At 35.7% G+C, this 1153433-nt stretch overlaps 6 protein-coding genes and 3 non-coding genes across 19 annotated transcripts; 6 read left to right on the forward strand and 3 right to left on the reverse strand.

The window, feature by feature from the left end:
• Positions 1–24874: 24874 nt before the first annotated feature.
• On the forward strand, positions 24875–24947 carry TRNAT-CGU (transfer RNA threonine (anticodon CGU)). The gene has a single exon. It is a non-coding gene; the product is annotated as a tRNA-Thr (tRNA).
• A 256948-nt stretch (positions 24948–281895) lies between these two features.
• TRNAQ-CUG (transfer RNA glutamine (anticodon CUG)) lies at positions 281896–281967 on the forward strand. Its single transcript has one exon. It is a non-coding gene; the product is annotated as a tRNA-Gln (tRNA).
• A 194-nt stretch (positions 281968–282161) lies between these two features.
• Positions 282162–282233, forward strand: TRNAQ-UUG (transfer RNA glutamine (anticodon UUG)). Its single transcript has one exon. It is a non-coding gene; the product is annotated as a tRNA-Gln (tRNA).
• Positions 282234–403287: 121054 nt separating this feature from the next.
• Ino80 (chromatin-remodeling ATPase INO80) lies at positions 403288–858175 on the reverse strand. Its single transcript, XM_069824011.1, has 31 exons — positions 858004–858175; positions 847616–847790; positions 833710–833810; positions 830408–830616; positions 818510–818686; positions 814480–814689; positions 814017–814115; positions 808337–808495; positions 804066–804235; positions 793863–794094; positions 789967–790054; positions 778437–778552; positions 774154–774329; positions 768731–768933; positions 764065–764205; positions 761066–761178; positions 755947–756157; positions 754113–754206; positions 749916–750357; positions 748030–748450; positions 697617–697744; positions 656532–656626; positions 656333–656405; positions 566864–567022; positions 558478–558580; positions 555959–556065; positions 540097–540186; positions 539880–539967; positions 497025–497186; positions 430579–430872; positions 403288–408446 (listed from the first exon to the last, which is right to left on the reverse strand). The coding sequence occupies exons 2-30, from the start codon at positions 847747–847749 to the stop codon at positions 430583–430585; spliced, it is 4791 nt and encodes a 1596-aa protein (XP_069680112.1). The 5' UTR covers positions 847750–847790; positions 858004–858175; the 3' UTR covers positions 403288–408446; positions 430579–430582.
• Positions 733995–738359, forward strand: LOC138698222 (putative nuclease HARBI1). Of its 2 annotated transcripts, none has more exons than XM_069824013.1 (4): positions 733995–734455; positions 735370–735547; positions 735918–736230; positions 737497–738359. In XM_069824013.1, exons 1-4 carry the CDS (start codon positions 734159–734161, stop codon positions 737783–737785), a joined length of 1077 nt encoding a protein of 358 aa, XP_069680114.1. In that variant the 5' UTR covers positions 733995–734158; the 3' UTR covers positions 737786–738359. The 2 variants fall into 2 exon arrangements, with proteins under 2 accessions (XP_069680114.1, XP_069680115.1); XM_069824014.1 differs by lacking the exon at positions 733995–734455 and adding an exon at positions 734588–734783 and having other exon boundaries at positions 737497–737909.
• LOC138698223 (myb/SANT-like DNA-binding domain-containing protein 3) lies at positions 738701–744693 on the reverse strand. The gene is made up of 6 exons (XM_069824015.1): positions 744268–744693; positions 743205–743421; positions 742962–743042; positions 742403–742471; positions 742254–742304; positions 738701–742129 (listed from the first exon to the last, which is right to left on the reverse strand). Exons 1-6 carry the CDS (start codon positions 744442–744444, stop codon positions 741822–741824), a joined length of 903 nt encoding a protein of 300 aa, XP_069680116.1. The 5' UTR covers positions 744445–744693; the 3' UTR covers positions 738701–741821.
• Positions 839350–843990, forward strand: LOC138698224 (uncharacterized). Its single transcript, XM_069824016.1, has 6 exons — positions 839350–839945; positions 840910–841066; positions 841167–841309; positions 841683–841805; positions 842027–842224; positions 842480–843990. Exons 1-4 carry the CDS (start codon positions 839814–839816, stop codon positions 841731–841733), a joined length of 483 nt encoding a protein of 160 aa, XP_069680117.1. The 5' UTR covers positions 839350–839813; the 3' UTR covers positions 841734–841805; positions 842027–842224; positions 842480–843990.
• A 972-nt stretch (positions 858176–859147) lies between the features above and the next one.
• Positions 859148–881273, forward strand: B52 (serine and arginine rich splicing factor B52). 10 transcript variants are annotated; one of them, XM_069824021.1, is made up of 12 exons: positions 859148–859305; positions 859912–860035; positions 860475–860545; positions 861570–861665; positions 862411–862437; positions 862914–862983; positions 865448–865521; positions 865611–865805; positions 866554–866679; positions 867074–867154; positions 879793–879918; positions 880131–881273. In XM_069824021.1, the coding sequence occupies exons 2-12, from the start codon at positions 859913–859915 to the stop codon at positions 880246–880248; spliced, it is 1107 nt and encodes a 368-aa protein (XP_069680122.1). In that variant the 5' UTR covers positions 859148–859305; position 859912; the 3' UTR covers positions 880249–881273. The 10 variants fall into 10 exon arrangements, with proteins under 10 accessions (XP_069680122.1, XP_069680120.1, XP_069680121.1 ...); XM_069824019.1 differs by lacking the exon at positions 861570–861665 and adding an exon at positions 861696–861809; XM_069824020.1 differs by lacking the exon at positions 859912–860035 and adding an exon at positions 860079–860205.
• Positions 881274–931328: 50055 nt separating this feature from the next.
• LOC138698226 (G patch domain-containing protein 11) lies at positions 931329–943863 on the reverse strand. Its single transcript, XM_069824028.1, has 5 exons — positions 943627–943863; positions 943021–943259; positions 940232–940479; positions 937154–937366; positions 931329–935444 (listed from the first exon to the last, which is right to left on the reverse strand). Exons 1-5 carry the CDS (start codon positions 943677–943679, stop codon positions 935310–935312), a joined length of 888 nt encoding a protein of 295 aa, XP_069680129.1. The 5' UTR covers positions 943680–943863; the 3' UTR covers positions 931329–935309.
• Between the last annotated feature and the right edge of the window lie 209570 nt (positions 943864–1153433).

Raw genomic sequence — 1153433 nt, forward strand, 5'->3', positions numbered from 1 at the left:
CGTAGAAGACATTATGAAATCAAAGAGGTTGGGTGCATTTAGATTGAAATGGGAGCATGAGAGTCTTTGATTCCAAAGCTGGAACTAATATTTTGTCGCAATTCTGCTGTGGACAAGAGTCGGTTTGATTCAAATTGTCACTTTTAACGCAAGATTTTAGTGGTTTAGAGGACGTTCTGAAACCAAATCATAACAGTTGTACATAAGAAGCTCATTTTCGTTATCAGGTGGACAAGAGACGTTTTTAAAATTAGTTCCTCGATTACTAATAAATTTTAGCTACGTCCGATTTTAACTTTTTTTTTTCTGAATGAGTGAACTGAACGACCATCTTCGACGGTCTAATTGTGACCATGCTTGCCACTAGAACCAACGTTTGAGGGTTCAATTAAAGCCAGATGTGATCGATTTTTAAAGGTGATATAAATTCTTAGCATGCCTTTATTCGAAAGGGATCTAAAGCTAGGATGATCAGATTTACATCGATAAAAAAGAGAACACAGAGCTTCAAAAAGGAGGACATTGTTCGAAAAAGAGGACAGAAAATATGTATTCAGATTTAGGCTTATTATACTTTAAATCATGTCAATATATCTATTCTATTATAAAATATTTACAATACAGATTTAGGCTTATATGATACTTAAAAGTACATTAATATCTATTTCATTACAAAATAATTATGAAAAAAACTTAATAATAATAATGTTTTTACAGTTAGCTACATATGAAAGTCAACGGAACTATAATTGAATCGGTTATTTCGGAAACGTAACATGTAACATTTTCGTGCATGTTACTTTTTTAACCAGAGTGCTCTTCACTCTTTCCTACAACATGTTATTGTTAAAAATCATAAAATAAATCGCATGTTTCATCTATAGAAATGAATAAGAAATGGACTTTTAGTTTGGTTAATGTAAATCTACTGAAGCAGTTTGCGCAGAATAGTACATGTTACGTTTTCGAAATAACTGATTCAGTTATTAAAGAATACAGATAAAATTTATTTTGATTTAGGCTTAGGCCTGCAGTATCCTTAAAATATACTGTATATTTTATTACAGGATACGTATGACAAAACTTGATAATATAAAATGATTTTACAATTAGCTGCATATGAAAACAGCGATAGCAAAGAGAGTTATGATCATTGGCAAAGAATATATTCCGTCGTTGCTGCTGCAACCTACAGGCAAATTACTTGAGAAAGGCGTCAAATCAGATAATTTCAAAATATCAGTCATACAAGTTACGAAAAGGAGGACATTACTTGATTTTTTTTAAATCCTCCCGGACCCCGGACAAAGGCCTAAAACGGAGGACATGTCTGGACAAAAGAGGACGTATGGCCACCCTATCTAAAGCTAACAAGAAAATCCTTCAAAATCATGCCGTCGAAATGCAGTTTGTAAAGTCATACAGGATAGGTATTGTAAATTAAAGTTAAAATAAAAGAAATATCTACTGATACGAACAATGTGGTAAAATAACCATGCTTCCAAAATTTCCGGGAGAGCACGGTAGCGTCTTTATTAAGATGTTGCGCTGCAAGTTAAAAGGTTGAATACTCAATTCCCGATGGAGTCATTTATTTTCTCATTTGTTCAAATCATTTGGGCCGCACTATGGCCCTGCTGTTCTCACTCAACCTCTCATACAAATGAGTACCAGCTGTATTTTATTGGGGGAAAAGGTGAAAAACACACATTTATATTGCTATTAATGCCGACTGTCTAACCTTAAACTCCCGCTACCCTGTGTGTGTCCACGGCTTGTAGGCCTAATAGGTTTGGCTTGGCTTAGTTTGGCTTTCCCAGGCCCGGACACAGAACGGATTCTCTCACTTAGGCTTGCAATGGACCGTTGTGCAACCTATATGCAATGATTGTCGAAGTCCGAAAGGTGGCCTGGATGATATTCGTGAAGCAGATGCCGACAGGTGGGCCATCCTGCCTCAGTCCTGACAAAACCAGGTCCAATTCTCAGACGAGTACCTCACAAGCCTCAGGATCTTGAACCCAAACCCTTCCTCTATCATCAGCATTGCAAATTCTTACTCACTCCAGACTTTACCCTAATCAGCTCTTAATTATTGAAATGAAGTGAAGGTGGAGAGAATTGGTGGAATGATGTAGAGTGAAACGAAAGTTCTACGAGAAAACCCTCTGCAAATTCTACTGTCTACTTGTAATATAAATAACAGCTTTACTTTTTAGAAACTGCCCCTTGAAAACAGTGATTCAGAAGGTTTCATAAAATTAAGTATGATTTAAGCTCTACACGGTGTTGGTGAAATATTTTCGGGTCATTGCGTCGTGTCATAATTGGAGAAACATCCAACATTTAGAAATTGATTAACAGCTTCATCATCACAGAAGGCGGGTCCTGTTACAATTCAGCAAGAGTCGGAGATAACAGAACGTTAAACTATTGATTTCAATTGTTATTTTAGCCGGTTATGCAACGACGCTGTATCAACTCTATGTTATTTACCGTCGAAGAAATTTACAATAGCAAAATTGTATTTGGAAAGATGCGTTCAGAGAATTCGCCATGTCATTACACGACTTTCAGCTTGCAGTCGGGGAAAACTTCGGAATAAACCCAATCAGGTACTCAATACAAGTGGGAATCGAACCCATGTCCGAACGCAGCTCCCAATTAGCAGGCACACACGACTACTGCCTGAGCTACGCGAGTGGCTTTTCAATTGCTATAATAACTATTATTATTATTATTATTATTATTATTATTATTATTATTATTATTATTATTATTATTATTTTACATTGTTTATTCAAAATAGCGAACTGCATGATAATATTACTATGATACAGCAAGACCATTGCTTTAAGCACAAGACAAGAGATATACAGGATGGAAGGTAACCTTTTACAATCCTTGTGGGATATGATATCTCGAATTATGACAAACAAGAAAGTCTAATAACATTTTGTTCTCAGAAGGATGGTTTTCGAAAAAAATTATCTTTTTTAACTTGAAATTATGATTAAGTTTTTTTTATGAAACTGCTCAAAATTGGATTTTATCTTATGTAGGATGTTAGAGTAAGCTGTGTATGGCCATGTTACAGTAATATTTGTATGGAAAATAACATAGATTTCGAATAAATCGCGTGAATAATCGTGTAAACATTGCATGGGAACATGACAACACTGTTTCTGACGTACGCAAACCATGTGGCCGAGCTAGGTGTACGGAGAGAACGATACGCTTACATTCGCTTCGTCATTAGTTGCAGGCTACGTGCAGTTCGAAGCAGTTGAAACACAACGAGATACCACAGTTTTCTAATCGTGAGTATCTGGACATTAATTCTACTGTATTATTGATGAAATTTCCTTAAAATGTAACGGAAACTACTTGTTTATTCGTACTAAATTTAGTGCTGAAACGATACAATAACATACGTTTCATCATAGATAACGAATAACATAGTTCATGTAATTAACATGTTACGATTACATAAATTTTGATTTGACTGCATTCTCAACAGATGTTTTTGTTTACAAAACGGTATGTGTGTACATCCTCTCAAAACCCCTACCAAGCAGGTGATTGGAGCGGCATTCAGTATGCTGGGATGTAATGATCTCGCGAAGTGAACACTGCTACTGTCTACATCGTTGCAACATTGCAACATTCGTTTTCTCGAAATATTACAAAAACTATTGGTCGTATGAAAAAATATTATTAGACAAACGTTCTCAAATGATATGATCTGTTATGTGTATGAAGGATTGTAAAAGGTTACCTTCCACCCTGTATTTACATATTAGTCGTCCTTCAGGGGAAATCACGGACTGGGAATGTCCTCGCACGCAAGTCGCTCAGTTGGGCCCATTGTACTACTCAGGATGTAATGGTGTGCATGCATTTAGATCCTCTTGCGTGCCTCCTCCGAACTCCCCTAACAGTCTACACAAGACAAGAGATATGAGCAGTTCTATAAAAACAATACATTTTCACTTATATGCCTGGAATCGAACCTGAGTCCTATGTATTTGTAACCGGAAACTCTACTTCTTGAGTCACGAAGCAAGACCTAAACAATTCATGGTAATCTCAAATGTAATTGAGACATCCTTGAAATACGAAATGGAAGTTGTGTACTATGTACTTCACTACAAGCGTGTCTAAAAGTGGTGTCACTTTTGTGACGTCAATAACTACAGTTATCAAGATGAAGGTGGTGGATTTTCCTTTTCCCTGTCTTAACATAATGAGATGGAATTCCTGGCGTCCACACAGTACAACTCCGAGATTTATACTAATTGCTGTCTGAAAGAGTGTCTTCACTTCAGAGGACTGTTACAAGCATATCTGATGCTGCTTGTTTGATAAATGTTCATAATTGCTCCCTGTCTCCTTCGCTTATTTCCTAAATAATAGTTATTAAGATATTCACTTGCACACACTAAGTAAATCACGAATTACACAGAGATGACATTAAATATACTTACACTATGACGGGCACCAAGCAAAGAAATGGCATGACAGTTACACAACAGGGTGTCGGACTGCATTGTCGAATAGTTGCTAAAGTACATAGGTTCAAAACTCCGCGAAAAGCAAAGAATTTTCGGTGAAATTTGAGTATGGGTACATCAGTTCGCAGAATGGGAGAAATGAAATGACAACCTATAAGTGAAAAAGGACACTTAAGGAACATATTATGGTCACTATGAGAGCTGTATATCCACCTCATCGATTCAAATACAATAAAACTTATCTAAGTTGAACACTTAGTATTCTTCCAAAAATGTCGAAGTTACAGAGGTGTCCAAGATATAGAGTAGAATAAAAACTGTGAATGTAGTAGTATACCCTGGATGTCATATTGAAAAAGGAAACTACACATGGTATTTTACTCATATAAACACTGTAATACCAGAATATTTATTCCTTATTTTAATTATTTGAGTTTAAAACGTTTTGCGTAAATGGTAGTTTACATATTATTATTATTATTATTATTATTATTATTATTATTATTATTATTATTATTATTATCATCATCATCATCATCATCATCATCATCAGAGGAAGTATTACAAATTGTAAATAGAGGTACAAATATGAAACAGTGTGATATAAGACCTGAGACGTGTTGCATTCTAGCGGAAGCCTTCCAGATTACTACGCACTGATACTCTCCTTCGCGGGAATGTGTTAGTTTGCAGTTAGAAGCTAAATGTTGAAATGTTCATCATTATTACGTTTTCTAGGAAAGTGAAAATTTTGGCGGTAAGTTATCTTCTTGAATATACATTGTTGTTCCTGGATGTTAGAAATATTAATGAATGACACATAGACCCTATTCTTAAAGAGAAATAATTTACGTTTATAAGAATGTATGTTTAATTGATTTCGCTTTTAAATTATAATATGTTTTGAGGTTAGGACTTCCATCAGTGTGTTACGAATATGAAATACTAGTATTATTAGTATTCTATCTTTATAAATCCTGATTTTCTGTTTAGTTACTAGTGTTGGCACCTATAAAAGAAGGGAAAACCTTACAGTCCAACAACCTTGAAAAACAGTGGAATGAAAAGGCAATGCAAGAAGCCTTAAAACAAGTTCGAGAAAAGACGTGAGAAACGATTCATCTGGATTCAGTATTACGGTTGAGAAAACACCTTCTAATAAAGATGCTGAATGCTTGTTCTGTGCTTTTCTTAGTAGAGGCCATTTTGATTTTGCAATTTTGTTAATTTTGTAAATTATTAACTCGAAAAATCGAAAAATCGAAAGAGAATTGGGAGGACAAATTTAAAAGCTACGCAAAACGCGTCCTTGCAAGGGGTTGGGGGCTGTACAAAACTAAATATGTGAGCTCCAAGCCTGTTGGCCACTAGTCTCACTCCGGGTTACGCTGCTCCACTGAAGGAGCTCTAGAAAATTTTGAAGGGGAAGCCGAAATTTGACGTAACCTCTTAGGTACCACATACGCGAGGGGGGACAATTATTAACTATTTGTATTTCCATTTTTATATAGGAAATATGTTAGATTTTGAGGGAATTATTATTTTTTTTCGGACATTTTATAACGTCTCACAACTTCTAAGTCCGATGTACCATTCACAGGGACAGCCCGCAATAAACAGGACGATACTTTAAGTTCTGTATTCAAAACATGTAGGTTCCAAAGCGAAAAAAAAAAAAAAAAAAAACAGAATGGTATTCCATATTTATAACACTTTCGCTATTATTAGCCCTTTTATTACGTCAATCGTTGAAATTAATTTGAATCAATTAAATACATTTATTTATTCATAAAATTAGTTATATACCTATTTACGCTCTATATTTATACAATAACATACTAAACATTTGCCTAAAATTTCAGCTTAGTTTGGATTTTTTTTTTTTAAGATCTAGAGACAGACATACACATTTTCACAATTTTTATCGAAACATTATCATAATAACTGGCTCCTGATTTCATACATATCTATCTTAGAGAAACGTCAAAACGCCTGTATTACGTGCTCATACTACAAGCAATACAAATCCAACAAGGTTCACTTTTTAGCACGATAAAGTGCAATCATCACTTTTAAAGAAACATTGTGCGGGTTCTTGAAAGCACATAGTGCAAGCGCTTTGACATTCCTGTCTTTGCCTTCAACTACTCCTTGTTTTTACATTGGTTTATCACTCAAAATGCATGTACTAGGAGGCCTACTAGAGTAAATTTGGATCACTGATATTACAAGGTTTATATAAAATTTCTTACCTATCTCAAACCTAACGATTAAGTTGAGCTGCAATAACATATTTGCTATGAGTGTATGAAGCTGTGAAATTAGACTTTTAATCCTAAGTAGAATTGCTCGAGCAATATGCCTACATCTCTCTGAAGCAATCCGCAACTGAAAAATTTACTTTTTTATTTTAGGTTATTTTACGACGCTTTATCAACAGCGGCGGCCGAGTAGCTCAGTTGGTAGAGCAGCTGGCTACGGACTGGAAGGTCCGGGGTTCGATCCCAAGTGGTGACGGAATTTTCTCGTTGCCAAACTTCCGTAACGACCGCGAGGTTCACTCAGCCTCCTATAAAATTGAGTACCGGGTCTTTCCCGGGGGTAAAAGGCGGTCGGAGCGTGGTGCCGACCACACCACCTCATTCTAGTGCCGAGGTCATAGAAAGCATGGGGCTCTACCTCCATGCCTCCCAAGTGCCTTCATGGCGTGTGACGGGGATACCTTTACCTTTACCTTTACCTTTTTATCAACAGCTTAGGTTATTTAGCGTCTGAAATGAGTCTGGGGTCCAGCACCGAAAGTTACCCAGCATTTGCTCATATTGGGTTGAGGAAAAAAACCAGAAAAACCTCAACCAGATAACTTGCCCCGACCGGGAACCGAACCCGGGCCATCTGGTTTCGCGGCCAGACGCGCTAACCGTTACTCCACAGGTGTGGACGCAACTGAAAAAGGAAACGTTTGTGTTTATGATCTTACTGTAATTCAAGTATTGTCACAGTACCACCGCTTTAGAGTAACTAACCGTTACATCTGACCGTGAAACGAGCAGGCTCGGGTTCAAATCCTGGTTGGGACAAGTTACCAGGTTGAGGTTTTCCCTCAACCAATTGAGATAGAATTGCTGAGTAACTTTTAGCGTTGGACCCCGGACTCATTTCGCCATCATAATTATACTACTTTCCCTTTTTAATCCTCATCTCCGTTTCTTTCCTAGGTTTCGGGCTTACTCCGATGTAGAGATGGCTGCGGGCCGCCATCAGCGGTGAGGCCTACGCGGAAAGGTAAAGGGATTATGTAGCTGTAGGGAAGTCCAGTGGCGGCGGCACGCAGGGGGATCTGTAGCGCGGGGGGCATAGACTATACACCAGTTCATCCCGGATAGTACAATGGGCCCATCCGAGCGGCCTGTGTGCGAGTACAGTCCCAGTCCGTGCCCTCTCCTGAAGGGGGGCTTATAGATAAAATATTGTCACAGTGTGTTGGAATTATCAACAATATACAAGTTTAAGAAGAAATCATAGGCTATAGATGTTGGTTCTTTTTCAAGAAAAAATTTTAAAGTTGTAAGATATATATATATCGAGGAATTACTTGTCAATAAGTTTATTATGCACAATATACTTAACTTTATTTCAATGGGTAATTATGTATGGAATTATATAATGGGGTAGCTCATTTAAATCCAATTTTAATCCACTTTATTTATTACAGAAGAAAATAATTAAAATATGTCTTCATAATCCTATTGATTTTCCATCTCAAAAATTGATTTAGACTTTAATGTTCTTAAAATAAGACAAATCTATTATAGTGTATTAATAAAATTCATACATAAAAATTGAAATAATTTTGAATTGTATTCTCATTGTTATGAAACAAAAGGTATGAATTCTTTAAGATTGTTTGAACCAAAATGCAACACTGCTGCAATATTTAACCATAGTAGTAATTTTAGGCCCAAGATATATAACAAATTTGTATTTAAATATCCTAATCTTATCAATTCTAATAGTTCTAGTATTTAAAATTATGGTTTATTTAACGACGTTCGCAACTGCAGAGGTTATATCAGCGTCGCCGGTGTGCCGGAATTTTTGTCCCGCAGGAGTTCTTTTACATGCCAGTAAGTCTACTGACATGAGCCTGTCGAATTTAAACACACTTAAATGCCATCGACCTCGGCCGGGATCGAACCCGCAACCTCGAGCATAGAAGGCCTGTTCTAGTATTAAATTTTAAAAGTTATGTAGCCTATGAATTTTATAAAAATTGTAAATTTAAATTTATATATTCTTACTGCGTATTAGATATAACACAAATTGTATTATATACTTCCTAATTTCAATTCAGGAATCCGCCCCTGAGCACGAGTTCTACTCTTTCAGGGGCGAGCTAAAGTTGTTCTGTTTACATTACATTTTATGTTACAATTATTAGCAAAATTAAATTAAAATAAATAAATATGTAAGGTACTTGAAATTGATCTGAGTCGCTACTTGAAATCGCGGTATTCAGATGCAAGAAAAGGATGTTACGATGGTAATGGATAAATAGTAGATTGAAAATTACATGAAATATTCGGAGAAAATTATGTCCTACAGCCACTTTGTCAATTTTAAATCTCACTGAAGCTGACAGGATTCGAACTTCAGTTTTTATTAACGATAATTATCAACTCAGCGAGCCAAGTTTGGGTCGAAAAACTAGATGCAGAGAATATACTGGACTGAACTTGGTCTCACATGAAAAAGGCACTGGGGCTTTGGCATGCAGCCCAGTGAAGAGCAGAACCATTCGCCGAACTGCTAAGCAACTAGAGAGTCTTTGAAAGAGACAACAATCGTGTTGCGTCACCCGATGTGGACATGACTCACTCTTTCACTCACCTTTCTGATACATAATGGTAGACGCTATTGGATAATTTTCTTATTTGCGTCAAAGTTAGCAAGTGAATCCATTGGCGGTACAATAGGCACGTGCTACAAACAGGATTGGCCAAGGGGAGGAGTTCTTTGCTTTTGTTTTGTTTGTTATCTGGAAGATACACTTTAGAACATCAGTCAACCGTGAAACAGATTGTATCGGATGATTCTACATTTCTTTGTACTCCTTTTTTTTTTCAAGTGCTGAATACAAAAATAAGAAAAATGAGAAAATTATATTTCATCATGTTGGTTGAGAAAAATATAATTTCTATGTCCTTGAAAAAGAAGAAGAATTGTATTCAATTAAAATAAAATTGTCATTTCAATTGAATGTTAGTTGAAGGTCATGCCGTGTTTCTTCCTAGAAAAGTGATGGACAAGTCTCGCAATGCTGAGTTCCTGGAATTACTTCGCAGTGCTGGAAGTGAGTGATTGACCAGCAAGTCATTCATAACACGAGCGCACTTTGCTGCCACGCCCCCACTACAAAACAATTGAAAGGTAAGCACAAATATTAGACATAAGCATAGGCCTACTTACAAATTAATTTACTCGTCGACGTTAAATGGACAAAATTAACCGAATAGTCTACCGATGATATACAAAACAGATACTGTTCACAGACAGACAAATAGACGCTTTGCAAAGACTACTCTTTGTATTTTATTATTTTACTCGGTTATTTAACGACGCTGTATCAACTATGAGGTTATTTAGCGTCTGAGATTGGTGATAGTGAGAAGATATTTGGCGAGATGAGGCCGAGAATTCGCCACAGATTACCTGACATTTGCCTTACGGTTGGGAAAAACCTCGGAAAAAAACCAACCAAATAATCAGCCAAAGCGGGAATAGAACACGCGCCCGAGAGCAACTCCGGATCGGTAGACAAGCGCCTTAGCCGACAGAGCTACGCCGGTGGCTCTTCTTTTGTATCAAGGAATGAAATAGACGTGCATTACCATGAAATCAAGAAGTAGAGTGTTTTTTAAACAAAATAACTGTCTTCTTTTATCATTCACACAAAGGAACCAAAACGTTAATTATATTTCATTATTCTTAATAATTACATTCAATTATTTGTTAGAATTATAGTATTTTAATCAGTAATAACACGGTGTAGACCTATTGATAGCGCGATTGTACGAAATATAGCGTTGACAAAATTAATGACAGCGACATGAGCCTGAGGATTCACCATGAGATTACCTAACCCTTCCTTTATAGTTTGGAGGAAAACTCGGAGGGAAAAAAAGTGGCATTCGTGTAACGTTCATAGAGAGATTATGGCAAGATAATTATTAATAAATTAAATTTGCTGGAAGATTCAAGTGTATTTAATGAATGGAATGAAATAAGCTATGAATAACAGTTAATCCTCCAATAATAATAATAATAATAATAATAATAATAATAATAATAATAATAATAATAATAATAATAGCAATAATACTTACTTACAAATGACTTTTAAGGAACCCGCAGGTTCATTGTCGCCCTCACATAAGCCCGCCATCGGTCCCTATCCTGTACAAGATTAATCCAGTCTCTATCATCATATCCCACCTCCCTCAAATCCATTTTAATATTATCCTCCCATTTATTAATAATAACAGTACTAATAATCATCATAATCATAATAACAATAATAATAAAGCCGCCAGGGTGGTCTCGCGGCTAGAGCGCTGGACTTATAATCCTGTGGACCCGGATTCGATCTCCGGTGTACCCCCGATTTATAACTCATGTTGGGCAAGCCCGTAGTCCAGGTAACACAGGGGTTTTTACGGGAAGCTCCGGTTCCACTGTGGCATTCCAACAAATTTCCATAATCATCTCATCTCAGCCTCAGAGTTCGTTGACCTCTTACATCTGTATCACGAATACAGTGTAGCTTATAAGCGACGATGTTGCCGGTGTGCTGAAACTTCAAACTTAATTTTGTAATTAACCGTGCATTTAATCACATAACGTAATATGGGTTTTCCATTCATTTACGTGTACCCAATCGTCCCTTTCAATCTGCAAGGTTATTTCACTTCCACCCTGTCCTACACTGTTAACTACTATCTTACACTGGTATTTTTATGAAACAAGTTTCTAGTTTTAGTAGTCTAAATTATGAGTCTATACTACTTATAACTAGTGCTGTTGATCGATCAAAATATTTAATCGATTAACTATTTGAATTTAATCGATTAATCGAGTTTTGATCGACTTAAAAAAATGTTTTAATATATTGTAATACACAATTAATGTTAAATTTAACTTGTGTTCGATGATAAGCATAAGTATTAAAATATGTTGTATATATGTATATATTGTATCATTATCATTATTATGAGGCTTATAATTTATTCTGTCAGTTTCTTCGGGAATTTTTTAGACAAACATAAGTAACAAAAAGTATGAAGACTCACATAGTTAATACTGCTTCTTCCATGATTTTAAACATGTGAGTGCATTCACATGCTCCGAATTGAGTGCCGCTCTACGTTTAGTAACAATGTTTCCTGCATCACTAAACACGAAAAAACTTTTTTTTCTGTCAAGCACTTCTCCACGATCGTTCAATTTAAATCCAAACGTTTCACCGAGTTTACTTCTCAAATTCTCATATGACATAATGGAGTTTACACTTTTCACAAACCATAGAAAACTATTTTTTTTCTTTATTAAACTAAACATACAACCTTCATATACAAACTCAGTACAGAAACTGCAACTGCAAAACTACAGCGGTCGAAACAGAGGACTGGCCCCTATTGTAACCGAATTACCAGATTTTAAAAAGAGAAAAAGGTAGTTATGCTCTCACTTGCGCACAGTGTAGACATGGCTATTTTATAAGGGATGAGGGGGACGAATCCCAGAAAAGTATGTATTTCATATGCTAGGAACATGAGCTGACAACAAGGTGGGAGTTTTCGTCGAAAACCATAAAACTTAATAAGGGTTTCGCATTGTGTTTCAACTTTCAATAGAGGTAGACTACGTCACTGTGCTCATATCTCCATCTCTTTCTGAAGTGTTTGTGCAAAGATTTTCCCTACGGTACCTGGTTTACAGTTAGAAAATAACAGTACTATTGTGCTTCTAAGCAAGCAATTTCCGAGGGAGAAATATTGTCGGAATTTTTTGTATGAGTTTGTATTAACAAAATAATAATTAGTATCAACTACAACCGATTAATTTTAATCGACTCGATTATTCGATTAAATATTTTTGATCGATTAATCTTACAACAAAATTGATCGATTAATCGATTAAATCCCACAACACTACTTATAACTAGACTGTTAGTTTTATGAAACAGGCCCCAGGTCCGACGAAATCCGCACTTTTGGTAAGCCTATCCACTCATGATCCCAAAACTTCGTATAGGCCTATCTAAGTTCAGCACTTTAATGTGTTATTATTGAACAATCTATTATAATCACAAACTTGCAAGAGTGCATTAGAGTTACTGCTACCTGGAAATAGTCTTAAGTTACGTAATTGACATATCTGAAATGTTTTAATCTTTCCTATCACATGTCTTCATACCCCCACACAGTTTCTGAGGAGCCCGCAGCGAAACTGGTGCCCTTCCACAGGTTCTCATGAACTTTGTTATTCTCTCTCCAGACATCCTCCCGGCAAATGACAGGTTCTGAACTGTTTAAAATTATTGAAAACTCGCTTGGCTGCCTGTAACAACCTATTATATAATCTGAGAGTGGTACGACGATTACAAAGATATTTTAGGTACGTAGCTCTCTCAGAAGAAGGCTCGATTAAATGAAAAAGGTACGTGTCATCGGACCTTCCACATCCGTGAACGCATGAAACCGGTTCGGTTCGCAACAGTAATTGTTAAAGTTACACTTAGGGATGTTGCGATAGTATTAATAAGCTTACGGTAATCGTTCGATGCCTTTATCGGAACGAAACAATAATGATGTTAGAGATGTAAGGGAAGTGAAATACCATTACTTAAATACCCAAACACAGTATTTTTTTTCCACAAATCAATCAGGAAAAGTGCTCATATGTCGTAATTATGAATAAACTAAGAGATAATCAACAATAATTTTCTAAACATCAAGTAAGTTACTCTCAATAAATTTACTTTTACGGAATGTAACACTCATATTTGTACAATTAATTAAATTTTCATTTTCTTAAATTTCATTATATATATAATTTGAATTGATAACGGAAACTATGGGAAAACGGCTGAACGGATTTTAATGAGTGACCCATCATTTTGAAGCTTGGCATCCAAGGATTTTCAGAAAAATAGTAACTTTCAGTGAAGAGTTAGTTTTCCTACATAATTTTCCTATTTTCCAAAATCCATCTCTCGTCAGTTTTGAGAACTAGTTGCATTTCAGAATAAAACAAAACATACACTACAATAAACAATAGGCTACTACACGAAGGCCATGACCTGCAGGATTGTTGACATATTTAGAGCTGAAATTCAATTGGTTATTAAAAACTTATAGGCTTACTAAAAATAACTTACAGATCTGATTCTGCGGTGTGTAATTTTCGCAGTACACCTGTATATTGGATATTAAAATCTACAAAACTTGAGATGGTTTGATGACGTTATTACCATTAGAAATTAAATATTATTATAATCAATGCCAAGATGTGACTATTTTTCATTATATATATATACATATATATATATTTTTTTTTAATGCTATATTGATGATATGAAAGTGATACGTTTTGGGGTTATATAAGCAGATGTAGAGAATATATTCAATTAGATATTTATTTCTATCATTTACTGAGTGGCGGCTATATAAAGGGTGCGGCAAAACATCCTCCCTAATTTAAAGTTTAAATAAAAAACAGGTGGATCAAAATAAAGAAACTTTATTAATATGAATGGTATCTTCACAGTGGGAATTTTTAATTTTTTGAATAACGTGTCTCTCAAGTGGTGTCCTTCAATATCAATGCATTGTTGAATACGACTTCGGAAATTCTGCATCACTCTAACTAGCATTTCTTGAGGAATAAGACAAATTTCTTCCTGTATTGCATTTCTTAGGTCTGGCAAAGTCCTCGGCCGACATTTGAACACCTCAGCCTTAAGATGTCTCCATAGAAAAAAAATTGCAGGGTGCAAGGTCTGGTGATCGTGCTTCATCACTAAAAAGAACCACAGCATCTTTAGCATCTGCAGTACGCATTTTCACTTATCGGAATGCGTGAATCATCAATTGGATATTGGAGTGGACAGAACCCTCGTGAACTTCATAAAAAACCTCTACATAACGACCGTGTTACTGTATGGTGCGCGGTTGCAAGAGTCGGGATACTTGGTCCTTACTTTTTTGAAGAGGATGGTGCTACTGTGACAGTAAACTCTCAGCGGTACACTTTTATGATCAACAATTTTTTGGCACCAAGACTCAATGCTCTGCAGATTGACCAGGTATGGTTTCAGCAGAACAGAGCCACCTCTCACACAGCTCAGATTTCTGTCCAAGTCCTGAGACAGAAGTTTCCCGGACGCTTAATTTCTTCACGTGGCGACGTCCCCTGGCCAGCACGATCACCAGACTTGCAACCTGCAATGTTTTTTTCTCGGGGCATCTTAAGGCTGAGGTGTTCAAACATCGGCCGAGGACTTTGCCAGACCTAAGAAATGCAATACAGGAAGAAATTGGTCTTATTCCTCAAGAAATGCTAGTTAGAGTGATGCAGAATTTCCGAAGTTGCATTCAACAATGCATTGATAGTGAAGGACACCACTTGAGAGACACGTTATTAAAAAATTAAAAATTACCATTGTTAAGATACCATTCATATTAATAAAGGTTCTTTATTTTGATCCACCTGTTTTTTTTATTTAAACTTTAAATTAGGGAGGATGTTTTGCCGCACCTTTTGTTATGTATAGGTCTATATACATATATAAGAAAACTGCAAAACTTACGTAAGGTAATAATATAATTATTAAAAATCAAATATTTATGTAGTTATTAATCAAGTGGGGTTGGATCTTTCTCATATACTTTATGGCGGTGTGGTGTAGATATTTATATGCGTCATTCTCTTCAGTATTGGCTCGAGAGAGCGCAAAAATTACAGTTCCTAAGGAAAGACCAAAAGGTATTACTTACTGATAAAATAAGAGGCCTACAAAATTTTGTAGTCTGCCGATCATTTCAGCAAGATCTCTTAGCAGAATAAAATTATTTTACCCTCTACATTTCAAGCTCTCCATGCAGCAGCTATACTAAAATGCTATGTTTATTGTTCGAAAGCACAGCAAACCTGACATTTTTTAACTTTCGCCTACAATCCACAATGACATGAAATAGCTAATGCTTTCCTCCCACGTGAAAAAAAAACCACTGATCGTCGTGACATTATTACTTGCGTTTACGCGTTGAAACTCAAAAACTGAAGGTGGATAGGTTCAAGAAAAAGTATTTGGCATAAAAAAAACTTTCATTATTATGGAAGCAAATAACTTTCAAAATGTCTGGTATTCTTCATTGAAAATAAATCTGAAAAAAAATTATTTGAACGTATAATGAACTTAGTTTGCAGCATTTGCTGCACAAGCCACTACATATATATGTTTATTTGTCTCTTTATTTATTGTTCTATTCTCGAAATAATGTTATTAAATACTGTCACAAGATATTATAATTGCCTTTGAATAAATTGAAAATCTCGTGTGATATCACCTATGATAGTTATGCCATGCGATGGTCAAAGGAATGCCAAAAGTAACCGTCTCTAAATTATGTTCTCTTCATAAACATAGACGAGGTAAGTTGTCAACACAGGTTTCCTGTCAATATTCGGTGTGTAGTGCAGCTGAACTTTATCACTTCACATTGCAGAACCGAAAAAAAAAACAAACAAAGCTAAGCGATACTTAATAACTCAATATATAAATTACCTTCTGTGTGATATATATATAACAATAGTCTAAACGTATTTTAATCAATTTCATTATAATTCGAGATAAGGAAATTTGAGCGAGAAAAGGCACTGAAGTTTTTCTTACGGAATGAGTTTACATTTATGTTCACAAAAATATAACAAAACATTTCACGCATATTCCATGATTCTGTAGCTCCAAGACAAAATATGATGTTATTTTTGCTGTTTTTAGGAGCGAAATATTAAAATTTGAACGACTGTATTAAATCATAGTATCATGCTTCGTAACAACGGGTTAGAGAGAAATATAATAGAAATACGCACGTCATCTTTCGCCATATTAAAGACAGAAGATTCACAATACAACGTAAAAACTCATTTTCTCCGAAAAATTTACATGTCACCTTTTGCCTTGGAGCCACACAATTATTTCAACGCAGATAAATTGGTAACGTCGTATAAACTACAGCTTGACTTCTATAATAATGCAAAATATACACACAGCCTGTCTGTAAGTTATGCAATAGTGTAGAGAAGAATATTAAGTATTATGAAACAATATAATTTTATATTGAATGAACTTGTTTTCTTTATTCTCGTAATGCTAATTCCAAAAGTCAGTGAGAAATAAATAAGTCTGGTACTTACAAGCTGTTCTCGGTGGTCGTCGATCCATCTTCCGTCGGAGATTAGTATAGTCCGTGTTACCAAACACAAACCTAGAACAAAAAAATATCCAAAATCTATACTCACATCGCAATTAGAAGAAAGAAGATGGTTTCATTAAAATACTACTGTAATAATAGAAGAAGTGCTACAAATATGAAATAGTGTGATACACTATCTGAGAGGTGTTGTATTCATCCAAATTACTACGCACTGATATTCTCTTTCGCGGGATTGTGTTAGTTTGCAGTTAGAAGCTGAACTGTTGAAACGTTTGCCATTATTGCGTTCTCTAGGAACATGAAAATTTTGGTGGTAAGTTCTTTATTTGAATAAACATTGCTATTCCTCAATGTTAGAAATATTAATGACATAATATATTCTCAAAGAGAAATAAAATCTACGTTTAAAGCAATGCACATTAGTAGCAAAAAAAAAAAAAAACTGGACCGACACTTGTAGCTGATTTCAGAGCCTTGTTCACTCCAGAGCACGATAGACTGGTAACTAAGACTTTCGTGGTTCGAATCCTGCCTTGGAAGGAAACTTTTTTTTTTTTTGTTCCTTACTCAAATTTATTCCCAATACTTTTCGATTGCAGCGATATTTTACTACTTAATTAACTTATTATTCCCAGAACATGAATTTTACCAGCAATCTAAAAGTATTGGGAATAAATCTGAATAAGGAACAAAAAAAAAGTTTTCTTCCCAGGCAGGATTCGAACCATGAATGTCTTAGTTACCAGTCTTTCGTGCTCTGGAGTGAACAAGGGTCTGAAATCAGCTACAAGGGTCGGTCCGGCTTTTTTGCCACTAATGTACGTTTAATTGATTTCATTTTTAAATTATGATCTTTTGAGGTTACGACTTACAATATCAGTGTGTTACAAATACTAAATACTTCTAGTACTATCCATCTTTATACGCTGGTTTTCTGTTTCGTTACTAATGTTGGCACTTGTAGGAGGAGGGAAAACCTTACCTTCCAAGAAACTTAGAAAACAGCAGAATGAAAAGGCAATGCAAGAAATCATAAAATAAGTTCGAGAAAAGACGTGAGAGACGATTCATCTGGATTCAGTATTACGGTTGGGAAAACACCTTCTAATAAAGATGCTGAATGCTTGTTCTGTGCTTTTCTTAGTAGAGACCATTTTGATTTTGCAATTTTGTTAATCTTGAAACTTGTTAATAGTATTCCATATTAATTGTATCTCCATTTTTATGAAGGAAATATGTTAGGTTTTGAGGAAATTATTTTTTCAAATATTTCATAACATCTTACGGACTTCTAAGTCACCTTCTAATAAAGATGCTGAATGCTTGTTCTGTGCTTTTCTTAGTAGAGACCATTTTGATTTTGCAATTTTGTTAATCTTGAAACTTGTTAATAGTATTCCATATTAATTGTATCTCCATTTTTATGAAGGAAATATGTTAGGTTTTGAGGAAATTATTTTTTCAAATATTTCATAACATCTTACGGACTTCTAAGTCCAGTGTACCATTCACAGGGACATTCACCAATAAACAGGACGATACTTTACGTTCAGTATTCAAAACATGTAGGTTCCAAAACGAAAAAAACACAATGGTATTCCATATTTGTAACACTTTCTCTAATAATAATAATAATAATAATAATAATAATAATAATAATAATAATAATAATAATAATAATAATAATAATAATATGAAAGGCCATGTAGGCCTTCAGAGTAGTAGGAGGTTAGGGCTCCATCTTTACGGTCAATCAGCATCAGTGTCAGTCCTATGCGCTTGCCGCCTTTAATCACAAGGAGAAATCCTTGGTACTCATTTCTGTTAGAGAATGGTTGAACCCCAGGGCGAAGAACCATGAGATCGCGGTTCCAAGCAACGGCGGTAATGGGGGACACCTGCCGCTGGTCGGCCGACACAAACACCGAAAACGTTCGCTGGGACTCACTGTACAAACCACAGTTTAGGTTAGGCTAGATTAGGTTAGGTTAGGTCACGGTGGCTACGGGCGGATTAGGACGATCCTTTGCACGTCGGCCGTACTGAGACCTACTGTGAATCCGAATGTTATGGTATGAACTAGGATGAGCGTGTACCAGCCCACTGGCCGCATGTGACTCCTGACCTACTCACCCAAAGGGGGTCTCCTACCCTCCTTCGCTCTAAGTTCATACCGTCAAGGTGACCAAGCAGCACAGGATCCATTCCAACGGCCCTTCCAAGGTGTCGAAGGAATGAATCCTGGCAAAAGATATTGCGAAAGGATGGGAATCCAGGAACGGTTGTGGAGAGGACACTCTCCCCCTTAAGGGTATGAAAACATGCGTCTTGATCTGAATATGTCTACTGAATGAGATGAAGAAGATGAATGGAATGATATGATATGAAATCTAAATTCTTTTTCTACACGGAGGGGAAAGGAAAATGGACCGCAAGGACGTAGAGTTTGTATAATCCTTAAACATCCTTTAGATGGGGCTGAAACAGATCTATTTAGGCTTAATTCGTTATGGATAAAGAAGAGAACACTTACTTTATTCCTAATTACAAAAATGTTAATATTTTGTATAAAGTTTTAGGCTTTCACGGTGATTGTGTACAGAAGTAGACTTTTGCGTATTAATAATTGATTAAATGGCGATCTTACTCGTGTTAATTACGTAAGCATGTGCGGCTTACGTAATTAACACGAGTAAAATCGCCATTTAATCAATTATTTATATTCAAGTGTTAAAAGTAGTGTACGAAAGTTTCAACATGGATTTTGCGTATTCCACCGTGATCTGAAACCTACGGTAATATCTCCAACGCTTCCTAACTACATACAGGTCCCGCCATCAGAGAAAAAGGGCTCGTTACGTCTATTACTCCGGATAATTCAGTTATCTTTCAGGTGGTAGCCATATTTCCCTTCATGGCGAAACGTGTACGTACAATACTTCAGAAACGTTGGAGATAGGCCTACTCAATATCAAGGCACGATGAAATATGTAGGCCTACCCAAAAGTCTATCTCTGAAGAATGGATAATGAAGACTTCATTGTAAATTACTTCAACCAACCTCTCCAAGAAAAGGGCCTAGCAAGAAAATTCATTAAAATTTTAAGATACTTTCTCTGTAGATATGGAGTTTTTTTTTTTCACGCCATATCCAAGAAAGTCAAGTTGTGTTTCGAATAATATAGGCTATGATTAAACTAATCCGTGGAATGTTATTTACTGTAAACAAGTGCAGTGAAATCGATGGGTTTATACCAACATATTCACTATATTTTTAATTATATTAATGAAAATCACATTTCTAAATGTGCTGTGGCAGCGTTTGAAGGTTTGGTAGCAAATTTTTAATCAGCCTGTCCAAGAAAAGTTAATAAAATGCATCATCTTCACATACCTGCGGTGGATCATTCGTCAAGGCATATGTCCAATTTCAGTTCTAATTCTGTTAGCTGTAGATATGTATACAGTTCAGTGAAGAAGGGATAAAAGTTATAGGCAGTCTGCTACACATATCTGACCTTCGCCATTGGACATCTACCAATATAAAGAAAATAAATTGAAACATGAAATGATTTCACTCCTGTCTGCTGGTGTAAAAGATATTTTTACAGGTTCGTTTTTCTGTCTGGAGTGTGGATGCTGAATACCATCAAGTTATTTTCGGGAGTGTTAATCTCCTTACGTAACATTAAAATAAAGTGTTAGACTGCTAGCCATCTCTTGTGTAACCTCTGCATACCGCAATATGTTGTTGTGAACCGCAAAGAGAAGAAACGTCAAGCACCGGAGGCTTCTGTCTCAATTACTGGCTGCAAGGGATTTTGGAAATGTTTGACAGCGATGGAAGAAATCGATTCAAGGGTATGAAAATAAACAGAGTAAAGTATATTACACACATTTCTCCCATATTGCAAGGACAACTTGCAAATGTAAATATGAAATGCCCGACGTTATCCCTAGAATTCTATTTTGAAGGTCGGATGACTTTACGACCTTACATAAACGACACTTTTATTCTTAAAAATGGTTGTCACTAAATGATAACTTACCTATAATTATGTAACTGCTCTATAGTCCAGGTCTTCTTACTTTATAACCTAAGGATGCACCGTAACCATTCCCCCCCCCCCATTAGGCCTACTACATACGCTAGTGATGTTCAAGTTGTCAGGCTGAATTTTCTCTCGCCAATCTGTGATTCGAATTTTTGTACCGACAAATACAACTGGCAGTTACTTTATAACGGTTCTTTTGACAACATCGTTTGCTGTCAACGTTCATGAAGCGAAAGTTACTTAAGAGTATTATTTGAAATTTGAATGAGAGAGATATAAATCAGGCAATGGAAGTTCACGCTGAAAAGAAGACCATGTATGAGCCTTGTATACCCCACATGTCTGAAAGATACCATATACTTCTAAAACAGTGGACTGTCATTGGACTTCTATTTGGCAGTAGAGGAACTGTCCCAAAAATAATATGGAGCCACCTTAGAGAACTGAATGTAACATTTAAGACTCTAATGCATGTTGTTGTTAACATTTTAAAAGACTCTCGAAAATTTTGCATCTTCATCTGTTTTTCAATTAATTACATTGTTGTTATTCTATTTTACATACTTACAATTATATTTTAACTGGTTTTATTATTGTTATATTCCAATCAATTACATTGTTCTTATTCCATGCTTTAGTTCGCGTTCTTCATTTGTATTTTAACTAATTGCATTGTTGTAACTTTATATTTTAAATTCATTTAATTTATATTTTGCATATTATATTATACTCCTCTGGAATGTTCTATCTACACATATTAATGTATTTTAATTCCAGGTTTATATTTTACCTATTATTCCATCATGACCAGGATGGAGATCGAACCCCAGCTGCCTGGATGGAAGAACAGTGTGCCTGCACTAAGCCATAGACACGGCTTAGTAATAACACAAATACTTGTATGAGCTGAGAAAATTTGTGGATGTTGAGTGATGAAAGATTTCAAGACCATGTTTCTCTTTTCCTTAAGGCTATGGATCGTGAAAATAACGAAAAAGAAAAACTATTAAAAAATGGATTTTTTACTTTCAACTCTAAAAATACAATAATGTTTCAGTTTTCTAAATCTGTTCTTATTTTGGTCCTATGACAATTTGAAGTCCTTCAGAGCGAATTTTAAGGGACCAGCGCGTGCGTGGACCTGCAGCCCTTTAAATTCACACTCAGCTGTCATTCTGATACGTTTTATTCTTCAGGCTAACTAATTTTGCTTTCCATTCACTTTATATTTCGCGTTATTGTGTAGGAGAAAAATGTGTGTGGTAGACCTATAAAGGAAGGATATCGATAGTATATATCATATAAGCTTCCAGTTTTCAACATTTTGTAACATTCAAATTGCTCTAATGAATGCAGTTTTCCTCCAATCTCCAAATGTGCACAGACGTCCACAAAAGCATGTGAAGTAAACTGACACATAATATGTTTTCTTCTGCCATTGAAAGTATTAAAATCACCATGTTTTGTGGATTTGATAAGTTTAAGAAAATGGAAAAATTAACAACTAAAATGGTAAATATTTTTTCTCAAAAAGTAATTGGAAAAATATGACAACCATGTGTCATATTTTACATACATCTATCAGGAATATTTTAATATAAATTTAGAGAAAAATTGTGTTAACTTTTAAAATTGGGACAATTATAATTCAGTATTTTAAAACAACAAAAATAATTATAAGTAAACTAATTGGAATATCAAAGTGAAAATTTGTGTATTGCATGTCCACATTGTAAGAAATATGTGGTAAAAGCTTCAGATTAATTGGCATAAACGTGTAGAAGTTAGAAATTTTACAGATTCATAGCCTTTGATATAGAAATGTGTCCCTGAATGAACGTATGCAAATACAGAGTAAGAATAACATTAAGATATCAGCCTTGCACAGTGATTACCACATGACTCACTACTTGTCAATGTCAGATGTTGGATCTAAAGCCTCAAAAACGTGAGAGCGGATCGGGCTAAATGATTCAAGTCTTGCGGAGCTGTTGACGATAAAGCTGTGCAAATCTGTATGGAACTGGCAAAATTAAGAATTCTTTCAATGCACAGTAACGAATATGCCATTATGTCATGTGACGGTCAGCCATTTAGTCAAGGTCCAAAATTTAATTAAATTGTATTTCTGTAACTTAACAAATAGTTTCCAAACGTTGGACAGTAAATGAAGCCATTTCCGCTAATAAATTTGATACTCTGTTTCATTAGAGCTTGGAATGCGGTCACTTGATTTATCCTCTGAATACAGAATGAGATGTATCAAAACTTCAGAATTGTATATGATAAATTCAAAGTCTAGGTCAGACACTCGATTAATAATCAGTGACTTTTCATGTAGCATGAAGGCGATTAACCATTCCTGACGTTGGTCCAGACAGAAAAAAACATTGAAAATACTTCAGTTATTTTCAGTAGAATGGATGCGACACACAGAAATAAAGGAACATTGATTCTCTTTCAGTACCACTTCTCCAGTCTGGTTACACAAAGAATTCTTTCAGGTGGAAATAGAACTGCTAGACACAAGTGCCTGTCTATTTATCTGCACTCTGTGAATCATTCACTAAGAGTGAGTTGTTCTCAGCAACATATTGTACTAAGTCTTAGCCTTGGATATACAGTAAAGACTCACCAGAATTCCAAGTTTGTTATGCTATTTTTTAACACACTTCTCGGAATTTCACGAATTGAGCAGAACTTCAACGCTTATGTTATAATGAAATAAATCGATAAAAGAATTTAAACTTTGAAGTTTGTTATACAGCAGCGAAAATCAAGCATTTTTAAATTAGATACAGAAGAAAAATCACATTTAAGAAAAAAACAAACAAATATTTTAAACGTCAAAATATATTATCATCATCATCATCATCATCATCATCAATCCTCGTCCCTCTTCAGTAAGAGTTGTGAATCAATATTAAAATATTAATATCCTCTTGTACTTGTTAACTGAAATAACCTACCAATAATTAATACAATATAAGAAAAGAGAATTTCTCTGATTGAGATTCTGGCTGAAACGTCCAGTACATGTACATATTATCAGGCAGTACATATCACAACGTACAATGTTTTCAAAGAATTTTGTAAAAGTAAATATCCATATCATGGTTCCTTTGGATATGCCATTGAAGCTATGTTCGGTACGATCTATGTGTGTAAGCAACCGTTTCCGGTTATGAAAACAAAATCTAAATGCAGCTCTCAACGTCTGCGGTTGCTGAGTGGTCAAACCGTCCAACCTGTCACGCAGGCGACTCGGGTTCGAGTCCCGGTCAGTGACACTTATGGCGGACAAGGTCGGGATTCTCCCGTTTTTTCCCATATTAGGCATCTACATCATTCCGTCACCATTTCTTCATTTCGTAGCCTAATGATTTCATAGAATTCCCCGATCGCCAGATGGCGACGCACGGAGAGGGCTGGCCTAGGGACGAGCTCGAATCCGGGTTCTGTGGATTGAACTTCGGCGTAGTTCAATGGTTAGAGCGCTTAATACTTACAAACAAGGACTCGGATTCGATCCCCGGCGCCGGATCGAATTTTTCTTCTATAATATCAATTGTTACCATAACAGATGTATTCTGTGGGATCAAAAAATTAATCTTTACGTAGATTCTTCGCCCAACAATGCATATTACTGTGGAATCCCGGCCATCAAGTCACTCAACTGAGTGCGCTCCTTGTATAATGACAATTGACTTGATACAAATGTCAATATATATGTCGAACTTGGAGTCAGGCCACAAAGGGAAAAACACTGAAGGAGAGGGATTCGATCCGGTGCTGTGGATTGAACTTCGGCGTAGCTCAATGGTTAGAGCGCTTGGTACGTAGAACCAAGAACCTGGGTTCGATACCCGGCGCCGAAGCGAATTTTTCTCCTCTAATACCAATTAGTGTAGTCAGCCGGTGTGAGTTGTGAATGCGTCTACCTTGAGAGTTAGAGTAATAGAACGTAACGGGTCGCAGTGCTGCGCCATAGCGTCCCCCTCCAGTAAATTCCATTCCAAATGCAGGTCTCGAGTAAAAGATAACTAACTTTCTGATCAATTTCGACTGGCAATATTAAATATGACATGGAGTTTTACGCACTAGTTAAACAGTTTGAAGAATGGTAATTATTTTGAAACTTTCAAAAGTTTCACATCATTATATATCCACAAATATTTTCGATTTTTTTTAAATCATCATCAGGCGGAGATACAAAATAGACCAATTGAACATAGGTTAAATACAAAAATATATAAATATACACACATTATTAATAAAGCTGTTTAAAACTAACATGAGATAAAATTTGTTTCCAAATCATTTCTGTATAAAAATCATTTTATAAAATTTCAAGCTAAATGTCATTCAAACACACTATTTGCATCTCTTGATGTTATAAAATAAGTTACAAATATAAAATTATATGTGTGTGTTGATAATTAAAATTTCAAATTTCAAAGCCATTAGTGACGCCATGTTCAGACGAAGGTTACAAATATTGGTGTTCTATGAGTTTATTAGTCACTCGAATCGATGAGGTGAGTATGACATCTGAAATTAACCAAAAGGTGATTTTACGAAACAATAATTAGAAAAGCAGTAATGTTTTGGTGTACTACTAGCGGACAGGAAGGTCAGTGTTGCAGGCTTTTACGAACTTTCAGCTCCCGCTGGTCGTCTAAAATTCACCACTGATGCACAGAGCCTTAAGGCCCATTCACAATGAAAATTAAACATAACGTGAGCGTTAACTTAGGAATGTAAATGTTACGGTAAAATCACATCATTCATGATGGGAACATAAACATAACTGCAAAGATACTTGGTTCGATCGCGGCCCAGGTCGATGGCATTTAAGTGTGTTTAAAATACTCATGTCAGTAGATTTACTGGCATGTAAAAGAACTCCTGCGGGACAAAATTCCGGCACACCGGCAACGCTGATATAACCTCTGCAGTTGCGAGCGTCGTTAAATAAACCATAATTAATTAGGGCATCCGTGGCTGCTGGTGGGTATGCTCTCTCCCTCTTTCTGCTGATCAACGGGGCATATTACTATGCACTGCTTATCCTTTACCCATTTCAGCGAATGCTGATGACCACTGCTATAAGATAAAATAAGTATATATCAATTTCAATCACAAGACATATCTGTTTTGCAAATGTTTATTTGCTATATGAATATGGAATATATTAACGTTTTCGCCTTATTGGGCATCATCAGATATAATAAAATATGTAATCTGAACCTTGATCAAATTGAACAAATAACAAATGAGTAATGTATTATACATGGTGTTGGATCTTCATGAGCTTTATGTATAAAATTATAAATAAAATTGAAGGATAATTAATTTAAATGTGATGCAAACTTTTAAAAATTGAAATTAAAATTGTTTGCGTATACATATAACTCATGTTACAGTATAAATACAAATTAATCAATTAGAATTATACGAATTATCAGTAATGTTAAAATAAATCTATACTAATAATAAATCTGTAGCCGAATTTTTTCTGGTAATTTTCGATTTTCCAAAAATAATTGGTCCTAACATATATAATTAATCACCCTGAACCCGAAAATCGCTTTTTTGAAATTTTTGTTTGTATGTCTGTCTGTCTGTCTGTCTGTCTGTCTGTCTGTCTGTCTGTATGTTTGTTACCTTTTCACGCGATAATGGCTGAACGGATTTCGATGAAAATTGGAATATAAATTAAGTTCGTTGTAACTTAGATTTTAGGCTATATGGCATTCAAAATACATTATTTAAAAGGGGGGTTATAAGGGGGCCTGAATTAAATAAATCGAAATATCTCGCTTATTATTGATTTTTGTGAAAAATGTTACATAACAAACGTTTCTTTAAAAATAATTTCCGATAAGTTTTATTCCTTGACAAATTTTGATAGGACTGATATTTAATGAGATAAATGAGTTTTAAAATTAAAATAACTGCCATCTAAGGCCGTGTAATGAATTAAAAAACAAATGACTTCGTCTATAAGGGGCCTTGGACAGCAACAATCGAAAGCCATGAAAGATAGCCTACAGAGAATGTTTCTGTGTTTGTATGAAGTAATATAGGAAGCTAAATTAACCGATTTGTATAATTAATTATTAATTCACCATTGGAAAGTGTAGTTTGTCTAGATGGACATAATGCTATGATGTTATTACAGTAACGTCTGAGTGAATAGAGGACAGGTAAGATTAAAATAGCTTCTTATGCACAGAAAACTTGATAGGCTATTCTGTACATTCGTTTCCTGTATTTCCTAAAATAATTTTTATGACCAAATGAGTGGTCTCTGGATCAAAATGATCGCATTTTAATTATGCAAATACAATTTAAATTACGTAACATAATAAACGACTTATCCTTATATCAAACACGAATGTTCCCTGGATCAAATGTCCTATTTTAATTATGTAATTACTTTATATTTATTTCTAACGGGTGCAGCGGAGCGCACGGGTACGGCTAGTTATGAATAAAATGAATATATTAGCTTAAAAAAATTAATTAAATTCACATTGTTCGAAGAATGAAATGTCTTAAGGTACTATATACAATATTGATGTGTTGTGACTGATGGTTCTTATGTTGAAATTCTACACGTATAATTAAAACCAACCGACAACATAAGAACCATCAGTCACAACACATCAATATTGTATATATTACCTTAAGACATTTCATTCTTCGAACGTTGTGAATTTAATTAATTTTTTTAAGCTAATATATTCATTTTATTCATTTTATTCATAATTTATTTTAACATTACTGATAATTCGTATAATTCTAATTGATTAATTTGTATTTATACTGTAACATGAGTTATATGTATACACAATCAATTTTAATTTTAATTTTTAAAAGTTTGCATCACATTGAAATTAATTATCCTTCAATTTTATTTATAATTTTATACATAAAGCTCATGAAGATCCAACACCATGTATAATACATTCCTCATTTGTTATTTGTTCAATTTGATCAAGGTTCAGATTACATATTTTATTATATCTGATGATGCCCAATAAGGCGAAAACGTTAATATATTCCATATTCATATAGCAAATAAACATTTGCAAAACAGATATGTCTTATGATTGAAATTTATATACACTTATTTTATTATATTACTAGGCATATCTGAAAATATAAAATGAATTGTAAATCACTGCTATAAGGCATGACGCATTAAATCATGCAACTACGATGAGACTCAATAATTACAAAGAAATCTATATAATTTGTCAGAGTGTCACATTTTACACTACCAATGACAGTATCTCGTTGTTCTCTTTTCTTCCAAGTTAATAAGGAAAACTAAACTGCGAATCATTCCTTAACAACGTTTGTTTGCGTGTCCCTATTAAAATGCATGAGATGTCATATATTTAAAAAATAAATCTCTTTCTTCGGTGTCCAGATGTATTAAACTGCAACCTTATGTTGTAAATATAATAACGCAGAAAATAAGCTAAATTATTAAGTAATGGAAGAGAAATTTACCGCACCTGTTTTATGCAATAATACGTGTTGTGTACATATATTCGTTCATTCATATTTTTTTTATTCACATTTATTTATTTGCATTTATTTTATTTATTTATCTATTTAGGCTATCTATTTTAGTGACCAATATTAATGAACTAGTAAAAGATCAAGAAAAGAGTAGTAGGAACAGTCTAGTGGTACTGAATTAGATTAATATCCATGTGTCCATTTACTAGCTATAGTGTGTACGTTGAAAACAATGGAATAAAGCGAGGCTCAAATAGAGTGAAAAAATCCTCCAAGAAGAATATTAAGCTATATTATCATTTGGTTATTTATCATAGTTCAGTGATCAGAGTTTCTGGCCACAGTTCATGAGGTCTCGGGTTCGATTCTCGGTGAGAGCATAGGGATTTTTCCTTAAAGGAAGCTCTTCCTGTGTTCGTCCATGGTGACAGATTTACGTTCAGTTTAGATTTAAGACTACTCCTGGCGCTACATAATCATACATGATCATCCTATCATTTCATCGTGATAATGTAACCCCGTCTTCCACGCGCCCCAACCTCAAAAGTGGGTTGCAAATAAGCTACTGCCAGAAGAGGAGACCAGAAATATCGAAAGACAACGTGGTGGCATTGAAAAAAAAAACAATATTGTATTAAGTAATACACAAATACAGTACTTAAACAATATTTTATATAGGTTTGAAATTTGAAGGAAAGAATTCTTTGTGTATCTTCTGTATCTCACAAAAATATCATCAAAAGAGCCTAGGCCTATATTATGTTGCTTCGTGAGTTTTATGGTATACAGATCTGCTATGTAGAAGGTTTTTTTACAGTAGTTTCTTTCCTTACCATTCTGACGTCATCATTACCGCCGTGTAGTCTTCCAAACATCTCTGAATTACATCTGTAATAATTTTAAAGGGAATGTTTAGATCGCACTTGCGATAAAGTTAGCTTCATCTACAGACCAGCTTCGGTCAGCGGGCTGCAGTTTGTAGACTTGGTAACATGTTGCGGTCCAGTAACTACAGTTTCTATGGAAGCACGTTCTGTCTGAAAAACAAGGCAACAAGCGTCGTGTTCCCAGGAACACGGTCATGTCTGGTATTGTACCGTCTTCGAATTATAACCACCCCAGTGAGTGCAACAACTGAACTTGTGTGCTGTCCGTCCAGTCCCCATGACTGACTCAGGCTGAGATTCTTTGAACTGTGGCAGATTGGATTCGAAAAATAAAATAAAATTCTTGCTCTTGATTGTCTTATTAATTTTTTTCTCCCTCATTAATTATTGTACTTATTCCTTCATCAAACCCATTTCATTAATATATTCTACTTATTTATGAAATATAGCCACCGGTGTAGCTCTGTCGGCTAAGGCGCTTGCCTACCAATCCGAAGTTGCGCTCGGGTGCGGGTTCGATTCCCGCTTGGGCTGATTACCTGGTTGGGTTTTTCCGAGATTTTTCCCAACCGTTAGGCAAATGTCAGGTAATGTACGGCGAATCCTAGGCTTCATCTCACTATCACCAATCTCATTGATGCTAAATTTATTTATTTATTTATTTATTTATTTATTTATTTATTTATTTATTTATTTATTTATTTATTTATTTATTTATTTATTTATTTATTTATTTATTTATTTATTATTTTGCTAATAATTGTAACATAAAATATAATATATACAGAAAAACTGAAAGAGTAGAACTCGTGCTCAGGGGCGGATTCCTGAATTGAAATTAATAATTATACAATACAATTTGTCTTATGTCTACTATGCAATTACAGTCTATAAATTTAAATTTACAATTTTTCAATTTTTATAAAATCCATACATAACTTTTTTAATTTAATACTAGAACTATTAGAATTGGCAAGATTAGGATATTTAAATATAAATTTGTTATATATTCTTGGGCCTAAATTACTACTATGATTAAATACTGTAACTGTATTGTATTTTAGTTCAAACAATCTCAAAGAATTCATACCTTTTGTTTCATAACTATGAGAATACAATTCAAAATTATTTCGATTTTATTTATGAATTTTATTAATAACCTCGTAGTTGATACAGCGTCGTTAAATAAACAAGTTAGTTTATCAAATCTTCTTCTATCAATTATACTTCCTCCTTCCATCAGCTACACTGCCTCTTCTTTTGTCAGTTCCACTTATTCTCCTTCCATGAATTTCACTTCTACTTCCATCAAATCTACTTCTTCTCCTTTCATCAGTTTCACTTCCTCTCCTTCCATCAATTCCAATTCTTATCCTTCCATTAATCTCATTTCCTCTGATCTCATCAACATCCATAATTTCCACTTCTCTCATTTCATCAATGCTACTTCCTCTCCCTTCTCTTCTTCTATCACTTCCACTTCCTTCTCCTTCATCAGTTCCATTTCTTCTTCTTTCATAAATCCCAGTTACTCTCCTTTCATCAATTCCACTTTCTCCCATTCAACTTTCTCCCATTCAGTTAATTCCACTTCTTTTCATTTTGTCAATTTCACTTCTCATTTCATCAATTCCACTTCCTCTATTTCTATCAATTTCACTTCTTTTCTTTTCGACAGTTCACTTCTTTTCTTCCCTCAATTCCAATTCCTCTCTTTCTGTCACTTCCACTTCTCTTTTTGTCAATTCAATTTCCCCTATTTCCGTCAATTCCACTTCTTCTCTTTCCACCAATTCCAATTCTTTCTCTTTCTGTTAATTCCACCCTTTATTTTAAAGTCAATTCCACTTCGTCTCCTTCCATTAATTACACATTCTCATCTCTCATTAGTACAGTGCGATCGAGAAGTCTCTCCGCAGTGCTTGTGCAGCCGAGAATCCACTAGGCAGAGAATTCAAGTGTATTTGGTAGAGAATTCAAGTGGCAGCACTGGCCGCTAAACGTATGATGGACTGGGAGTGTGAGGTTGTCATACACGGTTGTATTCTAGAGTGACTAGAATTAAAGCTGCGGAGGGACTTTTCGATCGCACTGTATAATTTCCTTTCCTGTCATTAATTCCACTTCTTCGAGTTATCTTATGTCTTCTACCACTCTTCCTCCTTCTGCATCTTTTTCGCTTATTGTTTTCCGAATAGTACAATTTATTCTTCCCCCATTAATTCCATTTCTTCTTCTTCTTTCACGATATTTCTTCGTCCTCGTCTTCATTTCATGTTCAAGATTTTAAATTGTTACCACCTCTCTTGATATAGGGTCTATTATCCATTTCTAGGACTAAAAGCATTTTCTAAGTCAACAAATTTATTTCAGATCCTCTAATATGCTATTATTTATCAAGTTCAATCATTTTGGAACTATAATACTTCGGACTGAAGACTAGAATGTGGATGTTCCTAAGCAACATGCATGCAGAGAGCGCTGGAAGGCACGCGCTGCCTCAGCAACCGCAACACGGATCAGTCTTCAGTCGTCATGTATGGTATCGATGGTTATTGCAATTTGTTGCGGCCCGGACAATGTCCGCCAAGTTCGCAGAGGGTTGAATGCCCGCCCGTGCGCGGGGCACAGCGTTCTGCGCTCAATTAATACGGTAGTAGGCTACCATAGGCCAGTAAATCACAACTAGAAATAATAACTCGATGCCTGCGGTCTCTACACTACAGCGATTTATTCTTTTCCTGAAATATTGAACTCTGTTGTTCACGGTACAGTGTTCGGAACTCAGTTCAGCTATCTCCTATTTGTCTTGCCATGTTTACTGTCCCATGACAATCCAATGCCACCATTCAAACGAACTTTTCGAATTCCACATACTGCTTTGCTATGTGCAGAAAGCACTACCAGTGAGGTTCTGATACTCCTGTTCCTACTTCACATTTTAAGTGTTTAGGTACAGCTTACAGCAGTAAAATTTTGTAATTATTCGATATTTTTTTCCATCCATTACTGTATCTTGTACAATAATGAAAATTAGAATGGGTAAAACATTGTCCTTTTGCTTAATAAAAAGATATTTTTACAATTTAAAAAAATTATTTACATTTTTTTTTTTTTTTTTTTTTTCAAAATTCAGTTCACTGTGCAGTGATAAAGCGTTTCCCACATAACTCAAAAGCTATCCAACATTCTGTGATGAAATTGTTTTGTGTATATTTATGCATGTCATATCTACAATATGTTGCAAGATCACTTCTCTACCTTTGATAGATTGTCTGATAAAAAATAAATTCATTTAAAAAATTGTCAAATATAAGTATTTTCTTATAACACAAAATACAAAAAATATTATTTATTAACCCTTTCTAACCCAAATTAAATTTACAAGCAATCCATGTTGAAACAAATAGCTGTATTAGGACCAATTCAGTGACCAAGTTACGGGAGTGGCAACATTTTAAACAAAACTATATTGATGAAAATGTATTGAAATAGAAGTTATCCAGCAAAATTTACCTTCATATGTAACACACAAGTATATAAATGCTATAAAGTTAATTATTGCCATATGGCATCTATAGGTAAGAAAGGGTTAAGGAATGTAGTTGAAAGAGCATGATATTGTAAACATGAGTTTCAGCAATAAAATAAGAGACAGAACATGAACAAGTTAACAAGTTTATGAGTTATGAGGGAAAAGCTTCATCACTGCACAGTGAACTGTCACCATTTTCAATTTTGAAAAAAAAATGTAAATAATTTTTTTAATCGTAAAAATATTTGTTTCATATAGCAGAAAGACAGTTTTTTACAAACACCAATTTTTATTGTTGTACAATATACAGTAATGGAGGAAAAAAATGTTGAATATTTCCAAAAATTTTACTGCTGTAAGCTGTACCTAACCCTTAAGCCGAACTAGTATTTTGATGACCTATAAATGATGAAATATTGCCCCAAATTAAAGCATTATGGCGCAAAAGAAACCCATAATATACCGTACACTAAAAGAAAATTAACGATTTAAGAATTTGAATTTCTTCATTCAAAGTCGTCAATTAGAGAAGAGCTTTGCTCAGTTGCCAGAAATAACATATGCACTAACTTAAACCAAAATACTTAACTTATGAAATTATTAGACTAGCTATTATTCTTACTTTTTGTGGATGGATTAATAGAATAATATTTTATTTTTTTACAGAATAGAAGTAAATTGCAATACTGCAATTTATTTGAATTAGTATTCAGTGGCACATAAACTGTTATTCATTTGTCAATTATATGTTAACTTTTGAAAGTAGAGTTACATTGTAAAACAAACTTGACACACCCGTTCGAGGGACGCAGAAATGTCGTGTACAAAACAACACATAGGCCTAAGTCTATCGGTATAGAGTAGTTCACAAAATTTTTAAGAAAAAAATATAAACGTTGTGAAATACATTCCATTACGAAATTAAGCCATATTTATGCATTATGATATAGGTGCGAAAGTTACACTATATACTGCAATCAATTACCGTAGTTTCCCCTAACTACGGTCCACATTTGTCACATTTTTCTTTGTATATTCAATACTATTCATCCAGATTAAGTGAAATTTTGGCTTCGGACTCTTGTAAGTGTATATTAAATAAATATTGACATATGTGTTTGAAATTATTTAATTACAAGTGTTAAAAAATAATAAGCATTGGTACATAGTTGTATTCTGAGTTGCCCAACTATGGTCCACTCATATATTCATGCTTGAAAGCATGAATGGACTATAGCTGGAGCTGTAATTATTCGTAAATCAATACAATGAGTTTCTAATTTAAGGGTAGAAATATAATCTAGCACAGAAATATTAAAAATAAATGAAAAGTACATGGATTATTTTTATTAGTACACATTGCATAAACACACAATAAACAAGTGAAATCTGAAAGTCATTTTCCTGCAATAATGAACAACTACACTCACCGGCAAATGAGGTGAGAATCAAAAAACCCATTATGAAATGAAGAAAACTTTGCTTCCCAGAAAAAAAAAACTCTTCTTTATTATCACTTGCGCTATTATTTTCAACGCCAAACAATGGATATAATTAAAAGGTGTAAAAACTTACAAATTGTTTCAATTTTCTTCCAAATGTTCAACGATGTTGCTGGAGCAATTCTGGGCCTTTAGCTGGTTCTTCTGGAATTCAGCCCACACTCATCCAGACGTCTGCTTACAGTTCTCTTACTCACATTAACTTGTCTTATTTTCTGGAAGGCTCTTCTGGTCCCAAGAACTGCAGCCACATAACACTGACTATTCCCATCTTCTATCAATGCAACCATTTTGCTGAATCGGTAGGACTTAGTAACATTTGTATACAATGAAGTACTCCAATACTGCCTCTAGAGAGCTTACCAGTCTGTAGACTTCTTCAGCATAGCTTGAAATGAGTCCGAGAAGTTTAGACACAATATAGCAAGAAGAACGAATCTCCTTTTCAGATCATTGTTGGCTATTACGTATTCAGTATTACATTGTTACGTATCACAAAATAAATGAATAACTAAATGAACCTCAGCACACCTACAATTATTTAAAAAATCCTACAATTTTCAAAAATTTTAAAGAAAATGTAGTTGACCCGTTTTTTATGCAGGTGAGTGTATATCAAAGAACAAAAGTACGGTATCAAAATAAACTACCACATTCTTAGAAAAATAATATGCAAATAAATTCACTGATAATGTTTATTTACCATACTGAGAACTATATTCAGTAGGCTTATTTCGATCCTTTGAATCTCCACTTATCTTGTAATTCTGAAATTGAAAATAGAACTCTCTTTTTCCAGACGCATATGGGGTCTTCAATTTGTTTTATTATGTATTCCTTTCTATAGAATAAAATGTCTTCCATTTCTCTCCACCTCAGTAATTGCCGCTTCTTACTATACATGAAACAACAGATCCATTGTTCTTCACTTCCATAACTTTCCCTGGCCACAATTCCTCCTCATAAGTAACTATCATATAACTATGTGCCTTTAGCATTATTTTAAGAGATTTCGTCTTCTTTTCCACATCTGACTCACTGTATGTAAATATGGAGAGTACACCGGAAACATCATAATCTGTATTCAATTCAATTTCATCGCTCTCATAGTCACTTACAGGGACGGTTGTGAACCTTCTACCCTGAAGTTTTCGTTTTACCGGACCATTATTCGTGCTAGTACCATTGATGCTGGAACAGCCTGTTTCTTTATTTAGTGGACACTAATGTTAAATGGTGTTTTAGAATATACTGAGATACCGTATTTGTAGAAGTAAATAATCAAATTGTTCACATTTCATTAAAACAAATATTTCAAAATGAAATACAACTATGGTCCACGAAAAATTGTGGTACATAGTTGAGGACTGACTTGTAGTCTTGAGGTTAAACATTTTTCACGCAGAGTCCTTAACCTCTGCCAGTCTAATTATTACGTGAAAGTAAACACTATATAGCCAGGTTTAATTGTACAAACAATCATATATCTATAATTAACCAGTTCTACAGAGGAGAGCTTAATAAAACAGACAAACACAAACTGAATGATTTCGTGTCTTCACACATTCAATAGAACGATGCACACTGACCTTGTTAAGCATCCATATCATTGCCACGTGTAATGGTAGATAGAAGCATCTGTGGGGAACATAATTCCATCACAGTGGCGCCTTAAATGGCAAACACCGAACTCTTGGGGGACTAAGTAGTACATAGTGCGTTTTGGACAATAGTTGGGTGCCTGGACCATATTTATGGGAAATTACGGTATGTCATGAGCAGCGGGATTTTCGATTCTCGACCTAGAAGTTACATTCTGAAGAGTATTTTTTCGCGGTATTATAAATAGTATACAGAAAAGGGATGGATATTATAATATTTGTAGTAATCATATTGATTCATGCTATGGTTGGCAACGCTGAAAGGGAAGATAGAGTAGTGTATCAAATATGTACTAAATATCAAAAGAGAAAATATTTATGGAGACAGAATGATTTGTCATCTTAAACACAAAATAATATAAATTATGCCTACAGCTTAGTAAGGATTACTAAAACTATCAAAGAATAAAAATGGTCCTGGAAACTAAAGTTAACATTTTACACCTAAAAATTTATTAAGCTCTCAGTTAGCAGAATACTGACTTTCGATGACTGCGGAGCCGGATTCGAATCCCGGCGAGAGTTTTTCTCGGGTTTTTCTAATTTCACTTCGTCATTCCATCGACACTTCCCTTTTCAGTGGCCATTATCATCATTTCAATAGTATTCACCCAACACGGTGGGGAGTGTTGTAGTACCACAGTCTAGTATATATAGTCACGAACATGGGTGGGCAACTCGTGCTCTCAAAGTGTCAACACAATCTCAGTGCAGGTACAACGGACTCTCTACTAGCTGTACTGTCTGTGTGCGGTTCTTTCAAGACACAAGTTCGATCGCGTTTGCAGTAAGTGGCGGCTCGTTGTAAGTTAAAAACAATATAATTCCCAGATCATTTCCCCTTTAGTTACGAGTAAAAAGAGAATTTTTTTTTATTAAGAAGAGAGGTAAAGCTTGTATTATATTACACATTCTTACGCATAACATTTTATGTTACAAGTAAACAGTGAAGGTTTTAGTAAAGAAATACTGTCTGCATCTGCTTTAGAACAGCTTAAGGTAAAAATGAGATACGAACAAGGTGAGACTGATATCAAATATATCATTAGCATGTTGTGCGTGCGAGTTACAGAATTGCAAGACTTAGACCTATAATCGACTAGCTAAGAACATTTATGGATAAATTTGAAATGTGGTAGTATCATGTAGAACATAGACAACTTCACTTTCTTTGACTATAAACTATTTTGAAGAATGATAAGAAAATCTTCTAATCAAGTATAAGACCCTACTTCAAGACCTACAGCAGATTTCACTGCTAAGTTTGGAGAAACGGTGACAATTGACGAGGAATCGAAATTTTTCTGAAATGTTTTTAGCTTACGTCGATAGAAAATCCTGAAAATTTATTGCTTGAATTAATAAATCTACAGAACAGCACGCCACTCGATTCCAGCAAAATCAGGAATCGAACTGTTCGTAATGTAGCCTAAGTCAGAATTTCCAAATATACTCTTTGCTTCCATATCTTACTATATGTGCTTGAGGCAGAGTTTAATACAAGAAAGAAGTGTAAAATCTCTCAAAGTAAAGAAAGAGCTCAGAAATAAGATTATTTCATCTGCCGTGACATGTAAAAAATACTTCCTTGAATTTGTTATTGTTTACGAATACAGACTATTATCTTTCTGAGAACAGAGGAATACTCTTTAATGTATAAAGACTTGTAAATTCTCGGGTTCTATGTTTCAAATGAGACATATAATAAGAAATATTAACAAACAGTGTAATAAAAAATAAGTGTTGCAGCTATATTTGTTGTATCTTGAAAAAGGTTGTATTCAGTTTGTGATTCCAGTACTAAACTAATTCACAAAACTAGGAAATAATATAATTTTGTTATGTGTTTAGGTACAGTCTGTCTAAAATTACTATAATTATTGTACCATGCGTCATTCTGAAATTCAAATCATGGAATAGATATCACGATTACCTGCAAGAGCCGCCAGAGCGCACCGTGGCTTTTGCAGCGAAACTACAAACAACTTGTAACTGCTGCGGCTGACTCCGTCTGTCTTTCTCTCTTTCAAGGTTTTTTAGCACTTTGGGAGCACGAGTTGCCCATCCCTGGTCACGAAGGTTGAGTTGATGAGGGTACTAGGAACAATAGACTGTGCCCGTACTATTTCACATTCTATGTGATGAGGCGATAGTAGCGATCCTAGTGGTTATCAACTACCTATGGGTGCATATTCCCTACGTATTGAGCTTCTTGACTGTGTATACTAGACTGTGGTAGTACTGTAACTGTCATACAGATGACGTCAGTCTGAAAAGGAGTAATACGCTTTCGGAAAAGTTGAACGGCACTGTAGTGGGACTCTACCAGAACCATAAGACGTGTAGATTGAATTGACTATACAGCTGAGTCATGAAAAGAGTGTCCACTCAGACTTAAAAAAAATAATTCTCCCTATAGAATCGGTGGAGCACAATAAGCCCACTAGAGTCTGCAGGTTCGGGCACTTCGTTCTAAAACGGAGAATCATACAAATCCAGTATAGCCTTACTTACTTACAAATGGCTTTTAAAGAACCCGAAGGCTCATTGCTCCCCCTCACATAAGCCCGCCATCGGTTCCTATCTTGTGCAAGATTAATCCAGTGTCTATCATCATACCCCACCTCCCTCAAATCCATTTTAATATTATCCTCTCATCTACGTCTCGGCCTTCTCAAAGGTCTTTTTCCCTCCGGTCTCCCAACTAACACTCTATATGCATTTCTGGATTCACACATACGTGCTACATGCCCTGCCCATCTCAAACGTCTAGATTTAATATTCATAATTGAGTCAGGTGAAGAATACAATGCATGCAGTTCTGCGTTGTATAACTTTCTCCATTCTCCTGTAACTTCATCTCTCTTATTTTCCTAATATTTTCCTAAGAACCTTATTCTCAGAGACTCTTAATCTCTGTTCCTCTCTCAAAGTGAGAGTCCAAGTTTCATAACTATACAGAGCAATCGGTAATATAACTGCTTTATAAATTCTAACTTTCAGATTTTTTGACAGCAGGCTAGATGACAAAAGCTTCTCAACCGAATAATAACAGGAATTTCGCATAGGCCTATTTATTATGCGTTTAATTTCCTCCCGCGTGTCATTTGTATTTGTTACTATTGCTCCAAGATATTTGAAGTTTTCCACCTCTTCGAAGGATAAATCTCCAATTTTTATGTTTCCATTTCGTACAATATTCTGGTCACGAGACATAATCATATACTTTGTCTCTTCGGGATTTACTTCCAAACCTATCGCTTTACTTGCTTCAAGCAAAATTTCCTGTGTTTTCCCTAATCATTTGTGGATTTTCTCCTAACATATTCACGTCATCCGTCAACCTAAGATTGTCTCAGTTTTATTCTGTGAATGTTTCCGAATTACGCCAACTCAAACAGATTATGTTCTTGAAAGAATTTCGCCTATTCTACAATCAAAAAAGAGAAGAAGATTACCTCCTTCAACTAAAGAACAATAGCTTATATGTCATTATTTACCAGCAAATGGAACTAAATAACATGCACAACAAGGATTTGCAATACTACTGATATGCAAAGACTTTGCAGAATAAAATGAAAAGTGCAAAGCAGTCTTTAATTTTTTTGGAGGACCAGAAAGACTTTTCACTTTTCAAAATTTGAACATTGAAAAGAAATTTTGCGTAGCCACAAAGTGTAATGGTGGAAATGACCCCTGTTTGGGTTTCTTCCTACCTTTCTCCAACTATAAGCCTAAGCTGATTGTGAGTAGTGGGTAATTCCCTGGCGATCTTTCAATCTCATCTCGCCAAATACTACTCGCCTCACCAATTTCATCGATACTCAATAACCTTGTAGTTGATTAGGTGTGACACCAAGTACTCCCCACTGTTTCAAGTGTTTCGAAATAAGGGCCAGTTATAAAGATTTTATAAGATATGTGAATTATGTTCACAAAAGTTGTAATCTGAACACATGATATAATTTCTCATAATTAATGCATTTCAAGATGCAACGTTTTTCTCGAAACTTATTCAAAACATAGCAAAATGGTATTTTTGCTCTGGTATTCTTAGAAACACAGTATGTACAGATCATTATAAGTGTTTTCTTTCAGTTCTAATTTTGTTTTCCTGGCTATCTCTCTTTCTCTTAATACCTAGCTTCTCACATGTTCAAATTTGAAAATTATTTCACTTCTTTGCAATTAAATCAATTCTACTGCCATCATTTCCCTTTTAAAAAATCCGCACTTAATATCAATATTTCACTTTCAAATCTAAATACTGTACATTAATGTTATAATGTTATATGTTTATTTAACGACGCTTGTAACTGCAGAGGTTATATCAGCGTCGACGGTGTGCCGAATTTTGTCCCGCAGGAGTTCTTTTACATGCCAGTAAATCTACTGACATGAACTGTCACATTTAAGCACACTTAAATATCATCGACCTGGCCCGGGATCGAACCCGCAACCTCGGGCATAGAAGGCCAGAGCTATACCAACTCGCCAACCAGGCCGACTAAATACATTAATGTATTTGTAATGTAATATATACTATGTATTTATATCTGTCTGAAACTTCCATGTAATATATCAGTTTTGTGAGAAATATGTATGTAATTTCTATGTATGTCATATGTGTGTAATTTTATGTACTATGCATTTTTTTGTTTCGTGTGTACATTAGCTATGCATAGTGAACTCTCCTAAGTTCGACTGAACAGAATTGAAAGTTCAGTCGAATAAGGGTAGTGGGTGTGGCAGGTGAAATGAATACAAATTCTTATTGGTTATCCATCAACGAATACATTACTATACTTGCATTTCCTACCCGCCCCGAGACTTGTGTAGGAGCTTCTAGTACCACAGTGGGTTTCGACAGTTCCATCTCACAAACGGCACAATTCTCATATAGAAAAAAAAAGAGTTCATTAATTTAAAATCTGTGATCAATATGGATGTCCTAATCAATAAACTATTCTGTTTTTCTTTAACAAAAGTATCACTACAAGACACAGAACCAATTTCCAATCAAATGGCAAACCCATTTCTTTGTGTCCGTATAGGGGCGTGTCTAATTCCCCTACGTAAGCAGTCGAACTATAGGATGTCGAACTTGATTTCTGTCGAACTTTAGAGCTTCCACTGTACTCGTAATAGCCTATGTCTGTTCTTATGCAATATGATTGTTTTTTTGTGTCTGTTTAATTTCTGTTTAACATTATTATTATTATTATTATTATTATTATTATTATTATTATTATTATTATTATTATTATTATGTACTTCTTTGTATATAATATGTTTTATGTCATATATGTATGTAATTTAATGTAATACGTCTGTAATGTTATATGTATATATAGCCTATATGTTTCTGTGTGTAAAATATTCTACATATTTAGATATGTACAATACTTGCTTGTGACATAATTAACTGTCTGTTATAAGTTATGTGCATTCGTTAATAACATTTGTGTACTTATTTGTATCTGAAATGTATTTTATTACAACCCTAATATACATTATGGTAAAATAGAGTCAAATAAATTTAGATATTAAAAAAAATCCTTGTAGTTGATACAGTATCATTGAATAACTAACTAAAGAAAAGAATTATCAGTCATATTATTGTTTCTGTGATAGGCTTCTGTATTACCTATTTCATAAAGTACAGTATGAGTAATTATATAATTATAGACAAATTTTAAATTACTATTTTACGGTCTGGTTTCCATGTGCAATAAATTGATAGGTAACTGCGATAAAGTGGTAACAAATCCCGACCCTCCCCCCCAAAGGAGGAACATTCTTGAGGCTGTAGCTCACATGGAACAAAGTCACGTGCCCTCGCGAGAGGTCAGGTCAGTAGCGGACAACGCCCCAACCACCCCGACAATTTACAATTGTTGTAAAACTCTGAAAGAATTTCAATCCACCTGTTAGACATAATAGCGACCATGTTCCTGATCCATGTTGGAATTCTTTTTTATAGACAATTACATGAATCCCCTTGTTTCCTCGGCTTCCATCGCTGATAATTTGATGCGTCATAGAACACTGAAGAAGGAAGCATTAACTGAGCTTGTGAGACATTTCTCCCATATTTTACAGCTAAATTACCCAACAGATATAGCCTCGGGAAGTCTGTGTCTCATCCTCTCGTAATTTGCTTCACACCAAGTACTGAACAGATACGAATTCTCTACTATATGTCTCTATAAAACGTTCTAGTTAAATTATCAAGATCACAACATCAAAGAAACAAATATCGTGTTATTAAATAAAAATCTCACTTAAAACTGTAAGGTGAAAATGCAACCCAAGAATTGTTCTACACTTTATGAAATAATATTTACAAATAAATTTAGCTATTAAAATTCAGAAAACCCGAGCGAGGGACTTGCATTCGGAAGGTCTGCGGTTCAAATCCCCAGATTACCAACTTGACTGTGGTTTTTCCGTGGTTTTTCACAGTTACTTAGGCAAATGCCGGGTTGGAATTTTCATTGCCACGATCCATTTCCTTTCCTCTTTCCCGCAGAAAAAGAATTTAGATTTCATTTCATATCATATCATTCATCTCCATTATCTCATTCCATAGACAAGCCTTCCGCGATATATCTGCTAGGATTAATTCTTTAAGAGCACTTCCAAGGGCACTTCGACACCTTTGAAGGACCGTTGGAATGGATCCTGTGCTGCTTGGTTACCTTGACGGTATGAACTTAGGGTGGGGGGTTTAGGGCGCCCATTGGGTTAGCGGGTGAGGGGTATCATGCGGCCGGTGGGCTGGTACACCTCATCCTCATTCATTCCATATTTCGGAGTGCACAATAAGCCTCAGTCTGGCCGATGTGCTGAAGGGCCGTCCCTAACCCGCCCCTAGCCACCGTTCCCTAATCCCTAATCCCTAAAATTCAGAAGTATCAGGTATTACGGAGGTGATACGATATGTACTGTCTTGTAAAGTTTTATATATTTTATCCCCTTCATAATAATACAGCTCTTTTATCATGTTACTAGTATATTTTATTTTCTTTAACCGTTATAAAGAAGACAAAAAATAAAAATATATCTTTGACTTTACCCCAAAATTGGAAGATAAACTGTCAGTATCTTGATTTCATGCAAAATACATCCTATATTTATATACTTCAAATTGCAGGCTTTAAGTCTGTCCCGGTGAGAAAGGCCAAAGACAAAGAGCTGATTGCTTGTCTCAAGTTCACGTGTCTCAACAGAATTGAACGACCATCCAACCAGTATACTTCGCACGAAAACATGACGACCTTCCCTCATACCCTTCACCAGTTAACTGCAGGCACGCGCAAGGGATAAACCCTTAGCCCAGTTGCCAATTCTTGAAGTCATTGTGATTTGCGAACATTTTTCAAATTGTGTTCCGTGAAACTGCGAATTTCAGCGAGACTATTAGGCCTATCTTTGTAAATATATCTTAATTTATAATTACTAAAGCAAAATTGGTATAAAAATGAGCAAACTTATTTTAAAAACACTTTATATTTATATTTTCACTAACATGTTTTGCCTAAATAAACAAAGAAATGCAGAATTATATAATAAGTGTTAAATTCTCATGTTATTGAAGTTCCAGAATTTTATACTTAATTAAGGATGTTGCGCTGGTAAAATTTTCGGAAACTGTGATCATTGAATAGCAATAATTTTATAGTACAAGAGAGTAAAATTAGATTTTATCCGCTTCGCCTTGGATGTTTACTCTAGTGTGCTATACAATATTTTATTCATTACTGGTATGTAAATTTGATTTTAAATTGTAGGTCTTTTCTTTGAATGTGTTGTTGGCGAACACGTTCGTATATATACTTTTTAATTGATGCTAATATGTTGGTTGTCATGTAGAGAGTGATTTAAGTGCTGTAAGTAGAAAACTTTTAAGCAGTGCTGTGAATAATGTCATTATGTTGGTTGCTAAGGACGGTGAAATAAAGATCAGTTTAGATACCAGTCATGGATAAATGTATTCCTTTTACATCATTTTTTCATAACACGAAAATCATATTAAAGCACGAAAGAATATATTTGTTTCTCTGCCAGTTTAGTTGCTGATTTGATGCAAATTTTCTGTAGGCCTAAGGAACGTTATGAGATACGAAATATGATTTAATTAAGGGGGCATATACACTTCTTATACCTTAAAATTCTGTTATGTAAAATATAGGCTTAATATAAAATTTAAATTTCTACACCAAGTTCATTCAGGTAAAACAACTTGTATTAATTTTTTTTAGTTATTTAACGACACTGTATCAATTACTAGGTTATTTAGTGTCGATGGGATTGGTGATGGCAAAATGGTATTTGGCGAGATGAAGCCATAGATTACCTGACATTCGCCTTACTGTTGAGAAAAACCTCGGAAAAACCCCAATCAAATAAATCAGCCAAAGCGGGAACTGAACCCACGCCCGAGTGCAACTTCGGATCGGCAGTCAACTCAGCCAACTGAGCTACGCCAGTGGCTCTGTATTAGTTCTGAAGTTATGATTTTTAATGTAAAGTGCGGCATTGGCTATAATAGCTATTAAGTGGAAAACGGCATGAGCTTTTTCTTCTTCTTCGCAAACTATATTCCTTAAAAACCCTTTTCCTGGTAATTCCGAAAGTGCTGGATAGAATCGAATGAAATTTTTTCTGCATTCTTAAACATAATGTACAAATCAAGCCAGAATATTTCCTCAAGTTTATTTGCTGTTGGCGATATCTCTTTCGCGTACTGTTCACATACTGTTCGACGAAGTAAATCACGCATAAAATCGTCTATCTTACCGAATTCTGTTTTATTTTATTTTTTCTTTAGTTGATAAACCGTAATTCTTAATTTATATGCCCCATATATATTTTTTTTTACCAGCTCCGCCGGTTGCGTCCGATGTTGAGTGATTAAGATTTGTACTTATCAAACTGCCTCAACTTTCAATTACTCTATGGATAGAATTTCTAACGTTAGACACAATTTTAACACTTTGTTTTCTTAGCTACGCTCCTCTGCAATTAAGATATTCTGTTTTCTTCGACGGTGTTATTTGTTCTTGTCGTGATCTTCAGGTGAATCAGGAGGCCTGACTGCGGATCATCTGCTCCAACACTTATTAATCATGGCCGGAATAAATTAAACATATTGAAGCGCACAACGGAATAAAACAACACGTCGACAAATGTCTAAAAAGACACTGAGAACGGGTGAAAGCCATCAGGTAGAGGCAATGACTGCTAAATTTGGCAATGCTGGGATCTATTGTCTTTCTGCCACGCGGCTAGGGGTTGAGTAGAGGATGGGGGTTTATGAGGGATTACCAATTCCAAGAAGAGAGGCCGTCATGTTTCCGAGTCAAGTATACGTGGGTAACTTGTGTTCAATACGATGATCCTCTAGCCCAGCGTTTTATCAACCAGTGGTCCTGAGATTCCTGGAGGTCCGCGAGTGATTCGAATAGGGTACACGGGGCCAAGTTGTGTTTTCAAATGGCATTTTAATTAAGCCAAAATTTATCATGTTCTCTGACTTTTTTTATTATCTCACAACTTTGAGACAAACTATAACGGGAATGAAATCGAATGAGAAACTTCTCTTGTTTTGCAAGTCTTTACTACATATCTGTTATTTTTAGTTTTTTTCTTTAATCCTTCAAATTCCAGTCTTCAGGGTCCAACATAAACTGCTTCCAATATTCGTTCTTCAGCATAAGATTGAAACAACGACAAAGAAATTAAACTTGTGATCTGGCCGAGTTGTCAAACGAGAATTCTATTCATTTCCCACTCCCAGTGGCTTGATTCATTACATTGAAAATTAACAGAATAATTTCCTTCCTTAAATGGAAAAAAATTATAAAAAACCATTTAAGTGACGACAAAAAAATAGCTCAAAGAAGAAGAGGAGCTGTTAAAATTATCTTTCGGTTCGGGTTCAAAATTATTCTGTTGCAAAGTTGATAGCATGCACGACCAACTATCACGATATTTCCCGAATACTTGTGTGAGTACTTCCTGCTCTAGTGTTATTGAAGAGTGAACAGTAAGTTCAGTGGGTTGTTCTTTGAGATATTTCAAATAAAAAAGTTTAATACAATTTTATTCGTTTTGCTTCCTTTTCGAGATAAAAATTGTTTTATATGAATCATTTCATAGCGTGTTTTGGGAAAGCCATTGATTCAATTCCGAATATGCTCAGTTTATTTAAGAGAGCAGTGTATTATGATAAATGACTGAAATAATTTTAGTTTTGTCCTTTAAATGGGCAGACATTTAATCCGAACAGATGTAACTTTCGTTCTGCAAAAAGATTTCTCAATGTATAGCTATTACATAATATGCGTACAACAAACAAGCTTTTGGTACACAATCAACGTTCTGGTTCTCTTTGAAACAAAGTGTACGTCTTGCAGGCGTCACTAAACGATACACAATGTTGTGGGCACCTAGTTATTGATGAGAAGGAACCTGAACCACCCACATCGGTCCCACTTCCTAGAATATGTGAAGATGCTGTGAGATGGACCACCAATGAAGATATAAATAATGAACCAAATCGAGTTTGGAACTGCAATGGAAACAAGAAAATTCTGGGAATAAGTTACAAGTAGGATATTTCGTGAAATGTTCTGATGTCAGTATAAATATACTAAGACACGGAAACTGACAAGCTGTACAAATACTTCACCAGACGGTGAGATCGTGCTGATTGCAATAGATTACAATGAATTTGAAACCAGAAAAGCTGCAGTTCAGAAAGGATTATTATTATTATTATTATTATTATTATTATTATTAGTTTATTATTATTATTATTATTATTATTATTATTATTATTATTATTATTATTATTATTATTATTATTATTATTATTATTTTGGTAAATGAATAGCACACAGCAGTTACTTTTTAGAAGTCACTCTGATAACCTAAAAACCACAGAAGACACTTGCAGTAAATAAACGATGTGAACTCTGTAGAAGCAATAATACCACCCAATCCTAATTTGATATGTTCCTTATATACTGGAAATTAGCAAAAGTCACTTTCGAATGCAAATTTCTTCATTGTGACGTCCATTTTTCGGAGTAACAACACATGCAGAGAATATGCTACGACAGGAATATTCATCGCAGCAACCTTGTCACAACCCTATTTATTGTTAGGGTTTATTCCATTTGTTGTATTAGGCCTATATTTTTGGTCCAGTTACAATACTTGTGTAAAAAAGACAAGTGTTTTCGTAAAACTGTTTTCAACTTCTACTAGATTTTCTTTCTTTCTTTTCGTTTTTCTGACATTACTATTACTGCTATGTCAATGACAGAGATCCCTACCGGGAGATTTCCAAGTTGTGTCAAGATGAAAGTTTAAAAGGTAATCGAAACGCATGAAACAATAATTTTTATTTGGATTATATTTACTTTTTAATATATATTTGCGACAAAGTAAATGAGACGTAGAAGGGAGGATATTAAAATGGATTTGTGGGAAATGGGATATGATGGTAGAGACTGGATTAATCTTGCTCAGGATAGGGACCGATGGCGGGCTTATGTGAGGGCGCCAATGAACCTCCTTAAAAATCCATAAGTAGGTACTGACAATATTATAAATAACTTTACATTTTAAGATAATATTTGAGTCATGTGTAAAATAGGAAGAAAGCTGTGTTCATAGAGTTGATCCAAATGGACTGTTGAAAGGAAATGAATTGGTCTAAAGTGTCTAAACGGTCTGCTCATATTAGCCCAAACGAGTTACATTCCTGATCCAACGGGCGATAATTTAGGCCGTATCTCAAAGCTACATTTACAGCTGAAATGAACTAGATAGTTGACTAAATAGCCGAATGTGACGTCAGATGTCATGATCCAAAGCTACACAGTGTATAGGCCTAGTAGTCAAGTCCATAGTAGCTAGTAAACGAATATGCTTGTTTGATTGATGACTTGTTCACTAAACAATAATGGATGACTCATCGGCAATATTGGAGCTATGAAATCTGAAGATGCTTCGAAAGTATAATGTAAAATAATACGAAATTCTTCAACGTTGGCATTGTTAGTACCGGTATCTTCTTTATACATTTTTTTAAATATTGTAATATTTTAGGCTCTAATCTTTTTTACAAAATTCGTAATAAAACTGAATCAAAATACTGTCTTCCTAATTCAGTGCTGCACCGTGACGTCATATTTTTTTTATAAAAACATGTCTATGTAGAAGGCCGTGATTCTAACATACATGTCCAAAGTTCTTAGTGTGTAATTTACTAATCAGCTAGTTGCTAGTGAATAGTGTGTAGTATAGACTTGGGCTTTGAGGCACAACCTAGTATCAAATTAAACCAGTGATGTCAAAGCAAGAGCATTTTTCTGACCTTGATGTCGTGCGCGGGCGTCAAGCGCTAGGTATGTAAGGAGGAAGGATTACGTATATGAATAAGCAGCCTGTTGGATTAAGAAAACAGTGGTGTACAAACTTCAAACGGAACATGAAATTTTATGTAGATATTTTTATATGGCTTCTTTTTGTTTGATATTATCTATATTGTCTGTAAAACAAAAGTACTAACACCAATTTCTTAATATTGTAGTTGTGTTTTAAACGTTAATAACATAATAACGAGTTAAGAAGGAATATTCATATAAATTCCATAGTAGTACAACTATACTGTGCTAAATGAATGAAACACGTCATTCATAAAGAACGTGATGTCCCAAAGAAAAATATGGAGTCTGACATAATAAGTTGGAATCGATATTGATGGTATATTTAGCCTTATAAAGTAATCAATAAACTAATCAAAACAACATTACAGTACAAAGCAAATTTACCTACATGTAGGTATATGTTTTAAGTGTAACTAATGTTCCATAACAAAACTCTTATCGCATTATGCTTTTAAGGTGATATTGGTACGCAACTTCCTATCATCAGAATATTAAATTATTTTCTCGAAATCTGCTGAAGCTATAGAGCTGACGTTTTTACAATAAATGGGTACATGTCTTTTGTTTATGGTGTAACAGTAGTTGCTTTGTTAATTCATTTCCTTACAAACATTTTCCATGCGAATATTTTCAAAAATTTCAATACACTATCTTCAGTAATACGTATTTTACGAAATATTAGATTTACGAAAACATTGTTTCAGTACCTGTAAGGCTACTAAGTAAACATATCTGAAAATTTCACTTTTCTCTAAACAAAAGGTGAGAAAAAATTCCTTTTGAATAAAAAAGTAAACTTGTGAAAATGAGCGTTGAAATTAAAACTTACATTCTTATAATGCACTTATAGTTCTCAGACAAATCTAAAAAATTAACATTAATACAGTTTTAATAGATTTATATCATAAAATTGCTTTCAGGTATAGCCTACTTGTATCCCTTATATGTTCCGTGGTTTGTATAATTATTCACATTCCACTTCCATACGTAAGTTTCTTTCTTTTTTACTAGCTGAAACTCCTCTTTTATCAGACCATACGGAAGTTATGGTTCTATTAATATTTTGTGTTGTTTGTCGTATTCTCAAAAACCCATTCCCTTCCCTCTTACCGTCTCAATCATAGTTTTCAATTCTGAATTATAAATAATGTTGACTTGAAAAGAACGATGTATCCTACTGTCCCTCATTACGCAATTTTCGTGAAGCCAGGCCGTTGGCTGTTCTCGCATCCCTAAAATCAGGGACTAGACAATGAGTGTTAATGAGAGTTGACTAGCTGCCAGCGACCTTGTCACGTATGCGGGCGGGAGGGCGCATTCCCGAGCCTTGACAGCGCCCTGGAACCCGTTCAACCGAGGACAATGTAAAGTATGAGGCAGGAAATCTAGTCAATATTTATGTGGGCTCCAAGCCACATTGGTTGCTTATCACAGTCCATGTTAATGGGACATAGAGGAATTATATTTTTCAGTGACCTATTTAATAAAGTGATAGTCATGTTTATTCCTGCTCTTTTATATCACTACTTTCTTTTCTATTACATACTCGTAAATATGACCAATAGTGTGAGAATGCTTACAGATAAAAAAAATAAGTGCATGTATATTGTATATAGGTTGTTAAAAAGTATCCAATATTTTAGGAGGCGGTAGTATGCATCAAAACAAGAAAAACATGTCTAATAAACATGGGTCCTACAACACATACTTTCTGAGATCTAAACACTTGTTCATAGGTAGAATAATACATACATACATACATACATACATACATACATACATACATACATAGTGTATGTATGTATGTATGTATGTGTTCATGTGGGTATGTTAATTAAATGTCAAGATTACTGCATTAGTTTTATTAGATTTAACTTAAAATTGTATTTTAAGTTCGTGGATTTAATCGCACGTCGGCTTTTCAAAAATATGTGATTAGAAATCTGCAAATGAAATGACACCTAATATATTATTATTATTATTATTATTATTATTATTATTATTATTATTATTATTATTACTATTATTATTATTACTATTATTATTATTATTATTAACTTTTAACCAAAACCATAAGCTGCTAGATCGCAAAATATGCGCATATTTCTTAGATAATGTTATGTTTATTTAACGACGCTCGCAACTGCAGAGGTTATATCAGCGTCGCCGGATGTGCCGGAATTTTGTCCCGCAGGAGATCTTTTACATGGCAGTAAATCTACTGACATGAGCCTGTCGCATTTAAGCACACTTAAATGTCACGGACCTGGCCCGGGATCGAACCCGCAACCTTGGGCATAGAAGGCCAGCGCTATACCAACTCGCCAACCAGGTCGACTATTTTTTAGATTTTTTTGTGTTCATTATATAAACTGTATTATTCATGTAGACGTGGTGATGACCACTTTATGGGGTCGAAAACGTTAGTCACTGGTTGATCATTATACAGGACTTTCATTTCAAAACTTCACAGTCTAAATAACCAATTATTTAAATTGAATTCAATTTAAAGAAAAAACACATCAATTTAGGTATTGAGGGGAAGTCTGAAACCAGGCTTAATTGCATTTTAAATTTCACCCCCAGTCATCCCACTTTGAAATTTCAAATGGCTCCCCTATACTTTTATACTTAAATATGAAAGAATACCTGTATTCAATTGTTTATACACCTCATTCGTTTTCGCATCTTTTGTTTTCTATCGTCACCTGGAAACATGGATTATTGTTATTGTTGATTAGAGCTGAAGAGAATAAAACTACAAAAACCTGTTGAGCTTTTCACGTAATAGTCGTGTTTGTTTATTAAGTTATTTTAAAGTGGTGTATACCCTTCAAGAGAGAACATAAATCATCCTTATTGATTAAATTTAGGAAATTATATGAAATCAGTGTTTTCATCCTACAATCAACTGATAATAACAAAAATGCAGGTTGCCAGGCGACGATAGAAAACAAAAGATGCGAAAACATGTTTAAGTATAAAAATATAGGGGTTCCATATGAAATTTCAAAGTGGGAAGGGCTGGGGGGGGGTGAAACTAAAATGTAATAACTACCCCCTCAATATCTAAATTGACGTGTTTTTGTTTAAATTGAATTCAATTTAAATAATTAGTTATTTAAACTGGGAAGTTTTGAAATGAAAGCCCTGTATAATGGTTTCTTAGTCCATTAAATGAAATAAAGATACGTTTATAGACTGAAGATATGCAAATACTTATTCATTGTTCAAGATTGCAACTTATCTGAAAAATATGACATTAAAGTTTCTAAAAAAAACTTGTTATCAACAAATAGAAAAAATGCATTGAAGACGGTTGTAGAATTGTTAAACGGTTACTATCGAGTTCGTCTCACGCCAGAGGCTTGGAATTATCCTTTCATACTGGCGACTCTAAGTCAGCACTGCTTATGGGTTGAAAGAAACAACCCACAAGCAGTGCTCACTAGATCAGACGCTATGGACAGTACTCTATAACAGAGTCGCCAGTATGAAAGGATAATTCCAAGCCTTTGGCGTGAGACGAACTCGATAGCTCGTGGTAGAGCGCCTGACCGGAGAACAGGAAGTCGTAGGTTCGATTCCCGTTCGAGATTGTGAAATTTTTCTTTCATACAATGGCATGATTGTGACTATAATACTATTTAAATTCATTAATATGTCACATCAACGAAAGTGTATACGCCACCAAACATCGTAAGATGAAGATTACTTTTTTATGTGAATTATGTAATTGCAATTGACAAAAAATCTGCCAACTGAAAATCAGAATTGAGAAAACAAGTAATTAATTAATGAAGTATTATGTTTGAAAACTCATCAAAAATCACTTTATTGTTATAAGTTTAGAGTCATAAGTTGATTCCAGAGTTTAATGCGTTCAACTTGTAAAAGCTGGCTGCTATGTGGGCCTACAGTTTATTCAAATTGCAACAGTAGATCCATTTAAATAATTAATAATGAATTCAGCAGCCAAAGTCAACAACATTGTCAGTTCTCATTGTATTGAGTGTTAAGCTATGTGTCTAGTGCTGGTGTTCCTTGCAGCTTATCTAATTTTTGTTGGTATAGGACCATTATCGGTGTATAGTGATAGTGTTAAAGTTATTTTATAGGAAGTCCATAATTAAAAATGGAATTCTCAAGCAAATTTAAGTTTCGTGCCAATAAAAGAAAACGGAAAGCTATTGAAGTTCAACAGAAAAAATAATGCTGATCATTGAGCAAGTATGTTCGTTCCTATGTTAGGTACTAGCAGTAACTCCTTTACCCACAGAGACCTCCAGTTTCAAAATGTTGAAAATGTTTTAACACAGACTAATGAAGATTTTGGTATAGAGACAACAATACGCCACAGGTACTAAATTGTGCAGAACCAAGATTTTTTTGTTTTTGTATAAACCTAAGCCAGAATTCAGAAAAAAAATTAACATTGCTTTCAAACTCCTGAATTACTGCACTAGAAGAAACAAGGGATAGTACCGGTACTAACAACCAATGCAATCAGTTCGACCTGGCTGTGGCCATAGAAAATCGCTGATACCCTATGGGACCACTTTCTTTTCAATCCTTCTCCTCAAAGTAGAGAATTAATAAAAACCTCTGTGCAATAAATACATAGTTAAAGGAGATAAGTGACAGAATTTAAAAAAAAATAAGATAGGCCTAGTTATACAGAGACATCATTTTATTTTTACTTCAATTTTTATTGTACCTGAGTTTTTGAGTGTACTTCCCTCCCTCCCTTCTACTAGTAAACTTCCACCCGTCCTCACACAGAACCAGGCCACATAGCCTATGCAGTCAGAGACGTTCGGTTATAGTAGTAGTGAGTACAGTTCGTTCCAGAAATATGGTCGCTTTTTCCAGTGAAGAAAGAGCATTCATTATTGAATTCTTATAATTATGGTTTATTTAACGACGCTCGCAACTGCAGAGGTTATATCAGCGTCGCCGGTGTGTCTGAATTTTGTCCCGCAGGAGTTCTTTTACATGCCAGTAAATCTACTGACATGAGCCTGTCGCATTTAAACACACTTAAATGCCATCGACCTTGGCAGGGATCGAACCCGCAACCTCGAGCATAGAAGGCCAGCGATATACCAACTACGCTACCGAGGGCGACTTCATTATTGAATCATGGGTATTTACGCACAGATACTGTTACGTCGTTTGGTTACATCGCATCCCGGTTTCCCTCACCCATTTATACTGGCCTCTCTGTAAAAGCTAGTGGCTACGTAAGCAACTGTCATGTGATTGTCCCCCTTTCTACGACCCTGCAACATAACCACTTGGACGGACAATAGATAGCATATCTAAGTAAATTTATCTGTGTGGATCGGGCAGAAGTGAAGAATGAATTTACAGTACGTAAGGTACTCTGTTATAGAGTAGGTAGAGAACTATTTCAACATGAGCAGGATTATGACTCCCCATGTCGCCTGATTTGGGTGCTTTGCATTATTTCTTTTGGGATTGTTGTAAAACAGTTGTGTTTGCTAGACATCCTACAACAACAGAAGAATTAAAGAATTACATTCAAGAAACAATGCATTCAATTTCCAAAGATATGCTTAAAAACGTTCTCGATAATATGCACAAAAGAATTGAAGCCTGTATCGAAATGAACAGTCACCATTTTCAACAGTTTGTTTAAATATCCAGATTTTGATAATTTTTCAATTTAAATGCTCTCTCCATATTGTATGTTAAAGTGTGATACACAGTATACTATACATTGCGCAACGAATACATCCGCCTGGATATTTCAGTTAGTGAATAAAAAACACTTATTGTTATATTTAGAGTAAATAGAAAACGAACAAAAATTATAAAAATCAAAACCGTAATATTTATTAGTTTACATAAATAGATGTACTACTTTTCACTCCTCCTATATCTAGTAAAGTGATTTGTTTTTATTTCACGCTAGTGTCATCGAACTCCGATCGTGGAAGGGGGTAACAAAGAGTGTTTTCGATCCTCAACCGTTAATTCAAAGGTATAACCAGGTTAATATTAGAAGTATTAGTAAAAATAAAATGATGTCCCGGTATTATATGAAAAGACGGGGCCTCATAAAGAAAATTAAGCTCCGGGGCTCTGAAATTGTAAACTGGGCCCTGCTTGTAACGCTGTATAATGTCTTCGTGCACATCTTACGCTGTGGCTCAGGTTGTAACGTTTCTGGCTAGAAATCCAGAGACTACATCTCAGCAGCAGGTCTTGAAATTCGGAGAAATCTCACGAGGATTCTCAGAACTCTCAGAGGCAAGCCAGACGTAAGTAAATGAGGGCTTGTGATGAAGACCTACTTCACGCTGGCCGTTCTTTGTGTGTTCCGGCAGGTTAGTTGCAGCTTGGCACGGTTTGGACAAGTGCGTTAATCATGTTAAATTGAAGGAACTTGTACACATTTGGTTCATTACCCGCTTGAGTCACAGACGCGTATTTCGGCCACCAAAATTTTAACCAGTCGATATTTCATATCTAAATACCTCCAAGCCGAAGTGAACTAAATACCGCCATGTGAATGCCATTCATTAGCGACAAGCAAAATATGAAGTTTCATATTCTAATCCATTCCTATGACTGACTTTTCACAATCTGTAATGTATAGAATGCAATGGACACCAAATAATTTTCATATTTCATAAAGTTTTGTTATAATTTTCATTAAGCTTATCATAAAAGTATTCATATTTTTTCATAATATTCACTCTTTCCCCTATTTCTATAAGTATGCGTCTCATTTAGGCACAGTGAAAACATAGACACAGTACAGGTAACATGTGGCGTGAGGACGAGTCGTACGATGAACACGAGGGATGCACAAGGTATTAGTTACAACATTTATGACGGAGCATTAATTGAAATTATATTTTCCAAAAAGACACAAAACAAAAGAACACAAATTGTTTAATATTATCATATACACATTTTAACAAATAAGCAATTGTAACGTTGAAATAATTCAATATAATAAATAAAATTTTGCTACTTATACGACGTTATTTTAAGCAGCATTTTTTACGGTCATGAATTTCATTCTCTGTATGACTAACATAATATCACAGTCTTCTGTGCCCGAATTAACAAAACTACAATAAATTGGTCTGATGTGATAACACTATTTCCTAAACATAATTATCCCTCCTCGAAGTTCAATTTATTCAAATACTGTATCTGAATAGATTGAACTTTGAGAAGGGATAATTAGGCTATGTACTATACCTGAATAAATTGAACTATGAGAAGGGATAATTAGGCTATGTAGGCTACTGTACCTGAATAAATTGAACTTTGAGAAGGGATAATTAGGCTATGTAGGCTACTGTACCTGAATAAATTGAACTTTGAGAAGGGATAATTAGGCTATGTAGGCTACTGTACCTGAATAAATTGAACTTTGAGAAGGAATAATTAGGCTATGTAAGCTACTGTACCTGAATAAATTGAACTTTGAGAAGGGATAATTAGGCTATGTAGGCTACTGTACCAGAATAAATTGAACTTTGAGAAGGGATAATTAGGCTATGTAGGCTACTGTACCTGAATAAATTGAACTTTGAGAATGGATAATTAGGCTATGTAGGTTACTGTACCTGAATAAATTGAACTTTGAGAAGGGTTAATTAGGCTATGTAGGCTACTGTACTTGAATAAATTGAACTTTGAAAAGGGATAATTAGGCTATGTAGGCTACTGTACCTGAATAAATTGAACTTTGAGAAGGGATAATTAGACTATGTAGGCTACTGTACCTGAATAAATTGAACTTTGAGAAGGGATAATTAGGCTATGTAGGCTACTGTACCAGAATAAATTGAACTTTGAGAAGGGATAATTAGGCTATGTAAGCTACTGTACCTGAATAAATTGAACTTTGAGAAGGGATAATTAGGCTATGTAGGCTACTGTACCTGAATAAATTGAACTTTGAGAAGGAATAATTAGGCTATGTAAGCTACTGTACCTGAATAAATTGAACTTTGAGAAGGGATAATTAGGCTATGTAGGCTACTGTACCAGAATAAATTGAACTTTGAGAAGGGATAATTAGGCTATGTAAGCTACTGTACCTGAATAAATTGAACTTTGAGAAGGGATAATTAGGCTATGTAGGCTACTGTACCTGAATAAATTGAACTTTGAGAAGGGTTAATTAGGCTATGTAGCTACTGTACCTGAATAAATTGAACTTTGAGAAGGGATAATTAGGCTATGTATTGTACCTGAATAAATTGAACTTTGAGATGGGATAATTAGGCTATATATTGTACCTGAATAAATTGATCTTTGAGAAGGGATAATTAGGCTATGTATTGTACCTGAATAAATTGAACTTTGAGAAGGGATAATTAGGCTATATATTGTACTTGAATAAATTGAACTTTGAGGAGGGATAATTAGGCTATGTACTGTACCTGAATTAATTGAACTTTGAGAAGGGATAATTATGTTTAGGAAATATGTTGTCACTTCAGATCAAAATACTGTAGTTTTATTAATTTGGCCAAAGAAGACAGTTATATTATGTTAGTCATACAGAGAATGAAATTCATGACCGAAAAAAATGCTGCTTGAAAGCTATAACATGTAAGTAATAAAATTTGATTTATTATATTGAATTATTTCAACGTTACAATTGCTTGTTTGTTAAAATGTGTATATGATAACGTTATGCAATTTGTGTTCTTTATTTTGTGTATTTTCGAAAAATATAATTTCAATTAATGCTCCGCCATAAATGTTGTAACTAAAACCTTGTGCATCCCTCGTGTTTATCGTACGGCTCGTCCTACCCCCCCCCCCCACACGTTACTGCACTTTGTTTACTTTTTCATTGTGCCTAAACGAGACGTTCTATTGTACCATTGATCCGGGCTTTCCATACATTGTCATCATCAGCCATACAGATTATAGTCCCAGAAGGACTGTTACGGTCCACAAAAGTTTTCAGTCCATCTCTTCATTGGACGTCCAGTTGATCTCCTGCCTCTAGGTTTGTAATGCAGGATTGCACGAGGGAGTCTAGTCCTAGACATATTACGCCTCACATGTTGACGCCAGTTATCTTGATAGTGACATAGACTATGTCTGCTAGTATAGAGTTCATTTCAAGTTCCTTTAAGATGTCTTCATTTCTTTTATGGCCCCACTTACAAGGGAAGGGTTTCGGCTCGAACAGGAATTTTTGGTTAAAAATTTGTACAGACGCTAACCTGACAATGGTGATGAAGACCGTAAAAGCATTCATTTGTGTAACTCTCCGTTTGGTTGGTATTGGTCAGTACACTTCTTTAAAAATGTACATGAGGATTCTCTATAAAATGCATGAAACAGCATGGAGCAGAGCAATACGCACAACACACAGAAGCAACACCTGAACAATCTTCTGAACCACACTCCATTGGCGAAAAATCAAATGCTACCTGAATTACATTTTCGAAGTCCGAGACTTATTCACTATTCACGTAACCAGCTGACTGCCAGGAATACTGAAGCATAGGGCGGTATACTGGAGCAGACAACTGGTTATGAATAACAGAGTGCATTTTCATTACAAACACTCGATTTCCCAAGTTAAGTTCTGGATTCTCAGCAAGAGTCCTTATGTAATCTGTTATCCTCCGAGCATATATTTTGTATTGTCTAAGGAAATAGATATTCAGAGGCTGGATATATTTAGTCTTTTTAGGTGGAATGATCATGCAGTCCATGTCCTAGCCTTGTAATAATTAATTTATTAAGGTTGCGTCTTTGTGCGCATTCATTGACTCACACAACAATATATACTTTTGATTAGCTGCAATATTTTCAGACAGAACGTTGGAGAAAAATGCTCTTAAATGGGCTCTAGACATTTTACCACTCGCACTAGCTTCTAGGCTAAGCTAGGCTTACGTGTAAGGTGTTCCATCCCCTTAACTTGTGCAGTGCTCTCCTCACCCTCAACTTGTACAGTGCTCTAACAGACAAACCACACATTACACAAACGAATGCTTTTGGGAGCTTTACAGAGATTTAAAGATGGGCCTGTATACACATTTTGGATACGAAATTCCTGTTCGAGCCGAAACCCTTCCCTTGTTAGTATCAATCAGCTGTTCGACGCATGAATCTCATTTCACTAGCAGCGATTCTGCTTGCGTCACATTTCCTTAGAGTACATGCTTCACTTCCATAGCGCAGGACTGGTCGTGCTAAGGTTTTATACAGACGAGTGCGGTTATGTCCACACATTTTGTTGTTCATTTATTTATTTATTTATTTATTCATTTTGTTTACTTATTTATTTATTTATTTATTTTGTTTACTTATTTACTTATTTATTTTGTTTACTTATTTATTTATTTATTTTGTTTACTTATTTATTTATTTATTTATTTTGTTTACTTATTTACTTATTTATTCATTTATTTTGTTTACTTATTTATTTATTTATTTATTTTGTTTACTTATTTACTTATTTATTTACTTGTTTGTTTATTAACTTATTTACTTATTAACTTACTTATTTACTTACTTACTTATTTAGTTACTTATTTACTTACTTACTTATTTAGTTACTTATTTATTTACTTACTTATTTAGTTATTTATTTACTTACTTATTCACTTACTTACTTATTTACTTACTTATTTACTTACTTACCTATTTATTTACTTACTTACTTATTTACTTACTTATTTATTTATTTATTTATTTATTTATTTATTTATTTATTTATTTATTTATTTATTTATTTATTTAATTCTGGTGGAGTTAAAGCCATTAGGCATTCTCTTATAATACAGATGTTTTCTAGGAAACATGAGAAACCTAAGCCACTTATTCCACCAATATTATAGGATTCCCAAGGGAAAGTAAAATCTGCAAATTCCCCTTTACAGTCATCGAACTCGTAGCATCAGCGAATAAATTAGAGAAGTCAAAACCAAATAAGTGGTTGCTATTCCATCTTATTTCTATCTTTCGAAACCAGTGAAAATATTTTAGTGTTACCATATCTACTTACCTGTGTTGTTGCTGTTCAGTCAACTGTCCGAAGACAGATGCAAACCTCATAAGTGATACCATAAGACATCACTCATGAGACAACTAAGCCAGGAGATAATGAGATAGGGTGGCCAGTTCTGTTCCACCTCCATTGTATACATCGCTGACTAGTTACATATTACACTAATCAGACTTCAGATGTATACAAGCAATTGTTCTTCTTCTGACACATACACTTATCTATATAATATGTATATATGTATACTTGTAGTGATTGAAATGTCGTAGTAGTTGTGTAGTAATAGTAGTGCAGTTGTAGTAATGTAGTAGACGTTGTAATAGTACATAGTAGTGTTAGTGTAGTAGTTGTAATTGCAGTAACCGTAGTAGTAGTAATAGTAGTAGGTCTAGTAGTAGTGTAGTAGTTGCAGTAGTTGTAGTAGTAGGCTTAGTAGCAGTGTCGTTGTAGTAGTATATAAATAGTAATTGTAATAGTACTAGTTGTAGTGTAGTAGTTGTAATAATAGTAGTAGTAGTAGGCCTAGTAGCAGTAGTAATAGTAGTAGTAGTAGTAGACCTAGTAGTAGTAGTAGTAGTAATAGTAGTAGTAGTAGTAGGCCTAGTAGTAGTAGTAATAGTAGTAGTAGTAATAGTAGGCCTAGTAGTAGTAGGCCTAGTAGTAGTAGTAATAGTAGTAGTAGTAAGAGTAGGCCTAGTAGTAGTAGTAGTAGTAGTAGTAGTAGGCCTAGTAGTAGTAGTAGGCCTAGTAGTAGCAGTGTAATTCTAATGTAGTAGTAGTTGCAGTATAGTACTAGTAGTAGTATTATAATATTAACATTAGCAATACTTTATTTAACAATTCTTTCAAGTGCAGTTATTCAGCAACAAAATTCAACATTGGGCAGAAATGGCCGACAAATTTTTCTTATAGCCTTCTACCAGGAACAGAGTTTTATGAAAATCTACGATACAGGACTCACAGCTTAACTTTCCTCCCTAAGGAAACCATGCTAACAATTTTATCGCTTATTAAAATCCAACGCCCTCGGCCGGGTTTGAATCCGCAAACGTAAGATCGAACGACTAGCATGGTTACCGCGAGATTATCCAGGACAACGTAATACCACAGTCTAGTATATACAGTCATGAAGCTTGAGTTGTGAGAGTGCTAGGAACAATAGACTGTGCCGGTATTATTTCGCATTGTCTGTAATGAGGCGATATTAGCGATCCTAGTGGTTAGCAACTATCTCTGGATGCATATTTACTACGTATTGAGCTTCATGACTGTATATACTAGACTGTAGTAACACGTAGGTATAATATTATTATGAGATAGTATGTGTCATGTACGTGACACTGATTCATAAGAACAGAACTACGACTGACCACCCAGGAGGTCGCATTAAATTCCCACAAGATATTTTTCTCTCATATCGTAGTATGTACAAGCAAGTTTCTTTGTGTGTGGTTGTTCGTAATTATCACGTTGCAGCTTCTTTCTGCTGACAGCATCTTGGACGACTCAGCAAAAATCACTCGTCACCTGCCCGCTAGGTGGGAGTACTGTCACTATTCGTATGTAGCGTACAGGTGCAGTCTGATTAACATAGCAACTATATTTAAAACAGAGGCAACACGCTTTGCCATTCAATCCAGAATAATCCAATTCAAATCCTCTAGAAACCTTTATCACCTTTCCCATCAATATCAGAACCAGACAAAATGCCAAATAGCAATTCTTGTAGTCAACTACTACAGATTTATAGGCCCTTTCATCTAGACACAACTTTTCTTTTTTTTTTTTCTTTCTTTCATGATATTTTTACTCCTTCCTTCTTTTCTTTTCCTTTTTTTTTCTTCTCTCCTTTTGGTGTACTTGCTTATCTAATAATTAAGTTCGTTGGTTTACATTCGTCCAAGGGCAATGAATTTTTAAGTGGATCACAAAAATTGTTAGCATGGATTTCCTCAAAAGAAATATAAAGCTGTATTTTCGTGCTATGGCACAACTGCATAAAAAAGAACCCTGTCACCCACCAGCGTAGCTCAGGCGGCAGAGCGTTTGTCTGCTGATTCGGAGCTGCATTCGAACTTGGATTCCATTCCCACTTGAACTCATTACTTGGTTGGGCTGTTTTCTAGGTTTTCCTCAACAGCAACATCTCGTCAATACCATCTCGCTATTACCACAGCCATCGACACTAAATAGCCTAGTAGTTGATACAGCATCGTTAAATACCCTGAATGAGAAGAGTCCAGGCAAAGTTATCCATCGACTCTTTTTCGTTTTGTGGATAGACATTTTTCAGGGAGGCGTCTCGATTTAGGCATGCTAGAGTACAAGCACGATAATATCTCGTCAGAATGCAGAGGCCTGTTTTAGACAATAAAGGAAAAGAAGCAGAATATATGAGATAAATTAATAGTCTGTTATGTGTTCTTATCATATTACAAGCAATAGTTCCAAAGCTACATGGAAGCCGCAGGTTTGGGTTCGAGTTTGACATAGTAGCTGAACAAATTTCATAGTCAGTGTGAAGTCTTATGTTGGTTTTGGTGGGTACAGGGTTGTTTCCGATCTCCGATAACGAATTAGAATGACATCATGTGCGTCAGGAGTCACACGACAGCTGAACTGTGGCGCGAGTTGACAGACAATAGTGAGTGATCTAATAGTAAAAAGTGCACGGCACTCACAGCAGAAATTCCCAAGAAAATCGAGCCTTTTTGGGAGGGGTACATTACGATCCTTCTCAATTCTAAGTACAGTTAAGTGAAAATAAAAGAAGCCTGCAATAAACGAGGTTTCGTTATTTACAAGAAAGGCATCTTCTGTATACTTAATAAGATTGGTAAATCTCGAATGGAATTCATTTTTATCATCTCGTGGGGTGCGGCGAATGTGAAGCGGGGTGGATTTGCTTGCTTTTTCCACTCTGGGATTGCCAATCTTATTAGGCACACACTAGATGCCTTTCTTGGAAATAACGAAACCACGTTTTTTGCAGGTTCCTATGATTTTCACGTAACTGTACTTGGCATCGGAAAGAGTTGTTATGTACACCTCCCAAAAAGACTCGATTTTCTTGGGCATTGCTATTGTGATACACTGTGCACTCTGATTATGAAATCACTCACTACTGGTCTGTCATCTCTCGCCGCAATTCACTTCCCGTAACCTAAACGGCTTGTTACAAATTCAGAACAGAAATATCAAATAACTGAATAGAATGGAGACACAATTATCAACTCCGTACATCTATACATTTCAACTAGGAGGACTGTTAAAGGAATGCTCCGTGTTACCAATTCTGTTCAAAATTTATGCAAATATAGTGTTATAATATTCAGTAATTTCATCACTATACAATTTTGTTATTCTAGATTTAATTTGTAATTCAGTAAATATAAAATATTCTTTGTTTCTCTATGATAAATTATCTAGCTTTAATTATTCAGGTAATCTTTTCGTATTTTGATTTTATTGTAATTGTAAATTTAATACTAACTGTAATATTATTTGTAATTGTAATTGTAAATTTAATACTAATTGTAATTTTATTGTTGATATTGTAGTTGGAATCTCCTGGTAGAGGGGCAGAGAAGGCCTGACGGCCTTATCTCTACCAGGTTAAATAAATAAATACTACTACTACTACTATAATTTTGGAATGGACAATGTCATGCGATGGGAAGAAAATAATTCTAGATTTATGTTCACATCTTATTATTTGCAGATGATGAAGTTATTATCAGATAGGACATTAGTATTACCTGGAAAGCGGGGGTCCAAACTGTAATGCTGTCTGCTTGCTATTAAGGGTGTAGTTTGCTAAGTAACAATAATGGAGCATGACAAACATAAGTAGGGACCTAGATCATATAACAGACGGTTCATCCCTGTGTTAAAATCGGTACAATTTGAAGAGAACAACCGCCAGGATCGCCACACATCCGCCATAAACGAACACGAGATGGCAGTACAGTCGCTAATGCAATTCAAATGGAAGTTATGACGTGACTCCTTATGTAACAACTAGATAGCAGCATAGTAAACCTGACAAAAGTTGTTACCGTCAAAGCCCATGAGACCGAGCAATCTGGGTATATAGCCTATGATCTAGGGTAGGGAGCACTACTAAATTAAAATGGCTTATGAAACTAAATTTTTTAATTCATTAAAACTTCAAAAAGTTCTTTCGCTTCTTTTTTGACACAGCGTCTCCATGACTTTCGTGGTCTTGCTCTACTTGAGGGTTGTAAAACGGAGCTTGTTGCATTTTGGTGTTTCCGTAAGGTATACCCAATCCATTTCCACTTCCTCCGTTTTATTCAAATTGCGATTTGTTCCTCTTGTGTTTGTTTCCATAGGCCTTCACTCAAGATAAGTATAATAAATGGAGATTAAATATTAATGGGAAAAGACTTAAGTATCTATCTACTACAGAAAACTAAGAAATGACCACAAATGGGCATAGAATAAATTATTTACGATATGAGTATCGTAATGTTTCATATTACAATACGAGTTTGATAACCAGTCGAGTATTGTAATATTAAGTTACGATAAGTATAGAATATCGTACAACGTTTTTTTCCACTTTGACTAAAAAAATTGATTTTTAAATAAAATTAATTGTTTATTTTATTACTTTTGAACACGATAGCTTTTAGCAGAAGAACAGTAGGTGAAATAAACAAATATTGTTAAAATGAGTTCAAATGAGGATTCAGATATCCAAAATTCTTAAAATTCTGCAACTGAATGTTTATTAACATCGAAATCCCGCGTAAGATATTAAGTGCAATATAAATAAATTTGAAGATTGGTGTTCCAAGAAAAACGTAGAAAGTGTATCGAACATATCGTTGTTAATGATTATAATAAATAAAATCAATTCAATTTTATTTTATATTATTTTATTTGTAGGCGTAGTTCACATTACGCAACCAGTTAGGTAATAGCAATATAATTACCTAATTATTTGCGTAATAGAAGTGTCATTATCTAACTAGTTGCGTAATGATTGTGTCTACATCATTTTTATTAGTGATGTAAAATCCACATTGCATAATCAAAGTGGATAAAAAAAAATTACAGAATTAAAATACTTTGAATCACTAGTAAAGAAGTGGATCAACACGATCTGAAATAAAAAAAGCTTAAAAACGAAAGTAAAAAAGTAATTTCAATGTTAAACTCCAAACTGCAGTGTCCTACACTTCCCTCCTCTGAAAAAATATTATGGCCTTCTCAAGCGGAAGCCATCTATATTCCAGTTATAATACTACATCACGCAGGCACAGATTCGACTAATGCTATTGTAACGATGTTAACGAATATGGAAATGAAGAGTGATTGTCGAATAACGGATGGAAACGGAAGAACTCCGAGAAAAATCCTCAAAAACCTTGGCTTTGCTCGTCACAAATACGTCTTTCATCAGCACTGGGGTTCGATCCCAGGCCCGCAGTCATTGTGTAAATCAGTGCTGTACCAACTGTGATACCAAGGCTTAGTAGGCCTACTGGTACCGGTGTATGTAATTATCGGGTTTGACAAGTAGCATCCGTAAGCACTTAAGCCAATATAGTCTTTCAGCAAAGCATCGAAGTGTTATATTTAGGAGTTTTTTTGTTAACGCGTTCTTCCCATAAGGAAAGTAGGCTAAACTATCGAGCTCCATTTTCTTTTTTGCTCGCAGTAGCTACAGGAAGACTTGTCGTGTGCCAGGGAATGAAGCTCGGCCACTGCGCTACTTGGCATGTGCTTGTTTGTATAAATCTCTCTGTACACTGCACTTAGGCCGCTTGCCGAAAGTGTTAGACTGGTTACTTTATACGCAGACTGTGGCCAACTCAGGCCTTTAATTCCTCTGCAATGAATCTTTCCAGCATGATACATGCTAACTAGACTGCACTAAATAAGCTTCCTCATAAATCATATGTTAAGCTAATAATTTAAAAAGCAGAACCAACAATTCACACATACTCCAATGAACAATTTATAGCTATAGATTTTTGTATTTAATTAACAATATTTTCATACTTCCTTGAGTGTTTATTTGACGATAATTTCCACGATGAGATGTCAAAACTGACCGCAGTTTTACTTATACACAGGATGTTAACTAATATGTGGGAAAGCGAAACGGGTCAACAGGCCTATCATGAATAAGATTATAATAATGGGACACAAGGTTTAACTTCCTTTGTAACTAAGAATTTTGTCGCCCTCGACTGGACTTGAAACCGAACATCTCGGATCTAATGGGTAGCATGATAACCAAATACGACCAAGAGTATGATAGTGAAGAGAAGATGGTAAAGAAAAGAGTGTAAGGAAAAAGAGTTAAGAGGAGAAGAGATGAAGACAAGAATGGCTAAGGAGGAGAAGGGATAAGATGGAGCGATGAGTAGATGGCGAATATAAGTGATAAGAAGGAAATGGTGACGAGGAGACGAAGAGAAGAATGGTCTTGGGGGTGGTGAGGAGGAAATAGCGAACAGAAGAAGTGAGCAGAAAACGGTAAGAAACAGTGATGACGAGATCAATGTTGAGAAGGAAAATAAGAGATTAGGAAGAGGTGGTGAGTCTTGAGGAGAACAAGGTAACGAGGAGAAGTGATAAAGAGAAAAATAGTTGAGTTGGAGAAGATGAGGAGAAGAGATGAAGAAGAGATTTTAATTATTCGTATAAATGGTGAAGAGGAGTTTGCGAAGTGATAGAGTGAGAAGAGAGTAAGTAGGTGATGTGAGGACATAATGAGGAGAAGTGAGGAGTAGATGGTGAGAAGTGATGGAGAGAACAACGTCAAGGAGGAGAAGAAAAGGTGAATAAGAGATAGAGGAAGATGTGAGGAGCGATGAAGAGAAGAAAGATTTGGGCGGAGATATGAGGAGAAGAGGTGAGGAGGAGACGGTTGGGAGACTGGGTGGGGAGATTAGCCTATAAGGAGAGGTGTGAGGAGATAATGATGAGAAGAAGAGCTGTGGAAGAGATTGTGAGTAGAAGTGCAAGGATAGTTAGTTAGTGGGGTTTAAAAAGGGCGCGTCAGCTACTCCGGCGATTTGCGCCCTTATCTAAAATTCTTCAGAAACAAAAAACATAAACAATAAAATAGGCCGAATGCTAACACAAGACTAAAACACGTTGTCACTATAAAAACCAGGTACACAAATGCAGTCTCCACAAGGTGATTCTTAAGAAATTATAAAAGAGAGCAGTTCTCAGAACTTAGGTAATATTTAAAAAGAAACAATAAAATAATAAAACAAATACCACCACAGATAAATTATCTGGCGCATTTCAAAACAATAAAATTTTGTAAAATATCCGGATGTAAATGTGCGAAATGTTAAGCATGTTAAAAATATATATAAAACAACAAATGTAACCTCCGTATGTAAAGTATCCGAAGGTTATGTAAAACGGATCACTAAAATACTAAATCACCCTGTCAAGTCCTGTAGTCGATAAAAATCTCAAAACTGCATTAGTACAATTAAAATAATTTCCAAGAGCGTCACGAAGAATCGGCCGAATTGCATATTGTCGATGGTCACGGTCATTTTTTATTATTTTTACTTGGTTATTTAATGACGTTGTATCAACTACGAGGTTATTTAGCATCGATGGATTTGGTGATAGCGAGATGATGCCGAGGATTGCCATAGATTACCTGACATTTGCCTTACGGTTGAGTAAAAAACCAACCAGATAATCAGCCAAAGCGGGAATCGAATCCGCGCCCGAGCGCAACTCCAGATCGGCAGGCAAGCGCCTTAACCGACCGAACTACGCTGGTGGCCGTCACGGTCATACTTCCTACAATTCAATAAAATATGTTGGACCTAATTGGTACATGGCATATCTCATACTCCTCCGGTTGAGGCTCGCCATGTAGGAGATGGCCATGTGTCAGAGGACAGTGGCCAAAGGTAAGGATATGGTGAGGAGATTGTGAGTAAAGGGGGGATGGGTAGGAGACTATAGGGTGAATGTGTGGGGAGATTATGAGGAGAAAGTGTGAGAAAATGATGAGTATGGGTGAGAAAGAGAAGAAGGGAGAAGAAAAAGAGAAAAAAAGAAAGGGAAGGTGTGAGAGAATGAGGAGAAAGGAAAATGGATAATAATAATAAGAGGAGAAAGTAATAAGAAAGTGAAGGAAGAGAATGGGGAGGAGAAAAGGAACGGATAAGGAAGGAAAATGAAGTAGGCAAAAATGAACATTAAAGAAACTGAGGAGGAAGAGAGGGATGAGAGGTAGGGTGTGAATGAAGATAAGGACAAGGAGATACGTGAAAAAAATACGAGACAAATAGGTGAAACAGGAGTGTTAGGTGCAGAAAGAAAAAAAAATAAGGAAATCAAAACAAAGGAAGAAAAATCTGAATACCAGGAAAGAAAGAAAGGAAAAGACTGAAGAAGAGACGGAGGAAGTTAGAGGGCTGAAGATGATAAGAGAGAAGTGCTTTCTGACGGCTGTTAGTGGTTTCATTTCGTTTCTAAAATGCTGTACTGTCGGCTGACCCGCACGAGAATGGAGCTCAAGAACCCAGTTCGCAGCGTGCGCACGTACCAGCATCGTTGTCCTGCGCTGCTATGGCGTGATGTCGTCATATGTGACGCTGCGGTGCATCTGTTTAAATCCCGAAGCATGACGTGGAGGCATGTCAACAAGAGTGTGTCTCCCCGTGGACTGTCGAGCGACGCGAAGGGGGTGCTTTGCTTTAACACCAGCTCCCAACCGCAACAGTGGCACAAGATGCAAACAGCAAATGTAATTACTTTTACTTCAAACCAAAGAAAATGATATAAAATTGTTTTCTTTCCTTCCACGTCCTTTTTCTTGCCATCATATCAATCAGCATCTTGTCTCTTTCTTCATTTACTTTTATTCCTTCTTTCTCTTTCTATTTCCATTCTGTCTTGTTTTTTATGACTCTTTGTTTTTTATATCAGTATATTTCTTTCTCTCTTCTTATTTATTCTTCTTAATCTCCCCTTCTTTAGCTCCCTCTTCCTCTTTCGCTTTATCTCCCTCGCTTTTTTTTGGCTTCCTCTCTCTTCCTTGCTAAATCACTCTTTCTTACTTCATCTTTTTGTTTTCTTTCGCTTTCTTTTTTTCCATCTCCTTCTCTCTTTCTTCGTATAGTGCTGTCACAGTCTAGTATATGCAGTCACGAAGCTTGAGTTTATGGGAGTACTAGAAACAATAGACTGTGCAGGTACTATTTCGCATTGTCTATAATGAGGCGATAGCAGCGATCCTAGTGGTTAGCAACTATCTATGGATGCATATTTACTACGTATTGAGCTTCGTGACTGTATATACTAGACTGTGGTGCTATGGAAATATAAGAAGATATGTATGTAACTTATCGTCGTTGACTTTATGAAACCTCCTATGTACAGTACCGAGCATAATTTTTCAGGAGGGAGAAAAAGTAATTTATTTATTATTGGACATAAAAGGCAAAGCTCAATTACAATGTTCAAGACTGACAAAGTAATTTATAAAACATAAACAAGTAAAAGGAAACATACCCTTATTAAAAACTGAAACAAAATAGAAAAAAGAGAAAGAAAAAAAGAGAGAAATTGAAATAAGTTGTGAAAGTAGCTTCAAATTAACTAAGAACATTCTTCTGTAAAATATAACATATTATTCTGTATTTAGATAAATTAATATTGAAAATATCAACATTCGGATGAGGATGTAATTTATTGTATAATTGTAATATTTGGAAAACTGGGAATTTTCGTGGGATTCAGTATTTGCCCTTGGTATGAAAAATAAATTTTGTATTAAGCTTAGGTGCATATAATGTTATATAATGTTATTTAATGTTATAATGTTATTTAGATAAATTAATATTGAAAATATCAACATTCGGATGAGGATGTAATTTATTGTAAAATTGTAATATTTGGAAAACTGGGAATTTTCGTGGGATTCAGTATTTGCCCTTGGTATGAAAAATAAATTTTGTATTAAGCTTAGGTGCATATAATGTTATATAATAAAATAAATCAACATAGTCCAACTTATTGTTAATAATTTTATAAAGAAAGTTTACAGACTGACAATTTCGTCTAATTTGCAAACTAATAAAATGGGAATGTTGAAGCATTACAGCATAACTCTCATAAGTAGGATAATTATTATAAAGTCAATAATATAACCATTCTAGAAATTTATTTTGAATTTTTTCTAGTAACAGAATATATTTGTTAGTAACTGGCTTCCAAATAACCGCAGCATACTCTAATTTAGATCGAACAATGGAATTATACAAAGTTATTATAGTTTTGACTTTAAATGTACAAGAATTTCTCATAACACAACCTAAACTTTTATAGGACAAATTTATAATATTATTAATATGACTACGAAATGTAAAATTACTGCTAAATAATATACCGAAATCTTTATGGTTCATTTTATACTGACTACTACACTCTTACTAAGTCATACTACTTTTGACCAATAAAACGGTACGAAAGGACGTATTTCAACCAATCATGGCTGCTTATCGCACAATTTTATCGCGTCCCTAGCATTTGTTTAATTTTATCGCGTCCCTAGCATTTGTTTAATTTTATCGCGTCCCTAGCATTTGTTTCTTTGTTTGCCAACATTTGAAACTGCGCTGGTCTGGACGTCAAAAAACAATATATAAAATTACAAACCACTCCAGTTGATGCACAGCAGTTTCAAATATGACTCGCATTGGCATTCAAGAACAAGAATTAATAAAAATCACTGATCATACCTATGCATCTTCTGAAATCCGATTTACAAATAAATGAAGAGCACCATTCGGAAATCCTGAACAAGTTTAATACACCATGTAGGCCTAAATCAACGAGTTCCACTTCTATTACGCACACGTCCAATATAACATCAATTGAACCACCAACCACATTCAAATTTTAAAACTGTACTTTCAATAATTATTCCTTTTAAAATTATTCATTCGGAAATCCTGAATAAGTTGAATACACCATGTAGGCCTAAATCAACGAGTTCCACTTCTATTATGCACACGTCCAATATAACATCAATTGAACCACCAACCACATTCGAATTTGAAAATTGTACATTCAATAATTATTCCTTTTAAAATTATTCATGTTTATTTTTTATGTCATCGTCGTTAAATAAAACTTTTCTAACACTTGTGTATATTAGTTAGGTTATGTTATAGCTTCTGCTATATGATATTATGGATAGTCACGTATCAGAGATTGTTTAATATTAAGATTTATTGAAAATCATCTATCAAGTGACGTTGATTACTGGGATTCGGATAATTGAAGTGGAATGCAACTGTCTTAATAAAAATGAAACTGAATCAACAAAGCCTTCTTGACTAGTAACAGGCCACAGAGTTCAATGATGATTCCATAGTTGGCACAACTGATACCGGTAACAAGAAAACATCATCATAAAACACTACTGCCATCTAGCGTAATGTTGAGATGGTACAATAATACATTTGAAGACAGTTGTATTTTCGTAAGCCAATTAATATTTTATTGTACACTTTGTTACTTCTAATCTTTATATAGCCTACTTTCTTCTAATCGTGTAATAGTCAATTAAATCCCACTCGAGTTTTGATTTTCTCTAGATAAATCTGCTCGTGTTCCACTCGCAGATTTATCGATAAAATCAAAACCTCTAGTGAGATTACTGTTGATAAAACTTTTGCCTCTATTTTATACGGAAATTTATTTGTATTTTTCAATCTAGAAAAGGTCATATGCATACAATTATTAATATTAAATAACAATTTATTATTAATACTCCAAATATGTAAGTCTGTAATATCTTTTTGAAGTAGCTTACAATCTGATATAGTTTTGCTTTCTTTATACAATTTAATATCATCCGCCTAGACTGATGTCATTGATGTCCATTATATTCACCAACGTTTTCTACAGAATTAACTAATATTCTTATGTAGACCCAATGATATTTAATTAGGCTATTTTTTCCTTCCTCCTACAAAAATTTATGCTCTGTACTGTCACAAAGGAGGTTTCATAAAATAAACGATGTTATAATATATCGTGTTGTGAATTGAACACCACGCTAAAATTTATATATTGAAATATTAGCTCTTCCCTAATTATTATGTAAGAAAAATAATTACTTTTTTTACAGAAAAAAGTAATTATTTGATTCTGTATAATGGCATAAATAAAAAATAATAATGCATAATAACATGAAAGGTTGATAGCAGGAGAAAGGAGAATATTATGCTGATGGTATCGCCCTGAATTTCTCTTCGTAGAAATACGAGTTAGTTTTCAGAAATGTTTGCTGTGTATTGTTTATAAGCCTCCGAAGGTTAATTTTTTAGCTGACCTGGAGACATCCCTACAGAACCTATTGCCATATTATGAACACGTAATCGTTATGGGTGATTTTAATACAAATCTACTTGCCGCTGACTCAATACAGACGACACAACTAAAGACAATGTTCCATGCTTGTGATATGACTATCCTTCCACTTGAACCCACTCATCATACCGCCTACTCAGAAACGCTCCTTGACTTAATCATCACCAATAATCCTGCCAAAGTTCTCTCACATGGACAGCTACCTGCGTCTGGAATATCTTCCCACGATATAATATATGTAATATACGCATTGCAGTGTCCCAAATTGACAACCAAAATAGCTACTTATAGAGACCTAAAACGTATTGACAATTCTGCTTTAATAGAAGACGCATTACGTATACCCTGGGACGCAATATGGAAGTTGCGAACTGTGGACGAGAAGATAGAACAGCTAAATAACTTTATTATAGACTTGTATGACCGACATGCTCCTCTAAAAACTAGACGTGTGAGAAGACTGCCTGCGCCGTGGATGACTGCTGACATACGCAACATGATGGCTGAACGAGATTCGGCATATCGAAAATATAGACGAGACAAAAACGAAACTAATTTTAACAGGTACAAGCAACTGAGAAACAGAACCAGCCAGACTGTTAGGAATGCTAAAATCCGACATGCATACAGCCTTATTGAACCAGGAACTAGCCCCTCCACGCTTTGGAAACATGTGCAGACAATGGGATTAAGACAGACAAAGATCCAGGTAGACGGCAACTCAATCTCACTGGAACGGCTCAATGACCACTTTACGAAAACTCACACTATAACCCTTAGCCCCATTGACAAACAACAGACAATCGATGAACTCTTAAACCTACGGACCAACCCCTCAAGGGAAAAATTTCACTTTTGGTATATTACGCAATCTGGCGTAAAGAAAGCCCTGAAACGAATCACAACTAAAGCAGAAGGACCAGACCACGTCAATATTTCGTTATTAAACAAAATCATAGACGTAATACTACCGACTGTGACCCACATTTTCAATGCCTCAATTATGACTTCGACTTACCCACAGCAATGGAAACTCGCTTTTGTCCACCCAATTCCCAAGACCAAAACACCGACATCTTATAACGACTACAGACCTATCAGCATCCTACCTGCCCTATCTAAAGCATTGGAGCGCATTGTACACAAGCAACTGACAGAATACTTAAACAAATACAAACTTCTCGACTCTTATCAATCAGGTTTCAGAGCCGGACATAACACAAGTACAGCATTACTTAAAATCACGGAAGACCTACGCGAGGCCCGGGACGAACGTAAATTGACAATAATGACTTTACTTGACTTCAGCAAAGCCTTCGATTCTGTAGACATTGACTTATTAATATGTAAACTCAGAAGACTACACCTAGAAGAGCACGTTGTCCTGTGGTTTGACTCTTACCTTAATGGCCGCCAACAAAGTGTGATAGCTGGAAATCGTTCTTCCCCTTGGCAGGCCGTAAGGTCAGGGATCCCACAGGGATCAGTTCTTGGCCCTTTACTATTTACAATTTATATCAACGACATATCAGAATCTCTAAAGTACTGCCGACACCATCTCTATGCAGACGACCTTCAAATATACATAAAATTCCACACTGACGAAATAAATGATGCAATAACTAAAATTAATGACGACCTGAACTCAATCTGCACATGGATACGGAAATTCCGACTTAAACTAAATCCAGAAAAATCACAGTCAATCATTGTGGGCCATTCACGTTTGTTAAGCACTATTACCATACCAAATTTGTCCCCGATTAAAATACACGGCACCGAAATTCCGTTCAGTGAATCAGTAAAGAATCTAGGTATTTATATGGATAAAAGTTTAAATTGGAACATTCAAGTTGCAGAAACCTGCAAAAAGGTATTTTCATTAATCCACTCGTTTAGACGATTGAAGAATTTTCTACCCCTTTCCATGAAAAAAATGTTAGTGCAAACACTCGTGATGCCCCACTTCGATTACTGTGATATTCTGCTTACTGACCTAAGCGTTACTTCGGCGCAGAGACTACAACGTGTTCATAATATGTGCGTCCGTTTCGTCTGCAATATTCGCCGGGCTGATCACGTAACACCATCCCTCGAAATGTTGTCCTGGCTCCGTCTAGAAGATCGTAGGAAAATCCACTGTCTTTCCCTTCTCTTTCACATATTACATTTCTCCACTCCTGTCTATCTTGCGTCTCGTTTTCAAAATTTATCCACCCATCATAACCTAGACACACGATCACAACACTCCTCAATATTATCCATTCCCTCCCACCGAACATCCTCATATTCATCTTCTTTCACTGTGGCTGTTCCTCGACTTTGGAATTCCCTACCGAGTAATGTCAGGGACTGTCAGACATCAAATCAATTTAAGAATAGGTTAACGAGATATTTTTCTAACAATTATTGTCAACAATAATAGCTGTTTCAGGTTTCTCAGTGTTTAATGGTTATATATATCACAGATAAATATATAAATTATCTCATTATTATTATTATTATTATTATTATTATTATTATTATTATTATTACTATTATAATTACCATTATTATTATTATTATTGTTATTATTATTATTATCATTATTATTATAACTATTTCTTACCAGTGTTTATTATTGTCACACTAACATTAGTTATCCAGTTTTCATCATTTACTTTCATGTTGTTTTATGATCTAGATATTAATGTAATAACCAGGGAAAGGATTTATATGTAAATACATATTTACTTATAAAGCTAATATAATTTATATTTTGCATTATCTTTATGTTTCACAATGTGTAGGGTTGAAAAATCCTACTTTTATTTTCCATATTTTTCCATATTTTAGAGTTTAGTACATATTTTCGTTAATTTCCATATATTTTCCATATTTCATATAAAACAGTCCATATTATATTAGGTTTAACAATAAAACAAAACAAAATTACATTAACTTTTAAAAATACATTTCAACAATAGAGATTTAAACACATGTTCAGTAATCCCTTTAACATCAGAGTTATTTGAAAATTAGCAGTCCTATCAACAATGGGAAAGTAAGTTACAAAACTGTATTAATTTAATTTAAAATTTTTAACAGACTTCAGTTGTGCAGCTCAACAGTTAAATGCCAGTCAGAGTACACATAGGTTCAGTTTTGTAAATCATACTATAAAGACGGTAAATATGCCAAAAGTACGTCATTCAGTCAATTTAAAATCAAAACTAACAAGTTACATTTCAGAATTTAAAGAAGATGGTTTATCAACTGACAATAAAATATTATTTTGTAATTTGTGTCAGTGTGCAGTATCATCTACACAAAAGTTCCTGGTGCAACAACACATTACAACTAGTAAACATCAGGCCAACAAACAACTAAATTCCAAGCAGAGACAATTGTTTTTAACACAACCAACAACATCGAATGTAAGATCTGAGTTTAACATCGACCTGTGCCGTTCTCTCATCTCTGCTGATATTCCTCTCTACAAACTAAAGAATAAGGTCTTCAGGGAATTCCTTCAAAAATATACTCAACATACAATCCCGGATGAGTCAACACTTAGGAAGACGTATGCTCCATCCATCTACGATGAGACAATACAGAAGATAAGAGATGAAATTAAAGATAGTTCAATTTGGGTTTCCATTGATGAGACTCCCGACAAAGAAGGTAGACTTGTTGGTAATGTAGTTATCGGTTTGTTAAGTGAACAATATTCTGAACGAATTCTTTTACATTGTGATGTTCTAGAAAAGTGCAATAACAAAACTATAGTTAAACTGTTCAACGAAGCTATGGGTATCCTGTGGCCAAAGGGTATTATGTACGATAATGTGTTATTCTTTATTAGCGATGCTGCCCCTTATATGGTCAAAGCTGGACAAGCATTATCTGTTGTATATCCTAAATTGACTCATTTTACTTGTGTGGCGCATGCATTTCATCGTGTGGCAGAAGTGGTCAGAGACAATTTCCCTAAAGTAGATTTGTTGATTTCATCAGTGAAAAAAGTATTTCTCAAAGCTCCCAGTAGAGTTAACGTGTTGAAAGAAATGTACCCTGAAATTCCATTGCCACCAAAGCCAATTTTAACTAGATGGGGTACATGGCTAGAAGCAGTTGAATATTATGCCGAACATATAGACTCTATTAACAATGTTCTCCTTGCATTGGACTCTGAAGATGCAGTCTCAATTGATACTGCGAAAACAGTTACCTGTGACATAAGTGTGAAGAATGACTTAGCTCACATTCAGCATACATTTTCATGCATCATAAAAACGCTCAAAAGTCTCCAAAATAGGCACCTTTCACTATCTGAAAGTTTTGAAATTATAAATAGTACTGTGGAACAACTGAATCGTGGTAGAGGTAAAGTTGCAGATGCAGTAAGAGCTAAGGTGGACACTGTACTTTCAAAAAACCCTGGATATGAAGAACTACAAAAGGTTGTTGCTGTGATGAGTGGTGAATCAACAGTGAAGATTAACTTGGACTTATCCCCAGCAGACATTGTGAAATTGAATTATGTACCAGTTACTTCTTGTGACGTCGAACGCTCTTTTAGTCAGTATAAATCTATCCTCAGAGACAATAGAAGAAGATTCACTTTTCAGCACTTGAAAGAAATGTTTGTAACCTATTGTTATGGTAACAGACAATAAAAATTGTGTTTTGTTGAAACTACATTGGAAGATAAGGTACGTCCATTATATTTTTTGTTTAGTTTGATTAAAATGTACCAATATTTAACGTACATAGTCATTTTTTTATAATTTTAAGTCCATATTTAATTCCATATTTTGGTAAAAATCCATATTTAATTCCATATTTTGGTAAAAATAACTACATATATATTTACATATTTCATATATTTTTAGTCCATATAAATCCGTTCCCTGGTAATAACTATGTAAGCAAATGTATTTAATTAGAATTAGAGTCTGGCTGGGCGGAAGAGAAGGCCTACTGGCCTTAGCTCTGCCAGATTAAATAAATAAATTATTAATTATTATTAGCAGAGATGACTCTAATGGATGTACTGATGAAGCCAAATGACAGTTGTGGACAATATAGGATTTCAAGGTAAACGTAAGCAAGACAAAATTCATAGTTATCGGAAGAAAAATAAAGAAGATATAAGTGATAATTTTAAATGACGCAGCTTCAAATACTTGGGGTGCCCTGTAAGTAATAGGTAACATGAGCTTCTACCAAGAAATCAAAAGGCGGATAACAATGATAAAGGAAGCAGAAAATCGAACCTAGCTTATAAGTGTGGAAAGTCGACGCTCTAGCCGTTCGGCAAATATGCGCCCTATTGAATTTTTTTAATTAGCACAGTGGAAGGTTAGAGTTCTTTTATAATTAGGGAAAGACTAAAAGCAGAAAATTACAATATCCTGCTAAATAAAAGACTACACTCAGAACACAATACTTGAATTTTCAACAACTAGTACTTCCTACGAAAGGATGCAATTCCTTGGCTGGAAAGAAAAATTATTCGCTTCGGGAAGTACTCGCAGAATTGTAAATGTCTTCGCCCATATTTTTTCTCTTTTGTTCTGGTTCATATTTTTTATCTTTCTAAATTCCGGGAATATTAATTGCTCCTAATCTCTAGCAGAAATAATGAGAAAACTAAAATGAACTCAGAGAAAAGCAGGACAAAATGGAGACGGACAAAGAGGAACAGCAACAGGAGAATGATGGGTAACAGGAGGAGAAAGGAAGGGAGTTAGAGGAGTAAAAGTAAAAAATTATAAAATGAATCAGTATGATATAAATCGAAGCATAAAGTGGTTAAATTAGATAAGTTAGTAAAGCGACTGGCTTTCAAGTATATAACTATACATAAGCCTATCGCCTAATTGAACATAGCAAGCACAGTTTCCGGTACGAATTCCTGGCATACGTCCAAAATATTTTCTACATAAACTATGTGACCTAGCTTTATCAAAACATTTTCGAACCAATTCAGCTCCTTAATTTAACTCTTGTACTAAAGACGGCCATTTTCGCCGCTCTCGCCTTCGCTCCTCACACATATCGTCCAATTTGATTACATATAATTAAGAAGCGACATCTGTCCTCTGTACCTGGGAGTACGCAGGGTTCTCTCAAGGAGTATGCATTCCAATGGTGACATATTTATTTTATTTTATACTTGTTGATAATTATCGCATTATATTATAGTTTCTTTTGCAATATCAACTCTTGGTTTTTCTTACTTGAATAACATTTTACGTAAATCATTATTACCTATTATTATTGCATCAATACCTACTGTATAATAATAATAATAATAATAATAATAATAATATTAATAATAATAATAATAATAATAATAATAATTTATTGTTAGTACAACTTCAGTCATGGTCTTTTATTAATTCTTATATAATTGCAAAGCAGTTCGGGGGTAAAAATATATTTTGGGGATACATTAGCTAGCAAAAAAGATTGAATACCACTGAGCTAGAATAAGAAAGTCAAGGAATATTATGAACAGTAAAACATCAATCATACAGAAATGGGTATTTCAAAGTTGTAATTCATTATAGAAAGCGAATCTGATAGAGAGTTAATGCAAACTAATTTTATAACCTAGGTACAATAACAAGTATATATATATATATATATATATATATATATATATATATATCCGCTTGGATTGAATTACCTGGTTGGGTTTTTTCGAGTTTTCCCCAATCGTAAGACAAATGTCAGATAATCTATGGCGAATCCTCGCCCCCATCTCCATCGATTCCAAATAACCTCGTAGTTGATACAGCGTCGTTAAATAACCAAGTAAAAAAATATATAGTCGGCCTGGATAGCGTAGTCGGTATAGCGCTGGCCTTCTATGCTCGAGGATGCGGGTTTGATCCCGGCCGAGGTCGATGGCATTTAAGTGTGTTTAAATGCGATAGACTCATGTCAGTAGATTTACTGGCATGTAAAACAACTCCTGTTGGACAAAATTCCGGCACACCGGCGACGCTGAAATAACCTCTGTAGTTGCGAGCGTCGTTAAATTAACCATAATTTAAATTTATATAATACAGCATATATATATATATATATATATATATATATATATAGGATGTTTCCGAGGTGGTGTTACAAACTTTCAGGGATGATGGCGAAGGGCACATGTATCAATTTGAGATAAGAAACCATGGTCCGGAAATGACTGAGTCGAAAGTTATAAGCAAAAATAGTTGTGTGGAAATGGAATTGTAATTTGGCACCACGTGCTCTCCTTCACTTAACCTTTGGAACAGTCGTGGAAAGATGGTATGGGCCGGATGTCTCCTACGTGGGTACTTGCCCCGATACAATCTGTGAGCTTGTCTACTATTCCCATTGGCTCATCCGTATTCGAAAATCAGGTCTGCTTATTCCGCTCTCGTGTACTCCTCCATTTCACTAGGACTGATCGAATGGACACTGCAACTTGTACACATACACTGCTGTCTACAGACGTGCTTATCAGGACCGACCATGTCCGTTACACATTACGCTATCTGCATTGCTTTAGTGTAGTTTCCTGTCGCCATTCCTCAGACAGCGCACTGAATGGAATACTGTAAGTAGACAACGTAAACAACGTCAGATGAATACAGTATGTGTAAGATGTACAGATAAATACACATAAATAAAGTGTACAGAGGAATAAAATTATTTCATTTCCACACAACTATTTTTGCTTATAACTTTCGACTCGGTCATTTCAGGACCAGGGTTCCTTATCTCAAATTGATACATGTGCCCTTCGCCATCATCACTGAAAGTTTGTAAACCACCTCGGAAACACCCTGCATATACACACAATATAATAATGAATGAATGAATGAATGAATGAATGAATGAATGAATGAATGAATGAATGAATATTATCTTATTCTCTCCAACAATATCCTTAACATTTGTGCCGTTTTCAAGGCGCTGAATAATATTTACTTTGTCAGAAATACTTATGTAGACTTAAAACTGTTTATGACACGATGCCTTACCAGTATGCTGGGGCTTAGATTCTCGTCACAACAGACCACGTTGTACTGTTTTCTGCTTTCTTTAGACTCAAACGCATTCTTCTAAATCGACGGAGTAGTGTATTCTAATCAGACTTCAAATGCATACAAGCAATTGTCCTTTTTTATTTTAGTAGGTTATTTACGACGCTTTATCAACATCTTAGGTTATTTAGCTTCTGAATGAGATGAAGGTGAGAATGCCGGTGAAATGAGTCCGGGGTCCAACACCGAAAGTTGCCCAGCATTTGCTCATATGGGGTTGAGGGAAAACCCCGGAAGAAACCTCAACCACGTAACTTGCCCCGCCCGGGAATTGAACCCGGGCCACCTGGTTTCGCGGCCAGACGCGCTAACCGTTACTCCACAGGTGTGGACGCAATTATTCTTCCTCTGCATATTTCGTCAAGTGAGACAGAAGAAGAGTTGCCACTAAAATATGCACTATGATCAATTTGGAAGAAGCAGTGTAATACGAAACGGACAGACAATTCACATAGATGGTTTTTGCTCCGGTGAGGGGGCTCAGATCTGTGCTCCGAGTTTGGCCACCACATGTCACTTCGCATCCACCATGAGCCCCGCGGTTTTATAAACTAGAAGTGTAGCCGCCCGCATACATCATTTCGCAAAAGCATAACAACGAAAAAACAGGAGAGTCTCCCTCACCACACCCACGACTCCGTTACAACTTCCTGCGACATTGCGGGCCGTGACTCACTTTCTTCGAAAAGAAATCACTTATTTATATACGGCATATATTATTATATTTCAACCAGGAAGTAAAAAGTCGTATACTCTATCCGGATAACAAAACCAGAGCCATCTTCAAGATACATGGCGTTCCTCTAACAAACAAGAAGAGCTCGCAGCAAGAAGCTCGTGTCGACTCTGAAAACTGATCGTTTCCGTAGTCAGATATTGCAACGTCCTCTTTACACAAGAGAAATTCAGATTCTAGTCCGTCGAATAGAATTCGTGATGTACGAAAACGGTGTTTATCATGTCTTCTCGAAGTTAACTCAACGAATATGTCGTCTCCTTTCCTTCTTTATCATCATCTAGAGTCCGGATTTTTATGTAATTATAATATATATTCTATTCCTTTATATGTAGACACATAGAAACAGAAAATGTGTACGAATTGAAGCATGGACATTGCGGTATTCAAGTTTCATTTTACATATTTTTTCATATTCCAGTGTATATTAAATATTTCGTACAATATTACATAAAAATAAATACTTTTGACATTTTATGCTCAATTTCTTTCTTTTTTCTTTCTTTCTATACATTAATCTATACCTATTTTTTTCTCCTTTTAGTATTGAAATAAAGTGAAGTTTCTTGTTATTGCATGGTTGTGACGTGTTACTTGACAGTAACTGATAGCCTATTATTGTCGCTACGATTTGTCAAAGTAGGCAAGTGATACAATAATCGTGCCTTGAAGTTCAAGAAACATGATCTCCACCAGTCACTTCCTGTTTCTGTTACTTGTTGATATGTCACAATTGCGTCGCTATCGTGAGCGACAATTGAGATGAAATGAAATTGTAAATAACATATATAACTGAACTTTTACCATTGGAAAACAATGTGATTGGCGCAGGAGAACTTAAAAGGCCTGTAGGTCGTCTTTGCTCGCTGAATGTCGCTGATGAAAGCGACGCAAATATACCGGTGAGCTACCTTGTTTTAGCATTGGGAAGAATGCACATGTGTTCTGAAATAATTATTTTATTCAGATTTCTCTGAGAAGTTGTCTGTTGTGCATTGTAGACCAGAGAAGCAGTCTTAACTTCTACTTCAAGTGAAAGTGATTCTATAATGGCACCAATAGCATCTTCACTAGCCAAAAATTAAAAGCGTGGGTTGCGATGGACGAAGAACAAGGACCGACGGTAAAATTGTAGTACGTCAAGTATGTGAGAAAAAGATAGGCTGTTCAATGAAGTCGAACTGGAACAACATATACAAAGTGCGTTACACTAAAGAAACAAACAGTGTCATTCTTCTAGAAAGCAAGTGCAGCATGAGCCTACTGCTTCGAAAAATGTTTTTTTTAAGACATGTGTACTGCGATGATAGCTGCAGACATACCGCGGTATAAACTGCAAGTAGTATAATATCGCTCTTGGAGTAATAATACCAACGACAAATTCCAGACAAGTCTACATTCCGGAAGAACTACCTTGAAGTCTGCTACCAATGGGAGCAATAATTAATATTACCAAGAGAATGACTGGCGAGTGAAATTAGCTAATATTTTCAATTTACAATAATTGTTTGAGCCAAGATTTGTTTGTAATTACCAATTATTAATTATTGATTGTTATTTACACATTTATTTCATATTACATATTTATTTAATATTTCATATTTACTTACATATTTCACTAAATCTTACTACATATTTATGTACATATTTCTCAATTTTATATTACATAAAAATCCGGCTCTAAATTCACCACTGTTTTAGATATGTTGAAATGTTATTTTAGAATTTCTATTTGTCACATCAATTAATTTTTGTTATTATTTAAAATTAATATTGACGGTCGGATAGCTCACTCACTTATTCATTCATTCGTCTATTCATTGAACCATTAACTCATTTATTCATACGTTTACACACGTTCATACAATTGTACACTCTCTCCTCCTCTCGTTCATTCATTCAATAAGTAGTAGTAGTAGTAGTAGTAGTAGTAGTAGTAGTAGTAGTAGCAGCAGTAAAGGTAGAAACACATTATTGCCACGGCACGGCACGAAATGTGATTTCCTGTGGTGTCACGTTCTGCATTCAATGTGTGGTATTCGTTTTCTCCATTTATTTACGTTGCTTAGAATCACACTATTCCCACGCCACGGACGCCACGTCCTCTCCTGTGCAGCACTCGTGCCACCACGTTTAGATTTTCTGTCGCACCGGACATTGTCGGACGGTGGAGAGCACGTGCAGATTCATTATGGAGGAATATATCATTGAAAAAGTAAGGCAATATGAATTTATGTATAATTTTAAGTCATCCAATTACAGAGACTTAAACATGAGAAAAGAAGCTTGGAAGGAAATAGGAAAAGAGATGAATATAAGCGGTGAGTACTGTATGTTAACTTATTTCCAAGAGGTATTCCATCTCAAATCGACCGAAATATAGAGAAAATTGACCTTAAAATTTCTAAATACAATGAAACTTTTTTGTACGTAGAGAACAGTGATACAATGAGTATAAAAAATGCGAGGTTTTTTACTGATCGATTTCATATGGAATAGCCCATAAGTAAATCATCAATTCAACTTAACCTCATTATTACTACTATTTTATTATTATTATTATTATTATTATTATTATTATTATTATTATCATTATCATTATCATTATCATTATCATTATCATTATCATTATTATTATTATTATTATTATTATTATTATTATTATTATTATTATTATTTTAGGAGGTACATCAGTGTAGATGCGACCATACACATAAAAGTGCATATTAACAATGACTACAACAGCTGTACTGTAGACATTAATCTTAATTTTGCGATCTACCTCGACGAACAACATTTAATTGCCAAGGCACTGATCCTAGAGAATTAAAATATTCCTTCAAGGTTTCTCGCACTTGAAAAGACTCGCGTGTACTGTTTCTTCTCAAGTGGTCTAGGTTTCTTAGGGTACAGGTTGGTAGTGAAAGTGCTTGCACATCAGGCTCAAACATATTGTCTTTACATAGCATATTATGCAGGCAGCATGACGCAAGTACAATTCTATCGACCATGTTCGGTTGTACCTCCATATATCTTCGAAAAATTCTCCAACGAGCAGTCAAAATTCCGAATGCATTCTCGACCACATTTCTCGCTCGGGAAAGTCTATAGTTGAAAATCGTTTTTGTTTCGTCTCATCTAAATGGTGCCTGTCATATGGACGCAGAAGATATTTTTTTGGTGGAAATGCTTCATCCCCAACAATTATGTGTGGTTGTGGCTCCCCATTTTCAACTAATGGAGCATTTTGTGGCACATTTAAAGTATTAGATTCCAGTTTTTTCCCAAAGCGTGAATTAGCAAAAACACACCCATCACTGTTTCTGCCGTAAGAGCTTACATCAATTGTAATAAATTTATAATCCGCATCAACCAGAGCATTTTCGATGTCTTCTTCAAACTCTGAAGAACTACTGGAACTACTAACCCATTCACCTTCCATCTCTGCTACAGAAAGCTACTGAATAAAATAGCGACTGAACAGATTGTAAGTTTAGTGTGAAGTGGCATGGCGTGGCGATAATGTGCACACAACGCGACACAGCACGTGCCTTCCAATTTATATGATCTGACAGGAGAACACATGCCGTGGCAATAATGTGTTTCCGGCTTAACAATGTTAAGTGGATAGGGACGACCCTTCAGCACGTCAGCTCGACAGTGGCCTATTGTGCACCCCGAATTATGGGATGAATGAGAATGAGGAGTACCAGCACACCGGCCGCATGAGACCCCTCACCCACTCATCCAACGGGTCCCTTACACCCCCCCCCCCGCCTAAAGTTCATACCTCCAAGATGACCAAGCATTACAGAATTCATTCCAACAGCCCTTCTAAGAGTCGAAGCGCCCTCGAAAGTGTTCTTAAGGAATTAATCCTGGCAGGCAGAGATAAGTTATTGCAACCACAGAGACAGTTTCGGAGAGGACGCCACTCCTGTAAGCAGACGAAGACATGCGTCATGACCTGAATGATATGATATGAAATCTAAATTTGCTTCTAATAATTATTTTGTTTGGTATTTTTTTTTTTTTTTTTTTTTTAGTTTTTGTTAACCATCTTCTATATGAATTATGGATGTGAAAGAATTCAAATAATTCATTTAATGGTCGTCTTGGTTATGTATTCTCTAAATTTTATTAGTGAAATGAAATGTATATTCATTAAATGTTATTTTTACATATAAATTAATATTCAATTTAACTTACGTATTAACTTTTTCTTCTAATAACTAAGTGGTGTTGTCAAACGTATTCTATGCTAAGTTGGGATGAGAGGAGTTCTGCTGAGTCAAAAGTTTTGAAGTTTATTAGTGAAATGGAATGTAAGTTATAATTATAATCATTATATTCTATATTTAAGTATAAAATAATATTCAGTTAACTGGTCGTGTTATATCATTTATCAATTTTAATTTATAGGTAGTTACAGATATTGCCATGATGTATCCGAAGATGCCAAACCAGACTAAAACGTTAATACATATATCATAGTGATGCAATACATGCAATAGTTATTTATGCAACAAGTGGATAATCTTGATGGTTATGACTTGAATGAATGTTTGTCGCACTCATCAGCGTTCGTGAGAAAATTTTCACGAATCCACGAGTTGGATACAACATTTTATGGCATCTTAGCATTATAAATTGAAGGAAATAAATTATGAAATAATTCGGCGTCCATAGCTGACATAAGTGTTGATATGTCCGTATTGATCGTATCTATTAATTGTGTCTGGCATTGGTACTGAATATAGAGAAATGGATGACCTTGTAGATATTGCAAACTCTAGTTATGCCTCAGGTATCAAATTTTATGTTACAAATGTTCCATTATTTTGTTAATATAGTTTCTCTGAGCCACAGAACTGTTTTATGTGATATTACAAAAGTGATACAAAATTGTTAAAGATTGGAAATAAATTATACATTACCTTCTGTTCTGTATTTCATTTCTTGTAACGTGGCGCGCAGAAGCGGTAAGCAAGATAGCCAGATGAGTTGCATGCATCCCCACCCAAGCGTTCCGGTATTACGTCATAGCGAATACGTCATTGCTATTATTGATTTATTGTTTTATTGATAAAAACAGTCATGGTATCACAGATACATACTAGACAAAGTAAAAAAAACAAGATAAACAAACAAACTAAAATACTACAGTATATCAATACTACTTTCCTTAAATTCATTTATATTATAAAAAGGGTTTTTGATTAGCCAGTCACGAATAACACACCTAAATCTATTGAAATTAACTATATGTGCACTATAATAGTAATTAAACATAGAAAATGCAATTGATGTAAACCATTGTTTAGAATTAGCTAATCTAACCCTAGGGGTCACAAGGTGGTAATTATGTCTTGTACCATAATGATGAATCTCGCTACGTGGGTAGTAACTGTTTAAATTTGACTTAATTTTAATCAAACAATGGAAAATATACAAATTCACAACAGTTAATTTTTTTTTTTTCAGAAATAAACAAAGGTCTGCGGTGAGCATCAAAATGAGAATTAGTCAAAATGCGTATTTTTTTTTTTTTTTTGTAAAAGAAGTAGGCCTACTTCTTGATCAATTTTCTGACAATATCCCCACAAATGAATATCATAAGTAATAATACTATTTTAAAAAGCAAAATTATTGGCACGCGTGCCATAATAAACCGATTACGCACGATATTGGATGTAATAACAACTTGTTTATAATGATAGGATGGCATGAAAGATGTTTACGTGTTAATGTAATCAAAATTCAAATTATGTTTTATTTAACGACGCTCGTAACTGCCGAGGTTATATCAGCGTCGCCGGTGTGCCGGAATTTTTTTTCCCCAGTTCTTTTAAATGCCAGTATATCTACTGACATGAGCCTGTCGCATTTAAGCACACTTAAATGGCATCGATCTAGGCCGGGATCGAACCCGCAACCTCGAGCACAGTAGGCCAAAGCTGTACCAACTGCGCCACCGAGGCCGACTTAATGTAATCAAGATAAGTTTTAAGACTGAAAAATAAAGTTTATATATAGGCCTAATTATAATTATAACTCGTATTCGAGTAAGCTAAATTTGAGAATGGTATCTCTATTACATAGACCTAATAGATGTATTCGCTACGCCATCACTGCGACCAACCATGTGTGTAGTTTCCTGCTTCCATATGTAACACTTCACACTCCATCATTTAAATTCAGCAATTTAATCAACACAAAGAAGCAGTGGCAGATCGTAAGCGGACATGAAGGACACCAGGAAGCAGTTCTTCATTAATGAGGAATCGGCGTCCTGTCGCTTTTCTTTTATTACCCTATTCTTCTCTACCTTTATTCAGATCTGGCGAAACTAATTGTTATTTTAAGAAATAAAGAAAACGCACAAAAAAGATAAAGGAAAAGAGTATTAGCGGCGGAGAGCGTTGGAACATGAATATACATTGTAAATTCTTTCTTTTACATCAATTTCCGCTGGTCTGTTGTTTTAGTTTCTTGTTTTCACTTTTGCAGCGCAGTACAAAACAAACATGAAGAGCCACGCGTCCCCACTGTATGCACTCCCTACTCCTAAGTTTCATTTGTCACCCTCTGTGGACCACCCTCGTACAACGTGGCGACATCGGCCCCCCTCGTGGGATTTATGTGGTAAGTTCAAACTGCTGAAATGGAATTATTTGTACAGTCTAGCTCCATCATAGATTCTCATTTGCAGACGCTGCTAGAGACCTCTGTCGGCACGCTTTACATTCAAACAAAAGCAATAAAGAGGCTAGATCGTGGCTCCTAACCTCTTGAGTGGCACGGATCCCTTGAAGCTCATATTTCACTTTGGCGGACTCCAAATATTTGCATAATTTTGGTTCGTATTAATGTTTTATTCTTAAACGTTTGCATTTATTCATTCATTCATTCATAATTCTCTGCCTTCCTCTTAGTCTCCGCAAATGATTCATATATCTTAATGTCGTCTCTCATCTGTTATCTTCTTCTGCTCCGAACTTTCCTTCGGTTCACCATTCCTTACAGTGCATCTTTCAGTAGCCAGTTTCTTCTCAGCTAGTGACCCAGCCAATATCCTTTTCTCTTCTTGATCATTTCTATATTATTCTTTCTTCACCCACTCTTTCCAGCACAGCTTTATTTCTCATTCTGCCTGTCCATTTTACACGCTCAATATCCACATTTCAAATGCTTCTAGTCGTTTCTCTTCACTCTGCCATAATGTCCATATTTCTACCCTATACAATGTTACACTCCACACAAAGCACTTCACTAGAGATTCCTCAGTCCAGAGGTCCGCAGAAGATGCTCTTTTTTCCTACTAAAATCTTTCTTTGCAATTGTTAATGTAATGAATTGAACATTCTAAATGAACTGCATACAATTTTAAAATACATTAATACAATGTTATCTTATGTTATGCATTGGGTAGTAAGAATAAAACTCAAGTACTTTCTCAAGGATTGTACGCATGAGTGTGAGCACTTCCTGTAGCTATACAGTGTGATTCACGAGGATTTACCGTCTTTTACGGAGCTTATTTCCGAAGACATTCTGAACAAAAAATGTCATATAAATATGGGTCCTATTCTCAATATTTACAAAGTTACGTTTCGTTATTGCAACGCATTGCTGTGAACGCGTGATCTTGGTCAGCGTGCAGTCAGCAGCCAGAGTGAGCGCTACGGAAATCAAAGATAGCTGTATGCAGTTACGTAGCGCGACGAGTGCCGTTCACAAGTGTGCGGCCAAGTGTACTCAAGCGGACGGGAGCATTTTTTTAAATGTATTGTAAACTCTCCAAGACTGTAAATTAGGATGCAAAATTGAACTGCAAATAATTAAGTCGGTGGAAGTGATGTGATTTGTAATAATTGTTGTGATAAGTGCGTAAGAATAATGTAATTTTCTAGTTAAAATAGAAAACGATGTCTGTATTTGCCAATTAAGGAAATTATACTTCTGAATGGTTCATTCTCTATATTTTGTATTATTATTTTACCTTCAAACTAAAGAAAAAACGTATTTTGCAAACAACTTTAAATTAGTGTAGTGTCTTGTAGAGTTCCCGGATAGCTCAGTTAGTAGAGAGTTTGTACGTTTAACCAAAGGTCCCGGGTTCGATGCTCGGCCCCGGAACAATTTTTCCCTCGAAATTACTTATATATTATATAGGTACTCGTTTTTTATTCTTATCACCCCTTATCTTTTCTGTGAAAAATTAAACTGGTTTTCTAGATTTACCACAAGATTTTCAGTGTAGATGATTCTTTGCAAAGTTGACTCAATTGTAGATATTCTAAGTCCCAAGTCTACCTCAACATTAAGTATACGTCAATAGTTGTTCTTCAACAAGACCAGAGCAGAAAATGTACTCTCACACAAGTATGCTGATGCAAATGACATTAAATATTGTATTGCAATTTGAGAAACATCGGGATATATTACTGGTGTATATAACCAATATTGCAACAGGAACGTTGTAGGAACACCGATTTTTAAGCTGTGATCAGAAGACAATTCTTTTTCTTTTGTGAAGGGCAAACTGTTATTTGTCACTAAGAAGGGATTTTTCACACAATTGTTTTTTCCGTTACCGAAAGGTTACTATTCCCTTAATTTTAATGTCATCAATGAAGATGATCTTTTACAATTCCAAAGATATCGGACCACAGTTCATTATCATGTGTTGCTTGACAGTCACTGAGAGTGAGATACGAATCGAATTCTCGATTGATAACTCAGTAAGATCACAAGTTTAAATTTTCGTATCGTTATTTCAGTGATAGCCTATTTCTAATGGTGAACACAGACGAAGTTCGACCCTAAAGTTATAATTTAATTAAAAATATCGGATAGGTACTGTGTGTAAGAATTTCAAGCTAAGAGAAGTCCCTCGTGTCTGTTGAACTCTGTGTTTCAAAAGTCTGAGATTTAAAAAATTCAAATTAACTGAAAAAAGTAAGAGAACGTGTTAAAGTTAAGCTTAGTTAAAACAGCATTTAAAAACCAATCTTGGTTCCTTGGGGTCTCACGAAGTTTCCGTATCACAGGTTGGGAACTATTGGCCTAGATGAAATATGTTGAAGAAACTTGGACATAGACATTACTTACTAATTTATTGAACAAGTCCTCAAATTTCTAGTTACTTCAGTGTCAGTTTTTCAAGTTATAAAATTATACACAAAATCTATCAAAGAACGAGTGTTGCGTACGCAACGACTAGACGAACAGCTGTAACACTGCGCAAAAGCTACTTAGACGGGTTCGTGTCCCACGTAGAAAATGGAAGTTAGTTTGTTGTAAATTTGATATTCCGGTTTGGCGAAAAACTATGGGTGTCACTGTTTATGACTTACGTATTTATAGATGTCCGTAACTCCCACTTCCAGCAGGTTTCTGACAGATGAACTAAATGAATGAATGTAATGACACCCACTTATTTTACGTGTATCATGCATTAATTTATCTGATATTTCCAATGATATCCCTATCTATGTTTCATTTTCTTTAACTTTAGTTCAATGAAGAATTTAGTCTGCTTCCTCCAAGCCCTTATGGATGTATGTATTAAGAAGACCTTTCTTTCGTAGTCGCGTGTGCAGAGCCAAATAGCGTTGCCAAATTTAAGAATCTAAATTTTCATCTTTTCTTAATAAACTGCGATTTGTTGAGTGCATGTTGCCAAAATCAACATTCTGAAACGTTTGTGCAAAAATTAATTTCGGCTTAGATGTGTTTTAGTTTGCGCGAAGTTTCATTCAGAAGTGAACTTACTGTATTACTCATAACATGAGTGACACATACTGTAGACGTTCGGTAAAAATAACTAATTAGGATCACTGAAATACACAGCCATGAACTAGTGTAGAGAGGGATCGTAGGATGTCTGTCTTTCGGTGCTGTTGTTAAATTTACGAGGCATTTTACAGCTTCATCATATTTTGTGTTTAAAAGAGTTTTTAAAAATAGCTTCGTTCTGGCTCCAGTGTTCCAAGTGTTTCCTGGAATGATGGAGAAGGGGGTGTATGTGCTAACCCTTACTTTACTTCACATGATGTAATTTACAGATGAAAACCATTGACCTGTATCCTGTTATTTTATCACTTTCTAGTTCTTTTCAATTCTCTATAAAACAATCTTATTTTGCCGATACGGAAGTTGAGAAGCTCTTTCATTCATGCAGATAAATTATTTTATTACCAAAGAGGGAGAAAATGTTTAGGATAAAAGAAGAGACATCACTGTCTTCTACAAGTTATGGCTATAATAAACGAACCCATGTAGTGTTTTCGGACGAGTCCCGCTTCAACTTGTCCTACTATGATGGCCGCATGCGTGTTAGACGCTACCACAGTGAAAGCAATCTGAGAGCTCGGCATAGCGGACAAACGTCTACTGTGGTGGTTTGGATACAATATGCGATCTCGCCTCCTACATATTCAGGGCAATCTGAACAGCAATCGCTACATTAGGGAGGTTTTAGAGCCCGAGGTACTGTCCCTCCTTCAGGCAACTCCACATGCCATATTTCAGCAAGACAATGCTCGGCCACATATGACGAGGATTGTGCAAGCCTTCTTCGACGGGTATCACTGCTTCCCTGGCCTGCACGTTCGCCAGACATGTCGCCCATCGAACATCCAGCCCTCTTTGATTCCATGCCACGAAGCTTACAGACTCTGATTGCAGCGCATATTGAAATCTCACGGTTACAGATCAGGTACAGTTCTGTAATTCTAATTATTTGTGTATTGTCATGTACCTAATCTGTGGTATCAATTTCATTTCAGTCACATGTATCCTTCTTGGTGTTGCAATTTCCACAAACTTGTGGAGTAACAGTCAGCGCGTCTGGCCGCGAAACCAGGTGGCCCGGATTCGAATCCCGGTTGGGGCAAGTTACCTGGTTGAGGTTTTTCCGGGGTTTTTCCTCAATCCAATACGAGCAAATGCTGGGTAACTTTCGGTGCTGGACCCTGGGCTCATTTCACCGGCATTATCACCTTCATTTCATTCAGACGCTAAATAACCTGAGATGTTGATACAGCATCGTAAAATAACCCAATTTAAAAAAATCCACAAACATTAGTGTATATAGAACGACCTACTGTACCAACATACATACATACATACATACATACATACATACATACATACATACATACAGCCACCGCCGTGGCTAAGTCGGTTAAGGCGCTCGTCTGCCGGTCTGAAGTTGCGCTCGGGCGCGGGTTCGATCCCCGCTTGGGGTGATTACCTGGTTGAGTTTTTTCCGAGGTTTTTCCCAACCGTAAGCTGAATGTGAGGTAATCTATGGGGAATTCTCGGCCTAATCTCGACAAATACCATCTCGCTATCACCAATCTCATCGACGCTAAATAACCTAGTTGATACAGCGTCGTTAAATAACCGACTAAAAAAATACATACATACATAAATTCTATAGTGTATGCATACAAAACATACCAAATAACCTAGTAATTGATACAGCGTCGTTAAATAACCAACTAAAAAATATATACATACATACATACAGTCTATAGTGTATGCATACAAAACGTTTGTACTAATGATTACCCCTATCTCATGAACTTCAGTTCTTATGCAACCCTATGCAACATATTCTTATTTTCTGATTGAAGAGAGTATAGTGATGCTGAAAAAAATCCAATTCGAGATCTTTGCGAAAATATAAATTTCTGTTACGAAAAAGCTGTTTTGGTATGTTACCTGCCTGTCCATTCGTGTATAGCAATTTAATAAATTATTAAATGGATTATCTTCTTATGCAATGTCTACGAGTCAATTTATCTTAAAATGGTGCGCATGAAATACAAAAATTTAATTAAGAGATTAATAGTCTTTATTTGCAACTAAAAATCAAACACAAAATTGTGATGAATTCTAAATCGGCTCAAGAGATTGATTTTATTTAATTCTTGCATAAGGCGAAGAGAGAAATAAAATGATCTGCTTCGTATGTTTTGGATAAGTTAGAATTAGTTATACTTCCGTTTACCGCGTCTGTAACTCAACGCCAGCATTCCAGGTGGCCCGGGTTGAATACTCGATAAGGTGTAATGGAATTTGTGGATGGAAAGCAAGCTTTGCAGAGGATATTTCTCGATGCACTCCCATTTCCCTCCATCATTTCACCAACACTCTCCACCTTCCCCTCACCTGCAATAGTTAAAAATAGGCTGGGGTGAAATCTTGGAGACAGTGAGGGTTTCCGATGCTGATATAGGAAGAACTTGGGACTCTGTTCCCTGGGGCTTTTCATATACTCGCTTTATCATGGCTGATACAGAAAGCCCCATCTGTCAGCATCAGATCCACGAATATCACTTGGGCCACCTGTCGGCCTTGGACCAACCTTCGCATATATAGGGACACAATGGGCCAAAGCAAGCCTAAGTGCTGCAAGGACCCGTTCGGAAAGCTGAGCTAATACGCTGATACTTCACGTTGCGAATTTTTCCAGAATACGGAAAACGGAAAGTCATCTTTTGTTTATTTATATTACATTATTTCATTTATTGAAATTTCATCTCTCGAATAATGATTTAAAGAACATGTAGGCCTATTATAAGCATTAATATCATTCGTATCATGACGAACTGAATTACTGTGTGACGTGTAAATCGTGTAATGGGAAATTATGTCAACTTCATGACTGCCACTTTCGTGAAATTAAATATTTCTAAATAAGTGTACCGGTGGAATTCAATTTGCAAATTTAAGGGAAACGGGAGAGCCCACAGAAAAACCTATCATCCGATTTCATTAACATCGTCAACAATAATTCACGGGTTAAGCCGTTAACGCTTGTCCGGTCTCATAGTTTTCAGTTTAAGAGTTCTGTCCATCGTTTTCTTGAACTGTCAATCTATTGGTTTATAATATAATATTTTTTTTTGGTATGCGGTATTCAGTCATTCTTGCAACAGGTTCTTTCCAGTTGTACTTATATACTTTTATTGTATCGGTTAATTTAAGAATGTTTAATTAATTCCTAAATCTTCATTTCGTTTTTGTCTAAAAGAATGCATCTCGCAAAACTTGTTGAAAATTTCATTTAAGCTACTTTTATCATGTTTTCTTCTTTTTTAATATAGTCCAAATTTCACATCCATATAATAATAATAATAATGTTTTATTTTCGCTGGCAGAGTTAAGGCCATAAGGCCTTCTCTTCCACTCAACCAGCCTTAATCAATACAATACATAAATTTAAATTACAAATATTTTCACTACACTTAAAAGGTTCTCCAGCAATAATCTTCACTACACATTTATTTAAATTTAGATAAATCTATAAGGTAAAGTAGTAACTTAATTTATGAGCTAATTTAATTCAATGAATTATAATTAATTTAATATTTGAGATAGCTAGTAAAATGATGAAAATTAATTTAATATAAGCTTACTAGGACTATGTTACAGGGAGAATATATATTTCTATTTCTATAATGAGAATATTAATGTAATTGTCATTAGAGGTTTTGTAAATCTATTTAGAGAAATTAAAGATAATAATAATAAGAATGGACAGATGTTAGTTTCATTATAAGTAACAAATATTAATCAGCAATTCATCTGTTAAGTAAGAATTTATGTAATTTTGACCTAAATGAAGCTATTGTCCAACAACCCCTTATATCACTCGGAAGCGAGTTCCAATTTCTAGCAACTGAAACTGTATAGGATGAAGAATATAAAGATGTCTTGTGGTAGGGTATAATGAGTAAATTGTTATAATGAGATCTTGTACTTAGCTGATGATATGCGGATAAATTTTGAAAACGAGAAGCCAAATATATTGGGGTAGCGGTGCGCAGAATTTGAAACAAGAGAACAAGGGAATGCAGAGCTCGTCGATCGCTTAGCCTTAGCCAAGACAGAGTTTGGAAAGACGGGGAAACATGATCATACTTACGAATATTACAAATATAACGGACGCACGCATTATGCACACGTTGTAGCCTGTTGCTCAAATTTGCATTTAGGTTACTTAATATAATATCGCAGTAGTCAAAGTGTGGCATCACGAGTGTTTGTACAAGGATTAATTTTAATTTATCAGGAAGAAAGTTCTTCAGTCGCTTTAATGAGTGAATAATGGAAAATATTTTTTTGGAAGTGTGATTCACTTGTTCATTCCATTCCAGGTGACAATCCATATAAATACCAAGGTTCTTCACGGTCGTACTGTATGGAATAGTAGTATTATTTACAATTATCGGTGGCAAATTTTGTTTGTCACACTTCGATCTTTGATGTTCTATTAAGATTGCCTGCGATTTACTTGCATTTAAATTAAGTCCGTGGGTTTTCGACCATATGGATATAGAATTCAAGTCATCATTAACTTTAGTTATGGCGTCATTTATGTAGTTAGGTCGAGTATGCAGATAGATTTGTATGTCGTCAGCATAAATATGGTGTCGGCAGGATGTTAGATTAGAAGAAATATCATTAATATAAATAGAAAATAGTAAAGGTCCTAGGACAGAGCCTTGTGGTACGCCAGTCTTCGTGGTACGCCAAGTGGAATAACGATTATTAATAGACACGCACTGTTGGCGTTCACGAAGATAGGAGTCCATCCACGCTAACGCATTATCAGAAAAATGCAGTACTCTTAATTTTGCAATTAGTAAGTCAACATCTACAGTGTCGAAGGCTTTGGAGTAGTCTAAAAGTGTTAGTATTGTGATCTGTCCTTTGTCTAAAGCTTCACGTATATCCTCAGTCACTTTAAGCAGTGCAGTCGATGTGCTGTGTCCCGTTCTGAAGCCTGATTGGTAAGGGTCAAGAATATTGTGAGTATTGAGGTAATCTGTCAGTTGTTTGTGCACAATTCTTTCCAAAGCTTTTGAGAGAACAGGAAGAATACTAATTGGTCTATAGTCATTAGGTGTTACAGGTAACTTAATTTTAGGAAGGGGACGAACAATAGCCTTTTTCCATATGTCTGGGTAATGTGAAGTCATTATAGATGCATTGAATATATGGGTTAGTGTCGGAAGAATTATGTCCATAATTTTGTTCAGAAGTTCTATATTTATATTGTCTACTCCTTGTGATTTTGACTTGATGCGCTTTAGTGCTGATTTTACGTCAGAAGGTGTTATGTAGGAAAAGAAGAACTTGTCTCGTGCTGGGGCGGGTGTAGAGATTAATTCATTAATAGTCTGTTGTTTCGTTGCGGCGTCAGGTGCATATAATAGTACAGGAACAGCCATCATATTGTAAAATTTTAATTTAGTGTCCCTTCTAATGTTTTTCAATGACTTCTTTATAGTACCACATACATGACTAAATTTGTTAATTTTATTAATGATTTTTTCATTTTTTAAAAATAAATATTACAACCAAGATGATTAAAATAATTGACTCGTTCAATGGCCTCTTCTTCTAAAATAATTTTAGCTCTTACAGTAGCCTATTTGGTCCTTGAAAAGCTAAAACTGGTTATATATATTTATATATTCAAACTATAGGCCTACTGTTTAATTATATTATTTAATTTAAACATAGCATTCTGCAAACTGTCTTCTGAGATAGATATGAGGTCCTAATCATCTTCAAATAGCAATGTAAATAAAATTCTGTTTTAATGTTAAAACATTAGTTTAATTTTGACTGACAGTTATAGTAGCGTCAATATATACATATAATAGTGATAGTGAAAGAGGACACTCTTGTGTTACTCCTTTGTTTACAATTGTCATTGCATTCTTCTTATTTTTTGTACCAATTTCTACCACTGTTTTATTTTCTATATACAGAGTGTTTCATAATTCATATTACAAAATTCTAGGGTTGTAGAGGGGACTAAGTAGATAAAGTTTTGATTAGGAACCCATGTCCGAAAATGTATCGTTTCGATGCAAAATAAGCTTGGATATGGATTCGACTTAAAATCTCCCGCTTCACGGTACGCAAACACAATGGGCAGAGGGCGACTGCTGCAGTCCCCTGACATCGTGTGTCTTCTGTTTACAATCAGTTCTACGGAGTTTTACCCAACTAACATTCTACACGCATTTCTGGATTCAGCCATAGGCCTACTTGCTACATGCCCTGCCCATCTCAAACATCTGGATTTAATATTCCTAATTATATCAGGTGACGAAGAAAATGAGTACAATTCTGCGTTATGTAGTCTGTTTCCATTCCTTTGTAACTTCACACATCTTACAAGCAAACGTTCTGCTGGGGGCAGATAAAAAAGTTAACTTTTTTTCTTCCATCATGTTAATAATGTCAAAATAAGTGTTTATACATGTTTTGGCCACTCGACCACAATTACGAGGCGGTCCAGAAAGTGATTTTCTCTGGGACCGCTTATAAAAAAAACACAATTGCATGGAAATATTTATTGAAACACATACAGCAATTGTTGTGCTATTTGTCAACATATCCGCACTGGAACTGAGACATTTGTCACACCATGGGATCAATTTTTGTGTCATAGAAGTCAGCCGCCTCAGATCAGAGCCAGCGTTTGGCAGCCGTCTGCACCTCTCTCTATCGATCCCATGATATGAGAAATGTCTCAATTCCGATGGAAAATAGGTTGAAAAATAGGTCAACAATTGCTGTGTATGTTCCAATAAATTTGTCCATTGAAATTGTATTTTTTAAGGCCCCTGGCGAACTTATTTTTTTACGGCCCTCGTAATTGCGTCGAGTGGTCAAAATTTGTATAAGCAGTTCTTTTGACATTTTTAGCGTGGTGGAGGTAAAAAATTTAACTTTTTTATCGGTCCCCATCAGAACGTTTGCTTGTTAGCCCCAGATATTTTTCTAAGTACCTTATTCTCGAACACTCTTAACCTCTATTTCTCTCTCAAAGTGAGAGTCCAAGTTCACAAACATACAGCACAACCGGTAATACACAACGCATGCCTCACTCCGGAATACAACAAACTTATTTTGCATCGAAACGATACATTTCCGGACAAGGCTTCCCAATCAAAACTTTACCTACTTAGTCCCCTCTACAATCCCTAGAAGTTTGTAATAGGAATTATGAAATACCCTGTATAATATCATCCGATTCTATGCGCCAAAAGTAAATTTTGCAGTCAATGCAAGGGATCGACGGGAGTCCGCGGGGTAATAAAACAGCGCTCCAACTCATGGATAATGGGAGGAATTTTCTATAATTTATTAGGTTTGCCATTCAACATAATTGTTTCTTCTCAGTGTCGGCAAACGAAGATAGAATTTTTAAAGCAACAATACCTTAAGCAAATCCACAGCATCTCGTGTCATATATGTACAGCACATAGAAAAACATTGTCCAGAGTAAGAGCTCTGGGAAAATTAATATTAATGTCAGAAATGTCCTAAACCAAACTTCCTGCCCCGCGAAAAGTTATCTCTTCAGACCGCCAGATACAATGCAGCAGTGATCTCAGGTTTCGATTGTAAAAATAAATAAATAAATAAATAAATAAATAAATAAATAAATAAATAAATAAATAAATAAATAAATAAATAAATAAATAAATAAATAAATAAATAAATAAATAAAAAATCACGTCACACTAAAAAGTTTTACCACGAACCTCAAAGGATTTTCCTGCAGACTGAATCTGAGTTCCCTTGATAGAAGCTGTCTACGAAAGGCTGGAAGGCAATAAAGATAATATATGGAATATCGGCAGTAAAGCGATCTTTGCTGGAGGAATCTGCTATAGCGACTGAAGATGTAAAAAAAAATAGAAGTGGAAGCCTGTGCATACAGACCAACACATTCCTCCATGCCCTCAAGTCACGTGTGAGTGGTGCTCACCTCCCGCGGTGCGCCACCTCACTGGCAACAAGTGGCTGGTGCGCACCCCCAACAAACACGCCACGCCCGCCTGCCGCCAGCCTTACAAACAATCCATTACTTTTTTATGCGACGGTCTGGGAGAAGCGAGAACGGCAATTAAGCCATCTCAATCACCATCATCATCCTCCAGTACTGGAGCTATATTCTTATTATCTGGAACCTTACAATTTGCTTTCGTCACTACTCCTTTCTGCATTCCGTCTACTTCTTTCACTCCATCTCCTTTCTCTTCCATTTCTTCTTCTGAACCCCATTCCTCTTACTCTTCGACTCCATTCCATTCAGATTAATATCCTTCTTCTCTATCATATTCCTTTTAATTCTTCTCTCCGAAGCTACCCACTTCCATTTCTTCTTTTCTCCATCTACTTTCGAGCTCATTCTTCTTCCATTTTTGACATATCTTCATTTCTTCCACCTTTATTTCGTCGTCTTCTTTTTCACACCATTTTCCTGCCATTTTTCTTCCCTACTTGATTCCCCTCTTATATTTCTTAAATTACTTTTTCTCTCCTCCTTGCCCTTCAAATTCATTTCCTCACTCTTCTCCTTCAATTCCTTCCTTCTCATTCATCAGCATCGCCTTTCTATTCTTCACTATCATCTTTATAATCTATTCATAATACATAACATACCTTCAGACTGCATTTTACATCGTATGTACTCAGAGAGGTAGAGTGAAAGTCTGTAGAGACACCTATCAATTGTCGCAAAATTTCCTTAGTCTTAGATATTACATAATAATAATAATAATAATAATAATAATAATAATAATAATAATAATAATAATACTAATATGTGTTCAAATATGTGTATAAGATATGTGTGCAATGTCCGACGATACGATCATATTTCACCATTCTTCGAATCTTTATCTTGGCTCCGACTCAACGATCGCAGAACTTTACACTGTCCTCTTCCATTTCAAATTTTACGCACTTCAACTCCAAATTATCTGTCGTCTCGTCTTGTGTAGAGTAGAGTCTGGTTAATCCGAACTAAGTTAATCTGAAAATCTGGTTAATCCAAACAACATTATTTTAAGAAAAAACCAAATTTATGCTTTTCCAATTCACTGCAGGCTAAAGCAAGGAGATGCACTATCACCTTTACTTTCTTACTTCGCTCTAGAATATGCCATTAGGAAAGTTCAGGATGACAGACAGGGTTTGGAATTGAACGGGTTACATCAGCTTCTTGTCTATGCGGATGACGTGAATATGTTAGGAGAAAATCCACAAACGATTAGGGAAAACACGGAAATTTTACTTGAAGTAAGTAAAGCGATAAGTTTGGAAGTAAACCCCGAAAAGACGAAGTTTATGATTATGTATCGTGACCAGAATATTCTACGAAATGAAAGTATAAATAATGGAGATTCATCTTTCGAAGAGGTGGAAAAATTGAAATATCTTGAAGCAACGGTAACAAATATAAATGACACTCGGGAGGAAATTAAACGCAGAATAAATATGGGAAATGCGTGGTATTATTTGGTTGAGAAGCTTTTGTCATCTAGTCTGCTGTCAAAAAATCTGAAAGCTAGAATTTATAAAACAGTTATATTACCGGTTGTTCTGTATGGTTGTGAAACTTGGACTCTCACTTTGAGAGAGGAACAGAGATTAAGGGTATTTGAGAATAAGGGTCTTAGGAAAATAGTTGGGGCTAAAAGGTTGAAGCTACAGGAGAATGGAGAAAGTTACACAACGCAGAACTGCATACATTGTATTCTTCACCTGATATAATTAGGAACATTAAATCCAGACGTTTGAGATGGCCAGGACATGTAGCACGTATGGGCGAATCCAGAAATGCATATAGAGTATTTAGTTGGGAGGCCGGAGGGAAAAAGATCTTTGGGGAGGCCGAGACGTAGATGGGAGGATAATATTAAAATGGATTTGAGGGAGGTGGGATAGATGACATAAACTGAATTGGATTAATCTTGCAGAGGATAGGGACCGATGGTGGGCTTATGTGAGGGCGGGTTCCTTAAAATTCATTTGTAAGTAGGTATTATTATTATTATTATTATTATTATTATTATTATTATTATTATTATTATTATTAGGCCTACTACTAATTGTATTATTGCTGCATTGTTGTCATTTTTATATTTATTATTCTTCTTATACTGGTTGAGTGGAAGAGATGGCCTTATAGCTTTAAGTCTGCCAGTAGAAATAAATCCATTATATAAATAAATAAATCATCAGCATCATCATCATCATCATCATCAATATTACCATAATCATCATTATTGAGTGTATGGAGATTCATTCTTCTGCTTTGTGCCCGTATCGGATATCGAGGTGTCATGTTGCTATTGCCTCCGCAAGTGTTTCCTTGAAGCCCATCCAGCACGCCGGAGCAAGACGCGCCCTTGATATTGCTCTGGAATTGCGTCTCCCAGACCTCGCGGAGGGCACGCGAAGACATCCCTCCTACGAAGATGGCAGCTGTGGAGCCCCCATCAACAGGTCGCGAGGAGGTCCTTCACCCACGCACGCAGGACCTCCCCGACACGTGGCCTTATAGCGCGGGAAACAAGTGGCAGTGGCGTACTCGGCTGTCTTCTTACTCCCGGTGTTAGGAATCTTCAGTAACATTACGCCACCAACTTCCAAGGAGAGTATTTTTATCTATTCTATCCTCACTCCTATGAGAAATTTAAAACAACGCTAGGAGTTCACACATGGGAGGCTTCCTAATCGTGTGGTCGGTATGACGAAGGGAATGCAGGCAGGTAAAAGCGGAGACCAAATAAACCCACCGAAATCCGTGTGGTGATAACTTTCAACGCGTATTTAACGACAATGGTTATCTAGCGTCGATGGAATCGACAACAGCGAGATGAGTCCGAGGATTCGTCATGGGTTTACTTAACATTCGCCTTATAAATGGGAAAAACCTCGGAAGAAAATCGACCAGATAGCCCAAACGAGATTCGAATCTACTTTCAAGAAGTCGCCTTTGTAGCTCGTTGGCAGATCTCTGGCTTATGGCGCCACGAACCCGAATTAAAATCTCGGCGACGACGTAGTTGTATTTGTGGTGGACAGAGCCAAAGTTGTGAGGTTTTTCTCGAATCTCTTTTTTCCGTCATCATTCAACTAACACTGCCCACAATTCCCCTATCATTGTCATCTCCGACTTGAATAATAGGCAGTCTCCTGTGTTTGCGTGACGACGAATCGGCCTTCATCTATGGTGGGTGTTCCTCGCGGTTTGTATAAAGACAGGTCGATGGTAGTGGTGGTGGAATCCAGACTACTCAAAAATGTGCTAAAGTCATCGAAGTCCCCCAATTTCTTCCTTGTCTGGCGGGGACATTACTCACAAAGATCTATAAGGTATGAAAAACCACCACCAGTGATATGGTAGCCTACATGGATTTAATGACTAGAGAGGAATGTATAGTGTGGCGGTTGAAGGAACCGGCTTAGTCAAGCAGCACAACCTGAGCATCGATACTGAGCGAGAGTCCCGTTCGCGAAGTAGACATTACACCAGTGGGGGTGTGATGATATACAGAAGGAAACTGACAGAATGTTTGTTAATTGCAAGATTTCGTCCCCGGATATTTCTATGATAATTTAATCCAAAAATACTTATTTTGCAGTCAGGAACATTGATACAGTTACAGAAATTAAAGGACAATAAAGTGATAGAATGAACCATAAAAAATCAAACGCGACTTCTTACAAATTTTAAACACTGTACTCATTCATGCTATTAAACAATTCAAGTACACGTTATGTAAGCTCTTGTACAAGTTTAACCAATTCATTAATTAAATGCGAGCTTTTGAACAACATTAAGGGGTTACGTACAGCTTACAGCGTAAAATTTTGGAAATATTCAACATTTTTTTCCCTCCGTTACTGTATCTTGTACAATAATGAAAATTAGTATGTGTAAAACACTATCCTTCTGCTATATGAAAAAAAGTATTTTTACGATTAAAAAAATACTTTTTTTTTTTTTTTTTTTTTTTTTTCAAAATTCAGTTCACTGTGCAGTGATGAAGCGTTTCTCACATAACTCAAAAACTATCCAACATTCTGTGATGAAATTTTTTGTGTGTATTTGTGCATGTCATATCTACAATATGGTCCAAGATCACTTCTCTACCTTTGATAGATTGTCTGATAAAAAATAAATTACTTTTAAAAATGGTCAAATATTAGTATTTTCTTCTAACACACAATAAAAAAAAATATTATTTATTAAGGAATGTAGTTGAAAGAGCATGATATTGTAAATACGAGTTGCAGCAATAAAATAAAAGAGAGAGAACATGAAAAAGTTAGCAAGTTTATGAGTTGTGAGGGAAACGCTTCATCACTGCACAGTGAACTGTCACCATTTTAAAGTTTGAAAAAAAAAATGTAAATATTTTTAAATCGTAAAAATATTTTTAACATAGCAGAAGGACAGTGTTTTACATATATCAATTTTCATTATTGTAGGCCTACAAGATACACTAATGGAGGGAAAAAATGTTTAATATTTCCAAAAAAATTACTGCTGTAAATGTACCTAACCCTTTAAGTCAGGCTTGTCAAAACCCTGCACATTGTGCATAGTCTCTGTGCGATGTGCACTTTCTATTCCCCTACCTGGAGGGAGTGAATCGCCTTGGAGGGGAACGCGACAGGGCTATACAGACCTGCAACAGCATATCAGCTTTTCTTTCCGTAACTCAGTTTCAGTACGGGTACTGATTTTGCTGTCTGTGAATGAGTTATGATAAATAAAGTGAGGAGCTCACAGATAACGAAGAAGGGAAATTATTAATCATATAACATAATTGTTATGTTTTCCTCAGTCAACAATAATTATTTTAAAATGAAAGGTTTTGATCTGCCCATGTCGAGGTAATAGTGTTGTGACAGTTTAGATCAGATTAGTAAAGTTAATCAGTACTCTCACGGCAAAACGAACTTGACATTGGCGTTGTTTTAGAGTCTGTACTAACAGCCATCAAAGATTAGACGACTTACGACTTTAATTTCATAAGCTGGTAAGTGATGAGAATATTGTGAGGAATACATTAAGGCTCTTGAGGTTGTAAGGAGCGAAAAAAGCAACTATTTGTAAGGCGGAAAAATTTTCTGGAAAAATATATAATGCCAATTTTTCTGTCTCACGTCACTATATTAGGCTAATATACTTACATTAATAAATCTTTAAACCTGACATAAATAGAACATTGTCGCTTCACAGCTTGTAAACTATACTTTTAATTCCTTTCAGTAACGCTTCCAACTTGTCGATACTTGCTCTCAACGTTTTCTAAATAAACTATATGTGAATTTAAATTCTAAGCTTAATTTACATCATTTATTAATATTAATGTTAATTTATATTGACATACAGCAAGGAAATTATTTCAATGTAAAAACTTCACAATATCCTACTGCATGTAATTAATTGGGAGTATATTTTCTTTAACATTTGTGTACCAATGGTCCCAATAAGTAATAATGCTTGACGAACAAAGAAAGAATAGGGTCTATTATTTAAAATAATTAGTACCTACTACGCAAAATGAAATACTGTGTTCGTTTTTTGTTGTTTCGAAATTACTGCAATATTCTTTTTCCTCAAATACTATATACAAATCATTTTAATAAATTATGCTTTACAAACCACTACTTTGTCAAGTATAACTGAGTAAGCCTAAAGTTTTTGGTATTGCAATTGTCAAATATAGACACTGATAAGAACCGTGTTTTTTTTTTCCTTCTGCTAAGTGTATTTATAATGTCCAAATGCCTATTTAATCCAACCCTAGAAGCGCAGAACAGATTATTGTACACCCCTCCAGCTAAGAACTGGTAAGAGCAACCCTTGAATGATGCAGTCCGCACAGACCGGCGATCCGCGCACATAACTGCACATTACGCGTGCTATGCATGGACATTTCGCTAGCCTGCGCTACGAGCGTGCTAAACTAGCCCCGGCTATCGACTGATTATTTGTACAGGATTCATATCATATCATATCGCTAACACTGGTTTATAAATACGAAAAACGTTAGTTCGCTGATCATCCACCGGAAGCCCGCGCTAAGAATGTCTATGAATTTGGCCCTCAGAGTCTGATTTCTGACATGCCTGCCTTAAGTAATTCATTAGGCCTAACTAAAAATGGCATATTGAACAAAGATAAGCTTTTTTTCATTGGTTGTTTAACCTCCCCTCTTAGAAGTCTCATATACTAATGCCTCTAGGGGAAGGGATGATTCTATGGACACACACACACTAGACATCGACACATTCGTGGGTCTCCCCTAGCCTGGGATCAGCAGAGCGTGGAGGCCTCCACTGAGACACACACAGAACAGAACTTTAACAAGGAACATCTGTCCATCATCCATACCCAAGGCGGGATTCGAACCCACAAACCTTCGGACCGCGACGCTTAAGGAGAGCTCGCCTTAGATCGTTTCGCCATCCTGCCCAGCAAAGATAAGCCATTCATTGACTATAATGAGATCTTGTACATTATTAAGCAATTCATAGACTATATGTGAGTCTGAAAAATTTAAGCAATTCAATGACTGTGAACACAAGCAAATTTACGCAGTTCATTGATTACATGTAAGCTCTTGAACACGGCTAAGTAATTCATTGACTGTGTGTGAACTCTTGAACAAAGTTACACAATTAATTAATAATGTGATTTTTTTAAACAAAGTTCATTGACTAAGCGTAAGTCGTTGAAAAAAGTTACATAATTATTGAATAAATGTGAGGTTTTGAACAACGTTAAACAATTCATTGACTAGATGTGAGCTTTTGAAAAAGCTCAAGCAATTCATGCACTAAATGTAAACTCTTGAACAAACTCAAGCAATTCATTCACTAAATGTAAGCTCTTGAAAAGATTAAGCTATTCATTGGCCACAGAATATATACAGGGTAAGTTTTTGAACGAGATTAAAAAATTTACTTACTAAATGTGATTTTTTTAAACAATAAAGTATACAATTCGGTCAATATTCAATAGTGTTAATAGATTTTTAAAAGTCATAAAATGCAATGAAATACAATAAACAATTACAACAGTTATATGAACACATGTAGGCTACTTGTCAACAATTCATGTGTTACATGTGTTCATGTAACTGTTGTGATTGTTTATTGTACTTCACTGATTTTTTAAGTTAAGAATTCATTAACTACGTGTGATCTCTTGAACAAAGTTGCAAAATCCATTCAATAAACGCTAGAACTTGAAAAGGGTTAAGCAATTTATTCACTAAAATAAGCTGTTGAACAAGGTTACCAATTCATTCACTAAATGTGAGCTCTTGAATACATGTACAGAATTCATTTATTAAATATGCGTTTTCGAACAATGTTAAGCAACCCATTCATTCAATATGAACTCTTGAACAAGACTAAGCAATCCATTCACTAAATCTGGGCTTAGTAAGGTTATGCAATTCATTCACTACATGTGAGTTCTTGAACGAAGGTAAGCAATTTATTGACAATATGTTCTGCTTAAAATGTAATACATCTCTCTGCTTAAACCGTGATTAAGTAACTGAAATAATGATTTAGGCACTATATTACTATATTTTTCAAATATCAGTCTCCAAGATGACACGTATCTTTTTGTACGTCTTACAGGCTAGGAAACAATTCAGTTATTTTATCATGTTACTACTGCTGCTGATGCTGCTGCTGCTGCTACTGCTACTACTACTACCGTACAGATCTATAGTTCAGTTTGTGCAGTTCCTTTTCGAAAGAAAGAAAGAAAGAAAGAAAGAAAGAAAGAAAGAAAGAAAGAAAGAAAGAAAGAAAGAAAGAAATAAAGAAATAAAGAAAGAAATAAAGAAATAAAGAAAGAAAGAAAGAAAGAAAGAAAGAAAGAAAGAAAGAAAGAAAGAAAGAAAGAAATGTAATCATTTATTAGACATCTAGTTAAGAAAAAACTTCCTAGCTTTTCTCATAATGCGTAAACACATTTTTTTATAATCCTGAAAATAATATTTAAATTCATTTATACATCGTGAGGTTTAAAACATATAATTAATAATTTTACACAAATTCACGTAGTACAGTTAAGGCTGGTTCACAATAAACCGGGAACGGAAACGACAACGAGAACGAGAACGGAAATATTGTTAAAAATAAATGTATTTAAATGTAAGCATTCACAATTGGCTTTCACGTTCCCGTTCCCGAGCTCCGGCGAACTTCTCGTTAAATGCTCATATTTAAATACATTTTAACAATATTTCCGTTCTCGTTTTCATTTTCTTTTCCGTTCCCGGTTTATTGTGGATTTGTGGATCAGCCTTTATTCGTATACTGTACTGTAAAACTTTCTAGCAGAATTTTTTACTTTCCAAAATCAGAAAACATTACATACACACAAATTCATTGACACAATACACATGTGCACGACGTACACTTCAGTCAGGACGGCTGACTAAAATTGAAACCCGGACCACCCAGAAGCGAAGCAGTAACGGTCTGTCCCACGCTGGGGTTGCGAGTTCATTTCAAGAGTTCCAAGTTTTTGGTCGTTTTTCCTCGCTCTTACAGCATCATGTTCACGACAAAGTCAAAACAGCTGACTATGTGGTGTAAGGTTTTGAAGTTCGCTAGGTTCAAATAGTACAAAGTATTACCGACACACACTCGTTGCGTTACAATTTTTTTTTGCACTACATCCCTTGAGGCAAGGCCTAATCCTACACCTGAACTGTTCACTGTATCAATATGCACAATAAAGAAATTGATGGTGAGTCTCTTGCAACATGGGTCCAGTATGTCATCAGAATATGTCACAATACTAATTACTTGTAAATCCAGACTCTTGATTCTTTTTCGTTATATTATTAATCGCAACAGGACATACAAACAAAACCTATAAAACTTCTTATATGGAAAAATTGTAAAGGAAAGAGATTTTGCATCTTTATCTTTAAATTTTTCTACTTTATTTCCCTTCATGTTCTTAAATGCCTCTTTAATACTCGTATTCTTCTTTCTATTGGTCTATTCTTCTCTTTTTATTTTTCCTTTTTCCTTATTTCTTGTTTCCTTGCATTTCTGTCTCTTTATTCTTTTTTTCCCCTTAATTTTCTTCCTTCATTCTTTCCTTCTTTATTCCTCTTTTCCTTTACTTAGTTTCCTGTTTCTCTCTTAGTTTACATCCCTGTTGTTTGCCCTTATATTTAATCCTTGTTTTTTACTATTTCCATTTTCTTTCTGTTTTCCTCAATTCTTCCCTTCTTTCTTCCACTTTTTACTTAGTTACTCCTCTTTTCTCTGTCATTCTACACCGCCTCTTGTCTGTCCTTATCTTTAATTCTTTCCTTTCTTAACCGCTTCAGACCTGAATTTATATTTTAAAAAAAATTGAAAAAAGAACTGGTCACATAATCACTCTGGGGATCCAAAATTCCCATATCAAGTTTTCACAAAAAATCAAAATTTGGGGACAATTTTGACCCCTGGGGCCCCAAAATTTTAAATTACATTTTTATTTCAGGTATATAAATGTTTAAAGAATAATATTCTCCATTTCTATCACATTGAATTTTTCAAAATATTTAAAAGTATCCAAAAAAGAAAAAAAGAAACAATGTACACTATAAAGTACATCAGGCCTGAAGGGGCTATTTTCCCCTTTTTCTTTTTCCTCCATTCTTTCCTTCTTCGGCATTTCTTTTCTCTCACACGTTACACTTCTTTCCTCTGCTTGTTTACTTTCAATTTTGTTTCTCCTTATTTAGTCTTTTCTATTTGTCTTTCTTTTCCGTAATGAGTCGACAAATTGATGTCTTGAAGATATTGTGATAATCGTACATTTCATTCCTATAACTGGCACACTAATTACCTGAATGTGGAAAATAATCCGCAATATTACAAACATTGTTTTATTGCTTCCAGAAGTCTCGTCAAAAGACGGTTGTTTCATAAATAGACAAGAGAGTCTTTTAGATTAGTACTATAAAAATCTCTTTTTACTGCAGTTTCGAGGTATCATTAAAACATATGAAAGAGAGATGTGTGATTAGAATATGACACTTCAAAGAGCAGTAAACATGAATAATTTTCCGAAAAACCTTAGTAAAATGCGTTGAATGCAATTCTGTACATGCGTTTATGTGTATTCAATAGCAAACACACGGTACAAAGAGTTGATAGTTTGCTATTATGATAGTGCAAAAAAATAGGCGTAGATATTTTACGGAAAGATTTTCACAATTATTAACACTGAAAATATGTTCTGTGGTACACTCTCTGTCTGCCTTTGTGTTCCTCTGTCTTTGTGTCCTCTACATACACCTTTTCTCCTAACGATTGTATTCATACTAAATATTTACGTTTAAATTCATTCCATGGAATGGACAGAGGTAATTTTGTGATTTTCCAAATAAGACGAATTTGAACTGATATGATTATGAAAAATTAATCTAGGCCTTATATCTATCTGTGTAATATTGTATTTGGCTTCTGGCTTTCAAAATTTATCCACCTATCATCAGCTAAGTACCACATTTCATCATAACAATTTACTCATTATACCCTACCACAAGACATCTTTACATTTTTCATCTTATACAGTTTCAGTTGCTAGAAATTGGAACTCGCTTCCGAATGATGTAAGGGGATGTTGGACAATAACTTCATCTAGGTCAAAATTATATAAATTCTTTATTTAATATTTGTTACTTATAATGAAACTAACACCTGCCCATTCTTATTATTATCATTAATTTCTCTAAATAGAATACAAAACCTCTAATGACAAAATTTTATTACATTAATATTCTCATTAATATATTTCAGATTTATATTTTTTTTCTCCCCGTAACATAGTTCTAGTAAATTTATATTAAATTAATTCTCATCATTTTACTAGCAATCTCTAATTATAATTGATTGAATTAAATTAGTTCATAAATTAAGTTTCTACTTTACCTTATAGGTTTATTTAAATTTACATAAACATGTACTAGTCGTTAAAACTTAAATGAAGAATATTGCTGGAGAATATTTTAAGTGTAACTATTCATAATTTAAATATGTATTGTATTGATTAAGGCTGGTCTTAACTCTGCCAGCGAAAATAAAACATTCTATTCTATTGTACAGTGTGCAAAAAGAAATATTAAGCGATGTACGAGTAAAATACATTTATGAATGCAATAAGACGAAAAGACAGATTTTGAATAGAAGTTCAAAATGATGGAAATAAAGTCTCCAACCCTTATGCTCCCTTAGGATCAGATATATACATACTGATTGGTAATTATATATACATTAAAGTGGTATATAGCATGCTACACTGCAAAACAAATGATTTCACATAAACTATAACAGGAACCGACATATGAGAATATTTTTTTACTGTTGTGGTGGGGACCTTCTAGTCACCAAGGAGCATTAAATTCATAGGAGACATGCTACGCGCTACACGATACTCAGGTAACTTGTGTGAGAAACAGTCTTCTGGAACAATAGGGGAGCCTTATCCCAGCAGATGGATTGGACGTAACGGACATGTTACATGGCCGGCATCCTGTTGCTTTTGGCTGTAGGGTCACATGGAAGGCACTGTGTACGCCCATCGTAACGCAACTCGGAAGACCTGTTGAATGTAAGTATGGATGCGGGAAATAGGATCCGGAATACGCCGAATAACTGCAAACGCACACAATTGTCATGACGCAAGAGGGCTCAATTGTCCTGTGAATGTACGTGTGAACACTTTCAAAATCTCCTGCGAAGTGTAATGAGACACGATACATGTAATTAACATATCGTATGAAATACCAAGTTGTCTTGTTAACGCAGGGTCACGGGTATATGTTTGTATGAAATAATTTTGTTCGTTTTGCAGTGTAGCATATTGCATACAACTTTAATGTACGCAGTTATCGATCGCCCTATACTTCCACTAATGTGTAGGATGAGAAAGTATATGTAATTTAATGACATCGTTTACTCGATTAGTGTACACGCCACTGTGCATAATAATATGGGTCCTTGTTGAAGTGTAACAACTCTCGTACTGTGGCATACAGCTGTTGGCCGCACGTCCATGATGCATTGAACCCAAAAACAAGAGAAGCGTCCTCCGCGCACAAGTAGAAACACCAACAGTTTTTGCGTGCACACAAGTGCACTGCTATTAAATACAAAACGCGGGAAAAGTTTTTGTCGCGTAAAATAACACCCCATACAGAATTACAATCTCAACAAGGAAGGGGGTAATTTCCACATTCTAATCACGCCATGTGGCGCGGAAATTTATTTATACTTGAGCACAAGTTTAACAACCTCCTTTTATTGGATAATAAGCTTCGTGATGCAAAAACTTTCTGGTTTTCGCCTTATAAAATACTTAAATATAACCAACGTTAGCAACAGCTTGTTGGTTAATTACTGATGTCTTATTCAAAGAACGAAAATGGAAAACAGTATACAGACATTAATAGTAGTAGTAATAATAAATAATAATAAATCAGAATGGAGAGTGTGAAGCAGACAGACAAAATAAAAAATGAAACTGTGATAGAAAGATTAGGTTAATAAAGAATAATGCTTACACACATCAGGAAGAGAAAAATTAATTGGCTGAGTCACTAGCAAAGAAGAAACTGTCTACTGAAAGATACGTTGGAATGAATGATGAACGGGAGAAAAGTTCGGGGCAGAAGAAGGCATCAGATGATAAACAACATTATCGTATATATTAAATTTGGTATTCCCAAGAAACTATTTCGATTAATTAAAATGTGTCTCAGTCAAACTTCCAGCAGAGTCCGTATAGGCCAGTTTCTATGTGATGCTTTTCCAATTCACTGCGGGCTAAAGCAAGGAGATACACTATCACCTTTACTTTTTAACTTAGCTCTAGAATATGCCATTAGAAAAGTTCAGGATAATAGAGAGGGTTTGGAATTGAACGGGTTACATCAGCTTTTTATCTATGCGGATGACGTGAATATGTTAGGAGAATATCCACAAACGATTAGGGAAAACACGGAAATTTTGCTTGAAGCAAGTAAAACAATAGGTTTAGAAGTAAATCCCGAAAAGACAAAGTATATTATTATGTCTCGTGACCAGAATATTGTACGAAATGGAAAATTGGAGATTTATCCTTCGAAGAGGTGGAAAAATTCAAATATCTTGGAGCAACAGTAACAAATATATATGACACTACGGAGGAAATTAAACGCAGAATAAATATGGGAAATTCGTGGTATTATTCGGTTGAGAAGCTTTTGTCATCTAGTCTGCTGTCAAAAAAATCTGAAAGTTAAAATTTATAAAACAGTTATATTACCGGTTGTTCTGTATGGTTGTGAAACTTGGACTCTCACCTTGAGAGAGGAACAGAGATTAAGGGTGTCTGAGAATAAAGTTCTTAGGAAAATATTTGGGATGAAGTTACAGGAGAATGGAGAAAGTTACACAACGCAGAAATGCATGCATTGTATTCTTCACATGATATAATTAGGAACATTAAATCCAGACGTTTGAGATGGGCAGGGCATGTAGCACGTATGGGCGAATCCAGAAATGCATATGGAGTGTCAGTTGGGAGACCGGAGGGAAAAAGACCTTTGGGGGGGGGGGCCCAGGCGTAGATTGGAGGATAATATTAAAATGGATTTGAGAGGGGTGGAATATAATGATAGAGACTGGATTACTCTTGCTCAGGATAAGGACCGATGGCGGGTTTATGTGAGGGCAGCAATGAACCTGCGGGTTCCTTGAAAGCCATTTGTAAGTAAGTAAGAGTCTAAGAGGAAGGCGGAAAATAAGAAAGAATGCAGAATGTTGGGTTTGCAGTGAAATACCTGCCCTTGGGCACAAAACTAGAATGAATGAAAATAATAAATCAGTGTAATCACAACAGGGGCCAGATTGATTAGATAAGATTGTCAAATAGCGTATGAAGTGTAGTCACTTTAACAGTGAGCTTCAAACTACAAATAAATAATAAAACTAAAATATTAATATGTGATAGGCCTATATAAGGTTATCTAAGTCATGGAAGATTTTGAAGTTTTGTTAAGAAGTAAGTTTATAAAAAGTAATACAATTTTCTTTCATGAAAGAATGAAGCTTATTTTTACAGAACCTTCCGTTTCACTTGCTGAATGGCATATGTGAATCCAATGGTTACATTATTTTTACAGAAATTTCCGTTTCACTTGCTGAATGGCATTTGTGAATCCAATGCTTACAAATAAGTTATCCTGAGTCAATCCTGACAGAGCCAGGTCCCATCCTTAGGCGAGTACCTGAGAAGTGCCAGGGCCCTATATTGGCATTGTATATTGTATATTATGAACTATATATATATATATTGTATATCGTATATTATGAACTATCTGAATACAATGTAGACTTAGTTAAGGAATACGTACAGTATATAAAGTAAATTCTGACTGGTCTAATATTAGTATATTAGGATTTGCAGACGATAGAATTTTAATTACTGCAGACCTTCCTAGTGTTCTAACAACGATAACAATGGGTCGAACAAAATTCAGAAAGTGGGATTAGATCTTATTTTTTAATTAATATTAAAAAGGTTGGCTAATAAAGACTGAAGCTGAAATTGCCTCTGGTTTTAATTTTGCTTCAATCTCAAATGATGAAGATAATAAAATATTTAGGTAGATATTCCATTTAATGATGAAGTCATATTTGATACTAACGGTATCAGTGCAAACTCTTGAAGATAAATATAAAAATTTTGTATCATTTTCCCGTCTTAAATTAGACTAGAAATTTAAAGCCCTAAACTTTTCCATTTGACCTGCCCTTGTGAATTCCCTTCAATGAACTCCTCATGATGAACTTCTGACTTCATTTTTGCACGATATTGATGTACCACTGAAATCTTAGTTTAAAGATGATTATATATGCCAAATCAACGGTTCCAAAACTTTAATGTCATGGAACCAACCAAGTGTTTCGACATTTTGCCGCTATCAAAGTCTTCATACCCATAAAATTTTACTATATATTATTATAATGTTAGCTGTCAAAAATACTATCTGACATATACTTTCATTCAGTATACGAACTGACTAAAAGTTAATTTTTCAAACCAACTAAATTTCGATACTTAACACATAGATAAATATTACACCATTTGATTTATGACTGACGTTATCTCGCTACCCACCAAAAATTTGTCCGCCATCCACACTTTGGAAATCGCTGTTGCAAATGATATTCTAATTCGATTATTCATCGTACGAATGCTATTAAAGAATTAGGACATTATAAAGCAACATGGAAAGCATGTAGACTTATACAAAGTTTTAATAACTCTATCACATTTTTAAAGCTGTTAACGATTATGTTAATAATTTTCGGAATTTGCCGCAAGAAGCATTAAAATGTATAGAAAAGTTAGGCATAACACCAATTCACTTTAAGAAAGATATCACACAGAATTCAGTTAAAATATTACGAGATACTTTAAGACTAACAAGATACATTCGCGAAGTGCCTGACTGCTAATGGTGTAAAATCAAATACGATGGAAGTTCAGCTGTAATCAATGTTTATGATACTAATTGTAGCTGCCCATAGTGGTATGGGGGATATATGGTATATATTATATATATATTGTATATAATAGTATACAATATATATTATGACAGTGGACAAAAACATATATAATATTCTGAGATTATGAAATTCGTTTCTTTTAGTATAACTGCCAGTAAAAATTTGTTTAAGCTATGGAAATGTTCTTCCTACGTCACATGACGTTACAGGGAGAAAATAGTAACAAAAATCAATATACGCGTTATCAATATTTATATTTTACATAATATATACAAATAATTCGTTTATCAAAACCATCCCGTTGCAGTGAACGAAAACATATATTCTGAGGTTATGAAATGCAAATCTTTTACGAACATCACATAAAATTTGTTTGAACTAAGAGAACCTTTCTACATCATATGACGTTATAGAGGCATATTTATAACACATTACACCATTATTATTTAATGACCCCATGCATACGTGCTTGCAATTCGATCTTGCTTACGCATTCACGTGACGTAACAGATGTAGCTACCAGAAGAAACTATTCGATCCGCTGTACGTTTGGGAACGAAAATGCGTTGCCTGGTCATTACACTTCAGAGTTAGCTTGACCAAGAATCTTTCAACAAAATTTGGCATTCCTCAGACGTTTCTTTTATTGCTAACAATGGTAGATCTAGTTGTAGAAGTGTTTTGGTTTGAGCCACATGCATGGACAAAATCATAAGAAACAACATAAAATTCGAAAAACAGACAACAATAAAAAAACAACATAATCCTAATGAGTAAAATAAAAGATAAACATATCCCACACAGTACAACATTAGCAACTTTTGACATATTAACCTATACACAAATATACCCATAAAAGATACACTACAGATACTAGAATAAATGCTCAAAAACAACAATACGCCACAAGAACACATTGATGAAATCATCCACATTACGGACACGATCACAAAGAAAACTACTTCACATACAATAACAATATATTTTACTCAAACAGAAGGCTTACCCATGTGATCACCCATTTTCAGATACTAGCAGAAATATTCCTACACGACATAGAACAGACAGACATACATACTAAACAAAGACGACAACAAATACGCAGACAACATCATATATTGGCACAGATACGTATACGACATACTAATACTATACAAAGGAAATAAAAGACAGATTCAAAACCTACATCAACACATAAACAAAATAAACCCAAAGCTTCACTACACATTAGAAATTGAAAGCAACAAATCCATAAATTTTCTAGACATCACAATAAAAAAAACTGACAACAAACACATATTCAAAATCTACAGAAAACCCACAACAACAACAACAACAACAATAACACACAGACACAATTCATCTAATCACCCAACACAAACAAGCTGCATTCCGAACAATGGTACACAGATTACTCAACATACCAATAAGTCAACAAGACTATGAAGAAGAGCTAAACACAAAACGGATACAATCTAAACATAATATACAACATAATAAGAAAGACAAAACATAGGAATACAACACAAACACAAAAAATACATCACACTAACTTACGAAAACAAAAACACAAACAAGATTGCAACCTCCTTCAAGACGTTAAATTACAACATTACATACAAAATAAAAAACACTCTACGAAAGCATCTCAACACAAACAAGCAAATACAACCACACAGGCGTATACAGACTCAAATGCAAAACCTGCAACAACTTCTACATGGGACAGACAGGCATATCATTTCAAACACGTTACACAGAACACATCACAGCCGTAACAAAACTACAAAACACTTCCATATACGCAGAACACATAAAAAACTGCAACCACACCTACAGCAACATAAACACAGAAATGGAAATTCTACATATCCAACCGAAAAACCATAAACTAAACACACTAGAACAATACGAAATATACACATAACTCAATTTCAGAACACACATACTTTTTGACTCCACATTACACTATACAAACACACTCCCACAGGAAACGCAAACAAAAGGCGCGAAGATAAGTACCAACCAGTTCTGAGGATATCCACAACAGGCTGAAACTAGTCAACAAGGTACTGTACCTAATATTTAACACGCGAAAGCAATAAACTGCATATTCCGAAGTAATAACAATAATAATAATAATAATAATAACAATAATAATAATAATAATAATAATAATAATACGCGATGGAACGTGTGAAGTGGACAAACAGAATAAGAAATGAAGCTGTGTTGGAAAGAGTGGGTGAAGAAAGAATATGCTGAAGCCGATCAGGAAGAGGAAAAGTAGTTGGTTGGATCACTGGCTGAACAAAACTGACTACTGAAGGATGCACTGGAAGGAATGGTGAATGGAAGAAGACTGAGGGGCAGAAGAAGATATCAGATGGTAGACGACATTAAGATATATGGATCATATGCGGAGACAAAGAGGAAGGCAGAATATAGAAAAGACTGGAGAAAGTTGGGTTTGCAATGAAAGGCCTGCCCTAGGACAGAACACTATGAATGAATGAATGAATGAATGAATGAATGAATGAATGAATGAATAATACGTGGCTTTACAGTCCATGGAGAATCAAGGCTGAGCAGCTAATTCTGACCTCACATTCACATGCCTCAGTAGAGATGAACGATTATCCAATCAGTTTAGGGGGTATCATGTCGTAACAGCTGATTACGCCACACAATGTTGCCTCCCAAATTTCTTAAAATTATGTGTGGGTACCGATCTCACATACGAGGAAATTTCTTTCCCGTGAAAACTCGAACCAGCGCACATTCCGTACTAGACCACGTGACCATGGCGCGGATTCACATTAATTTAATAATTCTATATAGAGAATTCATAGCTTGCAATTGAAAACTAAGTTAACCCCACGCAAATGATGGCCAAGCGCAGCTTGCGAACTATTTTGAGAGACAACCAGGAAGGGAGGAACGACAGTGTTGACGACATAATTCTTGAGAACTAACGAGGAAGCGAACTGTTTGATTACTTAGCGACATTATATCAACTTGTAAGATATTTTTGGCAACGGATATATTGTGGACAACAATAAGCAAAGGTAGAGAAGTAAACGTCAAACTGAAGACGCTAGAGAAGATAATAATAATGTATCTTAAAGGACACATGTACAGAAGGAGGATTAGAATTAGGATGAGAAAGAGGATTAAGAAGAGAGGATGAGGAAGAGGAGGAGGATGACAGATAGGAGAATGAGATAAAGTGGAGGAGAATGAGGATGAGGATGAGGAGAAACAGGAAGTAGAAGAGGAGGAGGAAGAAGAGAATTTTGAAGAAGTTGTGAAGGACGAAGGGAAGAAAGATGAGAAAAAGTAAGAGGATGTTGTAGAACAGATGAAGGAAGATGATGAGGAAGAGAAATAGCAGAAAGGTGATGAAAAATACACGGCTCTTTACATTATGTAGATGTCGCGTGAGTTTTGTTGTATGCCTGCCTAATACAAAACGGAAAAGCAAGAGAGAGAGGAGAAAAAGTAAGAGGATGTTGTAGAACAGATGAAGATGATGAAGAGAAATAGGAGAAGGTGATGAAAAATACACGGCTCTATATTATTGTGAAGTCGCTTGCCGTTTGTCTTATGACTGTTTAATACAAAATAGAAAAGCACAAAATACGGCGAAAGGGATGTGGAAGAACAACGTTGTGATAATGATGATGATGAACAAGGAGAAGAAAAATTAGAAGAAGAAGAAGAAGAAGAAGAAGAAGAAATTAACTATCTTGTTCAGTTTTGGATTTAATGGCAACTTTGACAACCATTCGACCACCGAAAATGCCTTTACATTGTAACGAAGGTCGTGGTGCGATGCGCGTGGAGTAAATAACGCATAAATAAGTGCGTGAAGCCGATGAAACATGTGGAATGTGTGACCACGCCGCGCACATGTGTCACAGCTGGGGGCCCTCACTTCCGACACATCCACAGTTTGTTTTAAAATCTGTTTCTGTATCACTTTTTTGTTACGAGTGTGGTGCATATTATATAATTACTAGCGTGTCACAAGATAATGAACTTGAAGATGCACTCTTGGAAACCCCGCCAAGATTCGTCTGCATGCCCGCTCTACTGTCTGATTAGTTACACAAGAATGCATCCATCTTAATACGGACTATTTATTTTGTCTTACGCTCCGAGGCTGAGTAGATACTAAATGACTACCACCATCAACGTTGCTGCTAATCCTATTACTGTCATTACTGCTAATACTGTTGGAATGGAATAGAATTACGGGAGAGGAACACTATGGGCCAGCACTGAGACCTGTTACGATCTACAGGGTTATTTTCGATCTCTGATAATAAATTTGAATGATATCATGCGCGTGAGGAGTCACACGACAGCTGAACTGTGGCGCGAGGTGACAGACCAGTAGTGAGTGTTCTCATAGTCAGAGTGCACGGTGACTCACAGCAGAAATTCCCAAGAAAATCGAGCCTTCTTGGGAGGAGTACATTACGACACTTTCCAATGCTAAGTACAGTTAAGTGAAAATAAAAGAAGCCTACAATAAACGAGGTTTCGTTATATCCAAGAAAGGCATCTTCTGTATACTTAATAAGATTGGTAAAGCTCGAATGGAATTAATTTGTATCATCTCGTGGGGTGCGGTGACTTGTGACGAGGGGGTGGATTTACTTGATTTTTCCACTCTGGAATTAATCCCATTCGAGCTTTGCCAGTCTTATTAGGTACACACAAGATGCCTTTCTTGGAAATAACGAAACCACGATTTTTGCAGGCTCCTACGATTTTCACGTAACTGTACTTGGCATCGGAAAGGGTTATTATGTACCCCTTTCAAAAAGGCTCGATTTTCTTGGGCATTGCTACTGTGATACACCGTGCACTCTGGTTATGAAATCACTCACTAATGGTCTGTCACCTCTCGCCGCAATTCAGCTGTCGTGTGATTCTTGACGCACATGACGTCATTCAAATTCGTTATCAGACATCGGAAACAACCCTCTGTATTGTGCTAACCCTCATGCTAGGCGCATTTCCAAACCCACACCGGCTAACTACACTAAGGGTCTCTGCGTACTCAGGTTTCGAGCAGGTAACCCTCCCTCGTCCCTAGATCAATCCTCTCCGTACGTCGCCAGCCGGCGATCAGGGAATGCTATGGAATGATGACGAAATGAATAAATGATGACAGAATGATGTAGATGCCTAATAAAAAAACGGAAGAACCCCGAGAAAACCCACAACTGGGACCTTATCCGCCACAAGTATTTTGATCGGGACTCGAACCCTGGTTGACAATATCAATTAAATATTATTACAGTCAAATGACTTATCATACAAATGTAATTAACATATTAAAAATGGTTACTACATCACATTCATTTGGTTGTTAAATTTTTCACCATATCGGCATCATCAGACAACAAATTATTACGATAACAGGCATAATATCAATTCTTACTTACTTACTTACTTATTGGCTTTTAAGGAACCCGGAGGTTCATTGCCGCCCTCACATAAGCCCGCCATTGGTCCCTATCCTGAGCAAGATTAATCCAGTCTCTACCATCATATCCCATCTCCCTCAAATCCATTTTAATATCATCTTCCCATCTACGTCTCGGCCTCCCCAAAGGTCTTTTTCCCTCCGGCCTCCCAACTAACACTCTATGTGCATTTCTGGATTCGCCCATACGTGCTACATGTCCTGCTCATCTCAAACGTCTGGATTTTATGTACTTAATTATATCAGGTGAAGAATACAATGCGTGCAGTTCTGCGTTGTGTAACTTTCTCCATTCTCCTGTAACTTCATCCCTCTTAGCCCCAAAAATTTTCCTAAGAACCTTATTCTCAAACACCCTTAATCTCTGGTCCTCTCTCAAAGTGAGAGTCCAAGTTTCACAACCATACAGAACACCCGGTAATATACAGTAACTGTTTTATAAATTCTAACTTTCAGATTTTTTGACAGCAGACTAGATGACAAAAGCTTCTCAACCGAATAATAACACGCATTTCCCATATTTATTCTGCGTTTAATTTCCTCCCGAGTGTTATTTATATTTGTTACTGTTGCTCCAAGATATTTGAATTTTTCCACCTCTTCGGAAGACAAATCTCCAATTTTTATAGTTCCATTTCTGGTCACGAGACATAATCATATACTTAGTCTTTTCGGGATTTACTTCCAACCCTATCGCTTTACTTGCTTCAACTAGAATTTCCGCGTTTTCCCTAATCGTTTGTGGATTTTCTCCTAGCATATTCACGTCATCCGCATAGACAAGAAGCTGATGTAACCCATTCAACTCAATTCTATATGTGCATAATAGCGTGCCTCTAATAGCATCGCAATAAGTTACGCAAATTACAACGAAAATAACACAGAATTCAATTTCCACGAAAGTTACAAAATATACAATATACACAGAATTTACAAATGATGTATATAATTGATTTTTAACTTCAATTTTAAACAAAAAGCAACCTTTCTTCAGTACGGTCAGTCCCAGGTAGAGCATTCAACACAACCCGTTACCGCCACCCAGGCTGTGACGAGACTGAAACACTAGGACATGGGTTGGGTTTCTGCCGAAAGACTGAGTTACTACTGAACAATCGCCATCACAGGATGAGGACAATGCTTGCTGACATCCTAAAACAACAAGGATTAGAAGTCCATGAAGAAGTGCATTGTATCTCGGAAGACGACTCAATAAGACTGGCAGATATTGTTGCCATTGATAGAAAAAAGAACACAGGAACAATACTAGACCCGACTATCAGGTTTGAACAGCCAAAACTTACTGATGATGAAAAGAGAATCATCTATGAACCTTGTATTCCTTATTCTAGCAAGCAGCATAATATCATGGGTAATCGTTGGTTAGTACACGGACTTTGTGGTAACGTCTCCAAATACACCTAAGTCCTATAACCTTTTAAAATCAAAGGGATTCACATTTTAAAATATTGAGAAAATCCTTAGAGAAATTCTAAAACACTCAATTCAAATTTTGCAATTTTATCTCTATTTCAAGTACTATGATTCACTTTAATTTTCTTTTGAAATTTATTGTATGTATATTCATTCTAACTCATATATGAGGGGCTCACAACCAGAGTGGACCAAGTCCACCAGTGGTCAGTTTGTGGATTAATACAATCTCGGATGACGAAAACTTAGATTTATTTATTGCCATAACAAACAAAGTCCATAACTCATTTGTTACTCCACAGAGGGCAGCATTTCCTATGGAAGGTGAAGGTTGCTAAGCGTGAGCCAGGAACTTTAAGACTCAATATCTCAGAACAATTCCAGACGGACTTGGTCCACTCTGGTTGTGAACCTCTCGTATATATATTTGTTTTCTGGATCCTTGTGGTCACCGTTATTGAAGGGCAGTTGGTTCTATTTTATAAATCCGATGTGTGTAAATAGGTTAGATTTATGTACTGTATATTACTATTTGAATTTGTTCACACTGACAGAAGATGAACACAATTAGCACAATTGTTAATAATTTTATAGACATTTTAATATTGAATTATATAGTTTCTATTAATTTATATTATAATATATAGGTTAATCAAATGTTGTATTTATGTAACTATGTAAGGCTTTATTCAAATTTGATATCGTAATAATTTGTTGTCTGATGATGCCGAAATGGGGAAAACGTTAACAACCAAATGAATGTGATGTAATAACAATTTTAATATGTTAATTACATTTGTATGGTAAGTCATTTGACTGTAATAATAATTAATTGATATTGACGTTAATACAACTAATCTGAAATTCTCATAATGAATTGTAAAGTATTACTAAAATTACTTTCAAGTTCTGTTGAATCCTGAATATCAAGTATTCAAATTGTAAGTTAGCTTGGTTTAGCTCGTGCAACATTGATTTTAATTCTTCAGAAATATTATTTATATGTGGGACCTTAAATGATCTGACAGGTCATTTACGCTGTTAAAATGTGTTTGAAATTTATCCAAGATTTCCACATCATTTCGTATTAAAATATCTCGCTTAGCTATATCGTCTAACAGATTAGACTTCCTTTTCTGTTCAATAATGTTTTCTCAGCAGACCAGAACTAAACTTTTGACGGGCCACAAGCAGCCCGCGGGCCGTCTATTGGAAACCACTGTTCTAGTGATTGAAACATTCAAGGAGGAAGGTTCGGTCCGGTGCTGTGGATTGAATTCGGCGAAGCTCAGTGGTCAGAGCGCTTGGTAAGTAAAATCAAGGACCCGGGTTCGATCCCCAGCGCCGGAGCGAATTTTTCTCCTCAAATATTAATTTCCTATTTATGTTTCTTTGTTTTTTCCAATTTTATTTTCAAATTTTTGTGGTAGCCTATATTTAGACCCCACTACCTATATAGAGGACTAGTTCGTCTTTCTTTCAAAAAGTAGCCTAATTATATGCAAATATCTATTGCAACTATTGACCTTTAAAACTGGAAAAATTGTATATGAATCATTACTTTGTATGTGAATAAAAATTTCCAAGCAATATGTCACACCATTTTCCATTATTATGAGGAAAACAAAATGGTAGCCTATATATCCACCTTTTTCTCTGTGATATTTCCATGACTGGCAACTACATTCATCTCACTTCTACTTCTAAGGGTCGTATGAATAAAGGTTCAACCATTAAAATATGCAGAATGATTTTCCTCACTACGAACATACACACACGCAAGGCTTCCAGGCAACGTTAAATTTGCGCATCTTTGCCGTTTCATATATTTCAATATTGCATGATGATATTCATTTGCAATTTAATAGATGAATTTTCCACAACAAATAAAAACTGTTTATAATCCCATCAGATTAACAGCCATAATCCGTGATGTGAATGGCAATAATACCCGAAAATTATATCAATCGTTTGGTAGAGGACGCAGGCTCATGCTTCACATTTATAACCACGAAAAATAGCCGCAGAGGGAGCAGCATTTGGGCAAGTTATCAAATCAAGAAAATAAGTCTTCATGTTCCTGTCATGAGTGACGTGAATGATGAATCAAATTTCTTGGAACACGCGCACGTATTTGTCAGTTTTATTTTTAGCAAAGGGTAATATTCTGATTGTGTGACGGACACAGGATTCTCTTCTGTCCAATCTCATGAATAAAATTAATCTACACTACCGAGAAAATTCATTAGAGAAAAAAAGTGTACATACCTGTAGTAACATGATAAACATCAAACGCTATATTAAATCCAGAAGTTACGGTTGATTAAAAACTACGGTTATATTCAATATTATGAAAAATATCAATTCGATATGATAGTAAAATATTTATTTTAAACAGAAGAAATAAAAGAAAACATACAGGGTGATTCACGAGTATTTACCGTTCATTACGGAGCTTATTTCCGAAGACATTCTGAGCAAAATATGTTATATAAACATAGGTCCTATTCTCAATATTTACAGAGTTACGTTTCGTTATTGGAACGCATTGCTGTGAACGCGTGATCTTGGTCAGCGTGCAGTCAGCAGCCAGCGCGAGTGCTACGGAAATCAAAGATAGCCGTATGCAGTTACGTAGCGCGACGAGTGGTCTACAAGTGTGCGATCAAGTGTACTCAAGCGGACGGCGACATTTTTTAAAATGTATTGTAAACTCTCCAAGACTGTAAATTAGGATGCAAAATTTAACTGCAGCAAATAATTAAGTCGGTGGAAGTGGTGTGATTTGTAATAATTGTTGTGATAAGTGCGTAAGAATAATGTAATTTTCTAGTTAAAATAGAAAACAGATGTCTGTACGAAGCTGTTAAGGAGTTCACAGCACATTTCTAACTTCATAATACTTGCCAATTAAAGAAATGATACTTCTGAATGGATCATTCTCTATTTGTATTATTCTTTTACCTTCAAATTAAAGAAAAAATGTATTTTACCAACAACTTCAAATTAGTGTAACTCTGAAAATATTGAGAATAGGAACTATGTTTATATGACTTTTTTGCTCAAAATGTCTTCAGAAATAAGTTCCAGTAAAGGACGGTTAATCCTCGTGAATCACTCTGTATAGTAGCACAAATACGTTTCTTGAAACCATTGAAGCTATGCCAGGTCTGACATAACAGAAACGAAAATCTTCAGTGCCATGATATGTGTGAAGTTGTTCCTCACGACACTCATCTCCAAAAACCGCCATGTGTATACAGAATAATCTTCCCATGAGTCAACAACGATCAGACAAGATGTATCATAATTCAGAACTTCCTATTTTTCTATGAGCGGTAGGAATATGATCCAAAATTTGAGATATTCTTTCCTATGTTGAATTGAGCCATGGGCTATTCTGACTACATAATCAAATATCATCGATTCATAATCCCTACACAAGTGACGGTGGAACTATCTAGAAAGGCTCCCCTTGAAAGAATAAAAAGAATTCGATGAAGGTGATGATAATGACGACTATGACGATGATGATTATTTTATGTATTGTTACATCATATTACCGTTCAATTTATTACGTTTTATTTATTCAGCAACAGAGGAAGCACTGTTTCCCTAGAGCACAGCTTGCACTCAAGATTCTTCAAGTAAGACTTGAGACTAAAAATAGCTGCAATAACATATTCTTTATACAGTCATTACTAGAAGTAGGTAGATTTTTAACGTGTTAATAATTGACAGTAACGTGTGAAAAGCACTTTTAGCATTAGTGCGGAAAGTACTTTTAATACTTTCAATTGAGGTGTTTTCCGGACTGATCTACACGGCATCTTGGTCACCCTCACCCCATTGACGCCGGCCGTGCCTACATTCGATGACCAACATTTTGCGCCGATTTTCTGCTTTTTTTCTCTTCCCCCCCCCCCACCAAATGTCACACGGCAGCTATCCCAACTGATCAATAAAGAGGCTCAAACATTTGCAATATTATTTAAAAAATGACTGTTTTTGGTTAGAATTAGCAAATGACACAAATAAAGCATCACTCATGAGGAAACTAAGTCAGGAGATAATAATCTAGGATGGCCAGTTCCTTTCCCCCTCCATTGCATGCATCTCTGACTAGCTACATATTACACTAATCAGACTTCAGATGTATACAAACAGTTGTTCTTCCTCTGACACACGTCGTTAAGTGAGATGTACTGCCTGATAATAGATGTACATATTAGTCAGAACCTCAATCAGAGGTAATTTTATTTTTACTTTATTTTATTTTATATTTAAATCCACAATTAACGTTCCAATAGTCACTAAATGGGTATCACACAAGCACAGGTTGCGAGAACACGATACGGCTTATACCACGACTTTTCTACAGTAACATCATTCTGCGTTTTAATTGTTTATGCGTCATTCACACATACGAAGCCAGCTGTGCAGACTAATTTACCGACTGAGTTCTTTGCTGCGGATGAATCCAATGATTCGGATCACGGAAATTTTCATTGGACTGCTGGTGTATTTGAAATCTTCACTGGATTTCCATTATGACTAGAAATTATTAATGGAAACAACAATGATCTCTTCATTAATTATTTTCAAACATTTTATGTGAAAATCTTTAAACTACATTATATTGCATTCGTTATCACTGGTAGTATTACGGTGATATTATTAGCCTTAATCGAAAAAATTAAAATAACTTACATAATTTAGCCTTATTAGTTAATGTGGAATATTTTCTGCGTTCCACTCGAGAATAATAGTAGCAAAAAATACAGCAACGATGCAACCTGCAATGCATTCATTAGTTAAAGAGCTTCATTTGTTCTTTCATGACTCAGGTTGTACATCTACTACAATACTGACCAAATGGAATGCACATCCTATAATTATTATGTTGGCGGATCCATCCTCATTTGTTATTATAATTTAGGAGGTTATATCTTCGCAGCAATTCCTGAAAGAAGCCACCCAGCTATCCGAGATGTTTTCTCTTTATATGCTATGTGCAATTCCAACAATAACGATGATGTATGGTATTAATTTTGTTAATAAATGAATAATACATTCTATGCTTCAAGAAACTAAATTTTAATTTGAAAGAAAATTGTTATGGGTACATAAATGGGGGTCATTAATAAATGTGGAGAGTTTAAATAAAGAAATATTCTGATTATAAAGTACTTAATTATGGTTTTAATTTCCAAATGAATCCATTTCTCTTTAATTTCATATTTCTTTTACACTTTCGTGTTTTTTTTTTGTTGTATTTACAGCTATTGTTGTTAGGCCTAGAAAGTTAGAATTTCCACACATAAACTTGTTTCTAGGGAAGCCATTCTTCATAACATAAAACTTAATAAAACTATACTGAAACACAAGAAAGTCAAAAGAGATTCCTAACCTTAAAAACTGGCAAAACTTCATTTCTCACACTAGTTTATTAAACAGTGTCGGACTGCAAAGAAAACAGCTATCGCAATGTTCCTCAAAGATGTAGATCTTCTTATTAAAAGCTCAATTAAGGACATCCTACAACTTTCTGAAGATATTCCAGACAATATGTTGTATTCCGACAAAAAATTTAAAGACTTAGGTATTTTCTGCGCACGTTGGGAAGCCTACTTGCAACACGTCAACTCTTGCACGAAGTTGAATATGTGTAATAATATGTACATAAACAACACTAGATGTCTAATGGAGGAAGCTAAACATTGTTTGGACAACCTTCAAATCGATGAAACTGAACACTTAACTTCTACGAGTGGAGTAATAAACACCAGAAAAATTAGGACCGAATTACGCCAGCGAGAGTACAACGCATGATGCAACTTACCTCAAAAAGGAAAAGGCGTTATTCTGTACAGTGAATTCACTCCCTCTAACAAATAGATAACTAAGCCCGATGGAATGACTAGCGGTGAATGGAAGGAGGCTATCAGGATGACTGCCAACGTAAGCGCTGTAAGAGCCATACCCGGTAGGTCTCAGGACAACCACTGCAGGCGATGCCTCAGTGAGATAGAAACCCTTGGACATGTCCTGGGAGCCTGCCCTTATGTATGGCGAAACATTGCGTATACATAGGCACCATGCAATTCGAACTAAATTCGCCGATGCCCTTAGAAAACTAAAATACACCGTCTATGAAGAAGTCCACGGAACCGCCGACAATGGCAGTAACAGACGAATTGACATAATCGCCATTAGCGAATCCCTGTCTCAGGGTATGATAATCGACCCCACCATCAGGTTTGAAACGTACAAAGGACAGCCCGAAGACGTACATGAGGAGAAACGAGCAATATACGTTCCAACCATCCCGTATTATAAAGATAAATACCAACTTCACGATATCAGTGCTACGGGATTGATGTTTGGAGCAAGAGGAACGATACCCAACTTCTCTTCTCAATTCTGTAAGACCCTAGGACTGCACAAATCTTTTCTGAATGAACTGGCCCTCCTCATAATTAGAGAGTCAGTCAAACTTTTACGGAACCACGTATATGGACTCTAATTCAGTGTATGGAAAAAACTGACGCACCATTATCATTTTTCTTTTTCCTTCTTGGCTTTCATTGATTAGTTACTTGATTTTTTTTCTTCTGTAAACTGCCATTGTTTGTTTGTGTATTTGTTTGCCTTTTTTCTTACTCTTTTAGCTCTCATCATCTATTTGTTCTTGTATTGTTTTGTATGCTTTGTCTAATGGCAGCCTCTAATTTGAGGAAGCTCTGATAAATAAATAAATAAATAAATAAATAAATAAATAAATAAATAAATAAATAAATAAAAAGTGTTGTGAAATTTTAATTTTCCTAACAATTTTTTTCTGTTGTTCTAAAGGGTGCGGCAAAACATCCTCCCTAATTTAAAGCGTAAATAAAAAAGAGATGGATCAAAATAAGGAAACTTTATTAAAATGAATGGTATCTTAAAAGTGGGAATTTTTCATTTTTTGAATAACGTGTCTCTCAAGTGGTGTCCTCCACTATCAATGCATTGTTGAATGCGACTTAGGAAATTCTGCATCACTCTAACTGGCATTTCTTGAGGAATAAGACCTATTTCTTCCAGTATTGCATTTCTTAGGTCTGGCAAAGTCCTCAGCCGATGTTTGAACACCTCAGCTTTAAGATGCCCCCATAGAAAAAAATCGCTGGATGCAAGGTCTGGTGATCGTGCTGGCCAGGGGACGTCACCACGTGAAGAAATTAAGCGTCCGGCAAACATCTGTGTCAGGACTTGGAGAGAAATCTGAGCTGTGAGAGAGGTGGCTCCGTCCTGCTGAAACCATACCTGGTCAATCTGCAGAGCATTGAGTCTTGGTGCCAAAAAATTGTTGATCATAAAAGTGTACCGCTGAGAGTTTACTGTCACAGTAGCACCATCCTCTTCAAAAAAGTAAGGACCATGTATCCCGATTCTTGCAACAGCGCACCATACAATAACACGGTCGTTATGTAGAGGTTTTTCATGAAGTTCACGAGGGTTCTGTCCACTCCAATATCGGAAATTTTGATGATTCACGCATCCCGATAAGTGAAAATGTGCTTCATCACTAAAAAGAACCACAGCATCTTCAACATTTTGAAGGATGTTTGCATATGACCTCATTTCGATTTTCACAATCACGTTCAAACAATTCTTGAACAGCGACCACGAGGGGGAATCTGGAAGCTTCTCCCAAAAACCACACTGGGCAGCGACAACGGAATTACCACTTACCAGAAACGATACCACAGCGTAAGCACGTTCTTCACCTGTCCACGGCATAGTCGGAATTCGTTACAGATTACAATTTGCACTAATTGAATGTCAATTCCGTGTATTCAATGTCCTATTCAATTCTTGTTGTTTTGCGCATGTCATTTGATATCGCTATGGCAACGCATGTAAACCTAAATTTCTCACTGTTTAGATACCATTTATATTAATACAGTTTCCTTATTTTGATCCATCTGTTTTTTATTTAAACTTTAAATTAGGGAGGATGTTTTGCCGCACCCTTTATTAAAGTTATAGCACAAAGCTTATTAACCTGTTGAATCCTACAGGATACTTTGCGAATTCAAGGGTTAAGTAGAACAAGACTCGACCAGAGTTGTAGCGCCAGGGATGATGATGATGATACTGAAATAGAGCCATTACAGTGCATTTATTGTTATTTAGTTACCATTGCAGTGCAGTTTTGCGAAGACTTTGGAATAATATTGCTCTAAATTTTCAATGCAAAACATATTGTATCTGCAACTTTAAAAATACGATAGTGTAAAAAATATTGTGACAGCGACGTGAGAATCGAACTCACGACCAGCGTCCCGCAAGAAAGCAGATCGCACAGGCTCCACGGAACATTGAGTGACGTCGCGCGGTGGAGAGAAGAGAGAGGGTGTATTACGTCAACGCAACGAGTCTGCGCGCAGCTGCTACTTGACGCAGTGGATGTGGAACGACCTTCTCGACTATTCCAGACGTCTGTCGATGTAGAGATATTGAAATAATTCTCTACACACCTGTAGAAGGTTCTCGCAACTATGATTTTGCTATAAAAGAGCAGGCGCCAGCGAACGAGAGTCAGAGTTTTCAGTTATTCAGTCAGTGAGAAAGCCAGAGCAAGCAAGCCAGCCGGAGTTCGACTCGAGTGTGCGTCCGCATCTGCTTCAGCATCCGAAGGCCTGAGTTCGAGTGCAGTGGACCGCAGTTGGAGGGACCTGAGTTCGAGTGCAGTGGACCGCAGTTGGAGGGACCCGAGTTCGAGTACAGTGAACTGTCTCTGAAGGTCTGTGGTTCGAGATACTGTGAACTCGAGTGACTGAGATAGAAGAACTGTGAACTGAGAACTGGTAGTTCTGATTTGTAAATAGTGCTTTGTAAATATTAGTTAAGATTAACAGTTCATTGTTGTGCGTAATAATCCAAGTAAACTGTCATTGTCGTCGGTGGAGTGCTATAACGAATACTTTGTTGAGTGAAGATCCAATTGTTGACGAGAGCGTTTAAGGTGAATTGTAGAAAGGAATTATTGTTGTGACGAATAAATTACATTGTTGTTACTAATAAAACTCACAATATTGTACAATACACTTTTGTGAAGTGCATTACAGAATCTAGGAAACTGAAGAACTCTTTTTGCTCGTTATTCAAACTTTTCCTCGATTTTCTAAAAAGCACTTCACAAACTTGTATCGTAATACTATTACAGTCCTGCATTACACGTTTTTACATTGACTCTCCCTGCAAAATATTGCAAGACGCGTGGTAAAAAGCTCCTTTCAGACACTCGTTTGCTCTGTTTGTTTGGATTTGGACCACTCCCATCTCGTGGCCTGATTTATAGCGTCTGTTTAGCATAGTGTAATATGGTTCACTCTTGCTTTTTGTGCGTGAAACGAAGCCAGATCCATTTTTATCATTGAAACAACTTGCCAGTGTAATTGCTAGGAGTTTGTAATTGTCTTCGAAAGTCAGGTGCAAATGTCTCACTGATGGTACACTTTATAAAACTAGTAAATCGTCTATCGGTTAGTGAACTCCGGTTCAAAAGTTCTGTCCAAATTCACTTCTTGTGATAGTCATGAATAATTTTAATAACATTTCCAACTAAAAAATGATTCACCGTCGGTACATGCCGACTAGCAGAGTTAAATTTTGACATGGGAGAGAAATGATTGTTAAATTTTGTCTAGAACCTTCTCGTTTGGAGTGAAGAGTGATTTCATGTAACTTAATCTGAACCCCAACACGGAATCATAAGAAATATCTTCTCGGTAAAGTCATGTTAATGATTCTATCACAGGTTTTTTGTTATTAATGAGATTCAGGGACAAACAGTATCGCCACGATTAAGACGTAAGACTGCAAAAAGATCGCGAGTTCGATTCCCGACAGGGTCGAAGAATTTCTCCATTAATTTAACCCTTTCGGCCGCACTGGTTCTTCACTCAATCTCTACTAACAAAAATGATTACCACAAATATTTCCTCGAGAACAAAGACGGCCTGTACATACAATTTATATTACTATTGCTACTCAGTGTCGATTGTCTTATGAGGTAGACTTGAATTTCCGAGGGTCGAACCCGGAAAGGATCCATGCACTTAGGCATTTATTGATCCACTGTGTCATCTTGTACGTGGTGGATGTCCAAATCCGGCGAATGACCTAAATGACACTACTGAATCTGATGCTAACAGACGGGTCATTCTGTTTCAGTTTTGACTAAAACAGATTCTATCCCCAGCCTGGATGAAAGAAGAAAGCGCTAGAGCTGATCATGAGGTAAGAGACTTAACTTTCCACTACCCTAAGGGACTTCCGGAGTCTCTAATACGATACCTGTGCTGTAATGAGATTTTACATGAAAATGTTTAATTTAGAAACAAAATATGACAATAACATCGTCCAATAAATATGTAATTCTTCTGACTTTGTCTGTAAAATAAGATATACAGGCTTCAATTGGGTTGCATATATCTCAACTATTTTAGTTTTCATAATGATACAATAATAATAATAATAATAATAATAATAATAATAATAATAATAATAATAATAATAATAATACTTACTTACAAATGGCTTTTAACGAACCCACAGGTTCATTGCCGTCCTCACATAAGCCCGCCATCGGTCCCTATCCCATACAAGATTAATCCAGTCTCTATCATCATATCCCACCTCCCTCAAATACATTTTAATATTATCCTCCCATCTACGTCTCGGCCTTCTCAAAGGTCTTCCAACTAACACTCTAAAGTTTCACAACCATACAGAACAAACGGTAATATAACTGTTGTATAAATTCTAACTTTCAGATTTTTTGACAGCAGACTAGATGACAAAAGCTTCTCAACCGAATAATAACACGCATTTCCCATCATTTATTCTGCGTTTTATTTCCTCCCGAGTCCCATAACCTTATTCCTTTGCTGTGGTTGTGCCAGAGAATCAGTCCCATTCCGAGGCTTATTCTATGGATTCGTAACAAGCTGTTCTTTTACCGTGATGGGTTGTTAGCCCTTCGCCCAATCGCCAAGTTGGAGGACCACCCCTTATCGGCTGTCCACGACAGCTTATTCAATATATTCACACCTAACCTCCATATCTGGAGGCCGTCCCCTCTATCCACAAACTGAGGACGTGCCATGCCGTTGTGATAGGGATTCACAATACATAAAAAAAAAAATTAAAAAAAAATAATAATAATAATAATAATAATAATAATAATAATAATAATAATAATAATTTACTTACTTACTCCTGAGCTTCACGGTCCTCTGAGAACCTTAGCTTCCTTAATAATAGTTGTCCATTCCTCTCTATAATAATAATAATAATAATAATAATAATAATAATAATAATAATAATAATAATAATTTACTTACTTACTTACTCCTGAGCTTCACGGTCCTCTGAGAAACTTTGCTTCCTTCATAATAGTTGCCCATGCCTCTCTATAATAATAATAATAATAATAATAATAATAATAATAATATTAATAATAATAATAATAATAATAATAATAATAATAATTTACTTACTTACTCCTGAGCTTCACGGTCCTCTGAGAACCTTTGCTTCCTTCATAATAGTTGCCCATGCCTCTCTATAATAATAATAATAATAATAATAATAATAATAATAATAATAAGAAGAAGAAGAAGAAGAAGAAGAAGAAGAAGAATAATTTACTTAGTTACTCCTGAGCTTCACGGTCCTCTGAGAACCTTTGCTTCCTTCATAATAGTTGCTCATGCCTCTCTACAATAATAATAATAATAATAATAATAATAATAATAATAATAATAATAATAATAATAATAATAATTTACTTACTTACTCCTGAGCTTCACGGTCCTCTGAGAACCTTTGCTTCCTTCATAATAGTTGCCCATGCCTTTCTATAATAATAATAATAATAATAATAATAATAATAATAAGAATAAGAATAATAATTTACTTACTTACTCCTGAGCTTCACGGTCCTCTGAGAACCTTTGCTTCCTTCATAATAGTTGCTCATGCCTCTCTATAATAATAATAATAATAATAATAATAATAATAATAATAATAGTAATAATAAGAATAATAATTTACTTACTTACTCCTGAGCTTCACGGTCCTCTGAGAACCTTTGCTTCCTTCATAATAGTTGCTCATGCCTCTCTATAATAATAATAATAATAATAATAATAATAATAATAATAATAATAATAATAATAATAATAAGAATAAGAATAATAATAATAATTTACTTACTTACTCCTGAGCTTCACGGTCCTCTGAGAACCTTTGCTTCCTTCATAATAGTTGCCCATGCCTCCCTATAATAATAATAATAATAATAATAATAATAATAATAATAATAATAATAATAATAATTTACTTACTTACTCCTGAGCTTCACGGTCCTCTGAGAACCTTAGCTTCCTTCATAATAGTTGCTCATGCCTCTCTATAATAATAATAATAATAATAATAATAATAATAATAATAATAATACTAATAATAATAATAATAAGAATAATAATTTACTTACTTACTCCTGAGCTTCACGGTCCTCTGAGAACCTATGCTTCCTTCATAATAGTTGCCCATGCCTCTCTATAATAATAATAATAATAATAATAATAATAATAATAATAATAATAATAATAACAACAACAATAATAATAATAATAATAATAATAATAATAATAATTTACTTACTTACTCCTGAGCTTCACGGTCCTCTGAGAACCTTAGCTTCCTTCATAATAGTTGCTCATGCCTCTCTCTAATAATAATAATAATAATAATAATAATAATAATAATAATAATTTACTTACTCCTGAGCTTCACGGTCCTCTGAGAACCTTTGCTTCCTTCATAATAGTTGCCCATGCCTCCCTATAATAATAATAATAATAATAATAATAATAATAATAATAATAATAATTTACTTACTTACTCCTGAGCTTCACGGTCCTCTGAGAACCTTAGCTTCCTTCATAATAGTTGCTCATGCCCTCTCTCTAATAATAATAATAATAATAATAATAATAATAATAATAATAATGATAATAATAATTTACTTACTCCTGAGCTTCACGGTCCTCTGAGAACCTTAGCTTCCTTCATAATAGTTGCCCATTCCTCTCTATAATAATAATAATAATAATAATAATAATAATAATAATAATAATAATAATAATAATAATAATAATCCTGGATGAAACAGTCCATAGAGAACCAAGGCCAACAAGTCGATTACTGACCTTACGTCCACATGTCCGTGGTTAACGAGAAAGCCAAGCTTCGGCACGAATTGGAGTCACATGATTGTCATGGTCTAGTCATGGCCATTTTGACAATCGCCTAATATAAATACATGTTCAAAGTTCTAAAAAGCAAAGAAATTGCTATATTATACTCATGTTAAACGTGCTGGCCATGTTATGACTAAGAATGTGACGTCGCGCCGTAGCCTGTCTTTCTCGTTAGCCACGCTCATGCCTCAGCAGAGGCGAAAGAACATCCAAACAATATGGGGAAATCTTGTGGTTAGCACAATAATACCCACAGCCGTTATATCCAGTTTGCGAAACCGGATTTCTCTACCTACTGTACCTCCCCAGATTCATCATGATGTTGAATAGACACCAACCCCATACATGGCCGAAATTTCATGAGAAAATTTGTTCCCCCATGAAAACTCAAACCAAAGCACTTTCCGTAACGCGAGTCTAGGCATGACGCCTTACCACTACGCTACAGCGCGAGACTTTGGTTTGCATACATTGTGTGAAACATGTCACAGAACCTTAAAAATAACCTTAAGGACATCCGACTGAAGTTATGCGACGATAATATTCCCACTCGCTTGTGAGAGAACAGTAGTTCACTTGTTTTGGAATGCGATATGCATGTATAAGCCATCTACTTAAGAATATGATATCGTGTGTATTATATGTAATTTGCAAGCTTACTTTTCCCACTCTCTAATATATGGAAAAGATGTCAGATCCCCTACACAATTTTTAATAGAAGATTATATCTTTTTTCTTTACACCTGGTAAGCTACGAAAGTAAGAATACAATATTTATGCCCAACGCATATTGTTCGCAGTATTGCTCTATCTAGACAACACTGTACATCTCTGATACGCTGTAGTCGTTATCATTTGAAGGTCATATACATGAGTCTGCGCTGAAGAAAGTAGTCACATGTGAATCATTTTGCTTGTGTTTGTCAACAGTAAAAATTCAGATATCTTAGAGCAATAGTAACAAATAATATAAATGACACTCGGGAGGAAATTAAACACATAATAAATATGGGAAATGCCTGTTATTATCCGGTTGAGAAGCTTTTGTCATCTAGTCTGCTGTCAAAAAATCTGAAAATTAGAATTTATAAAACAGTTATATTACCGGTTGTTCTGTATGGTTGTGAAACTTGGACTCTTACTTTGAGAGAGGAACAGAGATTAAGGGTGTTTGAGAATAAGATTCTTAGGAAAATATTTGCGGGTAAGAGGGATGAAGTTATAGGAGAATGGAGAAAGTTACACAACGCAGAACTTCACGCATTGTATTCTTCACCTGACATAATTAGGAACATTAAATCCAGACGTTTGAGATAGGCAGGACATGTAGCATGTATGGGCGAATCCAGAAATGCATATATAGTGTGTTAGGTGGGAGGCCGGAGGGAAAAAGACCTTTGGGGAGGCCGAGACGTAGATGGGAGGATAATATTAAAATGGATTTGAGGGAGATGGGATATGATGATAGAGAGTGGATTAATCTTGCACAGGATAGGGAACGATTGCGGGCTTATGTGAGGGCGGAATGAACCTTCGGGTTCCTTAAAAGCCATTTGTAAGTAAGTAAGTAATCTCACCAGAGGTTTTGATTTATCTAGAGAAAATCAAAACTCGAGTGGGATTTAATTGACTATTACACGATTAGAAGAAAGTATAAAAAATTAGAAGAAATAAAATACTCTAATACAATAAAATACTAATTGACTTACTGGAATTCTATTTCACTAATGTTAGCTTCACAAAAACGTTTGAACGGAGCCGCCATTTTCAGTTGACTGTCTATGCCGTAAACAAATGACGATTGCAAAGGAAGTTTTAAGTACCGTAAAGAATTTGCAGTTTGAAATGTTGGGAAAAAAAGAAACAAATGGTAGGGAGGTGATAAAAACAAAAGAAAGTATATAAAGATTAGAAGAAATAAACTAGGCCTACTCTAATACAATAAAATAGATATTAATTAACTTACTAAAATTCTATTTCATTAATGTTACCTTCACCAAAACGTTTGAACGGAGCCGCCATTTTCAGTCGATTCTCTATGCGGGAAACAAATGAAGATCGCAAAGCATGTTTCATAGTATCGTAAAGAATGTTGGCAAACAAAGAAACAAATTCTAGATTAGTGACAAAAACAAACAAATGCTAGGAAAGTGATAAAATTAAACAAATGCTAGGAAAGTGATAACATTGTGCAATAAGAAGCCGTGATTGGTTGAAAAACGTCTTTTCGTACCGTTTTATTAGTTAAAAGTAGTATGACGTAGTAAAAGTGTAATAGTCACTATGAATAAACTTAAGTATCGGCAAAAATTGTATTTCTCAGGTATTAATACAGCGGAACAATTTATGCTGCATTTAAAATCTATTTTCGCGTGTCTTGGTACAATGTGCATTGAAAGCTGCGTTTTGTATGTTAGGTTACTTGTGTTTTTAGAGTATTTACCAATGTACAAATTTTCAAAAGAGATTTAGATTTAATTTGAAAAGTTCCCTTGTGAGACTTGCACGCATTATTATATGATTGACTCGAAAAGTTCATTTCAGTTTCCATGTAATTCGTTTGTGTACTTTGTATCACTTGAAAGTTATATAAATTATTACAATATACTATCACGTCACTACTTGTGAATTATCTTTATACTACGAGTTATAAGTATTGATGAACCTCTTCAGTTAAAAGCGTTCTTAGCTACTACTACAACATTTCGAAACAGGGTACAGAAAACATACTTTTCTGTTCACACAGAAAACATACTTTTCTGTGCAGGAACTGATTTTTAATTTATTTTAATAGGTTATTTTACGACGCTTTATCAACCTTTTAGGTTATTTAGCGTGTCAATGAGATGAGGCTGATAATGCCAGGGTCCAGCACTGAAAGTTACCCAGCATTTGCTCATATTGAGTTGAGGGAAAACCCCGATAAAAACCTCAACCAGGTAACTTGCCCCCACCGGGAATCGAACCCGGGCCAGCTGGTTTCGCGGCCAGACGCGCTAATCGTTACTCCACAGACGTGGACTTCTCAGACTGATGTCAGCGCTTAAAATATAAAGAAGTTGCCGGTAGATGTTTCTAAAGAAAATAATTTTAGAGTACTTGTAGAAGATCCGCCACTGAATGGTGCCCATTAACAAGTGTAGCTGAAAGTGGTGGCTGAATCAGAAGCTGATTCCCGGTTTGAGGCCTTGCGGAGTAAACACGCATGTGGCAGAAAGCACAACACCTGTTACCGCGGTGGTGTTTACCTAGTGCATGCTTCTTAGTCCTCTCTTAATAGAGCAGTCGCTCTGTATTTAGACTGTGCCGCGGTATGTAGGCCGATGCCCGCAGTGGGACAACATTGTTGATATACCCTCATCGATCCTTTTGCTTCTGATGAACAAGTCCACGTAGTGATTGAGATGCTGTGCTGAACCTAGGGTACTAATTTCCAATTCTCTCTGATGACGCATTCAAATTTAAGGAATCGCTCAGAATACCTACAGTCAGTGTTATTTATGTAAGTACGTAATTACCAGGCTGCGCATTTTCGTTCCCAAACGTACAGCGGATCGAGTAGTTTCTTCTGGCAGCTACATCTGTTACGTCACGTGGATGCATAAGCAAGGTAGAATTGCAAGCAGGTACGCATGGAGTCATTAAATTAATAATGATGTAATGTATTATAAATATGCCCCTGTAACGTTATGTGACGTAAGATGAACATTCTCTTAGTTAAAACAAATTTTATATGATGTTCGTAAAAGACTTGCATTTCATAGCCTCAGAATATATGTTTTCGTTCACTGCAACGGGATAGGTTTTGATAAACGAATTACTTGTATACTATTGTCTAAAATGTATATTGATAATTTGTATATTGATTTTTGTTATTATTTTGTCTCTATAACGTTATCTGACGTAGGAAGAACATTTTCTTAGCTTAAAGAAATTTTTACTGGCAGTTATACTATAGTAAAAGATGTGAATTTCATAATCTTAGAATATATGTTTTTGTTCGCCGTAACGGAGTTGATTTCGTTAAATGAATTAATTGTATATATTATATAATATACAGTATTTACAGTTAATGTGTATAATGTTTACTATTATGTTTTATAATATATATTGTATACTAATTCAGTATTAATATCGATCTAATTATATTTTCTGTAATATGTAGCACTAATATTTTGTACAGAGATAGTTTCGCAGTGTTAGTAGGCCTACCTTTATATGGTCAAAAAGTAGCTGGACAGACTATTTCAATTTAGTAGCAATCCCACTTACAGTTTTCGTGCTCCTATTATTATTATTATTATTATTATTATTATTATTATGATTATTATTATTATTATGATTATTATTATTATTATTATTATTATTATTATTATTATTATTATTATTATTATTATTATTTACCGAAGCTAGGTTATACCTTTCGTAGCGTCCTGACGTAAGCATTTAGGGTCGGAATTTGGACTCGAAGAGCCATATTCATAGACATTCTTAGCGTGGGCTTCCGGTGGATGATCAGCGAACTAACGTTTATCATATTCATAAACCAGTGTTATCGATATGATATGAAATGATATGATATGATATGATATGATATGATATGATATGATATGATATGATATGATATGATATGATATGATATGATATGATATGATATATGAATCCTGTACAAGTAACCAGTCGATAGCTGGGGCTAGTTTAGCACGCTCGTAACGCGGCTAGCGAAATGTCTATGCATAGCACCCTAGAACTCCAGGATATATTAACTGATAAGTTTTCTAACTTGTTTGGAAACGAAAATGCGCTGCCTGGTAATTACCAGGGGCGGCTTCGAAGGGGGGCTGCGGAGCTGCAGCACCCCCAGACATTTGTGGCTTTTGTCTCGTTTTATGTTCTGAAATACATTTATTATACAGTCTCTATTTAGCGGCTCGAATTTTTTTAAAAATTCGCTCTCATTGACATGCACGCAATCGTTAGTGAAGTCACTTCCTCCCCTGGTGCTGCTAGAGTGAAACCAGAGACAAGGACTACAGGGTGAAGCCACTTCCTCCCTTGGAGCTGCCAGTCTCGTCTCGGAAGCTTTGCGCGTTAGTTTTACCCCTCCTGCTGCTAGCCCCTTGCCATGAATCCAGAGTTTCCAGGCGCTGCAAAATTTGCAGCAGTTCGTCAGTAGCGCGCAGTTTTAAATACATTTTCTTTAATGTTGTGAGTACGATAAGTGCAACAATGTTTAATTCTGTACAATATTTACAGTCTATTCAGTTCAGTACCTTAACAATTCAGGAGAAATATGAAATTAAGTGCCCATCTGTTGAATCTCATAATGGAAAGAATCGCTAAACAAAATAGCCTACAAAGCTCGCAGAAGAAAGCAGGGATACTGGATACATTAATCCAGTATCACTGCTTTCTTCTCTCGATCTCCACACAGTCTATATTAAATTAATGTGTTTGAAAGACAATTCCATCAGCTGGGGCAATAAGATGGAGTTTTAAATAAGAACAGTAAATGTTGTTCATGAGAAGAAGGAGCCATTGCTAGAATGTTTTCAAACCATAATGGAATCTGAAACATCTAACAACATCACAATAAATAAGGCAAGCGCCCTGATGCGTATATTATCGCCGCGCTCTCATGGTTAACATTCGGCAGGTCTTTGAGCGGCCTCGTGCTTAACATTCGGCAGGTCTTTGAAATTTAATTGCATTATTGTTTTGAATTTCTTATGTCGCCGCTCCAATAACTCGTCTCAATTTGAATATTGCAACCAATAAGCTGCTTACATTATTAAATGACACCTAGTTGCCACGTGGACTAAAACCGAGGTTGCAATGTCTTGTGCTGAGGACGAACATTAAGGTATGTGATTAAAATTATTATTATTAAGTGTTAAGAATATCAACGTACTTGTATATGAAATAATAATAATAATAATAATAATAATAATAATAATAATAATAATAATAATAATAATAGTCATTTAACAATATAACAAACTAGTGCTTATTCTTATCGAGGAAGTAGACGTGACAACGTGACGCTTAGACTGAAACCTACAGAGTAACAATCGGTCGGCAAAATTATGTTTTAAAAGCAAACTGCACATTTGTATGATGCCGACATGTTAACCATGAGAGCGCGGCGATAATACTCTTGAAGATCCTGAATTCAATTTCTGGCTCAGTTTTTTTTATGCATCATGTAGATATGTTATGGAACCAACTACAACATCGCCAGTTAGATATATCTAAGGTTCAAATCTGCATACAAAAAAATTAAATTATGGTTTATTTAACAACACTCGCAACTGCAGAGGTTATATCAGCGTCGCCGTTGTGACGGAAGTTTGTCCCGCAGGATTCTTTTAAATTCCAGTAAATCTATTGGCATGAGTCTTTCTCATTTAAACACACTTAAATGCCATCGACCTGGGCCGGCATCGAACTCACAACCGACTACGCTACCGAGGCCGATTTTACATATCAAGCTTTGTAGACAATACGGAACAGTGCTCAGATCTGTGAAAATGAAAACACTAAAAAAGCGTCGTAAGGTCGAAGGGATTCAGACAAGGGTTGCGGCAGCCAAGGAAGTGTGTGACATTATCACACAAGCTAACACCCGATTCCACTTTATAGATCATCTGATATTATCTTCTCTTCTGTGTCAAGAAAAATTTGAATGCTACAAAGCTCATTTCCTGAAAATGATCTAAATGTATGTGTGAAGCTTTTCCCAATGTTCGATAAAGAAAACTAAAACCGGAACTCACTGTGTTGTATCAGAGACAAGAATTCAGAAATATCAGTGGTGCAATCAAGCTCTTGGAGTTTCTTCTATCTGAGAACTTGCAGGCCCTATTTTCAGAAGTGAAACTACTACGCATAGCTGTCACCATATCAATGGCAACTTCCGAACCAGAACGTTGCTTTTCGTGTTTGAAGAGAATAAAATCGTATCTTAGAAATACGATGAGAGAAGTGAGACTGACCGCATTAGCTATGTTTTCCATTGTAAAGATTATCTTAAACGACATCGGATTTTAATAAGAAGATGATTCAAAAGTTTGCAACCTACAAGACAAGGCACATGGAACTAATCTTTAAATAAAGTAAGTTGCTTGGTTTATTTTTGTATGCAGCCCCCCTTAATTCAATACCCACGAGCCGCCACTGGTAATTACTTACATATGTTGAATTTCGAGACGCAGTACTACGATCTAGCACTGCGACCTTATTGCGCTAACCCTCAAGCGAGGTGCATTTCCAGCCCACACCGGCTGACTACATTAAGGTTCGCTATGTTTCAAGCAGGCAATCCCACTCGGCCCTATGTCAGTCTCCTCCGTGCGTTGTCAGCCGGCGTTCGGGGAATGCTAAGGAATAATGAAGGAATGGATAGATATTGACGGAATTACGTAGATGTCTGATAGAGGAAAAGGCAGAACCCCGATAAAAACACCAACTATCATCTTATCCGCCACACGTGTCATTATGGATTTTTCAATCTCAGATCTGACTGGGACTAGATCCCGGACCGCCTGCGTGCCAAACTGATAGTCTAGACCACGCAACAAGAGTTAGATGTATCTAGGCTACTGCAACTTGCTTCCTATTGCTTATCCACACCCCCTCCCATTTTATTATTCGTTGGTGACTCGAAGTAAGCCTATAATATTAGAGTGCCGTGCTGGCACCTTTATTCGTATCTGCAGTGCCAGAGAATCTCAGATACGCGCTCATAAAGCTCAGGAACAGCCGCATCTGTGGCTGCAGTGCTAGTGCGCGCGCTGGCCTTTCTATCCAGCTAGGTCGGGATGGAATTTGTGGTGGACAAAGCAGGCGTTGCAAAGGATTTTTCTCTGGTACTCCCGTTTCCCTTTATCATTCAATCAACACTCTCCAACTCCCCCTCACTTCACCTATCATCTGAAATAGTTCAAAATAGGCTGGGGTGAAGTCTTGATGGCAGTACGGATTTCCGATGCTGATATAGGAAGAGCTTGAAGCTCATCAGGCTACTCGTATGAGGACGGAACCTGGCTCTATCAGGAGCTGAGACACAATGGCCCATCTGTCAGCGATGGCTGATCAGAAAGGGCTTGGGATTCCGGGCCTCTGGGGCTTATCAGGCTACTCGTCCACGAAACGGGATCTGACTCTTATCAGGGGCTGAAGCAGAATGGCTCACCTGTCAGCGTCGGATTCACGAATGTCACCCAGGTCACCAGTGGGACTTGGACAATCAACGCATATAAGGGCGCACAATGGGCCAAACTATGCCTAAGTATACTGACCTGTCCCGTGTCCAACACACGTAAAAGCCAAGCCAAAGTCAAGCAAAGCTCAGAAACCTATGTATTTTGAAGCTTCTCTAACATAGCTGACTTATTAAGCATACAAAGAAATAATTTATTACAGTTGTATGAACACTTTTTGTAAAATTAAATTAAAATTAATGTAATCAGTTAAAAACCAGACATGTTTTGGAGGAATGCTCCTCCATCTTCAGTGGCAATACCACGACGCTGGCACAGATGTTCGACCGCGTATCGTGGCTTAAAGGAGACTCTCCTGTAATAAATTATTTCTTTGTAGGCTTAATATCTCATTTATGAACACTGTTGAATTTGGCCTTACTTGTGTAAATTCAATAGCTGACTTACTATAGCGTATGTAGGCCTGTGTGTAGATTCCACAACTTCACAAGCGGGGTAACAGCAATATAAAGGTGTATTTTTATTTTTGGTGGCAGGATGCTTTTAGGATAAAATGAAGAATACGGTTGAGGAATGCGTGAACGAGTTCTGTAAACACAAGCGGGAATCGAACCTAGTCCCGAGAGCAGCTCCGAATCAGTAGACAATCGCGCTACCGCTTGAGCTACGACGACGGTCATATTAATGTTGAATACAGATTTTCGATATTAACAAAATATCATAAACTGTTACAATACATACGATTTGTCGTACGGTCTTTATGTGAATTTCTTAACAATTAATTGTATGGTGCGAGGCAAGAATAGCGTAAGTTGTAAATTGCAAGTTTTCAGTAGAGGAAAAGCAAAGTTTGAAATGACGACTGTCGGCTGGCTGGCGCAGTCCTTTTGTGCCCGAGGTTGCGGGGTTCGATTCCGCCCAGGTAGATGACATTTAAGTATGCTTAAATGCGACAGCCTCGTGTTAGTACATTTACTGGCATGTAAAATAACTTCAGAGAGACAAAATTCCGGCACACCGGCGACTCTGATACAACCAGTTGCGAACGTAGTTAAATAACATGTAATTTATAATTTAGAAATGAGGACCAATATCATTATGATGATCTATAAATCTTATGCAGCCCATACACGGTCAGCAGGCCTAGTACTGATCAATAATAATGAGTCAATAATACTGACAATACGCATCAATATTTTAGTGACCATACACGATCAACATTACTGTCAATATTTCTGGTCAAGTCGCCCTCGGTAGCGTAGTTGGTATAGCGCTGGCCTTCTGTACTCGAGATTGCGGGTTCGATCCCGGCCGAGGTCGATAGCATTTACGTGTGTTTAAATGCGACAGGCTCATGTCAGTAGATTTACTGGCATGTAAAAGAACTCCTGCAGAACAAAATTCCGGCATATCGGCGACGCTGATATAACCTCTGAAGTTGCGAGCGTAGTTAAATAAACCATATTTTTTTTTCTGGTCAGTATTAGGCCTAATGTGGTTTTGTTCAGTACAGAAGCACAAGTATAATGCATCCTAATAAAATGAAGGCAGGTTTAGCTGTAATATTGGCACTAGCCACAAAAATCAGAGATAAACCTCAATAGATAGATTAAAATTAGCTACAAAGTGAAAGATGTATGCTATCCTCACATGAATTTGTTGCGGGAAATATAGGCCTAGCTTACTGGTGTAGAAGACTACAAAAACTATCTCCAAATGAGTATTACTCTATTTTAGGCACATTACTTCGAATGTTACATCCCCTTTCAGTGAGGCAGAATACGGACATGAAGACCTGTGTATCAGATGAAGGGAGACTGGTTGTAACATTCCGATATCTTGCAATTGCTAGGAGTTTTGAAGATTTAAAGTTTCTATTATTGTAATGCCACCATCAGTTCAGCAAACAAATATTGTACCCCCTTTAATGCAGCTAAACTTGAAAAATGTCGAATGATAAATAATTTTATTAATAATGCATTACTTGTTTATCAACAGTAATCTCACTAGAGGTTTTGATTTATCTAGAGAAAATCAAAACTCGAGTGGGATTTAATTGACTATTACATGATTACAAGAAAGTAGGCTATATAAAGATTAGAAGTAACAAAGTGTACAATAACATATTAATTGGTTTACGAAAATATAACTGTCTTCAAATGTATTATTGTACCATCTCAACATTACGCTAGATGGCAGTAGTGTTTTATGAGGATGTTTTCTTGTTACCGGTATCAGTTGTGCCAACTATGGAATCATCATTGAACTCTGTGGACTGTTACTAGTCAAGAAGGCTTTGTTGATTCAGTTTCATTTTTATTAAAACATTTGCATTCCATTTCAATCATCCGGATCCCAGTAATCAACGTCATTTGACAGATGATTTTCAATAAATCTTAGTATTAAACAATCTCTGTTACGTGACTATCCATAATATATAGTAGAAGCTATAACAAACATAACCTAAATAATATAAACAAGTGTTAGAAAAGTTTTAATTAGGGATGATGAAATAAACAAGAAACGTTTTAATTAACGATGATGAAATAAAAAATAAACATGGATAATTTTAAAAGAAACAATTATTGAAAGTACAATTTTCAAATTTGAATGTTTTGGTGGTTCAGTTGATGTTATATTGGATGTGTGCGTAAAAGAAGTGAACTCATTGGTGTACATGGTGTATCCCTCAACTCATTCAGGATTTCCGAATGGTGCTCTTCATATATGACCAGTGATCTTTATTAATTCTTGTTCTTGAATGCCAAAATGCGAGTCATATTTGAAAGTGATGTGCATCGACTGGAGTGGTTTGTTATTTTCTGTCTTTTGACGGCCAGACCAAGTGCAGTGCAGATTGAAATGTTGGCAAACAAAGAAACAAATGCTAGGGTAGTGATAAAAATAAACAAATGCTAGGGACACGATAAAATTAAACAAATGCTAGGGACGCGATAAAATTGTGCGATAAGCGGCCATGATTGGTTGAAAGACGTCCTTTCGTACCGTTTTATTGGTCGAAAGTAGTGTGACGTAGTAAAAGTGTAATAGTCATAATAAACAATCATATATTTCAGAATCAGGTTCATTACCCCACATATGGGAGAAAAGTGTCAGTAAACTGTCGTTATGAGCACATATATCAGTTGGATGATGTGTAGGGCCAAGTTTAGTTTGTGGACGAGGTAAAGCCACAGAAAATTAGGAGTTAAAAGCTGTATCGTTGGGAGAATCAGAATCTTCTGAATTCTGATGGTTCATATTCATCGCCTGTTCCAGTTCTTTAGCGTTTCGACGTTATTATTTTCTTTAATTTCTTCCGATGAATAGAGCGCAACTTATTTATTTTTTCCTCCTCTCACCTTCATGATTTGAATTTGGCTTAATTTTCTTAAACACACCCAACATTATGTCAAGTACTGTATTTCGTTTGTTTATATTCACATATGACGCGTCGATTGAGTCCCAAAACTCAGGTAATTCACTGAAATGTTGCAATATCTCCAGGTTATCTGGTCGTACTTCATCCGACTGAATGGTGTTGTTAGGACACACGTCATCCTCCATGGTTACTCCTTAAAGTACTGACAAAAATACTGATGAACGCCTTTACACGGTCATTATAACTGTCAGTTATACTACAATACTGATAGAAATTCGGACTTCCTTGAGTAGTGGCCGTCATTCCATCATTCATTTGTTAATACTGGCAGTATTACTGAGCGTGTAGGGGTTACATTACGCTCTACATCATTATGGAAGAAAATAGATACATGCCTTATCCTACCATCTATGTCTGAAGTCGGCCTCGGTATAGTGCTGGCCTTCTGTGCGCGAGGTTGCGGGCTCGATCCTGGCCGAGGTTGATAGCATTTAAGTGTGTTTAAATGCGACAGGCTCATGTCAGTAGATTTACTGGCATATAAAAGAACTCCTGCGGGACAAAATTCTGGCACACCGGCGACGCTGATAGGCTATAACCTCTGTAGTTGCGAGCGTCGTTAAATAAACCATCATTTAGAATTTTTTCTATGTCTGAAGAAGTACATTTTTTGTATTCACATGGAAGTCGACTTGAAACATAATTGAAGAAAGTATAGCGAAAAATGATGGCCAGTGATAAGGTTAGTGAAATCTTATGGTATAATAAAAATGTATAATATAAGGGAGTAAAATTAGATTTTATGCGCTAGTAGACAGTTTAGCGCCCGACACGAAGCCGAGGATGATAATTTCCACAAGCGCATAAAATCTGTTTAGTCTCGTGTGCTATACAACACCTATTTTATCCATTGCTGGTAACTAAATTTTATTACTAGTATCTAAATGTAATTTTAAATTGCACGTCTTTTCTTTCTAATGTATTCTTTGTGAAGAAGTTATAAATGAATGTATGGATTTTTTGGTTGTTAATGTGTTGGTTGTCATGGAAAAAGTTTTTAATTCACAGCAGTGAATTAAAAACTTTTAATTCAGTGCTATGAATAAAGCCTTGTTTAAGTTGCTAAGGACGATGAAATAAAGACCTGTTTAGATACCATTCATGGATAAACGTATTTTAAAAACTGTATAACCTATAACATATTTTACATATGTATATACAGAAATGATCGGGACGAAATTGAAATACAAACTGCTGAGCCATTTATACCCGAACCCACACTTTCTGAAGTCGAAATTGCGATAGAAAATCTGAAAAATTATAAGTCTCCAGGTATCGATCAAATTCCTGCAGAATTAATACAAGAGGGTAGAAGGGCATTATCTAACGAAATTTATAAGCTTGTACTTGCTATTTGGGAAAAGGAAATTGTACCAGAACAATGGAAGGAGTCCATAATCGTACCTATCTTTAAGAAGGGGGGCAAGACTAACTGTAGTAACTTTCGAGGAATATCACTTTTGTTGACGTCGTACAAAATTTTGTCCAATATTTTTTTGAGAAGATTAACTCCATATGTAGATGAAATTATTGGGGATCATCAGTGTGGTTTTAGGCGTAATAGATCAACTATTGGCCAGATATTTTGTATTCGACAGATAATGGAGAAAAATGGGAGTATAAGGGTACAGTGCATCAGTTATTCATAGATTTAAAAAAGGCATATGACTCGGTTAAGAGAGAAGTTTTATATGATATTCTTATTGAATTTGGTATTCCCAAGAAACTAGTTCGATTAATTAAAATGTGTCTCAGTGAAACATACAGCAGAGTTCGTATAGGTCAGTTTCTGTTAGATGCGTTTCCAATTCATTGTGGGCTAAAGCAAGGAGATGCACTATCACCTTTACTTTTTAACTTTGCTCTAGAGTATGCCATTAGGAAAGTCCAGGATAACAGAGAGGGTTTGAAATTGAACGGGTTACATCAGCTGCTTGTCTATGCGGATGACGTGAATATGTTAGGAGAAAATCCACAAACGATTAGGGAAAACACGGGAATTTTACTTGAAGCAAGTAAAGAGATAGGTTTGGAAGTACGTAAATCCCGAAAAGACAAAGTTATGATTATGTCTCGTGACGAGAATATTGTACGAAATTGAAATATAAAAATTGGAAATTTGTCTTTTGAGGAGGTGGAGAAATTCAAATATCTTAGAGCAACAGTAACAAATATAAATGATACTCGGGAGGAAATTAAACACAGAATAAATATGGGAAATGCCTGTTATTATTCGATTGAGAAACTTCTATCATCCAATCTGAAAGTTAGTATTTATAAAACAGTTATATTACCGGTTGTTCTTTATGGTTGTGAAACTTGGACTCACACTTTGAGAGAGGAACATATGTTAAGGGTGTTTGAGAATAAGGTGCTTAGGAAAATATTTGGGGCTAAGAGGGATGAAGTTACAGGAGAATGGAGAACGTTACACAACACAGAACTGCACGCATTGTATTCTTCACCTGACATAATTAGCAATATTAAATCCAGACGTTTGAGATGGGCTGGGCATGTAGCACGTATGGGCGAATCCAGAAATGCATATAGAGTGTTAGTTTGGAGGCCGGAGGGAAAAAGACCTTTAGGGAGGCGAGACGTAGATGGGAAGATAACATTAAAATGGATTTGAGGGAGGTGGGTTATTATGATAGAGAATGGATTAATCTTGCTCAGGATAGGGACCAATGGCGGGCTTATGTGAGGGCGGCAATGAACCTCCGGGTTCCTTAAAAGCCAGTAAGTAAGTAAGTAAGTAAGTAAGTAAGTAAGTAAGTAGGTATATATAGAACACGCAGCCACGGCAGAGTGCTTAATACAGTCTCAAAACTCGTTACAAACCAGAGAAAGGAACTCTGGAAAGAAGGCAACAGTAACAATCTGATAACCATTTCTTTTCAAAGCTATCTATGAAGGAACGAATACGTGAAGAGTGTGGAACTATTACGCCTTGTATGGTAGCAAATGAGCCGTTCAGAGCAAAAGTGGTGTAAGTCAAATTTGGGTAATGAGATTTAAAGTAAAAATTTTGTAAAATACACTGCAAAGTAGCAATTAATATGTCCTTCTTGCTATCCACTGACTACTAATAGTGTAAATTAATTGAAAATTAATTGCTACTTTGCGCTGTATTTTACATAATGTTTACTTTAACCCTCATTACCCATTTTTGACTTGCACCACTTCTGCTCTGAACAGCTCAAATGTCAAAAGAAGCCTTCGCAAAAGAATTATTATTTTTAGTCGGTTATTTAATGACGCTGTATCAAGTACTAGCTTATTTAGCATCGATGAGACTGGTGATTGCGAGATGGTATTTGAAACGATGAGGCCTAGGATTCGCCATAGATTACCCAACATTTGCCTTACAGTTGGGAAAACCTCGGAATAAAACGCAACCAGATAATCAACTCAAGCAGAAATCGAACCCACGCCCGAGCGCAACTTCGGATCGGCAGACAAGTGCCTCATCCGACCGAGGTACGCCGGTAGTTAAAAAATTAATAACTGCTTAGATGTTAATGGAGGTTATTTTAAGTACTTAATACATTATGCAAAGTAATAGCTTAGTTAACTATTATTTACTTAGTATTTCCATCTACTAGTCCTATAGCCTACCTCATTTCAAACACGCTGATACTGCTCAAGATCTCAATTCGAAAAAAAAAAAAGTTTCAAACAAAATTTGCCTGATTTGTTAAGGATAACCAGAATATCCGAAAAAATTCTATCATTCTAGTCAAAATATCAGAGCTGCCTCCAATGCCCTATGAATGGAACCAAGCGGAATGCCGCCCATGACGTAACCTGAAGAGCCCCCTCTTCTAATGATATTTGGGAAAATCAACATATAGCTTTAGCCATTTAAAAGAAACTAGCTTTTAACACTTTATATGGTTCACCTTGTGTATATATATCATTAGTTAGGAGTTTGACAACTAACTTATTAAACAGTATGGTGGCTATTAAATTCAAAATTTAAATCTAAACTAGAATATATAGAAACTAACTTCCTCAGAAAGCCTGCGCGATGTAAAAAAATAAATTAAATAAAAAATTAAGAAATTAACAGAAAATTGGATTATAAAAATTCTATAATTAACTATATCCGTCGTAAACAGTTAAATTGGTATAGCCATGTTCGGAAGATGGAGAACAACAGACTACTGGGACAGATATTTGAATGAATACATATGGAAAGAAAAAAGAGGGGAAGACCACGGGTTACACGGATGAAAAAAACAAGTAAACAAACGCAATAGAAGGGTTTAGAAGAAGCCTGGGAGCATTGCAAACCTGTTTCAAAATTGTATACTGAATGGTAGTTCAAGAGGATCAATAAATATAAGCAATATCATTAATAACATAAAACAGAACTGAATTATTGTTACGAAACATCTAAAAACGTATAATGATAATGCATTCATCGTCTTTATTACATATATTTACCTATATGGTCATTCAATCATTTGAAATTTGGATATGGAGAAGAACGGAGCGTGTGAAATGGAGAGACAGAATAAGAAATGAAGCTGTGTTAGAAAGAGTGGGTGAAGAAAGAAACTGATCAGGAAGAGAAAAATTAATTGAGTGGATCACTGGCTGAGAAGAAACTGTCTCTGAAGGATGCACTGGAAGGAATCATGCTCAGGGGAAAATTTCGGGACAGAAGAAGATCTCAGATGATAGAAGACATTAAGATATATGGATCATATTATGTGGAGACTTAGAGGAAAGCAGAAAATAGGAAAGATTGGAGAATGCTGGGTTTGCAGTGAAAGAGCTGCTCTTGGACAGGAAACTATGAAATGAGTGAAATGGTCATTCAAAAGTCAGGATTTTTTTATAGAAATTTTTGTTGCAATTGTTTCACTATTGCTGCTATGACAAATGAAGTAAATAAACAGAAATTCAAGCTATTCTTGAGTATACAGTATTAATGTTTTTTTTTTTCAATTCATGCCAGAAAATAACAATTTTGTCTCTACAAAGTTAATTCAGTGTTACTATGAATGTAATAAAAATTGTTCTAGCGCACTGATAATGTTCTAAATGGATTGAAATATTGGCCCTGAAATTTGTCGTCCTTGTGGAAGTTTGTAAAAAAATTAAAGACAGTCCGCAACATTTTCTTTTGTGTGCTGTTCATTTTGTAGGGAGGCTACTAATAAATAATAGAGATGAAAACTGGTAACCATAACTGAATGTTTTGAAATTAGAATATACTTGAATATATTCCATTCTTTTATTAACAAAATTTGTATTACTATTTTTATAAACTTATTAATAAAAACTCGTCCACATCTGTGGAGTAACGTTCAGCGCGTCTGGCCGCGAAACCAGGTGGCCCGGGTTCGAATCCCGGTCGGGGCAAGTTACCTGGTTGAGGTTTTTTCCGGGGTTTTCTCTCAACCCAATACGAGCAAATGCTGGGTAACTTTCGGTGCTGGACCCCGGACTCATTTCACCGGCATTATCACCTTCATTTCATTCAGACGCTAAATAAACTAGATGTTGATACAGCGTCGTAAAATAACCCAATAAAATAAATAAATAAACAATAAAAAGGATTTTTAAATGTTTCGTGGCTTTTGAATAATTGTATATTATTTTCAAATAGTTGTTATGGTTGATACTGGGAAACTAAATTAGAAAGAGGAGAAAACAAGAATGATAAAAAAAATCTAAAAATGAACAAGCTTCTAGAATCTAGAGGATGAAAATAGGGCCGAGTACAAAGAGAAAATGATGTTCAATTATGTTCTCTTCATAATGTGCGTACGCAAAAGTCGAAAATAAATAAAATGAAGATAATTGAAATTTTATTCCTTCATTTGATGTAGAAAAATATAAAAAATTGAATTCACCCAGAATACCACTTCGATTGCCACAGCATAATCTGCAGATTGAAAATCTTTTTTATATCTTGCGAATTGCACTGTCTGCTTCATTGTAACTATATAATACGCTCTGAAGCAACACGGCCCTCGAGGGAGTCCGGTGCTTCAGACCTAAACAAGCGAGCTTGTCTCGCAGTGGCGCGCGAATGCGTGTATATGACTTGGGAGATTAAACTTCCAGTTGAGAACTCGTTCTCACGAAATAAAATAGCACTAGAGTGGAACTCTTCTGGGTCGAGACCGAACCGGTTAAGAGTTCTGACTTCAAAGGAGTGAGCTACGTCTCCTCTGCCCCCCCCCCCCAAATTCGGTGCCTGAAGCGACTTTGACTTCCTTTTTTTTTTTTCTTTTTTTTTTTCGTGTATTATTTATTTTCGTCGCAGAAGTACAAAGTGAAAACACTTCTCATTGAATTGATTTTTACAAAGCATCGTTCATCAATAGTATGGCACTCCTATCTCCAGTCGTTTTTAGTTTTAGTCACTAGATAGCAGGAGATGGTATTATTTCTTGAGTTTTTTTTGTCAGACATGCCTGAAAATAATTTTCATTTAAAGTATAGAAATGTGATTGTTAAAACTTGACAGAAATAGTTTTTTTTTTTTTTCCTCGCTGTTATTTATACTCGCTTTAACATCTTTGGTCATATCGCGAGTTAATCTTTGGTTGAAATCCGAAGGCCTGTGTACTATTGTTGTGAGCTAGATGCCGACTGTATATGTATGACTGATTTGTTATGAATACGATTTCGGCGATGAATGAGGCCGGTGATTTTCAGGGATGTTGTGGCCCGAATTTCCTGGCATTTGCCTTACGGTTGAGGAAAAACCCTGAAAAACCTCAACCAGGAAATTCAACCCGGGCCCTCTGCGTAAGAGATCAGCATGCTGACCACAGAGGTGGTCAAAAAAATTATTATTATTATTATTATTATTATTATTATTATTATTATTATTATTATTATTATTATTATTATTGTAGTGTGTGAAACAGTATGTAAAGAGTGTATATTATATAGATTTCAGTTAGTGTAGTTTTGTGTTTTGTAGTGCATTTGTATAAATAGTTACTGTAGCTACAAATCAAGGGCAGGATTAGCAAATAGACTTGTAAATAATATGAAATTTGTGAGTAACTTTCCAAAAAATGAGGCAGATAATGTAAAAAGTTAGTAAATATAGTAAGGCTACAAAAATCTTTGTCTGGCCCGTCAAGTGAGAGTTTATATCAAGTGACTCTTTAGATGTGGTTTTCCATACATTGCTTTTTTGGTCATCGTGCTCACCATAAATTGATATAACCCAGAAACAATTAATAATAGGAAGCCCAAATTGTGTACAGATCTTAAACAGATTATTTTAAAAGATTTGCTTCATTAGAATTTTGATGTTTGAATTGAATATGAAAATAATTAATAATATGAAAATAAGTTGATTCGAAAATTGAAATCCATGATATTCTAAAATCAGTTATAATGTTTGTTTCTGTAATCCATATTAAAAACGAAGTAAAGCCATATTGTAGTAAATCTTCCTGAGAATCTAATGGTAAAAGAACTTCTCAAATATCTTAAAAAAAAGACGATTATATCAATTTTTGCAAATAGTTACTAATTGGGACTAATTGCCAAATTTGGGCTCCATTTTGCTATTCTTTAAATCCCTAATACTTAAATTTAAGTTTTATACTTACGGTTGCTCGTTGTTCAGTACACAAAAATTTGTAAGTTTCAAGGAGAAAACATGAATTTCAAATTTTTAGTATCCTCTTTCCTTAATAACTCTTGAAATTGTCAAATGTGAACTCAGGTCTCCTGTATGGAAAGTCATTTAGCTAGCGATGCGCCACAAATAAGGCACTAAACTGAACTGCATCTCATAAACAGACATTTGTGTGTGATCCGGAGACATGCTGTGTCCAAATGACTGACACACCCGGTGCATACACAGTGTCAAGAAATGTGGAGTACGCAGCCAGCTGGTGTGAGCTAAACTTTTAATGTTTCACATAAATTTACATTTTATGAGAGCATCGCTGGAAGATTTGTTCACCTCCCAGAATCTTCTCACATGCTAAATAAAAATAAACTTTCTTTCATTGAGAAATGGCAGTCAGTTTTAAGTCCGTTTATCCGTCAAGACATTAAAAAGTTAGACTACACTAAATTGTCTTTCGGACTACTAGTGCCAAATGCGATTAAAGAAACAAGAGAAAGTGTCAGCATTATTAACTTATCTTATAGACCTAATACCAACGCCCGCATTGAATGTTCTGTTTAAGTTATTGCTTTTAATCCACGACGTCTTCAACTTGAATTCCTATTCAATGTCATTCTGATGAGGCTAATGTAAATTTTAAGGTGTAAAACGACCACGATATGCTTGCCGACAAAAGTAAAGTGTCACTGTTACTTTAGTATTTATCCTTTCTGCACTCTCTGCGCTTCCACCTATCGCAGTTGTCCGATTTCCTCCCAAATGCGTAACCCTATTTCCTCCCGAAAAAGTACAGGTCTATTCCCTTCCATCTGAAATCAACTTCACGGAGGTTGTGGGTCAATTTCCTCCCTATCATCTGAACTTCCCGTCCCACTTACAGAGTGAGGACTGTCTTAAGTTCAAATTAATACTCGTGGCTTTGTGTTTATCACAGTTCCGAATTATATCTCTGTTCAGGATATCGGAACTAACGCATTCATGGTTATGCTTAATATTTCGTTCAATCATTATTGCAGTATTGAATCAGTTTTAATGAAGCTCTTACACGTTTTTTATTACATGTCCATCTTTGTACACCGTTCTTCAATGTCTTCTGAAAGATGAATAAATCCATTATATAAAATTAAGTCAGTGATGTCAAAGCAAGCGCATTTTTCTGACCTTGACGTCGTGCGCGGGCATTAAGCGCTAGATATGGAAGAAGGAAGGATTATTGTATATGAATAGCAACCTTTGAATTAAGAAAACAGTGGTGTACAAACTTCAAATGGAACGTGAAATTTTATGTCGTTATTCTTATATGGCTTCTTTTTGTTCGATATTAGGGCCTATATAATTAAATTGTCTGTAAAACAAAAATACTAACACTAATTTCTTAATATTGCTGTTATGTTTTAAACGTTAATAACATAATAAAGAGTTAAAAAGGTATATTCACATAAATTCCATTGTAGTAGAACTATACTGTACTAATGAATGAAACACATCGTTCATAAGGAACATGATATCCCAAAGAAAGAGATTATGACATGATAAGTTGGAATTGATATTGATGGTATCTTTAGCGTTATAAAAGTAATCAATAAACTAATCAAAACAATATTATGCTACAAAGCAAAGTTACCTAGGCATATGTTTTAACTGTAACTAATAGTAGCCTACATAACAAAACTTTTATCGCATTATGCTTTTAAGGTGATATTGATGCGCAACTTCCTATCATCAGAATATTAAATTATTTTTCTCGAAATCTGCTGAAGCTATAGAGCTGATGTTTTTACATCACATGGGCACATATGTTTTGTTTATGATGTAACAGTAGTAGCTTTGTTAAATCATCTCCTTACAAACATTTTTCATGCAAACATTTTCAAAAATTTTAACACACTATCTAATAAATAAAAGTAAATATTGTCACATTAAATCAATGATCACTGTAAGAATTTTGACCATAGCATTTTCAATATACTATCTTCAGTAATACGTATTTACGATATATTAAATTTACGAAAACATTGTTTCAGTATCTTCATACCTATAAGCCTACAAAGTAAACATACCGGTATCTGAAAATTTCACTTTTCTGTAAAAAATTTGAGAAAATAAGTCGTTTGAATAAAAACGCGAGCTTGTGAAAAATGACATTAAAATTAAAACTTACATTCTTATAATGCTATACTTCTCAGACAAATCTAAAAATTAACACGGATACAGTTTTTATAAGTTCTCTTCCCTTATCCATTGAATAAGTGCTGGCCATTTCTGTATTAGCGAGGCGGGCCCAGGTTTCGAGCAGGCACCCCACTCGTCCCTAGAACAGCCCTCTCCGTGCTTCGCCAGCCGGCGTTCGGAGAATTCTATGAAATGATGACGAAATGGAGAAATGCTGACTGAATGATGTAGACGCCTAATATAGGGAAACGGTACAATCCCGAAAAAAACCCAATTGCGACCTTGTCCGCCAAAAGTGTCACATGGATTTTTCAATGAAAATCCTGAGCTTGACCTGGGCACTATCGTATTAATTATTAATTTTGAAACAAAATGGCGATTTTTCCATTTATTCTTAAAATTTTCACATAATTTTGGAAAAACTTCAGCACGAATTATTGTTTGCTCCATTCTTGATATTTCGTGATATGGTCGTTGAATATAGAAAAATAGAATCTGCAGCCACCTTACCATATTATGAATCTCCAGCGTCAATTATTGATAACATAATTGATTATATTATATCAATTATTGATAATATAAAACATTATTTCATTTAAAGAATTGTGTTATTTAAAAATTATGTTTCCTTATTTAAATGTTGAGATACTGCCTGCTTTCCGTCCTATTTGAAATAAAAACAAATGGTAACCTTCTTAGGTAGACTATTTTCAGTATAAACCATTAAAAGGTGATGTAATTATAATGCCACAACCTCAAGCGATACCATGGTCATAGGAAGAAAAGTAAAGAAGGTAAACTTGCGAATTCTAAATGAGGCAGTAGAGCAAGTGGACTGCTTCAAATACTTGAGGTGTACTATAAGCAGTAACATGAGCTGCAGCCAGCAAGTCAAAAGGAGAATAGCAATGACAAAGGAAGCTTTTATTAGAAAAAGAAGAATCTTCTGCGAAACTCCGGAGAAAGAACTAAGGAAGGGAAAGTGAAATGTTTTGTGTGGAGTGCAGCATTGTATGGAGCAGAAACATGGACATTACGACGAAGTGAAGAGAAGCATTTGAAATATGGATATGGAGAAGGATGGAACGTGTGAAATGGACAGACAGAATAAGAAACGAAGCTGTGCTGGAAAGAGTGGATGAAAAAAGAATTATGCTGAAACTGATCAGAAAGAGGAAAAGGAATTGGCTGGGTCACTGGTTGAGAAGAAATTCCTTCTAAGAATGTGCTGGAAGGAATGGTAAACGGGAGAAGAGTTCGGGGCAGAAGAAGATATCAGATGATAGACGACATTAAGATATATGACTCATATGAGGAGACAAAGAGGAAGGCAGAAAATAGGAAAGACTGGAGAATGCTGGGTTTGCAGTGAAAGACCTATCCTTGGGCAGAACACTGAATGAATGAATTTCAATATTATTCTCACAGGCACACGAATAAGCACATGTGAACAACAGATCTGAACTAAGTAGCGTTGGAAGCCATACTCCGCACACACCTACACTGTTGCGGGTTGCTTGGAGGTATCCAAACGCAGGAGTCTAGTGATTATACACATTCTAATGAGATTGCAACATATTGCCACAGTCTACTATATACAGTCACGAAGCTTGAGTTTTGAGGGTGCTAGAAACAATAGATTGTGACGGTACTATTTTGCATTGCCTGTAATGAGGCGATATTAGCGATCCTAGTGGTGAGCAACTACCTAATGTTTGCATGTTTACTACGTATTGAGCTTCGCGACTGTATATACTAGACTGTGATATTGCATAGGTCGAATGTCAGATCCAGTATGCTTCAGGCTAGGCGCAATTCACACAGAGAAGACGTAGAGAGGACGTGACTCGGACATCTGGCGGAGACATAACGCGGGCATGACGTGAGCAAATCATACTGAAGAGTCAAAAACCCTTGCAACATTTGCACGTCACACAGCTTTCGTAATGTAATTTTTCAGACGATGAGGATGCCCTGGCGCTGTATAACTTGTTAAAAAAACAGATAAGATTTTGTGTGAACCCTTAGTGGTTGAAAAAAGGAAGAATGTATGACATATCTTATTTATTTATATAATTATTTTATTATTTTTTAGTTATATATGTTTATTTATTTATTCATTTATTTATTTAGCGACCCTGATATAACCTCTGCAGTTGCGAGAGTCGTTAAATAAACCATAATTTAAATTTATTTATTTATTTATTTATTTATTTATTTATTTATTTATTTATTTATTTATTTATTTATTCATTCATTCATTTATTCTGATATAGTTAAGGCCATGAGGCACTACCAAAAGTAAAATATAAATTGGAACAATAAAACGTAGTAATACTTAAATATAGGCTAAAATCGTTAACATGCACATTAAGGAGCTTACATACTGTATAATGAAATATTAACTAAACATGATACATAATTAAGTAATTACAATTTGTATCCTATTTCCACTTTATAAATGATAATTTATACAAACACACAGAATAACCTATTAAATTAGGCTAGCACTCAACAAATCAAGTCCATGTAAAAGTATGTAATTTTAATTCTTAATTTAAATTGATTAACTGTTCGGCAATCCCTCACATGACGAGGTAAGGAGTTCCATAGGAGACAAACTGACACGGTGAAAGAGGATGAATAGGAAGAGGTACGGTGACGAGGAATAGATAATAAAGTCTGATGTTGATTCCGCAAAGTTGTAAGATATTCAAAGCGAGTTCTCAGATATTTTGGAGTAGAAGATGTGATGAAAGAATTGAACATAAATCCCGACCGTTTCCAGAATTTTTATATAATGTCCCACCAATGTTTCTATACCATATTAGACCATCGCTTCACAAAATTGAATATGAAATTCAAAATCGTCGCGAATTTTCTTTTACAGTCAGACGCCACGTGTCACTTTGAAGGGCCACTCGTGACTCGAAAGAGGCGAACCGCTGGCTTCGAAGCGGCGTGCCACCATCCCGTCCTCTCTGTGTGCATTGATACATTTGTTTACATGGGAGAGACTCGAAAAGCCCTCATGTCTCATCCCGATGTCCGAGACACGTCTTCTCTGTGTGAATTGCGCCAAGAATGCGTGTAATCACCGTCACATCGAACGGTCCGAGACAGAATATCCGACGCAATAGGCTGCCAGCCTACTGGACACCAGACGATAAGCATAATAAAATCTGGTGCTAAACTATATAATTCAGATGAAAGGAACGCAGGAACTTATTTTATATTAGTTTCATCGTAAATTCTAAATTTGTTAGGCACTGCTACAACGAAAGATCTGAAACAGCAACACATTATAAATTGATTTACTGCCTGTTGTTCTATTACCGCTTTGTTGTACACTTGCACTTTATGAAACGTCCACTACACGAGTAATAAATTATCTGTATGTTGGCTAGGAGCAGAATTTCCGCGTTATTGGCGAATGTATTAGCATCAAAATAAACGAGTCGCATTCCTCGCCCACTCCCAGGAAGCCTTGAGAAATTGGAGGCGACGACTGGCGCAAAAGTTTCTGCTTTCAACGCCTGCAATATCACGTAACCGTAAGAGGCGCCGTCGTGCGGAGAGAGACGCATATGTTGTCATTATGGAGTAAGTGTGGAGAGAATTATTGTCCTTATTCACTGCTCCATTATTGATACGACTTGTATACACACGGAAATATAAGTTTTTTTATGTAGGCCTACTATGAAAATAAATTTCGGAAAAGTATTAGTCTCTTTCACGTGTTAACTTTTATATTGCCTTATTAACATGATTCGGCCTGTTGTTAGCCATCTTCAGAACTGGTTGTTGCTGGTCTTGGCGCCTTTTGTTTAACACAAACAAGCTGCATTCCGAACAATGGTACACAGACTACTCAACATATCAATGAACCAACATGATTACAAAGAAGAGCTAAACACAATCAAATACATAGCACAAGAAAACGGATACAGCTCCAACATAAGAGACAACATAATACAAAAGACAAAACATAATCACAAAAAAACATAAGAATACAACACAAACACAAGAACACAAAAAATACGAAAATAAAAACAACACAAGATCGCAACCTCATTCAAGAAATGAAATTACAACATCGCATACAGAACAAATAATACTCTACAAAAACATCTCAACACACAAACAACACAAACAAACAAATACAACCACACATGCGTATACAAACTCAAATGTAACACCTGCAACAACTTCTACATAGGACAGACAGACAGATCATTTCAAACACGTTACAAAGAACACATCACAGCTATAACAAAATTACAAAACACCTCTACATATGCAGAATACATCAAAAATGCTAACCACACCTACAGAGACATCAATACAGACATGGAAATTCTACACATCCAACCAAAAAGCCAGAAACTAAACACACTAAAACAATACGAAATACACAAACACACAAAAACACACCCAAATGAAATTCTCAACACACAACTCAATTTCAGAACACACACACACTTTGACTCAACATTACACTACACGAACATACCTCCATAGGAAACAAAACAAAAGGCGCCAAGACCAGCAACAACCAGTTCTGAAGATGGCCAACAGCAGGCCGAAATATGTTAATAAGGTAATATAAAAGTTAACACGTGAAAGACACTAATACGTTTTCCGAAGTGATATAGTGTTAAAAGTTGTGTAATCCAGATGTATAATGAAAAATAAATTACTTAATCTTTCTTTCAGTGGCGATCGAAGACTACAAGGGGCAAGAGTCTTCTCAAACATAACAATTTTATAGGAGCCATTGCTGCTGTTAATCCTCTGTTGTGGCTCCAATGTAACGCCCCTTTATACAGGAATTTTATAGAAATAATCGAGCGCAAATTAAAGAGGGTAAATATCTGTCACAACCAATTTGCATAACTGAAGGACTTCGACAAGGTTCCAGCTTTTCAAGTTATTATTTAATTCAGATTTAGACAACGTTTTTACAACATCGGAAGAGAAGCTGCAGAGGAATGGGCATAGGCCTGCCAGATATAATTATCTATTTATCTTGAATTTTGCAAATAACCATTTGATTTTCGTTCAATCTATTTGTTCCGAAAATGTCTCCACAATGAGGTGGAGCTACGCCCTGCTGAAAACGCGTATCACCAAGTAATTGAGTTGCCACGTACTCGGTTAAAATGTCCAGGTGCGTATGACTTGTCGCAGTAACTTCTTGAAAACGAGAGACAGACAGACAAAAAGACCAATCACGTTTTCCTTCATCAAGCCACACCAAACGTTGACTTTTCTATAACTCTTTGGTAGGCTATTCAATGATATTCATGAGGCAGATGGTTTTTTTCCAATTCTACAGTTGTAGGCCTATCTGTTCATAATACCATTTCGATTAAATGTTACCTCGTCAGTGAAGCAAACATAATTGAAAAAATCTTCAACTTCATTTTCAGCAACATTTCATTATAAAACTTGATCGTTTCATTTAATATGATGTATGGAATAGAATTTAGGGGATGGAGGTGCTAGTCCAGCATTGCGATCTGTTTCTATTGTTTCTATTGTGCTAACCCTCAAGCAATGCGCATTTCCAAACCGACACCGGCTGACTACACTAAAGATCGCTGCGTACCCAGGTTTCGAGCAGGTAACCCCCCCTCGTCCCTTTTTCTATCTTTTTTTGTGCGGAGGAGGGACCCGAAGGCTTAAGACTGGTTCACAATAAGCCGGGAATGGAAACGACAACGGGAACGAGAACGAAAATAATGTCAAATACATTTATTTCAACAACATTTCCATTCTAGTTCCCGTTGTTGTTTTCGTTCCCAGTTTATTGTGGACCAGCCTTTACACTGCAGCCTGAGACTTATTGTGCTTACCACTCCTATTTTGTGAATGATTGGCCGCGCTCTTGTATAAGTACAGTACGCCGAACCGTGAACTTAACCCGGGCTATGGTATGGATGATGATGATGATGATGATGATGATGATGATGATGATGATGAGTGAAATTGATTATGGCGAAATGAATCCGAGGTTCAACGCCGAAATTTACCCAGCAATTCTGCTTGAATTGGTTGAGGGAAAACCTCGAAACAAATCTCAACCAGGATTTAAACCCGGACCCACTCGTTTCACGGTCAGACGTGATGATCGTTACTCCAAAGCGGTGGACCCCCTCGTCCCTAGGCCAGTCCCCTTCGTGCGTCCCCTGCCGGCATTTGGGGAATGTTGTGGAATGATGGCGAATTGGAGAAATGTTGACGGAATGATGTAGATGCCTAATATGGGGAAAAACGGAAGAACCCCGAGAAAAACCCCAACTGCGATCTTGTCTGCCACAAGTGTCACTATGGATTTTTAAAATGAAAAATACAATATACAACTTGATTAAACAACTTTTAACAATATATCACTTCGGAAAACGTATTATTTGTCTTGTGTTAAATTTTATAGCTATTATCTCGTTAACATATTTCAGCCTGCTATCGGCCATCTTCAGAACTGGTTGTCGCTGGTCTTGGCGTCTTTTGTTTGTGTTTCCTGTGTGGGTGTCTTTGTGTAGTGTAATGTGGAGTAAAAGAGTGTGTGTGTATTCTGAAATTGAGTTGTGTGTTGAGAATTTCATTTTGGATGTGTTTTTTGTGCCTGTGTATTTCGTATTGTTCTAGTGTGTTTAGTTTCTGGCATTATGGTAGGATGTGTAGAATTTCCATAACTGTGTTGATGTCTCTGTAGGTGTGGTTAGTAGTGTTTTATAATTTTGTTATGGCTATGATGTGTTCTTTGTAACGTGTTTGAAATGATCTGCCTGTCTGTCCTATGTAGAAGGTGTTGCAGGTGTTGCATCATTTGAGTTTGTATACGCCTGTGTGGTTGTATTTGTTTGTTTGTGTTGTTTGTGTGTTGACAAAAGGAGCCAAGATCAGCAACAAACAGTTCTGAAGATGGCCGATGGCAGGCTGAAACATGTTAACGAGGTAATATAAAATTTAATGCAAGAAAGACAAATAATATGTTTTCCGAAAAATCCAAGACCTCACCGGAACTCGAACCCGAGCCGCCCGCGTGACGGGTTGGAGGTCTGACCACTCAGCCACCGTAGGGGTTTAATATGATGTAACAGTAGGAATTTATACGCACGCATACTGTATGTAAGCACGTTATGAACTGTGGAACGATAAAGCTACAGTAATGTTGTGAAGAGAACATTCGAAACTATTTACATGTGCTTCGTTGGAATGAGTGTCTAAGGCGCTCAACAATTTGGTCAGATGTTTTTGGTCTCTCTTATGATTTTTTGTTTGCAACACTGTCAGTTTCTTTTAGACGTCTCTCTCACTTCTTCATTCACTTAAAATAGTTGCAGAACTACCATGCACTAGTCTAAATTTACGCTGGACGCATGTAACTAACTGATTTCAATTCTGTAATCCAAAACAAACTAACTTTTTTTGTTGAATCGTTGCCATTACTTTCAATCTTGTTTAACAACCGAATGTGTTCATGCACAACAATGGTACCGTTGTGATAAAAACTTAAAGACTCTTTCTACTTATTTGTAAGTTCAATTTCTAACTGCAATAAACATTTTACTTGATATTTATTTTTCTTTTATTGAACATCTTATACTTTACCATCAATAGGAAAAGAGCAGGCACCTAACGTTATCCAACTGAGACACGAAAATAAAAAACGCCCTAATTTTACAGCAGATAGAAAAAACTTATCTGTCTTACTAACTTCAAATATTATACATTTACCTATTAATATTGTGTAAAATTACATTTTTTATCAATTAAATACTTCAAAACCTAAATTTTTAGATTATCTTACGCTAGAATTTGAAATAAATACTGCTGGAGTTAGTGGTTTTCTCACTTCCACAGTGTATTAATTAAGAAAAGTAAATAAATATGAGCCATGTGAAGAAAAAAGATAAGTATATCATAATTCCCTTATGAAACATTGGAATATACCAGAAAATGGAACTTCGGAATATGTATTATATGACTTTCTCGTGTTAAATTCTATCGTACCTGGTTTACATGTTTCGACCTGTTATTGGTCTTCTTCAGAACTCAAGTTCTGAAGAAGACCAATAACAGGTCGGAACATGTAAACCAGGTACGATAGAATTTAACACGAGAAAGTCATATACATAATACAGCGATATCAAGGTCAAGAGCACGTACTTGATTCTACGGGCGATCGGGCGCTGACTCGTTGCAATGATCTATTTAGCAGGCAGCAGTGGTGAACTAAAAGGGGTGCGCAAAATGAGCTCTATTGGCCTATCACTGCTAGGCGAATTAAACTGCTTCTATTAAACAGTAGATTGTGTGTCATACTTATGAAAAACAAGAAATCAAAGCAAGAAATCAAGTTCTGAAGAAGACCAATAACAGGTCGAAACACGTAAACCAGGTACGATAGAATTTAACACGAGAAAGTCGTATAATACATATTCCGAAGTGATACAGTGTTAAACGTTGTGTAATCGAGATGTATAGAAAATGGAAGTTTATTATTAAGATTAACACTGCTACATTTTCTTTTAATTTCAAATATATGAGACAGAAAATCACAAATTAACATAAAGCACATCAAAATACACAAATAAAACCAAAAACAACATTCAAATGTTAACACAGTCTGATTCATATTACACATTCTGTTTTTTTCTCTCACACTCATATTCTTCCTGCGCATTTAGATTCTAAGTTAGATTATTATTGTCCGCAAACAGAGTTTGGTAATACATCTTACTTTTCAGAAATAAACTGCATTAAATTCTGCAAGTCCTTTTACTTTCTCTTTTAATGGCAATGCTGAATTGTACTTTACTTGACTGGAGAATGATTCATCTGTATTGCGTTTCTGGAAGTTAAATCGACTCCATATTGTGCCTTTCATAGTCTTACTTGCATGGATTTCATAGATTTTTTGTGAGATTCTGAATACCGTATTACTTTACTCAGCTGGTTGAGCGATAGTGTTGCCACCTACCGAGAAATTAAGCTTGGAATGCAAAACTCTCTTATTCCATGGACTAAGTGGAGTTCTGACTTCCACGAGCTTTAAAACAACCCCCAGAATGCAGATGAATGTCGAAATTAGTGTATTCTTGCCATCCACGCATACGAGACAAACTAAAAAGCACCATTCAGCCCATAACTCAATTTTGTCAAAAATTGGAGTTAGTGGATTTTTTATCTCCCTGTCTCAATTCTATGACCGGACCTGAGAGTACCTTGCAAAATATTATGTTGGCTCACACTTACGTACCACAAAGTTCACTTGGACACGTCAGAATTTGGATTCTAGTCTCCTGATCTCTAGCTGTTTGTATACGTTATACCGTCCTACAGGTCGTATGAAGCAAGTTCCAGAGAGCCGTGACGCTCCAGGAAGAAGATTCTGGGAAGACGGAAGATGCTAAACATAGATCGAGACATGAGCGATGTCACCCTCAGACGTCAAGAGGAAGGGTAAAGAATGCAGACAGTAAATAAAAATAAGATCACCAAAACAAAAAATGAACAAAAAAGTAGAAATTGAGCCAGACATAAAAGCCTTCTTTTTCCTTTTTAAAACAAAAAAATACAAGTGGAGTCCCTTTCAAATGTTTCCGAAAATACCTGTCGTGTTGTAATGTTACACGACTAGAGAAGTGTCACAGAATTCAACTCTACGAGCCCCTTACGTCATCAGAAATGATTTCATTCATAACAGTTAAGCAAGTGCTATTTTTGTTTACTAGCATACAACGAGACTAAACATTTTAGCTTTAAATCACTTTAGATATGACTTTGATTTTAAGGGTGTACTGCGCTGTGATTCAAACGGTGGCGTTTTCCATCACAAAATGTATCAGGATCAAGTTGAATTTCTGGCAAGAAAGTGCAGGTTTATTTCCTTCCCACAAGACAGGATGTGTGCATCCTGTGTTGCGTCATACTGGCTGCATACTCAAGACTACAAGTACTCACCATTTATGATTATCTTAATAATATTAATTACCTCTGATTGAGGTTCGGGCTGATAAATACATCTATTATCAGGCAGTATACCTCAATTGATGATATGTGTCGGAGGAAGAACAATTTTGTTTGTATAATCTGAAGTCTGAATAGTGTAATATGTAGCTGGTCAATGATGTAGGCAGTGGAGGGGGAAAGGAACTCGCCACACTACCCCATTACCTCATTGCTTAGTTGCCTCATAAGTGGTGCTTTATTTGTGTCACTTATGAGTTTCCAACCATAGGAAAAAAATTATGTTTTATTTAAAAGCGCTTGCAATTGCCGAGGTTATATCAGCGTCGCCGGTGTGCCGGAGTTTGGTCCCGCAGAAGTTCTTATACACGCCACTAAATCTAGTGACATGAGCCTGTCGCATTTAAGTACACTTAAATGCCATCAACATGGGCCGAGATCGAACCCGCAACCTCGGGTACAGAAGGCCAACGCTATACCGCCACCCAGATAGAGTGTTTTTGGTCTGTTGCGCAGGGTATCAACTTGAAAACGTAAATCACGTGACTTTGGTATGCTGCACACGATTCTGTAGTGTTTTTATACGTGGGGTCTTGTTTGTGCTTCATTAGTAAAATAATTATATTTAAAGTAAGATAATAGTTGTTGTGTACTGATTATAGCGACAGTAATGGCAAACTACTGCTTTTGCTTTGGATGCAAAGAAAAATACATGAAAGGTGGAAACATATCGTTTTATCCTTGAGTATCGCACACACGTAACAATTGTTGCGAAGTAAAATACAAAATCTGAAGGAAGAGTAAAGTCCTCTTCGATTCAAAGTGTCATAACAAATATCTTGATTGTTAGTTTTTTTTCCCTACCCACAATATAAAATGGGCAATGTAACTTTGAGGATACCTTGAAAGAGGCATAAGCTGATATGTTCAGAAGGCTGAATGTATCAGCTTCAAAGCTAAAAGTATCAGGGTCTTAAATAACTCTAAAATATGAAGCTACCAGTACACCTAACAGTTCGTTTCTTTCTGGTTTTATATCGTCTGCTGTTTCAAATATTTTCGAGAACCATTTTAGAAATCCATACTTGGCTGATTTCATGCCAAAACTTTAAAAGAAAGACTCAGTATAAATTGTCAATACTCTTCAATAAGCGAAAGCAAGGCTTAAATCGTATACACCACGCGCTCTTAAGAAGACTGACGCCTGATGCATATGTTGCCAAGTTTTCGCCTTCCGACCTTCTACTATAGTCGATCATGGTTTTACAAATCTGGGATTTAAAATGAAGAATTCAAAACACTTACAAAACACTTAGAACTTGACACTTCTTTTTAACTGTCATGTATGCGCAAAATTGGAATATTCTTCAGTAATTTGGTCTCCCACTTGTAAATCACATTGTAATCAAATTGAAAAAAAAATCAAAACGATTTTCAAGATATCTTTACTTAAATATATAATTATATATAATAATGCGCCCTTTCCTAACAAAATTTCATACAATATTCTACTTACTGAATTCAATTTAATGTCTCTTACCAGTCGCAAATTATTTGCTGACCAACTTTTATTGTATAAAATATTCAACGGTATACTGAGTAATAACGAAATATTGTTACAAATTAAGCTTAACACTCGAACATCAAATTTAAAAAATCGTCGATTATTACATTACAGAAAACCAAACATGTCATTATTTAAAAATTCGCCACTGTTAAAAATGTGTTCTAAATTAAATTAGATGCAGATCTAAGTATTTCTTACTTTAAATATAATTTTTTTCTCATTAAAATATTGAAGGCAGTTGATTAAAAATAATATTGCTATCTATTTGTTATTCCTTAATCTTTATTTGCACATTCTACATCTTTTATTAATATCTGTATCGTGTATTTATATCTGTATTTGTTTGTTTTTTGTTTTTTTTTTTTTCATTTTTCAATTTTTATGGCATAAGTAAATATAAATTTTCTTGTATTTTCTATTGCAGTAAAAAGTGAAGTAGGTACAGGTTTAGGTTGAACAGTGTACCCACCACTAGCAAGAGGTATTGCATATGCTGGAGCATCAGTCCTATAATAGAAAATAAATAAATACTTAGCAGTTATAGGAGGATTCCCTATACAGACCAATTTCGGTGCTATACTGTACATAGTCCAATGAAAGTTCTCCAGAATACACAAAACTATTAAAGAGGTCGTTAAACTGCCTATTCGACAGATCCATATTCTATGAATTAGCTCATATAGCAACTTCAAATAATATCAGATACATTATACACACTCTGGAGAATTATTAATGAAACTGATCTTTTGTATGGTCAGAAATTTACTGTAACTCTTCTAACTAACATGAAAAGAGACTTCATTGCCTACTCTATTAAACATAAAATTACAATCGACCTGTCTTGATTTTATCCTTAATTCCTGAATAAATAATATTTACTACATTAACCGTTGCCAGAAAATCGAAATGGTTTTATAGTTGCTTAAAAAAATCTATAAAATGCATAAGGTATAGAGATATTCCAGTAAACTCATGGATATAAATGTTTATCCCGTGCATAAACCTTCGGCAGCTTTGCTTGTAGGGTAAACATTGGTAATTTCGTGGCAGTGGTTACTTCGTGATACTTTTTCTTTGCTCTTTCGTGAACTAACCAATGGTGTTACGAGACTCAAATTTCCGCCAAGGGATTGCATATGTTGTCCGGTTTCCAGAAACATACAGCTAAGCTTTGTGTGACTATTGTAGCTGCTTCAGTGAGCTTTTATGTTTGGAGAGAGCAAGTTAGCGACGACTTCTCAGGAGTACAAATTTTTTGGACGTTTGTAATTACATTACAGGCTTATTACTAAAGGTAAGCATATGATATTTGGTACAATGATTTATTATATCTTAATGAAATTTTAGGAAATGTTTTTGGAATTTTAGAGACATCTGTAGTCGCCATATAGGCTTAGCTTTACTGATAGAAATCTTAGCTGTTTGAGGCGAGATTTTGTTGAGCATTAAGCGTTACATTTTACACTATTTTAAAAATTGTATTACAATATGAATTTTAGAAATCTGAAGATAAGATGTGATAACAAAAAAGAAAAGGGGGACGCAATGGGTTCAGTGTAGCTTCTGTTTGATTTGTTATCATGCTAAGTGCCAATGATAAGTACTAGAAGACTTACTTGCAAGAATTGTGACAGAAGATGAAACCTGGCTCCACCATTTTGGCCCGGAGACAGAGGCAGACAATGGAGTGGCATCATGCAAATTCACCAAAGAAATAGAAATTCAAAAGAGCACCTTCGGCAGGAAAAGTTATGGCTACTGTGTTTTTCGATTCAGAAGGACTTTTGCTTGTGGACATCATGCTTCACGGAACCACCATTAATTCTGACGCGTATGTGGCAACTCTCAAGAAACTTCAAGCTCGACTGAGTCGTGTTCGACGACATCGGGAGAAGCAGGATGTTCTGCTATTGCACGACAACGCACAGCCATATGTCAGTCACAAGACCACCGACCAGATCAGAAAATTCGGATGGACAACACTGAAACATCCGCCTTACAGTCTTGAACTGGCACCGTGCGATTACCATCTCTTTGGTAAACTGAAAGATCCCTTCGCGGAACGAGGTTAGAAGATGATTCCCTTGTGCACGCTGCTAAAGAGTGGCTCAGACGTGTTGGTCCAGACTTGTACCGTGCTGTTCTACAGGCCCTCGTTCCTAGGTTACGTAAGGCAGTTGAAAGGGACGGGGATTATGTGGAAAAGTGACATTTTGTTCCTAAAGGATGTATCTACATTCTGTGAAAATAGCAAAGCTGTAGGATAAAAATATAATTTTTAAACAAATGTTATGCATTACTTTTGGAGTTACCCTAGTAATATAGGCCATAGTAAAGTCCGTAATAAAATTATTCACCCTTTCAGGGCAAAGAAGATCCCTTTTCAATTTCAATTTTTACTTTGATTTCATTATTATTATGTGTTGATATGTATTTCTATGTTTTCTTGCAATGAATATTAGACGGAATTACTATGTTTGAAGTCTTGTAACAATAAATGAGAATTTCATTTGACTTCAATGAATTTTTCCACAATTTTTCTACCTCTCACGAAATTACCAATGTAATATCACGAAATTACCAAGGTTATCACGAAATAACCAACCTTTTAGCTTAAGTTGTAAAAGTGATTTTTGGCACTTGTTCAAGAACGTGTCCGATCTTTTATGTCTCCAGATTTGTACAGCAAATTATCGTCTTTTAGATGAAAAAATCGAAATAAGGATATATTTACACATTTGCCTTTTAAATTAATTTTCATGAAATTATCACGAAATTACCAATGTTTACCCTATAAAGGAAGATCAAGAAGATCTGGAATAGGATTCAAAATTAAGGCGTATAGTTTTAGTATAAAACGACTAATTATGTGATTGGAAAGATCCAAATTGAACGTTGTGGGACGTTGAGTATGTTGGCTTATGATTTCGGTGCGGGTAAGAAAACCACATTGAAGTTTATATTATTTATGTAAATAATAATTTCATAAATCGATGTCCTAAATGTTTTGATTGACTTTTGTCTGGTTATAGTTCGTACATGTAGGCCTAAATGATTTATAGGGAAGAGTGGTGTAATTGCACGCACCTAATTTCCAATTGTTACAAATTCCAAGATAATTTTAATGTAACACAAACTTTCGGAGATAATAAAACAATTAGGTTCTAATAATATTTACAATTTACAAAATGTATTTCTAAACAATATTATTCACTATCACCTTTACTTTTTAATTTCGCTCTAGAATATGCCATTAGGAAAGTTCAGGATAACAGAGAAGGTTTGGAATTGAACGGGTTACATCAGCTTCTTGTCTATGCGGATGATGTGAATATGTTAGGAGAAAATCAAGAAACGGTTAGGGAAAACACGGGAATTTTACTTGAAACAAGTAAAGAGATAGGTTTGGAAGTAAATTCCGAAAAGACAAAGTATATGATTATGTCTCGTGACCAGAATATCGTACAAAATAGAAACATAAAAATTGGAGATTTATCCTTCGAAAAGGTGGAAAAATTCAAATTTCTTGGAGCAAGAGTAACAAATATAAATGACACTCGGAGGAAATTAAACGCAGAATAAATATGGGAAATGCGTGCTATTATTCGATTGAGAAGCTTTTGTCATCTAGTCTGCTGTCAAAAAATCGGAACGTTAGAATTTATAAAACAGTTATATTATCGGTTGTTCTGTATGGTTGTGAACTTGGACTCTCACTTTGAGAGAGGAACAGAGATTGAGGGTGTTTGAAAATAAGGTTCTTAGGAAATATATATGGAGCTAAGAGGGATGAAGCTACAGGAGAATAGAAAAAGTTACACAACGCAGAACTGAATGCATTGTATTCTTCACCTGACATAATTAGGAACATTAAATCTAGACGTTTGAGATGGTAGGGCATGTAGCACGTATGGGAGAATCCAGAAATGTATATAGAGTATTAGTTGGGAGGCCGGAGGGAATAAGACCTTTGGGGAGGCCGAAACGTACATGGGAGGATAATATTAAAATAGATTTAAGGGAGGTGGGATATGATGATAGAGGCTGGATTAATCTTGCACAGAGCAGGGACCGATGGCGGGCTTATGTGAGGGCGGCAATGAACCTTCGGGTTCCTTAAAAGCCATTTGTAAGTAAGTAATTATTTTCTATTGATGCTTATATGAAAAAGTTGTAATGCGTGTCATTACTCTGAAATGAGACCCAGGAAGTTGGGGTAGTAGTACACAAATACAAATGCAATTGATTATATATTAATGGGTATAGAATCAACATTTAGCAACAATATACAAAAAAATAAGGAAACCTAACACTAAATTTCCTTTTATATGGATTTGCAAAAATCACAAATGAAATTTTGAGGAGTTTCAGCAGCACTTCAATCTGAATGAACACAGGACACAACGATACTAAAGTACATTGTCTATACCGAATTCCCTACAAAACAGGCACTTACTGCTATTTTTTTCTGATTGAATGTTGGAACGCAGGATCAGTATTGGGAAGCACAACCGCGTGCGGATACGCCAGCTGTCGCCATTAGAATAGTTTAGCTATGAATGGTCATGGAAACAAAGTAATGCAAGATCTTTATACTCAAGTTAGCAGGTAATTACATAAAATCCAGATCACTCAGATGCATATTACTTATCTCAAACACAATTAAGTCACAAAATTTTGAGAAAACTACTGTACAAACAAATCGACTGACACACTGGAAGAGCTTGAATCAACAGCACAGCGCTAACACTCCACTAGATAGACGTTACCGATGTTGCCGCTAGACTAATTCACCGAACAAGGCCATAGAATGCTACTATATCCTAAACCTTAGGTGCGTACTATTACCCAGTGTGTACGAAAACCCATTCTACCCTCCACTACTAATTTGTTGTGGCATTTAAGATTGTAGTTTTATAGTTGTAACTATTAACATTGGAAGAACAAATACTGAAAATTTTACATACTCTAAAGATGCTCAACGTGAGTTCCATTTGTGATCCAACAAATTCAATTTATCAATATCCACTGGTAAAGGTGAGACAAAAAATATATCCTTCACATAATCCTATAAGAAGAAGTCACATGGAATGAGACTGGGGGACCGAGGAGGCCACTTCATCCACTGTTTATCTACTGCCTTAAAAGAAAGAATAGTTTAAATGTCAATTTTTAAATCCCTGCGACTTCGATTTTGTCTCTACTTGTTATTTGTGATATGCTTTGTAGTTCCTCTTCCATATTATTTTTATCTCTGAGAATGCATCAATAATTCATGGATATCATACTTATAATAATTTTATTTAATCAATTTGTGTCTTATTAAATTTCCGTTGTTGTGTTGTACCCACAACCAATTTTCGAATAGTGGCATATCTAAATTTTGTTCAAGTATATCAACTTCTGAAATCCGGAGCGGAATCATTAACAAAATGTAAGAACTTTGCTGTTATGAAGGAGAAAATGCCTTATCCCCGCTCATAATCGATACCTCACCAATCAAGTGCCAAAATGACATTTTGAGTTTGAAATGTAATGTAATGAAAACAGTATTTATGTCTATCTAGTTACGACTGGTTAGTTTCAAACAGTGACATGAATAATAAAAACTGTTTGAATAAATGAAAATAGTTACGTCATTGTATTCATAGTCCTTGTTAGTTTGTAGACAACTTTAGAGACAAGGTCAAAAGTCCACTTCATCTAATTTGGGACACAAATTTCGAGGTATAAAAATCTTATGAATCGTGTTTTCTCATTATTTATAATTCAAGAGGTTTCTAGTGAAATGTTCTGCATATTCAAATATGCATGATCGATCATGGCATGGTCTGCTCCAGTAACATGTATATGACATTTAGTGTATGAAATGTGTTGCGTCACACGCGCCTTAACAAATATTAAACGTTTATAATTCGTCTTAGTCAAGTGTCCTGTCTCATTCAGGCGTTGGTACAAAATCTCGTGGTTCCTATTGGTTAATTGTACTGTGGATGAATTTATTCCCGAGACTCATTCTCCCTGAGTTAGTGCTTATCACTCATACGTCTGGATCCGACTATCAGAAGTTAACACCCAGCCAAGGGCAATTTTAGAGGAGAGCAGAGGAAAAAAAAAGTCCTCAGGAACCTTGCTTTTTAAATGACGCTGTATTAAATAATAGGTTATTTAGTGTCGATAGAATTGATGATAACGAGATGGTATTTGGCGAAATGAGGCCGAGGATTCGTCATAGATTGTCTGGCTTTCGTCTTAAGGTTGGGGAAAACCTCGGAAAAACTCAACCAGGTAATCAGCCCAAGCGGGAATTGAATCCACGCCCGAGCGCAGCTTTGGATCAGACGGCAAGCGCCCCTGCCGACTGAGCTACACCGGTAGCTTTGTCAGTAACAAATTTGAAACCGCCATCACCGAGTTTCGAAACCAGATCCGCAGTTACCGTAAACCAGTACTCTGTCAACTAAGTTATCAAAGCGACTGCCGATGTATAAACTGGAAAGAATCCAACAAAATTTTGCTTGTTGGGTGTCACAGGTTATTATTATTATTATTATTATTATTATTATTATTATTATTATTATTAATCCATGGTGCCACAGGCCTTGAAGAGCCCAGACCAACCAGCCGGCTGCTGGCATCACGTTCACATAACGAAGCATATGTGGACGATCATCCAACCAGAATGGAGGTATCGTGTGGTTAGCACGATAATCCCCCTAGCCGTTATAGCTGGCTTTCGCGACCGAATTTCGCTACCTATCGTAGCTCCCCAAGTGCATCACGAGCTGGGTGGGCACCGATTCGATTTATTATTATTATTATTTTTATTATTACTTACTTACTGGCTTTTAAGGAACCCGAAGATTCATTGCCGCCCTCACATAAGCCCGCCATTGGTCCCTATCCTGAGCAAGATTAACCTAGTCTCTATCATCATATCCCACCTTCCTTAAATCCATTTTAATATTATCCTCCCATCTATGTCTCGGCCTCCCCAAAGGTCTTTTTCCCTCCGGCCTCCCAACTAACACTCTATATGCATTTCTGGATTCGCCCATAAGTGCTACATCCCCTGCCCATCTCAAAAGTCTGGATTTAATGTTCCTAATTATGTCAGGTGAAGAATACAATGCGTCCTAGTTCTGTATTGTGTAACTTTCTTCATTCTCCTGTAACTTCATCCCTCTTAGCCCCAAATTTTTCCTAAGCACCTTATTCTCAAACACCCTTAACCTATGAATAATTTCAAGGGAAAAATTATTCCGGGACCGGGTATCGATCCCGGGACCTCTGGTTGAACGTACCAGCGCTCTCCCAACTGAGCTACCCGGGAATTCCAACCGACACCGTCTCAACTTTTCCCTTTTATATCCACACAACTCGCGTGGGCTGACGAAACGCCAGAGACCCACATCGAGTGCACACAAACTCTGTGTGACTTGGAATTGTGGTTTTCTGTTAACGTACACAGTGACGTATATATTATGCAAATCTAGTCTTTCAGGTGAAGCTTCCTGTAAAGCAGATTTGAATAATTTCAAGGGAAAAATTGTTCCGGGACCGGGTATCGATCCCTGGACCTATATATAAAAGGGAAAAGTTGAGACAGTGTCGGGTGGAGTTCCCGGGTAGCTCAGTTGGGAGACCGCTGGTACGTTCAACCAGAGGTCCCGGGATCGATACGCGGTCCCGGAACAATTTTTCCCTTGAAATTATTCAAATCTGCTTTACAGGAAGCTTCACCTGAAAGACTAGATTTGCACCCTTAACCTATGTTCCTCTCTCAAAGTGAGAGTCCAAGTTTCACAACCATACAGAACAACCTATAATATAACTGTTTCATAAATTCTAACTTTCAGATTTTTGACAGCAGACTGGATGATAAAAGCTTCTCAACCGAATAATAACAGGCATTTTCCACACTTATTCTGTGTTTAATTTCCTCCCGAGTATCATTTATATTTGTTACTGTTACTCCCAGGTATTTGAATTTTTCCACCCCTTGAAAAGATAAATTTCCAATTTTTAAATTTCCATTTCGTACAATATTCTCGTCACAAGACATAATCATATACTTTGTCTTTTCGGGATTTACTTCCAAACCTATCTCTTTACTTGTTTCAAATAAAATTCCAGTGTTTTCTCTAATCGTTTGTGGATTTTCTCCTAACATATTCACGTCATCCGCATAGACAAGCAGCTGATGTAACCCGTTCAATTCCAAACCCTCTCTGTTATCCTATACTTTCCTAATGGCATACTCTAGAGCAAAGTTAAAAAGTAAATGTGATAGTAAATCTCCTTGATTTTTTATATTATTATTATTATTATTATTATTATTATTATTATTATTATTATTATTATTATTATTATTATTATTATTATTATTATTTATATTGCTAGCTTTTATTACTGTACTCATGACAATTCCCTGAAAGGGAAGGAAACCTGTATTCTCTTTCGTACGTGGAGTAGGCTAATTACAAAAATTGTATCCTTCCATGACTCCGAATTTCATCCACCAGAGAATCAAGGGTGTTTCGCATTCCTAATGAAATTTATCTTAAGCCTATATGTTTAGTTTCCTGTTACTTTTACTTTAACATAACGTAAAATATCACCCTGACCATCGGAGAACATCCATACACAAGATGGAATTGTAATTCTCTCTCATTCTTTCGCTATCTCACTTTTTCTCTAAATATTTTCTCTCCTCTAGTGGTAGGCCAAATATAAACCTCTACAATGACATATTTTTTTCCACGACGAGCACATTCTCATGAGACGATGTGAATAATTTAACGACAGGAAATTGATGAAATAATGGCAGACAAAACGAAAGTATACAGACAAAGCTTAACAAAATATTTTATGCATAGTTTTATTCTCACTAGTCATAGAAAGTCAAAGAGAATTATGGAAAAATAAAGCAATGTGAAGAAGCACCATAACTTGTATGCCTTTTGGTGACATTAAATTAAATTAAACTAAATTAGGTATAGAAAAATGTATAATTATGTTACGACAAATGGCAGCATGCCATGAGAACTTATGTTCAGCCTTTTTGTATATGACAAATTCCATTCGAACCAAAGTCTACACCGTGGACAGCCAATGATCTTCCTTACTGTCGAATTGTTACCATAATCGCCATTAACTTCTCGAGTTCAAATCCAGCCTAGAGGAATGGTATTTTAAGAAAGATGAAAATCTCTTGCAAGGCTTTCTTCCTAAGAGAAGTGAAATCGAGGGTCTCATGTCGTGGACTTATAGCATATGTAAGATATTTGTCTCTGAACCAGAATACTTAAGATGAAAGAGTAATGGAACGGAGAAAAATTCTCTCCGGCGCTGGGATTTGAACCCGGGTTTTCAGTTCATAACGAGTGCACCTCAGCACATGTGTGGACTTCGGTCCTACGTTCATAGACATCTATGACGTAGTGCAGAGGGCGGCCACTAGAGGGAACCCTAGAGTTGGAACTTAATCTGAGACGATTCTGTTCGACGCCGGGGTGGGTACCCGGTGTGGCTTAGTGGATAAAGCATCAGCACGCAGAGCTGAAAACCCGGGTTCAAATCCCGGCGCCGGAGAGAATTTTTCTCCGTTCCATTACTCTTTCATCGTATGCAGAATATATGCATGGAAATATCATATGTACTTCGGTACATTAAAATAATATATACAGAATACTTAAGAAAAAACTGTCTCTCTTTTCTCGCCCGTTGGCCTCGGTAGCGTAGTTGTTATAGCGCTGGCCTTCTATGCTCGAGGTTGTGAGTTCGATCCTGGCTCAGATCGATAGCATTTAAGTGTGTTTAATTGTTACAGGCTCAGGTCAGAAGATTTATTAGCATGTAAAAGAACTCCTGTGGGACAAAATTTCGGCACACCGGCGACGCTGATATAACTTCTGAAGTTGCGAGCGTCGTTAAATAAACCATAATTTAAATATAAATTTAAATTTCTTTTCCGCCGTCACAATAATTCACCTATTCTAGTCGTATTCGTCTTTCAACTTAGTACCGTAAGTAATTTTTTCTCGATACAGCCAGACTAGTTCTTTTCCCCTCCCGACTTAAAGCGAATTGTCCAACTCTGTCCTTGTCCTTGGAAAAAAATATAATTTTCGTTTTTAGCAAGAAAGCACCACGATGGTGAACAATTTATTTGACCAAAATTCGCCTCTTCCGTGTCTGCATTTTCCCTCTGCAGTAAACTTTAACGTCTCTGATAGGATAACATTGTGAATTTCTTTATAATATAATATGCTCGGCTTTACTTTCTGTAAGTTTTGTGAACAAATGTGTGCAAAGTTTGTTAGTCGGCTGGTGCTGCCATCTCTCGGATTTATATTTTATGATGGTCAAAATGTGCGCTATGAATGAATCAATATCTCAAACAGAAAAAAATACATAGAGCTGTTATGTATTTACCATACACGACATATTATATGAAATGTAGAGCATTAAAACATTCAATCTTACTATATCTCCGCCAGCACCACGACTAATGAAGCGTCTTGGCATAGGATAAGAAGAATAAAAATGAGAAATTAAGCAAGAAAAAGTCAAATAAAGAGCAAGAAGTACAAAAGGAAAAGAGGAGAAAAAGTAGTGATAAAGAAATGATAGGAGGAAAAGAAGAGGAGGAAGAATGCAAAGGACAAGGAGGAAGAGTAAGAAAGAGGAGGATGAGAAATACACGACGAGAAGCCAGGAAAAGGAAGAGAAGAAGCGAGGAAAATATCCCGAAAAGTACGAGAAATAGGAAAGAAAACAAGGATGAGATAAACGAAGAAGGAGAGTATAACATTTTGTATGGATTTCTTAACAATGTTATGAACGTATGATATATAACGGGATTAGTCTAAAGACTTTCCATGTAATTGTCTGACATCCTTTTTTTCAGTTCATAAACACCTCGAAAACGTGGCAAAACAATTAGTCCAAGCTAGATTTGAACCCGCCCGAGCGCAGCCACGAAGCACGAGTTCCATTCATTAGTCCTTGACCATGCTGTGGTCCAGGAAGATGAGAAAAAAGGAGGGGGTGTATGAGAAGAAAGAATGGGAGGGTGAAAGGAAAAAAAAGATCAGAAGAAATGAACGGAAGGATGAGAAGGAGAAACGAAGAGAGGATGAGATGGAAAGAAAAATGAAAGGAGAGAGAAAGAAGAAAAAAGTAGAAGAAAATAATAGAAAGGAGGAGAAAACCAATGGAAAAAAGATCAGACGATAAAGAAAAACTAAAAGAAGAGGCAGATGATACGAGTATAATAAACAAAAGAAAAAGAGAGGAAATGAAAATAAAGAAAAAGAAAGTATGAGCGAGTAGTTTCTCGAAGGCATAAGTAAAACATCTAAAGGTACAGGGACATCATTTTATTTTTACTAACATTTCTAATATTAACCTGGCTATACCTTGGGATTTGAGAACAGGAAACACAGTTTGCTACCCCTTCCACGACTGGAGTTCGATGATACTGGCATAAAATACAAACAACTCACTTTACTAGGTATAGGAAGAAAGAAAAGTAGTAGGAAATATCGCGATTTTGAGTTTGATAATTTTCATTAGGTTTTTGTTTAATCAAAATACAGTACTGTATTAACAATAAGAGTTTTTACTCACGAACTGAGCTATCCATGCAAACGTATTCATTATGCAGTGTATATTATACTGTCTACAGCACATTAGCGTATAATATAGAGAATGAAGTTAAATTGAAAAATAATCATAATATGGATATTTAAACACATTTTTGAAAATGATAGCCGTTCATTTCGATACAGGCTTGAGTTATTTTGTGCATATTATCGCATTACAGACTAATGTACCTAATTTCAATTAGGCCTACCAGTTTCGTCCTTCGTACTAGTAACTCATGTTGAAATAATTCTCTACCTACTCTATAAAAGAGTACCTTACGTACTGTAAATTCAATCTTCACTTCTGCCCGATCCGAAAAGATAAAATTACTCAGACATGCTATCTACTGTCCGTCCAAGTGGTTATGTCGCAGGGTCGTAGAAAGGGGGAAAATCACGTGACAGTTAATTACTTAACGAGGGCCTTTTAGTTAAGTTATTTTAAACAGTAGTATAATATTACGTAGACATCCAATTCATAACAGAAATTAATGTTTTCAGAAAAGAACAAAGACAGCCCAGTCACTAGCCGAGCAGAAGTGGGTGAGGGAAAAAGGGATGCGACGTAAGCAAACGAACGACAGTACCTGTGCGAAAATATGATTCAATATTGAAAGTTCTTTCGTCACTGGAAAACGCAAACGTATTTCTGGAACGTCCTATACTCACTAACTCAGTACTGCTTACTTTGACTGCATACGCGGTCTTGGTTCTGTGTGGAGTACGGTTGGAAGTTTACTAGTAGAGGGGGTGGGAGTGAAGTACATTAAAAAACTCAGGTACAATTAAAATTGAAGTAAAATAAAATGATGTCCCTGTATAAAGCAATGGAAAACGATAAAATTTTAGAGTTGAATTTACCAGTTTACTCAATAATCTTCAAATTTAAAAAATCAAAACAATTAGTTTATGATAGCTAAAATATGATCTGCAATTTTTCCTAATACAGTGCGATCGAAAGTCCCTCCGCAGCTCCATTACTTCTAGTAATTCTGTAGAAAGTTGGCACTCGCCCATTAATTCCGGTTTGACAACCTCACATCCCCAGTCCATCATATGCTTAGTGCCCAATGTTGCCACTTGAATTCTCTGTCTAGTGGATTCTCGGCTACACCGTGCCGGGAAGACTACACAAGCACTGCGGAGAAACTTCTCGATCGCACTGTATTTGCTGATCAATTTTGATTTAAAGTATTTATATGCTGAATTATAATTTATTTATAAATCACTGACCCTAGTTAGATCAGACATTGCTCTCGTTGATTGTTGGCGGTATAGAAACATTCTCTAAATCGTCGAAACTTTTTAACTGAACTGCAAAAGAGAGGTTAGAAAATGCCCTTTTGATCGCTCTGCATTCTCGCACTCGTTCCAGTTGCTTTTGTTTCAGATTTCGACGGTCAAATGCACGTTCTCTTAAACACCATGCTCTCGTTTGTTGAGCCCTGACTTGCGGCATAATATTTTCTAACAAAAACCTTCTCAACAATGTAATTTCACTCATTGGTTTCGACTATGTAACATCACAATAATACACAGAATTATACTCACTTCCGTTAATTTATGAATGAATTTGTGTAAATTGGTGGAAAACTGTAAACATCAACAATTTTATTTGCGTGATAACCAGGGAACGGATTTATATGGACTAAAAATATATGAAATATGTAAATATATATGTAGTTATTTTTACCAAAATATGGAATTAAATATGGATTTTTACCAAAATATGGAATTAAATATGGACTTAAAATTATAAAAAAATGACTATGTACGTTAAATATTGGTACATTTTAATCAAACTAAACAAAAAATATAATGGACGTACCTTATCTTCCAATGTAGTTTCAACAAAACACAATTTTTATTGTCTGTTACCATAACAATAGGTTACAAACATTTCTTTCAAGTGCTGAAAAGTGAATCTTCTTCTATTGTCTCTGAGGATAGATTTATACTGACTAAAAGAGCGTTCGACGTCACAAGAAGTAACTGGTACATAATTCAATTTCACAATGTCTGCTGGGGATAAGTCCAAGTTAATCTTCACTGTTGATTCACCACTCATCACAGCAACAACCTTTTGTAGTTCTTCATATCCAGGGTTTTTGAAAGTACAGTGTCCACCTTAGCTCTTACTGCATCTGCAACTTTACCTCTACCACGATTCAGTTGTTCCACAGTACTATTTATAATTTCAAAACTTTCAGATAGTGAAAGGTGCCTATTTTGGAGACTTTTGAGCGTTTTTATGATGCATGAAAATGTATGCTGAATGTGAGCTAAGTCATTCTTCACACTTATGTCACAGGTAACTGTTTTCGCAGTATCAATTGAGACTGCATCTTCAGAGTCCAATGCAAGGAGAACATTGTTAATAGAGTCTATATGTTCGGCATAATATTCAACTGCTTCTAGCCATGTACCCCATCTAGTTAAAATTGGCTTTGGTGGCAATGGAATTTCAGGGTACATTTCTTTCAACACGTTAACTCTACTGGGAGCTTTGAGAAATACTTTTTTCACTGATGAAATCAACAAATCTACTTTAGGGAAATTGTCTCTGACCACTTCTGCCACACGATGAAATGCATGCGCCACACAAGTAAAATGAGTCAATTTAGGATATACAACAGATAATGCTTGTCCAGCTTTGACCATATAAGGGGCAGCATCGCTAATAAAGAATAACACATTATCGTACATAATACCCTTTGGCCACAGGATACCCATAGCTTCGTTGAACAGTTTAACTATAGTTTTGTTATTGCACTTTTCTAGAACATCACAATGTAAAAGAATTCGTTCAGAATATTGTTCACTTAACAAACCGATAACTACATTACCAACAAGTCTACCTTCTTTGTCGGGAGTCTCATCAATGGAAACCCAAATTGAACTATCTTTAATTTCATCTCTTATCTTCTGTATTGTCTCATCGTAGATGGATGGAGCATACGTCTTCCTAAGTGTTGACTCATCCGGGATTGTATGTTGAGTATATTTTTCAAGGAATTCCCTGAAGACCTTATTCTTTAGTTTGTAGAGAGGAATATCAGCAGAGATGAGAGAACGGCACAGGTCGATGTTAAACTCAGATCTTACATTCGAGGTTGTTGGTTGTGTTAAAAACAATTGTCTCTGCTTGGAATTTAGTTGTTTGTTGGCCTGATGTTTACTAGTTGTAATGTGTTGTTGCACCAGGAACTTTTGTGTAGATGATACTGCACACTGACACAAATTACAAAATAATATTTTATTGTCAGTTGATAAACCATCTTCTTTAAATTCTGAAATGTAACTTGTTAGTTTTGATTTTAAATTGACTGAATGACGTACTTTTGGCATATTTACCGTCTTTATAGTATGATTTACAAAACTGAACCTATGTGTACTCTGACTGGCATTTAACTGTTGAGCTGCACAACTGAAGTCTGTTAAAAATTTTAAATTAAATTAATACAGTTTTGTAACTTACTTTCCCATTGTTGATAGGACTGCTAATTTTCAAATAACTCTGATGTTAAAGGGATTACTGAACATGTGTTTAAATCTCTATTGTTGAAATGTATTTTTAAAAGTTAATGGAATTTTGTTTTGTTTTATTGTTAAACCTAATATAATATGGACTGTTTTATATGAAATATGGAAAATATATGGAAATTAACGAAAATATGTACTAAACTCTAAAATATGGAAAAATATGGAAAATAAAAGTAGGATTTTTCAACCCTACACATTGTGAAACATAAAGATAATGCAAAATATAAATTATATTAGCTTTATAAGTAAATATGTATTTACATATAAATCCTTTCCCTGGTGATAACATAGCAACGTATACAAAGCCCTCTTGGAACGTGAGTCACAGAGTTTTGTCACAGTCTAGTGCATACAGTCACGAAAGTCAATACGTAGAGAATATGCATCCAATGACGGTTGAACTTTAGTTGCTAGCCACTAGGATCGGTTCTATCGCACAGTCTATTGTTCCTAGTACTCTCAGATGCTAAACGCTTGGAGCATTGTATCGTGAGAAATGCAAAAAATCACCTCAAGCTTCGTGACTGTATGTACTACACTGTGGTTTTGTTTCATAGCGTTCGAGTCGTACCCTTTCGGGATGTAGGGAGTCAAGGCACTTTCTACCCTTTCAACTTACACAGCCAGGGACGTCGCCTCCAATAAAATTAATAGAGGACCTCGTCCCCCTCCCCCAAATAATTCGCAAAAAAATAATTAATTTGTTTGAAAGATGAACCAAGACATTAGTCAAAAATGATTCTTTTAAATCTGTAAAGCTGGCTTTTTTCAGTTCAGTACACATTTTTCAACTACTTATTGTGATCGAACAGTAACAGTCATAACTATTACCAAGCAAAAATAATAATAAGGAATTAACAGTTCAAGTCAACAGTGTATTCGATTGCACTTTTGCCTAATATCAGTTAACAAATCATCATTAATGTTCAACATTTTCAACAATTAAATTTATTTTGAAATTTAAAAGTAACTATTAGCCTATCAATATTCAGTTTCAGTGATCGTTTTTTGTGAGCATCGTAGTCGTAGTTTAGTGATCAACGATTGCAATGTAACTATTATTGATAACGGATAAATTGTTAATAAAGAAAACTGTCCAAAATAAAACTGCAGTGAACAGAAACAGAATGATAAATTGGGCTGTAGTAGTGACAGTAAAAGTAACAGTTTATGTTCATCAACGAAGGGTGAGCAAAGCAGTGAAATGGAAAAGGTAGTGTAAATTGTCGTAGTTAAGGTTAAGCATGGGTACTGTAAGAAAAATCAGACGATGTTATTTTCTGAGAAATAGACTACGTAACCACATATTTTAGAAAATGCAATTAAAGTTTTCTCAGACTTTGGTGCAGAGTCCTCCCGCCCACCAATATTTCAAAGAAATCGGAGCTTATGCTCCTATTTAAGAAGTTTCACTTCAAAAAGATATTGGAAAAGATCAAAGACCACCTATATAGATTGCAAGATGGAAAATGAAGAAGAGGGCAATAAAAAGAGGGTGACGCAAGAAAGAGAAAAGAGACAACAAAACAACGACGAAAAGATAGAGAGAAGAATAATTTATAGCCTATCATTCATTCATTAATAGTTTTCTGCTCAATGGAAGGTCTTTCACTGCAAACCCAGAATTCTCCTATCTTTCCTATTTTCTGTCTTCGTCTTTGTCTCCGCATATGGATAGTCTATCAGTAAATCGGAACTTTTAAACTTTTATTTTCCTTGTTGCACTTAACAAATGTTTTAGATGTATTTTAGGGGGTAAAATACGTAAGATTATTTGGTGATTACCACCGAAGAAAGCAATGGCATACCGCAGCGTTGTGAAATGCTTGTACTGATATTATCGCCGACAATGAGCGTGTCATTAGCAGAGCGTATCTCACACTGCTGCTATCAAGCGGCAACTCAGAGAGTGATTAGTGACCTCGAACTTGACACCAAGAATCGATATCTACAAACACCATGTAGTAATAAAGTTCCCACCTATCATCATACACTGCTACTAATACTAGATGACGTTCTACTGCAGTGGAATAACGGTTGGCATGCCTAAAGCCTTGGTTTTTCTAAAACGACGCATGCGAGATGCGATGTGCGAGACCCGCCTCGCACAAATCCGGACTACACGAGAGATAGTGGTTTCTGTAACTGCGAGGTGCGAGGTCTGCGTACCTCGCAGCTATACAGCGTATTCCGAATCTCACCGGTCCGGTGGCATCAATGACGTCACGTTGCAGCGAAATAAGGAACAAAACTGCTGGAAGGATCGATGCTGTCATGGCGACTGTACAAGTTGTTTTCTGTCCTACGCTAGCAAAATTTTGCGAAATTTTCGTACTCCCATCTCGTTCAAAGAAAAGAGAGCATAAACAACTTATTTCTTGAACCAGTAGTAATAACTGGTCCGTTGACATGTTCGCTCTTAAGCTATTAACATATTGTTTTTACGTTGTGTTCATTACAAACAATGCAGCAGAACTAAAGCAGAACACACCGCCATGACACAACAGTGCACGATGTTATTCGTCTGCTAATTCCCGCCCTATACAAGAACCAATCAGATTCACTGATGGCGGCTGATGGAGACTGCCACCACCTCTGCAAGTTCATGGCACCGGTGCGACACCGGTGGAGCATCAATGACGTCATCGGTGGAATTCGGAACACCGTGATGCCATCGGATTGCTCACCGGTGAGATTCGGAATACGCTCATAGAAACCACTCGCCATCACTCATATAGTAGTCCGAATTTGTGCACCTTGCAACTCGCATATGTCGGTTCAGAAAAAACCAATGCTTAACAGGGAAATGAGCGGACCCGGGTTCAAATTCTGGTTGGAACAAGTTGCCTGGTTAAGGATTTTTCCGTGGTTTTCCCTCAACCAATTAAGAGCAAATGCTGGGTAACTTTTGGCACTGGACTTCGGACTCATTTCGCTAGCATTAGGCTCTATCACCTTTATCTGATTCTGACGCTAGATAACCACAGCAGTTGATAAAGCGTCGTAAAATAACCAATTAAAAAAATACTAAATGATTCCTGAAGAATTCTAATCTACAAACATGGCAGAAAGTCTTCTTAAAACACCAGATCGAACTCCTGTTGATAAGTCGTAAATGGGTGGGTACGAGAATATATCATAAATTAGCTGTGAATATGAAATATAAGGAACAATAATTACCTTTAAAAATAGCTTAAAATATTCATTTCAGTAGTCTTTTTGTCAAGGCGATGGAATACACGTACAAACATGGTTGTCGGTGATATTTAATCTTTTCTTATGTCTGTCGATATGTGTCAGAGTAAGAACAAAATTGTTTGTATGCATCTGATGTCTGATTAGTAGAATATGTAGCTAGTCAGCGATGTATTCAATGGAGGGCGAAAGGAACTGGCCACACTACCCTATTAGCTCCTGCCCTAGTTGTCTCATGAGTGATGTCTTGATCGTGTCACTTGTAGGGTCTAGACTTGTCTTCAGACAGTTTGTAGTCCAGATATAAATTTAATATTCCAACTTCAATGTACTTTATTATACAGAGAGACTGGAAACTTCGCACACGTTTTTAGCAGTAGTACAGTTCATAGTAGACACTGACCTATTTAAACTGTGATTTATACGTTGCTTTAATGAGCCTCTGCTGTAGTGTATGGCGTAACACATCTGACTTCCTTTCGTTAACGAAAAGTAGGAAAATTGCAACTTCATCTTTCCTTATGGTTCTAGTCCAGATATGTCTTCAACTTACTTTATCATATTGATCGAAAGACTGGCAACTTCTCACAGGTGTTCAATGGTAGTACAACATACAGGTCATAATTGATGCTGATGTAGTTAAATTATGATTTATGTATATAATGTTACTACACCAAAGAGGTCCTGCTGCAGGATAAGATTCGACGCATTTGAAATTCTGACTAACATAATAACTATAGCTACCAAATGCTACAATGATGTAAACAACTAGTTTCAATTTAAGACACAAAAACATGAATCTTACGCATATAACGGAAACTGTTTCATTGATGAACATCTTCGGCTCAATCAAAGGGAAAAAGATACTGGGCAATTGGAAAAATTTAAACAGAGAAATTACAAACTGATACAGGGACATCACTTTATTTTTACCAACATTTTTAACATTAACCTGGCTATACTCGGAAACACTGTTGCCCCCTTCCATTACAGGAGTTTGATGTTTCTAGTGCAATATGTAAACAAATCATTTTACTAGGTATAGGAGGGGAGAAAAGTAGTGTATCCATTTATGTTGTAGGGAAATACGATATTACGATTTTCAGTTTGATCATCACTTTTACGGAATTTATCAAAATACAGTATAGTAGTAACATTTTTTTTTCAAAAACTGAACTTTTCAGGCGGCTATGTTCGTTATGTAATATCTACTTTACTTAGCATATTAATGATTGGTGTTAACATACAATATAGAGAGAGCATTTAAATTGAGGGGGTCATAAGTAAAGGGCTGTAAGTGCATTTTAGTTACTTTTGAGAAAATGGGGTTTAAATATTTAAGCTTTCGTAAAATCGGTGAAATTTTTATTTAAATTTTAATGTGTGATGCGATTAAAATATCCCTTTGCCACTAAAATTGTAGATACTTTTGCTTACACTGGATGCACTTAACTCATGTTATTACAAATGTCACTAGCATTCCTTTGCTTCTAGCCACCTCAATTCAAAAAAAGCTAATCTGAATTTTTAAACAAGTTGCTGAAAATGGTTGTCGTTCATTACAATGCAGGCTTCAATTCAGTACGCATATTATTAAATCATTTTGAAGCATATTCTCTGAAATTGAATTTATCGTTTCTTGAATATAATTTTTAGTACGATATTATTAATATAGGTTCTTTCTTCTATAGAAAACGCAATCATATTTATGAAACACACTATACACTGCAGTGTTTACTTCACTGCTTGAAGACTTCGAATGCAACAGCGGCCGTAAGTTTGTGTGTCTGACGGGAGCAAGGACATTAGTGAAGGGGTGAGAGTGAAGTACATTCAGAAATTCAGGTACAATAAAAATGCAAGTAAAAATAAAATGATGTCCCTGTATAATAAACCAGATATTATACGTAAGAATCTAAAGCCACGCTTCACTCTTTCTTTCCATTAATTTATTTCCTCCATCGATCTCTATCTTGAGCATCATCTTCTGTGACCCCAATATTCCACTAATAATAATAATAATAATAATAATAATAATAATAATAATAATAATAATAATAATATTATTATTATTATTATTATTATTATTATTACTATTTATTGTTATAAAACTTCCACGAAGCGACTACATCCCCGAAGATGAATGAAAATAAGAAATAAACAATTAAGTAAAGAACAAATAATAAAATAAATAATTAAAAGAAGAAGAAACAAAAATTAATGAAAAAGAATAAAGAATGAAACAATGAAATAGGAGAGTAAAGAAAGAAGAAGGAATGTCATAGAATGAAAAAACTAAACACAGAAATTAATAAATGTAAATAAGTAAATAAAATAATTTCCATACATAGAACTGTTCTGACCTTATCTTTTAGTCAGTTTAAGGGTATTCCTTTTCACTTGCAACCTTGTGGTTTCTTATCTATTAATATTTCAGGTTGTTCGTTTCCGAAGTAGCCTACTCGACTTATGAATATAACAGTGGGTTTACACGAAATCCACATATTTTGTAATGAAGCCGCTTATTCAATATTTATATTATGGTGGCATGAAGTCAGTCACGACAAGTGTTGAAATCGAAAACTCAAACATCTAAGTTAGATAATACTTATTATTTCATTACAATCGCATGAGAGGAGAGTGGAATCAATGAAAAAGTAAAACAATTTTTAATAAAGGATGGAATGTTAATAAAACAAATTTTAATAATTTTATCTTTAGGCATACAATTCGTGCCACAAATTCGTAGAACAGTGTGTCCTCTAAAAGAATGAAAGTTGTGCAAGACACCGGCCTTTTGGCGTTATCTTTTATACACGAGCAGTAATCTAATATGCAAAAATCAATGTTTTAAAAATATGAGACACGTATATGCTCAGTTCAAAATACTTGTACTCATTTCTGTCATGTAAGCGACATAATATATGAAGAGAATGTATTCAGCCGTTGCCATGGCGACTCAATAACACACGATAACATACCACGAAACATTACACGAGCAAAAAAAATGAGTTAGGTACAGAGTTCACAAAAGATCGAAGTTACGCAAGCATGTTTCTAGTGTGTGGCACTTTTGAAATGAAATGCAATAGGATAAAATACAGTACTGTACATATTTTCGATCGTAAAGCATGATTTGTTATCATTATTAAATTATTATTATTATTATTATTATTATTATTATTATTATTATTATTATATTTAACCCAAGCTTGCAAATAAACAGACGCCCACACGCCTCGGGCGTCTAAATTATTTTCGCGGGCGCCTATGATATCAACAACACGGACACCTAAATTCAAGAAAAAGGGACACTAAAATTTGACTAAAATTCACTTTTTTTCTCTTAAAATAATATTTTGACTGTAGAGAATATGTTATAATACAATTTAAGCCCTAACTCAAGGATATGACATTTACTAACGCCATTTTAAAACTATTAGCAGGGTATTTAAAAGACTATGCCCACTTAATTTTCCAATCTCATTTGTTTAAAATTTATCGCATTCTCAATCTGATTTCGGTTGTTTATTTTATATAATTTCGTTCTTCAATTTTGTAGCAGCCCTATTTCCAATAGTTTTTCGTTCTTTCCGTTAAGTAGCAGGAGGTAGTATTATTACTTCAGTTGTTTTTGTCAGACATGGCTGATAATTGTTTTGATCTAAAGTGCAGAAATGTTTTAGAGTTGAAAACCCGGGTTCAAGTCTCGGTGCCGGAGAGAATTTCTTTCTCCGCTCCACCCATCCTTCATCATATGATAACGCAGAATTCCTGCACGGAAATATCATATGTACTTCGGTACATCACAATAATATGATATGCGTAGATAATCACTTAGTGATTTAAGACGGCGTTCATTCCGTCGGATCTCGACCACTTAGTCACTCGTAATGAGTGCACCCCTGCAGATAATGTGTTGGACATTGTACACCATTGTCACATATCTGTGACACAGTGCATGGGGGTTGGCCACTAAAGGCAAACTGAGAGGTGAACTTAAACTGAGAGGATTCAATCCGGCATCGGAGGTGAAATCCAGTGCGACTTAGTGAATAAAGCGTCAGCACGTAGAGCTGAAAACCCGGGTTCGAGTCCTGCTGCCGAGAGAAAATTTTCTCCGCTCCACCCATCCTTTATCAAAAGTTTCCATGTTAAAATTAACTTAATGGCTTCAATAAAGTCTTTAATACAAACTAATTTTATTAATTCTTATTCATTAAATACATTTTACCCGAATCGTGTTACGACGTTGGCATACAAAAAGAGAAAGGAAGGGAAAGCTACTTACGGTAGATGATAATACATAATTCCTATTATCTGTGTTACAAACACTGTAAGCTTCAATGTCACGAAGACAATGAAATGAAAAGTTGTGATTATACAGAACCAAAATTTGAGTAATAATGAGAATGTAAACATCGCATTTCCTCGGGGAAGCTGAAGTCTCCAGTACATTTGTACACATTAACTAACTACAGGAAAATACGTGTAGAACAACTCTAAGGGCTCTAGAGAGACACATTTTACCCCTCAGGCGCCAGTCCCGGTCAAGTCTGGGATTTTTTATTGACACTTGTAGTGGATAAGGGCGCAGTTGGGGTTTTTCTCGAGGTTCTCCTGTTTTTTTTCTCCATATTCCGTCAACACTTCTCCATTTCGTCGTCATTCCATAGCATTTCCCGAATCTCGCCGGATGGCGACGCAAGGAGGGGACTGGTCTAGGAACAAGGGGGTTGCCTGCTCGACACCTGGGCACGCAGCGAACCTTAGTGTAGTCAGCCGGTGTGGGTTTGGGAATACGCCTAGCTTGAGGGTTAGCGCAATAGATCGTAACAGGTCGCAGTGTTGGGCCATAGTGCCCCCTCCCGGGAATTCCATTCCATTCGAGACACATTTTAATAAACACTTTGACTGTTTTATTCATCTTTGCAAGGACCTAAGCAGTGCAGTGAATGATAAGTTTTGTGCTACTTCACAATTTATTGTTAACGATTTTTCGCATAGACTCTTACTAAATCTTTCGACTTACATTTCAATTGATTATCTCTATCTTGCATGCTATAAATGATGGTAGTTAATACAATGTCTATTAAAACAAGAAGCAGAAAGAGTCTGAGGGATAAATATTTTAGATTATATTACAACGCCGACCTACTTGAGAGATGTTTGTTTACATTGATGTTAACACTCTAGTTCCGTAATACGAAAAGACATAGAAAGCTACGCGGAACTTTCAGTATAAATAATTATCGCAAAACACTTCGACGAAATGGGATGTACAGGTGATGCTAACGTGTAAACTTGTGCGTTCAATGAAAAATTTATTACACGCCTGACCTGGAAAATCGTGTTTAAAAACCCATCCTACGTCCTATGTGTAAGGCAATTCTAGGCACTACAATTTCCAGACAATGAAAGTTCTGAGTAGTATCGTGTCTCTAGGAACATTTAATGAATCAACTATCGCACGTCATTTTGTTATTTCTAGATTATATCGCAGTGTTACTATAATCCCCAATCGACTACTTTGTTATCTCATTATCTTAATTCATTACCGTATCGTTTCTTTTTCCATTATTATTTCATCTTCTCTTTCCATTTCTCCCATAATTCTCATATTTTTCTACTTGTCTCCTTCCTTCTTCATTTTACCATCTTTATTTCTCTTTCCCCGTCCCCCTAACTTCTCTTCACTTCTCCATTTCCTATCTCTTTCTCTTCTATCGGTCCCTTCTTATTAATTTCTCTCATCTTAACATCCTATCTTTCTTTCATTTTCACTAATACTATTTCTGTTTCCATTCATCTTAATTTTTCTTCTCCCTTTTTTCTGTTTACTCTTAACTCCTCTTAACTTAATTTCTTTCCTCAGTACCTCCTTCTCTTAATATCGCATCTCTCTTTCATTTCCACTAATACTATTTCTGTTACCATTCAGCTTAATTTTTCTTCTCCCCTTCTTCTATGTTTCCTCTTAACTTAATTTCTTCCCTCAGTACAGTACGATTATTTAGTCCTGACAGTCGCCGACGATGTGCGCCTGGGTCAGGCGAGTCCATTAAGTTATGCCAAGGGGTGTTCAGGTTAGTCTGTCGCCTGCAGTCAGAGCGATATAGCGGTATGTTTCCAGTACAGTTAAGCTGTACTGCATTCCTTTACCGATCTATCGCCCTTATCTCTATTCCGGAACTCTCCCGACTACTATTACTTCCCCTCTTTTGCGTCGCTGAGCTGTCAGGACTAAATAATCGTACCTCCTTGTCTTAATTTTATTACTCTCCCTCTTTCTACTTTTCTTAATGTCTCTCTCCCCTCTCTTGTCTTCTCATAACTTGTCTCTTTCCTTTCTATTCCATATCTCTCCCTCTTTTCCACTCCCGTCATTTATTTTCTCTTTCTTTCCTTTCCATTTCTCGCCTGTCTATCGCGTTCTCTTCATTTCACTTCTCTCCCTTCTTATTTTCATTTTCTTCTCTTTTTACTTTATTCTCTAATATTTCTTCTTCTCTTCTATCCCTTCTCTTCATATGCATTATCTATAATCCCTTCCCTTTATTTCCCTCCTCTCTTTTCCCTTCATTTTTCTTCTCTCTTTGCCCTTATCTTCACTTCTTTTCTCTCTTTCCTCTCCTCTCTTTTCCCTTCTCGCCATTTATCTTCTCCCTCTCCCCTTCTATTTATTTCTTTCCTCTTCATTTCTCTCCTCTTTTTCCCTTCTCTTCATTTCTCTTTCCTTTCTCCCTTCTTCTTTCTTTTCCCTTGTCATCATTTCTCTTCTCTCTTTCCTTCTCTTCATTTATTTTCTCTTTCTCCTCTTCTCTTCATTTCTCTCTTCTTTCTACTCTCCATTTATCTTCTATTTCCCTTTCTCTTCACTTCACTCCTCTCTTTACCCGTCTCTTCATTTCTCTTTCCCCTTTCTCATCCCCATTTTATCCCCTGTTTCCTCTTCTCTTTATTCCTATTCTTTCTTTTGTCTTTTCATTTGTTTTTTTCTATTTCCCCCTTATCCTCATTTCTCTCCACTTCATTTGTCTTTCCACTTTCTCCCCTTTCTCTTTTTCTCTTATTTCTTTAATTTCTCTTCTCTCCCCTTCTTTTTATGTCTCTCTTTCCTCTATTCTTCGTTTCTTTTCTTTCTTTCCAATTCTGTTCATTTTTGTTTTCTTTTGTTTCCCTTCTCTCTTTTCATGTTCCTTTATTTATCTCCATTTTGCATTCTCTTAATTCCTGTTCCCTCATTTCCTTCCTTCAATTGCTCTCATTTTATATATTCCCTTAATTAATCTTCTATATTTTCTGTTTCATTTCCCTTCTTTCTTTTTCTTTCTCTCTGTTTGCCTTCTATTTTCTCTTACCCCTAACTTTCCTCTCTCTCTTTTTTAGCTCCTTTACTTATTTCTGTTTGTATCTTTTTTTCTCTCCTGCTTTTACTTTTCTTACCTTCTGTCTCACTGGCTTTTGTCATTTTCTCATTTTTCTATTCGTTTATAATATGTTTTCTCCTTGGTTCTCTCTATTTTTCTTAATTTCTCATTTATATTTCTTTCCTGCCGTTCTCTTTTTCTTTCCTTAGTTCCCTTCTCTTCACTTTCCTTCTCACACCTTTTTCATTCAATGTTCTAACCTCTGTCTCCATTTTCGTCCATTTATTTCGTATCTATCTATCTATCTATCTATCTATCTATCTATCTATCTATCTATCTATCTATCTATCTATCTATCTATCTATCTATCTATCTATCTATCTATCTATCTATCTATCTATGTGTATGTCTGTCTGTCCGTCCGTCTATCTACCTTTCCGCTTTTTAGTAGGTTATTTTACGACGCTGTATCAGCATCTGAGGTTATTTAGCGTCTGAATGAAATAAAAGTGATAGGCTAATGCCGGTGAAATGAGTCCGGGGTCCAGTACCGATAGTTACCCAGCATTTGCTCATGTAGGGTCGCCTTTCTTATTTGTTCTTTTTCTCTCTTATTTTTTTTAGTTGGTTATTTTACGATGCGGTATCAATTGCGAGGTTATTTAGCGTCGATGAGACTGGTGATAGCGAGATGGTATTTGGCGAGATGAGGCCGAGGATTCGCCATAGATTACTTGGCATTCACCTTACGGTTGGGGAAAACCTCGGAAAAAACCCAACCAGGTAATCAGCCCAAGCGGGGATCGAACCCGCGCCCGAGCGCAACTTCAGATCGGCAGGCAAGCGCCTTAACCGACTGAGCCACGCCGGTGGCTTCTCTGTTATTTCTTTCCATCTTTTCTCCTTTCTTTTCTTCTCTTTGTTTCTTCTTGTTTCGTTCATTTCACAAATCCATATCAAAATTTTCATCACTCACATGTAATCTAACATTGAATGAACGCACAATTGGGTTCTCGTGATTTGGAATCAGCACATGACCTGTCATCTATCTATACGAACAAGACGTAGCATTGACATTTCTAGGATCCATTCCTTAGATTGAATTCGAACGAAATGACCGCAGAATCCAAAAAAGGAACATGCATCGAAGGTCAATGAAGGTGAAAAAAATATTACTTTGACTGTAATTTCTTAAGTCAGAGCTAATCCAACTGAAACGTGTTTAACGCCTGTTGGCTGGAGTGCAGGTAGCTGCAGAGTCGGCAGGTTGAGTAGTGAATGATCCCCCGGCGCTGTTTGGCGTCGTCTGCGTGCCTATAAATAGAGGTGGGCAGCAGATAACTCGCGCCTCAAGCACACGTTGCCGCGGTCCGGGACCCGACTCGACACATCACATCAAACTCCCTTCCAGCTGGCGACTAGGCCAACCAACGAGTCACGGCCATCACCTCCGAGGATATTAAGAGCAGTCGTCAATTTTAGGAAATCCATAAGTAAATTATAAGACTTGTGGACTAGACAGAGATTGTAATCTCCAGGCTTTGCCAGAAACTCATTGGTCAACAAATGGCCTTACCAATGTTTCTTTTTCATTGATGAGTGTAGTCGTTAAATTCTATGATTAATCATTCACTCTAAGGCCGATTTCACCAGACTTATTTAATTTCAATTGTTACTTAAAGTAGTTTTAATTGACACTCAAAGGGACAATGCAGTTCACCAACACATATTGGGCTTTAAACTCTCGTTAAACTACATTTAAGTTAATTGGTCAATACTTGATCATTTAAATAATTAATCCTGTATTAATGACCATAACGTTAATCATGGCGACAACAAAGATGGACTTGTAAATCTAGTCTTTCAGGTGAGGCTCCCTGTAAAGCAGATTTGAATAATTTCAAGGGAAAAATTGTTCCGGAGCCGGGTATCGATCCCAGGACCTCTGGTTGAACGTACCAGTGCTCTGCCAACTGAGCTACCCGGGAACTCCACCCGACACCGTCTCAACTTTTCCCTTTATATCCACACAACTCGCGGCCCCGGAACAATTTTTCCCTTGAAATTATTCAAATCTCCTTTACAGCGAGCGTCACCTGAAAGACTAGATTTGCATAATATATACGTCACTGTATACGTTAACAGAAAACCACAATTCCAAGTCACACAGAGTTTGTGTGCACTCGATGTGGGTCTTTGGCGCTTCGTCAGCCCACGCGAGTTGTGTGGATATAAAGGGAAAAGTTGAGACGGTGTCGGGTGGAGTTTCCGGGTAGCTCAGTTGGCAGAGCGCTGGTACGTTCAACCAGAGATCCCGGGATCGATACCCGGCCCCGGAACAATTTTTCCCTTGAAATTATTCAAAGATGGACTTGATAATTGAAAACGATGATTTGTCGCCAAGATGGGCAAGGATTATTTCCGAAAGAGAAGTTTATTTTAATACACTGGACGGAAAAGATTTGCAAATGCGGTTTAGGCTAAGCAATACATAACTAGGGTGACATGACAACAATCACCTCCTACATAATAGCCAAATTGGCTAGTCTCTTATACATGAGACAACTCATCTCGCCTAAGGTATTCCGTGGTTTTCCTCAGGCGTAAGACAAATGTATGGATGAGCCCTATAAGAAATGGGCCACGGACCTATATGCCCTTCCCCATATATATTCCACCCTTATTATAAACGATGTATGCCCTAGTTCAGATAATATAAATAGTCTATTAAATATACGAGGTCACTCAATAAGTCGCAAATTGAAAGGACAGGGACCTCTCAAATTGCAGATTAGATTTCACGGCGCTTCTTCCGACGGCCTTCACATGCTTTGTCATCGAACAACAGATGACGGCGTCTTGCCATCCTAACGGCAAACACCAGCCAACTCCTCCTCGCCCCGTTCCGTGATCAATTGATCAATGTCAGCCCCCTCGCGTATGTGGTACCTAAGAGGTTACGTCCAATTTCGGCTTCCCCTTCAAAATTTTCTAGAGCTCCTTCAGGGGAGCAGCGTAACCCGGAGTGAGACTAGTGGCCAACAGGCTTGGAGCTCACATATTTAGTTTTGTACAGCCCCCAACCCCTTGCAAGGACGCGTTTTGCGTACCTTTTAAATTTTCCTCCCAATTCTCCTTCGATTTTTCGATTTTTCGTTCTGGCTAAAAAACTAGGGTGACCAGACGTCCTCTTTTGTCCAGACATGTCCTCTTTAGGCCTTTGTCCGGGGTCCGGGCGGATTTTTAAAATATCAAGAAATATCCTCCTTTTCGTAACTTGTATGCATGATATTTTGAAATTATCTGATTTGACGCCTTTCCCAAGTAAATTCCCTATAGGTGGCAGCAGCAACGACGGAATATACTCTTTGCCAACGATCACAACTCTCTTTGCTCCTCTTTGTTATGATCGTTGCTTTCATATTTAGCTAAGTGTAAAATCATTTTATATTATTAAGTTTTGTCATAAGTACCCTGTAATAAAATAGGCCTACCTGTAAGAGAAAGCTTCAAAATAACAACAAAATAACATTGTCTTAGAAACGATTACTTGGCAACCATTACGCCATATCCAGTACTCACGTCTCTACTATGTCATAACTAGACATCGGATTTTTAGGCACTAAAAATTGCAGTTTTAGGCGCCTAAAATAAGCTCAAAATTTGTAAAATTAGGCTCTATTTTAATGAAAATAGGCATTTTAGGCACATCAAGGTATCATACTTAATTCTTTCACTGAAATTTTTAGTTATACACTAAAATACGCACAAAAAAGTATGTTTAAACATTAAAAAAGAATACTATATTATATTTATAAACAGAGCTGCACAAATTTAATATATTGAAACTAATGAAATAATGATTATTGATATCAAGATTACTCATTTTAAGTTATTGAAATTCAGTTCCATGCTCAGACTTTATTATAATTATCTGCACAGTACACCACCAGAATTTTTTCTAAATTCTCCACAGTTAACTTTGCCTTTTGTCACGGAGAATCATTTTGAAAGCAAAAAAACTTCTTTCAACCGAAACTGATGTGAGAGGCGCAAATTTTAAATTAGGTACAATAGAAACATCAATACTTACTGGAACATTTACACTTTCCCCCGATATCACTCTTGATACTTTTTCCAACAATGAAAATCCTACATTCTTATTTAATACGTTGTCCCACTCATTTTTAACTTTTTTCCCAGTTTCGCCCAAAGCAGAATGTATGTTCACTTGAGCTTCCTTTACTATTGCTATTTGGCTACAAAGAGATTGTTTTTCACGTTCTAATTGTTCAATGCTTGCAGGTATGAAAGAAAAGTTTGATGTTATGTAGGCAATATCGTTTTTCACTCGTGAATCATTCAGACAATCTTTCACTGCTTTCACACACGCTGCACTATCAATTTCAGGTAATTTATCAATAACTGTGACCACTTCTTTAAAATACTTAGAATAATACACCACTGACTGAATCCAGGTTCCCCATCGTGTAACAACCGGCTGAGGTGGGAGTGGGATATCTGGAAAGTTCTCTCTGAATATTGAAATCCTGGATGGGGCTTTACAAAAACATTTTTTTGTGTTAGAAATAAACGAATTGACAAGAGGAAATTCATTCCGGATTGTTTCAGAAACCCTGTGAAGGCCATGTGCTAGACAGGTTACATGCGTGAGGTTAGGATAAAATGTTTTAAGAAGTGGAGCTGCAGCAACCATGTATGAGGCAGCATCAGTACAAAACAACAGAACTTTAGAATCGTCTATATTACCTGAGTATAAAGACTGTAGGCCTTTATTTACAAAATAAGCAATGGCTTGGCTATTCACTTTCGAAAGTTCCTTAACACATACGAGGTGTGGAATCGAAGGTCCATCAGGACTAAGTTTTCCTACTACCATATTTGCTATATACCTATTCATAGGATCTGAGGTTTCATCCACAGAGACCCATATGTAAGAATCACCTATATCCTCCCGAATGGAAGCTAAAGTTTCATTGTATATTCTGTCTAAGTAATTTTTTCTTAGGGTCGACTCGGATGGGATATTTTGTTTGCAGTATTTTTGTAAAAACTGTCTTAAAACCGGATTTTCAATTGCATTCCATGGAATGTTAGCAGCAACAAACGCTCTGGTTAAATCAGCATAGAAATTGCTGCTGAGATTGGATGAAGTAGGCTGTGTTAGTAAAGTTTGTTGCAGTTGATTTTTCTGCTGAGCTTTAGCCTTATGAGCCGCTCCTTGCACATGCTGCTTTAGGTGGCACTTCTTTTCTTGCGAAATCTAAAAATGTAAAGTAAACTGAATTAAAATAAAATCCTAATTGTTGTATTGCCGTATTTCTATCACAAAGTTAGTGGGTTCGAACAATCAACATTTTAATGACCTGCAAATACTTTAACTATCGGAATTTAAAAGGTTAAAGTGTAGTGGTCTTAAAAAGAATTATACCTCAGGATAGCTCAGTCAATGTATAAATATTATAGGCCTACTCATTAAAATTAATAGAATTTATATATTTCAACTATTGTTACATACCTGTTTACTACAAATCTTGCAGAATATTATTTTTCCATCATAAGTGAATTCTGAATATTCTGTTAGCCATTGCCGGATCAATGTAGATTTTGCACTTATATTTTTCGGCATTATCGCGTTAAACTTCACAGGAAAACGTCCTACCGCTCAAAACTTCTCAACACAAATAAGGTGAGGGAAAGAGCAACTGTTAACGAGCATTCAAATGAACCGTTGTTACTGAGATTCAATTGGACAAAAATACAAAGTTCCACTTATTGTTGCATTTCCTGGTAGTGTTAACACTAGGAGGGCCATTCTTTTAAATATTTTGTAACGGTTTACCCTACTAATTCGCAGTTTTACGACTTTTCATAAATATTTAAAAAACACTCTTTCTCCAAAAATTGTTATTTTATGACACTCTGAAGGGCAGTACAGCTAATCGGTTTCAGACAGAAAAGTCATTTTTATAGTATAGTATATCTCTGAATCGGTAGCAGCACATGTTGTGATTGTTGCCTGCTTCAAAACTAAGGTTGGTTCTTTGTCGGCATTTATGCCCCCAAACATGTTAAATTCGGTGAAATCTATTGCGAGTGTCGTGAGATTCAAAACATTTTGTTTCCTTTATCAATGGTTTCATGGCCGGTGTGAAGCAAACTTTCCACTTTTTAAATGCCTTAAATTTCGCAGTGAATGCATGTATAAATTATAAAAAGTAAGAGTAAAATGCGAAACTTTACAGTGAGTTAGGCATTTTTAGGCGAATATTAACAAATTAGGCTCTAATAACCGTTTTAGGGCATTTTAGGGCACTATAAAACTCTTTGAATACCTTTCAATTTCCATGAAACACAAATATTAATAATTATTTTTACTTTTCTCCTAAAGAAACAAAATAGGCATTTGCCCTAGAATCCGATGTCTGGTCATAACATTACATTTTGTAAATTTATAATAGTTTTTTTTTTTTACATATTTTAATGCTAAAATAGCATAAAACGTTTTATGCTCGACCATGCCGAAATGTAGTAATTATACACCTGGTAGCAGTCCTTTAATGCATGTCATTAAAGTGCATCTACTCATTAAAGTACAGGTGTTCAGCCAATGACAAGTCAGCTTTGTACCGTTATAAAACCGCAAGTATCGATTATTCTCGGATATGCAATCGAAAGAGAATTAGCGAAAAGTCACGGAGGCTGGAAATCCAATACTGTCGCAGAAGGTTATGTTCTGTTACTATAATAATTAGCGTTAATTGTAAATAATATTCAAATAAATTCAATTTGTCATCTCGTTTTTCAATGTCGAATTCAATAATCAAGGTTATGCCAAGTTTAACGGGATTACACAAGGTCAATGACATTATTGTTCCTCGGAAAAAATCAATACTTTCGCGTCTGCGCACATCTCACAATTCACGACCTAGAACAAGGTAATTTCCGATCTTGTCAGATAGAAATAAAATGTATACATCTGAATAGTTTCAAGTTAGAAATATGGTCGAGCATAAAAAGTCGTATGAAACTTGCCTATAATGGTAATTAAGACGCTCGTATGAATATTATGAAACTCGCTTGCGCTCGTTTCATAAATATCCATACTTGCGTCTTAATTACTATCATTATAGGCTCGTTGCATAATGTACTATTATGTAACATGTGTATAATCTTCATTATAAACACTCGTGAAAATTACCAAGATTATACACTAGTTTCATAAATTACTATTAAACTTCAATTTTCTTATAAATTCCAGCAAGAAATCATTATTTTATTAAGATTGTTTGTACAGCGAGCTATTAACAGATTTAAAAAGTTATACCTTTTTTAAAGTTTTTTTTCTTTTTCTCTTTCTTTTAATTAAGAATTAGTGATATCTACGTCTTGCACTAGTACTTATAATAGACAATTTATTTGGAGTGGATTTCAAAATGTTAACAGTTTTAAATTCGAGTATATTTTCATATATATATATATGTATATATATATATATATATATATATATATATATATATATATATATATATACACACAAGTTTGATTGTAATACCCAAAAGGGAAAAACTGCTAATTCAACAGAACATTTATTTACCGGTACTTATTCTAAAATGTAGCTGATTTTACTTATATCACTGAAAATAGTACAGGTTAACACGTTGACATTATTTCAATTTTCACTGAAAATTGTTATTATACAATTTAATTGTTTATAATTGTCACTGTCATAAAACCTTAATCACACTTATAAGCCTATTCATAACTGATTCCTCCTTTTTAACAAGCTGTAACTTCACTTATTAACGTTAAAATTTAAATATACAAATACAAGACATGCCAATTTTCGACTTTCTCTGCCTACCACGTTACCAAAAAGGGCTATTCGTGTGTGAATATAAAGGCTAGGATTAAAACATAGAAGATGATGTGCACGCACGCGAATCGCGATACTTAATATTTTATTGTGTTGCGGATGTGGCAGTTTGTAAGGTTCCAATAAAGTTGAATAAAGGTTAACAGGGCATTACAATTTCGGAGCGAAAGTTTATTTTTGAAGCCTTTTTTGTTTTCTGTCGTACATAATAACAATAATCAAAGCAAAATCCATGTTCTTTTAATGTTTCTATTTTTTATAATATCTTACGTAGGCCTACTTTAGGTTGTCTATATATTTTAAACTTTTTACGCGCAATTTACGTGTCACGTAGTAAACAATTTTAAGCATAATTATACGACCTTGTCCACGTCAAAATACGTATGCTTGTCTCTTGTCGAAGAGATACCGGTATTTTTAAAAATCATCTTGTTTAGAGAGACAACGTTGTGCTGGCACTGTAAGTATTAATCTAACTGTGTATCTAGTATAGGCTATTGATCAGGACCAATGGAAAAATCTATGGTTGAAGAGAGGGACTACGAAGAAATTTTGAAAAATTTTATCAATATATTTAACATTCCCATCGTCAATCAAGAGAGAAGTTGTATTTACTTTCAATTGTTGGCGTTAAATAAAACTTCACAACGTTGCGAACGCTGGTTTTATTTTCGCTTTAGATGAACAAGAAATGGAAGTTAGGTCGTTACAAATGGTAAAATCTACTTGCCTGACTCCTCGTTCTTGTTCACCTGCAGTGCAGATGAAGGTAGAACCAACCTTCGGATTGTTACGAAATATTAGTCATAATTATCAGGAATGGAAAAAACTCCAAACTGAATAATGAACTGTTGCTTTTTCTATCATTTAGAACATGGGTGTCCAAACGCCTATAGAACCAGGAGATATTGCACATCAAGCATGCTCTGCTAAGGTCAAAAACTTCCCATATAAAATAGGAAAAACGACCTTAAAGAATGTGCGCTGCGAGTTACTTACGCCAGGGGTTACCTCGTAAGAGTTACAAATTGAACATCTATCTATGATTTAGAACGATACTCATCACTGCGCTATGTCTGACGATTTAGGTATCGGCGCCAATTCAAGCACTATCCATGTTTACTTACTCCATCGAACAGTACTTTCCTGTTGAGTTAGATTCCTCGGAATATACACAGACTGTCTCATAAATAATGTTCTTAACATCATTTCATTTTATTTAGTTCGAAGTACAAGGAAACCCAAGGTTCTGAGCCGTATTTTAGACAGTGTATTAATCCAATTTCGGTGTCACTTCCTGTTCTCTAAAACATATAACTAGCAAACCTCAGTTTCGAGTTCCTCAATACAGCAGTATCCTGATTATCCGTCACTATATTAACCAATTGCAGGATTATCCGTTTGTCTTTCTCTTGCTTTTTTCCCTACAAAAATATATGAAGTACTGTACATTGTATTAGCACGTTATTTTTTTCTAGAGTATGCTATTACAAGACTTTTTCATTACACAGTAAAATCTACTGTTCAAATTGTCGTACTGTATAACTTCTACGTAAAATGTCTTCAACGAGTGTCAAAAAAAATTTTGTTGTGCTAAGTATAAAAAAAACTGTAAATAATTAAGTGGTTTGGGGAAAGAGAAACTGTAGCTCATCTCGCATCAGAATAAGAGATTGGAGTGTATAAAGTGCATAAATCTACAACACGAGACCTCCACTATTCATATATTTCCACAGACAGCCATTACAAGGAGGTTCTTTGGTCTTTAAAATCCCGTCGTTGACAATCAGATTTAATTCAGTGAACTTCTGATCCACTGCCAAGTGTGTTAAATACAAGACTATGGAGAAAATTACGAAAGTGTAAATATTATTCACCAAATTTACGAAAATATTTTATGGTACGGATTATCCGATTCTTTCGATTAACCGTTCAGCCCACCACCTTCATTACTACGGATAACAGAGCTTCTACCGTATTTTAAATATTTCTTTCAAGAAAAAAGGGTAAGTTACCGTGGATCGAAGTAGATGAGTTCGATTTTAAATAATTCTTGGAGTAATTTGAGCGATATGGGACCGCACATTCTCCTGTTACAGTAACACTCTCTACCAATTAACTAGTGCTACATGTTTTTCGACCAAGTTTTAGTAAATTCACTCAAGACATTCGGAAAAAGTTGAACAAAAACGCGCCTATTAGAACCAGTTCAAACATTCTTAGCTTCACCAGACACAGTATTATTTCACTTAAAGACATTGTTTATAGCAATCTTCCTATGAGGCTGGTCAGAGCTATCGCTTTTTACTACAATTACGAAAACAGCCCAATTTTCATCACAAACAACTAATCATCTGATGAATCTATCGTTCATGTAATTTGTCATTCACTGATGACAGATTTCCACACACCACGCTGAGATTTCTCTATCCTCAATTCAGTGTATTACCACAGTCTAGTATATACAGTAACGAAGCTTGAGTTGTGAGGGTGCTAGGAACAATAGACTGTGCCAGTACTATTTCGCATTGTTGTAATGAGGCGGTATTAGCGATCCTAGTGGTTAGCAACTACCTATGGATGCATATTTACTACGTATTGAGCTTCGTGACTGTATATACTAGACTGTGGCATTACTGTAAAACATGTGCATTTTATGGTGGTTTTGACGTACCTGTAGTCAAGTTCGTCCAACAACTTATGAACATATTTTGAGGGATTCTATTTCAAAACATCGCGCGTATTCTCAATATTCCCAATGTCCCTTACAGAAGAACGTCCAGAGCACAACAGACTTTTTAGATAGTAATTTAACGCTGCTGTATAAACTACTAGGTAATTTTAATTGGTTATCTTATAATGTTTTATCAACTGCTATGATTATCTAGCGTCTGAGTGAGATGAAGTTGATAATGCAGACAAAATGAGTCCAGAGTCTAGCGCCGAAAGTTATCTAGCATTGCTCTTAATGGGTTGAGAGAAAACTCAACTAGGTAACTTTTCCCAACCAGGATTTGAACCCGGGCCCGCTCGTTTCACGGTCAGGGAAGCTAATCGTTACTCTACAGCGGTTGCAATAAAGCTCTTGTTTTAATTGTTTATTTTAAGACGCTTCATCAAACTGCTATGTTTAACGTCTGAGTGAGATGAATGTGATAATGCTAGCGAGATGAATCCAGGTTTCAGCTCCGAAAATTAGCCAGTATTAAATTTTGTTCTTAATTGGTTGAGGGAAAACCCTGGAAAAAGTCTCAACCAGGTAATTCCTCTCAACCGGGATTTGAACCTGTGTGATCTAGTCCCTCACGTCAGACGTGCTAACAGTTAGGCTCTACTCCACAGCAGTGGACCGCTAGATCTTCAATTATATTTCCATTGTTGAAACGCTGGAATCACCATTTTTCCCGTGCATGTCCAAGACCACACTTTCGCTCTCCACTATATTGTTTCCAGAATCGCCAAAGAAAAACGTAAATTTCAAATTTTGCTCCAGCTATTTTTGATTGTTTAAAATAAACATTGACAGGACAAAAACTACCACTACGTACCTCACATTAAGACACGATAACTAATACCTCCTTCAATACCTGATGACAGAATAAAATTAATAGCCTATAAATAGAACATTACGAGCAGTTATCAGTAAAACCGTTGCTCTTCACGCCAGCGGTGAAAAAGGTTAATTAGCTTTAAGAAATAACTACATTATTCCGCAATATACATGGTACCGCGAGAAAATCTTCCCCAAAATATTCTCGTCCACCACAAACTTTACTTGAACTCTCTAGCATTTGAACCAGTCTTCAGTGTGGAAAGGGACGCTGTCACGATGCTTCAGCATTACATGAATTCGCTCCAATGGGAGCCGGTGCAGCGCGCTGGAGACACATCGTAGCACGCCAGCAGGTGTCGAAGAGTGTGCGCTGGAATCCGGAATTTTTGCTCTCGTTCGTTTGGGACGGCGTCCAAGCATCCGCGCCTCCACTCTCAATTGAATCACTGCCGCGTCTCGCTCCGAGTGCCGTCAGCCTGCTGATCTCATCCGTAGCTATTTGCACTTGCGGAAATGACTGCGCCACATCGGCACGTCAATACCGAGCGAGCAATCCGGCCGGCGCGCGTACGTGAGAAAGAGTGAGTGAGTGAGTGAGTGAGTGAGTGAGTGAGTGAGTGAGTGAGTGAGTGAGTGAGTGAGTGAGTGAGCTGGATGTGTAAATTCAAGAAATTGCGGATGGATGTATGATTTGAAAACTGATTGAGAAGTTGGATGTGTGACTGAGTGACTCCATATGTATATATTTATTCACACTACAAATGGGTATATACCCGGTGGCAGTTGTACCTAATTACACTCAATAATGACAATTAATAATAAACACAATCAATAAAAATACAATTAATAATAAATTAATAATACTAATAATAATTAATAATAAAAATAATAATTAATAATAAAAATAATAATAGGCCTAATAATAATAATAATAACAGGGAGCATCCTAAATTAAATGAAGCACGATCACTTAAAATAACATTTAAAGTAAATATAACTTGTATCTTAACCCTAAGTTCGAACTAAAACCCACGAGTATGATATGTTCATACCTGCACAAGTATCTTTCAGCACTACATTCATTTCGCTGTCAACTCACTCACTGCACTGGAACTACGACACATTTCACTGATTCTATCCTGATTTCACTAACACTTCAAAAACATTTCACTGTTCAAATACTTTGCACTGCCACTATAAAGTATCAAACTTCAGTGACAGAAACACACTTCACTGACACAACACACTTCTTCACTGATACAACACTTCAAATAACAACATATCAATTACACTCTTTAAATAGTGTGTATAATATACTACCGTCTATTAGTAAAGTCCTTAAGCTTATTTTTAAATACATTTTTGGTTATTGGTAAAGCCTTTGGTAAGTCTACATGTAAAGCATGTCTCTGAAGGTCTCCGTGTGTGACAAAGACTGGACGTGTGACATACATACACTACAGAATACATACATACATACACATACATACATACATACATACATACATACATACATACATACATACATACATACATACATACATACATACATACATACATACATACATACATACATACATACATACATACATACATACATACATACATACATACATACATTACAACGATAACATAGTAACATAGTTGGCAGTCGGTATAGGCGCTTGCCTACTGATCCGGAGCTGCGCTCGAACGTGGATTCTATTCCCGCTTGGACTAATTACCTGATTGAATTTTTTCAGAAAGTTTTCCACAATCGTAAGGCGAATGTCAGTCAATCTACGGTGAATCTTCGACCTCATCTCGCCAAATATCATATGTCACTCCAATTCATCGACGCTAAATAAACTAGTAGTTGATATAACGTTATTAAATAACCTACGTCAAGATATAGTTCGAAACAAAACTTTGTCGAATTACAGAAACCTGGTTCAAAATGATGAACTTATCAAAATGAGAAACAACTTCATAACTTTCAGAATTGGACCAACATTCAAATTAGTATTTTACCGAACATAGCCTTAGGACAATGCCCCTTGATAATGTGAGTAAATCCTGTTAGTCATTCTGCAGTACATACAATTTTTATTTTATTCCACTATATAATAACATAGAAGTCTCGCGCCGTCGCGTCGTGGTTTAAGACATCCTGCCTAGGACTCGCGTTACGGAATGCGAGCTGGTTCGACTTCTTATGGAGCAAGAAATTTTCTCGTGAAATTTCGATCTGTGAGTGGGACTGGTACCCACACAGCAACGTAATGCACTTGGGAAGCTACTATAGGTAGCGTAGTACGGTTGCGAAAGCCAGATATAACGGCTGGGAGGATCATCGTGCTAACCACACGACACACAGTGGTCCGGATCGCTTAAAAGCTGGTCAAAAATCATTTTTTCAACTTCGATACAGAATCTTTAAATCACATTCCAATAATTCTACAATACTTGACCTTCAAAAATTACAGGTCATTTATTAATAATAACATACAGGTTTCACGATATATTTGTTCAAAAGTGACATAAATCTAACTTGTGTAATTTTACCTTAGTGATGTGATTTTAAAAGAGCCCTGATCAAGTTTTAAAATGCATAAAAATAATAGTAAATATTTCTATTATATAATGTTATATGTCTTTTACATTATACACACTAACATCTAAATTAATATTATGTTTTAGTATTAATTAGAATTTTTTAAAGTCAAGTATTATTTTTAAAAAGTTACTTAAATATATAGAGAGTTTAAAAAAAATGTATAAATATGTACACTGTGAAACTTACACAGCTGTTAAAGGAAGCCTTCGTTTAGGGAATGATGAAGGTTTCATCTCCAAGGTTATCCAAGGGCAACCTCTACGAGCCCAAGACTATCCCTGCGCGCTGATTCCTCAATTCTCATATGCCATAACTGTGACAGCTTATAGTCATAACTCGCGTTCTGTTTACTGTAGAAGAGGTTCCTTCCAAGCTGACTGAAACACTAACTGTATTGAGTCATCTTGATACATTCAGTGGTTCAGGGTGAGTTTATTTTGCAAGTGCAAAATGAGTTTTTCTGTGAGTCGCCATGAACTTCACCATAGAATTAGACAACGGAGAAACGAATCTCGTAAGCAACAAGAAAATTATGTCACGTCATATTTGACTAATAAATTTGAAATTAATACTGATTCTAGTGCTACAAAAAAGTTATACAATGTCATTTAGACTACATTTTTTTCTTCTGTATTATCAGCAATGGCTGAAGTGTGGTTATAGTGAAACAATTTTTTCAAATAGATATTCTCGTTGGTTAGATCATAACATAACATTGCCTATTGAAAATATTTCATGTGTATCAATGCCGAAAAAACATACCGATATTCCAAGCACATCAGGAAAGCTGGGTCGCAGTCGTCCTACAAAAGTATTTGGGGAATTAAGTGAAAGAAGTAAACGAAGAAAAGCAAAAGAAACTAGAGAAAATATGTGTTCCGAAGAGCTCTCTTATGCTACAGCAAAGAATTTAAGGTCAGAAGGTGATGAAGTAGCAGCCCAATTGTTAAAAGAAGTAACAATCACAACACCAAGCAGAGGCAAAAGAATTCGTGATTCTTTGAGGAAAGAAGAAAAGGAAATTACTAGACTCACAAATGAAGAAGCTCTTTCATTAATAATAGATTCAAATCTGTCCAGACATCAATATAAAACAATCAGAAAAATGACACACATAACCATGATCTCTACTCCAATTATCAATACGTTTTAGAAGCTAAAAAAGAAACTTACCCAAAGGCATACAAGTGACCGAAAATGAATGTGAGGTCAAATTACAGTCTCTGTTACATCACACAGCCTTCAGAATCTTGAATATTTCACCTCTAAGTAACACGGATAAAAACTACATGTGGCTTTGTAAATGGGGTTTTGACGGCAGCTCAGGTCATTCGCAATATAAACAGATATGGAATCAAAAAGAGAAAAGTGATGAAAGTTTATTTCTTATGTCATTGGTTCCCCTGCGCTTGGTTGATACTGAAAGTAGAGATGTTGCATGGAAGAATCCCCGTCCTTCATCAACTCGATTCTGCAAATCTATTCAACTTCAGTGGGTACACGAAACAACAGAAATAGCTCAAGCAGAGAGAGTATATGTAGAAAATCAGATACAGGACTTGCAACCATTTACATTAGGTAACATCACAGTTCAGTTTTCACTAATTTCAACTATGATAGACGGGAAAATATGCAATGCATTAGCGAAGTCGTCCAGTATGAAGTGCTACATCTGTGGTGCAAAAATTTCACAAATAAATAATCTTGAATTTTTACAACAGTCAGAAGATCCTCCAATTTTGTCTTTAGATTATCAATTCTACATGCACATATACGGTTTTTTGAATGCATACTACATTATATCTTACCGGCTTGAATTTAAAAAATGGAAGGCAAATGTACGATATGGAAGTCGAGAAATTATGAAGAAAAGAAAGAAAACTATTCAGGATGCATTTCGAAATAGATTAGGGCTTATTATAGATACACCGAAGCAGAATATGGGACCACAAATGATGGGAACACGGCAAGAAGATTCTTTGAAAATACTAAAGAAGCATATAAAATAACTGGAGTTGATTATGATTTAATTTCATGATTCAGTGTGATTCTTACTACAATTTCATGTTTTCAAAATATAAGTGAATCGCGATTTAATATATACTGCAGGAAGACCACAGAGCTGTTTGTCAAATTATACCCATGGTATTATATGCCACCAACACTGCACAAAATTCTTATTCATGGGGTATCTATTGTAAAATCAGCTTTATTACCAATAGGGGAACTAACAGAGGAAGCAATAGAATCATTAAACATAACTGTTCGAAGATTTCGACAAGATCACACCAGAAAGACGTCAATAATTACTACCAAATCTGACTTATTCCATAGACTGTTTCTTGCATCAGACCCTTTAATTTCCAACCTAAGAGAACTCCCCAAGAAGGAGAGAACACATTTACCACTGCAAGTGCTCCAGTTGCTCTCTGCACCTGAAGGGCCCAACAGCGAGGGCTCGGGAGATTCTGATTCTGAAGACTAGTGATGGAGGAGGTGTCCGATATAGATGTAAGTCATTGAAATTCATTATATTTCTCATTTTAAGCAATTATTTGTTGATTGAGCGTGGCATAATGTATATTGTAAGTAGGGAGATATTTTTGACCATGTTTTTTAATATTCGGACCACTGTGCGACATCTCCATTCTGGTTGGATGATCGTCCACCACTGCTTCGACATGTGAACGTGAGACCAGCAGCCGGCTGGTCGGTCTGGGCCCTTCAAGAGCAGTGGCGCCACCAACTGTTATTATTATTATTATCATTATTATTATTATTATTATTATTATTATTATTATTATTATTTTTATTATTTTTATTATTATTATTATTATTATTATGAAACATTTTTGCTGAATAATAATAATTTTATTGAAATTAATAACAGGCCTATGTAGGTAGGCCCCTAACAACTTTCTTTGTACATCATCATCATCATCATCATAAACAGTCTTTGTCGTTAGTGGCACAACTTATATCGCACAGTTAGCATTATGAAACGATTTGCCAGTGCTATACTACTACTAAGATTTATTTCAAATCATCCGTCCTCAAGTGAGGTTGACCACTGGGATCCGGAATTAATAAACATAAAAGATAAAGGGAAATGAAACGAGCAAAATAATGATTCAATTTGTACATTAAAACAAAAATGTACGTGTTAACATATAGATGATAGTGTAGAATTTGAAGAGAGGCCTTCAGAATTTCCATTACAATCTTCTGAACCTCATAAAAGTGAATTTGAAAGGATTTAAGGATATTATATGTAAATTTTGGTAAACAACCCATTGCTCCAAATAGTAGCCTGTAACATCCCAGCTGTAAAGCGAAATGCCATATTTTTCACTGTGGTATGGAAGACAAGGTACATGTTTAGCTCGCTTGTCATCATTTGTCTGTAGTGCTTGATTTGTGTCTCGTTCAAAGCAAATCGTAGGGTCTAAGACCATTGCTTTCTGGGTTCTTCTATTGATGGCAATTATATCGACTCTTCTGTGAGAATCATCTTCAGATACACAATGAATCTCCTCATGTACTTCCCATCCTCTGTTTCTTACCAGGTTGGTAATTGCTGTACGGGCACGATGGTGTCTGTTGTCATAGCAACCTCTTTCTTCATAGACCATGATATCAAACTAATTATCATTATAAATCTTATGTTATTTCTGTATTAATTGTTTTATAATGCTGTCGTACAAAAAATTGCGTATGAAACTCATTTTTTCATGTTATACAATTATTATATTATAAACTTGTTTCATAATAATATATAGGTACCAAGATTCAATATTTTATGACTATTAAGAAAAAAACATGACACGAATCTCTCTAAAAAGTACAACTATTAAAATTATCCTTAAAATTCTCACAGAAGCATGTTTTTCATATTAATGTTATATACTAGACACAATGAAGTGTTATCCTACTCGTGAAGTCTTCTTGCAAATATATGACCTAGCGGCATGTAATCTGTCATTTCTTTAGTAGTGTAGATGTCATCATGTCTGGAAATGAAAATCTTTGTATTAATTTATAATTGTTTTTTTAAAGATGAAGTTTAACATTTAAGGCGCTATACCACAGAGAGTCACGTACCACGGTAGTATTTTCGTAAAAGACGAATATTTCACTTCCAAAATCACCTGAACTTCCCGTGTGCTAATTTCTCCATGACGATGACTATTATTTTTTTACTTGGTTATTTAACGACGCTATATCAACTACCAGGTTATTTAGCGTCGATGGGACTGATGATAGCGAGATGAGGGCCCTTAAGGTTGGGAAAAACCTCGGAAAAACCCAACCAGGTAATCAGCCTAAGCGGGATTCGAACCCGCGCCCGAGCGGCAAGTCGGGAGGCAAGTGCCTGAGCCTACTGAGCTACGTCAGTGGCTTTATCATTATTACTCGGTATGGTTTCATAAAACAGTATTCTTCCCAGTTAAAAATCTTATAGGCCTACAGATTTGTACAATACTTCGGTAAATGAAACGAACCCATTATTAGTTTTAAAATAACAGTACAGTATACTGAAAATTAAAACTTTTGTTAGATTTTAAGAATCAATAAGAAAATGTTAATGAAATGAAAATATATGAACATATTTGTATTAGAATTTCAATACATGTAAAAAATAATTATAAATTCATTGCATATATCCATATGCTATCTTCGGTTTCCAGAAAATTATATTTCTTGTAAATATATTAATTCCCGCAAGTACGCAGATTACATTAATGTGCACTATATATACAGTAAAGGGATGGACGGAGAATAGGGAGTCCGTGGTTTCAGGGCTTCACACTGGCTAACGCCACAGTACCCCAGCTGTCCTAGTCCTTGCAGTAACACAAGCAAATATCACCTTGCAATGCTACCAACTTTCCGTCAGTCACATCAACAGACGCAAAGGCAATAACAGTAGCCCGTGAAGCGGCATTGACTTCCATTTTTGTTTGTTATGTTATAAATATCTTTAAAAAATATTTTTCATATTACAAGTATTACTGATTTTGGAATTGAAGGTGACAGTTTCGTAACATTATTTTACAATAAAAACACATTTCATATAATAATAATAATTATATTATATTATTATTATTATTATTATTATTATTATTATTATTATTATTATTATTATTATTATTATTATTAAGGAAGTAATACTTTCATCATTACTTGCGGTTTTAGCGATATCGTGTGGAATGCAGGACAATTTTGTAGTCCCAAGGAAAGGTGGTCCATTTTTTGCGAAAATGAGATTTTGCGATATGTTGTGCATACTAATGATATATTTATTATGGCAAAAGATGACATGCATATCTCTATTATTTTCGTCTTTAAGCTGAAACATGATTATGATTTTATACAATCGTTCAAACTTCAAAGCTGGCTTCTGAAAAAACTGCAAGAAATGACATCACATTTTGTCTTCGAGCCACAGAATTTTCTGAATCGCTTTCTTTATCAATTTCCATTAATTTCTTTCAATTTTAGGATCTAAAACCTCATTATACTTATATGCGTAACCACGGAAATAATGTTTATGATTAGGCCTATAATTTAGGAGTGGGCTTACCTACGTGTGAATGTAAAAGTCAAGTACCCGCCATTTAGTCGTTCATATAAATCTTAATTCGTTTATTTTACGACGCTTTATCAACTGCTATGACTAGCTAGCGTCAGTGAGATGTAGATGATAATGCCAGCTAAATGAATCCGGGGTTCAGCGCTGAAAGTTACCCAGCATTTGGTATTAAAGTGTTGAGAGAAAGCTCCGGAAAAACTTCAACCATGTAACTTGTCGTAACCAGAATTTGAAGCGCCTACGCTATTCATAGAGTCAGACAACATTAGTATATTCTGCGTTATAAATATAAACAAAATGTTTCCGTCAATATTTGTTTTGGAACGAGTGTTTAAAGTTATTTTGCTTTACACTCAGAAATCGTCATACATTGACCTTTTATCCAGGGTGAGAATTAACGGGGGGAATAGGGAGGATTCGTGGTTACGCATATAAGCATATGAGGTTAAAAATGTCATTCTAAGATTGTTTCTGTAGCTACACGTAAGTATGAGATTTAAATGTCATTGTAAGGTTGTTTCCGTGGTTACGCATATAAGCATAATGAGGTTAAAAATGTTATTGTAAGATTGTTTCTGTAGTTACACGTAAGTATGAGATTTAAATGTCATTGTAAGGTTGTTTCCGTAGTTACGCATATAAGTATAATGAAATTTAAATGTCATTGTAAGATTGTTTCCGTGGTTACACATTAAGTATAATGAAATTTAAATGTCATTGTAAGGTTGTTTCCGTGGTTACGCTTACGCATATAAGTATAATGAGATTTAAATGTCATTGTGAGGTTGTTTCCGTGGTTACGCATATAAGTATAATGAGATTTAAATGTCATTGTAAGGTTGTTTCCGTGGTTACGCATATAAGTATAATGAGATTTAAATGTCATCGTAACGTGCTTTCCGTGGTTACGCATATAAGCATAATGAGATTTAAATGTCATTGTAAGGTTGTTTCCGTGGTTACGCATATAAGTATAATGAGATTTAAATGTCATTGTAAGGTTGTTTCCATGGTTACGCATATAAGTATAATGAGATTTAAATGTCATCGTAACGTACTTTCCGTGGTTACGCATAATTTATAAGCATAATGAGATTTAAATGTCATTGTAAGGTTGTTTCCGTGGTTATGCATATAAGTATAATGAGATTTAAATGTCATTGTAAAGTTGTTTCCGTGGTTACACATATAAGTATTTGTATTTGGCAAATAAAAGTTGTAAGTGTAAGATGACGCTCTTGCTTATTTTAGTTATTATCAAATTTATTGTATTGATGGAGCATCACGAAGGGGAATTGCAATTCACTCGAAGTATTAGGGGCTTTAGGGTTATTGCGAAGGTCACTCCCCACCGCGTAAAAAGAAGAAAGTGTAGGATTTAGATAGAAGGATCGCAGAATGATACCCTGATTATAAAGAAGATGGTGATGTTCTTATATATCTCAGAGCCATCGGACACAGTTTGGGTGACAATTTTGAAACATAAATTATGTAACATTTTATACTGTATGGCAATTTTGAAACATTAATCACATAACATTTTATCCAGTGTATCTATGGATATTTTACTTGTCAAAATAAATTATTATTTATAAGAAATAGTGCTGGAGACTAAAATATCGGGTAACCAAAAAAGTCGAAGTGACCAAAACACCGAGTGACAAAATTGAAATGACTAGATGGTACAGTACAATAACGAGAGTTCCGGTGGCGAGAATTTCGCTTCCCCTCTTATCCTCATATTTATCCTCCTTTTTTTTTCTTTCTTACTCTTTCTCTTTTGTCAACCCGCTTTCTACTCCACTTCTTTTTTCCTATTCCCCTCTTCCTCTTCCTTCTCATTTTCTTTCCCCTCTTTTTCTTCTATTCTTCCCTTTCTTCTCGTTTTCTTTTTCTTCCTCCTTTTTATATACTCTTCTTTCCTTACCTTCCCCTATATTTCTTCGTATTCCACTTTATTCCTTATCTTCTTTCTCCACTTCCTCTTCTTCTTTCATCTCTTCTTTCCTCAACTTTCTCCTTTTCTTCTTTCCTCGCCATTCCCTCCTCTTCGCTTTTTCTTCCCTTACTACTCCGCTAGTTCTTTCTTTCTTTATTTTTTCTCTTTTTCTTCTTTTCTGTTTCTAAAAGAACTGAAATGTATACTCACTTCGGTTCAACTGCTCAATGCCTACATCCTCGGACATTGCGTGAAACTTCTCATCGCTTTGTAATTCGAATGTCGCCTTATATCCGTTCTTTGAACGTCATCCGGGTACCACCACCACTTCTATTTAAATGAAGCACCTATTTTAAGTTTTTTTTTCTCCTGGGAGGAGGGCGAAGCGACTTGGGAACTAGTTTGTCTATTGTGCTAACCCTCTTAGCCGGTGACCGGAGAATTTAATGGAATAAGAACGAAATGGAGAGTTGACGAAACTATGTAGAATGTAAATGCTTATACACTTAGTGACAAAAAAAATCGAGTCACTTTAATTTCATTACACTTTATTAACATTTGCAAAAATACGAAGTCAGTATCATTGAAATACTGATTAATAATGTTTGCTCTCTACATTTACCAGCATTCAGAGAATTGTTCTAAAAATGAAACGAGTAATCATCGCATAAATGAAAACCAGACTTTTTTTTAAGACACGAAGCTAATACTGGAGAAACTGGAGAACCCGGGAAAACCCCAACTTCGGTATTGTAGCCTACGCCCCAAGTATTCATATGAATTTTTCACGTGAAAAATCCCAGACCGGGATTCGAGCTCGGGCCGCTTTTGGCTTATTTTAAGTTGGTTCCGTAAGACTTAACTTTTTGTTATTTCCCTTATCTCCCTCAACAGATCTTAGAAATCTCATCTTGACTATCTATTAAGATAACTCAAACTTCTATGTAATCGTCCACATCTCGTTTTCATTTAATGTGTAATACCCCACCATCATCTGTAACACTGAATTTCTTTTTCTTTTTCTATACGAATAAGTAATGAAATTCTGTTACATATTTTTCAGTAGTATTTGTACTGTGTTGTTGACTTAGAAACTTCCAATCCTTCGGAACTACATAACGTCACCATCATCAAGGAAAAACGGGGATGGAGGGACCCGTCTGATGGATTCTGGAGAGTGGCTATTGGTGACGGATCCAACAGAAAGTTCCTCCTTTCCCTGATGATGAAGTCGATATGTAGGCAGCTCAGAATCGTTTGACGGCTTAAGGGGATCCAGACGTGAGTTTTCTACATTTTAAACCTATATAAATTTATTTTTTTCTCTGAAAATATCAAAGATATCTGTATGAAATTTTTCATGTTAATTTACCATAATACAGTAAATAAATATTGAAAAGTACAATGAAATTACTTAAATAGTTTGTTAACGGACGGTTTCGTGCAGTCAGTAGTGTACACACAGTTCGATTTTTTTCCCCATATATAACTCAAATTTCGTTATTCACAGGAAGAAATCGAATCTTGTGTACACTCCAGTCCGCAAGAAATCTATTCGAATAAATTCCCGCTTTGAGAAATTCTCATACCGTGTGAACGGGTCCTTACGGTTAGCACATCTGATAGTGAAACGAGAAGGCCGAGGTCCAAATCCTAGCTGGGACAAGTTACCTGGTTGATGTTCTTCTTGGGTTTTTCCTCAACCCATTAATAAGAGTAAATGCTGTGTAACTTTCGGCGCTGGACCCTGAACTCATTTTGCTCGTATTATCACCGCCACCTCACTCAGACGCTAGATAGCCATAGCAGTTGATAAAGTGTCGCAAAATAAAAACAATAAAAATATAGAAAAAGATTACTGAGATACACGCCTGCTAGGTGGTCGTGTTAGCTAACTCATCAGGTGATGAGTCACTTACCAGCACCCGAAATGGTAACAATGAATTTTATATTTTCATATTTTTCCAGTTCGCGTAGGCTACCAGCCTTCTGATGGAACGCATACTCTAGTCATTGTACATAAAAGCAGGGTGCGAATAAAGATTTCTGATGAGGGGGGATAGAAACCTGCTAGAGACTACCACACATAAATTATTATTATGCTCATTCAATACCGCTCAACGCTTGGTTGCACTCAGTTGCTGGTCTTGCATCTTGATCATATTAATAATAATTATATCCATGAGCTGGCTTATGATAAAATGTGTAATTCCTAAGTTATTGATTGTTGTCAGCTTGCTGGTGATGATAATACATCAATATTATTTTCTTTACTTACTTTATACTGTACTTTAAAAAGTACATATAGGCCTACTCATATTAAAACAATTATTTTTGTGAGGGGTTATAGAAGTTATCTCTGGCAGGGATGTTAATATGAATTTATGAGAGGGGAATAACTTCCCAACAGGGCGGAAAAAAACCTTACGATGACATTTAAATGTCATTATATTTATATGCGTAACCACGGAAACAACCTTACAATGACATTTAAATCTCATTATACTTATATGCGTAACCACGGAAACAACCTCACAATGACATTTAAATCTCATACTTATATGCGTAACCACGGAAACAACCTTACAATGAGATTTAAATCTCATTATACTTAATGTGTAACCGCGGAAACAATCTTACAATGACATTTAAATTTCATTATACTTATATGCGTAACCACGGAAACAACCTTACAATGACATTTAAATCTCATACTTATGTGTAACTACGGAAACAATCTTACAATGACATTTTTAACCTCATTATGCTTATATGCGTAACCACGGAAACAATCTTACAATGACATTTAAATCTCATTATCCTTATATGCGTAACCACGGAAACAATCTTACAATGACATTTTTAACCTCATTATGCTTATATGCGTAACCACGGAAACAATCTTACAATGACATTTAAATCTCATTATACTTATATGCGTAACCACGGAAACAATCTTACAATGACATTTAAATCTCATTATACTTATATGCGTAACCACGGAAACAACCTTACAATGACATTTAAATCTCATACTTATGTGTAACTACGGAAATAATCTTACAATGACATTTTTAACCTCATTATGCTTATATGCGTAACCACGGAAACAATCTTACAATGACATTTAAATCTCATTATACTTATATGCGTAACCACGGAAACAATCTTACAATGACATTTTTAACCTCATTATGCTTTTATGCGTAACCACGGAAACAATCTTACAATGACATTTAAATCTCTTTATACTTATATGCGTAACCACGGAAACAATCTTACAATGACATTTAAATCTCATTATACTGATATGCGTAACCACGGAAACAATCTTACAATGACATTGAAATCTCATTATACTTATATGCGTAACCACGGAAACAATCTTACAATTACATTTAAATCTCATTGTACTTAATGTGTAACTACGGAAACAATCTTACAATGACATTCAAATTTCATTATACTTATAGCGTAACCACGGAAACAACCTTACAATGACATTTAAATCTCATACTTATGTGTAACTACGAAAACAATCTTATAATGACATTTAAACTTTATTATGCTTATATGCGTAACCACGGAAACAATCTTACAATGACAATGAAATCTCATTATACTTATATGTGTAACCACGGAAACAATCTTACAATGACATTTAAATCTCATTATACTTATATGCGTAACCGCGGAAACAACCTTACTATGAAATTTAAATATCATACTTATATGTGTGACCACGGAAACAATCTTACGATGACATTTAAATCTCATTATGCTTATATGCGTAACCACGGAAACAACCTTACAATGACATTTATATCTCATTATACTTATATGCGTAACCACGGAAACTCTCATTAAATTTTTTCCAATAAAACATTAATAAAGTATTGAATGTAATCGGTAACGAGAACACCGGTGATTAAAATGTAACCGTTGGCCAGAACGCCGGTGACTAAAATGTAATCCATGATAAGAAGGTATAATGACGACATCTCCGGTGACGAGAATTCCTAGACCCGGAGAAGACAGGAGGATGAATGTGGAAAAAGAAACAGAAGAGAAGAAAGGAGAGGAACTAAGAGGAAGGAAGGGGACGAGAAAGGAAAAGAGTACACAAACAAAAGGAATATAAAATAAAAGAGGAAAATACAAGAAAACAAGAGGAAGAGAGAAGGAGAAGAGAGGAGAGGAGAGAGAAAAAAGAGAGGAAATTGACAGAAGATGTGGAGAAAGTGGAAGTAGAGAGTGAAAAAGAGGGAAAAGAAAGAAGAGGATGAAATGCAAAGGGAAACAAAAAGAAGGAAAGAAGCGAAGTAGGAGGACAGAAGAGGAGGTAGAACGTTGAAGAAGAAACTGAAAGAGAAGGAGAAGAGGAAAACGAGAGGTAGTAGGAGAAAGGAAGAAGAGGAAATGCAAAGTAAAGAGAAATAGGAGGAAAAAAGAAAAGGATGAGAAATAGGACTGAACAGAAGAAGGATAATGGAAAACGAGAGAGAAAGAGAAGGGGAAAAAGAAAAGGATGAGAAATGGGAGAAATGAAGAGGGAGAATGGCAAAAGAAAAACAAAAAGGAGGAAAGAAAGAAACTAGGGGAAGTAGGAGAAATAAAGTGAAAAAAGAGAGAGAAAAAGAAGAGGGAAGAAAGAAATGAGAGACAAAAACAGTGAGAAAGAGAAATGAGGAAGATTAACAGAGGTAACTGTGGAGAAGCAAAAACGAAATCAGTAATTTTATTATGCTTTCCCTGTCGTTGTTCCTGAATGAAAACGGCAATCCAACAATTCTCTCGTCATCTTGTTTAAATTACACTCCTGTTTGCTAGTGTGGCTCTAGTCTGGAACATTGCACCCCACGTTAGCTTTCGTTTCTCCGCGCCAAGCATCGATCTTCCCCTGGTCCACTGCGATTGGTGAACCCTGTTCACCCCTTCTCTTGTTATAATACGATGCAATTAAGTGGGAGAACGACATAAACTTAATAAAACGTTGCTTTCAGTTATATGGATAGTTACATGGAAAATAATAATAATATATTCAACATAAAATTTGTGTGTTTGTTGAAGTGGGTAAAGATTTATTAAATAATCCCTACTTTTATCTCCCGCTGGTGGACGATATAACTGAAGCTGCAATATATATACACGAAGAGAAGAAGGGGTTGGCCAGGGAGTCCGGTGTTTCAGGGTTCCACAGGAGCTGATGCTCAGTATATAGCTGTCTCCACGTTGATTTACTCATGCTTTCTTACAACCCGTCAAGTGTTGTAAAACATTGACAACCACAACCCATGAAGCGACGTTGACTTCCTTTTTGCTAATTATTTAAACTTCACTTGTATAAAATCTTTACTTTCTCTTTATACAAAATTTAAAATTTATTTTCAGTATTACTCATACTGAAGAAATAGTTTTTGACATATAGCATAGCGTCTGTATACCAGATTTCTTCCAAACGAGCAGGATTTATTCAGTATATACAAGACAATAAACCAATAGGTTCACATGTTTCGGCATTTTAGATTACACAAGGATATAATTAATTGTATTAATTGTCAATTAACTGTTTACGTAGCATTTAGCATTATTTTAATCTATATTTGTGTATGGTATTATAGGTTGGGATGGATCTTATAAACCTAACCTTTATCCGTTAATTTTACTACAGAAAAAAGTATTAAAAATTTGTTTAAAAAAAGTAGAAAGATTACTCAACTGAACTGCTGTTTAAACGTTTCAAAGTTTTCGACATTAAACAAATTTATTATTTTATTTTATTAAAATATTTTCACAGAAATCTTAATAACTTTGAAAGGTGTTTACATAAATATAGAAATAAAAATACGAATTCTCTGCGTTTGTCTAAACCTAAATGTAAAACCAATGCAGCTTTTTATCATAGCATGAATCAAGGTCCCAGTTTATTAAACAAATTTTATTCTAATATTATTTAACCACGAATCCTCTCCAAATTAACAAAAATAAAAAATAAAAAAAAATTGTACTGGATTTATAGTTTGGGTTTCAACATATTAAACACTTTTTAATCTGTATTCACTCTCAATTTTTATTTTATTTTTGTCTGTATTGGAATCCCCTCCTGAGCATGAATCTTACTCATTCAGGAATAGACTAGTTTATCTTACATTGCATTAACTTGTATTCATTTCAAACTTACTAGCAATAAAATAAATAAATCATAATTATGTATTTTGTATTATTATTATTATTATTATTATTATTATTATTATTATTATTATTATTATTATTATATACTACACTATTACAACATACACTTACTACATATATACTACCACCACCACCACCACCACCACCACCACCACCACCACCACCACCACCAAATGTGGGAATGAATTAACTATTTTATTACGCTTTCCTACAAAAAAAAATAACATAGACTTTCCAGCACGCGAATAAATACGCCTATGCTTCATGACGTACTACGCTCTAAAGCTTTCATTGTAACATAGCACGCAAATATCACGCAAATCTCATACAAAAGAAACACAGAGTTCATTATGTAGTTACGTAATTGAAATCCAGAGTATGCCGTATTTGTTGCAGTTCAAAATGCATAGATGTAGATAATTTGTTTTGTACTGTATTTAACTAAATCTATAATTTAAACTGGTAATGGAAATTAGGGGAAAACGGCTGAACAGATTTTAATTATTGATCTGTCATTTTGAAGCTTGGCATCCAAGGGTTTTCAGAAAAATAGTAACTTTCAGTGAACTGTTAGTTTTCTTACATAAGCACACACAATAATAATAAATAATAAAACAAAAAACACACTACAATAAACAATAGGCTATTATACGAAGGTCATGACTTGCAGGATTACTGACATATTTAAAGTTCAAATTCAATTATTGGTTATTAAAACCTTCAAGACTTACTAAAAATAATTTACAGGTCTGATTCTGCAGTGTGTAATTTTCTGAATGCAGCTGTATATTGGATATTAAAAATCTACAAAACTTGAGGTGGTTTGATGACATTATTACCATTAGAAATGAAATATTATTGTAGTTAATGCCATGTTGATGATATGAAAGTGAAATGTTTTGGGGTTATGTAAGTAGATGTAGACAATATCTTAAATTAGATCTTCATTTCTATAATTTACTGAGTGGCGGCACACACAAAACTTACGTAAGATAATAATATTGTTATTAGAAATCAAATATTTTGACAGCTATTAATCAAGTGGGGTTTGGTCTTTTTCATATACTTAATGGCGGTGTGGTATAGATATTTATATGCGTTATTCTCTTCAGTATTAGCTCGAGAGAGCGCAAAAATTACAGTTCCTAAGGAAAAACCTAAAGGTATTACTTACTGATAAAATAAGAGGCCTACAACATTTTGTAGTCTCCCGATCATTTCAGCAAGATCTTTTAGCAGGATAAAATGATTTTACCCTCTACATTTTAAGCTCTACATGCAGCAGCTATACCAAGATGCTATGTCTACATAGCAAACCTGAATTTTTTTAACTTTAACTTACAATCCACAATGCAATGACCTGAAATAGCTATTGCTTTACTCCCGCATGAAAAATTCACTGATCGTCATTGTTACTTGCGTTTTCACGTTGAAACTCGAAAACTGAAGGTGGATGGGTTCAATAAAAAAGTATTTGGCATAAAAAAACGTTCAGAGGTAGTATGTTTCCTTATTATGGAAGCAAATAACTTTCAAAATGTCTGGTATTCTTCATTGAAAATAAATCTGAAAAATTTTTATTTGAACGTCTAATGAACTTAGTTTGCAGCATTTGCTGCACAAGCCACTAGTAGTATTTTAATGTGAAGTAAAAGTGTATGTATATTGTCTTATTTATGTAATTATAGTAATGTGTTCTCGGATTATCCAGAGAGTGGAAACCTGAAGGAAGAAGATTCAGGGGAAGACCTGAAGTTTTCTGGAATCAAGGCATGTATAATGCCAAGAAGGAAAAAAAACTGCAGATTGAAGATTGGATGGATAGAAGGTTATGGCTACTAGGAATCGGAAGATGTCATCGATATTAGATAACCGATATGCTATTATTATTATTATTATTATTATTATTATTATTATTATTATTATTATGATGTATTTTTCTGAACTGAAAGCTGTCATTTTCTTTCCTCATACGAAGAGATCCAAGAATTATTCCTCTTAATTCAGGCTACATGTCCAAATGTTTTTATTTTATCATTGTTCCAACATACAAAAAAGACTGCGATCTTGTCAACTTGCTCCTTTCGCATGTTACCCAATGAAATATTATTCTTTTCTTCAGTTACATGTACGTTACAACGTTATATCATTCATGGGTAATGCACGTGCGCAAACTACTAGTGTTTCAGTTGAGGATTTCAGCAGTATCACACGCATAATTCTGCCATCATCATCGTGACGAAACCCCACCATTCGAAGACTCTGTACGTATACATACTGTACACTATGTTTTATACCTATACATACACATGCAACAAATTGAATAAAAATAATAATTAAAAAGTAGTGGTTTGTAATGAAATATTGGGAAAAAAAGACATATTTGACAATTAAACAGCAATACTACGAAAGCAATCATAATAACCTAGTTATTTTAAATATCTTCAAATTGCAAACTCGTCAATATTATATGCTGCATAATTCTATAGATAAGAGATCTAAACAAAAATAATAATTTGTCATTTGGTTTCTTTCCGTTACTACAAAAGTTTCCTTCAATCTTGAAAAGTCATAGATTTTGATTACTAGAATTGTCATCTCAAGTCCTCGACTGCAAGTAAAAATCCGTATGTTATTATGAGCGTCTCTGGTAGAGACGGTTTGGAGACATACCGTCTCTATAATTTTCTTAGATGATAACACTGTAAGGAAAATCCGAATTCGATTGATACTACCGTCCAATCTGGCATAAAATAAACTATTAGAGGCAAGAAATTATACACTACATAAATTTTTATGAATACAATTTCGCAACCTAATATGAATACAATATACCATTTTGTTAAATATTGTCAGACATGGCAAAAATTCCTTAGTTTTAATGAAAGATTGGACAATTGACCTTATTTTTCCAAAATAAATTAATATATTTCCTTGTTGATTGTGTTCCAGTTCGTGACGAAGAACAAGAAGGAAATATTGTAAACTCAAAATGTATTTCGAAATGTTGTAGGTATGTAGGCATATGACTCTGTTAAGAGAGTTTTATATAACATTCTTAGTGAATTTTGTATTCCCAAGAAACTAGTTCGATTAATTAAAATGTGTCTCAATGAAACAGCAGAGTCCATATAGGCCAGCTTCTGTCTGATGTTTTTTTTCCAATTCACTGCGGGCTAAAACAAGGAGATGCACTATCACCTTTACTTTTTAACTTCGCTCTACAATATTCCATTAGGAAAGTTCAGGATAACACAGAGGGTTTGGAATTGAACGGGTTACATCAGCTTCTTGTCTACGCGGATGACGTGAATATGTTAGGAGAAAATCCACAAACGATTAGGGAAAACACGAAAATTTTACTTCAAGCAAGTAAAGCGATAGGTTTGGAAGTAAACACCGAAAAGACGAAGTATATGATTATGTCTCGTGACCAAAATATTGTACGAAATGGAAATATAAAAATTGGAGAGTTAGCCTTCGAAGAAGTGGAAAAATCCAAGTATCTTGAAGCAACAATAACAAACATAAACGACACTCTGGAGGAAATTAAACGCAGAATAAATATGGGAAATACCTGTTATTATTCGATTGAGAAGCTTTATGTCATCCAGTCTGCTGTCAAAAAATCTTAAAGTTAGAATTTATAAAACAGTTATATTACCGGTTGTTCTGTGTGGTTGTGAAACTTGGACTCTCACTTTGAGAGAGAACAGAGATTAAGGGTGTTTGAGAATAAGGTTCTTATGAAAATATTTGGGGCTAAAAGAGATGAAGTTACAGGAGAATGGAGAAAGTTACACAACGTAAAACTATACCCATTGTATTCTTCATCTGACATAATTAGAAACATTAAATCCAGACGTTTGAGATGGGCAGGGCATGTAGCACGTATGGGCGAATCCAGAAATGCATATAGAGTGTTAGTTAGGGGACCGGAGGGAAAAAAAAAAAGACCTTTGGGGAGGTCGAGACGTAAATGGGAGGATAATATTAAAATGGATTTGAGGGAGATGGGATATGATTATAGAGACTGGATTAATCTTGCACAGGATAGGGACCGATGGCGAGCATATGTGAGAGCGGCAATGAACCTGCGGGTTCCTTAAAAGCCATTTGTAAGTAAGTAAGTATGTATGTATTGCATTTATTTATTAACAGTGCAATTGGGTACGGTCTACATGTATATGAACTAGAACACTAGCAGTAGGTAATCTAATCTTGGTTCTGAATATTCTTAGCTTTGTATTTTTGTGTTTCATCGTGTTACTAGTTCAGTCCGCACAGATTAGAAGAAGACCGTGAACTTGGTGAGTTAGATATGGTATACCAAATTAGTTGGTTTAGAGAAGAAATACGGGAGAAGCCTCCCTCTGTGTATCATTACCACGAGTCTGCAAGTGGTGTTTGTGTTTTTATCAACATCTGGTTGAGAAGAACCAGAAATTCACATACTAAAGACGTATCGAAACCAGATGAAACGTTTGCATAATTTAAACCTCGATTCACCACATATTCTCAGCGCAGGGCAGAGTATCGATTTATTTGGTAAATCACTGCTTCATGTATGTATGTATGCATGCATGTATGTATTTATTTATTTACACTGCAAGTGGGTAAACACCCGGTGGCAGTGATAACTTAATTACACACAATAAATATAATACACAGTACAATTAAAATACACAATTGTAATTGTAATCGCACAGGTACCAATTATTATTATTATTATTATTATTATTATTATTATTATTATTATTATAGCTTCGAAATAAATCCTTTTAATGTGCAGACTTTGTTTGCTCTTGGCGATGACTTATCATTTGTTTATTCTTGTAAAATTATCCGTATCTTTAATTTTTTTTGTAATATTTCTACTATTCTTATAGTATAATATATCACCGATCAGAGAAAAAATTCTCCGTTTAAGATCGTCTTTATTTCCATTTGTATCCATTGATTAACATTATACATTAATTTACTCATTTTAAATTTGTTATTATCAACAGTAACCTCACTAGAGGTTTTGATTTATCTAGAGAAAATCAAAACCCGAATGGAATTTAATTGACTATGGCACGATTAGAAGAAAGTATATAAAGATGAGAAGAAATAATGTACTCTAATACAATAAAATATTAATTGAGTTACTAAAATTCAATTTCACTAATGTTAGATTCACCAGAACGTTTGAACGTCCCGGTCCTAGTCTATGCAGTAAACAAATTATGATCGCAAAGCATGTTTTATACTACCTACCGTAAAGAATTTGCAGTTTGAAATGTTGGCAAACAAAGAAACAAATAGTAGGGAGATGATAAAAACGGAAGAAAGTATATAAAGATTAGAAGAAATAAAGTATGCCAATACAATAAAATAGATATTAATTGACTTACTAAAATTCTATTTCACTAATGTTACGTTCACTGAAACGTTTGAACGGAGACGCCATTTTCAGTCGACTATGTGGGAAACAAATGACGATCGGAAAGCATGTTTTATAGTAATTACATTAAAGAATTTATAGTTAGAATTTGCAGTTTGAAATGTTGATAAACAAAGAAACAAATGCTAGGGAAGTGATAAAAACAAAGAAATGTTAAGGAAGTGATGAAAACAAAGAAGTGATAAAAATAAACAAATGTTAGGGAGCAAATCTGGCTATCAGCTAGTAGCTCCCTGTAAAGCACGTTTGAATAATTTCAAGTAAAAATTGTTCCGGGGCCGTGTATCCATCCCGGGACCTTTCACTTAGCGCAAGAATGCTCTCCCGACTGAGCTACCCCAGAAACTATACACGACACCGTCACAATTTTTCCCTTATATCCACACAACTCAAATGGGCTGACAAGACGCCAGAACCCAACTTTGAGTGCACACAAATTCTGTGTAACTTAAATTGTGGCTCCAGTAACGAATATATTATGCAAATCTGGCTATCAGGAGTTGTGTGGATATAAAGGAAAAATTGTGACGGTGTCGTGTATGGTTTCTGGGGTAGCCCAGTCGGGAGACCATTCGTGGGCTACGCGAAGGGACCCGGGATCGATACCCAGCCCCGGAACAATTTTTCCTTGAAATTATTCAAATGTTAGGGAAGTGATAAAATTGTGCGATAAGCAGCCATGATTGATTGAAAGACGTTCTTTCGTACCGTTTTATTGGTCAAAAGTAGTATGACGTAGCAAAAGTATAATAGTCATTATAAATAACTCGTTCTTCATTATTCCGTACAGTCTTGTAATATTCTTTCTACTCCTTTATTGTAATATTTTTAAGTTGGTTGTTCCCCTTTCTGTTTTATTTAAATTACCGAGGATTTTGCAAGTATTGTTTTGAATTCCATGCACGTTATATAGGCCTATCCGAGGTTTATCTCTCCCAGCTTTCCTTCAGTATCTGCATCTTTTCGTTTGCAATCTTCTCTATCTTCTATGTCCTTGTTTTAAATATTTCAAATAGAATCTCTGTTGTAATCTTGTAACAGTTTTTCAAGAGATGAATTCCATATTTTCATTCTTCTTTTTCTGTTATATTTTATTAAAAATTCTAGCATTTCAAAATGGGATTTATCTAGAATATATTTTTAAATCAATCCACTTCTGATCAACATTGTTACTCGATGTTCTTTCATAATTAAGGCTAATGGAAAAATAGTGAAATGATGGGAAAATACAGTAAATGAGACTACTTCGAGAAAACCAGTCCTATAACGGTCATTATTTACCAATCGGTATCGATGAGACGAACATGAATCTCCTGTGTGAAAAAGAAACTCTTTAGTCATATTGATAAAAGTGAGTTTATATAATTAAATAAATTACAATGATTTTAATTTAAAAAATAAAATACCGGTGCATGAATAATATTTTTGCAGGAAAATCGAATTATCGATACAAAATTTTCGATTTCATGGATAGCTATATGGTCTGAAAATTTCGATATAAAAATCGATATTTTCCATTATGCTGTGTTTCTAGATTCTACTACATCAAAATTGCTTGTACGCCCAAGATAATCTACAGGTTTCTTGATTACACAATTCCGTGGCAACTTCTTCCTGGTTTCTTACTAGAGAGGAAGCTTAAGATAAAAAAGTTGGCAATGTGCTCTACACGGCTATCTGTCAGGGCAGACTTTTTATGCGCGTAAGAACACTGTCATGATGCAGAGGTGAAAGTCCTGCGCCCGAGCTGCCACATGTGCGATGACGGTAAATATACACAGCAGCAAGCATATCGTTATTGTATACACTCGCAGGCGGAGACACGCGTCAGACGTCCATCCGGGTCATCTGCACGCACACGCGCCTCCCTGCCTGCTTACACTTTTCTGAAACTTTCTACCTTCAAGCACCTCTAATACGGACTTAGGCAAATTTATTCATACTTTTGTAGGCTATATGCCTATGTATCTGTATCTGCAAATTCATGTCAACTCCGTCTTGCCTACTTCAATATCTCTCAGTTCGCCTATGTATGTGTGTATGTGTGTGTGGTGTGTGTGGTTATATGTATGTATGTATGTATGTATGTACAACATTTATGTTATGTTATGTTATGTCATGTCATGTCATGTTGTAGGATTACTATATCTTTAAACGCAAAATTGAGGACACTACACCAATCGGTCTTATAACATCTTATAGAAACAAATTCACAAAATAAGTCAAACGTTGTTCAATTCCAAATAATAATTAAAATGAGGTCAAATATTTAATGTGCTGTATGTTTTGAAAAACGTAATTCCTAAATTATTATAATCTGACTATGCACACAGAAATATATCAAAACTACAATAAACGAACTCCACCGTTCAATATGATTTCAGTCACTCATGTTTCAATAAAGAGTAACTTCAATAGCGTGCGTGCATGTATGTATATACGTACGTACGTGCGTATGTGTGTACGTACGTATGTATGTATGTATGTATGTATGTATGTATGTATGTATGTATGTATGTACCTGGTAGAGTGTAAGAGAAGGCCCTATGGTCTTAACGCAGTCAGTATAAATAAATATATATATATATATATATTATTATTATTATTATTATTATTATTATTATTATTATTATTATTATTATTATTATTATTTAGGGTTGTATGTAGACCTATGTACACGCGTGTGGTCCACCGCTGTGGAATAACGGTTAGCATGTCTGACCGTGAAACGAGTAGGCCCGGGTTCAAATCCTGGTTGGGACAAGTTACTAGTTGAGGTTTTTTGGAGGGTTTTCCGTCAACCCATTAAGAGCAAATGCTGGGTAACTTTCGGTGCTGGACCTCGGATTCATTTCGCTGGCATTATTACCTTCATCTCATTCTGACGCTAAATAAACAACATTAGTTGACAAAGCATCGTAAAATAACCAATTAAATCTCTGTCTGCCTATCTGTCTTGTGTATTCGTATATCTGCTATCTGCTTACCTAAGATTCTGTTGATCTGTCCGTCAGTAGATACCTTTCAGCTTGCCTGTTTATTTACTTGCTATTGATTTATTCCAACAAAATTAATTATTCATCGTCAGGGCTACAATATTTGTAACAGGAAGGAAGACAATATATTTATAGGTCTGTTTTCTTGCAACCCAGCATCAGTATCTTTCACAATCTTGATGAGTATATACTATTTTAACTGGTTATATTTAGTGATATTTAACATTAATAATTTATGATATGTTTAATTGTCGCGGCCCTGTAAGGCCCGGGTGGCGTGGGTCGTGTAAATGTACCTAGAAGGGAGAGGTTAAACTGAAAGAAAGAAAGAAAGAAAGAAAGAAAGAAAGAAAGAAAGAAAGAAAGAAAGAAAGAAAGAAAGAAAGATATGTTTAATTATCGATACAGTCCTGCCGACAAAATGCTCTTAGCGTAATCAGAGCCTGCGAGTTGGTCAGTCGAGTATAGAGTTGTCGCGTTTCGTTTTCTGTGTAATTTATTTGTCTCGTATAAGGAAATAGTAATTTGGAGAGTCTATGTTGATCTATTTTGAAATTAATGTTTTCAAATTTACTACACAGACCAAGGAAATAATAACAGGTTACAATAAGAATGTGTCTTGAAATATATTTTCTCAATACGCTGTATTAAAATTTAGACCGAATTTTAACTAGTTAAACTAATTGGATTCAAATTAATCCAATCTTTATATTAATCTTAAACTTAAGTATTCGTCAGGTGAATAAAGATTAACGATAACAGAAAAAGCTGACAGTATAAAGCGAAGTGCTCGTATAAAAGTTTTATCTGAAGAAAATAGAAAGAAATTTCTAATCCATTTCACCACTTCTATATTTTTATTTCCTTATTTTTTATGTTCATATTTCTTACGTTTTCTATCAGTTCAAAAGTCTTGAAATTTATGTGGAGACCATCCGGAGCTAAACTTTTAACGTAGAAATTACATTACTCAACTATAAATTATTCAAAATATTGAGATGATTCTTCTTTATTCTTAAAGTACTTTGTAAATTACTTTCAAGTGTTGAAATAATATTAGTCCAATCTTTAAAATTTTGAAGCACAGCGTTGAAACAAAGCATAATCTTAAAAGAGTAGTGCTTGCATTTTTAAATGTTCACAGTAGTGTTGAAACTTTAAAATGTTGAAAGCACAGTAATAACATCTAAACATTCACTATTTATTAATGAACCTTTAAAATGTGAAAACTTTCTCCCCAATCTTAAACATTTTGTAAGTATAGTGCCCAATGTTTAAATAGTTTTTACATGAGCACTGCAACTTTGAGATGTGGAATAAGTAAAAAATTATGAAAAATATATTATAGTAAGAAGATTAATTAAATTAACAAGCATAAACAATTCATATGTAGAAATTTTGTTAATTCTGTCCTAAACTTTTCTCTTAACTCTTCAAACTTTTAAGATAATTCAGCAGTATATTGTAGATTGCAATAAATAAATAGTAAACTTCTTTCTTTCAGAGACTAACAGAGGCCAGAAGGAGATCTAATTTGTGTGTTGTATTAAAATTTCTTTTGTAGGATAAGCCCTTTCACCTAAACAGCATTGATATATACGTACATTGCAGAGTCCATGACAGAAACTCTACTATCAATGACGAGGTTAGGTGAGTTTTGATGAGAAGATACCTTGGTAACAAAACAGGATTTCATTGTCAGTGACAAAGTTAGCTGGTATTTGATGAGGAAATGGATTAGTAACGGAATAGGATTTCATTTATTGAAAACCTGATCTAATGCACCACTAAAATGAATTAAAATGAATAACAAATTTAGGTAATTTTCCACAATGAGTCGCTGCACATAGACCTGTTTTATACTAAACATAAACTTAAGGTACACTAAAACCCTAAACTAACCTAACTTAACCTAATCTAACCTTTCCTGAATCTGTGACGGGTCAGGTTAGGTTAGGTTAGGTTAAGTTTTTAGTATACCTTGCATACATTAAGTTTAGGTTTAATGTAAAACTGGTCTAGTGCGGCGACACATTCTGGGAAATTACCAATTAACCAAAATGATAATTAAAATGTATGACATAGTTTAATTATGAAGTTGTCCAACATTGTTCTGATCGTTTAATTTTACTTATACTATCCTCATATTAATTCGTTTTCTATACACTAGCGATCTTACTAATAAACCGTGTACAGTTTTTATACGAGACTTATGCTGAGTTGAGACAGAAAACGTTATTAATAAACCATGCATAAGCGATGGATGTATAAACAGTCTGTAAGAATACAATGGGAATTGCTTTGCAGTAGTTATATACAAGAAACCCCTTGTTTAAACGTTGTATATAGAGAGAAAATGGCCGCCCCTCTAACAGCTGTTATTATCGACTGTCATTTTATGATGATAGATGCCTTGCAACCACAGAAGAACACATCAAAGAGCACAGAATAAGTAGACTAATATTGCTGGAGCTTGTACTCTTTGACCAAAATATAGTGTGTAATCGATCAGAGCTAGTTGTACTATCGATACTTAACACGGCATACTAGAGCGCTCTACCGGATGCAATAGAGAATCTCAGATATTCTATTACCTTTTGTTAATGACGAAACTATGACGTAGCTGCGTTAACAGTTATACTGCTATACACGATGTATGTTGTGATTATTAGTAAGGAATTTACACACGACTTATAAACGAGCTACTCATTGTATAAGTATAAGACACTTAAACGTCTGTATATAGAGTTTTTATTAGTAAGACCGTAGGTGTATTGTTTGACAAGAGCATAGAGGAGTATACGAATGACACATACTGTAGGTTTCCGTAAGCATATTTGATCTAACTAATGTACAACCCAAGCGTAGGACGAATTATTACAAGACAACTGAAACACGAAACTTGACTACATAGACAGCGCATGTAAAAATAAATATCTTTGATTTTAATATCATTGTACTATTACTAGACCGTAGGGTTACCAGACGTCCTAGTTTTCCCGGACGTGTCCTAGTTTTTAATGCGTCCGGGGAATTTTCTAATTGCCGAGGTACCTATTAAATTTGAATTTATAAAACGCACTCACATCCGAGAATCGTTATAATCTTAACTAGGATAAACTCCTGTTTTTTTTTTTTTTGGATGGAGAAATTGGTGTCACTGAATGACCGAAATGTTTACATAGTTTACAACGATCTCTGGTATCTCACGAGTTTAAAATATCTAAAAGAGCGATAGATTGATCTTTTGAGTCTTGCTGCGTGACGTTGTTTCTTTGTTTTGCGGAGAAAGCTTATTCACTATACGAATATTCATTATTCATTCGTAGTATAGCCACAGTCTAGTATATACAGTCACGAAGCTGGAGTTGGTGAGGGTGCTAGGAACAATAGACTGTGTCGGTACTATTTCGCATTGTCTGTGATGAGGCGATAGTAGCGATCCTAGTGGTTAGCAACTATCTATGGCCGCATATTTCCTACATATATAGCTTCGTGACTGTATATACTAGCCTGTGGTATAGCTGACATTGATAAATGTTAAAGGTAAGCGGGTAATTATTTTTATGTTTTATAATTACAAACTTAATTTCGGCACAATGGAATATATGCGAATTATTAACTAAATTGTAAATTTTATTTGTATTTAGATTTCAAGATGTCGGAGCGGAAATGTAGCTCACTAATGAACTGAAAAGTAAATACCCCACCTTCATTTTGCGCCCTGGAGGACAAAACTGGAAGTTAGTTGCATTGTTTGCAATGTTTGTGTTATAACTATTATAACACGTGAATAATATGTTAGTAATATTAAAACGTTTTATTATGCAACAGGCCTATGACAATTTTTATTATTTAATCTGGGTGTCCTAGTTTGTCCTAGTTTTCAATCTCAGATGTCCTCGGTCCTAGATATCCCATCCGGTAACCCTAACTAGGCAAGACTGTGCACAAAGACATTTCACTTGTTTGTGTTTGTACACACTAGGTAAGACTTACTATTGACAGGATAACTTTAATTCCCTACGGCTGACAGGAAGAAAACGAATTTATATAACGCTGAATTATAAAATTCACATGAAAGTTAAGCACTTTACATGCTAACTCTACAGTGCAGACATAAAAATGCAAATTCTACATCTGTGAGAAAAAATATTTGATGAAACTCACCGATTTCTGGAACCTCGTTCTCTACTTCTTCATTGTATCCATTGAAATAATTTTTAGCAGCACTGTAACACATACACACGCGAGTACGAACTCTGTAACGACTCCGGTTCAGTTTCACCACTAGTTCTCCAATTTGACCTTCACTCCCTTTTCCAATACAGTACAGTGACAGGGATGCAAACTGTTGAATTTTCAAGGTTTATACTCAGCTATGTCACGTCTGTAATTCCAAAGAGGGACACAAATTAACACTGTCAAAAGGAAACACTGTATTGTATAGTTTCTCTTCAATGATAACTCGATTGGAAACTTTAGACAGATGACTTTCAGTGCTATTTATTAGCAATTTAAACCATCACACTTAGGAGAAGTTCTATCGAAAATATTACATCAGTTAAATAGTGCACTTTTGTCTTTCTACACACCTACATATACGTGGAGATTTATGTCGCGGGAATATTGTTTTTTTTTTTCTGAAACAAAACACAAACGTGTTCAAAGGCTATACAACTTATCAGTAATGTTTATATTTGCCGTAAGAGCGCGTACAAGTTCAGTTATTGAGTAATATTCCATTTTCTGTGTCGATAAACGAAATTAAAACACTTTCTCAGTATAGTTTAAGCAGTAGATTACACTGTTAGTGAAAGTAAATACTAATTGTTCGGCGTTGATTTGTTCCCGAAGCATGAAAGTAGACTGTCACAAGATAATAAAACAACTATAACACACCACTGCAGTTCATACATGTGCCACAGAACTTATGAGCATAAAAAAGTGTTTTTTACTACACTTGAATAGCATAAGCACTCATGACATCTTCATTGCAACCACTTCCACTAAGTTCAAGGTCAAGAAGTGTCATAACACTACCGTTACCATACAAAACACAAAATACTAGCAAAATATGGGAGTAACAATAACTTAATTCTAGAATCACGAACACAGTTCGAAATATGTAAGAGTTTTCCGCGAAAAAAATCCTCTCCCTTCATTTATCTTGTTAATAAGAATGGCGGGATACCATCCTAGACCTACATGTTTCAAACTGAGAAATAAACTGATAAAAGCACTTAATAACATAACGTAATTAAAATACTATTTGCATGTGTAACATTCACAGACAATAATAATATCTTAATAACAATAAAAATTATATTACGGGCGACATTAGTTCTTTATTTGTATAGAACGGTAAGATGGTGTCCTATGACGTCACTGAACTGATCACCTCTTAACACATCCGCAATGTAAAAAGATCACTTTCGATTGTCATATAATGCATATGCGAAGATGTGTTATGCATACACTCAGAAAAATACATATTCAGATAAGTTGGTCACATGGAAGTGATTGTAATTTCACTATTTTCTTATAAAAAAAAGTCACTTTTTAAGATTATGTCGACTTGACGCCACAGATACTTTCAAGATTGTAGTGTTGAGAAGTTTTAGTGTTTGGTTCGGGCATGCGTGAGGAGGTCTTGTAGAGCATCTTGTGTGGACCGAATTAGAACTCCCCCTTTGCCCCCCAGGCCTGGTGAGTGTGGGGGAGGGATATGTGCCAGGTATAGGGGCCGGCGTCGTTTTGAAAGACGCTCGTTATGCCGTTACTAGGGAGGAAGGCACCATGAAGTTCATTAAAGGTGATAAAATAAGTATACCATGTTATCAAATTCAATAATAAAAGAACAGAAGCAAGTTCAAATGCTCTATCTATTGCATGTATATTTACCTGGATTTTCGTACCTTCGTCGGGATTCAACATTAGAGCACTTGGAACTTTCTCGGCATGACAATACGCAGAAACGCAGTAGGACTACCGTGTTCTGAGGTCAGCATGTCACCAGGTGTCTACAAACACAGACCATTCCATTTACAGGACATGGCAACCATGCCATAAGCGAGATTCAAACCACGACAGTAGCTTCCAAAATACATTGAAACTAATGCCTTTTTATACAGGCCTACCGCGACCTATTAATATGCCATTACTCATGAATTAAAGGACCTACAATAAGAGTAATTTATTTTATTCAACTCCCAACCAAAAACTGGCATCTTGGATACGGTACGTTTTCTCACTATAGGCTATATTTTACGCGTTTGACAAACATTTTAGTGGGTTATTTTAAGACACTGTATCAACATCTCAGGTTATGTAGCGTCTGAATGAAATGAAGGTGATAATACCGGTGAAATGAGTCCGGATCCAGTACCGATAGTTATCCAGCATTTGCTCATATTGGGTTGAGGGAAACCCCTGAAATTACTCATAATGATATGCCTCTTCATAGTTCATTTTAAAACGTAATTTATATAACGTCGTCGTTCTGGCAGAAATCACTAAATCCAAAATTATTGTTTTGAGTTACAGCGATTTTAAAGTTTAATCAAATTTTAAAAATATGTTTTACCATAATTTAACCTATTTTTTCTTCTGATTGCATCTCCTAGTTAATTTTATCGGCATAAATGTGAAGTTGTTGCTATGTAGATACGCATTATTTCTTAAAATATCCAAAATAATGGACTTCGTCAATTTGAAATTAGTGACTTCTGCCTGAACGACGACAATAAAGTGTTTTTTTACCTGTTTAGTTCTGCCAAACTAATGTCTGTCGCACATTCATGTTTTTTACTAGAATTAAGTTATATGATATAAAACGCCAATATGCCAAATTCGTGATTTTGGCATATAGTGCTAACAATGTTATGAGTACATTCCTCATACATACACTTTTATTAGGTCTGCTTATTACTTTTCAATAGATAATGAAAGAAAAAGTTTGCAATGCTTGGTAAAAGTGGCATAAGTCAATTTCCACAACAATTTTATTAGTTTTTTGACAACTTACGGAACATCTGCTCGCTTGGGAAAAGAGACATAAGTACTTCTCCCATTAGAATAATTCATACAGAAGAAAATCATAATCGACATAAACCAGTGTGAAGACAGTTTTTTCCTTCTCCTGTAAAATTAACATTTTTGACTTGTGCCACTTTTCCCGAGCACTACAGAATTGTCTGTCGTGATTTTTTGGCTACACTTAATGTGACTGATGCTATGGTGCAGGAGTCCCTACCGAAATATAAAGAGGGTATGATTGGTTTACGGCTACTTTGTTTACAAATTTAATGTCTACGGACAAAATATCTACTTTTATTGGTCTAGTGACAAAAAATCCATTTTTGTATGTCCACGCAAAAAAAGTCTGCAAGTTCATTACGTAAGATTTCTTGATGGGGTTTTAATTCTCATATGTCCAGCCAATGCTTGATTGATTATAATTTAATTGTTACTTTAATCTTTTTGAATTGAGTTTATGAATTTCCAAATGAACACACCTCGCGACACTACCAATTTTTGGAACTTACTGTGCCATTCCTCCACAGTATTAGCTATGTAAGCCACTTAACACTTCGTTGTATACATTCCAAATCGCTTGATTAAATTGAGGTGGAACTGCACGACGCTTTCCACGAGCTGATCTCCCTCTAACGTAAGTTATGTCAACATAGTCTACTACTTCGTGTACTTCTTCAGACACTGTGTCGTACACGTCCTCGAACACTGCAAGTAAATCATCTGGAGGAATGAACGGCAAATCCCATTAGCAGCCTTATATAATTCTTTACAACGCCATTATGAGGAAAAGGTTTCCTCAAACCCACAGCTACAACTTTCTTCCATATATTTTGGCAGAAATGGAACAAACAGACTTTCATATTTGCATTTGGAAATACTAATGCTGCTGCATTAATTGTTAATCTTTCGAAATCTGTTAATATTATTTCCGGTTCAAGTCGAATATTATTACGGACACATAATGCACGAATTTACCTTAAAATAGTGACATACAGTATGTCTCTTCAGTCTTCCGTATGCATAAACAATACATTAAAGGGAAGATATGTTCATTTACCTGCTCATGCAACGTATACTGTATAACTGATAAAAAATACGTGGCACTGTTTTGAATGTGCTCCTGCCTAGAAGACGCAGGCTAGATTCAGTGCAAAACATCAACACTCTATCTGGATTAGTTATACCTGAATCAAATTGAAGGGTCCAGAGCCATAGTGGGCCAAGCGCCATATATTAAAAACGAAGAAAACAAGGGTTAAAATTAAGTGATTACCATAATTTCATAAAAACATATAGCAAGTAATATAAAATATGAACATTAAAACTGAATGACATGTCATTCTTCATTAAACTATTATTTTCAGTTAACTTTAAACCTTGCTTTCTCAATTTTTAATAAATGGCGCTTGGCTCACTATGGCTCTGAACCCTTCAATTGAAGCTCCTGTTAAGGTTTGACTGTATGGAGGAATTATTACACATTCCTCCATTGCCCTAGGAATAGGTTGCCGTGTTGCAGCTTGTTGTCTCTGTACAGTTCGTAAAAGAGGTTGTATTTAGGCAAAATAACTTGAACTTATTTATTATGCACGTTTTCAAATTCTTCCATTACAGTCGCGTTTGGTGGCAAATTTGGATTACTTCTAGCTCTTCTTGTGATGTTAACAGTTGCACGTGCTTGTAGCTCTGCACCATTAGGGATGTATGTATGCGTTTTGCTTTCCTTTAATATACTGTACGTATTCCATCGTCTGCCACAAAGTTATTGGTCATGCAAGTTGTGTTGCATGTGTGCCGCAAAGTATACCTCCAGTACAACTTGGATCCACTCTGGTTCTTTCTCCTGTAATGATATGTGAAGTTTTGGCAAAAAAGAATTATTTTCCCCTTATTCGAATCAATAATTGTATGAGGTTCCATTTCAGTTATGTGTAAACCAGATCCATGGTTACGAGTTAATTCTTACTTTCGTGGCATACTTTGTTGTGGACCAAATATCTTACTCTATTTCACTTATGTGTAAACCAAATCCATGGTTACGAGTTAATTCTTATTTTCGTGGCATACTTTGTTGTAGACCAAATAATATCTTACTAATGTCTACAACTTACTAATGACCCAATGTATGTGGAATACAAACGTTTGTAGACAGATTTAAACGTAGACTCTACAGGAATGTTAAGGTCAGAAGCACGTACACGAATCTCCGTGCTATAAAACACTGAGTGGTTGCAATGAATCTATTCTGCAGGCAGTAGCGGTGAACTAGAAGGAGTGAGCAAAATGAACTCTATTTGCCTACCACTGCGTGGTGAATTAAACTGCTTTTAAGCAATAGTGTGTCTTTGCTGGTGCATCATTGATGATGTCAATACTTTCTAACGGAAGATCTGAATTGACAAACATCCCAAGTAATTTTTTTCAGAACAACAAAGAAACTAAGTATATAGACTTCCAATATAAGAATACGTATCGAAATAAACTACTTGTATAGTTAATTAAAAAACACAGGTTTAGACTCGGACTTGGGATATTCTTTTTATAGGATGGTAGTCTATGCAATAGACAACATTCAATGGTTAAGTTTTTTGAGATCAAAAGACAACATGTCAGGTAAAAAGTCGAATTCGGTCAATTTTGGACTTGGATCTCGTAATTGATATGTAACGCTATTAGCAACACATCCTTTTGTTTGTACTTTATTCTGTAAACATAAGTGCAATGCATTGAGAAAGAACCTCTACAAAACACACACACAGATATATATATATATATATATATATATATATATATATATATATATACACCAGGTACTATTTAATGTCAATAAAAACAACAAAATTTGAATAGCTATATCATTCTGTAGATCGACTAATAATTTCAGGTTTTTGACAGTGCTTCTCTTTGTAACTAAATAATTTCCACATACCAAACAAGGAACATCACCTCATCTTTCACTCACATAAGAAGTCAAGAATCCAGTCACCCTGAAACTTATTGAACGACTTCTTCGTCAATATGTAATGTACAATCCTTGTGTTCACCAGTGACTTGTACCTGCTTGCTCTACGTGCTCCGAACAGCGCATACGGCAGGTGAGGCACGTTTGCGTTTTCGTTTACATCACTGACATAGACATTTCCCATCATATGTAGATCCATTACACTGTAGACATTTTGTCCGTTGAATAAGTGAATTGAAACCTCAACTACTGGGTTATTTAGCGTAGATAGAATTGTTGGTGATAGCGAGATGGTATTTGGCAAGATGAGGCTAAGAATTCGTCATAGACTACTTGATATTCACCTTACGGTTGGGTAAAACATCGGAAAAAAACCCAACCAGGTAACCAGCCCAAGCTGGGATAATAATTATTTATCATCATTTATCTTTCAGAAGAAAAATAAATCCCTGATCATGAGGTGAGCATGATTCAACGCTATAGACAAAGACAACACAGAGGAAATACAAGACAGAGATCACCCACATTGGTTGTTATGAAATGGAGAAAAATTTGCATTTTCTTGCCGGCAATCGATGCCGCGTCCGCTGGATTTGTAGGTATAAGTGGGCTTAAGCCGTTTGTTACAAAATAAAATGTGAATATAGGTTTTGTCTACTTTCCTTCTAAATAATATAAATAATAATTTTAAGCCTATACACTTTTTTCAAAGTCTAATATATTTAGTAATGCTCAATGATTTTCCAGCAAGGAAATAGTTTTGAATTTTCGATAAGTGACACGTATCTACCACTAAATACTGTAGATATAAATTTTATGATGAGAAAATGTGACATTAAGGACTCCAAAGAATTTCTGACAGCAAGTAATGCGTATTTTACGCGTTAGGTCAAAAGAGCAAAGTAAGTCTACACAAATATTCGAGACGGGGGGGGGGGAGATGAATAATCCGTAACTAAAGAGAAGTTGTAAAAATGAGCTGTAACATGATTGTTCACAAAACTGATTTATATGTTGAAAAATAATACAGTTCACGAAAAATTCAGCTGTAATACAGATACTATCTTGTAAGTAGTGTCGGTTTGGAGCAAAATTTCAGTTGGAATGTGTTGTGACAAGAAATTAATCTAACCTTTAAAGTGAAAGCCATTAAATTCTATGGTCTTGAGCCACCTTTCAGCGAGGTTTGCTACCCCGCGACGGTACCAGTTTCTGGTTTTCGATGCGAAAAGTTCGGAGATGCCCATTTCAACACCTTCCAAGTTTTTTTAACTTCTCCCATGCTGGAACTGGACCATGGATCGAAACAAATAGTAATCAGAAGGCACAAGATCAATGTTATATGCCGGTAGCTGTTCGATTAATCCCAATTCTAAGATTGTTTCTATGGTTGTTCGAGAGTTATAGGGTCTCACATTGTCCTGTTGCAAAAGAATTTTATTTTGATTAATACATCCCGGGTATTTCTCCCTTAAGTCTTCATGAACTGTTGAGAATAAAGATCCCCATCGACTGCACGTCGAAAAACTCCAAGTCATCGCACCTTGAAAATTCCACCAGACATAGAACATTACTTTGGGACCGAACCGATTTTGTTTAACCACAACTTCAGCACGCTGACGAGATCGAGCAACTGTTTTGAGGTGCCAGGGTTACAGTACAATTCTTATTTTTCATCAAATGTGACAATTCTCCCGATAAATCTATCATCCATGAGATTAGCGATAAGCAGACGACAGATATCCACTCTGCGTTGAGCTTGTTCAGGTGTTAATTCATGAGGTACAGATGTATAGGGCGTCTGATTTAAGCCGTTCATTTTTGTTCAGGCAGTCCAAATATCAGTCCAGTCATGTGGGAGGTATTTAATGAGTTCGCAGGCTGAATCAGGGGTGTATATTAGCGTCCATGTGAATGTCTTCGTATAACTAACGAACATAATAAAAAAAAGTAATTTTAAAGAACAGACAGCGTACAATTTTAACTCAATTTGTTCATTCATTTAAAATAGCGATGTCAAGGTCAAGAGCACGTAGATGGTTCTGCGTGCGATCAAGCGCTCACTGGTTGCAATGAATCTATTCTGCAGACAGCAGCACTGAATAAGAAGGGATGAGCAAAGTAAATTCTATTGGCCTGCCACTGCAAGATGAATTAAACTGTTTTTAAATAATAGATAACGTGTTACATTCATACAAGACAACAAGAAATCAGAGCATATTTTTAGAGTGTACCTCTCCAATAAATGCAATGAATTGTAAAATAGTAGGATACAATAAATAAGAAACATAGCTTATCCTTAACTTATATAGTTTCAGATAATAGCTAGAATATAATTAATTTTTATATATTTGCCTAATAATCGAACTAGTATAAAAACACTGTTTTCCTGTTTTAAACTTACCAATACAAAAGTGAAAGAAATTACAGGACATTGTGCATACGGAAAAATGAAATAATAGGATTGCAACAAATAATAAACGTGGTATAATTTTATCTTAGAGGTTTTAGATAATAAGGCCTACCTAATTACTTGCCATGTAACTGTTACATACTTAATAATGTACTCATTATATGAACAGCACATTTCTAGAAACAAATTTAAATTCCTGATTTCTCGTCTAATACAGAAGTGTTTTTTCTTGTTTTTGCCGACACCAACCTTCTTTTATGTCCGGCGAATTTATGTTTCCTGAAGCATGGCTTAGCGTAGCACGCTTATTATCATCATCTGATAATCTTGATATTAATCTTGGTTTTGTGAGGTTCATAAGTGAGAAACATTGCTCACATACGTGCTTACTGCCAAATATAGAAATAATTTGCGCCGCAAATATTCGTACCCTGGATATATTACCAGGCAAAGCGAACTTCCAACTTGACTCTCTTCACGCAATTCAAAGAACCTGGAGATCATTTTTTCTCGGTTTAACCAAGGGACATCACAATGGTAAGGACCATTGTCAAACTAAAATCTATGGACGACATATCTTCACAATTTTTAGACAGAATTCATAACGAGTCTACGCTATTAGCATCCATACTTTTTGTACTTTATTATGTAAACTTACATGCAATGCAGCGAGGAAGAATCTCTACAGTAAATCTAAACATATATTTATTACTACTTAATGTCAATAAAACAACAAAATTTCAATACATCATTATGTATATCAATGAATAATTTCAGCCTTTTCAGATTGCTCCTCCTCGTATTTAATCAGACAAAGAATATTTTCGCCTCTTTCACTGATAAGAAGCCAGAAGTCCAGTCAGCCTAAAACTTACTGAACGACTTCTTCCTCAATGTGTAATGTACAACTCTTGAGTTCAGCAGTGACTTGTACCTGCATGTCGTATGTGCTCTGAACAGCGCATACGGGCGATGAGGCACGCTTGCGCTCTCGTTGGCATCACTGATTTAAAGATATTTTGAGTACATCACTCCTAGTGACACTATCATGAGAACGTCACAATCTGGACAGATCAAGAAAAACGTTGGATTCAGACTTTCACATACCGGTCTACGACATTCGATATCAATGACAACCCTTATGGAGTTGGACCATGTCGACGTATTCTGCCTGCTGGAACGTATTATATTCATTCTTCTCTCGTTATCTTTCACCTTTGCTGTCACGAGTTTCGGAGATTCAAAACGTGCATGATCACCAAAGGCAGGATTCGAGATTTCATAGGTACTTTTCGTTTTAAAGTAGTTTTAACTAGAACTTCCTAGAATCACTTGGAATCGGAGTTCGAACTGGAAGAGTACGAAAAGAAGAAACGGGATCGAATCCTCACAGGCAGTCGAAATATTCATAGAACCCATTACTGTAGCTGAGAGCCATGATCTACCACTACAGATCCGCGTATTAGAAATGAATGTTTCTTTCCTCAAACGCATCGTATGAATCAGTGTATTAATCGTTTATGTTTATTTATTATTTTAGCTGTTTTCAATCATTACTAAAATAAAATTAGAGAATTTCAACGACGAAAAGTGTCCACCTCTAGTCGTGTTGTGCGTGATGCCCAAAAAATTTATGAACGGCTTGAGTCAGACACCCTGTACAACTTCTGTATGATTTTCTAAGCGTCTTAATGTGACGATGTATTGTATCGTTTGAAGCACTATGTTCTTCTGACAACCTACGAGTACTTTTTTTTTGTGAATTTTCTTCCTAACCTCTGCATATATTCTCAATATTCCATAACTTAGCTCTTCCAGGACGTTGTTAAGCTTTAATGTCACCTTCTCCATTATTGAAACACTGAAACCATCGTTGAGCTACATGCTCACTAACGACACCTTCACTCTCGACTTCACATATTTTTCGAGCAACGGAAACAACTTTATAATTTTGTTTCCAGTAGTGTTTTAGAAGGATTTTAATCTCAAACTTTGTCACCTCATTTTATTGTCTTTGTATCAACAATTGACGACTGTCACTTGCACACAGTATGCAGTAATAACCATAGCATCCTGTAAATTGTATGGCCCTACTAAAGAAAATGATTGAAATCTTACAAAACACCTGTGAGTAGATCTAGTATTATACACGTTCTTTAGAGACAAAGAAACATAGAGGAAGAGTAGTTATTTCTCGAATTCAGTTAACTATTTTTGCTGTTTGCTGAACATTTGTAATTGATTATTCTTTCACTCTCAATTGTTTGCAATTGAAGGGTTCAGAGCCATAGCAGGCCAAGCACCATTTATTAAAAACGGAGAAAGCAAGGTTTAAAATTAAGTAAATACCATAATTTAATGAAGATTGACACATCATTTAATTTTAATGTGCATACTTTATCTTACTTGCTATATGTTTCATTAAATTATGTTAATCACTTAATTTTAACTCTTGTTTTCTCCGTTTATAATAAATGGCGCTTGGCCCACTATGGCTCAGAACCCTTCAATTGATGTAATTCCGCAAATAGTGATCTCAGTTCTTTCTTCAAGAATCCTTCCGCGTATAATAAAGATTACCTTGATAAATAGACTATCGTATATTGTTTTTTGTAGTTGTTCGGGCCTAAAATCCGACAAGTCATTTCCAACATTTCGCAAGAAGATATTAGTAGAGTATTTCAAAACAACCTTCGGAGATGTCAAAAATATACTGAAGCAGAAGAAGGTCACTTCTTGGTTAGAACTTGTGGCGTAAAAAATAGATTTCCTATATGATGTGTAAAATATGCGTACATACATTTAATCACATTTATAAAATAATACAAAATACCTAAAAAAAACCAAACAACTTTTAACCTTTCTCGATTTTATATTCCACATAATGTTCAAGAATTAAAACTGAAGTCTGGACATTTTCATTGGCTCCCAGCGTTGGTTTTTCCAAAGGACTTTACTCGTAATTTAGAGTTTTGTGATTAATCATCATACTTACATTGTTTTACATACAATATCCAACTTCATACAATTATAAAAAGCTCATTCCTTCATCAATAGTTTTCTGCTCAAGGGCAGGCCTTTCACTGCAAATCCAGCATTCTATAATCTTCCCTCTTTTCCACCTTTCTTTTATTCTCCGCACATAATCCGTAAGTTATATTATCTTAATCTTGTCTCTCATCTGATATCTTCTTCTGCCCCGAACTTCTTCCCTTTAACCATTCCTTCCAGTGCATTCTTCAATGGTGGTTCCTTCTTAACCAGTGACCCAGCAAATTTCATTTTTCCTTCCTGATCAATTTCAGCATTTGAGGGGTTTGGTGAAAGAACCAGCCATTTTAGAACATTACGAGATAATTGAAAAAAAAAAGTTTTAAATATCTATGCTCTTTTCTGTGAATTTAAAGCTTTCATGTAGCATGTAGTATGACATTTATAAGTACTTCACTTAGAAAATATGAATGTATTATAATTTCTGCGCCAAATATCACTATTTTAATCACATAAAGCTACCTGATTATTTCACATATATACATGTTTATTAAGTAAACTGGTACAAAAATTCACTTTCAAGTTATTATAATGCTTTTTACTTATTTAAGTAAAAAATCTTTGTCCATATTCTGCTTTGTAGACACTTCTGAAGACTCAATGACTTATTTCATTACTCTTGTTTCAGAAGTTGCATCTGCTAGTGGACTCTTATTTTCACACTAATGTGTTGTAAAATGGCACGTCACAGGGTGGTATTTACTGAGATGCCCGAAGCTACCTGGTTCCTTCCCCTTACTAGTAGTAAGATGCAGATCCGTACCAGCTACAAATCTGCATAGGCTATATGCTGTGGAGCTACACGGCTATTTTACCAAATGAAAGGTGATTTTTTTCTACATATGCGAGTACAAAATCTGAAATGTAGAAAAAGTGGAGCTACCTGGTTCTTTCACCTAACCCCTCATTTTTCTTTCCGCATCCAGTCTTTCTAGCACAGCTTCATTTCTTTTTAAAGGTAATGTTAAGATTTGAATTATATTAAGTACCCCATGCGTGAGACACTTTGAGATTAGGACTAACTTTTCCTACAACAACTGCACATGTCACCGCTGATTTTGCTGTGAGGACGGGTCCGTCACTGTTCTGCCCATCTGCTCACACAATGAAGTAGTCTCTATTTGTCTTCATTTACCTGAGCGTCGCGTGCCATTTAGAGAAGCGTCTGTGCTGCACCCTCCTTCTAAAGAAAAGGTTACAAAGGAAATGTGCTTTTTATCACGAAACTGGGCGACGCGGCTGCCGCCCTCAACTATTTTTACTTTGTGTGTCTCGGTACCGCATACTGTTTACCTCAACGTGTGTCATCTTCTGGTTCGTTCACTTCATGAGCTCTTCCCTTCAATTTATTTTTAAATTGACTCCTTTATCAACAAAACGATAACCATAGCCATCACTACCATCATCACTGTCAACCAGCACCATAATTACTACCACTACCATCATAAGCATTATCGCCACTACTATCGGTATTACACCATCGTCACTAATTTCATCGTTATTGTCATTACTAGGGAGAGTAAACATTTGAAGAAATATTTGTCAACATACGAAAAACATGAAATTTCAAATGACAAAATGCGAAATTCATTCATTCATAGCGTTCTCTTTCACTGTAAACCCAGCTTTCTCCAATCTTTCTCATTTTCTGCCTTCCTATTTGTGTCTGCATATGATCCATATATCTTAATGTCGTCTTTCATCTGATATCTTCTTATGCCCCAAACTCTTCTCCCGTTCACCATTCCTTCCAGTGCATCATTCTATAGGCAGTTTCTTCTTAGCCAGTGGCCCAACCATTTATTCCTTTTCCTCTTCCTGATCAGTTTCAGCATCATTCTTTCTTCACCCACTCTTTCCAGCAGAGTTTCATTTCTTATTTTGTCTGTCCACTTCACACGGTCCATTCTTCGCCATATCCACTTTTCAAATGCTTCTAGTCGCTTCTCTTCACTTCATCATGTTTCTGCCCCAAACGATGCCACATTCTATACAAAGTACTTCACTAGTCTCATCCTTAATTCTTTTTCTAGAGATCCGCACAAGATGCTCCTTCTTCTATTAAAACAGTAGTGTCAGAGTTGTAAGCTCGGAAACCGGTTGTGGTGCTAGAGACGTCCAGTCGGAGCGTGAACTTGCTTATGTCTGTGGAAGCACCGGAGCACTCAACGAGTTATAGTGGAGCGCTCCGCTCCGTTTAGGCTGTGTCTGACAACGCTGTATTAAAAGCTTCCTTGGCCATTGCTATGCTTCTTTTGACTTCCTGGCAGCAGCTCATGTAACTACTTATAATACACCCCAAATATTTGAAACTGTCCCCAATTGTTCTACTGTCTCATTTAAAATTCTCAAGTTTACCTCTTTATTTTTCTTCCTATGACCATGGTCTTCGTCTTATTTCCATTTATCTTCATCCCATACTGCACACAGTTGTCATATATCTTCAGTAGCATATCCTTTAGTATCATCTCCTCTTCTGCTAACATCGTCATATCATCAGCGAATCTTATGCACTTCATAATATGAATTATTTTCTGTCGGTTTTAATTTTGTACACTAAAGATGAAAATCAAGTATAAACTTAATACTAATAATAATTAATACTTATTTTTGTAATGAGTTTAAGGCTATCAGCCTGATACCCCACTCGGCGAAGATTCTCCTACGAATACTGAATCGACGTTTATATTCTAAAATGGAAGGAGAGTTGAAAGAAGAGCAATTTAGCTTCAGGAAAGGAAAAGATAAGAAAAATGCTATTGGTTTGTTGCCAAAAATTGACGAAAAATAGCATTGTGGACCTGAAAAAGGCTTTTGACATATTGGATTGGAATAAAGTTATGGGGATTCTGAAGAAAATAAACGTGAATTGAAAAGCGAGATGGCTATTCAGTAATCGTCATATGAAACAATAAGTCAAAGTCAGGATATTAGAAGAAATATCAGAATTAAAAAGAATAGAGAAGTGCGACAAGAATGTCCTTCATCACCTACCCTGTTCAATATTCTGAAGTCTGATTAGTGTAACATGTAGCTAATTGGCGATGTATGCAATGGAAGGGGGAAGGAACTGGACATCTTACCCCATTATCTCCTGGCCTAGTTGCCTCACAACCACAACAACTTTTATCACTTCAATAAGCATAGCCACCACTGCAACCAGGATCATCACCATTGTCGTCATCATTACCATCATTACTACAACTACCACCATTCAACTACAACATTAACACCAGGGTTACGCTTGGTCATGTGTTCCATTCCCGCTTGGGTTGATTACATGGTTGTGTTTTTCCGAGTTTTCTCTCATTTTTAGGCGAATGTCAGGAACCTTTGGCGAATCCTCGAACTCATCTCGCTAAATACCATTTCACTGTCACCAATTTCATCAACGTTAGGCAACCTAGTGGTTTATGCAGCGTTGTTGAATAACCAACTAAACAATTGTTGTTTTAACGGACAAAATTCAATCAGCAAAGATATTGTATATTATGTAATATAAGCATTTAAATTAAATTTAAAACCAACAGTTAAATTAAAAGGCTTTTGTAATAGACAAAATCGGCAAAAGGATTTTAAATGCGCACCAAAATGTATTCGAGATTGAAACATAATTTACATTTATATTTTATCATATTTCTGTGATGTTCAGATAATCCCGGTAGTACGTGGACATGAAGTATTCTTTTCCCTTTGTCGGCCAACTTTCAAACAGGCTTTTTGTATGAATCGGATCGTTTTTCAGTTACGTTTTTAAGCCCGTGATAGTGTTCATGCTAAGCCACTGTATGGTGGCATCAGCTCCAAGCTCCGAAACTGCACATACCGCGTTTTTTCTCGCTTGGTGTTCAATTATTAACTCTCATTGAATTTTTCCTGCTGATTTAAAATCTGTTTACCTAATTTTCATCGCTCAGGATTTTTAAGTTATCGCATGAATTATTTCGAGCTCGGTACTTTCATTTTCTTGAGTCAAAGTCAATCTATAGGCCTATAGTGGTCCATGAAGCACCGATCTATTTGCTTATAAGTTGACAACAGAGATAGATATAATATAACAACAGTATATACTTACTTACTTACTTACGGCTTTTAAGGAACCCGAAGGTTCATTGCCGCCCTCACATAAGTCCGCCATCGGTCACTATCCTGAGCAAGATTAATCCAGTCTCTACAATCATTTCCCACCTCCCGGAAATCCATTTTAACATTATCCTCCCATCTAAATCTCAGCCTGCTCAAAGGCCTTTCCCTCCGGCCTCCTAACTAACACTCTATATGCATTTTTGGATTCGCTCATACGTGCTACATGCCCTGCCCATCTCACAACAACAGTATATTCAAACCTTAAATATATTCCTGATATCTTAGTCAAGCCAATGATTCTTTGGATCCGCCGTCTTATCGGAATTCTTCTAAGTTTAACATCTATGGTCATATCGTGTGTGTAGGATCTTTAGGTTTTTCAGCAGGGTGTTGACTGTTGTAGTTTCTGTTTCTATTGTCTCATTATTTACATATTTACTTACTTGTTTATTTATTTATTTATTCATTTATTTAATAATTGTAATATAAATTATAATATAAACAGAAAAAACTTTAGCTCACCCCTGAAAGAGTAGAACTCGTGCTCAGGGGCGGATTCCTGAATTGAAAATTAAGAAGTATATAATTATTTGTCTTATGTCTACTACGCAATAAGATATGGCTTGTCCATTGAAGATGTCCGTTCCTTGACCCATTTATTTTAGTTTGCTTTTCCCGTTTAATTATCTGCTTTACAATTAAAGTTCGTGAATCCGCTCTGATAGTTATGACCCATTTGGCTCACTTTCATGGACCGTATTGCATAAATCATATAACATGAAGCTCCCTCAACGCGCCACTTCTCTGCACTACATACAGCGCTCCACTAGTCAAACACCTACAGTGAGTGTTAAAAATTATTGGAACACTAAGGTCCGGTTTATTCAACCTTTGTTAAAATGTATCTAACATAGCGTTAATTAACTGTAAGTTAAAAGTATAAATTGCTGTTAAAAATATTGCGTTTCTTCAACTTTACATTTCACATTTTAATATACTGTTTGTTAACACTCTGTTAGGACCCGAGATTCTAGAATTTAACCATAATTCTGTTTTCTGACCTTGACAGTTAAGATTCTCGCTTGTTTCCGTTGTTTGATTCAGAGAGGATAGAAGTCTTTCTATTCTCTCAGGTTTGACTTATGCTTCTTTCCGTCGTCTGTATCACAGTAGCATGGAGCGGCGTATTGGTATTGCTGTTATGAAATGGAAAACACTGGAACAAAAAAGAAGAAATCATGGAACTAATTTCTCTTCCTTCGAGAGAAACCTTCTGCTGGAAACAATTTCGCACTATAAACCAATTATTGAGAATAAATAAAAAAAATAGATCTACGTTGAAAGCGAAAAGTGAGGCTTGGCAAAAAATAGCCTACATATACAAACCTTTGTATGAAATTCAGTTCTGTCAAATTACTGAAATCATCCGCTCTGTTTATTATGGATATCAATTTTTTAATAATCAAGATATAGACGTTCAGCATCTAACGCACCAGCCATATTGAATACTTCTATGCTAACAGAGAGTTAAATGATTTAACTGCATGAAATTGGACAGTTATATTAACATGGGTTTTAACAGCCTGTTAGTACTATCAGTAGTTGAAGAAATGCTTCAACTGTTAAGTTCACAGTTAAAATGGAATAACGCATTGTTATAATTTAACAATATTTTTTTTTTCGTTGTTGGTAACTCTATAGCATCTATTAGATGCTTTATGGTTGTGCTAACAGATGGAGTTACTTGTCAACAATGTGACGCTGAAACGTGTTTTCAGGTTACTGCCCAGCGACAGTTCTGACGTATTTTTATATTGTGATGATTGGTTAATTTATATTAACCCGGCACACTCACATTCATACAAATTTCCAGACTCTAGACACCCAGGGAATTCCTCTTCTTCAAGAAAAAATTCACCGAGAGCCTAGCCCGGGAATCGAACCCGGGACCTCCTGATCTGGAAGCCAGCATGCTGACCAACAGACCACGGAGGCAGCCTAATTTAACAGATGTTGAAGAAACCTGGCCTAATAGTTTCAATAAAAAAAAAAGAATATTATTACAACTGACTAACCATGTTTCTACTGATAACAGGTACATGCTATAAATATGACATTAATTAAATTGTCTGCATGAGATTTTCATTCATAGTTTTCTCTCCAAGACTGGGGTAATCTAGGTCTATGAAATACATACCGTGAATAATCCAATCATTTAATATTAGGTTACAACGTGCATTTGCGGATTTTATAATTGGTTATTTTACGACGCTTTCTCAACTGCTTTATCAACTGCTATGGTTATCTACGTCTGAATGAGATGAAGGTGATAATGCCAGCGAAATAAGTCCAGAGTCCAGCGCTGAAAGTTGCCCCGCATTTATTCTTAATGTTTTGAGAGAAAACCCGTAAAAAAAACCTCAACCAGGTAACTTGTCCCAATCAGGATTTGAACACGAGCCCGCTCGTTTCACAGTCAGGCATGCTAACCGTTACTCCAAAACGGCAAGATATTTTCGGAATTAAGTAAAGGAAAATGCATAAAATAAATTCGGTCATATTTTGATTAAGGATCATTTTTCTTTTATTTTCTAACGAAGTTCGTTAAATCGGCATTCGTACAAATGAAATAATTTAATATTGCGCCTTAAGAAGACAAAGTCCACACCTGTGGAGTAACGGTTAGCGAGTCTGACCGCGAAACCAGGTGGCCCGGATTCGATTCCCGGTCGGGGCAAGTTACCTGGATGAGGTTTTTTCCGGGATTTTCTCTCAACCCAATATGAGCAAAAGTTGGGTAACTTTCGGTGCTGGATCCCGAACTCATTTCACCGGTGTTATCACCATCTCATTCAGACGCTAAATAACCTAACAAGTAAGATATTGATAAAGCGTCGTAAAATAACTACTTAAAAAAAAAGACAAGAACGCAGTAGGACGATTTTTTTTTTTTTTTTGTTGACTTGTGAAAAATCCGTTAAAGTGATATTCGTTTTATCGACATTTGATTGTATTTATGAACTATTTGAGACAATTCGGGATTTTAGACTGTTGTTTACCATCCAACAAGGACTATTTTCATGCACGTATAGTTGAGACATTCCCGGTTTTCAGGGACGTGTGGTTACTCTACATAACCAGAACCAACAAAACTCTCTCTTCAACTAAACTTAGCATCAGGAACCAGGCTTCACCACAAGGACCCGATCACAACTTCATTTTTACGTTCCAACAATCGTTTAAAATGGAGGGAGTCAATACGTGTGTGTTTAGTTTCGGAGTGTGCCGCTAGGGCACGCGTAAGGCAACCCCTGTTTTACACGAGTTAATTATTTGCAATAATAAACAACCCTTGTATTTACTCTCTAGTGTTGTGAGGGTGTTGAAGTCTCTACATGCAGGGCTATGAGGAAAGGAATGATTTACTGATTATTTTTACTTAAAGCAGACTAAAAGAAGGGGAGAAGAAGTGGTATTTCCACACCATTTTCTGAAGGGGGAAGAAGAATTCTTTTTGTGATGTTATTTTGTTGGGGGAGGATTTGTTTATGTTTGAGGAAGAAATAAACTTCCCACATCTCCTGTCTCAACATGTGTTAGCTTAGGAATCCCACAATTCCGGGTCGAAGAAGAACCTAATAAGTTTTAAAAGAACTCTGTGAATATGTAACCTTTACACGAACAAATGGAGAGTCGGAATTTCGCACTAGTAAGTCCACGTCTAATTTTGGTGGAGAAACACGGTGTTCGGAAATGTTTCCTCGCGTTATACCCGTTTCTCTTGTCACTTTACAATCTAAGTTATTCGAAAATCAATACCGCACATAAAGAGACGCAGTAATAAACTAATAAATACTTCAGCTTATGATCTTCGAAATATAGCAATGCAATGGTATTCAGATGACCAATATTCCACACAGAAAGTAACCAAGGAAATCCCTGTAATTAGCGCCAACTATCGAAAAGGGGATTCAGCGACATAATGACGAATAGAAAATATTTATTTTTTTTTTTTTAATCACAAATGCAAGAAACACCAGGTAGATTTTGTGACATGCGTGTATCTAATGCCAACCCACTTCACTTGTGTGTTTCGGGTTCCGCATATTGCGCTTACAAAAGCGAAGTTGTACCTAATTAATCTGTTAATCTTGCGCAATAAAACAAAAATCTAAAATTGTTACGATTTATTTAGAGTTCACCAACGATTCCAATATTTACTTCAAATACATATCCAGATACTGTTAACTAAAATTATTATATTTCTCTTGCATCGTTCTATGATAAATTGACTATAGGTATCAACTACTGTGAACGAAATCCTTCCAACAGTTGAGAAGAACTCGCTGTAGAGGAACGAACGTGCGGGCTGGTAGACGATGTAACCAAAACCTCGAAGTACAATCTTTTGGAGGAATACGATATATTTCTCTAACTAGGAAGTAAAAATCGCTCATTTTGCTAGTCATTCGAGTATAAAATTATGGAAATCTTATTCGATTACTTTGTATTGAAATGGCAATAACTTACATAACTTCAACAATAAAAATACAGAGACATTGTTAACACGATTGTTTTACGTCAACGTATGTATGTATGTATGTATGTATGTATGTATGTATGTATGTATGTATGTATGTATGTACACTGGTGGCCATAATTCTGGAAACTTTTTGTTTTTGTACTGAATTATTATAACATCTGCATTGATTCACATATATGTACAATTGAAAATGTTACTCGTGACTGATTCGTTAATTATGGGGTTACATTGAAGGTATTATATTAAATCCTGAATATTTTAACAATAAGTAATCATTACTGAGTGGGAAATTATGTTCTTGTCGTTTAAGATCTAAATATTAATTTCAGATTTCATTATAATTTCCCATTATTTATTATAATAAAAACTGGTCCATTGTTGAGTTTAAGATTATTGTTGATCAGTAGAAGCATTCTTGAGCACTGTTAGCAAAAAATATGGACATTATTAATTTGTTTCTATCATTAGTCTGACTTAAGATTTCGTTATGTGAACACCTGATTGCGTTACAACAAACTTTATTGATAATTTTATCACAATGGCTCCACGAAAGGACTGAACACCTTCTAGTGCAGTCACACGTATAGAAGAAGGCTACACAATCAAGAAAATTGCAAGAAAACTTGGTAATGGTGCTACAGTGTCTGGCGTCCAGAAGGTATGGCAGAAGTACAAATCCACAAAATCTTGTAAAACAACACCTAGGACTGGTAGAAAACCTAAAATAAGTCCAAGAGATGTGAGGCAGATTTGTCTATTAGCATTGGAAGATCTAAAGAGATACAGGAAGTTCTACACAGCAGTGGACCAAAGATTTATTGTTAAAATATTCAGGATTTAATATAATACCTTTATTATAACCCCATAATTAACGAATCAGTCACGAGTAACATTTTCAATTGTACAAATATGTGAATCAATGCAGATGTTATAATAATTCAGTACAAAAACAAAAAGTTTCCAGAATTATGGCCACCAGTGTATGTATGTATGTATGTATGTATGTATGTATGTATGTATGTATGTATGTATGTATGTATGTATGTATGTATGTATGTGTATGTGTAATGTAATGTAAACATTTAAATTTTGTTCGTTGATAATGATGTACACTAGGGGTGACCGAAGCGGGTGTCGTGATTACATCGCGTAATCACAGACATTCAAACGGGTATATTGCTGTGTGTTTCATTCACGTACTGAAGGCAAGCAGTGGCGGTATCTTGTCACTCTAAAAACTCTGTCTCTACAAGCAGTAAAGAATGACAAGTAGAACTTTTTTGTTGTTCTGTCGGAGAAAATGTAATATGTTTACTTTGCTCAACGGTTCAATTAGGAGTATATAGAAACATTAATTGCCACGCTGAATAATGTATTATTATTATTATTATTATTATTATTATTATTATTATTACTGACCACTAAATGTTTTATAATTCTTCTGTACGTGCATGAATATTGATATTTTTATATCTTCTCCCTAGAAGGATAAAATTATTAGGTTTTATCTCAATTTTAATCTTCTTAATCTTTAGATGAGGGTAACTATTTATTAGTTATTTATTTAATAATATTATTGTAGAAAAACTGATTCAGTATTATGTGCCAACGAACTGTTAAACGCCAGGAATTTACATCAGTCTTAAATCATAGCCAGGAAGAGAAAGACGACATAAATAAATGTAAGGAAATCAGCTACCTAATGGGGTTTGAAATATCTCGTGCTCTAAAGCCTTTTAATACAGTAGAATTTCCCACAAAGGTAAAGTTTAAAATAGCTTAAATAACTTGTTCATAAGAAGTTTTTAATTTTGACAAACTACGAATTTCTCTACCAAGTATCGAGAAAAGAATTCAGAAAATTCCGAATTATATTCAAGAGGAATTTATAAAAAGAAGCAAGAAAAATCGTATATTATTCACTGGCTCTTGATGACAGCAGTGACATTACTGATACAGCAAAGCTTAAGATTTTTATCCGCGGGATTGATCAAGATGTTAGTGCAGGAACCGTCACTGGTTGTAGTTTTCATGCCAAGTACCTTTCCTCCGTCTCCTTACTTCATAGGCAGTCTGTCACATGTAATCACTGCAGTTCGAGTTTTGGTCACCGCTGATGTACATCCTTATCTTACTGAAACTTTCGACTATAATAGTAATATACGTTACAAGAGCGGTATGTTGACGTTTTCATGGTCGAGGAAAAGATTGAAAAAGCGAAACGTAGTTGAGCTTTTTTAATTTCCGAGAACATGAAAACAAACATACCACTCGTGTATCGTACATTATTTTGTGCGAAGATCGTTTATTACATACCTGAAAGACGAATTTCTAATTAGTTGCAATGAAATCTCCATGTTGGTTTCTGTTTAATGACGGCAACTTCGGAAAACCAAAATATATTTCTTCAACATTGTTGCTATAAAATGTTTTCTATGTTTACTATACTCCAGCAAGCCGTGATATACGTCTGTATTTTTTTTCCCCCAGTCTATAAATGCGAACTTAAAACAAACGGTAAGGTTATGTAATGATTTATTTTTCATTTTAATATTTTAACAGTATTATTTATATAACATATTGCAGTAATAACATCGGCATCTGGAATCTTGTTGATTTTTTCACGGCTTCCTTAATGTTACTTGTATCAGGAATGCAATAAGTTTCGTGGAGTAGTAGAGTTTACTTAATTTTTGCAAATATTTAAAAACAATAATTAACATTGCAATTTAGGTGAAATTGCAGTGGTAAGTTTCCAATTTATAATTATTACTATGTTAAACGTCTCTAAAAATAATATGTTAAAAGCCTAAAGCAGTAAAATGAATGTCGCGCTTAAGCGGTAAGAAGAGGGAAATTGTTATGTGTGTTACGTTGGGAATACTGAATGTGGTATTTCACACTTACCGCGTATTGGTTCTGTGCGGAAAACAAGCAAATTCGCACGATCTCGCACAAAAGTCAATTCAACATGGAATTTTTGCTATAATGAAACGATGGTGAAATCCGAATAACGGGGGAAACGAAGTACTCGAAGAAAGCCAGACCTATAGACGCAAAATAGTATGTATATCAGAAATGTCACAGTATCTGCCCGAGACCATGGAAAACGTGGGATTGGAAGAAGACTGTGACCCGTGTTGGACAAGGAAGTGTGCCGCTGTTGTAGGGAAATAACATGCACCTGTGCGAGGCGACCTTTCCAACTTCGCGCATCTTGAAGGTCACATTCTCCACGGGTGAGGGTCAGTAGGGCTCACCTCTCACTACTCTTCACGTTCTTGGCGTCTTTGTAACGTATCAAGGCAGATTGGATCGACCTGTTCTTCTGGTTCATTTCTCAATAGTAGGTACTACTGCATGACGAGCAGAATATAGAAGTTAATCGCCTATTACGAATATGGTGAACAGAATGCTTGTGATCACAGCTGTGGGTTGTATGCTTTTCAGTTAATAAGCATCATGAATCCGTCTTGTCCAAATGAGAACAAATATTTCGACTTAGCTTAAGATTTTAATGAGGCATAAACGCCACGCAATAGCACTAGCAATGGTTCAGAAACTGTAGGACTGTATTAGTAGCAGCAATTTTAGCAGCACTAGTAGAAACAGCATTAGTACTCTCGAAAGTAGTAGGTAAATTAGCAACAGAAATTATAGTAGCAGTAGTAATAGTACCAGTAGGATTCATCGGCGGATTTCCAGGCCGTCCCTCCCCTAACATTTTACTAGGATACAATATGACAGTATTAATTCCAGCTGAAGTAGGATCATAGACAAGCTATAGATAATGAAGGATATTTTCCTATTCAATACGACTAGGATGTAAGTTACCTTTTTTATTAGGTTATTTTACGACGTTTTATCAACAGCTTAGGTTATTTAGCATCTGACTGAGATGAAGATGATAATGCCGGTGAAATGAGTTCGGGGTCCAGCACCGAAAGTTACCCAGCATTTGCTCATATTCGATTGAGGGAAAACCCCAGAAAAAACCTCAACCAGATAACTTGCCCCGACCGGAAATAGAACCCGGGTCATCTGGTTTCGCGGCCAGACGCGCTAAGCGTTACTCCACAGGTGTGGACTGTAAGTTACATCAAGCCGACCATATCCAGTTGGTGATGCCGGCTCACTATAGATTATAGATAGTACAAATAATTCGTACAGAAATAAAACAGCGTTGTGACCTGAACAATCGACATTGAGCAACCTGCAGTGTCTATACGAGAGTGTGTCATCGGAGACAACTATACGATTCCCCTGGTATTCTGGTAACTATGACAATAGCAGTTCAACCAATAAGATAGCTGGTTAGCGGAGTGTTTAAACCTGACTAGAACTCGCGAGAGGAGGCGAATTTGGAGAAATCCTACTCACCGCTGTCAAGTGTGCCCCTACAGGGTTGTTTCCGATCTCTGATAACGAATTTGAATGACGTCATGTGCGTCAGGAATCACACCGACAGCTGAATTGCGGCGAGAGGTGACACATCAGTAGTGAGTGATTTCATAATCAGAGTGCACGGTGCATCACAGTAGCAATGCCCAAGAAAATCGAGCCTTTTCAGAGGGGTACTTAACAACCCTTTCCGATGCCAAGTACAGTTACGTGATAATCATAAGAGCCTGCAAAACACATGGTTTCGATATTTCCAAGAAAGGCATCTTGTGTGTACCTAATAAGAGTAGCAAAGCTCGGATGGAATTAATTCCAGAGTGGAAAAAGCAAGCAAATCCACCCCCCCCCGTCACAAATCGCCGCACCCCACGAGATGATACAAATTAATTCCATTCGAGCTTTACCAATTTTATTAAGGACACAGAAGATGCCTTTCTTGAAAATAACGAAACCTCATTCATTGCAGGGTTCTTTTATTTTCACTTAACTTTACTTGGCATTGGAAAGGGTCGTAATGTACCCCTTGGGAATTTCTACTGTGAGTCGCCGTACACTCTGACTATGAGAACACTCACTACCGGTTTGTCACCTCGCGCCACAGTTCAGCTGTCGGTGTGATTCCTAGCGCACATGACGTCATTCAAATTCGTTATCAGAGATCGAAAACAACCCTGTAGTCGGATAGCACAATGTGCCAAAACGGCATACTTGTTAGGGTAGTCCCTAGCCCGTGCCCTTTCCCTCAAGGGGGACTAATACATAGACGGGCTGTCAGCGTTGAAGTTGTAATGATCAAGAAAACTGTGAGATAGGCTTTCTTCAGCTACAAAATCTTTAGCAAACCTCTCTTTTGAAGGGAAGTAATCTACGTATCATATTTAGTAGGCCTATAGTTCTGTTTTATTCGTTTTTTATTATAGACTTTCTGGTCTGTTTTCCAATGTAGACTGTTGAAGACTTACATAATATATGAGGCCCAGCTCTTCTCCCAAAGTTTTGAGATCTTTCTTATTACCATGTAAACGCAGCACGATGTGGGTTGACTTCATGCAACATAAAAGCTGGTTCTTGGTTGTGTGACATCCCACACTGGGCTATATATTACATTAACTTAATGTAAAATCCATATTTTTTGTTCAATTTTGCGTGGTGACATGTAGCCTATAAATAAATACCTCGGGATCTGAAATGAATCACAGACGTAATATAAAAGGCAAAACAGTACATTTTATTTGCAGAAATACTCACATCTCCATACGAATGGGCGGCCTAGTGGAGCATTGTATTTCTTGAACGCTTGTGGAACATGAAGACCTTTCGTCAGAGGTCATAATCAGTTACTTGTAGCGCATTCCAGCGTCTTGTTTCTCCTGCCAGCTTTCTCACACTCAATCCAAACTGATCATCTACAGTTCCGACAGTAGTGTCCAAACTCTAGTGAGCCCTGTAAAGGCTGGTCCACAATAAACCGGGAACGGAAACGACAACGAGAAATATTGTTAAAATAAATGTATTTAATTGTGAGCATTCACAATTAACGAAAAACTTGCAGGAGAACGGGAACATGAAATACATTTCTTTTAACAATATTTCTGTTCTAGTTCTCGCTCTCGTTGTCGTTTCCGTTCCCGGTTTATTGTGAACTAGCCTTAAAGGTCCGCCTACATAAACTTCATGAACTTAACGTGAATTAACTTAAGATGAAAATTCGATGTGATTTATGGAAGAAAGATACAATTCACTTCAGCTATGTTGACAATACTGAAAACTACGAGCAATACTATGATGTTGACTAGATACACAAATTTCAGATTATCTACTAAATCGTAAATAGAACTCTCAAGAGTAAATCACAAAAATACGAATTTAAAGTCCTATACAGTAACGGAATGGCTATTTTTTGTACCGTAGAAGTGAAATGTGGACAATTAAAAAGCAATAATGCAAAATAGAGACTTCAGAAATGAAATTATTTTACACTGTTGAAAGTACGATGTAATATTTTTAAGGTCTTTCTTCAATATTGAAGAAGTTAGTTTGTTTGAATACCTGGGATAAAATGCAAGCTTATTTCTTAGAACCATGTGGCTTTGATCTATGTTTATTTGAATACTTGGGATAAAATGCAAGCTTATTTCTTAGAACCATGTGGCTATCATCTGATTCCTCTCAAAGATTACTGCACTTGATAGAAGGTGCAGGATAAATAGTGGACTGGTTTTAAAGGAAGCATAAAACTTCAAATAGTGGGTGTATAATGAATTGATTTTATAAGCCATCTCTATACTTTTAATAGCACTAATTCTGGTAATTCTACTATTATAGTCCTCGTCGAATTAGAAGGTGAGTGGCTGCATTTAGTAGAAGTATGAAGACATAAAATACGTATTACCACATAAGAAAAATTGTAGGTTTTCTCAAAAGATTGGATATCTTATTCCTGCGCTCTGGTAACGTTGGGTATATCTAGCACAAGGTCCACTTCCAGATGAATAAAACAGATCAATAGAGAAATCCTCGTCTTTGATATTTCTACTAACTAACGCTTGCTGCATTCGCTTCCATCATCATAATCATCATCATTATCATTAGGGGGCGGATGTTGATGACCTAAAAATCTACTTAAAATGATCATTAAAATGCCCTTAAACTAATGGAAAAATGACATACAATTAAAAGAAAATTAAAATTAGATATTATTCACCGTACTCGCACCACAACTTCTTGAAAATTAGTCACCTTGTTTCAATGACTGCCCTGCAAATTTCAGAGAGAGGAGGCAACTTCCTGGAATTTAGCTAAGATAAAGGGAAAAAACATGCAAAAAATGAAGGTTTTCAGGGAAAACTATAGATTTTAATAAGGCTTTACAATGTGTTTCAATCAGGGGTGGTCCATGTCATTGCCTTCATTCTCCATCTCCTCCTCCTTCAGCGCTTCACTTTTGTTACCAGACTTTCCAGATGAGGGAATGTGAATGACAAATCAAATTGTGGGCGCAGGGTGCATTCTTACAATGTTTGTGTTCAAAATACTGCCTACTATAGTAGACATTCCTTCTGAACCATGTTGAGGACACAACGTCCTGTCCAGGACATGGTGAAAGTTTCCCCTCTTCCAAACATAAATTCTAAAGACATCCTCGTACCGACAAAAGAACAGTGGCGGTCAAAGTCCTCATTAAACTAAGCTGCTGTCAAGCATTTTATATTATTTCTGTTGTGTGAAGTGAAGCCTTCAGTGAAATGAGGGATGGACTTTAGAGTCTGTTCCAAACTATAAAACTCAAACTTCACTGCTATTCACTTATTCAGTAGGTAAACACTGCTGACCTATTTGGTTAGAAAATGATTTAACAGACCTATCGGTAAAGAAGAAAGTAAAATGCATTCCAAATGATCTAAAAGTTCTTAAGACTATTAAAAATGACCAAAAAATGACGAAAAATATAAAAATGACCTAATAATTAAAAAAACGTCAAAAAGTTAAAAAAAACGCAATATAAGAAATTACTTTTTTACGTTGATATTAACATAGAAAGGATTTCTATAATACTAGGTATCGTCCTAATGTAAAAAATAAGAACATGACTTTTCATCAACATCAGCCCCCTAAATTTACCATCATCAGTAGCAGATCATCATCATTATCGTCATAGCCATCAGCGTAGTTCAGGCGACAGGCGTGTTATTCTTCTGAACCCGAGCTGCGCTCAGGCATGGCTTCGATTCCCGTTTTGGTTGATCATCTGGTTAGGATTTTCCTTATGTTTTCCCATGCGTAAGGTGCATTTCAGGTAGTCTATGGCGAATTCTTGGCCTTATCTCGCCAAATACCATCTCCCTTCCACTAATTCCATCGACTTTAAGTAACTTAGTAGTTGAAACAGCGTCTTTAAATAACCAATTAAAATATAAAACATCATCGTCGTCATAATCATCATCATCATCCTTTATGCTTGAGATTTCTTTGCATGTAGCAGCTACGTTATATTATTCTATTAAGAAGTACAGTAGCCTGTTTCTTTTGTCAGTTGGTTGGCATTCACAAACTATATTGTGATACAAAAATAATCCCCTGGGTAGGCCCTATATGATGTATATATTTGTCAGTCATATTTATACATTAGCTTCACCATAAAAAAAACCCATGTTGTTGATACAAATTCAGGATACTGTCCGTCCGAGTAGTTATGTCGCATCCTGTTTCCCCCACCCGCTTCTGCTGTCCCCTCTCTAAAGGATAGTTGCTGGGCTGTTAGGCTCCTTCGTGAAAATATGTGATGTACGGAATTGAAAGTATACATATTATTATACAACTATTTAAAATAATTTAAAGTAAATGGCTCCGTTAAGTAAGTAAATGCCACGTGATTTCTTCCGTTTAGACGACCCTCCGCTAGGGTAAAGTTGCCTAATTCCGTGATACTCCTAATCCCGTGACACTTTTTTCACTGAATGTCATGGGATTGGGTATCTTGCTAGGAAGTTCACCGATGTCTCAAAAGTAGGCGAAAGATGCATTCTTTCGAGAAAGATGTCTGGCACTATGGTCGAACGGCAAAGCTTTGACTGACACTCAATTTTAAAAAAGCATCACGGAATTAGGAGTATCACGGAAATAGGCAACTTTACCCTATAAGCTCTCGGATGGACAGCACAAGTGAGTGCATGTTCACACGTTTCTGAAACGAGCGATCTTTCAGTGTGACGAATGTAATTATTTTTCTGAAATAGGCCTATATGTTCTCAATAAATAACACTGCAACATATATAATCAAATAATGACTAAATACGAAATAAATACTTGCAAATTAATTGTACTTATGAGATAAAATTGTTTATTTTATTATGTTAACAGAATGCTAGACAGCAAGTATTGTAGTACGAAATTGCTTAAAGAAGAGACGGAGTTAGACCAAGAAAAATATGACATCAAATTGTCAAATCGGGACTGAGTTAGAATGTAGGCCTAATTCATGAAAAGATAAATAGAAGAAGAGTAAATGGAAGAGAGAAAATGATTCCATAATTATAATTATATGTAAATTTCACTTCCATGTTATGTTATTGTTGGTCAAATATCCGAAGACAAGTTGGAACTTCATAAGTGACACCAATAAGGCATCATTCATTAGGCAACTATGTCAGGAGATAATGGGATAAGGTGACCAGTTTTTTCCCCTGCATTGCATACAACACTGATTAGTAACATAGTTCACTGATCAAACTTAAGATGTATACAAATAATAAAATTGTTCTTCCTCTGACACATGTTGTCAAGTGAGATGAACAGTAGGTCTACTGCCTGATATTGATGTGTACATCAACCAGACATTCAATTAGAGGTATTCCCAAATATATATACATTATAAATCTCCGACCAGAAATTGTGCGATTTAGAAAATGCCTACGGAAATTACACAGAGCCTCCAGGAAATATACCTGAACTTCATCAAGAATTTCAAATTGGAATAATACAATCAAAAGGAAAGTTTCATGGCAATAGATCCATGAATGTCACAGTAGAAAGAGTTAGCAATAGCCTGTACGAAGTGAACATTTTTCCATTATAATTTCATTTTTTCTAAGCAGGAAGCTTTTAAATGTGATTGTTCTAATACGCTACTAATCTTCTAAATTTTCGTGTTATAATAGTGATATAATATGGATACGGAAAAAAAATGGAGTGTGTGAAATGGACAGACAATAAGAAACGAAGCTATGTTGGAAAGAGTGCGTGAAGAAAGAATGATGTTGAAATTGATCAGGAAGAGGAAAAAGAATTGGCTGGGTCACTCGTTGAGAAGAAAGGCCTTCTGAATGATGCGCTGGAAGGAATGGTGAACGGGAGAAGAGTACAGGGCAGAAGATATCAGATGATAGACGACAAGATATATGGATCATATGCTTAGACTAAGAGGAAGGCAGAAAATAGGGAAGACTGAAGAATACTGGGTTTGCAGTGAAAGACCTGCCCTTGGGCAGAACACTATGAATTAATTAAAATAGTGATATACAGTACATTTCATCAAATTATCTTTACGAGTTTTGTAAGAAGTCATGTATTTAAAAGAATTGAAATTTTGAGAAATGTTGATTTACACCAGCGTTTCCGAGTGATCCTGCTCTTTGACCCTAATACACCAACAGTTAGCACTGTTTTTTATTTCAATTGGCAGCTTTGTGTGCACAGTTTAATTCAGTCGGTTAAGGCGCTTGCCTGCCGATCTGGAGTTGCGCTCGGGCGCGGGTTCGATCCCCGCTTGGGCTGATTACCTGGTTGGGGTTTTTCCTAGGTTTTCCCCAACCGTAAGGTGAATGCCAGGTAATCTATGGCGAATCCTCGGCCTCATCTCGCTATCACCAATCTCATCGACGCTAAATAACTTCGTAGTTGATACAGCGTCGTTAAATAACCAACTAAAAACAGACAGAAGAACACTTGGTTTGCAGTGAAATACCTGCCTTTGGGCAGAACAAATGAATTAAAATAGTGATATACATTTCACAAAATTGTATTTACGAATTTTGTAAGAAGTCGTGTATTTAAAAGAATTGAAATTCTGAGAAGTGTTGATTTACACCAGCGCTTTCGAGTGATCCTGCCTTTGACCCTAATGTACCAACAATTACCACTGTTCCTTATTTCAATTGATAGCTTAACTACTGCAACGCTGTTTGCGACAGCCAGCTACTAAACTAGGTAGTGTGTTGGTTGTAGAGGTCTGCACGGGCCGAAATTCTTAGGCCCAGTTCGGTCCCAGCTGAACCAGAACCGAACCCGACTCAAAACTCGAGATTAGTTTATAATTATCAAACCTAGCCCGATCCGAAACTCGAAAACGAGCAGATAAAGCAGAGCCCAGAGGCCACAGGGATCGGGAACAGCTGAGAGAGATATAATTCCAATAGGAGCAAGAGAAAGAGTAATCTCCCAGGTAAAAAAAACAAACAGTGCTCTGTGTCTAAGGCAGAGTAGAGACAAGACAAATGCCGTTACGAAATATGAAGTCGAACAGTAACTTACGATACCGGTAGTCTGCTGCTCTGGATGGATATACCAGGTGGGCATCTAATCGTGCATGCATTAAAATCTTCGTATTATTTTTTTACTGATATTATAGTTCTCAAATAAAGGAATGATTTTGTTTCTTTAAGCCCCGAGCGGTGCAGATCTCTAGTTGGTTGCAGTATACATGTGATACTCTCTATTAGGTGAGTTAAAGTTCTGCGAGTGCTGCGATGCTAAGTACCACCGAGTAGTTAAGTATAAAGAAGCTAAGCTGTACACCCCTGAGATGATAGACTCTTATTTACTTGCTTTCACACCTAATAACACAAGCAGAAAGACTGGATAAGCGTGTTTTAAAACTGGTGAGGGGAGGGAAATTTCGTAATATGAAAGAAATTTTGACCTATTAAGTCTGAACCTCGGCTTTTGGTATGGAGAGGGGAAAGAATTAAACAGAAAAAAGGTGTTACCAACACACTAACACGTTAATATGCCTTCCTCTATACAAAGATTATTTTAGTCTAACGGATTCTTGTTATTGACGTACCGCCCATCTGACTCATTATACGAAATCCTATTTGACTTGCTGTTTGTTAAATAACACGCGGAAAAGAATACTGTGAATGGAGATAGCTATCAGGAAAACAAAAGTTATGGGCAGAGTCCGGAATTTGATGACATACTCTATTTTTATCTGGTTATTTTACAACGCTTTATCAACTGCAATGGTTATCTAGCATCTAAGTGTAACGAAGGTGATAAAGCCAGCTAAATGTGTCCAGGATCCAGCGAAGAAAGTTACCTAGCATTTGCTCTTAATTGGTTGAGAGAAAACCCCGGAAAATCTTCAACCAGGTAACTTGTTCGAACCAGAATTTGAGCCCGGGCCCGCTCGTTTCACTGATCATTTGTCCATTTAGAATAAAGCCTTTGAGGAAAGAAAAAGATCAAATGAATGAATTCTTTGCAGTCGGATTTTCATCTGAAGATACCATAGAGATGACTCAGACAGCTGTTTACGATCACCAGATATTAAATACCTTTCCAATACACTAGCTAGTCTCTCGGAAACTACACGACTCCATCTGGCACATCCCCATATACAAAAGAGTCTCATTCAAAAAGTGATTTCGGAAACACATCCTTATGTCAGCGGATTTCATCAACTGGCTTTCCCGACTAGCGCTGATGCATGACCATAATCTTTCGACAGAAAGATGGGGTACAAGAGAAGTCTGAGGAAGACAATCAACGCCGAAGATTGAACTCCAATCAGAGGAATAAGTTCATGATCTAACTCTGAGTTATCGGAAGGAAGTTAAGTATCCAATTCAACCAATAGGAGAATGGGTTTCTAGATAAAGTCCGAATAAGTAGGCAGGCCATAGTCTCCAGAATACATGAGGACATGATGGTCAGAATTGTTACAGCCTATATCCCAAAATGAGGTGAAACAGAGAAAAATCTCATTAGAGATGGTTTGATTTTGATTATCTGGATATTTTAATAGACTAATATACTAATGAAGGATATTGAACTTGATCTCCAGAGTATTATGACAGTCTAGTATGTACAGTCACGAAGTTTTAGTTGTGAGGGTGCTAGGAACAATAGGCGTGCCGGTACTATTTCGCATTGTCTGTAATGAGGCGATATTAGCGATCCTAGTGGTTAGCGACTATCTATGGATGCATATTTACTATGTATTGAGCTTCGTGACTGTATATAGGGGAATCTCGGCAAATTTCGCAATATGGGAAATTTGGAAATATTCTTGTATTTCTTTTATTGCCAAATTTCCTCCAGAGTTTTAAGAAGATCAATGATACCTTCATAGAGTGCAACATTTGTCTGTACTTTTAGTTTTCGTTTCATCCGAATCCGCGCATTATAGTGGCAGATATTGTTACTAATAGAAAGAAGTGTTGAATACTTCCTGTTGACATGGTGGTTGTGTGGACGTGTGCATACAAAGACGGAAAAAAAGTGTTGTTCATTTCCTGCGTTTGTTTCTGCATTACATATCAAAAGCTGAGATTCCATATTATAAGGTAAGCCATTTATATAATTAATATTTTCTGTTAATAACTCATCAGGCCTCAGCTCGTTTTATGTTCTTCTTAGCAAAAAATGTCTCCTCCAGGGTAGTGTGAATTAGCCATCTTCCTTTATAGTGATATATTGCTGCTCTCTTTGAACAAGAATGTGTACTCGATGGTAAAATTTAAAGAGTAGGGACGTATGAGGGATTTTTACAGTCTTCAATGCAGCACTGTGTGTGGTGTGTTGCAGATATGCCAATGGAACGAGGACGTTATTCTGAAAAATATTCCAAAGTTGATTTGCGGGCTGCGGTTGGGAGTGTTTTGAAAGATAGATGGTCGACTTATAAGGCTTCTAAGAAATACAATGTGCCCTTTAACAACTTAAAGATGTTTCAGTATGCATCATCAGGACCCGATGACGTTGTCATTCCTAAGAAAGGACAACCCCTAGCTCTAACCGTTGACGAAGAGCAAAAACTGGTGACATATGTAATCAAAATGCAAGACCTTGGGTTTGGGCTATCTGCAAAAGAAATTAGAAGACAACCCTTCAATATAATTAATAAGAGTGGTCGGAAAAATCTATTCAATTCTTTTTTTTTTTTTATGATGTTTAGTGACTTCTTGTCCCAGTGAATTAAGTCTTATAAACCTTGCATCACTGTTTTATTTTGAAAATTTTATCTTTTAATCCTATTGCCTAATTACCCCTGTACTATTGCCAATTTATCTTGATGAAGTACTAAATCTGGAAACATGTCATTTGTTATTTATTAATGTGTTATGTGTAAAGTAATTTAGATTTGTAGAATTTTCTTTCAGAGGTTTGTTGGGGTTTAATGTTAATCACATTCCATAATAGAGGAATATTTAATTTCAGAATATGTAACTACAAACTGTGTCAAAATACAAATATTGCCAAATTAGACGAGTCTCCCCTACTAGACTGTGGTACTATGTCGTCATTGTATTGGCTCTTAGACTTATCAGAGATGGACTTTGTCGCGACTGGAATCGTTTTCGAATCACGCAGTCTAAACTAGAAGTAAATTTATTATGTTGAGCGAGATAGACACTTTCAATAGTCATAATTTTGGAAGTGACGAAGTAAAGAAAAACTGTTTAAATAATGTTGCCGGCTACCCATATCTCAGTGATACCTGTGCTACAGAATTTAAATTGGCCTGACGCTCTCTTCCAGAGCTGTAATTTCATGCATCTCAGATCGGAAATCCAAGGTCTGCTCGTCCGGGCACACTCCGGCGTTTAATGGCTTGATGCTGTCTCAAGATGCGCCGCTCACGAGGCAGAGCCTCCTGCTTTTATTTTCAAATTCCAAAGCGACAACGATGCTGCAAAATGTGCATAAGTCACAGGGGACTAAAACTAACACAAGGCTAAAATAATAATTAACATTAATGAATCAACAAACCAGTTGAATAATCTATCCACCCATTCAGGAAAGTACCATCTATCGATCAATGCACCTATCTACCAATAATTATCTTAATCAATTCCTTGTTTCCGTCCTTCCATCCATCCATTCATCTGTCCGTCCACACACACCTATTCATACGGATGTACCTACCTTCATTCATCCATTCTCCTACCCACGTATTTGATCTCTATATAATCATCCATGTGCCTATCCAGTCACGTATCCACATAGTCATCCGCCTTTCTACTTGTTCGTTATCCATTTATCCATCCATCTATCAACCCGTTTATTGGTTTATTAGTCCATTCATTTATTCTATCCCTTTCTACCCGTTCACCTATCTATCCATCCATCCATTCCATCTATTCATCCATCTACCCACCCGTTCATCTATCAATTCACTCGTTTATCTACCTGTTCATCCATTCATCTATCAATCCACTCGTTTATCTACCCGTTCATTCATCCATCCATCTATTCACCCGTTCATTCATGCGTTCATCAAACCACGCGTTTATCTATCCTTATCCATTTATCCATTTACAAATCCTTTCATCCATCCATTCAATTCTCTACCCGCTCTTCGATTCATCCTTCTTTTCACCCGTTCATCCGCCCATCCGTATATCCACTCACCCACCCACTCATTCATTCATTCATTCATTCAGCCATCCATCCACCCGTTCTTCGATCTGTCCATTCATTCATCAGCCATTCATTCGGTTATTCTTCAATTTTCGCATCCTTCCGTCCACAAACATACATACATAGCCACAAGCATACATACATATATACATACATACAGACATACAGTCCACACCTGTGAAGTAACGGTTAGCGCGTCTGGCCGCGAAACCAGGTGGCCTGTGTTCGATTCTCGGTCGGGCCAAGTTACCTGGTTGAGGTTTTTTCCGGGGTTTTCCCTCAACCCAATATGAGCAAATGCTGGGTAACATTCTGTGTTGGATCCTGGACTCATTTCACCGGCATTATCACCTTCACCTAATTCAGAAGCTAAATAACCTAAGATATTGATAAAGCGTCGTAAAATAACATACATACATACATACATATGAGGAGGCGAGACCTGATATCTGAGCTGTGTGAGAGACGAAATAAAGAGAGTTTGTTTCATGATGGTTAATATTATATGAATCTATCGACACGGAAGTTCATCCCAGACTAAAACATACCTTACCCCTCTATACCCATTTGTGATATAACAACGACACATGATAAGGACACAGAACAGGTCTTGCCTCCTCTACTGTACATACAAACGTACATAAGTGCACACATGCATGTAATTATATAACCTAGTGTGTATGGACGTGTATAAAATTTTAAGATATTACATAGTCTTGTACGTTGTAATTTCTGACTTCAGAATTGAAAGATGTTAGGAGATAGTATTGATTAATTTTGTTGTTTTATGTTCATAGCCTTCAGTGAATTTATAATGTTTATGTGTCTATTATTTAACTCTTTCTTACTTAACATGGTCATGAAGATGATCATATTCTACTGAGAAACAAAATCTTCCATAGTTAAAAAAAAGTAGTAAAACACTAGATCCTCGATTTAGTCCATTCATGCACGCTTTTGTAGTTTTCTTCTCTACCGTGATACGGAACATCGCAGATTCGTTTCTCACTTGTTTCTCAACCAAACGTGTCCGCCGACATTCTTTTCTCATTTGTAACGGATGTTATATTGTTTTCTACGTTTCTCTAAATTTTATTTTAAACGCTGAAACATCGCATAATCAGTTTCAATTTACGGTATTACTTTTACGACGAAAAACATTATGTAAATCATTGCCAATCAGTCGAGAAAAAGCTATTTAATAGATATTTTAGCATAACAATAGCTAGTTGGTATAGTGGACACCAGACGCCTGCATTACTCATCATGAAAGGAATGCCTGAATATTTTCACATAACTGTGGTTATAGACTGTGAGAAATGTTGACAGTTTTTATGGTGTGCTGCTTTTGTTGTATTATTACATGCATTTTTCATTTCGCTGAAGGCTGCGTTTTGCAAAAACACTCCCGATTATGTTTAATTTTATATATTTCTAATTGGTTTATTTTACGACGCTTTATCAATTGCAATGGATATTTAGCGTTTGAGTGAAAGTAAGGTGATAATGCTGATAATGCCAGTGAAAGAAGTCCAGTGTCCAGTACCGAAAGTTCTCCAGCATTTGCTCTTAATGGAGTGAGGGAAAACCCCGGAAAAATCTCAATCAGGTAACTTTTCCCAACCGGGATTTGAACCCGGGCACGCTCATTTCACGGTCAGACTCCACAGCAGAGGACGTTTATTGTCATTAATGTATTACATTTGTTGTTTGGTCGATTTCTCCAAGTATTGTTAGAACATTAATGACTGTTAAAACTCAAACAGTTTGTTAAATATAGTCCCTTCATGTCTTCAACACTAGTTTGGCTTAACAGAGTGTTAACTAGAATAATTGTTCTCCTCGGGTTCTCAGCCAGGCGGGTTGGGTAGTTGCTTTCAAGCTTTCGATGACTAGCTCTGCTATCTTCTTCAGGGATTGAAATGTCAATTCAACGCCGGGAAAGCCTCAGATGCTACAGATTGTTAACTGTTTGTTAACTTTAAATGTAGGATTTTAGGCAGTTAACTCATTTGACAAAATTATTTGTTATTTCTTTGGCCGGTTTCTCCAAGTATTGTTAGAAAATTTGAAGACTATTAAAATCTAAACAGTTTGTTAAATATACTCCTTTCATGTCTTCAACACTAGTTTGGCTTAACAGATTGTTAACTGTTTGTTAACTTTAAATGTAGGGTTTTAGGCAGTAAACTTATTTAACAGCCACCGACGTGGCTCAGTCGGTTAAGGCGCTTGCCTGCCGGTCTGAAGTTGCGCTCGGGCGCGAGTTCGATCCCCGCTTGAGCTGACTACAGGGTTGCGTTTTTCCGAGGTTTTCGCCAACCGTAAAGTGAATGCCAGGTAATCTATAGCGAATCCTTAGCCTCATCTCGCCAAATACCATCTCGCTATCACCAATCCTATCGACGCTAGTTGATACAGCGTCGTTAAATAACCAACTAAAAAAATACTTACTTCACAAAATATAGTTAAACATGGCAGACGACATTACAGCAGTTCACACAGAAGTTTTGAAGGTAATATGTTGTCTCTCTTTAGAGAATGTTCAGTAATATGACTGGTAAATAACATTTAAAAGATGCTTTGGAATGTATAGGCCTAACAAATCAATGTTAATATAAGGAAGGTGATCCTTAAAAGTCAAATAATTATCATATTGGCTCTTACGTCGATGCTGACTATATATATTGCACCGTCATCTCTCCTAGTCCCGAGGTAGAAATTTCACACGAAAATTTCTGACCCCGCCGGGAATCGAACCCAGGCCGGCTAGTCTGAAGGCACACGCGCTAACACAGAGGTAACTCGGCGGACACTCTACCAAACCTACCGACCAATATTTTACAAGATCGCAATTCTAGCCACAACAAATATCATAGGCTTTGCTCGGAATCTAACAATTTCAGTGTAGCCTATTATTATTGGTTTATTTTACGACGCTGTATCAACATTTCAGATTATTTAGCGTCTGAATGAAATGAAGGTGATAATTCCGGTGAAATGAGTCCGAAGTCCAGCACTGAAAGTTACCCACGCTCTTTTTGGGTTGAGGGAAAAGCCTAGAAAAAACCTCAACCAGGTAACTTGCCCCGACTCGAACCCGGGCCACCTGGTTTCGCGGTCAGACACGCTAACCGTTACTCCACAGATTTGAATGTATCAGGCAATTATGAAATAGAGACAGTTATCGTTACGCATCGTGAAATACATTGAATAGCGTAACCTCAATTTACATAATGTTCAATCACAAGCTAATTACGTTATAAATTGATGTTCTCACCACTCAAAAGTGATCGTGAGTTGACGGCGGCTTGAATTCATTACCTGTTGTCCGTGTGAACAGCGCGCCTTGCCTCATCCGATTGCTCAATATTCATCTCCCATCCGACAGCGCAGAGACGTTCCGTCGTGATTTCTGCCAATTTCAATCAAAGAGACTGCTTGCAGACGATGAGGTGGTTGCACGGCGTTAATGGATGACAGGAGCGCCGAAAACCAAGAGCTCAGAAAGAAACCTCCTTTCAAGCACTTAATTCATTTCTACTACTTTGTATATTTACATTGTCTTGTTCATATTCTTTATTTTAATTTAATTGCGTATTTTTATCTCATTTATTTTGTCAGTTAATTTTTTCTTTCTTTTTGCTTCTTTTTTCAAGTGATTCATTATCTATTCCTTGCCTGTTTTTACGCCCTTTCATTCATTTCATATTTTGTCTTTATTTTTCCTTGTTTATTCTCTTCTTCATTGCTTCCTTCCTCTTTTAACGTTACATGTTTTATCTTGATTTTATTGTTAATTTATTTGTTTTTGTCTTTTTTGTCTTTTATTCTTGCTTTAAAACTCCTTTTTATTCATTTATCATTCTACCTTCATCAAATTTTCAACAACTACTCTGATTAGATTTTTCACGTTATCTAGATTAGTAGAAAGAGGAGGGATGAAAACAAGGTCTTTCACATGTTCCCACAAAAAAAAAATCACAGGTTATTACGTCCTGGCATCTTGATGGCCAAAATGTGAGTGATGGATAATGCGCTGAAAGTAATGTAGAGGAGTTCAGTTATACAAGGGAGACTAGGTACTGAAAATTAAAATAAAAAAAAATGTAGGAATTCAATTCATTAGGTGTTCAGGCTAGATGTATACAAAATAAATATGTATTCCAATATTTAAATCTGATTGAAGTTCTGGCTGATATGTACATATATTATCAGGCGGTACATCTCACTTGACGATATGTGTCAGAGTAAGAATAATGTTTGTATGCATCTGATGTCTGATTAGTGTAAAATGTAGCTAATTGGTGATGTATACAATGGGGGCTTAGTTGCCTCATGAGTAATGCCTTGTTGGTGTCCCTTGTGGGGGTCAGACCTGTCTTCGGACGTTGACTAAACAATTCTAATATATGTAAGGTTTATTAAATTCATTTTCCCTATATTGTTAGAGTGTAACTCAATAAGTTTTCATGTACGTTGCTACACTTCAATGTGAACACCATTTGTAGCTCGACAGATATGAAAACGATAATCAAACTCTTGCTAAATTTTTACCAAAATTTGAGGCGTTATTAGGCCTAATGCAACAGCTTCAAAGATACGCCTTTTCAAATCTTCTAAATCTCGAACTTTTCACATTGTAGGCCTACAAAACATCATTAATAAAGTCCCATGCAAAAAGTCCATGTTGTCATATCCGGGGATGCAAGCGGCCAAGCAAGAGTCCTCTTCTTCTGGCCTAATTTTCCGAGAAAAATCTTATTGAAGAGCGTGATAACGTGGTAAAATTTCGTCACTGTGTACTCCATTAAAAAATGGACTAATGACGCCGCCAGTTTTGTGCATCCCTAACCAGATATTTACTTTTGATGTGTCCCCTTTCATGTTCGATCATATCTACGAGATATTTTCTATCGACTGAGCTTTACCTTGAGAAAATATAATGAATAGTTTTCACATTCAAGCTGTTATTTATGTATACGTCTAGGCCGGACATAGTGTATATCCATGTTTGAAGGTTAAAATTAATAACTTTTACAAACGTCAATATTGATTTGTTATAGACGTGAAAAAATTGTAGGCACAGAACATACAAGTGAAAAAGACAAAGATAATAATGGAAGTAAAGACAGTGAACCAGAAAAACCAAAACGTGTGAGAAATAATTAAAAAATATGTGTGAGGGAGTATAGATAATGCAAAAAGAAACAACAAAAAATTTCACAAGCTATAAATAACAATGCATCTACGTCAACTGAAAACGTGTAAACTATAAATATGATCAATGTTAACGCAAGACAATGTTATAAAGATCCTTTACATTATTTTAATAAATACACTAAAACCTGTGTATGACGGAACATGATAGTTCCGTAGAAAACTGTCTATCTTGGCAAGTTTCCTTCTTACAAAGGGTTGCGTATATTTTTTATATAATTTAAGGAACATGCAAAGACAACTTAAGCCACACATAAATATTAATTTTTACGGCTAATACCTATTCAAAAGACGTAACAGAACTCATATTTTTAGTAGGTTATTTTACGACGCTTTATCAACATCTTACGTTATTTACCGTCTGAATGAACTGAAGGTGATAATCCGGTGAAATGAATCCGGGGTCCAACACCGAAAGTTACGCAGCATTTGCTCATATTTGGTTGAGGGAAAACCCCGGAAAAAACCTCAATCAGATAACTTCTCCCGACTGGGAATCGAACCCGGGCCACCTGGTTTCGCGGCCAGACGCGCTAACTGTTACTCCACTTTTGAAGAGGTGGAGAAGTTCAAATATCTTGGAGCAACAGTAACAAATATAAATGATACTCGGGAGGAAATTAAACACAGAATAAATATGGGAAATGCCTGTTATTATTCGGTTGAGAAGTTTTATCATCCAGTCTGCTGTCAAAAAATCTGAAAGTTAGAATTTATAAAACAGTTATATTACCGGTTATTCTTTATGGTTGTGAAACTTGGACTCTCACTTTGAGAGAGGAACATAGGTTAAGGGTGTTTGAGAATAAGGTGCTTAGGAAAATATTTGGGGCTAAGAGGGATGAAGTTACAGGAGACTGGAGAAAGTTACACAACACAGAACTGCACGCATTGTATTCTTCATCTGACATAATTAGGAACATTAAATCCAGACGTTTGAGATGGGCAGGGCATGTAGCACGTATGGGCGAATCCAGAAATGCATATAGAGTGTTAGTTGGGAGGCCGGAGGGAAAAATACCTTTAGGGAGGCCGAGACGTAGATGGGAAGATAATATTAAAATGGATTTGAGGGAGGTGGGATATGATGATAGAGAATGGATTAATCTTGCTCTGGATAGGGAACAATGGCGGGCTTATGTGAGGACGGCAATGAACCTCCGGGTTCCTTAAAAGCCAGTAAGTAAGTAATATTCAACATTTTTTCCCTCCATTACTGTATCTTGTACAATAATGAAAATTGATATGTGTAAAACACTGTCCTCCTGCTATATGAAAAAAGTATATATATGTATATATATATATATATATATATTAATTCAAAATGGTGGCAGTTCAGTGTGCAGTGATGAAGCATTTCCTTCATAACTCATAAATTTGTTCATTTTTTCATGTTCTCTCTCTTTTATTTTATTGCTGAAACTCATGTTTACAATTACATTCCTTGATAAATAATATATATTTTTTTCATTTTGTGTTAGAAGAAAATACTGATATTTGACCATTTTTAAATGACTTTATTTTTCATCAGACAATCTATCAAAGGTAGAGAAGTGATCTTATATCATATTGTAGATATGACATGCATAAATACACACAAAAAATTTCATCGCAGAATGTTGGATAGTTTTTGAGTTATGTGGGAAATGCTTCATCACTGCACAGTGAACATGAATTTTGAAAAAAAAAAAAATGTAAATAATTCTTTTAAATCGTAAAAATATTTTTTCATATAGCAGAAGGACGGTGTTTTACACATGCTAATTTTCATTATTGTACAAAATACAGTAATGGAGGGAAAAAAATGTGGAATATTCCCAAAATTTTACTGCTGTAAGCTGTACCTAATCCCTTAAATAAAATTATACTGAAGTACTGGTTACATGGGAAAAATATGTATTTTCGCAATGTCTTTTCTGCAGTTGTGCCAGTAACTTAAAAAAAAATTCCGTCTCATTCAGGCAAAAACTAACCGATGGTTCTTTAAAAGCATTCCGTTTTCGCGTTACGAAAGTTTCCGGCTTATAGAAGTTGTTTTCATGTATAAAATCGATCCGTTCTGGGATTTTCTTTCCGTATCGACAGGTTTTCTCCTTGTAAAGGTCTCGTCATGGTCTGATTTTACTGTAATTTGTATGAAGGTTGTGGTACGAATAAGATCTAAAATGTGTGAACTTAATTACATTCCAATAATAAAGACTTTTACACAATCCAAGAGATTTCACAAATCCTCTCTCAGTTTTCTTTTTAATTAAACCTATTAAAAACAATTTTGATTAACCTAAAATCTTCAGGAAAGAAATCTTGAGCTCGGGAGAGGGAAAAATGCACTCCCGGGCTATCCCCCAATTTCATCGTTGTTAGGCATCCTTGCTCTCTTACCCTATTTGTTCACCTTCAAAAACCGACCCTGTCAAAAAAATTACATGAAGGATAAAAACAGCTAATTTGTTCCGCTGCAGTTTCGCGAACCCCAGTGTGCTAAAATTATTCCGACTGATAACGTGAGAGCGCTGTCTGGAACTTGAAGGAGTCCATGATCGGGGTCCAATCAATACCCACGGTCTATTCAGAGCCAGGGTGGTACAGACAGACTCCCGTAACTTGCGGAACAAAGACGTTACCGTGATACCTTGAATTAAAACATCGCTCAGTATCGTATCGTGAGTAAGAATTAAAGTAGGCCAAGGAAAATTGAGTGTTAAATAATGTCGTGTCGGTATAAACAAGTGGTGCTGATTGTATCTGCTTACTTCGCTAATGAGTCACAGAGCCCACCTTGAACGAAATCTATCAATCTTTTGTTTGTGCGCCTCGCCTATTTTTACGAAATCGTGATCAGCCAATTCGCAACGAGCCATCACAGATTGAAGTCCTTTTGCGAAATCTGAAAGCCGCAATTCTGTCCTTGGGAAAATGCAGAGTTGCAATTATTTTTCATGATCTGAGTTTAGATAGAGTTAATTATGCCAAATACTCGTATTAGTACACAGTTTGGGCGATATCGTTATTATAAAACAAAAGCAGAATATTTTCCTTTTGAAGCAGGCATAGTATAAAGCTAGACGAGTTGGCATGATATACACTGTAAGGGGTATAAGTGCCGTCCTTTTCACAGTCGTCGGGGACGGTCTACAGGATCAAATAATGTCCGTGCAACATAGGGTCAAAACTTCATAGTTTTCCCAGAAAAATATTTCTTTTCTTATTTTATTCGCGTTATACTGCTTATATCGATAGTAAAATTACGAAAATAATTGCATCATTAGGCATATCAAGCAAAGAGTTAATATTAGTTTAAATAAATATTTGTTGTGTTCTATTACGTTTTCGTGAAATTAAATAAAAATACATGCTTAAATTTGTTAATATTCTGGGTGAGAGACGTGGCAACGTGTTCAGCAGGCAGTAATCTGCACAGACGTAAGTATGAGCCAGCTGAGTTCAAGCTCCCTTTCCATAGGTACGCCGAGCGGATGACAGTTCAGTACAGGGTATTCGATAAACAACTTACAATGTCATTCACAGCTTAGGGATATCATATGTTATTAATTTATGGAGAAAGTCGTCGTAATTCAAGTGAGACAAGAAGCTGTACCGTCAGTGTTTTCCGCAATGAAGGTTACCTAATCGGCGAACTTTTGTAGCAGTTTCTCAACGATTTTTAGAAACTAGGAGTCTCTTACCCCGTTTCGAAAATCAGAAATTTGTTTAAAAATGGTACTGCTTTACGGAAGCGGGGGAGATTAAAATTTTGCATTAGAAAAAATTTTGTGTGATTTTGTGCAGAAAACCATTATTGTTTATTTTTTAGACATAATAAAAAATGGAGCAATATAAGATGTAAATTATCATAATGTTCTACTAATGAGATTGAAAGTTTGTATTTGCTGCTCGTTTTATGTAAACAACAGTGTTATCATGGTCCGCTCCTGCATTAGAACAGAGCATCTGTACCGGTATTCTGTACCCGCTTGAGCTGTACTTTGTACTTGTAAACCCACTCCTCCCTATACAGCAGCATTGCAAAACGTCTAATACTGTAAACTTTAATAATTAGTTAAATATTTCAATTAGAAAAAAATTGTAAGGACATTTTTTTCTTCCTTATGATATGAATAAACATCAGTTAAAATAATGGCACTTATAATCCTTACACTCTATATATGGTAGACGGTAGAGAGACACTAGAGCCCAGCGCTACGACCTAGTTCTAGAAGATATATTACGCTTGCTCTCCCACTAGGCGCATTCCCTACCCATACCTGGTGGCTAGACTAAGGTTCACTGAGCGTCCAGATTTCGAGCAAGCAGCCCAACTCGTCCCTATACCCGCCCTAATATGAGAAAACTGGAGAATTCCGAGAAAAGCTCCTACTGCGATCATGCTCACAAGTATCACTACAAATTTTTCAAATGAAAAAAATCCAGATCCTACCGGGACTCGAAACTGGACCGCCTACATTACAGGCTGATCATATGCCCACTTAGCCATCCCAAAGGTTTCCTTTTGAAGTTAGTACGCGTTAAGCCAGGTGGGTAGAGGTGCTTATCGGACGGGACGTGGAATAGGTTATCCTATACTATTTGCAGATGACACAAGTATCATAATTACAGACAAGAACTTTGCCACATTCAAATATAAAACAGAAACAATTCTCCTTAAATTTTATGACAGGTTTACAACCAATAAACTGGCATTAAACATTAATAAAACTAACATAATTCAATTTAAAGCCACTTCAAATTTAATCTCTGGAACATTGGACACAACTATCAACAATATACCTCTACTAGAAACATCGACAACCAAATTTCTTGGTTTGCATATTAATAATACAATAAATTGGAAAAATCATATCAAAGAAATAACTCCCAAACTTAGCTCAGCATGCTTCGCAATTAGGTCGTTACAACCATTTCTAAACAGCAGTATCTTAAAGACAATATATTTTGCCTATTTTTATTCCATTATGTCCTACGGAATAATATTTTGGGGAAATTCTGCAGATAGTAAAAATATATTCTTATTACAAAAAAAGAGCCATTAGAATAATAGTTGGAGCAAAGGCTAGAGAATCATGTAGATTATTTTTCAAAAAATTAGAGATTCTAACCTTAACAAATCAAAACATATATTCTACAATAAATTTCCTCTTGTGTAATAAAGACAATTTTCCAACTAACTCAGCCATACATAGTGTAAATACCCGCAGAAGGAATGATTTTCATACGGCATCATCAAATTTGTCATGCTTTCAAAGGGGAGTACGTTACATGGCGATAAAAATGTTCAATAGTCTTCTGGAAGACATTAAGAATTATAGCCAAAACCCTGCATTATTTAAGGTAAAACTAAAAAATTACTTAATATCTCACGCTTTCTATTCTGTAGATGAATTTTTGACATTTCACAGTAATGTGTAAATATTATAATACTATTAAATGGTAAACATATTACATTGTATAAAATATTATTGCTATTAAAGTATTAAGTCTGTACATATTTCATATTTGCATTTTATATGTATTGCATTTTATTGTTAAACGTAAGAATTGGACATGTTCTTTATTCTATGCTATAAAGCAAATGTAAGAATATTATGGAACAAATAAATCTATCTATCTATCTATCTATCTATCTATCTATCTATCTATCTATCTATCTATCTATCTATCTATCTATCTATCTATCTATCTATCTATCTATCTATCTATCTATCTATCTATCTATCTATCTATCCATCCATCCATCCATCCATCCATCCATCCATCCATCCATCCATCCATCCATCCATCCATCCATCCATCCATCCATCCATCCATCCATCCATCCATCCATCCATCCATCCATCCATCCATCTATCTATCTATCTATCTATCTATCTATCTATCTATCTATCTATCTATCTATCTATCTATCTATCTATCTATCTATCTATCTATCTATCTATCTATCTATCTATCTATCTATCCCTAAGCACTTGAGCACAAACAGTTTAGCACCGCGTACCCATTGCACATTTCAGCGAGTGCTGACGACCACTGTTCTAAATGTTAATATACAGTAGCTCTTATAATATTTTTGTGTTCGGTACTTACAAATTGTTCGTTTTCGGCTCTTAAAAATTGAAATCATGCCTGCGTTCTACTTCTCTGAGAAGAAATTGACCGCCTTGTCCAGTCTTCACAACGAAACCGCCTCCTGATTGATGACCGTCTCAACTATGAATATATGATCAACGAGTTTGCTACCGTCAAAGCTAGATGCAAACTTCTGTGAGTGGTGAGTTTTTTCTTTCTTCAACTTTGTTTTAAAGTTTTCAGGTTGAAATATGTATTTTTAATGTGATATTAACAACTAATAGCATATTCATGGTTGTTTTAAACTTATATTATGTTGATATTAAAATATAATTGGAAAAGGGGCGCATATTACACGTTTTGGCTAGGGGCGCAAAAAATGTTAAATCAGCCTCTGAATATTTGAAAACTACTATGAATTCGTGAAAGACTCACTGTTTAAATTTCAAATATGAAGACTGGAAACAAACTACAATAAATATTTGCATTTATGCTACTTTCGTTGTGACAAAGTTATGAAAACATTACTTATTTATATGACTACAATTATTGTTCTTCAATAATTCAGTAAACCTAATAATAAAAAAAATATATAGTTTCTATATTGTTAACGCTGATTTCATTTCCTGTTTAAACTACCTGAAGTTGGCTACATGCAAATCCGCGAAAATCACTCGTCTATAGCTGACGTCACTAAAATATAGGATAGCCATTATTATTAGCTATTATTATTATTATTATTATTATTATTATTATTATTATTATTATTATCAGTGTATACTTTACTCATTACAAGGAAATATATCAGAAGTAGGCTACTTGGAAAATTATCCGTTTGGAGGGGGGGGGGGAAGAAGCATCGCTGAATTTGTAAAATAAGCATTATAATATTTGTATAATCTAATACCGAACAGGCACAAGGTCTTTTTTCTATCCCGTTATCAAGAAAATCATACATATTTCTTACGATCGGAATAGGAATATACGAGTACAGTAGTCTAATAATACTAATGAACAACTTTCTCTAGGTTTTTATTAGACCTACTTCGCGATGCGAATAATCAATAACATTTCTTACAAGTTCCTTTATCTTAATTTATTTCAAATCTTTTAATTAATTATTAATCTCATTGATAAGACATCATCAAGCACAATGCATAAACTGTACAAATCTATAGTAACGTCAGGATAGATTTGACTTACTATTTTCAACACCTATTTAGTGAAACAGTCTGATAGAAATTCGATCTAAATAACCTTACAACAAAATGAGTTATAATTATGCACAGAGAAATGATCTTTGTAAAAGAAAATACTATTAAAACCCACGTTAAAATTCAATGTCAAGCCTCCACGAAAGGAGTAGGAGTGCAACGGAGTCTTCGTAACGACAATCTCGCCGGTCCCATGGTGTAATGGTTAGCACTCTGGACTCTGAATCCAGCGATCCGAGTTCAAATCTCGGTGGGACCTACATTTTTTTTTTTCATAGATTTATCAAGATTGAGTTATGTAATGAAGAATAACAATTTCCGTATAAATAGCATATATTCATAACAAAATACCCCGATATTTATTTCAAGTACATAGTTCAAAAATGAAATCATAAGAATTCAATTGCGTTTTGCTTTTGTAAATAACATTTTAAAACGAATAAAAAATATCGAGGTCCGATGGTGTAATGGTTAGCACTCTGGACTTTGAATCCAATGATCCGAGTTCAAATCTCGGTGGGACCTAAATTTTGAATAATAAATTATTGTACTCCATTGTGGAGGAAAGGTAACTATGCAACTATGAACAGTTCATCTCCTGGATGTTTAAAAATAAAAGGTTGTAGTCTCAAGTTCGAATCCTCTTGTTTCCTAACTGAACGATAGCAAGACGTACGTTGGACAAATCTTTACGTATCAAAAAAGATTTTCAATATTTTCGTAATTGAAACTAACATGACAATTACATTCTTAACTTCGTTGCGATATTGGAAGCTACAAAACAGTTAATAAATGAAAGTAATTACGGAGGAAAAGTTAGCAAATTCAGTACTCCCTCATATGAGGAGGTCGGAAGCAAAGAGGTACAAGTGACATTTCTAAGAACATGAGGTACTATAAGTGCATATGGGGCAAGCTAAAGCATCTAAAATTTTAGTGGCATCACACGCTATAAAAAAAAAAAAAAAAACAAACAAACAATTCTTGGAATTTACTAAAACTTAAGTACTTTCAACTACATTTTCTTAAAAATAACTTAAGTGCACTTATACCCCTTTGCAACTGACCCCCTCATATTACAGATGTATTCGTACATGAATTTCAAGCAGTTCCATACTTCTCCTCGCATTAGATTCTTTCTTTCTGTACATAGCCTACAATATCATCACTATCACCACAATCATAGTCAACTCATTACTACCACTATAACAATAATAATAGTACCGGTAATAATAATAATAATAATAATAATAATAATAATAATAATAACTATGCGTCTGCAAGCTATGAAGACGTAATAGAGGGAATAAAGATAGAGCTTCATACTTTCATGATTTCGGCACTCGAATTATGTTGTGTGGTCGACATCACTTTCCAACCGCCCGTTTACTCCCGGAAAAAATCCTCTAATCAATTTGACATAAGCGTAAATAGACTCTGGGCCACTCTTGGAAGTTTTGGAAACGAGAAAATTCCAGCATCTACCAGGTATTTTACAATCAGTAGTCTATTTAATTACTCTACCAACGAGCTACTCGACTGTAATAATAATAATAATAATAATAATAATAATAATAATAATAATAATAATAATAATAATAATAATCTCCTATTTCTGCCTATTCATTCTCGCTTCTTTTTTTTTTTTTTGCTTCTCTAATTTTCCTTCTTTTTCCCTTTTGTTCTGTTCTTTTTGTTTTTCCTTTTATGTCAGATGGGGTTACTTTGTGCCACTTTATGAGTTTTTCTAACTTTAAGTTGCTGCCATACATCCTACAACATTGTGGTTAATGACAAAACTTGCCTATCAGCATTTAGCTTGAACCTCCTAGTTTAAGATTTTCAGGCTGAATTGCATGCCATGTAATGTAATAATTACGCAGTCATTAATGGATTACCCCTCAAAAGGCTAACTTCGTGCCACATAATGATATTTGTTTGTGAAACAAAGATAGGCTGTTAGGAGTTAGCATTGTGCAACATTATCGTACAGTATACAAGGGAACACAGGAACAAAAATTTTAAGAAATTACCTATTTAATAATTTATTTATTACAGAACTTCAAATCTATTTGATAATTTATTTATTTATTTATTTATTTGCTTAGTTAGTTAGTTAGTTAATCCTTTATTAATACACTAATTAGTTCCTGATTCATAATTTCCATCTTGGTTTATTTCACCCCGGGTAAGTATATCAGTAAATTACATGAATTCTGAACGGAATCTGGTCATGCGGACAGAGGCGATAAGGCCAAGTGGGCGATGCTCCATTTAAAATAATGCAAAGAATAAAAATTCGAAAGCGGCTAACGAATTTTTTCTGGTAAGTATGCGCCTAGCTTTAAGGTTCTTCATCTTCAATTGGCGTGTTGTAAATTGCGTCCTTTATAACACTCACGAAGAAAAAATCGGACGGTATCAAATCAGGCGAACATGGAGACCATTTTATTGGTCCAACTCATCCGATCCATCGGTCGCCAAATATTTAATTCAGGTCATTGCTGAAAGCATAAAAAAATGTGCGGGAGCCGTCACTCAGAAACCAAACGCTTTCCCTAACTACAACTGTCACGAACTGCAGTATTTCAGGCAACACTCCTATAAAAAAAAAAAGAGATAGTTTTTAACGTTCAATATTGGAGATAAATATAGTGGCCGATGAGGAAGATCTGATACATGGAACATCAGTGAGTGATTAGTGATAGATAAGACTAATGTGTAGCATGTTTAGGACAGTGTCTGCGCCATCGACTTTTGTTTACATTTGTCTAGTCACAAACATATCTCACACTTACTGCTTTGAAAATGATGCACGTAGCGACTTAAGGGGTTAGGTACAGCTTACAGCAGTAAAGTTTTGAAAATATTCAACTTTTTTTTTCTCCATTAATGTATCTTGTACAACAATGAAAATTGGTATGTATAAAACACTGTCCTTCTGCTATATGAAAAAAATATTTTTAAGATTTAAGAAATTATTTATATTTTTTCTTTCAAAATACACAATGGTGGTAGTTCACTGTGCAGTGATGAATCATTTCCCTCATAACTCACAAACTTGTTAACTTTTTCATGTTCTTTCTCTTTCATTTTATTGCTGAAACTCATTTTTACAATATCATGCTCTTTCAACTACATTCCTTAATATTTTTTTTTTATTTTATGTTATAAGAAAATACTGATATTTGCCATTTTTTAAGAATTTATTTTTTATCAGACAATATATCAAAGGTAGAGAAGTGATCTTGCATCACATTGTAGATATGACATGAATAAATATACACAAAAAATTTCATCAAAAAATGTTGGATAGTTTTTTAGTTATGTGGGAAACGCTTCATCACTGCACAGTGAACTGAATTTTGGGAAGAAAAAAAAAAAGTAAATATTTTTTTAAATCGTAAAAATATTTTTACATATGGCAGAAGGACAGTGTTTTACACATACTAATTTTCATTATTGTACAGGATACAGTATGGAAGAAAAAATGTTGAATATTTCCAAACTTTTACTGCTGTAAGCTGTACCTAACCCCTTAACGAAGTGTCAGTGACTGCTAGTTGCTATGCTCAGGATACTTAATTCGGTACCCCTTTTCTGCGTTCAAATTTTTTGTCTATTAGACTATATTTTTTCCGCAGTCCTATTCATAATTTTCCTTCGCGCCGATCTTCTGTACCATAGCTTAATGAGATGTAATCTCGGAATTATTTATTCTACTTATTGTACTCAGATTTTGAATTTTACTCTTAACCCTGGACTGTTCACCCTCTTTTTGACTCATTATTGCTCACCTAGGGCATGTTATACCACACGACTTTTCTCTCCTTCCTGCACTACAGATAAGCTAATTGAACTTTTGTTGTCGTTGAATATCCCAGTATTAGACTAAACTACAGAAGAAAATGGGGTAATTTGGAATGACGAGTCATCCCGGAGAGCGGTTAACAAATACATTACTGCTTATCAATTGTACTAAATGTTATTCTTAAATAAATTTTCTTCCCATTTAATCACTATAATTAAATTCTGGCATAATGTCTTTAATTGGGCACGTTCACTCGTATTTAAGCCTTCTCCTGTAGCCTACACATACACGAGCTAGCTGTAATGTCAGGATTTCGAACCTTTTGACTGATAATCATAATTAAAATTCTTGTGGTTTTCTTAGTTCCTTCAGTACTTTAACGTTCGGTTATTCTCATTTCTAATAAATAACTTTCATAGATGAAATTGTAGTTAAATGAATATGAATATGACGGTAGGTGGTGCGACCTTTATGCAGAGTCTGAAGAAGTCCGTTCTTTCATCTCACCGGAACTGACAGATGATAGACGTGATTTGTTCTCGGAAAACAAAAGAAGTAACGGATCTCGATGTAACTTGTTCTGAAAAATGGTGGGAATACGACGTTCGTACACGATTTATCCCGACCTTTCGAGAAGAACGTCAGCGAAGATTCGTCACAGTCTAAGCAATTAGCAGATTCCCTTGTGTTTGTAAGCCACTTCAGAATGCAACGCTTCTTTACTTGGCATTTAGAGCGCTTCTCAAGGAAAGGGAAGAAAATTTGAGGTACATACTCGAACATCAATAGCGTCGACTTTCTAAGCCAAAGTCTGGGTTCATAACTGGGTGAATGATATCGGAATATGTGGAAAGACGATACTAATGAAGATTTTCTTCGGGTTACTCTAGATCTCTCCCTTATTATAATTCCATCATTTTTCCATCAGCATTTATGATCATTGTCTTCCCTAGTGCATACAGGATGTAAGGGGTATAAGTGCCATTATTTTAACTGATGATTATTCATGTCATAAGAAATAAAAAATGTCCTCATAATTTTTTTCTAATTGCAACATTTAACTAATTATTAAAGTTTACAATATTAGACGTTTGGCAATGTTGCTGGATGGAGAGGAGGGGTTTAGAAGCACACAGTACAGCTCAAGCGGGTACAGACATATCGGTACAAAACAGATGCTCTGTTCTAATGCAGGGGCGGACCAGGACAACCTGTTGCTTACATAAAACGAGCAGAAAATACAAACTTTCAATTTCATTCATAGACCATTATGATAAATTTACATTTTATTTAATAATATTGTTCCATTTTTTATTCTACGTATAAAAAAACAATAATGATTTTCTGCACATAATCGCATGAACATTTTTCTAATGCAAAATTTTAATCTCTTCCGCTTCCGTAAAGCAGTATCATTTTCAAACAAATTTCTGGTTGTGTGATTTTCGAAACAGGATAAGAGACTCCGTGTGCTTTGTTTTCCTTTCGACATGTTTACGTCTTCACTTGTGAGATACAATATGCTGACTGCGGAAAATGCGGCTGCAGTATTTGTACTGTTGCGTTGAATGGGAGGAAGCACGTAACACATGTGATCAGGAGTCAAGGCTGATGCAACCATCAAGAAAATTCCTGTAAGACGAGAACAAAAAAGTTTAATACAATTATTTCACTCGTTTTTGCGTCCTTTTAGAGATAAAAATTGTTTTATATGAAACATTTCATAGAGTGTTTTACGAAAACCATTCATTTAATTCCCATATGCTCAGTCAATTTAAATGTATTAGGATAATAAATGATTGAAAGAATTTTAGTTTTGCTTTTTAAATGTGCAGAAATTTGATCCGAACAAATGTAACTTTTCGTTCTGCAAAGAAATTTTACAGTGTCGAATGTTTTCTTGGTTTTTATTGTGTTCTTACGTTTCCCTAAAACAATTTCAATAAGTTCATCCTCTTCCAGTTTTGAAAAATCCGAGTCACGCTCCTGTTTGTTTATTTTCATCGATTTCTTTACAATGAATGAAATGTCAGAGTGACCATGAAACTACAATCCCAGCTGATTGGCGGTTTTGTCAACGCATTTCTTGTGAACTTAAATCAGCTTTGAACCTATTCAGGGTTAGTATTATACACCATAACGTGTGTCTGAACTCATTTTATTTTCCGATTTTAGATCAAAGTTGATCTCTAGTCAGCGAATTTTATACAATCGAGCCTTAATGTTGCATCATTGGTAACAACTTCAACAGAAAATTCGTCTACATTTTCAATGCGTTACTGCTACATGAGGGCAATTGAACTGATGATGAAAGTCGTTGTACTCCGTTTGGGGAAGGGGAAGGAAATGTCGTTGTTTTGTATGAACTTCACCATCTCAGCTGTCGTGGTATCCAGTAGCATAATGTGGATTAAAACCACATACATGAGTTATTATTCAACTGGAGTTTTGCAAGTCTTGTTTCATTTCTCGAGAACCGGTTTAATTGGCAAAGAAAACGAGTATATCTCAATGTATGCGAAGTGCATCGACAACATTCATTTGAGGAAAGTGGTACAAGCCAGGGTCATATGGGTCTCTCCTCAAGTCAAAACATTATGTAGCTTATTCATTTTAACATAAATTGTTTTCCTTCTTCTTCATCACCATCATCATCATCATCATCATCATCATCATCATCATAGTCTCCATTTTTTCGTTCTTAACCAATATTATGAATATGAACATCAGATTTTCACAGGCAACGGAACTCTCTGATTTTGTTTTCAGACTGTTGCAAACCAAAACTAAGGGCAGCGCAGAACAAATAAGACAGGGGACACTTCCTAATTGTCGTTCTCGGTGGTCTCGAGGTTACAGTGCTAGCTGTTGGATCTATGATACGCGGGTTCAAACCCAGCCGAGAACTACTGATTTTAACAGAGGAGAAATCCGTAGCAGGCTTCCTTTGGGAGATAGTAAGGTTGTGTATCCCATGTCGTATATTTAAACAATATATCCTCAAATTTGTTTAATGGACTCTCATATAATATTAGAGATCTTCCTTATATTTTATTAAAAAAAACAGTCAGGTAAGCATTGATTTCAAATCCTTTTTATGATGTTGATGATTTGTATATTTTCAACTGTATCTTTATTTGCTGACGATATGGTAATTACTGCCAAGAGAGAAGATACTCTTCATTAAATAATGTGGTAGGGATTATAATATGAATATATCACTCACAAAAACAAAAGTAGACCTAATGGGATTGAGAAGTGATGAACACTTGAGGACAAAAATAATAATACAATATAAAATATAGCAACAGTTATCCGAATTTTGGTATTTAGATTGCAATATTTCATATCTGTAATCTGCATATGTTGAGAATAAATTAACCAGATTCCAAAAGATTACTGATACAATAAGAACGACCCACTGTGCCAAAGTAAGAAAAGACACAATCACTAAATTTTATAGAACAATAGCAATCCCGAGTTAACATACAACTCGGAGACTCGACCGTTAACAAAAGGAGAAGAGAAAAGATAGAGGCTGATGAAACGAGACGCCTTCGTTCAATAGCAGGATACACTATAATGGACCACAAATACAGCAATGAAGTCAGAAATGAATTGAAACTAAATGGTTTGAATTATATTATATAACAATATAGAAATAGATGTAAACAACACGTAGAAAGAAAGTATAACCACATCGTCTACCATTTCAGCTCCTATATTAAAATCCAAATGGAAAGAGGAGAATAGGAGACCCAAATAAAAAATGGCCAGACGTTTTATTTTAACTATGAAACCGAAACACATTATGCCTAAGCCTTAAAGCAGCCGTGGCGAGAACTTGACTCGCGAGACATTGTGGCTCGCAGTGATAGCTGTGCATTTCGTTTGCTTCTAACCTCCGCCAACCCCCACCCTCTCACTCACTGGAGTCAAACTCCGTTCCATTTGTATTTGTCTCTGACCTGCGAGTGGCATATGTCTCTCTCGAAACCATGTACGAAAGTTCCAAGTAGGATGGGAGAACGCATTTTTTTGCTGTCAATATGTTGAGAATATTAAATGTATGATTTGTTCACAAATATTACGAGGAAAACGGTTGTATAACATAAAACGGCATTATACTACATGTTACTGATGAAACATTAAAAGGTTAAGTGTTATTGTTGTTGTTATCATCATCATCATCATCATCATCATCATCATCATCTCTGTAAGTCGATCCTTTTTCAGCAGATGTACGAATAATGCGGTTAGCTCTTCAATTTGAACTCACTGATTTACTATGTGATGTCAAATGAAAGCTAGATGTAAGGACTTGACAAATGTTGAACTTTCAAATCTTTGCCAAAAAATTAATATCCGAAGCTTCGTTCTTTTGCTTGCTCTGTTGAAGCCATGTTCGCTACAACTTACAAATTATTTTCAACAATTAAAATAGTAAAAACCAAATTTAGATCACGACTGACAGACAAATACCTTCGTGATCAACTACGACTGGCAGTAAGTGACATAATTCCTGATTTTGAAACTTTGTCGCAGAGACATTCTGATGATAGTTATTTTAGGTTGTGATATTGTTTATTTATCGTTCATTTCTTTCTTCGTTACACGTACTAAACATTAGTTTGTAGCCTTGTACTGTATAAAATTATATTCAAGTGCTTGACGTAAGGAAAATGAAAATCCGTTAATGTCAGGCAGTTAATTCACTTCCCCTTCGGGTGTCCGCATCCCTCCATAGGTGCTATGCACGTTCCAGGTTACACAGTGGCTCGGCGCACGATTACATTTTCGCCACCGCTGAATTAAAGAATATGATGATAAAGAAACTGTACCTTTATTGACGTCTACTTATACATATTCTGTCTATAGCAAATAATGATGCATTAATATGTCTGTGCATTCATTCATACATACATACATCTATCCACCTATAAATCTATACACATACTGCACAAGTGTACACTGTCCAATTAGGGACGGCGCCAACCAGGAAGCTTCTGTGAGCATTATGTTTTCTGACGTTGCTTCCTTCTGTGCAAGTATTTGATGGTTTTTCCATCGGTCCTCTAATTTAAAATTGAGTGACTATGCGCATATAAAATTTTGCCTTCTCATGAAACTTGAAAATATGTTTTTAATAGCTTATTTAACGACGATATCAACTGCAAGGTTATCTATCATCGATGGAATTAGTGATGGCGAGATGAATCCAAGAATTTTCTATAGAAATACGTGACATTCGCCTCACATTTTGAGAAAATTTCGGAAAAGAAAACAAACAAGGTAATTACACCGAGCAGATTTCGAAAGTCTCAGTCGAATGAATAACTTGCAAAATAAGAAATACAGAATTATAAAAAATGAACAAGCAATTAATTTAGTATATGGATGGCTAAGAAGCGATATCTCGTATTTGTAAATTTGCAGGTGAATAAAAAAAACTGTTTTAAAAATTAATTTTTCTCAAAATAGAAATCATTTATACATTCCTCTGCATTGATCTTTTACTCGAATACAAAACATTAGTTAACTGTGCAATTTTGTGAAAATAATAATAATGTATATATTATTTTGATGTACCGAAGTACATATGATATTTCCATGCAGATATTCTGCGTCATCATACGATGAAAGAGTAATGGAACGGAGAAAAACTCTCTCTGGTGCCGGGATTTGAACCCGGGTTTTCAGCTCTACGTGCTGATGCTTTATCCACTAAGCCACACCGGTTCAAATCCTGGCGCCGGAGAGAGTTTTTCTCCGTTCTATTACTCTTTCATCGTATGATGACGCAGAATATCTGCATGGAAATATCATATGTACTTCGGTACATCTAAATAATATATATGATATGCGTAAATCACTTCGTGATTTAAGACGGCGCTTATTCCGTCGGATCCCAGCCAACTAGTCACTCATAACGAGTGCACCTCAGCACATGTGTGGACTTCGGTCCTACGTTCATAGACATCTATGACGTATGCAGAGGGCGGCCACTAGAGGGAACCAAGAGTTGGAGCTTAATCTGAGACGATTCTGTCCGGCACCGGGGTGGTATCCGGTGTGGCTTAGTGGATAAAGCATCAGCACGTAGAGCTGAGAACCCGGGTTCAAATCCTGGCGCCGGAGAGAGTTTTTCTCCGTTCCATTACTCTTTCATCGAATAATAATGTAGCTAATCTCAATAATAATGTAGTTAAATTAATCACGAATACCAATTTTGTAGATGCGAGATATCACTTCTTAGCCATCGATGTACTGTCTACGAAATCAATAGCAAGAAATAAGGTAGTAGATAGATTTTAGTTTAAGGAAGAGTCGGTTGATGAATTGTCCGCTACAGCAACTTTTGTGAAAAATTTCGCTTGCAGGTAGTGATATCGTACTTTGTATAGGCTGAAGTGCTTTATTCATTCATTCATTCATTCATTCATTCATAATGTTCTGCCCAAAGGCAGATATTTCACTGCAAATCCAGCATTCTCCAGTTTTTCTTATTTTCTGTCTTCCTCTTTGTCTCCTCATGTGATCCATATATCTTAATGTCGCCTATGATCTGCTATCTTCTTCTTCCCTGAACTCTTCTCCAGTTCACCATTCCTTCCAGTGTATCCCTCAGAAGGCAGTTTCTTCTCAACCAGTGACCCAGCCAATTCCTTTCCCTCTTTTTGATCAGTTTCAGCATCATTCTTTCTACATCCACTCTTTCCAACACAGCTTCGTTTCTTATTCTGTTTGTCCATTTCACGCGCTCCATCCTTCTCCATATCCACATTCCAAATGCTTCTAGTCGCTTCTCTTCACTTCGTCGTAATGTCCATGTTTCTGCCCCATACGATGCTACTCTCCACACAAAGCGAAGTGACTTATAAGACTATATTATATTTTAACCGTAAACATTGGGGAGTCAATGAGAAGATTTTCAACTATTCGGACATACTCTTTTCATATGGACAAATAATCACATTCAACATTAACTTAAATCTACAGAAATAACTCTCACACTCCCCACGTTCCGATAGAAAATATGTGATAACATAATCAAGTTTTAAGGTTTTACATTTTAAGAATAATAGACAGTCTTGTTAATTAAAGTTATTTTAGAATAATTCGTTTCAGTGATGCATTATGTGTTCTTAATATTTCTTCCTGATGAAGGAAAGAAGCTAAATAATTAGGAAATGTTTTATTTTTTCATAGATGTACGTTTTCAAAATTATATAATATAGGGCCTACGCTTACTGTTTTCTCTAAAATTAAGCAAAAGTCAACTTATGACGGCACACACAGTGTAATCCAGTTCATTATGTGATCAAATAAAACCAGTTTCACAGCCCAAAGTGTATTCACTTTAAGTTAGTAGCCATCTATATTAGCAACCATTTTTCAGGACGCCTAGTGGCCACTAAGACAGGTTTAGCTTTATTTTTATCTGCCAGCATTACGAGGCCTGCTTTGATCTAATTGGTTGGCAGAGTTTCCATCCTTCATACTTGGATATAACTCGTGGTACATTCCCTTAGGCAGACAGCATCTGCAGCGGATCCGACTTCGAATCTCGACGATGATAGAATTATATTTGTCGTGAAGAAACCAAAGTTGTGAGGATTTCTTTCATTAACAGCTTCGTCTAAAAAAAATAGGATAGTTCCTTTGTTGCCTGGCGTCGAATCGGTCGTCCGCCATGGCGGGTGTTCAACGAGATTTCACCAAAGATTGGTAGATTTTCATAAATGTCACCAGAGCCTTCAGAGTTCGTACTTGCCAATTCATATAGCAGTATATCAGTGAGGTACGGTAAACCATCACCAAAGGCATGGATGGATTTGGCGGCTAAAGAGGAATATATAGTGTACCGGATAGGGGATTCCGGCACGCAACTCATTCCATCACGGGTGCACAAAAGCGTACTCGGACTGAAATGCTTAACCTGCATCTACACGGTTCAATTTTCCATGCGCGTACGCATGCAATCTGGGAAGAATATTGAAAGAATCAACTTTAAAACGCGCGTTCAATTAAGATCATGAATATTTTGTGTCCATATGGTGCACCGTTTTGAACGTCATCTTCACTATGTGGGCTATATATTAATTAATATTAAATATAAATCTTTCATTCATTGTTTGAATGCGTAAAGTTGAAAGAAAAGTTGAACTGTGTAGGTGTACCTTCAAGGCTGGTCCATAATAAACCGTGAACGGAAACAACAACGAGAACGAGAACGGAAATATTGTTAAAATAAATGTACTTAAATGTGAGCATTCACAATTAACGAGAAGTTTGCCGAAGCCCGGGAACGGGAACGTGAAAGTTAATTGTGAATGCTCACATTTAAATACATTTATTTTAACAATATTTCCGCTCTCGTTCCCGTTGTCGTTTCCGTTCCCGGTTTATTGTGAACCAGCTTTTAGGGTGCTCCATGCTCCCCCGTTATGCACATCTACACCTCTACACTTCACTTTTCGATCTTCTTGTTACATAACAAGTCTATAAGCTGATTTTACTTCGCACTTGACTGGTTTTGAACCCACGATATTCGAATCCAGTGACAAGAATGGTAACTATTAAATCACCAAAGGCAAGTTTCAGACGCAAAAGTAGTGTTCATCCTGTTCAGCATGAAACATTAGGTGTCTAATAGAAAACCGCATGGAAATAGATTAATATAACTTCTTTCAATGTCTTGATCAAGGAACTCCTTGTAATGGAGAGATGTAAGCATTGGGAAAATCAGGTTTTTATGAGGCACAAAACGTCGGTTAATGACGCACTAGAGGTCCGCGACCGGTTTCCAGGGAACGTTCCATCCGATCCGTTCTCTTCAGAAGATGCAACGAGATAACTCCAAAAAAGGGGAAAACAGCGGATCAATAATTGGGCAATTAGTATAAGTCTTGTTAGCATTTGGTTATTTTAATCATGATTAAAACTAATGACCTTCATAATACGGGCTAGAAGTTCCCTGCAACTTGATGAGTTCACACACAAACAGGTAGCTCCATTATTAATCAAGTCGGATTTGGTTTAATGACCAAGATAATGCAAAACAGGTAGTCAGGTAGCGTCAAGGTGTTGACGTCTTCGTTGCCAAGCAACCGACAACATGTTCTTACTTTTATTAGCCCAATTTTTATCCGAAGGAGAAAGGAAGTTTTTCTTTGCAAACCATTATGAATTGCTGTGTTACGTAAGATAATTCTTCCTTTCATTATTTGATTAATCTAGTCATCTGTCAATTAGTCATTTTGTATGGCCTTAGATACTCGCATTTCTAAAGAATTTCATCTGGCTATATCTTACTCAGTTGGTTCTGTGTTGACGTTCAGATTTCGCAGTCATACAGCAATGTACGCACCGCCATTATTTTATTTTATTTTATTTTATTTTACTTATTTATATTTTTTATTCTATTTGCATTTTATTTCCTTTGTTTCCATATATTACTCGAAATTTATTTATTTTACTTTTATACTTATCCCTATTATAATCAAAGGCTATTTCACAACCTAAGTTATATACTGTATTTGAAATATTTTGTTTTGTCCGCAAATCTGATATTGTATTGTAATCTTCAATCGTACTTTATCACTAAACTTTAAAGCTATTATTTTTCTCTATTTAATTTGTATCTCAAAATTATATATGTATATAATTTTAATTGGCCACCCTAACCCATTATTTTCTGGCTTAGTTGCCTTATGAATGAGCCATATAGTGTCACTTATGAGGTTCAGACCTGTCTTCGGACAGTTGACTAAATAATAATAACAACAATAATAATAATAATAATAATAATAATAATAATAATAATAATAATAATAATAATAATAGCTTCTTTTGCCATCCAGTCCGCTCTCAAAATTCTGAAAGACTTTATAAAACAGTTACATTACCGGTTGTTCTGTATGGTTGTGAAACCTGGATTCTCACTTCGAGAGGGGAACAGAGGTTAAGAGTATTTGAGAATAAGGTGCTTAGGAAAATATTTGGGGCTAAGAGGATGAAGTTACAGGAGAATGGAGAAAGTTACGTAACGCAGAACTGCACTATTGTATTATTAACCTAACATAATTAGGCACATCAGATCCAGACGTTTGAGATGGGCAGGGCATGTAACACGTATGGGCGAATTCAGAAATGCGTATAGAGTGTTAGTTGAGAGGTCGGAGGAAAAAATACCTTTTGGGAGGGCGAGACGTAGATGGGAGAATAATATTAAAATGAATTTGAGGGAAGTGGGATATGGTGGTAGGGACTGGATTTAACCTGCTCAGGATAGAGACCGATGGCGGACTTATATGAGGGCAGCAATGAACCTCCGGTTCCCTAAAAAGCCATTTGTAATAATAATAATAATAATAATAATAATAATAATAATAATAATAATAATAATAATAACAATAATTGTTATATAATTTTAATAAAAACATACCCTTATTACGGTTCTGGCTGATATGTACATCTACAGAGCTTTCGCTTACATAATGCAGGTCGATAGGCGGCGCGCGAGCGCCACAAAGACCATGCAACACCCGACAAACCACTTCCCGCACGCTCGACAGCAGTTCAGTCTTTTTGTAGAGGTGGCTTATGGGCTGGCAAATATTTGAAGGACTCAAAGACAGCTGCGTACGATTTGGATGCAGGCATTGTGATGAAATGAGAATAAGTGTATCAGAGCACACTATTCATAGAAGCTGCAGATTTCGTAGTATCATTCATGAATCTTAGAAATTACTACCAATCTCGATCTCCACACAGTCTGTATTAGATTAATGTGTTTCAAAGACAATTCCATCAGCTGGGGCAACAAGATGGAGTTTTAAAATGAGAACAGTAAATGTTGTTCATGAGAAGAAGGAGCAATTGCTAGAATGTTTTCAAACCATAATGGAATCTGAAACATCTAACAACATCACAATAAAAGAGGCAAGCGCCCTGGTGCGTACTCTTGAAGATCCTGAATTTAGTTTATGGCTCAGTTTTTTTCATTTATTGATGTATAATGTAGATATATTATACAACCAACTACAACATCGCCAGTTAGATATTTCTAAGGTTCAAATCTGCATATAAAAAGTTAAATTATGGTTTATTTAACGACACTCGCAACTGCAGGGGTTATATCAGCGTCACCGATGTGCCGGAATTTTGTCCCGCAGAATTCTTTTAAATGCCAATAAATCTACTGACATGAGCCTGTCTCATTTAAACACACTTAAATGTCATCGACCTGGGCCGGGATCGAACCCGCAACCGACTATGCTACCGAGGCCGACTCTGCATATCAAGCTTTGTTAATGCCATGCAGACAATACGGAACAGTGCACAGTTGAGCAGCGAGATCTGTGAAAATGAAAACCCTAAAAAGCGTCGTAAGGTCGAAGGGATTCAGACAAGGGTTGCGGCAGCCAAGGATGTGTGTGACCTCATTTTCACACAAGCTAACACCCGATTCCAGTTCATAGATCATCTGATATTATCTCCTCTTCGGTGTCAAGAAAAATTTAAATGCTACAAAGGTCATTTCCTGAAAATGACCTAAATGTATGTCCAATGTTCGATAAAGACAAACTAAAAACGGAACTCACTTTGTTATAACAGACACAAGAATTCAGAAATATCAGTGACGCAGTCAAGCTCTTGCAGTTTCTTCTATCTGAGAACTTGTAGGCCTTATTTTCAGAAGTTGTGGAACTAGGTACTACGCATAGCTATCACCATACCAATGACAACTTCCGAACCAGAACGTTGTTTTTCATGTTTGAAGAGGGTAAAATCCTATCTTAGGAATACGATGAGAGAAGAGAGACTGACCGCATTAGCTAAGTTTACCATTGTAAAGACTATGTTAAACGACATATCGGATTTTAATAAGAAGATGATTCAAAAGTTTGCAACCTACAAGACAAGGCGCATGGAACTAATCTTTAAATAAGGTAAGTTGCATGGTTTATTTTTGTATGCAGCCCCCCTGAATTCAATACCCACGACCCGCCACTGACCATAATCTCAACCATTTACTTTACAGCAGGAAATGTCAGAGCCTACTCGGTTTCATGATGGAAGAAAAAGAGCGATCTATGCACGCCTTTACATTTCGGCTACTCCTGACTGTACAGACAAAATATTGAACTAACATTTGGTGAGCATATGAATTAGGCCTACAGACAAGAGAACACAAAGAGTTTTAGTCGGAAAGGAAACTTCCTCTAAACTGTCCTTGCATCCAGCTCCTCAATAACTGTGTCGGTATTATTACAAAAATAAGTAAGTTACAAACTGCATCCCTGTCAAGGCCTCATATTATTCCACATAGGTTATCTCTATAATATAGTAAATGACTGAAAATACAAAAAAATTCACTTTTCCAAAATTGGGTCTATCTTATTAAGAGAATATTCATTCATTCATAGTGTTCTTCCTAAGGGCAGGTCTCTCACTGCAAACCCAGCATTCTCCAATCTTTCCTATTTTCTGCCTTCCTTTTGGTCTCCGCATATGACCCATATATCTTAATGTCGTCTATCATTTTATATCTTCTTCTGCCTTGAACTCTTTTCCCGTTCACCATTCCTCCCAGTGCATCCTTCAGTAGGCAGTCTCTTCTAAACCAATGACCCAGCCAATTTCTTTTCCTCTTGCTGACCAGTTTCACCATCATTCTTTCTTCATCCACTCTTTCTAACACAGCTTCGTTTCGTATTCTGTCTGTCCATTTCACACGCTCCATTCTTCTTCATATCCACATATCAAATGTTCCTAGTCGCTTCTCTTTACTTCGTCGTAATGTCCATGTTTCTGCCCCATACAATGTCACACTCCATATAAAGCACTTCACTTAAAAATTGAGATAATTTTGAATTGTATTCTCATAGTTATGAAACAAGAGGTATGAATTCTTTAAGATTGTTTGAACCAAAATGTAACACTGCTACAGTATTTAATCATAGTAGTAATTTAGGCCCAAGAATATATAACAAATTTATATTTAAATATCCTAATCTTGTCAATTCTAATAGTTCTAGTATTAAATTTAAAAAGTTATGTACGGATTTTATAAATAATGAAACATTGTAAATTTAGATTGATATATCTTATTATGTAGTAGACATAAGACAAATTGTATTATATACTTCTTAATTTAAATTCAGTTATCCGCAGCTGAACACGAGTTCTACTCTTTCAGGGGTGAGCTAAAGTTTTATCTGTTTATATTATATTTTATGTTACAATTATTAGCAAAATAAATACAAATACTAGTCCCTTCCTTAATTATTTGTCCACAGGTCCGCAGAAGATGTCCTTTTACTATTATAAGCTTCCTTGGCCATTACTATTCTCCTTTTGACTTCCTGGCAGCAGCTCATGTTACAGCTTATAGTACACCCCAAGTATTTGAAGTTGTTCATTTTCTCTACTGCCTCGTTTAGAATTCGCAAGTTTATCTTCTTTACTTTTCTTCCTTTGACCATGGTCTTCGTCTTGTTTGCATTTATCTTCATTCCATACTGCTGACAGCTGTCATTTAGCTCCAGTAGGATATCCAAACATTTTGCTAAGAAAATATGTGAGTGATAAATTGCATCCAACTGCATCCCTGTTTGAGCTCCATAAAATAGGTAAAATATGCCTGCTTCTATTGTTATCAGGTACATGAACGAAAGAACGACTCACTGAATTAATTAATTAAGAAGTGAATAAATAAATAGCTAATTAAACACATAAATAAATAAATAAATTTCACATCAATAATTTTATTTTGCGACAATTTCATTCAATCTTGCGAAGTAACGCCGATGCCGTTTTATCGTTTCTATGTGAAAGTGCTAGGGTAGCAAGGCAAGCGGCAAGAGAGAAGACTGGTAAAGATCTGGAAAAACACGGGGACAGCAAGTAGGACTTGATAATTTTTTATATAGTTAGGGAAACCGGTCTCCACAGAGTCGTACGGAGAACCGGTGCCACGGATAGAGTGCTTGTTTGGGGTCAATAGGGTTAGGGGCCGAGGGATCAGGCCTGCTACCTAATTATCACTCCGTATCTTAGCTTTTCGAGTTCCGGATCCGGAGCGAATCCTTTGCACTCGGGCTTATATTGGACCCTTGTTTGCCCTCTATATACGATGATTATCCAAGACCGACAGGTGGTATGGGTGGCATTGGAGCAACCGATGCAGACAAGTGGGTTATCCTGCCACAGCTATGTGCCATTCCCAGACGCGAACCTGGTTTTCTTTTCTTGGTTATATAACGACGCTGTATCAGATATTTAGTGTCGATGGCATTGGTGATAGCGAGACGATATTTGGCGAGACGAGGCAGAAGATTCGCCATAGATTTCCTGACATTCGCCTTACGGTTGGGGAAAATCTCGGAAAAAACTCAAGCAGGTAATCAGTGCAAAAATAATAATAAAAACTCACGCGAATAACCCAAAGAACAAGAATCCATTACTGCCCAAATATTGAAATAGCATTTTCAAGAACAGCTCATATTTGTCGTGACGTAAACTATGGTTGGTTATTACGAACACTACATGCAAATGGAGCATCAATATTCTTCATCGGGAATCGAGCCACCGCCCGGGCGCAACTCCGGATTGGCAGGCCTTAGCCGACTGAGCTACGCCGGTGGCTGCGTGCCTGTTAAGCCCCAGAGCCCTTAGAACCAAAAAATCCTTTCTATATAACCATTGGAAGACCGCACTATCCTCACGACTTCACCCCAGTCCATTTGTAATCATTGGAGATGATAGATGAAAATGAGAGGAAGATGGAGAGTGTTGGTGGAATGATAGAAGAAAACAGGAGTACACGAGGAAAGCCCTCTGCAACGTCACTTTTTCTATCACAGATTCCATCACGATCTGGCTGCGAATCTAACCTGGGCTGCCTGGATGGAAGACCAACGCTCTGGCATTTAAACCACAGATGCGGTATGACGATATCCTTTATATAGGTATTAGTTTCTTATTCTGTCAGGCCATTATATAGTGCGACTGGAAGAATTAGGTCGATGGAGAAAATCCATGACACAAATGGGAATTGAACCCGCGACTTTCGGGCAATGAAGATACAGTAGAACTTGGTTATAACGACATCCAAGGGGCCTTGAAAATTATGTTGTTATAAACGTGTGTCGTAGTAACCGAGATTCATATTATCAGTCTAGTGAGGTGGAAAATGAAAAATAATAAACATAATTAGGCTCATTTTAGATTTATGTATTCACTTTTAAGCATACCATGAATACAATAAAATACATGTACAATTACTGTATACTGAAAGAAATAACCAATAATAAATAATGAATAAATAAACAAATAATGGGAGAAATAAGAAAAAAAAAACAAGTAAGAAATTAATGTAAAAGGAATTATGAAGTAAAAGAAATGAAACGAGAAAAAAGAAAGAGAAGAAAATAAATGAAAGGGAGAGGATGATGACCTGGAGGAAGGAGAAACCAAGGAAAAAGGTAAGAGTCCTGACATCGAAGTTACTGTGAAGTAATCGCGTGACCAAGATCTTTTAAGTGAGCAGAATATACCCATAGTTGCGATTTCTTAAGACTTGAATAAGCATTTGCATAATCTATCACCGTTCCTTTTCAGAACTTCATAGTTATAAATTTTCATTACGCGTTCTTCGTATAATAGAGGAGTTCATATCGTGGGACATTAATATATTCCAATTTCTCTTCGTGCAGCCTACAAATGAAGGACTTCTTATATAAAGCGTTTCGGGGTTAAAGTCTTTGAACAGAAGAAGTTCGTTTTCCTCTGTTCATTCTACATGGATTCGACTCACTATACTTAATAGCCAAAATTTGATTATGGATTTTGTTTACAGAAGGAGTTTTAGAAATACATGATATTCTTATCAAGTAAATTCTCGAAAAGACACCATGTGTGTGCGTCTGTGACTCAGTGCTATCCATTCAGGCAGCCCGACCTCGAGCTACAGTCTAGTCGTAATGGAATTTGTGTAAAGAGTTTTTCTTCCCGTTTCCCTCTTTCATTCAACAAACGTTCTCTATTTTTCCCCTTATTTAATCTATTATCTCTAATAGTTAAAAATTAGTTGAGATGACGCCTTCGGGTTAGTACGAGTCTTTGATGCATAAAAGAGTTTGGAGTTCCGGGCCCTGGGATTTATAGGGTACTCGTCTGGGATTGGGACAGGATGGAACGCCTGTTAGCATCGGATTTATCATTGTCAACCCGTGATAGAGCCAGGTTCCACCTCAGACGAGTAACCTGACAAGCGCGAGGGGCCCAGAGCTCCAAACCCATCCTAAGTCAATATCGGAAGTCTTCTGCAGTATCGCATATGTCTTTATTATCAGGATACCTGAACAATGTAGTATGCGAACTTTCAGAAACTTTTCTCACAAACTTTACTGTAGGGTTTTCTATGTCACTAAGTGATGTGATTTCTCCCACGAAGTATTTTGAAGTTTTCTTTGTATAAATGAAGAGTTCGCGGGAAAAACGATGAATGTCACAGTTTTCTTAAGGTTGATGTCATTATCTAACTCAATGGATCACTGCGAAATTTAATATTCTCATGAAAAATGGTAAAAAGGAGAATTATCACCACGAATACAGTAATCCTTTCCTTTATTTTCTATAGAAACAGCACTACATCTTGCAGTTAGAGACTCAATTAGATCATTATCTAATCCTTAACAGAAATGTGACATTCATCGTTTTTCCCGCGAACTCTTCAAATGTTTACTAATATCCAACCTCCTAACCTTCGTTCTGATGCATTTCTTCCCCAATTAGTTACATCCTATAAATCATGAATCTCTTCCTTTATAACTTGAGATAGATATTCCTCATCACCTGAACAGGTATCACTCTCAGACGTATCATAAGCAACTTTCTTTGTAGATTTCCTTTTCCGTTTTTTCTGCCTTCCTTTTTTTTCCATTTTATTTTTCCCGCTTTTCTTCTTCACACCGAATCATTCGTTCAATCAAAGTGCTTCGCGGTATTTTGAAACGTTTACTTGCTGACTTAATGCCACATCTACCACTTGTAACCTCCTTAACAGCTAAGTCCAAGTCGTCCTTTGAATATCCTAACCCTCTGCTTGTATTTCTAATATAAACACGCACCATTATGTTGCAAACGAACGAATAAAATCCTTATATCAGAAAGAGAGGAAGAGAGGTCATATTATAGAAATAATTGCAAGCTTGAAGTATTTAAGGAAATTATGAGGTAACTGCACATCTCAAAACGCACTTGTCCCATATGGCGAGCATGCACTTACCCCATATGACTACTATAATGGGACAAGAGCAACCCCTTCATGCACCATTATTAATTATGTGATATTTGAAAATCTAAAAATATTTATGTCAAGATCACATATTTAAATGTAAACTCACCAAACACGAATAATTTTCATCTAAAGATATTCACGATATAACACGGATTACTGGACTGCTATCAACCTCGACTGTTAGTTCAAATCACTACTCCCGGAAGAAACGTCAATAACTGATTTCCAGTGGACTGCACTTGAGTCATCTCGTATTACATGAATACAATACAACCTTTCTTAACACTCCCCGAGATGGCAGGACGAATCTCAAATTAACTATAGGGATATGGACTGAAGTTGCATTTTCCCCAGAAATGCACTTACCCCAACTCACCTTACCCGTTTCTCAATTATAAACCATTTTTTTAAGTCATTGGGAAAAGCACAACACATGGTAGCCTATTACTTGTGACTTTTATTTTTGGGCTATCCTTAAACAAAAAACCATAATCTGGAGGACTTAAAGGGAAATATTAGTACAGGAAGAGCGATTTTTGCAATGTAACAAAACGAACTTCACACACATTCCCGCAATCTTTTCACAGGATTGACGCATGTTTTAAGATTATAAGATATACATTTTGATCGGCTGATGTATTTGAATTGAATTTGAGAGGAGGACACTACTACCTTTGAAGATCTTTTGAGCTAAGTCTCCAGCTAGGAGCATTCCCAAACCCACACCGGCTGACTACACTGAAGTTCGTTACGTACCCAGGTTTCGAGCAGGCAACCCCACTCGTCCCTAGTCAGTCCCCTTCGTGCATCGTCATCCGTCGTTCAAGGAATGCTATGGAATAACGAAGGAATGGAAAGATGTTGACGGAATGATGTAAATGCCTATACTTATGAGAAACGGGAAATGTCCCCCCCCCAAAAAAAACCCAATTGCGTTCTTGTCCGCCACAAGTGTGTCATTATGGATTTTTCATTAAATGAGCCGTTCAGAGCAGAAGTGGTGTAAGTTAAAAATGGGTAATGAAGGTTAAAGTAAACATTCTGTAAAATACAGCGGAAAGCAGCAATTAATATTCAATTTATTTAAACTATTATTAGTCAGTGCATAGCAAGAAGGACATATTAATTGCTACTTTGCGCTGTATTTTACAGAATTTTTACTTTAAAGCTCATTACCCAATTGTGACTTACACCACTTTTGCTCTGAACGGCTCAAATAATCCCAATCCTGACAAAATTCGAACCCGGACTCTCTGCGTGACAGACTGAAAGTTTGACCACTCAGCCACCGTAGGAGAATCTTCTAATGTAACTCAGAGTACCATTTAATTTAGATTATTTCCAGTTTAAGTGTTGAAAGTAAGTAAAGCAAGTTATAAAAACAATAATACTGGAGCAATGCAGCACTTTTCCAACGGCAAAACACTGCCGAATCAACCTGACTGGTGGACACCCAACTTGAAATTTGCTTATATTATTTCCTATATGTCCATTTTCGTCATCATAGATCAATACAGTATAATGCTTCAGAATAAAGGAAATAAAAAAATTTATATCCTATATTCTTTATTGATTTTATTCCTTCCTCCTTTTCCTTTTTTTTTCCATAAATTTTTCTTTTTCACATGTCATTTTCTTTCTTTCTTTCTTTCTTTCTTTCTTTCTTTCTTTCTTTCTTTCTTTCTTTCTTTCTTTCGTTTCTTCTGTGCCACTTAGACTGTGACAATGGATCTCAAACGTTGTGAAGGCACGACCCAGTTTTGTGCGAGACGTTTGCAACCATTCATCTTCTAATATACCGGTACTTCAAGGCGATAAATCGGAATATTCAAATCTATTTTTTCAAATCTTTTTGACTTCTTGGACTAGCCTTCCTGGCTGCTATATTTTTCGAACATTTAAACACTTTGAATAGTACACGTAAATCAAGCTTTCAGGTATAACTCCCTGTAAAGTTGATTTAAATAATTTCGAGGGGAAAATTGTTCCAGGGCCTGGCATCGAACCCGGGACCTTTGGTTAAACGTACCAACGCTCTACCAACTGAGCTACCCGGGAATTCTACCAGCCTGGCCCGGCCCCGGAACAATTTTTCCCTCGAAATTATTCAAATCAACTTTACAGGGAGTTATACCTGAAAGCTTGATTTGCATAATACACGTCACTGTTCGTTAACAAAAAAAACACAATTTAAGTCACACGGAGTTAGTGTGCATTCAATTTTGGTTGCTTGACGGTTGTCAGCCCACTATGAGATCTGTGGATATAGAGGGAAAAATTGGATCGGTGTCTGGTAGAGTTCCCGGGTAGCTCAGTTGGTAGAGCGTTGGTACGTTTAACCAAAGGTCCTGGGTTCGATGCCCGGCCCCGAAACAATTTTTTCCTCGAAATTATTCACTTTGAATAGTAGTTTGCAAGGCCAAGATATTAACATAATAACTGCCAGAGATAAAATCGATAGATTTATAAGAAAAGGTGATTTATGGTTGAAATCACTTAACGAAATGAAATTTGATTCATTCCAGTTATTATATATCTTATAGAAAATTTAGCTATGTACCATATGATATGAAAAATACTGTGTTTTTTAATATATAGGCTGCAATTAAGTTTGCATAATTTTAAACAATTACGACAGTCACAGATGGACAATGAAACCATTGCGTTTAACTGGTTGAAATTATATAAAAAATGTATATTAAGAAAAGACTCGTTGAAATATGTACACTGGATTGCATTAATGCTGTCTCGTTCTTTAGTCTTCTATCCTCATTCCTACCGTACACGTGCGGTGTAACTCGCCTGTATTGCGTATTCCGTTTTTCAGTGATGTTCATGCTAGATTATTAGATACACCGTCATCACCCGTTTGAGATCTCAGAGGTAAAGCGGCATACTACTGTTCGTAGGAATGGCTATCTATGTGTCTGTTGCATAGGCCTACATACTTAGTAGCATAGCAGTGAGAGGGGATGAATGGAATTGACTGTACCTACTGATGAATATTGAAACTAGCTTTAAATTTTTTTTACAGCACAAACCAGTTTAGATCGAAAGAATGCGAGAATACCTAGAGCTTGCAAAATTAACTCTAAAATTCGTATTTATTCAAACTAAGTTTCTCGTTTATGATTATCATCAGAACAAATGCGAAAAATCTCCTTGAAATTGAAATTTAAACGACTATGTCTATCGAATATAGAGTTCAGATTTGAGAAGCTACTTTCTCAAAACAGCCACATTTATTGCTTCAATTATATATTTTATTTTTGTAGTGTAATATTTTATTATTATGTAAAACGTCATTTATGTTCCTAAATACAAAACAAATGTATGTTGATGAAGTATATTTTGTTTCATTCAATTTGGGAACTACTGGACTATAGGATTTTACGAGCTTTGAGGTTTTTTTGTAAATTGGAAGGTAGATTTTTTTCAAACGTGACTCATTTTCACAACGTAACTTAACGGGATTCAAGTGACATATTGTCAGCATGAGATGACCAACATGTTTTCTCTGAACAGTCTCTGCAATAATAATAATAATAATAATAATAATAGTAATAATAATAATAATAATAATAATAATAATAATATTATTATTATTATTATTATTATTATTATTATTATTATTATTATTATTATTATTATACATAGCGCTAACATCCCATAAAGGGCCAAGACCAACCAGCCGGCTGCTGGCCCCATGTTCACTATCCACATGCCTCAGAGCAGGTGAAAGATCATCCAACGAGAATAGTGGTACTGTGTGGGAAGCACGATGATCCCCTCACTCCAGAGTTCGAAATACACAGTAGATAAAATTGTAATATACCATTACTTTTAAACTTTGAGCGACAGTAACAAATATAAATGACACTCGAAAGGAAATTAAAAGTAGAATAAATATGGGAAATGTCTGCTATTATTCGTTTGAGAAGCTTTGTCATCTAGTCTGATTTAAAAAAAAACTGAAAGTTAAAATTTATAAACGGTTATATTACCAGTTGTTCTATATAATTGCGAAACTTGGAGTCACACTTTGAGAGAGGAGGAGAGGTGAAAGGTATTCGAGAATAATATGCTTAGGAAAATATTTGGAACTAAGAGGGATGAAGTTACAGGAGAATGGAGAAAGTTATGCAACGCAGAATTGCATGCATTGTATTCGTCACCTAACATAATAGGCCTATTAGGAATATTAAATCCAGACGTTTGAGATGGGCAGGGAATATAGCACGTATGGCTGAATCCAGAAATTCGTATAGAGTGTTAGTTAGAGGACCTGAGAGAAAGAGACCTTTGGAGAGGCCGGATGTAGATGGGAGGATATTATTAAAAGTGGATTTGAGGGAGTTGAAAATGATTGTAGGGACTGCATTAATCTTGCTCAGGATAGAGACCGATGGTGGGCTTATGTGAGGGCGGTAATGAACGTTCGGATTCTCTAAAAGCCATTTAAAAGTAAGTAAACTACTATTTTTAAAGGCTGGTTCACAATAAACCGGGAACGGAAACGACAACGAGAACGAGAACGGAAAAACTGTTAAAATAAATGCATTTAAATGTGGCTCACATTTAAATACATTTATTTTAACAATATTTCCGTTCTCGTTGTCGTTGTCGTTTCCGTTCCCGGTTTATTGTGAACCAGCCTTAAGTCTTGAATAGTTTATTTTAAGTGACAACGTCTTCTCCAAGTTACATAAAAGCTACCAGTGAGAATTTCTATGATCGCAGTTCGCAGGCGGATGGACGTTCCACTTGTGTGTGCTAATAACTGCAATCGGGCAGCTCCACGCTATGTCACACTGCGTATTCCGCCGGTAGCGCACGTCGTGGGAAATGATCATGCCGGTGGCGGAAATAAGCGCAGTCGGCGCTGCTCTCACGGAGCCACGTCACGTGCACGCCCCACGATGAAGTGTCAAGTTACAGATCTCTGCAACTACGTTTCCTTAGAGCTCCTCTCCAAAAATCGCATTTCTTAAAGCAATCGTCGCAACAACAACAGTAATAATAATAATTGTATACTTCATCTCAACGATTGAGGTGTAAAATAAAACAACCCAAGTCGCTTGTTCTGCGAAATCAAGATTTCTTCACATGTTAGCTCTGCTATGATAGAATGTTCTTCCATCTACAAGAAATAGCGCAACTCCATGTCTTTATACATGTCTGTGACGTATTCATCCTTTGTTTCTTTGTAACAATATTCCAAATCTATCACTTCTGTCACTTTCGTTATCGACAGTGGCAACTTGGAGTCGTATGTTGCTCCAAAGTCACTGGGTTGTCAGGTCTGGAAAATGGAGGTCACTCGCCAGCTGAACGAAGTTTCGAGTGAATCCGATAGTGAAATTCTGAAAAAAAGTGCTAAGCCTGCAGAATGGAGACAAAATAAGCGTAAGAGGCGAGGAGCAACACTATACCCAACAATGTCCACCAAGAAGCATGCAGAACAAAATATTTAGTAAAGGTATGAAGCTTTGAATATACTTTTTTTTTTTTCTAATTTTATTTATATTTTTGGCCGTCCAAAATCATTTGCCTGTGGAGAATGCGAACATTCGGATACCTAAATTTTGGTTCAAAAGGACACAGTTCTTGACATTTTGAAAAGAAGGAACATTTTTCATTAACGAAAAGAAAACTGCTAGGTTCAGTAGAGTTGTCTATTTTTATGATGCTTTGGAATTTCCTTACAACCGATGTTTAGATGTAGGCTAATTTGCTATTTTTGTCTGAAATATATTTTGTGCGGATATTTTTTATTGTTTATGTGAATTTTTGTTCATTTAGTAGGCCTTATATTTATAATGAAGCAAAGTTTAATTCAGTACAACAAAGAAGAGCTAAAATAAAACAACATGCCAAGTCAAGTTTAAATAAGCCTTAATTATTCTCTATCCAACAAGCAAAGAAATGTTAAAACTTGATGCTACATGCATTTTGACTATATTTAGAACTATAATCTAAAATTTGTTAATAAAATATAACCCAGAAATCAGTAATTCGTTTTCTAAACTTGGACTGTTATTTTATTGGAGTCCTCATTTCTTTCACGTAATAGTCGACCTCATATTTTCTTATATGATACCAATATTGCATTCATTACGAGTGGGCCTACACTTACTATAGTAGGCTTTATTTATTTATTTATTTATTTATTTATTTATTTATTTATTTATTTATTTATTTATTTATTTATTTATTTATTTATTTATTTATTTATTTATCTATTTATTTATTTATTTAATGCTAGTAAATTACAAATGAACAGAAGTTAATATAATATAAACTAGCCCATTGGAAGGGGAAAGAAACTGGACATCCTACGCCATTATCTCTTGGTCTAGTTTCCTCATGAGCGATGTCTTATCGGTGCTACTTATGGGGTTCAAACCTGTCTTCGGACAGTTGACTAAACAACAACAAACTAGCCCACTCTTGAATGAGTAAGACTCGTTCTCAGAAAGGATTTCAATACAAACAAAATAAAATTAAGAGTAAATAAATTACAGATTAAAAAGTGTTAAATATCTTTAAACACAAACTATAAATCCAAATAATTTTTTATTTTATTATTGATTTGGAGAGGGTTAGTGGTTAAAACATTATTAGAATAAAATTTGTTTAATAATCTAGAACCTTGATTCATGCTATGATAAAAAGCTACATTGGTTTTATATTTAGGTCCAAATAAACGCAGAAAACTCATATTTTAGTTCTATATTTATGTACATACATTTCAAATTTATTAAGATTTTTGTAAAAATATTTTAATAAAATAAAATAATAAATTAGTTTAATGTTGAACACTTTGAAATGTTTAAGCATCATTTCAGTTGAGAACGTTTCTGCTTTTTTAAACAAAATTTTAATACTTTTTTCTGTAGTAAAATTAACGGATAAAGGTTGGATTTATAAGTTCCTATAATGCCGTACATAAATATAGGTTGAAATAATGCTAAAATAAGTTCTACGTAAACAGTTAGTTGACAAATTATTTCTTAAAACAACAAAGTTATATATTAGTTTACGTAGTTTGTTACAAATAAAATGAATATGATTATTCAATTTTAAATGATTATCAATAAATTATACCTAAGTATTTAACCTCATTAACTTCATTAATAATTGAACAATTGCAATTTATATTAGAACAGTCAAAATTATGCATTTTAACTTTTAATGTAATTATTGAAATTGGTTTATTATTTTTATTATTTAAAGAAATGGGATAGTTATTGGTTTATCTTAATTAATTACAAGAGAATTTAAATAGAACCGTCTTTTATTAATTTTACGCCACAATTTGCATTATAATAAGCATCAGTCCAAGTTTTTCCACTAAAAAGTAAAAGTGTATCATCAGCATACAAATATAAATCACCTTCATAATCTTTAAGGTCTATCATTAAAAGGACATTAATTATATTAAAAATAGAATTGGTCCAAGGACTGTTCCTTGCGGAACTCCTATGTTAATTTTAATAAATTTACTTAATTCATTATCAATTTCAATAGCATGAAATCTATCATTTAAATAAGATTTTAATAAATTGAAAGCATTATTTTTAATTCCAACACAATTTAATTTATCTAATAATAAATGATGGCTTACAGTATCAAAAGCTTTTCTTATGCCCAAAAATGTACCAACACACTTATAACCTTGATCAAGTACCTTAATAATTTTTTTTAGTAACATTGAAAATACCATTCGCACTCGAACCGGATCTATGCACTTACGCATACACTTTTGTTCATTCTGCGCCTAAATATGCGATGTTTTGTCCTAGTCCAACAGGTGACCTGTATGGAATTCGTGAATCCGATGCTAAAAGGTGAGCCATCCTGCCTTAGTTCTGACAGCGCAAAGTTCTATCTTCAAACGAATACTTGATAAGCTTCAGGACCCGGAGTCCCAAGCCCTTCCTGGTGGAATGATAGAGGAAAACGGGAGCACCCCGATAAAAAACCATCACTATAGCTATCGGAAGAGCTTATAAATTCGTTCTTATTGCAGCTCTGCTTGATAAGATCACGTTGCCCGAAATGTGATAAATATCTACAATTAGAATTTACCCCTCAGATGCGTTTCTACAAATTTTCTAAATTTCGCAGTAGGCCTATCGTTTGCCGGGGTAGACAATGTATGTATCCTGCTGGTAGGAGATGATACCACGGTAATTTTGCGACTCCTTGTGTTCTATTTCTTAAAAATGAGTTTGATTACTGCTATTTTCCTGTATGGAGATTATAATCTGTGAAGTAAAAGCAGAAAGCGGAACCTCGAAATTACCCCCTCCTTTTAAAACAGTTCAATATTGGTATTATCATTGCCAAGGATTTCCGTCTCGGACGTGCGAATGTAAACGGTCGTGTTTTGTTTGTCTTCCCATCCATGTTCCAACAATTTCCGAAAGTTAATGCTATACATACATTACATAAGGAATACATTAGTATTTAATCTTCATTTTTGTCTGTAGCTCTCAATTACACTCCCCTCCGTATTACTTGTTTTCGTGGTACGCTTTATCGCTAAATCTAAATTAAATACAGAATACTTTACAAATTAACAAACAAAATTTAATGAGATGGTACAAGAGATATTTGTTCCATTCATTTGATAATATTACGTTAGATTATGAAATTGTTCATTTTACCGTCTTCCTTTCTGTCTTTTTTTTTTCTTTAACCCCTTACATTATTCTCTTTTCCTTTGTTTGATTAGTCATTCCTTTGTGCATTGTCTTTAGTTTGCCTATTTATTATTATTATTATTATTATTATTATTATTATTATTATTATCGAGACGTAAATGGAAAGATAATATTAAAATGAATTTGAGGGAGGTGGGATATGATGATAGAGACTGGATTAATCTTGCACAGGATAGGGACCAATGGCGGGCTTATGTGAAGGTGGCAATGAACCTCCAGGTTCCTTAAAAGCCAGTAAGTAAGTAAGTATTATTATTGTTATTATTATTATATTATTATTATTATTATTATTATTATTATTATTATTATTATTATTATTATCGAGACGTAAGTGGAAAGATAATATTAAAATGGATTTGAGGGAGGTGGGATATGATGATAGAGACTGGATTAATCTTGCACAGGATAGGGACCAATGGCGGGCTTATGTGAAGGCGGCAATGAACCTCCGGGTTCCTTAAAAGCCAGTAAGTAAGTATTATTATTATTATTATTATTATTATTATTATGCCTTCTTATTTTTATTGTTCATCTCTTCTTCAATTCCCCTTTGCATCCATTTTTTATCTTTAGACCTATTTTAACTTATATTCTTCCATTTCGTGTTTCTTATTGTACGAGAGTTGACTAAACAACAATACGAGGTGGTAGTAAGTTCTTAGGCTAACATGGAAAAAGTTACTGTATATCTGTTTATTAAATCAACATAAAACTCTATAAACCTCTGATTGAGGTGCTGGCTGTTATGTACTATACATCTATTACCAGCCAGTGCATCTCATTTGACGGTATGTGTTGGAGGAAAAACAATTGTTTGTAGCTCGCGCAAGGAACGATTATCGAAAAACAGTGGTGGCGCTACTGTCTGTTTTGATATGTGTATGTAGGCACGCCGAGGGAGCAAGAGATGCGGGCCGATGGAAGTACTGCCTCTTCCAAGAAGATGAACAGATGGGGACATCGACTGTCAAAATGAAGAGCGTAACAAGAGACAAATTCGAAGCGAATTAAACGCGCAACATTATGTTTACGAATAAAATAATGATACTCTGCGAATGGAACGCTCCAACACTACATAATAAAATAAACGCACTTGGAACAAGACACGTATTCACATGCAGTGGAACTGAAACTAAAACTGTAATGTAACTATCACAATGCAAGACTGATTCTATCGATGTCGTTTCTCTTCCTACTGTACTCATGAATATCATTCAAGTTATCTCGTGACCTTTCCTGTCGCCCGCTCTTCCTTATCGATTTGTTTCATTCGCATTCCTGTCGTCGGTAATCCCTGCTTGTGAGACCTACTCTATATAACTTACATTTGAAGTCTGATTAGTGTATATGTATCTAGTCGGTGATGTATGCAATGGAGAGGGGAAAGGAAGTGGCCACCTTATCCCATTGTCTCCTGACCTAGCTGCCTCATGAGTGATTCTTTGATCCTTTTGGTGTCACTTGTGGAGTCCAGATCTGTCTTCGGAAATTTGACTAAACAACAAACAGAGCTCTATACACATAGCTCAACGGTCATAAAGCAATTCTATGCCTTAAAACCCGTTGTCTGCCTTGATTTGCAAAGCACTCGTTCACAGTACGCCTACTTGTTACTGCTTCATTTTATGTAAACTTTTTTCCCTCTACTTTTTGTTTAGAAAATAGGTGATAGAGGACGATAAATCTGTCGAATGTGGAGAATGGTCAATCACTTCAAAGCCAATTTTATGTATTTTATGACGCAATCATGGACTTTCCAGGGGGTGCATTTTCTTGCAAGTACAACAAGTTAGAAAATTTATCCAAACTGTTTCTCGAAGCTTAGTTTATAATGAAGAATAATACGCTCCCGTCACATTTTCATCTTGTTTGAAGTAGTCTGTTACAATTATTCCCTCTTTGTCACAAAAAACTGATGAAAGGACCTTTCCTGATAATGCCAATGTTTGAACGCGGAAATGCCTTTGGGCGGGGAGAACCAAAATATTTCCATATTTTTTATTGTTATTTTGCTTCTGAATCGTTACGGAGAATCCATGCTTCTTCCATACTTAAAATTCGAATCCTCTGACGGGTTATATTAATTGTTAGGTACAGTACCTATTTTAAAAGTATTATTTTATTTTTAGTGTGTTATTTAATGGCTCTATATCAACTACGAGGTTATTTAGCGTCAATGAAATTGGTGATAGCGAGATTGAATTTGGCGATTACAAAGGCAATTATTTGTTATTGGCGTCCAATCCTTGCGTCTAGAATTTATGAGCCATTTCTTTCTTCTTTCTTAACCTTTTTTTTTTTTTTAGTCCATATAAATCAGTTCCCTGATCATCACCATTGATGTTTGGTGTGTTGAAGTGTAACAATAACTTGCAACGGGAACTAACTATAGGAGAATTGTATGAAATCAATTGTGAAGTTTGTTAAAAATTGTAAGTACGATTTACTTACATTTAAAAATAATTACGTTGTTACGTAGAAAAAAGCATTATATTTGTGTCCTGGATTGAATCCTATATAAAATTTAAAAATATAAAATAAATCCATGGCGCTACAGCCCATGAAGGGCCAAGATCGACCAGCCAGCTGCTGGCCTCACGTCCACATACCGAAGCAGAGATGGACGATCATCCAACCAGAATGGAGGTATTGTGTGGTTAGCACGATGATCCCCCCAATCGTTAAAGCTGGTTTGCGAAACCGGATTTTCGCTACCTATCGTAGCTCCCCAAGTGCATCACGATGCTGGGCGGGCACCGGTCCCATACACTGGCCAACATTTCATGAGAAAATTTCTTACCCCATGAGAACTCGAACCAGCGCGCATTCCGTAACGCGAGTCCTAGGCAGGATGCCTTAGACCACGACGCCACGGCGCGGGACCCCTACATAAAATTAGAGTAATTGAATTCTGTTCCCATATCAAATACTGACCCATGTAGAGTTCACTTAACTCATTCCCATTATATCATTTTAAGCTCACCTTACCTCCACCATGATTTTGATTTTGATTAGGAACTACATAATACGGTATTGAATATATATTCTTTATCGTTACAATTTTATATTTATGCTTTTGATTGTTATGATGTTAATTCCAATGCTAATTGCTAATAATTAATAAGGAATATAAAATATAAGTAAGTTTATTGTAATAAATGTACACATAAAAATGTAATTGCATTAGTATCTACAGCATTAATTTGCTTACGGAATAGCGATATATCGATAATCGTTTCGATAACAATTATATCGATTATCGAAATTAGGTTTGCAATATATTGCAATATCAATATATCGGTATTTAAATTATTTTCTATATTCCTAGTCATAACAAGCTACGTTACAACTATGAAACTTTCAAACAGAAATGTCGTAAATAGCAGGTATTCGATAATGTTAATGGATTGTCATCTGGACAGATAGAATTTAAACACGCTGGCCTAGGCATTGAACGCATGCACTAAGCAAGCATTTAAAATAGCGATCTCTTTTACTGCTTACTCTAGGGCAGATCTGGAATAACGAGGAAGGTCGGCTAACTTCACAACTGCCTACCCTCTGACTCATTGTGATCTGTCCAGTGTATTCTTGTCGAATAAATCGCATTGTCAGTAATTAGCAACGTTCAATCAAACCTCTAAGAATCCCATTATTAGTAAATTAAACTAAAGTATTTCGAAGACGCTGGATCAATCTTAATCAATTTAATACTGTAGAAATAATATTTTTATTAGTTTGACTTTATTATTAATATGGTTAATAGATACGCACTTTTGAGATTTTTCGAATGTGTTGGGTAAGCTCAACGTAATCTGAGGAGCCGCCCCTGCTAACGCATAATAGGTTTTTTATTTATTTCAATGTGTTCTATTGTCCCCTTCAATTTGTACAGTTCTACCCTGTTATAGGCTTACATAAAATACCATTATAATTATAGAGTGTGTATAAATATAATTATGCCTATAGAGTGTTAGTTGGGAATCCGGAGGAAAAAAGACCTTTTAGGAGGCTGAGACGTAGATGGGAGGATAATACTAAAATGGATTTGAGGTATGTGGGATATGATTGTAAAGACTGGATTAATCTTGCTCAGGATAGGGACCGATGGCGGGCTTATGTGAGGGCAGCAATGAACCTTCGGGTTCCTTAAAAGCCATAAGTAAGTATAAATATAATTAGTATAGTAAAAATAGCTGTCATATCACCATCCTTGTTAAATGGAAATTCTGAAGAACAAACTTCAATTTAGCGTCCGTGAATTTTTGACTGCTATTGTACTTCCCCTTATCTCTTTCTCCTTATTTTCTTCCTTTTTTGTCACATTCTCAATTGTTTCTGTTTCCTTCCTTCTTCTATTTTATCTTCATTGGTTTCTTTCTCTTTCCTTACCTCCTTTCTTTCGTCACTTAATTTGAATTTCTCTTGTACGCTTTTTCATTCAGTCATATTTATCCATTGATCAGAAGTCTGTAGTAAATAACCGTGTAACGTGTCACTACAGCAACACAGTTTCTTTAATCTGTCGCAAATTATCATCTTCTTAAGACTAGGTATGCACGTAAGAAAGTCTTAGCTTTCTCCAACCTTTCATGTACGCGAGAGCACCTCCTCTTCCCGTCATTATGACGTTAATTGCATATCATCACTTTCCAGTTTCTATAATATTTAATCTCATTCTTTCGACATCCTATCATCAATATAAAGTCCACTTTCCTCATTTTACGTCACAAGGATCAGTCAGTATGTCATACAGACATTCCAGTTGTCACGGACGTTACACTTTTACTATTTTCAAACTCCATATGAAGGGTTCAGAGCCATAGTGGGCCAAGCGCCATTTATTAAAAACGGAGAAAGCAAGGGTTAAAGTTAAGTGAATACCATAGTTTAATGAAGATTGATATATAATTTAGTTTTAATGTGTATACTTTATATTACTTGCTATATGTTTCCATTGAATTATGGTAATAACTTCTTTTCAACCCTTGTTTTCTACGGTTTTAGTAAATGGCGCTTGGCCACTATGGTTCTGAACCCTTCAAATGAATTACTGTATTCAGAGACGCTAAATGGAAATTATTCGACATAAATTAGAGCTCTTCTATCGCCCCTATTCCGCAAATCCAGAAACTTTGCCTTCAGAGTTGCAGCTAAAATTAATTGGCTTTTCACATACTGCACTGCTGAAAAGAAAAGGTTTTGTCGCACAGATACTTTATAAGTCCCAGAAAGGAGGTAGTGCGCATGATCAGAGGACGAGCAATCTGGTTTACAAGAGAAGGACTAATTGAGGTAATAAGATCAGTTTTGTTTTGTTGTGTGTCTGATCATTCACACTGCCTCCATTCTGGGACTTATAAAGTATCTGTGCGACAAAATATTTTTCTAAGACTAGCGTATAATCACAAGGACTTCTTTAGCTTCTACAGTTTCTTAAACTATGTACTGTGTCCGAAAATGTGTAAATTTGCAGCGAAAATTAGTCTAGGCCTATTACGATTTTTAGCATCACATACGTAGCCTACTGGTAAGTTTTCATGAACCTAACAAAACCAAGATTAAGGTCCAAGCTATTCCTCCCTATAGAGGCTGTTTATACAGAGTGTTAAAAAAAAGTATCCAATAATTTAGGAGGTGATAGTATGCATCATAACAAGAAAATAGTATCTAATAAACATGGGCCTTACAACATATACTTTCTAAGATCTCAACACTTGTTCATAGGAAGTGCTCAATGTGACGTTCATTCATGGCAATGCATTTCTCTGCCCTACAATACAGCAGACTATCGTAGTTGACACCCCTGGCATGGAATAATGACACGTCGCAAGGAAAACTGCAAACAAAAATCTGGTTGCGGATATGAGCGGGGTTCAGCAGAGATGGTGTTGTGAATTTTCGTAATCAGCATGAAAATCCTCATGCAGTTGAAGAAACAAGGCATCAGCACCGATTCTCAATCAAGTTATGGGCAAGTGTTCTTGATGATAGATTAATAGGGCCATACGTGCTACCACAGAGATTAACTGGAGATCGTTATCAGGACTTTCTCATTAACGTATTAAAACAAATTTCAAAGAGTGCGTGATTCCTTACTCCGAGAGGCAGATAAATGCATTGCCATGAATGGACGTCACATTGAGCACCTGCTATGAACAAGTCCATAGATCTCAGATAGTATGTGATGTATAGGATCAATGTTTATTAGAAATTATCTTCTTGTTTTGATGCATACTAGCACCTCCTGTACAAGGCTTTAGACTTTCACGTTGACTGTGATCAGAATTAGGCTTTTGGGTATTTCACCGTGTCGTGGAAGTTGACATTTCAATTTCCAGGGTAAGCTAGAATACCCAAAAGCCTAATTCTGAATTAGTAACCGTGTTTGATGAAATAAATAGGAAAGACGTAGAAAATAAAGCAAACAGAAATGCGTTCAATTATAACATTGATAGGGACGCGCGGTATTTTTGCAGTTAAGGTGTTGCGCTGCAAGCCGGTAAGTCGCGGGAACATTTCAACTGTAACTGTTTCGGAAACTATTCCAAATAACAAATTTGTTTACTTATATTTTTTACTCAAAATAACGTTATCTTTCTTCACCTAGCATTTCACAAATACCTTTTGCATCACTCGGTATAACTTAGTTTAGCACTTCCAAATAATGCTGGTTATTTGATAAGATTTGTATATATAAAGTGTACAATGGGCCAAAGCGTGTCTAAAAATCTCAGTAGTTAGTTTCCAAGGGACTAAAGTGAAGTGAGTACCCAATCTATACAAGTTGAAGTCTTCTTAAAGGGGATGTCATTCAAAATACAACTTTTTCTTTAAAAAAATCATTACAACCATAGTTTTTAATTTAAAGGCATGAAATTTTGTGTGTATAAAGACAAACAACTCCGTGCAATGAAAAAAAAATATGATGGAATACCTAAGAATAACATATGTGCATAAATATATTATAAACATTTAATAGTTATGCCCTGTTTGTATGAAACCCATAACATCAATCCTATTTATGCCATTCATTTGAAATTTTTACTCCATGAAGCTAACACTGCTATGAGATTAATGAACTATAATAAAAAGCATAGGGTAAATCAGGTAAAAATGGACACCATAAGGTATTCTATATATTGCACTTGAGTAATACAACAGCTTGAAAACCTAAAACATTTTAGAGTATATCTATTTTAAAAGTTATAACCCATTCAAATGTTGGAATTATTCCTTTATGTCGCTTTTTACTAGAACCTTACAAGTGCCCATATTATCTGCACTGTAGGTATAAGTATCGTGCAATGTTCAAATATGAGAGGAGATATCAAGATACTACGAACTTCGCCCTACTCCTTAGGCATCCAGCAGTACGTGGAAATGAGTATGTAAACTAAAATAATCGAGTCAGTTGAAAACCGGTCAGAGGCATTACATGTTTTCTGCTAGAATTATAATTAGGCTATGGCTGGGATCTTTTTCTACTGACCAGATGCGCCTTCTAAAGAGGTACAATAAAATGAACAAAAGTGATTTTAATAAAATGCTATTTGGACCCTTTTTTGAATAGCCGCTTCATATACTTGAAGTAATTATAATATCTTTATTTAATATAGGCCTAATAAAAACAGTTACGAAAACACTTTAATCTAAAATTGCTAAAAACTACCGTAGTTAAAATTTTTTTGATGGTCTGCAGCCCCATTTTCAGTAGTACAGGGCCCGAAACATGGATAGCCAAAACTAATTTTTAACAATTTTAAATTAAAATGTTTTCAAAATGTTTTATTATATTCAGATAAAGACATATTTTATATTAAGTGTTATTTAATTTGTAAAATCGTTAAAGAAATAACTCTCACTACCAGAAGAGGCAGGACTGACACTGCCTCGTTGAAATTCAATATGGTAGTCTTGAAATAGGAAATAGGAGTGTTAACCGCTACACCACAACGTCCGGTAAGAGGTTTTGTAGCAACGTACTTTTAGATTATTAAAAAAGGTTACGAAGGAGCAAAAACGTTTAATGTTAAATTTGGATATGTACAAAAAGTAGGTTTGACGGGACTTGTCTGCTTCCTCCATCTGGCAAGTGGGTCTGTGCTGTAGTGTTTAATAAGGATTGCCACTGATGACTGGAATACGTTGAATATTTTGGGAAGAGTTTATGCAAGGTGGAAAAAAAGGGGTGGAGTTTTTGTTGAAATTCCGACCCAGTTATCACCTGCCTGACTTTACTGGGGCAATCACCAGTATCCGGTTTGATCACGGAAGTCAGGAAATTCAACCCCCAAACGTGAAAAAATCAGCCCTTCCGATATAGTCCGGGAACTGCAACAGGAAGCAACTTCTGACTGCACAGGTGTCAAAAGCTTCATTTTCCGGATTCTCTTATTGTTCCTTGACTGAGTGTAACAGTGGCGCATAAGTCGTGTACACTGTTAATCCACACGGATATGATGTATGCAGTTACTACATACATTAAGCCTATGTATTATAAACTATTCCCGGGATTAAATTTGATCTATTTTAGTATATTTCAGGAAACGCTAACTTGTGCTACCCTGAATACAAAATTTTAAAATTAATACGCCATTTTGGTAATGTTTAGTGAATTCACAATTGTTATTACTTTAGTTTTTGCGCCATTATATTGTTACTTTTTCAGTATTTTAAAATTATTACTTTGTTATATTGTATACATTTCTTTTCGATACTATTTTCTGTTGTATATTACAATTGTCATGATAAAATTGTAACCAGATATATGATAGCCTATACTAGGCACTCCTAATATGCTACTAAACATACGAAAATAATTTATTACAAATATATAGAAGTTCGAAAAATATATTTTAAGACACATATTTTTTAGAACCTAATCTTTTAGATATTCAAATTGTATATTAGTCTAACATGCTAAGAAATCTCAATACAAATACTCTCTGTTTCTGTTTGATTTATGTGGGCTGAAGAAATGCTGGTAGAATCACGTACTATAATTATGTTTAAGAAATAATGCTGTCACTTCAGACCAATATACTGCAGTTTTGTTAATTCGGCCACAGAAGACGATGATATTATGTTAGTCATACAGAGAATGAAATTGATGACCGTAAAAAATGCTACTTGAAAGTAACATCATATAAGTAGCAAAATTTGATTTATTATATTGAATTATTTCAACGTTACAATTGCTTGTTTGATAAAAATGTGTATGTGATAACGTTATGCAATTTGTGTTCTCTTGTTTTGTGTGTTTTTGGAAAATATAATTTCAATTAATGCTCCGCCATAAATGTTGTAACTAAAACCTTGTGCATCCCTCGTGTTTATCATACGGCTCTTCCTTCCCTCACGCGTTACCTGCACTTTGTTTATGTTTTCACTGTGCCTAATCGAGACACTCTACTGCAGGCATGTCAATTGATGCCCACAGGAGCAAGCGCGCGCTTTAGAGCCCAGGAGAGCCTGAGCGCTTTACAGCGGAAAGGAAAGAGACAGACGAAAGAGGTGGTATATGCCGCTTGGCCGAGCTATATTCAGAGATGGCCAGCACTGATTCAATAGATAAAGGGAAGAGAACTTATTAAAACTGTATCCATGTTAATTTTTAGATTTGCCTGAGAAGTATAAGTGCATTATAAGAATGTAAGTTTTAGTTTTAATGCTCATTTTTTATAAGTTTGATTTTTTTATTCAAAAGAAATATTTTCTCAACTTTTCGTATAGAAAAGTGAAATTTTCAGGTATAGGCCTATTTATTTTGTAGCCTTACAGAATGTTTTCGTAAATCTAATATACCGTATGTATGTATTACTGAAGATAGTGCATGGAAAATTTTGAAAATATTCGCATGAAAGTTGTTTGTAAGGAAATGAATTAACAAAGCAACTACTGTTATACATCATAAGCAAAAGATACGTGCCCATTTGTTGTAAAAATGTCAGCTCTATAGCTTCAGCAGATTTCGAGAAAATAATTTAATATTGTAATGATAGGAAGTTGTTCACAAATATCACCTTAAAAGCATAATGCGATAAGAGTTTTGTTATGCAATATTAGTTACACTTAAAACAGATACATTACCTAGGTAACTTTGCTTTGTACTGTAATATTGTTTTGATTAGTTTATTGATTACTTTTGTAAGGCTAAAGATACCATCAATATAAATTCCAACTTATCATGTCATACTCAATCTCTTTCTTTGGATTATCACTTTCTTTATGAATGTTGTGTTTCAGTATAATATTATACTGCTATTGAATTTAAGTGAATATTCCTTCTTAACTCTCTATTATGTTATTAAGATTTAAAACACAAGTGCAATATTAAGAAATCAGTGTTAGTACTTTTGTTTTACAGACAATATAGATAATATTACACAGAAAGAAGCCATATAAAAATAACGACATAAAATTTCACGTTCCGTTTGAAGTTTGTGCACCACTGTTTTCTTAATCCAACAGGTTGCTTATTCATATACACAACCCTTCCTCTTTCCATACTTAGCGCTTGCTGCCCGCGCACGACGTCAAGGTCAGAAAAATGCGCTTGCTTTGACATCACTGGCCTATACAAACTGTACATGTATAAATCAATTTTGTGTAGTCTACTTCAGATGCTTGTATTGAGAGTCCGCCACTGGGATCCGAACGGAGTGCTCTATACTCCTCGATTGATATTACATCTTATGTATTGCTGGTTGCGTCCAGTGATGTCATAGTGAGTACAAATTTGTCGTCGGCTGGCCATGATGACAGAGATTGATTTTTTATTATGGTACTAAATTGCTACAATAATATGTTTGATCACAGTATAATGATGTTACTTTTACGGATACTGATTATAGACTGTTACCGAGCGTAACTAATTGACTCAACTATAGCTTTATGGCTTTGCATAACAGTAAAACATAACATTTTATTATTTCTATTTTATAAATTATTACTGTCAGAACAAGAAGTGTCCGTTTCAGTAGCGCTGCTACTATTGTTATGCATGCATATCATTACATTATTTCTGTAAATAAATATATTTTGCGGTCTATCGATACAAGAGTGTTGCCCAATCATGCGTGTTGCTTGTGAGAACAGTGCAGTGTAGTCTTAGCACTAGCATTGAAAACAACGTTTCACAACATTCACAGAATCGTCCATGCAAATCTGCCATTACATTTGTGACAGCAACCGAATGGAAACGATGACAGCAATGATGACGTTGGAACATCTTATGTAAATGGCTCAAGCAATTTAAACTGAATTTTAAATTATATACAAATTGCTAAAAAGGAATATACGCGAATGATAAAATGGTTGCAAAATGAAGTATGGTGAAATTCATAGAACATAAAGATACTGTAACTATTATCACATTTTTGGATACGGAACACAATAAAGTCCGACTACTACGTCTTGGAAGATATAAGAAATACCACTTAAACATGCAATTTCATTTTAAATGAAATCAGACTTCAATTTATTTTGATGTAGAGAGACAGTATAAATGTTTGTGAGTCACTGTTAATAATAAAATTAAGGAGTGTGAAATATATAAATTATAGAGTGATATGAACATGAATAATTATTCTTCTCATGATATATATATATATATATATATATGTTTTGGAAATGATGCACTGATCTAATTGACAGTATTTTGTGGTTGTGGAATCAAAACACTATAATAATATTCAATGGGAGTCTTGAATTGTCCTGGACACGTTTTGCATTACTCGAACCTGGAAATAGTCAGTTTAATGAAGTTCGCGAAGTAAGGAACAATGAATTTAAGATAGGTAAAACTTAAAGATGAAGTTATAACGGTGTCAGATATCGAAGTCATCGATGGAAATGACTGCATGTGTGCCAAATTTTATGAAATGCTTATATTATGTTCAGACAAATTTAATATTAATATTATAATCTATCCATACCGACTAAGACAACAATTCTCTTCTCATCGCTCTCCATATAACCCGTCGTAATTAAAATAAAAACACCTAAACATTTGGAGTGAGAGTTTTCAGGCTAAGGGGGCGTGGTCTACTAACAATGTTACATCCAGACTTTTCATCTATAGCTACGGTAGGCATCTTCAGTGGCGAAGTACTCGAGGGCGTAGTGATCTCCTCAGTATGTGCCGACCTGGATGGCTCAAGCGGTAGGGGCACGGCATGTCTCTATCGCTTGGCCCAAAAGGTTGTGGATTCGAGTCCCGCCTTAGGCATGGGTGTTGTGTACGTACTAGTTTAAGAAAATCGGAAAAACAGAAAAACAGAAACGAAAAAAACGGCTGCACAGTTCTCTAATAGACGTAAACAATTCAGAAAGGAAACAGAAAAAAAGTATGTGGCTGGATCAAGCGTGTGGTCCATATAGGCTAAATTCCCCCTCTCCTACAGTCATTGGTGTGTAAGTTCTACAATAGAATAAGGTTAAACGAGAAGCAAATGAAGATAGTCTAATGAACTGTGGCATTAATTTCCAAATGAATCCAATACTCTTTAACGAACTACTGTCATATTATTCTTCATTACAATTTCAAAAAATTCATTCGTGTCATATTGATAAATGAATTGTTTCGACAATCAATTCCATTGCTGTCTCGAGACTAGGCCTCACAGAATGAGGAAGCCTTGCTAAATTTAAATGTGGGGAATATGAAGACAGAAATGGAAAGAAATAGACAGAAGATAGTAGTCAATCCTTGTAATCAACAAGTGAAACTCGCGATTCAATAAAATCGCTTTGGCCATAAAACTATGTTCTATATTTTATGTAATTTTGAGCTGTACTTAATTTCAAGCTTAGTACGAATTGTCAAGCTATTCATGCCAATGCCAAACTATACATTCAACAAGTTACCCAGGTATATGACGTTTTGTGTAATAGATATCCATTTTAGCCAACCGAAAGAGAATTCTTTCACTGCTTGACAAGTTTTAAGCCTATCGATCTGGGTGCTAATTAAGATTTCTGATGAGAGTGGACAGAATCCTAGATAGAGAATAGCATACATAAAATTATTATTATCCTCATTCGATACGGCTCAACGCTTGGTCGTACTGAGTTGCTTGTCTTGCATCTTGATCATAATAATTATATCCATGATATAAGATACAAGATAAGATGTGTAATTCCTTAGTTATTGATTGTTGTCAGCTTGCCGGTGATGATAATACATCAATTATATTATTTTCTTTGCTTACTTTGTACTTTATATAGTATACTAGTATTAAAACAATAAAATTATATTTTGTGAGGATGGGATAGACGTCATCCCTGGCAGGGATATTAATATGAATTTAAGAGAGGGGGATAACTTTCCAACAAGGGGGAAATCCCCCCCCATTCCATCCGTTATTTCGCACCCTGCTATCGATAACATTGATACAAGTCAAGATTTAAAAACTGTAAGACACTGAGTTTTCACTAAATCCAAAACATACATTGCACTTTTCTACAGGGACATCATTTTATTTTTACTTCAATTTTTATTGTACCTGAGTTTTTGAATGTACTTCACTCCCACCCCTTCTACTAGTAAACTTCCAATCGTCTCCAAACAGAACCAAGGCCGCCTCACGGTGATACTAAACAGTACTGAGTTAGTGAGTATAGTACGTTTCATAAATATATTCGCGTTTTTCAGTGACGAAATAGTTTTCAATATTGAATCATATTTTCGTACAGGTACAGTCGTCCGTTTGCCTACGTCGCATCCCGATTTTCCCCACCTACTTCTGTTCGCCCCTCTGTAAAGGCTAATGGCTGGGCAGTCTTAGCTCTTTTTTGAAAACATTAATTTCTGTTAGGAATTGGGCGTCTACGTAATATTATACAACTGTTAAAAATAACTTAAATAAAAGGACCTCCTTCCTTTCTACGACTCTGAGACGTAACTACTTGGATGGAAAGTAGATAGCATGTCTAAGTAATTTTATCTTTTAGGATCGGGCAGAATTGAAGATTGAATTTACAGTACGTCAGGTAATCTTTTATAGATTAGGTGCATAATTATTTCCACATCAGTTACTAGTAGTATTATCTTATTCAGTTTTGTGTGTAAAATTGTAGTGTTCTTTGTAAATTTGTAGTGTTTTTTGTAACGCAGTTTTACTCCTGGTTGAGTGTTAGAGAAGGCCGTATTTCCTTAACTCTGCCAGGTTAAATAAATCATTATTATTATTATTATTATTATAGTACGAAGGACGAAACTGCTAATTGGAATTAGGTACAATAGTCTATAGTGCGATAATATGCACGAAAGAACTGAAGCCTGTATCGAAATGAACGGCCACCATTTTCAAAAATGTGTTTAAATATCCATATTACAATTATTTTTCAATTTAATTTCATTCTCTAAATTATACGCTAATGTGCTATAGACAGTATAATATACACTGCATAATGAATACGTCCGAATGGATAGCTCAGTTCATGAGTAAAAACACTTATTGTTAATACAGTACTGTATTTTGATTAAACAAAAATCTAATGAAAATTATCAAACTCAAAGTCGCGATATTTCCTAGTTTACGTAAATGGATGAACTGCTTTCCTTCCCTCCTATACCTAGTAAAGTGATCTGTTTGTATTTTACGCCAGTATCATCGAACTCCAGTCGTGGAAGAGGTAGCAAAGGTATAGCCAGGTTAATATTAGAAATGCTAGTAAAAATAAAATGATGTCTCTGTATTACAGTTTATTTCGAGCGATGGCTCACTTTCTACGTGGATGGCACTTCAATAACTTTGTAGGGATCTGTACAGCATTAGAAGAGTTTCTTTGTGTCTTGAGTCCAAACAATGGTAGCGCCGTCAAGTTGAACTGCTGTCAGAATGATGGCACACTGCCATTGGATATAATGGACTTTATTTCGAAGAATGACCTGCATTTGTTCTTATTTAATCTATTGTTAAACAAATGTTATGTTCATGCCTAAGAACTTTTGAATCGGCCTTGTATATAGGCATAACTCAAGAGATATGTATTTTAAAAATATGAATATGACTACTGCATACGACAGTTATGTCTTCAGGTTGCAGTTTAAAAATATATTGAAATAATCTCTCTTTCCTGTTGTCACCGGTAAATTAAAGGGGAAAAAATCCAGCAATTACAAGCTTTTACAACAATTCCAATTAAGCATCTTCCGTCAAGATCCAGTATCGCATCTAGCTCTTTGACATTCATTCTTACAATCTTTACTGACCGGTTTGTCACTTATGTTTTTATACGTTTTATCCAATTACATCTTCGCCATTAACAACATTCCTTTCATTGCAATATCCTTTCTAACGTAGGAAGTGTTTACAGGATATACAAACATTATAATAATCTAAGGATATTTCAAAATCACATACGACTTCTGCTTTCTATTATCTCTTTGAAAGATATTACGAAATCGTTTATTTCATTGAGGAAACGGAACCGATTCATGTTAGTAATTTTATTTCAAATAATGAGAATAATACAAAGGGCAAAGTTCTACTTAAAGTACTGTCTGACCGAGTGGTTATGTCGCATCCCGGTTTCCCCCACCCATTTCTGCTGGTCCCTCTATAGTGACTGAACTGTTAGACTTTTTTCTGAAAATATTTGCTGTACGGAATTAGAATTCTACGTAATATTATACAACTGTTTAGAATAATTTAAAGAAAAAGGTCCCGTTAAGTAAGTCAAGGCTGGTTCACAATAAACAGGAAACGGAAACGAAAACGAGAACGAGAACGGAAATAATGTTAAATACATTTATTTTAACATTATTTCCATTCTCGTTCTCGTTTTCGTTCCCGGTTTATTGTGAACTAGCCTTAACTCTCAAGTGATTTCCCACGTTTCGACGACGCTACCACGTAGCCTAACCACTCGATCGGACAGTAAGTAAACAATATGTTAAGGAAATATCCGCTAATAAATCAAAGTTAATGGCTTCATATAAAAGATTATAATAAAAAAACAATCCTGCACAAGCACGAAAAACACGTTATAGATATGTCAGACCTAAAAACAGAAACATTCAGTTTGTATGCATCTAAGTTTGACTAGTGTAATATGTAGCTTGTCGGCAATGGAGGGGGAAAGGAACTGACCACTCTACCACATTATCTTCTGGCCTAGTTGTCTCGTAAGTTGTGCCTTTGGTATCACTTGTGAGGTTCAAACCTGTTTTCAGACAGTTAACTAAACAATAAGTTACATGAATGCTACCATCAGTAAATCTCTTAATAACAAAGCGAAAATAAGAAAGGCAAATCATATAAATTACGACAGAGATAAACATACTACATTCACTACATTAGGGGCCTACTACTGTCCGTCCGAGTGGGTGTGTCGCAGGGTCGTTGAAACTGGGTAAATCACGCGATAGTTATTTAACGGTGCCCTTTTTTTAATTTTTGTTTCAAATAGTTTTGTGATATTATGTACACTTTCAATTCTGTATAGAAAATATTTTCAGGAAAGAGCCTAACAGCCCAGCCCTCAGCCTTTGCAGAGGGGCCAGCAGAAACGGGTGGGGGAAACCGAGATAACCACTCGGACGAACAGTATATTCACTATATAGGTAATTACTATATTAATTATATTATTCACTACATTATATGATATAAAAACAACAGAAGTTGATAAAATCTCCATTGAATTAGTGAAATATTTGAGTGAAGACACGAATGAAATTCTAACATTATGCAACGAAATGCATGAGAAAGGCGAATGGGCTGAAGATTTCACGGAGACAGTGATGCTGCCATTACCGAAGAAAAATAATGTCAAGAAATGTAATGAATTCAGGATTATCAGTCTGATATCGTATTCGGAGAAGATTCTCCTGCGAATACTGGAACGACGATTATATTCTAAGATGGAAAGAGAACTGGAAAAAGAGCAATTTGGTTTCAGGACGGAAAAAGGTAATGCAGATGGTATTGGACTGCTGCGAACAATCGGTGAAAGATATCTAGAGAAAAATAAAGAAGTGTAAGTAGTATTTGCGGACCTAGAAAAGGCTTTTGACAGAGTGAATTGAAATAAATTTATGGAGGACCTGAAGAAAATTCGCGTGGATTGGAAAGAGAATAGGGTATTAAGAAATCTTTATGTAAACAACGATGTAAAGTCAAAATAGGAGAAGAAATATCAGAAGGAAGTGAAAAAGAAAGACGGGTAGACAAGGATTCCTTTATCATCTACCCTATTCAATATCTACTTGGAGGATTTAGTGAAGAACTGTTTTCAAAATATGGGAGGTGTGACAGGAGGAAGAAGAATAAAGCGCATAAGATTTGCAGATGATATGGCGTTGTTAGCAAAAGAGGAGACAATACTAAGGGACATTCTACTCGAGATAAAATAATGACAACTGTGAGCAATTTGAGGTGAAGATAACTGCAAAGAAGACGAAGACCATGGTGATTGGGAGAAAGGTAAAGAAGGTAAACGTGCGAATTCAAAATGAGACAGTAGAACAAGTCGACAGCTACAAATACTTGGTGTGTGCTGTAAATATTAACGAATTGCTGTCAAGAAGTCGAAAGGAGGATAGCAATGGCAAAGAGAATCAGCATATTCTGCGGACTTTTGGGAAAAGAGTTAAGGAAGAGACTAGTGAAGTGCTACTCCGTCAAATGAAGCTACTTTATCGCACGTATGTGATAATAGTAATATGCGTTACAAGAGCGGTATGTTGAAGTTTTCATGTTCGAGGAAAAGTTTGAAAAAGCGAAACGTAGTTGAGCTTTTTTAATTTCCGAGAATTGAAAGAAAACATACCGCTCGTTATCGTACATCATTTTGTGCGAAGACCGTTTATTACATACCTGAAAGAGGAATTTCTAATTAGTTGCAATGAAATCTCCATCTTGGTTTCTGTTCAATGACTGCAAATTTGCAAAACAAAAATATCTATCTTCAACGTTGTTGCTTTAAAATGTGTTCTGTGTTTACTATACTCCAGCAGGCCGTGATATACGTCTGTCTTTTTCCCCCAGTCTATAAAATATGTTAACATAAAACAAACGGTAAGGTTATGTAATGATTTAGAATTTACTTAATTTTTGCAAATATTTAAAAACAATAATTAACAGTGCAATTTAGGTGAAATTGCAGTAGTAAGTTTCCAATTTATAATTATTACTATATTGAACGTCTCTAAAAATAATATGTTAAAAGCCTAAAGCAGTAAAATCAATATGTTACTTAAGGGGTAAGAAGAGGGAAACTGTTATGTGTGTTAGGTTGGGAATACTGAATGTGGAATTTTAGACTTACCGCGGATTGGTTTTGTGCGGAAACCAAGCAAATACGCACGATCTCGCACAAAGTAATTTTATCGCACATCCCATGGCTTACTCTATGTTAGGTATATTAAATGACTTGTCACTATAGAAACAATGCTACTATTATTCATGTTAAAACGATAAGTGACCTGCTGTAACTTATTAGATATTATGTTGGATTTGAATAGGTAAGTTTTTATTGTGAAAACAGAATAAATTTCTACTAGAAAATGTGTTTTGTTATGATAATAAATAAAATTATATAGACTATACAAATTATATGTGGCAGGAACTTCTCTGCACAAGCTACATAAATAATTGGTCCCTGTTTCTTTGTAGTTCATTTTTCTATACCTTGGTTATTTTATGGGTATTTTAAGTCGTAATTACAGTTTTCTGAGTAACGTATAGGTGATTAAAATTCTAGCCTATCCGATTCTCTATTCACGAATCTAAATACTGATCTTGCCCACAGACTACAGCGTGCTCACAGTATCTGCGTTCGTTTCGTTTATAACATTGGAAAATTCGTTCATGTAACACCCTCACTAGAATTGTTGTCTTGGAATCCACTCAAAGAAAGAAGATTTTTCCACTCCCTCTTATTACTATTTAAAATCATCCACACCTCCACACCCTCTTACCTAGCATCTCGTTTTGTTTACCTTTCACTACCTCGAACCCGGAACATGTACCTTCTCTCTATTCGTCTGCACAGAACATCCTTCTACTCATCATCTTTCAGCATGTCGATTCCACGTCTCTGGAATTCTCTCCCTGACCATGTCAGAGACTGTCGGACAATATCAAAATTCAAATTTAAATTAAAGAATCACATTCTAGTTCATGGAATTGCTTGTTGAACACCTGTCAGGTTGCGCAACTTCGGCTTAACGCATGACATATAATAAATATTGTAACTGTGCTGTTGTAAAACTGAGAGTTAATTTGCAATATATTTGTGATTATTATTATTATTATTATTATTATTATTATTATTATTATTATTATTATTATTATTATTATTATTATTAATTAGTTATCACTATCATCATTGCTATCTCTTTTTATTTTATTTTTTTCTTGTATTAGCTGGACGAGAGCTCTATAGCGTTCTTTTGACCCTGTTGACCCTCTATAGGGCTTTAATTTAATTTGTATTATTTTCATCAGTGTTTGTATTTTTGTTTGTATTTATATGTGCTATCTGCTAGATGGAAGAGAAGGCCTTATGGCCTTAATCCTGTCAGATTAAATAAATAAATAAATAAAATAACTGAAAGAAATATATCTTTGAACAGAGTTTAATTTAATGGTCGAATATTCCACTGCCATATTCCTCTGTCCATGACATGGAAACTTGCCTTTGAAGAAAGATACAGAGTAAAATAATGCTCAGATAAATTTCTTACAGCAAGACATAAATTAAGTAAAGAGATAATACATCTCTTGTTCCAACATTTGAAACATACGAGGAAAACGTTATGAACAAACTTGGTAAGAAATAATAAAAGATTGAACAAGATGGCTCATGAAATCGGGACCTCTTCATTACTCATTTCAAGTCTAGACCCTGAGCCATCGCTACAAATTTATAAACGAGAAGGAAAGATAACCATGTTATCTAACAAGGCGATAGACCGGAAATTTTGCCGCCAATATCTCGACTTCCTTTGAGCGTTGTATAATTTGACTTTGCTATATTTCGTTTCACATCATTAACTTCCATCCGAAACAATGTCATCAAAATTGGTGATCCCAGAAGCGGATCCTCTTCTTGTAACTCATGGACACGTCAAAAATAAAAAAGAACTCAGAACATAACATGGAAAGGTAAGTTATCACTTTACTTATGACTGTATGTGTGTCCTTCTTTCACGCACAGAGCAGACTTCCGCGCCCCCGCTGGCTAGCAGCAACTTCGCTATGTACAAACACATCCAGTAAGGTTTTTTTGCTGCTGATTGATTGCAACCTAATATTGCCCCTAGTTGCGGGAACGTGGGAAAGAATAACCGAGAAATAAAGTACTAATAGAGTCAAAAAACCGCGACAGGATGTTTGCAGGAGAGGGAGGAAGGACGGAAGGATAGTGAAGTTCTCTTGGAATCAAATGTCTATATTACCACATACAAACCATTTCAAACAACGAGAAGTTGTACCCATATAAATGTAGACGCGAGAATGTCAAAATTTAGCACATCATACAGAAATATGTAATTTAATGTGTATTAAAACATATCTTACCCTTCATTTTCTACATAAAGCTTTAGACTTCTTTAGTAATGGTAATTTTCATTACCACAGACATATTACAATGTATGGTAATGCCAATTAATTAAATGACAAAATTTAAATTTACAAAATAGCATTAAATTCATGGGCACTATTAAGATTTAATAGTCCTTTTAAACAATTCATAAGGCAACTATTTAACATTGTCTGGCAGAAAATTAAAAAAGTTGAACGATTCACAGTTGTTCAGACCTTCTTTTATGCTAGCATTTACTGTATATACAGTTTACCCTTGGATCTTCGTTATACATAAAAAAAGAAAAGTGGTTACTGTGGATGTTGTTCAATAAATGGTTATACCGTATTTGGTGATAAAAACTTTAACTGATTCTATATTGCGAATTTCATTAAAATTTGCAACCTATAAAATTCAATTTTGATAAAACTGAGCATCGATTTGACGTGAAAATAATTTTGGCATCAGAATGACAGGTGAAGCCGAAATACTCGGAAATTACCTCCTTCTCAACTATTTTGCCAACGAGAAACATCGCATTATTTATTGAGATAGGAACTCTGGTGTGAAGTCTTCAGATAACTGAAATGGCATCGTACCTCGAAAGAGAGGATTTATAAAAATTGTTTATCTATGACACGGTATTCCCAGTTTTACGACCTTCCGGAAGTAAGTCATCCCGAAGATATTTTATTTCCTCTTAACATTCCATGACTTAGCTTGGTTGAACTTGTGATACGTAGGTCTCGAGGCAAGTACGGAAAACATAAGCAATTTAAAAAAAAAAATTCCTCCATAACACTTGAGCTTTCAGGCAGGAAGCGCTGGGAATTGAATCATTGTCACTTTCAGTAGTAGTACGCAGTCAGTCGAGTGAGTGACCTAAGGCCGGGTCAGTCGACTGGGAAATTCGGTGTGGTTAAGAAGGGAGGAAAGGAGAGGAATGAGGAATACGAGAACGAGGACAATGAGAAATAGAAGAAGAAAAAGGAAAAAGGAGAAACGATTAATTGTTAGAAGAGAAAGAAGATTAAAAGAAAGAAGACAGGAGGAAAAAGAAGAGTAGAAGAAAAAGAGAATAGGAACAGAAAAAGATGCAAAAAGGTGAAGGAGAGAAATACTTACGAAGGAAGAGGAAAATAAAAAGGATAAAAGGAACATAAGGATGAGAAGGGAAGAAGAGGAATAGGAAAAAGAAGAGTAAGGGAAAAAGAGGTGAAAGTGACAATAAAAAGCAAATATTAGGAATATAGGAGAAAAATACGAAGCGAAGCAGAAAGAAGAGGAAAAAGGAAAACAATTATGAGAAAAAAGGAAAAGAAGTTAATGTAACTATTGAGTCGGATTAAAAGGGGAGAGAAGAACGAAGAGAGACAAGAATGACAAAGAAAATAAGAAGGGATGATAAAAGCAGTAAGAGGAAAAGAAGAGAAGGAAGAGGAAAGGTACAGGATGAAGGACAAAAGAATAGGAGCTATAGGTGAAGAAAAGGAGGAACAAAGAATAGAAAGAAAAATAAGAATAAGAAGAGAAGAGGAAAAATAGGAAAGGATACCAAGAAGGGAAAAAAGTAAAATGAGGAAAAGAAAAAGAGGAGAAAAATGGGTGAAAGTTAAAAAGAAAAGAAGAGATAAGTTTAAAGGTGAAGGAATATAAGGAGAAATAGAAAAGGACGGCAAGAAGAGGAAAAAAGTAAAATGAAGGAAAGAAGAGGAGGAAAAAGGAAAAGAAGAGGAAAAAAAGAATAGATGGAAAATGAAAAGATGAGAAGGGAATAATAGGAGTAAAGGAAAAGGAGATGAGGAAAAAAAGACTAGGATGAAGGGGAAAAGGAAAACAAAAGGAAGAAGAGAAAAAAGTACAGGAGAAATAGGGAAAGGAAAGAAAGAAAATAATTTATTTATAGGAAAAAGTGAAAAAGAAGAATAGAAAAGTAAAGAATGGAGAGGAAGAGGAGGATGAAAAGTAAAGGAAGAAGAGGGAAGAAAGGGAGAGGAAAAACATAGGGAGTAGAGGAAAAGAAGAAGAGAAAGAGGAAATGCAAAGGAAGAAGGTGAAAGAAGAGCAGGATGAGGAAAAGTATAGGAAGAAGAGGAAAATAAAAGAAAGAGGAAAAGCATAGGAAATAGGGAAAAAAGAAGAAGAAAAGTAATGAAAGAAGATGAAAGAAGAGTAGAAAAAGTATAGGAAGAAGAGGAAGAAAAGGAAGATAAAAAGCATAGGAAATAAAGAAAAAGAAGGGGAAGAGGAAAAGCAAAGGAAAAAGATGAAAGAAGAGGAGGATGAGGAAAATTATAGGAAGAAGAGGAAAAGAAAATAAGAGGAAAAGTATAGGAAATAGGGGGGAAAAGAAAAGGAAAAGTGAAGGAAGAAAATGAAAGAAGAGGTGTAGGAAAAGTATAGGAAGAAGAGGAAAAAAGGAAGAGGAAAAGCATAGGAAATAGGGGAAAAGGAGAGGAAGAGGAAAAGCAAAGGAAGAAGATGAAAGAAGAGAAGAATGAGGAAAATTATAGGAAGAAGAGGAAAAGAAAAGGGAGAGAAAAAGCATAGGAAATAGGGGAAAAAGAAGTAGAGGAGAAGCATAGGAAGAAGATGAAAGAAAAGGAGGATGAGGAAAATTATAGGAAGAAGGGGAAAAGAAAAGGAAGAGAAAAAGCATAGGAAATAGGGGAAAAAAGAAGTAGAGGAGAAGCAAAGGAAGAAGATGAAAGAAAAGGAGGATGAGGAAAATTATAGGAAGAAGGGGAAAAGAAAAGGAAGAGGAAAAGCATAGGAAATAGGGAGGAAATAAAAAAGTAAGAGGAAAAGCAAAGAAAGAAGATCAAAGAAGTGGAACACTATTTTGAAAGGATTGAGATACTCTATTCATGAAGTGGTATTGTCGTTCAAATATTTGTTGTTATCATCTTTAAGCGAATAATATTCGATATCTGTAAATAAATAACAGGCATTGTTAACGTGTACAGTAGAACTCCGCTAGTCCGAACTAATTGGGACCGAGGCGTGTTCGGATTATCGAAATTTTGGATTAAGCGGGGGACAGGAATGCAAGCAGGGAAACCACTCCTTTTCCAGTCTCCATCCGTCACCGTCCACCACTTTGTTTAGTTTCGAGGTCTAATTCATTCACTAGTGAGAAAGTAATTTGTACTATAAGCCTATGTTGCATTGTATACTAGTATTTTGAGTTTTTAAATACTATAGAATTAAATTGAGTTTCAGTTCAAATACTTTTTTATTTCCTCTTCTTCTCTCCTCCTCTTCTTCTGTTCCTTTTTATGTTCCGAACATCCGGAATTTCGGATTATTGGAATTCGTACTAGCGGAGTTCTACTGCTTTTTAGTTTCTGCATTAATTGATCAACGAGAAATTTCATTTGATACCCAAAAAAAAGCTGATATTCTGCCTAGTAAGTTACATCTATTATGAGGCAGTACAACTCACTTGAAGGTACGTGTTAGTTCATGAAGAATAATATTTATTTATTTATTTACTTATTTATTTATTTACTTATTTACTTACTTATTTATTTATTTATTTATTTATTTATTTATTTATTTATTTATTTATTTATTTATTTATTTATTTATTTATTTATTTATTTATTTATTTATTTATTTACTTAATCTGACGGAGTTAAAGTCATCAGGTCTTCTCTATCACATCACCAGAACACAAATAGACATATAGAAGAAACAAATCCAGAGAGAAGAAAGAAATAAGAAATAGAAGTAAAATTAAAGATATAAGTACAAAAAGCACAAATTAAAAAAAAAGAGATAAATATTATATATATACATATATATATATATATAATATTGTTTGTATACATCTGAAGTCTGATTTATTGAAATATGTTACCAGTCAGCGATGTATGCAATGGAGTGGGAAATGAACTAGCTACGCTACACCATTATCTCCTGACTTAGTTGCCTCATGAGTGATGCCTTAATGGTATCACTTATGACGTCCCAACTATTCTTTGGGAAAACATTTCGGGCTAAGATGAAGTTACAGGAAAATGGAGAAAGTTACACAATGCAGAACTTAGGTCTATATGCATTGTATTCTTCACCTGACATAATTAGGAACATTAAATCCAGACGTTTGAGATGGGCAAGGCATGTAGCACGTATGGGCGAATCTAGAAATGCATATAGAGTGCTAATTGAGAGACCGGAGGGAAAAAGACCTTTGGGGAGAGCGAGACGTAGATGGGAGGATAATATTAAAATGGATTTGAGGGAGGTGGGATATGATGATAGAGATTGGATTAATCTTGCATAGGATAGGAATCGATGGCGGGCTTATGTGAGGGCGGCAATGAACCTCCGGGTTCCTTAAAACCCATTTGTACGTAAGTAACCAGTCTTGGACTGTTGACTTAACATATCCAAAAAAAGAGCCGCAGAGGAAAGGAAAAGGCAGAAAAAATCAAAGGAATGAATCTGTATAAGATAATATGGAGAGTATTTATCCTCAATAAAGTGAAAAACCGTTGCCATGTGGATCAAAGCTTGTCAACGATGCGTGCAGGGCAACAGGGACGTGAGAAAACAGAAATGATTGCAAATACAAACCGGTAGCTATTCCATTAAACAGATGAAGGTGCCTTCTGGTCTAGCAAACACACGGAATGTGCGAACACGTAACAAACAGCGTTCACACATCGACATATCCATTTGTTAATTGCTCCCATCGCTTTACGACGTTGCAACTGTGTTTAAACTCGTTTAGCACATAGGCTACGACGTCAATGCCGATGTGAACAAAGGCAAATGAATGGAAGAAATGTTGGAAATTCGGGAAAATATGCAGAAATAGTTGTAGTAAATGTCATACACGTGCGAAAGAGGGACACAAGATGGAGAATATGGGCATCGCCAGAATTTTTAAGATTTTAAGATGACTGTTTCGTTTATATGACGACATTCCATTTTCGCCCAATGAAGTGTAATGAAATTTTGAATTCCAACCAATCACAGTCATACATCGCGATAATTTCTGCAGCTCGATTTATCACTAACAATTTATCGCATGATCATTCTTTGGTTTAGTCACTGTCGCCAACTGTTTCCATGTAAATCGATGAACATGAGTCCAATGTACTAAATAAAGTGCGAAATCCTACTTCCACATCTAACTTAAATCTTCATTTTCTATTTCAATGTCCATTGTATCTAAAGAAAATGACACTCCATAACAATTGTTCATTTAATTAATGCATTAATCAGATTATTTGTATTATACTATAAAATATTTAAATTAAATTATGATTTCAGCAGATAATGAAAACGTCTGTTATAATAACAAGAGAAAAGCATTAACATTTTTAAACCTGTATTTCGCTTTTATTTTCTCAATTGACATTACAGATTAACATTCAAGTTCTTTATTGCAGTAATCATTATTCATCTATTTCGACTTTATAATGTCTGAATAGGTTAAGTATTCATAAGTATACAATTATTAACATTTTGTGAGCGAATTTTAACGATACATTATTTACATTTCTATTTTATTCATGAAACAGTCCTAGTAAATGTCACTCGAGGTCTGAGATTTCCCAAATAAATCATCGGCAAATCTCAGACCGACCTCTTGTGACATTACTATCGAATAATTAATTGATTCAATTATTTCATTAAGTTACGAGTTCCTCGTTTTCTTTACTGTCACTTATCACAAATGATTCAGATCTTCAGAAGGTCTACATCTTAGTTTGTGGCACATAGAATAAGAGAGAATAGAATTTAATGAAAGGGGAAGTAGTTTAATAATACAATATAATAGACTAAGGATAAAGTAACGTAAGCCTATAATAGGTCCTTTGATAGCTCAGTTGGTAGGGAACTGGCTTACGACTACGGACCAGGTTCGAATCCCAATGATGGCGGAGTCGTATTTGTGGTGGACAAATCCAAGATTCCTGAAGGTTTTTCTCAGGATTCTTCCGTTTCCTCCATCATTTCACCGTCATTCTCTATTTCAATATTTACTTACGGCTTTAAGGAACTCAGAGGTTCATTGTCGCCCTCACATAAGCCCAACATCGGTCCCTATCCTGTGCAAAATTAATCCAGTCCCTATCAACATATCCCACCTCCCTCAAATCCATTTTAATATTATCCTCCCATCTACGTCCCGCGTCCACACCTGTGAAGTAACGGTCAGCGCGTCTGGCCGCGAAACCAGTGGCCCGGGTTCGAATCCCGGTCGGGGTAAGTTACCTGTTGAGGTTTTATTCCGGGGTTTTCCCTCAACCCAATACGAGCAAATGCTGGGTAACTTTCGGTGCTGGACCCCGGACTCATTTCACCGGCATTATCACCTTCATTTCATTCAGACGCTAAATAACCTAGATGTTGATACAGCGTTATAAAATAACCCAATTTAAAAAAAATCTACGTCTCGGCCTTTTTCCCCCTCCGGCCTCCCAACTAACACTCTATATGCATTTCTGGATTCGCCCATACGTGCTACATGCCCTGCCCATCTCAAACGTCTGGATTTAATGTTTCTAATTATGTCAGGTGAAGAATACAATGCGTGCAAGTTCTGTGTTGTGTAACTTTCTCCATTCTCCTGTAACTTCATCCCTCTTAGCCCCAAATATTTTCCTAAGAACTTATTCTCAAACACCCTTAATTTCTGTTCCTCTCTCAAAGTGAGAGTCCAAGTTTCACAACCATACAGCCATTTTAGTATTATAATTTTCATTATCTTATCAATATTGCAATAATATTCACCCAAAACGGTGTCAGCATAATTTAGTATTGAAATTGAGGTACAGACAGTCTGAGGAGGCGTAGTACGCTTTCAGAATGGGCGCTAAAGAGTATTCTAGTGAAACTTAATCTGAAAAATCTACATGGCCGAATCGACACATGACACCACATAACTTAGTCATGATATCTACAAAGAAAGAGGCCGTTTGCATTTCAACGACCATTTATAATTATAGGAGTAATAAAACATGATAAGCTCATGTGCCAATTGGTGCCAATCCTTGGGAGGAAAGAATAATCGGATGAAGTAAAGGAAAATGAGAGTTGGATTTTCGTATGCCAGTTGACTGAGGAATTGCATGGAGATACTCTTGTGACGATGGGCGTCACCTGTTCGCAAAAATAAATTAAACTAGTGGCTAAGGGTGGGTCGTCTGTTGACATCAGCAAGGTGGTCCATGCGTGGGCTACTTCCGCTCCTCACAGGAACGTTCCCATGTAACTCAGCAGGATCGGCTATTGGCACCTGTACTCTCAGAGTAAAATAATTACAAGTAGCGGCAATCAAAGAAGAATTTAAGAATGTCTCGAGGTGAAATACTTCTCGTAGGCGATTCTCTCCTCCAGTGTACTTTTTAAAATTTAACATCAGAAAAGGCTGTCCAAGAGGCAGAAATCCAAACCACTAACACGATTTTTACCAAGTCTGTCTGTACAACTTTTTGTTTACGTTGATGATATTGATATAAGTAGTAGCCTAGCAACAACTAGTCCACCAATGTGAGAAGCTTTCACTGCATTGGACCTCGACACAAGAAAATAGGATTTAAATTAATCCGGAAAAAAATAATACACATGACTACTAAACCATATCAATTTCAGCATATCTTTATAGGAGATTATAAATTTAAAGCCGTAGATCAGTGATCATTAGAGCCCGGATGTTTGGCAAAGTGTCTTTTTTACTGGTTGGAAGTAAATCATTTTCATAGACATAAATGTGATTTGGAGTAAATCAAAGTGATAGGGCCAATTTTTATTTTGCCTATTTTGCCTTTTTAAGGTGTTTCTTGCTAATAAATGCATTTTCTTGTCATTTTAAAGCAATATTTCTTGTTTATTTGCAATTTTATAATCAATTGTAATGTAATGTGTATGAAATTTAAATTTATCATCCAGTCTGCTGTCCAAAAATCTGAAAGTTAGAATTTATAAAACAGTTATATTACCGGTTCTTCTATATGGTTGTGAAACTTGGACTCTCACTCTGAGAGAGGAACATAGGTTAAGGGTGTTTGAGAATAAGGTGCTTAGGAAAATATTTGGGGCTAAGCGGAATGAAGTTACAGGAGAATGGAGAAAGTTACACAACACAGAACTGCACGCATTGTATTCTTCACCTGACATAATTAGGGACTTAAAATCCAGACGTTTGAGATGGGCAGGGCATGTAGCATGTATGGGAGAATCCAGAAATGCATAAAGAGTGTTAGTTGGGAGACCGGAGGGAAAAATACCTTTAGGGAGGCCGAGAAGTAGATGGGAGGATAATATTAAAATGGATTTGAGGGAGGTGGGGTATGATGATAGAGACTGGATTAATCTTGCACAGGATAGGGACCGCTGGCGGGCTTATGTGAGGGCGGCAATGAACCTTCGGGTTCCTTAAAAGCCATTTGTAAGTAAGTAGGTATGAAATTTAAATATATGGAATGATAACTCACTTTACTAACAATAATAAATAAAAGTAACTTATTTTGGTGCTTAATCTGCTAATAATCGTCCTTTAAAACTATTAGATTGGTGTAATATGAATAATGATCGACAATCCACAGTTACAAATATGTCATGTCTTCACGATACCAACAATCAGCTTTATAATTTTAAATAGGCCTATTAAGCCCGTTCTCATAGAAGTTGTCACGTAGCATTTTCAATTGTTTGCTTTCATATTTTCAAATCTTACTCTTACAATTTTGTGCTACACGTGTTTATTATTGTAGGAGAAAGAAATCTGAGTGAAGACAGTCAGTTATTTTCGGGTGGCAGAAGGTATAAGATCGGTTAGCTAGAATGCCTGAATTCAGTAAACCATTCAAAAATAAACTTCATGCTTACGTTAGTAAAGTTGGTGCCGATGTGTTTTCAACCGATGGAACAGTTTTGTTATGTAAGGTTTGTGAAAAGGCAGTTAATCACGAAAAAAAGTATTTTATAAGTCAACGTGTGTCAACTACGAAGTAAAAATGTGAGTTGTTGCTATAATTTCAATGTATTGCAAAAATATATTATGCCTTTTTAAAATTCATAATGTCTTTTTCAAAATTTGTTGTGCCTTTTTTTACGATCTTATTGCCTTTTTTGCCTGCATATTTTAACTGTTATAAATGCCTACACATCCGGGCTCTAGTGATCATCAACTCGGGGCAGCGGGCAAGGGCGCTCAACACTGTTCCGTACAGGATAAGAGGGCATTACCTCATCCTCGGCACTATGCAACCCTATCTCTCGTTCAGTAGCGACTCTAGGCAGGAGCTAGGTGCAAAGTCGAAAAGAAGTAGCTTGTCTCAACGAACGTCGTCCCCTTCGGGAGGAATTTCATTCACGATTTCAAGACTTGGACGTATGGAGTCAGATTTTTTTAGATTTTCGTAGCCTAGTGGTGGACGAAGTCGTTCTCTTTCTGGAACTTTTCCGAGTGTTCCGGTTCTATAAAAGGACTAGTTAGACAGAACGATTCCGAAATAACACCAAGCATCTGACAAAACGTAATAATCATCAAAATATTATATTGTTTCGGAACTAGTTCCGTTTCCAAAACCTTAGACCAAAATACAATTCGAACTCCCACAGCTGTTACAGTCAGCTGTAAGTAGCAGTATCGTAATTTATACAAACTATAAAACATCGCAATGATTTGATCATTACTTCTGTTAAATAAAGGTTATTAGGCCTACTACTACGTGATATTAGTCTCTATTAAATCTTCATAATTTTACTTGTAATAATAATAATAATAATAATAATAATAATAATAATAATAATAATATTGCTCTTAAATTAAAATTATGTTTTATTTGATCCGTTCAGAGCAGAAGTGGTGTAAGTCAAAACTGGGTAATGAGGTTTCAAGTAAAAATTCTGTAAAATACAGCGTAAAGTAGAAATTAATATGTCCTTCTTGCTATCCTCTGACTACTAATAGTTTAAATAAATTGAATATTAATTGCTACTTTGCGCTGTATTTTACAGAATGATTACTTTAACCCTCATTACCCATTTTTGACTTACACCACTTCTGCTCTGAATGGCTCATTTAATGACGCTCGCAACTGTCGAGGTTATATCAGTGTGGCCAGTGTGCCAGAATTTTGTCCCACAGAGATACGCACGACAATTAAGTTTGCCAGGTAAGAAATGAATGTAAGAGGTGTATTCAGTTAGTGGCCACAGTGATGACTAGACATCGGATTTTTAGGCACTAAAAATTGCAGTTTTAGGCGCCTAAAATAAGCTCAAAATTTGTAAAATTAGGCTCTATTTTAATGAAAATAGGCATTTTAGGCACATCAAGGTATCATACTTATTTCTTTCACTGAAATTTTTAGTTATACACTAAAATACGCACAAAAAAGTATGTTTAAACATTAAAAAAGAATACTATATTATATTTATAAACAGAGCTGCACAAATTTAATATATTGAAACTAATGAAATAATGATTATTGATATCAAGATTACTCATTTTAAGTTACTGAAATTCAGTTCCATGCTCAGACTTTATTATAATTATCTGCACAGTACACCACCAGAATTTTTTCTAAATTCTCCACAGTTAACCTTTGCCTTTTGTCACTGAGAATCATTTTGAAAGCAGAAAAACTTCTTTTAACCGAAACTGATGTGAGAGGCGCAAATTTTAAATTAGGTACAATAGAAACATCAATACTTACTGGAACATTTACACTTTCCCCCGATATGACTCTTGATACTTTTTCCAACAATGAAAATCCTACATTCTTATTTAATACGTTGTCCCACTTATTTTTAACTTTTTTCCCAGTTTCGCCCAAAGCAGAATGTATGTTCACTTGAGCTTCCTTTACTATTGCTATTTGGCTACAAAGAGATTGTTTTTCACGTTCTAATTGTTCAGTGTTTGCAGGTATGAAAGAAAAGTTTAATGTTATGTAGGCAATATCGTTTTTCACTCGTGAGTCATTCAGACAATCTTTCACTGCTTTCACACACGCTGCACTATCAGTTTCAGGTAATTTATCAATAACTGTGACCACTTCTTTAAAATACTTAGAATAATACACCACTGACTGAATCCAGATTCCCCATCGTGTAACAACCGGCTGAGGTGGGAGTGGGATATCTGGAAAGTTCTCTCTGAATATTGAAATCCTGGATGGGGCTTTACAAAAACATTTTTTTGTGTTAGAAATAAACGAATTGACAAGAGGAAATTCATTCCGGATTGTTTCAGAAACCCTGTGAAGGCCATGTGCTAGACAGGTTACATGCGTGAGGTTAGGATAAAATGTTTTAAGAAGTGGAGCTGCAGCAACCATGTATGAGGCAGCATCAGTACAAAACAACAGAACTTTAGAATCGTCTATATTACCTGAGTATAAAGACTGTAGGCCTTTATTTACAAAATAAGCAATGGCTTGGCTATTCACTTTCGAAAGTTCCTTAACACATACGAGGTGTGGAATCGAAGGTCCATCAGGACTAAGTTTTCCTACTACCATATTTGCTATATACCTATTCATAGGATCTGAGGTTTCATCCACAGAGACCCATGTGTAAGAATCACCTATATCCTCCCGAATGGAAGCTAAAGTTTCATTGTATATTCTGTCTAAGTAATTTTTTCTTAGGGTCGACTCAGATGGGATATTTTGTTTGCAGTATTTTTGTAAAAACTGTCTTAAAACCGGATTTTCAATTGCATTCCAGGGAATGTTAGCAGCAACAAACGCTCTGGTTAAATCGGCATAGAAATTGCTGCTGAGATTGGATGAAGTAGGCTGTGTTAGTAAAGTTTGTTGCAGTTGATTTTTCTGCTGAGCTTTAGCCTTATGAGCCGCTCCTTGCACATGCTGCTTTAGGTGGCACTTCTTTTCTTGCGAAATCTAAAAATGTAAAGTAAACTGAATTAAAATAAAATCCTAATTGTTGTATTGCCGTATTTCTATCACAAAGTTAGTGGGTTCGAACAATCAAAATTTTAATGACCTGCAAATACTTTAACTATCGGAATTTAAAAGGTTAAAGTGTAGTGGTCTTAAAAAGAATTATACCTCAGGATAGCTCAGTCAATGTATAAATATTATAGGCCTACTCATTAAAATTAATATAATTTATATATTTCAACTATTGTTACATACCTGTTTGCTACAAATCTTGCAGAATATTATTTTTCCATCATAAGTGAATTCTGAATATTCTGTTAGCCATTGCCGGATCAATGTAGATTTTGCACTTATATTTTTCGGCATTATCGCGTTAAACTTCACAGGAAAACGTCCTACCGCTCAAAACTTCTCAACACAAATAAGGTGAGGGAAAGAGCAACTGTTAACGAGCATTCAAATGAACCGTTGTTATTGAGACTCAATTGGACAAAAATACAAAGTTCCACTTATTGTTGCATTTCCTGGTAGTGTTAACACTAGGAGAGCCATTCTTTTAAATATTTTGTAACGGTTTACCCTACTAATTCACAGTTTTACGACTTTTCATAAATATTTCAAAAACACTCTTTCTCCAAAAATTGTGATTTTATGACACTCTGAAGGGCAGTACAGCTAATCGGTTTCAGACCGAAAACAGTCATTTTTATAGTATATTATATCTCTGAATCGGTAGCAGCACATGTTGTGATTGTTGCCTGCTTCAAAACTAAGGTTGGTTCTTTGTCGGCATTTATGCCTCCAAACATGTTAAATTCGGTGAAATCTATTGCGAGTGTCGTGAGATTCAAAACATTTTGTTTCCTTTATCAATGGTTTCATGGCCGGTGTGAAGCAAACTTTCCACTTTTTAAATGCCTTAAATTTCGCAGTGAATGCATGTATAAATTATAAAAAGTAAGAGTAAAATGCGAAACTTTACAGTGAGTTAGGCATTTTTAGGCGAATATTAACAAATTAGGCTCTAATAACCGTTTTAGGGCATTTTAGGGCACTATAAAACTTTTTGAATACCTTTCAATTTCCATGAAACACAAATATTAATAATTAATTTTACTTTTCTCCTAAAGAAACAAAATAGGCATCTGCCCTAGAATCCGATGTCTGGTGATGACATATTATTGCAGAAACGGTTGGTTTCCGGACATACTGTATGTTTATAACGACTTTGCATTGTTTCATTGTCATCTAGTCACCCCTGCAGTTTGTACCTAAAGTTTTAAAACACTCTGTTTAGTTCAGAAACATGGAGTAACAACAAGCTAAACGAGAAAGATTGAAGTTATTCAAATACGCTTTCTTGTGCCTATAGCTAGTGTATACTAAGGAATCACAGTCATATCACAGTCTAGTATATACAGTCTCGAAACTTGAGTTGTAGAGGGTACTAGGAACAATAGACTGTGCCAGTATTATTTCGCATTGTCTGTGATGAGGCGATAGTAGCGATCCTAGTGGTTAGCAACTATCTATGGATGCATATCCCTACATATTGAGCTTCGTGACTGTATATACTAGTCTGTGATAATATTGTGGGATTCTTAACATGTTCCTATACATCCAAATCTCAAATGCCTCAACTCGATTAATGATGTCAACTTTTAAAGTCCCACTTTACAAATCACTTTTAATATTTATATCACGTTAGAAACTAGCCCTAGCAAATAAAAAAAAAGATATTACAACAATATTAACGAATAGATATTGCATATAGCCTACATTTTTAAAATGAATGGCTTACATAATACACATACATTTAAATCATAACACATATAAATAAAATCAAACATAATTCTTTTTGATAATATAAAAATGTCTTTTTTTGTCTAATGCAAAATTTGAAATCAGTTTAAAAAGTAAATCATGAAGGTAAATCATTATCAACACGATACGAGAATTAAATTGTTGCGAAACGTGTAAAATATAAGCTCTATAATAGGAGAGAATGTGTCCTGGTTGTAACACTGATTTTTTTTTCTGGTGCTTAAAAATAATTATTATCTGATTTTAGAGCTGAAAAACCAGTTCTTTAATGATGGTATACAACCAATAGAGATAAAAATGTTCTTTCCAATTCTTTCCATGTCGATAATTGGCTCTTAAGGAAGGTTACGTGGACATTCTAATCTGTGTGTACGTTGATTGTCATTTGTTACATCCTCAGTCTACACCACTGCCTGCGTAAACAGCCATAGGATGTGATCCAGCAGGCTGCGGTCTACACTATTATCTCCTCACTGCCCACTAGATGTCAGGATGAATCACTGCAAGAAACCGACGTTGAACTGTCACACGCAACAATACAAATCTGCCCCTCCTCCTATAATTCCCCTCTCTCCACGCACCAAAACTTGTAAGATATGGGGCTATAGTCAGGATAAACGTTCTCCGTTATTGATGTTACAAACTTTCCTATTGTCAACGTGTAATTTTTCTTTTAGCTCATTAATTGAATTAGTGATTTGTAAAGAAGAATCGTGCACAGGGGTGAGCAAAACATTTCTCATACTCGTAATAACTTACTTACTTCTTGTTATTTTTGTACAATTCGGTCATGAGACGTATTCAATCATTTTCAGTACCGGTATTGTAAAGTGAGGTTTAAAAATGGAAAAAGTTCCAAAAGAAAGTGAAGGTACAAACACAGTCTGTATATACAGTCACGAAGCTCAATACGTAGTAAATATGCATCCGTAGATAGTTGCTAACCACTAGGATCGCTACTATCGCCTCATCATAGACAATGCGAAGTAGTACCTGCACAGTCTATTGTTCCTACTACCCTCATAAACTCAAGCGTCGTAAATGTATATACTAGACTGTGGTGTAAACGAGTATGTGCAATTATTAGAGATTCTATTTTACTGTGAATAAAAATCTTAAATTTCAGTATTATTTCGCACAAAAGGCATAAATTCGGTGTTATTTCACACCTTAAAAACAACTTTTTAACTCTCTCGTGCAAAACATATTACCTACTGAATATAACTATAAAGACTAGAAAGCTGTATCATCAGGAGATTCTGAAGAATATATATATATATATTAACAAAACATAATAGTTTTGTATCGACACTTACCTGTTGTGTAGAGAAATTTGTGTAATAAGTAATAACCTTCCATAATATGTGTGAACAATATAAACTGACAGACACAACAAAACATTCAGACTATTGTTGCTTTATATTTAAAAATAAAGTCACTCGAAATACGGTTTGAATATTAGATTCAAAAATCTAATTGAAATAGGATTTGAATATTACATCCAAAACTTTTTACATAAATATAAATGCGTAATAAATTATATTTTAACCACAATTTTCAAAGAAAATTCCATTATCTAATTAGATCAAAATCGTAAATCCAGCTTATCCAATCACTATCATGCCTGCCAACAGTACAGTGCGCAAAAATCTTAGCTTCACCAAGTTTATTGTATTAATTCATGCAACTAATTATTTGTTACTTCCAATAAATATAACATTTTTGGCACTTTAAATAAAATTTTCGTAAAAATACAAATTTATTTTGAAAATAACTAATTTCGAATAAATCCGTGTTAAAAACAAAAATTTCGCATATACACAAAAAATTTACCTCTGATTGATGTTCTGGCTGATATGCACTTTTATTATCAGGCAGAATATCTCACTTCACGATATATGTCAGAGGAAAAACAATTTGTTTGTGTATATCTGAAGTCTGATTAGTGCAACATGTAGCTAATTGACGATGTATGCAATGGAAGGGGAAAGGAATTGGTCACCCTACCCCATTATCTCCTGAAATAATAGTGCCTTGTTGGTATCAATTGTGAGGTTCAGACTTGTCTTCGGACAGTTGACTAAAACATAAAATTTCGCAAGTTTAAACTTACGATATTTTGACATGGAAGGACTGGAAACATAACATTTAAAAAACTGTATTTCTCGAATCCGTAGTTTTGAAAAACTAAGTATATCTAGTAATTATTAATTACAATACATTATGCAAAGTTCGTCGTTGAAATCCAGGTTTACAGACTTAAACGTCACCTACTGAAATGAAATTTTAAGGGTCATTAAATATTATGTTGGACTTCTATCAGTAGAAAAATTGTTGGTTGAATACGTTGCCTAGTTCCGTTCCGTTTACTGTTCACTGACTTTGATTAGTCTCATTTTAATCGTTTAATAATTTCTCTGGATTTGTTTCTTTCGTTTAATTTAGTTCTAAATGGTTAATTTAGTTGGTTTTTTTATCTACGTATGTTGTTCTACTGATTTAACTGGTTTTATGAAGTTATTTTTGGCTTGTTCTCTCCCTTAAGCTCATCGGCGTAGCTCAGGCGGTAGACGAGCTTACCTGCGGGTGAGGGTTTGATATTCGCTTGTGCTGATTATCTGGTTGGGCTTTTTCCTAGTTTTTTCCTACTGTACCGCGAATGTCAAATAATCGTATGGCGAATCCTTGTCCTCATCTCACCAAATACCATATCGCTATCACCAATTGCTAGTATATACAGGGACATCATTTTATTTTTACTTCAATTTTCATTGTACCTGAGTTTTTGAATGTACTTCACTCCCACCCCTTCTACTAATGAAGTTCCATCTGTCCTCCATCAGAACCAAGGCCGCATATAGTAAGCAGTACTGAGTTAGTGAGTATAGTACGTTCCAGAAATATGTTCGCGTTTTCCAGTGACGAAAGAGCTTTCAATATTGAATCATATTTTCTCACAGTCCGTTTGCCTACGTCGCATCCCGATTTCCACCACCTGCTTCTGTTCGCCCCTCTGTAAAAACTGGGCTGTCTTAGCTCTTTTCTGAAAACATTAATTTCTGTTAGGAATTGGACGTTTACGTAATATTATACATACTTACTTACTTACAAATGGCCTTTAAGGAACCCGAAGGTTCATTGCCGCCCTCACATAAGCCAGCCAGCGGTCCCTATCCTGTGCAAGATTAATCCAGTCTATATCATCATACCCCACCTCCCTCAAATCCATTTGAATATTATCCTCCCATCTACGTCTCGGCCTCCCTAAAGGTCTTTTTCCCTCCGGTCTCCCAATTAATTACGTAATATTATACAATGTTTAAAATAACTTAAATAAAAGGGGGCCTCGTTAAGTAATTAACTGTCACTTGATTTTCCCCCTTTCTACGATCCTGCGGCATAACCACTTGGACAGACAGTAGATAGCATGTCTGAGTAATTTTATCTGTGCGGGTAGGGCAGAAGTGAAGATTGAATTTACAGTACGTAAGGTCCTCTTTTATAGATTAGGTACAGAATTATTTCAACATGAGTTACTAGTACGAAGGACGAAATGGCAATTGGAATTAGATGTAATAGTCTATATTGCGATAATATGCACAAAAGAACTGAAGTCTGTATCGAAATAAACGGCCACCATTTTCAAAAATGTGTTTAAATATTCATATTATGTTTATTTTTCAATTTAATTTTTTTCTCTATATTGTACGCTAATGTGCTGTAGATAGTATAATATACACTACATAATGAATACGCTCGCATGGATAATTCAGTTCGTGAGTAAAAACACTTATTCTTAATACAGTACTGTATTTTTATTAAACAAAAACCTAATGAAAATTGTCGAACTCAAAATCGCGATATTTCCTAGTTTACGTAAATGGATGAACTACTTTTCTTCCCTCCTATACCTAGTAAAGTGATCTGTTTGTGTTTTACGCCAGTATCATCGAACTACAGTCGTGGAAGGGGGTAGCAAACTGTGTTTCCGGTTCTCTAAAGGTTAAGTTAATATTAAAAATGTTAGTAAAAATAAAATGATGTCCCTGTACAACGTTGTTAAGTAACGGACTTAAATACTTCTTCTCTTAGTTTAAATACTTGTTCTCTTAGTTTGACTGTACTCTATTGCTTTTGGTTTGCTCCGTTTGTGTCACATAAATTAATTTGTTTTGATTGTTACCGTTGATATTACTGGCTTAGTTAGCTTAGTCCCGATTAATTCTATTGATTTGTTTTGGTGTAATTTTTATTTTATGATAGTTTCATAAGTTTTATTACGTGTAAATTTGATTGGTTGTTTGTATGATTGATTGGTTAAGTTGTTTTGATTTCTTTTGTGATGTTGGTTGATTCTAGTGGTTTGTTTGATTTAATTTCTTTTGGTTTAACCTATTCTTCTAATTTGTATGTCTTAGTTTACAATTGAAGAGTATAGGGGAAAAACAATCAAAGTCACAATTCTCTTAAGAGTGATGTCATCATCTAATTCAATATACGTCTGTCTATGAAACGAGCGGGCCCGGGTTCAAATCCTGGTTAGGACAAGTTATCTGGTTGGGGGTTTTCCGGGGTTTTCACTCAATCAATTGAAGCAGAATTGCTGAGTAACTTTCGGCGTTGGACCTCGGAATCGGACCGGGTTAAGTTCACGGTGAGGCGTGCTGTATTTGTACAAGAGCGCGGCCGTTCAGCTACACAATCATTCACAATAATAGGAGTGGTAAGCACAATAAGCCTCGGGGTGCAGTGTAAGCCTTCGGGTCCCTCCTCCGTACAAGAGAAAAAAAAAGCCGGAAAAAGGACATAATATACAATATGAAAATTCTAAATACGAATGCGCTATTAAATCTTCAAATATGCATTTCGCATGAATTTAGTCCCAAAAAATGTCAAAGCATGCAAATACACACGGGAAAATTACGGTTATTTGAAATCAATAAGTCATAAACCGAATATTTGCAAAGTTTGAGAAGCGTAACAAGCTTATAAAAAAAACATGTATTTGCATGGAAATCCGGGCTCTAGTTACAGTATATTAGTCTTCGAAAAGTTAATTTTCATACCATTTTCTTCAGAACACTTTGCATGTTGTGTACCTCAATTTTCGATGCCCGTGCGTCCTACTTTAAATGGTTCAAACCTACCCGCGCGAACGACAGTCTCTGTTTTCTCTAAGAAAGCAGGTTGGCTCGTTTTTCCCTCTTATGAGGGAGAAAGCAAAGATCACGCGGCGACGAGTAACGTTGGCAGTAGAAATACCCCCAGGCACTGTGACGTGAACCCACGCTAGCACCCCAAACAAAGAAGAGCTTAGTGACGTCAGCTCCGAGAGGGGTATATAAGAAGGCCCAGCGGCCGAGAGCGGCAGACTGGTCAGACGGGGGTTAGCTAGCAGCTGCCCTCGTCCAGTGCTCACTCCTCTCGCTTAGGCGCAGAGACTTGCCTTTTGTTCGGACGTGTCTACACACGGCCACCACCCCAGGAACAGGGAGCCAGCCGCGCCCCTGTCTCCTGTATTCTTTCCTACACCAGCCGAATCTTCTTCACTTCTTACGTACTTATTTTCTTCTCGTCTCGCCTCAGGCCTCATCAGCACCTCCAACCCACACACTTCTCTCCCCTGATCACCCTTATCTCTCACCACCCTGACTTCGACTCCCCGCTTGTTCAATTAAACACAACCATCTCCTCAGAATCCCCCCCCTCTAGTGTCGGTAAGTCGCATAGTACGCTGTGTTGATCCTCCGAACGCTAGAGGTCACCATCCCCCCCCCCAGTGTCGGTAAGTCGCATAGTACGCTGTGTTGATCCTCCGAACGCTAGGGGCCACCATTCCTCCCCCTCTTGGAGTCGGTAAGTCGCATAGTACGCTGTGTTGATCCTCCGAATCCAAAGGGGTGTGTTCTCAAACGTCGATAAGTCGCACAGTACGCTGTGTTTGATCCTTCGACCTAGAGAATCAACCATCATCCCGATTCCATCTCTCTCGTTATCCTGCCCACCCCACAACACACATGAAAGCAAGCCGATTTTCCCCAGGCACTCCCGTTACCCCTACCTCCCTTTCATTCAAGTCGTACTGTACTATCACCCCTCATAACTCTCCTCGCATCGAAGCCTCAAGGACGAATTTCTAAACTATAAATTTCTATCACGACTCTCCCGTTACCCCTACCACAGGACTAGGAGGAATCACAGTTATACTTTCTTTGTTAGCTATTTCTGTAATAAACAAATGTTACTTTAAAACAGTCTTTCTTTAAACTTCACCACAGTTCCTTATTATTACCCCCACCCACAAGCGACAGCCATCTTGTCACGTCACTCCCGTTTCCCCTCCCCACCTCGACAACACGTCGGAGAGGAACGACCACGGAGACCGGCGTACGACAATTGGCGCCCAACGTGGGGCCTTATCTCAGTTGGTACTGAGACGAATCCACAAACACCCCATAGCTCTTCACTCTTCCGAGAGGAGTAATTTTCTCGGTGGCGCCCAACCATGTTTACACGCACCAGAGACCAGTGCTGCCAACGGGGTTGCCCCGGACGCGGGCAATACTACGTCGACTGCGGTACCTGCTCCACCTTCTACCATGCAGTGTGCCTCGGGCTCGAGGACGAGCCCCAGCTCCGAGAAAGCAACCCGTACATTTGCGACTGGTGTCGCAAGAAGAAGAACGAAGATCAGATGGAACTCGAGATGCTGCGTAGACTCATGCGCAGTCTTCGCCCCGCCGAGGTTCCACAACCACTTGTGCTCCCCGAGTTCCATGGATTGGAGCACGAGGATCCGGCCGGCTTCATCTCCAGATGCCGCGACCTACTTACCGAGGCGCACATAGACCCCTCCCAGTGGTCACGTCTCGTTCAACAGCAGCTGAAGGGACCAGCCAGGGACTGGCTACTGCTCTTCAGTGGCATTCCTTTCACCTGGGAGGAACTGCAACAAAGACTGACTCACCGCTTCGACAGCCCGGCTGTAAGGGCTACTCTCCAAGCTTCTCTCTACGGGAAGCTCCAACGAGAAAACGAGGCTGCCGATCAGTTCATCACGGGAAAAATTTTCCTTTATCGGCGACTTTTTCCTAATGCCGATCCCAACACGATCATTCCAGTGATCATAGAGCTTCTGCGGCCACAACTTCGGCCGTTTCTCAGACATCCGGTTCCGACAACTACAATGGAACTGATACATCGTGCTGTTCCTCTGGAGGGCGACATCAAGCACACCGCTGCCAAGCATCATTCCACTTCATCATCAAACGCTCCACGGTGCCACTACTGCCCGGGGTACCACTACAATCGGGACTGTCCGGTCCGACAGCAGAGACGCACCGATCCTGCTCGCCACATCCCGATCTCCAGCCCCGTCGCGCAGATGGCCCTAGCTCCCGATGAAGAGGAAACGGTCCCGAGGATTGACATCCGAATGGGAACCCTCGCAGCCACAGCGGTCGTCGACAGTGCCGCCTCCAGAAACATCATCAATGCTGCGAAAGTTCCAATTGGCAGCACCATACGAGCCCGACAGGATGTCATTCATCTTGCCCAACGCGAGCAGACAATGGCAACCCAGGGCGAAGCCGAGATACCCGTCACACTTGCGGGAACAACGAAGCCCATCAACTTCCTCGTCGCACCAGAGCTGCGTGCTGATGCGATTTTAGGGAATACATGGTTGCGAGACATGTCAGCGCAACTAGACTATCGACAAGGACAGCTGAGATTGGGAAACGGTGCAGTAGTACCGTTTATCAACAATCCCAGAACCGGGGAAGGTACCAAGCCAGAACCACAAAGGGACGCCGCTCCTGGCGGAAGGCAACAGCCACCGCCACCTGTAAAGCCTCTAGCTGGAGATCCCGCTAAGGAGGAACGGTACCAGGATCTCTCCGGCCATGTCAGTGGCCCTCCCTCACGGAGCGGACGAAAGGAGGTTCCTTCAGTTCCGAGGCCACTAGAGCTCCACATGTTGGAGAGAGGGGTGACGAGCGACAGCCACGCCCCCACTGCAGTCGAGGGGATCTGTTGCTCTGAGGAGGTACCCCAGGTGGAGGACCCACTTGAAAAGGGAGACCCTGGCGGGTCCCAGACAGTTGCCCAAGACGTCGCTGACACCAGGCACAAAGTTACTGCTCCTACTGCTACAGAAGGGATGCCGGATCAACTCCGAGGCGGCAACCCGACATCAGATGGCCCATATTCCGAGGTCACAAGCAACACCGACATCCCTCGGTACATCCGGTCTCCCGAGACCACAGGGACGACCAACGAGCTCAGCGGTCCAGGAAGTTGGCGCGCTGTGACCACCTGCAAGGAGGCGGAATCTTCCCCGCCTAGTCCAGACCGACCTGCGGGCACACCAACACCATCCCAGACGACGCCGGAGGCTGCTAGGAGCGACGCTGCAGCACCATTGCCGGTGTTGCCTCCACAAAGAAGAAAACGCAGTAGCCAACCTGATCAGATCGCCGTGTGCGCGCTCGCGATGTGTGATCAAACCGAACGAGCTATTGATGCGAGTGTAGTGGTGCCGCAAGGCAAACGAAACAAGATTGTTGACACGCGATCGGTGTTCACTAACCATGATCCAAACATACAGACCAAATATGATAAGCACAGATTGGGGCCGAGACCTCCATAGATTAAGAGACACGGACTCTCGGACTAGGCAACATTAGCCTTCCAATTTATTGTAGTCAGTCATTGTATTTTCTCATGTTCAGTGTATTCTTTTGTTTTGTGATGCTCCACTTCTGTTCATTGTATTTAATTGCCTTGTTGTAAGGGTTATATTAGATAACTTACTAGTAGTACCGCACGGGCAAAAACAGGAGGGGCGATTGTTGTGTACCTCAATTTTCGATGCCCGTGCGTCCTACTTTAAATGGTTCAAACCTACCCGCGCGAACGACAGTCTCTGTTTTCTCTAAGAAAGCAGGTTGGCTCGTTTTTCCCTCTTATGAGGGAGAAAGCAAAGATCACGCGGCGACGAGTAACGTTGGCAGTAGAAATACCCCCAGGCACTGTGACGTGAACCCACGCTAGCACCCCAAACAAAGAAGAGCTTAGTGACGTCAGCTCCGAGAGGGGTATATAAGAAGGCCCAGCGGCCGAGAGCGGCAGACTGGTCAGACGGGGGTTAGCTAGCAGCTGCCCTCGTCCAGTGCTCACTCCTCTCGCTTAGGCGCAGAGACTTGCCTTTTGTTCGGACGTGTCTACACACGGCCACCACCCCAGGAACAGGGAGCCAGCCGCGCCCCTGTCTCCTGTATTCTTTCCTACACCAGCCGAATCTTCTTCACTTCTTACGTACTTATTTTCTTCTCGTCTCGCCTCAGGCCTCATCAGCACCTCCAACCCACACACTTCTCTCCCCTGATCACCCTTATCTCTCACCACCCTGACTTCGACTCCCCGCTTGTTCAATTAAACACAACCATCTCCTCAGAATCCCCCCCCTCTAGTGTCGGTAAGTCGCATAGTACGCTGTGTTGATCCTCCGAACGCTAGAGGTCACCATCCCCCCCCCCAGTGTCGGTAAGTCGCATAGTACGCTGTGTTGATCCTCCGAACGCTAGGGGCCACCATTCCTCCCCCTCTTGGAGTCGGTAAGTCGCATAGTACGCTGTGTTGATCCTCCGAATCCAAAGGGGTGTGTTCTCAAACGTCGATAAGTCGCACAGTACGCTGTGTTTGATCCTTCGACCTAGAGAATCAACCATCATCCCGATTCCATCTCTCTCGTTATCCTGCCCACCCCACAACACACATGAAAGCAAGCCGATTTTCCCCAGGCACTCCCGTTACCCCTACCTCCCTTTCATTCAAGTCGTACTGTACTATCACCCCTCATAACTCTCCTCGCATCGAAGCCTCAAGGACGAATTTCTAAACTATAAATTTCTATCACGACTCTCCCGTTACCCCTACCACAGGACTAGGAGGAATCACAGTTATACTTTCTTTGTTAGCTATTTCTGTAATAAACAAATGTTACTTTAAAACAGTCTTTCTTTAAACTTCACCACAGTTCCTTATTATTACCCCCACCCACAAGCGACAGCCATCTTGTCACGTCACTCCCGTTTCCCCTCCCCACCTCGACAACACGTCGGAGAGGAACGACCACGGAGACCGGCGTACGACATGCAATTGCATCAATGTCACGTTTAATGTAATAATAATAATAATAATAATAATAATAATAATAATAACAATAATAATAATACTTATTTACAAATGGCTTTTAAGGAACCCGAAGGATCATTGCCGCCCTCACATAAGCCCACCATCGGTCCCTATCCTGTGCAAGATTAATCCAGTCTCTATCATCATATCCCACCTCCCTCAAATCCATTTTAATATTATCTTCCCATCTACGTCTCGGCCTCCCCAAAGTTATTTTCCCTCCGGACTCCCAAATAACACTCTATATGCATTTCTGGATTCGCCCATACGTGCTACATGCCCTGCCCATCTCAAACGTCTGGATTTAATGTTCCTAAATATATCAGGAGAAGAATACAATGCGTACAGTTCTGCGTTGTGTAACTTTCTCCATTCTCCTGTAACTTCATCCCTCGTAACCACGATTATTTACCTAGTCAGTTTATTCTCAAACAGCCTTAATCTTTATTCCTCTCTCACAACCATACAGAACAACCGGTAATATAACTTACTGTTTATCAATTCTAACTTTCAGATTTTTTGACAGCAGGCTAGATGACAAAAGCTTCTCAACCGAATAATAACACGCATTTCCCATATTTATTCTGTGTTTAATTTCCTCCCGAGTGTTATTTATATTTGTTACTGTTGCTCCAAGATATATGAATTTTTCCACCTCTTCGAAGGATAAATTTCCAATTTTTGTATTTCCATTTCGTACAATATTCTAGTGACGAGAAATAATCATATACTTTGTCTTTTCGAGATTTACTTTCAAATCTATCGCTTTACTTCCTTCAAGTAAAATTTCCGTGTTTTCTCTAATCGTTTGAAGATTTTCTCTTAACATATTCACGTCATCCGCATAGACAAGAAGCTGATGTAACCCGTTCAATTCCAAACCCTGTCTGTTATCCTGAACTTTCATAATGGCATATTATAGAGCGAGGTTAAAAAGTAAAGGTGATAGTGCATCTCCTTGCTTTAGTCCGCAGTGAATTGGAAAAGCATCAGATAGAAACTGGCCTATACGGACTCTGCTGTAAGTTTCACTGAGACACATTTTAATTAATCGAACTAGTTTCTTGGAATACCAAATTCAATAAGAATATTATAGGATAAAACTTCACTCTTAACCGAGTGATATGCCTTTTTGAAATCTATGAATAACTGATGTGCTGTACCGTTATACAACCCATCACCGTAAAAAACAGCTTATTACGAATCCATACAATAATAATAACAATAATAATAATAATAATAATAATAATAATAATAATAATAATAATAATAATAATGGGATGTTAGTAGGCTACTACGAGTTACTTGTCCCTCTTCCGAATGCTTCGAAAAGATTTAGAGATTTGACCAAGTCCTTGATTACGTAATACGAAGTCTGCTATCCGTAATATTGGAAGACACAGAGAAACCAAGAAACAGGAAATTATATGACGGAAGCACGCAAAAAAATATGTCTAACTTGGGAGAGGAAACCAACTCTTTGTATTAAACTAAATTATACACATCGATTTAAAGTGAAGACCTGTCTTACGGTAGGGGGAAGTACTTAGAGTGGGGGAGGGGTATTCTGTACCAGTCAGTGACCATTCCCTTCCATCATCATGTGTGCCCTCAGATGTTTCCCACGCTGCAATCGACCAAACACAGATTTGTGACCAAGAATAAATTACAAGTGAACCCAAGGATATACCTACTGTACGTATATCCCTACTTCTCCTTCCGCTGCAAAGGAAGACACTCGTTCGGTTCACTTTTTTTTTTTTTTTTTTTTTTTGCCATCCGCTAATAATCAAGGACACATATCTGTTCTGACTGGGTGGATGGAAATTTAGATCCCCATTTCACAGAGCTAGGATCTTTTCAAATGAATTTCTCTGTCAATGTATGCCCCACTACAGGAGCAGTCGGAAAGTTGTAACAAGAAGGCCACTCTGCGCTAGAACGCCAACTTCGGTTTGATCGCTTTGAACGGAAGATTGGCTGATTGATTTCACGAAAGCTGGATTCGAGGTGGATCCTTACACTTAGGCCGTTTAGGCCCAATGTTCGCCCTGTATGCGATGATTAAGGGTTTAGATACAGCTTATGACTTAAAAAATCGATTTTTCAAAATATTTGTTACTTAATGCACAAATTATTCCAGTATATTTTACTGCAAAAATACACGTCAATATTTCCAATAGTGTTTTTGAGTTATGATTTAAAGGGTAGGATGCTGCAACCTTAGTGGATAGCGCCACGTCCACTCCAATAAATGTTATGTTTTAAGCAATAGTTCTCATACCTTCTTATAAGCAAAAATCTAGAGATTAAATTTCTTATACCTGTAGCCATCGTAGTAATGGCTGCTTGTTTGTAAACACAAGAACGTGATTTTTGGTTCCAAGAAATTATAGTGTATATAAAAATGTTTAACTCTCATTTCCCGTAAATTACATTTCCAAGAACTATCCAACTATTAAATGATATAAAATCACTTCTCTATCTTGGACAGATTTTCTGATAAAAATAAATTCATTTAAAAATGGTCAAATATCAGTATATAGTTTTAACACAAAATAAAAAAAAAATATTATTTATTAAGGAATGTAGTTGAAAGAGCATGGTATTGCAGACATAAGTTTCAGAAATAAAATAAAAGAGAGAGAACATGAAAAAGTTGAAAGGTGTATGAGTTATGAGGAAAACGCTTCATCATCATCATTGCACAGTGAACTGCCACCATTTTGGATTTTGAAAAGATATATTCATTCATTCATTCATTCATTCATTCATTCATTCATTCACAGGTCTTTCACTGCAAAACCAGCATTCTCCAGTCTTTCTCCAATCTTTCCTATTAAAGGTATATAAATATTTTTATTGCATAAATATTTTTTACATATACCAAAAGGACAGTGTTTTACACCTACTAATTTTCATTATTGTACAAGTTACAGTTATGCAGCTAAAAAATGTTGAATATTTCCAAAATTTTACTGGCGTAAGCTGCACCTAACCCTTTAAGTTCGACGGATGGTCGTGAATCCGAGCTGACAGGCTGGCCATCCTTCATGGGCTCTGCAGGTATGGTCCGAACCCATAGCCCAGAGCACCATCCAGCCTATTTTTACCATACATACACATGATAGTTGAAATTAGGGGGAAGTGGAGATGTTCGTAGAATAAAAGAAGAAAACGGGAGTACTGGGGGCAAGTGTAATCTATGAGCCGACAAATATGTTTTGCCTTCGTGGATCTCAACTTAATAACGTACGAGTAATTTTCCTTCCTCTTCAACATAGTTAGGTAAGGTACCGTCATTTCTCATAACTATGGTCCTGGAACACAACTATGGTCCACGATATAACTATTCTAAGAACATTGCAGAAGTAACATAGACCACTACAGTACACCAAAAATATAGATAAATGAGTTACTACGTTATGGAGTACAAAATTTGAATGGACCATAGTTGTGTTCCAAGAGTATAGTTATGGGTAATGACGGTATTGATGGTAACCTGTTCAAATTTCAGACAAATTTTAATTTCATTTGAGCAAGTTATTAAATATCAAAGTTGAACTATTAAATTTATGGGTTCCTTTTACCCCAGTTTACCTTACATAATTTTGCATGTAAAATTATGAAAATAGATTAGTCTACTGCTAATTTTATTAAACGGTTCTTTTAATACACAGTAAAGCAGAAGGAATGTATTGGAAGTATGCATTTAATTTCACTAGGATTGAAAAATACCGAGATATAAATCAATATTTTAATTACATTTCATTTACAAAATTGGAAAGATGTACAGTACGTCTCCCTTTAAATCACAAGTAATTCTAAACTTCGTTTCTGCGTATACACCAACCAATATAAAACCAGAAACGTGCTCACATTCAATGTCTACAAAGTATTTAATAAAAATAAACTTTTTTTATTAATGATGGTACTTCACTTACGTCATTCACCCATTATGAAGGCAGATATGTAGACCAATTTACGAAAAGTCGTTGCCCAGGATGCGCCATAGGAGGCTGGTCTGCACTACATCCGCAATGAGATGAGATGGAGATTTGATGGGATGCCACAGGGGAACCGGAGCTCCCGGAGAATATTGTTAAAGGCTGGTTCACAATAAACCGGGAACAGGAACGACAACGAGAACGGAAATAATGTTAAAATAAATGTATTCAAATGTGAGCATTCACAATTAACTATTGTGAATGCTCATATTTAAATACATTTATTTAACATTATTTCCGTTCTCGTTTTCGTTGTCGTTTCCGTTCCCGGTTTATTGTGAACCAGCCTTAATAAGTGCTGATAGAAAACTGTAAGTGTTGTCAAAATGTACAAAGATCTTTAAGATTCCCTTGATATACTAAGAATATATTGTACAGTAATAAATTTTTCACGACGAGAGTCAAAAAGTCATATTTTTTAATGTGAAATAACACCGAATTTATGTTTCTTGTGCGAAATACCCTAACACCGAAATTAAGAGGTTAAGTACAGCTTACAGCAGTAAAATGTTTGGAAATATTCAACATTATTCCCTTTCATTACTGTATCTTGTACAATAATTAAAACTGGTATGTGTAAAACACTGTCCTTCTGTTATAAAAAAAATATATATGTATATTTTTACGATTAAATTTTTTTTTTTTTTTTTTCATAATTCAAATGGTGTGCAGTGATGATGCGTATCCCTCACAATTCATAAACTTGTTCTCTCTCTTTTATTTCATTGCTGAAACTCATGTTTACAATGTCATACTCTTTCAAGTACATTCCGTAATAAACAACTTTTTAATTATTTTGTGTTAAAAAGAAAATACTGATATTTGACCATTTTTAAATATTTTTTTTTATCAGACAATCTATCAAAGGCATAGAAGTGATCTTGCATCATATTGTAGATATGACATGCATAAATCCACACAAAAAATTTCATCACAGAATGTTGGATAGTTTTTTAGTTATGTGGGAAACGCTCCATCACTGCACAGTGGAAAAAAATTGTAAATACATTTTTTTTAAATCGTAACAATATTTTTTTTTTTCATATATCATAAGGACAGTGTTTTACACATACTAATTAATTTTTATTATTGTACAAGATACAGTAATGGAGGAAAAAAAATGTTACACATTTTCAAAATTCTACTGCTGTAAGCTGTACCTAACCCCGTAAGGAAATTTTCATGCCGAAATTTTAAGATTTTTGCTCACCGTAAAAGAAGGTCCTTACTAATAAAAAATTAATAACGATAAACAAAGCTGGGAATGATTGTAAATAAATAAAAGAGAGTCAAAGTCGCTTCCAGGATCTTGTATCATTGTAAGTTGCATTTTATTATTATTATTATTATCATTATTTCTATCAATCTCTAGATACTTTGGAGCTTTCAAGTTACTTGCGTGAGCTTTCTGCTCTCTCCATTTCTTGCTTAGTTAAGCGTCAAGTTTTAGTATTTAGTATACTTGCGGCCGGTGGCCTTGCGAGCCGTAACTCGCTAATCCCTGAAGCACCGGACTCCCCGCTCGCGTGCTTTAACACACGGCAATATATACTACAAAACGTAGTAAGATGTCTACTTGCGAGAGATATTGAGATATCTGTGAAATGAAATTTGTCTATCAAATAAGAAGTAATAAGTTAAGATATTTTGAATTTGGATATAATTCTCCAGCGAATGTAATTGTTAGGTACCGACTTTATTCATAAAAATAATTATCCCTCAGTGTATTGAGACAATAGTAATTTATGTAACATGGGCGAAATGAAGATGTTTACAGCGACAGACGGGTTCCTGCCGTTGCACAGTATGTAATTTCAAGCAGCTAGCCGGCCAAAAATCAATTTTCACACCCCCTCTTTAATTCTAAATTCTTATATAGACGTGTTTATAACACTCCAAAGTATACTATTCAAGTGCAGACAGATGCTTACATCTGTTAGGGTACCCTCACAACAGAGCGAAAGTTGCATGTCTGCGATAAGATCATTTATGCTGCAGAGGCAGGCGCGCAGTTTGTGTTTGGATGGTGCAAAGTGAGGAAGTTAATGTAATATTTCTCTTTAATATACAGTTTGGATATATTATAATAAGGTATATACTTACAAATAAGCTAATTCTTTTGCTAAAAATTATTATCTTATTGTCTAGAATAAGTGTCTGAATATATATGTGCAAAGAGTCGAAGTTCTATCTTATTACATTACTTTGAGCTGAATTTTAAAAGGTGTAGCCCTCTATCACCTCGCTAAAATTTTGTGGAGATATTCATTATGCTTTTCTGAGCAAGACGTCGTGATTTTTTTCTGCAACCAGATGCAGACAGAAAAACTATTAATTATTTTCAGACACCATGCCCTCCGTAATCCGGAGAGCTGTTTTCCAGGTATGGAACAAGAGCGAGAAAAAAGTGAAATTCTCAAATATAATTGATCATTTTGGTCTCAAAGATTACTCTGAAGACATTTTACAGTCAATAAAAAAAATTAATTAAATTTCTATGCTCGAAAATTCGATTACGTTGGGAAAAATACAACACGAATGAGAAAATTTTCTTAAAATATGTGCTATGTTTGAACCAAGATGCAAAGTCTGAGAATAAAATATATAATACTTTGAAATCTACTACAAAACAATTCCAATTTGATTCTGCCCGTACAAGCATTCGGGGACGTCCACGTAAACTTTTCGGAGAACTGAGCAAAAGATCAAAACGGAAAAAATTTAGTCCACTTTTTAAAGAAATATCACCAGAAGAAAAGCTTTCTGCTGCCCATATGAGTTTCAGAACTTTTAGGAAAAGAGATGCGGCCAATATTGTAGAAAGCTTTTACTTGCATCACTTCAACATGTGACAAAATCGAGAAAAAACCGTGAAAATTTATTTTGCAGGAACGACCAACAATTGTCACCTAATGAGGATCTCGCTTTGATTACTAATTTACAGTTGACCTCTAATCAATATAAAGAATTGAGGAAAATGCAAAATCTTGTAAAAGTTAATTTAGACCCACCGTTTTATTTATTGCGAAACATTGAAGATAGGATAGGGTCAGGAAGGAAAGGGGATTACCTTGTTGACATGATAAAACAAAGCAGTCGCAATAAAAACGATGCAAATACCGCAAGAATATTTTTCAGGGAGGTTTCCACTTTCGCATATATTACGGGAATAGATGGAAATTTAATGAGTTGTTTACACTCTATCAGAAACCTTTTTCTTGAGGTTTTGCAATACTGATGAACGGGCACTTGACATGTATGCAAGGGGGACAAGGGAATTATATTTATGCTTGCACAAATAGTATTATATGCCTACAACCCTTTACAAACTCTTGGCTCATGGACAGAAGGTCACATGACACTATTATACCTACTGGAAAACTATCTGAGGAAGCCCAGGAAACGAGGAACAAAAACTATATTAGACTTTTCAGAGAAGTCTTCGCAAGAAAAACATCAAGAAAGACACAAATACCGATCTTTTACTGAGGCTACTTATTTCTTTGGACACTTACACCATCAGCTTAAAGAAATTAAAAAGAGAAAATCGCTGTAGATTTTAATAGTAGTGCTGCTGTTCTCTCCGAGCCTCTATTACTCGGTGCTGCCGAAGGAGAGACTAGCAACGTGGATACAGATTCTGCTGGGGATGCATCTGACGTCTGAACGAATAAGATATGTAGCAATATTCCTTCGTCTTACGCTTTCAATTTTAAGCGCATTCCACACTATGAACATTAATTTATTTTTTCACTCAAATCGATTTTTTACAATATTACTAATTTTATTTCCAGTAAACATAGTTGTTATTTTCATTTTCATTATTGAAAACTTATCTACTTCAATAATTGAAGTTACATACCAAATTTTATGAAAATCGAGCAATTAGTTTTCGAGAAATGGTTTTTGGCCGGTTAGACTCGCTAAATTACACACTGTGCGTTGGTGCAAGTGGCCCGAGGTTTAAGAATGAAATTTCGCCAAAGGTTCATTACATTATTTTGTGGCGCAGAGTCCGTAATTGAATTAAAATTTGTATAACAGTTTTAAGTTAGAAATGCGCTTTGTGTTTGTATGTCTTGTTTAGTGTGTTTTGGTTAGGTATCTAGGAAATGTGTATACTAGAAAAAGAAAAAAAAAACAATACGTAGAATAAAAATTATTCGTTGAGGGAGGCCATGTATGATGCTATTATTTCTTTGTTGTTAAGTTCCTATCAGTCTCTGAATTTAATAAACAATATTCAGTTATGTTGAAGTGATGTCGGGATCAGGTGAAGCCGAAATTCCTTCTGGAATTGTTATTAAAGCCGAACAAGCTGAAGATAAAATAAGTTTGATATAAGTAATCCTCTCATTGAGGTTCTGGCTGATATGTACCTCTGTTATCAGGCAGTAAATCTCTCTTGAAGATATGTTTCTGAGGAAGAACAATTATTGTTTATATGCATCTGAAGTCAGATTACTGTAACATATAGCTAATCGGCGATGTATGCAATGGAGGGGGAAAGGAACTGGCCACCCTATCTCATTATCTTCTGGCCTACTTGCCTCATAAGTTGTGTTTTTGGTATCACTTGTCCTGTCTTCGGACAGTTGACTAAACAACAGCAACAAGATATAAGTATAAGTAAACAAACGACAAATTGTTTTTGGTTCTAGGACCTCTAAAAGTATTTTTAGGCCCGCAAAGATATAATGGGCTGTATTATCCATGGAGATATTGAACAATTATGGACCAGTGCGCCATAAAAAATCTTGTCTTATACAGACCCAACATGGAACGTTCAAAATTCCATATTGGTAATCTTAAGGCTTCCCCCCACAGACACGATAACAATAAATTCGGGATGATATATTCGGCATTCGGGAAAACCGTCCGATCGTGACTCAGGCATAATGATGTATACTTAATAAACAGTATTAGAAACTAAAGAAAAATAAGAACTTCAACAAACGTTTGAAATATTAATTATCCGTAATATTAATTAACACATTAGCCTTGTGCTTTGTGTGCATCTACACTTCGTAAAGCATCATGGGCAGCCAAATGGAAGGAATAGACTTTATAAGCAAAGATGTACAATATAAGGATTTACGTACAAAGAATAGACATAGGAAGGAATTAGCTGCAACAATGAAAAGAGATTGTAAACATGTATATTATTATTTATTTCATTTTATTATTGTGACAATGAAATAGAGCCACCAGCGTTGCTCAGACGTAGCGCGTTTGCCTGCTGGGAGTGGTTCGATTCCCGCTTGGGCTGATTACCTGGTTGGATTTTTCAGAAGTTTTTCCCAACCGTAAGATGAATGTTAGATAATCCATAACGAATTCTCGGCCTCATGTCGCAAAATACCACCTCGCTATCACTAATTCCATCGACGCTAAATAACCCAGTAGCTGATAGAGGTTCGTTAAATAACCAAGTAAAAAAGCAATGAAACACACTAATTAATACAGTAATAATAATCCGTGGCGCTACAGCCGTGAAGGGCCTAGACCGATCAGCCGGCTGCTGGCCTCATGCCCACATGTCGAAGCAGAGGTGGACGATCATCCAACCAGAATGAAGGCATCGTGTGGTTAGCACGATGATCCTCCCAGCCTTATAGCTGGCATTCGCAATCGGATTTCGCTACCTATCGTAGCTCCCCAAGTGCATCACGATGCTGGGTGGGCACCGGTCCCATACACTGGCCGAAATTTCATGAGAAAATTTCTTCCTCTATGAGGACTCGAACCAGCGCGCATTCCGTAACGTGAGTCCTAGGCAGGATGCCTTAGATCACGACGTCACGGCGCGGGACTAATTAATACAGTAAAAACCTCATTGACACGAATTCCAAGTTCACCTACTCAAAGCGCTCAACAAACCTCTCTTTATGGTGTAGCAGGATTTTGCCGCTCTTGAGAGACGTAAAGGTTGGATAGGAGTAATTTCTCCTAACGGCCGATGCTTCACCTCCTCAGGCTTTATGACTTTAACTCAGCCAGAATAAATAAATAAATAAATAAACGAATACATGAATGAATGAGTAAATAATAAAATATAAGTAAATAATAAAAATAAAAATAAACTTGCTAACCAACAGACCACGGAGGTAGTCAATATGGAAATTCTGACACCATTTTCTGCACTTTCTTATTTTTGTGACATTGGTTCACTTTTCTCAGAAAGTATTGTACCCAGAAGGCTGAAATTAATATACATTAACAATGTGATGCCATTTTACACAGTAGGTTAAAAAATAAGTTTACTTCTTTCTTTAGCAAAAATAAAAAATAATTTCCAGTAATTCTTAATGGAAAAAATGTTAGCAGTGAGTTTTTTTTCCAACCGCTCAGTGGAATTTTAAATTTATTTAACGGGTTGTTTACATAAAGGTATGTTACTGTACATATGGCCTATTTTTTCTACATTTGTATCTTTTATAACTTCTGAGAAAAGTGTACAAAATTGAGGAATTTAACATTGTAAGATATGGAAGTACAGACTCCCCTTAAGCGGGTAAAACAAGAAGTGGTGGGAGTGGAGGATAGCAAATATTTTTGTAGGAAGATGAACAAACACGACAGGCCTCCTTTCTACAGAGCGAACATCAGCGAACATCGAACTTCGCCATACTCTACAAACTTTAACCGAACTGTAATGCACGACTCTAATCTATACTGCCAATTGTCTATAAAGGTGGGAGCTTTAGCCTCTCGCCACCCTCTGAGCCGATTTTACCTCTAATAGAGTTGGCATTACTTATTTGTATATAATAAAACGCTCCTGCTTATATCTAGCAATTTTGAAATCTCTTTGTTAGGACGCGCTTGTATATGACGAAAATAATAGTTGACGTTGATTGAAATACGTAAGTTTTTTTATTCTTTTGGATTCTATTGTTCTCCACAACACAACTACACGCTCGTATAGCGAAAAGGTATCTAAGACATGTCCAGTGTATTCCAAAGCAAAATATTCCCTAGAAAGAAGTGACGAATATTAAATTGGCATGGCATTTTTTAAGTTTTAAAACAAAGCCGTGCAAATTATGTATATTACAAATCTCTTTATTTAGCATCTGCCAGTCGTAATAGCGCATAGGCCTAGTAAATATTCTAAAAAAACCAATTGACAATCTATTTCTTATTTTTACACTCCATTACATTGAAATAAATATCACACAAAGTAAACAATATAAACAGACCGAATATTAATGTGAGTGACTATAGATGTTTTGGTTTTCCTTCAGGCCAACACTACACTCTCCCATAATGTGGGCTACCTGACTATTTGGCCAGTGTGATGCAGAACTATCACAGAAACGTCACAGGAAAGATACAAGGTAAGGGACAAACACCCAGTCCCACGAAATGAAGACAAATACCCACCCACGCCGGGAATCGAACCATGGGCCGTTCATTTGAGAAGCACATGCGGTATCCACCAAGCCAAAGCGATGGACCTTGCTGATAACCTAGAAATATATTACTGCTCAAGAGACATATTACAAACCTTAATCACGTAAGTTACCGGAAGCAAAACAAAGAAGGTAAACGTGCGAATTCGAAATGAAGCAGTGGAACAAATACACAGTTTTAAACACTTGGGGGTGTACTATAAATAGTAACATAAGCTGCTGCCAGGAAGTTAAAAGGAGGATAGCAGTGGCAAAAGAAGTTTTTGATATAAAAAAGAGCATTTTTTGCGGAGTTCAGGAAGAGGAACTGAGGATGAGACTAGTAAAGTGCTTTGTGTGGCATTGTATGGGACAAAAACATAGACATAACGACGAAGTGAAGAGAAACGACTGGAAGCATTCTGAAATATGGATATGGAGAAGAAAGGAGCGTGTGAAATGAACAGACAAAATGAGAAATTAAGCTATACAGTACTACAAAGAGTAGGCGAAGAAACAATAATGATCATGGACAGAAAAATAAATTGCCTGGATCACTGGTTGAGAAGGAACTGCCTACTGAAGGATGCATTGGAACGAACTGTGAAGGGAGAAAGAAGTTCAGGGTAAAAAAGAATATCAAATAACAGACAACGTCAAGATACACGGATCGTATGCGGAGGCTACAGTAGGAGGAAGGCGGAAAAGAGAGAGAATGGAAAATGCTGAGTTTTCAGTGAAGGACTTGCTCTTGGGCAGAAAATTATGAATAAAAGAGCGAATCATTCAAAGCACAATTTTATTTTGTTCAAGGGCATATACCATTTGTTAGTATATTTGTATTGTTTAATATTGTTATTAGAAGAGCACACTGTTAGAAAATCTTAAGAAGGCGTCAGTGATTTTTATGGTTCTTTTCGTTATATTTTACTTAAGGTTTTGTGACCGTATAGATGATCGTAAGTAAAAACATATACATAAAAGATGTAATAGGCCTATTGTTATTTATCATACTCTGAAACCTGTTATGTTTTGAGGGTTTTACATTTGTAGTCAAAATAACTTACTAACCACAAAACCGGGATTACAATCCACTTAACGTACCTTGTTGTGTAAAACAACTCGCATATGAGAATGAAATACTTGTCTTACTAAGGTAAAGCCAACCCGATTACAGATCAAATCGGCCGAGTGACTGGCAGTAGGTTAAGGCTCCCATCTTTACAGATAATACGCATTAATGGCAGTTGTGATGTAAGCCTACGTGACCGCCGCCTTCACCCTCAAGAAAATATCCCTGGTACTCATTTTTGTTAGAGACTGAGTAAAATCCAGGGCCGGGAGTCTTACATGAATGGAGAAAATCCATGATTCCGTCTGGAATCGAACCCGCTACTTTCCGGCTTTGCAGCGTTAGGCCTTAACCACACGTCCCCACTTGCCTTACTACTCTACCGAAAAGATTCAAGGCAGTCTGAGGGGACACCGCTGTTGAAGTTAAGAGCTAGATTATACACAGTAGATGGAATTGGTGAGAACTAGATGACATTTGGCAAAATGAGTACGAAGATGCATCATGGTATTACAGTACTGTATCTGAAATTCGCCTTACAATTATTGGAGGAAACCGCGGACAAAAATCCAGCAACGTAATCTTCTAAGTGGGACTCGAACTCACGCCCGAACGCCTCAGATCAGCAGACATACCCGCTACCATCCGAGCTGCACCGATGGAAGATACACTCTGATTGGTTCACGTCACTTATGTTTCTATGTTGGTCCGAGAACTCGAGGACACTTGTGTAGGAAAGCACAGAGCGATCATAAAAAAACTGACAACTTTGAAGGCAGGAAAATGCCACAACGTTGTACAAGCAAACAAAGTAGGTTTTTCGTAAAATGAAAGTACCACTATGTAATTATTATAAATGTACTAATTAATATATTTAAATATAAGAAAATATAAATAAAATGCATTGGTCACACAAACAGCCATCACATTTTGTGCTTCGTGGGGTTTCTGCGAAAACCCTATAACTCCATTTTTCTAAGTTTTGAGAAAAACGGAGTTCAAGTTTTGGAGTTGTAGTTCTTGACTTAAGCTCAAAGGGACGCCGGGAATATACTGTACCTCAGAAAAACTATACCTCACAGGAGTAAGTGGGTTTTCACCGACGATGGAGCATAACATTTTACATATTCAGATAGCAGTAACTCCATTTTCAGCAAAATTGGAGTTACAGGGTTTTCGCAGAAACCCTAGGAAAAAACACTTCGCCAGAAAAAAGTTGAAGACAAAGAAAAAATCAATGATTTGTTTATTAGTATGCAATGAATTAACTATAAGGGTTTAAAATGTTAAAAGAACAGCATGAAAAGTAAATAAAAAGCAGCCGTCATAAGCCTGAAATTCTGAAAAACAGAATGGGACCACCAAATCTGCGCTTTTCTTGATCTAGAAATTTACCACAAACTAACATCGCTCGTCATCTATTATTATCACAAGATAATGAAGCAAGAATTGATTATATTCGTTGTAAGCATACTAATTTTCATGGGTTATGTTAGGTCAAATTAGATTAGCTAAGTGCTTCATCCTGTGCTTAGTAACTTTTTAATTTTGTTTATTATGTTGTGTATGAACTGGAATATTCTCATACTTGCGTCCAAGTGTATCATGTCATTTATAATTTTATTAGGCTTCGCAACTGTCTCAATTTTGGTGTAAAAATCTTTTTCCACCATCGTGCAACAGTGGAAGGGTATTTTCCCGATATTCATCCAATATCTGTAATTAAAGTTTATAATACTCTTGAGAAAATGTGTTCAAAATTTAAGCTTAGAATAATTCATGGTGATTTGTTGCTTGAAATACAAGCAGCGATTTGAACAATCTGATGCCTGAGAAACAACTTGCAATTCTTAACGATTTATTGGACTTCCATAAATTATTTGAAAAGTATTTTGATATTGATGGAAGTGTTCTGAAAAAGGTTTCAAAATGTACTATAGAGTAATCCTTAATGCATTACGATGACATGAAATATGTAGTTAATATGTTAAAGATTGATGATTAAATACACTCTGATGACAAGCATGTGTAATTTTGTACACTGAGACATCTTACTCGGGAGGATTATAAACATTAATGAGAGAAGGAAATGTCGGCGATATATGGGTGGAAAAAAAAACGGATAATTAAAATTTGTTTAAAGAAACATTTTGATTTCCAACTAAATTAATTTATTCTTAATTTAATGTATTTAAAATTGAACAAATTGACAAATATACGATTTTAAAATGTTACTATTAAAATCGAAATAAGTTTATATTACTGGCACATAACCATGGTAGAAGTCAAAATAATAATTTAACATTAATACGTACAATCTAAATGTTTCACATCTGCTAGTTTAAAACACAGCAGTAATTTCGGCCCTCGGTTGTATAGGCTACTTCTGTAGCCAGATTACACCCAGAATTTCTATTATGTAACCCACTAAAATATAATAAAATTTAAAAACGTCTTAATGTTTTCAATGGGATTAATAAATTTATATGTGTATAAATCAGTAAGCATACACGTATTTATAATTTATAATTTCGAGATTTTTTGGTATAAATCTATGTACAGTATATATATATGCGCATGTGAGTGTGCGTCTATATAATAATAATAATAATAATAATAATAATAATAATAATAATAATAATAAATTATTTTTTCTGGCAGTTTATTATTATTATTATTATTATTATTATTATTGTTATTATTATTATTATTATATACGACACATCGACCACGCCTGCTTTCTTACCGTTACCTGCATTATCAACCCTGCATGATTCCCGGCCGCCATCTTTCTCACTGGCATATAGACTACAAGCATTACATGTGTATTACTGAATATTAATTCCTTTTATGAAACACTAGAGCAGGGCTGGGCACATTACGTGATTCTGAGAAATGAGCGCTGTGTGCTTTAAAGAGCGGGTCTTGCGAGCGCTCTGATGTATGCATACTGTACGTCATTCAGTGTCGGTGCAGTGGTGACTCTGCAGTATGATGGCGAACTTTGAAGACGGAGCTTCCGCTCATACACTAAACCGTCCCGCTATTCCCAATTAATGTATCATGGGAGGAGGAGTTCTTTTTGGTAGAGAGCAGTGGATTAGCAAAGTGTTTAATTTGGCTTAAAACACTCCAACTGATTAAGAGGTTCAATATCCAACGACATTATTCTTTACAACATGCTACATATGTTGGTAATGAACGTCATAAATTAATACAACTTAAAGAAAAATGTTTCTCAGGTACATCATATTAGAGTATCTATTTGATGATTACATTGCATTATAGGTTATTATACATTTAGTAATATATTATTTTAAATTATACAAGTATTATGATATATCATAGTATAGTATATCGTATATCATATTATATATCATGAACTGTAATATACTATACTATGATATATCATAATATTTGTATAATTTAAAATTATATATTACTAAATGTACCATAATAAGTTATAATGCAATATAAATATCGAATAAATACTCTAATATAATGTACCTGAGAAACATTTTCTTTAAGTTGTATTAATTTAAGGTCATATCATCACATTATATTATATTATAATATATTATATTATATTATATTATATTATATTATATTATATTATATTATATTATACTTACTTACAAATGGCTTTTAAGAAACCCGAAGGTTCATTGCCGCCCTCACATAAGCCCGCCATGGGTCCCTATCCTGTGCAAGATTAATCCAGTCTCTATCATCATATCCCACTTCCCTCAAATCCATTTTAATATTATCCTCCCATCTACGTCTCGGCCTCCCTAAAGGTCTTTTTCCCTCCGGTCTCCCAACTAACACTCTATATGCATTGCTGGATTCGCCCATACGTGCTACATGCCCTGCCCATCTCAAACGTCTGGATTTAATGTTCCTAATTATGCCAGGTGAAGAATACAATACGTGCAGTTCTGCGTTGTGTAACTTTCTCCATTCTCCTGTAATTTCATCCCGCTTAGCCCCAAATATTTTCCTAAGCACTTTATTCTCAAACACCCTTAACTTATGTTCCTCTCTCAGAGTGAGAGTCCAAGTTTCACAACCATACAGAACAACCGGTAATATAACTGTTTTATAAATTCTAACTTTCAGATTTTTGGACAGCAGACTGGATAATAAGAGCTTCTCAACCGAATAGTAACACGCATTTCCCATATTTATTCTGCGTTTAATTTCCTCCCGAGTGTCATTTATATTTGTTACTGTTGCTCCAAGATATTTGAATTTTTCCACCTCTTCGAAGGATAAATTTCCAATTTTTATATTTCCATTTCGTACAATATTCTGGTCACGAGACATAATCATATACTTTGTCTTTTCGGGATTTACTTCCAAACCGATCGCTTTACTTGCTTCAAGTAAAATTTCCGTGTTTTCCCTAATCGTTTGTGGATTTTCTCCTAACATATTCACGTCATCCGCATAGACAAGAAGCTGATGTAACCTGTTCAATTCCAAACCCTGCCTGTTATCCTGAACTTTCCTAATGGCATATTCTAAAGCGAAGTTAAAAAGTAAAGCTGATAATGCATCTCCCTGCTTTAGCCCGCAGTGAATTGGAAAAACATCAGAAACTGACCTATACGGACTCTGCTGTATGTTTCACTGAGACACATTTTAATTAATTGAACTAGTTTCTTGGGAATACCAAATTCAATAAGAATATCATATAATACTTCCCTCTTAACCGAGTCATATGCATTTTTGAAATCTATGAATAACTGATGTACTGTACCCTTATACTCCCATTTTTTTCTCCATTATCTGTCGAATACAAAAATTCTGATCAATAGTCGACCTATTACGCCGAAAACCGCACTGATGATCCCCAATAATTGCATCTACGTACGGAGTTAATCTTCTCAGAAGAATATTGGACAAAATTTTGTACGACGTCAACAAAAGTGATATTCCTCGAAAGTTACCACAGTTGGTTTTGTCCCCCTTTTTAAAAATAGGTACAATTATGAACTCCTTCCATTGTTCTGGTACAATTTCCTTTTCCCAAATAGCAAGTACAAGTTTATAAATTTCGCTATATAATGCACTTCCACCCTCTTGTATTATTATATTATATTATATTATATTATATTATATTATATTATATTATATTATATTATATTATATATTAACAGAATGACAATAATGCACTTAGTGAATCGGCTATGAGAATTAGCTACAAAATTTGCCACGAAATTGCAAAGGAATTGAAAACATTCAACAAAGGTAACTTCATCAAGCGATGTTTAATTATAATGGTAGATGAACTCTGTCCACAGCAAGTAGGGGAAGAGGAAGCCATACGCCTGTCTCGTAGAACCGTGATGAGGAGATTGCAGTATGTGCGTATGGGTTATGTAAATAAGCCTAATGATTTGTGTGTGTGCATAGAGCGAAGTTTATTTCATTAAATTAATAAGAGTGTTATAAATTCTGTAATGTACAATGGATTGATGTAATATCCTTATAAACTATTATGTACTGACAGACTGAATGACTAGAACAACCGTGGCTCTTGTTATATTAATGCAGAGAAGGTAGCTGTAATGCGAGTCCGCCACTGCGTGAGCGTTCTGCTCTGGCTTGGAATTGAAGTGCCTTGCGGAGCGAGAGCAACTCTGGCAGACTAAATGTAGCCGCTCTCATGCCCGGCCCTGCACTAGAGTATTTCACTTAAGTCACTGCTTCCCGCAATAAAGGTTCATGTCACACACAGTTTGAATGTCGGCGATATTTCCTTCCCGTTGAGGTTAAGTACTTTTCCCTGAATTATGTTGTAATAAGACCTTATCACAAAATATTACCTGTCACACAACTCTTTAATAATACCATGATTTATAAAATAATCAAATATTTCACTCTCTCTGCACTTCCAAACGTATTTTTGCAGCAAACTTAAATCACAGTCCGCTTTTAAACTACACTTCTCGATCTCTCATTGAATTTTGGGTAACCGAATTCTGCTCTTTCACAATTCTTTAGAATTTGTTAATTCCCTTTTACGGGAAATTTCCCCTTGTACCAAGTAAACTTCCATTCAATTTCCTTCATTATCCCATTATATCTTGGCTTAGTTGCTTATTGTGTGATGCCTTATTGGTGTTACGTTCCAATCAGTCTTCGGGTTTGTGACTAATACATACATACATACATTCATACATACAATATTAGTCAGATCGGAAATCATTGCTTCCATTAGTGAGGTCATGAAAACTCTCCCCTGACGTGCGATTGAAACCAACCAAAGGTAAATAAATAAAAATTAATAATATAGTACGTTAATTAGTGGAAATATATACAAAGAAATTTAGGAAGAGGAATAAGTAAAAAGAAGAAAAATAATTTTTAGACATCTTGTTCGTAATTCCCACTCTCGCTCTTAGTAATGGATGTCCCCACCCAAAACCCCCTACTTGTCAAGTCTCTTGTTAATGTGTTGTTACTTGATCGATGCGTCCTGCATAATTATCTAATAGTTACCTTTATTAAATACAATGTTTGTAACTTGTTTATTTTTCTAGACATCTTTATTTTTTAGTTTTGAAATCCTAGCTCGGGACCTCGCAGAGTGAAGAGTAATTATGGGCTGTTGGTGAAATGTAGATAATGATGAGGGAAAACGGGACTCCGAGAAAAACCTCTCAGCACCCGTTTTGTTCATTATAAATTCCATTTTGACCCAAAAGGTGATCAAACCCGGATAGCCACGGTGAATAGCAGGGTAGATAACAACCCAACCTCGGACTAGTATAGTTTCTACTAAGTAGTCTTACGTTTTACAATGTTAATAGTCTATACAGGCATATTGAAACTGTAGTCAGTGTTCCCCAATCTGGCTTAATAAATCTATATTATGATAGGTGGTTTGGCTAGGCGAAACTAATTTAACCTAATGAGTAACGACCAGTTATCGTAAGTATAGTAATAAACGATAATAATGACAAAATACATGCAAAACATTACAATACCTCGATCTGCATTTGATAATTCCATTGACATAAATTGAAAAGGCATTGCAGTGAATCACTCACTGAACATCACACTCTCCATGTGAAGGGAACCTGCCTCCCGCTTCATAGAAACACTCACTACACACTACACAGATATTAATACGATATCAATACTATATATTATATTATAAATTACCTTGTTTTATTGCCATGTGTATTACAAGCTCTTCTTTCCAAACTCCGTTCTATTCGTTATATTACACACATAATATTTAAAGAAACTTCACACATTAGAGCGCTATAAACTAATTTCTTTAACGACAAACCTGACCTTCAGAACTGGTGACATCTGAATTATGTAACAGAAATACAATCACGTGATACACGTGAGCCAATCAATGTCAGTCAGTTCAACTAGTTTGACTTGTTCGGACTGGAACCCACCTTCAACGTTGCCAATTGGTGACTTTGTCGTTATATCTAGCGACGAATGTAGCGATTTTCATGGCATAAATCCAGGGGCGGCCGGATTCATAATTGTTTCAGTAAATTTCGTCACATTACGCGATGTGTGTCAGTAAAACGTCAAAGATTGTATGACACTAAATATTGTGAGCTTGGGCCAGCGTCAAAGGGCCCCACAACTTGAATCACTTGAGCGCTCAACTGCCATGGTGCGCGGTAGCATTCGCTTCCGACGGAAATTAACGAAGTGTTACGAAGTTACCGTTACCGTTATTTGGGGCCCGTCCAAGATGGTCCGCCTGACGGACGGAAGCAGCTGTCGCAGATATTTTATTGTTGTGTGAGTCGCGGTGAGTTTAAAATATTTGAGACAATAAATATCGCAGCACAAATTGATTCCGCGGTCAAAATTTCAATCCAGAAACACAACGAAACAGATCACAGAAAACAGGCATATATTTACTTACTTACTTACTTACTTACTTACTTACTTATAAATGGCTTTTAAGGAACCCGGAGATTCATTGCCGCCCTCACATAAGCCCGCCATCGGTTCCTATTCTGTGCAAGATTAACCCAGTCTCTATCATCATATCTCATCTCCCTCAAATACATTTTAATATTATCCTCCCATCTACGTCTCGGTCTCCCCAAAGGTCTTTTTCCCTCCGGTTTCCCAACTAACACTCTATTCTGGAATCGCCCATACGTGCTACATGCACTACCTATCTCAAACGTCTGGATTTAATGTTCCTAATTATGTCAGGTGAAGAATACAATTCGTGCAGTTCTGGGTTGTATGTAACTTTCTCCATTCTCCTGTAACTTCATCCCTCTTAGCCCCATATATTTTCCTAAGGACCTTACTCTCAAACACCCTTAATCTATGTTTCTCTCTCAAAGTGAGAGTCCAAGTTTCACAACCGTACAGAAAAACAGGTACCGTAATATAACTGTTTTATAAATTCTAACTTTCAAATTTTTGACAGCAGAATTGCGGAACTCACGAATTATCACTGAGGGGTTATAACGAAAATCAGGGATCGGTAAATCGGGGAAATTTGTTAGACTTGTTATCATTACTTGCCAGTCTTGATAACGTATTGGATGAACACTTAAACAGTACATAGAGAGAACATTTTGTAGCATTTCCGGGATGACTTTAGCACAGCCTTCAATGATACGGTTCTTTAAATGTTCCACATTCTCAATTTTGTCTTCATATACCAAGATCTTTATGTAACCCCAAAAGAAAAAAATCAAGGGATATTAAATCTGGAGACCTGGCCGACCATTCTACTGCTCCACGCCGACCAATCCAATGTCCATGGAATTGTTCGTCCAGTCTACTGCAACATTTCTGTGGCTGAACCTACCAGAGTGAAGAATGATATCAATTCTTTACTCTTTCGAAAATGCCATCACGAAAATCAAGAAATGTTTGTAAGAAAGCTTCAAATAATCACAACAATGCATTGAAACTGTCACAGGTTAACCAAACAGTAAAGCAGGAAAAGCTCATTACCAGAATTGCATAAAAATACCTTTTCCAAAGCCTCCTTAGTACTGTACCATGTTACAAAGTATCTGTAGATACAGTAACTGTTTGTGTCATTATGACAGTTATCTTTGAATAACTTGAAAACGATTAGAGATATCTCAAAACAGATTGCACCATTGTTTTTTTACAGAAAATTTCACATGATTTTGAGTACCTACATGACCCCCTTACCATATAAAATTTCAAAGTTGCATTCAAAATGGCGGCTTTTGAGATAGCTAAGGGCTAGAATTGAATGTGTCACTAGTAGAGCATTTGGTCTTAAAAATACTGGCAATACCTATAGTAATAAAAATCAAGCATATGGAAGATATTTATATGGTTCCAAACTTTTGATTCACTCTGTATAATAAAAGAGAAATGGCCATCAGTCATTTTGCCTCACTTTAAATGTTTCTTTTTTTTTCAGCATATAAATATTTTTCATTTTGTCGCATTGCAACACTGTAATGAAAATTTAATTCTGTGCTCATTTATACTTGATATCCCATATTCCTCAATTACTGTATATGGGATATCTCATTCGAAGTGTATTATTCATACTGATTCAAGATGAGTAAGTTCTTTGTGTGTTTGTCCATTCAGCTTTTTTTAAGTCCCTCCCCATTTCAGTTTCTCTCATTTTTAATACCTCGTATGTAGTCTGTGCTTTTATTTCAAAACATCTCTGACCATGAAGATAGGTGGATATGTCTTACAAAATTCCTGCTCCAGTCCGTTGTGGTGATATTCTATCTCGTCTGTAATACGTACAGTGGGAAATTGTGGTTGTTCAGCCCATAATTCAGAAGGGAAGGTTGATGTTTCAATATAGTTTTCCAGAATATGAGAAAATTCAAAACATTCACTAATAGGAGGGGCCTCTGATATTAGCTCTGCAAAAAATAAAAGTTTTTAACCACTTTAGAATTTTAGATGTTTTGTTTCGGAGCTCCTGGTTTGTTACACTGTATTCTTTGATTTTTCCAAGCCAACTCTTTCCTAAGTGAAATTTACAATCTGTAATTTTAACACTGGGAAAATTAATTTTGGTACCATTGTGTAATGTTATTTCATAATCTAACAAAAGCTTTGAAATGGTTAACTACTTTCCAATATTTGGAGACATAATTTCTTCAGGAAGCACCACATGTTATATGTTTGCATATTTGCATTTGCCAAAGAACTAGTAACCAGGGGAATGTTGAAAGCATTAAAACACGATATGTTGTACATTTGATACAAATGGTTGGGAGCATAATCGAAAGCACATTCAACCAAAACAATGATGCAGTCATTATTCATGGGGAAAGTTCGATTAGTTTTACAAGGTAGTAAGGCAATTTTACTGTTGTCGTCCACATACGAAAACTGCCTTCCAATGTGTGTAACTACATTTTCGGCAGAAGCATGTTATAAGGGTTCATCGATGGAAGAAGAAACAGAAAGAAGCAATTTACAAGGTTTCCTATAAACTACCTGCATGAATGGATCAATTGCAGAAACATTTCTCAAAATTATTATTTCCTTTCCCCTAAGGCCTTAATAAACTTGAAGGGTTTTACATATAAATCACATGTTGCCTTTCTTTTTAACGTTGTACGAATTTTTTTAATAGATATGATGAAATGTTTCATGGCTATGATACCCTGTTCTATCAACGTTGCATTGGGAGAGTGAAAGTGCTGTTACTCTTTGCCTCAATATGTAAACATAAAATGTTCACGTTTATAAATATAATATACAGTATACAGTGCATTTCTAGTACAGAAAGTAATTGCCTAACATTACATGTTTCAATTTACATTACACTGAACAAGTTGTAACAATATAAAATAACCATTTGTGTGTAAGCAGAAAAGAAAAAAATATATACTACTTACATAAAATACATTTCTTCACAATTCGATGCACTGGATTACAAGATACGTTCGCAACATACAAACAAAAGTATCTCCTACTTTCACTCAAAATAACTTTTTTCAAGAAACGCTAAAGGGATGATGGCATGTACCAACATTACACACAAATCTCGATTAAATTCTTTTTCATGTTTTATGTCTGATTTTGATGTTGAAGGCCAGTTTTGGCGGTGTAATTAAATATTTTCCATCTATTTTTTGCTATTACACTGCTTTTATAAGAATCAAGTTCTATCTGTCCTTATACTTTTTTAACAATCTGTAAAATTCAATGCTTTTTCCCTTTAATAAGAAAATATTCCTTTCCGAACTTTGCAAGTTCGTTCTGAAGGAAATGTTTGGTGCTCTTAATTTTCGACATGTTCCTCATTAGTGTGAATTATAAAACATCTAAATTAACAGTAACACAAATATGCATGTAAAAATAATCAAATAAATAAGTGAAAAAGAAATAAAATATACTTGTTTACTCACAGGATCTCAAATACGTGTGGTGATTGCAAGGACAAAAGCAAAGCAGAATTAGAAAAGCGGTAATGTAATTTCTTACGAAACCAACTGTACTCTCACAGTGTCATCCCACCCCATGGGTCATGACGTCATGTATACTACGTGCGTTCCCAACTTCAGTCTCGCGAATTGGTGACCCTAGGTCGCAGACCAGTCATTACATAAACACATTCTTGTGAACACTCTTTATACCTAATACTTTATTCCCTCTTATTGAACACAACTAATCTTATCACTAATCATTGCTTCACCGCTGTAAAACAGCTTCGCTGTTAGCTCTGTTTCTTACAGTAGTTCACTGTCCACTAATTCCACTTGTCCGTTACTTGCACTTCCTTATCTCGGTAGCTGTATATTAAATAATCTTTGGTCACAAAGTATTCGTCTCTCACTTAAGTTACCGAATGCTATCTATAATGATAAATATAGCCATATCTGTAGCACGAGTATTGGCGCTTTGGTCTTCTATTCAAGTTGAATCCCCAGCCAGTCACGATGCAATTTCTGGTTCAAAGCAGAATGTCTTTCTGCATATAATAAACTAAATATAGTCTAGCAGCTATTTCAACTCACGATGAAATGCATGTTGCAGTACTCTGATCCATCAGGACGATATTTTTGTACGAAGTTGCGTTCATAATCGAAAGTGCTTTAGTAATACAAATTTGACAATTGCTAGACTTCGACACGTGCCGAATCTTAATTTGTTTTTATGCTCGACCATGCCGAAATGTAGTAATTATACACCTGGTAGCAGTCCTTTCATGCATGCCATTAAAGTACGCCTATTCATTAAAGTTCAGGTTTTCGATTATTCTTGGATATGCAATCGAAAGACAACTATCGAAAGGTCACGGAGGCTGGAAATCCAATACTGTCGCAGGAGGTTATGTTCTGTTACTATAATAATTAGCGTTAATTGTAAATAATATTCAAATAAATTCAATTTGTCATCTCGTTTTTCAATGTCGAATTCAATTTCAAGGTTATATCAAGTCTAATATTTATCTTACTATTATCAAGGTCGTCGATATTCGTTTCCCGAAAAAAATCAATACTTTCGCGTCTGCGCACATCTCACAATTCATGAGGTAGGCTATTGCATTCACATAACAATAACATTAATACTTACGAATAATTTCAAGTTAGAAATATGGTCGAGCATAAAAAGTCGTATGAAACTTGCCTATAATGGTAATTAAGCCGCTCGTGTGAAAATTATGAAACTCGCTTGCGCTCGTTTCATAAACATCCTCGCGTCTTAATTACTACCATTATAGGCTCGTTGCATAATGTACTATTACTCGACCAAGGCGAGTGGAGCCGCGGGCGTAATGTGAACTATCGCGATGCGGTATTACGAATGCAGGAGCAGTAGCGCCACGGCTCCAGGCTCCAGGACTCCACTGGCTTTGGTCGAGTAATACAATTTCCTTCTGACGCACGCACTTCTAACTTCACAGAATCAATTTCAGAAAACTTAAGAAACTTTGCTCTATTTAGGTTTTAGAGTGATACTTGTACCTATGTTTGATTAAGACTGTATAAATCTACAGATACAATGTCACTCTTTTAATTTTTTTTATGGAATTGTGAATTAGAAGGTAAACTCTATGCTGACATGTCTTTATCCCCCCTATCACGTCTTGTGCTTCTTTGGACGGTATTTTCCGAACTTCCTATCCTATATACTACCCCTAGTAAAGTTTCGCGGACCGCAGTTTGCTGATATGCCTGACATAAACACTTCACCACTGTGACTTTCGAAATAGATATGGAAATATAATAAGAAAATATGAAACTTACAGCATATAACAATGAATAAAAGAGAAGCAAATTAAATACCTATAAAAGACCGTTGAAATTATTGCTTATGAAATCATAAACCTTAAAGTGAATGCTAGCATTTCTTCGCCTTATTTGACCAGTCATGTTCTGATTTACGACAGCCATTTTGTACTTAATGTAGGGAGTAGCAAATGTCGGGGATTCACTTCTTGCAGATTACACATTTCGTATAATAGTATTACGATCAATAAACTGAGAGAAGGCATAGGAATGACATTCTTACGGTTACAGACTTACATCACTGTATTGTGATCACAGCACGCTTCAGCTATTGACGTATGGGCTATAACTATATTATAAAGCCGAGTCTTACGATCTATTTTAACAACTTTATGGCAGAAAAATCTTTGCATAGCGAGTGTAACATAAGACAGTCATGCATACTGAATGTAATATTTCTGAACTGTTAATATTTCTTGCCAACTATTACACAATAAATGCTATTTATAAATATTGAATTTAAACCATATGCAACGAGAAAAGTAAGTACAGTGTATTGTCCGACCGAGTGGTTATATCGTAGGATCGGCGAAACGGAGGAAGTCACGTGACAGTTACTGACTTTACAGAGCCCTTTTCTTTACATTTTTTAAAACAATTGTATGATGGTACGCAGACTTTCAATAGCGAACAGTAAATATTTTCTAGAAAGAGCCTAACACCCCAGCCTTTACAGAGAGGTCAGCAGAAACGGGTGGGGGAAATCGAAATGCGACATAACCACTTGGTCGGTTAGTATATGGCACACTTTCCAAAATTGTGTCTAAAGGGAGCTGGAATTCGAGGAAGGCGTGAAATATGTGTCAACCATATTTTAAAATGTCCAATATAATTTTAATTAAAAAATTTTGTCGAACATTTAAAATTAAGCTAGAGTTAAAATACCCTTATTACAGGACATGACGCCCACAAGGTAACGAGAAGTTAAGGCTCCCAACTTCACAAACAGTCCATATTAGTTTTGTAGTAGGGATATCAGTCCTACGTGCTTGCCGCCTTTATCCCCAAGCAAATATCCCTCGTCATCATTTGCTGTAAATTGAATAGTAGTCTGTATAGCTCAACTGATGAATTGTTTAAGCTTATAAATTGAATTAATTTATTTACTATGCATTGTATATGTTTGTATAGTTTGGCTGATGAATTGTATGTGCTGTAAAATGAATAGTAGTCTGTGTAGCTTAACTGATGAATTGTTTATGATTATAAATTGAATTAATCTACTTGATATAAATTGTGTAACGAAAGTATGCTTGTAAATTGAATTAATCTGTTTACTTTGTATTGTATATGTTTGTATAGTTTGCCTGATGAATTGTATATATTCTTTAAATTGAATAGTAATCGGTATATCTCAACTGATTGAATTGTATATGCCTTTAAATTGAATTAACTTACATGCTATATATTATATTTTATAGCTCAACTGATGAATAATCGTTTAGGTTTTTAAATTTAATAATATTATTGGCTATGTACTGTATATTTTTAGTAGAGCCACCGATGTAGCTCAGTCGGCAGACTCGCTGGCCTGCTGATCCGGAGTTGCGCTCGAGCTTGGGTTTGATCCCCCGTTTGGTCTAATTGATTGGTTTCTTCCGAGGTTTTCCTCAGCCGTGGGACTGATGCCGGATGGTCTATGGCGAGTCCTCGGCCTCACTTCATTTGGTCTGATTACCTGGTTGGGTTTTTTTTCCGGGATTTTCCCCAACTTTAAGGCAAACGCCAGGTAATCTGTTGGCGAATCTTCGGCCTCACCTCATCTCACTACATCTCGCCAAAAAATTGTAAAAAATTATAAAAATTCTAATTGTTATATTGTAAAATTCTTATTTATTCCACATCTTAAAGCTTCATTGTTAATGTAAGATCTATGAAATGAAAATGAAATTAAATTTCTGTCAGAAGCTGAGAGAACTCCAGAGTTGGAGTGCAGTCGTAAGGTTTAGATCATTGGACAATAGCCATGAACCCATCGAGAATCGAACCCGCCACGTTATTGCGCGCCTAAGTAATAAACTATAACTGGCAAATACCTATTACGGGTGTTATCAAATTATCAGCTTCAAATTGTCGGAGTTTGGTTTCATGCCATTTCCGGCAAATTCAATTACCTATAGCCTATATTAGAATAGCACGTGTAAAACATATTACAACATAACGATAATGACAATTGATATAATGTAAGCGGCATTCAAACCTATGAGCGAGAATTCAAAGACACGACTTGTGTGTGTGTGTGTGTGTGTGTGTGTGTGTGTGTGTGTGTGTGTGTGTGTGTGTGTGTGTGTGTAACTAGTTATGTGTGTAGAATTTCGAAAGCAAAAGCACTGAGGGGATTTAAGAAAATCCCAATGGATGAATGAAATGTCTATACTCCAATTACAGCAATGAAATTTAATATGTACAGCTGTCAAAAGAAAAAGTGGCCGCTCTCCTGCAGCAAAGTTCCCTTCGGGTATCTTCGCTATAATTCGGAGACAGGCGATGTTACATGTTGTTGGACCACGTTGCCTGATATCTACAGTTATAATTGAAGTTTTCTCTCTGTGATTCGATAGCGTAATGGTAGCGTTCAGGCCTCTTATTCATGAGGTCCTGCGTTCGACTACAACCTCGTGCTTTTTATGTTCTTTTTTGTTATGTTTTTGAGAGAGACAAACTATACATAATGGTTCCTTTCTCTTTTACGATTATTTTAGTAATTAACATCAGGTTCATTAATATATTATGCCATGACTTTATCATTATGATATTGTGGCTGCAAATGGAAAGAAAAAACATTTTATTCTCAATAAAAATATCTTTCGTGGCACAAACAAAACAAATTTACTGGCGTCGGCCTTAAAACATTCAAACAATTAAGCGTTCAAAAAACAAAACAAAAAGCCACAATTCAATATTTAGTCTATCTTCCTCTTATCTCGATCATCTTGCAGTCGAGTGGGCATGGAATCGACTAGTCTTTGCAAATAGCGACTGTTCTTAGACACGATATTCCAGGCATTCTGAACATACCCACATACATAAGTGTTCTGTCCATGGGCAGGTCTTTCATTGCAAACCCAGCAATCTCCAACCTTTCCTATTTTCTGCCTTCCTCTTAGTCTCCGCATATGATCCACATATCCTAATGTCGTCTATTATTCTTTTCAACCAGAGACCCAACAAATTCCTTTTTCTCTTTCTAATCAGTTTCAGCATCATTCTTTCTTCACTCACTTTTTCAAACACAATTTTATTTCTTATTCTGTCTGTCCACTTCACACGCACCGTTCTTCACCACATCCACATTTCAAATGCTTCAATTCGTTTCTCTTCATTTCGTCGTAATGTCCATGTTCCTTCCCCATACAATGCCACATTCCACACAAAGCACTTCACTAGTCACTTCCTTAGTTCTTTTTCCAGAGGTCCGCAGAATATCCTTCTTCTTCTATTAAAAGCTTCCTTTGTTCATGTTTGCAGTTTTTCTTGGGAAGGATAGGCCTAAATGCGGTAACATCCCGTTGCTTTCCGCACACCACTATCTCTTTCGCATCTTATTAAATTCCAGGGGGCCCAAGCGTGGAGATGAGGAGAGTGGATTTGACTAATTGGGCCCTCCGGACTTCACCGAAAGTCACGGCAAGGGTTAAATATTAATTCTATCAGGATGTTTGACCCGATCAGAGACCGGGAAATCTCAATTAGCCTTTGCCCCCCGCATCCTGGACTAGCTTCTACGAATCATCAGAAAATCTTAGAGTGTGATTGGGCCAATTTTTCCGAAAATGTTTCCACACTTTTGCCCTCGTAGCTCAGCGGACGAACGTCGAAATTTAGATGTCAACGTCTCAGGTTCAATTCCTCGTTACTCCTTTTCATTTTATTGTGGTTCAAGATAGTATAATGTAATAATACAAAAAGAAAAACTAATACCAGTATTATGCAACTGGATTTTTCCAAACCTAATATTAAATTTATGTTATTTATATCGCTAAAGAACGATTACAATAAAAATAACTTGAATATTATTTATACAGTATCACTAAAGAACGATAACAGAATATAAATGATAAATATCGGTTTGTTTAATTAATATAAGATATTATATAATACTTATTTAATTATCTAAATAAAATAACCTATTTTACAAAGAAAGATGGTTATTTGTGTTATAATAATTACTTACATAAAATACAGATTATTTATATTGCGAAAGAACAATAACAATATAAATAACTTGAATATTATCTATATCGCTAAAGAACGATAACAATATAAAAAACGTGAATATTATTCATATCGGAATTTCACAGATTTATTACAGATGTATTTAAGAAATTGTAGAAGAATTGTAATTAGTAACAGTGTCCTATTTATTCTTCTTGGAGCCAAATTTGTAACTTTTAAAAGTGGGTTACTATTTGAAGTGTATGTGTTGTAACGGATGCTTGATTTGTTATGTATGTGAGTCAGTTATGTGATGCTTGATGTCGCAATGTCGTAATTATAGTTTGATTGTGTTTGTGTGACTATTGTGTATTAATTTATGATGTATGGTACGGAAAGCTGCGTATTTGTGTTATAGAAGTGTTACGTATGTGTGTTGTTAATGGTTTTGTATGTTTCAAATTGATACCTGATATTTATTTTGCAATCGCAATGCCTAATTTACGGTTTGTTTGTTTTGTTTACATCGCGTAAGCTAATTTAATTTTCTTTTCTATGTCTCTTTATGCTTATCTTTTTTGTGTATGAAACTATACCCCTAACATACATATGTAAAATAGGGCTAACTACCATTGGTGATACAATAATAATAATTGTTATTCATATCGTTATAAAACGATAACAGAATACAAATGATGACTTGAATTTTATTCATATCTCTAAAGAACGATAACAAAATATAAATAACGTGATATCCATAAAGCACGATAACTGAATATAAATGATAATTTGAATAGCATTTACATCGCTAAAGAACGATTAAAAAATAAAATGAAAGCTTGAAGAAGGCCCGAACCCACAACCTTTGAATCATTAAACAAGCACTCTACCGCTGGCCTACGAGGCGCAGACATGGAACACTTTCATAGTTCGGGAACTGCTTGTACAAGCACATGCATCGTGTAACATCGCCGCGACCCGAAGTGGACTTTGAAAATATTCGCTGTTCACGAGTGCGGTCACTTTTTTTTTTTGACAGCTGTACATTAACACCGTAGTATATTGCTCTTGAGACTCATCTTAACATTTATGTGAGCTCCTAGCCTAAAGGGTCATTTATCTAATTTCGTTGATAATGTCTCACTTCTTAAATTAAGTAAATTTTGCAAGAAAATGAAGCGATACGGATCGCATAGAAAACCACGGTGGTACGAAGTTCATCTTACACTTGTTTCCATAGTATCATCTCTTGTGAGGACTGCGCCGTTCTCTCTTCCCACTCACTGTCCAGGCTTCTAACAACTCTGTGGAGTAACGGTTAGCAAGCCTAACCGTGAAACGAGCGCGGCTTGATTCAAATCCTGCTTGGGACAAGTTACCTGGTTGAGGTTTTTCCCGGGGGTTTCCCTCAACACATTAAGAGCAAATGCTGGGTAACTTTCGGCGTTAGACCCTGGACTCATTTCGCTGGCATTATCACCTTCATCTCACTCAGACGCTAGATAACCATAGCAGTTGATAAAGCGTTGTAAAATAAACAATTAAGAAACATCTCCAGCGATCCTGGCCTGTTGCTGTTTTGTCGTCGTCCCCCATCTTGTGATAGCTATTAGGTTACGCCCATTTTCGACTTTTCATTTCAAAATTATCTAATGATACTACATAATATACAACGGCTAAAGTCGGAATGAAACTAATGGCCAACAGGCTTGGAGCTCACATAAGTTCCTCTCAGCCCCAATTTCTCTTCCAAGGAAGCGATTTCGCGTACCTTTTAAATGAAGAGTACAGGGGGAAGACCTGATGTCACGTTTTACGCTTTCTACAGGAAAGCAAGTTAAAAGTTTCAAGACCAATTCATTATATTCTATTGTCTTTGGGTTACCATTCTTCAAATTTCTTTGAAATAATGAGGTTGTTATTCTGTACAGTTAAACTACACAAAGCTATACTACCTGACCTATTTCATCATCATCAATGGTTCGACAGCCCAGTATGGGCCCTGATCTTCCCCAGAAGTTTCTTCCACTCCTCCCTATTAAGAGTCTTGCCCTCCCAGTCCCTTTCTGCAATCATTTTAACGTCTTTTCATATACAGTCCTACCATCTCAATTTAGACCTTCCAACTCCTCTCTTGCCCTCTGGTTTTGTTTTAAAATTCTTCTTGTAATTCAGTCATTATTCATTCGTATTATGTCCCCTGCCCATTTGAGTCTATTAAGTTTAAAGAACTTAACTATATCTCGTCTCTTGTACAACTAATATAATTCAAAATCTACCGTCTTCTCCATTGACCTCCTCCTTCCACAGCACCAATAATGCATCTAAGAATTTTATTCTTCTCTCAAATATTTTAGGAACATATTTGGGGCTAAAAGGGATGAAGTTACAGGAGAATGGAGAAAGTTACACAACGCAGAACTGTACGCATTGTATTCTTCACCTGACATAATTAGGAACATTAAATCCAGACGATTGAGATGGGCAGGGCATGTAGCACGTATGGGCGAATCCAGAAATGCGTATAGTGTGTCAGTTGGGAGGCTGGAGCGAATAAGACCTTTGGGGAGCCTGAGACGTAGATGGGAGGATAATATTAAAATAGATTTGAGGGAAGAGGGATATGATGATAGAGACTGGATTAATCTTACACAGGATAGGGACCGATGATGGCCGTATGTGAGGGCGGCAATGAACCTCCGGGTTCCTTAAAAGCCATTTGTAAATAAGTAATATACCTAAATCTTCCTTCATCAGACCTATTAAAAGTCCAGGTTTCAATGCACATGCCACCACTGGTCTTATAAGTGTTTTGTAAATTAATAATTTAGTATGTGTAATTTCAACTGTTTCCTGACTCCACAGAAACATTTATTGCTTATTGTTTAACCTCAATACTAGTGTCATTTTTGCAATTTTTTTTCTTCAGTTTCCAGGTAACTAAAACTGTGTACAGTCTCAAATTTATATGATCTAATTTATATATACGAAGGATAGTTAACAGTCTGTTGATGTAACTGGCATATATTATATTTTGTCTTCATTTATTTGTAGACGAATTTTACTAGCTGATCTTTCCAGATTAATATAGAACTCCTTCATAGCTCTTTCTGTCATTCCCACAATATCAATATCAGCGGCGTGTGCAAATATCTGCACCGATTTATAAAACATAGTGCCTCTTATATTGCAGCTGTTATTACCTTATCAAGGGATATATTAAACAATAAACATGCCAGGACATCTCCTTGTTGGAGTCCATTTTTACCAGCAAGGGTTCAGAGAGCATCGACTCTATTTTTATAGGACACTGAGTGTTTTTAAAAGTGACTCTGACCAGATTGATAAGCTTATTAAGGATTTTCATTTCTTTCATTGCTATGAGCAATTCAGTTCTACGAGTATCTATGCTGTCATACGCGGCTTTGAAATCTATAAATAAATGATGTGTCTCTATGCCAAATTCTTTACATTTTTCGAACCTGACCTATTACATCACATCTAAAAAGGAAAACAGATAATTTTGGAGTTATAAAGTTTCTCCCCTGTGCTCTTCGAATGTTTCTTCTCTCACATCCGTCAATAATTAATTAATTCATTCATTTGTACTGTGACATCAAAGTAAACTTGATATTATGTCAAAACATCACAATTTTTCTCTCTTGTACTTCGAAGATGGTTTACGACAAAGGACAGGACTAGTATGGTATAGGATAGTGGTATACAATTTTTTTTGCTAGCGTAACCCCAAAATACATTTTTATTTTACCTTCGTACCCCCAAACTGCATTGCAACATTATATAAGAAGTAACAAAAGACATGTCGAATGCAAAATAAATAATTAAATTATTATTATTATTATTATTATTATTATTAATATTATTATTATTATTATATGCGCAATACTAATTGTTGCAACAGTAGTAATGAATTATGTAAAATGTTATTGAAGCAAGGAAGAACAAGAGTTGATATTGTAAAAGAAAATACTATGTAAACTGCCATAATTTTATTATCAATAAGTATAATAAAATTAATATGTCAGCATTTTTACATACCCAGTTAGTGGGATGTGTAGCTCTTGAGACAACCTCGGGTACGCGTACCATAGATTGAATACCACTAGTATAGGAAATGCCGGACGTTAGAGATGCAGGAATTATCATTCAATACATTTTTAAAAAAAAGTACATGAAGACAAACTGTAAATATAACACCTTTACTAATTATTGAAGAATGGGATCATACACATTTAGAACAATATAAAAACATGTACAATATTAAATGCTGTTATTTGGGGATTTATTACATAATAGTCTGGAGGGGAAAATCCTCAGCGTGATATACCTAGATTGTACGAGTACTAAGAAAAAGTGAATTCTTTTTCATTGTTCCAGAAAATATAAATTAGAGTTATTAATTTTAAAGACGTACAAAAACGTTACAATTATCACAATGATACACTGTAACAGGTAAATAGAAATTAAATAGAAAAATTGATCTTTGTGGCTGTACTTCTTACTCTAATGTGTAAAACTTCACCTTTCCTGTGCAGTAGTTTATAGATTAAGAGCGTCACTTTCATAAAGTGGGAAGTAATTATTTAAGCTTAATACAAATGTTGAAACATTATCACAACAGCGTGAAGAGACATTTACAAATTATAAATACCTAAGGTACCTCAGAACGCTGTTAACTTTACAAAACGATTTTTAAGTAACTGTTCCAAGATAAATTTACAACTTACCAGCTTAAATGAATTACAAGTACGTCTAAAAAATTACAAGTTATCTATGAACTAAGAACTAATTAAACAAGTACATATTAGTGGCATTAATATAAATATTCATTTTTTATACTATCGAGATTTAAAACTAACTATACATCGCCATCCCAGGTAAACACATCATTCTTTAATTAATAAAGATTTTTATGATATTTTAACAACAAACAACCACTAGTGTAACAAAAAACTATTCTAAAGGTATCAGACTTACCTTTTAAAAATATAAAGTAATGTGTGCTATTAGCAATTTTATATTTAGTACGGTAATATGAATTCCATATTAAAATTATATTTTCATAATGGACAACATTAACAGGTGACTTGTTACCTTTAAAAAGTTTGCATTCTTGTAGTAGTCCTAATAATAGTATTAGGACTTCAGTCACATTGTATATATTACACTGAAAAAAAAAACCACACACACACACACACACACGAATCCAAACTTCTTAATGACTTTGGACTAAATTTACATATTCCTAAAACTGAATTGTGTGTAATATCTCACAATAAGTATATTCCACAATTGAAGGTAAGACATTCTTAATTTATATATAGAAAACAAAAAAACAATTATACAGCGTGTCCCACTTGAAACGCCCTATTTTTCTTTTGTGATGATAAATTAATGTATATGTATTTTGTGTTTTTCGAGGTGTCATACAGTAGATGAAACGTATGAGTTGTGTTGGAATTTTTTTGTTGGATTTTTAAAATCATGCCAGGTGTGGTGGTGGCAGCAGGCAGAGTGAAATGGCGACCGTCGCAGAGAAACCACAGGTGGTACGCGGAACTTGGCTTGATGGTGGCAGTGCAACGACGATTCCGTCAGGAATTCCAGAGAAATCCTCCCAGTTGCAAGACGATTAGAGTATGGAAACATAATTTTTTTGGAGACTCGTTCAGTGGTTGAAAAGCACGGTAGTGCGGACAAAGTGTATCAGGTGACAATGTGCAGCGCATTGCCGAAACATTTCAAAGAAGTCCACGTAAGTCCGTTCGTAGAGCCGCTCAGGAACTGACTACACCAAAATCAACTGTTCATGGAGTTATGCGTGTATGCGACCCAAGTATTGAACTTCCATCAACTGCGTGAGCACATTGAGAAGTAACAATCAACACACATGGACAGAACTCGAACACCGGCTGGATATCCTTCGTGTGACTGGTGGGGCACATGTGGAAGTGTTATATTTCTATACAAACTTGATGAGCAAGACTTTATTTAAGTTTTTAGTTCATTTCGATATGTCCAATATTTTGGGAGAAAAAGTGAAATGAAAATAGGGCGGTTCAAATGAGACACGCTGTATTTAAAAATCAGCATGCTGTATTAATACCTCTAAGAGAATTATCATTCTTCTCTTAACAACATAGAAATGCACAAGAAAACCTTGTACTCATGATTGTCTTACATTTACAAATTTTCTAGAAATACTAATTGCAAATATATAACTTGTTCAGATATAAAGTCACCATGCATGTAATACATTATGTTTTGTAATACATTTCACAAAAATGTTTTTAATTTTCTTTTGGCACAGCCAATATTTGGCATGATTATTGAACAATTTCCAATAATTACCATATTATATACTAAACCACATTTTCCTTACAACATAGTTTACACTGTAACTTTCATGGCATACTTAACTCCATCGTATCTTGAGCACACACCTAACAAATGATAACATAAAAAAATCCTCTTACTATTCACAAATACATTTCACACGTGGATGATAAACAACAAATAATAATCATAGTACTGAGTGTGTAATAATGACGCTATTTTGAGCCAGGTACACAATTTTAATTACCGGTCAATAGGATCCGGTGAGAACATGTTATATGTAAATATAATAAAACTGAACTATTTGTTGCACCTTGTCTCTTAAAATATTATTAACTTGGGATGGATTAGGAATAGTTTTCATTGATCCAGAAATTCACATCTGAACATACTGGTACCGAGAGTGAAATTATAATACATAATTGATTAAACACGAAGAAAGTGGCAAAAGTTTAGTTAACCTAACACTACTATTTATTACTCCAAGATGTTCAAAATCTCTTGAACAGCCCTGGTCTAAATACAATTCTAGATGCTTTTTCTTATTTAACACTCATACAAGGCTTATTTACAATGGGATTGGTACGGTGCGGATCTCATATAGGACGACAAAGACAACATAACACATCGTATTTTGATAATGGAGAAATATGCATTTCCGTGAGAGGATTTTAAACTTACAATTGACTTGTTAATCGGATATGAACAACAAATATGTTACGCAGTGTTTAAGAATAGTAGTAATTTAGTAAAGAAGTTTTTATCATGACGAGTGCATTTACTTCATATATTGCCACGTAATTAATGTATTATTTGCCTCAATTAAGAAAATTCATTTAGTAGCAATGCTCCGTAAAGTTTCCATTCAGAAAAATGTTTAACTAAACCATAATTTTACACAAGTCCTTAAACTTTAAGGGCCTAATTCATCGACATTTTTAGCGCGGGTTTCCGGTGGATGATCAGCGTTTTTCGTATTCATAAACCAGTGTTAGCGATAGGATATGATTTGAATTCTGTACAAGTAACCAGTCGATAGCCAGGGCTAGCTTAGTACGCTCGTAGCGCGTGCTGCGAAATGTCTATGAATAGCATCCTAATACACTACAGACTGTACTTTTTTTATCATCAAGAACATAACAATCCAAATATGAGATTTTCCATGAAGGTGGAATATGTATGCAGGTTCTGATAGAGATGTCAAGTTCCAGCACACTGTGGTCTACTCAAAAGTCTACTTCCGAACACAATCCAAATGTTTATTATTTTCGTTTTCTCCCCCCCCCCCCCACAAAGTTACGCTATACTCACATGGGAGGAAGAAGAATAAAGTACATAAGGTTTGCTAATGATATCAGCGTATAGGGAATTACAAGTATGGTCATTTCGCGTCGGTACCTTTGATGTAGCAGGACTGATTTCAATTACCTTCAAACCAGCTTGAGCGTGAGATTCTGATTTTTCTCTAGAGTTGGCGCTGACATCACACCAGCTAGCAGTCGACACAGCGGAATGTAATAACAGACATGCAATTAATACATCGAGGTACATTATGTACTCAAACAAAATAAATTGTACCGATGAAATAATAAATCCGTCATTATCTGTAATGTCTAGACCAGGCCTGCACAAGGTTTGCGCTCTCCAAGCCGGCTCACAGCTCATGAGCGGAATGCAGATATTGGCTGCGCTCTGTATAAGGGTGGACTGGAAGAAGGGGTGATCTCGTACAAAATGTACACAAGGTGTTCATGAAATGAATTTCCGTTCAGCGTTTACAAAACTATCTTGGACTGTTATTAATTAATAAAGAAATATTTATTTTACAGAAATAATAGAAATTCTATAGCTACTTAAATGTGCAATATCATTTTGTTAAGTTTTCATTTATCATTACATGAAAATGAGGTTTTATGCTGTTGGCAGCTGAAAGGAACAGTAGCCTACTGATCGTAATGAAACATCAGTTACAGATGTTCGATGCCTGCCTTTATTAAAGTTGATTATAGAAAACAGTTGCTCACAAATATAAATGTTGAGCCAAACATAGTAATCATTTTCACAGCCAGCCTGTGTATGCGTGGTTATTATTGCTAAGGTTTAGTCTTGTAAAACTCAACCAGACTAGTAGTATTATTCAAACGGTCTTTAGCCCTTAGTTCATGCTGTAAATCGTTAAATGTTATGTTTCATTTAACGACGCTAGCAAATGCCAAGGTTATATCAGCGTCGCCCGTGTGCCAAAATTTTGAGCCTGTCGCATTTAAGCACACTTAAATGTTATGTATGATACTGTTTCAACTGGTGTTGAATGAATTTATTATGACTATTACACTTTTACTACGTCACACTACTTTCGACCAATAAAATGGTACGAAAGGACGTCTTTCAACCAATCATGGCTGCTTATCGCACAATTTTATCGCGTCCCTAGCATTTGTTTAATTTTATCGCGTCCCTAGCATTTGTTTATTTTTATCACTACCCTAGTATTTGTTTCTTTGTTTGCCAACATTTCAAACTGCACTGGTCTGGACATCAAAAAACAGAAAATTACAAACCACTCCAGTCGATGACAGTACTTTAAAATATGACTCGCATTGGCATTCAAGAACAAGAATTAATAAAGATCACAGGTCATATATGAAGAGCACCATTCGGAAATCCTGAATAAGTTGAGGGATACACCATGTACATCAACGAGTACGCACACGTCCAATATAACATAAACTGAACCACCAACACTAAACCATTCAAATTTGAAAACTGTACCTACATTCAATAATTGTTTCTTTTAAAATTATTCATGTTTATTTTTATTTCATCATCGTTAATTAAAACGTTTCTCGTTTATTTCATCATCCCTAATTAAAACTTTTCGAGTTTTTTAATCCTTCAGGGAAGAACTAAGATTGTATTTCTATCAATGTTATTTTATTAACAATAAACAATAAACAACTTGTTTATATTATTTAGGTTATGTTTGTTATAGCTTCTGCTATATGATATTATGGAGTCACGTATCAGAGATTGTTTAACACTATGATTTATTGAAAATCATCTGTCAAGTGACGTTGATTACTGAGATCCGGATGACTGAAGTGGAATACAAATGTTTTAATAAAAATGAAACTGAATCAACAAAGCCTTCTTGACTAGTGACAGTCCACAGAGTTCAATGATAATTCCATAGTTGGCACAACTGATACCGGTAACAAGGAAACATAATCATCATAATCATAAAACACTACTTCCATCTAGCGTAATGTTGAGATGGTACAATAATACATTTGAAGACAGTTATTTTCGTAAGTCAATTAATATTTTATTGTATTGGAGTACTTTGTTACTTCTAATATTTATATAGGCCTACTTTCTTCTAATCGTGTAATAGTCAATTAAATCCCACTCGAGTTTTGATTTTCTCTAGATAAATCTGCTGTGTTCCACTCGCAGATTTATCGATAAAATCAAAACCTCTAGTGAGATTACTGTTGATAACTTTAAACTTTTTTCCATTTAAGATAAGATCTTGGAACATAGAATTAAATTCATTTTGAATTTCAATTAATATTTGAACATAATCGTTTAACATGGCTTCATCACGAGCAGTTTCTATCGTGCGAAAGTGAGCCATATTACCTTCCCGAAACTGACTTACGAAAAGTGTGAGTGTGCGACTGAAATCCCGTAATTTATTCAACACATCAACAATGCGCTGGCCTTTTCCCAGAAGGGAGATATTTATAAATTGTTGAAGACTATAAATTCTAACGTACCCTACCTCATGTAATAATGCAACTTTCAACTCCTGAACCTTTCTACTGCGATTTTCACCTCAAAACTACCGTATCTCTATGTGTGGACTAGTAATGACGCATTATATTATATTTTCCTCTTTCTTTCAAACTTTTGTGGCAGATAAGTATTCACTCCAGCTGCTGTGAAACAATAAGCATTCTCCCATGCAATATTGAAAGAATTTGCCTGATGATCACTTTTTCGTCTTTTAGATTCCCCCATTATGTAGCCGTAGATAGGCAAAGTGAAATAACTACTGATAATATACACTACACCAGATAGCTGAGTGGACTATCCTCTACCTGTAGCAGGCATACGTCATTCCGACGTAATTTTCCGGCGAGCTGTTTGGACAGCTCTCCCGGCGGCCGCGCTCGTTGAGCGCCGTTTGTGCAGGCCTGGTCTAGACTCTAGAGTTCCTTTACAATGAGAGTTGAGACGTTTACACCAACAACAATTAAAACATGTACTGATTTGATAGCGCTGAAAATGGAAAAACAAAACTCCTAAGAGAAGTAAAACCATATGCCTATTATATTGTATATAAATATTAAACGAATTGGTACATAATTTTATAATGTATTATATTATTTTATAATATAATTTATTATAAGTTATATAAAACAAAAAAAAATATTACAACTCGTTTATCACTCAGAAATATGGAAAAGCTGTTAACTTGAATTTATTTGAAGCAAAGCCGTTACTGGATTATGCAGCAAGGAAGGCGATGTTTGCATCCTGTGTCTCAACTCTTATATTCAATTATTATCGAGGAGCTCTTAGTGTATGCTCGATTACACTAACCTTTGGCGCTTGAAAGTGGAACTGAACGCCGGCGCACAGAAACAAAACAGGAAAATTCGCTCAGTGTTCATTCTATATAATCCATAATCGCTGATGATACGGTGTTTGTAGAGGAAGAGATGATACTAAAAGACGTGCTAATGGAGCTAAATGACAGCCGTGAGCAGTATGGAACGAAGACCATGCTTACCGGAAGGAAAATAAAGAAGGTAAACGTGCGAATTGAAATGTGGCAGTGGAACAAGTGGACAGCTTCAAATATTTGGAATGTACTATACATAGTAACACGAGCTGATTCCAAGAAGTAAAAATGAGGATCGCAATGGCAAAGGAAGCTATTAAAAGGAAAAGGAGCATTTTCTGCGGACCTTCGGAAAACACTAAGAAAGAGACTAGTGAAATGCTTGTGGGGAATGTGGCATTGTATGAGGCAGAAACATAGATATTACGAAGACATAAAGAGAAACTACTGAAAGCATTTGAATGATATGTGGATATGAAGAAAAATAAAGCATGCGAAATAGACAGACAGAATAATAAATGAAGTTGTGCTAGAAAAAGTAGATCAAGAAAGAATACTGAAACTAAGCAGCCCTGACCAACCAGCCGGCTGCCGGCCTCACATGTCGAAGCAGAGATGGACGACCATCCAACCAGAATGGAGGTATCGCGTGGTTAGCACGATGATCCCCGTAGCCGTTATAGCTGGCTTTCGCAACCGAATTTCGCTACCTATCGTGGCTCCCCAAGTGCATCACGATACTGGGTGGGCATCGGTTCCATACACTAGCCGAAATTTCATGAGAAAATTTCTTCCCCCATAAGAGCTCGAACCAGCGCGCATTCCATAACGCGAGTCCTAGGCAGGATGTCTTAGACCACGACGCGGGACAATAATAATAATAATAATAATAATAATAATAATAATAATAATAATAATAATAGTGCAACTTAATATTAAAATTGTCGTATTATGAAGTAATTATGCACACCAAATTAATACTACTTTGTTGCTTAATAATATATTTTTCTTTCTAACACAAGAGCAGTACTTAGGTGATTTGTTACCATTGTATCTATATAAGATCATACTAACTTTATATTAGATTTTAAGACTACAGTAAATAATGTTAATATTACTCTGTTATCCCGATTGAACTATTATTTCTTATCTTATAGTATTCCACAACCACATTCTATAGTTATTTCAAATGTCAGAGGTTTGTTTCTTTATAGCTGCTGATATAAAATCACAGTTACTGTAACACTTTGTGTAGACATTCAAGTCTTATTACAGGCATAAGATAATTACATGTAAAAATTAACAACTTCGCTAATAATTTACTTGTAAAATAAATTAGTTTTGCGGTCTTTCTCACCTAATATCTGCAATGCATAACGAAAGGCTACTTCAATTCTCCACCATTTTGATATGAAATAAACATAAATATACACTACTTACTCGTACACATAATGTCCCAGATGTAAATCAACAAACTTCGTCAGATTATTTCAGAAGTCAAAGCAGAAAAGTTCATATATATATATATATATATATATATATATATATATATATATATATATATATATACGTATGGGCCAACTGACTTTGGTATCGATACAGTATCCATTAATTCACAGTGTTCTGCCCAGGGCAGGTCTTTCACTGCAATCGTTCCTATTTTCCGCCTTCCTCTTAGTCTCCCCATACGATCCATGTACCTAAGGGCAATGTATTAGAGTATGGAATAATGAATAAGATTTTTCTATTAATGCTCTTAACACTCCCATGGTTTGAATTTCATCGCAATGTTCTGGCAAGCAGTGGAGTTATGACGTCACTGTGATAGCGCAAACATAGTCGTGAAGTGAGTGAAGTTAAGTTTTCAAGGTAACCGCATCAGGTTAAACGCAGAAACTGCTCAACAAGCATATTCGTCATCGCTAAGAGGTGTATCAGTGCCATGGCCTGCTCGGTCACCTGACCTCTCCACACTAGTTTTCTTTTTTTTTAAAGCTCTTTAAAATCAAGGTATACTTGAATGGTAAGCCTCAACTGACACAACATGTAAGTTTCGCTATTGTTACTACCAGGATCGACCTTTAGTGGATATGATCGGTGGAATAACGCCCAGAAAAATGCTCAGAGGTCTGACATTTTTAATGTCTCTGGACGTAATATCATTAATAATGAGAGAAGCAGTGTAAAATAATGTGTAAATCAGCATCAATTACAAAACTTCGAATGTCGGCCTGGGTAGTCGGTATAGCGCTGGCCTTCTGTGCTCGAGGTTGCGGGTTCGATCCCGGCCCCGGTCGATGGCATTTATGTGTGTTTAAATGCGACATCCTCGTGTCAGTAGATTTACTGGCATGTAAAGGAACTCCTGCGGGACAAAATTCCGGCACACAGGCGACGCTGATATAACCTCTGGAGTTGCGAGCGTTTTAAATAAACATTATTTAAATTTAACAAAACTTCGACTTAAATGCGATTTGGCACATGATGCATTTGAACATTTTTGCTTTGATTGGCCTTCAAAATATTCTGATTAAGACTCTCTTTTTATGTCTGGGATATACTGTACAATTATTATTTTTAATAACATTCTATGTAAAGTTCTTGAATAGCAGCATAAAATGTAGTTGTGTGAAAATATAATAGTGCAACTACATGAAAATTTGATTCTAATTGTATTACATGGGTATTGGTGAGAGTAACATATCCTGTATTGCAATCATAACACTGTGTACTTCTGTTATAAATATGAGTGACGCTTGGTTTGAAAGTTTACTGAAGACAACCCGTACAACTTATCCCACTCCTCTTGTATAAACTAAAGGTTAACTAGTATTATACATTTCTGTAATGGCCTTACAATTTCATCTTGAGAACTTGTGGATATGAATACCGTGAAACATTTCTTTATACATGGTCTATGCATTTTTAATACGGAGTATTTACTGAGTAGAAAATAAAATTAAGAAGCAAATTCTTGGAGCTTATTTTAAAAAAGTCAGCAACTTCATTGTCTATGGGCTTATAATAAAGTACCTAGCTAATTTTTCAGTGCTGACAGTGAATGTTTGTACTTTTCGGACAAGTTGACAGTAAATAATGTAAAAGAGTAAAATTCCATTAATAATAATAAAAAAGCAGTGCACACCAGCAAATCGACAGACAGACAATATTAAAAATAAGTTTTTCTCTAATCAAGTTTATTCTTTAATCAAAACATCAGAGAAAGCATTTTTCATCATTCGAATATTTGTATATAGAGAGTTCCTATGAAGACCTGGTAGTAATTTTCTGTCGGTTTAATGACGATAGTGCGAGACGCCTGGCCCGAATGGGACTGTGTAAAGAAGCGTGCATGGAACTGTCTGTACGATCCCTCGCCGCCCGACAACAGATTTTGTTAGTTATATGTTGGAGTGCGACCAGTCTGTATAGAAACTTTCTATATCGTCGTTGTTCCTGCAATAACTCCGATGTGCAAAATATAAGATTTTTCAGTAGGAAGAAAAAACACATTTATTCATCCTATGGCATCCGTACAAAGGAGACTGTGAATTCTTATATTTTCGAAACAAAGAAATATAATTACATATAGGAGATTTTATTATTTGCTGCATCATTATTTAAGTTATTTAATAGAGCAAAAATCTGAAAATCGATAAATATGTCACACAGGAGTTATTGCAGGAACAACGACGATATACTTCGAATAATGAAACGTAAAATATGTGAATGAACGTAATCTATTTTAGAACCAGCCTCGAAAACTTCAGCGAAATTAAAATGCTATCCTCATAATCATACAGGGTGGGGCGTAAGAACCAAGTGTTTTTAAAATAATAATAAAATAATTAGTTTTTGTTTTCAACACAATTTATTGGTAGAACAACATTTGTGAGAAAATACCATTTCAATTATGAGCGGAAAATTACATCTGGCATGTGATGTCCGTCTGCGTTGACGCATTGTTGAAGGCGCTGACGAAAATTGATCTCTACTCTTTCCGGGAAATCTCTGTTGACTTGGGTGATGTGTTGACGTACTGCGTCCTTTAATTCATCTAATATTCGGGGCTTATCCTCGTTAACACGTACCTTTAGGTACCCCCATAGAAAAAAATCACATGTGGCCAGGTCAGGGGACCGAGGGGGCCACGAAACATCACCAAATCTGAAATGAGAAAATTGGGGAAACAGAGGGCAAAGAATTGCCATTGACGCTCTGGATGTATGCGCCGTGGCCCCATCTTGCTGAAACCACAAACGTTGACGATCAGTACCTCTTCTTTGTAACTCAGGGATGAAAAAGATTTTAATTATCTCAATGTAACGCACAGAGTTTACAGTAACTATAACCCTTATTTTCATGAAAAAAGTAGGGACCGATGACGCCAAACTGTACCATCGCGCACCCAACTGTTATTTCAGGGCTATGCAGAGGTTTTTCGCAAGTGTCGCGGATTTTCAGTAGCCAATACCGAAAATTTTGTCTGTTAACGGCTCCATTAAGGTGGAAATGGGCTTCATCATTAATTGCAACCATACTGATCGTGGAGTGCGAAATTCAATCGTTGGGGGTAATCCCTTACATTGAATTTCTACACAACCACCCATCTTGTATGGGTGTAAATGTAAATCGTCATGCAAAATCCGTTAAACTGTACGATTGCTGATTCCAAGTGCAAATGAATGTCTTCTAGCAGAGCGTCCTGGGCTGCGCAGTATCGCATGTCTGACTCAACATTTTCCGGAGTACGCACTCTGCGTTGGGGGCCGGGCGGTTTATTCTTCAGTATTGCGCCTTTTGTTCAAAGATTGTTAACCCAACATAAGGTTGTGTTATGCACGGGAACAGAATCATTGCGATTAATATTGAATCTGTAGCAAAACTCACGCCGACTCGACAATCCTTACAAAATAATCATATGCAAACATGCGTCCACTGTTCCATGATGCCGACTGCAGGTGAAATGCTACGAGCCACGAAATGTACTGTCACATGCCGCACGTCTCTCCCTTTCATAATGACCGAGTACAAGCCATTCCAAAAAGACTTAGTTCCCATGCCCCACCTTGTATAAGGCAGACGTTTCAAGGTATTATAAGATTCCTAGTTTTTGCTCATAACCATTCCATATTAATTCTTTAAACTTTCATATCTTGCATTAAGTAGGCCAATACTTGGTGTCTCGTGCAAAGTATTTTTTATTCATACCTTCTTTATTTAAAAACTTACACGAAAAATATTTATTGATATTTATTATTCTATTTCAGGGCTTAAGTTCTTTGTCTCTTATCATTAAATAAAAATTCACTGTACTAACTTAGTATATAAAAGTAAATTCTTCAAATCTTATTTTGTTAATTTTCACGTTTCTACCGCCAGACTACATGGTATGAATGCATTTAGGAGCGTGAGGGATAACAATCTCACGTCTTCTGAAAGCCGATAATAGGAGCACTTTGGATATTATCACTGTCTAGTATATAGTCACGAAGCTTGAGTTTATGAGGGTACTAGAAACAATAGACTGTGCAGGTACTATTTCGCATTGTCTGTAATGAGGCGATAGTAGCGATCCTAGTGGTTAGCAACTATCTACGGGTGCATATTTACTGCGTAATGAGCTTCGTGACTGTATATATTAGACTGTGATATTATGATGCATCATTTATACATTTCCTATGATAAACTTTGTAGCAGAGGGCTTGTATGGATATTCATCAGTTCATTATTTACAGTAAAGAGAAAATCAAGCTATATGAATTGAAAATATGCTATCCTCTAACTCGTGCGTTTAGTTTAAGAGTATGTTGGTTAACGTACTCATATTCTCCTGCGGTGGCTGAGTGGTCAGACCTATACTATCTATCTATCTATATATATATATATTATATATATATATATATATATATATATATATATATATAACTTGATTTCCTCTATCAAGTGCCACTTTTTCCAGACGACATTTTATAAAAACCCTGTATATGTGTATCATATTTTCAATACATTAAATATAACAGAGAATAATAATTATAACTTATACTCACAATCGTGTGCACTGACGTTTCTAATGTAATTATTAAAAATGTAAACAAAAATCTAAATTAATTTTATAGCTTCATTTTAATTAATTTCATGATACGAATAATAGATATCGATTAATGAACACAAATTATTATAAAACTATCCACACTGAACTTTAACGCTCAACGAACACTTTACAAAGCAACTAGATGGAATTATCAATTTGACACTTAAATCATTTCGATTTCATTACGAGAAGATATAGCCTATAATAAATTATGGAATACACCGGCCGGCAAAAAAGAGGGATCACTTTGTAAAAAATTAATAAAAAGCAATAAATAGCAATATTCAGAGGATATTACATTAAGGTACTGTAATGAGTACAGAAACAAGCATTTATTTTATTTATTTTTTTTTTTTTTGGAGATGAATAGGCGTATAATATACAAGAGATCATAAAATGCCACTCTATGAACTACTTTCCACTCTAACCACTTGGCCTTGTGATTGTTTATTTATTGCACCGACCAGCAATAAAACCTTTCAAGTTTTACAAACAATAAGAGCAAAAGGTATTGCTGGAATGTGTGGCACAATTTCTGTTACAAGCAGCGAGGGCTATAGCTTTGTTTGAGGATGGACGAAACATTCGTTTTGCAGGCCAATGCCATCGTGCGTAGTTTGAAAGACCCAAAATGTTTTATGATTCCGTTAAATCGGTACACCCATAGAGACCGGGATGACAGCTTCTTGCTCATCCCCATGGGTGGGCAACTCGTATTCTCAAATGTGAACACAACCTCAGTGCAGGTAGAACGGACTCTGTACTAGCTATAGTGTCTGTATGCGGTTTTTGCAAGACACAAGTTCGCTTGCGTCTGCAATAAGTGGCGGCTCGTTTTAAGTGAAAAACAATATAATCCCCAGATAATTTTCCTTTAGTGATGAGTCGAAAGAGAAAGAGTTTTTTTTTTAGAAGGGAGGGAAAGCTTGTATTATGTTCTATTACACTTTCTTACGCATGACATTTTATGTCACAAATAAACACAATGAAGGTTTTAGTAAAGAAATACTGTCTAGATCTGCTTTAGAACAGCTAAAGGTAAAAATCAAATATCGTTAGCACGTTGTGTGTGTGAGTTACAGAAATGCACAACATATGATCGACTAAGAGCATTTAGGAATAAATTTGAAACGTGGCAGTATCATGTAGAACATAGGCAACTTCACTTTTCTTGACTGTAAACTATCTTGAAGGGTGATAAGAAAATCTTATCAAATATAAGACTCTATTTCAAAACCCACAGCAGAATTCACTGGTACGTTTGGAGAAACGGTGACAATTGTCAAGGAATCGAGATTTTTCTGAAATCCGTTTGGCTTACAGCCGATAGAAGATCCTGATAGTTTATAGCTTGAATTGATAAATCTACAGAACAGCATACCACTAAGATTCCAGCGAAATCAGGAATTGAACTGTTCGTAATGACGCCTAAATCAGAATTTCCAAATATACTCTTTGCTTCCTTATATAGTGTATGTGCTTGAGGCATAGTTTAATACAAGAAAGAAGTGTAAAAGCTCTCAATGTAAAGAAAGAGCTCAGAAGTAAGTTTATTTAATTTTCCGTGACATGTAAAAATACTTTCTTGAATTTGTGATTGTTTGCGAATACATTCTATTACTTTTCTGAGAACAGAGGAATACTCTTTAATAGTTGTATACTAATTTACAAAGCTAGAAAATAATGCAATTTTGTTATGTTTAGGTACAGTACTAATTATAATTATTGTACCATGGGTCATTCTGAAATTCAAATCATGGAATAAATATCACGACCATCTGCATGAGCCACCAGAGAGCATCATGGCAGTGAACTGCTTTTGCAGCGAAACTACAAACAACTTGTAACTGCTGCGGCTGGCTCCGTCTGTCTTTCTTTCTTTCAAGGTGTTTTAGCACTTTGTAAGCACGAGTTGCCCATCCATGGTCATTCACATAGCGTTTAGCGAGATCGCAACACGGAAGAAGTCCTGGACAGAAATCGTCTCCAGCATTAAGAAGAGTCACCATGAGTGAAAGGACTGTCTGAAGAAAAGTTCCGGTAGCCAATCTGACTTCCAGAAGACCTGCAATTGCTCCACAGCCCACTCCCCAGAACAGAGCAGCGCGGTAACCCAGCGCAATACCACACGTGACTATGGACCAGTGGTAAGTGGTAATGTTCTCGGCAAAGTCGCGATTTTGTCTCAAGTCACCTGATATATAGACAGCATGAAGAAGTCCTAGGGAGCGAGGTTTTCCTTACGACTCCTCCGAGAGGACATCGTTTGAAAGTGGCTATATTATGATGTGTAATTCACTGAACAACAAATGTTTACTTCTTGTCTTGCTGTGAAATAAAAATAGGTGAATATTACTAATATGTGTGTCCTAAATCCGAATTTGACATCCAAATTGCCCCCATCACGTACCATTTTCCGGGGAAAGTGAATTGAATTTTTTTTAACGAAAGAACTTATTTTTTAAATATATTTTTTCACTGCTACTCATAAAATTACAACACACTAGAGATTAAAAATGCCTCATAATACTTGAAAAATGTGTACTGGATATAAAAATGATGTTACATAGTTTAAAACACAAAAAAACACCACAACAATAAAAATATTTCATGTGTATAGTGAGGAAAATCTCGAAATTTGAACTGACCATTTAAAAGGATTTTCTGTATGACTTCTGTTTACAACTAGATCCAGGACTGTCTTTTACAAGGAAGCAGCTATATTCTGCAGGCATGTTGGATGATGATCTTCCTTTATATCGCCTTTTAATTTCAGATATTTCTTGATGAAATCTTTCCCCATGCTCGTCGCTTACCGCTCTAAGGTTAGGAGGAAAGAAATCCAAATGAGAATGTAAGAAGTGTATTTTGAGAGACATATTACACCCCATTTTCTCATATGCACTTAGCATGGTTTCCACAAGTTCGATGTAATTGTCTGCCCTAGAATTTGCAAGGAAATTTGAGCAACGAATTTTGAAAGCGCGTCATGCCATTTTTTTCTGTAACGGAAAGTTTTTCCTCAAATATAGAGTCGGCCATAACTTTGCGAATTTGTGGACAGATGAAATTCCCTCTTTTAATTTGTGTTCACTTAAACTTTTCTTTTAAATACTGAAAACACACCCTTGTTTGTTCATTGCGTAGACCTCACTTTGAACTGTTATGTAATTTACTGAACAGAAGTGACCACTATCTCTTTATTAAGAAGTACAAAAGAACAACCATAAAAAACTGGAAATAGGTCATAAATTCATGAAATACATTAGCTTTTGTTTTGGTTTACAACCCCCAACCCGCGCCTGAGCATTTATCGAAAAGTGAAATCATAGTATATCTTAAAACGTTTTTGAGTTGCTAGGCAATGGACGATTTGTTTATATTTGTTGTTGGTATTGTTTTGAAACACAGAGAAAGAAGCATTTAAGTGCGTATCAGTATGCAGCAGATTGTGCCTATTAACTTCAGTTTCTTATTGGAAATTTGCGATGACACACTCGCAATTCGAAAGCTTCTGAGTTTCTTTGGGGGAGGGGGGGTATGAGGGAAAGCATCGTCAGTAGTAGGATGGCATCAAACTACTATGAGTGACTCAACGATGAACATAAATCATCCTCAGGAAGACCTATTCTAGAGAATGGGGCTATATCCACCAAAGTAGAAAAGCAGCCACTCACAAGAAGCAGCGAATTGTCCGCAAGTCTTGGTGTTTCTACGGCCAGTCTGTCGCTCCCTCATAAAATTGAACAGTGTCTAAACGGCGATGACCAGATTGTATGAAATAGCCAAAACAGTTACAGTAAAAACTTTTCACACGACCCGACTTAATACGTGTTCAGACCTGAGTAACTCATATACTACAATCCTTAAGATTAGCAAAAATTATACACCACAATTTAAATCGCAAAGAGGAATTTACTAAAGAGAATGGCGTGAATATTGCACATGTTGACTTTGTTTCATAATTAATTATTATTGTTAATCCACAAAAATAATTAAGTTTAAAGTAAAAAAAACAAGTGATTCTCTTTTTTTCGTCGGCCAATGTATATGCATTGATATACTGTACATTATATTATAAAAATGGCCAAAATATCTCTCGAAAGTAGAATATGTTGACTTAAATCCTTTTACATTCACGAGGTACAGCTCATGTATTTTGTCAAGACACTCCCCCATTCTTCCTACAGAGCTGCGCACGAGATCGGATGAGTCTACTTACGAATTATAGGGGAACTTCCTTGAACTCTGTAGACACACGCCCGACCTTCCCTTCTACTCCTACCCTCTCAACAGAAATGTTGTTCCCGTACTGCGCATCGTGAATGTCTTGACAAAATGCATGAGCTGTAATGCAGGATGAAAGTAAGCAGTGGCGGTTCTAGAAAAAATATATTGGTTGGGCTAGGCCCAAATTTGAATTACTTATTCTGCAACGAACAGCATGATATTCATATTCTAAAATTATGATTAAATAAAAATGTTATTAGAGAAAAATCCCTCCACATCTTAATAGAGTTTAACTAATTCTGTCCTTTTCAAATCTTTTCCTAGGTACAATGACGGACACAGAAATAATGCAAATTTATTACAAATATCATGCTTCATTATGAAAAAGTAATAAAAATTACTGGATGATTAACGTTAATTGGGTGTCAAGCAAAACTCTTACATCACAATGACTACAAAATTGACTGCTCGGCAGATTTTCACAGATTCACTTTAGTTTCTGACCGGTTATAGAAGTATAAAAATACATTCCGTTAACAGCACTTCCAAACAGCGTCATTCTACATTACTTACAGCAACAGAGTTCATGGTATAAATTTACGTATGTTTTCCCACATCTCATTGACGCCGAGAAGAGTGCTGTAAGAAATCACTTGATGATGACCTACTCATTTAAAAGAAATACTTATTTTTAACCAATCAATTACGTAGGCTAAAACCGCCACTCAAAGAAAATGAATTTATTCTATAGGTATATAAACTCACGTTCAATTGTTCCTTGAATTAATAATGTTTAGATATGTCCTATTTCTTAGTCAAAATGAAGCCATTCCAAGAGTGTAAAAGTACAAAATGAAATTATAAAACACTTCTGTACTCAGCAAGAGTTAATATTTAAGCAATATTACTTTATTACACATTAAATTTAGAGAAATGTTACTATCATCACAGTGAATATTACATAAAATTTTATATACATAAAACCGTATATACTTATTAATTTCATTACAATCAGAATCATTTAGCTATGTGTATAAATAGAGATTCTATATTCAATTCAATCACTGCGAGCAGTCATCATAACCAGCATACTTTACCATGATTTGCTCTTTACAAGATCCGCCGAAGAAATTGGGAGTAAAGTGGCAATAAAAATGCCACGAAATACTGCCTGATACATGCATCACAGTGATTTGATGCCCGAAATGCAGTCTCGCACATGTTCCCACTTGTACTCTTTTTGTTATGGACAATAAACACCTGCAAAGAAAGAGAGAAGCAAGTTAGTTATACCACAAAGTACTAATGGTGTCCAATGTACGGTGAAATTGTATCTTGTTTTTTCTTAAACCACATTACCAACGAATAAAAGAAGATAGGTATTATCGTTACCACACACAGCAAAGTCCCGATGCTTCAAACACAGACTAAAGCTACAAATTAAGTACCACAGAGCATCTCCTTGAACCCTGAAAAGTCTTGCAATTCATCCAGAAACAATTTCATTTCATTCTATATTTAACGATTCCCGGTCGTATTTTCGAAACCTTTACTCCGAAGACCTTCATTCCCGAATTGTGTTATTTTCAACTGGTCTTATTTCCAGCTACGCCAAATTTCCGAATTGTTTTTTTTTTCTGAACATTTACTAATCATTAGGGCTAAGAATTGTATGCCGTTACATTACGCTTCATGCGCCTCTGACTTTAGGTACCGGTATGTAATTACGTTGAGGTGGCGGATTTCAGTGTGTTTCGTTGAGCAATGAACTTTAGTTGATCGGTTACATTACGACCGAATACTGCTATTCGTAACAGGCAACATTCAACGTTCTGTAAAGAAGAATAATAGCAAGATGCCGAGGATGAAATTTGTGACTTAATTTCAAATGAGGAAATTTGTAATAATGATACAGATTTTGAGAAAAATAATGCTCATGTAAAATATTTCAAATATGCCCCCCATTGTTTCTGCGGAAGTGGAACGAAGTTTCTCTAGCTATGTATAAGGCTGTGTCTTCTAGCAACAGGCAATAATTCTCATTTGAAAATTTAAAAATGTGGTTTGTTATTCACTGCAACAATATATGAAATGAAAAATTATGTAAAACAAAAACGTAATACACTATCATATTAACATAGTGAAATAATAAGACTGATATTTGTCAATGTTATATTAGGTGTATTTTCTACAGACAGAAAGTAGCATGTAATTAGTCAATGATATTGTGACGAAACTGAATAGTTGAAACACGAAATAGGAAAAAATGTAGCAAACAAAATGAAAAAAAAATAATGGATAAACATTATTGATATTTAGCTCTATGTAAAATTTGTGACTTAATTTAAAATGAGGAAATGTATTAATAATGATACAGATTTTGAGATAGATAATGCTTATGTAAAATATTTCAAATATGTCCTCATTATTTCTGCAGAAGTGGAACGACGTTTTTCTAGATGTAAGGCTATTTTTTCTAGCAACAAGTAATCATTCTTCTTTGAAAATGTGGTTTGTTATTCACTGCAATAATATATGAAATGAAAAATTATGTAAAACAAAAACGTAATACTCCATCATTTTAACATCGTGAAATAAGAAGACTGAAATTGATGTCAATGTTATATTAGGTGTATTTTCTACAGACAGAAAATAAAATGTCTTTAAAATAATGCAAGTTTTCTTTAAGAAAGAAAATTATGTCTTTAAATTTTTCTTTACCTGATAGTTGTGTTTCAAAGTCAAAGGAGTGGCTTTCGACCACCCAAATGCTGAGGACTAGCTTACCGTGATGATAAGCATGAGTTCAAACGAACAAAAGACACTGCGTTAACTCACCCCAACTCTGAGACGTACTCAAAGTCAGAGGCGCACGAAGCGCACTGGTAGTATGACGGCATATATTTCTCAGGCCTAATAATCATATTTCCGAACGATTGCATTTTATTTATTATTCATATATCATTTACAAAGCAAATTTTTAAAGTGAAAATTGATGTCACAATGTTCTCAAGTACTCCATCCGGTGGAAGGATGCTGTAGTGTGGGTGCTAGGAGGAGCTGCGTTAATGATATTTATGATCGCACATCGCAAGTGCTGGCAGATTTAGTGGCATTGTAAGATCCAGCGCTTTCTGTTCTACTGTCGGTACTTCGTCTGCTGTCGGTTCCCGTGCCGGCCACGTTATTACTTTTACTCCTTCTTGGCTGTTTCGCAACGCTTCGTAGTTTGTGACTGTCCTTTCATTTTGATTTATCCGTTTGCACACCTTTAAGAACATCTATGAATTGAAAAATACTGGGATGAAGATGAAAGAACGTGCCATTGATGTATGAATGTAATGACTCACAAGCATTCGCTGTGAGCATTGAACTTGATGACATTTTTGCTAATCACAGAATGCATTCACTTCTGGAAGGAAAGAGAGGCCGAATTAAAAAAATGCACAGATTTCCGGGTTACGTTTCTTAAACTGTACTCAATCCAAGGAAAATAATGTTCCGTCAACATGTTGGACCTAAATGGAATCAGCAACCTCTTACTTTTTCATTGGATAAAACCTCGGGGACAGTCAAATGCAAGATTCATTCGAAGTCCACGCAAATGTCATATTATACAAAATTTAAACGTATGAATTGAATTTCCATAAGTAAAAAGACTAAGCTGCAGATAGGTCATTTTCACAACAGCATTAGCCCATGTATTTAATGTAAACACCTCAGGTAAAAACAGCAAAGAATTCGCTACCGGTAGTGTACTTGGTTGACTAGGGAAGGAATTCGGTTGTGCTTTTATCTATACCCTTTTCGCTGTAAGATAAATCCTAATGTAAACACAAGTACGTGGCTGTCATACCCGTAAATTCTAATGTAAACAGAAGTACGTGGCTGTCATACTCGTAAATCCTAATGTAAACACAAGTACGTGGCTGTCATACCCATGATTTGCTCCCAGTCGAAACACTCACACGACGTAGGAAAACATAGTTCCGTATATGGAAATCATAACCTTGTATTATTTGAAAATAAAAATTGAATTCTAGTTATTAAATACGACGAAACATATAACTTCACTCATGTGTAAAACTCTATATAAAAGAAAAACTACTTTTATATTTTGTTATTTACGTTCTGAGCGGGTGAATACTAAGAGTAATACCAAAGTAATCTGTTCTTGTAATAAGCTGGCGCCATTTGAGCTTGTTCTCGTAAGCACGTGTTAGTATGGCTTCTTCATACTCAAAGTGTGTGGTTACTAGAGTGGAAACCCTCTTAAAAGCAGAGAGAAAGAAATAGTGTTGAATGTATATAGTAAGTTCCAATTAATAAATTATAAAGTAACAATTTCCTAAGCAAATCAATGCATAGTAGTGAGGTTAGGTCTACTTTGACGAGTAACGGGAAATGTTTAACATGAAACAGAATGTACAGGAGTGGGCGGGATCACTTACTGAGAATCTCTGGCGCCAAACTGCGGCCAATCAAGCCTCACTTGAGTCACGTGCCACTGTTTACTGTAGAATTATTCTTACAACGAAAAGATTATATTTACCATCAACCGCATGGCCATCGAGTTCGCCCGGTAAGTATGCCCGTAACTTAGGTTCAAATCGCTATGTATAAGATTTAATGTGGAGTAAAACATCCAAGATGTCTACCTCCTGAAGTGCATTATGATTCAGGAAACAATTTATTGAGTACCCACTTAAGCAGACAATCTTTCGTTTTCTAGGCTGCACAAAAAAATACTGTTTACAAACCAGAAAGTATGGCATATATATTTCGTTTATAAAGCGTACAATTTAAACAGATGTAATTAATTTTGCACAAATACACACAGAACAGCCATTCGCAAACTGTAATTATTTTTCAGTATAATTTTTTATTTACGAAAATAATATTAAAAGAAAAAAGCTAAGAATTTTAAAATATACTAATGGGACATACGTGAGACCCTAAGCACATTCCGCTTTCAATTAACATTTTGTAAGACCTTGTTATGCATGTGCGAACTTCCATCCGTATAAAAAAAGGTTTAATTAGAGGTAATCCTTTAAGAAATAAAGTGGACTTTACGACTAGTAACCAAAATGCTTTAAAGTTTAGAAAAAGAGTCTACAATCTATACGCGTAATCATCTTGCCGAAAGGAGTAAACCGTTTAAGATTTAATTAGTAACGAAACGTAGAAGTAGGCCTAATTATACGTTCAATAATTAATGTCATCCATGAAAATATGGATATTGCTTAGTACGAACTTCACTGTTTCATTGTCATTTTATTCTACGCAATACGAAAAAAAGAAATAAAATAAAATAATGAAGAAAATCATCTGATGTTTCGCAGTGGATCGCCAATGTGTTTTTTTTTTTCATTTCAAATAAATGCCCGTTAGTTATTTTCACTAAAACTATAATAATATGTCATGTGTATCATTCTGAGACAAACTGACTCGTAAATACTGAAATTTAACACAAACTGATTAAAACCTCGGGCGGCCGGATAGCTCAGTTAGTAGAGCAGCTGAATACGGACAGGAAGGTCCGGGGTTCGATCCTAAGTGGTGACGGTATTTTCTCGTTGTCAAACTTCCAGAACGGTTCTGAAGTTCACTTAGCTGCCTGTCAAAATTGAGTACCGGATCTTTTCCGAGGGTAAAAGGCAGTCGGAGAGTGGTGCCAACCACACCACCTCATTCTAGTGCCGAGGTCAAGAAAGCATGGGGCTCTACCTTCATGCCCTCCCCCCGTGCCTTCATGGCATATGAAGGGGATACCTTTTTAATTAATATCTTAGCACAAACCAATGTACACAGACACAAAAAAAACAGGATACACAGGATGACGAAAAACCATTTTTGCAAGAATTTTCTAAGAAAAAAAAACTGGAATCCACAAAATCTCTAATAAAATGCTGGAATGGTACCTAGTAAATTTCTTAATCTATTTCTGTTCTTCACCTAATTCATTCATTCATTCATTCATTCATTCATAGTGTTCTGCCGAAGGTCAGATCTTTCACTGCAAGCCCAGCATTCTCCAGTCTTTCCTATTTTCTGCCTTCCTCTTTGTCTCCTCATATGATCCATACATATATCTTAATGTCGTCTATCATCTTCTTCTGACCCGAACTCCTCTCCCGTTCACCATTCTTTCCAGTGCATCCTTCAGTAGGCCGTTTCTTCTCGACCAGTGACCAGTCAATTCCTTTTCCTCTTCCTAATCAGTTTCAGCATCATTCTTTCTTCATTCACTCTTTCCAACACAGCTTCGTTTCTTATTCTGTCTGTCCACCACACGCTCCATCCTTCTCCATATCCACATTTCTGCCCCATACAATGCTACACTCCACACAAAGCACTTCACCAATCCCTTCTTTAGTTCTTTCTCCAGAGATCCGCAGAAGATGCTCCTTTTTCTATTAAAAGCTTCCTTTGCTTAATTGATAATCATCTTATAATCTCGTAAAAAAATCGACAAGCTATGCCGCATATTTTTACTAGAACTATGTGTTTCCCCTGTATTTCCCTCTTCTCCTTGCCGTCCCCTTGTACACCTTGTGTTTCCCTGTTTTCCGTCTCTTCTCCTTGTTCTACTGTCTTCTGTTTTTCTCCTTGCATTCCCCTTGTTTTTCTTGTATTCCTCTTGCTTCATTCGTGTTCCTCTTGTTATCTTTGTCTACACCTTGCTCTCATTCTATTTTCCTTGTTCTCTTTGTCGTCCCCTTGCCTTTCCTCTACTGTTCCTTATTATGATTAATGATCTATCTTTTAATACAAAGTGTGACGCAGTCCTTTTTGCTGATGACACTTCCTTTTTGTCTACTACGTATGACATTCATCATCTGTCTTTATTAATGGATTCCTATTTATGTGAAGCTGCTGGTTGTTTGAAGCTAATGGGTTGAAATTTAATAGATCTAAAACTCAGCTGATACTATTTTCATTAAATCATGTTCCTGATCAAATGATTTCAGAAGTTAAACTTCTTGGTATTACATTAGATTCAAAGCTTATTTGGGCGGGTCACATTGCGTTTGTGTGCAAAAGGTTGTCTCGTATACTTTATCTTTTGTGTAAATTAAAAGCTCTTGTAGTAGATATTTGAAAAAAAAAAGCCTATTATGCAATTTTTCATAGTGTATTTCATTGTGGTATTTGTTTGTCGGGTAACGGTGCTAATGTTAATTATGTTCTAATCTTGCAGAAAAAAACATTTCGTATTATTACTAATTCATCTTTTAATGCTCACTGTCGACCTTTATTTCCTAATACTAATATTCTTACTGTAATTAATCAATATATTTATGATTGTTTCGTCTATACCAAGATTAATTTAAATAGTCATGCTTCTCAATCCCAGCTTCACAAATATTGTACTAGAAATAATCATTATATTGCAACACCTACGGTCAGGTTGACAAAGACCAAGAAATGGTTCAATGTTATTTCTTTAGATATGTTTAATAGATTGCCTAAGAATGCCCACTCAGTTAGCTTATTTAGATTTAAAGTTGTCAAAAAAATGGCTTTTAGATAATTCTTTGTATCATATTAATGAATTTTTTGACAGCCATATGAACTTGGAATTTTAATGTTTGTTTTTACTGACCATTGTCTATAATTACGCTATTGTAATTCTGACAAATAAACATGATGGATTGATTGATTGATCATTTGTGAGAGGGCGTTGCATTTTTGTGAAAGTCAAGTCCCAAATTACTTCCTCCTTCCATACCTAGTGAGGTCAATGACATAGTTTCACGTTAAAACGTATAAATATCCTGTAATGCCATACGGGGTATAGTACAGCTCACACGCTTTCTTCACCGCGGCATGAGGAGATATGGTCAGCACTATATTCCAGCTACCTATTTACCTCCGAGGAGAACTGAAACTTAATTTAACAGGACATAGAGCGAATCTCAGAACCGTTCTTGAAGTTGAGAGAGAACTACTGCAATCAACCGGAACAGAATTCGGGACTTTACAATCCGCTCTCTGTTGCTGTACCAATTGAGCCTTGTCGGTGAATAATTTTTTACTGCTGAAACGGACGTCTTATAACTAAAGAAATGGCATGTAAATTGCGCATGAAAAAACCGTTACCTTTCTTTATGAAGCCCATCATTTTCACAAGAAATTCAGTTCGAAGCGTTCTAAGGCATATGAGGTATTTTAAGCTGCGAACTGTCTGAACTAAACTCGAAGGGATCTTTCCATTTTCATGCATATACCTCAGACAACACGCTAATGAAATAACTTTTGTTCTTTATTCTCCTCCTTTTTTTTTTTTTTTTTTTTTTTTTTTTTTTTTTTTTTTTTTTTTTTGTGAGCGTGTGGCAAAAGCGCTAGAATTCGTTCGGTGTTTGCGAGTCGAATTAGAAAGGACTCCTAAGAACGTTTCATATACAACATCAAAGTCATGGCCACGTCATAAAATTAACAGCTCGAGAAACACGCATTTCCACACTTGCACCCTCCGTTGCGAATCAATTTCTCCTGCCACGGACTTATGAATGACTGTAACCAGGAGAATGCCATATTTATCCCTATCATTCCTGTTACTTTCAAGGACGACTAGAGCATCAACTTCCATGTAGGAAATACCGAGTTCAAATACCGGCAAGCCCAAGTGGAATTTGTAGTAGCAGCAGCAGCAGCAGCAGCAGCAGTAGTAGTAGTAGTAGTAGTGATTTTTATAGACCGCGTCAACAGCTACTAAACTTGTTAAAACAAAGATTTCCATAGCAGAAAATATAAATATGGACACAAAATCGCAGCCAAATAGTATACAGAAACAAGGAAAACTGCTTAAAAGGTGATATAAAAATAACAAAACTAAGGTACGCCTGAAACAGCCACTACAATATCTACAGCATGTAACAAAACTAACCGCTAAATGTGAAGTGTCTGGCCTGAGTACGGAATAAAAAGCAGAATAGGCCTATATTTGAATGTAAGAAGTCCAAATATCAACAATAAAATTTTGTAAAAACTACTAACCGAGCGAGTTGGCGCATGCGTATCCCATGGGACTCGCTTGGGGAGGTCCGTGATTCGATTCCCGGACCGACCAACCTGACTGTTGTTTTTTCCGTGTTTGTCTACAGTTACTTAGGCAAATGTCGGGTTGGAATTTTCATTGCCACGGTCCATTTTCCCTCTCCCTCCCGTGTAGAAAAAGAATTTAGATTTCATATATCATTCTTCTTCCTCATCTCATTCAATATATATATATATATATATATATATATATATATATATATATATATATATATATATATACACACAGGTCAAGACGCATCCCTTCATCCGCTTACGGGCGGGGGCGTCCTCTCCGCAACCGTTCCTGGGTTCCCAGCCTTCCACAATATCTCTGAATTCATTCCTTAGGAGCACTTCCAAGGGCACTTCGACACTTCGGAAGGGCCGTTGGAATGGATCCTGTGCTGCTTGGTCACCTTGGCGGTATGAACTTAGAACGAGGGAGGGTAAGAGGCCCCCATTGGGTAAGCGGGTGAGGGGTCACATGCCGCCGGTGGGCTGGTACACCCTCATCCTCATTCATCCCATAACATTCCGGGTGCAAAGGGTTGTCCTAACCCGCCTGTAGCCACCGTGACCTGAACTAACCTAATCTAAGAACTACTGGGTGAATAAATTGTAGAGAAAGCACAACACGGCAGCCCGGTTGGCTAGCTATCGAAGTGGCTCAGTCGCGACAAGTCGGTAGCGCGTTTACCTGCTGATCCAAAATTACATTTGGCCGTGAGTTCTATTCCCGCTTGGGCTGATTACTTGGTTGGTTTCTCTCAAGATTTTCCCCAATCGTATTGTAATTGTCAGGTAATCTATGGCGAATCCTCAGCCTCATTTCGCCAAATTTCCATTTCACAATCACCAGTTCCATCGACGATGAATAACCTAGTAGTTGATACAGAGTCGTTAAATAACTAACCCATTACTATCACTGCCACTGTATCCGTACTACCTGCATTAATACTATCACCAATATCTCTACTACAATGTTACTCATGGAGGCTTACTGAAGTCATAAACGTTTGCTTAGATTGTTAAGGGGTTAGGTACAGCTTAAAAGAGTAAAATTTTGGAAATATTAAACTTTTTTCCTCCATTACTGTTCCTTGTACAATAATGAAAATTAGTATGTGTAAAACGCTGTCCTTCTGCTGTATGATAAAAAAAATTTTACGATTTAAAACAAATTATTTATATACATTTTTTTCAAAATTCAAAATGCCGGCAGTTCACTGTGCAGTGATGAAGCGTTTCCCTCATAACTCAAAAACTATCCAACATTCTGTAATGAAACTTTTTGTGTGTATTTATGCATGTCATCTCTACAATATGATGCAAAATCAATTCTCTACCTTTAATAGATTGTCTGATAAATAAATAAATTCATTTTAAAAAATGGTCAAATATCAATATTTTATTTTAACACAAAATAATATATATATATATATATATATATATATATATATTTATTTATTTATTTATTAAGGAATGTAGTTGAAAGAGCATGATATTGTAAACATAAGTTTCAGCAATAAAATAAAAGAGAGAGAACATGAAAAATTTAACAAGTTTATAAGTTATGAGGAAACGCTTCATCACTGCACAGTGAACTGCGACTGTTCTCAATTTTAAAAATTATATATATATATATATATATAATTTTTTGTAAATCGTAAAAATATTTTTTAATATAGCAGAAGGACAGTGTTTTACACACACTCATTTTCATTATTGTACAAGATACAATAATGGAGGAAAAATGTTGAATATTTCCAAAAAATTTTAATGCTGTAAGCTGTACCTAACCCCTTAAGCAAAGCAGTGAAACTTGCTAGTCGTGATATGTTCATGAAGAAAGATCGTACACAGCTTAGGATAGATTAGACACGGGGTACAAACTTACAAGAGAACCGTCCCAGGTTGTGTAGCTTGAATTTGATGAAAATGAATATTTAAGCTAATTTTCGTTCGTTAAATAACTTGGTGATAGTCGTTCGTTTCGCTTTTTCCTCGTTTACGAAATATAATGACCTGAAAATCAATGCTACTTATACCGCTTCTTGCGCGCACTCGGATCCTCATAGTACCGTGACACCGAATCACAGCTCTCGCATTAATGCTCTAGTCTAAATCATTTTTCTCTTAACTGATTAAAATAGTACTTTTGCTGAAATATAAATTCAATTTGATTTTAAAATGTGTGCGCTAGTTCGAGTCCTCATGGGGGAAGAAATTTTCTCATGACATTTCGACCAGTGAATGGGACCAGTGCCCACCCAGCATCGTGATGCACTTGGGGAGCTACGATAGGTAGCGAAATCCGGTTCCGCAAACTAGTTATAACGGCTGAGGTGGCTCATCGTGCTAACTATACGATACCTCCATTCTGGTTGGATGATTGTCCACCTCTGCTTCGGCATGTGGCCGTGAGGCTAGCAGCCGGCTGGTCGGTCTTGGCCCTTCGTGGGCTGTAGCGCCACGGATTATTAACTTTGTGATTCACCTTATTATGATAGTGTGGATTCGAAATGAAATGGTAGGAACAAAGAACCATTGGACAGTACAAACATTTTATATACGCTGGTTTGTCACACTCTTCTGTGACACACACAATGTTTCCAACATGCAACATTGTTGCAAGAACGTTGTGAAACTTTCTCTTTCTCAAAGGTTTTTGCGTCACATATCCACACTTCTGCCATACGTTATTATTTTAGCATGTCTTTGAGGACAGGTGAATGAAATTATTGATACACAACAGAATGCAATATCACTATGAAGCCCCCTTAATGTCTCTGGAATGTTTTCACAGATAATTGTATGTATGAAATACTCTTCTAGCCTTCGAATTAGAATTTTATATTGCCTAAAATTACACATCCAAAGGTTGAAAAAAATCTTGTAGTTTTTGAAGAGATTATATGTGTTTTAATTGTCTTACATGTAAAGTACTGTTTACTTCATCAGTAAATATAATGTCATCAGATCACTCCAGGAATCCAGAAGTAGTAGTGTGTCTTTCTTAACATCCGGAAGAAATACACCTCTTAACCATCTTCTCACGTGATTTTTTGTCACTTTACCGGAACTACTTGCATCGACCACGACATTAAATGCCTTATATTTGTCTACACGTTGTTTTACTTTAGGTCCAAATTTCCCTTTCGGTTCTTGAAAGCATAGTATGTACAGTCGTCTTCTTAAACTTTCAGCTACATAGGCTACCTATGGATATGGACGGTGAACGAATGAATGAAAGCTACCATGGATTGCATTATTACTACATTAATGCGAGTTAAGGAAAAACAAACTGGCTAGAGCATTAATGCGAAAGTTGTGATAGGGTGTCTCGGAACTATGAGGATACGAGTGCGAAAGAACGAAGGTGTAACTTATTTACATTTTTCTCATAGGATTCAAACCCATGTCTGCTGGCTTTGTAATAGAAAACGCTATTGCTTATGTTGCAGCGAAGAACAAACTACGTATATAGACAAGATAATTTGTGATGAGTTAACGAAGCATTCAACTTGATTTAGTTTTTATGAACAAAATCTACTCACTGAACAACTTTATCTTATATAAGACAATTAAGAACCTTGGCATTATTATAAGGTATCTCTTAATATTTAATTTAGGAATACCTATAATGTCTTCATTATACCCGCTACATGTTTTATAAACGGGATAAATGTCTTACCAAATTGGCCTTGTTCTTTTTTCTTTTTACACTCAGAAGGTCCAATAGCCATGAATCGAAACCTGTAATACAGATGATTCAGATAATAGTAAATTAATACTCAATCACGGCCAGAAACATTATTTTAACGATAATAGCAGTACAAAACAGTTTCGCCTTCTGAAGATTTCGATATCGTAAAACTGCAAGCAATTTAAGGCTGAAGTGTTGTATTACATATCAGTTTCTAGGCGAACGACAACGTAACTCCACACCAATACCTACACGGCCGAGTTTCGAAGAGAAGAAATGGATGTTATAAAATAACAGGTATGAGTACTTATCAATTTTACTTGGACCATTTAACAACTAGAAAGGACAAATCACTATAACATAAAGTAATATGGTTGACTATGCGCTATATTTTCTAAACAAACACTGGTCACTTTTGACATTGTAGCATAGCACCTACCAATATAAATAATACAATATACACGAGTAAAATGTGACATATTAATATTGTATAAGATACTTTGTGCATCTAAACTACGCACACTGATAACTGAAAAGGCTCGTCGCAGCAAAAAATACTGTAGGAAACACTTTATTTACTTTATTTATTTAACGACACTGTATCAGCTACTAATTCTGTTTAGCGTCGATGACATAGCTGATAGCGATATAGGTCTAATATTTGGAGAGGTGAGGGCGAGAAGTTGCAATGAGATTATCTGACATTCGACTTACAGTTGAAAAAAGTCTGCAAACAAAACAACCTGGTAATCAGCACAAACAGTAATAGAACCCACGCCCCAAAACAGTTCTGGATAACTAAGGCCCGATTGTATAAACTATTTAATCTTAGATCAGAGGTTAAATTGATCCTTGTTTTAGCTGAACTTGGAATTTTGTGTTGTATAAAGTCTAATCTGAGATTAATTTGTCTCAAACTAAAGTCAACTTTGACTGGAGAAATTTCTCCGATTAAGTTAGATGATCCAAGTTCAGTTATTTCTTTTCTGTTTGAAATATACGAGTGGCAGATTGTGCAAATAAAATATCCATTATTATTAATATTATTAGATATGATAGGTATATATTTCAATTTCTTGCCTTAATACACAAAAAATCTTATATTTTATAAGGCTCTATCGTGTTCAGCAGTAACAAATAACATAACCTATAATTATATTATGTTTATAACAACCATTAATTATTAAAGGATATGATAGGTACATTCATAAATTTTCAATTAACTGTATTACTAAACGAAAATTGTCGTTTTATAAAGCTTTATTATGTTTAGCAGTATCAAACACCATAACATGATAACAACTTGGAGAACAGTCAACCTTCTTCTTATTGTCCGCCATTATTTACATTGCACAAAAAACCAGTGTCTCCAACAGAGTGTACGGTAAGTCGCCAAAAAGTAGTTGTAAAGTCGCTAGATTTTTCATTATCAACAAAGAAAGATTAAATTTTGTCACTATCGGGTGCTAAAAAGGTCACTAAATCCCTATTTAAGCAATATAAAAGTTACAAGAAATTGTTGTTGAAAAAGAGTTAAAGTCGCTAGACTGGCAACACTGAACAAACCTGTATAACATGGTCCGCGCATCACGTATTTCACCTGTTTATGCGATGTTGCCAAATCCTTTTCACGTGAACTTAGATTGCATTTGAACCAAGGTAATTTGATCGAAGAAAAGTTTTATACAATAGAAGAAGTGTCTGAACTCGGTTCACTTTTCGATCTTCGATCAAAGTTGATCTTTAGTCAGAGAGTTTTATACAATTGGGCCTAAGTGTGCCTACCGCCTATGGTTTCAGAGGGTATTACCTAGCAAAGCGGCCTTGTAAGTCAGGGCACTGCAGTCGACCAGTGTCTGTTTATGTTACGATACGATGACGTCATAGCGTTGTTGGACATCGGAAGTTGTTGACTATAATTATTTCTTTTCTAGAAGTCCATGGTGAGCTCATGTTACAGTAACTCCTGATGCATTGCCGGATAACATAAAAATCTTAACTCAGTGCTGTTATAGGTCTCGCAAGCAGGGATTACCGACGACAGGAATGCGAACGAAACAATTCGATAAGGAAGAGCGGGCGACAGGAAAGGCCACGAGGTAACTTGAATGATATTCAAGAGTACAGTCGGAAGAGAAACGACATCGATAGAATCAGTCTTGCATTGTGATAGTTACATTACGCTTTTAGTTTCAGTTCCACTGCATGTGAACACGTGTCTTGTTTTTTTATTTTAGTAGGTTATTTTACGACGCTGTATTAACATCTCAGGTTATTTAGCGTCTGAATGATATGAAGGTGGTAATGCCGGTGAAGTGAGTCCGGGGTCCAGCACCGAAAGTTACCCAGCATTTGCTCAAATTGGGTTGAGGGAAAACCACGGAAAAAACCTCAACCAGGTAACTTGCCCCGACCGGGAATCGAACCCGGGCTACCTGGTTTCACGGCCAGCCGTGCTAACAGTTACTTCACAGGTGTGGACACGTGTCTTGTTCCAAGTGCGTTCATTATATTATGTAGTGACGGAGCGTTCCCCTCGCAGAGTATCATTATTTTATTCGTAAACATAATGTTGCGCGTTTAATTCGCTTCGAATTTGTCTCTTGCTACGCTCTTCATTTCCACAGGCGATGTCCCCATCTGTTCATCTTCTTGGAAGAGGCTGTACTTCCATCGACTCTTACCTCTCGCTCCTTCGGCGTGCCTACATGCACACGTCAAAACAGACAGTAGAGTCATTCCACGTCAAATCGCACAAAATTATACAAATTTTGACCTTCATATTTCTGATTGCGTTTATATTTTTTTACCAACTCTATGGGTCTAATAAACCAACAAGTATTTTTATTTCCTCCTAAGTCCACATGTTTTTAAAATATTACATGTTAAAATTCGTTAAAAATGTCGCACAATCCAACATTTAAAGCATCATATTTCTGATGATATTGATGTTAAAAATTTTTTGAAAAATGCATTTAAAAGCTTAAAGTTCTGTCTTTTATTAAATATTTACTAACTAATTTTAATATAATTATTACAAATATTTTTTTATAATACAATTTTTAAAACATGTATATCAATGTGAAATAGCCCCATTAAAATCTAAAAAAATGCCTGCTAGATGCACTGAAGTATTCTTAATAATTCCAGAAAAAATCAGAATGGGATCCCCAATAGTTTAATGGAAATTTAATTACTTACGACACAATGTGTAGCGGTCGGCGCAGCAGCAGTTGACGGGAAGCGTTAAAGCGCGCTGGGAGGTTTACCGGTGCTGGATGATTGACTGAACGTTGCAACATTACACCCAGTACGGATCAAGTCACTCGAGGAAACACTGTTAATTTCCTTATTATGATATCTTCAAATAATTGTACATTATGCTTTTTAAATGTGTCTTTTCATTCACATTTTAAATTTTCATTCGCCTACCTTCTTTCTTGAAAGAAAATTGTTTTACTAAATCTTCAATTTTTGACAACGGAATGAAAGAATGTAATTTTAATGTACCAGTTATTGGTTTTAGATTATGGTATCTGGCCTGCAAATTTTCAGTGTGGTTTTTGTGCTTATTCAATGGACAAAATATAAATGACATGTTAGAAATGTTTTTTGTGACCAATCAAACAGTTTTTTTTTTTGGTGTTGTTATAGGATCTTGTATAGGCTAACTCTCGTGGCAAGTCTTTTAACAGTATCTCCAATGCCATCACATGGACGTTTACCATGCGACGTTGCAAAGAAGTGTCATTCAGCACTAATTCCATAATCGTCTTCAAGTAAGCAATTAGTTTAAATTTTTTTTTTTTCTTTTGTATTTTGAACTTGATCCATTGGAAAAGTAGATGATTTTTTTCATATCGTTGAATTCTTGCTTTAAGAAATTGATTGCTTCGGGTTGAAAAAAGTGAAAGGGATCGGTGTCATGTCTCATGGTTTCTGAGATGGCAATACTTTTGTAACGAATTTCTGTATCTCCTTTGAAATATATTACGAAAGGATTTATTTATTTATTTAAATATACAGAATAAAGAATATAATTACAAACAAGAGAAGTAGAAATAAAATAATACAATCAATATAAAAAAGGAGATACAGTAGTATTAACAAAATTTGAGACCGAATGAGCAGTGCTCGTGTCAAAAATAAAATATGGCTGACTTTTGAAGGGATGACGATGCATCTTCTACATGAAAAACTTTACATGCAAGGGAGCCTTTTACTTTTTGAAACTTTTCACGGGGTTATCGTTTTTGTTGTAGCTTTATTTTCTTGATAGGGGATTCTACTGACATCAAACTCTTGTTTAATTCCTCAATATTAGTGATTTCTAGCACCATATCCATAGAACTGCTAGAAGACGAACTGGGATAATCACTTTCTCTGTCCGCACTTTCATTTGATTCATGTTTATTAATATCACAAGAACTACCGGCTTCACATATAATTTCACCTGACCTATCCGGAAATTGACTGATTTATACGGAACGGATCACATATTTGCACATTCAAAGACTCCTTTAAATTGAGCTTTATCAATAAGTCGCGACTTACGCGTCTTAGTGTACTTTCCTTTTTAAAAGCGTGATTAGGAAAGTAAATGGATATATATTACGCGATCTTTACCATCACTCATGTTGTATAGAAGTCACGTCACTGCGTGAAATTCAAACCCAAACTGATTATTTTTCTCTTCTATATTTTGTCTCCTGCCATCTGTTTATTGCCATAAAGTTTACTGCCTTACCCAGCCTTGCTATCACCAAACACTTGGCTATATTACAGTATAAACATACAGCAATGTGAAGGGCTTCCCCTCTTAGCTGAGCTGACAATAATAAAATAATTTTAGATAAGATATTTACTGTTCCTTAAGGTATTAATTATTTGATGATTAGTATGGTGACATCAGATGCAACGGGGGATTTCGTAAAACTTTCCACGGGCAGCCTTCTAGCCTATGGCTGCAAGCAGTTCATTAGCTGGGCATCGCGAGCGCGTGCATGCCTCCGGAAAATAAATTGTTACAAATGTATGGGTGCCGATCCTATATTTATAAATGCAGTAGTTTACAGATAATACATCAGCGAACAAGTCTATATTTTTTTCAGATTTTTAACTTGGCTATTTAATATAGTAATTTTGCTTTGAAAAAGAAATGATTAAAAAAATAGGCCAAATTTTTAATTTATTTGTGATAGGCCTAAAGTAATAAAAAGTGTTGTATTTAGTCTTTCAAATGCGCCAAACCGCAAATCTCAATTATATGTAAGCACAGAGTTCCAAGTGAGTTTATGTAACTGTGCGCGCATAATTTGCATAACTTCAAATAGTCATAACTACACAAATAATTAATAATTGTGAAATAAAACAATACGGGTCTCCTTATTTGATGTCTGGAATTCATGAAATAAAATTCGACCATTTCCGAGAAGGTCGTGTTTTATTGCTGTGCGATTTGACGTGGAATGACTCAACGCCACCACTGTTTTTCGGAGGTAATCGTTCCTTGCGCGAGCTATACTGACATCATCATCGAAGTAAAAAAAAATACAGATGCATAGCTTTATTAATCTACATATTTTTACGTAGAACTACTGTGGGTGCGATCACTTATCGATAAGGACAAGGGAATACAAAGAGAACAAGAGGAATACAAGGAGAAGAATGGAAAGACAAGGAGACCAACGAGAACACAAGAACAAACAAGAACAAGAGGAAGAACAAGGGAAAGACAAGGAAAATAGGGGAACACAAGAAAAATAAAGGAAGAGGAAGACAAGAAGACCAAGGGAAAGACAAGGAAAATAGGGGAACACAAGAAAAATAAAGGGAATCGAAGGAAAACAAGATGAAAAAGGGGAATGCAAAGAGATAAGAAGAATAAGGGTAATGCCAGGAGAATAAAGGTAACAGATGAGGAACAAGGGTAATACAATAAATTGAACACTAAGTATTCAGTACTGTTTGTTCTGGCGCTTACTGTAGAATAACAAGTTACTATGAAAGGACACTGTACATTGTCACATATTGCTAAAACAACATAATTTTATGGGCTACTTACTATGATCAGCGAGAATATAGTGAATTTTTGTGAAAATAATGCAATCGTAAAATCACATTTAACAGGAAAGTAGTTAGATCACTGTGTAAGTGTAACACGCCTTATCTTATAATGCGTAATCAATCTCCACTCCCTTCCTCAGTATTTCAACTTTTATTACGGAGTACGTAGCAGCATACTATATAGTATACAATGTTTCGCGCGCGATAATCTAAATTGCTTTCCTTGGTCGCGGTCATGAACAGAAACATTTTGTTATAGCGACAACCTGCTTCTCATGTGTAGTACTTAATTGATGCACTTGCTCCTAAATTACATTATTCTTTTCATGTGCTTCTTCTACTAAATGACTCCGGATATTTCATAAAGTTTCAATGGAGAGAGAATTATTATCCATTGTTATGTCCAGTTCTGCGACCGACCTTGATTTTCGTAGATGATTGTTTCCGGTCTCAAATTTTGATGCAAGACAGTTGTCTAGTCTTGATTACGATCTCGTTTACCTAATCTCTACACGCTCATAAATACATCTGCTCTCTTTAGCCCGGTTTCGGAAGGCAAACAAGTCTGGTTTAAAATAGTCATGTTGTCATGACTAATTCAAACTCGGACGAATACGGTAGAATTAGAGCAATAAAGAGCTTAACGCGGTTTCCTTCGGAGAAAAAGTAAACATGGGATCCCATATCATAGATTCACGGTAAGTAGCCTAAGTTTTACACTTCGCGGAAAGACGTCTCTACAAGGTGCAATAGTTGTGGGTTTCTGCACTGTTTCACAGATGCAGTAACATGGAACGTTTCGGATATAAGTAGAGCCCGGACGTTAGGCAAAATGTCTTTTTTAAACTGAGTGTATGCATGAAAGACCTATTAGAGATAAACACGTTTCCACTCATTTGGGGACGAAAGGCCCAATTTCTATTTTGCCTTTTTTGTCTATTTTAGCTCCCGTCGCCTATTTTAAGGTTAAATGCCTTTTTTTTTTAGCCTTTTTACGTCGCTATTATACATTTTCTATATTTTTAATGCATTTAAAATAAACCGCACATAAATTATACCAAAAAACAAAAAAGAACGGTTGTACAAATTAAAAATATATATTCACTCACACAAGTATTTTCTGAGAATCTTATTCAATGCTCAGGTCACGTCAGGGTTTACCAGCGAAAGAAACGGGTTGAGGGAAGTATTAAAAGGAAGTCTCCAGGTCCCGTTACTGTTGTTGCTTGCACGCACAAGTCACGCGTACTTTGAAGTCTCTAATCTCTTTTCACACCCCTCTTATTGAGACAATACACAGTCGGTTTTTCCCGATCTCTGAAACAGTCCTTCTGAAATAAGTCGTTTTAAGTTTGCTCCAATCACTTCAGTAGAAGTAGAAAGATCTTTTCCCACCATGAAAAACGTTCTCTCTGATAGGTGGTTCACTACGACAGTTGACAACTTAAAAAAGCATCTTGTTGTGACATGTAACCAATAGGATAGTTTATTAAGTATTTGTCTATTTTTGTCTGTTTCCATGAATAATAAATGCCTATTTCACTGCTTATGTTTACTATTTTAGTGCCTATATGCCTGCCTATTTTAACAAAAATAAATGCCTAAACATCCGGGCTCTAGACATAAGCATCGGCTCAATCAAACAAAGCAAGGAAAGGGATAACAGCTTCAAAGTATCAGGTGTTACAGATTAACAGGGTAAAATTGATATAGAGGTCCAAAATGAGTATTTTCAGTTAGAGCAACCAATGTCGGACAGGTAATTTTAATGCCCCACAAGCTCTTAAACTTCCAGATAAAAAGTGCATACTTATGCAGAAGGTTTTTTGAGCTGCTTATTTTCAAAATATTTTATAACTCAATTGTTCAAAAGCGGTGCGCACCGATCTCGATATTGTACAGTACAACGGCGCAAAAATTCAGCTGTACTCTCTCAAATATTCCCGATGTATGTTGTAGGCCTATGAGACAGGCAACAAGGATTCTGGCAACTAATTTCTCGCCAGTTTCCAACAAAATTTGATGTGTTTCCAAAGGAAAAATTCCAGGGCAATGAGATCTGGTGATCGTGATGGCCACAAAGAGAACATAAATATTAATGTAAATAGTATACTGGTTACAGTGAAAACATAATAGAAGAGTTAGGTGTTGTTTTGAAAGCTACAGTACTACCAAAGGTCTGTATTCAAATGTTGACGAGTCAGGCATGATTGCAGGTTTGCATACTCTTCAGGCGCTATTCCAAAATTTCAGCTTTTGATACCTTAAGATGGTATCTTCGACCATTGGTTCTCTATCTCAAAATACTCATGTTGGAACTCACTATCATCTGTATCATTTTATCCATGTTGATCTGGAACACCTGGGATATGATATGGAGGTTCCAAACGTTCGACGATTCTATATATCTGTTCTATGACATGGTGCAAAAACTAAAAAATCGCGCACTACTGTTATCATGTCTTCAAGCATGCACTTGCAGTCTTGGAATAACTTAAATACTGTCTAGTGTTCGAATAAAGAAAGAAAAAGATTCTAGTACTTACGACAAGTTTTTCAATACTTTTACAAGAAACAGAACTGTGTTAATGTTAGGTATCCGACGTAAAAGAGTGGCACAATGGGATTCATCACGGTCGAAGTGCTCAGAAATAAACTAACCAGGTTGTACCATTCTTGTGTTTGGTGAATTACTTGTAAATAAAGTCTCTGTGAGGGCAATTTTAACCAAATTTGGTAGGCGTACATCTCTATTCAAGAACATGCCATCGCCTCAACCCGACTTGGTAAAATATTCCAAACAGATTTTTTGATCGAGAATCATCTTTCAGTCTGTAACGTGACAATCCATCGAATACAGTCATTCTTCTCTTTCATTGTTATGTCATCGTAATCAATACTTAAAAGTGTGAAATTTGAAAAACAAACATTACAAGAAAAGTTGATATTTTTCTTTGATTATTTATGCAGTTAGCTTCCTTATATTTCGATATCGTGCAGAACCACCTGCGATTCTAAAACAGCACAATCTGTTCCCACAATTCTTTCACACTCCACTACTCACAAGTTCCTAAATAGCTATTGTTAAAGAAATACCTTCACGACACCTGCCCCAGCCAATAAATCACAATCGTAACTCGATTGCGTTCACAGTTTTTCTTGAACATTTCGTCGGGCACTGCACCGATATTCCTCAATATTTTCATTTTATAGTATCTTAATGTGATCACTGCAATTCATCATTTGGATTAGGTTACACAATATTCAACTTAACAAGGTCTTTAATTATAGAATATATTGTGCTTCGGAGAGATGGGGTTGAAGACGAATTAGTGAAAAAAAGAGATAGACAAGCAAAGAAAAGAAGAAAAAGAAGGCTTAAGGAAAGAAGTAATTAAAGAAAAAAATGAGCACAACGAAGATAATGTACTCTCTGATACCTTTTACAAGTTACGCTTATATTACGAATAAAATTGCTGTTTTTAACGTGAAACGTTTAAGCGGGAACCTATTCGGGAAAAATGTCCATTATCATTTCTATAAAATTCTACACGCATCTTGGTCCTTAGCGGGAGCGTGCCCATGCAATCCGGAACATATTATTGCTCCTTAGCATCACAGGGTCGATGCAACACCCAACACATTATAATTGCAAAAATAAACGAAGTTTGAAAGTGGCTTGAGAAACGAATGTTGCAGTTATTTTTGTACTGATTACAATATTAATTAAAAGTTCAAGTTCTTTGTTTTGTGATTACGCTAAGATGATTCTCATCATGCGGTGATATACGATTATTTTAAAATAATTACACAAAGGTTCTTTTAGATTACAACTTTTAACGATTATTTCATATACATCATAACCTACAAACATCCAAACCCATACAATCACAGAACCAACAACCAGTTAAACCTTCCACGCATTAGAGGGATTCTACTAATCCCCAGCCATCTTTATTAATTGGTTATTTAACGATGCTGTATGAACTTCTAGATTATTTAGCGTCGGTGATAGCAAGAAGGGCATTTGGCGAGATGATATACCTTCTACAATGATTAATTAAAATGTGAGAGGTTTGAACGAAACACAGTGTACTTTTGGAGATATTCAAGACTTAAAAGCTCAACTGCGAACGGTTAAATCCATATGCTGCCAAACGTACTCTCACAGTTGCAGCCTTCAGCAGTTAAGGAAGCAGTTATTCATACTTACCACAATGCACATTAAGATAAACTTAATTTTCGTAATATTGTAGTTACAGTCATGTCTGGCTTGAAACCAAATATGGTACGGTATTGTCTTTTTTAATCGTAATAGATTGTAAAAGTATTTCAAGAAATATTTCTTATGCAAGATCTATTTAAAACCAAAAGAATATATTACAATTGGCGGAATACTGGCAATCAATATAAAAGTCGATCGAAAATTTAGTGCTTAACATAAATTAATAATCTAAAAGGTCCTGGACTCTCTAATTATTGACAATGATAGAAGTATCGCTATCCAAAACGCTACTACATAATATCAAGAAACCACCGATTAACCTGTACGTAGAATCCATACAAAATAATCACCTGTTCACTCCGCCGACCCGGTGCCTTGCGTATAAAACCCGAACGGTCGAGAATGCTCAACCTCCCCAGGAGTTGTTGATGGTGTAGAGGCTACCGCTGACGGTGTACCGGACCCGGAACGCAGAGGGACGGGTAGAGGTTTGGGGGCTTTGCGCGGTCGTGGTGGCCCGCGCGTGCCCTGGTGTCCGGGACCCACGGGGCGCAGGCGGGGTCGTCCTGGTCCTCGCTTCACTGGGATGGGTTGCGGATGTCCTGTGTTGCTAGCCCCTGGCTCGCTAGGTTGACACGGGTCACCTGCAATTATAACGGCACAAATTTCCAGATAAACAATAATGCAATTATACAGAGTATTAAAAAATTCAATATTTTGAGAGGCAGTAGTACTACTCATCAAAACGAGAAAAAAATATATAATAAACATGGGTCCCAGTGGCGCAACTTTTATAGCTGAGCTTCCCAGCAAAAATGATAATCCAGGCCCCTTTCCTTACTGTCATTTTTTTTTCATATTTTTATAATTTTATTTTTTACATCTAATTTGAATAAAACAATTTAGCATAGCAAAATACAAAATTAAGTGAACAGAACTGAAAAAAATTTAAATGATATAACTTATATTTTACTAAGGCTATAATTACACAATAATAGGTCTACCTAAGATAAATTTAATGTGAAGCTTAGTTCAACAAGCGCTTTTCTTATCTGGCCTTTTGAGAAGCAAATGACTCACTCAAATCATGCAGAGATACACTGAGAGCACTAAGTCTTTCTTAAGTCATTGTACTGGGACACTGAGATTCGTTTCACCACAGGTAGCTAGTGTTTGACTGTTTGGTCGAAATATTGAGTCTATTTTAGTCAATTTCGAAACGTATGTTTTAAGTTTTTTCCTTTTGGGTTTTTCTGCACCACTTAAATGTTCATAATTACTTTTAAAAGGTTTCATTGTCACAAAACATGAGAAAAATGAATTAAATCTAGTAACAAGCAGACGTGTTGCTATACAAAACTTCTTTATTTCAATGTGCGTTTACTGTTTATATGCTGCGATTACGGCTGGCAACCTGATGACATGAAAATACACCACGAGAAACAATGTCTCCATCCATAAAAATCACTCTCACATTTTCAACGTTGGCGTCACTGCAGCATGGTTGTGGGCGAGTCTACTGAGGCAATCGACAGGGGTGTATGATGCCAGTTGGATCATCGTATGCGCATCCTCGGGTCCAGTGATGGCGGTCATTATCACAGATTTTCATATGCCAGAGAGTAAGGGTGGGGGGGGGGGTGTAAGTTACGCCACTGATGGGTTCAAAAATTGCTATCTTACTAGATATGAGTACTTGTTCATAAATATCATAGGAAATATTCAATGTGATTTCCATTAAAGAAAGATTCAATATTCTAAGAGGTGGTAGTATTAATCAAAACAAGAAAAAAGTCTAATAAACATGAGACCTAAAATTAAATTTTGTACGAAAAAGGGCCTTGAAATTGGTACTTTAAAATCAGCATTGCTTGTTGCTTATTAGGTGCACAGCATCATATCAGAAATACAGTAAATAAAAGGGTATTTGATTCCCGGACCGACCAACCTGACTTATAAGCAGACATCGGATTTGTAGGCACTAAAAATTGCAGTTTTAGGCGCCTAAAATAAGCTCAAAATTTGTAAAATTAGGCTCTATTTTAATGAAAATAGGCATTTTAGGCACATCAAGGTATCATACTTATTTCTTTCACTGAAATTTTTAGTTACACTAAAATACGCACAAAAAAGTATGTTTAAACATAAAAAAAAATACTATATTATATTTATAAACAGAGCTGCACAAATTTAATATATTGAAACTAATGAAATAATGATTACTGATATCAAGATTACCCATTTTAAGTTATTGAAATTCAGTTCCATGCTCAGACTTTATTATAATTATCTGCACAGTATACCACCAGAATTTTTTCTAAATTCTCCACAGTTAACCTTTGCCTTTTGTCACTGAGAATCATTTTAAAAGCAGAAAAACTTCTTTCAACCGAAACTGATGTGAGAGGCGCAAATTTTAAATTAGGTACAATAGAAACATCAATACTTACTGGAACATTTACACTTTCCCCCGATATCACTCTTGATACTTTTTCCAACAATGAAAATCCTACATTCTTATTTAATACGTTGTCCCACTTATTTTTAACTTTTTTCCCAGTTTCGCCCAAAGCAGAAAGTATGTTAACTTGAGCTTCCTTTACTATTGCTATTTGGCTACAAAGAGATTGTTTTTCACGTTCTAATTGTTCAATGCTTGCAGGTATGAAAGAAAAGTTTGATGTTATATCGTTTTTCACTCGTGAGTCATTCAGACAATCTTTCACTGCTTTCACACACGCTGCACTATCAGTTTCAGGTAATTTATCAATAACTGTGACCACTTCTTTAAAATACTTAGAATAATACACCACTGACTGAATCCAGGTTCCCCATCGTGTAACAACCGGCTGAGGTGGGAGTGGGATATCTGGAAAGTTCTCTCTGAATATTGAAATCCTGGATGGGGCTTTACAAAAACATTTTTTGTGTTAGAAATAAACGAATTGACAAGAGGAAATTCATTCCGGATTGTTTCAGAAACCCTGTGAAGGCCATGTGCTAGACAGGTTACATGCGTGAGGTTAGGATAAAATGTTTTAAGAAGTGGAGCTGCAGCAACCATGTATGAGGCAGCATCAGTACAAAACAACAGAACTTTAGAATCGTCTATATTACCTGAGTATAAAGACTGTAGGCCTTTATTTTCAAAATAAGCAATGGCTTGGCTATTCACTTTCGAAAGTTCCTTAACACATACGAGGTGTGGAATCGAAGGTCCATCAGGACTAAGTTTTCCTACTACCATATTTGCTATATACCTATTCATAGGATCTGAGGTTTCATCCACAGAGACCCATATGTAAGAATCACCTATATCCTCCCGAATGGAAGCTAAAGTTTCATTGTATATTCTGTCTAAGTAATTTTTTCTTAGGGTCGACTCAGATGGGATATTTTGTTTGCAGTATTTTTGTAAAAACTGTCTTAAAACCGGATTTTCAATTGCATTCCAGGGAATGTTAGCAGCAACAAACGCTCTGGTTAAATCAGCATAGAAATTGCTGCTGAGATTGGATGAAGTAGGCTGTGTTAGTAAAGTTTGTTGCAATTGATTTTTCTGCTGAGCTTTAGCCTTATGAGCCGCTCCTTGCACATGCTGCTTTAGGTGGCACTTCTTTTCTTGCGAAATCTAAAAATGTAAAGTAAACTGAATTAAAATAAAATCCTAATTGTTGTATTGCCGTATTTCTATCACAAAGTTAGTGGGTTCGAACAATCAACCTGCAAATACTTTAACTATCGGAATTTAAAAGGTTAAAGTGTAGAGGTCTTAAAAAGAATTATACCTCAGGATAGCTCAGTCAATGTAACAAATATTATAGGCCTACTCATTAAAATTAATAGAATTTATATATTTCAACTATTGTTACATACCTGTTTGCTACAAATCTTGCAGAATATTATTTTTCCATCATAAGTGAATTCTGAATATTCTGTTAGCCATTGCCGGATCAATGTAGATTCTGCACTTATATTTTTCGGCATTATCGCGTTAAACTTCACAGGAAAACGTCCTACCGCTCAAAACTTCTCAACACAAATAAGGTGAGGGAAAGAGCAACTGTTAACGAGCATTCAAATGAACCGTTGTTATTGAGATTCAATTGGACAAAAATACAAAGTTCCACTTATTGTTGCATTTCCTGGTAGTGTTAACACTAGGAGGGCCATTCTTTTAAATATTTTGTAACGGTTTACCCTACTAATCCGTAGTTTTACGACTTTTCATAAATATTTCAAAAACACTCTTTCTCCAAAAATTGTGATTTTATGACACTCTGAAGGGCAGCACAGCTAATCGGTTTCAAACCGAAAACAGTCATTTTTATAGTATAGTATATCTCTGAATCGGTAGCAGCACATGTTGTGATTGTTGCCTGCTTCAAAACTAAGGTTGGTTCTTTGTCGGCATTTATGCCTCCAAACATGTTAAATTCGGTGAAATCTATTGCGAGTGTCGTGAGATTCAAAACATTTTGTTTCCTTTATCAATGGTTTCATGGCCGGTGTGAAGCAAACTTTCCACTTTTTAAATGCCTTAAATTTCGCAGTGAATGCATGTATAAATTATAAAAAGTAAGAGTAAAATGCGAAACTTTACAGTGAGTTAGGCATTTTTAGGCGAATATTAACAAATTAGGCTCTAATACCGTTTTAGGCATTTTAGGGCACTATAAAACTCTTTGAATACCTTTCAATTTCCATGAAACACAAATATTAATAATTATTTTTACTTTTATCCTAAAGAAACAAAATAGGCATTTGCCCTAGAATCCGATATCTGCTTATAAGGCAAATGTCGGGCTGGAATTTTCATTGCCACGGTCCATTTTCCCTTCCCCTCCCGTGTAGAAAAAGAATTTAGATTTTCATATTATATCATTCATCTTTTTTATCTCATTAAATAGCCATATTCAGGTCAAGACGCATGTCTTCATCCGCTTACGGGAGGGGACGTCCTCTCTACAACCGTTCCTGAGTTCCTAGCCTTCTGCAATATCTCTGCCAGGATTCATTCCTTAAGAGCACTTCCAAGGGCGCTTCAACATTTTGAAAGAGCCGGTGGAATAGTTGGAATGGATCCTGTGCTGCTTGGTCACCTTGGTGGTGTGAACTTAGAGCAGAAGAGGGTAGGAGGCCCCCGCTGAGTGAGCGGATGAGGGGTCACATGCGGCCGGTGGGCTGGTACACCCACATCCTCAGTATGGCCGACGTGCAAAGGGTCGCCCTAACTCGCCCGTAGTGGCCCTAACCTTACCTAACCTAAATAAAAGGGTAACAAGGTGTGAGTCCCTAAGACGTAGGACAGAAAGATGCGTCAGAACATTAAGTAGGCCTACCATGAATGTCTCAAATCGTATTATTTTCATTACGGTATAAAAATTGCAAAACACAGGCCTATCTGTGTTTTGAAGACACAATATACCAACACAATGTTTTGAAAATATGCTATACCTGAAACTTCCCTTTTATTTCTAAACCACTTTAGGATTCTGTGCGTTGCTTTGTTATCGCGTAAATAAAGTTGTTGGTGTGGCGATTTTTCACCAATTTACGGAAATTAATGTATAAATTATTGGAAATGGGGTTGGCCCCGGGCAGTGAGTCTTCTGTGTGATGTTGTGATGTTATATAGTCGAAATCAGTTTTTGAATTACAATTCTGAGAATATTTTTGCTAGAAAATAAGATGAAATCAGAGCAGGGGCGTATTTTGCGGACTACCGGGGCTACCGGCGGTAGCCCAAGGAAATTACAAAAGAAAAAGTTTATAATATAACATAATGTAATAATTTTGTATTATTAGTTTTACCATAGTAATTAAAATTAAAGTAATTGTTAGATTTATATGCGCTCTCTGCTCTCGAAAAGAAACAAGTTGTCAAGGCGGCATCGCTGGAGAAACCGCTTGCTACGTGAGGTAGCCTGTGACCGTACCGCTCACGCTGTCCTTCGCACAACTGCCCGTCCCCCTCCCCTTCTGTTTCCATCGTGCAGTGTAGGCGGGTAAGTTGCCGCTCTCGTGATCGGTTTCTTCGCAGGCGCGAAGCAACAATACGCTTAGTACGCTAGCTCTGAATGTGATTGTGTTCTTGCAGTGCAGTATTTTAAATTTGTGATTTGTTCGAGTGTCTAAGAGTTATATTAATCGTGAATTATTAAGTTTTTAATTTCCCAATCAAGTGTTATTGTGAAAAATATGGCAGAACAAGTTTCTGGAGAGGTTTGTGTTGAAAATGACTGTGTAATAGAAGGTTTATTAAAAGTGCCTTTTAACCCTCGAACATAACAACGAGAAAGTTGAAATTGTGAAAATGGAAAGACCAACTCCTGAGTTAAATTTGTCCATGGACGTAAAAGAAAAACAACGTGAGTACACACGCCATTTCACTTCAACATCATATGGTAAGTGGAATTGGTTGTGTGGTACTTCTAAACTGTCTAAACTATTTTGCTGGCCATGTTTGTTATTTAGCCGCGAAACTAATGTGTGGTCAAAAGAGAGGTTTTCTAATATGAACTCCCTTCGAACGGCAGTCCTAGAATACGACAAATCAAGAGCTCATATTTGTAGTAGCATGAACTTTGCAAACTTTGAAAGACAAGAATTGATTTACAGCTAGATAAGCAAAAAGCTCTACACATCAATCAACACAATGCTCTTGTGAAAAAAAAAATCGGGAGATTTTACTGCGTCTTATTAACGCAGTCTGCTTTCTAGGAAAACAAGAATTGGCTTTTCGGGGTCATAATGAGAGTGTGGAATCAGACAATAGAGGAAATTATATTGAATATTTAAGTTCCTTAAGTGAATTTGACCATTTACTGGCCAATCATCTTGAGAGTTCAACAGTATTTCGTGGTACTTCTCCCGCAATTCAGAATGACTTAATATTTGCTATAAGTGGGGTTATGATAAAGAACATAAAACCTTTTGTGGCCATTGTTGTTGATGAAACAAGTTACTGCTCTAATCAGAGTCAATTGTCCACTGTTTTAAGATACGTCGACAGTACTGCCAATGTTCAAGAACGGTTTATAGGATTCACAAATGTCAGTTCGGACAAAACTGCTGCTGCTTTGTTTCAGCATGTGGAAGGTGTTACAGCAGAATACAATGTCGGCAATAAGTTAATTGCACAGACATACGATGGTGCTTCAGTTATGGCGGGAAATATTAATGGCTTGAAAACAAAAGTTCAAGAAAAGTATCCTCAAGCACTATTTGTCCATTGTTACAGCCATGTTTTCAATTTAGTTTTGCAACAAACTACTTCATCCATTCCAGAATGCCGCATTTTTTTCAAAACACTGTCGGGTTTAGCTGCATTTTTCTCATCATCTCCTAAAAGATCAGAAAACTCAAGAAATTTATGAACAAGAAACTCCCAAAAGTAGCACCAACTAAATTGAATTTTACATCTCGGCTTGTAAATACAGTAAAGAAATACAGAGAAAAACGGACTGCTTTCTTTAAAAATATCATTTGTAATGACTCTGACGAAAACTGGGATGATGCTGTAATTGTGCAGGCTCAAGGATATTAGAATTTTTTCACACAGTTTCAGAATACTCGTATATTTCTTCTTGAAGTCTATGCTAGAGTGTTCGCACACACAGATGTGCTCTACAATATTATTCAGACAAAAAGTCTAGACATAGCATACTACTTGCAGGAGGTATCAAAGTTAAAAAAAATACTATATCCGAGTTCAGACGTAGTGGGTTTCCGTCCATATGGAGTAATATGGAAAATGAAAATTCTTCAGCCAATACAATGGAACCACCATTAAAGCGAAGAAAAGGAGATGAATTGAAATACAGGCAGCTGTACTACAGCATACTAGATCGTATGCACATGGAAATTACTGACAGATTTTCTGATTATGGAAAGCTTCAGTTCACACATCTTCTAGATTCTCAAAAATTTTCTGCTTATAGAGAAAACTTCCCGAATGAGGCACTAAACAAATTATTTCAGTCCTATAACAGTCACTTTGATCAAATACGTTTGAAAAATGAATTAAGTGTAATATATTCAGCAGAAGTCTGTGATATTTCGAACAAACCTATCCATGAAATATTATCTGCCATATATGAAAACCAGCTGAACCAAGTTATTCCTGAAGTCCTTAAATTGACAACATTAATTGTGACAATACCAGCTACGTAAGCATCGGTAGAAAGAACATTTTCTGCGTTGAAGAGAATAAAATCCTACTGTAGATCAACTCATACACAAGAACGTTTATCCGGCTTGGCACTGATGTCCATTGAAAAGTCATTTCTACAGAAACTTTGCAAGTGGCCCAACTGTAATTTCAATGACGAAGTCATCAACGTATTTTCGTCCCAATCAAGACGTCTGGAATTCACATAAATATGTAAGGAATTTTATTATAGGGATTTTAAAATATATTTTGTGTAATAATAGGGTCAGTGGTAGCCCAAACCCTTTAACCAGTATACGCCACTGAATCAGAGGATGAACGAACTAGAGCTTGGCGTGAAAGAAAAAGTGCAAATGAACCGCCGAAAATTGAGCATAAAACGAAAAGAGTAGACTGGAACGAGTACGAGAATGCAGGACAAGAAATTAATTTTCTAATTTTTGTTCTGCAATTCAGTTACAAAGTGTCAACGATTTAGTGAACGCTGCTACCAATCCAACAACCAACGAACAATAAACTATTGCAATTCCTGATGCAACTGGTGCCAGTAGTGATTTAGAATTAAATCGTAGTTCACCATAAAAACACTTAGGCCTATACCAAATAAAAGTGATAATCAAATATTTGGAAAGCAATTTATACAAAAATTAATTCCGTTCTGTGTGATTCATTTTTCATATATTACTTTAGCTACCGTAAACCAACTAACTGTTTTATATTTAAATCAGAAGATTATTGGGTATTACTTACTTATTTATAGCTTTTAGAAAACCTGGATGTTCATTACCGTCCTCACATAACCCCGCCATCGGTCCCTATACTGTGCAAGATTAATCCAGTATCTACCATCACATCCCACCTCCTTCAAATCCATTTTTATATTATCCTCTCCTCTATGTCTCGCCTCCCCCAAAGTCATTTTTTCCTCTGGCCTCTCAACTAACACTCTATATGCATTTCTGGATTCACCCATACGTGCTACATGTCCTGCTCATCTCAAACGTCTGGATTTAATGTTCCTAATTATGTCAGGTGAAGAATACAATGCGTACAGTTCTGCGTTGAATAACTTTCTCCATTCTCGTGTAGTTTCATCCCTCTTAGCCCCAAATATTTTCCTAAGCACCTTATTCTCAAACATCTTAAGCCTATGTTTCTCTCTCAAAGTGAGAGTGCAAGTTTCACAACCATATAAAACAACCGGTAATATAACTGTTTTATAAAATTCTAACTTTCAGGTTTTTTGAGAGGAAACTGCATGATAAAAACTTCTCAACCGAATAATAACAGGCATTTCCCATATTTATTCTGCGTTTAATTTCCTCCCAAGTGTCATTTATATTTGTTACTGTTGCTCCAAGATATTTGAAGTTTTCCACCTTTTCAAAAGGATAGATTTCCAATTTTTATATTTCCACTTCGTACTATGTTCTGATCACGAGACATAATCATACACATTGCCTTTTCGGGATTTACTTCCAAACCTATCTCTTTACTTGCTTCAGGTAAAATTCCCGTGTTTTCCCTAATAGAGTATTTGGGTATAAAAATGTAAAATTTAACTTCATTTATCGACTTTCATTCTACAAACGTTTAAGAAGCTTACTTCACATTTACAGTTTGAGAGGTTTCATTCTGCCCCTGGTAGAGGCTACAGTACATACTTATTTTTTTAGATCCAACTATCTGGGACATATTAGTAAATAACACAATCTGCTGGGGCAAATATCTTCAAATGCCTTCAGTATACAAAGGATACATGGCTTTTATAAGGCTTTTTTTTTATTATTATTCATTTCCAATTCTATACATACTGAGTACCATCTGACGTCGCTGGAAAGGGTGGAAGGCAGTTTAGTCTTGTAAAGGAAAGGAAATTGTAACCAATTTCAGAAGATTACAATTTGTACTAAAAAATGAATGAGATTCGAGACCATTTCCCTGTTAGTCATGAAAAATGACAGTTAATTACACAGCCATTACTTATAACACAGACCGGATGCTTTCCTTACCTATGCCTTCACCAACATTTGATTTGTTTGGTACTAACCGTCCACATTTCTCTGTCCTTGTTATCAAAGACTACATATCGTCAATGCTAATGTGTTCGTATTATTTTCGTTTCATTATGCATTATTTTTTACTTTATAGCAACGAGGTTTTCATATTTATCTACACGAAAACTTGATAAATACTTTGATATGGTGTGATCATTACGCTAGCTTAAGACAATTCAAAACACATTAAAATTTTTGAAGAAGGATGAAAATGACCACCGCCAGTAACTTTAGTTTCAAGCACTCTCTTTAAGGACTAGATCCTTTTACGTGCCGTATGGACAATTCGGTACTTTCGGATTCACTTCCGTCATGCCAAGAATTGTATTGTTCTTAAAAAATGAAACATTTTAGGCCAAATTTGGCCTTACGAACTTTGAAAATAATGGGAAATATTTCTTATTATTTGGTCTATTAAAGCAAACAGAGTCGAAAAATAGGTACAAGATATTTGCGAACAAATGCCATCATGTGATCTCACGAGCCAATCTGACTTAGTCAGTTGCACCACGGTTAAGTGGTTAGGTACAGCTTACAGCAGAAAAATTTTGGAAACATTCAACATTTTTCCCTCCATTACTGGATCTTGTACAATTATTAAAATTAGTATGTGTAAAACACTGTCCTTCTGCTATATGAGAAAAGTATTTTCACGATTTAAATATATATATATAAATTCAAAGTGGTGACAGTTCACTATGCAGTGATGAAGCGTTTCCCTTATAACTCAAAAACTATCCAACAATCTGTGATGAAATTTTGTGTGTATTTATGCATGTCATACCTATAATATGGTGCAAAATCACTTTGCTCGAGGTTGCGGGGTTCGATCCCGGCCGAGGTCGATGGCATTTAAGTATGCTTAAATGCGACAGGTTCATGTCAATAGATTTATTAGCAAGTAAAAGAACTCTTGCGAGATAAAATTCCGGCACACCGGCTACGCTGATATAACCTCGGCAGTTGCGAGCGTCGTTAAATAAACCGTAATTTAAATTTTTTTCGAAATGCACAGATTACACCGTGTAGCATGATTTTCTATGAATTGAAACTAAATAGCGTTTCTTATTGACTTTTGTGTGCTCATAACGACAATGTACTTAGTTTTTGCCAATCACATCAGAATATTCCACAATTCCCAATTTCATTTTTAGTTAAGAGACGCGGGGGCCTGAATTTTCGAACTTCCACATTTCTTCACAGATTTTCTTAAAATTCTTACTGTCAATTAGCAGTGTTAACAGTAATAATAATTTGAATTTAATCGGACCAATAGTTATTATGTTTTTTATATTTTTGTGTGCAAATAATGCCAATTAATCAAACGTTCCATGAGCCACTGTTTTCTACATATAATATTATGTAATAATATTTCTTTCGAGTACGAATTACAGTCATAGAAATACTTTTATGTCCACACCTGTGGAGTAACGGTCAGCGCGTCTGGCCGCGAAACCAGGTGACCGGGGTTCGATTTCCGGTCGGGGCAAGTTACCTGGTTGAGGTTTTTTCCGGGGTTTTCCCTCAATCCAATATGAGCAAATGCCGGGTAACTGCCGGTGCTGGTCTTCATCTCATTCAGACGCTAAATAACCTAAGATGTTGATAAAGCGTCGTGAAATAACCTACTAAAATACTTTTATAGTGAGATATTTAGTATAACTGACTTTATTTAATTGTAATATTTTTGGGGGGGATTGCAGACTCTATCTCCGCCATGGTTTAGGTACACTTTTGCCAGAAACTATCATACAGTTATGAAACTTTGCACGTTTATAGTTTGGATCTTTCTATATTTTTAAAGTGTGCTCGTACAAAAATTAATGTTTTAATTTTTCTTGCTGCAATTTTAAAGTAATTTCATATCTCTCTCTTTGTAAGTTAAATATTTCATGTTCTCACCGCTGCCGCATGCCTGGTCTGTGTTTGACACTGGTAGCATTTTTCCATCCCTTAATAAGAGGCCATTCCCTGTTTTTTGTACCTGAAGTAAATGCACACTGATGTGCTGGTGCCGTTCCTATCTCTGGTATATTTATGATGTTTAAAGTATTTTTCAGGCAGTAGGCCTATGTCTGAGCTACTAAAATCTCGAAATGTCACGCACAAATGCAATAAAACATGTGTAATTGCACTTTGTAGCAGATTTTAAAAATTGTACTTCTGCATAAATTAAAAAAAGAAATCGTGGCGTGATAATATTTAGGATCCGCCTGCTTTAGAATATGACGAATGAAACTGAAAATTGAAAATTTCTCTCACTCAGTTATGATAAAGTCAAGTCTGGAATTTTTGTAGACCTCCCAGATACTTAAATTAATGTTAGACAATTATTTTGACGCTGTTATGTTTGATTCAGAAAACAATGATTGGTATAGCTTCAAAATGGTTACAATTATAAAAACCACAAAGAAATGGTTGAAACTATGTTGGATAACTTCAAAGCCTTGGGCTGCAATACCGAGTGTTAAAGTTCATCTTCTACATTTGTATCTCAATTATTTTCCCGAGAATTTAGGCGCTTTTAGTGAGGAACATGGTGAAAGGTTTCATCAGGACATCAAAGACATGAAAACTAGATACCAAGGAAAGTGAGTATGATGGGTAACCACTACTGGATGCTCAAGACAGACAATTCTTCAGAAACGCCTTTCAGGAAGTCAAGGAAATGAAAATTTCAAGTGGAGTCAGATGTACATATGGTCAAGGTAAGGTTACATGAGTGTAAATATTATGTTACTAGCTTTATTACTCAGTTAGTAGTTCTAATTTTGTTACAAACTCTGATTTACACGTATTGAACAAACATGAACGCGATATATTTGCCTGTAAATATATTTTTAGATATTTTGTTTTTTTTTTTTTTTATGATTTGTGAAAAATTCTGATGCGATGGGGCTATTTGGAGGTCAAGTTTCGAATTCAGTATAAAAAAACTGTTAAGTATCAGTTAACAGATCAAAATCATCGGGAAAAAGGTAATAAAATGCAACACGGTGTTACAGTTGCATTGTTAAGAATAAGTTGCTGTTAGTGGTGGTAATTTAAATATTACATGCGTTCAGACAAAATATTGTACCCACGAAAAAGATGAGCCGTATGAACTAAGTCGCGTGAAAAGCATTATAGCTTGTCTCATTAACGATGAGAAGAAAGTCATTACGGTATATTTGAAATCTGCAATTTGTTTTGACAGGTAAACCTTTCTAGCCAATCGGTTTCTTAAACTATATAAACTTTCAAAGGTATTTTCAACCTATGCTATAAGATTCCTTTGTACTTCTTTTTCTGTTGGTTTCAACGCTAGTATCTCTAATGTAAGCAAGACGAAGAGTTTATTGACTACAGCAATAACAGCAAAGAATATTTTTGTTACAATTTTTACTATAATGTTTCTATTCTTTATATTTTGAAAATATTTAACCATACGAATATTATGGTAAGAGGTAAGAATGGTCAGCCCCGTAAATGCGAAACTTTCGTCGATGTGTATATGAAGGGTTCAGAGTCATAGTGGGCCAAGCGCAATTGATTAAAAATGGAGAAATCAAGGGTAAAAGTTAAGTGAATACCACAATTTAATGAAGATTGACATATAATTCAGTTTTAATGTGCACACTTTATATTATTTGGTTTATGTTTCATTGAATTATGGTAAGCACTTAATTTTAACCCATGTTTTCTCCGTTTTTAATGTATGGCGCTTGGCCCACTATGGCTCAGACCCCTTCATATTTCCTTTGATAGGTTGCTATTAGCAGTAGATACGATTTTGTATCCTATCATACTCAAGACAGAAAACATTTTAATGGTCTTGAGAACTCTACAATCGATACAGTTGGTTACCTGACGCATATAATTCATGTGACAATGTTTAGATACCTAACCCACGTCTAATCATTCACAACAAATGACCGATGACAGGTTCATGAAATTTAACTGACGAAAACATCAAAACCTTAAACTGCAAGACATTATAAAGGCAGCTTGAAACGCCTGTCTGTTTAGAACAAGCTTTTAAATAGTAAAATACTATATAATTGCCCCAGTTTCCTTTCAAAGCAGTCACTTTTTTATTCAAGAACAGGAAGCAAATGTAAGGGTTTGAAGTACCGCATGTTTCCCTCCCCCACCCTCTTCAAACCCGTCGCTGTCAATTTCTCTAATAGAGCAAACAATCTGACACTCGACATTATAACAAAACAGCCGGCAAATTAGCGGCAGTTTTAACGTATTCAAGCGGTATAACATCTGGTCTGGCCTACATTCAATGTAACCATCCTATTTGGAAGTCGCTTATCTCAAATGAGGTACATAACATTAACAGTGGGAAAACTCATGTACAATTATTCGTAATTATACGTCTGCCCAAGGTGTATAAACTGGTAATACGAAAACAATTTGATTTAATCATATTCAAATTATGTTACTCTCTTGTTTTATGCATATCACTACGCAGTAATTTTCTTTATATGTAATGTATACAAAAAAAAGTGACTCCATTCACATGGAATTGAAGCAACAGAAGACAAATAACGTATGCTTCACATTTCATATTCATGTCTCCATAATACTTTAACGTGTACACACAGTTCATTTATATTCTTATATAGCTAGCGCCAGCGATTTTGACATATGGAATTATTCTACAGAAAGCTTGGGTGAACGTTTATTTCTGTAAGTTATTGGATAACACTACACACTGTCAATCAATGTGTTAATGTTTCTATTTGGTTATATGCCGATTGTACATTACAGTTTCTTCACAATGTGAGTAATTGATTTCTATTATTTATTTATTTATTCTTGTGGAGTTAAGACCATGAGGCCTTAACTTCCTCACTACCAGAAGTGAAATATACATTCAAACAATAGCAATAACAAAAGTAGTAAACTGTGTGCTATACATGTAGCGATGGGCTGAAGACGAAACAGGCCTAATGATATAACCCGTGAATGAAGATTATTATTTGTTTTTTACTTTCTTCGCGGCTCTTCATTAACTGCTTTTCAGATTCTTAAGGGACTGCGGTCCACCGTTTGAGAATCACTGCGTTACTGTATTCTAATCATTAACGGTGCTTGATTAGTGTGCCGCATTAAATAAGGCGGTATAAAAGGGTGCCATCACGAGAAAGCGTTTGGAAATCTCTACTATATTACATCCTTGAATGTTTTATTGTTATACTTTATTTTAACGAAATTTCAGTACATATACCGGCAACGAAAAAAAATCAGTCCCTAGAATTTTATTACACTGTACTCGTCAAACTTAGATGTCCCCAGCTCAGAGGAAAGGAGTCAAAGAAGTCACATCAACATGCTCTCGATATTTATGTTATGCAGTTGGACGTGTCCGATAACCGGATTGCTTTATAACAGCGTTGCCAAACGGACGGTCTCAGCCGAGCAGAGAGGTCAGCTTCCCAGCAGCTGGGCTATCAAAGTTATAATGTGACAACGCTGCATAACTAACAGGCATACACCGTATGATTTATTATGTTTTGGGTAAGGCACGAGTCAACAGAGTGGTGTGAGTGAGGTCGTCTAAGCTTGGCGAGAACAATAGGAATATGAAAATCTCTCTGTCAATAACTTCTTCGTGTAAATTTCAGCCTATCAAAAAGTTATCACGTATGCCTAGATCAGGCAAGTAATATTCCATTAATTATAAAATAGTAGGCCTATATGAAGAAGAAGAAGAAGTAGTAGTAGTAGCAGCAGCAGTAGTAGTAGTAGCAGCAGCAGTATTAGTAGTAGTAGCAGCAGTAGCAGCACCAGTATTAGTAGTAACAGTAGTAGTAGTAGCAGTAGTAGACTAGTAGTAGTAGCAGTAGTAGATTAGTAGTAGTAGTAGTAGCAGTAGTAATAGCAGTAGTAGTAGTACTAGTAAGTAGTAGCAGTAGTAGACTACTAGTAGTAGCAGTAGTAGTAGTAGTAGTAGCAGTAGTAGTAGTAGACAAGTAGTAGTAGTAGCAGCAGCAGTAGTAGTAGTAGCAGTAGTAGACTAGTAGTAGCAGCAGTAGTAGTAGTAGTAGTAGTAGTAGCAGCAGTTGTAGCGATAGTAGTAGCAGTAGTAGTAGTAGACAAGTAGCAGTAGTAGTAGTAGTAGTAGCAGCAGTAACAGACTAGTAGCAGTAGTAGACTAGTAGTAGTAGTAGTAGTAGTAGCAGCAGTAGTAGTACAGAAGCGCTGATATGACAGCCCAAGCAGACGAAAGATAAATAATCACACTCATGAACTTCTACACATACGGAACGAATCAAGTATGTGGACATGATTGAGCTAATAAAGCACGCAATGTTCGAACAGAGAACTTATTTTGACAGACGGTTACAAATGTTCACCTGCTGTACGACCCGAAATCTGGAGATCATGAACGATAACCTCAGTTCACACGAAATATGTTGCCACTCAATAAAAGCTATTGCAGCAGTTGGAGAGGAGAAGGGCGGTACTATTAAACCAAGGTTGTGTGAAGAGACGCACGCATGTGGTTTTCTCCCCTGCACTGTAACTGCAACGCCCGACAAAAGATCTATACAGCGCTATGTCAACTATCAATGGGCGAAACCAGTGCGATCACGAAACGAACGAGAAGGTGAATTCAAGACTGTATTATGACGCACAATTCATCACTTTGAAAGCTTTATTATGTATATTGTATTAAGAATAGAATATTTAGTTCCATTAAACATAATATGAAGCACATACTTAATTTTACGAACACTGAAAAGTCAACCCTCTTCGAGGGGTTAGGTATAGCTTACAGCAGTAAAATTTTAGGAAATATTCAACATTTGTTTTCCTCCATTACTGTATCGTGCACAATAATGAAAATTGGTATGTGTAAAACACTAGCTATCCTTCTGCTATATGAAAAAAAATATTTTTACGATTTAAACATGTTTTTTTTTCAAAATTCAAAATGGTGGCAGTTTACTGTGCAGTAATGAAGCGTTTCTCTCATAACTCATAAACTTGTTAACTTTTTTATATTCTCTCTCTTTTATTTTATTGCTGAAACTCATGTTTACAATATCATGCTCTTTCAACTACATTCCTAAATAAATATTGTTTTTTTTTTATTTTGTGTTAGAAGAAAATACTGATATTTTACCATTTTTATAAATTTATTTATTTTTTTTTTATCAGACAATCTATCAGAGGTAGAGAACTGATCTTGCATCATATTTTAGACTAGCTGTACCCGTGCGTTCCGCTGCATTTATTAGAAATAAATATAAAGTAATTACATAATTAAAATAGAACATTGGGTCCAGGGAACATTCGTGTTTGATAGAAGAATAAATCGTTTAATATGGTACTTAATTTAAATTGTATTTAAATAATTAAAATGCTATCATTTTGGTCCAGAGACCGCAAATATAATTCGTTTAACATTTTTCTAAATTAATCTTGAATGCATCCTTTAATAAATCACTCCAAATTAATAGAGTTGATTGTGTACGAAGATCATTTTTATATTAACCTTACTGTGCATCTTTTTTTTTTGATAAGTTTATTTTATTCACGCCTTAGCATCTGTGGTCATGTCGCGTGTTTAGAATGTGTGGGTATATCAGCAGGCCGTTTTTACTCTTGTTGAGTTCCTGTTTCTATTGTGTGTTGTAGATGGCTTGTGCAGCGAATAGGGATTATAAAGAATGGACACTGAGCGAATTTTCCTGTGTTTTGTTTCTCTGTGCGCCAGCGTTTAGTTCCACTTTCAAGCGCAAGATGTTAGTGTAATCGAGCATACGCTAAGATAATAACTGAGAATAGAGTTGAGACACAGGATCCAAACATCGCCTACCTTATTGCATAATCCAGTAACGCTTTGCTTCAAATAAATTCAAGTTAACAGCTTTTCCTTATTTGTCAGTGACGAACTAGTTGTAATAATAATATTTTATATTTCAGATATAATAAATTATATTATAAAATAATATAATACATTATAAAATTAAGTATCGAATTCGTTTAATATTTGTATGTAATATAATATAGGTATATGGTTTTACTTCTCATAAGAGTTTTGTTTCTCCATTTTCACTGCTATCAAATCATTACATATTTTAATTGTTGTTGGGGTCAACGTCTCAACTCTCATTATAAAGGAATTCTAGAGTCTAGACATTACAGTTAATGACGGATTTATTATTTTATGGATCCAATTTATGTTATTTGAGTACATAATGTACCTAGATGCATTAATTAAGTGTGTTATATTTCCGCTGTGTCGACTGCTAGCTGGTGTGATGTCAGCGCCAACTCTAGGGAGAAAGCAGAATCTCACGATTTAGCTGGCTTGAAGGTCATTGAAATCAGTCCGGCTACATTAAAGGTACCGACGCGAAGTGTTCATTCTTTATAATCCCTATTCGCTGGCTTGTGTTCATGTAACTGATTATATACTTTGATTAATGTTTTTGGTATTGGTAACTGAGGCGGTGATGAATAATGGCATGTATCTTTCCAATCCGACATTTGCCTTTATAACTAAGGGAAATCATGAAAAACCTCAGTCAGATTGGTCGGCCACGGGGTTTGAACCCGGGACCCCCGAATGCGTGTCTCAAATGCTACCGCCTGAGCCAACTCGCTCGGTTTTATATCATTGTTTATGCAAATAAAAAAATGAGCTACCCTACATAAATATTATTTTAAGAAACACAGGAAACGAATATGGGTAAATTATGAGCACAGGAACGCCATTTCATGACGCCTTTTAAAATAACTCAGCTCCAGTGATCTATAGTAAAATGAGTGTATAAAATTAGAGTATTTTATGTGGACCAAATAAAGTTGCAATAATCAAGTTATACAATATTTCGACAGAATATCAAGTTTTCTGTGCGTACAGATTTCTTTTCATCTTACCTCAGTCCTCATTTGTAGCATTACATCCATCTAGAGAAACTACAAATTTCAAATAGTGAAGGTTAATTATTAGCTTCTGAGATTACTTCATACAAACACAAAAAATATTCTCTGTATATTAATAGTGATAAACATCAAGGCCGCCTTAAATAGACGGAGTCATTTGTTTTGATTTCATTGTAACCATCGTCGTCGTTCCTGCAATAACTCCTATGTCACATATCGATTTTCAGATTTTTGCTATACTAAACAACTTAATGATGCAGCAAATAATACAATCTACTATATATAACTTAATTATATTTCTTTCTTTCGAAAATGTAAGAATTCACGATGTCCTATGCACTACTGCCATAGAATGAATAAATTTGTTTTTCTTCCTACTAAAAAAATTAATATTTTGCACCTAGAAGTTACGGAACAACGACACTATAATCTGAGGCGGCGGTGGAAATGTATTGTATTGTTATTTTAAAACTCTCTTATATCCTTAAATATCAGACCTATCAAAATTTTGCCTGGAATAAAACTTATCGGAAATCATTTTTAAAGAAATCTTTGTTATGTAACATTTTTCACAAAAATCAATAATAAGCGAGATATTTCGGTTTATTTAATTCAGGCCCACTTATAACCCCCTTTTAAATAAAGTATTTTGAATGCTATATAGCCTAAAATCTAAGTTATAACGAACTTAATTTATATTCCAATTTTCATCGAAATCCGTTCAGCCATTATCGCGTGAAAAGGTAAACATCCAGACAGACAGACAGACTTAAATATCAGTCCTATCAAAATTTTGCCTGGAATAAAACTTATCGGAAATCATTTTTAAAGAAACTTTTGTTATGTAACATTTTTCACAAAAAGCAATAATAAGCGAGATATTTCGGTTTATTTAATTCAGGCCCCCTTATAACCCCCCCTTTAAATAAAGTATTTTGAATGCCATATAGCCTAAAATCTAAGTTACAACGAACTTAATTTATGTTCCAATTTTCATCGAAATCCGTTCAGCCATTATCGCGTGAAAAGGTAACAAACATCCAGACAGACATACAAACAAAAATTTCAAAATAGCGATTTTCGGTTTCAGGATGTTTAATTATGTATGTTAACACCAATTATTGTTGGAAAAGCGAAAATTACCAGAAAAATTTCGCTTACAGAGTTATTATTAGTATAGATATGACATGCATAAATACAAACAAAATATTTCATCACAGAATGTTGGATAGTTTTTGAGTTATGTGGGAAACGCTTCATCTCTGCACAGTGAACTGAATTTTGAAAACAAAAATGTATTAATCGTAAACATATTTTTTTTTCAAATAGCAGAAGGACAATGCTTTATACATACTAATTTTCATTATTGTACAAGATACAGTAATGGAAGAAAAAAAATGTTGAATATTTCCAAAATTTTACTGCTGTAAGCTGTATCTAACACCTTAAGGTACGACCAGAGACCAAATATTAAGCTAAAAATAACCAAACATACATGACAAGTCTTTTAGGATACAGGTTGAAGCAAAAGTAAGGTTGCATAGAAAACTGTCCGTCTTCTTCCTACACTTCTGTTCAGCGATGAAGTCAATTTTTACATTAATAGCGAAGTCAATAAACAAAACTGACGATATTGAAGTGATACTAAACCCAATTCGATGGATCTGTCCAAAATTCAGGGGACAGGAAAGTAAATGGTTTGTGTGACATATAGGGGAACAACAGTCGTTGGGTCTTCTCGTCTGAGGTAATCTCAATAAAAAATGCTTCAAGACAGTGTTGTTCCGAGCAACCGAATGGCTCTGATCAAAGTTCCAAACGTTTTACTGGATTACCGATCTCAAAGAACAACAAATACTGGCAGATCTACAGCAAGATGGAAGAATAGTCTCTCTTGAGAGCGGAAGAAGGAAAAGAGGAAGAAGGTAAACTAACTTGGAGACACTTATTCAGTCGCCGAGGAGATCATCACTGCCACAAGAGAAGCCGTACGGGATATTCCTGCCAATATCTTTCAGCGGTGTTTCCAGCAGCTGTACCAACGTTGGCAGACGTGCATAGCCGCCAACGGCGACTACGTTGAGGAATGATGTGGATCTGTGTAAGTGTGCATAGATATCTTGTAATACGGTACGAAAGACAACAGTCCACGAACTTAATGACTATACCTCGTAGATCCATATATGCGATTATTCTCCAAGTACAACAGGTGGCCAGGGTATTCCTGATTCCGATGCTGACATGTGAGCCATCTTGCCCTGACAGAGCTAGGTTCCTTTCTCAGACAAGTAAATGTTAAGTTCCAGGGCCTGGAGCCAAGACGTCATCCCTGCTTATTCTTAACTAAATTACAGATGATAGATGAAACTGGAGTAATGGTGGAATAAGAGGGAACAGGAGAGGCCTACCCAGAGGTAAACCCTCTGCAACGTCTGCTTTACCCACCACAAATTCCATCACAACCTGGCCAGAATCGAACCCTGGCCGCCTAGATGGAAGACCAGCGAGATAGTGTTTGAGCCACAAACGCGAGAGTAGTGGTAAGAATCCCAGACAATGGCAGACCTATATCACTTTTTGGATCTAATGATGATTCTGCAGCGATAAAATAATTAACGCATTATTTATTACCGTCTTTTTATGTACGAATATCAAACCTTTTCGGACAGAATCAAGGAGTGTCTCTATATTGGTGCTGGAGGTCACCAATTCCTACAGATATTTCAATATCACTGAATATTTATGTTCCTTCCCGACAATTTGACCAATTTCTTCAAATCTTTCTCCATAAACCAACATAAAGAAAAAAGGGGGACTCAAAAGGGGTGATCAGTTTGTTTTAAATCATGGAAACAAAACAGACTAAGACCTAACTCCTGAAGTTACTTAATATACTTGGCTTTACTTAATGGTGGAAACACGAATACCCCGCGAAAAACCTACCACCAAAACAGTCTTTGACCTTCTCAAATTCCACTTGGACTCACAGGGAATCAAATAAAATCCCTATAGTTTATTATACACCATAATAAAACACTTTTTATCATTTATGTTGCTGAAAAGTTCGGTTACGATATATGTAGCTCTATATTTCAGTCTAGTTCGCTAAATTGAATAAATGAACCAGAATGTTAGTTTTTGATATAACTTTAGCGATACCTAACTCTAATGTCAACACGAAAAATTGATAATGTCAATTACAAATATACCGTACCCATGCGTTTCAGGAGGTAGTTATGATATTAATAATCACTTTACACGAAAACTGGGCAACATTTGCATGTTTATAGGCCTATAACACGTAGGCTAGACCGACAATGAACAGACTCTCTGCTTGAAATGCATAGTTCAAAGAAAATGATCTAGAAAGGACTATCAAAGTGACATTAACTAGCTTGTACAGGAATTTAAATGCACTCACACACACACGTTCAGTAAAGTCTGCGATTACAGAAAATTCGACTACGGTTATAAAAACCGTTCTGAGCTGTCTCGTCATTCAATTGACAATAAGACGAGATTAGGGTATTCTTTCTGGTCTAACATTTGCAGTGGTCTACTTTTAGGAAACATTTCTCCTGCGGTAGTAACTACTGATATCCTTTTCATGAAGGGTTTGTGAGTCTGCCTGGGAAACTCACCTAAGTCAGCAAATTGCAATCTTCTGATTTTTAGCGTATTGGAAAATGAAGATTAAAAAAAATGTTTCTACGATAAAAATACATCTGTTACTGAATTTGAATGCTTTATTTAAAAAAAAGAGGATTGAGTATTTTTTTAAGTTTGTAATTGTGTGTAGTATTTCGTTTGGATGGAAATATAACTTGTTTCGATACTGAATAAAAAGAGAAAAATTGTGACGGTGTCGTGTATAGTTCCTGGGTATCTCAGTCGGTAGAGCATTCGCGCGCTAAGCGAAGGATCCCGGGATCGATACCCGGCCCCAGAACAATTTTTCCCTTGAAATTATTCAGGTATGCTTCACAGGGAACTAACCTGAAAACCAGATTTGCATTGTTTTTATATTGTTCGCAGCCTTGGAGTATCTCGCAATTCATAAAGTAATCAATCTAACAGATGACATAAAAATCTCAAAATCGATCTTTTTGTTCTGAAAAATTATGTTTGCCGATTTAAGGAAGGTTTCCCCAGACAGCTTCACATGTATCAATGAATTATTTACCTTATAAGCGATTCTGAAACGTAGTACCTTAGTTACAACTTCTTTTATACGAATGACTTTATTAAGAATATTCTGTTGCGCGTTAAGTTCGTGTTTCAGCACCCGTAACTTGCCTAATGTATGCCTACCTGACTTCAGAATTTGTCTTAATTTTGACAGTGCTTGCTTGTACTAGTACAAAGATGAATATCGATGGCCTAGATCTAATAACATGAATGTGATTTTTACAAAATTTTCAGGAGACACATGCTTCTTCTTCTTCTTCTTCTTCTTCTTCTTCTTCCTTCCCTTATGCTGTCGAGCGTCGGGGTAACCTCGGTCTATCCATCTCTGCCACTCCTGTCTATTACTACTCAATCTCTTCATTTCTCCCACTGTCTTCCCACGTTTCTGTCCAATTCTCTCAATTCTATCCTCCCATGTTACACGTGGTCTTCCTCTTCCATATCTTCCTTCCACTCGCATTTACAAAACCTGTTTTGCTTTCCTTTTTTCTCCCATTCTTTTAACATGGCCATACCACTTCAAATGACGTTCCTCCACTATCCTGCTCATAGCTTTCCTCTGTCCAGTCTCTTCTCGGATTCTTTCATTTCTGATTCTATCTCTTCTGGTTTTTCCTACTACTATCCTTACAAATTTCATTTCCCTAGCAGTAATCTTACTCGTGAGCTTGTCTTGCAATGCAAGGCTCTGCATACCACACAACATAATCGGGGCCATTATAGAGTTGTAAATCTGCATTTTTGTTTTGTTGCTGATCTTTGACTTTCCTATGATAGTATTATTCATTTGGTAGTACGCTGAAACTGCTTTCTTAGTTCTATCACAGACCATATTAAATTCTTCTCCCTTTCTATCCTACTTTGATACCCACATTACTTCACTTTTATCTATGTTTACTACCATCCCTTTCCTCTTCAATTCTTCATTCCATTCCAATATTGCATACTGAAGTCTCTCTGGTGTATCCGCTATTAACATGTCATCTGCATATAACAGTGTTGGCAGGAGACACATAAAACTGTTTATTATTTATACACTCAATCTATTTGAACCACTGAAAAACACAATAATCAGTAAGAGTACTAAATTCTTACTGATTATTGCGCTTTTTAGTAGTTCAAATGGATAGAATATATAAACAATAAACAGTTTTATGTTTTTCCTGAAAATTTTGTAAAAATTACATACGTAGTATTAGATCTAGGCCATCGATATCATACACATGCAAGTACGATTACAGATTTTTTTTAAATGTGACGCACAAAACTCTGTTGACAAATCTCAATCACAAACTACGCTATCGACCATACACAATGAATCTACGTTTCTTCACTCTAACATTAACCTTAGAACAATTGTTATCAGCAAGTAACAGAAGGCGAAAGTTGCAGTCAGTTTGAGAAGTTCGGGAAACAAGCTAGTGTGCCCGCCGTCGATAAAGAAAGGATTGTGTTAATCTGGCGTAAACTCTAAGATTTACCTTTTTCTCTTAATGAAAATCTCCCAAGTCTGACCGGGATTGAAATCCCTGACGATCTGCGTGATAAGCTGGTCTGGACCACTCACCACCAAGGAGTCTAATTCTGCACTACAAATTATCACTGCTTTAGTAACATCGGTGGCAATTCTAAAACATTTCTGAAAACTTTCGAATTAATAAACAGTTACATTTGCCTGAAATATTCTCTTGGTATCTTTATTTAAAGGCTTCAGCTTAAGAAGTTTGTCTCCTCTTATTGTTATAGTCCCGTCGCTCTAATTTCCGGCAGCCAATCACGTTGCAGGTCGGCTACATTTAAACGTGTGCGTCTTGTGATTCGCTTATGAAGACGTTACGCATTTCCTAAGGCTGGATAAATACTTAATATAATTGCCCGCCATTTTGGCTCTTTCGTTGGCATTCGCAGAAAGCACACGAGGACGTTATTTGCCGCTCAATTATTTGCTGAATTACAGTGCGTTTGATTTATTATCATAGGAGCTACGACATGATAATGTTTAACGCTGTGGCAAATAGATCCCTCGTCTGGTAGCTCGGCAACGAAAGAACAAAAATGGCGAACGATACTACCTACCTAGACTTTATAGAGCCTTGACTTCCTAAGACGTAAGCAAAGAGGAGGAGTCACGCCGGAAATAACAGCGTCGCGACTATAATTTAATTGTTCTGACAAAGATTATAAGCGGACTTAAATCAGCAATATCTGGAGCTCAAAAGTACCCAGAGTTCGGAAAGTCACTATGTGCTTTCGTATTACCCAGGAAGGGAAACTTTTCTTTTTTAATGTTGTTACAATTCCAAAGTCACAGTCACGTTGACTATTGAAAAAAAAATTACATCGATTATTTTAAACTTCATTAGTTGACAACCCTACATTTCAACAATATTGTTGCAGTTGCTGGCATTGAATCGAGTATATGCCACGGTTCTATCTCGAGAAAAACGTGTTTTTCTTATCGAATATATGTTTCGGGAAGGCAATAGGTATAAGGAATTAGTATAGCAGAACGTTTCTGAAAAATTTCTAGAAACACCAGTTCCACACCGCAACGAGGTTCGTACACTTATCAACAAATTCCGTGAAACACGCTCAGCGACTTTTAAATGTAAACAGAATTTCAGACCATCTCTGCACATACATCAAATAAACTCTGACGAAATATTAGTCTTAGTAAGGCCCTCCGTGAGACTCCTACGTGATATGCTTCCATCACAACTGCAGAGGCGATAAACAAATTACGGAGGTCACTTGGACTATTACTGCACGCAGTGCACGGACTCGCGTGACCGGAACGAGATCCACCAGGCGATGTCCACTCCACGTTACGATATAGGTCACTACTAAACGTTACGGAAATGAATTGATCTTCATCTATAACCGATTTACATGCATGCGACCTCCTAGATTACCTTTCGCGCAACCAGATATAATCACGAAAAATCTTCGTAAATAATTCAACAGCAATTTAAGGTAACAAATTCACTCACGCGCGTTTCATAACGAAATCAACCGCTCGTTTTACCTACGTTGCCATGTCTTAACGAGTTTCATTACAATTGGATTACCCGTTAAGGCTGGTTCACAATAAACCGGGAACGGAAACGACGAGAACTGAAATATTGTTAAAATAAATATATTTAATGTGACCATTCACAATTAATTTTCACGTTCCCGTTCCCGGGCTCTGGTAAGTTTCCCGTTAATTGTGAATGCTCACATTTAAATACCTTTATTTTAACAATATTTCCGTTCTCGTTCTCGTTGCCGTTTCCGTTCCCGGTTTATTGTGGACCAGCCTTTACTGTTATGATAGCCATCAATCTTCCTGAAGGATTTCCAACAGATTTCGGTACGGTACTGTAGAGATTGTCTCCTCTTACCTATGTCTGTCATCGACGTTCCAGCTCATTCCAGAGGTGTTCAACTGGGTTGAGATTAACGTTCTATACAGACTTGTCGGGCCGTATTCATAGACATTCTTAGCGAGGGCTTTCGGTGGATGATCAGCGAACTAATGTTTTTCGTATTCATAAACCAGTGTTAGCGATATATGACATGGATCCTGTTTAGCACGCTCATAGCGCGGGCTAGCGAAATATCTATGAATAGCACCCGTTGAGTTCAACAGTCATCTTAGCGAGCCATACCCTGATGCTATCGCGTCATGCCCAGCATTTTGCTTCTGCTCCTCTAACCCTTTAAGTTAAACCTAGTATGTTTACATTCTCTTTTAAGCTTTTCCTTTTATTTTTTCTTACTTCCACGTATCAGGCCTTATTATCCATTCTTCGTCACTTACCTCTTTCTATTCATCCTCTTTCTCAGTGTCAGTTTGTCGCCTATGAAACTCCTTACCTCGTCATGTCAGGATTGCCGAACAGTTAATCAATTTAAATTGAGAATTACATACTTTTACTGGAACCGATTTGTGAGTGTTAGCAGATTTTTATAGCTTATTCTGTGTGTTCGTATAAATTGTAATTTAGGCCTATTATAAAGTAGAATTAGGCTATACATTGTATTTATTTAAATATGGTTTATTTAACGACGCTCGCAACTGCAGAGGTTACATCAGCGTCGCCGGTGTGCCGGAATTTTGTCCCGCAGAAGTTTTCTTACATGCTAGTAAATCTACTGACATGAGCCTGTCGCATTTAAACACACTTAAATGCCATCGACCTCGGCCGGGATCGAACACGCAACCTCGAGCATAGAAAGTCAGCGCTATACCAACTGCGTTATTGAGGGCGATTATAATACATTGTAAATTACCTAATTATGTATCATGTTTCGTCAATATTGCATTATATGTAAGGTCATTAATGTGCATGATAATGAATTTTATATTTAAGTACTATTAATATTATTACTTTTGTTATTGTTTCGATGTATATTTCAAATCTGGTAATGTGGAAGAAAAGGCCTCATGGCCTTAACTCTATCACAAAAAAATTATAAAATCAGTTAATCCTAGAGTGAGGCAAGTGTCTAACCGGCTTCGAGTTTACATAATTTCTTACGCACAGACTCGTGAGACCTTGCAAGGACGCCTCTGACGTATGTTTCATACATTCCCCTCCCTTCTGCTATATCGATTAATTCATTAAAACCATTCCTGCACGGAACTCGCTTTGTGACGGGGACATTGTTATATCTAGAGACGAGAATTCCATGCAAATGCACGTTTTTATAGGAACATAGGACATAGCTCAAACTTAGTACTTATCCATTTCATTACTTTCGTGTTCCAAATATGTGTACTTTTTCCGTGCATATTCGCACGTTTTGACCTTCTTGGGGATAAAAACATGCATAACGTACATTTACGGAATTTTTAGCTTAATCATGCATATAATACACATTATATTCAGCTTAAATGCATCTTTTAATGCTTTTGAGTGGACACCCGAGTTTCTCGACTTCCATGTCCCTTATTTTAGCTTAAGGAATCAGGATTGAAGAAAGAAAAGAAAAAGAATAAATAACAGAGAAAGGTTGATTCAAGTTTGTACCCATAACTTCTTCTGATGTAGAGAAGTCATTCTCTGTCTACAAAAACATATTGACTGACAAGCGCAGGGACCTCACAGAAATCAATTTAGAAATGTTGTTAGTTGTTAACTGTGCCAAAAAAAAGAAGTGAAATGAAATAAGAAATTTGAAACAAAAATGAAAGTGCATATTTTAATGTATTTTTCGATTGATCGTGCATATTTCATAGTTTGATAGCGCATGAATGCATGCATATTTTTTGCATTTTATAGTGCATGACATTCTCATCTCTACAGTAGTTATATCATTGATAGAGCCAACACCGAGTTCCAAACACAAGTGTCGAAAATTACATTATAAATCACAGCGTTACAGATGCCCACCAATTAAATTATGGGACCAGCTGAACCACGAAAAGCAGGCCGTGCCATTATGCCACATCTACTCCCCAAAAGTTGTGTGCTAACTAACACCTTTCGTCAGATTGTGTACATATTAAAATGCAGCATCATTAATTGAATTAATAATTTCATGTGCTGGAGAAAAGTATTCATTTTTTTTAAATAAAGCATTAATTTTTTTGGAAAAATATTTATTTTACGAAAAGAATACAGTACGAATTTTACTAATTACAAATCAAACAAGAAATCTAATGGTATGATTAAATACCATTTTCCTCGCAGCAGTATTAATAAATGTATTCGTATTAGCCTACAAGATTATCATCAAATGAAATAGGCTACGTTTGAGTAATGTTTATACGAAATGTACGTTAATGCGATCGGCTAGGCTAGAGAGTCGGATTATCACTCGGAAGACAGATACTCCATCATGGTGGCGTTGGTCGCTTTTGGCTGTGGCTTCATTGTTCGCCTATGGAAGAAGTCTATATAAGAAACACGTTAGTCGCATGGTTGCTGTGTCAGATAATGCACTATAAATAATAATAATAATAATAATAATAATAATAATAATAATAATAATAATACCATGCCAATGACGTGAATATGTTAGGAGAAAATCCACAAACTATTAGGGAAAACACGGGAATTTTACTTGAAGCAAGTAAAGAGAGAGGTTTGGAAGTAAATCCCGAAAAGACAAAGTATATAATTATGTCTCGTGACCAGAATATTGTACGAAATGGAAATTTATCCTTTGAAGAGGTGGAAAAATTCAAATATCTTGGAGCAACAGTAACAAAATATACATGACACTCGGGAAGAAATTAAACGCAGAATAAATATGGGAAATGCCTGCTATTATTTGGTTGAGAAGCTTTTGTTATCCACTCTGCTCTCAAAAAAGCTGAAAGTTAGAATTTATAAACAGTTAAATTACCGGTTGTTCTGTATGGCAGTGAAATTTGGACTATACTTTAAGAGAGGAACAAAGGTTAAGAATGTTGGAGAATAAAGTGCTTAGGAAAATATTTGGGGCGAAGAGGGATGAAGTTACAGGAGAATGGAGAAAGTTACACAATGTAGAACTGCACGCATTGTATTCTTCCCCTTTAATAATTAGGAGTATTAAATCCAGACGTTTGAGATGAGCAGAGCACGTAGCACGTATGAGCGAATCCAGAAATGCATATAGTGTGTTAGTTGGGAGGCCTGAGGGAAAAAGACCTTTGGGGTTGCCGAGACGTAGATGGGAGAATAATATTAAAATGGATTTGAAGGAAGTGGGATATGATAGTAGAGACTGGATTAATCTTGTTCAGGATAGGGACCGATGGCGGACTTGTGAGGGCGGCAATAAACCTGCAGGTTTCAGTTAGAATATATGTGTTCTGAATTTTTAATTTCATATTATAATACATTCATATTTTCCAAGAAGTTTTAGAAATGTCACTTGTACCACATTTTTTCTGAGCCCTTCATCTGTATTTAATTATGATACATGGAGTAAATCTCTTTAGTTCGTCATCGTGTGGAAGCCGCATTTATGACATTTTCAGCCTGAGATGTATTGCCTCGTCTGGCAGTGAGTACAGCGTACTGATATAGAGGACAGCACAGCAACCACCAAACCATCTATGACAACGGAGAGAGAAACAGTGATAGGCGAAGAAATATAAGGTGAGGACAGAAGAGGCCTTCAGTTCGAACTCTACTGTGGGAGAACGAAACTAGCATCCCTGGTTTAAATTCCTTTAGTACGAATTAAATGTACACCTGCAAGTGTAATATACAGGAAAGGCTTTGTCAGTATTGAGGCCAGATTCGCTTATGAAAACGTTATTCAATCACAATGGAATTAAGTCATAAACCACAATACACGCAAGCACATTATAATAACATGAAGTATGTGGAATGTCGGCAACAGAAAAAACTGAATTCCTACATCGGTAATATAGCACTGTCACCATTGATGTTCCCAGAGAACTTTTTAGCTTGAAAGAATGCGCGACGGAATTCCAGTAACTTTGAGCACGTTCTTGAGAGTTCTATATACAGCGTACCCAATAAAGAACAAGAACTTAACATTCGAAACATGTAACTTTAACTTCATTATAATTACCAGATTCAGTTTCTGTTACGCTAAAAATCTACCATTCTAATCAGGGCGCCAATTTTCTTCCGTTAGCTCAGTCCGGTGTTGTCAATACTCAAATAGTGAACAAGATAGGACTACGAATATTGTTCAGTTTCCCTTAGCTTTACAAATTTCCTACCACAAACACTGCATATCATTAATGTCATAAAAACGTCACAAGAGCATCGGTGATATCTAGTGACCTGTACTATACGAAGAAAATTTTGACACAATATGAAACTGATCTTGACAGAAACATGAAAGTATGAAATAAATATTTAAATACTAAAATATATTCGTTGTTAAATCATTTAGACGAGGTTTACATAATTATTTAGAAAATAAGTTCTCAGTGTTCAATAGCTTTTTCTATATTGAATTCATATATTCATAGTTTTCTGTCCAAGTGCAGGTTCTTCATTGCAAACCCAGCATCTCCGACCATTTCTACTTTCCGCCTTCCTTTTAGTTTCCACATGCGATCCATATATCTTAATGTTGACAATTATCTGGTATCTTCTTCCAGTGCATCTTTCAATAGACAGTTTCTTCTTAGCCAGTGACTAAGCAATTTCTTTTGCTCTTTTTGATCATTTTCAGCATTATTCTTTCTTCACTCCTCTTTTTAGCACAGCTTCATTTTTATTGTCTATCCATTTCATACCCTCCATTCTTCTCCATATCAACATTTCAAATTCTTCCAGTTGTTTCTCTTTATTTCACTGCAATGTCATGTTTCTGTCCTATACAATGTCATACTCTACACAAAGCACTTCACTAGTCTCTTCCTTATTTACTTATTTATTTATTTATTTATTTATTTATTTATTTATTTATTTGTTATTGAACATAATAGGCAAAGCCCAATTACAATGTTCAAGACTGACAAACTAGTTCTTTTTCCATAGATCCGCAGAAGAAGCCCCTTTTTATATTAAAAACTTCCTTTGCCATTGCTATCCTCCTTTTGGCTTCTTGTCAAAAACTATCGGAAGTGGCTTGAGCGCAACTACAGAAGGCCAAAATCGTATTGTCACTGCGATATGCCCATAGGCCTGGTGTAAAACAATCAAATATTTTTAATTAACCAGTTTTGCAACATACAAGAGATGGCGAAGAACTTTATAAGGAAAAAAAAATAGAGACCTTTAATTACACACACATATTTTTTCTTCTATGTCAACCATTTGTCGGAAACAAATACAATATTGCACCAGATAACTTGAACTTTAACATTCGGTGGGATCACATGTTAACTTCGCCCTGCAATTTCGAATGACAAACAGCTTGAGTGCCCGCAGAAGCTTCGTCTATTCTTACAATTTTGCTCGAGCTTCCTCAACCGTAACTTCGGATGCAAGTAAACCATTAACGAAATTAAAAAAGTAATTGCTAGGAGTAATTTACATAATTGATGTTAATTACTTTAGTCTTATCTGACTACCTCTTCATTATGCAGAAAGATATCTCCATACATTATTTTTGTGAACAAAACTGAACACAACACAGCAGAAGAATGTAAGTTCGTATAGCATAAATATGCATAAGATTAACATCATTTTAAAGGTACAAATTTATAATATATTATAACGCAGAACTGCTAGTGCATTATACTATACCGTTTGTTATGTCCGCAGCTTTCAGTCTGCTGCACGACAGATATTTTGGAACACATACCTGGGAAAATATTTCACCAACATTTATCTTTCAATTCGTATATTTTCTTGATGATAAAAAAATATGTAACCACCTCTGTGGTGTAGGAGTCAGCATGCTGGTCTCTTACGCAGAGGGCCCGGGTTCGATTCCCGATAGGGTCGAATTTCCTGGTTGAGGTTTTCAGGGGTTTTCCTCAACCGTAAGGCAAATGCCAGGAAATTCGGGCCACAATATCCCTGGATATCACCGGCCTCATTCATCACCGAAATCATATTCATAACAAATTAGTAATACATCTACATAGTTCACAACAATAGAACCAGTCTCAACAACAGTACACAGGCCTTCGGATTTCAACCAAAGATTAAGTCGCGATATGACCAAAGATGTTAAAGAGAGTATAAATAACAGCGAGAGAACAAAATAAGTGCTGTTATTGACGCAAATTGCTTACATAAATCGAATGGGACAATTAAGCACTTTAACACATCGGTAAAAAGTCGGTTAGGTAGTTTATTACTTCATTTTGTTATTTTTTTAGTTGGAAACGTTATTCGCGATCGTCAAGTGATTGCAAAATAATACAGAAAGATAGAGATTTAAGAATGAACTTAAGAAACAATTATAGACTACATATAAGCCTAGTTGATCTGCTGTTGTATAATTCTAGTGTTCCGACCATGATTTCCTATTCTTGGGCACGTATTTTTTTAACGACTGTAATATTAACGCAGAACACCTCCAGTATCTTGATGGATTGTTGCTAGTAAAACTATCATTATTGTGTTATAGATTTTTATTTGATTATGATGACATTTTGATATCATTTGTTAAATTTACTTATGAAAATTGAATATAGACGCGCTGGGTTCTTCATAGGTTTGGCCAGACACTCCGTTGCATCTGATTCTCACTCCTTTAAACGGAAAGCAGATAGTGGGCTATTCATATCAAACGTGCCAAAGCGCAAGAGGGTACAGTGAAACCTCTCATTTACGGACATCGAAGGGACGTAACAATCTGTCCTGTCGACCTGGTTGGCAAGTCGGTATAGCGCTGGCCTTCTACGCCCAAGGTTGTGGGTTCGATCCCGGGCCAGGTCGATGGCATTTAAGTGTGCTTAAATGTGACAGGCTCATGTCGGTAGATTTACTGGCATGTAAAAGAACTCCTGCGGGACAAAATTCCGGCACATCCGGCGACGCTGATATAACCTCTGCAGTTGCGAGCGTCGTTAAATAAAACATAACATTTAACAATATGTCCGCATCTAGAAGGTGTCCTTTATTGGGAGGGAGGCTCCCCAATCCAACAGTAAATTTATAATATGCATTATGTATCCCTTCAAGCTTTAAATGAAATGTATTAGTGTAGTTTAATTCTAAATAAGTATACTACAGTAAATTCTTTGCAACTTTGAACTACAGTAGATAAGACTGAAAAAGTAAAATAAGGTACTGTGCCATGCAGTTTTATTCTAGGTCTACAGTTATGCAGTACTGTAATTTACAGTTTTCAACTTAACCTTTAAGCTCAGATGCCATGTCTCTCGAAACAGAACAACTGATTGAAGTGAAGAGAATAATCCTACTACCCTATCATGTGTCGAATACAATTTCACGATTGCTGAAACCTTGGACTCATCAGACAGGTTAAATTTTATGACTCTGTTTATCCACCCGCTTCCAGCTAACAAGAGGTAGCCGGCTGGGCTAGTGGTAGCCTACGAGACACTTATTGTCTTCTTTCATGTTTTAATGAATTTCTGTACAGTTCTCAAAACTAAATTTCCCATTCTTGTAAGATATTAGGTCTTGAAAACCAAGTTCTATCCGCTGTCAGGAGGTAAAGCAAGCTTTAGGACTGTGAAACAGCTGTCCGTGTCCGTGTCTGAGAGTGTCCGTAAACGAGAGTTAAATTTATCATTATTTCTGCAATATTTCAGTTGGGACATAAAAATCTGTCCGTATTTGAGGAGTGTCCGTATCTTGGGGGTGTCCGTAAGGAGAGGTTTCATTGTACTACTAAAGTGAGTATAGAGATTTACCACAAAAAAGTTTCAAATCCCATAATTATTTTAACGACACTTTTACATCTATAAGGCGCTATTCAGAATATATCATGAGAGGCGATAAGTGAGCAATGTGAGCAATAATACAAAATGACTCGCAAAGAAAGCTCAATGTTAACCGGTCCTACAGATGTGTTTTCTTTATATAAATCTCACAGAATCCATCAACTTTGACAGGCCGCTTGTTGACTGACTTAGAAGGGGAGGTAATCATACTACAGTAAAATGTCGTTATAATGAACGTCAGTATAGCGAAGCATTCAGTATGAGCCGTGTATGCCGGCTCAGTCAGCGGGATCGGCCCGCGTCCATCAACGCCATCTTTTCCTATCGGCATCCCTTCCATTACCCGTTACGTCATAGTAGCACAGGTGCATTGGAAAATGAGGAGAAGGGGATATCTTCGTGGATAGCTAAATTTTGAGCTACACTCGGTCGGAAGTTCGCTAGCAAGGGAGACAGATACTCGCAAGTTCCACAGCAAGGGAAATAGATATTCGGAACCGAGTACAGAGTGTATTAGATACCAGTAAATGCTGGACATCATTTTGACCACGTTAAAACATTAGCATATGTTCAATCAAAGAATGAAAGACGAAGCGTATCAATGCTAACACTGTGTGCACAATAAATGTCGTCAAGAGAGCTATTAAGCACTCACCACATGGGAACGGTAATTTTGGCAACTCAACCGTTGTTACCATGGTAACAGGCCTACCACGCTATGTAACATTCAGTTCTATCGCAGCGCTAATGTTATTCTAAATGACTTCCGTACACCTAACTTGTATTCAAAGTGATGAAACACAGGGCTCCAATTATAAGTTAAGCCAATAAATTATTATATATGTAATGTAATATGTACGAGGCGAATTTCTATTACCTAAAAGTTAGTACTATTGCAGCATAATATATAATTCAAGATCACTAACATTTCCTCTATCTCAGGTAGATTCTACATTGTCACTGGGTACTCTATTACCCAGTGAACAATGACTCCCAATTCTACTCACTAATTAAATCTTTCACAATCAACGAACGTAACAAGACTAAGATTATAGTACAGACGTATGCGCAGTATGTCATAACTGGAACTTCGAAAATTAAGGTGGCCCTAATTTTGTCTGTACAATGCCCACACATAACAAAAACTGTGCCGCGGGTTTACACAGAAAACGATTATTATAATTTAAAATACCATGTGTTTAACAAAGACTCTTTGGATTCCAAAGCAATGTAAACCAGGCGCTTACCTTTCTTAGACACAACTAATGATATGAATTGGATGTCATTTTTAACTTTTAGGTAATAAAAATCCGTTCCCTATTAATATGTAAGTCGCGAGATTTTGCTGCCGAAAGCTGACGCACTGAATGACCGATAGGCAGTCTATTACTCGTCCATGTGATTTCACCAACGGCGCCGTACTAAGTGAAATCTGTTTCCAGGCGTACACCCGTTATCAACGGTATCTCCTGACTGAAAAGCCACTCTTGGATTTACCATTCTCCTCACCCTACCTCGGAGAGTTGTATGCATAAAGAAATATCTAAATTGTTTACATGCACTACTTTATTATTTTTTATTTAACGACGCTGTATCAACTATTAGGTTGTTTAGCGTCGATGGGATTGGTGATAGCGAGATGGTATTTGGCGAAATGAGGCCAAGGATTAGCCGTAGATTACATGACATTCTCCTTATGGTTGGGAAAACCTCGAAAAAACCCAACCAGATAATCAGTCCAAGCGGGAATCGAACCCACCTTACTTTAGTTCCTCCCGTGCCCCGCATTCACGCGCGCACGCACACAAACGCACACAGGTACAGTACATATACGTCTCAGGCAAGCTTGTCCTTATCCAATATTTTACAAATCATGCCAGCATATCAAGAGTGTTCTACGTTTCTCCTTCCGTTTGTTACATGAATAAGCAGTTTGTTTCAGACATGTTGCTTACAAGATATTCTGCAGTTTCCAGTATATTTACGGTAAGTATCACACGTAGAATTGTGTCTTAAGCTCCACGCATACCACGGCCGACATGGTGGAATTTGGATAATAATAATTCTTGAATGATTATGTAATCGACTATGGCAATGAAGACGCTACATAGACATACTACGGACGAGAGAGACGAGAGTCTAGTCTGGGATGGAATAATAAAAACACACCGCAAATCATAGGGTGCAGGCAGAAAGCAAAGTGCAACCTCCCCCACACGGCGCGTCAGCCGATACATCCTAGCATTCAATACAATTCCTGCCATTACAACTTCGCTTGCCTATATCCAGACGTGAGCTTTTGGCAAGAACGGCACAAGGGCACGATAAGAAAAAAAAAAAAAAAACCTCTATTATGTAACACTAAATTACCGATACATAACTAAACTAAGGTTTCAGTAACAAATGTTACAAAATGCACTAACACGTTGTTTGTTAACACATAGGCGTATCAAAATTTTAACAATTGTCTTATTCTATCGTGCATTTGGGTTCCACCAACGATTTCCAAATGTTAGCTAACATTTTAACTCTCGCGAAAATTGGGAACAATGATTCAGGAAACTTTTCTGAATGCGTTTCAAAAAGAGAAAACTAATGCATTACATTTAAAAAGACTAAATACAGCAATTCAGCTGTTTCTACAGCGCAATTTACGAAAGCCATAATTAAGGTTTTTACCATTTTGTTAAGATTTCAACAAAGGAAATTATCCACCTGTGTGGAGTAATGGTTAGCATGCCTGACCGTGAAACGACCGGGCCCGGGTTCAAATGCCGGTTGGGAGAAGTTACCTGGTTGAGGTTTTTTCCAGGGTTTTCCTTCAACCCATTAAGAGCAAATTCTTGGTAACTTTTGGCGCTGGACCCTGGACTCATTTCGCTGGCATTATCACCTTCATCTCACTCAGAACGCTAGATAACCACAGCTGTTGATAAAACATCGTAAAATAACAATAAAAAAAGGAATTTCTGATGTTAACAGTTTAACATACTGTTAAAGTTAGCAACTGTATGTGAAACAGTTTTTTGTTAAGTTTATTGTTAAATCAGCCTAGCAGTTTGTTAAGTTTTAACACCAGTTGGTGAAATAGGCCCTAACTTTAATAAGATAGCTATGTGGGCGGTTCAATAAGTAACGCACATCATTTTTTTTCTCGGCTGCCGTTCATTGGAAAATAACAAAATTGTATACACATCATCTTTAAAGCTCCTTGCATTTCGTCACATAGTTTCACCGTTTTTCGTTAAATGGCTGTGATGTAGTTTAGTTTTAAAATGGCGACTGCACGTGAAACACGCACAAAGCAGAGAGATGTGACTGAATTTCTCTTTGCGGAGCAGGAAACACTGCAACCATTCACAGGCGCTTACAACATGTCTATGGGGATCAAGAAGACTGTCAATGACAGAACGAGACTGTCAGATCTTCCACGGACGACTGCTGTAACACTGGAGACAGCTGAACGCACCAACAGGCTTATTAGGAACGACAGGCGAGTAACATCCGAACAACTTGCTGTTCAAGTCGCCATCTCTGTGGTCAACAAAATTCTCCTTCTCCATGACAATGTGAGGTCACACACAAACGTGCGCACTCGTCAAGAAGTCACAAAACTTGGGTGACTGTCATTCCTCATCCGACCTACAGTTCGGATCTCGCATCATCTTTCAATTGTTTGATCCCCTGAAGGATGCGATTCGTGAGAAGCGATATGACGACGATGAGCAGGTAATGGGAGACGTCAGGGAGTGGCTGAGAAGACGACCAGCTAAATGGTACCGAGATGGCATACAGGCTCTAACATCTACGTGGCGTAGGACCATAGATTTAAATGGAGACTATGTGGAAAAATAGGTATTTGTAGCTAATTAATTGAGGAATAATCTGGTATAGGCCTATTTGGATTTGTAACAAAACAAACTCTGAATGAGAAAAAAATGATGTGCATTACTTATTGAACCGCCTAGTAGCATGCCATTATCAGACTCGGAGGCCCGACGGGTTTAAGTAGAGTTTGTGGAGAGTAACAGTTTTTGGACATTTATCGCGGAAAATATCGTTTCCTTTACCTAAAGTCCATAATATTGTATTTATTCATTGGTGTGTTGGTGGTGATGTTTGTTGGTGGTGGTTGTAGTTATACTTGTAGTAGTAGTAGTAGTAGTAGTAGTAGTAGTAGTAGTAGTAGTAGTAGTAGTAGGAGTAGTTCCAATGTAACGTAGATCGATCTACCATTAGACGTGCATCACGGACAACGTAATATCAACATCATCATCCTTTCAAGATTTAGATTACTAAGTCTATTCCAGCTTCACATTTTCTTACCATATCTTCCTAGGTCGTATAATCATTATCATCTTCTTCTTCTTTTCAAGATTTAGATTATCACATTTGTTCTAGCTTCACATTTTCTTGCCATCTGTTTCTAGATAGTATCATTATCATCCTTTCAAGATTTAGATTATCAAGTCTATTCCCGCTTCACATTTTCTTACCATTTCTTCCGAAGTCGTATCAACATTATCGTCGTCATCATCATCATCATCTTCTTCTTCTTCCTTTCAAGATTTAGATTATCAAGTCTGTTCCGCTTCACATTTTCTTGCCATTTGTTCCTAGGTCGTCTTCTATCTCGGCGGCCTGAGGGGCAAAAATGTAGTGCTTCTTTCGGGATGCAGTTCTCTTTCATTCTCTCCATGTGGTATATTCAATCATAATATCAGTTTAGTTTATGTGTAATAGGCTTACTCTCTATACTAATCTCTCCATGTGGTATATTCAATCATAATATCAGTTTAGTTTATGTGTAATAGGCTTACTCTCTATACTAAGGTAATTTCTTATTTCAGTGTTTGAAATTTGATCCAGTAACCTACTGTAGCCTACAGCCTTTTACAGCTCTTATGAAGCGCATTTCGGCCACTTCTATTCTGCATAGGTTTATTACGAATCAAGATTCGCTTCCGTGAAGTAACGTTATTACAGCCAACACACTGTAAAATTCAAGCTGCATGTTATTCCCAGTCTCACTTCTTACATTTTTTCTTAACGTTCCATATAATGATTGACATTCGCTTAATTTTACTTTTACAGCTTTTTCTCTCAAACAATATGAATTCCAAAATAATTAATATTTAAAACTAAACTTATTCTAAAATTCAGTTTACGATTAAAATTTTATTATTTTGTAATGGGACTTTTCCACTGAATGCCTTATTGTTTTTTTTTTTTGTGGGAGATTTAAAAATGTTTTACTGATTGTATTATATTGTATAAAAACGTCATTTCGGGATTTTTTTAGGCTATCGGCGACTGGAGGGTGGTGGTAACAGAGGTCATGAAAACATACAAGTTTGATCTCGCTGTACACTCCCCCGCCTCTGGATATTTGCAGTGTGAATAAATACATACAAACAACCTCTTCGTCAAAAATTAAAATCATATCATCGTATATGAATGTAAGTTCAGAGAAAAACCTTGTCCTAATTTAACATCCTTAACAATTTGATTACTCCATTTCCCTACATACATATAACAGGAAAGTGAATTACAAGCTTTGAAGCGTTACTGCAGTACTAGAGCTGTGCTTGTGCCCATAAAGAGAAAACACTAATACAATTCCAGAACCGTTGAGTACTGTATAAAAACTGAATTTAGGGAATTTTTTTTAGGGTAACGACAACTGGACGGTGGTGGTAACAGAGGTCATGAAAACATACAAGTTTTATCTCACTGTATCCTCCCCGTGTGCCTCAATCACGTGCATGCAAACACCTTTTCCTGTAACCATACCAATCGAATATGTGAAAATAAAGCAACTGTCATCGAAATAAGAATATTAGGCCTATATTAATATATTTACATGCAGACCATGTACTCCTGATACTCGATTTATATGGCTGAAACTCAAGACATTTTGTAAACTTTCACATCATCATGAATCGCTACTTATGCCACTTTCGTTGCACGTGCTGTTACAATAATTTCGAAGCTCTTCTTTTCCAATTTATAACCGAAAATTACAGACAGGCGAGAGAACGATGGAGGGATCCTATCAACCATTCGACTAACATTGAACCATCGAGAATAACATCAAACTGCATTCTATGGCTACAATAGAAGCAATTTCTTACGCGTAACTCAAAAAAGAAATATTTTATAAAATGGTTAACGCTTCCAAAAAGACGTAGCCCTAGCCGGTACATATGAGAATAAGCTTTATGTGATATAAAACGGGAAGGAAATGCCAGCACCATAATCCACAATTGTAAATATAGTGTTCCGTAATGAGATAAAAACGTAAAGCTTTTACTTCTATTTTATAGTCTATTAGGCATTCATCGGCAAAATCATAAAGCCTTCGTCGAATGTGTCGGAAGTAATGCAAAAAGGATTTACTCGGAATTATCAACAGTAATCTCACTATACGTTTTGATTTATCTAGAGAAAATCAAAACTCGAGTGGGATTTAATTGACTATTACAAGATTATAAGAAAGTATATAAAGATTAGAAGTAACGAAGTACTCCAATACAATAAAATATTAATTGACTTACGAAAATACAACTGTCTTCAAATGTATTATTGTACCATCTCAACATTACAAATATTATGCTAGATGCATGCTAGATGGCAGTAATGAGCAATGCCTTCTCGTAGAGAAGTTCTCGATCTATTATACACGATGGCAATGTTGCTAGTCAAGAAGGCTTTGTTGATTCAGTTTCATTTTTATTAAAATGCAACATTCCACTTCAATTATCCGAATCCCAGTAATCAACGTCACTTGATAGATGATTTTCAATAAATCTTAATATTAAACAATCTCTGATACGTGACTATCCATAATATCATATAGCAGAAGCTATAACATAACCTAACTAATATACACAAGTGTTAGAAAAGTTTTAATTAACGACGATGACATAAAAAATAAACATGAATAATTTTAAACGGAATAATTATTGAACGTACAATTTTCAAATTTGAATGTGGTTGGTGGTTCAATTGATGTTATATTGGACGTGTGCGTAATAGAAGTGGAACTCGTTGATTTAGGCCTACATGGTGTATTCAACTTATTCAGAATTTCCGAATGAATAATTTTAAAAGGAATAATTATTAAATGTACAATTTTCAAATTTGAATGTGGTTGGTGGTTCAATTGATGTTATATTGGACGTGTGCGTAATAGAAGTGGAACTCGTTGATTTAGGCCTACATGGTGTAGGCCTATTCAACTTATTCAGGATTTCCGAATTGTGCTCTTCATTTATTTGTAAACCGGATTTCAGAAGATGCATAGGTATGATCAGTGATTTTTATTAATTCTTGTTCTTGAATGCCGATGCGAGTCATATTTGAAACTGCTGTGCATCCACTGGAGTGGTTTGTAATTATATATATATATATATATATATATATATATATATATATTTTTTTTTTTTTTGACGTCCAGACCAGCGCAGTTTCAAATGTTGGCAAACAAAGAAACAAATGCTAGGGACGCGATAAAATTAAACAAATGCTAGGGACGCGATAAAATTAAACAAATGCTAGGGACGCTATAAAATTGTGCGATAAGCAGCCATGATTGGTTGAAATACGTCCTTTCGTACCGTTTTATTGGTCAAAAGTAGTATGACGTAGTAAGAGTGTAATAGTCAACTTAAAATATTCAGCTGCACCTCGAGGTGCAGCTTCAAGGCTGAACAGTAGCCAAGGCAATGCGTCCAATTCCGGTCTAGGGAATGAATGTCAACAGACGTGACTGACATCATCTTACGCAAGTTGCTCCGTTTATAAGTTAAGTGAAATATGAAAACTTCGACGGTGCCAGTTGGAATAGAAAGAAAAAAAAATAATAATAATAGTAATAATAATAATAATACCATGTGCTGTCAAAATATTCTAGATTGGCATCACATGAACATCCGTTGATATAATGATCAAATATGCAAGGAAATGCGAAATAGCACCCAAATACTGGTGTGTCCAGAATTTAAAACTATTGCAAAAAAATGATGTCACTACTGTAGAACCTCCCAGAACAAATAGAAAGAAAAATTGAAGAAAATAAACCACAAATGATCATCCAAGACAACGCAAAGACTTGGCAAGACTGATGTTGCTATCCCAGTTTACAGAAATATAATGAAGAAGAAATATTGAAAAGTTTTAATATAATTACTGTCTTAAAAATATAAATACAATACATGTGGAATGTAACTACAGGCTATTATCATAACTGATTCTCTAGGCAATGTTGAATTTTGAATTGAAGCGACCTTTCAAGAACTACAGTATTGTGCTAACCCTCCAGAGGCGCATTCCCAAACCCACGCTGGCTGACTACATTGAAGTTCGCTGCGTACCCAGGTTTCGAGCAGGCAACCCCACTCGCCCTAGGCCAGCCCCCTCCGTGCGTCGCCAGCCAGCGTTCGGGGAATACTATGGAATGATGACGGAACAGAGAGATGTTGACAGAATAATACAGATGCCTAATATGAGGAAAGTAGAAAACCCCGAGAATAACTCCAACTGCGACCTTGTCCGCCACAAGTGTCACTAGGTCTGATCGCTCAGCCACCGCAGGGGACTCTAGGCAATGTTACAAGAGACTCAATTAACATAATTTTTTTTTTTTCGGAAAACGTATTATGTGTCTTCCTCGTGTTAAATTTTACATTACCTCGTTAACATGTTTCAGCTTGTTATCGGCCATCTTCAGAACTGGTTGTTGCTGGTCTTGGCGTCTTTTGTTTGTGTTTCCTGTGGGGGTGTGTTTGTGTAGTGTAATGGGAAGTCAGAGAGTGTGTGTGTTCTGAAATTGAGTTGTATGTTGAGAATTTCATTTGGATATGTTTTTGTGTGTCTATATATTTCGTATTGTTCTAGTGTGTTTAGTTTCTGGCTTTTTGGTTGAATATGTAGAATTTCGATGTCTGTGTTGATGTCTCTGTAGATATGGTTAGCATATGTGATATGTTCTGCATATGTGGAAATGCTAACCAAACCTACAGAGACATCAACACAGACATGGAAATTTCACACATTCAATCAAAAAGCCAGAAACTAAACACACTAGAACAATACGAAATATACAGACACAAAAAAACACATCCAAATGAAATTCTCAACACCCAATTCAATTTCAGAACACACACACTCTTTGACTTCACATTACACTACATTAGCACACCCCCCACAGGAAACACAAACAAAAGGCGCCAAGACCAGCAACAACCAGTTCTGAAGATGGCCGATAACAGGCTAAAACATGTTAACGCGGTAATGTAAAATTTAACACGAGAAAGACACATAGGGCTAATACGTTTTCCGAATTGATATAGTGTTAAAAGTTGTGTAATCAAGATGTATGTAGAACATCTTTTTACCAAACCAAAACTTGTATACATCATAGAGATCCGCATTTCTAAACCCTGCTCACAGCACATTAAGCTAGACCATGATCTTCCTAACTGTAACCGAAAGAAAGAAGAATCTGGTCGAACTGTGTTCCCGACTAGTCAAGATCGACCGCCGCGAATCATGCTAGCTGATAACTGATTTGGTACGCGGTTGAGTTTGGTATGGTGCTAATTTAACACTTTTATTGCTTCGTGCGTAGTTCATTGTGTAAATATTCGTAAATATTCATTTACGACAGTTATGTGAGAAAACATTCTTACATATCTCGCAAATGGAAATTTTATCGTGGTTATCCTGGGATACACGTTCCATCATCATGAACAACTTTGTTAGTGAAAAATGAGCGAACACATGGTATTTTCATAGACAAAAATTATACGAGACACAGACCCAATCCTGTTTTAACAGAGGAAAAATTAGAACTAAACGATATAAGATATCGATTACAGAATGCACTTCACACGTTTCCCGCAGTTTTTCAACAGAATTGAAGCATGTTTAAGAGGAGAGGGTGAACATTTTGAGCGTCTGATGTAATGGTGAGTACAATCTGATTATTCCTAATAGTAATGTCATTGAAGTAAATACGTCTGTAAAGTAAGTTACATACAATAACTAACATCTGAATGGCGCAGCGCTTTGCGACGGCAAAACACTGCCGGATCAACCTGACTGGTAGACGCTGCTGCTACTGCTAGAGTAGATCAATTTACAAATAATGAGCTCAAATTTGTGGAAGATCTCGCTTAAGACAATGTAATGAACAAACACTCAATTACTACGAAAGAGAAAATTTATTCCGCCGTAAACGCTATCACTTGAGCTACAACGGAGAGCGAAAATAGCTTGTCTATATTCTATGAACCAGAAAATACACGCGATGTTAAGCGCACACTAAAATTCATGCTCTCTGTGAAAAATAATACAAGCAGATGTTTCAAGAATCGATAGTACATGACAACGGAGTGGATATACAATTTTCCGAGGGCAATTTCTCTAGTGAATAGACGATCGGTAGCAGTCCACATTTGATTCCTATACGAAACGTCTTGGAATTCGATTCCAGTGGCAATGGCATTAAGAAATCTGCCCGCCTTACATACTTCACCATCTCTCTTCCTCCCCACTACTAGTTTCCCTTTCGTTCCACCGAGAGGAGAAGCAGAGAAAAGGGGAGAGATAATTAATTTCGCTACAGTGTCGGAAGTGACGGGCTTGCAGACAAGTCTCTCTGGAGACGACAGGAAACAAATTCAAATAGACGCAACATAAACAATGGAGAAATGGTATTTTCTGAGCAGGAAGGCAGTGAAAGCAAATCGCTAAGGTGCACAACTATGGTATGAAAATGTAAAACTGGTTTAAATAACATAACTACAGAATTTGCAAGACAATACATATTCTTCAATTATGGTAGTACGGCCCATTTTCTCAGTGATCGAGTTAGGTCCATTATCATGTGATTACAATCATCCGAAGGTCGCGGCTTCAAAATCAGCGACGAGTGACCTTGAAAGATGACATATTTTTAATTCTTATCATATCTACTCCCGGGGAGGAAAGTAAAGTCTAAAATTATGCGCCTCATATTTCAGACACGTAAAAGAATTTGTCCATCAATAACAAGTCCTCTCTCGTACACATCAAAGTTAAACTCTGAAAAGCATTTCCTCGCTTATTATTCTATCTTGTCCACCGCTGTGAAGTAACGGTTAGCATGTATAGCCGTAAAACGAGCGGTCCCGAGTTCAAATCCTGGTTGAGACAAGTTACCTGGTTGAGGTTTTTTCCGTATGTTTCCCGCAAATCATTTAGAGCAAATTCTGGGTAACTTTCAGCGCTGCACCCTGGACTTATTTCGATGGCATATCATCTTCATTTACACTCAGGCGCACTTACCACAGTTGATGAAGAGTTTTTAAGTCAAATTAAGACTTATTCTATCCTGTGGTGAATATCAAGGTACTGAGAGATCATTTCAAAATGGAATTCTTCACACTATTAGAATAGCAGAGTCCAGAAATGCATACGTTGTAGCGTTACCATGGAGTCCGTCACACAATTTAAATTTGAACTTTTAAATCCAAAATTTGGTAGCAGGTAGTTAAGCTTATACACCACACACCACAGTACGAAAGAACAACAGTCTATGGTTTCAAAAATGAGGTTTATTGTTGATGAAAAGATGATGTGTCAGTTACAGATTACATAATGGACGAACACAGATTCCAGCAACAAGTAACAACAGTCACAAAATTACAAAAATTCCAAGTATTTATAATAAAATTGTCGGGTGGAGCTACACACGTCATCAATGATAAATATAATAGGGGCTTACGAAACCTTATAAAAGCTAGGAAAATAGCAACAATAAATAGAAGTTACCATAACAATTAAAATACGACACAATTTGTACCTGATCTCAAAGGTCAAGCGACATCACAGGTTAACTTTAGCTGATATAACATTTTCATTGTTTTAGAATTTTTATGTAACAAGATTTAACAATTCCATATACAGATGTAGAATATACAAGTGAACAGAGGTGAATTACATGATAACGTTGATAACTGAAGTCAATGAAAATCAATCAAGGCAACTAACGAACCAACCAAATTATTAAAGCTAAACAATCCATTAAACAACCAACCCAAAGTAATGCGTACAATTCACGACACAAGCAAAACCACAGTCTACAAAGAAATATATATATATATATATATATATATATATATATATCCAGGTCAAATCAATCCAACTATGAAAATTAGCTAATAACCAAATAAAGAACCAACGAACCAAAACAACTAAACAAATCCACCAACGCAACTACTTATCAATCAAACCAAACCAATCAACCCATTCATGAAACTACCAAACCAATCAACCCAAACCATACATAAAACTACCAAACCAACCCCATCATGAAACTACCCAATCAATCAACCAACAAACCAACCTATAAACCATGATATGGCACATTACCACTGAGGAGTTAATTCAATTTCAAGCATAGCCTACATGGACTGTAAAATTAAAGAGTTCTGACAAATCTGTCCTACCTCAAGAAGCGACAAAAAATATACGGAATGTCCCATTTAATAAAAGTTCTCATTTCCATCTAAAGACAATGCATTGTCAGTGAAACCATTCTTCTTTTCTTTTTCTTTCGGCTACTCTTTTTATTTCTAGACATCCCTTGTTTACCATCGTATCTCCCAGAATCGTGTTTTTAAGAAAATTATTGTGACGTAATATAAGACCAAAACAGGACATTTTTCTATTATTCGTTTTAAAAATAATGATCTATCTCCTTTTTCATCAAGTACTTGTTGGTTTATCTTGTTATCTGTCCAGCTAATCGTTGCCATTCTTTTTTCAAAGCCACATTTCCACTGCATCCAAGCTCTATCACTTTTTGTCAGGACCCAACTTTCACAAGCATATCACAAGCATAGCACAATCCGTTGGAATTTATAGATTTTATTAACGTTTATACAAATCGCAATTTCGTATCCTGACACGAACGATTGTCCCATTTGGAAGTCATACACTAACAAATTTATGGTTCTCTGCACGGGACCATGAAACTTTTGATAGATATGTGTGCAGACACATGAATTTAACATCTTTTTAAAGAATTAGAAGAATCTGTTGGAATTTTTAATTTTTATTCATGTTTTCATACTTAAAAATCTAGCAAAACTAAATTTTCACAATTTCTTTTCTTTGCCTCCAACCTCGAAACCTGTGATAGATACTGGTGTAGATACACGACTTTAACACTTTCTGAAAGAATTAACACAATCGTTGGAATTTATGGATTTTATTAACGTTTATACAAATCGCTTTTTTGTCTCCTGAAACGAACGATTTTCCCATTTGGAGGTCATACACTAACAAATTTAGGTTTCTCTGCATGGGACCATGAAACTTTTGATAGATATGTGTACAGACACATGAATTTAACATCTTTTTAAGGAATTAGAAGAATCTGTTGGGATTTGTAATTTTTATTCATATTTTCATATACACTCCAGATATAAAACTTAAAAAATTGTTTCCTTGTTTATGCTTAAACGATTATTCGTAAATAAAGTTTTTCTTCTCACCAAAAGCTTTTTTGACTATTGTAATTGAAATTCTTTGCTTATTTCAATTTTAGATGTGCTGTCACTGGAAATCATACTACCTAAATAACAACACTATTCTACCTGGTCTCGTTTGATATTCCCAATATTTACATTGGTGAGAATAATTTGTCCTGTTTCCCGAACTACCCTAATTTCAGTTTTCTTTGCATTAATTTTTATTTTAAATTCTATTAAAACAATCGTTAAATATTTAGCATATTTTGAATTTTTCGCTGTTTGCAAATATAATAATGTCATCCGCAAATGTAACGCAGTGCGTTTTATTTGCATTTATCTTTATAAGATTTGAAAGTTTTATTTTTTTAATAATTACCGGTATTTCAATAAATAGGGTTGGGGACAACTCGCCACAGAAAATTGGTCACAGAGGCAACTCGCCACATAATTGAAATTCGTATCAAAGACAATTAGCCACACATTAAAAGTCAAGGCAATACTCAAATTCGCTACAATCTATACTAATAATAAATCTGTAGCCGAAATTTTTCTGGTAATCTTCGATTTAAAAAAATAATTGGTCCTAACGTATATAATTAACCACCCTGAAACCGAAAATCGCTTTTTTTTAATTTTTGTTTGTATGTCTGTCTGTCCGTCTGTCTGTATGTTTGTTACCTTTTCTCGCGATAATGGCTGAACCGATTTCGATGAAAATTGGAATATAAATTAAGTTCGTTGTAACTTAGATGTTAGGCTATATGGCATTCAAAATACATTATTTAAAAGGGGGGGTTGTAAGGGGATCTGAATTAAATAAATCGAAATATCTCGCTTATTATTGATTTTTGTGAAAAATGTTACATAACAAAAATTTCTTCAAAAATCATTTCCGATAAGTTTTATTCTTTGAAAAATTTTGATAGGACTGATATTTAATGAGATAAATGAGTTTCAAAATTAAAATAACTGCCATCTAAGGCGGTGTAATGAAATAAACAAATGAATTCGTCTATAAGGGGCCTTGGTCAACAACAATCGAAAGCTATGAATCATAGCCTACAGACAATGTTTCTGTGTTTGTATGAAGTAATATCGGAAGCTAAATTAACCGATTTGTGTAATTAATTATTATTTCACCATTGGAAAGTGTAGTTTCTCTATATGGACATAATGCTATAATGTTATTACAGTAACTTCGGAGTGAAATGAGGACAGGTAAGATTAAAATAGCTTCTTATGCACAAACAACTTGATAGGCTATTCTATATATTCGTTTCCTGTATTTCTTAAAATAATGTTTATCTCAGAGAATTAACGAACCACAAGAGTGTATTGATTTAGTATGCAGTAATATGTTAGCTTAGCATTCCATTATTTTATAATCCAAATTTTAACTATGCTCAATTGAATCGTGTTAAAATACATAAAATACATATGCATTAAATGCAATGCAAAAAAATTGGGTAATGAGCCAAGCAGATTATGTTGCACTGTTGTAAAATAAAATTTGTTCCTCCTGAGATTCAAGAGCCCCCATAACAAATTAAAAACTTACTTATCGGGTACATCCGTTATCAACACATTTTTATATAATATAATATAATATAATATAATATAATATAATATAATATAATATAATATAATATAATATAATTTAAGTTATTTGAAGGGTTCAGAACCATAGTGGCCCAAGCGCCATTTACTGAATACGTAGAAAACAAGGGTTAAAATTAAGTTATTATCTTAATTCAATGGAAACATATAGCAACTAAAATAAAGTATACATATTAAATCTAAATGATATGTCAGTCTTCATTAAAGTATGGATGCATGTAATAAAAATTAAGAAACATATTAAAGGAATTGTCATTGCACCAAATGAGTGGTCTCTGGACCAAAATGATCGCATTTTAATTACACCGTGTTCTGCTTATAAGTATAACAAAAGAAATAGCTATAACTTCTGAATTAATACAAGTATATAGTTGAAACCAACTGCTACAAAGAATGAAAACTGGGAATTTTTGTTACCTTATGTTCCATAAACCTCAACATGGCTTCCATTGGTGGCACGGGAAATATCCAACCGGTATTCAACCTCGACCCAAGTGTTATGAAGCATCTGTGGTGTAACATTGTTGACAGCAGCATAAATTCTTTCTTGTAAGTCTGCCAAATCACGTACTGGCGTCCTGTAGACCTGGTCCTTAACAAACCCCCACAGGAAAAAATCAGGTGGTGTTAGATGTGGTGTTCTGGCAGGCCATGTGATGTACGGTGATCCTCTTCCGATCCATCTTGCAGGGAATTGTTCGTCTAAGAATGTGCGAACCATGTTGGCAAAGTGTGGTGGAGCCCCATCTTGCTGGAAAATTGCTCCATCTGGGAGTTGTGGCACAGCATACAGTTGCAACATATCCAGGTACGTGTTTGCAGTGACTGTCTTTTCAGCAAAGAAATAGGGACCAATGATTCTGTCACGCATGATCCCACACCAAACATTCCATTTAGGGGAATCCCGTTGGTGTTCAATTACGACACTTGGATTTTCCGACCCCCAGATGCGACAATTGTGTCGGTTTACTTTTCCACTGACGTGGAAGGTTGCCTCATCTGAGAAACAGACTCGAGTTAGAAATGTGTCGTCATCGTCCACTTTATCCAACATTGTTTCTGCAAAGCGTTTTCGTTCCAGTTTATCATTCGGCGTAATCATCTGATGAAGTTGCAGCTTGTACGCTCGCAAACGCAATCTTTTATGGAGCACTGTATGCACTGTTGTTGGTGGGATGTTCAACTGCACACCAGCCTGTCGAATGGATTTCCGCGGGCTTCTCTGAAATGCCTCGCGAATGCGTTCGACATTTTCGTCAGACACTTTACGCTTGGAATGTTTACCTGCATTAGACAACAAACTTCCTGTTTCTCTGAGCTGCCTATCCCATTTCATTATTGAGACGTACGTCGGTACAGCTTCCCTCGGTCTAAGATTGTACTGACGGCGAAACAAGCGCTGTACACGAATTATGGATCTATGTTCTGCTAATGACAGCACACAAAAGGCTTTCTGCTGTGGCGTCCACATGCTGACTGACTAAAGATACGATACGAATTCTCTTATTTAATGATCTGCGCATGCGTGAGTCTTCTAAAAATAAGTAACAACAATGGATTAAAACTTCCCAATTTCCTCTTTACAATGGTACCACTCTTAACCCATTTGCATGCATTGTTATGAAATTATAACTATTTCTTTTATTATACTTATAAGCGGAACACGGTGTATTTAAATACAATTTAAATTAAGTAACATATTAAACGATTTATCCTTCTATCAAACACGAATCTTCCCTGGATCAAATGTTCTATTTTAATTATGTAATATTTCTAACGGGTGCAGCGGAGCGCACGGGTACGGCTAGTTTATAATATATTTCTATGGTAACACAAGACAAATCCAGAAGCTGTAAATTAATTCGGAACTATGGCGGAAGAAATTCGCTTCACAAAATCAGAACGAGGCTCTGACAAATTGATATATCTTGGCTACATGTACACGAGACTTAGAGAAAATAAGAATGGAGTTGTTTGGCGCTGTGACATGCGTGGCGGGTGTAATGCAACAGTCACGTTAGAAGATGGAAGCAGTGTCGTCGAAGAACCGTCTGAACACAAGAAACATTCTGCAGACTGGGGAAGGATTAAGGCAAAGGAATGTGTAGATAACATGAAGGCAACGGCGAGGATTTCCCGAGAACCAACGTCTGTCATTATTCAAAATGAATTACAACGTATTGCAAGCGAAGCCAATGTGAATCTACCGAAGAAACCATCTATTAAAAAAAACTGTGCGCCGTGCCAGGAAGCTGCACCTACCACCTGAACCAAGGAATATTGACAAACTGAACGTTATGGCCGACAGATATACTAATACCGTACAAGGAGAAAGGTGGTTGTATTCTGAACAGGAGGATAACGTGAAAGTTATCATATTTGCCACTAATTCACATTTAAATAAATTGTTACGGTCCCATTTTTGGATAATGGACGGGACCTTTATGTCCGCTCCTTCAATCATGCTGCAATTTTACATTGCCTGTAGTAATGACGCTGATGGACCGGAATACCAGGGAGGCGTATGAAACACTCTTTCGAGTATTGAAACGAGAAGTAGGGCGACGTTTTGAAAATCAATTAAACCCAAGATGCATATCTATTGATTACGAAGTAACTGTTATAAACGTAATCAAAAGTGAATTTGACGGAGTTAAGGTAGCTGGTTGTCTTTTTCACTTAGCCCAGTCTTTCTGGAGACGGCTTCATACCGAAGGATTGTCTGTGGCAAATTGTCTATTTGTGACAAATTACCTATCTGTGGCAAACTGTCTATTTGTGGCGAATTGTCTATTTGTGGCGAATTGTCTATCTGTGGCGAATTATCTATCTGTGGCGAATTGTCCCTATTACCAATTTTCTGTGGCCAGTTGTCCCAGTTACCAATTTTCTGTGGCCAATTGTCCGGAACCGCAATAAATAAGTTAAACAAATACGGTGACAATGAACAATCTTGCTAATCCTTATTTCACATTTATTTTTCCTTGTTATCATTAATTTATATCAATATAGTCTGATTTTCATAGTATAAATTAAACATTAAATTACGGCCTATAATTGATAGCTATGCGTATTATTTAAGGGCGCAAAGCAAACGCCCATCGACGTGGGAGGTAATTTAAAATAATTGAAACACTGCACAAAGCCTGGGCCGACAGCATTGGGTACGTCGACCCGAGTGAGAAGCGTGCGGAAACTGGCACACGTGAGGGAGGTCAAGGGTCAGCTGCCGCCCGCCCGCCGCCTCCTTGTCTTGGTTATGATACCGGGCTGCGTCAGGCGTCAGAGGCGGACTGCGTCGGGATAGATATCAATTATAAACACATTAACAGCAGCACAGAAGGCTCTATCCGTGTCAGTACTTCCTAAATTACAGCTACATCACTCAAACTCTGCGCGCGCTAAATTAGAGACTGCCTAAGTACTACATTTTACCTAACTCCATTGGCTCGGCCGGAAGGCCGTACATCAGTCAGATGGCGCGATGGAATTCAATTCCCGACAGACCCTTCGAGTTTGGTGGTAATGGTGGCGATGGCGGTGGCGGTGGTGGTGGTGGTGGTGGTGGTGGTGGTGATGGTGGCGCACGCTATGTTTATGTTTACTAGACGTAGGGATTTAATATGGGATCAATAGTGACCCGTTGCGCGAAAAGGGACCTAAAGTCGTGAAAGGAAATTTTACAGGAGAAGAAAATAACGAATTTGCGGTGTAAAAACTCCATTTCTATGTTTTGACATCTTGCGCTACCTGTGAGGTTTTTTACATACTAAACTAGGACGTAGTTTTACACAATGCTTCTTAAATACCTAAATCTTTCTTATAGTTGCTAAGAAAACAAGTGAAAACTTTAATTGCATTTTTCTCGAAAAGTACATAATGTAATATCAACATTCAATAAGTTATATATTAAAAACTATAGCACCTAGAACCATGATTTTTTTAAATGCTCAGTATTTCATTCTCTTTTTGAAACCACAAAAAAAAAATCGACTTTAGGTCCCATTTCCTGCAACTAGTCACTTGTAAAAACTATCTTTCCTTTTAACTGGATATTTAACGACTCTGTACCAACTGTTCGGTTATTTAGCGTCGATGATATTGGTGATAATGAGATAGTATTTGGCGAGATGAGGCCGAGGATTCGCCATAAATTTCTGACATTCGTCTTACAGTTGGGGAAAACCTCAGAAAAAACCAACCAGGTAATTAACTCAAGTGAGAATCGAACCCACGCCCGAGTGCAACCCCGGATCGGCCTCAGCCGACTGAGCTACGCCGGTGGCTTCCTGTATCTTTCACAGAAAAATTGTATAAAGAAAAATGTTAAGGGCCTAAAAATACATCGGAATTCACTAACAAATATTTATTTTGCCAGGCTAAGGTTGCTAAGTGGTAATGCACTAGACTCACATTCGAGAAGTTCCGGGTTAAACCCCAGGACCAGCCATAAGACTAGGTTTTTTTCGTGAGATTCGTAGTCGCACGAACTGCAAATGTTCACTTACAGTTACACAACGATAAAAACCAGAATAGATAATGCGTAAGAAGGCCATACGCAAGTAAGGCCGCCTGTCTAGAATAAAGTGAATTAAATTTAAAAGTTTCACGTGCTACTCTAACAGATGTCGCGATGTATTGTGACCATAGCTGTTAAAACGAAAATAAATAAAAACAAAAAAAATAATTGTTACTTTTGCCACGTCCCCAAAAAACTGGATGTGTGAAACACGGTGTCAAATACAAGAGAAATAAAAAAAAAAAGCACATACTGACCCCGGAAGAAACAAATTTAATGTAAAATGTAATAAAAAAAAACAAATGGCAGCGTAATAAAAGTATTAGCACAGTCTAGTATATACAGTCACGAAGCTCAATACGTAGGGAATATGCATCCATAGATAGTTGCTAACCACTAGGATCGCTACTATCACCTCATCACAGACAATGCGAAATATTACCGGCACAGTCTATTGTTCCTAGTACCCTCATCACCTTAAGCTCCGTGACTGTATATATTAGACTGTGGTATTAGTTATACAAGCTCAAGACGACCAGCCAGCTGTTCCTGTGTAACGCTCAAGGTGTCGGTCGGAAGCGGCTACTACCTGACCCTATGAGCGTATTCCGAATCTCACCGGTGAGCAATCCGATGGCATCACGGTGTTCCGAATTCCACCGATGATGTCATTGATGCTCCACCGGTGTCGCACCGGTGCTATCAACTTGCAGAGGTGGTGGCAGTCTCCATCAGCCGCCATCAGTAAATCTGATTGGTTCTTGTATAGGGCGGGAAATAGCAGACGAATAACATCGTGCATTGTTGTGTCATTGCGGTGTGTTCTGCTTTAGTTCTGCTGTATTGTTTGTAATGAGCACAACGTAAAAACAATATGTTAATGGCTTATGAGCGAACATGTCAACGGGCCAGTTATTACTACTGGTTCAAGAAATAAATTGTTTATGCTATCTTTTCTTTGAACGAGATGGGAGTACGAAAATTTCGCAAAATTTTGCTAGCGTAGCACAGACAACAACTTGTACAGTCGCCATGACAGCATCGATCCTTCCAGCAGTTTTCTTCCTTATTTCGCTGCAACGTGATGTCATTGATGCCACAGGACCGGTGAGATTCGGAATACGCTGTATAGCTACAAATTGGTCCACTGATTTTTCGCAGCTCATCACACTCTCCAAAGAAACGAAACTCATTCCAGCAGACTGGTCTATAGCTGATTTAAAGTATACCCCTCTCAGTGGTTCTTTCATCTTAGGAAAAGATCATAGTCATTGCAACTATCCGGAGAATAAGGAGGTTGCTATAGAATTTCTCAGTCCCACCTATTAAGTAAATTAACCACTTGGGCAGCCACGTGACGAGTATCATAGTGAAGCACAACGGGTCTACGCAATAGATTTTGGTGCTTCTGGCACATTGCTGGTCATAAATTGTGTTCCAAAAAGTAACTTTAATATACAACATCTACGCGCATTCAAATTGAAACAGAAAAAGCGATTAATACTTTCATAATCATTAATCATAAACAAATAACGTAATTATGAGTGGGTCCTACTTTTGTCTACTTTTCTTTTCTTCTTCTTTTTTTTTATCTTAGGACTTATCTGCAACGTTCTATTTTTTAAATCACTGCATATTTATTATATGGGACAATGGAGATTATTCGATTGTAACATACAGACAACACACACCAGGCACCACACCAATTCATACTGTCAGCTTAAGAGAATTGAATATTAGCAGTGCTGCCAAAAACGTTTCGAATGAACTATGCATATGAAAGAAAATCACAGAAATCAAATAAAACATTAATCTAATCGACACGAATATCGTACTCGAAGACAAAAGTCTACTTTCCCATTAATTGAGTCTAAATGTCATACAAGTACAGATGTTAAACATGGTGCTAGTTTCGGCCCAAGACTTTATAATAAAATTACAAAATATTTTCCAAATTTGAAATATTTTAAAATTGAAGCTTTTAAAATAGTACATTATGCAACGAGCCTATAATGGTAGTAATTAAGACGCGAGTATGTTTGTTTATGAAACGAGAGCAAGCGAGTTTCATAATTTTCATACGAGCGTCTTAATTACCATTATAGGCAAGTTTCATACGACTTTTTATGCTCGACCATATTTCTAACTTGAAATTATTCATAAGTATTCATGTTATGGTTATGTAAGTGAGGAGCGGAAATGACCTTCTAAATTGTAAGATGTGCGCAGACGCGAAAGTATTGATTTTTTCCGAGGAACGAATGTCATTGACCTTGATATAATCTAGAGAATAACATGAACATTAGTCTTCATATAACCTGGAAATTGATTTAGAATTGAAAAACGAGATGACAAATTGAATTTATTTGAATGTTATTTACAATTAACGCTAATTATTATAGTAACAAAACATAACCTTCTGCGACAGTATTGGATTTCCAGCCTCCGTGATTTTTCGCTAGTTGTCTTTCGATTGCATATCCGAGAATAATAGATACTTGCGCTTTTATAATGCTACAATGGTGATTTCTCATTGGCTGAATAAGTGAACTATAATGAATAGGTGTACTTTAATGAGGTGTATAATTACTACATTTCGGCATGGTCGAGCATAAAGAAATTTATAAAATTATTCATGATATATGATATTAACAAATGTGTGTATTTTTTTTTTTTTTTTACTTTTATTTCTGTCGGCTATATTTATGTTTTTATTGAATATTACTGGTTTCTGTCTGATTGTCAATTTATATTAAATGTTTTTTTCTTCTTTTTCTCTTTTTTTTGCTCTTCTGTGTGATTTATTAGTTTGAATTAAGTTACTTACTGTATTTAGTAAACTGTCCTTGTAAATTTTGTTATATTATTGGCTAAAACCACACCATACAAGAGCCTGGCTCTTACGGTACTGGCTAGAAACATTTTTGTTTTATAAATTTAATTTGTACTCGCTACCTAGCTACTTAAATAAATAAATAAATAGATTTCATTTACAAAAATTGCATTCAATTGTTATAGACTTAACTGTCAAGATACTAGCGTTTATGTGGTCCTACGCATAGTCTTCTTCTTCTTTTAAATTCGGAAAGTAACTATTCACACACAAAAAAAGAGTGACCGACAATCTTATGAGAAAGGATCTCATATAGCCGGAGGCAACAGCAACTAATTGTAGAAATAATTCTGTTTTCTTGGGGGGGGGGGACCTTGATATTAATCAGACCATTCTCACAGTAGTATTATAACTTACATATAGGTACCGAGCGAGGTGGCTCATGCGTTAAGCATGGACTCGCATTCGGGAGGTCCGTGGTTCAAATCCTAGGGCCGAACAACCTGACTGTGGCTTTTTCTTGGTTTCCCACAGTTATTCAGGCAAATGCCGGGTTGGACATTTCATTGCCACGGTGCATTTCCCTTCCTCTTCCCCCCTTCCTCTTCTCTAAAGAAAAATAATTTAGAACAATGAGTCGAAGTCAGGATAGGAGAAGAAATGTCTGAAGGAAGTGAAATAAGGAGAGAAGTACGTCAAGAATGGCCTTTATCCTCTACCCTGTTCAACATCTACTTGGAGGATTTGGTGAAGAACTGTTTTCAGAACGTGGGAAAGGTAAAAGTAGGAGGAAGAAGAATAAAGCCCATAAGATTTGCTGATGATATGGCGCTGTTAGCAGAAGAGGAGACGATACTAAGGGATATGCTACTGGAGCTAAATGAAAGCTGTGAGCAGTATGGGATGAAGATAAATGCAAAGAAGACGAAGATTATGGCTGTCACAAGAAAAATAAAGAAGGTAAATTTATTAATTCTAAATGAGGCAGTAGAGCAAGTGAACAGCTTCAAATATTTGAGATGTAATATAATATGAAAAAGAATGGAGCGTATGAAGTGGACAGACAGAATAAGAAATGAAGTTGTGTTGGAAAGAGTGGGTGAAGAAAGAATGATGCTGAAACTGATCAGAAAGAGAAAAAGGAATTGGTTAGGGCACTGGCTGAGAAGAAATTGCCTACTGAAGGATGCACTGGTAGGAATGGTGAACGGGAGAAGAGTTCGGGGCAGAAGAAGATATCAGATAATAGACAACATTAAGATATGTGGATCATATGCGGAGACTAAGAGGAAGGCAGAAAATAAGAAAGATTGGAGAATGCTGGGTTCGCAATGAAAGACCTGCCCATGGGGAGAACACTTATGTATGTATGTATGTATGTATGTATGTATGTATGTATGTATGTATGTATGTATGTATGTATGTGTGTATGTATGTATGTATTCATCTTCAACATTTCATTCCATAGGTATATTCAGGTCATGACTCATGTCTTCGTCCGGCCGAAACAGTCTTTTGATTCTGAGCCTTTCGCAATATCTCTGCCAGGATTTATTCCTTAAGAGCCACTTCCTAGGGCGCTTCGACACTTTAGAAGGTATGTCGGAATGGATCCTGTGGTGGTATGAACTTAAGGCGGGGGGTGTACAGGGCCCATTGGGTGAGCAAGTGAGAGGTCTCATGCGGTTGGTGGGCTGGTACACCTCATTTTCCATAATTCGGGGTGCACAATAGGCCACTGTGGAGACCCAACTTCAAATTCTGCGATTCTAAGTGGAATCTATGACGAAATAAGATTTTTCAAGAAATTTAAATGTTGTCTCCACTTTTCCCCGTCACCATCTGCCTGCAATTCACACTCATTATTGCTGGTGCAATAGACACGCATGCACGCATGCAAGAGCCGATCAGCTAAAATAGCCATAGTGAACATCACTGACGTGGCATTTGAGAGTCTCGCTCCGAACCAGTCCGAACCTGGACTCCTGAAACGCGACTGTTTTGATGACTGTAAGAAGCGAACAGCTGGCTCACTGGACCACGTGTGAGGTTACTATGACAACACGCTCAAGGGACGCACATGGTAACATGATATAACGCGAGCACGTTCCTTTTTTTAATGGCATTTTACATGGTCACCATGTGAAGCCTTTTAAATACCCAACGTCGCAAAAGTCTGTGCACCTTGCAGGACGCATTCATTCAAGGTCACTCACACTAAATTTCCCAAAGCAAAGTTGACCTATGCAAAACACTGCTGTTCTATACCGTACTCTACAGAGTCAGAGTTATTTTACTGAATGTGGAAGGAGGGCTATAATTCTTTATTATGGATACTGTGATCAACTCAAAATAATCATACACAATGCAGTTTTAGTTTACGGTGAACTGATATGGGGATTTCAAGCAGGTCTTAAGAATAGTGTTAATGGCAAGTTAAGTTCAAATTCTGGATTACTACATTTAAAACAGCAACATTTGAATTCTCTTATTACTGTTCATTTGACCATAAATATAGAACCCCGATTATCCCCTCACCCTATTAACCGATTGGCGGATTATCCGACTGTTTTTGTTTCGCTTTTATTTCAGAAATGATTTACATGAAATACTGTTTTGTACATTATATTAGTACAACCTTGGCCTAAGACGGGAAATTAAAGGAACAAAGACATCCCCACCCGTGTCCTTTTCGCTTACACCGCCTTATAAACAAACGCAGAGTAAGGCTCTGTGCATCAGTGGTGGATTTTAGAAGACCAGGGAGAGCCGTAAGTTCGTAAAAGCCTGATACAATCCGTCACTGACTTCCTCTCCGCTCGTACCGTACCAAAACATAACTGTCTCAGCCGGGGAAAGTGGAATGGGGAGTTAAAAGGTGATCTGCAATGACTCAATCGAGTTAATAACGCCCAGATCTATATTGGTACTTATTTTTTCAAGAGAGCATTATTACAAGTCTTTATCGTTAAATAGTATGGTCTACTGTTCGAATTGCCGTACTGTATAACTTTTATTTTCTTTTAATTGATTATTTTACGATGTTTTATCAACTTCTAAGGTTATAAGCGTCAAAATGAGATAAAGGTGATAATGTCAGCGAAATAAGTCCAGGGTCCAGCGCCGAAAGTTACCCAGCATTTGCTCTTAATGGGTTGAGGGAAAACTCCGGAATAAACCTCAACCAGGATTTGAACCCGAGCCCGCTCGTTTCACGGTCATGCATGCTAATCGTTATTCCACAGCGGTGGACCTACTGTATAACTTCTATATAAAATGTCTTCCACGGGTGTCAAGAGAAAACGTATCGAAAAGAGTGCAAATAATTGAAAGGTTTGGGACAGGGAAACTATGGCTCATCTCGCATCAGAATATGAGATTGGAGTTATAATTGAGATATTTAATAAAATAACAAGGATAGAGTTTTTAAAGTATGTATTCCCATTTTTCTGTAGACAGCCATTATAAAAAAGTATCTTGCCCCTTAAAACCCCGTTGTTGACAACCACAATAAAATAAGTGAACTGTCCACTACTTAGCGTCTTAAACACAACACCACGGAGAAAATTACGAAATATTTATGGAACGGTTATCCGATTTTTTCGATTAACCGTTCAGCCCACCCCCTTTATTACCACGGATAATGGAGGTTCTACTGTATGCAAGTCAATGTGAATGAACGAGAATTTTCTGGATGGTTACTTTAGGATCGACTCAATAATCACAGTAGAACCGAGCGAAAAAGTTGAAACATGCCGTAGAGTAATTGTAATTTGTAATTGACGTCCCGATATCATTGGAGTATATAACAGCATTGTCTTATCTGGAGTTCAGTGATGACGACAAAGAAGGTTAGTAATTTTAATTTTAATTAAGAGCCATACGTATTATAGCTTAAAATTTATTCACTGTGGATGATGGTGATAAAAATCAAAGTATTTATGCTGGATAAAAATAATTTTAATCAGGGGATAATCTCTGCAATGAAAAATGTGATGACACAGCTTCACATTACAAGTAATGATGCATGTAAAAAAGATTATCCAACAGAAAGCCTGCCGCCAGGATATTAATTTTCAACGATTTTACTATACCGTACGTGGCTCAGTGGAAAAATCTGTAAAAACTAAAGTTATTACAGGTGCTGTAAAGGAAAATACTATCTTTATGCCAAGCGTAAAGCTAATATCTATTGACACGAACATGCCTTTTTCGTGGAAAGATTGCAGTTGCCATCAAGGCTAGCATTCGCTATGGTTATTATATAATGATTTAGCTTAGGTTAGATTTGTATTGTTCATGTATTAGTCTGATTAAGAGAAAGATATAGTGTATTGATATTATTGTAACTAATTTTTATAATCACGATATCACGAAATCAAACTTAAGCTTTGCAGACTTAAACATTTACGAGCGAAGTTAACCTAACACTTAACCCAAGTTGGAAGTTTCAGTGTCGCGTGCTTTACAAAAGCCAGCATTGGGTGTACCGAGGTTTCTCTTCAATCGAATTGAAAATAATTATATGAAGAATAAAGGTAAAACTTCGGTATCTTTCCACACTACACAATTTCTAGTCCTCATATCACTTAAATAATCTCCTCACTAACCTTGTAACATACTCGGCTTAATGTCACTTAGCTATCCCCTCATTTAACCCACCTAACGCATAAAGATACTTAAATCTGACGTCAGTCCTGTGTGTGGTGTGGGACGATATCAAAGACTGGCCAGAATGAATAATCATATTACAAAAATTCGGGATAATATTGTTTTACAAAACTAAGTAATTTACAAGTCATTAGTGTTATCCTTGTCATATTCACTTTATGAGTATTGTATCATCGTAAACAGTAGCCTACTAAGGAACTATTATTAAACTAAAATAATAATTATCAGTCAAGACTAAGTAATTGAAGATGATGACATACTTCCATCGAAACAATCCTACTACCAATACAGGTATGTTATACGGTAGTTTACACAATGAAGAAACTTAAGTGACATAATAATTTACCTAAATAAATATGTATTAATTACATGACATCTGGTTATAAATTCTCTGATTTTAGTTATTTCTATACATTTCATTTTACATAGGTACTAATAGAAAAAACTGTAACCAGCAATTAGTAGAAATTAATTTCCATTCGCAAACATTAATAATAATGCAATAACTATGGTAACATTTTGTATTTTTGTATTGTCAACTTCATTATGTATCCTACAAATGTTATAGCAAAAAAATTTCAACGAAGAGCCAATCAATTTTTATATGGTTAAGTGGATTCCATTTTCCCTTTAAAAAAAAAAAACGGGATATCTATGTGAAATACTGGCAAAAGGAAGAGAAAGATAATATGCATTAAGGATTCAGTTGCATTATTAACTCAAAGCAAATGGATCAAGCTATGAAAGTAAATAATTGTAAGTTAACATTTTTATTGGACCAGTGCAAAATAGAGTCAAAACATTTTCTTTCATTCTTTTCTTTTTTTTTTTCTTTTTTCAAACTATCAAAGTATTAAATATCCTACTGCATTTTGAAGAGCTGTCAATTTAAACAACTTGTATGTATGTGACTTATTGATGACAGTTTTCCAATTTTTGCTAAAAATACGTGCTTAGCGATTCTCTGTTACGAAACAAAAAAGAAACTGTGACTCCTCCAGGAAATTGGGAACGTATGGGATTCCTATTATCACAACATCTTCTATAACGTAGTAGTTATTTTGCAATGTTTTGGTAGCAACAAGATGGCGTCAGGTCCATCAAAGCGGCTTCACTCCGTCCAATGACATTAAGACGCTAGTGTCTTCTCTGTCTTCTGTGCTCGTTGGGTTTGACCACGACCACGCTAATGATGACAAAACCAGTCTTAACTAGTTACGGAAACAGCATTCATTTAGATCCTCTTGTAATGCTGCACAACTGTTGCAGAAATCTGTACTCTGTCAAGGCGTTATCCCAGGTATCATCTGGAGATGGAAACGATACGACAGCCTCCTGCCTAATCTAACGGAAACAGTTCGGATGCGCGCATTAATCCATCTGGAGCCGGCAACTGGCTTATGACTGGCTGTGTCTAGAGCTTCCGGAGGATGATGGAGATGTTTCCGGTGCACTGGAAGATGTCGTATGCTCTAGGGACATTCCTCATCGACCGAGCAGACAGTCTGTCAACACGACACTTCGCTATTCCTTAATGGTGTGCGCTCAGGGCAACATGTGTAAGGTTAACAAATTGGTCTCGGTTATGTACCTCTAGTCTGCGAATAGATTACTGTTTACTTAATTCTAATTTACACCCCACGGTATAGGTTTCCTTTTACAAGACGCGTCAAGAAACCTAACAAGGAACGTGTCGGGATATGAAAAAAAATACTTATATTTTTATGATATACATGCTAAGTTATAGGTCTTGAAGAATACTTTGAAAGAAAAAAAAAAAAACAAGAATATTACAGAAATTTACGAGAAGTAAAAAAAAATCTAATTTCAATATAATAAGTAATTAGTTTCCTTCATTACTCATCAGATGCAGCTAAGACGCTACTATTGTAAACGATTGGAGTCACGGTTTAGTAGCCGTGAAGTGCTACATTTAAATATCAATATTCTAAAGTTTTTTTTTAAGATGCTGGATAACGTTTACCTACGAGTCTGCGCTAGACATTAACGGTCTTACTAATAAAAACTCTATATACAGACGTTTAACTGTCTTATACAATGAGTAGCTCGTTTATAAGTTGTGTGTAAATTCCTTACTAACAATCACTACATACGTCGTATATAACAGTATAACTGTTACACAGCTACGTCATAGTTTCGTCATTAAGTAATGACGAAAGATAATAGAGTATCTGAGGTTCTCTATTGCATCCGTTAGAGCGCTGTAGTGTGCCGTGTTAAGTATCGATAGTACAACTGGCTCTGATCGATTACCACACTATATTTTGGTCAAAGAGTACAAGCTACAGCAATATTATTCTAATTATTCTGTGCTCTTTGGTTTGTTCTTCTGTAGTTACAAGGCAACCATCACCATAAAATGACAATCGATACGAACAACTGTTAAAGGGGAGGCCATTTTTTCTCTATATACAACGCTTAAACATGGGGTTTCGTGTATAGAACTACTATAAAGCAATTCCCATTGTATAGTTACAGACTGTTTATACATCCATCGCTTATGCATGGTTTATTAGTAGACTAACGTTTTCTGTCTCAACTCTGCGTAAGTCTTGTATAAAAACTATACACGGTTTATAAGTAAGACCGTAAATGTAAACCACACTGGCGCGTAATATTGTTGTTAAATATTAGTAACTCACTGCCTATAACAGATACAGCAAACATCAACCTGTGTGTTCATTTATTATGTGTATAATATTAGAATTTGGACAAAAAAGTTCCATGCAAATATTCACACGTACCTCGTACTTACTACTGGTGATCTTTTCATTGTAAGAATAATCCTACAGTAAACAGTGGCACATGACTGAAGTGAGGCTTGATTGGCCGCAGTTTGGCGCCAGAGATTCTCAGTAAGTGATCCCGCCCAATTTTTTACATTCTCTTTCATATTAAACATTTCCCGTTAAAGTAGATCTAATATCACTACTATGCATTCGTTTGCTTAGGAAACTGTTACTTTATAATATTAATTATAATTAATTGGATTCAAGTCGCTTAACTTATTATCTACATTCAACACTATTTGTTTCTCTTCACTTTTGAGAGGGTTTCCACTCTTATGCTTAGTAACCACACATACAGAGGATGTAGAAGCCATACTACCGTATGCTTACGAGAACAAGCTCAAGTGGCGCCAGTATTTCTCTTAGTATTCATTCGCTTTCAAAATAAGTAACAGAATATAAAAGTAGCTTTTCTTTTACATAGAATTTTACATATGAGCGAAGTTATATATTTCATTGTAGGCCTATTTTTATAACTAGAATTCAATTTCTATTTTCAAATAATGCAAGCTTATGGTTTCCAAATAGGGAACTATATTTTCCTGCGTCGTGTGAGTGTTTCGACCGGGAACCAATCACGGATATGATAGACATGCATGTGTTTACATTAGGATTTTTCTTCCAGTGCCAATCATTTGAAAACAGTGGCGTCTCGTGATATTTTTTGTATGTACGATATGAGATTGACGACTGATGACCAAGACAGAAACTAATATTAATAATAATAATAATAATATAATATTAATAATAATAATAATAATAATAATAATAATAATAATAATAATAATAATAATAATAATAGAGAAAGCAAAATCAATATAAGTAGGTCTACGTTAGTCTTTGACTGTCCATTCTGGAACTGGCAATTTATTAGGAGTGAAGTTCGATTCTCCTCCCCATTTTAGTTGCGAAGATTGCTCCTAAGCCTTTGTACTGCCCGATATTTACCGATGTTCCGTCGTACGTTTGCGCAATTAATTTATTGCTACAGTTAAATTCTTCTAAATGATAAAATACAACTGACCATTCTGGAACTAGCAATTTATTAGGAGTGAAGTTCGATTCTCCTCCCCATTTTAGTTGCCAAGATGGCTCCTAAGCCATTGTACTGCCCGATATTTACCGATGTTTCGTCGAAATTAATTTCTTGCTACAGTTAAATTCTTCTAAATGATAAAATGCAACTTCAAATATTCTTCTAAATGATAAAATACAACTTCAAATATTCTTTCGGCTGTCCTGTCATCTGAAAGTCTTGTTAATTCTTGTATTTATTATAGCTTATTTTATTTATTTTTATGTAATTTTGTTTTTGATTCATTTTATTTTTATATTATATCATTTTAAATTATTTATTATTTCGTTTATTCTACTCCTTTAAAATGACCAATGAATTGCATTTAAGGAGGCTATAAGGGTACTTGAAAATTCTTATTGCAGTTTCTGACAGGGTCTACATCACCCAGAAAAAAGGGTCGTAGTATTAGGATACGCGGTCATATCCTCAAACGCGGTTGAACTCAAGCCATACACCGCCCTCCGCACCCTCCCCTGTCCACTAATTTCACTGTTAGAATTACCGTTTGCTGTAAGATATTTGGATGGTTCCTCAGAAATTATTTCTGAGCAATGCAGTGGCGACAACTCACGACAGAAAGTGGAAGCTTAAAGGAATTAACAAGTCGGGACGCATTGAAAATCAAAATTCGTAATTAAAATGTTTTCGCAGGAGTTATATATTTTCTATCCTCAGAGACACGAAATTAAACTGTAGGATCATCCTCGTATCCTTCATGGAGGAATCGCCACTGTATGAAAACTACGTACGTGACTGACTCTTCAGCTGGTATTGGCTTAGTTTACAGGCGTGCAGTTTGCATCAGTTTATCGGCGTGTTCGCTATACACAGATGACTATGAACGAGCTAGACTGTCACTTAACACATTTTCACTCTTCAACGTCTCTACAATAGTCAGTAGAAGTGACATTTGCTATAAAGAGGAATGTTGGGCTGTTTGAGATGCAGTTAATTGTACTACATGGTGCAAACGGCTGCACTACTTCTTCATATGGTAGTCGCAGTCGCATTTTTCCGCCTTATAATCAACTGACTTCAGCTAGAGAATATAGAGGCAAGCATGGTCAAGACATTGGATTACTAGGACGATTTGTGTGCTGATGTTAGTAACAGCAAACGGGAGACATGTGCTTCATACATCCAGCGATGAAAATTAATTCAGTACTCACCAAGTCCGAGGTCGCTGTTCGTAAGATTGACGGTGATCCCTCTACCGCGAGTGCTCGGGATGCCTCTCCGTGATCCTCTAGGCCGTCCTCGCTTGGCTCCTCTACCAGTGGGGCGAGGTCTGCCGGTCACCAACATGTTGCTTGCGAAAGGCAAGGGGAAACCTGTGAACATAAGAATGCAAGGACAGAATTAGATATTTTAACCAATACACGCGACCGAAGTAAGGTTAGGGACAATTGATACTCTTAATATGAGGATACACTGAAGTGAAATAAAGATTTTTTCACAAAAATTACGAGATCGTTTCATAAGTCATGTCAACCATGTTATATCTTCGGAACATGTGGCAACACGGTTAGTTCAGTGTACAGTCAACTCCGGATATAGTGAATCTCTGCGGACTTGCATGTTTCGTTCACTATATCCGAGGTCCACTAAATTCGAAGTGTCTCTTCCCTAATCTTAATTGACAGGAATGAATGAAATTGTAAATAAGAAAATAAAATACTATGCAGTAACTACAATATTTCATTTTTGTGAAATGCATTACACTGTATACTGTTACTCACAGTTGATTTACTTAAACTATGCTGTCGACCCACGTCCGCTTGCGAAAGACCACGTTCAATGTCACTTAAAATATTCGCCTGTATTCAAAAGAAAACACTTTACGCTTCGACATTTTTATAGAGCACATTCACTGTTCGAACACTAGAAACAGACTGATCAAGTAGAAATGACAAACTCTGTTATGGTGTGACTATACTCAGCCTTGGAATTTCCCGGGTCACTTAATGGAAACTGGGAGAGGGTTGATAGAGTTTGAAAGCCATCGGAATCTTACCTTCATTTCTGCTCTGGACATGATATCCGTCCCCTTTAATAAAAGAAGGCAATTTCATTTTCCGTTGTTTCGATGCTATCCGTCATAATGAAAATGTTTCTGAGAACAAAAGGCAACCCTTCGACTGTGGATGATTAGAAATAACAGTAGAGTAGTGTGTCTGAGGACTGAATGGCAACCCTTCGACTGTGGAGTGAGGCCGCGTTGCCCAGATTTACAGTACAGCTTATTGTCTAGGAATCACTAATCCTACCTTTGTCCTTTCACTAAAGGCGTAAGAAACTTAGAATGTTGTTCTCAACACAAAAACGTGGCAGCTACGCCACGTGTTACCCATGAGGCAATTTCTTTTCATCTCAATTATCGTCGATGATGGCGATGTTGCGCTTCACTATCCTTTCTCCTCACGATAATAAAATGAGTGCAAAAAAAGATGTCCAAATCATGGGACGAAGAGATTTGGGGCGACCAAGTAATACAAGGAATGATCAAAAGCATCTTCAAAAGTAGTAGTGAAACAAGACCTAGTGAACCTAGTCTGAAACTGTTCCTCATGACGATGATGATGGCGACGATGATGATGATTTTGTCGGGTATTAAAAAAACTATGTGAACTAGTAAGTTAGATAGCGTCGATAGAATTGATGATCCGCGAGATATTTAGCTAGACGAATTCGAGGATTCGCCATGTGGTTACCTGACATTCGCCTTACAGTTGCGGAAAACGCGGAAAAAAAATTCAACCAGATAAACAGCGCACGACCTAGCGCAGCTTCTGAAAAACAGATAAACGTATGATGATGATACTTAGAATTTCTTAATTACAATTTTAAATACGGAATTTCGTAAATACTAAAAGAAAGAAATCCGTCACAGTATGTGAAAATTTATTTTATGTGAACTTGTAGGCCTACTAAGAATTAATTACATCTATTACAACCATACAATTTATGTTACCTTATCTTTGAAGATTTCGTAAACATGTAATAATAACTATCATACTTTTTGTACGTCATACTACTTCTGACCAATAAAACGGTACGAAAGGACTTTTTCAACCAATCATGGTTGTTTACTGCTATAATTTTATCACTTCCCTAACATGTGTTTGTTTTTATCACTTACCTAACATTTTTCTTTGTTAGTCACCATTTCAAAATGACACTATAAAACATGCTTTGCGATCGTCATTTTTTTACCACATAGATATTCAACTGAAAATGGCGGCTCCGTTCAAACGTTTTTGTGAAGCTAACATTAGTTAAATAGAATTTTAGTAAGTCAATTAATAGACTACCTATTTTATTGTATTAGACTGCTTTCTTCTAATCTTTATATACTTTCTTCTAATCGTGTAATAGTCAAATAAATCCCACTCGAGTTTTGATTTTCTCTAGACAAATCCAAACTTCTAGTGAGATTACTGTTGACAAAATTACTTCTGTGCGGAATGCAGAAAGCGAAACTTAGTTTTTTTTATGTTTGTGAACAGCAAATGACAATTTACTTAATCTATTTCTTTTGAATGATAGCTTCAGAAACAAACTACAAAGAGAAATGTCACTGGAAGAATGATAAAGAATTGAACTGTCAAGAAACATGTGAAATATACGAGAAAATAAGTGTAATCTTCCTGACATCAAGATTTCTTAGTCTCTGAAGGCCGTTATACGATTTCCATTGCAAAATTAATATTCTTCTTATTTCAGTTACTGTCGCAGAATAAAAAATAAAACATATCGATCTACACGGAGTTTTGTCATATTCTTATTCATCACTATAGAACATGAATATATGTTTGTTCCTCACTTTTAGTTGTAATGGTCAGCTTCATTACTAAATTCTCTTTCATAGTGTGTCTCATTCAAGAATTGGCCCTATCAGCTTTTCTTCTTATGCCTAAAGTTTTGAACATATTCGAAATAACACGTTGGACACAATTTAAAAAAATGTCTAACATGGCAATGAAGTAGGTCTTATAAAATGTAATTGCTTGTTACATAATGAAAAGCACAATCCCAAAGCTGAGGATTAACATTTCAATGTCTACAAAGAATGGCGAATGAAGTTCTTAGCTTACATGCTCAGTGGTAACCACCAATTTTCATTTGTCTGTTTTTGTTTTGTTTTATACAGTACCTCTGTGGTATTACAGTTGACTTTCGTGTCAATATCTCTTAGTTTCATTGTACTGGTTCTTTGATTAAGTTCGTGTTTGCAAGCATTCCAAGACAATGCTGAGGCCGACAGGTTTGTGGTTACCATGGTAGAAATTCACAACTGTGGTCTCGGCTTGGTTCAAAATTCACCTCATTCACCAGATATGACTTCCATCTGTTTTCCCAGTTGGAAAAAAAATCATATTGCTAGAGTGAAATTTTAAATAAAGATGTCAAAGACGCATTGCAGGACTTCTCAAACTAATACTTTCCATTTCATAAAATACCATAATAAAATATCTTATCTCTTAATTGAGCCACAGTAATTGAAGTCATTCAAGGCATAATTTTAAATATTACCTATTAAAATCTTAATTAAAATCCATAGTAGGTATATCAAATAACATACTTTTAATAACATCGTTTTAAAGGAGAAAAACAAAATTAAAATTAGGAACTCAAGTAATAAGCATATATTAAGAAGTAATAAAACGTAAAATTAGTTTCTTTCTTCACTTCACGAATAAAATTTGTACCAGTCCCATTTTCAAAATAAAATTTGTCCATCTCGTACGAAATGCAGTGCTGTCTTGTAGTGATCTGCAAGGTTCAAAATCCTAAGGATTTAACAATATCCTATCCCGTGTAAAATAAATGTGGTTAAAAGTTCAGTACGTCAAATACGATCCAAGTTCGCTTAAAATTTGCATAGATCTCGTTTCATCGAATTAATATAAGGATGACTACATTTTCAAGATTTTGAGATCATTCACGGCGATCGTCTGCAAAAGAAAAATTTCACTCAGCAAACAATTTTACTAGATAACAAAATTCTTGAGTAAGTTAATACGTTTACCTACATAACTAGGTTGTGTTGTCTCAAATAAATAGGAAGATTAACGCGAAAAATTGGTAGGATTCTTAAAAACCGTGTGACTTCATCTTTATGAATCGTTTAGTATTAGATTCAGTTGAGTCTGTTCCTGTATCTCAAGATGCTCTTGATGAGAACAGCGTTGTTTCGTCTTCCTCTATCCCTTTAGGTTGATACTAGAAAGTCTTTATGGTAAATGTGTTGCTGCCATTCTTTGTACATGACCTACCTGTTCCCTCGATATATATTTTATATTATCTTTCATTATGTTTGAAACTTTTAATTTCCCTATTTACAAAGTCTGTTTAAACCAGGTCTGAGCATTAATTCCTAATAGAGTCACTGCAGACTATCCCTTAAGTCTCCACTCGATCTTCCCCGGCTGAGAAAGTAATTTTTTTTTCCCGATACGAGTAGACAGGAAGGTAAGCACTGCTCGGTTACGTATTGCATAAGGCAGGCTTCATAGCTTTTACGAACTTTCGGCTCTAGCTGGTCGCCTGAAATCCATCACTGATATATAATGCCTTACTGTGTGTTTGTTTGTAAGGCGGTGTGAGCGAAAAGACATGAGTTGCAGTTACTACGTTCCCTTTCACTTCTCGCTTGTACCCAGCGCTGGTTTAAACCTAAAAGCCCAGATCACATATAGATTGCTCATCCCTATGTTAAAATCGGTAGCACTTTGAAGACAACCGCCAGGATCGCCACCGTCCACCGTAAACGTACACGAGATGGCAAACAGCCACTAATGCAATTCAAATGGGAGTTATGACGTGACTCCTGATGCAACAACTAGATGGCAGCATAGTAAACCTGACAAAAGTTGTTACCGTCAAAGCCTATAAGACCGAGCAATCTGGGTATATATGATCTAGCCTCAAAACAATATCTAATGAAACGAAATATCGTCCACAGATTTTTTTTTGATTAAAGATATGCCAATCACTTATCTTAAATCTCTAGTATATAAGAAGCAGACACAGACTGATCAAAACCAGTAGAAATAAGGTTTATTTGAAGAACAGCCTGGTATAGGCTTATAGGTTTATTCAAAAGCACGAAAGATTTGAAAGTCCCTAACTTGGTTAAGAAGTGAGCTTACAGAAAAAATATAGTTTTGTTCATAAAAGAATGGAGTCTATTCAGGTGTAAACAAATTATTTCTAAGAATACGTAGGCCACAGTGTTCAGTAATACCCCTGATCACATACATAAAGGATTATTCAGCCTTATAGGCTTTGAAGGCAACAACTTTGATCAATTTCACTATGCTGCCATCTAGCTACTGCATAAGCAATCACGTTATAACTCTCATTTGAATTGCATGGAGCAACTGTATACTTCCGACTAGCGGTCGTTCCTAATCGATGGTGGCGATCCTGGTGGTTATTCTCACATGTTACCGTTTTTAACTTTGGGATGGCCAATCTGTTATACAGGGCTTGCATTTCAAAACTTCTAAGTCTAAATAACTAATTATTTAAATTGAATTCAATTTGAACAAAAAACACGTCAATTCAGATATTGAGGGGAAGTCTGAAAACAGGTTTAATTGCATTTTAGATTTCACCGCACATCCCCAACCACCCCCACTTTGAAATTTCAAACGGCAATCCTATATTTTTATACTTAAATATGAAGAGCATTCAACTGTTTATACTCCTCATTTATTTATTTCACATCTTTGCCTAGCAACAACGATTGTTGTTACTGTTTATTAGAGCTGAAGCTACAAATACCATTGAACATTTCTTACAATAGTTGTCTTCATGTATTAAATGATTGTAAAATGGTGTATACCCTTCAAGAGAGAACAGAAATCATATTTATTTATGGAGCTGAAAACCGTTGCGCTCGTAGAACAGCTAGAGCTTTCAACGAGAGACATACTGAACAAAATGTAAGTCACCAATGTCATAGATCTAATAACGAAATTTGAAGAAACTGGTTCTGTGTGCAATAAAGCAAATGGCCAACCTAGAAAACTCGATGAAACTTCGCAGATTGAAATACTAGGTCATTTCATTAATGAACCCACCATTTAACATTTAATTTTTTAAGGTGACATGTATTTATTTAGCCTGACGAGTTACTTCCTCGGTTTGAATTGTAAATTATTTAAAAATGGCGTGTAAGAGGGTCTTAGGCTAGAAATGTTTAGTTTAAATGTAGTTCTGCTTATAAGTAGAGTATGCATAAGGGTGTAATTATTTGACTTATTTGAACTGTTGTATCAGCGAAGCGAGGTGAGTCAGTGAAGTTATGGATTTACAGTGCAGTGAATAGTTCCGATCAGTGATAATTTATAGCGTCAATGAAATGTGTTCTATAGTGTCAGTGAAATGTGTTACAGAGTGTCAGTGAAATGTGTGCTAAAGTGTCAGTGAAATGCGTCATAGTGCCACTACAGTGAGTGAGATGAGAATAAAGTGAAAGACTACTGAAACTTATGTAGGGCCTATACATAATAATGTAGGTTGTAATGTAAAATTAGGTATATTATTTATGTTTTATTATTATTGTGTGAAATTATATTGTGTATTTTTATTGTATTGTGTATAAAATTGTAGGCCTATTGTGTATTGTATAATTGTATTGTGTATTGCTTATCATTTCTTTATTGTGTATTGTTTATATTGTGTATACCACTGCCACCGGGTGCATGCCCACTTGCAGTGTAAATAAATACATACATACAATCTCCATTCCAAGTAGCTGCTGCGAATACTGAATCGACGTTTATATTCTAAGATGGAAGGACAGTTGGAAGAAGAGCAGTTTGGCTTCAGGAAAGGAAAACGTACAAGAGATGCAATTGGACTGCTACAGACAATCGGCGAAAGATACCTAGAGAAGTATAAAGAAGTGTAGGCCTATGTATTATTTGTGGACCTAGAAAAAAGGCTTTTGATAGAGTGGATTGGAATAAACTGATGGAAATCCTAAAGAAAATTGGCGTGGATTGGAAAGAGAGAAGACTGTTAAGTAATCTTTATATGAAACAACGAGTGAAAGTCAGGGTAGGAGAAGAAATATCAGGAGGAAGTGAAATTGGGAGAGGAGTACGTCAAGAATGTCCTTTATCACCTACCCTGTTCAACATCTACTTGCAGGATTTGGTGAAGAACTTTTTCAGAACATGGAAGGAGTGATAGTAGGAGGAAGAAGAATAAATTGTATAACATTTGCTGATCATATGGCGTTGTTAGCAGAACAGGAAATGTTGATAAAGGATATGCTACTGGAGCTAAATGACAGTTGTGAGGAGTATGGGATGAAGATGAGTGCAAATAAGACGAAGAGTATGGTCATAGGAAGAAAAATACTGAAGATAAACTTGCGAATTCTAAATGAGGCTGTAGAGCAAGTGGACAGCTTCAAATACTTGGGTGTACTATAAGTTGTAACATGAGCTGCTGCCAGGAAATGAAAAGGAGGATAACAATGACCAAGGAAGATTTTAATAGAAAAACGAGCATCTTCTGCGAACTTCTGGAAAAAGAACTACGGAAGAGATTAGCGAAGCGCTTTGTATGAAGTGTGGCATTGTATGGGGCAGAAACATGGACATTACGATGAAGTGAAGAGACGCGAATAGAAGCATTTGAAATGTGGATATGGAGAAGAATGGGAAGTGTGAAGTGGATAGACAGAATAAGAAATGAAGTTGTGTTGGAAAGAGTGGGTGAAGAAAGAATGATGCTGAAACTGATCTGAAAGAGGAAAAGGAATTGGCTGGGTCACTGGTTGAGAAGAAATTGCCTACTGAAGGATACACTGGAAGGAATAGTGAACGGGAGAAGAGTTCGGGGTAAAAGAAGATATCAGATGATAGACGACCTTAAGATACATGGATCACATGAGAAAACAAAGAGGAAAGACTGGAGAAACCTGGGTTTGCAGTGAAAGACCTGTCCTTGAGCAGAACACTAAACGAATGAATGAATGAACGAATGAATGAATGAATGACATATTGAGAAGGAACGTTGCATTTGAAGAGAAAGACAAAATGAAAACAACGTTCTACAGAAATGAATTTTTGGCGAAGATCGAGGATGACATCCAAAGGAGCAAAATCAGGAAGAAGAAACGAATATTTTAACATTCTCTTGTCGATAACATGAAATGCTAATATTTAAATTTAATGGCTATATAAAATGGGGAAGAACGACACTTTACCTAAGGAATTACTTTAATGGAATCCACCAAAAATAGAGAAGAGATCAAAAATAACTTGGATATAAGTAACAGTATGGATATATTATATGATGCGAGAGAAGAAACTAGAAGAAGGGGATTAAGAGGATCAAAAAGGTGGAAAAAAATAATAAACGTATAATATTACGGCAGAAAGCTGCCGAAGCAATTCTGAACCTGTTAAACGAACAGAAACTAATAAACAATGACACGACAATAGATTTCTCGTATGGTACTTTCCTGATCCCCTATGTTAGAAGTCCATGCAAAACCTTTTTCATTAACCCTCGACACTTACTTGGGATCTTTTCTGACCCCACGCCATATTTCATTGTTAATATCTACATCCATATACTCCGAAATGTTTCAGTAAACTACAAATACAAATGCTGTCCTTGGTTATTTTAGTTTCCTTTACAATTAAAATTATTTCATAATTATACTATATATTGATTAGTTTTTCATATTTACTACTTGGGTTCTTGGATGGTCCCCGCTATAGAACACGTCTTTATTTTATAGTTAGAATTATTTTGTAGTGATGGTGTTTTCTTGTAAGGAAAGTGAACATGTACTTTGAAAAGTGAACAACTTAAAACAAATACAGCATAAACTGCCATGTAGGCTATGGGTAAAATGTCGTGAGTTCAAGAGTAATTATCTGTATTTGTAAAATTAGCTTCTTGTTCTTTGTACTGCAGCAGATGAAGAGACTAAATTAATTAATCAATTGTCTAAAGTCCAGCCATCGTCAACTGGCTTGCAAACTAGTTCGGAGCGCCGAGACGCTGGCTGAGGAGGTAGTACTGTGCAGTGTGCAGTATGTCGAGCCAAGCCAATGCAACCCATCACAGAAGCCAACTTTCTGACCATAATTTACAATGTGTTCTTCGATTGTGTTCTACACTAGCATTGACATCTAACATTCACCAGTTAGTGAGGGAAAAACGAATTTAAAAATCCAGGAAAACCAATGCTAATGATCAGCGAAAATAATTTTTATCATTTGTTATTTACATGGTAATAAAATAATTTAGGCCTGAAACGATAATGTGTTTCATATGTTATACATAATAACAAATAATTGGTTTTGTGATACATAGTGTCAGATAAAAAATGGATAATTTTATTTTATTGACGACACTTGAACAAAGGAATAGGATGACATGATTTAAATATTAGTAATGGATTCGATTTGTTTAATATTTTGTAAAAGTGAAAATACATTATAGGTCTGTAAGTTCTCAATTACTTTAATATGAAAAAAGAAAAACTATTTGCTTTCAAAACCGTTGCAATACATAACGAAAAAGTACAACTTGTTTGTTATTTTAAACTGAAAAGTGATTTAAAAATCCAGGAAAACCAATCCTAATGAACAGCGAAAATAATTTTTATCATTTGTTATTTACGTTGTAATAAAATAATTTACTTCAGTCTTGTAACAGAAAAATAATATGTTTCATATGTTATACATAATGAGAAATAATTGGTTTTGTTATACTGGGTTCAAAAAGTTCCCGGAATTTTACTACCATTTTTCATATTAATATATAACAGGGGATATTATACATTTGTTTTGTTGGTAACATTCATGATGTCATTTCCTTAAAGTTTGTTGATAATGGCGATTGTTGGTTTTAAGTTGTAGGCAATTGTTTATCATAGTGTTTTGTTTGTTCGTCGCATTTTGTAATTATGTCCACAGAGCAACGTACAAACATCAAGTTCTGTGTTTTGTTACACAAAACTCCTGCAGAGACATAAGATTGTTGGAAGAAGCATATGGCGAAGCAGCAATGGAAAAAACTCAAGTGTACGCCTGGCATAAACGCTTTTCTGGTGGCCGCGATAGCATCAAAGATGACGTACGCAGCGGCCGACCAACAACTGCAACAAATGAAGCAATCGCTCAGCGTGTGCGTAATGTTGTGAGGGACGACCGACGTAAAACCATAAAAGATATAGCAGCAGAGGTCGGAATATCAGTCGGAAGTGTACACAATGTTATTCACAAGCATCTCAACATGCATTACGTGTCTCAGAAGTTAGTTCCGAAAATGTTGTCGGCAGAACAGAAAGAAACAAGAATGACTCTTGCTGGGGACATGATTAGTATGGCTGATGAAGATGGTGATTTCTTAAACAAAATTATTGCTGGTGATGAAACTTGGTGCTACTTGTACGACCCAGTCCCTAAACGACAGTCATCTGAGTGGAAATCGAAAACATCTCCTCGGAAGCAAATATTTCCTAGGGACACTTCCAAAGGCAAAGTTATGTTGGAAGTTTTCTTCGACTCTCAGGGTCTCATCCACCATGAGTTCATTCCAGAAGGTCGTACTGTAACGAAAGAATTGTACGTAGAAATCCTCCGTCGCCTCCGGGACGCAGTGAGAAGGAAACGTCCAGAAAAGTGGGTAGAAAACAACTGGTTCCTTATGCATGACAATGCACCTGCTCATCGCGCAATTATTCTAAGAATTTTCTTGCCAGGCACAACATAAGTGCTTTGGATCACCCACCATACTCTCCTGAGCTCTCACCACCTGATTACTTTCTGTTTCCCCGTCTGAAAAGTCATCTGAAAGGACGGAGATTCAATGCTGAAGAGGTTATCGCAAACGCGACGAGAGCACTAAGACGGTTTCACAAAATGGCTTCCAGGCCTGCTTCCAGGAACTCTACACGCGTTGGCAAAAGTGTGTTGTTGCGGAAGGCAACTATTTTGAAGGGAATGTTGTAGAATAGTGTTTAAGGTACGTTGTTTCTATGATATTAGCAAATTCCGGGAACTTTTTGAACCTAGTATGTATATAGTGTCAGATAAAAATGGATAATTTATTTTATTTTATTGACGACTCTTGAACAAAGGAACAAAACCGTTAAAATACATAACGGAAAAATACAATTGGTTTCTTGTCTTACACAGAAAAGTGATTTACTTAATTATTATACAGTTCCTATTAAAATAAATTAAGTACATACTTCGTCCATATTTATTTTTATTATAATTATTAGAGACTGATTGAAAGGGTTGAACAAGTGAGCGGACGCTACTGCCATCACCTGATTCCTTCCCCCCAACTCCTGTGCATAGCTGATGTCCAAGGAATAGAACAGAGCTAGCGAGCAAACTGTGCTTGCTCCATAGTGCACTGAGATGACGACTCTTGGTCTAAACATAATAATTAACACTGATGCAATAACAAATTTCTTTTTGTGTTTTATTTTAAGGAAAGTCAATATGTTGTCTTACAATTGAAAAAATTAAAACATAGATAGGAAATAGTCTGCCATTAAACTAATTAAATTAATACATTCATTGTTTAAACGTAGTGAGTAAATCTAGGTGTACTGAAAACTTTGATTTTGCTTATACTGTATATAAAAATGGATTAAACTATAAAATATCCGATTTATTAACAACAAATATTCCGGGGTCAAAAATACCCCAGATAAGTAACATGAAATTCTAGAGCAGCTAAATTGCAAGGATTAAGACGATAGCACTCACATGCAAAGTTTATTTTATTAGTATCATTTGAAGCAGCTGAACTTGTAGACAGCGTAACGCCATTATTTTGCAAGTAATGGTGCTGGGTAAAGGAATTAATGAGAATAAGACGCATCAAATATTTGCGAGATCAACTAACAGCCCGATATAGTGTAAATTGTCTCAGTTCGTTCATATAAAGATATGACCTAATTTCAATGCACCATCAATTTTCATTAAATGCAACTTACGGACTTCCGACACAGGCAGTTTCATTTTCCGCAATTAATATCTATTTAATGCGCTAACACGCCAGAATGCAGCAATTTATGAAAGAAAAATAACACCGAACAATATTCCCTAATGATATTACCTACTTTTTATAGATACTAAATGGCAACATTACACACAGACTGTGAAATTAACTCGTGTTCTAACTTCCATAAATACGAAATAATGCGCGGCATAAACACGAAGCAGATGGAATTCTGGAATTATTCCAGTTATTGCCAGAACAATCAACACCCAAATGGTGCAATTTTCAGGCTCAACGAATACGTTTCTAAATCTCCCGTAAGCCTACAACAACCCCTATTGAACGAAGCAGATGGGACACAACCCTAATTACCGTGAAGGGTTCTGATGGATAGGGGAGGCGAGGGATGTAGCTTTAAAAACAGTTTCGAGATCTAAATGAGCACATGCCATATCCCATTCGAAATGCCCGTCCTGAATTTTACATTCACATGAAATACATACAAAAAAACTTAATAAAATAGCGTGTTTCATCTTCATCTTTATGAATACAAAGGGCGGAGAGTGCGGGAAGATAGAAGTTAAATATAAGAAAAAGTGATTCACTATAACTGTGGTCGGAAAACAATGACCTATGCTTGCGGTGAAAAAGAAGGGAAGAAAACCTAGATGCGGTTATCAACTCACGTGCGTGCGTGTGTCTGTGTGTAATCTATGTAAGCACGTATATTATACAGTAATTTTACTAATTTAATTTGCTTGGGTCTATTCTGATCGAATTATACAGAGTGATTCAAGGGAAATTTTAATTTTTAGGGGGTGGTAATATAGACATTGCTCAACGAAATATATGAAAAAGGCGAATGGCCTGAACATTTCACGGAGACAATGTTGCTGCCAATACCGAAAAAAAAATAATGCCAAGAAATGTAAGAGTTCAGGACTATCAGCCTGATACCGCACTTGGTGACGACTCTCCTGCGAATACTGAATCAATATTTATATTCTAAGATGGAAGGGCAGTTAGAAGAAGAGCAGTTTGGCTTCAGAAAGGGAAAAGGTACGAGAGATGCAATTATTGGACTCTTGCGAACAATCGGCGAAAGATACATCGAGAAGAATAAAGAAGTGCACGCTTATCTAGTAGGCTAAACATTGGTAATTTCGTGATAATTTCATGAAAACTAATTTAAAGTGCAAATGTGTAAATATATCCTTATTCCGATTTTTTTCATCTAAAAGACGATAACTTGCTGTACAAATCTGGAGACATAAAAGATTGGATACGTTCTTGAATATGTGCCAAAAACCACTTTTACAACTTAAGCTGAAAGGCTGGTTATTTCGTGATAACCTTGGTAATTTCGTGATATTGCATTGGTAATTTCGTGAGAGGTAGAAGAATTGTGGAAAAATTCATTAAAGTCAAATGAAATTCTCATTTATTGTTACAAGACTTCAAACATAGTAATTCCGTCTAATATTCATAGCAAGAAAACATAGAAATACATATCAACACATAATAAGAATGAAATCAAAGTAAAAATTGAAATTGAAAAGGGATCTTCTTTGCCCTGAAAGGGTGAACACTTTCATTACGGACTTTACTATAGCCTATATTACTAGGGCAACTCCAAAAGTAATGCATAACGTTTGTTTAAAAATTATATTTTTATCCTACAGCTTTGCTATTTTCACAGAATGTAGATGCATCCTTAAGGAACAAAATGTCACTTTCCCACATAATCCCTGTCCCTTTCAACTGCCTTACGTAACCTAGGAACGAGGGGCTGTAGACCAGCACGGTAAAAGTCTGGACCAACACATCTGAGTCACTCTTTAGCAGCGTGCACAAGGGAGTCATCTTCTAACCTCGTTCCGCGAAGGGACCCTTCAGTTTACCAAAGAGATGGTAATCGCATGGTTCCAGTTCAGGACTGTAAGGCGGTTGTTTCAGTGTTGTCCATCCGAATTTTCTGATCTGGTCTGTGGTCTTGTGACTGAATTATGGCTGTGCGTTGTCGTGCAATAGCAGAACATCCTACTTCTCCCGATGTCGTCGAACACGACTCAGTCGAACCTGAAGTTTCTTGAGAGTTGCAACATACCCGTCAGAATTAATGGTGGTTCCGTGAAGCATGATGTCCACATGCAAGAGTCCTTCTGAATCGAAAAACACAGTAGCCATAACGTTTCCTGCCGAAGGTGTACTTTTGAATTTCTATTTCTTTGGTGAATTTGCATGATGCCACTCCACTGTATGCCTCTGTCTCCGGTCCAAAATGGTGGAGCCATGTTCCATCTTCTGTCACAATTCTTGCAAGTCATCTAGCACTTATCATTGACACTTAGCATGATAACAAATCAAACAGAAGCTACACTGAACCCATTGCGTCTCCCTTTTCTTTTTTGTTATCACATCTTGTCTTCAGATTTCTAAAATTCCTATTGTAATACATTTTATACTATTTTAAAAATTGTAACACTTAATGCTCAACAAAATTTCGCCTCAAACAGCTAAGATTTCTATCAGTAAAGCTAACCCTATATGGCGACTACAGATGTATCTAAAATTCCAAAAACATTTCCTAAAATTTCATGAAGATACAATAAATCGTTGTACCAAATATCATTTGCTTACCTTTAGTAATAAGCCTGTAATGTAATTACAAACATCCACAAAATTTGTACGCCTGAGAAGTCGACGCAAACTTGCTCTTTCCAAACATAAAAGCTCACTGAAGCAATTACAATAGTCACACAAAGCTTAGCTGTATGTTTCTGGAAACTGGACAACATATGCAATCCCTTGGCGGAAATTTGGATCTCGTAACACCATTGGTTAGTTCACAAAAGAGCAAAGAAAAAGTATCACGAAATAACCACTGCCACGAAATTACCAATGTTTACCCTATTTGTGGATCCGGAAAAGGCATTTGATAGAGTGGAATGAAAGAAACTGATGGGGAGCCTGAAAAAAATTGGTGTGGATTGAAACAACAAGTTGAAGTCAGGACAGGAGAAGAAAAGTCAGAGGGTAGTGAAACAGGAATAGAAGTAGGCTACGACAAGGCTGTCCTTTATCGCCTACCCTGTTCAACATCTTCTTGAAGTACTTAATGAACAACTGCTCTCAGAACATGGGAGGGATGATAGTATAAGGAAGAAGAATAAAGTGCATAAGATTTGGTGATGATAATAGGCATTGTTAGCAGAAGAGGAGATGGCATTAAGGAGTTTGTTACAGGAGCTAAATAACAGCTGTGATCAGTATAGGATGAACATGCATACAAGACGAAGACCATGGTTATCGGAAGAAAACTAAAGGAGGCAAACGTGCGATTTCGAAATGAGGCAGTAAAAGAAGTGAACAGCTTCAAATACATGGGCTGTACTATAAGCAGTAACATGAACTGCTGCCAGGAAGTCAAAAGGAGGATACAAATGACAAAGAAACCTTTTAATAAAAAAGAAGCATCTTCTGCGGACCTCTGGAAAAAGAACGAAGGACGAGACTAGTAAAGTGCTTTGTGTGGAGTGCGGCATTGTATGGGGAAGAAACCTTGACATTACGACGAAGTGAAAAGAAGCGACTAGTAGCATTTGAAATGTGGATATGGAAAAGAGCGGAGCGTGTGAAATGGACAGACAGAATAATAAATGAAGCGATGGTTAGAAGAAGTGGGAGAAGAAAGAATGATACTGAAACTGATCAGAAAGAGAAAAAGGAATTGGCTGGGTCACTGGCTGAGAAGAAACTGCCTACTGAAGGATGAACTGGAAGGAATGGTGAACGGGAGAAGAGTTCGGGCAGAAGAAGATGTCAAATAAGACGACATTAAGATATATGGATCATATGCGGAGACTAAGAGGAAGGCAGAAAATAGGAATGATTGAAGAATGCTGGGTTTGTAGTGAAAGACCTGTCCTTGGGCAGAAAACAATGAATGAATGAATCCTTTAATTTATACTATAGTTTGCATGTATATCACAGATAAGTTTAAAAGGATCTAGCAAACTACAATTTATACAGTTGTGGTAATATTTTCGCATTTCAACTACAGTAAGGCCAATATTTTTTAGACAGAATTAATGACTATGCTTAAAATTTCCGTGCCATTTAATATTAATGACAGTATGGTGAACATAATTGTAATATTTCAGTTAAAAATACTTTTATATGAGCCGAAAAAATTGAAATTACTTTTTTCATGAAACACGTTAAAAATGTACAAAATATTTAGGCTACTGACCTGAAAATTTGTGTGTATACTGTTCATAAGCCACACAATACTTTTATTATGCCTGTAAAGTCGTTCTTTTCATTTTTATTTGTTCCGTGTTTTTAACAATTTTTATTAGATATTCAGTTGATGAGTTGTGTAGATTGAAGATATTGTATTAACGGTTGATGAGTTGGTTAAATTGTATGGGGATTTCCAGTTTTCACTTTTGTTTTTCTTTTAGTTTTGGATTTAGTATATGTGTGCAAAAAATTAAAACTTTATGTCCATCATCTTAAGTTTTTTAACTTTCACTTCGGTGTACTCTTAATAATTGACCTTGTACGCAATAATTAATATATAAAATAAATTTTCTGTTTAATTTGTCAAACACCATCCTGTATGTAGGGTAAAGTTGCCTATTTCCGTGATACTCCTAATTCCGTGATACTTTTTTAAAAATTGAATGTCAGTCAAACTTTGCCGTTCGACCATAGCGCCAGACATCTTTCTCGAAAGAGTGCATCTTTCACCTACTTTTGAGACAACGGTGAACTTCCTAGCAAGATGTGACACTCCGTGGAAAAAAACGTATCACGGAATTAGGAGTACCACGGAATTAGGCAACTTTACCCCACATAGGCGACTACAATAAAAATCGATCTTCAATACAAAACACCGCGAACATTAACTTAACGTTCCACATCAACTAAATTAAGAAGGTATGGCGATGATGGAGCAACGGTAAAATGATACGAAAACCGATTAGGCCTATGAAAAAAAGAAAGAAAAATAAAGACATTCAGAAGGCGTTTTGTCACTACAAATCTCACAGGATCTTCTAGTAATCCACCTCTGCTTTGGAGAGAAGTCGCCACTAACTAGGATATACGCTTAATCTCAATATACTGTATATATCCAGTCCAGAAATCCTACAGCACCATACACTTTCTGAGCAAAGAGGAGCGATAACCAACACGCCACTTCGTTTTGCAAATTGTAAGGTGAAGTCTCTGGTTCAGTCACGGTGAGAGATACTCATAATCACGAAAACCTCAATCGAGAACCGAACTCGTGACTATCCAATTCTAAGAGCTTAATGATTTTGTTCGATAGCAATCGTGAGAATATACTACATAGTTTTCTGGCCTGTTTATAGAGGCTTATAGCTTACTGACCACAATCTACACGGACAAGCTCTAACTGAGGTCACCTTAAGGGAGGTCACGTCTATTTATCCAGCATACTTGTAGCTAGAACCTTATCCTTGACTGATTTAATGTAACTGCGTACAAAGAGCACTCCATAATTTAAAGATGGTCGGTTTATTCATTTATTCATATTTTTCCTAAAGCTTCATGATGATCCCAAATCAGTGTGCTTAACTATCTATCCATCCCATGTTAGATCGGAAAAAGTAAAACTGTCTCATGGATGGACTGACAGACAGATAAGATTAGGTATAGTTAGCTATCAAGATAAGATGATATATTGGACTCTATTGAATAGATTGGATATGTGATTGGATAGAATTAGATTAAAGATATATTAGATTACTTACGTTAGGTAAGATCAGGTAAGATAAGATTAGAGACAGAGATATATACAGATAGACAGACAGAGAGACAGGTGTATATAAAGAGAGACAGATGCAGATACAGGCAGGCAGGCAGACAGAGAGACAGATGCAGATATAGACAGACAGAGATATAGATGCATATACAGATACATTCAGAGAGACAGATGCAAATATAGCAGACACACAGAGAGACAGATGCATATACAGACAGAGACAGATGCATATACAGATAGAGACAGAGAGACAATGCAGATACAGACAGACAGAGAGACATGCATATACATATACAGACAGAGAGACAATGCAGATAAAGACAGACAGAGAGACATGCATATACAGATACAGACAGAGAGACAGATGCAAATACAGCAGACAGACAGAGAGATAGATGCATATACAGATACAGACAGAGAGACAGATGCATATACAGATAGAGACAGAGAGACAGTGCAGATACAGACAGACAGATGCATATACAGACAGAGAGACAGATGCAAATACAGACAGACAGAGATAGGTAGGTAGACAGACAGACAGACAGACAGACAGACAGACAGACAGACAGACAGACAGACAGACAGACAGACAGACAGACAGACAGATAGATAGATAGATAGATAGATAGATAGATAGATAGATAGATAGATAGATACAGTAGATAGATAGATAGACAGACAGGGAGGTAGGTAGGTAGGTAGGTAGGTAGGTAGGTAGGTAGATAGATAGACAGACAGGGAGGTAGGTAGGTAGGTAGGTAGGTAGGTAGGTAGGTAGGTAGGTAGATAGATAGATAGATAGATAGATAGATAGATAGATAGATAGATAGATAGATAGATAGATAGATAGATAGATAGATAGATAGATAGATAGATAGATAGATAGATAGATATAGATAGATAGATAGATAGATAGATAGATAGATAGATAGACAGACAGACAGACAGACAGACAGACAGACAGGCAGGCAGGCAGGCAGGCAGGCAGAGAGATAGATAGATAGATAGATAGATAGATAGATAGATAGATAGATAGATAGATAGATAGATAGATAGATAGATAGATAGATAGATAGATAGATAGATAGATAGATAGATAGATAGATAGATAGATAGACAGACAGACAGACAGACAGGCAGGCAGGCAGGCAGGCAGAGAGATAGATAGATAGATAGATAGATAGATAGATAGATAGATAGATAGATAGATAGATAGATAGATAGATAGATAGATAGATAGATAGATAGATAGATAGATAGATAGATAGATAGATAGATAGATAGATAGATAGATAGATAGATAGATAGATAGATAGATAGATAGATAGATAGATAGATAGATAGATAGATAGATAGATAGATAGATAGATAGATAGATAGATAGATAGATAGATAGATAGATAGATAGATAGATAGATAGATAGATAGATAGATAGATAGATAGATAGATAGATAGATAGATAGATAGATAGATAGATAGATAGATAGATAGGCATATAAAAAGACGAATGGGTGAATAGTTTGGTGAATAGTTTGGTGCATTAATTGTTTAATTAAACAATAATGTTTGCAATAAGTTGTTCTGATATTTTATATCTTCTATTTTATCAGCACACTTCTTACCTCTTTCTCAACATTGAATTGTTCAAATCACAGAAACTATATCCTGCCGACGACCGTACCCATGTTAATATTATTTCAAATTTTTTTGAAAAATGAGCTTCGTATATGCCGTAGGCCTATATGCTTTATGTGGGTGTTTATATACATATATATACACACATATGTCTACATAATACGGTACATATAGTCGGCATGGGTGGCGCAGTAGATAGAGTGCTGGCTTTCTGTCCGAGGTTGCTTGTTCAATCCCGGCCCAGGTCGATGGCATTTACGTGTGCTTAAATGCGACAGGCTCATGTCAGTAGATTTACTGGCAAGTAAAAGAACTCTTGCGGATAAAATTTCGGCACACCGGCCACGCTGATGTAACCGCGGCAGTTGCGGGTAAATAAAATATAATTTACAATACGGTATAAATATATATAAATAAATAATACACTATGGAATAACGAAAAACATACATACATTAATTAGAATATTTTATAAGTCTGACTGGGAAAACACTAAGGGTGCTATCATAGACATTTCGCTAGCCCGCGCTACGAGCATGCTAAACTAGCCTCGGCTATCGACTGGTTACTTGTACAGGATTCATATCATATCATATCATATCATATCATATCATATCATATATCATATCATATATCATATCATATAATATCATATCATATCATATCATATCATATCATATCATATCATATCATATCATATCATATCATATCATATCGCTAACACTGGTTTATGAATACAAAAAACGTTAGTTCGCTGATCATCCACCGGAAGCCAGCGCTAATAATGTCTATGAATACGGCCCTAAGTTTCTAGCATGTACGGTTTTCACAATATAATTAGCAGAAACTTAAGACAATTCTTGGCATACACACACACACAAAATTACAGTACTATCAAAACTAAAAGTCTCTGATTTTTTTTTCCTTCATGAACACCATCTGAAAATATTACATAAAAATCTACTACACAAATGTCCACAATTTTCGTTGTTAAAACGACATGAATCATCGGGAAAGTGTCCTACCTGTTGTCTCAGAAACTGCGTCTTGCATAGAAAAATCTAACGTATCTACATTCTACATCGTCTTCCCAGTCTCTATGAAATTAGCTATTTGTTTCTGCGATGGAAATTACTTGTTCTCAAAAAAAAAAAAAAATCGGTTTCAAGGTCCCCATTACGTTTTCCTTAGATATGCATCATTCTTGACGTCTATAAGGAATTGAAAATTACACGCATGTCTGATTTCAGATGAAACACGCTTAATAAATGCCGCAGTATAATGCAGTCCGGAACTAAACTAATCTGCAAGTCTCCTAGACCGGATGTACCTCTAGTCACAGCGAATGGCCAGGCGCTGGCTGCAGTTGACGAAGGATCCCTTTCTATAAAAAAAAACGTGACATGCCTTAATAAGTCTGAAGGGAGAAGAGGGCTGGCTTATACTTTTTTAAACCTAAAAATAGCTGCAGCACATGTTTCATATTTTGCGAACATTATACTACCTATATATCTATCTTTGCCAACACACCTAAGCATCTGCCTTGTGCAAAAGTGAGCTACGGGGAAAAATGTACAAAGGGGGGACAAAGAAAGTCTCCAGAATTCTGCATCAAAATTTGGATGTAAATACAAAAAAGAACAAAAGGAAAAAGTTCACATAAACAAATGCCAGAAACTACGAGTTTCAGTGTCAGTGCAATTCTGATTAACATTCATACCAAATGAAACTTTCTTCACAGCAATGTTCGAAATGCATGCCACACATATCAATTACAGATCTGGAAATTGAGTAATATATTCAATCGAACATTCCAGACGTTCGACGAATAACTGCACATGTATCAACAATATGTTGTTGCAAGAATCCACATCATTCACTGGTACATACAGTCGCTCCACCTTTTTTTTTAGGCCTTCAAGGGCTTCTTCTTCCACAAGGCCGACCAACTCGTCCATTCCTGACACATAATATCTATTCTACTCATTCCTTCTTTTATAATCCAGTCGTCTAGTTTTTATTTTACTTCACACTGCTCTCTTATTGTTTAATTTGTTACTTGGTCTAGTCTCGTTATGCCTTCTATTTTTTAATGTTGTTATCTCTTTTGTTTCCAAAATTTGTTTAGTCTTGGACGTGTCAGGTTTTGTTCCTACTGCGTAAGTCAGAATGGTTATACTAATGCTTTCATAGAAGATAAGATAGGAAACGTTAAGTTAATTATACATAAAAAAAATAAGAAATAGGTCCTAGAACTATCGCTAAACCAGATGAAAACGAAATCATTGTATACGCAGAAAGGCCCGGTTAAACTGAACAACGAAATCATCGAACTAGTTTCATAATTGTATATCTTGGACAAGTTACCTTTCAACAGAATACAGATATGGAAATCGAAAGAAAAATCTCTTCACCGCGTCAAAAATTCTAGGTTTTATCCTTCACCTTATTTATTTGTTTATTTATTTATTCGTCTGGTAGAATAAAAGTGAACGCCTTCTCTTCCACTCTGCCAGCACTAGGTACTACAAATCATATGAAATACAACAGATGCAATACTTGATAGAAAATTATACCACGAAAGGTCAGTTTTTCTTTAATTGCATTTTACCTGTACTCGTTTATGGAGCTAAAACCTAGTTTCTTACAGAGGAAGGGGGATGTAAGTCTAAACCAGCGATATACCAACGCAAAATGGAAAGAAAACTATGTAACCTTAACAGACAGGATCAAAAATTAAGAAATAAGAAGAAGCGGCTTACATGGTGTGACTTAAACATTGGGAGAACTTGTGTTTAGAAAGAACCCATCCAGACGGACCATGGTGAGATTAAAAAATAGGACGGAGGAGGAGTGGACGTCTAAAAACAAGACGGGCTGACGAATTACAAAACAATAGCAAGTCATGAGTAGAATGGAATAGGCAAGTTACAAGTTATGTGAAGTGATGAGGACTTATATAAAATATTTGAATAACTTAATAAGAGCCAGTAACTTATAAGATTTAAGTAAGAAACAACATTGAAAATTTATGTATGATTCTGCACGCATTGCATTCCTCACTTGACATAATTAGGAATATTAAATCCAGATATTTGAGATGGGCAGGGCATGTACAACGTATGGCCGAATCCAGAAATTTATATAGAATGTTAGTTGGAAGGCCGGAGGGAAAAAAGACCTTTGGGGAGGCCGAGACGTGGATGCGAAGATAATATAAAAATAGATTTGAGGGAGGTGGGATATGATGGTAGAGACTGGATTAATCTTGCTTAGGATAGGGACCGATGGCGGGCTTATGTGAGGACAGCACTGAACCTCTGGGTTCCTTAAATGCCATTTTTTAAGTATTTGGTAACCTCACACTGCTCATTTAAGGTATATTTCAGGCTTTCTCTGATCACAGAGGCCTTACTCAATTGACTTAAATAGGTACATATTCTCTCTCACTTTTGGTTCTTTGGACATTTATTTCTCTATATTGTTTCATTTTCAGAGACATTATCTGCCTTTAGGTCCGCCATGTGGCTCGACGAGAACTTTCGTAATGTTTTGGTGATATATAATCGGTGGGTAGGACGCACAGGACTCGGATAATGGTCTACAAGGTCGCCACATTTAAATCTCCTGGACTTTGCTCTTATGGGGTTATCTGAAGGAAAAGGTGTACGAAGTGAAGATTCGTGATCTGCAACATCTGAGAACACGGATCGAGGAAAAGTGTCGAGACCACCACCGCTGATGTGTTACACCGCATTCTCAATAGAATGAAGATTTGCCTCCAGACATGTTATGAACTTGGAGGCGCTCATATCGAGCACATATTATAATTTATCATATGATGCGGGACTTGCCGGGCACCCTGTACTACACCTAAAAGAAGCAGAATGGGTTAAAATCCGCTACAGATCATACCGATGCAGGAAATTATATAAAGGACACAAGGTCTTGAAAGACTGTATAGCTGGTGCATGTGCAATTATTCGTTTAAATTCTGAGATTGGTCGCGTGCAAGTCAATGCAACACAGTACCTACCGGTAGCTCTCTACTGACATGAGTAATCTGCATTTGGAACATCTACTGAAGTTACATTAACTCATGGATGTTCATCAAATGGTTTATGTTTATACCTCTGAAACTCTTCGGCTTTTGACATCATTATGTTGACAAATTCACTTGTGGGCAGAACCGTTTTGCAAATATCATACTACCATTTTTTTAAAAACAATACACATAAGGCGTTGCAGATATTAAGGCCAAACTCGGCAATAGTATCTCGTTCGTTCCTATAAAATGAATACCGGTAGCTATTTCACTACAGAGAGTCGCAGTCAAGTTCACCCTTATTATTCCGACGAGGGATAAGTGTTAATCAACTGCTTACTTCAAGCGGCCTGAACTATGGATGAGAGTTCGCCAAGATCGACCTTACTATCCACGTCTTAATCGAATTTCATGCAAGAATAGAGAATTAAGCAGGTCATACTCTGGAGTAACGGTTAGCGCGCGTCTGGCCGCGAAACCAGGTGGCCCGGGTTCGATTTCCGGTCGGGGCAATTTACCTGGTTGAGGTTCTTTCCGGGGTTTTCCCTCAACCCAATATGGGCAAATGCTGGGTAACTTTCGGTGCTGGACCCCGGACTCATTTCACCAGCAGCATTATCACCTTCATCCCATTCAGACGCTAAATAACCTAAGATGTTGATAAAGCGTCGAAAAATAACTGACTAAAAAAACCAGGCCATACTGCATGGTATGCGGCATTAAAGCAACGGCCACAATAAACTGGATCGACTAAAGGCTGGTTCACAATAAATAAACCGGGAATGAAAATCACAATGAGAACGAGAACGGAAAAACATTTTAAATATACTTAAATGTGAGCATTCACAATTAACGTGAAGACTGCCGAAGTCCGGGAACGAGAACGGAGAGCTGAGCAAATTTTAACTTTGTCGTTCTCGTTTCCGATCACAGCCTATTAGATTCATTCTGTTGTCATCAAAAAGCTATTTGGTCGCCGTATATTTTGTAGCAAAGAGGCCATGACATAATATCTTGTCCATTCATTGCTTGTAACTAACGCAGAAATTCAGTAGAATCACTTTCAATATATGCTACATACGTGTATATGTGTCCAGACTACCACGTGAATTGAATTCTTAAATATGCTGTCTTAAATTTCGAAGTTGGTTAACCTGTGTTTATGTTGGCTGGTTTGTAATCATAAGTGAATGTCATTGGTTAAGCATACACATAATAATATAATCGTCTTGTGTATTTATGCTCAAACCATAACCTAAATACTCGATCATTGAGTGTACCTCATCGTAACACTTCCCGATACCCTTCATCATTCACCGTTTCAATTTCTCGTCATTGGAACTCCCTACCTCATACCTTAAGAGGCTGTCAGACATTTACTAATTTCAAAACCCGGTTGTCAAATAGACTGCTTATACTGTGAGCTTTCCTAGAATATATATTTTTTCTAATATATGATTTTTATTTTTAACATATAAATTTTCTTTATTATTTTAACATTTCAATTCACATTACTATAATTTATTTTATTTTTAGAATTACTTGTAACAACACTGGTTTTTATTTTGTTATTGTTATTATTATTATTATTATTATTATTATTATTATTATTAATTGTATATTGTTCCTGTATTTCTGCTATTGTATTGCTATTGTTCGAATACTTTTTAGTAAGTTATTTTACGACGCTGTATCAACATCTCAGGTTATTTAGCGTCTGAATGAGATGGTGATAATGCCAGTGAAATGAGGTCCAGCACCGAAAGTTACCCAGCATTTGTTCGTATTGGGTTGAGGGAAAACCCGGAAAAACCTCAACCAGGTAACTTACCCCGACCGGAAATCGAACCCGGACCACCTGGTTTCGCGGCCAGATGCGCTAACCGTTACTCCACAGGTGTGGACGTAGGTGAAATATGTTGCAAACTCTCCTCCACATTCTGCTCAGTTTCAGAACGAATATGCATTTTACCCCTTTCATAAGACTACACAACAATGCAGTACGAGTACAGCTACAACCATAAAGATAAAGATGTCACAGATTGATGGAATGGGTACCAATTACCATCGAAGAAAGATATACTGCAATGGATTGTTAGAATTGATTTTCAAATTACAAGCCATAACTTGGGGTTGATGCATTCTATTATTCAAGAGGCAGACTTCATTGTCATATCTCATAAATACAGTATGATGTTTACGACGTGAGACCAGAGTGCAGCCTATAAGAAGGCATGCGTAATTCATTTTTGCATGGACGTCTCACAATTTTTTGCACGATATTTTCTCCCCCATCTAAAAGCCATCATACGAACAGCTAAAAGAATTTATGAGGCCTCAAACTTTGTATGAAATATTGAAACAGCTGGTTTTTTGCTCGACGACTGCGCAAGCATTATTTGGGAGCGACACTTACGTAGCAGCATTTTAAATGCTGTAGATGGGGCGCAGACAATTTAGATCTCCCCATTTGGGGTAGGCAAAGACAGAAATAGCTAGTGCAACTTGCCCTCCATCATACTTACGAAACCTAAAGCCATCCCACGAGACTAAAAACAGTTACTCTAGCAGACGAAGATAGCTTCATTTGCGGCGAGGAGTGGAATGGAGTAATTACACAAGACTACTGAAAGCTTAGCTGTAGGCCTCCGTGAGAAAATTAATGAAAAATATTTGGCACATATAAGAAAATAAAAAATTATTCGGGAGTACACTTGCTCAAAATGAAAGTGGCCGGCGCCTGAGGGACTAAGCTCGAATCGGGTATTTCCGTGAGAGCTCGGGACAGCAAGGCTTTGTTCAAAAGATTGAGTATATTCTTCTAGTAGTTATAATGGGGAACACAACTGTTAATCATTAAAATCTTCCGAGAAAATAATTCATAGCCTATACTAGATTTAAAACAGACATCTTTCAGAGTGTTTAAACAGTGAATATTGTAACACAAACAGTTTATACTGTATAAAAGGTTCTCAAGTGGAGTATGACCATGCGCTCGTTACAATGCCATTCTCACTGCAGTAAAACTCTTAGCGTAGTTTGTAGAGCGATGGCTAAGAGTTCGTGAGATTGTAAGTTCAAATCTTCGTGAAGATACTAATTTTTTTTTTTTTTTTTTTTTTTTTTGCCTTTCAAATGCATCAGTGAAAATATAACAGGTATCCGTCATTTTTTTATCCTTAGAATACTTTTCGCTTCATTATTTTTTTGTGTTAATAGAAACTTTTGACGTTAGATGGAAGTAACACTACAGACGACAATTGGGGGCTTTCATATTAAAATGATGTGTTAATTATTTTATTAATCCCTGCTGCTTTGCACTCTGTTGCCTAAGTAACATTCAGTAAATAATATGTTGACGTTTAAATAATTGGCAACAATTAATTTGCAAGTTGTGCTACAGGGAATATGATTATTATACTAATCTAAATCCATGATCATCAGGGCCTATACGTAGTAATTGTACACGAAGAAAAATAATCATTCTGATGACAAAAATATTTTGCTTTTCTGGAATTATAACCACAAATTTTCACCAATTTTGTAATTATCTGTAAGTAACATGAATTAACATAAGCAAAATTATTTGATTATATTACATTAAAAGGAGTTGTAAAAAATAAAAGAGGACGAAACAAAAAATTCACTACGGAGATTCGAACTCGGACTGTCTGCATAGAAGTTAAGTAGCTTCACCACTGCTCCACGCCAAGCATGCTGTGGAGTTATTAAAATGCCGTGTTAATTATTTTATTAATCCCTGCTGCTTTACATTCTATTGCCTAAGGAAAATTCAGTAAATAATATGTTGACGGTTAAATAACTGGCAATAATTAACTTGCAAGTTGTGATACAGGGAACATGATTATATTATAGTAATCTAAATCCGTGATCATCAGGGCCTAAACGTAGTAATTGTAAAACAGAAGAAAAGCCATAATTCTGATGACAAAATATAGGTCTATTCTGATTTGCTGGAATTATAATCACAAATTTTCACCAATTTCTGTAAGTAACATGAATTAACACAAGCAAAATTATTTCACTATATTACACTAAAAGGAGTTGTAAAAAATAAAAGAAAGGACAAAACAAAAAATTCACTATGGAGATTCGAAGCATGCTGTGGAGGTAGCCCAAATCAGCGCCTTGTATTATGGAGTTAACTAAAGAGGCGCACGGAGGTTTACGGCAGTGAACTGCGAGCTCACCCGAAGGGACTTAGAAAACTTTCGCTGCTCAAGAGACCGGCCACTTTCATTTTGACCAAGTGTACAATTAGCCTTAGTTAAGTGAAAAACTTAGATTCAAATCCAGCAGTGTCCAGACGGAATATGTACTGGACAAATACAATTCTGAATTATGGGCAGGTTATCATGGGACACTACTCTTTCTTGCTACTATATTTTTTATATATCACCAAAACATTAGAACTGCTCCGTGGAGATCAGTTCTTCCAGCCAGCCAGCACTGCGGATCGTAAGGATTTCGAAATCACCAGCTTGAAATATCCAAGATGTGCAAAGCTTTGTTATACCGCCATGTGGTAACGTTAGGACTCGTTCACACGATGCGGAAATTTCTCGAAACGGGCATTTATTCTATTCGATTTCGTGCGGACAGCAGTGTACACACGGTTCGATTTTTTTTTTTCCTGTATAACTTACTCGTAAATTTCACGGGGAAAAAATCGAATGCAAAATGTGGAGAAATCTGCTTTCCACATCCTCAGCTCATGTGTTCGGTAGCGGCGAGTACGTGTACGTTGGTCCCATCAAGAGAAAGTTACTCTTTGTTTACGTACTTTTCGTTATACCTACACCCTACCCCAAGAATTATTGTGAAACTAGTTACGGCTGAATGAGAAGTGATAACAGATTTCAGTGCACTCATTTCTGTGATAATGTAGGTGTTAACAGCTGTTAGTGTACTAACGAAGACAGTACCTATGGATTATCCGGGGGAGGGGGGAGTTATCAGAACATTGTTCCTCTTCGGCTCTATCACTCTACTCATCAACTGTACATTTTTTCTGAAAACAAGCCTCCCCGCGGTCCTTAGGCAACTTCTCTGACAAGAACGTGTAGTGTGCTTGTCTGCATACATTACAGCAGGCGTTAATTCTTCATGTTCTAGGTTTAAGCAGCGAAGACAAAGTTTCCGTTTTCAAAGGTTGATACCATCTGGCCAGTGTGTCCTTGGGCTTTCAACAAATGTCTGGTATGTAGATTTTTAGCCGAGAAGTTATTTTGGTACTTTGTTTTCCATTCAATTATGTGCTAAAAATCAAATGTGATTACATGCGCAATTTCTTGAACGGCTTCTTTATTCTGTACTTTATTTAAACATATTCCTGCTAAAAAAAAGTTATTCGGCAATGATGAGATGTAACAATGAACTTTGATGGAATAATCATGGAAGAAGAACAAAAGTTGCGGAATGGCAACAATCTTATAATATAAACGCCACTGTCAAAATTAAATACAATGTTTGAATGTTGCTAATATGGGTATGCAATGTTTGTTGTCAATGTTACATCCTGAGGTGATTTAAATGGAGTTCTGGAGAAGCGGTGATTCGTTATCAGAGCCTCATCTAGCACAAATACTGAAAATAAATAAACTTCAGTAAACCTCACTTGAGTTATGCAAATCTATCGGCAACTCAGCAGAATTGATTATCTTAAGTATTTATAAGATTTATGTTTAATATATCCTCTACAGAAATACAGCGTTTTAAAATGTACACATTTTAAATTATTAGCGGCCACGAACATATACTTGCTTGTGGCTCATTTACAACTACGAAACATAACGTATAATATTCATGTTAAGAGTATCACACAATAATGGGCCATATTATTACACAAAGTTACATAATGATTCGCTCTGCTGAACACCTCCTTAACTCTATTACAAGATAGTCCCGCAGTACACTCGTGCCAGAGAAGTTGCCGTAGAGTCACGGCGTGTTTAAATAATATTAATAATTGGACGGTGATTATTCTCTCTCTTGTCTAGTCTACTGTAGTCAAACTCATTACAAATCATCTAGGAATATATAAAGTTATTCAAAAGTAAGTTTCCATTTTGAAACGGCTGTGTCTTCTGTACATATCAGCAGTTTGGTTTCATATCGGTACCATTACTGTTTAGAAGGTTTTGGTTTTTTTTTATCGATGCGTGTTTCGTTGCTATGGTAACTGTGTCACGCTTGTACAACAATAATACTGTTCTTCAGAATATAGACGGCAGTTGTAGGAGAGTAAGTTTAATAATTTTTCAATGATTTTACCTTTAGGAGTTTGAATTGACCTCTTTCAGTGCTATTACGAATGCAATAGACAATATGCATACGCATTAAGAAGATCGAACGTTACATAGATTGAGAAATGGATATATGAGGCACATTTCTAATTGAACGGAGGTGTTAACACTTATAATTGCACTCATATGGACAGACGATAATCCGAACACAATTATACAGCAAGAATTACATGATATCAAGGTTACTGTCTGGTGTGATTTTACGTCACATTTCATAATAGGACCGTATTTCTATGAAGAACTTGGAAATGGACAAACAAAAACAGTGACGGTAACCGGGAAGCGATATTTACAAATGTTACAAAACTTTGCAATACCAGCGTTACAGAATCATGAAATCGAAAACATTGCTTTCATGCAAGACGGCGTTCCACCTCACGTACACAATAATGTAAAAACACTATTGCGCAACACATTTGGTGATCGTGTAATTAGTAGGCATTTTCCGAACAGTTGGCCTTCTAGGTCACCAGACATAAATACAGCTGACTACTGGTTATAGGGTTATCTAAAAGAAAATGTATTTCTTAGTATACCTACTATACGTAAGGAACTGAAACAGTCAATATCGTATGTCATTGAAAACATCCCTAGGAATCTGCTTACTAATGCCGTTTATACAACAGAAGAAAGACTGAATAATTTGAAGGGAAAAATTGTTCCGGGGCCGGGTATCGATCCCGGGACCTCTGGTTGAACGGACCAGGTCGATACCCGGCCCCGGAACAATTTTTCCCTTGAAATTATTCAAATCTGCTTTAAGGAAGCTTTACCTGAAAGACCAGATTTGCAGAAGAAAGACTGTTTATTATTGAACACGGTGGTGGTGGTCATATTTAATTTTTTCGTGTTTTAATAAAATCCCATTTCTTTACGAACAAATTGGTGTTTTTATTTTTGTGGAATCTAAAAATGTGACAAACTTATTACCATTTCAAAATGGGAACTTATTTTTGAACAATCTTATATATACTGTATAACAAACCCTAAATGAAACATATGACAACTAGAACAGTGGTGATATTCTCGCGACAATTAATTTTACTTTATCTTTCTCATAGACCACAGACAGTAATACAGGTTTAGAGAGATACTTTAGTCGCAAATAGTAAATGAAGGCTTTTCACCCCGGAAAGCAAAATCCGATAACTTAAATACAATGAAAGTTTATGAAAATAAGTTAGCATTTTCTGTTTTGAATAAAATTTATATGCTTTTAAATTCCTTAAATTTCACTTGTCTCTTTCTGGTTGTCATTCTAGGTATAGTTTATACCTCCAAAGTAAACTATAAAAAATATTTACATTTGTTAGGGCATATTTGTTTATATTATTTCTGGAATTTTTAGGTCATTAAGAGCATATTTTATATTGCATATTTTGCCATTTCTAGGGCATAAAAATCCTAACCTTAGTAATGTCATTCAGGCAGAATTTTGTAACTCTAAGGAGAACAAGAGAAGTTCACAATTATCTGTTATCGTTATACACATACAGCTAGAAATCATGTCCAAAACCTCTTTCTCTGTATTATTAATTCTGAAAACGTATATTTCCGCAGATGTCCTTTCTTTAACACTGTAGTATATTTTATTTGATATTTATTTATATACATAACCCATATAAATTTTCATGACTACAGCCTGCGCAACTGAATTTACATTTCACATAACACTGTTCATTTTATACTTAATACCTGTAAGTATTGGTCTACGACAGCTAAAGTAGTTAAGATAGTTCATTCAAGCAAGAGAATCAACAACCATAGTAAATCTTGCTTTGTTCTTATCTTCTATAATAAATTGTCAAGCTTTTATTAATCAGGTAATCTTTTAGTACTTTGACTTTTATTGTAATTGTAAATTAATATGAATTGTAATTATATTCTTAATATTGTAGTTGCAATCCCCTGGTAGAGGGGAAGAGAAGGCCTAATGGCCTTATCTCTATCAGGTTAAATAAATATATAGCCTACTAGAGTCGACGGCAATTCGTAAGGCGGTAATCTGCTAGCGTTTGCGTCGAAAGAGATAGATAGTGAGAGCAAGGCAGCGTACAACATTGCCACATCGTACTTCACGAGCACGTACAATACAAATAGCGCAGGAGAGAATTTAGATTATCAAAAGACAATAATGACCTTAGCCGTTGATTACTGTTAGCATAACACTAAACAAACCCTATTTCTTTCACTAACAATATTCTTTGCAAGGTTCTCAATCCCACACCACATGCTTCTGCAGTCTTTCTTGCGCGTTGGCAACGTTGCAGCCAGCATCAAGATGACCGGCAGCGTTCTGCTCGTCAACGTTTTTAAAATAATTGTACCATAAACACTATTTTCCGCCTCTGCCTTTTACAATCTCTTCTTCCATTTATTTATTTTACACAAACATACAATACATGTTAGTTTTACTTATTCAATATACAGTATTAAAAGACTCACACGTGAACAAACGAACTCGGGAAGTACTTGTTATAGACTGATTCCGACTGGTTCTACTGTACAAGCTTGTGACGTCACAAACTAGAAATGCTACGGCGCATATAGCAGCTGACCGCCTTCCGTAATGCCGTCTAGTGTAATACTGATACTAATAAACACTACATCAATACAAGGGCTAATTTTGCTGCATAACTTGTACAGTGATATCAAAAACGTTTTTATTACATTTTTACTGTACCTTGTTTTTTTGACTACACCATGCAGGCTTTGCTTAATCGTAAGTTTTAATTGCCATGGTAATATTTTACACTGCATAGGTACAATCAGGACATAGTTAAAAATGCAAGGAAAAAGTTTTTGATGTCACTTTATTATTATGCCATGGATTATGTGAGAGTGGATTACGACTGGCTGAGGAAACCCAACGATCGAAAGGGCAAAATGAAAAGAAGAAAAAGACAATTATGTAAGAAAATGACAATGGACTTCAGTTTCCTTGGTACCACGAGTAACGTCAGAGTTTACAGAAAATCCTTCCATGTCAAAACATTAAAATTTTTCTCTCCTTGTACGTCTAGAAGGGCCTATATACGTACGTTTCATGTCAAAAAAGAGTAGCCCTACACTTGATGTAAGAAAAGGTATACACCAACGGTCATCAGCACAGAGCGCCCTTGGGCTAGCGTCTCTTGCCCTCGGATAAGAGACTGGATTACGAGTAACGCGGTTTGCGAGTGTTTTGCAAAACGAGCGAACAATGAGGAAACATTTTTGTTTGATAAACGAGCGATGTCTTGCAATACGAGCAGCACGATTTGTACGTAACCACCGACGAGCTGATGGTTCTGCATTGCGAGCAACAGCAAGAGGCAATGGACGGAATCTCGTCTGAGGAGGAAAAGGAGAAAAGAGCGGACGAATTCCTTGCTTCAAATGAGATTAAAGAGATGTGTAAAAAGTGGGAAGTAGTACAAAATTTTGTTCAAATTCACCACCCTGTTAAGATTGTAGCAGTGCGTGCAATAATCTGTTTAACGACAACACGATGCCACATTTCCGAAAAATCCTCAAAACGAGGCAAATGCAGGTGTCATTGGATAGGTTCTTAGTCAAACCAAAAGATTCCTGTAAGTCAGGCAGTCAGGAGGAATTTTGTTAGTCATAGTGAAAATATAGGGTGCGACAGTGGGATATGATGGTTTTCATAGCCGTTGTGGGAGACGCAGGACGAATTAAAAGAAAGCACATATACTGAAAGTAATCTAGTACAATACAATTTATTAATGTCTGATTACTTTTGAAAAACTGCATTTCTTAAGTAGCCTCCAAGGCAACGAATACATTACTGCAATCTGCTATGAAATTTCTCCATAACTCGTCCCAACAAAACAGATTCGGTGGCACTAATTTCGTTCCTTATGTTTTGTTTCAGCTGGATGACGGTGCGAGACTTTCGAGATAACCCCATAGGAAGTAATCATCTGCAATAAGGTCAGGATATCTTGGCGGCCAGGCAATGTCTCCAAATCGTGAAATTATTCGTCCTGGAAACATGTTGGCGCACATTTCATTAAACCATGAGCAGTGTGCGCTGATTACTTCTTATGGGGTTATCTCAAAAGTAGGGTGTATCGCAACAAGTCTCGCATCATCATCCAGCTGAAACAAAACATAAGGAACGAAATTTGTGCCATCAAACCTGTTTTGTTGGGGTGAGTTATGCAAAACTTTTATAGCAGATTGCAGGAATGTATTTTTGCCGTGGAGGCTACTTAGGAAATGTAGTTTTTAAAAAGTAATCATACATTAATAAATTTCATTGTACTAGATTACTTCCAGTATATGTGTTTTCTTTTAATTTGTCCTGAGTGTCCCACAACAGGGCTATAAAAACCGATATATCCCACTGCCGCACCCTATATTTTCTTTAAATGTTCAAGAAGTTTACTAAGCAGGAAAAACAGGTAAAAGATACTCAAAAACGAAATACAGTAAAGTAATTTGTGTTGCACTATTGTACTGAATTTTACCTAAATTATACTGTATTTTATATGAATAAAAGTTTGTGAAAGGAATTAATCTGAGTTCGTATTGGTTTTTATGGAGAAAGTCGCTTTGATATGCGAGTGTTTTGGATTAAGAGCACGTTTTTGAAACGAATAATGCTAGTAATCGAAGGTTTTACTGTAAATGACCCAAGACGCAGCAAAACTACAATCGAAAACTGCAGATGAAACTATGTAATGCGAATTTGCATACTGCAGGTGCAGCTGGCGATGTAGAACGATGCTCCGGTGAGAAAGTTGGACTTATTTATAGCGCATTGTATGTATGAATGAACACCAGCAGTTTGCGGAACAGCCCAGCGGGACGACACAGTTCGCGCAAAAACACCCCTGGGGCTTAAAGGGCTTTTGTTCCAGGTCCTTGATCTCGTATTCTGCACATCCTTTCCACAAATTTGACTGTCCAAGTCCTACACAATAAGTTTCTCAAGTTGCAAGGTATCTGCATCTTATTTCGCACGTTATTTGCACTAGGAAACATGCATGTGATCTCAAATTCTATGACCGGATATTCACATAATGTCCAGTTTCGTGATTCTCAAGTCAGCATTGTAATAGACCTACTTATGCCTTTGTAATGAAGGAATAATATTAGCAGCTTCATCAGCAGTTGGAATTATCATCACCTTCAAATTAATTCGTCTTCGGTGGTCTAGCGGTTACCTTGGATCCAATGTTTGCGGGTTCACAAATGCAAGTATAGCTCAAAGTCCCGGGTTGTATATTTATCATGTCTTCAAGTTCTTGTCTTTAAGGTATGTATTAACGTTTTGGAGGAAAATCTACATTTTTTAACCAACCTTTTAAAGATATTTATCAGACAACATATGAAAGTAGACTAACATAACCATATATCAGAAACTTCAATTTCACTTTTTGATTCCTTAAAAAAATAATTAATTAAAAATTATTCTATTTCTTCAAAATGCCATATATTTTCTAAAATTTACTGAATTTTGAAATTTCTTTCACTGAGTTATTGCTGTTTATGCGTACAATGCTCTGTACTAGGATTTTGCAGCTACCATTATTACAAAGAAAATTTTAGTCAAAAAAACGCCATTTCAAACGTTAATACATACCTTAAGGCAAAATTATGATCAATCATCAGTTGCATAGCAAGAAAATGATACACCATCTTCAGTCGAAGACAGGAAATTTAAGAACATTTTCGACAATGTTGCAGTTGTTGACGATTACAGCTTTCCACGATTTTTTCTGTAGAGTTTTATTACAATTCTATCTTATACAAATTTGTATCAGTGTATACTTGCAGAGAGGAACATAGGTTAAGGGTGTTTGAGAATAAGGTGCTTAGGAAAATATTTGGGGCTAAGCGGGATGAAGTTACAGGAGAATGGAGAAAGTTACACAACACAGAACTGCACGCATTGTATTCTTCACCTGACATAATTAGGAACTTAAAATCCAGACGTTTGAGATGGGCAGGGCATTGTAGCACGTATGGGCGAATCCAGAAATGCATATAGAGTGTTAGTTGGGAGACCGGAGGGAAAAAGACCTTTAGGGAGGCCGAGACGTAGATGGGAGGATAATATTAAAATGGATTTGAGGGAGGTGGGGTATGATGATAGAGACTGGATTAATCTTGCACAGGATAGGAACAGATGGCGGGCTTATGTGAGGGCGGCAATGAACTTTCGGGTTCCTTAAAAGCCATTTGTAAGTAAGTAAGTATACTTGCAGTATATTCGCCTTACATTTGGGGGAATCAGCCCAAGCAGAAATCGAATCCATGTCCAAGAATAGCTCCGAAACAGTAAGCAAGCGCACCTACCGACCCAACTTCGACGGTGGATGTATGTAACTATTTCTTGGTTCCACATTGTGAAATTACTTCATCTAAAAACCACACTTTGTTCAATTTTTTAGAATATTTCCGTTGCAGACTGCGTTTAGAATGGTTGCAAACACTACCATATTTATCAGTAAAGTAGAACCTCTATTATCCGTGGTAATGAAGGTGGTGAACTGGGTTGTTAATCGAAAAATCGGATAATCTTTTATAAATTAAGTGCATATTACAGTTTTGTAATGTCCTTCGTAATGTTATGTCTGACATGCTAGACAGTGGACCATTCACTAATATAAGTCTGGTTGTCAATGATGTGATTATAAGGGCTAAGGAAATTCCTTGCGATATTTGTTCGCGGAAATATAGGAATAGTGGAGGTCTCCTGTTGTAGATTTATATACATTATACACTAAGTCCTTGTTGTTCATTACATCGCGTACAGTTCTAAGCCAATCTCATATTCTGATGCGAAATGAGCCGCGATTTCTCTTTTCAAAAAGCTCTCAATTACTGTATTTGCATTTTTATTTCGATCCTTAGCAAACCACTTGTGGCACCCATGAAAGATATTTTGCATAAAAAATATAAAGTATGGGCACTAAAACAGTAGGACAAGGACTGAAAGCTGCACGGTTTGCTATAGTGTGCCGAAGTTCTTGGGATCACTTTTCTGAAGGCGGGTAGTGACTATTTTACAAGCTGGGAAAAACACCTTCAAGTAACTGTTCCTATTGTCGGCAGTAGTACTATGTAAGAGTAAAGGCTTGTAATAATACGCTCTAGAAAAAATATGTAATAATATAAGGTACAGTACTACATTTTTTCCCCACAGCAAAGAAAGAAAAGAATATGAGAAAGACGTCGGATAATCCGCCGATCGGTTAATAGAATAATAGACAATCGGGGTTCTACTGTATAATATCAGACATATTTGTAATGTCCCGTATAGCTGCGTGGCCTAAGGAGTCTTACTTTGGACTAGCAGTAGGAAATGTGTGCTGGTTCGAGTCCTCAGGAAGAAAAAAAACTCATGAAATTTCGGAGTGTATGGGATCTGTGTCCACCCAGAATCGTGATATATTTGAGGAGCTACAGTGAGTAGCAAAATCATATTTCCTAAACCAGCTATAACGGCTGACTACACTTTACCCCCGTACTAGTTGGATGATCGAACAGCTCTGCTAAGACATGTAATGAGGCCAGAAGTCGGATAATCGGCCTTGATCCTTCATGGGCTGTTGCGCCGTGAATTATTATTATTATTATTATTATTATTATTATTATTATTATTATTATTATTATTATTATTATTATTATCATTGTATAAAGTAAAAGAAAACTGGATGTGGAAATTCATTTTTTGAGACGCACTATAAGAGTTTCTAGGCAGGAATACGTAAAAATTAATGAAGAAATTACGCACAGAATGATTAATGAAGAGGCTGTGTTAAACAAAATAGAGAATAACAGCTAACTGGTTTGGCTATCTCATGAAAATGGAAGGTGGTGACCTAAAGAAATTCACAAATGTCAACCTTCAAGAAGAGTAGACGACAAAAGAGACTGGAACGGCTAAATGATGAAAGTTATAAATAAAAGAAGATTTTGATTTGAAGACGCAAAGGGCAAAAGGCTTTGGTTGATTGGTACGAGAAGACGACACTAATTGTGGAATCCCTGTTATTGTTATTATTATTGTTATTATTATTATTATTATTATTATTATTATCATCATCATCATCATCATCAGTACAGAGTGAGTCAGGCAGGGCTAGACCGGCGTCAGCGGAAAGTCGTGTGAGTAGTAACTGCTGCTCTATCGCAGTGATCAGACCTCCTGCTCGCGTATACGTTTCGTGTATAGTTACGTACGTAAACACGTTCACATTGTGAGGGTACAGCTGTATACCGTACATTTAGAATGCAGTAGTGTGTCCATTATGAAATATAGCCTTGAACAACAAGTCTTTATTTACAGCAACTTTGTGAAATATGAATCTTGGGGAACAGTTGTAACAAACTTCGGTCAGTCATTTCCTGATTCGCCATAGTCTTCTAAAGAAATGATTCACAATTTAGTAAAGAAATTTCATACAACTGGATCAGTATTGGATAAGAAACGAACATGTGTGAAGCGTGTTCTCACTGAGGAAATGTTAGATGAAATTGGCCAACGACTATAGAGAAGTCCTACGACATCACCCCGTCATGTAGCTCAGCAGATACAGGTGCCAAAGTCTTGAGTGATAAGATGTACGAAAAAATTTAAATTAAAACCTTACAAAATTCGTGTAGTTTAGAGTTTAACGGAACCCGATTATCAGAGCAGACTTAGGTTTTGCATGTGGTTCTAACAGTCAGTGTAAATCAGTAGTGTCAGAGTTGTAAGCTCCAATGCCGGTTGTGGAGCTAGATCGGAGCTTGAACTTGCTTATGTCTGTGGAAACACCGGAGCACGCAACCAGTCTAGTGGAGCGCTCCGCTCCGTTTAGTCCCTGTCTGACATCGCTGGTGTAAATGTTATGTTTTATTTAACGACGCTCGCAACTGCAGAGGTTATATCAGCGTCACCGGATGTGCCGGAATTTTGTCCCGCAGGAGTTCTTTTACATGCCAGTAAATCTACTGACATGAGCCTGTCGCATTTAAGCACACTTAAATGCCATCGACCTGGCCCGGGATCGAACCCGCAACCTTGGGCAGTCAGTGTATGATGGACTACTTGACTCCACCTTAATTTTGTATAGTTACGAAGCATCGTTCCACCTCAGTGGTTACGTGAACACTCAAAACAATCGTTTACTGGGACAGTGAAAATCCAAACAGTTTTCACGAACAACCGCTACATGACATAAATTCGAGCCATTTCGGAGAACGAACTGCGGCGAGTTGCAGGACATGTCTTCAGGAGATGTGCAGCCTGCCAGGTATCACAAGCACTGATCACTCGTGATATTTTTGTATGTAGGATATGAGAATGACGACTGATGACCAAGAGAGATAATAATAATAATAATAATAATAATAATAATAATAATAATAATAATAATAATAATAATAATAGAGCATACAAAATCAATACAAGTAGGCCTATGTTAGTCCTTGACTCATCATTCTGGAACTGGCAATTTATTTGTAGTGAAGTTCGATTCTCCCCCCCCCCCTTTTAGTTGCGTATATGGTTTCCAAGTCATTGTATTGCCCCATATTTACCGTGCTCCGTCGTACGTTTGCGCAATTAATTTCTTGCTGCATTTAAATTCTTCTAAATGATCAAATACAACTTCAGATATTCTTTCGGCTGTCCTGTCATCTGAAAGTCCTGTTAATTCTTGTATTTATTATAGCTTATTTTATTTATCTTTATGTAATTTCGTTTTTTAATTCATTTTATTTTTTTATATTATATCATTTTAAATTATTTATTATTTCGTTTATTCTACTCTTTTAAAATGACCAATGAACTGCATTTAAGGAGGCTATAAGGGTACTTGAAAATTCTTATTGTAGTCTCAGACAGGGTCTACATCACCCAGAAAAAGGGTCGTAGTATTAGGATACGCGGTCATATCGTCAAACGCGGTTAAACTCAAGCCATACCCCTCCCTCCGCACTCTCCCCTGTCCACCAAACTTCACTGCTAGAAAAAACTGTTTGCTGTAAGATATTTGGATGGTTCCTCGGAAATTATTTCTGAGCTGCGCAGTGGCGACAACCCACGACAGAAAGTGGAAACTTAAAGGAAATTATTACGTCGGGACGCATTGAAAATCAAAATCTGCAATTAAAATGCTTTCTATCCTCAGAGGGACGAAATTAAACTGTAGGATCACAAGGACGTCATTTCGAACATGAATTATGCAATACTAACCGCAAAAGCGTGGAACGAATCCTCCACATATGGTAGCGTCGTTACGTATGAATCAGACGCTGTGAGTGCGGTTAGGAGTCTAGCCCTGACTGGTTCACCCTTTATTATTATTATTATTATTATTATTATTATTATTATTATTATTATTATTATTATTATTATTATTACTACTATTAAGATGAGACTTCATACACAGTTTCCACTGAATGAATCATAACTGAGAACTTCATTTCGTTTAATTGATAGAAACTATTGCACAATATGACATGTTCTGACTGTGGCTCTTCGAATAGTACAGAAAGTCCTTTCGACAGTCCAAATATTTGCAGATGTGAAACCACGAGGGATTACGCCTTCCAGCGATGACGACTGAGAGACGGAGTAGGAGTAAGACGACAATCTAGTGATAGGAGGAAATAGAAGAGTTGGAATAGGAAAGTATTCTATTGACATGAACTAGTCACAGAGGAAGTTAAAGAAAGAAGACACAAAAGAACAAATATCTAGTGGAATAAAGGGACAGGAGAAAATGAAGAGGACGGTGTCCTAAGGCGTTAAACTGTATTCCAGAGTGAGAGCACATTTTCTCCCTGGTGAACATCAGCATGCACTTGCCGACTTGCCAACGAATTGCGTCACACGTTCCACATATGACATGTAGCTTCCTTACGGTGTGAGCGATATGTTAACCGAAAGTGTTATAACCGGAGGGCGGTTTCCAGGAACATGCGCTTATGGGAACGGAAAGCGCGCACGTTCACACTCGAGACAGAGTGCGACGCGTGCCCCGCAAGACTGGTCCCACGGTCCGGACCAGATGCATGCGCAAGGTCAACGTTCAGTGGCTTGGCTCAATCACGCGGTATTTTCAATCACCGTCTGACTTCACGGTCTGCTGCGAGATGACAGTGACAGAGAGTGGGGAAACAAGATGTGAGGTATATCAGCTGGGACCTCCTCCTTTGTTTTCAGGTGGCGAACGTGGAGTACACAACGGTGAAGGTGCAACTTTAACGCAGCGTGGAAGCAACGATCACGGTATGAATCCAGACTAAAGGCTGGTTCACAATAAACTGGGAACGGAAACGTGATCGAGAACGAAAATTAAAAAAAAAAAAAAAAAAAAATGTATTTAAACGTGAGCATTCACAATTAACGAGAAGCTTGTCGGAGCCCGGGAATGGGAACGAAGAGTTGGCAAAGTTTTAACTATGCCGTTCTCGTTTCCGATCACAGCCTACTAGATTCATTCTGTTGTCATCAAAAAGCTATTTCGTCGTCATATATTTTGTAACAAGGAGAGCCTGACATAATATCTTGTCCATTCATTGCTTGTAAATAACGAAGAAATACAGTAGAATCACTTTCCATATATGCTACGTACGTGTATATGTGAATTTAATTCTTAAATACAGAGTAGCTAAAAAAATTTATACACTGTTTGTTAATCAAGAACATTGGAGCAAATTGAGACAAAATTCTCGTTTTGGAGAAAACTGTAGCTTAATGTAACTGTTCGAAGTGGCCACCATCAGCATCCAAACACTGTCGATGCCATGCCGCCGAACTGCTCCACGAAGTTCTATAACATGTCCAGTGTGGTAGCTGCATATGACGTTAAATTTCGATTTGTTCTCGTAGCGCATCCAGTGTAGCTGCATTTCCCGATAAACAACATCATTTAGGGTCCCCCATAGGTAGAAATTGGTGTTAGGTCTGGGGACCGTGCTGGTTACTCGACAGCACCTCTTCGACTTATCCATCGTTCGGGTAGAATTTCATCTAGATACGCTCTGACATCACGATGGTAGACGGCTGGGGCTCCATCTTGTTGCAGATAAAATCTCTCGTCTCCATACAACGCTCGGATGGCAGGCACAATTGTTGTCTGAAGCATCTCGAAATATACCGCACCAGTAACAGTGCCTTCGAAGAAGAATGGCCCAATCAAACCCGGAGGACAAACCACACCACACATTAAGTTCCGGTAAGTTGATGGCTTTATCCTGATGGATGCGCGGATTTTCGGAGGTCCAGTACATGCAATTGTGGTATTTTACAGTACTATTCACTTTGAACTGTGCCTCGTCAGACTAGACAATGTTCCCTGCAAACTCCCCATGTTGTCAAACCACTCATAGTACTCAATTTGTCGAAAAGGGTCGTCCTCATTCATTGCATGCAGCAGTCTTGGAATGTACACCTTCCACTTTGCAGCTTCAAAATTCGCTTACACTGATTGACTGACTCCGGTTTCACGTGCACATTGTTTCACAGACTTCTGTGGTGAACGTGTAAATTGTTGTAACACTGCTGCGGAGGTAGCTGCAGTTTTTGCTGTTACAGATCGCCCGGAACGTCCTTTATGCACATCATTAACAGTACCATTGGCTCCGAATTTGTGACGAATACGCTCAATTATTAGACGTGTGAGCAGTATTGTTTGAAACTCGTTCCGGCATTGTCGTCGTACCTCGCTGTTTTCAAACTTAATGTACCACTTCCACATTGCCTTCCGTTGTTAGAACGACAACCTTGCATCCGCCATTTTGTTTTCACAATACACCTGCGCGCTCATCTAGTCACTGCCAACTAACAACATTAAGCTATAATTTTCCCGAAAATGAGAATTTTATCTCAATTTGTTCCAAAGTTATTGACGAACAAACAGTGTAGGCTATACATTTTTTTAAGCTCCTCTGTATTTCGTGTCTTAAATTTCTAAATTGGTTAACCTGTGTTTGTGTTGGCTGGCTGGTACTCGTGAGAGAATGTCATTGGTCAAGTATACACAAATAACATCAAATTGCGTAATATCGACTTTACATGTCGTTATTGACATATATGGATATGCATAGTCGTTTTTGTTCTCTGTTTATTGCGAATCAAAAACCTTAACTTTCATATTCTACAATTCTCGTTCTCATTCTGGTTCTCGTTCCCGGTTTATTGTGGACTAAGTTTTAAGCAGCTATTTTGCAAGTTGAAGTATGATTCTCTATATATAATGGTCATTAATACTCACTTTGAGGTGTAGCAGGGCTGTCAACATCCACAACCAGACCCTCATTACTGGTCTCGTCTTGAGGGGGTGCACCACTCCCTTGCGACACCTGTATAACAATGAAGTGAACACGATAACTCGACATACTCGAACACGACACTAGATCTGAAGAACAGAACTAGCAAAATCAGAGTTCAAGAAATTGAAAAATATACATAATGCTTTTTACTTTACTTACTTCGCTTTGACTTGGGCTAGGTGGCATGGAATCCACACTGAGGACGGAATCTTCGTGTCCATCTTCAAGCCGGACTCTCTTGGGTTCATTCTGAAAAGGAAATATAATGTGTTTTATGTCACTATTTAGGTAAACGCAGACATCACAGGATTCTCACTCTATACCCTGCAGAGAGAAACATCCAAACACGAACATTAGCCATCCTCTTCAAAGGACTGTACCTAGTAGCCGTAGCAATTTCAGCAATAATAGAATTATCAATAGCAGTATCAGCCTCACAAACCATTTGTAACTTCAGTTGTGATACAATGTTATGAAATTAGGAACAAAGAAGTGACATCTATTTTGAAAGTATGCCGTATCATTTGTACTTCTAGCATGAAAAAATAGCAAGGATAAAAACGTAAATTTATAGTACGAGTTGTCAACATTTTGCAATTACGTACCACTATTTTTAATTGAAGACATTCCATCCTAATTTATTCCGGTAAAACGCTATGCATTGTCTGAGAGACGAAATTAAAGTTTATGTGCACAAATTTCAGTACTTTATTACTCTATTTTAGGATATATAACAGAGAAAAAGTTACTCTTTGAATTTGTTCAAAGGAGTGTTCCATAAAATTATGTAATTTCAAAAATAATAGCTCGCCTCTTACTGCTTCCGTGTGGCGGGAATCAGGGCATGCTCCTGCGCTAGACGGAAAAGTGAATTCTCCGGGAAGGAGAAAAACCTTTCGCTATTTGAAGGTAATCACTAATCAGTTAAATTATTCAGCCGAAGATGGGACCATCGTAATACGTATGGGACAACATGGTGTAAAGCAATCATCATTTGATGATATTTCTGATTACAGTTGTTGAACTGTTCACATACTATATACTCGTACTTTTGAATATCGTAAGTCCATTTTATGAATTTTGTTTTTGACGCGGGCCTAAACGGAAAACGTATGACGCCTATGATGTGAGTCTGCATGAAGACGTGCTTCATCTATAAAAAGCATCACATTTGCAATGGAAATATATCCACGCTCTATAAAGTATTCGGACTAATAAACAGTCCCTCAATCTTCGAGATTTCAAGTCATTTTGAAATGACGGAACGAAATAGAAGAATCTTCCAACCGAAGCAGAATAACGTATATATAGCTAGTCTTATTCAAAATGTACTACAAATTTGAAAGTCATCATTGTTAAGAAGTAAACTTATAGAAATAAAATAATAATACAAGATTTGTTTATAAAAGCGTGAGGTTTATTTTCACAGAAACTTGTTTCAATTAGTTTGCTATTGTTGCTATAGCAAATGAAACAAACAGCAATTCAAGCTATTCTTGAGTTAAGGTGTTTTTGGAAAATCGTATCAGTAAATAACGGTTTTCCCTCTACAAGGCTTGACGTATGGACCCTGCAATTATCGTTATTGTGGAAGTTTCGAAACATTACGAGACCGGTTTCGAGGCAGATAAAATCCAGTTATGGCAGATCAAAAGTCCATAGAAAACATATGATTGCTGCAACGTTTTTACAAGAGGTCCAGGAAATTAAAGAAGATTAATCATATGGAACATGAAGTGTGACTCAAGATGCGAGGCGACAGCAGCAATGTGGCATATTTTCATAAATTGGTTTATACCAGTATAAACACATTCTTTTATCGACAAAACTGTATATTTACTTTCCTACAAACTTACTTTTTAATAAAGTTAGAGGACTTCTTTTTAATAAATCTATATATTACTGAAGTCCACCGCTGTGGAATAACGGTTAGCTTGCCTGACCGTGAAAGGAGCGGGACCGGGTTCAAAACCTGGTTGAGAATTTTTTCGTAAGCAGAATTGGTGGGTAACTTTCGGCGTCGGACCTCTTGACTCATTTCGTCTTCATTAACTTCAACTTCATATATCATCTTAATAGTTTCAGGTCGACCAGGAGATTGTGGCAGACGTTCCGGTATTCGCCTACAGGTGTCATGTCTGGGAAAGCTGCACAAATCCCAGGGACCCGTAAGGACTTACAGTGGACTACGGATGGAGAGAGTCGCAGAAACTGTAGTGCCGCGATCTTCGAATCAAAGGATGCAGCAGAACACAAGCACGTGAATTGCGATGCCATCGATCTGAGGAGGGGCATATTAACAGAACTGGATGCCATAGCCGAATCGATAAGATTCCAGTGAATCACGTGCTTGAAGAGTAGTCCTAATGACTTCTATAATCATCCCAATACAAGTAGGTTGCACAATAAGCCTAAGGATGCGGTGCTCGCCTACGGGTTCTCCTCCGAAAAAAAAATACTGAATGGTGATCCGTCCATCATTCATTAAAACAACATGAAAGTCATAGGCTTACTTTGTCACAAACCTCTCTGATCATTCGTGCGCTATCTAGGGTGTTCGAAGTGTAAGTTCCTAAAATGTGTTATAGTTACCACTTAAAACATACGAATTACTTCCATGACGCTTGTAATATTTAACCGTTTCTCACTGCCTCATTTCTCTGATCTGCATAAACACATTTCGGCAGCCATAATCCTTCTAGCCTGTTGTATTCAACAGGTAATATCACTGTCTTACAAAGCTTTAAAACCGACTGGTAAAAAGACAAAATTCCATTACAATTTGACTGAACCACAATCATAAAGGCGCTTCACTTTACGTTCAAAGATCCTCCACCGAAAAGAAAAAGAAAACAAAAATCTCAACACAGCATTACATCACATTTTTCAACGTGGTTAAGAATTTAATTCAGTCGCAACCAGCACACTATTCCTGTCCGATACGCCTCGCTCTCCGCCCAAGGACTACACTGAAACGTGACGCTTCTCCCAGACAATGGCATTGTGTTATTCACCGAATGTACCAGACTAATAACCTGGTACGTCGCTTTATTGCCAATCTGTACCACTGTGTCAAACATGTCAGTATTTATTTTAAGCTTCTCTTAATACTGAACGCAAAGTTAACAATTTTTAATGGAGGACTGTAGACCACTCTGTGTGTTTGCTATTTTAAGTTCATATTTTGTTTGGATGGTAATGGAATCTGGCCTACTCTAAGTCACCCAGCAATTCTGCTTCAATTGGTTGAGGGAAAACTCTGGAAAAACCCCAACCTAGTAACTTGTCCTAACCGGGATTTGAACTTGGGCCCTCTCGTTTTACGGTCAGACATAGGCCTACTAACCGTTACTCCACAGCGGTGGACACTGTAATTTGTTACAAATGACTTGTGGTCATTTTCAACCTCTGTAATCGTATTATTGATATTCATTTAATGATAACAAAAAAATTAATTCGGTCATCAATTCTGAAATAGAAATAGACTTTCCCTCCCCGTCCGTCCCTTTCAGCTTCAAAGATAAATGGCGGGGACAATACAGAGGCTACTGAACAAATTCTTTGCAACCAACGCCATGGCCATCTCAGGATGGAGGAAAGCTGACTATGAATCAAGAATCAAGACACCTCGTGATTAGTTGTGCCGTCCACGGTTTCAATAATTGAATCGAAGATTTTATGAGGACAATTGAAGGGTTCAGAACCATAGTGGGCCAAGCGCCATTTACTAAAACCGTAGAAAACGAGGGTTAAAATGAAGTTATTACCATAATTCAATGGAAACATATAGCAAGTAATATAAAGTACAAACATTAAAACTAAACGATATGTCAATCTTCATTAAACTATGTTATTCACTGAACTTTAACCCTTGCTTTCTCCGTTTTTAATAAATGGCGCTTTGCCCACTATGGTTCTGAACCCTTCAATTAAAAGTGTATATGCATAAATTATGTGGACAATTATGGGACTTATTCCATTTTAAATACTATAAACGTAAAGAATCCAAAGATAAGTAGTACTCAATCTCTACTGTTGTTACTGAAGTTGAGAGAAAAGGGACTACCCCAGACAATGTCCACCCTCCGATCATAATCTTTTCCTACGTCGGGAAATCAAACCGGAATCAAGGAATAGCCGTGCTCTAGCTATGATTTGTCAGAGGGGCCAGCAATACTTAAGTTTCCGGATGACCCTTTTTGCTGACGTACAATACCGGACTATACCGGTGCCAGACGTTTTGTTCCGCTTCTTGAGGCGCAGCTCCGTGATGACGTCTCGCGTGGACGGTAACCCTGAGGGTCGGTTCTGAGAAGACTCAGCCACCATGATATTACACAATGTAACCTGTCCATGTAGGCTACACTGCTTGGAATTCATAGAGTAGCCCACTTTTCGTACTCGCAAAAAGTACACAAGATGTATTAGCATGTGCCTCACCTGAAGGCACAGACATCAGTATTAATGGCAGAAATTCTTGCGGTTTTATGCACCGTGGGACGTTCGCCGTAGGAGCCACGGGATGGTTTCGTGGGAATATTATAAAGTTCAGGCGTCTCCTTTTATCCCTATCATATGATAAAGGAATACTGTAACTATAAAAGTTCTGTTATGGCAGGAAAAAATGTAAATACTTCCCGTAAACCCTCCCCCACATCGTCTTAATCCTTTTTCTTGATATATATTACAATTGCACCTTACAGAACAAATACAGAGTGAACCGTAAGTAATGTAATTAATTTCAGCGGGTTGTTCTTTGAAATATTCCAAACAAAAAAGTGTTCTGGGAAAGCCGCTGATATAATTCCCAATATGTTCAGTCAGTTTAAGAGAGCAATGTATTGTGATAATAAATGTTTGAAAGAATTTTAATTCTATCCTTTAAATGTGCAGAAATGTTTACCTTTTCGTTCTATAAAGGAATTTTACAAGTTTACATTTGTTCGGTTCAAATTTCTGCACAATTAAGGACAAAACCAAAACTCATTCAATCATTTATTATCATAATACATGCTCTCTTGAATTTGCTGAGCGTGTTGGAAATTAAATCAATAGCTTTTCCAAAACACGCTATGAAATGTTTCATATAAAACAATTTTTATTTCGAAAACGAAGGAAAAACGAGCAAAATTGTATTAAACATTTTCGTTTGAAATATCTCAAAGAATAACCACCTGAAATTAATGACATTATTTACGATTCACCATGTATTGTACTGCAGTTTCACTTTCGAAGTTGTACTGTACCATGTAGCTTTTACACTCAGATTTACTGTCTCAAGCATTTATTTTGGTTATGTTAGAAACACACTATTGATCAAAAGGTTTCTTTATATTACAATTCGTATGGTGAAACAGACTCTGTAGCAAGGAAACTAAAAGTGAATCTATAGTGGACAAAAGGAGGGCAGGGAGGAAGACATGCATTCATCGAGGAAAAAACTTAATTAAATTAATCAAGTTATAACCGATTTATGTCGAGTTGTTTCGACTTCCGGCTCCAAAACGCCATCCCTAGTGATGAACTAAAAATTCGCTTAAGTTTCTCGCATAGGTCTAATCGTTCGTACAGCAGAGGAACTAAAATTTTCGATTCAAAAACTCATAAGAGTCAATGACAACTTCTTAAAACGATATGAAGAACGATTACATAACGAACGGGCAGCATTTCGAACAGTTTCTGGTCTCAAAGTTAACATCTATATTAGGATTATATATAGGGGCCCTGCTTTTATTAGTCTAGAGTTTATATTAATTTTTAATTCGAAATCAGCGATTCCAAGCCCCGAATTCACTGCAGTGTGTGCCAGCAAACGAAAGGGTGTTGAGTCAAGAACAAACACCGAGCTTTAGCTGGCGCTTTAAATAGAGTTTCTCTATAATAGCTCATTATTACATGTTCAAACCATTCTTATATTTTCAGTTCTAGTTAACATTAATAATATTTCAATGAAGTATTGGAGTTAGTGTCCTGCAGTAAAATTAAGTTACGGAATGGCTGGATATACTTAAGCGATGAGATAAGTACTACATTTAGATAACTAGAAGTATTAACAAGTGGGAGAAAAGTGAAGGACTAATGCGAACACATTAAGATTGGATCCATTTAGAGAAGTTCGACAAATTATAGGCCTATTGTACGTACAGCTACTGAGAGAGACAGATATGAAACGATGAAGAAATAGATGAAAAGGTAATGTATAATATTACTATAATTGGGATGTAACTTGAATCCAGTTGAGTCCAGATGATGTTCATGATGATAACGTCGATGGTAACAAATCAACAGCAATATATTACTAACAGGCAGATATTAAATCTTGTTCATCATGCTGTACTATGTAGTTCGTCTCCTACAGTGCGCCGACGTCGACGCTTACGGCGGAAAAAAGAACCAGAGCGTAGTCGCGTCACTCCTAGATGGAAACGCTTGTATGAATGACGCAAAACCAAGTACCTGCACTTAGATAAAAAAAAATCATAAAGAGATGGCATCTCTATATTTGGTTGTGAGAACTAATTCCTGAGAAGAATAGATGAAATGAGCACTGGAAGCACAGAAGAGTTTTTATTGGGTATATTAAACGAGATACTAAGTACAGTAAGGTGGTGATTAACCCGTCCGCACTGTATTCTGATTGTCCGGAGTTCGATATCAGAGACCGGATCCATTTGTCGTGATTTCTAGAACAGAGCAGAATCCACTAGATGCGTGAACTACCAGAATAAGTATGGAATGGAAAGAGCACTCTCCAGAATACCTCGCAAGAGATGGCTTGATTCTTTATCGTCATGAATAGGCTAGTAGCCTATACGAAAGGAAGAGGAAGACCAAGAGATGTGGGACGTCAGATAGATATTGAAAGATATACAATGTCCGACAAGGTGGCAGATTTAAAAATTGTATAAATAAATAAATAAACAAACAACAAACAAATAAATAAGTACATAAATAAACAAACAATCGAACATAACCTGCTTTATCTTCCTACTCGTACTTATCCGCCCCAAGACTTTCCATTCAAAGAAAGGTTTACTTCGTGAAATAATTTACGATTTATCGAACTGAGACTGCAAAGCACACTCTGAAAGTCCGGTATTGTGGATGAGCATGATCTGGGCTTTCATCTAAACCTGTCAAGTAAACTGAAGCGCAAGCGCACCAGGAGAGCCTGAGCGCTTTACAGCGGAAAGGAAGGAGACAGACGGAAGAGGTAGTATATGCCGCTTGGTCGAGCTATATACAGGGATGGCCAGCACTGATTTAATGGATAAAGGGAAGAGAAATTATTAAAACTGTATCCATGTTAATTTTTAGATTTGTTTGAGAAGTAGGATAAGTACATTATAAGAATGTAAGTTTTAATTTTAATGCTCATTTTTCACAAGCTTGCTTTTTTATTCGAAAGGAATATTTTCTCAACTTTTTCAAGTGAAATTTTCAGATATTTTATTTTGTACCCTTACAGGTACTGAAACAATGTTTTCGTAAATCTAATATATCGTAAATACGTATTACTGTAGATAGTATACTAAGAAATGCTATGGTCGAAATTCTTATTGTGATCATTGATTCGATATGATAATAAGTAAAAGTGAATATTACAGTTGTATGATCATACAACTGTAGTATTGACTTTTATTTATTATCATACTGAAAATAGTGTATTGAACATTTTGAAATATTTGCATGGAGAATGTTTGTAAGGAAATGAATTAACAAAGCAACTACTGTTACATCATAAACAAAAAAATATGTGCCCATATGTTGTAAAAACGTCAGCTCTATAGTTTCAGCAGATTTCTAGAAAACAATTTAATATTCTGATGAGAGGAAGTTGTGCACCAATATCACCTTAAAAGCATAGAGCGATAAGAGGTTTATTATGTAATATTAGTTACAGTAAAAAAAAAACCTAGGTAACTTTGCCTTGTACTGTAATATTGTTTTGATTAGTTTACTGATTACTTTTACAAGGCTAAAGATACTATCAATACCAATTCCAGCTTACCACGTCATAATCAATCTCTTTCTTTGGGATATCACTTTCTTTATGAATAATGTGTTTCATTCACTTAGTTGTATTACTACGGAATTTTTGTGAATATGGCTATTCGGTTGAGAAGCTTTTATCATCCAGTCTACTGTCAAAAAATCTGAAAGTTAGAGTTTATAAAACAGTTATATTATCGGTTGTTCTTTATGGTTGTGAAACTTGGACTCTCACTTTGAGAGAGGAACATAGGTTAAGGGTGTTTGAAAATAAGGTGCTTAGGAAAATATTTGGGGCTAAGAGGAATGAAGTTACAGCAGTAGGCCTATGGAGAAAGTTACACAACACAGAACTGCACGCATTGTATTCTTCACCTGACATAATTAGGAACATTAAATCCAAACGTTTGAGATGGGCAGGGCATGTAGCATGTATGGGCGAATCCAGAAATGCATATAGAGTGTTAGTTGGGAGGCCGGAGGGAAAAAGACCTTTGGAGAGGCCGAGACATAGATGGGAAGATAATATTAAAATGGATTTGAGGGAGGTGGGATATGATGATAGAGACTGGATTCATCTTGCTCAGGATAGGGACCAATGGCGGGCTTATGTGAGGGCGGATATGAACCTCCGGGTTCCTTAAAAGCCAGTAAGTAAGTATTCCTTCTTAATTCTTTATTATGTTATTAACTTTTAAAACACAACTGCAATATTAAGAAATAAAAATTGATGTTAGTACTTTTGTTTTACAGACAATATAGAAGACATAAAACAGAAAGAAGTCGTATAAAAATAACAACGTAAAATTTCACGTTCCGTTTGAAGTTTGTACACCACAGTTTTCTTAATCCAAAGGGCTGCTTATTCATATACATAATCCTTCCTCCTTCCATTCATAGCGCTTAACGCCCGCCCACGACATCAAGGTCAGAAAAATGCGCTTGCTTTGACATCACTGATCTAAGCTAATAAAATAGAAATCATCACATTACCAATGAATAGACATTCGTGTCCTAAACGGGATTCGAACTCTTAACCGTGGCTCCCAAGTTTTGCAGAAGCTGTGCGTTAATCACGAACGGCAACTGTTTATAATTACAATTTTGCAATGTGCTAGTTACCAAACGTGTCAGAAATTCTGCAATGAACAGCATATGATAAATCCTTAACTGCAAAGATCAGGACGGTTAATGAAGAAAACAGTGTAATGTTAAGTCAATGTGAAACCATGTTACAAGCTGCAGTCTGTCGTTAAGATTCCAAACAGTATAGCAGCAGTGATACATACAGTAACGTGATGCGCTCCAAGATAGGATTTCACGTTTTCTTTCAAAGCCACCAACCACACTGTTTGATGTGGTTCATGGTTTTCGACTAAACACTTCACTATCCAACTTACCCAAAAACAACTACAGAATAAGCGAATAAGACGTAGTGAACAACCAGCTCAAGTATATAACTACACCTTTCCCCAGATGTAATTGAAATAGCGACAAAGTTGTTTAAAAATGTAGAGGGAATAGGTTGAGTTCCTGAGCCGGATGAAAGTAATCAATGGGGATCTGATTTTTATGTAATTACGTATTATATTCCTTTGAACCTAACCGTATATAAATAACAAATCTTTGCGAATCTTGTAATTACCATTAATATATTAAAATTTGATACTACATATTTACCCCACATTACACATTATGGCTTGGTATTACATAAATCTACATATTCAGGGGTTTTATTCATTTTTACTTCTTTAAAAGGAAAAAGAAAACTGCTGCTGGGGAAGCTTACAATTTGAAATAAGCCTTTTTACCTACCCGAGAAAGGATATATTTCGGGACGAAACATAACATCTAAGTTTCAGGAAGTAAAAGAGGCACTCACCCCTTACCGCCCACTGTAAATATGAATGAACAAAAGGCAACTTTTCTCATACAACTCCTCTGTACTGTAAAAATCAAGGAGGGAATAATCTCATACGCATAAGCGGACGACATAGTAGTAGGGTCTAAAGACCTTACAAAGTTAAAAGAAACAATAAACATCATGGTAAAATGGTGCAATGAAAACAAATTTGATATAAATGTGGATAAGACAGAAATGATGAAACGGCGGAAGAGCACCAGAAACAGTAGAAATTGTCATGAAGAAAAGAAAATTAAACATTGTACCAGACTACAAATATCTACGCTTAACAATACAAGCCAGCCCAGATACTGATATTATATATTTTCATGATTTTACATATTTTGGTACATATTCAGCTTATTTTTCTTATATAAATATGCACATATTTCACACCTTGATATTAGCACCTTGATATTACATAAAAATCCGGTCCCTAATAATCAACCTAGGAAGGAAAACCCTGAACAACAAACCCGCCATGAAGACGGGCTAGCAACCCACTTCAAGGTGTAGCTTTAGATTGTTCATAGATACCAGAATCTAGTCTCGGAAACTGAAAGAATACGAAGCAAAAACCAGAACTGATACAGTGAAAATTAAACAAAAAACCAAGCGCCTATGAAATGGAAATTTTGATGGCTATTCAAGGGGGAATATTTCATTGAATACCTAATGCGGAAATTAGATCAAATAGTAACATTCAAGACAGCAAAATATAGTAAAGACAGAAAAAATTATTGGAAATAACATCTAGATAGAATGGAGGCAGAGAAGAACCAAAGACAGACCTTTAGATGGAAAGAGAAGATGAAGACCTCCTAAAGAGATGGACGGAGAGGAGGAAGCTTGATGGGAGAAGCAAACAGAATGAATTCGTACACAGAAGAACAAGAAGACAAAATTTATTAAAGACACGGCTTTCTATTTTATCCACTACAAATTCCACTTAGATTTTCCGGTATTAGGCCTCGTCTTCGGCATGGAAAGCCGACGCAGAGAGAGAGAGAGGGAGGGAGGAAGGGAGGGAGTGAGAGAGGGAGAGAGGGAGATAGGGAGGAGTCCTCAGGAGGGAATTCCGGCTAGTTTATGGAATCGGTGCCCATTCAGCATCGTATGAATTTCGGGAGCTAAAATTTGTAATAAAATTATGTTCCGTAAGCTAGCTACAACGTCCCACGCATTGGCGTCGTGGTCTAAGGCACTCTGCCTAGGACTCGTGTTACGGAATGCGCGCTGGTTCGAGTCCTCATGGGGAAAGAAATTTCCTCATGAAATTTCGACCAGTGTATGGGACCGGTACCCACCCAGCATTGTGATGCACTTCGGGAGCTACGATAGGTAGCGAATCCGGTTGCGAATGCCAGCTATAACGGCTGGGAGGATCATCGTGCTAACCACACATACCTCCATTCTAGTTGGATGATCGTCCACCTTTGCATCGGCATGTGGGCATGAGGCCAGCAGCCGGCTGGTCGGTCTAGGCCCTTCACGAGCTGTAGTGCCATGCATTATTATTAAGCTAGCTACAACAGTTGAGGAATCATCTTGCTGATTATACGATACTCTCGTACTAGTTCATCTCTGCCTAGGCGTATACACGTAATGCCAGCAGTCGGTTGATCGGTCTTGGCCCTCCATGGGCTGTCGCGCCATGAATATAATAAGACTTAGGAATTAATACACGTGGTAGGCTACAGATAATGCTTAGTCTTCCAATTTTATTTTTCTTTAATCCCCGATTTGAAATCACGATCCTACTCACGAACGGTTGCAACTCATGGCGAAACAATGAAAGAACATTTTACAAAGACTCCTAAACTATGAGTTTCAAAGAGAATTATTACTCTATCTGGGACAATTTCTATTCTGACAAGGTTTTCCTGAGGCAGATGGAACTCGGTATGCTAAATGAAAGTACGACCACAAGTCGCGTAGACAGTCTATGTGATGACACAATTTATTTCCTAGATTTCCGTAGCATACTTGAAAACTGAGTTGCCTACATTGGTTAAGGTAGTAGTGTTATTTATTTTAAAGTAAACTGGTGGTTTTCTGACGACTGTATGATAAGAATAACGTCAACTTAATGAAACTGCAGCTGAAAGCTGAAAAAGTAGCGTTTGTGTGAACAGAATCGCAATCGCTAGCGCAGCACGAAATAAACGCACTGCTCGCTACATCTGGCTGGTGTGTGGACACGACGCGCAACTTTGCAGCTGCAGTAAAAAAGTTAAACAACAAAAGTAGCGACGTGTGACCGTACCTTAAGGCTGAACTGTGAAAAAGATCAAACGCTGACAAGGGTAAATTTCCCAAGGAAAACAAATTAAATGCAATGAATCACTCTTTCCGAAATATGAGCACATTAGTTCAGCCATTCTAAGATACAATATACACTGTATGAATCATTTTCACATTTTTGTTACTACTGACTCACTAAAGATGTAAAATAATAAGGCAATGTGAGTAGTAAATTTTGCTCAATATTATTATTCCTTACTGAAACATGGAATAACGTGATTCATGCTTTTATGCACTAAGTGAACTTCATGTTTCTGAAGTGTTTTTCTCAACAGAATTGCCATATTATTCCATTTATTTCAGTGATGATGATGATGATGATAACAGCAGGCTATAATAATAATAATAATAATAATAATAAAAATGATTTTCACTTGGAAACTAAGAAAAGTCTACCTATTCGGATACGATCCAACTATTTGCTCTCGTGCGTCCTATCCATAAATTTATCACTGCTTTAAGCTAAACTACATGTTTGGAATATAACATAAACTATAACATTCGTTAATTTGACGAAGTATGTAAATTATTTTTCCACTGCCTATTATCAAAATTTACCTTTTCATTACTTACAACAAACTTATTTACAAATTGCTTTTAAGGAACCCGCAGGTTCATTGCCGCCCTTACATAAGCCTGCCATCGGTCCCTATCCTGTGCAAGATTAATCCAGTATCTATCATCATATCCCACCTCCATAAAATTAATTTTAATATTAACCTCCCATCTACGTCTCGGCATCCCCAAAGGTCTTTTCCTCTCCCGTCTCCCAACTAACACACTATATGCATTTCTGCATTCGCCCATACGTGCTACATGCCCTGCCCATCTCAAACGTCTGGATTTAATATTCATAAATTATGTCAGGTGAAGACTACAATTCGTGCACTTCTGTGTTTATGTAACTTTCTCCATTCTCCTGTAACTTCATCTCTCTTAGTCCCAAATATTTTCCTAAGAACCTTATTCTCAAATACCCTTAATCTCTGTTCCTCTCTCAAAGTGAGAGTCCAAGTTTCACAACCATACAGAACAACCGGTAATATAACTGTTTTATACATTCTAACTTTCAGATTTTTTGACAGCAAACTTGATGACAAAAGCTTCTCAACCGAATATTAACAGGCATTTCCCATATTTATTCTGCGTTTAATTTCCTCCCGAGTGTCATTTATATTTGTTACTGTTGCTCCAAGATATTTGAATTTTTCCACCTCTTCGAAGGATAAATCTCCAATTTTTACATTTCCATTTCGTAAAATATTCTGGCACGAGATATAATCATATAGGCTACTTTGTTTTTTCGGGATTTACTTCCAAACCTATATTTTTACTTGTTTCAAGTAAAATTTCCATGTTTTCCCTAATCGATTGTGGATTTTCTCCTAACATATTCACGTCATTTTTCATTACATGAATTATTACAATAATGTATTTGGAGATTTTTAACTTATACACTCAGCATCCCCAAGATCCGAAAATTTGTTCATGGCACTGTCTGTGCATAGAAATGCTGTGCTATTTGACGGATTTTGTTCATATTGTCGGTAGCTACAGACCAATTAATTTTAAAAAATCCAAACTGCTACTTCCTCGAATAAGATTCTTACCAACCTTTTTATATCCCTTTTTTCTTGCACAAAATGAAGCGACAAATGCAATAATGTAAACATTGTTAAAAAATTTTCAGAGTAATTTACAGTAATCATACCTCCAACAGACAACTTTTAATACAAAAGATGGACCGTTTAAGTGACTGGTGGTTGTATGATTTCAAATAATCGCAGATTGCCGCTTAATGAGATTCATCTTAGCATATCCTAAAACAAAGAACTTGAACTTTTAATTAATATCGTAACCATGCACGAAAATAAATGAAGAATTCGTTACTCAAGCTACTAGTAATATCTTGAATGTAATACATAACTTACGATGATATTCACTTTCATTTATTTTTCCACTAATGATATGTTGCATCGGCCTGCTGCGCTAAGTTGCAATGATGTTCACTTTTAGTTGGTTATTTAACGACGCTATATGAACTACTAGATTAGGCCTATTTAGCGTCGACGGCACTGGTGAAAGCGAGATGAGACCGAGGATTCACCACAGATTACTTGACATTCGCCTTACGGTTGGGGAAAACTTCGAAAAAAAAAACCCAACCAGGTAATCAGCCCAAGTGGAAATCGAACCCACGCTCGGCCTCGGTAGCGTAGTTGGTATAGCGCTGGCCTTCTACACTCGAGGTTGCGAGTTCGATCCCGGCCCATGTCGATGGCATTTATGCGTGTTTAAATGCGACGAAGATTTGAACTTACAACCTCACGAACTTTTAGCTATTGCTCTACAAACTACGATAAGAGTTTTACTGCAGTCAGAATGGCATTGTAACGAGCAATGGTCATACTCCACTTGAGAACCTGTTATACAGTATATAGTGTTTGTGTTACAATATTCACTGTTTAAACACTCTGAACGATGTGTCTGTTTTAAATCTCGTATATGAATTATTTTCTCGGAAGATTTTAGTGATTAATAGTTGTGTTCTCCATTATAACTACTAGAGGAAAATACGCAATCTTTTGAACAAAGCCTGGCTGTACCGAGCGCTCACGGAAGTATACGATTCGAACTTAGTCTCTCAGACGCCGGCCACTTTCATTTTGATCAAGTGTACATCGTAGAGTCCTACTCTTGTACGGGTAACAAAGGAAAATATGTATTATAAATACACAAATACTTTTTCATAGAAATAAGTATTTATACTCACAATCAAATGCTCTTGAAAGAAGATGTGGGATTATTTTAAAATAAAATGAGTCTCTTCATTATCATAATGCTACTGCTGAAGAAGGAGGGAAAAGAAAGAAAACACTACTTTCAGAGTTAATTATTTCTGTTGAGTCTCAGCTCTATCGAATTATGTTAAGGGGAGAAGATGGTTTTTATATCATGGTAAACCAATGAATAATTTATAAAAAAAAAGTTTTAAATACACTTTTAATAAGTGAAAAACATATTCCATGTAATTTAATGCGCATTTATGTTTGTCAGTTATTGCGACGATATTTTTAACGCCCTAGCGCACATGGTTTTCAAGGGAATGGATGGTTAAATATGGTGGAAAAACAGTAAATCAAAAAAAAAAAATCTTAAAATAACCTTTGATATATAAAAAATATATTGCATGAAAGTTATGCGCATTTATGGCCTTGTTAGCTGCTGTGAAGCCATTTTTAAAGCTCTGGTGCAAAATATCCCACATCTTTAATTTTCTGCTCTATTCTCATACAAAAAGTTATATATCTTCTGAACTATCAACGCTATATGCACGATATTTGTAACACACATTTTTTAGACTACGAGGAATCTTTTCTCTGCAATTTGTTATTTTGATGCAATGGAAAAATATGTCTCCACATTTCTATAAAAGTGTCTCCAAACTTCATTCTTAAAATACAATTGTTTATCTTAAAATTATGGAAGCCAATATAAAAAATTGTGCCCCAGACATTTAAAAAACACGCTTTTAGCGGTAAAATGTCATAGAAATTTTGAATTTAAGTTCAGAAATATATTCATTTTAGTGAATTACTACATCCTGGAAGTCTTTTTCAAAATTAGGTCCTCAAAAATGTATTTTTTGTTTCAAAACCTAATCTCGAATTTAAGTTGTTGTTGCAGTGATATTTCTACATGCAAGAAATGAAAAATGTGCACCAATCAGGTAAAAAAATATATATATCATTCTCTCCCCTTAACCAGTGAAACTGAACAAAAAGTTACGATTGAGAATGGCTTGTTCAAGAGAGTACTTACTTTGACCATGCCCAGGTACTGCTTTCGTTTCCTTTCTCTGTCTCTTTCCCGATAGACATCAGCTCTAGTTTCTTCCTGGGTCCGTCTCTCTGCCTGTCGTTGGCGATCTGAATCAGAAAAGAGAAAGATTTGGCATCTTCTGCAGCATCCACATGCCTTGGATTCAAGACAATTATTCAAAGCAAATACTTAAAAATCAACGTATAATTTAATCTCGTGGGAAATCTCCGCAGTATCACATCCAAACGTCCAGAATTTCACGGGCTCACGATTGGAATTATTTAGATAGAGATTCGAATCAGAGATTGCAAAAACCTGTCTCATGATAGTATTTCAGAATGTTCGTGTAAAAATACAAGAGATTACAGCAGTTCTTACGTATGTGCATATACATTTAAAGGAGTTGCGTTCTTTTGTGGTACACTGATCTGACCTAAACGAGACTACATTTGAACCCATTTCAGAATTTTTCAATCTCTTAAATTTATGCAAACACACCAATTTTTAAACTTACAGTACATACATACGCGTTTCTATGTTATATTAACATACTTGCCATGTTTATACAAAATTTACATACATTTTTGTAAAGCTATTCTCACCTGACAAAACATCGAACAGACAATGCAACCGGAAGGCCATGAGTGATATTACCCTGATTATGAAACTTGTTACCATTCTTCTGAAACGCCAGAGATATTAAATATCAACAGACGGATTAAAATCTCAGACTTTTCAAAACCCAATTATAGTGAAAATAACTAACATAACAAAGAATACGTGAATTTCTTTTTCTTTATAGTTCGGTATATTCTCATGTCATTACTTTAAAATGTACTGTCAGTAGTACGAATAGCTCAAGCTTCAATCCAACATGACAACATAACTACAGAGCGTTTGCTTACATAATGTAGGCCGACCAGGCGGCGCGACCGGCACGAAGGCCATTCAACAAGCTGCAAACTGCCTCCCACACGCTCTGTAGTCCAGTTCAGTCTATCTATTGGAGTGGTTGTGTTGACGATAGATTGCGTGTTATTCTTCTGACTGTGTTAGCGAAGTTTTTAGATTTAGGAGTGGTTATGTTGACGTTATATTGCGTAATATTCTTCTGATTGTGTTATTGAAGTGTAGTGTAGGGAATGGGTGAGGATGATGATGAAGACGAAAAGGGGAGAAGGGGAAACCCGGTGCCGGATGACAACGAAGATGCCTGCAGCTTGTGACTAATGTTTTCAGACAGCGATCTTCAACCCATGACCCTTTCAATTTTATTTCTGTGGCTGTTCCGAATATGTTACATACATAATATTTTCTTGACTTACTGTTTTCTTTCTAGCTTAGTTATATAACTGGGAAAATAAAATATAACTACTTAGCCATTTACAAGTTTCCTTTTCTTAGCAGAATACTTCACAAACGTTCATGCAACCACACGAACTGTGAGGTTCACCTGCACCTCATTGATTTTAATTTCGTTCATTGTTTACAATAAGCTGAGACGATTGTTTTAAAAGGAGAATAAGACATGAGCTGTCGAGAATCGCAACCGCTTCATTTTATATATGGTGTTTATGATTTGTATATACGGGTCATTCGAAGATTAGTGGCAACACTTTCATTAGGAACAAATAATACTTATTTATTCACAATTGGCATACTTGTAATGTTCTTTATACCGTAGTTTTACTCCTGATTGAGTGTTAGAAAAGGCCCTATGGCCATAAATGTGCCAAGCTAAATAAAACCATTATTATTATTATTATTATTATTATTATTATTATTATTATTATTATTATTATTGCATATCTTAAAAGTAATCTCCTTCAGTACCACGTACCCGTCGACACATTCCTGGAAGGCGACGGTTGCCATCCACAGCATCACTTTGCTCTAAGCTTTTAATTGACTGTTCTAGAACTGTTATAATGGCCTGCCTATTTCTAAAGTGTGCCCCTCTCAGTGGTTCTTTCATCTAACGGTAGTTCGTAGTCGCAGAGACTCATTCGGAGAATACGGAGGATGCTATAAAATTTTACAGTTCCGTCTAAATAAATTAATCACTTGGGCAGCCACATGATTAGCATCGTGAACCTCAATGGGATGGATAGTCGAGAGATTCCAGTGGTTCTGGCGCACTGCTTGCAGTAAATAGCGTTTCAAAAGTGACTGCAATATGCAGCATCCATGACCATTATGAGGGATTAATACACCTTCATAATCATAAACAACGATAAACATAACTTTGAATGGGTCCTGCTATTATCTACATTTTTTTGGCCTTAGAGTATTGCGGGTAAGTCTTATTACAATCACTGCACATACAGTAGAGAATAAATGAGAAAATTAAGCCCACCTTATAACTTATAAATAACATATCAGGCACCACTCCATCTCATACTACCAGTTTACACTAGTCACCGCTAGGGGAATTGAAACTAGCAGTGTATGAAAGGGAAATTCAGTAACCAGTTCAGATAATATGAAAACTAAAGTCACAATATAATATCCATACTTACATTTTTTCTCTATTTCCTCGTCGTCCAAAAGAAGGGAAACAACCTCTTTTGGTTTCAGAGTGTCAGGTTTGAAGTTGCCACCACTGATTACCATACGTTGAATCTGAAATTAGAGATGTTAGAAAGAATTAATTATTATGTACAGCATTCTGAAACCAATGTACTGTACTGTTACAAAATAACGAACTAAATACTGTAGAAATATAAGACCCTTCATGTACCGTACTTTGAAACGTTAATCCCCAAATAATAACAAATATTAAATATTCAGTGACATCAAGATCCTTCTGTGTGAATCCGAAAATAAACTTCTGAAAAACGAAATTAAAACATAAAAATAGTATCCACTGAAGGAAAATATAAAAGCAAACAATTTCAGAAGATAAAATAGAAGAGGTGAAATATTTTAATTTCACAAATTTCAAAAGCTAAGTTAATGAGATATCATTATATAATGCAATAAACAAAATTTGTAAAATTTCTTAAGATCAGTAACAGAACGTAGATTAATAGAAAAAAAAATTTATCGACAGGAATTGTTTATTTTCAATTGAAAAGACAAAAGAAATAAATTGAGAGAAAATAGACCTGCAACTTGAAGATAACATAACGAAATAAATGTTAACATACAAACCAAGTAAAAGTACAACGCAGGGAGAACAACACTGACTGATACACAAATCTTAGAAAACAGGAATAGACATTCATGTTAACCCTCTATATCAGTAGTGTCAGAGCTGTAAGCTCCAAAACCGGTTGTGGAGCTAGAATCGGACCGTGAACTTGCTTATGTCTGTGGAAACACCGGAGCACGCAACGAGACTAGAGGAGCGCTCCGCTCCGTTTAGTCTCTGTCTGACAACGCTGCTCTATATTGTCGGTTCTGTTGGTGTTGGTGGTGGAGAAGACGAAGATCGTGAATTTATGTACTGTACGTTGTACCCAAAGGTTTAGATTAGCAGTTTCATCTAGAAAATGACTGAATTACATTTTTACAGATCAATAACAATGTCAATTTTCGGATATACTCGTATTACAGCGTACATCTGAATCACGATGACCATAGAATATGAACGAAAAATAACCACTAATTTTATAGAACAAATGAAATTTTTATGGGAATAACGATTCCCAATTTTAACTATGTAGTTGGCTGTAACTAATATAGACATTAATTTTTATTAAAAAAACACTGATATTGTTATCAACTAAACGATTAAAGAAGGGGATGGATTAACTATGGAATCGTCCACTGCTGTGGAGGAATAGTTAGCATGTCTAAACGTGAAACAAGCTGACCTAGGTTTAAATCCTTCTTGCGACAAGTTATGTGGTTAACAATTTTTTCCGTAGTTTTTCCTCAACCCTTTAAGAACAAATGCTAGGTAACTTTCGGCGGTGGATTCTTCACTCATTTCGCTGGCATTATAACCTTCATTTCATTCACATGCTAGATAACTATCGAAGTTGATAAAGCGCATCGTAAAATAAGTCATTACAAAAACTATGGTATCAGAGCTAACGGATCACGCAAACACAAAATAAGGTATGGCAGATATTCCAGCAGCATGAAAACGACAGACATACTCGTTTATACAATTTTAAATATATAGGCTATGTGCTTATTACCGTCAAAGTTACTTATCAAGAACAATCATTCAAGTTATTAAGTTATGACATAAGGTAATACATAGTGAAAGACGAAAGTTTTCGCCATAAGTATGGCATCTTCAGGTCTCATGGTGACGGAAACACAAGGTGAACACTTATATTTCTGATATGTATACAATCATTGGAGTATATGTCTGGACAAACGAAGTTGAAATGGTAACCAATACAAACACATATGGTTATGAACGCACGCATGACAACAAAATCTAAAATAACCAAGTACACAGCAGTAAAAATGACGAACAATGTGCTGGTGGTTAAAATGTTCAATAAGATAAAATAATTTGGCAGTCTTCAAATGCGTGTGGTCATGGATTACAATGTAGTGGAACATGCTGTGGTATACAAGTCGTTCATGTTGCTGTGTAATAAGCGGTATATGAATTCAAACTGGTTTGATTTCATCATGCAACTCATCTAAAAGAATCGATCTAGTAGTTTTTATCGTAACGTAGGCCTAAACTTATTTCTTATAACATAGACATTCATCATTTCTCTAAATTTCCAGAACTGGTAATAAATCTAAATATATGTTGGAGTGTACAGAGGAAGAAAATGAAACAAGAGTGACAAAGATCCATAGATATTAATGGCTGTAATTTCCGATGTCAGCAAATAAAACATTACAATAAAACTTCAACTCATATTTTGACATGAACAAATTATAAACCACTTTCACGAAATAGATCGCTGTTTTCTAGGAAGTAGGTTTAAGCTACAAATGACACATGTAACGACAAACGATTTAATCATACCAAATATCACGAATTATGATATGAAAGCATCTCATTTCCTGTTCAGTAACATCATTACGAACTTGTCGTATTTTTGTACCACTAACGTCGAAATTTATTTCTTTTATTACGATTCATATTCCCGCGAAATTTGTTTAAATCACGTTTTATTTAACGACGCTCGCAACTGTCGAGGTTATATCAGCGTCGCCGGTGTGCCGGAATTTGGTTCCGCAGGAGCTCTTTTACATGCCAATAAATCTAGTGACATGAGCCTGTCGCATTTAAGCACACTTAAATGCCATCGACGTGGGCCGGGATCGATCCCGCAACCTCGGGCACAGAATGCCAGCGCTATACCGTCTGTGCCACCCAAGGCGACTGTTTCGGTGAATAAAATATGTCAATTGACAGGCCTATACATATATTTTTATTTTTATGGTTTTATTCAATATGCTCCACTGCAGAAAACATAAAACTACGAGTACGTGCTACTGGGATAGTTCTACATTTTAAAAATATCACTATTAGTCTAGCTACACATGCTGAATCACTGGATCAGTCTTTTCCGAAAATCTTAAAGGTTGAGTCCAAAATTACATTTTAAAGGATATAAAATTTAGGGAATTCTTCGTTATCTACAGTTAGAACATTAAAAAAGCTTCTCTATCTTAGAATTACGTTGTTCAGCCTATAAAACCACTCATTCTTTCAATGTTTACTGCCCAAGGGCAAGTCCTTCATTGCAAACCCAGCATTCTCCAATTTTCTCTCTTTCCCGAGTTCCTCTTCATCACCGCATACGATCCAATAAGTCTATCTTCTTCTACCCCGAACTTTTTCCACAAATATACCAATAATGAAACGAGACAATTATAAATTTTATTACCTACCACAACAATGGCGCTAAATGGAAACCACCTTACCGAGTTCTAACCCGCTTATGATATGGATGATCGTTGTCAACGCAATATTTTCCGAAGCCTCCTTGGTAATGCTGACGGCACGACACGGTAGTCCCTCGCTATGTCTTTTCAGAATTTTCGCTGCGTTTCCAATTATTGTAACAGATGAAAGGACAATAAGAGACTTATTTCGATACAACAGTGGTAGTTTACTTCCCGACGCTACGTCGTTTGGGTTTAGTGTATGCACTGATGTGTGAACGCACGAATTAATTGGGGGGGGGGGGGTCTCTGCCTTCCGCGTCACTTTGACACATGTCCATCATATCACGTTTCGGCGACTACAATGACAGGTGGGTGGCCTGCCAAAACACGACTTCCATTGCAGTGCACACGTGTCTTCAACGTGTTACAACCAAAGAGATGTAACAAAGAAAGAATTATGCAGAAATACTGTATACATATTAGGGACAAAAACTTCAATATTGTATCATATCACGTAAGGTTGAACATTAGAAGAACCGTGCTTTTATTTTCTTATTATGCAAAGTATGGAGAGAAGGATTGTGAAATTGCAAAAGTCGATTTAGAGTTTATCTCGAAGTACGAGACATAAAAAGCTGTTTCGGGCATGCAGTCCGTGTACTGCGATTTTTCTTAATTATTCGTAAGATTCTTTCCATAATATTCAGTATCTAGGATATCGATTTTCCCGGGAGTCTTGAACATGAAATATATACTTTTTTATTTAGGATTTTCTACAGTGCTGTAGTTTTCCTCAATCAAACAAACTTGTAAACCAATTTGTTTCCTCCACATTTCCCTAGCCACCGCATCTGTATCTTGTAATTCTTTCAGCCCCATACACCTTCTCACTCCTTCCATCCACACAGGAAATATAACATTTTTAGTAAAAATTAATGGAATCTTATTTTAAATCAAAAACAAATAATGGCGGTTAAATTAAAATAAAACAAAACTTAACAAGTTTTCTTGCATACGGGCTATTCCATATGAAATCGATCAGTAAAAAACCTCGCATTTTTTTAATATTCTAATTTTTTCCCTATTTATACAAGGTGCTGAGGACAGTGCATTTTCAAAAATATACTATCGAAAGTCAAACGGTTTTCGTACTATTGAGCGACAAATTTAGCGTATTTTATAAAAACAAGCCTCTTTCAGCGCTCAGAACTCTGGAACCATTTACTGCAGAACATTGAACGAGAGCTCATTTTGAAGCTGTTATTTGGTAAGTTATGTTAAGAAGTGATCCTTATTTTTATTGTATACAGAGAGACAGATAATCTGATTTTACTTACTTTTAGGCTTTTTGGCCATTTGTAAAAATGTACAAAAATATTGAGAAAAAACATTGCATTATTAAGAGGGATTCGGCATTGTTTGCTTAGTGGCTAGGCAATAAGTTTTGAGGGTATTAAATAGATTATTTTCACACGCCTAGACTTGAACGGCGCAGTACCGCACGCACTGGCCGAGAGATGAAGATAAGCGAGCGTGGGGCGTCATTTTACTCCTGTGTTTAGAAAAATTGTGATAAAGCTAGCCCAGCTATGCGCTACTAGACGAAACATCACGTGTTTGTCTCCTGGCCTTGATTGTCTCGGCTAGCTCCTACCTCACAGTCAGCTGGTTAGTTCACGCGCGTACTATTTATTTTCTTTATTTAATATTTTCAATACTTTCTTATCAAAGGTGCACCAGTAAAAAAATATGTTTATTTGTACTTTCAATGCGAAATCTAACCATATATTTTAAAAATATTTTTTCGTGGTCAAAGGCGTCTTAACGAAGAAAAATCTAAATTTCTCCATTTCCATAAAAAGCAAGAAAAACTGTTTACATGTCAATATAAACTTTAATTTCTCAGCATCAAAATAAACCATGATTTTGATCATGGGTGAAAGGGTTTCGGAGCCACAACAGTTCAAAGTTGCTAATTTTATGAAACTACGATAAATTTAAATATTTTAAATTTAAACACTATGAAGTTCTGATGCCTCAAACTTTGTACAAAGCATTGTATCACAGTTGTCAACGGACAGAAAAAGTTTCATTGTATTAAAAAATTGCAAGGTCAATTTTCTCTATATTTCGGTCGATTTGAGATGGAATAGCCCCTATGTAGAATAAGTAACATATGAAATGGTATAGTTCATATTTTATAGAGAAATGATTCCTCCACCTGCATAGCTTAACTTCAGACGTTTAGACTATTTGATTTGTTTCGACTTCAGGGGAGATTTAATCTGTTATATCCATCTTAATTTTATATTTTTCATTATTTTACCCTACCATTAAATAACTACACAAGACAGGCACCCCATTTTAAAGAATGAATGATTGCTAGTTATAAACCCCTTCCTACGCATGAGTGAATTTCCAAAGACGCAATTAATGTTAAAGAACATATGAGCCACCAACGCAGCTCAAATGATAGCACATTTTCCTGTTTATTCAGGGTTATCTTCAGGTGTGGGTTCGATTCCCACTTCGGATGATTACCTGGTTCAATTTTTTCAGAGATATTTCTCAACTGTAAGGAGAATGTCAGGTAATCGATAGCGAAACGTCGGCCTAACCTCGTCAAATGCCATCTAGTTATCACCAATCTCATCGACGCTAAATTTAATAATGTACTCTAGTAGTTGATGCAGCATCACTAAATAACCGACTAAAAAAAAGATCTATGGCTACTTATAAAAACTATTCAAATTGTAAATTTATAATGTTATATAGGCAGGGTGCCTAATGTTTTGGGACTATAATGAATTCCTGTTGTGTACAACAAAGGAAACGGAAAATTCAGTTTATTATTTCAGTATACGTAAATAATTTCATTCCCTCCGTACGATATAGACATGATGACAATGGACTGAAACCCTAACACTGTAGAAAGAGAGAACGCGCACGAAATACTTGAAGGCGCTTAGTTGAGAAAGACGTAGACAGAAAGTAGTCTACTACCACTACCACTACTATTAGAGAGAGTAAAACAAACTAATATATATGGTAATCACTAAAACAAAAAGGATCCCCAATAGCCTCAAAATAAAAAAATTATACTTTTGAAACAGACAACCAGTTCAAATATCTTGGTGTTTTGATAGACAATTCTAATGACAGAAAACATGAAATACTTAACAGACTACACAATGCAAACAAAACTTTTTATGCTGTTCACAAATTATTATCTTCCCGTTTTTTAACCAGAAATTTAAAAATTATGTTGTACAAAACACTAATCCAACCTCTACTATTATATGGATCGGAAACATGGAACTTAAATAAAAGGAAAAACACAAATTAGTGGTTTTTAAAAACATAGGGTTGAGGAAAATTTTTGGCCCAATTTTGACCCACTTGAAAACAAGTCGAAAATTCGGCATAATAATGATATTCACACACTTTATAATCAATCGTCAAGTTTAGATGTAATACGGACCAGAAGATTACAATGGACAGGTCATGTTATACGTATGGATGACTCCAGCAGCGTAAAACAAACATACATATATATATATATATATATATATATATATATATATATGAACATCTTTAACAACACAAGGCCACAGGAAAGATCTCGAAGTACAGGAAAAGATGAAATTCAGAAGGAATGCATGGAAATGGGAATTATCAACTGGGAGAAACTAGCAAAAGACAGAATAAAGTGGAAGCGTTTTGTGAAATCGACATGCTCAATAATGTCCTTTAATTGACTGTTTGATTGGTTGAATGATCGATTGATTGAATGATTATTACTACTACTACTACTACTACTACTACTATTATTATTATTATTATTATTATCACCACCATCATTATGGCTATTGTGTAACTAATTTCAAATGTAAAATGTAAGCATATGTCTCTTTTAGTAATAGCCTAGATCATACATACCCAGATTGCTTGGTCTTATAGGCTCTAACGATAACAACTTTTGTCAGGTTTACTATGCTGTCATGTAGTTGTTACATAAGGAGTCACGTCATAACTCCCATTTGAATTGCATTAGCGACTGTACTGCCATCTCGTGTTCGTTTACGGCGGACGGGTGGCGGTCCTAGCGGTTGTTCTCTTCAAAGTGCTACCGATTTTAACATAGGGATGAGCAATCTGTTATATATATATGATCTAGGGTAATAGTTGCTGAAAATGAACTATAAATGACCTTATCACTCGCAATATGAAGGAAGTGAATTGTTGCAAACGCATAAAACGTACGAGTAAGTACGTGCAAGGTACGAATTAGCGGGGGTATGGGCGGATTTCCCCCCCTGTTGGAAAGTTACCCCCCCTCTCATAAATTCATATTAACATCCCTGCCAGGGACAACTTCTATCTCCCTCACAAAATATAATTGTTTTAATACGAGTATATGTACTTTATAAATTATAAAGTATGCAAAGAAAATAATATTGATGTATTATCATCACCAGCAAGTTGACAACAATCAATAACTTAGGAACTACACATCTTATCTTAAGCCTGCTCATGGATGTAATTACTATTATGATCAAGATGTAAGACAAGCAACTCAGTGCGACCAAGAGTTGAGCCGTATACAATGAGGATAATAATAATTTTATGTATGGTATTCTTCATCTAGGATTCTATCCCTCCCTCATCAAAAATCTTAATTCGCACCCTGAGTATGTGTTATTTAAAAAAAAAAAAACATACATTTACTCAGCCGAAGCGAAAATCGAACCCACGTTAGAGTCCAGATTCGAATCAAGAGTTCAGCTCGTTACCACTGAATTACACCGGTGTCTGTGGGGAAACTGACTACAGAGTAGACGCAATTACCGTTTCCCCTAAAAAAAATCTTACATATCAATAGTATTCTTACATTTCGCCACTGGGAGAGTAGTGTATACGATATCCTCCATGCGCATCGTTAAGACTGATGGGCATAGTGCCAAAATGGCATATAATCCGTTTAATAAAAATGTCTGTACTATTGGTCTACACACATCCTGTCACTTTGTAGCATTTGGTATAATACACTCTGTGCGAGATCACACTCAGTATATGGTTATGGATGCTTACCTCGCTTTTTTCTCTTGCTCGTTGTAGAATTCTTTCCTCGATGCTTCCTTTGCATATCAGTCGATACACGGTCACCTGTTTGGTTTGACCCAGTCTGTGCGCTCGATCCATTGCTTGCTGATCCACTGTAGGATTCCAATCGCTGTCATAGAAGATAACCTGGAACATAAATGGAAAACAAACTTTCAATTAACACCGATCCTAAATGAGATATTTAGTTACAGGCCTACGCCTTCTGAGTGTACAACATGCTCCCTCTTACTTTTTTGTTCGATTCCACAATCTTTCTCGCTATCATAACTCAAATGCTCGGTCACAATATTATAACACGCTAGAAATTCCACTCCACACATCATCTCTGTATTCTTCATCTATCACTGTTGCTACTTCTCGTCATTGGAATTCTCTGCCGCCTGAAGTCACGGGCTGCCGAACTATGATTTCTTTTAAATGTAAATTACAAGAATATCTTATGCTGAGTTGCCAGACCTAACGCGTTGAAAATATTTAATCCAATGTATTCCATTGTGTTTATTTTTATTTTTTGTTTCTTATTTTTATTGTGTAATCATATAAATCGTGTTTATTTATCACTTAACACCAATATGTACTCCACTGTGCTGTTTTTTTTTATTATTTTTATTTTTATGTGTATATTTTATTCAATTGTCGGTTTATCGTTTAATTATGTGAATTCTACTTACTTATTATTTAATACTAATATGTTTTCCAATGTGTTTATTTCTATTTTTATTGTGTACATCTTTTATTGAATTATCGGCTTCGGATTTTATGTGATTCGTATTTGATTCTAACAACATTAATATGTATCCATTGTGTTTATTTTTATTTTATGAGGTAAATTTTTATGTAACTATCTCTTTTGATCTCAATACGTAAATCGTATCTGTATGTAATTTCTTAAATTCGATTCAGTTGTATGTTCAACTATGTAAGCAAGTTTTAATCCTGGCTGAGTGTAAGAGAAGGCCATACGGCCTTAACTCTGCCAGGTTAAATAAAGCCATTATTATTATCATAATTAATAAATAGGAAAACTCAATGAGTTAAACGTTAAAAAAACGTTACATTAAAATACCCCGAAAGAGCAAAGCTCGTGGAGGTGCATTTGCAATACGGAGATATTAGATACTCGGGTAGTTTTCTAATGGTCACCAGATCTTACACATCTCTGTACACTAGTGTTCTCGCCAACAAAGTGTTCGCGATTGGTCCTGTCATGTTTCCCGCGACATCAGAACCGGATGATAATTGTGGATATTAAACAGAGGAAGCTATAGGTCATCTTCATTTGATACTGTACAAGGTGATGATGAGTACAGGGTCCAGCGCCGAAAGTTACCCAGCATTTGCTCTTATGAGTTGAGTGAAAACCCCGGAAAAAACCTCAACCAAGTAACTTGTTCCAACCAGGATTTGAACCCGGACCCGTTAATTTCACGGTTTAAACGTGCTAACCGTTACTTCACAGCGGTGGATCAGAGTTTAGTTAAGAGTTACAGTAGGACGTCCAGATATTTAATCTAATTCGTATTGTGTCACTAGATCCATTAAAATTTAAAAGGTACTCTGCAACCTTATGAGATTTATTTTAATGTTGTAAAATACAAAATGGAGCAAAACTTACGATATACAGTTACGCCGGAATTTTTACATCGGCGACAACACCAACACAAGAAACACACATCAATACATGTTCTTTGTTCAGTCTCCGCACATTGCTGTCGTCTTGGTTGTAAAAAAGACCTGTTTTTACGAACGCATCATCCGACAGTATCGGTGCTACGTAGCGGTTTAGCAAAGTTTTGTTCATCCTTCAATTTTGTCTCTTAATAACACATTTTTCTATGTATGACATACAGTGCAAGTCTTACGAATATGAAATAGGGGTACAAATATGAAATAAATGTGATACACGACCTGAGACGAGTTGTATTCTAGTGGAAGCCTTCCAAATTACTACTCACTGATACTCTCTTTCGCGGGAATTTGTTAGTTTGCAGTTAGAAGCTGACTGTCGAAACGTGTATCATTATTGCGTTTTCGAGAAAAGAGAAAATTTTGGCTGTAAGTTCTTTTTTTGAATCTACACTGTTATTCCTCAATGTTAATGATACATGTATAACCTTTAAAAAGAAATAATCTACGTTTATAGTAATGTGTATTTAACTGATTTCGTTTTTAAATTATATGTTTTGAGGTAGGCTAAAAGCTCAACTGCTTATTGTGGTCTGCCAATATGAAATTGAACACAAAGTTGACAATCTACCGAACTACTTTAGAGCCGATTTTAACATATAATGTTGGCAACTTATGGCAAGAGGTAAAGGGGAAAATTAAGGCCGTTGAAATGGATTACTTGCAACGGTCATGCAGAATCTCGCGGTTTGAACACGTACGAAAGGAAAAGATAAGACAACTGATTAACTTAGAAAGTACAGTGATTGACTGCATTAAACAACGACAGTTGATACGGTACATTCATGTGATGAGAACGAGGGATGAACGATGGCCAAAAAAGTTCTCCAATACACAGCACCATATATGGGGAAGAGGGAGAGGAAGACCTAGAACATCATGGAAAAATGAATTGAGGATGGTATGAACACCAAGATAAGAACGAGTGGCAGTTGAAATGCGGGATACGGCGAAGACTGTAGGACTCCTGATATATTCAGCCCAAGGACAGGGCTTCCACTGCAAACCCAGCTTTCTCCAATATTTCCTATTTTCTGTCTTCCTATTTGTCTCATATGATACATATATCTTAATGTCGCCTATAATCTGATATCTTCTTCCACCACGAACTCTTCTCCCGTTCACCATTCCTTTCAGTGCATTCTAAAGAAAGCAATTTCTTCTCAACTAGTGACCCAGCCAATTCCTCTTTCTCTTTCTGATCAATTTCAGCATAATTCTTTTTTCACCCACTCTTTCCAACAGAGCTTCATTTCTTATTCAGTCTGTCCACTTCACACGTTCCATTCTTCTCCATATCCACATTTCAAACGCTTCTATTCGCTTCTCTTCACTTCATCGTAATGTCCATGTTTCTGACCCATACAATGCCACACTCCATACAAAGCACTTCACTAGTCTCATTTCTTTTTTCCAGAATTCCGCAGAAGAAACTCCTTTTTCTATTATAAGCTTCCTTTCCCATTGCTATTCTTCTTTTGACTTCCTGGCAGCAGCTTATGGTACTGCTTATAGTACATCCCAAGTATCTGAAGCTGTCTACTTCCTCTACTGCCTCATTTAGAATTCGCAAGTTTATTGTATTTTATTTAGAAACTGTAGAAATTAATTATAACCATAAAAGACTAACAACTAATCCATGACGTGGAAAATAAAAACGCCAGCTGCTTCTAGATCTCGACCAAGAGCACGTGCTATGTGAAATTATTATTGTTGCCCATTCGGTGGAAACTAAAGCATGCATTATACGAACGAAGCTTATACGAGTACAAATATAACTCGCTACATTCAGTCTCACAACACGAGTTCGGACACGTTTCTCTAGCACATAAATCTCATTGAGAGTGACAACAAGGGAGTGGGAGAGAGAGGAAAGAGAGGTATGCAAATATAATATTCCCCAAGTGCAGTTCCGAACGTGATGCAACAATCATTGGTTCGCATATTATAATATCCTATAGTCCCACCACACAGCAAGTTCTAACAACGCCTTCATAAAGAGGGACGTACTCTCGAGTACAAGGGATGGGTTAGTGGACATCGAAGGGGATGAAATGTCTTTTTTAAGGCCACTTAGGATCAGATATCGCTGAGGGGTCAGAATGGTACTAAGTGCTGATTCAAGCAAGATAAAAAGCCTGTACCACACGTGGCAATATAGAGAAGACACTGAAAAGCAGATTGCGTAGACTTTCAGATGCTGACTTTCCACTATTTTTTAATATAGCAAAATGCAGTTAAAAACATTGTAATAAACGCATAACACTGGATCTGACGAAAATATACTGTATGTTCCGTCATTCCCTCAATACGTGTTGGCTATTTTGGAAATTATAAATATCTAGGCATATGACGTTAACTAAGCGACTCAAACGTCTGTTTTATACGTTGGAGACCTTAGTTTGAGCCCCAGCGAATCTAAGCAAAAATTGTATTAGACAATAGCTATGTATGTCCATATCGATTTCTTTCACGGCAGGCGAAATTCCTTCAGCACTGCTACCATACGATATATTAAGTACGAACACTCCTACTAGGAGAGCTGGATCTGCAGCCCGGAGATAACACAAATTTAACATAGGCCTAAGCCAGGCATTTACCTAACGGTCACCAGATTTACATATCAACCAAGCCAGGGAATCGGGTTTCCCCCCTTGGCGTTATTTATAGGATCATGGTCGTGGGCGTTTCACAGCGAAAACTACATACCTTGCTGGTCATTTCTACCTGGTATTGCTGAAGTAATTTGTAAACTTCAGGGAAACGGGAGAAACCCGATGGAAACATTTTGTCCATAACAAGATACCATTCCAGTCAATACCTGAGTCACAGACTGATAAGCACGAGCTCACACTTCTCTATATCTCATTAAACTTGATATTACCAATTTTTTCTTCTTCACCTGTCTCATGGGTTAATTTGTATTTGATTTCATGATATGTTTTTGTGAACTTCACACTAGCTACTTGGGAGAATGGAACAGTCTTGTAATTTAACAGCTTTGCAGTTGCTGAAAAATCCTTGAAATCTTCTGCTCTCATTTGTATTTCTAGCACTGAACTATCGTAAGGACAAAAGTCTACTGTTTTCTGGAATTATTCCATTCCCGTACTTCAAGATAGTTCACAAACTTCATTATTCGTCATATTTCACAAACTTCTCTACCACCGACACACAGTAGCGTGTGGTGATAAATAATCCTGGTGGTGCACAAATATTTATTATGATTATGATCATATTTTTATTATTATTATTATTATTATTATTATTATTATTATTATTATTATTATAGGTAGTAACTACTACATAACTATTAATATATGTTACGTAGGTATAGATTTACTTACATAATTTTGTTAGTCAAGAAATTGCAGTTAATTAGTTTCCAATGTAGGTCCAGTAATAGCAAAGTATAGTGTTCAATTTCCATTGCAGCATACTGTAAATAATATTGTTTTCGCTATATTGCGTTTTATAACACAGTTCACACGTTCACAAGCATTCGATTCGTGTGTCGTCTCATAAGCCTTAACTGCTAAAAAGTCAGCAGTTTTCTTTATTTCTTTGAAATCTCATCATAGCATACATCAAAATGGCTTGAAGGACTTCGTTCTGTATAGTGTTTGATGTCCTCTTAAACACTGTTCCTCTTTCCAGATGTTCCTTAAGAGTGTGTCTATTTTTTTATTTGGTTATTTTACGACGCTATATCAACATCTAGGTTATTTAGCGTCTGAATGATATGAAGGTGATAATGCCGGTGAAATGAGTCCGGGGTCCAGCACCGAAAATTACCCAGCATTTGCTCGTATTGGGTTGAGGTAAAACCCCGGAAAAAACCTCAACCAGGTAACTTGCCCCGACCGGGATTCGAACCCGGGCCACCTGGTTTCGCAGCCAGACGCGCTGACCGTTAATCCATGAGTGCGTCTAATTCAGAACTGAAATTGATGAGGCCAAGAAAAATACTAGCGTTTAAAGATGAGTTTCCGTCTTCGTGACCTCTTGGCCAACTCAAAAGCTCCACAAAACCACACGCACATATCTGTTCTTGGTAACTTTATCATTGTGAAGTGCAACAATCCAATTGAATCCAATTGCGTCTGTATGTTTGTTTGACCCGACACTGCTAATATAACATTATTGTTGATGTGTGCAGCTGAAGAATCGTGTTTTTTAATTCTTTCTTTCATGTGCTTCAATTCAATCATATTTGAAGAACTATATTCAAAATTATTTAGTTATTACGCACAGTCCTAAATTCAAACAGAAAAATAAATAAAATTCATAAAACGTACTTATTTTTGTCAATAAATGTTCGCCGTCGAACAACTGGCAAGGAAAACAAAATACAGCGTCTTTTACATTGCAGCCGCATATTGCATTTTTCGTAAGTCCGAATGTTGAATTTTCTTGTCACTTCTCTATTACTGTTCTTCGTCACTTACAATTTTAATTCATGTGTAGGTCTACCCATCTTCTTTATTTTGATCTTTTCGTGTAAAGGTCTTATAGAAAATTACACATTTAAAAGATTTTGCACACTATTCATTGTAACATTTATGATGGAACGAGCTTGAGGACACGTCTGAAAGTGCTCCTAACCCCTCCTACGCACACTGTACTGCCACCCTACCATGCTCCAAAGCCTGCCAGTGAAACAGTACTACTGCGCATGCTCGAATAGAACAGTGTGCCGTAAGTGTTAAGCGGTAAACGTAAGTCCCAGGCGTCAACAAGACCAGTGTTATTTTTACATAGTATTATAATAAAGAATTATGTCGCTCACATAGTCTACTGCAGCTCATTGATATAAATTTAAAAACGTGTGTTATTTGAAGAGGTGGTGCACTGCTCCTGTGCTCCTTAAGAGAAATCGCCACTGCCGACACAGGAACAAACTGGAAACTACTGCACCATATAATTTTCTCATGAGACCAATTACATGTAATTCATCCGAACTTTTACTGGTAAATTTGTAATAACAACTTAATATCGTCGTAAAATAAGATGCAGCAACTAAAAACAGTCGATATGCCACAAATATATTTTGAGTGTAAATAATGAAGCAGAAAATAACATTTTTCTTAAATAATGCATCCACAATGTCATTCAAGAAAGGGGGGATTAATTAACTTCGGCAGTAGTGAAACGTGTTGAAAACTTTCATTTTACTACACGGATCAAAGATCCACGCAACGTTTCCACCACTATGAAGCTCTCATTACGAGTACTTGTTGAGATTGAGATACGTATTATATTTCACAATGCTTCCAGATGCATAACGGATAAGACTAGCGAGTAGCAGAGTTGAATTTTCACATGGTCGAAAAACATCCGATTTTTTTTCTAGAGCCCTGTAATGCAGGAACTCTTAGGCTGGAACGAATAGATGGCAGAGAAATTACCGTTTCTTGTTAATTTTGTTGAATGTTAATGTCATGTTTTATTTAACGACGCTCGCAACTACAGAGGTTATATCAGCGTCGCCGGATGTGCCGGAATTTTGTCCCGCAAGAGTTCTTTTACATGCCAGTAAATCTACTGACATGAGCCTGTCGCATTTAAGCACACTTAAATGCCATCGACCTGGCCCGGGATCGAACCCGCAACCTTGGGCATAGAAGGCCAGCGCTATACCAACTCGCCAACCAGGTCGACAATTTTGTTGAATATAAAGGGTCCAGCAGAATGATCTCCCCAATTAAAAATAACAAGAGTGCATAGATCCCTTCATCTTACAGAAGAATGTTTGCCATTTTGACATCACTTTGTTTTAAAAATAATATCGTCCAAATGCTTGCCTTCACACTACTCAAACAGTGGCTGTGCGTCCTTTTTCCTCAAAAAAGCAAGGTTCTATTATTCCAAATAGGGACATCTTATGCGAAGTTTTACCGTTAGATGGCAGGAGCGTTCCATGCGGGACAACATGTTGCAGGGCTATATTATGTCATATGCTACAGTTGATTACGTTCTCCTGCTTGCTGTTTTCTGTGCGTATCAAAATTATATTTATAATTATTTTGTATAATCTAGTATAATTTAATATAATTCAGTGTTTTCTTACCTCATAATTATTTTATTTAATTTACAATAAATAACAGCGTAAACTTGTATAATACTAAGCGATTCCCCTTAAGAGGTGGATGGGGAAATCTGCAGTATGCAGAATATAGATACGAGTAAATTGAATATTCATGAACCTAAACGAGAACTTTGAGAACGAGGTGCACGAATAAAAAAAAAAATAAAAAAATAAATAATAATAAAAAAAACTAGGAACTTTGTCGAAGATAAATATTACCCCTTTAATATAATTAGTACTGTAAATACCGTACGCTAAAAACAGGATATGCAGCCACCAATGTTTGTTTGTGTTTTTTTTTAAGGGAAGAGACTATCGAGATAGAATTCCTCGTATTTTTTTTCTCTAGGTGCAGAAAGATCAAATGCATTGTTTGATAAGGTGATATAATATAATCGCAGTAGTATCACGATTATTTCTGTGTTTTGTAGGTTAAGGACATGCAGTTTTGAATACTATGTAGACGATTTTGGAGCAAAAACGTGGTTTTAATAATTAGTCTACAGCACATTAAAAACATTATTCACGAAATGGATTTCACTATGGATCGTCCTGGATAATAAACATCCCAGTTAATCGAGAGTTTGCTGCGGCGTAAACTTCGGACACTCCTAGAAGTACTGAAGATAATCTAAACTAACATAGCTCGCTGTTGAGGTTGCGTATGTTTTTTTAATTTTTCTTTTCCCCTCTTCCAAAATGAAACTGTAGCCAGCAATTCCTTACTTGAAGCGGCTCTTTTTGTTTATCAGCTAGCACTTTCGAGGCGCAATTTAATCAGTTAAATTTTTACGGTTTTAAGCATATATTCAGAATATTTCGGAATCTGAATGAAGACAAAAGACTTTCCCTGGTTTTTTACATAGGAACACAACAAAAGTTTGGCATTTTTGAGTTGTTTTAAGAGTATTTAATGTACTTATACATTACGTAAATCTTCAATGTTTATATACCGGAAAACAAATGTACACGCAAAGCGCAACCCTCAAAGTACACGCGCGCTATCTCTTGGTGCTAGTTCAGGATATTCTTATTGTGCAACAGCACACAAAACAGTAACGCGCTCACTGTGGAGAGGTCGCTGATGCATCTCTCGAGGGTTTTCTGGGTACCAATATGGAATGTTTTGTTTGTTGACGCAACCCGACAAATGAAAATGAGCTTAGTCAATACTGAGCACAATAGTATCGCCTGGAACATTTTCCAGTATGGTCTCACAAACATCTTGGCGGTTGAGCCAGTCACGTTGCCGAAGTTCCTGAACCACCATAAGTTTGTAGGGATGGAACTTGAGGTCTAGGTGTAACATTTGTCTGACACTCCGATCAGAAATTCCCAATACCAGAGCATGTTTACTGGCTGAACTTCGTGGAGATGTGGTAACAGCATGTCTCATTGTTTCGATATTCTCGGGAGCCAGAACGTTGCGACATCTACCAGACGACTTCTATTTGAAAATTGAACCTTTCGTCTGACATTTCTTACCCATATCAGTAAGGTTTTCTTATCAGGAATTCTTTAGTGTCGACCTACTCTAAAATGGGTACGAAATTTCCACAGCGCTGCAATCACAGTCACCATTGCTTTTAATGCTCAACAACAAAATGCACTCTGTTCACCTGTCCACGCCATGTTGGTAACTGAAATGGCTTGGCCTGTGTTGCTCAAACATATATGGCATTCAAACGCAACTATCAAGAAATCGGTATGGCGGCCAATTCAAATCGAGGAGATCATTCTACCGGATCCTGTATATCAAAAATATTGAAATTTTGTTCTATGTACCGTAAATTTATGATAGGGTGTGAGTTTATTTCCCCTCAGAAGGAAGCTTCTTATCGTCATCGATAGCGTCTCAATCGAGGTTTCTACGTAATAGTAACAATTTCATAAATAGAAACGGTATAATTGCAAATTTTCAAGTGCTTCCACGCTCCTGAAAACACAGGCCTTGTATTTTAAAAACCGTTTATTTCACCATATTTTTTAAGTCTTAAAGTTACACGAAAGTGTAAAATTTATTTTAAAATATCTGTTTTACTTGTTTCACATTTGTCTATCCCTGACCCGTACCTCACAAGTGTAGGAAGTTGTGAGTGGTCCATGCGGAGCGGATATAGGCCATCAAGTTTTGGGGGGAGGGGCACTTCCTGCTGAGGGGAAAGAGGGCAATCTTTAAGAGGTATCAGGTATCACAATGGACTGCACATTCCCTCATACTCTTTACGATCTCGTGCATTCTGTTAATCACATTTTCGTCGAGTTTTCATACAAACCTTGAAAGGCGCAGCGCACGGATGTAATCAAGATCTTAATTTTAATTTTTCCGAAAATCGAGGGGTCTCAAGTTAATTTTCTTATGTGTTTAACTCGTCAAACTCGACAAATGTAACAATTATCGTAATACAAAGTTTATTGATGGAGTCAAATACACCGTCAATTCGAAAATGCAACCATTTGATGACTTTTTGCTTCAGATTGAAGTGAGATAGTATATTGCAAGTCTTCTCTATTTCCGAGATTCTGTTACGCACTTATTAGCACATCTATTGCATACCTACCATTTTTCGGTCGATCTTGATAAAAAAAAATAAAATATTATTAATCATTTTTTAAAATAAAGTTTATTTTTGGACACTAACATTTTCATCTGTGATCACCGTTTGTTATTTGTCGATAGATGTCATTAATTTGTTACTATTCGTATATGTCGATAGGTGTTATTCATTTGTTACTATTCAGCGGCGATTGTGGAAATGTTGTAATAAAATAAATTATAGAAAGTTTAATTTTGTCTTCAAAGAAATAGGTAGGCGACACATTAATTATTATACATTAATATAAATAAATAGCATACAGAAAATGTTTGTGGGTGACACATTAATTATACATCAGTGTAAATAAATTGCATACCGGTAGGTATAGGTTAATACTTGAATACGTATTTTACTCCATAGATGTTTTCGCGTTCAGCCACGACCCCACGAGTGGTGCTCAGTGCAACAACCGGAAGTCGTCAGAAATGGTTTTCACTCTTACGTCTTATCTACATTAATTCCTGTTTTCTTACAAATCTCCAAAGTGTATGGATATAATAAGACATTTAGTTATTTCCTAATAGCACCTAGTGGTAGCGAACTGATAGTTCGTTACTTTTAAGTAAAGAAGTAAAAGTTGATTTGATCCATTAATTACCGCACGTGTTGTAAATTTAACGTACAAGGCCTACCAACAACATCGGTAAGGTTGTTAAAAACACGATTGGCCAAAAATGTATCAAGTGATATTTGTTTTCAGTTACTAAAAGGTCTACATTAACAGATATCAGTGACATTTCATTTAACAACGCTTTCAATCGCAGTAGTTATTCTGCGTCGAAATTAAAAGCTTTTCCTGGTGTCTTCCATAAAAAAAAGGAGCCTCTAAGCTTTACTTCACTCCCAGAGGAAGCGACGCTAATGGCTCTAGACCACCGAGGACGAAATCTACTTCAGAACCGCTACATTCATAAAAAATCTTAGAATCAAATGCATTTTTCATAAGAAGTCTACAACGGCACTGTTAAAATTATATGATTTTAATGGCTGATTGTATACGCCTTTTGGCTAAGCGTGCTGTAATCTGCACTTCACACCACACAACTTGGAATTAATTTCGTTAAAATATTGCGTCTCCAGGTCCTGATCTCTCCTTGTTAATCGCAGGGAATACAACTCAAACACTTGTGTATGGAAAGTCAACGAACATACACGAAGGTACATTTCTTTTACGATCAAGGACGTAATGAATTGAACTGTGCACCTGGTCACACAGAAAGAACATGGTAGAGCTTGACAAGGGAGCACGGGTAGAGATGGCCGATATTTCACAAACCGATATTTTGTCACAGGTATTTTTTTGTCACAGATAAACCTGTGACTGATGACGCGAAATATCTGTGACAAAATATCGCTATCGAAATCTGCTCCGTATTCAGTACTCTGTCACCGTTGCAACGTCTGTGACTGATATTTTCTCCTCTACATCGTGGGTTTGCGCATGCGCATGATACAATAACAGCAATCGGGCGGTGGTATTTGATTATTTTTTCGTGATATTTTGTTCAATATTATTTTTTTCAAAGTGATGATGTGTTGCAAAGTTATTAGCGGCATTATAATAATATAATCATGAATCTGACAGTTTGTTTTCATATTTTAGTCTGTATATATGTTTTATAAATATTTTATGTATTCCCCCGAGATCTTCACATTTTCATATTAAGCTTACTGTCAATTTATAGTAATGTGTAAGTATTTTCCACTAAATTAAAACCGAACGAGACAAAACTGGCTAATATGATGGGCAACCTATTTCGCTAAACTAACCTTGAGGTAGTTTCCTTCGTATTCCCCTTATATACCTTGCATATACGAATCTGTGACAGGTCAGGTTTGGTTGGTTTAAGCTTTTATTATGCCTAGACATATACGATCAACGACTAAACTAGCGTTGAGGTAGTTCCCTTCGTACTCCGCATATACACCTTGCATATACGAATCTGTGACAGGTTAGGTTTGGTTAGTTTAGGCTTTGTTATGCCTTGGATATACGACCAACTGCATCTCCACAAAAAATCAAATTCAACGATTTTCACTTCCGAAATCACCTAAACTACCTCAGCGCTAGTTTAACCCGAGGAACTGTCTCTCCACAAAAATAAAAAAAAAAAAAATCCTTATATATGCAACGATTTTCACATCCGAATTCGCCGAAACTACTTCAGCGCTAGTTTCAACATCGTATTATAAATTATATAATGATTACACAATTTAAATAATAATAATACCATTGGTTACCAATACTTTATCTTGTGTAAAATCCTATCTGAACAACAGTTTTGTTTTGTAATTATTTTCCATTGTTTTTCCGAATACTGATGTTTCGTTAATTTTTATTCTGACTCAATATAATGTTGATGCACGACTTAAAAAAATTATTTATCCATTATATTATATGCAATAGAAAGGATCAATTTTTAAAACGATTAGGATAATCACATAACCTCAATTTCTCCATACCCAACTACATTAAAAATTATCAACTGATTCCATATCTAAAATCAACTACGATATAACCTCTTGGTATATGAGGTTAACTTTTTACATGTTTCTGTTGAGTTAGCTTAGTATTTATTTGTTAATGGTACATGTACATAACTTATTTGTTGCATTTTCCCATATCCACCACTGATGTGTGGCGTGTATAGAGAATTCGTATTCACATTGCACTACTCTTCCATATTTCCTGTTAATTTTTATCGGTGTGACAAAATATCGGTGTAATTCATGCATATTGTGCTTACTTATCGATATAAAATATCGGTGTGACAAAATCACAGATAAAAGTCACAGATATTTAATTGTCACAGTCACAGTTGTCACAGATACTTGGAAATATCGTTTAAGCTCAACTCTAAGCACGGGTCACCCTGGAGACGTCAGCATGAGCTCGCCCAGTCAAAACTGTAACCCGTTACGGGTCAAGTTCCACAACTGCATCTGCGATATCACAGAAGCCGCACTGCGGTGACATATTTTATGGCAACGTTAGACACGGCTTGGTCACTTCTACGTTTCAGACCATGTAGGCCTGGCTTGTGTTCCTGTACTCTCCGATTCGTTATAAAATACTTATGATTAGGGCTAGGATTTTGATGACCTATAAATCATGAAAAAATGTCCTAAAAACAATGCATTTATGACCTAAAAATCTAAAAAAAAAAAAAAAAAATGCTCTTAAAAATGCCCTAAAATTGATCTTACATAATGCCTTAGTAGGAAAAGAGGTTTTGTACTACTTAATATTTAGACTAATAATTAAATTATATTTTACATAATTTTTTCTAAGTAGTATACTTTAATTAATTATTTTCTCTGATGTAGTTTCCATGTATGATCGTTCACCTCTGCGTCGGCATGTGGACGTGAGGTCAGCAGTTGGCTGGTCGGTCTTAACCCTTCATGGGCTGTAGCACCATTGATTTACTTTAATTTTAGTTTCCGTGTAGTCTACCACAAGGCCACTCTTATCTGGAATTAGCAGGTATAGAGGAGTCTATATTGAAAGGGTGGTTGGACTGATCCATTTCATGGGGTGTACTACGTTAAAATGGCAATATTTGTGTAGAAAAACGATTAAAATATTATACAAAATAATGAGTATTAATGAACAAAATATGTAAAGAAAATATCAAAGGAAATAGACATTATTTTACCTTAATAATGGGGATTTATGGCCAAAATTAAATGAAAATGCCTAAAAAAATGACCAAATAAAACAAAAGATGCTCTTATGAGTTGAAACAGGCAAAAAATGCAAAACATGCCCTAACAAATATGTCTTAAAACATATAAATACTAAAGCAGCTATGTTTCTGGCTTACTAGAAAAAAAGATGCAATTTCATCAAAATCCTAGCCCTACTTATAATCTTGACTAAAAAATTAACTGATTCAAATAAAATTTAAGTCCAACTTACAATATTTATTTATTTATTTATTTATTTATTTATTTATTTATTTATTTATTTATTTATTTATCCTTTGTAGTCTTTGGAGTATTTATAAGTTTCCTCAATGTAGGTTACCGGTCTATAACGATAAATTCAGTGGTGGGAGTGCCACCTCAATGCCTCTTGGAACTGCATGTCTTTCTGTCAGGGTGTGCTCCCTTAGTTGAAAAGTCCCAAATATAGTGTCGGAAGCTCGCTTTCCGTTTCTGCTTGCTTAGCCATAAAATGATGAAAGTAGAATAAATTCGTCACAAATGAGATTTATAAGATCCCCATCAGTCACACCGAGAGACCATAACCGAAGTGAAGATCTGAGGATCTGATGGAGAAATGACAGATGATCTTTTTTAATTATGGTTTATTTAACGACGCTCGCAACTGCAGAGGTTATATCAGCGTCGCCGGTGTGCCGGAATTTTATCCCGCAGGAGTTCTTTTACATGCCAGTAAATCTATTGACATGAGCCTGTCGCATTTAAACACACTTAAATGCCATCGACCTGGGTGGGATTGAACCCGCAACCTCGAGCACAGAAGGCCACCGCTATACCGACTACGCTACCCAGGCCGACTAACAGATGAAGACTAAGTACCAAGAAAAATGGAGACAGCATATTTTGGGATGCCATCATACCGTTTGCTTTTTAAGATTCTTCACTACAATTCCAGTGGACACAGAGACAGCTATAGGACGACCACATCGGAAAAGAACTGACCAGTTCCTGATGTAGACGCAGAATGGGAATCGTGCACAAACTGCAGTTCGAAAGAATAGGATTAATTAATGTATTTAGTTATTTATTTATTTATTCAAGTCTTCCCCAACTTGTGAGATTACCATATGATAAAGAATTATAAAAATAAGATTACAATCGATTTACAACATGAAAAGAAATCAGGAATTAGGAGAACAATATATAGTAAACAATATAAAAATTAATGTGTTACAGTCTAAAGAAAGTGGTACTAGAAAGATGGCTCAGGATGTGAAATAGAGATGATGTCGTAGGATGTAAATTGATAGCTTCAATGACTCAATAGCTACTTCTTTAATGGTGGTAGATGGTATTTGAAACCATTTACAGAAAGAAAGGAGACGAGTGGTGATGGTTCCTCTTGCACAAATGAACATATCAATAACTTCTATATAGCTAGGAACGCATGGAAAACCCATTGTAAATCTGCTAATATTTAAACTGCAGATGCACAAAATGTTATAGTCATAAATTTGTGTAATTATTATAGCGTTATAACGGATCACTTAGGAATATTTCAATATGCGAGAAGTAACTTTTAAGTATATAGTTTTTCTTTATCCACTATTATAATATGATACTACGTGATTTTTTTTAAATTTGCATGTCAAAAACAAATTACAGGCTTACAAGAAGCTGCATTTTTACTAGTATTTCTTAGTAGATAATCTTTAAAATAGACTATTATAATACAATTTCTGTAATTACTTACGTTTAATGAATATTCATCTGATTATCAAATATCACTGATTAAAATATAAAATTTCTTCATGTTGTCGCGCTCAACTTACAATAAAGAAAAAATGAGAATTGTAGTGTACTGCATAACATAACTATAGCTGTAATACCGTCATTTTCCATAACTATGGTCCATTCAAATGTTGTACTTCATAACGTAGTACCTCTCTTATCTATACAGGGTGTTAAAAAAAGTATCCAATATTTTAGGAGGTGATAGTATGCATCAAAACAAGAAAAAATGTCTCATAAACATGGGTCCTACAACACATACTTTCTGAGATCTGAATACTTGTTCATAGGAGGTGCTCAATGTGACGTCCATTCATGGCAATGCATTTCTCTGCCCTACAATACAGTAGACTATCAGAAAATCATACCGTAGTTGACACACCTGGCATGGAATAATGATACGTCGCAAGGAATACTGAAAACAAAAGTCTGGTTGCGGATATGAGCGGGGTTCAGCAGAGATGGTGTTGTGAATTTTCGTAATCAGCATGTGTGGGCTGATGAAAATTCCCATGCAGTTGAAGAGACAAGGCATCAGCACCGATTCTCAATCAACGTGTGGGCAGACGTTCTTGGTGATGGATTAATAGGGCCATACGTGCTACCACAGAGACTTTCAGGACTTTCTTATTAACGTATTTCCTGCCTTGCTGGAGAATGTGCCATGTCAGCAGGACTACAGATGTGGTTCATGCACGATGGCGCACTAGCAATGTGCGTGAACACCTGACATTGACATGAAGGAACCAGGTCAATTTCAAAGAGTGCGTGATTCCTTACGCCAAGGGACAGAGGAATGCATTGCTATGAATGGACGTCACATTGAGCACCTCCTATGAACAAGTGTTCAGATCTCAGAAAGTATGTGTTGTAGGACCCATGTTTATTAGACATTTTTTCTTGTTTTGATGCATACTATCACCTCCTAAAATATTGATACGGTACTTTTTTTAACACCCTGTACTTTTACTGTACTGTAGTTTGAAGTCAAGTCACTGCAGCTATCTACGAACAGTCTATGTTACTTCCACAATGTTCTTTGAATAGTTGTATCGTGGATCATAGTTGTGTTCCAGGACCAGAGTTATGGGAAATGACGGTACAGAAACTATAAATTATGCACCTGAGAAGGGAGAAATGTTGTCTCTGGCAAAAGCAAATTAATACATTTACAGCAGGGGACATCAGATTCTCCAGAGGGGAGGGCGATCCCCGCATCCCCCTGTGAATTAGTACCCTGATCATGCGGGTATCAAACTCAAGCCCGAGCACCGCTTCGGATCGACAGGCAGACGCGCTACCGCCCGCGCCCGAGCTACACCGGCGAAACTTTTTTTAATTGTTCTCTAATTTCATCCACGAAGAGAAACAATACACAATAGCTAAGAGACGGTAACCACTAGTGTGGTCCGTTTAGCAACGACGAAACATGAGAAGATCTTGCCTGCAGAGAGAAGCGTGATGCCAAGTCAATTTCTTCAGGGTCAGTGTCGCGGTACAAAGGCACGTGTGAGCATATCGGATGACTGGCGACTTCAACAGATCCTGCCCGCCAGCTGGATCCATACGCATTCGATTCCCGCACTCAGCACATTCATGCCCATTAAAAATCGACAAGTTCGAGCCTGAATGGGTCAAACGACCTTTCATTACTGTAATAATAACAACAATCGCGTACAAAGCGCGTAGCTTTAACGCTGTGTGAATGCCACTATCGTGGGTTTAAATCCCACCCACACCAGAGCATTTGTCAAAATGGTGTTTTAAGTGGAGGCTCGGTGTCATGCTGACCCCACAGCACCGAAGTTTAGTAGTAGTAGTAGTAGTAGTAGTAGTAGTAGTAGTAGTAGTAGTAGTAGTAGTAGTAGTAGTAGTAGTAGCAGCAGTAGCAGGTAGAAGTAGTAGCAGTAGCAGAAGTAGTAGTAGTAGTCGTGGCAGCACAGTCTAGTATGTAGTCACGAAGCTCAATACGTAGTAAATATGCATCCATAGATAGTTGATAACCACTAGGATCGCTACTATCGACTCATTATAGACAATGCGAAATAGTACCTGCACAGGCTATTGTTCCTAGTACTCTCAAAACTCAAGCTTCGTGACTATATACTAGACTGTGGTGGTGGTGGTGGTGGTGGTGGTGGTGGTGGTGGTGGTGGTGGTGGTGGTGGTGGTGGTATCGCTGCGCACTCATGGTTAATATTCGGCAGGTCTTTGAGCGACCTCGTGCATAACATTCGGGTGGTCTTTGAAATTTAATTGTATTATTGTTTTCAATTTCTTATGTCGCCGCTCCAATCACTCGCCTCAATTTCAATATTGCAACCAATAAGCTGCTTCCATTATTAAATGACACCTACTTGTCTAATCCACGTGGACTAAAAGCGAGGTTGCAATGTCTTGTGCTGAGGACGAACATTAAGGTATATGATTAAAAATTATTATTAAAGAGTTATTATTAAGAGTTAAGAATGTCAAGGTACTCTTATATGAAATAATAATAATAATAATAATAATAATAATAATAATAATAATAATAATAATAATAATGCGTTTTGGAATCACATTCTTAAATTTATGTGATACTTTGGTCTTAGTATCATGTATAGCCTACATAGGCCTAGATTCATTCGTCAATTCATTGCACGGAAGGAAAAAAGGTTTTTAAATAAATAACTTTGTTTTCTTATTATTTTTTTTACACTGCAATGTATTTAACGTGCTCATCCTTCACTGAATTAACACGTAGACACTGAATCCGAACAAAACTCTTCAGGTAGTTTGCGAAAAAAAAAAATAGCTGTACACGCATGAACATAGAACCAAAAAACTAGATTTCAGTTATGGAAATTGAATACTGTATAGCCTATGTATTTCCAAGAATATCTTAAAATTGACTTCTTTTGCAGCACAGCAATTCTTTCTTTTAACGCTTTACATGCGGAAAAAAATAACAAGACCATAAATTGCATCCAACAAACACATAGGCCTATTACAATCTTAAAATACGTATCTAAAAAATCTAATCTAATTTTTTCAGACTACAAAATTTCTATATACCGGTACTAAATATATTTATTATTATTATTATTATTATTATTATTATTATTATTACATGAGATATAAAATAGTGAAGTGATGACAGTAAAATCATTTATACCCTGCAAAATATGTCCCAGATAATTTTACATACCACAAACTGAATTCACCGGAATCTGAACCCGCAACTTTGAAGTGAAAAACTAACGTTCTAGCCATTCAGCTCAGAGACATCCATCGTGCACTCGAGAGAGATTCGTGATTCAAAGGAAATTCTGAGCTCCACAATACATAATTGTAATAAAAAGGGTTGGTTTTTCCAAATAATATTCCCTCTGAAATTATCGATCTTCAATTCGTGCTACTGTTACATTATAGTTCCCTCGTAGAGCAATTTATTTCTAGAGAGAGAGAGAGAACGGAAAAAACTTGATTGTCTAGAGAAGACTTGCACTCGCTACCATGTTCATGGGGAGGAAGTGGTGACGGATTATTTTAAGGATTTCCAGAAAGGTGCATGACGCTGATAAAACGGAAACCACAAAGGCCCGTGTCTCATCCGGGGAGAACAGGAAACTCTGAGCCCCATTGTGGAGGCGCGTGGCAGCCACCCGCATTGCGATACGGAGCAGCCCGCACGAGATTGATCCCGCATGCGGACACGATAAGGCAGAAGATACCAGCGACACCTACTACGTGTGTGTCCGACGGTGAAGTTACCGACAAGCAATGATACCTCCACCTCCCTCAAGCTTTAAATGTAACCTGCATCATCATCATCATCATCATCATCATCATCATCAGCAGCAGCAGCAGCAGCAGCAGCAGCAGCAGCAGTTGTTAAATGTCGATATAAGAAACACCACTTTACGGAGTTTTCTTTTCTTTTTTCTTTTTTTCAGTCGTAATGCCCGTTAATATTTTCATGAGATACATTGTTAAATATATTTTTGTATTGAACGCCATTAGAACGGAAAGATAAAAATGTCCCTCCACAAAAACATGACCGAATGAAATAATTGAATCTGTGCATTTTCCTTTACTCAATTCCGCAAGTGCATACATATACAATATTCTGCTCAAGGATAGGTCTTTCACTGTAAACCCAGCATCCTCCAATCTATCCTACTTTCTGCATTCCTCTTAGTCTTCGCATAATGTCTTCAATCATCTAATATCTTCTTCTGCTCCTAAATTTTCTCCCGTTCACCATTCCTTCCAGTACATTCTTCAATAGGCAGTGACCCAACCAATACCTTTTTTACTTTCTGATCAGTTTTAGCAACTCTTTCTTTTCATTTATTTCGTCTGTCCATTTCACATGCTCCATTCTTCTTCATATCCCCATTTAAAATGCCTTCAGTCGCTTCTCTTCACTTCGTCGTAATGTTTATGCTTCTGCCCCATACAATGACACACTCCACACAAAACACTTCATTAGTCTCTAGTTATTTTTTCAGAGATCGGCATAAGATGATCCCTTTTCTACCAAAAGCTTCCTTTGCCATTGCTATCACCCTTTTGACTTCCTGGCAGCAGCTCACGTTACTGCTTATAGTACACCCCAAGTGTTTGAGGCTGTCCACTTGTTCTACTGCCTTATTTAGTATTCGCACGTTTATTTTCTTTATTTTTCTTCCGATAACCATAGTTTTCGTCTTGTTTGGATTTATCTTCAGCAGAATAAAGTATCATTTTTGGATGATAACTACGATTAGGAAATTTATGCATCTTCTGTTGAAATTGAATTTACTGAAATTACATAAATGTTTAAAAAAACATCATTTAAGCACTTTAAGGGCATAACTGCATATATACTAAAAGTCTTTTAGAGCATTAACGTTCGAACCATAATAATAACTCAGGAAGCATCAACTCTACAAAATGAACATAGCAATAGCCTATTACCCCGTAACATGTTTACCTGAAATTTACACAATTTAGCTATAGTAGCATATCCCTTAGTATCGTCTCCTCTTCTGCTAAGAACGTCGTATCATCAGCAAATCTTATGCACTTTTTTCTTCTTCCTCCTACTATTACCCTGTCCATGTTCTGAAAACAGTTGCTCACTAAATCCTCTACGTTGATTTTTAACAGGGTTGGTGATAAATGGCATCCTTATACTCCTCTCCCTATTTCACTTCCTTCAGACATTTCTTCTCCTTTGAATCGTTGTTTCATATAAAGAATACTGTACAGCCTTCTCTCTTTCCAATCAACACCAATTTTCTTCAGGATTCTCATCAGTTTATACCAGTCCACTCTATGAAAAGCCTTTTCTAGGTCCACAAATACTATATACCCTTCTTTATTCTATTCTAGATATCTTTCGCCGATTGTTCGTAGTAGTCCATTTGCATCCTTCGTACCTTTTCCCTTCCTGAAGCCGAACTACTCTTCTTCCAACGGTTCACAAGTGTATAACGTAGCCTAATTCAATAACAGGTTCTTCACCACTTCTTCCTAATGCAGTATTTCTTCGCTTAGGCCAGTCTCCTAAAAGCTGCTCTTTTATCACAACTCGAATCGTACCAATCTAGCATAAGTATGTGCCTGTAGTAAGTTTTTTTTTTTTTGCCCAAGCACTGAAGATAATTAAATTACCGATTAAAGACTGTTATGTACCACCCGCATAGGCCTAAGTTTGGAGGTTTAAATAGTCTAGCTTACATCCTGCATAAACCTCCATATCACTAGCGGACATCGAAAGTGGGATTGCAGGATTTGTAGACGAAAATCCAACAACTTGAAATGCAGTACATTAATCAATGAACGACTACTTTACATTCGAAAAGGTGTTAGCCTATGTTAGCAACAAATTCTCCATGTGGGAAACTAAATTGGTTACGTGGCTGGGAATTGAAACCCAACATTAGTCAGATGAGTGTAAAATCACAGCCGCTACCGCCAACAACAGGCAGGGGGCATGTGATACAACGTTTCAGCTGCTAGCTGTGTGAACCAGCAGGATGTGTCGTTTAGCATCTGCCAGCATCTTGATAACAGTCGGAAATGCACAAATTGGGGCGACTAGTAGCATAATTAGTCTGTCAGCACGCTTCATTACTGACAGACGGAGGTGCCATCGATGATATTCGTCTCGTTCGATCATTTATCATCTATCTAAAAACATTCCTCCAATGCGGTGCGTCAATGGTCATTCCTGTCCGCCCAATCTCAGAGCCTCAAACATTCAATTCCGACAGCTGGAAACCAGTAATGCAGTTAACGTATTTTATACTTCCATCAGTGAATTTATGTTTTGAACAGCAGAAGAATAGCGATGAAGATTTATGATAGGTATGCAAACCATCCCTGATGCTTGAAGATACTTATCGTGGTTCAATTTTCGAAGGCACGAAATAATAATAATAATAATAATAATAATAATAATAATAATAATAATAATAATAATAATAATATAATCATCATCATAATCTCGTACTTTATCAACTAAATAGGCATACAGAGGGTCGTACTGAAAGTCATGAGCAACACATTGCTATAATTTCAACAATGTAACAAAAACCATGATCATAATCTACAGACTTTGCACTGTGTATTGACATACTGTGACGTCATTAACTTCTATCATGTGACAACAGGCAATGTTTGCAAAATGGTCGACAACGATGGTTCGTTTGGACAGCGTGCTGTCATTAAATTCCTTGTTAAAGAAGAAACATCTGCTGCTGAAATTCACCTCAGACTTTAGCGTGCGTACGGAGATGTGTGCATGGGCACCAGCAGTGTTAGGAGATGGGTGAAACATTTCGAAGATGGAAACACGAGCATCCAAGATGAGCCTCGTAACGGTCGCCCTCGAACTGCCTCCACGGAACGCAACAGGGAAAGAGTTTAATGAGTTCTGAGATTCATTTTGGTTGAATTTCTTGAACCTGGACAGACCATAAATGCTGTCCACTATATTCAGATAGTTTTGAAGCTCCGTCGTGCATTGCGCGAGGAACGCCCTGGAAAGAAGATCATCCTGCAACACGATAACGTTTGGTCTCACACTGATCGTGTCACCGTGGACAAAATCAGAACATTTGGATGGGAAACTCTTCCGCAATCTCCCTACAGACCCGACTTGGCTCCCTTCGACTATCATCTTTTCGGTTCTGTAAAGGAGCAGCTGCGAGGCCAACGCTACGAGACGCTGGAGGACATCCGGAAAGCAGTGCGTCAGTGTCTTCGGGAAGATGAAACGGACTTCTACAGCAAGGAATTTTCAAACTTACAGAACGGCAGGAAAAATGTGTGCAAAGAAATGGAGACTATGTTTAAAAGTGACAGAAAAGTCTGTAGATTGAGATGATGTACCTAGTTCGTGTAAAAAATAAAAATTAAGATTTATAACAATGGGTTACTCATGACTTTCAGTATGACTTTGCTTTCGTAGCAAAACAGCTAGAAGCGACTGTATACGAATATACGAAGCGCTACATCATACGAATTTTTGCACAATCAATTACATTGAAATACAGTAAAACATCGATAACTCTAACTTCAATAATCCGAACGCAGTACCGAATGTACGTACAATACGGGAAAGATCAGAATTCAAGAGAATACTGGAAAATACTATCTAATGAAGCTCCCTCCTCTACCCGCAGCGGTGTAAAAAGGGGATGTTAAGAAAAATAAGGAAGAAAAACAATAATTTCAACCACTTTTCATATTTGTAGCAATGTAGCAATGTAAACTGTAGGCTATTTTTTTAGTTCAGATTGTCGAGCTTCTACTGCATTTTAAATCGTAGTTTCCAATTAAAGCCACAGATGTCACTTTTCGGGTTGCCAAAATATCTTCTGTGTGCAATGCAGGAAAATAATAATGGAAGTTATCTTCTTACTTAGGTGCAGAGTAAATAGTTTCATTCATGTCGGCACCTTGCATACCAAGGACATAAGCGATATGAACAAACTGGAAAGATCAGCTATATGGAAAAGGACAGATTACCAAAAATAGCTTTCGACTATAGCCCGTCATGTCACAGAGACTATAAAGATGTCGGTGGATCAACCGAGGACATCATTCTTATATTCAACCCCTGATCAGATTTATCATTCCTATGTTATGAAAAAGCAACATGAAAAGAGAACAACCACCATAGCCCTCACTGTCAAAAAGACTTTTTTTTTTGTAACGACCGCTAGATGAAAGTACAGTTGCAAGCTATTACTCACATGTAATTCCATAAGAGTTATAACGTGACTTACTTTGCAGACGCTAGATGGCAGCATAGTGAAACTGATAAAAGTTGCCTTCAAAGTCCATTAGGCTGGTCAATCTGTTATATATGATCAGGGATTCGATGCAATAGACCACATAGCCTTACACGGAACTGCTGATGATGATGACGACGACGATGATAACATTTGAATGACTAAAGAAAAATACCACAAGAATGTAAAACGGTTACGTAAATATAGGCTTACAACCAGTATGTTCAATTAAGTTTTCATACTTCAATATCGCTTATATCCCTCGTAGCTGCATGGTCTAAGGCGTCGTGTCTTGGACTAGCAATACACAATCAGCTTGGTCCGAGTTCTAATGGGGGAAGAAATTTCTCATGAAATCTGGAACAGTGTATGGGACCGGTGCCTAGCCGGCATCGTGTTGAATTTGGAGAGCTACAACGAGTAACAAAATCCGGTTTCGTAAGCCAACTATAACGCTTGAGGGATCATCATGATGACAACAATTTAACCCGGTACTGGTTAGATGATCGTTCACGTCTGCTGAGGCAAGTGTATATGAGGCCAACTGCATGGGCTCTCGCGCCACAAGCTTATTTAAATTTCTTTTATGAGTTGAGCATTTCATTTCCGAAGACACGATCTTTGCATTCTTCAAAGTGCTTACGTTTCTCCCGAACGCAATGCCCGACGATAATACAAAAATTGTAATTGCTCTACGTCATATTTTATTTTGAGCATACCTTTCCGACAAATGATTGATTCCCTTCAATATTCCGTGCATATACATTACTAATCAATTTTACTGTATATAAACAGCATATCTACTGAAGAAGCCAAATGAACAAAAACGTTTTTGGATTAGACAGTACCGTGGCGTTTATATGAGCACTTCATCTCTGGAGAGATGATGTGCCGACGGACGCTGGCTGATCAGCCAATTCCCTCTTCTCTTTTTGTATTCCCCAACAACTTTTTGTTTTATTCTCTCAGTCCACTCGACATGCAGTCGTAAGAGGGGGACGCACAAAAGACTAGCGGCAACTCATGCACGCGTCATGTCTACTATAACAAAAATTAAAACAAAAACAAATTGACAAAGACACCCACAAAAACGCCCATCTCCCTGCATTTCATTTACTTCAAGCACATTTCCACGCCCTAATATCAACATTAATTACGCTAACTTCATAATTATGATGTATATCATATGAAGTACCTAAAGGAACAGCAGTTTTTTATTGCCTCTTCCTTTGAAGACCTTTAAACCTTTAAGCTATAATGGTTTCGCTGTGTTATTTTACAAAGTTACTATATAATAATAATAATAATAATAATAATAATAATAATAATAATAATAATAATAATAATGCTTATGATGACGATATCATTTGAACGACAAAAGAAAAATACCACAAGAACGTAAAATGGTTACATAAATAAATATAGGCTCACAACCAATATGTTTAATTAAGTTTTCATACATTAATATCGCTTATATCCCTCGTCACCTTTTTAACATTTTTATTTTACAAGATAAAGAAGAACATAGTTAATAACATAAAACAAATTTATATTTGCAGCAGAGTATTATACATTATAACATATACAATGAGTAAATTTAATAATCTGAATATGCTGAATATATTGAGAGAGCTTCTTAATTAACCAAATTTGCAAAAATGTGTTTCTTAAACATATCACCTGTTCCTGAGAATAAACATCATCATTGGGAGTATTTAACTTATTATAAAGGGACAACATTCTGATTAGGGGTGAATTTTTATGACCGACTGTCTTTGATCTGGGAATATGGAAAAGTACTTTTTTACGTAGGCCTACCTTAACGAATGGGGCATAAAAGGAAATTCATTTCAATATATCTGAAGAATCGATTTTGTTTGTGAGTATTTTCCTGAGAAATAAAATTGTGCATACTGATCTCCTATGTTGGAGGGATTTCTTTTTAAACATCGATCTTAGAAACAAACATTCCGATGGGGGCACATAAAAAAGTTAATTTTTTTCTTTCACCATGTTAATAATGTCAAAAGAGGTGCTTATACAAATTTTGGCCACTCGACCTCAATTACGAGGCCGTCCAGAAAGTGATTTTCCGTGGGGCATTTTACAGAAAATATGCACAATTGCATGAAAACATTTATTGAAATAGACACAGCAATTGTTGAGTTATTTTTCAACATATTCCTCATCGGAATTTGAGACATTTGTCATACCATTGGATCGACAGAAGTGCAGACGGCTGTCAGATGTTGGTTCCGATCCCAGACGGCTGACTTCTACGACAGAGTGATACAAAAATTGATCCCGTGGTATGACAAATATCTCAATTCCAATAGGGGAAATGTTTACAAATAGCGCAACAATTGCTGTATCTGTTTCAGTAAATATTTTCATGCAATTGTGCTTATTTTCTGTAAAATGCCCCACGGAAAATCACTTTCTGGACGGTCTCGTAATTGAGGTCGAGTGGCCAAAATTTGTACAAGCACTTCTTTTGACTTTATTAACATGGTGGAAAAAAGAAATTTAACTTTTTTATCTGCCCCCATCAGAATGTTTGCTTGTTAGTTGCAATGTTGATGTTCGAATAGAGCAAGAACTTTTAAATGATTTAAAATACATATATCTTACAAATTTATCCTAAATAATTTCAACTATGTTTTGTCGATCTTTAATGTACGATCTATAATAATAATAATAATAATAATAATAATAATAATAATAATAACAATAATAATAATAATAATAATAATAATTTTTCTTCTCTCCTCCATTGGCATATTCTTAATTTTCATTTAATTTTAATTTTCCTTTTCATTATTATTATTATTATTATTATTATTATTATTATTTTATACAGTTTTTCAATGTAGAAATCTTCCTGTACCCAACTCTCGTACACAATTGAAATTTTCTTCCTCAATTTCTATATTATCGTTTCCATCATGCCAGTAACACCTTCCAATCATGTTTTCTTAGGTCTTCCTCTTTTCTCCCCAGTTACAGTAGGACACATTCTAAGCTTGTCTTTTGTATATCAAACCTTCACACGTCCAACTACTAAATATTGTAATTGTCTTTCATTTCCACAAACTGTATAATTGAATTTTTAAAGCTCATCTCCTGACATGTCGTATCATTTTTATTCCTTCGTTTAGTTTAGATCATCGTGCTGATCTTAAAAATCAATTTCGGTTGGCTGCAATTTTGATTTTAATTGTGTATTCATATTTCATGTTTCTACACCACAAATTATAAAAGTTTTCATTACTGATTTATAAAAATGTATAGACTTTAGTTGCTTATATTATTTCTTTACCCAACAAAATTCCATTCAGCATTGCTATTGCAAACAGACCCTTAATAATTTATTATTATCTTTGTTATTTCAGAATCAGTGTTCCCTTCTTTTATAATTTCGACTCCAAAATATTTCATGTTATCGTAAATGTCACACATCTTTTGGCATTGTCTAATAATTTTTTATCACTCTTGCCAATATTATTATATAATGGGTTTTATTAATATTTATATATTTATAGATCCAAGCTCCATTTTTACTATTTCTCCATCAATTTTGTCACGTTTACATTACATACCTTCATGCTTTCCAGCCAGTAGTAGGCTTACAGTAGAACCCAGTTGTACACAGTTCTGTTTTGTATATAATTATACACAGGTCCTAGCAAAATTGAATTTAATTACTTATAAATTAATTCTGAATTGTACGTAATTGATTTTTGCATAATTTGCATTTCAAGAGTACAGGGTAAAAACCTGGTAAGTCATGTTTTACTGTTTTTACAGGACAGCAAGTTAAAAGTTTCAAGCCCCTTTATATTCTTATGGTTCTGAAGATGGCTCCCAAGCTGAAACTAGTCAACTAGGTATTTGTAAACTTAGTTCAATATTAACACGCGAAAGTAATCACCATAAATTATTAATATTCCGTAAGTGATATAGCTAGTGTTAAAAGTTGTGTAATCAAGATGCATTATATTCTATTGCTTTTGGGTAAATATTCCTCAGATTTCTTTGAACTAATGAGGTTATTATTCTGTACAGTTACACTACACAAATCTACACTACGTGAGCTATTTACATGACAATTAAAACATAAAATCTATAATTTTGGACTTAACTGGTTTTTCTCCTATCCTCTTCATTTGTAAATAGTATTTCTTTTTAAATCGATTGTAGGCCTATGTATTTTTTTGTTCGTTCTGATAGATAAGTTAATAAAGTTTCGTATTAACTTCACACGAATTGTTTTATGAACTCTGAATACATTTTTATTATTTTTCACATTCCTCAAGTTCAGTTGCGGATTACCGGGAACATTATAATTAATTAAATAATAAAGATAGCTGCCTATACATCAGTGACCTCAAAGTTAAGGGACTTGTACCCATATGACAACAAACTCAGCCAATCCAGGTGAATACAGAGCCAACATACTCCGTCTTTTTATTAAAATTAATTTTCTTTCTCACGGGAAATGTTTCAAACATTTGAAATTGCAGGTCACTCGGTATCTCTTTAGCAACCATGTGTGACAATAAAAGGAAGAGCTAGTACTTCACCAGAAGACAAAGATTAAAATGAGTTGGGGCCAATACCATCGAAACAAAAACTGAAATTGCAAGAGGTTTGTAATAAACATTTATAGTATAAAAATTACAATCAAGGTATCTTAAACTCCCAGTTCAAGACTAAAAAAATGTATGTAGTGTGCATTTATATTAAACATTAAAATTATTTTAGTCTCTTCCACCTGTTAAATAATTCCTACACATCCGATTATTAACTTACATTAAAACCTTACTTGGCCTTACGTGCACGTAGTTCCGAATTGTGTTAATTTATATAAATCTGACAGTATTTGGGTAAAGGGAGATAAGTTACAAAATTGAGTTTTGAGATGAATAAAAATTAAACTTCCGACCCTTATTGCAAATAATTTTCTACACAAATAAAATACATCAAACGCTTGTATTATTTTGTTTTTCGTTGCACATCAACTTGCAGAATTTAACTTTTACATTTATCTGGGGAACAAAACTCTATTTGCTCAAAATGACTGAACTCCCTTTATTCGAACACCATCGAATCATTCACCTTCAGTAACGTACAATTTAGGTTTACCAACTGTACCTATACGATCATTTGCGATATTGTCAAAGACTGTCGGACAATATCTAGTTTCAAAAATAAAATAAAATTGCACTTTTTGCGACAGTTTTGTAAAACACATATATTTCTTTTCCTTCCTTTTTCTTTGTTGTTCTCTTGATCGTCTTTTTTATTATTTCATTACATTCCTTTTGTTGTTTTCCCTGTTAACTATTTGTACTGAGTTGCTTTTATTATACTCCAATTTTTCGATCTGTATTTTACTTTCGTTTTTTCTATTATGATTTTATCATCGTATTATTTAGTGTCAATTTTGTTATGCTATTATTTTTTTGTAATATGTTAGCATTCTGTTATTTAATTTTTTGTTAAATTTCACTGCTTGTATACTTTGTGACCTGGTGGAGTGTAACAGAAGGCCCTATGGCCTTAACTCTGCGAGTATAAATAAATATTATTACTTGTCATTCATCCTTACTCTCATATTACAACCACCACCACCACCACCACCACCACCACCACCACCACCACCGAATGAGGAATTCTTCGTGAAGAGGGAATAGTCTGTTCCGTAGCCTAATAATTAAATTAATCTACATATTTTATCCTTAACTGTTTATAATTCAAATAAGTTACTCTAATGTAGGCATAAGTTTGTGTGTGTCATAAAAATAACGATTTTTATGGATTGTAATTCTGATTGCTGAAATAGGTAACTAATCACTTATGAATGCAAAGGAGGGGGAAAGGAACTGGCCACCCTATCCCATTATTTTTAATTGGTTATTTGACGATGCTTTATGAACTGATATGGTTATCTACTGTCTGAGTGAGATGAAAGTGATACTGCTAGCGAAATGAGTCCAGGGTCCAGTGCTGATAGTTACCCAGCATTTCCTCTTAAATGGGTTGAGGGAAAACCCCGGAAAAGAACCTGAACCAGATAATTTGTCCCACCCAGCATTTGAACTCGGGTCCGCTAGTTTCACGGTCAGACGTGCTAATAGTTACTCCGCAGCGGTGGCTTAGTTGCCTCATGAGTGATGCCTTATTAGTGTCACTTGTGAGATTTCAACCTGTTTTTCTGACAGCTGACTTAACAACAACGTAAATTTCGTTTTATGCATACCACTGAGCTCTATATCCACTCTGAATATTTTAAAAGTGGAACTTTCCCGATCATGAGTTTTACGTTCGAATGAAACCACATTTTATTTTGGTTAAATGCATATTTCGAGGGTTTTCCATTCTAAATGCATATATATTTTTATTTTGCAGTCGGCCTGGTTGGCGAGTTGGTATAGCTCTGGCTTTCTATGCCCAAGGTTGCGGGTTCGATCCCGGGATGAGTCGATGGCATTTAAATGTGCTTAAATGCGACAGGCTCATGTCAGTAGATTTACTGGCATGTAAAAGAACTCCTGTGGGACAAAATTCCGGCACATCCGGCGACGCTGATATAACCTCTGTAGTTACGAGCGTCGTTAAATAAAAAAAAATATTTTGCAAATTTAAACATGCATATATTAACATCTTTAATTGTTTATCCCGATTTATTATCAAATTTCAAAATGGTTTTCTGAAAAAATAAGAGTAATTTCCAAGAAATATAAAAAACATTTTATTTATTTATTTATTTATTTATTTATTTATTTATTTATTTATTTATTTATTTATTTATTCTGGTAGAGTTAAGGCCATGAGGCCTTTTCTTCCACACTACTAGAAGTGAATTACACAATGAAACAATAACAAAAATAGTTGTGTGAGAAATAAAACCAATAATTAGTTAGTTATTGTTGCTGTGACGACAATGGATACTTGTCCCTAGTATATAAGTTGGGTCGTTTTCCACTTCAACGTGGGGCTAGCTGTGTAATACAAGTCGTGTGAGTGTGTTTCAGAAGCCAGGGCGAAAATAGGCGTCGCCTAGATGTCATTCAGACCTATATCACATTTTACTCTGATTTCGTAGAACTAAAAATGCATGTATTTAGACACCTGCGATAATAAAGTCATGTATTGTTGAGGTCATGAAATTGCTGTGAAGACAATGCTGCCAGTGCGCTCTTTTCATACGAGTAGAAATGAAACAATGTATTTAAACACCTGCGACAATGAAGTCTCGTGGAGTATAAATATTTAATTTCAGTATGCACAACCAAGCGAAGAACCAGTGCATGATTGACCTGCTCATCGCCGACATGCCGAAAGAAAAAAGTAGCAGAAAAGATTTATTGAATAAATGGGTTTCTGAAGACAAATGTTTTTCTACTGAAAAGAAAATCTTTCTCTGTGCAATATGGCTTCTTGGCACTTCTTATTTTAAATTATTTTCACTTATATCGTATTATTAAACCTCTAAAATGAATTTTTACTGCATATATTTCTATTTTTAGCGCATATTTCAACAGTTTTTACTGCATAGTTGCACGAACATTTTCAGGTTTTTTACTGCATAAAGTTAGTTCCGGGGTCTATTAATCACTGATCATTTCCCATTATCACTGCCATCGTTATCAATAGGTATTATACGCCCAGAGCACTGTTACGTTCTCTAACATTCGTCTACGATATCTCCTAAAGAATCTTTTCCTTCGTGGTATTATAACAAAGAATCTGTCTAGGTATTACCACAGTCTAGTATATACAGTCACAAAGCTCAATACGTAGGGAATATGCATCCATAGATAGTCGTTAACAACTAGGATCGCTACTATCGCCTCATCACAGACAACGCGAAATAGTACCGGTACAGTCTATTGTTCCTAGTACCCTCAACAACTCAAGCTTCTCAAGCTCCATTCTTTTTACTTATGAAGTCAATGTTGCTTTACTCTTCCAAATAACCTATTGAACAATACGCTTTATTTTTAATTTAATTGCTATTTTAACATGATTATTATTATTATTATTATTATTACTGAACTGAATGCATAAAAAACAAATCTGCGTTACAGGTAAAATACTATAAGCAATAGAGCAGAATGGAATGTGTTTACAAAGCCATATTCAAAGGTTGCTAGGGCTGGTGACTGTGAAAACTTGACCGGGTACCACTGGAGAGAAAAAAAAGAGCTCGCCAAAATGAGACATGAATAATTACAGAAATGTAGAAGACACATACATACATACATGCATGCATACATACATACATACATACATACATACATACATACATACATACATACATACATACATACATACATACATACATACATACATACATACATACATACATACATACATACATACATACATACATACATATGGCTTGCATTATATCTAACATTTTCTCTTATTAACGAAACTCAACATCAACATTTTAAGCCTGCCAGAAAGAAAACATAAAAAACTGAGCACACAATTCGCAGGCAGTTTGTGGTAGAGGGCGATTTTTTTCGGCATAGCCAAAGCCGCTAATAAGCTCAAAACACACGTGATATGACCTGCACATTTTAGGTTTCCGCCTGTTATGGGTAATAATGTACAATGGCTGTAAATGGTTCATCCATAGCTTCGATCCCACAAATCAACTTTCATCTGTCAGTTTCCCATGCCTACCCTCGCTTACATCTCTTTCTAGCATGCTTCCGTAAGCTATTAAAGGGGGGCCATGGTCGATAAATTAGGGAATTTCTGCTGCCAACAAACAGAAACAGAGGACTGTAGCGAATTTGTAAAAACATTACCATGGAAACTGTAACACATTTATTTCCATGTCAACAATCAAAGAAAAGTTTTTCATTTCCGGTACAAACTCAAAAAAAAAAAAAAAAAAATCTGCTATGGAGAAATAAATGTATTTTATTGCACAATTTTGCGTTTCAACAATCTGAGAACCAGTTTTTTGAAGTTCAAATAAAATTCTACATACAGAACGTGTAACACCTACCTATTATGTATCAATTAGCACACGTATTTAATTATGATGATGACGACGACGACAATGATAATCAGAGCTCACGTTTATCAACAGTAATCTCATTAGAGGCTTTTATGTATCTAAAAAAATCAAAACTCGGGCATCTCATTAGAGGTTTTTATGTATCTAAAAAAAAATCAAAACTCGAGTGGGATTTGACTATTACACGATTAGAAGAAAGTATATACATATTAGAAGAAATAAAGTACTCTAATAAAATACTGACTTACTAAATTCTATTTCACTAATGTTAGCTTCACCAAAACGTTTGAACGGAGCCGCCATTTTCAGTTGACCATCTATGCGGTAAACAAATGACGCTCGCAAAGCATGTTTTGGTACCGTAAAGAATTTGCAGTTTGAAATGTTGGCAAACAAAGAAACAAATGGTAGGGAGATGATAAAAACAGAAGTATATAAAGATTAGAACAAATAAAGTATTCTAATACGATAAAATAGGTATTAATTGACTTACTAAAATTCTATTTCACTATTGTTAACTTCACCAAAACGTTTGAACGGAGCCACTATTTTCAGTTGACTATCTATGCGGGAAACAAATGAGGTCCGCAAAGTAGTCGCAGAAATAGGCCCTTTTTCGGACAGTTACTCATCATTAAGCACTAATATTATTACTTTGAAAATAAAAACAAGTGACAAAGCTTCAATTAAAAACGTTCTACAGGAAATGTTACATCAGTCATGGTTTATTTGATAACAACTCGCATTCATCTTGTAAGAATTCTGAATATTAATGTATTTTATTTCTCTGCTTATCCATTTGGTAAAAAGAAAAAAACTGTATCCTTACAGAGTATGTTTCTTGGGCTCTAGTATGAATGTTAGAAGTCACATAAACATAACATGAATACAATTCTGCTGCAGCTGTGGTACAGTTCATGGAATCCATAAGGAGGGTAACCTCAGTAATTTGCGCAGTGTAATTATTTTTTCTTATTGAGTCTGTGCTTATCTGAAATAAATTTATTAGAACGGCACCAAAATACAGCATTTTCAATAATGTATCCGTATCACATTGTTCTTTGGAGCAACAGTAACAAATATAAAAGACAATCAAGAAGGAAATTGAACACAGAATGTTAATATGTTGAGAAGCTTTTGTCACCCAATTTCTTTAAAAAAAACTGGAAGTAAAAATTTATAGAACAGTTACACTACCGGGTGTCATGTACGGTTGTGAAACTTGGACTCTCACTTTAGGAGAAGAACAGAGGTTAAGGGTGTTCGAGAAAAAGATACTTACAGGCATCCAACAAGCAAAACTCAGTGCGCAGAAACCAGCGGGCGTGACTGTCTCGCGCAGATGACGTATGCTCCCGTACCCAGCATGCTCTCACGCTTATTGCAGAGGAGTAAGAGGGGTACAGCATGCGCGCCGCGAGGAATCCGAGCTGAGTTTTGCATGTAGGAGACTTATAGGAAAATATTTGCGACTAAGAGGGATGAAGTTACAGGAGAAATATAATTTTACAGTTGACAAAGTTACACAACGCAGAACTGCACGCATTGCTTTCTTCATCTAACATAATTAGGAACATTAAATCCAAAACGTTTGAGATGGAGATGGGCAGCGCATGTAGCACGAATGGGTGTATCTAGAGTGTTAGTTGGAAGAACTGACGGAAAAATACCGTCGAGACGTAAATGAGAGGATATTAAAATGGATTTGAGGGAGGTGCGATATGATGCTAGAGACTGGATTAATCTTGCTCAGGATAGGGACCGATGGCGGGCTTATGTGAAGACGGCAATGAACCTCCGGGTTCTTTAAAAGCCATTTGTAAGTTGTATCACATTGTTCTAAATGCGTGTAGACCTATAATCCCCTCTATCTTTTGAAGTTCGCCCATTAATTTTCTCTCTGTTACATTTCGGACATAGGTATATCAGATTAAACTGATGAATGTTTCAAACTATGTACATTATCCTGCAGTATTTTACAATCCTCCTAGGACACTCCGTATAATGGTAATCGTACTGATTATTTATTAAATATTTGATTTTGAATTGAATGTAAGCTTAATTTCAACGTAAAAAATAAATCATCGGAAATATATTCATCTTAAAAACAACACAGAATACGAATAAATAAAAGAAAAGGTAAATAATATAAGGTACGTATGCACACACAGATAGCACACAGTTACTCTTTGGAGAATTCGCAATGTTAGGGTTGAACTGTATTGCTAGTGGTTTGATCTCAAACATGAAAATTGTAAACATTGTTGGCGGCATGATAAAGCCCGTAGCGAAACTGAACACGTGTGTCGGCTGACTGGCCAGGTGGGAGAACCCTATTGGATTTACGGTAAAGCACATGAAGGTGATACCACAACAACTGCACGTGTTTCCGACGCAACAAGAAATCCGAGCGCAAAAACTTGTCCAACTTTTCTTTTCCTCTGTACTTAAATTGTTCAACCACAGTATCGGAAATGTATATTATAAAATATTTTAATGACTATTTTATTACATCACTGATTTTCTTACTATGTTGCATCTACAAGGGCAGAGTGACTGGTGAACCTGTGTTATTTGTATAGAACTGAGATAAACGAATCCCTCTGCTAGATTTTTTTTAACTCGCAGGAAAAAATAGTTTATCTTCTCATTCATTTCACGGATTAGGGTAATATTACTAAGATGAGGACTTTTAGGCACTAAAAATGGATTATAGACGGCGTGGAAGGCACTAAATATAAAAATAAGCTCTCCGATGATTGCTACACCACCATAAAAACTGGAAGAGGAACTATTAAAAAACATACTAAACCTTGACATCGAAAATTAACCATTCTCTGCAGCCGTGTTACAGTGTATTAAAATTAGCCTATATTTTCCCTATTTTTTTTTCCTTATACTGACGTCTTGTGTCAGTAATGGACTGTATTTGGCGTCACCTGTGTATGTAGCAAAGAACTTTCTTAATCCGCTGCTTACATAGGAATGCTTTAGACAGTTTGTTTCGGTATTCTACTGAATTATTTCTGTGCTGAAAACTAAACTGATACAGGCTACTCGGAAATGCAAGGATAACATGAATTCCAAACAATCTATTACTCGCAACGTATTCCAACGTAGACTACAAATGAACACGAAAAGGGAATTTGAAATGTATTTGAAGAATACCCGCTTCTAATCTAAACAATTTAAATGCGGCTTTAACAATAATAATAATAATAATAATAATAATAATAATAATAATAATAATAATAATAATAATAATAATAATAATTTATTTAATCTGGCAGAGCTAAGACCAGTTGGCCTTCTCTTCCGCCCAGTCAGACTCTAATTCTGATCGAATACAATAGGCTTACAGTAATTATTACATTAATATCTAGATCGTTTTTTAGTTGGTTATTTAACGACGCTGTATCAACTACTAGGTTATTTAGCGCCGATGAGATTGGTGATAGCGAGATGGTATTTGGCGAGATAAAGCAGAGGATTCGCCATAGATTACCTGGCATTTACCTTACGGTTGGGAAAAACCTCGGTAAAAACCCAACCAGATAATCAGCCCAAGCGGGGATCGAACCCGCGGCCGAACGCAACTTCACACCGGCAGGCAAGCGTCTTAACCGATTGAGCCACGCCGGTGGCTCTAGATCGTAAATCAACATGAAAGTGAATAATGAAAGTAAAGGTAAATAATAAAAGATAAGTAATATTAGTGAGACAATAATAAACATTGATAAAAATAGTACTAATAATAATAATAATAATAATAATAATAATAATAATGAGATAATTTAAACATTTACCCTGTAATAATAACCATGAAACATTGAGAAACTTGAAACACTATTATTGTTAACGAGAATTGTTAGAAAAATATTTCTTTAGTCTATTCTTATATTGGTTTGATGTCTGACAGTCCCTGACATTACTCGGTAGGGAATTCCAAAGCCGAGGAACAGCCACAGTGAAAGAAGATGAATATGAGGATGTTCGGTGGGAGGGAATGGATAATATTGTGGAGTGTTGTGATCGTGTGTCTAGGTTATGATGGGTGGATAAATTTTGAAAACGAGACGCAAGATAAACAGGAGTGGAGAAATGCAATATGTGAAAGAGGAGAGAAAGACAGTGGATTTTCCTATGATCTTCTAGACGGAGCCAGGACAACATTTCGAGGGATGGTGTTACGTGATCAGCCCGGCGAATATTGCAGACGAAACGAACACATATTATGAACATGTTGCAGTCTGCGCCGAAGTAACGCTTAGGTCAGTAAACAGAATATCACAGTAATCGAAGTGGGGCAAGTGTTTGCACTAACATCTTTTTCAGGGAAAGGGTACTGTTCTCCAACCAGGAGATCAACCGTGAAAGGAATGTGCTTACTATTGCGTCATCTATTGGAGCGAAGTAGATAGATAATATTATCGTTATAACGTCTGTTTAAAAACCATGCTCTCCTGCATTTGTTATTTCCTGTATGGAGAGATTAAAAGACCTGGAGATTAACAGTGATCTAATTTTGTAACTAGGGTAGTATAAACATGTGTGTATCAATGTTATTGTTTGTGCTGTGAGAGCGAGCCAATAGAGATATGAGTACCCACGTGTGTGACCTTATGACATCAACATTCATTCACAGCATTACCCCACTTCGTCTCATCCGGCAGAGACTTTCTCGTGGTTGGAGCACAGTACTGTACTTCAACCACGAGAAAGTCTTTGGGGACTGAGACGAAGCGGGGTAATGCTGTGAATGAATGTTGATGTCATGAGATGTCATAAGGTCACACACGTGGGTACTCGTATCTGTATTGACTAGCTTTCACAGCACAAACAATAATATTGATACACACACATATTGATACTACCCTAGTTAAAAAATTAGATCACTGTTAATCTCCTGGTCTTTTAATCTCTCCATACAGGAAATAACACATGCAGGAGAGCGCATGGTTTTTAAACTGACGTTATAACGGTAATGTTATCTATTTACTTCGCTCCAATAGATGACGCAATAGTAAGCACATTCCTTTCACGGTTATCTCCTGGTTGGAGAACAGTAGAAAGCTCTTTAATCGCCTAAACGAGTGGATTAGTGAGAATACTTTTTTCAAGTTTCTACAACTTGAATGTTCCAATTTAAACTTTTATCCATTATATACCAAAGTTTTTACTGATTCATTTAACGGCTTTATACACATTATTGACATGAATTTGTTATTTAAAAATAATATGCATAAACGTTGCTCTATAAAAGCTTATTGTTGGCTTAGTGATTGTAGACTGTATTGCTCCAACCAGTGTTGCCAAGTCAGCGGTTTTGTAGCTAAATCTGGTGTCTTCAGGACTATGGTCAGCTACGGAATTTTACAGTCAGCGGTTAGCTATTTATTTGGCGTTTTTTGATGATTACGGCAGAGGGAGATGATATTTTTAAGTTTTTTTTTTCTGTAAAGATGTTTTAATTGTTTTTATATGTATTTGCGGATAACAATGGTAGTCAATCATAAATCAGAGTTTAGTATGGTATTATCACACTTCTTCATTGTGCGAATATAAAATATCAACGTATTATGTTAACTTGATTTAGTACAAACACGTCCATTTCCTGCCTCATCCAATGTAGCATTACAAATAAGGTATGCAGCATTCGTTAAACTCTTGATCTAATGTATGCATTATTTTTGTAAATGAATTGATATATTTAATCATAAAGAATAGATAATAAACTGAATTATTATTTTCATTTATGATATGATATATTATTTAGTTTATTTCGCATTATAGGCTAGTAAGTAACAGACATACTTAAAACTTCATTTTTGGAAGACACGTCTCCAGAGTCCAGCTCAGTGTGATATCAGATTTCAAACCAACTGGTGTGATTGTGAATGTGATTATTTCCGAAGTGTGCAGTATATTCTTGATATACTTCATTCAATTTTGAAGAAATATGTCGCGTAAATATAGAATATTAGAATTTTTTTAATTTTAAATCTCATGGTTCATTCCATATTTCAGATTGCGATTTTCAGTGATTCATACGGTGACCACACCTTCAAAGAGCTAGTTAAACTGGCATTTTTTCCTTACTCTACCATTGTCAAATGTAGAGGTTGAGAGGCTATTTAGCCAGATGTATCTTGTGAAAGATAAGCAAAGGAACAAAATAGAAAATACCATGGTAAATGCAATTTTGACCATTCGAAAAGGACTGAGAATACTTGAAAAATGTTGCACCAATGTATTGTCCCAAGATGCACTTAAGAAATTAAGTAATTTATATAATAATAACAATAATAATTCAAAAATAGTATCTTATCACAAAAATATTTTCGTGATAAATACGACACGAATAGGCTATGATTTCTTCTGCTCAGATACAATGGCTTCATACAAGTCGGGTAATGAAGGAGAATCATCTCATGAGTTGCAGGGCTGTATATCATCCCTTCTGTACAAGGATGAAGATGATTTTGCATGGAGCATAGAGCCGAGAAAGTGATACACACTTTCCATAATTCAGTATACATTTATATAAAATTCTCCAGTTTCTAAAACTGTATAGTTTGTATTTCAAACTTGCAAGTGATGTGTTAAGAAAAGTATGGAGCTTTTTAACTCCAGTTCATCGGTTTTTTTAGGCTTGTGCAGCGGTAAATGGGATTTTGAGTTGGCAACACTGACTCCAACTAACATTAATATTAGTTCTACTCCGACTATAATGAGATGGAATTTATAAATTCGCAGAACATTTCTGCATAATTCTGCTATTTTTGGCACTTAAATAGGCAATATAAACAAAAGAGGCAATTAAGTTTAAAATAGGTATTTATAGGCACTAATATATTTTCAAGAGAGAAAGGAACATCTGCGGATCTCTAGAAAAAGAACTAAGAAAGACACTAGTGAAGTGAAGAGAAGCGACTAGAAGCATTTGAAATGTGGATATAGAGAAGAATGGAGCGTGTGAAATGGACAGACAAAATAAGAAATGAAGTTGTGTTAGAAGGAGTGGATGAAGAAAGAATATTGCTGAAACTGATCAGGAAGAGAAAAAGGAATTGGCTGGGTCACTGGCTGAGAAGAAACTGTCTACTGAAGGATGCACTGGAAGGAATGGTGAACGGGAGAAAAGTTCGAGGCAGAAGAAGATATCAGATGATAGGCGACATTAAGATTTATGGATAATATGCGGAGACGAAGAGAAGGACAGAAAATAGGAAAGATTGGAGAAAGCTGGGTTTGCTGTGAAAGACCTGCCCTTGGGCAGAACACTATGAATGAATGAATGAATCTACGCCTTCATTTAGCAAAATAATATCTAAATTAGACCCGAAATGAATTTTTAACTTAAATTCTCATGGTTTAAGATGAAAAAAACATAGGCATTTTAGGCAATGTCTTCAGCTTAATTATTATGCAGGCACACATTCACAGACAAAACCACTCTCCCCTTTAATACGATATTCGTCGGATTTGTCGGAGTTCTGCCATGTGTGTATCCAGTGAGTACAGTTTAAATTGTTAAAAATTGCACAAAATTTTAAAAATTGTAGAAAATTACTAAATTGTAAAACTGTAAAAATTGTAATTGTAATATTGTAAAATTCTGACTTGTTCCACATCTTAAAGCTTCACTGCTCATGTAAGATCTATGGAATAAATGAATGAATGAATGAATGAATGAATGAATGAATGAATGAATGAATGAAAAGGCACAAAATCAAAACTCGACGGGGGACAAACAAGAACCAGGAAAGAAAAGACTTCTCCATTACCAAACAACATTTAAGACTGTGACAATAATCGTTCAATTAAATGGACATGAACGTACAATAAAAAAAAGCATCAATTTTCGACGTTACCTATCAATAAGAGAGAACGCCACACTGTGTGAGCCTTAGAGATTTAAAACACAAAGACAGAATGAAAAGTTAAAGCAAATGTTTTTCTTTCTTTGTAGTCAGAAGAGAATGTTATAATTGACATGTATACATGTCAAGGTTCCTTTTATTACCTCTTCGAATTCTCGACATCACCACACAAAGAAATAAGTAGCAAAGAATGAAAGAACACGGAAGACGGGCGCCATAAAGTCCCAAGTATAAAACTATTTCGAAAAATATTTTAACGTTATCTGTGTGGCATGAAGCCAATGGCTGAAAAAAGTTTGTCACTAGAAAGTAAGAAAAAGAAATACATCTTTTCACACAACTTCTAAAAGTAAAAGAAAAAAATATATCTTACATAAACTTCTCGTTCGAGTTATGAAAGTTTTAAAGTTCTCTCTGCTTCAACGATTTCGAAGATGTGCATTGTTAGTCTTAAGCACATACTTTGTCTTTCACTTGAAAGCTTTATTGGGTTCCTTCTTGGCACCGGCTAGTATTTTTTTTCCTTGCGAAGTTTTACAAAACTTCAACTCCCTTTCCTTTCTGAGATTTTGTACGTTTTAAGGCGGTTAATGGCTCCAATCCATTTGGTTTGATTCGCTATCCTTCCCCCATTCAATCAATCGAAGCTGAACACATCGTATTCTATGTACAGACATTTTTACCAACTTCCTTTTGAAACATATCATGAAGAAGAATCGTCAGAGCTGAATCGTTCTTTTATTTGTAATCGGAGACCATTCAATGACAATTCAAAGGAAAAACACAGCAACTTGCACACGAATTTACTGTAAGCAATAACTTACGTCTTACTTACTTATGGCTTTTAAGGAACCCGGAGGTTCACTGCTGCCCTCACAAACCCGCCATCGGTCCCTATCCTGAGCAACAAGATTAATCCAGTCTCTCACTATCATATCTCACCTACAGTGAGAAACAAAAATATTCGGACATCCGTCAACTAACAATTCAATGACATATACTTACATATGGATATGTTAAGAGAAAATCCATAAACGATTAGGGAAAATATGGGAATTTTACTTGAAGCAAGTAAAGAAAGAGGTTTGGAAGTAAATCCCGAAAAGACAAAGTATAGGCCTATGATTATGTCTCCTGACGAGAATATTGTACAAAATGGAAATATAAAAATTGGAAATTTATCCTTCGAAGAGGTGGAAAAATTCAAATACCTTGGAGCAACAGTACCAAATATAAATGATACTCGGGAGGAAATTAAACATAGAATAAATATGGGAAATGCGTGTTATTATTCGGTTGAGAAACTTGTATCATCCAGTCTGCTGTCAAAAAATCTGAAAGTTAGAATTTATAAAACACTTATATTACCGGTTGTTCTTTATGGTTGTGAAAGTTGAACTCTCACTTTGAGAGAGGAACATAGGTTAAGGGTGTTTGAGAATAAGGTGCTTAGGAAAATATTTGAGGCTAAGAGGGGTAAAGTTACAGGAGAATGGAGAAAGTTAAACACAGAACTGCAGGCATTGTATTCTTCACCTGACATAATTAGGTGTACTCGTACGAGCAATGATGTTAACATGTATAATTAACCATCCTGAAACCGAAAATCGCTTTTTTGAAATTTTTGTTTGTATGTCTGTCTGTCTATCTGTCTGGATGTTTGTTACCTTTTCACGCGATAATGGCTGAACCGTTGTAACTTCGATTTTAGGCTATATGGCATTCAAAATACTTTATTTAAAAGGGGGGTTATAAGGGGGCTTGAATTAAATAAATCGAAATACCTCCCTTATTATTAATTTTCATGAAAAATATTACATAACAAAAGTTTCTTTAAAAATAATTTCCGATAAGTTTTATTCCATGCATAGGACTGATATTTAATGAGATAAATGAGTTTCAAAATTACAATAACGTCATCTAAGGCGGTGTAATGAAATAAAAAAACAAATGACTTCGTCTATAAGGGGCCTTGGACAACAACAATCGAAAGCTATGAAACATAGCCTACAGAGAATGTTTCTGTGTTTGTATGAAGTAATATCGGAAGCTAAATTAACCGATTTGTATAATTAATTATTAATTCACCATTGGAAAGTGTAGTTTCTCTAGATGGGCATAATGCTATAATGTTATTACAGTAACTTCTCAGCGAATCGAGGACAGGTAAGATTAAAACAGCTTCTTATGCACAGAAAACTTGATAGACATTCGTTTCCTGCATTTCCTAAAATAATTTTTATGACCAAATTAGTGGTCTCTGGATCAAAATGATCGCATTTTAATTTTTTTTAATACAATTTAAGTACCATAATAAACGATTTATCCTTCTATCAAACACGAATGTTCCCTGGATCAAATGTCCTAATTTAATTATGTAATTACTTTATATTTATTTCTAACGGGTGCAGCGGAGCGCACGGGTACGGCTAGTTAAAACATAAAGGAAAACATTTGACTTCTAATACTAACAAAAATATTGGACACTTTTTGAAAACAAATAATACTATTCCATCTCATCATTATTAGTACCTTGTAGGACCATCCTTCTGTTTAATAACCTCTTTCAGACGGCGTGGCATTGTATGTACTAATTTTTTTGTTATATCTATAGAATTTTCTCTCATTCTTCTTGAAGTCTTGCTTTCAGCTCTTCTTTAGAAGAAATAGGCCTTGATCGAACCCTCCTGTCAAGTTCTTCCCATAAATGTTCAATAGGGTTCAAATTCGGCGATTGTGGAGGAGGATGAAGCACTTTAGGGCATTTGTAGAGCAGATATTCTTGTACAATATAGGAGTTATGCAAAAGAAATAATATGTTGTTTACATAGGTACAATTTTTCGCGGTTATTAGTGGCATAGAGAGAAACTTCACTCTTCATGTAGGTGCAGGAAGCGCAACAGTTACAATGAAGTTCCAGGAGATGTCAAGGTCGTGAAAAATATTTTAATTTTGGCCTAAAAATGTAACAATAGTTTGGGGACACCTTGTGGTCACGTGGGTGAGGTGTGTGTGAACCTGGACACTGGGCCGTTCACAAGCAGCACAACGCTATAACATCATCGCCGTTTAGTACGCAACGAAGAGGACCACGGTGCGCCATGCCAGGAATTGCAAATCACTGCCATCAACTTCGCTGCGAGCAGGCGAGGTCTGCAGCGCCCGAGTAACAGCGGCCGCCCAGCACTAACCCAAATTCGGAGACATCCACTTGAACCGTTCTTTGAGTCTGTATTACCTCATCAAAACCATATACAAAATGGGTAATGTATATTACATTAAACCTTCAACACAGACCACTCTCAAGAGAGAGCTAGTTCTCATTCGATGACGTACACCTGAAGAGAAAGTACTGTGATATTAAAAATATCGACCTAAAGATTTTCAAGTAGGTACAGTTTACATAGGCCCATATTATATACAAGTAAATTTCATTAATTAATAGTTTAATTCACCTCGATTTACTACATAATTTTATTTTTAATTTCTATTAGACAAAAGTACTGAAAAAGTGGTTATGAATATGACATCACTCTGCCTCAATATAGCGAATTTTCCATTTTTCTATGGGAGTTTCCAGACATTCTGCGCTGTTATCACACAACTACCTTTCTTATCTTCGTAAATTTGGATGGTCCGTAGCGCGAATGAAAAATGTAATAATTTTACAAAAAAAAAAATGTCACAGGAGATTCGAAAAAATCTCTATGATTTCGTGTAATGTCTATACAGAAATTAAGGTAATGGAATTAGTATAAATAAATGCAATTTGCTTTAAGATTTCAATGTGACATGCTTTTATGCGATTCTACAGACTATTCTTATTCTTTTAATGAATGAAATGAAATAAGCTATGAATAACAGTCAATATCGTATAATAATAATAATAATAATAATAATAATAATAATAATAATAACAACAACAATAATAATAATAATAATAATAATAATAATAATAATAATAACAGGCCTTAACTTATTTACTTACTTACAAATGGCTTTTTTAAGGAATCCGGAGGTCCATTGCCGCCCTCACGTAAGCCCGCCATCGCGATCGGTCCATATCCTGAGCAAGATTAATTCAGTTCCTAGCATCATATCTCATCTTCCTCAATCCATTTTAATATTATTTTCCCATCTACGTCTCGGCCTCTCCAAAGATCTTTTTCCGTCAGGTCTTACATTTCTGGATTCACCCATACGTGCTACATGCCCACCTAAAACGTCTGGATTTAATAATAATAATCATAATCATCATCATCAACAATACGATTTAGGCCCATTGGCCTGTTTCGTCTCTACAGCAGTATTAAAACTGGTCTTTCCAGCGTTTTCTACGGCGTCTGATTCGTCTTCTCCCTTGCGGTTTATAATGGTGTAGTCGGTATGGAATGCGGGTTGGTTCAATAATAATAATAATAATAATAATAATAATAATAATAATAATAATAATAAAGAGTTTTGAGCCAATTAAAAATTAACTGGTATACTGTATGTAAGCACATGAGAACATCTCGTAAACATTTTTATTGCGAGAATTTTTAATATTATGTAGCAAATGAGTTATTAAAGTTACTTCTTACTTCTGAAAACCCTATACCTACTTTTAGCACTAGTCTTAAAAGTAGGCTACTTTTCGTAATCTACCGTATGGTAGTTAAGTTACTTTTAATACGTTTGTCTAGCGTTGAAAGATCTACTTTCAGGAATGGTTGATTAAAAAAAAAATATATTATTTTGTTGCGTCATGTATACTTTGTACGCGTATTTACATACAGGCAAACTGAATACATTATTCCGACAATAATTCTTGTTCTCGTGGTTATTTTCGTAGCTATTTGTAACTCCTTTGACACTAATTTGCATTACCGAGAAAGAAAAAAATAAGTATTTTGGACATGCAGTCAGTCTGTATACAGCAATTTCGTTTGAACTATTTCACGGATTATGTTAATATTCAGCTTCTGTCAATTTATCCGGGAACAAAGTACTTTAAATATATTATACCTACGTATTTTGCATCTGAAAATGAGAGCACGAAATGACAACTCAATTCGAGGAACATCATACGATTTTGTTCTTAATATTTGTTTTGTATTATGTGGAACAGAATTTCAAGTGAAACGGTGAAGGTCGTATCAAACAATTTAAGAGAAACGCTATTTTATACAGAATTATCTTCAGTTCACTTTTTATTACGAATAGTGAACTTAACTTAATCCTATTCATTTCCACGTTATTGAGACAAAAAACCAACGCGATACACTTCTGCATAATACAGAATATTGTGTGTCACAAACTATTTTCTGTCAGGATGTATCTTCCAGGAACTAGCACGGTCATACAGAACTTCATTTATATAAAACGAGTAGTCTGAGAAACAAGTAGTCTATGTCATCGTAAAATGTGAAAAGGTCGAATGTTAATTAAGAATTGAAGAAGTGTCATATACCCCAATCGATATCGCGCACGGCGAGCTTCAAAATTCAATGTTTCTCACTTGCTTAAAACCTTAGCATTTCAGCAACTTCAGCGAAAGTTACCATAGTGTACTAAGCTACTAGAGAAGTTTCGCTTTTACATAGATGTCTAGCAGTTTGACTTGCCATTAAAACTTCAGAAAAGAGAAACGTTCACCAAATGGGCATTTATGCAGTGGTTAAATTTAGGAATGCTTGATTTTAAGACTGTAAGTGTAGGCCTATAACGAAACAAAACTGTAATTTCCTCGTTGGAGCCTTATCATCAACTGTTAGTTAGTTTTACAATTATTTAGGTTTTAGACGAGGAAAAATTTTCGAAATTATATTTTTATCTAAATCCCTGTACAAATAAGGACGGATATGGACGGCAGACTAAAAACTGTTTTTACAATTAGGATGACGTGTATTTAATTGAAGATATAGAAACCGATGTTCTTCTTTTCTATATAATTACTGCACTTCGTACAGCAAAGGAAAATTTTATATTACTTCAAATATTAAAACTACAGTAAAAATCCGGCACAACGCGGCTTTCACGTTGGTATATCGGTAGGTGACTTCCAGAATGACCAACGACGGGACGGGAGGATGTGGAAAAGAACTACAGTACAACACAACGCACTACTGCATATAATTTTTATATCTAACATACAAATAAACAATATTACCAGTTATACTGTACGAGTATACAATACTTGTACACTGTTTTTAATCGTTATCGTAGGTCTAGGACTAGGCCTAATTTACTGTATATCAAATAATGACGATTTGTTTGGGAGACATACTTTCCATCGTTTTAACCGAGCAATATTATGTTAACGCAATATCAGACTTTTATTGTATCAGTACTGGAAATTGAATAAGTACTAACGCGTTTTAAAATCTCTATACTGATGACACGACTATTTTGAATTGCCTTGCTATATGATCAATTACGTACTTTACTCGACTTACTTCAAATAATCACCAGACATCGGATTCTAGGGCAAATGCCTATTTTGTTTCTTTAGGAGAAAAGTAAAAATAATTATTAATATTTGTGTTTCATGGAAATTGAAAGGTATTCAAAGAGTTTTATAGTGCCCTAAAATGCCCTAAAACGGTTATTAGAGCCTAATTTGTTAATATTCGCCTAAAAATGCCTAACTCACTGTAAAGTTTCGCATTTTACTCTTACTTTTTATAATTTATACATGCATTCACTGCGAAATTTAAGGCATTTAAAAAGTGGAAAGTTTGCTTCACACCGGCCATGAAACCATTGATAAAGGAAACAAAATGTTTTGAATCTCACGACACTCGCAATAGATATCACCAAATTTAACATGTTTGGAGGCATAAATGCCGACAAAGAACCAACCTTAGTTTTGAAGCAGGCAACAATCACAACATGTGCTGCTACCGATTCAGAGATATACTATACTATAAAAATGACTGTTTTCGGTCTGAAACCGATTAGCTGTACTGCCCTTCAGAGTGTCATAAAATCACAATTTTTGGAGAAAGAGTATTTTTGAAATATTTATGAAAAGTCGTAAAACTGCGAATTAGTAGGGTCAACCGTTACAAAATATTTAAAAGAATGGCCCTCCTAGTGTTAACACTACCAGGAAATGCAACAATAAGTGGAACTTTGTATTGTTGTCCAATTGAATCTCAATAACAACGGTTCATTTGAATGCTCGTTAACAGTTGCTCTTTCCCTCACCTTATTTGCGTTGAGAAGTTTTGAGCGGTAGGACGTTTTCCTGTGAAGTTTAACGCGATAATGCCGAAAAATATAAGTGCAAAATCTACATTGATCCGGCAATGGCTAACACAATATTCAGAATTCACTTATGATGGAAAAATAATATTCTGCAAGATTTGTAGCAAACAGGTATGTAACAATAGTTGAAATATATAAATTCTATTAATTTTAATGAGTAGGCCTATAATATTTATACATTGACTGAGCTATCCTGAGGTATAATTCTTTTTAAGACCACTACACTTTAACCTTTTAAATTCCGATAGTTAAAGTATTTGCAGGTCATTAAAATTTTGATTGTTCGATCCCACTAACTTTGTGATAGAAATACGGCAATACAACAATTAGGATTTTATTTTAATTCAGTTTACTTTACATTTTTAGATTTCGCAAGAAAAGAAGTGCCACCTAAAGCAGCATGTGCAAGGAGCGGCTCATAAGGCTAAAGCTCAGCAGAAAAATCAACTGCAACAAACTTTACTAACACAGCCTACTTCATCCAATCTCAGCAGCAATTTCTATGCTGATTTAACCAGAGCGTTTGTTGCTGCTAACATTCCCTGGAATGCAATTGAAAATCCGGTTTTAAGACAGTTTTTACAAAAATACTGCAAACAAAATATCCCATCTGAGTCGACCCTAAGAAAAAATTACTTAGACAGAATATACAATGAAACTTTAGCTTCCATTCGGGAGGACATAGGTGATTCTTACATATGGGTCTCTGTGGATGAAACCTCAGATCCTATGAATAGGTATATAGCAAATATGGTAGTAGGAAAACTTAGTCCTGATGGACCTTCGATTCCACACCTCGTATGTGTTAAGGAACTTTCGAAAGTGAATAGCCAAGCCATTGCTTATTTTGTAAATAAAGGCCTACAGTCTTTATACTCAGGTAATATAGACGATTCTAAAGTTCTGTTGTTTTGTACTGATGCTGCCTCATACATGGTTGCTGCAGCTCCACTTCTTAAAACATTTTATCCTAACCTCACGCATGTAACCTGTCTAGCACATGGCCTTCACAGGGTTTCTGAAACAATCCGGAATGAATTTCCTCTTGTCAATTCGTTTATTTCTAACACAAAAAAATGTTTTTGTAAAGCCCCATCCAGGATTTCAATATTCAGAGAGAACTTTCCAGATATCCCACTCCCACCTCAGCCGGTTGTTACACGATGGGGAACCTGGATTCAGTCAGTGGTGTATTATTCTAAGTATTTTAAAGAAGTGGTCACAGTTATTGATAAATTACCTGAAACTGATAGTGCAGCGTGTGTGAAAGCAGTGAAAGATTGTCTGAATGACTCACGAGTGAAAAACGATATTGCCTACATAACATCAAACTTTTCTTTCATGCCTGCAAGCACTGAACAATTAGAACGTGAAAAACAATCTCTTTGTAGCCAAATAGCAATAGTAAAGGAAGCTCAAGTGAACATACATTCTGCTTTGGGCGAAACTGGGAAAAAAGTTAAAAATAAGTGGGACAACGTATTAAATAAGAATGTAGGATTTTCATTGTTGGAAAAAGTATCAAGAGTGATATCAGGGGAAAGTGTAAATGTTCCAGTAAGTATTGATGTTTCTATTGTACCTAATTTAAAATTTGCGCCTCTCACGTCAGTTTCGGTTGAAAGAAGTTTTTCTGCTTTCAAAATGATTCTCAGTGACAAAAGGCAAAGGTTAACTGTGGAGAATTTAGAAAAAATTCTGGTGGTGTACTGTGCAGATAATTATAATAAAGTCTGAGCATGGAACTGAATTTCAATAACTTAAAATGAGTAATCTTGATATCAATAATCATTATTTCATTAGTTTCAATATATTAAATTTGTGCAGCTCTGTTTATAAATATAATATAGTATTCTTTTTTAATGTTTAAACATACTTTTTTGTGCGTATTTTAGTGTATAACTAAAATTTTCAGTGAAAGAAATAAGTATGATACCTTGATGTGCCTAAAATGCCTATTTTCATTAAAATAGAGCCTAATTTTACAAATTTTGAGCTTATTTTAGGCGCCTAAAACTGCAATTTTTAGTGCCTAAAAATCCGATGTCTAATAATCACCACCACCACCGCCACCACCATTATTCCTTAACAATGATCTAGGGTAACACCTAACAATCTATCTCAACCCAAATGAACTTCGTTTGCTAGTCTTTTCAGAGGTACATTTGCTCTTCACTTCCCAATTTTGGCGTATATTATAAATTGCGCGCAAGTCTTTCCTCAGTGAAATATTTTCTATTCAGCTTCTCTCATACTTCCCAATTTGTATCTAAAATTGGAGTAACCAGACAATCCAAAACTCATTTTATAGTTCACCAAAATGTAACCCGCTGTTTTTCTACTCTGTTAAGGCTCCTCTTCTGCCTTGTTTTCGTTTTCTCAAAACGTTGCCTCCATAATACAGGCTATATCAGTTTTAGAAGTGAACTGACAAAGTGTGGTAGTTTACTTTATATGCTGTAATATAACAACATTTAACGAGTCTTCGATTTATTTCAAAATTTTGTAATTTTAATGAGTAACAGCTTTTTATAATTATAAGATATAATATGATAGTTTACTCTGATTGAGGTTTTGACTGATATGTACATATATTATCAGGCAGTACATCTCACTTGACAATATGTATCAAAGGAAGAAAAATTGAAGAGTTCAGAACCATAGCGGGCCAAGCGCCATTTACTAAAACTGTACAAAACAAGGGTTAAAATGAAGTTATCACCATAATTCAATGGAAACATATAGCAAGTAATATAAAGTATACACATTCAAACTAAATGATATGTCAATCTTCATTAAACTATGGTATTCACTTAACTTTAACTCTTGCCTTCTCCGTTTTTAATAAATGGCGTTTGGTCCACTATGGCTCTCAACCCTTCAATTGTTTGTATGCATCTCAAGTCTGACTAGTGTAATATAGCTAATCGGCAATGTATGCAATGGAGGGGAAAGGAACTGGACACCCTACTCTATTATCTCCTGGCCTAGTTGCCTCTAAAGTGATACCTTCTTGGTATCACTTGTGAGGTTCAAACCTGTCTTTGGACAGTTGACTCAACACCAATATGATAGTACAGATATTTGCATATATTCACTTCTTGTAATATGTTTGTTGTCTTCAATTACAAATTTACTTTCTACTAACTGCTGCACCAAGAATGTCGTTTCTTTTCATTTGTTGTAATAAAATTTCGAAGTGCTCGAAATGGGGAGGAGCTCGGCCAATATAATACATCAACACTTTACTTTTACTTCTTGTATTCCGAATAGTTGAAACACATTTTCTAACTGTGCCATCAATTACAATTCCTGCTGTAATTATATTTAAACATTTAAGTAATAAAGCATGTGCTTATGTTGTGTTAATATTTAAATAATATTCTTCGTAGAAATTGTTGCACTCCTTTTAATTTATCTTCTAAATACTGAACATTTATTATGAGCAGGATGTTGCGTATCTTAGTATATTCCGAACATAATTTAAATGAATGCTGTAGGCGTATGCTAACGCAAATATTCTACGTAGTATGGTTGCTTAAAAGAAGAGTGCGGAGTGAAACGGCGGGGGGAACTATGTTAAAGATATGAATGCTTACATTGTGTGATGCAATAACGTACTACTCATTAACAAATATGCAGACTTCATCAGTTGCTATTCATTGCTCTTTGTACTTAGGAAGTGAAAAGATTAGTTCGAAGTAGATTAAGGAATTATTAATAGTTACTTTATTAAAATAAACAATATCTATTAATGTACTGTACATTAGCTTACTGTAACTAACGTTTCTGGCATGAGTAATAATCCGACTACTGGGTGATGTTTATCACAATCAACACTAAAAGTCAAGGTCACATTCCTTCCGCTCGTCTTCTCCTGAGTAACTGACAATATGAGCCCGATAGCGGCATATTTTCATTCAGAAGGGAAATAAAGTCAGGAGGGGTTTCCTGTCGTAAAGTGAGGGCACATCATGTTCCTGAAAGACAGAGAGGACACCGAAATTTTACCATTAGTTTCTAGCACACCAACCCTAAACAATGTAAACCTTAAATTCGCGTCTATTATTCAATTATAAGGACTAATGAACTGCACCTCACAGATCACGACTTCCTCGTGTGAGTTCCGGAATCGCCGGGGAATAAATAAATCTGACAAATTTTGTTATAGCCTACTTTCCCAAATGAAAGTTTCCTCGCAGATTTGTCAGTCGTTTCTCGGTCATCTGCCCGTCTGTCCTATGTAGATCATTTCAAACACGTTACAAAGAACACATCACAGACATAACAAAACTACAAAACACTTCCATATACGCAGAACACATCACAAATGCTAACCACACCTACAGAGACATAAACACAGACATGGAAATTCTACATATTCAACCAAAAAGCCAGAAACGAAAAACACTAGAGCAATAAGAAATATATAGACACAAAAAACACATCCAAATGAAATTCTCAACACACAACTCAATTTCAATTGCACTTACCAAACATTTATCATCATGGAAAAAGATTTCACCGCGTCATACATGTCAACAATGTTCTGATCACGTCCTTGAAGTTGGCAGTTTCTTCAGCTGTTCAGAAATATGTTATCAACGCCAAATCACTATTCAGATAGTACTAGATAACAGAATAAGCCACTGCTAACAGTACAGACAACGCTAGAGGAAGGGGTTCAGCGCGGAGAGGGGTGTTATCACGCGGAACTTACGTCAGAGTTCAGGCGCTGTTTCACGAAATACAGTTTTGCGGTGTCTGCTGTACGGTAACCACGAGAACACCGTGGGCAACTAAAATGTATGGAATATTAAATAAAAATACGTTTGCTCTTTACTAAGAACTATAAATTGGCAATTTACTGCAGTGTCTGACAAGGGCACTAAAACACAAGAGCTAATATTTCCTGTCCAATTCTCAGTTCCGCACTTACCTAGTCACCTAGCATCGTCGGCATTACCGAGTTTATTCTGCAATATAAACATGGTTATGATAAACGGAACTCACTACAACTCTGTGTATGACCGGAAGTAGTACATAGAAGGATTGCAAGGTGTTGACGCGGGAGGGTTGTATGGAATGCACACGTAGCGACAGTCATGTGTAATGGTTTGCAAGTACACCGCTGTGTAGAGGCTATTCCCCGGAGTGTGAGCCACGGGTTTCTCCTGCTTATAACTCTTTTCGCACACTTCATTTTCTGCCACAACCAAACACAAGAAATTGAAGTTTCAGGAGCTGAGAAAGGGTACATATACAAAATTAGAATGCGTACAAAAATACTTTGCGATATTTATAATAAGTTGTTCTTGATGGTCAAATGGTTACAATGCTGCGATGTTAATCATTATATCCATGTTCGTGGGTCCAAACCAGGTTGTGGTAAAACATTTTTAACGGAGATAAAATTCGTGAGTATGGCTTCCTTCGGAAGTAGAGTGTAAATCTGACTTTCCGTATAATCATTTTCGAAATGTAAAGCGCTTTGAACTTGAATAAAAAGAGGACACAAAGCTTTAAAAAGAAGGGAATTTAAAAAAAAAAAGAGAGAAGAGAAAACATGAACTTAGGTTTAAGGTTAGGCCTATAGGCCTACTACGCTTTAAATTACGTCAATATCTATTTTATTACAAAATACAGTAAAGATTTAGGTTTATATCATACTTAAAAGTATGTTAATATCTCTTTGATTACAAAATAATTATGAAAAAACTTAATAATAATGATTTTACAATTAGCTATTACATAAAAGTCAAAGTAACTAGTCGACCTGGTTGGCAAGTTGGTATAGCGCTGGCCTTTTATGCCTAAGGTTGCGGGTTCGATCCCGGGCAAGGTCGACGGCATTTAAGTGTGCTTAAATGCGACAGGCTCATGTCAGTAGATTTACTGGCATGTAAAAGAATTCATGCGGGTCAAAATTCCGGCATATCCGGCGACGCTGATATAACCTCTGCAGTTGCGAGCGTCGTTAAATAAAACATATAATTTTTATCAAAGTAACTATATTATTAAAGAGGACAGAAACTGTTTAGATTTACATTCATACCTCGATTGTCTCTGAATTGCTCTCAGCAACCACCATAAAGAGGAGCAAAGAGAATTATGATCATTGACAAAGAGTACTATATTCCATCGATGCTGCTGTCACCTACAGGCAAATTACTTGAAAAGGCGTCAAATCATATAATTTCAAAATATCATGCATACAAGTTACAAAAAGGAGGACATTTCTCGATTTTTTTTAAATCCGCCCGGACTCCGGACAAAGGCCTAAAAAGGAGGACATGTCCGGACAAAAGAGGACGTCTGGTCAACCAATGAATGAATGAAAAGTAAACCAACGAACCACTGACGGTACTTGTCCACGATGCAACTTAAGGTATGACTCAATACTTGAGAATCACTCTTAAAAGTTTGACCTATATGTTTATTTGTTTTTACCACACAGAACATTAAATTCATAAAAACTAACTACTGTACAGTGAAATAAATATGTTATGTTGACAATGTATCCTGTAACAATAGAAAGTCAGATCGTGTAACGATTCTTTTCAAATGCTATGTCTGTTGCAACCACGATAAACTTATAGCGTTCTTTTTTTTTAATTAGTGGATTTAACTTAATGAAGGACCTGTAGTGAAATATCTGATGTGCCTAGTGTTTCGAGTGTTAAATAGTACATTATGCAACGAGCCTATAATGATAGTAATTAAGAAGTGAGTATGGATGTTTATGAAACGAGTGCAAGCGAGTTTCATAATTTTCATACGAGCTTCTTAATTACCATTACAGGCGAGTTTCATGCGACTTTTTATGCTCGACCATATTTCTAACTTGAAATTATTCATTTTATTTGTATCTAACTGACCTTGAGCAATACCTCGTAAATTGTGAGATGTGCGCAGACGCGAAAGAATTGATTTTTTCCGAGGAATAGATGTCCACATTGACCTTGATAGCCTATAAGAACCTACAGAGTAAACTAAATATTAACTTTGATGTAACATTGAAATTAAATTAGACATTGAAAAACGAGATGACAAATTGAATTTATTTGAATATTATTTACAATTAACGCTAATTATAGTAACAGAACATAACCTTCTGCGACAGTATTGGATTTCCAGCCTCCGTGACTTTTCGCTAATTCTCTTTCGATTGCATATCCGAGAATAATGGATACTTGCGGTTTTATAACGGTACAAAGCTGACTTGTCATTGGCTGAGGTTTTATAACGGTACAAAGCTGACTTGTCATTGGCTGAACACCTGCACTTAATGAGTAGGTGTATTTTAATGACATGCATTAAAGGACTGCTACCAGGTGTATAATTACTACATTTCGGCATGGTCGAGCATAAAAGTAATTACTATACTTACGCTTCTTGTTACAAAAAAACCCGTGCATTTTATTATTACCGACTATTCATGTTATAGAAAGTTAAGAATATGTTCAGAGAAGTTCAAGCTCTAGTCTAATAAATAAGGTTTTATTTTAAAAAAGAATCACGTTAACAGGATAATAATTATTAGTATCGACTATTCATTTTATAGAAAGTTAAGATTATAGTCTAATAAATAAGGGTTTATTGAGTTAAGTAGAGCTATCACTGTATTAATTTGGCAATGTACAGTAAAATCCACATCCCAGAAAATAAGGAATGAAGGCAACCTAGCTGAGCTCTTCAAATCTGCATACTTCCACTGGTTTATTTCTCGAAAACTAGTCATCAGTTTTACATAAAATAAACATAATTATAAACTTCAAGAATTAGAGCATAAAACTGCATCACATTTTAAAAATAACAAAATTGACTAGTATTTTTGTTCATTGCAAGTGACACGTCACATCTTAAATTGCTTGCAATGTCGAGTTGCTCATTGTAATCAGTGTAACTTGAAAAATTACATACGCCACTAGCATTTTGCTCAATTTTTAAGCTGTGTACAATTTTAAAAGTGGCACCGTGTATACAGAAAAAATAATAGAAATCCTCCATCTGAAAGTGGATTAAAAGCTTAGATAATTTTTGTTGAGCAACATTGTAACGTCAATATGCTAGGAACATACGCATGTGATTTGTGAATGGAGGGATTCTGATCATCTATTGGGATTATTGTATACTAGAGATGAACAACGATCGAGAAAGCAAGACAGCGCCCGCAAAGCCGAAAACCCGCACGACAGTATTGCCTATATGTCCTCATTGACTGTTTAAGTGAACTTTCAAGGCATAGGGAGTGGTCAACCCTCGAACATCAAGCAGCCTTGAATCGCCACAGTTGCTTATCCCATATTGTTATATATGTATAAACAATCAAGTAGCCTATTTAAAACATCATCTCTACCTTTCAGTGTATAATAATCCGTTCCCCAATCTTTATTTAATTACTAGGCTCTTATTAAAAGGGTAGGATTTTTTTCGTATGTTTGAATTCAAGTGTACAATCTAATTAAAAAAATATTAATGCTTTATTTAACGATATGTTTTATGTTTCTTAGAAATGCAAATTTATTTGACAATTTTTTGTTGTTTATATCACCATAGGTATTATCTGATAACAGAACCAGAACATTTTGGTAACTACCATACTGTTTTGTTTTGTTTTTTTGTATCAATTAAACATCTCTAATGTTATTTATTTCAAAGATGTATGTTCTTCAAAGTTACGAAACCTTTCTACGCCCACCAAATGCTATTTCGAGAATGATGAGCGAGACTCGAAGTGCACGAGAGTTACGAGACGAGACTCGACAGACAAGTGCAAAGAACACTGCGAGCGAGAGCGGCAGTTAGGTTTGTTCATCTCTAGTGTATACGTTCTAGGTTATTATTTTATTTTCAACAACACCGTGTTAAATCTAGTATGATGTTTTTTATACTACATTACAAACAATTCCACAAGTTTCACAGGCGGAGAAAGAGCAATAAACACGAGATATCATAAAAATGTTGATTTTTCCACAGAGTCGAAAGAATATTGTTTGTGGTAAACTGAGTCAGCGGATAACCACAATAAACAAAAAAAGGGAAAATGGTTTTAACGAAATTGGATTTCAAGTTACCAGAATATGTTAAACAAAAATACATCAATCAAGAAAATATTCATAAAGAAATTAAATGAAGTCGCAAAATCAGGAAGCAGCGATTAAGACCAATATAATATGGTTTATTTAATGACGCTCGCAACTACCGAGGTTATATCATCGTCACCGCTGTGCCGGAATTTTGTCCCGCAGGAGTTCTTTTACATACTAGTAAATCTACTGACATGAGCCTGTCGCATTAAGCACAGTTCAATGCCATCGACCTGGGCCGGGATCGAACCCACAACCTCGAGCACAGAAGGCCAGCGCTATACTAGTTGCGCTACCGAGACCGACTTCAACTTGGCTTACCTGATACACAAATCACGTTGTATGTTCACAATTTTCTATGTTTTATTATTCTTGTACACATTTTATAAACTCAAAGTTGTTTATGCTCTTTTAACATGTTTTGTAATATGTTGTTTATGATACTTTAAGATGACTATTTAGTACACTTTCTATTTTTACGTTCATACAAATTAATTTCTTATCCTATCTGATGATACCTGTAGCCATTACTTGTTTTCACATGCTGTTCACTTATTGAGTGATTCACAATAAATGACAGTCAAATGAAGGCTCTTTGTATAATAATTTGTCAGACCTATTACCTAGCTGTTACAAATTCAAATGTTACTACCAGACGTTATGCTTGATATGTCTTTCTTTTGTATTAAAGACATTCATTTTCTCAACAGATAACCGAAATCATTCCTGGACATTTGTCTTACCCATACAACTCAGCAATCAATGTCCATGTTATGGAACATGTTAAGGAGCCCTGCTCTCATCCATTTTCAGTATAGCCTACGCTCTAGATACAATGTTTTCCTTCTATTGTTTTATCATTTATCAGGTGAAACATGTTATTCCTTTCGTACGCTTTCATTCCGAAGTCAGTCTAGTATCCATGATGTTTATTTATTTTTTCTACGATAATTTATTGACGCCGGTTCCGGAAAAAGGGCACATACCCATAAAGTGCATTTTGAGATAATGATCTGCAAAGGTGTTGTGTTGTCAGTACGCATTTCAAACAGAATTTTGATTTAGTTTCTTATATTTTATAAGTGCGTCGTTTGTTAATTATATATTACATTTGTAAACCCATCGATATTTTGTCACTATAGTACGTACAGTAGGGTCCACACCTGTGGAGTAATGGTTAGCGTGTCTGGCTGCGAAACAGGTGGCACGGGTTCGATTCCCGGTTGGGACGAGTTGCCTGGTTGAGGTTTTTCCGGGGTTTTCCCTCAACCCAATATGAGCAAATGCTGGGTAACTATTGGTGTTGGACTCCGGATACATTTCATCGGCATTATCAACTTCATCTCATTCAGACGCTAAATAACCTAAGCTGTTGATAAAACGTCGTAAAATAACCTATTATAAAATAAAGTACAGTAGGTACGACCTATGTGCCCTTTTTCCAAAGATACTTTTATTTGCTTTAAATAAACTTAAGGAGTGATAAAAACGCCAGAACAAACAAGGGTAAAGCTATTTACAAAATAATTTCAAATAGAAAAAAAATATTAACATAAAAATATTCACAATATCATTGTATTTCAATGAATAATAATAATAATAATAATAATAATAATAATAATAATAATAATAATAATAATAATAATAATAATAACTCATTAACCAATTTATTTTACAAAACTTTTATTGTCTAGGCATAGGCATAGTTCTACTTTGTTTTTCTATATGTTATGAGATTCGAGGACAAATTCTAGCCATTTCGCGTCGTCCTCGTTTAAGTACATAAATAGAGATCTTATATCAACCTAGGTTTGGCTGATTGTTGGGAATGGAATATCGTAGGTTTGATATCATTATACCTATTTATATTCAGCCTGATGGAATAGTTGAAGGAATCCATAAGGGGTTGTAATTTTTGAGCACAGAAAAGTACAATTCGCTTTGTATTTCACTTTAAAATACTTCATAATCGTAAATTTGAGTCTAGGAGATGGAGTCTTCATGAAATAGAACGTTAAAGCTGTATCCCACTCTTTCGTAATAGTACGATCCATTACAACCTCAAAGTTACTAGGATGTTTTCTGCATGTTGCTATAGCTTTCAACCATGGTTTTGCAGTTCCAATCATTTCTTTCTTTTCATAGCAGATCTCATGAGGCCAAAGTTTCTGTCACATCGTGTAAATGAATGCCCACGAATAGGAAACGGATTATTTCAACCTGATATACCTTGCCAAACCAAGCAGAAAACTTCAGAAGCGACGAATTTCTATTTTGTCCTCCTGCGGCATCAGACATCATTATGACAGTTTCCACGTTAGGACGTGTTTTAAGATTTACTTTAAGGCAGTCGTACAAAAACGAAGCCACTGAATTAGCTTTATTTTACTTGAGTTTCCAAGACGCAATAACAGAACAAAATTACTCCAAGTATCTTCCATTATTTAATAATAATTACAAAATAAGTTTTTAAACGTTAAAGATAAAACACTATCACCAATAAGCACATACTCTATAGGTCTCAATCTGTAAACGATCGAACCAACTGCACAACAGCGTACGGACAGAATGATATACCTATGAGCAGTGAACTGCCGATGCACAGGGATGCTCGATCCTGAACCCAAGCATCATTGCATAAACAGCTCTCCTGCGTCATTGAAGCATAGTCAAGAAATGAAAAGTGGTAGGTATATTCCTATGAACTCGAGCGGTTAATTAAAAAACCCGCCTCAATTAAAGTTGCATTTTATCCACTGTTATCAGTGCGTAAAGTGAGACTTTAAACTCTAGTGCGTAAAAAATAAGTAATCATTTTACTCACTGCTAGAAAGAAGGAAACAGGCAAAATTGAAATTCTTACACGATCCAGTTGAGGAGAAGAGAGATAATTATTTCAATGAAAGACGGGAAGCAAGTCGTACACTTAGGAATAAAAAGAGAGGTTACTTGAAGGAAAAACTGAATGAGGTAGAAACAAATAGTAAGAATAAACACATTCGAGATTTATATAAGGGTATAAAGGAATTTAAGAACGGATACCAGCCAAGGGTAAACGTGATCAAGGATGAGAATGGTGACTTGCTTGCAGACTCTCCATCAATCCTAAACAGATGGAAAAACTATTTTGCGCAACTACTAAATGTACATAGGCCAAATAGAAATGATCGGGACGAAATTGAAATACAAACTGCTGAGCCATTTATACCCGAACCCACGCTTTCAGAAGTCAAAATTGCGATAGAAAATCTGAAAAAGTACAAGTTTCCAGGTATCGATCAAATTCCAGCAGAATTAATACAAGAGGGTGGGAGTGCATTATATAGCGAAATTTATAAACTTGTACTTGCTATTTGGGAAAAGGAAATTGTACCAGAACAATGGAAGGAGTCCATAATTGTACCTATTTTTAAAAAGGGGGACAAAACGAACTGTGGTAACTTTCGAGGAATATCACTTTTGTTGACGTCGTACAAAATTTTGTCCAATATTCTTTTGAGAAGATTAACTCCGTACGTAGATGAAATTATTGGGGATCATCAGTGCGGTTTTCGGCGTAATAGATCGACTATTGATCAGATTTTTTGTATTCGACAGATAATGGAGAAAAAATGGGAGTATAAGGGTACAGTACATCAGTTATTCATAGATTTCAAAAAGGCTTATGACTCGGTTAAGAGAGAAGTATTATATGATATTCTTATTGAATTTGGTATTCCCAAGAAACTAGTTCGATTAATTAAAATGTGTCTCAGTGAAACATACAGTAGAGTCCGTATAGGTCAGTTTCTATCTGATGCTTTTCCAATTCACTGCGGGCTAAAGCAGGGAGATGCACTATCACCTTTACTTTTTAACTTCGCTCTAGAATATGCCATTAGGAAAGTTCAGGATAACAGGCAGGGTTTGGAATTGAACGGGTTACATCAGCTTCTTGTCTATGCGGATGACGTGAATATGTTAGGAGAAAATACACAAACGATTAGGGAAAACACGGAAATTTTACTTGAAGCAAGTAGAGCGATCGGTTTGGAAGTAAATCCCGAAAAGACAAAGTATATGATTATGTCTCGTGTCCAGAATATTGTACGAAATGGAAATATAAAAATTGGAGATTTATCCTTCGAAGAGGTGGAAAAATTCAAATATCTTGGAGCAACAGTAACAAATATAAATGATACTCGGGAGGAAATTAAACGCAGAATAAATATGGGAAATGCGTGTTATTATTCGGTTGAGAAGCTCTTATCATCCAGTCTGCTGTCCAAAAATCTGAAAGTTAGAATTTATAAAACAGTTATATTACCGGTTCTTCTGTATGGTTGTGAAACTTGGACTCTCACTCTGAGAGAGGAACATAGGTTCAGGGTGTTTGAGAATAAGGTGCTTAGGAAAATATTTGGGGCTAAGCGGGATGAAGTTACAGGAGAATGGAGAAAGTTACACAACACAGAACTGCACGCATTGTATTCTTCACCTGACATAATTAGGAACATTAAATCCAGATGTTTGAGATGGGCAGGGCATGTAGCACGTATGGGCGAATCCAGAAATGCATATAGTGTGTTAGTTGGGAGACCGGAGGGAAAAAGACCTTTAGGGAGGCCGAGACGTAGATGGGAGGATAATATTAAAATGGATTTGAGGGAGGTGGGGTATGATGATAGAGACTGGATTAATCTTGCACAGGATAGGGACCGCTGGCGGGCTTATGTGAGGGCGGCAATGAACCTTCGGGTTCCTTAAAAGCCATTTGTAAGTAAGTAAGTATTCATTTTAAGCACTGCTAAAAATAATACAATATTCAATTTCAAGCTTCATTCAATAAGAAGTTAATGTATTAATTCTATCTTTCATTACGTAAATATTACACTAACACAAATAAGTAACAAGTTTAACATTCATGTTCACATTTTAGCTCCCATTATTCTGAAGTTACATCTATAGTAAAAAAGGTAAAGGTATCCCCGTAACATGCCATGAAGGCACTTGGGGGGCATGGAGGTAGAGCCCCATGCTTTCCATGACCTCGGCACTAGAATGAGGTGGTGTGGTCGGCACCACGCTCTGACCGCCTTTTACCCCCGGGAAAGACCCGGTACTCAATTTTATAGGAGGCTGAGTGAACCTCGGGGCCATTCTGAAAGTTTGGCGATGTACTCTTTGCAATAATATTTAGCATTCAAATTTTCCTAACAGTTTTGTTGATTATATGGTCGGTTTAGACGGTCATGAAATCATAATCATGAATAAAAGAGGTTGTAATTCCATAGATACTTATTTCTTGATAGATCTGAGTTTAGACTGCCGTGAAATCGTGATCTTATAAACTCTCCAACTTGAAATATTTATTTAATATAAATCTGTGCTATCGTAGAAAAAATAGTGTATGATACACATTCGTAAATTCATCTTTTTTGGCCCTCGTGTGCTTATGAAACTAAGCTTTCCTTCGTTTCACAAACTTTACATTCGTGCCAAAAAGAGAACCTTTACGAACTTGTATCATAAATAACTATTTTAGTACCGTCATTTCGCATAACTATGGTCCACGATACAACTATTCAAAGAACATTGTAGAAGTAACATAGACCGTTCGTAGATAGCTGCAGTGACTTGACTTCAAACTATAGTACAGCAAAAATATAGACAAACGAGGTACTACGTTATGGACTAAAATTTTTTAATGGTTGTATCGTGGACCATATTTGTATTCCAGGACCATAGTTATGGGAAATGACGGTACTTTCTTTTTGTGATATTCTTCGTGCCTCGTTTCCAGCTGTAGACGACTTCTTTCTTTAATCCATAATATAATATCTATTCAGTTTTTAACTGCCCAAGATATTCATAGATGAAATAAAATTCATTAAGTATAAGCTGTTATAAAGTCCACCATTCATATATTACAGTCTTCAATGCGCCTATTTTCCTTCTTCAAAGAATCCATAAACCCGCATTTTGTGCTTATTTTGACATATTCTAGGTGGGCACCAATTTAACTTCTTGTTATGCCAGAGTAGAAGACAACAGGCCTTTATCTGAGACTTCGTATTTACATCGAAAACTATTCATGTTCTACCTACACAAGATACGAACCCAAGTCCGTGGCTTCCACGCCGCTTCAGAGACAAAGTCTGCTGTTACGTCATGGCCAGTCATTTCCACATCCCTAAACAAATTATTATGTCGACAATGAATGTAGAAAATTAACAAGCAAGAATTTATCAGGAAATAAAAAATTCAACACCACTTGCTTAATGGGGAATATCGGCAGTATGGATTAAAACCTGCCATCCCTAACATCAAAGTTCCTTAAAGTGATAAAACCCGTTGAGTACACTCACTGTTAACACAAAAAACAACTCGAAGGTCATCCGTAACTTAAATGCGCAGAGCTTCGAAAAGTGTGTTAAACAAACGTTGTAGAGTATAATGAGGCAAACGACATGTATTGTAATTATACGCGTCTTTCGTTAAGACAGCCCGTGAATGTTTCAGGCTGACAATGTAAAATCGATATGAAATTACTTACGTTGAAGCCTTCCAACACCTTCTGTAATTACAATATATTTCATATAGATTCTCACTTAAAAGTCCTCTTCCTTTAATAGCATTTTCGTATACAAAGATGACGGACCTGAGTTCGATTTCCCCTCAGATATAGGTCCATTCCTAAAGAATGACGAACAATAAAGTGTAACAACATTTTATTTCTCTGTGAACGGTTTTGGAAAGAAAGGAGGAAAAACAACATGTGTTAAAATTCTAATTGCTAATACCATTAGTTGCTTAAAAATACGAGTTGTTTTATTGTAGGATAGTGCATGACCATGCATTAGTGGTAATTTAGTCATAAAAAGTATAGATTTCAATCAACCGCCCCAAAAGGAACTTCGAACTTTATTCTTCAACTGTAGCTGTAGAAAATCTGCAACGCTGTATTAAGGGTACCTTCAGGTATAGTCCGGATCAGCTTACTTAATATCCTAAGGGTGAAACCTAACCATTTTCCCACTATTACTAAATATGCTAGTGGATTATAGTGATTTTCTAGCTCTCAGGTTGAATTTTCTTTTACCAACTTCGTCTGAATTTCGGGTACTAAGAAATATTACAACTGGCAGTTATTTTCCAACTGTTATGTTGGCAGCAATGATTTCGGTTTACAGTAAAGCAAACTGATGAAAATGCAAGTACGTATGAATCGTAAACTCTTTACTCAAAGCAATAAATTTAATGTTGCTTGACAAAATAAATTGTAATATTAGATCATACTAATCCTAATTACCAACATAATATGCGAGAAGTCCAGAAGGAAAATATACTATTTTATAAATAAATTATTGAACCATTTAGGAAACACCTCGCAACATAAAGATGAGCTGTGGTAAATAAGCAAGACATTGTTATTGTTAACACTATTATGTTATTATTAGACTATTATTATTATTATTATTATTATTATTATTATTATTATTATTACTATTATTATTATTATTTCAGTACGTAGCATTGTGATTTTATCCTCTTTGGTGATATCTGGTATTAGTTGGCAACACTGAAGAGACGGCCAAATTATACTTTTAGAAACTACTCTTACTTGATCATCACTATAAACTTGCGAGTGTCGGTAAAGTGAAGAAGTACGTGCTGTTATTTATGTTCCGCAGCTTTTCCACAGGTTAAAATTAATTTTCTCGATAAACACAAAATTCTCAATAGATTGTTATTGGTCGTACCAGAGATAATTGCCAACATTTGCTGGTAATTACCCGTGTGAACTCTAATGTAACAAGTTTTCTTCCAATCTTCATGACACGCGCGCACACACAAACACATAAGATAAATATAAGGTGCACTACATAAAGTTATAGGATAAATACAACATGCCAAGTTAATTTCTCTTAAATGGAACAAAACTAAATGCTGATTTAGTCAAATCTCATTAGATGATGGGGGCCGTTCAGATTGCGTCATGGATGACATTCCGTTAGGCCCCACTGATGTGGCCAGGAGGGGTGGGGGCAGCTTTGAAATTTTGAATGGAATGATGGCATTTTTTTTATTCTGGTTTTCCTCAACAAATCGGATAACTATCATTTGAAACATTTCTTTCTAAAGTGAGATCTTAAGAAGTTACAGAATGTTTGAAATGAGGTGTTGATACTAAACAAATAATAATTTACTAAGCAATTACGTTGCATAAAATATAAGTATTTTCCTAATATTCGATGTCTAGTTATGACATACGTTGCGTTTTCAAGAAGGTTCTCACTCATAAAAATTAACAAACCTATCTGTAATCTAACTCCTTCCTATGTACATTTATCAAACATTGTATGTGGTCGTTCTGAAGACTAAAAATGAATAAGTTAGTTCCATGTGCGGAAACCCGCACCAGTATGTATGACTGTTACAAGCAATCTTACAACGAAATCACCCTGATTACAGTTCCAAGCAATCTTAAAACGAAATCACCTTGACTACAGTTCCAAGGAATAGCCTATACCGAAGAGGGCGGGAAGGAAGGAAGGTGGGATGGATTTCTGGTCACGTGCCGCAAGCTCGTGGTCATCCTCTGGGAAGAAGAGGACACCTTGTTCCCATGACAAATATGCGACCTTGCTAGGAATGTCGCACTACAGAATCAATTTTTATGCTATAAATAACGTCGATCCATTTACCTCTCAAAATTACAACCCCTAGCACTGACATTTCCCTTCATATCAAACTACTAGACGGCATAAAATTCTGCAAAAAGAAATTAATTTACGTAAATGATCCTCGTTTTATAAGACTGTGAAACTGAAGGACACGGGTTGAAGAAGCGAAATGTCCGGATAGCGAACTCTACTGCAAGACGAGGAACATAGGAAATGACGTAATCTCGGCATTATAACATTAAAGTTATAGAAGCCCATTTCTCCTAGAATGTACACTTCGCGCCAAAAAGAAAGGGCCGACTCTTGTTCGTTAGAAATGCGAAGTTCTATCGCGCGGTTCACGGTAGTGTCGTGCATTAGGGAAGAGTTGGGTAGTATCGGACATCGGGTAATATTGGACAGTGAGTTTTTTTCATCTACCACCAGATGATAGTACCTGAATGACATGGTTACGTTTCTGTATGCGACATCACAGAAACGAAACCATGTCATTCAGGTACTATCATCTGGTGGTAGATGAAAGAAACTCACTGTCCGATATTACCCGATGTCCGATACTACCCATCTCTCCCCTACAGGCGCTATATTCGGTTGAAGTTTGTCGAGTACGGTAAAGTTCGATATTTGCCTATGTTCGCTCTGTAGGAGGCCTGTTGTGTTTGTTCCACCTTATTATACAAATAATATTCGCTGTCCTTCACTCATGCTTTAAACCCTTTAAGAATTTTAGTACATATCTTGCGATTAGTTTTTCATATGATATAAGACAAAGTTTTTAATGTCTTGGTTGCCTTTCTCATGTTCGAACTTTGCAAGCCACTAGTTCACAGTGTAAACACGCAGTTGAAGCCATGTTTTTTTTTTTATTCAAAGTCGTCCATATACAATTCTACAATGTAATCAATCTTACGAGGTGTGTGTGGCGTAGGGGTAAGATGGCTGTTTTCCATGCCATAGACCAGGGATGTCGAGCGGGGCGTATTGTACCCTCTAACAAGGAGTCTAGAGACCTTCCGCTTACAGAATTGCATGCAGACATACACAAAGAAGAGAATCTACGTCACTGTTTCACACCTCGCTTAAAGGCTAGACATGATCGCGCTTGACATACCTGCCATAGGTTGAGTTCGCCTTCCGGTACACTAAAATTATTTCACTTCAATTTTTCATTGATTTATTTGAAATGTTTAACGACATTTATTAATAAACTTCGTTAAATCTGTCTTATAAAAATAGTATTGCCCATAACCTATAGGCTACTAATAGGCGAGGCTTGGCTTATATAAACAAAAATAATAACTATTTTACTTCTTAAAAAACCGGAAGCACATCAAATATAAATAATACAAACAAAAAATACTTGCGGCAGGAACTAGCATCTCGTCAACAAACCAACTACGTCAACAACTGCCCTCATTCTGCGCAGCATGGAGTCTACAAGATTATAGAACAGGACTCCTATCTCTCTGGCTGCCCTCGATACACAATAACCTATGTGAGCCAGAGCTATGATTTGTTGACGGAGTAGTGTGTCTGTCATATTCAAGAGTAATGTCGAGACATCGTTTTATTTATAGACAGGAATAATGCTTGGGAGAGGGGAGGTTATTTACTACAGTTTGGGCATATAATGTAAGAGACGTTGCCACATAAATCTAGCTTTGCGGGACATATGATGGAGAAAATTTGTAATTAAAAAATTAAGATTGTCCGAGAATCGAACCTTGAACTAGTACTATTCATTCGTTTTGTAGACCCGTGCCGTACCGTCAAATGCGGTGACTGACTCCTAGGGTGGACTTCAGACACTTTTGTTGTCTTTGTTTTTTCCTTATTTAATGTTTGAAATTGTTACTTTATTAGTTAACTGTGATCAGATACTGTTTACTTCAGATGAATAGAAGGTGAAGATGCCAAAATACTATGAACATGAGCCTGGGTCAAGGCCCTATTACACTGAGAAAACCATTCAAAAAGCATTAAATGCTATAAAATGTGTGATGACTAAGAAACAGACATCTAAAATTTTCAAAATTCCACGCAGTACCATTATAAACAAGGTGTTTGGAAAACATGAAAACTCTCAGGTGGTCAGCGAGTTCTGAACAGTGAAGAAGAAAAGTCTCTTTCCAACACTGGTGCCAAACGCTAAATGGGAGTTTCCGCTGACAAAAGGCGATGTTCATTCTATGTGAAAAAGTGTCTTGACATCTTTCCTAGATGTTAGAATTTCCACGTTCAAAGTTAACTTTCCTGGATCAGATTTTGTGGAAAATTTCATCAAAAAGAAACGTCTCAGTGCGTACAACCTCAATTATCTTTCTTACATGTTGTTTGTTTTAATCACTGACACATTTATTCTAAATTTCACGTAAGGTGTCCAAATATGTATTTGTGGGGTGACTTTGACACTCAGAAGACAAGGTTAAAATAATACAAAAAACCTAGAGTATAAAAGTCACCCTAAAGCCAAGGTGACTTTGATACTTTGAATGTTTTTTTAGTATCTCCTAAAATACAATTGCCTTTCTCACAGTTACATGACTGATCTATTCCATCTTATATCTACATTGGACTGTTTTCGTGATAGATTAGAACATTGTTTGAATGTGAATGGTTCTCATTTTGAGCACCTATTGTAAAGTTTGGTTAGTGATAGTGTTTTGTTTACTTTTATGGCCTGCTCAACATGATTTTACAGTCTATTTATTTGTCTCAAGTTTGAAGTCTATGAAACAAGTTTAACAAATAGTTAAAAGACATGAAACGAGCGAATGGATAAAATTTCTACGCATTAATAAGTAAAATTTAATGGAGATTCGGAATGTGTAAATTTTAATACAATGTGTCGTTTAAAAAATAAAGATTAGTCACACCCTGTATGCATGAATAAATAACTTCTTTCGAACACTGGTTTCATAATGTATGATTTATTTTCAACAGTTTCTGTATAAAACTTTTTTTTTGCAAAATTAAAATTTAAGAAGTTATTAGCAATATTTCATACTTATTGTTCACCATCCTATACTGTATAATGATAACATCGCAATATGTTTGGTTCATTGGTGTTTTTCTTATACTAATGAATGGACAACTGACAGGAAAATACGGAATACACTCTAGTATATGCTACATAAATATTGAAATTATCAAAACTGATCTGAATTATTAAGAATAACAGCAACTCAATCAGATTTACCAGAATAACAGTACTGAGTAATGTCGTATATAATAATACCATGATAAGGGATTGGTAATATCGTGAGATTATTTATAAGAATACTACATATTTTACTGAAATTCGTAAGCAAGCTGAAATACAAATTACAGTAGGAAATAAAATAAATACTAAAACTCTTGGCGAGCCGATGATAGTGATAACGATCAGAGAAAAAGTAACATTTGGTAACTCATTCATATACCGAACCTTTCAATTCATTATCATACGATTATTTGCCGTTTTTTAAAAACCTTCGCAAAAAATGTCACAAATGTAACAACATAATGGCAGTACAATGTAGACAATGAATAAGATGGATTCCCTGCTTGTATTGTCTCTTGAATTTTAACTCCACAGGGCACACCACACATATAATAAAGAACTCTGATTCAGCCATTTTCCATCAAGATAAGTCAGAAACATAACTGCTACCCAAGCAGGTAGAGACAGATACGTCAACCCATAATAAGGATATCCACCTAGATTACATCTGACAAAGGCCATCACGTCTATATTTAAGGAATGTTTTCCTTTCGTGGATAGATACAACATCATTTTATAATTGACAGTGTCGGTAGACTTCGCAGAAGAAACGTCGCCAAACACGGATGAGGGGGCTGACTGGAGAAAGGAGACTTCGTTCCAATGAAAGTAAAAAGAACAATATATATAACAGAGGCAGATTTGACAAGGTCGATTTTTTCAAACTACATATTTAACATTTTCTACAGCCCGATCTAACTGTCAAACGATGTAATGGTTGTCATTTGATTCTTGTAACATGGCTCCATGCGTATTCGTGATACTTCCTCGGCTTCAGTTTCTAACGAACAAATACAAAGAGGGACAGGAAATTCTAAAAGTTCCATACCTATGAAAATAAGGAATGTGCGCCGTCAGCCAACCTACGATTTCTCCGCCAGAGATGCGAATAAAAATTTCGGAAAGTCAAATTTGTAACGATCTGTCAAGAGTTCTCGGGTTACTCCCGTTTCCTCCATCATTACTTCACTATTTAGCGATAATCGTCGATAGGAGAGGAAATTACGGGCCTTGCTACAGTATAAAGGCTAGTCCACAATAAACCAGGAACGGAACGAGAACGAGAACGGAAATATTGTTAAAATAAATGTATTTAAATGTGAGCATTCACAATTAACGAGAAGCTTGCCGGAACCCGAGAACGGGAACGTGAAAATTAATTGTGAATGTTCACATTTAAATACATTTATTTTAACAATATTTCCGTTCTCGTTGTCGTTTCCGTTCCCGGTTTGTTGTAGACCAGCCTTAACTTATTTTAAGACATAATTTTTCATGTAATTCGAAGTTCAAATTTAAGCGAAGAATGTATCTGTCAATTCACCCTCACAAATCGTGATTTGTTGCTAGAATCTATCGATGTAAGGAAGTAGCACTAAACAACACAAATCAGGCTTTTGTAACAGACAGCTGTGGGGAGATTGGTAGGCCTATCCATCTCAGCTGTTGCGATCTCACCCTACTAGAGACTTCATTAACAGGGTGGGATTGTTTCCCGCTGACAGACGCATCTGTCTGTTACTAATAGAGATACTCGCTGAGCGCTCTTCACAAGAAAAACAATATTGCCGCAATGCCGAAACAGCAGTGTAAAAAATACAAAGCGGGATAGGATTTTATCATCTATAAAATAACAAAAAAGACCTAAAGTGTATTTAAGACAAAAACAACTTAGAAAAATAACCTAAGAACAAAACGTACTAAAAACTATCTTTCTTATGTAAACAATGGCACATCAGGAAAAAGTTTTGCAGTATTAAGAATCTAAAATAACAAATGCACAAAAGTTCAACAAAAATTTGAAATTTATTAAATAATATTTGCGTCTTAACTCCAATAAATGAATTAAGAAAACTGTATTACCTGGCAGAAATGAAATACATTATAATGCTGTTGCATTTTATTTATTATTCAGTGACAAATGTTCAAAATACTGTAAAAATATATTCCTTTGATTACTGCATGACCGACAACGCTGACTTAAGTACATCAATAAAAAGAAACTTTGTATGTATGTATGTATGTATGTATGTATGTATGTATGTATGTATGTATGTATGTATGTATGTATGTATGTATGTTTTAGTCTGCAGTCCGAAGACTGGTTGGAACCTCTAAGTGTTAGACTACTATTAAAGGGAAGAGATAATTTCATTGTACACCAATGGCCAACACCTCAGTTTTTTTTTTCTCTCCGTAGTTTTTAATGTTTATTTTAAGAGTTTAAGAGTTGATGATAGAGTTGTGTTGAAAATACGTTGTGAGTTGGTTGAAATGTATGGAGGAATTCGGCTTTTGGAGGAATTCGGCTTTTACTTTTTTTATTGTATATAATCTTTAGTTTTTTATTTAAGTCCAATTTTTGTTTGACACCAATAAGGCATCGCTCATGAGGCAACTAATCCATGAGATAATGGAGTAGGGTGGCCAGTTCCTTTCCCCTTATAGACTTAGTAGAGAAATAAGGGTATTAAAATAACATATTTGAATAGGTCATTCTTAAAAGGCACCAAGTCATTTCTTCCAGTATTGTGATAATCGAAGAAAACTGTTTTGCAAGCTTAATAATTTTATTTTAAAGTTATTTCTCTGTTGTGTTTACGTGTCACTCACCATGATAACATTAAGTTAGAAAGTATAATTGGTTTCTTTGAGTTTTCTATTAGAAAATACTTAAGAAATCAATCAGTAAGTCTATTTCGTCAAGAACTGACTTAGTGTCTTTTAACAATGACCGATTCATTTTATGGATATACCACCAGAAATACAAAACAATGTACCCATGTAGAAGTGTGTCTGCAAAAAACCTATGAAAATAAATTCAATAAATTAGATTGATGATGCATTTTATTTAGTATTCGAAGATTAGGCAAATTGTTTTTCTTCTCAGATTTATGTTAACTCCTATAGAGTTGCAATGTACAACTTGTGAAAATTTTTAAATTTAAATTTCTTTTCATTACACTATGATCAGTAAAAATGGACTTCAAACCAATAATCAAAATACAGTATTTTATTTTGTAAGTTTTCACATAAGCATTGGGCTGGGCTATTAAATGACTGGGAAATGAAAACAAAGAAGTTATAAACTACATTACACAGAAAATTCAAGCAGAAAAGAACCAACACAATCATAAGATTCGAATGTCATCAGAACGATTACTGAAGAAGTAAAAGGTTTAATTTTATCAGCAGAAAAATACAAAAACACAAAAATTCTACTCATATTTATAAACGTAGGCTATACGTAAGACACACATATATCCATGTACATATAAAAAAACATCCATAAAGCTCCTGATCATGCAGACACATTAATAGAGTAACCAATATGAATATACCCGATCTTGTAAGTCTAACAGCTGAAGCGTCGGTTTTCCCGTCGAGAGGTTCGAGTTCAAATTTCTGAATGTCCAAATGTAATTTTTGGCGAATGAATGGAGAAAATGGGAGGAGGAACATTTAAAAGGTACGTGAAAATACGTCCTTCCAAGGGAAATTTGGTCTGATTGTGAGAACTGTATATGTGAGCTCCGAGCCTGTTGGCCACCTGTCTCACTTCGATGGTGAAAGATGGTGATACGAAGGTTTTCTGTAAGTACTTCCGATTTTCTTTCCGCAACGTAAATTCTCAATAATAATAATAATAATAATAATAATAATAATAATAATAATAATAATAATAATAATAATAATAATAATACAAACATACATACGCTGACCAGATTCACATGGATAGAAAAGAGGACACAAAGCTTCAAAAAGAAGGACATTGTTCGAAAAAAGAGGACAGAAAATATGTACTTAGATTTAGGCTCAGCCCTATATTACACTATAAATTACGTCAAGTCTATTTTCTTATAAAATATTTACAGTACACAATTAGGCTTATATCATACTTAAAAGTATGCTAATATTACAAAATAATACGATAAAACTTAATAATAATAATTTTACAGTTAGCTACATATGAAAGTCAAGGGAACTATAATTATTAAAGAGGACAGAAAATAAATATATATTTAGATTTAGGATTAGGCCTATATTATACTTAAAATTATGTCAATATCTATTTTATTACAGCGTACTTATGATAATATAAATTATTTTATAGTTAACTACATATGAAAACCAAGGGAACTATAATTATTATCAAAATACTATACATAAAAAGACCGCACAAAATGTGAATTTAATATTACTTTGTAAGCAAAGAGAGTTATAATCGTTGGCAAAGAGTGTATTCCGTCAATGCTGCTGCTGCCACCTATAGGCAAATTACTTGAAAAAGTCGTCAAATAAGATAATTTCAAAATATCAGGCATACAAGTTACTGAAAGGAGGACATTTCTTGATTTTTTTTAAAGGACATGTCCGAACAAAAGAGGACGTCTGGTCACCCTATACGTACATACATACATATGTGTTCTGCCCATAAGGTCTTTCACCACAAACCCAGCATTCTCAAATATTTCCTATTTTCTGCCTTCCTCTTAGTCTCCGCCTATGATTCATAATATACAGAGTGTCTCTAAATTAGACAGACAAATTTAGGGAGCAGATAACCTTCGTGGAAGCATATTTTGTTAAGGAACCTATGGGCTACGACTCTTCGTTCCATTGCAAGAAGGTGGGAACGGATAATCACTTTTTTCAGTCCAAGAGGGGTGTGTCATTACTACTATCACTCGGTTTGTTTACGTCCGGAGCCCAGTATCATTTGGTATCGATTACAGCACGTTTGTTTACTTCCACTGGTATGACCTCTTGTTATCCGTGTTATTCGTCTACATAGTTTAGTACTTGTATTGCACTCATTCTGTTGTAATGTTCAGTACAGTTTAATGCGTCGTTGGTTTCATTTTTCTGTAGGCCTACGTATTTTTTCTTTGTTTGGATTAACACACATAATCATGTGACACAGAATCGCTTGTTATTTGCATATACCTACTTATTTTATTCTGACCTGTAATTCCTTCTTGCACTAAAACGTAGCGTCGCAGCCCATGGGTTCCTTAACAAAATATGCTTCCACGAAGGTTATCTATCTGCTCTCTAATTTTGTCGGTCTAATTTAGAGACACCCTGTATATATCCTTGGATAAATGAAGTGCAAATCTTGCTAACAGTCATAATCAGAACAGGTGTATTCCTCATACTCTTAAAAGGATCCTTACATCGACACTGCACAACACATTCACGATAATGCAGAAGGTAGTGCAAAGAGTGACATGCAACATCGTCCGTATATCCTTCAGCAAAACAACTTGTGCGCCACATTCAGTAACAGCCATAAGAAAATCAGTTCAGTGAACTTCACCTTGGTCTAATGAAACATGTAAGTCGGAGATCGCGAAAATTCATATTTATACGCTATGCAATACTGTGAAAAAGTATTATTTTGCAAAAATACGCATTGTATTCGGAGAACAGATTTTCACATTGAAAATTCAAATAAAGATAAAATATTTATTTGCTTCGAAATGTCTTAAAAATTAATTTACATGAGAATGAAAAATAATGAAGAGAAAATGGCCGTGACCTCTATTGGAGAAGAGATTCTTAGCCTTGGCACTGGAAAGAAACCCTGTACAGCCTTCTCGCTCTGGTCGCATTAACTCTGGGAAGTCGCCAACAAACATATACCCAAGCCCAACATTTTCGTTTGAAATCGTATACTATGTCTTTTCTCCAACTTTCAAGTTAAAATTAATTAAAATGTCATATAATAGTGAATGTTCCTTGGGTTTCAATTAAAATGGTAAATGATAGAAAAATAAATACACAATAGAAGGGATGTAAACTGGAGGCGCAAGTTGAAAAAAATATGAGATATACAGAGTGATTCACTAAGTTCTCCCCCGGTTTATGGAGGTGATTCCTGAGGATTTTTTTGGAACAAAAACTGTAAATAAATTAATGGGATTACATTCATAATAACGGAGTTACGGTAATTTGAAAACGGTAGAAAAAAACTTTTATTTCAGATTTCACTAATAAAAATGCAAAAAATAATTAAAACACAAAAAACTAATTGTTTATGTATTAGTTTCTTTCATTTAGAGTGAATTTAAATCACATTTTCGGAACTGCCTCCCTGAATCTCAAGGCCACGGTCGCACGGGTGTGAGCCGCAAGTGTAATATTTCACAACTTCACACGTTTGTTCCTTATTGTTACCGCGGCATCCAGAATGCGTTGAAGCACCTATTCGTGTGTTTGTACCTTAACCTGAAACACGATGTCTTTCATCCACCCCCAGATACAGTAATCTGGGTGCACATAATTATGGTAACAAACATGCCTAGCGCTCCAATTACTATGACGCGTTTCGAAAATGTGTTGTGACTCCGTATTTATGAATGTGATCCTATTAATTTATATACATTTTTTGTCCCAAATAACCTCAGGAATCACTTCCAAAAACCGGGGAAGAACTTGGTGAATCACCCTGTATACTTAATAAATACAAAGGCTGCAAAATATGCTAATATTATTCAAAATGATAGGCATCCATAAATAATACTTTTAAGGCAATGGTTCAAAAGAAAGAGAAATCAAAGAAGCCCAGGCAGACGATGGATTGAAAAAATTAATCTATTACAAGTATACTGTTTTCGCTGTAAGAAAAATCCTAATGTAAACACAAGCACGTTGCTGTCATGCCCGTGATTGGCTCCCAGTCGAAACACTCATACGACGCAGGAAAATATACAGTAGTTCGATATTTGGAAACCATAATCTTGAAGTATTTGAAAATAAAAAATTGAATTCTAGTTCTTAAATACGATTAAACATATAACTCCACTTATATGTAAAATGCTATGTAAAAGAAAAGTTAGGCCTACTTTTATATTTTGTTACGTACTATGAACGCGGATGAATACCAAGAGTAATACCGAAGTAGTCTGTTCTTGTAACAAGCTGGCGTCACTTGAGCTCGTACTTGTTCACGTAAGCACGTGATACTGAAGTATAGCTTCTGCATCCTGGAAGGAATAACGCCTTTGTCCGGCAGCAATTGAGCTTAAACGTAAGTTTAAAATAATTTAATTGCATTAATTATAAAGTAAAAGTTTCCTAAGCAAACTAATGCATAGTAGTGAGGTTAGGTCTACTTAACGAGTAACGGAAAATGTTTAACATGAAAAAGAATGTACAACAGTGGGCGGGATCACATACTAAGAATCTATGGCGCCAAGCTGCGGCCAATGAAGCCTCACTTCAGTCACTTGTTATTGTTTACACCAGGATTTTTCTTACAGCGAAGAGATTATAAGCTATGACATGACCGTTAGATAATTTGAGTGTTGAATGGTGGACTTATTCCGTGAACCCGAGTTCGATTCCATACTGAGTGAACAAGGGAGGAGACATTAAGTTTTCTCTGGGACATTGTCATTTCCCTCGACTTCACAAATTGTATTACAACAATATTCTCCATTTCATAAAGAATATATCAGGATGGCGTACGAGACGAAGACGGGCAGCAAAATACAACTTTCTTTGTAATTTATTTATTTACTGGGTTATTTTACGACGCTGTATCAACATCTAGGTTATTTAGCGTCTGAATGAAATGAAGGTGATAATGCCAGTGAAATGAGTCCGGGGTCCAGCACCGAAAGTTACCCAGCATTTGCTCGTAATGGGTTGAGAGAAAACCCCGGAAAAAACCTCAACCAGGTAACTTGCCCCGACCGGGATTCGAACCCGGACCACCTGGTTTCGCGGCCAGATGCGCTGACCGTTAGTCCACAGGTGTGGACTCTTTCTTTGTAATGTTTACGGCCTTGCGCAAGAATTCCGGTCCTGAAAGCCTACGAAGAGACCCGACTCCATCCGGGATTTATTCGAGGTGAGTATTAGGGAAATGTCTGAACCTACAACGTGTAGGTCTACATCATCTCTGGGGCTATAAATTTATAATAGATCACTCATTTTACCACTTCCCTCCAAGAGAGATAAGTTACGCATAATCCACAGTAGGTTCGCCAAGCTGAAATTCGTTCATCAAAAAAACACATAACACAAGTTTAATCACGATATGGTGATATAATGATATCTACGACGGTGATTATGGTACGTAATGGTTTTTGTGGTTATGTTTTCTTCCGTATTACCACCTAGCTGTAGTACTCGACGGTCTTTGTTGGCCGTAGGACCGAAGTCAAGGATTCAAACTCCGCCTAAGGCAATTAAATTCCCTTTTTTTTTTTAATTTTACTTAACTGAATAAAGCGATAAAAATATGAAACTCCTGTGTCCGAAGGTGAAAGAATAAAATTTACAGCTCAGTTTTAATAATAAGTAAATAGCACACAAATGTGCATGTATAGTTCCAAGAAATACAGATTCTGCATTCTTTGTTGTCATAGTTCTTTACATATTTCATCAACGATTTTGTTCTCTGTAAGCACTGGTTGAAGTGGTATCGCTCACAGAGTCTGTCACATAGGCTGCATACGCATTAAGGTGAGGGTTCGTGGAAGCCTTTTTATATGCATAGCTTGTGGTGAAAACCATGTGACACTAATCTTGTTAGGGCACTCCGCATGTCGTCGTTTACAGCTCAGTTTTGCTAGCTCAATATTATGAGAATCCAAACAGGATTTTATTTTTACATTAGCCGTACCCGTGCGCTCCGCTGCACCAGTGAAAGAAATATAAAGTAATTACATAATAATTAAAATAGGACATTTGATCCAAGAAACATTCGTGTTTGATAGAAGGATAAATCGTTTATTATGTTACTTACTTTAAATTGTATTTAAATAATTAAAATGCGATCATTTTGATCCAGAGACAACTCATTTGGCCATAAAAAATTATTTTAGGAAATACAGGAAACGAATGTACAGAATAGCCTATCAAGTTTTCTGTGCATAAGAGGCTATTTTAATCTTACCTGTCCTAGATTCACTCAGAAGTTACTATAATAACATTATAGCATTATGTCCACCTAGAGAAACTACACTTTCGAATGGTGAATTAATAATTAATTATACAAATCGGTTAATTTAGCTTCCGATATTACTTCATACAAACACAGAAACATTCTCTGTAGGCTATGTTTCATAGCTTGCGATTGTTGTTGTCCAAGGCCCCTTATAGACGAAGTCATTTTTTTTTTTTTTCATTACACTGCCTTAGATGGCGTTGTTATTGTAATTTTGAAACTCATTTATCTCATTAAATATCAGTCCTATCAAAATTTTGCATAGAATAAAACTTATCGGAAATTATTTTTAAAGAAACTTTTGTTATGTAATATTTTTCATGAAAATTAATAATAAGAGAGATATTTCGATTTATTTAATTCAAGCCACCTTATAAACCCCCTTTTAAATAAAATATTTTGAATGCCATATAGCCTAAATTCTAAGTTACAACGAACTTAATTTATATTCCAATTTTCATATAAATCGGTTCAGCCATTATCGCGTGAAAAGGTAACAAACATCCATTCAGACAGACATACAAGCAAAAATTTCAAAAAAGCGATTTTCGGTTTCAGGGTGGTTAATTATATGTGTTAGGACCAATTATTTTTGTAAAATTGAAAATTACCAGAAAAATTTCGGCTACAGATTTATTATTAGTATAGATTTTTCAAGGAAATAAAACCGCACTAGGCCTAATAAAATCCTTGCCTCCATGAATTCATATAGCCTATGCCTGAACAAGTGGCTTCTCTGTCTCATACTTCAAAAATTGTCTTAAATACAAAAACAGAAACATGCAGTAAAAGAACTAACAGAAAATTATTGTTCCGTCTATCGTGAAATCTTCGCCTCCACCAATTTATTCTTTCATTAAAATACTTTTGAACACTTTTCTTCCAGGCTATAAAGGTTGTTAGCTTACGGAACCGCTAAGCAGATTTAAAGTGACAGTGTAGTAGGTTTCAAGTAAAAGTAAAAAATTAATAAAATATGCAAAAGGGGCAATGCATGAGCCTTAGTGACAGCATTTTATTTCCAACAGATATATATATATTTTTTTATTTTATCAACATCTAGGTTATTTAGCGTCTGAATGAAATGAAGGTAATAATGCCGGTGAAATGAGTCCGGGGTCCTGCACCGAAAGTTACCCAGCATTTGCTGGTATTGGGTTGAGGGAAAACCCCGGAAAAAACCTCAACCAGGTAACTTGCCCCGACCAGGATTCGAACCCGGGCCATCTGATTTCGCGGCCAGACGCGTTGACCGTTACTCCACGCCAACAAATATTCTTAGTGATAATATGCATAGAAGCAGTTCACTTATTGTTTCATATTTCTTGTCGGCCATGGGTGACTGAGTCGGTAGAGTGCTGGTCTTCTATGCCCGAGGCTGCGGTTTGATCCTGGCACTGCTCGATAGCATTTAAGTGTGCTTAAATACGACAGGCTCATGTCAGTAGATTTACTGGCATGCAAAATAACTCCTGCAGAACAAAATTCCACCGGTGTGTCAGTAAATCTACTGACATGAGTGCGGGAGAACCGAACTCATATGGTCAACATGATGATCTTGCCCCCAACGTTACAGCTGGCTTACGAAACCAGACTGAACTACTCACTGCAGCTCTCCAAATTTATCACGATGCTGTGTGGGCACCGGTACCATACATTGGCCGAAATTTCACGAGGGAATTTCTTTCCCCATGAGGATTCAAACCACAGCTCAATCCTTATCGCTTATCCAAGGCATGACGCCTTCGATGACGCAGCTACGACGCAGCACAACTTTATATTGCTGATATGAAAATTACTTTTACACTTTTTAAGATCTTATGTGGTAAACTGTTCTGTACAATCTTAGAAAAAACTTTTGTCGCATAGATACTTTTTAAGTCCCAGAAAGGAGGCAGTGCACATGATCAGAGAACGAACGGCCTGGTTTACAAGAGAACGACTAGCTGAGGTAATAAAATTAATTTTGTTTCATTGTATGATCATGGGCAATGCCTCCTTTCTAGGACTTATAAAGTATCTGTGCGACAAAGCTTTTTTCTAAGACTGTACATTCTCCGAAATAATCTGTGTTGTAAACAGCACAACTTGAAACTAAGTAAGAAATGTTACGCCTTTGTCAACCATCTCCATAGTGTGTAAGATAAGCTCCAGTTTAAAAGAATAAATCATCATTTTTCTAACATGTACACTCCACTTTACGCATTAGCGTAGGCAGATGGCTACCCAAAAATTTCACCCTGCAATAGACTCCTCCAGATAGCCACACTTTTAACACTCTCATTTTTCAAATAACACCCCCATAGAAGAAAAAAATCCTCCACCATCTGACCACAAATCAAACCAGATGTTCTCATTCCCACACCCTCAGTTACAAAATCTAATAACTCCTCTGTTTCCTGATGATAAGGGGTTGGTTACTCTGGAAGGCAAGAAATCAATCACTTGCACCCTACTACATCCCCTCAAGCCAAGAAGCCAACTGGTCCAGAAGATTAATTGTTGATGATGTGAGAACTGTGGGCTAAATCACGTCACTATAGGCTTTCCTCAACATTCTACCTACAATCCTTACTCTATACGAGTAAATGAGCATGTCGGGGTCTTCCATGTAGCATTGATTTGTACTGAACATAATCAATATCGATTTGTTCCGACTTGAATTTGCGAGGATTTTGAATAATTAAAAATAGTATAATTCTGTGATCCAATTGTTAGCTGGTGTTTAAAACAAAGAACAAATATAAATCTACTTACAAACATCTAGTAATGTCAAATTTATGTAAACGTCGAGTACTAAAATTACAGGTATTTTTTTCCGGTAACCACTAACACTAAAATAAATCAGCTCTATATTAAATCTGAGTTTCCTAAAAAGAAAATACCGATAAAAATATACACTTTACTGTGCAAATTGAGACTAATCATAGACAAATGAAAACTATCAAATAAAATATGGTACTAATGCTCAGAATCTATGCTCAGTCGTGGTTTCAAAATCTACTTGGAGTGTTTAACTGATTGATATTTTCTTCACAGGATTGTCCTAGCTATAACGTGAATGCCAAATAATCCCATGATGAATCCTTGGACTCATCTCAACAAAATAACACTTCGCTCCACCAATAAAATTCAACGAAGGTATTAACCACGCATTACGATACAACATCGTTAAATAATCGATCAAAAAGGCTGTCAAAAATATCGTTTTTGTACAGGTCCCAGAATGTTGCACGAAAAACGCATTTCGCTTATATAATTATAAGTATTAAGAAAAGTAGTTTAGATTTTCAATATCTGTTATTCTTATGAAAACATACAGAGCGTTCTACAGGAAACAGGTTCCGCTCAGGTAAATGCCGTCATATATCGAAAGCGACTGCTAAGGAAATAGTCTACAAATTTCGCCCTACTCCTTTAGGCATCAAACAATACGAAGAAATGGAGCATGTAAACCAAAATAACCGAGTCCGTTGAAAACCAGTAAGAAGACTTATGTTAGGTTCAAGTTTGCCGAGCCTCTATAGAACTAAAGCTTCCTTTGCGTTTGTACAATCTTTCCCCTCCCTTACATATGTTCGGTGCTTTTTTCCTTAGTTCATCTCCCTGTGCCTTTATGCTTCACTTGCTTTTAAGGGTATAGGCACATATCTCGCGTAGTTACTCACAGTAATGAGTATAAATAATTTTTCTTGTTATTAATATGACTATACATTCACAAAAACATAAATATAAATAAATCAAACAAAATATATTTAAAAAATACATATTTCAGAGTAACGACTAGTATTGTACAATGTTCAAACATGAGAGGGGAAAATAAAGACATTACAAACTTCGTCTTATTCCACATGAAAACTAAAAGCAAGATATTATGTGCTAATATCCTTATGCGATTAAAATAGTGTCCTGCAATGTTCAAATACGAGAGAAGCAACCAAGACATTACTAACTTCGTCTTATTTCATGTGAAAAACTAATAGCAAATAAGTGCTAAAATCCTTGAGCGATTAAAATAGTGTTCTGCAATATTAAAACATGAGAGAAGCAACGAAGACATTACAAACTTCGTCTTATTCCATATGAAAAACTAACAGCAAGATCTGTGCTAAAATCTTTAAGCGATTAAAATAGTGTTCTGCAATGTTAAAACATAGAGAAGCAACCAAGACATTACAAACTTCGTCTTATTTCATATGAAAAACTAATAGTAAGATCTGTGCTAAAATCCTTAAGGGCTGTATTCATAGATATAATTAGCGCGGGCTTCCGGTGGATGATCAGCGAACTAACGTTTTTCGTACAGTATTTATAAACCAGTGTTAGTGACATGATATATTATCATATGAATCCTGTACAAGTAACCAGTCGGTAGGCGGGGCTAGTTTAGCACGCTCGTAGCGCGGGCTAGCGAAATGTCTATGAATAGCACCCTAAGCGATTAAAATAGTGTTCTGCAATGTTAAAACATGAGAGAGGCAACCAAGACATTACTAATTTCTTCTTATTTCATGTGAAAAACTAACAGCAAGATATGTACTAAAATCCGTGAACGGTTAAAATGTGTCCTGCAATGTTCGAACATGAGACCGGCAATCAAAACATTACATGAAAAACTAATAGCAAGATATGTGCTCAAATCCTTAAGCGGTTAAAATAGTGTCCTGTAATGTGTGAACATGAGAGCGGCAACCAAGACATTACAAACTTCATCTTATTCCATATGAAAAACTAATCGCAAGATCTGTGCCAAAATCCTTATGCGGTTAAAACATGAAGGGTTGAGAGTAGAGGACGGCGAATATTTTTATAATAAGGCGGAACAAACAAGACAGCCTGCTTCTGCAGAGCGAACATCAGCGAATATCGAACTTCACCATACCGACAAACTTTAACCAAACATAGCGCCTGTAATGCACGCCATTAATACTATCATAATCCGTACAGTCATACACCTATTGTTACCGAACAACTGTGATTTATTTGGATATTAGTGAAGAATATAATTATAACAACTTTTGTCGGTAACTAGTATAATAACACTATCATGTATTTTGAAAACATGTGATTCACCTATATGTGCGTATATTTCTGCGGATGTTTAATCATATTTTTGTAATAAAAATTACCTGTTCTTACATCTAAATAAAACTTCACAAGATTTGTTCTAAAATCTTCACGCAGCTGAAAGCAAGAAGGAATGGGAGAGGAGGGTATGAGAGACCAGCGAACTTGAAGGGGCAAGTTCGAGCGAGATGGACAGATCCGCTTCTTCAAAGCAGACTTTGGTTCTTGTCAAGCTCGACAAACTTGATCCGAGCTCAACGCTTGAAATGCATGACATTACTATAGACCAGCGGTTCCCAAACTTTTTCAGCCACGGAGCCCTTTTTGAAGCAAAAGTTTCTCATGGAGCCCCAAGAAATGTTTAGTGTTTAGTTCTATCTGTATATGTTCTATGAAGCATAATACACACGATATGTATACGAAAGTATGATTAATAATAATAATAATAATAATAATAATAATAATAATAATAATATAAAGGAAATAATAGTAAAAAAATAACTGGAGACAATATTATTTAAATGTACAAAATTATAATTATAAGTAATACCAGTAGTTAAGATATGTAAAAAATGTTAAAATGTTACATTTACACCCGAATTAATGTGAAGAATGTGCCTATTTCTTGCGACAGAGTTTGTCAATGTCCGATGTCACAGAAATCAGTTCAAGACGCATATCGTCTTCTGCATCCAAACGAGCTCGATATTATGTTTTTATAGCCGTGTACTTCGAAAAGGCCGTTTCACAGAGGTATGTAATACCAAAAGGCAGTAAGAGCAATTTACCTTTTGATCTTAATATGAAAGCTCCTCCCCTAACTGAACCCAAAATTCGGGAAGTGGTTTGCTTTTAAATGATGCCTGACAGGCTATTCGAAACCCTGTCTATAAGGACCTCATATTCTGTCGCAGTGAGGGCTGATGGTTTCGACTTCACTGAAAATGGATCTACAATCCACTCATATTTGTTTCGAATCGATTCCTGAGTTTCCCTTGGAAAGTATGAATTCATATTTTGAAGCAAATTGTCAAGGTGCTCTTTTATTATTGAGTTATTCATTGTTATGTTATTTTCTTCTGTAAAGTTTGAAGTCAATGAGAAACATGTCAGATCCTTATTCTAGACTCTTTCCATGTAGAACGTTATTTTTTCTTCAGTGCGGCAATTTTGTCATTAGCATTGGATGTAGTCTTCTGTTTCCCTTGTATGGATGTGCTGAATTCGTTATTTTTTACAAAATGTGTGCTAAGTAACATAATTTGCACAACGATTCCTGATCATTCAAATAATCTGCTTGCAAACTCTTTTGGTCATTCAAAACTAAAGACAACGCTTATCAAGCGACAACCATGTGTAATAAATAATTAATAACAATGACTTGTGTATACTTCCCTATCTTCTTACAGAATTTTGAGTAGCATACACTGAAAAGGTCGTGCCTTAACAAAGCTGATAATTTAGACGACGTGCCTTAACCCATTACTGCTTAGCGTCCTAAAAATGGGACGTACGTAAAATACTGATTACTATGGAACTTTTTCTTGTTTAGTACAGTTAGAGGCATTGTTTAGAAGGTAAATTATTACATTGTATTATGGTGTTGCAGTGTTTGAATTCCGCGCGAACATTTGTTCATACCAGCTAATTTTTGACAAGATGGCAGGATAACAGTATTTTGTGACGCACCACGTGTAAGTTCATTCTTAGTTACTCTGTAATGGTGGTACAGAAATCTGATTTTTATTTTCACATAATGAGTTGAATACTTCAGTTTTCATGTGGTATATAACAACAATAAAATTTTCTTATATGTTGCTAGGTATAAGGTGAAATAAAGTGCCGTCCTAAAAATAGGACGCCATGCAGTGTGTACTCCTGTAGTATTCTATAATATGTATATGGTTTCCATTGCATTGTTTTATTTCTAATCTAACCGTGAGTGAAATTCTGGGGTTAATTGAAAATCAAAATAATAATAATGAGAGTCTAATATATGTGATCCCTCCAGAAGATTTCCATGATACAAATAAATACAGTGATAAATCGGACGACGAGCATGAGGCTTATTTGAATAACCTTGGCGGTAAAATGCTACTTAGTAAAGCGGAATTACAAAAAAAAAAAAAAAAAAAAAAATGTAATGATGATAATGAAGATGACATTGTTGATGAAAGTATGCCAGAGTCTTCTAACATAAAAGCTGCAACAAATGATTTTGAAAGTACATTAGACAAAAAATGGAGCTGAGGTTTCTCGCACAAGTTATTGCCGTCCGAAAAGAAGGAAGCTAATATATGAACATTTCCAAGACAGGGAAGGCAATTCCAGGTAGAAGGCCTCGTACTACTACAACTACAAGTACTATTATTACTATTATAACCACCAACGTACCGCGCCATGGCATCGTGGTCTAAGGCATCCTGCCTCGGACTCGCGTTACGGAATGCGCGCTGGTTCGAGTCCTCATGGGGGAAGAAATTTTCTTATGAAATTTCGGCCAGTGTATGGGACCGGTGCCCACCCAGCATCATTATGCATTTGTGGAGCTACGATAGGTAGCGAAAATCCGGTTTCGGAAACCAGCTGTAACGGCTAGGGGGAATCATCGTGCTAACCACACGATACCGCCATTCTGGTTGGATGATTGTCCACCTTTGTTTCGGCATGTCGACGTGAGACCAGCAGCAGGCTGGTCGGTCTTGGCCCTTCATGGGCTGTAGAGCTACGATTTTTTTTTACAATCACCACCATCAGCACAAGCGCTAGCAGAAGCAATAGCAGCACCTTCACTAGCAGCAACAGCAGTACCAGCACTAGCACAGAAACAGCAGCACTAGCGTTGGCAGTACCGATGTTAGTAACAGCGGCAACAACAGAGTGGTGGTCCATCTTCGCTTATTTTCTTGATGTTGCCATAGTAAATGCTTGGTTTCTGTACAGAAAAATGAAGCCTCAAAACTCTTCAGAACCGCTCCTCAACCTTTGCCGTCTCCTGGCTTTTACAGTACAGAAAAGGCATGGGGTGAATTCCCACTAAGGAAAAATTGTTCCCATTCCATCAGGAGACATAAGATTTGATGGTCAACACCACTGGCCAGTTGAAAATGAAACTCTGCTAAGGTGTGCTAATTGTACAGGGAAAGCAAAGTCCATCTGCAGCAAGTGTCAAATTGGACTCCACTCTAAATGTTTCTACCCTTACCACACAAAATAGTGTTGTGTAATACATAGGCTTGTGTGAGGAGGGCAGTTGAACGACTGATTCTAATATGTGTATATGTATTTGCTACATAATAAATACATAAGTACTATTTGAACTAAAAGAGGGGTTATTCTATTCAGCTACTGCATCACTGACCACTATGCATAGCGTCCTATTTATGGGACGGTCCTTAATTTTTATCCCAGAAAGTAAATAAAGATAAAAATGGTAAGAATGCATTCTTAAGTCACAAACTAGCAAACTTAAACTCAGAAACGCATTTTTCAAGTCATTAATAACTTTATGCAGTAATGGGTTAATAACGTTGGTATTTTTTTTCCTTGCGAGGGCGTGTCGGTGTAGTACACAATGACTACTTGTGCAGTTTTTTTTAATTTCTTGATCCTTGTAACACCGCCAGCAACAGGACCTACCATGGGCTTTGCACCATCTGTGCGTACATTAATGCAATTGTTCCATGGTATCGATGAAGGATGGATAGAACAGAGAAAAAATTCTCTTTGGCACTAGGACTCGAACCCGGGTTTTCAGCTCTACGTGCTGACACTTTATCCACTTAGCCACACCGGATTCCAGTTCCGATGCTGGATCGAATCCCCTCAGTTTAAGTTCTACCTCTCAGTTTTCCCTTTGATGGCCTACCCTGTACTGTGTTAGAATATGTGACAGTGGCACAATGTCCAACGCACTATGTACAGAGGTGCACTCATTACAAGCGACTAAGTGGCCGGGATCCGAAGGGATGAGCGCCGTCTTGAATCACTAAGTGATTATTTAAGCATATTATAATATTATTATGATATACTTAAGTACATCATAATAATACCATGGTACCGAGTTTTCAATGAAGACATCTGTCAGGGAAAAAAAAATCAGAACCTCTTGTAGAAGATGGCAATGGCTTGCAGAACAAAATATCTTCATGAAAGGAATCTGAAAATTCGTACTGCACAAACGTCATTAGCACAGCTAATCCGGCAACGTCCGTGGATTCGTCAAGTTGTAGCAAAAATTTCGTTTGACTGATACGGGAAATTGTGGTATTTTTAACATCATTTGATAGATCCTGGTTCCCATTACGCACAGTGTTATTTGATAAGGGCACACTGGAGATCAAGTTTGCAGTTCTTTCGTCCACCATGCACTTCACTACCTTCACTAATAGTGGTTTTATAAGAATTCCGGCAAGGGTGTGAGGTTTACCAGTAAGACCCAGTACATGGCTAACCAAGTACGACGTTCCTAGTGTTTTATAGTTATTTGTCTTTACACGAGATAAAATTTTTGTCTAAACTGCATGGAGTTCGTCATATTTTCTTTTGAAGTAGTCTGCAGTTTTATTTGTGAAGTCAGGATGAGTTTCGAAATGCTGCCTAAGCTTGGCAGGAAACATAGAACTATTGGACAAAATTTTGTTACATATCACACACTGTGGACATCCATCAGCAAACTCATTGAATCCCATATCCAAATATGAATCACAATATTTTCGTTTTTTACTTCCTTTTCTGTACCTCTACACTAGGCATCGTAAACTCTGAAGCAGGATCATGTGTAGTATATTCTGAATTCTATCCCAAAGAATTCGCACTATTTTCTTCAAAAGTAAGGTTACAGTTGTTATTATCCCCCTTTGACTGAGCACTGGTTGATGACTAATGGTTATAGTAGATCTATTATTATTGCTGCTTCTATCTAGCAAGACGAAATCAAACTACTTTCTGAGAAAGTACTTTTCGCTTGATTGAAGTAGTTTACGTTTTTCGCACTAGAGGCTAGATGGAAGGAGAAATTTTTGTCATCCGCGGTCGGAGCCCGTGAGACTTACTTGCGGAGCCCCAAGGGCTCCGCGGAGCACACTTTGGGAACCGCTGCTATAGACAGGTAGGCTGAAGCGACGTCATGGTTAGAGGACTGGTATACAGCTGACTTTCATTCAGTGCAGTTCAGTTTCGTTCATGGCCATAATGGCAATATAATACATATTAGAACAGTAAATCTTCATATACGATAAATATTACGGAGAAATCGTACAAAAAGTGTCGCGCTACATTTCTAAAGAAATATCCTGGCATTCTTCAAACATCTGATTGAACAAACTAGAATTTAGTAAATGAAATACAGAATGCGGCTCACTTTTAAAATAGAAAATAAAGTGCATTAATCGCGTTCCAAATGGAGAAAAAATCGATGACAACTGCTGTAGACTAGAACAGTTCCCCACTTAAGCCGATAAATTACATCTGTAATGCACGTTGCGAGATTTTATTGTTGACGCGCTAAGTCGTCGCTAAGCGGTTGTAGCTTGCCCATGTGACTTTTTGAACGGTGCCGTACTAAGCTGTTTCCAGACGTACACGTTACGTCGTCATTACACCACGGCCAAGTTGGCCTGGGTGGAGCAGTCGGTAGAGTGCTGACCTTCTGTGCCCAAGGTTGCGGGTTTGATCCCGGCTCAGGTCGATGGCATTTAAGTGTGCTTAAATGCGACAGGCTCATGTCAGATTTACTGGCATGTAAAAACTCATGCGGGACAAAATTCCGGCACACAGGCGACGCTGATATAACCTCGGCAGTTGCGAGCATCGTTAAATAAAACACAATTTAAAACCACGGTCAACCGTCTCCTTGTATTTCTTAGTAGTGTACAGAGGTGTGAAGTATTCAAAAGTATGGAAGGGAATTTGCAGCATATAGATGACCTTCATTGGCACTCATTCTGTAATAAATTTCGTAACAATGATAGCAAAGACATAACAACAATCATAATGGCTTGATAATATCATTTGAGAAGTGGGAGAGATGACTCATGTTTGGCAGTCTGCCCCAGAAACATGCCGAGTGACCCTGACCATCACTACATCATCTATCAAATGAAAGACAAGACTCACCGTATCGGCCGCAGTGAGGTTGATGCCCAGACCGCCGGCCCGAGTACTGAGCAGAAACACAAATATGTCTTCCCTGTGGGAGGAAACAGATGCATCAAATGCTGGCAGTCACCCATCACCAAGGACATAACATATGCAGAAAGCAAAGTGCCATTCAATCTTTTTAATTTCACCATCTTATAAAACTTTAATCACTCACCTTGCTTGGAAATCTGCCACCATGTCTCTCCTTTCAGAGATCTTTGAAGAACCGTCCAATCGCATATATGTGTGTTTACGATGCCACATATATTCCTGCAAGAAAAGAAACAGCATTTAAGAAAGAAAGCTTTTATATTTTAACAACTAAACATGTATGTTACGCATTAAGAGCATTATCTTCTATCAGGAACATAAACACCCTTAAAGTGGCACACTTTGCATACTTTCGTTCTACAATCAAATATGGATTAATATTCTCAGCTAACTTATTTTAAGCTATACATATTTTTATTTTACAGCGGTAAGAATAATGACAGGTGTGCATAACAGGACATCATGTAAAAATATGTTCCAAAATGCAGAAATATTGATCTTACTGCTTATGAGTACATCCTTACCCCAATAATGCTTTATGTTAAAACTCAAGATATTTTAGTACTGATAAGAACATTCATAATTTTAGTACAAGATATAAATCAGATTTCCATCTGCTCTCTATCATTTTAGCTGTTAGAAAAGGGGAGTTCGCTATTCAAGTATTGCAGTCTTCAATGCACTGCCTAATTATCTTAAAGCTTTGAAGGGCAAGAAAAAATTTCAGAACTGATTTAACAAAAGTTTACCCTATTCACATCTTTTACTCAACTGATGAACTGTTTAAGCTTGTAAATTAAATGAATCTACCTACTATGTATTTTTATTTGATTTATTTACTTAGGCCAAATGACGTGAAACCTGCAATAATGATGAAAGATCTATGGAACACAATGAATGAAATGAAGTGGAAAATACCCATTTAGCGTTGCACTGCAATGCAAGACTACAAACATTAGGCCTACAATTAATTAATAACACAATTTCTTAAGGAAACAGGGCCATATTCGTAGACATTCTTAGCGCGGGCTTCCGGTGGATGATCAGCGAACTAACGTTTTTCGTATTCATAAACCAGTGTTAGCGATATATGATATGAATCCTGTACAAGTAATCAGTCGATAGCCGGGGCTAGTTCAGTACGCTCGTAGCGCGGGCTAGCGAAATGTCTATGAATAACACCCTTAATGTTTTGCATGATTTAAGAATTTCAAGGTGTCTCACGTAGTGAAAGATTTTTGGAGCTTTGCGTCTTACAGACCCAGAAACAAAATTTGGGTCACCTGAATCTTCGAAGTTTCAGTTACAAACTGCACATGCTCAGTCCATACCATAGACGTAGCATCCCCTACAGCCGTTAGTAACGGATTTAACAGAAATGGGACAAAATCAGATTCTGAGATCTTAATAAGTAAAAGACGCATATAAAAGGAAACGAACAGAAAGAGGGGAGAAGAAAGATTTTATTCCAGAAAACCTTCTCCTTCAGAGTCTAATCGATTAGAATGGTAGATGAAGATTGTTAAAAATGAAGTTCAACACGGACGAGAATGACCAGTAAATTTTTCCTCGAGATCTCTCACTCAGGAAAGGGATTCATGTGCCGTAAATTTACGACACGAGTACTCTCTTTATGCCCGTTTAAAGTACCCATGCTAACGATTTTACAGCCCTTAAAATGTTAATTCTTTTGGCTCAGTTTAATGTCAGCTCTACGTACATACGTCGTAACCACTCGGTCACCAAGGACGACTAGAGAAAGAGAGCGGGGACGGTGGGATAAGAGAGAGGGAAACACATGGACAGAGAGAGCCAGACAGAAATACAGGAAGGGAGAGTCAGACTTTTCAATTTTGAATGACAGATACAATACACTTGAGTTCCATGTAAAATTGCTTATGTAGAGAAAGAGGTCATTTTAACAAATGGTACCAAATAAAAAACTAGGTAGTTCTTTATAAAGATTTAATTAATTTGATGATGAACAATGCTAATTTCCATTGTCCTTAATAACAATGAGCCTTGTGCTTAATATGCAATCCATGAAATAAGAGGGACAGATTTAAGTGCATTTCGTTCACCATTTCATTGTATTACAATTGCATTAAAGATTATTCTCAAAACAGTGTGACAGATTTTTAAGGACGAGAAAAATTCTGAGATTAAAAAGCCATCTCCGAATGAACGGCTCTGGGCAAAATTTGTCAACATTTCGCCCAACTCTGCTGGTCATCATTCTGATTTATCACTTTATAAATCGCGCTGGTAGCTCAGTTTAACGGCGAAAGCGGACCAGACTTGAAATCTCGACGACGGCGGAGTTGTAGCCTATTTGTATTTGTGATGGACAAAGCCAAAGTTGTATCGGTTTTTCTCGGGTTTCTCCCAATTTTCCTTCGTCATTCCACCAACATTCTCCACAATTCCCCTTTCACTATGATTTAAGTCTCGAAAAATTGGGCAACTCCTTTATTTCCACGGCGTCGAATCGACCGTTCACCATGGTGCTGGACTCTTAGACGACTGACAGATCTATATAAGACGTACCGAAACCTCCCCCCAAGGTTCTTTCATCCATCTGACGGGGATATGACGACTCCTATACTTATTTTCCACTTTGTGAAGCGATTAAACAGAAAGTGACATCATGTTGCTGTCAGAAGAGCCTAGGTTGCCACGTAGATCATTTATCTTTCCCCCGTCTTAAATATTATTTGCTTCCTTTTCATGCTGAAACACTCAGGAGACTCTATGCTTCTTTAAATCAGTGTTATTAACACTTTCACACTCGCAATAACAGCGATAATGATACAGGACGAAATCAAATACATATAATGCACGTGATTTGAAGCCAGTAAGTTTGACAACACTGTCCCGTCGAAAATGAGAACATGGCGCCGCGCTCAGTTGCCACTGTATTGCCAATTTGTCGCTAGCAGACGAATGTTTGTATAGGTCTATTAAACTCCAGTGAAAAGTTGTTCTCACTCAATGTGACAACGCCGTACCGCTACTTCTCTAGTCAACACTCTCCTCTCGCCCATAGAATTACTTCCTGTTTCGTCGCTTTAAAACATGGAAACTACTATAGATCTGTGAGGTACAGCAGACCACCACCAGAGAGGGATGGTACATAAATTTGAAGACTGGAGACGAATGCATGATGTGCCGATGATGCAACCGGCTTAACCGGGCAGCATAATGATCACGCAACCCATTCCATCACGGGTGCACAAGAAATCTCTTTGGCCTGAAGTGCTTAAGGATGCTCCATGACCCGCCCGATAAGGACTTCTATACTTCTGAAGGCTGGTCCACAATAAACCGGGAATGGAAACGACGAGAACGGAAATATTGTTAAAATAAATGTATTTAAATGTGAGCAAATACATTTATTTTAACATTGTTTCCGTTCTCGTTGTCGTTTCCGTTCCCGGTTTATTGTGAACCAGCCTTAACACTATATTACCGGAGATAACGAATTCCCTATGTTAAAATCGAACTTCTAAGTAATTTTCTAAGTTTCTTCATCATGTCCAAGTGTTATTTTTACTAATAAGGTTTATTTGCACAATGTTCCAAATTAGTCTAGTTCAAGAAGGTTTTATATACCTTATCTGGAATTTTTAGCACACAACCAATCAACCAAACAAGGCTAAGGTCCCTTTATGAATGAATGTCAGCATGTCACTATTAGAATGTCAGCAATGTCAAAAGTGGCCGTATAATCAGTTTAAAATAAGACCCATCATAGGAAACCCGAGTTTTAGACTTTATTATTATTATTAGTAGTAGTAGTAGTAGTAGTAGTAGTAGTAGTACAACAAACAAACAAATGGCTTTTAAGGAACCCGAAGGTTCATTGCCGCCCTCACATAAGCCCGCCATCGGTCCCTATCCTGTGCAAGATTAAGCCAGTCTCTATCATCATACCCCACCTCCCTCAAATCCATTTTAATATTATCCTCCCATCTACGTCTCGGCCTTCCTAAAGGTCTTTTTCCCTCCGGTCTCCCAACTAACACTCTATATGCATTTCTGGATTCGCCCATACGTGCTACATGCCCTGCCCATCTCAAACGTCTGGATTTCAAGTTCCTAATTATGTCAGGTGAAGAATACAATGCGTGCAGTTCTGTGTTGTGTAACTTTCTCCATTCTCCTGTAACTTCATCCCGCTTAGCCCCAAATATTTTCCTAAGCACCTTATTCTCAAACACCCTTAACCTATGTTCCTCTCTCAGAGTGAGAGTCCAAGTTTCACAGCCATATAGAACAACCGGTAATATAACTGTTTTATAAATTCTAACTTTCAGATTTTTGGACAGCAGACTGGATGACAAGAGCTTCTCAACCGAATAATAACACGCATTTCCCATATTTATTCTGCGTTTAATTTCCTCCCGAGTGTCATTTACATTTGTTACTGTTGCTCCAAGATATTTGAATTTTTCCACCTCTTCGAAGGATAAATCTCCAATATTTATATTTCCATTTCGTACAATATTCCCGTCACGAGACATAATCATATACTTTGTCTTTTCGGGATTTACTTCCAAACCGATCGCTTTACTTGCTTCAAGTAAAATTTCCGTGTTTTCCCTAACCGTTTGTGTATTTTCTCCTAACATATTCACGTCATCTGCATAGACAAGAAGCTGATGTAGCCCGTTCAATTCCAAACCCTGCCTGTTATCCTGAACTTTCCTAATGGCATATTCTAAAGCGAAGTTAAAAAGTAAAGGTGATAGTGCATCTCCCTGCTTTAGCCCGCAGTGAATTGGAAAAGGATCAGATAGAAACTGACCTATACGGACTCTGCTGTATGTTTCACTGAGACACATTTTAATTAATCGAACTAGTTTCTTGGGAATACCAAATTCAATAAGAATATCATATAATACTTCCCTCTTAACCGAGTCATATGCCTTTTTGAAATCTATGAATAACTGATGTACTGTACCCTTATACTCCCATTTTTTCTCCATTATCTGCCGAATACAAAAAATCTGATCAATAGTCGATCTATTACGCCGAAAACCGCACTGATGATCCCCAATAATTTCATCTACGTACGGAGTTAATCTCCTCAAAAGAATATTGGACAAAATTTTGTACGACGTCAACAAAAGTGATATTCCTCGAAAGTTACCACAGTTGGTTTTGTCCCCCTTTTTAAAAATAGGTACAATTATGGACTCCTTCCATTGTTCTGGTACAATTTCCTTTTCCCAAATAGCAAGTACAAGTTTATAAATTTCGCTATATAATGCACTTCCACCCTCTTGTATTAATTCTGCTGGAATTTGATCGATACCTGGAGACTTGTACTTTTTCAGATTTTCTATCGCAATTTCGACTTCTGAAATCGTGGGTTCGGGTATAAATGGCTCAGCAGTTTGTATTTCAATATCGTCCCGATCATTTCTATTTGGCCTATGTACATTTAGTAGTTGCGCAAAATAGTTTTTCCATCTGTTTAGGATTGATGAAGAGTCTGCAAGCAAGTCACCATTCTCATCCTTGATCACGTTTACCCTTGACTGATATCCGTTCTTAAATTCCTTTATACCCTTATATAAATCTCGAATGTTTTTATTCTTACTATTTGTTTCTACCTCATTCAGTTTTTCCTTCAAGTAACCTCTCTTTTTATTCCTAAGTGTACGACTTGCTTCCCGTCTTTCATTGAAATAATTATCTCTATTCTCCTCAACTGGATCCTGTAAGAATTTCAATTTTGCCTGTTTCCTTCTTTCTACTACCATGCAACAATCTTCATCAAACCACGGTTTCTTTTTCTTAGTTTCATAATAACCTATGCTCTGCTCAGCTGCAATTTTGATACTATCTCTGATATTTTCCCACACGCTATTAACATCTAATTCTTTCTCAACTTCGTCGGAACTTTCTAAAGTGGCAAACCTATTCGAAATTTCGACCTGATAATTTTGCTTAGCTTCCTCGTCCTTTAATTTCAAAATATTGAATTTAGTAATATTAACTTGTTGCTCTACTCGCTTGGCTACTGATAATCTTTCTCTTAATTCTCCAATCACCAAATAATGGTCAGAATTACAGTCTGCACCTCTGAAAGTTCGAATATCTACTATAATAGTATGTCTCCGTTTATCTATCAAGATGTGATCTATTTGGTTGTGTGTCAATCCATCTGGAGAAGTCCAAGTATATTTATGTATATCCTTATGGGGGAATGTTGTACTTTTGACAATTAAATTTTTCGATGTGGCAAAGTTGACTAATCTAACTCCATTGTCACTACTAATTGCGTGTAGGCTCTCTTTTCCAATAGTTGGTCTAAAAATATCCTCCCGTCCTACTTTAGCGTTGAAATCCCCCAATAAAATTTTCATATGATATCTAGGAAACTGATCAAAAGTATGTTCCAATTCCTCATAGAAGCTATCCTTTATATAGTCGTCTTTCTCTTCTGTAGGGGCGTGAGCATTTATAACTATGATGTCGCACCATCTACCCTTAAGTACTAAATATGATAACCTGTCACTGATAAATTCGACCTTTTTTACTGCTGATTTTATTCTTTTATGTACAAAGAATCCTGTTCCTAATTGGTGATTATTATTTCCTTCCCCATAATACAACAAGTAATCTCCTATTTGTGATATGCCATTCCCATCTAACCTAACCTCTTGTACTCCCACAAAGTCTATTCTATATCTAGCTAGTTCTTTTGCTACTAATGTTACCCCTCCTGTTCTATAAAGACTAGTTACGTTCCAAGTGCCAAATCTCAAAACCTTATTCCTTTGCTGTGGTCGTGCCAGAGAATCAGTCCTATTCCGAGGCTTACTGTAGGAATTCGTAACAAGCTGTTTTTTACAGTGATGGGTTGTTAGCCCTTCGCCCAACCCCCAAGCTGGAGGACCACCCCTTATCGGCTGTCCACGACTGCTTATTCAATATATTCGCAGCTACCCTCCATATCTGGAGGCCGTCTCCTCTATCCGCAACCTGAGGACGCGCCATGCCGTGGTGATAGGGACCCACCATACATGGAGTAGTAGTAGTAGTAGTATTAATTATTAATCATCATCAGAAGTCAGTTTTATATAATGTAAAATACGCAAGAACATAACTCAATAAGTTAATAAATATGACAATGAAATTTAAAATATGACTTATCTATTGTATTGTAACTCTATAAAATATGTATTCCACATCTTCACGCTGAAGTATGCGTCCTACGAGCCTACAGAGTGATGTGACGCACGCCACATAGGTAATTTCACAAGCCCCTTTCTGCCTACTTTTGTATGTAAACACATTCCTGACCAAACTCATGAAAAATCTTGACCTGTCCACAAACGTGGGAAAACCCCGCACCCATTGTCAAACAATTCCAAGTGTCTGTAACCACCTCATTTGCATTAGGTTTTACAAAAGTCTGTCGAAAAATTAAAATTCTAGATACAGTTGATGTTCAATTACAACCTTATGCATTACTTAGGCCCAAACATATTATGTTAAAACGAATAGAAACCTTCAATATGACCTAAATGTGCTTCTCCAAAAGTTTACCTATATAACCTAAAACTAAAAACAAATATATTAACGTGTGCGTTTATTTCTATGACAAATTATAAGAGTTTCAACATAAAAGCTGGAAAAGCGCCGCATCAATTAGCGTAGGCCTACATAAACACTGGAGCAGAGATAAAAAAATAACGACAAGTTACAGAAAACTTGAGCCCTAACGATATTAATACAGACAAAACTAGTCCAGCAAATGAACCTTTGTCCTAAACAACTTATAAAAAAGAACTACCTTCACTGTTGACAATACGTCCATCAAGATCAAAATATCAACACTGCATGAACTAAAAACATATCGGAATACATACCTTACCCTCTGAATCAAATGCAATGGATCTGTGGAAGTCATCCTAAAGCCGTAACAGCGTATGAACCTGACAAGAACTTGAAGAAATATTTACGAAACTGCATCCTATGCCAATAAAATTATCTTTAGAGCACAGAAATCAACAGTATTGGACAGTTGCAGAACTGCTCTTCGTGTGTGGAACGTAGACTATAATATAATCTCATTTGAGATATGACTATGGCAGATGACCCTTCAAGTCCTAAATATTGAAAGAAGTAACTCTGAGAAAAGATGATGATGATGATGATGATGATATAATGGTATTATATGTATTCAATCACTCTCATGTAACCTATATTGTTCTTTATCACCGACCTATAAGCCAATAGATACGTTGAAAATATTTATTATTATTATTATTATTATTATTATTATTATTATTATTATTAATAGGGCTCGGAATTTGAGGACCAAAAAGTTAAAAATGACAATGAGTAAAATATAATCAGTTAGAATATGTAATGTAAGCGTCTGGTTTACACTTCTTTGGAATTCAAAGAGTCTTTGCTCAACACATGGTATTTCAAATGAAAAGACTTTTTTTTTTTTTTTTTGTGTAAACCGCGCCACAGATTTTGTTACTTGTGGGGAGAGTACTGTAATCTTATTTTTGTTTACGTTTCTTGTCGAAAAATTGTGAATAGATTTCGGAGTCAATGTTCACCAGGCGTAACAAAGTACCTAGTGATAACGAGAAGTCCACCTGAGATGGAGGGAATGTTTGCTTAGCCTGAACTATACTACGTTGCAATACTAACTTTTAGGTCTTCAAAATCCGAGCCCTAATTATTATTATTATTATTATTATTATTATTATTATTATTATTATTATTACTACTACTAGGCCTACTACTACTACTTACAAATGGCTTTTAAGAAAACCGGATGTTCATTGCCGCCCTCACAAAAGGCCGTCATAGCGATCGGTCCTTATCCTGAGCAAGATTAATTCAGTCCTATCATCACATCTCACCTCCCTCAAATCCATTTTAATATTATCCTCCCATCTACGTCTCGGCCTCCCAAAAGGTCTTCTTCTCTTACAAGTAAACCTTCAGGTGGGGTAAAAAATAAAGACTTACCTTTATTACCATTCGATTAAGCATTAAAAGCAATGAAAAATACGTAAATTTTACAACTCGAACGCAATGAACACCAGAGATCTCGACCAATCAAGATCAAGTTGACATGGGCTACTTAGATTGCAAACAACTATACCACGCTGCAATGCTAGACGCGAGAGCGAAGACTACTGCTGTAGACGCGCTGTCAGCTAGTTTGTACCTTGCAGTTTATTGTGTAATGTTATGTGCAGTGAGCTGAAGAAGATGAACCCAGTGAATATAGCGATTAAAATTTTGGATAAACTAAATGAAGAGGGTTATAAGGAGATAGTGAAATGTCGCGGAAGGAACTTGGAATTGTTGATGATATATATGACTTATTGAAGAGTTATGAATCGGAAGCACTTGAAGAAAGTCATACTCTGGACACTGATGAAAATGAACCATGAAATGATGACAATGTCACGCCTCGTGTACGAGAATAAGAGACTGAAAAAACAAATACTACGTCAGAAGAGGAATTAAGTACTTCACAAAGTTCCGGTTCTCAATACGCTCCTTCCCCTCCCAAAACATCCCGAGTCACTGACTTTGAAGAAAAATGTGAAGTAACAGAGTATTGGATTCTGTCAGGTGTACCGACAAACAAAAAGAAAAAGTTTAACCATAGGTCATGCAGCAGTATGAAGCATAAATTCACGTGGTTAACACACGAAAGTCAACTGTTAAAAGATTGCAACTCATAAGTCGTATTTGGTGGCATGATTTTGGACAGTTTGGACATGTACAATGATGATCAAGTGTTTAATACAGACGAATGTGGGTTCCATAAGGAAATGCCTTTCGGCAGAACATTAGAACGTCAAGGAACCAGTAAAGTGTACGGTGTCGTGCAATCCAAGGGGGCAACTACACATTCCTACACTATAACGCAGGTGGTTTCTAAAGCTGGAAAACTGATGCCAAAGTTGCTACTTATTCTCCAAGAACCGAAAGGTATAAGTAAACGATTTACGGAACGCATTTTCCAGAGTGACAACCTTGTAGTAAAATGGACTTCGTCGGGAAAAATGACCAAAAAAATATGGATACAATTCTTACGAGAAATATTCCTTCCCAATTCTGCAACTTGCAATCTTTTGCTGTTGGACTCGTATGGTGTCCACTGCGACGAAAATACAATTAAGCAACTGTTAGAAGAAGGGACTATGGTCTTGAAAAACTAGTAGTTAAAATCATACCGCCAAATACGACTTACCAGTTGCAATCTTTGGACAGGTACTTTTTTCGAATGTGTAAGCATATGATTTGACACATTTCTCATAATGTAGATTTTGATGATTCATCTGATACATTACAAAAACGCAACAATATACTGAAACTACAGTCGCTTGTTTACCAGAAGTTTCTTTTTCCACGATTCCAACAGGCGCATGGGTATGGTTGGGTGTTAGCTGAATTGGGATCCAGAAGTGGACAACGTTTTCAAAACACTACGGAGTACTGTAACCGAAATGTACAAGGAATATGTACGATATGTGCAAAATCAGCCTGTATAAAGTGCGGGTGGTGTACTGAATATTTGTGTTTCCAACATTTTGCATTAGCTATCACTGTTGTGCGACATATGTTTCTGGATAAAAACAAATCAGATTCTGGAATACAATGCGTTAAGTAACATGATGACCACATCATAGTTTTCCTTCTTATGCATTAATCACTACTTGAAGGTATGTTTTCTTTCTGCTTAAATCCCCGTGTTCTGCGCTGTGTATCGCACTTGATAATTGCAGTCGAGTTACGAAATTTTAGGATTATTAATATTTTATTATGCTGATTCCAAAAATATAAGTTTCATTTTCATTGTTTTTTACCCCAGGTGAAGGTTTACTTGTCAGATCTTCCAACCAACACGCTATATGCATTTCTGAATTCACATATACGTGCTAAATGACCTGCCCATCTCAAACATCTGGATTTAATGTTCCTATTTATGTTAGGTGAAGAATACAATGCCTGCAGTTCTGCGTTCTGCAACTTTCTCCACTCTCCTGTGGCTTCGCTCCTCTTAGCCCCAAATATTTTCCTAATCACCTTATTCTCGAACATCCTTAACCTCTGTTCCTCTCTCAAAGTGAGAGTTCAAGCTTCACAACCATACAGAATAACCGGTAATATAACTGTTTTATAAATTCTTTCATTTTTTAAAGCAGACTGGATGACAAAAGCCACTCAACCGAATAATAGCAGACATTTCCCATATTTATTCTGCATTTAATTTCCTCCAGAGTGTAATTCATATTTTTGTTATTGCTATTCCAATGTATTTGAATTTTTCATTATTATTATTATTATTATTATTATTATTATTATTATTGTTGTTGTCATTATTACTACTATTATCATTATTATTTTCCGAGCTATCTACGTGTAAGCTCTTTGCTGCTGAACTGACAAACTGTCACCGTACTCTTGTCTGTACAGTCTGTCCGAGTGATAGTTCTTCCAAAAATTTCTTTATTTTGTTTTCTTCTGGGGCTCTTACTACATGTCCTATCCACTTTATAGCTTTCATTTTTGCAATTACTCGCATGTTGGGTTCCATATAGAGACTGTAAACTACTTCGTTTATTTTTTTTTTTTTTTTCATTCTAAAGTAACCGGGTTAAATATAAATATTTTTCTCGAAATTTCACGCTGAAATATCTTCAGTTTCTGTTCATCTCTTTTTGTCCAGGTTTCAGAAGCATAAGTTTTCTCTTTCTTTAAATTAATTTACTTTGAAAATGCTTAATAAAACGCTACAATATCGATTTTCTATCTGAACTCTAATGCCAATAAAGCATCTCCTTTTACATTAATAATAATAATAATAATAATAATAATAATAATAATAATAATAATAATAATAATAATAATAATAATAATAATAATAACAATAATAATAATAATAATAATAATAATTTAAAGCAAGTATAAACATAGAACTGTTTCACATTAATCCAATAATATTGTACATTCCATGTGACGCACTATCACACAACCATCAGTTTAATATCATGAACTACTGTACAGTATACGCTAGTATGAATTCTGTTGTTTCAAAATTATAATGCAGTTCACATAAGCATATATACAAAACAATGCAGACTAAAATGGAAGCATGAGATGAAACGTTGAGACAATAATATGCCAAGTGCAGGAAATATGTAAATTTTGTTTCCCTGATGAGATCCATGAGACCACCGAAGATTATAATACTGTCTAAGATATTGCTCGGTATGTGTCACGCATGTTACAGGGTGGGATGGCATCTGTGGGAACGACATGAGGAAGGGTTGACAGTCAGGTACACACATGATGATGACACTGCATGCTTCACGACGGTGCACAATACTTACTAAAGTAATTTCATTATTAGTAAATCATATCTCAATCGTCCTCAGTGATGTAGTAAGTTCTGTGAACTCGTCAGTAACAGTTCCATTTTGTTCGTCTACTGAATTTTATATATGATTCAGTATAGGCCACCTGCGTAGATCAGGTAATAACGCGTTTGCCTACTAATCCAGGCTGCGTTCGGGCGTGGGTTCGATCTCATTCGTGTTCATCTAACTCTAAGTCGAATACTAAGTAATCCCCTAGCGAATCTTCGGCCTCATCTCGCTATCACCAAATCCATCGAAGCTAAATAACTCGCAGTTAATACAGCTTCGTTAAATAACCGATTAAAATTATAGAAAATAATATATAGTGAAATTATACTAAAGGAAACAGAAGTGGTCCAATACCGACTTTGTACATAAGTTCCAAATGACTTTGCTGGACTTTTTAAGTCCAGATCAATAGCCAAAATAGGTGTACTGCATTCAATGGCGTAGTTATTTTATAGTTGATCACTAACATAAAAAACTGATTAAATTTAAGTTCAAGATTATAAAAACATTAACCAGATCAATAGAGTAAAATACTGGTATTAAGCAAATAATTTATTGATTAAGGCTGGTTCACAATAAAACGGGAACGACAACCAGAACAAGAACGGAAAGCGAAGGACATGAACGCGAAAATTTTCGATTCTCAATAAATCGAGAACGGAAACGACTATATATCGATATGCATGTCAATAACGAATATAATATATAAAGTCAATATTACGCATTCTGATGTTAACCAACTTCAAAATTTATGACACGGAATATTGAAGAATTCAATTCACGTGATACTCTAGTCACATATACACATAGCATATATACTGAATGTGATTCTACAGAATTTCTGAGTTAGTTAGAAACGATGCACGAAAAAGAAATTATGTCACTGCCTCCTTGCTACAAAATATACGACTAAATAGCTTTATGTTGACAACAAAAAGATTCTGAAACGAGAACGGCAAAGTTCGCCAACTTTCATATTCCCGTTCTCGGGCTCCGGCAAGCTTCTCGTTAATTGTGAATGCTCACATTTAAACATATGTCCTTTAACAATTTTTCTGTTACCAGTTTATTGTGGTCCAGGCTTTATGATATTTAAAAACTACTAATTCTCTTAAATGACAATGACTATATTTCAGTTGAATGAAATTAGCTAAAGTAATAATTTAGACATTGACGGGTGAATCGATTTATAAATTGATTAATTGTTGAACGATGCATTTAATAAAAAAAACTGTCACTTCTAATAGGCAGATCTTTCCATGTAGTACACGGCTCTTAGACTGATGGGTTCGTAAGAATGTTTCGACTGCCTGAGAGGGTTCGATCCCCGATTATTCCTTCCGTACATTTTTATTTCGAACTCTGATTCCATGTGATTCTAGAAAGTCTTATTAAATACTATTTTAAAACAAAATATGTAATCGATCGAAACATATGAACCAGAATGTCCCACACCAGTAACCATGAACTTGGATTCTGCAGTCGGCAATTATTCACGGTTCGAATCTCTGAAAATCGTGATAGCAAATGAAGAGTCCACTGCAAGAATGATGGATGTCACTTTCTTGTCGAAAATTAACCAAGACTGTCAATGCATAGCTTAAGACATATAGAATGTACATACAGAGTCATATGGCATTAACACTGAGTCATTGTCCAGTAATGATCGGAAAATCACAGTTAAGCTTCGAGCGCTAAGTATTTCAAACTTTCAATTGCTTCTCCTGCAAAATGTATTCCAAATGACATCCATCATTCTTGCAGTGGACTCTTCAAATGTGACGTGCTCGTGGTTGTGTCACTAGGAGTAAGATATTCAGAATGACTTGAAATAAATACGTTGAAATGCTACGCTGTCCGTTCTTTATAAAGATACCTTATTATGTCCGCTGTTTATTTCGAATGAAACAAAAACTAATTTGAGGACTGTGGATAACTTACATATTAAAATATATTATCGGAACTAAAGAAGAGCAAATGACGCGATAGAACACTATCCAACGATAAACACGACTAGACGAAATGTTGCAAAGTGAAAGAAAATATAAATAATTAAAGTAACAGATTAACTTCACATATTTAACATAAAATTGTCACACAAAAAATAAACTTCGTAACATTCACATGACGATGTAAATGGATTACATGACGATGCAAACAAACGTTATATACACGCCTGATTCCGCCTGCGAAACCATTAAATACCTCCCATTTCTATTGGCTGCTATTTGGGCTGCCTGAGCAAAAATTAATTGCTTAAGTCAGACATCCTACACATAGATGGCCTACCACTAATTGAAGAGCTGAGAATGAGTGGATAAAGCGCAAGACAGTAGTTTTGAGATAATCGAGAAAAACAATTTTCATAATTTTCTTTCATCATTCAGTAAATGTCTCAATAGTCATTGAAAAATGTCGGATATTTTTTCACATTTTATACCATTAAAGTAAATATCAATTGAATCGCCAATTAATTATTGATAACAAATGACAACGAAGTTACCCAGTTCTCACTCCCAATCAAAATTTCTGAATTTCTTTCAATAAAAATGACGAAAATATTAACTTAAAACACTATCTACCTTAATAACTTTACCTAAAATGTGTTTTAGCATAAAGAAAATCATTTCATGTCATTGTAGAAAAAATTAACTAAGTCAATTTATATTATGTTTAACAAATATAAGCAATAAACGTATCCAGTTCTCACACTCAAAGAAAGAACTCAAATTACTTCAAGACAACATGTGTATATAAATATAAATATTATTTACCAAAATATGTCTGCTGTCAGGAAACATATCATATTCATATGCTAGTATTGTGACTCTGAGTCCACATCTGTGTCCTTTTCTTTACTATCCACACCTACTTCACGAATATGATCATACCACTGCTTGTGTGGCTTTACTTTGTTTATAGTGTTATTTTTTCTTTTTATTTCTATTATTGTATTTGTATTTCTGGTGATGTGAAAGAGAAGGTCTGATGGCCTTAACTACACCAGAATAAATAAATAAATAAATAAATAAATAAATAAATAAATAAATAAATAAATAAATAAACAAATATACACTGGAGGAATGAACTTCTCAAGCTTCAAAATATCACCAAGTTTTTTTTTTTTTCTGGCTTTTGGCAATTGCGAATCGTACAGATTTCCATCTAAATCCAAATTAATTTCATTCACATGCACGACTTTCTTCATAGCAACAAAAGTATCAGAAACGAGCATGGTGTGTCTCATGCTGAGTGTGAGAACAGGATAAGTCTGGTCTTTGTACACTTCTCCTTCTCAACAAAAGTGAAAATCTAAAAATTGAAAATATTCAGAGCTATCTAGTTATCTTTGTATGAAGTATTTGACTATCATTTCACACCAATGGATAGAATAAGGGCTATAGTTGAGTTTCGCATTAAAATCTCAATTTCATAAGAAATCATCTTCATCCACTTATCATTCTCAATTCTTCAATTACTCTTTCTGTATCGATGTTGAGGAAGTGAAAATGTCTCATTAGATTCTTGTAATATTACAGTGCTTCTCATTTGCAAACTTATAGGAATGCACTAACAATAATTTATTTACTTGAATTTTTAGTATAAATCATAACGTGTTTGTGTTAAACATAGGCAGTTTTAATATTACACAGGAAGGAACACTTCGTTGAAATGGGGCAAATGACTCGCAGTATTACTGCTTACAATTACTTTACAGTGCACAGTAGCTATTTGTGCTGTTCAACTAGTGATCAGATATTCCGGGCACTCGCACATTCCTCCATGCCGTCTGCCTCGCCCTACCCACTGAATTCCAAGTTAGAAGTAACTCCACACAGCACTGTGATTCATAATGGGAGACATATTCTCAAAAATATTCTAACAACGGACCAACAACTTGCTACATATAGTGACCACAATGTTCTGTACCCAGTGCGAAGGAGTGGAGGAAAATAGCACGACGGAAGAAAGAAAAGGGAAAACCCCTGAGGTCAACAGACTTTCGGCCTATCAATTGCTGGTCTTCAAAATAAAGTCCACCGCTGTGGAGTAACGGTTAGCTTGCTTGACCGTGAAACGAGCGAGCCAGGATTCCAATTCTGGTTGGGACAAGTTATCTGGTTGAGATTTTTTCAGGTTTCCCTCAACCTATTATTTTATTTCCTTTTTTTTTATTTTATTTCCTTGTTTGTCCAAAAAAGAGTTAAAACCATAGGACTTGTCAAAGAGAGAGAAAAAAGGAAAAATAATAATTAAAATAGATAAAAAAATACCATAAATTAGCATGTAAACTCACACTTATTTCATCTAAATTGTAGGGACAGAGGTTCGTTAAAATTCTTTCGATGTATCTTTTAAAATATCTTAAATCATTCGTATTTTTAATTTCACAAGGCAACCATTATGATTCCATGTCACTTAGTATACAAAAATTGGCATATGGACATTTGACATACTCAATTTTAGCATACTTTATTTTCACCTACTCATGTTTAGCCTACATAAATTTGTTGTACGGCATTTAGCATATTCAATTTAGCCTACTGCAGTTTTTATAAGGAAACACAATATCATATTATTAATTGATATATTATTAATTTTAAGAGAAACTTCCGTATGGTACCGGGACTCGAACCCGGGTCTCCTGGTTGGTACTCATATGTTCATTGGTATTGTGGAACAATTTCTATAGGATATTAATAATAGCATTCTTCATTTTCAGTGTTGCAATGAAGCCATAGGTTACCTTAATGTGGTAAATTTTCAGTATATTAGTTGTTTTTTACTGATCTTCACTAAAATGGCGTGTAAATTCATACATACTTCCAGATCCGGTTTCCAGCTGTCTTATGCAGGGAATTTGTATTATAAGCAAAGAACCAATAATAATAACGGACGCACATTGGATGCAGGGAGGAGGATAAAGGATCCACAGAGAAAGCATTAGGCTACACCAGAGTAAATAGGCGGCTAAAGAATATTTTACTGAATTACCAACAATACAAGCAAAATAACAGAATTCTATATTATTTAAATGCTTGTGGCCATAACCAGACATCGGATTCTAGGGCAAATGCCTATTTTGTTTCTTTAGGAGAAAAGTAAAAATAATTATTAATATTTGTGTTTCATGGAAATTGAAAGGTATTCAAAGAGTTTTATAGTGCCCTAAAATGCCCTAAAACGGTTATTAGAGCCTAATTTGTTAATATTCGCCTAAAAATGCCTAACTCACTGTAAAGTTTCGCATTTTACTCCTACTTTTTATAATATATACATGCATTCACTGCGAAATTTAAGGCATTTAAAAAGTGGAATGTTTGCTTCACACCGGCCATGAAACCATTGATAAAGGAAACAAAATGTTTTGAATCTCACGACACTCGCAATAGATTTCACCGAATTTAACATGTTTGGAGGCATAAATGCCGACAAAGAACCAACCTTAGTTTTGAAGCAGGCAACAATCACAACATGTGCTGCTACCGATTCAGAGATATACTATACTATAAAAATGACTGTTTTCGGTCTGAAACCGATTAGCTGTACTGCCCTTCAGAGTGTCATAAAATCACAATTTTTGGAGAAAGAGTGTTTTTGAAATATTTATGAAAAGTCGTAAAACTGCGAATTAGTAGGGTAAACCGTTACAAAATATTTAAAAGAATGGCCCTCCTAGTGTTAACACTACCAGGAAATGCAACAATAAGTGGAACTTTGTATTTTTGTCCAATTGAATCTCTATAACAACGGTTCATTTGAATGCTCGTTAACAGTTGCTCTTTCTCTCACCTTATTTGAGTTGAGAAGTTTTGAGCGGTAGGACGTTTTCCTGTGAAATTTAACGCGATAATGCCGAAAAATATAAGTGCAAAATCTACATTGATCCGGCAATGGCTAACAGAATATTCAGAATTCACTTATGATGGAAAAATAATATTCTGCAAGATTTGCAGCAAACAGGTATGTAACAATAGTTGAAATATATAAATTCTATTAATTTTAATGAGTAGGCCTATAATATTTATACATTGACTGAGCTATCCTGAGGTATAATTCTTTTTAAGACCACTACACTTTAACCTTTTAAATTCCGATAGTTAAAGTATTTGCAGGTCATTAAAATTTTGATTGTTCGATCCCACTAACTTTGTGATAGAAATACGGTAATACAACAATTAGGATTTTATTTTAATTCAGTTTACTTTACATTTTTAGATTTCGCAAGAAAAGAAGTGCCACCTAAAGCAGCATGTGCAAGGAGCGGCTCATAAGGCTAAAGCTCAGCAGAAAAATCAACTGCAACAAACTTTACTAACACAGCCTACTTCATCCAATCTCAGCAGCAATTTCTATGCTGATTTAACCAGAGCGTTTGTTGCTGCTAACATTCCCTGGAATGCAATTGAAAATCCGGTTTTAAGACAGTTTTTACAAAAATACTGCAAACAAAATATCCCATCTGAGTCGACCCTAAGAAAAAATTACTTAGACAGAATATACAATGAAACTTTAGCTTCCATTCGGGAGGACATAGGTGATTCTTACATATGGGTCTCTGTGGATGAAACCTCAGATCCTATGAATAGATATATATATAGCAAATATGGTAGTAGGAAAACTTAGTCCTGATGGACCTTCGATTCCACACCTCGTATGTGTTAAGGAACTTTCGAAAGTGAATAGCCAAGCCATTGCTTATTTTGTAAATAAAGGCCTACAGTCTTTATACTCAGGTAATATAGACGATTCTAAAGTTCTGTTGTTTTGTACTGATGCTGCCTCATACATGGTTGCTGCAGCTCCACTTCTTAAAACATTTTATCCTAACCTCACGCATGTAACCTGTCTAGCACATGGCCTTCACAGGGTTTCTGAAACAATCCGGAATGAATTTCCTCTTGTCAATTCGTTTATTTCTAACACAAAAAAATGTTTTTGCAAAGCCCCATCCAGGATTTCAATATTCAGAGAGAACTTTCCAGATATCCCACTCCCACCTCAGCCGGTTGTTACACGATGGGGAACTTGGATTCAGTCAGTGGTGTATTATTCTAAGTATTTTAAAGAAGTGGTCACAGTTAATGATAAATTACCTGAAACTGATAGTGCAGCGTGTGTGAAAGCAGTGAAAGATTGTCTGAATGACTCACGAGTGAAAAACGATATTGCCTACATAACATCAAACTTTTCTTTCATACCTGCAAGCATTGAACAATTAGAACGTGAAAAACAATCTCTTTGTAGCCAAATAGCAATAGTAAAGGAAGCTCAAGTGAACATACATTCTGCTTTGGGCGAAACTGGGAAAAAAGTTAAAAATAAGTGGGACAACGTATTAAATAAGAATGTAGGATTTTCATTGTTGGAAAAAGTATCAAGAGTGATATCGGGGGAAAGTGTAAATGTTCCAGTAAGTATTGATGTTTCTATTGTACCTAATTTAAAATTTGCGCCTCTCACATCAGTTTCGGTTGAAAGAAGTTTTTCTGCTTTCAAAATGATTCTCAGTGACAAAAGGCAAAGGTTAACTGTGGAGAATTTAGAAAAAATTCTGGTGGTGTACTGTGCAGATAATTATAATAAAGTCTGAGCATGGAACTGAATTTCAATAACTTAAAATGAGTAATCTTGATATCAATAATCATTATTTCATTAGTTTCAATATATTAAATTTGTGCAGCTCTGTTTATAAATATAATATAGTATTCTTTTTTAATGTTTAAACATACTTTTTTGTGCGTATTTTAGTGTATAACTAAAATTTTCAGTGAAAGAAATAAGTATGATACCTTGATGTGTGTAAAATGCCTATTTTCATTAAAATAGAGCCTAATTTTACAAATTTTGAGCTTATTTTAGGCGCCTAAAACTGCAATTTTTAGTGCCTAAAAATCCGATGTCTAGTCATAACTTTAATCTACGAGTAATATCTACTACTGTGTCTGTATTTCGCACCATATTAAATTCATTCTATTTACGTTTGTTAAGGTATACCAAATTTATTGTATACCAAATGTTGGTGAATGAAAACGTAGCATGCCAAATAAACGTATTCCAAATATATGTCTCGTAATTTTGAGTATGTCAAATGTCCATATGCCAATTTTCGTATGCCAAGTGACTTGAAATGAACCATTATATATTTTTAAGCCATATACGTTTCGTTGAAACTTGTCAATCGATGTGCTGGAATATTAAAATTATCCTTAAAACGAGTGCTGTAATAATGAAAATCACTATTTCGATCAAAATGGTTCTTATTAGAACGTATTAATTTCATAAGCTTAAAAATATATAAAGCGTAAACTGTTAAAATATTAAAACTCTTAAAATATATCCCTACATGATGTATGATTATCAACACTCGCCATGCATCTCACAACATGCTTCTGGGCAATAAAAACATCACTCATCTTCGAACTTGACCCCAGAAGCATACGCCATATGATAATCTCGATTCTACTTCAGCATAATAGAAGGAGTGTATGGTTCTATGACACAAACAAGATCTCAAATTTCTAATTTGGTAACAGGCAACATTCATTTTCTGAATTAGGTGTGAACAGTGTAATTTCCAATTCAAATGTTCATCAAATATTAGGCCAAGAAATTGGGTTGAATATGGCTGGCACACTTGGTGCTCATTAATACTAATGTTTAAAATATTTTAAGAGCAAATGCTGGGTAACTTTCGGCGCTGGATCCTGGACGCATATCGCCCACATTATCACCTTCAATCTCACTCAGACGCTAGATAACCACAGCGGTTGATAAAGCGTCGTAAAATAGGTTAATCAATTAAAAAAAATAAGCAGTTATTTCCAGGACCCGCATTCTGAAGACACAAAAATTGTCATAAAATAACTTACGTACAGAATTATCTTTAAATTGTTCGAAACACCGGTATCAATGATTTACAAAGCAAACTGGCTAACAATTTTAACAGAAGAACTTATTCATTTCAGAACTAAGTCCGCAACAGCTCATCTTCATGCTTTGCGTACTTGACAGAATTTCTATGTACGAATACTAATTTACACTGGAGCCCTATTCTTGGACACTTCACCACAGTCTAGTATATACAGTCGCGAAGCTCAATACGTAGTAAATATGCAAACATTAGATAGTTGCTCACCACTAGGATCGCTAATATCGCCTCATTACAGTCTATTGTTTCTAGCACCCTCAAAACTCAAGCTTCGTGACTGTATATAGTAGACTGTGACTTCACCCTTTCAACACTAACTGCTCTGCTGACTGTGGAAAACAAGAAGGAACAGCAAGCATGCCTGAATAATTTTAAACTTTACAAAACAAACCTATTTTACATCTGCAAACATATAAAGCTGTGTTTTGAAATATGTAGGCTACTCCTATTGTCAGTGCTTTGTATACAGAGTAAACCGTAAGTAATGTCATTAATTTCAGGTTCTTTGAGATATTTCAAGCAAAGACCTTTAATACAATTTTGCCAGTTTTTGCTTCCTTTTCGAGATAAAAAATTGTTTTATATGAAACCTTTCATAGCGTGTTTGGGAAGCCATTTATTTAATTCCCAATATGCTCAGTCAAATGTAAAATTCCTTTGCTGAACGAAAAGTTACATTTCTTAGGATCAAATTTCTGCACATATAAAGGACAAAACTAAAATTACTTCAATCATGTATTATCATAATACACTGCTCCCTTAAATTGACTAAGCATATTGGGAATTAAATCAACAGCTTTTCCAAAATGTTTCATATAAAACTTTTATTTAGAAAAGGAAGTAAAAAACGAACAAAATTATATTAAACTTTTTTGTTCTAAATATCTCAAAGAATAACTTATTAATGACATTACTTACGTTTCACCCTGTACATTTCTAATGAATCATTTTCGTATTATTGTGTAAGTTGGAATGAAGCATCGGAGATCATTTGGAGTAGCATGTACTCATCTTTATTGCAAGTTTGTGACAAATATATGCTGGAAACTGCAATGTATAAAAAATATTAAAATATTTGCAAAAATTTTATTTAAAAAATTAAGTTCAAAATGACAATAATATTATCATTGGAATAAGTATATCTCATGACCAGGATCAATAAATATTTCAGAACTGCCAATGAAAAAAAATAAATAAATAAAATCCAGTGCCTTTGCAATTCCATCCAATAGAATTTAATAAAAATTGCACTTTGATGTAAGCTTAGATATTTAATTTTACTATAAAGTTCGTTTAATCAAAAATATCTTCGAATAACTTAAGATAAAAATTTAACTGAAATATTTAAAAGTTAAAGTTTATAATAAAATTGCATTATGTCAGCAATGTACAGTGTGTCCCGTAGAATCACTACCACAAAGAAACCTAAATATCTCCTAAACTAATGGTAACAGAATAACCGGACTTAGATTTTATGTTAGAAAAACTCACCAAGTTTCAATAGATCTCCACATGTGCGCCTGTGGTGACAATATCGACAGTATTCTACCTCCCTCCATGTGTTCCGCGGCATTACAGGTGTGACGGAAGCACAAGCTGCAGCTTTTGCACAAGTTGGATTTTGTATGCTCTAAGTCGCAATCTTTTATGGACAATGTTGTGAACAATCGACTTCGGAATACCCAGCTCTGAACTGGCCCGTCGAATTGATTTCCTTGGGCTGCACTGAAATGCTTACCTAACATCTTCAACTTTAGCTGCGGTCACTGCTTTTTTGCCTCTTCCCTTCTTCCTTAACACAGAGACTGTTTCCAGAGCGTCACAATGGTATGACGCTCTGGAGCATTTACACCATATTCCTGCCTAAATCGTCTTCGCACTGCAATTGGGAACTTCAATTCGGCTAACTAATAAGAACATTTCACTTTCTGCTATACCGTCAATTCCGCCATTTTAACTATATGTGTTGTCATACTCCGCGCATGCGCACTAGAGTCATGATTTTCATTGTTACCAAAGTTGGAGAGTTTCTACATAAGACAAGATGAGAAACGTATTTCTAAATTCACTGAGTGACGAGATATATTTCTTTGCGGTAGTGATTCTACGGGACACAGTGTAGAGTACACTACATGAGGCTATCAATTGTAACAACCCACTTCTTACCAGCAGCAGCGGTAGTAACATAGTAATGGTAGTAGTAAGGTAGCAGTAGTAGTAGGACAGTGGTAGTATACAGTAGCAGCAGAAAGAAGATAAATCCGTGGCGCGACAGTCCATAACGGGCCAAACCACACTAACCGACTGTTAGCCTCACATCCAAATACCTCAGCAAAGATGAACTACAATTCAACTAATACGATGGTAATGTGTGACTATAGCACGATGATTCCCCAAGGCGTTATAACTGATTTAAAAAATGGATTTCGCTACTCACTGTAGCTCCCCATATTAATCACGATACTGGGTGGGCACCGGTTCCATACACTGGCCGAAAATGGGAAAATTTCTTCACAATGAGGATGTGTTGCTATAGTTGTTTTTTATAGCCTAAGTACTTCAGCTGAAGAGTTATACTATCCCGGAATTGAGAGCAGGTACTGCTAAGAGCTGCCGAGAAGAAGAGTGGAGCATGAGGAGAGGGACGCTGTTATCGCTATGAATCTCCGCTGCACGTGGTACTACGCACTGAACTGTATTAATCATTCACAAAACTTGTGCTCCTCCTGCTCTTACACAGTCGTATTATGAATCCATGTGTTGCGGTTACTGATATGGTTTCATTTTCAGTAGAGTGTTTATAAAGATTGTGTTTTATTCGTCAAAATAATTACGTTAATGGTAATATTAGTAGGCATATAGTTAATTTCGCATAGGTATACAGTATTTTATAATGGAACCACAGAGGAAAAAAGGAAAAACAATACACAGTGAGGCCCGGGAAATTTTTTTATCTAGTACTTGATTGTGATGAGGAAGCACGACAAGGGAAACTTAGCCACATAGTGAAACGAGCAAATTTACGAATATCTCATTACTCTGGTATTTCAGTCAGTTCAATAACAAGAATTCGTAGAGAAGGTGCTGATGCTGGTGAGACTTCCCTTTCTGCTCCAGGGAAACAAAGAAAACGCCAAGAGGAAAGAAATGTTCATTTGGACGATTTTGATAAGAAGATAATTCGAGATACCATTAGTGAATCTTAGTTAACTATTATAAAATCGACATTAATTCATTAATATTTACTTTATTTCATTTTATTAGTATCCTTTTATAATTGTTGTACAAAAAAAATAGCGTATGAAACTCGTACAATGTAAACTCATTTACAATGTTATGCAATTATTATATTCGTTACTCATGTAATAAAGTATAACATTGTAAACTGATTGACCTATTATTATTACTAGGGTACGGATTTTTAGATCATTAAAATATAATTTTAGGTGCCTAAAATAGACTTAAAAATGTAGGAAATAGTATCTAAAGAATTGAAAATAGCCTCTAACAAAAAATAATGTTTTCTTTAAAAACATGTTCCAAATCATCAGGAATTCACTTGTGGAATTTAATAATTTTAAATGCTTATACACCGTTACCATCACTACTACTAAAAGTACAAGAACAACAAATATCTAACTAGTTATACATATGTGAAAAATAAATTTTAGACATAAATTCAGTACACAAACAGGTCAAATATAATCAATTTTTACCAAGTCTTGTCCGTTAATGCCCATAATTAGCTTCACAATAAATGACTAATACTTTTTCTAAATTTTCAACTGAAAAGCAATGCCGTCTGTCACTCAATACAAATATGCTGAAAATGAATGTTCCACATCCACTGAAGTAACAGGAGCGTATTTCAATTTTGGCACTAGTTAGACAGGAATGTTACTTTGTAAATCCGTGTTCTTCCCTGCTAGTATATCTGAAGCAGTACGCAGGTCCTTCAGTCCTACATTTCTCTGCTGAACTTGCTCCAGTTTATCCCGTACTTTATTTCCAACAGAACCAGAACACATTTCGAATTTAAAATACAAATTTTCGAAATAAGAATGGGTGTTTTGACCTATTAGAGATAAAACATACTTAATAGGTCAAAATAGGCTTTGTCCTCAAAATAGGCATTTTAGGTGCTATTAAAATACCAATTTTAGGCATAGTTTCATATGAAATGTGTACTTGCAAGTTTTTATGAACTTATCTTTTAAGGATTAAAATAGGTTTTTAGCTAAAATCCGAAGTCTAATTATTACATTAATGTACACAATTTTTTTGCAGATTGCAGATTCTTAAATTACCGAATTCCTGAATAAAGTAACAGAAGAAAATTAAATTTAAGTACTTAAATGCTTTGAGAATAACTTACAACTTAATTTATTGTTAACGGTTAAAAAAAATTCTTTCGCATTAAAATGTTAAATTAGAAACGCGACTAATATTTTAAGGACAAGTAATACTCAGATGCATGCGATAGAAATGTTATGACTCTAGTATTACGTCACGCATTCCTTCCGCTCACCTTCTCGTCAGCTCTTAGCAGTAGGCAAAGTCTTTGATAAGAATGAAATAAAAGTAACAATCTATTTTAAATTTCTCAGTAATGTCATTTTCTTTCTTTGCAACTTCAATGACAATGCAAGACTGCGTTTTAATATTTCTGTCATCCACAATAGTCAACAGATTTAGTTCCATCAGACTATTTTGTTTCCAAATGTCAAATAGTGCTTGCAGTGGAACACAAGGAGAGCAATGGGAATGTAGAACAGGAGAAAGAGAAGGCGAACAAGGAGAATACAAGGGGAAAATGAATGAGTTGCATTTTTCAGTGACGGTCAATTCCCAAGTTATCTTCCATCCAGTGAGGAGAAACACGTAGTTCAACAAAAACTTACTTGGAATGTTGCATTAAGAAACAGCAATGCAAACAAGGAGAGAGTACTTTGGTTGTCACGTAATATGAGAAGAGATATGATCGTGCACCCAACTCGCATCGCCAGCTGAATGAGCAGTTTCAGGCCATTTCGTCCACATTTTTTGCTCACTGACATTTTGGCTCAATTTTCCGAAAATATTTGATCAAAACTTTAATTTTATACTCTTACAGATACCAAGGGCAGCTAAGTTTTTGTATGAGTATTTATCTATCTGCTGTGGAAATGTGACCTGTGAGCAGATCAAGGAAAGATTTCGACATGAGCTCACTAACAGTTCTCTTGTCTGCTTTCGTTCTACCTTTTTACCTATCTCTATTTATCTCGGTTACGATAGTTTTGCGTCTACTTCAGTAATCTCCTTTTATGAATCAGTCTATGTGATAGACATTGCACAGAATTAATTCCGTACATTAAAACTAACAGAAGTTCTAACTTCATTGCGATATGAAAATTCTGCCCCCGATCCCATGATTTTATTTTACGTTTCTGTGCCCTTAAGCAATTAAAATACACCAGTACTGATACAACTGACGTTTCATTTACCATCCGTTTATACAAAGAATACAACCATAGAATTCTACAACCTGAAGGCTCAACAAAACAATCAAAACTCAATTACAAATCTGTTTCCTATGTTCTTTTTTAAAGAGGAATTCCCCCTCTCCACACCCATTCGCAGTGAATTCATTCATGCACGACATGGTCTAAAAAAATAAATGTGTGGTAGCTCTGAAATCTCCCACGGGAACCCGTGAACAAGGTGTAGTCAGTCACTGAGTGGCTTGTGCTCTATGATGCAGCAGCATCATGACGATTCATCTGAGTGGGCGGAGCAGGGTGGGGGAAACACCAACTTCATGGAAACATTTCATAACCTTCAAAATCTATAACCGCAACAGGGATGTACAAAGAAGAAAACTTTACAATTATACAATCTTCACTACGAAATACAAACCAGATTTGAACTCACGCACATCAAATCTAATTCCGAGAGTCATAACAACGTGACTAATTAAGAAGAAAATAATAATTATCATTTAGCATTTATTATGACATGTTGAGTTTTATATCCAGAATCGAATACTAGAGGATCAACAAATTTGAGGCAACCTGACAATCTGGATTATTTATTTAAACAATACCATTTCTAGACATATAGGGCCATACCGGGTTATCGGGTTTGAAACCCCCTTGAAGCCACCGGCGTGGCTGAGTCGGTTAAGACGCTTGCCTGCCGGTCTGAAGTTGCGTTCGGGCGCGGGTTCGATCCCCGCTTGGGCTGATTACCTGGTTGGGTTTTTTCCGAGGTTTTCCCCAACCGTAAGGTGAATTTTAGCAAAATTTCGCGTAATGATTCTCGCGAAGTTAGTGAAAATTTCAATATGTATTGTATGTCTTTCTCGTGTTAAATTCTATAGTACCTGGTTAACATGTTTCGGTCTGTTATTGACCTTCTTCAGAAACCAATAACAGACCGAAACATGTTAACCAGGTACGATAGACTTTAACATGAGAAGTGATATAGTGTTAAAAGTTGTGTAATCAAGATGGAAAATTTCACATTGACAAATGTTTCTTCGCAGCTTCTGCGTGACGATGTTGTCGCGAACGTTCTTCTCGGAACTAGTTTCACATCCCCCTGTGAAAACTCAGCTTATGAAAATAATAGAATCGCCCCATGCAGAAAGGGCTTCAGTCACAAATTTTGAAAAAAAAAAAAAAAAACCCGAGATATCGATGGAAATCATATCTTTATGGGTGGCTCCATCGGCCTGTGCAGAAAGGCATTCAGTCCAATGCTTGGAAAGATAGAAACTGAAGCGTCAGGCTCAGAGTTCAATGTAGAAAAGAATATAGTGTACAGAATGTTTTTTTTTTCTCAAAACTAGGTCTAATGGACTGAATCCCTTTCTGCATGGGGCGATTCATAATAATAATAATAATAATAATAATAATAATAATAATAATAATAATATTTAAATTACCGGTAATGTAAATTGTAAACAATTTTAATGAACCCGCCCCTTGACAAAATTCTGCTTACCCCATTGCTAGACAAAGTAATGTATCAACATTCTGCCGCGTATGAGTAATAGGCCTTGCGCAGCCCGTGAAACATGCAGACTGTCAAATGGTTAAAATAAAAAGTAACTGCTTTGGCTGCAACAAATTTCAATTATTGGATTAAGGTCCGAACTGTTTCCTGGCCACTGTAACGTCTCCCTCAACAAATATAATCTGCTAACTTCATGACCTGAAATGGTACCACAATGGTAATAGTAGTAGTAGTAGTAGTAGTAGTAGTAGTAGTAGTAGTAGTAGTAGTAGTAGTAGTAGTAGTAGTAGTAGTAGTAGTAGTAGTAGTAGTAGTAGTAGTAGTAATAATAATAATAATAATAATAATAATAATAATAATAATAATAATAATAATAATGTTGTTTACTGCTAGAATAAAATATATACATATTGCCTTTTTTATTAATAAAAATACTCTAGCACCCCCAGAAAGAGTACATACTCGTGCTCAGGGGCAGTCCACAAAATTTTGAAACATTTCATTAACAAAAAATAAAAAGTAAAAAGAGAAAAAGAAAAAAATATATCATAGTAAGTGAAACTTTATATAGACTCCCAGAACAATAATTTTAATTGACTTTTTTTTAAATATGGAGCATTAGCAAATTGAGTGTTTGGTAATTTAGCTGTTATCTTTTTATAGAGCCTTGGACCTGCACATTTCACTTTAATCAATAAAACACTGTCTGAATAAAATTCCTCACGTTTTCTTTTCAGCACAGATTGCTATCCGTCTGAACTATGCAGGTTAAATTTTCAGACATCAGAAAGAAATACATTTTTCCATTTGTATGTTCTATGGCTCAGAGAAGTTCCTGAGTTTTCATGTTTCTTATTGAAATTGGTTCCTTTCTTGGGCAGCGTGTCTGGAATACTTGATTAAATAATCGTCTTCTCACTTTCTTTTAATCTAATGTTTTTCTCCGATTCGGTTTTGAGAGATGAGGCACATCAGTTTCAAAGAAATGTTTCCACATTCCGACAATAGAGGACAACAAAATGATTTGGTCTTAAGCAAAGATCAAAATACGAAGTAACTTCTGAAAAACAAGCTTCGATAGAGGGTTAAACAGATCTAACTACGTACATGATCGAGGTCGATACGTTCAGTGCATAGTTATATTAAATTTTAATCCAAAACTAAAAAACTAATGTGATATGTGAAATTTGATTGCAGATTCTACTAACTCGTAAAAATATATGTACTTTACTCGCAAAATGTGTAAATCCACATATCTCCTATAACTTAAAATTGACAGACGATCAAAAATATAATCAATCACAAATTATTGCATGTTCTTATTAAACATGTTATAATACCGTACATAAAATATTTCATTTATAGTAAAATTACTTATAATTAAAACCCTCAATTTGCAATTCTATTTACATTATAGAGTTTATTATTGTTAACATTCATGGTTCTAAAAATATGCTTTACGTTATCACTTTCATTCATCTGTAGGCTCGCACACACGTTATCCAACGTCAAAAATAACAGGCCCCAGTAATAGTGACAGTCTTATTGTCGTTCATACAAAAAAAAAATTAACAGGTGCATAACTTACAATGGTGCATATCTTTACGTAGAACTACTAGTACGTATGCATTCGATTACCTGTCGACAGGTGCATAGCTTTATTATTCTGCACATCTTTATGTAGAACTACGTGGGTGGTGCGGGAAATGAAACAAGGAGAACAATGCGAAGGTAAGCAGAACAAGGCGAAGACAAGGAGAACATACATGAGAACAAGTGTAAACAAAAGGCGAACAAGAGAAACACAAAGAGAACATGGAGAACACAAGAACAACTAGGGGAAGACAAGGAGAAACAGGGAAAGACAGGAAGAAAATGGGAAGACAAGGAATACAGGGAGAACAAGGGAAAAAGGAGACCATGGGAACACAAAAAAAAACGATGAAAGCACAAGGAGAACAAGCGGAACACAAGGAGAATAAGGGAGGGGTTGCACTTTTATATGACAGTCAATTCTTAAGTTATCCCCCATACCTAGTGAGAAAGACATAGTTCTACATCAAAATGATTACTAACTGTGGGTTTCTTAACTAAAAACAGCAATCTTAAAGAATACACGAAGATAGAGACAGGTCGACAGAGAAGAAAACAAAGTCACCGTAGTAAAAAGAACTTTAAGTTTCGCTAATTAATATAAAACCAGAACGGATTTCTTTATTTTTACGAGCTGTAAGTATTACTCTCGTACCATTCTGAACATAGTTGTAAGTTTCCCAGACAAGACCTCTGTTAGATCTGTCCACAACACTGGAACAGACCACAATCTAGTATACACAGTCACGAAGCTCAATACGTAGTAAATATGCTTCCATAGATAGTTGCTAACCACTAGGATCGCTAACATCGCCTCATTAAAGACAATGCGAAATAGTACTGGCACAGTCTATTGTTCCTAGCACCCTCACAACTCAAGCTTCGTGACTGTATATACTAGACTGTGAACAGACTGTGTTCCGACTTCATGCATGGGTGAAGAGCAAGTGATCCTGCAGTGGACAGTGGGCAGAGAATGTGCTATGGTGAGTGACTGACTGAAAGGGGAAAGGGGGGTATAATAAGAGAATAAGGGGAAGAAATTCGGTTCTCAAGACATAACAAGGAATGGTTACGCAATCATGAACTCTAACACACACAATTTGTTCAAAACTACTGTCATTTTGTCATTACATGCAATAAAAATCTGACTGAATGAATCGTCCTTTTAAGAGCCAGCTAAAAATCTCCCCACTACGGACTTTATGAACGAGAACCCGACAAGCAAAATCGACCCCACTATTTTTTCTCAGAAGAGTGATATATATTTTCCCACAAAGAGGATTTATTTCTTTAGATTAAAGGTTTTTATTTATAAAGGAAAAAAGACATTTCATGCTACATGCTTTAGAACAGAGCTGTGAAAAGGAAAGGGCTATTCGTCATATCGCCTTTTAAAGTACAAAAAACCTTCTAGCAGCACAAAACAAACACATGAATGGAAGGAAATAATATTGGACTTCGTTTCCTGAATGAAGTAATGAATGGTAGAATACATTCATGTTACAAACAGCATTCATAAGAAAATCATGAATGAAACAGTTTTAAAATCTTTCTAAGTCGTAATGAATGAAGTCCGTGTGTACAAGAAACATAAACATGCACTCGAGTTAAAAATAGTGGTGACTTTGTGGTCCAGCTCCAAGAAGAAATGTAGTGCAAAATATGTATAGTACTCTTGGCATGAATGTTAGAATTTATTTTTTATCGGATTTATTGACGCAGTACCAACTACGAGGTTATCTAACGCCTGTTAAATTTGTGGTACTGACATGGTATTTGGCGAGACGAGCCCAAAGATCTGCTATGGGATTATCTGACAGTTGAGAAAAACCGAGGAAAAAACCCAAATAGGTATTTAGCCCAAGAGGGAATGGAACCCACACCATACCAGATCGTAGTCTCACAACATAAGTACAATTAGCTACTACTTACTGTCCAAAAGACTTTGTCCCTAAAACTGCTGACTTTTAAATATTTTTCGGTGACAATCTCTTTTAGGCTAACTTTTCTATTGCCTAAATAGGGATATAGCAATTTTTTCAGCGCTCTCTAGCAACAAAAATAAAACTTTCTCTATTGATAATACGGAATCTAGCGACTTCTAACTACTGTTTGGCGACTTTCCGTACACTGATGCCGGTGGCCTGGCAGAGTGGAAGAGAAACAACCTTGCAGATTTTCAGACCGAATAGCTCATGATATATGTAAGAAAAAAATATAATATCATATTGGTGGAAAGTTCATAGTTTTTTTCAGAAAAAAAGTTCCCCCCCCCCTCAAATGTTTAACAACCTTTTATTCGGTAACTATTGCAAGTAGGATCGTGATTTTTGGCCATATCGATAGGAACTCTAATAAATGATCATTTATCCCTCTGTCAGTTTTCAATAGCGTGGACGGTTCTGGTTTAAATTTAATTTTAAAAACCTCCCATTGCAAGCCACTGCAGAATGTGACAAATGGCAACGTCGAGGCAAAGAGCAGCTCACTTACAGAGATAACAGAGTTCGTTGACCTCATACAACTGTATCACGAGTAGTGTGTTAGCGGCGATGTTGCCAGACTGCTAAAACTTCAAACTTTGATAAATATGGTCATAAAACGTAATATAGGTTTTTCTATTCATTTAAGTGTACCCTATCACCCCTTTCAATCTGCAAGGTTATTTCACTTCCACCATGTATACAAGGTGATTCAGGAGGGGTTGTAAATATTTTACAGGGGTAATAGTATGGACTAGTGCTTTGCAATGTTCGAATATGAGAGAGACAACCAAGACATTACAAACTTCGTCTTATTTCGTATCAAAAACTAATCGCAAGATTTGTACTAAAATCCTTAAGCGGTTAAAACATTAAGAATTGACAGTGGAGGACAACGAATATTTTTATAACAAGGTGGAACAAACACGTTAGGCCTCCTCTTGCAGAGCGAACATCGGCGAATCTCGAACTTCGCAATATTCGACAAACTTGAACCGAACATAGTGCCTGTAATGCAAGACACTAGTATGGATTATTTTGAGTAAAAAAGTTAATAATAGACATACATCTATTTTTCAATGGGTTTGGAGATACAATAGTTGTTGGACGCCAAAATATTTCTCTAGAAATACATGTACAAATTCTCGTAATATGCTTATCAGTAGAGGGCAGATCTGTGTGCGTTGTTCCTCAAGGTTAGTATCCATGGACTGTGTTGCTACTGCTCGCGTCGTATTCATGGACTGTGTTGCTACTGCTCGCGACGTATGCATGCACTGTGTTGCTACTGCTCGCGTCATATGCAAGAACTGTGTTGCTACTGCTCGCGTCGTATGCATGGACTGTGTTGCTACTGCTCGCGTCATATGCAAGAACTGTGTTGCTACTGCTCGCGTCGTATGTATTGACTGTGTTGCTACTGCTCGCGTCGTATGCATTCACTGTGTTGCTACTGCTCGCGTCGTATGCATGAACTGTGTTGCTACTGCTCCCGTCGTATGAATGAACTGTGTTGCTTCTGCTCGCGTCGTATGCATGCACTGTGTTGCTACTGCTCCCGTCGTATGCATGGACTGTGTTGCTACTGCTCGCGTCGTATGCATGGACTGTGTTGCCACAGCTCCCGTCGTATGTATGGACTGTGTTGCTACTGCTCGCGTCGTATGTATGGGCTGTGTTGCTACTGCACGCGTCGCGTCTAACCTGTTTCGTTTTCTGACCGCACACAGATCCGCCCTCTAGTTATTAGAAATGAAGATACGCTGTTCTAATGTGAACTGCACGAAATGAAGTAAACTGCACTGAATGGAAGAGAGATATTAATACACTAACATTTACGTCCCTTCAGTCTATGTTATCTGGCCATACATATTACGTAATACAAAACCTTCCTACGTTCGATGCAGGGAAAATGAACACCCTATTTCCTCGGCAGTCGTGTTCGATCTATAACAGTAAAAGGCCGACGGCATTTACCTGAGCGAAACTTGGTTCCTGGTGAATGTTCTGTAGGCTTACGTCCCTTACTGATTAATAAATATGCGACAGCAAAAGGTTACAGTTATTTCGCTTCTATAAACATACCGATATTCTTTGTCGTCTGGGAGAAAAAAAAAAACATAATGACGATGAATACTTCTGATGAAGTTACAGAACTTCAGAGTTATCGTTGTAATACTAGCCTATCAAACTCTCATTACACGTTAACGAGTTCATGCTACGGAGCAGGTAATACTTATTTGATATAGCTGTGCCCACGGCCATTGCTGAACAAACCCACAGTCCTACATGATGGCATTTGGTTGCATAGAAACACTACTAGCGCGAACCTCAGAAAAGTGCACCCGTATATCAAATGACTACAGTACGGATTTTTATGTCATTAAAATGTAATTTTAGGTGCCTAGAATGGGCTTAAAAGTGTAGGAAACAGTCTCTAAAGAATTGGAAATAGGCTCTAACACAAAATAATGTTTTCTTTAAAAATATGTTTCAAATCATCAGGAATTCACTTTTAGAATTTAATAATTTTAAATGTTTATATACCGTTATCACCACTACTACTAGAATTACAAGAACAACAAATATATAACTAGTTATACATAAATTAAACAATGAAATGTGAAGAATACGTTTTAGACTATAAACAAGTCAAATAAAATCAATTTTTACCAAGCCTTGTCCATTAATGTCCATAATTAGTTTCACAATAAATTACCAATACTTTTTCTAAATTATCAATCAAAAACAATGCCGTCTCTCACTCAACACAAATTTGTATGCTCCACATCCACTGAAGTAACAGGAGCGTATTTCAATTTTGACACTAGATGGACAAGAATGTTGCATTGTAAATCTGTGTTCTTCCCTGTTAGAATATTTGAAGCAGTACGCAGGTCCTTCAGTCCTACATTTCTCTGCAGAAATTGCTCCAGTTTATCCTGTACTTTATTTCCAGCAGAACCAGGAACACTTTTGATCCTTTCTTGCATATCACGAAATAATTACATCTGTTCATACAGTGGTTTTCCTGCTGCTTCCAGTGATGCAACAACGTGCACTAGGAAAGTGAAGTGTGACTTTAAAAATGCTAGGTCCTCTGAATACCAGAATCTTCCATCACTTCCTTTGAAGAAACAATGCTTGCAGACTCGTCTTCTAGACTTCAAACAACATCTTTCACTTCACTAATGTGATCGTTGTAGTATTCTGCAGCTTTCAACCATGTTTCCCAGCAAGTTAGTACAGGTTTTGGTGGCAGAGACACATTGGGCAACTTCTCAGGGAAAATCTGAACCCCTGTTGGCGCCTTGGCGAAAACTTTTTTTTACAGTAGAAATCGATTTATTTACATTTGGATATTGTAACCTGATATGCTCTGTGACATGACTAACGCACACTGAAAAATACATTTTGGAATTTAAAATATAAATTTTTGAAATAAGAACGAGTGTTTTGACCTATCAGAGATAAAACATACTTAATAGGTCAAAACAGGCTTTATCGTCAAAATAGACATTTTTAGGTGCTATTAAAATATCAATTTTAGGCATAGTTTCATATGAAACGTGTACTTGCAAGTTTTTAAGAACCTATCTTTTAAGGATTAAAATAGGCTTTTACCTAAAATCCGAAGTCTAAAATTGACTAATATCGACGTATCCTCTGATTGAGGTTCTGGCTGATATGTACATATATTAATTATCAGGTAGTACATCTCATTTGACGATATGTGTCAGAGGAAGAATAATTGTTTGTATGCATCTGACTGAAGTCAGACTAGTGTAGGATGTAGCTAGTCGGCGATGTTTGCAATGGAGGGGGAAAGGAACTGTTCACCTTACCCCATTACCTTCTGGCCTATTGCCTCATAAGTGGTGCCTTCTTGGTGTTGCTTGTGAGGTTCATATCTGTCTTCAAACAGTTGACTAGACAACAGCAATATCGACGGGCCAGTTCAAAAGGGAAACAACTAAACATTTAAAGTTTTGAGAAAATTGCATTTTAAAGTTTCATGTTGCTGTGAAAAATCCAACTAACATCACTCTAATTTGAAGCTTAAAGTATTTTGAATAGGCCCGTCAATATAATGTCGTTTCTTTACATTATTCACGGGAGTTTAAAACAAAGACTTCTTTTATAATATCCTAGTCATAACCAATCTCTTTGCCTGCATGTCGCGTGATCTTTCGTATTAATTCTTCTATTTTGGAGGTGGTAAAGAGCAAGAGCAGACTCAACCGGAACATCGGCACTGATGAGTGTAAATAATTCTGTTGATAATCAATTTCTCGGAAGAAATGGTAATTTTATATGAACTATAGAACTGAAATTGGTAACCGGTTAGTTTGATGACCGGGTTCCAAAGCCTCCAGATATGGACAACGAAGACTTTCCTGAACTCTACTAGTCTGGCAATGTGAAGAATACTATTTGAGGTATGGACACAATAAGGAGAGTTTCATCACCCCAATAGAGGATAAGCAAGAATGATACTACAGTAGTATAATTGTCGCCATGTTATAAAAAGGTTCGCAAGCTGTGTGATATTTATCAAGTTGAAAAAGTAGACAGTACAAACAAAATAGCATGTAACAAGTTAGGTGTGATGTGTTGACTACAGTTGCGCTCAAACCTCCTGACGTTTGCAGGTGTGTCCGCTTCTCGGCGATAACCAATAGCGGCAGTGCTGCGTTGCAACATATGGGCATGCATACTCGCCGCTCAGAAAGTCTCAAGATCAAATAACAAGTGCGCTGGGAAAATTGGTATGTTGTAGGGACCCTGCATGTATATATGATGAATGTTTAATGTTTTCTGAACATACAGAAATAAAAATCACATTTCTACTCCCAGTAGTTCCAATTTTACGGTATACAGTAAAACCCCTGTTCAAGAGACCGCGTGTAAACTGTGTATTAACCGGGACCGCGTATTAGGCGGGTATACTAATTTTGACTTATATACAGTATGTATTAGCATTTTTCTTTATTGAAATACATGATTCATGAAAGGTAATATAGTATTACTCCATTATGTAATTACTGTACTGTACGTCAAAGACATTTACAACATGTACTGTACTTAATTCTTTCGAAACAAGTCATTTATAGTTGTTTGCCGTGTGCATGTTCTCAAAGTCCTCGTGTTTACCACACTTCACTTTCCTGCGCTTACATCCTCCCGACGTCGTAGCTGCAGTGATTGATTATTATCGTCATTAATGTCGTAAGATTTCCCATTTTTCCGACACAGAATGCGCTTTTCGTATGTAATCACCACGCTTCGAGACTTCGGACCCGATAGAGCAGTTCAGTGGGAAATCCGCATAACGGCGTACTGAGTATAGTGGTAAAGTGTACAGTGGGTGGGGGTACTGTAGAATGAATGCCAACAAATACGCAAAGAAAAACCCTCTGGATTTGAAGGTTCTGACGAATAATTTGGTTTTCATACAAACTGTGTCTGAGACTATTACACGGTTAGAAAAGTCAGAGCAAGAGATGCCGGAAGCCCTCAAATTAATTTAGGAAATGATGGAGAGAATTAATGAGACATCAAGTACACCGGTTATTGAACGTGTAAAATAGAAGTGGAAATCAATTTTAAGTAAAAATAACGGATATGGAACATTGTGTAACATAAACAGCAAATTAGTGGACAAGAGTCACCCGAGAATAAAAGACTGTCTCTTAGAGACTGCAATGATGTTAGGTTTTTCGTTTTGCTCCTATCACATCATGCGACATAGAGCGCAGACTTCTACAGTACAAACTTTGGCAAATAACCGAAAAAGATTTACGTTTGAGATACTGAAAATGTATCTTGTAGTACATTGCAATTCGGTACTGTAACTGCAGTTCCTAAAGACGACCAATAGGATAAATGAAGAAATTAAAATTGTTACATGCTTATTTCCACCATTAACACTGTGTATAATTAAACACAATTGCTTATAAAAGTCAGGAGAATAAATGCTTTTCACATTCTTTTGACATTATCATTGTGTAATGTATATTTACTTTCGGAATGTACATATGTGTGTGCTTCCCCATACTACCGTACTCTATTCTAAATAGCAATGTTGTTACCTCAACACATCTCTATCTACCTGCAGCGAGTCAACAACCTATAGTGCATGCACAGTAAACTTATTTTATCGGGTCCACAGTCTCGAAGCTTGGTAATCACACTCACAGGCACTTCAATGCACTAAAAGACAACAAACTGTCCAGCAAAAATTTCCATTCAATGGCCAAAATGTTTCACTGCAGAAAATTACATCGAAAATATTCCACAAAAATAGTGTATTATACGGGACTTGAGCGCAACAAACGGGGTATTTTATAAAGGTGTTATATATGAAATGTGCAAACATATAATAACCGTTATTTTTGCAAGAATATGCTTTGACAGCATGGATAACGCTATTTAGGGTCATGTCAATCCATTTGTAAAGAAAATTACTAATTCAAATTAAGCCTATCATTCAATTTATTTTATCACACTGCGCCTTTGCGTTATTCGGCAACTTTATTAACCCTAATAAAAGTAAAACTATAACAAAAACTGGTATAAACTCAGCGAGTATGATTATTTACATCTCACTCAACTAATTTTTATATATTTTGTGGCTTTTAATTTCATTCGATGCAATCTGATGACATTTATTATTATTATTATTATTATTATTATTATTATTATTATTGTTATTATTATTATTATTAAGCCGCCTTTTGCATCTCTCTATCAAACCAATCTCAGGTAAAGGGTCGCGCTCCACAGTTTTAAAACTACTGTCGCTGAGAGACAGAGACGGAGAGGGTAGTTGTGACAACGTCGCGCTCGAATGTTACTCGAGCTCGGGAAACGTCAGGAGGTTTGAGCGCGACTGTAGCGATACGGAATGACAACTGGTTGGAGTTTTAAAGGGGAAAGAAAATGTACAAACACATGCAACCTGTGTTTTTGGTAAGCTAATGGATACGATGACAAACACTGGATCAGCAAACGATCCTTTTAAAAGACGGCAAGAACTATAACTACTCGAGTTCAATTTACAGAGCTTGCAAATCTGGCCTAGAGTCTACTAGTTCAAGAAAAGGGTTCTTTCATGAGATGAAAGTTTTCAATTTTTCTTTCCTCTCAAAGGAACTCCTTAAAAATCCATCACCGTTAATCGAATTTGAACTCGTGAACTTCTGACCTAACGGAAAGCACAAATGCATAATTTTTTTTATCCAATGGCGGTACTTAAATTGGCGTCATTCACCCAAGTATCCCCATCTATAAGCGATGCGCTGAAACTGTACAAGGGTAAGTCAGTTAGTTTCTGCACTCTATTTTTATAATTTATTATAATAGAAAATTTACAATAGCGTCATTTTTCAACACAGTCCTTCGATTTTCAATGCAGTTGGTCCATCGTTGCACAAGCTTCCTGATGCTCTCAGAAAAAGTTTTCGACAGAGCAGCAAGCCACGAATGCAGAGCTTCCTTCACTTCTTGGTCTGTGGTAAATCGAAGGCCCCTTAAAGTATCTTTAAGTGGACCAAAAATATAGAAACATGACGGGTCGAAATCGGGAGTGTATAGAGAATGCTCTAACACCTTGAAACCCAACTTCTTAATAGTTTGAGCAATATGAACGGCACATTGTCATGCAATAAAATAACTCCTTCCAACAACAGACCTCAGCGTTTGGTTCTAATTGCAGGCCTCAGCTCGTTGCTCACCATCTCATCGAAACGTGCATTGTTTATTGTTGAGCCTTTCTCCAAGTAATACCAGAAAATCGTGAGCATCACTTTTCCGCATGAGGGTTGACTTTTGATTTCTTTCTGACTGGAGTATCGGAGTGTTTGCTTTCAGGTTCACAGTGACTGATCCACGTTTCATCCCCAGTCACTATTCATTTCAAAAAAGTTCCACCTTCGTTAGAATGGCGATCCAGTAAGCGTTGGCAGACTGACACACGATTGTGCTTGTGCTCTTCAGTGAACTGTTTTGGAACCCACCTTGCACAGACTTTACGAAAGCCAAGCCTGTTATGAATAATGTAATATCGTCGTTGTTCCTGCAATAACTTCTGACATATTTATCGACTTTCAGATTTCTGCTCTATTAAATAACTTAAATAGCGATACAGCAAATAATAAAATCTCCTACATGTAATTATATTTCTTTCTTTCGAAAATGTAAGAATTCACAATCTCCTATGCACCACTGCCATAGAATGAATAAATATGTTCTTTCTTCCTACTGAAAAATTAAATTTTATGTTTTTACATAGGAGTTATTGCAGGAACAACGATGATATGCAGAACCGTGACTAATTTGCACATAGTTTGCCACTTCATCGACAGTCACTCTTCGGTTCGTCTGAATTACGGACTTGCTCAATGTTGGCGTTACTAGTGATGTGGATGGGCGTCCTGCTCTTTTCTCGTCCTTCACGCTTGTCCGATCATTTTTCAACTTGTCAATCCATTCGTACACACTTCGCCGTGGTAAAACATTGTCCCCATATTAAGCGGAAAGTCTTCGATGGATTTCGGCTTCTGGTACACCTTCAGACGATAAAAAGAAAACAGATCACTGCATGCTGTTCTTCTTTGGTGCAAACAGAGTTTCAGCCATATTTACTGTGCAACAGCACAACACTAACTGGAGTGATAACGTCCAAACATTCCACAAGAGCAGACAAAGGCACACCTGTCGACGTGCACGCACACAAAGTGGTACATAAGATTAAAACAAAAGTGCGGAAACTTATTGACTTACCCTCGTAGTTATTTTTGCTGTCGCAGACATTACCATGGCAGGTGGAATAAATAGCACCATTCATTCATATTGTTCTGCTCAAAGGGCAAGTCTTTCACTGCAAACCCAGCTTTCTCCAATGGTTCCTAATTTCTCCCTTCCTCTTTGCATGACGATCAATGGCAAGTGGTAGAATTCCGGTAGGAAAAGTGAAAGTGTATCTCAAAAACCTACCATTAAAAGTCTTTGTCCACCGCAAGTTTCACTTGGACTCACCGGGATCTGAACCCGAGTTACCAGAGTGGAAAGCCGTTCAACTAACGGATATATTATTGAAGACAAGAACAAGACCAAAATATATCCAAATACAGGAAATATTTATTATGTATTCAGCAGGAAATTCTTTGGATTAGGTGAGAATCGAAGCTCGCACCCCTGATAAGCCATGACTGGCCTCTAATTTCAAATATGCAACCAAAATTACACTAATAATACACCGAAAGAACACTCACCTCCAGCAAGTCAATCATGCGTGTCATCTGCGAATATATGAGCACACGATGACCTTGCTCCTTTAACCTCTTGAGCAAACCATCCAGGACGTATAACTTCCCCGCATCCGTGACGAGAGTCTGTTTGTCTGCAAATCAAGAGTGAAAGAAATAAGCTATAAAACCAGGTCAACCAATAGTTCTCACACTTAGTTTGGTTTCTAAAATAAAAAAACAAGCTTTGTAACACAGTTATACAATATACATGAATACATAGCCTATATTTTTAGTATGAATCTCACATCCACTAATAACTTCTTCTGAGTTGATCATGACAAGTTAGTGCACAAAAAGAGTGATTTATTAAATATGTAATGATTAGCATTACTAGGGTCATACAAGGGTGAAGGTATTTATTTTACAAAGAAACAGTTTCTTATTTCGGACGAAATTTCAATACACATGCCACAGTATTACCACTGCTCGACCTTTAGTTCTACGAGGTTCCAATACCAGCTTTTGGCTTAGTGCCAAAAACATGAAAGTTTTCCAAAATTTACGTCATACACTACATTATACATCAGCAAAGTGTGTTAAAACTTTTTAACATGGATAAAACGATAAAAACTAATGTACATTGTGAACAAAATATTGACCCGTCCTCTGCAGAGAAAGCTATTCAAAGAATTGGTAGATGGATTAAAACTGATGCATTACTATGGTCATACAAGGGATGAAGGTACGAGGCGCATCCAGAAAGTAAGTTTCCCTATTAAAAAAAAAAAAAAGAACACACTTTCAGGAAAACATTTATTGGCAACAGGAACAGCAATGTTTCAGCTATTTTTCAACATATCCACCATCAGAATTGAGACACTTGTATCGTGGTATCAACTTTTGTATCCCTCTGTCGTAGAACTCTGCCGCCTGTGAATGGAACCAGCGTGTGACAGACGTCTTCAGCTCTTCGTCGTTGCCAAAACGCTCACCGGAGGACAGGAATTTCTTGAGGTGCAAGAAAACGTGAAAATCGCTGGGAGCAAGATCAGGACTGTAGGGTCGATGATCAAACAACTCCCAGCCAAATTCCGTCAAAACAGCTGCTGTGCGCCGAGCCGTATGTGGACGAGCATTGTCATGGAGGAGCACAACACCTGCAGTAAGCATTCCACGCCTCTTGTTTTGAATGGCACGTCGCAATTTTCGCAGTGTTTCACAGTAACGGTCAGCGTTCACTGTTTCACCTCTTGGAAGGAAGTCAATGAGCAGAATGGCCTTCCTGTCCCAGAATAACGTGCACATCACTTTCCGTACCGACAGCGTCTGTTTGAATTTCGTCCTCACCGGAGATCCACTACGCCGCCAATGCATTGACTGCTGCTTGGTTTCCGGGGTGAAGTGCGAAATCCAAGTCTCATCGCCCGTGACGATCCTGTCGAGGAACTCGTCGCCGTCATCGTGATACCGTTGCAGAAATGTCAGTGCTGCTCCTAAACGTTGCATTTTGTGTTCGGGTGTCAGGTTTTTCGGCACCCACCTGGCACACACTTTTTTGAACAGCAGGTGCTTAGTGACAATCTCATGCAACAAGGATCGCGATATCTGCGGAAACTGGCTGCTCAGCTCCGTAATCGTGAAGCGACGGTTCTACATGATGCACTGCCGCACCAGCTCAACACGATCATCATTGATAAGGGACGGTCGCCCACTGCGCTCTTCATCATGGACACTTTGACGACCTTCGGAAAACTGCCTACACCAGCGACGCACCATCTGCTCATTGATGATGTACGGCCCATAGACATGACAGAGCTGCCGATAATTTCAATTGGCGCAATGCTTTGTGCATTAAAGAACTTTATCACCGACCGAACCTCGCAGGCGGCGGGAGAAGGAATAAGAGCTTCCATTTCGGACCACTGCTGCCACGCTACTGGCACCAGGCGGGACCTGTCCGGCTGGCATGATTGATACGTCATAGATCTGTTACGCATGCGCAATTGACACGGCTAATTACGTTTACTTTCAAGGGGAAGCTTACTTTCTGGATGCGTCTCGTATTTATTTCACAGTGAAACAGTTTCTTATTTCCAACAAAATGCCAATACACATACTTCTAAGTATTACCACTGTTCAACCTTTAGCTCTACGAGGTTTCAATACCAGCTTTTTGCCTTAATGCCGAAAACATACAGGTTTTCCAAAATTTATACCATACACTATATCATACATCAGCAATCTCTGTGTGAAAAGTTTTTACTTAACATGAATGAAACGATAAATTTAATGCAGATTGTGAACAAAATATTGGCTCGTTCTCTGCAGAGAAAACTATTCAAAGAATTGACGGATGAATTAAAACTGCGATATGTAGAGTTCATATGCAGAGACTACGAGGAAGGCAGAAAATAAGAAAGATTGAAGAATGCTGGGTCTGCCCTTGGGCAGAAAACTATGAATGAATTAATTAATATATTAATATATACAGTTACCGGTATTTCTGCATTGCGAGGTACGTTAGTTAGGGAATGATTCATTAAGCTATGACCTGCCATCACAACAATTTTGAAAAAAAAAAAAAAAAGAACAAAAAGAATATGCTGTCTTGAAGTCTGATAATAGCTAAACAATTCAGCTTTCTTAGTTGATCTGACAGAAACACGTAATAATCTGAATTTAAAACTTGAAGAAGAAGAAGAAGAAGAAGAAGAAGAAGAAGAAGAAGAAGAAGAAGAAGAAGAAGCAGAAGAAGACGGTAAAGAAATTGCGGAAGTGGTATATGATGTGCATTGATGCATTGCAAAGTTAAATTTATGGAAGAAAAATCTATAAAACAGTTATGTACGTAAGTAATTTTCTTACTTTGAAGAAAACTCACGTAAAACTTAGTTCTGGCTTGGAGTGTGACTTTGTTGCTAAATTTTCAGATTCAAAAGTATTTCTTTTATATCTCTGTTTATATCTATTCCATGCTCAAACGTGAATCTCGAAGATTTTTCTTCCAATGGATAGAATTCAATATAGATGAACCAGCTGCTGAACTTGAAATTATCTAATTAAGAAATGATTTGTGCCTTAAAAGTGTTGCAAAATCTAAGAAATAATGGCCCGTCATTCTTCTCGAGACATATTCTATTCTGACAAATGTTGCAGTTCGGGTGAAAGCATTATTTGCTTCAATTTGCCTTTGTGAATAATCATTTTCAACATAAACTTCATAAAAGAAAAATAGGCTACAGAACTAGTATCACTGATTACCATTTAATTATGCAATTCACTCAGTCTCGTCAGTTTTTCACCAAACATCAAAGTCATTTATTGTTAAGGAAAGTTCAAGCCAAGTTTAACAATGAGTACGTGTTTTTCACCGGAAGTCCAGTAGGTTTATTTGTAATATTTTATTATGGGGATCCAAGCGCACGCAAGAAGCAGCATAAGTAGCATCGATTTTCAAGTCATATTTCTTAAACAAGGAAAAAGCGAAACGAACGACTATCACCACATTTCTTAACGAACGTAAATGAATTTAAACATGCATTTTCATTAAATTCAAGCTACACGACCTGGAACAGTTCCCTTGTGAGTGTTTTTAAATTTGATTTACTTTATTTAACAATTCATGTTTAATGTTCCGATAAGTTGTATTGATAAATATATACAATTTTTGTTTCTATTACAAAACATATTTTTTTTAATATATAAATAAAATGAAAACATTTATTAATAAAAGCGTTTATTAATGAACGTGTTCGCTTTTTTTTAATCATCAGATTTGTTCATTAATAAACACTTATATTAATAAATTCTTTCATTTTTATGTATTAAAAAAAAGATACGTTTTAGATTGAAAACAAAAACTGAATATATAAATTAATTTTACCAAAATATATTTTAAAAAGTCAAAACATTACTGTATTATTATTATTATTATTATTATTATTATTATTATTATTATTATTTAACGAAACAGTCTGTTCTATGAAAGTATTATTAAAATAGTAAGGTGGTCACAGAAGATAAGATATTTTTACTTCCCAATCAAGAATTTTGTTAAATAACAGGTCTCCAATATCTGAGTTTTGTATTTCTGGTACAATATTTTGAGTGGGGGAGTATGATGTTTCTTTGGAGGTTCGTCCAGTGTCAAAATTACTGTAATAAATTTAATTTTATTCCATACTTCAGAATTCGGATATTTTTAATAGTTTCTTTCTCATTTTCTGTTTCTGACAGGCTGGTAATTAAAAATACTATGTCCTTATGATTTTTAGTGGATTATTTTACGAGACTTTATAAACTGCTGTAGTTATGTAACGTCTGAATGATAATGCCGGCGAAATGAGTCCAGGATCTAGCGCCGAAAGTAACCAGGATTTGCTCTTAATGGGTTGAGGAAAAACTCCGGAAAAAACCTCAGCCAGGTAACTTGTCCCAACCAGGATTTGAACCCGAGCCCGCTCGTTTCACGGTCAGGCAAGCTAACCGTTACTCTTCTTAATTCTGCATATCAACTACTGTAATGTACTGTCTTATTAATAATGATCTATATCAGGAAGAGGAAAAGAAATTGGTTGAGTCACTGGCTTACTGAAGGATGCACTGGAAGGAATGGTGAACGGGAGAAGAGTTCGGGCTAGAAGAAGATATCAGATGATAGACGACATTAAGATATATGGATCAAATAAGGAAACGAAGAGGACGGCAGAAAATAGGAGAAAGCTGGGTTTGCAGTGAAATACCTGCCCTTGGGCAGAACACTAAATGAATGAATACTCCATTACATTATGTTCATTTTCCAGAACGAAAAGCGGTTCCATCATGGGACAGAGGAAATAGCTAAATGATTTATACAAGCCAGACACCGAAGTTATTCGACATGCCAAGGGAGCAATGGCCTTGGGAAGGGCACTTCTCTATGTCAAGCATCTCGGCAAGACAACACCAACTGACGTCACGTTCATGAAACACTGGCGAGATGTTACGGTCTCCTCACGTTTGTTCGTTGTCAAAAAATATGACTGGAATGTACTGTACAAAATGAAAGAGTAGGCCTCTTATTATTTAAATATGACAAAATAAATTGAAGTTGATTTTATTTTGTTCGGATTATTAGGAACTTCGGTTTACATTATAGCGATGTATGGAATGGAGGGAAAAAGAAACTGATCACCCTGCACCATTATCTCCTGGCTTAGTTGTCTCATGAGTGATGTCTTATTGGTGTCACTTCTGGCGTTCCAACCTGTTTTTGGGCAGCTAACCTAACAACAACAAAGATGAACTCGTATGTACGAGGCATTGACATTATTGTCTTTGGTCAGTCAAATAGAATAGCAGTTTGTAACGACCCCAACAAGTAGGATACTCTTGTCACCCTCTTTTTCCTCCTGAAGTCAAAGATAGAGCCAATCTTCAAAATGTTACGAATTTCTTATTCATTAACAGCAATTGAAAGAGTTCAATCTATACCTCTTAACAACGCACCAATGCTAGCTCCCCTCTTTTAGATCAAGATCTCTATAGGGTGATTCTTTGATTTTGTTGCTATCTTTTAGGGATGGTAGAGGAAACATTTCGTTTGGTAATTGCAGAACGTGATGTGTATGCTAATCTCTCTAAGCCTTACATGGGCACAATTTTCGGTTACGTGAGGCACTCGATTTGAAATAGTTTGTTTACTAGGAGAGGAGACTGCAGAGTAGGATGGGAAATATAAACTGCTGTGACCTGCGTCACCTTATCGTAATCGCTAAGGCGGTCAGTGGCGAATTATTAGGAAAGCGCTTGGTTAACGTGAGAGACTCGAAAACTTTTATTCAATTTGGCAAATTAATTCGGCAGCTTTAATCATAAGCCTCTTTACTATTTCTCCATCATTGAATTGATTTAAATCACAAGCGAGAAATTGCGTAACTAGCCAATAATATTCCATCACGTTGTCTAAGTTTATTTTCTTGAATATTCTGGCGTTTATCAAGATTACTTAATAGATAGATGTGCACGTTCTCGACCTAAAATAATTTCAGAAAATCATATTTCGTTTTCTACGCACATTTGATATTTTTTTATAATTTTTTTTTGGAAATAATACGTATAAACAACATTTAATTCCTCGTACCTTTTAATGCAGCGTTTTTAAGGTATAATGTCGTATTTAGTATACTATGCAAATGTTAAGATCGTAAATTTTCTTCGGAATAGTACGAAAAATAACATTTAATTTGTCTTACCTTCTAATTCAGCATGTTCTTTATGACATAAGGAGTAATGTCGTTGTATATTAAATGTATTAATGCCTAATAGGATTTTCGAGCATAACATACATCGTATATTCTCCCCTTCTAAACAGCAAAAAAACTCTTCCTCCCATTTCTCATGAAATAATCGTTTTCTAACGCCTACACACTGCTTTGATAATGCCATTATGCCACCACTGATATTGCTTATGAAACTGTATAGGAGCTGCGTGAAGGAAGAACGGGGACTGTGAAGATGATGTCACTCAGAACGATAAGCTCTGTGAAGGTCAGTGAGCCATTATTTCTCAAGTGAGGCACGATGCCCATCTCTGCTCTAAGCAATGATAAATAACCCAACACGTTCGTTATTAATGGGTCATGGTAAATAATTTTCTTTTCTTTAATGTAAGTTTCTATGTTGTCATAGTAATATCTGTAAACATTACAAAGTCCATGCGAATACTGTACAAAACTTCATTTACAGAGTACATTACGATAGCCAGCTGGCATCGAACTTACGACCAATACACTTGAACCACAGTCTAATATATACAGTCACGAAGCTTGAGTTGTCAGGGTACTAGGAACAATCGACTGTGCAGGTACTATTTAGCATTGTCTGTGATGAGGCGATAGTAGCGATCCTAGTGCTTAGCAACTATCTATGGATGCATATTTACTACGTATTGAGCTTCGTGACTATATATACTAGGCTGTGCTACAAGGCTTTATCAGTCAAAACATTTACAATGCCAACTAACTCATAACCATGTTTATGAATATTCACCAACGTTTGCAGGACAGGAGTCTGTAGCCAAACTTCAGAAAGATGGTCTTGAGTTCTATTCTAACTGGCTACACCAACAGCTGGCTACATTTGGATTCCTGGGGTTTGAACGTAGGAGCTCTGGTGGTATGGTGAAAGCTGATATTTTAATTTTTCGATTGTTGTTGTTTAGTCAACTGTCCGAAGACAGGTCTGAACCTCACAAGTGATACCAACATGGCACCACTTATGAGGCAATTAGGTCAGGAGATAATGAAGTAGGGTGACTAGTTCCTTTCCCCCTCCATTGCATACATCGCTGGTCAGCTATACGCTAATCAGACTTCAGATACTTTTCGATTATGACACGTTATGTATTGCCCGTTATAGTTTACAGAGTTTTTATGTAGATATGTCTGTGACATTTTTCTTTCCATGCATAGTAGAACTTCGGTAATATAAAGACACATTACTGTCCATTTTATACTTTAATTCAGAAGAGAAGCTTGTTTTTTTATACTTTCTCATGGTACGAAGTATAAGGGAAAGTACAGTCAGCTCTGGATATAGTGAACTCGGTTGTAGTGAACATTCGGCTATAGTGAACCTATATCGTTGGTCCCGACCCGCATACATTAAAAAGTACTTTAATATTTCCGTTTATAGTGAACCCTCACTTCGGTTATAGTGAACCTAAAACTATAACTTCCCCAAGAAAATGTAATTTTAAAATGGCCAAAATGCTAATTTAGGAAACCCTTTCTCCTATAAACTTCCAAGAATATGTCCAGAACAAAATCTCAAATCTTCCACTCCTTAAGTGCATTGAAAGACAAAGGAATCGTTCAGCTTCCTGGACAGCTTGAAACATGTTAACGAGAATAGTGTACGCAGTGAGGGATAAAGGAAGGATTAGTTTTGACTCCTTTAAAGGAAGTTATCAGAAGAACAGGAAGAGAAAGTGTTTTCTTTTGTAAAAGGGAGTAGAGTGATGACCAAAGAGTAAATACAAGAAGGATTACAACCTCAACCCTTCCTCCCGCATCTTTATAAAAGTGAACCCGGGGAAATTCCAAGGCCGAATACACAGTAGCATACTTATAGTGGAAAGAGGTGCAAAATCGGTCAGTGCCTACTACATACATGGCCAGATTAGATTCAAGTTTCGAACTGTGAACATCAGGATGTCAAAGCGTAAAGTTGGAACATACAGCGAACATTAGTACATATATTGAACTTGGTCTGTCCCAAACGGGCATTAATACTGCATGTATGTATAGCAAAGTCAGTAGTATAAAAACAGACACTTCGGTTTTAGTGAGCCTCGGATATAGTGAACGAAATATGCTGGTCCGCAGAGGTTCACTATAACCGGAGTTGACTGTATTTTGATGCTGGAAAAATCTATATCTAAATCTGATTTTGTTAGACTTCTGAGGGTGTTAGTATGAATAGTTCTCATGTAAGATGTTCGGAAACGTTCCATTTGGTGTTGAAATAATCGACATTTAAAATTAAAGAAAATCCTACTTTCTTAATAATTTGCTTTAGATGTTCATTCACACGTAAAAAGTGTTTTTACTACTCGTAACTGTAATCCCATTAAATATATGGAGCATAATGCCGTTTCTTCTTTATCTGCTTAATATTACGGATTTTGATCCATTTGCAACGAAAGTGGAAATTATACAGGTGATTCAGAAGGAATAGTAAATATTTTAGAGTGTGACAGTATGGACTAATCTAAGCAAAAAAGTTTATATAAACATATGTCCAATTTTAAATGGATGTGGAGATACAACTGTTTGAATATTACGCATAACAAGTGTTACAAGTGGCAAGAAGGAAAGACAAATGAGTTAAAGATTATACGCATTGCATATTTACATGGTATGAATATATTTCAACAGTTCAATGCACCAACAGTCCAATGCACTTTTCTTCTCAGTTACTTTTCTGAGATCATCGTGTTCTTTTATGAGGACAGCACTATTCATAACGCGAACGGCCAATTCGTCTCTTGTGTTTACTTTGTTTTTGTACAATTCGGTTTTCATTCACCCCCACAAACAAAAATAGACAGGAATAAGGTCTATGGACCTTGGTGGCCAATGCACGAGATCACAGAGGCCAATCCATCGTTCATGGAATATGAGATTTAGTCTAGGCCTATGTATCACTTGGCGCCTAAAATGTACAGGGACTTCGTCATGTTGGAAGAATATGCACATCCTTGGAGCCAAGAGAACTAGATATTTCTCTACACTCGTTATTAACAGTGCTGTTCTCAGACGATCTCAGAAGAGCGACACGTAATATTCTTTTGTACGTAGTCTTCCTTCATCCCATTTGTCAGATTTGTAATGTGAACATTCAAACAAATGTTATCTTCACATCCATTGAAAATATTGAACACATGTTTATATGAACATTTTTACTTAGAATAGTCCATACTGCCAGCCTCTAAAACATTTACTATTTCTCCTGAATCACCCTGTATATAGGGTGGAAGTGATGAAACTGTGCAGATTATAGTGGCAATAGAAAACACTAAAATTAATTTTGAAAAAACCTACTATGCGTTTTGTAATAAAGTGCATGGTTAATCAGAAAATTAGACTTAAAGCGCATCGTCTGATCAACTACGAACTCAGGTCTCAATAGCAGCATTCCATCCCTTATTTACTGCAGTAGGGTTGCCAGACTTCCTAATGGCACGAAATAACTATAGCTATGTGTTAATCTTTCTATTTTATTTTCAAGAAAGCCGTCCGTATTCAACATTTACGGAAAAAATATTTTTCTTTTACTAGAAAAGTATTCATTTGGGACCAATACGGTATTAGAATTTCTGTTGTCCTCTATACAAAAAATAAGTTGCCAAAATCTGCACAGCTATATTACTTCCACCCTGTATATATAAAATTTATCTTAAAAACATTACTACCCGAGATTAATCGCCTGTCTCATCTCTCCGTTCACATACGTAGTAGAGAATATCACAAATATAATCATCCGACAAGTCTAGAAGTTGAGCGCCATTGTATGCGTTTTTTTAAATTTAAAACAGAGGTACATTTAAAATGTTTACTAAAATAATTATATTTCATGTGAAATATTCTCGGGTAAATTAATTTCTGAATAAGGACGAAGTCCCACCAATAAACAATTTAGCATAAAGACAGCATACCCAAAACTTTTTTTAATATCAAAGATGCTGAAAACGTGCATTTCCGCGAAAATCTCGACATTGATTTCTGCAACAACAAAATATTTTACCTTTTATAATCGTATAACGAAAAGGTAAAAATGAATGGGGAAATATATACAATCTCTGTGATGTGTCCATGAATCGTATAGCTGATGATTAGACCACGGAACTTTATGAACTAAAAAAACTTAAAAATATGAATGCAACTATGCAGTAAAAACTGTTTAAATATGCGCTAAAATTGAAATATATGGAGTAAAAAATACACTTTAGAGATATATTTGGCTTAGGCCTAATAATATGATATAAATGAAAATAAGTTAAAGTAATAACTGTCATCGAGTCATCATTTTTATTAACTCTATTTTTTTATATAGATAATGTATTAATTAAGTCTACTCATTTTGCATACATATGAGGCGCTCAGTGCATAAATGGCCAAAATCACAAAATTATATTTCTACTTTACTCTTTGTAACAGTGCGCATAATGCGATACACAAACGATTGTGTTGAAATCTCATTGAAAAACTGGGAATGTTGATTACACTTTGAAGAGAACATATGAGCTCTTTAAAGCAATAAACTCAATATACAAATTCTGTGGGTTGGGCCATTTGTGCGCTGGTAAATTTCTAATTTTCCAACTTTTCTTTTGCCTTTCACGTAATTATTATGGCAGTAAACAACCAACGATTTCTCAAGGTTCATTACTGTGAAACTTCTTCTCTTATCTTTCAGAATTAGTTTAAATGTCCAGAACGATCTCTCGATTTCACATGATGTGACTAATACATACTTGTAAACAGAAATGTTCCGAATTTCAGTGACTGTTTCACATTTTCCACTGAGAATACAAGCAATTTGAAGCACTTCTTTACAGCCAGGATTATTCTCTAACACACGCTTAAATTTTGCAGCCACCGTTTTATCTTATGATCCAGGAACTGCTGCCAATGAGTTTTTCACCTTTTGCATAACTGCACGTTTTCCAGCATGGTGATGCTGCTTCTATCATGGAGAAATTAGTAGCCACAAAAGAGCTCATTCTGGAGGTCCTTTTCTTACATAATTTTTATATTTCTTAGCAATTATTCTTATTTTCATTAGAGAGAAATTTTGAAATCAGATAATAAATCTGATAAAACAAGGAAATATATTAGTAACTTATATGCATTTTATGCAAAATAAATTTTCCTTCATTCAAATGTAAAAACCATGATCGGCAATGATCCACTTTTACTTTTCTAATATGCCAAATCAATTAAAACATGCAATTGCACGAAGTTCCGCGGTCTACTGACTATCAAAATGACTGCCAACGTAAGTGCGGTAAGAGCCATACCCGGTAGGTCTCAGGACCACTGTAGGCGATGCCTTAGTGAGATAGAAACCCTTGGACATGTCCTGGGAGCCTGCCCTTATGGTGAAACATTGCGTATACATAGACACCATGCAATTAGAACTAAATTGGCCGATGCTCTTAGAAAATTAAAATACACCGTCTATAAAGAAGTCCACGGAACTGCCGACAATAGCAGTAACAGATGCATTGACATAATCGCCATTAGTGAATCCCTGTCTCAGGGTATGATCATCGACCCCACCATCAGGTTAGAAACATATAAAGGACAGCCTGAAGACGTACATGAGAAACGAGCAATCTACGTTCCAACCATCCCGTACTATAAAGATAAATACCAACTTAACGATATTAGTGTCACGGGATTGATGTTTGGAGAAAGGGGAACGATACCTATACTAACTTCTCTTCTCAATTCTATAAGACCCTAGGGCTGCACAAATCTTTTCTAAATGAACTGGCCCTCCTCATAATTAAAGAGTCAGTCAACTCTTACGGAACCACCTGTATGGACTCTAATTCAGTGTACTGGAAAAACTGACGCACCATTATCATTTTTCTTTTTCTTATTAGCTTCCATTGCTTCTTTACTTGTTTGTAACTTTTCTTATTCTGTTAACTGCCATTGTTTGTTTGTTTGTTTACTTGTTTGTCATTTTTCTTACTCTGTTATCTTTCATTGTCTATTTGTTCTTTTTTTGCTTTGTATGCTTTGTCTAATGGCAGCCTCTAATTTGGGGAAGCTCTGGTAAATAAATAAATATGCAACAATTACTCAACTATATAAAAGTATTCGTAGATTCCGTCCGATGGACACGTGTTTCTTTCAGTTTAAGACACAATCACACATACATTTAGACACACACGGGTTACGATGCCAATAGTACACTGACGCTACTTCAAATGATCTCAGTAAAATACTGGATAGTTAAAGAACAAGTCTTTCTTCAAGAGGTAAACGCCACAAAGCAAAGATATGGAGTATAAATCCCTCTGCACTTTCCTTCACCCTTGTTTCACACTTCAGTTACTCTTGCACAGTTGATGGAGCTAATTCCTGCATCCATCAGACACAAAAAAAAAAAGCATCAAGGAAGGGAAAGTAAATTCTATCTTGCAAGGGGATGAGATGATGAGTCTGCTTTAGTGCAAAAAGAAGACGGGGCTTAATTAAATTCTATCATCTTCTTTATTATTCTCTTCGTTTTGTCTGGCCTTGTTCTCGTCTCTTTTCGTCCGTTCTTTACGGGGATGTTTCAGGACTTGACAAATCCCTAAACAGGGGTGTGCTTTTGCCAGTTTACTTCAAGAGGTTGTTAAAATGCATTCTCAAGGTGCAGTTATGCATTATGTTGATAAATCAGTTCTATATATAGTTCAATGGTTTAATTGTTTACATTTCAGTCATTAAGCAATTACAATTGCAATAGACATTGTCCTATACAAATAAAACGCTACATTAGGCTACAACATAGAAAATTATGTAACCATGATCAACACAAAATAGGAAGTTGTTATAAATCTCTTACAATCCATTTCATGCTGATCAAACCTGAAATCATTATCACGCTGAAAGAATGTAACTTATATCAATTTTTCCCCGTGTAATCTATTATAAAAATAATCTCATTTAACTTTTCAGTAAATACAGATTATAAGTTAATTAATTTTAGTGAACAAAAAGCTACTAAGAGAATTTACTTTTTATTTAAGGTGACCTTTCATCCAGGATTTTCGGAGACAGTCCGGGAATCAAGCCTCAATATTACCACCTGATTTCTGTCATCGGTTTATTTATTCATTCATTCATTTTATTAATTTCATTCAATTTATTTATTTATTCATTCATTTGATTCATTTCATTCAATATATTTATTCGTTCATTCACTCATTCATTTATTTTTCGTTTATTTATCTATACTCTCCTGTAGTTAACGGACTGTAAACCGAACGAAATTTTGTCCTTTCAAATTTGGCATTAGACCTATTTCGTTTCATCAACAAAATTTGTTCATGCACTGTGTTGATTTAAAGTTACATTCTGGAAAGAGTGGATGAAGAAAGAATAATGCTGAAACTGATCAATAAGAGAAAAAGAAATTAGTTGGGTCACTGGCTGAGAAGAAACTGCCTACTGAATGGTCCACTGGAAGGAATGGTGAACGAGAGAAAAGTTCGTGGCAGAAAAAGCTATCAGATGATATACGACATTAATATATGGACCATATGCAGAGACCAGAGGGAAGGCAGAAAACAGGAACGTTGGAGAATGCTGGGTTTGCAGTCAAAGACCTGTCCTTCGGCAGGAAACTATGAATGAATGATCATGGTGAAAGTTGTATGAGTAGATTGTTATTATTTAATTATAGTGAAGTGAAGAGTTAGTGTAGTCCGAAATGGCTTTAATGAAACGTAAATTTCACTTAAACGAGATACTAAAAAGAGTTTTCCTTCATTTTTAGGAAATTGTGATGTTGGTCTAAATCTGAAGTGAAATGCATCGTATGCGGTTTATTTCCTCTGCATTTCTATAGCGGTGGAAGAAATTGTAAAAAAAAATAAATAAATAAATAAATAAATAAATTGAATCGAAGACACAAAAATGCTTTAGCTAAATCGGGAAGTATGATAAGCTATTTTCGTAGACCGGAGTTATTGAAACGGAAATAAGATTTGTTGTTTTTGAAGGACCTACCAGTACGTACATGGCACATCTGCTCCGAAGTGATGTCCCGATTTTAGGTATTTTGAAGGTTAATAGTTGTAGGCATATAACTTGTCATGTTAAGCATTTGACGAAAAACTCTCAATCTAATCGTGAGGTACTGAGGAAAGTCCATGCTTCGTTAAGTATCATATCGTTGAAGCAATAAGCTTCAATAAAGATACACCAGGACACAGTTTTTCATTCAGACATATTCCGTCGATCTTTTAACTGTTATACTGTAGATCGAAAGCGACTGTCGAGAGGAAATGTACATTTGCCCTGGATCGCGGGAAGGTTTTATGTTGTGTTATGGACACAACACAGGCTGAAGGGACATCAAGGTTAAAGCATTAGTATACAGCTGGCTTCCATTCAGCGCAGTTTAATTCGTAGCAATGCGTTACACAGCGAATCTTCATTATTTTATGATCATACAAAGTCTCGTGTTATATCTCTAAGGAAATATTCTGGCGTTCAATAACCATTTGACTCAACAATACAGAATTTAGTGACAGTGAGAGGAAGAGACTCGGTTTTAAATATAAAAAAAAAACCGCATAAATTGCGTTCTAACTGAAGAAAAACTCTAAGGTACTTTAGGCTAGAACAGTCTTCAACGAAATTGTTAAGTTCGCATAACAGGCAGGCCCACCAGAACACCAGCCTAGAAAAATACTAGACTGTTAAAACTAAACCTCTAAGACAACAATCATTCAGAAACTGTTGAAACGGACATGTCTAGGGTTCAGTTCTATTGGTAGAGATGGAGATGAAAACCAGCGTGTCTATAAATCTTTTCAGAAGATGTGAAATGTGCATTAGAGATAATGGGTCGACAGTTCCAGCCAATAAATTACATCTGTAATGTAATGTGTAAGTGTAAGTCGCGATGTTTTATTGCCAGAAGCTGACACTCTGAATCGCCTTGCGCATGTCACTTTTCAAATAGCATCGTACTAAGCGAAACTGTCCCCAGGCGTATATCCGTTGCAATTAAAATAGATTGGACTATCACAGAAATATATATCTCTCGTGTGCGTGTGTGTGTTTTGAGGCAAGCGCTACATAGAGTTCAATGATTACGCATATCCCTATGTAACATTTAATTAATTTTAAGAAACCATTTTGTTCTCGAATACCTATTCCCGAAAGTGTCCAGGAATTAATGGCCACTTTTTCTTTAACGCACATCCCTTTCTGATTTCCTTTTTAGGAACTTTTGTACAAAAATAACTATTTTAAATTCATATTTCAACAGAGATAGAATCAAGATTAATCAAGTTAACATTTAGTTGATGCAGAAGAAAATTCTAAATTTAATGTGTAATACAGTATTTTCTCGAATATCTCGCGCACTTCCCTCTCTCGAAATATACAAGTGAAAAATACGGGTGCATGGGTTATTCCAAATGAAGTTGGCAACAATACCTGCTTTTCCTCCCGCACAACTTCTAAGGTGGTAACGCATGTCATTATCTTCCAGCACGGGTATTTTTTTAGCTGGTTATTTAACGACGCAGTATCAACTACTAGGTTATTTAGTGTCGATGGAATTGGTGATAACGAAATGGTATTTGGTGAGATGAGGCGGAAGATTCGTCATAGATTACTTGACATTTGCCTTACGGTTGGAGAAAACCTCGAAAAACACCAACCGGGTAATCATCCCAAGCGGAAATCGAATCCACGTCCGAGCGAAGCTCCGGATCAGAAGGCAAGCGCCTCTGTCGACTGAGCTACGCCGGTGGCGTGGGTATTTCAATTGTTAACATTGTTAGATGGCGAAAACATCGAAGAATGAAGAATAGCAAGTATTCATTATAACAAATCACGTAGTATCATACAAAATAAAGGTAGTTAATTTATTGACGCTTGCTAATATTGCAGCATAATGTGTAAACGGCTGACTAAGCACGACAACTGACATGTGTGCAGCCTGTGCGCATAGGATGGGTTTTAAATGCGTCCCGTTCCAGGATAAAATTTATTGTTAACTGAATTGTATATGTGTTTAATGGTTTTTTAATTTGTCGTGAATATATTTGTTGAAAGTTTTACTTATATAAAATTTGTGTTTTATTTATCTATTTTCATTGTCTTTCAAAAGTGGGTTACGCGGCTTATTCGAGGTCGTGGGGATGTTGCCAAGCTCGAACTCAGTCTCCTCTAATGAAAAGTTATCAGTTACAACTTGGCCATCGCATGCTTATAGCATGAAACTAGAGAGAGAGAGAGAGTTGGTCTGACATGCAGGCAATACACCCCTGAAGTCAAGTCACCTCCATCCCCTCCTCAATCAGTCTCCCTTAAGCTCTCCTACTCGACTGCTCCCCTACCTTTAATCCTTGCAATTTCCTTCTCTCACATAATTTCAACTAGCAGGGAAGGATAATTCAAAGGGAGAAATGCAGACACTTCCTTGTTGATTGTAATGGCTTTCTTATGCTAATCTAACGAAAACCTTTCACACTGCCGAAAAATAATTCCAGTCTCTTCAATCCCTGCGAGTTTCAGATAAGCTCTTTAAGTTTATTTCCTTTTCAGATCGCTCTGTAATATGATACTGAACTAGAGAATTCTACTTTTTTATATTTTCGTTTCCAGCTGCACACATTCCTTGCTTTTATACCTGTATATTGCTACATTCAGTATTAATTAATTAACATACAGGATAATTTAAAAATTTAGTTTGAGTGTCATTGTTATTAATTAAAATTTATTAAGGGGACTGGATAGTCTGCGCGTATGGCTGTTGTGTATGAGTGAAGAAATTTTGACATTACTTTTTTACTTTTGAATTTATTTACAATTTTTACAGCATACACACGATATGTACAGGTATATCTTGGTGTTTTACAAAATGCTTAGTTAATGAATGATATTTCATGTGCTTTTATACATCTTATTGCAATAATTGAAGGAGAGAGTAACACCTTATTACTTACATACGGTTCTTTTTTTTTTAATTAAAGATTTTGCTTCTATATTTGAAGTGTAAAATCCACGAATCGTTCATTATTATTTACACACAGAATACTTAATCAATTTTACAGAAGAAAGAGTTCGTCCACAGGGCTGCATTCGGGAAGAGTACCTAAAACGCTCACTGCATTTCCGCGTTGAATACCAATACTTAAGCGTTGACGCAAATAAGTAGTGCAACGGCGATCACCAGTAATGGAGATCAAAATTTGGCTTATTTGAGATACCAAAACTTTAGCGTTATGATTCAAAAGACCGAAGGTCTCCACAGAAAAGAGGATACAGATATAATTGTCTAAAAGATGAGCATATTTATTGACTTTTTTCTTCACGGCTAATTCAGCAGCAGATGCTGCGCGTCTGGAGATATTCGGCAAGTGAGATGGAGCTAGAGTGTCAACGCAAGTGGAGTCCCAAAGTAAAGATTTTCCTCTAGACCATTGAATTAAGGTGAAACCATCGGGTGGTTTACCATCCACGAGACTAATAGGCTACCTGGTGGTTCCAAAAGAGACCGGATGCCACAAAAAGTCAGAGATCTTTTAATGATATCATTGAGTGATGTATGTCTGGGAATGCGATCCTTGCTCCTCGCACAGCTGAGTGCATGATGGCCGTAAATATCAGCAATTCCTCCGCAAATACATTGGTGTGGCTGGCAGAGTTTACAACCAAGGCGTAAAGCCATTGCGATTTTAAAGGATGTACTATCTATTAGAGTGCCGATGTGAGAAGATGGTTTTTAGATTATATTTCTAGCTCATATACTTGAATTTATAAAAAATGTTAAACCTGAAAAGTAGTAATTAAATTTAAGTTAAAGAGATGGGTACTTTAGGAACAATTTTCCCAGAAACCCTTAGCACTAAAGGTTCCTAAAAATTTAAAAATATTTCCAATACAGTTAACTATCTTTTCCTCCATTTCCATCACATTATGAATATTCGTTCAAGGAAAAAAATTATTTTACATCCCGAAAAAAAAACTTTCAAAATTTCATATTGTTTCATACTTTTCTCGCTGTAAAATCCAAAATAATTTTGATAACTATGTGAAAGTGGCCATGTTCCTTCACTATCATATGAAATACAGTAAGAGTATGCAAAATTTCAGCCACTTAGCCCCAGTAGTTTCAGAGAAAAATGTTCCTAAAATACCAATGTTTTTAACTTAAATTTGATTCATATTTTTCAAGTTTAATTTTTTTTTTAACCAAGTATATGAGGTAGAAAATAGGTAGGTAAAAACCAAAATATACCTGCAAATATTATGTGTATTCTGTAAAAATGGTAAATTGATAGATTCAAAAGTTTAAGAGTAATAGCAAAATTTCTTTACTTATTTCACTTATACACAACAGTCATATGCTCAGAATACCCAGTCCCCTTAAACGTTGCGTCAATTTAAAATGTCGAGAATTTGTAAATTAAAATAGGGGACAGAAAGTGAACTATGTGTTACTTAGATACATAAAATAATGTTTTCCATTTGAAATTTTTCGAACAAGACTTTCATTCCTTAATTGGTTATTTAACGACGCTATATCAACTGCACAGTTATTTTGTGTCGATTGAATTTGTGATAGGGAATTGAGTCTGGAGGTTTGCCATGGGATTTTTTTCTCTTATACGGAGGATGGACTCGAAGGCTTGCACTGCAGCCTGAGGCTTATTGTGCTTACCACTCCTATTCTGTAAATGATTGTGTAGCTGAATGGCCAGGCTCTTGTAGAAGTACAGCACAACGCACCATGAACTTAACCTGGGCTATGGTATGGATGATGATGATGATGATGATGATTGATGATGATGATGATATGTGAATTACTGATAGCGAAATGAGTCCAACGCCGAAAGTTACTCAGCAATTCTGCTTATTGATGGGAAAAAACTGGAAAACTCCCAATTAGGATTTTAACCCAGGCCCACTTGTTTCACGGTCAGACGTGCTAACCATAACTCCATAGTGGTGGACCGCCATGGGATTACTTGACTACCTTAAAAATGGAGGAAACTTCCTCACTCAGTATTATAATCCATAAATGATATGAACATGGAGCAGTTAATGAGTTCTTCTTCAGTAGGTGCTACAACTTCTTCGAAGTTTTGACCTTCTCAATTAAACGCCATTCTTTTCTGTTATGAACAAGATTTGGTCAATTGTTAATGAGTTGATGTCTTATTTAAAAAGTATTTTAATCAAATGCAATGTAAAGGAATAAAATTATTTCAGTGCTTCATAAGTGGCAAATTAATGAAGAAAACTTATAGCATTGAATTGAAAATAACTCAGACCTAGCTGTGAAAAATATGTATAGGATTAATTTACATTTTTAAAGATTTTTAATTGGTTATTTTACGACACTTTATCAACTGCCGTGGTATCAAACGTTTGAATGAGATGAAGGTGATAATACCAGCGAAATGAGTTCGGGGTCCAATGCCAAAAGTTATCCAGTATTTGCTCTTGATGGATTGAGGGAAGACTCTGGAAAAAACCTCGACCAGGTAACTTGTCCCAACCAGGATTTGAACCCGGGCCCATTCATTTCACGGTCAGGCAGGCTAACCATTACTCCACAGTGATGAACTCATTTTTTTTAAAGTTTTCAATTAAATCATAAAAACGATAGTATTTTCCTTACATGTTTCTTTTTTCACACTCCACAAGACCAAAAATCTAATTAGTAGGGACTGTATTTTTTGGTAATAGTGATATGTACGAATTTTTCACAATTGTTTTCTTTGTTACATTTACCCTTCTGGATTCCTAAAACTCGCGAAATAACGTAAAACTTGGGTCATTATGCGAAATATGTCAACCACGAAATAAACCCTCTTTATCGCAAAAACTACGAAATATGGTTATCAATAATCAATATTGTTACCATGTTTGTGACTTTTGTTCCTACTTCTGTGCCTTGTGGCAAGACAATGGTGTCATTAGGAAAGTTAAGAGAAATTGCAAAAACAAAATTTGAAAAGGCCTATGAATCATAATATATGATAAAAGTTGATGTTTCAGTCCAGTTCATATGATTTAATATAGTATTCATTATTGTTTAATCAAATCTTTAAAATTAAACAACAGCATATTTAATATTAATTAATATACAGTATATAAACAACACTGCATGCCTCACTGATTGTGGAGTTATCATTATATTCCCTCAAAAGTTATTTTTAGGCAAGTATGATTTAGAATTTTTTGTTAATAATATCACTCTATCTATTACTTAGATTTCACAGTCATAGAGGAGAGCTGGTTTTGAAGTGACGTTGTGCACACTTAATTTGGTTTCAGTCAAAATTTGTTTATCAAAGAAGTTTAATTACTCCATTCATTTTAACTTATTGTATTATTGCAATTTGATGTTCATGACTTTTTCTTCACTTGGTATAAAATTTCCCTAGTAGGTGAAATCAGACACTTGTTCTTCTATTTTACCATTAATAACAATTTTGACTCTTTGTATGCATTTGCCAAATATCCCCACTGATTTTGTTTTTGAGACTGAGATTTTCATATCTTTTTTATATATTTTTTTTAACAGATCTTCCCTTGGGCAGAACACTATGTATGAATGAATGAATGCATCCTGATGGTATTTTTATTGTGACAAAAGATGGCATGCATATCTCTATTATTTTTCTCTTTAACTGTTGTTATGGAACATGGTTTATTAACAATATTAACACAGCCGTGTAATATTTAGTGTAACTATAAAAACAAATATATACCGGTAACTGTAACACCGTTATTCCCAATATATCCTAACTGCGAAAACAGGAAAAGACAAAAAGTGATGTTAATACGATCTCTCATCCTCATCGTTTACCACTACGACAATACAAATGGGTTTGCATATCAGGATGAAATCAGTAAGGCGGAAAGTGGTCAGTTTTGTCACCCTCACCCCACACTACAAACACAATGGCTGCTCACTCGAGCATGATCAATTCATCAACAGCACAACCCATTCATGCTGACTAACAATGAGACAACAAATAATTACCCACATGTGGGAGGAGGAAGACTACAAAAACTGTTACTATAACCGATGGCATTAAAATGCCCGACATCCCTTACAATTCAATCAACATCACAATGTGGTCAGACCCTCCTTCCATCATTCTGTTTCGTACGTTGATGACCTATTACTCAGAGTGCAGACTTCATTCAATCATTTCATGTCATTCTACTTTCCCTACACCTGCTGTTATTAAAACAATACACAGACTCAATATATTCAAAACACGCAATGTACTGTATAACATGGCATGTGTTCCCACTAAATTTCAATCCAGACTCAAATAATCCTAAATTTTACGAGGTTATTCAGAGCCTTCTTCAGTTACAAAGCCAGAGCCATACGTCGGCAACAATTAACTGTCAGCCGGAGGCCGACCATACAGTACACATGTTTGTGCTAATGCCGATTTTCAATGTAAATTAATGTTACAATATAAGTGTGTGTCGATGGAATTATGTCCGCGGTCGTACCAAACGTTCATTATTGATGTATTATAAACTATGTGCGTGTTGGCAATAAAATCAAGACAATAAATGAAAAAAAAAATGGTTGCAGTCTTTGGAAATTTTTACGGTTAGTGATGACAAAGTAAATATTAAATGTTGTATTAACTACATTTTTATAGTCTTACTTGTGGTTTGTGATGTATCAGAATTCTAGCCAAATTGCTGGGTCTCGCCTGCTATATCAATAAAGTTACGCCGTTGATTTTCAGGTTCATTGTAAACAGCTGTTTTGTGATCCCATAAAATAAGTTGCAGTTTTGAAGATTCGGAATGCCTGCTATAAGTCAGAACTATCTATAAATAATTTGTAGATGCATACATTCACTTTGTTGGTTTTCAAGGTTTATTTATTAATATTATTCCTTTTGTAATAAATTAATTATAAACATGTTTCTTTTCACTTCGTATTTACAGGATTTAAAGTTCACTAAGTTTACGCTAATTGGCACATACTTAATAGATAATGATGTGTTTTGTTACGTATGTTGAAGGTATTTTTCTTAATTTTTTCATAGATCTTTATACTTAGCCTTGGCCTATTTAAAATTATATTTTTAAAAATTTATAACAAATAATTTAGGATAACAGTATTGTTATAATGACTGGCGAGGTTCAAACTAAAACTGGCTTGCTGGGTATCGGAAATATTTATTGAAAAGCACGACAGATCACATGGAATTAAAATGTAGGCCTATATGATATTCTAGACCTTTCACGTCAGAGGTGAAACAACATAAAGCGACAAAACATTGTCAATTTAATAGCCACATAATGGTTAATTGATTTGAATAGGGTATTGCGAAAGTACGTCGTTATTTTATTTATTTTTAGTAGAAGTAACATTTCCTTAACTATTTATTTATTTTCCCTAGTACAATCAATTGAAAACACGTATGATTTTAATTTTTTTGAAGTTATAAGTGGCTGTATGCAAGTACTTAGGCGGTATTCTGAAATTCTAATAAAATACCATTTCAGATTCCGTAATAAATTACGTACATCAATACGCTGAATCTTGATCATATGCACTTAGTTTTGTATCAATGTCGAAAATGTACATGTGACAACGAAATCAAAGCACTAAACGTCAAACGTCATGCCTTTATTTCGCCTCCGCCCGCCTCCACTCTATGTTGCCAAACCTACCCATGCTCCGGCTTGTAACTAAAGAAGGCTCTGGGTTATTCCAAAATTGACATCGATATATATATATATATATATATATATATATATATATATATATATATATATATAATCTTTCTAGAAAAAAAACAGATCATATATAGACTGCATTTTTTCTCTTTCTCAACAGACTTATCGAGGAACACAGAGAATATAATTTAGTGACACATATAGCCTTCACTGATTTTAAAAGGCGTTTGATAAAGTTAATGGAACCAAACTATAGGGAATATTGCTTTGAAAGGAACTCTACAATACCTTATAGGAACCATAAATAGCTTATGCTGGAACAAAAATAACAGTAAACATTAATGGTAAACAGCCCACCCCCGCCGTGGAATAATGGTCAGCATGTCTGAGAGTGAAATAAGCGGGCCCAGGTTCAAACCTTGGTTGAGGTTTTTTCCGAGGTTTCCCCTCAACCCATTAAGAGCAAATGCTGGGTAACTTTCGGCACTGGACCCTAGAGTTATTTCGCTGGCATTATCACCCTCATTTCAATCAGATATTAGGTAACCATCATAGTTGATAAAGTATCATAAAATAAGCCAATTAAAAAAATATAATGGTAAATAAACCGTCATGTTTTAACTACAGAATATGCCATCCAGTATGTTTTCAGCACAAAAACACGGTGTCGAAATGAGTACTGCATGTTCGCGATATTACAGCAAACTAATCACTACATATGTTCTGCAATAATAGCCAATATCACTGGACAGTAATCGTGCCAGAGGTACGAATATAAATTCTCCAAAACCACAGAGGTCATAATATTCAAGTTCAAATTTATAATAACTCTCGAATAGAAATTATAACTCATTAAATTGGTAAAAGTTTATGTGGATCACCCTGTACACTTCAGCTGACAGAAATGTTGGAAGACCACATAAGAGATGGATGGAGTGACCAATTCTGAATCAAGGAGATGGAACAGCCTTAATGGCCTAATCCTTGCAGATATTGATAATAATCTTTTTTTCTTTTCTACATGCATCCAACCTCTCCACTGATAGCACAATATTCCAAATTATACGTTGAGCTATTCTCCACATGTTACTACCGTTTAAGGCGTCCACTATATCTTGGGTAATTTTATTTCCAATGCCATTATGTAAGAACAGACTGCATTGAGTATGTGTTGCAATCTTCCCTCTTGTTATGAGCACAACTTGCAGATAGGGGTTGTAACAAGTGTCCATATATGAAGTTGCTGCTTTTTCATATCTTGGTTTACTTTACATACATTTCCCTTACATACTTTCTGTATTATATAGACCATTTTTTATATTATCTTATCAGATGAATCTTGTTACAAGTTTGTATCTAGTATTTTTCGTACTAGTTCTTTGGCAATTTACCATAATTTCCTCCATTCTTTTCCTTCATAGCATTTAATTTCATTTCCTTGAAATCCTCTATGTCAGCAATGTCAATTTAAATGTACACAGATCAATTAACAAGAAAAGCACTCGAGTGGTATGCGTGCTAACCATTTTTCTTTCCAAATAACAATGCAGAAAGACAGGTATGGTGCATATATTAGCATTTTACACAAAAATCAGTGAGGTAGTCAAGTACTAAATTAGCAATGATTTCAAGAAAGAGAAAAGAACATGTAATGCACTCAATGCTGAAAGAAATGTTAAGGCTTTTACCAAGTGACATAGGTAACGTTTAATGTATTATACAAAGAAAAATCATATTACTTCAAGGAGAGCAGAATTGAGTTTCATTATAAAATCTTCCATCAGAAAAAATATAAGAACTATCAAGGTGTCAATATTGTCTATGCGGATGACATGAATATGTTAGGAGAAAATCCACAAATGATTAGAGAAAACACGGATAATTCTACTTGGAGCAAGTAAAGCAATAGGTTTGGAAGTAAACCCCGAAAAGACGAAGTATATGATTATGTCTCACGACCATAATATTGTACGAAATGGAAATATAAAAATTGGAGATTTATCTTTCGAAGAGGTGGAAAAATTCAAACATCTTGGAGCAACAGTAACAAATATAAATGGCACTCAGGAGGAAATTAAACGCAGAATAAATATGGGAAATGCCTGTTAATATTCGGTTGAGAAACTTTTGTCATCCAGTTTGCTGTCAAAAAATCTGAAAGTTAGAATTTATAAAACAGTTATATTACCGGTTGTTCTGTATGGTTGTGAAACTTGGACTGAGAGAAGAACAGACATTAAGGGTGTTTGAGAATTAGGTTCTTAGGAAAATATTTGGGGCTAAAAGAGATGCAGTTACAGGAGAATGAAGAAAGTTACAAAACGCAGAACTGCATGCATTTTATTCTTCAGCTAACATAATTAGGAACATTAAATCCAGACGTTTGAGATGGGCAGGACATGTAGCACATATGGGCGAATCCAGAAATGCATATAGAGTTTTAATTGGGAGGCCGGAGGGAAAAAGACCTTTGGGGAGGTCGAGACGTAGATGGAAGGATAATATTAAAATGGATTTGAGGGAGGTGGGATATGATGAGACTGGATTAATCTTGCACAGGATAGGACCGATGGCAGGCTTATGTGAGGGCGGCAATGAACTGTGGGTTCCTCAAAAGCCATTTGTAAATGAAGGTGTCAATATGTTAAACATTAATGCTGAATAACCTCAATATTTTAGAAGTTTAAAAACTTTTATTAATTTCTCTAAAAACATATTGCATTAGAGATGAGAATCAGATGCAAATCTGTATTTGTATTGAAAAAGCATACCTTAATAAAACTTTATAATTATAACAAAATTAAAATGACTGACGCACAATTGTTAGTGTATATATTATGCCATATTTTTATGTTAGTGCGTATTGTGACAATGAGTATATTTCATGCACATATTTGTAACTTTTGTAGTAAATGCTTCTTTCTACATTTTCTGGACTTTTTAAAAATAATTTTATGACCAGACAGCAGATGTGAGAGACAGCTATTTGTCATAATTAAGTGATGCAGTCCCTTACATGGTGAAAGCTGTTGGTATTCCAAAGGTGATTTTATTTATTTTATTGGGTTATTTTACGACGCTGTATCAACATCTACGTTATTTAGCGTCTGAATGAAATGAAGGTGATAATGCTGGTGAAATGAGTCCGGGGTCCAGCACCGAAAGTTACCCAGCATTTGCTCGTATTGGGTTGAGGGAAAACCCCGGAAAAAACCTCACCCAGATAACTTGCCCTGACCAGGATTCGAACCCGGGCCACCTGGTTTCGCGGCCAGGCGCGCTGACCGTTACTCCGCAGGCGTGGACTCCAAAGGTGATGTATCTGAATATAACACATATAACTTGTGCAGCTTTTGGGCTGCAAAGAGTTGCAGAGGAAGTACGCCATTTATTTCCATATGTAAGCAATGTCATATCATTTATCAAGATGGTGTTTTCGAACTCATTTATTAATTGTTTTTACATTAGCTTCTGAGCTGCCATGATGGTCTAGCACAGACATGCCAGAAATGAGACACTGAATATGCAGCTATATGTGAGTGGGAACCCTGGGTTGAGCACACTGATTCATTCACGTGGAGTTCTATTACCTCCTAGTTAGAGGGGTGTACAAGAATCTATTCTGCGCTTCAAGTGTTGGATTAAATTAACATTTGGACATTATATTAAAAAAAAAAAAAAACTTAAATAGAGGAAAAGAACACGATTACTGTCAATAGCTATAGTACATTGTGAAATTTTTACATTGAAATCATTAAATTTCCTTGCTGTATGTCAATAGAAATTAAGTTAGTATTCAAATTTACATAATATAAAAGATACTGAGAAAATGTTAACCTAAAATCAATTAACCATGGAATAGTTAATATAATTATTATGCTAGGCTCACATACTACTTTAATAAATATTAACAAAACAGATAATTTAAAATATTAATTCAACTAAACTTGACATTTCTTCGCAAAATATAAATTTTACTACCTAACAATTTTGCTACTGTACATTTGAGGGTAGGCCTACTGTTGGAACAGAAATTACATATTGTGGATGCAGTATTTACTGGTCCGTCTTGGATGAGGATATTTCATTATCAGATAGTTTTTTACTTTCGCACATATTATTCTGTGAATATCTGGTACTATTTTATTAGCTGTAGAAACTCTGACTATAGAGCGGAGATTTTTGTCTGAAAGTCGGGTTCTCGATCCAGATTTATTTTGCTTCAACAGGAGGGAAAAAATTGTTCAAAAGTTTAAGTGCTGGAAAATATAGAAGTCATTTCTGCTACAAATTTATCAAATAAAATTGTGGGTGGCATATTCGGTCAAGAGCCTTGTAAAATCCAATATTATCTCTAGTAATATACATTTTTTTAAGTTCTCAATTACATTGCAAGACAATTAGTTCCATTTGTAAATTGGGAGGGACGTGTAAAGCCTTTGCAGAGTATGCCATACTGTAGTGAAAAGGTCCAATTATAATTTCAGTCTATTCAAAATGTTTATGTATTTCTAAATGTCCACTCTTGCATTCAGTGACTTCAGCAAAAATGAATAAAAATGTGATCCTCTATTTGCCTTTTTCCATAATGAAATCAATTTAAATGGTTTCACCACATCATTAATGTCAGAAATCAGTTATCTTTCCCTTGTGGCTTTAAGTTTAACTTGTCAAGTGTTTTGTGATGTACAGTACCACAGTATAGGTTCATACAGTAAGGAAACTTCGCCACTTCTCTGCCAGACAGACATGTGCGCACATACAGCTAGCGATTCAAGCAGCAAATAACTAACACTACTGGAACACTCAGCTGTTTATAATATGTTATGGTGATAATAGAGAAGCGAAAGTTTTATTAGAAGAATAAGGGTTTCGAAGGGATTGTATTGTTCAGACTTTAAATTGCAGCAACAGCAAAGGACGAAACCCAGAATTGCACATTTTCGCTTTTTTCAAAGATTAAAACAAATCCATACATATTTTACTGTAGGCCAACTGGTTTACACTTGGCATCTGTTATTAACGTGGTTAAGTTTCGGGTTTTTATCTTTTTATTTCGTTTAATTGTCAAGTTAAATTTTGCTGTAATGATTTCAGATGTAAAAAATGGGTTATAAATATTCGACGAGAGAACTTGCTAAAATAAAATGCAAAATATTTCAGTGCAAACTGCAGTCCATCCACGGAACACTTCAAGAATAGACAGTTTAAGAATTTCAATAAGAACTTAATAAGTGATTTGGAAAATGCTGCCTATGAGAATTCAATGAACCTATTAACAGAACAGGAAAAAATGTATTATCAACATCTTTCTTTCTGGCGAATTTCATTTGATGCCATGGTAGCTGTCAATAGAAGTAATTGATCAAGAAACTGCTGCTGGGTGGGCTTATATTTCATATGAACTCACCATTTTCATTGGATTTTTCTGTTGAGAGATTTTATATCCATCTATTAGTAATTGAAAAGTGGGCAATTTATGACATAAGAAGAAAGTCTGATAAAAGGTTTTATTGATATTAATAGTCATTTAATTAATTTCGCACCAAGTACGTAAGGATTTCAGAACATCATTTATATGTTCTGTTAACTTGTGTTGTTGATTATGGGGATTTGAAATCCATAACTAGATCATCAGCATAGAATGCACATTTAACAAATCTATTTTTACTAGATAATTCATAAGGTAGATCATAATCATTATATTAAATAATGTTGGGTTAAGCAATGAATCCTAGGCTAAACCTTTTCTGGACTGTCGAAATTTAGATATACCTTCTCCATACTTCGTACAATATAATATTTGATTAATAAAGTTGTATATCCATCAGAGTAATTTACCACCATATATTTAATTTATACCCATATTATTTAATTTTTCAACAATTTTATTCTCCAAACTGATTTATAAGCATCTTTGAAGTCAACAAAAACAGCTAACTGAAAAGACTTGCAAGAACAAAGTGGGAATGTTCAAGATCAGCATTGAATACAACTTATAAAGCAAATTGTGAGCTTACAAGGAAAAAGTATTAAGTCCAAAAATGCGAAAAATGAGTTATTAATGGTTATAAATACAACAAATTGCGCTTTGTCTACTGGGAAAACGAATGAAGTCATAACTTTTATAGTTCTTTAGTTATGAAACCTTCATAAATTATTAAGTCCATTACAAACAAAATGTCGACAGGAAAAGAGTATTAAGTGCACTTAATACCTTTTGACTGTACACCTCAATATCACTTTCAGAACATTTGTACAGGGAAAATGAATTTAGCTCATAACCTGATCAGGTACACAGTGATCGATGCTAGTGATTAACACTGATTGCATATGTTTTTCTCATAAACATGAACAATTATATGACAAGAGGAAGAAAATTATTACAGGAAAATACTGAAGTGATTGCTAGTAAGTGACTCATCTTAAAGTATACATGATAGTCAAAACAAATAAAAACTGTAATTACTTTTACATGGGGAAGACGGTATCAATTTGGAATTATTCAAGTATGCAGGAGATAATAGATTTTTACTTTTTTTAAACAGAATATTTAATGATGAGAATCCTCCACCAGAAAGTTGGCAAAGAGCAATAGTAATTCCGGTACACAAAAAAGGTGTTATAAGCAATTGTGATAACTTTAGAGGAATAAGCCTTCTCAATTCTGGCTACAAAATTTATACCGAATTACTAAAAATTAAATTGAACCAATTTTATGACACTACACTGGATGAAGCACAAAATGGATTCCGGAAAGGCAGATCATGCACAGATGGATATTTTACACTGAAGCTTTTGATCGAAAAACATAGAGAATTTAATACTGAATCCCATTTCTTGATATGAAGAAAGCCTTCGACAGAGTAGACAGAAACAAATTATTGAATATTTTAGCACATGATGGTATTCCAAATCAATTAATAACAGCTATTTACAATATTCATAATAATAATCATATACAGACATGTTAGGATTGAAAACAAATATTCAGAATGGAAACGAATAAATCAAGGTGTGAGACAGGATTGTAGTTTATCTCCTATATTATTTATAATATACATGAATCACATTATTAAGGAATGGAAATTGAAACCACATGGAAGTACACCAATAAGTCGTTTGTCCCAAATAGATACTTTATTATTTGCTGATGATATTGTGTTTATGGTAACTTCAGAAGATAATTTACAATGTTTGGTTTACAACTTTAATTAAATGGCAGAAAGTTTCAATATGGAAATTTCAACTGACAAATGAGGGGCTTAGAACAAAAAGCAGGTAAGTGACATTATTAAAAAAAATGAGGTAAGTGCGTATTGTGATAGCCCAAAAAGGATGTTTCTTTGGGATAAAATCAGGTAAGAGGTCACACTGTGCAGTGCTGCTATATGGGCATCATTTCACCAAACTAGTGTATAATATTCCATTGCATGTAGAACTTTAACTGTAATTTCCTCAAAACTAGGTTTATGTCACTTACCTGCTTTTTGTTCTAAGCCCCTCAAATCTAAAGTGATGGGTTTTTTAGGAAAGGAACCAGTCCGTAGCAAAATTTGCATCAATAATAAGATCATCGAACAAGTTAAAAATTTTAGTTATCTCGGTTACTAAATTTCATATGAAGAAGAAAAAGATTTCAATGAGAAAATTATTAAATTCAACAGAGCAATGGGGATAATTAATCAGATATTCAAACCAACCTTAGTACAAAAACACACGCACACCAGAATTTATAAAACATTGGCCAGACCTATATTCTGTTTTGGTAGTGCAGCATGGACGATTCGTAATATTGATTCACAAAGATTAACGGCGGCAAAAATGAGATTTATGAGTCATACAGCGGGATACACGAGAATGGATCACATTAGAAATTTTGACATTATGAAAGAACTGCAGATTGAACCGATTACGGAATACTTACAGAAATACAGACAAAACTGGAGATCACATGTCATCAGAATGCCTCGATCTAGAATTCCACACTAAATTTTAAATTACCATCCTGTGGGCAAGAGATCCTTGGGCAGACCGTTCAAGCGTTGGCAAGAGACTGTAATGGCCACTACGCCCAATACATGCAAGGATGATGATGATGATGATGATGATGATGATGATGATGATGATGATGATGATGATGATGATGATGATGACTTTTACATTTTGAGGTGAAGTTGCTATTTTTATGCTGTATCTAATAATTTTTTAATCTTGTTTTGGGATCCAGTAGGTTTATTATTAAAACTATTTAAATAACTTATTATAACATTAAAAACAATACCAAAACAATAAATTCTAAACATAGACCACCTAATGACAACAAGATAATAAATATTAAAAATTTCACTGTGGATATTCCATTTCTTATTAAAAATTCTTGATTAATAAATTAAATTTGATATGATTTGACAGTAGAACTATGAGAATGCTGTAATCAAAACTATAGAATTACTTGTCTTGAATGAGTGGAAATGCAGATAGGCGAAATAAATTAAATAATACATAACATCTAGAATGAACATGATGATTTAATTTATTATAACAATTATTATTCAGAATTCAATAAATAAAATGATCATTTACCACCTGGAACGTCATCAGTCATAAGTGAACAAAGTGTGTTAGAGAAATTTGATAATGCTTTCGGAAGTGATTTTGCAGATTTAGATTCTCATTACCATCCTAACTCTGAGTATTCAGAACATAATGAAAAATGTGTGGCACCTGGGGAACCAACTCAAGAAAGTGGAAGTAAATTGAGAAAAAGGAATCCAAGTAAATGGAAATGCAATGTGAAAAGAATTAACATAGGGATGGCTTAACATATAAAATAAAAAAATCACAAGATGCTAAAATTTCTAAAACCTCTCAATTGTAACTTGTGTGGATTTAAATGCACTGAAAACATTTCTGAAGAGTGGCAAAAGGAGGTTTGTTCAACCTATTGGAAGGGAGAAAGACTTCATTCTCCACTGAGTCATCAGCAGCACTCGAGGAAGGAGAAGGAATCATAAGAATCTTGATGAGGGCCATTGTTTTTACGATTCCTCTTCCTTTTTGTTTGGAAGCAGTCAGAATTGCCTTGCTTCTGGTACACAGTGTTTTTAGAAAAAAATTATTCGTAAACTCTGAACCTTCTCTCGGAAAGGAATACTTCAACCTACAGCAGGGAGCAAAAATGTTGGTGAAAAAGAAATCCAAAGATGAGAATGGTGATGTTGTTAAATGGCTCAAAGTAAAGTATTTCAATTACACGAAAGAAACATTTTGGGTTCCGCAATATAAGTGTGGGTATTCTGATGAATATAGAGCAATCAAAATTCGTGGAAAGGGACGACCATTTATTTGTCTAAAACAACTGCTAGCAGAATACTCAAACTCATTGCCAATAAGCTCAGCAAAGAAGAATAATCTTCTAAAAGTCTATCGAGCAAGTATCATTCCTGAAGAGTTGCATGGCTGGTACAACACTCTGCCAACATGTGACACTGCAGTTGACAAGGTTCCAGTACCTGCTGTGGATGACAGTGGAAATGATAAGTGATGATTCTGAAGATGAGTTTTAGTAAGCTTGTGAATTCGCCTCTAAAAAAGATAGATCATTTAACGCACTCTTTATATCATGAAGTTCAAAATCTGTGAATAAATTGTTTCATTCATAAAATTTACTCTGTCACACGTTAAAAGTGTTAAAATTGTTTAAAAAGGTATTTACCTTCGACAGACGGCCCGTTTCGACGCTATTTGTCGTCGTCTTCAGTGTCTCTTGAACCACTGCTGAGACACTGAAGACGACGACAAATAGCGTCGAAACGGGCCGTCTGTCGAAGGTAAATACTTTTTTAAACAATTTTAACACTTTTAACGTGTGACAGAGTAAATTTTATGTTTTTAACAAAGTGTTAACGAGAACTTTAATCAATGTTTCATTCAATTCAAGCTGTGTTAAAACCATAATTCAATCTGCAAAACATGCTAATATGTTGTTGTTGTTTTCTAATGCCAGGCGTTTGACAATAAAGTCATTTGACCTCTTGCACTCCAATATTTTTCAAAGATATTATCATGACCAGGCACTGAAGCACAGAATTTGAGGTGTTCTGAATCCATTTCTTGGTTTGAGTTGCATAATGGGCAGTTAGGGGATTGATATATTCCAATTCTATGCAGGTGTTTGGCCAAACAATCATGGCCTGTTGCCAATCTAAATGCAGCTACAGACGATTTTCGTGGTAAATCGGGAATTAACTGTGGATTTTGATGCAGTGAGTTCCATTTTTTCCCTTGGGATCGAGTTATCAAATTTTGTTTGTTGAAGTCTAAGTATGTAGATTTACATGATGAAAGAGAGATGGAACGGAGAAAAATTCTCTCCGGCGCCGGGATTTGAACCCGTGTTTTCAGCTCTACGTGCTGATGCTTTATCCACTAAGCCACACCGGATACAATCCCGACGCCGTTCAGAATCGTCTCAGATTAAGCTCCATCTCTTGGGTTCCCGTTCCATCTCTCTTTCATCATGTGATGACGCAGAATATCTGCATGGAAATATCATATGTACTTCGGTACATCAAAAAAAAATATATATGTAGATTTAATAAATCTTTTCACAGAGTAATACGTAGATTTAGTAACAGGTCTGTAAGTAGCAGTGCTGCCCTTTTTTGCTAAAGCATCTGCATTCTCGTTTCCCAGGATTCCACAATGGGATGGTATCCATTGGAATACAATTCTTTTATTGAATGATATTAAAGGAGCAGTCCGCGATAAAATTAAGTTGGCTTTAATCAAACACGTTTTTCAATCTAAGTACAACGTAATTTGCCGCATGTCAATGCGAGGCATGGTTCTTGAGTTACTGACTCCGCACAAAAACGTATGACGTCACAGCCACTGAACTGGTGTGATTGCGTAGTAGACCGAGAACCTCGGGGAGTGCAGCATGGCGCTTTGTATTAAAATAAATAATCTTCTCTGAATAAATAATCTTCTCTGGCGGTAGTAAACGTGAACAGAATTTCGGACTTAGTTATGATTGTGTGAAGTCATGTTTTGCTTTTCATTTAATCATAAAACCAGCACATACCAATGTTGTGGTTTTATGTAGACGTAGTTTCTTTTATATGAAAGATATTGAACTACAGTAGACTAAACAGAAGAAATTGTATCGTAATACAGTTTAAAATGCCGTGGTGTTGTGATTTTTCGTGTTCAGAGGGAATAACAAAAACAGGACATGAAGAAGGGGTATCATTTCATGTATTTCCGAACAGAGACAAGTTACTGCAAAGATTTAAAACATGGGTAAAGAAAATCAACAGAAAAGGTTTTACACTATCGAAAACTACTGTTGTGTGTTCCAGTCATTTCCGTGAAACTGATTTTAAAGAATCGTCTTTACTAAAAAGACGTTTAATGAAAGACAATTGAACTCCTATGAAAATTAAGAAAATTTCTGTCCCTTTCCTATTTTTGAAAGGAGAATCTCCCCAAGACAGTTCTGATCTAAGCGCTCCTCTGCTTATAAATGAAAGAAGGTCGTCGAAGAAGCAATAGCAAGTTGCAGTGATGCACCTATAGCTGAAAATATTGACGTGTGAGTAGTTCTCGATGAGGCTGAAAATTCACAGGAACCTAATATAAACAAAGCTGTGCAGTGTGAGATAGGGTGCGAGACGCTAAGAAATGTGTGTGGTGAATCAGATGTGGGGGAGCAGAAACTGACTTAGAAACATATTTTCAAATAGAAGAAGAAACTTCAAATTCTAATTCATCAGGTTCCGAGGATGCTACACATAAAACAGAAAGTAAATAGGAAGTCAAAGTGTTTTTTTTTTTTTTTTTTGTATTCTGGTCAGCCTTACAAATTTTGTTTTTCTTCTGTAATATTTGTCATTCCTCTTTTACAAATATTTGGTAGAACCAATAGGGCCATTGCTGAAAGTTAATGCAGTGTGCCAGAATGCCTGTAATTGGGAGTGGAAGTCCGAACGGAGGTGAAGTATAGCAGTGAGTTATGCGTTATACTTGTGCGATATAAGATACAAATAGTTTTTAAAATTTTCAAAAACTTTACCACTATGTTTCATCGGCAAGACAACATTTTATAAAACAATTTCAAAATTCGTAGAACCAACAGTCAGATGTACTTATTTTCAAATTCATGAACAACTTACCAATTCCCTAAAAGATAAAAACGTGCGAATCGCGGTAATGGCCAATTTGACTCACCTAGTTACAGTGCAAAATATGTGACTTACAGTGTAATGGACCTCGTTTCAGATAAGATTATAGACTTCGTAGTTCTGCAAAAAGGTCTAATTGTAGGTGAACAGCATGCGAAAAAGTTCTAGATCGCCTAAAAGAAAAAAATGAATATTACCCTCTTTCTATCGGACCACCATAGAGGAATTAGGAAATTGATAAGTACCAAATATAAATGGATCGGCTATCAATTTGACATTTGGCACATGGCAAAAAGCTTAAAGCCGCCGCACAAATGTGGAAAGAGAGCATCATAAATCACCTATGTGGTCTTGTGCTACATGTGAAGGTGATTCTGACGACTTAGAAGACAGATTCATTTCTGTATTAAATCATGTTTGTAATATACACGAATGGGGAGAAACAGAGAGATAATAAAAAATGTGCACACATTCACCCATACAATAGTGAGAGGGAATGGATCGAACCTGGATCCAGCGATTACAATGCTCTGAAAAAAGTTGTATGTAACCCTGCCCTTTTAAAAGTCCTAAATCAGACTAATCAATTTTGTCACACCAGCAAATTTGAATCATACCATAACGAGAGATTGCTTTACACTCCTAAGAGAAAACACTTTCCATATGGTGGAATGGTAACAAGAACTATGATTGCGATAATGGACCATAATTACAACGTGAAAAGAGATGTAACTGGCTCCAGACTCCAGTACTCTAAAGCCACTAAACGATGGGTGGAAGACAAAACATACAGCTGGAAGAAAAATGCGTGGAGAGAAGATACTATACAGAAAAATGTCTTGGAAGTAGTTCTGGTTATCAACTGCCGCAATTCGATGATACACATGTTTTAGAGGTTTCCCCAAACATAGCTTCCTGCCTAAACCGTGTGACTCAACAACTATGACGCAATAGAATAATATAAACCATGTACTAATTTATTGTTGACGTGAGATAAACACGTATTTGCGGTCCATTCATAACGAATATTTCACGTCTCACATACATTCACTCACTCAGTGAAGGCGTTGACTTGGGTTATAATGGATTGACATATTAAACCTTTTCAGTTTGAACCCTTACCAGACCCAAGTTGTTCTAATCACTATGAGTACGAAATTCAAAATGGGTAAGTTATTATTATTATTATTATTATTATTATTATTATTATTATTATTATTATTATTATTACAGTATATGCATGTGATAGATCCTAAGGCCCGTATGCACAGTCGTTACCTTTGCAGTATCCTCGAGGATTCGCGCGAATTTCGCATGCAGAGTTGAAATCCTTGAGGCAGCGACAAGGCGAGAAGGAGGACCGACGGAGGACGGCCGATAGCATCCTTGTCGTCGCCTTTTCGTATTTACATTCATCATGGCCGCGATATTGGACAACGATTTGATCGAGTTTCTCGACTTTATTGAAGAAAATGAAAACATTGAACGTGAAAGACAGCTGCCACGAAGATATGTAAGGGATATGGAAAATCCGCTTGAATATTACAACGATGACCAATTTTTTAAGCGGTACAGATTCTCAAAGAATACTGTTACTGAAGCTATTTTGCCGTTGGTGCAATTTCAAGAACAGAGGACACAACGAGGCCTTCCTATTCCTCCAATTCTGCAAATTCTATGTGCACTCAGATTTTATGCAACTGGAGATTTCCAAGTAAGTAATATTATTTCAAATAAGCCATTATGCATTTAGGTTAGATCTGTGTTTAGTATGAGGCCTATCGTATGTCTTCCCCCAATCCTGCAAATTCTCTGCAACTAGAGATTATCAAGTAAGTTTAATTTCTGATAAGGTATTATTACGTTGTGTTAAAATGTACGTCTTCTTCCAATTCTGAAAATTCTTTGCACTCAGTGCAATTAGAGATTGTCACGTAAGTATAATTGCAGATACGGCATTATGATTTAGGTTAGGTCACATTGTGTTTTGTAAGTACGTCTTCCTCCAATCCTGCAAATTCTCTGCAACTAGAGATTATCAAGTAAGTTTAATTTCTGATAAGGTATTATACTTTTAGTTAGGTTACGTTGTGTTAAAATGTACGTCTTCTTCCAATTCTGAAAATTCTTTGCACTCAGTGCAATTAGAGATTGTCACGTAAGTATAATTGCAGATACGGCATTATGATTTAGGTTAGGTCACATTGTGTTTTGTAAGTACGTCTTTTTCCAATACTGCAAATTCTCTGCACTACCGGTACCAAAGTTTAATTTCAGATAATACATTATGCTTTTAGGTTAGGTCACATTGTGTTTAATAAATAGGCTTAAAGGCTATTAATGATGATAATCTGACGATGGTGTACATACCAAAACAGCTGTAAGCCCACGTGCTTAAATATATAACATTAGTAAGTTGCCCATTTATCAATCTTCTGTAATAAAGTGTTAAAAGTAGTGTATGCAAGACTCGAGATGGAATAATAATGGGTGTAGTCCCCACTAGGACGGATTAAATACACGTGAGCTTGTGTATATACGATAATAGTATAATAGTAATAATGATATATAGGCCTAATTATACATGTATAATATCTGCTTTATACTATTATTTACTATTATTTTCAGATTGTTCTTGGTGACCTACAAAAAATTCACCAGACCACAATGAGTCGTATTATCAGGCGGGTTTCCACCGAGATAGCGCGACATTTGAGGCAATTCGTGAAATTTCCATCTACTGAAGAAGACTATAATGTCAATAGGAATATGTTTCATGCTATTGCCCAGTTTCCAGGCATATCAGGTATATTAATCATTTATATAGTTGATGAGGATGATGCCTATAATCAAAGTCATCCATCAAATAGCAATATCCCAGTAGTAGTAGTAGTAGTAGTAGTAGTAGTAGTAGTAGTAGTAGTAGTAGTAGTAGTAGTAGTAGTAGTAGTAGTAGCAGTAGCAGTAGCAGTAGCAGTAGCAGTAGTAGTAGTAAACATCACTACATGCTTTTTAGAAATACGAGTAAATACATATCAGTATTAGTGTAAAAAATGAGTAATTTGTGAGTGATAAGTCTGTAAACAGTGACAGTGCACCTGAAATGCATTGGACTAATACCACTACCAACGTTTTTAAAGTAAATTCACTGTATGTTATTTCTGCATATATTTCAGGTGTAATAGATTGTACCCATATCCCTATTCAAAGTCCTGGGGGTCAGTTTGCGGAATTGTACAGGAATAGGAAGGGTTGGATGTCCCTCAATGTCCAACTGATCTGCGGGCCTCGCATGGAGATCCTCGATATTGTTTCTCGATGGCCAGGCTCAACCCATGATAGCAGAATTTTTATGAACTCTGCTATCTGTCAGAAATTTGTTAATGGCATAGTTCGTGGAATTCTGCTTGGAGACAATGGGTACCCGCAGCTGCCGTACCTTTTCACTCCTGTGCTGGAGCACCATTTAAGAACGCCAGCAGAGCGAAGGTAATTGCCAATTGCATACTCACATACAATAACATATGAGGGGGTCAGAAGCAAAGGGGTATTAGTATTAATACATTTGTTATTTTTTATAAAATGTGATTGAAAACCTTTTTTATGTATTTACACATTTATTTATGAATAATTGATCCATTATTTGTTGATTATAAGATTAAACTACCTTAGGATAACAACTTAAGCTTCTGTAAATTCTGTGAAATTTTTAATATCAATTTTAGTGTAAGTGGTTAAAATATATTATCCCTTAGCCACGAAAATTTTAGATACCGATACTTTAGCTTGCCCTAGATGCACTTCACTCATGATATTAGAAATGTCACTTTGCTTCTAACCCCCTCATGGATTTTCACATTTCCTTTGGATTAGAAGTTGTGTAAGAACCATAATTGATTTTTATCACCTATTTGTTATGGAAATTTGAAGTTACGTTACATACTTCATATAAATATACACAGTGGCCCACTGTGTATATGGTGTGTATCTTAAACATTTAATGGTACCACTGACAGCAGATTCAGATTTTTAAATACTGTGCAGTTTGTACCTCATTTCTAAAAACAAAATTCAAAGTGGATTTGTTTGCTTTAGCCTGCCCTTACAATTATACTTAACTACAAATGTGGAAAAATTATTAGACTAAATATAATTATTTGCATATTTTGATTATTTATTTGTAAAACGGAATGCAGTTACATAATGTATGATCTGTGATACAAATATTAATATTTTGTATGGATTCCTATTGCCTTTGTGAGGGTTTCAAGTCTCTTTCGAATGCTCTGTATAATATTTCTGCAAGACTCCAGAATTTCAGTCTCAGTAGCATTTGGTACAGTATCGTTATTAATAATTCTATGATCCCAACTTTAGAGGTAATATTGAATTTCTTTAATCTCTTCTTGAGAGAAAGTTGGATATTATTGATTGGGTTCATATCATTCAGGACTGTTGACTGGCCAATTAATTGTTTTGTTGTGAGAAGCCTGAAGAAATTTCAAAACCACTTTTTCTCTATGGAATGAAACACCATCTTGCATGAATATTTAGTCAGTATCATGATACCATTCTCATATCTGTGGCAGAAGCCTAGTTTGTTACAATAATTGAAATAGGCTAGTAATAGAAACAGTTTTGTGAACTTAAAAAGTTAAACAATAATATGTTTAGTCTAACAGCTTGTCCAAGTCTGTATATATGAGTATGGAAACAATAAAAATATCATAATCATAATTTGTGCCTTCATTTCAGGTACAATAGAGCCCATAGGACAACGAGGAACATAATTGAAAGGCTGAATGGGATATGGAAGCAAAGGTTCCCATGCCTGAGGAGGAGGCTTCTCACAAAACCAGTGACAACACAGGCTGTTATTGTTGCTTGTGCGATTCTGCATAACATTGGCATTCTCAGACAGGATATCTTTGAGAATGTGGAAGAAGTTCCACTTGATATTGTACCTGTGGCCAATGCCAATGCTGCGCAGAATCCACGTGGACATATTGTTAGGCAACAGTTCATACAAAGACATTTCATGTAATAGTATTAATTGAATATCTGTACTGTTTAAAAAATTAATCATCTTTATAATGTTCAAGTGGACTTTCCATGTCCCTTAAGTATCTTTATGGCAGCTATGTTTCACATTCAATGTATTCATCTTATTCAATAAAGTCGAGAAACTCGATCAAATTGTAGTCTGTAAATCATATATTTTTTTAAATTGGAAGTTAATTTTTTTATGTACTTCAAAATTATTCTGCCAAACCAACTGTTTTATTTAGTAGGTTATTTTGCGACGCTGTATCAACATCTCAAGTTATTTTAGCATCTGAATGAAATAAAAGTGATAATGCCGGTGAATTGAGTCCGTGGTCCAGCACTGATAATTACTCAGCTTTTGCTCATATTGAGTCGAGGGGAAACCCCGAAAAAATCTGAATCAGGTAACTTGCCCTGAGCTGCATTCGAACCCGGGCCACCTGGTTTCACAGCCAGACGCGCTAACCCTTACTCCACAAGTGTGAGCAAACCAATTGGAACATGTTCAGATTTTCAGTATATACATACCTCTTTCAGAATTCAGGGTCCTTGTGGTCACCTGCATTTGTAGGCTTCTTGTGAATAAAATATATAGCCTATGTATAATGTGTAGTGATTTTAATATTGAAATGAGTACTCATAATTTTAATTAACGATTTCAAACTTTACTTAGAATATTTGGTAGGCTACTACTGGAAGTATCGTAATTCCTGGTCAGACAATATTGTAAAAATTTTTAGTACAGTCAGCTACAATGTTGAAGTGTTAGATCCTTCATTTTTCTGATCATTCAGCAATAATATTATTGTTAACTGAAAACATAAATTTTGAATCCTACTATAATCAATCATTGCTATATAGAAGGTATATGTCATATTTTAGAAGGAAAATACAAATAATTTTAGGCTCAATGTTGAATACTGGCTTTTAAAAATAAGCCTCCATTTTTATTTTACAATTCGGACTCACATTGAGCTTGCTAGAACACAATATTATACACAATAAGATACATCATTCAACAAGTTACAGAGTAAGACATGAAAAGGAAGAATATATATTATAATATATAGATTCAGTTCAATATTATGAGTGTAAATAGCACGGGTTGCAAGAAACCATTTTTAGTGATTGCCAAGATAGATTTTATGTGAAGCCCAATAGCCTACAAAAGTTGCATGCTGAAATTCAATGTGAAAGTAGTATAAATGTATCCAATCACAGATATCACAAGTAGTAACTCCAACACTCCTTTCCTAAACAGAGCTTGTATGTACCGGTATGTAGTCTTAGAAAAAAGTTTTGTCCCAGAATGGAGGCAGTAGGCATGATTAGAGAATGAGCGACCTGGTTCACAAGAGAAGCACTAGTTGAGGTAATAAAATTAATTTTGCTTTGTTGTATGTCTGATCATGCACACTGCCTCCTTTCTGGGACTTTTAGTCAACAGGGACAGCCATTCAAGAAACAAACATAGTCTATCCAGATTTGCCTTCAATTGGAAGATCTGTAAGAACAGCGATTCCCTTCCAGTTCTAATGTCACATGAAAAATGGACCTCATATGTGGAAACCTCAGACTCTTTCCCTAAGGCTGGAGCTTTCTTTAGTCCTGAATTTTTAGTTTCTATAATTTAAAAAACCTCTTTTATTTCACAATAAGTGCAAAACGATCTTGTATGAAATTTAAATCTTGCAAAGACACAAGCTGAATTTTAGGATCTCAATTACAAGGATGGAATCCCCTACAGTCAGCAGTGAAGTAACGGTATATCGAAAGCATTAAAATAGTCTAACTACATATTTTTTTGGTCTTATTTATTGCAATGAAGTGAATGAACTGAAATTTAATACCAGGTGAGAGAAGTGTGAAGTTTCATAAACTTGTACATTCTCTCAAAATTTATTACCACCACTCCATAACAAGATAGGTTTAATGAAAACTTTGTCACAGCAATGGACAAAAATGGGTGTTGTTATGAGTACTTGAGGACAAAGTTTCCGGCACAGTGTGCATTCAAAAAAGTTTTCTCAAAATTTCTCGGAAATTTTAGAGCCGACAACTATATCGAAGTGGTAGAAACTTATGACAAGGGCCCCTGGGTTATTAGATTGCAATATGTCCCTTAAAATGAAATTTCTGCACTTCCATCTGGATTTTTACTTAAAACCTTGGAGCAGTGAGGACAGACATCGAGATAAATTTTATCTGCAGAAATTTTAAGGTGATATAAGGAAAACGGTCTCCCAATATGCTTGCTGACTACTGTTGATTTCTTCTAAGAGAGTTTCCCAGCTAAAGAAGGAAGTATATCAGAAAACTTTGTAATATTTTAAATATGGCTATTTTGGTATTTTAAATTTAAATAGACAAAATGCAATGCATATCAGAAATTTTTTTTTATTCCGCATACCCTTCAAATTAAATTACTCTTTGAAACACTGCATGTTGTGACATTTCATTTATGGAAGTAAAATTACAAAAAAATAAAAAATACCATAATTTAATGGAGAAATATTCAATGTAGCTGCCTGAGAAAATTATGGATTTTGGATACCATATTCATATTCAGGGCTTAAAAACTAGTAAAAGTGTGTAATTTCTTTTCTCTACAAGAAAAATGTTGAAATGTTTTTGTCCTGTGTAATGTGGTCTCACAACTGCTGTAAACAAAATAACTGTATGGTGGTGTTCCTGTTAATATTTTCAGTCAGAACATAGGAAATGTCTGAGGAGATTGAACATAAGTTTTTGATATCAGAATATAGTTTTCCAAGCTGTAATCGGGATTTTACTGTTCTTGGGAAATGAAATAGGACTACAAGTGCTTATGTCGCAGACTATCTACATGAAATGGCAAGAAATGAAAAAATACAGTAATAAATGCTTTTATTGCAGTTCTAATGGGAGTTAATTCATTTTTTTACTTTCAGCATGATATGCTGCATTGTTTGGTTGAGAAGCTTTTGTCATCTAGTCTTCTGTCAAAAAATCTGAAAGTTAGAATTTATAAAACAGTTATATTACTGGTTGTTCTGTATGGTTGTGAGATTAAGGGTGTTTGAGAATAAGGTTCTTAGGAAAATATTTGGGGCTAAGAGGGATGAAGTTACAGGAGAATGGAGAAAGTTACACAACACAGAACTGCACGCATTGTATACTTCACCTGACATAATTAGGACCATAAAATCCAGACGTTTGAGGTGGGCAGGATATTTATAGCACGAATGGGCGAATCCAGAAATGCATATAGAGTGTTATATGGGAGGCCGGAAGGCAAAAGACCTTTGGCGAGGCCGAGACATAGATGGGAAGACAATATTAAAATGGATTTGAGGGAGGTGGGATATGATGGTAGAGACTGAATTAATCTTGCTCAGGACAGGGACCAATGGCGGGCTTATGTGAGGGCGGCAATGAACCTCTGGGTTCCTTAAAAGCCAGTAAGTAAGTAAGTATGCTGCATTGTTTTCTGTGGAAGAAAAAACTTTATCGATACATTTAATTAAATGTAAAAAGGTAATAGAAAACAAGAGGACTGATGTAATCAGGCTCTCAACAAAGAAGACAGCTTGGCTGAAAATTGTACAGAAATTTAACTCCAATGAAGCAGTGACGAAGGTAAGTTATGATAAAAATGAAGTTAGACACTGGAGTGGAGTGGAGTGGAAGAAATGCCTTTGTCGAGAAACATCTAGACACACATACACACTTTGCAATTAGCTTTGTTGGAAGATAAATCGAGAGAACAGAGAATACCTAGGGTAAAATGAATCCTTAGATTCAAAACCCCCTAAAGACCATTTTGTTCATAATTGGGTTATGCCCACATACTGCTAGCTAAGAATCAATTCAAATGATTTATATAGTTTGAATTAAAAAAAGTCACTACATTTAAAGCAAAAGGTTTGTTAAAAGTCACTGTTAGGTTGAAAATTCCCTCTATGTTTTGGAACCAGTTACTGTCAAAATCCTTCAATTTGTGAAAGTGGATATAGGGGATTTTGAATCTATAGGATTCAAATACATGGTTTATCCTACTCGGCTAATTTCTTTTTCAACAAAGCCAATTCCAAAGTGTGCCGTTCTTCTTTTCTTCTCTCTTCTGCCTCGAAGGCTCGTTTCTTCCTCTCGTCTTCATTCCTGGAGTTCTCCAGTTTCTGTAGCGCATCATCGACCAAGAGCTGCAGCTCCTTCTCGCGAAGGGACTGCAGCTTCGCGTCATACTCCAATTGCAAGGCGTGTCTTCTAAGCCTTGCATCAAGCTCTTTCTCCATGACACTCCGCCTTGGATTGGAGTGTGAACGCGGCCTTGGCGATGATGCTACCGGCCGATTCTGTATCGCTGTAAAGGAAATAGGAATTAGTTGTTGTCTAGTGCCTTGCATCTGGCAATGAAGCCATTAGCAGGGAAATGTTTTAATTTGCATTGAAACAGGCTTTCACTAACACATCACAAAGGAAATTACCTTCTTGTATTGTAACAGGAGTGTCACTGCCTGTTAACACATCTGAATGATCTGTAACACATCAACGTATCAGAGATTAATGATAGTTTTTATGATGATAATCTTCTTAAAGCAAAGCTAAAATATCTTTTAGGCATTTATTAAATTACCTTGTCTCAAAGAAACGGCCGGAATTTCTGAAACAGAAACTGGAGTACCGGTCGGTCTGTCGGTTGAAACTGCAAAGTAAAAAAAAAATTAGTATAAAAATCAGCATAATAATAATAATAATAATAATAATAATAATAATAATAATAATAATAATAATAATTTGTTTAACTAAAGTTGAAATTACAATATAGAATTATTTACAAAAGCTATATTGTTCACTAAGTAAAACTGATACAGTACCCATTTGGTCAATATAATGTGTAGTAGACCAATCACTATCTATTACTTTTTGTTCATTGGCTTATACCATATATTGTATAGACTACACTCACTGTTCTTCAAAAATAATAACTGCACACATACATGCTATGTAATGTCACAAAAATAACACAATCTATGCAATATTTTTTATATTAATTCAAGATTCGAAGACCATTAATTGTCATGCCGCCGTATGTTATACATTCACAAAATTATGAGCACTTTAACTTGATAATTGATTTGAAAATAACCTTTATACAGTACTATAAAATACTATCATAGTGCTGAATTGATTACCTTGTGTATAAGGTAAGCTAATAATGTCTGCTACTGTGTCTACCAAGACAACAGACTCCGCAGACCTGGATATCAATGCATCTGTAAAATATAAAAGCAAAAAAGTAACTTAACACCGGTACATGAGAAATAGGCATTGCCCTACTCTCATATTTGTTTCACAATAACGAAATAGGCTAATTTAATGAAGTAAACGTTATTTGCTCCAAAATAACATTCTGTAGGTACATGATTTTAAATTACCTGAAGGTGTTTCTGTGACATCTGCATCATTGTCAAACAAGTACCCCACATGATGACCCAAGTGGGGTACTGCTAAATCCACCTCCGGATTAGGAGAAGTTAAAGGTGGTGGTGGGCCACCACCAGTCTTCATCCTCTCCTTCATTTCCTGTGCCAGCTCCCTCTTCCTTTTTGTTTTTATATTATCCCAGCATTTCTTCAGCTGGGATAAAGATCGCTGAAATATAAAATAGGCCTATATTAATAATATGATAACATATGTACTATCAGCAATATTAATTTATTTCATAACTTCAGTACCTCACTGCCAACAATTATCTTAAAATACCGAAAAGAGCAGATTTGCCTGTTTGTGGAATGCACATCATCAGTGCCAATTTATTTTGTGTGCACAAGGTTGGAATTTTGGGGAATGATGGGAAGAAGGTAACCGTATTCTGAAGTTTACCCTTAATTTTAAGAAAATAAAGGTTATTATCCAGAAAATCTACACCAGAGAAGGCACTTTTCTTTCTTCCACTAATTTCTAAGATATATATGCCTCATGATAAACACGTGGTTAGTTTGCTGCCACAAATATTTTCAACAAAAAATCGTTTTATACTCCCGTGCATTCTAATGCACTGTTGTAGCCATCTCCTCACTTGTTATTACTTACCAACATCACCTCTAGTATGCGAGAAGTCCAGAACGAATTAGCTACGAGGAAAATGGTCAGTTTTTTTTAATATTCAAGTCCAGGTCCAGGTCCTCTCGAGTGTTATATTTATAACAAATGGGGGTGTGGCCTATAACTGAGTATAAAATATACATGTAAGTGTAAACGATTTTTATGTTGCAAGTGTTAATGGTTGCAAACTAAAACCACGTGTTTATCACTATTTAACTTACACCTCATAGAAGCCAGTAAAGCAAATGAAAATTATGCCTTCGTTGGTGTAGCTTTTTTTTTTGACAAATACAAAATTGTACGATCATCAATTTAACTAGACAGACAATGATCAAAATATTGTTTCATGTTTGCAAATGTTTACACAATAACCTCATTTTTATCATAACTTACCTTCGTCACTGCTTCATTGGAGTTAAACTCCTGTAAAATCTCCAGCCAAGCTGCCTTCTTTTTTGAGAGGCTGATTACATCAGTCCTCTTGTCTTCTATTACCCTTTTACATTTGATTAAATTTATCAGCAAGGTTTTTTCTTCCGCAGAAAACAATTTGTGCGCAGCCGCCTCCATATTTGTTTCGTCTGTTGATGGACGATTCCTATTGGCTACGTGTGACGTATTCGTATGAGAATTATAAACGTGCGAACAAATATCGACAAGAAATGAATAACGTTCCGAATATTCCCGAAGAACCACGAGAGGAAAGCCTCAAAGGAAAGGTTTCCGTAAGTATTGTTCCTGCATTCCAAACCACGCCTTTCGCTTTCCTCTTCCTTTTCAAAAGGTTCCTAGAAGGCAACGACTATGCATACGGGCCTAAGTGTGTTAATAATAACTGACTGTAACGTATGAATATATATTTACTCGTTCTACGCTGTATGTCAAACGGAACTACAACGCAGTCTTATGTAGCGATCAGTGGTTATGACGTCAGAGCTTGCAGTAAGACCTTTAATATTTCGCAAACTAAAAGGCGTAGAGCGATGCGACAAACGCCGTTAATCCAAGGATTACTTTGGTAAACATCCTATAATATAATCGAAATATGGAATTTTATCGCGGACTGCTCCTTTAATTGAGAGAGCATTTTAGTTATTTCTGCTGTTTGAGATGAAGGTGTGTGTTTAGAGACGATTGATAGAATAGCTGCTTTGGAGTCTGACAATATAACTGCATTCCTAAATTTATTGATGTGGCATAGAAGATTCCTGAGACTTTCACTTATTACTATGATTTCACCATCAAAACTTGTTGTTCCATATCCAAGAGATCTATAAAGGGAGAAGAGACAGCATGTAACACCTACATGCTAATATGTAGCTTAATACATGTATTATTTAACAAGTAGGAGTAGATGAGTTTAAATGTAAAACCAGATTTTTCATAAATATTCAAACTTTCAAGTTATTTTATCTCAATACTATCTTTTTGGACTTTTTCTTGTAAGCTCAGATATATAAAACCACAAATTCTTTAGGAGTATCCTTTGATCAAAACTTAATTGGGAAAAACATGTTAAAAATACACTAGATAAAGCCAACAAAGAGAGATGGTAAGTTCTTTTCCTTTTTTTCTTTTTTGTAGGTTATTTTACGACGCTTTATCAACAGCTTAGGTTATTTAGCGTCTGAATGAGATGAAGGTGATAATACCGGTGAAATGAGTCCGGGGTCCAACACCAAAAGTTACCCAGCATTTGAGATGGTAAGTAAGTAGTGTTAATGAATTTAATAAAAAATTTACAATTCAGGAATTAACAATTGCAATTAGATCCTTCAAAAGGAAGAAACAACCTGGGCCAGATAAAATCTTACCAGAATTTATACAACATCTTGGACCAGTTGCAATGAAAATCCGCTTACAATTATTTAATCAAATATGGCTTCATTGCCAAATGCAAGGCACTAGACAACAACATATGGAAAACTGATGTTCCTTCATTGTGGAAAAGAGCAATTTTAATACCCATCTTAAAACCAAACAACCTCCACATAATATTTCTAGCTATCGTCCAATATATCTCACTTGTGTTTTCACAAAGACAATGGAGAAAATGGCACATGCAAGACTTAATTAGCATTTGGAAAATAAAAACTTGATAACATCAGCACAGACAGGCTTCCGAGTCCTTCACACTACTATACAACAGACACTTAAGCTAAGTCAAGATATAAAAGACAACATGGATAACAAAGAAATCACTAGCCCATGGAGTATTGTTGAGATTCTGTTTCTACTGTCGTGTGTTATAGATCACTTGTGTTCAGGTACCTAACTGATTTGAATATTGTTTTAATATGTATGATATTGGTGATTAAGGCAGTGATGATAAATCATAGTATGTAAATTTACAATTCGATATTTGGCTTAGTAACTGAGGGGAACCATGAAAAAAAATCTAATCTGATTGATCTCCTACAGAGTTGGAATCCGAGACCTCAAGAATGAGTCTCAAATATTACTGTCTGAGCCATCTTGTTCGGTTAATTAAAATGTCAAGAAACTTCAATTCACTGAGTGAGAAAATTGATTTATTTTCTAGTGCAGAAAAGTTATTCAAAATCCAAATTTATAACAAATTATTTATGCCATTCATGTCATAACACAGTTTTATTTTTCCCTGGGATAAATCAATTTTTTTCGTTGTTTTGGTCCTACAATTTATTATTGATTTATTAAATTTCCGATGTTTTGTCAATACCGATTAATTATAAACTACATCTCTATTTTATGTTTCATTTTTTTATTTCTATTGTTAATGAGTTTTGATATTCCTTTTTTATAACTGCCACTCATTGTAAATCATCGACAACTGTAAGTAAAATTGCTCATTTATATTTATGTTGTTCGCAATAAAGCAATTAACTCTCTTTCTCTCCAATATTTCTCACACACAGTGGATGTAGAGGGAAGGGCTGGAATTTATATGTGAAGAAAATGCTTTGATAGGCATCTACTCAATATGATTTCATGTAAGTCATAATTACTTACAAATGGCTTTCAGAAAACCTGGAGGTTCATTGCCGCCCTCACATAAGCCCGCCATCAGTCCCTATTCTGAGCAAGATTAATCCAGTCCCTAGTATCACATCCCACCTCCCTCAAAGGCCATGTAGCATGTATGGGCGAATCCGGAAATGCATACAGAGTGTTAGATGGGGAAGCAGAGACGTAGATGGGAGGATAATATTAAAATATGTCATAATACTTACTTACTTAGAAATGGCTTTTAAGGAACCCGCAGGTTCAATGCAAGATTAATCCAGTCTCTATCATCATATCCCACTTCCCTCAAATCCATTTTAATATTATCCTCCCATCTATGTTTCGGACTCCCCAAAGGTCTTTTTCCCTCCGGTCTCCCAACTAACACTCTATATGCATTTTTGGATTCGCCCATATGTGCTATATGCCCTGCCCATCTCAAACGTCTGGATTTAATGTTCCTAATTATGTCAGGTGTAGAATACAATGCGTGCAGTTCTGCATTGTGTAACTTTCTCCATTCTCCTGTAACTTCATCTCTCTTAGCCCCAAATATTTTCCTAAGAACCTTATTCTCAAACACCCTTAATCTCTGTTCCTCTCTCAAAGTGAGAGTACAAGCTTCTCAACCATACATAACTGGTAATATAACTGTTTTATAAATTCTAACTTTTATTATATGGATTCGTAACAAACTGTTTTTTTACAGTGATGGGTTGTTAGCCCTTCATCCAACCCCCAAGCTGGAGGACCACCCCTTATCAGCTATCCACGACTGCTTATTCAATATATTCGCAGCTACCCTCCATATCTGGAGGCAGTCTCTTCTATCCGCAACCTGAGGACACACCATGCTGTGATGATAGGGACCCACAATACATGGAAGTCATAATAAATAAATAAATAAATTACAAAAACAGTGTGGAGTCTGACCCAATGACGTCAGAGTACAGTGCTTATATTCATTGTATCTCGATATCCACTGATTGCAGTCGTGTAAGACCCATTGTAGTTCAATTCCTCTCCTTTGCATTTATCAACTAAGATTGTTTCGACTGTCTTTAATGACACTCATTTTTCTTTAACACTGTGAACAAGATAAAACAACAGGCTCATTCTTCCATCTACTTTTTAAGTTAAAAGAGAACAATAAATGTAGTTTCAACTTACCAGGTACAATAATATTTGACCAGCCATATCTTGGTGTTGCAGCCTCAATCCCTCCAACTGATACTGGTTGAAAGTGCTGAGATCTGGCCTCATAGAGCATTGCAGCCTCTGGGGAACCATACCACACAGTCTGCAGGCCTTCTAAACTGGAACAGTGTTGGTGGCAAAGAGCACGCCACGCTGCTGCTCTGCTACTACAGTAAACGTCCCGAGATCTCGTCTGCACTTTAGGACAGGTGTAGTAAAGAAATGATGGGAGATCTGTGGGCTCACATTCGAGAATTCTTGGAGGATGAGGAACGTGGGGAAATTCTGGCAGGATTGGGACCTTCCCAGGAAAATGGCCATCTTCATCACAACCACCACTTTTTGGTGGTGACTTCATATCCGTAAGCTTTGTATGGTTTGGACTACGCAGAGCCTGCAACAAAGGATATGTATTATAGTATTTCGTTCTTAAAACTCTAAGACCACTTAATTAAAAAACCCTCATAATATTAGCCAAAGTGATGGTGGAACATAGATTCAAATCCTGAAGAATCCAAGATTCAATAATTGTAACAAAGACTTTAAGGAGTTCAATCATCCAACTGACAACGTGTATGGGTATGTAATGTGTGTGAGTGCGTGCTTGTAATGTTCATGTAGTCGGAATTCGACATGTCATTTTACTTTTCTAGTGGTTGTACCAGATTATGTTTGGCACAGTTTTGCAAGACAATCATGGAGTGCATGTAACCTAAGAAAACCATTGCTTATCATGTACAAACTGTGTAGCAGAGTTGGGTAAGTTACTTTTTAAAGGCAATTAAGTTAACTTACAGTTACTTACCAGAAAAAGTAATAGTTACAATTACAGTTACTTACTTACTGGCTTTTGAGGAACCCGGAGGTTCAGTGCCGCACTCGCATAAGCCCACCATTGGTCCCTATCCTGAGCAAGATTAATCCAGTCTCTATCATCATATCCCACCTCCCTCAAATCCATTTTAATATTATCTTCCCATCTACGTCTCGGCCTCCCCAAAGGTATTTTTCCCTCCGGCCTCCCAACTAATACTCTATATGCATTTCTGGATTCGCTCATATGTGCTACATGCCCTGCCCATTTCAAACGTCTGAATTTAATGTTCCTAATTCTGTCAGGTGAAGAATACAATGCGTGCAGTTGTGTTGTGTAGCTTTCTCCATTCTCCTGTAACTTCATCCCTCTTAGCCCCAAATATTTTCCCTAACACCTAATTCTCAAACACCCTTAACCTCTGTTCCTCTCTCAAAGTGAGAGTCCAAGTTTCACAATCATAAAGAACAACCGGTAATATAAATGTTTTATAGATTCTAACTTTCAGATTTTTTAACAACAGACTGGATGATAAAAGCTTCTCAACCAAGCTTCCCATATTTATTCTGTGTTTAATTTCCTCCCGAGTATCATTTATATTTGTTACTGTTGCCCCCCGGTATTTGAATTTTTCCACCTCTTCAAAGGATAAATTTCCAATTTTTATATTTCCATTTCGTACAATATTCTCGTCACGAGACATAATCATATACTTTGTCTTTTCGGGATTTACTTCTAAACCTACTCAAAACCTTATTCCTTTGCTGTAGTCGTGCCAGAGAATCAGTCCCATTCCGAGGCTTATTTGAAGGTTTCGTAACAAGCTGTTTTTTACAGTGATGGGTTGTTAGCCCTTCGCCCAACCCCCAAGCTGGAGGACCACCCCTCATCGGCTGTCCGCGACTGCTTATTCAATATATTCACAGCTACCCTCCATATCTGGAGGCCATCTCCTCGATCCGCAACCTGAGGAAGTGCCATGCCGTGGTGATAGGGACCCACAATACATTAGCCTATTGTGATAAAGTCAAAAAACAAGAATTACCTTGGGAGAAGTCGGCAAAGACTTGCTTGGTGACCTGTGTACAGGACTCAATGAAGCAGGTTTGCTTCCAGATCGTTGATCTTCTGTCTCACTGACTGCTTCCATCTCTGTTCCTATTGGCTGGACTTTCCTCATAGGACTGTTGACCAAAGCAGAAGCTGCAGCTTTGCGACTTCTTAGGATGCGGTGTTCAACTGTTTCAGGCATGGAGTGGTGAACATGACAGGTGTGTGTGTAAACTGTATTACCACCATATGACGATGTGGTTGTGAATACGAGATTTTTTAGTGTAGTACTTGATGCAATGTTGGGAACAGAGAGATTATGTTCTGGTGAAAGCAGAAACTGATGACGAGATGATGGTGCACAATTCTCTCTGTGCCAAGTATGACGATGATGGACTAGAAAGGCGCATTTGTTGCAGTATGCAAGATGCAAGAACCTGTAATAAGGACAAAATTGAAAATATTTCGAATTGATTAATCACTTACACACTTCATGTATTTGTACCGAATAAACACAACACTATGCGAACACTGTATGAAAACGAATTTAAGTACATTGTATTCAATGTTTATATTCTTGACGAAAGGTTTCTAAAAAAATTAAAATTAGCATAGTTGAATTCCACTTCTTACATTTCCGCATTTACGTTTTCTTACCACATACGAAATTTATAAACAGAACGGAAAAAATTGTAACATGTCTTCTTAGTAGTCTATGGGTTATTATGTGCATGATTTGTGCCAGATTTGAAGGTGACGATTTTTAAAAGCAATAAAAATCCTTAGCATAGCTTCCTTCAGAAAGGAAGTACAGCTAAGAAGTCTTTGTCGTAGATTTACCTTGCCTCTGTATGAGAGGATTTTAGGCAAAATATGCCGACAATTTATTGTCCAAATCAAAAAATATAACTCTACTTGTCGATATCTTCATTCACTATTCTATTATTGGAGAGGGGATATGAATGTGTACAGCTGTCTGGTCTCTGTTTTGATTCCACTGCATAACAAATATCTCAATTCTGGTGGAGAATATGTTGTAAAATAACGCAACAATTACTGTGTATGTTCCAATAAATATTTCCATGAAATTGTGTTTTCTTCTTGTAAATGGCCCCGGGAAACTTACTTTCTGGACAGCTTTCGTAATTGCGCTCGAGTGGCCAAAACTTGTACAAGCACTTGTTTTTACATTATTAACATTATGGGAAAAAAAACTTTTTTACCTGCCCCTATGACAATGTTTGTTAGATACAGTAGCGTGCAAATTAATCCAAACACGACAGATTTTTACATTTTCTGTCATTGTTGGCCTCACAGCTGCTCATACCGCTTTAACTGACATTTGTAGTACGTGTAATTCCATTGTTGAAGGTCTGTCATTATTTTTTTTACAATATGTGACATTTTGCCTGTCGTTTTGTACTTATAAGCATTTCAGTAGTGTTGAAGACTTAATACTGCAATCCTGTGTACATTCTGTCATCTTCATAAATGGATACAACTCCACGAAAATGGTCTAAAATTATAACATTAGCAGAATTACATCAACATTGGACAGTGAATGACTGGAAGAATGTACTTTTTTCCGATGAGTCTCATTTCGAGGTCCACGGCCACCGTGTTTCTTACGTATGGAAAGGATCCGAAAAAGTAACAGCAGCTCATCTCCAACAAGCACCCAAATACCCCCCTAAAGTAATGTTTTGGGATTGTTTTACACATGAAGGGCCTGGAGCATTAATACCTATCAAGGGAATGATGAATTCTGACAAATATATTCACTTATTGGAAACCAGAATCGTACCCCAGCTGCAAAAATCATTTCCGGATGGCAGAGGTGTGTTCCAACAAGACCTGGCACCATGCTATACATCTCAAAAAACTACAGAATTCTTCAACAAGAAGAATATTCAGGTACTCCCCTGGCCAGGCAACTCACCCGACATCAATCCCATTGAGAACTTGTGGTCAATTTGCAAAAGAAGAATGCAAAAAATGGATTGTTCTACAAAGGAGAAGATGATTTCTGGCCCTCATTGGCGTATGGTTTCGCGATGAAGAAATGAAGAATATTTGTGGGAAATTAGTGGAATCCATGCCAAATCGCCTCAGAGCTGTTATTAGGAACAAGGGAGGCCACATAGATTACTGAGGTATGTCTTAGATCCTTTTTTTATCCCGTTTGAGTGTTTTTGCATAAGTAATTACATTGTTCAGATTAATTTGGACGCTACTGTATGTTGTTGTTGTGTTTAATGCCTGGCATCTGGCAAAGAAGCTATTAGCCTTCTTGCTCTGCAGTACTTTTGAATTAGGTCTTTCTCTCCAGACAGTTGTTTGTTAGATATCAAAATTGAAATTACACTACACAATCTATTCCCATCGAGTATGTTTATTGATATTATTTCTTACAAAAATCAATGTTACTTAGTTAATCTTTTAGCTGTTCCTGAATAGTTTACTTTTTTGTAACTCATGCCCTTTCTGAAATGACCGATTCAATTATATTTCCGATTACTGGTTACTGTCATGAAGAATGTTCCTAAATGCAATAAATGAGCCAAAAAAAACTTTCTTTATTTTTCGTTTTACTATATCTAATAAATTCATAAATGTGTCTGAATGTAAGGTGTGTTATTGTGGAATGACCCATAATCACATTTCAAATACCTTAACTCACTTAATGATGTCAGCTTTTAAAGTCCATGTTTCTATTCCATAGAGAAAAACTGACCAGATGTAAAACTTAATGATAAAGACATGTTAGTGAGAAGGGGTCTCAATTTTAAGAATGTTACTTTTTGTTCAATCTGGCGTTGCATATCTGATAATGGATCTACCTTATTATTAGTTGAACCTAAATATTTCACATCTGCTGCTTTACTACACAGTACAAATTATGGTCCACGGCTATATAATTCGATAATAAAATTTCATCCAGAATTGACTACTTTAAGCAATGAAATTTTCAGATCCAGAATTAAAAAATTTATATGACAGACTTCCCTGTATATATATTATGTACAATGTATTGTAAAACAAGTTTATTTCTATCCTAAGTGTATTTTTCTATTTTATCTTGGTTACTATATCAACATGACCTGCACTAATTATACTACTAATAATAATTTAATATTAATCCATCAATCTAAACATAGTCTCTTTTTTCACTCAGTTATTACTAGTATTATTATTTACTAATTTTATTACAATCTTTATGTGAGCTTTTTTCTTAAGTATTTTGTCTACAAAGTATGTGTATCTATGTAACGGAACTGTCCCCGAACACGAGCTTTGCTCTTTCGGGGTATTTTAATGTAACGTTTTTATGTATATGTTATTATTAAATAAATAAATAAAAAAAAAATTATTATTGTGTGTGGTTCAATAATGATATTTACTGACAACCATAATTTTTTTTTTTAATGTTAAAAGTTTTAGGTCGAATTCTGCACTAGAAGTGTATACCAGTTTTTTTCTTTTCCTCTCTTGTACAGAGGAAGGACCCGAAGACTTGCACTGCAGCCTGAGGCTTATTGTGCTTACCACCCTATTCTGTGAATAACTGGGTAGCCTAACAGCTGTGCTCTTGTACAAGTACAATATGCTGCACAGTGAACTGAACCCGGGCTATGGTATGGATGATGATAATAACATGTGAATTAATGATGGCGAAATGAGTCCAAGGTACAATGCTGAAAGTAACCCAGAAATTCTGCTTTAATTGGTGAAAAACACCAGAAAAACTCCAAACCAGGATGTGAACCCGGGCCTGTTCGTATCATGGTCAGACATACTACCCATCACTCCATAGCAATAATTTTAATTTATATGGGTACAGATTAAGATTTTTTCTTACAATTCTCCAATCTGTGCTATAACTCATTTGAAAATGGCTGGACTCCTGACTAACACTACTAATTCCATAATAATTATTTCGACTTATTTCATTACTTGTCGGAAGCACCTCAGCAGCATTTATAGCATTTTAAAATTTGAAATGTCTTTTTAATGAACTTATATATTAAACAACATATATGGGTGACAGAGTGTGGCTTGTCATACACCATGTTTTATAGCTAACATGGAATTCCAGTGCAAGCCTACCAGAATTACAGACCAGAAGTGATGGCAGGGGAAAACATCACCAGTTTTAGAAGAAATGTCTATATAATTCGAAGACTATACTTACACATAGATGAGGCCTCCCAGAACTATACTATGCAGCTCAGCTGGGGAGAGGTCACAAAATCTTGAAAAAGAGAAGCAGTTGTTACCAAGTCCTCCTGTTGGCAGACACAAATAATTTGATAATGGAGATATTATTAGTGCATTGTATGTAAAAAAAATTGGCGGAAGATATCTAGACAAAAATAAAGAAGTGTATGTAGTTTTGTGGATCTGGAAAAGGCTTTCGACAGAGTGGACCGGAATAAACTTATGACAGGGCTGGGCACATTACGTGATTCTGAGAAATGAGCGCTGTGTGCTTTAAAGAGCGGGTCTCGCAAGCGGTGTGACATATGCATACTGTACGTCATTCAGAGTCGGTGCAGTGGTGACTCTGCAGTATGAAGGCGAACTTTGAAGACGGAGCTTCCGCTCATACACTAAAGCGTCCCGCTACTCTCAATGCTTTTACTGTATCATAGAAGGAGGAGTTCTTTTTGGTAGAGAACAGTGGATTAGCAAAGTGTTTAATTTGGCATAAAACACTCCAACTGATTAAGAGGTTCAATATCCAACGACATTATTCTTTACAACATGCTACTGAATATAACAAATATGTTGGTAATGAACGCCATAAATTAATACAACTTAAAGAAAATGTTTCTCAGGTACATTATATTAGAGTATCTATTTGATATTTGCATTGCATTATAAGTTATTATACATTTAGTAATATATAATTTTAAATTATACAAGTATTATGATATATAATATTACATATCATGAACTGTAATATACTATACTATGATATATCATAGTATTTGTATAATTTAAAATTATATATTACTAAATGTACTATAACAACTTATAATGCAATATAAATATCGGATAGATACTCTAATATAATGTACCTGAGAAACATTTTCTTTAAGTTGTATAATTTATGGTCATATCATATCATATATCGCATCGCATCACATTATATTATATTATATTATATTATATATTAACAGGATGACAATAATGCACTTAGTGAATCAGCCATGAGAATTAGCTAAAAAATTTGCCACGAAATTGCAAAGGAATTGAAAACATTCAACGAAGGTGAATTCATCAAGCAATGTTTAATTATAATGGCAGATGAACTCTGTCCACAACAAGTAGGGAAGTGGAAGCCATATGCCTGACTCGTAGAACCATGGAGAGGAGGTTGCACTATGTGCGTATGGGTTATGTAAATAAGCGTAATGATTTGTGTGTGTGCATAGAGCGAAGTTTATTTCATTAAATTAATAAGAGTGTTATAAATTCTGTAGTGTACAATGGATTGATGTAATATCCTTATAAACTATTATGTACTGACAGACTGAATGACTAGAACAACCGTGGCTCTTGTTACATTAATGCAGGGAAGGTAGCTGTAATGCGAGTCTGCCACTGCGTGAGCGTTCTGCTCTGTCTTGGAATTGAAGTGCCTTGCGGAGCGAGAGCAGCTCTGGCCGACTAGACTGAGTCGCTCTCATGCCCGGCCCTGACTTACGAGAATCCTGAAGAAAATTGGTTTCGATTGAAAAGAGAGGAGGCTATTCAGTAATCTTTATATGACAAAGTCAGGATAGAAGAAGAAATGTCAGAGGGAAGCAGAATAGGGAGAGGAGTAAAACAATACCTTTTATCATCCACATTGTTCAACAGCTACTTGGAGGATTTAGTGAAGAACTGTTTTCAGAACATGGGACAGATGACAGTGGGAGGAATGAAAATAAAGTGCTCCCACCAGTACATTGTATGTCTCCAACAAATTTTTCTCATTGATATGTAAGCTATACCATCATGGACTGCAATGTAAACATTACCTTGTTCTTGCTCTGTTGGAAAGAGGCATTTATGAATATACTCCTTGGCAAAGATACTGAGATGGTTATACAACAAGTGGTTCTTGCTGGGTACTGCCGTATGTAGCAGTCCATCATCGAAGAGTAGTTTTGGCACGACGTACTCTGCACACCGAAAAAAAAGAGGTGATTTAGCTTCTCGGCGTTCAAACAGTTCTGGATGGTTGCAGACCTGCAAGCATAAGCAACAGTAATGTTAGAGATTAGATAAATAACTGGATGTTTAATTCCATTTTTGGAATTCATAGACATGACATGATAGCTAAAACCTATATTAAAAGGCATCAAATGCCAGAATGGAATATGTAATATACAAATACTACTTGGACCTGAACCAGAAAACAGATTCCAGTTATCCAATAAGTGACGACTTTTAACTATCTTGGTATCGAAGTACAGTGTTTCCAGAAAATTTACGCGAAACATATTCCCATACCATATTTTAATTACTAAACCATTAACTCGTAGTTAGAAAAGTAGAAAAAAGTAAAATTTTTGGTACAAAGTGAATGCTTCTATGACTAGGAAAATACAAAATTCACATTTAAGATAACGAAACGAATCCAAAGTTTAAATAAAATCATAGTTTTTCAGTGGAGTCCCATACATTGTGGTATAAGTGGTAATCAGAGAGCAAAGAAAGGCACTAAAATTGAACAAAAACAAAACTATAACTTTTCATATTATTCAATAAAACAAGTTATTAAAAATAAAATTAAAAATAATTACAATGTTCAAATATTAAGCACTACAGAAAAATCCTACTGAAAAAATTTACTAGAAAGACCTGATTTAATTCCTGACCTACAGTTCGCATCACCGTTTTTGGCATGTGAAATAAGTAATGGGAACGCAAATCAAGCTTCCAGGTATAACTCCCTGTAAAGTTAATTTGAATAATTTCGAGGAAAAATTGTTCCGGGGCCGGGTATCGAACCCAGGACCTTTGGTTAAACATACCAATGCTCTCCCAACTGAGCTACCTGGGAACTCTACCCGACACCGATCCAATTTTTCCCTCTATATCCACAGACCTCAAAGTGGGCTGACAACTGTCAAGCAACCAGCATTGAGTGCACACTAACTCTGTGTGACTTAAATTGTGGTTTTCTGTTACGTACAGTGACGTGTATTATGCAAATCAAGCTTCCAGGTATAACTCCCTGTAAAGTTAATTTGAATAATTTCGAGGAAAAATTGTTCCGGGCCCGGGTATCGAACCCGGGACTTTTGGTTAAACATACCAACGCTCTCCCAACTGTTGGTACATTTAACCAAAGGTCCCGGGTTCGATACCCGGCCCTGGAACAATTTTTCCTCGAAATTATTCAAATTAACTTTACAGGGAGTTATACCTGGAAGCTTGATTTGCATAATACACAACAGAAAACCACAATTTAAGTCACACAGAGTTAGTGTGCACTAAATGCTGGTTGCTTGACAGTTGTCAGCCCACTTTGAGGTCTGTGGATATAGAGGGAAAAATTGGATCGGTGTCTGGTAGAGTTCCCGGGTAGCTCAGTTGGGAGAGCATTGGTATGTTTAACCAAAGGTCCCAGGTTCGATATCCGGCCCCGGAACAATTTTTCCTCGAAATTATTCAAATTAACTTTACAGGGAGTTATACCTGGAAGCTTGATTTGCATAATACACGTCACTGTACGTAACAGAAAACCACAATTTAAGTCGCACAGAGTTAGTGTGCACTCAATGCTGGTTGCTTGACAGTTGTCAGCCCACTTTGAGGTCTGTGGATATAGAGGGAAAAATTGGATCGGTGTCGGGTAGAGTTCCCGGGTAGCTCAGTTGGGAGAGCGTTGGTACGTTTAACCAAAGGTCCTGGGTTTGATACAATTTTTCCTCGAAATTATTCAAATTAACTTTACAGGGAGTTATACCTGGAAGCTTGATTTGCATAATATACGTCACTGTACGTAACAGAGAACCACAATTTAAGTCACACAGAGTTAGTGTGCACTCAATGCTGGTTGCTTGACAGTTGTCAGCCCACTTTGAGGTCTGTGGATATAGAGGGAAAAATTGGATCGGTGTCAGGTAGAGTTCCCGGGTAGCTCAGTTGGGAGAGCATTGGTACGTTTAACCAAAGGTCCCGGGTTCGATACCCGGCCCCGGAACAATTTTTCATCGAAATTATTCAAGTAATGGGAATGTTAAGTGCTAGTGTCTTACCTTTACCGTAGCCATTCTGACAACTGTGTTTGGCAAATGGCTGACGTGAAACCATTCTCAGCTGCACTAGCAACATGCTCACAAACTGGGTACAATACTCTAGGACACATGCCAAAAACGCTGGTGCCAGCTGTACCACATAAATCTGCTGTGGGCATGTTCAGACTCTTTACAGGTCATGATTGTATGGGTAAACATTTACATGGGTATGAATCATTTAACACACTGTGAAGCACTTCAAAAAAATACAAGTCTTATATCTTAATACTGAGAAGCAAGAGAGAAAATAACTCTATTGTTAAATCAAGAGCATTAGATACCTACCTACCTACCTACATTTACGATAAGTGAATTTTTGCGTGAATTTGACATTTTATACACAAATAACGCTACTTTAAAATAAAAACACGATTTTTACCATAATTTGGAAAAATAATACGATTCAACCATTTTTAAGAAAACAATGCAACTTTAATGCATACCATATTTAGTTCCTTTAACCCTCTTAGTGCATGAAATACACAATGCTGGTGTGGTATTCTTCAATTCTCAAAGTTACAATGCTTTGTGCAAAGTTTGGGGCATCAGAACTTCATAGTGTTTAAATTAAAACTATTTTAATTTATCGTATTTTCATTACATTTGCAACTTTAAACTGTTGTAATGAAATATCTGAAATTCATAATCATAGAACAGTGTTTATCTGTTAACATGCAAAATGTTTAGTAAATCTAATAACAAAGTTGGAGGGATCTACTTATCCCACAGCACATAATTTGTATGGTGAACGGAAGAAACTTAAAACAAGTTCTGAAAATGTGAAGGATGGCATTTTTTGGATAATGAGGTTCAAACTTGTCAACTGCTGCTCTGAATGGCTGTGGTGTTACAAGAGCTGCTGCTCTCAAAACCACATTTACAAAGACGACAATACCAGTAAATATCTCAATAAAACTTTGTTAATTGATGTTCCTGACCCAAGAAGAACCGTTTTTGAGAACCTGAACACCTTCGATCCAAAGAACATCATGCTGGTAGACATTAATCCTGGACTTGTGACACAGTTATGCAGGTGAATTATATGAAAGACATGGACCAAGTGAAATTAGTTTCTGGTTATTGTAAACTGAAACAGTGTTTGGCTAAGCAAGCAAAAGGAAGTGCTGCCAATATTATAATATTTAAATATTGTTAGTTTATCACAGCGATGCCATGGATTAATGTACATATATACGGAGAGTTTCTCTCTCACCTTACAACAGTGTTTTAAGTAACAGACAAAGAACCAATATGAAAGAGCAAAATGTGGCAACAATGGCAATGTTTCCATTTGGGAGATAAATGTAGCCTATGTATGGTATAGTATAAGAGTGGCTGTCTTGTTTGTTGTATAAAGAACATTCAAAATAACTTCGCTTTTATGAAAATAACATTCCTCCCCCTCCTCCCCGCCCCAGAAAAAATAACCTCAACTTTTGCAGGTCCCTATCTGTAACAAATTTTTGCCCTTTACAGTACAATTGAAATTTTTAAGTGATTCGGGTTCCGCATATTGCGGATAGATGGTAGGACTGTGGCCCATTTTGAAGTTGCACACCACTTCGGCAGGCCATGCTATGCATGATGTGTATCTGTGGAGAGTTATGTCGTGTACTAGAGTGAGTGTATGTGTAAGCCTTCACGTATACTCTTTTCTCTGTAAGAAAAATCCTAATGTAAACACAAGCACGTGGCTGTCATACCCATGACTGGCTCCCAGTCGAAACATACAACGCAGAAAAATATAGTTCTGTATTTGTAAATCATAACCTTGTATTATTTGAATATAAAAATTGAATTTCAGTTTTAAATACAACGAAACACATAACTTCACTCATATGTAAAATGCTATGTAAAAGAAAAGCTACTTTTACATTTTGTTATTTACGTTGTAAGCGGATGAATACTAAGAGTAATACCAAGGTAGTCTGTTCTTGTAATAAGCTGGGGTCACTTGAGCTTGTTCTCGTAAGCACGTGATAGTATGGCTTCTGCATACTGAATGTGTGTGGTTACTAGAGTGGAAACCCTCTTAAAAGCAGAGAGAAAGAAATAGTGTTGAATGTATATAGTAAGTTCCAATTAATAAATTATAAAGTAACAGTTTTCTAAGCAAACAAATGCATAGCAGTGAGGTTAGGTGTACTTTGACGAGTAATGGGAAATGTTTAACATGAAACAGAATCTACAGGAGTGGGCGGGATCACTTACTGAGAATCTCTGGCACCAAACTGTGGCCAATCAAGCCTCACTTCAGTCACGTGCCATTGTTTACTGTAGGATTATTCTTACAATGAAAGGATTATAAGTGTAGTGTTGGGAATGGGTGAAGATGATGATGAAGATAAGGAAGGGAGAAGGGGAAACCCGGTAACGGTATGTAGCGTACTCCTGTCGAATAGCACCAAGACAGTCGCCAGGCTTAACGTACCTGTCCGATGGACAAATCACTATCAACAGTGACATATGCTTTCTCTTCATACACACTGCAAAGGGAGTTGGGATTTAACCCAGGCATATTGGTGCACAATCTAGTGATTAGAAGTTATACACCACCAACTCTGCTAGTCCTGAGGTAGAAATTTTACATGAAAATTTCTGACCCCACCTAGAATCGAACCCGGTTTTTGTAGAGGCTTAAAACAATATCAGAAGAAATGGAAGGAACACGTAATGAGTATGTTACCTTCAAGATATCCAGGACAAGCACTAAAATATCAACCAAGGAGACAAAAACACATGGGACGATCTTGTGGAAGATGGGTAGATCAATTATTGTTATCCTTGAAAAAGATCTAATGGCCTAAATCTTTTCGAGCAGAAGAATAAGAATGTTTCTTGTTTTACCTACCTTTCGAAACTGCATCACAAGATTCATTAGACTGGATGTTACACTCTGAGAATTCTGATTTGTTGCACTGTATGTGTAGAGCAGATCTTCAATACGAATTTTCTTCTTAAGAGCTGAAAAAAAAAAAAAAACACAAACACTAAATTACACAATTCTTTAGGTAGATGTAATATTATACTGTAAAATAATCATTATCAGATGTACACATTTTCCTCTAATAGGCCACTCTAAGGAATTAAAGTGCTTCTTCCACCAATTTTGACGTGATATTCCCTTTCTTTTCTTCTTTTAAACTGAAATTAGATCTTCTGCATAAGACTGCCCTATTTCATTTTCCAAGTTCTTTTTTTTTTTTTTAATTTGTCTATTGGATTAAAATATCAATTTGTTTTCTGATGTCATTGTGTAGGAGATATAATTAATTAAATAAATAAATGAACATATCTTCTAGATGTAGCACATGAGGGTGAATCCAGAAATGCATATAAGAGTGTGGGTTGGAAGACCTGAGGAAAAAAGACCTTCGGGGAGGCTGAGACATTGATGGAAGTACAATATTAAAACGGATTTGAAGGAGGTGGGATATGATGGTAGGGGCTGGATTAATCTTGCTCAGAAAAGGGACCAATGGTGGGCTTATGTGAGGGCAAAATGAATCTCCGAGTTCTTTAAAAGCCATTTGTAAGTAAGTAACTAAATCGTCTAGTATTCCTTTGTTTAAAAAAATTATGGTTTATTTAATGATGCTCGCAACTGCACAGGTTATATCAGCATCGCCTGTGTGTCAGAATTTTGTGCCACAGGAGTTCTTTTATATGCCAGTAAATCTACTGACATGAGCCTGTCGCATTTAAACACACGTAAATGCCATCGCCCTGGGCTGGGATCGAACCCGCAACCTTGAGCACAGAAGGCCAGCATTACACTACTGAGGCCGACTTGTTATATTAGTGTGGTTCTTATAGAGTGTTCAGAACGAAAACGTTTTTAATGATGCTGAGTGCTGCACCATTTAAATTGATATTTACGGGGACTTTTTATATGAATGCCTGGAGAAAATAATTATGAACTTGCTAATATTTACACTGCAGACGCACAGAAATTTGCAGCCATAATATTATATCATTTTTACAGCCTTATAAGGTATCATTTAGTAATATCGGTATTTTAAGGTGTGAGACATAGCTTTTAGATCAATAGTTTTTTCTTCACTTATTATTAAATATAAAGTAAAAAGATACATACGTATTAATTTGCTTAACTGCACACATTTCAAAAACAAATTGTTACAAAGCTGAAATGTTGTGTAGACTTTCAAAATTTAAGTACCTATGTTAAAAGCAGGCTATTATTATGATGATGTTCATGTAAACAATTAAAATAGTTTTCACAGACATTATAAAATTCATTTCAATTAGTGTACTTTTCGATAATAAAACTTTTTTCGATATAACTACTAATCACAAGAACAGTCCACTTTCCAAAAGGTCCAACCAAGTGAAAAGTATTTTTCTCATAATGTCCATAGAAATAAGCCCCCTTCATTCAAAATGCCTAATTTCCAAAGTCCAAACACAAATTGTCCAGTGACAGTGGTAAATATACCAAAACAAGAAATTATTCTTAACCAGTAAAGAAGAAAGAATCAAAATATTTATTTCCAAAAATAACTTTACACTAAAAAATATCTCCCTCTACAGGATTAATGTCTTCCTCGGGATTGCTGTTGAGCTTAAGGTGGTATGAAATGGCCCTTAAATACTGTGGAACGTCATTATTGTTTTTATACTCTTGATTATAGTCACAATATTGAACACTCTATGTTGATTTGCAATACATTTTTTGCTTAATGCTTGTTTCACATATAAATGGCCTTCTAACACTTGAGTCACTAGAGTCTCCATATCAGTCTGTTGCTGTTGTAGGTGCTGAATAAATCTCCAGATGTGAACATGGTGAGTAACAATTAGTCGCTGAAATTGAGAATGAAAACCTTCCACTACATTGTTTGTACGTTGTCGACCACTGAGTACCAGTTCATATATAAGTACATTCCGTGTTTCACAGGTGAATCTTGGAGAGACTGCTCGCCTTCTTTCTCTTGCAGCACATCTGGCTTCGACATAGGATGCAAGTTCTAGAATTTCTTCAGATTAAAACTCAATGACTTCTTCGTTGAACTTTATGTCAGCTTGTACCTTATTTCTATTGGACTTATTTCACTGGACCATAACTTAACTGGACAATATGTTTATCTGGACGATATAAGCATTGGACCATTTCGTACTTAAGATCATATAAGTATTGGACCATTTCATACTTTGGACTAATTCCTTCTGGACTTTATATCGTGGACATTTTGTTATCTGGACAATTTTTGTTGGACCTTTTAGCTTATTGGACTATTTGCATTGGACCTTATCACTGTTAATGTTTGAAATTTGGGTATAGAGAAGAATGGAACGTGTGAAGTGGACCAACAGAATAAGAAATGAAGCTGTGCTAGAAAGAGTGGATGAAGAAAGATAATGCTGCTGAAACTGATCAGGAAGAGAAAAATAAAAATTGACTGGGTCACTGGCTAAGGAGAAAATGTCTACTGAAGGATGTACTGGAAGGAATGGTGAACAGAAGAAAAGTTCAGGACAGAAGAAGATATCAGATAATAGAAACATTAAGATAGGCCTACATGGATTGTATGTGGAGACTGGAGACTAAGAGGAAGATGGAAAATAGGAAAGACTGGAGAATGCTGGGTTTGCAGTGAAAGAACTGTCCCTGGGCAGAAGACTATGAAAGAATGAATGAATGAATGAATGAATGAATTAATTAAATAATTAATTAATTAATTAATGACTGTTGAAACTTAAATATATTATGTAATCTGGAGTCTTACACAAAAACACTACTCTACTATTCCACTATATACATTTCAAAAACATGATAAAACATTTTAATTGTAAGACATCACATTCAGCTCATTTCAAGCGTCTGTTTACCTGAGTAAAGAAGTTTCTGACGAGTTGTAAGCGGACAGTAGACCATAACTTCAATTTTATCAGAGAGCTCATTTTCAACGTCCTTCTTTATCCTTCGCAACATGAAGGGCTTCAAAATCATGTGAAGTCTAGATAAGTGTTCTGAAAAAAAGAAACATGTATACAATGTAAGCCAACAATATTATAAAGCATGAATTTAATCACTACACACAAGTCAGAAGCAAATCTCAGAACAGACTAAAAAAGTGCGTGACATTCATTTGTGTCATTTTTGCAAGAAGTAGGCCCTGAACCACATGATAGCAGAGCACAAATGTGTCGGATCTCCTAAGTAATACTTATTGGCACACGTAAAAATTAACCAATAATTATGTCTCTTACCCTTCTTTTCGAGAACTTTCTACACAGCTTTAAATCCACACACTAGCTTGATTCACTGACTTCAGCACTTACAAGAAGTATATAGACAAAGAGTGAGGACTTACCATAATTGGTAAGTCACAGATGTTGGCAGTGTATATCGTGAATATCAGTAATGAGGTACAGTCTGTATAAAAGTTATAAAAATTCCTATTATCTTTTCCTTGCTAGAATTTTCTCAGTCAAACTATCAATGATGTGTGTTATACCTTCAATTAAAAATTGTTTGGTAGTATCATATTTTTTAATAAAGCACCTTTATTGTACCAGTTGCAGGAGACAGCTCTGCAGTATATATTGACTACACCTCAACTCTGGCTACTAGCAACAGGCGTCTATAATGAACACCGATCAAAATACCCCTCATTTCTCATGAAAAACAAGAACTGAAAAGACTACAGTGGACTTTATGTTGTCAGCAAACAGCTGGATACATTAAGAAGATTGATTGATAGATTGATTGATTGATTGATCTTTATTGTAATAATGTTTATCAATGCTGTCCACATGCCAGCATGCATTCCACATCTCCACTCCCATTTCAACTATTTATTAATACAGCTGCTTGGTGTTCTTACTGCTAAATGTGGTAGTAATGCTGTCAACCATTGTTTCACATCTGTTCAAATTAGTTCACTAGGATTTAGACCTCGACAATAAAGTTCCAGTTCTCGTAGTGTTAACTAAGGTAAATTACAGCTCATGCATTTTGTCAAGACACTCGCGATGTGCAGTGCAGGAACAACACTTCTGTGGAAGGGGTAGGAGTAGAAGGGAAGGTCGGGCATGTGTCTACCGAGTTCAAGGCAAAAACTAACCCATTCCCCTCATCCGATCTCGTGTGCAGCTCTGTAGGAAGAGTGGGGGAGTGTCTTGACAAAATGCATGAGCTGTACCATCATAGTTTCAATTAATACAGGGAAGTTGTTTATATATAAATTTATCAAATCTTTACTTTTCGTATGTTACAAGTTCCTGTTTCTGACTTTTATCTTCACATATATTCATATACAAATGAGACAGTGTTTTGGAACCCAACTTCGATAACACTGGTGGCATGGCTCATTTAATGAATAATTAACAATAAATTATGGATAAACTTAGTAAATAAATAAATAATATTGGCTACTTTAATAATTAATAATGAGCACCTCATTAAATTATATTCACTGAACATAAATGTTCACATGTAGAAATGACATGAAATATTTCAGTAAAAACATTGTATGAATTAAGTATTGAGAGGGACTGAACAATAGTTGTAGGAATTGACACACCCCCTTCCATTTCTACTTACATCACTGCAACACGTTTACGATTTTGTCTAGGTAACTCCCAGCCCAGGCTCACTTATTAGCCTAACAAGCAAAGCCAGGAGTCAAGATCGGTAAGCAAGTGTTTTTTTTTTTTTACTAAAGATTTTTTTTTTTGGTCCTACAGAATATGTCTGTTATGGTAACAATTAATATTAGAGTTGAAAAATTCGCTCCGGTACCAGGGATCGAACCCGGGTCCTTGGTTCTACATACCAAGCGCTCTAACCACTGAGCTATGCTGAAGTCCAATCCACAGCACCAGAAGGGGAAAACACTGTAGGAGGGGAGTTTGATCAGTGCTGTGGATTGGACTTCGGGGTAGCTCAATGGTGAGAGCACTTGGTATGTAGAACCAAGGACCCGGGTTCGATCCCTGGCGCTGGAGCGAATTTTTCTCCTCTAATATTAAGCGTATTTCTTCCTGAAAGATGCCCTTGGTGGTTATATGACTCCTATGTTTGCAACTTGTTGGATCTTTAGGAGTTATAGGAATTTGTTGGAGTTGTAGAAATTTCATCATGACTTCATTCAGATAGAAAATGAGGCCCAAGATCCCATGTTGTTAATTTAAAACACACAAAAGAATCCTGTTCCTGAGCGAGAGCACTCCCAAGAAAATTATACTAGCTGTCTCTCTTTAGTATTAAAGTTCAACACTAAGCCAATACCATAAGAGTAAAAAATTTTGTTTTACACATATTCAACAAAAGAAATTGAAGATATATTGCCAGGGAAGCAGAGGTTCAGAAATATCTCAACTGCCATTTTGGGGGGAAGTAGGAAGAGGCAGAAGGTGAGAGAGAAAAGTACGCAAAAGAAAAATAAAAGAGAAACGAAAGAGACTAGACAAAAAAAGGTAGAAAATTAAAAAGGGCATAACGAAAAAGAAAAAAGTAATCAATGGATGAGTGAATTGTGTGAAGGCAAATTAAAGGAAGAGAAAAAAAGAAAGAATGGAGAAACAATGAAGATAAAGAACAAAGGAATTTTTTTTCTTTTACTACTACTAGCAAGTACTTGACTGTTCTTCATTCACCCACATGAAGCCAGTTATAAAGACCAATTTATCGATAAAATAGTTGCCCAGAGTGCACAGTAGGAGACTGGTCTATGGTACACCCGCAATAAGAATTAATCAATCTTCTTAATGTATCCAGCTGTTTGCTGACAACATAAAGTCCACTATAGTCCGCTGTAGTCTTTTCAGTTCTTGTTTTTCACCAGAAATGAGGGGTATTTTGATCGGTGTTTATTATAGATGCCTGTTGCTAGTAGCCAGAGTTGAGGTGTAGTCAATATATACTGCAGGGCTGTGTCTTCTGCAACTGGTACTGATGATTTTAATTTACTTCTTTTATGGTTTATGGATGGACAGTATAGAAGAATGTGTTCCAGATCTTCATAATGATTATTACACCACAGACAAGTAGGATTATCAGAAATGTGAAATCAATGTAGGTACAATTGTGTGACAATGTGACCTGCTCTGGCTCTTGTTCAAATGTATGTCTGGGCAAGTTTTTGTATATTTCCAGGTCATTTGGTTTCTTTTGTACAGACTAAAATTTTTCCTTCGTCAGAAGAGAGCCAATTGTTGATCCATAGGTTTATAAAATAAGACTTTACTGAAGCAAAAGCATTGGATAGAGATATCACTTGAAGAGGTCTTGGTTGCAAATATGTTGCCTGTTTTGCAATATTATGGACTTTCTCATTTCCAGGTATACCACAATGACTAGGTATCCATTGAATTGTTATTTCCTTTTGGAGTTTTTTTTAGTTTACTTAGTTGTTTCTGAATTGGAATAATTCTATGTGAGTATAGGTTTGGTACATATTTAATTATATTAAATATAGCCCCCTTGGAGTCGGTAAGTATGCAAATAGATTTTTCAGAAATTTGAGTAACACACTGAAGAGCAGCATCAATAGCTATCAATTCAGTGTCAAGACTGGGAGAGGATGAACATGGTATGAAATAACTTTCCTGATACTTTGGAATATAATAGCCTGGCTCCTGATATCCCATTATTAGGATTTACACAACCATCTGTATAAATTTGAAGGTGATCCTTATATGTGCTGCAGAGTAGTTCCATGGCATCTAACTTAAGAATGTATGGAGGATCATTTTTGGAATGATTTCCTGGAATCTATATGCTATGTTCTGGAATCACCCATTTCCATGGAGGAATTTCGTTTACAACTGAAGTTTTAGCAATGAGTGTGTCTGTGATATAGATTGGTATTTCTTTTTTATTTTATAGAAATTACAGGATATTATCTGACAGTTTGAAGAACATCTGAGATCTGGGTGAGGCTTGCAATTTTAAATGTATTTTTAGATCCTTTTGTCTGATTGGTTGAATATTACATTCAGTTTCTAGGGCAACAGTTGATGTGGTTTTTGGTACTCCTAGGCATAATCTCCCTCGTGGGTACTCACCTTGTCGTGGTGAGGGAGCTTAAACTTGTTGTTTAAGCTAACAAGTAACAAAGAGGTACCCGCAGAAGCTGCATTAACACCAATGCAGTCCCACTATATTTTTCACTGCTTATGATACATGGAGTCCCTCAGTGTAAAATTCTCCGGAGGTTAAATAGTCCCACAATAAGAAGATGGAGATTTGTTGGGATGCCACAGGGTAACCAGAGCTTTTGGAGAAAATCTCTGTGTTATCTGGACCACAGGCTTGCTCAACACAAGTTATAAATCTGAGGTATGCCGAGGATCGAACCCGGGTCTACAGGATTATAAGTCCAGTGTGGTGACTAGAATGAAGAAATATAGAAATAAAGGAAAAATAAAAAAAGGATAGAGCAGGAAAGGAAAGTGGAATGAATAAAAGAATGAAAAAAGAAATCTTTCTCATGAAAGAGGCCAAAAAATCACTATAAATATATAAATAGGCTGTTTATACAGTACTTACTTTCATCAATGCCGGTTTTGTTTTCTGCATGGCTTTCAATATCCTTGGAAAACCATTCATTAAATTCATCATGTGAATCAAAGAGGGTTGGCATGATAAAATGCAGGAGAGCCCACAGTTCGGCCATGCTGTTCTGAATAGGTGTGCCACTCAGCAATAATCTATTCCGACAGCTAAACCCCAAGAGGAGTTTCCACCGCACACTGAAAAACAAACAAAAAATGAAGTTCTCTTCACACAAACTTTATGTACCACAATCAATTTCAGGATAGTTAAGAATGAACGACTTTTAATCCTTCACTTTTACATAGTCGCAACTCCTCGATTTTTTGTGTTGCAGGATACAAAAAAAAAAAAAAAAAAACACCAGCATGTGCATGTATGCACACATGTAGACATACACAGTACATACAGATGGTAGTAAACAAGAGAACAGAGTAGGATCATGAGTTACCATATTCACTCAACAAGATCTAACACATCAACTGAAGTACAGATTGTATAACATATACTTGAATAACCAAGCTCTTGAAAAGATGAAAAAAATAAAAATCGCTGAAAATGGATAATGAACAGCGGTAGTATTCACAGAGAAATGGATCATCCTGGACTCTCTCTGAAAGTCCAGCAATTACAAAGAATTGACAGAATGCAGTAGTAAGAAGTAATTGACATGCTGTTAATAAAGATTTCATGTTTATGAGTGAAGCAAAGGCCTAATGTTGATATGTTGGTAAGACAGATCATAGTATGATTTTTAAGAGATGAGTTCTATATCTCCTTTAATCTTTTTCTCATTGTTTTCTCACTAACATAGATCCTCCATCATCATCTAGAGTAATTTCGTGTTTCCACAGTAGTCATAATTACGAAGAGTATGTCGAAATTTCAGTTGGAGATACTGATCGTCCTGACTGATATTTAACAATATGTTTCACACCTTCTAGAGATGTTGAGCTCTCTAAAGCTTTGAAATATTCTCTAGATAATAAATGCACTGACAACAGGCACCCAATCATTATAGTGCATACTTTGCCCATATTTTATAAAAAAAATTGTTGTTGGAGCATCTTATGAACTTAAGGAGAGTTCCTTGTTATTGCATGGAAAATAACTGTAAAAATAGTTTATCTTCAATAATACTATTTATCAGAACTCTTTCATTTTTAGTGATGTGTGTATATACATTAAGCTTTAAAATACAAAAAGAATGGTTACTCTTTCACCTTAAAATATTTTTTTTAAATTTAAACATAATTTTTTTATAAATTCACTACATGTCTGTAATTAGGTACACTTTATTCACTTTGCCTCTGATTGAGATTCTGGCTGATATGTACATCTATTATCAGGCAGTATATCTCATTTGACAATATGTGTTGGAAGAAAAATAATTGTTTGTATGGATCTGAAGTCTGATTAGTATAATATGTAGCTAATCGGCAATGTATGCAATGGAGGAGGAAAGGAAGTGGCCACTCTACCCTATTATCTCCTGGCTTAGTTGCCTTATAAGTGGTTCCATGTTGGTATCACTTGGTGAGGTTCAAACCTGTCTTCGGACAGTTGAATAAACAGCAACAACTATTCACTTATTATAGCACACATTGATTTGAAATTTTAGCCACTTACTGCTATTCATTCATTCATTTAGTGTTTTGCCAAAGGGCAGGTCTTTCACTGCAAACTCAGCTTTCTTCAGTCTTTCCTATTTTCTGCCTTACTCTTTGTTTCCTCATATGATCCATATATCTTAATGTCGCCTCTCATCTGATATCTTCTTCTACCCCAAACTCTTCTCTCGTTCACCATTCCTTCCAGTAGGCAGTTTCTTCTCAGCTAGTGACCCAACCAATTCCTTTTTCTCCTCCTGATCAGTTTCAGCATCATTCTTTCTTCACTCACTCTTTCCAACACAGCTTCATTCCTTATTCAGTCTATCCACTTCACACGTTCCATTCTTCTCAAATGCTTCTATTCGCTTCTCTTCACTTGGTCGTAATGTCCATGTTTCCCCATACAATTCCACACTCCAGTCCACACCTGTGGAGTAACGGTCAGCGCGTCTGGCCGCGAAACCAGGTGGCCCGTGTTCGAATCCCGGTCGGGGCAAGTTACCTGGTGGAGGTTTTTTTCCGGGGTTTTCCCTCAACCCAATACGAGCAAATGCTGGGTAACTTTCGGTGCTGGACCCTGGACTCATTTCACCGCCATTATCACCTTTATTTCATTCAGATGCTAAATAACCTAGATGTTGATACAGCGTCGTAAAATAACCCAATCCAGAATCCACACTCCATACAAAGCACTTCACTAGTCTCTTCCTTAGTTCTTTTTCCAGAGGACTGCAGAAGATGCTCCTTTTTCTATTAAAAGCTACCTTGGTCATTACTATCCTCCTTTTGACTTCCTGGCAGCAGCTCATGTTACTGCTTATAGTATACTCCAAGTATTCGAAGCTGTCCACTTCCTCTACTGCCATTTAGAATTCGCAAGTTAGGGCTTATACCAACCATCACCGCATTTTTTTTTTTTTTTTTTTTGCAGTGAAGATTGGTATAAGCCCTATGCCCATAAAATTGGAGATTATTGTTTATTGTTTATTGTTAATAAAATAACATTGACAGAAATACAATCTTAGTTCTTCCCTGAAGGAGTAAAAAACTCGTGCTCAGGGAGATATCTAAACACAAAGATAAACACAAAGATAATTTTTTGACACAAACTGGGTCAAGAAAAAAAAATTACAGGAATAAATTAAATTTAAAAATACAATTTCAATTTTAACAATTTAAGTCATACAAATACATATACATATTAAATCAATATATATTCTTTAAAAATTAAATTCCTAACGCTATTTTTGAAATTCCTGATACCAAAATTTTCCAAATTTGGGTATTTATCAATTATTTTATTGTATAACCTTGGACCAAAGTAGGTACCATGGCTCAGAGCTGTGCTTGTGAAACACTTTGATTCCTCTAGTCATATAAAATCGGATCTTTCAGTTCCATATTTATGATGATACAATATGAATTTATTACGGTTCTAATGTATGAAGATTAATAAGGCAATATAATAAATCTGTTTAATTTTCAAAACATTAAAATCAGTAAACAAAAGCTCAGATGAGTAATCAATTGGTTTATTAAGGCATATTTTAATAATTCTTTTCTGAATAAGTATTAGTGGAGTGAGATTAGAATTACAAGCATTTCCCCACCCTAAAATTCCATACTGGAGAATGGATTGAAATAAAGCTAAATAAATGAGACGTAAAATATTAATTGGTAAATATGACCGAAGTATAACAAAGATATAAATTGTTTTACGTAATCTATTGCATAAATATGTAATATATTTGTTCCATCGTAAGTGTTGGTTGATCGTAATGCCTAAATACTTAACTTCTGAGGATTCAGTTAATATGGGACATTCACAATTTTGAGAAGAACAATCTGAATGATGAATTTTGAGCCTAAAGGAAGATTGAGGAGATTGAAGACCACTGGACCTTAGTGAAAATGGAACAACAGTTGTTTTGGATGTGTTTAAGGAAAGAGCGTTTGAATCAAACCACTCTTTAATTACCTGTAATCCATTATTCGCATTAATATAAGTGCCTTCCTAAGATTGTTCACCAAAAAGAATTACGGTATCATCTGCATATGAATATATAACCCCATTATATTTGCGTAAATCTGTTAATAATAAATCATTTATATAAATCAAGAATAAAATTGGACCAAGAACTGTGCCCTGAGGGACCCCTACTTTTAAATAAATTACTAATATTGGTAGGGTATATTTTAGTATCTATTAACAGTAAGTGGCTAAAATTTTAATTCACTGTGTGCTATAATAACTGAATAGAACAGGGCTGGGCACCAAGAGCGAATTCTACTCTCTCATGGGAGCTATATGACTTCTCTTCAACCCCTATCTTTCCCGCCAAACACTGTGCAGTGTTGAGCAATGATGGATGAATATTAAGCATCCCCGTTTAAAGTTTGGATTCACTCCCGGTTCCCAGCCCTGGAATAGAGTGTACTTAATAACATCACAGGATGTAGTGAATTTATAAAAAAAAATTGTTTAAATTAAAAAATTAGGTGAAAGATTTACTCTAGAGTCTAGAGTGACCATTCTTTTTTAATTTTAAAGTCTAAAGTGTACACACACATCACTAAAAAAAACTAAAGAGTTCCGATAAATAGTACTATATTTATGACTACTTGAAGATAGGCTATTTTTACTATTATTTTGCATGCAATAACAAGGAACTCTCCTTAACGCATGTTATCTGGCAAAATTCAACTATAAACTCACTCAAAAGCCTACAATTGCATTTCCACTGAACAATAACAATATATATGGACATAATTATGGGGACTTCTACTTGAACATATGAAAAAGTCATTATAAATGTGCTAATATTTATATCGATCACTGGGAAGGCCATTTAAACGCTGGCGAGACACAGTAACAGGAAACTGCCTAATATGCGAGAGGCTGCAGAAGAAGATGATTTATATTTCAAATGCACAAAAATTACAGTCCATTATTTGATACTCGTTTCACAGTGTTTTAATGGATCATTTAGAAATTTAGTATTTGTGGACCCGGAAAAGGCTTTTGATAGAGTGGATTGAAATAAATTTATGAAGAACCTGAAGAAAATTCGTGTGGTTTGGAAAGAGAGAAGGTTATTCAGTAATGAAACAACAAAAAACACAGTCAGAATAGGAGAAGAAATGTCAAAGAGAAATGGAATAAAGAGAAGAGTACAAGGGATGCCATTTATCACTTACTCTGTCTGACATCTACTTGGAGGATTTGTTCTGAAAACGAACATGGAAGGAGTGATAGTAGGAAGAAGAAAAATAAAATGCATAAGATTTGCTGATGATATGGCGTTGTTAGCAGAAGAGGTGATACTAAGAAATATGCTACCGAAGTTAATGAAGCTGTAAGCAGTAAGAGTCCTTTATTGTGTAGGGTTATGAACTAAACTTTGATGAGAGGCATTCCTCATGAGAGAGAAGGAAGTACTGCTCTCAACACAATGATACATGATAACAGTGATTTCATAAATTTGTATTGTTTACATTGATATTTCACGTAAGTAACGCTGATTTTTTTGTGCCAGTCAGTGTATATATCTGGTCTGATATCACACATATGCGCACACACACACAAACACAAACACACAGACACACACACACACAAATTTCTCTCCACTGACACCAATTTTTATAGTCTCCTGCAAAATGTAAATGCAGAGTTCAACTGTATTTAATTGACACAATGCTAACAATTTATTGTAGAAATGGAAAGGTACGAACTTTCGAAAATGCAGAAAACAGCATGAAGACTGAGAAATTTTGAAGCTAATGTCACATAATAAATATAAATAATACCTGTTGGTGCTCTTCAGAGCCTGTGCTTCATCAAGGATCAGGTACTGCCATTTTATTCGGTTAAAATACTTGAAATCTGTAATAACAAGCTGATAACTTGTGATTACAACATGGAAACTTGCTTCCCTTGTGTGCAAGTCTTTCTGGTCCCAAAATTGACGCAGAATTTTTCGCTCCTGCAAAGAAAAGATCACATTTCACAATTATTTAAATATAAAATATAGTTTGCTAGTTGCTACATTTCAATGATTCCGAACTTTATCAAGTAACACCTTCCTGGGCTTCTGCTACTTAGGTACAGTAGTATTCCACTTCTGAGGGTAGGTGCCTTCAAGATAGAATTCGTTACTTTCAAAGTAGACAGAAATAACCCTTTTATTTAGGGATAGAGTCTTCTTACAGGTCATATATATATCTATGCCATAGAACTTCCAACTTTATTCTAAAAAACTGCTAACAAATTGTAGGAGTCAGTGCGAAAAAAATATATTGAAGTTTTATAAAGTAATGTTTCTACCAGTATTTTTTTATGGGAATTAGAGTTGGGTGTTGGGAAAAGATCAAAAGTGAAGAACTGTAGCGAGTGAAAAGCATTTCCTAAGATTCGAGGTATAATGCTGGCTGCAAAACGGTATTTGTCGAATACAGGGGGGAGAGCCATTAATCCTCCCCATTGAAGGCTTTAAGGAACCAACCTGGACAAATACCCAATGTCCCATCCCTACCTTCCCGTGGTGCAGCTGTTAGTAAGCATAATTTTACAAGCTGAACTAAAGGGAGGGGCTACTCGTCAATTAGCACTGGTCAGCTTGATGAGTTAATGGTCGAATTTGGTACAATTTTCCTCTATTCAATACCTAATTCTCTCTTTACCCTTTCCTATCCAGTCCTCTGACTGAACTCTTACTTTCTTCGACCCCGATAGTATCAGAACATTCGAGGCCTAGGGGTTCATTTCACTTTCCTTCCTACCCTTCCTACTTTTCTGTTCCTAGTGCTGACCTGCTATGGCACTAAAATCATCCTCCAGTGGCTTAAGGAGGGAAAGTTGATGATCAACAAGATCTCCCAACTAGGTCCAATGGACCCGTCGACCAACAGCAGGTGCGGTCCTCCAGACATTCTGGGGGTTGTGTGTGAATGAAGTAGCCACCAAAACATTAAATTGGCTACAACTTGCCATTTTCAAATATTTTTTTTAAAATATTGGAGTGCAAGAGGTCAAATGACTTTATTGTCAAATGCCTGGCATTAGAAAACAATAACAACATAATGCTGGCTATACACTAATAGATAAGAAGAGAAATTATTATACACATATATGAAAAGAAATAAAGTCGGAAAATTTAACTGAAACAACAGAACAATATCAAACTAAATAGAGAAAACATACAAGATGAATGCCAGAAATATATATCACAAAAACTGTTTCACAATACGAGCCAAGAGGAAGATAACTTGAAACATCCAGAAAGAAATGGTGAGACCAATTTTGAAAGGGCCTAATTCCTGTTTGATGATGATATACACAGAAGAGAGCATCATCAATGGTGCTACAACCTATTGTAAGCCTTGACAGCCCCTCTAATGCATCTCCATTCATTCCTGTCTTCTGACTTCCTTTTGCAGCGTTGTACTACAATTTCCGATTTCACCTAACTTTCCTGTCAGAATCTAGTTTCCTTTCTTAAAATAGATCTGCCACATGTCTATTTATTTACAATTCTGTGTATCGTGATCCTCTTAGGAATGGCCTTATCAACAAACTTCCTATTACATTTTCATGTTGCCCACGACACAAATAATCACTGCTCTAATGCACAATGTAAACTCAGCATGATCACATTCAACTATCAGCAAATAAGCAAATTATTTTTCACACTGGTGTGACCCAAACTTAATTTAACTGTACTTGAAGTGAACATGACTTAAAAATACAACAATTTTCCTCAGAAGTATATGATACAGATGTACTCTGAAAAAAAAACAAAAATGTAACAGTTTATTCCTAAAGCATTTTAAAAATTATTTTATTTACTTATTTTTTTTTTAAGTAATGGCAGGTACTTAAGTCATTCACCCATATGAAGCCAGTTACGTAGGCCAATTTACCGACAGAGTCGTTGCCCAGGGTGTGCCATAGGAGCTGGTCTATGCTACACCCGCGATGAGATGAGATGATTATGGAGATGTGTTGGGATGCCACAGGGGAACCGGAGTTCCTGGAGAAAACCCGTGTTACCTGGACCACGGGCTTGTTCAACACAAGTTATAAATCGGGGGTACAACGGGGATCGAACCTGAGTCCACAGGATCGTAAGTCCAGCACTCTAACCACTAGACCACTGTGGCGGCCACTTCAAAAATTATGACTCCTTGGAAAGTGAAAGTGAAACAAGAGTTACAATGCTTCTAAAGCTTACTTACTTACTTACAAATGGCTTTTAAGGAACCCGAATGTTCATTGCCGCCCTCACATAAGCCCGCCATCAGTCCCTATCCTGTGCAAGATTAATCCAGTCTCTATCATCATACCCCACCTCCCTCAAATCCATTTTAATATTATCCTCCCACCTACGTCTCGGCCTCCCTAAAGGTCTTTTTCCCTCCGGTCTCCCAACTAACACTCTATATGCATTTCTGGATTCGCCCATACGTGCTACATGCCCTGCCCATCTCAAACGTCTGGATTTTAAGTTCCTAGTTATGTCAGGTGAAGAATACAATGCGTGCAGTTCTGTGTTGTGTAACTTTCTCCATTCTCCTGTAACTTCATCCCGCTTAGCCCCAAATATTTTCCTAAGCACCTTATTCTCAAACACCCTTAACCTATGTTTCTCTCTCAGAGTGAGAGTCCAAGTTTCACAACCATACAGAACAACCGGTAATATAACTGTTTTATAAATTCTAACTTTCAGATTTTTGGACAGCAGACTGGATGATAAGAGCTTCTCAACCGAATAATAACACGCATTTCCCATATTTATTCTGCGTTTAATTTCCTCCCGAGTGTCATTTATATTTGTTACTGTTGCTCCAAGATATTTGAATTTTTCCACCTCTTCGAAGGATAAATCTCCAATTTTTATATTTCCATTTCATACAATATTCTGGTCACGAGACATAATCATATACAATGCTTCTAAAGCACACAAAAAAATTGGATATATTATGTAGTACACCAAATTTAATAACTGAACTTCCACGAAAATCTGAAGTGGCAACATTCTGATTTCTTATAGCCCATGATTGCCTCAGTTACACATTTTTTTCACTGTCCAACTTTTACTCAATTTTCCAGTCCTCCTGCTAAATAATGGAGTACATGAGATCAAATGACATAGTCAACTGTTTAATAAATAGATACCAACCAACCATATGAGACAGATGTGTTTTATTACCAAAAGATATGCAGCATGTTTTGTTGGTAGAGCAACTATCATTACCAATATGTAGCCTGCTTGAAGGTTGTTGCATAGCTTAAAAATGGCACTGTACATCCCTTCAATAGGCAACCAAATAGAAGAAATATAAATGCTGTCTTATTTATCCTATATTCATATTTAAATACAAAGGAAAAATAAAATATGCAAATACTCCGTAGCATCAAATAATCCGCAGTGAGCAAGAAAAAAAAAAGGCTGTTATTTGTTTTATTTACAATAAATTAATCCTACATAAAGATATATTCCAAAACATAATAAAATGATAAACATTCAAATTCAAAGTCATAATTTTGTAGACTAATGGAGGCCATGATGAATTGTTCGAGCCAATCAGAAAAGACCATCCAATGTCTCACCTCTCATACAATCTATGCAAGAGATGTAGAACATTTTTGTTCTACCTGTAGTTTGCAAAGGGAAGAGTCCTGTGAGTCGTTCATTGACGATTCAAAAGAATAGTTGGAACTGCAGACTGGGAAGGACCGTGAACAAATCGTTAGAATCGATTTGTAATGTATGATTGAATCGTTGAAATCGACTTCTGAAAAAGAATCGTGTTGTCCAAATCAATGATGCATAGACCAAGGTACAAAGCCGGACAACACTATAATATAACAGCATCCAGTGTTTGAGGTGAAGCGGTACCACTTTTATTTCAAATAATGCACGTATTCCAGTGTATTCACATTATATATATATATATATATATATATATGGTATTCGTGTATCCTTAGTCAGTGATCTTGAATAGCCAGCAAAAAAAAAAAAAAAAAAAGTCTAGCATGGCTTGATTTCTTTGTCATAACTGAATCATTTTTAAAACTAAGGAATTCTTACCTGAGGACTACCCCAATATGGAACAACTTTGAAGTCTGGTACAAAACGAGCCATTTCTTGTTGCCAATTATGGAGAGTAGATGCTGGAGAAATAATTAGGAATGGCCCCCAAGCATCTGAAAATATAGTAAAATATTGCATTTCGTTTTTTCCACAACAGAAGGCATGTGATAGTTACATTATTTGCTTTGTAGTATCCCAAAATAAGTCTTACCAAATCATTTCTATTCCCAATCAATGCATTTTAAAGTATTACCTGGTCTTCAACCTTAACCGTTTCTTTTGTACAAAGCGCAATTACCAGATTTTAAAATATTTAGTCTAAATAAGTACAGTACAGATCTTCTATTATATCTCTGCCTCTGTGCAATGTCACAGTTCACAGTGAGGAGGAAGAAAGATAGCAAAAGTTTGTACTAATCTGTTTGTACTAAACTGTGAGAAAAAGTATGTCTAAACTCTCATCTTATACTCAGGCAAGCAGTGATCAGAGCACTGGAATGAAGGCAAAAATATTTCGTTTTGCTTTTTAGTATTCTGAAGCCCACGACCAAATAAGCCATTTGAAATTCAACCATCAGTCACCAGCAGAGATATAATGAAACATCTGTAAAACCTAGTTTTAACATAACCTCAGAAATTTGTTTACAAGGAGTTTTACTGATTCTGTCATGCAGTTGTACACATGTTTCAGTCCAAAAGCTGCAAATGTCAATTTTCTCACATTTTGTAAGTTTTCTCTACATAAATTGCCATATTTACTGGTGTAATTTCCCCCTTTTTCCTCAAAATCCGGAGGCGAAAAATCGAGAAGGAAGAAATTATGCAAGAACTACAAAATATCGAGAAAAATTTGGAGATAAACAACATCAAACAAATCATGTACACATCAAATCAATGTTTAAAACTAAATAGCTACAAGTACACATACAATTTCAGTACTTATGGATCATTTTGTGGCATTTCTTTCTACTGTTATATGTAAGTTCTAACTCTGTTAGCCTGATCTTGACTAATCTCAGTACATGGTGTCAAACTTCATGCGTTAATATTCATATAAAAATTAATACCTTTAATAAGAAAAAGGAGCTAAAGTACATGTATTCTATACTGCACTACTTTCTTCAGACAACAAATCCAAATCATCTTCCTTGTCATCAGAAGGATCATAGATATTTTTCATTATAGAAGGTATGAATAAGGTATGGGTTTCAATTTCTTATTTTTTTCGATATTTGGAATCTTCAATTACTTGAGGGAGGGGAGGTGAGGGAAGGAATTATGCGAGTAAATACGGTATGCAATTTTTATTACCTTTTTGATTAACTGATTTTTTGTGATACTGGATCTTCTACTACCCAATCCTGACCGAAAGATAGCTGAGGATGACAAGTAGCAGTAGAATTTTTACATTATTTTCACTTTCAGTTTCAGAGAAATATGATATAATAATTTACAAGTAAATTTCCTAATATAAATCAGAGAAAAACTTCTGTTCTGTTGGGACCACTATGCTTGCCTAATCCAAACAACTCAAGTGACCTTGCAGGTCTGGCACTTTATTACCTTAGTGATGGTGCCTGTAGGTAGCTCTGAAACGTTGGAGATAGTCCAAATACATGGTGAAAAACCCAAAAATTTTCTTCTCAATACAATCACCATGAAAACTTAAAACACCAAATCATTAGCCTGTATGGAGAGAAAAAGCACCGTATTATTTGGTCCAGTTGTTTGGATTAGCCAGGCATAAACTATTTTACTCTAATGATGAATATGTAAGTTGCTGCGAAACAATGGACAGCACAAGATCACTCTCTTTCAAGGGAGTGCTAGAATCTTGTATAGTCACAATTTTATTGTATTATGTTTTTCTGGCAATAAACATAAACATGATCTACAAGTCAAAATGCATGATATATAGCTTAGCAAATTGAAATACAACCCTGGAATGATCATCCCCAGTGCTAGTTGTTAAAAAAAAAGCAAGAGACAGGTGAAAGAGAAAGACATATGAGCGCAATGTTGCCCAATGTGCTGCAACTCTCAGTCAGTAAATACAGACGCTAGGTTTCTCAAATAAAATATTATAACCATATGTGCCTATAAAATAATATAGAAATAAAGAAGTGCATGTACTATTCGTGGACTTGGAAAAGGCTTTTGACAGAATGGATTGGAATAAACTTTCGGGGATCCTGAAGAAAAGTGATATGCATTAGAAAGAAAGAAGCCTATTTAGTAACCTTTATATTAAACAACAAGTCAAAGTCAGGATAGGAGAAGAAATGTCAAGGGGAAGTGGAATAGGGAAAGAAGTATGACAAGGATATCCTTTATCACTCTGTTCAACATCTACTTGAAGAATTTAGTGAAGAACTGTTTTCAGAACATGGGAGGAGTGATAGTAGGAGGAAGAAGAATAAAATGCACAAAATTTGCTGCTGATATGGCGTTGTTAACAAAAGAGGAGATGATATTAAGGGATACAGCACTGGAGCTAAATGACAGCTGTGAGCAGTATACGATGAAAATAAATGCTAACAAGACAAATACCATAGTTATCGGAAGAAAAATAGAAAGGTAAATGTACAAATTCGAAATGAGGCAGTAGAACAAGTGGACAGCTTAAAATACTTAGGGTGTACTATAAATAGTAACATGATCTGGTGCCAAGAAGTCATAATGGCAAAGAAGCTTTCAAACAGAAAAAGGACCATCTTCTGCGAACCTTTGGAAAAATAACTAAGGAAGAGATCAGTAAAGTGCTTTGTGTGGAGCGTGGCATTGTTGGGGCAGAAATATGGACATTACGACGAAGTGAAGAAAAACGACTGAAAGCACTCGAAATGTGGATATGGAGAAGAATGGAACATATGAAGTGAGCAGACAGAATACGAAATATAGCTGCACTAGAAAGAGTGTCTGAATAAAGAATAATACTGAAACTGATCAGGAAGAGAAAAAGAAATGGCTGGATCACTGGTTAAGAAGAAACTGTCTACGAAAGGATGCACTAGAAGGAATGGTGAAAGGGAAAAAAGTTCGGGGTAGAAGAAGATATCAGATGATAGACGACATTAAGATATAGGGATCATATAAGGAGACAAAGAGAAAGGCAGAAAATAGGGACGACTGGAAAATATTGACTTTGCAATGAAAGATCTACCCAAGAGCAGGGCAGGTAATTATAAATGAATGAACCATATGTGGTGTGAAATAAATAGCTGATAATATTTCTAAACTTCTACTTCAATATAACACATGGACACAAAAAACAACTGACAAGGAAGGCTCACCAAGTGATAATGGATTTTCACAACGATTTTTCCCCCATACATTCCATTTGAAGTAAGAAACCTCCCCATAAATTTCTACACCAGGAGAAAGCCTAGTTTTTTAGATATTATTTTTTCAAATTCTTCAATCCAGAGTTATAACAGCTAAGTCAAACAGTGCTATATGCTAGACATATCAGGCAATAAATCTCATCTAGCTACATACTGTACTGTCAAAATCTCCTTAAATAATGTAAGTTATGAAAATTACATCAAATACATACATAATATTCATGAAAATGACTACAGAATAGTCTATGAAGAAATGATAAGAAAATGTAAGCATACCTGAAATTACTTACTGTACTGATTACAGTGGTGGAAATCATTGTAAAAATGCTCAAAACAGAGTGGAACTTTGCACCACGAACATTTCAGAAAAATAAGTTTCTCATAATTGGCTTTAGAGTAGTTTTGCACATCAGCGTGAAAAGAGAATTCTACAGAAGTGATGAATTTATCAGGTTTGTTGTCGAAGTACGTGGCTTTATGCCAGCCATACTTAAAAATTTACATATCTTGGAGATGAAAGCTTATCATATGATGTTGTTGTTTTCTAATGCCAGGCATTTGACAAAGTCATCTGACCTCTTGCACTCCAATATTTTTCAAAGATATTATCATGGCCAGCCAATGAAGCAAAGCTTTTGAAGTGTTCCGAATCCATTTCTTGGTTTGAGTTGCACAATGGGCAGTTAGGGGACTGATATATTCCAATTCTATGCAGGTGTTTGGCCAAACAATCATGGCCTGTTGCCAATCTAAATGCAGCTACAGACGATTTTCATGGTAAATCGGGAATTAACTGTGGATTATGATGCAGGGAGTTCCATTTTTTCCCTTGAGATTGTGTTATCAAATTTTGTTTGGTGAAGTCTAAGTATGTAGATTTAATAAAGCTTTTCACAGAGTAATACGTAGATTTAGTAACAGGTCTGTAAGTAGCAGTGCTGCCCTTCTTTGCTAATGCATCTGCATTCTCGTTTCCCAGGATTCCACAATGGGATGGTATCCATTGGAATACAATTCTTTTATTGAGTGATATTAATTGAGAGAGCATTTTAATTATTTCTGCTGTTTGAGATGAAGGTGTGTATTTAGACTATTCATAGAATAGCTGCTTTGGAGTCTGACAATATAACTGCATTCTTAAATTTATTGATGTGGCATAGAAGATTCCTGAGACTTTCACTTATTGCAATGATTTCTCCATCAAAACTTGTTGTTCCATACCCAAGAGATCTATAAAGTGAGAAGAGACAGCACGTAACACCTGCACCGGCACCTTGTTCTCTGGAGATCAAGGATCCGTAGTGTATAAATGAAGCCAGTTTTGTGTAGGGTACCTAATATTAATTGTCTCTAAAGACAATTGTTTTAGTATTTCAGTGTTTACTTCTGATTTCAGTATTTCTTCCGTTAAATTTCGATTATATTCTATATTTAATAGAGTTAAAAGGTTTGGTTTAATTTGTAAGTTTTCTTTTAAATTCGGGATATTGATTTTCTGTTTTAATTCTTCAACAATGGATATGAAACTTTTTTGAGTTTTCAATCTACAGAGAGGACTGTATGAATGCCAATTGTTTCCTGGTAATCTGATAAGTTTTTCATATTGAATCAGTGCTTTTTCTTCTATTGTCATTTTGATGCTGTTAATATTAGTGACGAATCTCATAGAATTTATTGGAGTTGTTTTGATTCCACCAGTAATGAGTCTGAGAGCTTGGTTTTGAACATATTCTATTTCGTTTATGAAAGGTGAAGTAATTAAAATTTCTCCGCAGTATGTCAGCACTGGCTGTATAAACATTTTGTATGTAGTGTTCAAAGTATTCCTAGAGCATCCCCATTTCTTTCCTGCTAGTCTTTTTAGAAGGGAGAATCTTTTACGAGCTTTTTCAGAAATGTATTTCAAATGGTTGCTCCATGTTAACTTACTATCGAAAATAACTCCAAGATATTTGGATTCATAAGTCCTAGGAAGGTGTTGGCCATTGTATTGGATATTGAATTCTCTTTCTTTTTTACCAAGTGTAAATATTTGGTAGTTACTTTTGCTTAAATTGAGTATCATCAAATTTGATGTATTCCATTCATGTAGTCGATTTAGAGCTTTAAGAGCAGAATTTTGAATTTTGTCTCTATGTCTGTAAGATCCGGAAGTCCACAAAACTATATCATCTGCAAATAGTGCTGTTTTCATGTTTGATTCCTCTAATAGGGAGGGTAAGTCATTTATATAAATATTGAATAAAGTTGTGCTGAAGACAGCGCCCTGAGGTAGACCTTGATATGTTTGTCTGTAACTAGAAAGTGAGTTATTGAATTTAGTGGCAATGAATCTTTGACTAAGGAATTCTGATATCCATCTGAACATATTGCTTGAGATACCTAATTTCTGGAGTTTTAATAATAATTTATTTCTCCAAACAGAGTCATATGCTAACTGAAAGTCAATAAATATTGCCAAGGTATCTTCTTTCTTGTTAAAACTGTCTTTTATTTCTTGGCAGAGGCGTATGACTTGTTCATTGGTAGAGTGTAGTTGTCGAAAGCCGGCTTGTCTTGGTGATAAAAGATTTTGGGATTCTAAATACCAAGTTAATCTGTTGGAGATCATGGACTCATGGTTTTTGCTATCATGCTTAATAGTGCTATTGGTCGATAACTATTAACATCATGAGCATGTTTCCCTTTTTTGTGAATTGGTACAATGATTGCTTTTTTGCCAAGCTGCAGAAATTGAGGTGTTCCATGATAAATTGAAAATGGATAAAAGTACAGACTTGGCTTTTTCCCCCCCAGATGTTTAAAAAATTCGGAATGAATGTTGTCGGGGCCAGGAGATTTCTTGGTTTTTAAATTTTGTATAGCTATAGTTAATTCTTTGAAAGTAAAATTTTGATGAAATATTTCAGGTTTTGTGATATTACTAGTAATACTGTTTTTATTATTTTTATGTAATTCTCTTTTGATAAATTTGTCAGTTTTTTTGATATTGGGATGTAATCTGTGAGAGTTTGAGTAGTGTTTATTAAATGCGTTTGCTATATCTCTACTATCTGTTAGCGTTTTGTTATTATGAATAATAGGTTGGCTAGGATTTTCCTGTGTATTGGAAATATTCTTCAGAAATTTATATGTTTTAGTGCTATCGGTTCTGTAATTAATATTAATATTATATGTTATATGTTAAGGACTGCAATTTTATCACATTATCTATCTGATACAATATAATATTCGTGCCAAGTAACAAAATACTATCAGAGAACTTCTGAATGAAATTTTTCCAAGGCCTAAAGTCATAAATGTCAAGAGGCTAAAGAATCAGAGTTGTATGCTTTGGAATTGTTAACACTTCCTCCATTTTACCTTTTGGAGGTATTCTTTCTATAGCCTATCTACCTCGGTAAATGGTCCGCAAACATACAAAAAGAATGCTATGATCACTCACAGATGGAAAGTATACTCTTGAAACCACTTGAAGAGATGAGTTTTCATAAGCTTCCCCGATTTTGAGGGCAATCCATAAACATTTGGGGCCTTAAATATTTTCTTCTTCATGATGGCAATGGAGATAGACTTATATGAGTGTCAAGCAATTATTTTGAAAATTCATATCTCGAAGGCTAGGCCTTCTCCAGATGTAGAAATTTATAGGGAGATTTCTTATTTAAAATGGAACGTGTGGGAGAAAAATTGTTGTGAAAATCCATTATCACTTGGTGAACTTTCCTTGTCACCTAGAATGAAACCAGCATTAGCAACATTGAGGTTGCAGACATATTGTACAGTCAGGCCGACTTACAGTTTGTCAAACCTGCTAAAAGAAATAATTTGATGTTGGCTAATCACCTGAAATGCTAATGTTAAGGGACCTTCCCAACTGACAGTCAAGACCGAAATGAAGAATTCATTACTGTGGCAGTATTGTAGGATGGTCTCTACTACTAGCTGTGCTATATACACGCACCCTCTCACAATCAGATACTTATGAGAATTAATGCCTGAAGGTCTTGCAGAAAGGGAAAGAGAGGAAAAACAAAAACTTGGCGTATTTTATGGGGTTTTACTTAAAGTAGTCAGACTATGATCAAATATTGTTCTTTTAAATAGCTATGTTCGCTTCTCTGAATGACAGTTTCAAATACATAGGCCATTCTGTGATGACTACAGACTAGTAATAATCTTTATTCTATTTCCAATTGTTTATTCTACAAGCATGTGCTGCAAAATGATTGGTTGTCGGTTGCTAAAGCCAACAGGTTGACATCTTCCTGGAATCTGCCAGTTTGAAGCATTTTATTTCTCAGATTGGGACACATTAATTAATTTACTTATTTATTCATTTGCGTGTGCATAAGTATATGTGTTTGTGTGCATATGTAGGTGTGTGTGTGTTTTTTAAGACAGCATTTTCCATTACTGCATTCAGTAACACTACAAGGAAATGATTAAGATTACAAAAATTTGAAGTATTTTGTTATCAGATTCTCATTACTCACTGGCCGCATACAACCATTTGCTGTAATTTTTCTTAATACTCCCCCTTCATTCTCGTAATTGTCTACATTAAAATATTAGATATGGCACTGTTTGTTCTGCTCTTTTACACAGGCAGATTGCACTTGGATCAATGTAGATAGTATCTGATTTCTCCCTTTTTTCTGTTTCTAAAGTCTGATTCATTCTTTTGTTGTATACAATAATTCCTCCCTTTTCTGCCATTGCTACTTGTCTTGCCAGTTTGTCTGCTACTTCGTTTCCCAAAATTCCAATGTGTGCCTTCACCGAAGTATTGACTAGTTTTTTCTTAGAGATTGAATTATTTTTTCCTGATATTCACATATGCAACTATCGCTTAGAAGATTCATGGTTATTTTGATGTCTGTGTATATTCCTGTCTTTTTGTCATTTTGATGAATGTTATGAACATCCATCAGAATCTCCAGTACTTTCAATATGCCAATTCCTTCCGCTTGATATTATTGGTGTAATACTCGTGTAATTTATATTGTAGCTGTTCTATATTTTGCCAGATTTGAATATTGTTGTATCCATTCCTACCTGTCTTTGAATTTCACTTCTATCTCTGTATGCTGGTACTGGATAGAAGTAGGCCTTCACGACATTTTTTGTTTATATTTATATTGTATCAGCAGAGTGAGGTCATTTTTCCACGATAATTGGCACACTGTCTACCCACCTATTTATTTATTGTAGAATTACAAAGTATTCACATTTTTCTGTGCCAAAAGTTTTATTTTTCTTCCCCACTCGTCCCTATCCATTAACTAAATTAATTAATCCTGATAAGTGAGAATACCTAGCAGATTAAAATTTTAAAGTGAATGAGAAATAGTAGGTAAATTTTGTTTGACACCTTTTCACTCAGAGAATATATTCTTTTACATGTCGGTACCACAAATGTAGGACATGGATACCCAGCTTTTCTCTTCTAAAGAAAACTATGCTAAGTACAGTAAAATCCCTCGTATCCAGCACCCAAATAACCAGCAATACACTGTTACTTGAACCTCGCAAACAATGTGCAGAGACGAATCTTTAAATTTACCACTTGAACTCGCCCATTTCAAAGGGGTGTTGGACGAGTCTAAATAGGAAAGTGTGAAATTCTTTGTTCCTACAGTGCGTAAAAGTTTCATTCAAGTGATAAATTGTATATATAAACAAGCAGACATTAGAAATATGCTAAAGAGGTTCAAATCATCGAGCACTACATCGTCTTCATAGTTGCGACGTTGACTATACTGCTCTTCATGTCACGTGGCCGTTATTTAAAATTGTCATAAGTTTACGAAAACGTTTAGTATTTTTTACACTATTGTGTATTACAATAATTATGAACTAATGAATGTACATTACGTATTCAGTACTGAAAATAAACACTGTATGTATTTCAAAACTTTATTTTTAAATATCTATATGAAAATTACTAAATTTCAACATGGGAAAAAATGTTTGTGCGGTACAGTATGTCTTTACATAACCTATAAACGTCTTTTCCAATTATCCGGCAAAATCAGTTATCTGGCACTGGCTTTGTCCCACAGTTTCCGGATATGAGAAATTCTACTGTATAAATATCAGCCTTCAAAATCTATTGAACCCGTTCACGTTTGAATTCTCAAACTTCAAACATAATAGACCACAAAAAACAACAACACACTGAATTCCTAGTCCAAAGGAATGGTGCATCAATCATGTATTCTTCTGACTTTATGTGGGACTACAGAGTGGAAGTAATATAACTGTGCAGAATTTAGCAGTTTATTCCTTCAATAGAGTACAACAAAAAAATTGTAGTATCATATATTAGTCTCAAATGAACACTTTTGTCAGAAAAAAATAATTTTCACCTAAATGTTAACACTGTTTTACTCAACAAGTACTAATTCTGATTTTTACTCTTATCATTAGAGAAACTGGTAAGGGATGATAGTTTTTAAATAAAATGACAGTTTTCTTGTAAATTAAATAAAAAGATTAATATGTAAAATTATTTTCTGCCATTAGGAAGTCTGGCAACCCTACTGCAATGACTACAGGACAGAATGCTGCTATTCACACCAAGTGTGTGGGTATTTTCTTAGGTAAGCTGGCAATGCACTGTTGCCAAACTATGCAGACTTTCAGCCTGGTTTTCTAATTAACCATGCACTTAATTACAAAATTCATAATAGGTTTTTTGTTGTCTTCTTCAATCTGCACAGTTATATCTAGAGACGAGAATTTCATGCAATTGCATGTTTTTATAGGAACATAGGGCATAGCTCAAACTTAGTACTTATCCATTTCATTACTTTTCGGTTCTAAATATGTGTACTTTTTCCGTGCATATTTGCATGTTTTGATCATTTTGGGGATAAAAACATGCATAATGCATATTTAAACTATTTTTGGATTAACCATGCATATAATATAAATCATATTCAGTTTAAATGCATGTTTTAACGTTTTGAGTGGACACCACAGTTTTTCGATTTTTATGTCACTTATTTTAGCTTCAGGAATCAGGATTAACGAAAGAAAAGAAAAAAAAAACTAAATAATAGAAAAATAAAATAAACGTTAAGATTTTCACAATACGATGTTAGAGGACCTTTCCCCGAACGGAAGTTCACTTTTACTGATGACCCTCTACAGACTGCATATCATAAAAGGATTTATTACGTTGGATATTTTGAGAACAGTAGAGAGGAAATATAGAGGGTTCAAGAAAACTGCTGTCAAATAATTTAGGTCAAAAGCACCCTCTTTCAAGGAGGTTGTAAATACTCTCTCTTCCTTTTCCAGTACCAGTAGCAATTTAGATTCTTCTAAAATTGAATCATTCGCTAAACTGTCTTTGCAGTGTGTGAACCTCGTAAGTGGTTAATGTGCTTGTTTATTCTGTTAATGTGGTTCTAATATGCCTCCAATTAAAGGTTCCAAAAGTGTACTCTGCACAGTTCATTAAAGGAAAAAATTTTATTAGATCAGATGGGGATGTCGTATTCTGCAAGTGTTGCAGTAAAGAAGTAAGCACTGCTGTTCTGTTTCCGAATATTTTCTACAACAGTTGTTTTTTGCAAAACATTACAAAACTCTTTAAAATAAACTGGACAGGGTCATAAACGCGAACTGGACTATGATTCTTTTGTTCAGTGAATTAGGTTATTTGTGGCGGAAACTTGAATGAAGAATTTGACCTGACACGGTCACAAATATGTTCATTTAAGTTTGCACCCATAACTTCTTGTGATGTAGAGAGATCATTCCCTGCCTACAAAAACATATTGCCTGACAAACACAGGAACCTCACAGAAACCAATTTAGAAATGTTATTAGTTGTTAACTGTCCAAAAAAAAAAGTGAAGTGAAATAAATTTGGAACAAAAATGAAAGTGCATATTTTAATGTATTTTTCGTTTGGGCGTGCATGTTTCATAGTTTGATAGTGCATGAATCCATGCATATTTTGGGATTTTATAGTGCATGAAATTCTCGTCTCTAGTTATATCACTTTCACCTCCACCCTGTATATGCTTACACCTTCATATCACAAACTAGTTACAAGCTGCAACTACACAATGGTTAACCACTTTTGAACTGCATGTTGATAATCACAATATATTTTTCAATTTGCCAAAGTTCTTACGAGTTTAACATACATTATAAATCATACTTACCATATTTCTCAGCAATATGGCAGAGGAATGCTATGGATTGCACTGTCTTTCCTAAACCCATCTCGTCTGCAAGAATTCCGTTAATTCCCTGGAGAGAAACAAAGTTTCAGAGAATATATTTATACAATATATAATTAAAAACATATTTTAGGACACACTATGTTGTAATAACAAAAAATCTGTAAAGTCAAACATGCGAGCTTTTCCCTAACAGTCTTACTAATAAAAACTCTTATACAGACGTTTAACTGTCTTATACTTACACAATAGCTAGCTCGTTTATAAGTCGTGTGTAAATTCCTTATTAACAATCACTACATAGAATAGAATATAATGTTTTATTTTGCATGGAAGAGTTAAGGTCATAAGCCCTTCTCTTCCACTCACTCAGCCTTAATCAATACAATAAAACATGCCGGTACATATTTAAATTATGAATATTTACAATACACTTAAAAGATTCTCCAGCAATATTCTTCAGTTAAGTTTTAACGACTAGCACATGTTTATTTAAATTGAGATAAACCTATAAGAAAAAGTAATAACTTAATTAATGAGCTAATTTAATTCAATTCAGTCTATATCCAATAGGTAAAGAATTATAATTAAGTTGAGACAGCTAGTTGGTTAAAATGATAAGAATTAATTTAATATTTAATAGAACTATGTTATAGGGAGCAAAATATAAATCTAAAATATATTGATATAATGAGAATATTAATGTAATGAAATTTTGACATTAGAGGTTTTGTATTCTATTTAGAGAACTTAATGGTAATAATAAGAATGGACAGATGTTAGTTTCATTATAAGTAACAAATATTAATCAGTAATTATTAATTAATCTGTTAAGTAGGAATTTATGTAATTTTGACCTAAATGAAGTTATTGTCCAACAACTCCTTACATCACTCAGAAGCGAGTTCCAATTTTTAGCAACTGACACTGTATAGGATGAAGAATATAAAGATGTCTTGTGGTATGGTATAATACGACATACGTCATATACAGTGTAACTGTTACACAGCTACGTCATAGTTTCGTCATTACTTCATTACGAAAGGTAATAGAATATATGAAGTTTTCTACTGCATCCAATAGAGCACTCTAGTGTGCCGCGTTAAGGATTGATAGTACAACTGGCTCTGATTGGTTACCATGTTATATTTTGGTCAAAGAGTACAACCTACAGTAATATTATTCTAATTATTCTGTGCTCTTTGGTTTGTTCTTCTGTGGTTACAAGGCAACTATCATAAAATGTCAGTCGATACGAACAGCTGTTAGAAAGGTGGCAATTTTTTCTCTATATACAATGCTTAAACAAGGGGTTTCGTGTATGTAACTATTGGAAAGCAGACTGTTTATTCATCCATTGCTTATGTATGTTTTATTAGTAACGTCTTCTGTCCCAACTCTACATAAGTCTCATTTAAAAACTATACACGGTTTATTAGTAAGACCGTAAGAATGTAATGTAGCTTACTTCTTATTTGGTTGTACATGTGCATCCACACACATGCCCTTGTGAACACAAACCTCTGAATATTAGGGCAGACAAAGAAAAAAGACAAAGAACAGCAAAAAAATTAAAAGAGAAAAACAGTGTTTGGAGAGGAGTATCAAATGTTGACGACTAGAACAATGTTAAATTCGAATTTTTCACAGATATAAATTCAGAAGTTATCAGTTTTGAAGAAAATTTAAAACTTTTATAATATTCCATTTTCGAATTAAGAATTATTCCCAATGGTAGACCTTCTATTCTCGTTGCTTTGCAATACCAGCAAATATGCTCTGCACCTAAAATTTGGACTCGGTTAATCTGGCAAAACTTTATTTGTGAAGTGGGGCACTGGCAAGGTAGAATTCTTTACCTCTAATGATAGGTGAGAATAATAACTAGAGAAGTTGAATTTAGTGTGGTAAGCAATGTCCACTACACTTTCTTAGAGGCCTCTAATTTAGTGAAAGCTTTTCTCATGCCTATGACACACAACCTCCAACTTTACTTCCCTACTGAAGTAAGCCATGCTATATAGATTTTTGTCCTTAAAATCCATCATCTTTAACAGTTCTGAACCTCTTACCCTTAGATATAATAATAACTTGAAACTATATTAGTTGAACCATTAAGAGTGTTATAATTTAAACAGGTTATGTACCTTAGACAGATGGGTCCCCGTTCAACTAACACAGTTTCAAGTTTTAAACAAGTGTTAACATGAACAAAAAACAATGATATAATAATAAGTACAGGTAGTAATCTGAAAGAAAGATAAATATTATTACATCTATTATTTTCTATTATGACAGTGGAAATCCTATAGTTGGTAATTAAGTAAACTTTCTTCAAAAGTCTACAACTGACACAGTTGCCAGAAAATGTATAGAGGTGCAAGGAAAAAAATATTACATTGAAATTAATTACTGAGATTTTTTGCAGTTGAAAATTAGATAAGAAGTGCAACTTATATTTAGGCCAATATGGTAATCATATACTTTATTTCTTTGAGATTTACTTCCAAACCTATCTCAATGCCAGAGAGCGGAATTTTAGGCCCTAAAAAGTGGCATTTTAGGCGCCTAAAATAGGCTCTTAAATCCTTTATTTAGGCTCTATAAAATAAAAATTAGGCTTTTTTTTGTTAAATAATGTCACTAATATAAGATTCAACATTTATTTAATGCAAAATTCTAGGATTAAAAGAAACTTCCAAACATTTCACAAGGGTACACATGCATACACAAAATGAAGACATTCTGTCTTTAAGGTAGTGTTTTTATTCAACAGTCACATTTCCATAGTTTGCTTCACAGTAGATAATCAGCACCTATTGTGGGTAATGTGTCGCTCACTGCTGTACTTACAAATGGTGAGAAAAAAGGAAGGGGTTGTTATCTGTCTTGGAATGTAAGAGAATGCTTATTCGGATACAACCCAGCGAGTTTGTGTTAAATTGCTGACAGACAGAGGAAGATATAATAATAATAATAATAATAATAATAATAATAATAATAATAATAATAATAATAATAATAATAATTTGTCCTGCAGGAGTTCTTTTACATGCCAATAAATCTACTGACATGAGCCTGTCACATTTAAGCAGACTTAAATGCCATTGACCTGGGCAGGGGTCGAACCACCAACCTCGAGCACAGAAGACCAGTGCTATACTGACTATGCTACCCAGGCCAACTGAAAGTTGGAATTTTAGGATTGAAAAATTGTAAGAATGAAAAGGGGTGGCCCAGAGGTACTTCTTTATTGTGTTGTTCACTGCTAGGAAGGAGTTGTTATCCATCTTAGAATGTAAACGGTACAGGCTGTTAAGAAAAACAGTAAACAGTTACGAAAAATGATGCAAAAATTAAAAAAAAAAAAAAAAACTTAAAAATAGGCACTAACGTCAAAATTGGCATTTTTAGGCGTTATAAAACCCATTTATTTATACCTACATTTCCATAAAAAATGTAAAAACTAAATCTCAAGCCTGTATATATCAAAGAAAAAATAGGGTTTTGCCTAAATTCCGCTCTCTACTCATTACTTGTCTCAAGCAAAATTCCTGTGTTTTCCCTGATAGTTAGAGGTCAGAATATACAAAAAGTAAGTCAGGATTAGTACCAGAACCAGAATAATGGATATGTTGTAGTTGTTTTCTAATGCCAGGCGCTTGACAATAAAGTCATTTGACCTCCTGCACTATAATATTTAAATTGGAGTGAAAATGGCAAGTTGTAGCCGATTTAAGTGATATAAGTTGGAGGATCTGTTTTATGATCCACAACATACATGAAAATTTAATTCATAAATAGATAAAATAAAAAAAGCTGTGAGAGACTGAAATGGAAGTTTTATCATAACATCATCTGCAATTTTATTAACATACCTGATCATAGAGATTAGCAAGCCAATTCATTCCTTTAAGTTGGTAATGCTTGAGATTGCCCATGAAGATGATAGGCTGAGGTCGCTCTTCATCTGCACTAATGCTCGTTTCTGTGAGCTTGAAATCATCAGTTAGTTCATGTGCAACTCCATGAGCAAATTCTCGTGTTCGGTTCTGCTCTGCTTGGAATGCATCACGTACATTTTTCTTGGCTTTCTGCTTCATGGTTTCACTATAAACAGTAATGTATAAACTAATCAGTATAGAATGACAGTGGCATTGTTAACACGTATCTCATTAATCCAAATGATATTCATGACTTCAAATTTTTTATCATGTCTCCAAATGGATATTGCTGATTACTTTACTGAGAAGTGCACAAAATTACTGCACACTAAAGTGTCACAGTTTAACCAACATCATCCAACCAAACAACAACTAAAGAAATTTTAAACCAAATTTAAAACTAGTCTACAAACCTTATTCAGACACTAGATTCCTTTAAAATATGAGACAATATCCTACATAAATTTCATAAAATAAAAAAAGAAAAACTGTCATTGTATATTACAGATACATTTGTCCCTCAACCTGCAGTTGTGAACGAAATTCCTCCTTGGAAGTGGATGGTTCCAGAACACAGAGTACAAATACCAGGAAACAATTTTACAAATGCTTCTACACTCCTCTTTCAGTCAAATGTAATGGAATTAATGTGCAGTAAATACAAAGACTATCTACACATTTATACAGATAGCTCATGAAACCCTGATCAGGATATCAGGAGCAAGATATGTCATTTCAAAGTATCAAGAAAGTTACTTTATATCACTTCATCTTCCTCCAGACTCAATACTAAACTTTTGGCTATTGATGCTCTTCAACACATTTCTCAAACTCCTAATAAATCCATTTCTATATTTATTGATACCATGGGAGCTATATTTAATACAGAATACGGCAAAAATATGTTATGGTTTTTGAAATGAGAAAAAAACAGTTGTATTTTAATGAAAGTTGTTTATTTGTTCATCAAAGAGAGATGTTGTTGCCATTTAATAATGTATAAGACCAAATGCAAGTGAATAAAGATTAGGTTATGCAAATAACACCATCCAAATTATTCCATTTTTTCTCACGTACTCCTGAAGCCTAACTCTGAAGTTCGACACAGCATGCTGTACCATATCTTGCAATAATACCATAATTCCTTGACAAAGTGCTTCCTTCAGGTCATAAATTCTGGAGGGTTTCATCATATGCATTTTCCTTGTAAGGCAACCACAAAATAATCACAAACACCCAAATCGGGCTAATGTGAAGGCCATGGTATGTTGCCATGGTAGGAAATGACATGTCAAGGAAATGTTTGGTTTACAACTGCCATTGAAGCCCTAGATATATGCACAGTTGCATCATAATGTTGGAATAAAAGTTTATGAGTAGCAATGCGATGCCTGCAGAGTTCTGGTGACAGCATCAGAACATTGTTTTCCAATGGCTACTTTTGGGATCATTTAACCCATTTTTGCTTCTTTCCTCCCAGTAAAGAACACTCAAATTTCTGCACTGCCACTCTTCTTTCTTCAGTATAATACATTGAAGCAGATGTTTTATGTTCATTGATGATCCTGGTATGCTGCACAGTGCACATTCTTCTTGTTGTAAATTCCAATCTTGCAAAGATGTGATGCAGGGTAATCATGTCCTGTATTCCTGAAAATAGCTACAGCTTTCTCAGCATCAAAACGTAGTGAACCAAATTAATGATAGCTGTATGACGACCACCTTCCTCGAAAAAAATACGGGCCAATTATCCCGAATCTAACCACCCCATACCACACCATAACACGTCCACAGTGAAGGAGAGGCTCATAAAGAATGTTTGGATTTCTGTCTGACCAATATCGAAAGTTTTTATTGACACAACCAGAGAGATGAAAGTGTGCTTCATCACTAATCATAATAACTATGATTCGAGCATAGTTTCTGAGAAAGCTCTTCAGTTTTCCCAGTCACGACAATCCAAATGCTGCACATTATCAAGTTTTAGGGGTGGACATATATTTATATATTTCCTTACCAATCAATTGGTAACATGCAGAGCAGAGGTGTGTTCAAGTGCTGAATGTTGAGAGCTGTTCTGAATTGCATGTCTCACTGTTTTGATGTTTTCTGGTGTACAAGTGGTTCTTGACCTTGCCGTTGATTTGCATTTGATGCAAATACCTGGTATATAGAGTTTCATGGATCCATCTCAACTAAAGTCGCATTAAGAAAAGAATTCATCTCCTTCCCATCCTCCCCACATGACTCTCTTAGTCAAAGCTACAGCAAACTAAAAAGCATAAGATTTTTTTGCTAGACCACCTTTATATGCACACAGAACTATTCCTATTCAAAATAATAATAATAATAATAATAATAATAATAATAATAATAATAATAATAATAACAAGAACATCATCATCATCCTTCCAAGTATTAACCCTTTTGGTCTACTACGATCATAGTAGAGAATTTTCTTTCCATCTTTCTTTGGACGACCTAACGATCATCTTTCAGCTATATGGTAATGGAACATGGCCTTCGAAATTCCGGTGAGAACAATCTCCATAGATAATTGTATTTCCAGATGTAGTACATTATAGCCTGTAATTTTAATTCTTGTAATATATCGTCTTTTTTTTATGGTTCAGCTTCGTCCATCCTGCTGTTCTCAGGAAGCTCATTTCACAAGCTTTTTTTTTATTTACACAATGTAATGTACAGTATAGTTTTGTTATTACTGCATATGTTCAGAACAATATTCCATTTTTCAAAATGTTGTACTATCTGAAGATATTAATGCATATAAAATAAGTAGAGTAGTGTTGAATATAAAGAATGATGATTCTGATACTATTTTCTAAATAGAGGATGCCATACTTCTTAATAATGGATATTTATTTTTCCCCCCAGCGGTGTCCATTATGGGAAGTTTCACTGTATTACAACTAGTATGTAACAGCCTAGATCATATATACCCAGACTGCTCGGCATTATAAACTTTGACAGTAACAACTTTTGTCAGATTTACTATGCTGTCATGTAGTTGTTACATAAGGAGTCACGTAATAACTCCCATTTGAATTGCATTAGCGACTGTACTGCCATCTCGTGTTCGTTTACGGCAAATGGGTGATGATCCTGGCGGTTGTTCTCTTCAAAGCGCAATTGATTTTAACATAGGAATGAGTATTCTATATGTGATCTGGGATAATAGTCATAAATGAGCAACCTGCATCCCCATTGTGGTATAATATTGCTGGGTTTGAAAACGGTAGTCAATTGTAGCACCTCTTTGTTTGCTGTTTAAATGATTAAGTTTGTGCCATACTCTACTATTGGCTACAGTTTCGACTCGCATAGATTTATGGATAGCTTCACTAGGTGGTAATCGTTTTTCAAATATAAGTTGAAATGAACAGTCTGAACCATTTTTTACAAATTAGTAAGAGCACTTCACTAGATACATTTACCAGTCTTTGTGATCCAGCTCTCCTTTCTTAGATTTCCGAATGTAATGAACAAGTCCTCAAAATTGTTCTAACCTAAATCACATCTATCAATATCATTTTTTTTTTCAGGACCTAAAATCATGTCCCTACAAGTTATAAATCAGATATGTAAAGGTGTACACTCTCTCCAACTATTTATTATTTAAAATATATTTTGCTATGAACTGAATATTTTCCGCAATAAGCAAATATTTTAGAATTATCAATATTTATTTCCATGTTATATTTTCCTGCAATTATTTTAACTTTGAAACCTGAAAATTATAGACCACTATCTGAGGATGCAACTTACGTGGGGTAGTTCACCACGCGAGTTACAAGCAAGCTTCCCCCTTCTTAGGAGGCCCTAGTTCTTTATGGGACACAGCGAGCTTATTCATTCATTCATTCATTCATTCATTCATTCATTCATTCATTCATTCATCTGAGGATGATATAAAAGCTAAATCAACAGTAAACAATATACTACTACTACTAATCTACTTGATATGAATTGTACAAATTTGTACAGCTTAACGAAAGTATGTTTGTAAATTGAATTAATCTGTTTACTTTGTACTGTATATGTTTGTATAGTTTGGCTGATGAATTGTATATGATTTAAACTGAATAGTTATCTGTATAGCTCTATTGATGAATTGTTTATGTTTGTAATTTGAAGTAATTTGCATCATATGTATTATCAATTTCTGTATACCTCATCTGATTGAATTGTTTATGCCTTAAATTGAATTAATTTACTTGCTACATATTATATTTTATAGCTCAACTGATGAATAATTGTTTGCGTTTGTAAATTTAATAATATGATTGGCTATGTACTGTATATTTTTAGTACAGCCATTGATGTAGCTCAGTCGGCAGACTCGCTGGCCTGCTGATCCGGAGCTGCACTCAGGCTTGGGTTGGATCCCCCGTTTAGTCTCAATGATTGGTTTCTTCCGAGGTTTTCACAGCCCTGCAGTATATATAATAACTACACTCCAACTCTGGCTACTAGCAAAGGCATCTATAATGAACACCGATCAAAATACCCCTCATTTCTCGTGAAAAACAACAACTGAATAGACTACAGTGGACTATAGTGGACTTTATGCTATCAGCAAACAGCTGGATACATTAAGGGCCGAATTCATAGTCAACACTTATCGTACGGAAACACTTAAGCAGTTGCTTATAATAATTTCCAATTCATAAATCCCACTAAAGTGAACACTTATTCAAATAAGGTAGCTTGTCAGTTTACTCAAGTGTTTCCTCATATGCATTGTAATCAGCTGATTCGGTATGCAATAGGTGATGATTATGATTTGATTTAATTTAATTTATTGAATTCTGTAATTAAAATGAAAATGAGTTTCGGCAAGCAAAAGATATATCAGAGATATGGAAAACCCTTTAGAGATGTATAATGATCAACAATTTAAGAGGAGATACCGTTTCGACAAGAACACTGTTGTGAATATTCTGGTGTCTCTCATTTAAATTCACAATACAACCATGAGTCTTACAGATTTCGTCACTGCTGAAAGTACTGGTTGCTTTGAGATTTTATGATGCAGCAGCATTTCAGGTAGATTTAAGTGGCTTTTTTTTTTTTTTCGAAAAATATTCACGTCCCAACAAAGTTTATTTGCATTTTTGTTTGTATTCTACCCAAGGAATAAACTGTTAAAATTTGCGTAATTATATCATTTCCACTTTGTTTAGCATAAAAATAACTGAAAAATAAATTAAAATGATTTACTTACAGGAATATTTCCGGAGTTTGCATTAAACTAAACTGCAATTTTGTTCCATGTCAATTTCTTCTTTTGGAGAGAACAATTATTATCAATTTTTTTTACTTTCGACGATATCTCCATATTTCATAACTAGTTATCTTAGCTCACTTCTTTCTTTTCTGTAAAATGCTTTCTGAACATCTTGTATAATTTTTAGCTCTGTAATATTTACTTATGTATTTGCGTATGACAATAATGCCGACTTAACAATTTGAAGGCACTGGAAAACAATTGAATGTAGGAAAGCGCTCGCGTCTAGCCATGTTGCCATATTTCTTTCGATGTCAAGTGAATGCTCAGGGCATATGAATGAGTAGCGTCTCTGCAATACGATCTGAAATAAGTGCTAAGGAAATGCTCATTACTTAAGTGTTTCCTCATTTTATAAGTGACGACTATGAATTCGACCCTAAAAAGATTGATTGATTTCGAGGTTTACCCCAGCCATGGAACTGATGCCGGATAGTCTATGATGAGTCCTCAGCCTCACTTCATTTCACCCCCTTTGATCTGATTACCTGGTTGGGTTCTTTCTGAGGTTTTCCCCAACCATAAGGCAAATGCCACATAAACTTTTGGTGAATCCTTGGGTCTCACCTTATCTCACTACATCTCGCCAAAATATTGTAAAAAATTGTAAAAGATTGTAAATATTGTAAAATGTGTAAAAATAGTAATTGTAATCTTGTAAAATTTTTTACTTGTTCCACATCTTAAAGCTTCTATGGAATATAATAAATGAAATGAAAAAAAAAAAAAAAAAACACTACCTAATGTAAATTTCTTTTAATTTGTATCCTCCTATGAGGCATTTCCAAGGTACATTATAAAATGAGACAGCAGACAAAATTACTAAGGACTAACAGAAGAGAACAGCTTCCATTTCCAAATCACGTCGTCTTGACATAACTCTGTGGTGCCCGGGTAAAGGGGTATAAGTCCAAAAAAAATCGAAAAATGAGTTACGTATGCCATGATGTTCGGAAAGGCATATTCTATAATTGGGTAAAGGGACATAAGTCCATCCAGCTCAGAAAAGGATATATAGAGATGTGAAAAAGGGTATTAATCCCAAAAAGCTAATGTTTGTTTGGGTAAAGGGAGATAAGTGTACTTATATCCATTTACACGATCTGGAATTGTACGTACATGTTTGATACTGAGCTTATACCCTTTTACACAACCTCTAGATGAAGACACGTGTAGACCTGTAACACCATACTTAAAATTTCCTGGCAGTTTGGCAAATATACTATATCACATAGCAAGAATAACAATATTTTTGCATATTTGATGGCTCATATATCATTCGAATAATTCATGTGCTGTACCAACATTATGCAAGATTATGGCATAACAGCTACATTGTTTAATATCAAATTAACCATTGAGAATTGATGGACAGATGGTTCCTGTATGTAAAAAGTGTTTCTTGGAAATGTTTGATGAGACTATCTCTTCCTTCTAAATCGATACTGTGCAAATTCGAAGCCAGTAAGTCGCACAATCTATGAACAATTATTTCATGAACAGTACAAGCGTCCCTATTGCAATATCAAAATCTGGCTGATAAAGCATATCTTGCAAAATCTCAAGGCAAAGTATATGCAATCAGTGGGTTATTTTACGATGCTGTATCAATATCCCATGTTATTTAACATCTGAATGGAGTGAAGGTGATAAGACCGGTGAATTGAGTCCACAGTTCAAAAATAGCACAATAATTATTACGATTCAATTTGTGACAAATGTATTCACAAAGTCACGTGAAAGTTTGGTTGTTATGTTATAACATTTGACTTACATCAATGTTTACAGACACCAATGTTGAACACTTCTGTTGCTTTCTACAAGCGTCAAATTTGGACTATTAATTTGACCGTACATAACTGTAAAGACGGACAAGTCACATGTTTTATGTGGCGTGAAGTTGATGGTGACCGGGGGAGCTAATCAAATTGCAAATTCAAAATTTCTCTATAATCTGCCTTTCCATGTGAAACATGTAATAATGATGTATTCAAATACATGGCGGGGGGGGGGGGGACAAAAAGAAACTCTCACATGCTGTCTATGTATGTATCTATTCTGAAAAATCATCCACACTTTGAAACATTGAGTCGCAAGTTTTTTATAAAAGGCCACATTCATGTGGAGTGCGACTCCATCATGCCTAAATTGAGGGAAAGAAGAAAAACTGTAACATAAAAATCCACATTCCTCATGACTGAATGCAGCTTGTACGACTTACAGGCAAAAAGAAGCCATTCAATATCACTTGTCTACAGTGATTTTGCTACTGAACAAAAACAATACCAATCCTAATTCGAGTGTGCTGATTACAGATCTGAACTCCGTTCTTTTCTATCACGCCACAATTTTAAAATAATAATATTTTTAATTTTTACATTTTAATACATTTAGATACATTTAATTTATTTTATTGTGATTTTGCTACTGAACAAACACAAGTGTACCAACCCTAATTTGAGTGTTCTGATTACAGATCTGAAGTCTGTTTTTTCTATCAAGTCCCAAATTTAAAGTAATAATATTTTTAATTTTTAATTAGACCTATGATGTGTGACACTACGCTCAGGTCAAAACTGAGTGTTCTTGAACTCGAAGCTTGGAACACATTTGTACTAGTGTCAACTAGGTTTTTAGGAAATTATCGAGCTGATAATTATGCTGAGCTAGTATATAACATACTTAGAGCATTTCAGAATCAAGGTTGTTGCATGTCTTTAAAAATGCACTTCTTCATTCACATTTTGACTTTTTTCCATCAAATCTCAGCGCTGTAAATGATGAACATGATGAGAGGTTCCATCAGAACATATTAACGATGGAATTCAGGTATCAGGGTTAAGGGTGTTTGAGAATAAGGTGCTTAGGAAAATATTTGGGGCTAAGAGGGATGAAGTTATAGGAGAATGGAGAAAGTTATACAACACAGAACTGCATGCATAGTATTCTTCACCTGACATAATTAGGAACATTAAATCCAGACGTTTGAGATGGGCAGGGCATATAACACGTATGGGCGAATCCAGAAATGCATATAGAGTGCTAGTTGGGAGGCCGGAGAGAAAAAGACCTTTAGGGAGGCCGAGACGTAGATGGGAAGATAATATTAAAATGGATTTGAGGGAGGTGGGATATGATGTTAGGGAATGGATTAATCTTGCTCAGGATAGGGATCAATGGCGGGCTTATGTGAGAGCGGCAATGAACCTCCGGGTTCCTTAAAAGCCAGTAAGTAAGTAAATAACAATTTACAAAGAATATGTCAACTAAGCTCAATTTATATCTTTGACTTTACGGTACAGATATGTAATGAATAGTAAGATTTATAATTAATGTTACAGTCCCATAACTCAAAAATCTGATGTGGTGTGATAAATCTGATTACAGATCTGGAATCAGCGCATCAATTTCAGTGTAGAACACTTGAAATTTCCTCAGTAGCATACAAAAAGTTTCTTTTTTGTAGACCAGTGTATTCTGACTTATTCAAAGATGCTCTCGAAATGAAGAAAACCACAGAATAAGGTGAAAGATTTCTCTGTAAAATAATGAAGTGGTTAAAATTTACAAAGGCTGTTGACATGGTATTGTTTAAAGAAACACTTGATACATGAAAATATTTCAAGACATTGAATGTCAGACGAAAAGGACAATCACGTAATCTACTCCAGTTACCTGTTTTATGTCAAGGTCCTATACCAATTTCTTGTCAAAAGAAGAAAGATTGATTGGACCTGCTACCACTCGTTCCAAATATATTTCATTCCTTTTACACTGCACTTCCAACAACCTCAGCAGTACGAGACATCTATCTTGACATAATCGAAGAAGTCGAAGATTAGTGATTTTGATAATGTTAAAGAAAGTGCTTATTAATTTTTATTGTCCATACGTTTAAATTGTTATCTTATCATTCCTTAGGTACACTGAGGCAGATACTATTTTGAAAATAACATTTTATTGACATTGGAACATCTAATACTATTGGTGTTATGAACTGTAAAATTTACTTTCTTCTTAAACTTTGCTTAATTTTTTTAATGCAGGTGTTCAGCCATCTTGGAACATTTGTGTAATTTTTAATAGTCATTATGTTTCATAATATGAACTTTGTGTGTTTATTTTGCAAGAAATATTTTGGGGTAAAAGGAGATAAGTTGTATGTAAGTTTGTGTAAAGGGGGATAAGTTGTCCAAACTTACTACAATATAAAAAATATTATCAAAATATTGAAAATAAGCAAATGTTTGTAATAGAACTTGAAAAGCATTAAGCGAAGGACAAAATAACCAGAGTACATTGTAAAAAGAAATACACTGGGATTTACAGATTTGTTGCAAACTTTCTTTTTGCATTTTCTCAAAAGTTAAATTTAACTTATACCCCTTTACCCGGGCACCACAGAACTGTAGCAGAAACTAGCAGATGTACTGTATGAATATAGAATATTTCAACTAATAAAATCTTTATAGTTAAAAATTTGTCTGCAACACCAAAACTTGACTTAGAATAGGATACTTCAAAGAAACTCTTCTACCACATCTCAAAAGAAAAGCAATCAAGTTACAAGGTTAACCTTAACCACCTGGCATCTGTAATTACAGAAAGAACAACAAATATGATCTTCAACTATGTATAAATTTAATATTCTCATCTTCATAAATGTGACTGGACTCTGTATTCTGACTTAAAGCTTAGCTGTTACTGTGTGTGACTATTCATTTCAGTGGTTGAAATATGTAAAATGTATTTAAAAGAAATAAAAACACAAAACTACACATTAAAAACTAGACAACATTTATTGTTAGCTCAAAGTCGTATAAAATTACCTGTCATAATCATCAATGGCAGCTAACCGAGGTATTTTTTCTTCTTCTAACTGACTGAGTATTCTTAGTTGTTCTTGATGATTTGCACCTCCAAGCTTACGAGACATGAAATGGGCATACAGCTCTGTTTGTGTAATTAGGAAATTCAATTTCCTCTGCTGCCGCTTAGCCTAAGGCACAAAATCATAAGTAATTATTAATAAATCAACTAATTCTCTTCTGTCTTCAGAATATTGCCAAATAGTGAATTACATAGAGAAATACATTCATACGTTAACAAAACAAATTTAATGTGGAAAAAATCATAAAGGTACAATAGTAAGACAGGAAACAGTGAAATAATTTCCTCTCTTCGTTAATTTTTATAACCCTTGTATAATACAATCCAAAGTAAGTGTTAAAGGAAAGTTTCCTGTTATTATAAAAGGTAACTTCAATACAGTACAGACTAATGATACAGAGGGTTTACAATCTCGAAATACTGAAATCACAAGTAAACACTGAAATAATGAAACAATTGTCTTTAGAGACAATTAAGATTAGGTACCCTCCACAAAACTGGCTTCATTTATACACTGACAGATCATTGATCTCCAGGGAACAAGGTGCAGGTGCAGGTGTTACATGCTGTCTCTTCTCACTTTATAGATCTCTTGGATATGGAACAACAAGTTTTGACGGAGAAATCATTGCAATAAGTGAGTCTCAGCAATCTTCTATGCCACATCAATAAATTTTAAAATGTAGTTATATTGTCAGACTCCAAAGTAGCTATTCTATCAATAGTCTCTAGACACCACACCTTCATCTCAAACAGCAGAAATAACTAAAATGCTCTCTCAATTAATAACACTCAATAAAAGAATTGTATTCCAATGGATACCATCCCATTGTGGAATCCTGGGAAATGAGAATGTGGATGCTTTAGCAAAGAAGGGCAGCACTGCTACTTACAGACCTGTTACTAAATCTACGTATTACTCTGTGAAAAGATTTATTAAATCTACATACTTAGACTTCAATAAACAAAATTTGATAACACAATCTCAAGGGAAAAAATGGAACTCTCTGCATCATAAACCACAGTTAATTCCCGATTTAACTGCATTTAGGTTGGCAACAGGCCATGACTGTTTGGTCAAACACCTGCACAGAATTGGAATATATCAGTCCCCTAACTGCCCATTGTGCAACTCAAACCAAGAAATGGATTCGGAACATCCCAAAATCTGTGCTTCAGTGACTGACCATGACAATATCTTTGAAAAATGTTGGAGTGCAAGAGGTCAAATGACTTTATTGTCAAAAGCCTGGCATTAAAAAACAACAACAATCTCGACTGCCCCCATGCTCCTCTATATAAGTATATCCAAAATCCCTAGTACTCAGGCAATCAGATGCTGCACTTATCAACAATATCTGGTACTTGGGTGATCAGTTATATCTACTGCAATGCAGTATCTGTGAGGTTGAGGTGAATTTTAAAACATGAAGTATAGTGGAGAACAGCATCTGTTATTCGTGAATACTTCTGCTAATTATTGTAGATCGTATTGTTAGCGTAGACTTAAATTTGTAACAAAGTCTCAAGAAAGTCAATGAAAAAAGAAACTTTGTAAGAAGCTGATTCAGTGTTGGTCAAGAAATCAAAGAGGAGAAGGTTTGTTCTAAGAGAAGAGAAACTGAATGCAATTGGACCAGCATTAGAAAGGAGTCCACGGAAATCTGTCAATCATCTAGCAGCACAGTATGCAGTCACACACGGATCTGCACATACAGCAACAAAATTACTGAACTTATCACCTATAAGATTTCAGTGGTATGGTAACACTAGATTTCAGTTTTGTGATTGGTTGTTGCAGGCTGTATATGACGGGATTGTGAATCCAGAAATTACATTTTTTTACTGATGAAACATGGCTACTTTATCAGGATATGTAAATTTCCAAAGAAATCATTACTGGAGTTCGGAAGCAGCTATCAGTTACATGAGCGCCCATTACAAAATATTTGTAATGTTCTTCATAATATTACACAAGTGGTGTACTGTTAGCCAGATAGCTAGGGTCTCTGCTTTCCACGCAGATAACCTGGGTCTGAATCCCAGCAAGTCCAAGTGGAATTTGTGATGAACAAAGAAAGTGCGTGTTGTTAGGTTTTTGCGACGTACTCCTGTTTCTCCTACCAGGAGAAACCATTGCTTCATTAATCATCATCATATAATACTATGCAGTTTGCCTCCTATGGTGTACAAAAGACAACACTTACAGCAGCAAAAAGAACTACAGTTTTAGCATGTCGTTCATAAATGGGGTTCATTCGATAAATGATGTACATGTGTAGCTACTATGGGATGAAATAACATCACACAAGAAGAATGGATCCTAGTATTCAATAAGATACTGAAGCGATGCAAAGCTTGTCTACAAGCAGGAGGACATCATATCGAACTTCTGTTGTGATTATTTAAAGTAGGTCCTGTTAGGGTGTGTGCAGGCCTGGTAAACTGTAGATATATGTTGGGGAAACTCAAAATTGGAAATCATGTCGTATTGGTACCAGGAAAATGAATTCAAATAAAATTTTATGAATGACAAAAAGTGTCACCAAGTATAAAGATTAAATAAAGATGATAACAAGAAACACAAATAGTTCTGAAAATAAAAATATAATTTTTACGCTCAGTACTTGGTATAACAATATTTCACAGAATAAAGAAACAAGAGATCATGTTAACATTACTTTTTTTTTTTTATTTATTTATTTATTTATTTATTTTTTTTTTTACGAAATACACTGCTCAAAATAATTAGAGGAACACTTGTAATAAATTGAATAAGTTAGTGTCTTTTGAAGGTGTGATGCTGAAAATTGGACAATATGTAAATTGGAACATTAATTTAATCTATGAATACAAATTTTTAAGATCCATGGCCGTCTAAATACAGAGTAATTACCTGAAATAATAAATATGGAGAAAGCTTTGATTACGGAAGGCACTGACAACTTCTAAATTAGATATTAATTACTGGTAATAGCTAAGCACAATAGTAATTCTTTTTCGTTTTGAATATTTGCTGTTGCATAATTATGGTCTCGATGATTTACACAAGTTGCAACAATCTTCCTTATGAAAAACTATGTTATTAACTTCAGTTATAAGAGCCAACAAATGTGTCACATAAACAAATAGCCATAAACAATACCATTTGTCATACAATACATTAATGGAAGCTAATTTTCTTCATTGTTTTATTGTTATATTTTAAACAACTAATCAATTAGCAGTAATTATTTTAACAATTTATATGTAACTATTTTAATTTTTGACGTGTTTGTATTTTAATTCAGTAATGTGTTCATATATTGTTAGATTTATACCAAAATGATCTGAAGATGGCAAACATTTGCCGAAAAAGTTCATCTATGTAACATTGTCACACACATCATGCTAATCTAGTGAATACATTTCACTTAGCAATTGATAAGCTTTTAAGACGGCAAACACTCAATAAACTTCTATACATAAGTAATGGTAACTCCTCGTGAATCACACCATATATACAATTTGAGTAATTAGGTATGGATAATTTTACAGCTGTTCTTTGTACTGTTGCGTGTCAGTTCTAATCCCAGTAGCCTGACCTTGACTAATCTTGGATTATGTTGTTAAACTCTGGGCATAAAATATTCCTATCAAAATTAATTTATTAATTACGTAAAGAAAATAAACTTACAAATATTTTTCACTCCATTAGTTTCATCAGACAATAAATCCAATCATCAATGTTGTCATTAGAGGAATCATCAGTGTTTTTCACTGTCGAAGAGATGGACAATAACAATGGGTTTTCCATGCATACTTTTAAGACATTTGGAATCTTTTCGAAAGATGTTCTTGAAGGGAAAAGGAGTAATCAATTTTTTTATTATTAGACGAGAAAATTATGTGAGAAAAATAAGATTCTGAAAAATGCCTATGTCCTAAATCTTGAGGTGGAGTTATGTAAGAGGAGAAATTATGCGAGTAACTGTGGTATTGAACGGAATTTGTTCATACACAGTATCAAGTTATTTGATCAGAAATGATGCACATGAAGACATGAAGACGACAATGAGACATAATGGAAGAAAGACATGTCAAAATAGACAGTAAATAGTGAAATAATGTCAACTATTCTTTGTTTGTTATGATACTGTTCTTAATATACTCCAGAACAAGTTTTCAAAGATTTTTTTCTTTAAATTGTAAATGTCAACATTTAACATACCTCCATTAGTTCTCCATCCAGCTTTCGTTGTTCTTCTGCTTCCTTTTCTTGTCTTCGTCTTGTTTCTCTCTCTACTCGATCATATCGTTTCCAATAAGCTTGCATCTCTCTTGTTAGACGTTTGGCCCGCCAAACTGTCTCTTTCATATTTTTCTGAGACTGAAAAAGCAACACAACACATGAAGTTTAGTTTCTCTTACTGCTCAAAAATTATTGGTAATAAAAAAAAAATCAAAGTAACACACTTTTCTATGCAAATACTACCAATTATTTTAATTACAAATACACAATTTTTTTATCAACAGTAATCTCACTAGACGTTTTGATTTATCTAGAGAAAATCAAAACTCGAGTGGGATTTAATTGACTATTACACGATTAGAAGAAAGTATATAAAGATTAAAAGTAATGAAGTACTCCAATACAATAAAATATTAATTGACTTACGAAAATACAACTGTCTTCAAATGTATTATTGTACCATCTCAATATTACAAATATTACGCTAGATGCATGCTAGATGGCAGTAGTGTCTTTATACAGACACTGTAATGATTACTATTCAATAAATCTTAATATTAAACAATCTCTGATACGTGACTATCCATAATATCATATAGCAGAAGTTCTTTTTATCCTCTCAGAGCAGAAGCTATAACATAACCTAACTAATATACACAAGTGTTAGAAAAGTTTTAATTAACGACGATGACATAAAAAATAAACATGAATCATTTTAAAAGGAATAATTATTGAATGTACAATTTTCAAATTTGAATGTGGTTGGTGGTTCAATTGATGTTATATTGGACGTGTGCATAATAGAAGTGGAACTCGTTGATTTAGGCCTACATGGTGTATTCAACTTATTCAGGATTTCCGAATGGTGCTCTTCATTTATTTGTAAATCTGATTTCAGAAGATGCATAGGTATGATCAGTGATTTTTATTAATTCTTGTTCTTGAATGCCAATGCGAGTCATATTTGATACTGCTGTGCATCGACTGGAGTGGTTTGTAATTTTATATATATTTTTGACGTCCAGACCAGCGCAGTTTCAAATGTTGGCTTACAAAGAAACGAATGCTAGGGACGCAATAAAATTAAACAAATGCTAGGGACGCGATAAAATTAAACAAATGCTAGGGACGCGATAAAATTGTGCGATAAGCAGCCATAATTGGTTGAAATACGTCCTTTCGTACCGTTTTATTGGTCAAAAGTAGTATGACGTAGTAAGAGTGTAATAGTCTTCATAAAAAACCAGTACATTTCTATCAGACATACTGACGAGAAATAGTTTCAATGTTAGCTTTCTATGCTGGAGGTGACAGTTCTAACCCCTACAATTCCAACAATGGGAGCTCATGGTCTGAAAAAATTATATTCATGACACGAAGGAAAAAACAAAGTTTTTATATCCCAAGAAAAAGGCCAATACTTATCGAAACTGAATCGTTATTTCCGAAAACAGCCGTTAAAATATTCTACAACACAAAGTTCTTTATATACGTTATAGGATACTTTATATTTTCTTACTTACTTACAAACGGCTTTTAAGGAACCCGCAAGTTCATTGCTGCCCTCACATAAGCTCGCTATCGGTCCCTATCCTGTGCAAGATTAATCCAGTCTCTATCATCATATCCCACCTCTCTCAAAACCATTTTAATATTATCCTCTCATTTACGTCTCGGCCTCCCCAAAGGTCTTTTTCTCTCCGGCCTTCCAACTAACACTCTATATGCATTTCTGAATTCGACCATACGTGCTACATGCCCTGCTCATCTCAAACGTCTGAATTTAATGTTCCTAATTATGTCAGGCGAAGAATACAATGCATGCAGTTCTGCGTTGTGTAACTTTCTCCATTCTCATCCCACTTAGCCCCAAATATTTTCCTAAGAACCTTATTCTCAAACACCCTTCTTAATCTCTGTTCCTCTCTCAAAGTGAGAGTCCAAGTTTCACAACCATACAGAACAACTGGTAATATAACTGTTTTATAAATTCTAACTTTCAAATTTTTTGACAGCAGACTAGATGACAAAAGCTTCTCAACCAAATAATAACACGCATTTCCCATATTTATTCTTAATTTCCTCCCGAGTGTCATTTATATTTGTTACTGTTGCTCCAAGATATTTGAATTTTTCCACCTCTTCAAAGGATAAATCTCCAATTTTTATGTTTCCATTTCGTACAATATTCTGGTCATGAGACATAATCATATACTTTGTCTTTTCGGGATTTACTTCCAAACCTATCGCTTTACTTGCTTCAAATAAGATTTCCGTGTTTTCCCTAATCGTTTCTGGATTTTCTCCTAACTTTATATTTACTAACATATGAAAATTGATAAAATTACACTACTGCCACCCAAATAGCATACTTTAATTCAGCACAAAGGTCATTTCATTATTAGAAACTTATAAAAACATAGTGAAATCATTGTACTCGTTGATTAATGTCAAAACCACACATTAATGTACCTGGAAATTCTATTTAAGAAAGGTTTTGCTGTGAACTATTTTCTCCTATATTTACTTTTACTCTCACATCTGAGAAACCAACAGCAGTTTCCAAAATGGCTGTACTCAGATAATGTCTTTCTCAGATAATATTCTGATGAAAATACTCACCTTGCTCGACACTCACAGCTCCGTAGAAACTATCAAGGAGGTGCAAAAAGGGAATTTTAAAAACATTCGGCAACATTTGTAGCTTCTTAGTAATTAAAATGTTAGGATTTCATAATTTTTTTCATTTTATTCCCCAAAAAGCCTTTTATCAATGATTTAAACTACTATGTTGCACTATAGCAACACTTCCAAATTTGATTCAAAAGCATATCTTTGAGAAGTTGTCTAGTTTGAGACTTGATAAAATACCTTATTTTAATTAAGTCACCTCAGGAGGTACTCCAACACACTTCTATTTTTGTCCAAAACTTTTACAAAATTTATTAAGGGAGGAGGAAGGAAGAAGAACCCATCTATAGTTCTGGTAACTAATTGCATCTAAATCCAATGCTGTAGAATTCTACTATGGTCTAAGGCATCTTGCCTTGGACTAGCATTATGGAATGAATGCTAATTGAAGTCTTCATGCGAGAAAAAATTTTCTCATGAAATTTCAATCAGTGTATGGGACTGGTATCCACTCAGCAACGTAATGAATTTGAGGAGATATGGTAGGTGACAAAATCTAGGTCCATGAGCCAACTATAACACCTGGGGGGAATCACCATGCTAACCACATGTTACCACCATACTGGTTAGATGTTCGTTCACCTCTGCTGAGGCATATGGACGTCAGTCCGGCAGTTTTCTCACAGGCCTTGGCCCTCTATAAGCTATCACACACAGTATAAGTTCACCTGAAATTATCAACAGACCTCTTAGGTTTCTTCATCCCTACAGCACTGAATAAAGGAATTGAAGACAGTAAATTTCCATTATGTAACAATATAGCCTTTAAACTCTGGTTGTATGAATATATAAAGAACTGTCAACCTGTGACATTATGTTCAACGTCCAATTCTTATTAAGGTGTTAACATCCAAACAGAAACACAAGTCTCTGATTGAAAAATAGTGAGTTCATGCCATGTTTAATAAATACTGTATATAGTGTAGTATTCTTTGCCAGAAAATTCCACTGCTGTAGCCTACAGCCAAATAACCCAACCTCCTTTTCACTTTAAAATTAAATCACAAATAAGATTACTTGATTTTCCTTGATATAGCAAGTGGTCTTCTTTGCTATAGGCATCCAACAAGGAAAACTCAGTGCGCAGAAACCAGCGGGTGTAACTGTCTCGTGCAGATGACATATGCTCCCATTCCCAGCATGCCCTCTCGCCTACTGCAGGGGAGTAAGAGGGGTATAGCATGCGCCGAGGAGTCCGAGCTGAGTTTTGCTTGTAGGATAGCTATAGGTGCATATTAATAAGCAAGATCTTGCGATGTTGAATGCACACTGTCATAACATTTCCACTATTTGAAGTTGCTTCGCTTCCAGGTTAAAATGTCCATTTCAAAAAGCCCACATAAATAGAAGTCCACAACATAAATATCCATAAATAAAAGTCCACAACAGAAATGCTCACAACTGAAATGTCCATAAATAAAGGTCCACAACAGAAATGCCCACAACTAAAATGTCCATAATCTGAAATGTTCATGAAGACCTGTTGGAATTCATTGGATATATGGAGCATATCTATGTAAGTGGGAGAAGAGCATGGGGTAGACTGAGGGCTGTTCCTCCCCGATTTCCACCACCAGTATAGAACCATTATCAAAGTACACTGCAAGGATTCCAGAGAACCAATAATTCGGTAGGATTCCATTCCAAATTTCAGCATATTGTTTAAGCCCACAATGCTAGGATTTGCCGATTTTTGGATAATATAAAATCAGAACAGCATGACAATGAAAATTTAATCATTCAAGTGATGGCTGGTCATCAAAATATCAAGGTGCCAGCTAATAGAGTTTATGCAACAAATCAGAGGCGTATTGAAGAAATTGTTAGAAGATATGATCAGTACAAAGAAAACAACAATATTCAACAATATCTAAGAGCCATATCTTACCATCTGAAAATTCACAGAGAATTTATTGAAGAACTACAAAACTGATCAATTTTAATAGAATGTAATTTTGTATATTTTCTGGACATTTATGCATTTATGTATTTTGGACATATAAACTTAATTAATTGCTGGATATTAAATCCTGGTGAATATTTTCGTTGTGGACATTTATTTCATATGGAGGTCATGGCAAGGTGGACATTATAGTTTATGGACATTTTCTTTGTGAACATTTATTTCGTATGGACGTCATGGCAAGATAGACATTACAGTTTATGTACATTTGTGCTGTGGACATTTTGCAATGGACATTTTAACTGCTAACCATTGCTTCATATTCTTCAATTCATGTCTTTTAGAGAAACTGGTACAAGGAGATCTTCACTATGCACAACTGGTTTGAATGCTAATTGAACAGTAGGGTATATTATAGTAGATGTATTTTTAAAGCAGGTAAAGTTAAAACAGGTTGTCAGGGACTGGGCTCTCAAGAAACACAAAAACTACTGAACTCAAGTGAGGGCTGCAGACACTCTAAGACCCTCATAAGAGATTTTAACAAAAGCAGGTGAGGTGACTTGTTAAAATTGAGCAAGAAACACCTCCGCTGGGCAGTCGGATTCCTTACAGAACACTGTGCCCTCAAGAAGAACCTGTACAGGATGGGACATACTATCAACCCAGTTTGTGTTCGTTGTTCACAGGGAAATGAGTCTGTAGCCCATCTATTGTGTGACTGCATTGCACTCGCCCATCAAAGAGCTCTCATCTTTGAAAAACATTTTCCAAAGCTTGATGAGTTATCAACTGTCTCAGTCCGTAGTTTGATTCAGTTCATTAAGAACATCAAACTATTGGAGTGCTAGGATATCATGACAGGGATGTGCAATAGATCTTTCAGGTCGCAGTGCTCCCTCTTTTAAATTCAATTCAATTCAATCTTCATCCCTGCCTAGCCATTGGAACTAAGAATGCCCAACTGGTGGCATAACTACTGGGATGGAAGACAGCACATAATAAGTCATCCGACTTCATGAGCATTAAATATTACTACTACATAATTTATCATGACCAACTAACCTGCATTGCTTTTTGCCTCCAATGTTTCATACAATACTGTGCCACTCTTTTACAACTTGTTAACATTTCCTTATGATTGTTGGTCTTTGCTCGCTGCACCTGCAGGGAATCACATATAGGTAATGAAAATTACACATATCCTTTAAGATTACAGTATTGCATTGTAACAATATATCAATGTAAATTCATTAAACATCAATGTAGAAAATATCTTAATAAAATTGGCCTTTAGGACCTAACAAGAATTATTTTACTACTGATTAAAGATATAGGAATAATTAAGAAAAGAATTTTTTGTTGGGCACTACTCAAAGTATTGAGAGAATACCATTATAGAGATGTTTAAAAACATGAAGAACAAAGTTCTGTTTCAGCACATCATTTACTATACTGCACTCCCTTCGAATGGAAGAATGTTTTGCATGCAGCACAAACAACTAATAATTAATTTACTTTTTTTTACCTTTCCGAGTTCCTTTTTAGACATCATAACCCATATTTTTCTTCTTCTAATAGCCATGATTTCTGGATTTTTAGCCTGTTTATCCTTTTTCTTTGCCTTTGAGGATTTTGCAGTAACAGGAGCCATATCAACAAAACTATCTGGATCATCTTCATCTTTTAGGTTCAGTAAGCCTTCTTCGAAATCAAAATCGTCTACTGCATCTTGCTCCTGTGAACACAAATAGAAGCAATCGCATTAGTGCTCTTCAACATGTGGTCTCCAAATTTATTTTCCTGTTCCTTCTGAATACATAACATATTGCAGAGCTGGTCAAACTGTGCACAATGTACATGTGTCATCCACTGTGTCACTGTGGAGTGCACAGTGCACTCACAGAGCCTCCATTAAAGCATGAGTAGGGGTAAGATTGTAATTGTAGCAGACAAAATGCATGTCGCCTTGTTCCATAATGATTTATGAACTGAGGTTCTAATTCAGAATTTTTTAAAATGAAAAGACACCTGCAACCAATTTTACAGGCTCTAATTGGGTTGCAAATCTTGTCTTTTGGGTTAGTATAACTGGTCACCTCAAAATGCTAAATGTGGGCATGTAGGGTAAAAACCATCTAATAACAGATATGCAGACAAAATCAACGCCTCCAAAAAGAAGCTTATTCTCTGAGAAAGCCAGCTTTAAAAAATACTACATACTTCTCAGATTTAAGTAACTAATGTAATTTATTCACATATATTACATCCCAATGAGCACTGGAAAAGAAAACAGTTGCTTCACTTAAAAGAGAATTTTTATTTTTCTTCTCGATTCTATTCTATCACTTACCCTTAATGCATTTGTTTTGTAAATTATTCACTTCATTTCCGGTTTAACAATATTTAGGAGCAATTGTTTAACATGCTTTAAAAACAATTTTATTATTATATTATAAGAAAAAGGTTATATGATTTCAGTCAGCAACTTATCGAAAAGTAAGTACAGAATGAATTCTGTCACATCACATTAAATTATGTATTTCACACATCACATTATGTTATATTTCACGAATATTTTCGACTTATACAAAAGTCATCTTCAGGTGACACAATAAAAGCAAACAAAATCGAACACAGGCAATGGCTACACAATAAGTGAACACACATATATGCATTACAGAAATAAGAATGCTCATTTTAAAAGAGCATAAGTGTGGCTCTAAGTCACTACAGCATACAATATAATGAGTTAAAATAATCTTGTAAAAAAGGCCACACTTGGATTAATTCCATAAATGTTACATGACTAATAACAAACTATGTTCCAATATTTAAAATTAAATTTAAAATATCCAAAAGTTTAAAACGACAGAATGTATCCATAATTGTAATGCAATGTTCAAACAGGCAATGTCTTTGATATGTGGATATTGTGCGTGTGTTTTCAGTCGCTCGTAGCAATGAGTGCAAAAATATCTCAAATTAACCAAAAAGATGTTTGTATGTAATATAATTTGAAAAAGAAGAAAGATGACTAATGCTTTATATTAATACTCACAAAAGGTTTAAACGTATTATGAAAATTACATTTGTAAAGTTTCTTTCAACCCATAAGCAGTGCTGACTAGATCAGACGCTATGGACAGTACTCTATAACAGAGTCGCCAGTATGAAAGGACAATTCCAAGCCTTTAGCGTGAGACGAACTCGATAGCTCAGTGGTGGGGCGCCTGACCGGAGAACAGGAAGTCGCAGGTTCGATTCCCGCTCGAGGTTGTGAAATTTTTCTTTCATACCATGGCATGATTGTGACTATAATAGTATTCAAATTCATTAATATGTCACATCAATGGACGTGTATACGTCACCAAACATCGTAAGATGAAGATTACATTTGTATTATGAATACTGTTAAGTTCGTGGCCTGTATTAATAAATTGTGTCGCAAATTTTGATTTGTTTCTATTATTGAAGAAATCAGATTTGTGGTTAGAAAGTTCCTTTTAGTTTGACCTATATATTTCTTAGCAGTTTGTACAGTCTAATTGGTAAATGTCACTATGTAAATGTTTGTTGTTAATCCTAATTCTATTGGGAATTATGGTGTTCAATTTATTATTAGTTTTATATGTAATATTCATATTTTTCTCTTTTGGACCAGGTTCAAAGAACACAAATCTGATTTCTTCAATAACAGAAACAAATCAAAATTTGCCACACGCTTGATTAATACCAGGCCACGAACTTAACAGTATTCATAATACGTTGAAAATTTTGAAAATAGTGAATGACCCGCAACTTATTAATACAGCTGAAGGTATTTCATAGCCAAAAACTATAATCATAATACAGAATTACTTAATGAACAGATTCCTAACTTTCAAAAACCCCCGTATCACAGAATAACCTTTCATCAAGTAGTTTTGCCAAGCTACTTCCTTTCACTTCCCGTCTACATCAAATAAGATACACTTGTTCAGTCATATTTGTTACGCAGCGATGAGATGGCATCAACATCTGAATACATCAGCCTCCTACCTGTTGAGAGTATTAATATAAATCATTAGTCATGCTTTCTTCTTTTTCAAATTATATTACATACAAACATCTTTTTGGTTAATTTCAGATATTTTTGCAACTCATAGCTACTAGTGACTGAAAACACGTACAATATCCACATCTCAAAAACACTGCCTGTTTGAACATTGCATTACATATGGATGCATTCCGTCGTTTTAAACTTTTAGATATTTTAAATTTAATTTTAAATATTGGTACACAGTTTGTTATTATTCACACAACATTTTTGGAATTAATACAAGTGTGAACTTTTTTACAAGATTATTTTAACTCATTATATTGTATGTTGTTGTGACTTAGAGCCACACTTATGCTCTTTTAAAATGAGCTTGCTTGTTTTTGTAATGCATATATGTGTTCACTTACTGTATAGCCATCATCTGTGTTCAATTTTGTTTGCTTTTATTGTGTCACCTGAAGATGACTTTTGTATAAGTCGAAAATATTCGTGAAATATAACATAATGTAATGTGTGAAATACATACTTTAATGTGATGTGACAGAATTCATTTTGTACTTACTTTTCGATAAGTTGCTGACTGAAATCATATAACCTTTTTCCTATATTATAATTCCAACTTATCTGAAACTAAATATGACCTTCAAATTTTATTATTGCTTTGGTTGGCCAGAATCTATATGAGGAGGTGCAAACATGATTTACTTCTGTAGGGCTATATTTCTAATTCAGAAACTTTTCTTTCAGGACATTGCGCGCCACTACAGAGGCAGTGCAGAGTGTGGAGTGAGACAGACAGAGTGACAGAAAAACAGAAATAGTGTGGCAGTAAGTAATGGTGGGAGATACAATCCTGACAGCAGTTTTGGACAGTGCACTGTTCCCTGCACGGTGCCTTGCACATAATGCATAACACACAACCACAACATGATTGTAATTAATACTTCTTGATAATTTTACTGCATAATTGAATTAATTCTTAAATATAAAATTAATAATGAATATTAGAGACCAGATTTTTACGTATTAATAGTTAATATTATAACTAGCTACAGCTACAAGCAAGCAATACCCCCCACTCTGGTATAAATAATGTTTCTGTGCTTGAATGTAGTAACCAATAGTAATGAATGTGCGAACTTCGTGTTCTCTGTGTAATCACTATAATTGGCTACAGCTTCCAAGATGATGGTTTTAGTGGATGGTGCTCACTTTTCAGACACAAGTTCAACTGAATGGTCTGAACCATTAGTTACACAGTAGCAAGTAAGATTTACTAGATATATTCTACAGACTCTTTCATTAGATTTCAGTGTTGTGAACAAGATCTCAAAATTGCTTTAATCTACATCATATCCACTCGGGTACATTCAGTGTCATTTTTAACTTTCAGTACATAAAACTCAGGTCTCTACTGATTACCTGCACCTTTTTTATGCCAAATTAATCAACACAATAACTTAAAAGATTTACACATATCTCATGTTGAAGCAATGAACTGTATTTGTGAACTTACTGGAGTCTCTTCACTTAGCCGTTTCTCCTTCATATTCAGCTTCTTCATTTTCTTCAATTTCTTTTCTAACTTCTTTTCTTTCTTTTTCTTTTTATTGCCAACAATAAGTTTTTGATGTTCAGGAAACTTGTCATAATTTGACAACAATCCAGCTCCATAATATTGATACTGGCAATTCTGTAAGGAAAGAATTACATCAGTAAGAAACTGTTAGTATCTGTAAACTATCTCAGAAATGTGAAATTCAAAATCAGTATTTTGAACTGTACAGTGCTATTGTTTCAAATAACGATGCTGAAATTTATCGTATTTAGGGTTTCATAATCTGACTGAAACTAATCGTGACAAATTGGCTAATGAAACTATAATTTATATTAAGAAGGTATGCTCACACATTAACATACAATAAATTAATTTTATTCAAGCAAACATAATTAAATCGTTTATAAAAATACAAATACAATTATTTTTATTTTTCTATAGAATCCAAATATTTGCTCACCATTTTCTGAGACTGATTTGCTAACATGACTCATATGCGGAAATTTTTGTACAGCATCTACCTTTCAAATACAGTAAAATTCCGGTATTCTGTAGTGGAAAATCACATAAATCCCCTGCGTGGTGTTTTTAAATAACAGTTTTATACAAATTTGATGTATTTTTATTAAATTTAACATAATCCGGGATTTTCGAGCTTTTTCAACTATCTGGTAGGGACGAATTTTATGCATTTAAAAATGGGACATTTTCAGTTTTCCGGAATGTATGGCAATCCTAATCATACTTACTTACTTACAAATGGCTTTTAAGGAACCCGAAGGTTCATTGCCGCCCTCACATAAGCCCGCCAGCGGTCCCTATCCTGTGCAAGATTAATCCAGTCTCTATCATCATACCCCACCTCCCTCAAATCCATTTTAATATTATCTTCCCATCTACGTCTCGGCCTCCCTAAAGGTCTTTTTCCCTCCGGTCTCCCAACTAACACTCTATATGCATTTCTGGATTCGCCCATACGTGCTACATGCCCTGCCCATCTCAAACGTCTGGATTTAATGTTCCTAATTATGTCAGGTGAAGAATACAATGCGTGCAGTTCTGTGTTGTGTAACTTTCTCCATTCTCCTGTAACTTCATCCCGCTTAGCCCCAAATATTTTCCTAAGCACCTTATTCTCAAACACCCTGAACCTATGTTCCTCTCTCAGAGTGAGAGTCCAAGTTTCACAACCATACAGAAGAACCGGTAATATAACTGTTTTAGAAATTCTAACTTTCAGATTTTTGGACAGCAGACTGGATGATAAGAGCTTCTCAACCGAATAATAACACGCATTTCCCATATTTATTCTGCGTTTAATTTCCTCCCGAGTGTCATTTATATTTGTTACTGTTGCTCCAAGATATTTGAATTTTTCCACCTCTTCGAAGGATAAATCTCCAATTTTTATATTTCCATTTCATACAATATTCTGGTCACGAGACATAATCATATGCTTTGTCTTTTCGGGATTTACTTCCAAACCGATCGCTCTACTTGCTTCAAGTAAAATTTCCGTGTTTTCCCTAATCGTTTGTGTATTTTCTCCTAACATATTCACGTCATCCGCATAAACAAGAAGCTGATGTAACCCGTTCAATTCCAAACCCTGCCTGTTATCCTGAACTTTCCTAATGGCATATTCTAGCGCGAAGTTAAAAAGTAAAGGTGATAGTGCATCTCCCTGCTTTAGCCCGCAGTGAATTGGAAAAGCATCAGATAGAAACTGATCTATACGGACTCTGCTGTATGTTTCACTGAGACACATTTTAATTAATCAAACTAGTTTCTTGGGAATACCAAATTCAATAAGAATATCATATAATACTTCCCTCTTAACCGAGTCATATGCCTTTTTGAAATCCATGAATAACTGATGTACTGTACCCTTATACTCCCATTTTTTCTCCATTATCTGTCGAATACAAAAAATCTGATCAATAGTCGATCTATTACGCCGAAAACCGCACTGATGATCCCCAATAATTTCATCTACGTACGGAGTTAATCTTCTCAAAAGAATATTGGACAAAATTTTGTACGACGTCAACAAAAGTGATATTCCTCGAAAGTTACCACAGTTGGTTTTGTCCCCCTTTTTAAAAATAGGTACAGTACAATTATGGACTCCTTCCATTGTTCTGGTACAATTTCCTTTTCCCAATTAGCAAGTACAAGTTTATAAATTTCGCTATATAATGCACTCCCACCCTCTTGTATTAATTCTGCTGGAATTTGATCGATACCTGGAGACTTGTACTTTTTCAGATTTTCTATGGCAATTTCGACTTCTGAAAGCGTGGGTTCGGGTATAAATGGCTCAGCAGTTTGTATTTGAATTTCGTCCCGATCATTTCTATTTGGCCTATGTACATTTAGTAGTTGCGCAAAATAGTTTTTCCATCTGTTTAGGATTGATGGAGAGTCTGCAAGCAAGTCACCATTCTCATCCTTGATCACGTTTACCCTTGGCTGATATCCATTCTTAAATTCCTTTATACCCTTATATAAATCTCTAATGTTTTTATTCTTACTATTTGTTTCTACCTCATTCAGTTTTTCCTTCAAGTAACCTCTCTTTTTATTCCTAAGCGTACGACTTGCTTCCCGTCTTTCATTGAAATAATTATCTCTCTTCTCCTCAACTGGATCCTGTAAGAATTTCAATTTTGCCTGTTTCCTTCTTTCTACTACCATGCAACAATCTTCATCAAACCACGGTTTCTTTTTCTTAGTTTCATAATAACCTATGCTCTGCTCAGCTGCAAGTTTGATACTATCTCTGATATTTTCCCACACGCTATTAACATCTAATTCTTTCTCAACTTCGTCGGAACTTTCTAAAGTGGCAAACCTATTCGAAATTTCGACCTGATAATTTTGCTTAGCTTCCTCGTCCTTTAATTTCAAAATATTGAATTTAGTAATATTAACTTGTTGCTCTACTCGCTTGGCTACTGATAATCTTTCTCTTAATTCTCCAATCACCAAATAATGGTCAGAATTACAGTCTGCACCCCTGAAGGTTCGAATATCTACTATACTAGTATGTCTCCGTTTACCTATCAAGATGTGATCTAGTTGTGTTGTGTGAATCCATCTGGAGAAGTCCAAGTATATTTATGTATATCCTTATGGGGGAATGTTGTACTTTTGACAATTAAATTTTTCGATGTGGCAAAGTTGACTAATCTAACTCCATTGTCACTACTAATTGCGTGTAGGCTCTCTTTTCCAATAGTTGGTCTAAAAATATCCTCCCGTCCTACTTTAGCATTGAAATCCCCCAATAAAATTTTCATGTGATATCTAGGGAACTGATCAAAAGTATGTTCCAATTCCTCATAGAAGCTATTCTTTATATGGTCGTCTTTCTCTTCTGTAGGGGCGTGAGCATTTATAACTATGATGTCGCACCATCTACCCTTAAGTACTAAATATGATAACCTGTCACTGATAAATTCGACCTTTTTTACTGCTGATTTTATTCTTTTATGAACAAAGAATCCTGTTCCTAATTGGTGATTATTGTTTCCTTCCCCATAATACAACAAGTAATCTCCTATTTGTGATATGCCATTCCCATCTAACCTAACCTCTTGTACTCCTACGAAGTCTATTCTATATCTAGCTAGTTCTTTTGCTACTAATGTTACCCCTCCTGTTCTATAAAGACTAGTTACGTTCCAAGTGCCAAATCTCAAATCCTTATTCCTTTGCTGTGGTCGTGCCAGAGAATCAGTCCTATTCCGAGGCTTATTATAGGGATACGTAACAAGCTGTTTTTTACGGTGATGGGTTGTTAGCCCTTCGCCCAACCCCCAAGCTGGAAGACCACCCCTTATTGGCTGTCCACGACTGCTTATTCAATATATTCGCAGCTACCCTCCATATCTGGAGGCCGTCTCCTCTATCCGCAACCTGAGGACGCGCCATGCCGTGGTGATGGTTCGAATATAAACAGTAAGTTAAACCTAAGGGACTGGCAACCCTCACACCTCTCAGCACTACAGACTGGCAAGTACATCACCAACTCTCACAGATAACTTTCCTGCTGTACTACAGTCTGGCAAATGATCTTTCACAGAACTAGTAAATTACTTATTGAAGAAAATGAGAGAGAATCTTACCTGAATTTCAGAGCATTTGCTCAAAATTTCTTCATTTCATTCTATACATGAGGTACAAAAACCCAATGCACTACTTCCTAAGCAGCATTCTCGCATTTCAGTAAGAATCCGGTAACTTGGGTTTGCTTAAAAGCTAGGCTGTGGACACAATGCGTTAATTTTCCTTATCAGTTGTTGACTATGCTGGCAATACAGTTCTGCCAGTACTTCACACTACCAATCTCAATCAGCTATCGGAATTGTATTGAGAAATACGTATTTTTAACCATAGTTAGATACTCAGTGCAGCAACGCATTTTTCTCATTGAAATGTATGTACTGAAGAAGAGAACATAGCACCATAGAAATATTGTGTTGTTAAATTATTTAACGAGTTTTAATAATGATGGAAGTATTTAACTATCTTAATGGCACTATAAAAAGATGTTTGAAAAATAAAGCAAGAAAAGACACATTATTAAAGTTTTATAAAGTAATGTCAGTGCCAAAACTATTGAATGGGAGCGTAACTTGGATCATGACAGAGAAAAATAAAAGCAAACTTGAAGCAAATGAAATGAGATTTCTAAGAGCAGTTGCTGGTTATAAGAAAAGAGACCATAAAAGAAGTGAAGATATAAGAAAGGAATTAGATATATATAATCTGAATGATAAAACTAAAGCGTAGTGGATAAACCATGTACAAAGAATGAACACAGAGACATTAAAGAATGAACACAGAGAGACTACCATTTCATTTTAAGAATTATAAACCGGTAGGGAAAAGAAATATAGGAAGACCCAAAAAACGGTGGCATGAACAAGATATGTTTGCAAGATTGTGTTGGACTGGACATGTATACAGAATGGATAATAGTGAAATCTCTAAGCGAGTCCTGGAGTATAAACCGGAAGGAAGAAGAAGTGTTGGGAGACCCAAATTACGTTGGATAGATGAAATAATTGAAGATGTGAGGAAGCTTGGAGTCAAGAGCTGTTGGATGGTGGCAAGGAATATGGAGTCGTGGAGGAAAATTCTTAAGGAGGCCAAGGCCCGAACAGGGCTGTAGTGCATATGATGATGATGATGATGATGATAATGAACAAGATATGTAGATTGCTACAGACAATAATGTCTAACGTGTAAAGGAAGAAGACTAATAATAATAATAATAATAATAATAATAATAATAATAATAATAATAATAATAATAATGATGATGATGATGATGATGATGAAATAACACCAGCTCCATGAGTGTATCAGAAATTCATACATTGCTGCAACATGTGTATGAGGTGTGATTTGTTTTCAGAATGACTCCATAAACACAACACAACACTTCGATTTGTCTATTCCACACTGTCACCCTTGAAGTATTGGTAGTTTTTTTTGGGAGCTGACACACTTGTCCCAGCAATGTTGCCACTGTTCGAAGCACTTCTCCAAAGTCTTTTGCAATTCGAGCTGGATGACAGTAATATCCTCCATTGCCCACTGGTTCCTCCCCAAAACTGTTCTTATCATTTGATAAGTTTCTGTTGCACTTTTTCCGGGTTTGAAGCAAAATCTGATGCATGTTCGTTGTTTTTCGTAATCCCGAATTTTTGCTAGACACAGAAATTGCTGCATGCATAAAACACATGTTCACTTCACAGTTTGTAACTGTGCAATAGAAGATTGGAGCAGGTCGCGCAACCCCCCATTTTAAACAGAAGGGGGTGCGGCATGTATAGTCTGGGAAAGAAAAAAGACAGCTCAATGACGAATTCGTTCTGAAGCCATTGAGAAAATGATCACACCTCATATAGAACATAATGGAGAACATTTTGAGCAATTGCTCTAAAATTCAGGTAACATACTATTGTCTTAAATAATTTACTAGGGATACCTGAAAGATTACTTACCAGAACTGCAGTGCTATGAGATGACAAAAATGTTACTTGTGAAAGATGGTGATATGCTTGCCAGACTGCAATGCCAAGAGATGGCAGAAGACCAGTCCTTTAAGTTTGACTCACTCTGTAAGATGACTTGAATATAATACGACCTCAAGTTTCCAAATGTTCTATATATAGAGGAGGATATAAAGCTACTTTAGAGTATAGGGGAATAGTCACATATTAGAGAATTTGGAGGGTCGTCGTTAGAATAGATAGGGTTGGAAATGTGTTAAGTTAGGGGTAGGAATGTAATTTTGAGAACCAGATAGTTTAGTATAGAAAGCTGAAAATAGTGATGGTGAGTCCCTAAATACAGAAATGTGAAGGGCCATCAACCACTTGGGATGTTTTTGCTTAATGACAAATCAAATCATATTGAGAATTACTTTTACAGAAGTTCTATTGTACAGAAATTCGTCTTCACTCATAAAGTCATCAAATTCATTATTGACTGCAATAGTAGGAGAGCTTCATTTGAACAGTACTTGTCGCAGCCAATAAAACTGTGAAGTAATTTGCGTCATTTTGTACACTAATTACACTGTTGATTATATTATATATGTTCACAAACAATGAAATATTGATATAACATACAGATCCTACATGTACAACAAAACAATGAACTATTAACAGACAGATCGTGAAGAAGCAGATCTTCCACACATGACACGAAGAGTCAAACAAATTGTAGTGTAATTCGCACTCTTGTCAACAATGACTGGCTGTTTTGCAATGAAACAGATTCTGTTTAGTTTCAAATAAAGAATGTCTTTCAATATTTTCATATATTATGAATTTGTACATCCCAAAAAACGAAATACGAAAAACGCATTAAATGTAATCTATACTGTTTCGTGAAGTAGATTATTTTGAATATCAATGGTAGTACTGTATTGATATGGCACGATATATAGTCTTGGTTGATAATATAACATATTGTATCATTAAAATTTTATTATACCTCATGCACATGCTAAGTCATGCGCTATGATAGTAGAGCAAATATTCAATATTTCAGCAGAGTTATACATTTGTACTGCCATGTTTACTGACATTAGATTATTTCTTGGGTGATATATACTGTTTGCTTATTAAAAAATGAAACAGACGGTTAATCCGCAAAAAAAAAAAAATGATAACTGGTGGCGGAAAAACGAGGTTCTACTGTACATATAGGACATTTGAGAAAGAGGTAAATTCAAATACTATGAAAAAAAAAAATTTCAGAACACAATATGAAAGGAAATTGAAAGAAGTGGAATATCTAGTGAATTTAAAATATTTATATTGTATATAATAAGTTCAAAACATTCATCATTCATTCTCAGATGATTTTTATATTAACTGAGCTTGCCATTCATAGTTAATTTATAAGAGAGTTATGAGAGAATTCAGATTAATTTCATAATTAATGTTTAACCAAGATTCTCGAAAGATTGTGAGAGCACATAAGGCATTCTGCTTGAACATTAAACGTTCACTGTAAATAATGCTAAGTGGTTAAGATCTGAACAGATATTTGCCATATCATGGTCATCTAGGTATAGTCCATGTCAGCTTACTTCAAACCCTAAGGGTACGGCCACACGAGCTACATTTGTAGCAAGTTTTCTGCGACAAATGTAGCTGGAATTATAGGCAGCATTGAGTTAAATGGAAGCGGCCACACGGAGCAGTAAATGTAGCAAGTTTGGCGCATCCCAAGGTCGTGTCGCAACTCGAATGGGTCCGGGTCCATTTTTTCTGCAACATTTACTGCTGTTGGGTGGCCACACGTAGCGACATGGGTGGCTACACGTGCAGCTACATTTGTAGCAACTTTCTGCGACAAATGTAGCTGGAATTATAGACCGCATTGAGTTAAATGGAAGCGTCCACACCGAGCATTAAGTGTAGCAAGTTTGGCGCCGTCTGACATGAGGTCTATTCGTGACCAATAATTTTCCAGCCTAAACGAATTAACATTGTTGTTAGTTACTGGGAATTTCTTATTATGAAATCCATATTTTTTAAACTTTAAATTTATATTAATATTTATTTCCGCTTTACTAATTCCCAGAGGAGACTCAGTGAGTCAAAGAATATACATGTCAAAAGACTTTTACCTACTAACTGACAATACATAAAGAATAAATATCATGCAAAAGAAAACAAAAAAATTGTAATAAAAGTACAAACAACCATGTAAAATGAATGGTTATGCTTTAATTTTTTAGGAATGAGATAGAAAGCGAAAATCAAATGTCATGTAAAGGACACACATATTAAGACTTTAAAAAGAGTGAAATAACAAATCAAAGTTATTCATTTTACAGTAGAGAATTACAATAATTTAGCGCAATGTAAATTTACAAATGCGTATGGATACACGCGTAAGCTAATTTTAAATACTATTTTCTTAATCTTACTCCTGTTTTTTTGTTACTTCACCAGAAGGAAAGTAAATATCGCCACTAAGTTCCTTTCTGGTAATTGAATTTGCAGCCAGGCATACAACACCTTGGCATTTTATTCAGGCTTAATGTATTTAAAAATAAAACAAGTGACATTGATGAGTGCAGTGAAATTTGTCTCTCTAATTAGCTATGAGATATCGCAATTTGTACCACCCAGCTTATCTTTTAGCGTTAAAATTTTCTTTTGTTGGTAAAAAAACTTTATGAGACATGAAACTGTAACATACCCTAAGATTCACATTTCAGTTTCCCCCTCTCCCGAAATTTAATAATCTGAAAAACGTGATCTATCATGTTTAAGAGGACGTAAACTCTGTTTTCTATAGGATAAGATGTAGGCCTACAATGGGAGAAAGGCATTCTCAAATTTGAAGGAAAAACCGTTTTTTTAATGGTTGAAATTCTCAGTATGTATATGTAATCATAACAACAGAATTAACTTGTGTTTATGAGGGAGTGAAGTAGAGAGGAAGATTGACTTTTAGGTGGGAAATTATTATCATGACAGATTTATAACAATACGATGCCAATATATATAACAAATTTTGTTACTAACAATACGGTGCCAATAAATATTGCTTCGCTTATGTATAGTCCAAGCTAAGTTCCCTATTTTTTAACTCTCTTCAAAATATCTTTCTTTAAAAAGTACATACATTTTTCTTCTTTCAATTTCGACCTAAAGAATTCTTCAATAATAAAATGTATACAAAAGCGTTCTAGCAAGCCGTTCACAGCAATTTGTTTGGTAAAAAAAAAAACGTACAATTCTTTTGCAGGACAGACCTCACAAATCAGTATTGTTTATAAATATTATTGTGTTATAAAGACATTTCCACTTTGACTTGTATTTTGGAATATAAGAGTCAAGTTTAAATTGCCGCAACGTCCAATAAGAATTCTGCAAAACCAAGAAAAAGAGAACTTTTATGATAGATGTGTTTACTTAGACTCTTTTCAAAATACCGTTCTTTGAGAGTACACATTTTTTTTTCTTTCATTTTCGACCAAAGGTTTCCTTCGATAATAAAATCTATACAATAGCGTACCAGTAAACCCTTCACAGCGACTTCATTTGGTAAAAAAAAAGACACAATTCTTTTACAAGACATCTCTCAAATATGTTACAAACAGATTGCCTCTTTGAGTTGTGTTTCGGGTCATGTTTAAAACTCCTTTTTACTTGGAGATGCTTCAGAAATTCATGTATTGGAAAGGGAAGAGCATGTCTAATCTGTAACTTCTGGTGAAGTAACAAAAAAACAGAAATAAGATTAAGAAAATAGTATTTAAAATTAGCTTACGCGTGTATCCATACGCATTTGTAAATTTACATTGCGCTAAATTATTGTAATTCTCTACTGTAAAATGAATAACTTTGATTTGTTATTTCACTCTTTTTAAAGTCTTAATCTGTGTGTCCTTTACATGACATCTGATTTTCGCTTTCTATCTCATTCCTAAAAAATTAAAGCATAACCATTCATTTTACACGGTTGTTTGTACTTTTATTACAATTTTTTTGTTTTCTTTTGCATGATATTTATTCTTTATGTATTGTCAGTTAGTAGGTAAAAGTCTTTTGACATGTATATTCTTTGACTCACTGAGTCTCCTCTGGGAATTAGTAAAGCGGAAATAAATATTAATATAAACTTAAAGTTTAAAAATATGGATTTTATAATAAGAAATTCCCAGTAACTAACAACAATGTTAATTCGTTTAAGGTGGGAAATTATTGGTCACGAATAGACCTAACATGTCAGACGGCACCAAACTTGCTACACTTACTGCTCCGTGTGGCCGCTTCCATTTAACTCAATGCGGTCTATAATTCCAGCTACATTTGTCGCAGAAAGTTGCTACAAATGTCGCTACGTGTGGCATGTCATGTGGCCACACGTAGCGACATTTAATGTAGAAACTAGCAGTAATTGTAGCGCCCGTGTGGCCACCCATTTTGCGACAATTACGGCAGCTTCATTTGTAGCAGAAAACTTGCTACAAATGTAGCTCGTGTGGCCGTACCCTGAAGGTGAAACCTAACCATTTTTCTCCCATTACTATATATGCTGGTGGATTGTGATTTTCTAGTTTGTAAGTTCAATTTTCTTTTGCCAACTTCCTTTCGAATTTCGATACTGACAAATACTACAAATGGTAGTGATTTTGTAATTTTATGTTGGCAGCTGAGACAGATGTTGTCGGTACTGGAATTCCACGAAATTAAAACTGTACTAGATTTCTGAGCCAGTTACTGGAAGCTAGTGAAATTTGAATATACTAATAATTAATTAATATCAGTATTAATATTAATACTTCAGACAACGAAGTAATGGAGGTCATGCACAAGAGGGGGTTGAGGACTGAAGACGCACGACAGAAGGCTTTGGAGGATTGGCACAGGAAGATGGCAGTAGCTGTAGAACCCTGAAAAAATATACATATATATATATATATATATATATACATAAAAGTTATTTTATGTGTTGCATTATGGTTATAATTCAAGACTATAGTCGGGTAAGTGTAAATAAATGTAACATACTTGGGTGTGATAATATAGGTGAGTAACTGATAGAAATACATTTTACTTTGTAATGAATTTCTTTCGTGTTTAAATTTTTATTACAATAATGACAAAAACAGGAAAAAGCATGGCAGCGACTAGACCAAGAAAGCATAAAACGTGCTGCAAGAGTGGGGATAACTTTCCCTACTGGCATTCTATTCTTTCAGATTTAACTGAAAGAAGATAATGAAGAAGGAATTATGCTCACGGAGACAGCAATTATAACTAGAATAGAAAAATTATTAGAAGTAAGTATTCTTAAGCATACATTTAATGGATATTTAGTTTTCAGAGTTTGTACTAATAATTTCATGTGGTCAAACAAAATACATTTTTAGGTTAGGTCTCGTGAATCAATTGTTTAGTCAAACCAATGAATTTCATGTTGCCAGACAAAATACCTAATATGTTGATCTCTTTCTCGTATAGTTTGCCTACGAAAATATGTTACAAATTATTGAATTATTTAGAATAACCTTCCAACATAAAGGTAAAGTACGATAAGTAGATAAGTCATTCAGTACATAGGATTGTAAGATATCTGATAACAGTTGGCAACACTGACAAGATGGCAATATTTGCTATTTAGGAACTGTTCTTATGTGACCTTACTATATTTGCTGTGAAATGTTTGAGAGAGCCTGTTCAAACCATGCTGCACTGCTATTGTACTGCAGTTGTGTATAAAACATAAATGGAAGATACGAGACAAGTCTTTCAGCACTCTTATGGTGTGCAAAAAGTTCTGCAAATACAATTAACCAAATCTTCATACCTCTGGATTTGTATAATAACGAGCTTGGTACTTCTTCCTGAGAAGATGAAGGCGCAACATTTCTTGAAGATCCTGCTCTGTGATTGGCTCATCATCCCTGTCATCATCAGAAGAATCTGAGGTGTCACTAACCAAAACATCCCGCAACCATCGACGATTCTTTTTTACATTATCGAAGTTATATAGACGCATCTTATCCGATCTCCGTTCTACAAACAAATAAGACACATTATTATTACATTCTCTTCATTGAAAATTCAACAAAAAGAATGACAGCTATATTTACAGCCTTTCTGGACAGAGCCTTGTGAAAAATTTAAACAGCCAGATCACAGACAAAAATCAAATATCTTGTCATACTAATATCAACATCTGGGCATAGAAATACTTCTTAACTGTCAATAATATAGAATTATTCATAAACAATACAGTATAACCCTGTTACTACGCTCGTCAAGGGACTGTGGCTGTGAAGCATTATAACCTCTATTTATTTGTCTATGATTATAACTGGGTCAGCGCTATAAACGAGAAATGATTTATGAAATGGGGAAAACAATTTAGACACCGCTTCATAGGAAACATATTATACTGTGCTTTAGTTACAGTGCAAAATGCAAACGAGAGCTCATTTCATAAGAAAAAATTTTTTATTGTTGTTTGCTGTGCGTTTGTACTACTATTATGAATGATAAAATTTTCTATACAGTTCAAAATTATTACAAACAACTTCACTTGATACAATGCTAGGAGCAACACTAATATAATTTTTCACTTATAGACAGAGATCTCCACTTTGCCATTTTGCACTATCATAGTTACTGTACACTCCATAAAATTAAAAGATTGACTAAATTTTACAGAAAGGAAATTTTACAGAAAATGTATTGACAAGGAGACTATTAAGTGTTAAAATCCTTTTATGCAAAGGCAAGTATCGACAGTGCGACAGGAGGGTTTTTTTCAGGTAGAGGGTGAAATTTCTTTCTTGCACTCTTGGTGCAATAACCCTCAATACAGTCACAGCAACATACTTCTTCACCATGCTTTTAAACATTATAAGTTTCGCAATGTGTACGGAATTTTTTTATTCATTTCTAATACGTAAAAAGTACTACAAGCAGGATTTAGGAGCATTACAAATGCATGCACGATTATAAAAAATAGTTATGTTTTATTTAACAATGCTCCCAACTGCCAAGGTTATATCAGCGTCGCTGGAGTGCCAGAATTTTGTCCCACAGGAGTTCTTTTACATGTCAGTAAATCTACTGACATGAGCCTGTCACATTTAAGCACACTTAAATGCCATCGACCTGGCCCGGGATCGAACCCGCAACCTTGGGCATAGAAGGCCAGCACTATACCAACTGCACCAACCAGGCCGACTGCAGGATTATATATGAAATGTCCAGGGACCGTATAAAAAGAGTGTAATGAATGGAATAGCATTATAAGCAGGAGCATATTCACCAATTTTTTACTGTAGTAGTACCTTCAAGGCTGAAGAATACACATACAAATATTACAAAATTTTCTATTATCTTCCCAACGAGAGTTAGGGTCCGATGTTTGAGCACCTACAGTCTGAATTAATGTGCAGCATTGCCATACACTCTCTGGTAGTTCCAATGAGAAGACTTAGGGTTCGAATGAAGTGCTAGCACCGCTGCTTCTATCATTCAACATCCCTTCTGCTGCTTGTTTATGACAGCCTTTGTAATATATCTCTCAATGTAGAACATGTAAAGCAAAGCTAAAACTTCAATGTCTTTTAATATAATATGTCTATCTCATTTTTTAATCTGCTTTCTACATAAGTCCCTGAATTACAATAGTTCACAGATTCAAGATGTATTACTGTAGATAAATATCTGACAGAACATAATAGGAATTGCCGCCTAGGACAGATCGACAAATCGGCAGTGGCAGCACATGCCTATCAAAAGGGCGATCACAACATAAGATTCAAGGACACGGACATCTTGAGCACGACGACGCACTTCTTCCCCCGTCTACATAGAGAAGCGATCGAAATACATAAACATAACAACTTTAATCGCAACGAAGAAGGCATAAAGCTAAACAAGTGTTGGTATCCGGTCCTAAGCAGAACAGATAAGAAGCCACTACAACAAAAGGACGGAACCCAGAACGGGAGCAGCGAACAAAGCGGCGTGGACCGCAGCGACAACAGGCCTCGGCCCGTGAGCCGCACTATAAATACGCCCGCACAACCAGACACAGGATCAGTTGCCTCAGGTACGCCGAGAAGAGTCTTGCGACCTCGGATACCACTCCACTGAAGATGTCTGCCGCAGTTGCAGACGAAACGTCTGGTATAAAATCAACTAATAGACCACGGCCTCTCAGCCCTGAAAATGAATCTACATCTATTATTACACATTATTATGAATCGAATGAAACAACATAACAATCAACATATAAATGGTCAAGCCAGAAATAACACATTGCTGCACTTTGTAATAACAATTTATAAAAGAAATGGTACACATTGAATGATCTGGTATGGAGATCACATGCATATTAGTAAAGGCATCTCTAACCCTGGCAACATTGTCAGTTAACATGACAATAGGTCACTCTCATACAGTAACAGTCTGCTGTTTAAATTATGTTAGCATTCCTGTCAAACCCCAACCCTCGATGGGTAGATTACAATCAGCATGGGTCTGCAACTTATTTTCAATAAAATTGTCTTAAGTGCAAATTTCTTCCTCAGAAGTCTACTTAAAAATCCCATTAAAAATACTAAATTTTTTAACCTCGTAGCTTAGTAAAATAATAAATACCTAACTCAAACATTAACAGTGACTATACTGTATGGTCTAGAATGTCTTTGGATGACATGCATAGCAATTTTTTGGCTGATGCATCAGTGGATAGCAAGTTATAGTAGAATTAGCATCATTATAATCCTTGTAAAATCGACTTTCTATGCAAGGTGAAAAACTGTTACGGCATCAATATTAGTGGTTTCACTACTTTACAAAAGTAATGTAACTCAAACTGATCATAAAACCTGTTACCATACATTCTAAGCTTAAACCTTCATTTTTGCTGTTGAGTCTAAGAGACATGTCTGGTTGTTAATCACTGGAATGACTATTCATGATCAAAATATTCCATTTACTAACCATGTTAGCTGTATATCAGTTTTAAAAGTTACTGGAAAGAGCACATGCAAGCCCAAGAATAATGTGTACAGTAAGGAGGGAAAGTGATAGTGATGGCAGCAAAAGAATAGGTGATATAAGAGAGAATATGTATTTAAATCTTGCCTTCTTTGGTGGTAGCGATTCCATTAACAATTTTATTTCCTTTTGCCTCCTCATCTTCTGTGAGTTGAGTCTCTGACTCTGAATCTGTGCTGTTATCATCACTGGAACAATATAAAAATATATAATAGTTAATAAATTCACTTTTACATTTCTCCCTAAAATGAAATATAAAAAGTGACATGAAGAAGAACGAGAAAATAATAATAATAATAATAATAATAATAATAATAATAATAATAATAATAATAATAATAATAATAATTTGTCAACAGGCAGCGAAGTTCGAAATGACGCCGAGATCTAGTAGGCTCTGAGGATGGTGTGAAGAAACACCAAAACAGCTGTAATCCGCACATGTTTACACAATTAACACGAGTAAGATCGCCATTTAATCAATTATTAATAACATTATTATTATTATTATTATTATTATTATTATTATTATTATTATTTCAATTGTACTCATAATGTTTAGTAGGTAGGCCTAGGAATAAAGTTTTTTATTGTTAACAATAATCATGTTCTTGATATAACAAACTGAAAACAATTTTCAAATGAATTCTGATGCCTAATTATTACAGAGGGGTAAATATGAAAGTTCATATTCTATACCATTCCTACTAGTGGTATGAGAACAACGATTTTTCGTATGAGAACAACGGTTTTCACAGTTCACTGTTAGTAGAATGCAATTAATGCCAAAAAATTTTCATATTTCATAAAAAATCTTAATATATTTTCAAATTTTGCCCAATTTTTCCCCACTTCCATTAATATTTCCATATTTATTGTATTCGTATTTTATTTCGTATCTTATTAAACATGAACAAAATTATTAACAATTATAGGCTTAGTTTGTAAATAATGATGTAAACCTGCTTCAAATGGTTTAGGAACGAAGATATTTAACATTAAAATATTTTATATTTTGTCAAAATAAAGTCATATGTTGGTTAAATTTTCTTCATGTTGTGCTAGTCTTTACTAATTATAAACAACATAATAGTTTTCAAAACAAATGTAGAAGTGAGACAAGGAAGTGTTCTGTCGCCAATTTTGTTTAACATAGAAATTGACGTAACTGAAAATAAAGCCATATGTAAAGACAGAAAACCAGATCTTAAAACTCTAATACATGCAGATGGTATAGAGACATTCAAGAAAAATCATGAGAAGTAGACTTGAATGATGAAAATCAATTGCAGAAGAATATGGTTTAAAAAAGTTAATATGCACAATTTTGGCAAAACTATTTTATTGTCTAGATATGTTGCAAATATTTTAATGTTATGGCAAAATATGGTACGTCTACTCTCATTTGTAGCTCATATTAACACTAATTAAAAAAAGTATTCTTTTTAATGTACCCCTGATTTTTCCTGAAAGAGTAAACTTTAAAACTGTTCTTTTGTAAAACAGGAAAATGTACATATCAGCTTGTGTCATAACACCACATAAATAAACACTTGTTATGAAAATATGTAGGGCACAAAATGCTCTCGGGTATAACCTACATTTAAAAGTGAGCAAATTTACAAGTTTAGGATCAGAAATAAATTCAAATGAAAATATTTAGAACGAAATTAGTAAAATACAGAAAAATTCAAATGTATACAACACAAACAACAAGTTTATCTGCATTTATATTCATTTTAAATTCACTTGGAAAATACTTATAAATACAATGTACAAACTATACAAAAATATATCTGCAGCGCAACAGCCCATTTATAGCCAGGACCGCTGGCCTTACATCCAAATGCCTCATGTAAGAACTATACATACCACTGAATATAAGCCACATTGGACATACAGCAAATCGGCTGAGTAAGCAGACAGCAGACTTCATACACATGCACAGAATGAAATGTCCGATTGTGTCCGCCAGTGAACAAAACTTAAGGTGACATCACCATTTTGCTTGAAACCACTTGGAACGGTCTATGGTTGACCAGGATGAATGTCCGACACAGTATGCTGGGACAGTGAGAGACAAAACCACCCCATCTGAGATGGGGCGTAAGATGCAATATGCCGCCACAGTTAACACATTTTTCCCACTCTGACACCAGGTGATGGATCCTAGAATACATACGGCCTTAAGGTGAAACAATATTTAAGAGCATTTTGCACCACTTCATTCAATGAAAATGTGGTTCCTTTCAAAATTTTCTTCAAATCTCCAAAAGTATGGAAATTGCACGATAAGTCTGGGCTGTAAGAGGGGTGTGGTAGTGTCCAGCAGAACCTTTGCAACTTGTCCCTTGTTGAACTGGCAGTGTGAGCTCAAGCACTGTCATGGAGTAATATCATTCACCTTGTCAAAAGGCCTGAACACTTATCCTTTATGTTTTTTCTATAATGCCCAAGAGTGTCTGCATAGTACTGGGAATTGATCACTCGTCCACACTCCAATTCCACTAGCAATGGACCTCGATAATCGATTATGGCACTTGTCACAATGTCACATAAGAACTGATCAGCTTCTTCTTGATATCATCTAAGGTTCTGTTGGCAGATTCTCACACATTCAGCTTTTTGCTCAGAAGTTAAAGAGTATGGTACTCACAGCACGCAAACCTTACAATATAGCTGGTGTCTGTGGAGAATTTTATGAATACATCCCTGGCTGATATTCAGTAATAAACTCAGTTTGATTATTATTGTTATTCTCCTATTCTCTCGGATAAGAGAAACAACATGTTGAATTGATTTTGGCATGATAGTCTTGAGCGCTTGCTGTGGTCTTGTAAGATGTTTGGCTGGAATGAAACCACGCACATCAATCCTTTACAGATGATTTTCCTAGGCATCTCTTTCCATATACTGCAATCATTTTGCGATGATTTCCAGCAGGTGTACACCCTTCTGTAGTCAAAAAATAAATTACAGCATGCTGTTCATTTTTAGATGCTTCCATTTTGTATCAGTCACTTTTCCTTTCTTTACTTTTTTTTTTTCTTTTTTATTCAGAGCAACAATGGTGGCATGCCAACTACACCGACAATGGAGTCTAAAAACCACCCTTAAAGCGAACTCCCAGCCAATACCCCTGTTGCACATAGTAAGCCTCGACCAACTTTCATTTGAACTAACCAAATACAAACATAACATATCAAACCACTCTCCATCTTTGCTTCAGAAACAAAAAATAGAGAGATCTGAGTAGACTACAGACTTCAGATACGAGGGTTTTATGTGGAATATTACAAAAAAAAAATGTGACAGAATAAGTAACAATACCAGGATCACTATAAACAAAGAAAAATTAACAAACTTAGAAAACAATAGGCTCAAATGATTCAGACATATCGATCAATCTTCTTAATGTATATAGCTGTTTACTGACAACATAAGGTCCATTATAGTCCACTGTAGTCTTTTCAGTTCTTGTTTTTCATGAGAAATTATGGGTATTTTGATCGGTGTTCATTATAAATGCCTGTTGCTAGTAGCCAGAGTTGGGGTGTAGTAAATATATACTGCAGAGGTCTTTTCTGCAACTGGTACTGATGATTTTAATTTATTTCTTTTGTGGTTTGTGGATGGACAGTATAGAAGAATGTGTTCCAAATCTTCATTATGATTATTACACCAGAGACGAGGAGTATCAGAAAGGTGAAATCGGTGTAGGTACAGTTATGTGACAATGTGACCTGTTATGGCTCTTGTTAAAAATGTTTGGACATGTCTGGGCAAGTTTTTGTACATTTCCAGGACATTTTGAACGAACTGTAAAATTTTTCCTTTGTCAAAAGAGAGCCAATTGTTGATCCTAGGTTTGTAAAATGAGAGTTTCCTGAAGCAAAGGCACTGGATATAGATATCACTTGAAGAGGTCTTGGTTACAAGTATATGTTGCCTGTTTTGCAATGTTATCGAATTTCTCATTTCCAGGAGTACCACAACGAATAAGTATCCATTGAAATATTATTTCCTTTTGGAGTTTTTTTAGTTTACTTAGTTGTTTCTGAATGGGAATAATTCTATGTGCATATAGGTTTGGTACATTTTTGATTAGGTATATTAAATACAACCCCTTGGAGTCGGGACGAATACAAATAGATTTTTCAGAAATTTGAGTAACACACTGAAGAGCATCATCAATAGTTAGCAATTCAGTGTCAAGACTAGAGGAGATGAACATGGTATGAAGTAACTTTTTTGGTATTTTGGAATATAATACCCTGCTCCTGATGTCCCATCATCAGGGTTTAGAGATCCATCTGTATAAATTTGAAAGTGATCCTTATATGTGCTGCAGATTAGTTCCATAGCATCTAAATGTATGGAGGATTATTTTTGGAATGATTTCCTGGAATTTGTATGCTATATTCTGAAATTACCCATTTCCATGGAGGAATTTCGTTCATAACTGGAGTTCTTGCAATTAGTTTGTGATATAGGCCTATTTCTTCATTGTTTGTTTTAAAGATATTACACGGAATATTATCTGACAGTTTGAAGAACATCTGAGATCCAGATGAGGCTTGCAATTTTAAATGTATTTTCAGATCCCTTTTTAATACATAGTGTCTGATTGGTTGAATATTACATTAAATTTCTAGGGCAACAGTTGATGTGGTTTTTGGTACTGCTAAGCATAATCTTAAAAAGAATGGAAAATAGAAGATTGTCAAAAAGAACATTAACTCTAAAGGTGAAAGAAAAGTGACGAAGAGGAAGACCACGGAAAATATATTGTAGCTAGGCCAAATTAAGATAAACTTACAGGAATGGAAATATACAAAGCAAAAGCATGGCAAGATAGAACCAATTGGTATTTGGAATCGACTTCCCAAAAGAAGTACATATATTTATCAGTAATACTTCCAGTCTCTAAAAATTTATGTACTAATTTACAGAATGTTTCACGAGCTGGAACCTTCACACCAAGAAATCTTTCTGCAAATAGTCCTCAAACTTGATAAGCAGAAATGCCGTCCATTTCTTCAAGTTATACAGTAGTGCAGTGGTTCCAAACCTTTTATGACTGACGACACAATTTACCGAATGCCCACAATATCGCGACACAATTACTTGCTTTTATTATTAATAATAATAATAATAATAATAATAATAATAATAATAACAACAACAACAACAACCAGTGCTTTCCTTCTGGAGAAGAGGTAGTGGAACTCTGTGTAGAATATTTTAAAACGGATGGGGAGATGTATTTTTAGTTTATTCGGCACCACCGACTGTTTTGACAAAACATTTCTACATATAAGACACTCAGGATTTTGTTCATATTCATCTCCACACCACGTAAAACCATACTGCAAATATTCATCACTATATTTACGAAACGCGGTGCGTTTTTGTGAACACTGAAGGAAATTTTCGCTCACATGATTTGAATTAGCACTGCTGTCATCTAACCCAGAACTTGATTCATATAGTCTTTTTCGAATAAAAAATTTGTTCATGAAAAAATGTAAATAAAGCACTTTTGATAAAATAATCGCATTATCACCCGCAGGCCTAATGAAACTGACCAATATGTTCTGACGATTCTAAACTCTGTTTACTACTTAGTGGGAAGAGCAAACGAATTACTATAGGGAAGACCAGGTAACTTGATACCCTAAGGGTGAAACCTAACCATTTTTCCCCTATTACTACAAATGCTAGTGGATTATGGTGATTTTCTAGTTTGAAGGTTGAATTTTCTTTTGCCAACTTCGTTTCGAATTTCGATAATGACAAATACTATAAATGGTAGTGATTTTGTAACTGGTATGTTGGCAGCTGAGGCAAATATCGACAATATTTGCCGGTACTGGAGTTCCATGAAATTAAAATTGTACTAGATTTCTCAGCCGGTTACTGGAAGATAGTGAAATTCGAACTTATTAATAATTAATTAATATTAGTATTAATATTAATACATAATAGTTATTTTATGTGTTGCGTTGTGGTTATAATTCAAGAATAGTCAGATAAGTACCAATAAATATAATATACTTGGGCGTGATAATGCACGTGGGTAATGGATAGAAATATTATTTCAAATTTTAATGAATTTCTTTCGTGTTTAGATTTTTATTACTATGTCAAAAAAATGAAATAGTGTTGCAGTGACTCCTCCAAGGAAGAAAATGTGTGGCATTCAGAGTATGCTTCAGAAATCTGTAGTTCACGTGTATAATGAGTTGAAGAAAGAAGATAATGAAGAAGGAATTATGCTAACGGAGACAGCAATTACAACCAGAATAGGAAAATTATTAGGAGTAAGTATTCTTAAGCATACATTTCAAAGTGGTATTCAGTTTTAGGAGTTTGCACTAATAATTTCATGATTGTGGTCAAACAAAACAAATTTTTAAGTTAGGCCTAGATGTTTAATCAAGTCAGTGATTTTCATATTGCCAAACTAAATACATTTAAGATACTGTAATACTGCAGTAGGTGATAGCTTAAATACATTTACAAATTAGACGAACAAATAATCAAACAGCACGAAAGTAAATTTCCAGTTTTCTCTTTTAGTATTAAATTAACCGTTCAGATCACAATTTACATGCCACATCGGCCGAAGAAAATACAAGTCATATTGTAATTATTAACTTGATATTGCAGCAAATATTACATGAATGTTGGCCTGTTATGGTGCTTAAAAATAATTCAGTTTTATATAATAACTATATAACATACTCTATAAAGCATAGGAACGTTGACTCTGGCTGAATAATTTATTCATGACTGGTCTAAGTAATATTAAATATGGTGTTTCTTCAGAAAAGCTACCCCACCCAAAGTACTTGTTAAGATATAACACTCGAGAGGACGAGGACGCACTACTGGGAAACTAACCATTTCTCTTCGTCATGGACCTCTCGCATGTTATATTGGTAATTAGTAACAAGTTTGAGGGAGGGACTACAACAATGCATTAGAATATACAGGTAAGTGTCAAAGGATTTTTGTGCTGAATGTATTTGTGGCTGTGCACTAAAACCACGTGTTCATCACTATGTAAATATCACAGAAATCAATTAAACAAAATAAAATTATGCCTTCTTTGATGTAGCTTTTCTGGAGAATTACCTAAATATTAGCCTACTTAAACCTATCGTAGACCCAACCTAACATGTTGATCATTTTCTATTCATATAGCTGCAAATGTTGGTATCATGCATGAATTTTATGATATAACAATTTTTAGAAGTGTTATGTTATTGTTTGTTATTACAGCTTGGCTTTACTACAGCCACGAATGTGATAAATTCACAGAAGGGGACCCCACTTGTGACACCAGGAAAACATAGACTACGTAAACATCCAGTGACTGATGCTGATGATTTTACGAAAGATGCAATTGCGAGATTTATTTATGACAAGTTACATAAAGGTAGGGAAGTTACAGGAATTATTGTGTTGATTTATGCAATGTAATTCTGATATTAGTCATATATATAAAAATATGGCATAATTTTCATTTACTGTTACAGGGGAAGTACTAACAGCAGCAAAAGTTCTGGAACATATGAATGATGATTATGAAACATATTTATTTAGAATATCCTTATCATCGGTGAAAAAAATTTTGAAAGAGATGAAATTTCTATGGAGCAAAGGGGATCCTTATACACATGTACGAGAAAGTGATGTTATTCGTTTTTAAGAGAATATATAAGAAATGTGGAGCGTGAGAACCCTAAACCGGTAGTATTCTTGGATGAGACTTGGATTTTTATGAATGATAAATTTCAATGTATTGTGAGACATTGAGTGATTGAATTTTTTACTAACAAATAGGTTAACACTTATGTGGAATATGAAATTGCAATTAATATAGGCTACTAGTAATGAATTCAGGTGGGAACAACATGTTTTGCAATTAATAGTTTCATATTATAACTAGAGGTTAGTTATAAAATTCTTGAATGGTTTTCCTGTCTTTAAAATTTTTGTGTCTCTTAGAGTGTCAATGTGAATTGCTTTTCTCTCTCTGTTTTTTTAAGTAGGATCACCCACTTATTCATGAAATAAACCAGGTGAAGTTTCCAGTGACATGAATGGTGTTATTCATAGACCAACAAATGAGGGTGGAAGATTAGATGCCGGAACGAAAGGTGGATTTATACTCGGTAAGTTATATTGATTTATATTTTACATAAATTTGGCAAGAGTAATTTTTTAAATCAGGGTACAAAAATATAAAAATTGGTGACTAAATAAAAACGTGGGAAAGCCTTTCACCAAAGAGGATCTCATGTCATGTTATGTTATGTTATGTCTTATTTTCTTTATTTAAATGCTGTGAATTCATGTGACGTAATTATATGCCCAGGTATAATTTTTATTGCAGGTGCTGATTTAATTTTTTCATGCAATTGAAAGAAAAGTCAGGACTACCATAGTGCCCTGTAGTTGAGAAGTGGGTGCAAACACAGTTGTTGACCTGAGAACATTAGGGCAATGCGTTATTGTCATGGATAGTGCTGCATATCATAGCAGACTTGTGAAAAATCAGCCAACAACAAAATGGAGGAAAGAACAGCTAGTGGTGATTGCAACTGAATATAATAGATTTGTTGTACTAAATGATAAGAGTTGATGGTGTGGAATCACCTTTTGATATTATATTTCAATATTAATTTCCATACTTTGCAGTTATTATTATTATTATTATTATTATTATTATTATTATTATTATTATTATTATCATCATTACTACTACTACTACTACTACTACTATTGCAACTGTTTCTCTTATTTCTCATAATTAGGCATACTTATAGATGCTACTTTTTTCTTTCAGGTGAAATTGAATCTACATAAGAATCCTAAAACAACAGAGCCTTGCCAATTACTGTTCTGAAGCGGCCTTGTCTTATACAATTAATTCTTTCAGTTTTTTTTTCCCCCTATAATCTAATGAAGTTGTTGGTTGATTGATACCAAGTGTTCAGCAGTTGATGTCATTTGTTATCTTGCACTCCAATATTTAACCAGATGATTGAAAGCTGTGTAAAGTTAAACAGTCAAGACAATGATCCATATCTTCATTGAGATTTCAGAAATGGCATGGGGAGATTCTGAAATATCAGTTCTTTGTAAATATTTGAGACAGTCATGGCCTGTAATAATATGAGTACTGCCACTGTAGATTTTCATAGAAGTTCAGTTATTAAATTAGGTGTATTATTTTTACTATGTATTGTACTATATTTTTGTTTCGCTTAATTGATGAATTATATATGCTGTAAATTCAATAGTAGACTGTAGGCCTATAGCTTAACTGATGAATTGTATGTGCTATAAATTAAATAGTAGGTTGTATACCACAAGTGATGAATTGTTTATGCTTGTAATGTGAAGTAATTTGCATGATATTTATTATCAATTTCTGTATATTTCAACTGATTGAATAGTTTATACTTTTAAATTGAATTAACTTGCTTGCTATGTATTATATTTTATAGCTTAACTGATGAATAATTGTTTAGGTTTGTCAATTTAATAATCTGAGTGCCATGTACTTCATATTTTTAGTGGAGCCACCAATGTAGCTTAGTCGGTAGACTCGTTGGCCTGCAAATTCAGAGCTGCACTCGAGGGTAGTTTGGATCCCCCATTTGGTCTGATTAGTTGGTTTCTTCTGAGGATTTTCCTCCATCGTGGAGCGGATGCCGGATGGCCTATTGCAATTTTTTCATTTGCTTTAGAATCATTCCGATTTTTGTTACCACATTGTCATGTTCTGATCTTGTTATTCTTTTAACAGTGTGGTAAGATGCAGGTATAGATAACCTTACAGTAATTTTGCTACCTTTCAACTACCTCATTACCTCCCACTCCATAAAGTTCATGGATCCACGGAAGTACCAGTCGTCGATGTAATTCGACCATTTCGCTTAAAATATTAAAACACTGTAAAATATTGAGATTTCATGCTGTTACGTCCAATACTGCAGCAAGAATATCTGATTTTGAATCTGATAGTATGACAGCCTTCTCAGATTTATGAAGTTGATACTGGAGATTTTGTAAGCTTAAAAGTGTATCTAAATTTTCACTATCAAAATTAGTCAGTGTTTGAAGTTAGTTAGTTAGTTAGTTAGTTAGTTAGTGGCATTTAAAAAGGGCGCGTCAGCTACTATGGCTATTTGCGCCCTTATCTAAAATCTTTCACTAAACACAAACACAATACAATAACCAGAAAGTTTAAAAAACTAAAAAGCGTTGTCACGGTTAAAATGGGGCAAACAAGTGTTTGAATATAATTCCCTGTAAAAGGGAATATACTGGTATTGTACTACAACACCACTACATCTATGGCTTGGTAAACAGGATCCATCTATAAAAAATACTGTATGTAGTCACTCACTGACCAGATCATTTATCGTTTCTAATGTTTTTTAAAATGTCTGGAGAAGTATCACATTTCTTAACATCATCTGTTAAAGTTAACTTATATACTATTCATTTTGAAATAACTTGGGATTGTGTTTTATTAGTAAAGTTTCCCTTGATTGAGCAAGTTTGAGTTCTCCAAGTAGAGTCAAAAAGTCTGTTGGGATTTTGGCTCAGTTTATTAATATTTGTGGACTGTGATTTTTTGTTCTAGACAACCATATTATCTGCAAATGATGAGATTATCATAAGATCTATTTCTTTAGTTAGACCATCGACATTAATATTGGAAAATGTATTCCTGAAAACAACAATGTGGGAAGCCCAGATGAATCTGTCTCTATTTACATATTTGTGACAATGAATCAAATAATCAAGTCACTGACCCAGTGTAACACTTTATCATGGACACCCTAAGTTTGCAATTTCTTAAGTGATTTATATTTACAGAGCCATATGATCCTTGAAAATAAATTAAAATTGCTAAGGTGTTTTGTTTTCTGTTTAAAATATCTTTAATATCTTGACTAAAATTTAAAATCTGTCCATTTGTTGAATGTAATTTTCTAAAGTCAACTCAATAAGATGAAAGTTAGTTACTAGATTCCAGGAACCAATTCAATCAATGAAATCATCTCTTCCATAATTTTGGCTATCATACTGGTAAGTGGTATCTGTCGATAACTCGAAAAGATATTAGTTGAATAATTGCTTTTCAAAATTGATGTTATGATAGATTTTCTCCAGACAGATATTGTATTTTAGATGAGATTACAAGATAAAAGTAGTGAGTTTGCTTGTGTGCCAACATATTTAAGAAAATCAGCATGTGTATTGTCTGGACTTGGAGATGTTTTGGGTCTTATGTTATTAAATTAATAGTAATATTCAGTTCTTGATTAAATATTGTTATATAAAGTAGATTGTAGATTTAATATTTCTTTCAGTTTTTCCTTAATAGTCTGACGTACACAGATAAAACTAACACCCACACCACCAACTAATCTAAAAGAAATTAAAATATAATTAAATGTAGAAAAAGTAATTAAAATTATAAATACACGTAATAAACCATACCCCCTAATTTCAACAATATACTATTTTATTCCCTTTTACAGCTTGTAGATAATTATTAATTATAGTTATTACTTATTAGCATAATATTTATTGAACTTATTGGCTATTTCACTTCGTTTGAAAGATGTTATTGTGTACAAAAAGCATTTTTTGATGATCGTTTCATGCTGTATGTTGTGTATAAATCTATGATTTCTGGCCATCTGTTCTGTGTAATCCATCTTTTGTATAGAATTAATAAAATACTCTTTTGGTAGTAATTGTTTTATTAATTGAGTATTTAATTTTCACCAGCTCACATTTCTTGAATCATTTGTTTTTTCTTATTTAAATTTAGGACACAAGAGCCAAAAAGAGACTTCACAGTTATGTATCATACATTTTTTCAATGACAGACGTGGAGTTGCAGAAATAATAAGTGTAAGTGTAACATTATTAAGCAATTTACAAACAAATGAAATCTTTAAAAAGGTATCTAGAAGTGAAATTACTTATGGCTTTTAAGGACCAAAATTATTTTTGTAAGTTGATTTATTATTATTTCAGTTTTAGCCTAGTTGTATTATCCATTTCCTTACTAATTTCAAAAGATAATCAGAAGTTCATTAGAATTCCAACCAAAAGTCAATTGGTTATTAATTTATCTACCTTTAGGAAGTACAGTATATGTACGCTGGAATCTTTGAAGTGAAGTGACAATAATTTAATTGGTCTTGGAACAGATTTGATTCTTGAATATTATATACTATACTTTGTTGTATATTTACGTCTAGTAACCTATTAATGCTAATACTAATAATAATGTAAAGGAATAAAAGAATAGAACATAGCAATACATTTCTCATTATTATTGAAACTATTTAGAATAACCTTCCAACATTAAGGTAAAGTACGGTGAGTAAAGAAGTCATTCAGTACATAGGATCGTGATTTTACTACATGTGGTGATATCTGGTAACAGTTGGCAACACTGACAAGGCGGAAATATTTGCTGTTTGGGAACTGAACTTACGTGATCCTCACTATACGCATTGTTGCAGGTGTTCACTTTAATTCGAATTATTGGCAGGCAGAAAAATTAAATTGAGCATTGTTGCAGATGTTCACGTTTCATTGGTAAAGTCTGTCTCAAAATAAACTGTACCATATCAAAGACTTCGTTGTAAATAAAAAATGCGTTGTAAAGAGTCTCTCTGGATGGCATAAAATTTATTTTTAAAATCCGTGACGCATTCCATGGGCTGCGTGACATACCAGTGTGTCGCGACACACCGGTTGGGAACCAATGCAGTAGTGTACATGCATACTCACATGTCATATTGGATGCATTTTGAAAGAGTATCAGAGATGATGAAGGTTACAGTCAATTAAGGTTTATTTTCTTTTCAGTATTAAAAGTCATTAAACCAGCATGTTTATCTATCCCTGATGGCGTGATTTGGGTTGCCTACATAAATAATGTGGATTCTAGGACAGCCTAGGAAATCTTAACTCAGCCATATTACACACTTTTTAAAAAAATATTACACTCTGGACACATATACGCCTTGTTAGAGCCCGATCGCAAACTCATGGCACCAACATGTGCGAGCTTCTTTCTGATGCTTCGGAGTAGGAGGTTCCGTTTGTGCGGACGACTGCTTACTCATAGAGCGTACTGTTCAAACAACCCCCCAGGAAGACTCTTGGGCGAGTCCACGTAAGTGGATGCCAATTCGTCTTTCGTGCAGGTGCCACACGAGTTTGCAATTGGGCTCTACAATGTTTAAATGACTATGACTAAGATTGACTGAGAACATGTTGTATATGTGTGATGTAGTTTGACCTTCACATGCTAGGAACTAACTAGTACCGAGACACCTTGCTTGAAATCCATGTAAGACTGAGACACCTAGTATAAGGGCATTTCATTTTTTAATTCTTAATAGTCAATTTTTAAATGGTCATTTAACGATGCTGTATCAACTACTAGATTATTTAGCATCGATGAAATTGGTGAGAGCGAAATGGTATTTGGCGAGATGAGGCCGAGGATTCGCCATAGATTACCTGGAATTCACCTTATGGTTGGAGAAAACCTCGGAAAAAACCCAACCAGGTAATCAGCCCAAGTGGGGATCGAACCCACGCCCGAGCATAACTTCAGACCGGCAGGCAAGTGCCTTAACCAACTGAGCCATGCCGGTAGCTTTCATAGTCCTAGGGAACTGTTCCGACACAAAATAAAATTGAAATACTTCTTCTTCTGTATTATGTTGCATGTACACACATTGCACCATGAACTGTAAACTAAACATGCACTACCTTAGGTCCTGAAATTGTTGTTAAAGAGAAAATAAATAACAGTGATGATGACGATAATAGCAGTGGTCATAGTATAGAGATGGTAAAGGTAGCAATAGCAGAAAAGTTAAATTAGAAACAACTAAGTTTTATAATACACAAAACAATATAATGATATTACCTGATTGGAGTATTAAAAATCTGTTCCACATATGCAAGAAATGGTTCAACATCAACATTTCGTTCTAAGTGCTGAAGATGTAAAGGCTTGGCTAACTCCCCACCAAGACCCATTGTGTGAGGGTCTTCTGCCATGACTCCTCCACCAACAGCGAGTTACTTGCCTCCCATATGGGCTGGAAAAGAAATTATTAATGTTTTAGTCAGACATTCCACAATACTTGTTGTACTGAATTTTATAAATAACCCAATACTACAATTTCACAATAAACACACATTTTCAAGTCAATTATAGAAATCGTAATTAGGCCGTTCCTTACAATCTTCACTCCTTTTTAAGTATGTGTGTGGGGAGGAGGAAGGGGCGCTTTCCCTGGAGCCGTTTACAGAAAAAAGCACAATTACAGGGAAAGATTTATTGAAACAGATAAAGCAATTGTTGCGCTATTAGTCAACATATCCCCACTGGAATTGAGACATTTGTCATACCATGGGATCAATTTTTGTATCTTTGTGTCATAGAAGTCAGCCGCCTGGGATCGGAACCAGCATTTGACAGCCGTCTGCACCTCTTTATCGATTGCATGATATGACATATGTCTTAATTCCGGTGGGGGATATGTTGAAAAATAGCTGAACAATTGCAATAAATTTTTCCAATGAAATCGTGTTTTCTTTGTTAACGGACCCTGGCGAATTAATTTTTTTACTCCCCTCGTATTTGAGGTCAAGTGGCCAAAATCTGTATAAGCACTTCTTTTGACATTATTAACACGGTGAAAGAAAAAAAATTAACTTTTTTATTCCCCCCCCCCCCCCAGAATGTTTGCTTGTAAGGAGGTGAGGTGGAATGGGATGTTATAATTTATCTCGAACTATACACTGTTATTAACATTAATAATAATCTGAGGCATGACAGCCCATGAAGGAGCATGATCAACCAGCCGCTGCTGGCCTTACGTTCACATACCGAAGCAGAGGTGGACGATCATCCAACCAGGATGGAGATATCGTGTGGTTAGCATGATGATTCCCCCAGTCATTATAGTTTGCTTTCGTAAATGGATTTTGCTACCTATTGTAGTTTCCCCAAGTACATCATGATGCTGGGTGGACACCAGTCCCATACACTGGCTGAAATTTCATGAGAAAATTTCTTCCCTCATGAGGACTCTAACCAGCGTGCATTTCGTAACGCGAATCCTTGGCAGGATGCCTTAGACCACGATGCCACGGCGCGGAACCTTATTAGTCAAGTAAAAAATTTGGACAATTGAAGCTATAGCAGTCTTCAGGACTCAGTGATAATTGTGGCAAACCATGGTATTAAGATTATTTTTCCGAAATTAGTATATAAGTAGGCACTACCAATGAATCTCGATAAGAACTATTTTCCAAATGTGAATTCGCCGGCACAAGACTACACTGGTATTGTGAAGTATTTATTAGAGTATGCGTGCTAAAAAAAATACAAATTTTTTCACGATCAGTGAAAGCCACAGCGGGCGCAGTAAAAAAATGAGAATGTATTTTATGAAAAAAAGAATTTCTGTTCTCTTAATCGGAGTTTCGGTTAACCAAGGTTCTACTGTGACAGTAAGAGTGATGTAGTAGTAGTATATGAACGAATCTATGATCATCTTTAGCAACTGCAAGAAGCAGAACTACTTCTTCATCAGAAGAATTTTTTGTGAAATTTTAATTTAATGTGCCCAAAGATTGATATTTATATTCAAAATTTAGATTTTAATATTCTATTTCAATTAAGAATCTTAAATCTGATATTCAAACCGGATTTTGAGTGACTTTATTTTTAAATATAAAGTAGAAACAACCTGAATGTTTTGTGATGCCTGCAGGTATTAATCATATTATTCACACACAGGATGAGAGACTATTACCAAGGCTATCTCTAGTAAAGGCTGCGGCGTGCGAAAATTGGCAACGTCGGAGCGACGTGCTACAGTCGGTCACTCGCGCCATTTATTGCAAGGAAGTTATCTGTGATGCTTGTCATTAGAATGTTAAATTAACGGTTATAAGTAGGAGATTATATTTGTGTCGTATGTGAAAATGCCTAGTTCTTGTGTGGTACCCGGGTGTAAAAGCAATTATGCCCCGTCAATTAAAACGGAGGGCTATGTTCGATCATTTAAATTTCCTAAACAAATTGCACTTAGAGAAGAATGGACACGTGCCAGTTGGAAACCAAATGACAGATCCATTGTGTGCATAAAACATTTTCGTGATTCCGACTTAATTACCGTTGAAAAATATGTTGATAAGGATGGAAAACAATGTGAACGTGTACTTGGAACTCCCATTTTAAGTGAAAGTGCAGTTCCAAAACTGTTTCCTGGCTTGCCTTCTTACCTCAGCATTAACGAGAGTGTGAAAAGAAAATCTCCGGAGGAAAGAAGAAAGGAAGTGGAGAAGCGACTGAAGACTGCAGAAGAAGACGAGAAAAGACGAGTTGAAGAGGAAAATAAAGTTACTTCCTATGAAAACTTTTTATTAAATGTGCGTTCGAAGGTTCTGTCTTATTCGCAAGACTGGCGTGTACATACAACTGACAATGTTTGTATGTTATATAAATTAGATTTTACAACTATTCCCAAGGTTGGTAGTAGTATTAGAATAAATAAGGATCTTACTACTGAGGTTCATGTCAACGGTGGAATAATGCCTAATGCAAGTGTACTTACTGACAACAAACTTATTTTTAGGAACTCAGTTCTGAGTGAATGGAGCCAGTTACAGGAGGCGTTTAAATACTGTGACAATTTTCATGATGTCATTAATAATGATAAGAGTTTTTTAATTAACTTGATAGATAAGTTATTTGAAAAGTTGAAGTTTGTGTTAGAAAACGGTGTGGATGAGAGTTCTGATAAGGCATTTAAAAAACTCAGTCTACTCCATGATCAGTTTTTAATAACATTTTTTAAAAAGCCAAAGTACAATGTCACAACAATACTGAATGCATTTTTAATTTATATGCAATCTGTAAAATGCTACCAAGTTATTAGGTTAAATAATATCTTGACACTGCCTCATCCAAGAGTTTTACAAAAATTAACTGCAGCCTTCTCTATATCTCCTAACACGGAAGTAGAAACCAATAATTTCCTGAAAAATATGGTTGAGGGATTGTCTGAAACCGAAAGAATCGTAAATTTGCAGGTAGATGAGATTCATGTGAAACAAAGTTTAGACTTCAAGAATGGAAGTATATTTGGAGTTGCAACGAATGATACGGAAAAAATTGCTAAGACAGTGGTTTGTTTCTTAGTTAGTTCTGCATTCGGTAGCTTTAAGGAAGTTGTGAGACTAATTCCAGTAAAACAATTAAAGGGATCTGAACTAGCAGCATTTACAAAAAGTGTAATACAACAGATTCAGTTATGTGGTTTGAACGTTCTGTCTGTTATTAGCGATAATAATAGAGTTAACAGAGTCATGTTTAATGAGTTGACAAAAGACTCAGATTCCAAGTATTATTTCCAAGTTGAAGGCAACCCCTTTAAAACATTTGTACTTTACGACAGTGTACATGTTTTTAAGAACATAAGAAACAATTGGATTAACCTAAAAAACCCTTCTAAGATATTTTACGTCCCTTTTTGGGCCGATCTGGAATCCTGTAGTAACAAAGTTATTGATGTTAATAACAATGATTTCAACAAAACTACTGAAGCAAAATTTATGGACATTGTAGAGTTGTACAAAAAAGAGTCAAATTTACTAATAAAGGCAGCTCCAAAGTTAAGTCACAAGACTTTGTATCCAAATACTTTTGAACGTCAGAAAGTGTCTCTTGTAGCTAATGTATTTCATGAAACTACAGTTTCAGCACTTCATAAATACGAATGTACAGGTACAGCTTATTTCGTAAAAATCATATTAATGTGGTGGTATATCGTTAACACCAAGCGACCTCTAACTCATATTTTGAAACTCAATGAACTGCAATAACCGTTCTCTGACATTCAGGATAAAAGGCTAATTTATTTAACTAATTTCCTCTCCTGGCTTACACGATGGAAAGAGCTTGCTGATGAAAACTCTCTATCAGGCTGTTTAACATCTGATACTTACAATGCACTGTATCATTGTACCTTTGTTTTAAAAGAAATAATAGTTTATGCTCTTAGCGAGTTTAATGTATCCTATGTGTTACCAGGGAAATTTGAAAGTGATAACTTGGAATTGAGATTTGGACAGTATAGGCAACTTGCTGGAGGTAATTACAATATATCAGTTACTCAAATTCTCGAAGCTGAAAAAAAAAAAAAAAGAATTAAACATGTTCTTGGTCTTCGTTCCGCGAGATATGGGGCTGTTACTTTCTCAAAGAACTTCATAGAGCTTAGTGAACGTAATGATAATGATACGGAGTGTAAAACTATTGCTGTACCACAACATGAAATGTTTCTTGAGATTCTAGAAGAGAATTATCTTGTAAATATTCAGTTTGATGAGTCTGGCTTTTTGTACATATGTGGTTACGTAAGTTTCAAGCTCGCTGCAAATGTAAATTGTACTTACTGTACTGAGTTTTTAGTTAATAATGATGACTGCCAAGATGAGTATTTCCAAATACTGAACAGGGGTCGGCTTTCGGTGCCGTCTGACATAATTTTGTCTATAGGGAAGCATGTAGTGGGGATTGCACAAACTCTTGTATCAGTTAAGTATGAAAGCAGGTTTTTGGCTGTGTGTGATCAGACAAATGTTGTTCGCCACTTAAGTGAAATTGCAGTCCAGAATGACGTAATAATATCCAATGTAATTCAAGAATCATGCTTCTGCGGCAGCGATCATTTGAAGTTTGTGAAGAAGGCTATAAAAACAATTAGCTATATAGTTCTGAGTAATTATTGTAAGAAAAGAACTCAATCTGTTGAGACACACAACAACAAAAGAAAACTTAATATTCTGTCTTGAATATTTCCCTCCAGGCGTTAGAATATGTTAAAGATTTAATATGTGAATTGTATTCATTGTATTTTTTTGTTTAGGGGTTTACCAACCCTTGAGTGCTAATAAAATGCATTGTAAATGATTATGCATGATTGATTTCATTAGGTTAAACATATTCTATAATTAGAACACAATCTGAAGAAAAGTAATATTCAATATAATATTTCGTTATCATGAAATGTGATATTTAAATCGCTAAAGATTTCAGCTTCATTCAGTCCATCGTGTTTAGATAAGACTCTCTCTAAGAACAGCACGTCGGCCGACCGCGAAGGCGGCGTTGCCAAGTCTAAGGCCTCAGCCTTTACTAGAGATAGCCTTGCTATTACACAAAACTGGAAGTATTGTTAAAATGTACAAAGAACCTTATGATCCCCTTCATGATACAGACTTCTAGTCCTTGTAGGAATATTCAGTAATATATTTTGTACGACGAGAGTCAAAAAAGTTATATTTTGTAAATACGAAACAACACCGAAGCTATGTTTTTTTGTACCAAATAACACTGAAATTAAGCATATTTTTATACCAAAATTTAAAATTTTTATTCATCATAAAATAGGATCCATAGAAATGATACAATAAGAAATAACTTAGAAGTGTGCTGTAAACTAGATAATGTTGATCAATATCAGTTTAATTGCTGGGAACATGTACAATAATTAATATTTGAAGAAAAAAATTCGCTCCGGCGCCAGGGATCGAACCCGGGTCCTTGATTCTACATACCCAGCTGAGTGACTTGTTTGGCCGGGATTCCGCAGTTAAGTGCACATAATCTGTACAGACATATGCACTGCAGCTATGAGAATGTCATAGATTTTTTATTAATTTGTCCTACAGAATAATATCTGTAATATTAACAATTAATATTTGAAGAGAAAAATTCGCTCCAGCCCCGGGGATCGAGCCCGAGTCCTTGGTTCTACGTACCAAGTGCTCTGACCACTGAGCTACGCCAAAGTCAATCCACGGCACCGGATTGAATTCTCCTTCTTCAGTGTTTCCCTTTGTGGCCTGACTCCAAATTGGGTATATGTGTTGACGTATACGTCCAATGTCAACTGCCATTATACTAGGAGCGCACTCAGCTGAGTGATTTGTTTGGCCGGGATTCCGCAGTTAAGTGCACATAATCTGTACAGACATATGCGCTGCAGCTATGAGAATATTATAGATTTTTTATTAATTTGTCCTACAGAATGATATTGAAACATTGAAGGAGGAGAATTTGATCTGCTGCTGTGGATTGAATTAGGCGTAGCTCAGTGGTCAGAGCGCTTGGTACGTAGAACCAAGGACCTGGGTTCGATCCCCGGTGTCGGAGTGAATTTTTCTCTTCAAATATTAATTGTCAATATTACAGATATTATTCTGTAGGAGAAATTAAAAAAAAAATCTATAAAACAAGCACAATAGCCTACATGAATAAATACAGACTATCCACAATTAATGCCGAGTATGTGCTGACAGGGAAAAGAAGCATCAGTCAATCAGTGAAAAAAAATGGATACAACAAATAAAAGAACATCAACAGGCTTAAGAGCCTCTTATCACTAACAAAGAAGAAGTCTGAGGCATCACAGCTTACATAATATGGTAGAGGCAAACTGGTTAACTTGTAAGTCACACTGTAACTTAATCGGTATCTACATCCCTGATCACATAATTATAGGCTATATCAGATTGATCATTCCCATGTTATGAAATGACAGCATATAAAAGAGAATAACCATTAGGACCCAGTGACGAAGCTAAGGTGTAAATACTAGGCAGACTGAAAAAATCTGCTTACCTTGTATCTTTTATATTCAGGACAGATGTTTATCGGCTTTGCTATCAAATTTTTTGTGACACATATCCCACACGAAGATGACGACCACTCATTTTCAGCCCCAAACAGAATATAGGTAAAACAATATAATTTATTTGTTTCAGGGTACCCTGTTAGCCAAGGATATTTCTTAGACCATGAAAATTTAAAATTTCTATATCTTCCTCCATCCACTATTTTAGTATGTAAATGTGGTGTCGATATCCTATCTTTGTAAGCACATTTTGTTTCATACACCCAACTTGAAAACAGTTTCTCTTTTAATTCCATAAATGGGCCGTTCAGAGCAGAAGTGGTGTAAGTCAAAAATGGGTAATGATGGTTAAAGTAAACAATCGGTAAAATACAGAGCAAAGTAGTAATTAATATTCAATTTATTTAAACTATTAGTAGTCAGTGGATAGCAAGAAGGCCATATTAATAGCTACTTTGCGCTGTATTTTACAGAATTTTTACTTTAAACCTAATTACCCAATTTTGACGTACACCACTTTTGCTCTGAACGGTTCAAATGATGATCTCAATGTTCTCTCAGTACGAGCCATTTTACACAAAATTAATATTGTAACACACACATGCATGCACTTTTCATTAAGTTACACTCAAAAACACAGCGCTTTCAGAGAATACCAATATAGCACGACATAATATTATGAGGGAAGGCTAACCTCACCCTGTACAGAGATGTAGCGAATCGATACCTCCTTCCCAGTCCCCCCTCCAAATCAAGGTCGTAGCCATGCTTTTAGAGGCTTTTGCTTTAAGCCTCGCAACTCGCATTGCTCTCGCCATACTGAAATAACTACCAACAGTGACCTTAATATATGGAACGATCGGAGTGCAACCAAGTGTTATGATATATCGTTATTATAGAACTTATAGACCAACTGTTACTAGGAATAATAACTCAAAATTTTTTAGTAGGATAAGCCTCAAAAGCTTCTTAAGAGCTTCGCCAGTGCTAGGATCTCCACTTCGAAAATTAATTTTTTGATAATATTTGCTAGATGGAAGTACTGCTGCAAGCTATTACTCTATGAAAGTCCATCAGGGTTATAATGTGACTTCTTCTGCAGTTGCTAGATGGCAGCATAATAAAATTGAAAAAAGTTGTCTTGAAAATGCATTATACTGATCCATCTGTTACATAGGCTATATGTACACCTAGGATAACTTTCATTTCACAACCTCCCAATTTAATTTAATTTAAACAAAAAACACATCAATTTAGATATTGAAAACCGGTCTTAACTGCATTTTAGGTTTCACCCCTCAACTTCTCACTTCTCCTCTGAAATTTCAAATGGCACCCCTAAATTGTTGTTGTTGGTCAACTGTCCAAAGACAGGTCTGAACCTCAAAATTGATACCAACAAAGCACCACCTATGAGTGAGGCAACTAAGCCAGGACATAATGGGGTAGGGTGGCCAGTTCCTTTCCCCTTCCATTGCATACATCGCTGACTAGTTACATGTTACACTAATTAGACTTCAGAACTCCTATTATGGTACTTATTAAATTTGAAAGAGTGTCTTTCAATTGTTCATACATCTCAGTCATTTGTGTAGGCCTAGTTGTTGTTGATGGCAGGTATGACACGAAAACCAATCAGTTTGGAGACTAAATTAGCTGCATTTAGTGGTTTAGAAAGGGGGTTGAAGCAGACTGAAATAGCTAAAAAGTATGGGTTTGCACAGACAATGCTCATAACATTCATAAAGAAACACAAGGAACTATAGGACAATGTTTCAAGTGGCAAAATTAATCCTGAACATAAGCAGCTCAAATCCTGGTCTGGACAAGTTACTTGGCTGAGGTTCCCCCCCCCCTCCACCCCATTAAGAGTAAATACTGGGTAACTTTCGGTGCTAGACCCTGCACTCATTTCTTTGGCATTATCACCATTTCACTCAGACAACCATCGAAGTAAATAAAGTGTAGTAAAATAAACCAATAAAAAAACCTAAGAGTTCAAAATCTGTAGCAAGGCATTAACATTACTACTTTAAAGTGGTTTAATAAAATGAGCGAACTTAACATTCCTTAACAGCACTATTATGTATAAAAAACGCTTAATTTTGCTGATTCCAACTTCAAAGCAAGCAACTGTTGGTTACAATGCTTCAAAGACAGATATGGGGTTATTTTAAGGTGGTGGTAGCCGGAGAACAAAAATCTGCTCCCACTGCCGATGCTATTCTTGGCACACTACTAAAAAAAACTGAAGTTATGAAAAAATATTGTCGAGTAGACATCTTTAAGTCGATAATCAAATGATGAGTAATTATTTCATAACTTGTAATGTTGTTTCACACTTATTTCTACCCTGTCTTATTCTCTTTAAGAACATAAATTTGGGCAAAATTTCATATCCCCTCAATGCAACAATAACTCTCAGGTATAGACCTATTGTTTTTTTGTTTAGTCAACAGTCCGAAGACAGGTTTGAACCTCATGAGTGACACCAATATGGCATCACTCGCAAGGCAACTAAACCAGGAGAAAATGAGGTAGGGTGGCCAGCTCCTTCCCCCACCATTGCATACATTGCTGATTGAAGTAACATATTACACTTATCAGATTTCAGAAGCCTGGCATGTGAGCTGTGCGAGAAGGAAAAGAATGAGCTATCAGAAAGAGAGTTTGTTTCGTGATGGTTAATATTACACGAATGTACTGATACGGAAGTTCATCTCAGACTAAAACTTACTATACCATACCATACCCATTGGTGATAAACCGACTGCACATGATAAAGTCACAGGACTGGTTCTACCTCCTCATTTTTATACATGTCACTCAGAGGTAAACCTTGACATAACAATACAATTTTTCCACTCTCCAGAAAATTGTTGTATCGAAGTTCGACTGTATATAACACAAACAGATATAATAAATATATATGTTTAAAATTAACACAAGATAATAGGCCTACCATGCAACAAATCCCAGAAAAGTACACACATTCACTTAAGCTGCTCTGAACTGTGGAAGCAATTTAAAACTTGGTCATAATCTCATATCTTAAAATAAAAGTTTATCAATAGATTCACTTTCAGGAGGTATTGTAATATTGTCAGTCTCTCATACTTATCTCCCCCCCATCCCTATGAGTTTTAACCTACAATTTCTGTGGTGCATTATGCGACAGAATAAACATTACAAGCTGCAGTCAAGATTTTGTTTCTGTACAAGTTCATAATGCACAGGTATTTTAATATCATACGCTTTGTGTATCATATTTTAGAATGAACATATTGTAATATGCATTAATTTTTTACTTGGTATATTCGAGGCTAATGTATGTTCATTATGTATGCATTATTCTACAGTGTCATGAACCAAAACAAATGCTATGAAGGATGGGAGGGCATTAAACTTAGGTAAAACATAAAAGGAAATCTCAGTGACATGTCAAATAATCCCAACTGTTAATCATTTTTAAGAACAGTTAGCGTTCTACAAGTATTGGGGAATGCTGCCCATTACATTAATAGTCTGACAATATACAAATTCCTCCTAAACATATATGAATCTTTGTAAAAGGCTATATTGACAATGTTATACGTACACATGAATTGTACCAGACTAGAAAACACACATTATAACCATATATCCACTTGAAAGGAAAGGAAAAGGCAAAATGGCGATCCCTATTATCCAACAAATATCTCAGCCAGTCTAAAAACCGACTCATTTCTATATTTCTATAAGCCAGATGGCACCCCGCCATCATTATTTAAGCTTCGACACCAAAGCACTTCTTCAATTTTAAAGAAAAATTAATTCAAGTAGCAAACACTTCTTCCATTTTCTTATACATGAGGTTTCTAAAATACAATTAAATAATTTTAGAGCAATTTTTATTTAACTTAAGTCTCAAATTTGAATATTAACATTTAATTAAGCAACTTTCGTTAGAGACTATGTAGGCTCGCCAATGGTCTCATGTGGGCGACTTTTACGAAGGACAACATTTTACTCGGAGTAACAATATAAGTTCAGTGGTTCAATGACTCCCGATGCCTTCTAACCGATAGAATTGCGTAACAATCCCTAATATAGAAATTTATTTTCTATATACAAATCACAGTAAAAGCAATAGATATTGAAGGAAGTTTATTTCGAGATAGTCCTCTTTTTCGAGATGGAAAGATCTATAGGAGTCATATGGGCTCTGGAATGTACTGCCCTTACTATTGAAACTAGAAAAAAAATCAATACCAACAATTCGAACTACCTTTATGTTTCTGTTTTGTGTACAGTATCGCACTTGTGTTGTCTGATTTAAAATGCGGCATTTAACAAATATGTAATCAAAATAAAATTCATAATGGTTTCTGAACGAGATTTCATGACAGTCCTATTATTGGAAGTAATAAATGATAATTCATAAGGCAACTAATTTAATAATAATAATAATAATAATAATAATAATAATAATAATAATAATAATAATAATAATAATAATAATAATAATTTACAATTTGAAATATATTTCATCAGCAGGCAATATATAATATACAGTTGTTTTAAATATTACAGAACTCAAACTCATTTATTTCTCTAGAAATAGCAATTACATTATTAATTTTTAAGTAACTCTATAACATTATAATGTTGCATTAATGTATCTCCAGATTTTAAAACTGGTCCTACTTATGCTACCAATAACGCTAACTTTCTGGGATCTATAAATTGTTTGCGCGAGTCTATGTTTCCGGTAGTCCCTGCAGATACTTCGGTAACCCCGTACAGTTCTTTCTTGTTAGTGGCGTCGTTACGCTGTGTTGTTGGAATTGTAGTACATTTCTGTGCGTATATATGACTTTAAACGTTGAATATAGTTTATTGCAAAACTAATATTTGGAAGGTTTGTATTAATTTGAAACTAGAAGTATTTATTATATATTTAGCTACTTGTGAACTAGATGTAGTAATGTAATTGAAGCCGGCGTCATTTCATTGATTTTCTGTGTAATGGGTGGATTCGATGTTTATGTATTATATTGTATATTATTTAGGACGGGTAATTTCCTTTGTAAAATGTTTGTTTTTCTTAAAAGTTATCTGAAGTAAAATGTATATTCGAGTATCGGGTGTAATATTTAGGTCAGTTTATGTACTTGTTCTCGTACGCCATTTTCTACGGACAATAATAGGATCCCTGCAGCCCCAAAATGTATCAATCGCCATCTGCATAGTAAACAAACATTTATATGTCGGTGTTGTGTTTGAAAGAAATATTACTTATCCTTGATTGGATGAACTAGTTCGGAATTCGCAATTTTTTTTTTTTTTGTTTGATTTAGTTCGGTCTGTGTAAAATAGCAGAAGTATAAACTATGGAAAGGGAAAGAAATCTGGGGGGAAAAAAAAGAAAGGGGAAAATCAGGGCATGATCGAATTTCCGTGAAGTGAAATTATCTGTGAGCGATATCAGATCCATTTGTGATAGGCTTCTTTTATTTCCTTTAAGAATGGGCACCCGAGTTTTCGTTGGTGGCTTAACTTACCGGGTGCGAGAACGCGACCTTGAGAAGTTCTTCCGGAAATATGGTAGAATCAAGGAAATCGCTATGAAGAATGGATTTGCCTTTGTGGTAAGTTGCTAATTGAACGATAAATCGTTTTTGTTCGTTACAGCATGGTAGGGACAAGGGTGTATGTCGGAGGCCTTCCGTATGGAGTGAGAGAGAAAGACCTTGAACGATTTTTCAAAGGCTATGGCCGCATTCGTGATGTTCTCATCAAGAACGGTTATGGTTTTTGTGTAAGTACTAACTCAGTGCTATTAATTGTTTTGAAAAGTTTCCTAAAATGCTGTAGGAAGCTGCATGTTTTAAAAGCCAAGCTCCATTTGTAAATGTTAGCTTATTGCACTGCTTCATGGGTGGTTGCAATGATGAATTAACCATTTCGGGTCTGAATTTTGTTGCGGATTGTTCCCAACGTGCTGAGCAGCCTATTTAGAGAAGCTCGCATTAGTCGTTACACCGTATGAAAATAAATGGTTTCAAGTTGTTATACTATTTGTTTCAGGAATTTGATGACTACAGAGACGCAGATGATGCTGTTTATGAGTTAAATGGAAAAGAACTCTTAGGCGAAAGGTGGGTTTTTGTGGTTTTTCCTCATTGTAAATGATCCAATGTTTAGTTATAAGTTTATTAATCTTCACTTGTTTTTTATTTGATATGTGCACCAGGGCTCTACTTTCGAACAGGCGACACGGTGTAAAAAAATTCCAATAATTCCATGAACGACCAAGTAATTTTCGGAAGTACATTAGAAGTCACTGTAAGCGTAATGCTTTGTAAATATAAAATTGTATTGTAACGTCGAAAGTAGGCTTAATTCCTAATTGCGCATTCGCTGATTTACCAGGTTGGGTGTTGCAATGCCGCCAACATTTTTATATTTTATTTATTGTTGGCCATGGCGATGTAAATAATCTAAATTAACCTTATTAATGGAACTAACCTTAATACGATTTAATAGAATATTTTTAATGTCTTCTAAAGCATTGTGTTCAACTTCTTAAAGAAGTACAAAGACATTAAAGTAGTTACACTTGAACTCCATTTTTAATGTGTATTAATGGGCAATCTTCACCAAAGTGGTAAATAATTATGGCCGCTTTAACTTTGTGTTATTGGTCCAGGGAAAATGTTTTTACAAAAATGCAGCGGCCATAATTATTTACAGCTTTGGCGAAGTTTACCTAGTCACGATACGGAATAAAGGTGTTCTGAAACGTTGGCATAAGCGTTAATACACGTATCCTATGTACCAGCATTGCAATACTCATGTCCGAACCTTGAACCCGCGTATGCGCATAATATTTGCTTGAAGCTCGTGCGCCCTTATCGAAAGTTTTTCAACCTGGGCTTTGTCCGAATGTGTGTATATAGATGTTTGTCGTATGCGATGATCTGTAATTTTGTATTATGATTTGATTATATTGTCATTGATATCTGCATTACCTTGGCAGTTTTATATTAACCCTGTTGTGGAATGGGTTACTTGAACTGTGATGTAATGTTTCCCTAGGCTTCTGGCTTGATGCGATGATGGCTGGTGGGCTGTGGCCGGGCACCCGCCCCTCGTAACTGTGCGTTGTTCTCTTGTTTTCAGGGTTATAGTGGAACATGCCAGAGGCACGGCTCGTCGAGATCGTGGCTACGGTGGAGGAGGCGGCTACGGTCGCCGGCGTTCGTCGTGGATGGACAAGTAAGCCAATTCCATTGCTTGTTGTTACAGAGTCTCTGTAGAGAAAGCTCGCGGAACGCCGCGTGGCAGCGACATGTGGAGAGGTCGCAGCCGAGATCGCGGGCCTCCCCCGCGCAGGCGAAGCCGGGGTCGGGCTCTGGACAAGTAAGCCGTTACGGGCCGGGGTGCCAGGGGAGGGAGGTTCTTGTGTAGCGTATGTTATAACTTTTATAACCACTCCACCGGTACTGGCCTCTCCAGCTCCTCCCTAGTATGATTGGTACTGTTCTGTCGGCTAAAGGATGACAGCTATCCTAACTCCTTCTGAAGTTAACGAGAATGCAAGACACGCTTACGCCGTGCATGTGTAGCATAGTGTTGTGATTGCTATCATAGTGATATATTTTTAAACTGATTACTGTTAATAAGTTAATTATCTAAGCAATAGTAGTGATTTAGTTATAAGATTTATATTATAATGTAAGTTAATAGTGCGGATGGGAATGTTTCAAAATTGGGGACTTTTGTTTGGAGTGCTTACACGCTTCAGCTGAACCTTCGTCAGTAAAACCAAATTGTTTTATTTGCTATAAGTTTTTTATGAGGAGTTTACTTGTATATTGGTAATTTAATTTAGGTTAACAAGATTGCAAGACATTTCTTTCTTCATGGCAGAGTTCATTGTTGCCTCATTAGAAGAAAGAGAGTCTTACAGTTTTGTTACTGAATTGCAAAGTACTCCACCTGACCGCTTGATTTTTTTCAGGGATTTGGATGTCCGTATTCACGACAGGTACGCCATGCCTAGTTTGATCTGGCATTTTAAGTTTATTTCACTTCTCTTACCTATTAATTTGAAACACACCATGTGAGGCTTGTGGAGGCATGGTGTGTGACGTCACCAGTTGTGAGCCTGCAAGTTGGAAACATGAAGTTGGATTAACTTATTTGTCCCGAACAACTTCAGTGTAGAGATTAATTTAGATTTGTTAGCTGTAATGCTAGGGGGCAACTAACGAAATCTCTACCTTGGCCATGACTGCTCAGTGGTGTAATTAAATAATGACGTACTTGTTACGAATCGGACAAATTGGCTTCATCAGTTAGGTTTAGTTCTGTCCCCATCAATGTGCTTTGGTGATTAATGAAATTGGGGTTGTCACTGGGCACAGTTTTTTAAAATATTAAGGGGTTTTGCATGCAGTTTGGTCAGGCAACTCTTGACGAAATAGAATAATGTAATGAGCTTGGAATTTTCCCATCTTGCAGGTACGGACCACCCACCAGAACCGAATATAGACTTGTTGTGGAGAATCTTTCTAGCCGTGTTAGTTGGCAGGTAAGGAATTACGTTCTTTCTCTAAAAATTTTAAAAACCCTAACATGATCGTGATTTTCTTCTAAAGGGTTGCATTTGTGAGAGCAGGTTCATACTTCTATTGTCGTTAATTGGTATTACTAAGCAGGGATTAGAAATGTGTGCAAATAATTGGTAATATTTAATTTCCTGAATTTTAAAATTGTTATTGGCAGAAGAGTAGTTAGTTCCCATAAGCGTGAAGAAGTGAATGTGACCAAGCAAGGCTTTCAGATTGCCTGTTTATATTTTTATAATTTAAAGAATAGGAAAATTTGCATTTATTTAATTACTAGAGCCATGCAGGTTACTGGACAAGTCAGCACCTGGTTTGAGAAGTTATTGAAGGATGCGTGGCACGTCGACTGGACCTTTGAAATGCGAAGAATGGAGTGCATGCCCACGGACTGGAGCAACAACGGCTTCCTCGAAGAGCATTCATCACTTGTTCATTAGCCTGCATGGCTAATTTTGGTTGATCTTGTACTTGCTTGGCCAGTTTGGAGACATGGTTTTGTCTATAATGTTGGGAATAAATTAGGTTTTTATAATTTTGAGCTGCTCTCACATGTCTTTTGGTTCAGCAAACATGTCTAAAAGATAACGCTGTTTTTTCCGAAGAGCCTTTCCCTCTTCGCCATGGAGGGACGATCCGTGACCATGCCATAGGGCCTTAAGACTGAGATGACTCGTAATAGAACCGAGGTTGAGCAACCTCGCGCATTGTGGTGGCCAACCGATGATGAGACTAGGGCAGGAAAGGCATCGCTCGCACGTTCCCCTTGGGGTCCAAGGCTGGACAAAGCAACCCGCAAACAGAGATGACCGGTCGAAACCTTAGCAAGCATCCCGCCCGTGCGGCGTCACCGTATCGTTGGCCAATGGCAGCCTGGTCAACCTCGCTCGCCCCTACTTCCCCCTCCGTGCCAGTGTGCCGTGCCTTGATCGGACGATGGGTCGGGACTGGTGTCAATCCCTCCTGCCCGCCCGTCCGTCCACCTGCCTGACTGTGGGGTGGCCAATTCTGTAAAGAGCTCGCACAGGGCCCTAAGGTAAATGGACGTCAACACTACTGTGCACTGTTTTCCTCTCGTTCGTTCATGTCTTACAGAGTTGACTTTAGCATGCCACAGCTGAGGTTCGTTGTCAGTAAGGGGGAAAACGTGTTGACAGAACTTTTCACTTGGTGCAGAGTAGAGTGGGAGCTTATCTCTACATTAGGCGATTGAATTATTTGGGGTTACTGGAAATGTGTGCTCAAAATTAGGTACATTGCTTAACAAACTAAAATTTCAGCAACAGAATTTGCTGTGTACTGTTTCGAATTTTATGGACAGCACTATTGTCATAAAACTTCTCTGGTAGAGATTGTTTCCTGGGATTGTGGTGTTTAGGTCGTACTATAGCTCTGCGTGATTGAGGAAGCAAACTCTCTAGCTGCGATTGCTTATTGGATAATGGCGGTATTGGGTGTCTGTGGTACCAGCTGATAACCTGCACACCAGCGCAGTAAGGATGGAAGTAGGAAGACAGTGGAATGTTCCAGAAAAGGCCATTTGGAGACTGAAGAGAGAAGTGGAAATGAAGTTTGGATATGCTGTTTGGAGTATAGTGCATAGATCACTATTACAGAATGGAAATATTCATCCAATTGACCTGAGGATTGACAAGCTGAAAATGAGCTAGCTGTGGATTATTCACATGAAGTGGAAACCTGCATTTATGAAATTGAGGATTCCTGCTGTGCAGAGTTAGCAGTTCATACAATAAATGTAAGCAAAGAAAAGATGGCCACATATAATGTAACAGTTTCTTGAATTGAGCTTATGCTAATGATCATGTAAAACTGCTGTTTGTGGATCTTTGCTAAAATTACGTTCTGCATCATTGGAATAATTGCTGCTCGTGGGCATATTGTTAGAAGAACAAATTTATATAAAAATGGATTGTTCACATGTGATACACTGAGAAAGTAGTCATCAAGGGAAGGTTGTTCTTGTTGGGAGCATGAGGTGGTTTATATGTAAAGGAGAGTTTTGACAATAGTGTATGTCGAAACGTAACTAGTTTCGAGCACTTAAGTAAAGGGACATTGCAGGTTCTTATGTTCAATAACAAAGGGAAAAAAAAAATAGGTGATATATTTTTAATGTATAAATTGAAATAAGTGGGTCTGAAACTTCATTTAGTTCTAGATAGTGTTTTTGGTTATGGGAGTTTAAAAATGTGTATTTAGAAGTAGAAAAGGATTTTATTTTGTGTTCTCAAATTAGGGTAATGTAGCAGTCAATATGAGGTTCTTAGCAAAACACAGGGTTTGCAAATATAAAATAGATGAGTTTGTTTTGGAGTAGAGGGAGGTTGGGAGTGTTTGGTCTTATGATCAATATTTCATTAATCATTAATTTGTGCATATTGTAATGGACTGTTCTTATTGCGTGTTCAGGACCTGAAAGATTATATGAGACAAGCAGGAGAAGTTACATATGCAGATGCACACAAACAACGCCGCAATGAAGGGTATGTACAATTGTGAAGTTCAGTGAGTGATGGTTACTGTGGTATAATTAATTAGTTCATATTTTTAGTTTCATTCTTTTTTTGTTTAGGGTTGTTGAATTTGCTACACATTCTGATATGAGGAATGCAATTGATAAATTGGATGATACAGAACTGAATGGACGAAGAATTCGGTTAATTGAGGATACACGTCGTAGTGGTCGACGACGATCACGTTCATCCAGCTCAAGGTCTCGCTCACGTTCCAGATCACGATCTCGACGTAGAAGTCGAACACGATCAAGGTAATTAGTATGTAAATCTTTCCCTTTTTTAAATTGTATCATTCACTATACAGTTATGTTGTCAGACTTTATATAGATTGCATAATTTGAGACTGGAGAATTGTATTTGTGGTAGGCTATGAAGATTTTGTTTATAGTTCCTAATCTATTTCACATCAGTTCGTAATTTCGTTTTGAAGAAATTAAATTCTCACATTTACGGAACTATCTTTCAATTTTGTTTTCTTTTAAGCATAGTTTGTTCAATTAATCACCTCCTTCAAATACCCTCTTATTGATTTGCTTTTTATGTAACTTGCTGTAATTTACGCGCTTGTGAGATCCATGTTGTAGATTTTATGTTAATCCAAATAATCTACTATGCGTCATTGCATAATTACACAGTATTGTGGCCTGAGCTTTCATTTCTACTTGTCTGTGAATCTTGGTTCTGTCAGGGTGGGTATGATACTCCAAGCTCTTGGCAAAATTTCGAATTCTCCCAGTTCAATTTCTTAAAATAGTCAGTTTTTACATTAAGTTCATGTTATTAATATAGGAACATATTTCAGTAGAGGTTCTTGTGCTATGAATTTGTTTTATTGAAGCAGAAACTTGGGTGTATTACTATGATGATACCATCTTTCGGGTCTGAAGCAAAATGAAGCTAACTATCCCAACGTGTACTGAGTAATACTTTTAAATCCTTAATAGTTAGGTCTACCATTGAAGCTAAGATCAAGGTATAATATTTAATATAATGTTCTAGATCGCGCAGTCGTCGTAGCAGCCGCAGTAGGAGCAGGAGTCGTCGCAGCAGCCGTTCCAAGTCACGTGGTCGTTCAAAGTCCAAGTCAGCCTCTCGCTCCAAATCTAGGTCCCGTTCCAAGTCAAAGTGAGTAATACTTCATTTTTTTTAGGCTCTGTGCATGTAATACAGTGCATGTCAGAGGGCAGTATTATTGTAGTAATACTCAGTACTGTTGCATGGATTGTGAATGAATATAAGGTGTACAAAAGTACTTTGAATTTCCCTAGTAGAAAATTTCAATGTACTAATGTATTGTGCTTATTGTTTGCTTTTATCATAGTGGCATTGCAACTGACAGAAATGCCAATATAAGTACTTTAATTTTAATTTGAAAACAGCTTCAGTTCATGTATGTTTTTAAGTGCAGGGGTGCAAAAATCCGGGCGCCAGTGGTGCCTAATAAGTCATGCCTGGCGGCTAGATTTTGCCATTCTTATACACAAGTATTTTTGACACATAATTTTTTTGCACTTCCAAGAACAAAATCGGGTACTACGCTCGAGAAACACGAGTACCAACAATCGCCTTCCAACAGTGCACAAGCACAACAGCAATCACCGTAAGTTATGATTAATTACATTCCCATTTTGTCATTTAATTAATTAAGGTCGTACGGCACTGTTTTGGGCAACTAATAGTGAATTGTATTGGATACAGTGAAATTTCGATCCTGTGCACTTATTCAATTAAATTATTCATATAGGGAGAATGTTAATTTGGGAACCTATTGCAATGTTGTACATAAACTCTAACTTACAACTCTTCATACATCCCCTAAAATACATTGATTCATTGAATTGGTAGGGAGCAGTTGCTCTAGTTGAGTAACTATCACGTGAATGTATTCTGTCCAATTGATGGTCTTGTAATTGTTCAGATTATTAACAAGCTGTTTTCTTGCTTGCAATCAGAACAGTAACTTTGTTACCATAGAAGAGGGTAAAGTCGATCAAAATTTTGCCCTTTTTTTTTTTGTGATATTGAGGTTATGCAATGGAGCGAAGTTCCTCAGAAAATAACATTTTGTCATATCCTTCACTTATGAAGGCAAGTTACAAGAATTGAATTACAATCTATCAAAAACTGATTTTTTTTATTTGACTTGTGATCCAAGTTACCTGATTAAATGGGATAAAGTCGATCATCATTGAATTTTTAGTTTAAGGTCGATTTTAAAATATAGTGGAGTAAAGTCGATCACAGTTTGTTTTAAAAAAACAAATTAGGTGTATTACATATATTTTATTTGTTATAAGGGGTGTAAAAAACAATAATCTAGAATATATGCCTATAGCATTATATAGTGTCTTTTGTTACTGTAATCATACTATTCGATACAATTAGGCCTATAGGTCTCCACTGTACAAACGTGACTAAGATTGCCAACTTATAAAGCATAACACATTTTAATACTTCACATACCAACAAACAAAGATTTAAGAATTCAAAATTTACATTGAAATACCACAGTTATAATCTAAAATGCAACTCAGCATTTCTTAGGTTTATATCGGACGTTATTTGAAATCTTCCCCTCCTCATGTCACTTTAGAAACTACATTTTTCCCATAATCGGGTACAGAAGGGTGTACAAAATATGTTCCTTTGGCAGTGCTTCTCTTATGCAAGAATTTCTCCATAATTTCGTCTTCCTCTTTCCCCACTATCCCACCAATATAAGCTATACTATGACACTTTTCCGTTTATAAGTGTTAGTTGAAGGTATTCTGGTGAATAATTTATTCTTCCTGCTGGTTCTATCTGCTTCGAGTAGGTCGATGGCATGATCGACTTAACCCTACAAAGGTACATGTTTTCATAAAATAAGTTTCAATACTAACATTTACGAACTGCAAAACTATTATTTCAGGATACAATCTCAACAAAAAGTACCCACGTATACTTCCTGCCTCCTTTCACTGCTGACGATAATTTAGAGTTTGTAAGACTTTGTTTTCATTTAAGAGAAAAAGTTGAAAATAACAATTTTCACTTCAACGGTAATTACACTGTGTTCCCATTGTTGGCATTCGCAGGCCGCAGGCTTTTTGTTGTCCCTCTCGTTTACATTTGCAATGTCAGGCAATGAACAAAATTTTAACAAGTAACTGAGAAAATATATAATTTTCAATAGAAATCGCAAATGATCGATTATACACCCACTGATTGACTTTACCCACTTCTACGGTATAGTTCGGGGAGTTGTGTAATTAATATAACATATATTATACTGAGTCTGAAGACTTATTCAGTAGTTTCAATTATTGTCAGGTCATTCCTCAAAACTCAGTTTATCGAAAATAGGCTCAATCTTGCTGTGTATATACAGTATGTTAATTAAGTATAGATTATTATTAACTCTTTATATTTATGAAAAAAAGTATTGAAAATAAAAGTTATTGGAGATATCTAGCAAACTTATGGCTGTGGTCTCGCAAAAGTATTGATTCATGTACAGGGTGTGGCAAAAAATTAAAATATGATCCATGATTTGTACATGAACTACTTTTTGGAACGAACCTATTAAAGACCTGAAATTAAGGATTAGTAATGAGATGGAACTGATCACTCCTGAAACTGCGAGAAAATCAATGGACTGCTTTCGTAATAAACTGGGGCATTGGCCGTGAGTGGTTTTCATTTTGAACATTAGTTATAATTTTAAACATCCTCTGAAATAGATATTGTTTGGTTTGTTTTATGGCGTACTCCATATGAATACACACATTTTGTGTTACATTATCAAAGCAGTTGAAAGAACCATAACATTCATAAGAGAGTATTCATCATTTATGTGGAGTCAAACTTTTATTTCTATGTAAAATTGAATGGAGATTCCAGATATGTAAAATTTAATACATAGGGTACCATTCAAAAAGATATTTTTTTTTTTTTTTTTTTTTTTGCCACAGCCTGTACATGAATCAATACTGTGAGACCACAGCCATAAGTTTGTTAGATATTTCCAACTTTTGTTTTTGGTATTTTTTTCGTAAAATAAGTTATTAGCAATATTCCATACTTAACACAGTGTATGTGTATAAAATTAAAACTGTATTGTAAGAAGTATCTCTTAACACTATCGCATTGATTTAAATTCAGTAATTGTAATTAAGTCTCTTACATTTTTATGGAACTTGACGGAAAAAATAGGTCGGTAAATGCTGTAAAATTAGATAAGCAAATCACGTGTTTTGTTAGGATACAATTTTACAGACTGGGAGGTGACTGAAATCAACAGCTGACACACTCAGATGCTTAAATAATGATAAACGAAATATTGGACACACGAATGGATATCCAAATTATGCGAATGTTAGCCATCAAGGACAGAAAATTTAGCAGCAGTTCATGTGGCAAAAACAAGTGTTCGAATTCAGTAGTACTAACTGATCAAAGTTACTAGAAATGATTCTTGAGACTCTCATTGTCGAAACTCTTCTTGGATCAGTTTGTTGCCTGATGCATAGTTGGCATTGAAAACGTGTCAGTATTAGTGTGACCATGTAGAGAGAGGCTGCAGTGTTTGATTCATTAGATGCGTGGTTACCTTACTTTCTGACATACTTTTAAAGAACCCGGAGGTTCATTGCCGCCCTCACATAAGCCTGCCATTGGTCCCTATCCTGAGCAAGATTAATCCATTCTCTATCATATCTCACCTCCCTCAAATCCATTTTAATATTATCTTCCCATCTAAGTCTCGGCCTCCCTAAAGGTCTTTTTCCCTCTGGCCTCCGACATACTATAGTCACATTTTAACACATTTAATAACTTTCTTGGCACTGCATTTCTGTGTAATGGTTACAATGTCTGGAACTGAAGTTTCGTGAAGAGAACTAAGTGATATTCGTTAGCAAAAGAAGCATCATAATTACATATTAGTTCTGAATGACACTATCTAGAACATATATTATACAAAAATACTTTCCTTGTAATTGCAAGTGGTTTAGTAATAACTAAGAAATGTATTAATGTGATTATAAAATAGACTATTTTCAGTTCAACATATAGTAGTATGTGAAAAGTAGTGAAATGTTGATACAAAATTCTACTGAACAGGAGAACATTACATTAGTAGTCAATTATGACTGACAATAGGCCTTAAACAATTCTGGGATCTTGTATATTTAGTCAGCAGTCTGAAGATTGGTTGGAAATTCGTTTATATCATTATTTAAATGCTATATACCATCGAGAGCTTTCAAGGACTCTACAAGATCTGGATACAAAATTATTGATCCCACTGTGCATTTTGAAACGGATGAACAGCCTGCAGAAGTGGATAATGAAAAAAGGAATATCTACGATTCTACCATTCCCTATTACCTCCAAAAATACCAGCTAAAAGAGCTTGAAGTAATCGGACATCTGGTTGGAGCAAGAGGTACCACTACTCTCTTCATGAAAGATGTATTTAAGAGGCTCGGAATACTTACACCTATTATTCCGGTTGTAACCTTAGCTTCATTGAAAGGATCAATTGCTCTCCTGAAGCATTACCTATATTCGAAATCAACGAAGTTCATTAGCATTCTTTACTTTTTTGTAACACTTACCTCTCTAAACCTAGGTATATTTCCACTAATCTCAAAATATATTTGCAGCTACGTACTTGTAGGAGTTTCATTGTTAAAACAAAATCAGTGGTTCAATGAACTTGTAAACATTTCTATGGTTAAGTACTCTTTGTCCCTTGTGGCAGCTCATGAATGGTGAGAAGATTTATAAATATAATAGGTTAAAATAAAATTATATTAAAAATAATTATTTGCATAAAAAAGTTGGTCCCAGCGAGATTCGAACTTACATCTTTTCCAAAACAGACCCTATAAGAACGCAATTTAGCGACTAGCTAAATGTTGTAATTTAAGAATTGTAATAAAACCAGTATAAGTATACCTATATGAAGTCTAACTAAATGTGTCTATATAAAATAACTGGACGTTTCAAAATGTACTGTTAACAAGATTTAAACTCTGAAATTTGCATTGTAAATGATAAAGAATCAAAGCTTCATAAATGGAGAACAGAACTTCAATTCTAGGATAACTCGTTAGTATTTCTTTCTATTAGCATGATAATAAACTAGACATTCTTTGCTATAACTTAAAATAATAAACACAACCACTGCAAACAAAACTAATTTAAACGTCAATAATCTTTATTCTATGACGAAATTTCGTAAGATACGAGCAGATCACAATGTATAAACACAAACAAAAGTCCAGTGCATGGATCAATCATGGCGCAGCCAATATAAAACGAGAAATCATATGGTCACACTCTCTGTATAGAGGTGCTCTAGTTAATGTGTTAGCAGTCATTTTACATTAGTTCAAGCAGGAAAAATCTAGTTTTCTGTTGTTGACTACATTTTGTGTAGTCTAATTTAGTGTGCTGAATGGATTGGCAAAAATGGAAATACAGAGCTTCATGCTGTCATTAAATATTTCTTAAAAAAGGAACAAGTCCAACAGAAATTGAAGCAGACATGGATGCTACAGTGGGGGAATCCATTCCAGTGTTGACTGAAAAAAATGGGCAGTACTGTTTAAATATGGTTGAAAAAGTGTGTGGAAGACAACCCCCACAGTGAATGTTCAGTAACAACCACAAGAAAAGAAATTGTAGAAAAAAATTCACAATATGGTGTTGAATGATTGGACTGGAAGTGTGTGAAATTAGCAAGATTATGCGTATCTCAATTGAATGGGATGTGTTACATCTTCGTGTCTTGAGCATGTACAATAGGGTGGAGTGAAAATTTTTTTTCGCTTATATGAAAGAAAAGCTTGGGCTTGAAAAAGTTGGTGCATTGATAGTATTTACCTGCTAAATTTATTTCTTAATGGAATTGTATCTTCAGGTGCCACAAGTGCCTATAGATTGTATCTTCCATTATTAATATTTTAATTTTTTACATTCATTATCATTTCATGTAACTTTGGGTTTTAATGATTTTAGTGGAAGTTTAAATAGTAAGAAAAAAAATTACGTTCTCTGAAACTCAACTTCCAAGTGCTAGAAGAACACTGAAAATCTTAATTTTTATAGAAATATAAAAAAATCACAAATATGGCTACAAATTTCTATTGGTTAATGGTTATAGTTGAAACAATTTGAACTCATTTTTTAAAAGAAATACATTTAAATTAAAACTAATTTATGAACATGAAAAAAAAGTATGCTAACGTCGGAGATTAAGTACATTACAGCTCTTAAATGTAGTTTGTCAGCATTAATAAATAACAAAAATACTGTAAAGAACTATTAACTCTGATTATATAAAATAATGATATAGTTTTGTTGTTGAAATAAATGAGGCATGACAGTCTAGATTTGTCTGGCCCTAATATATGTTCCTGTGTATTCATGAACTGTTGAAGCAACTTCAGTCACTAAATGTTGTTGTTTTCTAATGCCAGGCGTTTGACAATGAAGTCATTTGTCCTCTTGCACTCCAATATTTTTCAAAGATATTATCATGGTCAGCCACTGAAGCACAGATTTTGAGGTGTTCCGAATCCATTTCTTGGTTTGAGTTGCACAATGGGCAGTTTCAGTCACTAAATAAACATACTCTTCTACTGCTTATATATGACATAAAAACTTCGGAAAACTTTGGAAATGTCAGTGGCTCGTCATTGATATGGCTCTTGATATCTTTTTGGCAGATCAAGTTAAGGGTAGTTCAGTACTGATGTAGCTCTCATGACTTATAGTAGTCAGAAGCATTGAAGTTCAGCTTGAGTACCATAAATTTTCTTACGTTTTTGCTGGGTTTCTCTGGTTCTAAGTATACGAAAAAAAAGCTTAGGTTTCCTGATAACTTCCCTTGTATCAGCATAGTTAACTACATTTTTTCAGGTGTGCGAAATACGAATTTCTTTAGATGACAGGATCAACAACGATATCAAGATTTTTTGGTAGGAATCTGCTGGACAGAATAATTTTCAAGAGGTGCCATGGTCCATTCCAACATTGATAGTATTTTAATTTCAAACTACATTGGTGCACATACTTTCACTACATAGGTCGCCAACGCGACCAGATTTCCTGATGGGTCACTGGTACTAAAATACAAATGAAGTATTCTACTTACAGTTGTCGGCCACATTGAATGTGACATTCGACCTGATTGTAGATCTAAGTCTTCAGTGCATTTGCTGGCTGTAACAGTCTTGACAGTACTATAAAGTTATTTCTGATCATTACTCAGATCCTTTAAATTAATGTTTGGCAATGGACTTCCTTCAATTGCTTTGTAATTGATAACAGGCACAACACAATCATTCAAACCTTTACCAATGGGACCACAGAAAGAATTTGGTCCATGTGTTACACCATCTAAAGATGTCTGGAAGCTCATTCATGTGAAGGAGACACACAAACCAATAGAGGCTTCTTGCAATGTAGTTCTAGTTTTCGTATAATGCCATTATGATAATTAGTATTAAAAATGTGAAGGAAGTTCACTGACTCAGGAGTTACATGACCTAGATAGCTGGAGTTAGGTTCGTGAACCAAAACCACATGTTCTTTCATAGTAGTTAATGGCTGCCTTACACTGTAAACAATTTTAATGAAAACTCTATGGTCTTGTGGCACCTCAATATATTCAATTTGAGATGTAAATTTTTTGGGGGGAATGACAGTCACTATAAACACCTTAAACACTCAAGTTTATTATTAAAATACAAAATAATAAAAGATGGTAATTTTTTTGTAATATTTTAAAATTTTCAGGTCATGTTAGATATAAAATGCAACAACTTTTGCACACTCGAGAGTTTTAGATTTCTAAATAAAGTGAAAAATCATGCATTTTGACTCATGCTAATGTACAAGGTCTCCATAAAATGAGTTTCACATTTTAACACTGAGCATGTCAAATTTCGAGGTATTGGCTCGATTCGAGAAAAATATGCGCTATTTTTTGAGGTGGGTTTTGGCCACTGATGAAAGCTTGATCCGCTATTACATACCAGACAAAACAGCAGTCGAAACAATGGAAGCACAGTGATTCTCCACCTGCAAAGAAAGCAAAAGCTTTAAATTGGCCGGGAAAGCCATGGCATCTGTGTTCTGGGATTCTAAGGGAGTAATCATTATTGACTATCTAGCAAAGGGTAGGAACAATAACTGGAGAATATTACTCAAATCTCCTGCAGTAACTGAAAGAGAATTTGCGAGAAGGAACCAGGTATGGCCAAGAAGAAAGTGTTGTTTTATAATGACAATGTACCTGCTTACATCTACAATCACTGTTGCTGAACTACAGTTCAAATTGTTGCTGGTGCCCTTCAACTCACCAAATCTCGCACCCTCAGACTTTTTCCAAAGCTCAAAACTCTTGGCTGGAAGAAATTTTCGTCAAATGAAGAGGTTATTGCAGCATTGCAGCACCAGTAGGCCAAGTGTGTGAATTTCGGGGATTATTTGAGGAATGAAGTTTGTTTTAGAATGTTTCTATGTCTATTATTTCAGAATAATTCTAGTTTAATTTCTATGTCAGGCTGTGAACTTTACAAACATCCCTTGTATATTTAAATTTCGATTTTTGCAAGTAAAAATATATTAGGAATAATTATATATGTAAATACACTATTGTTTGTGAAAAGTGCAACACTGGAAAGAATGGCCCGAACAACCCCAAACTTGGGAGATTTATAGAACAGTGTATCACCAGTATAATTGATTACGTTTCCAGAGAGATGGCGGCATACACATAGGCCCAAAAGTAATGTCTCTTGTCACTAGCAAGGTCAGTGTTCTGCAGAGCTTCTAAATGAAGTGCAAACGTGAAAGCTAGTACAAGTATGCCTTGACATGGAAGGGTGCAATATCAGCACGTGAGTTTAAATGAGGTAGAATGGTTGGTCTCTGGGAAGCAGGTTTGTCATACATACCATGACATTTCGGCTCATACAGGGCATGCTGCTATGACAGTGATGTGTGTTTGGAACCAGTGGATAGAAGATGATCATATGCAGAGATGAGCAGGTACTGGACTACATGTGACGACAGCATGGGATGACCACAGTCTTGTCTGTGTGGCTGTGATGGACTGTACAGTGTTGAGTCGATATTGGAGTACTGCAATGGGTGTGGACCTGTCTATGTTAATGGTTTGCCATCTTTTGAGGGTGGACTAGTGGCTCGCATACCGTTGCATCAGCTTCCATTGTCCAGAAACCACCAGTGCCTCAGACTATGGTGGGCACGTGAATGCAGTCACTGGAGTGCTGAGTGGCAAAATGTGTTTTCGGAAGAGTCCCACTTCAACTTGTCCTATAATGATGACTGCATTGTTGAGTGATATAGTGGACAAATGCCTAGTTTGATGGTTTGGGGTGCCATTGGATACAATATGCCATCTCATCTCCTACGTATTCAGGGAAATCTGAACAGCAACTGCTACATGAGGGAGGTTTTATAGCCTATGGTACTGCCCCTCCTTCAGCCAACTCCACATGCCATATTTCAGCAGGACAATGTCTGACCACATGTGGCGAAGACTGCAAGCCTTCTTCGAAGAATGACGGGTATCACTGCTTCCCTGGTCTGCACGTTTGCCAGACATGTTGCCCAACGAACATGTGTGGGATATGGTTGGTCAGCAGCTTGTTCATCATGGTTCACCAGTACCCACTCTTGATGCTTTGTGGACTCTCATACAAACACTGGAGGGAGACTCCCCAGGAACATACCCAGGCCTCTTTGATTCCATGCCAAGATGCTTTGAGGCTTTGATTGCAGTGCATGGAGGCTTCACACCATACTGAAATCTCACGGTCACAGATCAGGTACAGTTCTGTAATTCTAATCATTTGTGTATTGTCATGTACCTAATCTGTGATATCAATTTCATTTCAGTCACATGTATATTTCTTGGTGTTGCAATTGTCACAAACATTAGTGTATTTTATATAAGTACTCGTGTATGTGTGTGCGTGCGTGCGCGCGCGCGCATTCATATTATAAACAGTGTCATTTCTGAATAAGTTATAAAAGGTTTTTAGAGTAATTTTGTCATAGTTGTGATACCATAGTATTGGATCTTGCGATCTGCAGCAAAATCCCTCCTAACTGACACCAAAGGAATCAGATTAGTTCCAGATAAAAGATTTTGCTTGATAATTGAATCAATTTTTAAAAAGTTAAAGAATTTCACATCCTCACATGTGCGTTATCTCGATTTCGGAAAGGAGTCAAAGTGTGTTACCATTTTGCTACATTACAGGAGAAATGTCAAGGCATTTAATCTTCTACATCAATTTATATTTTGTATAATTATTAAAATTTTTATATCTTTTACCTAAAAATTGCGTCTGCAAATATTCAAGGCCATGTATTTTTTATTAAAAATACCTGTTCGTATTTTATGATGCCAACTATTGGAACTGCAGGCATGTGAAGCTTATTTCTGAGTCACTTGATTATAACTAAAAACATAAAAAATTGGATTTTCTTTATTAAGACACATCACACAGCACAAATACACTAATTTTAGGTCCGAATATTCACTGAACATGAAAGTTTCATGCAAACTTCCTTAATGTGGCAACACTGATAGTCCAGGCTATGGCAATGTGGAAGATTGATAGTTCCCCCCCCCCCCCAGACAAAAGTGCCTTGTTTTGGTATTGCAGGTTAGGAGGGATTTTGTATTGGGAATTTGAACAGAAAAGTAAAAGCTATTTCTAGATAAGAAGCAAGCAATAGTATGAATTTCACATCCTCACATGTGCGTTATCTCGATTTCGGAAAGGAGTCAAAGTGTGTTACCATTTTGCTACATTACAGGAGAAATGTCAAGGCATTTAATCTTCTACATCAATTTATATTTTGTATAATTATTAAAATTTTTATATCTTTTACCTAAAAATTGCGTCTGCAAATATTCAAGGCCATGTATTTTTTATTAAAATTCAAAGACCAGATTGTGAAGGAAAGTTTTAAGATATGTCTTGCATTATTTATTTTGTCTGCACTTTGATCATTTGTTTCTTAACGAAAATTTTTCTGAACAATCTGAATGACGTGGTACACATTACGTTAAATGCAGTCTGAACATGACCTACTTTTATTTTACTCCCAGTGCCTGTAATAGTAACATGATTTGTTGATCAAAGAAGTTGATGTTCATGCAGTGTTAATTATTGAACCCTGTTATGTTTGTTAGTAGTTTGCCATAATATTGCTTATTTCCCAAAAATGGCCAGTGTTCTTTCTTTGTGGCTGTGTACAATGAGGTATAGTATAGTCATAGATTGTGCATTTAATGTGGGACCATGTGAAATTTCTAACAGCGTTAGGTGCAATTGCATCTGTGCAATATATGTAGCCATGTTAAAAAAATTTCTTACTACAAAGTACATGATGGGTTTGTTTTGTGTGTAACATAATTCAGTTGGTTTAGGGGGAGTTCAGTTTCAAATTGAGGGCACTTAGGTCTTAACTCAATGAATGACATTAGTTCATATTTATATAAATTGTCATCTGCTCTGCTTTCTCCAGTCTTCCTATTTTCTGCTTTCCTCTTGTTCACTGCATACAACCTGTATATCTTAATGTTGTCTGATCTCCTCCTATCCCGAACTGTCACACTTCACTCAGAGCTCCTCACTAGTCTCTTCCTTAGCTCTCTTTCAAGAGGTCTGTGGAAGATATAATTTTTCTTTTGGAAGCTTCCTTTGCCATTTCTATCCTTTTGGCTTCCTGGCAACAGCTCATGTTACTACTTACACACATTCCAAGTATTTAAAGGTTTCAACTTGTTATACTGCCTCATTTTGAATTTGCACATTTACCTTTTTCTTCTGATAACCATGGTCTTTGTCTATCCTACTATCATTGCCATTGCTACAATATAAAATTTAGAAGTCAGACTTGGAAGGAACATTCCAATGTTACTAAAATACAATAAAATCATTGGAGAATTGCTTATTAAATTTTATGTATTACATAAAACAAAAGTACTTACATGTGTAGCATTTTCGTAGCCATGAAAGTTCAACCTAGGGGCTTTTATCGGACAACATTTCTTCTCATATCAAAATTCCATTGATCATACGAAAATTGGTTTGATAAAATTTCGAAGTGGGTGGCATTTTTCCATAAACTGAGGTTAGGATCTGAATTCGATATTCTTAAAAGCTGTTTGATCAAGATTTCACTGTAAATGTGTGTTAAATGTGAAGTAACTTGGCATTGTTCATTTAGATATTAGACTTGTGAATGTTTTTGCCTTTAGCTGGTGTTCCCAAGCTGCCAGGAAATAGAATTTTCTCTGATGTATAAGGGACACAATGTTATGCGGCTGTTGGCTTTCTAGTTTTGGTTTAGCTGTGAAATGTTGATACAAGATTCCAGCATTTCTTTAACCTCTCTCATTTAAGATTTCTTTCTTTTCTCACATGCAGTAACATTTTCTTCTGCTGTTAATAGATACCAATATTGGTGTTTAATAGCGTAACAGATGAACATAAATAGTATTACCATAATGGAAATTTGGTGTAGAAGAGACTGAAAATGTCTGGGCATGTGATACTGGTTTTGCATGAATGTTGCTAGGGATTTCATGCACAATGGACCTGGATTTATGATTTTAATTGCTTTGATGTAGACTCTATTAAATGAGCACTCAAAATTATTATGCACATTGTTATTGATGCTTTCATTGAAGATGCTTTATTATTAAAAGTGGTTGTAAATAGTATCTCGATGTTCGTACTTCAGAAACCATTGTTGGAATTACAATTTAATATAATTGTACCAACATTTCACGCTATATTAGTTTTATAAAATTGTGATTAAGTAAACTATCAATGAAGTTTTTTTCATTAATCATATTAGTTGCCCTACAACTGTCACTTTCTAGGATAAAGTGGCAGTTCTGTGTTCTAAAAAAAGACTGTAGTGTCTGTTACAGCAAGGGCTTCTTGAAATTCAAGATGGCATTAGAATAAATTCTAACAAGATCATTGTTTGTAATGTTGCTTAATTTTATTATTTCCTTGTATTTTTAGTAGCTGATAGTTGGGCTGCTAATGTAAAATTTTTGCACCCCTGATCATAATAGTATTCTTCGAAGTCTTCTGTTTCATTCCTTAATTTCTTTTTCTCTTCTCTATCAACTTTAATCTATTTTAATGGATATGCTGATAATTAGTGGGCATCCTCGTTTATTAGCAGATCTCGTGAACGCTCCAAGTCTAAATCCAGATCCCGGTCACGTTCAAGGTCCAGATCTGAACCCAAGAACAACAGATCCAAGTCCAGATCCCAATCTAAGTCTAAGGCAAAGTCGCGATCCAAGTGAGTATGTTTACACTGCGGCCAGCTTTGCATGTAGTGTTGTGTTAGTGGTTTGTAAACTAACTGGAATATCCCAGTAGTTAGCTTTGTTCCAGAATTTGTAACATTGATGATTTCTTAATAGAATCTCAGCATTATACACCTGTTCAGCATATCAGAAAATTGGTGTGTTTGCAGAATGTGTGCACATTAATCTCTGTTCTTATTTACAGGGATAGATCTCGCTCGAGGTCCGCCAGCAAGGGCCAAAGCAAGTCCAAATCCAGGAGCCGTTCAAAATCACCAGAGAAGGATGGTGACAAATCACCAGATGATAAGAAAGATGACTGAACTGTTACGTGATGCATATGTGTCTTGTGTACATTGAGGTTACTATGGACGTGGCAACATCGAGCTGCAGTCTTTAATTTGTCCCTAGTTAATATAGGATCATATATATACCATAATTCATCTTCATTTCATTACAATTCTCCCTTCTCCTCCTTTCATGTTTTTCTGTTTACAATTGTTTTCATAATTGTCATCCCATAGCGACTTAAGGATTTAATGTTGGAGCAAGAGGCTGGTTGATTGGGTCCATTTACAAGGATGTGTGTGGTGGTTCTTGGGAATCCTTAGGTTCCATGATATTGTACAGAGAAAGTGTAATGTAACAAGTATTACTTGAATGTGGCGTTTCTTTAGTTGCGAATTGCCCATCCTGCACTTGCTAATAATAAGTACAGTGTTAGTTTGATTTTCCTATTTGGGTACATACCTCTTAATAAGTAAGAAAATTACTTTGCTATATTGTGCTCCATGGGTACGTAATACTTTGTGTATCTTGTTATAGTACCTGGAATAAATTTTACAAGATGAGTGTAGCTATTAATCTTTTTTTTTTTTTTAAATTAACCATTCTTGTTACATTAGTTGTCATATTGACAGTCTATTACAGTAACTACGATAGTTCATTTTGTGTATATCATCAGATAGTGTTGCTCCCTTCACATCGGTATGAAATGTTGGCTTAATACATACCTGTACCTGATCTCTCAATTAATATACAATATATACGTAATAAAATTTTAATTTTTCTTCAGTGATCAAGATGGCAGGATGTTTCATTCTTTGCCTTGAAGTACTCGCATTTTACTCCATGTGGGACATAACCTGATCAAACGGACTACAGTTTTTTTTTCTCCTGGAAACTACAGATGTGAAGGGTGCATACTGAATTATAAGTAGGGAGAAATGGACTCCATTAATGAAATTCTGAGTAACTTTTTTTTTCTTTCTTTTTGAAATTTTGAATAAATTGAGTTGTGAGAATTTTGTAGTAATGTAGTGAGGGTAAATAAAGCTTTTTACTTCTACTGGTTTAGTTTAGTTCTTTTAGTTTCTATTTACACTAAGTTCAGGGGAAAAAAACTACTATGCATAGTACTGTTCCTAGATTATGACGGAAATGTGAAGTATGTTCTCGAAAGCTGTACAAAGTATTGCACCCCCCCCCCAAATGATTGAAGTAACATAATAGAACATACACTCCCAGGATTTTTCTGTTGAAAATAATTTTGGTTGACCTGTAAGCAGTGTTTGTGACTAAGTGGAAGCAAGCCTGGATTTGAAGACAGTGAAGTTGATATTATTAACTCTGGGTTTCTGGGGTAACAATATTTTTACGGAAATAGTGAAGTTGGTATAATTTTTTAATTGGCATTTGGTTTTTGGAGTTCACACTAATCATTTCATGTGATCAAACCAATTAATTTCATGTTGCGAGACAAAATAAATTTTTAATGTTAGATTAATTGAGGCAGTAAGTGGAAGAAGGGCATGTCTACAAAAAATGGTGTTTTGTGAAAAACCTCTGTTGAAAATTTTACATTGTTATAACTTTAATATTTGGAATCGCAAATAATAAACAGGGTATTCAGTAGCAGTATTACAGTTCTGAAACATATCAATAATAAAACACAAAACAAGAACACCTAATTGGCCTGTATGTTGCCCTTATTTCATAGAACAGTCATGTAAACAAACAAATCCAGTAGCAGTATTACAGTTCTAAAATAAGTATTCTCAAGTTATTTACTATAACATCTTGATGAACAATACTCCAAAATAACAATATTTACCTTTCACTTGTTTCCTCTAAGAACTACAGTAGTATAGGGTTGACAAGATTGCCTTGCTAATTTTTATTTTTCACGTTTCCATTCAGCTTTGTGGACACTTCTCTTTCTACCACAATTATTTTTTGCATTATTATTCATATTATCCATGTTTATTCAGCACTCACAACAGTATATATACGAAACAGTCCCCAACAATGTGCAAAAGTGACAATTTGTTGTATTAGCACAATCTAGTACAGTCATGAAGCTCAATATGTAGGGAATATGCATCCAGTGGCAGTTGAACTTTAGTTGCTAGCCACTAGGATCGCTACTTTCGCACAGTCCATTCTTAGTACTCTGTTCTGATTGCTTGGAGCATTATATTACAAGAAAAGCAAAAAATCACCAAGCCTCTTGACTATGTACTAGACTGGTATTACATTGCCCCCCTTTAAAGTGCTGCCACTACACTGCGGTGAAACGTATTTAAAAAATTCAGGCTTGCCATTATGAGGTATGGAGAGTTAAAAAAAAAATGCACTCTCCAGAAAAGGGGCACATCAACCAACATGCCCTTCTTCCACCTACCGCCTCAATTATAAATGATAATTACTATTTCAGTACAGCATTGTAATTTTACCTGCATTTTTGATATCTGGTAAGTTGGCGAAATTGAAAGGAATGCCATGTTAGCTTGTTACGAAATAATCTTACGTGAATCTCAATATAGATCCTTGACAGGTTATGTCTATATTCAGTATTTTGAGTACTTTCATTTGGTAATTTTTTTTATATAGAATTATAGTTTGGTTTCGAATAAAATGATGAAAATATACTAAAACTCTGTTCACTCCCCCCCCCCTCCAAGTTAAAATAACTATTTAAATTTAATATTTGAGGTTATGGAACAGTAAAAAGTTAATGTACTTTTCAAATTTGGCTGCAAAAGGGTATCTGTCGGATACATGGGGGGAGAGCCATTAATCCTTCCCATTGAAGGCTTTAAGGAACCAACCTGGACAAATACCCAATGTCCCATCCCTACTTTCCCGTGGTGCAGCTGTTAGTAAGCATAATTTTACAAGCTGAACTAAAGGGAGGGGCTACTCATCAATTAGCACTGGTCAGCTTGATGAGTTAATGACTGAATTTGGTATAATTTTCCTCTATTCAATACCTAATTCCCTATTCACCCTTTCCTATCCAGTCCTCTGACTGAACTCTTACTTTCTTACCCCGACGGCATTAGAGCATTCGAGGCCTAGGGGTTCATTTCACTTTTCTTCCTCTTTCTACTTTTCTGTTCCTAGTGCTGACCTGCTATGGCACTAAAATCGTCCTCCAGTGGCTTACGGAGGGAAAGCTGGTGATCAAGATCTCCCAGCTAGGTCCAGTGGACCTGTCGACCAACAGCAGGTGTGGTCCTCCAGACATTCTGGGGGTTGTGTGTGAATGAAGTAGCCACACAGTCTACTATATACAGTCGCGAAGCTCAATATGTAGTAAAAATGCAAACCTGGGTAGTTGCCCACCACTAGCATTGCTACTATCGCCTCATCATCGCAGATCTCTCTCCTAGCGGACGACAAAATATGTTACATTTTCGTTGTGTTCTTTTGGAAAAATTAACACCTTCCTTCCATTATTGAAATATTAAATGCATAAAGTTAATTTATTATTTTAATGAAGTCTTAAATTCCACCATAAACTCGAAGATACCTGCAAGAAATAAGTTAATATAATTTTTGTTTGTGCAAAACGAACTGAAACTTACTATAATAACTTCACTCATTCAAGATTATAGCGATAATTAACTTGAATTGAAACCAATAAATATTAATTTGCATTTCCCTTTACAACAATAATAATGGAAATATGAATTAATGGAGTAACTTACGTGTACCGGTACTTGTAGTGCAGGCTTACGTAGTTAACAAAGTGGGATGAGGTTAAGCAATAATAATCACACCAGAATTGGAAATAAAACGTGATCAATAAATTTTATTGTAACATACTTTTTCTACGTCTCTAGTAAAGCAACAAATAAAAATAACAAAATTAACAGCTATAATTAAAAACATATCCTTCGAAAAAAATAGGCCTAGGCAATAATAATCCCACCAGAATTGAAAATAAAACGTGATCAATAAATTTCATTAAAACAAACTTAATTTTTCTACGTCTCTAGTAAAATATTATTCCAATTATTGTATTTTAGCCATTAACATTTTCATTACAACCAATAACGAACATTTCACAAGCATCAATGTGAAATACGCAACGAGCTAAGACTCGATGGAAATACGACACAGTCCAAAGTCGACCGTGGACAGTCTATTGTTTCTAGTTGCTAACCGCTTGGAGCGCTTTATCACGAGATTTGCAAAAAATCACCTCAAGCTTTGTGACTGTATATAGTAGACTGTGGTAGCCACCAAAGCGTTAAAATATGGCATTCACTTAAATCGGCTGCAACTTGCCATTTTCACTCCAATATGAAATAAGTACCATTAAGGTAAAATTATCCTGATGTAAAATAGTCCCCCAATCGGATCTTGGGTGGGGACTACTTTAATGGTACAGAATCAACTAAACATCTTACAGTGGAATGCTGGCGGTATAACATCAGCTAAGAAGACTGAACTAGCCAATATACTCTCAGATAATAATTTAGATATCTTATTCAAGAAGCAAACCTTAATGCTGACCAATTAAAATATTTTGATTTTAAAGGTTTTAGTATGAAATACAACCTAAAACTATCGTAATTGGTGACTTTAATGCCCACTCCCAACTTTGGGGCTACAATAATGTAAACCAACCTGGAAAAATGATCATGGACCTCCTAAATACTACAACCGCAGAACTTGTCTACAGAAAAGAAGATCCCCCTACTTTCATACATTATTCTGGTTCTGGTACAAATCCAGACTTATTACTAGTAACATCAGATATCCATCACGAAACCAAGGAAAAAATAATTGAAGACCCTGGATCTGGCCATAGAGTCATCATTGCTTCTATCCATCGCCACCAAAACCGAAGAAAAGAACCCTACAATAACAAAACAACATGGAACTTTAAGAAAGTGGATTGGGAACTATTTACAACAACTAGACGAACACCTCAAGCTCACTAATGGAAAATACAAACTCAGTTAGATTGAACAAATATTTCTGTGAATGTATTCTTAAAATTGCAAAAAAGCACATTCCACGAGGCAAACCAAAAAAATACACTCAATTCTGGACAGAAAACCTGAATTTATTGAAACAAGGTAGAGATAAAGCAGAACATAACAAAACACCAGAAGATACTCAAGATTGGAGGAAGAAAAAGAACAGTTTTAATAAATTTGTTGAAAATATTAATTACGGAACCGATAGCATTAAAACATACAAATTTATGTAGAATATTTCCAATACACAGGAAAATACTAGCCAACCTATTATTCATAATAATAAAACACTAACAGATAGTAGAGATATAGCAAATGCATTTAATAAACACTACTCAAACTCTCACAGATTACATCCCAATATCAAAAAAATTGACAAATTTATCAAAGAATTACATAAAAATAATAAAAAGAATATTACTAGCAATATTACAAAACCTGAAATATTTCATCAAAATTTTACTCCCAAAGAATTAACTATAGCTATACAAAATTTAAAAACCAAGGAATCCTGGCCCTGACAACATTCATTCCGAATTTTTTAAACATCTTGGGGGGGGGGGGGGAAGCCAAGTTTGTACTTTTATCCATTTTCAATTTATCATGGAACACCTCAATTCCTGCAGCTTGGAAAAAAAGCAATCATTGTACCAATTCACAAAAGGGAAACCTGTTCATGATAATAGTTATCGACCAATAGCACTATTAAGCATGATAGCAAAAACCATGGATTCCATGATCTCCAACAGATTAACTTGGTATTTAGAATCCCAAAATCTTTTATCACCAAGACAAGCCAGCTTTCGACAACTACACTCTACCAATGAACAAGTCATACGCCTCGGCCAAGAAATAAAAGATAGTTTTAACAAGAAAGAAGATACCTTGGCAATATTTATTGACTTTCAGTTAGCATATGATTCTGTTTGGAGAAATAAATCTGTAGCCGAAATTTTTCTGGTAATTTTCGATTTTCCAAAAATAATTGGTCCTGACATATATAATTAACCACCCTGAAACCGAAAATCGCTTTTTTGAAATTTTTGTCTGTCTGTATGTTTGTTACCTTTTCACGCAATAATGGCTGAACCAATTTCGATGAAAATTGGAATATAAATTAAGTTCTTTGTAATTTAGATTTTAGGCAATATGGCATTCAAAATACATTATTTAAAAGGGGGGGGGGGTTATAAGGGGGACTGAATTAAATCGAAATATCTCGCTTATTATTGATTTTTGTGAAAAATGTTACATAACAAAAATTTCTTTAAAAATCATTTCCGATAAGTTTTATTCTTTGAAAAATTTTGATAGGACTGATATTTAATGAGATAAATGAGTTTCAAAATTAAAATAACTGCCATCTAAGGCGGTGTAATGAAATAAACAAATGAATTTGTCTATAAGGGGCCTTGGTCAACAACAATCGAACAAAAAAAAAAATCGAAAGCTATGAATCATGGCCTACAGAAAATGTTTCTGTGTTTGTATGAAGTAATATCGAAGCTAAATTAACCGATTTCTGTAATTAATTATTATTTCACCATTGGAAAGTGTAGTTTCTCTATATGGACATAATGCTATAATGTTATTACAGTAACTTCGGAGTGAATTGAGGACAGGTAAGATTAAAATAGCTTCTTACGCACAAACAACTTGATAGGCTATTCTATGTATTCGTTTCCTGTATTTCTTAAAATAATGTTTATCTCAGAGAATTAACGAACCACAAGAGTGTATTGATTTAGTATGCAGTAATAATAGGTTAGCTTAGCATTCCATTATTTTATAATCCAAATTTTAACTATGCTAAATTGAATCGTGTTAAAATACATAAAATACATATGCATTAAATGCAATGCAAAAAAATTGGGTAATGAGCCAAGCAGATTATGTTGCGCTGTTGTAAAATAAAATTTGTTCCTCCTGAGATTCAAGAGCCCCCATAACAAATTGAAAACTTACTTATCGGTGTACATCCTTTATCAACACATTTTTTATATAATATAATATAAGTTATTTAAGTTACTTGAAGGGTTCAGAACCATAGTGGCCCAAGCATCATTTACTGAATACATAGAAAACAAGGGTTAAAATTAAGTTAATATCATAATTCAATGGAAACATATAGCAAGTAAAATAAAGTATACACATTAAATCTAAATGATATGTCAGTGTTCATTAAAGTATGGATGCATGTAATAAAAATTAAGAAACATGTTAAAGGAATTGTCATTGCACCAAATGAGTGGTCTGTGGACCAAAATGATCGTATTATTTTAATAATACAGTTTAAATTAAGTAACATATTAAACGATTTATCCTTCTATCAAACACGAATCTTCCCTGGATCAAATGTCCTATTTTAATTATGTAATTAATTTATATTTATTTCTAACGGGTGCAGCGGAGCGCATGGGTACGGCTAGTTATTACTAAAAACTCCAGAAATTAGGTATCTCCAGCAACATGTTCAGATGGATATCAGAATTCCTTAGTCAAAGATTCATTGCCACTAAATTCAATAACTCACTTTCTAGTTACAGACAAACATATTGAGGTCTACCTCAGGGCACTGTCCTCAGCACAACTGTATTCAATAGTTATATAACTGACATACCCTCCCTATTAGAGGAATCAAACATGAAAACAGCACTATTTGCAGATGATATAGTTGTGTGGACTTCCGGATCTTACAGACATAGAGACAAAATTCTGCTCTTAAAGCTCTAAATCAACTACATGAATGGAATACGTCAAATTTGATGACACTCAATTTAAGCAAAAGTAACTACCAAATATTTTCACTTGGTAAAAAAGAAAGAGAATTCAATATCCAATACAATGGCCAACACTTTCCTAGGACTTATATCTTGGAGTTATTTTCGATAGTAAGTTAACATGAAGCAACCATTTGAAATAAATTTCTGAAAAAGCTCGTAAAAGATTCTTCCTTCTGAAAAGATTAGCAGGAAAGAAATGGGGATGCTCTAGGAATACTTTGAACACTACATACAAAATGTTTATACAGCCAGTGCTGACATACTGCGGAGAAATTTTAATTACTTCGCCTTTCATAAACGAAATAGAATATGTTCGAAACCAAGCTCTCAGGCTCATTACTGGTGGAATCAAAACAACTCCAATAGATTCTATGAGATTCCTCACTAATATCCTAGATCATACATACCCAGATAGGTCGGCCTTATAGGCTTTGAGGTTAACAACTTTTGTCTACGCTGCCATCTAGTTGTTACATAAGGAGTCACGTCATAATTCCCATTTGAATTGCATTAGCGACTATACTGCCATCTCGTGTTCATTTACGGCGGACGGGTGGCGATCCTGGCGGTTGTTCTCTTCAAAGTGCTGCCAATTTTAACATAGCGATGAGTTATCTGTTACATATATGATCTGGGCTAATATTAACAGCATCAAAATGACAATAGAAGAAAAAGCACTAATTCAATATGAAAAACTTATCAGATTACCAGGAAACAATTGGCATTCATACAGTCCTCTCTGTAGATTGAAAACTCAAAAAAGTTTCATATCCATGGTTCGAGAATTAAAACAGAAAATCAATATCCCGAATTTAAAAGAAAAGTTACAAATTAAACCAAACCCTTTAACTCTATTAAATATAGAATATAATCGAAATTTAACAGAAGAAATGCTGAAATCAGAAGTAAACACTGAAATAATGAAACAATTGTCTTAGAGATTATTAATATTAGGTACCCTCCACAAAACTGGCTTCATTTATACACCGACAGATCCTTGATCTCCAGAGAACAAGGTGCCGGTGCAGGTGTTACGTGCTGTCTCTTCTCACTTTATAGATCTCTTGGATATGGAACAACAAGTTTTGATGGAGAAATCGTTGCAATAAATGAAAGTCTCAGGAATCTTCTATGCCACATCAATAAATTTAAGAATGCAGTTATTCTATGAATAGTCTAAATACACACCTTCATCTCAAACAGCAGAAATAATTAAAATGCTCTCTCAATTAATATCACTCAATAAAAGAATTGTATTCCAATGGATACCATCCCATTGTGGAATCCTGAGAAACGAGAATGCGGATGCATTAGCAAAGAAGGGCAGCACTGCTACTTACAGACCTGTTACTAAATCTATGTATTACTCTGTGAAAAGATTTATTAAATCTACATACTTAGACTTCAACAAACAAAATTTGATAACACAATCTCAAGGGAAAAAGTGGAACTCTCTGCATCTTAATCCAGAGTTAATTCCTGATTTACCACGAAAATCGTCTGTAGCTGCATTTAGATTGGCAACAATCCATGACTGTTTGGCCAAACACCTGCATAGAATTGGAATATATCAGTCCCCTAACTGCCCATTGTGCAACTCAAACCAAGAAATGGATTCGGAACACCTCAAAATCTGTGCTTCAGTGGCTGACCATGATAATATCTTTGAAAAATATTGAAGTGCAAGAGGTCAAATGACTTTATTGTCAAACGCCTGGCATTAGAAAACAACAACTTTTCAAATTTTATTGAAGTGATGGCTAACCAGCCTTTGGGCCGATCCTGTATGTTTTGGGTTGTGAATCAGCATTAAACAAAGAGATTGGCTCTTTGTAAGCACCACTTTATAGCTTTGTACATACCTTAAGCAGGTATTGTATAGCATTCTAATTGCGACTAGGTGATATGTGCAAACTTCTGAAAGCTGAATTCCTGACAGTAAAGCCATTAACTGTCTTGCTTTCCGGTATTTCTCGCACACAGTGGGTTTAAAGGAAATGGCTGGACATCGCTGAAAATGATTGATCCATTTCTTCCTGAACACTGCACAATGGATAGTGGCGAAGAAATCCAATTTTTCTTTCTAAATGTACATTTCAATAATATATTCATTTTTCTTGAAGACTTAATTTCGCATGGCATGTGTAATGGAAGTGTGCAATTTACATTTGTTCAACTGTCTGAAGACAGATTTAAACCTCACAAGTGATACCTATGAGACAACTAAGCCAAGAGATAATGGGTAGGGTGACTAGTTCCTTTCCCCCTCCATTGCATACATCGCTGACTTACTACTTACTACGCTAATCAGACTTCTGGTGTATATAAATAATATGAGTTTAGAGATCAATGAAAATTAAACTTCGGACCCTTATTGCAAAAAATTTTCTACACAAAACCATCAAATACTTTTACTGTTTTTTTTGTTGCACACCATCGTGTAGAATTTAACTTGGGTATTCATTCAACTGGAGAACAAAACTTCAGTTGCAGAAAAATTTCCAACCCGCTTTACCCAAACACCATCGAATTTGTAATTTTTTCTGATGCACATCGTCAAGTGGGATGTATTGCCTGATAATAGATGTACATATCAGCCAGAACCTCAGAGTGACAATTTACACTATAATCGATGGTGTTAAGGTAAAAGGACTTAACCCTTTTTTTTTTTTAATGTGACTTTTTTTTTTTTTTTGAACGTGTTAAAATTTAATTATAGCTGTTTCTGAAACATTTTTCTTTTGTGGGATAAACTCTTTTACAAGAACACCGACGATATAATATTTAATCTGTCAGAGCAGACCCTATCTTCTGCCTATTTGGACTCTCTTAATTGAATACAATAGGCTTGGCTATTACATTACAATAACTAGACTGTACAATAATAATTTAAATATTTATCCTGTAATATACATAACCATTAAAAATTGAAACTATTACTATACCTAACGAAAATTTGGGAAACAGTAACTGTCCAAATTGAGACTAGTACTTCGATAATTTAGTTATAATTGAAGATAGTGAAAATTGAATATTATGACATTAGAAAAACAAAGCCATTTTAAGAAAAGCTACAGCTGTTGGACTTCTTCATTTTTCACCTAGGATGCTTTTTAAATGAGTTATTTTCACAACTGCATCTGCACATCTAATTTCACCTTCTGTACACAGTGTTGTTACGTTCAATTATTTGAATGTGGCTGGCAAATGGATAACTCTTGTGACGCAATTGCAAGCAGGTACCGACTATAAACAATAATACTAACAAAATGAGCCATTGAAGCGGAAACCAGCATGTGATGTTTGTGCTGTAGAACAGTACTCATTGCTGTGGGGCAGTGACGCAACTATAGATACACAGCTTTCTTGAGGAGTAAATATGTATAAAAGTTGCCAATTTTAAGAAAGGTGCTGAAACTGGCTGACTTTGTTGCCCACACATTTTGGCACAGCTAAAGAAATTTCTGGCAATCTCCTAAGGATATGAAGTTTCAATTTTTCTAGATTGTACGAGTTTAGTGCGAGCTTTTAATTTACCCCATAAAAGTTGCAGGCATTTAGGTTGGGGGGAGGGAAGATAGAAGGGGCCACAAATCTCTATCATATTGCTCTAGTTGAACACTTTTACCTCCTGCAGACAAAGAAGCAACTTCAGACAGCTTTGTAGTAGCTTATTTTTTTAACTCCCTGCTTTCCAGCAAGGCTCAATCCATCGATATTATGTGAATATTAAGTTTAGGAAATGTCCACCTCTGTAAAATCTCCTTAGCATTCAAAGAAATTAGGCTATTAAGTTGTATTAACACGTTTCCTGGGTTGGTATAAGTAAAGCTTGGAAGTTCCGAGCTTTCTTCATAATTTTTTTTTTTAATGTCGGCATAAAGTATTTTGAGGTACCTTTTGCGAATTGTTGACTCTGAAGGAATTTTTTTTGTGTATCTATGAACTGCTACAAAAAGAAATTTATTATGAAATGAAATGTTGGCCACCCATCACTTCGCACAGTACAAAAAACTCACGGTTTGAATTTGAAGTGAATGTAGTTTCTTTCTCCTGCTGTTCCAGCAATGTAATACATTTAGAATGCTTTTTGTATTAGTGTTCATTGAATCTTTGTTCCTACTCTAGTTTGTGTTTGACACATTACAAAAACAGAAGACTCCAATAAATCGCGATTTATTTGCAAAAAATGTTATTTTAAGTTCAATAACAGTTATACTGTGACAGATTTAATTACTGAAATACACTTCAAAATAAAATGCAGAATGTGAAACACTGCAAAACATTTTGAAACATCGACAAAATCCCCACGTTACAGATTAGTATATTGAACATTCTCCAATGAAATTATGCCACATTTTAGCATTATGCAATGAGAAAAGAGATCGCGAATTGTTGGGAGTTGATTGTATGTAATCCAGATTCGGAGAAACTAGTCTACTTCCAAATTCCTACACCAAAATAATTCAGAATTTATAATTTAAAAATTTATGAACCCCAGGAAGATAAATTTCAGAATTCCTCCAACATTTAATTTTCTGAATCTTACTGGATTCAACATACTATTTACTTGTCGGTCTTATGATCAGATCATGGCTGTACTGGACTGTGTTCTGTTTATATATGACCTAACCACAGTCTAGTATATACAGTCACGAAGCTTGAGTTGTGAGGGTGCTAGGAACAATAGACTGTGCTGGTATTATTTCGCATTGTCTGTAATGAGGTGATATTAGCGATCCTGGTGGTTAGCAACTATCTGTGGATGCATATTTACTACTTATGGAGCTTCGTGACTGTGTATACTAGACTGTAATCTAACTGTGAAATTAAGGTGAAGTATGACAAAGCTACGCTCTGTTGCATAGACTTTTTAGGCAGTGAACATTTTTTCTGTTAGAGTGTAATTCAGACTCACTGCGTGAGTTTGTGTATTGCAAGCTTGCTACCTCAGCCAAAATATATTATGAACGAAAACCCTAAGTGGGACAGTTTTACTTATATTGTACATGGAAAATAGAAAGAAGGTTCAAAATGTAACACATTCAGAAGTGCGAAAAATGTAAATGCCGACAATGTATAAAAACGGGGTTTTATTCTGTAAAATTTTAATTTTCTTAACACAGGCTCGAATTACACGGAACCAGGAAATCCCAGAGCACGAATTACCGGGGTTCTATTGTATAGCCCAGGGAGCGTCAAGTGACTCCACTCTCGTGCATACGTACAAGCCCTCAAGCCCTGGCGTACGGCTGCGGGCAAGGGTAGCTGCTTCCACAGTGGCGGAGCTGAGAACTTGTATGTGAACCGAATTTGTGATAAGAATATACATTAATTTCAACTTTTAATTGAAGTACACTTTCAGTGTTAATTGCACTGTACTGAAAACAGTACTCTACACAATTTTGTACAGTTAACTATATTTGCATGTTTGCACAATAATGAAACAAAACAAAATATACACATTTATACAGATTAACATACTACGAAATAAAACTGTTCACTGTTTGTCTTCTTCTCATTGTTATACAGTTCAATTAACAAAATAAAACAACAGTACAGACGTTATTATTCAAATACAATTCTCTAATAACAATACTTTTTCTTATACATCAGAGAACCGCGGCGATTTTTGCAGTTTTCTGTTAGTAAGCAGTTTTTCAATTCGCAGAGCTATTGTTTTAGTACCACCCAATCGCAAACATGCTTTCAAGTGTTCATCACTTAATTGGCTTCTGTGACGTGACTTTGTAAATTTCGTTAAAGAAAACAGTGTTTCGCATACGTAGGTTGTTTCGAACATGCTCAACGTTCTTGCAGCGAGAAGTATAGAAATGATTAATACATTTTCTGTTTTGATACTTATCCTTTAGCTCAATATTGCTTTGTAAATCAAGTATTTCTAATTGTAGTTCAGCAGAAATATCCAGGACACTCACTGAAAAAGGTGTTGCAAATATCTTAAATTGTTGTTCAAGTTTTCTAATATCCTGAAATCTACGTTCGAAGTCTTCGCATAATTGTTGCATTATTCTTCTAGCCTATATCCTTTCATGTCCAAGGCTTCTAACAGGTTTCCCATGTACATCCATAAATAAGCAATTTCATTTCTAAGAGCAAGAAAACGTTTCAGAACTTTTCCTCGACTTAGCCACCTTACCTCGGTATGGCAGAGTAAATCCCCATACTCACTGTTAATATCATCCAGCAGTGCCCTGAACTCCATGTGATGAAGTCCTTTAGACCTTATGAAATTATTTGTTCGCACAACAACATCCATTACATTGCTAAGGTTCATGTTTTTAGCACATCAATTTTCCTGGTGCAAAATGCAGTGCACAGGTGCCCCCAAGCGACCTCTATAGGCTCCACCACTGATAGGCTGCAGTGTACAACTGTACTGCCCGCAGTGGAAGCCCTAAGCAGGTCTGTATGCCCTCTCGCGATCTTGACTCGACCTGGCGGAGCCTGGTATAGCCAAAGCAGGGAATACTCCTTGCCAGCTCTGGTGTAGATCACAATTTATTAATAAAAAATTTAAGTTTTATGGTATGGTTTTAAAGATTAAACCATGGTTTGTTTTAAATCTTATATATTTATCAAATATGAAACAAAAAATGGAAATAAATATATGGTACCAAATAGTTATGAAGTTGCCCACTCAGAATTTAAAAATACAGTTCTTTTTTCTTTTTTTGTTGTTGGTAACTCTATAGCATTTATTAGATGCTTTATGGTTGTGCCCAGATGGAGTTACTTGTCAACAATGTGATGCTGAAACGTGTGTTCAAGTTACTGCCCAGCGACAGTCCTGATGAATTTTTGTATTTGTGATGATTGGTTAATTAATATTAACCCTGCACACTCACATTCATACAAATTTCCAGACTCTAGACACCCAGGGAATCCTTCTTCTTCAAGAAAAATTCACCGAGAGCCGAACCCAGGACCTCCTGATCTAGAAGCCAGCATGCTGACCAACAGACCACGGAGGCAGTAAAAAAAAATACAGTTAAACTCCAATACGAGCCTTTTATTATGCTATCGTGTATTACACAGTCTTCTCTCCCTGTCTCTTGACATTCCCTGTATAAAATCATAGAAAATTCACTGCTGAATATACTCGTCATCCTGTTCAAGATTCCCTATTTTATCTCTTGAAAATTCTTAAAATATCGTATTTTAAAGGATATTGAAAAAAAAAAAAAATCGCCTGCAGCCCTGCATGTCAAGAGCATATTGGAGTCTGTGTTTGGTGAATATAATAGAAAGGAATTCGGCCCTTAAACCTGCAAGGCTCTGTACAGATGGCAGTTTTACATTCCAGTGTTTGTGAAAACAGTACTCATTGCTGCAAATTCTGACAGTTTCGAGAAATTGCCATTGTTGTTGATAAGAAGCAGATCCTGCAAACCACACTGTTTCAAGAACATTAAGAACCTACCATGTGATTACAAAAGACAAGCACGTGTATGAATGACAGGGGACCTGTTTGTCACAACAGAATGATGATGGCGCAAGATTTTGCTGCTAGATGACAACTTTCTCGTGTACCCCAAAATTGTAAGTTTAAAAATGATCGAGCTTGGATATTTACCTCCTAACACAACAAGTAAACTACAGCCAATGGATCAAGTGACAATAAATGTGTTGAAGCACTGTCGCAGGCGTGTAGTCCTAGGATCTTGAATCAATCGACGTTGTAGAAACAAATAAGAAACCAATCACAGTGCTAGATGCAATGAATTGAAAGTTAAAATATTTATGCTTTCCTGTGAAATTTAAGAAAAATTATTATTAATTCTAAATATCTACGAGGATTTAGAGCCTATTTATTGCATCTTTTGGAGTGTCAAATGGAAATGGTGAATGAGAGCCAACAATTTTTTGGTATACTACTGGTTTAGTTGGACTGGAATGCATTGGAACGATGTTCCGGAAAATAAAAATATATCTATATATCGGAAACATGATGCCAAACTTGACAGCTAGTACTGGTCCATTTGGTGAATGCTGAAGTGATAAGGTGAGTTCTTGTAAATATATTTTCCAAACTAAATCACTGTGTACCTCCTAGGAAGCAAGACCTGTCCTGTGACCTTATCATTTGTCGTGTCTATATCACCAATGAATATGGAGGGGGAAGATAGGTTTTAATCTGAGATGAACTTCCTTGTCACTAGATTCATACCATCATGAAACTAAGTCTCTTTCTGATAGCTTATTCTTTCTATCGCACAGCTTTCATGCCAGGTTTCACCTCATCTAGACAGTTGTCATTTACAGTAAGATACTTTGACTGATCACAGTGAAATACCAAAAGTCTGATTTTGAGGTAAGAAAACTGTTATTTCAATCAAACGTTCTGAAATATCTCTTCAGTACTACTCAAGAGTCTCTGAATTTCAGTTTGAATACCTCCATAGAGGTTCTGGTGAAAATCCAAGAAGGACATCTTGGGTTGGCAAATAGCGATCCATAGCCTATCAGAGCAGCCCTGACAACTTGTTCATTCGAAGCTGGATTAGTTTTTTGATCTGTATTTGCACATTTTATATCTTTTGTCAGGTGTTCATATCAGATATTTGTAACATGGACAATAGTCTCCTTTGCAACTGTCATAAATAGAATATACATTACTAAGCCGCTAGTTTTTGTTTCCTCTATATATTTTATTTGTACAGTACTTTCCATGTCTGACGAACATTCCCACATCCAACAACTAGGGAGTTGGGGATATTCAATGGTATATCATTATTTTTGTAATGGTATTTGTACACTCAATTTAATGTGGCATTCATACGTAGGCCTATATCATAATGTTATTAACCTATAGGAGATTATTCATACATAGGTAAAAGTGAACGGTTTTTCAGTGTTCGAACCAATTTGCTATGAAAATATTTTGTAGAAAATTGGGGACAGCATGTTCTCGTTACAGTCCACACCTGTGGAGTAATGGTTATGGTTAGGCGTCTGGCCGCGAGACAAGGTGACCCGGGTTCGATTCCCGGTTGGGACAAGTTTCTGATTGAGATATTTTCCGGAGTTTTCCCTCAACCCAATATGAGCAAATGCTGAGTAACTATCAGTGCTGGACCCTGTACTCATTTCATCGGCATGATCACTTTCATCTCATTAAGACGCTAAATAACCTAAGATGTTGATAAAGCGTCATGAAATAATCTACTGAAAAAAAATACTGTTCTCGTTGCAAGGTACAAAAAAATAGTTATGTTTTCACCCAAAAGAGAGCGCTGTCGTTTCTAACTTCACCGATTGGCGCATGTATTCGAATTGGTTCGAAAAGATTATCGTTCAGGTATAGTTTTGCGTAGTTTTTTATGCTCGTAAGGTGATCACTACGGAACGGTAGAAAACATTTTTAGTATGTCTGTTTTCAGTAATCCAAGGAATATAATTTATTTCTCTGGGCTACATGGAAAAAGAGCAAATTCTTTAATTTTAGTTTGTTGTCGTTCAATTACAAACGAATAATTTATATTCTTCTAAAACACATGCCAATTGTCTACTAGAATCATATGTAATGTTAATCCACCTTTGAATAGTGGGAAGTTGTATTTGCAGTATCATATTGTAACATTGTAAATTGTCTCTCTTGGTTGTGAACGCGTGTGAAAAAACAGTAGCGAGAAGGTGAGAAAGAAAATAAGTGACCGGAACGAAGACATGAAATCATTTCGGAGTTTGGCTCGCAAAGGCAAGATTGGTAAGTGGATTTGTACATTCTGTTTGTTGGGTTAATAAGTTCCTGTTTTGGATTTTTTGTCATGTTAAATTATCAGTAAAGTGAAATTTACAATAAATTGACGTTTTCAGCATTAGCACCTGCGTGAGACTTCGAATGATATCACACAATTTTTTTTTAATAATGAGACAAATACGTTAACATTGACGCAAACAACGTACAGTACTGGTAATGTAAGTTTATAGACACATTTTGAATGAATATTGAGTTTTTATTCAACTTGTTTCTCTGTTTTTACAAACTCTTCTGTTTAAAGAAATAGAGGAAATAATATTATTACGTATATTTACCGAACATAGGCCTATTACAGGTAGCGGTACCTAATATCAGTTGTTTGAGGATTACACCAATTATCCGTTTCGCCTCTAGGCGAAATTGATCATTCGCTATTGTTTAGGCGTCAATTCTTGGACTCTTTTCGATGCATGTCTTGCATTTGTGATGAGTGGTTTCTTTCAATTATTCTTGTATTTTAATATAATACCATTTAGGTTAGAGCCTACAGTGAAGTGTACTGGTACCTACTTTTTAATCTAGTTATACAGCATGCACATAACTTATTATTGTAGGTACTATACTAGTCTAAGTTGTAACAGTTACCCGAACCATTAGAACACTCTAATTTATAATTTGCAGTGAAATTAGTGTAATTTATTATAAATTATTATTTTAAATTAAAATAAAAAGAAACGAGTGCCGGTTCACTACTGGAATAGCCTACCATCTTCGAAATGTATTCTCAACTCTCAAAACTAGATTCTCACAAAACCAAATGCAAAAATAAATGGAAATTTTCAAATACTTTTCAACAGAATCAAGCTCTAAGGAGTAATGAGCTTAATATTACTGACGAATTTAACAATAAGAGATCAAAATTCAATTATTATTATTATTATTACCATACTGGTATTATTATTTTTCATATGCAAGGATAAGTTAACAGTTTGCAATTAAAATTAAATTTAGCAGATCTTAAAATTAATATGAAGAAAACCAAAGAGCTCTGGATAAATTTGAGAATGCCAAGACAGCTTTTAGTTGGTGAACAAATAATAGAACCTGTGAACTCATTTACTTATCTTGGAAGTATAATCACTCAATTGGGAGGAACATTGGAGGATGTTATAAACAGAATGCTAAATTTGTACAAATTTACCCTGTTTGGAAATAAATATATCTACAGAAACACCTAATTAAAATTTTTTATAAGTAATGTTAAAACCGTTCTTCTTTATGGATCAGAGACTTGGTTCTCAAATAAAGCTATCAATGCAAAATAATTGCAAACCTTTCTCAATAGGTGCCTGCGAAGAATTTTGAACATATTTTGGCCAGTAGTAATAAGTAATAAAAATCTATGGAGATTGGCAGATGAAGATCCAATTGAAGTACAAATCAGAAGGTGCAAGTGGAAGTGGATAGGACATTTGTTAAGGACACCGAGGGATGCTATTGAAAGACAGGTGCTGCTGCTGCTGCTGCTGCACAAATACAAAGATAATAATTAGAATGGTAAACTAACATTAAAATAAAAAAAAATAGCTTATAGAATAAAATGGATTATTTACCAGCTACCTATGGTACGCAGTGTAATAGTTTTAAATCTATTATAATCAACAATATGACCTCATAGAGGTACCGTAATTCGTTAAACATAATATTATTTAATAGCTACGGAATTAAACCATTTCTTTGATAGTCTTAACATAACTTGTGGTATAGGCTAACTAATAATTAAGCCTGGTAGGGTAGTTGTTGATATGCATCTTGCAATTAACTCTGGTCAAGCAATGAAATAATATAGAAACGTTAATTACTGTCAGTATGAATAGTGGCCTGCAGTGTGCATCTTATACCGAACCAATCAGGATACGGATTGCTTTCTTCTGGTAAAAGAACTTTCTAGCATTACCCCAAACAAGGATACCATGACAAAATACTCGTACTGTGGAAAACCTGTAATGAACATTCTGTAAATGTTCCTTCGTTATCAAACGTTTTATATGTCTTAACAGATAAATTACCCGAGATAACTGAATACAAATTAAATTAGTAACTCAACTTGACATCTAGGTAGCCTATCCTACATACCGAGCAGTTTTACACGAGGTAGCATATTATCGTCTGTTAAATGCTCTATAGAAAATAATATACTTTGGGTTTTATTCACATTTATAATGAAACCATTCGCTTGAAACCAGCTGGCCGTCTCTTGACAACAAGTGTCAGTGCATCGGAAATACTTTCACAACAACTGATCAAATTTCCAATTACCGTACATATAGTTAATAGGTTGTCTATCACATCAGGCTACGTATTGTGATTTTTTTTAGTTACACATTTATAAATGTTTGAAATTTTAAGACGCCTACAATTTTTGGAGTAATAGACAATCAGAAAGCTAATTTTCATATTTTAAGAATTACTTATTTCAGTACCAGTAGGCCTACCTATAATAAAAAACAGTTTTGTTCAGAACTTTACATAAGGTAGGCTCAGTGGTGATATTCAAAAAGTAGTTTTCTCATGTGTACCTATGTTAAACATATACTGTAGGCCTATATGTCCATGGTAATTGCAAATATTACCTAGAAATAATTTAACAACTGTTTTGTCCGAACTGGTGTGAACCGGCCGAATATCACCACTGTGTAGGCTTATACTCTATATCGCACTTCGAAAAGAAGTTGATTACAAGTTAAAAAGTTGTATTTTTTAGGTAGATCTATATTTAATGTTTTTAATGTTATAGGACTAACTTACACGTAAAATTTTTCCTTAATTTTAATTTCGAATGTACTTTTTTCTTTTCTGTCTCCTTCCATTTTAAAGACAGAACACAGTTATTTTGTGTATATTTTCTGCGCAGTAATAAGGTGGACCGAACTTACCTCTTTTCTTTCAAACAAATTTCTAGCAATTTTAGTCTATTATACTGCTGAAATAGTATTTACCATTTTGGCTAACTATGTATTTCAGGGATTAAACTATAAAACATCTTTGATATCAGACCTATATATTAGAAACTACACATCAGATATTAAAACAATAATAATTTTTTGTTACGCAAGGTTTCTACTTCATTTCTATTCTCTTCAGAAGAAATTCGAAAGCATTTTATAGAAATGGAGATATCTAATTTTTCTTTAATGTAAATTTCTTCACACAGTTGAAAATCTTTTTTCTTTGCAACACTAATTTAAATTTCTATCGACTGGTCTGTACAGGTTTCATTTATGAAATTCTGTAATTTACCCCATTTCTTACGGCGGATATTTATAATACAAGGTTCATTAGCGTTAAAACTACAAATTTGCTTTGGATGGATCATCAACGAAATTCAGATATTTGAGAAAAACTTATGATACGGTAATATTACAGTAGGCCTAGACAGTGCTTTTTTTTTCTGGTGGAACGTGCCAGAACTTGTTTTAATTTTTATAACAGAACCGATAAATGTGTTAATAATTCGACCCTCACAAGTACTAACATTGTAACTCACTTTCTTCCATTTTTCAGGAGAAGAAAATGAAGTTTTAAAATTATCGTATAAATTAGTGTATACAGAAATGTAGAGTAAGAATAAGATCTTACATACGATTGGGGAGGTTTAGAGTTACAATGATAGTACTGGAAGAGAAAGAAACAATTTAAGACCATATTAACCAGGGTAACTCAAAACCATAAAAAAATTGAGTTACAATGTTAGTACTTGGGAGGGTCGAATTATGTTTTTACTATAATTTTTCTTTAAACTCTGCTTAGGCATTGAAAATCTTAAAATTGGACGAAAAGAAGGTTCAAAACGACAAATTTCCCATACACTGGACAATAATCATCTCCCTGTATGTCATTAGCGGCCGGTGATCGAAATCCTCGGTGAGGCCAGATGCAACTAGTTTAAGTGCCTCCGGTAGGAAATGTTTATTCATGATATTAATTATTATTGTTATTATATTATTAATATCATTATTACTGTATTATTATTATTATTATTATTATTATTATTATTATTATCATCATTAATGAAAATTAATTTCACTCACCAAATAAGCTGTTACGCTGTGAGTTTCAGTGATTGTTTCAGTGTGCTGAAGCAACCCATATTATGTGTTGAAATTCCCCTTTCTTTCTTTTATTTTTATTTTTTTCCTTTGGCAGCAACAAACAAGGCCAACAGAAAAGTTTATTTTGCACCACATTACCACTTAGCCATTTATGTTGCCCATACCAGGATGCAATAAAAACTCTCCTTTTAAGATTGTATGCCAGAAAAATTGTCAGCGATGTCGTAGGTATCTCGGTAAGCTTTCTCTTTATTTAAAACTTCCTTTCAATATTATTTCTTCTCGAAAAAGGACACTCTAACAATGAATTAACTACACCCAGCATTATTTCTCGCATTTATTTCTGTTTATATTTTCCCGAAATACATAACAACATTGCCCCAGATTCACTATTGTACTACGAAGTACAATAGTACAACACCCTTGCTTAAGTCATAAACTAAGACATAAGGGGAGAGAATAATGTGGGTTTCTGCCTGCTAAAGAGCTGGAATTTTTGTTATTTATGGCCTATTTAGGAAGACAAGTCGTCACTGCTATTCCCACCCCACTCTACCCTTGAAACCGGTCCATGGATGGGAGGAGTGAAAGCTGACCAGGCCACGAGGCCAGACGAATTGTCCCTCAGCTACAACGTTTCAAAGCCCGCGAAAACATACGAAATGCAGAAGCCAAACCTGGCACGAGCGATCCTGGCCTCAGGAACAAATTTTACTTCAAAACTGGTCTATATACATAACAAAGTTTCAAATGCTTCTACAGTGATATATGCTTCATTCAAATAACTAATACATTACATACAAACACAAAATTTGATTTCAGTTAAGCCAAGTGACTGAGGCCCAGCCTCACTTGCCTCAGTCAATCAGCCGCCATTGCTGTATGTTATAATAATTATATTCCACACAGAGTTCCGCCACCTTTTTCTCCAAAAGGAAAGCATTGACAGTAGATATACAACTTTGCCAATAAAATGGCTAAAGCACCTGGAAAGAAACAAACCAAATCGCATATTATATGAAAATTATCATCAAAGTACGTATCAACAATGAAGACAGGGATTGATTTTCTGAATTAATTTAACACCATTTGCAAATGCCATTCTGAAACTGTAGACTACAAGTATAGGGAAATAAGCATTTCCAGATTACTTTAAAAATATGGTCGTAGAAAGGTCAAGTTTGCGCCAATGTATGCATAATTAAATGCATATTGTTTAGAATACATCATCCTAGAATGTGATTTTTTAGTTCAGTACCCGTTTAAAGTAACCAGAGCAAAACTGAAAGCTTTGTCTAGCTATCATTACACGACTACATGTTCTACATGGTGTGTGTCATTGTTCACCGGTACTCCATGCAGTGGCATATACTGGTTAAAGGGTTTGGGCTACCACTGACCCTATTATTACACAAAATATATTTTAAAATCCCTATAATAAAATTCCTTACATATTTATGTGAATTCCAGACGTCTTGATTGGGACGAAAATACGTTGATGACTTCATCCTTGAAATTACAGTTGGGCCACTTGCAAAGTTTCTGTAGAAATGACTTTTCAATGGATATTAGTGCCAAGCTGGATAAACGTTCTTGTGTATGAGTTGATCTACAGTAGGATTTTATTCTCTTCAACGCAGAAAATGTTCTTTCTACCGATGCTGACGTAGCTGGTATTGTCACAATTAATGTTGCCAATTTAAGGACTTCAGGAATAACTTGGTTCAGCTGGTTTTCATATATGGCAGATAATATTTCATGGATAGGTTTGTTCGAAAAATCAAAGACTTCTTCTGAATATATTACACTTAATTCATTTTTAAAACGTACTTGATCAAAGTGACTGTTATAGGACTGAAATAATTTGTTTAGTGCCTCATTCGGAAAGTTTTCTCTATAAGCAGAAAATTTTTGAGAATCTAGAAGATGTGTGAACTGAAGCTTTCCATAATCAGATAATCTGTCAGTAATTTCCATGTGCATACGATCTAGTATGCTGTAGTACAGCTGCCTGTATTTCAATTCATCATCTCCTTTTCTTCGCTTTAATGGTGGTTCCATTGTATTGGCTGAAGAATTTTCATTTTCCATATTACTCCATATGGACGGAAACCCACTACGTCTGAACTCGGATATAGTATTTTTTTTTTAACTTTGATACCTCTTGCAAGTAGTATGCTATGTCTAGACTTTTTGTCTGAAGAATATTGTAGAGCACATCTGTATGTGCGAACACTCTAGCATAGACTTCAAGAAGAAATATATTCTGAAACTGTGTGAAAAAATTCAAATATCCTTGAGCCTGCACATTTACAGCATCATCCCAGTTTTCTTCAGAGTCATTACAAATGATATTTTTAAAGAAAGCAGTCCGTTTTTCTCTGTCTTCCTTTACTGTATTTACAAGCAGAGATGTAAAATTGCATCTAGTTGGTGCTACTTTTGGGAGTTTCTTGTTCATAAATTCCTTGAGTTTTCTGATCTTTTAGGAGATGATGAGAAAAATGCAGCTAAACCCGACAGTGTTTTGAAAAAAATGCGGCATTCTGGAATGGATGAAGTAGTTTGTTGCAAAACTAAATTGAGAACATGGCTGTAACAATGGACAAATAGTGCTTGAGGATACTTTTCTTGAACTTTTGTTTTTAAGCCATTAATATTTCCCGTCATAACTGAAGCACCATCGTATGTCTGTGCAATTAACTTATTGCCGACATTGTATTCTGCTATAACACCTTCCACATGCTGAAACAAAGCAGCAGCAGTTTTGTCCGAACTGACATTTGTGAATCCTATAAACAGTTCTTGAACATTGGCAGTGCTGTCGACGTATCTTAAAACAGTGGACAATTGACTCTGATTAGAGCAGTAACTTGTTTCATCAACAACAATGGCCACAAAAGGTTTTATGTTCTTTATCATAACCCCACTTATAGCAAATATTAAGTCATTCTGAATTGCGAGAGAAGTTCCACGAAATACTGTTGAACTCTCAAGATGATTGGCCAGTAAATGGTCAAATTCACTTAAGGAACTTAAATATTCAATATAATTTCCTATATTGTCTGATTCCACACTCTTGTTATGACCCAAAAAAGCCAATTCTTGTTTTCCTAGAAAGCAGACTGCGTTAATAAGATGCAGTAAAATCTCCCGATTTTTTTTTTCACAAGAGCATTGTGTTGGTTGATGTGTAGAGCTTTTCGCTTATCTAGCTGTAAATCAATCCTTGTCTTCCCAAAGTTTGCAAAGTTCATGCTACTACAAATATGAGCTTTTGATTTGTCGTATTCCAGGACTGCCGTTCGAAGGGAGTTCATATTAGAAAACCCCTCTTTTGACCACACATTAGTTTCGCGGCTAAATAACAAACATGGCCAGCAAAATAGTTTAGACAGTTTAGAAGTACCACACAACCAATTCCACTTACCATGTGATGTTGAAGTGAAATGGCGTGTGTACTCTCGCTGTTTTTCTTTTACGTCCATGGACAAATTTAACTCAGGAGTTGGTCTTTCCATTTTCACAATTTCAACTTTCTCCTTGTTATGTACGACGGTTAAAAGGCACTTTTAATAAACCATCTATTACACAGTCATTTTCAACACAAACCTCTCCAGAAACTTGTTCTGCCATATTTTTCACAATATCACTTGATTGGGAAATTAAATCTTAATAATTCACAATTAATATAACTCTTAGACACTCGAACAAATCACAGATTTAAAATACTGCACTGCAAGAACACAATCACATTCAATTGCTAGCGTACTAAGCTATTGCTGCTTCGCGCCTGCGAAGAAACCGATCACGAGAGCGGCAACTCGAACGCCTACAGTGCACGATGGAAACATAAGGGAGTGGGGGGGGGGTGACAGGCAGTTGTGCGAAGGACAGCATGAGCGAAACGGTCACAGGCTACCTCACGTAGCAAGCGGTTTCTCCAGCGATGCCGCCTTGACAACTTGTTTCTTTTCGAGAGCAGAGAGCGCATATAAATCTAACAATTACTTTAATTTTAATTACTATGGTAAAACTAATAATACAAAATTATTACATTATGTTATATTATAAACTTTTTCTTTTGTAATTTCTTTGGGCTACCGCCGGTAGCCCCGGTAGTCCGCAAAATACGCCCCTGACTCCATGCTATCAATGATTTGTGTAACCATGACAACATACTGATATAAACATAAGATACGCACACACGACCACCTCTGTGGTGTAGAGGTCTGCATGCTGTTCTCTTATGCAGAGGGCCCGGGTTCGATTCTCGGGTTAGGGTTTTCCCTCAACCATAAGGCAAATGCCAGGAAATTTGGGCCACAACATCCCTGAATATCACCGGCTTCATTCATCATCAAAATAATATTAATAACAAATCAGTAATACGTCTACAGACGCAATCTAGTTCACAACAATAGAACCTCAACAATAGTACACAGGTCTTCGGATTTCACTCAAAGATTAATTCGCGATATATCCAGAGTATAAATTGTAGCAAAAAAAAAAAAAAGACACACACTTACAATGTTCAGCTCACAGTTACATTTTTTCTCCAACACCTTATATAATATCAATATCTATACTTATAATCTATTTCAAAATTCATCAAGATTCACTTGCCATTGTTGTGTCATTGTTGTCCCAACATTTTGTATATTCCTTAGGATTTTGTTGGCTATTCCTAAATCAGTGGCAAATAGCGAAATAATTTGAGTAAAGTGATTCAAGTAAAACATATTTGCACTCCATAATAGTCCAGGAATGTTTCTCAGCACGTAGGAAACAACTCAATTGAGAACATACTGTTGAAATTTTGAATCTGTCCTATAGCATGAAAAAATTTGCAGAAAACAAAGTTAGGCATGGAAAATTTGTTTAAACAAATGTGTTTTCGCTTCTAGTGTGATGAAAGTGTCTCTCTTGTTCATGTTTCAACAAAATCAAATCTTAACACATTCCAATCAAAACAATAATCTAACATTTAAAAAGCTAAATAAGGGGGCCAGGAGCAAAGGGGTACAAGTGACATTTCTAAGAACATGAGTTAAGTGCATCCAGGGCAAGCTAAAACATTTAAAATTTTAGTGACAAAGGGATACATCTTTTAACCACACCACACACTAAAATTGAAATAAAAAATTTCACGGAATTTACGAAATCTTAAGTACTTTTAACCATATTTTCTCACAAATAACTTAAGTGCACTTATACTCCTTTGCTTCTGACTACCTCAAATCATATAAGTTCTTAATGAACTGAAACACATGTGCATGCAATATAATGACTTGAAACTACCTTAAAATCAAGTGAAATTAAAAGTCACGGACTGGAGTGTTGAAATAGGGTCAGACGACTAATGCATTCCTAATCAGTTATTACAGTATTAAGTTATTGCTTTATGAGATCAAACCTTCATAATATCATAAATGGCGTATATACAAACACTGATTGGGCCAGTTCTACATAATACATCTCACTTCAATTTATAGAAATACTACAAGAATTTGTTTGGGATTAGTTTCAGTTTTCATTCACTCATTTGAAGAATGTATTTGAAGGGTAAGTTACAGGGGAAAAACAATGAATGTCACATTTCTGTAAGGGTGAGATAATGATCTAATTCATTATAGGTATTACTGCAATATTTACTGCTGTTCAGGAATTGAAAATCAAGGAAAGGATGACGGGACCCGTGGTGATAATTCTCCTTTTCACCAATTTTAATGACAACACTAAATTTTGTTGTAATCTTTTGAATTAGATAATGATATCAACCTTACGGAATTTTGACATTCATTGTTTTTCCCGTGTACCATTCATTTTTAATAGTGGAAGAAACAAGTTTTTTTTCTGATTTCTGGATGGATCCAGCCTTACCAGATTCACCTACTAAAACTGTTATTGAATAATTCCGTTGTGTTTCTTTTTAATTTTTACTAATTTTGTTTTAATTTTACGTCATTTACTTTTTGCTTGTTATTAACTTCCTACACCTTTTCTGAGTTATATCCAGGATGCAGTAATAATAGTATTAAAGGTGCTTTCAACTACAAAAGTTATTCATTGTCGAAATTCAACATGGACGTGAAATGACCGATATATTTTGCTGGAAACCTCAACAGGGAACAGGATTATTTCATGTGCTGTAAATCTACAATACAAAACTCACAATTTTGTTTCTCTTCAGGAGAAAGCCATGACAATGATTTATGGCCCTTTAGAACCCATCGTATTCGTGAACCTCAGATTCAGCACTACTAGACCATAGGGATAACTCCAGGATGTCATTGTTTCATTGTTGTTTCTGTTCTAAAATAATTTTCTTCTTTCATTCTCTCAACATGTCCAAATTATTGTGAAAGTTTTTCTTGAATGAAAGATATTAACTATTTATTTTCCAGGTTTTCCCCTCCTGTGTTATCTTCGATTCTATCCCATGCATTGTACTTATTTCCTATTGCGATACATTTTAAGATTCATTTCCATATACATGGGTCATTCAATAATTAGTGACAACAATGTTTTTAGGCCCCTCTGTGGCGCAATCAGCAGTAAATGATGCAAGCTGATAATAGTGAGAAAGAAGAGCATCTGATGTGTGTTATCTGTGAGTTTGAAGACAATATTCTCATTTATAAGATATTTGTAGTGAGTTTAATTTGTAGACTGTTATCTGTAGTGTTCTAAAATATTTAACAAATACGAACAATTGTCTCTTAAATTTTTGTTGGTAGCATCGAACCCAGGTTTCATCTAAAGTTATGATACGTCGAAGGAAACGCTCGCCTTCACGTCCATAGTGTTCTAAGTGCAATTGCGCTGTTTCCATTCTCTGCCACATGTTTTTCTCTTTAAGAGTGTGTGGAACCCACCGAGCACAGATTTTTCTCATCTTTAACTTCTTCTTAAGTATGTGAAGAATCGTACCACGAGCAATTCCTACTTACCTTGCTAGTTCAATACAAGTCCAACAACGGTGTTCTTCCAACAGTGTTGTTACATTGCCGATTGCCGTCTACCAGCTCATCGTTTTTGATGAACATTTTCCCTCCTGTTGCGAAATGCATGTGCCCACCTAGTCACGGTACGATATGATGTTCTCTCTCTACCACAAGCACTCTGGGCTACGATTCTGTCAGTAAATTGGTCTACACAGCTGGCTTCATAGGAGTGAGTGACGGAACAGTCATGTATATCAGCCGTTAGTACATATAAAAAAAATGATTCTGTATGTATGAGTATGTACTATGCACTGAATATCTGTAACCAATTAAACATAATCGAATTTCACATACACAGAGAATTCTGCTTTGGGAAGTGTACGAAAGACATGAGGAATATAGATGCAGAAGGGACATTATCCACTTTTTAAAAAGTTACAGAAATGAAAAAAAAACTGATAATTGCACAAATACTTGAGCAATTTCTGATTTCATTTCATTACTCATTAAAATTTGATGAAAACATTTATACCCATAGGTTGTAGTTATAAAAATCATTAGAAGTAAATGAATAGTAATATTTTAAAATGGATAATGTCTCCTTTGAATAGAAATCATGGTTAATGTGCCTTTTGAAAAAAAAAATGGTTTTATTATAAAAAGAAATGGATTTGCATTTCAAAACTGCATACAGCATTTTAACAAAAATATTTAAATGCTAAAAACTGGAGTATCTCTAGTACCTTCACACATGGCATCATCTTGTCCGATATCTTGATCTAGACCTTCATCAATGATAAACTTGAACAATTTTAGCTTCTCGTCATTTCGCCAATCTGCTTCATAATGCTTATTTAGAAGGTTATCAGTATTTTCCTTTTAATCTTTTTTTATACTGTTGCCTTTGGTGATTATAGGAAGTGCTAAGTTACTGAACGTTTTCCCCGGATGGATCCTCGAAGTAACATTGTGTAGCCTATAAAATGGAGTAACACGAAAATGTTCACCTTAATTTGCGTTCAGTAAATATTAGTATTTAAATCCATGTGGTTTTATTTTGTTTTAAACTACAACATAACTACAATGAATAAGCCACTAAAGCTTACCTTGCTTCCTTGGTTTTTGTCACGCTTCCACTGTCCAGGTGTCTTCGATCTTTTCCTTGTTACCCCTCCCACAGGTACAAGTATTGGATATTGTTCCATTTGCACTGATTTAATTTATTTTAATGACTAAAAATGAAACAATTATAATAAAACTCACACTCAAAGGAGTTGAAACACCACAGCAATGCTCTGCACTCATCTTTGTTGTTGACATCATGTGACTCCATTCATATCTCCTATTGGTGAAGAGGATAATGTACCTTTAGCAGTAAACTGCTGCATGGATAGTGTCCCTTGTGTAAAAATTCGCTATATTTAGTATGTAATCTAATGGGGATAGTGTCATTTTTGACACAAAATACAACTTCTAGATGATGAAGGTTTACTTGCAGAATATGGTAGCAACAATAACTCAATTCGAAGAAAAGGTGGATAATGTCTCTTTTGCTTCTATACCCCTCATATATATCAATTCTGACGTAAAATACATATTTCCCCGCATTGAATATGGGCATCCATTTCAGGATCGACAGTGAAACATTATATCACGTCGCTTATCCACTCTTGAAATCTGTTCACATATTTCACAAAAAATGTTTTCTGTTATGCTAAAATACTCGCTATTAAACTCCTGTATGAACATCCGCAATTCCGAACTTTCATAAAGTGGCATATTTGCTAGAACTATTGCGACTGCACAAAGTAAATGTTAAAGTCTTATTCTTCTACGCACAGTAATGAAAAACAAGTGTTTACACAGATATACGTTGGCCCATGTGAATAAAAAGTCTGCTCTATCTATTAGAACCTGTTGCAATTGTCAACATGAACTGATAGTACTAGGACAGATGGTATCGCTGATCCTTCTAATAGTACTGAATGTGGCAAACCATCATTTTCCGTCATATTTAGACTTGCTTTAAAGTTATCTATTGACGACCATAATTTTTATGCAGAATTTGTTACTGGAAATGAACATCATTTCACCCACAAATCAAGACTCTCAACAGAATAGAGGCATATAATATCTTTGATCGAAGAAAAGTTAAGAGTTTTACCATTGGCAGAAAAAGTAATGACCAAGGTGTAGCCTACATTAATTTTTTTACAAAATAGGTCAGCAATAAACACTGTTGAACATTATATTCATTAAGAAAAGCCATTAAGAACAAAAGAAACAGAAAGTTGAGAGAGAGTGGTGTTCTCATTTACAATAATGCCATGCCTTACACAACACATACCACATGATACACAAACATTGCTCAGAAAGCCTATAGCCTGATCTTTCACCATCTTATTATCATTTGTTTAGCATTTTTCTTATTTAGTTGATTACTTAACGACACGTGCCAACTATTAGCTTAGTTTAGCAAATTAAAGGAACACTTAAATCTCCCGTAAGCAAAGAAGCAACTTGTAACAGCTTCGTGATATATATTTTTGAACTCTCTTTCCATCTGCTCCCTGAATATCTCAACCTATGGGAACTGGATACATTACTCACCTATCAGGTACCACATAGGAAGTAGACATGACGTTGTCACATAGATATATCACAGTCTAGTATATTCAGTCACGAAGCTTGAGTTGTGAGGGTGCTAGAAACAATAGACTGTGCTGGTACTATTTCGCATTGTCTGTAATAAGGCAATATTAGCGATTCTAGTGGTTAGCAACTATCTATGGATGCATACTGTTCTCCAACCAGGAGATCAACCGTGAAAGGAATGTGCTTACTATTGCGTCATCTATTGGAGCGAAATAGATAGATAAAATTATCGTTATAACGTCAGTTTAAAAACCATGCGCCCTCCTGTATGGAGGGATTAAAAGACCAGGAGATTAACAGTGATCTAATTTAGTAACTAGGGTAGTATAAATATGTGTATCAATGTTATTGTTTGTGCTGCGAGAGCTAGCCAATAGAGATACGAGTACCCACGTGTGTGACCTTATGACATCTTATGACATCAACATTCGTTCACAGCATTACACCGCTGCATTTCATTCCGCAGAGACTTTCTCGTGGTTGGAGCACAGTATTTACTACATACTGAGCTTCATGACTATATATTAGACTGTGGATATATCCTCTAAATTTCCTTCTCCACCTACCTGCCTGCCTTCCACCATCCAGCTGTCTACCATTGGGGTGAGGGAAGAGGAATGCTGCTAGTTGCAGACAGAATTGATCAGTTATGAATTAAATTAATTGTCTCAAGGACTAATTTTTGCATATTACATGTGCTGATTTTCTATAACTTGTTTTATTTTGTCAGTTGTTTGGGAAAAACGAACAGTGGATTGCCTGTGTCCAAAAGTAAATCGTTTTGGATTTTAAATGCAAACTAGAAGAAATTATACAAAGTGTACAGTCCATGAGGATTTACTTGTCTAGTCCCTTTTAGAAAGAGAGAGTATGCTCACCATCTCTCTCTACCCTCATTTATGATGGTCGACACTCCTTCAAACGACCACGAGTTACCAGTGGCGGCATTCTCTTCCTCTTAAATTCTGACTCCACTCCGCCAGAAAATTCGTCCGTGTCCGTGTCGTCCAAATTGATTACGAACCAATAATAAATTTCCATCTACAAGTCCATTCTTCTCCCAATAAAATTTTTCAACTTTTTCTACGTGTTCACAGGCCTTCCTCCAATTTTCTTCCGTCACTTTTGCAAAAGCGCTCATTTTGAACTTGTTCCCATATTAATTCAATCGCTCTTAAGTCACAATAGTATGGTGGCTGTCTCACTATAGTAGGGGGTTTGGCCGATTTTATATGTTTTGAAATTGTCTTTTTTTATTTTTATATGTTCATAGAATACAGGTTTCGTAGATCGTAAATCAAATTCAATGTTATTGGTACGGAGGCAGGACTGCATTTCAGATTTCGGTGTTGATGAAATCGGTGCCTTACTGAGGTCTGTTGTATGATACGGGCCATTGTCCATAATAATGCTATTGGGAGGAATGTTTGGTAATAATTGATTAATGAATCAGTTCTTAAATACAGTACTGCCCATCTCTTCGTGATAATCTTTAGTTGACTTAGATTTGAAAGTTAGAAGCGCGTTGGGAACGAAACATATTGAACATCTGGCGTGTAAAATAATAAACCGCTGGCCTTTTCCTATTGGGGTTTGAAGTGGGAAGTCAATTTCGTGGTCATCGCTTTTCCAAACTTTGCTTTTCGTATGGTTCACATTAACCCAAGTTTCGTCTAGACAAATAACGGTATGTCCAATGGCGCGTAATTTCTTCATTTTTCTTAAGAATTTAAATTTTTTTAAAATAACATCTGATTTTTTCATTAAAAATTTTCTGGTTCGAGTATTTCTGACATAACTAAATTAAATTTTCTTTTACAATATCTTTCAAACTCTGTATGCTCCCAGTGAATAAGTTTTCCTTAATTAACGCGCCATTTAAATTTTTCAAACTAGGCAAAAAAAAAATCAGTCAGATATAAAGAATAAATTACTCTTCTTATAGAGAAAATTGCAGTTTTTTAGGAGTCCTTTTCGGCGTTTCTTTCCTGGAGTTCGCAGCACACTTCCACTTCCGCTTTCTAGCGCTTCCTTTTGTTTTTTTTTTCTTTTTTAATCCTGTTAACACCAGGAGATGATATACCTGTCGCTTCAGCAGTTCTTTCGATAAAACTCGGCACAGATATTGTTTGTTTTCCGCATTTCAGTGCCTCATATTCTTCAGTAAAGAATTTATGTGCATTAATAACCATTTTCATACCGCCCGACTTCAAGGCTTTCCCGCGTTTTCCCATAGGCTATTGCTTACCATTATTATTAAATGCAAGAGCACAACACTTATTACAATATTTAAGTTAATAGTGAAACCATGCACCTCCGAAAACATTTTAATTTGTGAATTATATTATATTAAATTGGTACAACAAGATACAAACTTACTTCACTATTCACAAAATACTACTAACTAATGAACTCGAACAACCCCGAGACGCCACTGAGAGATCCACTAATTGGGTTTGCAAAAGTGTGAAGGGAAAAGGGACGAAAGGGAATTCCAAGAATTGTACAAAAGGAAACCTTTTGCCCGTCACATCTGGTGACAGTCGGTAGACAAGAACCTCAGACAAGGACAGTAGAAATCACGCCAACTTAATCCTCATGCACTGTACTTCTCTTAATTTATCACTTGTAACGAGCAGCAAACTAAATGGCAAGTTTTCTTAACAATTTTCCATAAAAACAGACAGAAATGCATAGTGACATTAATTGATTAATCACTATAAGATGGTAAAAAGTAAAATAATTTTACCAGTATTGGGCCTAATCTTGTTTTATCTTCCTTTAGAAGGAGCTGTATAGACTAAAACTGCGTTTCTTATGTACTGGTAGTTGTATTTTGTTTTTAAGAATGTGTTTTTTTCAGTTTTACAATCGATTAGCTCAATATTATCAGGCAGAAGCAGCTTCTAATGCGTAAATTTTTTGTTCTTATTTTGCTATCTGGGTTTGATGGGCTGTATTCCTTTTATATAAACAGCATATTACTTTCTCAATACCAGGATATGCTTACTTACAAATAACTTTTAAGGAACCCGCAGGTTCATTGCCACCCTCACATAAGCCCACCATCGGTCCCTATCCTAGATTAATCCAGTCTCTATCATCATATCCTACCTCCCTCAATTCCAGTTTAATATTATCCTCCTATCTACGTCTCGGCCTCCCCAAAGGTCTTTTTCCCTCCAGTCTCCCAACTAACACTCTATATGCATTTCTGGATTCGCCCATATGTGCTACATGCCCTGCCCATCTCAAATGTCTAGATTTAATGTTCCTAATTATGTCAGGTGAAGAAAACAATGTGTGCAGTTCCGCGTTGTGTAACTTTCTCCATTCTCCTGTAACTTTATCCCTCTTAGCCCCAGATATTTTCCTAAGAACTTTATTCTCAAACATCCTAATCTCTGGCCCTCTCTCAAAGTGAGAGTCCAAGTTTCACAACCATACAGAAGAACTGGTAATATAACTGTTTTATAAATTCTAACGTTCAAATCTTTTGACAGCAGGCTATATGACAAAAGCTTCTCAACCGAATAGTAACAGGCATTTCCCATATTTATTCTACATTTAATTTCCTCCCGAATGTCATTTATATTTGTTACTGTTGCTCCAAGATATTTGAATTTTTCAACCTCTTCGGAGGACAAATCTCCAATTTTTATGTTTCCATTTTGTATAATATTCGGGTCACAAGACATAATCATATACTTTGTCTTTTTGGGATTTACTTCCAAACCTATCACTTTACTTGCTTCAAGTAAAATTTCCGTGTTTTCCCTAATCGTTTGTGAATTTTCTCATAAGATATTCACGTCATCCGCATAGGCAAGAAGCTAGTGTAACCCGTTCAATTCCAAACCCTCTCTGTTATCCTGAACTTTTCTAATGGCATATTCTAGAGCAAAGTTAAAAAGTAAAGGTGACAGTGCAGGATATGCCATTGACTCAGATCACGTTTAAATCACTTCTTTTTTTTTTTATCTATTTTTTTAAAGAAACAGTCACAGAAAGCATTTGATAATTTGGAAAAAAAGACCACTAACATAGATCCAAGGCAGCATGCAGGATTTGTGATATGGGACTGTGCTTCGACATGGGTTGGAATGCAGTTCAGGCTTATTACCTGGTTGGGTTTTTTCAGATGTTTTACTCAACTATAAGATGAATGTTGGGTAATCTCCAGTGGCGTATACTGGTTAAAGGGTTTGGGCTACCGCTGACCCTATTATTACACAAAATATATCTAACAATTACTTTAATTTTAATTACTATGGTAAAACTAATAATACAAAATTATTACATTATGTTATATTATAACCTTTTTCTTTTGTAATTTCCTTGGGCTACCGCCGGTAGCCCGCAAAATACGCCCTTGGTAATCTCATTTCGAATCCCAATCTGGGCAAAAAACAGTCTTGCTATCACCAATTTCATCGATACCAGACAACCTTGCAGCTGCTATGAACTCATGGATTGGAGATATCAGCTTCTTCTTCTTCTTCTTCTTCTTCTTCTTCTTCTTCTTCTTCTTCTTCTTCTTCTTCCAGCACTTGAGACTGAGTAGAAATGAACATCTTAGCGGCATTTTAAGTTTATATAATCCATTTTTATTAGAGCTGTCGATTGACTAAAAATTTTGATCAATTAACCAGATGCTTTTAATCCATTAATCAACTGGTTAATCGATTTTAAATAGTGTTTGTAAGTTTGAACAAAAACACTTAGGCCTAATATAATTTTATAATAGCCCCTAGTTTCATATGCTATAAAGAAGAACACGCAGTTTTACAAATACTTTCAATTTTATTAATGCATATCGCAAGTATTTATTAAGATGCAATTTATTTATCTATTTATTTATTTATTTTGCTAATAACTGTAACATAAAATATAATATACACAGATAAAAATTTTAGCTCATCCCTGAAAGAACTGATTTTAAATTAAGAAGTATAAATACAATTTGTTTTATGTCTACTACACAATAAGAATATATAAATAAAAAATTTACATTATTTATAAAATCCATACATAACCTTTTTTTAATTTAATACTAGAACTATTCGAATTGACAAGATTAGGATATTTAAATATAAATTTGTTATATATTCTTGGGCCTAAATTACTACTATGATTAAATACTGTAGCAGTGTTGCATTTTGGTTCAAACAATCTTAAAGAATTCATACCTTTTGTTTCATAACTATGAGAATACAATTCAAAGTTATTTCGATTTTTATATATGAATTTTATTAATACAATGTAATATATTTGTTCTATTTTAAGAATATTAAAGTCTAAAAGCAATTTTTGAGATGGAAAATCAATAGGTTTATGAAGACATATTAATTATTTTCTTCTGTAATAAATAAAATTGATTAAAATTGGTTTTAAATAAGCTACCCCATCCTATAATTCCATACATAATTACCGATTGAAATAATGTTAAGTATATTGTGCGTAATAAACTTATTGACAAGTAATTCCTCAATAAAACAAAATAGGCCTGGTATATTATTTTACGTAAATTGACATTGATGATTTATACAATAAGTTTGAAAAAAAAAACAAAGGTTTTAGATATACACTTGAATTACAGTCACTATTTGTGTTTCCCCACGATACCGTAACTGAACGATTTTCCGAATTTCTTACAAAACACTGCTTTTCTGTCCGTCACCTTTCCACAATCGTTTAATTTAAATCTGAAACTTTCACCAAATTTTTCACGCAGCAGTTCATAAGCTATGTTTGTAATTGAAGTTCACTGAATACACTGATCTCTGAATAACCAGGAATTACGCACAATCTCTGAAAATGAACTGATAACCTAGAGTCACTGAAAGCAGGGTTTTGACACTTTTATAAACAACTAATAGACAAAGTCAGGTACAGGTTGACGAAACAAATGTATTAATTTCCAAGAAATACCATTACTTGGATAATTAACTATCTTCCAATTGCAAACTTCCAGGTACTTTTGGTGGTAATTTTGACAAAGGACATGTCCGGAAATAAAATACAATATACAGTACGTATTTTCCATAGTTCGTGAAAGTAAATGCTGCATTTCAAAGAAGGAAGTTATTCAGGAGAGATATGTGCGTAGTTGTACTTACAGCATTAGGTATTGCTTTTAATTTCTAAAGCAAGAAGACAAGAACATCAATCATAGATTAAGAATCTAGTCACGAAATTATATAGGTACAGATTTTGTGCTATACAGACTTCACAAAGTAGTTGTGTTTCCTTCACCACATGATAATTTTTAACAAGTTCAATTAATCGATTGAAACACATTTGATCAGTTAATCGGATTTTAAAATTAATTGGTTAATTGTCTCGATTAATCGAGTTCTAATTTTTAGTTTTGTGTTTATTTATTTTTTTTCTGTTTTGAACGCACCATAACCAGAAAGGTAATTATGTTTACCAGTACCGGTGGAAATGATATAGGAAGATGGCATTTTGCGAGATGAGACCGAGGATACACTATAGGACTACCTGACATTCACCTTACAGATGAGGAAAACCAGGTAATCAGCCCAAGTGGAATTGAAAGTCACGACCAAGCACAGCATCAGATTCGAGTCCCACTCACCACTGTCTGAACTATGCGTGTGGCTCATGTCAGTTGGGTAGATTTAGGAATTGAAATTAACGATTACAACATATACAATATTTTTAATTTAATCTCTGGGGCCTGTTTCTCAAAACTCACGGACTAGTAATACTAGTCTGTACAGTAGTAATATTAGTTTATTTTACAAGTCTGTGTTTCTAGAAACTACAAGGGTAAAATAGTAGTTACCAGTTTACAGACTAGTAATATTGGTAGATTTCACCAGTTCATAAGTGATTCTGTTTCTCAAAATGCTAATCTAGTTGATTATACTAGCATTCAACAGGAATATTCCTACAAGACTCTAAAGACTGGTGATTTCTATATTATCAGTTACCAGTGACAACCTTTCTCAGATAATTAATCAAAACAAAATATTGTATTTATTTTTTTAATACATTTGGTTTAGTGATTCCGACTGAAGTGATGAAGTTTTGTGAGAAGAGCTAAAACTACAGTATATCGAGAAAGAACAATTATTATTCCTTTACGGGAATATTTATTTAAATATAATGAACAGTTTAGGTAAAGTGCTGAAAAGCTTGGAGACAGTCTCGGTAGCATACTTGGTATAGCGCTGGCCTTCTATACTCGAGGTTGTGAGTTCGATCCCGAGCTACGTCGATGGCATTTAAGTGTGTTTAAATGCGACAGGCTCATGTCAGTAGATTTACTGGCATGTAAAAGAACTTCTGCGGGACAAAATTCTGGCACACCGGCGATGCTGATATAACCTCTGCAGTTGCGAGGATCGTTAAATAAGCATAATTTGAGTTTTGAAAAGCTTGGAGAGTTTTTAAATATTACCTGCCATAACAAGTCATGCATTATCAGCAAAGCTTCAAATACTCTACAAATTGGGATGTTGATTATTTTCCAATGTCATCAGGTCTTTCTGTCCTAGACCAACAACACATGCAGAATATTTTCCTAATAATCTAACACCAGTTCATCAACTGCAGTCAATTTTGCTGGCTCTCCTCCTCCACTGCCAGTTCTTCTGACATTGTCAACTTTAGCCTACAAATTAAAAATAAAATGACACTAATTTGTGAATAGATCAAATGTAAAACTGAAAAAAAAATTAGCAAATTTTTCATTAAGTTATAAGTGGCATTCATATCAGCAGTAGACCCACTAACTACATAATATGTTTATATTATGATACCACAGTCTAGTATATACAGTCACGAAGCTCAATACGTAGTAAATATGCATCCATAGATAGTTGCTAACCACTAGGATCGCTAATATCGCCTCATTACATACAATGCGAAATAGTACCGGGTCAGTCTATCGTTCATAGCACCCTCACAACTCAAGCTTCGTGACTGTATATACTAGACTGTGATGATACTGTGAACTTGAATTGATACTCATCAAAGTTGCTTTCTTAATGTTGAGCCAGTAAATGTCCCTAACGTATGCATAATCTTTACAATATTTTTTGTCCATTCGTTTACTTTATAATTTTTTCTTATTGTGCTTGAAAAAGTACCGAATAGTAGCCTATATCCTTTGATTCATTAATCATATTGAGTATAGTTAATTTGCTTTCAATTGATGGAATTTTAACCGAAAAGAGAAAGCAAAACCAAAACACAAAAAACTGAGCTGTCTAACCTCAACAGTACCTGCCAATGACTATAAACAAATGAACTCAATCAGCTGACTAATGAAAGAGATCATGTGACTAGTGAAAAATTGTCACAAGTTACTAGACTGGTAAAATAGTTTGAGAAACAGAATCCACTAGAGCTGGTGAAATATATTCTGGTAACTAGTCACTGGTGAACTAATAAACTAGTATTTTTGAGAAACAGGCCCCTGGGGCCTGTACAGTAGTAATATTAGTTTATTTCACAAGTCTGTGTTTCTAGAAACTACAAGGGTAAAGTAGTAGTTACCAGTTCACAGACTAGTAATATTGGTCGATTTCACCAGTTCAAAAGTGATACTGTTTCTGAAAATGCTAATCTAGTTGATTATACTAGTATTTAACAGGAATATTTCTACAAGACTCTAAAGACTGGTGATTTCTATATTATCAGTTACCAGTGGCAATCTTTCTCAGATAATCAAAACAAAATATTGTAGTTATTTTTTTAATAAATGTGGTTTAGTGATTTCGATTGAAGTAGTAAAGAAGTTGTTGTGAGAAGAGCTAAAACTATATCGAGAAAGAACAATTATTATTCCTTTAAGGGAGCATTGTTTAAATATAATGAACGGTTTAAATAATGTGCTGAAAAGCTTGGAGAGTTGTTAAATATAGTGGGACCTGCCATAACAAGACAAACAAATAGAAGTCATGCATTATCAGCAAAGTTTCAAATACAAATACAAATCGGGATGTTGATTATTTTCCAATGCCATCTGGTTTTTCTGCCCTAGACCAGCAACACATGCAGATTTTTTTCCTAATAATCTAATACCAATTCATCAACTGCAGTAATTTTTGCTGGCTTTCCTCCTCCACTGCCAGTTCTTCTGACATTGTCAACTTTAGCCTACAAATTAAATACAAAACGACACTAATTTATGAATGGATCAAACCTGAAACTGAAAAAAAAAAAAAAAAAATAGCGATTTTTTCAAGTCATAAGTGGCATCCATGTCGCCAGTAGACTCACTTGCTACATAATGTGTTCATATTATGATACTGTGAACTTGAATTGATACTTGAATTGGCCCCTGATGTACAATTTCATACAAAAATAATGTACAAGAAACAGACTGACAATTGATTGGTCAAAAATTACCTTCTTGTCTGTATAACAACAGATTACATATTTCAGTGTTTTATTTAATAACTTAAGCTGTTATTCAATGACAAAAAGGTGACACACAAGAAATAATTAAGATCCATGGCGAGAATTGACTAAAATAAATGTAATATATTGAAAAGAAAGCAAACTTAAATGTAAAAAAAAACAGTCCACTTTCTCTGTATTGAATATACACGGTACCATTTTACAAGCAGAAATACATCCGTTGATTTATACAATCTACTATACCATTAATATCTAGTTCTGTTTACATTTAGTTAATGTAAATTTCATTCTACTTATGTAAAATTTAGTACTTCAGTAGGATCTCTAACATATATATGACGAAAATGTAACATTTACCATAAAAACAAGAGAGTAGGTGTTTATTAAATATGCAGTATTTATTTTTTCTGTTACACTCTTACGAGAACTGTATTGAATTTAATCATGTTTGATGAAATTAAATCAATGTGATGGTGTTAAGGGATGATATTTCTTGTAATACATAGTCTTGTTTGAAGTTACAACATAACAAGAAAGAGGTTTATATTGTGTGGCTAGGCTTTATTTTTTATATGAATTGTCGCTATAATATGGGTTTAAAATACCTATTCAGTTACTCGTATCATCAGTTCGATAATATAGCAATTTTGTGATATAAATTAACGATGATGATAGAATTTCCATTATGTCTAAATGAAATTTTCAACATTCCTTGATCTTCCCCATTATTATTTTTTTTTCAAAACAAAATTGCTGGAAACCATAAATTTTTACTAAGTGCAGACAGATCATTAGTACAAGAAGTATATAATAGTACGTGTTTCCTTTTTAACTCTGCACATACAAGTGCTGCAGCTTTGGTTGTAACAACCCACTTCCATGAGTATGCTAGCTTACAGCAACAACGTTTTTGGTAGCACAGCATAGCTTCCTATGTGTGAGGAGAAAGTCATCTTTCCATGTTAAGACCCTGCTTCAGATCCTGGCATATTTATATAAAATTTGTTGTACAAAGACATTGTTTCGGTAGAATTTCTTGCAATATTCCTGTCATCATTTAACAGATATATAGTATGACAGATCAGCAGTGCTCAGTGCTGCATCATTGATGCCGTCGAAGGTGACTCAATGCTGTGTTAATGTGCGGTCAGCCATTTGCTTCACTATTATAGCTCATGTAAACTAGCTTTTTACTTGTTTGTTTTTAGTATTCAAGCTGTAAATCTAATTGGAGTGTGGAATATGAATACTTTTTAAATAATAATTAAAATGATGAATACCTGTAATTTTTCTTACTCGTACTCCAACAAGAAGAAATAAGGAAACAAAACAAATTCCACAATTTGGGACATCTGGCTGACATTTATGGCTGACCACTAAGATTCAGAATACAACAGAATACAAAGCAGAGTTAAATTAAAAATAAAATACAATATGATTTGCGGAGAGAATACAGAACAATGATAAATTTAAAAATAAAGTACAATTTGATTTCGGACAAACATGAGATGAAAGTACAATGATGAGTAATGAAATGAAGAAAAAAAAAATATATTACGTAGTGTTATACAAGTGAGTGTGTAAAATGGATAATGAATCTCTCAATACCATTTGACAAGTTTTGTTAATGTCCTCATTAGAAAATTTAAGAGAAAGGAGAATGGTTTTGGTTAATTTAAATGAAGTTCCCCTAGCGCCAAAAAGAAGTGAGAAATACATGGATTGTAAATAAACTTCTTTTCATCGTTAACATTACTGGTATTGGCTTGTTGATCATTCTTCTCAAAACGGACAGTGGGGTCAAGAATGAGGCTTCTTTGATTCCGGCGATCGATGGCTATAATGTCTGCTTTTCTCGTTGACCCATTCTCAGCTAAGCAGTGCACTTCTTCGTAAACTTCGCGCCTTCCAAAGAGTGGTTGCGATGGAGCTTCTCATTTTATGGTGGCGATTGTTCCTCAGTAGTTCTCCTTTAGGGAATAATCCAAAACAAGGATTTCTACTTTGCTGCGTCCTGGATGACGACAGTTTTGATCTTGGAAGAAACGACATGGCACAGATCGTACTGCTGCGATGTTTGTGGACATCTTTATGGCATTGATCTACTCGAGGATGATATCCCTCTTCTATTACTAATCCAAGATTTGATTTTTGGATCTTCACTATAAGTCACCACTCTACCTTTTTGTGGAAGACGACACCAATTATTAAACGACCTCCACCGTAACTCAGATCTTAAACTTCGTCCTGTCATCGAATGTGCTTCTGTGTTGTTGGGAATGTTCGTAAGTAGTCCTAAATTACCTGCATAATGGAACATATATCTACTTTGTCTAATTAATTACATTACTTATTGGTTGCATAATTCACATGTTTGCTATAGAATTTCGAAAAAGGAAGACATATTAGAAGCATGGGTAAAGACAATCAACAGAGAAAACAAGCAACTGACTGCAGCTTCAGGTGTGTGTTCTCAACATTTTTGTTTCAAAAACATCAATTATATGGGACACACCAGGAGGCTGAGAGAAGGAGCTGTTCGCAGTGTATTTTCTTCCTATTCTGTATATTTGCAGCAGCCATGTGGAAACCACGTAAAGAAATAAATTTGTCTCTAAGAGCTGATACCAGTTCCAGTGAAATCAATACTATAGCAGAAACTGGCAACTGTAAAGAACAATTAACAAGTCAGAAAAGAAAATTAACCACCGAATTAAGTGAAAAAACAGATCAGCTCTGCAGTGTAAGAAAGAAAATCAAGATTTTTACAGCAAAAGATACACTGGCATGAGGAAAGTGATAGAGAAGTAAACTTATTGACTCATGATAGAGCAAGAAAAGCTGATTTTTGAAAGTAATGCTGAAATGTTAAAAAGTGCATTACTGTCAGATGTATGCTGCTTGTTAGACATCAGCTCAAAATACTGGTACCAAAGTAAGTAATCACTGCATTGCATATGAACCTTTGCTAAGGTAATTTGTATATTTGTTATCATGACATGCTATGGCACTAAAATCGTCCTCCAGTGGCTTAAGGAGGGAAGTTGGTGATCAACAAGATCTCCCAACTAGGTCTAGTAGACCCATCGACCAACAGCAGGTGTGGTCCCCAAGAAATTCTGGGGGTTGTGTGTGAATGACGTAGCCACCAAAACGTTAAAATATGGTGTTCACTTAAATCAGCTACAACTTGCCATTTTCAAATCAAGAAATGGATTCAGAACACCTTAATATCTGTGTGTCAGTGGCTGACCATGACAATATCTTTGAAAAATATTGGAGTGCAAGAGGTCAAATGCCTGGCATTAGAAAACAACAACATATTTGTTATCAAAAGCATATATGACTTTGTGAGGTCAAAGGACAATACATTCCTGGTATATGAAAATTAATTGTGATCCAGGTCTATGCAATGAGGTTTTAATGCTATTGCATGTAACGTAACAGAAAGTAAGGAGAAGGGTGATGTTCCTATTGTTTGTCTCTCTATTGATGACACGTGTCTTAAGGAATGCGTAGAATATGCTGAAAAAAAACTGTAGGTTATTTAGATGTTAGTACTGAAATTAATAATAACAGTTTACCTATACCAAAGATGATCTGTGTAATTACGTGTACATCTGTAAATTATAGCTGGAAGTTTCCTTGCAGCTACTTTTTCATTGATTCTCTTTTAGGTCAGGAAAGAGCATTTTTATTGTCTAATTGTCTTGAAAAATTGCATGAAATTGGTGTGAATGTAGCTGCAATAGTATTTGATGGAACCAGTTTCAATATATAAACATGGCAAACAGCTTGGGTGCTAATTTGTCATATGTAAGTAACATGAGAATCAGTTGCCCATCACCCATCATTAATTGCTGTTTCATTTTATTCATGTTACGACTCTGTCTCGATAAATGGTCTACACAAATGGCTTCATATGAATGAATGACGAAAAGTCAAGTATCTGCAATTAGCAAAAAAATGCATGTCATATGATAAAACTTGTACGAGCTATTTTGCTGAGAAACAAGTTATTTATCGCGAAGCTGATGCAATTAAATGGTTCTATATAGAATCTCTGTTCAAACTTTAAAATGCAGAGGGTTTGTATCCCGCAAACATATCCACTAGACTAGACGGCATTTCAGAAGGCGGTTAGCTTCTATATGTGCCGTAGCATTTCTGGTATGTGACGTCACAAGCTTGTACAGTAGAACCAATCAGAATCAGTCTATAACAAGCACTTCCCGAGTTCGTTTGTTCACGTGCGAGTGTTTCAATACATTGAATAAGTAAAACTAACATTTACTGTGTGTATGTAAGGTAAATAAATGGAAGAAGAGACTGTAAAAAGACAAGTATTACACACGCATGCGCGGAAAATAGTGTTTAAGGTGTATAATTATTTTAAAAACGTTAATGAGCAGAACGCTGCCGGTCATCTTCATGCTGGCAGCAATGTTGCCAACATACAAGAAACGACTGTAGAAGCATGTGGTGTGGGATTGAGAAACGTGAAAAGAATATTGTTGGTGAAGGAAAGAGGGTTTGTTTGGTGTCATGCTTACAGTAATCAATGGCTAAGTCATTATTGTCTTTTGACAATTTAAATTCTCTCCTGCGCTATTTGTATTGCACGTGCTCGTGAAGTACGATGTGGCAATGTTGTACGCTGCCTTGTTCTCTCTATCTGTCTCTCTTGACGCAAACGCTAGCAGACAACCACCTTCCGAATTGCCGTCGACTCTAGTACAAACAAAATACTTGTTAGGCCTGCAGTTCAGATTCTCAGCAATTCAGCAGCTAAGGCTTTGGAATACTGTAATATGTTGTTGAAGTTACCGGAATTTTAAGGTGAAAAAACCATGAAAACGGACAAAATACCGTATTTGATCTGCTAAATTCAGATAGCAAGTTTCGTAAAGTGTTCAAAGATCCAATTGCAATCAAAAATGAAAATTTATGGTACCCAATCATTTGCGATGCTATTACATACATTGATTCTCTACATATTGGTAAAGAATGTGATGACAGAATTGAAGGGTTTGGTGTAAGAAGTGCCTATCCTAGGTTTTTAAACTTCCGAGAAAAAAAATTCTTCCACTAAGAAGGGAAGTAGTGAGTGTTGCTCTTCTTCAATAACAAAAATAATAAGTTTAGGCATACCCCAACTCGTGAACATGCACACTAGATAGTGTCTGCTTTCATATTTTACCAAAAAAAAAAAGTAGGATAGGCCTTTCTTCCTTTCACCAAGCCGTTCAATTGTAATGTGTAATAGGAGGATTGGATTCACAAGCCTGAAAATTATGTCTATTATCTGTTCAGAATTTATATGACATGTTTGTAAAAACACAAACTTGAGTATCTTCTTACATACAAATTAAGCCAGGATCATGCAGAACTATTTTTTGGTCATAAGGTAATGCTAATGGGGAGGTTGGAACGTTAACCCCACTTGTTTGCAGTGCAAATTAGTTTTGAAACGACTAATTACTAGGAATTAATTGAAATGAATCATTAAGGAGAAGACGAAAACCATGGTCATTGCAAGAAGAAATCTGGTTAGTCATAACATCAGATTGAGAGGACAATAACGTCAAGAGGTCACACACTTTAAGGTCACTTTAAGATGATGACTTGGTGCAGTGATCAACCAAGATGGAGAATATGACCATGAAATTAACTACAGGGTGGGAGCCGCTGAAGGGCTGTTCCAAGCTATAAAAATAAGAGTTTTTACCGGGAAAAAGAGAAATTAGTAAGATGGCAAAGCTGGTGTACTTCCCCACCTTGATATAAACTTCAGAATCATGGACACTCAATACAAGACTTCGCAATAGACCCCAAATAGCGGAGATACGGTATTTGAGAAGAATGGAAAACAAAAGATGGCGTGATAGGATATACAATCAGACCATCAGGGTGAACCTGGATGTGAAGCCTCTAGATACAAGGGTGGAGGTTATGCAGCTTGGTTAGTTTAGCCATATTACAACTTTCTTTGAAGGACTGACACATTCTAAACTGTCACATTTGATGATAATAATAATGATAATAATAATAATAATAATAATAATAATAATAATAATAATAATAATAATAATAATAATAATAATTTCTGGCAGGAACAAAAGTAAGTCTCTCTCTCTCACACACACACACACGCACGCACACACACACACATGTATATATGTATTAAGTATAAAAGTCACTCCAACACCCCCAGAAGTTGACCACTGTGGAGTAACGGTCAGAGCATCAGGCCGTGAAACGAGTGGGTCCGGGTTCGATTTGGTGAGATTGCCAGAACATTGGTATCAATAATGATTGACATGGGAAGTATGCCATGAAGGGAAACAACAGCAAGGGCATCCTCGCATTAATTGGGAGGATAATGTGAAAGAAGCGCTGATTGCACGAGGGATTGAATGGAGGAGAGCCAGGACAAAGCTATGGACAAAAAAAAAAATGGCGAGTTCTCTGCCATATCTCTACACCGAAAGGAAGAAAAAAAAAATATATCGTTTATTTAACGATGCAGAGGTTACATCAGCATTGCTGGTGTGTCGGAATTTTTGTTCTGTAGTTCTTTTACATGCCAGTAAATCTACTGACATGAGCCTGCCGCATTTAAACACACTTAAATGCCATCGACCTCAGCTGGAATCGAACCCACAACCTCGAGCATAGAAGACCAGCACTATACCAACTACACTACCAAGGGCGACCTGAAAGGAAGATGAGGTCTCGGCAAAGAAGAAGAAGAATTGAAATACATCAAAATAGGTATCTGCATTTCTGAAGACAGTTTAAACTATCCTTCATCTAAGTAGTGCTCATGATGCAAAGAGCATTCAATTTGTACAATATAAGAATGACCTCCTATTTCTTTGGTTGCCATTTGAAATTAACTGCATCTCTTATTCAATACTAATATTGTTTTCTGAAAGTACTGTTGAATATACCATATATCAGGTCATGTTGCTGCGAAAATAATCATTGGGAGATATTAATAATGTTGAGTTGTTAGTTACCACTTGACAATTCCGAGTTCTAACTCGCATGTGCATTAATAAACATACATCTCTCAATCAGTCTGGCACTGACCTTTGATCCATGAGTAACAACTCTCGATGACGCAACAGACAAGAGACATGTCACTATTCTATATTAATAAACATTACTACTCACTCATATAATCGAGTTTATACTATCAACTTTCTGAGTTAACTGAATAGGTGACTCAAAGCGGTTGAGTGAAGTTAAAAAATCGTAATGACGAGGTTTATTATTGTAGTATAACGCAGAAGAAAAGGTATAAACATCGCAGAGAAGCTTGTAAACATAGTTACAAAGATTTGTACAAATTTAAGAAGGAGAACGTACAGTGACTAGCGCGGAATTTCTTGCAAGATTCAAATGGGAGAAGAGGAACAGCTCTCAATAATGAACTGAAAATGAGAATTTTCTTATGTGGGCGATCCCGGTTTTCAAATGGGTGTTCCAGAAGATATGGATATTTCCCATGGTACCGTGTCACTTTTCATTTCAATGTATTCCATAGCTCTTGTGTTAGCATTAAAGCTTCAAGATACGAAATAAGAGTTAAACAATTTTTTAGTGAGATGAAGTGAGGCCGAGGATTCGCTATAGATTACTTGGCATTTGCCTTACATTTGGGGAAACCTCGGAAAAAAAACTCAACCAGGTAGTCAGTCCAAGGAAAAATCTAACCCAAGCCCGAGTGCAGCTCCTGATCAGAAGCTAGCGAGTCTGCCGACTAACGTAAGTTACCCTGGAGTAGGTTATTTTACGACGCTGTATCAACATCTCAGGTTATTTAGCGTCTGAATGAGATGAAGGTGATAATGCCAGTGAAATGAGTCCGGGGTCCAGCATCGAATGTTACCCAGCTTTTGCTCAAATTGGGTTGAGGGAAAACCTCGGAAAAAACCTCAACCAGGTAACTTACCCCGACCGAGATTCGAACCCGGGCCACCTGGTTTCGCGGCCAGACGCGCTAGCCATTACTCCACAGGTGTGGACTCAGTGAAAGAGTGTAGACCTACTCACAATGTACAGTAAAGATTTCTAAATTTTGGAATATCTTTTTACATGATGTTCTTCTATGTACCCCAGTCATTATCCTTATAGCTTTCTTTTATAAAACAAATTCTAACTGCTGGGAAGTTGCAGATTCTTTGAAATTAAAAGCATTTAATTGCGTTCAATTTCCAACAACTGTCCAAGAGTTACAGAATGCAAAAAGGAAGTATTCATTTCCTGACGCCATTTGAAGCTGTGAATTATACCAATATTTTTATTTAAAAAAATGAACATGCCGATGAGTATTTTAGCAAAACAAAAAGGTGTTGCGAGCCTTAATGTACGAGCTACCTGCAATGTCAAGGAAGAATTCACAAGTATGGATAATTATTTCTATATTAGGCCTATATGGAGAATATATATATTTTGATGTACCGAAGTACATATGATATTTCCACGCAGATATTCTGCGTCATCACATGATGAAAGAGAGATGGAACGGAGAAAAATTCTCTCCGGCGCCGGGATTTGAACCCGGGTTTTCAGCTCTACGTGCTGATGCTTTATCCACTAAGCCACGCCGGATACAATCCCGACGCCGTTTAGAATCGTCTCAGATTAAGCTCCATCTCTTGGGTTCCCTCTAGTGGCCGCCCTCTGCACTACGTGATAGATGTCTATGAACGCAGGACCGAAGTCCATACATGTGTTGAGGTGCACTCAGATGAGTGACTGTTTGGCCGGGATCCGACGGTATGGGTGCCGTCTTTAAATCACAAAGTGATTTATTACGCAGACTTGCCTCTGCAAGGAGCTCTAGTCTAAACATTGATAACTTACACAGCTATGTATAGGCGATAAAATGTGAGTAACAACTCAGAGTCATGAGTGAGATATGTCCAGGAGGGGAAAATATTTATTAATATGAAATTCAGACTTATCACTCACTCGACCCTTTACCACTCCCTGAGTTGTCCGATACATCTCACTCACTCTCAAGCAGTTTTATTAATATCTGCCATTGTCTCAAGCATGTCAAGTGCAAAAAGTGATTACACAAACAGAAAATCCATACATATTTATGGATTTCAAGAATAAAGGAAAATTATTTGTCCCCTCAAATGATGTAGTTAAAGTATGTGAATTGACTGAAAAATTCCTCAGAGAGAATTCATGCAATGGTTTAAATTCAGCTGTGAAAAGTAATATACCCTACAAAGTCACGGCACAAGCAAATGAATTGAATATACTGTCTTGCTGAAATATTCACATGTTGGACTCAAATCCATTTGACACTCATGTTAATGAACTGATACAAATAATTTCATCATCACAAGTGAAAATTCGCATTAGCCATGTAGTCTGAGGATTTAATAAATATAAGCTTGACCACAGATCAATTTACAATCCCCTGGCTATTTTCAAGGAATTTGTATATATTTTGCATATTGTTTGGGTATTAGTAGTGTGTTACATGGCATTCCAATAATAAAGAACCAAACAAAATGAAAATATTTTGTAGAGTTATATAGAAATATTTTGATTATCATATGATTTTTATTATTATACTATATATAGCATTTCATACTATACTACATTAGATGGCCTAGACAAATTAATGCCTATGTACCAAGAGGAAGGAGAAATTTGGAAAGACCACGAAAACACTCATATGAGATCCACTAGGGCAGCGTTGTCAGACACAGCCTAAACGAAGCGGAATGCTCCACTGTAACTCGTTGCATGCTCCGGTGCTTCCACAGACATAAGCAAGTTCACGCTCCGACTGGATGTCTCTAGCACCACAACCGGTTTCGGAGCTTACAACTCTGACACTACTGCACTAGGGTCTAAAACGTGAAGGACATGATGATGACAATGATAATGACATAGCATTTCAGTAGTGATTAAAGAATAATCAAACCAAAATGAGTTGCACATTATTTTCTGTACTTATATGTATTTACAATTAGTGTAGCCTAAATAATTTTAATAAATTCTTCTCTTGATTCATTTGGGCAACTTTTTAGAAAAAAGTTGCCCAAATGAATTTTTTAGAACGTAACAGAAGTCAACACTTTTGTCCTCTTTTGAAGTTCTGGTACGATTTTCTCATTGATTTATGCGCAGTTCACAAATGTCTTATTGTGAAGCAAGATGGTGCCTGACCGCAAGGCTAAACAGCAAGAGCAGCATTGCTGGGCTGTGCATCATTTTAACATTTACACATGATTTACAATCGTCCTTATTACTTAATGTAGAAAACAACAGGTTTAACTACTGTACCTTATCTTATGTTAACAACTCCCTATGATCTAAACGTTCCATACATCAAGCAAGCATAAACATCCCTAAAAATTGATTTAGGCACCTAAATATTTAGATACAGCTGCTATTTATTTACTTACATTGTTATTTTCTGCCATTTCTGTAACATGTATACTTTTTGCACTTGGCTGATTAAAAACCAAACCTCAGATACAAATGGATTAAGACTTTTATTTACATATACCATATTTACAATATATCATACATCAGCAGGGTTGTCTTTTGTTAAAAGAGATATAGCCCAGATGTGCTCGTAATTGATAGGAGCAAAATATATATAAAAAAAGAGAAGATTTTATAACATGAACAGAACCACTGACAAATTGTCACTAAACAAGCTTACAAGGCATGTGCTATGATTAGCGAAGATTGTTTATCTTTAATTTGTTATTAAATTTAGTTTGCAGAAAAGAATATTACATTTTAATTGAAGCTATGCGTTACATTTGATTCAACATCTGTTGGAAAAGTTCTGTTGAGTCTATCTCAACCAGTGGTGTACTCAGAATTTTGTCAAGGGGAAGTCATTAAAATTGATTACAATTAAATTATTGGTATTTCAAATTTTGTGTATTATTATTATTATTATTATTATTATTATTATTATTATTATCATCATCATCATCATCATCAGCTGAGTTTTCACAGGGGGATGTGAAACTAGTTGTGGGAAGAACATTTGCAAAAACATTGTCACGCTACGGCTGCGAAGAAACATTTGCCAATTTGAAATTTTCACTAATCTCGTGAGAATCACTATGTGCCTTATTGCTAAAAAATTGTAAAATTGAGCTTTGCGGTTGCTTAGACATATCAAGAACTCAGAATGATAATGTGAAAAAATATTTAAAATATGAACTGTAAAATGTATAAAATGTTAATGAACGGGTGAATACCACTCTTAAAATGAGTTTAAAATCGACAATGCACAATATTTAACATCTGCATTGCAGAACTGTCAAAACAACCTTTTCAATATGTTTCACAACAAGTTAAAATTTATATTGTGTAAGCTTCATTTTATTGCAAGGTCGGTACTAGGTGTGGTAGGTCTCTCTATAATAAAGATACCATTGTTATATTTGAATGTGCCACAGCACCAAGCACAGAGATTATAGTGAAGGAGGACTATGCCTTATGTCGATGTAGTTTTTGTTACTCTGACAGTGAAAAATTCGAGAAGGGAAAATGATTATGGACAAAAAAAAAATACTCAAATCTATTTCAAAAAGTTCAAGGGTGGGTTCAAACCCAGTACCCCCCTCCCCTTTGCATACACCCCTGATCCTAACAATGTAACAGACTTTTTAAATCGGTTATTTAATGATGATGATAATAATGATGCTGCATCAATGACAGAAATTTAACGAGATGAGACCGAGGATTACCCATGAATTACGTCATTTGCCTTACAATTGGGGAAAAAGCCTTGAAAAAAATACAAGCGGGATTTGAATCCATCTATGCCTGAACACAGCTTCGAATCAGAAGACTAGCTCCTCACTCTCAAGTTACATCAGTTACAACCAGTTAAATTTCCTTTTATGTAAACGAATGGATGAGTTGGATGACAAGTGAAGAATGAGACAAACTCCCATTGCTCATATGGACACAGTCTGCTACTTCCAGAACTGAACTTTGATTTAGACGAGAAATGGATGGTAAATTTTGCATGGAGCCATCTCATTCAGTAACAGAGTATTTTTATGTGCTGTTAATGTATGATAGAGGCCTCCTAGTTTTACTTCCTTTCTGAAGGAAGCCCTCAAACTGGGTCTGAACCTTGGATCTAATGGCAAGCATTGTAAACACAAGATCACTGAGTACGACTTTTGTATACACAGTGTCTATAAAGAAAGTCTCACTTACAGTGCATTGCTTAGTATGTAGCATGTACATAATATAGCAGCATGCAACAGGTGTCATGTATAAGAACACGCCATCCAGTTTTGTTTTGTTTTCACTGAAGCTACTCACTTGACCACAAACGATGCTGTACGCAATAATGACATCTTCTAGGCTAAGAAAACTTCTTGCATCTGTAATTCTATAGAAATCGTTGTGCTATGCACGTGCTACGTGATTTTCTAATTGAATTAGGAGGCAACCACCAGGGGCCTATTACATAAAAGATACTAGTGACAAGTGACAATTTACCAATACATGGATGACTAACGACAAGTCTTAGTAATTTCTGTTACATAAAATAATTTTACTAATTTGTCATGACTAGCATATTTTACAAATGAAAGGCAGCCATATTGACAAATTCTGTTTTGGAATATTGCGAAATAAAAAGTAGTGTTATAATAATAAAATCAGATTTAAATATTATTTAATTTTGCATTTATTTAATTAAGGAAGAAAGACAATCGTAGTCTGTGATGCAAACAAAATATTCAACATTTATGTGTTCCATAAAAACGTCGCGTAACTATATTTGCGTTATGTTTCTCAATAAAGTGAGAGAAGAAAACGATATACTACCGTATTTAGACAGTTTTCTTCCAATTTGACAAAGGAAGTGAAATCAAAATAAATGGAAACAACTCCATACATGCGCTCAATCAATTTGTCTGGTACCGGTACTACTGGTACCAATTGAAAATATACATGAGCGACAATTTTGCCGAACTTAGGAAGAAAGCTGTGATATGTATTTGCATATTATTTTTCAAATGAATATTATTACTAATTTTTAAATTATTTTATTATACAAGGTTTGATTACTATTGAAATAGCCTTCTCTTGGTTAGGGGCCTATAGGTAAAATCGTGTTGCAGGACCTAAATAAGGCTTTGCAGTAGCAAGCAATATCTCAAATTTAATTTCTGATATGCAAAATCTTTCTTTAATCTGTAACTCTTGAAAATCAGTATTTATTTTTGGCCTAACTATTTTCCTCTGCCTATATATGAATTATTCTTCACTCTCACAGCTTGAAGATGAAGTCATATTACGTTAACAATGTTATTTCTTCACTTTCAAGAAAGTTTGCCAAGCACAAAGACTGGTAGAAAACGTGCTCGCGATTCTAAGTATTCTACAAATGACACATTTTTATGCAACAATTCGCTGGCAAAAGAAATTAAACTGTTAGTAATTACTAGTGCTTGTCACTTGTCGTGACAAATTTACTAATACAGATTTATGCAACGGAAATGACTGGTTTTTAACTTCTTGACTAATTTGTCGCTAGTAAAATAGAAATTTTAGCTTTATGCAACAGGCCCCTGGAAGTCAATTACAAAATGGCATAATCAATTTTTCACTTAAGGTTACCTGTGTCCACAGAAAAAGACTGGACATCCAGTATTTTTCAATGTATTTGTTCAACGTATCCTATCTCTACATGTCGATAACTGGTTGCTAACGCAACTGATGAGGATTCTGACGATTACTTGTACCAGCAGAATGGAGCACAGTTCGTTGTCACCGTCAAGTTTGTGCCTACTTCAGTCTCGTGCTTTCGGGATGGTAGATGGGACAAATGAGAAATGAACATAATGCCTTCCTCACAAGACATCCGTGATCTCTGATTTAGGTCCATGTGATTTTTCCTTGTGGGGTTAATGAAGGACTGTGTCTTTGTGCTGCTCTTCCATGTAATATAAGCGAACTGTTTAGGAGGACTGAAGAAATCGCATCTATGTTAGCACCTGATATGTTATTCAAAGTTTGGCAGGAGTTCAAATACAGAATGGATGTTTATCACGTCACACAGGGCACTCACATTAAGTCAGTATAAGTGTCAACAAAATGTGGATGCTTTCTGCATCATATGAGTAATGAAACATAACCTAATGTACCATGGCATTGGATAGTACATTTCTCAAAGTGGGACTTTCTTTATAGACATTCTGTATTGTTTTGGAATAATAATAATAAAAAAAACAGTGAATTTAAAAGGAAAAACTAATCTATGAGATCATATTTTCCTTTTATTAACTCTTTGGGTTTACATAGAGAATGATACAATATTAGTGGATAAATTTCTGTGTCAGAGTCGAGTTGAAAGGAAATTCTTCTTTTAATTCATGGACATGGATGAATGCTCTTCATCAAAAGACAACCATGACAGTACAGCATATTAAACTTTTGTATAATATCTTCATATATTTGTATTTAAGTACTAATGTTCATCTCTTGTGAGTCCTGGACAGGATTTTTGTAGATCCTTTTCATCATCATACTGCACACCACACCAGATACAGTAGCAATATTCTTTCCTCAGGTACAGCGTTAATATCTCTAATTTCTCAGAAGACTGAAAAGAAAATACAAATCAAAGTTTAAGATACTAAGTATGTCACAAGTATTATTCGACTTTCTGAAATAGTGTTAAAAAATTAAAACATTAAATAACTTAAATTATCTGATGTCTGCATTAATCTTTGACAAAATTATATGAATAAAACTTCAAAAATTATCTTCATGTTCATTGTGAGAACTTACTGTCTTAACCTACTGCACAAAATACAGACTTCGAAACCTTCCTTTATATTTTTCAAGGGACTATGAAAAAAATGGTGTAAATTATGGGAAATAGTTTATGCATGTCAGGAACACTTAAGAATACAAAGTTCAATACATAGAATGATTTGTAATCAATTGGAACAGAGCTATATTAAATATTCCATTTAGAAAAGGTAAATAATAATCATCATGCACATTATTTTAATCATTTCAAAATATACAAGGCCTATGCACACATTTTAAAACACGCAACACGATATTAGTTCTTTTTAAGAAGTCTGATATTTTTTACTGTTTATAGGCCTATCTCTTATATCTTTTCTAGTTCATACAGTTTATCAAAAATTGAATCATCTCCTTCTGTAGTGAAAGATATCTCCTCACAGTCTCTAATGCTAAAATTAAATCTGCTCTTGTGGGAACAGCAACAATGTCATCATCATTATCACTATCACCATGAAACAGTAAAAGGCTGATTATGTATGCAATGAAAATTATTTCAGTGATGAACACACAAAAAAGTACAACCTAGAAATAAAGTGCGAGCTAGGTTACAAAATTGCATGAAAATTCCTTGAATTAGAAGACAGCACAATAGTAGCTTTTATAAACCAAAATTAACTGATGCAATTTCTGACTAAGTGGTTTAAACTTCTTGGCAGTAGTGACATCTATGAACCTGCTCATAATGTCGGGGAAAATAATAGCAAGTTACAGGCCTGTCATGACAGTAAAGAAGCATAGCTAGAAATGTTTGAAAACACTGACCCCAAAGCAGAATATTTGACTGATGCTTGCATATGTTTATACTTTCTTTTGAATTATTGTGCACTGTTACTTTCCGGAAGATTGTTTGAACAAACAATCCTTCTATAAATCAATAAATTTGACATTTTCAAGACCTGTATATGACAAAATCACATCCTCACAATAATAGCATCATTTGTTACAAAATGTTGAGACCAGAAAAGAGCAAAGCACTTACATTCATTACAAAAGGAAATGATGATAAACCAATTAGATTAGCAAGAAATGGTTAGTAAGACTCTCCTGGGTTTTCAGCGAAATATTTAATTTATTTACTTATGGATTTAAATTTGGGCAAAGTAATTGATTTAGACTGTTGCAGAGGAAGATGATGCCAGGTGATTTGGAAAAAGCTAGCTATGAGAATTTAATGAACCAATTAACAAAATAGGAAAAATGTAATATTAACGTCTTCCTTTCTGGCTTAAACTGATAGGGACGAATTTCATTTGAAGCTCTGGTAATTCACTACCACCTGTCAACAGAATCTGCTGATCAAGAGACTGCTGCTGGATAGACTTATATTATATTGTAGGATCCAATCACGTCATGCTACAACACTTACTTTAGTTGTACCTAGATCTACTGCATGCAGAAGTCAGATCATTTCTTTCCCATTACATTTATCAATTATGAATGAAAAATGCATTTTTGTGTTTAAATTCACTTTAATTTAATAAATAAACAGCTTACCTCAAATTCTATTTCTTCTTCTTCTTCTTCTTCTTCTTCTTCTTCTTCTTCTTCCTCTTCCTCCTCTTCTTCATCTTCTTCTTTTCCTTCAGTATGACAATTTTTTTGTCTAATTTCGTTTTCTGGGTCTTCTGGTTCATCTTCATCTATCTCATCTCCTCCTTTAGTTTTGTTTGCAGGCCAAAACCATGGTTTTACTGGTTCATTACATCCCTATAATACAAAACATTTACTTCTTACTTTTTGGTATGTGTGTCCCATTAATATTAACTAACAATATTAGATCCATAGAGAAATGTGTAAGGTCTGATGCACACAAGCAGGTGCACTCACCATGACACTGAGTGTGCAGTTGTCGCACGAGCCAGCAATACAAAGGATTAATAGAAGGAATGCAGATGAGCAAGAGTAATCGCTGTGACACTCTGCGTGCCCGCAGCTGGGGAAATTTTACTGGTGGATACTGCTGGCTCATTGCGACATATTATGGTTTCTGCGTAACAGCAGAACGTTGTCTGGAATCAGTAAGTGCAGTGAGCATGCATTACCCACTTGTGACAATGGACGGTGAGCTAGATGTAGAACTCTTCACTGAAGAAATTAAGAAATATCCCTAAATTTGAGACACGATCTGTGAGCAACACCATGACAAGAATAAAAAGCAAGCAGTTTTGATCAATGTGTGTGAAGTTATCCTTATTATCTATCAACATTCCAACAGTTCCCATCAACATTGCAAACAGATCCCATTACCAACAGTAATGCCTCCAGCTTATTATTCCTAGTAACAGTAGGCCCATAAGTTCGTAATAATAATGTATCATAACACTTGGTTGCACTCCGATCCTTCCATATATTAAGCAGTCATTCCAGTCTGGAGAGAACAATGTGAGCAGCGAGGCTTAAGGCAAGCGCCTCTAAAGGCATGGCTAGAACCTTGACTCGTAAGATTTAGAGGGGACCAGTGAGGGGGGCATTGATTTGCTACATCTCCATATGAAATGAGGTTAGCCTTCTATCACAATATTTCGTATTATTTTTGAGAATACTTATTGCAGTGGTATCGTATTTGAGGATACTCACTGCAGTGGTATCATTTTTGAGGATACTCACTGCAGTGGTATCATGTTTGAGGATACTTACTGCAGTGGTATCATGTTTGAAGATACTTACTGCAGTGGTATCATTTTTGAGGATACTCACTGCAGTGATATCATGTTTGAGGATACTTACTGCAGTGGTATCATTTTTGAGGATACTTACTGCAGTTGTATCATTTTTGAGGATTCTTACTGCAGTGGTATCATTTTTGAGGATACTCACTGCAGTGGTATCATGTTTGAGGATACTCACTGCAGTGGTATCATGTCTGAAGATACTGCAGTGGTATCATTTTTGAGGATACTCACTGCAGTGATATCATGTTTGAGATACTTACTGCAGTGGTATCATTTTTGAGGATACTTACTGCAGTGGTATCATTTTTGAGGATACTTACTGCAGTGATATCATGTTTGAGGATACTCACTGCAGTGGTATCATGTTTGAGGATACTTACTGCAGTGGTGTCATGTTTGAGGATACTTACTGCAGTGGTATCATGTTTGAGGATACTCACTGCAGTGATATCATGTTTGAGGATACTCACTGCAGTGGTATCATGTTTGAGGATACTTACTGCAGTGGTGTCATGTTTGAGGATACTTACTGCAGTGGTATCATTTTTGAGGATACTCACTGCAGTGGTATCATGTTTGAGGATACTTACTGCAGTGGTGTCATGTTTGAGAATACTTACTGCAGTGGTATCATTTTTGAGGATATTCACTGCAGTGGTATCATGTTTGAGGATACTTACTGCAGTGGTGTCATGTTTGAGGATACTTACTGCAGTGGTGTCATGTTTGAGGATACTTACTGCAGTGGTGTCATGTTTGAGGATACTTACTGCAGTGGTTTCATTTTTGAGGATATTCACTGCAGTGGTATCACTTTTGTGGATACTCACTGCAGTGGTATCATGTTTGAGATACTTACTGCAGTGGTGTCATGTTTGAGGATACTTACTGCAATGGAATCATTTTTGAGGATACTCACTGCAGTGGTATCATTTTTGAGGATACTTACTGCAGTGGTGTCATGTTTGAGGATACTTACTGCAGTGGTATCATTTTTGATAATACTTACTGCAGTGGTATCATGTTGTTGTTTTCTAATGCCAGGCGTTTGACAATAAAGTCATTTGACCTCTTGCACTCCAATATTTTTCAAAGATATTATCATGACCAGCCAATGAAGCAGATTTTGAGGTGTTCCGAATCCATTTCTTGGTTTGAGTTGCACAATGGGCAGTTAGGGGTCTGATATATTCCAATTCTATGCAGGTGTTTGGCCAAACAATCATGGCCTGTTACCAATCTAAATGCAGCTACAGACGATTTTCGTGGTAAATCGGAAATTAACTGTGGATTTTGATGCAGTGGTATCATGTTTGAGGATACTTATTGCAGTGGTATCATTTTTGAGGATACTCACTGCAGTGGTATCATGTTTGAGGATACTTACTGCAGTGGTGTCATGTTTGAGGATACTTACTGCAGTGGTATCATTTTTGATGATACTTAATGCAGTGGTGTCATGTTTGAGGATACTTACTGCAGTGGCATCATGTTTGAGGATACTTACTGCAGTGGTATCATTTTTGAGGATATTCACTGCAGTGGTACCTACATTTTGAGGATACTTACTACAGTGGCAATATGTTTGAGGATACTTATTGCAGTGTTATCATTTTTGAGGATACTCACTGCAGTGGTATAATTTTGAGGATACTTACTGCAGTGGCATCATGTTTGAGGATACTTACTGCAATGGTATCATTTTTGAGGATATTCACTGCAGTGGTACCTACATTTTGAGGATACTTACTACAGTGGCAATATGTTTGAGGATACTTACTGCAGTGGTATCATTTTTTAGGATATTCACTGCAGTGGTGTCATTTTTGAGGATACTCACTGCAGTGGTATCATTTTTCTGGATACTTACTGCAGTGGTATCATTTTTCTGAATACTTACTGCAGTGGTGTCTAGCTGTTCACATATTCTTTGACTCTTCCTCAGATCACCTTCAGTGTGCCTCTCTGCAGCCTTCTTTGCTAAACGAGCTCTGTAATCTTCAGTACTTGTAGCCTTCTCTCTTTGATGGGCCAATCTATTTCGTATTGCTTGTTTATGAGCTGCAATTTCTTTAAGTGCTGCCTCTCTTCCAAGTCCACCACGATCTGACTTGACTGCAATGGGAATGGGTTCGACACGTCCTGTACCTAAAATGATACAGTAACAAATTTCATTAGTTAAAAATGATTATGAATGTGATCTAGTATCACACACAGTAAATTTGTTATTTTACGATGCTTCATCAACCGCTGTGGTTATCTAGCATCTGAATGATATGCTGGTGAAAGGAGTCCAGGGTCCAGCACAGAAAGATCCCAGCATTTGCTCTTAATGAGTTGAGAGAAAACCCCATAAAAAAACCTCAATCAAGTTAACTTGTCCCAACCAGGATTTGAACCCAGGCCCGCTCATTTAATGGTCAGGCATGCTAACTGTTACTCCACAGTTTTAGGGCCACAGTAAAATCTGTCTCACTATTCACACCTATCAAACAGCCAATCACATTGCAAGGCAATTCTTTCTAGCACATGAATATAATATAACTAGATATAACTAGCCTATATTGGGAAATCATATACGGTTTGAGTTTTCAGTCTGAAACTTATCTAGCAATAGCAATAAATGTTTACATTTTATTGATTTAGTTCAACAACTAGATAAGTTTCAGACTGAAAACTCAAACTATATATGATTAATCAATATAACTTATCGGAACATTAACATGAATTGTAAAAAAACTATATTGGAGAGCAAGAAGGAAAGTGATGTAACTACAAAGATCTGGGTCATTGGAAATCGTCAATATCCCTATCTAAGTTGTGCGTATTTATCATCCTTCTAAGACCTTCCAACACTGATCAATAACTGGCTTTTCAGAAGTATGTTTATGCCTGTAACTTAACAAAATTCAAGTAAAAGTGCTGCTGCTAGTGGCATATGTACCATAAATTACAACATTGGACAAAACATTGATTGATGTAAAGAAAGATTATTTTTTGTCGATAATGTGTAGCACTGTCGTTTGCTGGAATGCTTTCCCAAATGTTATTTTTCAGTTCTTCCAGAGTAAGATATGGATTATTTTTAAAATATGCGTTATCTTATACAATTCCCCAGAGTTAAATTCACTGGGGGTTGTATTGAGAAAACTGAAGCACTTGTTGACACATTTCTAGGTGCCAATGACTTAGGTTAGATTTGTGTAGTTTACATTGTAAGGAAGAAGAGCTAGAGACCTTTTCTTGGAAACTATCAACATATATAAGTTACAATGAATTTGTGTGAGGGAAATCCTCGCCTGCAAATAATGCAAGATAAACTGAAATAAGCTAAAAGAACAGTAGAAACCTCAACGTATTCTAACAGAATATAGACAAGTAGGTCTATTCCAAACCAATTTTTGCAGAAAGCATTTCGAGTGGTGCAGTCAAGTCTGTCAGGCACATCATCATTATCATTACATTTGTACTCAATTGTTATTTTTTTGCTGTTCAGATTAACCAGCTTTTACATTACTGGTACTTAATTTAGTAATAATGCTCAATTCTTAATTTAATATACACCTTGTAGTGGTTGTCCTTCAAATTCGATAATGCTATAACCAGACTATTATCTAGACATTAAATTTAAGCTCTTTAAATTATTACTACTATTCTTTATTACTTACATTGCCATCCAGATTGATCTGCATGTAGCCTACACTAATAGTTTTTGTATTCCGTTCAATATAATATTTCTAGCCTACCATACTATTTTTTAAATTCATTACTTAGTCGAGTTCAAGTTCATTTAATCTTAATTCTCACACTTTCACTCTCTTTCGTACTATGTATCTTCTATCCTTACTCTACACAAATGATTATTCATGAGGTTATAGCTATTTTTTTAATGTTCTGGATTGCTTATTATTATTAGTTGAGTATACAGATCATTGCATATATTGCAATGCAGGATAGAAAGTATTTCGGTTTACCGGTATGCTTTTTCTATTTCATATTTGGTGTACATACTTTAATTTCCCTGTGGTGTCCACAATCGAGAATAAGGTTCTTAGGAAAATATTTAGAGCTAAAAGGGATGAAGTTACAGGAGAATGGACAAAGTTACACAATGCAGAACTGCATGCATTGCATTCTTCACCTGACATAATTAGGAACATTAAATCTAGATGTTTGAGATGGGCAGGGCATGTAGCACGTATGAGTGAATCCAGAAATGCATATAGAGTGTTGGTTGGGAAGCCAGAGGGAAAAGACCTTTGGGGAGGGCGAGACGTAGATGGGAGAATAATATTAAAATGGATTTGAGAGAGGTGGGATATGATGATAGAGACTGGATTAATCTTGCACAGGATAGGAACCTATGGCGTATAGTATCCCCTGAGTGTTGGTCTTTGTCTCATTAGTATGGTAATTGTTGTACCCATTCCTGTTGTTTTCGTGTTTAAATTTAGTATGAAGTTCATTACTAAGGCTTTTGAATTTTAGGCTTTAGAAACATTATAGAAAATTAATACAGATAGATTAATCTTCGATATCTCCTCACACCAAGGGCATGGTACAATGATAGTTCGTTTAACATGATTTTTAATTGCAATTTGTTTGATCATTAAATCATGAAACGCAAATCAGACGTCAGTCCCGTGTGGTGTGGGGAGATATCGAAGATTGGCCCAATACAATGCTCACCTGATTTACCAATCGCCATTCCAGGTTTATATCCCATCTTTTGCAGAAGTGAAAATCCTCGGTTATTGTCACATATAGCTTCATTAAGACCTTCTTCCCTTCTTTCCGCTTCCACTAATTTAAGTGGTTTATTTCTCTGTTTGTTTTCTTCATCTGTGAATGTCTTCTTTTTATGAATATCATGTGTTCTCTTCTGGGTACGATTATGAATTAATCCTGGGCGAATATCTTCCTTCACACTGTAACATAGATTTGGTTAGTTCTCCGTTATAAATGCAGTAGAGAATTCCAATTTTTCAGTGCCCAATTTCGCTGTCATTTTCATACACATTAATTTAAACAAAATTTCAGTGTTTATATAAATATTAAATAGAACTTTCTCATACGACTGATACTGTTATGACTAATAAAAAGCTACTGTCTGTTGAGAAATTAAATTAACAACATTTATGTATTTTTTTTAATAAGTAATTAACATCTTGTGATCTGGTCTTTAATGTTAGGTGTCAAAAAGAAGAATCTGCTTTTTACTTTTATCTGCAAATCTAGTTAAAGTGTTTCATAATCATTATTTCTATAACGGTGAAGAAATTGCAAATACTTTACCATTGGGCCAAAAAGTTATCGGACATATAGTCGAATTCATCATCAGATGGCATTTCTGTAAACTTTCTGGACACTTTATGAGGTTATGTTCCTTCAGATCAAGAGGCCTTCAAATAACAAGCCCTCTTGCTTCAGATACCTATACTAAAGTTTATCATTGTATATCTGATTGACGGATTCAACTCAACTTGATATTTTATTTACATCAACGAGTTAGAACGAGAATATAGAGCAATCATTGCGCCGCCATGTTTGAAGTAAATTGAACGACCGTCCGCCAAGAGCTTAAGCGCCCAAAACAGAGTGGGCATGGCGATAAGTATGCGTTGGAATCGTGAAGCTGTGAAAATTTCGTTTGCATAAATCAGTTAAACTGAAGTGGAAAAACCTAAAGAACTTATGTACGCTAAATTTAAAACACTTGAGCTATTCCTAGAGGGAAAGCTTAAAAGAATAACCTAAGCAAAATTGTCATGTACGTATGACAAGAAGTCCTAGCAAATATACTGAAGAAAATGTTAATATTCCTAGGTTTTTTAAATGCGACCTGCAACATTGCCTATAAAATGAACGAGTATGATTCGGATGATTTTATTAAATTGTTTTCCCAGCCTCTACACGTTGCAAAACTATGCATTATACCATAAGATATAGAATGAAAGTAGGTCCTAACTATAGTAAACAATCTTTACCTCCAAGCTTGTAAAGGCTGATTCACAATTAACCGGGAATGGAATCGACAACGAGAACGAGAAGGGAAATACATTTATTTTAACATTATTTTCGTTCACGATCTCGTTGTCGTTTCCATTCCCGGTTTATTGTGAACCAGCCTTAACTTGGGTAAAACATGACCAAACACGCTTTCAGTTTTTTTTGTTACAGTAGTGCATAATTATCGAAATGTGAACGGGAGGCCAACAGCCGGCTGGTCTGTCTGGGCCTTCAAGGGCTGTGGTACCACAGATTATTATTATTATTATTATTATTATTATTACCGGTATTATTATTATTATTATTAGTAGTAGTAGTAGTAGTAGGCCTAGTAGTAGTACACCACCTCATTCTAGTGCCGAGGTCATGGAAAGCATGGGCTCTACTTCCATGCCTCCTGAGTGCCTTCATGGCATGTGACGGGGATACCTTTACCTTTTTATTGTTAGTAGTAGTAGTTGTAGTGTATAATTAAGCACCCACGTGCAATAATGGGGTAAGTAGTTACGAAGTACATTCATACTTACCCCATTATTGCATGGTGGTGCTCAATTATGTTCTTTCTTGTCCTTCCAGTCAACATACTAACAACAATACGGCCTAACCGAGAGTTCTGCGGAATTTTGGATGCGAGTGTCGAAATACAATTTAAATAATTTATTGTCATTAGTTTTTCACTGGGTTTGAAACGGAATTGTAGCATACTGGTTTTATCCGTATTTAGTTTAAGTCTATTACTAGTGAACCATTTATTTGGTTTATCGTTTGTCTTCGAAATAGGCCTACTTTTTATAAGCTACTACAGTACATCGACTTCTTCTATAAGCAGTAAGGAAGGACACAAGAAGTGTCGTGAACACAAAAAGCTATACTCGGAGGGACATAATTTGTCTCATTTCATATTTATTACCCAGTGTTTCACTAGTTCCTTTTTTTTCTTTTTAAGAGAATCTGCAAGAAAAGAAAAATACTGTAGTATACACGGTGTGTATGCCGGTCTTTGTTACACATTTACGCATGAAAAAAATGCTGATAATTAACAAAATTATGGAATTAACTTCATAAAATTTACCTGAAATATGATATATCAGTTGTCTTTTTCCTTTTGATATTGCAGTTATATGCAGCACACACAACAGGCATGGTTTTTTTGTTTGTTTTTTTCGCAGCTCTACCTCCGTATACACAACATTGTAAGCAGACGAATTTTTACAACGGTAGGCGCTTAGTTCATATCTGCACCGCAAAGAGCGCTGTACAGGACAACTTGGCTCTTGGCCACTCTATATTCTCTTTCTAACTCGTTGTTAGTTGGGTATTTGACATTCAGAGGGCTCACAGCAAAGACTACAAAATTCTCTATACTCTTTTCACAGCACAGATCATACACAGGCTTCTCTCGCCATCTAGAAACGTTATTAGCAATTGAATCTCCTCATGTAGTTACTAAAGTTCGAACAGAGTGCGGAATCATCGGAATTGCAATTGAGGCCCCGAACCGTGGTTTCTCATGATGTATTATTATTTTCATGTATCTGGTTGTCTACGAGCAATCTCGAAATTTGAGGAAGCTTATATGAATGGGTTACAGGGTTATATAATAATATGAGGATTAGTCTTTCGAAAAGCAGTTTGTCCAAAATTAAAATTATTGCTTCAATACTTTTTGTGTAAGCCTCCATATGATTTTCGCGTCAAAATACAATAATTTCCGCAGTTTGTAGGTATGAAGTAGGTTTGGACATTTTTCATTTTACATACTGCGGAAAAATTATATTGAAGCCATTTTTTTATTTTGGACAGTTTGGCTTTTGAAAGGCTACTCCTATACAGTATAAAAACCGAAAAACAAATAATATAACAATATGCCTACTTTCTTGTATTTTAGAAAACATTTTTTCGCAATGTATTTCTGATAACTATATAAAAAGGAAGTGGAACTATGAAAAGAAATTAAAACAAATTTAATTTTGATCAACACAAAATTAAAACTTAATAAAATTCTACCAAACGCAACTTTAGTATTAGCTATGGAAGTGAGATTTACTGTGGATTTGGATAAAGAAAAGAGTGTGTCCATAACTGGAAACAATTGTGTCGATAATTGGAAGCATCTCAATATGCTTTTGCTGGATCCCTTTTAGGATCTGTAAGTTTAGAGAATTTGTGAAACTTTGTCAGGGAAAATGAGGACCCAACAACTATTTTGTTCACATACTGGACTGAATGATCTTTGGCTTACGTCTCCGGAGTAAGAAGTAGACTTTTTGACTTATTTTTATCGGTGTGTCACCCACTCACTCATTCATACACATAACTTATAGCTATTTCTTGAAATGTGCTGGATATACTCTGGTATGTTCTACTGACAGTTCTTAATGTCTATACATTTCATGTAGGTACAGTACATTTTAGTTACGAAAATGCGTTCTGGTATTTGTATAAGTATTCCATTAATAAGTTACATGAGATTTATAAAATTCCTTAGATTACCTGAAACGTCTTGCTTCTTGGTACGCAATTAAGTATACAGATTTTTGTATCACAATCTGTTACACACATTATAAATGTAACCAAACTTATTGTTAAACATTTTTATTAAAATAACTAAAAAGGTTCTTTGAAACGTATTTTTTTTACATTGGTCGCATTAAATTTATAGTTTGCACATTTATACTGTAGCTATTACATCTTGTAAAATTGTTTGTCATTCCTTTTGGAGTTGTCTGTACTCCCTCACATTTTATCTTCCACTCTATTCGGCACATATTAATTTTATCGGTTTACAATTTTTACTTTCATTATTAGGCATATCTAATGTTTTTCACTTGCGATATGCACGCATGCACATACACTCCTTGCGACTTTTTCTCTTCCATAATAAAGCAATATTTATTTTGGTAAAAGTTCAATTTTAACCTTCATATATAGACGTATAATGGATCCTTCCACTTTTATTTTTATTTTGCGTACCAAATCTCCTTTGTTTAAGTGAACTCGTCAATCTTGCACTTGCACGGCCGACTCATATCTTACCAAGTTATCAGAGTATGGCCTCATCATTTCATTTCACACACATTTCATTTGGAAATTGTCATATAGGCCCTAACGGCTGATGTAATAACGAAAGCGATAATCAACTTCAGGAGTTCCATCTTATACAAAAGCGTCACACATTTTCCCAGTTTGTAGGTCAATTTATAGACGTGCAACGTCAGAAATTAAATATGTTTAACGGAAATTTAGTTAAAGTCAGATACTACACCTTTATTATTTGTGCTGAGCATTTCATGACAATGCCTTTTAAGTCAGTTATTATAAGATATATTTGTAGCTACTACCTACCTTTGATTGAGGTTCTGGTTGATATATACATCTACATATTATTATCAGGCAATACATCTCGCTTGACAGTATAATATATGTCAGAGGAAGAACAATTATTATTGTTTGTATACATCTGAAGTCTGATTAGTGTGAGCTTAATATGTTACTAGCCAGCGATGTATACAATGGAGGGGAAAAGGAACTGGTAACACCATCCCATTACCTCCTGGCTTAGTTTCCTCATGAGTGATGCCTTATTGGCGCCACTTATGAGATTGAAACCTGTCTTCGGACAGTTGACTAAACAACAAACAACTAGCTACTACCTACTGCATTCAATTACATTTTTTTTATAAAAGACATGGAATAACGTTCAATTTCGTTTCCTTCCCCAGAATTAGATTTCAAATTGATATAATTCTGTATATGAAAATCCATGTGGCATACTGTCAAAACGTGGTCATTGCAACTGATCCTATATTTTCAAATCGCAGAAATTAAAGTTAGAAAGAAGGTCATTCCGATATCCTGGCTGATTATTATTATATTACTACCATTCTCAAATTATCCAGGCTCTTGTTGTAATGGCTTGAAAGTAATTCTAAATGTGCTAAGTGCCAGTTTTCCAAATTTCATTTTATTCAATCTAAGGGAAGAACAATCATACGAGAATGTAATACTAATTGCCTTTGTCGTAGCTCACTATAAGTGACTCATTCGTGCACTAAAGACGGTGTTGTAGGTTTTTTAGTAGGTTATTTTACGACGCTGTATCAACATCTTAGGTTATTTAGCGTCTGAATGAGATGAAGGTGACAATGCCGGTGAAATGAATCCAGGATCCAGCACCGGTAATTACCCAGCATTTGCTCATTTTGGGTTGAGAAAAAACCCCAGAAACCCTCAAGCAGGTAATTTACCCCAACCGAGATTCTAACCCGGGCCATCTGGTTTCGCGGCCAGGCGCGCTAAGCGTTACTCCACAGGTGTGGGCTGTTGTAGGTATCTCAACAACATTAATTTCGCAGTGTTTTCCATCAATATCTCAGAAAGTTTTTTTTTGACACTTGACACATTTAGAATGTTAGGTTCTTAATTGTACTGTATTTCTCCAGAATATAGTAGGTCTACTACAATAAACTTCTTAATAACCCAGTAGTGGGCTGCCACTTTAAGCCTTTCTTCTGCAGTTTATGGCACAATGCCTAAATCGTGACTGATGACGATGATAATATTGAAATCATACTGATGTTGCAATATTATTAGGTACATACAGAAAAAAAAAAATCCATCTCAATTATTGCGATGTACTGTACAGCTAGTTCAGTCTGAATATTATGAGAGCAAAACGGTATAAATAAAGGCACGAACTTCGTATGTTTAAAATAATAAGCAAAGCTTGTGCACGTTATTATTATTATTATTATTATTATTATTATTATTATTATTATTATTATTATTATTATTACTATGACTTTATAAATAATTTTACTCTTTCCACGCTGTGGCATAAATTTGCCTTTAAAAACGTACTGGACCTTCTAAATTTTCATTTTTGCGACTCGCTGTAGGTACTGTAAAGTATTCCAATCAATTTCTTTCTAGTCTCACTCTTGCACCCAACACTTTGCTGCAGTTTGAACTTCATGTAATACTAAAAATCTCCTGCAGATGGATTTAACTTCGATATATCGATAATTACGAAGCGATAGTATTGAAATTGACACTGGTTTCGTGTAATTCCCAATTTCACCAACATAGTTGCCAGTTCTACCGTCGAAGCTTCACCGTCTTGTGCTGCACTCTGGACAGTCGTTTCGAGAATCGCTTCGAGGAGTTTTCCTCTAGTACTACAAACGTTTCTTCATAGGTGGCACTTCTATTAGTTCATGTTATTGTTGTCATATTAGGGAACGGGTTTCTAGGTGTAAAAGAGAGAGATTTAGGATTAAAAAAAATCAATTTAGGAGTTTAAATAAGATTAACAATTAATAATTTTGATTTCAGTGAATATCCCATTTTAGGTGGACTTTATGTACAAAGAATTATTGATACTGACAATGAGTGCTACCAAGTAGTAGTATATTCTTACTTCTAGCTCGTTGAGTGCTACTGAACTCAAGACTCAAATTCTGTAAGTGAAAGATACTGATTGCTGATTTGTCAGTTTAATTTCGCATAACAAGGGTGCATTGACGCGAAAACTAATTTGTAAGCTCTTACCTAACTTGAACAACTTACCACCCCTTTTATGCTAGGATAGACTTTTCCAAACGAACTTCGGTTCCAAGAAATTTGGTAAAATCTTTCCTTTTTTCTAAAACGAGTATGGAAGGAACCTGCCAGAGAGTGTTTGTCTGTAAATTTTTTTTTAGATAGCATTTTTGCATTTTTAATACCGGTATTTTTATTTTATATCTACTCAGAATACTAAAAAGGCGCTTTTAGGCACACACATAACTTTTAGGCATTTATAGAACTTTGTGGTTCATTTACGCATTTTTAGGTCCTATAGAATTTTAATCGGGAGAACTGATTTCGCGAGATTCTCTAGCAGATAAAACGGCGAAAGGACAGATTTTCTTTGTCTACTTTGATTTTCTCTGCCATCACTCAATCAAAGGGATCTGGGTTCTGTTTCCGTGAGATTCTTTGTAGATAAAGCGGCGCAGGGACAAATATCCTTATTACTTCGGTTTTCTCTGCCATCAATCAACCAAAGAGGTCTGGGTACTGTTTTCCTGAGATTCTTAGTAGAAAAACAGCACAGGGACGGATTTCCTTTGTGTACTTCGGTTTTCTCTACCATTCTTATTCTGCCATTGCTACACTTCAGCTGTGTTATCATCATCTCAAATCCACTAAAATTGAAGTTATACCGGTACCTTATTGATAACACTATCAATTTGCTCACTTTACAGATTCACTCACTCTTGTCAGACTGGTAGAGCTATGCTGCCTTGGAGTATCTTAAGCTTCAAACTAGCCACATGATCTTCTACATATTTTTTAAAAAGCAAGGGTCAAATTCGTCCTGGTACTTAAGAAAAATAGTCAAAGAAAAAAAACTCTTAATAGTCTCTGCCGTTTAAAAAAAACAACAAATAATTAAAATTACAACGATGTAACTTCAAAGCCTGACTACAATGTCATCGCAAAAAATTGTTGAGAATACTTGAAAAATTCTTCTTTGAAACTTTATGTTATGCAGAGACAAAAGGAGGCCTGTGTGTTTATTTTTTATTTTATTGGGTTATTTTACGACGCTGTATCAACATCTCAGGTTATTTAGCGTCTGAATGAAATGAAGGTGATAATGCCGGTGAAATGAGCCCGGGGTCCGGCACCGAAAGTTACCCAGCATTTGCTCGTATTGGGTTGAGGGAAAACCCCGGAAAAAACCTCAACCAGGTAACTTGCCCCGACCGGGATTCGAACCCGGGCCACCTGGTTTCGCGGCCAGACGTGCTGACCGTTACTCCACAGGTGTGGACGCCTGTCTGTTGTAGCTTTGACACGATACTTAAGTTAAAATCTGGAGGAAGTATCGTTGGCCTTCCTATAAAGAGATTAACTTGCCAGCTACAATAGCCTCTATAGTTAAGAAATTAACCTATAACCAAATAAATTATATTTTAATGATAATAATTGAGGAGGTCGGAAGCAAAGGGGTACAAGTGACATTTCTAAGAACATGAGTTAATTGCATCCAGGGCAAGCTAAAGCATTTAAAATTTTACTGACAAAGGGATACATCTTTTAACCACACCATACACTAAAATTGAAGTAAAAAATTAACGGAATTTACGAAATCTTAAGTACTTTCAACCACGTTTTTTCACAAATAACTTAAGTGCACTTATACCCCTTTTGCTTCTGACCCCTTCAATTGTAATAATGATGAAAATATTTAGTTTTCTTGTTTAATTTTAAATTCTGTTTTGTGTTACGTACATGCTGCAGGAAAGTTGAAGAAATTAGATCTACATCTAACTACTTGTGACGCAATAGTGAAAGGAGTATAAAATAGATCCAGAAAACTGCTGTTCCCTTGAACTAATCCTTGAGATTTAGCTCAGAAGATTCCCCAAAAGTGTGTAACTGATCTACGTAAAGTTGATTTGACAAAAAAAGAATGTTTTAACTTTCGCCCTTTCTATCAGATTTTATTTTTCGCTTGAAATTTTGCACATTTAATCTTTCTACGGTTGAAACAAGCAACGTTTGGATTTAGTTTTTTCTTATCTTTCTTTGACAACACACACAGCTTTTTTCGTTAGTGAGTAGGCCTATTTTTTAAAGAAATTTTGTATGTTCATTTCTAAGTTTCAAGTTCTTCGATACGCGAAAACTGGAATTTTATATTAAAGAACATCATGTAGGCCACCTGTCAAACAAACAGCATCTAGTACTTTTGAACGTAAAAGTAGTCTGTGCCACAGATCGCACATTGCAAAGGAATCCAGTATTTTCTTGTAGCGAAGATTCCTCAGTTCATCTTCTGCAATAGGCTGTTTGCCGAGGAGCTGGCTTTATATTCCAAAAGCTAATTCAAGGAAATCTGACAGAAAGAGAAGAAGAAATGGTATCTTAATTGATATAAATTAGATGTAGAAGCAAGCAGAACAAGAATTCTACATTTACGTTGTCCGAAAGAGAAAGTTGTAAGAATATTAATTGTAGGGTCTATCATAAAATAAAAATTAGTCAATGGAAGGGAGTAACATGAGTACTAGACATGGCTGAGAGATGAGTCTGTGGTTGATAACAAATTTCGTAAATGTAGGTAGATATTTTAAATATAATAATAATAATAATAATAATAATAATAATAATAATAATAATAATAACAATAATAATAATAACAACCAACATAATCTTCAAAATATCATGGAATTGGGCCGTATGACCCGTTCTTGTCTCAGCCATCCAGAAGTCTCTTCAGAGGACGTCCTTGATTTCTTCTGCCCTCTGGTCTGTATTAGCCAATTAATTGTGGAATTCTATTCTTGTTCATTCTCCGTACATTTGGGATCCAGTTTATCAAAATGGGTTCAGTTTTTAAATAACTGTAAATGTCTTCATTATGTTAGTGAATATAAAATTTGGCGAATATATTTTAATTAAATAGAAATACAGAGCATGTATAAGCTTATTATGTCACTCAAATTGTTGAAATTGATAATTTTGATTGTTGTTTGAACGTTGAATATTTAAAGAAAATAATCAAAACAAACAATTAGTTTATGGTCCTGAAGGGAATATCAAATTGATATTGATGATATAATTATGATTTCACTTGAACCTACTCGAATGAAAATTTTCATTTTGGTCTTTAGTCACTAATTTTAACGCTGATTTTTTTTTAATTTAATGTTTAATGTTAGACATGTTTCAAGTAGAAAATCTAAGATTCTTGAAAAATTACAACTGTACAAAAATCTTAAAAAAATCTATAGGTATTTATTTTGTACTATTTTTATAATAAATCGATTTATAAAACAGTTCACATAATTTGTTCATTTCATTGCCTTTTTTTGGTTGGTTATTTAACGGCGCTGTATTAATTACTTGGTTAGTTAGCATCGATGGAATTGGTGATAACTAGATAGTATTTGGCGAGATGAAGCCGAGGATTTGCCATAGGTTACCTGAAATTTGCCTTACGGTTGGGGAAAACCTCGGAAAAAACCCAACCAGTTAATCAGCCTAAGCTGGAATCGAACCCGCGCCCGAGCGCAACTCTGGATCGGCAGGTAAGCGCCTTAGCCGACTGAGCTACGCCGGTGACTTTGCCTTTTTTGACTCGAGTTAGATTGAGTTCCAAGGCTCATTGTAACAATGCAACTTAGTAGATCTATATTTCTGTTTTTATGTCAAATTCTTATGACATGGAAAATATTTAACTAGATTGAATATGAAAAATAAAATGTGTCGAGATATATTGATTAGAATAATTTTTTGGATTTAAAATCGAGTATTTGTTTCTTGAAAATTAAAAGCTGGAACGTATAGTGTATTGGTCAGCGGTGACCAAAACTCGAGCTGCAGTGATTACATGCGGCAGGCAGCCTATGAAGTATGGAGACGGAGGAAAGGTACTTGGCATGAAAACTACAACTAGTGGTGGTTCCTGCACTAACATCTTGATCAATCCCGCGGATAAAAATCCCAAGCTTTGCTGTATCAGTAATGTCATTGCTGTCATCAAGACTCAGTGAATAATATACGATTTTTCTTGCTTCTTTTTTAACCTTCCTCTTGAATATAATCAGGAATTTTCTAAATTCTTTTCTCGATACTTGGTCGAGAAATTCGTAGTTTTTCAAAATTAAAAACTTCTTATGGACAAGTTGTTTAGGCTATTTTAATCTTTACTCTTTTGAGAAATTTTGTTGTATTTCAAACCCCATTAGGTAGCTGACTTCCTTACATTTCTTTATCTCATCTTTCTCTTCCTGGCTATGATTTAAGACATGTCAATTCCTGGTGTGTAACAGTTCGTTGGCACATAATATTGAATCAGTTTTTCTGCATTATTATTATATGAATAACTAATAGTTATCCTCATCTAAAGATTAAGAAAATTAAAACTGATATAAAACCTAATAATTTTATCCTTCTAGGAAGAAGATCTAAAAATATCAATATTCATGCACGTACAGAAGAATGATAGAAATACATACTCAGTGATCAGTAATAATAATAATAATAATAATAATAATAATAATAATAATAATAATAATACATTATTCAGCGTGGCAATTAATGTTTCTATATACTCCTAATGGAACAATTGAGGCAAAGTAAACATATTACATTTTGTAGGACAGAACAATAAAAAAGTTCTCATTCATTACAAAACCACCTCTTACTGCTTGTAGAGACAGAGTTTGTAGAGTGACATGATACCTCCACTGCTTGCCTTCAGTACGCAGGGCCGCCGACAGAATTTATGGGCCCCTATGCAATACTGCAGTCGGACACCCATTGTAAAAAGGAACAATTACAAATTACCAGTTATTCTAATCATAATAATTATTTGCAAAATAAATAAAAGATAACCCCATACACAGATACGAACTTAAAAATATACACTTTTATTACGTTGAAAAGTTTTAGCAAACGTTCACATTAGCACACTATATTATATTCATAAAACGTTATTCTTAAATACCTGTATTTTCTAACTTACAGCCCGACATCAACAAACAACTCTCCTCGACTTCACTAATGCAAAATCATAAATTATATCATCAAAATTTAAAGACCTAGCAAGATCGCTCTCCAGACTAAGGAGCTAAGGTTACTCAGTTGTTCTTGACACATTGTTTATCTGAATACATTTTTTTATTTCCTTCATTTTGCTGAAGGATCTTTCAGCATCAGCAACTGTCACAGGAATTGTATAGAATATTCTAATGGCTATGCAAATATTTAGAAATAAAGTATCCAGTTTTAATCGCCTCAGACTATTTAGGAGGTTCATAGGTTTCAGTGGGGTTGGCCCTAAATTAGAGGCATGAATTGATTTTAAATATTTCGGCTCATCACTGATCTCTTTATTAATATCTTCATAATATTTTTCATGCAGTCTAGCACCCAGCTCCCGACTTATGCCTGTACTTATCCATTGTGCAGGTAAACTATAACCAGTAACACTAATGAACAGAATTTACTAGACAAACGACAACGAAAAGACGAAAGTTTCGACAAGAAACATACAATGTACTGAAAAATAACGTATCCTGCGACTTCGGTTTGAGAGAGTCCACTAGCATATTGTGGTGGGTCAGCGGGATGTTGGTGGTTAAAAAGGACAAGCCAATAAATAATTGAACGTGTTCGTACAAGTGACGGGAAGATAGTTCAGGCAAATGCCGGGCCCTCAATTGTCGTGTCGGTGAACGTTAATTCGGGAAACCGATATTCTATTATATAAAAGTCTAATAGTTACATATGAAGTGGTAATTTGTATTAATTCTATTTTCAGTTAATATGTCAAATTTATGTAACAAATATTCTTACAAAATTTTAGAGTATCCGTATGTATCTACGAATAATTATTCATAATAATAAAAAGTAATCAGACTCACTTAATCTGATGGGCCCTTATTGCTCACGGGCCTATATGCTCTCGGCCCCTTTGCTCCCCCCCTTCTCGGCGGCCCTGTCAGTACGTGAATGAAACACACAGCAATGTACAGAAAACTCCTCGTACCCGTTTAAACTCACACTGTATGGTACTGCCCTTGAATTTCAGGATTCTGTTAAGTATCTTGGAATCCATTTGGATAGTCGTCTGTTATGGCATACCAACATTGCAAACATACGAGCAAAAACAATAGCAAGAATGGTACAACTGTATCCCCTTTTAAAAACACGTGCATTGTCAACATCTAAAAAAGTAACAATTTATAAATTGCTGATTAGATCAGTGCTTTTGTATGGTTCTACAGTATGGGGATACGCACCTAAGACAACATTAGATCCCATTCGAGTTGTACAAAATAAAGTATTACGTGTAATTCATAACAGCGGGTGGTACACAAGAGACGAAGAGATACATCAAGATCTAAAAGTGGAAAGTATCCCAATTATCATTAGGAGATTTGCTGAAACATTTTATAAACAGGCACATTCCCACCAAAATGTGTATGTATCAAAACTAGGAACTTATAACCCTCAGTACTACACAAGACATCGTACACCTTTGTTCCTCTTCTCATAGTTATCTGTCAAATTTGTTTTCATGCTGTTCATCCTGGTTATGACGGGAGTGCAGCATCATAAATGAACTACCTCTCAGCAATAATGTAAAAGTAATTAGGAACAGTCGGGAGATCACCCAAGATTTCGATACTGTATCCAAAAGTTGACGAATTTTAAAAAGTACCCGTTTGAATGTCTGTGGTTACACGATGTAAACACGACACCCGCTTTGGTCACCGCTGGTATAGGATAAAGGTACACTGGCGTTCAAAGATACCTGACCCCTACTAATCGGTAGTGATCGATAATTTGTTGGTGTAAGTGTGGCTTCTTTTGTTATTACTTCTATGAACAAATTGCGAAGATATAGGTCAGTGTTGCCAATTACATAAATATACCCGCATAGAAGTCAATATTTCATCTCACTCCGATGATCATAAAACAACACTAGGTTTAGCGGGGAACCGCTCATACTGTCAATTATGAGAAAAATTTATGCTTAACCTAATCATTTTCCCCGACATTTTTTAACCGCTCCAATAATAGTGCCACCTATTGAGAACTAGCGGAACTGTTTCAAAGTTTGTTCTGACTTATCCCGTGGTTAGAAAGTTCACACTACACGATCATAAAATCGAAGGTCAGATATCTTTGAACGTCAGTGTACAACAGTCTTCTCTGGTATTAAACTACCGGTATACATTAGCGAAACATTGGAACTCATAGCCAGAATCTGATGCACTATACAGGAAATCTTGGACGTAGGTCTGTCAATCATTTGGAAGATGAGACAGCGGATGTTTTCAGAGAGGGTGAATAGTGGTTGCAGTATGAATAGTTTAGTCTCGGATTAGGTGAAACTCAGCTATTGTCTATACGGAGGAGAAGACGAATATGGAGAAAGAGAATGTGGAGGGATAGAAAAAGGGATAAAGGAGAAAATAGAAAAAAGAGGAAGATGAGAACAAAGAGGAAAAAATAGAAGAACGAAAGAAGGAGAAAGAAAAAGAGAGAGTTGGCATACATGGCTGAATAGGCTGATCCTCCAACGAAGTTGAAATCTATATGGAGGCCCAAAATCTCTAGAAATTATTCTTTCCATTATTGCAAAATACTTAGTAATTCTATTTTATTATCACACATGTTAATGTTCGCATATCGAGATAGGGTAACAATTCTAGCAAAGAAAATGGTTCTTTCATGCAGTTAGTTCAGAAATTGGGTGATGCTCATTTGAAATCATGAGTACTTGTCATCTTATTTAAATCTATAATCGTCTGAGCGCTACGTGGCTTTCAAGAAATTAAATTTCAGTAATCCAACAGCAAATATCAAGCGAAATTGAAACATGCCTGTTTAGGTAACGTGCATGGAATAATGAGCTTAACCATCCGATGTGATTTCTCACAGGCGTCAACTGTTACAGCACTCTGCTTGCCTTTGTGTGCGAATTTCACCCCTTTCGTTACGCGATTAGCGGCAGAAAACTGCAGACTTCACACTAGGTGCAACGCTGCATTCTGGTGGCGGTGCATTGCTGTCTCAGCAGCAGCTTCATTACGTGTCTGTAATGTCGTTACAGTTGCGCGGGATTGCGATACCACAAATCCATTCTGCTTGAGGTAGTCTTCTTGTTTAACAACGGATGATGTTCAGTCCCTTTGGGAAAATAATATGGCTCGAGGCTATTTCCTTTCGTATCAGTTTTGCCTGATATCGGAATTTGCTGCTGCTGCTGCTGCTACTGTTAGTTAAGAATTGGGTCCTTTTGTTCCAGTCACATCAACAGAATCAGCAAGAACAGATTTCCAAAGGCAATTTTAAATAATGACCTGAAGGAAAAAGATCCATTGGCAGACCTCAAAAGAGATGGACAGAAAACAAGACCGTCACAGGCCACTCGGTCTAATACTTGGAAGATGATGATGGTGATGATGATACCTACATTAAAAAGTGTCTAAAAACCGCGTGAAATGTTTATGTTTGCAGTTTATTCTTTCATAAGAGTACTTGAAATTACGTTTCTTCGTAAGTGTTTTGTGATTTCAGGTTTTGTAGCAGTGCAGTTTCTTCTTTCGTATTTGCAATTTTTCTTTTCTTAAGTATATTTATAGTTTATTCTTCTTCAAGAGTGTTTGTAATTTCTTTAAATGTATAGACCTATGTCTGTTTACCTTTATGAAGTTTATTTTCCTTATGAAGAAGGCTTTCCTTTATGAAGCACCCTGTAGCATTACACAAGTGCCGTCCAAAATCCTCTTTTGGTCAGTAAGTTGTGTGAAAAGGGAGAAAGACGCGACAACACAAATTATATAACACAATAAAGAAATGGACGTCATATCCACCCCCTTAAAATAGACTCGAGAAAAATCCCCTTCTATAATAACATTTTCAAGTGTCAGGGATAATAAAATTTCAACACGTGGAACATGATACTTCTTTTACAATTCCGTCGATTTTTTTTCAGAGTGAGACAGAGAGACTCACCCCCTATGATACTTACAGTTCATTGGGTTGATGTCGCGGGAATTTTATTTGTCGTCGCGCGGGAGGGTGGAATGCATAGAGTGGGCGAGGGGGAATTACAGGACAGCTTCCAACAATGAGCGATATCGGAGTAGGGGGCGCCGAGTTAACAAGTTTGAGATGTACAGCTCCGCTGTCCAGTGCCAGGGAAGCTTCTGATTGACAGAGTGTTTAAAAGCAATCCAAGAGGACTGATTGAGAAGTAGAAATGTTGTTCAGAGTGAATTCTAGCTTTTTCAGACAATGTTTTCTACTGATTGAAGATTATTGTTTCCGCAATCATATTTCCTACTTTGTTTCCTATTCTGTCTGTCAAAGGTCTCTGAGGTCTAATGAGAATTAGTTCTGCAGTGTGCAGAAGATTTATACAGTGTTTTTTTTTTTTTTTTTTTTTTCTACGCGGTGTTCCGCTGCTACAAGATGTTCTGCCGGCAGCTATGCGTCTATTCTGGGTGATAGTTTGAACTCACGATATGTTTAATCATTCAGCACTAGTTCAAACTATACAGAATGTAAGGGGTATAAAGTGCCATTATATCATTGTTCATGTCATAAGGAAGAAAAAAATGTCCTCACAATTTTTTTTCTATTTGCAATATTTAACTAATTAAATTATTTAAGTTTACAATATTAGGCGTTTGGCAACGTTGCTGGATGGAGAGGAAGGAATTTACAAGTACAGCTTGATTCAGGGATTTTGGCCCCTGCAAAAAGTAAGTAGATTAGAGATGGCCGATATTTCACAAACCGATGTTTTGTCACAGGTATTTTTTTGTCACAGATAAACCTGTGACTGATGACGCGAAATATCTGTGACAAAGTATTGCTATCGAAATCTGCTTCGTATTCAGTACTCTGACTGATATTTTTTCCTCTACATCGTAGGTTTGCGCGTGCGCATGATACAATAACAGCAATCTGGCGGTAGTTTCTCCATCTTATTATAAATGATGTAGTTATTATACGATTTAAATAATAACACCATTGGTTACCAGTACTTAATCTTGTGTAAAATCCTGTCTGAACAACTGTTTTGTTTTGTAATTATTTTCCAATGTTTTTCCGAATACTTATGTTTCCTTAATTTTTATTCTATGACTCAATATTATAATGTTAATGCACGAATTAAAATAATTTATTCATTATATTATATACAATAAAAAGGATCAATTTTTAAAACGATTAGGATAATCATATAACATCAATTTCTCCATACCCAACTACATTTAAAAATGATCAACTGGTTCAATATCTATAATATAACCTCTTTGTACATGAGGTTAACTTTTGACATGTTACTGTTCAGTTAGGTAAGTATTTATTTGTTAATGGTACATGTTCTTTGTTGGATTTTCCCATATAAATCACTGATGTGTGGTGAGTATAGAGAAATCGTATTCACATTTCACTGCTCTTCAATATTTCCTGCTAATTTTTATCGGTGTGACAAAATATCGGTGTAATTCATGCTACGTATCGATATAAAATATCGGTGTGACAAAATCACCTATAATTAATTGTCACAGTGACAGTTGTCACAGATACTTGAAAATATCGTTTAAGCTCGTCTCTAAAGTAGATAGACTAACAGCGAGTTACTCATCACTACTGGCGGGCTGGGTCACACAGGTCAGGCCGCAGAGTCATAACACCTAACACTTCCTTCTTATCATGTCACGGTACACTCCGCCTTAAAACACAATATTCTTCCACACGTCCCGTTACTAACCACTACGTCAGTTGACTAAACAATGTCATGATGACATTATTTTCTTGACACAAGTATAGATATTATTTTTATTCTTCCTCTTTCCACTTCCCCTCCTTTGCACATTTGTGATTAAATTTCTTTCTTATGACCAGACATCGGATTTTTAGGCACTAAAAATTGCAGTTTTAGGCGCCTAAAATAAGCTCAAAATTTGTAAAATTAGGCTCTATTTTAATGAAAATAGGCATTTTAGGCACATCAAGGTATCATACTTATTTCTTTCACTGAAATTTTTAGTTATACACTAAAATACGCACAAAAAAGTATGTTTAAACATTAAAAAAGAATAAACAGAGCTGCACAAATTTAATATATTGAAACTAATGAAATAATGATTATTGATATCAAGATTACTCATTTTAAGTTATTGAAATTCAGTTCCATGCTCAGACTTTATTATAATTATCTGCACAGTACACCACCAGAATTTTTTCTAAATTCTCCACAGTTAACCTTTGCCGTTTGTCACTGAGAATCATTTTGAAAGCAGAAAAACTTCTTTCAACCGAAACTGATGTGAGAGGCGCAAATTTTAAATTAGGTACAATAGAAACATCAATACTTACTGGAACATTTACACTTTCCCCCGATATCACTCTTGATACTTTTTCCAACGATGAAAATTCTACATTCTTATTTAATACGTTGTCCCACTTATTTTTAACTTTTTCCCCAGTTTCGCCCAAAGCAGAATGTATGTTCACTTGAGCTTCCTTTACTATTGCTATTTGGCTACAAAGAGATTGTTTTTCACGTTCTAATTGTTCAATGCTTGCAGGTATGAAAGAAAAGTTTGATGTTATGTAGGCAATATCGTTTTTCACTCGTGAGTCATTCAGACAATCTTTCACTGCTTTCACACACGCTGCACTATCAGTTTCAGGTAATTTATCAATAACTATGACCACTTCTTTAAAATACTTAGAATAATACACCACTGACTGAATCCAGGTTCCCCATCGTGTAACAACTGGCTGAGGTGGGAGTGGGATATCTGGAAAGTTCTCTCTGAATATTGAAATCCTGGATGGGGCTTTACAAAAACATTTTCTTGTGTTAGAAATAAACGAATTGACAAGAGGAAATTCATTTCGGATTGTTTCAGAAACCCTGTGAAGGCCATGTGCTAGACAGGTTACATGCGTGAGGTTAGGATAAAATGTTTTAAGAAGTGGAGCTGCAGCAACCATGTATGAGGCAGCATCAGTACAAAACAACAGAACTTTAGAATCGTCTATATTACCTGAGTATAAAGACTGTAGGCCTTTATTTACAAAATAAGCAATGGCTTGGCTATTCACTTTCGAAAGTTCCTTAACACATACGAGGTGTGGAATCGAAAGTCCATCAGGACTAAGTTTTCCTACTACCATATTTGCTATATACCTATTCATAGGATCTGAGGTTTCATCCACAGAGATCCATATGTAAGAATCACCTATATCCTCCCGAATGGAAGCTAAAGTTTCATTGTATATTCTGTCTAAGTAATTTTTTCTTAGGGTCGACTCAGATGGGATATTTTGTTTGCAGTATTTTTGTAAAAACTGTCTTAAAACCGGATTTTCAATTGCATTCCAGGGAATGTTAGCAGCAACAAACGCTCTGGTTAAATCAGGATAGAAATTGCTGCTGAGATTGGATGAAGTAGGCTGTGTTAGTAAAGTTTGTTGCAGTTGATTTTTCTGCTGAGCTTTAGCCTTATGAGCCGCTCCTTGCACATGCTGCTTTAAGTGGCACTTCTTTTCTTGCGAAATCTAAAAATGTAAAGTAAACTGAATTAAAATAAAATACTAATTGTTGTATTGCCGTATTTCTATCACAAAGTTAGTGGGTTCGAACAATCAAAATTTTAATGACCTGCAAATACTTTAACTATCGGAATTTAAAAGGTTAAAGTGTAGTGGTCTTAAAAAGAATTATACCTCAGGATAGCTCAGTCAATGTATAAATATTATAGGCCTACTCATTAAAATTAATAGAATTTATATATTTCAACTATTGTTACATACCTGTTTGCTACAAATCTTGCAGAATATTATTTTTCCATCATAAGTGAATTCTGAATATTCTGTTAGCCATTGCCGGATCAATATAGATTTTGCATTTATATTTTTCGGCATTATCGCGTTAAACTTCACAGGAAAACATCCTACCGCTCAAAACTTCTCAACACAAATAAGGTGAGGGAAAGAGCAACTGTTAACGAGCATTCAAATGAACCGTTGTTATTGAGATTCAATTGGACAAGAAAACAAAGTTCCACTTATTGTTGCATTTCCTGGTAGTGTTAACACTAGGAGGGCCATTCTTTTAAATATTTTGTAACGGTTTACCCTACTAATTCGCAGTTTTACGACTTTTCATAAATATTTCAAAAACACTCTTTCTCCAAAAATTGTGATTTTATGACATTCTGAAGGGCAGTACAGCTAATCGGTTTCAGACCGAAAACAGTCATTTTTATAGTATAGTATATCTCTGAATCGGTAGTAGCACATGTTGTGATTGTTGCCTGCTTCAAAACTAAGGTTGGTTCTTTGTCGGCATTTATGCCTCCAAACATGTTAAATTCGGTGAAATCTATTGCGAGTGTCGTGAGATTCAAAACATTTTGTTTCCTTTATCAATGGTTTCATGGCCGGTGTGAAGCAAACTTTCCACTTTTTAAATGCCTTAAATTTCGCAGTGAATGCATGTATAAATTATAAAAAGTAAGAGTAAAATGCAAAACTTTACAGTGAGTTAGGCATTTTTAGGCGAATATTAACAAATTAGGCTCTAATTACCGTTTTAGGGCATTTTAGGGCACTATAAAACTTTTTGAATACCTTTCAATTTCCATGAAACACAAATATTAATAATTATTTTTACTTTTCTCCTAAAGAAACAAAATAGGCATTTGCCCTAGAATCCGATGTCTGCTTATGACGCAACACACAGCTCGCTCACTAGACCAGTGGTCGCCAACTCGATGCCCTGTGACGTCATCTCAGCCTGCTGTGAAGCCCGCTGCGCTCGTGTTTCACTGCCGCGGGCACAGCGGAGGCTTGCGATAGTGATCCCGTTTTCGTAATAATAATTGTTTCTCATACTGATGAAATTAAACTTAAAGAAATGTGAAGCCTAATACTAGTATTTACATGCATGAAATCAATTGGTTGATAATTTAGGGATGAAATGAAAGCTGAATAAAACTAAATACTGTACTGCATTTTAGATTTCTACTTTTTACTAGTGGCTTGTGTAGCAAATGCTGTCAGATTTATTTTCAATGAAGAATACCAGATATTTTGAAAGTTATTTGCTTCCATAATAATGAAAGATACTCTCTCTCGAGCCAATACTGAAGAGAACCACTCATATAAACATCTACACCACACCGCCATTAAATATATGAAAAAGACCCAACCCCACTTGATTAATAACTATAAAAATATTTGATTTTTAATAATATTATTATCTTACGTAAGTTTTATAGCTTTCAGTAACATATACTATTTAGCCGCCATTCAGTAAAATATAGAAATAAAAATCTAATTTCAGTTAATCTTTACAACTACTTATATAACCCCAAAACGTTTCACTTTCATATCATCAATATAGCATTAATATGTATAATTAATGAAAAATAGTCACATCATGGCATTAACTATAATAATATTTCATTTCTAATGGTAATAATGCCATCAAACCACCTCAAGTTTTGTAGTTTTTAATATCCAATACACAGCTGTACCCAGAAAATTACACACCACAGAATCGAACCTGAAAAATTATTTTTAGTAAGTTAAGTTTTTAATAACCAATTTAATTTGAGCTCTAAATATATCAGCATTCTTGCGGATCATGGCCTTCGTGTAATATTGTTTACTGTAGTATGTGTTTTGTTTTATTCTGAAATGCAACTCGGCCGACTTGATGCTCGCTTCGCTTCTCCTGAATGCAATTAGCTAGTTCTCAAAACTGACGACAGATGGATTTTTGAAAATAGGAAAATTATGTAGGAAAATTGACATTTCACTGAAAACTACTATTTTTCCGAAAAACTTTGGGTTCCAAGCTTCAAAATGAGGGGCTATTTATTAAAATCCGTTCAGCCGTTTTCCCGTAATTTCCATTACCAGTTCAAATTATATATATAGATTTTGTTAATGCAGAGGAAGACAGCTATATCCTCTGTCTTGTTGCAGTACCTTGCACTTCTTTTCACTGTACGCTTTATGAACGAGTTAAGAGCATTGTAAGAGTGGTGGTTGAGATAGAGTTGATAAGGTCATGAAGCAATGTAGGGGTGGTGATTGAAGGAGGGGTAAGGACAAGGACTGCACGGATTTAAAGAAGCACGAATGTAATACGACTTTCATAAATGTTGTCCAGGAGATTAAAATGATAAACTCGAACTGTAACACGCGCACTCAAGTTAATCCAGACAGAACATAGATAAAGCTAATTGTAAAGAAATTATTTGAAGTTTTGTAACGGATAACTAATAATTAGGATTGAATTATAATAATGATCTTTTTAAAAGTGAACTGAAGAACATTTTTATTGGAGTATATCTAAGCATGTGTATACTATATTAGAGTACATGATATTATTCACAGCAATACTGAAAAAACAAATTCTTTGCAAAATTAAAATAAACATTGCTTTCCTGTTTCAAGAAAGTGTGACCATTAAACATTAATACACCAGATGAACTTTATTACGATGATTTTCTGGATTTATAAATTCTCATTATTGTCTTTCAAGGCAAGCTTACACTTTCAAAATCTTCTAGAAGATTTGAACATTTTTATCTGCAGCCATAACAATAACAGCTTTAGCAAAATCTCCATCAGTAAATGATCTTAGATTTTTCGCTATGCATAAGGTACCGTAATTTAGAAGCTCAAGCAAATAGAATATTCGCTAATTTTATTATCAGCAGTCTCCTTTAACTGTTTTATCATCTAATCACGTTCATCTTCCTGATATTTGTCATATTCACTTGCGTGGCAAGAAACATAGTGCCATTGTAGATTAAACTTTTTTTAACTCAGTGCATTTCCTTGGCACAATGTAAACATTTTTGCCTCTTCACCACACGACATGAAAAGGAGAAGGTTGTCCCATATTGACAAAAAACTAAACATTTTTGCCTCTTCACCATATGTTACAAAAAGGAAAAGGTTCTCCCATATTGACAAGAACCTAGGCACCGATTGATTAGAAGCCATATGTTTACTTTCGAAGCTTACAACGACTTAACACGCGCAATGCCTTTACACTGAATTTCCCAAACCGTACTGCAACCAGCTACACGTGCACTCAGAAGACGTCACCAGCTGTACGAGTCTCGCACTCGCTGCACGTACGTCACAACTAGGTTGTTTACATAAAACGAACAGTAGGCTAAATGCAAGCTTTCAATCTCATTAATATAACTTTATGGTAAATTTCCATTTTATTTAACAATATTGGCAATATTGGTCCATTTTTTATTGTACGTGTAAAAAATAAACAGTAATGGTTTACTGCACAAAATCACACGAACTTTTTTTTTAAATTCAACATTTTAATCTCTCCCGCTTCCATAAAGCAGTACCATTTTTAAAGAAATTTCTGTTTGAGTGATTTTCGAAACGAGGTAAGAGGCTCCTAGTTTCTCGCTGCACATACGTCACAACTAGGTTGAGTTGTCTAGGCCTGCATTAGACAAACAACCAAGGACAGGGACCATTAACGCTGAATCGAGCTGTACACGGCACAGCTCAAGCGGATACAGACGTACCGGTACAAAACAGATGCTCTGTTCTAATGCAGGGGCGGACCTTTGTTTACATAAAACGAACAGTAGGCTAAATACAAACTTTCAATCTCATTAATAGAACTTTATGGTAAATTTCCATTTTATTTAACAATATTGGCAATATTGGTCCATTTTTTATTGTACGTGTAAAAAATAAACAGTAATGGTTTACTGCACAAAATCACACGAACTTTTTTTTTTAATTCAATATTTTAATCTCTCCCGCTTCCATAAAGCAGTACCATTTTTAAAGAAATTTCTGTTTGAGTGATTTTCGAAACGAGGTAAGAGGCTCCTAGTTTCTAATAATATAATCGTTGAGAAACCGCTACAAAAGTTCGCCGATTAGGTAACCTTCATTGCGGAAAACATTGACGGTACATCTTCTCGCCTCACTTGGATTACGACGACTTTCTTCATAAATTAATAACATATGATATTCCTAAACTGTGAATGATATTGTAAGTTGTTTATCGAATATCTGGTACTGAACTGCCATCCGTTCGGCAGTAGACATATGGAGAGGGAGCTTGAACTCAGCTGACTCGTACTTACGTCTGTGCAGAGTACTGCCTGCTGAACACGTTGCCACGTCTCTCACGCCAGAATATTAACAAATTTAAGCATTCAATTTTATTTAATTTCACGAAAACGTAATAGAACACACAAATTGTATTTAAACTGATATTAACTCTTTGCTAGATGTACCTACCGATGTAATTGTTTTCGTAATTTTGCTAACGATACGCGTATAAGCAGTATAACGCTATATTGTATGGACATTTTTTGATACTGTAGACCGTCCCCGACGTCGTCGCCTGAATGCAAGAACAAGTAACTTGATTTTTCCTATTTTGTGACATTGCCTATTTACTTCTTTATTGCACTAAGGAATATGTCTCGTTTTCTTTTACCTATTTGTTATATTGGAAAATAGATGTCGCTGGTATCGTTCGATCAGTTACCTAGATCCTGGATTACATTCTGTGCGATTTTTGCTATGCTATAAAAGAGGTAACTAAAAAACGCAAATTTCGAGTTACCTAGTTCTTGCATTCAGGCGTTTATACTTCGCGAATTTGAACATAAACATAATGTTGGAATCATGCCATTAAATATAACCGTAAACTCAACGCAACCTTAGATGCTTCGCAGCTCCAAGCTCTCAAATTTAGCTTTGCGTTAACGTAAATAATTCGATCACAAGGCATATAATGAACGCACAAAATAAACCTATCAACATAATATGGACGGGAGAAGAGTTCGGAGCAGAAGAAGATATCAGATGATAGACGACATTAAGATATATGTATCAAATTCGGAGACTAATAGGAAGGCAGAAAATAGGAAATAATGGAGAATGCTGGGTTTACAGTGTAAAACCTGCTCTTGAGTAGAAAACTGTGAATGAATGAATATTTTCTGGCGTGTTCTTCGCCCTTACAGATACAAGGAACCAAGCAGAACTGAAAAATCTGATTGTAATCAAAAATACCACTCGAGAACCGTTGGAATTTGTTATTCTTTATATATAGATTTATGCTCTCCTTCCGAGTGATCAAATTTGTCTCTCGTTTTTGACGTGATTACGTCTTCAAAATCAGACCGAGGTAAGGTACGAGAACGGAAACGGCGATGTAACTATGTATCGTTTGCAGGGTGTTCCATTCCGACACCGTAACTTCGTGACTCGAAATAAATATGGACTCGTTCGATCGGGTGTACTACTATGATGCGAGCATGAACCTCGTGGGGGCTCCGCGGCAACTGGCGGCCATTTTGGGCGTGCGCGAAAATTTCCGGACAGTATGCCATTATCTTGCAACTCCGATGTGCTAGCGCCCTGATTTTGGTGCCAAATGATACATGTCGTCTATATCTGTCGATTTGAAGCAGATGTATTCCATAAAAAAACCCACGGGGTTATGTAGCCAAGGAATTAAGTTTGTTAGGCATCACTTCCCGCCTTCCCTTCTACGCCGCTGCGAATCACTGCGCGCCTGCGCAAAATAGTCTTGTAGTGCAACCCTAAATCATATACACCCAGATTGCTCGGCGTTATAGGTTCTGACGGTAACAACTTTTGTCAGGTTTACTATGCTGCCATCTAGTTGTTACATAAGGAGTCACGTCATAACTCCCATTTGAATTGCATTAGTGACTGTACTGCCATCTCGTGTTCGTTTACGGCGGAAGGGTGGCGATCCTGGCGGTTGTTCTCTTCAAAGTGCAACCTATTTTAACATAGGAATGAGGAATCTATATGTGATCTGGGATGCAACGTTCTGCGAGTTTCAGGGACTCATAGGCCCCTACTCGTCAGTGGTTAGTGGACCAAACCGGTATCGTCGGATTCGTCTATTCGAGATCTATCCGAAATAGTCCACTTCATTTATTTTGAACTTCTTTTGTTTCAGCTCTGAACGAAAATTCGATAGCTGACAACCAGACTATTCTAAGTTCTACTTTTTATAAGAAAGAAATCTGTGTTTCATTGTGTTCCAGTTCTTGTCTGCATATATGAATCGAACAAAATTGTAAATATTCCTCTCCATAAGGTTGCTATGAAGCTATTCCAAATTGTTTCGTGAAACTCTGAATGTCAGGAGCTTTAAATAGCTCTCCTGAAAAAAAAAAAAAAGTAAAATGAACTTGGAACAGTCTGGTACTGGGCCATCGAATTGTTAAAAATTTGGCTGGCTCACTTTGGAAAATGTTGGACTATATGAATGGAAAATATTATCAAAATTGCAAAACGCGACAACAGGCGAATAGAGCACAATCTGAGAAATCTAAAAATGCTTCACTGCTCCTGGCCGAGCGACAGAGATCCAGCAGAAAACTAGGAAAACTGACCGATGCGGCAGAAAGCAAGACGGACGCAAAGTCCTCTGCCACACACAGTAAGGCCACTGACGGAAAGAGTGACGGAGCAGATACGGGCAACAAAGGCTATAACCGTAGGAGTACGAGTTCAGCCAGAAGCACCATGCGGTCCAGGAACCAAAACAACGTATCTGAGTTTATGCCAGTCGATATAAACGCTATTCATCGGACCTAGACATATGCACGATGATATATTGCACAACATACACACATTTTTTTAACTATTGCAAATTATACATAACGTGAAGGAAAGGTGCAGACTGTTGGTGGAATGATAGAGGAAAACAGCAGCAGGCCTACTCCAAGAAAAACGCTCTGCAGCGTCTGCTTTGTACACCGAAAATTCCATCTGATCAGACAGAGGATTGAATCCGGGCCGCCTGGATGGAAGACTAGCGCTCTAGCGCAAACGAGGCACACACTCAAGTTTCCTCAACGCAACCTGTTGTGAATTTATCTCTGTGGTACTTTATCTTCCTGAGTCCTGAAACATTTATTGTTTACACCCTGTCCCACTTAGAGGGATCGAGAAATAAATGCTCACCATTTAAAATCAGATGAAGATATCGTTGTGATTTACATTTGATAAGATGCAGAAACTGTCCAAGTTTATGCACCAATGGTTTAAAAACGGTTGCATGTTCATGCGCATACGCACTAACGTTTATCGTGGAAACAAGCCTGGCGCCATTCAGTAGGACATTCCTTCATTGGACCATTCTTCTTCATCGAGGCAACAGTCACAGGGAATATGTATCTGGACATGTTGCAGAACTTTTGTTGTTGGTCAACTCCTCCCAGAATCGGTTTTTCAGCAACATGGGGCTCCAACCCAGTACTATGGAGCTGTGCGTGACTTCTTGAATTCAAACTTTCCCAGTAGGTTGATCGGAAGAGGAGAACCCTTTCCTGGCCACCTAGGTCAACCGACTTGACGCCCATTGACCTTCCTCTGGGGCTTTGTGACAAGTGTTGTGTACCACAAATGTTATGTAACACTTGGCAGAAGGTTGAGTAGGTACCTTTTAGATGTCTTCAGGATAGCTCGAGGCGCACACACCGAGTTGCACTGACCATTCTCCGGAGAGTTTTTACATCAAGTTGTATAGAAAGTTATGTTATAAAACCATTATTTATACTTTAAATTAACACTTATTTCTCGATCCCTCTAAGCGGGACACGGTATATTTTTAAAATTCAATGTAATTCTACACTTAAAAAATCACTGACAAGAGGGAAAATGCTGAAAACATTCTGCAGGTTACAGTTAGGGCACAAATGCACTTATAATGCACTATACTTCGGGTCTCTGCACATACATTTTATATCATAATGATATATGAAGTATAGTATAGTATACTATACTGTCAGGACTCAGGAGGTTAAAAGACTCTAGATGTGTTTTAAAATTAATCCACATCTTACCTTGCAAGAACTGAAAAATAACATTCGTGAAAACACTGTCTCTAATTCCCAAAGAGATTAGTGCGGAAGAACTTAAAGTCCTTTCACTTTTTATGTGTGAGCATGCAGTATTTAAACTTTGACCCTTGGAAAATAATGCGACTGACGCGAGAGAACTTAAAGGCATGTTGGCTTTCTTTCCACTAAATTCAAAGCTCACCGCCTGTCGCCGATGATAGCGCCGCAATAATGAAAACATGTTATCTTCCTCCCTTCCCCATCTTCACACTGAGTCGACCTGGTTGGCGAGTTGGTATAGCGCTGGCCTTCTATGCCCAAAGTTGCGGGTTCGATCCCGGGCCAGGTGCTTAAATGCGACAGGCTCATGTCAGTAGATTTACTGGCATGTAAAAGAACTCCTGCGGGACAAAATTCCGGCACATCCGGCGACGCTGATATAACCTCTGCAGTTGCGAGCGTCGTTAAATAAAACATTTTTTTTCTTCACACTGGAGTACAAGTCAATGCAAAGGAGGAAGTTAAATACGACAAAGAAAGAACAATTTATTATCGCTTATTATTAGCATAAATTAACATTTTACTAAATTTAATTTAGAAGTTGTGTAAATTATACATAATTGATGTTACGAAAAGTAGGCTAGTAGGAAAGATAATACAGTATTTTCAGTTTTTTTTAGAACTAAACCAAGGTTATATTATTTGATGGACCGTGTAAGCATTAAGTAACCACGCGAGATAGTATTTCAATGAGATGCTCACCGATAATAATATACCAGCTGCGGTTCAGTTTATTTATCACCATACGCGTGGGGCAGATCATGTTTGACAGCAGGCAGATTGGCAATCAGAACAAAGTTCCGAGGTGGCAGAAAGGGGAACGCCATCTCACACTGCGCCGAGTCAACGTCATTTGTCTCTGTACCGACGGTCACGTGACTTATGATGAATAACACAGATACTCCCCCGTTTGACATCTCCGAGAAACACTTGGTCAATTTGTCATACAATATCTCAATTTTTTTATACTCACTTCTATATCTTTCCTACTCCTTCTCTTTGCGTGAGACGTTATTCAACTGTTTATGGACATCGCTATCTGAAGTTCTTTTGTTGTCGGCTATGTTGTGTAAAAGTTTTGCGTGTTATCTGGATTAATGATGGATTCTTCGTCGTGTAACAAAAAAAGACATGTTAAATAACAAGGATCTTGCTGACAATCTAGCCATCAGCATTGTTTGTCGTTTATTTTCATTCTGTTGAACTAAACACAATATTTCACGCGGATATATTGTTAGCCTGAATTTCTAGCGTACAAAGACGGAGACATATTACGAAATGCAATTCCTTGATGATGAAAGGCGTGTTAAGAATACCGGAGTTACACACCTAATATATCAATTCCACACGCAAAGGCCATAATTCATAAATATGTTTAAATTTAAAGAATGAACTGTTTTAAACGAGCGACACATTCTTTCGCATTACACATTTTTCACAGTGAAAACACGCTGTCATTGACGTTGCGATAACACTCTTAGTTTTCCTAAAGCGAAGGTATAAAGACCCTTAAAACTTAAGTACTCGCGAACTGTTTTGTGACATTAGTACTCGCGTAGGGGTCAAAATGACCCCCAATCAAAAATACGAATTAAAATATACAATTCACAGTTCCACGTAAATTTTCTAGCTCATATGGGTCATTACTTGCCAAAATGTTCTTAAGTAATAATTTGCATGTATATACATCACAAAAGTAACACTGTAATACTTGTGGACTGAGTTGTAACATTAGTAGTCGCGTGGGAGTTAGAGTGACCTCCAATTAAAAACACGAATTAAAATATGAAATATCCTGGTTCTATGTAAATCTTCTAGCTCATATGAATCACTACTTGCCATAATCTTCTAGAGTAAGAGATTTCACGTACAGGATCACAAAAATAATACTATACTATTTGTGGACTAATTTATGACATTAGTAGAACCCCCAGCCTAGAAAATTTAAATTAACGCAACAAATGACAGCGATAAACTGGAAGTCATCATGTAGTCGTACTGCCGACACCCTTTCAGGAAGGTACTGATAAGCTGGGCAATGGAGACAACAGCGTAAAAATAATACAAACCAACATATAACACTGGGGGTCCAGTTCACAAAGTGCAGTCGTAGAGAACGGTTGTGTTGTAAGCAGCATATACAAGTAGGTTAGCGTGTGAAGAAAGTATGGGCGACGAACTAAATTCTTACAGGGCGCGAATCGGGTGCTTCAATGCAGGGCAGTGTTGCAGATGTTAAAAAGGTGAATATGCTATAGTGTCGGCTGTTTTATCAGTTCTACTGATTATTGGAAATGTGGAGTTAAACCCTGGTCCTGGAGATACAGAAGGAAGAGTCTACAGTGATGGTGTTTCAAAGAGAATGGATAAACTATATGAAAGAAACGAGAGAAGACAAACTAAAGGCAAGTGTTCTACTAAACAAAGTAGCAAGTGATATAGATACATTAGTAAACAGATACACTGAAGTGGAAAAGAAGTTAAAGGAGGTTATCCAAGAGCAGGTGGTGTTAAAATCGATAGTTAAAAAATGAGAAAATGATAGTAGAATTAATAACATTGTAATTTATGGTGTTGAAGAGCGCAATCATGAAAAAGGAATTGATACTGGTTTCGTAGTGTTAGAATTATTAACTAAGTATTTCAGTCTAAACTTGGACATAAGTGCGATTAATAACGTGTATAGAGTCGGTAACGGAAAAAAAGACCAATTATTGTGAAATTGAACAGTTACTTTATCAAAGAGCACATCATTGCCAATACGCGTCAAGTCAAAGGCACAAATATATTCATAGAAAATGACTTTGCAAAAGAAATTAGAGAGAAAAGAAAGAAACTAATTCCAATATTAAAAGAAGCTCGAGGTAAAGGATTGAAGGCAACTTTAGTAAAAGATAAAATGAAGATAAACGGAAACATAATTAACGTAGAGGCCTTAAATAATCAATTCACTGAGGATTTATTAAGTTGCTGCAACAACAGAAATAACGAAATAGAGACTTGTGGAAATAGAGCATCATCGACACCACACGTAAACAGAAGTGCATCACGAAACAGGAAGTCTAGAAGCGTAGAGAGGACTGATAAGAAAAGTAACTCATCAAGTGGGCAGAAGGAATTTGAAATAACAAATAGAACAATTGATGAGCTTACGGGAGTGAATGATATTGGAGCATACCTAAATAAACTAGACAGCACTGTTTTCACAGATCCCTTTAGAAGAAAGAAGAGTGAAGAAGGAAAACCTAGTATGGAAGAAGAGGCTGGAACCAGTGAAGATGCTGTTTGGGGAGCTGGGGCACAGACTGAGAGAACGACCAGTGAGGGTAGTCTGAGGCACGCAAGTGAAAATACATCAAGGAGAAGCGATTGTGGATTAACCGGCAAAGTCAGCGCAAGTGAAGACCAATTAATAAGTATGCCACATGCCGTTCGTACTCCGGGGTGCGCGAGAGGAAGTGCTACAATTTGGAGGAGCTGTGCGATACCGACCGATGAAGTAGAATCAGGTGACGAACAGTTAATTAGAGGTAAAATGACAAATAGAAACTCTAACAGAAATAAAGTAGATTCAATCAAAACTATAGATACTGAACGAAACTACCTACTAAGAGATAGGCATCAACAAAGATTAAATTTTCCTAAAATCAGAAAAACTTATTATTAATTAATAAGATAAGAAGACAGGTTTTGAAAATGAGATAGAATTACGTCAAGGTTTTTAAAATAATAATAAAAAAATTGAAAATAGAGAACTAAGGTAGTTATTAAGGTATTCCGATAGCTATATTAATTAGTAAAAGTTCAGAAGAAAATTTGACTTTATAAATAGGTTAACTAATATATTTTAATTTCAATAAGAATGCAATTATAATAAATTTATTAGTCATCATTATAGAAATGAATCGATAATGAGTACATGCGACACAATGATGAAACTAAATTGAGGTTGATTATGTATGCAACTTGTCAAGTTTGTTTTTAAGCAGGTATGCGGTAGTCTTCATAGAAGTTACGCAAACGTTTCTGCTGACATGAAAATATTGCAAGAAAGAAAGATTAACCTACATATGGAATGTACCGATTCAGCTATTTCAGGTTCATGACTTACAGTATGTCGACATCTGATCACCTAATTGGAATAATAAATTATTATTTAAAATAAGACCTAAATATTACAATTAGATTTTGAAAAGGAGCAAATAAATAAGGTTTAAAGTCTTAAGGGTTATCACGATTGGTTTAAACATGCACTAAAACAAGACGTAAGTGCAAGTTGGAACCAATAAATTATTGAGATTTGCGATAGATTAATTAGTTTAGGAAATTGTATATTTATTATGTAGAACTACATTTGTATATAGATCTTTTGTTAAATTATTAAGTTTTGTACTTTTGTGAACTATATCAATAAATCTATCTATCTACACTGGGGGTCAGCATGACACCCACGCGACTACTTAAATGTTAAATCTCCCACAATTCTTAATTTAATATAGTTTTATTTTATCATCATATGAGGTGTAAAGTTCATAATTGTATCTTTCTCACACAATACCAAAATGTAATAGAAGTAAAACATATAAATTACAAATTTATAATCCAGCAATGTATATATTTTTTCAAACAAATACACGTTTTCTTGTCATCTGTCTGTCTATGCCAGTCATGTTAGTATCAGACCGCGATGAATACTTCGCGGTGCAAACAATCGAGCACGCGGGCTTAGGCCTATGTACTCTTCCCCTCTTTCGCTGCGAAAGGGATGGTAGGGGTGAATAAGTAGGCCTATACAAGTAATTCGACTCATACGATTCCTTGCTTTACAGTGCCCATTAAAACAACACGATGGCAATTATTGGTAGTGAGACACTATAGAATTTTACATATTTATATACAGAGTGATTTACATAGAACTGACACATTTCTTTCTTTAATTATTCCGTTGGAAATTCATTCAATGACCCAATTTTAGCACCAAATTAAGCAGAATGTTCTGGAGTTTCGATTCCTTGTCACTAGATGCGCAGATGTTTATGTTTTATTCCTATTGTTGGCAGCACTGACCCAATTTTAGCACCAAATTAAGCAGAATGTTCTGGAGTTTCCTTGTCACTAGATGCGCAGATGTTTATGTTTTATTCCTATTGTTGGCAGCTGTTTTCGACATTTTGTGTCAACGTGAAAATGCAGTACACATTAAATCAACGACTCTTTATGTAAACTCACAGAACTCACGCCATTGGGCCATCGAAAATCCACATGTCATCCATGAAGCACCTATGCACCCGGTTAAAATCGGAGTTTGGTGCGCAATATCCTCACAGAGAATAGTGGGGCCAATTTTTTTAACCAGACTGTGAACACTGCAGAGTACCGACTGATTTTCATGGAGTTTGTTGAGCAACTGGACGATGTAGAGCTGAGTCAAGGATATTTTCAGCAAGATGGCGCTACATGCCATACATCAAATGAATCCATGGAACTAATTGCAAGTTTCTTTGACGACCGAATAATTTCCAGGAACCTGTGGCCACCGAGATCTCCGGATTTGACAACGCCGGACTTCTTTCTATGGGGTTACTTAAAAGACAGGGTTTACGCCACACGTCCCCAGACATTGGACGATCTGAAGCACAACATCACACAGGAGATTCAAGCTATTGACAACAGAGTCCTCCAACGAGTGGCCAGTAACATGGAACGACGTGTTGAGTTGTGCCTTATGCAGGATGGAGGACATTTTCAACATTTGCTATAGAGGTAAATAATCTCCCAAAATTCCTCTACATTTTAGGTATAATAAGTTGTCGCTAGCACAATTCGTTTTGAAACAATTAATGAAAGAAATGTGTCAGTTCTATATAAATCACTCTGTATTATGTTCGTTTCATTATGTTATTTTAAAATGAATAATTCATTTTGTTGGGGTGATAGGAAGAATTAATTAACTCTACACGTTTATTTATGGGAAGTTGATCCATTTTTGTTCATTATACGATTAAATTGCGTTAGGGATATCAGTGTAAATATGAAGACTATTAATTGGCACTCAAATCACACTACTAGTTCTATAGAATCAGCAGTAGCTGTTATTCAATCTTAGCTTGAAGATTGGTTATTCAAGCCGCAATCACAATGGAGAGGCACAATGTGTAATGTGTAAAAAACACATTATCTGTAAGAAATTTAATCTACAGCCACATTACGATGTACAGTATATAATTCTCATGAATACAAGAAAGTCGCGGAAGATGATAGGATGAAAATCATTGATGATAAAAAAAAAATGCTTTTGAAACCATAAGTAGTCCAAAATTTTACAAAAATATTGAAAATCTAACTACAAGTTATAACGATAACAATTTTAAAAATTTTACTGTGGTTATTATTTATTAGTATAAATTCCATCTCGCCCGCAAGTTTGCAGAAGAAGTAACGTCAATTTTTGAGAGCATTTATAGGTGCGAAGTTTTTTTCGAAATGAATCTCAACAAAACTAGCCCTAGTCCACGTTGGACAGATTCTCACATGGAGTGCATTATTATTTTTTTATTTTATTGGGTTATTTTACGACGCTGTATCAACATCTAGGTTATTTAGCGTCTGAATGAAATGAAGGTGATAATGCCGGTGAAATGAGTCCGGAGTCCAGCACCCAAAGTTACCCAGCATTTGCTCGTATTGGGTTGAGGGAAAACCCCTGAAAAAACCTCAGCCAGGTAACTTGACCCGACCGGGATTCGAATCCGGGCCACCTGATTTCGCGGCCAGACGCGCTGACCGTTACTCCACAGGTGTGGACTGGAGTCCATTCTGAGGATAGTTTCCAGCAAGACTGACATAGGAATAATTATTTATAGAGAACACACAAACATTTAGAAAATTGAAATTTTTACGATTAAGGAGAAAACCGGATGTTTGTATGTATATGAGCATAAAAACAAAAGAGATCTGAACTGTTTAACTTTATTTCGAAAAATTCGTCAATATATAAACATTTTGAAAAGGTGGCTACTGCGCATTTATTCATGAATGGGTAGTACAGGGACATCATTTTATTTTTACTTCAATTTTTATTGTACTTGAGTTTTTGAATGTACTTCATTCCCACCCCCTCTACTATTAAACTTGCAATCGTTCTCCACACAGAGCCAAGGCCGCGTATGCAGTACTGAGTTAGTGAGTATAGTACGTTCCAGAAATATGTTCACGTTTTCCAGTGACGAAAGAGCTTTCAATATTGAATCATATTTTCGCACAGGTACTGTCGTCCGTTTGCCTACGTCGCATCCTGGTTTCCCCACCTGCTTCTGTTCGCCCCTCTGTAAAGTCTAGTAGCTGGGCTGTCTTAGCTCTTTTCTGAAAACATTAATTTCTGTTAGGAATTGGACGTCTACGTAATATTATACAACTGTTTAAAATAACTTAAGTAAAAGGGCCTCGTTAAGTAATTAACTGTCACGTGATTTCCCCCCTCCCCTTTCTACGACCCTGCGACAAAACCACTTGAACGGACAATAGGTAGCATTTCTGAGTAATTTTATCTTTTCGAATCGGGCAGAAGTGAAGATTAAATTTACAGTACGTAAGGTACTCTTTTGTAGAGTAGGTACAGAATTATTTCAACATGAGTTACTCGTACGAAGGACGAAATTGGTAATTGGAATTAGGTACAATAGACTATTTTCAAAAATGTGTTTAAATATCCATATTATGATTATTTTTCAATTTAACTTCATTCTCTATATTGTACGCTAATGTTCTGTAACAGTACAATATACACTGCATAATTAATACGTTCGAATGGATAGCTCAATTCGTGAGTAAAAACACTAAGTGTTAATACAGTACTGTATTTTGGTTAAACAAAAACCTAATGAAAATTATCAAACTCAAAATTGCGATTTTCCTAGTTTACATAAATGGATGAACTACTTTTCTTTCCTCCTATACCTTGTAAAGTGATTTGTGTTTTACGCCAATATCATCGAACTCCAGTCTTGGAAGGGGGAGCAAGCGGTGTTTCCGGTTCTAGACTTTTAATCCAAAGATATAGCCAGGTTAATATTAAAAATGTTAGTAAAAATAAAATGATGTCCCTGTATTATTCACAGTATAGTAATATTTCAAATTGTTTGTGCTATAATGTGAAATAATTTTTATTAATAATTGTTGTCAAGTATACATCCAAAGAAATATTATTTAACATGATTATTGAAATATACATTTCCTAAATAAATGACCCTAGTAGGGCTATGTATAACCTAGTATTAACTTTACATTACTGTAGTAACTTATTCTCTATACAACGCACAGTCCTCACTGGGGGTTTTTGTTACGCTTACTCAAGCCACAGCGCCCCCAAAGTGCACTCTGATTGAAACTGTTGTAACCTTGCTCGTGTTCTTGACATACCTGGTCTGTGCATAGCGACTTCTTTTGACTATTGGGTGGATTTTTTTTTCTTTCATCATATACTAGTGATTTTATCCGCAAATGGTGTCTTACATGAAAAAAAAAAAGTTTTTTTTTGTTCTCTTTCCGTTATTAACCCTTACTCTACGAACGTCCTCATCCCGTTACGAAAGCCAGCTATCACGGCTGGGGGGATCATTGTGCTTATCACATGATAGATACTGTACTTCCATTCTGGTTCGATGATCGTCCACCTCTGTTTCGGCATGTGAACGTGAGGCTAGCAGCCGTCTGGTCGGTTCCCTAAAGGGCTGTAGCGCCACTGCTTATTATTATTATTATTATTATTATTATTATTATTATTATTATTATTATTATTATTATTATTATTATTAATGTATATCGATCGGAATCAATTAGGCCTATATAAGTTTACTATAGTCGAATGTTCACTATAACCGAGTTCAGTAAATCTACAGCTATACATCTTACAGTGTAAAAATTGAAACAACAATAATAATATTTGATATTTATTGGCATTTATGTGCTATACAACAACCATTGGCCAATAAAAGTCCAGCAGAGTGATATAATTAATACAATAAAATGAACAACTATGGTACAAATTAAATAATTGAGATGACAACAAAATGAAGAACAAAGTTTACAATGATTAATTTATAAGAATTATTAACACTATAATATTTTGTGGAAAGGAGTTGATTCTTACAAAAGTATTACCAATTTGTGTAGAAAGATTATGCAAATGATAATAGCAAAGACATTGCCATGTTCTAATATTTCTATACATTCAATGGATCGGAATCGCCTACATGTAGGCTATGTTAGCATTTTTAATACATCTGGAGACCGGCGAGGAAGATTTAGAATTTCGTCGTTGTTCCTGCAAAAACTTCTATGTGCAAAATATACCATTCACGAGGAGGAAAAAAACACATTTATTATCCTATGGCAGACGTACATAGGGGACTGTGAATTCTTAGATCTTCGAAAGAAAGAAATATAATTACATATAGGAGATTTTATTATTTGCTGTATCACTATTTAAGGTATTTAATAGAGCAAAAATCTGAAAGTCGATAAATATGTCACATAAGAGTTATTGCAGGAACAACGACGATTTCTAATATAGAAGAGTTTGTGATGTATCATGTCCTTAATAGAAATACGAAGGCTGACACTGTTTACGAAAGATTGACAATTAATGTCACCTTTAAGGACCTTACATAAAAATAAGTAATTGAGATCATGACGTCTAGCATATAATCTTCGACATTTAAAGTGCTCGCATTTTTGATCATAGCTATATCCGGAGCTATTAAGCAGAAATCTGTACGAACATAATGAAATAAATTTCCTTTCAATATTTTCCAGTTTATCCAAATCAGTACTAGCAATAGAGTTCCAAACTACAGATGCATATTCGAGTTTCGATCTCACTAATTTATAGTATAGTATTAAAAGAGAGTCAGGTGTTGAAAAAGAATAAGGTTGACCGAATTATTCCTTACATTCTTATTGCATGGTTATACATATAATCAACGTGGCTGTGAAAATATAATTTGTCAATTAATACACCGAGGTCTCTAATACAATCTTTTCTGTTAATTAATACATTTTATGCTTGACCATGCCGAAATGTAGTAATTATACACCAGTAGCAGTCCTTTAATGCATGTCATTAAAGTACACCTATTCATTAAAGTTCAGGTTTTCGATTATTCTCGGATATGCAATCGAAAGACAACGAGAGAAACGTTACGGAGGCTGGAAATCCAATACTGTCGCAGAAGGTTATGTTCTGTTACTATAATAATTAGCGTTAATTGTAAATAATATTCAAATAAATTCAATTTGTCATCTCGTTTTTCAATTCTAAATCAATTTCCAGGTTATATCAAAATTAGTTCATGTTATTCTCTAGATTACATCACGGTCAATGACATTATTGTTCCTCGGAAAAAATCAATACTTTCGCGTCTGCGCACATCTCACAATTTACGAGCTATGCACAAGGTCACTTCCGATCTTCAGTCAGATACGAATAAAATGAATACTTCTGAATAATTTCAAGTTAGAAATATGGTCGAGCATAAAAAGTCGTATGAAACTTGCCTATAATGGTAATTAAGACACTCGTATGAAAATTGTGAAACTCGCTTGCGTTCGTTTCATAAACAAACATACTCGCGTCTTAATTACTATCATTATAGGCTCGTTGCATAATGTACTATTTTAGATGATAGTTATATTTCAGTGTAGAGGTTTTCCTTGAAATAATAATAATAATAATAATAATAATAATAATAATAATAATAATAATAATAATAAAAGTGAAACAATATTCTGTTATTGCTCAGTAATTTGAGTGAAATTACATTAAAACGCAGGGATGCGACCCTGTTTGATAACAGTCCGTGCAAAAGTGCGGATCACCCTTTCCGCGGTCAGGGTGAGTGTGATTAATGTCTCTCTCCCTCGGACTTGCGTTTGAATTATTCATGTTCAAAGTAGAATTAATACAGATATTGTCATGGAGCTGACATATCAACTCTTTGCATGCCTGAAGCATGGTCCACTGTGTTTTGCGCCTGACATGTTGTTTGGGAAGCGGTGATGCTAACCGTATGTGACCTGGAGGCAAAGTAAGCAGCCGCCCACCGTTTAATATCCTCTGTCAGTCGAATTAAGTCTATCCTTGGGCCGAATCTCATGTAATTATTCTAAATTCACGGCCACGTCAAATTTCATCGTATCTCGAAAATTATGTGCAGAGTCGACATTTTGTTTTGTATGTGCTTTAGTGTTCGAATTTCATTGGTAGTCAGTTAATCTGACCGTGATGTTCGCGATAGTTCAGGTGCAACTTCAACGCTCTGGAAGCCACTGTTATGGATAGTCTTGCGTTTGATCTGGTTACCTAGAGTCACCAACAACCCCAACAGTATAGTTAGATTGGAATGGAATTCTCGGGAGGGACACTATGACCCAGCATTGCGCCCTTCTGCCACAACCCTCAAACTAGGCACATTCCCAACTCACAGCGGCTGACTACACTAAGGTTCGCTGCGTACTCAGGTTTCGAGTAAGCAACCCCACTCGATTCTAGGCCAGCCTCCTCCGTGTGCCGCCAGCCGGTGTTCGAGGAATGCTATGGAATGATGACGAAATGGAGAAATCTTGACGGAATGATGGAGATGCCTAATATGGGGAACCCCGAGAAAAATTCTCTTCCACATGTTACAGTTTTTAACATGGGGATGGCCAGTCTGTTGTGATCAGGACTATAACCCATCACTAATGTCATCTATCAGTGTTTGGACAACTGAAAAGAACATCTGCTGCGGACGGTGCTCTGATACAATGTTTTACAAAACGGTTGTTAACTAATGCTGAGTTCTTGGCAATAAAGCCATTATGGAATTGGAATGGAATGGAATTTAAGTGGGGGGGCACGGATGGCCTAGCACTGCGACCTGTTGAGATCTATTGCGCTAACTCTCGATATGGAATGAGTTGCGTGCCACAGATCCCCTACGCGCACCATCCCAACCACATGACTCTCTAACGATCGGTCCCTACAGCCAACAGAAATCCATATACCATTCCTGCTTCGACAACTTCCCCCAAGGTCACCCTTCCCCCCCTGTCGGTCCGAGGCGAAACTCCTCCCCCGACTAGGTCCGCCTCGGGTGCTCGTTGCAGAAGCCATCCAACGTCGTGTAGCTACATTCCACGGAGGCCGGTCGAGAGAGCCAGTAGTTCCGGGAGGCTGCCTGTAGAGTGATCTGAAAAACCAGAAACGGAATGATGAAAGGATGATGGGGAGAGAAGGAAGTGGCGAAGATGAGCGGGGTTCCAATCGCCTGATAAAGTTACCTGATATTCATCCATAGGAGAGAGGGAAAAACACCGAAAAAATCTCACCCAGACAACTCGTCCCAACCGGGAATCAGCCACAACGGTGGACAAGAAGCAAGTAACTCTCTTGCTATGCAATATTTCTCTCACACAGTGGGTTTAGAGCAGTAGTCGTCAGCACTCGCTGAATGGTTCACGAAACGGAGATGATAATTAGATTTGCAGTGAAAGTGAGTTGCATTGCATGTGCAATGAGTAGAAGTGTAAGTGCCGTGAGTTATAGTGTGTGTGCAGTGACCTACAGCGCCAGCTCAGTAAATTTTAATAACCGAGTAATGAACGCAGCTAATAATAATAATAATAATAATAATAATAATAATAATAATAATGGTTTATTTTAACTGGCAGAGTTAAGGCCATTCGGCCTTCTCTTCTACGCAACCAGTATGATAGAAAATTACTACAATGCTATGAATATAACATAATTAATACAATACAATTCAAAGCAATACAATACTACAATACAAGACAATATAATACATAATTAATATAATACAATGACAATTCTTTTCATCTTCACAACACCAATAAAATAATTATGTAATAATAATAATAATAATAATAATAATAATAATAATAATAATAATAGTAGTAGTAGTAATGATAGTCATACCTAAATTAAATTAAATTATTAAACTCGGTCACAATTATAACTTCAATTTGAATGCGCCCATAAGAAGTCGTTTAGCCTTTTCTTGAAAGTGGTTATTGTCTGGCAGCCCCTAATCTTCTGAGGTAGAGAATTCCATTCACGGGGGACTGAGACAGTAAAAGAGGATGAATAGTGGGATGTTCTATGGGCAGGAATTGCTAGGATTTGGCTCTCCTGTGACCTGGTGTTTAGATTGTGATTGGAGGATAAGTAGTTAAACTGGGAACGAAGATAATTTGGAGTAGAAGTGTGAAGAATTCGAAACAGAAGAGAGATCGAATGAAGTGTTCTACGGTTACTAAGTTGCAGCCAGGATAAAGATTTGAACGAGGGTGTAATGTGGTCAAATTTGTGAGCATTACTGATGAATCTGACACATATTGTGCACACGCTGCAGCTTGTTCGAAAGGTCAGTTGTCAAGTCTGTAAGTATTGCTTCGCAATAGTCAAACAGTGGTAGTATGAGGGTTTTAATTCTGGCGGGAGGAAGTTTCTGAATGGGTTAAGAGAATGCATGGTATAGCACACTCTCTTGGATATTTCCTTTATTTGGCATTCCCAATTTAAATTTTCGTCCAAGAAAATGCCGAGGTTTCTGACGACGGAATGTCACGGAATAGTGGCATTATTTACTGTAATAATTGGGATATGTCTGTTGTTCATTGTGTTCAGTAGTCTCTTATGTCCAATTATTATAGCTTGTGACTTACTAGCATTTAACCTAATTCCGAACTTTTTCGCCCATGAAGGTAGTGATTAGGAAATGTAGCCTACAGGCGGTGTTGAAAATGTTAATAACGAAGAATATAATACTTAGTGGAATAACATAGGCCTAATTCTTTATGTGTTTGTGACTATATTATGCTTTTGATAGAATATTCTCTTGTTTATTATATTATTTGCTGTAGTTGTTTTGTTTTGCTTATATTCCTACTTTGTCGTATCGATAATTTTCCTGTAACTACCACCGGGTGAAAACCATTTGTAGTTAATAAATATTTATATATTAAATGAAAGAGGAATTGTATAGAGTGTTGGAGTGACGAGATAAAAACGGGAGAACCCAGAGAAAAATCACCACAATCTTGCCTTTGTCCATTATACAGGGACATCATTTTATTTTTACTTCAATTTTTATTGTACTTGAGTTTTTTAGTGTACTTCACTCCCACCCCCTCTACTATTGAACTTCCAACCGTGTTCCACACAGAACCAAGGCTGCGTATGCAGTCAAAGTCACCTTACGGTCATAGTAAACAGTACTGAGTTAGTGAGTATAGTACGTTCCAGAAATATGTTCGCGTTTTCCAGTGACGAAAGAGCTGTCAATATTTAATCATATTTTCGCACAGGTACTGTCGTCTGTTTGCCTACATCGCATCCCCGTTTCCCCCATACTCTTCTGCTCGCCCCTCTGTAAAGTCTAGTGGTTGGCCTGTCTTAGCTTTTCCTGAAAACATTAATTTCTGTTAGGAATTGGACGTCTACGTAATATTATACAATTGTTTAAAATAACTTAAATACAAGGGCCTCGTTAAGTAATTCATTGTCAGGTGATTTCCACCCCTCCCTTTCTATGACCCTGCGACAAAACCACTTGGACGGACAGTAACATGTCTGAGTAATTTTATCTTTTCTGTTAGGGCAGAATAAAGATTGAATTTACAGTACGTAAGGTACTCTTTTATAGAGTAGGTACGGTACAGAATTATTTCAACGTGAGTTACTAATACGAAGGACGAAACTGGTAATTGGAATTAGATACAATAGTCTATAGTGCAATAATATGCACAAAAGAACTGAAGCCTGTATCGGAATGAAAGGCCACCATTTAAAAAAAATGTGTTTAAATATCTATATTAATTGTTTTCCAATTTAACTTTATTTTCTATATTGTACGCTAATGTGCTGTAGACAGTATAATATACACTGCATAATGAATACGTCCGAATGAATAGTTTAATTCGTGAGTAAAAACACTATTGTTAGTTAATACAGTACTGCATTTTGATTAAACAAAAACCTAATGAAAATTATCAAACTCAAAATCGCGATATTTCCTAGTTTACCTAAATGGATGAACTACTTTTCTTCCCTCCTATATCTAGTAAAGTGATTTGTTTGTATTTTGCGCCAGTATCATGCCTCCAGTGTGGAAGGAGGTAGCAAACGGTGTTTCCGGTTCTCAACCGTTAATCCAAAGGTATAGCTAGGTTAATATTAGAAATATTAATAAAATAAAATGCTGTACAACTCCTTCATAAACGAGATTTGAACTCGCGTCCTGTCGTCGTAAGCAAGAGCTCTGCTAACTGAGCTACCAAGGCGGCTCTCTTCGGAGTGTGCTGCCGCTCTAGAACAAAGCTTTTTTTCTGATTTAGATTGTTGTTATTTTTTGTGCAGAACGTAAGCACACGTGATATATTATGAAGCCTAGAAATTAAAACAAGTTGCCATCTTTTGAAGCTGTACAAAACAAACAAATGAAGTAGAGAAACAATCCGCATGCAGAGTTACATTATGGCCTCTCCTGTCTCCCCTCCGCCCTCTGCTGATGTCTGTTTCATAAAAGGGTTACAATAGATACAGCGTATTGCTTGCCAGTAAGTGGACTAACAAATGGATTGCCCGCATTCCGTGACTCGTACATGCATTAAGCTACAGTGGATGCCACTTTCGGTAGGTTTTTATTTTAAAAAGCTCTTTATTCCTCCCCCTTCTCATAAACAAACATATGCATTCCCTTTCCCCATCTCTTTTCACATTTTCCGGAATCATGTATCACATGTAAACATGGCGGTATAACAAGCAGCTATTTTAAAATCAGTTGACAATCCACTTTGCTGTGTATGTGGATAAAAAGTGCAAAAGTCACCGTACAACACGATTGAAAATTTTTATAAAAAAACGAATACGTTGCACGTGTTTAATTATTTTCTGACAATCATAATATTTAAGACATCGCAATGGGCTTAGAGTTGTAGAGAGGGTCTCGTGCTCCTAAACTGCTGTCGGGCCTAGGTTCGTATTCGGATTAGGCTGATTATATGTTTGTTTTATTTTTTCGAGGTTTCTCCTACTATAAGGCGATATCAGGTACTCGAAAGACGAGTCCTGGAATAGCTATTATAAATTTCCCCAAGCCTAGATAGGAGTGTAGTTGATGTAGCCTTGTTAAATAACTAAGGATGATTAAAATAATAATAATAATAATAATAATAATAATAATAATAATAATAATAATAATCATTATCATCATCGTCATCATCATCGACTGCATGGACTATACCAAATTAACCTGTTCCAATTACAAGGAGATTGTTTTGAACTTGAAAATTAATCCCTCCATCATTTGGTAGGCATATATATATATATATATATATAAGGAATTCAATTTTCTCCCATTCTTTTTAATTGTTCCAGGCATTTATTTTGATATTACCTGATCCTATCACATGTTCCAATTACAATCAATTCTGCCCTAATATCTTTATTTCACTTCTGATCAGTTTCCCCTATACCCTGCTACTGCTCTTAAAATAGAGTTCTGCCGATTTAATTAGTCGTAGCCTTACTAATATCCAGCATTCTGCTCCATAGGTAAGCATGGGCAGAGCCATTACATTGTAACATTTTTGAAAGAGTTTATTTTTTTACATATTCCTTGGGGAATTCGCTTAACAGTTCTACAAAATTGTTGACATATATTTATTTTGATATTTATATTTTGATCTCTATCAATTATTCCTATAATTACATCCCAGGAATTGAAATTGTTAATTTGTTCTATTATTTGTTCATCTATCACGATGTTATTTGTTATTGAATACCTTCCTCTGAAGGTCGTAATCTTAGTTTTCTGTGTGCAAATTTTTAAATTGCATTGTTTTATTATTTAATTTATACGTTGCTTTTTAAATGTATTTTTTGTTGTGGGAAATGCCTGTTATTATTCGGTTGAGAAGATTTTGTCATCCAGTCTGCTCTCAAAAAAGCTAAAAGTTAGAATTTAAAAGCAGTTATATTACAGTTACTCGTATATTGTTCTGTATGATTGTGAAACTTGGACTCTCACTTTGAGAGAGGAACAGAGATTAAGGGTGTTTGAGAATAATGTTGTTAGGAAAATATTTGGGGCTAAGAGGGATGAAGCTACAGAATGGAGGAAGTTACAGAACGCAGAACTGCACGAATTGTACTCTTCACCTGACATGATTAGGAACATTAAATCCAGACGTTTGAGATAGACAGGGCATGTAGCACGTGTGAGCGAATCCAGAAATGCATATAGAGTGTTAGTTTGAAGACCGAAGGGAAAAAGACCTTTGGGAAGGCAGAGACGTAGATGGGAGGATAATATTAAAATGGATTTGAGGGAGGTGGGATATGATGTTAGAGACTGGATTAATCTTGCTCAGGATAGGGACCGATGGCGGGCTTATGTGAGGGCGGCAATAAATCTCCGGGTTCCTTAAAAGCCATAAGTAAGTAAGTGTAGGGTATAAGAGGGTGTGTACTTTGGTATTATAAAGGTTTTCTTGTAATTGATACTGCCACGTTGTGAATTAAAAATTGCGAGTGATAATGGGCACCCTTGTCTTATACCTTGATTTATTTTTGTATTATGATTGGATCCTTGGTTCTTTTACTTCCACTTTCTATAGCCTATATAGGCGTGCATATTCTTATATCAAAATAAAAGCTCTGAATTGGTCTTATATATTTCGGTAGGCATCTTTTTAACATTATTTCCTATATTTTGCTCCTTTGCATCTTATCAAATTTTTTTCATTAGTTAATTTATAAAAGCTACATATTATTCAATATAAGTATAAATATTATATTTGAACTTGTTGTCATCTTTACTTAGGCCTACGTACGAATACTTCGGCTCAGTGATCAGCCATAGTAGTAGTGATGGAAAAAGGAAGTTCTTCTTTGTATAAGCCATAGTGTCTTTTCCCTTCTTGATGAAGTTAATCCTGCCATCTTATCTTCGTCTACTTATCTTACTTCTATGAACATGTATTGTAATAACAAATAACTAGTGTTGATAATTATATGCAGTAAAAACATGGAATCATACATGCATATATGCACTAAAAATTTCCGAAATATATGCTTATATATGCATTACAATTAAAAATCTGGCAAACTAACCTTAGTGTAGGCTTCCGCAAAATTCAAAACAATATCCCTATATTATAAGTTTAAGAAGAAAACAGTATAATGTTTAATATACATGTAATTAAAATAATTCTTGCAGGAGACAACCTCATTTTCTGCTATAGGTTCATACAATTTGGGAAAGAATGATCTTTTAAAAAATTTCTACATCGAACAGTTTTTACTCTGTCAGTAAAAGCATATTTGTGCATATAAAATATTTTCTCTACACGACACAAATTAAAAGGACAAAACTTAAAGTCTGGCTATATACTGAGTTTAACGTCTACATCACCATCTCTTGACTTGCTGGTCTCTCTTAGCCTGTAATCCATCATTCTTTGCTAGGATGCGTTTGCCATCTTCTATAGTAGTAGTGGTGGTCTTATTTTATACCCTGAGGGTGAAACCTACACAATTTCTCCCCTAGATTACAGTGGTTTTCTAGTTGTCAGATTGAATTTTCTTTTGCCAACTTTGTTTCAAATTTTGGTTCTCATAAGTACTACAGCTGACAGTTATTTCTTAACTGTTATGTTGACAACATAATTTGCCTTTGAAAAAGCTGCCAACGTTCATGAAACGAAGTTACTAGCGAATGTTATTTGAAATTTGAATGTAAAAATAATATTTAATATTAATCAATAATCCAGTAACAGTTTTATTAATAGTATAGATGTTAAAATTATATTCGGTTTCCGGAGTTTGTACTAATCATTTCATGTGGTCAAAGAAAACAAATTTTTAGGTTAAGCCTCATGATCAAATGGTTTAGTGGAAGGAATGAATTTCATGTTGCCAGACAAAAATACATTTTAATATTAGATCAATCATAAATTATTATTTTTAATATTTGTGTGATTTTGTGATCTTACATGCTTTGGTGATCTCTGGTAACTGTTGGTAACATTGAAAAGATGGCTATGTTAGCTCTTTAGGAACTAATAATTATACTAATCTTGCACAAACTCCACTACATTTGAAGACAACTGCTTCCTTTCCGCATGACCGCTTGACAATTTATTAATGGCACCATCCAGCGCCTTCATTGCTTCTCTCAGCTCCAAGTTCTGTGTTTCCAGTAGTTATATGGTAATCGGTAGGCTGTGATAGATCGATTTGATGTACAGTAGTGGCAAAAAAAACCGGACCGACACTTCTAGCTGATTTCAGAGCCTTGTTCACTTTTCGATTGCAGCGATATTTTACTACTCAATTAACTTATTATTCCCAGAACATGAATTTTACCAGCAATCGAAAAGTATTGGGAATAAATTTGAATAAGGAACAAAGAAAAGTTTCCTTCCCAGGCAGGATTCGAACCACGAAAGTCTTAGTTACCAGTCTATCGTGCTCTGGAGTGAACAAGGCTCTGAAATCAGCTACAAGGGTCGGTCTGGTTTTTTTTGTCACTACTGTACTTATTAGTGATGAATAAATCTAACTGACGCCCTCGCTCGCTGTGTTCGTTGCACTTGTCTTTCGAGTCTTATCTCGTAATTCTTGTGCGCTTCGAGTCTTGCTTATCATTCTCTAAATAACATTTGGTCGACGTGGAAAGATTTCGTAACTTTTAATAACATACATCACTGAAACAAATAACATTAGAGATGTTTGATACAAAAAGACAAAATAAAATAGTATCATAGTTATCAATATGTTCTTGTTCTATTATTAGATATTAACTGCCGTGATATAAATAGAAAAAAATTCTCAAATAAATTTGTATTTCTAAGAAACATAAAACATAACGTTAAATAAAGCGTTAATGTTTTTTTTTTTTTTTTTACTTGAGATTGTACACTTGATCTCAAACATACGAAAAAAATCCTAGCCCTTTAATAAGGGCCTAGTAATTAATAAAGATTGGGGAACAGATTATTATACATTGAGATGATGTTTCAAATAAGCTATCCGATTGTTTATACATATATGACAAATACCAAAGTAGATAAAAGTTCAGCCTGGTATAAACAACTGTGGCGATTCAAGACTGATTGACGTTCGAGAGTTGACCACTCCCAATGTCTTGAAAGTTCGCTTAAGCAGTTAACGACGTAGGCACTACTGTCGTGCGGGTTTTCGGCTTTGCAGGCACTGTTACTCTTGTTTTATCGATCGTTGTTCAACTCTAGCAGGCCTATTTATGCTAAATTTTTATGCACGCTTGCAGCAGCTGTGGCTCTCTTTACTTCTGCCACATATAGTGCCATTTTCAGTAGGATCAAGTATGGTACGAGAAAGAAAACATGGAATTTAGGAACTAATTTTAGGAGCAAACGTAAGAGCAGTGAATATGCTTATTTTATTTCGGAGAAATGATCGCTGTAAAATGCATGACTGATTCTGATCCTGGATATTTAAAACTTTGCATTGTTCTAACTTTTTTACCATTTATTTCAGATCAGAGAGATCTGAGCTTAGATACTCCATAATTAATAGTAATAATTTTAATATTGGTGTCACTTATGAGGTTCAAACCTGTCTTCGGACAGATGACTAAAACAACAACAACAACAACAACAACAACAATAATAATAATAATAATAATAATAATTATTATTATTATTATTTATTTATTGATAGCCTATTTTGTGCTGGACAACAGCCGTTGGTCAATAGAAGCCCAGCACAATGAAAAAAATTAATACAATAATAAAATCAATAATAGTGTTACAAAGTAACTGAACAGTGTCATAATAAACCACAAATTGAAAAGCATAGTTTACAATGGTTAATTTAAACAAGAAACAAAATTAATAAATTCTAGTCAGTGTGTGTGTCTAATGCCTACCCATTTCACTTCACTTGGGTGATTCGGGTTTCGCATACTGCGGATAGATAGCAGGACTGTGACCCATTTTCTAGTTGCACACCACTTCGGCAGGCCACGTTATGCAGGATGTGTATCTGTGAAGAGTTATGTAGTGTACTAGTGTGAATGTATGTGTAAATGTAGGGAATGGGTCAGGATGTTGATGAAGGTGAGGAAGGAAGAAGGGGAAACCCGGTGCCGGCACGTAGCCTACTCCTGTCGAATAGCACCAAGGCAGCCGCCAGGCTTAACGTATTTGTCCGACGGACAAATCACTATCAACAGTGACATATGCCTTCTCTTCATATGCACTGCGGAGAGATTTGGGATTTAATCTAGGCATATTGGTGCACAATTTAGTGATTAGAAATTGTGCACCGCTGTCTCTCCTAGTTTCGAGGCAGAAATTTTACTTGAAAATTTCTGACTCCGCCGGGAATCGAACCCGGGCTGGCTAGTCTGGAGGCAGACGAGCTACCACAGAATTAACTCGGCGAACATTCTAATCTGTAATATAGTAAGAAATGAAATATTACAGAAAAATTACAAGTTTAGTTAGAAATAGTTTGCAAATCATATAAAAAATATGCCATTGCAGTGAACTAATACGTCTGTACATTGAATGGATCGAAATCACATCCACGCAAGTTAGTATTTTTAAAGCATCTGGAGACTGGAGAGAGAGAATGAGAGAGAGAGAGATATTTAGAATTTATAGTTAGAAAAGTTTGTGAAGCCTCATGTTCTTCATTGGAATACTAAAGCTGATATTGCTTAAGAAAGATTCACAATTAATGTCATCTTTAATGATCTTACATAAGAATAAGTAATCGAGTTCTTTACGTCTAGCATACAAGCTTCGACATTTAAAGTAGTCACATTTTAGCTCATACTTAACTTATACCCGGAGTTATTAGGCAGAAATCTGAACGAACATAATGATTATAAATTTCCTTTGAATATTTTCCAATTTTCCGAATAATAATAATAATAATAATAATAATAATAATAATAATAATAATAATAATAATAATAATAATAATAAATATGGCTTTCCAGAGTCGAGCTTTTGATACCAAACTCCTTGACAATTCTCAAATAATATTAATTTACTTTATACCCACTAGACTATGCACTACTTACCTACAGTGAATACTTATCGGTAGGTACAGTTAAACATAGAAGGATATGAAACTATTGACACTTCGAGTTTATATTTCCTCATATCAGATGACATCTGTTACAGTAGAAGAGGCAAGACCTGCCCTGTGACCTTATATATCGTGGCTATATCACCAATGGGTGTGGAGGAGAAAGACAAGTTTTAGTCTGAGATGAACTTCCATGTAGGTAGATTTGTACAGGGACATCATTTTATTTTTACTGACATTTTTTATATCAACCTAGCTATATCTTTGGATTAAAGGTCTAGAACCGGAAACACCGCTTGCTCCCCCTTCCAAGACTGGAGTTCAATGATACTGGCGTAAAATACATATCATTTTACTAGGTATAGGAGGGAGATAAGTAGTTCATCCATTTATGTAAACTAGGAAATATCGCAATTTTGAGTTTGATAATTTTCATTAGGTTTTTGTTTAATCAAAATACAGTACTATATTAATACTTAGTGTTTTTACTCACGAATTGAGCAATCCATTCGGACGTATTAATTATGCAGTATATATTGTACTGTTACAGCATATTAGCGTACAATATAGAGAATGAAATTAAATTGAAAAATAATCATAATATGGATATTTAAACACATTTTTGAAAATGGTGCCTTTCATTTCGATACAGGCTTCAGTTCTTTTGTGCATATTATCGCACTATGGACTAATTCCAATTACCAGTTTCGTCCTTCGTACGAGTAACTCATGTTGAAATAATTCTATTCCTACTCTATAAAAGAGTACCTTACGTACTATAAATAAAGTCTTCACTTCTGCCCGATCCGAGAAGATAAAATTACTCAGAAATGCTATCTACTGTCCGTTGAAGTGGTTTTGTCGCAGGGTCGTAGAAAGGGGGTGGAAATCACGTGACAGTTAATTACTTAACGAGGCCCTTTTATTTACGTTATTTAAATAGTTGTATAATATTACGTAGACGTCCAATTCCTAACATAAATTAATGTTTTCAGAAAAGAGCTAATACAGCCCAGCTACTAGACGAACAGAAGCAGGTGGCGGAAATCGGGATGCGACGTAAGCAAACGGACGACAGTACCTGTGCGAAAATATGATTCAATATTGAAAGCTCTTTCGTCACTGGAAAACGTGAACATTTTTCTGGAACGCACTATACTCAGTACTGTGTACGCGGCCTCGGTTCTGTGTGGAGGACGCTTGGAGTTTACTAGTAGAGGGGTGGGAGTGAACTGCATTCAAAAACTCAGGTACAATAAAAATTGAAGTAAAAATGATGTCCCTGTATAATATTAACCATCCTGAAAAACTCTCTTTCTGAAATCTCATTCTTTCTCTTCTCGCGCAGCTCACATGCCAGATCTCGCCTCCTCATCTATACCAATAGTTGAAAATGGAGGAATAGCGGATCTATATGTAGGATTTTGCTTTCATTCATTTTTACTTGTTAACAAAGAAATGGGAATCAATTGCATGCAGTAAGTCTATTATTAAACCAATGGTTTTTCTTTCTCATACTTAGGATATTTGAAAGTAAAAATCCAACAACTGGGTTTGAACCCAGTATACATTGGTCCAAGAGCAGGCACTATGCTATTGAAAACAACGTAATAATAAAATAATACACTTGAAGTGCCTTCATTACTGAGTAAAACCTGTAATTGTCAGCATCGTTAATATAGCTGGACGAAGATGCGGTTGTTATACTACGTATACAAATTACAGATTTGTGAGTTGTGTCATTCTTGTTCGGAAGAAGCACTGCACGCTTTACTCGACTACTGCACATGTAACGTAAAGCAGAGTAGAATGTAGTAATGGGCTCTGTATGGAAATCGATTATCTGGTCCCGCAGTGAGTGGCGGGTAAACAAAAGACGCAAGGAAAAAGCAGCTGCCCGTGAGGAGGGTTCCGATAGTGGATGAGATGCTGTCATAATTTACGGACATCTAACACCATTACGGTTACAGTTCACAGGTGTCTTGAACTATGGCATAACTCAACTCGTTAGCAGAAGGACTTCCGAGTGCCCTCCCGACACAGATATACAACACACTCATGTAATTCAAATTTGTGTGCAACTTTAAGTGCATTTCAATATTTTAAAATGTACATTCTTTTATGTTGAATAGAGTAACAATGACACTCGATGTCTGGCATATACATGACATCATTTTATTTTTACTAACATATTTATAATATTAACCCGGCTATACCTTTGGATTAACGGTTGAGAACCGGAAACACCGTTTGCTACCCCCTTCCACGACTGGAGTTCGATGATACTAGCGTAAAATACAAACAAAACACTTTACTAGGTATAGGGGGGAAGAAAAGTAGTTCATCCATTTACGTAAACTAGGAAATGTCGCGATTTTGAGTTTGATAATTTTCATTAGGTTTTTGTTTAATCAAAATACCATACTGTATTAACAATAAGTGTTTTTACTCACGAACTGAGCTATCCATTCGGATGTATTCATTATGCAGTGTATATTGTACTGTCTACAGCACATCAGCGTACAATGTAGAGCAGAGGTCTCCAAAAAGAGTATCGTCATTCGTGCTCTTGATACTGCCCGCCGAACACAGTGTGCTGTAAGGCTAGAGAAGGGGAAGATACTCGTACCTCAAAAGATGGGAGCGATCAGTGGGGGATAGCGGCAACGGTCTGCTTATGTTTACAAATAATATCATCAAAAGAATAATAAATATACGTTTGTATATTATTTTGACATACATGAAGCTGGAGCCCCGTCTGTTGCTATTGACACAAGCCATTGCAAATTCAACCTCTTCTGTTCTATGGTGCCTTACAATGTCTGGAAAAGATCTTCTCCTGTTGTATTTTGTAATTACATCTAGAAGACATTCAGACACAGTAAAATGTTCATTAACTCCTCGGATGAAAATTGCTAGGTGAGCATTGTCATTTCTGTCTGTGCTTTCGTCCAGTGCAAGTGAGTAAGCTACAGAGTGGTTAGTTGTGGTTTCGACTTCAGAGTCAATTACATTTACAATCTTGAAATTCCTTCTCTGAACTGTAATTGGAAACAATTTAGTTTTCTTAAACTTTGACTTTGTTCTGGACACAGTATTTTAGTAACGTCCTATATGCACGATTTTACAAATGATGCTTATGTAAAGAGCTTCATTGATTTTCCAATATTCCAAGCTAGAACACAGCTAGCAACAAGTCCTTTTTTGTTTAAGACTAAGGACACGTGTGTGATTTGTGTTTGTATTTCCTTGTTTTATATTTATCAAAATATTTGTAGGCCTACGCATTCCACCTAAAATTAAACAAAAAAACTATATGTTTGTCATGCGGAACTGAGTAATATACTGATTATTATGTATAACCAACAGTTATATAGATAGCCTCAAAATAAATTATTTTCACATGTCCAACATGCCTGTAATTATATGATATTCTTTGTGAAGAGTCGATTATTGTCGTCGCATGTTGAATTTTAACACACGCTTAAGAAGAATATTCGAACAAATTAAGCATTTCACATTCTCCCCACTGACACAAAAAAAGTCTTCCTATTTATCCTTGATTGTACTACGTCCATGATTAGAAGACATTGTGAAACGGTGGAACACTTTGACCAACACAGTGATAATGGCAGTCCGCCACTGCTCTTCGTTTGCTCATAAACATTGAGTACAGTACAGGTGGGGATGAGTGAGGCGGATCGCGCTCATTACGTACTGGCTTCGGTTCCGTTCAGGGGCTTACTCGCTAGTAGGCTTTTGGAAACGTCTGATATAGAGAATAAAGTTAAATTGAAAAATAATCATAATATGGATATTTAAACTCATTTTTGAAAATGGTGGCCGTTCAGTTCTTTTGTGCATATTATCGCACTATAGACTATTGTACCTAATTCTAATTACCAGTTTCGTCCTTCGTACTAGTAACTCATGTTGAAATAATTCTGTAACTACTCTATAAAAGAGTACCTTACGTACTGTAAATTCAGTCTTCACTTCTTCCCGATCCGAAAAGATAAAATTACTTAGACATGCTATCTATTGTCCATCCAAGTGATTTTGTCGCAGGGTTGTGGAAAGGGGGAAAATCACATGACAGTTAATTACTTAACGAGACCCTTTTATTTAAATTATTTCAAACAGTTGTACAATATTACGTAGACGTCCAATTCCTAACAGAAATTAATGTTTTCAGAAAAGAGCTAAGACAGCCCACCCACTAGTCTTTACAGAGGGGCGAGCAGAAGCGAGTGGGAGAAACTGGGATGCGACGTAGGGACGACAGTACCTGTGCGACTATATGATTCAATATTGAAAGGTCTTTCGCCACTGGAAAACGCGAACATATTTCTGGAACGTACTATACTCACTAACTCAGTACTGTTTACTATTACCGTAAGGCGACTTCGACTGCATTCGCGGCCTTGGTTCTATGTGGAGGATGGTTGGAAGTTTACTAGTAGAGGGCGTGGGAGTGAAGTACATTAAAAAACTCAGGTACAATAAAAATTTAAGTAAAAATAAAATGATGTCCCTGTATAAAACTGAAAGTTTCTGTACGCCTAAAAAGGATTCGAACCTGCAATCAAGCGCAGCTTCCAAACACGAGTCCCACTTGCAGGTCGTAAACCATGCCAAAATTCTTGCAATTGTAATGACTATAGCTCGGATGTTGCCCTTTTTGCCTATTTTTTTCATAAGTTAGGGAATTTAATCCAAACTTTTTATTACGTCGTTTGAAAGGACTTGTTCAACTATTACAGTGCTTATAAATATCTATTTTAGGGATAATAGACTATTTTAGAAATAGAAGCCTGATTACACCTATTTTTAAATCAACTTTGTGTTCTATGTATTTCTCCCTTCAGAATTTTTATTACCAACTATTGTTGTTATCTCTAGCTCTCGTAATGAAACACCTCTCCAATAATAATGTATGATATAAAATGGCGTTAGGTTTTAGGTTGTCGGTTTCTTCTCAGTTTTGTACTGTTACTCGAAATACGTTGTCACTTTCAATCTGCTTAGTGGTCAAGTATGCTAACGAACTCTATAATGCTAAAATAAAAGAGTTCAAGAGGCACGTTTAAAAGGAATGGCATAAGAATAATTTTCTGTCAGTACTGCGAAAAAGAGGTACCTAGGTTGTACTACATGTTGCTGTTTTTATATTTCTGACAATTTTTGACGCATGAAATAATGAAACCACTGGTTTACGCATGCACGAATCATGTGGAGGCAGCGCATTTTCTTAATGCAGACTGTTTTCCTTCTACATTTTAAAATAAAATAAAGTTTGAATTCTTTCTCGTTTTTAACGTAGTAGCCTATCAAGCTGGAAAAACTCAACTGAAAATTTTATGATTTTATTTCGGATACAGGAGTTCAATATTTTTTATCGCTTAAAATTCAATTAAGTACAATTTAAGAAGGGAATTTAACCCTTTCTTTGTTTACGCGATTTTTTCAGGAAATCGCTTTAATAATGCATTTATTTTTTATTAAGAGATACATTAGTAGTTGGATTAATAGGTAGATATTTTTTTAAGTAGGTTTATTTAACAACACATTATTAACTACTAGATTATTAAATTTAGCGTCAATGGATTTGGTAATAGCGAGATGGTACTTGGCGAAATGAGGCCTAGAATTCACCATGAATTATCTGACAATTTTCTTATAGTTATAGAAAACCTTAGAAGAAACCCAACCAGGTATTCAGCCTACGCGGGAATTGAACCTACTTCTGAGCGCAGCTTCGGATCAATAGGCAATCGCTGTACCTATATATTATTTTAATGTACCCAAGTACATATGATATTTCCATGCAAATATTCTGCGTCATCATACGATGAAAGAGTAATGGAACGGAGAAAAATTCTCTCCGGCGCCGGGATTTGAACCCGGGTTTTCAGCTCTAGCATCAGCACGTAGAGCTGAAAACCCGGGTTCAAATCCCGGCGCCGCACAGTGTGCAATATTCCTAATCTAGCTGGACAAAATTAATTTCTCACTTTCCTTTGGTCAGATTTCGATGAAAGTTTATATTCAAGTTTATATCAACCATAGAAAGATGTGTTTCAATTTTGATTCAAATCGGGTGATTAAATCAACCCTTTCACATAAGGGTGGGAACGATATATTTGTTTTTAATGAACATATTACACTGAAAATAAGTTCTTGTATGAAATATTTGTCCAATGTAGAATTTAATGTTTAATGGGAAAATTATATTTATAAATTCCCTTATATAAGAGTGAAAATATTACTTTCTTTTCCACAGGACACATTATAGGCCTAATTAAAATTAATATGAGTATTAAATATTGAAATATTTGAAGTGTTGTAACAGGACAGAATATATTTTGAACCACTTCAGTTAAAGAAATAATTAATTTTAATTAATTTATTTATTTTGACTCAATCCCAGGAACATTAATATTTGAATTAAATATTTAACTGAAAGTTAATTTACATAATATTATTATAACATTATTCTCAGTTTCATAATTTCTTGTAGTGAATTATCTAAGTTTTACTTCACTCAAAGTGATATGTCAAAATAAATAATACACTTTATAACACAAATGTGCGAAATGATTTGAATTTACAACAATTTATTTAAACAAAAGATTTGTTTTAAATCGGTCATATTATTTTATGCCGTAATGAAGAGTGTATATACAATTGAGACAATAGATCTGCTGTTATTTGTATAGAATAAAAATTATAACACTAATAAAAATATAGGCTAATTTACAGGCGTGCTTTATTCACTATCCGTTTCACTGGAAATATTGCCAGATGCTTCTGATGTTGCCGAGCTGCTTACTGGTGGACTGGGCAGTAGCAGATCAATCACTTGTGATAAACTCCCACTTTTCTTCACGGGCAGTTTTCTTAATGAAGAAATGAGGGGATCAGATGACACCATCAACATTGATAAAAGATCTTGATTTGTAGATATTCTTGACTTATTTCGGGTATGTCCTTCCCTAAACTTTCTCAAATCTTTGTTCCTTGCTTCTTGTGCCCTTCAGAAAGTTGTCCAAAGGGTAATATGCAAGATTTTATTATTTCTGTGCTGTGAACTAAAATTTTGTGAACTGTTACCGGCATGAAATACCAGGAATATAATTCCATATAGAGTGTTTTTGTGTCTGCTGTGTATAATCTGAATGCTTCTAAATTTATATCGTAACCACTTGCTATTGTTTTCAAAATTACACAGAATCGTCGTATAAGTTCTTCTTTAATTCCAGTAATATCACTACTTTGTTTTGAATTTCTGAAGAATCTTCTTGCAGTATTACCATCATTGCTGGTGCCACTACTTGTTGAGGTTTGTCAACTATGGGACCCATATCAGTTCTGAATTTTTCTTGTATTACTTTTTTCCTTTCGTTACATACGGATTTGTCTACCGTCTGTTGAGGTTGGATAAAAATGTGTCCAATGTAATTTTAATCTGAACTTCAATGTCATGTGAACAATTTTGTAGGCCTAAAACACCCACACAGTGATTAAAAATTTCCTCATTTCGTGATTCTTTACTGCTTAGCCAAATATGGAATAGTTGCCGCCGCGTTACCGTGTGCGCCGCCACTGAAAACAATTAATTGCTGATCAATGCGCAAGAACGCGCAAACTTTGAAACAAGGATTCAACACTCTAAATGTTGTTTTATTAAATGCTAAAAGAATTGTCGTAACCGGACGTGACCGGAGATACTAAAACTCCAATTATATTTGGAGAACTTGAAAAAATATATTTTTTCAATTGTAATATTTAAACCCTATTGTAAGAAGAATAATAATTTACAAACTAAAAATTGAAGTATCATTAGTAAGAACATACCTGTCTGAACAGATTCCATGTCTCAGAATACAAATAATAACTATCAGCTGGCACTTTTTCGCCCACACAGTAAGCTACTTTGCCTACGACTGAACCGGAGCGAGAAATGCAAGGAAGAACTCAGTGTTCCTACCCTTCTAAAAATAGCTTGCTCCTGATAAAACAGTAAAAGTTATCCGTCACAACATTCTCCAAACATTAAAGAACATGAATTCATATTCATCTATGCCAAACTAAACGAGTCGAAATTTGATTTTTGTCCACCTAGATTGGGAAAATTGCACACTGTGCGCCGGAGAGAATTTTTCTCCGTTTCATTACTCTTTCATCGTAATCGCTGTACCGCCTGATCTACTCCGGTAACACCTTATTTTGTCACGGGCAAAATGTGCTCATGTTAAAAGTATGTAACAGCAAAATAAATACATTTTTTTATAATTTATATATCCCTTTTCTACCCTATTATCTCCTGGCTTAGTTGCCTCTTGACTGATTCCTTATTGGTGTCACTTATGAGATTCCGACCAGTCTTGTGCATTTTTATAATAGTTCACATTTAGTACTTATTTTAACTCCCTATTTTCACCTACATATTTTTAATGCTGTGTCTACATGTCCGAGCTCTTGTTGTAACTGTGTCCTTGATAGGACGATTCTTTAGCAAATTAACGTTCTTGGAATACACATTAAGTGAAGTGTTCAATAGTTTTGAACTAGACGTTTTGAATGTTCCGTAGTTTATCCTCTTGTGATGTTTAGATCATTTCGCTGTTGACTGACGGAGAATATTTTGAGCAACTGCTTCGAAATTTATGTAAGCTTCTCTTGATTTCCGTAAATAAACAATTAATTACGATAAAGAATACTTGCCATGAGACGACAAGAACTTGATCCGCGAGAGCTGGCGTTCTGCCTGTCACACTGCAGTGCCGAGAAACGGCAAAATGTTGGTCCCTAGGTTTCATTTTCTCTGTAGTTGCGACTGCGTACTGTGTTTTCAGACTCCTGCTCTGCAGAGACTGTCAATTTGGTTCCTATATGCAGTGAAAAAGAAGTAAATCTAAAATTTTCTGTTTATTGAACACGGATCTTCTTGATTTGCATTTGTAGACTACATGCCAACATTTGAACTGCAACTACAAAAGTAATGAAACATTTATTATGCAAGTCTGATCTTAATTAGTGCATCGGCATATCTAATCCAGATGACATTTCTTTATTTTCTCTTTCTGAAACGTTACAGAAGTGAAAGGGACGGGAAGTTGATTTAAGCTTAAATCTTCCCTTCAGCTACTTCCTTCTACCAAAAGAAGCGGTTAGTCTGGATCAAAATTTTTACCCCTCGTGCACTGTCATCGCTCCACCCTCACCCTACATAATAAAGTAATGTGATTGATGCGGTCTCCTCCTTCCTAAATACCTGTGATTCCACAAAATTGTAGCCATACTCCACAAAAGGTAAGGGAACCAGCCAATTGTCTCGAGAGGGGAGAAACCAATGCAAATGACGTGCATTTAGTCTGTAAATTACGCTACTCAAGTAGAGGAAATTAGGAAGGCGGTGCTAGGTCCGCGGTCTGAGTAGCTACTTTGCATTAAAGCAAGCAGCTAGTTCTTAGTTTCTGTAGAATGAGTATCGAGAAATACAGTCTCCAAATGAAATCACATCACAGAAGAGAAAACGATCCCATCACTCTTATTTGCACATAACCATCACCACCACCATCAAAATCAACATCATCGTTTTATGTGAAAATTGATCTTAATGGGCCTTCTTACACATTAGGAAGGTAGCACAGAGGTGCCAACTATAAATTATGGATTTTCTGTAATACATTATTAAGGATTTCCCTCCACTAATACGGCATTACGGCCAAAGGGAAGATTTTTGGGAAAAGCAAAATTATCACGGCAAAGATATATATATATATATATATATATATATACTAATACGGCATTACGGCCAAAGGGAAGATTTTGGGGAAAAGCAAAATTATCGCGGCAAAGATATATATATATATATATATATATATATATATATATATATATATATACTAATACGGCATTACGACCAAAGGGAAGATTTTGGGGAAAAGCAAAATTATCAATGCAAAGATATATATGTATATATATATATATATACATACAGGATGAACCGTAAGTAATGTCAATAATTCTGGTGGGTGATTTCTTGAGTAAAGAACAACAAAAAAGTCATACCATTTCGCTATATTTTGAATAGTTTTCCACAAAACGTGCATTTTAAAATAGGCTATGTGAATTATGAGAACTTGCAACGCTGCGCCCTACAAACAGCTGGGATTTGTGTTGCTTTGAACAAACCTCTCCACCTGGGTTGTTGAAGGTCAATGTCATTTAAACTCGTAAGGAAAAAATACAGATGAGAAACTATTAATGAACACTGCTTGTTTCAAGTTAATGAAAATCTTGGACAGTTTAAAATAAACTCTATAATCTAATTTTTATGAAGTTTGACTAGTGCATATGTAGCTAGTTGGCGATGTATGCAATGAAGGGGGAAAGGAACTGGCCACCCTACCTCATTATCTCCTGGCCTAATTGCCTCATAAGTGATGGCTTCTTGGTATCACTTGTGAGGTTCAGACCTGTCTTCGGACAGTTGACTAAGCAACAACAACCTAATTTTAATTAAATGTTGAGGAAACACGGGCAATGAGAGACGCTTCTTTCAAATTAAATGGATAGGATTAAGAAATATTTCTACAATCCCTTTTCAGTTCAATATTCTAGAGATCGTGAACAGTAATGATGCATGTTTCACGTTATAAAAGCAAAAGTTTGAAACATTTAAAAACTCTAAAGGAAAAAATAAAAATTCGATATGCTTATATCACGTTCAAGTAACGAACAAAATTAAAATAGTAATATTATGAAATAAATGTATAATGTTATAGTTTATTACACCAGTAAACGTTATGAGAGGAACGTAGTGAGCTTAATACCTTTTACGAATGTAATAATTGTATAACATAAATGAGGGTTCACAATCATAGTAAACCAGTCCACTTTTTCAAAGGAATATGACAGTTCATGTATTAGGTACGGCAAACTCTACTCTATTCACTGCCATAGTGAACCAAACCAGTAGTTTAGTTACTTTTTCGGAGATGGCACCTCAGTTCAAAAGAGGTCAAGAATTCATGTAGCCTTCACAGCCATACTGAACCAAGTCCGTAGTGGTCCAGAATAGTATTTCATTGCTCTCAAACATCGTTTTAGTGAAAATGAGTAGCGATGTTGAGTCTTCTGGTGAAGCATAATAATGTTCCTGATTCATTCATATCGTAACTAATACCAATACTCGCTGGAGGAAAGGCCTAAATGAGTAACTCGGTCAGTCAGTAAGACAGCGTCGAGTAACCTGTCAGCTCTGCATTTTCTACAAGTAGACAAAATGAAAATGTGGATAGACTGTTATTCAGACAAATTCATGGCGAGGACCATCTTAAATTGTGCCGATATCCACAATGTTCAGACATGAAGATGGCAAAGGGAGAATGCAAAGTCTTCATCTATTAAATCCTGCAGCTCGTTCTGTCGCTTTAATTGTATCCGTTGGTGCCTCAACTAGTGGAAATAATGTCTCTTGGGCATCGCAGTTCCTTCTAGCGGAAGGGCTTCCTATTGTCTGCAAGCGTAAAATACGAGAGAGAGAAAATAAAACTAGAAGAGGATTTTTGCTACAAAGGAAACGACAGAAATAACAATTGAAATTCTATATATGCCAACGTGCCATGCAGTAGTCTCTATGGTGCTGATTTTTGCTCCGATTTTGCACGGACTGTTTTCTTTTCACTTTTAGTTGCACCAAAAAAAGAAGAGAAAGAATATATAAATGTTTTTTTTTTTTCATAGGATATATAATAAATAATTTAAGCATTATGTGCCAAAACGGCATAAGTACAATGTTTATACTTTTAAAGAATAGAGCGTTCAATTTAAAAGAGGACCTGCCATAGACAGCTACAGCATTATGTTGGAAATTATGTCCCTCCTTTTCAATGCATTTGTCCACACGTTTCACCATGTTGCTAGCAACCTTATTGAGCACTCCGATGTCTATAGGCCCGCTATGGAGGCTAGAAGTGGTGTTCATCATCAGCTCTTGTGTTTTTGGACACAATTTGTTTTAAGTGTCCCCACAAAAAGTAATCTGGACTCTTGGTCGCATTATACACATGCTAATGTCAATTTCCTGCTTGGTACACTTTTCTGTTCGCGATGCAATTTTGTAAGGCAAAAGTATATCATTGGACTAGAATAGAACTACGGGAGCATAGCAATTTCACCCTAATGGAGCTGAAATATAAGGGCCAGTTTCCTGTTTCCTTTACTCGTAATTTTGGCCTTTGTTGTTATTGCTCTTGACAAGAATGACTATGGATTTGGAATGAAAACAGCATGCCTTAAAAATTACCTCAGTCCCTAGGGAAACCAGAAGTAAATAACCCGGATATTAGAGAAGTCTTTGAACGTCAGGAAAGTAGCTTCCTCATGTGATCTAAAAAAGGACTAAAAGCTACTTTGATGGTATCGTCGGAATAGAAAAAAAATCTGGCGAACAAAGTATAATTGTTATAAAACGGCAAAAGGTAGAACTCTACGCATCCCTTTATCTCTCTCTCTCTCTCTCTCTCTCTCTCTCTCTCTCTCGGTCTCTGGTGTGTCGACAAAAATCAAAAGGAGGACGGAACAGTGGCGACGCATAGAGTGCGTTTGATGAAGCTAATAAAGTCCAAGTCCATAATTAACATATGAGACTGGTTACAGGTCTTTTGATGCAATCTTTTGTTAAATCTTTACAAAAAGAGAGTCTATTGTGGGTTTTCTCCTTTGCAGGGGACTAGACATTCATTCATTCATTCATTCCCCGCACTCTAATAAATTCTCGCGTCTATCATGCAACGCTTCACATAGCGTTAACGTTGTGTGATCCTCTGACCCACCGTTTCTTATTACTGTCCCTTGCCTTAGATCAGGGAGTAAGGGATTAATTTCTCTTCCTTTTTGTTTGATAAATCTGTATTAGTTATTTCGGTTTCATGTTTTAATTTTCTTGATATATAGTGTGTTCACAAATTTTCTCAGCGTTTTTAAATGGCGTGGTTCTAAAGAGTTTAGATAAACATGTATATATTACTATTGTTGGTAGTGAAAATCTGAAAAGTTTTTACCTGTCTTGCAAGGAAATAGTGGCCGGGTAGCTAAGTTAATAGAGCAACTGGCTGTTACTATTCTAGGTTCAAACCCGGGTGGTAATGAAATTTTTGTCGTTGAAGGTCCCGGCCGTCACTTAGCCTGCTATTATTTTCAGTATCGGACGTTTCCATGGGTAAAAGGCGATCGGAGCTTAGTGTTGGCTACATACATCGTTCTACAATACTGCCGAGTTATGAAAGTCTGGAGCTCTTTTCCCATGCTTCCCATTATGCCTTCTTGGCATCTAAAACAGATACTTTTACAAAATCACTTACAACATAAGATTTATTTATTTATTTATTCTGGTGTAGTTAAGGCCATTAGGCTTTCTCTTTTACATCACCAAAAATACACATACAAGATGGAACTCACTTGAAAATTTATACAGGGGTATGACATGGAATTTAACTGAGGGGGGTACGGATGGCCCAGCACTGCGACCTATTGAGATCTATTGCGCTAACTCTCGAAATAGAATAACTTGCATGTCACAGATCCCCTACGCACACCGCCTTAACCACATGACTCCCGTAACTACCGGTCCCTGCAGCCGACAGAATCCATATACCATTCCTGCTTCGGCAAATCCCCCAAGGCCCCCATGTCGGTCCGAACGAAACTCCTCCCCCGAGTAGGTCCGCCTCGGGTGGCATTGCAGAAGTTATCCAACATAGCTGAACTGCATTCCACGGAGGCCGATCGAGAGAGTCAGCAGCTTCGGGAGGCCGCCGGCAGAGTGATCTGAAAAACCAGAAACGGGATGATGAGGGAGGAAAGGAAGTGACGAAGATGAGTGGGGTTCCAATCGCCTGATAAAGTTACCTGAGATTTATCCATAGGAGTGAGGAATAAACCCGAAAAAAAACCTCCCCCAGACAAGTCGTCCTCACCGGGAATCGAACCCGAGATTGGTGGGTTCGGAGTTAGACTCGTTAAACCCTCAGCTACAACGGTGGACTTGTACAGGGGTAAATATTAGCCTGTAAGATAAATAAGAGTGTAACCTCTACACGCTGTGGAACGAAACTTCTTAAATCCTAGATGTGCAGTAATCTTTTAAGTGTTCGTGCAATGAGAGACTATAAATTAGGATTAAATGTGACACTGTTTTACTCAATATTTTTGAGACGTTAAAATTGAAACAATTGATTCATGACACCTAAAATAAGATGCGGAGAATGAAGCAAACAAAAAACAAATTAATTATTTATAAATTGCTTTCCAAATTTTTAATTTAAAGTCTTCACACAGAGAACTACGAATTAATTCTAAATCACTAACACTAGTTGAATCGGACATTGCACTTGTTAATATTATTCGTTGATTTTGGCGGCGTAGGAACTTCCACTAAATCGGTGACACTTTACTAAACTGCAGATGAGAGTTCAGAAAATACCTTTTTCTTTGCCTTACATTCTCGCACTCGTTCCAGTACACTCTTTTCTGTGGTTCATTTACGGGTTTTCTTTCATGTGACGTTCTCGTTTGTTCAGCGCCTGATTTTGGCATATTTTCTAGGTAAAGCTTCCCAACAACATAATTTTAATAATTAGTTTTGACTGTAGAATGTCTTAACACTACAAAGAAGACGCACTGCCCACTTCAACTAATTTATACATCAATTTTTGTAAATCGGTAGAAAACAGAAAATATTAACTTTATTTAGGCGTCAACATAGCAACGCACAAAATCCCGTAGCAACAACATGCAAAGACATCTTAAAACGTCCGTCGCAGAATTTTGTTTCACGGCGTTCGACTTGTACCCTGCCTAAACAAGTTGCCTTAAAAATGGAGCTATTAGTACAAGTTATAAGACACAAGAATTGGGTTTGTAATGTAGTATAAAATATTTTTATTTAGCCATTCCTAAAAGATCTTTTAAAAGTAGGCAAGCGTGTTAAAAACTGGTATACGATGGCGTGCGTAAGTAAGTACAGTAGCGCTCAAAAGTATTTTGTAGAAAGCGTATGTCACAATTACATAAAGATAAGTATTGAATAGAAAAAATGCCAGTGGATAATTGAAAAGTGTGTATTTCTAATCCATTTAGTACGAAAATATATTTAGTTTAAACAGATTTATCTTGCGTAAAAAATTATTGAGAATTCTTCTGGATCAAAAGTAATTTGTAAGTCCAAGTATACGTAATAATAAAGCAAAAATATTCTGCAGCTTTCTTGTATGGACACCACAAATTCGATCACTATATGGCCGAAGACCGAACCTGAGCTTCCTGAATGGAAAAACGTGCTTGAACCATAGATATGACAGTTATTATACCTTACCGTGGGTGTCGTAGATGGCTCGTAGAGGGTACAATCAATAGCCTATTTAAGTTCCTGACATGTTAAGAGTAGCGTGCCAGAATCCATAGTTGTAATATACAGAGTGTTCCGCTTATAAGTATAACAAAAGAAATAGCTATAACTTCTGAATTAATACAAGTATATAGTTGAAACCAACTGCTACAAAGAATGAAAACTGGGAATTTTTGTTACCTTATGTTCCATAAACCTCAACATGGCTTCCATTGGTGGCACGGGAAATATCCAACCGGTATTCAACCTCGACCCAAGTGTTATGAAGCATCTGTGGTGTAACATTGTTGACAGCAGCATAAATTCTTTCTTGTAAGTCTGCCAAATCACGTACTGGCGTCCTGTAGACCTGGTCCTTAACAAACCCCGACAGGAAAAAATTAGGTGGTGTTAGATCTGGTGATCTGGCAGGCCATGTGATGTACGGTGATCCTCTTCCGATCCATCTTGCAGGGAATTGTTCGTCTAAGAATGTGCGAACCATGTTGGCAAAGTGTGGTGGAGCCCCATCTTGCTGGAAAATTGCTCCATCTGGGAGTTGTGGCACAGCATACAGTTGCAACATATCCAGGTACGTGTTTGCAGTGACTGTCTTTTCAGCAAAGAAATAGGGACCAATGATTCTGTCACGCATGATCCCACACCAAACATTCCATTTAGGGGAATCCCGTTGGTGTTCAATTACGACACTTGGATTTTCCGACCCCCAGATGCGACAATTGTGTCGGTTTACTTTTCCACTGACGTGGAAGGTTGCCTCATCTGAGAAACAGACTCGAGTTAGAAATGTGTCGTCATCGTCCACTTTATCCAACATTGTTTCTGCAAAGCGTTTTCGTTCCAGTTTATCATTCGGCGTAATCATCTGATGAAGTTGCAGCTTGTACGCTCGCAAACGCAATCTTTTATGGAGCACTGTATGCACTGTTGTTGGTGGGATGTTCAACTGCACACCAGCCTGTCGAATGGATTTCCGCGGGCTTCTCTGAAATGCCTCGCGAATGCGTTCGACATTTTCGTCAGACACTTTACGCTTGGAATGTTTACCTGCATTAGACAACAAACTTCCTGTTTCTCTGAGCTGCCTATCCCATTTCATTATTGAGACGTACGTCGGTACAGCTTCCCTCGGTCTAAGATTGTACTGACGGCGAAACAAGCGCTGTACACGAATTATGGATCTATGTTCTGCTAATGACAGCACACAAAAGGCTTTCTGCTGTGGCGTCCACATGCTGACTGACTAAAGATACGATACGAATTCTCTTATTTAATGATCTGCGCATGCGTGAGTCTTCTAAAAATAAGTAACAACAATGGATTAAAACTTCCCAATTTCCTCTTTACAATGGTACCAATCTTAACCCATTTGCATGCATTGTTATGAAATTATAACTATTTCTTTTATTATACTTATAAGCGGAACACGGTGTATTAATGTGGTCGTCGTCATTTCTATTATAACGTTATTGTTGTTAACCTTCAACAAGCTGTCATCATCATAATCATCGTCATCATGACATCGTTATTCTCATCGTTGTCATAGTCAGCATTGCTTATAATCATCAACCATCATTATCATTTTCATTGTTACAATTGTCATACTTATTAATCACAATCGTTGCCATAATGCTGACATCATCGTCATCAGTCATTACTATTTTATTATTCGAATATTGGTGATAATTAACATCGCCTCATCATCGTCATCCCCAGCGTCATAATCATTGATCGTTATGATTTTCGTCATATCATTAAAAACTTTTCAAAGAAAAACTAGGGATAAGTACACATATCTGTAGGCAGAAGTGAAGATATAAAGAAATCAATTTCCATAAATACAAACTGTGTCCCTTAATGATTCGCTACCTTCTTTTTATCAATATTGCATAAGTATCATTACAAAGAACGGGTTCAGCATATGTGGCCCTCATTTCCACGACTGAAATCTCTCTCTAAGATGACTAACTTCGAATATTTATCGGAAACAAGCATTTAAAAGCTGGAATTGTATGCTTGAGTGAAGCTTATCATGGCAAATCCCGGCTGGATGGATACAACTATTTATTTTATTTTATTATTATTTTTTTTTGTCTTCTGACGACACTCTGGCGACTTTGAAGGGTCTGAGGGAGGAAGAGAAGCTAGTTAAGTTTTATGAACCGTGTTCGCGGGCATATTGTAGCACTTGCTAATAACAATAATCCTTGCTTCATTAAGGACGGACGTAAGACATTTATGATGCTTGCAAAGGTCTCTGTGTGCGTTGCATTGTAGAAGAACAATCTTAAAACTCACAGTGTAAACTCTACTGGTAATATCAAATGAGAGTTCGGGACTTATATAGGAAAATTTATTATTATACGAGTATTTATTAATATTCATATCATCATCATCATCATCATCATCATCATCATCTTCTTTTTTCTTCTCTTCTTCTTACTATCAACAACAATTACACTGCAACGCAGTGTGGGTCCTAGTCTTCTTCATGACCAGCACACACACACTGGACGTATAACCAGAAGGCAGAGCTCCCGTGACATGTCAGCACGATGTCGGACTCACATCACATTGACAACGCAAAAATCCATGCCATGAGCGGGATTCGAACCCATAATCGTAGCCTTCCCACACAGTCAAAGCTACGTGCGTTAACTGCTGCGGGTACCAAGAATAGAAATAACGCTTCTTCTTCTTCTTCTTCTTCTTCATGTTTTTACGTTTTAGGCCAATGGTATGTTGCAATCTTTCTCCAGAGTTTACGGGATCTTTCTAGAGACCGTTTGCCCTCAGAATGATAATTCAATGATTGACAGGGTATACGGGATCGGTCCGGCCTTTGTAGACCTATATGTTGCTTTCAACTTCTTCTGTACGTGTCGTGACGTCATGACATGTAATTCTTTCAGCATGTCTGAATTTTTTCTTTTATCAAGTCGTGTATAACTGGCCGTTCATCTTAACAGTCTCATTTCATTAGCCACAATTCTGGACCTGTCCTGTCACATTTGCGTGTGGTCCAAATAATAATAATAATAATAATAATAATAATAATAATAATAATAATAATAATAACAATAACAATAATAATAATACCGCCAGAAAAAATCGGGTACTTAATTATACACAAGGACGAGTTGATCGGGGGCCATTGTGGATGTCTCATAACGAGAAATTCCACCGCCACTAGCCAGAATTGAACTCAATATCTTCCAATCCGCAGCCAGTTGTTGTAGCCTAAGAACTGAGCTACTCGGCCGCCCACAACAACGACAATACTACTACTACTACTACAAATTTAACTTTCCATAACAGTTTTCTTCTAAGTTTGTCAGACGATTTATTATTATACTCAAGTGAAAATAGGCTATAATGTATATTGGTTTATTATTATTATATTATTATTATTATTATTATTATTATTATTATGTTTCACATGCAATTCAAGCTTTTCACTGCTAAATATCTCTTCAGGTTCATAACAAACAATTCACATATAATAATAATAATAATAATAATAATAATAATAATAATAATAATGGAATTTCTTCTCACGTGATCAGCGTATCACAGTGTCATAGCTTAAGACAAACAACAAATATGTGTTAAAATTAAATCCTTAGAATAAAATCCTGCCAAAAAGACATTTCACATAAAGAGAAATTAGAAATACAAACTGTTAGGAGTTTAAGGTAGATATTTGAAAAGATAAATTACCTATAAAACAAATATCTTGAGTATATATATATGGAAGAGAGATAATTCTCCGTTCATCTGAATTTATAGTTGAACACGCCAAAACACGAGCTACAGCAGAGGACTTAACATTTAATGCTAGTACGTAAGAATAAAATACACTTGATGGTGATGTAGGTACTGTATGTGCCTGTGGAATTTCTGAACAGTAAACAATTGAACGACAAGTCGTCCACGTGACCATGGCAACAGTATGAATGATGAAGAAGACTGGTATAATATCTGGGCAACAACACCGGAAGTCCCATCATGCAGCTTCCGGAAGTGAGTCAGCGAGTTACCCCGATCAATTGCAAATGGGGGTGGGAGGGATGATAGCGATGCATACGAGGGAGGTGGATGTCGCGCAGGGTGACTATGAGCGAGACGAAACGAGTTTCAGTTTTATTGTACAGATCTTGCAGCAATGCTCTAATGTTTGCTACAGTCTTGCGACTCGGAAGAAGTTCGACTGCCATTCCGTGGCACTAAGCCTCGTGAAAGATTTTTGCATTCCAAATGATGTCGACTATCCTATTCCGTGTCTTCGGCCTTCTTTTCATACCAACCTTCTGAGATTTGCGCTCACACTATCAAGGAATCTCAGCTTTTGTTTGTCCTTTCTTCTTCTGAATTTTAGTTCATAGTTTAAAATGTTTATACATCCTTAATATGTGATAGTCATGCTATTATTCTGCCTCTGGTTTCGGTAGAAATATTTGATTTATGTAAGTTAATTTTAGTAACAGAGAACAAATATGGATTTTATGTTTCTTCGAAAATGTGTTCTTCTAGTGGAGTGTGTAATTCCGTAACTAGAGGTGATATTTTACGGCGAATAAAAATCTTAAATTTCGATGCTATTTCCTGAAAAGAAAAAAAAAACTTAAATTTGGTGATATTTTACACATAAAAATACAACTTTTTAACTCTTGTGTGCAAAATATATTATTTTATATTCCTACAAAGACTAGAGGCCTGTATCATCGATGGTATCTTAAGGTTCTTCGTAAATTTTGTCAATATTTAACGCTTTCTATCGGCACAAATGTTGTGTAGAGAAATTTGTGTAACACTTTTGCATCCTATGTGTGAATAATATACTAATAGACAACATAAGGGTTTCAGGCCTATTTCTACTTTATATTTAAAATAAAGTCACTCGAAATACGATTCAAAATTATGTATTGAAATAGGTTTTGAATATCAAATTCAAAATGATGTACAAGTATGAATATACAATTGATTATGCTGTATTTTAATGACTTACCATTTTTTTAAGATTTCTTAAAAAATAAAAAGAAAATGTCTAGAAAATTCGTGCTAAAGACAAAAACATTTCCCTATAATCAACATTTTGCGTTATTACCTTAGCATAAATTTGCAGCATTTCTACCTGGCAAGGCTTTAAACACAAAATTTTTGCTTTTATCAACAGAAAAACCGTATTTTGCGAATCGTAGTTTCTACCAGCGTGCGGTGATGACGTTTTCGGGGAAGCAATTCCGTGGAAATCCTATATGTAGGCAACAGGCATCGAAGCCCAGTCGAGCACTGGCATACATACAGGCACTGCTTCCCTTCACGTCATGCTACTGCACTCCACTGGTGGCTTCCGAAGACTGGGTATCTTTACTCATAGCATGTTATTCAGAGTTTTTTTGACGTGAATGCGTGTTTTTTCGTCGTACAATTGATGAGAAAATCTTACATTTTTAGTCGCCCTCGGTAGCGTAGTTGGTATAGCGCTGGCCTTCTGTGCTCGAGATTGCAGTTCGATCCCGGCCGAGGTCGATTGCATTTAAGTGTGTTTAAATGCGACAAGCTCATGTCAGTAGATTTACTGGCATGTAAAAGAACTCTTGCGGGACAAAATTCCGGCACACCGGCGACGCTGATATAACCTCTGCAATTGCGAGCGTTGTTAAATAAACCATAATTTAAATTAAATTTAAATCTTACATTTTTAGCGTTACACGAAGTTCAAGAAGACTCGGTAGATGCTGCACATGCCAAAGCGTACAAATTCTGCCATCTATAGAGTGTGGCGTAATCTGCTTTCAGGATTTCAGTCATATTCTTAACAACGAAAAATGAAATGCAATAAAAATATTAAACAACAAATACGTATCCTTAACAATACAAATACCAATAAAATATAAAACAATGAAACAAAGATGTATTTACGCAATCATAGGGATTCTGTGAATCCTGTGTCATCTTTTTATATGTCCACAAAATGCAAATGAAATGTAATAAAAGCGAAAGAAAACGCAACGTTACTCTAGAACACCTTAAATTCGTGTTGGCATAAGTTACTCCACAATATTTTTGTGAGCTAGACTGGATGAAACTTTCCTGTGCACTCCAAATAATTGCTTGTTCGTCAACTGTTTTGTAAATGTTCTGTGTCATGTGTTCTTGTTGGAAAGATACACACGAAGAAATCTTGTACTAGGCCATCTAGAACAAAATTTGTCCTTTACAATGCTCTGACCTCATTTATGTACGTTTTACAGTTATCCGCATAAATTTTCACGACCAGCACTACTATACGCAATACTGTGAAGAAACTTCTATTCCGCTAGTTTCATATTATAAAAACAGGCAGAATTAATTGTTCAGAAAGAGTCAAGAACGATTACTATTTTATTTTGTGAGTTTAGGGAATTCATATTGCAGTTTAATTTTAACTTGCTACGTGTTTTCAAATGTCTTGTTCAGTTTCTCGCATGGGAGTGAGTCTAATGTGACGAAGTAGTTGTACTAGTATGCTGTGGAGAATTTACTTGTAAATTACAACGTAGATGTAGTTTTTAATGCGTTTAAACTCGACACATTTTGTAATGCATTCCATGCGGAATAAATTAGTAATAAAATATTAGAAGGTATATAACAAATTGGAATTCTGTGGAGACTGTGCTGTCAGTATTATTATCATTAATTTAATGGGAATAGCTATTATTGATAGTTGTATTATACACATTTCTTTGAATAATAATTATTTTCACTTCTCAATCCAGAACTATATTGTAGCAAAGGTTTTATTCTAAAAAAAATACGTAATTCCTGTCTGCCAATAAAATTTTATTTGACAGTCTTCCAATAGTGTTTGCAGATACAGGGTGAATACTAAATGCCGTCTTCGAAGGCCAGAGCGTAATAGACCACATAAAAACAAGCATAAATAATATAGCAACCAATACTCTATCTTGCAATTTTTACCAAATATCTAATGGGACAAGTATTATTTCATGGCGCTTGCTTGACGTACGCAATGGAAACATCATGTGTTCACAATGTAAAACAGTAACATATTGTAACATCAGTTTGAACTGGGACATTGGACAGAGAATTCACAGTACAGTACTTGAAAAAAAAAAAAAACATCTACAGATATTTTCTTCGCAGTTCTTACACTGAAGTCAAGAAATTCGACCATTTCAGGAACAGGTACATGTCGCACACATCACATCGTTGTTCTGTTCTTGACATTAAACTCCAATTAATACGCACTATGAATCAAAAGTAACTATTACCCCATTTGACTTCTGGGTATTGCCTCTAATATCTCCATAACTAATCATCTTACCATGACGGTTCCTATCTCGAATTTCATCACCACAGTATCCTCTTTCATGCTTTGATCTTCGAAGACGACATTTAGTATTCACTCTGTAGATTAATAGAAATTGTAGGTGCGCCATGAAAAGGTCCGATGCCTCTCGTGCAACAGTACATCACAGGGCGCGTGGCCCTTTAGCTTCTTCATGGCATCATAACCCCTTCTGTATAGACGCACCGTGCTCTCTCGCGTGGTGGCAGTTGAAGGCCTGAAAAGTTGAAACACACTCGTAAACAGAGATGGAAATCTGCTTCTGGTCCTCACCCAATGACTCGAAGATGATGCGTCTCTTTTTATATGGACCACAATAAGATGACAGTATATTTCGCCAGCCCACAGGATGAAAGGAAACATAGAATTTTATTCGCAAAATAACTTATCTCTCTTTTTAGAAGCTTTGACAGGAGCGAATCATAACAACAGACAGCCAGCGTACGATTCACATTCGCCTGCTCTGAGGTACCAAAGGATGTTTCTTTCTATTATTTTCTATTTTATTTCTTTTTTCTCTTCATTTTCCATTTTTACTTACCATTTTGTGTTTTTAATCTTCGGTTATTTTCTCTCAAATCTACCTACTATTCTAGTTTTCTTTAATTGTTATTCCATACGAATTATCTCATTTTCTTCCATCACATCCCGCTCCTTTCTTTCGTTTTTATATTGTTTTTCGTCCTTTTGTCCCATCCTTCATTGCTCTTTTCTGTTTACCGCTATTCCTACGTTTATTTAGGCTACGTACTTCTTTGCTTTCTTGCATTTTTTCTTTATAAGTTACTTTATTTTTCTTTTCTTTTCTTTCTGTCCATTCTTTATTTCTTCCATTCTTCCATATTGTTCCTTTCTGTTTTTCGTTGTTTATTTCTTTTCTTCTGTCCCTCTCGTCATTATTTTCTACTTCTTCCCTTAATCCTTCGTGTTCTTCATTTTTATTCTTCTTCCTCATTCCTCTTTTCGTTCCTTTGTATTCCTCCCTTCTTTCTTCGTGTTTTTTATTTCTTCCTTCATTCTTGTTTTCGTTCCTTTCTACTTCCACTTTGTTTCTTGGTAATTCGTATCATCTTCATGTTTCTTATCGTTTATTTTTCTTCCTCTATTCTGCTCTGCGTTACTTTGTACTTCCATCTTACTTCGTGTTTTTTATTTCTTCCTCCATACTTCTCTTCGTTCCTTTGTACTTCCTTCCTTCTTCATGTTTCTTCATTATTATTTTTTCTTCCTCCATCCCTCTCACCATTCCTCGCTAATTATCGCTTTTTGTACTTTTTGTTTATTTTTCTTCCTTTGCTCTTCTCTTCGTTCCATTATACTTCTTCTCTTATTTCTTGGTGTTTCTTCATTATTATTCGTCAATTCCTCTTTTCTTTCTTAGTACTTCCTCCCTTCGTGTTCTTCATTTCTGCGTCCATTTCTCTCTTCGTTACTTTCTACTTCATTCTTTCTTCGTATTCATTATTTATTTCTATTCCTCTCTTTGTTCCTTGCTAATTCTTGTCTTCTTCGTGTTTTTATCGTCTGTTTTTCTTCCTCAGTCCTTCTCGACGTTCCTTTCCACTTCCTTCTTCCTTTGTGTTTCCTCATTATTTATTAATTTCTAACTCTGTTGACTTAATTTATATTTTTTTCGTCACTTTTTGTATGTTTCTTATTTTTCCTTTTCATTTATAATATTGTTTTCTTTTTTCCTTTTTTCCTTCCTTACCTGGATCATTTGGACAGCAACAGACTACTTTGTACCACAAAACAGAGTTATATATGAAATCGCATAATTATTAGGATATATTTACATCCTGGGTATGTCCGAAACAAATTTTGAAAGTACTACATACTGGCTCTATAATGAATAAAAATCCAAAATGTTTAGGTTTAGCGTTTTGTTTAGAATTAGAGCTTACTTTGTAAATTTATCTAAGACACATTAATGTAACATACGCTTATTTTTCAGTGATCATTTATTTTTCAATTTAATACATTAATTGTATGCATTTTTCCCCAGACCAGTCCGTTGTATTAAAATAAATATAGAAACGCAAAAGACGCTTTAATAAATTCTTATGAATTCAAGTGAACAGATGTTTATGGGACTGCTGACCGTAGATAGTGCAAGTTTTATGTTTGTGGCAAGTCTAATATCTTCTGGATCATCTACCTAATTTTTGCTTAGTAGCCTACCTCTTCAAAACAAATAAATATCTATCACAAAAATCTTTGAATTATTCAAAACATTTTAGAAGCATATGGACTATACAACATCCATTGCGATGTAAATGCACTTTTAGGATTTGCAACTTTAATTTCAGTTGGAAGAATCGTCCGTTTTGGGATTAGAATCGCATCACTGACGCGATCCTCCCACTCATCTGTCGTCAACTTGTTGATAGCCAGGGTCCCTTATGAACTCTGACCACTGGGGACAACCATCAACTCGTGTGCAGAAAACAGACACAAACGTTGCTTCTTAAACCTCTCCTGGTATTTCCATATCACTTCGTTCGATTTAATCCAGTAGAACATTGCCTCTTTAAATTCTTTGGTAGATTAACGTGTTTCTTGGATCACGAGCTAAGAAAGAAATTTAAAAAATATCAGTTTCTTGTTTAATCAGACTTAGTATTTGAGTTTCCAATGTTTGATGTACAGAATCTGTAACAATATTACGATTCCCTTGCTTCTACTATTTATTAGTAACTGTAAATGTCGTAGTCTTCTATATGTATAATGAAAATGAGTAAGATATTCTATATTAAACATATATTCATACATTACGAACACATTATTTCACTGATATTTATTCCCTTTTAATTCACAAGCGTAACGACGATTATGTATCGAAGATGCATTTCGGATTGTATCCAGCTCGTATATGGCCAGATAAGAATGCTTATATTTTTGTTTCTACAATATTTTAAAAAGCATGTGAGAAGTTACGAATAGTGTGACATCTTTTATGACTATGGGCTGTCACGCCACGGACTATTGTTATTATTATTATTATTATTATTATTATTATTATTATTATTATTATTATTATTATTATTATTTAATAGCTATTATTGGCACCCCATTGTTTTAGTACCTTCCGCACTGGATATCAAACTTGAAACTCTGTCGCGAAACTTTGGTGAAAACTATCTCTCAGGACACTCTTGTTTCCTAAGGTATCATTTAAAAATGTGTCTAATATCACCTGATAGAGTAAATGTTCGATCTTGTTGACACACAGTAGAGTTACAGTATCTCTGACTAGCCACTGAAGTCTGAAACAGTGAAAGATAAAGAAAAATACTTGCATTTATATTGATGTTTCATATCAAATTGAAGAGAGCTCTAAAAATATTCCCTGAGGTTTTCTTTTTTGAAAGAGAAAAGAGTTTCTATTTTAGACATATTTAGATATATGAATCAGAAAAGACGTAAAAATATTGAGTGTTATGTGTAAAATGTGGGCATATTATTAAAAAAAAAGATACCTCTCTTGTAAAATGTACCTTACAGCACTGTCATATTTCTTCTATTCAATTTAACTTTATGTTAAATTTTTTGGGAGTCAGCTTTCTTTTCTTCTGAGTACTAAATCACGTTATGTATAGTCGAGCTGTCACTTGTTAAACGGATGATTAAGCATGTGCATTATTTGCTTGAATGGCTACAGCTGTCAGTTTCTTTCCTTGTGTTATGATTTCGCTTTATTTTGTTCACAAAGTCCATTTCTCGACTCCCTCGTGGATTCTTCTATTGAATCTGGTATTGTCGACTCCAATAAATGTTGCCTGATCCCCTTACAATCCACCCTCCCTGCTAAGCCACCCTCTTACTCTGCGGCATACCCCAGACGGACATATTTGTACTATTCCGTAAAGACGATTATTGATTACGAACTGTAGTCGTTGTTTTTGAACGGAAGGATACTAAACATCTATGACTTAAAAAAAAAGAAAAAAAAAACAGTATTTTATGCTGGTACGTAAATTGATTGACGTTGTTATTTAGTCAATTGTCCGAAGACAGGTCTGAACCTCACAAGTGATACCAATATGGCACCACTTGTGAGGCAACTAGGCCAGAAGATAATGGGGTTGGGTGGCCAGTTCCTTTCCTCCTCCATTGCATAGGTACCTCGCCGATTAGTTACATATTACATTAATCGGACTTCAAATGTATACAGACAATTGTTCTTCCTCTGACACATATCGTCAAGTGAGATGTACTGCCTGATAATAGATGTACATACATATCAGCCAGAACCCAATCAGAGGTATTGATGGATGTGACGTACACAAATCAACAATAAAGTGAATACACATATTATAAACAAAAAGCTGAGTGTATAGTCTCTACGAGCAGTAGAAATGGAACTTCTTAATCCCTAAATATGTAGTAGTGTCGTGCATTTCAAGCGCTATGTTCGGTTCAAGTTTGTCGAGCGTGACAAGAACCGAAGTCTGCTTTGAAGAAGCGGATCTGTCTCGCTCGCTCGATCTTGCCCCTTGTATGATCTGTGCCCTCGAAGTTCGCTGGCCTCTCCTACACTCCTCTCCCAACCCTTCATGCTTTTAGCGGAGTAAGGATTTTAGAACAAATTTTGTGAACTTCTATTTAGGTGTAAGGACATGTAATTTTTATTACAAAAATATAATTAAACTTCGATGTACAGTAGTGGCAAAAAAACCTGATCGACCCTTGTAGCTGATTTCAGAGCCTTGTTCACTCCAGAGCACGATAGACTGTAACTAAGACTTTCGTGGTTCGAATTCTGCCTGGGAAGGAAACTTTTTTTTTTTTCCTTATTCAAATTTATTCCCAACACTTTTTGATTGCAGCGATATTTTACTACTTAATTAACTTATTATTCCCAGAAAATGAATTTTACCAGCAATCGAAACGTATTGGGGGGGGGGGGGAGAAACGTTCCTTCCCAGGCAGGATTGGAACCACGAAAGTCTTAGTTACCAGTCTATCGTATTCTGGAGTGAACAAGGCTCTGAAATCAGCTACAAGGGTCGGTCCGGTTTTTTTTGCCACTACTGTACATATTAGGTACATCACATTATGTTTTTAAAATACATGACAGTTGTTACTATACTAATTTCCGAAAGAAAATAGCTATAATTACATTCTTCACATAATATTCAAATAAATCACAGTTTCTCGGTAACAATATTTGTGTGACTATACGGATGATGGAAGTATTACAGTCACTATGTTCGATTCAAGTTAGTCGAGTATGACGAAGTTCGACATTCGCCGATGTTCGCTCTGCAGAAGAAGGCCTGTCGTGTTTGTTACACTTTGTTATAAAAATATTGGCTGTCCTCCACTCCCACCCCTTCATGGTTTATCATAGAAAATAAGACGAACCTAAGTCACCGGCGTGGCTCAGTCGAAAGGCACTTGCCTGCCGGTCTGAAGTTGCGCTCGGGCGCAGGTTCGATCCCCGCTTGGGCTGATTACCTGGTTGGGTTTTTTCCGAGATTTTCTCCAACCGTAAGGTGAATGCCAGGTAATCTGTGGCGAATCCTCGGCCTCATCTCCCCAAATACCATCTCGATATCACCAATCTCATCGACCTAAATAACCTAGTAGTTGGTACAGCGTCGTTAAATAACCAACTAAAAAAAAAAAGACGAAGCTTTTAATGTTTTGTTTGCGTCTCTCATGTTCGAACATTGCAGGACACTATTTTAAGCCGCTTAAGGATTTGAGCACATATCTTGCGATTAGTTCTGTATGGTATAAGACGAAGTTTGTCTTGGTTTCCTCTCTTATGTTTGAACTTTGCACATACTAGTCGGTACTTTGAACATGTGCGTTTTCTAAATAGCTATATTTTGTTTGATTTATTTATAAGTATATTTGTATGAATGTTTAGTCATAACAAGAAAAATTACCTATACTCATTACTATGCAAGATATGTATGTGCCTGATATCCTTATGCAGCTAAAGCGTAAAAGCGCAGGGAGAGGAGGAACTAAAAAGAAAGACACCGGACATATGTAAAGAAGGGGAAAGATTGAACAAACGCAAAGGTGGCTTCTGTTCTACAAAGAATCGGCAAGCATTAACCGAACATAAGGACTCTTACCGGTTTTCAATGGACTAGGTTGTTTTAGTTTACATGCTTCACTTCCACGTACTGTTGGGATGCCTATGGAGTGGGCCGAAGTCCGTAGTATCTTGATATCCCCTCTTATGTTCGAACATTGCACAACACTAATGTGTAGTAACCTTTTTAAAATAATGTCCGTACATTGCGAGACGATAAATTAGGGTTAAATTTAACATTTTTATATTCAACAACATTTAGAATTTAGAAATGAAACAATTGATTTATAATAACTAAAATAAGATATGAAAAATGAAGCACAATAAACCAAATTGATTGCTTATAAATTCCTATTGAAATATTTGAAGAGTAATTTTATTTTATTTATAGTCTTCTTATGGTGACCTACGATTTAATTTTAAATCACTGACACCAGTTGGATCAGATATTGCACTCATTGATTGTTCGCTGATTTTGGCGGTGTAGAAACATTCACTAAATCGGTGACACTTTGTAAGTGAACTGGAGGTGAGAGGTTAGAAAATGCCTTTTTCCTTGTCCTGCATCCTCGCATTCTTTACAGTTTACTCTTTTTTGTTCTGGCTCAAGTATCGATGGTTCATTTACGCACCTCTCTCGTTCGTTCAGCCACTGATTTAGGCATATTTTCAAGAAATAATTGTATTGTAATTTCACTGTTTATACTTTATAACATCACATCATTGCACTGCCTGATAGCACTAATGTATGCATTCATTTATGTAAATTGATGGAAAAGCGCAAATATCAACAACTTTCTTTATGCGATAAAGCAAATAAAGAAGTCCTACTCAAATGGATAGACAGACAGAGAGATAGTCAGACAGACAGACAGACAGACAGACAGGCAGACAGATAGATAGATAGATAGATAGATAGATAGATAGATAGATAGATAGATAGATAGATAGATAGATAGATAGATAGATAGATAGATAGATAGATAGATAGATAGATGGATGGATGAATAGATAGATAGATAGATAGATAGATAGATAGATAGATAGATAGATAGATAGATAGATAGATAGATAGATAGATAGATAGATAGATAGATAGATAGATAGATAGATAGATAGATAGATAGATAGATAGATAGATAGATAGATAGATAGATAGATAGATAGATAGATAGATAGATAGATAGATAGATAGATAGACAGGTAGCTAGGTAGGTAGATAGATAGGTATATATATATATATATATATATATATATATATATATATAGACAGACAGATAGATAGATAGACACACAGACAGAGATATGTAGATAGGAAGGTAGATAGGCAAACAGGCAATCAGGTAGGTAGGTAGGCTGACAGACAGGCAGGTAGGTAGTTAGGTAGGTGAAAGGACTATTTCGAAACTCGAACTGAGAAAGAACATCAGTGATTCAAGAAGCCAATCAATAAATCAGTATAATTTACTGTATTACAAATATACATATGAAATACATTATAAACTATTATGCACATTAAAAATAATGAACATATTAAATATTAAAACGAATAAACTACATTAAATGAATTTACCCCCGTATGAGAAATGAATTTACTCCCGTATGAGAAAGGTTTAATTGTCTAGGATGCTAGCTGTAGAAAAGAATTTGTGTGTAAAATTACAATTATCCGATGTTATTGATGAATTTGCAAATAAGGAAGGAAGAAGAACGCTGTTCTAACTCATTGAATAACAGTGGCGTCTGTTTGACAATTTGTACATTTTCCATTGTTTTTTAATTAAAATATTGACTGTAAAAATATTTTATGGATTTTCCTTTGTTAGCTACGTAGTACTGTCACAAAACCGGTACTAATAGTTTCCCAAGGGATAGGTTAAGTTGTGAATTTTCTCACGATTTGTATTGTTAGAGGCTGCTTATTATCTGTAGCTCGCAGGCGTCTAACAGCCCAAACCGGCCCTGGTTATGATTATTCCTATTAACAAACCTTTGTCATGTCCCTTAAGCATTCCTGATAGCGGTAAAGTTCTAGAAACATTATAGTATCTCTTTCGGACCATCTTTTCATATTAAATTTTCGAAATGAATCAAATGTGTAAAACAAAACTGTAAGAATGTCGAGAAAAAAATATAGAACAGACAAAAATACGTATCTACCACCTACAAGTATACAATACTACACTGGCGAGCAAGTGTTCAATTTGTAGGGATGCTAATGTCGGACACGCTGGTGGGGAAAGAGTAGTGGCTTTTCAAGTGGTAAGTAGCTAACTTTGGTTTCTATCTACTTAAATGTCCTACTTACTTACTTACAAATGGCTTTTAAGGAACCCCCAAGTTCATTGCCGCCTTTACATAAGCCCGCCATCAGTCCCTATCCTGTACAACATTAATCCAGTCTCTATCATCATATCCCACCTCTCTCAAATCCATTTTAATATTAACCTCCCATCTACGTCTCGGCCTCCCCAAAGGTCTTTTTCCCTCCGGCCTTTCAAATAACATTGTATAAGCATTTCTGGATTCGCCCATACGTGTTACATGCCCTGCCCATCTCAAACGTCTGGATTTAATGTTCCTAATTATGTTAGGCGAAGAATACAATGCGTGCAGTTCTGTGTTGTGTAACTTTCTCCATTCTCCTGTAACTTCATCACTATTAGCCCCAAATATTTTCCTAAACACCTTATTCTCAAACACCCTTAACCTATGTTCCTCTCTCAAAGTGAGAGTCCAAGTTTCACAACCATTCAGAACAACCGGTAATATAACTGTTTTATAAATGCTAACTTTCAGATTACTTAAATTTCCTACAAATTGTGTAAATACTGGTACAAGTACTTTTCCACGTGGTTTCCACAAGGTTAGTAGGCCCTAACTGTTTTGCAAGAAAGTGGTACAAGTAACTAACCCAAATACTATACCAATGTAAACCCACCTTTGCAGTATGATATCCAGGAAACAGAGACGGGAGCAGTCAATTATTGTCGAGTGAAAGAATAAGCAACATCTTTTTAACCAAAAATGCTCAAATTTAGTAAAATACTAAACAGCAAACGCTGTAGTGAACAAATTCGGTACCAATGTGTTTTCAACAGCTATAGGACAGTTTTATTATGTACAGTTTGTGACAAGACAATAACTCATAACAAGATATATTTTTTTATAAATCAACAAGTGTCAACAACGAAACACAAAATTCTGCGCTCGCCTCAAAGAGTGGTAAAAAAGAGAATAACGCTATTCTCAACATCTATCACCACATCTAAAAGACCATCACAGTTTCCTTGGATTTATGTAAAGCTGGAGTTCCTTTCTAAGGGTTATAAAATCTATCCTTCAATTTTTTTTTGTAAAAATATACGGGGAAAACTGTTTCAAGTGAATCAACATTGCGAAAAAAATATCTGCCTCTATGTTAGAAAATGTAATTTATTCGCAATGAAGTAAGTGGGAAGAAACTCTGGTTCTCCATTGTCGAGAAAACAGACGTGGTGTAAAGATACACTGTCAAAGTAATTATCAGAAATATCATATAAATTAGCAGATAATATATATTATGCCTTTTTTGCCTATCCAATGTGTCTTTTTAATTACCCTTTTCTCCGCCTATTTTAAGTATTATAATAATTAATAAGTGTGTAAACATACGGGCTCTAAAATTAGGAAAGAAGACTAACAAACGAACAAGCGAAATCCTGCTACTATTCACTCTCTAAGGAGCAAGCGACAGCCATACAAATCGATTTTGAAAAGAATCATGCACTCACTCACTCCAAGAACTGCCAATTATATCAACTTAGCACCAGAAAACCACGCCAAGTGTAAATCCTCTTTTATATTCGTGATCCTCCCCAGTTTTAAAGTACTCAGTCCCATTATAATGGACGTCAGTAAGGGTTGAAATTTTTAATTTCATTTAGTTACAAATGTCGCCTCTACTTGACAGGGAACCACGAAACCGTGACAACAATACCAGCGCATTCTTGCGGCGACATGCATGCCAATTCTTTGATTGTTTTCGGTTTAATCTTTAGTACCATCTGGCACGCAAATTTTCAATCCACATTGGTGCACAAACGGCATATAAGTAATCTTTTACAGTCTATAAGCAAGATTCATGAAACTGTTATGAATTTTGAGTGATGCGTCTTATTTCTTTAATTGCACATATTTATTTATTTATTTATTTATTTATTTATTTATTTATTTATTCATTCATATACTACTTTTTTAATTGGCCAGTTTTGATATCAATTCGTTATATTTTTTCTTCTTTGAAATTCTTCGTCCTTTATATCAGCTGTCTTGTATTTAAAAATTTATTCTTGTCATGTATGTTAAAAGCCTCTGGCTCATTTCTCAAAATAACATGTCGCTATCAACAAAAATTCAATCTATGCTGAATAGCCTAATAGGTGACACGGCGTCATTAAAAAATCCACTAATACAGTAAACTGTCTTGTCTTCTACACACGTATCTGCTTTTTTATTTATTTACCTACTTATCATCATCATTAGAGCCCGGATTTGATGTAATTAAGTATTCTGTTCCTGTATATGTTTGAGATGGGCAGGGAATGTAGCACGTATGGGCGAATCCAGAGTGTTAGTTGGAAGGCCGGAGGGAAAAAGAGGTTTGGGGAAGCCAAGACGTAGATGAAAGGATAATATTAAAATGGATTTGAGGGAGGTGGGATATGATTGTAGAGAGTGGATTAATCTTGCTCAGGATAGAAGCGATGGCGGGCTTATGTGAGGGCGGCAATGAACTTCCGGGTTCCTTAAAAAAACCTTAAGTAAGTAAGTTTATATGTAGCTATGAGAAAATTTAAAATATTAGCGAATCACACCAAAGGCTCATTATTCCGAAGTTTTAAGTTATATATTTTTACATATTTTGGTGAATAATAAATATTTTTTGCATTTATTACATATTTTGATGGATATTGCATATTTTGAAAGAATATACATTTTTTTCACTAATTTTCCCTCGAATTAACTCATAAGTTATACGTTTTAAAATTGTTTATAAAGCTTGTCCCTTCGTCTGTAATGCATAAAAATAATTTAGTAATTGAAAACAATAGATTATTCTGTAAAAAAAATGGACATTCCTTTGCCATGCTAACATTTTGTGTATCCCTTAAGAAGTAACGGTAAAGTAGGAACAAGTACCAATGCAAAGAGTAGGTCATTGTACTGTTACCGCGGTGAAGGACAGAGTGAAAATTACCCTGTGGGTATAACCATTTGGCACAAACACCCCCAATCAGTTAGTCTGAAAGAAAATAGTAGTTCTTTCAGTTTTCTTGAGAAGCTTATTCTGACATCAGGTGATACACCTAGTAGGTCTACTGCTATGGCGTCAATCGCATCCAAGTTAAAAGATTGGATTTCAATTGACAATGTCTTTACTAATGACGCAAAATCATGCCATGCAAAGTGTGTGACGAACATATTTAAAAACTGAAATTCATGTCACAAATAAAAAACGTGCTCCGTCGAAGAAACACGTTCTTTTTATAAAGTAATGTTGGAACCTTCCTCTACCAATGAATTTAATAAAGATTTGTGCATGGCAACGGTTGCTGCAAGCATACCATGGTATAAACTTAGAGTGCCAAAGTTTCAAGCATTTCTACGCAAAAACTGCAACTTCAATATTCCGGATGAATCAACACCCCGAAAAAATTATTTCAACTCCTGCTACACTGACACAATGGAAACGATTAAAGCTTAACTTGGCGATTCCTACGTATGGGTTGCCGTTGACGAAACAACAAATGTTCGCAGAAAATATGGAAAAATATTTAATTATCAATTGCGCCTCCAAACAATAACTAAGTGAGGTTGAATCACATGTGCTCTTGTAATTTTTATCAGTGTGCAAAAATATATGTAATAAAGCTTAGATTTTAAATTACATATTTTTTTTACTTATTACATATATATTACATAACACCCGGGCTCTAATCATCATTAATTTCACGGAAAACACCCTTTGGTCTCTTGCGGATAAATAGGTCGTCACTTAATCTTTCAGTATGTTGCTCCTTGTACTCTATAAAATCTAGACCGATTTCGAAAATCTATTATCTGTTTTCTTTAATGGTCATCTCATTGCTATTTATAATTATGCGTTGTATTAAATTGATATTATTCCTAGTTTTTCTGCTTATTTTTGTTTTTAAATGACCATGTATCCTATATGTGTTGACATTAAGACAGTGCTAGAAGAGTGTGATGATGATGTGGACATTAATTACAGTTTTGCCTCCCCACTGCATGTGATCTGGCGATAAGCTTTTCAATGTACAAGTACTGTAAATTTTTATTGACAGGATAAATATATTAGACATAGAACATCTGGAAAATAGCATTGTTTCTCAAAGTTTTATAAGCTTATAATAGAAAATGATGTTTCTCCTTGAAAAAATGATTTTAATGTAAGTATTAGGTACTAAGAAATTGCATTAATTGTTTTGGTTTGTTTTGGAAATCATAAATTTGGACATTTCTTATTATGATTATTTTCGCGAGAGATTATACCACTATTAGTGAGCCACATGTTTAATTGTTACTGGATATATAAGTGTATATCTGTGACGTTAAAGTGCATATTTGTATTGATATTTTAAGGCAGCGTTTCTCAAACTTTTTTGAAGTGGAGACCACTTTTTTAAGTCAGAACAGTTCCGCGGACCACCTTCTCTTGTAACCTTCGAAAGCAAATTTATCATTTTTGTAGCGTATTTTAACAACAGAATACTTATAATTTAAAATAGAATTAATTAATTATAATACTTCTCTAATTATATTTTTGTAGCCAATCACAAGTAATTACTAACACATTCTGTGCATTGTTTACCTGTTAGCAGTTACTTGTTTGAAATCCTTCTTATGTGGTACACGCTAGTAGTTGTCCATGTCTCTGTTAAATAGTGCCCATTATAAATAATGGAAAACTGGCTTTGATCCGGATCTTTGAAAAGAAAGGAACTTGATGACAGTGCTAATAGTTCAGAAGTTGTATGTGAAGAAATTATTAATTATAGTGCCGTTAAAGAAGTATCTAGTCCTACTAGTAGCTATTCAAAGAAAAAACACTTTCGTAAATATGACAAGAGTTATTTGGAACTTAGATTTACTTGGTGTGGCAATGACAGTGAACCAAAACTTCGGTGCGTTGTTTGTTACGAAGTGCTTTCAAACGAGTGTATGAAACCCGTGAAATTGAAACGGCTCTTAGAGACGAAACAAGCAAGTGTAAAAAGTAAACCTGTCGGATTTTAAAATAGGCGGAGTCTAAAATTTTTTTAATCCTCATATGGAAAAACAAATAAAAAAAATGCAGAAACATGCCCGATTTTCAACTAGTAAAGATGCAATTTGGCACGTACAGTACATTTCAATGTGTAGACTGGGAGTCGGCAAAACTATTAAGAAAGTCATCAATACATGAAAAGGTTCGGTACTTTGGTCCTCTGTTATGAATTCGGGAGGTCCCTGGCTGGGTTACAGGCTCGGCATCAGATATGCAGAGAAAAGATGGCGAGAAACGCCACGTTCATAGTGCTTTAAATCCCTCTTTTGTTGTTGAGAGTAGAGTGGGAAGTGGGTAGACGGGTAGGGTAAGAAATTTAATAAAGTATTAGTACTGGGATAAGAAGTGAAAGGCGATTGCCATGTGTAATTTCCAAAGTCTGAGATTTGCAGCTATAGTGTGATACGCAATTCGTTTGAATTTTATTTTTTCTTCTGTCTTTTTTTTAAGGATCACAAGGACAGAACTCGAGGACCACAGATGGTCCGCGGACCATAGTTTGAGGAACGCTGCTTTAAGGTATGTAATCCACACAATTCTGAAAACTAGTTATCACTCAAATAGAGAATTCTCAATTATTATAGGTCTAAGCTAGTTTGCTACCAATGTATATTATAATGTACTATACTGTAATTTGTTTTGTAACTCATTAAGGACCTATTCTTCAGCATACAGTAGCGCACTGATAGAGTACAGTATGTAATACTACAAATAACAATTCGTTTCAAAATTGGTCGATTTCGCCTCCTCTGCATACCATTAAAAATAATTCAGAAATAAATCAAGAAATAATTTTAATTATAGGAAAAATCATTATAGTATCAGTATTTATTACTGTAATGAGTTGTAAACAGTCTATAAGGTCTAGTTTTGAATCATGAATAGAATGTTAACTTCAGCACAAACAAGGTGCCACTCCTATGAACAGTTAACTTTATATCCGTACGCTTTGGGATAAAATACTGTAGGTTCCTAATGATAACTAACTCGCGTATATATAGTTAGATTGTTATAATATATGTAGTATATAGGAGTTTGTTATTATTTATTTAGGTGTTTACGTATTTATTTATTTATTTTGTGGAAAGCTAAGTAGCTGTGCACTCTAAGACGATTCGGTAACACAGCAGGCCCATCGGTTGATTGTCGATTAGCCTACCCCGCACTACACATTCACAGAGAAGCAATGTTGATATAATTTGTTTCCACAATAAAATAGCATGTGGAACTACAAACAGCTATATCTCTATACCTATTATAAACAGTGCTGTTCTCAGATATTCTCAGAGAAACGACGCTTACTATTGTTTTGTACGTAATCAATTGTTTCTTCACACCATTTGTAACGTTTGTTATGCGTAACATTCAAACAGCTATACCTCAACACCCTTTGAGAATTGCACACATTTATGTGAAAATTTTTACTTTCAATAGGCCGTACTACCACCTCTAAAATATTTACTATTTCTCCTGATTCACCCTGTGCGAACTTGTACTTCGTTCAAATTATTGATTTTATTGGATATGACGTAAACATTTTCATGGCGACCGAAGTCGAATGACGTCAGTGTAATTTCCTTTACACCAAATCCTTTAATCTTTTCTATTAATGTAGGTCGAATATAAACATTACATGTCAAAACACATTATTTAACAGAATACAGAAGTTAGAACAAAAATAGTAGCATTCAAAATACTGTTAAACTCATTAAAGATAGAAGAAAATATTGGAAGGAACACATTAATAAATAGAATGGAGAAAGATCGGCTTGAGAAGAGCTGAAAAGTTCGATTGTTAGAGGGGAATAAAAGAAGAGGAATGCCATCTAAGCAATGGGTGAAAAGTGGGTGGACATCAGAATAGATGAAGAAGCTTCAACTGGGAAACAAACAGGATGCATATCCTACAACAGAAGAGTAAAACGAAGAAGAAAATCCGAAAATTCGCGGTGAGATTATCTGACAATAAAATTCGCGTGACAGTTGAGAAACCTGAGAAAAAGATCAATCAGACAATCGATCCAACCGGGATTCGAACTCACGTCCGAGATCAACCTCGGATCACGAGTCCCACTCGTTACCCAGAGATTATGTCGGAGAAAAGAACACGGATTGACCTACTAGCTTCTGTGGTTGGCCTAATAGGTGCTTTTGAATATGTAAATAAAATAAAAAATATGTCCGGAACTCAAGTTTTGATCCCATTGCATTATAATGTCGGTCGCAATTAGTCAACTACTGGCTTTGTGGTTGGCTTGATGACGTATGCGTAGTCGTCGTGAAGTGACGTACAGTGCATCCCTCAATCTTTTGAAGTCAAATCATTCCCGTCGCCAGTCACATTGTGAACACTTTTTCAATTATGAAGAGGCAGCCTAAAATAGTGTATCCATTCAATTTTACGGTGTCAATTGACTCCCTTTTGAATGTCTCCCCACTTGTCCTTTAAAGCGGTTTTGATTAAATCTGTGAAACAATAGCAAATCGTTGCCGTGCGTCAATGTGTCACTGTGTTCTTTCGCTTTGTTATTAGTGCAGTTGAAGGATTTTATGTGATTCCTACTTTTACGATAATTGAAAATTTTAACGACATTGTCACCGTAACCTTGATCATTCAACCTTACATATAGGCAAAGTTAACGCATTATTGGTACATCAGTACTCCCAATATAATGTCATTAAGAATGCGAGTTGATAATAATGATAAGCTAATGATAATTTTATTCACTTACTAGATTTATTAACGTGCTAACCAGCAGTCAATATTATACATTATAATAAAGAGCGGGATGGATACATTCATATCGTCGTTTTTATGAATTCATATTTTTATGAACAGCGTGTTCATAAAGCATGTGTTCGATTTATTTGCAACGTCCGTATATCTGGCCGTATCACACCTTCACTAAATATGCTGTCCTGGGTCCGTCTCAAAGAGCGAAGAACTATTCATTCTCTCACGTTACTCTTCATTATTCTTCAGAACTCTAACCCTAGCTACTTAGCTTTTCGTTTTCAACATTTGTCCTCATATCACGAAACTGATACTCGCTCACAACACCATATCTAGCTCGGTCGGTTAAGGCGCTTGCCTGCCGATCCGGAGTTGCACTCGGGCGCGGGTTCGATTCCCGCTTGGGCTGATTACCTGGTTGGGTTTTTTCCGAGATTTTCCTCAACCGTAAGGCAAATGTCAGGTAATCTATGGCGAATCCTCGGCCTCATCTCGCTATCACCAATCCCATCGATGCTAAATTACCTCGTAGTTGATACAACTTCGTTAAATATCCAAGTAAAAAGAAACACCATATCACACTCTCCATTCCTAAACACAGAACATCCTTCTACTCTTCATCTTTCACCGACTCTGCAGCTCATCTCTGAAACTCTCTACCACAACATGTCGAACATTATCTAGTTTCAAAAATAAACTAAAATTGCACTTTTTCAATTCAGATTTCTTTCAATTACAAGCCCTTTTCTCTGCGATAGTTTTGTAATATATATATATATATATATCTTTTCCTTTCTTTCCCCTTTTTGTTGTTCTCTTGATCACCAGATGAATTTATTGTCATATCCTTTTTATTGTGGATTTTATTTAATTTTCGTATTTTTTCTTCTTTTTTATTATTATTTTATTACATTCCATTTCTCGTAGTCTTCCTTACGTTTTCCCTATTAACTATGTGTACTAACAGAGTTGCTTTTATTATATTCCAATCTTTAGATCTGTATTTTACTTTCTTTTTTCTATTATGGTATTATTTTCATGTTGTTTAGTGTCGATCTTGTTATGCTATTATTTTTTTGTGTAGTATGTTAATATTCTGTTCGTTAACTTTTTGTTAAATTTTCACTGCTTGTATACTTTGTGACCTGGTAAAGTGTAAGAGAAGGCCCTATGGCCTTACCTCTGCCAGTATAAATAATAATAATAATAATAATAATAATAATAATAATAATAATAATAATAATAATAATGTGACAGTACAGAAAATAATTTTTCAGGAGGAAGAAAAATTAATTAAAAATCAATGGTCGTACATAAGAATGAAATAATTCTGTAGAAAATGTTCATGAATATGATGAACATAAATTACATTATCGAAGATCAGTGTAGGCCTATTGATATTTAATTAAGTTTTTCTTCCCCCTGAAAAATTATTTTTTGTATTATCACATATGTGGTTTCATAAAAACGATAGTATATTACACACACACATACATACACACATAACATAAATAGCATACAAAATACATGTACTTAACAAATAGATACATAATGGGTGATAAGAATAAAAATGAGTATGAAGAAATCGATGCTACGATCACATGAAAACTAGCCTATAACATTGCCAGTCAGCAGGTACGAAGCTGGAATACGAGCTGGGCTAGTTATTTTATCCACCGGTCTACGGACTGAGCGAGTTTTTAAGTGACATGCACAATAACACAATCTTTTAGACAAGGATTGTCGTTGTTTTGGAAGAAAACAAGCTTGAAATATAATGATAGAGGTCTCAAACATAATCATATATAGGCCTATGTATAAATCATAAAAATGGTCAAATGGACTGAAGGAGTTTTGGGATCACACTTTTCAATTAATAAGCTTACTAGTAGTAAAAAATGAGGTTGTAGAAAATAATTATATTCAAGCATTACAAGTTCTATTTTTACAGTTATTCCAGGAATTAATTTTCATTGTAGTTGATTTTAATATAGAAATCTCCAGATCGTTAAATTATTATTATGTGAAGATTTTAATTTTAATTTCCCTTCCTCCTTGTTAGGAGGGAGAGAGGGAACGTCCGATACACTACGACCTGAGGTTTTTTGTACATCCCCCCTCCCCCCGATATGGGATGAGTTGCGTGCCCACCGATCCTCTACGCGCACCGACCTAATCACTTGATCCCCTTAACAACCGATCCCTACAGCCAACAGAGTCCTTGTACCACCCCTGTTTCGGCAACTCCCCCCCCCCCAAGGCTCCCTTAACGGTCCGAGGCGGAAGTCCTCCCCCGAGAAGGTCTGTCCCGAGTTCCGTTGCAGAAGCTATCCATCATCGCAGGATCCACGGAGGCCGGTCGAGAGAGCCAGCAACCGTCTGTAGAGCGATCTGAAAACCAGAAGTAACGGAATGATGAATGAAAGGATGATAGTGGAGGAAAGGAAGTGGCGAAGATGAGTAGGGTTCCAATCGCCTGATAAAGTTACCTGATATTCATCCATAGGAGTGAGGGAAAAGCCCCAAAAAAACTTCACCCAAGCAACTCGTCCCGACCGCACCCGCTGGGTTCGGAGTTAGACTCACTGACCCCTCAGCCACAACGGTGGACAATTTTTAATTTTAGTAATTTTCTATTTGTCCTCAGCATTTCCAAAGTTTCATGTTTATATTGTCTGTTCCTGGTCTTTTCTGTTGCTTCTTTCCTTTAATATACGGCCTACCTCCTGTCGATCAATTATTATGATACGAGGATTCTTATTTTTGGTCACAATTCTTTGTTATTAAATAAAAGGAATAATACTCTACGATTTGAATTTCGATTACATATTGGGCTTCGAACTCAGTCTTTCTTTTCATGGACTAACCTTTGTTTGTTCAGATATCATGACTCCCGATATAAACTACATAAATGGAAAAGCGGTTATCGAACCGTTTCTATAAATGGTTGTCTTCAGTTTGCTATCAGCCGTAAGAGGTTGAATCAATTTGTGCAGCCTGTCGTGAAGACTATGGCGCCTCTTGAAGACAATAATCGAGGTAGAATGTGTTCTCCGCACGGTCCGTAATGGAGATGTGGAGTTTTAGAGGAGTAGGGAAATGGATTGGCGAGTGATTTCTCCCCTTCTCTCTCTAGTGACATCTTTCTCAAGACGGTTGCTGAGATATAGCTATAAAATATAACAACCTCCTTCAAGATGCGGTCTTTCACGGTAGAGCACAGAACTTGCTGGAATGTGGAGTTGCCACTAGATTTGTTTCCTTCCATAGTTTAAAAGCTTTTCCTACTCAGTAGGCATTTCACCAAAGCAGTTCAAGTAATGGACGTAAACAAGTGCGAAAAGTACAAGTGTCTCTTCTCTGACTTAGAAAGTTTCTAGTTTTTTTTTTTTACTTTTATTTTGTACCGGTATCGTTTTATTAAAGAACATTTATTATCTTCATATAACATTTATCTAATCACGGTGTTCGAAGGATATGAGGTGTATCTTCGAAGCATACATATTGGCTCGAGTCTCGCCCAATGAGAGTGTTTGTCCTTTTCAGTGTCTCGGTTGTCTTACTGAAAATCATTAGTTGTGCTGAACTCACATCATGGGAGTTCCTTCTTGCGTAAGTAAAAATCCTTGTATAAAAGTACTACGTTAAAATTCTTAATGTTATTATGGTAGGCATCGACCTGGATGCGCAGTCGGTAGAGTGCTGGCCTTCTGTGCTCGAGGTTGCGGGTGCGATCCCTGCCCCGGCGATGCTGATTTAACATCGGCAGTTGCAAGCATCGTTAAATTAAATATAATTTTTTAATTATGATAGTCCCTAATAATATACTACTACTATTACTACTACTACTACTACTACTAATAATAATAATAATCGTAATAATAATAATAATAATAATAATAATAATAATAATAATAATAATAATAATAATAATAATATTATTAAGGGTGTTTGAGAATAAGGTTCTTAGGAAAATATTTGGGACTAAGAGGGATGAAGTTACAGGAGAATGGAGAAAGTTACATAACGCAGAACTGCACGCATTGTATTCTTCACCTGACATAATTAGGAACATTAAATCCAGACGTTTGAGATGGGCAGGGCATGTAGCACGTATGGGCGAATCCAGAAATGCATATAGAGTGTTAGTTGGGAGACCGGAGGGAAAAAGACCTTTGGGGAGGCCGAGACGTAGATGGGAGGATAATATTAAAATGGATTTGAGGGAGGTGGGATATAATGATAGAGAGTGGATTAATCTTGCATAGGATAGGGGCCAATGGCGGGCTTATGTGAGGGCGGCAATGAACTTGCGGGTTCCTTAAAAGCCATTTGTAAGTGATAATAATAATAATAATAATAATAATAATAATAATAATAATAATCTTTTTCTTTAGTGAACAATCGAACCTTTGAGTCATTTTGTGGTGATTACGAGTCAATATTGGTACTTAGAAATTACGGAAATCCCAGTTTACACTGTAATAGAGCGCATGATTATTACTTAAGGCAACGAGACATAAAACACCTCCCCAGTCCCAGTGTGAAAGTAATAAATTTGTATTCCCTATGTAGAAATGAACACTTAGCCAATGTATTTTTGATTAGAAACGGCAAATTAGAATCACAACGGAACGACACCTCTCGTAGTCCTCGTATTGCCACCACCACACTACTATATTATTATTATTATTATTATTATTATTATTATTATTATTATTATTATTATTATTATTATAAAATGTGTCTTAGTGAAATTTACAGCAGAGTCCGTATAAGCCAACATCTGTCTGATACTTTTCCAATACACTGAGGACTAACGCAAGGGGATGCACTATCACCTTTACTTTTTAACTTTACTCTAGAATATGCCATTAGGAAAGTTCAGGATAACAGAGAGGGTTTGGAATTGAACGGGTTACATCAGCTTGTCTATGCGGATGACGTGAATATGTTAGCAGAAAATCCACAAACGATTAGGGAAAACACGGAAATTTTACTTGAAGCAAGTAAAGAGATAGGTTTGGAACTAAATCCCGAAAAGACAAAGTATAGGCCTATGATTATGTCTCGTGACCAGAATATTGTACGAAATGGAAATATAAAAATTGGAGATTTATCCTTCGAAAAATTCAAATATCCTGGAGGAACAGTAACAAATATCAATGACACTCGCAAGGAAAATTAAACGCAGAAAAAATATGGGAAATGCCTGTTATTATTCGGTTGAGAAGCTTTTGTCATCTAGTCTGCTGTCAAAAAATCTGAAAGTTAGAATTTATAAAACAGTTATATTACTGGTTGTTCTGTATTGTTGTGAAACTTGCACTCTCACTTTGAGAGAGGAACATAGGTTAAGGGTGTTTGAGAATATGGTGCTAAGGAAAATATTTGGGGCTAAGAGGGTTGAAGTTATAGGAGAATGGAGAAAGTTACACAACGCAGAACTGCACGCATTGTATTGTTCACCTAATATAATTAGGAACATTAAATTCAGACGTTTGAGATGAGCAGGGCATTTAGCACGTATGGGTGAATCCAGAAATGCCTATAGAGTGTTAGTTGGGAGGCCGAAGGGAAAAAGACCTTTGGGCAGGCCGAGACGTAGATGGGAGGATAATATTAAAATGGATTTGAGGGAGGTGGGATATGATGATAGAGAGTGGATTAATCTTGCACAGGGTAGAAACCGATGGCGGGCTTATGTGAGGGCGGCAATGAACCTCCGGGTTCCTTAAAAGCCATGTAAGTATTATTATTATTAGTAGTAGTAGTAGTAGTAGTAGTAGTAGTAGAACTACAGTTAGTTCTGCTTATTACCGGTTACTATAATTAGAACTAGTACAACAACAACAACAACTACTACTACTACTACTACTACTACTACTACTACTACTACTACTACTACTACTACTACTACGCGTATTACTATTCCTGTCGTTACATTTATTACAACTAATAATGATATTCTGTTTCGATTTCCGACGGGACTAATCCTATGACTCTGCGCGTTATTGAGCTTCAGCCTCTAACAAAACTGACTAGCCTACCTGGAGTACTTCCTTGGGATTAAAGGCGACTGGCACGTAGGTCTGACGTCGCTACTGCTATTAATTGTACAAATGCAGCCTTATCCTCCCGCCACTATAGGCCTCAATGGCCTATAATGTGGATGACTTTATTTTCACTTAATAGCGTTATAAGACGACCCTTAGTTTTCCTAGGAATTAATTTTTAAAGTATTTTTTTTTATAAATTCACAGACAATTAATGCATTATTAACTATGGTTCCAGAATAGGCCTGGACGTTAATACCTCAATTGAGGTTCTATAGATTACCCCTTTACGTCCCACTCCACATTCCCCGGTATAGACAGTTTGTTTATGTATCGGATCGATACGAGTACACCTGAAGGCAAGCATTGCTGAGTGATGGATTGTATAAGGTATGCATCATAGCTTTCGGCTGTCGTTGGCTGTCTAAAATCCACCACTGATGCACAGTGTTCGTTTCTAAAGGGGTGAAGCGAAAAGATCATGAGCGGGGGTATCTTCTTTCCTTTTTCCTTCCCCTTTATACCCAGGGTTGTTCTAGAACATACAAAATTGCAAGTTTACTTAGGTCTGTAGAATGAATAGGTCCCTTTGATGAAATGAAATTTGTATTCCTATAGGGCCTAACAGTCTAAATATTTTATTTAGAAAACCTATGTACTGGAACTAAATAAATGGCTTTATGGGATTGAGGTTGAAGTACGGTAAACATTTGCATAATTTTTTCTTAAATACCAATCACATCAATACTATTGTGAACAAGCAGACCTCAGTAAGCCCGCGGCGTTATTTAGTGTACTGTAGAACTTAAAAAATTAGGCAACTTGTTTATTTTTTATTAATACGAGAAATTAAGACAACCTCCTATTTTCAAATGAAAAAATTGAAAAAAAAATCCCGTCATATATAACAAAACCTGGACGCGACAGCCCATAGAGGGCCAAGGTCGACCAGCCAACTGCTGGCTTTAAGTTCACATGCCTCAGCAGAGGTGAACAATCATGCAACCAGTACTGAGATAACATGTGGTTAGCACAATCATTCCTGTAGTCGTTGTAGCTGGTTTCCGTAACAGGATTTTACTACCTATCATAGCTCCTGGCTTAGTTGCCTCATGAGTGATGCCATATTGGTGTCACTTGTGGGATTCAAACGTGTCTTCTGACAGTTGACTAAACAACAACACAGCTCCCCAAATTGATCACAATCCTAGGTAGGCATCGTTCCCATACACTGGCTGAAATTTCTTCTCTTTTGGATTTGAACGAATGTGCATTCTGTAACGTGAATCCAGGCATGATGCTTTTAGACCACGACGCTACGGCACCGGATTATTACTGCTGTCATTTATTATTATACCATTTTATTACAACCAATAGTAACACTACCACTACTACCATTGGAATAGAATGGGATTTTCTGAAGGAGGAACTATGATCTAGCACTGAGACCTTTCACAATTTATTGTGCTAATCCCTCAAGCTAGACGCATTCCCAAACCACACCTGCTGACTGCACTATGATTCACTACGTACTCACTCAGGTTTCTAGCAAGCCACCTCACTCGTCCGTAGGCCAACCCCCTCTGTGCGTCGCCTGTCGGTATTCGGAGAATGCTATCAAATGATGACGAAACGGAGAAATGTTGACGGAATGATTTAAATACCTAATAACGGGAAACAGGAGAACTTCGAGAGCCTCAACTGGGACCTTGTCCGCCCAAATGTCGGGCCGACCGGGACTCGAACCCTGACTACCTGAAGGTCTGTCCACTCAGCCACCGCAGAAGACACTACTACCATTGTCCTTATTACAGCAGTTGTATTTTCTTAATTGTAAGTTAAAGGTAATTTCCTGTGTTATAGTAGTTACCATATTGTTTCTGGATCCAATGTTTGCTCGTCATACAGCTTTATCGTGAATTGGACAATTTTTCCTGTGTCATACATACATATTATGACAATAAGATCGACAACTGAACTTTTGAACAAGCTGCAGCGTGTGCACAATATGTGTGTCAGATTCATCAGCAATGCTCACAAATTTGACCATATTACACCTTCGTTCAAATCTTTATCCTGGCTGCAACTTAATAACCGTAGAAGACTTCATTCGCTATCTCTTCTGTTTCGAGTTTTCCACACTTCTATTCAAAATTATCTTCGTTCCCGGTTTAACTACTTATCCTCCAATCACAATCTAAACACCAGGTCACAGGAGAGCCAAATCCTAGCAATTCCTGCCCATAGAATATCCCACTATTCATCCTCTTTTACTGTCTCAGTCCTCCGTGAATGGAATTCTCTACCTCAGAAGATTAAGAAAAGGCTAAACGATTTCTTACTGGCGCAGTCAAATTGAAGTTATAATTGTGATCGAGTTTAATAACTGAATTTAATTTAGGTATGACTATTATTATTATTATTATTATTATTATTATTATTATTATTATTATTATTACATAATTATTTTATCGGTGTTGTGAAGATAAAAAGAATTGCCATTGTATTATATTAATTATGTATTATATTGTATTGTAGTATTGTATTGCTTTGTATTGTATTGTATTAATTATGTTACATTCATAGCATGTAGTAATTTTCTAACATACTGGTTGAGTGGAAGAGAAGGTCGAATGGCCTTAACTCTGCCAGTTAAAATAAATCATTATTATTATTATTATTATTATTATTATTATTATTATTATTATTATTATTATTATTATTATTATTTATAGCTATGTCTTAAGCACCATGTACATGCCGATGCTCTTTTAATATCCCCCATATATCTAAAGTATTGTTTATTCTTGGATTGGAAGAACGTGAAGTTGACAGTGGTAGCCTAATTCGTCTTTAAATCTACATAATGCCGACTGTATGGAGCACTGTATCTTGTTTCTACTAAGAGACTGGTAGCGGCGCAAGAACAGTAAAGTTGAGACGTTATTGTCAAGAGTCCTGGCGCCACTGGGGAGATCATTGCCAAGACGGTTACAAGACAGTGGCTTGCAAAAGGATAAGTGAAGCCTTTCGAATACGAAGTACTGTTCGTGTCCCAGCTCTACACGTGCTCATCACGTAATGACAAAATAGTCGAGGTTGGCCGAGAATGGACTTAACTATTATTTCGTTTCAATAATTTCGCTTAACTTACCTTACTGTAAAAGTGATGTTGCCTAAAATCTCGGAATAAAATAAAACTTATGGTCAAACTGTATGCCTCAGTTTCTAATTTATGTATTTTCTGACCACCTCTCAGCGAACTCAAGAGTTGAGTGGTAGACTATAGTGAAGATCTCTGTATTAGTTCAAATGTAAGAAGGAAGTTGCGTTATTTACTAAAATTTTGAGCCATATTCAAGTTGGCATAGACGCACAAATGTCTGGGTACAGGTGAAGGGACACGGATTCTAATCGTAGATAGGTGGCGGGTGATTTTTCATTTATTGATAATTTAAGCTTTAGAGATCATTAATAATAATTGTTGAGATTACACCAATATGAAGATATAATAGTATACTGTTTTCTCCAACCATAAGGCAAATGTCAGGTAATCTATGGCGAATCCTCGGCCTCAGCTCGCCAAATATAATCTCGTTATCACCAATTCCATCGACGTTAAATAACTTCGTAGTTGATACAGCGTCGTTAAATAACCAAGTAAAAAAATAAAAAAGCATACTAACACTTGAATTTTGGCCTGGCTAAATAACTGTCTATAAAATTTTCTTGAATGCAGTTTTAAATGGTAGAGGGAGCACTGGTGAATACTCTGAAGATGTTTTGAATTATTTTTCGTTTAAGAAGTGCCTATAACTATTCTTTGGAGTATACATTTAAAGGTTATGGCACCAGAAGTTTTGTTTCACGAAGGAAACATGTTCAGAATTGAATAATTTCAAGGAAAAATTGTTCCGGGACCGGGTATCGATCCCGAAACAATTTTTCCTTGAAATTATTCAAACCTGCTTACAGGGAGCTACTACCTGAAAGCCAGATTTGCACATGTTCAGAATTGTTTTAAGTTCTTAATAATCCATCATTCTGGGTCGGATTTGAACACGCGAACTTAGATTCCAACGGCGAATATTACAACCACTCAACCATCGAGAACAGTATATAGTGAAGATTGCAAGATTTCATAAATTTGTGGAAGGAAATATAAATGGTAAAGAAGTGGAATATATTCCAAAAGTAGGGCAACTGATTTCGGAATAGGACGGCGGATGGACGGGGGCAAACAAGAAACTAAAGTGAAGGCTGTGCCCCAGATTCTTAATCAGTATTTTTACTGTTAAATATTGTGAATTGTGTACCAATTTGTATTTTCATATCATATTATTATACGTCTGCGTTTTCATAATAATAGCACCCACAGCAACCAAACATCTTCACTGTCAATAAATAGACAGCAAGAGTGTGAGAAAGGACCAGTTTCCAATAATGCAATTGGCATTTGTTTAATAAATCGCCCGATTAGCAATATATACGTGAAAGTGTGTGTCATTTATTTGTGTTCACTGAAACAAATCCGCCAATAGGCTATCTCTCACGCATGGGGTACTTGCTGCGTCTGTCATTCATAGGCATGTCCATGTGCACGTTGTAGTAAAAGTATGACATTACCGATATAGTTAGGCCTACTGTAATAATTGTATGCATGATAGTGAATAGTGAAACGGGAAAATGATATAGTAGAAAACAGGATTTCACTGAGAAAATCTTCTCCAACGCCATTTTCATTAAACACGGACACCATTTGGACTTAACCGAATTTGAACGTGAGTCTCCGGCCTAGAAAACCCACCAGCGAATAGGGATTATAGGTATAGAATGGACACTCAGCGAATTTTGTTTTGTTTCTCTGTGCGTCGGCGTTTAGTTCCACTTTCAAGCGCTAGAGGTTAGTGTAATCGAGCACACGCTAAGATAATATTTGAATATAGGAGTTGAAACACAGGATCCAAACATCGCCTTCCTTATTGCATAACCCAGTAACGCTTTGCTTGAAATAAGTTCAAGTTAACAGCTTCTCCTTATTTCCCAGTGATAAACAAGTTGTAATAATATTTTTATGTTTTATATATATATATATTATAATAAATTATATTATAAAATAAGATAATACGTTATAAATTTATGTATCAAATTTGTTTAGTATTTGTATAAAATAGATATAGGCGTATGGTTTTAATTCTCATAGGAGTTTTGTTTTTCCATTTTCATTGCTATCAAATCATTACATATTGTAATTATTGTTGGGGTCAACGTCTCAACTCTCATTATAAAGGAACTCTAGAGTCTAGACATTACAGATAATGACGGATTTATTTTATCGGTACAATTTATTTTATTTGAGTACGTAATGTATCTAGATGTATTAATTGTATGTCTGTTATATTCCGCTGTGTCGACTGCTAACTGGTGTGATGTCAGCGCCAAGTCTAGGGAAAAAGCAGAATCTCACGCTCAAGCTGGTTTGAAGGTAATTGAAATCAGTTCTGTTACATGAAAGGTACCGACGCGAAGTGTCCATACTTATAATTCCTTATACCCTGAGCGGACCCTGTAACAGTTGGGCTAACTGTGTATTCAAATGAGCGAATTATAGTATAGAACATATTGAATTAAAATGTTTTCTTCATAGCAGGAAGTTCTTTACTACATTGGTCGCGAGTTGCATAGCGAACTCTGAATTATATAGCACTATTTTCTGAGTCGTTGAATTGGACGATAGCGACTGATTAATTAACTCACACGTTATTCTGTATCACATCGTTACATTTATTTTGGCGGGGCTATACAGAGGCCAAAGCACACATTACTAAAATGTGGAATCTTCGAGATTCCCATCCAGATTGTAAAAAGTGTTGATACGATCACTTCGAGGATGTTACAGATAGTCTGAACGAAAATTGAACACAGGTTGGACATCCTGTAACATCAAACCAGAATAGCCAGAAGTCTTTTGAATTCTTAATTAAAACTTGTTTACTGTTTTAGAACTGTGAGTTATCAATAATTTTCGTATCTACAGTATGTACTTCCCCACCAAAAAAGATAAACTTCCGGTACTTAGTTGTAGACATCTGGTATGATAAACTGTATTTAATCATGTAGGCCATGTTATTAAACAAAAGTGTTGAACATAACAGAATTTCTGGAAAGCAATAATATATTTAAAAGAAGGAACTCGTGTAAAATAAGTTTAGAACGGTTTCACTATTTGTATGTAGTGACCACTCTTCCTTTTTACCTTCCTGATTTCCTCAGTCGATTTCTTCCCTGTTACGTACGACCGACTAATACGTCTGTTGCTCATTTGTTTTGCATAATTGAACGACATGCTCTCTGCTTCATCTTCATATTAGCATTTTCTACGAGTTTGCCATTCTTTGAACTTGTGCCTGCATCTAAAAGCCCGAGGGGCATTTTCTGGTTGCTTTCTTTGTTGTTAGAAAACTTCATACTAGAGGGACTGAATGGGTAATATGCAGAAAAGAGCTTGATGGTACGAAATGGCAGAGGAGTGGTTTGAATTCCTTTAGGTTAATGAAGGAAGTAATGATGCATCACAATTTCCTCCTTCAAAGAATTTCAGTTCACTATTTTAAAGAATAATATTTGTTTTGGTACCGGTAACGAGGAAATGAAAGACATATTATGACAGTGGATGGTCCACTTATTCTCGATTATGAGGATATTATTGTAGGTTCCTTAGAAGACATAACTATGGCGTATGCATCTGTTAGATTAAACATTAGACATTGTGTATAGATTGTGACATTATGGATTGGAATCATGCCTCGGGTAGATATATATTATTCATTTATTCCTAGTTTTCTGCCAAGGATAGGTCTTTCACTACAAACCCAGCATTATCCAATATTTCCTATTTTCTGTCTTCCTCTTTGTGTCCGCATATGATCCACATAATTATCTTAATGTCGTCTACAATCTGATATCTTCTTCTGCCTCGAACTCTTCTTCCGTTCACCATTTCTTCCAGTGCATCCTTCAGCAGACAGTTTCTTCTCAGTCAGTGACCCAACCAATTCCTTTTTCTCTTCCTGATCAGTTTCAGCATCATCCTTTCTTCAACCTCTCTTTCCATCACAGTTTCATTTCTTATTACGTCTATCCATTTCACACGCTCCATTCTTCTCCATATCTAATTTCAAATACTTCCATTTGCCTCCCTTCACTTTGTCATAATGTTCATATTTTTTCCCCGTATAAGGTCACACTCTACACAAAGCACTTCACTAGTCTCTTCCCTAGTCTCTTCTTTTTCCAAAGGTTCGCAGAAGATGCTCCTTTTTCTATTGAAAGCTTCCTTTGACATTGCTGTCCTCCTTTTGACTTCCTAGCAGCAGCTCATGTTATTCTTACAGTACACCCCAAGTATTTGAAGCTGTCCACTTGTTCTACTGCCTCGTTTCGAATTCGCACGTTTACCTTCTTTATTTTTCTTCCCACAACCATGGTATTTGCCTTGTTTGCATTTATCTTATATTGCTCACAGCTAATCATTTAGCTCCAGTAGCATATCCCTTAGTATCGTCTCCTCTTCTGCCAACAACGCCATATCATCAGAAAATCTTATGCACTTTAATCTTCTTTCTCCTGTCATCCTTCGCGTATTCTGAAAAGGTTCTTCACTAAATCCTCCAAGTAGATGTTGAACAGACTAGGTAGTAAAGGACATCCTTGCCATACTCCTCTCCCTATTTCGCTTCCTTCAGAAATTTCTTCTCCTATCCTGACTTTGACTCGTTGTTTCATATAAAGATTACTGAATAGCCTTCTCTCTTTCCGATCCATATCAATTTTCTTCACGATCCCCATCAGTTTATTCCAATTCACTCTGTCAAAAACCTTTTCTAGGTCCACAAACACTATATACACTTCTTTATTCTTCTCGGGGTATCTTTCGCCTATTGTTCGTAGCAGTCCAATTGCATCTGTCGTATCTTTTTCCTTCCTGAAGCCAAACTGCTCTTGAACTGTTCTTCCATCTTAGAATATAAACGCCGATTCATTATTGGCAGGAGAATCTTCGCTGAGTCTGATATCAGGCTGAGCCTGGACTCGTGACATTTGTGGGCATTATTTTTCCTCAGTATTGGCAGCAATACTGTCTACAGAACTCTACAGAAAAGCACCGAAATATGCCAGAGAGAAAATGGAACGAAAAATCTTAGAAATGAACCAATGATTCCAAAGATAGAGTTCTTACTGCAAGTAAGGAAGATGGTAAATACAAAGAACACGGCCCAACGCTCCACTAACTTAAAATGGAAATGGGTAGATCAGGTGGCAAGACTCCAAGATGCCACAAGATTTATACCTTGGGACACCCTTACATCGGCAAGATGGGTTGAATTATTCCTTCAATAAAATAGCTGGAATGCATTGGTCCAGTGCTGTGAGGATTCCGAGCGTATGGAGAAGCCTACAGAAAAGTATATTATGATGACTAACAAATAGGAAGGAAAAGACGTATATACAGCTGGCGCCAGCGTTTTTGGCATGTGTTCTAGATATATAGTGTCCAGTATGTGAGCATTTTGCTAGTGCAGCTGAGAATGTTACCACTTCCTGTACACGTCATATCAGCTATTTGCCAAACACAGTTGTCAGACTGACTGCGGCAAATGTAAAACACAAATGTAACGTTCCCATTACTTATTTCACATGCCAAAAACGGTGACGCGGACTGTACATATATACAGTTTTAGACACAAAAAATGACTGATCTCCTGTAGCTTGAATTTGTCTAAGTCCACTTCGGGCAGAGCCTGATTCACACGACTAGGGAAAGGATGTTTATTTTACACCTAATTTACGACTTGAATATATAGGCCTATTTGTTGTAAATTATTTATAACATTTGGTCTATTGAACAGACAGAAAAAAGCAATGAACAACAAAACAAAGGAAAAACAGGGCGGATTCTTGCATAAGACTTGTAAACCTAAGCTTTCACGAAATCATCCATAGACTTCCGAAGGGGATTTACCGTATGGCAGCCGCTCATTTTTTTGTCTTATTGTAAGATTATAGGCTACATATAGACTATTATCTGTGCATTTCGAACTGGCGGATCAAGATCACGTACAAACGTACAAAAGTAGGCTACAAACCACGCACGACTCACTAAATTGAAAACTGTGAACTGAAGCACCGGCTGTTCCAGCTAACTTTAGTTGAGGAGAATGGTTCAGGATTGGGGTAAGCACACGTGGCAAATGCAGTCCAATGATTGACCTTGAGCCACCAGTTCGAAGGGCACAGATAATTTAAGTGTACGACCCTCCTATTAGACCGTTATTGTATGTATATACCAGGATTGTAGGTCAATTATCCAAAGTTATCCAAAATTTTTTATATTAATTAGTGTGCTTGAGAATGCGAATGTGATTTTATGTGTGGGTGATAACAGCATCAGACTCCTGCGGTGGCTGAGTAGTCAGATCTTTATCCTGTCACGCAGGCGGTCCGGGTTCGAGTCCCGGTTAGGCTTAGGATCTTGCATTGAAAAATTCATAGTGACACTTGTGGCGGACAAGTTCGCAGTTGGGGTTTTTCTCGGAGTTCTCCCTTTTCCCCATATTAGGCACCTACATCATTCCGTCGACGTTTCCCCATTTTCCATAACATTCCACGAACACCGGCTGACGGCGTACGGAGAGGGCTGCCTAGGGGCGAGTGTGATAGCTTGCGCGAAGCAAATCTTAGTGTAGTCAGACAGTGTGCGTTTGGGAATGCACCTAGCTAGAGGGTTAGCGCAATAGATCGTGAAAGATCGCCGTGCTGGGTCAAAGTGCTCCCTCCCGAAAGTTTCAATTCCATAAGAACATCAACATGAAATGAACAACGATCGAGAAAGCGAGATTAGCAGCGCTCGCAAAGCCGAAAACCCGCACGTCGCGTCCTTGACGTAAAGACTGCTTGTGAGTGTTCCGAGACTCGAGATTGATCGCTCCCGAAGTCCCGAAGTCAAGCAGCCTTGAATCGCCACAGTTGTTTATATCTGACTGAACTTTTACCTACTTTGGCAACTGTTATATATGTAAAAACAATCAAGTAGCCTATTTGAAACATCATCTCTACCTTTGAGTGTATAATAATGCGTTCCCCAGTCGTTATTTAATTACTAGGCCCTTACTAAAAGGCTAGGAATTTTCTTTTCATATGTTTAAGATCAAGTGTGCAATCTCAAGTAAAAAGATATTAATGTTATGTTTTATGTTCCTTAGAGATGCAAATTTATTTTAGAATTGTTTTTTTTTTCTATTTAGGCCTATATAACCATAGGTAATATCATATAATATAATCAGAACATTTTGATGACTAAGATACTGTTCTGTTCTGTCTTTTTGTCTCATTTAAACATTTATAATTTTATTTATTTCAAGGATGTATGTTATTCATAGTTACGAAATCTTTCCACGTCGACCAAATGCTATTTCGAGAATGATGAGCGAGACTCGAAGCGCACGAGAATGACGAGACGAGCCTCGAAAGACAAATGAAACGAACACAGCGAGCGAGAGCGGCAGTTAGTTTTGCTCATCTCTAACATGAATATAGGTCACGTAGGTTAACTGCTTAATGGGCGTAGTAGTAATAGTAGTAGTAGTAGTTTTATTTTGCTTGGCAGAGTTAAGGCCACAAGATCTTCTCTTCCACTCAACCAGGTTTCAATAATATACATGAAATACAAAATTATGTGACAGATTAGATTACAAAACAGCACAAAAGAAGATACCTTAGGAATTACGTAAAATATAGCTAGTAGAAAATTACAAATAGTCAAGATCAGTTACATAATACATCAAGAAATAAAAAAGGGGAAAAAAGAAGAGAGAGGAGAAAAAAATAACAACTAGGTCATTTAAGACTATTTAGATACTTCCGCAAGAGTCTAGTTCTGTTCGATAAAAACGTTTCTAAGTAGAATATACTTAAAACATTTTAGACTTCGTCTGTTCCTGATTTCCTGTGAGAAGGAAGTCCAGGAACGGGCTGTGTGTGTTCCTGGAACATAGAAGGCTCATTACTAATTAATTCATTCATTCTTAACGATATGAGATTCCAGCATTAAGTCTACTTCTCTTCTCAAAAATGCCGTGCTGGCATATTTATGACCATTAAAAATTGCTCTCAGCCGAGTCCGAACTCCAGAACCTTAGATGTAGTGATGACCACGGTAACCAGAACCGTTACGGCATCTAGGACGGTTTGCAGCTTGCTATTCGATCTAGCATCTTCGTTACTTTTTTCCATTGCCTCCTCTGCTTTCCTCGTCATGACAGAGTTTACAACAGGCGGTGATGTACAGCGCGAAGTGTATGCGTGAGCGAGGTTTTAACGCGCGTGTGTGGCCGCTTTACGCACCGCTATAACTGCGTTATGACCGAGGGACACAAGCCTAGTTATTGCCAGTTCTCAGTAGAGCAGAAAATTATTTGTCAGCTTCTAACTGGCGTCCATCAGAATGCAGCCCTAAAACCCGCGAGCGATCGTCAAATAGACGCAGTCTCTTCCATAATAATTTTAATGAAATGGAATTTATACGTCCACTTTATAGTTTTCGAGGTAGGGGTGTTGATACTCTCTTGTTTTTAGTGGATGTGTTTTTATTATTTAATACGAAACATGTATTGTTTTTCTTTCTTTAAATATTGGTGTCCTAAAATGGATATGACTGCTTTTTATGCTATAGTTAAAAAGGGATGGCGATCTGCGGTTTCTAAAGTGGTTTTGTGGCAGAAATAATATTGTGAATGAAAGTTTTTTGTTGTTATTATAGAGAAATAATGAGATAACTGTTAAAAGTGAAAGAAAATTTACGAGCAATATAAACGGTAGGCTTGTGCGATAAAAGGAAGTACATTTTCCATTAAATATTCACTGTGAATTGTTAGAGAGTTTGTAAGTTTTTATAAATACAGCGAAAATGATTAAAGCTCCATAAGTTACGTTTGAAATGGATTTATACTCGTATACAGAGTATTTTTACGCGATGTACCGACGCTGCCAAATACAGTGTGACAGCAATGATACGTCACTGCTGGGTAGAAGATTGAATGAAGTTAAGTTACGTTTAGTTAATATTTCAGTACAAATTCTAAGTCTGTGACTGTTCGGGTGCATTGTCAATGTAAAATTATAATGAAACAGAATAATCTCATGTGAATAGAAGTATGAGAAGGAAAATTTGGACATTTAGAATGACTATTAGACTTCTACCACGTCATACTTTTGACCAATAAAACGGCACCAAAGAATGTGTTTCAACCAATCATGGCTGTTTATCGCTACAATTTTATCACTTCCTTAGCATTTGTTTATTTTTATCACTTCCCTAGCATTTGTTTTTATCACTCCCCAACATTTGTTTCTTTGTTTGCCAACATTTCAAACTACAAATTCTTTACGGTACTATAAAACATGCTTTACGATCGTCATTTGTTTCCAGTAGTCAACTGTAAATGGTGGCTCCGTTCAAACGTGAAGCTAACATTAGTGAAATAGAATTTTGCTAAGTCAATTAATATTTTATTGTATTAAAGTACTTTATTTCTTCTAATCTTTATATACTTTCTTCTAATCGTGTAATAGTCAATTAAATCACACTCGAGTTTTGATTTTCTCTAGATAAATCAAAACCTTTAGTGAGATTACTGTTTTACACTCTTACTACGTCATACTACTTTTTACCAATAAAACGGTACGAAAGGACGTAATTCAACCAATCATGGCTGCTTATCGCACAATTTTATCGCGTCCCTAGCATTTGTTTCTTTGTTTGCCAACATTTGAAACTGCGCTCGTCTGGACGTCAAAATAAATAAATAAATAAATAAATATATATATATATATATATATATATATATATATATATAAAATTACAAACCACTCCAGTCGATGCACAGCAGTTTCAACTATGACTCGCATTGGCATTCAAGAACAAGAATTAATAAAAATCACTGATCATACCTATGCATATTCTGAAATCTGATTTACAAATAAATGAAGAGCACAATTCGGAAATCCTGAATAAGTTGAATACACCATGTAGGCCTAAATCAACGAGTTCCACTTCTATTACGCACACGTCCAATATAACATCAATTGAACCACCAACCACATTCAAATTTGAAAATTGTACATTCAATAATTATTCCTTTTAAAATGATTCATGTTTATTTTTTATGTCATCGTCGTTAATTAAAACTTTTCTAACACTTGTGTATATTAGTTAGGTTATGTTATAGCTTCTGCTATATGATATTATGGATAGTCACGTATCAGAGATTGTTTAATATTAAGATTTATTGAAAATCATCTGTCAAGTGACGTTGATTACTGGGATTCGGATAATTGAAGTGGAATGCAACTCTTTTAATAAAAATGAAACTGAATCAACAAAGCCTTCTTGACTAGTAACACTGCAATCGTGTATAGATCGAGAACTTCTCGACGAGAAGACATTTCTAGTAATAATAACTCACTACTGCCATCTAGCATGCATCTAGCGTAATATTTGTAATGTTGAGATGGTACAATAATACATTTGAAGACAGTTGTATTTTCGTAAGTCAATTAATATTTTATTGTATTGGAGTACTTCGTTACTTCTAATCTTTATATACTTTCTTCTAATCGTGTAATAATCAATTAAATCCCACTCGAGTTTTGATTTTCTCTAGATAAATCAAAACGTCTAGTGAGGTTACTGTTGATAAAATGACTCGCAAGTATTGAATATAAAAATAATTATAAATTTTATAAAAATCATTCCAGTCATCGCCGCCGGGGATTTTGCTAATGCTTGTGGAATTGTAACCGAGCGATCTAAACTTGCGTTTAAAAAATTCTATTGGCCTTCACACTGGAAAATTATACAATATGTAGGCCTACTACCGTATTATTATCACTGCTTTGCGTCATTAAGTCCATACAACATATACTACGGCCTTACTATGGTTTGTTATTGGAAATAATAATGCAGGCTACTGTGTTAATATTATAATTATTTTTAATTGGACAATGTTTAGATTGTCATTCTTCTTTATGCTATATCGAAAATGCTTCGACAAAATATGTTACTGGAAATAGGCACATCGTTTCAGGAATGACTATAGTTCTATCATTAATATCACATTATGAACACTTTTTTCTGTTATAATTATCTAAGATTAAAAATAATGGGATCTACACACATGGGAACAAATTGGAAATTTATTATACTCTCCCTCTTCCCATCAAAAACAATAAATTGTTATTTTTATCTTATTGAAACCCCGATTTGTATCACAGTACTTTCACGGACTTCATGAACTTCAAGTTGCTTTCTGGAAAACACCGACTATTTTGATATCTGAACAGGTAAATATTGTAAAATCGAGAGCATTCTGTTATTCTAAAATTTAACTTCAGAAAATAAGTTAGTGTTTGGAATCTAAATTTAGTTTTTAGTAAATAAAGACCACATTGAAATAGATTGTCTCTAGGTGTGCCCTTTCCTCCTGTTACAATTCTTGCAATTCTTCATCATTACCTCATTATCATTACATTCTGAAATGTAGCAGACGTTTCTGGACAGCTATAATATACTTCAGTTGTCAAATGTCATCGGCGTGGATCAAATGGTAGCGCGTTTGCTTACTGATCCGGGACTGCGCTAGAGTATGGGTTCGATTCCCGCTTAGGCTGATTACCTGGTTTGGTTTCTTTCACGGATTTCCCCAACCGTAATGGGAATGTCAGGTAACCTATGGCGAATTTTCGGCCTCACCTCTCCAAGCAAAATCTCATTGGTACCAATAAAGTTACATAATAATAATAATAATAATAATAATAATAATAATAATAATAATAATAATAATAATAATAATAATAATAATAATAATAATAATCACCGTAATAGGCCTAATAATAAATTTATTTATTCTGGTGGTGTTAAGGCCATCAGACCTTCTCTTCCACGCCACCAAGGCTAAATAACCTAGTAGTAGATACAGCGTCGTTAAAACGAAAATATTATAAAAATACACTTATAGAGGATATTGTAGCACCCTGTTTTGTTTTCAGGTGTTTTGAGAGATTCCTTACTTGTTAGATATAAAGTCGACAGATCAGTATAATTTCAATTTCGTTTAAAACCTGTATAGCAAGTAATTATTGAAGAATTTCGGTTATAGTAAAAAAAAGTGCGAAAATATTATCTTGAACGAAAGTGTTGGCAATATAGCACCCTAGTTTTATAATAATTTAAATTGATGGACAGAGAAGTAAAATAACCACGAGGAAGACAAAATTGAAGGAGTAATGTTATATTTTCATAATTTCTCAACGTATAGGACTATGTGAAGCTACACTATGAATTAAGAAACAGGTTTCAGCAGAAAACGATTTAAGTACCATCCGGTTTAATTAATCTTAGCGGTAATCAGTAGTGATGAAAGTTTAGACACCGAACCTATGAAGTTAACCATGTCGCTTATTATACAAGTCGTGTTGTTTATATCAACTCAAGGTAGTACAGGGACTTCTACAGAGCACTGCTGTGCTTGAATGAAAACATTGCTCGGTAGCCTATAATCAGGTGACTAAAACAAGTAGAGTATAACACACATTTACGAAAGTGATTTACTTAATTCTCTTCTTTGTAGAAAATGGTGGTACATTCTAAATAATAATGATGTACTTTAATTATCACGAATTTTGCTGCAAAGTACAACTGTGTACATTCGCAAATTGTCAAATATAAACCTGTTTGGATTGTCACTCAAAAAATGTCCTTTCGATGTTATTGGTGAGAATTTGAAATAGTTTTTTTTATTATAATTTTGTGTATGTTCATTATTTAGTTTATATTGCGCTTTACAGAATTTCGAATAAACAGAATTTTTCAACAACATTCTTCAGTTTTATTGTTACCAACAGCTGATCTCATAGAATTTAGAGTTATTTCATAACACGAGGGTAAATATTATATAGCCTACACATGGTTGTTGGAGTCGACAATTTTGTAAACGTACAGTTTTCAATGAAGTGTTTAAAATGTGGATTCTTAAGTTTATGGAACGAAATATTAGCATATATCAGCATCAGACACAAGTCATAATAAAAAGTGGACTGATCCGAAATCAAATCACTAAACAATATTCCAGATGTTCGATGTGTCTTTTAAGAGTCACAATGTTTTGTAAATCATGACGCTTATAAACTTTTATGTCTAACTTACACACTTTACACCATAATATATTTTCGTTCTGACTGAGAAATAGTCATCTCCGAAGTCTTTTACAAGCACAGACGAAGTTGCAGATTTTATTGGCGACATTTTAATACATCTTCACAGTACGTATGATAATTTAATTTTAATTTAATTAATCTTCCTCAACTTGGTGAGGTTGCCAAAGCCAAAGAATGTTAAACAGTAACATTTAAGGTGTGACATTAAAAATGTGTTACAAGAGTAATTTTATAATAAACTAAAATTTACAATAGATAATGTTTTACAATAATGAAAATTTGCAGTAAAAAAAACAGGTAAAAAATAAAATAGAACTCCATATGAAAAATTTACTGTCTAAACAGAAAATAGGTGCGCTGTGTCGAAACAAGTATTATAATGCAGTAAGCATTACAAAATCCGCACCAATAGAACTTCGAATGAACAGAGATCCCTTCGCGCGACGTCCTTCATTTTGCATACGAACTTGAAGGTATATCAGTAAAGTAAACAGCTAACGTCATCCTATATCCTGTACTCTTTAAACCTGTAGCCGCGTCTAGGAAATGTTTTGGTGTCTCAACTTTGTTCCCTAATAATTAGTAGTTACATATTATGCTTCATCACATGCCTTACTCTCATTCACTTGAGTCATGTCCAATCATTTTTATAAGAATGTGCATGTAATATGACTGGGGGCTGCATTGCCATCATTGCCATATTGTCTTATAAGTTTATAATATTTAAATATGAATTTTGGGCTTGCTATCAAAGTTTATACCTTACATCACTAGGAAAATTACTTCATGTATGACACGTTTGGTACTAGGGAATACCGAAAAGTAAACACAGTTAATTTGTTACCAACAAAAACTTCAATAATTACTGAAATCGAATAACACACACTACCCTGAAGATACTTAAAAGGCAGAACTCACAAGTGACATCATGGCAACCAGATTGCATCGATTTGAAATAACTTCCACTATAAATTAAATTATAGTTTATTTAACGACGCTCGCAACTGCTGAGGTTATATCAGCGTCGCCGGTGTGCCGGAATTTTGTCCCACAGGAGTTCTTTTGCATTCCAGTAAATCTACTGACATGAGCACACTTAAATGCCATCGACCTGGGCTGGGATCGAAGCCGCAACCTCGAGAACAGAAGGTCAGCGCTATATCGAATGTGCTACCCAGGCCGACACTTCCACTATTTTTAGCAGGTTATTTTACGACGCTGTATCAACACTTCCACTATATATCTAAGTATAGAAAAGCAGGGTTACTACTGTACTCCAACCAGGAGAAAGTCTCAGGGGAATGAGACGCAACGGAGTAATGCTGTGAATGAATGTTGATGTCATAAGCTGTCAAAGGTCACACACACATGGGTATACTCATTTCCATTGGCTAACTTTCAAAGCACAAAGGTTAACACTGATACACAAATACTTATACTATCCTAGTTACAAAATTAGATCACGGTTAATCTCCTGGTCTTTTAATCTCTCCATATAGGAAATAACATATGCAGGAGAGCGCATGTTTTTTAAACTGACGTTATAACGCTAATATTATCTATCTACTTCGCTCCAATAGATGACGCAATAGTAAGCACATTCCTTTCACGGTTAATCTCCTGGTTGGAGAAAGACCTGCCCAAGGGCAAGTCTTTCACTGCAAACTCAACATTCTCAACTCTTTCCTATCTTCCGCATTCCGCCTTCCTCTTAGTATATCATCTGATATCTTCTTCTGCTCCGAACTTTTCTTCCGTTCACCATTCCTTCCAGTATGTCCTTTAGTAGGCAGTTTCTTCTTAGCCAGTGACCAAACAAATTCCTTTTTCTCTTCCTGGTAAGTTTCAACATTAATAACATATTCTGCTGTATATTTGAATATCATTCAAAACATCTGAGGAAAACTTATTATTCGTAAAATATAAAATATATTGAGCTTCACGAATGGAAGAGTAAATTACAATTTTCTTTGTAGGTTTCCAGTTCACTTAAGAGATGATTCCATTGCATCTCCTACTTTGTGTCATACACGTGGCAAACGGAATGAATATCTTGTCGGATGAAAACGAAGATTTCAGTGATATAGTGAACTGCACAAGCATTATCATTGAGAAAGATTTCACACCAGAGCATCCGATAGTAATTTCGTTACCGCAGTCAGATGGATTAGAGAGCTTAGGAAGAAGTACGAACTTTAATAATTTACTTTTGCAGCAATTACAAGGAAAAGAGAGATATCTAATCATGATTTGCAGTCTTGAAAATAACGTAATAAGGTCAAGATTGACGATAGATGGAGAAATGGGCAAATGGAGAAACTATGTTTTGATTCTAGAATTTCAGAACGGTGACGAAATTATGCGGACAGTCCTTCACCAACTTCATGATCAATTGCATTTGTTGAGGGGGCTGCCATTCTGGAACGCCAGGGCACGCTTTATTGTTGTTTTAATAACGGATTCATTGGTGACAAACAAAGTATTGATTAAGAAGATTTTTGAAGGATTGCTGGATTGCAACGTTGTGAATGTTGTGGTCGTTTCAAAGATGACAAATGAGGTTTCTCAAGAGACTGCACTGGGATTATATACATGGTTTCCATATCAAGATCCAAAACATTGTGCTCAAGTGGATGAAGTTGTCTTGCTGGGCATTTGTTCTCCAAGAACTGGGATATCACAGAGCCAACATTTATTTCCGTCTAAAATTCCAAACGATCTTCAAGGATGCACGTTGAAAGTGGCGACATTTTATTTTCCACCCGTAATTGATGGAATTACATATATTTCGCCTGAAGAATTCGTATTTGATGATGGTTGGGACATCTATATGTTGAAGATTATTGCAGCCAAAATGAACGTATCTCTCAAATATATGGTCCCTGAACTAGATAACTGGGGCAAACGTTCTGAAAACGGAACCTTTACCGGAACGACAGGTCTAGTTCAAAGTAAGAAGGCCGATATTGCAATCGGTGGGTGTACACTGATGTATGAGACTTCGCTCGTCGTTGATAGTACAAGTACTTACCACTTTGGAGGATTCATATGGCTTATACCTTGTGCTGGACCTTTTCCTAAGTGGAAGAGCATGACTAGGATCTTCTCTGCGTCAATGTGGTTCGTCGGACTTCTCACCATTATTGTGGCTGCTTTCTTGATGATGATTCTAGCAAAATGTTGCTATTACAAAATACTATTGAAACGAGAAGTTTACAGAGATGTTACTGCTTCTTTATCAAATTCCTGGGCAGTGCTTCTGGGCGTGTCTGTTTCGGCAATGCCTCTTACAGAACCTCTTCGGGTGTTTTTCCTCGCATGGGTTGTGTATTGTCTTGCCATCAATACTGTTTTCCAGACATACCTGACGTCGTTCCTTATTGATCCAGGATTGGAACATCAGATATCCAGCGTTGAAGAAATATTGGACTCAGGTATAAATTATGGATATATTGAAGAACTGGACGCTTTTGTTTCAATACAAAATGATTCGTTGTCAAAGAGACTTTGTGAAAGAAGGCAAATAGTGAATATATTCATCTTATATAGAATTGCCGAAAAGAAGGACTTTGCTACTCTTCTGGGGCAGTTCTACGCTGAATATGCTATAAATAAAGACTTCGTAGATAAGGATGGGAAATATTTGATCTGCACTCTTCCTGACATATTTGTGGCACTGCAAATAGTATTATATTTGCAGAAAGGAAGCCCTTTACTGGAACGAATAAACCGTTTGGTGGTATCCTTCACGGAGTCTGGCATGGGTAGGTTATGGTTTAAATTGTTAAAAGAATTGTCACGAAAACAAGCTAGCCAAAACAGCGACAAGACATCTGATTACGGATATTGCGACCTCTCTTTAGATCATCTGCAAGGCGCTTTTTATTTATTCTTAATTGGGAATGGAACGAGTGTAGTCGTTTTCATAGCAGAAGTACTTTACTATCAGGTTTTAAAACGTTTTCAATAGTTTTGCACACACAAAGATAATTTCTAACGTTTGACAACTTTTCACATATGATTATATAATATTGTTGAACGAGAAATTATTTGGAATACGGGTAGATTACATGACATTTGATTTTTGTAGATTTTCCTTCCTTTTTAGTTTCTTCTTTTTATCCATGGTTCATTTGTTCGTTAATTTCTTCTTTGCTTCATTTATGTTTTATCTCGAGTGTTACATATTTTCTTATTTTTTTTGCTTTCGATTTACTAACTTTTCTGCTGTCTTTAACTTTTATATTTTTCTTTCTCTATCCACTTGATTGCCTCTTTATTTTTATTTTCTATTCTTTTTTACTTTCTCCTTTCTTTTTCATTAAATATTTATTTGTTACTTGCTTCATCTTTCATCGTTATCTTTTTTAATTTCTTTTTGGCTGTTTTCAGCTTTCTTTTCTTTCTTTCTTTCTTTCTTTCTTTATAACTATATTTTGTGTTTCGTTATTTTCTTGTTCTTTCTTCATTTTACTCTGCATTTACTAAATTTTTGTGTCGGATTTAATTTCTTTATTTTACCATTTTCTTCTTGAATATTCTATTTCTACATTTAATTATTTATAACTTATCTTCATTTCTTTTCACCTATACTCAGTTCTCTATTTTCATCTTTCTTTCCGTATAATATGCTAGTGCAGGGAATTCGAAATATTTATGGTGATTTTACACTACAAAAGTTTTATTGTTCTTTCACATATATTTAACAACTAGCTGTGGATTAAAACAATTTTGTGACATTTTATGCAAGCACATACTTGATTAACAATGAGGAAATTATAGCATCAAAATCCCGAGCATTATTCTGATGGAATCTGTTGACAGCCTGCTCGTCTTCTAGACACGAATAGAAGAAAACCGCTTTTCCATATTCTCTTTACGTAAAAAAAAATGGGATGCAACAGGTGGGAAGGAAATCCAATGATCATTAATGTACAATTCACCAAAGTTTTTTGACTGACGGTTTTATTTTAATCACAAATCATTCTTATTTGAAAATTTCGTAAGATCTTCATAATAATGACTATTTTTATGTATATTCCACTCGAATTTGCTTCTTCTAAAGTTGTCGCAAGCAAAATACAGACTTCTGACAGTTATGTAACTTATAGGCCTGTTTTTATTTACTTATGCTTGCTGCCTGCTTGGTCTCGTTTTCGGCGCAAGTGAAGAAGGCGTTGCTCAGTTTTTACTGTACAATTCTCTCCGGATTAACAGCAATTAGCACCTGCTGACTGTCTCCGGGCGAAGGGAAGGAATTGCTGCAACTACATGCCGCTTTACGACCCTGTACCTTTCACGTGCTTCACTAGAGACGTCAGAAGTCACTTCTTTGGTTGCGACAGCTGTAGTTGTCATTTTATGACGCTAAAATTTACACTAAAAAGCACACACACGGACACACACACACACACACACACACACACACACACATATATATATATATATATATATATATATATATATATATACAAGCACAAACAGCACCATAGAACAACATGCAAGGATTTATTGTGAAGTGCACGATGCAAATTGTGTAGAGCAATAATTATCAATTGGTAAAATGTGATATCAGTATCGGATGTACGAGTACATAATATGCCAAGCATGAAAGTGTCATGGATAGTAAGATTTCAATTATATCAAAGTGCTTGTATTATATTTTTTGACTACGGTATCTCTGTTCTTTAGTAGACACTCAGCTTCACCAGGCGATGTTTTTGAAATTACAGTTTTATACAAAATTTGAAGTTTTTGCATACAACTTTGAATAAGTTCGGATCTCCCCATGTTTCAACCAGCCGACTAGAACAACATTATATGCGCTTGAAATAGGAATATTGCCGAATTTACAGGACACATGGAAAGTTTATAAAAGAGGTAATTTGATGACTCATTACCTCTTCTTACATAATGTTATGAATTTAATTTACTCACAATTTAAATTGTCCTCTTACTGCATTTGAATATAACCATACAAAATGAACACTGTCTTAAAAATATAGGTATGGTAACAAGGTGATTAATAATGTATTTCTCGAATGAATTTTGGAAATATAGAAAGAGGCTGAACATGCAGAAGGAGTGTATGCTGCTCACTTGCAGTTTAATGATCTCTCTGTACCTTACCAATCTATGACTTAACAGTAAATGAATATTCAACTTAGTTTGTTTACATAATTAAATGTATTAAATTTTGCTTACACGTAATGTAACTATGAGTGTAATATTTTGAGAGGAAGTGATTACAAGATTATAATTATATTATTATTATTATTATTATTATTATTATTATTATTACTATTATTATCCATCATTGTTTTATTGTTACTATGTAAAAATTAATAAAGAAGTGTTTTGTAGTAACCTTTGAACGTATCTATGTTGTAATTCGATAAGTAATTTCAGTGCAATGTAATGAAATTCAGGGACTTCATTAGAATATTAATATTATTAATAAGAATATAATTTGTATTTGAAAATTAGTTACACTATACACCAAATTATGTCTTCATCATAGAAAATAAATTATATATCACCACTATACTGTATAATGCCACTTATTAATATCCTATTACCGTTTTTGGCGTGTGAAATAAGTAATGGGAACGTTAAGTGCTAGTGTCTTACCTTTACCGTAGTCAGTCTGACAACTGTGCTTGGTAAATGGCTGATGTGACGTGTATAGGAAGTGGTACTATTCTCAGCTGCACTAGCAACATGCTCACAAACTGGGCACTATACTCTAGGACACACGCCAAAAACGCTGGCGCCAGCGGTACTTATTATTATTATTATTATTATTATTATTATTATTATTATTATTATTACTTACTTACTTACTTATTTACTTACTGGCTTTTAAGGAACCCGGAAGTTCATTGCCGCCCTCACATAAGCCCGCCATTGGTCCCTATCCTGAGCAAGATTAATCCAGTCTCTATCATCATATGCCACCTCCATTTTAATAGTATCTTCCCATCTACTCGTACATTATTATTATTATTATTATTATTATTATTATTATTATTATTATTATTATTATTATTATTATCATCATCATCATTATTATGAAGCTGCGATTTGACGCACAGTATCATCTACATTAAATGTATCTTGCTGTTGAAAACATCAATTCATTCAACTTCCCCCGAATGTATCAGGGTTTTACATTTTTCAATTACTATGAGCCCCCTTCTTAGAGTCCAATTTCTTGCATGTATCCAATGAAGGTAAGAGAGACTATTCTTTTGACGTTTCCAAATTATTGTGCTGTTCTGACTGCCAGAATTAATCGAACAAATGAAACGCGAATAGAAACAGCAGAAATTATTTTTAAGTTGTTACTTGTTACTCAATAGAGATCGCATATGAAATAAATAAATTATAAAACAATTATACCTTTTAAAACTGACTGACAAAATAAAAGCCGATGATATAGATAGGCTTCAATATGTACAGGAGATAGAGCAGAATTGAGAAAATATGTAACTAGAATTAAAAAATGGAAAAAAAGAGCTCGAATCGGTGGAAGAATCGATATTAGTTCCTTGCGTTCAGAGATGAATGTTAAGGTGTAACCCGTGAAACTGGTGATAAAGTGCCATTTTAAAAAATGTCATGGTTTTTTAATTAAAAAATACTATTTTACAGTTCTTATTTTATAATTCTGTTCTTTTTTAATATATTTGATCTATTTCACTTGTGTGAGAGAAACGGGTGGAACAAACGTTCACTCTCATACATATTAATGCCTTGTATTGGTATGCAGTGGTGGTTTAAAAACACACAAATATCTCCGTTAGGGCTACTTAGTGATGAAATGTGAAACGATTCCTCACTGAGTCATGTCACAGCCCTTTGAATGGGGTTGAGAGATCTACCACAGAGGGCAGCGTAGGACAGGATATTGATACCACCAATCATTGTCTGCCACGTCATCAACATTGTAAAGACTACAGAACTGCTGAACACATCTATCCTACTCAGCACAGGTGATTTCCTCTGGATGGGTTCGTTCTTGATTAGCATTTCTGTCTTCCCAAGAGATCCCGGCATTGGTAAGCAGGGGGATATTGCTGAAATTTATCTCTAGTATCATCCAGAAAAAGAAGGGTATAATCAGAGGAGCTCTATACACGAACAAGTTACTTTGTTGGTGCACGTATAAATCTGACTTCTTTCTTTCTTTCGTTTTTTTTTTTTTTTGGCATAAACGACCTTACTAGATGAGTAGTTGAGACCATTCATGTAATTGTTTCCACTCCAAGCCGATGGGCTTCTTTAAAATATGAAACTAACATTTAATTTGTTACAAGAATCTACATATAACTTTTTAATGTATATATTATTTAAATTTTTTGGTTTGCAGCAGTGGATCTTGCTGCCTACTTAATAATATTATATAGCGAGTCAAAACATTAAAGTTATGACCGATGTCATGTTATCTATTAAATTCTAGCAAAATAATGTGCAGTGACAGTAGTGCTCATAATACAATTTACATTGACAGGATTACTTTTGTTTCAAATTAATTAACTCGGAACAAATATTAAATTTACAAAAAATTAAGTCTAACACAATTTCCCCATCTTCTGAATTCAGTCCTCCTATTATCTGTTCTTTGTCGGATTTTTGTTTCGGCATTCTGATACAACCTCACCTCACTTAAGCAGGTATACTATTGGGGAGAGTCGGATGTTCACTCTCTCTGCTCCTTAGACAACCGACAACGCGACGCTTTTTGTAAAAAAACGTCTATAGAAATTAGTTACTACCCTGATATTAATACTTTTCTTCAGCCCTAATAGTGATACAATCTTAGATGGAAAATACCTTCTTCCATGTGTGTTCCATTTACTGGTCTTTAATAGAAATTAACAAAACTAACTGCCGCTCTCGCTCGCTGTGTTCGCTGCATTTGTCTTTCGAGTCTCGCTCGTTATTCTCAAAATAGCATTTGGTCGGCGTGGAAAGATTTCGAAACTTTGAATAACATATCATTAAAAAAAATAACATTATAAATGTTTAAATGAGACAAAAAGACAAAACAGAACAGTATCTTAGGTATCGAAATGTTCTGGTTCTATTATATGATATGACCTGTGGTTATACAAATAAAAAAATTCTCAAATAAATTTGCATTTCTAAGAAACATAAAACATGACATTAATATCTTTTTACTTGAGACTGCATACATGAAAAGAAAATTCCTAGCCTTTGAATAAGGGCCTAGTAATTAAATAAAGACTGGGGAACGGATTATTATACACTGAAAGGTAGAAATGTTTCAAATAGGCTACTTGATTATTTATGCATATATAAAGTAGATAAAAGCTCAGTCAGGTATAAACAACTGCTGACTTCGGGATTTCGGCACTTGATCACAATATCGAGTCTCGAAAGACTCAAAACCACTCTTTACGTCAAGGACGCGAAGAATACAACATTGTCGTTCGGGTTTTCGGCTTTGCAGGCGCGGTTAGTCTCATTTTCTCGATCGTTGTTCGTCTCTAGTCTTTAACTGAAGTTCCTTTCGTCGAAAAATTTCATACTCGTGTGTGTGTGTGTGTGTGTGTGTGTATGAGTGTGTGTTTGAGCGCGCTCGCCGTTAGTGAAAGTTGCTGTTCCGGAGTGAGAGATAAATAGTTCACTCAGTTGTATAGATACTTTTAAAATATATCGCTCTATGAATCACCATTGTGTGTGATCTTATTGCAAGTGTAGTATTGCTTGAAATCTTGCAATAATCTTGGCGTGGCCAAACATAATATGATTATAAGAAAGAATAATTTTATTATCATTCGGAAGAGCTACAGAGCTATACTAGATACAAAATCAGATGTCAGGCTATAAACCAAAATTATAGATGGCCATTTATACCAGGACATTATAGTGTAATCTCTTTATAAAAAATAAAATAAGGTAAGAAACTGCAACACAAGCACGGGGCGAAGGACTGTGAAAACGCTATTTCCTGTGAAGCATTGTCGTGAGGCGGAAGCCCTGCTTCCCGTCGTCAAAATTTGATGAGCAATTAAAACAAAACATAATGGCCGGCTATCTAAAAAGGAAAACGCAGTTAGAGTGGCGCTTTCTGTTATACCAAATGTACCAATAGATGCCAACACTGAGCAATAGACTGCAGTTTGCTACTAACTTGTTTTATACTTCGACGGGGGAGAATGCATTGATACAGCTTTTTCGAGTAATTCGACATGAAGGATTATTACACGCCTAGAAGAACAGGAATTGGGGGAAGGTTTAATTTCTTACGTTGGAGAAGGGGTGCACAGTGGAATGTAAACCAGCATTTTGTCCTTCCAAGAAGTGACAAAAGCGATGTGTTTATGAAGATCCTGTTCAGCTTCAATTTTGAAAGCATTTGAGTTATTTTGACGGTGGATTGTACTCGTATAGATCTGCTGATCAGTTTCACACTGGCACTACAGCTCCTAATCCTCCTTAACTTTTTTGTCCTTCTTTTCTCTTTCCTCTCGCTCTCTCTCTCATTTTTATTTTTAATTTCTCCGTCCTCACTTTACTACACTTCTTCTCTATTTTTCTTCTCATCTATATCTCTTCCCCTCCTTTCTCTCTTTTCTCCATCCTCCTCAATTTTCTTCTCTCTCATCTATCATCTCTTCTATCCTCTTTTTTCTTCTTATTTCAGCCTCTCCTCTGTCCTCCTTTGCTAGTTTTCTGATCTCTACCTTTTCTCTACTTCATTCTACTCTTACTGCTCTCCTTCCCATGGATATTATCATTTCTATTTGTTTTGTTTTTATTTATTATCCTTGCACTCCCTCCTCTTATCGTCTTAAATTCAATCTCCTCTTGTTTCTCTTTATCTTATTCCGTCTTATTCTTCTGTATTTTATTCCTTAACATCTTACTTTTCGTATTTTCCCCCCTCAACGTTATTCATTTTAATTCCGTTTCTGTTTTCTTTTCTCCTTGTTTTCTTCTTTCATCTTTCTTATTCCTCATCCTTTTTTCATCGCCTCTTACTCTCTTTTTACCATTTTCACCTCTTTTACTTCTCGCTGTTTTATTAGGTGTTTCCGTATCCCAACAAATGGATCTAATGATCTTTTCCCTCGATAGAGAGGAGCACACACAGCCAGTTGAGATAATTTTCTGACAGATAGCCGGCCTGTCACAGAAGGTCAGAAGATAACGTGCGAAATTATGTTATGAAGGACTATAAAATTAAAAAGGAAGCCGATACTATTCAAAGGCGAATGTGTTAATTGCTGCAACACTTCCCTTATTTTCTAATTTATTTTGCTTCTAGTTTTCATGGATATTATCCATTATCTTTTCCAGAAGCAATGAGGTTTATACCTTTTCCACTCCTGATTAAGGCTGGTCCACAATAAACGGGAACAGAAACGAGAACGAGAACGGAAGTATTGTTAAAGTAAATGTATTTAAATGTGAGCATTCACAATTAACTTTCCTGTTCCCGTGCACCGGCAAGCTTCTCGTTAATTGTGAAAGCTCACATTCGAACACATTTATTTTAACGTTATTTCCGTTCTCGTTCTCGTTGTTACCGTTCCCGATTTATTGTGAACCAGCCTTCACGAATAAAAACATTTGCGGAGGTTGACTCTATCTTTCTCCTTTGTGAACAGAAAACGGAGGAAGGAGAGAAAGGTACCCTAGTCTTTCGCATCTTTACAAACCGTTTGTAATGACCTCAATAAGTAGCATTCCCTTTTCGTGTCCTTTTTGCTCACTTGAGACCAAGATAGAGTTAACCTTGTAAACGCTGTGAATATCTTTTCCATCACAGTAATTATTGAAAATGTCCTAGCCTCACGCTTCTGAACAGTTCATATTGTTTTCTCTCTGATTCAAAAGGATTTTGTAATGCCTTGAACAAAGATTTTAATCAGCAAAATCTATAACTGTTGCTATAATAATCCATAAAAATTTGTCATGGCAAACTACGTATTATGCGTGTAGTATTAATGACATTCATTCCATTCTCTCTCTTTTTTTAATCCGCAGAATGAGTACTATCGGAGATCCCTTCCAAATTTTATGTTGAACCACAAGGGGCAAGAAGTCTTAAGGATATTCGGGATATTAGAAGCCAAGTCTGCTGAACTGCCATACTTGATTTTGTCCTATGATAGAACATTGTTCCTTGAGGAGTTGTGTTTATAAATTGTCCATAGCAGAGATCGTATGTAGTAGAGCAGATCATTCCAACACAGCGTTTGAGGGCTAGGGCGCCCGGACGCTGCCCTGTGTCTGCCCTGGGTGGACCCCCACTCCTCTCTGTCGCTGAGGCTGTGGTGGTGTACGAATGCATGCGATCTTCTACTCTTCTCGTTCGATGATATTCTGCAGGCATTGCTGGATTATGCATTCCATCAGTCATTCATTCATCCATATGGTGTACTATCGTTCGTGTTTTCAATAAGAATGAAGAGACGTGCGTCGACAGTCGGTTCAGGATTTAACTCCTCTTGGGAGGGCTTCTATCTTGTCTGATCTGACGACAACAATGTTCATTGTTTAATATGCCATATCAATGTAGGGCATAAACGTACAACATTAAGCGTCACTTTGAAGTTAAACACTCATATTATCGCCGAAGAGAGGAAGGCATTAATAACGAAACTAAAGGTCAAAATCCAGTCTTCTTACGACGAGGTAAATATCATTTCAACTAATTAAGTAGTCTAAGGCCAATATAATTCAATTAATGATTAGGTTATAGTAAGTTAATTTTGAACAATTGTCAACAATGTACGGGAATTATTATAAAAACGTTTGCTAAACTGCTAAAGGATTTTCTGTCCGTTTAACTATGTATTTTTTTGTATAGTGACAATGTCATTAAAAATTCATTTTCCCTTTCTTTCGCAGCACATTGAGCCAAGTTCCGAAAGAACTGTTCATGCAAACTTATTGTTGTCCTAAATATTGCCAAAAGTAGCCACCCTTCAATGGAAGGAGTGCATGATTTTAACTTCAGAGATATTGTGTCCCTTCCTGGTGACGTTATTTGAGTCAATTACTCTTTCCGCGTGTAGAAACTTTGTGAACATTTTTATGACGCCCTTTTCTGTAAATGTTGAGCAGGCTCCAGTCAAATTCCAAAGAGAATTGATAAGGCTTCAGTGTCACACAATTTTGAAAAATAGATATTACAATATTCCAGGCAGCCTCGTTGCGTTTTATAAGAACTTGGAACAAAAAGAGTTTCTGTTTATCCACACATTGACATGCAAGTTAATTGTTATGTTTCGCTGTACATAACTTCGCGAACACATATTCTCAGTCATGAACCTGAATAAGAGTAAAACTAGGTCATGTTTGTTCGATGTTGCGTTGGAAGTAGAGTTACGCATTCATTCTGCTCAAACAATTTTCCCTGATGTAGCTGAAAGGGAAAGAAATCAAAGATTATCTTCCTAACTACAGAAGAAAGGACAATTTCATTTTGTTGTATTATTTTGTAATAGCCAATTGTTGTAATTCTTGAATTCTTCCTATGTGCCATAAAATGTGCCATCCATATATGAGCCGTTGAGAGTAGAAGTGGTGTAAGTCAAAAATGAGTAATGACGGTTAAAGTAAACATTCTGTAAAATACAGCGCAAAGTAACAATTAATATTGAATTTATTTAAACTATTAGTAGTCAGTGGATAGCACGAAAGACGTATTAATTGGTACTTTGCGCTGTATTTTACAGAATTTTTACTTTAAACCTCATTACCCAATTTTGACTTAGACCACTTCCGCTCTGAACGGCTCATTACCTCACTGGCTCACTCTACCCCTTGCACTCTGGCAACCCTCTCAGCGATCTGTATTCCGTCTCTTTCCCACTCACTTGCTGTCTCTCTCTAGAGCTCAGCACAGCTCCTCCGAACCCAGGGGGCTGCCCACTTGGAATGGTCTGGAGTAGAGTGCAGCTTGAAATACCTGTTCTCATTTGGTTATAGGCAGATTTTTAGATTTCAACTCCAATAACACGGTTTTCTCTGTAATATTGCTGTAACGTTCGGTCTGTCCATTATCTTTGGGTTGAATGAAGAGGTTCGACCGTAGTTACATCATGAGAAGTTAGAATGTGTTTTTAATCAGAAAAAACGATTGACCTATATATATTGAGTATAACAACAGACATTTGCCAAAGGCCTAACAGTTTGCCATGGAAAACTATAATTTATTATATTGTGCATATGAATGACTCTTGTAAATTTAATCATAACAACTAAGTCAAATCATAGCATCAGTGTGAAAACTTATTACAAAACGATAGGCCTAACCTTAATTATCACATGCAGTTACAAAACAGAATATGCCACTAACAGAATTAAAAAAAAAACTCTTACCTGTTTTTTTTTTTTTTTGCCATCCATCAGCCTCTTTATGCCATTTTAATTTTGTTTCCTCCCAATAATAGAAGCAGCGATGGCGTTCTTTCTGCAAGAAATTTAAATACTGAGATCGAAATGACCCCAAAGAGCCCTGTGACTTATTTGCTTACTGTCAAATTGGAAAGATATCGGCATGGTCACAAGCGGATAAGCTGACTTGTTTGCTTTTTCCCTGTCGAAAGTAAGCGATTGTTCACTTGTTTGGTTTTACTCAAGACTCATGTCACCGTTTAAATTAGAAATGGCTTGTTTTGTTTTTATCAAAGGATAGATCACACTGACTTCAAACCAAAGGTATACTTATCTCATTTTGACCATTTTGAAACTTGTTCGCTTTTATCCCCACCACCCTAGAATTTAGAAAAAGTACAACAGGGTAGTTATGGCCTGGGACATAACATTCCTTCCACTTATTTTTTTCGATTTTTTTTTGCTCTCATCTCACATGTTCTCCCTTTTAATTATCTTCTGTTCTTGTTGTTCTTCTTCTTTTCTTTACTTATTTTGTTACTTGCCATTTCTTTTACTGTCTTCCTACTCGCTATTTACGGTACTTTATACATGGTGGAAGGTAAGGTAGTACATTAATTGACAGGAGCCATAAATCTCATTATTTACAGCAAGTTTTGTCAAATAAAACAAATTATAGAACTTACGGATAGTGAGATAATTACAAATATTTCGAAAGCGCTGACGGCAATTGCAAGATGTCTTAACGCTGCATAAATAGTACCCCACACCTCATGCGGTCAGCGACTTGAAGGGGGTGGGTTAAGTTCAACTATCTTCCAGCGTGTACCTTGCAGCAGATGAGGCGGAGGGCGGCAGCAAACAAATGTACTGAGCTTCGGTGCAATACTTCGCGAGCTGATCTGGGGATAAATCTTCGCACAAAAATGACCTACGAGAACTCTGGATAGGGACATAACTGTTATTTGTTTAGTTTGTGTAATTTAATGTCAGAAAATGTAAATTAATAACTCGAATGAACAAAATAGCTCGTGTTCGAGCGCAGTTCAACAATGAATACAGAATTATCAACTTACAATGCAATACACTAACAATTCAATACTAAGTATGGCGTAATAATTTTAATGTAAGAATTAATACGCTCAGTAATAACAAGAAATAACGTGAAAATCAGGAAATTATGTCCAAATTAGTGAAAACACTTCGGATTGAAGTTTCAGTCACAATTAATGAAAAAAAAAAACTGATGTAATTTTGTGAACAAAATGTAATTAACATTACAGTTCGTTGTTTTACGAATCACTAATTCTGGGCGTTAATAAAGAGTAATCAACTCTGTAAATCACATTCCACTCACAATTTACAGATATTGTTCAAAATGTCCACCATCTTTTAGTCCAATTATGGCGAACTCTGGCCAGTAGTCCTGCACTGTTCCGAATATCTTCCGCGGCCTGGATCATGTCTAAGTACTCACGATTTGTGAGCTCAGGCATCTCGTAGTTTTGAAATAAACTAAACTGTATCGCTATACGTCCAACTGCACACTAGTGCAATGTAAACGTCACAACAGCTGATCAGTTGCGAGTACTACGAGACTGGCGTCCCGACAGCGATGCCAAATTTTTAGACCTTCTGTACGTAACTCGACAATCAATGTTTCTTTAATCGATTAATTCGAAATCTGTGAATTTTCTAATTAAAATAGGTACTGCTGCAACGTGAACGTGAACATAACGTTGTTATACAAGAAATTAAGACGTATTTTAAACAGTACTCGTAAAATTCGCGATCGAAATGTCCGCATAAAAGTATCATTTCTTCAAAAACCTCCGAAAACGAGTAAAATGGTATTAGACTCTTTTTTTCGTTATATTTTAAGGAATCACACCCTACAATTAATGTACTACCTTACCTTCCACTCTGTATATTTTTTGTTACGTTATTTGTATTGCAATAGAGATAATTGAATATCTTACACGAGTAGGTAAAGTTTTGTGAATTAACATGGATTTCAATTACATTTATTCACGTCTTCGACTCTGAGCGCAATATTATAGAAAATATTTATTACTATCCATATGTGTAGACGTAAATCTATCACATCACCCACGACAAAAAAGTGTGTACATCAAATGCGTTGGGACATAACATATATTTTATCACCAAGAGACACCACCAATAAAGCTTCAGAATATATGATAAGGAGGGAGAGTATATTTATGACAAATGACGTCACGGCATTAGAATCGATATATACCTCGCACGCGACGGACTAAGTCGACTTGTCGTAACAACAGATTGGTCAAGATGGAGAAAACATAAAAAGAATATACACAAATCTACTTTCATAAAACTCAAATCAGTAAAATTGATGTGTTTCTTTGTTTCTTTTGTTTTCCGTAGAGCGTAGTAGAGCTATGAAATAAAAGAAATCTCCATATTATCTTTAATCCGATTTTAGATAAAAGTGTTTCCCTTGAGGAAGTATTTACTCGGATGAGTGAAATTCTGTTTTCATTTCCCACCATAAAAGCTGGGAGAAGTGTAAAATCTCTGGGTATAGTGTGTGCACGTGAGCGCGTGTCGGAGGCTACTTCACAATGGTATTCCATTTGTTTTTACTTACGTCCTGTCTTATTAACTCCCTTCGTCTTTATCGTTCTCCTTTCAGCTGTTTTCTTTTCTTTTTTCTTTTTTTATTTCTTCTATATTACTTGGCTTTCTTCTTATCTTTTTGTTTTCCTTATATCTTGTCCTTTCATTGTTCCAGTCTTTTCTTTTTCTTTCCAAAATTGTTTCTGTTTTTTATTTTCCTTTCTTCATATATTTCTAACCTTGTTCCGTTCCTTATTAATTTTTTTATTTATGTCCCTTTTATTCCCATTTTCTCTTTCTTTATTTTGTATTATCTTTTTCGTTGATTTATTTTCTTCGTTCGTCCCTTATTCTCAATTTTCCTTTCTCATTTTTCCTTCTTTCTTTTCTTCCTTTCTCTTCTCCTGTATTCTTCTGCCTCTTGTCCTGCTTTCTGTGTCTACAGTTCTTATTTTCCTATTTTTTTTCGCATTTTCTTCATGTTTTCCTCCCTATAATTTTCTACCTTTCCTTCTCTATTTCCTTTATTGTTTCCTTTATTTATCTCTTTTTCTTCTTTTCGTTCGTGCTTGCCGTTTATTTTTTATTTCTCTGGTTTTTCTTTCTTGTACTGAGGAATTCGATAAATAATGGCAACAATGCTGTAAATCAGTGCTCCTCCTAGCGGTGACCATTGAAATCTTTTACTATGTAATATATCAGCAATTGTTTCATAAATCTGCAATATTGAAAGTCTCGAAGTAACCATATTTTGTAAATATAGTGGCTGTTTCCGATCTACAGTAAACTATACAGTCCTAAAAGTATGAACAAATGTGCTTTATAAAAATTAAAGTTGCAAGAGAAAAACATGCAACTCAGTGGTTTAGGGCATTGCAAGAAGCCAGTGTGAGAGAGAAGTCCTAGCATACTGAAGTATTGCACGTTGGGTGGAAGCGAGACATTCGCTTTCAGTCAAGAGTTGACATCCAAAGAGCCTTTTTTTTCTTGTTAGGAGGGAGGGAGGGAACATCCCACGCACTAGGACCTGAGGTCCATTGTACACCTTCCTAAATGGGATGAGTTGCGTGCCCACCGATCCTCTACGCGCACCGACCTAACCACGTGACCCCCTTAACGACCGTCCTTACAACCAACAGAGTCCATATACCACTCCTGCTTCAGCAACGCCCCCAAGGCTCTCTTAACGGTCCGAGGCGGAAGTCCTCCCCCGAGAAGGTCTACCCCGGGTTCCTTTGCAAAAGCTATCCATCATCATTTGAATACAATCCACGGAGGCCGGTCGAGGAAGCCAGCACCTTCGGAGGACCGCCTGTAGCGCGATCTGAAAACCAGAAGAAGTAACGTGATGATGAATGAAAGTATGATAGGGGAGGAAAGGAAGGCGAAGATGAGTTGGGTTCCAATCGCCTGATAAAGTTACCTGATATTCATCCATAGGAGTGAGGGAAAAAACCCGAAAAAACCTCACCCAGGCAACTCGTCCCGATCGGGAATCGAACCCTCAGTCACAACGGTGGACTCCGAAAAGCCTTAGATTGATCAGTGAGAGAGATATCCAGAAGTGCTGCTGCAGATGGAGTCCACCGTCTCCCAAGAATTTGGCAATGTATTGTTAACATGGCAGGAGACTATATTTGAAGCATGTAATGTCAAAAGTAACCTAAATAAATTTAGTGTGAAACAGTAAATTTGTTGTCTTTAGTTTTTGAATGCCCTAGTATTATTTATGTGTTTATGTTCTATTTCTCTTTCTTTTCTTATTTTGTTATTCCCTTCATTATCCCTAACTTTTCTTTTTTACATGTTTGGCGTTTATTCTTATGTCTCTGGTTTTCCTTCCTTTTGATTTTTCTTTGTTTACCTTCCAATAAAATTGAATTCTCTTCTTCCTTTGTTACGCGTTCATTTTCTTTTTAATATTTCTTCTATGTGTGCCGATTATACTTATTCCTCTAGTCTTTATTTGTTTCGTCCTTTCTTTATGTTTTCTTACAATTATGCCCCTATCTTCCTCTCTTCTTTTATTATTCCCTTCATTTTTTAATATGTTCCTTCTTTCTGGGTCTGTTTTTTGTTCTTAATTTCCTGTTTTTTTTTTTTTAAGTTTAATGTTACAGCAATTTGTCTTCCCATTCTTGCTTTGTTCTTTCTTTTTTTATATCTTTCTTTCCTTCTTTATGTGTTTGCCGTTTATTCTTATTTGTTTGGTTTTTATTTGTTTCCTTGTTTATGTTTATCTTCCAACTATTTTTGTTTCGTTATCTTCTTCCGTTAATACTTACTTTTTTCCCTTCCTTATTTTTATGTATGTCTTTTATTTTTATTTCCCTGCTTTTTGTTCTATGTTTATGTTTACTTCCCATCTATTTTTTTCTTTCTCTTTATCAGTTACTATTCCCTTTATTGTTCCATCCCTTTCATCGTTCCTTTTTTGTTTATGCCTTTTGTTTTTATTTCTCTTGTTTTTGTTTTCATTCTTTATGACTGTCTTCAACTAATTTACTTTAATACTTTTCTTTTACATTCCCTTCATTTTTCTCTTTTTTATTTCTGTATCAGCACTAATTATTTCACTGGCTTTTCTCTCATGTGTTCTTCCGTTACATATATTTGTCTTCTTTCTTTATTATTCCTTTTATTTTCATTTATTTTCCTTTTCTTATTTCTGTGTCTATCGCGTATCCTTTTATTCTGGTTTCTTTTTTTCTATCTTTCTTCATGTTTACGCCCATCTTCCAACTACTTCTCTTCCTTTATTATTCCCTTAATAATAATAATAATAATAATAATAATAATAATAATAATAATAATAATAATAATAATAATAATTATTATTATTATTATTATTATTATTATTATTATTATTATTATTTTACTACAGTTTGCTCTTATTTGTCTCGATTTTTTCTTTTGTTATTTCTTTATTTATACATTTTATATGTTTTTCTTCACTCTTTTCTCTTCTTTCTCTATTATTTCCTTTATCTTCCTATCTTTTCTCTTTGCTTTTTTCCGTAACTTCCTCTTATTTTTATTTCCCTGATTTTTGCTTTTTTTTCGTCCTTCCTTTATATTTCCTTTCTATTATTTTTTCGTCCTAGTACCGGTATGTCATTATTTTTATTATTATTATTATTATTATTATTATTATTATTTTTATTATTATTTTACTACTTTATTATTCACTTATTTAGGTATTTCTTCTTTGATTTTAGTTTGTTTCATCTTCTTTATTTCAATCTTTCTTCTTCCTCTCTCTTTCTCTATTCATTTGCTTTCATATTGTTTTCTTTCTTCATATTATTGTTTGTTCTTTTTTCATTTGTGTTTAAAAGGGACTTCAAAAAAAGAATAACTTCACTTAGCATTACTTGAACACCAGTCTCTTATATAGACAACGTTACCTTCTTTGCTTTATCCTACGTAGATGCGAACGCAAGTTTCAGTGTGGGTGTGAACCAACCTTGAAGTCCAATACAAATATGAATAATCGTATCAACGATGCGTACTCCTACTATAAATTTTAAAGTCAAACAAGTCTCAAGGGTAGTAAAAATGAGAGAGCTTTGTTCCTGAATATTAAAGTTACTGCGGAAGCACTCATTTCAAAGGGAAATCTCAACGAGATGCAATTTTAAGATTGGTTTCTTCCCAACCAATACAGTTAGTAGCTCAAAATTTAATTTCTGCTGTAAAACTAAAATTTTAGGTACCTCTTCATAGATTACTTCACAGACATATTTCATTCCCGGATGAGTTATAGCTCTTCCTATTTCTGATTAGAAACACTTTATATATCGATGGTGTGACGGAATTTTATTTAACATTAAACATATCACATTTACTATTTGCTCTAAGCATTCTTTGAGATCAGGATTTTGTCCGTATCTTTTTTTAGTAGGTTATTTTACGACGCTTTATCAACATCTTAGGTTATTTAGCGTCTGAATGAGATGAAGGTGATAATGCCGGTGAAATGAGTCCGGGGTCCAACACCGAAAGTTACCAGCATTTGCTCATATTGGGTTGAGGGAAACCCCCGGAAAAAACCTAAACTAGATAACTTTCCTACAGTTAAGCTGCATTTTGACTGTACATAGCTGCGCTATCGGCTTTCGTCTTGCAAGTCGCAAAATAATCGAAAAACAATATTTTCCACAGTCACTTATAATTACCACTAATTTGTTATCACTTATCACATTAAAACACAAGTAAAATATATAACTTTATATTAAAGCATCTATATGAAATAGTAGTAGTAGTATTTATTTATTTATTTAACTTGGTAGAGATAAGGCCGTTAGGCCTTCTCTGCCCCTGTACCAGGGGATTACAACTACAATATGAAGAATAAAATTACAATGAATATTAAATTTACAATTAGAATTACAATACAAATCAAAGTACGAAAAGATTACCTGATTAATGAAAGCTAGACAGTTTATCATAGAAGTTAAGAACAAAGGATATTTTTTGTATTTACTGAATTACAAATTAAACCTAGAATAACAAAATTGTATAGTGATGAAATTACCGGATATTGAAATATTTGTGATAGATTAAGGTAACTATTTACAAGAAACCATGTCTGAACGAGTCTCAATTACTGACCAAGTGCGTAGTAAGTTTGCGTTTGAATTCAATTTTATTTCGACAGTACCTGATGCTAGCAGATAGCGAAATCCAGAGTCTTGACAGGGCTATTGTGAAAGAGGATGAGTATGAGGACGTGCGATGGGATGGTACTGTTAGTATTGTTTCATGGCGAGAGCGTGTGTTTCAGATTATGGTGGGAAAAAAGGTAAGTGAAGCGAGACGACAGGTACGAAGGAATAGAAGAGTTCAAGATTTCGAAGAGAAAGAGAAGTGAATGTAAATTTCCTTTCTTATCTAGTTTAAGCCAACCTATTGCTTCCAGGGATGGGGTAATATGATCATATTTACGAACATTGCTGACAAAACATACACACAAATTATGAACACGTTGAAGTTTTTGAAGTCTTATAGGCCTATCATTAAGCTTTTCTGGATCGAAACACGTCGCCAGCTTCTACGATACTTCCATATGGACTGAGAGCGTCTTGTGATTATCCCACGTTATGGCTGAAGACCGTTTTCTTAGTCCCATAACATTGGAATGAGCATAAGTGTGCACGGTGTATACATTACGTCACGTATTCTTCAGTAGACACCCTGCTAACAATCAAAAGTAACGCGCACTACAGGGTCACTCTACATCAAATTCCTTACTCCTAAAGAAGTAGGCCTACAGTATTCTTGAGTTTAGCAATGTTTATGAAGTTAAATTTTACAACAAAGATTATTGCAATATAGGTTTAAACATTTCATTCAGGGCAGTATAAGAAACCCGGGTAAAGCGGATGAGCTAAGAATAAACAATGCCACAGGCTATATTTTGGTGCTCCCGAAATAAAAACTTCATGACTTTGGTTGTCACACATGTTGTCCACATATAAACAAAACAGCAATTCGTTTCTCGTACCTACGGAGAGTAATGATTTGAGAAAGAAAATATAGTTAATTATTCGCTTTGCCCGGGTACACGGGCAAAGCGAATAAGTAACCCGGGCAAAGTGAATATCCCTATAACATTTTCACCTTTCTATTTAATTTCTATTCACTGATAATAAAATTAAATCAACACATAAACACGATGTTAATGAGGCATATGAGACTACAAGAAATGTTATTACAGCCCTTTACAGCACGTTAGATTAGTACAAAATACAAATTTCAACAAGTCGACGTTTCACTGGCACTGAAGGCTTGGATTTCTTTTGCTTTTGCTCCTGCCCATAAGTTACTTCTCTTTTAACGTTTTTAATCGGTATAAATGTAAAAGCTTCAGAGCGCTGACATTTTCTTCTTTTAACTCGTATCTTTCGAGCATCCACTTTTGGCACTGGTCTAAATCAAAAGAACTGACTTGGGTTCTTCTGCTGACGATGTTGAGGGTTTTGGTGTAACCGGAACTGAAAATCTGAATGTAATTGATGTATTCAATATTTCGTCAATCTCTGAAGATGCCGACATCACAGATGTGGTTGATTCTGAGTGAGCATTAACTGTTTCTTCGGCCGCTGAAGAAGCTGGCACCGCAGAATTTGTTAAATCTGAGCCAGCTGTCGTTTCGCTGATTTCTGTCTCAAGTGGGCGATCTGTAAGTTCATCTGGAGCAAGCTCTTCATAAAAAAAAACACATTATGGTTGTATGGCCAGATAGCAGAACCACTGATTGGAAGATTTTATTTCTTCAAGTGCTTTCTTCATGGCTTCTTCCAACCATTTGGCTTGCTCCGTCTTCCTCTTGAAAAATTAAACCATCTGAAAACACATTATGACCTTTTTAAGTAAAAATTAAGATCAGTGTTGCTGATTTATAATTTAATTAGTGTGACTTAATGCCTCCACTATGTAAAATGATCTAACACGCTTTATTACAATAGACAAATACATACAAAAATACAGCTGACACTTATATAGTCAAATAAAGGTGGCAGGGCAAAGCGGATACGTTATCCACTTTGACCTATTCACTTTGCCCGCAGACGCCACTTCGCTTTTCATTTAAGGTTTACAAACATAAATGTCAATAATCTTCTTCGTAAGTACGGCATTTTAGAACTAATTCTATGGCCTATATATTACTATCACATAACGAAGAGTTTGTGCAGTACTGTATGTTGTACATATGTTTCTCTTACCTTGAAATATTTTAAGAAAACAGTCAATTTTCTTCAAACACACGCTGACTTCTTCTCTTACTAGGTAGAATGACGACAAGTCAGTTCCAGCAGCATAATCTGGTAGGGATTCTTCCCCAACATAGCAGAAAGCACTACCTGTTGGCGTTTCTAAGAAATAGGCATTATTCTCTTTGCCCGGGTTATTCGTTTTATCCGAGTCTCCCCTAATTGTGTTACAGTTGTACCGGTGTTTAAAGTTAAAATTTACAACAAAGATTATCGTAATATGTGCTTAAACATTGCATTAAGAGCGATATCTATAAAACAGTAACATTTTACGTTAAAAGTTTACATAAAAGATTATTGTTATTATTATTATTATTATTATTATTATTATTATTATTATTATTATTATTATTATTATTATTATTTAGAGCGTGGTGCCGACCACACCACCTCATTCTAGTACCGAGGTCATGGAAAGCATGGGGCTCTATCCCCATGCCCCCCAAGTGCCTTCATGGCATGTTACGGGGATACCTTTACCTTTATTAGTATTATTATTATTAAATTTCCAATTATTATGTAAACCCAATTTTACAAAAGTATGTTAGGATTGTAGTTAGAAACATCCTAAAAGTAACTAACTACGTTACACCTTTAAGTAGTGTTATCCTATTTAATAAGATATACAGAAATGATGTATTCTAATTTATCTATATCGTTATTTAACAAAATACCACATTATTTATCATAAGTAATCTTAAAAATAAAGGAGACGGCCTCAGATTGTGGCGAGTACTTGCGAATATATTGAATGAGCAGTCGCGGGCAGCAGATACGTAGTGGTCCTCCAGCTTGGAGGTTGGGCGAAGGGCTAGCAATCCATCACCGTAAAAAACAGTTTGTTACGAAACCCCAACATAAGTCTCTAAACGGGACTGATTTTATGGCACGACCATAGAAAAGGAAATATGGGAAATCTTGTTATTATTCGATTGAGAAGCTTTTGTCATTCAGTCTGCTCTCAAAAAAGCTGAAAGTTAGAATTAATAGAATAGTTTTACCATATTACTGGTTGTTCTGTATGATTGTGAAACTTGGACTTTGAGAGAAGAACAGCGGCTAAGGGTGTTCGAGAATAAGGTTCTTAGGAAAATATTTGGGGCTAAGATGAAGTTACAGGGGAATGGAGAAAGTTACACAACGCAGAACTGCACGCATTGCATTCTTCACCTGACATAATTAGGAACATTAATTCTAGACGTTTGAGATGGGCAGGGCATGTAGCACGTTTGTGCGAATCCAAAAATGCACATAGAGTGTTAATTGGGAGGCCAGGGAGAAAAAGACCTTTGAGTAGGCGGGAGGCCGAGACGTAGATGGGAGGGTAATATTAAAATGGATTTGAGGGAGGTGGGTTATGATGATAGGGACCGGATTAATCTTACTCGGGATAGGGACCGATGGCGGCTTATGTGAGGGCGGCAATGAACCTCTGTCTTCCCTAAAAACAATTTGTAAGTAAATATGTAGCCTTAAAACGTGAATAGAAAATATTAAATGCAATAGTGAAATTAGTATAGAGCTTGAAGTTTTGTAAATATTGAGTTAATGAACATAAAAATCTAATGGAGATATGCAGTCAGAAGAATTCTTTTAACAGTAAAAACTGGGCAGTCAAACAAAAGACATTCTACTGATGAAACACATTCTTCACATATGCATAGATGTCCACTGATGACACACATTAAATTTCTCAAAGTAGCTGCTACCGAATTTACCATGATCTGAGAGAAACTGTGTGAGAACATAGTTGGTAGAGAAACTTGTGTGCTCTTGTACAACAGTTTTAAAAATTAATAACACACAAACTACAAGTGAATTTTTTTATGTAATGTTTAATCAGTGAGCATATACGTGCACTTATAAAGAAATAACAACTAAGTTATTTTAATGTGACCCAGAAAATGCTTCTGTCTTCTCAAAAATAGATTTTTTGGACTTAAGTCATTTCTACAATCATCGATTCAAATATTCGTTTAAATACAATATTGCATTAGTTGAAAGTTTAAATGCACATAACATAATAGTTTTTAACTCGCTGCTATGTGAAGTTACGTTAATTTATGACAGTATAACTTAAGATACTATTGTATCTTATATTTCAGTACACTTCGTTTGGAAACGAAAAGTATCATAGTTGTTTCGAGAGCATTAAAACATTATTTGTTTTCTGTCTCCATGCACAGCTATACAGTGAAGCGTTAACTGAACAGTATAAAGTTATTGCAGTATTTACCGTGGTACACATTTTATTGTGAGGGTGGTGTATGCCGGCAGGCACACGAGAGATATATGAGCCAAAATAAAATAAAAGAGTAAATTTAACGATTGTGCCTCGCAGGGAAAATAAAAAGGTAATGTAATAAAACAGTTGTTATCGTTTTTATTGCGTGGAATCCTATTATTTTAGACTGGAGGGTAAACCTTTAATTAAGATATTATCACGTGCTGAAGCTCATGTTATGTTAAATTGTTTATTGTTTCTTTTTGAAGAGATTCTCTCCTGTTACAATGGGAGATGCATTTACAATTTTACAAGAATAGCTCACAATAGTTTCAATCACAAATAGTACGGTGTTTCTTCTTCCACTTGTATTTCCTACAGCAGCGGCTGGTGGGCAAAATAATGAGTGTTCTACAATTTAAGAGAGCAGCCATTAAACAAAATTATATATAATCTATAAACAAGATATCGGCCTACTGATTACACTTATATATATATATATATATATATATATATATATATATATATATACAAATTTGAGACTCGCTTAGTGACGAAATATGAAGTCCATACGACGTTCCTTCCTACTGCAGAACTTGTCAATTACCCTGGTGATAAACCCCTCCATCTTGGACATCATACTCTATTCTATTGACAGTATTGTAAGCGCAGTGAGACGATCCTGGGACATAGTGTTCCTTAAAACCGTTTTTATCCGTTTCAGGCAAGAAAAACATGTTTCTGGCTCAGCAGTGGTCATTTGTGTTGTAACCAAAATATTTAACAATTTCGTTACTACACAGAATGATACTGTGAATTGTTGGAGACTATGTATTGAAACAATTGAACAGCTCCATTTATAGTTCGGAAGTTGGGTCTTCCATACAGAACTCCAAATTGTGTCTTTAACACTCTTTTGTTCAGTACAATGACAGCAACTTCAAGTTCGCGTTCAGGAAAATTATGCGAAAAATTGTCGAAAAATTTGCTGTTTAACAATTTTGTTGCGTCTAAGTAGCTTAAAGACTGGAAATGTGAGTAGCTTCCTGAATTATACGGTCACGTACTTCCTTGCCTTCAATTTTCTGGGATTCCATTTTCCGTAGCTTGCTGGCTGATTCAGGAGGAACCTCAAATAAAGGAACAGCAGTCGGACACCTGAATTATCAAATACTGCACTGTAAATAGTTCCGAGTTCTTCCACGAAAAAGCATTCTTTCGTTACGCTTTACTTTTGCAATCTCCAAGCTGTGTCGTGCTGAAGCTGATACAGCACTTTGCCGCGTAAAAATAGCCAATCGAAATGAAGATCAAATACAAATACATTATTTGAGCAAAAATTATCATTGTGCTGTAGCATTATAGCACATAAGAACGGGCCGCCCTTGATTTTCTAAGCCTATTAACTTGTTATTATCAGAATAAAATGGATTACTCACATAATATAATCCATTTTATTGCTTTATCTACGCTAATCGAGGACATTTGGTGGTTTATACTTCCTTTGTACAGGGACATCATTTTATTTTTACTAACATTTTTAATATTAACCTGTCTATACCTTTAGAGAACCGGAAACACCGCTTGCTCCCCCCTCCAAGACTGGAGTTCGATGATACTGGCGTAAAACACAAATCACTCTACTAGGTATAGGAAGGAAGAAAAGTAGTTCATCCATTTACGTAAACTAGGAAATATCGCGATTTTGAGTTTGCTAATTTTCATTAGGTTTTTCTTTAATCAAAGTACAGTACTGTATTAAGAATAAGTGTTTTTACTCACGAAGTGAGTTATCCATGCGAACGTATTCATTATGCAGTGTATATTATACTGTCTACAGCACATTAGCGTACAATATAGAGAAAGAAGTTAAATTGAAAAATAATCATAATATGAATATTTAAACACAATTTTGAAAATGGTGGCCGTTCATTTCGATACAGGCTTCAGTTCTTTTGTACATATTATCGCACTATAGACTATTGCATCTAATTCCATTTGCCAGTTTCGTCCTTCGTACTAGTAACTCATGTTGAAATAATTCTGTACCTACTCTACGTACTGTAAATTCAATCTTCACTTCTGCCCGACCCGAAAATATAAAATTACTCAGACATGCTATCTACATGCCGCAGGATTGTAGAAAGGGAGGAAATCACGTGACAGTTAATTACTTAACGAGGCCCTTTTATTTAAGTTAAATTAAACAGCTGTATAATATTACGTAAACTTCCAATTCCTAAGAGAAATTAATGTTTTCAGAAAAGAGCTAAGACAGCCCAGCTATTACAGAGGGGCGAGCAGAAGCAGGTGGGGGAAATCGGGATGCGACGTAGGCAAACGGACAGTACCTGTGCGAAAATATGATTCAATATTGAAAGCTCTTTCGCCACTGGAAAACGCGAACATATTTCTGGAACATACTATACTCAGTAACTCAGTACTGCTTACTATCTGCGGTCTTGGTTCTGTGTGGAGTTGGAACTTCCTTAGTAGAAGGGGTAGGAGTGAAGTACATTCAAAAACTCAGGTACAATAAAAATTGAAGTAAAAATAAAATGATGTCCCTATATATGATGGATATATTGGCAACATGTAGGCTTAATGCCTGGTGATCATTGGAATGCTACCTGAGCTATTAGATCGTTGCATAAATTCGTAGCATTTTTGTTCACCACAACACTGCGTTGTTAGGAGATTATTTATCGTTTGTCATTTGTCAATTGTAATTTGGGGTGTTGTGTTTGTAAAATCCCTTGAATTTTTCGGATTTGAAGAAAGTATTTTGCTATTCGTAGATCAAAAAAGATTAAATTTCCAGTGGAAAGAAAAAAGCACTTCGGACATGTTCTTCTGTTTGATTTTAATAGAGGAGCAAAAGCTGCAGAGGCGGCTTCAAACGTTTGTGTAGTGTAGGAGGAAAATGTTATCGGAGAAAGCACTGCCCAAGAAAATGATTCTGTCGTTTCAACACACAACACCCCGTACAGAAGTAAGTGTCCGTCCACAGAAGATGATGTTATGGTGTCGTGTTCTATGAATTGCTTCTCATGAATGTAATCATAACTGCTGACATTTATTGCCAACAACTCAGAAGCCTTTAGGCTGCAATTGAAGGAAAACGACCGGAAATACTGGATCAAGTGCTGCTGTAACACAATAATGCACACTCTCTCTCCGCTAACACGACGGAAGCAGCTATTTAGGAGCTTAATTGGGAAGTGATTCCACATACCCCATATTCTTCGGATCTCGCGTCCTCAGATTTCCACCTTTTCCATTCTCTATCCAACAATATTTAATATTTAAGGACATTCCTTTGATAACGAAGATGCTTTATAAATACTTACTTACTTACAAATGGCTTTTAAGGAACCCGAAGGTTCATTGCCGCCCTCACATAAGCCCGCCAGTGGTCCCTATCCTGTGCAAGATTAATCCAGTCTCTATCATCATACCCCACCTCCCTCAAATCCATTTTAATATTATTCTCCCATCTACTCTCGGCCTCCCTAAAGGTCTTTTTCCCTCCGGTCTCCCAACTAACACTCTATATGCATTTCTGGATTCGCCCATACGTGCTACATGCCCTGCCCATCTCAAACGTCTGGATTTAATGTTCCTAATTATGTCAGGTGAAGAATACATTGCGTGCAGTTCTGTGTTGTGTAACTTTCTCCATTCTCCTGTAACTTCATCCCGCTTAGCCCCAAATATTTTCCTAAGCACCTTATTCTCAAACACCCTGAACCTATGTTCCTCTCTCAGAGTGAGAGTCCAAGTTTCACAACCATACAGAAGAATCGGTAATATAACTGTTTTATAAATTCTAACTTTCAGATATTTGGACAGCAGACTGGATGATAAGAGCTTCTCAACCGAATAATAACACGCATTTCCCATATTTATTCTGCGTTTAATTTCCTCCCGAGTGTCATTTATATTTGGCTTTATAAACAATTTATTTAAATTCAAACCAGCAGATTTCTTCAGACGCGAAATCCAAAAACTACCCCATTGTTGGTAGAGAGTCGTAGATAATGTAGGATAATATATATAGGAGGAGCTAGCGTCCGAAACCAGACAAGTCCATAAAAGCAAATTTTTCAGGAAGTGAAGAAAATTGAAGTCTACCCTAACATTAATACTATGAATGTAATATTTTGTGAGGATATTGAGGGGCCACCTACAAATTAATATTGTAAATCAGATTCTGATTTACACAAAATGCCCTCGAGCTATTGTAAAAAATCTGTAGAACTTATTCACTTTTTATCGATAGAGGTGAACTTGTTCAGCATTGATTGGAAATGGTTTGGACATGTTCAGTTTAGTTAAAAGTAAACATTACTAACTTATGGAATACAAGTTTGTCTCAACTATTCAGAATTTTATTGAATTACCTATTCAACATGTATCATCTAGGGCTTTCCAGCTCTATTATTTTTTTCATGATGAATAATAAAAGTGAAATTTATTATATTATTGTAAACAATTAAAATATCAGTTATACAATAGTCAATACAGATACATACAGTGATTCATGTAACAATAATTGTGGTTTAATCTCATACTTTATCTTCATAGTCTATACACGTAAAACTGTATTTGAATGTAATGTAATGGGATATTTTGATTATATCATTGATTTACGTATTGAAAATAAAATTAACTTCGAAACTAGCAGTCCGATTGAGCTCAAAATTTGCACACACCTTATTCTTAATATATCTAACAAACATACAAAAAAATGAAATAAATCGGATTAAAATTATAAAAATTTCAAAAACTCAGTTCTAGTTTTAGAAATACTATATTTCTATAGGCTCTAATCGATTTCGATTGATCACGATATCCGCATTAGTAACTTTATTGCAGCAGTAAGATTTGTTGTTATGGTTACAATGTCTTTTATATTTCTTCAGTTATGATCTGAATATTAAAAAAGAATTAAGTTTTTAAAGTTCTCTCTCTATTTCTTCGTAATAATCTTTAGTTGAACTCGATTTGAACACAGTATAACCCATTCTTTTTTTTTTTTTTGCAAACCCCTGTCCATTACCGGCATGGAATACTATAATCATGGAATCTTTTACCAATCGGCGCACGCGGAACAGGGTAGTTATCACCATTATCCATAGTAAGTTTATCTTTTGTCGTGTTCACATAGGCCTAATCCATGTTTCTTCGGGAAAGAATATACGTAGCATATTTGGTTGCTCTTATATCTTAATTTGCACGAAGAAAGTGATTACGCAGCGCAACTGTGTCCTTATGTTCCATCAATTTTGCGCCATATCATTTTCGTATAGCGTAATCCAATGTTTCTCATTATCCGCCAGAGAGATGATCGAGACGTAAGGAAACACAGTTTCTCTTTGGTACTTTTTTATTCAAGCTTGGAGTGTAACCTTCTCCACACAGACTTATAAACTATTCCTTCCCAATGCATTGCCGTCGAAATTATCTATATTATCTATCAGAACAATCCCGATGCCGTTTCTTCGTTGAACTTTTGAATTCGCCTGTTTATTTGTCCTTAAGACTTCTATTTTTCACTTATTCCAATCGCTTTAGTAGTTCTTCCATACATTTAGTCACGGATATCATAGGTTTACAGCACCTCACATCTTCATATTTTTTCTGAAAATACTCGTGAACCCGGCATGTAAGCTCTTTACTTTCGGAACGAATATGCTTCCTCTTTCACAAATTAAATAAGACACTACAATTAAGCATAAAATAAAACTTACTCTTAAGATTGCCATTTTTGATAAGTTCAAAGACTACAATTCACACTAAACTGCTTAAGATAGCAAACTGGTTATGACTGTAGCATCTATTAGCAATAGCAAATATCAGCGACTATCCCTACACCTACATCACAAACAGTAACATGCAGGTTTTCCAGGAAAATGGTCATGTAGTCTCTAATGCTACTGAGGTTGACCCTCTGTATTCGTCAAGCGCACTGTAGTGATAGCTGCTGTTTACTTATCAAATGACGTCACGGGAGTTGTAAGACGGCTCTAGTCATACAAGTGTACGGTGAACTTTTATGAAACAGAAATTACGAGAACTTGTTGCTTGTATCCCTTAAGCCTCGTCTCCATTGATCAACATTTAACAACAACATGTTAAATGTTAAACTGTTTACTGTTAACATTCCAAGATGTTGATTGAACATGTTAATACTAATTTCATTTAACACTTTGTTCAGATTTTTAAACATGTTAAACTTGACTTTCTTTGCGTCGTCCACCTTGAACAGTCCACGAGATTTTAATGTAGGTATGTCTTATTTTAATGTAGGTATATTGGACAATGGACTCAAATGATGATTTGGCATTTGTAATTGCCTCTATTGTTTGTTACAAGGCCTTGAAAAGGAAGAAAATAAGATTGTGGGTGCGGCAATATCTTAGTAAAAGAAGACATTTTAACGAGCTTAAAGTTGAAGATCGATTTGGAATCAAAAACTATCTAAGAATGTCAGAACATGATTTTAATATAGTGCTGCAAAAGATAGGCGAGTTCCTGTTACATCAAAGAAAGACACACAATTAAGAACTGCTATTTCATCTCAATTTAAAAAAATTACAGCGCGATTGATTGACTATCATAGGACCTACGACATGATAAATGTTAAAGGAGGGTAATATCGTATAATTATTCTTTCGAAGTTTTACGAACGTTAACGTACGTCACCAAATATGACCATTACTGACGTCAACATAGCATTACCGTTTAGCGTATGACGAGAGTGCGAAAACTCTTTGTTGTGTTCTGGAGAACAGTTAAATAATAATTCCAGTTCTGTAAAACAGTCGGCCTTCGTTGTTTTGTCTCTGTATTCTTTTGCAAACAAGGCCTTTCTATCAGTGCATTAATCAATTTTATTCTAACGTATTTTCTTTCATACACTCCATTACTTCGAACAACTTACAGCCAACACAAGGATCGTATAAAAATGATCAAAATGTGCGCCACATAATCGGAAGTTAGTTGTTGCTATGGAAACTGTACTAACTTTGCCGAACTGTACCGACGCTGCACGAGCAAATGAATTGACTTGACATGTTTTCCGTTGCTGTTGAAATCCAAGATCATCGCCAGTCATAATTCTTTTAAGAAAATTTGGATCGTTCTGCACTTACTCTTCAAGTCACGGCAAACTCTCACGCGGTTTTCTCTTTGGTCATCTGTGAGCAAGCGAGGAACAAATTTTGCAGATACCCGTCTCATGTACAAACTTTCGGTTAAAATTCGCTGGACCATGCTTCATGACAGGTTCCTTTCCTCAGAGACTTCGTCAATGGTCTTTCGACGATCTTCATTAATTGCACGTTTGATTTTGGCAATATTTTCGTTATTTCTTCCTGTCGAAAGATGCCCGGGGCGTGGCATGTCTTCAGTTGACATGTTGCCAGATTTGAAACGGGAAAACCACTCGTAGACCTGTGATTTCCCCAAAGCACCATCATTAAAGGTTTGCCGAAGCATCCCAACGATCTCGGCTGCGGTTTTCCCTAACAGAAAAGAAAATTTCACAAACACTCTTTGTTCCTTGTGGTCGGCCATCTCACTAACCGCCAAACGGTTGAAACAATAACGCAAACAACACAGCACCACAAACAAACCACTTAACTCAGACTGACGCCAACTCACTAACGGTCGCGGGAAACACCAAACTAACACCACCTAACAGCACAAGATGTTATATTTAACATGTTGTTAAATGTTTAATAATGGAGATGAGGCTTTACACTATAACCCTAGATGGACCAAGCTTTTTTTGGTAACACGCTGGACCAAGGGAGGGTTAATTAATGTCCACCATTATATTTTACCTTTATGGTTATATTTACAATTTTTGCGTAAGTATTATTTCTTTATTGAGTGATTTAAGTAAGAAATAATGTATTTTAAGAAACAAATATTTTTTATATCTTGAAAATTGTCAAATTAAATTAATTATTGAATGTTAATGCTTGAACAAATTCTTATACGTCATTCACATCTTCATTTAGATTCATCCACCTCATTCACACACTCACAGCGTATGTTTGTCTTTTGACCGTGTTTTCCACACACATACAAGTTGCATTTTCCACAAACAATGGTTGTTTTTGCTAATTTGTTTAGTTTTTCACTCTTGGTGCTACACTGTTTGCTACATGTATGGTACCTCCCTTTCCCAGATGGCTGCTGCTGATTCTGGGTTGTTTTGGTGATTTTCTTCTTGAGGATGGCTTCCATGACATAATGATAATGGTCTGCAGTCCAATTATGGTTGCAGCACGATGTTCCACGTTTGGTTTGAATAGTTGCAACCACAGTTTCTGTAGATAAAAGCGCCGCCTATTTGTTTTCTTTTTGTACCAGTCTGGGAAAGTCATAATGTACAGTGCATAAGTATTTATGCACGCATTATCAATTAGGGTGTAAAATACTGATAGCGGTCATTGACAGGTACCTCTCTTAGTAGTATACATCCTGGCCATTTGATCTATGGTGTCAACAGAGCCTTTGGTTGAGTTATAGAATAAATTTATATCTGATTTTTTTTCCATCTTCAGAAACTTTGGCATCTTTATGTGATGACAGCATGATTAGGTTCTTCTTAGGTTTAGGAATATGCGGCACTAACGTGACAGGTGATTTTCCAAATGCAGGGTCAGTGAATGCGAACTTTCTTGAGTGCAATTCTCTTCCAGTTATGGTTTCAGTTCCTCAGGAATATGTTTGCGATTATTTTTCATGGTACCAACTAAAGTAATTTTACATTCGTGCAGATCTTCAGCAAGTTCGACCGATGTTTAGAAACGGTCAGTAGTCACATTCCGACCTGTGTCCTTTATTGGAACAACAAGACTTTTGACAACTTCTCTAGGGCCTCTTGTTTCAGGAGTTGTTCCTTCTTGTTTGTCAGCATAAACTTCCATACAATGAACATATCAATAGTCACAGTCAGCAAGAAGTCTGATAAGGAACCCATATTTACCCGTTTTTTCTTTCAAAAAGACTTTAAATGGCCATCTGCCTCAAAACAGGGTAAGCATTTCATCTATGGTAGTGTTTTTACCAGCTGTACAGTACTTCGGAAATATGTCATTCAAAAGTTGAAATATTTCCCGTAAAGGAGCAAATTAGTCATTAGATCTCCAACCTGCCTTGTGTTCTTATCATCTGATGACAGAAGATCACTACATCTGTTCCGACTCATATTTGCTATGTATACTGACCTTCCAAGTTCTTGGGACCATGCGTCATGGTAATCTAGGTTGCTGTAGTTATTTGCGCCCATCAAAATGAGACTACCTATGTATGCGAGGATTTCAGATGGACTTGTTTCTTCGACACTCCTCTCTGCTTCCTCGTTTGTGTGTTGCACAATTTTAGACACAACTTCAACAGTAAAGAACTTTCCAAAATATTCTTGTATTGTGGTTACTTTACCAGTTTGTGGCAGTCCAGGCTTTCCACGTATTATATTTGCAGCGACGGGACGAGGCGGATTAGGTACATAAACCCTTCCACTTTTAGTCACATACTTCATAATTCTTACACTTGCACTATTGTTGTTATCACTAATATTCCTATCAGTTTCACTGTCACTTGAAGTGCATATAGTAAAATTGGGTTCTGCGTCATCATCTGTATCACCATTATCATAATCACAGTCCATGCCTTCAATTTGATGAACTTCATCTTCAGTTTGACACTCATAAAAAATATCATAACTTTCTTCCTCGTGATGTTCTAAAACTGCTTCTGATTCACTTTCCATATTATATAATTATCTGTTCGTATTTGTGAGTCATACCACGGTCAGAGACAGAATAACACTATTTATAAAATGAGTTTTCCATCCATGCAGGAATGCCAACAATGTACGAGGCGCGTCCATAAAGTAACTTTCCCACTCGTCCCACAGCTAGCAAACCATATGTTGCGCGAAGCGCATGGCGCATGCGCTAGCGGAACTTCCCGAGTGCTCTCAGTAGCTTCGTTTCATTGGTTGAAGATGGACGCTCCTATTCCAGCTAGCGACGCGTGTGAAGTGCTATCAGTGAAAAAGTTTCTGAATGAACAGGGCATAGCGCCGATTAAAATTTATCGTCAGCTGTGCCAGGTCTATGGGCCTAACATCATGAGCAAGCAGATACTGCGTTGCTCCACAAGGTCGTCTGTGATGATGGTTTGTATCCCACTGCGCTCCTCGTCATGCACATTCTGGCGTCCTGTTGAAAACTGTCTACAGCAGCGGCGCACCATCTGCTTGCTCATGACGTGGCACAGCTGAAGATAAATTTCAATTGGCGCTATGCCCTATGCATTCAAAACATTTATAATTGATCGCACTTCACACGCAGCGGGAGCTGGAATGGGAGCGTCCATCTTCAACCAATGAAACGAAACTACTGAGAGCACTCGGGAAGTTCCGCTAGTGCATGCGCTATGCCAGGACATTACTCTATCACTTACACGCAGTCGCTTCGCGCAACATATGGTTTGCTAGCTGTGGGACGAGTGGAAAAGTTACTTTATGGACGCGCCTCGTAATACAATGTTGGTTTCCAAATAAGTCCATTGTTACAATAAGTTCATTGTTGTAACATAGTCCCGCGCCGCGGCGTCGTGGTCTAAGGCATCGTGCCTAGGACTCGCGTTAAGGAATGGCGCTAGTTCCGAGCTCTCATGGGGGAAGAAATTTTCTCATGAAATTTCGGCCAGTGTATGGACCGGTGCCCACCCAGCATCGTGATGCACATAGGAAGCTACGATAGGTAGCTAAAATCCGGTTTCACAAACCAGTTATAACGGCTGAGGGGATCATCCTGCTAACCACACGATACCTCCATTCTGGTTGGATGATCGTCCACCTCTGCTTCGGCATGTGGGCGTGAGGCCAGCAGCCAGCTGGTCGGTCTTGGCCCTTCATAGGCTGTAGCGCTATTGATTAACTTTTTTTGTTGTAACATACATTTATAATTTCGAAAAAAAAATTGTTACAAGTTGGACCAAGGGAGGGTTATTTTGTGACTACTTCGAAATTTGGTCCATATAATTAGGTTTTCAACCAAAAAAACTTGATTGTCTTTATTGGATCATAAACTTTATACTATTTCTGACACAAAATGAGAATACTATGGTCTGAACATGTTCTATACTATAATAGTAATAGTTCTAAAAAAGTGTGGACATAAATTGAACTTCCCTTGGTCCTCTAGGGTTAACTTGTGCTTGTAGCTTTGTAACTTTATGAATCAGGTTCCAGTTCACAATTATATCTTGGCACTGAAAAATCATCAAAAGTTTTCAATCTGGGAAAAGTACGAAAGAACATTTTAAAATTAATATTACACAGTTAAAGACTGGACATAAAAATATTCTAAGTGTAAATATCTTTGAAAATTATTTAAAAAAAAAAAACTTATGTCCCTAGCTCAATCCTCTGAAAAAAATGTTAAGTCCCATTGTATTTTAATTTAAATCAAGCTTACATTATTAGTTACATAAGAAAGTTCTGTTTTCTACAGTTTGTCTCTTGGCACTTACAGCTTTTTTATGTACAGACTTCAATTTATATTCGTAATATTCTAAGCAAATAAATTGAGTCCATAACCGTTACAGTAACGATAAAGTTAAATGAAAATAAAATCGCTTTCGTGCATTAATCGACGATACAATACAATTAATCTTAATATCATGCGCGACTGTAACGCATTCTTAACCAAAGATTACGGATTTCATATCTAATCAACCACTTTGTCTAAAAGCATAGAAAGAAATAGAGACATGTACTGCAGAATATTTCATTTTAAGTGCCAACATGTAGTTCAGAGAAATAAATAATTCTATCATCATAGAATTATATGATTTCTCAAGAATTATGAAGGAAAAGTGTATTTTATACTCTTCATCAGTTAATAGCAATACGGTTGCTATAAATCACAAAAGTGTAACTAGTGGGGTGTGGCAAATTTACAATCTCGCATGTGACTTGGCCAACACCCACCACAATTTATATAGGCCTTTTATCTGGGATGGGATATAAATCTGTATTCTTCTCAACGGAAGAAGTCTGACACTTATCATTACATGAAACAAGTGTGTCTGTTTCTACTTAACTGGTTTCTCCAGTTATCAGATGTAAGCTTAAATTCAAAATAGTACGAAGATATTATTTGAATAAATATTTTTAGGTATATACAATGTCGTTATATATATATATATCAACGACAAAAAGTTGTATAAAATTAAGAGAGAATAGAACTATAATGATTAGGGGGCGAATGTTGATGACCTAAAAATCTACTTAAAATGATATTTAAAATGGCCTTAAACTAATAAATAAATGGCATGAAATTAAAAGAAAATGACATTTAAATATTATTCAAAGTACTCGCACAACAACTTCTTAAAAATTAATCATCTTGTTTCAATGACTGCCCTGCAAATCTCGGAGAGAGGAGGCAACTTCCTGGAATTTGGCTAAGATAAAGGAAAAGGGCATGCTACAAAATGAAGGTTTTAAGGGAAAACTATAGATTTTAATGAGGGTTTACAGTGTGTTTCAATCAGGGATGGCCCATGTCAGTGCCTTCGTTCTCCGTCTCCTCCTCCTTCCGCTTTTCACATTTGTTACCAGATAGACCTATTCCAGATGAGGGAGTGTGAATGACAAAACAAATTGTGAATCCAGCGTGCATTCTTGCAATCTTTATGTTAAAAATACTGTCTACTAGTAGACATCACTTCCGAACCGCGTTCTGTCCAGGACACGATGAAAGTTTCCCCCCTTTCCAAACATAAATTCTAAAGACATCCTCGTACCGACAGAGAACAGTAGCGGTCAAAGTCCTCACTTAAACTAAGCTGCTGTCAAACATTCTATATTAGGCCCTACTTCCGTTGTGTGAAGTGAAGTCTTCAGTGGAATGAGGGATGGACTTTAGAGTCTGTTCCAAACTATAAAACTCAAACTTCACTGTTATTCACTTGTTCATTAGGTAATTACTACTGACCTATTTGCTTATAAAAAGATTTAACAGACCTATCGGTAAAGAAGAAAATAAAATGCATTCCAAATGATCCAAAAGTTCTTTAAAGTATTAAAAATGACCAAAAATGCCGAAAAAATATAAAAATGACCTATTTAGTTCAGAAACGTCAAAAAATGCAATATAAGATATTATATTTTTACGTTTATATTAACATAGAAAAGATTTCTATATTAACAGGCATCGTCCTAATGTGAAAAATAAGATGACTTTTCATTAACATCCGCTCCCTAATAATAATATTTCTGTATGCAGATCACCAAATTATTATTGTAAAATCTGAAGCTGAGTCTGTCGCATTTAAGCACTTGACTTGGGCCGGGATCGAACTCACAACCTCGAGCACAGAAGGCTAGCGCTATACCGACACGCTACCGAGGCCGACTGAATTAATTTAATAAAATGTATGAAATAGCTATGCAAGTAGGGGAGAGTGGGGCAAAGCGAAAGACATAGTGTAAAGTCGCGAATGACAGCTTATTAATAAACACTTTTGTAAATTTCTATCCCGAATGTAGTAGAGGAAATCTTTGTTTATAGTTTGCAACGATCACCGAAGGAAAATCTTATATATTTGACTAGATATTTTGTTTAGCAAACCCCTGATTATTTTTTACTTTGCCCTATGTATGGAGCAAAGTGAAAACCTATATAGGGCAAAGTGAAAAAGTCTAAATGAAGTCCTAGTTTCAGAATATATGTGGATTAAAATGATAGGAAATGGATTTTTTGTTTTTTGTTTTTTTTTAATAAATAAAAGAGTTGCAGTATTAAGTATGATACTTATTAGTGCCTATTATAAATTATTATAGACATTAATCATGTTACATTTTTGAGAATCTGAAACTAAAAGTCAGAAATTGAAAAATAACAAACTGCAGAACACATTCCATTTTATCTTAGGCCACGACGTAGCTCAGTCGGCTAGGGCGCTTATCTGTTCGGAGTTACTCTCGGGCGCGTGTTCGATTCCCGCTCGAGCTGATTATCTGGTTGGTTTTTTTCGATACTTCCCCAACCGTAAGGCGAATGTCGGGTAATCTATGGCGAATCCTCGGTTTCATCTCGCCAAATACCATCTCGTTATCACCAATTCCATAGACTTTAAATAACCCCGCAGTTAATACAGGGTCGTTATTTAACCAATTAAAAAGACATAAATATGTAAAATGAATTATGAATATGAAATGTACCATTACTTATTAAGTTAAATTAAAATTTGCATTCATTTTATAGAAAGCCGTGGCTTCAAAAAATTATTTCATTTCCATTTCACTTTACCTCTTCCACTTTGCCCCACAGCCACCATTAAGAAATAAAAGCTTGTTTCGCCATCTTGATATAAAATGTTGTTTTAGCCTTCACAGTGTAGTAAAATACGTAAGTTAATCACTTACCAACGACGTAACTACACAAATTGAAGGATTTCTAAACCTCATCCAATACATAGGTGGGCTTACATGTGAGGACCAAACAGAGAGTTATTTCAAATTTTTCACTTTGCCCTCCCTTTCACTTTGCTCCTCTCTCCCGTACGTGATCTGTTGGGTGGGTGAGTTGGTGACCAAATAATGGACTTAGTAAATAATGATTGATTTAGGAACAAAATATTTGTCATTTTAGATATTGCTAAAAGCGCACAACACATCTGCAGTATCTTGTATTGTTTCACATTTTGTGACCTAGCCTGTAAATCGCCAGTTGTCACTTGAAATCTTCAGAGAATTACTTATTTTTCTGCAACCCTTTTCCCCTGACCTCTCTTAATTGATTTCGCCTTCAATTTGAGTGTCTCATTTCCTGAAATTCGTTTATCTCTGATCCAACCAATTTATCTGTGAAAGTAAAGCACACATCTTATCTTCTCCTTGGAGTCTGTTGCATTTTGCAGTGGCTATTTGTATCCTGTCTCGTTCACTAGAGGGACAACTAACGGTGAAATCTATTTTCAGAGGAAAAATGGCACATGTTTCACGTAAGCTGCTAAATGTTTCGATAGGAAAAGTATATACTTATTTTCCGGTTTTCCATCAGGTTTAGGTTTCAGTAATGTATATTGTGTTCGACTCTTGATTTATTTCTTAAATTTTAATTACAGATATTTTCATTGGAGCTCCACTTCTCTCTCTCTCTCTCTCTCTCTCTCTGCCCCACTTGTTTTGTTTCACTTGGTGATGGTCTGGCCAGTCAATAACACGAAGACACTTTTCTTCGTTTCACAAGGAATGGAACTGGTTTAGTCTACTGTAATATGTATTATTTTATCTGTTATAATGCGTTGTACTGTACATACATTTCAGAAATTTTGTTTTCTACATTAGAAAATAAATCTACGCCGTAAAAATATTCTCTAACCCATAACGCTTTCAGTCGGCCACATTATTTTTCTTGGGTCCGATTTTGAAATTAGGATAAATTAGGGTCTGTTGGACAGTCGGGCATGTTGGACACTTTGTACTTTAACGTGTTACCTCGCCACTTGTGGGCACCACATTCTGCTAGAAGTCAATGACGGATGTAGCCACGAGTGGGGCTACTTCCGTCATTGACTTCTAGCAGAATGTGGTGCCCACAAGTGGCGAGGTAACACGTTAAAGTACAAAGTGTCCAACATGCCCGACTGTTCAATAGACCCTAATTTACCCTATATAATGTGCATTTAGGTATTCCTGAATAAAAATTTATATTAAGTTTGAGCGAGATTCATTCATGAATTTATTTATTTTAGTAGGTTATTTTACGATGCTTTATCAACATCTTAGTTTATTTAGCGTCTAAATGAGATTAAGTTGATAATCCCGGTGAAATGAGTCCGAGGTCCAGCACCGAAAATTACCCAGCATTTACTCATATTGGGTTGAGGGAAAACCCCGGAAAACCTCAACCAGGTAACTTGCCCCGACCGGGAATCGAACCCGGGCCATCTGGTTTCGGGGCCTTCATTCATGAAAACTTAGTGATATGACAATAGACAAATTAAGTTCTTTATAAAGGTAATATAATTTATATAAACAGAAATTACATCACTAGTTCATCCATTAGTTCACCTACATATTCATTCATTTCTTCTTCTTCTTCCTCATCATCATTGCAGGATTAAGTTATTATTACTTATTCTGCTTATCATCGAGTTCTCGATCTTTCTGTATTTCTCCTTAAAAAAGGTTGGACTTTTTATTTAATTGCTGACCAAGTATGCAATAATAACATTTCGAAGGTTCGTGATGAATAAATGTTCTTAATCGCTGAAGTTATTAAAACGGTTAAATCCACGTGACTTATATTACGGAGTAGGATGTCTTCCTTAATCCTTTTACTCACTTTTGAAACGTTGCGAATATTTGTATAGTACTTCATCAGTAAAGATGAAGACCGGGTTACACATTTCCTGTACCGTGTTTGCTGGGAAATTCTACTTTAGAGTACAGGCATAATATGTTCTTTCCTTTCGAGGTTTCGATTAGTTTAAATTTATACAAGACATTTTACGGAATTAAAAAAAGTTGATAATTTCTATATTGCACATAAATCAATCACCCTATTTTCCCTATCACGAGTTGGTACATTGTCGCACTGAACAAGCAAGGGAGTTAGTTAATAGCGTCGTTGAACAAAATAACTGAATATCTGATTTAATCTGCTAGTGAGTGTACATTCGCACAAATTGGCCTGTATCAAATGTAGCCATTGATCGTAAATTTGCATAAGTCAATGTGGTTTGTTATCAATATTTATTATGAGATATACAAATATTGTCCGACTACACAATTGTACACGTAACCTGTTGATTAATTAGCAACGTTTACATTGCTAACAGTCAGTCAATAATTCAGTGCATGACTCTCCATAGGATGCGGTTTACTGGTTTGCAGTAACTTGCACAGTATTTACAATAACGAGACATTCTTATATTGATTGTTCCCTGTGACCGTTAACAGCATTGTGATATCTGTTTTGTGATTACAGAAACACGTTTGGTGGCTGCAAAATATAAAGCATTCATAGTCTAATTTCCTGTTTAAGGCGAATCATTAACTTCTATATTTCAAGGGAATTTTATACTGATACTCTTTCAGAAAATAATTTTACTCAATTGAAAAGACTTCCGTATGTAGACAGCAATCAGTCCCGATGTAAGATAGTAGACCATGATTTAAACAAAGTAAAACAAAAATGTCCGAGGCGAGAATCGAATCTACGACATAGCCACGTTCAAAGTAGGGATTTTCAAGGCTGGAAAGAGTCTGCTGAACCAGCAATGCTGACGGTGATGGAGAAGACGGAGGTGATGATAGACATAAATAGAGTAGAGGAATTAGTTTCTCATAGACAATTCGATGTTTATGTACTGTATGTCCATTATTGCAGTCATTTGTAATTCCTTAATGACATCTGCGTTTCTTCAACATTGTGCCATTGAGATTTTTAATGCGGATAAACCCGGGAACAAGGGTTATGTGTAGGACTGTAAACAGCTTTCTCTTCCTTCTAACATCTCCCCCCCTCCGCCTTTAGGTTGGTTTTTCACTTAATGTGTCAATATTAGAAGATGTGAGTTTATCTACATAGTCGTGTTTTATGGTTCAGATAAAACTTTATCTGTTTCAGAACTGATAATAATTAAACTTGACAGCTACAACACATCTATTGCATTTAAATCTATTGAGTGAAATACCTACGAGATTTTTTGTTATTTTTCATATATGAGAAAATGCACCACATCAACTCAAGACTGTAACTATTAAGTGCAGGCCTACGCAAATTACACTGGTCAACAGTCATTTTGCGCCAGACATAAAACTAACAAATTTTTACTATTTCGACCTCCTGAATTTAAAAATAACAACCAAAATGTTCCATCAGTTCGGGTTTTCGAGATGCACAGTATAATTCATTTTCTATGCATTTTATTAAAAAAGAATCACCGTATTTCGTGTGTAACTATTTTGTTTTACAAATGTGAAGACCCATTATGTGAAAACAATATTAGTATAAGTAGGCAACCATGTTAGAAGCAATTGCAGAAAAAGAAATTATTTTATTGCCCTTTTACGAGTCTATTTGGAGGGGACGAAACAGGTTCGCGGTATGAATTCGCTTGAGTTTACCTGATTTTATTGAGATGTGTATTTTTTTCACTGTGAGCTTTAATTACATTACTGTAGTTTATATTTTGCAATAGACCACTCTGTCAAAACCACTTCTAGAAGTGGAAATTGTTTTATTGCCTTTTTTCGGTTCCATTTGGAGGGGGAGAAACAGGATCGCCGTATAAAATCGCTTCAGTTTACCAGGAGATTTCCGTGGTGTTAGTCTTCTGTGCAAGACGTGTATTTCTTTAAAGTGTGCTTTAATGATAATATTCAAAGTACGAATTATTTATATATGCGGATTTGAAGGTTGTAGCATTGCTTCTTGGGATGCAATTAGGCTACACTAAATTTTGTTGCTTTCTGTGCGAATGGGACAGTCGCGCTCGAAGTAAGCATTATAAAATCAAACGACAATCACCAGAGCCAGGGAAGAAAAATATTATACATCAACCCTTTGTACCTCAAAGTAAAATAATTTTACCGCCTTTACACATTAAATTAGCATTAATGAAGAATTTTGTTAAAGGGATGAACCATAAAACTGAAGTATTTAAATATATCCCGGAAAAATTTCCTCCTATTAGAGATTTAGAAACAAAAGAGGGTGTTCTCAATGGACCACTTTCAATCTTTGTTGGAAGGAAAAGAGAGAGTCGCCTGGATTGCATTCAAGGAGGGTGTATTAAATTTTCTTGGTAACTGTAGAAGTGAGAACTATGAAGAACGAGTGAAAAATTTTCTGTTGGCGTATGAAACTATGGGTTGTCAAATGTCCATGAAAATTCACTTCCTTCACTTCCACCTTGACTTTTTCCCCGAGAATTCTGGCGATTTCAGTGATGAGCATGGTGAGCGCTTTCATCAAGAAATTTCAACTTTGGAAAAAAATACCAAGAACAGTGGAGTACCAATATACTAGCAGACTATTGTTGGACTTCAGGTAGTGTTGTATCTGATGCCCGGTGTAAAATAAAATGCAGAAAAAGAAAGCTGTAATCATCTAAACAGTGAATATTTAACCGTATTGTCATATAAAGCAGCAATTTGAGTATATATCAATTCGAACATTTTTCAAATCTCTTAACCAACAACTATTTTTATTGTCATATTCGTATTCAGGAGGCTCAAATTATATAGAAAACATGTATCACATGTCCAGCGCAGTGTTATTGATAATATAAAATCCTAATACACTATCTAAAACAAGTTGTCTCTCTTTGGGACATAATAATAGTAACAACAATAATAACTATGTTTTTATTATGGATTTTACTATTGTTCAGCGTTTCATGACAGGTATATAGTTTGTAACTGTAAGTAATTTTGTTTTTATCACTTTACTGTCGCAAACCATGCATCGAAAGTTGTAACTAAGTTATTTTTTCTGTTATCTTTTTTGCTGCTGTTTATTGCTTCAATGTTTCTAATTAATGTATTTATATATAATCAAAAGTAATTGAATGTTATTTCTGTATTCTTTCCTATTGTTTATTGTTACTACCTATATATTAGATGTTTAATATATAACTAAGTCAATTTTTTGCATTATCTCTTTATTAATGCTTAAAATTATATATAATTTTGCAAATTTTTGTCATATTCTGCAATATCTGTACACTTTCGTTTATAATTTCTAATTTATGTATTTAATTTTTAACTGGACATAATTTATGTATAATGTATTTAGTAATGTTTACCAAAGAATAAAATAGGGTTTCAGTATTTGGATAGCAATAATAATAATAATAATAATAATAATAATAATAATAATAATAATAATAATAATAATAATAATAATAAAATACCGGGTCGAGCAGAATGAGCAAGCGTTGTTGAGGAGGTCAAGGTCCTACAAGAGTTGTAGTGCGTGGAGTCTGTGAGTGAACCATAGATGTGGGGATACCCGAAGCGCAGACCGTTTGCTAGGAAACAGGTTTCGTTCAGGTCATAGATCGAACGCGATTTCCAAGGAAATTGTATGTACGATGTATTTCTGCTGACCGAGCGTGAGGTTTTGTGTTGCATAGTTTGGACAGATAATAAAGGCCGATGGGACATCAAGGTTAGATTATTAGTATACAGCTGACTACCATTCATTGCAGTGTCCACACCTGTGGGGTAACGGTCAGCGCGTCTGGCTGCGAAACCAGGTGGCCCGGGTTCGAATCCCGGTCGGGACAAGCTACCTGGTTGAGGTTTTTTCCAGGGTTTTCCCTCAACCCAATACGAGCAAATGCTGGGTAACTTTCGGTGTTGGACCCCGGACTCATTTCACCGGCATTATCACCTTCCTATCATTAAGACGCTAAATAACCTGAGATGTTGATACAGCGTCGTAAAATAACCCAATAAAATAAAAAAAAAGATTCATTGCAGTTCAGTTTAATTCGTGTCAATGCGGTACACATTAGAATAGTAAACCATTATTTATGATAAGTGCAATACGAAGAAATCGTACAAAAACTTCAACGCTGTACCAGGGATACACCGACCCTTAGAATACGTCATTTAGTTTCGGAAATGAAACTACAGTTGTATTTTTTTTAATTGATAGATTACCTGACATTTGCCTTATGGTTAGGGAAAACCTCGGAAAAATTCAACCAGGTAATCAGCCCAAGCGGGAATCGAACCCGCGCCCGAACGCAACTCCGGATCGGCAGACAAGCGCCTTAGCCGACTGAGCTACCCCGGTGGCTTACAGTTGTATTGATTTTAATGTTCTGTTTTAGTTTCTTTACTTTCTCTATGGTAAGGGAATGAATTTTATTAATGAAACGTATGCAATATATTGCAGTATAGGCTATTGTCTCTTCACATGAAGCGACATTCCGCAATTAGTTCCATCTCATAACTAATTTTTCACTAGGTATGGTCCACTCAAATTATACAGTGTTTATTATGTCTTTAATATTGTATAATTCGCGATTAAAAATGAAACTAGTGATTGCACACGTCTGTAGCTGCTCTCGATGTCGAGATATTACTAAGAGTGGCCGCACGATAAGACTAATTTTATACAGAAATTCGGCGCTCTCATGCCAATAGAGAGGCCAGGTGGCGTCATTGGGCGTGATCACACTAGTTAAATTGGTTCATGGCCTAACTGCTGTTAACGTTAGCATTCAGCTGTGGCTTATACTGTTATAGTAAACTTTTGAATTTATATCAGTTTTTGTTCCATCACGGAACCCGGAACTGTTGCCCATATGTACTCGAAGGAGGGAAAGACTTACTCTACGTCGAAAAGTATCATGCCATATTTCCGCTCAACAAGCATCTGATTCAATAATCCAGAATTTAGTAGCCTGCGCAGAGAATCGCTGTGTATACGGATTGCGATCAGGCAATCCCACTCTTGCCTGATACAGTCTTCTCTACGCTTCGTCAGCCGGTGTTCGAAGAATGCCATGAAATGATAATAATTTGGAGATCTTTATGGAATAATGATGATGCCTAAGACGGAGAGACGGGAGAACCCCAAGGAAAACCTCAACTGCGACTTTGTCCGCCACAGATATCACTACTGATTTTTAATGAAAAATACCGAGTTGCTCACGTATTTTTATATCAATTGAACTCAGGTAACATGTAAATTAATACGGACATCACTTACTAGAACTACTGGCTCACCCTCGTTACAAGAACGAAGCTACAGAAAAATACCATGTAGGATGTATAATAATAGCAAACCAGAGAGCAGACGAGCTGTGAAACAAAGGATTAAAAGAGGGAAAGACCAGTTCTGAAGACTAAATATAACTTATAAAGATCCAGTTCAGGTTGTGGAGGTGATGACGATATTGATGATTATGATGATTATAATAGTGGTAGTGGAATTATAATAGGAAAGTAGCACAAAGAAATCTGCTTTTAACACTTTTTTCACCACATATTGTACTAGGATTGTTCGAGATGTGAATTCTGAACTTTAGCGGAGAAAATAAACTCAATTCAATTTATTAGATCATAGGCTTCGCCACATATGATGCTTTGAAAAAAAACTTAGCTACTATAAAAATAACAAAATGTAAGTAAAATTATTAATTAAACCATTTCACATATGATAAGTTATATTAAAACTAACAGATTATAACTAAATTAATTAATTAAAAAAACAATTTCATTCGAATTTGTGTTTAAAAACTCACCGACAGAGTAAAGGATTTTTAGATAACTAATTATAAAATTCTGTTTTAAAACTTTTGCTAGGTAAACTGTAATATTGACTGGAAAGCTTATTGTACAGAGTGGACACGAAGTCTCGATCCCTTTTTGAGTAAAGGTTAGAATTTCTTTATTGTTTCAGACTAATCTATTAGCAGGCTGAGTATTGAAGAACGAGTGGCTCGGTGCTCGATTGCGCGTTTTAACTTATGCAGAGCTGCAACAGGAGTTTACATGTAAATTCCGAAAACCGGCGCCAACACAAGCAAACATCCGACTTCTTGTCAAAAAATTTCAGAGGACAGGAAACGTTGCCGATGAGCCACATTCTGGTAGACCTTCTATGCCCGACAGATTGAGGAACGTATTCGAGAAGGCATCGATAGGAGCTCTCAAGCATGAGTCGTCGTTTAAGTAACCAGCTAGATATGCCAAGATCAACTGTTTTGAAGTTCACACCGAAAAAGCAACTTATGACATTCAGGTGTTGCACAAACTAGACGACGAAGATTATGGAGCTTGTAGGCAGTGTCTTAGGATTTATTTAAAGCCAAGGTCAAAAGTAAAGGTATGACTTGGTCGTTTCATGTTTGCAAAAGCTACCATTACAGATGAGACTTACCTGGATATGCAGGAATAACTTTTTGAGTCACAGCTACAGCAGGATGACTTGTTGACACCATTACCTTTCAGCAAGATGGAGCACCACCTCGTTTTGTGTTAATTGTGAGAACATACCTCAACCAACGCTTTTCCAACTGATAAATAGGAAAAGGTTCAACACAAGTATGGTAATGGCCATCACTTCACCAGATTTGACATTCTTAGACCTTTTTACTTGGGGGTTATCAAATCATGAGTGTACAAAATCAAGTAAGAAATCTATAGGACCTGAAAATCGAATTCCAGAAGTATCTGACGACATGCTTTCGAATGTCTTTTTAGAAAAGCGGTTTCCTCTTTGAAGAATAATAAAGCACCAGGCTGGGATGGTCTGCCATCAGAAATATTTAAGGCTGCTCTTGTCAATGATAAATTTGTACAAAGGGTGCAAATTGTGTTTAATGATTTATTCAAGTATGGGAAATACCCGGAAATTTGGGCTACATCCATCATTCATCCAATCTATAAAAGTAAGGATTCGATTGGATCTCCAGACTCATATAGAGGCGTGGCCTTACTGCCTACTATGGGTAAAATCTATTGTAAAATTGTATGAAAGAATGGAGGGGTGGGTGTCTCGGCATGGCAAAATTTCAAAATTTCAGATGGGTTTTATGGAAGGTCGTAGCACAGTCGACAACATATTTATTTTGGATTCACTGAAACAGAAACAAATGTCTAGAAAAGGGGGGAAACTGCACTGTGCTTTCGTGGATTTTCGAAAGGCGAGAGAGAAGCGCTTTGGTATAAATTATGGATGAAAGAGATGTCAAGCAAGATAATTAGAGCACTTCAAGGGATCTATAATAAAGTGGAATTTTGTGTTACGTACGACATGAACAGAGTGTCTGAAAGCTTTACCAGTCGCAGAGGTGTGAAACAAGGTTGCATACTGTCTCCCTTACTTTTTAACCTGTTTATTGACGATATAACAGAGATTATGTTACGAGAGGACATTGACGCCCCAGTCATAGGGGACGTGAATATTCCAGTACTATTATACGCTGACGATTTGACATTATGTTCTAAAAGTGTTAAGGGATTGCAGAAAGGACTTGACAAGCTTCAAATATACTCTAGGGACTGGGGATTAAAAGTAAATACTGAAAAGACGAAGACTATGACCTTTAAGAACGGATGTGTTTACAGTAAAACGGAGACCTGGACATACGAAGGCCGAGCACTGAACAACGTGAAAAGTTTTGTTTACTTAGGGGTAACAATGACGATGAACGGAAAATGGAATAAACATATAGACATTACAAAACACAGGGCACTGATAAAAGCGATGGAAACGCTGAAGATACGTAACAAAATCCCGGAAGTCTCTCTAAATTTATTAGATAAAGTATATAACGCGGTAGTTAGATCTACAATTACGTATGGGGCAGAAATTTGGGGTTGGGGAAGTACGGAAAAACTTAACCAGGTACAAAGCGACTTTTTAAAACGGATAGCGGGGGTGGGGAGGGGAACGGCTAACAGCGGAATCCTAAGAGAATTCGGACGCCATAGAGACTCAATAGAATGCAAGATAAAAGTTTTAAAGTACTACTTGAGGATTGTGCATGGAGATCAGTCTCTTATTAGAGCGGTCTGTTATAGGGAGCAACTCGAGAGGAGAGACCAAGTAACCTGGGCAGGTAGATTACGCAGAGGGTTGGAGGAAATAGGCATGGGATATATAATCGGGGAAGATTGCAGGAACAAGCGAAATGTCTGACGGAAAGTCAAGAAACGCCTGAAGGATATAGACAGGCAAATAACAGAAGGGGAATGTAGGGATAAGATTGCTCTGGAGATCCAATCGATGATCAAAACAAATTGGGGGGCCGAACTATATCTCTATGGAGGTAGCAGAGAAGGTAGACTGGGTTTAATCTGGTTTCGTCTAGGAGCCTGGAGGGCACTTAAAACCGTCAACGAAGAGGGGGCGAGAATATGTCCTCTTTGCGGTAAAGGCGAGACATCACACCACATTTTGTCGGAGTGTGAAGCCAAAGAAGCTCTGAGGAAACGATTCCTGCCAGAGTCCTTCATTGCATCTAGCAGGGGGCACTTGGCAACATACAATATGTTAAATAACGTTAAATTTTGTGACAGTGTAGGAAAATTTATGGCAAAAGTTCGACAGTTGAGGGTGGAACTGGCCGAGGGGGAGGGAGCCGAGAAAGTAAGGGAAAGAGTTATTAATTAGTGTTGGAATGATGAAGTAATTAGTGGATAATGTTATTTTTGTATTTATTGTGTCTTTTTTATCGCTTGTGTTTGTTTTTTATGTATTACCTTTATATTTATTAGTTGGATTATTTCGTGCAGTCTCAATAAGGAATTGAATTGTTTATATATATATATATGTTTCACTGTGTTTTTTCTCTCTCTCTTTTCATATCTTACATTTATTTTATTTTAATTTTTTTTGTGAAATTTGGTTTGAAGTTAGATTAATTGTAATTGTGATAATTAATTATAACGGTAGTAATAATAATAATAATAATAATAATAATAATAATAATAATAATAACTGTTGTTTTACTATTTTATTTTTAGTAGTATTATTTTTGTTTTCTTTGAAGATTCAAACTGTGCATAGTTACAGCACGAATGGCCGTACGGGCTCGTGCGAAGGATCTTGTGTTCATGAGTTTGTATAATTTATCATGCATCAATAAATGCACTAAATGCACTTATCTGTCTTTACAGTTTCTTTCAAACGTTGGACACAATGCTGTGAAGTGGATGGCGGTCATGTTATATTACGATGAATTACATATGTACACACCATAGCTATAGCCCTATATACAGTTTATGTCCGAATAAGCATTATTTCATTAAAATGGATTGAGACTTAATATACACTGTATAATTTCATCCCAATAACAGAAAAATTTGAGTGAGTCTTTTGTAACCTACAATATTGAAATATTGATTTGTTCTCTATTTGTAATCTAATTATCATGAATATTGGCAACTAATGAGCAATTGTCAACATTATGAGGAGTGTAAAGGACTAGATTGTGCACGTACAAATTCATAATTATTAATATCTGTAATTGTATGAAAAGTGATCGACAATGTTCAATAGAATTTGATTTACATAAAATTATAATGGCTTTCTTTTACAGAATCAAGATATTCCCATTTATGGTACCATTTCCCCAGAAAATTAATTCATGTCGGATTATCGACTGAAATAAAGAAAAGTAGGCTTAAGCACATCTTAGATCATTTTGAGAAACACACATCACTTGTTTCTATGTTCTGACATACACAGTCAATCGAGTTAAAATGAGTTGTTTCCACTTAACTTAAATTGATATCAGAATAACTGTTTTGTAGTAATCAGCTTGAAACATGTACCCATTCTGTTCCACGGAACACGATTTCAAAACCACTGGAATATCATTAACCTGCATTTAAATTCCATAGGAGAGTATTATCGGTGCCTATAAATAATTACGCACTCCTTCTCTTCAGATTTATTTCTAACATTTTCTGTTGACACCGTGCCTGGCAGCAGGGGCAATTTTTGCCGTCGTCACATTGATCCTGTTGCAGCAATTAGCCCTCCAGGCTCGTTATTCCACGCAAACGACCTACATAGTGGCGACACTTGTGGAGAAGTTGTGAACTGCAATGACCATGTTTAGTGTTCACGTTAAATAAAGCAAATGGAGGAGCCTTGTAAGACATAACAATGAACAAGAAGAATCGCAGCGAATCTCAGCTCCCTTAGCTTTTGTGTAACATAAGGGGGATACGGTGAAACGAAGCGTTTTATGGTGACTTTTGGAGCTCAGATCCCGGCTTGTGGCCCCGTCTTCTTCAAAGAACGATCCGTACGGATGACGTCGTAACTTAGTTCAACCGACGTTCAGCTCAAAAGTGACTTTTGTTCGTAACCTTCTAAGAGTTTTCATAAATCTAGGGGATTTACTGTAAGACCACCACAATGGGCAATTTTCTAGGTTCTAGAGACCACTCATATTGCTCATAGTTTCTCTATATTTTTCCTAAAGTGTAAAGAGATGAATTCTAGAATAAGTAGGTGAGGGACATATGTATGTGCTCTTGTATACAGAACCAACTTTTTCCACGTGACTTACCAATTTCTCTGTAGGAACGCTAAATTTGTATTTTATTATTCCTCTTTTCTGCAAGATTTGTACTCTAGCCAGTTACGACTTCATATGATTATATATACGTAATACGATAAACTATGTACTTGCATATACAGGGTGTACGAAAAATGCCGTCCAATAATCACAGGCCATGATAAAGGAGATGAAGACAATTAAAATAAGGTTAGGAAGCAATCCTCTAACTCCCACTTTTCACCCCAGGTCAAATGGGGTAATGAACGTAATGTATCTGAATGGTAGAAGATATGCCCTGTTTCTGAAGTAAAATCTGCCCGTCCTCCTGGAAGACATCTCTTATGCGATACGATGTAACATATGGTTTCAGCTTAATGGTGCACCTCCCCACTACTCTAATGAGTCCCGTCAGAAGTTGAATAGGCAATATCCAAGGCGATGAATAGGCCGCGGATGGCCTGTATCTTGGCCCCCGAGGTCGCCAGACCTGAATCCACTGGAATTACTTCCTTTGGGGTCACCTCAATGAGCTGGTGCACAGGGTGATCCCGGAGGACGAGGAAGATCCCATCGCTTGCCTGCATGCTGCCTTTCTACCATCAGAGGAGGAAATGAGGTGCGCAGGACAACCCAGAGTGCTGTGCGTCGAGACAGGAGATGCCTTGAGATGGATGGTGGGCATTGAGAATCTTTTGATGTAGAGCCCAGTTGTTCATACTGTATTATCGTATACTCGTATATCATAGAAATAAAAGTCAATATTAAATCTCTTTCATTGAGTTCAATAGTTTTGACAATGTGTCCTATTTGACCGACAGATTCTTTGCGATATATCCGAAAGTATGGATCGTGGAATGTTGCTTTCTACGCTTAAATTAATCAATATAATGTACTCTATCCTACAGTGCTGTTATTGGACGGCATTTTTCGTACACCTTGTATATGTGCATAAACTATGCTATCCGCTGGATTTTCCACTTAATTCGAATTTTTTAGTCGCTTATCTATAGAAAGTACAGGCCTATTACGGAACATTCTGACAAGGAGAACTTCATCCATATATAAAGGTGAAGTAGCCCCAATCTATTCCCAACATTAGCTGGAATGATACTTTGATTGATTTCATGAGAGATGGATACCTACACTTAGTACACACCTATGGAGTAACGGTCAGCCCCGGTTCGAATCCCGGTTGAGGATTTTTCCGGGGTTTTCCCTCAACCCAATATGAGCAAATGCTAGGTAACTTTCGGTGCTGGACCCCGGACTCATTTCACCGGCATTATCACCTTCATCTCATTCAGACGCTAAATAACCTAAGATGTTGATAAAGCGTCGTAAAATAACCTACTAAAATAAAATAACACATTTACATGGTTTAATTGTGTCATCTTGTGAACTGGAGCTTCAAGGAGACGGGCATGGGCACTGTTCTGTTTCTGGAACTTAGACATTTGTCGCCGACTCATTCTTTTTTAACCTTATTGTACCTGCAAAAAGAGCGGAAGGAAATCCGATGACATTGAGACTATAGTACATTTATTTGCGGTTGCAAATATTTTCATCACTTTCGCTGTGAGTCGCGTAAGGCCTCACGCTTAAGGACATGACACATCGAGCCTTAGTCCGTGGAAATAATTCATTCGTAACATTTACCTCCCGGTTTAAAAACTAAAAGCTATAGACTGAAGAATAATGCCTCTCTGGGTAACCGGGTTCGATTCCCGTCTGGACCAAGAAGAAATTTGTAGTAGACAAGCAGGCGCAAGGGATTTTCCTCGGACTCCTCCCGTTTCACCTTACCTTTCTTATTATTCCACCAATACTATACAATCACCCTTAATCTATGAGGTTACGAGCCAGGCTTCCAGAACAAATACAAATGGCTGAAAGTTGTACACATTGTATATATTAAAGACTACTAACTTATTAAATGTAGACTGTAAGTATAGTATCTTGAAGAATAAAAAGAAGACGAAGAAATGTCTTATGTGCCGTTTATCATTCTAGCAAGTTTGCCATTACTATTTACGTACATGTGTGTATATTGAGCTTTCATAAAATCTAGGAATCTGCGTTTTATATAAGACTCCGCCGCAGCTCTTTTCTCCTGCCGGTAGTGCGCTGAAACGGTAGCTATCAACTCATCTCCTTTTAGTGTCTTTGTTAAAATCATGAAAGTTTCAACATTCTGTATACTATACGTTCGAAATTTCACGCTTCCATTACTGACGAAAATGATAAGAGAACATGAAGAAAAATGCTGTAACTTATGTAAACTTATTTACGTCGACATAGCGATAGGCACCATATCTAGACCTTACGTTAGATTTTTGTGGAGAAATGTACCAAAAGAACGTAAAGTTCCTTTCTCTGAAATCTGTCCGATCTTGTGCGTAGTAAGAGAAGGCATATAAACTGGGTCTGGTAAGTACTTGCGTTACCACTAATTATCGAGCCACGCTAAGGTAATCCCACTATAAAGCTTATCACAGGAAGTGCTGCTGCACTATTAACACCATGTGTAGCAGTCGGGTTTGCCACTACTCCGAGGAAAAACGGCGTATGGACATTTCACTGACCATTGCTATGGTTGAAAATATCGCCAGAAATATGAAGTTACTCATACTTTTTCACTGTGTCATTTTTCATGAATTTATTGGAAGCTTCTTATCTGAACAGTTACTACACTCTTTTGACGCTGTTTCTTTTTGTCTTATAGCCAACTTGTATATCGTCGTTGTTCCTGCAATAACTCCTATGTGCAAAATATACAATTTTTCAGTACGAAGAAAAAAAAACACATTTATTCATTCTATGGCAGTGGTACATAGCAGATTGTGAATTCTTACATTTTCGAAAGAAAGAAAAATAATAACATACAGGAGATTTTATTATTTGCTGTATCGCTATTCAAGTTATTTAATAGAGTAAATATCTGAAAATCGATAAATATGTCACATAGGAGTTATTGTAGGAACAACGACGATATTTAAGCTTCTCTTTACAGTACCCATCATTACCCTATAGAAATTTTCATGTGGATTTCGGCCTATTGATTTTGAATGGTTTTGCGTTAGTTGAATATACTTAGGGACTTTCAAAACCGACAGACAGATCGAATCCAGGTCACGCCAGCGAAACGCCTAGCACTGAATTTTTATTTTCAAATCTGTATATTTCTACAGTTTTTGGCCTTTCTTCTTTTTTGATTCTATAAGATGGCGATATTTTGTCACGAATTATCTCCAGTTTATTCGTCTCTGCAGCACAAGCATGGGATCACTTGTCACCTCAGACACTAACAAGATGTTAGAATAAGATACTACCCGAATAAATTGAAATTTGAGGAGGGATAATTATGTTTAGGAAATAGTGTTATCACTTCAGACCAATATACTATAGTTTTGTTAATTCGGCCACACAAGACTGTGATATTATGTTAGTCATACAGAGAACGAAATTCATGATCTTACAAAATGCTGCTTGAAAGCAACATCATATAAGTAGCAAATTTGATTTGTTATATTGTATTATTTCAACGTTACAGTTACTTGTTTGTTAAAATGTGTATATGATAACGTTATGCAATTTGTATTCTTTTGTTTTGTGTGTTTTTGGAAAATTTAATTTCAATTAATGCTCCGTCATAAATTTTGTAACTAAAACCTTGTGCATCCCTCGTGTTTATCGTACGGCTCCTTCTCCCTCCACACGTTACCGGAACTTTGTTTATGTTTTCACTGTGCCTAAACGAGAAGCTCTACTATATTACTTTTATGATTAATGGCGTAATAAATTGTATTGAATTGAATAGATTACGTCGACGATATCACATCCTTGTTTTGTACTCTGGTTTTTGCTTTTAGTATTTGCATACAAACTTTTTATTGTCACTAAGTTGTGAAATGAGATCGTTGTTCAATTAAGATCTTCTCCCTTTCTTTTATAACGAATGGGTCAACGAGAAGAGCAGACATTATAGCCATCGATCGCCGGAATCAAAGAAGCCTCATTCTTGACCCCACTGTCCGTTTTGAGAAGAATAATCAACAAGCCAATAACGTTAACGATGAAAAGAAGTCTATTTACAACCCATGTATTCCTCACTTCAGTGAGAGATACAAAATGAATATTAATACATGGGACTTCTTTTTGGCGCTAGGGGAACTTCATTTAAGTTAACCAAAACCATTCTCCTTTCTCTTAAATTTTCTAATGAGGACATTAACAAAATTTGTCTAATGGTATTGAGAGATTCATTATCCATTTTACACAATCATTTGTATAATACTATGTATTTTTTTACTTCATTTCATTACTCTTCAATGTATTTTCATCTCATGTTTCTTCAAAATCAAATTGTACTTTATTTTTAAATTTATCATTGTTCCGTATTCTCTCCGCAATCATATTTTATTTTAAATTTAACCTCTCCTTTGTGTTCTGGATCCTAGTGGTCAGCCGTAGATTTCGGCCAAATGTCCCAAATTGTGGAATTTGTGTAATGTATGAATATAACGTATATAGACAGATCTTATTGTCTCCTATAACCGCTATCAAAAATCTGTTGCCCTCGGGAGCGTGTGAATAAGTGGACTTCGGATACGACGAGAATTTTAGCCATCCAACCGTAGCGAACGATTGTGGGATTTCATCCAATGATAATTATCTTTTTTTCTTTTCCAAAACCGAAACTAACGAAGTCAAAAGTTGTCACTTTCATTGATAAGGAAGAAAGCCACGCCTGATCTGTGTTAGCTTCCCAACCCACCCTGTCCATCACACAATACATTTTGAAAATAGGGGCGGTGACTAAATCCCTCATTGCAGTCCTAGACACTTCAGCAAATCGGGAAGAATGTGCAGACTCTTGATCAGAAGACAAGTTGCACTTCCGAGTAACTCCAGTTCATTGATTGGTCTGGTCGCATCTCGAGATGAATCACCGCCGAGTCTGTCCACTCGATGATGGATCGGTGGTCATCAATTCCTCATCAGTATGGCACTAATAAGTGTGTCCGGCAAGACGAACTGGGCTCAAGAGTTTACGTGCATTCGTATGGTAATGCGTTGTCAGTTGCAGGCGGAATATAGAGCAGGCCGTCACTCGTTCAATTTCCGTGACCATTGCATGCAATTGCCCGTGTGGAGATGAGAGCAATTATTGTATACGCTACTCTGATGGATTGCATCAGATGTGCTGGCATGTTTGCAGTTAGAGAGACCTTTTATGTGAAGCAAATTATGAAGTATTGGAAAATGTCGGAGCCTAGTTAGATTGCGGAATAGACAAGTTCGGATTCTATTCCGAATGAAGGCGGAATTTTTCACTCGTCAAAATTTCTAGAACAGTCATTTGTGGAACTGAGCACCTTGTCTTACCGGGTTTTTAAATTTGCTCTTTAATGACGCTGTAAAAATTTATTGATTATCTGACAATTGGAATTGGTGCTAGCAAGGTGAAACTTGAGATAATAGTTATTTATGTAACAAGTGGATAATCTTGATGATTATGGCATGAGTGCGACTAATTTACACGAGTGTCATAATAAGATTATCCACGAGTTGAATACAACACTTTATGGCATCTTAGCGTTATAAATTGTAGGAAATAAACTATGAAAGAAATTCGGAATCCTTAGCTGACAAATTGTTTTCATATGTTCGTATCGATTAGTTGCGCCTGGCATTGGCATTTATTTAGAAATGTTCATTTTGTTAATATAGTTTCTCTGAACCACATAACTGTTTTATGTGATATTACAATAGTGATAAAAACTGTTAAAGATTGGAAATAAATTATATGTTACCTTCTGTCCTGCATTTCATTTCTTGTTACGTGGCACGTAGACGTCATAGCGAATACGTTATTGGCACACGTGCCATAATAAGCCGATTACGCACGATATTGGATGTAGTAACAACCTGTTTATAATGCTAGGATGGTATGAAAGTATAGTTATATGGATGGTAGCAAGAAGATCTAATTATCAATTGTGAAGGGCAAACTCTACAGAAAGTGAAACGTTTAGAGTATCTGGGAACTATAATCGAGTAAGTAGAAACGGCAATATAAACCAAGAAGTAACATATGAAGAATATAGCATCTGCGTATTGTTATGAGATCTACAACACCGTGATTGGGAAAAGGGATATCAGTGCAAAACAAAAATGCAGATATATCAATCATTTATGGTAACTATCTCACTCCTGCGTATGTGAGTGGTCAGATCTCCGGCCTGTTACGCAGGTGACCCGGGTTAGAGTCCCGGTCAGATCTGGGATTTTTTTCATTGGAAAATCTAAAAAATCCTTTGGCGGACAAGGTCCCAATTGGTATTTTTCTCGGGGTTCTCCTATTTTTCACTATATTAGGCGTCTACATAATTTCGTCACACTCAATAGCATTCCCCGATCGTCGGCTGGCGATGCACGGAGGGGGGCTGGTCTAGGGACGAGAGGGGGGTTGTCTGCTCAAAACTTGGGTACGCAGCGAACCTTAGTGTAGTCAACTGGTGTAGGTTTGGATTACGCCTACCTTGAGGGTTAGCGTAGTAGATCGTAACAGGTCGCAGTGCTGGGTCATAGTGCCCCCTCACGTAAATACCATCCCATTCCATCCCACCAAGTTAGATTTGCAGTAGATGAAGTGTCATGATTAATATCCCAAATGAATTTGTAGAATAATATGAAAAAAAAAATGGAATCTGAATATATATTTAGGGAAAAAAAAACGGAATAAAAGAAGGAAAGGAAGTAGATGAGCTCGCTATTGAAATAACAAGCGGACATTAGACAACGTGAATCATTTAAATACTCGTACTTAGGATCAACAATCACAAACTCGGAAACATGTAAAGGAGTTATATAGACGAAAATTGCTTTAGTAGAGAATGAAACTAAAGGTATAATCTGGAACAAGAATATAAAAATGAAACAGAATTTAGAATTTATCAAAGTGTAGTACAAAATATTCTTTTATAGAATTTAGCAAAGTGTAGTACAAATATTCTTTTATAGAACTTATCGAAGTGTAGTACAAAATATTCCTTTATAGAATTTATCAAAGTGTAGTATAAAATATTCTTTTATAGAATCTATCAAAGTGTAGTACAAAATATTCTTTTATAGAATTTATCACAGCATAGTACAAAATATTGTTTTATAGAATTTAACAAAGTGTAGTATAAATATTCTTTTATAGAACTTATCAAGGTGTAGTATAAAATATTCTTTTATAGAATTTATCACAGCATAGTACAAAATATTGTTTTATAGAATTTAACAAAGTGTAGTATAAATATTCTTTTATAGAACTTATCAAGGTGTAGTATAAAATATTCTTTTATAGAATTTATCACAGTGTAGTACAAAATATTCTTTTAGAGTAGCACGGTAAGGAACCGTAATATGAGACCCTCTCCTAATTTTAGTCCCCAGTGTATTTTATCAATTTGTTGTTGAAAACTACTGCTGAATATTGTGACTTATAGCAGCTGCAAAAATAACGATGACGTATTAATTAATAAATTAATAATATATTTTGATGCTTCATTTCAATGAATTATATCTTTATAAAAAGCGTGCCATGTTAAAAAGAGTTGCTGTAGATCTGTGATTTCTGTATCAGAGGGACTAGAAAACATTCAAAGTCAAATGTTCCTAACGAGATATTAAACTTAATTTTAATTTAATCAAAAGTTACTATTCGTACTCAAATGGGGATGATTAATAAATGCGGAAAGATAATGATAGAAATAATTAAGTTAATATAGTCCTATTTTCAAATACTTAACTGTGGTATTAATTTCCAAATGAATACAATTCTCTGTCACGACATAACTTAAAATTGACGATCAATTGCATAGTTTCCCGTGACTAAGCTTCATGGAATGAGGAAATTATAATGAAGTAGTTAACCAGAAGGCTCTGTCTTGATAAATTTAAATGCAGAGAGTATGAAGACAGAAGTGAAAGGAAATATCAAACTTTTATTTCAAATCCCAAACATCCTTACAATTCCAACCATGCACATTGTAACAATTGAAGGGTTCAGATCCATCGTGGGCCAAGCGCCATATGTTAAAAACGGAGAAAGCAAGTGTTAAATGAAGTGGATACCATAATTTCATGAAACATATAGCAAGTAACTTAAAGTATGCACATTAAAACTAAATGATATGTCAATCTTAATTAAATTATGGTATTCACTTAACTTTAATCCTTGCTTTATCTGTTTTTAATAAATGGCGTTTGGCCCACTATGGCTCTGAACCCTCCAATTACTAATAGCATTAACGTTTTACGCAATTACTATATAGGGGTTCGATTAATCTCATATCAATTTTTGCTGTTTATTTGTATGTCAAGTCCAGTACTGTAGTCTGTTGTTCCTCTTGCAGACAGTGAACCGTGAATGATTGCTTTGACTATGCACCCCCAGACGGCACATCGTGTAGATCTCTCTTCTTTTGTTATCCTGTCGCCTTTAGCGACGGGAAGGAACCTCCCCGGTAGTTGACCAACTGACCGCCAGGGGGTATATTGTCGTGGAGATGGATGACTACAAAGTAGCCAACATTACCGTTTGCTATCTGACAGTCGATTTGAACTGAGAATGATTGTCTCGGAGAAAAATTTGTGGAAAAAACACAAGAAAGATTTTAGGTCCGTATAAAGACAAATGTCGAGGGAGTTTTTTAAAAGAGAGAAATTTCCAAACGTTACTTTTTGTACAGGACAGGACAGAATACAGAGAATTGTTTGGTATAATCTGTAAAGATTTATGATGACTGTACCTCACTTTCAAGTTAAAAAACGATGTCAAGAGATTGACGCATACTTTCTTCTTATACATTTTACTCATTTCACAATAACTCAGTTATTTTATCATGTTACCAATGATATCACCTTTCATCTTTCTTGGTTTATTTTATTGACCTTTTCTTAAAATACATATCTGAATTAAAACATTACCGTGCACCTAAATAAGATATGGCCACCGGAGTAGCTCAGGCAATAGACATGTTTGCCTCTTGATCCGGAGTTTCTCTCGGGCTTGGATTTGATTCTTGCTTTGAATGATTTTCTGGTTTGGTTTTTCCAAGGTTCTTCCCAACTGTAAGAGGAATGTCAGATAATATCACGGCGAATCCTTCGTCTCATCTCACTGAATACCATCTCGCTATCACCAGTTCTAACGATGCTATAACCTAGTAGTTGATATAGCGCCGTAATAACCTACTAGAAATAAATATACAATCACAAAATTATATTCTTTATATTTATAGAAATTTAGCTATTGACTTAATTTATGAATCTAACAGTTTAAATAGATACATTTCAATATTTTTGTACAAAATATATTCAGACAAGTTGGCTCACATATACTCTTAGTGTTACAGCTAGTATCTCTTAAGTAGATTAATAAAATAAATGATGATTTTTTCCGAACTTTATAACAGGAAAGAATCTTCCAGAAAGTTACATTGACAGCTTTCAGTATTCTTCCACCATGGAATACTTTGGGATAACTTTATAATTTAAATTGAAATGATATAATTTTTTTGGATGGGCTCATTTTTCTCAAAAAAACTTAACGAAATTTCATCTAAATATTTTTATTTGGTATATAATATAATTTTAATAAGCAAGTGCACATGAAGTTTGGAGTTATACTTGATATTTTTTCAACACTTCCCCAGCTTACGGGTTGTCTAGATAGAAGAAAAAGTACATGGCTACCTATTGAAGAAGTTACAATAAAGTAAATGGAATATACCGGAATAATTTAGATTTTGACGTATTACGGTTTCACATATACTTACATAACCGTAATGATTAGAAACCTATGTTGTTGCTTACTTACTTACAAATGGTTTTTAGAGAACCCGAAAGATCATTACCGTCCTCACATGTATGTATTCTTCAGAACTTACAACTTGGCTGTAGATTTTATTGAAATGTCATGTTTTAGCGTTACAAAATCCACTTGTTAGACTCGGGGCTTTGAACCTATTCCTCTGACTTGCGAAGTTGCTGCTGCAGTACGTCCTACTAAATGTGTGCCTCTTTATGTACAATAAGAAGAAAATAATATGAATGTAAGGGAAAAACTCTTCATGGGTAAAATTTTATGTTTTCATCGCACATTTTTTGAAGTTGTTGTACATGGAGTTCCTACATACGTACAGTACTTCCTGCATATTGATAAATCACACCGTATTCAATTATGAATTTAAATTGCAGAATGCTAAAATGAAAATACTGGATGGTGCTTTGACTTTCAAATTATTTTAACCATTAATCCTGACCTGACAAAATCGTTTTTCACTTTCATTATGTGTCGAAAACGCGAGCTGTGGTTTTCATTATTTTTGCCCTCACTTAGCAAAACATTTTGATGAACCTGGCCCGCTATCGGCTATACCATTTGTCTTTCTGTCGCGATGTGTCCGGGAACTTGTCAACTCCCATCTCATCGGCTCCGAACACATCCCCACCCGCCGCACAGACAGCGTGCAATGCACACAAATAAACACGTCAGATCCGCTGACAAACAGACCTGAAATTCCACACTCACTTTCTTTACACAGTTACAAGTTTGGACTGTTCAAAATAGATTCAAAGTTTTCCAGACACAGTTGTTAAAATATTTTTCTAAGTTGGAATGTCTAAATAGATAGTATTCCAGAAATTAGATGAAGTTGCTTAGCAATCTTAACTCACGCAAAATATTGCGTTATTTCTTAACCGTACAATATTCTCTATCATAATCTCCCACCTCCCTCAAATCCATTTTAAAATTATCTTCTCATCTACGTCTCGGCCTCCCTAAAGGTCTTTTTCTCTCCGCCCTCCCGACTAACACTTTATATGCATTTCTGGATTTACCCAAACGTGCTACATGCCCTGCCGATCTCAAACGTCGGATTTAATGTTCCTAATTATGTCAGGTGAAGAATATAATGCGTGCAGTTGTGTGTTGTGTAACTTTCTTATAATATAATATAATATAATATAATATAATATAATATACATACATACATACATACATACATACATACATACATACATACATACATACATACATACATACATACATAAGTGTTCTTCCCATGGGCAGGTCCTTAACTGCAATTTTCCAATCTTCCCTATTTTCTGCATAATATAATATAATATAATATAATATAATATAATATAATATAATATAATATAATATAATGTAATATAATATATCGATTTGTTCATAAAATCATCTGTCCTCCAATGAGGGTCCTGGGATCCATAAGATTATACACAGAGAAAAATTAATTTTCACAAAAAATGTAAATCTTTATACAAATATAAATATAACATAACGTAAAGTAATACAATAAAATTTCAACCATGAACATTATGTCCTATGTTGGATATTCGGTCCTTAGTTATGTGGTCAAAATAATTCAGTACCACTTCTTCAGACATCCGATTTTCACAACTACTGCACATAATCCTTGTGGTATTGGAGCCCCACATAGGCCTACTACTATACAATTGTGAGGAGAGGGTGAGAGTGAGATAGTCCAAAGCAACACTTTTAACAAAAAAAAAAAAAATTGTTGCGAGTACTTTTTTTTTTACACATATGGGGAAGATACTAGTAAAATATTATACAATTTACTCAAGAATTATTACTAGTGCTGCTACTCTAACCACTACCACTATACTACCACTACTACTCTTATAGTGCACAAATTCAATTAATCTATCTAAATGAATGTTGCGTTGGACAATTTGAATTTATCACCCCATTTCACTATTTGTGTTTACTTCTACCCTCCATGTGTGAAATATTAATATCCAAGTGGCTTGTGTAAAAAAAGAAGCTGTTCGAATTATCGTAAATTCTTAATTAGAGAAGCCCGAAATAGCAGGGCTTTACTCTACCTTTATTTATACAGGGTGGAAGTGTAAACCCTGAAGATTGAAAGGGACGATAGAATGCACTTAAATGAATAGAAAACCTATAATTACGTTTTGTGGTTAAATACACAGTAAATTAGAAAATTAAGTTGGAACTTTCAGCAGTCTGGCAACATCGCCACTAACACACTGCTCTTTCTTCCCGCAATACAGATGTAAACGATCAACGAACTCAGGTCTGTCTCCCTTGGTGAACCTCCCCCTCTCTGACTACAACGTTGCAATCTGTTCGCATCGTTCAGTGGCTTGATATTAGTGGCTCTTTTTTTAATTAAATTTACACGAAAACCGTCCACGCTATGGAAACATGCCAAAGGAATAAATTATTTTTTATTATATTTTCTATCGATATGGACAAAAATTACGATCCTTCTCACTAAACTTTTTTTTTCTGAGAAAACTATGAACTTTCCACCAACATGGTATTACACTTTTTTGTTAGATACAACATGAGTTATTTACTCTCAAAATCTGCAGGGTTATTTCTCTTCCAATCTGTATATGATACCACAGTGTTAATGTTGCTACTAGGCTACTATTATTCATTGGTATCTAATGTCATATACTTGATAACTAAGATAGCGGGATGTGATTACTTTGTAAGCGATAATTCGAGAGGAGTGTGTTCGGGTGCCAAATGATGTGTTTGTGAGCTCAGTACAGAACGTTCAACCACGTCTGAAAAATGTGCAGAAAATACTGATGCTTACGTTGAATTTTAAGTAATTCTAATGAGTGTACTATTATTTGATTATAATTTGATTCTCTCGTGTAATGTCATACCTATATGTGTAATTAATGGGTGAAAATTTGGATATAATTATGTGTCGCTCTATATTTGGAAAAAGCAAGCAAATCCATCCTTCATCACAAGTCGCCGCATCCCACGAGATGATACAAATTAATTCCATTCGAGCTTTACCAATCTTTTACACAGAAGATGCCTTTCTTGGAAATAACGAAACCTCGTTTATTGCAGGCTTCCTTTATTTTCACTTAACTGTACTTGGCATCGGAAAGGGTCGTAATGTAACCCTCCCAAAAAGGCTCGATTTTCTTGGGAATTTCTGCTGTGAGTCGCCATGCACTCTGACTATGAGATCACTCACGACTGGTCTGTCACCTCGCGCCACAGTTCAGCTATCGTGTGACTCCTGACGCACATGATGTCATTGAAATTCGTTATCAGAGACCGGAAACAAAGAAATAGCTGTGTCAGTTCTCTTAAACACTCCGAAACTTGGCCTCTAACTAAAAGTTAAGGAAAGAGAATTGATCAGCGGAAATGAGATCGTTGCGATCTTTGGCTGACTACTCAGACAAAAAATGTAAAGTATGTATCTGTGTGTGTATTTTATTTAGATACTTTTCATTCTTTTGAATCCTTTTACACCACGCACAGGTTAACGCAGGTGATGTCTTTATTCTGTCTTAACACTTAGATTTCAGAAATTTATTTTACTCTAACCGTCTTCTTTGGCACAGCTTTGGTGGACGGAGTAATTTCATAGAATTCGTAAGTTAACACCATCGAGGACAGCTTACAGATTTGGCACAATGTTGCTTATGTTGCTGCTGCTATGAGGATGAGGAAGACGACGATGATGATGATGATGATGATGACGTTAAATAGGCCTACGTTTAGATTATATTAGATTTTATTCAATGCGGAAGTTGTGAACATATTTGGAATAACCCAAAGCTTTTGAGTAAATTCATTTTGAACGTGTTAAAATAGAAAACAGATGGTCCAGAGTCAAGGGTAAACACAGAGTAGGACAGATTTAACTTAGCGCATGCGCAGTATTGTTTTCTCTGAGATCTTACATTTAGTGATTTATTGCCGCGTCTATGGCAATAAATTAAGTATATCGATAAAATTAATTGGGTATTTAAGCTTTTGTTTAACAGTATCGTCATTATTGTGTAATGGAGTAGTATAAATACATTTGAATAAATTTATAAAAAATGTAGTAAGAGAATGGACAAGTTTTACTGAGTTATGTTCTGGATAAGTGTTTTACATAGTCATTAATTCAAAATATAAATTCAAGAATTCCAGAACAAAACGTTTAAAGCAAAAATCTTCGAATTTTTTTTCTCTAAAACTCTTTAAGAGTAATTTTGAACAAAAATCTACAGTATAGATATACTTTAATAAATGTTAGCAGTTTAAAATGCACTCATCGTGAACTAACAGCTGATTAATTGTGTCAAGTATTTATATCTCGTCCAAACGATTGGGTTTGGATTTTGTAACACAATGTTAAGGCCAAGACAACTTATTTTTATACCTAATATTTTATCTGATAAATGAAGGAACTATCTTGTCCCCAGAGATTGTAGTACTCATTTCTCAGCAGCTGTTGAATGCTGTGTGGAGCTATTGCAGAGTGAGACATTGCTAGAATTGAACCCCAGACCCCGGAACAGGGTCCCGAGGGGGATGTGATCTTGTTGACAGCGTGAAAGCGTCACGTTCAGCGGCACAATTAAATCTGAGGCGCGGGGTTCGGACCCCAGCAGGTCGCATCATTGTGACGAGATAGCGTGCATCAGTCAACGTCACACGCCATTGTTTCCGGTAGCGCCGTCCTGTCAGTGCGGGATTAATCACGTGGCAGCTCGGGAGGGGTGGAGAGATGAGTAAGGAGATTGAGATACAAGGAGACAAATGGTCTGTATCTCTTTATCAAAGCAATAGCTGGCAAGAAATATTTCTTTTAGGAATAATGAAGAGCACAATTTTACGTCAAACGAGTGGTTATGACGTTCGGCGAAATTTTTGCATACTTGTAGCACGTAGTAGTAGTAGTAGTAGTAGTAGTAGTAGTAGTAGTAGTAGTAGTAGTAGTAGTAGTAGTAGTAGTATAGTAGTAGTAGTATAGTAGTAGTAGTATTTTATTTTATTCAGCATCCAAAATGAAAGTGAGCATTAAATAGCGGATAATTTTGCCTAGAAGCGTTTATCATGAGCAAGTTTCTTTTATGTGACGAAAATCTACGTCAGGGATGTCAAGGTCAGATGCACGTACTCGATTCCCCGTGCTGTAAAGCACTGAGTGGTTGGAATGAATCTATTCTGCAGGCAGTAGCGGTGATCAAGAACGGGTGAGCAAAATAAATTCTATTGGCATACCGCTGCGTGGTGAATTAAACTGTTTTTAAGCGATAGATATTGTGTTACATTCATACAAGACAACAAGAAATCAAAGCATGTTTTGCAGCATGTATCTCTCTAATAAATGCAATTAATTATAAAATAGTAGAATTTAATAATAAACATAGACTCTTCTTAACTTATAGCCTACAGTTTCAGGTAATAAATAGGATCTAATTAATTGTTATATAGTTATCGAATAATGCAATTAGCACATAAACGCTGCGTTTGTGTTTTAAACTAATAAAAAAGGAAAAGAAATCAAGGACATCTGGATATGGTAAAATGAAATAATAGGCCTACAACAAATAATAAACATAGTATATTCTCTTTAACTTAAGCAGTTTTAGATAATGAGACCTACCTAATTAATTGCTACGTAACTATTACATAACCATATACATATTATATGAAAATAACACTAGAAACAAATTTAAATTTCTGAATTGTCGCCTAATTCAGAAGTATATTTTTTGCTTTTTACCGATACCAGCCTTCTTACGTCGGGCGCATTTATCATCTGATAATCCTGATCTTAGTCTTGGTTTTTTAGGTTTACAAGTGAAAAAAATTGCTCACATACGTACGTATTGCCAAATATAGAAATAAATTGCGCCGCAAATCTTCGTACCCCCGAATATAAGTTAGTATATCAGGATTTAAAGGTTTGTAAAATGTGAGAAGAACTTTACCATCATAGAGAGTATTTGCTGGTGCATCAATGATGAAGTCAATACTATCTAACGGAAGACCCGAATTGGCAAACATCCAAAGTCCATTGAAGTATGTTTTTCAGGACAGCAAAGAAACTATATATTATAAGAATACCTATTGAAACAATATACTTGTATAAAAAACACAGGCTTAGACACGGATTTGGGATATTCTTTTTTACAGGATGATAGTCTATGCTAAACACAACATGTAAGGTAAAAAAAAAATCGAATTCGATAAATTTTTAACTTGTAACTCGTAACTGACATGTAACGAGTCTACGCTATTAGCAACATACCCTTTTGTTTGTACTTCATTCTGTAAACTAAATGCAATATATTGAGAAAGAAGCTCTACATACATCTACACGTATATTTACTACTATTTAATGTCAATAAAAACACAAAATGTGAATACATCATTCTGTAGATCAACTAATAATTTCAGGCGTTTGACATTGCTTCTCCTTGTAACTAAATAATTTCCACATAGCAAACAAGGAGCATCACTTCATCTCTCACTCACATACGAAGTCCAGAAGCCTGAAACTTACTGAATAATTTCTTCGTCAGTGTGTAATGTATAACCCTTGTGTTCACCAGTGACTTGTACCTGCGTGCTCTACGTGCTCTGAGCAGCGCATATTGCGATGAGGCACGTTTGCGCTCTCGTTGACATCACTGATCTACGTCACAGGCCTCACAGATTTATTTGCTGCCCGGAGGCAACCATGCTAAGGATTTTACTAGTCTTTAAAACTCATAGCCCACGGCAGGCTTTGAACCCGCGAACTTCTGATTGAGCGTTGAACATAATAATCGTCCGGTCACAAGGAACAACACTTTTTACTAACCCAACAGACTGAGTATTTAAATCTTAACTGTTTTCTTGCAATGTTTTTCATAATTTCAATTTTAAATAACATTATTTTAAGAGCGTGGAATAAAATAGCGTAGCGACGAAGAATTATTTATTAGTAAAACTGAAAAAATCTAGTACATGCAATAATAATAATAATAATAATAATAATAATAATAATAATAATAATAATAATAATAATAATAAAATAAAAGGTAGTAGTTGTTCTGTATGGTTGTGAAACTTGGACTGTCATTTTTAGAGAGGAACAGAGGTTAAGGATATTCGAGAATAAGGTGCTTAGGAAAATATTGGGGCTAAGTGGGATGAATTTTCAGGTGACTAGAGAAAGTTACACAACGCAGAACTGCACGCATTGTATTCTTCACCTAACATAATTAGAGATATTAAAACCAGACGTTTGAGTTGGGCAGGGTATGTAGCACGTATGAGTGAATCTAGAAATGCATATAGAGTGTAGGTTGGAGGACCTGAGGGTTAAAGACCTTTGGGGAGGCCGAGACATAGATGGGAAGATACTATTAAAATCTATTTGAGTGAGGTGGAATATGATGCTAGACACTAGATAAATCTTGTTCATGACAGGGACTGATGATGCGCTTATGTGAGAACGGTAATGAATCTCCGGGTTCCTTAAAAGCCATCTGTAAGTAAGCAATGGTTCCCATATACAGAGCGTTAAGTACGGAGAATTGCTAGTAAGCAATAATTTTTATACCTACATTTATTTCACGAAAAATGTTATATAGGCCTACAGAAGTTGTTGCAAATAATCACTTAATGTTATTCATTTATTTGTTTAATTATGCAAAGCATAAACAAACAGGAACACTGTATGAGCAAAACTCGTGTTCGGAAATAGTTCCATTATAATACAAGAAATACAAAAATTAATCCATAGAAATATTAGGCCTTCATTCATTCATTCATTCACTCACAGTGTTCTGCACAAGGGCAGGTATTTCACTGCAAATCCAGCCTTCCCAGTCTTTCCTATTTTCTGCCCTCCTCTTAGTCTCCGTTTATGATCCATAAATCGTAATGTCGTGTATCATCTGATATCTTCTCCCGTCCACCATTCCTTCCAGTGCATCCTTCGGTAGACAGTCCCTTCTCAGCCAATAACCCAATCAATTCCTTTTTCTCTCCCTGATCAGCTTCAGCATCATTCTTTCTTCATCCACTCTTTCCAGCACAGCTTCGTTTCTTATTGTCTGTTAATTTCACACGCTCCATCCTTCTCCATATCAACATTTGAAATGCTTCTATTCGCTTCTCTTCACTTCGTCGTAATGTCCATATTTCTACCCCCATAAAATACCACACTCAACACAAATAAGAAGAACGTATGTTCGTTTCGTCCATAGCATCTCTGTGTTTAGGTAACGAGAGTTAGAAATGGGGCCTATACAGATCTCGGGCATGGCGACGATTGAAGATAAAAGCACAGTCTAGTATATATATATATATAGTCACGAAGCTCAATACGTAGTAAATATGCATCCATAGATAGTTGGTAACCAATAGGATCGCTAATATCGCCTCATTACAGACAATGAGAAATAATACCAGCACAGTATATTGTTCCTAGCACCCTCACAACTCAAGCTTCGTGACTGTATATACTAGACTATGATAAAAGGTTGTACTTTAAGATCAAAACTCATTTGACTGTAATTTCAACTCCGGCTCGAAGTGTGTAATCCACTTTTCATCAATAACAAAAATTCTAAAAATAACAACAATAATAAATAACACACGTCCTTCTTCCTTAAGCCTTCAATTGCAACTGACGTAATTTTCATTGGTGTTCCTTCATTCACTTCACAGTTCTACTAACCTGTGCATTATTTATGAAATGAACCTCGTATTTTCCTGGCTGGAAGTTTTACATATTCGTGTTTAATATGTACTATTATTTTGTATTAATGAAAAGAAAAAGGAAAATAAGAAAGGAATGAAGGATAACGAGGGAGGAAGAAACAACGGAAGGAAGGAAACGAAGCAGGAAGCAAGGAGGCACAGAGAATGGAGGAAAAAAAGAGAAAGGAAGAAAAAATGAACGAAAAGATAGAACAGATAGAATAGAATACAGTTTTTTTCCCTTGGGAAATATGTTTTATATAATTAAATTTGAACCTTTTGAAGGTGAGGACCGGTCACAGTTGGACGCAATCTCACCAAACTCCTTGCTTTCTGACCCTGACAACAGACCAGTCTGAACTGTCTAGTTACAAATCGTCAAAAAGAGAAATAATGTTTCGCGGGCGGTAAATATTTTTAACGCTTACAGATAAGGTGGGGTAGTTTGCATGCCGATAGTGTGTGTTAGGGTCGTTGCGAATCAAATGAAGCCTGGTCGCACGATAACGCTGCGGCGATTCTTGCCGGTTGTTAGCCACCTTAACGAGTGGACCTTATTTCCCGAGCTGCACAAATATTCCAGTCGCCGGAAATTGAGCCCGGAGGATGCTAATCGGAAACGCTCGTACGCATTTTGCAGCACATCAAGTGTAACAACGTCCTATGTCCCTTTCCATTACAATGAATCACTGTAACAAATGACAACAGCTTATACACCTGGTTTCATGCTTTGTTTAACACTTGATTGTAGCTACCTCCGAGTCCTATTTTCATCTTGTTAAGATGATTTACTGCTAAGATGGATATGCTGGAATTTATTAATTTCACTCCATTTTTAATTACAAAAGCTATTCAAAATCTATAAAATGTTCGTAATCTGATAATAGAGTAGTGGTACAATTATAATAACATATGACACAAAATTAAGACAGAGAATAAAAAATGTAGTGCAAAGTGCACATAATATCTTTTTCTTACACATATTATTCACTAAAATATATAACGATTCGTATTAAGGAAAATTGTATGACAAATTTTGGACATATTATTAATTTGCATCTATAATAAAAGGGTCATACTGAAAGTCATGAGCAACTCATTGTTATAAATCTTAATTTTTATTTTTTAGACAAACCAGGTTCATCATCTTAATCTACAGACTTTTCTGTCACTTTTCAACATAGCCTCCATTTCTTTGCACACATTTTTCCCGCCGTTCTGTAAGTTTGAAAATTCCCTTGCTGTAGAAGTCCGTTTCATCTTCCCGAAGACACCGACACACTGCTTTCCGGATGTCCTCCAGTGTCTCGTAGCGTTGGCCTCGCAGCTGCTTCTTTACAGAACCGAAAAGATGGTAGTCGGAGGGTGTCAAATCGGGACTGTAGGGAGATTGCGGAAGAGTTTCTCACCCAAATATGGGACACGATCAGTGTGAGGCCACGCGTTATCGTATTGCAGGATGATCTTCTTTCCAGGTCGTTTCTCGCGCAATGCACGACGGAGCTTCAAAACTATCTAAATATAGCGGACAGCTTTTATGGTCTGTACACGTTCAAGAAATTAAACCAAAATGCATCCCAGAATTCATAAAGTCTTTCCTTGTTGCGTTTCGTGGAGGCAGTTCGAGGGCCACCGCTATGAGGCTCATCTTGGATGCTCGTGTTCCCATCTTCGAAATGTTTCACCCATTTCCTAACACTGCTGACACCCATGCAACATCTCCGTATGCACGCTGAAGTCTGAGGTGAATTTCAGTAGCAGATTTTTCTTCTTTAACAAGGAATTTAATGTCAGCGAAACGAACCATCGTTGTCGACCATTTTGTAAACATTGCCTGTGGTTATATGATAGAAGTTAATGACGTCAAAATATGTAATACATAGTGTAAAGTCTGTAGATTATGATAATATAATCGTTTTCGTTATATTGTTGAAATTGAAATTATAACAATGTGTTGCTCATGACTTTCAGTATGACCCTCTGTATATTTTGATATAAATGAGGACCAATACGATTTTACTTACCGGTACTACCTCACTACGTCTATACATTTTATGTGTTTTGTAACAAATTACTTCTCTTATTGTATTTCGAATTATATAAGAGTTCCTTGATGCACTACCAGTGATAGAATCTCACTACTGCCATAAGCGAACAAATAAATTGTATCTAGAACCAATCTGACAATCAAAAGCGGCCCTATACAGGGAATATAAAATAAAAATGGAGGAAGAAGGAAATAGCAACAGAACTGTGTCTATCACAACTTTTAACTATCAATTTGATGCCCATAATCGTGGGTTATTTTAGCCTAAAAAAGACCAATGTGAAGTGTGCTGTTCATTCAAAACATAGAATATCACAGAAGAGGAATACACAAATCATCTTCATAAAAAAGAGGATGCAAGAGCCGAGATAAAGAAAGACAAAGACAATGATGATGTGTCAACAGTAGTTCTGACTATGGACATGCAAACAGTACTCCTTGTTCCATCTCTTAAAGCTTCTGCCTTATACTACAAGACGAAACTGAAAGTACATAACTTCACAATTTACGATATCAATACAGCTGAAGGCCACTGCTTTCTGTGGGACGAGTCCGAAGGTGCAGTTACAGCAGATGAGTTTGTCACAGTAATTTGTGAATTTATCAAGAAGATTAAATTAGACATGCCCACCATGAAGAAAATAATAATTATCAGTGAAGACTGTACATTTCAAAATCGTAATGTTATTTTGGCAATCGCATTTCTTCTCAATGCCGTTCAAACCGGTGTTACTATTGAAAAAAAATACTTAGAAAAGGGTCATACACAAATGATGTGCGCCTCTATGCACGCTACAATATAGACGAGATTGAAAAACAGAAAAATGTATTCTTCATGAGGCTACGTTGAAGCATGTCGCACCGCACGCATTAAACCTAAGCCATACCATGTAGAAAATCTTGAACACTCATTCTTCAAGAAATACAGTTCCTTGAGCTACATTACATAAATTCGTCCGGACACCAAATTAGGAGATCCAGTTGTGGTGGATATACGATGCCTGAAATATGAGCCGGATGGCTCGATACAGTACAAATTGAAATTCTCCGATATTGCAGATATTTGCCAAGGAGAATTAAGAAGCCTTCAGACACAGATGATGTTCAGCGTCTGTAAGACAGAATGATTCCAATTAAGACAACCAAGTAGCCTACAAGCATCTTCAGGAGCTGAAAATGGTGGTACCAAAAGACGTTCATAATTTCTATGATTACTTGCCTCTTAGTGAATAATCTTCAGGAGCTGAAAATGGTGATACCATGAGAAGTTCATAATTTCTATGATAACTTGCCTCATAGTGAATAAGCTTCAGGAGCTGAAAATGGTGATACCAAGTTCATAATTTCTATGATAACTTGCCTCATAATGAATAATCTTCAGGAGCTGAAAATGATGACACCAAGAGATGTCATTTCCTATGATGACTTGTCTCATGCATAATAATGAATAATTGCTCTTTCCTCGTATGTAAAATATTACAGTGGAATATTAAGAGCACTAAAAACATTCAATAATAACATTATTAAAAATGTAAAAGATTTAAAAATTACAATTTTAAAATCTATTAAAGTAAAGATTATTAAATAACTGTGAAAAGCTCGTAAGTACATGACTATTAATGAATGAAAACCACGTAAGTCTGATACTGCGTAATACAGTTGTTGCCAAATCAATAATTATTTTATTTTCATATACTTATAACTAAATTTAACAAATCATAATAAAAATAATTCAAATTATATCAAAAGTGTTGAGCTAAATTAGTTTTTTTGCTCTCCTGTAAAATTTAGAAAATTAGACATACGAGGTTGTCATTCTTAGGTGTCGATATTTAACGTCTGTCTATTTAATAGCATGATGTGATAAAAGAGAAATAAGGGAAAAAATGGCAGATTAAATTCAAGCACTGGAGAAAATATACTACAAACGTTTGTTGGTTATAAATACTGTATCATTCGTCGGTGATTAGATAAAAGGTCGTAATGCTCAGTTTAAAAACTTTTGAGGAGAACTATGTATTATACTCTATTTATTTTTTATGAGCAAGCTACATAACTTGACAATGTAACTTCATTGTCATTATTCATAGACATCAACATTCGGTAAATGCTAACCTAATACCGAGAGGGATACAGCTGTTTAGCAAGCTACATATTAAGAACTTTCTGTTAATTATACCAAAAATAATTGTCTGAGGGTTAAATCTTTTACATGCACGCAGAACGGAGATAAAGAAGTTGTATGATATGATGAAAATTGTAATTTTTCAGTTTTTGGAGTATTACGACATTTTACCTTAACACCGATGACTATAAACTTCCCCTTGAATCTGTCGCGGCCTCTTTATGTTATGAAAGTTTGCCATAACTACCTAAACTACTGATCGATTTGTCGGCGAAAAAATGTGAGAAGTACGTATGTAATATCTTTTGTAACGACTCCGGTAACTTTTCTGGTTTCAGTAATAATTTTATTCTTCTTTCGATTTTCCGCTCCTTTGAGTGGTTCATCCTTCAGACTTAAAATTTCGTATTCGAATTTTCCTGCCATTATTTTGCAAATCATCCGGCGGCTCCTTGCTCAGATATTCGGTTTTCTCATAGGTCTAATTAATTATCGATTGTTTTCCAATTTCTTTCCTATACCTATATTGCCGTCTGTTTCATTAGTGATTATAATCTGACCGTCAGCGAAGAGTAGGCCTAAGTTGTAGGCTTATACGTAAATTTTAGAAATTCTTTCTAATTTTTAGCGTTATAAGTTTGCATTTCTTGGATCATTGTTGAGATCTGAAAATATATTGTTACAGTGTGGAAATGATGAACTGAAGATCAAGAGGAAGGGAAGACATATTTTATTAATGGGGATCAGACCTAAATAGCACTGTAATATCTTTGGTGATTGTATTTTGAACATTAAATTACTGGGACATCAATTTTTAACAAAACCTAAATAGCACTGTAATATCTTTGATGACTGTATTTTGAACATTAAATTACTTGGACATAAATATTTAACAGAACGTTTAAAATATAACAGAAAATAGAGTGACACGGCATATTTTTGCATTGACCGATCTTGCAGTATGTACTCGTAACTGCTAAGATGCGTAGCTTTAACGTTGTTTGTAGTACACCACGGACGGGAAACTCGTATTGTAAACAGATCAGTAGGCCCCGCATTTTTATGTAATATGAAAGTGCGAAATATGCACATAAAATGTAGTAAATACCGGGGATATATGTAATTAAATATGTAGTATTAATAAAATATGTAATTTAAAATCATTATTTATTAATGCGTTCAATTCACAAAAATGTCGTCATAATTTAACTGGTCAGTTGAAGTGGTAGGATGCACCCTGGAAAGTGATTTGCCATTTCCACTCCATTGTACAGTTTGCAAATACAACTTGTTTCTGCCATAATTTATGCTTTTTCTTGTGCTTAAAATGTCCTACAAAATATTTTTCTGTGACACACATAATGGTACTTTGATTTACCTAACACCGACCCAAACCCCTCGCTAATAGCCTACTTTCAATTTGTAACAAAGTTAAATGATCGGCGCCCCTGACCATCCCATATTCTGAAAAAGTATTAGTGCAAACGTATAGAGTTGAGGCACTCCGAACTACTATGTGTTTTACAGACATAGAGTTGGAATCCCTAGTTTTATGTGTGTTTTTTTATTTATAAAACGACTTTTCTCTTAAGCCAACTTTAGAAATTGAAGTATTTTATAGTTGTGAACAAAACATAACGTCAGTACCGGACCCTCCCTCTTTACCAGCATCGTGTAGGCTACTATAGTAAGAACAAAAGACGGCCCTCCAGCGGAGTGATGGGTCAGGTACGTTAAAATATATGTCCAAATATATATGAAAAAAATTCAATAATTTACTCTGAAAAATAAGACGAATTTAATAAAAAAAATTAAAAACTCAATAATTGTCCGGATATGTACAGGAGTGGCAAAAAAAAAAAACCGGACCGACCCTTGTAGCTGATTTCAGAGCCGGGTTCACAGTGACAGCACGATAGACTGGTAACTAAGACTTTCGTGGTTCGAATCCTGCCTGGGAAGGAAACTTTTTTTTTGTTCCTTATTCAAATTTATTGCCAATACTTTTCGATTGCAGCGATATTTTACTACTTAATTAACTTATTATTCCCAGAACATGAATTTTACCAGCTTATTTTCTAATGGCTTTCGAAATGGGCTACGTCAGCAGTCGAAACTACAACAATTTCAATAGATTACTCGCTATCTTGTGAATGCGGACGTGGCATGCGCAGTGGCTCATTTGGGGGATTTTGATTATTCCGTTGGTCCGGTTTTTTGCCACTACTGTACAAAAATGTTACGTCCTTTACATAATATGTAAAATATGTAATATTACTAAGAATATGTCAAAATATGTAAAATGAAACTGAACTATAACCATATCAGAACCAAAAATCACCGACATTTGTCATTTTCAGTAGTCTACAAGTAAAGGAATGCAATATGTAATTACATAAGAATCCGGGCTGTACAGATCAGTCAGCATGAGTACCTACATACAACAGCAAGTAAAAGGCAGCGGGAGGAGCTACGCTCTCTGAGAAAGGCTATTCCCGTCCCTGGAGTACACGGCCGTTAGTTCGAATCCGCCTAAGCGAGGATGTTTGCCCATTGTCAGTGTGATATTTTGTGTTGCCATTGACGAGGACGCGATGTCGTGCTAGCTACACGTCACGGGAGACTCGCCAGATGCAGGTCAAATATAATAAAAGTAACACAGCAGGATTGGACATCACTTGGCAAACAACTTACTGCAATTGCATAGCACCAAACCGGTGTGCGAGGGAATCAATTTGTTCTCAGATGAGACATAAACCGCTCTTACTCGCAATGGAAGATTTATCGTGTGAAAGACGTGCTGCATGTATAGGTCGCCGCAGTGAAGAGGTGCGAATGGCCAGGAATAATCTACACGGTGCTAGCGGGGAACAATGGCTTAGTTATAGATGTTCACATCATTTACTTGGTCATGAAGCCGTGGTTATCAAGCGACATTAACCCGATCTTCCCTCTCTGTAAAACACTCCAAAAGCTATTTCGTTCTCAAAAATATTAACGTAGTCTGTAAGAGTGTCGTAATAACTGAACTGGACTTCAAAATGTAACAACGTTAAACTTCTGAACAACCATTACAAAGTCCTGCACGACTCTCTTGAGATGAAAGTTCTTGCAGGGGGTGAATATGGGATGAATAAGTAATGTGTATAGCCCAGCTTCCTTCTTGAAGATGGTATTACCTGAGGTTTGTTTGTCTGAAGGAACGAGTATACGGAGACGAAGTCATTTGTTTTTGTTTCATTATAGTCTATAATCTGAGAGGCGATGATAAAACGTATTTTATAACTCTTGTATCTCCTTCAATATCAGTTCTATCAAAATTTTGCATAGAATAAAACTTATCCGAAATCATTTTTAAAGAAACGTTTGTTATGCAACATTTTCCATGATAATCGATAGGCCTAATAAGTGAGATATCTCGATTTATTTAATTTAGGCCCCCTTATAACCCCCTTTTAAATAAAGTACTTTGAATGCCATATAGCCTAAAACCTATGTTAGAACGAACTTAATTTACTTTCCAATTTTCATAGAAATCCGTTCAGCCATTATCGCGTGAAAAGGCAACAAACATCCAAACAGACAGACATACTTACTTACTTACAAGTGGATTTTAAGGAACCCGCAGGTTCATTGCCGCCCTCACATAAGCCCGCCATCGGTCCCTATCCTGTGCAAGATTAATCCAGTCTCTATCATCATATCCCATCTCCCTCAAATCCATTTTAATATTATTCTCTCATCTACGTCTCGGCCTCCCCAGAGGTCCTTTTCTCTCCGGTCTCCCAACTAACACTCTATATGCATTTCTGGATTCGCCTATACGTGCTACATGCCCTTCCATCTCAAACATCTGGATTTAATGTTCCTAATTATGTCAGGTGAAGAATCCAGACAAAAATGTCAAAAATTCGATTTTCGGTCTCAGGATGATTAATTATACATGTTAACACCAATTATTTTTGGAACAGCGAAAATTTCGGTTACAGATTTATTATTAGTATAGATCATCATCATCATCATCATCATCATCATCATCATCATCCTATTTTTGAAAATAAGTCCTTAAATAAATTATTCAAATTTTGTACGTGAATGTCCTAAATATAAAGAAGTCCAGCACTCGATTCGCTGTAGGTGGTTCTTTTGTACCGATAAGCTTATCTTCTTCGGGGCAAGGCAACTAGTAAGACACAGTAAACTCAATCGGTCACGTCGTTCATTTGTCGCCTGTTATCACACATTATGGTGCCCCGGAGAGCAATTCTTCGGGCCCAGGGTTGAGATAGATGACCCTAACATGGGAGAGGGAACAACCCATTTATTAAACCTCCTGGTCACTAGGGTGTTCATTCTGTGAAACTCGGAGTCTTCTGTAGTGAGGAACATAGGAATTGCACGTGTTTACTTTGGGTATAGGCTATTGAGATTTTAATATTTTAATCGAGGAGTTTAATCTTTGTCCCTTTGTGGATTCGGCCTTCTTGTATGATCACGAAACATGAACATTAGAAGCAATTCAACATAGAAGAACAACTGTATAACGAAAATAAAAGTCTGTAAGAAAATTTTCCACCTAGTATATAAACTCATACAGTTAACAAAAAAAAAAAAAAAAAAAAAAAAAAAAAAAAAAAAAAAAGGAAAGAAAATTATAGACATTTACAAAGAAAGAAAAGGAGACAGAAAAAAGGCATAAGAAAAAACAGAACTAGTAGGTCTACGCGCCTAAACTACAGAACTTTAATTGGAAATCCAAGAACAGGCTGATCAGACAACTTCAAGCCGTCTAAGGCATCTTTATCGGACATAATGTCTCGGACGGGGCAATTTCGTCTTAGACCATCCGATACCGGACAAAAATGTTTCGGCATGCCTAGAAAAAAATCCCACAAAAAATCAAAGAAATTTTACGAAAGAACTTACGAAAAGTTCAATAGTTGGTGCCAAGAGAACAATGTGTCCAATATTAGTGAAAAAATGATTTTGGTCCTCTTTTTGGAGATATCTTCAACATGTAAGTCTTATACTTTATGGAGCATTCATTCTATGGTTCGGAGCACAATTTATATTCATAAGAATATGGATATTAGTAAATATTTTAGTGTGATTGCATTCTTGAAAAAGAAATCGCATGGCTATAGGCCAAAAAAATCGAAAATATTTTCGAAGAAAGAAATTGGAAGATTTATGACAGAGGGAGACGATGAAAATGATCTACTCATAAAAGTAGTACTTACTGTTGGTTTGTCTGGGCCTGCAGGAGGGCGGAGCTAACTTCTGTGCACGTAGATGACATTGAAGATGTAGATTCTTTTATTAAAGTCACCATTCCCAATACCAAAACTAATGTGCCAAGATTATTTACAATAACAGGAGGCAATATAAATAGACTATATCTCTTGGAAATTTTTGACAAATATGCAAACCTACATCCTACCAACATTGATCATCGTCGGGTTTTCATAGCGTACAGAAGATCTAAATGTTGTGCCCAACCAATAGACATAAATATGAGTTTTAGTCATATTGAGGTTTATATTTCAGAAGTTGAAAGTATATTATATAATAGGCTATAGAATTGTTTTTAATTTCAGTCAACAACTTATCGAAAACAATTTTCTGGTTTTAAGTTTCACATCATTATATATCCACAAATATTTTAGATTTTTTAAAAATTGTCATCAGGTGGAGGTACAAAATAGACCAATCGAACATAGGTGAAATACAAAAATATATAAATATACACACATTATTAATAAAGCTGTTTAAAACTAACATAACGTGAAATTTGTTTCCAAATCATTTCTTTATAATAAAACATGTTACAAAATTTCAAACTAAAAGTCATTCGAAGTGATAAAGACACTACCTATTTGCATCTCTAAGTTTATCAGTCACTCGAATCGATGAGGTGAGTGTGACATCTGAAATTAACCAAAAAGTGATTTTACGAAAGAATAATTAGAAAAGCAAGAGTTATACTTTTTTTTAATACGTACTTACGATGTTAAGAGGAAAACGCAAAATCAGATATCGAGGTCATCTCATCGAAGCGTCACAAAGCTTGTGACTGATCGTGTACACTGTGTAGAAATGCTATGTTTTATTTAACGACGCCCGCAACTGCAGAGGTTATATCAGCGTCGCCGGATGTGCCGGAATTTTGTCCCGCAGGAGTTCTTTTACATGCCAGTAAATCTACTGACATAAGCCTGTCGCATTTAAGCATGCCATCGACCTGGCCCGGGATCGAACCCGCAACCTTGGGCATAGAAGGCCAGCGCTATACCAACTCGCCAAACAGGTCGACACTGTGTAGAATGTGGGTAGGAAGAGAGAGGGGAGTTTTAGTAAGAAGCCAGGCAAAACTGCTCGATAAATGGTTATATGGTGATCGATATAGGGGATTTTGGAAATTAGGAACTTGTTCATTAAGCAATTGTATGTTTTGATTATAATTCCTGACTATGAAGTAGGCCTATTCCTCAGCTGTGTTAATTAAGTATGGACCATTCACTGTTTTTAAGATTTATAATGTATTATGAATACTATTGAGTTCATGGCCTGTGTTAATTGTGTGGCAATTTTTTTTATTTATTTCTATTACTAATGAAATCAGATTTATCTTCCTTGTACTTAGTGTGAAAGTTCCTTTTTGTTTGGTCGATGTATTTCATATTGCAATTAGTACAATTTAATTGATAAACTCCACTATGTAAATGTTTATTGCTGTTCCTAATTTTATTGGGGATTATACTGTTTAATTTATTGTTGGTTTTATAGATGATGTTTGTGTTTTATTTTTTGAAAAAGGCAGAAAGTTGATTTTTAATTTTCCCTACATTGGTCATAGAGTTCCAGGTTTTGACTTTTTTGGATTCTATAGGTTGTAAACTAGTGGAGGTCTTAGTTTTTAATTTTCTAATTCTGTTGCGGATTAAGTTCTGAATCATCTTTTTATTAAAACCATTTTTAATAGCTAATTGTATTATGTATTTGTATTCTGTTGAATAGGCTTGTTTATTGAGAGGTATGTTTATTAAGCAATCGACTAAAAACCTGAATTTACAAATTTTATGGGAATATGGATGATTAGATGTTTGATGTTTAGTGTAATTGATTGAAGTAGATTTCCGGTGAATATTGTAAACAAATTTGGATTTTTTAATCTTAATGTTCAAATCAAGGAAGTCAATACTTCTCTTATGTTCTACTTCATGCGTGAAATTTATTTCAGGATGCTAGGCTATTGAAGGAATTGATAATATGTTCTGTTTGTGAAGTACCGTTGTAGGCTATATTATTAAAGCCTCGTCAACATATCGAAAATATGCTTTAATGTTATGTTGCAACTGTATATTAGGAATATGTTGATTTTCTAAATGCTGAAGGAAAATTTCGGCTATAAAGCCTGACTATATATAGCCGAAATTTAACATAATACGTGTTATTCTATCAATACAGAAGCAAATGTGTTGTTTATTTACTAAAATGTTTTATGTTGGAATAAATAAGGTTTTCATATTTTACACATAACATTTTGAGAGCACTAAAATTCGTAGTATAGCTTCCTTAAGTATTGAAACACTATATTGGATTACATCGATAGACTCGGATTACATCGCATCCGGTCCCCCAGATTCAAGCTAATTCCACGTTCACTCCAACCATGAATTATTAATTTCAGTAATCTTAAAAATATCGAAAAAAATCATGAGGTATAACACTCAAAATCCGTTAATATTGTGCATTCTGACCAAAATATTTTTGGATATCAACAAAGGCTCGCTTAAAAGGGACTTTTAAAAATCAGCATAAGGTGAAAAGGAAAAACAAACAATTTTAAAATTGCTTAAATATGTGACTGATGTACAGTAATTTTTAATTTGCTTCTTCAAATAAACGTCTATTATTTATACTTTCAATGTACAAAACGCAACAAGAAACTGTGTATAAACATATTTCAAATAGGATTAAAAAGTAGGACGACCAAGTCAGATATAAACATTCGAATCCCGGCTAACAAGCAAACAGTCTGATTGGGCAGATAAAAAAGTTAAATTCTTTCTTTCACCATGTTAATAATGTCAGAAGAAGTGCTTATATAAATTTTTGCCACTCGACCGCAATTACGAGGGCGTAAAAAATAAGTTCACCTGAGACCGTTAACACAAAAAAAAACACAATTTCACTGGAAAAATTGATTGGAACAGATACGGGAACTGTTGAGCTATTTTTCACTATATTCTTCACCGGAATTGAGGCATTTATTTTGTCATAATCATGAGATCGACAGAGAGGTGCAGAAGGTTATCAAATGCTGGTTCCAATCCCAGGCGGCTGACTTCTACGACACAAGGATACAAAAATCGATCCCATGATATGACAAATGTCTCCATTCCAGTAAGGGATATGTTGACAAAGAGCGCAAAAATTGTATCTGTTTCAAAAATCTTCCCATGCAATTGTGCTTTTTTGTGTATACGACCCCAGGAAAAATCACTTTCTGGACGGCCTCGTAATTGCGGTCGAGCGGCCAAAATTTGTACAAGCACTTGTTTTCACATTATTAACATGATGGAAGAAAAAATGTAACTTTTTTATCTGCTCCCATCAGAAGGTTTGCTTGTAAGATATAATTCTATTTGTTATACGTACAAGAATATGATATTGAGGAGTTACCAATTATGCAAATTTACTCACTAAAATTCATCCTACGTCACGTCACGTTATTAGAGATGAAAGGGAAACCGAAACTAAACGAATAATTTATAAATCGGCAAAAAATTGTAAAATCTATTAAATGTTAAAAGGCACAACTATTAAACAATTTGAACGTGGTAGCAAGAAGCTGCATTAAGTCCATAGCAGTTCGCGGATTAGACGAACTGTGATGGAACGGGTATCATCAGCCGCCGCTGACTCATTGTCGCCGGTTCATGCGAACCGAGTGAATACATAAAACCCTAGATCATATTATATGAGCTGGGATAACACCAAACACAACATAACTAAACTCTTATGAAAAACTTTTGACTTTTAGACTTAAAAACGTCAAAATTAAATCCAAATCCCATTTCAATTGTAAATATTCAATTCTCCCCCTAGTTTTCTCTGCATACGCGCACTTCTTCCACGTCTCTGAAACGTTCGTATATTCCTAGTCTTCTTAGTCGTACTGATCTTATTCTTCATAATATACAGAGTTTTCTTAGTCTTCGTAGTCAGTTTAGTCATCTTATTCTTCGTCATCTACATTGTTTTCTTAGTCTTCTTATTCTCCGTAACCTACCTTATCTTCTTAGTCCTTGAAGTATTCTTAAGGTTCTTAATCTTTGTAACCTACCCTATCTTCTCAGACTTCGTAGTTTTCTTATTCTGCGTAACCTACATTGTCTTTTAGTCTTCGTAGTTTTCCTACTCTTCGCAATTTTCTTAGACTTCGTAGTCTTCGTAGTCTTCTTATTCTTCGTAACCTACATGTGTCCTTAGTCTTCGCAGTTTTCCAACTCTTCGTAGTCTTCTTAGTGTTATAATTCTTCGTAACCTACATTGTAATTTAATCTTCGTAGGAGGCCTATTCTTAGTCTTCTTATTTTTCGTAAACTACATTGTCTATTTAGTCTTTGTAGCCTTCTTAGTCTTCTTAATCTTCTTAACCTACATTGTCTTCTTAGTCCTCGTAGTTTTCCTACTCTTCGTAGTTTTTTTAGACTTCGTAGTCTTAATATTCTTCGTAATCTACTTTGTCTTCTTAGTCGTCTTAGTCTTCTTATTATTCATAAATTACCTTGTCTTCTTAGTAATCTTAATCTTCGCAACCTACGTTGTCTTCCTATCTTGTCTTCTTAATATTCGTAGTCTTCTCAGTCTTCTTAGTTTTATTATTCTTGTAACCTACCTTGTCTTCTTAGTTTTTGTTGTCAACTTAGTCTTGCAGTCTTCTTAGTTTTCTTTTGTTCATAACCTACATTGAATTCTTAGTTCTCGCAGTCTTCTTAGTCTTCTTATTGTACACAACGTACATTGCCTTCTTAGTCTTTCCAGTCTCTTTAGTTGTCTTATTGTTCATAACCTTCCTTGTCTTGTTCGTCATTCTAGCTTTCGCAGTCTACTTATTCTTCTTATTGTTTACAACTTACCTTATCTTCTTAGTCTTCGCAGTCTTCTTAGTATTCTTTTTGCTCATAACTTACCTTATCTTTTTACTTTTCGTAGTCTTCGCGGTCTTCTTATTCATAACTCACCTTATCTTCTTAGTCTTCGCAGTCTTCTTATTGTCCATAACTTACCTTATCTTCTTAGTCTTCGTAGTCTTCGCAGTCTTCTTAGTCTTCTTATTGTTCATAACTTACCTTGTCTTCTTAGTCTTCGTAGACTTCTTAGTCTTCGCAGTCTTCTTAGTCTCCTTATTGTTTACAACTTACCTTGTCTTCTTAGTCTTCGCAATCTTCTTAGTTTTCTTATTGTTCATAACTTACCCTGTCTTCTTAGTCTTCGCAGTCTTCTTAGTTTTCTTATTGTTAATAACTTACCTTGTCTTCTTAGTCTTCGTAGACATCTTAGGCTTCGCAGTCTTCTTAGTTTTCTTATTGTTCATAACTTACCTTGTCTTCTTAGTCTTCGTAGACTTCTTAGTTTTCGCAGTCTTCTTAGTTTACTTATTGTTCATAACTTACCTTGTCTTCTTAGTCTTCGTAGACTTCTTAGTTTTCGCAGTCTTCTTAGTCTCCTTATTGTTCATAACTTACCTTGTCATCTTAGTCTTCGTAGACTTCTTAGTTTTCACAGTTTTCTTAGTCTCCTTATTGTTCATAACTTACATTGTCTTCTTAGTCTTCGTAGACTTCTTAGTCTTCGCAGTCTTCTTAGTCTCCTTATTGTTCATAACTTACCTTGTCTTCTTAGTTTTAGCAGTCTTCTTAGTTTTCTTATTGTTCATAACTTACCTTGTGTTCTTAGTCTTCGCAGTCTTCTTAGTTTTCTTATTGTTCATAACTTACCTTGTCTTCTTAGTCTTCGCAGTCTTCTTAGTCTCCTTATTGTTCATAACTTACCTTGTCTTCTTAGTCTTCGTAGACTTCTTAGTTTTCGCAGTCTTCTTAGTTTTCTTATTGTTCATAACTTACCTTGTCTTCTTAGTCTTCGTAGACTTCTTAGTTTTCACAGTCTTCTTAGTCTCCTTATTGTTCATAACTTACCTTGTCTTCTTAGTCTTCGTAGACTTCTTAGCCTTCGCAATCTTCTTAGTCTCCTTATTGTTCATAACTTACGTTGTCTTCTTAGTCTTCGCAGTCTTCTTATTTTTCTTATTGTTCATAACTTACCTTGTCTTCTTAGTCTTCGCAGTCTTCTTAGTCTTCTTATTGTTCATGACTTACCTTATCTTCTTACTCTTCGCAGTCTTCTTAGTGTTCTTATTGTTCATAACTTACCTTATCTTCTTAGTCTTCGCAGTCTTCTTAGTCTTCTTATTGTTCATAACTTACCTTATCTTCTTAGTCTTCGCAGTCTTCTTAGTTTTCTTATTGTTCATAACTTACCTTGTCTTCTTAGTCTTCGCAGTCTTTTTAGTTTTCTTATTGTTCATAACTTACCTTGTCTTCTTAGTCTTCGTAGACTTCTTAGTCTTCGCAGTCTTCTTAGTCTCCTTATTGTTCATAACTTACCTTGTCTTCTTAGTCTTCGTAGACTTCTTAGTTTTCGCAGTCTTCTTAGTTTTCTTATTGTTCATAACTTACCTTGTCTTCTTAGTCTTCGTAGACTTCTTAGTTTTCACAGTCTTCTTAGTCTCCTTATTGTTCATAACTTACCTTGTCTTCTTAGTCTTCGTAGACTTCTCAGTCTTCGCAATCTTCTTAGTCTCCTTATTGTTCATAACTTACCTTGTCTTCTTAGTCTTCGCAGTCTTCTTAGTTTTCTTATTGTTCATAACTTACCTTGTCTTCTTAGTCTTCGCAGTCTTCTTACTTTTCTTATTGTTCATAACTTACCTTGTCTTCTTTGTCTTCGTAGACTTCTTAGGCTTCGCAGTCTTCTTAGTTTTCTTATTGTTCATAACTTACCTTGTCTTCTCAGTCTTCGTAGACTTCTTAGTTTTCGCAATCTTCTTAGTTTTCTTATTGTTCATAACTTACCTTGTCACCTTAGTCTTCGTAGACTTCTTAGTTTTCACAGTCTTCTTAGTCTCCTTATTGTTCATAACTTACCTTGTCTTCTTAGTCTTCGTAGACTTCTTAGCCTTCGCAATCTTCTTAGTCTGCTTATTGTTCATAACTTACCTTGTCTTCTTAGTCTTCGCAGTCTTCTTAATTTTCTTATTGTTCATAACTTACCTTGTCTTCTTAGTCTTCTTATTGTTCATAACTTACCTTATATTCATAGTCTTCGCAGTCTTCTTAGTCTTCTTATTGTTCATAACTTACCTTATCTTCTTAGTCTTCGCAGTCTTCTTAGTCTTCTTATTGTTCATAACTTACCTTATCTTCTTAGTCTTCGCAGTCTTCTTAGTTTTCGCACTCTTCTTAGTTTTCTTATTGTTCATAACTTACCTTGTCTTCTTGGTCTTCGCAGTCTTCTTAGTTTTCTTATTGTTCATTACTTACCTTATCTTCTTAGTCCTCGCAATCTTCTTACTCTTCTTATTGTTCACAACTTACCTTATCTTTTTAGTCTTCGTAGTCTTCGCTGTCTTCTCAGTCTTCTTAGTCTCCTTATTGTTCATAACTTACCTTGTCTTTTTAGTCTTCTTAGTTTTCGCCGTCTTCTTATTGTTCATAACTTACCTTGTCATCTTAGCCTTCGTAGTCTTCTTAGCCCTCGCAGTTTTCTTAGTCTTCTTATTCTTCCTAACTTACCTTGTCTTCTTAGTTTTCGTAGTCTTATTAATCTTCGCAGTCTTCTTATTCTTCATAACTTACCTTGTCTTCTTAACCTTCGTAGTCTTCTTAGCCTTCGTAGTCTTCTTAGTCTCCTTATTGTTTACAACTTACCTTGTCTTCTTAGTCTTCGCAGTCTTCTTAGTTTTCTTATTGTTCATAACTTACCTTGTGTTCTTAGTCTTCGCAGTCTTCTTAGTTTTCTTATTGTTCATAACTTACCTTGTCTTCTTAGTCTTCTTAGTTTTCGCAGTCTTCTTAGTTTTCTTATTGTTCATAACTTACCTTGTCTTCTTAGTCTTCGTAGACTTCTTAGTCTTCGCAGTCTTCTTAGTCTCCTTAATATTTACAACTTACCTTGTCTTCTTAGTCTTAGCAGTCTTCTTAGTTTTCTTATTATTCATAACTTACCTTGTCTTCTTAGTCTTCGTAGTCTTCTTAGTTTTCTTATTGTTCATAACTTACCTTGTCTTCTTAGTCTTCGTAGACTTCTTAAGCTTCGCAGTCTTCTTAGTTTTCTTATTGGTCATATCTTACCTTGTCTTCTTAGTCATCGTAGACTTCTTATTTTTCGCAGTCTTCTTAGTTTTCTTATTGCTCATAACTTACCTCGTCTTCTTAGTCTTCGTAGACTTCTTAGTTTTCGCAGTCTTCTTAGTCTCCTTATTGCTCATAACTTACCTTGTCATCTTAGTCTTCGTAGACTTCTTAGTTTTCACAGTCTTCTTAGTCTCCTTATTCTTCATAACTTACCTTGTCTTCTTAGTCTTCGTAGACTTCTTAGTCTTCGCAGTCTTCTTAGTCTCCTTATTGTTCATAACTTACCTTGTCTTCTTAGTCTTCGCAGTCTTCTTAGTTTTCTTATTGTTCATAACTTACCTTGTCGTCTTAGTCTTCGCAGTCTTCTTAGTTTTCTTATTGTTCATAACTTACCTTGTCTTCTTAGTCTTCGTAGACTTCTTAGTCTTCGTAGACTTCTTAGTCTTCGCAGTCTTCTTAGTCTCCTTATTGTTCATAACTTTCCTTGTCTTCTTAGTCTTCGTAGACTTCTTAGTTTTCGCAGTCTTCTTAGTTTTCTTATTGTTCATAACTTATCTTGTCTTCTTAGTCTTCGTAGACTTCTTAGCCTTCGCAATCTTCTTAGTCTCCTTATTGTTCATAACTTACCTTGTCTTCTTAGTCTTCGCAGTCTTCTTATTTTTCTTATTGTTCATAACTTACCTTGTCTTCTTAGTCTTCGCAGTCTTCTTAGTCTTCTTATTGTTCATGACTTACCTTATCTTCTTACTCTTCGCAGTCTTCTTAGTGTTCTTATTGTTCATAACTTACCTTATCTTCTTAGTCTTCGCAGTCTTCTTAGTCTTCTTATTGTTCATAACTTACCTTATCTTCTTAGTCTTCGCAGTCTTCTTAGTTTTCTTATTGTTCATAACTTACCTTGTCTTCTTAGTCTTCGCAGTCTTTTTAGTTTTCTTATTGTTCATAACTTACCTTGTCTTCTTAGTCTTCGTAGACTTCTTAGTCTTCGCAGTCTTCTTAGTCTCCTTATTGTTCATAACTTACCTTGTCTTCTTAGTCTTCGTAGACTTCTTAGTTTTCGCAGTCTTCTTAGTTTTCTTATTGTTCATAACTTACCTTGTCTTCTTAGTCTTCGTAGACTTCTTAGTTTTCACAGTCTTCTTAGTCTCCTTATTGTTCATAACTTACCTTGTCTTCTTAGTCTTCGTAGACTTCTTATTTTTCGCAGTCTTCTTAGTCTCCTTATTGTTCATAACTTACCTTGTCTTCTTAGTCTTCGTAGACTTCTTAGTTTTCGCAGTCTTCTTAGTCTCCTTATTGTTCATAACTTACCTTGTCTTCTTAGTCTTCGTAGACTTCTTAGTTTTCGCAGTCTTCTTAGTCTCCTTATTGTTCATAACTTACCTTGTCTTCTTAGTCTTCGTAGACTTCTTAGTTTTCGCAGTCTTCTTAGTCTCCTTATTGTTCATAACTTACCTTGTCTTCTTAGTCTTCGTAGACTTCTTAGTTTTCGCAGTCTTCTTAGTCTCCTTATTGTTCATAACTTACCTTGTCTTCTTAGTCTTCGTAGACTTCTTAGTTTTCGCAGTCTTCTTAGTCTCCTTATTGTTCATAACTTACCTTGTCTTCTTAGTCTTCGTAGACTTCTTAGTTTTCGCAGTCTTCTTAGTCTCCTTATTGTTCATAACTTACCTTGTCTTCTTAGTCTTCGTAGACTTCTTAGTTTTCACAGTCTTCTTAGTCTCCTTATTGTTCATAACTTACCTTGTCTTCTTAGTCTTCGTAGACTTCTTAGTTTTCGCAGTCTTCTTAGTCTCCTTATTGTTCATAACTTACCTTGTCTTCTTAGTCTTCGTAGACTTCTTAGTCTTCGCAATCTTCTTAGTCTCCTTATTGTTCATAACTTACCTTGTCTTCTTAGTCTTCGCAGTCTTCTTAGTTTTCTTATTGTTCATAACTTACCTTGTCTTCTTAGTCTTCGCAGTCTTCTTACTTTTCTTATTGTTCATAACTTACCTTGTCTTCTTAGTCTTCGTAGACTTCTTAGGCTTCGCAGTCTTCTTAGTTTTCTTACTGTTCATAACTTACCTTGTCTTCTCAGTCTTCGTAGACTTCTTAGTTTTCGCAATCTTCTTAGTTTTCTTATTGTTCATAACTTACCTTGTCACCTTAGTCTTCGTAGACTTCTTAGTTTTCACAGTCTTCTTAGTCTCCTTATTGTTCATAACTTACCTTGTCTTCTTAGTCTTCGTAGACTTCTTAGCCTTCGCAATCTTCTTAGTCTGCTTATTGTTCATAACTTACCTTGTCTTCTTAGTCTTCGCAGTCTTCTTAATTTTCTTATTGTTCATAACTTACCTTGTCTTCTTAGTCTTCTTATTGTTCATAACTTACCTTATATTCTTAGTCTTCGCAGTCTTCTTAGTCTTCTTATTGTTCATAACTTACCTTATCTTCTTAGTCTTCGCAGTCTTCTTAGTCTTCTTATTGTTCATAACTTACCTTATCTTCTTAGTCTTCGCAGTCTTCTTAGTTTTCGCACTCTTCTTAGTTTTCTTATTGTTCATAACTTACCTTGTCTTCTTGGTGTTCGCAGTCTTCTTAGTTTTCTTATTGTTCATAACTTACCTTATCTTCTTAGTCCTCGCAATCTTCTTACTCTTCTTATTGTTCACAACTTACCTTATCTTTTTAGTCTTCGTAGTCTTCGCTGTCTTCTCAGTCTTCTTAGTCTCCTTATTGTTCATAACTTACCTTGTCTTTTTAGTCTTCTTAGTTTTCGCCGTCTTCTTATTGTTCATAACTTACCTTGTCATCTTAGCCTTCGTAGTCTTCTTAGCCCTCGCAGTTTTCTTAGTCTTCTTATTCTTCCTAACTTACCTTGTCTTCTTAGTTTTCGTAGTCTTATTAGTCTTCGCAGTCTTCTTATTCTTCATAACTTACCTTGTCTTCTTAACCTTCGTAGTCTTCTTAGCCTTCGTAGTCTTCTTAGTCTTCGCAGTCTTCTTAGTTTTCTTATTGTTCATAACTTACCTTGTGTTCTTAGTCTTCGCAGTCTTCTTAGTTTTCTTATTGTTCATAACTTACCTTGTCTTCTTAGTCTTCGTAGACTTCTTAGTCTTCGCAGTCTTCTTAGTCTCCTTAATATTTACAACTTACCTTGTCTTCTTAGTCTTAGCAGTCTTCTTAGTTTTCTTATTATTCATAACTTACCTTGTCTTCTTAGTCTTCGTAGTCTTCTTAGTTTTCTTATTGTTCATAACTTACCTTGTCTTCTTAGTCTTCGTAGACTTCTTAAGCTTCGCAGTCTTCTTAGTTTTCTTATTGGTCATATCTTACCTTGTCTTCTTAGTCATCGTAGACTTCTTATTTTTCGCAGTCTTCTTAGTTTTCTTATTGCTCATAACTTACCTCGTCTTCTTAGTCTTCGTAGACTTCTTAGTTTTCGCAGTCTTCTTAGTCTCCTTATTGCTCATAACTTACCTCGTCTTCTTAGTCTTCGTAGACTTCTTAGTTTTCGCAGTCTTCTTAGTCTCCTTATTGCTCATAACTTACCTTGTCATCTTAGTCTTCGTAGACTTCTTAGTTTTCACAGTCTTCTTAGTCTCCTTATTCTTCATAACTTACCTTATCTTCTTAGTCTTCGTAGACTTCTTAGTCTTCGCAGTCTTCTTAGTCTCCTTATTGTTCATAACTTACCTTGTCTTCTTAGTCTTCGTAGACTTCTTAGTCTTCGTAGACTTCTTAGTCTTCGCAGTCTTCTTAGTCTCCTTATTGTTCATAACTTTCCTTGTCTTCTTAGTCTTCGTAGACTTCTTAGTTTTTGCAGTCTTCTTAGTTTTCTTATTGTTCATAACTTATCTTGTCTTCTTAGTCTTCGTAGACTTCTTAGTTTTCACAGTCTTCTTAGTCTACTTATTCTTCATAACTTACCTTGTCTTCTTAGTCTTCGTAGACTTCTTAGTTTTCGCAGTCTTCTTAGTTTTCTTATTGTTCATAACTTACCTTGTCTTCTTAGTCTTCGTAGACTTCTTAGTTTTCGCAGTCTTCTTAGTTTTCGTATTGTTCATAACTTACCTTGTCTTCTTAGTCTTCGTAGAATTCTTAGTCTTCGCAGTCTTCTTAGTCGCCTTATTATTCATAACTTACCTTGTCTTCGTAGACTTCTTAGTCTTGGCAGTCTTCTTAGTCACCTTATTGTTCGTAACTTACCTTGTCTTCTTAGTCTTCGTAGACTCCTTAGTCTACTTATTGTTCATAACTTACCTTGTCTTCTTAGTCTTCGTAATGATAACAATAAATTGACTACATTTATAGTTTAAAGACATTATTTAGAAACATTTAGCTCTAGTAAAGTTGTAATTTAAGAGATGACTTGACAGCTGCGAATTAAATAGGCCTAGGCCTACATGGTTTAGTAACAATAAATAGTAATAAAAGGATTTTACAAGAAATGGCTCATAATTAGAAATTAAACACATTATTTAAAAATGATAAACGGTATTAAAGTGATAATACGCTATATTAATGACTTACAATTACAGAATAATTATAACTAATAGGATGTTTTTACGTAATAATTTGATATTTCAGAGTTTCAGTAATATTCTATTGAAGAAGGAAGTAAACTAATTAATTATAAGATTTAGAATTCATAAGTACCTTAGTGAACGGTCTGGAAAAATGTATGATTTATAGCGTTTAATAACAACTCAAATTCGTATCTTTCATGGAAAAAATCTAGGCAATCATATAATAACTTAGTCTATAAGTTTTACATCTTGAGGTTCCTCCCCACAAATATATGCTGCATTGTTTTAATATGAAATCTATATAAATACTCCCCGACTTTCTCATGCCCAGTTAAAAATTGTGTCACTACGTAATTTGACATTATTACTTTACAGTTACTTCGATCATAGACCGTCGGAAAATACAGTTATTTTGCAAGGATTCCCTTGTCACTACTGAACCATTTCTCGTTCCATTTTTGCACATTAATGTTCATGTTAGCGACGCAATTCACAATACCTCTTCGGTTTCTCTCCTCCTGCATTTGAGATCAGTGAGTCCCCACACACAATGTAACGGTGACTCTACTTGTTTGTCTATAATCCACATTTTTTCAGTTCATTTCAGATCTTCCAACTATTTTTTTTTTTAATTTAGACCAACCAGAGGCCGTTTACCAAAGTTATCTATTTTGTTTTCTCGTTTTTCATTTGTTGCCTTTGCTTTACTTTTTTACTTACACTAATACAAACACAACATCCATGCCCGAGGCGGGACTCGAACCCACAGCCTTTCGGACCGGACCAAGCGATAGGGACATGCCGTGCCCCTACCGCTTGAGCCATCCGGGCCGGCACTATTGCGGTCGAACAGTAAAGGTCATAAGCATCACGAACCAAAAATAATAGGAACTAACTGTTTAATGAACAGTATATTCGATTGTATTTTTGTGTAATATTAGTTATTAAATTATTATTTATATACAAACTTTTTTATAAACAATTAAATTTGTTACGACATTTAAAAGTATCGTTATCAATATTAGATTTTATTGATCATTTTTTTTGCGATAATCATCGTCTTCTTCGGTGTATACTAAGCGATCAGTGATTGTGATGTAACTACAGGGTTGTTTCCGATCGCTGATGACGAATTTGAATGACATCATGTATTTCAGGAATCACACCGACAGCTGAATTGCGGCGAGAGGTGACAGACCAGTAGTAGTGATTTCATAATCAGAGTGCACGGTGTTTCACAGTAGCAATGCCCAAGAAAATCGAGCCTTTTTGGGAGGGGTACATAACAACCCTTTCCGATGCCAACGTTACGTGAAAATCATAGGAGATTGCAAAAAACGTGGTTTCGTTATTTCGAAGAAAGGCATCTTGAGTGTTCCTAATAAGACTGGCAAAGCTCGGATGAGATTAATTCCAGAGTGGAAAAAGCAAGCAAATCCACCCCCCGTCACAAGTCGACGCACCCCACGAGATGATACAAATTAATTCCATTTGAGCTTTACCAATCTTATTAAGTACACAGAAGATGCTTTTCTTGGAAATAACGAAACCTGGTTTATTGCAGGCTTCTTTTATTTTCACTTAACTGTACTTGGCATCTGAAAGGGTTGTTATGTACCCTCCCAAAAAGGCTAGATTTTCTTGGGAATTTCTGCTGTCAGTCGCAGTACACTCTGACTATGAGATCACTCACTACTGGTCTGTTACCTCGCGCCATAGTTCAGCTGTCTTGTGACTCCTGACACACATGATGTCATTCAAATTCTTAACAGAGATCGGAAACAACCCTGTATTGCTAATGGATAATTTCTTAACGAAGAAGATTCCAAAATAAAACTGCAATTAACGGTAACGGGATAAATTGGGTTGTAGTAGTGGCAGTGAAGCTCACTGCTCATATTCATCATCGCTGCAAGTATCAACGAAGGGTGAAAAAAGCAATGAAAGAGAATAGCTAGTGCATAAGGCCCGTTTTCAACTATCTTAGGTAAGCATTTCCATTGGTATTACATGAAAAATCAGACGGTATTATTTTCAGTGAGATGTGTCAGAAAATTATTGGAAAACAGCAATTAAAGTTATATCGGACTTTAGTGCATAGTCCTGTCCCCACTCCAGTATTTCAAAGAAGTCGCGCTAGTTTATTGCCAACATTTTAGCTAAAAAGAAATTATGTTTGTTTTAAATATAGAAACTGCAACAATTTCAAAGGAAAATATATACGAGTAATACTTTTCAACAAAGAAGCAATCTATGCCAAGATATTAATCATACTTATGAATTAGTACATACTTTTTATTTTACAGTAGTGTAAAGCTCGCAAGAACTTATCATTTCGCAAAATCATATCATGGAATCATTATATCTAGGTACAACTGAAATTACATTTGGCTATTATTAGATGTCTCATTATTATTCGGAACACTTGACCCCAAGGAAAGATTTTGTCTTGACAATCGGAAACTTTGTGTTAGAAAGGGAAATTTGAGCTATTGTGGAGGGAAAAATCGTGCATTCGTCTGTTAAAATTGTTTGGAAGCCACAAGTTAAATTGTACATCACACAAATGGGAAAAAGCATTTTATTCCATCTTAAATCAATCCTCAAATGAATACTTAAACTTTTTCATAAACAGTATGTGCTCTAGATTTGCAATTTCTTAAAAAAGTTTAGTAATCATTCATTTACTTTCCTAAGTATTTGTTGATATACAGAGTGAATCAAAAGTCTAGAACCATATAAATATCTTCCATATGCTTTTTTTTCGATTACTATGGGTGTTACCAATATTTGTAAGACCAAATGTTCTACCAGTGACACATTCGATTGTAGCCCTCAGCTATCTCAAAAGCCGCCATTTTGAATGCAACTTTGAAATTTTAAATGGAAAGGAGGTCATGTAGGTACTCTAATTAATGTGAAATTTTCTGAAAAAAAATCAGTGCTGCAACCCGTTTAGATATATCTCTAATCGTTTTCAAGTTATTTAAAGATAACTGTCATAATGACACAAACATTAGATACTCCATCTACAGATATTTTGTAACATGGTACAGTGCTAAGGAGGCTTCGGAAAAGGTGTTTTTTATACAACTCTGGTAATTAACTTTTCCTGCTGCATTGTTGTGGTTATTTGAAGCTTTCCTATAATAAATTTCTTGAGTTTCGTGATGGCATTATCAAAAGAGAGAAGAATTGATATCATTCTTCATTCTGGAGGGTTAAGCCACAAAAATGTTGCAGCAGACTGGGCGAACAGTTCCCTGGATATTGGATTGGTCGGCGTGGACCAGTAGAATGGCCGCCAGGTCTTCAGATTTAACATCCCTTGATTTTTTCTTTTGGGGTAACATAAAGAGCTTGGTAGGATGAAGAGAAAATTCAGAATGTGGAACATTTAAACAACCGTATCATTGAAACCTGTGCTAAAGTCACACCGGAAATGTTACAAAATATTCTATCCACATTCTCAATTTTCTCTTCATATATCAAACTCTTTATGTAACCCCAAAATAAAAAATCAAGGGGTGTTAAATCTGGAGACCTGGCCGCCCATTCTACTGGTCCACGCTGACCAATCCAATATCCAGGGATCTGTTCGTCCAGTCTGCTGCAACATTTCTGTGGCTTAACCGTCCAGAATGAATAATGATAATCTCTCTTTTGATAATGCCATCACGAAACTCAAGAAATTTGTTATAGGAAACCTTCAAATAATTACAACAATGCATTGAAACTGTCACAGGTTAACCAAACAGTAAAGCAGGAAAAGTTAATTACCAGAAATGCATAAAAATACCTTTTTCAAAGCCTTCTTAGTACTGTACCATGTTAAAAAATATCTGTACATGCAGTAACTAATGTTTGTGTCATTATCACAGTTATTTTCAAATAACTTGGAAACGATTAGAGATATATCTAAACGGATTGCACCATTGATTTTTTCAGAAAATTTCACATGATTTTGGGTACCTACATAAGCCCCTTTCCATTTAAAATTTCAAAGTTGCATTCACAATGGCTGCTTTTGAGATAGCTGAGGGCTAGAATCGAATGTGTCGCTGGTAGAGCATTTGGTCTTACAAATACTGGTAACACCAATAGTAATCGAAAATCAAGCATATGGAAGATATTTATATGGTTCCAGACTTTTGAATCACCCTGTAGTTTAGGCTATTTTTAACAGTGTAGTCGTCACATAATTTGAAAAGAATAGAATAAATACCGCTGTCAAGGACACGACAGTGCAAAATATTTGACGGTTGATGTTAAAACAAGGATAGAGAAAAAGCACAGGAGCCAGAATGTTTGCATTCTGCGACGATGTTATATATATATATATATATATATATATATATATATATATATATATATTAGTAGGTTGCTTTACGACGCTTTATCAACAGCTTAGAAGATGAAGGTGATAAAGTCCGGGGTCCAGCACCAAAAGTTACCAGCATTTGCTCATCTTGGGTTGAGGGAAAACCCCGGAAAAAACCTCAACCAGGTAACTTGCCCCGACCGGGAATCGAACCCGGGCCACCTGGTTTCGCGGCCAGACGCGCTGATTGTTACTCCACAGGTGTCGACATGCTGTTGTAGCTGTGAAAGAAGTCTTTGTATCATTGCATCCAAGTTTTCGTAGCAGATGAAATAAATTCATTGTAGTACGTACATATTTTTCCCCCCCAAATTCCTTAATGAGTTAAGTTGCCGTTTAAACTTGTAAGCGTATGGATCATGCTCTGGTTCTTCGCTTGGTTGTTCAGTAAAACTCGTCTGCGGTTAAATTGCCTCTTGTTTAAATGAAAATTTACAATCCACGTGACTTCACTGTGTTTATTAAATAACCTATATTCACTTTCGGTTCTATAAAATCAGAGTTGACATTATCGCAGCAATTTCATGACTTCAACAATATGTGACTTCATTGTTGCAGGTGTTTAAATACATTCGGTTTTGGTTCTATGAAATCAGTATGCAATCAGTGCGCACTATCAGGAAGTAGAAGTAGTCGTTGCAGCAGTTTCATGATTTCAACAATGGTTTTATGTTTCTTGAATATTATTGTTTTCATCGCAGCGAAGATTGTGAAATTAGATAATAAATTGGTAAACACTACAAAGGATGTTAATATCTACATTTAAATATACAAAATAAAATCATATATGCATTAAAAAGGAAAAGCCCTCGAAATATGCACTGATGCAAAATAAAGTTGGCTTCATTTCACTTTTTAAATATGTCAAATCAGTAAAAACCTGCAATTGCATGAAGTTCCACGGTCTAGTTATGACTTAAAATTGTTTGACTAGTAAAGTTAAATTCAATTTCACGTACACCGTCATTATTGATGACCAACGTTCACATAAACTGACAAATTTTCTGTTTGCTGCAATTTCATTGTAGACCTACTCGAACGGCAAACCTGATATTTTTAATACTCCTCTGTTAATGCTATCACAATGCGCTGTTAAAGTCTTGCCA

The sequence above is a fragment of the Periplaneta americana genome, chromosome 4 (genome assembly GCF_040183065.1).
Source record: "Periplaneta americana isolate PAMFEO1 chromosome 4, P.americana_PAMFEO1_priV1, whole genome shotgun sequence".
NCBI classification, from domain to species: Eukaryota; Metazoa; Arthropoda; class Insecta; order Blattodea; family Blattidae; genus Periplaneta; species Periplaneta americana.

Excerpts from the sequence above, each read along its gene's own strand:
- LOC138698226 (XM_069824028.1), bottom strand. The coding sequence starts at position 943,679 with ATGCCATCTGATGATGAATTCGACTATATGTCCGATAACTTTTTGGCC. Across the intron at positions 943,260-943,626 it reads GATAACTTTTTGGCCCAATG|TGTGAAGGAAGATATTCGCC; the intron begins GTAAAGTATTTG and ends TCTATGTTACAG. Across the intron at positions 935,445-937,153 it reads AAGAAGAAATAGAATTTGAG|TCTTCTGAGAAATTAGAGAT; the intron begins GTAAGCTGTTTA and ends TTTTCTTTTCAG.
- LOC138698223 (XM_069824015.1), bottom strand. The coding sequence starts at position 744,444 with ATGGAGGCGGCTGCGCACAAATTGTTTTCTGCGGAAGAAAAAACCTTG. Across the intron at positions 743,043-743,204 it reads TGTCACAGAAACACCTTCAG|ATGCATTGATATCCAGGTCT; the intron begins GTAATTTAAAAT and ends TATATTTTACAG. Across the intron at positions 742,130-742,253 it reads TCCTGTTACAATACAAGAAG|CGATACAGAATCGGCCGGTA; the intron begins GTAATTTCCTTT and ends TTTCCTTTACAG.
- LOC138698224 (XM_069824016.1), top strand. The coding sequence starts at position 839,814 with ATGTGTGGCATTCAGAGTATGCTTCAGAAATCTGTAGTTCACGTGTAT. Across the intron at positions 839,946-840,909 it reads GAATAGGAAAATTATTAGGA|CTTGGCTTTACTACAGCCAC; the intron begins GTAAGTATTCTT and ends TTGTTATTACAG. Across the intron at positions 841,310-841,682 it reads AAGGGGATCCTTATACACAT|GATCACCCACTTATTCATGA; the intron begins GTACGAGAAAGT and ends TTTTTTAAGTAG.
- LOC138698222 (XM_069824013.1), top strand. The coding sequence starts at position 734,159 with ATGGCCGCGATATTGGACAACGATTTGATCGAGTTTCTCGACTTTATT. Across the intron at positions 734,456-735,369 it reads ATGCAACTGGAGATTTCCAA|ATTGTTCTTGGTGACCTACA; the intron begins GTAAGTAATATT and ends TATTATTTTCAG. Across the intron at positions 736,231-737,496 it reads AGAACGCCAGCAGAGCGAAG|GTACAATAGAGCCCATAGGA; the intron begins GTAATTGCCAAT and ends CCTTCATTTCAG.
- B52 (XM_069824017.1), top strand. The coding sequence starts at position 860,080 with ATGGTAGGGACAAGGGTGTATGTCGGAGGCCTTCCGTATGGAGTGAGA. Across the intron at positions 867,155-879,792 it reads CAAGCACAACAGCAATCACC|CAGATCTCGTGAACGCTCCA; the intron begins GTAAGTTATGAT and ends CTCGTTTATTAG. Across the intron at positions 879,919-880,130 it reads AAGGCAAAGTCGCGATCCAA|GGATAGATCTCGCTCGAGGT; the intron begins GTGAGTATGTTT and ends TCTTATTTACAG.
- Ino80 (XM_069824011.1), bottom strand. The coding sequence starts at position 847,749 with ATGGCAGAAGACCCTCACACAATGGGTCTTGGTGGGGAGTTAGCCAAG. Across the intron at positions 814,690-818,509 it reads GGCTAAGTGAAGAGACTCCA|GAGCAAGATGCAGTAGACGA; the intron begins GTAAGTTCACAA and ends TTGTGTTCACAG. Across the intron at positions 430,873-497,024 it reads GAACAGCGACCTCGGACTTG|GTGACCCGTGTCAACCTAGC; the intron begins GTGAGTACTGAA and ends TTATAATTGCAG.